Source organism: Heterocephalus glaber, unplaced genomic scaffold (assembly GCF_053883595.1).
Source record: "Heterocephalus glaber isolate CG9 unplaced genomic scaffold, H.glaber_assembly_v1.0 deba00001556, whole genome shotgun sequence".
Taxonomy (NCBI): domain Eukaryota; kingdom Metazoa; phylum Chordata; class Mammalia; order Rodentia; family Bathyergidae; genus Heterocephalus; species Heterocephalus glaber.
The window spans coordinates 1,327,147-2,480,579 of NW_028258347.1; the positions used below are offsets into that span (position 1 = coordinate 1,327,147).

At 41.5% G+C, this 1,153,433-nt stretch overlaps 7 protein-coding genes, 3 long non-coding RNA genes and 6 pseudogenes across 78 annotated transcripts; 9 read left to right on the forward strand and 7 right to left on the reverse strand.

Annotated features, from left to right (window-relative positions):
* Positions 1 to 398: 398 nt before the first annotated feature.
* Positions 399 to 20,960, reverse strand: Slc25a32 (solute carrier family 25 member 32). The gene is made up of 7 exons (XM_004850247.4): positions 20,512 to 20,960; positions 7,031 to 7,181; positions 5,136 to 5,221; positions 3,620 to 3,777; positions 2,571 to 2,684; positions 2,180 to 2,325; positions 399 to 1,369 (listed from the first exon to the last, which is right to left on the reverse strand). The coding sequence occupies exons 1-7, from the start codon at positions 20,681 to 20,683 to the stop codon at positions 1,231 to 1,233; spliced, it is 966 nt and encodes a 321-aa protein (XP_004850304.2). The 5' UTR covers positions 20,684 to 20,960; the 3' UTR covers positions 399 to 1,230.
* On the forward strand, positions 12,183 to 13,122 carry LOC101723714 (ribosome biogenesis protein NSA2 homolog pseudogene; annotated as a pseudogene).
* A 50-nt stretch (positions 20,961 to 21,010) lies between the features above and the next one.
* Positions 21,011 to 46,120, forward strand: Dcaf13 (DDB1 and CUL4 associated factor 13). Its single transcript, XM_004850249.2, has 11 exons — positions 21,011 to 21,198; positions 24,258 to 24,457; positions 25,170 to 25,277; positions 29,504 to 29,593; positions 30,565 to 30,720; positions 35,477 to 35,554; positions 37,255 to 37,337; positions 39,878 to 40,042; positions 43,455 to 43,590; positions 44,618 to 44,781; positions 45,945 to 46,120. Exons 1-11 carry the CDS (start codon positions 21,129 to 21,131, stop codon positions 46,030 to 46,032), a joined length of 1,338 nt encoding a protein of 445 aa, XP_004850306.1. The 5' UTR covers positions 21,011 to 21,128; the 3' UTR covers positions 46,033 to 46,120.
* Positions 32,335 to 32,989, forward strand: LOC147824035 (mitochondrial import inner membrane translocase subunit Tim9 pseudogene; annotated as a pseudogene).
* Positions 46,121 to 93,248: 47,128 nt separating the features above from the next.
* On the forward strand, positions 93,249 to 629,538 carry Rims2 (regulating synaptic membrane exocytosis 2). Of its 50 annotated transcripts, none has more exons than XM_087190773.1 (34): positions 93,264 to 93,480; positions 180,948 to 180,980; positions 181,374 to 181,460; positions 202,529 to 202,739; positions 257,737 to 258,047; positions 343,711 to 344,639; positions 372,757 to 372,824; positions 374,601 to 374,720; positions 376,901 to 377,000; positions 377,507 to 377,630; positions 379,178 to 379,224; positions 383,047 to 383,159; positions 388,665 to 388,712; positions 392,137 to 392,267; positions 394,563 to 394,734; positions 398,846 to 398,999; positions 410,935 to 410,961; positions 421,218 to 421,286; positions 432,757 to 432,913; positions 438,133 to 438,249; positions 445,016 to 445,072; positions 459,018 to 459,197; positions 460,015 to 460,199; positions 460,958 to 460,990; positions 475,007 to 475,096; positions 500,181 to 500,281; positions 516,726 to 516,898; positions 517,763 to 518,002; positions 561,874 to 562,115; positions 621,402 to 621,543; positions 624,269 to 624,381; positions 624,665 to 624,766; positions 626,002 to 626,141; positions 626,780 to 629,538. In XM_087190773.1, exons 1-34 carry the CDS (start codon positions 93,317 to 93,319, stop codon positions 626,996 to 626,998), a joined length of 5,199 nt encoding a protein of 1,732 aa, XP_087046899.1. In that variant the 5' UTR covers positions 93,264 to 93,316; the 3' UTR covers positions 626,999 to 629,538. The 50 variants fall into 50 exon arrangements, with proteins under 50 accessions (XP_087046897.1, XP_021118448.1, XP_021118436.1 ...); XM_087190763.1 differs by lacking the exon at positions 372,757 to 372,824 and adding an exon at positions 372,942 to 373,150; XM_021262755.2 differs by lacking the exon at positions 372,757 to 372,824 and adding an exon at positions 372,942 to 373,150 and having other exon boundaries at positions 460,090 to 460,199.
* On the reverse strand, positions 174,336 to 175,997 carry LOC101698488 (polypeptide N-acetylgalactosaminyltransferase 1 pseudogene; annotated as a pseudogene).
* Positions 266,026 to 273,418, reverse strand: LOC106009844 (cone-rod homeobox protein pseudogene; annotated as a pseudogene).
* Positions 361,081 to 361,285, reverse strand: LOC147824036 (small nucleolar RNA U3; annotated as a pseudogene).
* On the forward strand, positions 394,745 to 398,835 carry LOC106009845 (septin-10 pseudogene; annotated as a pseudogene).
* A 22,147-nt stretch (positions 629,539 to 651,685) lies between the features above and the next one.
* On the forward strand, positions 651,686 to 667,772 carry Dcstamp (dendrocyte expressed seven transmembrane protein). Of its 6 annotated transcripts, none has more exons than XM_021262798.2 (6): positions 651,721 to 651,774; positions 652,018 to 652,121; positions 657,260 to 657,439; positions 658,374 to 659,414; positions 662,636 to 662,944; positions 663,796 to 667,772. In XM_021262798.2, the coding sequence occupies exons 4-6, from the start codon at positions 658,386 to 658,388 to the stop codon at positions 663,868 to 663,870; spliced, it is 1,413 nt and encodes a 470-aa protein (XP_021118457.1). In that variant the 5' UTR covers positions 651,721 to 651,774; positions 652,018 to 652,121; positions 657,260 to 657,439; positions 658,374 to 658,385; the 3' UTR covers positions 663,871 to 667,772. The 6 variants fall into 6 exon arrangements, 4 of the variants coding, with proteins under 4 accessions (XP_012929619.1, XP_021118457.1, XP_012929616.1 ...); XR_015442959.1 differs by lacking the exon at positions 651,721 to 651,774 and having other exon boundaries at positions 652,023 to 652,121; positions 656,373 to 657,439; positions 663,796 to 665,721; positions 665,861 to 667,772; XR_015442960.1 differs by lacking the exon at positions 651,721 to 651,774 and having other exon boundaries at positions 652,023 to 652,121; positions 656,373 to 657,439; positions 663,796 to 664,049; positions 665,861 to 667,772.
* An 11,741-nt stretch (positions 667,773 to 679,513) lies between these two features.
* Positions 679,514 to 743,045, reverse strand: Dpys (dihydropyrimidinase). Of its 7 annotated transcripts, none has more exons than XM_087190790.1 (11): positions 742,761 to 743,040; positions 725,537 to 725,695; positions 722,713 to 722,892; positions 721,365 to 721,554; positions 712,664 to 712,822; positions 709,865 to 710,021; positions 708,917 to 709,058; positions 707,096 to 707,238; positions 690,838 to 691,045; positions 682,613 to 682,740; positions 679,514 to 681,831 (listed from the first exon to the last, which is right to left on the reverse strand). In XM_087190790.1, exons 1-10 carry the CDS (start codon positions 743,001 to 743,003, stop codon positions 682,624 to 682,626), a joined length of 1,698 nt encoding a protein of 565 aa, XP_087046916.1. In that variant the 5' UTR covers positions 743,004 to 743,040; the 3' UTR covers positions 679,514 to 681,831; positions 682,613 to 682,623. The 7 variants fall into 7 exon arrangements, with proteins under 7 accessions (XP_087046916.1, XP_021118458.1, XP_087046919.1 ...); XM_021262799.2 differs by lacking the exon at positions 742,761 to 743,040 and adding an exon at positions 742,146 to 742,381; XM_087190793.1 differs by lacking the exon at positions 725,537 to 725,695.
* LOC147824037 (uncharacterized) lies at positions 725,614 to 729,411 on the forward strand. Its single transcript, XR_015442962.1, has 3 exons — positions 725,614 to 725,719; positions 726,208 to 726,292; positions 726,387 to 729,411. It is a non-coding gene; the product is annotated as an uncharacterized LOC147824037 (long non-coding RNA).
* Positions 743,046 to 743,184: 139 nt separating the features above from the next.
* Positions 743,185 to 747,488, forward strand: LOC147824038 (uncharacterized). Its single transcript, XR_015442961.1, has 2 exons — positions 743,185 to 743,467; positions 743,609 to 747,488. It is a non-coding gene; the product is annotated as an uncharacterized LOC147824038 (long non-coding RNA).
* Positions 747,489 to 751,465: 3,977 nt separating this feature from the next.
* On the reverse strand, positions 751,466 to 826,544 carry Lrp12 (LDL receptor related protein 12). 2 transcript variants are annotated; one of them, XM_004850272.4, is made up of 7 exons: positions 825,572 to 826,208; positions 790,778 to 790,834; positions 773,408 to 773,543; positions 764,484 to 764,686; positions 762,014 to 763,118; positions 760,494 to 760,626; positions 751,466 to 755,259 (listed from the first exon to the last, which is right to left on the reverse strand). In XM_004850272.4, the coding sequence occupies exons 1-7, from the start codon at positions 825,636 to 825,638 to the stop codon at positions 754,417 to 754,419; spliced, it is 2,544 nt and encodes an 847-aa protein (XP_004850329.1). In that variant the 5' UTR covers positions 825,639 to 826,208; the 3' UTR covers positions 751,466 to 754,416. The 2 variants fall into 2 exon arrangements, with proteins under 2 accessions (XP_004850329.1, XP_021118462.1); XM_021262803.2 differs by lacking the exons at positions 790,778 to 790,834; positions 825,572 to 826,208 and adding an exon at positions 826,252 to 826,544.
* Positions 826,545 to 913,940: 87,396 nt separating this feature from the next.
* Positions 913,941 to 918,324, reverse strand: LOC101723961 (uncharacterized). Its single transcript, XR_015442963.1, has 3 exons — positions 917,751 to 918,324; positions 916,735 to 916,805; positions 913,941 to 914,764 (listed from the first exon to the last, which is right to left on the reverse strand). It is a non-coding gene; the product is annotated as an uncharacterized LOC101723961 (long non-coding RNA).
* A 51,683-nt stretch (positions 918,325 to 970,007) lies between these two features.
* LOC147824039 (uncharacterized) lies at positions 970,008 to 973,936 on the forward strand. 8 transcript variants are annotated; one of them, XM_087190802.1, is made up of 4 exons: positions 970,008 to 972,196; positions 972,318 to 972,380; positions 972,814 to 972,887; positions 972,975 to 973,936. In XM_087190802.1, exon 1 carries the CDS (start codon positions 970,035 to 970,037, stop codon positions 971,028 to 971,030), a length of 996 nt encoding a protein of 331 aa, XP_087046928.1. In that variant the 5' UTR covers positions 970,008 to 970,034; the 3' UTR covers positions 971,031 to 972,196; positions 972,318 to 972,380; positions 972,814 to 972,887; positions 972,975 to 973,936. The 8 variants fall into 8 exon arrangements, with proteins under 8 accessions (XP_087046928.1, XP_087046923.1, XP_087046922.1 ...); XM_087190797.1 differs by having other exon boundaries at positions 970,008 to 972,887; positions 972,975 to 973,054; positions 973,148 to 973,936; XM_087190796.1 differs by having other exon boundaries at positions 970,008 to 972,887; positions 972,975 to 973,054; positions 973,282 to 973,936.
* The last annotated feature ends 179,497 nt before the right edge of the window (positions 973,937 to 1,153,433 follow it).

The window sequence follows — 1,153,433 nt, forward strand, 5'->3', positions numbered from 1 at the left end:
GTTTTCAAAAAGCCATTTAAATATGGCTTTGAAAGCCCCAATGTTTTATTTACAACAGGAGTGCAACGCAGCACTCACAGATGTTTACGATAAATAAAATACCACTATCACTCTTTTTTGCTTTTTTGTGGTTTAGGGGGCTGAACTCTGGGCCTTCCTACTGACCTACATCCCCAGTCCTTTTCTTTGGAGACAATGTCTAAGTTTTCCTGCAGCAACCCTCCTGCCTCAGCCTCCCAGAGTACTGGGATTACAAATCTGCACCACCACATTTGGCTTACTGACATCCTTCTGGGGTAGGCCCTTGTGTTTATAAACATCTATAGTGCCTCTTTTTAAGTAAACTCAATAATGGCCATTAATGTAATTTGTATTTCAACTTGAATTTGAACAACCAATGTAAGTTAATCATTTATTTGAGATCTGGGTCCATAAATCCAAAAGTTAAAGAAGTTTCTCATTTCCATTCAGTTAACAAACACATTTCAAACATTTCAGCATCTGCAAAAGCCGAATGATCCACTCAGCATTTCTGACAAGTGATTTATAGCCATGTATGCTAAATAAAGGCTGACACAGCTGGATCCTAGATGTTTAGACTTTATAAACTGAAATACTAAGTACTTATGGCAAAAATAAAAATAAAGTAAAAGACTCGAGTCAGGATTATGTTTTAAACTATGGAAGCGCCTCTGCAGTTAGCAATGGAATGACAACAGATATCAGATGTTTCTCAGAGCAGCATATAACTCCTCAGGGGCCTGCAGCCGGTGCATTTCAAGGTGGCTGAACTAAAACACATTACAGTGCACTCTTCTTACTGGTGCCACATTCCGGATCTGGGGAGATCTCATCCCAAAGGTTATTTACCCTGAGAACCCTGACATTCTCCAGAGGAGCCATTCGCTTGCTACTGCACAAAGTTCAATCTTAAAGCCAATCCAGGCAATGAGATCAGAAAAAGCAGCATTTACAAAGGCTGCAAATTAGTTTCTGCTTGAATGATGAAAGGGAAACGGAATTGCTGTCCGTTTTAGCATCGTATAGACGGCAGCCGTCATGGGCAGAGGTAGCCGAGTCCTATCCAGGTGGAGAAGGCAGACTGCAGAAACGCTGCAAAGACTTGGCAGTTCTTGAGTTTACATTACAGGCCAATTCTGGTTAGGAGCCGCTGTGCAGCATTTGTCTGAGCTTGTTACCGCCTTGGGCAGAGGTGCTGATTATTTTCTTTTAGCTTACTTTCTTTTCTCGAAGGTCAAGTAGGAAATGTGAGACATTTTCATAGACCACAAAGGTAATACAGCAGGCTGGAGTTACTCTTAGCAAATTGGGAGCGATTCCTTTGTAAAATCCACCAATGCCTTCTTTCCTTTAGAGGGAAAAATAGATACATGCTTAATTTCTTAAAAAGCAAGGCTGAAAACACAGATTTTACCTGACCCAGAGCATAGAGTGAGCAGCAGACCTCATGTTCCAGTGCACCGAAGGAATGTAATTTACAAGTATTTCTTCCATGAACTGAGGAAGGAGGTGGGATGTCTCAAAAATAAACTGGCAAGTGTTTAAGTTAACCAGCTTTAAATACTTTTAAATGAATAAACACACAAGTGTTTGAACTGATCTCACATGGGCCTTAAAAAGCTCAGAGCTATGTAAATGCTACACAATACTCAATATGGCACACACATAAAGAAGATTTTATCCCTTTGGTGCCTACAACAGTGACAGCAAACCTTGCAGAGGCACAAATGGCCCACGGTGGCACCCATGCCATAGGTTCACCACCACTGGCCTAAAACAGGACAGGACCTAGAAACTTGTCACACAGGTTCAAGGCACTTTCACATGTCTCATTTTATATTTTTTTGGAATAAGGTCTCCTTAAATTGCCCAGGCTGGCTTCTAACTTGTGATTCTCCTGCCGTAGCCTCCTGAGCAGCAGGAATTACAGGCCCATACCACCACGCTCAGCTTTAATTTTATTTTCATAAAAACCTCGTCAGTCCAAACGGTCTAATTTTACAAATGAAGAAATCAAGCCTTACAAAGATTAAATGGGAAGCAGAGACCACCAGCCATGATTCTGCAAAGCAAACTGGTCTTTGCTGTACAACGCGTGACAAGCAGACAGAGGCAAAGACGCAAGGCAGCTCCTCAGCCTCTGACCCTGCACGCTCACCGCCACGTCCTGGCGATCACGTCCGCCACCCCGCCGTAGGACACGTGCTGATCCTGAAGACGGGCCCTCACCACCTGGTACGGGTATGTGGCTGCCACCGCAAATATTTTGGAGAGCGCTGCGACAGAGATGTATTCTGCTGTGCTCTAAAGTGACAACAGAAACATGGATTTCTTCATAAAAATCATAGGAAAATACACTTAAAGGGACTGCTAAATAAAAAATAGTATTTCCCCTCCTTGCTGCAGGTTCTGTGTGACTGTGGGGTTCTGTTTTCACATCCGTGAGCCACCAGCTTACAAAATCCTTAAATTAAAGAGGCGGGACAGCCAGGACCAGCAGGACAGCACACCCGCCTCCCGGCAGACGCCGCCGCACAGGGCTCTCCTACCAGCTGGGCTTCCGGCTGCCGATCGAGGTGCTGGTTGTACTTCAGCTTCAGCAGCTCATAGGCCATGAACTGAAGGGCTCCATGGGACGTCCCACACAGCCCAGGGACAAAGCCCTAGGGGAGATCAGAAAACAGCAAAGTCAAGCAGTTTTCAAGGAATAGTGGAAGGAGAACATTTTCTCTCTTCTTAGTATAGTATTAAGGAAAATTCATTTAAGTTTTGTATAAACCACATTTTTATATGAGGCTACAAATACTACTCTATTTCTTAAATTAGGTTTACATTCTCCTATGTTAGTTTTTCTTTCATTAGTACACATATAAAGGTGACCTCTACTGTCAGCAACTAGGGCATGAGAGGCAGTAAGTTTTGAAAAAGTAAAGCCAATGACAGACAATTCAAGACACTGAACAAAGCTACTCTAAAAGAGTAAGGCAAATGATGGAAGAAATAGAAGAGTCACTAATTTCTAAAGTTTTGGCCCCAGGTCAGTAATTCATAACACCAAGCTGATTTCAAAAACTATTGCACGTTGGTTGAAAACACACTAAAATTCAATGAGTCTCATTTTCATTTTAAACTGTGGGTGGCCTAAAAAATGTTACTGGGATACACACGAGGTAGGAGCGAAAGGTAGAAAAGTGGGAAATGGGGATAGAAAAGGAGTCGCAAATCACAAAACAGATCTTACTGCCACTAGGAAGAAATTTCAAAACAACCACAATGTTATTTTTATTTAATGAACATAAGATCTGAAGTGAATAAAATCCCCAATAAGTAAGATCCTATCAGACTCACTAAAAGGTACCTGGCAAAGCCTCAGACAGCTTTCTCACTGGCGGGGCCACAAGGACACAGCTATGGCAACGAGAATGAGCAGCGTAGGGTGGAATTCCAACAGCACGCGCTAGAATTCCATTTTCATTACACTGTATCTTGCCTGTGTCTGGCATTTTTAAAGGACTGATTGCAGGGCCTGAGGAAGCGAGACTAGTGCCAACAGAAACTCCAATTTTCAGCTGTCCAAAGCATACCAGTGATTCATTACCTTATACAATCCGCGCACACCTTCATACTTATATATTTTCACGAGTGTGTCAAACATTCCTTTGTATCGCTGGTGTGTGGAGTTAACGCTACCATACTGTAACATAAGGCGCGTTTTTGTTACCCACAGTGGGTTGGTGATGCAGAGGGTCATGGCTCCTGAAATCAGATTTAAACGAGACTGCTCAGCATACAGGCAGCAGGCATTTGGTCACTCATCAGTCAGGAAAAGTCGTGTTCTGCAGAGCAGGAGGGTGCACAGGGCTGGGGCTGGGTCTCTGAACAGTCTCAGTGGAACAGCGGGCAGCTTGGTCACAGCACTCTCTCCTCTCGGGGACATAAGAGGTGAATGAGAAGGGAGATGGCAACGTCTGACACCGACCCACTGAGTTACGGACGACAGAGCGGCCCTGGCTCCTAAGCGGTGGTCTGCTGCAAAGAAGGGGCTGCAGACTCAATGGACCACAGGAGGCGACATGGGACTGGGGAGGAACGGAAGTGACAGCTCTAGATCCATGCACCTGCGCACCTCCTCAACAGCACTCCAGGTGGCCGCAGACCCTTAGTTAACGAGGCAAAGAGGTAAGTCACACTTTACAGAGTGACAATTTATAAACAAGTTAAGAAAAATTTAAAGAAAAAATTAAATTAGGTTTCTTATTTACTGAATTTCCTACAGAGGCATTTATTCAAAAAATATTTACTGAGTCCTGTTATGATTCAGGTCTCTGGTAGCAGCTAGGAATTAAAAATGAGTAAGATGGGCCAGGCATTTAGCTCAGTGGTTCCGGCACCTGCCTCGTAAGTGCAAGGTCCTGAGTTTGATCCCTGGTACCAGAAGAAAAAAAAAAAAAAAGGAAAAATGAGTAAGACAGGCCGGGATTTAGCTCAGTGGTGCCGTACCCGCCTCAGAAGCACGAGGTCCTGAGTTCGATCCCCAGCACAAAAACAAAAACAAAAAAGGAGTGGGACAGTTCTTGCTTTAAAATCAACCAGCAAACATTAAGAAACCAAGATATCGACGGAGGATTTATAAAAACTCATGGGTCTTACTTTGTTCCTCCTTCTGGATAGCACATATATGTAAGGCAATGAAACAAGACTACTAGATTGTATATGTGAAAACCAAAACTATAAAGAAATGTATACCAAATCATTTTAAACTGTTAGGGATTCAAAACTTTTCTAAATTTCCCACCACTGCCCCCTTTTTTATGGTCATAGGGATGGAACCCAGGGCCCTTTACCTGAGCTACATCCCCAGTCCTCTTTATTATTTTGAGGTTTTAGTAAGCTCAGCTTTCAATCTTCCTGCCTCAGTCTGCCAAGGTTCTGGGAGAAGTAAAATTTCTGAAACCTATCAAGAGTAACCAGTAAAAATACCTATTTTCTAAGAAATTTCATATGGTACCTAATTAATATAGTTAGATAAGCATACTTAGTTCTGGTGTTCAAAGAAAGTAAAAATGGAAACCAAGTTTGGAAGGTGACGTTTCACAGTTCACACACTGCCTTACCGGCTTCAGCAGCTGAGATGAGGTATTGCGTTGCCTCTAACCGTTCAGCTCGTCCTTCTGTCTTATATGATTTAATGGCATTGTAACTAGAAGAATCCAACATGAACAATTTCATTAGGTGTAAGAAGAGCCCGTTTTAAAGTGCACATAAAATCAGTGACACTGGTCGCAAAGTAAAAGTGAATGTGTGATGCAGGTAAAAGAGAGGCCTTGTTTAAGAATGGACACGCTGCAAATGGCTCACTGTAAGGACGGCGCCGCGACCTCACACGCACGTAAGACAACCGCACAGGGAGTCAACCGGGACACCAGGCAACAGGGAGACGCCTGGGAGGAAAGGTGCAGAAGCCAAAGAGGCACCAACTGACGCGGGCGCACTGCGGCCGGTATCTATCACCTGCCTTTCGCACAGATGAAAAGATGAACATGCAGAGAGCTTTCTCCGCAAGGGCAACCGCTGGCACACACACAACCATAACAGAAAACAACACAGCGCTGTAAGAGCCAAAACCACAGCAGAGGTCACAGAGGCCTGCACAGAAGTCAGCACTGAGCTGGGCAGGGAGACGGGCACTGCCTCAGCGGGAAAGAGGTGAGTGTGGGCACCGTGACAGCAAACAGGGACCCTGAGCTGTGATTCCCCTGGATGCTGGGATTATAAGTGTGCACTGTCATGCCAGGCCAGGCCTGTTACTCCTAACCACCACTCCACTTTGCTCTCAGAAGAATCGATCTTGTCAAATATTACCAAGAGTGCTCTAAGAAACTACTGTTGTAAGAAATCCTCACCACACATTCCTATTACTTGTGCTTAGAAAACCTGACCACACAGTATGTGTGTGGGGAGACACATGTACAACTCCACCTCTCCACGTGTCTTGTAAGAGAAAATAAGAAACATATTTAAATAGTACTAAGCATGAATTTTATTTCGCCTTCACCTAAAAAATATTTTAAGTTTGGCTTGGCCACTGCCTTAAACTTACGACAGACCATCACTCTACTCAGCGCATGTGACAGAACCTTCTTCAAGCGACAATGCCACCTGACAGGTGAAGGCGTGGGCGAGGTGACAGCAGGTACAATGCAACAAACCCAGACCCTGCTGGCAACAGCCTCCCTCTGCCTTGTGTTCCCGCCGGAGTCTCGTGCTTGTGCTTCCACGAGGACCCCGGCCTGCCCCGTCCTGAACCTCTCCTTTACTGTGACCTTTCTGCAGGCCATTCAACACTGCGAGGACCCTGTGAGGAGATATGAGTCCCTCCTCACAGCATTTTAGGACTTATGAAATGTTCTATTTAGGGGGCACTCAAAATGGAGAAAAAACTTATTTTAATGATTTTTTAAATCAAAATTGGATACCAAGGAGAAGTGAAATTCACAGGATTCATTTTAGAGTTTCAGGTTTTTCCAGATCTGTAGCACTTTATAAAACCACTAATTAGTAACAAAATGGCTCATTTGACATTTTCTAGTCTATTTTAGCTGTTAAAAATGCTCAAGAATAACGAGAGGGCCAAAATCCTGCAGGGGCCCTTCAACTTTACTGTGAATTATTTAGATTCAGCTGTTTTTCAATAGCTTTAACTAAAATTAAAAGCTCTCTTTCTAACCTGTGAGAATTCAGCCTATAAAAGTAATACACATTTCACCTTCTCGAGTTCACACACACCAGTTCTGTAAGGTACTTTTCCATCTCATCGCTTCACGTTTTTCCCATTACAAACTTTCTTCTAGGCCAAATGCCTCTGAGAACTGGCAGTGAGGGAAACCAAAAAGCCAATTTGCTCAGACTCTTCTAACTCAGAGAAGCTGATTAAATGCCTCACCTTTCTGCTTACTCAAACAAAAATTCACTTTTATTCAATACCATGAAGTCTCCCAGGAATACTCACAAGAGAAAGTAAAGTCCCCAGGATAAACCTGCGCCCCACACATTTGGAGTGACTCCTTGATAAAGTCCCCGCAGTCCGTCAAGTTTCCAAATGGTGGCCAGGCAATGGAGGATCCCTTTATACTTCGGTCTCAGTTCCAATCCATCACTCACTGTATTAAAAGACACAGAGTTTGGTGAGAGCAAAGTTCCAGCTCAGAGCCATGCACACACACGGATGTTACAATCAGATACACAGCCCTTAGGTTACACTCTAGGAAGTGTTAGATTAGCTCTTAAACCACATCTCTTAGGCAAAAAGATTTCAATACTTAAGTTTTATTTTTGCTATTTGTAAAGGTTAAGGATACAAGTTTCAAAATATATTATTCAAAAAATCAACTAGCTAGGACCCCAATTCACATTAGAAATGCTAGCAAGACCTCAAGAGTGACTGGAGAGAAAATGAGGGAATGGGGTGAACATCTTCCTTTCTAGGCTCTTCACCCAAGCATGTGCTCAAGGACACACATGGACAGCTGTGGATGGGGACGGGCCTGCACAGACAAGCACAAACACACCCAAAGTCACATTAGAGGACAGGCAGGTATTTTGCCTGGATGCATCTATAATCGAACGCGTTTTCCTCACCTCTTCCGAAGCTGCTTTTATTCTCCTGCTCTGTCAGCTCCAAGAACCTCACTTCTATCCCACAGATGCCCACACAGACACTGGGCTCACCTGGGAACCCTCCTCCCTCCAACCCCTGCTTAACACATCCTTTCCATTCTATAAACCTCAGACCTATCAACCGCTGCTAACGCTGCCTTCTTCCTGCTTTAGGGTATCACCAATCTTCAACTATGAACAGCCGTCTTCTTGACAGTTTTGTAAAAAATATACTCTAGATCATAAATCTGGCATTCTTCTTCATTCCATGTTTCTTAGGAAACAAGATACGAGAAGCTAGGGTGTGAGGGGCAGTTAAAAGGACTGTTTCCAAAGCTAGGAGCATGTTGTAGGAAAAACCACAAGAAATGATGCAGTGGCAATGATGTCTTGTTTTGAGAAATTATTTACTCCTAGGTGTAAAAGGATCTCAGCAGCAGACATTATTCTGTATTATACATATACATTATACAATAGATTTAAAATTAGAACTTATTATATGTAGTTTTGTATACTGTTTTTCCCTGACTTGAGTATTTGTAAGCATTCCTCCTTACGATAAAATAATTTCCAAACATAAGACTTTTTTAAATGTGGGTTTTCTTTTTAATCTCAGATAACCTATCATTTATACAATCATTTCTCTATTTGATATGTGTACAACAATCTGTGGAAATCATGTTGTCTTAGAATTAGCTATGAGAAAGAGGCCTGCCATTCCATCAGTGAGTGGGTGCAGATACCGGGGAGCAGTTGTGTGGCCCAGACTAGTGCGGCTGCAGGCAGATCCTAGTCAGGGTCTGCCCTGAGCCCAGAAGCTCCAGCGCACCCATGCAGGCCGGGGGTCCAACCACAGATGAGCTGCAAGGGTGTGCGGGCTTCCACCTGAGGCCCGCCATACTACTGGACACAGCCAAAGACCCACCTGGAGAAGAGCTGCACAAGCAATACCCAGAGGCTTGCCTGATACCGTTGATAAGTGTGTGGACACCCTAGCCAGAGCCTGCACAGACAATAGGAACTGGGGTGCACAGCCCCCAGCCAAAGGCCCTCCCAGACAACAGCCACATAGGGGCCCCAGTGAGAGGCACACCTAGATACCATCCCAAGAGTGCACAGCCAGAAGCGCACCCAGAAAACAGGTCAGCTCAGCGATCCAGAAGGCCACCACTCTGAACCCAGGAATTGGTGCACTGGTGAGCAGCAGAGAAAAGGCAGCTCTGTGGCTTGCTGGAAATTCAAGACCACTGGGTGTGCAAAAATTCACCTCCGCACAGGCACAGCAGGCTGCATCTGGTGAAATGAGAAGACACGTGAACAAGTCTCTAAACCAGACTTCCAGATCACCTACAGCAACCCCAAAGGGAAACGAGATGGAACAATCTGATGCTCAACTACCTGGACTCCCTGAACTGGCAACAAAAGAGGATCCGGAAAAAATGAAATCAGAAATAATTTGGCAGATAACAGCAGAGATTGTGCCCATAGTACAGGACATGATTAATAAATCTAGAGCAGACACAGATAAAAAAACAGCGGAGCTGAGGAAAATGATGGAATCCCAACACAGGAAACAAACGGAATCCATAAAGCAGATGCAAACAGGTTTCCAGATTAAAAACTCCATTGAAAGTTTACGCAACAGAATGAGCCAATGTGAGGACAGAATTTCAGATATAGAAGATAAGACTGAAATTAGTGACCAGGAAAAGAAAAATTTCTTAAAAATAATAAGGGACCACGAGAAATCAATCCAGCAGCTGCTAGACAATGTAAAGAAGAATAACATCAGACTGACTGGAATCAATGAAGAAACAGGAGAAAGAGTACAGACGACACAAGAAAACTGTTCACAGAAGTGATGACAGAAAATACTCCAAATAGGGGAAAAGAACTTGATAAGTGAGACATATAGGACTCGAACTAGCTGTGATTAAAAAAAAAATCTACACATAGGCATATAACAGTTAAAGATTCCAGAAACCCAACAGAAGAACAAAATTCTACAAGCAGTTAGAGAAAAGAAACAAATCACATACAAAGGAAAGCCCATCAGAATCATAGCAGACTTCTCAACAAAAACAGGTAAGAAGAGCGGGGAGTGATGTGTTTCAAGCCCTAAAGGAAAACAACCTCCAACCCAGATTGATGGACCCTGCAAAACTATCTTTCAAAACTGAGGAAGAAATAAGATACTTTCATGACAAAGAGCACCTTAGGAATTTCATGAATATCAAACCAGAATTCCAAAATATTTAAAGAATATCCTAGGAAAAGACAACGAGGATCACAACTCCAGGAAGCCCTGCAGAATGAATCCATCAGGCATGACAAGAAATTAAACGCAAAGGGGGAGAATCCAACAAAAAGAAAAAATCATGACAAGGATAAGTCAAAACATATCAGTTATAACCATCCATGTTAATGGTCTCAATTCACCAATCAAAAGAAACAGACTGGCAGAATGGGTCAAGAAGCAAGATCCAACAATATGCTGCACACCAGAAACACACTTAATTTAAAAAGAAACTCATAGACTGAAAGTTAAAGGGTAGAAAACCATACTCCATGAGACAGGAACCCGAAAAAAAGCAGGAGTAGCTATCCTCTTTGCAGATCAAGTGGATTTCAAACCAACACTGATTAAGGGAGACAAAGAAGGACACTACATCCTTATAAAGGGAACAATCCAAGAGGAAGAGATGACAATCATTACCATATATGCACTAAACACTACTGTGCCCAACTACATAAAACAAATACTAATGGACATGAAAAATCAAATAAGCACTAATACAATAGTAGTGGGGGACCTCGATACCCCACTGTCACAAACAGATCAACTAGACAAAAAATAATCAACAAAATACTATAACTCAAACTCTTGAACAAATGAACTTAACAGATAAACATCTGTTCAGAGTGTTCCACCCCACAAAATCAGAATACACACTTTTTTCCAGGTGCACACGGGTCGTTCTCTAAAACAGACGACATACTTGCTCACAGAACATGTTTAAGTAAGTGTAAAGGAACTGAAGTTATCCCCTGTATATTATCAGACCATAGTGTGATGAAATCGGAGATCAACAGCAAAAGAAACCACAAGAATTTCATAAACACATGGAAACTGCACAACACACTTCCGAATAACCAATGGGTCACAGAGGAAATTAAAGAAGAAAGCAGACAGTTCATACAATTAAATGACAATTACAATACAACATACTGGAATCTATGGGACACAATGAAAGCAGTCCTACGAGGGAAATTCATAGCAGTAAATACTCAAATTAGGAAAACAGAGCGAGCTCAATTACACAACCTGATGCTGAACCTCAAGCTTCTAGAAAAAGAAGAGCAGGACAAACCCAAAGCTCATCCAAGGGAGGAAATTATAAAGACCTGAGCAGAAATCAATGCAATGGAGACTAAGAGAATGATACAAAAAATTAATGAAGCCAAGAGTTGGTTCTTTTAAAGAATAAACAAAATTGACAACCTTATCAGAAAAAGGAAAGAAAAGGCCCAAATCCATGCAATTAGGAATGAAAAGGGTGAAATTACAATGGACCCAGCAGAAATCCAGAGGATCATTAATACCTACAAGAACCTATACGCCAATAAGATGGGAAAATACAGAAGAAATGGACAGATTCCTAGATACATAACAATTACCAAAGTTTAATGAAGATGACCTAAAAATTCTAAACCCATTATCAATCAATGAAATTGAAAATGTAATTAAAAATTTACCAAGAAAAGCCCAGATCCTGATGACTTCACAGCTGAATTCTACAAGACATTTACAGAGGAACTACTGCCACTACTGTTTAAACTCTTCAATAAAATTGAAAGGGAAGCAATACTCCCAAATTCATTCCTAGAAGCAAGCATCACCTTGATCCCCAAAGCAGAGAAAGACCCAACTGAAAAAGAGAACTATAGGCCAATCTCACTAATGAACATAGATGCAAAAATCCTTAATAAGATACTGGCAAATAGAATGCAGAAGATCATCAAGAAGATCGTACACCCTGATCAAGTGGGATTCATCCCAGGGATGCAGGGATGGTTCAACATATGCAAATCAAGAAGTGTAATACATTATATCAATAGAGCCAAGGACAAAAACCGTATGATTATCTCAATAGGTGCAGAAAAAGCATTTGACAAAATCCAACATGGATGTATGATAAAAACCCTACAAAAAATTGGAATAGATGGGCTCTACCTCAATCTGATAAAAGCCATCTATGAAAAACCAACAGCCAATATCATACTAAGTAGTCAAAAGCCGAAATCCTTCACACTAAAGTCAGGAACAAAACAAGGATGTCCACTATCACCACTCTTGTTCAATACAGTTTTAGAGACATTAGCCACGGCAATTACACAATAGAAAGAAATAAAAGGAATAAAGATAGGAAATGAAGAAGTCAAATTATCATTATTTGCAGATGACATGATACTCTGTATAGAAGACCCCAAGAACTCCACCAAAAGTCTTCTAGCCTTAATAACCAAATTCAAAAGTTGAAACTTTTCTTCCCGTGCCTGAGGCCACCCCCAGTGGCTCTGCAGCTGTCACCATGCCACAAAATGAATATATTGAATCACACCATAAACGTTAAGGGTATCGTTTGGATTACCATAAGAAAAAGAGCAAGAAGGAAAATTGAGAGGCTCCTGAATGTTCAAAGAAGGCAAAAAAAAAAAATGATTGGCCTGAAGGCTAAGCTCTACCATAAACAGTGCCACGCCTAGAAAATACAAATGAAGAAGACTATCAAGACACATGAAGAGAGAAACACCAAACAAAAGAATGATGAAAAGACTCCTCAGGGAGCAGTACCTGCCTATCTGCTAGACAGAGAGGGACAGTCTTGGGCAAAAATACTTTCCAACATGATTAAGCAAAAAAGAAAAGAAAAGGTGGGAAAATGGGAAGTCCTTCTGCCCAAAGTTCATACACAGGGAGAGACAGAAGTATTGAAAGTTATTTGAACTGGAAAGAGAAAAAAGAAGGCATAGAAGAGGATGGTTACTAAAGTCTGCTTTGTTGGAGATGGCTTTACAAGAAAACCACCAAAATACGAAAGGTTAATTAGGCCAATGGGCTTATGTTTCAAGGCCCATGTAACACATCCTGAACTGAAAGCCACCTTTTGCCTGCCAATACTTGGTGTGAAAAAAAATCCTTCATCACCACTATATACAACTTTGGGTGTTATTACCAAAGGTAGACACTGAAGTGAATGTGAGTGAGTTGGGCCTTGTGACACAGGAGGCAAGGTTATCTGGGGTAAATATGCCCAGGTAACCAGCAATCCTGAAAATGATGGATGCATCAGTGCAGTCTTACTGGTTTGAAAGATGTTTCATACAATAACTTCTTACACTTATTGAAGACTACAGACCAATGAGGAAACCACCATTACTGTGAATACTACCACAGCTTTTGTAACTGCAGTCATCAAGAGAATTATTTATTAAATTGTAAGAACATTAAAATGGAAAAAAAAATAACCAAATTCAGTAAAGTAGCTGGATACAAGGGCAACACAAAAATCAATAGCTTTTCTGTACACAAAAAAGACTCACTGAGAGAGAAAAGGGGCAATCCATTCCTTTTACAGTAGCATCCAAAAAATGGAAATACCTAGGAATCAACCTAACAAAAGAAATCAAAGACCTCTACTCTGAAAACTACAGCACTCTGAAAAAAGAGATTGAAGATGATATTAGAAAATGAAAAGACATACCTTGTTCCTGGGTAGGAAGAATCAACATAGTGAAAATGCCCATACTTCCAAAACTACTATATAGATTCAATGTAACCCCAATTGAAATCCCAGCAGCATACTTCACGGACCTTGAGAAAACAATCCAAAAATTCACTTGGAACAAGAAAAGACCCAGAATAGCAAAAGCAATTCTAGGTAACAGAGACATGGCAGGGGGTATTACAACCCCCAACTTGAAACTATACTACAAAGCTACTGTGATAAAAACAGCATGGTACTGGCAAAGAAACAGACCTGAGGACCAGTGGAACAGATTGGAAGATGCAGAAACAACGCCAGACACACTCAGCCATCTCATCTTTGATAAAGGAGCCAAACACCCTCACTGGAGGAAAGATACCCTGTTTAATAAATGGTGCTGGAAAAATTGGGTTTCAACCTGCCAAAGATTAAAACTAGACCTATATCTCTCGCCATGCACTAAACTAAAATCGCAATGGATTAAAGATCTAAATATTAAAACAAACACTAAACCAGCTGGAAGAGAGGTTAGGTAGGACTCTTGAAGCCATTGGTATAGGAAAAGATTTTATGAACAAAACCTCAGTTGCCTGTGAACTAGCACAAACAATCAACAAATGGGATCTCTTCTGATTAAAAAGCTTCTGCACAGCAAGAGAAACCACCAGCAGTGTGAAGAAACAACCCACAATTGGGAAAAAATTTTCACCTGCTGTCCCTCAGACAAAGGTCTACTATCTAGAATCTACAAAGAACTTAAAAAAATCAGACCTCCCAGGCCGGGGATTTAGCTCAGTGGTTTTGCCGCCTGCTGCACAAACGCAAGGACCCGAGTTCGATCCCCGGTACCAAAAAAACCCCAAAAACAAAAAAACAGACCTCCTAAATTTAAAGACCCAATCAGAAAATGGGCATCTGAAATGAACAGACATCTCTCAAAGAAGTAGAAATAGCAAATAAACATATGAAAAAATGTTCAACATCACTAGTCATTGGAGAGATGCAAATGAAAACAACACTGAGATTCCACCTCACCCCAGAAAGAATGGCTGCTATCACGAAATCAACCAATAACAAATGCTGCGGGGCTGTGGGGAAAGAGGAACCCTGCTCCACTGCTGGTGTGAGTGTAGAGTGCTGCAGCCGCTGTGGACATCAGTATGGAGATACCTCAAAGAACTAGGACTGGAAGTCCCATTTGACCCAGCTATTCCCTTGCTGGGGATCTTCCCCAGAGAATTAAAAGAATCATACCACAGTGATATATGTGCACCCATGTTCACAGAAGCACAATCTGTGATAGCTAAAACTTGGAAACAGCCCAAATGCCTATCAACTGGAGACTGGATAAAGAAAATGTGGTTTTTTAATAAAATGAAGTATTACTCAGGCATAAAGAATGAGAAACTAGAGACATTTATAGCTAAATGGATGCACATTGAGGCGATACTCTTAAGTGAAATAAATAGGACACACGTGTAAATACAGAATAGTTTCTCTAGTGTGAGAAACTGAAAGCGTAAATAAGGACTAAAAGGTATAACAGATAATGTGAATTAGGAAGAAAAGGGGCAAAGAGGAAAGGGAAGCGGGAGGGGTAAGGGAAGGGAAAGAAGGGAATGGAATTAATATGAGAAAAAGAAAAAATGGAAACAAAGTCTTTGTAGATAGAGAAGAATGGAGAGGTTGAAGGGAGGGCAGGGGAAGGGGGAAAAACAAGAACCAAGATGGATCATGTAAAGGTGCAAATTTCCAATGATGAACGTCATTATATTGTGTACTTTAAATGTACCAATGAAATTTTTTAAAAAAAGAATTAGCTATGAGAAGGGAACGGATGTGGATCAAAGCATATAAACTTAGTTATAAATACACAGTGAAACTGCCCTCCGGAACATTTACAATTACTGTTCTGTAGCCACACACAGCTCACTCCTGGTCTGCTCACTGGGTAAAACGGGAAGAGCTGAGGTTTCATCATTAACCTGTCACAATGTAACAGCATGAAATGAGATTAAAGTGTACCAGGCTTTTTGCCCAAAATAATCAAATATATGTTTTAGAAAAGAAATTTGGGTATCCCAAAGTAGAAAGAACTTGAAGGTGAAAAAATGTATTGAAATGAAGAGGACCTCAATTAGGGCTTCTTTAATGTCAAATTAAAATTGCTATCAAGATAAAATACAGTGAATTTTTTTAGTGTAAAAAACTCCGTAATTGTCTTAAAAACATCTGCCCGTGAAAAATTAGTACATACACCTAAGTACGTTTCCCATCACTGGAAATGGCCTGCAATAGCACTACAAGATGCCAGAAGACACAAATGAAGAGATAAAAGTTTTGTGTGTGGGAAGGAGCCATACTGAAAAGAAAGACAACATACTGGCTTTAAAAAAAAAAACAAAACTGCACTACACCCAAACATTTGCTTGATGTGTTGAACGGGAATTTTACATCCTTTCCTCACCAAAGATGAAGAGCTTGTCTCCTTCAATTAATGAAACAATCCCCCCTACCTGTGCTGTAATGACTTTCCAAAAACCACAGATGGGGCATAAAATCAACTGAGCAGACTGATAGTATCGTTTCTTAATTTAAAACAGACTGGAATAGTAGGCAAATATAAATGACATCACAAATACTAAGAACAAGTGCTGTGCCATGAAGCCGTCTTTAACATAATGTGTGCAAAGGTCAAATTCACTTCGTACACAGGGTTCAGGTCCATACAGCTAGAGACACTGCTCTACACTCCACTGCTGTGGGCCTCTGCTGAGAACCCTCACTCACCAGACGCCGGCATCCATCTTCAATCTCTTCCCACCTTTCAGCTCTGCCCCATGAGCATGAGAATTACACTGAAGCCTCTCCTGAGTGTCTCCCCTTACGCTTTGGTAAATGAGAAAACGACAATCCAACCTCCTCACCTCCCCTGCAGTCCGACCTGGGCCTCAGCATCCCTCAAGTGCTTGGTTAAGGACCCTCTGAGGGCACTCCGGAGTCCTCTCCCTTAACAGCCCCTCAGTGGCAGCTGACATTCTTTACCTTCTAAAGTGCTCTTCTTTTGACTTGTTTCCCAAATTCTCTTTTTCCTCTTTGCCACTCAGTTTCCCTGGCCTCCTTTCCCTCTGAGCACCCTTAAATGTTATTTTTTGCAGGCACTCTTTCCACCCAGCAAGCGTGGCCTCTCAGCCACTAAATAGTCTCACTCACTGCCTCCCTGTGCTCAGGCTTCTCCTCCTTGTCCTGATCTCATTCCTAACATCCAGTCCCTGGTACCGCTTTTACATGGCTTACAAGGTCTCAAAACCTGGCACCTTCTGGGGTTGGGGAGTGTGGTTCAGTGTAGCGTGCTTGCCTACCATGCATGAGAACTCAATGAAAAATTTAGGTTTGGTTTAATAGCACATATATACTCAAGATTAACCCTCTTGTTGGGTTTAATTAAATGAAAGCATAGAAATCAGAGTAGGTTATTCAGCACTGGTGTGATGTCCACTCAATTACACACTATTTTCATTTTTCATCTAAGTTTCTCTCTTTTCTATAACCATTTCACAGCCACACCATAGCCTTTATTATTATTAATCATTTCCAGTGCCAAGAATGAAGAAGGTAGGGTTTAAAATCCAGGAAGAGGGCTGGAGATTTAGCTCAGTGGTTCTGGTGCCTGCCTCGAAAGCGCAAGTTCCCGAGTTCAATCCAATACCAAAAAAAAAAAAAAAAAAAAAAAAAAAAAATCATCATTTGTATTCCTTTCGGGCCAGGGATTTAGCTCAGTGGTTCTGCCACCTGCTTTGAAAGCTCAAGGTCCCAAGTTCGATCCCTGGTACCAAAAAAAAAAAATCCCGCATAAAATCCAGGAAGACTCCCTTCTTGTTTTAGGGGTTGAGTCACTGTTCACAAAAAGGCTTAAGTTAGTCACTATTACCTTTTCTCCTCACAAAAACATGACTTTAATACATGTAAACTTTTTGTTTTATTTTTAAAAGTTAACAAGTTTTAAAAGAACAATCTTTATATTCTTCTACTCTACCTAATATTACTTCTACTTGGCATATCAGACAAAGATACTTTTCATTGATGGATGAAACCAAAACTTTGCTCAAGCACTGAATAATTTTCAATTCAGCAGAAAATGCTCAGATACTAAGGATACTTCTCATTTGTATTAAGTATGACATTCAAAATGGTCACAAAAATTCAGACACTAAAATTTCTTAGCTAGTAAAATTTATACACATGGTAAAGACTAGTATGTATGTATGTATGTATGTATGTATGTATGTATGTATTTATTGTGCCAGGGATTGAACTTGGGACCTTCCACTTGCAAGGCAGGCAGTGGCACCACTGAGCTAAAGCCCCTGCCCTCTAGTTTTTATTTGAAAAAGCACATGAATGTGAACGAGTTTTGATACAAATGAGTTATAGATGTAACTTAAAAAATGAGACATTGTATGGTTAATGGAGAATGCCTAAAACAATCAGCACGTATTTTCTTTCTATAAAGCCCCCCCCCCCCCATACCGGGGGATCAAATTTAGGACCCTGTGCTTGCAAGGTAGGCACAGAGCCACTGAGCTACATCCCTGGCCCCTTTCTTTCTATAAATTCTTACATTAGAAAGCACAAGTCTCTGGTCTCCTCATTTGACAACTGATTGCAATTTGCACTCCCTCCCCAACCAAAAACAAAATCTAATTTTTCTCAATTACTACAGAAGTGTCCCTTCTCTAAAGATATGTTTTAAAATACTTCCTTTTCAATTTTATAAATATGTATTCTAATATTTATTGCTAGTAACATAAGGAATACTTCTTTGTGGTATTCAACGTGTTTAAAAGTTTTGGACTAATGCTAGTATCAAAGCATACAGGAGAAATCCTATTCATGTTTTCTTTTAAAGTTCATAAATTCCATTTTTAAAAAAAATAAAATATATCTGATCATTCTGAGCAGCACATTTCTCAGCATCTCTAAAATCAGGATGTGTCTAAAGCTGATCTCATGAGCTCACCATGCAGGGTGGCCTGTGGGTCACACAGCCAGCTGTTTGATGCTCTCCTTCCAGCCTTCCCAGAGTGCTTAGCATGGTCCCTCTGGCCTGTGTCCTCTCCTCTCACCACAGCCCGGGACCTGAAAGCCCTGGACTCCAAACAGAGTGCTTTTCAACCCAGCCAGAGTGCTGTGGGCTTCATTATTACAAAGTCTGGCTCTGAGTCCTAGATCGAGGCCTTCTATCCAATCTCAACCCCTTACCTATGACCTCAATCTTATCAGTTTCCCAATACAGTACTGTCCTGCTTCACCAAGATAACCAATCCAGTAGGTACCAAGAATTCATTTTCTTCCCTCCCCTGCAGCACTGTCTTAAAGCCACCAGGCCATCCACACTGTTTTTCAACGATGATCTCCACTGCCTCCTCTTCTACACAGCTGCTGAAGACAGGCATCAAGGCCCACAGGAATTGCAAAATAGGAAGAAAAGGTCCAAAGGGGTAGGGGTAGTGGGAGGGGCAGGGGAAAGGAAAGAAGGGAAAGGAAAAATGATGAGAAATGGAAAAAATGGAAATAAAGTCTTTGTAAATAGGGAAGGGTGGAGGGGGTGAAGGGTGGGCTAGGAATGGGGAAAAAATAAGAACCAAGATGCATTATGTAAAGGTACAATTCCCAATAAGAAATGTAATTGTGTTATTTACCTACAATGTACCAATAAAAGAATTTAATAAAGTGAAAAAAAAATAAAGAATGCTCCTTCTACGAATCATTCACTCATGCACTCACGACTTCCTGGCCTGATTTAACCCAATGTTTTTAACTTTAAAATACATGTGCATTAGCACTGCTAGGAGTATCACAATGCGCACAAAGGAGAACACAGATCAAGGCCCACAGGCATCAAGGCCCACAGGCATCAAGGCCCACAGGCCCACACCAAGGCCAAAATCCTCTTATCTGTGTTCAGCCATTGCATTCTTGCAATCAGTGAAAGTACGGAGAGTGATTAAATGCCAGAGGGTCCTAAAGTTGGACTGCCTGGGTTCAAATCCCAGATCCATCTTTACAAACTTCTGACTTGACAAGTTAACCAACATCTGCTATCCTTATGTACATAAAGGGGATAATAAGTTCACAGGCTAGCAAACGAGATGATGCATCTAAAGCCTTGTTCCTAATAAATACACAATGAAGGTTACTTACCAGTCATAATTACAATATTTGTGCATGCATCATAAACTCCATGAAACTACATGCCTTTTCTAGGAACTTTCCTTCATAGACTGTCTTCTTGCCTCCTTTGACTGTCAGAATATTAATTCTTTTATGGGAAACCCAGGATCTAATCTTCCATGAAACCTTTACAGGTATAAGTGGTCATCAGCAATCCATAATTATACCGATAGTATACCTGTACTACATTTGGGTTTATCCATGTCCTCTCCTCATGTGTTACGTTGCCTAGAATTATCTTTTATATGGCTACATCTCAAGCCTACAATTAAATTGTGAGTTCCCCGAGGGAACTAACTGTTATACTTTTACAGCCCAGACAGCAGTCTACAAACATTAAGAGACACACATCAAATAAACTGAATTACTTAACTCTTAAGATAAACCATTTCTGTAGATTTAATTCTCAAAGCAGAAGTTAACTTCTAATAATAAATGAAATACCAGAAAAGAGTTTCCAAAGATCATCTCGAAAAGTTTCTTTTCCAGAATGAGGTGTTGAGGTTAGATTCTAAAGTGCTTTGCTAACTTGAATATACTTCATTCACGTTACAGTTAGAAAAAACCAGTAGATTCTACTTTTCCCTTCACAGAACACTGCAACACACTGTAAACGCCAAAAGCTGCAGAAACTCTCCAGAGAAACCATTCCCACCCTCCCAGGGCGCCCAACTCGCTGCGGGAGGCGCGGCACCCAGCACTTGGCTGTGCTCTGCGTCAAAGGGCTCCGGAGCGAGGTGCGCGGGGTCCGACAGCCCTGCCCGGCGCCCCATCGGCCATGCCTGCCCCGGACCCGGACTGCCTCGCGCCCGGGCGGCCCACGGGGTCTCACCGGCGAAGCGGATCTTCACGAGGTCCAGGGGATGCAGCGCTAGGTTGGACAGGACGCCGCCGCTCACGCCGGCCAGCAGGCTCTCGTAGCGGACATGGCGGAAGAGCGCGCTCCATGCGGGCGCGCCGGACGCCGCCTGGCCCTGGCCCTGACCCTGGCCCTGGCCCGTCATGGGCTCGGGACCCGCCGACACCACGGCGCCCAGCGCCGCCGAGGCGGGACGAGACGCTGTGGACGCCACTGTGGTGGCGGCCGCAGCCCCGGGACAGGACGCGGCAGGAGCCACTTCCGCGGCGGCCCAGAAGACCAGACGCCGGGGCCGAAAGCGCGGAAAGAGCCGGGCGCGGGAGGCGTGGGGGGCACGGCCGCGAGTCACGCCGCGTCCCCACCCCTCCTTGCCACACTGCGGCAGCGCGGGCGAAGGACCGCCCCCTGCTAACCCCCGGGGGCCGAGCTACGGAGCGCCGCGGGGGCCAGTCCCGCCGGCGGCTCTGCGCGGCGGAGTCACGTGACAGGAAGTCCTCTGTGAGAAGCGGAAGTCTACTGTGCGACGGGAGGCGGTGGGGGCGGTGCCGGACGGGAAACTGTACCTCGTGTCGTAGGGAAAAGCTGCCAAGATGAAGGTGAAGATGCTGAGCCGGAACCCGGACAACTATGTCCGTGAAACCAAGTTGGATTTACAGAGAGGTGAGACGTGTTGGCAGGAAAGGGCGCCTTCCGCGGGCCCCGGGGTCTGGCCTCAGCTTCCCCGAGCTCCAGGCCCGGAGGCTCGTGCTTCGGCGCCTGCCTTCCGGTTCTCTTTCCCCGGGCGACCTGGGGCCCAGGGCCTCTGGCGGAACCGGCAGCGGGTCACCGAGAATGCTTCTGCCTCCCGCTCCCGTCTGTTGCTCTCTGGGGGTCTCCAGGCTCTTGTTGGAAGTGGAGCTTGAATGAGGCAGATTCGTGAGTTAAAGAGTTAAGGATTAAACAGGATTCTTTAAACTTTCTTTACTCTTGCTTCACTACTTCAAATTCTCAATGTGGGACGAAGCAAAAGAAATTTAAAGCCATCAGTTTTCTCTTATCCACAACTCTTTAAGAGTGTGAGGGAAGAATGGGTAAAATGAAATGAATTTTATTTCTTCTTACCAGTCTGTTCGTTCCTGAACAAGCATACCGCTTAGGAATAATAGTTCGTGCGCCCTAAGTGACGGGCCAACCTTATGTGAACGACTATTCTAAGAGAAGAAAACAGGAGGTGCAGAGGCCTTGAGGCAGGAATGTATTCGGATTTAAATGAGGGGTAGGCAATAGAAGTTGAGACTGGAACTGAGTTTCTCTTGATGAGTAGCGATAACGAGCATTGTTGAGGCGTAAATGTATGGTGTTACCCCCAAGATATTTCCAGGGTAAGTAGCAAGACAGTGATATTTTTAAAATGCAGATTCGTCGCTTGGACTTGACAGCATCCCTAATCATTGAGCCTTTGGTCTCTTCCTCATCTCTACTTTCACCAGTCTCTAGTTTTCCCACGAGCAGCTATGTTCGGCCTTGCCAGTGTGAATGCATTTCAGGCATTTTCTTTTAGGGTTCCCATGCCACCCACACACCCTTACCCAGTTAGCTGCTGTATCTAGGAAACTTCTAGGTAAGCAGGGAGACAGTAGTCTTCCCATACTTATCCCCTGCACTGTGCCTCCTCCATCTCAGCGCCTCTCTTCTGTGCTCCCATCACGTATTTTAATAGTTCCATCAGAGTGTTTAATCACATTGACTCTTGATTATTTTGATTAACAGTCTTTCCCATGAGACTGAGCTTGCAAAAAGGGGAAGAATCGCCGGGGAAGTAGCTCAGCTGCACGGTGCCTGCCTGGCAATCGCGAGGTCCTGAATTCCATTCCCGGTACCCCCCCCCCCCCAAAAAGAAAATGTGATCCTAAGACACATGCAAAAAAAGGGGTGGGATCATTTTTGTTTGTGTATGCACTGTGCTTATTCAATACCTGGCACATAGTTGCTTTATGGATGGAAGGATGTATGGATAGATGGGTAGATGACTGGATGGTCATAGAATCTCAATGTTAGGGTTCCGATCTTGTTATACTTTCTGATAGAAGTTTCAATAGATAGCAAAATGGAAAAATAAAAGTTTTAGAACTCTGTAAAACAAAGAGGACATTTGGTTTTTTTATTCTTCCATTTTATCTTAAGTATTATTGTTAATTTTGTGTAGTGTTCAAATACTGGGATAAGCGTCAGGGCATCTTATGTTTTTAAAACTCCCTTGGTAGTTTTGATGTACCTGGTTAATGTATGAGAACACTTCACATAGATGTGTGCAATGAATTTATTAACTGTGATGCCCTCAGTGCTCGTGGTGTATGGCAGGTGCTCCTTCAATATTAGTTGAATGAATATTGTTAACTGGATGTATGAATTTAGAAGTAAAAGTAGGCATGGTCTCCTTATGATTTGAAAAACTGTAGAAGACTTAAGATTTGAACTGAATATTTTTAAGGGGTGCATAGGGTTTAAGATAGGTTAGGCTGGATATTGGAGTAAGTTCTTGGTGGAAGAGATGGTGTGGAAAGGGACTCAAGAGTAGGAAAATGCAAGACAGTTTACATAGACGTGAATAAACCTGCTCTGTTAGAGCTGAGTCAGAGAGGACTTGAAGCTGAAGAGCTGAGTTGGAGCCAGATGGTAAAAGACTAGAAAGGAGCTTCATTCCTGAATCAGAAGTCTCTAAGCTGAGTGTTTTGGGCTATTTCAGTTTGGAAGAAACAGTGAAAATTTCACTCTATATTTCTTACCTCAGAAACAATTCTTACTTGTTAGTATTGGGGAATATCAAAGATAGAATTCATAAAAATGACCCAAGTGTGGGCTTTATCACATGTTGGGTGTAATGTACCATTCACAAGGAGTCAGACAATAGAAGTAGCAGGAAAAAGTTGTGTGGTAAGAAGAAGCATTTACTTTTTTATACATTGATTTTTTTTTTTTTTTTAATACGTAGGTTTGGGGTTTTTTCCCTAAGCATTACCTGAGACACAATTGGGAGAACAGTTAAGGATATGGCTTGTGGAGCCACACTGCATTGGTTTGAATCCTGGTTCCATCCTTCATAGCCAAGTTGCTTAACCTCTTTGTATCTGTTTCCCCATCTGTAAAGTTGTATAGTAACAGAACCTAACCCAGAAGGTACTATAGAGATGAAAGGAGTTAATGTGAGGTGTTAGGAAAAGTGCCTGGAACCTGGAAAACTCTCGGTGTATTTTAAGGAAGGAAACAAACATGGAAAGTGCCCAATATATGGTAGTTAATATAACCTCAACATAATCACAGCATTGAGACCCTGTCAGTACATTATTTAGCACAAGAGGTTAAGTGTTGTTCACTGCTCCATGAGTAGCTTAGAGTTCAGTCGAGCCTGCAGTTGTCATGCCTTTGTTTTGGGCCAGGCACAGTGCTAGGCATGAAGAATACAAGTGAGTAATGTGTTGGATGTCCTGCCCATGAGAGGTTGCAGGTCAGTTGAAGAGTGTAGTAGGACACACAAAAGGAAAAGCTGTGTGTGGAAGTGTATGGTGAGATTATTTTGCAAAGTGTATGCATCCTGTGATTTTCTGCTCCTGTATTCTTTGTAGTGTTAGCCATAAAACTTTCTGATTGAATAACAAATTACTGTAAGTGATTAGCTAAGGATTTCTGCAGGAAAGAGTAAATGTGAATTATCTTGTTAAGAGAGATTATTCTTATTTCAGTTCCAAGAAACTATGATCCTACCTTACATCCTTTTGAGGTTCCACGAGAATATGTAAGAGCTTTGAATGCTACCAAGTTGGAGCGTGTATTTGCAAAGCCATTCCTTGCTTCCCTGGATGGGCACCGAGATGGAGTCAACTGCCTGGCAAAGCATCCCAAGAGCCTGGCTACAGTCCTTTCCGGGGCATGTGATGGAGAGGCAAGTGTCACCTTGCACCTTGGTACAGTACTTGAAAGCATTTTATATTGCAGACGTTTTTATTTTAATTTTATTTTGATTTTAGTTTAACTCTCAAAGCTAAATTCTATTTAAAAGAATGAAGTTAATAGTTCCTTATCTAACCCTAAGAAATTACAAATGTAGTAGCTTAATGCTTAATTTGACAGTAAATCAAATAATTATATTTATAATAAAGGTATTTAAGTGAGTTTTTTCACAGGATGTTATTAGTGATTCAACACTTAATTTCGCACTCTAGTAAGGAAAAAGGCTTTGAAATGCTTTCTCTTTTTTCTTTCTTCTTTTTTTTTTTTTGAGACAGGGTCTCACTGTGTAGCTCAGGCTGGCCTTGAACTCACTATGTACAGGGTCGCCTCTAACTTACGGTGATCCTCCTACCTCAGCCTCCCCAGTGCTAGGATTACAGGTGTGTACCACCATGTCCAGCTGAAATACTTTAAACTGGAATAAATGTAATATAGTACTTACAAAATTGAATTTCTTGCTTGTTGACATATTTATCTATATGTATTACATTATTTTAATTGAAAGGATTTCGCTTTTAGCTGCCTGGTAGAATGATTCATAGTCTTTTCAGTGTTGAATTTTTCTTCAAATGTAGTTAGTACTCCTGTATGTGAATATTTTACATTTATAGTTCACTGACATTTCTTGATATGCTTTATTATAGGTTAGAATTTGGAACCTGACTAAGCGAAAATGTATCCGTACAATACAAGCACATGAAGGTTTTGTACGAGGAATATGTACACGCTTTTGTGGGACATCTTTTTTTACCGTAAGTATAATGCTATTAAGTCATTAAGTCTTTTTAACATGTGTAAGAATAATCTAATTGAATAAACTGTTTTCAAGTTGTTTGTTCCAACACACTTTTGAAATGTCACAGAGCAAAAGAACTTACACCTTGAGAAGTTGTAATTTTGTTTATGAAACCCAGTTTTATTTTTTATTTTTTAATTTTTTGGTACTGGGGATCAAACTCGGGACCTTGTGCTTGCGAGGCAGGCACCAGAACCACTGAGCTAAATCCCCGGCCCAAAACCCAGTTTTAGCTATACTTAATATCACTGAACTAATACTGTCCTGAACACTGAAGTGGGATTGATGGGAAGTAAGCCAGAGATTTGTAGCATGTGCTAGAATTTCCTTCTTTGAAAGGCTGCCTAGCATTGACAGTAGTGTGTTCCCCACATTCTGTTTATCTGTTCATTCATCGATGGACATTTTGGTTTGTTTCCACCTTTTGGCTCTTGTGAATAATGCTGCTATTACCATAGGTGCACAGATACAGTTCAAGGTAGGTTTTGACATGGGAACAGCAGATTTGGGGCTGTGCTCTGAGATGATTAATTTGACTGCAGCAAGTGATCAGTTTGGAGGCTGGTTTAATAATTTGAGTAGGCAAAAGCAAGACACTACCTTGGGAGTGAAAACAGTAGCAAGTAATGGTACGAATGAGGGACATTTTGGAGGACTGACAGGCTTGAGAACTGAGAGGTACCTAGGAAGGTGGTGGTTCCTGTTGCAGAACAGGGAAAGTCAGGAGTATGAATGCATTTGAGAGGGGAATGAGTGTGGCTGCTGAACGGACTGCCAGTGGGTCATTTGAGTGAAGATGTCTGTTAGCCCTTGATGGGTAGGTGTGGAGCCTAGGAGGGAAAGCAGAACTAACTTTGGCATCATCGACACAGAATTTGTAGTTGAAGCCCTGGTGTGGCATTGGTAGGGGAAAATGTAAAAGTACACAGATGGCAGGGAAGTTGTGTTGCACAATGCCTACCTGTAGGAAGTAAGCTCCGAGAGGAGCCAGGGAGCACGAAGATCCTACAGATATGGACAGGCTGGATGACACTGTACCATGTGTGGAAGGAATGGGGTGGTAGGTTGGAGTGGGCAGCAGCTAAGACTTTGCATTCTTCCAGTTGATTTTTCTGAAGATGTTGATTCATTTAATATCCCAACAAGACTACTAATTATATGTTGTTTTATTCCTCAAAATGAGTGAAGGCTGGTTTGAAGCATTATTTACAAATAACCAAGATAAAGAATCAGCCTGAATGTTCTTCAGCAGGTAAATGGAGAAAGAAAATGTGTACACGCACAATGGAAAACTAACCTTTAAAGAGAAAGAAACCATGTCTTTTGTAAGAGCATGGATGAACCTAGAGGATATTGTAGTAGGTGGAATAAGCCAAGCATAGAAGGAAAACACCACATAATTTCACTTATGTATAGTATGGAATCTGAAAATTTCAGACTCAAAAAAACAGAATAGGATGGTAGTTTCCAGGGGCTTTAGAGGAGGAAGAGTGGAAAAATGTTGATCAAAGGGTACAGAATTTCAGATAGGCAGAGTAAGCTGAGGGGGTTTATTATACAATGTGGTAAATATTGTTACTAACAATGTACTATATAGAAAATTGCTGAACAAGTTTTTAAATGAGATTTTAAATGCTGTCATCACAAAAAAGTTGAGGTAATTCATGTTAATTACCTTGATTTAGTAATTCCACAGTGTATGTGTTTATCAGAACATGTTCTACACTATAAATACAAATGATCTTGTCAATTGAAAAAATAAAAGCAACTAGACTAAAAACAGTGAATTTGTTTCATAGTCGCTCATTTCTCCCCCCTTTTCAGGTATTTATAAGTAGTGTTTTGTCATAGATAAGACACATGAAAAGTTGCTGGCATAATTTTAGCACTTGAGGTTTCAAAAAATGTTTATACAATGTCACAAAAAATAAACCTTTATTACCCAATTTTCATAGTATCTAAGATACCCCGATTTGTGGCACTAGCAGCACACCTGCCCGGAGAGGACACATTCTTCTGGCCACGCTCGTGTTCTTGTTTGTACAGACTGCTGTTAACCTCCCTCAGGGCTGATGGTCCTGCTGGGGCTTGTACTGGAAAGACTGGAGACACCTTAATCATTCACAGTCTTGAGCTTGCAGAGGCATTGGCAGCACTTTGATTGAGAGAGACTGTCTTAAGGGACAGAATGCTCAGGGACACTGTCTACCCTGTTTTTTGTGAGAGCTAACATAGCCCATTGGGTCAAGCCAGATAAGCCCAGCCCCTGGTATCTAGATTTTATCTTCTTGCCTCCCGGGAAAATCAGAAAAAATCAGAATTGAGTTTTAGAATAGTGTCAGTAGCTTAGATTCAGAGTTAAGTGTAGCCCTACTTGATATTTTTTGTCTGTTATAAAGAGGTTAATGATTCTCCTCATTAGCATCCCCATCCTGTCTGACTCTAGTACTGAAACCCCTCTAACCAGGGTTTTAGTCTTTTCTCATTGCACTGTGAAGTGTTTTGTAGGAAATGTTTCCCATTTTGAATTTGCCAAGGGACTAAATTCATATTCCTCTCATAGATAATGTCAGGTAAAAGGGCGGAAGACCAAGACCAGACCAGGCCACAACAAGCCTTTATTAGGGGAATAGATCTGCCAGGCTGTCTCTGAACAAAGGAGAGACAAAAGCAACATGGCCAGGGCAGGGAGAGTCTTTTATAGAGACAAGGGGTGGGGCTTGTAGGGGCTGAGGTGGGGTTGAGTGAGGTAGTGACTAGGGAATGGAGGAGCCGGTGATGTCACTAGATGGTAGGAGGTGAGGGAGTATTAGGTTACTCTCTAGGTGGGACCGGGGGCATGCTGGGAAGAAGGGTTTGTTCTTTGGTGGGAGTAACCATCTTGGCATGATGTCACACAGGGGAGGGGGCAAGGCACCATAGGAAGAGGGCAGCTACTATACATAATAGCTGCTGAGGTAGTGGGAGACCTATCAGATAAGTATACTATATGTTTACATTTTTATTAAAAAAGTCAATATAGGTTGCATATAATCTAGAAATGTAAACTTTAAGTTGAAGCTAATTGATAGTTGGAGCATCCCTGATCAAAAAGGCTGCAAGGGCCAGGGATTTAGCTCAGTGGTTCCGGCGCCTGCCTCACAAGCACAAGGTCCCAAGTTTGATCCCCGGTACCAAAAAAAAAGGCTGCAAAATACAAAACTTTCTTTTTCTTTTCTTTTTACTTTCTGAGCACTGGCATGATACCAAAAGTGAAAAAATTTCATGTCATGAAACTTTCATTTACAAAATTATTACAAATTTCCCATAAAATTACCTTCAGGTTTTGCATGTAAGTTGTATATGAAACAAATGAATTTGATGGTGAGACTTAAAATATTTCATTAGGTTTATGTCATTATTCCAAGATCTGAAACACTTGTGGTCCCAAGCAGTTTGGCTATGGGGTACTCAACTTGTTAACTCCAAGCCTTGCTATACTCTACACAGCTCTACATGTTTATTTTTACCTACTCACAAACATGTCTACCAAACACCCAGTGCTGAAGTCTAAGGACCATCATAGTTGTCTCACCTTGATTTGGGCCGAGGTGCCAGCAGTTCCTACCATTTCTTTTGTCACTGTCTGTGCAACTGGCTTTACTAACACTGTGAGGTGTTTTTGACCCTGTGGGCCCCAAAAAGTTCTCAGGGCTCTGCAGGGGCCCTTGAGTCCTGGGTGGTGCAGAAAAGGGCTGTGTTTACTCCAAGATTATAAAAATGCCTTCTCTGGTATTTTCATGTCTTCTGTCTTTTACATTTGAAACTATCTGGAATTTGATTATCATGTAAAATATCAAACTTCTTAAATGACTAACTGGATATTCCCGTACCATTTTGTTATACTCCACTTTTCTCCCAAATTTGAAATGCCGCCCTCATTACCATATACATTTTTGTATTATTTATGACCTAACTTTGCTTCTATTCTTGTTCTTTCTTTGCTGTACTTGTACATGCTATTTCATTTTTAATTGTATGTGCTTTATGCATTTGTCACAAGTCTTTGTCATAACAAGGTGGCATATAAATGCATCGATAAATATAATAATGGAAGGGTAGGATATACATTATCTTTTAAATCAAGCGGTTGGCAAGTACTCATTCATAACATTTATCATCATCATTGTGGTAACTCTCCAGGTTGGCGATGACAAAACCGTGAAGCAATGGAAGATGGACGGACCGGGCTACGGAGAAGAGGAGGAGCCACTGCACACAATATTAGGAAAGGTGCAAGAGTCCACTGGCTCATACTTTGCCTCTGCATATTCTTTTCTTTTTATGTTAATTCATGGTTACAATTTCCAAAAAGAACAAAAAACAAAAACGTGTAAATAAAAAATGATAGGCTTTATTCTGTAATAATGGACCTGTTTTAAACAGTATTTAATGCAGCTAAGGTCTTTCACTGCAGAAGAATTTGAGCTAGATCTTTAGTATTCAGTGGAGCAGGGTTTGGTTTCCATTTTTAGCTAGAGGCTGCAATGAAACATTTCTTGTAGGAAGGCCATGAGGAAAATCTACAGTGCAGAGGTTAGGAGAAATACGCTTCTGCCTCTGTCTGGTTTGCATAATCATAGATATTACACGAAGATCAGAATTTCTTACTTGAAGGAATCCTTTAGAAGATGAAGAAATGTACTAATACAGTACTTGCTGTGCAGATCTTATTTACGTTTTTAAAATTTTTGTGCAACTCAGATGATATGGTTTGGTTATGGCTTAAGTATAATTCAGACCATTTGGCCTCGCCATGTTTGATAATGTTACATTTTTTACATTAAGCAGACAAAATTCTAAAATTAGATTTAATTTTTAAATATGTGCATTTAAAAAATCACTTTGGTTCACGGTGTTACAGTTAATATGTAGGTATTTAAGTTCTGCTTCGGGTGTCAAGTAGTTCTAAATGTGCTTAAAGGGACATAGAAGTGGGGTGTGAGGGTAAGGTGGAGATAATTCCTGGGGGAAGCAAATTAGTAATTCCTAAAATGAGATTGGTTTCTCGTTCATATAGAATGTCTTCATTCTTTTTCATATTTCTTTCTCCTTTAAAGGTTTTAGAGAAGTTTCTTTGTGAACAGGGATTTCCTCAAAAAATAAAATAAAAATTGGAGTGTAGATAAATATGTTGAAAATATTACTCTGCGGAGTTGTGGTATAGGAGAGACCAGTGTGTGACGGCCTCTCTGCTTCTACAGACAGTGTACACAGGAATCGATCATCACTGGAAAGATCCTGCCTTTGCCACCTGTGGACAGCAAGTGGACATTTGGGATGAGCAGAGAACCAGCCCTATATGCTCCATGACCTGGGGCTTTGACAGTATAAATAGTGTTAAATTTAACCCCATTGAGGTAATTTTTTTAAAGTTCTGCTTATTGTTTCTTTATTTTATTTTATTTCATTTTTTGGTACCAGGGATCGAACTTGGGTCCTTGAGCTTTCAAGACAGGCGGTGAAACCACTGAGCTAAATCCCCGGCCCTATTGTTTCTTTATTGTTTAATACTTCAGCTCAGTTTAGGAAACTTTTAGATCCAGAGGTTAGGAGATAAAGGTATTTCGTGACTTTAATGGCTTTTTGGCGTTCGGTGAGTTTTCTAGCTTGCATCTGATTTTGTCAGATCTCAGTGTGGTTGCTTGAAGTTTAGTCCCAGACCCCAGTGTGAAGCATCCTTAGAGAAGGGATGTGTGTGTATTCATGAGGACAGAGTCTAGGCAACGCTTTTAGCATTTCACTTTTAGGAAAATGTTAGTTTTTCTTATCCCTCTTGAAGTCAGAAGGATCCTTGAGCATTGTTTTCTTTGTAACTCATAAGAGTACCAGTTCTACATAACAACATGCATGATCATTATTTGACTGCATGGTAATTAATTATATTTTTCTTTGCTCAGAAATCTGAGTTGTGATTCTTACTTCCTTCACGATTTAAGAGTTAGAGGTTGTCCACTACGTCTTAGCTGTTCAGGTGTGAATGCAGGAGCAGAGGCAGGCCTGCAGTCTGAGCTAGCCCTTGAACTCCAGACCTTTCTCTGAATCAGTTCCTTTTCCAGAAGATGCAGTAGAGACATGTTTTCCTTCAGAAAGAGAAGCAAATCACGACGTGGATAGGCTGACTTTGGAAGTTACTGGGAGGCACGATATCAGGTGGTAAAGAGAGCACCCTGATGTGCAGATACACTCTTCAGGAACTGGGCTGGTCAGGGGAGGGAAGATGAGGTGTTGTCAAGAAGGCAGACACTCCGAAGATCCCCTTCCTCCTGCTGGTGCCTGCCCACATATACACATGTGGGAGAGGCTGTGGGTCCAGAGCAGGGGCCCAAATGGTCTGTGAGTGGGGTGGCCACAGGTGGCCACCTGTTTGGGGAATTGCTTTACTGGAACCCAGCCATGCACTCTTGCTCACGCACTGTCAGTGGCTGCTTTGCAGTATAAAGGCAGGGTTCAGTGATCTCTAAAACCACTCAGCCCACGAAACTGGAAGTACTTACTCTCCAGCCTTTTCCAGAAGTAATGTGCTGATCCCTGGTGTGGAGAGCCAGTCTGTGCTGCATTTTCCTCCCTCCCTGTGTGCCGAGGTGTGGGAGTGAACTGTGGCCCGGAGGAGCAGGCAGGAGCCAGCTGCACACAGATGCTGGTAGGGAGCCATGTGTCCTGTGCACCAGGAGGCTCAGCTGAAACCAGTTTTTGCCTTTGCAAGGATTTCATCCAAGTCACAGCTCTTCACATTTGTTTCTTTGGTGTAAGATGAGATTAACTATACCTCTGCGTATACTTAGTAAGTCTGCATGAGTGTGTATTGATATATGGGAACATTTTAAAAATACATTCCTAAAATTCAAGTTGGTGATGTTATTACTATAAAAAACAAACTCAGGATTCTCCGGCCAAGGCACCCGCTTTAACCCCGACAGGCCGACAGTTGTCGCAGTTCCCCCAGCCTCGTATGGACGAAGGCCAGTGACTGAATGTCTACTTTCATAGAAGTCTAAAGTTAAATGAGAACTTGAGGGTCCAGCTTTGGAGAACCTTGTAGAAATCAGGCCTCACTGGAACCCTGAGAAGAGGGTGGACAACTACTTCTCAGGAACTCAGGAAACTCATGTGTCAAGCAAAGGTGACTCATAAATAAACCAAAAAAGTATGGCTGCACAGATACCAGAATCTGATCAGATAACACAGTTTAGGGAATTCCTGGGAACCTACAATAAACTTACAGAAACCTGCTTTTTGGACTGTGTTAAAGACTTCACAACAAGAGAAGTAACACCTGAAGAGATCACCTGTTCAGAACATTGCTTACAGAAATATTTAAAAATGATACAAAGAGTATCCATGAGATTTCAGGAATGCCATATTCAGCAGAATGAGGCCCTGGCAGCCAAAGTGGGACTTCTTGGCCAGCCCCGACAGAGAAGTCCCAGTGGCTAAGCTCTGGGTGGAGGCTGCCACAGCTGTTGCCCTGGGAAAGAGGACTCATCAGGTGGAATCCCGGGAAGTGGTGGGCACCATGTCGAGCCATCTGTCATGACTATTTGGCAAATGGAAACCACTGGAAAAACAAAATTGCTGCTCACCAGGAATAATCAAAATAGAGGATCTTATTGTTCAGTGAAAATAATAAGGTGCAGCATTAAGATAAGGTAGAGGCCTTAAGCTTCAGTAGCTTGGTAACTTAATTAGAAAAATAAGCCACTGTTTCTTCAACTGTGACTGTTAATTTTAAAGCAAAATATGTGTTCAATCATGTAAGAAAAATATTACTGAAAGTGAAATAAATGGGAATATCACTGGAAAAAAGAAACAAAAAACAAAAAACAAACTTGGATAATGATTCTTGAGAGACAGAATCTTTTTGGTACAGGGAATCAAACTCTGGACCTTGCACTTACAAGGCAGGCAACAGCACCACTGAGCTAAATCCCCAGCCTAAAATGTCTGTTAATTTCTTTTTTTTTTTTGGTACTGGGGATCAAACTCAGGACCTTAAAAAGTGTGACACTTGGGTCTTCTTTTTTGGTACCGAGGATTGAACTCAGGTCCTTGCGCTTGCACAGCAGTCAGCGAAACCATTGAGCTAAATCCCCGGCCCCCAGAATCTTTTGATTTTACTTCAATGATCATCTGTGTCAGAAGAGCTGATGGCCAGTTCTGAAATCATAATTTTTAGTCATGACCTAGTGAGCATGTTTTTCAGACTTGCTTGAATTAACAGTTCTGTTTGTTCAGCTGGGTGTGTGCGCGCATGCATGTGTGCGTTTTAATTAACCTTATGAAGTGACTGTGAAAGCAAATGGTGTGCAAGTGTGTCTTATCCATGTTAAACTGAATGGAAAGGGCATGTTGCTGTGAACACATGCAGTGTGTTTGTCTCCTCTGATCATTAATGATTAATTTTCCGCTAAAGCGTTGAGGCCTAGAATCCCGGTAAAGCCAAACGTTTATGCTGAGCATTGCCCCATATTACAGTGTGAAAGTTGGCTTTCAGTTGAGGTGGAATGCTTGGTTTTGCTTGGATCGGGTCTTTGCTTTTAGCAGTGGAACTGGTCATCCCCTGAAGGGACTGAAGGAACAGCCAGTAAAGGGTTGGAGGGTCACTGGGACAGGGGTTTGGAGAGGCCTGCGAAGAGGTCTTGGCTGTGACATCCACTGAGCTGTGTGCACACAGCAGTGGGAGGAAGCCAGCCTGCAGCCCCTCAGTGACTTCCTACTCCTGCCGTCTCACAGTAGGAGTGACAGGAGGCAGAACCCAGGATCGTGGGCATCAGGAGCCATGAGAGGGGCACGGTACCACAGGTGGTCGAGGGCGTATTGTCACTTCATGCCGAGGGCTGTGTAGGTACCTCACACATCTGAAACAGACTTACAGCTGGGCAAATTGGCACACTCCTGTTTTCTCAAAGTGCTTGGAAAGCTGAGGCAGGAGGGTTGCAAGTTCAAGGCTAGCCTGGGGAGCATAGTGAGATCATGTTTCATAAAGGTATGGGACAATTATTACTGTGCTTTCACGGTATGCACTTAACTGGTGCTGTATGAAGACTGTTAACAGGGCCTGGGATTTAGCTCAGTGGTTTTCGCGCCTGCTGCGCAAGCACAAGGTACCAAAAAAAATCGATCCCCGGTACCAAAAAAAACAAAAACAAAAACAAAAGACTGTTAATATAGGCATTCTAAAATGTAAATTAAAGAATGGACCCAAAAGCTTCAGAGAGGATAGCAAAAAACATCTAGTGTGATTTGTTTGTTTTTAAATATCATACAACTTAAGCTGATTTAAAACAAAGACCTTAGACTAATTTTCAGTTTTCTTTCTTGAAATAAATTAATGGGTTGTTTGTGTAAAGCTTTTTTATTAAAAGTAAAATTGGCATAGTCTCACATTGTGGAGAATATCAGTACAACTCTTTGGAAAATAATTAGCCCTAAATATCAAAAGCCATAAAATTGTTTATATAATTTTTGATACATTTGAATTGCTCCTGAAATTTTATCTGAATGTAATTATTCAAAAGTAAAAGTTAAATTTGTGAAAATATTTACTGAATTGTCTATAATAATGAAAAACAGTAAACATCTGGTTTGAAGAAGGTAAGTAAAATGTTATTTTTAACTTAGAGCATAATATTACCTGTGCCTTATCACTGGCCTCTCAAATACCTGTGTGGGGATGTAGTAATAATAACAATACACAGAGGCTGGGGATTTAGCTCAGTGGTGCCGCTGCCTGTCTTGAAAGCGCAAGGTCCTGATTTTGAGCCCCAGTACCAAAAAAAAGAACCAAACATGGCCAGGTGTGGTGGTGCATGCCTGTCATCCCAGCACTGGGGAGGCTGAGGCAGGAGGATTGCCGAGAGTTCGAAGCCAGCCTGGGCTACATAGTGAGTTCGGGGCCAGCCTGAACTACAAAGGGAGACCCTGCCTCAAAACACAAAACAAAAAAACCCTAAAAATACACAGGTTGCTGAGATCGTGAATCATTTATTTTACCCTCATAAAATGAGCTTTTTTGTTAGAACATGCTAAGTACAGGGATAATTAAATCTGTGGAATGGGCATGGTTTTCGGCCCTGCTGGCTTTTGACTGGTAATTGTTGCACTGTCTTGTTTCAGACTTTTCTCCTGGGAAGTTGTGCTTCTGACAGGAACATAGTCCTGTATGATATGAGGCAAGCTACGCCTCTGAAGAAGGTGAGCTTCACTTTTGTCTGTTTTATACAACTGGTGCTTTCCTCTGTAAATCAGTATTTTACAGAACTAATCTGCTTCAGAGATGGTAGTCATAGTTGGCATTCTCTCAGCTCCCCATTGCTTTTTAGAGACCCATGGATCTTTTTGTGTCTCCCATGATGCCAGTAAATTTTATAGAATTGAAAGTTCTGCAGTAGAAGATACTGTATCCTGTTACTTAATGGTGCAGTAATCCTTCAGGCCCTGTGTTATATGGCATGTCCAGTATTCTAATCCAGGATTTAGAAGTCATTCACATACTCAGCTTTATTACTTTGGTTACATGCTGATGAGTGGTGCTTTGATGTTTTGTTAAACAGGCATTATCTTGTTCAAAGTGACAGACTTCCTAACATTCTAGGATGGCCATTCTGTAACTCAGGCATCAAAACTTGTGCAGCTTTCAGCTGCCTCTCAAGAGGGAGAGAAACTCCTGTGCCACTGTAAGAAAGGGTGGAAGGTCCATTTCCAGTCCTGGGATTGTGAGGGCACCAGAAGGGCTGGATCATGTTTGTTTGCTGTGAGTCCTTCACCTAGTCCACATGTGAAAGAAATGCTTCCATAATTTTTCTTCCTAAGTAACTGTGTAACACATAGTAAACTTAGAAATTTTGAAAGTTATACATTTGTTGACATTTGAAATATATGAGTAGGATAATCTTTGTAGAGTCCTACTTTGGTCATTTTACTTATTCCCGTGTTATATTGGGAAGACCTTAAAGGTTAAGTGGGTAATTTGTGTTTCTCTGAAAAATGGTGGTATTAATTACTACCTTGCGTTAGATTGGTAAAAATAAAACAAGATACATTTAGCAAAATGCCATCCCAGCAAATTACCACTTTAATAAGTGGTCATTTCTCACCCCACCCTCCCATTCTCTGTTTTTCATGTTGCTCCATTATTTGGGGTCGGGGAAGATAACGTCCCTGGCTCTGGAGGGCCTCTAGAATCTGGTCCCAGTTTACGCTTGGTTATTCGTTTCAGTAAGGCAGCAGCAATCAGTTCAGGTTGTCACATGCAGAGGTTATTGCACACTGCTATTGTCTTTTTTTTTCTACTAGACTATCAGTTTTACTTCTATCTTTTTAAGTCCAGTTCTCCATTGGGGTGATTCTTTCCCATTAGGTGTAGTGTTGGGAATGTGAGAGGGGCTTCTGAGAGCTTCACACCCTACAGTAGGCCGACACGTACACCAGAACAGCTGTCCTTCCCAAAGTAGCAGCAGCACTGCATTGGGAACCACTGTGAATACCTGGCCATCATAGCTCAGCTCAAATCCTACTTGTCTTTTGAAACTCTTCGTCTGTACTTTCACACTAAGCTCATCCATCATTCATTTTGCCCCTAATTCAATACTTCGTTATTTATTGCTTTATTGTTTGTATTTTAACTTTTCTAAAGTATGTCTCATTTTTTTCTGGCTAAAATTCTCAGTTAAGTCCAGGGACTGGTAGTAACTCTTTCTCATATTTACCATTCTGCCTGTGTTATATTTAAGAAACAATTTTTGGTTTATCCTTTTTAATTGCTCTACGCACATACTAAGTGTTTACCAACTGTTTGCTTAAATGAGTGAACAAAGGTAAGAGAACAAAGTAGGAAACTATTTTAGAGGTAATTAGTGTCATGGTTATGAACTAACATATGCTTTCTTCTCCAGGTTATCTTAGATATGAGAACAAATACAATCTGTTGGAACCCTATGGAAGCTTTTATTTTTACTGCAGCAAATGAAGATTATAAGTAAGTTTTCTCTTTTAAAAACTTATATCTAAGGCAAACATAGTGGCACATGCCTGTGGTCCCAGCATTTGTGAAGCTGAGACAGAAGGACCACAAGTTTGAGTCCTCCCTAGGCAACTTAGTGAGACCTTGAATCAAAATAGAAAATTTTAAGAGGGGACAGCTGGGGTGTAGCTCAGTGAGAAGGCCCTGAGTTCTGTCTTTAGTAATTTTTTTTTTAATTATTTTTATCAGAAATGGTTTGTTTACATGTCTTATTGATAGATGTTTCATTAGGTGAGTGTACCTTCACGCACAAGTTAGAAAACTTATTTGTTAAAAAAAAAAAAAATCTCTTAATTTGGAGAAAAGCTCCTTAGAAAAGTATTTTCTCGTTTTTCAGAATGATGTAGACCAGGGACAGTAAACTGTAAATAATGAACTAAATCCTGCCTGCTGCCTTTTTTAATAGTTTTATTGGAATATATCTACCCACTTTTGTTTATAAATTAGATGTAGCCGTTTTTATGCCATGGTACCTGAGTTGAGTAATTCACCAGAGATCTTGTGTCAGTCAGCTTTCCATTGCTCTGACAGAATACCTGAGAATGGCAATTTAAGTAACAGAGGAAAAGTTTCTTTTGGCTCATGATTCAGAGGTGTCGGTCCATAGTTGGCTCCAGTGCTGTAGGCTGCATTTCCTGTAGCCAGGCAGAGGCACCGTGGGAGAAGGGCGTGGCTGAGGAAAGCTGCTCACCTCACGGCAGCCAGGAAAGAGACAGAGGGAGAAAGAGAGACTGCGCTGGAGGCCTTGCTCCTCCTGCTTTTCCTCATCTGGGCCTCTAACCTGGATGGTACCACCTGGTGGCACCACCCACCCACCCTGTTTGCTGTCCCGTGCCGGTCATCTTCCCTAGAAACACCTTAGCAGCACCCAGAAGTGTGCTTTACTGAAGTCTTAGGTGTTTCCCAGCCAAGTCAGGCTGATGAGATTGACCAGCACAGACCTTGTGGCCCACGTGACCAAAAATGTTTACTCTAGCCCTTCATAGAAGACATTGGGTGATCTCTGTGCAGGCCGTATAAACAATGGCTAAGTCCATATCTCGTTGTTGTTACTTTTTGTTTTTCTCATTGTGGTGGGGATGGCCCCAGCACACTTTTAGTTTTGAGAATAGAGTCTTGCTAAGTCACTAGATTGCCAGGCTAGCCACCTGCCCTCCTACACGGATGCTGAGTGCATTCATGGGAGTGCCACCTTTGTAAGCTCACTGCCTACCAGAAGCCCTGCCCTCACCTACCAGTGCACTGGGGATTCGATTTCAACATGGATTTCGAGAGGGCACGTAACGCCTTAGGGTTGCTTTGGAAGAGGCCTTGTCCGTTACTTTGCTGACCTTAGATTGGGCTTAGCAAACGTTTCCTTATTATTAGATTGAGATTATGTGTTTGGCAAGATACCACAAAATTGATGTGCTCTGTTCATTGTACCCTCTGGGGTAGTGGTGCTTGTGTTCAGTACTTTTACTACTGGTAGTGCTGACTGATTTTGCTTGTGTATCTGATACACTTCTTTGAGGAGATACTTTGAAACTATGTAGATAGCCTTTTTCTCCTCTAGTTTCACACCAAGTACTCTTAGTATCTCAAGTGTTTTGATTTTAGGAACTTGGTTGTAATAATGCTGTGTTTTTATATCTGTTGTCCCATTTTAACTAATTTGGAACACTTTTTTTAGCTGTTGATTAAGAATTTTAAGTTGTAAAACTCCGAGTCTATTGTTTTTACCAATTTTACGTAAAATATAATTTTCTAATTTGGTACACCTTTTAGAAATCTGTGCTTACTCTTAATGTATCATAGATAGAAGTATAAATACATTATTACAGCTTTGTTGGAAGTAATTTGGCAACTCAAGTTAGGCCTTACAATGCTCAAGCCTTTGGATCACAATCACTTGGAGGAATCTGTCCAAATTTAATTGAATCTGTCCCATTCAATTAGAAATTAAATATCAAAAACTCAATTGTCAGGATTTTAAGAATTATTTATAATAATAAACTTGTAAACTGTTTAAAAAATAGGGAACTGAATTGCTTTAACTCATTTAAGTATGTAGTCATTAAAATGTTTTCAGTGTTCAGTATTTGAGTAAGGCTTATAATATACTATGTGAAATATCACAGTACAAAGCTTTGTATAGTATTCTCAACTTTATTAAAAATATATATTTAAGGCAGTGAAAAGATTTTTTAAAAATTACATTGCATTAGCAGAATTTCTCTGGGTAGTGGAGTTAATTTTTATACTCTCCTTTTAAAAAATGTTTACATTTTCTACAATGAAATTTGCACTCGTAAGGAGGAAAGTGTTTGCATGAGTGTGCTCCACAGGAGAAACAGCGCGGCTGATACTTTTCTCTGACCTCCCTGACTGGGCATGGAGTTGAGCTGGGTGTGGCTGTGTAGAGTTAGCTCGTGGGCCTTCTTTTCACCAGGGTCTTTTAGTGCTGTGCGTGGCTTCTTTCTGGAGACTCGTGTCACATGTTCCAAACTCTGCAGCTTGTACACGTTTGACATGCGTGCTCTGGACACCCCCGTGATGGTGCACATGGATCACGTGTCTGCCGTGCTCGACGTGGACTACTGTCCCACGGGGAAGGAGTTTGTGTCTGCCAGTTTTGACAAATCCATCCGCATCTTTCCTGTGGACAAGAGTCGAAGCAGGTATGTGACCACACTAGGCCACTTCTGTTGTTTCTCTTCCCGATCATTGTTTGTCTTCTGAGGGGGCCACATCTATGTGAAGGGGCTCAGCCAGCTCCTGTGGCTTCAAGCGTCAGCGTCTGTCTAGTGTGTCACCCACCCATGTGCAAAGCATGAGCCTACATGGGGTTTCTCCCACTGAGCAGGACATCACCTTCATGTACTTTATTGGGATAAGAACTCAATTAGTGAATCTTTTTTTTTAATTTTAGAATTATTTTTAAGTGTTTTGTAGTAAACTTCCTAAAACATTTCAGTTTGATAATCTGATAAGTGTTGCATTAATGTACTTTGACCAAGTAATACCTTATATTTGTTATTTTGTATTTATTCCATTTCAGCACACATGAAAAAGGAGAAAAGGTAATTCAAATTGTCAAGCCCATGCTCCCCCCGTGGCTCTTTAGAGGGTCTGCACGCTGACGGGCCAGGAGGGGAGCAAGAGGCCCCGCTGTCCTGTGGTCTCCAGTGTCCCCCGAGAGCACACTGAGTGCGCGTCTGTCTGGTCGGTGTGGTCCACGCAGCTCAACTGCTGCATATTGTAGGCTACTGACTAGAGTACATATCGTCCTGGGTGTTACTTTTGTACATCACGCGGGGGTGATCGATAGGGTGCTGTGGCATTTAAGGGGTCTTCAAGGTAATTTAGTTCTTGACTTTTGCTCTGCTGGCTGCCTTTAAACCTAACTCCCACACAAGATGCAGCCCTGTGTGGGGCGCAGTGGTTCACAGAGCACTTTGCTCACGTTCTTAGGTGTGATCCTGGAAGCAAGCACAAACCAAATTCAAGAGTTTGTCCTATAAAAATGATGACAAAGGGTTATGGTGGTGTCATTCACACTGCAAGATACAGCCACTTCCACTCTAATCACCACATTTGAAAGATACAGGATAACGTGAATGAGTTTCTCTAAAGTACAGTGCATACACGTGCACCTGTGCATAATTCTGACTTGGGTGAGTGTCCTGATCTTGCTTAATAAAATTCTAATTAGTTAGAAAATGAACTTAGTGAAAGATAACAGTCTCTGGAGTAGCAGAAAAGGAAGGGGAGGAGGCGAAGAGCCAGGAGGAGAAGGGAGAGCTGTGCAGGGGCCGCTGGACGGGGTTGACACCCTGTCTGCGCTGTGCCCTGAAGGGTCTGCTGCCTTCAGGGCTCTGGTGCAGGAAGTGACTGCGAGCCATCATCCCTGGGTTCTGCAAACTTGCAAAGTTTGAGAAAAACTGAATTTATCAGCCTTGGCCCGCTCTGAAAGTAGTAGAAGAGTGACCCTTTCCTACCGTAACACGGAGCAGACACAGCCTAGGCAGAGAACAGTGTCAGAGGCGAGGACTGCGCTGGCCCCACAGCTGGGCCGGCCAGGTTACTCCAAGGCCAGCCCAGGCAGCCAGAAGTTCTGCTTGTGTTCTTCCAGAACGGTGTGCAGGGCTTCTCATACCCCATGCTGCAGCAGGTTTTCTCCTGGGTCATTTGGAGGTTTTGCAGTCACGGTCCTCCTATGTTACTGTGTTTACATAAAATGCTAGTCACGGCGACCTTTGCCTTCATTTACTGGAAAGCTGGTTCCGGTTTGTTTCCATGGCCTGTGCAGTTGCCTGTCATTACAGACATCATCTGACCCAGCTTGGGCAGCTCGTGGGTATTTGTATTGTTTAAGTGTTTTCCTTTAAAAGACCTTAAGTAGGTTATGGCATATGTTTAAAGGAGTTCTTAAAAACTATAGTTAAATCAGTACTTGGAAGTAGCTCTCCACTGGGATTTCATTAAATATTTACTAAGCAAACAACTAAAATCAGAAGCAGTCACTTGGAGAAAATAGTTTGACTGAAGAATTAAGGTTTTTTTGAATGAGTTTGTCTCTTAATTGTATAACTTTTAGTGAGCTTTATAAATCTGACATATGTATGAGCGAGAACTCCACATAGTTTACATTAGAGTTCTAAGGTGGCAGAATGACTGACCATTGGATTTGACTGGTCTGACCAAGCTATTTTTAATGTTGCTGAAGCCTGGTTAAATTTCTCCATTTAAACTCATATTGCAAAGGGGAGCCTCTTAAGAGGGCAGAGATTATATATGTTGGCTGGTTGGTTGGTTTTTGAGACAGGGTCTCGCAATGTAGCCCAGGCTGGCTTTGAACTTGCAGCAGTCCTCCTGCCTCAGCCTCCTGAATGCTGGGATTACAGGTGTGCAAAATCACACCTGGCTTCTAAGTCTTGTATCACCAGAACATTGAGGAGGATGAGATCTTTCTAACCATCCTCCCCTTTAAAAATGCGTTTCTTGGGGTTTTTCTTCGTACTTGCAACACACCACGGGGAAGGCAGTGGAAGTAAGCTTTAGAGCTCCTTCACGGAGTGGATCCTGTTTGATCACCTCTCTGGGTTTTCTTTTACTGTGGTGATCTTTTGGGCCGGTTTCCTTTCTCTCATGCAGCCTGCATTTTGAATTGTGTGATCCAGATTTGAAACATTTATTTCTGTGGAAATCTCATCTTGTTACTTTTTCTGACCTTATTTTACTTTGCTGTTTAGTGGGTTCGCAGCACTTCCCCAGGGTAGTATCTTCTGTGAATTCACTTAGCCAGTTTCGCAGTCCTCCCAGAGAGGCATGATGTTTGTCAGCTCCATTGTTAAATGATCCTTACCTCACTCAAACACTTTGGGAGCCCTCCGTTTTTTCACACATATAAATCAATTCTCACGTCAATTAATTCAATTAAGCCCCGCCCCCCAACAGCGCTGGATTTTTTTTTCCCAGCTCTCGGATTTTTTTTATTTTTGAGGCAGGGTGGGCTTGAATTTATGATCCTCCTGCCGCACCCTCCTAGAGTTCTGGGATAACAGGTGTGCTCCACCACACCTGCCTTCAGTGAAGCTTTTGAATCAACACACTCAAGCAAAAATCAGACATCAGATTTGCATGTCAGGATTTGCTTTTTGTGTTTATTTTATTTCCTTGTTTAAAAGGGAGGTGTGATTGTTGAGCTAAACTGAATTGGGGTGGTGAGGACTTATTAAGAGCAAGCTAGTTTTTCTGGTTACAAGGTAACCTAGCTAAAAATGATATTTTATTTGCATTGTATGCTTTCATTTATTTTGTGAAATTTTCTGTGCAACTGGTTTTGCTTATTTTACTTTCTTACTGGATTATAACTTTTCTTCAGACTGGAATTTGTTTTTAATTCTCTGGCACTTAGCTTAGAATCATACTAGTTGGGTTCAATAAAAATACCTTGAAGTTCAATAAAAATACCCTTGAATTTCTCTGGAGCTCAAACATGGTGCCCTGGTAGTTGAGAGACGAAGGGTAGAGCACACCTGTGCCACAGCCTCAGACTGGCCTCCCCTCCCCTCACTCCCCTCCCCACAGGGAAGTGTACCACACCAGGCGGATGCAGCATGTCATCTGCGTGTGCTGGACGGCCGACAGCAGGTACATCATGTGCGGCTCCGACGAGATGAACATCCGCCTGTGGAAGGCCCATGCCTCCGAGAAGCTGGGTGTGGTAAGGGCCCTGTTTTCTTTCCTTTTCATAAAGTGAAGCAAGTTTCTGATTTTATTGGATATCATTATTTTGTAAAGAGATCTGTCTGAAGTACAGATATCCGAATATTTTGATCAAATTGACAGCACTGGGACAAAATGCATTACTGACAGACAGACGAGGCCATATGGATGTGTTTCATGTCAGGACGCCCGCAATGCGCCTCTGTTCACTCAGGTGCTTGGTGGGATTTCGCCTCCCTGCATCTGGTTCCCATGAGGAAGAAGGAGGAGTTGGAGCAGCTTAGATCTGGTCCAGCGCTGCTTTTCTGTAGGAGTGGGCATTGCAAGGTACAGAGCTGCAGCTCCCTGCAAGGCTGGCTCAGTGCAGGTAGCGGAATCCTTCAGCTTGAACACACAGAAAAGGCTTCTGGGAAATACTAACATTGGCTACTGCTGCTACCTCTGGGCCCTGGAAGTATAGCTGATATATTATTTGTTGATGTTTTTCTAAATGCCCTACATTTTCTATGAGAAACATACAGAATGTTTGTATCAGGAAGAAATATCAAGAAAGAAAGGTTAAGTGTGAAGTATTTTCTACTTAGACCTGGTAGAAAAAAATCAAGACATAATGAGCAATAATTAAAAACAATTCTGTTTCCGGTTAATGATTGGTACGTATTGCACTGTAATTTGTATCATACTTGACATTTGTTAAACCTAGGTTTTATGGAATCAAATACTTTTTTCTGTTGCACAATTATTTTTACAAAAAAATGAGCTAGGAGTGTTTTGTGTTTCTTGCCTGCAGAAGGGCCGCCCTTTTGCCTCGGGGCTGTGCAGCCCTGCTCTGCCTGCCTTTGTGTTTGGTGGCCTCAGCCAGGGCTGTGGGGCTGGTCCCTGGCGGGACGGTTCAACACCTTGGAAACTGGCTGTCTGTACTACAAGTTTGGTTTCTCAAGAGCACAAGGGAAACGCCTAGCTTTGTCATAGGGAAGCAAAACAAAGACTGCACTCCTCGTTCAGATCAATGTACACCTTTTCAGCTGGCATCACGAGAGAGAGCCGCCCAGGATTATAACCGGAAGCTGAAGGAGAAGTTCCAGCACTATCCTCAAATCAGACGCATCGCGTGTCACCGGCACCTGCCCAAGTCCATCTACAGCCAGATCCAGGAGCAGCGCGTCATGCGGGAGGCGCGCCGGCGCAAGTACGTGCTGCTGTGGGCGTAGGGCTGTTGAGGCGCCAGGGTGCCGGCCGGAGCAGCTCTCCTTGCTGTGCGCAGAGGCGGAGCCGGCTTCCTGGACACTCCCTGGTAGGGAGGGCAGGGTCTCCTGAGGACGGGAGCGAATTCCCGTGCTCATTCCTGAGACTGTTTAAAGGACTGATGATGAAAATGAATTAGGGAAGTAAGAAAACATATTTAAAAACTGTTGCAAGTAGATAATTTTTAAAGTGATTTCTAATGTAGCTAGAATTGATAGGTAGTACTCATTTCTTAAGTAAATTTCTAAACGTATAGTTCATGATCACTTTTGAAATCTCATGTGTTCTTTTGTTTTGTTTTTGTACCGGGGATCAAACTCAAGACCTTGTGCTTTCGAGGCAGGCGGCAGCACTGAGCTAGATCCCAGGCCCTTATGCTCTGTTTTTTGAGACGGGGTTTGGCTCTGTTGCTTAGGCTGTCTCAAATCCAGTGATGCTTCTGTCTCAGCCTCCCAAGAAACTGGGACACAGGCACATGCCACTGCCCTGCTAGAGGGCTAACCCTTTGGATCTGAAGCAGACCCCCCTTCTCCAGTTCTCCTATGGAATATTCTCTTTGGAGCACTTGAATTAATGCAAAGTGTTACAGAAATTCTAAGACAAAGCTCCAGTTTTGTTTTTGTACTGTGATCAAACTTGGGACCTTGCGGTTTTGAGGCAGGTGGTGGCACCACCGAGCTAAATCCCTGGCCCCAAAGCTCCGTTTTTTAAAAAATGAACTGTTCTTTTGGTGACTTACTTTGCTGCCTTTGGGTAGGTGTTAGGGTTTAATCTTTCAGTAACTGTGACAGACTTTATAACCTAGTAAAGGAAAGTATTGGTAGTAGGATAGGAAGTGATTAAATGAGTAACGAAAGTTGATTTCTGTTCAGTTGCTACCTTTTACCTACTCCCATTATGAATATTTTGATGCTTTTTTTTGTTTTGTACCAAGGATCGAACTCGGGTCCTTGTGCTTGCGAGGCAGGTGGCGTAACCACTGAGCTAAATCCCCAGCCCTCCATTATGAATATTTTAAAGCGTTGTTTTCCTGTGGAAGGAATAAGGAATATTTTCTTTGGTTAAGATAATTTTTTATAATTTTCTTCATTTTCTTTTTATTTCTAGGGAACTGAATCGTCGTAAACACAGCAAGCCAGGGTCTGTGCCAGTTGTGTCAGAGAGGAAGAAACACGTACTGGCAGTTGTGAAATAACATTCGGTATTCCTACCGACCCTGATGTGTAACTGTTACCTTTGATTTGGGAACTCTGTATGTAAATAAAAGCACTGGCTCTAATTTAGCAGCTGTCTCGGTTAGGGGCTTTCTTCCCTCTCACCGCCTGATACTGATCTTTCCCTTTCAATCGCGGTGAGGCCGAACGCGGGCCTGGTCACACAGTTGTCAGGGAGCTGTCACTTTCTGCACCTCCTGAAAGCAGCACAGTGTGATGTTTGCCCAGCGTCTTGTCCAGGGTTTAGCGGTGCTGCCTTGAAGATAAGTGCCACCTGCTGCATTGCTGCTGCTGCCCTGGTTTCCATAGTGATGTCCTGGTGACTCGCACACTGCAGACCCTGCCTGGTTAGAGACACAAGCAGCCTCCTGTCATTTGGGCCTTTCCTAATCTAGAAATGGGACTGTGGTTTTGACCTTTCAAAATGTAACTTCATCAGCTCACAGTCTTGTGGAATCTAATGCACAGATGAGTTGGCAAGTGAGATTGTCAGGTAGGCCCTGAGGAGGGATGTAAGGATGGTGAGGCCTTGCAGTCATCCTCCGCGTAGGGACGCAAGGTGAAGCGGATCAGTGATGGCCCCTCAGGAGAGCGGTTGTATCGAATGCCTTGCTGTTGAGTGTCAGCACCACCCTGACGCTTCTCCTTGACGGAAACGAAGCCGGAGTGCTCTTCAGCCTGTTCATCCCCACTCGTCACCTTCTTTTTTTTTTTGGTACCGGGGATCGAACTTGGGACCTTACGCTTGTGAGACAGGTGCCAGAACCACTGAGCTAAATCCCCAGCCCTTCACCTTATTTTCAGTAAAAAAGAAGGGGAAAAACGTGAGGAACGACTTCAGGAAGTGCAGACTCCTTGTCTGCAGATTCCTGGTCAGTGTGGAAGTTTGAGCACTGGACCCAGGGCGGGTGGCCCCCAGAGAGCACTGGTGATCTGTTAGGGCTGACAGCCCACAGCAGAGAGCAGAGTGTTTGATGACGGAATTTCCTAGCAGTAGATCTGTGTTCTCCTTTGTGCGCATTGTGATACTCCTAGCAGTGCTAATGCGCATGTATTTTAAAGTAAAAATATTGGATTAAATCAGGGCAGGAAGTCGTGAGTGCATGAGTGAATGATTCCTAGAAGGAGCATTCTTTATTTTTTTTTCACTTTATTGAATTCTTTTATTGGTACATTGTAGGTATACAACACAATTACATTTCTCATTGGGAATTGTACCTTTACATGATGCATCTTGGTTCTTATTTTTCCCCCATTCCTAGCCCTCCCTTCACCCCCTCCACCCTTCCCTATTTACAAAGACTTTATTTCCATTTTTTCCATTTCTCATCATTTTTCCTTTCCCTTCTTTCCTTTGCCCTGCCCCTCCCACTACCCCTACCCCTTTGGACCTTTTCTTCCTATTTTACATTATCGATTATTCATTCTAATCATTGGTACATTTTAGGTATACAATATAATGACATTCATCATTGGAAATTTGCACCTTTACATAGTCTCTCTTGGTTCTTATTTTTCACCCTTGCCCAGTCCTCCCTTCAACCCCTCCATTCCTCCCTATTTACAAAGATTTTGTTCCTATTTTTCCATTTTCTCATAATCCCATTCCCCTCTATCCTTTCTCCTAGCCCTCCCACTTCCTTCCCCTTTGCCCCTTTTCTTCCTATTTCATATTACCTATTATACATTTTAGTCCTTATTTACACTTTCAGTTTCTCACACCAGAGAAACTATTCGGTATTTATACATGTGTGTCCTGTTTATTTCACTTAAGAGTGTCGCCTCAATGTACATCCACTTAGCTATAAATGTCTCTAATTTCTCATTTTTTATGGCTGAGTAGTACTCCATTTTATGAAAAAACCACATTTTCTTTATCCAGTCTCCAGTTGATGGGCATTTGGGCTGTTTCCAAATTTTAGCTATCACAAACTGTGCTGCTATGAACATGGGTGCACATATATCACTGTGGTATGATTCTTTTAATTCTTTGGGGAAGATCCCCAGCAGTGGAATAGCAGGGTCAAATGGGACTTCCAGTCCTAATTCTTTGAGGTATCTCCATACTGATTTCCACAGTGGTTGCACCGGTCTACACTCCTACCAGCAGTGGAGCAGGGTTCCTCTTTCCCCACAGCCCCGCAGCATTTGTTATTGGTTGGTTTCATGATAGCAGCCATTCTTTCTGGAGTGAAGTGGAATCTCAGCGTTGTTTTCATTTGCATCTCTCGAATGCCCAGTGATGTTGAACATTTTTTCATGTATTTATTTGCTGTTTTTACTTCTTTGTCTGAGAAACGTCTGTTCATTTCAGATGCTCGTTTTTGGATTGGGTCTTTAAATTTGGGAGGTCTGATCTTTTTAAGTTCTTTACAGATTCGAGATAGTAGACCCTTGTCGGAGGAAGAGCAGGTGAAGATTTTTTCCCACATTGTGGGTTGTCTCTTCACACTGCTGGTGGTTTCTCTTGCTGTGCAGAAGCCTTTTAATAAGAAGAGATCCCACTTGTTGATTGTTTGTGCTAGTTCACGGGCAACTGAGGTTTTGTTCATAAAATCTTTTCCTACACCGATGTCTTCAAGGGTTCTACCTAACCTCTGTTCCAACTGGTTCAGAGTTTCTATTTTAATATTGAGATCTTTAATCCATTTTGATTTTAGTTTAGTGCATGGTGAGAGATATAGGTCTAGTTTTAATCTTTGGCAAGTTGAAGCCCAGTTTTTCCAGCACCATTTATTAAAGAGGCTATCTTTCCTCCAGTGAGGGTGTTTGGCTCCTTTATCGAAGATGAGATGGCTGAGTGTGTCTGGCATTGTTTCTGCATCTTCTAATCTGTTCCACTGGTCCTCAAGTCTGTTTCTTTGCCAGTACCATGCTGTTTTTATCACAGTAGCTTTGTAGTAGAGTTGCAGGTTGGGGATTGTGATGCCCCCTGCCATGTCTCTGTTACCTAGAATTGCTTTTGCTATTCTGGGTCTCTTCTTGTTCCAAATGAATTTTTGGATTGTTTTCTCAAGGTCCCTGAAGCATGCTGCTGGGATCTCAATTGGAATTGCATTAAATCTATATAGCAGTTTTGGAAGTATGGCCATTTTCACTATATTAATCCTTCCTATGCAGGAGCAGGGGATGTCTGTCCATTTTCTGATATCATCTTCAGTCTCTCTTTTCAGAGTGCCATAGTTTTCAGAGAAGAGGTTTTTGATTTCTTTCATTAGGTTGATTCCTAGGTATTTCATTTTTGTGGATGCAATTGTGAAGGGAGTTGTTTCTCCAGTTCCTTTTTCAGTGAGTCTGTTGTTCCTGTACAGAAACGCTATTGATTTTTGTGTGTTGACCTTGTATCCAGCTAGTCTACTGAATTTGGTTATTAAGTCTACAAGACTTTTGGTGGAGTTCTTAAAGTCTTCTATATAGAGTATGATGTTATCTGCAAAAAGAATGACAGTTTAACTTCTTCCTTTCCTATCTTTATTCCTTTTATTTCTTTCTCTTGTCTAATTGCTGTGGCTAATGTTTCCAGAACTATACTGAACAGGAGTGGTGATAGTGGACATCCTTGTCTTGTTCCTGATTTTAGTGTGAAGGATTTCAGTTTTTGACCATTTAGTATGATATTGGCTGTTGGTTTTTCTTTTTTTTTTTTTTTCTTTTTGGTACTGGGAATCGAACTCGGGACCTTGCACTTGCAAGGCAGGCACTGGAACCACTGAGCTAAATCTCCGGCCCTATTTTTTTTTTTTTTGGTGCTGGGGATTGAACTCAGATCCTTCTGCTTTCGAGGCAGGCAGCGGAACCACTGAGCTAAATCCCCAGCCCTGTTGGTTTTTCATAGATGGCTTCTATCAGTTTGAGGTAGAGACCATCTATTCCAATTTTTTGTAGGGTTTTTATCATAAATGCATGTTGGATTTTGTCAAATGCTTTTTCTGCGTCTATGGAGATAATCGTATGGTTTTTGTCCTTGGCTCTATTGATATAGTGTATTACATTGATTGATTTGCATTATGTTGAACCATCCCTGCATCCCTGGGATGAATCCCACTTGATCAGGGTGTATGATCTTCTTGATGATCTTCTGCATTCTGTTTGCCAGTATCTTATTAAGGATTTTTGCATCTATGTTCATTAGTGAGATTGGCCTATAGTTCTTTTTTTCATTTGGGTCTTTCTCTGCTTTGGGGATCAAGGTGTTGCTTGCTTTCAGGAATGAATTTGGGAGTATTGCTTCCCTTTCAATTTCATTGAAGAGTTTAAACAGTAGTGGCAGCAGTTCCTCTCTAAATGTCATATAGAATTCAGCAGTGAAGCTATCAGGGCCTGGGCTTTTCTTAGTTGATAAGTTTTTACTTACATTTTCAATTTCATTGGTTGATATTGGGTTGTTCAGAATTTTTAGGTCTTCTTTGTTCAACTTTGGTAATTCATATGTATCTAGAAATCTGTCCATTTCTTCTGTGTTGTCCATCTTATTGGCATATAGGTTCTGGAACTAGGTATTGATGATCCTCTGGATTTCTGCTGGGTCTATTGTAATTCCACCCTTATGATTCCTAATTGCATGGATTTGGGCCTTTTCTTTCCTTTTTCTGACAAGATTGGTTAAGGGTTTGTCAATTTTGTTGATTCTTTCAAAGAACCAACTCTTGGCTTCATTGATTTTTTGTATCATTCTCTTAGTTTCCATTGCATTGATTTCTCCTCAGATCTTTATAATTTCCTCCCTTGTATGAGCTCTGGGGTTGTCCTGTTCTTCTTCTGGAAGCTTGAGGTTCAGCATCAGGTTGTTTAATTGGGCTCATTCTGTTTTCCTAATATGCGTATTCACTGCTATGAATTTCCCTTGTAAGACTGCTTTCATTGTGTCCTATAGATTCTGATATGTTGTATTGTCATTGTCATTTAATTGAAGGAACTGTCTGATTTCTTCTGTAATTTCCTCTGTGACCCATTGGTTATTCAGAAGTGTGTTGTTCAATTTCCACATATTTATGAAATTTTTTGAGTTTCTTTTGCTGTGGATCTCCAATTTCATTGCACTATGATCTGATAATATACTGGGGATAACTTCAGTTCCTTTGCACTTACTTAAACATGTTCTGTGTGTGAGTATGTGGTCTGTTTTTGAGAATGACCCATGTGCAGCTGAGAAGAATGTGTATTCTGATTTTGTGGGGTGGAAGACTCCGTAAACATCTGTTAAGTTCATTTGTTCAAGAGTTCGATTGAGTTCTAGTATTTCATTACTTATTTTTAGTCTAGTTGATCTATCTATTTGTGACAGAGGGGTGTTGAGGTCCCCCACTACAGTTGTATTAGTGCATATTTGACTTTTCATGTCTGTTAGTATTTGTTTTTTATAGTTGGGTGCACTAGTGTTTGGTGCATAGATATTTATGATTGTCATCTCTTCCTCTTGGATTCTTCCCTTTACAAGGATGTAGTGTCCTTCTTCGTCTCTCTTAATCAGTGTTGGTTTGAAATTTACTTGATCTGCCAAGAGGATAGCTACTCCTGCTTTTTTTTGGGTTCCTGTCACATGGAGTATTGTTTTCCACCCTTTAACTTTCAGTCTATGAGTTTCCTTTTGAATGAAGTGTGTTTCTTGTATGCAACATATTGTTGGATTTTGCTTCTTGACCCATTCTGCCCGTTTGTTTCTTTTGATTGGTGAATTGAGACCATTAACATTGATGGTTATAACTGAAATGTATTGACTTGTCATTGCCATGACTTTTTCTTTTTGTTGGGTTCTCCCCCTTTACATTTAATTTCTTGTCATGCCAGATGGGTTCATTCTGCTTTACTTCCTGGGGTTGTGATCCTCAATGTCTGTTCCTAGGATATTGTGTAAAGTTCTTTGGAGTGCTGATTTGGCATTCTTGAAGTTTCTAAGGTGCTCTTTGTCATGAAAGTATCTTATTTCTCCATCCATTTTGAAAGATAGTTTTGCAGGGTACATCAGTCTGGGTTGGAGGCTGTTTTCTTTTAGGGCTTGGAATATGTCACTCCAAGCTCTTCTTGCCTTGATGGTTTGTGTTGAGAAGTCTGCTGTGATTCTGATGGGCTTTCCTTTTTATGTGATTTGTTTTTTTCTAACTGCTTGTAGAACTTTGTTCTTCTGTTGAGTTTCTGGAATCTTAACAATTATATGCCTATGTGTAGATTCTTTTTGATCAAGGCTATTTGGAGTCCTATATGCCTCACTTATCTGTATGTCAAGCTCTTTTCCCCTGCTTGGGAAGTTTTCTGTCATTATTTCTGTGGAGAGTTTTTTTATGTCATCTGCACTCTCTCCTGTTTCTTCATTGAGTCCAATCAGTCTTATGTTATTCTTCTTTGCATCATTTAGCAGCTGCTGGATTGATTTCTCATGTTCCCTTATAATTTTGAAGCAATTTTTCTTTTCCTGGTCACTAATTGCCATCTTATCTTCTATGTCTGAAATTCTGTCCTCACATTGGCTCATTCTGCTGTGTAGACTTTCAGTGGAGATTTTCATGTCCTGGAAATCTATTTGCATCTGTTTTATGGATTCCATTTGTTTCCTATGTTGGGATTCCATCATGTTCCTGAGCTCATCTCTAGATTTATTAATCATGTCTTGCACTAGGGACACAATTTCTCCTGTTATCTGAGAAATTATTTCTGATTTCTTTTTTTCCAGATCCCCTTTTGTTGCCAGTTCAGTGGGTCCAGGTGGTTGAGTATCAGAGTGTTCCATGTCATTTCCCTTTGGTCTTGCTGTAGATGATCTGGAAGTCTGGTTTTGAGACTTGTTTACGTGTTTTCTCATTTCGAAGGGGGGGGGGCGGCTGTTGGCACCTGCAGGGATTACCTACTCTGAGTTGGGAGAGGTGGGACAGGGGCCGGGAGCAGTGGTAGGGATGGTGGCCCAAAAGCCCTTTCCTGTGGGCTGGGAGCAGCGGGAGGGATGGTGGCCGGGAAGCCCCTTTCTCTGGTCCAGGAGCAGTGGGTTGGCGGCTCAGAAGCCCCTACCTCTGGGCTGGGAGCAGCCGGACTCAGTACTGTGGTCTGGGGGTCCAGTGTCCTTTGCGTCTTTGTAGTGTGGAACCAGGTGACTGTACAGAGGAGTGTGGGGGGGGGTTCCAGTGGATTGTTGCCGGGGTGCAGGCTGATTCGGCGTGTTCTGCACAACTTGGGACCTCGGTAGGGTGTGTGCAGACCTGCCTGTCTACAGCAGGCTGAGGAGCATTCTTCATTTCATCAACACGGCTTCATGCCTGGGTCTCTTCACAGGCACTAACGGCCGTGACTGGAAATGAATTCCTTATTTTGCTCCAGTCCTTCAGTTTCGGAACACCACCCATAGTGAGCGATATTCAGGTCCAACCTGTGTCAGGCACGGATTTATCCGTGACAGTAACGACAGCAGCTCATGCTTACTGAACGCTCAAAACACTGAGAGTGCTTTGAATGCACTTCATTGAAATTAATTTTCCTTTAATCCTCCAAGAACCCCAGGAGGGGCCCTTCGTGTAATCCATTCTTAGGCCTTGTGCAGTGTGTGAAGCGTCTGTAGGTCCTTGGGCTCAGAAGAGAGAAACATGAGAACAAGTCATTGTGGGGCCTGCAGACGCCCCAGTGAGCCCTGGCCACGCTCAGGAGGAAGCCCCGCGGCCCGCTGAAGACAGGGAAGCCTGGCAGAGGGGAGCGAGTCAAAGTGCAGCAGGACTGTTTTCACAGCGAATCCTGTCAGCAGCGTTCATGGAAGAAACTGCTGTGGCACTGCTGGACTAGAGTCCTAATGTCCAGAATCCTACTGAAGGGCCGATGGACAGTGGGTTCTCTGGAGAGGAGAGCGTTAAGGTGCTTCATGAGGTAGTAAAGAGTAACGGGTCAGAAAGCACGGACTTCACGTCGGGTTCTGCACGCGGAGGCCAGGAAGGGCAGCGCGAGATGAAGGTGAGGAGCCAGGAGGAGACACGGCTGGCCAGGTGCTGCAGGCTGCTGAGCGGCAGGGACCAGACCAGCAGCGACAGCAAATGCTTCCAGCGGGTACACGTGCTCCTGCATCTGAGAGAAGTAGAGAGGCTGACAACAAAAAGATGTCTCTGATCTTAACCCCCATAATGCATCCAAACCAGGAGAGAATCAGCTTTAAAAATAAGCTGGAACCAGGTGTGGTGGCGCACACCTGTAATCCCAGCACACTGGAAGGCTGAGGCAGGAGGATTGCAAGTTTGAGCCCAGCCTGTGCAACTTGGTGACTTGGTGAGGCCCTGTCTCAAAAAAATAGAGAATAAAAAAAGGGCTGGGGACGTTGCTCAGTGCAGAAGACCCTGGGTCCAGTGCCCAGTACCACAAAAAGAATTTTATGATTCCCTCTTCTACCTACTAAATAAAACATCTCAACTGGAGGTAGACAAAGACAAATACAATGGTTGGTTGACTTAAAATGTTTATTTAAATACTAGATTTTATGTAGATTGGGGATCATTTTGTGCTGTAAACAGCGTTTTCTGCAAGGCAGTGTTAAGACTGTGGAGGAAGAGGAGTCCCGGAGGCCCAAGGCCAGAGTTCCCGGAACAGCTGCAGACACCCACTGCGCAGGGTCAGGACGCCATGCGTCTGCCCTGGGTGTCCCTGCCCTGCTGCTCCACTCTCCGAAAGTCCATGGCTTTGCAAGTCAGCATCTGCCTTCCAGCTGCAGTTCCCAGGGAGGACTGCAGTCGCCTCTGCGTGGCAGCTCTGTCATCCGCCCTTGACCGGCACTCAGCACAGCTGGCAGTCGGCACCTGGGGAGTAACTGTGGGCAAGTGCATCCTAAATTCTTTGTGCATTTCAGCTAATTGTCCAAAGAAGGCGCAGTGTCACAGCAGTATTCTGATGTGAGAGAGGACCTGGAAAAGCCAGGAAGGGCTTTGGGACAGATCACTGCTGAGCTGATGCAAAGTCACAGAGAAGGAAGTGTCAGGCCTAACCCATTTCACCCGTCTTCTAAGCTCGAGCCCAGGCCTGTGGCTCAGCCTCCCCATGGGAGGTAGAAATCAGTTCAGCTCCACAGCATCTCCCAGTCCCGGGTGGGCACCCCAGGGCCATCCTCTCCGCCTGGCTCCTGCTGTGCCCCTGTGCACATAGACCTGCCACCCAGCCAGCTCCTATAGGCCCTGGCCCTGCCCTACAGGGCTCGCTACCTGCCTGTCTGGTGCCCAGGTTGAGCCCCTGCAGAAACCTCCCTTGTGCCCACCACCACTGGGGATGCCCTGACTTCTGGCACTGCTGAGAGCCCCGAAGCCATGCAGCCCCTGCGGCCCCTCTTGCCAGCCCGAGCTGAGGAAACAGCATAACTGGCACCAGAGAGGCACCCATATCGTGAGGACTTCATAACACAAAAGGGATTGTATCTGCACCTTGCCATAGATACAGCAAGCTCTGGAGAAGTGCTGGTGTCTGGCTCACACGTTCAGTAAGTCTTGCTTTGCACGCTTTATGGCAGTTTGTGTTGGCTTTAACACCTTGAACTTCCTCATGAAGAAACCAGTTTCCTCAAGGATTCCTTAATCACAACATTGCAGTATTAGGTACATGAGAAAGTTCCCTTACAGTTAGGATAGGAGGGAACAGAAGCCCAAATACTGAATTTCCTATGATGGTAAAACATTCCTCAAAACTGTCATTCCCCATATTTGTCATTTTTAATTTAAAAATTCAGATTTACGTGTATTATCAGTACATAGAATCCCAAATGTAAAAGTTTTAAGCTCCAATATAGCTAGAGCAAATATCTTGAGTCTAGTTTCAATTCTATACAGAAATAGGTGAGGAAATTAATTTGTAAGAAGCAATCTTGTTAATGCGATTTCTTTCCAGGTGAAATATGAAGCTTTGAATAGCATCCAGTCTGATTTATAATGAATGAATTCAATTTCAGTTGTAATAAATTTTCTATTCATCCATCTGGGACTTTCAAATCATTGTCATTCATTTCAAGAGAAAAAAGTGGAAAATATTTCCTAGAGGAAATAGTTATTTTAAAATAATTGTACTAATCATGGTTTGCTTCAGTTAGAATACCTAAGGTAGAAGAAATTAATTGTCTTCGATCTGTTTGTGCCTCATGATAAGCCATGGTGCTGTGCCACGTGACTGCAGCCGACATCACCGACAGGTACGAGGGAGAGTGGACCGAGCGTGCCTGCCAAGACAGCCACAGACCTGGGCAAGGGGTCCTCACAGAGACGTTGCTGCAAGATCAAGAAACAAGGCCGTAATCCCTGCACTCAGAGACTGAGGCAGGAGGCTCACCATGAGTTTGAGGCAGCCTGGGCTACAGCGTGAGTTCTCGCCCTGAACTTCATAGCGAGACCCTGTCTCAAGGAACCAAGCACAGTTGCACACACGCACATATGCACACATGCTCGTGCGAAAACGCACAGCCAGGGAGAGGCCTGGGTATTTGCCAGTTGAGTTGGCCACAGGAGGTGACGGGCAGAAGACCTTTTCTGGGCTCCCTGGCTGAAATGCTGTCTTCCTTAGATCAATAGTTTCAGAAATTCCCCTAAGCAGTGTGCAGTGGGCACCTGATAGCCTCTCCCATGGGCTTGCGGCAAAACCAGCGGGACCTCCTGGCAGGCTTCAAGTTGGGGTCGGTGGCACAGTGGCGTGGGGACGACCGTGAGTCTGGAGGAGCGGACAGCTGCACGGGGTGACAGCTGCACCTGCCGAGGGCCGTGCCTGGGACCTGCTCCCTGACCAGCCAGCCCTCCCCATCCCATCTGGGGGCTGCTCTGTGCCTGCCCATGACTGCTTTCTGCTGAAGTTACCAAAGGCACTTTCCGCGGCCACCATGGAGAACAGTGTGGAGACCTGGGCTGAGTAGCGAATTAGGAAATGGCCCCGTTGGAAGCTACATTCCTAAGGGACCCAGTGGGTCAGCTTCTCCCACGTGAACCTTGCCTTTCTGGAAGTCGTTCTCCTTTATCGACGGGGAGCCCTGTTCTCCCTGGGGGCTGTACGTTTCCTCTTTCTGTTCTTGGACCCCTGGCTTGCTCTTGGCGCATCTCTCAGCCCTGCCCCTGCGCCTTCTCCACTGGCACTGCTGGTAGCCTTGCCAGGCAGGAGGGCAGGGCGGGAGGCCCAGCACACCCTCTAATTGCGCTGCTGAGAACCAAGCCCGGGGCCCGGCCAGCGCTGAGCATGGGGCCACCCCGGCTCACACCTGCACCTTCCTCCGTGTCTGCTTTCCACTCCTGAGGTGGAGAAGCCAGGAGAGGACCTTGTCGCACTTGTCCTCACCCAGCCCCTGTTCCAACTCTGGGCCAGGGCCCGGGCTGGTTGGCGTCCATCTCTCAGCACAGCCGGGGCTCTGTGCTGCTCGGCCTGGGGTGAGCCCCCACCCCGGTGCTCACAAACCTTTCCATGGCTGCTAATTGCTCTCAGCGGTCCCCTCTGCCCAGCTCTGGCTTCCCCAGCACACTGTCACTTGTCCCTGCCCTCGGCCGTCCCGCATCTTCGGATCTGCCCAGACTTCCTTTCTTCCCACCTGTCTCAGAGGACCTGGCCGAGGCGATCTCACCTTCCATTCCCACCTCCTGACCTCTGCTTCGTCATCTGCACCACAAACTTCTTTCTTCTCCCCTGACAAGATGGCGGGACGCCGTTCTCATCCCTAGCTCTGCCTTAGAGCAACGTCTCCCGCGTTTGGCATCCTACAAGCCTGGGGCAGTGGCAGAGGCCACCCACTCCGTTTCATCGAGCTGTCTGGGAGAGCGTGCAGGGCGGGCCCAGGAGCGACACTGCAGTCCCTCAGGTTAGACTGCTTGGGTCAATCCTGGCTCGGTCAATCCCAAGGACCCAAGGACTGCAACCTTGGGCAGACGAGTAAACCGCTCAGCCCCTTTGAGGGCCCGCACTTACGAGTTAATTCATGTCAGACACCTAGAACAGCTTGTACATCATTCATGCTGTGCCATGTTTGCTACTCTCAGTCCGTGAACTCGGGCTCTGTGTCTCATGGTCCAGCAGAGGTGACTGAGGCGGGGCCGAGGCTGGCCTTGTTCACTGTGATTTGCCCAACAGCTAGCCCACTCTGGGCTCTAAGGAGTTGGACATTCAATGAGGGTAGCATGAGTACGAGGCCAGCCAAATGATCGTCTTGCTTTGCACAGCAACAGAGTGGACAACCGCAGAGACGGTATGAACCCTTGCTGAGAAATCATCCATAAATCTCTTGTCATTATCTGAAAAATCTGGCAATTACATCATCTTCACAGGACTGTGCGGTTTCAACACAATCAAGGATGTACGGTTCCCCGTGCACAGCACACCGCTCTCTGATTCAAAGCTGTTATTCTCCAGACTCAGGAGCCAGCGCATCTGACTCTTTCCTTGGGTTCCGATGTTCCGCTCTCAGACCTGCCTCGGTGACCTTTCATCGTGGCTTTGCAACAAGATACTCTGTCCTCTCTGCCTCTGACCCTTGTCCTGAAGTCTCCGTGGAAGGCCAGCAGACTCCTCTGCCTTCCAGACCAGTCCGGCAGTGACTCCCTCCCTAAGGGTATTGAGAAGATAAGCAGAACTGATTGGAATGCACTTTCCAAACACAGAGCGTTGGGGTCTAGGAGTCCGCGGAGGGATTAATGCAGCGGGATATCTGTGGACGTTTCGGAAGACCAGGCGTCTCACAGCCTTACCGACTGAGATTGTAGAGGTGATAGAAATCTGTAAAGAGCCTGGAAAAGAAGGTTTATTAAAGTCTAGAACTGCACCATCCCTCTGTAAACAGTGTGCACCTTCTTCAGATGCTACAATAAATGAAAAAGATGGTTACCATAGAGATAGTTAAACTATGCCCTCTGGCCCGCGGAAGTCCATTTCAATCCAGTAGAAGAGAATGGATTTTGCCTCTAAGTGATATTTACAGATTGTTTCTATCACAGCTGTAACTCAAGTTATTAAAGCTCAAATGTTAAATCTATAAACGCATTTTATGAAGACTTTTGGGAAAATATATTTTAACATTTGTATGCCAACCTTAAAAGCTTCTGTCATTTTGCCTTGGAAAATGTATTTTTAGTGTTCTTCTCCCCAAGATATCCTAAAAATCTTCCTGGAAATGTATTCTGCCACATGCTTGGCTCCATCTTCTTTGGAGCTCGGAGTTTAGTTTTGAATCACCTGTCTGAGACAGTGTATGGCAAAGGCCCCACGAGCACAGGGCATCTTGGGTAATAATAACTCGCAGCAAGCAGTCAGTAGGAAGACCTGCGATGGCAATATTCAGATCCGTATGCAGGCATTTTAATCTCATCTTCAAAACTCCGAAAGTAATTACAAGCCCCTGCCAGGAAAATCTGCCCGTCGATGCAAGCATTTGTTGCAGGGAGAAAATCTGTCAAGGTTATGTCTAGTTTGTCTGGTTTGCTAAGAGAGGTTCTGTGGATAACGAAGAGGAAGCTGGATTTTTTTTTTTTTTTGTACATTGAATGATTTCTGTGTCATCATTCTTCCTTGAAATATCGCTGCATAAATCAATATTTCAAGAGTGATGACTTCAATAGAGATTTGTACTCCCCAGGGTAATAATTCCCTAGCATGGGAATCCAGGAAGGGCACCACCTTCCTTTGCCCAGGCCAAGGCTTAAGTACTTGCTTCCTTCCTCTGTGCTGGTGACTATATTTATATCATTCTGCGTGTGTATCTGTGTGTGTTCCTGTGAGCATGTGCTTCACTGAGCATTTAAAGCAACGGAGAATAATGGAGGAAAATGTACAGTCTCCAAAATAAAAGTCACTGTCACGTGTGAGCCAGTGCCCGTGCAGCTCACTTCTCACCTTGTCTACATCCCCACCCCAAGTGTCTTTCTCCTAAATGCACTAAAGCCAGGTGAGTCAAAAGGCCTCAAGATCTCCTATGATCTGAAAAGAAAAGCCACAAATCATTACGCATGCAACACCAGTTCTCTTTCTTCTTGAGTTGGAGAGAAACTTAACTACGCTCTTCTTAGGGGAAGCAAGTGGATGGAGCCCCTCACTGTTCGGGTTCTTGTGTATTTGCCGTAAACTCAGAGGGTTTTCCTCTGAGAACATCGTCACCATTTGTTCAGGAGGAGGCCATCCTCAAGCCTTTTCTTGTTGTTGTTGTTTTTTGGTACTGGGGATCGAACTTGGGACCTTGCGCTTGCGAGGCAGGCGCCGGAACCACTGGGCTAAATCCCCAGCCCTACTCAAGCCTTTTCTTGACTCCCCACCCTCCCCCTGCAGTTAGGGGTGGCCCTGTAAACCTGTTCCTGACCATGAGGTATAAGCAGATGTCTACTGGGAAGTCACTGGGAAAACTTTTCATTCCTAATAAAAAGGCAGATTAAGGCTGGTGCTTTCCCAGTCCCCTCCCTCAACCCTCTCTTTTGCCTTAAACATGAGCACGGTGTCTGGTGCTGTGATGGTCATATTGTGACCATGAGTCCAAGCACAGGAGGCTAAGAATGAAAGAGGAAAATGCTGGGCGCGGTGGCATTGCTCAGCAGGGCAGCTCACCTCCTGTCCCGTCTTCAGATTCTGAGCCCAGTCCTCACTGGTCTAAGCTGCAGTTACTTTGATTTTCTGCATATTTATCACCAAGAAAACATCCTAATCGATACAAGCTTTGTTTGAGTCTCAGTCTGAGAACGTCCTCCGCATTCTCATTTTATTTCTTATCTATTCTAGGTGAGATGGTTCTATCTGTAATCATTGTTAAGAGCTTCTTTTCAGTTTAGCAAGTAGGCTGGACTTTTCTCAAGAGTGGAAGAGAAGTGATATTTGGTGTCAGGTACACATTAGTACTGTGTGTGTGCAACACAATTCAAGAATCATCTTTACCATGATGTTCACTTTTGACCGGTTTGGAAATGAGGCTTATTAGGCAGGCAGAAGCAATTTTAGAGTTAATCCCTTTTAATTGCCTCATATCCACCTGATAAACCACTTTAGGAAAGCTCTTTCTTCAGGTGAGGATTCCTAGTTCTGCTCTAATCCCTTGTCTCTGGGAAAGAACCTCTCTCGACAGACAGCTCTGTTTCTGGTGGACTGTGTCCAGACTTCCGGTCCTGAGGAGGACTCTGCAGAACAGCAGGTGCGCCGGCCACTTCAGCCTCTGGGCCGGCAGCTGCCTCCTGCGTGTCTATCAGCCCCATCATCTGCACTATCAGGTTCCCGTGATCTCTCAGTCCCTCGGATGCCTCTCATCTTCAAGCTGATGTCGCCTGTTCCAAACCAGTATGCATCAGATTCTCGGTGGATTCTAGTTTCGAATTTGCATGTCAGATCATTTGGTAAGAATTATCTACTGCTTTTGTTTTTAACCGGGATTAAAGTCACACAACACACAATTAACCAAGGTAAAATATGCAATTCCATGGTGTTTAGTGTGCCTACATTCTACAGTCGTCACGTTACCAAGTTCCAAAGCATTGCATCAATCCAAAAGAAAACCATGGGACACATGGTTAAACCGTTAAACCGTCTCTCTCCTCCCCCTCCAAACTGGGCAGTCACTAATCCGCCCCTGTCCCTGTGGAATGACTGAGTCTGGAATGCTCATGCACATGCAACCGCACAATAGGGCAGCATTTGTGTTGGGCTTCTTTCCCTCAGCAGAATGTTTTTCTTTTTTTGGTACTGGGGATCGAACTCGGGTCCTTGTGCTTGGGCAGCAGGTGGCGAAACCACTGAGCTAAATCCCCAGCCCTCAGCAGAATGTTTTTGAAGTTTTTCCCCCTCATAGCACGGATCAACACTGTTTTTTTCATGGCCGTCTAATATTCCATCACATTCATGTATCATATTTTGTTACCATTAATGGACATTGGGGTGGTTTCCACTTTGGGGCTGTTGGGAATAGTGCTGCTACAGACATTTATTTACAAATATTTTACTGTTTTAAAGACTTTGACTATATACCCAGGAGTGGAATTACTGAGTCACAGGCTAATTTTATTTTTAGCTTTTTTGAGAAACCATCACATTATTTTCTGCAGCAGCTGCACCACTTTACACATCCACCAGCAATGCACAAGGACTCCAGTTTGCACCTTTACCAACATTTGTTCTTTTCCTTTTTTTTTTTTTTTTTTTGATAAAGTCACTATCCTAGTGGGTCTGAAGTGGTATCTCATTGTAAGTTTTTTTCCTTGGTATTAGTGGATTTTAAATTTGGCATTTTTGCCCTTTATTTTAGTTTATTAGTCCATGTGTGTAGTACACAGTGTTATGCATTTGGTGTCTTATCTAAGAATTCACTGCCAAATTCAAGGTCATGAAGATCTATCATTATGCTTTCTTCTGGGAGTTTTATGGCTCCAAATGCTTTTATGAAGTGAGCACAAGACTGACTTAGAAGCGAAGCAAACAGGAATAGAGTTCGTGTGCCAGCCTGCTCCAGAGCACCTACTGCTAGCGAAGCCATCCTGTTCTACAGCTCCCGTGGCATCAGGCGAGGTCCTGGATTTGCTGGCCTCACACAGCCTCTCGGCACCTCATTAGCAGCAATCGCCTGCTGATGAGCTAAGTGAGGAGAAGACGTTTCACAAGGTCAGCACAGCCTTGAGGGTGTGGAGCTTCTCACCGAGTGAAGGCCTGCAGCACAAGCCCATCGCACCTGCTGGAGCGTGGATCTTGAGTGTCCCCAAGGCCTGGGGTAAAGGCTGTCCCCGGGCGGACTCTGGCTGCACCTGGCAGGAAGCCTGCACTCAGGTCATTGAGCGAGGGCCCCCAATGCCTGTGCACCTGGCCCCTCTCTCCCCTCTTTCCTTCCTGGCTGTGATGGGAGTGGGTTTATTTGCCTTATGTCCTGCCATGATGTGCTGCCTCGCCACAGCTCCAGAACAATGGGCCAACCCATCCTGGACCGCACCTCCAGAGCTGTGAGCCCAGATAAACCTTCCTCCTCCTAAGTGGTTCTCAAAGGTATTTGGGTAGGAATGCAGAGCCGACTAACTCCCTGCCCATGCAGCTCCAGCAGTGAACATCCTCCACTGGCTGTCGAGGCGGAGCACCCACCTGTAAGACATTAGATAGAGCTTCGACATGGACAGCAGAGGCTGCCAGAATTCTGTCCAACAAATAAGACCAGATTTGGAAAACTGGAATGGAGATTGAGTTTATCGTTAGTACCTGTTGCACCTACTAAGGTTTCAGAGGAGGAGCAGCCTTCTGACTCAGGTGGAATCCAAATACGAGCGTTTCCTGGTGCACTCTCCATAGGGTTTTAGCTTTGTAAGTTGGAAATTTTTTTTTTTACTTCCTTCAAAACAGTTCAAGTTTAGAGGGGACTCTTGATTGTAACTTAACCCACAAGTGCTGTTTTCGAAGCTCGGAGGCCATGTTCAGAGCTGGCATCTTCTCGGGTGCTAACACAGGCCATTTGCCCTCTCTCCGTGTAGGATCTCCTGGGAGTCAGGGCCTCGGAAGTGTGTGAGGGTTCAGGCAGTGGGATCTTCACCTGCCCCTCTGCTGACCCTGCAGGGCACTCCCACAAGTAAACATCAGCTGGCTTTTGCCAAAGAGGCCCTGCACGCGCTCATTCCTGTATGCAGCCTCTCCCTTCGTAGCCCGGGTCAAAGCGTGTTGGGAGTACGGAGAGGCAGAGGCTGCTCTGGCAGGAGACCTCGCTCCCCCGCACCCGAGACCCTGCTCTGCAGTTTCCCCCAGCTGGCTGCGCCTCGGCTGCCCCAGCAGCGGCCCACGGTTCTGGTGACTCACGAGGAGACTCGAGCCGCTGGAAGTTAATGATTCTTTGTTTTGCTCTGCCTTTTTTCTCTCAAAAAGCAACCTGAAGAAAAGTAGATCCTAAGTGCATCCAGCAATTCCTTCTACGCGAAACCACAATGTTACTCTGGAGAAAGAACAGGCGCGTTTTGGAGTTTCTTGGAACCCGGTGTGTGTTTCACCCAGAGTTCACCGATCCACTTCAGATGTTCCTGCTTTCATTTTGAAGGTTACACATTTATGTTAATGAATGTTAGGAAAATAACTAGTTATCAAACTCACAGTGTCATAGATACTACTGCGTAGGATGAAGCTAACGTGAAGATACTTTAAAAATAATTGTTGGAAAGGATTATGCTAAACAGATATGAATGTACGGTCTGGGGATACGGCAGAGATGGTGAAAATAGGACTTCGACACAAATCTGGGAATTGATGAATTCCTTTCTCATCCTGCAATGAGTGATAAGATTTTAGCAGCACATAGACAATATATTGTAATGGCGGATTTGATGGCTCCAGCTAATCACATTTGGCCCCTGCTCTCCCTGCTATTATGCCTGGGTACAAATACCAACCCTCCATCAGTGGACATCACAAAGTGTCCACTGCATCTGGAAAAGTGCTTACCACGGCAACCTACACACAGATGTCTTCTCCCAATTTTCCTCTCCTTGCAAGCATTTAGATTCAGTATTTATCTATTAATGCCCTCCCTTGTGATTATGCCTCATCCTGGATTTCTCTTATCAGTAGGTCAGCTGGGCTCTGCTCCTGGCATTTCTTTCTGTTCACCTATTCCTGAGCCACATGTCTCTTGAGCCCTTCATTTAGCAATTTGTTTCCCTATCTGGCACTAAATGTACATTATTTTCCCCTACCATGCCATTTCCATCCGCTCCTCTTCCTAGTTCCTTCTGCCGACTGAAACCTTTGGTGAAAACAAGCACGGCAGAAATAGTTAGATGTAATTGCGGGCTATTTTTGTTCAGTGAAGTGCAGCCTGCCCCGCCTTATTCTAGGTGCATCCTAACTAATAACTGGCGCTGCTCTCTAAAGTGAAAACCGGCAGGCTGGGCGGCCCCCACACCCGTTTGCCCTTTGCCCTTCTCTTTTCAGGACTGAGGTCGCTTCCAGTTGCCCTCCCGGTGGCAATGCAAGAGGTCAGTGCCATTGGCAACGCCACGGAGCAGGACCTCTGACTTTCTCAATGAGGTGCAGAGGCAGTGGCTCCAGTTTGGACAAGTTGGGGAGCAGCTGTGAGCTACTTCTGCAGGTGGTGTCATCTCCCGTGTTTAACGGGCTTTGGCCTCGATGCGAGCCTTTCCCTGACGCCCTCCCACACGTGGGAGCGCGGTAATGCACCTGTCGTGACCCTCGGTGCAGGCCTGGCTTCTCATTATATATAATGGGGCCTTCCTGTTCCCGTCAGGAACTCAGCTGTCAGGCTAGGGTTGCTTAGGAGGGAAGGGGAATGATGCAGCCATTATTTGCTGCAAGCATGTACTAATAAAATTAAAGTTTAAAAAACCTGTGATTAAAAAAAGGCAGTTCTTCTCCAGAATGGGAAGGTGTAGATCTAAGGGCACAGCACTTCTGTCTCTGTGGAAGCGAGACTAATTGAAATATAGATGGGCTTCAGTTGTACTGAGGAGGAGAGATAAGCGGACGGAGAGAGGACGCCAGGCAGAATCCAGAGAAACACGCAGGCGAGGGCAGGAATGGGTGCTTGTAAGGCTGCGGCAGGCCCGGGGGGAAGTGAGCTGGTGCAGCGAAGTTACCCAGAAACACCTTGGGAAAAGGGAGCGTCAGTTTAATCACTTCCTCTCAACAAACCAACAGGGTCCCGGGTGAGAAACTTCATAGAGATTCAGATGAAACTCTACGATGGTTCAGGCAGGAAATGAAGGCTACAGAAGGAAAAGTTTCCTCATCGGGGACCAAGGGCAAACCCATTGGCCAAGGCTGATGGGAGGACCCGCTGACCTGGCCGGCAGTGGATTTTGAGTAACAGTCTGTTAAAACTGGGTTTAATGAATTGAGAAGCATCAAACCGGTTTAAATATCCAGACTGTGTTTCTGCCACTCTGGGTAATTTCTGTCCTGAAATGTCCTCTGCAGAACAGAGTCATGCTGAGACCTAAGACTGACTGTCCGGCTGAGATAAGAAGCCTCAGGAAGGAGGGAAACTAGAGAAGAAAAAAAACGATGAAAGCAAAAAGCTTGCACACTGCAGGCGATGGAGAAGCATGCGTCACGGGATTCTAGGACGATCCTGGGCGTGACGCTGCCGAGCTCTCATCTGAAGGTAGAAAGAGAATTATTTTGGGGTGTGTGCTATTTCTAGAACCTTTTCAGTCATGCCACATCTTGTCCTATGTATGGACTAAGGGCCAAAAATACATTTTTAAAAATAACTACACAGAAACACAGTGTATATCGGAAGCAGAAGTGAAATACTTTTATATACATTTTCCTCAAAGTCAGATTTTTCCTGATATTAGGAGTTTAAAAAATACATGGCTAAATTCTGTATTCTCCAGTTTTCTGCAACAATACTTCATTCTTCCCTGCAGGCAAAGGTGCATGTTATAATTTAGGTTTGGCAATGACTGATACATTTTTGACAGTATGTGATCCAAGTATTTTTTTTTTTTCCCTCGGTACTGCTGATGGAATCCAGGGCCTTGGCACTGAGCTACACCCCTAACCCTGCTTATTTATTTCCTTTTTAAACTTTGAGACAGGATCTCACTAAGTCCCAAAGTTGCTCTAGGCTGAGCTCCCCTTTGCAACCCTCCTTCCTGCCTCACCCTCCCAGAGTGCTGGGTTTCCAGGTGTGGGCCACCAGGCCCAGCTTCCAAGTTAGTTATTCATTTATTTATGGTACTAGGGATGGAACTCAGGACCTTGTACTTGCGAGGCAGGCGCAGTACCACTGAGCTACATCCCTGGCCCCTTCCAAGTTATTTTTGACACATCTTATTTGGAATTTGATAGAACTCCAAATATTTTTCTTTTCTTCCCCAGAAGACCTAGGGTAAAATAGGTTTGTTGTTGTTGGGGTTGGGTGTTTCATTTATTTTCTTGTGGTTTTTGTTTTTGTTTTGGGGTTTTTTTTTGGCACCAGGGATCAAACTCAGCACCTCGCACTTGCCAGGCAGGCATGGTGCCACTGAGCTAAATCTCTGGCCCTATTTTCTTGTTTTTTAAGACAAAGCTACTAATTGGCCACAGTCGTCAGTAGGAAGTTGGATTTTGACCCAGGCAGTGGAAAATTTGATTTTAGCATGTGGAGAAGATTTGAAAGTTTATTAAAATGCAGTGACTTCGATTGTAGAATGGAATTCTTTTCCTTTTTTGAGACAAATGCTTGCTATGTAACCCAGGCTGGCCCTCCACCCACAACCCTCCCACCTCAGCCCCTCCCCAAGTGGTGGGATTGCTGGTGTTCGGCGCTGTGCTGCCTTGGGTGTGGAACACCCGGGTTGACCGTTACTCAAGGACAGCCATCGGCCGGGGCAGGTTGACCTGGGCACACTCCTTGGGGCTGTCCTGTTCGTGTGCTGCCCCCACGCACGGCGATGGGGTGCAGACTCACAGGGGCAGACAGGGGAGAAAGGGTGACTTGTCCTGTAGGCGATGAGGTGGCTCAGTCCATGGTGTCTGGGGTACAGGGACAACAGATAAACCTCTTTTTTTTTTTTCTCTGAGACGGGAACAAGCACATTAAAGGAAAGAAACTGGCACACTGTGTCAGCCTCCTCTGCTGTTTCCCAGGGAAACACGGCCAGGTTGGTGACGGGCACACGCCACGGTGTGGCATTGTTGGAAGAAGGGGTCAGGATGGCTGCCACCTCAAGCCTTCTCCTTGGCAAATTGGGAGCTCCTGCCCCGCTCCCAACCTTCCTCATTTTCCATCCTAAACACACACAGGTGCCTCCGCCGTTCAAGGTGAGCGAGAGCCTCTGGATTCCCCATGGGCGTGTAGCTGCTGTTCACCTGCAGATGCTGCTGTCCCAGGGGAGCGACCTGCTGGAGTCCTGGGGCACCCGCCCTCCCTGCCTAAGCAAGCAGATATTTCGAAGAATTGTCTGCGAATGTGACACACAAGGTGAAAAGCCAGGGCCATCCACAGATGCTTCCCTCAAAGCTGATGGAATACATAATATTTTAGGGAAAGAATAAAGTGGTGGTGAAAGAGCTGATGGCTGCAGACTCAGAACTAAATCTTTAGCTTCCTGTGGGATGGGCATTTGTGCATATCGAGTGTGTTTGGTGGGAAGTAGATGGCTAGGCAAAATAATAATCACACTTTTCTCTCAGTATGCTCTCCAGTTTTGTATCTGATTTCATACTATCTGGTCCTGAAAATCATCTGAAAGTTTTCCCTTTTTTCTTCAGCAAGCTAATATGATAGATGCATTCTGGATTCATCAGCAAAGAAAAAAATCCGTACTTCTGTTATTCATTCCTTCAAGTTCCTTTAATTATTTAAAGTGGTGCTGCTCCAAATAGCTGACAACTAATTTAAAAAGCCAAATAGTGATGTATGCATTTCTTCCACCAGAGCCAAGAACCAGCCTCAAGGCCCAGGATGGCAGCAGTGTGAGGTGAATTTTGGCACCTCGGGCTGCTAAGCACCCTTAGCTTCCCGCTCCTTGCCTCTGGAGAGGCAGGGAGCTCCACTGACTCTTGGACCCATCGCAGATTCGAGTCAGGGTTTCCACTTGGGGATGAGATATTGTGAGCAAAATAAAGGATGGCTTAGGCGGAGTGGAACAGGATGAAAATGATCCCTGTTTTGACATGGCCCATAAATATAAACACACACACACACACACACACACACACACACACACACGATACATGACTGGCCAGCATCCACCCTCAGGAGCAAGGTGAATTGCCGAACATCCGCAGCTCGTTTTCCAGCAAGGGCAGCATAGTCTGATAGTTAAGGTAACTGAGACTCTGGACCCAGAGTTTACATCACAGCAGCACTGCCCACTAGCTGTGCAACCTTGAAAAGTTACCAGATCTCCCCAACTTTGCTCCCTCTGGTGCTGTAGGAGGTGTAATGATCACGTAGAGCAGTGGGGCGGGGCTCTTGCACCAGCAGGGACACAGAGCCCCCTCCTGGCACGAGGGCCAAGTCACCCCAGCAGCCGGACATCAGATATGCAGGTGTAATTAGTGTTGGTGCTTTGTGACAAATAAGTGGGTTTGGGTTGCAGGTTGGGCACTCTGTCTCTAAAAGGTTCACCGTCACTGATATAGAGCATTTCTTGAGTATATAAGTATGCATTGTGTTTGTTCACTTATTTATTTTTTTTATTTTTTGGTATCGGGGATCGAACTCAGGACCTTGCCCTTTCAAGGCAGGCGCAGTGCCACTGAGCTAAATCTCTGGCCCTGTTCATTTATTTTTGATTTAACAAATTGTAAATGGGACAGGAAAAAATGTGTTAGACCTCACTTCAAAAGGGGATGGGAAACACAAAACAGAAAAGAAAGTAGAAGAGAACTGGGTCAGAGTGAGTGGGTGAAACGCACGTGCAGTGAGAGACCCAGGAGGAGACGAGAAAGCATGGGAAGGGCGTGGCAGAGAAGAGGCGCTGCTCCGAGGCCTGCCCAGATGCAGCTGATTTCATCCTCAGAAGACACTCTGAGCTGGGTGCTGCTTTTGCCACAGCCATTTTACGGAGGAGGAGGCCAGGCCCTGAGGGCGAGGCTGACCGTTCAGGGCCTCTCAGCTGGAAACAGCAGAGCTGGGATGAAAACCTAAGCACGATGGCCTGGAGTCCTCGTATTAAACCAGCCCCATTCTGAGGGCTTTGCACCCACTAACCCATTCAGTGCTCATGTAAACAACCCTGTGAGACAATGTGGCCATTACTCTCATGCTGTATGCGACAGAAGTTGTATCATTTGTCCAGGACTTGATGGCTGGCGAATGACAGCCCTGGCCCGTGGCCCTGCAAGCCTCACCCTGAAGCTCCGGCTCACTGTCCTGAGCCACCCCCTCCTCATTCGGCACTGATCCCCAGGCAGGGCTGGTGCACACCTGGGTGATGTTGTCAGGGCTGCTCCCGACTGGCCCCTGCTTGCTGTGGCTCACATAGCAACTGCAGTGAGGCCGGCAACAGGAAGGGGCTGAAGGGACCCCTTGTTCTCAAAGGGGCCCTGGAGGTGGCTCCCTGCCTCCTTGTTTCTACTGCAACAGCTCAAGGCACTGGATACCAGGAGCATCCAGGGAAGGGAAGGGCTGCAAAGCCTCTGCAGGGTTGGATGGGATCATCCCACACCCCATCCATGCGAAACACTGGAAACAGCAGGAGATACTTTTATAACCCTCACTCTGCACCTACGTCTCTAGTCTGCATGTTAGTCGGTGTATTCCTCAGAAGAGCCCCTTGCAATGAATCCCACTACTCTGCCCATTTTATAGATGTGAAAACCAAGGGATGGAGCTCAAGGCCAGAGGCCATCAGCAAGTGGCAATGCCAGGGTTTGAACCCAGTTTTGCTCCAGACACCAAGACCTGATGTTCCTCTTACATTGGCACTAGTTTTCTTACTCTTCCCACCTTACTGACTGCTGATGCACCTTGGAAAGGAAGCAGAAGATTAAGTCTGTAATTTCGAGATGTGGGTAGGCTTGTTTGTGTGGGAGCCCTCTCCCAGTAAGGATATCTCCCACTTCTGAATTCACTTGCAAGTGGATTCTTTTGCCAGCAATGACTTAACCTATACAACATTCTGGATCCATATTGCAGAAGTAAGTACAGTCGCTTCTGGCTGCCCACAGCCAAGCCCCGTGGGGACAGTCGTGGCAGGAGGTGGTGGGTGGGGTCCTCTCTGTCTCCAGTGACCTTCACCAGGGCAGGCATTGATGGGAGATGCTGCCAACCAGACAGCTTTGTTTCATTTTGTTTTTGTATCTTAATAGATGAATTCCCCCCAATTATGTAGACATATTTATATCTAGATATATCAGACATAGCTAAGGTAGATAGACAGCAAGCAGGACTCGTAAACAGAAGACAAGGGAATTTGTAGGTTTTCTGTGTTCTTCTACCTCGGTGCAGATACAGTGCTTATTCTTTTTTTGGAAGGGGCACAGAAAACTTGCTGTACCTTGCTCAACAGCAGCAGACAATAGTCACTGTCAACCCCGTGTGCTCTCAGGAGAAGAGCAAAAGGTCTCCAGGCGTTGTTGGCTGGTGCCGGCCTCCTGTGGGAGGTTTTCCTGAGGGTTTACATACCTGGGTGTGTTGCTTGCGGGATGCGATACAGGATCAATGCATTTGCCAAACTTGTGGCCAGCTTGAAATGATTTTATAGAGTCTATTTTATAATCTGGAAATATAAACTTAAAATTTTATACTTTATTGAGGTATTAGGGAAGGAATTTTAAAAATAAGAGGAAGAAAAGATGTAAAAACTTCTATTTTAGGATAATCACTGTTATTACTAGCGTGAATTTATTGATACCTACCCTGATGCTAGTAATTCTTTGAAGGCAAAGCTTTTATTTTTGTAGCTCACAGTGAGCCTGATATAGTAACCTGGATGTAGTGGAAACTTTATCAATATTTGTTGGGCTACTTCTTCCGTTCCCCTTCCCTTCTTCTTCTTGGTACCAGGGATTGAACCCAGGGTCTTTGCATTACTCAGCCTTTTAATTTTGAGACAGATTCTTGCTAAGTCATTAATTTGCCCAGCCTGCCCAGAAACGTGTGATCCTCCTGCCTCAGCCTCCCAGAGTGCTGGGATTGCAGGAGTGAGCCACCACACCTTACTTCTGAATGATTAAATAAATGGGTTTAGTACCATTATCATTTAAGTTCTTGGCAAATTTTAAAACATAAATACCTAAATAGCACCATTAAAATAGTTTCAGCAGAAAGCGAAAGTATTTTAAACTGAATTTGGACTATGTGGAAGTGGAACTGTGAATATCCTGAGATAATGTTAGCAACGTGAATTGGAATATTTTATATGATGAATTATCGGTGAAAGCATGGCATTTGCATTTTTATTTTGAACATGTTAAGAAAACACTAGCAAAAACCAAGGGGAAACAAGAGTGAGAGAAGGAACTGAATAGAAAGAATTGGAAATTCTGTCCACTGCTTTGTGATGAAGTGGTCAGCCCGGAATTCATCCATGACGCAGGCGGGAATGCCCTTTGAGTCCATCCCACTCATTCCCACTCCCGCAGGCTTTTCTACATCTAGGGGAGGGCGGAGGGGCAGGGGAGGGGAATGGGAGGGCCTCTTTGCTTCAGACAGGGCTGGGCTCAGCTGGCGCGAAGGCCCCTGCACAGTGGCTTGGACAGAGTAACCCCTTCTGCCCTGGGGAAGGACAGCAGCGTGCAGCCCAGGGCAGGCACAGCAGGCTCTCGTCCGGAAGACCCGAGAGACTGGCTGTCCTGAAGCTCCCCGTGGCAGGCGTGAGGTGCCCTCATCCTCGGGGCCCAAGCCCATCCCTGGTCCACGCAGCAGGGTGAGGGAGCTCTCAGGACAGGGTGCCAGGTGTGCACCAGTATTTCCTTGGTTGGCAGGACTGAGGTGCAGCAGCAAGGCCGGGAAATGGGTTTGTTATGCCTGGCTTCGCGCCTGGTGAGATTCTAGCACCACTTACACAGATAAAAGGCTATCGGGGTTGGGGACAGCTCACCATTTCTTTCATTGACTTCAAAGCATCACCTTGAAGTCATTTGAATTAAAAATTCAACTAATTAAAAATTTTATTTTTCATAATGACCTTAGCCCTTACCTCTCACATATTATGTAACTCAACTAAAAATAGATAGCTTATTTGGTAAACACATGTCACCATTACATTAATTTTCTTCTAATATACAAGATTGAGAACTCTAAATATGCCTTTATCTTTTTTCCAAGTAATGCTTAAATAAAAATTTAAAATATTTAATTTTAATTAATTAGTTGGGGTTTTTTTGTACCAGGGATTGAGGTCAGGTCCTTGAGCTTGTGAGGCAGGCGGCAGAACCACTGAGCTAAATCCCCAGGTCAATTAATTACTTTTTGAATCAGTGTCTTGCTACGCAGTCCAGGCTGGCCTTGAACTCACTATATTCCTGCCTCTTCTCCTGAGTGCTGGGATAACAGGTGTGCACCATCATGCTAGGGTACATTTAGTTTTTAAAATATAGTAAAATATCATTTTCTTTCCAAGAATATAACCCAGAATCACCACATTTTAACATTGTCTTATTTGCTGGACACTGAAATTGTCTAAGAGAATATTTTAGAAACAAATTTTTAAAAATTAGGTGAAATGGGGCAACCCACTTTCCAGTCCCCCTTCTGTCTCTCTTAGACAGAAGCTTTCTTTCTCTCAATAAATTTTTCCTACTCTTAACCTCCATTGTTCCTAGAATTCATTCTTTGAATTTAGAGAACTCGAAGTCATGTTTTGGATATCTAGTAGGTTTGGGAGTTACATCTCTTCCCTCTATATCATTTTGGAGGTCTTCCACTGAAATTACTGGTCAGAGGGCAGAGAAGCTGAGCCAGTCCCAGCACCCGGAAGGAAGCTCCCCCACTGCCATTCCACGTTCCTAGGGCAGAGAAGGCGAGCCGCGCGGGTGCCAGAATCACCCTCCCTTCTAAATGAGAAGACACATAAACAAGCCTCAAAAACAGACTTCCAGATCACCTACAGCAACCCCAAAGGGAAATGAGATGGAACACTCTGATACTCAACCACCTGGACTCTCTCAACTGGCAACAAAAGAGGATCTGGGAAAAATGAAATCAGAAATAATTACTCAGATAACAGCAAAGATTGTGCTTATAGTGCAAGACATGATTAATAAGTCTAGAGAGGACACAGATAAAAAAATAGAGGATCTGAGGAACATAATGGAATCCCAACATAGGAAACAAATGGAATCCATAAAACAGATGCAAACAGATTTCCAGGAGATTAAAAACTCCATCGAAAGTCTGTGCAGCAGAATGAACCAATGTGAGGATAGAATTTCAGATATAGAAGATAAGATTGCAATTAGTGAGGAGGAAAAGAAAAATTGCTTTAAAATTGTAAGGGAACATGAGAAATCAATCCAGCAGCTGCTAGATGATGCACAGAAGAATAACATAAGACTGATTGGAGTCAATGAAGAAAGAGGAGAGAGTGCAGATGACATAAAAAAACTATTCACAGACGTGATGGCAGAAAACTTCCCAAGCAGGGGAAAAGAACTTGACATACAGATAAGTGAGGCATATAGGACTCCAGCTAGCCTTGATCAAAAAAAATCTACACATAGGCATATAATAGTCAGGATTCCAGAAATCCAACAGAAGAACAAAATTCTACAAGCAGTGAGAGAAAAGAAACAAATCACATACAAAGGAAAGCCCATCAGAATCACAGCAGACTTCTTAATGCAAACCCTCAAGGCAAGAAGAGCTTGGAGTGATGTATTTCAACCCTAAAGGAAAACAGCCTCCAACCCAGACTGATGTACCCTGCAAAACTATCTTTCAAAATTGATGGAGAAATAAGATACTTTCATGATAAAAGAAATTAGGTGAAATTCATGTTCACAAAATGTGCAATACTAAAAAGTTATGGACAGAGCTAATGCATAGGGAGGATGAATAAGTGTAGCACAGGAGATTTTCTGGGCAGTGAAATGACTGTATCTGATTCCGTGGAAACTTGTCCCTGTTCATTTGTGCAAACCCCTAGAATATGCAACAGCCAGAGGGCAACCTACTGTGAAGTAAGGGCTTTGGGTAGCAAGTGCACCACACTGGTCCGGGATGCAGATAGTGTGGGAATGCCAGGTTCGTGCTTTCTGCTCAATATTGCTATGAACCTAAAACAGCCCTAAAAAATAAAGTGTATTTTCTTAAAGTTCTTCATACCATCAAGTCAGTTTTTGTGAATGAAATAATAGTTTTCATTCATTTAACAAATATTTACCCATATCTCCCCTTAGTCAGTTATGACAGAAAATGCAAGCATAATAAACCAGACACAGTAGCTTAACTACTGCACAGTTTCTTTTCTATGGGAAACCCAGAGTATAAATAAGTTAAGGCAAAATAAAAGAGAGATCATAGGAAACAAGAAGATAGAGCTTTTGCAAAAGAGAAAGGGTCAAGAGAAGGAGGGAGAGGAGGGGAAGGAGATAAAAAGAATTAAGATGCGTGATTTACAGTACCACACGATGAGTGTGATCGTAATGCACTGCCAACATGGACTAATAAAAATTCTAAAAATGCCTAGGGAACTAATCTGTTGAAAGATGAATCTTGCTATGGTCAGATTGAGGACTCAGGGAACTGAAGAGGCACAGTTTTCCTCAAAGATCCTTGAAGATAGCAGAGACCAGGCACATCTTTAGTTTTTTTTTTTAGTCGAAATTTCTCTTAAAATAAACGTTTATTTCTAACAAAGTAAATTTTAAAAGCCAAGCAGTACTGCACTAGTAGAAGAGAAGCTAAGCTATTGTATATGATGGCCCAAGACACAGGAAATGTCTTTTTCAGTGATCCAGCAGGCCTGGGGTGAGAAGATGGCCTGGAACTCTCAGAGCTCCGAGTCTCTTCCCCACCACTTCCTTTTCCTCTCTGTCAAAGCTGGCTCGTTCCCAAGAAACCCATGCTCCAGCCTGAAGAAGACCAAGTGAACACCAGGCAGCTTCCTTTCAAGGACATAAATTGGACGTTGTGGCACCACCGGAAAACATGGTCCTTGCTGAAGAGCCACAGGCCCAGGAAAGTCCTGAGGTTCTGTTATCCAAAGAGGAAATGGAAGAATGGGTTTTGGGCCAGTGAATAGCCTATCTCAGGAACTTGAAGGCTTTCAAGTTCAAATGTCTGCTGGTTCTTGGTGACCCAGTCAAGACTGAAGCACTACAGATGCTGCTCTTGGCAGTATTTGGAGAGAACCAGTCCTCATCGTGGGTTCAGCTGACAGCCAGTTTCTTCACTATGTGTGTGAAATTCCTGTATGAAAAGAATTTTTTTTTTCTGGGACTGTTCAGTTTTTCAGGAAAACGGTCCACTTCCGCCCACAGACAGGTGTATTTACTTCCTAGTGCTGCTGTAACAAAGTGCCTCAAACTGGGTGGCCTAAAACACTGGAAGTGTGTTTTCTCAGAATTCTGGAGTCCGGAAGTCCAAAGTCAAGGTGTCAGTGTGGCCAGGCTCTGAGGCTCTAGGCTTCCTTGCTTCTTCCTAGTCTGGGTGGCTCCCAATAATCCTTGATGCTCCTTGGCGGTAGCTAGCTGCCATCTCTCCACTCTGCCTGTGTGGACAGTCCCTTCTGTGGCTCTGAATGTTCCATCCTCTTACAAGGACATTAGTTGTCAGATTTAGGGCTCCTCCTAATCCAATGTGATGTCATTTCAAATTAATTAATGTACTTTAATTGGAAAATAACTGCATATATTTATCTTGTACAGCACAATGTTTTAAAATATGTACACATTGTGGAATGGCCATATTGAAGTAATTAATATGTGCACCTCACATACTTATCATTTTTTTGATGAAAACATTTAAAATATACTGTCAGTGATTTGCAAGTATATAATATATTTTTTAAACTACCATCACCATGTTGTGCAACAGGCTCCTGGAAGTTACTCCTGACTACTCCTACTCCTAATTTTGTATCTTTCCTCCAATGTAGCCCCAGAGAATGGCAACCACCAATCTACCCTCCTTGTGTATGCAGTCCCGATCTTCAGATTCCACACATAACAGAAGTCATGCAGTATTTGTCTTTCTGTAGCTGACTTGTTTCATATCACATACTATCTTCCAGGTTCATCCATGTTGTTACAAATGACAAGGCTGTTCATATTTTCAAGGGTGAGTAGCATTCCTCTGTGTATATGGAACATTTTCTTACCTGTTTATCTATGGACTGGCAGCTTGTGAATAGTATTGCAATGGTCGGGCATGGTGGTGAATGCCTGTAATCTCAGCACTTGGGAGGCTGAGGCAGGATCGCTGCAAATTCAAGACCAGCCTGAACTACATGGTGAGACCCTGTTGCTAAAAACAAAACTGCAATGAACATAGGAGTGCAGATATTTCTTCAACACACTGATTTAATTTCCTTTGGGTACAGTAGTGGGACTGCTAAATCCTATGATAGTTCTATTTTTAATTTTTTGAGGAACCACCTTTTTTTTTTCTATGACCTGTATTCATTATATTTTCTCCAACAACATGCAAGAAAGGGTTCAGATGTCTCCATATTATTGAAGAAATTTACCTTTCATCTTTTTTCTAAGAGACATTATAGCAGTTGTAAAGTGATATTTCATTGTGGTTTGAATTTGCATTTTCCTTATAAATAGTGATGCCATTTGTATGTCTTCTTTGGAGAAATGTCTATTCAAGTCATTTGCCCATCTTTATATGTTTTCTTGCTGTTGAGTTGTTGGGGTTTCTTATATATTTTAGACATTAACCCTTTATCAGATGAATAATCTGCAAAATATTTTCTCCCATTTTTCAGGGTTGATGGTTTCTTTGGACGTGGTAAAGCTTTTTAGCTTATTGGGAATCTGTTAGTTCATTTTCACTTTCATTCCCAGTGTTTTCAGGGTCAGATCTATCATTGCCCATAGCAGTGTTGGTGATCTTCCCCCATGTTTTCTTTTAGTGGTTTTAGAGTTTCTGGTCTTATGTTTGAGTCTTCAGTCCATTTTGCATATAGTGTGAGGCGAGAGTCTAATTTCATTCTTCTGCATGTGCATACCCAGTTGTCTCAACACTACGAATTGAAGAGACTGAACTTTCCCCACTGTGAGCTCGTAGAGTCTTAGTTGAAATCCAATCAATGGCAAATTTGTAGGCTTCCTTCTGGGCTATCCATCTGGTGCTATTGGTAAGTGACTGTTTTCATGTGAATTCCATGCTGTTTTATTGCAATTGCTTCATGGTATGTTTTAAAATCAGGAAGTGTGGTGCCCTTGGCTTCATTCTTTTGCTCAAGGGTACAAAGTTCCAGGTGGACAGGAGAAAAAAATTCTAAAGTCTATTGCATAGCAAGGTGACTGTGGTCAACAATTACGTGTGTTTCAAAATTACTATAAGTGAATCTCAAATGTCTCATCATAAACAATCATAAATAAGCAAAGTGAGATATTCTAATTAGCTTAATTTGATCACCTTGTATCATATACATATATCAAAATATCACATTGCACTCTGTAAATGTGTATAACTAGGATTTTCCAATAAAAACAATATTAATAATAAAAACATAAGAAATCACCATGATTCAAAAACATCCAATGTATAGTGAACCAAGATGGAAAAGAAAACTAATGATAATAACACAGAGAAACTTCAAATTCCCCTAGATCTGAATGCCTTTTCTCTTTTATTTTTAACTTCTCTAAACTTGCTTCTAACTCAATTTTTGTATTTTTCTTCTCTATTTTCCAGTACTATTCCACTCTGTTAAATCTTCTACTCCCCATTGTTACTAAATACATGAAACCACCATGGCATCCTCTTTGTACCAGTCCAGCACAGGGCCATGTGATGTAGGAGTTAACCCTGGGTACCGTGAAGAACCTGCAATGACACTGGGACAATGGCAGCAGCAAAGACAGTCCCATAGCTCTACCTCATTTTCCCGAAAATTTCCTCACTATTTCTATCACCTTCTCCTGAGGGAACCACATGAATCCACACATTTAATGGTCCCATAAGCTCTAAGGACTGTTCTATGTTGAGCCACAGTGCCATGCCCTATTCCCATAAAAGTTGAGATTCATTCAGTGAAAATTCTGTATGGAAAATCTCAAGGAAGAGAAGCCAACTATACTAACCCAATTCTTTCATCTCCTTTTTTATCTTTCCCTCAGAAAAACTTGTGCTGTCTCACTTTGAATTATGCTGGGTGCTAAACTCTGGTCCAGATTGAGCAACATTTTCTTCCTTGGTTCTCCTTAGGACAGGAAAAATAGGTAATATTTTGAAAACTTTGCTATTTACAAAATACAAGAAATTAAAGAAAATGGCAAAACACCCACAAGTATTAAAGATAGAAGTTGTTGATGAGTTAAGTATAGTCATATAGCAACTTGAATTTTTATTTCTCCGCCTTCAATGATAGGGCAGCTCATTTTCTGTCTACAGGAAATGGGTTTCTCGACATACGGACTCATTCTTGGAGCAAGGCCTAGGAGCCTGGTTTAAATTCCTCAGATTTACTAGACTCTTTTCGCTCAGTTCAGGTTTCTAGCCAGGATAGATTGCTGGAATTGTGATCACTGACCTGAGTCATCCAGAATTTCCTTGCTGAAGTTAAGCGACCTGCTAACCACATGAGGATTCTGGAAGGAGGTGACTGTTCATCTTCATCTTCATCGTCATCATCATCAGACTGCAATCCCATTATCACCAGAACACATGCCCAGGGGCAACAGAGTGATCCTCTTACAGAACACAGAGAATGAAGGGAAATGTGTCAGCAACCCTGGAGTAGAAAATTACGACTTCTTACAGTTTGAGTTAGAAAAATGCTTCATCATTTTTCATTTTTCTAAGAAAAAATTTAGATGATCACATTCATTTAGAAATGAGCCAGAATTTGGAAGTGTGAAATGATGTTTTGTCAATTCACCTAATCAGATATATTTAAAATTTTTCAACACTTACGTTAATAAAAGCTAAAAGAAAAAGAAAAAATCCCTTAGCAGTAGAACCAAAGAAAAATCATATTTCTATACTTAGATGACTTTCTGGAAAATGTTGAAATTTTCAAGTCAAAACATTCCCCAATAATTGTTGGTTTATTTCAGGGATTATTGGTTTTAAATTACATTAAGTAAGTGTTCCGTGGGGTAGAAGGCACCATGCTAGAGAAATAGGTGAATCTAAAAGACAGTAAACCATTCCAGGAAAGTTAGAGATCATAATACAGTGGGAAAGACAGAACAACTATTAGAACTATGACCTAGAAATTCATTTTTTAAGATTTGAGAAAAAGAAACTACAATCATTATTTGCATACTTATTATTTGTTAAATCTGCTTCTGGGAATGAGTTTTTTCCCCTCACTGTGCTAATTCTCATGTCTTTGCTATGTGGCTCTGGTGAATTTAGCTCCCTAAAGAGTCTTTTTTTTCATTTAGCGTTGTTAAGAGTACAATTAAAAAATTGGTGGGTGAGTGCTAATGATTTCTATTTATGAATAAAAGGCTGTCTCATAGGTAGCTGGTTTTACTTTCTTTTGCAGTGCAATGATTTGAGAATATCTCATATTTTAGGTCAACCATATTAAATTTTAAAATGTGAATTAAATATTAAAATACCAGCCAGCTGCAAATCTACAAACAACAGTTGCATTGTGAAGCTCTTATTATTAGAGACATACAGATAGCCAAATTTCAAGTCATAGCATTTCAGTAAAATATATAATGTGTGGTTTCCATTAACAAAATATTAATGAATGGAAATAGCAAAATATTTTCAAACCAAGTATTGGGTCTGTTGTTACTTCCATTTGCAAAGGATGGAAACTGTTAATAATCGGCCTTGCTGGCAGGAAAAAGGTCAAAGGAGCAGTTAAGGAAAAAAGGAATAGAGTATGTTTTCCCAGGGGCTCCTTGAGGGAAAGCACTTTGATATAAAGGAAATAAATTTAAACTGAGTTGTCAAAGCTGAGAGAGCCACTGGCAGGGGCATAAATGCAGCCATCAGACGTAGCTGTTGGACAGCCACGCTGGCTCCAGACTCTTCCTGAAAGAAAGCAGAAACGGGGATGCACAGCTGTTGCAGAGGGTGAAGCTGCTGAAGTGAACCCAGGGGCCCATTTCCTAACCTGCTCCCTCTCTCGAGGGCAGTGCCGAGAGCCGTGATCTGTTCCCCACCAGTACACGCCTTTCAGCCTTCTAGTTCCACTTTCTAAATATACGGCGCTGAATTCTCCGTGTGGAGATTTTACCCTTCACTGCCCGCTGCCTGCATGCAGCTTAGTGCTGAGTGGGAACTTCCAGGACGAGGTCAGTTGTGAGGCAAGTCGAGGTGGTGCCGGTAGAAACTGGCCTTGTCAGAGGGATTATTTTGAGTTGGGTCTTAAAGATAACGATGGCATGGACATCGTTGTTCCCATAGCCACCATTCATCACTGCTTTCCTATGGCTAAGGGGGTCCAGACTGTGACTTGGGTAGCATGCATCCTCTACCATCTGCTCAGATACTTTTGGAGAAACTGATCCCACCCCTAAGATTCTGGGGGAGCTGTGGTTAGTGCAGTGGGACCACTGGCACCTTCCGTTTCCCTGCTCGGTTGTGCCCTGGGACGAGAGGTAGGGAATGCAAAGAGGAGAATGTGACCCAATCAGGGAGACTTTAAGGACTCTTGTTTAGATGCTAGGAAGACTTTCTTTCTTCTTCTAGCACCATGGTGCCTGGAACCCCGAGAGTCACTTTGCTAGATGTAGGGCACCTGAGGGCAATGAAAGGCCCGGGGCAGCTGCAAAGAAACAGACGCAACCTCCAGTGCTTTGGGAAATAAATCTGTGTTGCAGAAACTAAACAAAGCTCAAAAAACAAACAAGCATCAGCAAGAGCCAGGCATGGTGGTGCACGCCTATACTCCCAGCACTCAAGATGCTGAGGCAGGAGGACTGCCACGAGTTCGAGGCCAGCCTGGACTACACAGTGAGACCCTGCCTCAAAAACAAAAACAAACAAAAACAAAAAAACCCCAACATCAGCAACAGAGGCGGAGCTCTGGTCAGGTCAATCTGAAGCCTGGCTCATGCAGCAGCAACACTTCCCTCATTGTTAGATCGGTTGAAGTTGGTGTTTTGTCTTACGTCTCTGAAAGCCTGCAGATTTAGATGGGTCAGCTCAAATACACAGAGAAGAGGCTGTTGTGTTCCTGACACAAGTGATATTGAAGAGATGCCAGTAAGTCAGGAGCCCCTGGAAGATACAGAATAAATCGATATTTGGGGGGTGAAGGTGTACCCAATGTAACAGCGCAAATGTAAAAGAAGCCGATAGGAGGCCAATGCAGGAAAATACTTGAGCTATGAATGTTGGACCTTTTGTAGAGAGAGTCAATTAATGGGATGTGATTTGAGAATATTGTAAGAATAATAACAAACACTTGTTGAGCAGTTATTATGTTCCAGACATTAAAAAGTACTGTCATTTCCCTTGTTTCATAGACAGTGAGTATGTTTAGTTCCATGGTTGACTAGGCTGCAGGTAAAAGTGCTGCATTGTGACCTCAGAGCTGATATTTTCCAGGGTTTACTTTGCCACTGTCTCGTCATAATAACAGTAGGGTTTTAAAAAGATTACTTCAGCAGCAGTGCCAGAAGGATTTGCAGGGGAAGAATGAAAGAGACAGGGCAAGGAAAAATAATTGTGGTGTGAAATTTTAGAATTGAAGTGAACATACTGACAATCTTGCCAGATCCCATTCACTTGACAGATGCATTTGGGGCCTGAAGATCGTGACAACTAAAATGATGTAACTCATCAATGGCATCCTGACCCATGGCCCAGCGATTCTGCTCCTATATTATGCTTGTGATAGTGCAATTATTTGAATGTCATGTGGTAATAATTTAGGTTAGGGTGGTTTCAATGAGGATAACTTAGGGGATATAGTTGAGATACCGCCACAAAATAATAGCACTGATACCTGATAATTGGCAGTATGTAGCAGCTGATTAAATGTTAAAATAAAATAAGGAATAATCATGGAATAATCATGGACATTCCTGCCATAGGAGGTTTGTGGGAATGATGATACCAACGACAGAAAGGTGGAAGTTGGAGGGAAAAACACCTGGTATTTTTGTGGTGGTTGTTGTTGCTGATAAACTCTGCTTTAGAGATACTGAGTTTGAGATGGTAGTGAAACTCTGAAGTTTAATGCCACTCCACACCTAGGAATGAAGGACTAAAACTGGTGATACAGTTTTAGGTACTAGTTTCCTTGAGGTGACAGTTGGAACCATAATTTTATCATTAATCTTAAAGTAAGAGTAAAACAAAGTGAGGGTATCATTATTAATCTCTAAAAAGACCCACTGTGGCCTTTTTACTTATCTGAAAAAACGTTTGTAATTCTTATACTGGAGATGGATAAAAGCCTTCCAAAAACTAACATGTATAAGGGTGTACTTTATCACGGTTATCAATTAAACCATTAGGAGCTTATATATTAGTGATTAATTCCTTTGTATATTTAGTTTAACAGTAGTTTGGCTAAAATCCTTTCATTTCACTTTGGGTACTGTTTCAATTCATCGAAGATTCTCATCTATAGTTTCAGGGTAAAATCTGAGTATATGTCCAATCATCTGATTACATCAGTTATTTTTCATCTATTTCCTTAACTTTTTGTAATTACACTAAAAGTGTAAAGCTTACCATTTTCATGCCATTTCCTCCCTGAAACTATCTTCCTCTGATTTTCACCGTGAATCTGAAACTAACATCACTTGCTCACTTCTACATTTCACAGTGTATCTTATCATGAGAAAAGTCACTTGAAACGTTTCCAAAAGTTAATCGACACTAATGAGAACTAGATAATAATGTTCTTCCGCTGCTGACAGGGCAAGTGGAGCGCTCTCTCAGCTCGCCTGTGGTCAGGTGGGCCGGCGCCGTGAGTCACTCCCACCCTCACCGCAGGATGGGCTCAGGCGGAGGGGGCCCTGTCACGGGAGCAGCTCTCCCGGGCACAGGATGGAGGAGAGAAGCTGCCACCGCGCAGTTGGGATCTGCAGCTGAGTGGGTTTGCGCCGCAGCAAGCTCAGAGGCAGAAAGGGCCTAATTGTTCTGTCAGCTATGTTATCCCATGGGAAAATCAACACCGCGGAAGCGAAGCACAAATCCAGGATGAAACTGAGTCCCTGACAGAACACGTAGAGGCTCCTGGAGCAACCAACTCTGAACTCTTACAGAGCAATGAACTGCCTTACTGTCAGTTTGTGCTGAGTCTTGCTTGAGCCTCACTGCAGCACCCTAAGGGGTAGAGCTTGCTTCCTCTCCATTCCCCGGGAAGAGCCCCGGAAGGGGCTCCATCTTCACGCGCCTACACTCAGCTCTCCCTTCTTGACCGAACTGTGGTGAGGGCTGCAGGAAGCCTCCAAAGTGGCCCCCACTGGTCCTCTGCTTACTCTCGAGGTGTGTATCTGTCATCATTCTCACAGACTTAATTACAAATGAGCTCATGTCCTCGGGGATGTACAGTCTTCTGGGGTTTACGAACCTGTGTGTTGTTCCTCAGAGGAAGGGAGGGCACATTGTCCAGCCTGCCAAGATCTCCCCGTTGGTGTGGTTTACAGATATCCCCACTTCTTAGTCCATTGACTGTTTGCATATTTAACAAATCTTAAAGTGTCTTATGAGAAGAGAAGCATACATTTAAAAAGAAGTAAACAAAGTAAATGCGATTCCTAACGTTGACTCCTTGCACTACAGATGGGAGACGTTCTATATTGGTGATGGGCAAAATGGTAGCCGTTAGCCACAGAGAGCTATCGAGCACTTGGACTAGAACTTGTGTAACTGTGGAATTTAACATGTTATTTATTCTTCGTTAATGTAATAATAAACTTAATATAAACTTAATTTTAGTCACATGTGGCCAGTGTGGTTATGCCCACATTGGACGACCTAGCAAGAGATCAACCTTAGAATATTACAGGGTTACACAGAACAATTGGAAAAAAGAAAAGAAAAGCAATAGTTTAACAAATTTACTTTCATAGGCTTTTTTTATCCTTGGGTTGGTGTTCTTTAATGAGATTTTATTCATTTAATTCAATCTAAGTGAGACTATTGGATTCTATATTTTTTTGGTACTGGGGATTGAACTAAGGACCTTATACTTTTTGTTTTTTGGTTTTTTTGGTACCGGGGATCGAACTCGGGTCCTTATGCTTGCGCAGCAGGCAGTGAAACCACTGAGCTAAATCCCGGGCCCAGGACCTTACACTTTTGAGGCAGGCAAGGTGCCACTGAGCTAAATCCCCACCCCAACTACTGGATTCTTGTATGGACTCCTCTTCCTCCCTTGCCTGTCACAGCTGACTGGTCACCAAGGCCTGGCCATTCTACCTCTTAAATATAGCTTGAAGCTATCCCCTCCTTTCCATTTCTGCTGCTACTGTTCAGTTCTTGTTTGGCCTTTATTATTTTAATAGCTTCCTAATTTTTTTCTCTATTAGTACTCTTATTGTTTTTTCATTTCACTTCCTACTCATTCATGGAGTGATCTCTCCTAAAAACAATTTCACCACATCACTTCCTTGTACAACAAACTTCCCACTCAAAGTGTGGTCCATAACCAGTGATGCAGGCATCATTTGGGGTTCATTAGAAAACCAGAATATCTGGCTCTACCTCAAACTAATTGAATTAGAATCTGCATGTAAATGAGATCTACAAGGGCAATTTTAGTGCAGTGATGAGTTGGGGAAGCCCTGTTGCAGGAGGAGGTCCAAACTGCTTAGCATAACTTCTAGGATTTACATGCACTGGCCCACTCAGTTTCCAGCCTCATCTCCAGGCAATTGCACTTTCTCAGCCTCTTGAAACCTACACGCCAAGTGGCACAAAATAATGTGCGATTCTGTGTACCCATCTTTGTTCCTCTGCCTGAACAACCTTTTCTTTCTGATTATCGAGACCCAGTTGAAATGTTTTTGTGTTCCTCATGGGAGTTAGGTATATTGTCTTGGTACTTACACCAACTTTAATAGATCCCTCTCTTGTAGCACATCCCACAGTGGATGACAAGCGTTTGTGTATCCCCTGTACTATACTGTGAACTTTCTGAGGGTAGGCATTATTTTCTATACAGGTACAGTATGTTCTCAATAGTTCCCAATACATACTTGCTAAATGAATAGTATATTTCAAAAGTAACTATTAGATAATGGTTGTATTTCATAGTATCACTGCATTTGAGAGGTAGGAAGAATCTTACTGATCACCTTTTAGTCGATTTTCATTTTGCAAGAGGAAAGCCAAAGACTCTAAAATTGAATGCCTTTTCCAAAATTACTGATATGGTAATGTTTTCTTGAGATAGGCTAGGCACCTAAACATGCAGCTAATAAGCATGATAAGCTCATTTTTCTCTCTCTGGTATGGAGATGAACAAATTTCCCTTGACTAGTAAGACAACGACCAATAAACTTGGGGTGTTCTTAAGTTCTTCTGCTAATCCTTTCTTCACCTTCCCTTCATGGGGAATGAGTGCTCTTTTCTCTCTTCCTTTCAGCCTAGTGTTATATGACTCTAATCAGAAAGATAGTGAAGTAATTAGGGATGCAGTACCATCAGTACACAGCTGATAGTGAGCCTTGCATCTCCTTTCATCAGATCTAGGATGTGGTTTCTTGAATTTCATGGTGTCTGGCAGAGTACAGGACATGGACAAGAGCAGTTGGATCAGGCTCCATCGAGATAAGGTGAAAGCAATAGTCTAGGCGAGTAGGACATCAGGAGCAGCAGCCAGTCACATAGCAGAACATAAACCCACCCTGCCCCAACCTGTTTTCTGTTGCTAATAGCAATACCACACACTGGGTGAATGATAAAGAAAAAAATGCATATTTTGGCTTGCGATTTCAGCTCAAGGCAGAGTGGGGGCCCCATCTGGCATAGCGTCTTGCTGGCAGAGTGCCATGGTAGTGTAGAGCAGCAGGGTTGAGAGACCCGGGCAGTGAGACCTGGCCCAGCCAGCAGAGCCACTCTCAGTACTGCACAGTGGCTGATTGTCGCATCCGTTCACAGAGACACGATGAGCCATCCATGAGGCCCAAGCTGCATCGCCTCTGACAGGTCCTGCTTGGCCTCCTCTCAGTATCTCCTAATGGGGATGAGATTTCAATGTGAGTTTCAGGGACAACAAACCATTTTCAAGCCATCCCACACCCTTTGGTCTCTGAGAGCCACACATTTGTGGGAAATCTTGGGTTGCAGCATATTTTAAATTTCCTAGATTTTGCCTAGAATGTCTATAATCACCTCCTACATATTTTAAAATAAATGGCTACTATCTTTTTTCCAGTTGGGAAGCTTGTCATGGCCTTATTTTCTTGTATGTACTGTATTTCAGGCCTATGTTGATGGCTTTTTAAAAATCCCTGGGTCTTTGATTTTGTTTTGGCCCTGAATCTTCATTAGAAAATGGGCTTGGTATGGCTGGTATTCCTACTACAGTTGTTTCTGGATTATAGCTGATGTCAAAATCTTGACCCAGGGGAGAATATAATCAAAAGTATTATTTTTAGTGGGAATTCATTAACTTCATTTCAAATGTCTAGCGTGTGGTGTTGTAACTGAGGGATGGTTAGGACATTGACCTTTGGTTTAGGAAGGCACTGAATTTTAGAGACTTTCTAGATCCATTACATATTATGCATCTGAGACTAACTCATATTCTACTAAATTCAGTGTGACCATATAATATGAGGTCCAAACTGAGATATTTCAAGGAGTGAAAGGAGTTGCAATTAATAATTAAACTGATCAATGGGTTAAAAAAGGTCTGTCCTTGGAAAACCAAGGTAGTGTCAGACAAAGTGACATATAACTCACTTAATAGTAGTTTCCGTTATACTAATGTTTTCACATTTTAAGTATGATAGTAACTAGGGAGTATGTTGTGTTAAATGTAACTACTTTGTGGTATCTACTAGATGCCAAGAACTACAATAAAAGCATGCTTCAATTTTCTTCAGGGAAACAGTATATACCTATAACTACATTCAACAAATGTGTGTAGTGTAATGAAAACTTGATAGAGAGCCCAGAGAAATAGATTTGAACATTAGCTGTGATTACTCCTTTCGGTCAAATTACTTAATCTCTTTGAAGCATAATACATATATTATCCTAAAAAGTAACAATTCACTATTATCATAAAATACAGTGTAAATCACCACTTCTCTTATAAAAGTTTTTTCCAGTTTTTTAAAAAAATTCAGGGTCCGAATGAAATTCATGAATTACTTGCAGTTGGCTGATACCTTTCAGGTCTTATTTAAACTATAGGTTCCTCTGCCCTTCATTTCTCCTTTTTTCCCTTGCAGTGTGTTTGTATCCACGGGTTTTGTCCTATAGAATGTCCTCGGGCATGTTCCAGAGATTGCAGTCCATGGTGTAGGGGAGTATGTTACTGTGTCCTCTGAATTTCCCATAAACTGAAAGATGAGTCTAGATGATGTTCAAACTCAGCTTTGCTTTTGGCAAGACAACCACGGCAGCAGTGTTTTATCTTTCACCGGGAAGCACATGATGCCTAGTTGACATATTTATGATAGCAGCATCTGTTGCTGTTTAATCAGTATTTAATGTCTAGATCCACTTGTTCATTAGGGGGTTTAAATGTATTTCTGACCTCAGAAAATTCACTTTTGTTAAACTAGTGTAATTAAGATAAACATTTAACTAAGAAAATATTCACAACAGTTATGTCTACATGTACATATTTCACTTTCCAGATGTGTTTATTGAGAGAATAGAAACAGAAATAATTTTATAATGCTATAAATGAAAGATAATTGGAGTATTATTTTCCCAGGCCCACTTACTATGATAGCTTCACAGTTTTTATGATGTGATAATTAAGAAATAGCGTCCAATCTTGCTAAATACACAAAATTAATAAAACTTATTTATATTAATATCCACTAATTTTTTCATTACCTCTTGGCCTTGAATCCCAATCATTAAACTGCACTAATCTCTAGTTTCTTTCTCAGGGACAAACAATGTATTCTTTCTCTCATGCTGTGCTTCTTGGTCATCACTAATAAAATACTATTATTTTAATTTTAAATGACATTGTGGTAGTCATGACACTATAATAGTCATGCACTTTGAGTTGCTTCTCCAATAATGCTGATTAACTTTGGATGAACCAGTCATATTGTATCACTCAATTCCTGGTGAAGAAATAATATGTTGTCATTTGACAACTGGCAAAGATTAATAGTCAGCAGTGGGTACTGCACTGACTGACTCACTCAGGGATTTAAACTGTGACCTTGGCCTCATTATCATGCTATTATAATCTACTGAGCAAAATGGCTACAAAAATAAAGTCTGCAAACAGGAAGTAAAAATTCTGCTATTTGTGTCTCCATGCCTAAACCACTGTGCATCCGTGTGCTTTGAGTATTTCTATTAGCAGGTGTTTTGGATATGAAGGATTGAAGGCAGGGTATCTTCTTGAAAATCAAAGCTGATCATATCAGTTCTCTGGCTAAATGACTTTCACTGCCTATCTAATGATTATAAAAGAAATTCTTCAACATAGCATATACATTACAGCCCAATCTTTCCATAGCCTATTTCTTTGCCTTTATTTTTTGCTACAAATCCCTGCCTCCCTTTCTCTATACTCCGATAAGTGATTTTCTCCTTATTTTGCAGCTGTCCATATATTTGTTCAGTATGTTTCCTGGGCCCCTATCATGTGTGAGACACTCTGATGGGGAAACCAGAAAGAAAATCACATTTCTTGCTGTTAAAGAATTCACAGTCCAGTTGAGAATATAGACAAGGAAATAAATGGTTATGACATACTGTAGTAAGTGCTAGCTGTGAAAAGAGTGTGGGCAGTAGTAAGAGGGCCTGGGGCAGACAGATGCCAGGAGGAGAAAGAGGGCGTGAACACATGGTAAAGACAAAGAAGCTAACTGAGGAGGTTATGGGAGAGGTAGTAGGAAAGATAAGCCAAGCAGAGAGACTGGGCAGTCCCACAGATAGGAAGCCATGCACTCAGTGAGGCGTAAGGAGATTGCTGGGCTGAAGAGGTTGTGGACTGGCATGGAGGCGAGGCCAGAGAGCGAGGGAGGCGCTGAATCCCACCGGAACCTGGGTGACTTAGCAAAGAGTTTAGGTTTTCTGCATCTGCTTTTCCCTCTTTTGAGAATGGTTTTTCCCTTTCTCTGGCCCAACTTAAATAATAACAGCAATTTCTCTTTCAGGACTTTATTACACAAATATTTGTTGGAATGCCTTCTGTGTGCATTGGTTGTTTTAGGTGGTTAGGATATGGTACTAAAATTCCTGCTGTCCTAATGATTATATTCTAGGAGGGGGGAGTAGGTGATCAATAATAAATATAATAAACTAGTGCAGTATATTATTTGACTTGGAGTAAAAACACAGCTGTCAGACAGTGGCAAGTGCAGGGAAAATAAATAGGCTAAGGTAAAGAGATTGTGTTGACTAGGAGGGTGTGCGGCAGGCTGTAGTACTGAATGGACAAGTAAGTGAGCAAAAACTTGGTGGTGAAGAAGCAGTTAGTGACTATGATAGTGAAGGAAGGGTGTTCTAGGCAGAGGTGACGGCGCAAGGACAGCCTAAAATGAAGTCCTGTGGATGGGGTCAGAGAGATAAACTGTGACTTCCAAACTGTTTATGGGGTTGACTCTTACTAAACAAACTGGGGAACAACTGCAGGGTTTTGACCAGTGGGTGTTATAATACGAGTCATGCTTTGGGATGCTCGCACTTTACGCCGTATCAAGAAACACCTCAGAGCTGCAATGGGAGCAGCAGGAAGATCTGGTGGAGAAGCTGCATAAACAACAGCCCATCCATCTGTGGGAGCAGAGCTGCAAAGATTCTGAGCACGTGAGCAGCCAGGTTTCTTGGCAGGGTACTAAGCTCTTGCTTGGTTCCAGGCTTGTGATTTAGTTCTGGACCCGCTGCTAACATTTGAACGAAGCCACCCTTGTTCAGATTCAGACGTAAAAATGAAAAGTCCACAAACTCACTGCTTCCCAAACCTGCAGGCACTCCAAAAAATACTTGCATGTTGAGAATGGTTTGTGTCAAGACCTTGAAAATTCAGTGACTTCTGAAGTTAAACAAGAATATTGCAGTTCTAACTCAATTTCAAATGTGTTTGCACCCTGACTCGCCCAAGTAAAATGCAATACCTTACAGGATACCGGACAACAAACATTTTAAGTAAAACACTAAGCTAGGTCAAACAAAATGAACATCTCTAACATCTGTATTACAGAAAGACCTAGAGAGTTTGTGACAATATTTTACTTTATTTAGTTTTGAGCATACATAGCAATTTTATGTTACATTGGGATGACTATTTTCAAAGTAGCTCACTTAGGTTAAACCCCATTTAAAAATTTTATGGTATATATTCCATCTATATGACATATTCTATGTATATGACACATAAATATTGCGACAAATATTTTGTAAAGGACTATGACTAGTGACTTTAAGAATTTCCACCTCTAAGAATTCCCTTTGTGTGTATGTGTGGTATTGGGCATTAACACCGTGGAGCACTTAGCTATATCTCCCACCCCTTTTGAGACAGTGTCTTGCTAAGTTGGCAAGGCTGGCCTCGAATTTATGATCCTCCTGAGTAGCTGGGATGACAGGTGTGTGTGTCATCTGCCATCTTGTCGGCCTGAAGAATTCCTTTCATATGACAAACTCCTCTAATTGTAGTAAAAGCTGTAAAGAGGAAACATGGAAATGGTAAGCCAACTCACTTCTGCTTCTTTCTTGTAAAAAGCCAGGTGTCTCTGTGAGTCAGGTTCATGGCCACTATACTTAATATGTTGGCATTGTCTCCAGGCAGGTGGCAGGCAGTGTGGGCCGGGAGGTGGGGTAGGGAGGCAGCCTCAGGCACTCAGAATGCTCTGTGACCGCAGAAAATAGTACAGGGCTCAGGAGGTAACCCACTACTGTAAAACAAATAAATCCAAAACTGTCTGATTTGGACAACTGCTTTTAAGTTCGCCTTTTATGTACTCGAAATAACTAAGCTGTTTTAACCTTGGAGTTTCAGCTTCAGAACAGTGTGTGTGTTCTAGTCCTGCTAGGGTCTGATATTTGGGTTGGGGATGGAAGGAGGTGTTCTTTATTTTAGAGTGTGGCTCAGAAATAGTTGAATAAGGTAGTGTCCTCTCCACCACTCTTATTATTTTTAGTTCCACTTTCATCTAAGGGAGTACTTTGTGTATTTTATTGACACAAGTTTCATAGCCTAAACTGTTGACTGTCATTGTCACTGCATATGACAGGGAAGTAGGGATACCAAACTTTAGTATTTCAGTTTAGGTAAAAAAATTTAGTTCCCTTTAGAAGTAGTCTTTTGATTGCTTTCCTCTTTTTAGTTGTGATTTTCTTTCTTCTCCATTATCTATTTCACACACACACTCAACTTTTGCTATACATTAATCACTTGGGTTACTTTCAAAATATACCCACAACCAGAGTCCCACTCCTGGAAATTATTCATTTGATGGCAGGTTGGGTCCAGGTGGTATTTTTAAAGCATCCCAGGTAATCCTGTGCAGGTAGGACTGAAAACTACCACGGTCTTAAAGTGGAGCAAAATTACCTAGCTTCTAGTTCCAGATCTGAAGTTTACTAAATTTGTAAGATCTGTTGATCTTGGTCTTCAGTTTCCCATATGATGATGAGGTTGGAGTCAAGATCTGTAAAAATTCTTTAGTGCTCAAACAAAATTAAAGAATTTGGGATTCACATGATCTCATCTGGTTTTCCTAGCTTCAGAGATGAAAGCCGATTATGCGGCGTATGAATTGGTAAAACAGGCAAGTAATACTACTAAACAGCACAAATCTAAACTCTTCGCTTTTCTCTCTCCAATTACAAGGCATGGGTAGGGAAAAAAATGTAGAAATGTAAGCCTAGAAACCCCAAGAGACTTGCAGGGCTGTCTGTGGGCTCCCAGTTCTCTCCAACCCAGAGCTATGAGACTAGGAACCAGGGGAACCAGGGAGGAGGAGGGACAGCGCCTACTCCACCGCACGAGAAGGTAAATACAATAGAGCCCCAAGGGCCTGCACTACTCACTAGGCCTGGCCTGGTTCCACACGGCGCTGGTGTGCAAGGCAGGTAGGGGTGCACACTCGCGCCTCAACTCCGATCTCTCGGGGCCCTGCACCCCAGGGTGGGGGCTCGTCCACACGCCAAGGGCGGCGGCCCCTCCGACCCGGCCGGGTGCCGTCTCCGCCGCCTGCCCTGACCGAGCCGAGTCCAGGCTGGGGAACCAGGTCGGCTCCTCCCCGACGGCGGCCCGGCCTGTGCCCGCCGCGCCCGCCCGAGCGCCAGGTCCCGGGTCCGCGGCCGGGACCCCCGCCCTCACCGCCGGCCTCTCCTCCCCGAGCCCCGGGCGACGCCCCCAACCTCCCGCCGCCTCAGCCCGGGAGGTGACGCGGGGCGGGGCGGGCGGGGCGGGGCGGGGCGGGGCGGGGCGAGCGGCGCTGGCCCCACGCGGGACTCCGCCGGGCTAGGAGGGCGGCGGCCCAGTCAGCGCGCTCGCGGGGGGGCCGGGTCCCCGCGGCCGGCGCGGTGGGCGTGAGCGAGCGCGGGCGCGTGTGAGGGGCGCGGGCCGCGTGAGGCGCCGCTGCCGGCCCCGCGTCCCCGCGTCCCCGCGTCGCCGCGTCCCCGCCGGGCGCGACCCGCACCGCGCTGCTCCGGGCCAGGCCGGGCCAGCGCATGAGTCTCCCTCCCCGGGGCGCGCGGCTGCCCCAGACATGTCGGCTCCGGCCGGGCCGCGGGGCCGCTCCGCTCCCGCCGCCGCGCCGCTGCCGCCCGCGATGCCGGACCTCAGCCACCTCACGGAGGAGGAGCGCAAGATCATCCTGGCTGTCATGGACCGGCAGAGGAAGGAGGAGGAGAAGGAGCAGTCGGTGCTCAAGTAAGGGCGGCTCGGGGCGGCCTCGCGGGCGGGGTGGCTTCGGGGACGCGCGGCTCCCAGCCCTTCCCGCCCGCGAGGCCGGGCCGGCGAGGGATCCAATATGGCGCGCACAGGTGCCGGCCGGCGGCGGGCGGCCTGCGGGGCGGGCCGGGTCGGGGTCCGGGTCGGGGTCCGGGTCGGGGTCCGGGTCCGGGGGCCGCGGGCGCCGCCATCTTCCCCACCCCGCCGCCGCGCCCTCGCACCGCTTCCTCCCGACGAGGCCCGGCCCCGCCCTCACCCACGGGACCCGCGGGGCCGCAGCCCGGCAGCCCCGCTCGGGAAGTCCCGACCCGGGCGAGGCCCGGCCCCGCTGCCCAGGCGGAGGCATGCGGGCGGCCGGCGGGGTGGGCCGAGGCGGTGCAACTTCAGCACCGGGAGCTGTCCAGACCGGGCGTCGCTGCTCGCCCCGCGAGCGCCCACGGCTCCTGTGCCCTGCTCCCAAACCTGCGGTGCCCTTTGCTTTCTCAGGGACCACAGCGCCGAGACGGTGCAGGAGGTGTGTGACCGGTTATGCTTTCTCAGCTCAACTTTTTTCTTTTTGCCGGAAACGAGTTATTCACTGGCCGGTGAACACGCGCAGTTTTTATGTCAAAGGTGGGCCCGGTCTTTCTCGTGTCATCAAGTGCGCTTCTCCAGTACTCTCCAGAAACGCAATGGAAGTGTACGGCTGCTCTCCGAGCAGAAAACACACCGGGTTCTACCCAGCTAACACTTTAAAAACAGGTTGTTAAATTCAGCATTCTCTCCCGCACTTGTAAACATACGTTTTTCATATTTTAATGAAAACATATAGTTTATGGTTACAAACTTACTCCAAATGGCCATATACCCCAGAAAAAGGTATAACTTTTCACAAAACATTAAAGGACCAAGATGGCAAATATATTCCTGAGATACGAACTGAAATGAAGAATTACATCTTCAAAGCCAATTGGGAATGTGATTATTAATAGGCTTGGAATATGAAAACAGCTAAGTGATTTAAGTAGTTTATTATGGATATTAACAATGCCAACCTTTTGATGACTTACAGTTTTATATTTAAATATATGAATTTATATTTTTTAGTATAATTGCTAAAGTCCAGTGTTGTCAAGATGATGCTCAAAATGTAGTTGTTTCTTTGATCTACATATTTAAATGTAAAATGTTTTTTATTTCTTGATAGTATACTTAATCATAGTATTTATTGGCTAGTTCATTGTAATTCTGTGTCTATTTTAATACACAGAAATTTAAGTAAGCTTTTGAGCAGTGAATTAAGAATTACTCAACATAAACTGTGTATTTTATTAGGAAAATGTTGTTAAAGGGTTTTTCTGGTAGGTACATGTGTATATGTTCCATCTGTATGTAAACCTGTGCAAATACATGTTTGTGCATTTTTATTTGCATAACATAAGCAAACAAAAACATTCCTTAAACATTCATATAATATATGACATTACATAAATAAAAATGAAATTCAGATTTAAGTATTATTTGCATTTCTCCCTAACATAGTCTTGGAAAGGGTTTTACCCCATAATGACCTATATGTTTTCAGAATTATTTTTATATTCATTTAAAAAAGAAGTTACATGGAGGTTAAAGCATAATGTATTTGAAAATTTAGTTTTAAGTATTCTCTAAAATGCTTCTGTAATAAAATAAGACTAGGCAAGGAAAATGAGAATAGACTATAATCAAATTATAGTAATGAGAAACAAATCATTTAAAATAAATTGACAGTTTACTAAACATAATTAGTATTGGGTATTAACTAATAAGTATGGTATGTAAAAATAATACTAATGTTCCTCAAAGATTACTATTTTCCATAAAGTTGTAGGGCCTTTTATGAGGTCATGACTAAACTAGCCTTTGTCTCTCTGTAGTGATAATTGCACATTAGCATCTATTCTGAGAGAAGGCCATGTGTGGAGAGAAATAAATTGAAATTCAAATGCGTATCTGCTACCTTTTAACAACTATGTTAAAAAATAAGTTTGATGTGTGAAGAGGTTAAACAGTTGGGTAGAAATATTTTTGCATGATTTGTGAGTTTCAGTATTCATAGTTAAGTATTATGCAAGGTGAGATGTACATACCCAAGAGCATCACAAGATGATATATTAGAATGCAGGAAGAAAGTACTAAAATTTTATATTTCTTTTTGAAAAGGAGATTAAACTTCTTTAATATTTTTATGACATCTGTTAAGAGGCTCATGCCTGAGATACTTTTTATAAGAGGTAATTGATAAAGACAGATTGAGATCACTTCAGTAAATTCTCTTTGGGATCCTGAATAACTAAAAATGATTTATATTTAATTATCAGTAATTTCTTCAAAGCTCAGCTGAGCATCCACATACTCAGGAAGCCTGTCTTCATCAGATATTACAATTTACATGTAAATGAGGTACTGTATTTTTTAAAGCATTTTTTGGACTCAATAGATCCTTAGTAATTCTTCTTTTTCTTCTTACTTGAAATCCTGCAGCAATTTTAGTTTGAATTATTCAGTCTATCTGTAAGACTTATAATGCCCTTTTGCTGATTAGTGTTTTTAAGGTTTATCTTTCAAAACTGTAAACTTCTTGAAGGCATGAGTCCTATATTTTCAGCACCCTTACTACCTGCACCTAGATGCCTAGGAAATAATGTTGAGTCTTGGAAATGTAAATGAGATAGTGTCAGTTTAAAAGAAACACGTAATTTATGAAAAGGTATATTTGCATTGTTTTGGTATGATAGTCTGAAAAAATGTATGACAAAATCAAACTCACTAAAATCAGTAGCAAAGTATACATTTAATAAATAGTTATTGAATTTTTACCATACACATGTCATGGTTTTTTAGATATACTTGTTTTTATAACACAAATTAGAGATTTTGTTGCTTGATGTGATATTATCATTCTGTTCGGATTTTTTGTTAATATTAAAGGGATAATTTGTTTGCCAAGTAAAAGAAGAGAAAATTTCTGTGATTAAAGTAATAGTTACCTTATATTTAATACATAGATGAGCAGTTCTAAATATTTTAATATAATTTTTAAAATCAGTGTATTAAAGTCTTTATTTAGTGGGTAATATATATATAGTATGAAATTTCTTATACCTGTTTTTCTACCTACAGGTAACTACTGTTTCCACTGTATTGTATACTTTTTCAGAGATAGTTTATGCATAAGAGTAGATAAACATGTATATCAAACATTGTGTGTGTATGTGAGCATATGTGTGTGCATGTGTGTATATAAACACAAAAAAACATGTCCTGTGGTTTGCTTTTTAGGAGATCAATTCCACATCTGTTACTACACAGATGCCTCATTCTTTCTTTTTTTTTTTTTTTTTGCCTCATTCATTTTAATGGTTGTTTGATATCCCGTATAATGCATGTTCTGTGCTTTCTTTAAATAGTACTATATTTCTTATATTTAGGTTGTTTCTAAGTATTTTGTCATTATTAACATTGCAAACCTTCAGGTGAAGCCAATTCTGAGCCATGGTTATTAGAGCTTAGAAGGCTGGTCTTCACATCGTCTCTCAGATACGCTCAGACTTTGTATGGTCGCCTCTTTCTGGCCCTTTTGACCTTAGCTTCAAATTTGTATCTTTAAAGAGCTCTTTAGTGACTGTGCTTTCTTAAGTATGTGCTGTCCCTTATTCTTTATTACAACATTATATTTCTCTAATTATGCTTATTAGGATTTAGTAATTTGTTTATCCTCTTTTTATGGTCTGTTTACTTTGCTAAATTATAAACTCTCACAGAGCAGATACCTTATCTGTCTTGCTTATCATTACAGCCTCAACTTTTAATTTAATAAAGTGGCTTACACATAGTAATACTAAAAAATTAGTTGGGTAAGTGAAACATTGGGAATGATACACTGTGTTCATTTAGATAGTGCTTACTTTTTTTTTTTTTTTAGCAGTTCTCAGATTGTAATTCTCATTGGTGAAAACTATATAGAAAAACAGCAGAAACTGCTGCAACAATGTGTAGCTAGAAAACATTCTTTGCCTTCCCACCCACTCCCGCCCCCAAGATAGTGCTTACTTTTAAGGTGAAACTTAATGATCTAAAAGAAAAAGGATTGCTTATATAGTAGTGCCATTATTTTTGAAATCAAATTAATTTTTAGACTTATACCCACTTTTACTTATTTTACTTGGAAGTAGACTTAAAGGATTTGCAACTAATCTTTCTTTTGGACTAAGTACTGATTTGTTTTGGGTAGAAATCAGAAGAGCATTGATATTCTTTGTTTTTTGGCTTAATGGGGATTGAACCTAGGGCCTCATGCATGTTTGGCAAGCACTCTACCACTGAGTGACTGTCTTAGTTATTTTTCTTACTGCTGAGACAAAATACCCAAGATCCACAAGTTAAAGGAGGAAAGGTTTATTTAGCTCATGGTTTGCAGAGGTTTCAGTCCATATTTGATTGGCTCCAAGACAGGGTGGAATGGCAGAGGAAGAAACAGTTCATAGAAGAGAAACAGTTCATGGTGTGGCCGGGCAGGCAGAAGGCAGCAAAGCAGCAAAGTAGCAAAGCAGCACCAGGAACAGCAACAGAAGCAGCAGCAGCAATGAAGCAAAAGAAGCTACCTTTATATTCTGTTTAGACTGTAAGCCTATTTATTGGTGCCACCCACACCCAGGGTGCAGCACCCTTAATCCAAGCATCACCCCCTTAATCCCAGCATTATACACCCTAGATCCAGTCACCGCTGAAAAGCCTCATCTATGACTAGATGAGGCTTTGTGCGGACATCTAGATACAAGCCATAACCAGCCCTTTTTACGTTAAAAAAAATTTTGGACAGAGTTTTGCTAAGTTGCCCAGGCTGGCCTTGAACTTGGGATTGTCTTGCCTCCACCACCTGCATAACTGGGATCACAGGTCTGTGAAACCATGTTTGACTTTATAACATTTTACAACTTAAGGAATATTTGGTATTAAGGAGTATTTTTCTTTAAAACTGATTACTTTTGAGAGCATTTAAAAATTTTCCATTGTGTTAGCAGAGCAACTGGTGCTTTGGATGCACCTACTTCCTGTTTTTCAGGCTCAGAGAGTCTCAGGTCAGCCTATAGTCATGAACACATGGAAATATGAAGTGTCACAGAAATACTGTAAAGTCTGTTAGTACATTGTAGCTATATAACGTTCTGTAGTTATATGTTTTCTCAAGGTCTGTGAAGTATGCTGCTGGGTGGGATCTCAATTGGGATTGCATTGAATCTATATAGCAGTTTTGGAAGTATGGCCATATGGCCGTTTTCACTATGTTGATTCTTCCTACCCAGGAGCAGGGGATGTCTTTCCATTTTCTGATATCGTCTTCAGTCTCTTTTCAGAGTGCTGTAGTTTTCAGAGAAGAGGTCTTTGATTTCTTTTGTTAGGTTGATTCCTAGGTATTTCAGTTTTTTGGATGCTATTGTGAAAGAAATTGTTTGCCCTATTTCTGTCTCAGTGAGTCTGTTCGTGTAGAGGAAAGCTATTGATTTTTGTGTGTTGACCTTGTATCCAGCTACTCTACTGAATTTGGTTATTAAGTCTAGAAGACTTTTGGTGGAGTTCTTGGGGTCTTCTATATAGAGTATCATGTCATCTGCAAATCATGACAATTTCATTTCTTCATTTCCTTTCATTATTCATTTCCTTCATTATTCCTTTTATTTCTTTCTCTTGTCTAATTGCCATGGCTAATGTTTCCAAAACTATATTGAACATGAGTGGTGAATAATTATGTGTTTAAAGACTAATTTTTAAAATATTTTGTTGTCTCTGTGGTATCGTTTTCAGTTGTCAGTTTATCCTGTTAAAATCTCTAGGAGTTTCAGCTCTAGACTTCTATTTTCCCTAGTTGCCAGATGAAATACAGGTATCTGTGGGTGTCAGAATATTTTAACCGTCATCATTTGGCCCTTAGGGAGTTCATGGAAGAAACATGACAAAGCACAATTAAAATATTGCATGATAAGGGCTAGGAGACCGCTGTGCCTGGTGTATACGGATATGCCCAGAGGAGAGGAGCTTCTGTTCCAGTTTTGGGGAGACGACTCTGTTTTTCTCAGTGGATGAGTAAATGTTATCTGGGAAGATGAAGATATTCCAAGCAAAAATCGTGACATTCCAGACCCCCTCTCCAAGAATTCTTTTGTAAAGGATACATAGTATTCCATGGTGTGGTCAAGAAACTCACTTGGAGTAATTGAGAAGAGCAGAGGGTTTACAGGAGGTGAATCAGTAGAGGAGTTGGAGAGATGGTAAGGATCACAGTTTAAAAGACCTTACACACTGTTCATGTCTTTTACAGCATTGATTGATGAGAAAAATGAAATACGGGACAGAGACAAGGGCACTAGTTAGGACACTCTTACCTTGATCCAGAATAGTATAGGTGTAAGCAGAAAATCAAGACAGATTTTTGAAAAGTTTAGAAGCCAAAATTGCCAGGATTTGACAGATGTGTACGAAGGGTCAGCTAAGCTCTTATGATGTCTGATTGGCTTAACTGACCACTGTCCATAATAGCAGTGTGTCTGTGTCTGCTCATCTGGTGGTTAGCTCTCTGGACTCGTTTGATCTCAGGGCCACTGTTTTCTGGGGGCAGTTACGAAGCAGCTTCTTTTATTGTTATTGTAAATAGTTTATAAAATGAGTATGAGTCACTAGATGTGACTACAATTTGAGATATAGTGTGGTAGGTAGGGTGGAAAACAATAGAGCAGTAGGAAGAATGTTGAAAAGGGAGAAATAAAAAGAGAGGACAAAAAGAAAGGGAAAGATAAAGGTCAGGGCTCTGTGAATCCATTCGTAATTAGAACCCCACTTAAGACCTTAGCTTATAAAACTTTTCGGCTGGATATATTCACACCATGGAATCTTAAGCTCTTGGTCTTATATTGAACATTGCTTATTTCCATTGATAACTTAGTCTCAGAGAATATTTCATCCTCTGGTTTTGTTCCACTCTTTGGATATTTTAAGCTATTACACAATCTCTTTTTGTGTGTTAGGCCCAATTACAATAAATTTCCTTCCATGTATATATTTCTACATCACTTCTAAGGGGATTTTGCAGATGGAGGTGTATTTTAGGACAATATAGAGAGGAGATTAGCCATGGAAATGACATGTTAAAGTTGATGAAGATTGTCTTCATATTATGAAGGGAAGACAAATTTTATCAGGTTATGTGGTGGAGAGTTCCAGAAATAGGATTGGAGGTAGATAAGTTTTCAAAAGGAGAAAGTTAAGAGAAGTTTTAGACTTAGGAGTGGTGAAGATCTCACCTATTTTTTCTCTGGTACTGTTAACCTAAAAAGTTGAAGGCAACTAGAGTAAATTAGCTGGTTAAGAATTAGCAGTTTGTATACAATTTATGTATAATGAGCATTTATTATATCCATATTATATATACGTGTCGAAAGCTCTAATTTGTATTCCCTGTGAAACAGTGCTAGCTAAATGCTTTCTAAAGGCACTTGGAACTAACCTTTGTAGTTTGTACACCATAAACCCTTCATATTTTGATGTAACACACTTCTAATTTGTTAGTTCTGCTAAGTGGAGGGGCTGGATAAACTCTTCTTTAAGCACAGGAGACAGATGGAATCCTTTATACCCTTTAGCCTTTTTCCTTTTAGCCAACCTTATGTTCAGATGGAAAAGAAAAACAGCCTGGCAGTTTCACAGCCCCTATAACAGGGCATAGCAGGGTACCCACAATGGCGTTTGGTGCCTTGGCATTGTTCAGTTGACAGAGGGGATTGATGCACACATCCGTCTTGTTTCATTGGTATATGAAGTATCTATTATCATTTTTCTGATAGGTTTGTGTTCCAGACACAGAGATGAAAAATGTTATCACACTGAATTCCTTTTAACTAAACGCCGTCTTTGGCCTGAATTAGTTAATGCTTTTATTACCGCAATTGCTTTTTCTGTCAAAAATAAACTTTATGGTGGCAATAGCTAGGTGTTCGTCAAAGATTTATTTCTCTTTCATAGTCGTTGCTGTGTGGTGGCTGCCCAGCCTGGGATTTCCTTCTCCAGCTCCCCTTGCATCCATCTGGATTCGTGTGATTGGGTCTTGATGAATGACTGCCCTGCTCCTCCCCCATTAGGTTTTCTGTGGATAAGTGTGCTAAGTCACTGCGATTTTGTGGGTAAATCTGTTACTGTGGCGAATGTCACCCTAACTCATACAAACTCTCTTATTATTTTGTTATTTATTTAACTTTTCAAAAGCATTAAAGTTCATGCCTGTGCAATGGTCATCTTCACAAGTACTTCCTTGGCACTAAATTTTATTACCACAGGCTGAACTCTCCAGGGATTGTGGTCAAGCTAACCTGAGTCTTAACTCAGTCATAGAATTCTTGAAGAGAAAGCTTTGAAGGAAAGGTCCATTCCATCTGCCTGGTGACAGTGGGGCTGTAACTTGTGCTAGTGTTTGGGCTGCTATAATAACCTACCATAAACTGGTGGTTTATAAGCACAGAAATGTATCTTTCTCAGTTCTGGAGTCTGGGTGATCCAAGATGAAGACAGTGGCACATGCACTGTGTGATAAGGGCCTGCTTCCTGGTTTCTGTGTGGTCTTCTCTTGCTGTAATCTGAGGGTAGAAGGGCAGAGGTGCTCTCTGATGCTTTTTGTTTAAAAGAGAATAAATGCACTAATCCTTTAGTAAGGGCTCTGCCCTCATGACCTGGTCACCCTCACAATGCTCAGCCTCCTATCTCCATCACACTGGGAAATGGGTTTCAACATAGGAATTTAAGGGACACAGACACTCAGTGTATAACTTGTTCTACAGGGGTGTTGCCGGCTGTACATGGGCTGCACCTTGGCAGAGGGGTTTTTGCTTTAGCACAAAGACTTGATGATGAGACAAAAGTCTATAATTCCAAGGACCCATTTTAGAATAAACTCGGGCCGGGGATGTAGCTCAGTGGTGCCGCTGCCTGCCATCCCCAGCTAAAAAAAAAAAAAAAAGAATAAATTGAAGCTTCATGTAACAAGTTTAGCAGGTTTAATGCTAATATTGAAACTGCTAATCTCCGAACTAAATGTTTGAAAGGTTTACAGAGACTGGAGGTGAATTTCACAGGAAGGAGGTAGAATCGAATGTTGTTGAATTTTATCCTCGTCGTATTACATACTTTTCCATTCACCCCTTTAGATCTGCTCCACTCTGCTGTGGATTATGGGACGCTGACTTTCGTGGATGGTATTGGAGGACTACCTTATTTTCTGACTTCCAGTTGGGTTCTGTCATACGAGTCTGATACTGACAGATTGGAGGGAAAGAGGAGAATGAGGTCAGATGATTTGTTTGGAGTCTTTCTCCACATTGGTGTTTATAGTTGGCTGTATCTTTCTACTAAAACCCACAATTGGCCTCTTCCTATAGCTTCTCTTTTCTGGGTCTGGAAATTGCTTTCCACTTTTGCTAGCCCAGGTACTACCTCACTCCTTGTTGGTTTCCTGAATATCGACCCACCCCTTTGTAAAATAATCCCTGTATTAAACTGTCTGTAGTTTCTCAGTTTGAATATGCAGTCCATTTTCTGCCACGACCTGGATTGGTACTCCATAGTTCACTGATAACTTACTGAAATTACGAATGGGAATAGTAGCCCATGCCTTTAGGTACTCAGGATTGACTTCACCATGTTTTCTTCAAATAACCACAGTAGTCTTATTGGTCCCTTTACGCATCGTGTCCTTCAGCAACTCTTTGGTTGTGTACGTGGCCTCACTCTGAACCCGATGAGCTGTTCTGTGTGGAGCTCTTCTGCTGTGGGTCTCTGATGCATTTTTGGCAGCTAGGGTGTCTTCTTTCAATTTACAGAGCACTTTGTATATATTCTATGATGTTTCTCACATTCAGTAGTAGTTACTAATCTCTGTTTATCCTTAGCATAAGTAGTTTTTGAAGTGATGGATCAAGTTTTAATGTGTTTTTAAAATTTTTTACGCTTGGGGTAGTGCCAGGCTATCAGCCAATAAAACATTTAAAAAAAATAAAACTTGATAGTGCTGGGAGTGATACTAATTTCCTTCTTCTCTTTCAGCCTTCAACTATAATTAGTTACTAAATTTACTGGTCACATATCTCAAAAACCTTTGAAACATATCTCTGGCCATTTCATTATCCTCACCTTGTTTCATGCCTTTATTATATTTTGCTTAGTCTATTTCTAAATACTGTAGGTCTCTCTGCTTTCCTGTCCATCTCCTTTGATCCAGCCGCCCTAATACGGTTCAGCTCTTACGACACTAATGTGTTTTGAAGTCCTTAGTATTCTTCAGTCCTGCCCCATCACCTTTAGTATAATGCTCAGATCTCTAGATGTGTCATACAAGTCCCTTCGTGATGCTTTTTCGATCTTTTTTTTCCCGGTAGTCTTTCATTGGCATTGCCTGTTTTGGTTGTAGCAGACTATCTAATTTTTAAAAAATTGTTTCTGTAGTTTAGCACATATTGTTCTCTTTGCTGAGGAGCCTGCCCACTTTTCTTTGCAGCTAACTCCTGCAAGTTCTTCGTTGAGATTCAGGTCATGTTTCCAGTACTCTCCATTCGACAGTCTTGAGGTCTGAGAAGGAACATGGGGAGTGGGAGAGAGAAGTGGAAATTCAGGAGCATGAAGCCTGTATGCAGTTTTTATCTTGATCCTGTCTCACATGGGATTTTATCTGTCTTTGAACGAATCTGTGTGCATATGTGCAGCAGGCATTGAATGAGGGAAGTAACATTTGCCCAGCACCTGCTACGTGCTAGGATCCAGCTCACAAAGTATATAAGTAGAGGAAAACTGGTTTTTACTGGACCTTTTGACTCCAAAACCCATTTTTATTCCCTCACATTGCATTTAGTCTTATACAAAAACGCACAGTGCTCAGGTGCTGGACTCTCGGTCAGACAGCCTGTCTGACCCTCACTCTGTTACTTGTTGCCTGTGCACCTCAGTGTGTTCACTTATAGTGTGGGGATAATAACACCTGTTTGAGAAGCTGCTTTGAGTTGAGTTTACATTTTAAAAACCCTTAGAAGAATGTGTACCACATAGTAAAGACCATATAAATGTTGGTTAAATAAGGGAATTAGGATGGGAGGAAAGTATTGGCAACTATAGAGAATATAAATTTCATTAATAAATACTTTCATGAACCCCTAAATTTTACCTATTGAAAGGATGTTGCCAGATTCCTTAGTAAAGCAAGACCTAGATCTTCCAAGGTTACCTGTAGTGTTTCTAGCATTAGTTTTTTGCTAGTCCTCTAACAGATGTAGTAGCATAACAAAACGCAAATTTATTATTTTACAGTTCTATAGGTCAGAAATCTGACTCTGTTTTACTGTTCCAGAATCAAGGGGTAGGCAGAGATTCATTTCTTTCGTGAAGCTCTAGGGGAGAATTGTTTATTTGCTCAGTTGGGTTATTGAAAGAATTCAGTCTTTAGCTTATTGGACTGAGATCCTCATTTCCATACTGGCAATCAGATGAGAGCATTCTTACGTCCTACAGGCCTCTCCCTAGCACTTGTGTGAAGCTCACTACCTCTCAGAGCCAGCAAAAGGGCTGACTTTCTCAAGATGCCATCTGCCTGACCTTTCTGTTACTGCATCTTTGTCTGTCCAGAGCAGGGAAAGATTTTCCTCTTTAAGGACTTTTGTGATTAGACTGGGCCTATTCAGATCAGATACTGCAGGGTAACCATCCTATTTTTAATCACATCTGCACATTTCCTTTGTCATGAAAGGAAGCATATTTACAAATTCCTGGGATTAGGACAGAGCATCTTTAGGGGGGTATTACGTATTCTTCTTACAGCATTTCCTAATTTATTGAGTACCAATAGAAACAAATTTGAGCACACGTTTATATAAGCATTGAACTCTGCTTAGTTTTTAGTGTATTTTGTATTCAGAGATAAAAATTCCAGAATATCTCTGAAATAGTACCTTACAGTGCACTTTTTCTTAGGTTTGCAATAGTATATCATTCTGAAATTGCTGCAAACCTGCTTTTCACTTTTTATTCATTTAACAGATTCTTCCTGAATTAAAATGGTAGTCTACCTCGGTTGACGTGGAGGGATTGGAGGCAAGTGTGAATTGCTCATAGGAAGATTAAGAACTCTTCTAGGGCCGGGGATTTAGCTCAGTGGTTTTGCGGCCTGCTGCTCAAGTGCAAGGACCTGAGTTCGATCCCCGGTACCAAAAAAAAAAAAAAAAAGAACACTTCTTAAGTAGTCATTTTAGTCAGTACTTTTATTTATTTTTGTAGTGTGAGGGATATTTTCCCACATGGCTAATGTAATAGGAGTTCATTGAAGTATTCCCAGATGTAGTATATTCATTGTCTGATACTCTTTTTTTGTTTGTGGTGAGGATTGAACCTAGAGCCTTTGCGCTGAGCTACATTCCTAGCCCTTTTTCATTTTGAGACAGGGTCTTGCTGAGTTGCCAGGTTGTCCAGGGTGGGCTTGAATTTGCGGTCCTCCTGCCTTAGCCTTCCAGGGTGCTGAGGTCACAAGCATGCACCATGGTGTCTGGCTCTGAAGGCATTTTTATTTTAAAGATCCAGTGTAAACTTTATATTGCAATGTAAGTAAAGATTTGGATTTAGTCTTTTCATAAGAATATGGTTTTACTTTGCATGTTTGAACTGTCGTTTCTTTCCTTACAGTAAATGTGCCTTCATGTCTTATTTTTCTTTGTGATTAGTACCCAAGGGTCTGGTTTAATGTAAAGAAGTAATTTGTCCTAGTAGTAAAAAAAAAGAAAAACAAGGAAAAATGATGTCATGTGTATTATGACTTCAACTTTTAGTAGTATTTAACATATAATCAATACATTAGAAGTAGGTATGAAATAAAGTAGAAAACTAAAATAATAATAAAAAATAAAAATGCATGTTGCAGTTTACAGTTTTTTTAGTGTAGATTAAATACCAGAACTTAGTCAGATCATAAAGCCTCAATAGTAATTGGACAGGGACATTTTAATATAAAGGATTATTAATCAGAGGCAGGGCACCTTCTCTTCCAGGGCTAAGGGCGGTGCCCGCAGAAGAAACAAGCTTGCAAGAGCCCCTCTCTGTGCGTCGGAGCTAATTCAACCTCGTTGGAGGCGTGGCCCACGCCCCTGTTTTGCACAGGCCTGGGAGGTAGCCCAGGACCCTCTGTGGGGTTGTGGGTGGGACTTGCCGGTTGGGGTGCCCGGCAGACTTGCTGAGAAACTGCCGGGGTGCCAAAAGCTCTGAAAAGATGGCTTTGGGGTGCTGGTAAGATATGCTAGGAGGTTTGGAACCCCAAGGTGTCTGTAAGCTCCAGGCAGCCATGAAGTGTAGCAGAAAAAATGAGACACAGAACCCGGAAGAGACCTCTCTACCATTATTGTCGCTACGGCTCCCTCTACTGACAAAGTTTAACAGGTGACGGCGGCGGGGAGGGGAGAGAAGGGGGCGGGGGAGGAGGAAGAGTGCTGACTCTGCACTTGGAGCAGGACGGACGAGGGCTGACTCGGAGCTGAAAGGCAATACACTTGTGGGAGGCTTGCTTCTTCAGATAGCCGTCTCACAAGAACTCAGGGTCATTTTTCTTTTGTGCTGCTTGCTTTCTCTGGTCGCTTGGCGTCACTTTCATTCTGGGGCACACCTGTTGGAGAAGCTGATCTTGAAAATCCTGAGCAAAAAAAAAAAAAAGAAAATCCTGAGCAGATGAGAGGTAGATTGTGTTGTCACAGGTTGTCTGGTGACGTTTGCCCTCAGAAGTATGCATATTATTCACATTTTGTTGGCCAAAGCAAGTTGGGTGATCACTCCTAACTTGAGGTAGAAGTATGTGTGGGACAGCCAGAAACATTTGCTGAAGAATGTAACTACCACAGGGTTGATAGAATTGGCATTACAAATTTGGCAATCCCTAGATAATTATTTGCAATTCCCTCTTTAAAATGTTGCCTCCCTTGCTTTGTAGTTTTTGTGAATTTTAGTGAGAAATAGCATCAACACAAAAAAATGGTGCTTTTAGCTTCTAGGTTAGTAAGCTCAAATCACACAGTGAATTTTGTCGTTTGTATAAAACAGTGAAGCTGAGATTAAATTTAAGCAGCGGGAGGTATTCTTTTTGGTACTAGAGATTGAACCCAGGGGTGCTGTATCACGGAGCCACACCTGGAGCCTTTTCATTTGTTGAGACAGGGTGTAGCTAAGTTGCCCAGTCTGGCGTTGAACCTTTGATCCTCCCAAGTAGCTGAGATTATAGGTGTTTGCCACATGTTTTGGCTAGAAAAGTTTTTTTAAAGCTTAGCTACAAATATACTTTATTTAAAAATTGTGTATTTTGAAAATTTGCATTAACTTAAATTTGCAAGGTATTATATAAATTACAAACTCCCTTTATGTTGAAAAAAGGCTTTTTCGTATATGGCTGGTCTTGGGTAACAGTAGAAAAATAAGATTTAGGTGTCTGGATATTACAGTTTTACCTTCTTCATTTAGAAGTTTTTACCCTGAAGAAGTCACTTGAGCTCCCTAAACTCTATAAAATGAGATTGAAAACAAAGATCCACAGTCTCTTAATTGTAATAAATCAAGTATTTGGATATGTCATATAATATGTCACTCTTGCCAGGGTCAGGACAATAGCCCCTAATCAAGCACATTAAGATTTCTCTAGTGAAAAGTATGAATATTTACAAATGGGTTAAATAAAGACTATATATAGTCTTATTCCAATTCAGGTCATGAATTGTGGCCCAGCCTTAGAAAAAATATTCTTGTTTTCAGAGCTTTTTGGATTTTGGAATAATGGTTAAGGAATTATGAACTGATGGTCTCTTTATCATAGGGTTAAAGTGACACTGTGTAAGTGAAAGTGTCTGTGAGATATAAACTGATGAAATGTTAACTAGTGTAAACATAATGGTCATTGATGTTGTCATGATAACAAATAATATTTAAAAGAAACAATTGAAAATTAGATTTTGCTACTAGGGACTCATTTACATAGACCAGTATTGGGGTCTTTATAAGTACCAAATTATTACGCATCAAAAATCTGATCATATAACTCTTGATTAAAGTATCACTGTCAGCTGTATCAGCCTCTCTCCTCAGAACCATGGAACATGCAAAATGATAAGGAATTATTTGCCCAGGGATAGGTGCACAAATAGTGCCATTCTAGATGTATAAGAAATTAATGGATCCCTTAGGATCTTAGAACTTAATTCTTTTCCAGACTCTGGTTGACAAAGGCTAGAAAAAGTGTACAAGTGTTAGCATGCAAATAAGGTCCTTCCTGATTGCTGTTTATGTATTTATAATTTTTAGACTTATCTTTTCCCCTTCCACTGCATATTTCAAATAGTTATATCCCTTTAATTTAGTGCTTCCTAACATTTTATCACGTTATGACACCCACAGGAAGAAACGACAGATGTATATGTCATATGGGTAAAATGGAAAAAATTTGAGGGCCTGGGACTAGTTGAAAAAAATTAATCATATCTGTCATGTAATTATAAGCAGAATAAAATGCAAAGCATGGTAGAATATAGTAAATATTGAATTGTAGAGACTTTAAAAAAAGATATTCTCAGTATCTAGAATGAGATGCTTAGCAGGCTTCTGTGAGTTTACTTTTTATATTAGGTTTATTTATTTTTGAAATTGATACATATAATGTCAAGACTATTTCATAATGATCTCTTCAAGTTCTTATTGATTACCATGAATAAAATCGCTATACATATAGTAGAAATTGCAGGAAGCTCATTTTATACTATTAATTAGACTTTTGAAAATTTATCCTCTTCAAATTTTACTTCAAAGGTAGTAATTTACTATTCTTTGATCTTTGATTTCTTTCATTGACAAATGTGATGTTGAAATTTCTTCTAATAATGTGGATGGATTTCTAATCCATATGAACATTTTCAAAAATATCTCATATTTAAGAATAATACTGATATTCTTCCTTTTTTTTTTTTTGGTACCGGGGATCGAACTCGGGTCCTTAGCTTGTGAGGCAGGCGGTGGAACCACTGAGCTAAATCTCCGGCCCTGATATTCTTCCTTAAGTATATGCAGTTTTTCTTTAGGTCTCAAATTACAGCATTAAGTATCACTGGCAAATCATTCTACCCTCTTTTTTGCTGGAGCTAAACTGTTGAATCTATAAACTTTTTGTACTCATTACTATATTTTCAGGAAATTTTTGACTAAATTTACTCAGGTGTTAGGGTTCAAAACGGTCAGTTAAACCCACCCCCGCTGTGGTGCTGGAGAGTGAGCCAGGGCCTTGCGTGTGCTCATCCTGCGTCCTACCCTGGAGCTATACTCCAAGCCGATAAGCACGAGGTTCAAAGTCCATAGCTGCCTTTTAGCAAATTTGTAAGGTCAGACTCACTCCCAGTTTCAGTGTTTTAAACCCATAGACTCTGAAATACTTGTCCTTTGCACAGGCAGTACACAGAGGTAGGGGACACAGGTTCTGAGGCTGTTTCTTTGCATAAAGACAACAGTAGTACTTGGGATTGTAGCAGCTTGGAAGTGATTAGATTCCTCATTTTGATGTCATTTTATGTCAAATTCATAATTTTATAGGCAAAATTTTATATTCAAGTGTTCTGGGAATAAAATATTGTATTACTTGAGTTTCAGGTTTTCTAAAAAGTTGTAAATCCATTCTACCTTCTCGTCATTGCAAATTTATGCAATATTTCAATAGTAGTTTGTTTTAGAATCGTAACCACTTTGAATATTTCATTTGTTTTTGGTATGTCTTTGTAGGATAAATAGTATTTTTAAAGTATTCTTCAGGGGCTATAATGTCAGTTAACTCAGTAGGGTTAGTAATGGTAGATTCATTAATCTGCAATGAAAACTTTAATCATCTTTTTCGTTGTGTTGTTTCTATGTCCTCTTACATGCCTCCATTACACTCAATGATATAACTGAAAGTGTCATGCATTCTTCTTTTCTTTTTGGTTCACTGATTTCAGATATAGTGTTGGCAGTATCTATACAAGTTGGTAAACATGGTTCTGCAATTATGCTTGTTATTTTTCACTTCCAGACATGTAAAAAAGTTAAAATCTTATTTTGTGGTAGGGTGCTGGAATTATTTACGTGGTCCCATTGCTTTATGAGATAATTTTTTTCATGCAAATAAGGCATTTAGTTTGAAGACGAGAACTACCAGGGTACAGGAATTCAAATTTGAGAACCTTATACTGCTTAAATAATTACTTAAACTGCTACTTAAGTAAAGTTTTGAAAAACTCACATTTATACTTACTCTTGATTAAATGCTTAAAATAAAAGTCTGCAGTCCCTTTACTGAATTTACTTAATGAAATTATATTAAATTATTGTTTACTTCTAAAATTAAGATAAGCCATTATGAAATTCTGCCATGAACAAGTCTGCTGCTGATTGTTAACATCAAAAGTTGACAGGATAGCTGAGGGTGGCACATGCCTTAATTCCAGCTACTTGGGAGGTGTAGGCAGAAGGATCCAAAGTTTGAGGCCAGCCTCGGATTGTGTTTCCATTGCGTGTCATATGACTGTATCGAAATTTAAATTAGGGAGAAGTTTGGCTTATGTGGGGTCTGCTAACTAACTGGAGTATTTTTCCAGATCATTATTTGTTCAGTTTTGGCTTTGGGGATGTTTCTGAAACAAATCACTTCCTCTGGTGTCTTGTTGTTGCTTGAGATGCTTTTTTAAGTTACATGGAAAAATGTTTAAGGGCTTTTCAGTTTTGTTTTGGTTAAGTTCTACTGTATTGAATATTACTGTGGTTTTTTTCCCCATTGCATTGTTCCTCTTTGAATGGTTTTAATTTTTTGTATGTGTGTGTTTGATAATACAGTTATTTTAGATTTTTGTTTTTGTTTTTTTGGTACCGGGGATTGAACTCGGGTCCTTGCGCTTGCAAGGCAGGTGGCGGAACCACTAAGCTAAATCCCCGGCCCAATAATACAGTTATTTTAAAAATTAAAAAGAAAAAGAAGGCAAGATAGAAGGAGTAAAAATAGGGGCAACCCACTTTTTGGTTGCCCTTCTGTCTCTCTTAGACAGAAACTATCTTTCAATAAAATTTTCCTACTCTTAAAAAAAGAAAGGAATAACAATGAAAAAATGGACAAACCAATTTGTTCTATTAAGGGACATCTAATGCAAGATACTGCTGTTGCTGCTGAAATGATAGCAATCATACATATTTTATATATTAAAAATATGAAAATAAACAGATTAAAAAATATTTTTACATGTGTCTATAAGATAACTCAGTTGTAATCCAAGTAATAGATTACTTGAGATGATCTAGTGGAAGGTCAGGGAGAGACAACAGTTTTACAAAGCCATGTGTGTTCTGTACTATCTAAAAGAATTGTTAAAATATTCCTTGTACATGTTTAAGGTTGCATCTAAAATTTTCTGGTGTAGCATATAGTATAAGAAATCAAAGAGTGTTTTTGCGTTAGGTATCTGTTCATTCTCTCTAAACGGATAGATTTTGAGTGTCTGCTATACACCAGCTACTGTACTAATTTGGGAAACGGAGGAATAGGATATTATAGTCTCTGCCCTTGAGGTGCTCACAGTCTAGTGGAAAGGAGTCATATAAATAAATAATTGAAATACATGATAAATGCTTTAAAATAATTATGTATCAAGTGTTGAGCTGACACAGAACATGGAAATTTTAAGGAAGGCTTTATAACCAAGGCTAACATTCAAATTGGTGTTGTAGGAAAATCAGAGAGAGAGGGAGGGATGGAGGGAGGGAGGGACATTTTAAATATGAACAAAGGATAACTGAAAAACATGGACTCTTTCCATTGCTTTGATAAAGCATACACAACTTAAAGAAAGAAATGTTTATTTTGGCTCATAGGTTTAGTTTGGCATGTGGTTTCAGAAGTTTTGCCCATGGTCTGCTGGCTCCAAGGCAGAAATGGCAGGGGAGAGGAAAGCTGTTTGCCTTATGACAGCCTGGAGAGAGAAAGGGAAGGAGCCAGAGAAAAAATATACCCTGCAAAGGCATGCCCCCATGACTCATTTCCACTGATCAGGCCCCACCTCCTAGCAGCACCTTCAGGGATGCCCTTCTCAGTAGCAGCCCCACCATCAAGTCACCTTCCAAAGCCCCTCCTCTGAGCACACGAGCTTCTCAGGGATGTTTTTGATTCACACTGTAACAGTGTCTTTGGAGAATGGCCATTCTTATATTGCTAGGCACATGAATGATGGAAGAAAGGATAGTTGTGGAAGATAAAACTAGTTGGTCTCAATCTTTTGTAATGAGTCTTGTATGCTGGACTGGTACTCAAGTCATATGTGGTACAGAGATAGTACTTTAAAAAATATCGAACTGCTTTCATGCAGATTGATGAATCTTACTGAGAGAAGAAATTGCCTGATAACATCACCCAGTGTTGTCTGTCGAGGTGGTGTGTGTGGACTCACCTGGTCCTTGCAGGCATACCATGGCCGGAGTGTCACTGTCTGCTGGGCATCTGTGTCTGTTGTTGGAAGTAACAGAGCAGGTTGCAGTGCAGGTGGTTTTGTGGCACTTGCATTTTTCAGGGGCGTTATCCTGAGGCACAAGAATTTCTGGACCTGTAGGAGACACTAGCAACTCAGGTAGACATTTATGTGACCATGACACACAGGTAGCCTGCCCAGTTAACTCGTAGTGGCAACAAAGTGCTGGGTACCAGGGACCTAATAACTTGTCATTTTAATGAGGATGATATCAGGAAAAGCTTGATGTGGTTTTAAATATCAAAACATGACCCATATAAAGAGGTTAATTCAACACTTTCTAAAACTCAACAAGTGATTTGTAAATTATTAGAATGGCTGTGTAAATAATTTATGCTGTAATTCTTTTTATGTGGTAAACACATATCTGTATATATACATCTATAGTTTATTTGGAAAAGTATATTTAAGTTATATATTGATTTGTATGCTTTATATTATTGTATCAACTGTTAAATATTTAGAATCTCACATGCTTGAATGCTATGTTAAGAAGTTTGGATTTATCTCATTGGCATGTTTGATCTTCAGTGAAAGGTTTTGAAATAAGAATAGAAGATTTTGAATAAAGGCCTGTTATAATGTGTCAATAAGTTGTATTGATTTAGTATCAGAAAGCCTCCCTAGGGCGAGAATTTTTACCAGTGCATTTCTACTGGTAGTCTGGGGTCTGTGTCTCCATTCTGGGCTTGTCCTCTGAATTTGTTGCAGAGTATTCTTCTTAAAAATAAAATTTAAATCATTTGTTCTCTGGCTTAGTGATCTTTCTAAACTCAGTTTGGATAAAATTCAGTCACCTTAATTTTGCATTTGAGGTCTTTCACCATCTCTCTTCAACCTATCTTTTGAGCTTCATCTTCCACTTCTTCCTTTCATATGCCTTTCCTTTGAAGTACAATAAAATTGTCACTGCTTATGGAGCATTGAAGGAGAAAAGGGGGTTGGTCCTCTCATGAAGAGGTTATATACAGAATAAAACATTCAGTAAATTGATATCTATATCTATCCTGAAATAGTTGAGATCGAGACCAGATCAGTACTTCTTTCATTTAAAAAACTACACTAAAATCAACTTTGGAAGCAACTCAGATACTGTTAAGGACATAAAACTCTACTCGTTTTCTTCCACTTCAACACAGAGTCTTACGGAATTGTTTTGGAGCACATGCTTCCAATCTGCCACCAGACTGCAGCAGGAATTTATATAACTGTGCCATAGCTCAAACTGTCTCACAATTTACCATATGCTTCAGTATTTCCATGTTTTCCAACACTCTCTTCTCTTTCCCACCCATTCTAGTTTATATTTCTCAGCTTTGTGCCTGCTCTTACCCTACAGTTCTCATAAAATTTTCTGATTCTTGGATAATCCCAGTTACAGCTTTCTAGTTTAGAATTAGTTTTGTACTGGTTCTCTTTCTTGGACACTTTTACGATGTTGAAATAAACAGAGCTTAATCCTCAATTTAGAACCCTTGATTCCTGGTCTAGGTTCTGTACCCTAATCTCAGTACTTACTTTTAGGGACTTGTTGCTTATCTTATCTTTTTTTTGGAGCTGGGTGTAGAACCTCATACGGTAGGTGGTTGCTCTATCATTGAGCTACTTTCCCAGCCCTAAGCTTACTAGAGCTAGAAACATTTAGGGTTTAGAGGCCATCTGGATCCTGTAATAATATACAACAGCAGCTTCATTAAAAAGTTTTCTCGTATAAAATCTGTTTTCGTCGTTAGAATTTAGAGAAAAAAATTAAAAAAATTTTTTTTTTTGAGACAGGGTCTTGCTGCAGTTCAGGGCGGGTTTGAGCTCATTCTGTAGTCCAGGCTGGCCTTGAACTCAAAATCTTGCCTCAACCTCTCAAGTTCTGGGATTACAGGCATGTACTTCCATACCTGGCTGAGCTTACAGAAATTTCTGTATTCCAATTCTGATCAATTAAGATAGCTTTATACATGCAGCTGGATCTTTATGACTGCAAATACTGATTTTCTGTGTATTTTCCTCCTAATATAGGTTTTCTTAGCTGGTTTCAGAGTTGAGGCAGCACAGTGTGTGTAAGAAAATAAAGGAAAGGCTTTGGCATTTGTCTGCTCTGGGTTATATATTAGTTTGCAGGTTGTTGGTTGTGTGACCTTAAGGAAGTCACTTAATTTCTTGGACACTCTGTCCCCTTATCTACAAATTGAGGACAATAATGCCTACTTCAGAGGGCTGTGATGAGTGCAGCTGTGCCCTGAACACATACAGCCCCCGTTAATGGGAAAACACAGGCACTGTGCACTGTAGATTACGTGCTCTGCTGCCCCTTGCGTGTTCTGTCTCCTGTGAAGTGAGATCGTTTGCTTCTCTGAACATCAGCCTTGAGCTAGAAGATGAGACTGGAGGGAGGGGAGCAAGAAAACAGAGGCGAAATTCAACAGGAGTTTGTCCTCGAGCATTTTATTCACTAAATGGCTTTTGAGATTGTTGATAAGAGCAAATTGATCTCTTGAGGCTAAAGTGTGTTTTAATTTTTTATTAAGATTCTTTTATGAGCGACATGCTGAAAATAAACAGAGTCTCATCTTTGCTCTCTATTTACCATTAGCAACTTGACAATTGTATTTTGAAAGTCTTCATTACTATTTAAAAATAGTTGTAAATAAGCATTGGTTTAAAATTCTGCAGTTTATCCAAGCCTACACCCTGATTTGGACTTATCATGCAGTTTTCCCAGTGTAAATATTTCAGGTCTGTTCATTATTTTGATCTGAATACTGTAGTAGTATTCTTAAATTTATGTTAATTTTCTTCTGACTGTCCTAGGTACTGACATCACCATGTTTCAAATCCTTTTACTTAGAGGTTAGCTTACATTATGTAGAAATAGAAAATTCATATCTTAATTTATATTATAAAAACTGAATAATAACAATAGACAGTTTAAAATGAAAAATTCTTTATAATCTAATCACTGTGTAGAACTGTTCATTTTTACATCTTATAGTTTTAAATCTATGTGCATTGTATGTTTTACAGAGATGCAGCTATGGTAAATGTACAGTTTTATATTCTCTTTAATTTGCTATTAATTTTTTATTTAATAAGGTCTAAGTGTTTTTTCTATGAATATGTGTTCCTAACCAATGCCTGCCAACATGATAGGCCTTTTTACTTAAATGGCTTCCATCATTCTGTATTATAGTACTCACAGAAAGTTGCACTGCAAGTAAAAAATGTTCAACATTTCACTGTTCCTTTATTGATATATGTATTTTGCCTCATCTTTGCCCTGGTATCAAGCCAAATGTGGGACACAGCCCTGTTGCCTAGATTCTAAAATTTTACTCATGTCAGGCAACCGTGTTATAGTATTTCTCTAGAGATTTGGGGATAATGATGATGGAATTTCTACACAGTAGCTCATTCAAAATTGAATTAGGTTTCTCTGTCACACCCAAGCCCCCACACCTACCTAGATACTGAGGATTGAACCAGGCAGGTGCTCTGCCACTGTGCACATCCCGGCCCTACTTTTCTATTCTTAAAAAAGTTGCGGAGCCTTTCTGTCTACTTCCAGGTGTGTTGCTGAATTCCACTTCTTCTTGCCCTACCTCTTTTGTCTTTTCTCTCTGTGCTCACATTGCTGTTAGTTTTTGTACATATCAGGTATCTTTGCTTTCAATCATCCCCCTTTGGGGGTCCCTTTCAACTCAGAAGTAGCTTAACAAGGTATTTTCCTAAACAAATGCAGTTTCTTCTTAAAGAAAAGTCTTTAATATTACTTGGTAAAGTATTTTCTCTGCACCTGCTTTATTGGTTTTTGTATAAATTGTTCAGTTGTATTTGGTTGGATTTTAGGGGATTTCTTTGGACATATTTTCACTTACACCTGAATAATACTAAGATTTGGATAAAAATTTTATTTATTTATTTATTGGTACCAGGGATCGAACTCGGAACCTTGCACTTATAGGGCAGGCAGCGGAACCACTGAGCTCAATCCCTGGCGAAGGGCCTCATATTTCTTTCTTTTTTTTTTTTTAGTTACCAGGGATTGAACTCACGACCTTGTGCTTGTGAGGCAGAAAGAAAAAAGTGAGAGTATTGGGTTGACATAATTCAACTTTAGTATATTTTTCTTAGGTTCATATGAAATAGAGCAGTAATTCCTTGATTAACAGATCCTCTGAGAATATAGCTCCTTTGTACTAGCCTCAGTAAAATAGAAAAAAATCTTTAATTATGTGAAACAGTTGTGATTCTTGTGTTCCTAAGTTAATGTGATAATGACAGTGCAATTTTTATCTGCACAAGCTTGATGATAAAGACAGCTGGCCCGAAGTACAGTTGTGAACTTAGAACCTATTTTCTGTTCTTCATAGTTTTCCCCTTTGATACCTTTTCACTACCTATGGGTGACTTCTCCCTTTGGATATCTAGTACTCTCTTGTTCTTTAATCTGTCCTCAATTTCTAGCACATTAGAAAAAGAATAATCACTTAATTATATTTTCCAAATGGCAAGTAATAATACAATAACCTTATATTTTTAATGAACCTTGAAAAGATTTTGACTTCAAGTTAAACTGGTTATTGATAACTTATATTTTTGTGAAGGCTGAGGGAAGGACTTTTGTGTGATGCATTACTCTGTTCTTCTTTGAGGTTATTAGCGTAATGTCTGACAATGTAGTTGGTACTTGGGAGTCAATTAATGATGAAATTAAAGACATGTTGTTTAAAGAGGAGAGACTGATAGATGAAATAAAGGGCTATAATGACAAGGAATTTTAGAATTCTATTACTTTAAAAGCTGGCCTTGAATGTAAGCCAGAATTAATTATCCTGGTCCAACCAGGAATGAGGATAGTGTGTGTGTGTGTGTGTGTGTGTGTGTGTGTGTGTGTGTGTGTCAGAGACAGAGAGAGAGACAGAGAAAGACAGAGACAGAGACAGACAGAGAGACAGAGACCGATGGGAGATGGTTTATTCTTTACCAGAGAAGAAAAAGGGGATGTCTTGAGTCTCAAGTGCCCATTCTTTGTTTTACCTGGCAAACTACCTATCCCACCCTTCACTTTTGAATTGAGCATTGGTTTTCTTGTCATCTATTATTTGGCTAGGAAAAATATCATTAACTTTGGTGTAGTCACTGATTTCACTACTTTGGAGTAGTCAGGAGACAAGAAAGATGTAAGGAGCATAAATGCAGAGGACTGAAAGGTGTGTGTTTGTGTGTATGTGTGTGTGTGTGTGCTGAGTTAGAATCGAGTCATTCTGTGACCATTATTTTCCTTGCATCTGTCTTGAATAAGGAAAGTACATAAGTTGAGGATGGCACAGTAGGTACGAGCTAGATTTCATAAGGGACTTATATAGCGTGTTGAAGACTTTGCTCTTATTCTAAATATAATGGCAGTTTAAGGAGAGCAAGTGGAGTGATACTGTGCAGGGGAGAAGTGGTGGAGTGTTTTTGAGTAGGGTAGTAGATTTCTGGCTCAAGCAACAGTTCAGTTTTGAACAAATTGTGAAGCTTGGTTTGTGATCTCAAGTAAGATGTTTTTTCAACTTTTCAGATGAGTTAATATATCTTGACATTGTCTTATTGATATCTTCTAAAACATTTACTAGGCTTCTTTTATTGCTTATGGGCTAGTGCTGATATGTTGAAATAATATATAAAATATAACCTAAAGACAAATTATAATTTCTATTTTCATTAAAATTGTTTCTTGCCTTAAGTATTGAGGGCTCTGGTGATTTTGCCATTTGAGTGCTGAATTGTGGTAGTTTACAGATAGTTTTTTCTAGGTATTAATAATTGTGATCATAATAACATTGAATTTTATTTTAATAAAGAATTACAGTTTCTGAGGAAATCGTCATTTTTGTACTTGAATTGCTGATTATTTAAATGAATATGCCACAACTTCTTTTGCTCTGTCTTTAAAATAAGTGATAAAAGTATCACTGGTGTACTTAAGAAATGGGCCAAGAAAAAAAAAATGAAGCAGTTGAAGAGAGTATACAGAATTGAAGTGGATGAATGGGAGGGAGGAAGAGGGGATAAGAAATACAAAATTCTAAAATAGAAAAAGAACATGTTTATGCAAGTTGCATAATTAGCCTAACAAAAAGCACCTTAAATATTTTTAAACAAAGAAACATTAATACAGTATAGGGAATTAATTACCAAGAATATCAATAGGGCGTGAGAAACAAAAAGTGGGTGATAAATTTACCAAAAGATCACCAACTACAGGAAACCACTACTACTGCTGAGTCTGGGAGGGACAAAAGGCAAACGATATTAAAGAGAGTGGTGCTGAGGTGGTTGGAACACTGCCGCTACTGTGGAGCTGTGGTTCATTAGATGCAGGAAGCCTGTGGTCTTGTGGATGATGCTGAACTCACCTCAGAGGGCTGGAGCCTGCAGTTACCCATGGCCACCCCTTTCAGAGCTGCACTGCAGTGACAGTGGCCAGCATCTGCATCATAGTGTCTGGTGCTGCTACTGCTGCTGGTGCCAGCACCCACAAGCAATCTTCTGCTGAGTTTCCCGAACACTGCTCTTGCCATTGCAGGAATCAGGAACAGAAGACAGACAACAGTGGTTTATCCTCTTTGCCATCCAGTTTCCATCGTGCTTCCCAATAGCAGGACCTAAGTAGAAACCAGCTACGAAGGGAGAAAGAAAAATGTAGTCTATGGCCCCTAAAATGTGGAGGAGACAATGAGAGGGCAGGAACGAAGTTGAGAACCACCAAAGGACCAGCACAGGGAGAAGTTGTAAAATACTGATTCTTTAAACATAATAGGAGAAAAGAAACCTTTCTTGCAACTTTTCTGAATAATGTCAAGATCTTTCAATTTTTTTCTAGTTAAAGGAAATGATAAATCTCTAGGGGATAGGTAGACAAACTTTGAAAGTGAGATAGTTCTTCACCAAGGTATCAGGTAGGGTGTTTTGCTTTCAGGAAACAAAAATGGACCCTGGTTAACTTAAACAGAAAATAAATGTATTGTAAGTCCATTGAATAGCTCTCAGAAAAATTAAGTGTATGGTAACACCATCTTTTCTAAGACAGAGGTAGTGTTAGCTCTGGAGATCTAGTTTTGCAGAAACTAAGAGATGACCTATCCAATGTGCTGCTGCTGCTTTTATGGGTCAGCTCTATCATTTGCTGCTTAGTCACAGTACCAGCAAGAGGCAGGCTACTGGTCTTGTGTTTGTTGCCCACTATTTTTTTTTTTTTTGTAGTGCGGATCGAACTCCTGACCTTGCGCTTTCGAGCAGGTGCGGTGCCACTGAGCTAAATCCCTGGCTGTTGCCCACTCTTGTCTGAGGATGGCTTGACACCTTAAGAGGCAACCACAGTTTCTTAAGTTAGAGGACAATGATTATTAAGCAGGAAAAATTTACAGTTTATTAGTGGAAGCTTGTTTTGGATTAGCAGTAGTTAGTTCAAAATTGTAGCCAAAAGTCTTGAGCCCTTAATAGGTAATAGGCATTCTGATCTTTTAATAATACCTTCAAGGAAGTTGTCATTATTATCTTCATTTTACAGATGATAAAAGTTGAGAGGTGCACTTTTGATGATGGTGGATTAGGCAATTTGGACTAACCCTTCTACAGAGAACAACTAGAAAAGCTGAATCAAATATAAAAATCACCTTTTGAAAGCATCAGAGAGCTAACACATCAGTGAAGATAATGGGACAAGATCCTGAAGAAGAAGGAAACCCAAAGGTGAGCTGGACATTTGAGGCTTCTTCACCCTAGGGGAATTGGCTCTTTCCAGTAAAGGTGGCCAAAAGGCTGAGAAGTTCAGAAGAGCCTTTGACAGCCTCATGAAGTGGTGCTGATGGAGCAACAGTTGGGGTGCAGGATCTACTGACTAGGCAGAACGCCTGCAGAACTCCTGGGCTTTAGATTTAGACTGAAAGGACTATTATACCTCAGGAGAAAGAGTGAATGAGAAATGGGATACAGTACCTACAGAATGAAACTCAGCTCAAACCACCCCAGTCCTTAATTAGATGGAGGAGATCAAGGAATGTTAGTGAATCTAGTCATCAGGTAAAGCAGAAAGAAAGCTTTTCTGGTAGAAGGTAATATTATCCTAGACCTCAAATAATTTCTCTAGTTTCTATATATACTGTCTTACATGCACATTAGAAAGAAGCAGGAGACAAGATCATGAACAGAAGCCAGTGCCAGACACTGACTTTAAAAAAAAAAGTATGTTTAAAGTAGCAAATGCAAGACTGTGGCTTTTGGCAGAGAACTGGGCATTACTGGAAAATATGTGTGATAAAACACAGAAACATGATAGAAGAAAGAGGACAAGTGCTGCTCTGGGCAGCCAAGATGAATGCCTGGGAGCTTGCCACATCTTTATTCAGTACATCGGGAGAAACAAATGTAACAGATATCTGGGGGATGGTGGAAATCCTAGATCAATGAGGAATTATGCAGATGAGGATTTTGTTCCTCCCAGGATGTCTTCAGCTTGTGTAATCTTGTCCTGGAGCTTCACAACATCACTGAACCATTGAGGTCGTAGCTGTGTTTGGAGGCCAGAATGGAGTTGTCTCAAAATGCCATAGCTGGCCTGTAGGGAGAAGAAATAGGTCTAATCAAATGATTTTTTTCCCCCCAAATTATGTAGAATTGCTCCTGACAGATAATGGCTGAGTTTTTTTTCCCCAAAAACTGATGAAAGACACTAAAGTTTGTAAGTGCTACACATCTAGAAAAAACAAATGCAAAGAAAGCCACAAATAGGCATGTCATGATAACTGCAAAAAACTAAAAACAAAACAAAACAAAACAAAATCATAAAGGTATCCAAAGGAAAAAAGTAGCTTTCAAAGTAGCCTCAATTAGATTTATATCTGATTCTCAACAGAGACAGTGGAGGCTATAAGACAATGGGTTGTTGTGTTCAAAGTGCTAGGAAAAAACTATATATGTATATTTTAAGAGACAGAGTCTTCTCTTATCCAAGTTGGCTCCAGACTTCTGGGCTTAAGCAGTCCTGCTTCAGCCTCCCAAGTAGCGGGGACTACCTGTGTGCACCACTATGCCTGGGTTGAAGGGAAAAAAAATAACTTCATGCTTATAATTTTATGTCCAGTGAAAATATACTTCAGCAATGAAGGGAAAATAAGGACATTTCAGACATTTAAAAACTGAAATATGTTATCAGCTTCCTGTACATACAGAAAACACTAAAACACTAATGAGTGCATTTTAGACAGTAGGAAAATGGTCTCAGAGGGAAAGCTAGAAGTGGAGGAAGGAATGAAAAAAATAAAAAGGGTAAATGCGTGCATAGCTGGAAATTTATATTGAGTATAAAACAAAATGATGTAATATGGGATTTGAAATATATGTTGAGAATTAAAAATACATGATAGTAGCCATATATGTTGGGGCAGGATGCTAGGAAGAATTAAACATATGAGTTTGGTTGGGGCTGGGGATTTAGCTCAGTGGCACCACACCTGCCTCACAAGTACAAGGTCCTGAGTTCAATCCTTGGTACCAAAATAAACCAAACAAACACACACAAAAAACCACATGTGTTTGGTGAGTTAGACATGCATATGATGATTGGTAAATTTATTTTAAAATAAAAATAGTATAATGTATAACTTTCAAGTTAATATAGACATAAACTACAATAATACAAGTAATGTGATCAGTTAAAAAGATAAGAGAAGAGGAAAATAAATATAGAACAGGTGGGTGCAAATAGCAAATAATAAAATAGTGTCTTTGACCACAAATTTATTATATAATAAATATAAGTGGATTAAGTGGTATAAGAAAAATATTGACTGGAGTGTTGTGGTTGCAGGCAGGTCCTAGCCAGGGCCCTGCCCCGACCCCACCAGCTTGGACCCACAGCCCCAGCCAAAGGCCCGCCTGGATAAGAGCTGCATAGGTGCACAAGCAACAGCCAGAGCCTACCCAGATAACTTTAGTAAGTGCATGCAGACCTCAGCCAGAAGCCTGCTCAGACACCAGCGACTGAGGTACACAGCCCCCAGCCAAAGGCCCTCCCAGACAACAGCGATGTAGGGGGCAGGCCCCAGCTGGAGGCATGCCCATTTACCATCCCAAGTGTGCACAGGCTCCAGCCAGAACCCTTCCCAAACAAGAGGGCTGCACAGGGATCCAGAAACCCACCATTCTGAATCCAGAAATTGGCGCAGGGGAGAGCAGCAGAGAAAAGGCCTCTCTGTGGCTTGCTGAGAATTGAAGACCGCTGGGTGAGCAAAAAGTCTCCTCAACAAGGGCACAGCAGGCTGCATCCATTGAAATGAGAAGACGCATAAACAAGTCTCACAACCAGACTTCCAGGTCATCTAAGGCAACCCCAAAGGGAAATGAGATGGAACAATCTGATACTCAACCACCTGGACTCCCTGAAGCGGCAACAAAAGAGGATCTGAAAAAAATGAAATCAGAAATAAGTTCTTAGATAACAGAGATTGTGTCCATAGTGCAAGACATGATTAATAAATCTAGAGTGGACACAGATAAAAAAATAGAGGAGCTGAGGAACATGATGGAATCCCAACATAGGAAACAAATGGAATCCATAAAAGAGATGCAAACAGATATCCAGGAGATTAAAAACTCCATTGAAAGTTTACACAGCAGAATGAGCCAGTGTGAGGACAGAATTTCAGATATAGAAGACAGGATTGCAATTAGTGACCAGGAAAAGAAAAATTTCTTAGAAGTAGTAAGGGACCATGAGAAATCAATCCAGCAGCTGCTACACAATGCAAAGAAGAATAACATAAGACTGATCAGAGTCAGTGAAGAAACAGGAGAGAGTGCGAACAACAAAAAGCTGTTCACAGAAGTAATGGTCGAAAATTTTCCAAGCAGGGGAGAAGAACTTGACATACAGATAACTGAGGCATATAGGTCTACAATGAGCCATGATCAAAAAAATCTACACCTAGGCACATAATAGTTAAGATTCCAAAACCCAACAGAAGAACAAAGTTCTACAAGCAGTTAGAGAAAAGAAACAAATCACATACAAAGGAAAGCCCATCATAATCACAGCTGACTTCTCAATGCAAACCCTCAAGACAAGAAAAGCCTGGAGTGAAGTATTTCAAGCCCTAAAGGAAAACAACCTCCAACCCAGATTGATGTACTCTGCAAAACTATCTTTCAAAACTAATGGAGAAATAAGAAAATTTCATGACAAAGAACACCTGAGGAACATCATGAGTACCAAACCAGCACTCCAAAAAATTTTAAACAATATCATTGGAAAAGACAATGAGGATCACAACCCCAGGAAGCCCAGCAGAATGAATCCATCAGGCACAACAAGAAATTAACTGCAAAGGGGGAGAATTCAACAAAAAGAAAAAGTCATGACATGGATAAGTCAATAAATGTCAGTTGTAACCATCAGTGTTAATGGTCTCAATTTACCAATCAAAAGACTGGCAGAATAGGACAGGAAGCAAGATCCAACAACATGCTGCATACAAGAAAAACAGTTAATTCAAAAAGAAACTCATAGACTGAAAGTTAAAGGGTGGAAAACCATACTCCATATGACAGGAACCCGAAAATAAGCAGGAGTAGCTATCCTCTTTGCACGTCAAATGGATTTCAAACCAACACTGATTAAGAGAGACAAAGAAAGACACTACATCCTTATAAAGGGAACAATCCAAGAGGAAGAGATAACAATCAAATATATATGCACCAAAAAACTAGTGTGCTCAGCTACATAAAACAAATACTAATGGACATGAAAGATCGAATAAGCACTAATATAATAGTAGTGGGGTACCTCAATACCCCACTGTCACAGATAGATCAACTAGACAGAAAATAAAGAATGAAATACTAGAACTCAATCAAACTCTTGAACACATAAAGTTGAGATGTCTACAGAGTGTTCCACCCCACAGAATCAGAATACACATTCTTTTCAGCTGCACATGGGTTGTTCTCCAAAATTGATCACATACTTGCTCATAGAACATGTTTAAGTTAAGTGCAAAGGAATTGAAGTTATCCCCTGTATATTATCAGACCATAGTATGATGAGATTGGAGACCAATAGCAAAAGAAACTGCAAGAATTTCATAAACACGTGGAAATTGAACAACATACTTCTGAGTAACTAGTGGGTCACAGAGGAAATTAAAGAAATCAGAGTTTCTACAATTAAACGATGATATCAATACATTATATTGGAATCTATGGGACACAATGAAAGCGGTCTCGTGAGGGAAATTCATAGCAGTGAATACTCATATTAGGAAAACAGAGTGAGCTCAAATAAACAACCTGATGCTGAACCTCAAGCTTCTAGAAAAAGAAGAGCAGGACAAACCCAAAGCTCATCCAAGGGAGGAAATTATAAAGATCAGAGCAGAAATCAATGTAATGGAGACTAAGAGAATGATACAAAAAAATCAATGAAGCCAAGAGTTGGTTCTTCGAAAGAATAAACCCAATTGACAAACCCTTAGCCACCCTTATCAGGAAAAGGAAAAAAATGACCCAAATCCGTGCAATTAGGAATGAAAAGGGTGAAATTACAATGGACCCAGCAGAAATCCAGAGGATCATCAATACCTACTTTGAGAACCTATAAGCCAATAAGATGGAAAATAAAGAAATGGACAGATTCCTAGATATGTGTGAATTACCAAAGTTGAACAAAGAAGACCTAAAAATTCTAAACAACCCAATATCAATCAATGAAATTGAAAATGTAATTAAAAACTTACCAACTAAGAAAAATTCTACAAGACATTTAGAGAAGAACTATTGCCATTAGTGTTTAAACTCTTCAATGAAATTGAAAAGGAAGCAATACTTAAAAATTCATTCCTGGAAGCAAGCATCACCTTGATCCTGAAAGCAGAGAAAGATCCAACCGAAAAAGAGAACTATAGGCCTATCCCACTAATGAGCATAGATGCAAAAATCCTTTAATAAGATACTGGCAAATAGAGTGCAGAAGATCATCAAGAAGATCATACACCCTGACCAAGTGGGGTTCGTCCCAGGGATGCAGGAATGGTTCAACGTACACAACTCAATAAATGTAATACAGTATATTAATAGAGCTAATGTCAAAAACCATATGATCATCTCAATAGATACAGAAAAAGGGTTCAACAAAATCCTACACACATTCATGGTAAAAACCCTACAAAAAATTGAAATAGATGGTCTTTACCTCAAGCTGATAAAAGCCATCTATGAAAAACCAACAGCCAATATCATACTAAATGGTCAAAAACTGAAATCCTTCACACTAAAATCAGGAACAAGACAAGGATGTCCACTATCACCACTCCTGTTCAGTATAGTTCTGGAAACATTAGCCACAGCAATTAGACAAGAGAAAGAAATAAAAGGAATAAAGATAGGAAAGGAAGAAGTTAAACTGTCATTTTTTTTGCAGATAACATCATACTCTATATAGAAGACTTCAAGAACTCCACCAAAAGTCTTGTAGACTTAATAACCAAATTCAGTAGACTAGCTGGATACAAGGTCAACACACAAAAATCAATAGCGTTTCTGTACAGGAACAACAGACTCACTGAAAAAGGAACTGGAGAAACAACTCCCTTCACAATTGCATCCACAAAAATGAAATACCTAGGAATCAACCTAATGAAAGAAATCAAAGACCATTACTCTGAAAACTGTAGCACTCTGAGAAAAGAGAAGAGGTTATAAGAAAATGGAAAGACATCGCTTGCTCCTGGGTAGGAAGAACCTATATAGTGAAAATGGCCATACTTCCAAAACTGCTATATAGATTCAGTGCAATCCGACTTGAAATTAGGTTTTAATATTTATATCTTTAATCCACTTCGATTTTAGTTTAGTGCATGGTGAAAGATTGGGGTTAGTTTTAATCTTTGGCAGGTTGAAATCCAGTTTTTCCAACACCATTTTTAAAAAATTTTTGTTTTCCAACACCATTTATTAAAGAGGCTATCTTTCCTTCAGTGAGGATGGTTGGCTTCTTTGTTAAAGATGAGGTAGCTGAGTGTGTCTGGAGTTGTTTCTGCATCTTCTAATCTATTCCACTGATCCTTGGGTCTGTTTCTTTGCCAGTACTGTGCTGTTTTTTGGTAACGGGGATCGAACTCTGGACCTTGCCCTTGCAAGGCAGGCAGCGGAACCACTGAGCTAAATCCCCGGCCCAACCGTGCTTTTTTTATCACAGTGGCTTTGTAGTACAGTTTCAAGTTGGGGATTGTGATACCCCCTGCCATATCTCTGTTGCCTAGAATTGCTTTTGCTATTCTAGGTCTTTTCTGATTCCAAATGAATTTTTGGATTGTTTTCTCTAGGTCTGTGAAATATACTGTTGGGATTTCAATCAGGGTTGCATTGAATCTGTACAGCAGTTTTGGAAGTATGGCCGTTTTCACTATGTTGGTTCTTCCTACCCAGGAGCAGGATATGTCTTTCTGTTTTCTTATATCCTCTTCAATCTCTTTTTTTCAGAGTGCTGTAGTTCTCAATGTAGAGGTCTTTTGCTTCCTTCCTTAGTTTGATTCCTAGGTATTTCATTTTTTTGGATGCTATTGTGAAAGGAATTGTTTCCCTAATTTCTCTCTCAGTGAGTCTGTTATTTGTGTACAAGAAGGCTACTGATTTTTAAGTGTTGACCTTGTATCCAGCTACTCTACTGAATCTGTAAAGTCTAGAATTCTTTTGGTGGAGTTTTTTGGGTTTTCTATGTAGAGTATCATATTGTCAGCAAATAATGACAGTTTAACTTCTTCCTTTCCTATCTTTATTCCTTTTATTTCTTTCTCTTGTCTAATTGCCGTGGCTAATGATTCCAGAACTATACTGAACAGGAGTGGTGATAGTGGACATCCTTGTCTTGTTCCTGATTTTAGTGTGAAGAATTTCAGTTTTTGACCATTTAGTATGATGTTGGCTGTTGGTTTTTCATAGATAGCCTTTATCAGGTTTAGATAAAGACCATCTATTCCAATTTTTTGAAGGTTTTTTTTTTTAATCGTGAATGGGTGTTGAATTTTGTCAAATGCTTTTTCTGCATCTATTGAGATGATCATATGGTTTTTGTCCTTGGTTCTGTTAATATAGTGTATTACATTTATTGATTTAAGTATGATTAACCATCCATGCATCCCTGGGATAAATCCAACTTGGTCAGGGTGTATGATCTTCTTGATGACCCTCTGTATTCTGTTCGCCAGTATCTTGTTGAGGATTTTTGCATCTATGTTCATTAGGGAGATTGGCCTGTAGTTCTCTTTTTTTCGGTTGGGTCTTAACTCTGCTTTTGGAATCAAAGTAACACTTGCTTCCAGGAATGAATTTGTAAGAATTGCTTCCCTTTCAATTTCAATGAAGAGTTTAAACATTAGTGGCAATAGTTCTTCTCTAAATGTCTTGTAGAATTCAGCAGTGAAACCATCAGGACCTGGGCTTTTCTTGGTTGGTAAATTTTTAATTACGTTTTCAATTTCACTGATTGTAATTGGGGTGTTTAGAATTTTTATATCTTCTTCATTCAACTTTGGTAATTCATACATATCTAGGAATCTGTCCATTTCATCTGTGTTTTCCATTTTTTTAGAGTACAGGTTCTCGAAATAGGTATTGATGATCTTCTGGATTTCTGCTGGATCTGTTGTGACTTCACCTTTTTTGTTCTTAATTGTATGGATTTGAGCCTTTTCTTTGCTTTTTTTGATAAGGTTGGTTAAGGGTTTGTTGATTTTATTTATTCTTTTGAAAAACCAACTCTTTGATTTGCTGATTTTTTGTATCATTCTCTTAGTCTTCATTGCATTGATTTCTTCTCTGATCTTGATAATTTTCTCCCTTGTAAGAGCTTTGGGTTTGTCATACTCTTCTTTTTCTAGGAGTTTAGGATTCAGCATTAGGTTGTTTATTTGAGTTTGCTCTGTTTTCCTAGTATGGGTATTCACTGCTATAAATTTCAATCATAGAACTGCTTTCATTGTGTCCCATAGATTCCTGTGGGTTGTATTGGCATTATCATTTAATTGTAGAAACTGTCTAATTTCTTCTTTATTTTTCTCTGTGACCCATTGATTGTTCAGGAGAGTGTTATTAATTTCCATTATGCCATTGATCTCCAGTTTAATTGCACTATGGTCTGATAATATACAGGGGTTAACTTCAGTTCCTTTGCATTTACTTAAACATGTTCTATGAGGTAGCATGTAGTCTATTTTGGAAAATGACCCATGTGCAGCCAAAAAGAATGTATATTCTGATTTTGTGGGGTGGAACACCCTGTAGATGTCTATTAAGTCCATTTATTCAAAAGCTTGGTTCAGTTCTAGTATTTTGTTGTTGATTTTTTTGTCTAGATGATCTGTCTATTTGTGACAGTGAGGTATTGAGGTCCCCCACTACAATTGTATTAGTGTTAATTTGGTTTTTCATGTCCATTAATATTTGTTTTGTATAGTTAGGGGCGTTAGTATTTGGTGCATATATATTTATGATTGTCATCTCTTCCTCTCGGATTGTTCCCTTTACAAGGATGTAGTGACCTTTTTTGTCTCTCTTAATTAGTTTTGGTTTGAAATCTACTTTGTCTGCAAATAAGATAGCTACCCCTGTAGAAATCCGTATCGTTAGCCAGATGCTATATTTTTTACTCTGATATTGAAAATACCAGAAGTGTTGTTCAGTAGTGTGATTTTTCATCCTAAAAGTGGCAGAACAGGCTGAAACATATCCCCAGGATTTAAATTCTGTTAGGTTTAACATCATTATTGAGTTGATGACAGCCAAAAACACTACTTTGACAAGCTCTTTCACTTTGCCAGAATTCAACTTTAGCTTTGGCAGAGTGCCAGGAGGCTAAACTTTGGCCATCTGGTCTGCTTATTGACCTTTAGTTCTTACCAAATGGTGGGCAACAATTTGGTGGATTTTTGTTAAGGTAGTTTTAGTAATGGGGGATAAGTTGGGCTTTCAGGTAACCAAATAAGAAAACATGAGAGAGTTCAACTTTAATGAGATTCCACATACCCTAAAACTAGTGTAATAAAGATAATATGAAATAATACAAGGAGCAAAGTTCAGAAGGGTCTGAAATTTATAGAACAGCAATGACTGACTACATGTCATTTCATTAAATTGTAGTGAAAGGTGTGGGAAGCAGGTACTATTGTGCTTATTTTATAGGTGGAACTCATATCAAATAACTCAGTAAGATAGTAAGTAGTACATCCAGAGTGTCTGTCTTTAGTTCTTATACTCTTTTTTTATTGTTGTTAAATTCTTTTATTGGTACGTTTTAGGTATACAACACAATTACATTTCTCATTGGGAATTGTACCTTTACATGATGCATCTTGGTTCTTATTTTTTCCCCATTCCTAGCCCTCCCTTCATCCCCTCCACCCTTCCCTATTTACAAAAACTTTATTTCCATTTTTTTCCATTTCTCGTCATTTTTCCTTTCCCCTCTTTCCTTTCCCCTGCCCCTCCCACTACCCCTACCCCTTTGGACCTTTTCTTCCTATTTTGCATTATCGATTATTCATTCTAATCGTTGGTACATTTTAGGTATACAATATAATGACATTCATCATTGGAAATTTGCACCTTTACATAGTCTCTCCTGGTTCTTATTTTTCACCCTTGCCCAGCCCTCCCTTCAACCCCTCCATTCCTCCCTATTTACAAAGATTTTGTTCCTATTTTTCCATTTTCTCATATTAATCCCATTCCCTTCTATCCTTTCCCCTAGCCCTCCCACTTCCTTCCCCTTTGCCCCTTTTCTTCCTATTTCACATTACCTATTATACATTTTAGTCCTTATTTACACTTTCAGTTTCTCACACCAGAGAAACTATTCGGTATTTACACATGTGTGTCCTATTTATTTCACTTAAGAGTATTGCCTCAATGTGCATCCACTTAGCTATAAATGTCTCTAATTTCTCATTTTTTATAGCTGAGTAGTACTCCATTTTATGAAAAAACCACATTTTCTTTATCCAGTCTCCAGTTGATGGGCATTTGGGCTGTTTCCAAGTTTTAGCTATTACAAACTGTGCTGCTATGAACATGGGCGCACATATATCACTGTGGTATGATTCTTTTAATTCTTTGGGGAAGATCCCCAGCAGTGGAATAGTGGGGTCAAATGGGACTTCCAGTTCTAGTTCTTTGAGGTATCTCCATACTGATTTCCACAGTGGTTGCACCAGTCTACACTCCCACCAGCAGTGGAGCAGTGTTCCTCTTTCCCCACAGCCCTGCTGGCATTTGTTATTGGTTGATTTCATGATAGCAGCCATTCTTTCTGGGGTGAGGTGGAATCTCAGCGTTGTTTTCATTTGCATCTCTCGAATGCCCAGTGATGTTGAACATTTTTTCATGTATTTATTTGCTATTTCTACTGGCTTCAACTTGCCAAAGATTAAAACTAGACCTATATCTCTTGCCATGCACTAAACTAAAATCAAAATGGATTAAAGATTTAAATATTAAAATAGAATCTCTGAACCAGTTGGAACAGAGGTTAGGTAGAACTCTTGAAGACATCGGTGTAGGAAAAGATTTTATGAACAAAACCTCAGTTGCCCGTGAACTAGCACAATCAATCAACAAGTGGGATCTCTTCTTATTAAAAGGCTTCTGCACAGCAAGAGAAACCACCAGCAGTGTGAAGAAACAACCCACAGTGTGGGAAAAAATCTTCACCTGCTCTTCCTCAGACAAAGGTCTACTATCTCGAATCTATAAAGAACTTAAAAAGCTCAGACCTTCCAAATTTAAAGACCCAATCCGAAAATGGGCATCTGAAATGAATAGTTCTTATACTCTTATGATACATTGACACAGGAGGAGATAGCAAAAGTAGCAAAAGTAGAAAAAAGCCAGTGATAAAACAGTTTGATCGTATTGTGTTTTTGGGGAGCCCCATTGTGCTTGATCCAAAGTTCTTTTTTTTTTTTTGGTACCTGGGATTGAATTCTGGTCCTTGCGCTTGCACAGCAGGCAGTGAAACCACTGAACTAAATCCCTGGCCCTGAAGTTCTTTTCTATGGTTGGAACTGAAGATGTCTTGGTAATTTTTTTGGTTGTTAAACTTGAGGAAGAAGCACTTAGTCTTTTTTTTTCTCAGCAGAAAACACACAAGGACAGGTGTGTGGGTGGGTATGAGATTGAATAGAGATTTTATACAGGAAAAACTTAATGGATCATTTAAATGTGCTTTATGGTAGAGAACACAGATATTTTCGACAGACTTAAGAAGAGCAGTATTAACAGAATGTGGAAATTGTGAAACAGCTCTAAGATATGTACTGGTCAGGCTTTGTTTCTATTTTTCTTTTTCATTTTAATTTTTATTTAAATTGTTGTGCTGAGGATCAAATCTAGAGCTTTGCACATGCTAGAACACTCTTACCACTGAACCATATTCCAAGTCCAGGCCTGGTTAGACTTTGATAATGTCTATTTATGGATTGTAAAGTTTAAGAAAGACAAGAAATATACCCAAGGAACATCTTGAAAGTTACAATAGGTGTTAAGGCAAAAAACAAACTAATATCTAGTAAATTAACTGATGTATTTATCAGAGTTTTTTAGTTTGCTATGTGACAATATCTTTCCCAGGCACAGGGGACACAAAGATGAACGACCTGATCTTTGTGTTAAAGCTTGAAAACTCTAAAACTACAAAAAGAGGAAAAGCTCCATGGAATTGGTTTGGATGGGAATTGTTTTTGCTTTTTTTGTTTTGGAGATGATTCAAAACAGGCACAAAAGCAAAAGTAGACAAATGTAATTACTCGAAACTGGAAATCTTCTGGATGGCAAAGGAAACATTCAGCAGAGTAAGGAGACAACCTGCAGAATGGGAAAAAATATTTGTAAACCATGTATCTTTTTTTTTTTGGAATCGGGAGTTGAACTCAGGACCTTGCACTTTCAAGGCAGGTGGCAGAACCACTGAGCTAAATCCTCGGTCCCTAAACCATATATCTTAGTAGGGGTTAATATAAAAATTTATATGGAACTCAATTGCAAGAAAACTCACAGCAAGAAAGCAAGCAAGTAATCGTTGAAAACCGAATAAAGAAAAAACCATAAAAATAGGTAAAGAACCTGAATAAACATTTCATAAAAGATGGCATACGAGTGACCAGTAGGTATATAAAAATGCTCAACATCACTAATAATCAGGCAAATGCATATTAAATCCATGTAGAACTATCACCTCATACAATGTTTATCTGTTTTATTAATTTATTTATATTCATTAAGTTATTGGTACCTTATAGGTATACAATATAATGACTTCATCATTGGGAGTTTATACCTGTACATGATATATCTTGGTTCTTATTTTTTCCCCATTTCCCTGCCCTCTTTTCAACCCCTCCACCCCTCCCTATTTACAAAGACTTTGTTTCTGCTTTTTTGTTTTCTCATATTTTTTCCTTTCCCTTCCCCTCCCCTCTTCCACCAGTTTATCTGTTATCAAAATGGAGAAGATGTGGAGAAAAGTTAACACTAGCGCACTGTTATTGGTAGCATAAATTAGTATAGCTGTTAAGAAAAACAGTATGGACGCTCCTCAGAGCATTAAAAATAGAACTGGGCAGCAATCCCACAACTGGTTATGTATACAAAGGATGGGAAATAAGTGTGTTAAGGAGACATTTGTACTCTTATTCATTGTAACGCTATTCTCAGTAGCCAGGATACGGACTCAGCCTAAGTGTCCACCAGCGCGTGAAGAGAGATTATGTGGTATACACACAGTTCAGTCTTTCTTAGAGGAAGGACATTGTGATAGTTAACTGATTGCGTCAGCTGGAGTGAGAAACACCCAACTAAACTGGATCAGCACAGTTCTGGGTGTGGCTGAAGGGATTTACTGAGGACCAAAGACCCACCCTGGGTGTGAGTGGCACCAAACAGTAGGCTAGCCACCTGCGTGGAATAGAAGGGAAGCAGAGAAGGAAGGCTCACTTCTGTTTCTTGTCAGGAGCTCCAGTCTTCTTGGATGTCGTCTCCTGGCTTCCAGTACAGACTCTTTAGCCTTCTGTTGCAGACCCTGTGGCCTTCTGATACGGACTCTCATGGGAAACCACAACAAGCCCCAGACCTGTGACTGGATTCTTCAGGTCTCCAGCACGCAGACAGCCATTTTCCACTCTTCCACACCTGACTCTGAGGGTGACCATTGTAAGCCTACCTTTAAATACTTATGTATCTTGCATTAAATCTGTTTTTCTAGTGATCGTTGACTGAATCAGGCAACCTTTCCTTTGTAACAATATACATGAACCTGGAGGATACTATGTTAAGTGAAATAAACTGAACACAAAAGACATATATATAATTAATATATAAATATATATAAAATATATATATAATTTTTTTTTGGTCCTGGGACTTGAACCTAGGGCCTTGCGTGTGCCAGGGAAGTGCTCTACTACTGAGCTGCACACCCCCTGCCCTTTTTATTTTTGTTTTAGGCAGGGTCTCCCTAAGTTGCCCTTTGGCCTCAAATCTGTGATATTACTGCCTCAAGTCTCCAGTTGCTGGGATTATAGGCTGCCACTGTGCTCAGTTTATATGTGGAAACTTAAAAAAGCTGACTTCATAGAAATAAAGAGTAGATTTGTTGTTACCATGGAGTTTAGGGTAGGTTAGGGGAGATGTTGATGGAAGAACACAAAATTTCAGTTATGGAGGAGGAATAAGTTCAAGAGGTGTGTTGTAAACATGGTTAGAGTTAAGAATATATTGTGTACTTGAAAATTGCTGAGAGTAAACCTTGTGTTCTTAGTACAAAAAGATAAACATTTGGGGCCAGGGATTTAGCTCAGTGGTTCCTCTGCCTGCCTAACAAGCGCAATGTCCCAAGTTCGATCCCCGGTACCAAAAAAAAAAAAAGATAAACATTTGGTGTAATGCATATTTAAATTGCTTGACTTAGCCATTCCACATTGTACACCTATATCAAAACATACTGCACACTATAAATAAATGTGTGGAATTTGCACTTGTCAGTAGAAAATGTTTCTTTAAAACCTGGTCCATAGTAGGTATTCGTATGTAAAATAGTGTCACTCTGTGATATTTACAGCTTAAAAGTTTCACAAATTAACTCATCTTATACTTGCAATAATTCCTTAATGTAGAGAAAATAATATTTTCATTTTATGGATGAGGAAATAGTAAAAAAGTTAAGTAAATTAACTCACATCCAAAGTTATAGTGTGAGAGCTAAGACTTGATCTAGGTCTTTTAGTTTATATCAAAAAGCTTAAAATGTAAAATATATACACAATGGAATATTATGAAAATTTTATGTATGAGCTGAAAGGTAGCATATGCTATGTCCACATCAGTTTACCCATGGAACTCAGAAAATATTTTGTAAGTTACCTTATTTTCTTTGTGTTATTGACGAGCCACTACTAGGGAATTGAACACATTCAGTATTTCTGTTTCCTATATATACAGCTATGTATTTCTATAGGAATTAAACATTGTCGGTAAATGTTAGATTCCCAAGGGTAGCCCAAGAATGTACCTATGAATGTGACATATTTAGTAGGGTTTCCTACTCTTTCATTCATTGCAAGATTATAGCATTTTAGTTTTAGTGGATCTGCTTACAGATCTCAAGATACTTCTATCAGAATATGCATTCTGGGTTTACAAACAACTGATTAAAAGAAAGATACTTTTGGAATATAATCCATTTGGAAACTGGATCTGAACAAACAGACTTTGGTTTAGTGGTACAGAAAATAGAAATCAACATAAAAGTCATCTGTAGAAAGGGGAAAATATTATCTTAAAGGATTAGTGAGGATTAAGTGATGTAATGTATATAAAGTACATGGCAGTGTTTACCTTAAGAAATGCTAGTAGAGTCTCAAAAAAAATGATACTTTCTTTTCCTCCACCAGCCCCCCACCCCCCATCTTGATATGTTGCCCGTGCTGGTCTCAAACTTGTGGGCTTGAACAGTTCTCCCACCTCAGCCTTCCCAGTAGCTGGAGCTATAGGCTCCTCTCTTCCTTTTATCTAGACTGATGATCCTTAATTTTTATCAGCACCACTTCATCTAATCTCAGATATATATGTTATATATATGAGGATATATATGTACATCTTGGCTAGGACAGAACTACTTCACCTTCATGGTGGACTGCTACTGTGGCCAGACTATTGTCAAGCTCTCTCAAGGCTCTTAACTGCCAGCATCAAATGTTCCTTTGAGTATGCTGTTAACTCCTAGGAGTTTTAAAGCCTCGTTTGTCTTTGTTGGCATTCTCAGTCATAAAAAATGTCCACGTTGTGCTCATGCTATTTTTCTTACATTCTTTTTCACCTTTAGGCGAAACAGAATGAGCAAACATAGTTGTATGTTGGTGTTAGACATTATGGTTTTTAAAATAACATGATTTGTATACCATCCAACACCTATTTATTTATCAGCTACTGTGTTTCAGGCAATGTGCTAGAAATTTGAGACATTGGAATGAATGAAACCATCAGAAAAGTCATTGATAATTTCTATTCTACAAGAGTTGCATTCTATATCAATGCTATTTTCTTAAATAATGACTGTAACAATCTCCTGGCTTACATTTTTATTTCTTTCAATACTTTTCAGTTACAATTTAGGTCTAAGCAGCCATTACATCAAGTCATTAGATTGTCAGCTGGAACCCTAAAAGGTCTGAGATTTTACTCTGATTACAAGCTAATAAATTATCTTGCCAGAGTGTGAGTAGAAGATACAAGGCTTGGGTCAGAGATTATAGGGACAGTTGATTACTCATAGCAGTAGTGGTAGCCAGAGTATCATCATTTGTACTAACTTACTGAGCTCCTATTTCCACAGAGGAACAGGAAGAGGACCAAATTATATCTGCATGTGCAGTGGGTTGAGTTATAGGACAGGAAATCTGTATCTAGGGACCCCAAATCTTTTATAACATGTACTAAGCATGGCTGCTCTTTGCTCAGGAGGGAGACTACTGTTTTTTTTTTTTTTCTTCCCAAAGCTATTAACAAGTCTACTGTTGGCTCTGGAGGCAGAGTTTATCCTCCAAATCTATTTGCTGTACAAACAAACAGAACATAGGCCCAAACAATAAGGCAGTGCTTCTGCTCGCAAGACACATAGAAACAAGAGATAGCCATGAACTGTCCACCAGCACACTTCTTTGTTGTTGTGCTAAAGGATGATAAACACATGCCCTTCATATATATGAACAGTTTTCAGAAGGGAGCATATTCTGAAAGCAGCATTTAAGTAAATTTGTGAATCTAGCTGAATACACAGAATCAAACATTTAATTATACTAACTCACCCAGTAAAGTGAACAGAAAGATAGCAATTATATATCAAGTAATTAGGCTGTCACTGTTTGGGGATTTAGATTGTTAAAAAAGATGAAGTAAACATATAATTGATATTTAAGATGGGTTTTAAAATTTCAAAATTAAGCATATTTCAAAAATTTCTTATACTTTATCCAGCTCCTTAATGAAAAATGAAACCTCAGATACTATATTTATCTTGCAATTGTACTAATAAATATTTTTTATGTCAAATAGGAATTGTTTGTTGTTTGATTAATATTAGTTGTAAAGAAACAACAAAATCTACAGACCAGAGACCAATGAAAATAAACCAACAACCAAAATTACTGTCTGTGTCTTTAAGTTCCTAAGTGTTTTTTGGAATTTGTTAGACAAAGTTAGGTTGGTTTTAAAATTTAGCTCAGTGACTCAGTTGCAGCTGTTCCAGATAATTGGTCATGAGCTTTTTATACTATCTGGCTTAGTCTAAGAGAGTGCAGCTTCCTGCTGTTTTTTCTCTCTTTGAGATCAAGAATCTAAAATATACATATATTAGAAGATTATCTTAATTGTTCATATTTAAGAATAACAAACTATAGGCTTTACAAAGAACAATTTTCATATATTTTATTTTAGAAACTTTTGATCTGGATAGATAAAAGTAGTATGCATTCCAAACAAAAATATATTTTAAAAAATAAGAAGCACATGCACATTGAATCAATTTAGAAAATTCAGGGATATAAAAGAAGTACTCCTTTTTCTTAGGGATAATTACATTAACATTTAGTATGTAGCCTAATTGCAATGTCTTGACTTCTACATTTGATTTATGTTTCTGTAATGGTTAAAATTATTTATTATGACTATGGAGGAAGGCAAAAGCTACATGAAGAAATTATTACTAGCCATGATCTGTTGAGAGACATTTCCCTGACACACACACACACACACACACACACGCACGCACGCACACCCTGAAACACACACACACATACCCCACTACTTCCTTTTTCATATTAGCACGAACAACACAACAGAAGCAGAGGTATGCTCATATTATATCTTGAGTCAAATATATTAGCTGCTCCCATACTGGATATGGGACCCAGAGTACTGAGCTTCATACTCCACCCCCGCCCCCTTCGTTAAAATTAATTTTGAGACAGAGTTTTACTGAGTTGCCCAGGCTGGCTTTGGATTTGTAATCCTCCTGTCTAGTTTTCTGATAGCTGGGATTACAGGTGACAACCACAAACATGGGTTATTGCCTACCTGAATGAGTTACTTGGTATTTACGTGGGCAGATGTTTTTTCTCCTGGCCTCGGTTTTTGTAGCCATATGTAGCAGTCCTTACCATTATATTGCTTTAAGTCTGACTCTAATTCTCCTGCATGGGGGAAGAACATAACTTTTGTTAACACATGCATGAAAGTTAGTTTCTCCATTCAAATAATCTCAAGTACTGTATATTTATCTGAAGTACTGTATGATTAGCAGGCAAAAATTAACTGATTTTTAATAAACACATCAGCTTCTATATCTTTGGATGGATATTGTCTCCTTTAAAGTTGTCACCTTTGGAGCTATGAGTTTATTCCAACTATCCTGAATTTACTGCTGTCATTTTTTTTTAGGGATCAGGCATTAGGCATGGTCATTTGTAAAAGAGTAAGGAGAGTGAATGTTATGTGACATACGAACAAGTACCGCTGCCTTGGGATTTTCAGCAACACTAGTAGGGAAGCCTCAGATTTGGAGGCTTTGGTTCCGTCTTGTTATTTAGGGGCTCTCTTCTGAGTCTTGATGGACCTGTGGGATAAACATATGTATGTGTACAGAAGAAGTTCTCTGCTTCTCAGTAAGATTTTCTCCTGGCATAGGAACTACGTAGCATCAGCACACTGGTTAGTGACAGAACAGTTTAGGTGTGTGCGCTCTTCAGCTGTGGAGGCCATTAGTAGACAGATGCAGAGCTCTAAAGTGAAGGCGGGAGGGAGAGGAAAATCTTGCTTATGATTTTTGTGCTGTTGCTGATTTTTTAAGCAAATATTTTGATCCTATAGAAGTACATATAATTAACTCTAAAAAAGAGCAAGTTGAAAAAAATGAAATGTACCCTTTTACTAAAGATGAAGAAAGGTCGAGAATAGGCCCTACTTTACTGTTAAGACATTGCTGATTTTATATATATATATATATATATATACCAAGAAGGTGGCTCTGTTTCCCAGTTCTTTCAAGGTGACATCCAAACTTTTATCATTTTCCTTATGTTTTAAACACTTTTCTGATACTCATCTTCAACTGGTGATTGACAGCCTATACTCATTAGGAAATTGGGGTTCATACTATATGAACTCCCAATTTGCTACTTTCCACTTAATACTTGCTTGCTTATATTTAGCTGTATTTATATTTTTTAGTGAATATTTGTTGGTCACTTCTTCCAGTACATGTTCCTCCTATCTAATAGAATACCAAGTTTCCTAGTGATACAGTTTAGGCAATAATTTCTCTGGAATAAGATGTAGAGAATGTTAGCACAGGTGATCTTGTTCTATCACTTCCCTATATCCTTGAACTAATTATTCCTATCTTTTACCAACCCTTCCTTTTTCTAGGTAATTTTTCAAAGTTCATGTGTTTCTCTTCCCTCCACACCATTTGTCTCTGTCTCTCTCTTCCTCCCTCCCTTCTTCTCATCCTGTTTCCTTTCCTCCCTCCTTCTCCTTTCTCTTTCCCTAACACACACAGGCACACTCACATCTTCATTGGGATATGATTCACATGTCATACCGTTCAGTCTTTCAAGTATAGAGCTTAATGCTTTTTAATAAGTATATTATTTTGTCCAACCATAATCACAACCTGGTCTTAGAATATTTTTGTTCCCCCTAAAAGAAATTCTGTACTTGGGCCGGGGATTTAGCTCAGTGGTTCCAGCGCCTGCCTCACAAGTGCAAGGTTCTGAGTTCAATCCCCAGTACCAAAAAAAAAAGAAATTCTGTACTCATTAACTCATAATCCTCCCTTTCTTTATGCTGTACAATAGCCACTCACTTTTTATGGATTTACCTATTATGGATATTCCATATAAATAAAACCATACAATGTTTTCTTTTGAGACCATCTTCTTTCATTTAATATAATGTTTTCAAGGGTCATCTGTATTGTAACATGTATCAGTACATTTTTAATTGAGGTAAAATGCCCATATAATATTTTGCTGTTTTAATCATTTTAAAGTGGATAATTCAGTGACATTTAGTACATTTGCAGATGTGCACTGTCCAATTCCAGAATATTTTTATGACCCCAAAAGGAAACCTTGTATCAATTAAGCAGTTATTTCCCTTACCTCACCCCTTCTGGGAACTACTAATCTTCTGTCTTTATATATTATAATCTATTATGGATATTTCATATAAATGGAATCATACATTTTGTGTCTGGCTTCTTCCACTTAGAATAATATTGTTAAGGTGCATCATATTTTAACATATATACTACTATTTTTTTAATAGCTAAATAATTATTCTATTGTAAGGATATGTAACATTTTGTTTTTCTAATCACAGTTAATGGACATTTGAGTCATTTCCACTTTTTGGTGTTTGTGAATAATGGCATTCTGGATATTCATATACAAACCTGTGTGAATGTGTGTTTATTTTTCTACAGTATATACCTAAGATTGGAATTACTGAGTCATATGGAATATATATATATATTTATTTATTTAGAGAGAGAATCAAATCCTTAACTTTTTGAGGAACTTTAAACTTTTCTAAAGTGGCTGCATTATTTTACATTCTTCCTAGCAATGTGTGAAGGTTTTAATTTCTCTGTGTCTTTCCCAATACCTGTTACTGTCTCTCTTTTCAATTATTTTCATCCTAGGGGATACAAAGTAGTATCTTGTGTTTTTAACTTAAATTTCTTTTTTATTTATATATATTTCCATTCATCCATCTGTCCATCCATCCATACATCCATCCATTCATTCATTCATCCATCTATCCATTCTGGCTATGTAGATCAGGTTGTCCTTGAACTCACTATGCTTAGGCTGGTCTCGAACTCATGGCGATCCTCCTGCTTCAGCCTCCCTACTGCTGGGATTACAGGCTATTTTCACCATTTTAAACTCACTTATTAATGTTATTTTATGAGAATGCAGATGCAGTCATTAGATTACCAATTCTACAAAAATAGTTGTCATGTGTATATGCCCTACTGTAGTACTTGGTACTACTTAAGCATTTATTGAGTGAACAAATGAATGTTACTTATCTTGTTAAAACATCATAGATTTCTGTTTTCAACAAAGTAAAAGTTTAAATCCCTTAATATGACATACAAAGCCCATGATAATGTGATTAATTTACCTTTGAGACTCCATCTGCATTTTACTACTTTTCCTCCCTAAACCCACATCAGCCTGCTGGACGTTCCCTGAGAATACTGCAATAAGATGTTAAAAGAGATAGCTTATTACTGTATCATCTGGGAGTATAGAATAAGGTTGCTTTTCTGTGTGTGTGTGCTGTGATAATAACAATGAAGACTTGCTGTTTGATACACACTTGTGCCTTGTCATATATCTCTCATACATGTGTATATGTGTATTGTATCTGTGCATTTCCATTCATTTTATGATTTATAGACACAAGATGTTACATTAGTCAGTAGTTTTTGTTTTGAGTAAAAGAAACCCAGTTTAAACTAGCTTCAGGAAAAAGGAAAAAGTTTGTTGGCTTACATAACTGGCAAGATCAGGAAGTGACAGGGCTGGGGATTTAGCTCAGTGGTTCTGCCGCCTGCCTCACAAGTGCAAGGACCCGAGTTCCATCCCCAGTACCAAAAAAAAAAAAAAATCAGGAAGTGACAGACCTGGGGAATCAAAGAATGTCTTTAGAGTTTTCTCCTTGGTTTCCTGGTTCTGTCTCTTTTTGTTTGTTGTCTTAAAATTTGTTTTCCATTTCTTCTGCAACTGGCAAAGACTGATTGCTTGTGTATTTAGACCACATTGTTCAAATTTAGTATTCCGTCATAAACTTATATTACCAATAACAAAAGCAGTAGCAATAATAACAGTAATAATAAGGATTAATGAAATGTGCGGATGCTTTTGATATTCCAATTACTATGCAGAGTGTATATATATATATATATATATATATGTTTTACTGTGTTTAATATTTATAAGCTCTGTGAGGAAGAAATTATTCATAGCTGCATTTTAAGAATGAGGAAATTACGATATAAATCAATTAAGTAACTTGGCTAGGTCATTTCGCTAGTTACTTAAAATCCAGGCCTACTCATATGCCTACCGCTCTGCTGTCCAGTTTGGCCAGTATCAATCCAGAGAAGAGCTGTTGGGATCTCTGCTGCAGCCACATGCCTTCTGAGATTGGTCACTCTAGGGAAGAAGGTGATGTCACCAAGTCAACTCAGTGCTGGATATCTGCCGCAGTTGTTCCCTTGTAGTCTGTCAGAACTGCACAGTATGGAGAAGAGTGTTTATTATGGTTGAATTGCCCCTATTTTTTGAGATTTATTTCTCTGTTTATTTCCTTTCTTCATTTTTGTTTTTTTTTTTGGTACCAGGGATCGAACTCGGGTCCTTGTGCTTGCAAGGCAGGCAGCAGAACTACTGAGCTAAATCCCCGGCCTCTTCATTTTTGTTTTTAATGTTTGGATTTACTATAGTTTCACTTCTCCTTTCTGTCTTTGATTACCCTTAAAACACATTTTTTGTTCTGCCTGGTTCCTGGGACCCCTGACATGGTCTTGGGTTTTTCAGTGGCACTTGGGTGGGATACATTTTCATGAGCATTAGTAATCACAACTGACTAGTTACCAGGAAGACTGTATCTTTGAAGATAAATGAACTCTGCTTATGTTGGGGCGCTCTTTCATTTCAATGTATAACTAGTGTACACTGCATGTATACCTAGTCCCTGGGATCTCTAAAACTAACAAAGCAAATAAGAGCCATTTCTAGCCCTTTCTAGAAACAATAGCTTTTAATCTAGACTTTGAGCCATATTGCATTAAATGCTTATGATAACGAACTATGACATCAGTGTTGATGCTATCAGTTGTTTTTTTTTTAAACAAGGAAGGATCCTAAGCAGAGCCATAAGAATGCTTCCTCTTTTACTCTTAAAAGGTGCTAATTTACCTGACAGTGGGTTCATATCTATTAGAATATATAAAGTTTACACAAATCAATAAAACAACAAACCATACAATTAAAAAATGAGCAGGATACTTAAGAAAGTACTGACAAAAGAGGTTAGTAGATAGCTAAGAAACATATAAAAAGTACTCAGCATTATCACTTACAAGGAGATACAGATTAGAACTACAAAAACCCACTGCTGTGCACCCAGTAGAATGGCTGCCAAACAAACAAATACCCCCAAACCCAAGAAAAAATACCCACAATCCTAATAATACCAAGTGTAAGACTATGGAACAATTACAATTCTAATACGCTGCTTTTGGCAGTTTAAATTGTAATTCAACGACTTTGGAAAACTGGCGGTATCTACTAAAACTAAACATAGGGTACCCTGTCACCCAACTAATCAATGCCTATATAAAGTGCCCAGTATAAATGAGTGCACTCAAAGAGAATACTTACTTTGTGATTCCCTTTATTTTGAGTTCAACAACAGACAGGATAGGTGTGTGGTTATTGAAGTCAGTAATGTGGTTGACTTTGGGAAGTGTTAATGATAGGCACAGAGGCCTTTTGGAGTATTGGTAATAGCCTGTTTCTTTATTTGGGTGCTAATTGCATAGGTACATTCACTGTGTAAAACTTATATGTAAACATGTTTATGTACTTGTCTGAGTTACTTTTCTTGTTGCTGAGACAAAATACCCAACACCCACAGTTAAAAGAGGAGAGGTTTATTTGGCTCAGTTTATAGAGCTTCAGTTCAGAACAGGCTGGCTCCAAGGCAGGTGGCATGGCAGAGGGGCATCGCAGAGGAGCAACAGTTCATGGCAGGCAGAAGGCAACAGGTGACAAGGGACAAGAGATGACAACAGCCCTCTTTCTGTCTCTTACATTTTATCCAAGCTACCTGCCCTTAGGGTGGGTAGCACTCAACACCCTTAATCCTTGCATCCCACTGTGAATCAATCCCAGCATCACATCACTGATCCCAGCATCTCACACCCTAGATCCAGCCACCTCCAGAAAGCCCCAGCTGTGACTGCATGAGGCTTTGGGGGGACATTTAAACACAAATCATAACAGTAATTTTCTATTTTTTCCTTCAAATTGATCCTAAGACTACTTTCCTCCATTACTGACATTTATTTCTACTAGTTCTGTATTTGTTACTGTCTGTCCCTCTTTTCTCCTTTTCATATGTATACTCTTTCTCCCACCAGATAGTTTCAGTAATTTTGAAGATGATTATCATGTTCCCAAAATGTGATCTTTTTCCTAGTAAATATTACAAATTGTTTTTTCTTTAATTTGGATTTTAAGAATGTGCTCCAAAATCATGCATCTTTAATGAGAAGGAACAAGATTGGGGTCATGTCCTGTTAGATAATAAAGAAACATTTTTTAAAAAGTAAAGCTATACTAGCTGAACTAGATTAAAGCATGCTTTGTATTTCTGATGTAACTCATCATATTATGCAACATTTGTGTGGCTTCCTTATTCTTCTAGTTGTTCCTTGGGGATATTCCATTTTCTCAATGGCTTTTAGAGAATGTGATACCCTGAACACTGTAGTTATTGTGGTGTGGTGAACGCAGGAGAAAATAAAATTTCCTTCCTTGGTTTGGACACAGCATTTCTATTCATTTATTATAAAGTTGTATTGTTTCTTGTAGCAACAATGTCATTTTATTCATTTATAACATATACTATAAATTAAACCCTCCAGATCTTCTCATAATCTGCTGCTAAACTAGGTTTCTTATGTATCTTGTGCTTTTGCTTAATTAACCTGTAATCATTATTTTCTGTTTTGCCCAGTTCATTTACTCTAGCACTTTATTTTAGTAATCTTAGGACCTTATAGCCATATAAATTGTTGATGTTTTCTACATTCCTTACCTTTCTTATAGTTCTCACTTCCCTCTGAATCTATTTTAGATTCCTGGTCTTGGCTTAGTTACAACTTCAACTCCCTTGCCACTACCCTACCTTGCTTGCTGAATAGGCAAAGATCCAGTTCTGGTTAGATCTGGATTTAAAAAAAAATTCATTCTCCCCCTGGGTTTTACTAAAGAAAACCATATAGCTGAGCTGACATTCACTGTGCATTTAAGACCCCAAATTTCAAGGAAGAATTCATCAGTGTCAGCAGCCCTGCTGTATCTCTTAGTGACTCACGTTCCTGTTTTCTATGGTGCTTGCTTTCTTTTCTAATCTCCTCACTCCTCTTTTTCATTTCAGATATTCCCGTCATATTTTCTAGAGAAGAGAATTTTAATCAAATAAGAATTGCCTTATTTCCCCACTAATTCCGCCAGCCTATTCACACACCCCCTTGGTTTCTTTTTCTGTGGAAGAAGCACTCCTACTCCCACCTAAGGACGTGCTTTCACCTGTGCCCTGTATTTGCTCTTCCCTTCCTCCCCCAAATTCCGTGCTCCTGCAGCTCTCCTTTGTCGGTCCTGCATCCTCCACATGGGTACGACCATTTCCGTAGCCAGGTCACTCTGTGTTAATCCCTCTGTTGGGGCCGCACTCCCTCCCTTGCCCCCAGCCCAGCTGCTAATGCCTTTTCTGATTTCCCTTCTTTTGAGAGGCGCCTGTCCCCCCCCCCCCCCCCCCCCCGCCCAGCCTTCCCTTGGTGCTCCTGGGTCTTTTACCACCTCACTCCACTGAGTTAGCTTTTATCAAAATCGCATTTTGCCAAAGTCTGAGCCAATTTTCTATCCTTAGTCTATGGGACTTTTCAGGGGCATTTGACACATCAGACTCCCTGCCTTTCTTAAATATGTTTTCCTCTAGGCTTTGTGACAGTTCATTAACTTTTTGGGGGAAGGGATGTTGGGTTCTTCTCTATAGTCTGCTCTTCTGTTTTTATATTTTCTAGGTGAATCTGTCTGATACCATAGATTAAAAAGCCACTTGTATTCTGATCAATCTGAAATTTGATCTCTAGCCCTCATCTCTTGGAAACTTTAAATTTGTGCATTGAGTTTCCAGCTTGGCATGTTTATCAGATATCTAATTTATTGTAGCGTAATCTTGATCATCACTTTCCCTACCCCATAATCTGTCACAGCTCTTCATTTTCCCATTTTAGAAAGTGGCACTAGATTCACCCACTTGCCAAGATCCCTAAACTAAGAATTCCTGATATAAGTCAGTAAGGGTTTTACCTACAAAATGTAATATAAATGTCAAAACTTATCATCTCTACTGCTAGGACAATAATAGTATAGTCTGTCTTTCAGTGACAGTTGCAACAATCTTTTTACTGGTTTTCTGTGCTGTTTTGCATTTTTCTTGCAAGCCCATTCTTTCTTCAGCAAACTTTTTTCTAAAGAATAAATAAAATTATGTCACTTCTTTGTTGAAATCAGTGGCTTTACATTGCTTATGGAAAAACATCTAAACCATATTTTAAAAAATGGCTGAATGGCCCTGCATAACCTGATCTCTGCCCATTTTGTCATTCTTACCTACCTTCTCCAGAATTCATTTGTTTACCATGCTTCCACATTGGTCTTCTTTCTGTCCTGTGAACATGCTAAACTTACTACCCCAAAGCTCTAGCCCGCTGTCTTAGTATGACTGTTACCCTTATCAGTGAACTTCACTGTCATTCCTTTTTCTTTTTTTTGGTATTGGGGATCAAACTCGGGTCCTTGTGCTTGTGAGGCAGGCGGTGGAACCACTGAGCTAAATCCCCGGCCCATTCACTGTCATTCCTAAAGGAGGCTCTTCCTGACAGCCTAAGCCAAACCAGCACCAATTTCTCAACCCTAGGGATTCTCTCGTTCATTGTCTTATTTTTCTTCGTATATTAAGTAAAACCAATGCTTTATTTGTTACTTTGCTTGTATGTTGCTTCCATATGGAATATATGTTTCTGAAGACATTCTGTTTAACCAGTGCATCTCCAATCTCTGAGGACAGTGCCCAAAATATTTGTCACCTAATATATTGGGTATCTGACTCAGAGAGCCAGAGAATCACGGGGTAAATCTTAGGCTCCCTTGATATCTCTACCTAGAAGTATCAGGAACTCTTTGGAATAGTGCGTGATGGAAGAGCAAGAGAAGGGTTTTCCAGCCATGTGCTTGCTAGGCACACCAAAGGGCTTCACTGTCATTGTAGGAAGGTTTAGCATTGGTTTTATATAGACTGTCTGGTGTGCAAGCTACATTGTCTCCTCATTCCTCGGTCAATCTCAATATGAAGGGACACTTACAAGATTTTCTCCAGAGTTGAAGAACTTTTGAGAATACATCTGGATCTTTCTAATTCTTTTGTTTTTAATACTTTTTATTCTCACTGCTACACGTCTCCTTCCCTTCTTCCCTCTTTTCTTCTTTGGCTTACATGATTATAGTTAGTCCATCTGACTTTTGACATTACCTTGATTCTATTTTCTACAAAATTTTCTTAAATTATATAATATAAAGGTTTAAGTTTGGTTTATCATATTTCTTACATAGCAAAACAAACTAGATATATACTTCTTGTTTGTGATTCTTATAGAACTATAAAACTTTATGAGTTAATTCAAACTAAATTGCAAGTCCACTAATATCAAATTAATAATATGTGTGCAACAGTGATAGTTGATTATTGCTCTATCTCGAATTTTAGTTAGGCATACATAAGTAACTACATGTCACAGTCACTTCTCGTTTAAACGTCTTTGGACCAATTTAAAGCATTTTAGCCATACAGTAGACCAACAGCACTTGTACTGTTCTTGACAGAATGCTACATGTGAACCCTTGCTTTTGTTCTTCCCCATGAGTGGGCTTTCGTTAACGAGCTGCTGTTTGCCACCAGTGCAGTCATAAACGCAAATGCTAGTGAAGGCCACTGAAGTCTTGCAGTTGTACCTGATTTTGACTGAAGTGATCGAAATATCTTTGTTTTATTATGATTTTTGGTGTTTATTAAAATAAAAACATAAAGTATAAAATAAATCTTCATAGAGATTCCTGGGCCCAACAGACACTGTATCCAAGGAACCTCAGGAATCTGCAGACCATTTTGAAAACCCACTTTCATTCAGTGCCTCAGTGTTGTTCCCTTTGCAACCTTTGCCCTGTAGATCTAACGATTGCACATTTTTACTGTCTTTTTCTTGGTACCGGGGATCGAACTTGGGACCTTGCGCTTGTGAGGCAGGTGCCGGAACCACTGAGCTAAATCCCTGGCCCCTATTGCACGTGTTCATGTGTTTATAGTCACCATTGTCTCTTATCTTTCCCACAACAACTTACTGTGAAAGCCTGAAGCATATAGAAAAGTTGAATTTCATTATGTGCATCTTTTTTTATTAAACTGGGAATCAAACGCAGGACCTCATGCTTGTCAGGTAGGCGCTGTACTGCTGAGCTACATCTCCGGCCCCCGAATTTCATTATGAACATCACTGTAACTACCACCCGATTTTACAATTAACATTTTTTTATATATGCTTATTATCTGCCCAGTCCTTTATATATCACATCCACAAATCTATTGTTTATTTTATCCACGTCCTTACTCCCAGGGGGACTTTCTTCCCCACCATGAATTAGTTTTGCTTGTGGGAAAATGTCGTATTAATTGTAATTTTCTTTCTTTTTTTGAGGGTCTCGCTGTGTAGTTCAGGCTGGACTTGAACTCACTATGTAGCTCAGGCTGGCCTCCAACTCATGGTGATCCTCCTGCCTCAGCCTCCTGAGTGCTGGGATTATAGGCATGTGCTACCACAGCTAGCTTTCATGTACTTATTGACCATTTATATATAGTCTTTCATGAAACATCTGTTCAAATGTTTGGTCATTTTTTATATTGTTGTGTTATTAAATCATTGAGTTTTAATAGTTTCTCATATTTTGGATATGAATTTATTTTTCCAAGTTTATGTCTTATCTTTTGATTTGCTGACTAGTCTTTTGATAAAGGTAAGTTTAAGATTTTGATGCAATTTGATTTATCACTATAAATTTTTAAAATTATTTTTTCCTATGTTCTGTTTTGAATACCTTTGCCTACTTCCAAATTACAAAGATATTTTGTGTGTTCTTCTAAAACCTTTATAGATTTAGCTCTTAGGTTTAAATGTGTAACCTGCCTTGGATTAATTATTGTGCATGATATGAGATGAGGGTTAAAGTTCCTTTGAATCTTTTTTTCCTTTGGATATCCAGTTTTTCTAATACTTAGTAGAAGTTCAGATTATCCTAGGCTCTATTCTGTCCCATTGTTCTCTTTGGTGACACTTAGGTCAGTAGTGACACATTATCTTGAATACTGGTAATCTAGAATTAGTATTGAAGACAGGAAGGGTAAGTCATTTAGCTTTTTTCCCCTATTCTCTCAAAGTTGTTTAGAGTATTTCATGTTCTTTGGGATTTCGATCTACAAGGGAATCAGCTAGTCACTTTCTATATAAAAGCCTGATTATATTATGTTTGGAATTGCATTGAATCTGTAGGTCAAATAGGAAAGAATTGACTTTTAACAATGTTGTATTTTTGCAATTGATGATTTCTGGCAATGTTACTAATCAAGGAAGAATATTTTGAGAAATTGTTTTAGGTTAGAAGCCTGTAGTTACCACAGTAACATTTGCACAGTTCCTTTTTTGTGTACTGTCTTTCCTTCTAAATGCCCTGCCTTAAATTTATTATAACAGCCTTTATCCTATATCAAGAAGTAAGAACACTACCAGGCTCACCTGGAGTAATTATCCTACATATAGTTTTTTTCTTTAGAGATGTTTATTATTGATAGTTTTATTTACTAAGTACATTTTTGTCTTGTAAGTTCTTAGCATTTTTCACTATAGAGCATGAATATCAGGGCACTTAAAAATCTTTAAGATAAATGCTACTGTTCATGGTGCCTTAGCATTAAGTATTACCTACTTTGAAATATCATTTTCCTTGATTTCAACAATAGTAGATAAGATAAACATCCAAAAGTATGTAAATCCAATACATGAAATAGAGTATTGGTTCTCAGAATGTGGTGTGCATACTACTGGAAGTCCCCAGACCTATTTCGGTGAGTACCTGAAGTCAAAAGTATTTTATAATCATACTAAGATTTTATTTCTCCTTTGTTTTATTATGATGACATTTACATACGGAGTAGAAGCAATGACAAGTAAAACACAAGGCTCAAGGCATTTGCATCACACTTCACAAGTGGTCATCTTATTTGTCACCATCAGGCATCTGCAGAAAATAAAAGTTAAATTAACTTAAGGTTTTTCATAAAGTAGTAAAAATCATTAACTTTATTGAATCTTGACCCCTGAGTACATGTCATTTTAATATTCCTTGTGATAAAATTGGAAGTACACATAAAGCTCCTCTAGTACTGAAAAATGATTATCTTAAGGAAAAACATTTGAACAATTATTTGAATTATGAGTTTAGCTCCTTTTCTCATGAATGTTCACTTTTATTTGGCAAAAAGGCTATGTTTATTCAGATTGTATATTTGCAGACATTTTCTTGAAATTGGACTGAGTGAACCTATCACTTAAAGGAAAACAACTGACAGTATCCCTTGCCAATAATAAAATTTGAGCTTTCAGGTAAAAATGAGAATTGTAGAAAACTTGTATTCATCCTCATGAACTTAACAGTTTCTCAATTTTTGGAGACTCTTTGAAGAGATTGGTGGTATTAATGGTGTGATTTTTTTCCCCCCAAATGACCAACATATGCTGCTACAAAATTGTGCATGGGAAAAATATAGTCAAAGTGCATGATGGACTGAAACATTTTAATGTTACAAAGGGCAAAAAGTTCTGTGATATGATTTTTGTTTTCACATGTAGTGAGCCTTTATGAGCCTGGTACTTGCTGAGCTTTGGTGTAGTACCAAAGAAGAGCATTTACAATGACCTGATCGTGCCACTGGATGGGGTCTGAGGAGATGGGGCCCCACAGAGTAAGTTAATTGACTCTTCTTACTGAAAAGCATTTCAGTGAGCATCATAGGTGAGGCAAAGAAGTACACATTCAGAGAGAAAATAGAGTGTGAGTGATCGAGAGAGAGAGAGAGAGGCCCTGGGGTCTGGGGTTAGGGATATATATGTGGTCCTCACAGTATGGTAGATAGGCAATCTAAGATTTTTGCCTAAAACATTCTTTGAACTCCTTGAATCTTTCTTTATCTTAAAAGATCAGGTTTCTGTCTTTTATCTACTAGGTTAATTTATGTACTTATAGTATCTTTAAGTGATTTTAGTGTGATGGGCCTGGAAGAAAAAAATAAAACAAAAACAAAACAACCCTGGGATGTACAAACAAGCCTATAGAGTAAAGATATGGAACAGAGCTATGGATAACCTTTGGTAACTTCCGCCATGCTTCAGAACTATAGTTTTCTTGTCTGCTCTACCTGTCTTTATTTCTTGTATTCTACCTCAGTCAGGCTATTAATTACTGTTTCTTCCCCATTCCCCTGCCGTCCCTTCAACCCAAGATACATCATGTAAAGGTACAAGTTCCCAATGATGAATGTCATTGTATTGTACATCTAAAATGTACCAGTAAACTTAATGAATAATAAAAAACTTGTTTCTTTTTCCAAATAAATATCTGTGTGAAACCAGATCATCTTCATTTACCTCAACCAAAATATATGAGGACAGAGTGGATGCAAAAGCAGTCATAATCCAGCTGCCTTTTATTAAACAAGATGTTGAAGATTTCTACAAAAAAAATAAAATAATAAGCCAGACACAGAAAGACACGTACTGTATGTTCTCTTTGTTATGTGGAAACTTAAAGAAGTCACCCTGAAGGTAGAATAGTGATTGCTTGGGGTGGGGAAGATAAAAGCTCAGGGCAGAAGGAGGGTGGAGCTACAACTGATGTGTATTAATAAAGACTTGATAAAACACGGAGAGAGACAGAGACGCCAAAGACTCAAGAATCTGTGCAGGGTTTCTCAACTTGATCTGTGGTTCCCTATTAGGAAACATGGCATTTCATGCATTTTTTTCTGGGTAAAAATATCCATAGCTTAAAAAATTCCAGAAGGGGTTCCGGAGCCCCCAGAATTGTTAAGATTTATAGTTTGGTCACAAGAACTGTGTGTAGTATCTACACTGTCCCCTGTGACTTGAAAAGTGAAGAGTATTCTGATTAATCTTTACCTTGCTTATACTTTGTATTCTCTCCATCATTCAATTTGTCTGTTTATTTTGAATAATGAATGCTGAATCAAAAGTAAACCAGTGCCATTCTTCTCGGTAAAGTTTTTGGAAAATATAGTTACTTACAATAAAACATTTCAATTATGTTGACATGTATTCATTATTATGAATCATAATTTAGAAAAACATTTTCAAATTGAGTTTTAATTTATTATGTTTCTAATAAGATAAGTAGTAATAGATATACTTGTTAAAAGCTCATTGGGATCCTCATTAATTTTTAACAGTATGAAGGGATTTGAGACAAAAAAGTTGGAGGACTGATGAAATGTAGGGAAGATGAAGGATTAAATGGACAGTTGATTCTCGTTTTTTGTATTTTCTGTATTTGTGACTTACCTACTAATATTTATTTGTAACCTCAAGATCAACCCCTTGAGCACTTTCACAGCGATTTGTGGACATGTGCATGCGCTGAGCAGTGGAGAATCCCCATCACTCCATGTGCATGTTTCCCATGAGTGAACAGGGGGACACTGTCCCCTCACCCAGCTGCTACTCTGTTGGCAGGGGCCTTCTTGTGCACCATCGCTTTTTTGCGTATTTCTTTTGCTGTTGGTTTTGTTATTTGAAATGGTTCCCAAATGTAGCCCTGGAGTGCTGTCTAAGGGTTCCCAAGAGCAAATGTGCTCTATGGAGAAAATTTCAGGTCGCAGTGCTATTGGCTGTCCGTTCAATTTTAGTGAATCAGCAGTGTATGTTAAATAAGTCTGTCTAAACAGAAACACACGTAAAACAAAGTTATGAAAATGTAACAGAGTCTGGAAAGTTAAGTCTGTTTCCCCTAGAAGCAATGGTTCACTAGTCACTAATTCACTGTTTGCAGTGACTTTATGCAACGTACAGATATTCTGTGAACAGTGAGAATCACCAAGCTTATGTTCTCATGAAAGGGAGTGCAGTTGATTGGATGGTGTATCTGCGGATAGAGGCATGAGCTGGAAGAAAGTTTGGTAATAATAGTGGCTTGGGAGCCTGGATATCTGAGTCTGCCAAGGTCAGTAAGGTGAAGGGTTACAGTTTGACCAGGGTAGACTTACCTGCAAGGTGGGGAGTGAAGGGGTGGAGTTGGGAAAGGCTAGGAACCTGGGTGGTCCTTTGAGTTTGTGCTTATACATGGTGAACTTCACATTTAGGAACTGCAGTACAAGATCTAATTTTCTGAATTTAGCAGCTGGGTCAGCCAGTTCATCCTTCTTGAGAAACAGTGAAGCATCTCAATAGAAAAATCACGGTCCCTCTTGAACTATGGCCTTCCCGCAGTTTTCCAAATAGTATGATATTTTTAGTACAACTTCAGGAAGAAATGAAGACTCTCTCCTCTCCCATTCTATCACACCAGAACATCTCTCCCACCTTTCCTTTTCACATTGTGTGAATAAACAGTAGAAGGTTTTTGCTAATCCATTCTCCTATTAATGTTTGATGGTTGATTCCCCTCTTTCATGGGTGGTGGGAATCCAGTCCAGGATGTCACAAATGCTGGACCTCACACATGGCTAGGCAGGTGCTCTGCCACTGAGCCACACTCCTAGCCTTGGTAGGTTACTTCCAGCACTTCTGTTTTACAAACCATCTTGTAGTAAACACAATTCTGCATTCTTGCATTGTAGGGTATTTGTACCTTTTACTCTGTTAGGTCTTTCACATAGCTCCTCTGAAGTTTATCTTTTAATTAAACATATTTTCACATTATTTTCTTTTACAAAAATTTTTTATGTACTATTTCAATAATAAATCAGTTGAATGGGAACCATTTCTAAATTTCAAAATTGTTTAGATATTATTGGTGCAAATAAGTTTTATTTTATGGAATATTTAATTATCTAAATTAGTGTTTGTTTAGTTGTTGATAAACTTGTTACTGAAATTTTTTAGCCATAAGTAATATGAAGTATGATAAAAATATACAATGAATGTTTAAATTTAAAACATTTATTACAGAAATAAGACAATGCCCTTTATCCTCTTCAGAATAGTGGGCCTTTTTTTTGTGGTACATTTGCATAATGATGCACTGGATTGAATAGCCTTTGGTGAGCCACCAACTGTGAACTAACAATGCTCATAAATGTAAATGTTTGATTCTGATAAATTTGACTTCCATTTAAACTTTTCAGTCCTCAATACCAGACACACACACACACACAGACACACACAAATTTTTTTTATATAAGTACTGATTCTTTTTCTTCTTTTAAGAAATTAAAAAATAGGAAAAAACTTTTGAGTTGTTTTCAAAGATATAACTTAAGCTTTTTGTCAAATGGTACTTACTTGTAATAATTTTATCATTAATTTTTGAATTCTGTTAAAAGTAATTTTTTACCAGTAAAAAATAAGATAGCGTCTATGTTAATAGGAATCTTAACTTTTTGCTCACTCAAAACAGTTATTTCCATAGCATAATTAGTTGTATGAATAAGATATTATTTTATTTATTTATTTTTTATTTTTTTATTTATATATTAATTGGTACATTTTAGGTATACAATACATTTACATTTATCATTGGGTATTTGTACCTGAACATGATGTATCTTAGTTCTTAAGATATTATTAAATAAATTAGGGAACCATTTGGATCTGCAAATAATTGTCGAAGAATGTATATTAAATTATAAATCCTGGCAGTAGAAAATTATAAAACTGATAAAGAACATGTGTATATTTTTGGGCTGTGTACTCTAATAAAATTAGGTCAAAATTACTGGTAGGGACGAAGTATTAATTAATAGAGCATAATAAACAGTGACCACATTTTCTTTAACTAGAGTGAGTTGGAGCAGCATATAAAGTCCTAGCTCTGATAGCCTGAGAGAACACACATAATAGCACAGTTCCATGCCTTTCTGTTTTCATGCATAAGCCAGCCAAATGCCATCAGCCTTCTTTTCCTTTCTGGCATTGCTCATTATTTTCTGTTGGCCTTGTTCCCTCTTGTATGCCTGTTTTCTGCTTTCCCGTCTGGCTCTGGCTCTGTTTAGCCTCCTGCTTCAGGTTCTACTTATTTTCTTGGCTCTGCTTGTGTTTATCTTTCAGTATCTGCTTCCTCTGTCAGCCCAGTAGGTCCCACACCTCCTGCCTCTCTGACTACTTAATGTTCATTTCCTTTTCTCTGTTCAATATTATTGCTTCCCTTCTGGCCCTAATAAAACCTCCTTTGCAAATAGGATTGGAGTGATTTGGAACCTATGACCAACAATATGTCTTATCCCATGTATAAGAGGTGACTAGAAAGATACCTCATGTTGTTTAGCCACTTAAAATCTTAGCCTGATTAAAGAATTTTCTGAAAGTTGTGAAGAATTTGAAGATACAGATTTTGCCTAGGGCCATAAACTATAATCTATCTGTAGTTTTTGTAAATTGTGTTTTTTAAATTGTGGGTCATGGAATCAATTTAGTGGGAGTAAAATTAGCAATTAAGAATAAAGATGTACACTGAAAGTCTATCGTGCCCAATAGTAAGAATTGTTTCATGGAGTTTTATTTTGGTAATATGCATTTGTGTAAGTGTGTACGCTATGTATAAAATGTTTCTCTTGCTATAGACCAAACTCTCAATAGTTTGAGGGTCATCATATAACCGATGGTACTTGTGCCACAGCAGTAGGCTGTTTTTGTTATTGAGAGCTCTAAGAGGCTCACCAACATTGGTATAGAAGACTTACTTTGGCTTTGGCCTCTTTCTCCCTTTCCTCCCCTCCCCTCCCCTCCCCTTCCCCTTCCCTTGATAGGGCATCTTGCTATGTTGTTTAAGCTGGACTTGAACTCACTATATAGACCAGGCCAGCCTCAAATTCACAGTGATCCTCTTGCCTCAGCCTCCTGAGTGCTGGAATAATGGGTGTGTACCACCATGCCGGGCAAGTTTTGGCTGATCTCATGGGCATACTAAAGGGAGCATTCCCCATGGCTACAAACTACCTTAGAGATGTAAGCACAAAGCCTTAAAAGAGTCTCTAAACTAAATCCGATTTATGCTGGGAGCTTCAAATTCTATCACAACTTGTGCATGAACCCTAGAACAACATTACTGTCTCTGAGGTGCCTACCTCAGCACTTCATTTGGTGAAAACACTGCGAAAACTAGGATTCCAAAGCACAGGGGCATTTACAGCACTGTTGCAGCTCCTTTGCTACATTTAGAAATGACTAGCCTAAGAAAGCTAAGACTGCAGCCAAAGATGCCAAAATATTTGAAATCTCTACTTATCTTCCCACTCAGAATTTTAAAAAATTGAATTCATTGAGATAATTATTTTTTTTTGTCAGGATATACAGTAGGGGATTGCACACTGTTTTTAGGATCAGAAATGAACTGATTTAAATGGTAACAAGTTGCTATAAATAAAGAACAAATAGTGTTGGAAGCAAAGCCTCACCTGTATGCTCTGCCCTGTACCAGGACTTATTTCTCACTTTCCTAGTTGGGTAATGTTCTTTGATATTATCATAGAATGAATGGTTTTCAGGAGCAAGTCCTAATCGCACAATATTCTAGACCAAGAATGTCTCTTCCCTTGTTTAAGGTAGAGAATTCTAGATTGCAACTGAATACTTTTTCTAAAACTTGAAAGGAGATGAAGCTTCTTTTTAAGAGGAGCCTTGGCCTTGCCTGCATGTAGTTCCCTGATGAGCTTCTGTGTATGAGGGATGATCAAGATAGGATCTTTATTTTTTACTTGAGGTGTTTACCATCTATGTATCTGGTACCTAAAGTGCTGATTTTTTTCAGTTTGCGTAGAAGGCCTCCTCTTACCAGCTCAGTCTTGAAAGTTTGTTCTTCCACTTTTTGGCAAGAGTTAGGGACACACAGTTGATCTGTAATAGTCGTCTTAAAGGCATTTTAAAACTCCTCCTTTTCCTCCTAAGTTTTTTTTTTCCTGAGAATGGTAACTACTACTGCTCCTACTAAATTTCTAAACAGTTAATTATGTGAACCAAGACCTTTTTATCTGTATTATTTGTATTGTAGTTCAAATACCAACTTTGTGAAATAGGTACTTTAAGCCCCACTTTTATAAATGAAGAATTCAGGCTCAGAGAGAGAAGAGTATCACCCACAGTTGTTAGTGGTCAAGTCAGGACCCAAATCTAGCATGTCTGACTCCAAACCTTGTGCTGTATTTTGCAATTGACCTTCAGCATCAGAAATTATATATCTAAGTATACCTCTGTCTCCCATAAAAAGGATTTAATATTACGTTCACAGTTGTAGAAAAATTAACAGCTGTGCCATATATTTGTGTGTTTTGGGATAATACAGAGTCTGCTTAAAAAAAAAAAGTAAACACACTTTAGCAGTTTGCTGTACTAATAAGTGTCTGGAAGCGAATGGCCAACACTTTGAGTGCCTTATGTAATTGTAGAGGTCAAAGGTAACTTGTATTAATCTCATGATACCTTAACAAATTTAGTATTAAAATATTTATACAAGTTTTTATTTTCCTGATGTATTCATTTTTTGGGCAGAGTCTATCATGGAGAATATTGCTTAATATGTTGTTCCTGCCTTTTGCACAAACACCTTTGTCAGAAATTCTTTACAGAGATTGAAACCTTTTGAATTGACTGGTAAACCAGCATTTGGGGAGGATTTTGTGTTACATTGTGTTTCTGTTTCATATCCAATAATAATTATTTACTGGCTGATAATTAACATAATAAAGGGCTCAGTATGTCCTAGGCATTGTGCTAAGCACTTTTCATGCATTATCTCACTTAATTCTTTTTTTTTTTGTATTAAATTCTTTTATTGGTACATTGTAGGTATACAACACAATTACATTTCTCATTGGGAACTGTACCTTTACATAATGCATCTTGGTTCTTATTTTTTCCCCATTCCTAGCCCTCCTTTCACGCCCTCCACCCTTCCCTATTTACAAAGACTTTATTTCCACTTTTTCCATTTCTCATCATTTTTTCCTTTCCCTTCTTTCCTTTCCCCTGCCCCTCCCACTACCCCGACCCCTTTGGACCTTTTCTTCCTATTTTACATTATCGATTATTCATTCTAATCATTGGTACATTTTAGGTATACAATATAATGACATTCATCATTGGAAATTTGCACCTTTACGTAGTCTCTCTTGGTTCTTATTTTTCACCCTTGCCCAGCCCTCCCTTCAACCCCTCCATTCCTCCCTATTTACAAAGATTTTGTTCCTATTTTTCCATTTTCTCATATTAATCCCATTCCCTTCTATCCTTTCCCCTGGCCCTCCCACTTCCTTCCCCTTTGCCCCTTTTCTTCCTATTTCACATTACCTATTATACATTTAGTCTTTATTTACACTTTCAGTTTCTCACACCAGAGAAACTACTCGGTATTTACACATGTGTGACCTATTTATTTCACTTAAGAGTATCGCCTCAATGTACATCCACTTAGCTATAAATGTCTCTAATTTCTCATTTTTTATAGCTGAGTAGTACTCCATTTTATTAAAAAAAGACATTTTCTTTACCCAGTCTCCAGTTGATGGGCATTTGGGCTGTTTCCAAGTTTTAGCTATTACAAACTGTGCTGCTATGAACATGGGTGCACATATATCACTGTGGTATGATTCTTTTAATTCTTTGGGGAAGATCCCCAGCAGTGGAATAGTGGGGTCAAATGGGACTTCCAGTTCTAGTTCTTTGAGGTATCTCCATACTGATTTCCACAGTGGTTGCACCGGTCTACACTCCTACCAGCAGTGGAGCAGGGTTCCTCTTTCCCCACAGCCCCGCAGCATTTGTTATTGGTTGATTCCATGATAGCAGCCATTCTTTCTGGAGTGAAGTGGAATCTCAGCGTTGTTTTCATTTGCATCTCTCAAATGCCCAGTGATGTTGAACATTTTTTCATGTATTTATTTGCTATTTCTACTTCTTTATCTGAGAAATGTCTGTTCATTTCAGATGCCCATTTTCAGATTGGGTCTTTAAATTTGGGAGGTCTGATCTTTTTAAGTTCTTTATAGATTTGAGATAGTAGACCTTTGTTTGAGGAAGAGCCGATGAAGATTTTTTCCCACTTTGTGGGTTGTCTCTTCACACTGCTGGTGGCTTCTCTTGCTGTGCAGAAGCTTTTTAATAAGAAGAGATCCCGTTTGTTGATTGTTTGTCCTAGTTCACGGGCAACTGAGGTTTTGTTCATAAAATCTTTTCCTACACTGTTGTCTTCAAGGGTTCTACCTAACTCTGTTCCAACTGGTTCAGAGTTTCTATTTTAATATTTAGATCTTTAATCCATTTTGATTTTAGTTTAGTGCATGGTGAGAGATATAGGTCTAGTTTTAATCTTTGGCAAGTTGAAGCCCAATTTTTCCAGCACCATTTATTAAAGAGGCTATCTTTCCTCCAGTGAGGTTGTTTGGCTCCTTTGTCGAAGATGAGATGGCTGAGTGTGTCTGGCATTGTTTCTGCATCTTCTGATCTGTTCCACTGGTCCTCAAGTCTGTTTCTTTGCCAGTACCGTGCTGTTTTTATCACAGTAGCTTTGTAGTAGAGTTGCAGGTTGGGGATTGTGATACCGCCTGCCATGTCTCTGTTACCTAGAATTGCTTTTGGTATTCTGGGTCTCTTCTTGTTCCAAATGAATTTTTGGATTGTTTTCTTGAGGTCTGTGAAGTATGCTGCTGGGATCTCAATTGGAATTGCATTGAATCTCTGTAGCAGTTTTGGAAGTATGGCCATTTTCACTCTATTAATCCTTCCTACCCAGGAGCAGGGGATGTCTGTCCATTTTCTGATATCATCTTCAGTCTCTCTTTTCAGAGTGCCATAGTTTTCAGAGAAGAGGTCTTTGATTTCTTTCGTTAGGATGATTCCTAGGTATTTCAGTTTTTTGGATGCTATTGTGAAAGGAATTATTTGCCCTATTTCTCTCTCAGTGAGTCTGTCATTGGTGTAGAGGAAAGCTATTGATTTTTGTGTGTTAACCTTGTAACCAGCTACTTGACTGAATTTGATTATTAAGTCTAGAAGACTTTTGGTGGAGTTCTTGGGGTCTTCTATATAGAGTATCATGTCATCTGCAAATAATGACAATTTGACTTCTTCATTACCTATCTTTATTCCTTTTATTTCTTTCTCTTGTCTAATTGCTGTGGCTAATGTTTCCAGAACTATATTGAACAAGAGTGGTGATAGTGGACATCCTTGTCTTGTTCCTGATTTGAGTGTGAAGGATTTCAGTTTTTGACCATTTAGTATGATATTGGCTGTTGGTTTTTCATAGATGGCTTCTATCAGTTTGAGGTAGAGACCATTTATTCCAATTTTTTTTGTAGGATTTTTTATCATAAATGCATGTTGGATTTTGTCAAATGCTTTTTTTGCGTCTATGGAGATAATCATATGGTTTTTGTCCTTGGCTCTATTGATATAGTGTATTACATTGATTGATTTTCGTATATTCAACCTTCCCTGCATCCCTGGGATGAATCCCACTTGATCAGGGTGTATGATCTTCTTGATGATCTTCTGCATTCTGTTTGCCATTATCTTATTAAGGATTTTTGCATCTGTGTTCATTAGATCTCACTTAATTCTTACAACAGTATGAGCTCTTCTCTCTCTTTCAGGGTGCAATCTCTGAGGTTCAGAGATATTCAGGAATTTGCGCAATTGATCTTGAAATGGCAATGGCTGTGTTAGAATTCAAGTTTTAAAAATTTCAGATCCAGTGTTTTTGATATAATATCACACTCTTACTATGTGTTATTTTAATTCCTTGGAACTATGGCAAGGGACATAATTATTACCGTATTATCTACATTAAAGATAAAAGTGGGTTAAATTTCTTACCCAAGATCACAAAACCAGAATGTGTGAAGGAGGCTTTCTTATTGGAACTATGTGTCACAGAAGCTTATACTCTTTTATTTTTTTCAATTTATTTATTTATTTATTTTGTACCAGGGATGGAACTCAGGACCTTGCACTTGGGAGGCAGGCGGCGGAACCACTGAGCTGAGTCCCCAGCCCTCAATTTTTGTCTTTAGTAGTACATATTTGCAGTATATAATGATTGCATCCCTTGTGGGGAGTTGGTGCATGTACTAAGGGATCTTAATTCTTTTGTCATCCCCTTCCCCTCTTCTCCCACCCTCAGCCCCTTCCCATTTGCAAAGATCTAGTGCCCTTTTCCTACTTTCTATTTTTAATTGTGCTCCTTATTTATATTTTGAGTTCCTCATATAAGAGAAATCATGCAATATTTAAGCTGTTTTATCTGATTTATTTCACTTAACATGATCTCAAGGTGCATCCATTTTCCTACAGATAGCTCAAGTTTATCTTTCTTTCTGGCAGTGTAGTACTCCATTGTGAATATCACATTTTCTTTATTCATTTGTTGATGAACATGTAGGCTGTTTCCAAGGTTTAGCTATGATGAGTTGTGCAGAGACATCTTAAGACTTCCAGTGAGAATAAGTTTCTCATCACAACACATGCAAACTTCTTTATTAAAGTATGATATAAAATATGAAAATAAGAGATTTAAAAAGAGCTATTTTTAAATGCCTTGTTAGAATTATTGGCAATTAAGTGGAGAGGATGGCATCCCTTACATTTTGAGACCAACACTAAGAAGGAGAGCTCTGAGTTTCAGAAAATCATCATAAGATATCACAGTTAAAGGCAGTACTTTAGGCTCAACAGAGAAGCATTGACCCCACATACCAGGTCTTCTGTTTTTCTTAAATAATGAATGACCTTGACAAATTGAGGAACACACACACACACACACACACACACACACTCATTCATACACACACAGAGGGGTATGTCCACCTCTGTTTGATGCAAAGTAAAATTACTGAAGGAATTGCAACTATGACCAAGTGTGTTCCAGCTAGCTCTTCCTGTCATTGTACATATGTTCCTAACATCAGTTAGAAGGTCAGGGCACTTGGCCACCACTTACCAAGCACAGCAGCTCCGGCCAAGTAGTAAGTTACCTCTGACTGATGCTTACTTACTAATGAACTCTGATTCACTGTCAGCCTGGTAACAGAATAAAAATAGGCTTGAGCTCCCTAGACCTAGACCTTTAAATTCAATGTAAACTAATTTTAAGTAAGATCAGATATACTGATACAAGCCTGAATTTCTGATAGGGGCTCTCTTAGGATATAAAGGGCTACACCAAAGTGCTAAATTATTACTTTAAAAATCATATTAATTTACTGGTGCCTAGACTCAGAGAGGAATGGTAGCTCAGTGGAAGCAATCCAAATTGTCTGATACATACTTTTTAATGTTCTTATATACTTCACAAATGAAAAATAATGTTACCTTTTTATTAATCAAATAAGTATTGAGCATATGCAAAGGTGTTTCCTCAGATATTTCTGCTTTGTATTCATTTATTATGCTTCATCTACTTAAAAAGATATAGAATTGATTTAAAATAAAATTATGTTAATTAAATATCATCAAGAAATCAAACAATAACAAATACTAGTGAGGCTATGGGAAAAAAGGAACTCTTCTATATTTTTGGTGGGAATGTAAATTAGTACAACCACTAGGAGAATCAGTGTGGCGATTCCTCAAAAAAACCTGAAAATAGAAATTCCATTCAACCCAGTGTTCCCCTTCTGGGTGTCTCCCTAAAGAGTTAAAGATGTGGCATTACAGTGACCCATGCATACATACTCATGTTTGTAGCAGCACAATTCACAATAGCTAAATCTTGGGAGCACCTTAAAAACATATTGTGAATAAATCAGACACTTCAGCTTAAATATTGCACGGTTTCTTTCATATTAGAAACCCAAAGCATAAATAATTTAAAGAGCAAAATGAAAAATAGATAATAGGAAACAGGGACCTAGATCTTTCTCAAATGGGAGAGACCAAGAGACAGAGGGAGGGGAGGAAGGCAGGGAGAGGGGAAGAGGATGGAACTGTGTTGTGTACCTGTACTAGCTTGCCACAATGAGTGTCTTCTGTGTGCGTGACAAGCATGTATTTATGAGAAAGATTTCTCTATACACAGTAAGAGTCCTGCTGAATATTACCACGCAGGGCAAGGTGACTGTGATAGAGCAGCCAGTGCCTCCTTATTACTTTTAAACCTTGTCACATAAGGTAATACATCTTCATGTTTATTCTTAGTTTGTCTTCTTAGACCTGAATAGAAGTTTCTTGTCTGCTATTTTCTGTGTTCATTCTTTTTAATAGTTATTGAGATTTTAGTTGCATCTCCTTTTGGCCTCATTTTCCCACATTGAATCTTTAAAATCTGTCCTTTAATTTGAGCCCCATACTTACACAGATGTCAGTTCATTTTGCTTGTGTCTTTTGTAATACAGATATTGCCTTTAACAGAATAATTGAACAAATATAAAATGTTTTAAATGTAGGAAAAAAGAATGTCTTTTTTGTTTTGTTTCAAGTGCAAGGTATGATTGAAAATATGGTGATATTATAAATTTAAATATTTATTACAGTAAAAGACACTGCCCTAAATCCCCCTCAAGATACTCCTCCTTTCAAGCACACTTATCCCATACTTCGTGCCACTTTTGGAAGCAGTTCTTGAAGTCTGTCTTGTCTTTAGTTGTACTGTTGTAGCTGCCTCCGTGTCCTGAATCAAATCGAAACATTGACCTTTCATGGTCATCTTGGCTTTGGGGAAAAGCCAGAAGTTGCGTGGTGCCAGATGTGGTGAATAAAGTGGGTGAGGACGTAGGATATATTTTTACGAGCCTGCTTTTCCATTGGATGGCATTAAGCAGCTACTCATTAGGGCTCTGATTTGCAAACAGCTGATGACAAGCAGTTTTTATATGATTATTTGCCATCTGTATTTCCTCTGTGTTAAAGTCTTATCTTTGGCCATTTTCTAATTAATTTTTATTACTCACTATTGAGTTCAGAGAGTTCTTTATACAGTCTGTGTTGCAGTCAGGGTTTTGGCAAGGGAATACATTAAATACAGAACACATAGTTTATAGGATCTTATAATTACCCAAAAAGTCAAATGCAAAGGAGTGAAAGAAATTAACCTCACACTAGAGGCCCAAAGGATCCAGCTGAGGGCCTGGATCCCAGCAGCTTCCCACATAAGTCCAGCTAAAGGCTGAGTCCAAGGCAATGTCCTCCTCGAGTCCAACCAGTGGCCTGGAGCCCACCACCATGGCTCACACTTGTCCGTATTGAGGATCTGCACCCGGAAGGCCCAAAGGCCAGTGGTGGAAGCCAGAAAACCTGTGCTGGAGAGGGTGAAGGATTTGTTCCAGCAGGCTGAGGGCTCTACATTGGAGCCAGGAAGTGACAGAGCCGTGAAGATCAGAGCTTCCCTGATGAGAACAGCACCCATTCCCAGCGACAGTAAGGCCCTGAGCTCCTCTTCCAATGAGAACAGCCAAATTCGAATCAGGGAAGCCATCCGCAGCAAGCTTCTCCTAGATAATCAACGGGCCGAGATCTTCCCCTCCACTTCTCTTTCTATGGCTATTGCTAACAATCTCCAGGTGGATCCTCCATGCCCAGACCATGCTGATTCAGTTCAGCTGGGCATTACAAGTTGCCCATTAGTCCACCACAGTTTGGGTAGTTCTTGTTGCATTATGTTACCTGCAAATATTTTCTCCTAACTTATTTTCTCTCTTTATTTTTTCTTTTTGAGATGGGGTCTCAGTATGCTGGCCAGTCTGGGCTCGAATCTGTGATCCTCTCCTTCAGCTTCCTGAGTAGCTGGGGTTACAGGCTTGCGCCCATACGTCCAGCTTATATTTTTAACCTCTCCACAGGGTCTCTCGTAGAGGAAGGCTTTAATTTTGTTAAATCCAGTGCATTGACTTTTTTATAGATCATGATTTTGATGCCAGGTTTGAGAGGTCTTTACCTAACCCTAAATGATGAAAGTTTTTACCTGTATTCTTCTTTTAAATTGCTTGTCTTTTTAATGACCCCACGTTCGCAGTACGTAATGATCACGCTCCTCATGGGGAGCCCGGGCAGGTGCACGCGCATCATTTCGTTTTCAGCCCACTCTCACGTCCCTCCTCCCTGCCTCCAGCCCTTGTCCCTCCCCTTCATGTTTGCAGAAGCTCACTTTCCATTCTTTCCTTCATTTTCTTTTATCTCTTTATTCCCCCTCCCTCCCCCTCCCTCCCTTGTTCTCCTTCCCGTTTGAAAAAGATCTCCCTACTTCTTATTATCGTTTTTCTTTTGTTCTTTAGTTGTATTTTGGATTTCTCATATAAAAGAAACCATGCAATATTCAAATTTGTGTGTCTGATTTATTTCACTTATTATGATCTCAAGGTGCATCCATTTTCCTATGAGTGCATTGAGTGTATCCTTTTTTTTTTTTTTTTTGGTACCAGGGATAGAACTCAGGACCTTGCACTTGCGAGGTAGACAGCGGCTGAATCACTAAGCTAAATCCCCGGCCCAAGTGTATCCTCCTTTATGGCAGAGTAGTACTCCATTATGTATAAATGCCACACTTTATCCATTCTGTTGATGGGCATGTGGGCTGTTTCCAGGATTTAGCTATTTTGAGTTGTCCTCCTATAAGCATGGCTATTCATGTATCACTGTAATATGATGTCTTTAACTCTTTAGGAAAGATGCCCAGGAGGGGAATGGCTGGGCCAAATGGAATTTCGGCTTTTAGTTTTCTGAGAAATCTCCATACTGATCTCCATAGTGGTTATACTAGTTCACATTTGTTATTATTTGAATTCTTGATGGTGGCCGTTGTTTCTGGACTAAGATGGTATCTCAGTGTTGTTTTAGAGCCAGGTGTGGTGGCGCATGCCTGTAATTGTAGTGCTCAGGAAGCTGAGGCAGGAGGATCATCACAGGTTTGAGACCAACCTGAGCTATATAGCAAGACCTTGTCTCAACCAAAAACAAAAACATTTCTCCTCAATTTTATTTTAATTTACATTTCTCTTATGGTCAGAGATTTTGAACATTTTTTCATATATTTATTGACCATCTGTACTTTTCTTTCTGAGAAGTTCTATTCATTTCAGTTGCCAATTCTTTTACTGAGTCTTTTATTTGGGTTGTTTTAGTTCTTTATATAGAGAGGTTAGTCATATTCAGAGGAATAGCTGGCAAAAATGTTTCCCATTCTATAATCACCTGTTTTCTTCTAAACATTTTATATTACATTTTAGATTTACTGTCTTGAGTGTGTGTATGCACATGTGTGCACATGCATGTGTTTGTGGATCTTTTTTTATCTTTTTTTTTAGTGATCTCTGTAGGAATGTTTGTAACTTAATAAAGTCGTTTAACATTTTACCACTTTAAGTAGAATGTAAAAACCTTATAATCTTTTATATTTTTTTACCTTTCCTCTATGACACAGTTACATTAAATATTCCTTTATATACATTGGAAAAATGTATCAGTGTTAATTTTTTCTTTCAGCTATCGAAAATAGTTTAGAGAACTCAAGGGGAGGATACTCTGTCATACTTAAGTCATGTACTTATTCTTTATTGCTCTTCATTCTTGATGTTCTGAGTTTCCTTGTTACTATTTTCTACTGTAGAACTTCCTTTAGCCATTCTTTTATAGCAAGTCCGTTGGCAGTGAATTGTTGTTTGTGCCCTTCATTTTAGGTTTTCTTTTATGTGAGAATATCTTGTATTTTACCTTAACTCATTTGTTTATTTTGAGACAGGGTCTGCTATGTAGTACAGGTTGCCCTTGAACTCACTATATAGCCCAGGCTGGCCTGGAATTTGCAGTGATCCTCCTGTCTCAGCTTCCCCAGTGCTAAGTGCTAGGATCACAGGCATGAGCCACCATGCCTAGCTCTTACCTTAATGCTTGAAGGCTATTTTTGGTAGATAGGAAGTTCGTGGTTGACAGTTCCTTTGGTTCAGCACTTTAAAACTGTTTTCATTTGTTTCTAGCTTCCATGGTTTCAGATGAGAAACCTGCTCTCATTCAAACCATTTTTCTCTTCGATTAACCAGTTTTACTCCTGTGTAATCTTTCTCTGTGACTGCTTTCATTATATTTTTTCCTTGTCTTTTTTATTGTGGTTATATCTTTTAGTACTAACATTTTCATTTGGTTGTTATATCTTTTATTTCTTTGCTGAGACTTTGGTGGTTTCATTTATTTGAAAAGTGTTATGCTTGGTACTGCATTTTTATGACTGCAGCTTTAATACTTGGAATTTGTCAACCTGGGTGTCATCTCAGTGCTGGCCTCTGTTGATTGTCATTTTTTCATTGGAATCGGGACTTTCACCAAGTATTTTTGCCTTGTATTCTGGCCCTTTTGTGCATTATTTTATGAAACTCTTCGTCCTGTTTTTTATTGTAGTGGTATTCGGCCTGCTTAGATCGAGTGTACACATCTTGTGGCTCAGATACCAGTTTGATTTGTAAGGGGTTTCTGCTGCTCTGCTGTGCCCCATTTCTTGGCATCCAGAGGCCAGTCGGAAACACGGAAGGCATTGCACACCCCAGTTAAGTTCTCAGCGCTTTTCTGTGTTCATTCTGGTCAGCTTTGCACTGGCTGCCCAGAGATCTGCTCAGGACTCCATGCACAACACTGCCCATCTGGGAAGAGATGGTGTTCTGCCTCCTGCTCCTATGGCTGGGAAGGACAAGGCTCTGTCCTCAGCTCAGTGGCTGCAGCTCCCATTCCTGGAGGCCGGGGAGTGCCCAGCCTGGGGAGGGCTGGTCTGTTACCAGGGGTAGCAGGGTAATGGGCTCCTCCAACAAGCCCCATGCCCCGTGCCTGCTGTCTCTGGAAGGAGCTCTGCTCAGTCTGTGCAGCTGCAGGGCCCCTGTTCCTGAAGACTCTTCTGCTTCCTGTGCTGTTTGCCTGGAGTAGGGCAGTCAGGCTTTGCTTGGGACTTGCTTTTCTTTTCTTTTTCTTTCTGGGTTGTGGATCTCTACAGTGTCCCTGCTGGGACCTGGAAGGTGCGAAACCTTTGCAAAGAAAACCTCGCCTCCCAGAGGGTTTCTCTTGAGTTCTGAGGTGCCTACCCAATCCACCCTCTTTGACTTTTGTTAGAGCTTTAAAATTGTAATTAGCAGTGGAAACAAAGCAGTGTGTGTTTACCACACTGGTTTAGAACCAGACATAGTTTATTTCGTTTGGAAGTTTTAATTTTTTCACTATGTTTGTTTTCCCCAATGCTTTATACCTAATTTGGTAATAATATTAGATTAATTGCAAGGAGATCATAGATACTGGGTAGTGAAATTGTTAGGTATAGTTAGTACATATCCAGGCTCTCTGTAATTTTGGGGAGCCAGAATCCATGAAGAGAGTTGCAAATTAGATTCCCAGCTATATAAATGAGCAGGTACATTTGGATTTGCAAAGATACCTGATAAACATAAAACATGAAATACATACTTTATCTAAATTTAAAGCATGGAAAAGTATACATGGTTATTTTTCCTATGCTGAATAAAATGATCTTAAGTGATATTTGTTGTTGACTATCATTATGTTCTAGTAAGTGAAGTCAGTAATTCTCCATAGTAAAATCGAAAGCCTTCTCTTATTTTCTTGGTAAGTTGCTAAAGGACATCAATATTTCTAATATTTTTATATTGGTATGTGCTTTATTTAAAATCATTCCATTTTATCATTTTTATTTGAAGTAGCTGTTTGGAATACTTTTAATCTTGTTTATAGTTTTTTTTTAAACAGGATCTCACTGTGTAGTTCAGGCTAGCCTTGATCTCAGTATGTAGCCCAGGCTGGTGTTGAACTTACCATCCTCCTACCTCCACCTCTTGAGAGCTAGGATTACAGGCGTGTGCCACCGTGTGCAGCTGTGCCCAGTGTGTGCTTCAGTTAAAGTCATTCAGTTGTATCACTTTTATTCGAAATAGCTGTTTGGAATAATATTAATCTTGTTTGTAGTCTTTCTTTTAAAGGTTTTTTCTTTTCCTGTACTGGCGATCAGACTCAGGACCTTGCAGGCTCGGTGCCACGGGGCTACATCCCTGGCCTGTTTGAAGTCTTTTTTAAAGACAGGATCTCTCTGTGTAGTAGAGGCTAGCCTTGAGCTGATTCCGCAGATAGGGTTAGGATAGAATACCTGAGACTGGTGCATTTAGAAAGAACAAAAATTTATTCCTAATAGTTCTGGAGGTTGGAAAGTCCAATATCAAACCGCTGACAGACTGTAGTGTGTAGTAAGGCCCTGCTGTCTGCTTCTAAGATATTATCTTGAATGCTGTGCCCTCCTGAGCAGGAGAGCTCTGCTCCTCACCTGACCGAAGAGCTGAGGGCGGTGGCGGCAGAAGGAGAAGGGGGAATGCCAAATATTCCCTGTTGAAAAAGTGACATTATTTTTAGCTATTGTATTTGAATTCTTTACTTTCCTTGTCCTCTCTACCCAGTATTTTTTTTGTACACCATTTTATCTGTTCTGTTTGTTTGTATATATGTTCACTGCTTAAAAAATTAGATAATATAGACAAGTATAAAGATGAAAATCACTTGTATGACTTGTCTTTAAAATGAGGATAATAATAGTGCTTACCTTATGGAGTTGAGGATTAAATGAGTTAATATTTGTAAAGTACTTAACAGGGCTTCCTACATATTAGATCCTTCTGTAAATGTGTGCTAAAATAGAATAAAATTCTACCAGTGAGTTGCATCTAGTATTAAAACTACACACATATTCACATATACCAGAGGTTAGATTATTTCTTTAAGGAGTTTTACAGGGACCATAAGGAAATTTGATAATGACCTTGTGTGTGTGTGTGTGTGTGTGTGTGTGTGTGTGTGTGTGTGTGTACAGAGGTTTATCCTGATGAACTGTCTCACCTGATTATGGAGGTTTGAGAAGCCCTATAATCTGTTTGCTGGGAATTAGAGACATAGCAAAGGCATTGTGTTTCAGTGGTGCCTGCGTGCCTCAGAACCAAGGAAGCCAGTGGTGGAAATCCCAGTCTGAGGGTCTGAGAAGATAAGATGAAGTAGCTTAGCTTGGACAGATAGGCAAGCAGCAGAAAGAAGGATTTCTCCTCCTTCTGCCTTTTGTTTTATTCAGGCCCTCAACAGATTGGATAATACCCACCTACATCTATCAGGAGGGTGATTTACTGAGGCCAGCCATTCAAATGCTAATCTCATAGGGAACATCCTGGTAGACAGACCCCAAAATAGTGTTTAATCTGGGCACCCCGTGGCCTGTCAAGTTGACACATAAAACTAATCCAATTTGGGATGATCATTTTTACCACTGTGGCTTTGTAGGTTTTAGCCATTTAAAACAGAGAGGTGTTTAGAAGTGAGTTTCTTTGTATTATCACTTCAATTTTGTCTGTTCTCGATTTAGTTAATCACCATTTCTCTATTCATGACCTTTTTTTCTTGGGCAGTGAGGAAAGTCCCTTTTGTACCCTTGTGTAGAGGTTAAGGTCATGGATACTGTTTATTTAATGTGAAAAATTTGCCTCCAGGAGAGGTCTGAACTTGATATTTGATGATCTGTAGTCCTTTTCTTCTTTTTGTTTTTTAAAGCTAAAGAAGCCCTAGTTTAATTCTCATGTCTTTATTGATAAGAAAGTGAATTAACATTTACTAGAGCCAACTGTATGTCACTCATACTACGTATTTTGATAATTAGGAAATACTTCAAACGTAGAACATAGAAAAGAAGAAATATGCACTATCCATTTTCACACGTTTAAACTTGATTCTACCTATAACTCTAAGGGTTAGCTATTGTGATGGGTTATAAACTGGCTAACTTGCCATGTGTTGAAGGTAGAGTCAGTAGTCAACATTTTTCTGCTTGACTCCAAAGCCCAACTTTCCCACGTAACAACTGAAAAGTCAGATTGGGGAACGTGTTTCTTTATTTACCTGCAATATGTCAGCACCTTTGTTTTCTCACCATAACCACCCCCCATTGTCCTTGAAAATACTTTATAATTGAAATACAGACACTTAAGATGTAATAGTATCCATATTCCTTTTAGCTTATTTCAGAAACCTCCTAATTTTAATTTCTCTCATATGTTGTGACAGTAGGTTTCTTTGCCAGCTGTCCTGTTCAGAATAAATAACCTATGCTATGCCAGCATGATTTATTGCTGCTACTTTTCATTATGTTTTGAGTAATTTTACCATAAAAGGATATAAAGTGTTTTAGACATGTGCAACTGCCTCAGTGACTCCTGCAGTTCTCCTGGCTGCTGGACCCACTGTATGTATAGCACTTGATTGCAGGGCAGGGAAGCTGAGATAGGAGAGCAAATTGGAATTCTCAGACAAGATGTGCACTAAGCCATATTACCAGAAATGAAGAGAGGTGCTAACTGCACACACAGCCTGTTTCTTAGGACTTTGGAAATGGATTCTGTGTCTGAATGTGTGGTGTTGCTTAATGTTGAAGCATAAGATACACTGAATGATTTCTTCTTTTTTAAACTAGATGGCATCTTAAAAACATACATACAGACATCCCTTGTTTAATGATTGAGTTATGTTCCCATGACTAGGTCATTAAATGAATTGGTTGCTAAATGAGGAATTTATCTAGTAAGTACATTACAATATATAGAACAAAGAAATGGTTAAAGGAAACTCCAACTTGATGACTTTGCTTTTATTTGTGTAACTCTTATATGCAGGACTGTAACGTATAAAGAACATAGAACTATAGTACTATACTGTACAGTAAGTACCATCAGCAAAAATTACAGTACTGTATAAACAAGGTGTACTGTACAAAGGGATTGAGGCTCCATAAACAAGATACACAGAACTGTACACAAAACAAAAAGACTGGTCGTAAGTGTGAATGGCAGGTCATAAGTCCTTGGTTGCAAGTCCGAACAGTTGTTAAACAGATATGTTGTTAAATACATATATTTAATTTTCAGAAAATTTGGAAAATAGAGGCAGAAAAATAAAATCCCATGTAATCTGTTGTGAAGGGAGTTGTTTCCCCAGTTCCTCTCTCAGTGAGTCTGTTGTTCCTGTACAGGAAGGCTATTGATTTTTGAGTATTGACCTTGTATCCAGCTACTCTACCGAATTTGGTTATTAAGTCTAGAAGTTTTTTGGTGGAGTTTTTGGGGTCTTCTATGTGTAGAGTATCATGTCACTTGCAGATAATGACAATTTAACTTCTTTTTTTTTTGGTACCAGGGATCGAACTCAGGACCTTGTGCTTGCGAGGCAGGCAGAACCACTGAGCTAAATGACAGTTTAACTTCTTCATTTCCTATCTGTATTTTTTTTGAACATTTTCAGTCAAATTTTATTTTTAAAAAAGTAGCAGATCAACATTACAATTCAAGAATCTAATCTAAGTATGCACTTGACAATGAAGTACATCTGAGTATGGAGTGAAAAAGGTTTTCAAAAAAACCATCAAATATATTATCTCCAAATACCCAAATAATAAAACGCTTCTATAAGTCTTTTGTTAAGTGGAATCATAAAGAACTAAAAATTTATTGCTAGGAAAGCAAATCTGTAGTACAGTAGTATGAATCTTGGGTATTAGGCATAATCTGTTGGATCAAGTTAAGTTGATGTGGCAAGAAATTTGTGTTGTGTGTGTACGCACGCGTGTGTGTATGAGACAGAGGGAGAGACAGACTGTAAGCGAGTTGACCCAAGAGCAACTGAAGTGTTTAACTTGTTCAGTTGAGACCAGACACCATGTTACTTCTCCATTTTTAGAAGGCAATTAAAAATTACAATTCCGATAGCACACAAACCAAATAAACAGTGTTGTAGAAATTAAAACTATGTTCAAAGAGCTTTTTTCCCAGCTCATTTTCAGCACCCCAAGAAAAATAAAAGCATCCATGGCTATCACAGATGAAAACAAAATGAATGTCATTGGAATCAGTTATTTTTCCCCACTGAGGTATAAAATCTATATAGAAATTTGATACTATACTATAACAAATTGTATTTCTCATAGTTCTGTTGTAATTTTCTTTAAACCCTGTTTAATATAGTTTTTAAAAATTGTTTTAAAAATGTTGTTTTCATGATTGTGAATCTGGTTTCAGTTCTTTTTCATCTATTTGTATATCAATAGTTAATATACTGGCTACCAGTTCTAATCAGGAAAAAAATCTTGGAAATATCTTCATTATGACAGCAGATTCAGCAGAAATTACTGATGTGCAAGCAAACCATAAAAGGTGCAGTTCTTCAAAAAGCACATTTTGTTGATTAAGTTTTGCTGTCTGAATATTCTCCCCCATGTCTCTTGATGAAAGACTCTTTCCATCTTGTAAACATCGGTGTGCAGTCTCACTACTATGCAGTTTCACGTCCTTGGACAGGAAGGCTGGTTCACAGCTAGTGAAAAGCTAGAGGAGTCTGAGTTTTAATGGCTGATAAACCTTGCATCCTACAGAGGAGGAAAGCACTTTTCCTGTTTTGCTACTTAAGAATGTGGCAGAAATGTATGCTGAGGTAGCCCAGTCAATCTTTTTTTTGTAAATTTGGTCTCAGAATATTTTTGGAACAGTGACGTTTTGAAGAAGCCACTGCTGGGACCGGCTTCCACTTGCAGTCTCTAATGCTGGGGACCTGGCTGTCCTCTTCTGTGGCTTTATCCAGGCACTGATGACTGTCCACATGCTGCAGGGTTAATTTCACTGGGTCATATGCCCAGAGTTGGTTGTCTTTTAGGTGGTGGTATTTGAGCATGGTAACAGGGCCATTAAGTTTGGAAACTTCCAAGCAAAGGTCATCTGTTCTAATTTCTTTGTTGGCAGTATAAGAGAAAACCTGATTACCTCCCATACCATGACAATTAAAAATTCCAACTTTTTCATTCTCTTTTCTAGCCATGTTATCTAGACACTGATTTGTTTCCACATTTCGTATCTCTCCCAATGAGAAATATTGACGTGGAATTTGAGTGTCAGGGTAGATATTCTCAAGGTACCAAGAGAAAGGTTTGCATTGTAGTTTGTGTCTCAGACCAAGTCTTGATGATATATCTCCATAATCTACCTTTGTAACACCAGGTGAAATTATATAGAAGAAATTCTTGAATTCATCCATCCACACTTCTGCAAGTCGTCTGTTATTTTTATTGATGATCTGCCCTGTGCCTCCTGGAAACGTGTAAGGTGTTGCTTTCTGAAACACATGTCCAACGAGCATGTAACAGTTTCCAAAGTTCCTCCACACTGCCAGATCCTAAAGGAAATTTCTAGATTTTCTCCTCCCCAAATATCCATTCCAGCAGCACACGTTCCAATTTCCTGAAAGTAATCTCTGTCTATTGAAAAAAGGCCTCCTGCCATTGTAGGTGTTCTGACAGGAGGAGTCTGATCACCTTTCCTTCTGTCCATTTCTCTTTGGGGAACAGGAGGATACCGGCGAAAATTGAGTTTCCATTTGAATCCACCATACGTCCTATCAGAGCCTGCCATATACTCGAAAGTATCATGGCTGATTACATCAGTGACAGGACATACCACTGTTCTCCTGCCCTGTTTGATCCGGGCTAAGAGAGGCTCCAGCCAGCCCACTGTGCACTCACAATGAGCGTCTAAGAAGGTGACCGCTTGACCTGTGAAGACAGCAGCTCCTTTTAATCCAGGACGCTGTTCCATTCGAATTACATGAATGGGCACTTTTAGTTTTTTCACATAACTCTCTAGAGGTCTTTTCAAAAAGTCTCTCTCCCTGGCATCATCTACTAGAACAATTTCTTCTACCATGTGTCTTGGTGAGCGATAAATGACACTGAACCAGTACGAAGAAGTGTGCTCCAAGCCTCACTGTGGAAAACAATCACGACACTTGTTGCTGGAAGATTATCTGGGTGCACCTTTGTTTCACACCCTTCTAACCTAACATCAGGTAAACTTCTGTTGAGTCCAATCAGCTCACTTGCCATTAAATTGAACTGATTGATTTTAAACATCTTTCATTTTCTCTTGATCCTCTTTAGGAATGACGACTGGTTTCCCCATTTCTCCAGGACCTTCCCGAGGCTTTTGTACTGGCTCTAGAACATCCCCAGCAGGAAGTCCTCTGTCCTTTCTCTCATCACATTTGTTGCATTCACTGAAGTAAAGCAGCGGGAACATATCCAAGAGTACCCAAATCAAGGAGGTGGCTAGGACCACCTGGCAATATGCAAAATTTCTCATGGCACCTGGCTGTGCTCGCTGTGGCAGCAGCGGTCCCGCCGGCTGCCTCCTGGGCGCTACTCTCCGGCCGCTGTGCGCAGCGCCACATCCTCTGCCACTGCCGGCGGCGGCTCCCGCAGAAGGCGGGCGGCCTGGCGCGGGCCCCGCCTCCGTCGTGCCCGCCCCCGCCTTCCGCGCTGGGCCTCCTGGGCTGGGCGTGCCAGTCCGGGCGCCCTGCATGCCGCTGCCGCTTGCTCGGGCCCATTTCCTATCTTTATTTCTTTTATTTCTTTCTCTTGTCTAATTGCTGTGGCTAATGTTTCCAGAACTATATTGAACAGGCGTGGTGATAGTGGATATCCTTGTCTTGTTCCTGGTTTTAGTGTGAAGGATTTCAGTTTTTGACCATTTAGTATGATATTGGCTGTTGGTTTCTCATTGATGACTTTTATCAGGTTGAGGTAAAAACCATCTATTCCAACTTTCTGTAGGGTTTTCATCATGAATGGGTGTTGAATTTTGTCAAACGCCTTTTCTGTATCTATTGAGATGATCATATGGTTTTTGTCATTGGCTCTGTTAATATACTGTATTGCATTTATTGATTTGTGTATGTTAAACCATCCCTGCATCCCTGTGATGAATCCCACTTGGTGAGGGTATATGATCTTCTTGATGATCTTCTGCACTCTATTTGCCAGTATCTTATTAAGGATTTTTGCACCTATGTTCATTAGTGAGATTGGCCTATAGTCCTCTTTTTCAGTTGGGTCTTTCTCTGCTTTGGGGATCAAGGTGATGCTTGCTTCTAGGAATTAATTTGGGAGTATTGCTTTTCTTGCAGTTTCATTGAAGAGTTTGAGAAGTAGTGGCATTAGCAGTTGTCTAAATTTCTTGTAGGATTCAGCAGTGAATCCATCAAGACCTGGGCTTTTCTTTGTTGGTAAGTTTTTAATTAATTTATATGTATCTAGGAATTTGTCCATGTCTTCTGTGTTTTCCATCTTATTGGAGTAGTGGTTCTCAAAGTAGGTATTGATGATTCTCTGGATTTCTACTGGATCTGTTGTAATTTCATCCTTTTCATTCCTAATTGCATGGATTTGAGCCTTTTATTTCCTTTTTTTGATAAGGTTGGCTAGGGGTTGTTCAATTTGGTTGAACCATTTTGGTTGGTTCAATATGTTCATTTTTTGTATCATTCTCTTAGTCTCCATTGCATTGATTTCTGCTCTGATCTTTATAATTTCCTCCCTTGTACGAGCTTTGGGTTTGTCTTGCTCTTCTTTTCCTAGATGATGGAGGTTCAGCATTAGGTTATTTGAGCTTGGTCTGCTTTCCTAATATGAGCATTCACTGCTGTGAATTTCCCTTGTAGGAATGCTGTAATGGCATTATTATTTAATTTTAGAAACTGTCTAATTTCTTCTTTAATTTCTTCTGAGACCCAGTGGTTGTTCAGGAGGGTGTTATTAAATTTCTGTGTGTTTATGAAGTTCTTGTGGTTTCTTTTGCTATTGATCTCCAATTTCATGGTGCTATGGTTTGACAATATACAGGGGATAACTTCAATTCCTTTGCATTTACTTAAGCATGTTCTATGAGCTAGCATGTGGTCTGTTTTGGAGAATGACCCATATGTGGCCAAGAAGAATGTGTATTCTGATTTTGTGGGGGTAGAACACTCTGTAAACATCTATTAAGTCCATTTGTTCAAAAGTTTGGTCCAGTTCTAGTATTTTGTTGTTGATTTTTTGTGTAGTTGATCTGTGTGTTTGTGACAGTGAGGTGTTGAGGTCCCCCACTACAATTGTATTAGCGCTAATTTGGTTTTTCATGTCCATTAATATTTGTTTTGTATAGTTAGGGGCACTAGTGTTTGGTGCATATATATTTATGATTGTCATCTCTTCCTCTCGGATTGTTCCCTTTACAAGGATGTAGTGACCTTTTTTGTCTCTCTTAATTAGTTTTGGTTTGAAATCCAGTTTGTCTGCAAATAGGATAGCTACCCCTGCTTTTGCTTTTTTCTGGGTTCCTGTTGCATGGAGTATTGTTTTCTATCCTTTGACTTTCAGTCTATGAATTTCTTTTTGAATTAAGTGTGTTTCTTGTATGCAGCATATTGTTTAATCTTGCTTCTTGATCCATTCTGCTAGTCTATTTCTTTTGATTGAGACCATTAACATTGGTGGTTATAACTGATACGTATTGAGTTATCATTGTCATGATATTTTCCTGTTGTTGACTCTTTTTTTTTTTTTACTTTTCCCCCTTTCCATTTAATTTCTTGCCTTGCTGATGGCTTCATTCTGTTGGGGCTCATAAAGTGTAGTCCTCATTGTCTTTTTCTAGGATATTGGTTTTTTTGGAGTGCTAGTTTGGTATTCATGAAGTTCCTCAGGTGTTGTTTGTGTTAAAAGTATCTCATTTATCCATTGATTTTGAAAGATAGATTTGCCAAACACATCAATCTGGGTTGGAGGTTGTTTACTTTTAGGGCTCGAAATGCTTCAGGCTCTTCTTGACTTGAGGGTTTGTGGAGAAGTCTCCTGTGATTCTGATGGACTTTCCTTGTATGTGATTTGTTTCTTTTCTCTAACTGCTTTTAATATTTTGTTTTTCTGTTGGATTTCTGGAATCTTGGCTATTATATGCCCAGATGTAGGTTTTTTTTGATCATGACTAGTTGGAGTTCTGTATGCCTCACTTATCTGTGTGTCAAACTCTTCCCTTGCTTGGGTAGTTTTCTGCCATTACTTTTGTGAACAGGTTTTTTTTTTAATGACATTTGTGCTATCTCCTGCTTTTTCATTGACTCCGATCAATCTTATGTTATTCTTCTTTGCATCATCCAGCAGCTACTGGATTGATTTCTTGTGGTCCCTCGCTATTTTTAAGAACCCTCTCTTTTCACAATCCTGACTTGTATATCTGATATTCTGTCCTCACATTGGCTCATTCTGCTGCATATACTTTCAATGGAGTTTTTAATCTCCTGGATATCTGTTTAAATTTGTTTCATGGATTCCATTTCTTTCCTATGTTGGTCGTTCATGGTTTCCATTTCTTTCTTATGCTGGGTGTTCATGTTTTTTATTATGTTCCTGATCTCCTCTATTTTTTTTTTTTTTTTTTTACCTGTATCTGTTTTAGAGTCACTGAGCATATCTTTCACTCTGGTCACTATCTCTGTAGTTATCTGGGAACTTATTTCTGATTTCATTTTTTCCATAACCTCTGTCATCTGTTTTGTTACTTCAGGGAGTCCATGTGGTTGGCTTTTGGATTGTTCCACCTCCTTGCCCCCTTAATTTGCCTTTGGTGATCTGGAAGTCTGGTTTGTGTCTTGTTTAGGTGTCTTCTCATTTTTGTTGTTGTTGTTGATGTTTTTGGTTTAATTCTTGGGTTGATATTTGTATATTGCTTATTGTGAGTATCTTTATTGCTAGTATTTAGAACCCTTAGGGAATGACTACCCCTCAGAGGTGTCTTCCAGGTATAGCTGGTCTTTGGGTTTTGAGTCTATAATGACCGTTAGGTAATCTCGGTTTTACTATATCAGGAAGGACTGCTGACTAGAACAATCATGTCACCTCAGCCAAAGTATTACAATCAGCATCAACAATAGCATCAAGCACTGCTTAGAAAATGACAAATTGTGGCAACTGTTAATCTGTCACCTTTAACCGCATGAACTAGGCTTGTAGCTATATATCAAAATCAAAGACCAATCAGAAATATGTTTGTAGTAAATAAGCCCTTCAGTATAGCAAATGTACCCTCTGGGAAGAAGACTTAGAGAGAGTTGGGGGGGGATAGAGAAATAGAAGGAGAGGGAAAGGTTAGAAGTAGGGATAGAGGACACAGGAAGATCATATAAACTTTGGGAAACTGGTGAAGACAGGAGGAAAAGAGAGAAGGAAGGAACTAAAATAAGAACAGAATAAAGTAATGGGAAGAGGAAAACTAGAGACTGTGTTCCCACTCTTACAGAAATAAGAACAATCAAGAAAATACAAAACAAGAGAAAAATGGGAACAAGAAAGGAGAGAAATGAAGAAAAAGGAGAAGAAAAGAAAAGAAAGAAAAAGAAACAAAGTCCCCTTCAAGGCATGTCTCTGTTGTCACTGGTAGACAACATGGGTAGCAGTGTGCAGATCCAACTCTCTTTATCTCAGCAAACCAGCTGTAGTCCACTGAAATTCAGACTGGTTTCTGGCTGTGAGGCCAGAACTGAGCTCCCTGACCTTCTGCAGGTTTGAACTCTGTATAGTTCTGCTGCAGGTTTGAGCTGCCCTTCCCCCACAGCAAGTCTGGGTTGTGGTAGGAGGTGCTGACCCAACCAGTGTAATCCACTGCATCTTGATTTCATTGTTCTGGAGGGCTTCATTTCTTAACAACAAACCTTGGAGAGGCCTCTTCTCTGCTGCTCACCACTCCGGAGCTCAGAAGGATGGTCTTTCTATTCTCCACCATTGTCTGGATCTGGCCTTCACTCTCGCAGGTGGTCCACTGCTGATGGCCCTCAGAGGTGGTCCCATCATTGAAGGCCCACTTGGGAGGAAACTGGCAGTCCTGCTGGTGAAGGCACACATGGGTGGTCCTGCTGGTCTATGTCAATTTATAGAAGGAAAAAATGTTAAAAAAGGAAATCTAAATTATCTAAATAAAATTGTGTTTAATGTAGTAAATGAAAATAATTATTTTAAAAATTTCAGTGTCAATGAAAAATGGGCATAAGACTTTAGGACTAAATCATTGCTTTAAAATAGCAGTAGAGTTTTAATGTAAGAACAAATGATCAAACTTTTTGGTGAGAAATTGACATGTATATAATTATGTGGTGAAGTACTAAGTTTTTCCATGTGATAATCCTAATTTTTCACATCCATTATATATGACCATAATCTGTAGATAGAAATTTATTCGTAGTAAAGTGCACTCAGTTGTGCAAACTTATCTTTTTAGGGTCAAAGAAGAACCCAAACCACAACCGACACAGTGAGTAAATGTCCTGAGAGTGCAGTAGACCTCTGTACTTCCCCACCTCTGCTTCCTGCACCTTTGACAGTATTAGCTTACACTAATACTGGATAGGCTGCAGCTAGTGTGTCCTCTGCTTTCTTACTCTCTGCTTGTAAGAGAGCTGCCTGCAGCTTCTTACTTCATCCACATAGTGACTGGATGTAGTTTTTTGCTGCCTGCTTGTGGACTGGTTAAATGTTCAAACTTAATTTTCCTACATTCTGACTGCCTGGATGGTACTTGGAGCTCACATTTCCATTGGCTGTAGCTTTTGTGCCTGTGTATTCTTATTATTATGGATAAGAAAACATTTAACCTACATTGTTATTTATTTGGTTATTCAGTCACATTATTTGCTTATTTAAACAGGTGGTTTCCCTTTAGTGGGATCACTGAACTGGTAAATAACGTTCTTCAACCCCAGCAAAAACAACAAAATGAAAAGGAGCCCCAGACGTAAGTAAGCTGATCTATATAGACTAAATTTTATCTCTGATAGCATAGGATACTGAAAACATGTATTAAAATACCATCCTTGGAATAGTATGCCCTCAAAGAGGAATATTATTAGGCTAGAGTTTATGTTTCAACCTTTAATCATCTCATGGAAATTTAAAATAAAAACAAGGATAATTTATAGGACAGTAAAAAAGAAGAGGTAGTTCCCAGTTTTAGAGTAAACAATGTAAATAAAGCATATTTGCTCAGTAAAATATCTTTCTCCAATAATGTAATGTATTCCAGAGTGTTTTTTTTTTAACAGAATTTCTAGAAGGCATTAAGAGGTATTAACTCAGAAATTCAATCTTTGGCCAAATAGTTTTGGAAAGGTTATTTTTAAAGAAGTTAAGCAATGGGCCGGGGATTTAGCCCAGTGGTTCCACCACCTGCCCTGCAAGCACAAGGACCAGAGTTAGATCCCCGGTACCAAAAAACCCCCCCAAAACCCCCCAAAAACCTTGCCTTCTTTAAAAAAATTAAGCAGGTTTCTTTATTGTAATAATTCTGAGAGTCTAAATATCCTACAAGGATATTAGAACATATGCTGTTTATTAAGTTTATTTAACCACTGAATCCTGTTTTCATTTAACATTTCATTAGATTATGAAATATAATTTGGAAAATATACCAGTTTATTTTCACATTGACCTGAAACATTAGAAAAAAGTTGATTCTTTTTCTTTTTAATCTATTAACAGATTAAAAAAATTTAACTCACATTTAATTGCACAAGACAGAAGTGACATAGTTTATTGCTTACTGCACACTGACCCAGACTTGTCACAGGGCTTTTAACATGAGCTCAGAAAAGGAGGCAACCTCTATATAATGATTGCTAGTAGCATCAACTATAGTTATTATAGATTTCATTCGCATTTATTTTCTGAGATGGAAATTTTAGGATGCCCAAAATAAGATTTGTCAAAAGATAGCTATTGCAACAAGGATAGTTCCAATATTAATCCCATCCCTGGTACTGTTACTTCTATTATGATAAATGAGACTATGGGTGAGGGTTAGTAATGTAAAGACAATCCAAATACAGAAATGCCCCAGGTTAAAGGGATTGGCTATTTGTAGTGTGAAAAGGAACAACTATTAAATTTTGTCTGTGGGATTATGGGAGAATTTTGCCTTCTATTTAGTGGTAATTAAAGACTAAAGGAGATTAAGAATGATAATAATGAAAATATGTGAAAACATACTGAGAAACCTTTGATCATGTTATAGTACAATAATAAATAAGATTAACACTAAAGAAAGCAATCTTAAAAAGGAGTAGAAATTTCAGAAAATCAGTCCTCTTTTTTATCTTGGGAAGAGGTACTTTACCTTATTTTGTCATTAGTTGTATCCAAGAGCCAGTGATTAGCTGTTTTATTTTTTCCAAAGATCATGTGCTTCTGGAGGATTCTTACGACCTTTCTTTTTAAGGTCTTTTGATGGAGCAATTTCCCAACAGCCCAGGGAAAATGGTTTGTGTCTTTTTAGTTGTGTAACATGAATCTGAGAAGCAGCATTTTGGAACTTTTACAGAAGTGCTAATTGTTTTATTTAAAAATTTATTTATTTATTTTTGTGCTAATTGTTAAAATGATTATTGTAATCTTTTCTGTTATGAGTGCAGGGCAGTTTTTCTTTCATGTGTTTTTCTGGTAGACTGTAGATTTCAAATGATAGAGAATTGCTTAGGAGGATGTCTTTAGAAGACTACTTGGATCTTTGCTGGTAACACAGTATATCACCATGATTCCTGGGCTGTATTTACTAACTTTCCATAGAGTCGAATCTAGGATCAGAGATGAAATTTAAAAATACACAGTGCAGGCTGTTATAATTTAAGGAGAGAACAAACGGATCCACAAAAGTGTTGCTCTCATGGTTTAGGAAAACAAAGAGTGATGGAAATTGGAGGAACTTTGAGAATATTATTACTTTAGTTTTAATTTTAAAATTCCACTTGTTATTTCTACCTTTTTTGAGGTTTGAGGTTGATATGGACAAAGATATTTTCCTGTAATCTCTGTATTTATTGGTGTTTGACTAGTCAAAGCAGTTGAGAAGGAGTTTTGAAATGATAAAGGCAATTCTCGTCCATATAGATTTCCAGGTACAATACAGTTTTCCGTGTGAATAATCTCAAATTGACTGCATTTGTTACATACCTTGGAACCATCTTAAATTGTCTATGGGTCAAGACAAGGATAAATAAATAAAAATTATAGGAGATGAATTACTTAGAAAATACTATTTAGAAAAATTTGTAAAGGTAGCAAAAATATTGCTAAGTAAGTCTTTATTAATACAAAATGCATTTAATGAAAAGTGCACAACTGAAACTACACTTCGTCGAATTGTTGGACCGTGAAAGTATCTGGAAAGCAGCACTAAAATGAAGAAACTGAACATAGCCAGCCCTTAGGATCTCCTCATGTGCATTTCCGGGGAAGACTGTCTCCCATCTGCAGGGTGACTTTTAGCCTCAGCTTCTCAAGTGCTGGGATTACTGGCCTGCACCACCATGCCCGATTGCAAGGGGGACTTTTATGCACACTATTTTCTATCTGGCATCATTATTTTGTCTATTTTTATTTAGACTTTGCACAAATGAACTCATACCATATGTATTCTTTGGTTCTGTCTTATTTTTCATGACACAATATTTGTGTGATTCATTTATATGATTGCATGTAGTTGTATTTCATTGCTGTTGTGAAGTGGTACTCTAGTATGTGAATATACTACATTTTATTTATTTTTTGGTGGACATTTGGCCTTGTTTTTAATTTTCTGGCTATTAGTAATGCTGCTATATACATACATTCTGATGCCATTATTTTTTCAGTTATTTTGGAGGAGAATAATGTAGTTATCTGTGAAAGTAAAGTATTTTAGCTACCTAAAATATTTTAAAATAATAAACCTAGTTACTAAGTCAGAGTCTATCTGTCTAGTTTCTCATTTATTTATATGATAATGCTATATGTGCTGTTTGTTATGCACACCCTACTGTTTGATGTCTTGGTGCCCCTACATCTGGTCTAAAGGGAAAAAAGGTAGAGTAAGAGAAGTGGCACAATTGGATCTCCTTTGTGCATCATGAAATTGTTCAGGCACACAGTTAACTCTGCCATTGAGGTTAAGTATAATTCTTTAAGGTCACACAAATTGTAGAAAATGTAAAAAATGTGATCAGAGAGTTTTTCTTTTGTGTTTTTTTAGAGTAAGAACCTATGGTTTTTTATCTAGAGAGCATTTTGTAAAAGTATTTTACTCCGTAATGTCTGTTTCAAAGAAGTATTTATCTTTGATTAAGGAGATGGCAGTTGAAAGTAGAATATTTATAGTGGAGTCAAAAGGATTTTTCTGTTACCACTTTAAAAAATCATTTGTTAAATAATTTTCTTCAAGAAGCAATGAGACAGCTTTCTCCTTGGAGTGATGTAGGGTATCTGTATATTGAGAATGAATCACTCCCTAGATCCAGTAACAAGCTTCAAGTACAGTACTTCTACTTATTTTTAATCTCAGGCTCTAACATCAGGATTATTTTATATTGCAAATGGAATATTAATTTCAGTTTCAGAGATTCTATATCGAGTGATTATATATATTTTTTTGATGAAAATGACCTTAGTTTAATTACCATTTGGATATTTTTTATGGGGATGTAATAAGACAGAGAAACAAAGCCATTTCATTAAGATATGTAAGATATGTATTAAAGAGAAAAGATTAATATTGCTAAAGAGCTTCACATAAATTCAGATATGAGCTTTTAAATGTGGTTATTTTTTGCAATACTTCTAAAATATTTTTTTCAGATGAATCAGGATGAAACATCTGATTCATTTGTGATAGTTTTGTAATATTTCTCAGCCATGTCATGCTTAATTCCATAACTTGTAATGTCAAAACTAAGTTGGCTCAGATAGTATGGGAAATAATCCTTAGCCAAAGAAAGATACAGCTGTGGTAAATACTTTGAAAATATTTACTGAAGAAATTAGAGCTAATCAAGGATATTATGGAATATCTTCTAGAAGAAGTGGTATTGAAGTGCAAGGAGAATAATGAGCTATGTAAGGGGAAAGCAGAAAGTATCATGGTTCTATTAACTTCATGAAATTGTTGAGGAACTTGCTTCTTTTTTCTTAAGCTATATATGAATATTGAAATATCTTGTAGTGGTCCTTATACTTAAAAAAATGGATTCCTTTAATAATCTGGTGAAATCTATAGGCGCTTTCCTAAAAGAAAAGTATAAGCAATTACAGTACAAAGGAAGCCAGTTAAATTGAAATACAGTTCTGTCCATGTACTCCTTGGGGTGGGTTGCAAATCACACAGAAACATTTGAGTTAAAAAAATTACCTGTAAAGCCATTATAGGTGGTTCTTGTTTCTTTTTTTCTTTTCAATGTTAGTCTATTTTTTTTCCCCATTAACTTTATTGGTGCATTTTAGGTATAAAATACAGTTACATTCATCATTGGGATCTTGTACCATTACATGAGTCTCTTGGTTCTTATTTTTTTCCCCTTCCCTTGCCCTCCCTTCACCCCCTCCACCCTTCCCCATTTGCAAAGACCTTGTTTCCATTTTTTTCCTCTTCTCATATTTTTTCCTTTCCCTTTTTCCCCTTCCCCTACCCCTCCCAATTCCCCTGGTCTTTTAGACTTTTTCTTCCTGTTACACAATATCAGTTATACATTTTTTAAATTACAATATCAAGATCTAGGAGACATTATCACAGATTTTACAGAATTTAAAAGGATATAGAAAGCATATTACAAAAATCTTTTTTGAAATAAATTCAACAACTTCTAAGAAGTAACTTGGAAGACAAATTAATGAAACTAACTCTGGAGGAAATATAAAATTTGAGTAGCACCTATTAAAGAAAGTATGTTCCTGGCTTGAAAACCTACCTGTATGACAACAGCAGGCTCATAAACATTTTAACTGATAAATTATATCAAACATTTAAAGCAGAAAAAAGAAGGAACACCTCTCCCCTCATTTTAGGAACTCAACATTGTGCTAATCCTAAAACTGGATAAAGATAATAGAAGAAAAAAGTGTGAACATAGATAGAAATTTGTTTAACAAAACAAACTCTTAGAAGTCAGATCTGGCAGGATGTAGAAAGTGGTTTTGTTATAGGGATGGCAGTGTTGGTTCAGCATTGGAAGATCCACCCCCAAAAGTCATGATTTAAACAGAGGAAAGGAAAAAGCCATATGATCCTGCCACTAGTTGGAGAAAAAGTATTGGACTAAATTCTACAGCTGTTCATGGTAAAAGCTATCAGGAGACTAGAAGTAGAACAGAACCTTCTCAACAGATTAAAGACATGTACTCCATACTTGCAGCGAGAACACCTTATATAAATGGAGAAGAGACAATGCTTTCTCCTTAAGGTGGGGAACAAGGGCAAATATGCTTACTCTTTATCTGTATGTCCATTAAACTTTGAAACCTAGCCCCCACCAAAATAGTCTGGCAATAAAATGACACAACTAGGATAGGATTGGCACGGCACGAGCAAAATCTTTATATGAAGATGAAATGATCATCTACAGAGAAAATACTAAGAAATCTCTAGGAGTCCCTAGAACTTGTACTTGAATTTAGCAGGATTAGAAAACACAAGGTATATATAAAACTTCAGGTCTGTGTATACTTGCTATAAATGAAGAACTGGATATTGAAATTTAAAAGTTATGTAGGAGTACAAAGGACCCAGAAAAGTTAAAAACAAAAGCAAAAACAGTGTAGGAAGACATTTAGTACCTAATTTTAAGACTTCTTCCAAAGCTACAGTAATCAAGGCAGTGTTGGTGTAAGGTGGTTCCTGTTTTTTGAGTGTTGGCAATAAATGGAGACACTATTTTCGTAGAAAGGAGGACTCAGAGTTGCAAAGATGTTATTTATTTTAATATTAATCTATAAATATAATGCAATTTCAATAAATCCTAGGATTTTTGAGGATCCCTGTGATTTTCAAGGAGGTTGGATAAAAGGACTATAGTATTTATATGGAAGAAAAACTTTCATAAATAGTAAAACAGTTTTTTATAAAGAAAAGCAGAGACAGAATCGTTTTGCCAGATACCAAAATAAATTACAAAGCCCAAATCTCTGTTTATACTAGAACATATGGGTCTTTCCTTTATGTCATCCCTCTAAGAGCGAGAATTTGCCTATTTTGAGTCCGTATAATTCTTTCTAGTAGTAAGGTAACTGATGTTTGTAGAGATTGTGAGAATACACTTCAAGATCGGTGGAATGTGAAAGGAAAGTTATATGGTTGAGAATAAAATTTCCAGTGATAGCAGCAAACATGATTTGAAAAGATCCATAATCCCACAGAATTCAGATATAAAGAAAATTTACTCTGGAAAACACTGAATTCAATGAGTTGCTTTAGTGATGATGGAGACATTGGTGTAGGAGATACACATGAAAAATTTGTATCAAATAGTATTATGAGATAAGAAAGTACTCTTTTTTTTTTTTTTTGGTACCGGGGATTGAACTCTGGTCCTTGCGCTTGCAAGGCAGGCGGCAGAACCACTGAACTAAATCCCTGGCTCTATGAGATAAGAAAGTGAAAGGCAATTCTTCTAAATCAATGTCTGTGTGCTAAATATTTATTTGTAATAAAAGTTTTAGATTAAGTATTGGGAGTGTATCTTTGACTTTCATCTACACCAGTGATTTCCAAAATATGTCCCATGGCTAAAACCCTGCCTGGCCCGTACTTTTGTCAAAATTTCATTGGAATATCATCAAGCCTATTTATTTGTGTATCGTTGATGGCTATCCTCATATCTCAGTGGCAGGACTGAGAAACTGTGCAGAGATCCTGTGGCCCACAAGGCCTGAAACACTTACTCTTGGGCCTTTACAGAGACGTTTGCTGACCTGTCACTGATATTACCTGAAAGTTACATATTCAAGTTTATGTATTTAAGATCTTGTGGACCTTTCATTGTATTTGAGTTTAGTTGTATCAGTGTTGTTCTAGAGTAGGAAAAAGACACAAATACCAGTGAAACAGAATTCAGAATCTATAAACAGTATACATGTGGGATCTTAATATATGATAAATTGATATCAGAAGTAGAGTGGAAGAAAGGGTGAACTATTTAATAAATGATGCTAGGAAAATAGAGTCCCTATATAGAGAAAATTGAAATTAAATCCCTATATCAAATCACATATAAAAATAAACTTCAGATCGATTAAAAGCGTAACTGTGACAGGCAAAATTATAAAGCTCTTAGAAGATACTGTAGAATTTTTGTGACTGACTTAAGGGTAAGTATTTTTTTTATAGCCAGCCACTAAAAATCAGAAATGATGAAAAGAGAAATCAGTGTATTGACTATCTCAGAATTAAAGATTTCTGTTCAGTAAAGGATGCCGTGTGCAAAGTTAACAGTTGACAGAGTGGGAGAAGATAGTTCCTGTGTTTAACTTATAGAAAATTATCATATAGCCTACATAGGGTATTCCTGCAAATCAGGAGGAAAAATATAGGAAATCCAACCCCAAGTATTGGGTAAAGAATATGAGTAGTTCATAGGAGGGACAGTCCACTTGGCTGAATTTCATTAGAAAAACATGAACTGACAAGCCTGCAAAAATTGGAAAAACTTGAATAATCACAAGGACAAGTGGAAACTGGAACCTTCATGCCCACTTGTCGGTGTGCTGAGTGGGTTATCTGGGGGAGCAGTTTTAGGGGTATGTGGGGTAATTGAAAAATATGGTGAATGTATAAATTTAAAAAAATTATTGCAGTAAAAGACACGTTGTTATTAGTACCCCCAAAATACTCCTCTTTGCTTCAAACACACTTATCCTATCCTTCATTTCACTTTTTTTTTGGGAGGGTACCAGGGATTGAACTCGGGTCCTTGTGCTTGTGCTTGTGCAGCAGGCCGCAAAACCACTGAGCTAAATCCCCGGCCCCTCTTTTCACTTTTAAAGCAGTTGTGGAAGTCCTCTTTCCTGAGTGTACTGTCCTGACTGCCATGATGTCCTCAATTAATTAGAAATATTTACCTTTCATGGTCACTCTGACTTTGCAGAAGAGCCAGAAATCACACCATGCCAAAGGTGGTGAATAAGGCAGATGGAGACACACCATATGTTATGCAAGCCTGCCTTTCCACTGGAGGCACTCGAGAGCAGCCGGCACTGTATTTTTGCTCACGTCCCATAAAGACACCCAGGAAAGAGGACTGAGAACTGCTTCAAAAAGTGGCAAGAACAGTGGGATAAGTGTGTTTGAAGTAAGGGGGAATATTTTCAGAGGGATTAATGGTATTGTGTCTTTTACTATAAAATTTTTAAATTTAAACATTCATTGTATGTTTTGATCACATAATATTTGGTGAACTTGAAGATGTGCTTTATAGTCATGGATGTATACTCTAGAGGAAATTTTATGAGTTTACAAATATGTCATTTTAGAAATATTATAAAGTGACGGCTTAAATAATTGGGTTTTTATTTTTTTTTTGGTACTAGTGATCGAACTCAGGACCCTGTGCCTGCAAGACAGGCGGTGGAACCACTGAGCCAAACCCCTGGTCCTGTGACAGTTTAAATAAAACTGGCTGAATCAAATGTGATTTTATTTTAGTTAAATGTGCTTTTACAGCCTTTGCAGTGTGTGAACTAGATTTTTTTTTTGGTACTGGGGATTGAACTCGGATCCTTGTGCTTGCGAGGAAGGTGGCGGAACCACTGAGCTAAATCCCCGGCCCATGTGTGAACTAGATTTAAAACCTGCAGTGGTGAGGAGCATGGGCTCTGTAGCTACACTAATTTTGGATCTGACTTCCACCACTTATCAGCTGTGTGACAATGAGCCAGATAACTTGTCTGTAGGCTAGGAATACTAATAATAAGAGTAACCATCTCCCTGATACAAGGTAAAGAGTATGTGCAGTAGCTATATAGATTATAACATATAAAATGTGAAGTTGAGTAATAAAAATAAGTAGATAAGTCAATGGCACAATCTTATTTTTATAAATCTACAAGACTGGTTACTTGAGGGAGGAGAAATAAAAATCAGAGAAGAAAATTGTTAATTAAAATAGGAACGGTGTAGCAGTACATGCCTGTAAGCCAGCATTCTGGGAGGCTGAGTCAGGAGGACAGCAAGTTTGAACCTAGTCTGTGCACTTAATGACTTAGTAAGACCCTGTCTCAAGGAGGGAAAATGATTGAGGACATGTAGCTCAAGTCAGAGGCCCTGGGTTCAATCCCCAGTACCAAAAACCAAACAGCTAAAAAAAGAACCAAACATGAACCCATGCTTTCAAGTTTATGATCAATTCTATTCTGGGTACCTAAGGTTTAAAGGTGGAGGGAGAAGAAAGGTGTACATAACAGTCTTTTCTAGGCAGAGGCAAGAGCACATAGAAAATATGAAGACCCTGCAAGGTGATGCACCAGAGTGAATTTAAAGGATTGAAAGAAAACCAGGATGGCTCCAGATGAGGCAAAACAAATAGTGAAAAACTGAGGTTGAAGGTGTGGATGTGCCCCTATACAATCCCGTGTTATTTAACAATGGGGATATGTTGTCAGAAATGCATTGTAGGTGACTCCATCATTGTGCAAAAACCATAGAGTTTACTTACACAGACCTCAGCTGTATAGCCTACTATACAACTGAGCTGTACTGTGATGTTCTGGGCCACTGTTGTGTACGCAACCTATAACTGACCAGAGCTCTGGGATGCAGTGCATGACTGTAAATTTAAGGCTTGGTAGGCCCTCATAAGATTTTTCCTCTTCTTTCGCACAGTCAGCAGTGAGATCATAAATATTTTTTGGGAAAGACATTTTTTCTTGTGGGGTATAGAATAGATTTAAGGGAAGAAGTATGGATGTGAATATCTCATCCAGGGTAATATTCTCTGGATTAAGTGGGAATTGATAGCATCAAAGCCTATAATATCAACAGTAAATATGGAGAGAAGTGGAAGGATTCAGACACACATAGGAGGTAAAATTGAAATGACTTAGTGATATGTAATTTGTGCATTTGAGGCAGATATTTCCAGAATAATTCTAGATTTTAGGCCCGCATAATTGAATGATAGCACCATTTACTGAAATATAGAACACTGGAAGGGACTCTGGTTTGCGTAGGAAATTGAGTTTAGATTCGCTATCCTGAATTTGAGGTGGCTTTGAGAAATCCAAATAGAGGGGCTAAGTAGACAATTGAGTATTGAAACTCAGAAGTCTGGGCAGAGCATCTTGTTTATAGCTCACTTAAATACAGGTGAAGTAAAAGCCTTAGGTATGGATAAGTCTGCCTAAGGAAACACTGTGTAATATAAAGGGGACTTGAGTGTTGACCTTTAAAGAAAGTGAAGGCCACAGAGAGAGGAAGAAAACCAGGAGAGAAAGTGAATACTGTGAAAGCCTGTACTCAGCAAAGAGTGGTGATGGAGAATTTCAAGCATTGTTGGAACTCAAGTGAGATGAGCAGTAAAAATTTTCCATTCATTTTTAGGTACATGGAGTAAAAATTATGAAATGGGCTGAAATCTAGATGAGATTGAGTTGAAGAATGCTAGAGGAGAGCAAGCAGAGAGGGACTTTTGGTTGTTTATAAATGGGAAGGGAAGATATGCTTCTTTTGCCAAAGTGTATAGTTTAGCTTCTGAATCTGCCTGACCAGTTTGTCTAGTGGTGTCTCATTTTATAGGACTGGTAGGACAAGTACGTAAAATCTCTTTAAAAGTCTTAGTTATTATTTCAGACTGTTGTAGTGAGCCCCTATCTGGGCTGTAGCTTTCTCCATCTCTCTTCTCCTGATGACTAGGACCATTTGATTCTGTCCTGCAGCCTTAATTGTGCTGCAGTCCCTACAATCCCATCACAGTTCTTATGTATTTTGAGTGGTTTAATGTAGCACTTTGCAATACAAATAGCACTTTTCCTAGCTCTGCTTCTGATTCTACTGGTCTCTCATGTGTGAAATGGGAATTCCACTTATCTTGAGGCACAATCCCTGTATTTCAGTGCAGTTCACTTGATTTAATTCTGGTTTTTTTCCCAGAGTGCTCTGGTAACTTGTCTTAGTGCCATGGTTCCTTCAGAACTGAAACAAAGCATTGGTCTTTCTCGTTTTCCTTTTTCTGCCTTCTTGTTCTTTCTCTCAATAGTGTTCATCCGTTTATTGAGCGGTATTCTGGAAATATGAAATATATCCACAGGGTGCTATAGAAACGTTACATTTCCCATAAGGAGGAATGATTCTCTGGGGGAGAAGCTTGGATGCAGAGCACATTCAAAGATCCCTTAAAATTGTGCCCATTCTGGTAATTCTGAAAATGTAATTTATGGCCTGGACCTCCTGTAGTAGGTGCTTGTTTTGTGTTAGCAGATAGATACTCATTTAAACCCGGTGGGTGGGCGATCATCATGGAAAAACAGTGGGCTACCTGAAACTACAGAAAAAGTTAACAAAACTGGCACAGTTGTGATTCCTATTAGTTGTAAAAATGGAAGTATGCGCTTGTAATTAAGTAGATGTAAGGACTCCTAGAGTTCTGGTTTTTTATTTATTGGCTGACTTCAGCACTTAGAAATGAACTGTTTTGAAAGTTGTGTTTTGAAGTATAATTTATTTTCGATAAACCACCCCTTTGAAATATTTACCTGAGTTGTGACAAACATATACAGTTCTGTATCTACCACTATAATCAAGGCACAGAATATTTTCTTTACCACCAAAAGTTCCTAATACCCATTTGCAGTTAATCCCCTCACTCTACTCCAGCCCCTAAAGTCAACGATATAATTTTGCCTTTTTTCAGAATGTCATGTAAATGAAAATATACCGTATAAAAGTGGGAAAACTATGACACACAAGCCACAGTTGTGTCACTGTTTGTTTTTGTATGTAACTGATGAGTAAGGTTTTTTTTACATTTTTAAATGGTTGAAAAAAGTTTTTTAAAATGATGTTTTATGAATGTAGAAATGACATGAAATTCAAATTTCAGTATTCAAGAATAGACTTTGACTAAAACATAGCCATTTGTATTCATTTATATATTGTTGATGACTGCTTTCTGGTTTGTATTTTTCACATCTTACTAAAGAAATCTTTGCCTTAACATGTCTGTTTAGCTTGAGGTTACAATGATTATCTTCAATTTTTTTTCTGGAAACTTCAGCTTTAGTCATTATGTTTAGTTCTGTGATTCATTCTGAGGTTTTTATATGAAGTGTGAGGTTGCAGTTGATGTTCATTGGTAAGTTTTTTTACACGTGGATATTCAACTGCTCTTTTTATACAAGAGTTTCCCCTGTGCAAAAGCCTATTTTCCTATAGATTTACTGTGGTACCCATGTAAGAAAATTAAGGATCTCTATATATTCTGGATAGTAGACCTTTGTCTGAGAAACAGCTGGTAAAAATTTTTTCCCACATTGTGGGTTGTCTCTTCACACTAATGGTGGTTTCTCTTGCTGAGCAGAAGCTTTTTAATAAGAAGAGATCCCACTTGTTGATTCTTTGTGTTCGTTCATGTTCAACTGAGGTTTTGTTCATGAAATCCTTTCCTATGCCACTGTCTTCAAGAGTTCTACCTAACTTCTCTTCCAGCCGGTTTAGTGTTTCGATCTCTTAAGTATTGGACTATTTCTGGACGATGTTGTACCCTGTTGGCATAAGTCTGTATCATTTGCTAATGCTATGTTGATTTGAGTATGATACCTTTTACTCATGTAGTAAGTCCTAAAATCAGGTAGTATGAGTCCTTCAACTTTCTCCTCCTTTTAAAAAATTGTTTTGTCTATTCTTGGATTTTGCTTTTCCATATTGTTGTAGTCAGCAGGATTTGGCAAGGGAATAATACATTAAATATAGGATGCATAACTTTTAAGATTAGTTTATAATAATTACCCAAAAAGTCAAATGTAAAGGAGTACAAGAGTTTAACTGCACACTAGAGGCCCAAAGGATTCAGCTCAGGGCTTGGATCCCAGAAATGTCCCACACAAGTCCAGCTAAAGGCTTAGAGTCCAAGGCAGTGTCCTCCTCGAGTCCATCCAGTGGCCTAGAGCCCATGGCAATGTCTCATGCTTGTGCGTATTGAGGATCTGCACCTGAAAGGCCCAAAAGCCAGTGGTGGAAGCCAGAAAAACTACGCCGGTGAGATGAAGGATTTGAGCCACCAAGCTGAGGGATCCACATTGGAGCCAGGAGGTGATGCTCATGGTGAAGATCAGAGCTCCCCTGATGAAAACAGCAGCCATTCCCAGTGACAGCAAGCCCCTGATCTCCTCTTCCTATGAGAACAGGCAAGTTTGCATCAGGGAAACCATCCCCAGCAAGCTTCTAAAAAAAATCAACAGGGCAAGATCTTCCCCTCCACTTCTCTTTTTATGGCTATTGGTAACAGTCCTCACGTGGATCCTCCACGCCCAGACTACACTGATTCAGTTCAGCTGGGTGTTACAAGTTGACCATTAGTCAACCCACCACACATACACATTTTAGATTTTTCAATTTCTGTTTCTCTAAAATTATGTCAGGATTTTTATTGTTATTGGCTTTGGATCAATTTGGAGAGAATTGCAATCTTAGTGATACTAACCCTCACAATCAATGAATTTAGTATATTTAGGCCACTTTTGATTCTTTCTTAATGTTTTCTACTTTTCACCTTAGGAAGTCTGTTCATATTCTTTCAAATCTGCATCTCATCCTTTCCTAGTTTTGATTTCCAATTGCTTATTGTTAGTATATACATTTTTATATATATTGACATTAAGTTCTGTAACCTTGGTAAACTCATTTATTTGTTGTAAGCAATTTTTTGTAGTTTGAGATATTTTATATTCACAGTTATACCAAGTGCACACAGTTTTCTATTTTTTTCCTTTTTTTTTGGTACCAGGGATCGAACTCGGGTCCTTGTGCTTGCGCAGCAGGCGGCAAAACCACTGAGCTAAATCCCCAGCCCAATTTTTTTCCTTTCTTATCTGCATGTCTTTTAATTTATTTTTGGGGCCTTAATATGTTGGCTAATGCATTAATAATTAGAATTTGTGAGAAAGGACATCTTCCTTTAATACTTATTTTCAGAGATCCCTTTATTATGTTAAGGAAATTTGTAAGTATTCCTAGTTTGCTGAGAAGCCATGTTAAGAGCTTTCTTAGCATTTTTTTGTTTCCCCCTTACTTCATATAATGAACTATATTGCTTGAATTTAGAATTTAGAACCAACATAAACATTGCCTGTTTCCTTTAACACATTTCTGGGTTTGGCTTGCTAAGATTGTGTTGAGGATTTTTGCACTTGCTCATGAGGAATATTGGCCTATAATTTTCCTTTCTTGTAGTATCTCTATTTGGTTTTGGTATCAGAATAATCCCTTATGAAATTAGTTGGAAAGTTCCATCCATTTTCTGGAAGAGATTAGGTAGAATTGGTATTATTTCTTCCTTGAATTAGAATTTACCAGTGAAACTATCAAAAACCAAAGTTTTACATTTGGAAGATTTTAAAGCTGTGACTTAAATTTATTTAATAGCTATAGGATTATTCAGGCTATTTCTTCTTGAGTGACTTGGCTAGATTCTGTTTTTCAAGGAAGTGGTCTTTCTAATGTATATAATAGACTGTATGGGGTTAGAGTTATTTGTAGTTTTCCCTTATGTCCTTTTAAGTTTGATTTAGATTGACTGTGAGGTTTGTAGTAATGGCTTCACTGTGATTCATGCTGTAGGTAATATGGATCTTTGTAAGTATTCTAGTTAGCAGTTTATCAACTTTAGTGATCTTTTCATTTGAAGAAAATGACAAAAATTATAGATATTTATCTTGTACAGTATGATATTTTGAAATACAGATAGTCCCCAACTTAGGATAGTTTGACCTGCAGTTTCTTGACTCTTTTGTGGTATGCATTCAGTAGCAACCATTATTTGAATTTTTAACTTTGCCCTTTTCCAGGCTAGTGTTGTGTGGTGCACTAGCCCCATGACGCTGGGAAAGTGAGTCCCGCTCCAAATCACATGTGATCATGAGGATGTGGCCCAGTGCTGCACAGGGTGTTGCACTGCTAAGGGGTGGTGTTCAGGGTTTAGGTACAGCAAATGCATCTTGATGGGGATGTTTTCAACTTATGGTGAGTTTATTGGTATGTAACCCATTGCAAGTCCAGGAAAGCTGTGTGTGAACATCCTGAGCTAATTATATCAGTACTTAGCATTTTGGGGTTTTTTTGTGAGAACACTTAAAATCTACTGTCAATGATTTTCAAAGCATAATATATCATTATTAACTAAAATCACTGTAGTGTATACCTTGTAGAGTGCTGGGATTACAGGTGTGTGCCCATACCTGGCTAGGAGCTCTTCTCTTTAGATGTAGGCACTTGTCACCAAACTTTCCACTTAGAACTTGGTGCATCCCCTAAGTTCTGTTATGTTGTGTTTCCATTTCTATCTCAGGTTCAAAAAATTTTTTCCTTTTTAGTTTCTTCCTGGACTCACTGGTTGTTCAGGAGCATGCTATTTAACTTTCACATATTTATGAATTTTCTAAAGTTTCTCATAGATTTCTAGTTTAATACCGTTATGTTTGGAAAAATGTTTTGATATGATTTTAATTTTCTTAAATTTATTAAGACTTGTTTTTTGGGCTTAAAATATCGTCTCCTCTGGACAGTGTTCTGTGAGCACTTGAGAAGAAGGTATATTCTGTCACTGTGGCATGGAATACTGTGTACATGTCTGTCATGTCCATTTGGTCTAATGTGTAGTTCAAGTCCATTGTTTCTTAATGGATTTTTCTTCTGGATGATTGATAGGAAAGTAGTGTCAAAGCCCTTATTCTCACTGTATTGTAGTCTGACTCATTCTTCAGGTTTGTTAGTATTTGCTTTATGTATTTCAGTGGTCCAGTTTTGGGTGCCTGTGTATATATATATATATATATATATATATATATAATTTTTTTTGGTACCGGGGATCGAACTCGGGTCCTTGCGGTTGCACAGCAGGCGGCGAAACCACTGAGCTAAATCCCCGGCCTGAGTGCCTGTATATTTATAATGGTTACATCTTGATGAATTTCATCATTTATAATAACTTTTTCTCCTTTTACAGTTTTTAGTGTATTTTACCTGATATTTCTTTTCCTGCTCTCTTTTGGTTTTAGCAGTTTGATTATAAAGTGTCTAGAGGTATATATGTGTGTGTGTATGTGTGAGCGTGTATGTGTGTTTTTGATATCAGTTCTGCAAAGCATTCTCTGAGGTGCTTGTATCTGGTTATTTTTCCTTAGTTTTGGAAATATTTTGGTCTTTATTTCTTCAAATATTTCTTGTATTTGTTTATTTCTCCAATTTCGTGTATCAGGGTAACTCTTGGATCTTCTATTGAAATGTTTCACTACTCCTTTTTATTCTTTCTGTTTCACTGTGGATAATTTTTATTTTTATTTTTTTCTTTAAATAATTTATTTATTTAATTGTAATGCCATGCATCACCATCCATCTTGATACATCTTTTTGCCATCTTCAAGCCAGTATAAATATTTGCCCATTTGGTTATCCACCTGCACAATACCTCACATATTTCAGCAAGAAAAACACCAAACAGTAAAGACCTGACACAACTAACTAGATAAAATGAGAATCTGCTCCAAGTATTCATTTCTCTGAGGTAAGAGCACCACACATCTCTTCAATTAAGAAAACCATCCTTATAATTCAGGATACATTTTTATTTTTAAACAGGGCTTAGAACACCTTAACTTAATAATTAGGTGCTCAACAACTAGAGCTACTGCCACGAATCTATAGGAAAGATTCCAGCAACTCAGGCTCCTTCCATTGGGTCTCACAAAGTGCGCTTCTCTGGGCAGGGCAGATAGCGCTTTAGTTGGAGCCAGGTACCTTCCTCTTTGGCTTCCATTTTTCTCTGACCATTTTCCTTGATGCATTTCAGTCAGCTGCCTTGACTCTTAGAGTGCTTACTGTAAGACCGAGGGCCTTACCAAATGCTCCGAGGAGCTGACTGCAGCGAAGAACACCGGGAAGGAACACACCAGACCAGATGGAAAGTAAAACAGACCTTTATTAGTCTGGCCAGATGGCACTCCCAAAGCAAAGTAGCTTAGAGAGGCAACTGGCTCAGAGTCTGATGCTGTTTTTATAGGGGGTCTCAGGGGAAGTTGGCAAGCAGAAATACAAAAGCGGAAGAGAGAGATAAAACAGACCTTTTACAGATTGTCCTTAAGATAACATATTCAGATATGGAGTTGGGCAAGCATGACAGAACACTATGCACACAACAGACCTTCCTGGCACAACAACAAGCACATCCCTGGAACTTGATGTCTACCTGGTGATCTGTAACAGAAGCAGAAAGTTGGGGCCCTATTACAGAGATGGAGTAACTGTTGTTCAGTCTTAGACTTACTATACTCAATAAACACATTGAGACTCTTGGCAAGCATCTTGCTTGTAACTTGTTTCCATCAATGCCAACAGCATGCTGGGTAACATGTAGACTCTTCCAGTTTTGCCTTGGTGACATTTGTGTGGCATTTCTTCCTGACTAGTACCCACTCCCTGATGTCTACATTATCACCCTTGTTGTAGATTACCATATATGTGGCCAAAGGAAATCCCAGGTTTTATAAAAGGCCTGGAGAGCATGTACTGGGTTCTTTTTCTCTTTGTGCTCTTCGTTTTGGCAGATTACTGGAAGATGGTGATTCCAGCCAAAAGGCTCACTGTGCATAATTTTTATTGACTAATTCTCCAGTTTATTGATCCTTTCTTGGGCTCTTTTTTTTTTTGGTACTGGGGATCAAACTCAGGACCTTGTGCTTGTGAGGCAGGCGTGGCACTACTGAGCTAAATCTCTGGCCCTCTTGGGCTCTTTTGAGTCGACTCCTGAGCGCATCAAAGGAATTCTTCATTGTTGATGCATATTTTTTTATTCCAAATTTCTGTTTGATTCTTTTTTGTTTGCATTTTCTACCCTAACTCCATATTTGTTCATGCGTGCTATTCACTTTTGTCTATGTATCTTTTACTTTAATAATCATTTTGAAGTCCTGAATGATAATGCCAACATCTGTGGTAGTTCTTAGTCTAATTGAATTGTTTTGTCTCCTGATGATGGAATATTTATTCCTTTCCCCCCGTGTGCCATGGTTTTGGATTGTATTCATGGTTTGAAATGGACAGCATGCTGTTGGTATGGGGGATTAAATCACAAATCAAGTTAAGATTTTAGATATATTTGGATTTTTGTGGTTGGTATCATTATTTTTAGTGCAATAGAGTTGTAAAATTCTTCAAAAGCACAGGGCTGCACATTGTGCTTCACATGGATGCTGAAGTTCCAAAAGTTGTTTCAGTGTTTTAGTTGCCCTGCCAACCATTCCCACACACCCGTGCCATAGCTCGGAGAGTGTCTCACTGTGCCCTTAAGCTTTCCCTAGCAGTAAGCTACTGATGCTTGCCTTGTGGTAGTGGAAGGAGTGCTCTCTATTGTCCTCCCGCCTTCCCTTTCTGACATACCCCTACAGCAGAATAGCTAGAGTTCATGCAGCTCGGGCCGGTCCTTCAATTTGTTACCTTCCAACATATCTGAATATGTTAACCTATTTAAATAGAAAATTAAAATGATGTATAGGAAAAAATGTAAATAATTTTTTAAAGTTATTTATTTATTAAATAAAAATACAGCAACCTATAATGTTACTTAAAGTAGAAAATTAAAATGACCTATAGAGAAAAATTAAGATAATTTTTGCATAGATTTATCCATTATGTTAAATATGTAGTTTAATGTAATTATGCTGTGAAATGTCCATGACATCTTACAGCTAGAAGAGTGTATTTATGGGAACCAGAACCAGGTCAAGTTCTGTCTCTGGCCCCGGCCGGCTCATCAGTCAGCACAGCGATTGAACACAGCAGCATCTGTACTGCGTGACTGCTTACACACTGAGGCTTACACAAGGATTGTACTGAGCGGCTGCAGTCATGGAGACACATGTGGAAACCACTCAGTACAATCCGTATGCAGGCAGTCATGCGACTGGAGACGCTGCTGCGTTCAGACGCACATATAAAAAACCTTAGCTTAACATCAAATATAGTTTAAAACAATCATAAATTATTTACAATTTATTATGGTCCATAAAATTATGATAACAGTTAACTGATGTGAGTAAAGGAAATACTAATAAGCGTATTAGTGATGATATTTTAAAAAGAATTCTTTACAAAGCATTACAAATGTTGCAAGGAGCACATTCAGTAAAAAAATGAGAAAACATTTTAAGAGGGTAATAAACTGCAGATGTAACATTTATATACTCATGTACCCGAATCTTCCAATGTTTGTTATGTTAAAATGGAGTAAATTGTTACTACATCATTGTCCTTTTGCCAAAAATGAGGCCCAAAACGTGTGCCACCTGGGGCAGACACCTACCCCACCCTGCCAGCTACGCGACTGTACCCTGAGCACCTGGGCCTTCAGAATGGGGCTTGTTAGGAGTTCACTGTCTCTCTATCCTGGGAAGCAAGTCTGCCTCCTTTCCCTGCTTGGTTTGGGGGAGGAGGTTTGTCCCATGTGCTAGTGATGAAAAGACTCTGATTTGTATTTGGTAGGATCCTTAGATGGTTTTGTGGGAAGAGAGTTTGCTTCATCAACCTCTCAGTGGTAGTGCTCTTTGCCTCTGGACTGGAGATGACAGTTTACCTTCTCTCCCTGTGGGGCAAAGCTTTTGCCTTTTTTAGGGGAGAAAGTCTGCGGAATTGTGCCTGCACCTCAGCAGCCACTTGTTGCCTCCTTTGTATCTGCACAAGTGTGCGCCCACGAAGGAGGGCTCCTTTTTTGGTTTTGTTTTCCTGCCTTGATTCCAGTCTTCCTCTTGAGCACCCCGTGGAGGCCTATAGAAACGTCATTGCAATGTGTTCGGACTTGCAGTTCCAAACTATCATGATAGCGCACCCTTAGTGTTTAACATCTTGTTGAAATTTTAACTGATTTCCTTTTACTACTTAGTATGATGGCCACCTCCTTCTCCTACGTTCTTGGCAAAGATGAATCAGTCAGTGGATCCCGTTTTTCCTTGGGGAGATCTCTTGCTTTTTGGATTTCAGATCATTTGCCTTTAGAGCCTCAACTCTCTGACGGGCTCAAGAAAGTTGTGATTTTATGGAGTATTCATCCTTTTGTTAGTGCTAGTATGAGAGTGACATTATTTAGTTTTCTAAATGTTGAGTTGAACTAATTTTAGTTTTTAAACATTTAAAATTTTTCTTACACAGGAAATAGAAATGAAAAATTGTATTACTACCAATTAGTGCCAATAATATGCTTTTTTGAACATGTATTTTCTTACAGTTTTATTTTTAAAGTGAAAATAGGCTTCACTTTTTTTTGCATAGCACCATTTGCTAGGCTGTTAATATTTCACAGTGGTTTTTTAAATACTCAGATTATATTGAGACTGTTGTAGATGGAAACAGTGAGAGCACTCATCTAGTATTCCCCTGCTACCTGCATTCTTCAGATCATTCCACTTGAGAACGTGTCTCATTGATTTGACCTTAGGGTTTGGCTTCACTGTATAAGTCAGATGACCTTCCGGTATTTCTGAGGCTAAGCTGTTGAAAAATGATACTGTAAATATTTTAGAGCATATGATCAAAAATATATTGCAAATGGTAGATAGAAACTGTAGAGTTCCTATCCAAAGAAATATCTCCATAAATTTATTAATTGGTTTTTAGCATGTATATCAGAAGGCAGAACAAATTGCAACATGTTTATGATGTAATGTACCATGTAAAATATTATTCTGTAAGCATATATTTAAATTTTATTCTTCCTATGCTTCTTTTTTATAAAATTATGTCCATAGGTTGTGGTAAATTTCTTTTTTGGAGTTCGTTAGGGAAACCAATTTTTTCTTGTTTGTTTCCCTCAGAAAACTGCACCAGCAGTTTGAAATGTACAAGGAGCAGGTGAAGAAGATGGGAGAAGAATCACAGCAACAGCAAGAACAGAAAGGTGATGCCCCGACCTGCGGGATCTGCCACAAAACCAAGTTTGCCGATGGGTGCGGCCACAACTGTTCGTATTGCCAAACCAAGTTCTGCGCACGCTGTGGAGGCCGAGTGTCATTACGCTCAAACAAGGTATGGAAGTGGGAGCAAGGTAGTTCTCTAACAGTTAAGCTCGTTATGAATTAAGTAAAAAAGATGACTGAAATTAATATTTACACTAGCTAGAGAGCAAAACCCTGATTTGGCTTAACTTTAAGTAAAAGTGGGTTTAAGTTTTCTCTGAGTTTGAAGGGTATTTATCTCATTGTTTTGTATTAGCCTATGCTTTTGTTTAGAATCAGAAAATCTGAGACTTTCAAAGAAGATGGAAACAATTTAGAGAGCAACTGATGTCATGCCTTTATTTTATAAGTGCAGCAAATTCTGATCTAGAGACTGAATTTCATTCCTAATGCCACATCACTGATTAATGTCAATTTTTGGTATAGCTTTCTCCATTGCGACAGACATTCTCACAAGCCTTGAAAAGTTGCTTCTCCTTTGGCCTGTTTCCTTTCCTTGTGAAAAAAGCACATACTAGCTTTGAGATTCTGAGTCATGATTTTATAGCTATTGAAGCTACATTCCCGTTTAACGTTAATGAAATAACCTTAGACTGGAATTGTAAAAAGAAGTGTTAAAAGATTTTTTATACTAGACTTTTTATTTTATGAAAAAATAAGACAAAATTTTGTAATCCAACTGTAAGAGAATAACAATAGCTTTTAAAAATACTAATTTTCTATTCACTTTAGGGAAGACATTAATGTTGAAATTAACAAAACCAGTATTTGAAAATGTTCATTTCAGTGAGTTATTTAGGATTTGCCTTTAGGGCTTCATTAGTATCTCATGACCTAATTATTTACTTTGGTAGCTTTTGAATAGGAAGCTGATATGTTTGCCTGCATTACTTGGACATATTGTGGGGTCAGTTCTCCTGGTGATGCGTCTCTTTGTTTTCTCATTGTTCCCTTCTCTTAGGCTTTTGTTTGAAAAGAATTGATCACTTATTTCTCCTAATCTTCCTTTGGCTCACCTCATGTTTATTTATTTTTTTCTCCTACTTGATACACTGGCTAGAAACTCTGGTATAATTTTGAACAGAAGTGGTGAGAACAGACATCTTTGTATCATTCTTAATTTTAGGGGGAGAGCATTCAGTATTTCACCATTAAGTATGGTGTTCATTGTAAGCTTTCATAAAATCCATCTAGTCCTGATTTGCTGAGAGATTTGTATTTGTTTGTGTGTTTATCTTAAGTAGTTGTTGGATTTTTGCCAAATGCTTTCTCTATGTCTACTGAGATTAATCTTAGGTTTTTCCTTCATTTTTAATATGTTAAAATACTTTGTTTTTGTTTTTGGTACTGGGAATTAAACCCAGGGCCTTGGGCATGCTAGGCAAATGTTCTACCACTGTACTTCCAGCTCTTTTTATTTTATTTTGAGACAGGGTCTCAATAAATTTCCTGGGCTGCCTGGAACTTGCAGTTTGTCTGCCCTCAGCCTCTTGAGTACCTGAGATTTTCATAGTTGTATCTTTTAAGGAATTTGTACAGTTTTTCATAACTTGCTGAATTTATTGGCTTAAAAGTATTTATAATATTCTACTATTATTCTTTTGATATCTGTAGAGTCCGTAGTGATGCTACCTCTGTCATTCCTTATATTGATAATTTGTGTCTCTTCTCTGTTTTTCCTGTTCAGTCTCCTAGATGTTTGTTAATTCTCAATGAATCAAGTTTTGGTTTTATTGATATTCTCTATTGTTGATTTTTGCTTTGATCATTATTATTTATTTTCTTAGGCTTTGATTTTCTACTTTCCTAAGGTCACTGTTTTGAGACTTTAATTTTCTAATACAGGTGTCACATGCTATACATTTCCCCTAAAAATTGCTTTATTTACATCCCCAAATATGACATTCCCCCATTATGTCTAATATGTTATCTTTTCATTTTCATTCAGTTAAAAATGCTTACAGATTTTCCTTTTCTTCTTTGATCCATTGATAACGTTGAAGTATGTACCTTATTTTTCAAATATTGCAAGGTTTCCAGAGATCTTTCTGTTAATGCTTTCTTTCTTATTTATTTTTTGTTAATGTTTTCTAACTGAATTCTTTTGTAGTCCCGGAGTGTACTTTGTAATTCTTGAATCCTTTTAAATTTATTGATACACATTTTGTGGCCCAGAGAATGGTTTATTTTGATAAATTTTCTTTGTGCACTTGAAAGGGAATTTATATTCTGCTCCTTTTTGGCAAGATTATTTTTAAATGTCCATTGGGCCAAATTGACTAATACTATTGTTCAAGTCTACTATGTCGTTGTTCATTTATTCTATGAATCATTAAGATAGGGGGTATTAAATATATAATGATACTTGGGTTTGTCTATTTGTCCTTGCAGTTCTATTTTTATTTTATGTATGTTAAGCTATATTTTTAGATGCATACATTAATTTAATTGGCTTCTTTATCATTATTAAGTGAACTTCTTTATTTCTGGTAATATTTTTTGGTCTGAAATCTGCTTTGTCTAACTTGAATGTAGCTTCTCCAGCTTTTTGTTAGGTGGTGTTAAATAGCATATGTTTTCTATTGTTTTACTTCAATCTTATCTGTGCCTTTAATTTAAAGCACTTTTCTCATACACAGCAAGTGACTGGGTCTTGCTTTTTTAACCAATTTGCCAATCTTTGCCTTTTAATTGTATATTTAGACAATTTATCTATTGTGTCATTATTGACATCATATGATTTAATTATGTCTTGCTTTTTATTTTATGTTTGTTTGACTTGGTCTTTATTTTTCTTTTTCAGCCTTCTTTTGGATTGCTCAAGTACTTTTTTATGATTGCCTTGTTCTCCCTTTGTTGGTTTGTTATAATCGTTTTGTTATTTTATTGTTTCAGGATTTGTAGTGTACACTTTTGAAATATCACAGTAAACCTTCAACTGATACTACACCATTTCACATATAAGAAGCTTACAATAGTGTACTTCTAATTTCTCTTCTTTAGATTCTTATTGGGGTCATATTTTACTTTTTTCCACAGCATATAGTTATATATATTTTTTTAAAAAATTTTCTTTAAAGAGTAAAGTAATACAAGTTATGTATTTTTGTTGTTACCATACTGAGGACTCTTCATTTGTAGGTCTATATTCTGTCTGGTATCATGTTTTATCTGCTTTAAGGATTTCCTTCAATTTTTCTTATAAGAAAAGCTTCCTGGTGATGAATATTTTCAGCTCTTTCTGTGCTAAAAATTTTTCCTTTATTTTTTGTTTGATATAGAATTCTAAGTTGATAGTTTTTTCTTTCAGTATTTCAGAGGTATTACTTCACTGTCTTCCATTTCACTGTGTCCATGAGAAATATGATATTTTTGGTTTTCTTTGCATGATGTGTTACGTTTTTATGGCTGCTTTAAAAATTTTATCACATTATGTCCACTTTAATTGTGATGTTTCTTGGTATATTTTTCTTTTTTTCAGTTTCTGGAGACTTTTGCATTTGTGAGTTTATAGTTTTTCACAAGGTTTGGGGAATCTGGGTCATTATTTTTTCAAGTAGTTTTCCTACTTCCTCCTTTTTTCTCCTGAATTCAAAGACTTGATTACCTGTGGATTACCCTGCTTGAAGTTGTTTTACAGCTTACTTATGTTCTTTTCACTAAATCAAGTTATCTATACATTTTTTTGTCCTTGGTTTTATTTTACTTTGTTACTGTGCTTTCACATTTACTGATCTTTTCTTCTTCAGTATCAAATCTATTTATTATTTATTTATTTATTTATTTATTTTATTTATCTCAGGATTACAGTTTTCATGACCAGAATTTCTATTTGGGGCTTTAAATAAATGTCTTTTATGCTCCTAGCTTTTTTTGCACATGTAGAATTTAAGTGTAATAATTGTTTTAATGTCCTCCTTTGCTAATACTAGCATTTCTGTCAGTTCTGGCTCTGTTCTGATGGGTTATTCTCATGATGTGTTTGCCTGACTCTGCATGTCTGGTATCTTAGGTTGGACGGCAGGCACTGTACATTTTACTGTTGTTGGCTATTTTTGTGTTCCTTTGACAGTCCTTGAGCTTTGTTCTTGGGTGCGTTAAACTACACGGAAACAGTTAATATTTTCACATTTTGCATTTAGGATTTTTTATGTGGATCTGAAGTAGTACTCCATTTAGTGCTAATTATTTTATTTTACTGAAGAGAGACTCTTGTGAACATTTTAGCCAATGTCCCAATAATTATGCATTTTTCCAGTCTTGCTAGTGAGAATATCCACTCTTCTCAGTAATCTTTTCAGATTTTTTTTCATTTTCTCATTTATTTTTCTCACGTGCATGCTCTGTGATCATTACTCAGCTAAGTACGTGGAAGGGCCTCTGTGAGTCTCTTGGTTCTCTCTGCAGAGATCTCTCTTCTCTGGTGACTCCTCACTGGATGCCCGGCCTTTCCCCTTGTGCCTCCACTCGAGAGCCCTCTAACTGTCTTGCCTCCCGAGAACTTCTCAAAGTGTTAGTTATCTGGGATAATTGTGGAGTTTGTCTTATCTCCCATCTTTCAACATTCATTACTTTTGTTGCCTCTTGTCAAATGTCTTTAAAAAATTCTTCCATGTATTTTGTCTGTTTTTCATTTGTTTCAGGTAGAAGGAAAAATCTGGTCAATGTTACTTCATTTAGGCCAGAAACAGAAGTCCCCAGCAACATCTGAATACAGCTCAACTTCTGAAAATAGACTTCTGTTTTCAATGTGTGATCCCTTTATGCTAAGCAAAACTTTAGTCAGTAAATAAAATGCAGTGAAAAACTGAAATACTCCTTGAAATAAGTTGTGCTGTGGTCATCTACAAACCTCTTTCTGTGATTTTGATTAGCCTACTGGTGATGGGTTATTGAAAAAAGGAAGGAGCTAGGGGCAGTGCCTCCCTACTTTTCTCATATTTTTCTTAGATCTGAGAGAACTGTTAAGAGAATAAAACATAACAAAAAGCATGTTACATTTTAGCTCTAAGAAGATAGCCCTGAATTTCCTTCCTTAGTTTGTTTTCATTCACATAACAGATCTGTCATAAGAGTATCTTAATTTAGGTAGGAAAGCATTCCTTTGAATGAACTGTGTAAAGATTTCCTATATTCTAAATGAAATGATTATTCAGGTCAATTTCTTTCTTCAAATTTGATCATCCTGAGTATGATGTAATAGAAGCTGCCTCATATAACAGGTGCCTCATACATTTCTCTGACTTATCATAGTCCTAAAGGATTAAGATTAGTGAAATTTGCTCAGAGTATTCTTAGGAAGTAGAATAATGAGAATACAAATACTTTATACCTTAAAATTTAATTAGAACACTATTTAAGAAATTCTTTTTGTGATCTCCTAAGAGAATCCAATAAAATAACTTTTAATTTTAATTCTGAGGCACTTTTGTGTAGCAAGATCCTTACCAATTAATTACACCTCTTGAGGTGCATTAAAGATACAGAGAAGGAAGTGTTGGACATATGGAAACACCAATACAAGATTTTATGAAATACTGCATCTGTTTGTTTCCTTTAAGATGATATCCCTTAATAAATAAAAGCTATATATTTAATCAAATAAAATAATGATTTTGTAAGGAAGAAATTCTTTTGTAATCATTGAATGGTGATATTGGAAAGATATTAAAAGTAATTTACAGTGGAGATCTTATTAAACTTCAACGTGTGGGAACTTCAGCTTTTAAAAAATCTCTTGGCAGCCTATTACCATCTGCTCAGCTAATTACCATTTGTTTGATGGATCTAATTTTGAAAAATAAAGGATATACGTTTTTCAGAATTGTATTATTTAACAGAGAATTTAAAACATAACATGAACTTTTTCACCTTATAAATTATCAGGTTTAAAGCAGAATTATTTCTTTATAATGAGTATAAAAGAAAAGGGAAACTTAGTCCTTTAAAATATATAGATATACATATATTCAGTATATCAGGTGGTAAGAGTGGAATGATAACACTGACATCCTATTATATAGCAAATTATTAATATCATTTATACAAGTGGTTTTAATGATTAGTACTTAAACCATACATTCAGAAATCAAATAAGGATTAGAATATTTTTGCAATACTCTAGTTAGATATTTTCTCATCCGTCCCCCTTTTCTTCCTTTTCTTTCTGTGGAAAGTATCTTAGGGCAGTGTGCACTTAGTCTCTACACATTCAAGGCAACACTGTTGAATACGAATTTTCTTTCAGAATTTACAGAATCATCATATATTAGTGCATCACGTCCTAGGGGAATCAAATATTCCCCAGGGAGAGGTTAGGGCAAGTTGAGAAACTCAAGGGAACAGAGTTCTGTTCCTGTCTTGGTTTTGTTTGATCTTCGTTTGACATGTCACTTCTTGTAGTGCTTGTGTAATCTGTAAATGAGGCATTGATCTAAAGGTCTCTTTTGGGTTTTACATTTTATGATTTAAAAAACTTATACTACTCACAATTTTTGAAATACCTGAGAAATATACTCATATTCCAAGTGGTTCTACTGCTAAACTAATTTTAAAAATAATTGAGATGCTTCATTTATTTAAAAAATATATAGCATATTTTGTGAATTAAGCTTTTGGGGTTTTTTTTGTTTTCATTTTTTAAAACATTTTATTTTATTGGTACATTTTAGGTATGCAATATAATGACATTCATCACTGGAAATTTGCACCTTTACATAATCTCTCTTGGTTCTTATTTTCCCCCTTTGCCTGCCCTCCCTTCAACCCCTCCATCCTGCCCTATTTACAAAGACTTTGTTTCCAGTTTTCCATTTTCTCATATTAATTCCATTTCCTTCTTTCCTTTACCCTACCTCTCCCACTTCCCCTTCCCCTTTGCCCCTTTTCTTCCTATTTGTTTGTTTTCATTTTGTTTTGGGTACTTAGGGATGAGCCCAGAGTTTCCATATTTAGTTACATCCCAGCCCTTTTAAAACTTTTTAAAATTTTGAAACAGAGTCTCACAAAGTCACTAAGTTGGGCTCAAGCTTGCAGACCTTCTGCCTCAGCCTCCAGAGTGCTGAGACTGCAGATGTGAACACCACTCCCAGTTAAGCTTTGTTTTTTCATCCTTCTCAAATTTATATAACATGGAAGTGATGAGGACACTACTATTTTCGAAAACTATCTTTATAGGCTTGAAGAAAGTTTTCTTTTGTTTTAAAAAATTTTTTTTGGTAGCAGGGATTGAACTCAGGACCTTGCGCTTGCAAGGCAGGTGGCGGGAACCACTGAGCTAATCCCCGGCCCAAACTGTCTTTATAGGAATTTGAGGAATAGGTAAACCAGACAAGTTTACCAGAATTATGTAATTTATGGGGAACCATTAAGCAAGTGATTATATCATATATATCCTCCAATTCATGCCTTCAGGCTGAATAAACTAGAATGTGTGAGAATACTATTAAAGTAGCTGTGGAATTTAAAGGAAGATAGAATTGTTTTCTTTCAGTGATGTCAGCATTTCAAATGGTGCAAAATACTTAGTGACTACAAAAATCAGTCTACCTTGGCAGAACTAAGTTGCTTTGTACTGCCTAATGCATGTAAGCACCATGGAAGGAGGCAAAATGAAGTTCAAGCCAAGAGTAAAGGAAAGCATTTGTCAAAGTTTTTGCCAGGTTATCGCCTTTCCATATGGCAGCATCTTTAAATAGTTTTCATCTGCTTCGCCCACCCGTTCAGCCCATGACCTGTGTGCCATAACAAACTCTTGGTGCGGTAGCCTGTATGTATGCCTACAAATATAAAGCATGCTATAGGGCATGTATGCCTACAAATCCTTTTGTTTCCAATGTGAGATCATTTCTTTTCAAGAATCTCTGAGTGAGTCCATGGGCCTCTCATAGTCTATTGCAGTGCTTTTGAAAGTGAGGTACAGTACAGTATTATATTTCTGCTGTGGAAGGAAGGCTTTCTTGGAGTAGAAGGGGTAAGATTTCCATATATATGGTTTACAAAATAATTTCCTTTGGACCATTTTCTTTTTTGTGAATTTTTCTTTTCCAACACACTTTTACAATTTCTCTTCTACTTTCCAAAATAAAAGCATGCTCCTCAGTGGTTTCTAGTCTGAAGCTAGTCTTTGCATAGTATCAGCCCTCTAAAAATCTGTTGGGCACCAAACAAGTGACAGTTCCAGGATGCATTGTTTTCAAGGAGAGTCCTGAGGGCAAAGCAGAGAGGGGTTTGTAAGAAATACTGAAGGGTGCCACATTAATTTCACTCAGGAAACAACTTTGCCAAGATTTCTGGTGCTCATTTATTATTTCTAGAGTGAAAATCTGGGTGTGAAATGATTGTTGTGGTGATCTGTAGTGACACTGTTTGAATTTAAGAGTGAAGCTGGACTCGTTCTGTTAAGTCCAGTTTGGCTGATGGTTGGGAAATCTGGGCTGATTTGGTAAATAGATTACATTTTAGACATTTTTCATATATTGAGTGAACTAATATACAGTTTCAAGATTTAATCAAGATATATTGAAAGCACATCAGTAATACAATACCACATTTGAAAAAAATGTCCTAACCATTACATTTAAACTTTAACTATTAATCTGAAAATGTGCAAACAGTACACAGTTTTAGAGGTTCATTCCAGAGAAAAGAAAAAAAATATTTGTAGACCACTGGATACATACCAGGATCAAGAAATGCTCGGTTATGGGCAAGTTTTCATTTGAAAGTTGCTTTTGGCATCTACTTGCCCCTGTACTGTTGGTGTCAGGGACAGTGCTGAGTACCTAGTGTCTTCATGAATAGATAGGGTGAGCTGTGTCACCAGACAGAGTGAGCTCTTTATCAGTAGATAAGGTGAACACCAAGTTAAGTAGATTCTATTTAGCATATATAAGGAAGATTAATCACAGGATGTATAATGCATTCTAAGCATAATGCACACTGTATAATACTTGAAGATATATGAAGGAATTCAGGATAGCACCAAAACGATAGGATGAGAAACCGATGTTAGATATGAGAGTACAAAGAAAGTGCTATATAGACCAGATGTGTAGATGTTAGATGTTAGTTATAAATTCCTTTATCCTTTTTAAATGTTATTTCCAATAAATCTTACCCAATTCCTTTTCTAGTATTCCCTCTCAAAAATCTTTAAGTTGAAACACTAGCAAAAAATAAATGAACTATAAAATAATGTTTTAAGTAAATATTTGCTAATATTTATTTTTAACTAAAATAATTCAAATCCATAAAAAGAACATATTATTTTGAATCTTTTTAATTTCCTTTCAATAAATTCATTAGAATGCCACTGAATCTCAGTCCAGAGCAGACTTTCTTTCTCCCCTCCCCCTCCCCGTCTCCTCTCCCCCTCCCCTCTGCCCTCTCCTCTCCCCTCTCTCCTCTGTTCTCTGTCCTCTCCTTTCCCTCCCCTCCCTCTACCATCCCCCCTCTCCTCTGCTCTTCTCCCTCTCCTTTCCTTTCCTATCTTGTTTTGCAGCACTAGGATTGAATTCAGGGAGTGCTCTATCACTGAGTTACATCCCCTTTTGTGTTTTATTTTGAGACAAAGTTTCTCTAAATTGCCCAAGCTAGCTTGAATTTATAATCCTCCTGCCTCAGCTGCCTGAGTATCTAGGATGATAGCCATGTGTCACTCTGCCCAGCTCTGTGTGTTTTGTTTCTGGAACAACCTCAGATCTGCTTTTCCTAAAGCTACCTCAGATCTACTCCTTATAAATCTTTCATTTTTAAAAAATGGCACCACTCTTCATTTTGTGGCCTAAACCAGAAAGCAGAAATCAGGTTTCTTTCTGTTATGACTGTTTCCCCACAGTTTAAAAGAAGTTTTCATTTCTTCTAATAAACTACTGATGGTATTTTTAAGACTGTTATCTTCTGTCACCTGGACCAATGCCCATCTCCTAACTAGCTTCTCAAACATGTCTTTCATACCCTGCTCTAATGGCGCATGCACACACACACGCACGCACGCTTGCACACACACACGCACACGGCAGGCATTCTGTCACTGAGCTACTTCCCCAGCCCTCGCCTCACCTTCTAAATTTTATCATGAGACAGCATCTCACTAAGTCTAGCCTTGAACTTACGACCTTCCTGCCTCAGTCTCCTAAGTAGCTAGGATTTCAGGTGTGCACCACTACCCACAGCCTAGAGTGATGTTTGTGAATGCTAATCTGATCATTTTAGTTTTTGCATAAAAAGTATTCAATGGTTTCTCATCTTCCAGGGAATGAAGTTTCTAATGGCATGAAGAGCAGCCCCTCATGATTTATTCCCTGCCTACCTTTAACCATGAGCTTCACTCCATTCTGCAGTGACCCAACCAAAGCATACTACTTGTACTTCTCCTAAATTATCTCCATCTCATGTCTCTTACAGTTTTGCTTATCCTGCTACTATAATTTGAAATATTCTTCTTTTCCCCTAGTTTTTGGGCTTAAGCGTCATCTCTGTGAAGATCTTTTCTTTGGGGATCCCATGCAGATTAACCAGTCACTCTAGTGTCACACACAAGAAGATTATGAAGACCCCTAGTCATGTGTTTTTAACATTTTATTGTTATTAATTGATTGCACCTCTGTAGGTCTCTTATGTATTTGGGATATAACAGGTCAGGGTGTCGCCTGTTGAATGAGCAAGTGGAAGACAGTCACCTGGTGTACTGGTCGTGGGGATGTGAGTCTGCGACAGGCATTGTCCCTTGCTGCAGCTCAGCACTGTGATAATGTTTTCTTTTTTTTTTTTTTTTTGGTACCAGGGATCGAACTCGGGTCCTTGTGCTTGTGCAGCAGGCAGCGAAACCACTGAGCTAAATCCCCGGCCCTTGTGATAATGTTTTCTTGAAGGTGGGAATCCAGACTTTGGGTGGAAGAAATAAACTAGATAGACAGAGTTTAATTGTTGTTCGACGGAGACCAAGTCTTCAAGAGAATGTTGTAGTCCTGTGGAAGAGAGGTGTTTCTCAGCCGGGAACATGAGCAAGAGAAAGTGGTAAGTGATGGCAGCTCAGCACAGAGAACACAGGGCACTGCTGTAGGGCAAGGCACTTACCTTGGCAATGCAGGAAGAAGTATTGGGAGAAAGACTGAGGACGTAGAGAGAATTCTGAGGGGAGACAGACAGTAGGGTCTGGGGAGACCAGGAAACTCATGAAGGAAAGTTGCACAGAGTGGTTTCAGCATATTTAATCTGAAATGACGCTATGACCATTCAGAGGAAATGTCAGGAAAAATAGCACCTGAATCAGTGACCTAAGCGATAATGAGAAGGTCGATGTGGGAATAACAAAGTAGAGTGATCTTGGGAAGAGGTGAGGTGACCGGGTATTAGTGGGATTGATAAGATAGTAAGGATGGGTATAGGGATGGGTGATTTTTAAGAAAAAAGAGGCATACAGTTATTCTAGAAAGTAAAATACACTAAAATATAAATAACTTCAAAAGAAATTTTAACAGTTATTTGTACTATTAAATATTTTAAATATTTTGAACATACATATAATTTTCAGTAGAGTTTCCAAGTCTAGTAATTTTAGCCTAGAGTAATTTATTGATAATAAAGTTATAGAGAAAAGGAATACAAAGCCAGCGTATGATACTGCAGTGTACAGAGGTAACACTGTGTGGTGGCCACAGCACAAACTACAGGCAGACTGAGTTTGAATCCACCTTCATCATCTCTTAGCTTTGTGACTGGCATGTGCAAGGTGCTGAATATCTCTGTAGTTCAGTTCCTTAAGCTATAAATAGATACAATAGGAGCATCTGGCTCACAAGATTATTATGAATGTAACATGAATTATTTGTAAAGCACTCAGGCAAAGATGCTGTTGAAATATTTTGTAATGTTTTTTAAATGCCAGTAGATTTCTTTATAATTTACATGTCAATCACTATGGTAGGTAGTTTTACATTATCTTATTTAATTAGATAATCACATGTATATATTGGATTAGTATACTCTTTACTACATGCATGAACTGAGTCTTCTATAACATGAATATAGAATATAAGGCAAATTTAACATTTAAAGTAGTTTTAATATACATTTTATTGTTATATGTTTGTGATGCATAATAATTACAGTCATCTTGGGGAACTGGCACATATAAATATCACATCTTAATCATTTTTATTTCCCCTTCTCTTAGTTGTTTCCCTCCCTCCATCCCTAATCTCCTTCCCATTTGACTTTTTAAAAAAACTGTAGACTAAGTATAAAGCTGAGGTAAGCATCCAGGTGGCCCAGCCCAAAAATTAACTTTTAAAGAGTATTTTCAAATCCGAATGATTCATATGTTTAAGATAAAAACATTCCTCTATTGCAATTTGCTTTTTATAGGTCACATGAGATTTTAATCAGCCTTGTCTTCAGGTCCTTGTTTATATTTTATATTTATATATTTGATTTTCAGATAACTCCATTCCAATTTGAGTATTAACTATAGACACTTGACAGGTATACCGAGATTTCTGACTTAATTGTATTACTGGGATCTGATTCCAAGATGTAGGCATTCCTTTTGTTTTGAAATTCTTTTCTTCAAAAGGCTTGCCAGTTCAAAAAGCTCCATCGTCCATCATCCTCATTCCTCCTCTGCCTTTTTTTTTCAGTACTGGGGATTGAACTCAGGACCTTAACCTTTGCCTTTTAACAATTTCCTGGGAGATTTTGTTCACAGTCAGATGATCCTTCTGAGTTCTAGATCACTTGTGTAGGTGTGTACCAAAAATCTTCTGTTTGAATGTCATAGGCACCTCCGATTCATCATGTCAGATGATGATGTCTCCAAGTCATCATCTGAATTTATTATTTCCCTCAAATCTGCTTCTGTGTGTGTGTGTGTGTGTGTGTGTGTGTGTGTGTGTGTGTGTGTGTTTTCTTTTCAGTCATTGTCTTCTTATACTACCAGTTGCCCACATTAGACTCTGGGATTCTTTTCTACTTCTATTCCTCAATCAAGTCTTAAGGGGGCTTGCTTCTTAATATCTGTTAAACTCTTCTTTCTGTTCCTTCTGTTACTACTATGCTTCTTGCTGCTCTCACCTTGTTTGTTATCCAGAATGTAACAATTTCCTAATTGTTCCTCTAGCTTCTAGACTTGCCTCTTGCAGTTCAGTCTGCACATTGTCGCATAATGAGTGCTCAGTAGTAATGAATAATATTATATCCTATTTATAAATCGTATGGTAGATTTTGTCTTTCCCTTCTTTTGAAAGGCAATAGACTTGGTATCAGTAATATTTCATGTAGTTATAGTTGTGTCTCATGTATACATTAGAGCTAAAATTGAGCTCATTTTATCTATTAAGAAGGATTTTTCTATTAATAAATTTATTATTTCCATATTTTCTTTCTCATATTTTTTCTTTTTGCAATGTGATTTACCTTGTGGAAGTATTAGGCTTCTAAGTTTTTGCCAGATATGATAATATAGTTAACAATGGAAACTTTAGTTCACACTTATTAGTTATAATCTAGTCTTCCCAAATTCCAAATAGTTCTACTAAGTCTTATTTGTGTTTTTGTCCTTTTTGTATACGTCATGTTCTTTGTAGGAAGTATTTTGTCTCACTGGTCTTTCTGAGATTCTTCTCATTATTTTTTAAAACTCTGTACACATCTCAGATTCTTTTACTCCTTATCTCTAGGTGCTGTGATTCCCTGTATCATATGTGTTTCCATTGTGCTTTTCTACTCTCTTGCTTTCAAAACATGTGTTGTGAAATGATTTTTTCCCCCACCACATTTAGTTCCTTGAAGGCAGAAACCATCTTACTAATTCTTTATATCTCAGACATCTAGTGTAGTGCCTGATCTCTGAATAAGGAGTGTTCCATAAATTACTTTTTTGAACTAAATGCTTGGCAGCAGATATCCTTGCATGTGTACAGTAACTTTCATATCACTTTCAGCTTTAACTTTATAACAAATGAAGCAGCCAAGAACACAGTGATGTAAAAGATGCCATAGTAATTGTATAGGGCATCTATAGTGTACTCTGATGTTTTCATGGATAGACTATCAGATACAGAGCTTTGTCTCAGGCACTACAAAGAGACCTTTTTATGTGATTTTGCTTAAAAAATCCTATTAAGTAAGCACCGATTCCCTATTTTGCCTACGGGAAAGGTGTGGAGAGCTCAGGGAAATTACATAAGTGGTACAACTAGAAGTGTTATTTAAAGAAGCAAGAGTTAAAGGTAGGTCTGTATGATGGTCACTCCTCTTACAACTGCTGTACTACTGCTCATATTTCAAGGAGATAGTGATACCTCAAAACATATGATTTCGATTTTCAGTTTATATAAATCCTTAAAATATACCAGGTCATTATTATTGCATTGTCAGTTCTATTATCATTATCATTAGTTCTTATTTAAAAATGAGATGTAATTGTCTATTTTTCATATATCTGAATAGGTTCTTCTGACTAAATTATGTATCTTACCACTTTATTTTCTACCTTTAGAATATTGGAAACTATGACCCACGGTTGCCTATTATAATCAATAATATTTTATCTTTAGTGACTTTTTCCAATTAAAATTTTAACTTGTAGTTATAATGTTTAGAAGACTTCTAAATTTTTTTTGTTGTTGTTGTTACCGGGGATCGAACTTGGGGCCTTGCGCTTGCGAGGCAGGTGACGGAACCACTGAACTAAATCCCTGGCCCAAAGACTTCTAAATTAATGAGACAGAAGTAGCTTTTAGAAGCAATATATGTAATTTATATAAAATTATATTCACATAAAATTAGTATCTAGTTTTTATAGTAGGAGAAATTAATGATAAACAATGATGTTATATGTCATCATCTTTCTATATAAAATCTTTATTACTAAATATTTTTCAATTTTTCACTGTGAGTTTAGTGTTTAATTAGGGTTTTGTGAAAAGGGCTTTCTTTTTTCTGATGTTTGGATATTTCATTGCTCTTATGGAAATTATTTTGATTATATATCTTACTATATTCTAAATAAGATGATACTCTTGATTGAATTGAATGAAATATATGAAAAATATTCCTTCTAAATTTTTAAATTTAGAACCTTAAATTTTAGATTTTAGTCAAAATGTAATTTAAACATTTTCAGAGTTTTTTTACTTTCCTAACAAACTCTTTTCAAAAAATTCTTATTTGTTCTAAGAATGGAATTAATGATTTCTTTTTTTGTTTTGTCTTTTCTGTCTTTTTAAACTTGCTTTCGTGGATATTCACACCAGGAGGACAAAGTGGATAGAGTCTTTTTTTTCTAATATAATTTTTCTTGTTGTTATTGCCAATTTTAATTTTATAGCTATACTTAATTTCTGTATTTCTATATTTTGTTACAGTTGTATTGCATGATAATTGCTAAACATTATGACATATTTAAGCATGCTGATTTTACTGAAAAGCACATAATTGATGAAAAACTGCTTCATTTGATTTTTAATTTTTCAAGCAAGTCTCATAGCATTTCTCATTGTGATAAGAATTTCTTTACTCTTACAATGATTCCCTAAAGTCTTTGTTCTACTGGTCAGATTTTTAAAAAGATGTTTCTGATAGTAGAAAGAGTCAGTCTTTCTTGTAATGAGTTACAATAAAATTAAACATGGATTTAGTGACATATTTAGTGACATAAAATGTTTAAACATTGATAAAATGTCTACCTTTTATTTTCATGCTTAACGTTAGATAAAAGTACTCATTTGTACAGGCCGGATTTCAGGCTAGCTCTCAGTAATTTGTCAGTGTGCCTGAGAGGTCTGATTTGGAACTGTGTGCTGGGGGACTAGAGCCTCCAGTGCAGCCAGAGCCCTTCCAGTCTAATTCCTTAGTCCAGTCTTACTGAACCTGCAGGCCTTTTCAAGTTTTCCAATTTCCAACTGGCATAAAATCCAAAGAAAACATCCCATATATTCTGAGCAGTACCTTCTTTTTTAACCATCTGGAACCTGTTTCTTCCTTTTAAAGTCTTCAGTTACCCGACTGGGGAGTTGTACATGCATGTGGTGGCGAATACTGAATGTGGATTTAGAATGAAATCTCTGAGCAGAAGAAAGCCTGTGGGCATCCTACAAGCCTGTGGGCAGTTTTGGAGATGCATGGGTGGGTTTCTGCAGGTATGTCCCCACATGTGGATCATCCTTGATCCAGGACAGGTTCCCCAGAGGCCTGTGAGCTTCATACCAGCCCGCTGTATCATTGGGCTCACAGTTCACCTTCAGGACCTCTAGTGCTACGTTTATGTCCAGAAGTAACACAGGGTGCATCCTAGTCTAATTACTGTCTGGTTTCCATAAGAATTGATACCTATCCTGGAAGTGAGGACCTTAATGATAACAAGATTTCATAATTATCAGTATATGTTTTTAAGTTATGACTGACTAGTAGGTACAAGTATACTAATTTGTGTGGATCTGGAACACTGCAAATAAAATGCAGCAGGGGTTTTTTATGATATTCCATGTGCATCACTGTGTAGTAAAAGTTTCAGCAACAATAGAAATGTTTTATATATTCACTATTCAACATAGTAGCTTCCAGGAATAAGTAGCTATTGAGTACTTGAAAAGAAGTTAGGGAACTTGAATATTACATTTTATTTCTTTTAATTAATTTAAATTTAAATAGCTATATGTGGCTAGTGGCAAAAGAAACCCTAAGCCTAGATAGCAGTCTCTGACTATTTAACCCTTAAGGCAATCCAGAAGTCCCTGTACTCATATTAGCATTATGTGTGTGTGCTAGCAATGGATGTGAAAGCAATACAGACCCAAGAAGTGCATGCTTGCCAGTGCTAATCTCATATAAAGCCAAGGAAGATGATAGACAAGGGTGATCCTTCCAAAGGGTGGAGTCAGGGGCTATGGATGACAGTGGTCAAGGGAGAGCATCCTAGGTGGCTGAATCAGGAGTAGCCAGTTAGCAGGTCCAAGGCGGCTTGGCCATTGTTCATAGGCATTGCTGTGTGCCATGGCAGTTGCTACTGTGTATTCCTCATTCTTCTTTTCGTTGAGTGTTGAGTCTGTGGGGAGCAGACAGTTTGTCTCTTAGTGTATAGGTCAGTAGTTTATATACCGATCCACACTCTACATTTCATGATGGAAAGATTTGTTCTTCTTCAGAGATCCTGCATGTGGAGTTTGCTTTGTAACTAGATGAGACTTTGAAGTTGCCTTCTTTAGGGAGAAGGTGAATGTGTTACATGCAAATTACCTATGGAGTACTGAGTAGTTCAAAGAGCAGACTGTTGCAGATCCTGCCTAATGACTGTCCCAGTAGACAGTTTCAGCTTCTTTCTTTCTTATAATCTCCATTAGAGAGACTGGAAAATATAAACTTTCTTAGCTTCTCTTCCAACTGGGAATGGCTGTGCAACACAGGTTACAGATAAAGGAAAGAAATTTTCTGAAGGCTTCTGGGAAGGCATGATAAAAAAGATGTAACTGGCACTACCTTTCAGTGCAAAAATAATGACTTGACTTGTGAAGATGAGGGAAAGGCCGAAAGTATTAGAGTCATTTGTCATGACTTTGTTGAACCACTGATCTAACAAAGTCAGATAACCTTCTCCAGTGTGAGAAGTATGCTCCCTCCCCAAGTTTATTTCTGCTGCTAGTATTCAGATGTTTTTTTTTCTTATATCCTCAAAATTTGATTATGGGAACACTAGTAGAAATGCAGTGTGTAGTAAGAAGGCCATTCTCAATTTGTTGATCTTCAGAAATAGAGAAGTGTAAAAGAAGTCCATAGGAATATTTTGCCCAGGTCCTGACTTATGTGCTTTTGTCTCTATGAATGCTTTGACAAATTCATATTTGCTCATTTATTACATATAAATATCCCTCAGGCTGCTAACAGTAAATTAATATGAATATGTTGGTCTTAGAGATTGAACTTTCCCTTAAATATGAATTTATTCTATCTTACATAGAATCAAAGATAATGAGATTGAATTTTTAAATAAAATTTGATATTATTAATAAGAACTGATTTTAAATGACTCTAAATTTGACTGTAATAGATTTCATAGCCAGTTGGACACTTGACAAAGTTGATTTCCAATTATAACACAGCTAATTTCATGATTTTATGTTTTGGTACTTTTCTGTCTTTTAGCCCATGGTTTGAGAAAGTTATTCCAACTCGAATGCCTTTTCATCTGATCTGTAACTTAAAATGAGCTCTATTTCTTCATTCTGTATGGGATTCTCATAACTGTAAAATGCCATAGATGATAATTCTGAGCATCTGATTAAAACAAAGTGTCAGTGGATCTGTAGGATGGTGGGTTTGAGAGTTGAGAGATGAGAAGCTTGGTGGTTAGATAAAGAGGATGAAAAGAGAGAGGAGTCAAGGACAATAACTGAATATTTGCACTAGTATGAGGATTTATGCTAAAGCCACCTCATGGAAGATAGAGAAGATTCATGGGTGAGGCAGGCTTTTAGTTATGGAGACACTGAGTCTGATACTGAGTTTTTAAGAAACAAGGAGGAGACATCTGTTAATACTAATAGCTAACATTTATTAAACCCTCATTTTGAGTAAAGAGTGCTGTAATGAACTTTTTAGTGTCTTCATTTCTCATGATTTTGTTTTCTCATGCAGCAGTGAATTGTGGGAGAAGGCTTAACAAGCTGTGGAAAAGAGGAATATAAATTCTACTTTCACATTGCTTGAGTTTAAAGCCAGGCTCTAGATGGGAGTGGTGGTACATGCCAGTAGTCCCAGTACTCTGAGAGGCTGAAGCCCAGCCTGGGCAACTTAGTAACTTAGTGAGACCCTCTCTCAAAAAATGATAAAAAGGCTGAAGATGTAGCTCAGTGTGAAGGCTCTGGGTTCCATCTCCAGCACAAAACATAAAAACAAACCCAAAATGACCCCCTCCCCCGAAATAATAAAACCCAGCCTCTATCACTTAGCTATCGATGGTTTTGGGACTAATGATGTTATCACATCATAACTTTTCTCACCGAAGCAAAAGTAATAAGCAGGTGTATAGTAACAGCGCTTAACTCAGAGTTCTTGTGTTTGATTGTGGATCCCTCCCTAGGACTCTGAGGACCCTCTTTCCTATGTGCACATCCTGACAACACAGTACCCCACCTTTCATTGTAATTTTAATTTGCTTTTAACTTACTGTGAGTGCTGTTGAACATATTTTCATGTGTAGAAGCCATTTGTGTTTACTTTTCTGGATAATATTTATGCTTTTAAAAAAGGATAAAGCTGTACATTGTGTTTAGTTTTCTAAAATCATTGAAAAACATTTAATAATAAAATATGTTCTCATATGGAAGCAATATGTTTTATCAAGCCCTAGAAGTTTTACTATGTTTCAAAAAGTAAGATCTGAGAGCAGAGAGATTAGAATAAGGTAGAAAAGGAAAAACAAAAACGCTATAGTTCCAACACCCTTTCGAAATTTTTATGGTAGTTTTTCATGTGTATTTTTCTACTGAGCCACTTAGAAACTGCTTGTCTGATAAGTTCACTGCAGAGTAATTTAAGTGACTAACAAGTATAATTTTTTAAAATTAAATTCTTTTATTGGTACATTGTAGGTATACAACACAATTACATTTCTCATTGGGAATTGTACCTTTACATGATGCATCTTGGTTCTTATTTTTTCCCCATTCCTAGCTCTCCTTTCACGCCCTCCACCCTTCCCTATTTACAAAGACTTTATTTCCATTTTTTCCATTTCTCATCATTTTTCCTTTCCCTTCTTTCCTTTGCCCTGCCCCTCCCACTACCCCTACCCCTTTGGACCTTTTCTTCCTATTTTACATTATCGATTATTCATTCTAATCATTGGTACATTTTAGGTATACGATATAATGACATTCATCATTGGAAATTTGCACCTTTACATCGTCTCTGTTGGTTCTTATTTTTCACCCTTGCCCAGCCCTCCCTTCAACCCCTCCATTCCTCCCTATTTACAAAGATTTTGTTCCTATTTTTCCATTTTCTCATATTAATCCCATTCCCTTCTATCCTTTCTCCTAGCCCTCCCACTTCCTTCCCCTTTGCCCCTTTTCTTCCTATTTCACATTACCTATTATACATTTTAGTCCTTATTTACACTTTCAGTTTCTCACACCAGAGAAACTATTCGGTATTTATACATGTGTGTCCTATTTATTTCACTTAAGAGTATTGCCTCAATGTGCATCCACTTAGCTATAAATGTCTCTAATTTCTCATTTTTTATAGCTGAGTAGTACTCCATTTTATGAAAAAACCACATTTTCTTTATCCAGTCTCCAGTTGATGGGCATTTGGGCTGTTTCCAAGTTTTAGCTATGACAAACTGTGCTGCTATGAACATGGGCGCACATATATCACTGTGGTATGCTTCTTTTAATTCTTTGGGGAAGATCCCCAGCAGTGGAATAGTGGGGTCAAATGGGACTTCCAGTCCTAGTTCTTTGAGGTATCTCCATACTGATTTCCATAGTGGTCGCACCAGTCTACACTCCCACCAGCAGCGGAGCAGGGTTCCTCTTTCCCCACAGCCCTGCCAGCATTTGTTATTGGTTGATTCCATGATAGCAGCCATTCTTTCTGGAGTGAAGTGAAATCTCAGCGTTGTTTTCATTTGCATCTCTCAAATGACCAGTGATGTTGAACATTTTTTCATGTATTTATTTGCTATTTCTACTTCTTTATCTGAGAAATGTCTGTTCATTTCAGATGCCCATTTTCGGATTAGGTCTTTAAATTTGGGAGGTCTGATCTTTTTAAGTTCTTTACAGATTCGAGATAGTAGACCCTTGTCGGAGGAAGAGCAGGTGAAGATTTTTTCCCACTTTGTGGGTTGTCTCTTCACACTGCTGGTGGTTTCTCTTGCTGTGCAGAAGCTTTTTAATAAGAAGAGATCCCACTTGTTGATTGTTTGTGCTAGTTCACGGGCAACTGAGGTTTTGTTCATAAAATCTTTTCCTACACCGATGTCTTCAAGGGTTCTACCTAACCTCTGTTCCAACTGGTTCAGAGTTTCTATTTTAATATTGAGATCTTTAATCCATTTTGATTTTAGTTTAGTGCATGTTGAGAGATGCAGGTCTAGTTTTAATCTTTGGCAAGTTGAAGCCCAATTTTTCCAGCACCATTTATTAAAGAGGCTATCTTTCCTCCAGTGAGGGTGTTTGGCTCCTTTGTCAAAGATGAGATGGCTGAGTGTGTCTGGCATTGTTTCTGCATCTTCTAATCTGTTCCACTGGTCCTCAAGTCTGTTTCTTTGCCAGTACCATGCTGTTTTTATCACAGTAGCTTTGTAGTAGAGTTGCAGGTTGGGGATTGTGATACCCCTTGCCATGTCTCTGTTACCTAGAATTGCTTTTGGTATTCTGGGTCTCTTCTTGCTCCAAATGAATTTTTGGATTGTTTTGAGGTCTATGAAGTATGCTGCTGGGATCTCAATTGGAATTGCATTAAATCTCTGTAGCAGTTTTGGAAGTATGGCCATTTTCACTGTATTAATCCTTCCTATGCAGGAGCAGGGGATGTCTGTCCATTTTCTGATATCATCTTCAATCTCTGTTTTCAGAGTGCCATAGTTTTCAAAGAAGCGGTCTTTGATTTCTTTCGTTAGGATGATTCCTAGGTATTTCAGTTTTTTGGATGCTATTGTGAAAGGAATTATTTGCCCTCTTTCTCTCTCAGTGAGTCTGTCATTCTAGCTAGGGCGTGTGCAGACCTGCCTGTCTGCAGCGGGCTTGAGTGTCAACTTCTGTACTTTAATTCAGACTGTATGGGGGATGATTAATTTAGATAGGTATTGTTTTATGCCAGCATAGAATGCCAGTGTTCTGTTAGTGTGTAGGGATATGTAGCTTTCCGTCTGTTTTTAGAATAGTCATGAAGAAGACTGTAGGGGCAGTGGAGGAGAAGGAGGGGAAGGGTGTACATTCTGAACTGCCAAGTTGGAGCTTGGAATGTATTTCCTCACAGAAACAGTTTTGTAAGTGGTGATTAAAAAATATTAGTGGACAGCTCTGCATAAGCTATGCTGACTTAACCTGGTTGCCTGCTGGGTTCTTGTCAGTTAGTGGGCCCGGGAGGAAATGTCTCAGTCGGCAAAGCCTGGCACAGAGGGTTGAGGGGCAGGGGAAGCCAAGTGGTCAGAGTAGTAGCTGAGGTGATAGTTCAGATGTTGATCTTAAAACGCGCTCATTGCGAGCCTCATTTAATTTTTAAAAAATTACCTCACAGTTTTTTAAGATGTCGTCTACCATTTCTATCACATGTTCAAGTAGTTCCAAAGGTACAAATTCTACCATGTTATCAGTAGTAACATTTTACAGTAAAACGGTTGCCATTTCTTTAAAAATATATCCAGCAGGATCTAAAGTTTATCAGTTTAGTCACTTCCATGAGTGTTAAAGATTAAACATCTGAACAAACTTTTTGATAGGTGTTTTCTTTCCTTGTTTCTCCTTGACTTTTTAGGTACATTCCACCTTCTCCACAGTATTTTATCCCCCTTTGATAATTTTGTTTTTTGGTCGAAATCACCTACATTTCCAAAGATAGACTAAGTATGAATATATTTTTAAGACTGTCTTTTAAAAGTCCATTACAACAAAATATGAATATAAATTGAGACAAAACATTTAAAAAGTTTCAGTGTCTACAAGGCTTAAAGTTTAGAAATTTCTACTGGATTGAATTTAATTATAGTAATTACTAGTGTACAACTTATTAAAATAACATAAACACAAATTTGGTTAAAGTATTAAATATAAAAAATTTTTACTAGGAACTCATTAATGTTATTTATTTTATTATTATTTTCTTTTATTTAGACAAGGTCTTGCTATGTAATTCAGGTTGCCCTTGAACTCACAATGTTGTCCAACTTGGGATTCTCCTTTCTCAGCCTACTGAGTGCTGGAATTACAGGGCATGTGCCACCATGCCTGGCTAAAACTTATTTCTTAAGGAGTAAATAGGATTGATTTTCTTTCATAGTTGCTCATAAATAAATAGGCAAATATTACTTATGATAGACTGAGCATTCCGTATCCATTCTCACTTTTATAAATGCAAGTACTAAAGAAATTTGTTCATATTAGTGACTGTAATAATTCGTACAGTCTTTGAACTCTTTCCAAGTTATGTGACAAAAACTAGTAATTTGTCATCAAAAATTATTTTAAATTATATATCCGTGGACCACTAAGTTAGATCTTCCCTTAATTTGTTGAAAGCAAATAATTGAAAACACTAGGCTCACAAAATATTATTATCCAGTTATTTCTTCTGTCATTTTCTGGGAGTTAAACATCAAAAAGGCATTACCAATATTTAGGTCAGCCGATTTCCAACAAAGATACCAGTACCATTCAGTGGGAGGTCCTTTCCACAAACAACTGGGAGCAGCTGGACATCCACATGCAAAACAGTGAAGCTGATAGCTGACCTGTCTGGAGCAAGATCGAATCTCAGTGTTGTTTTAACTTGCATTCCTCAAATGGCCAGAGAGGTCCAGCATTTTTCATATATTTATTGACCATTTGCACTTCTTCTTCTGAGAAGTGTCTGTTCATTTCAGTTGTCCATTTTTTGATTGGGTCTTTTATTTGGAGTAGGTCCAATTTTTTTGAGTTCTTTATATATTCTAGATATTAGTTCTCTGTCCAAGGAACAGCTGGCACCTTGAGTCCATAATGTTCAGCAAAATAAATCAGGCACACAAGCTTATACATTGCAAGATTTCTCTTATATGAGAAATTCAAAATAGAAATAAAGAGCAAAATAAAAGATAATAAGAAACAGGGAGATAGATCTTTTGCAGAAGGGAAGGGGGCTGGGTGTGGTGGTGCGTGCCTACAATCCCAGCACTTGGGAGGCTGAGGCAGGAGGATCACCATGAGTTCCAGGCCAGCCTGGGTTATATAGTGAGTTGAAGTCCAGCGTGAACTACACAGTGAGACCCTGTCTTAAAAAAAAGGAATGGGGATCAAGAGATAGAGGGAGGAGGGAAGGACATGAAAAAAAGAATGATGTGCATGTACCAGCTCCCCGTGATGAATGCAGTCATTATGTACTGCAGTCATAGACTCATAAAAATAAAAATTAAAGGAAAAATTGGACCTGGTTATGCCTTGTACCCAGATGTCCCCTCAAAGCCTCATGTGGTCACAGCTGGGGCTTTTTGGAGGTGGCTGGATCTAGAGTGTGAGATGCTGGGATTAAGGCTGCGATGCTGGGATTGATTCACAGTGTGATGCTAGGATTGAAGGTGTGAGTGCTACCCGCTCCTAAGGCCCAGTAATGTGGATAAATTATAAGAGCCAGAAAAAGGGCTGCTGTTGTTACTTGTCACTTGCTGCCTGCTGCTTTTGTTGTTATCTGCCTGTCTTGAACTGTTTCTTCTCTGTGATGCCTTTCCTGAGTCAGCCATTTATGGACTGAAACCTCTGCAAACTGTGAGCCAAATATACCTTTTCTCCCTTAACTTTGGGTGTCAGGTGTTTTGTCTCAGCAACAAGAAAAGTAACTGAAACAGGTCTCTAACTCAAGCCACGTGTAAAAGTTAACTCAAAGACCTTGATGTAAGAGCTGTAATTATAAAATTCTTAAAAATGGGAACAAATCTTCATGACCTTGGTTTATGCAGCCATGTCCTGTACATGACACCAAAAGAATAGGCAGCCAAAGGAAAAAAAAACTGGATTTTGTCAAAATTTAAAAACTTTTATACACCAAAGAATATTTTCAAGAAAATGAAAAGATAATCTATAGAATGGGAAAACAAATTATACATCTGAGCCAGGCATAGTGGTGGTTGCCTCTACCTAATCCCAGCTATCCTGAGGCTGAGGCCAGAGGGTCACAAGTGTGAGTCCAGGCTGGACAGCTTAATTAGATACTATTAAAATGAAAAATAAAGAGGGATGGGGCATGAACTGTAGCTCATTTTCAGAGAAAATATATTTCATAATAACACTTGAATTTGCAAAGCTCTTAAATGTTATTTTATTTTTTACTTAAAGACAGTTTCATGAAACTTTGGATTGTAGAAGTTTTCAAAGCAAACATTTTACAGTAGTTATAACTGTTGCAGATCTACAGTTAATATGCTAATTCACTCTTTCATTGAACACACGTTTTGGTGATTTTTATTCACTGGGGAGAGAGCAGTGCCTAAACTGCTAGATAAACATCTAAAATAAATAAATAAAATAGATAAATATCTCTTACCATCTTAGAAAATATATTTTAGTTAGGGTGCATACAACAATTGAGATAAGTAGTAGAGTAAGTGTCTGGAGAAAATGAAAATTAAAACTTAATTTGGGGTTGTATTAGAATTGTAATTTGGGTGGCCTTGATGAGTGACAGTTGAGCGTGAAAGGGATAAGTGAGTTGGGTTTGTGTATATTTAGGGGAAGAGTAGTTCACACCAAGGTTGTAGCAAGTACAAAGGTCCTGTGGTAGGAGCCTATTTAACATGTTGGAGGAACAACAGTGAGGTTCTGTGTGGTTGGGCTGGAGGACAGTCAGAGAATGGTAACTGCCAAGGTTACTGGGAGCAGTTGTTGAGCATCGCTTGCATCATTGCAAGGACTATGGTATGTTATTCCGAGCAATACAGGGAACATTAAAATGTTCTCATCAAAAAGAGACATCACTGTGTGCATGTTTTAAAAGGCTTGCTTTGACAGTGTTTTTTTTTTCCCCCATTAACTTTATTGGTACATTTTAGGTACAATACAGTTACATTCATCATTGGGATCTTGTACCATTACATGAGTCTCTTGGTTCTCATTTTTTTCCCCCTTTCCTTGGCCACCCTTCCCTATTTGCAAAGACCTTGTTTCCGTTTTTTTCCTCTTCTCATATTTTTTCTTTCCCATTTTTCCCTTCCCCTACCCCGCCCAATTCCCCTGCTCTTTTAGACCTTTTCTTCCTGTTACACAATATCAGTTATACATTTTAAAAATTACAATATTAAAGATCTAGGAGACATTACCACAGATTTTACAGAATTTAAAAGGATATAGAAAGCATATTGGAAAGATCTTTTTTGAAATAAATTTGACAACTTCTAAGAAGCAACTTAGAAAACAAATTAATGAAACTAACTCTGGAGGAAATATAAAATTTGAATAGCATCTATTAAAGAAAGTATATTCCTAGCTTGAAAACCTACCTATATGACAACAGCAGGCTCATAAACATTTTAACTGATAAATTATATCAAACATTTAAAGCAGAAAAAAGAAGGAACACCTCTCCCCTCATTTTAGGAACTCAACATTGTGCTAATCCTAAAACTGGATAAAGATAATAGAAGAAAAAAGTGTGAACATAGATAGAAATTTGTTTAACAAAACAAACTCTTAGAAGTCAGATCTGGCAGTATGTAGAAAGTGGTTTTGTTATAGGGATGGCAGTGTTGGTCCAGCATTGGAAGATCCACCCCCAAAAGTCATCATTTTAACAGAGGAAAGGAGAAAGCCATATGATCCTGTCACTAGTTGGAGAAAGAGTATTGGACTAAATTCTACAGCTGTTCATGGTAAAAGCTATCAGGAGACTAGAAGTAGAACAGAACCTTCTCAACAGATCAAAGACATGTACTCCATACTTCCAACAAAAACTCCTTCTATGAATGGAGACGATATAATGCTTTCTCCCTAAAGTGGGGAACAAGGGCAGATATGCCTACTCTTCATCTGTCCATTAAACTTTGAAACCTAGGCCCAAACCAAAATAGTCTGGCAATAAAATGACACAACTAGGATAGGATTGGCATGGCAGAAGCAAAAATCTTTATATGTAGGTGAAACAATCATCTACAGAGAAAATACTAAGAAATCTCTAGGAGCCCCTAGAACTTGTACTCGAATTTAGCAGGATTAGAAAACACAAGGTATATATAAAACTTCAGGTCTGTATATACTTGCTATAAATGAAGAACTGGATATTGAAATTTAAAAGTTATGTAAGAGTACAAAGGACCCAGAAAAGCCAAAAACAAAAACAAAAACAGTGTTGGAAGACATTTAGCACCCAATTTTAAGACTTCTTTTAAAGTTACAGTAATCAAGGCAGTGTTGGTGTAAGGAAAGACATATAGATCATTTGACTCAAACAGAGAATCTAGAAATAGAACCACACATATATGGTCCACTGAGTTTTGAAAAATTATTTAACATTAGCATTTTATAGAATATAAACTCGATTCAAGAGCCGAGGAAGAGATAGTGTCTTCAGCACACGGCACTAGAACACCTGGTATCCATATATAAAAAATTAACCTCAACCCTTTTTATCCATACATGAAAATAACTTCAAGGGATCTATGAACCTAAATAAGAAAGCCTAAAAGTATAAAACTTTAAGAAGAAATTATAAGGGAAAATATTTATGAATTCAGGGTAGGCAAGAAGTACCTAGGATACAAAAAACAGGATGTATAAAAGAAAAAAATTGATAAATGAGATTCCATCAAAATTTAGAACTTTAAATGACATCATTAAAATGAAAAGTAGTCTTTAAACAGACCATATTTACAATGCATATAACCTATGAGCAGAATATATAAAGAATTCTGAGAGCTCATTAATAGACAACCCAGTTAAAATGTAGACATAAGAAGATGATTAATAGCCCGTATAGCACAAGGAATGGTGTGCAACTCTAGAATCAGAAAAATACTAATCAGTACAATAATAAGATTGAATTATACACTCATTAGGGAGATGAAGTTAAAAGTTTTAAAAGCCTTGTCATGACTTTTACTTTTTGTTGGATTCTTCCCGTTTGCGTTTAATTTGTCACCCCCAATGGATTCATTCTGCTGGGTTTCCTGGGGTTGTGATCCTCATTGTCTTTTCCTAGAGTATTGTCTAAACATTTTTGGAGTGCCGGTTTGATATTCATGAAGTTCCTGAGGTGCTCTTTGTCATGAAAGTATCTTATTTCTCCATCAGTTTTGAAAGATAGTTTTGCAGGGTACATCAGTCTGGGTTGGAGGCTGTTTTCTTTTAGGGCTTGAAATACATGACTCCAAGCTCTTCTTGCCTTGATGGTTTGCATTGAGAAGTCTGCTGTGATTCTGATGGGCTTTCCTTTGTATGTGATTTGTTTCTTTTCTCTCACTGCTTGTAGAATTTTGTTCTTCTGTTGGATTTCTGGAATCCTAACTATTATATGCCTATGTGTAGATTTTTTTTGATTAAGGTTAGCTGGAGTCCTATATGCCTCACTTATCTGTATGTCAAGTTCTTTCCCCCTCCTTGGGAAGTTTTCTGCCATCACTTCTGTGAAAAGTTTTTTTATGTCATCTGCACTCTCTCCTCTTTCTTCATTGACTCCAATCAGTCTTATGTTATTCTTCTTTGCATCGTCTAGCAGCTGCTGGATTGATTTCTCATGTTCCCTTACAATTTTAAAGCAATTTTTCTTTTCCTGGTCACTAATTGCAATCTTATCTTCTATATCTGAAATTCTATCCTCACATTGGTTCATTCTGCTGCACAGACTTTCGATGGAGTTTTTAATCTCTTGGAAATCTGTTTGTATCTGTTTTATGGATTCCATTTGTTTCCTATGTTGGGATTCCATTATGTTCCTCAGATCCTCTATTTTTTTATTTGTGTGCTCTCTAGATTTATTAATCATGTCTTGCACCTGAGCAAAATCTTTGCTGTTATCTGAGTAATTATTTCTGATTTCATTTTTCCCAGATCCTCTTTTGTTGCCAGTTGAGAGAGTCCAGGTGGTTGAGTATCAGAGTGTTCCATCTCATTTCCCTTTGGGGTTGCTGTAGGTGATCTGGAAGTCTGTTTTTGAGGCTTGTTTATGTCTCTTCTCATTTCCCCGGGGAGGGGGGGTGCTTCTGGCGCCCACGTGGCTCACCTTCTGTGCCCTAGGAGCCTGGGATGGAGGCCGGGAGCTTCCTTCTGGGTGCTGGGACCGGCTCACCTTCTTGGCCCTAGGAGCCTGGGATGGCAGCAGGGAAGCTTCCTTCCCGGTGCTGGGACCGGCTGAGCTTCACTGCCCTAGGAGCCTGGGATGGAGGCAGGGAGCTTCCTTCCGGGTGCTGGGACCGGCTGGGACAGTGTTTTTGAAATAGATTAGTGGGGAAAGAATGGAAGCTGGCTTACTTGTTACAAGGTTACTGCTATCAATTACATGCTAGATGGTGGTTACTTAGACCAGGGTAATTGTGGGGGAGGTGGAGAGATGCCATCTCTGTAGATGTATTTTGAAAGTAGAACCAAAACACATTTTCTTTTGGAGGGTGTGCAGGAGAGGAGAGAAAAGGCTTATTTCAATATTTTTGGCCTGAGCTGCTGTGAACTGTTCAGTGAAAACTGGAGGTGGAACAGTTCTGTGGTACAGGTCTGCAGTTCACTTTTGGACTCATTAAACTTGAGATGATTCAAAATACAAATGCACTGAAACTGAGATATAAGGCTGTGCTTTAATTTTTACTATGATGATTGTGATAGAGGTGGTTTTTGTCTTAGAATTGTAGCTCTGGCTTGGGTGGGGTCAAGTTGGACTTGGAGCAGGTTGGATGACTGTGATCAGTGGTGCTTCTGCTTCCAGCAGCACAAGAGCAAGAAGGATGCTTTGCAAAGACACGTTCATGTACTAGTTTGTGACTTCTGGAAATTTGTTGCAAGAAACCATGGAGAATCCCAAGTTAGTTTGTTCATTACTCAGAGTTTTAAAGGATTACTATCAGGAATCTGAGAATCAGGTTAAATGAAGGTGTATGCTTTGAACATTTTTTTCCTCTTAATTAACACCTCTTCTTTAAATATTTCTCTTCACCAAAAGTAGTCTAGTGATTTGTGTATTACCATATTTTATTAATATTTTACCAGCATTGTGTCTAGACTTCCATGTGATGGCACCACATCTTTTCCTTTACTGTCTGCTAGCCTTCATATATTCTGTGTGGTCCTTTTCCTTTTGTAGGGTTTTCTTTTCAGAAATTCTCATGTTCTGGTCTCTATTTTTGGTGAAGCCTTCTAGATGAATGTGCTTGCTTTACTCCCATTTTGATACTTTCTTTCCTTCTTCTTTTTTTTTTTTGGTACTGGGAATCAAACTCAGGACCTTGCACTTGCCAGGCAGGTGCGATGCCACTGAACTAAACCCCCTCTCCCATTTTGAAATCATGTTACTTTGATGTTATTGAAATGATTTATAATTCTATAATTTATGCATCATAACTTATAAGTTATCTTACGTTTTGGAAGACTATCAGCTGATAGTATATTTGTTTATATTTCTTCTATTGAATCTTTATAGACAATATATGATGGAAAATAATTATTCTAATGTGTATCACATTTTGTAATGCAGAACAGTGATAGTATTTTAGCTCATTTTACCTCATCTTATTTATTTTACCAGTGTCACAGTGTTTTTAATGAACCCTACGTTGAGTTTACTTTTTAAGGGAAAAAAGTAGGTTAACACTGTAGGACTAATGTGCAGTGAGTCCCACAGAGCCAGATGAACAGCGCGCAACAGTACAGACTAGTGGGAGAGCCCTGTAACTGCTGGAAGGGCTGCCTCCTTAATCTTGTGAAATAAACCCACTTTAGCAGTTGTCGTTTCTTAAAAAAATTAAAGAAGTGTAAGTTTAAAATGCAATTTGGAATTAAAATTAGATTTCTGAGTTGTATATTATGAAGGCAGTAATTAATCTATTTGATAATAAAATATAATTACATGCTTCTCAGTGAATAATTTACTTTGAATTTTTTCCTGTGCTTTTGCTGAAATTTCATTTAGAACAGGAAATTTATAAAACAAATTACTTGGTTTGATGAAAATAAAATATAAAGTATGTTCAGCTGTGTTGGAAGTGTAGCTTAGAGGCAGACCCATACTTAGCAATGCATTGCTTTGGGTTTGTTCCGCGTCAGCAACAACAAAAAGCACAACTAATCGCTTTTAGGTCTTTCAAAAAGCACAACTATCCCCCTACTCCACAGAAAACTCTTGAAAGTTGGCTGTTTTGTATTTAGACAATTATATTAGTATGAAAATTCATTAATTTGTTCTCAGCTAATGTATTTATGTTAAATATATACTATCTGCGGTATCATTAAATGTTTTCATTAGTTTTGTTGGCCTTTATTGGTTACTAGTTTCATTCCTAATTATACACAGTCATCTCTTTCTAATGTTTGTTTTTATCCTTTTAAATTTTGAAATACTTCAAATCTGGCAAAAAGTTTAGAGAGTAATGCTGATTATATGATTTTAAAACATTTTGTCATATTTGTTCTTTATTAGAGAATAATAATCATCCTGAATGTTTACCATTCCATGCATGTTATTATTTGTATAGTTTAACTTTATACCTATGTAGTCCTAAGCCATATATAATAGTATTTCACAAGGTTTTAAACCTTTTATCATGGTACCTATTCTATCTAAAATATAGTACTGCATTACTGTTGTATAATGCTGTTTAACTCAAAATTTAGATTTATCTAAATTTAACTCATTCATTTTGACTGTTGAATATAATTTTGTTCCATAAATATGCAATAGCTTATTCATTGTCATTTCGACTTAGGTCATCTAAATTTTTTCCTAATAGAAATGGTGTTCAGTGAATTTCAATGTTCATTCCTTCTGTGCCTACTTCAGAACTCCTCTAGGGTAAAAGTAAGTTTTCTGGGCCATGGAGTGTAGATGACCATTTTCACTTTCATCAGATGCAGCAGAATGGCTCTCCAGACTGGTTGAGATGATATACACTCCTGAGAAGAACTCTTATATTGGCTTTTTTTCCACTTCCTCACCCGTGTTTGGTATTGTCAGACTTTTAAATGTTGGGGTGAATTGAAAACTTGCTTAAAGTTTGCATTTTCTGATTGATGAGGTCCAGTACCTTTTTAATTGTCAGTTGGGTTTTTCTGTGGAATTGCATATTCCTTAACCTATTAATATTTTACTGTGATGTTTATCTTTTTCTTTTTTTAAAATTAATGTTATTCATACATTTTAGGTGTACAATATAATGACATTCATCATTGGAAATTTGCACCTTTACATAATCTCTTTTGGTTCTTATGTTTTCCCCTTCCCCTGCCCTCCCTTCAACCCCTCCATTCCTCCCTATTTACAAAGACTTCATTTCCATTTTTTCATTTTCTCATATTAATTCCATTCCCTTTTTTCCTTTCCCCTACCCCTCCCACTTCCCCTTCCCCTTTGCCCCTTTTCTTCCTATTTCACATTATCTGTTATACCTTTTAGTCCTTATTTACACTTTCAGTTTCTCACACTAGAGAAACTATTCAGTATTTACACATGTGTCCTATTTATTTCACTTTAGAGTATCGCCTCAATGTGCATCCACTTAGCTATAAATGTCTCTAATTTCTCATTTTTTATGGCTGAGTAGTACTCCATTTTATTTAAAAAACCACATTTTCTTTATCCAGTCTCCATTTGATGGGCAATTGGGCTGCTTCCAAGTTTTAGCTATTACAAATTGTGCTGCTATGAACATGGGTGCACATATATCACTGTGGTATGATTCTTTTAATTCTTTGGGGAAGATCTCCAGCAGGGGAATAGCTGGGTCAAATGGGACTGTCTTTTTCTTAATAAACAATGGGAGTTCTTTATATATTCCAAAGTGTATTGCAATAAAATTTCTCCCAGGTTGCGGCTTCTCTTTTATGTTATTATTTTACTATTCAAAGTATTTAAAAAACTTTTAATGTAATAGAACTTATCATTTTAAAGAATAATTTCTGCTTTTGGTATCTGGGTCAAGCAATCATCCCCTCCAATTTTATAAAGATTTTGACATTTTTGAAGTTTTGTTTTTCATAATTCAGGGATTAATGCACTTGGAATGGATTTTTGTATATGACATGAAATGTGAATCTGTTTGTTTTTCCTAAAGCAAGACAACCAGTTCTCCCAGATATATGAATTGAGAAGTGCATCTTTCCTCCACTGCTTTGTAAAACCAACTTTGACATATCTGAGAGTCTGTTTTTAGAGCCTTTATTATGCTTCACATTGTAGTTGACATCCCTCTACTAATACTACACAGTCTTCATTTCTGTCACTTTGTAATAAATAGAGCAAATCTACCTTAAACTTAATTCTCTTCAGAATCATCTTTGTTTTCCTTATTGTTGATGCCCTCCCCCTATTTTATGATCAGCTTAATAAAATCCATAGAAAAACATGGTAGGAGTTTTGATTAAATTTCATTGAACTTTATAGATTTAATTTGGGCAGATTGACATCCTGGGGTCTTCTCCTTTAAACAGTGTATCTGCCCACTTACATAAATTCTCTTTTAGGTCTTTCAATACAGTTTTATAGTTTCTAGTGGGCAAATCTTTTTTTTTTTAAATTCTTTTTAGGTTTATTTACAGAACCCTTGTGTATTTTTTTATAACAAGTGTCTTTAAGAATTTTATGTAACGTTTTGTAATGAGGTATAGAAATGTATTTTTGGTTTGTCTTTGGTCTGGAAAACTCACTGAACTCTCTTAGTACTTTAATTTTAAGCAGTTGATTTTTTGGAATTTTTTTTATTGTAATCAAGTGGTTTTCTTCCCTACTCTCTTTCTTCTTTTTTTTTTGAGACAGAGTCCTGCTCTGTAATTCAGGCTGGCTTTGAACTCAATATGTAGTGCAGGCTGGCCTCAAACTCACAGTAATCCTCCTGCCTCAGCCTCCTGAGTGCTGAGATTATAAGCATGTGGCATCATGCCTCGCTGTGCTTTTTTAAAAAATGATTTTCATAGTCAGTATTCAGATAAGGACAATTTATTGTGTGTGTGTGTGTGTGTGTGTGTGTGTGTGTGTCTTAATAGCCCAGCACCTCCAAGATAATGTTCAATAAAAGTGGTATCCTGGGAATCCTTAGCTTATTTCGGACTTGTACTTTCACCCTGAAGTCTTTTTGTCTTGTCTTGTCTTCTCTATACATTTCCACACAATGAATTTTACATTTTATGAGTGCTGAGAGTGATTTTTCTGTACCTATTAATGATCTTTTCTCCATTTTAATCTATTAATATTGTCAACTACATTAATATGTTTTCTAAAATTGAACTATTGGATTTTTGGTATGATTTCCCCCCTTTGTCATGATAATTTCTTCTTCATTTTTTTTCTCACTTACACTTGCTGTATGAAATTTAGAATTTGGCTTAAGGTTTTTTTTTTTTAAACTATTTCTATTTGTGATATTGACCTCTAACTTTTCTTTTGTATTATCTGTAAAGACTTCAAGAGGACCCCTAAACCATATCCTAATCTCTGAAACCTGAGAATATTACCTTATGTAGCAAAAAAAGATGGGGGTACAATTCAGTAAGGGTCCTAGGGTGGGAAGGGGGATTGGCACGGCCACAAGGCAAGGACTGACAGCTGTCACCAGGAGCTGAGTGCTAGAGACAGGGACCGTTTTCCTAGAGCTGTCTGAGAAGTGTATCCCTGTTGATTTTATCCATCTGGGTCAAGTGATTCTGAAACTGGACTTCTGGTCCCAAAACTTTGGGAAAGTAAATTTCTGTTGTTTTAGGTCACCAGTTTGTGATAATTTGTTATAGTGAAGCAATTTAGGGAACTGATTCTCTGCTCTTTTTTGATTTTACTCTTAATTTTTTTCTAATCTCATAAATTGGAGAATGTTCTTTTTTCTCTTTAATATTTGCACTGTCTCAGGTCATCCTCAAGGAGGCAGAAACCATCTAGAAGCTCCTCCTCTGTCCTCTCCTCAATCCCTCACTTCCTCCTTCCCTCTGAACTGTCCCTTCCTGGTTTACAATTCTGTGATTGTCTTCCTGCTGTCTCTGGGATTCCCAGTCCAGAACCAGGTCTTCGTTAATGAGCTGGAGTCTTGCCTCAATCCTGTTAGTGATATTGCAAATTAATAGAGTAGTGATATTTTAAATTCAATTTTGTGAATTCATAAATACAAACCAAGTCAGTATCACAGTTATGACTGTCCTACTTGGCAAGCTCAGAGCTCCCCGGAAGCTGTTGTTCAAGGAACTTTTCACAGGATTTTTCAGCTTCTTTCGTGAGTGATGGGCCCACACCTCAGGAAGGGAGCCTAATTCCAGTCACCAGCACCTCAGTCCTGATACCCATGGGAGCTGTGCTGTCCGCCCTGGAGCCTGCTCTTTGGCTGGGGCACAGTAGGTTTTTGGCTTCAGCTCTGCTCATCCCTTTCAATTATTTTCTCGTGTTTATTTGGTAAAATTCTGGGCATAGAAACAAAAGTATGTTAAAAGCCATGCCTACTTTTAGCAGAAAAATGTTAAAAGTTTGTATTGTATCATAGCACAAAGTATGAAGTATGCTAAAAGAAAATACGGTGAATCTGCTGCTGAGTGCTATCCAGTGGAAAAGCAGGGATCTTCAATAGGGAGGTGGTGAGAACGTAGTAAGTTTCAAGTATGGTTCTATTCACAACAACAGATTTGACCATGTGGTGTGTGAGTGCAAAATTTGTTCCATGTTTTTCTTTTCTTTTGGTATCGGGGATCAAACTCAGGACCTCATGCTTGCCAGGCAGGTGCTAGGCTGCTGAGCTATATCCCCGGCCCTGTTCTATGTTTTGACTGTGGAACCAAGGCAATGGCTTTTGACAGTGTTCCTGGAATTGCACAATCCTGTTGCTTCAAACTCCCATCTTTCTTTTTTTTTTTTTTGGTACCAAGGATCAAACTCAGGACCTTGCACTTTTGAGGCAAGTGCTGGAACCACTGAGCTAAATCCCCGGCCCGAGACTCCATCTTTTAAGAGGTATCATCAAGGGAGATGAACCTTGGGTGATGGTTACGATCTGAGACCAGAGTTCATAGTTTTCAGTGGAAATCCTCCAGTTCTCCTGTGAAAATAGTGTCTTTAGTTGTGTGGCTGTGGCTGCCTCAATGTCCCCAGTCAAAACATTTACATTTCTTGGTCAGTTTGACTTTGGGGAAAGGCCGGAAATCCACAGTGCCAAATCTAGTGAAAAAGTGTATGAGGACACAGTGTCATGTTTTTCCAAGCCTGACTTTCCTGAGATGGCACTCAGCAGCAGCATTCACCATATTTTTTACCACAATTTGCAAAGGCATTCATCAAAGTGGGCTTTTAGAATTGCTTCAGAAAGTGGCGAGAATGATGGGATAAACATGTTTGGAGAGGGATTAATAGAAATTATCTTACTGTAATAAATTCTTAAATTTAAACATTTACTGTTTACTTAATTTAAACATAAGCTTATATTGTGGTCACCCTTTGTATTTGAAGTGTCTGTTAGATGCTCTTATCTGCAAGCTGAATTCTTTTTTTCTCCCTTTTGCAATAAAGGGCTAAGGGAAGTTATGAAATGGATAAAATGGGCAGACTGAAGCTCATCACTTCTGTCTTGAGGCTCCTGGGGGGAAAGTGTTGGGTGTACAGAAAGAGCTGCCCTTTCTATCTTTGTGCATTGTAGAGATGGAGAAGGAAGACAGAGGCAAGGCCAGCAGATGGTCAGAGGCATGTTCCAAACTCCTTTCCAGGCTGAGACCCATGGGGAGGGCGTGTATTAGTAACTTGAAGAGCAGCTTTTTTTTACCTTTCTTGCAATTTGGGATGCTTGGGAGAAAATCACCCTTCAGGATGTCCTCACACTCATCTGAGCACAGGCGTTTCAGAGTGAACTCCGCAGTGCATCATGGTTAAGAAAGACCAAGAACAGGTCAAAATTCCTTCTCCAGAACTGTCCTTAGTTCTGCTGTGCCGTGAAGGGCGTGAACATAGCTGTATGTCCCTGTCGTGCACCCCCAGCATGGTAAGGGATGAGGTCACTTGGCAGAAGAGGCTGCAGGCAGCTGGCTTGCATCGTGGCTGCACGGAAAGGTTTGTCCAGAGATGAAGGGGAGTCAGCAGTGCCTGTGGGGCCTGGAGTGAGGGCAGGTCAGTAGAGGAGCACTGGGCTGTCCAGGCTGGGAAACTGAGTAGGAGCGAGATGACCTGCAAAGCAGCCACGGAAACCCCTCAAGATATCTAGACACTGCCATGAGGAATGGCAAAGGAAGAGGTAAAACATCCGAAATGGGAATTTATACAAAGGAGCTACTGACCAGAGTGACTTTTACTTGGCTGGCTTTAAATAAAAATATGGCTATTGTGATGAGGAAAATCAAATAAAAAATAAGAAGTAAGCAGCATTTCTTTGTGAGTCATTTTTTTTTGTTATTTTAGGTATACAATTCATTTACATTTATCATTGGGTGTTTGTACCTGTACATGATCTATCTTGGTTCTTATTTTTTTCCCTATTACCTGTGTGCCCTTCACCCCCTCCGCCCTTCCCTATTTACATAGATTTTATTTCCATTTTTTTTTCTTTTCTCATAGTTTTTCCTTTCCCTCTTTTCCTTTCCCCTTCCCCTCCCTTCACTCCTTTGTCTTTGGACCTTTTTTCCTATTTAAAATTATCAATTATTCAGAATTTTTCATCATTTTAACCCTTGTTTACACTATCAGTTTCTCACACTAGAGAAACTATTTGGTATTTACACATGTGTATCCTACTTATTTTACTTAAGAGTATGGCCTCGATATGCATCCATTTAGCTATAAATGACTCTAGTTTTTCATTCTTTATGGCTGAGTAGTACTCCATTTTATAAAAAAAACCCCACATTTTCTTTATCCAGTCTCCAGTTGATGGGCACTTGGGCTGCTTCCAAGCTTTAGCTATTACAAACTGTGCCACTATGAACATGGGTGCACATATATCACTGTGGTATGATTCTTTTAATTCTTTGGGGAAGAGCCCCAGTAGGGGAATAGCTGGGTCAAATGGGACCTCTAGCCCTAGTTCTTTGAGGTATCTCCATACTGACTTCCACAGTGGTTGCACCAGTCTGCACTCCCACCAACAATGGAGAAGGCTTCCTTTCTCCCCACAACCCCGCCAGCATTTTTTTTTATTAAATTCTTTTATTGGTACATTGTAGGTATACAACACAATTACATTTCTCACTGGGGATTGTACCTTTACATAATGCATCTTGGTTCTTATTTTTTCCCCATTCCTAGCCTTCCCTTCATGCCCTCCACCCTTCCCTATTTACAAAGACTTTATTTCCATTTTTTCCATTTCTCATCATTTTTCTTTTCCCTTCTTTCCTTTCCCCTGCCCCTCCCACTACCCCTACGCCTTTGGACCTTTTCTTCCTATTTTACATTTTTGATTATTCATTCTAATCATTGGTACATTTTAGGTATACAATATAATGACATTCATCATTGGAAATTTGCAACTTTACGTAGTCTCTCCTGGTTCTTATTTTTCACCCTTGCCCAGCCCTCCCTTCAACCCCTCCATTCCTCCCTATTTACAAAGATTTTGTTCCCATTTTTCCATTTTCTCATATTAATCCCATTCCCTTCTATCCTTTCCTCTAGCCCTCCCACTTCCTTCCCCTTTGCCCCTTTTCTTCCTATTTCACATTACCTATTATACATTTAGTCCATATTTACACTTTCAGTTTCTCACACCAGAGAAACTATTTGGTATTTATTCATGTGTGTCCTATTTATTTCACTTAAGAGTATTGCCTCAATGTGCATCCACTTAGCTATAAATGTCTCTAATTTCTCATTTTTTATGGCTGAGTAGTACTCCAGTTTATTAAAAAAAGACATTTTCTTTATCCAGTCTCCAGTTGATGGGCATTTGGGCTGTTTCCAAGTTTTAGCTATTACAAACTGTGCTGCTATGAATATGGGCGCACATATATCACTGTGGTTTGATTCTTTTAATTTTTGGGGGAAGATCCCCAGCAGTGGAATAGTGGGGTCAAATGGGATTTCCAGTCCTAGTTCTTTGAGGTATCTCCATACTGGTTTCCATAGTGGTTGCATCAGTCTACACTCCCACCAGCACTGGAGCAGGGTTCCTCTTTCCCGACAGCCCAGCCAGCATTTGTTATTGGTTGATTTCATGATAGCAGCCATTCTTTCTGGAGTGAAGTGGAATCTCAGCGTTGTTTTCATTTGCATCTCTCAAATGACCAGTGATGTTGAACATTTTTTCAAGTATTTATTTGCTATTTCTACTTCTTTATCTGAGAAATGTCTGTTCATTTCAGATGCCCATTTTCAGATTGGGTCTTTAAATTTGGGAGGTCTAAGCTTTTTAAGTTCATTATAGATTCGAGATAGTAGACCCTTGTCTGAGGAAGAGCAGGTGAAGATTTTTTCCCACATTGTGGGTTGTCTCTTCACACTGCTGGTGGTTTCTCTTGCTGTGCAGAAGCCTTTTAATAAGAAGAGATCCCATTTGTTGATTGTTTGTGCTAGTTCACGGGCAACTGAGGTTTTGTTCATAAAATCTTTTCCTACACCGATGTCTTCAAGGGTTCTACCTAACCTCTGTTCCAACTGGTTCAGAGTTTCTATTTTAATATTGAGATCTTTAATCCATTTTGATTTTAGTTTAGTGCATGGTGAGAGATATAGGTCTAGTTTTAATCTTTGGCAGGTTGAAGCCCAGTTTTTCCAGCACTATTTATTAAAGAGGCTATCTTTCCTCCAGTGAGGGTGTTTGGCTCCTTTGTCAAAGATGAGTTGGTTGAGTGTGTCTGGCATTGTTTGTGAATCTTCTAATCTGTTCCACTTGTCCTCAGGTCTGTTTCTTTGCCAGTACTATGCTGTTTTTATCACAGTAGCTTTGTAGTAGAGTTGCAGGTTGGGGATTGTGATACCCCTTGCCATGTCTCTGTTACCTAGAATTGCTTTTGCTATTCAGGGTCTCTTCTTGTTCCAAATGAATTTTTGGATTGTTTTCTTGAGGTCTGTGAAGTATGCTGCTGGGATCTCAATTGGAATTGCATTAAATCTCTATAGCAGTTTTGGAAGTATGGCCATTTTCACTATATTAATCCTTCCTATGCAGGAGCAGGGGATGTCTGTCCATTTTCTGATATCATCTTCAATCTCTGTTTTCAGAGTGCCATAGTTTTCAAAGAAGCGGTCTTTGATTTCTTTTGTTAGGATGATTCCTAGGTATTTCAGTTTTTTGGATGCTATTGTGAAAGGAATTATTTGCCCTATTTCTCTCTCAGTGAGTCTGTCATTGGTGTAGAGGAAAGCTATTGATTTTTGTGTGTTGACCTTGTAACCAGCTACTTGACTGAATTTGGTTATTAAGTCTAGAAGACTTTTGGTGGAGTTCTTGGGGTCTTCTATATAGAGTATCATGTCATCTGCAAATAATGACAATTTGACTTCTTCATTACCTGTCTTTATTCCTTTTATTTCTTTCTCTTGTCTAATTGCTGTGGCTAATGTTTCCAGAACTATATTGAACAAGAGTAGTGATAGTGGACATCCTTGTCTTGTTCCTGATTTGAGTGTGAAGGATTTCAGTTTTTGACCATTTAGTATGATGTTGGCTGTTGGTTTTTCATAGATGGCTTCTATCAGTTTGAGGTAGAGACCATCTATTCCAATTTTTTGTAGGGTTTTTATCATACATGCATGTTGGATTTTGTCAAATGCTTTTTCTGCATCTATGGATATAATCATATGGTTTTTGTCCTTGACTCTATTGATATAGTGTATTACACTGATTGATTTGCATATGTTGAACCATCCCTGCATCCCTGGGATGAATCCCACTTGATCAGGGTGTATGATCTTCTTGATGATCTTGTACATTCTGTTTGCCATTATCTTATTAAGGATTTTTGCATCTATGTTCATTAGTGAGATTGGCCTACAGTTCTCCTTTTCGGTTGGGTCTTTCTCTGTTTTGGGGATCAAGGTGATGCTTGCTTCCAGGAATGAATTTGGGAGTATTGCTTCCCTTTCAATTTCATTGAAGAGTTTAAACAGTAGTGGCAGTAGTTCCTCTCTGAAGGTCTTGTAGAATTCAGCAGTGAAGCCATCAGGGCCCGGGCTTTTCTTGGTTGATAAGGTTTTAATTACATTTTCAATTTCATTGGTTGATACTGGGTTGTTCAGAATTTTTAGGTCTTCTTCATTCAACTTTGGTAATTCATATGTATCTAGGAATCTGTCCATTTCTTCTGTGTTGTCCATCTTATTGGCGTATAGGTTCTAGAAGTAGGTATTGATGATGCTCTGGATTTCTGCTGGGTCTGTTGTAATTTCACCCATTTCATTCCTAACTGCATGTATTTGGGCCTTTTCTTTCCTTTTTCTGACAAGGTTGGCTAAGGGTTTGTCAATTTTGTTGATTCTTTTGAAGAACCAACTCTTGGCTTCATTGTTTTTTTCTATCATTCTCTTAGTCTCCATTGCATTGATTTCTCCTCTGATCTTTATAATTTCGTCCCTTGTATGAGCTCTGGGTTTGTCCTGTTCTTCTTTTTCTAGAAGCTTGAGGTTCAGCATCAGATTGTTTAATTGGGCTCATTCTGTTTTCCTAATATGCGTATTCACTTCTATGAATTTCCCTCATAAGACTGCTTTCATTGTGTCCCATAGATTCCAATATGTTGTATCGTCATTGTCATTTAATTGAAGGAATTGTCTGATTTCTTCTTTAATTTTCTCTGTGACCCACTGGTTATTCAGAAGTGTGTTGTTCAATTTCCACATGTTTATGAAATTTTTCAATTTTCTTTTGCTATGGATCTCCAATTTCATCGCACTATGGTCTGATAATATACAGGGGATAACTTCAGTTCCTTTGCACTTACTTAAACATGTTCTATGTGTGAGTATGTGTTGTATTTTTGAGAGTGACCCATGTGCAGCTGAGAAGAATGTGTATTCTGAATTTTTGGGGTGGAAGACTCTGTAAACATCTGTTAAGTTCATTTGTTCAAGAGTTCGATTGAGTTCTAGTATTTCATTACTTATTTTTAGTCTAGTTGATCTATCTATTTGTGACAGTGTGTTGTTGAGGTTCCCCTACTACAATTGTATTAGTGCATATATGACTTTTCATGTCCGTTAGTATTTGTTTTATATAGTTGGGTGCACTAGTGTTTGGTGCATAGATATTTATGATTGTCATCTCTTCCTCTTGGATTCTTCCCTTTACATGGATGTAGTGTCCTTCTTCATCTCTCTTATTCAGTGTTGGTTTGAAATCTACTTGATCTGCAAAGAGGATAGCTACTCCTGCTTTTTTTCGAGTTCCTGTCACAGGAGTATTGTTTTCTACCCTTTAACTTTCAGTCTATGAGTTTCCTTTTGAATGAAGTGTGTTTCTTGTATGCAGCATATTGTTGGATTTTGCTTCTTGACCCATTCTGCCAGTCTGTTTCTTTTGATTGGTGAATTGAGACCATTAACGTTGATGGTTATAACTGAAATGTATTGACTTGTCATTGCCATGACTTTTTCTTTTTGTTGGGTTCTCCCCCTTCACATTTAATTTCTTGTCATGCCAGATGGGTTCATTCTGCTTTGCTTCCTGGGGTTGTGATCCTCAATGTCTGTTCCTAGGCTATTGTGTAAAATTCTTTGGAGTGCTGGTTTGGTATTCACGAAGTTCCTAAGGTGCTCTTTGTCATGAAAGTATCTTATTTCTCCATCCATTTTGAAAGATAGTTTTGCAGGGTACATGAATCTGGGTTGGAGGCTGTTTTCTTTTAGGGCTTGGAATATGTCACTCCAAGCTCTTCTTGCCTTGATGATTTGTATTGAGAAGTCTGCTGTGATTCTGATGGGCTTTCCTTTGTTTGTGATTTGTTTCTTTTCTCTGACTGCTTGTAGAACTTTGTTCTTCTGTTGTGTTTCTGGAATCTTAACAATTACATGCCTATGTGTAGATTTTTTTTTGATCCAGGCTATTTGGAGTCCTATATGCCTCACTTATCTGTATGTCAAGCTCTTTTCCCCTGCTTGAGAAGTTTTCTGCCATTATTTCTGTGAAGAGATTTTTTATGTCATCTGCACTCTCTCCTGCTTCTTCATTGAACCCAATCAGTCTTATGTTATTCTTCTTTCCATCATCTAGCAGCTGCTGGATTGATTTCTCATGTTCCCTTATAATTTTGAAGCAATTTTTCTTTTCCTGGTCACTAATTGCAATCTTATCTTCTATATCTGAAATTCTGTCCTCACATTGGCTCATTCTGCTGTGTAGACTTTCAGTGGAGTTTTTCATGTCCTGGAAATCTATTTGCATCTGTTTTATGGATTCCATTTGTTTCTTATATTGGGATTCCATCATGTTCCTGAGCTCCTTTCTAGTTTTATTAATCATGTCTTGCACTAGGGGCACAATTTCTCCTGTTATCTGAGAAATTATTTCTGAGTTCATTTTTTCCAGATCCCCTTTTGTTGCCAGTTCATTATGTCCAGGTGGTTGAGTATCAGAGTGTTCCGTGTCATTTCCCTTTGGGGTTGCTGTAGGTGATCTGGAAGTCTGGTTTTGAGATTTATTCACGTGTTTTCTCATTTCGACTCTGGCGGGGTCTGTTGGCGCCTGCACAGATTACCTCCTCTGAGCTGGGAGAGGTGGGACAGGGGCCGTGAGCAGCGGTAGGGATGGTGGCCCAAAAATCCTTTCCTGTGGGTTGGGAACAGCGGGAGGGATGGTGGCTGGGAAGCCCCTTCCTCTTGACCAGGATCAGTGGGATGGTGGCTCAGAAGCCCCTACCTCTGGTCTGGGAGTGTTGAGAGGCATGGTGGCCCGGAAGACCCTTCCTCTGGGCCAGGCGTGGCAGAACAGAAGGTATCCCAAAAGCCCTTTCCTTTGGGCTGGGAGCAGTGGGAGGGATGGTGACTGGGAAGCCCCTTCCTCTGGACCAGGAGCAGTGGGACGGTGGCTTAGAAGCCCCTACCTCTGGGCCGGGAACAGTGGGACTCAGTACCATGGTCTGGTGGTCTGGTGTCCTCTGCGTCTTTGTAGTGTGGAACCAGGTGTCTGCCTGTCTGCAGCGGGGTGATTCGGTGTCTTCTGCGTGACTTGGGACCTCAGTGCTGCATGCACAGACCTGCCTGTCTGCAGCGGGGTCATTGGGCGTCTTCCATGTGACTCGGGACCTCAGTAGGGCGTGGGCAGAGCTTCCTGTCTGCAGCGGGCTGATTCGGCGTGTTCCACAGGATTGGGGACCTCTCCATTTCTTTCTTATGCTGGGTATTCATGGCTTCCAGCATGTTTCTGAGCTCATCTATTTTTTTATCTGTTTCTCTTCTAGATCCTCTAATCACGTCTTTCACTCTGCTCACCGTCTCTGTAGATATCTGGGAAATTATTTCTGCTTTGAATTTTTCTAGAGCCTCATTCATCTGTTTTGTTACTTCTTGTGCTATCAGTTCAGGGTATCCAGGTGGTTATGGGACTTTTCCATCTCATTTCCCCCAGGATTTACCCTTGTTGGGGTGGAAGTCTGAGTTTGTGCCTTGCTTAAATGTCTTCTCATTTTTGTTTTTGGTACTGACCTTGGTTTAACTCCTGGGTTGATAGTTTGAAATTGCTTATTGTAGGTATCTTTGTTGCTTGTAATTAGAACCCTTATGGAATGATTGCTTCTCAGATGTGTCTTCCAGATATAGCTGGTCTTTTAAGTTTTGACTCTAATGACTCTAAGGCTATCTCATTTTCCTTATACTAGGAAGGTTCATTGACTAGATCAATAACAACACCTTAGCCCAAGTGATACAATCAGCAACACCATTGCATCAAGTACATCTTCGAAAATGACATTTTGTGGCAGTTATTAATCTATCACCTTTAGCTGTGTGAATTAAATCAAGATCGAGGACCAACCCAACATATAGTGAATAAACTCTTCAATATAACAACTTTACCCTTTGGGATGGGAGTTAGAAGGGGTTGGGGAGGGAGGGACAGATGGGAAGAAGGATAGGGGAAGGTTAGCAGTGTGGTCAGAGGACACAGGTGAGAAGGAAAAGGAGAATAATAGGAAAATAAAGAAGAACTCTGAATGAGGACCAAAACAGGGAGAAAAAGGGAAGATGAACAATGTGGGAGAGCAAGAGAGTGAGTGTAAGAGAGAGAGAAAGGAAAGAGAAAAGAAAGAAGAAAAGGAAAGAAAAAAAATGGAAAAACAAATATTTGCAAAGAGTAGGAAAAAAAATTAAAGATAAGAGGAGCAAAAGAAAAGAAAAGAGAAAAAAACCCAAACTAATAATAATAATTTTGGGGATAAAAAATAACAATGAAGATGAAGGACCTCTTTCAGGGTATGTCTCTGCTGTCACAATAGACAATGTGGGTAGCAGTGTGCAGATATAAGTCAATGAGTCTCAGCAAGCTAGTCGCAGACTCGTGAGATTCAGGCAGATTTCTGGCTGCAAGTCCCAAGTCGAGCTCCCTGTAGGTTGAACTCCACAGAGTTGTATTGCAGGTTCCAGCTGCCCTTTCCCTGAAGATAGTCCCGGTCCTGATGAGAGGTGAAGATGACTCCAACTTACCCAGTACAGTGGTCTGGTGGTCTGGTGTCCTCTGCGTCTTTGTATTGTGGAACCAGGTGGCTGTACAGAGAAGAGGCCAGAGGAGGGCGGGGGGTGTCCAGTGGATTGCTGCCAGGGTGTGGGCTGATTCGGTGTGTTCTGCATGACTCGCAACCTTGGTACGGCCTGTGAGTCATTTTTAAAGCCACAGCAATAGCCAACAGAGAAGAGTCTGTAACACCTGCAATTTGGAGATGCTGAAGGTTACAGCTTCTTCTCTGCTGTTGCTGCCTCCAGACTTTCCTGCATCAGCCCACAAATATGGCTGTAGTTAGAGATGTGGTGCTTCAGGTTCATGGGGAACCTGGAAAAGTCTTTCTCTTGTCTTAAGAATATCAGAGGAAGCAAGTTTCTAATTTTTGTTCTGTGATCCAGAAGCCTCTTATATAGAGATCATCATGATCTCTTAATTGCTGGAGTAACCTGTTTGGAAACCTTAGTCCTCTCTAGGATATGGACCAGTGCGTTGACTTTCAAACTCCACCATGGTGTGCTAGGGAAAGGGTGTCAAGGCTGGGCCCCTAAGTGCCCCTGGACACTGCCTTCCGAGAGACAGACACCCAGAGGGACTGTGGAAGCAGGGGACACTGGGGCTGAGCCCCTTTGCACTCCCAGCCTCTCGTGGGTTTCCTTTGCATTCCTGTTCTCCAAACACAGCCAGAGGAGAAGGCATCAGGGGATTATGGTGTGAATCCATTCCATTCGCAGCATCTATGAGTATAACATGAACAGTTTTTATATAATTATCTGCTTATTATCTTCTCCACTACACTCGGAACAGCACAGGAAAATTGATGTCTGTCGTGCTGTGTCCATCAGATTTTAGCATGATGTTTGGCACATAGTAGGCATTTAGTAAATATTGTATGAATCCATAGATAATTAATGAGTTGGTGATAATAGTTATTTGCCTGTCTGTGAATGAATTGGAGTTTTATTGTCTGAATTAATTTTATGATAAATTACAGCAACACTCAAGTTCATCTATGACTATGGTATTACTCTTTCAGTAGAATATAATAGATAATACTCAATGATATGCCTGTAAATGCTAACAACCAGCTCTCTGTTGGAAAAGTTCTGGTTTGTAGTGTTTTCTTATCTCCGTAGTCTAAATATCTTCATCGTGGCCAATTTCAAGCTATCCCACATTACACTGTGGAAAGTGGAGTTAGGAGGGCATGTGCACAAGAGAGCTTTGTGAGTCACTGAATGGCCCTGAAGGTCTTCAGTGTCCCTGTTCTAGGAATGCATACTTCTGCACACACAAGCATTGTGCTTGTGAAACACATTCACAGAACACATAATTTAAAAAGATTCATTAGTTAGGGTTATGCTATCAACTCTAAAAGATGAGGTCAGATCTTTGTGGCTCAACATAGTTTATTTCTCACCCCTGTGACATCTGTGCTGGTGTGGCTGATAAGCAGAGGGCTCTCTGCTAAGTCCCCATGCAGGCTGCCAGGCCCCTTCTCTCTGTGGTCCCTGTTTCTCTAAGTTCTTGAACATGCTGATAGCATATGAGAGTTTTATAGGCCATGGAAGTGGCACTCTGTGTTCCACTTGTTACCCATTGGCTAGATGGAGTCATGTAGCCATGGCCATGCCAACTGCACAGAAGTTGGGAAACGTAGTTTCTAACAGGAAGACAGCCTGAGCTCACCCAATATCTAGCCAGAATCTTCCACGTGTTTTGCGACAGGGTTACACTGATGAATTTACACTCTTCCACTTTATTCTCTGACAAATACATTTATAAACAAGCAGGTAACAGGAATGGAGTCTAGTAAAGTCTTTTTCTGTGCAAAGGTAACTAGATCATATGAGCTCTGGCCTGTGGTCTCATTAGCAACCGTAATTATTCACCTGTAATTCTTCCCTTCTTTGAATTACTTTACTATTTTTATTGCCATTTAGCCAAAAATCACAGATTTTATAGACTTCTAGATTCCTTTAAATTATTGGTGGCACCTAACATAATTTTTGGTTTTTGCCTTTTTACTATTCATTATAACTTTTTTTTTGGTGTTTTGAGGCAGGGTCTGGCTATGTAGTTCAGGCTGACCTTGAACTCACTACATAGCCCAGTCTGGCCTCAAACTCATGGTGATCCTAATGCCTCAGCCTCCCAAGTGCTGTGATTATAGGCATGTACCACCATACCTGGCCTACATTAATGCTTACTATTTTTGTATTTTTAAAAAGGTATTCCAAATTTTTTTCCTCCCTTTCAACCCCACCAAGGATGTTTGTGGAATGGCACTATATGGTGATGAATTGGGCCATTAGAGATCCTTTTTCTTAATGGTGCTATACTGCTTGCACAAAAGAAAGGTACCTTGCATGTTAGAATTTAAAGACACTAGGGGATAGCAGTTTAGGATGATTTAGTCAGAAAAAGGATGCTCAATATGAATAGTCCAGAGAGTTTGTGAAGCATATTAACACACAGAGTCTTTAATAGGAATCAAACATCTTTCAGACCCGATGCTTGCTTATCTTGTATTAATATCCACTGGATGTTAATAGATGAGGAAAATGTAGCTCATTTTGCTTCCCAGCCTTTTCTCATTTTGTGTCAGACAGAAATGATACTATTTGTATAATCAGTACTTTACACTGTGTAAACTGAGGAGGTTGCTCATCCGCTCCTTCAGCCTTACCTAACCACTCTGAGGAGCACAGTTGTACCCATTCAACATATTTAGCTGAGCAACTCTGCCATATAACAGTGGTTCTCAGACTCAAATGTTGGTGTTTTACACACACTTAAGTATCATGTGAATTCTCTTATGAGAAACTGAAAATACAAATAAAGAGCAAAACAGGAAATATCTAGATAGATCTTTTGCCTGTGGGAATGGCATACCAAGAGATGGAGGGGAGGGAAGGAGACAAAATAATAGAATTAAGATGTGTCATACTGAAAACTACAGCACTTTGAAAAAAGAGATCGAAGAGGACATAAGAAAATGGAAAGAGATCCCTTGCTCCTGGGTAGAAAGAACCAATATAGTGAAAATGGCCATACTTTCAAAAATGCTATATAGATGTAATGCAATGCCGATTGAAATTCCAACAGTATATTTCACAGAACTAGAGAAAACAATCCAAAAATTCATTTGGAACCAGAAGAGACCTAGAATAGCAAAAGCAATCTAGGCAACAGAGACATGGCAGGGAAAAAAAAACAGCATGGTACTGGCAAAAAATAAAGACCTGAGGACCAGTGGAATAGATTAGAAGATACAGAAACAACTCCAGACATACTCAGCCACCTCATCTTTGACCAAGGAGCCAACCACCCTCACTGGAGGAAAGATAGTCTATTTAATAAATGATGTTGGAAAAACTGGATTTCAACTTGCCAAAGATTAAAACTAGACCACCAATCACCATGCACTAAACTACGATAAAAGTGGATTAAAGATCTAAATATTAAGACAGAAACACTAAACATGCTGGAAGATAAATTAGGTAGAACTCTTGAAGACACTGGCATAGGAAAAGACTTTATGAACAAAACCTCAGTAGCATGGGAACTAGCACAAAGAATGAACAACTGTGATCTCATCTTATTAAAAAGCTTCTGCACTGCAAGAGAAACCACCAACAGAGCTAAGAGACAGCCTACAATGTGGAAAATTTTTTAGCAGCTGTACCTCAGACAAAGAACTACTATCTAGAATATATAAAGAAATTAAAATCAGACCCCCAAATTTAAAGACCCAATTCAAAAATGGGCATCTGAAATGAACAGACATTTCTCAGACAAAGAAGTAAAAGCAGCAAATAAACATATGAAAAAATGTTCAACATCACTGGTCATTCAGGAGATGCAGATGAAAATAACACTAAGATTTACCTCACCCCAGAAAGAATGGCTGCTACCAAGAAATCAACCAATAACAAATGCTGGCAGAGGTGTGGGGAGAAAGGAACCCTTCTCCATTGTTGGTGGGAGTGCAGACTGATGCAACCACTGTGGAAATCAGTATGGAGATACCTCAAAGAACTAGGACTGGAGGTCCCATTTGACCCAGCTATTCCTGTACTGGGTATCTTTCCCCAAAGAATTCAAAGAATCATACTACAGTGATATATGTGCACCCATGTTTATAGCGGAACAGTTTGTAATAGCTAAAGCTTGGAAACAGCCTAAATGCCCATCAACTGGAAGCTGGAAAAAGAAGATACAGTTTTTTAAATAAAATGGAGTACTAAGCCATAAAGACTGACAAACTAGAGACATTTATAGCTAAATGGATGCATATCGAGGCAATACTCTTAAGTGAAATAAATAGGACACACATGGGTAAATACTGAATAGTTTCTCTAGTGTGAGAAACTGAAAGTGTAAATAAGGATTAAAACGAATAATTGATAATTTGAAATAGGAAGAAAAGGTCCAAAGGGGTTGGGGAAGTGAGAGGGGAAGGGAAAGGGGAAAGGAAAGAAGGGAAAGGAAAAATTATGTGAAAAGGAAAATATGGAAACAAAGTCTATATAAATAGGAAAGGGTGGAGGGCATGAAGGGAGCACAGGGAATGGGGAAAAAATAAGAACCAAGATACATCATGTTCAGGGACACATACCCAATGATAAACGTAAATGTATACCTAAAATGTACTAATAAAAGAATTTAAGGCCTCCATATTCTGCCCCCCCCCCCCAGCCCAGAGGAGGTGAGCTGCTCCCAGCTCCCAGGAGGAGGCTTCCGTGCTGCAGTTACCACCACCACTCCCAGCACAGAGGAGGTGAGCCTCATGGGCACCAGCAGGACACCCCCCTGCCCCCCATCGAAACAAGAAGACATGTAAAAAAGTCTCAAAAATAGACTTCCAGATCACCTACAGCAACCCCAAAGGGAAACAAGATTGAACAATCTGATGCTCAACCACCTGGACTCCCTGAACTGGCAACAAAAGGGGATCTGGAAAAAATGAAATCAGAAACAATTTATCAGATAACAGCAGAGATTGTGCCCATAGTGCAAGATGTGATTAATAAATCTAGAGAGGACACAGATAAAAAAATAGGGGAGCTGAGGAACATGATGGAATCCCAACACAGGAAACAAATGGAACCCATATTACAGATGCAAACAGATTTCCAGGAGATGAAAAACTCCATTGAAAGCTTACACAGCAGAATGAGCCAGTGTGAGGACAGAATTTCAGATACAGAAGACAAGATGGCAATTAGTGACCAGGAAAAGAAAAATTGCTTTAAAATAGTAAGGGACCATGAGAAATCAATCCAGCAGCTGCTAGACGATGCAAAGAAGAATAACATAAGAGCAATTGGAGTCAATGAAGAAATAGTAGAGAGTGCAGACGACATAAAAAAACTCTTCACAAAAGTGATGGCAGAAAACTTCCCAAGGAGGGAAAAAGAACTTGACATACAGATAAGTGAGGCATATAGGACTCCAGCTAGCCTTGATCAAAAAAATCTACACATAGGCATATAATAGTTAGGATTCCAGAAATCCAACAGAAGAACAAAATTCTACAAGCAGTGAGAGGAAAGAAACAAATCACAAACAAAGGAAAGCCCATCAGAATCACAGCAGACTTCTCAATGCAAACCCTCAAGGCAAGAAGAGCTTGGAGTGATGTATTTCAAGCCCTAAAAGAAAACAGCCTCCAACCCAGACTGATGTACCCTGCAAAACTATCTTTCAAAACTGATGGAGAAATAAGATACTTTCATGACAAAGAGCACCTCAGGAACTTCATGAATATCAAACCGGCACTCCAAAAATTTTTAGACAATACTCTAGGAAAAGACAATGAGGATCACAACCCCAGGAAGCCCAGCAGAATGAATCCATTGGGTGTGACAAATTAAACACAAAGGGGGAGAATCCAACAAAAAGCAAAAGTCATGACAAGGCTTTTAAAACTTTTGACTTCATCTCCCTAATGAGTGTATAATTCAATCTTATTATTGTACTGATTAGTATTTTTCTGATTCTAGAGTTGCACACCTTCCCTTGTGCTATACTGGCTATTTATCATCTTCTTATGTCTACTTTGTAATTGGGTTGTCTATTAATGAGCTCTAAGAATTCTTTATATATTCTGGTCATAGATTATATGCATTGTAAATACAGTCTGTTTAAGGACTACTTTTCATTTTAATGATGTCATTTAAAGTTCTAAATATTGATGGAAACTCATTTATCAATTTTTTCCTTTTATGCATCATGTCTTTTGTATCCTAGGTAGTTCTTGCCTACCCTGAATTCATAAATATTTTCCCTTATAATTTCTTCTTAAAGTTTTATACTTTTAGGGTTTCATATTTAGGTTCATAGATCCCTTGAAGTTATTTTCATGTATGGAAATGAAGGGTTGAGGTTAATTTTTTATATACGGACACCAGGTGTTCTAGTGTCATTTGCTGAAGACACTATCTCTTCCTCGGCTCTTGAATTGAGTTTATAGTCTATTAAATGCTAATGTTAAATAATCTTTCAAGACTCAGTGGACCATATATGTGTGGTTTTTCTAGATTCTCTGTTTGAGTCAAATGATCTATATGTCTTTCCTTACACCAACACTGCCTTGATTTCTGTAGCTTTAGAAGAAGTCTTACATAACTTACATTTCAATATCCAATTCTTCATTAATAGCAAGTATACACAGACCTGAAGTTTTATATATACCTTGTGTTTTCTGATCCTGCTAAATTCAAATACAAGTTCTAGGGTCTCCTAGAGATTTCTTAGTATTATCTCCGTAGATGATCATTTCATCTACATATAAAGATTTTGCTTCTACCTTGCCAATCCTATCCTAATTGTGTCATTTTATTGCCAGACTATTTTGGTTTGGGCCTAGGTTTCAAAGTTTAATGGACATACAGATAAAGAGTAAGCATATCTGCCCTTGTTCCCCACCTTAAGGAGAAAGCATTGTCTCTTCTCCTTTCATATAAGGCATTCTCGCTGGAAGTATGGAGTATATGTCTTTAATCTGTTGAGAAGGTTCTGTTCTACTTCTAGTCTCCTGATAGCTTTTACTATGAACAGCTGTAGAATTTAGTCCAATACTTTTTCTCCAACTAGTGACAGGATCATATGGCTTTTTCCTTTCCTCTGTTTAAATGATGACTTTTGGGGGTGGATCTTCCAATGCTGAACCAACACTGCCATCCGTATAACAAAACCACTTTCTACATCCTGCCAGATCTGACTTCTAATAGTTTGTTTTGTTAAACAAATTTCTATCTATGTTCATACTTTTTTCTTCTATTATCTTTATCCAGTTTTAGGATTAGCACAATGTTGAGTTCCTAAAATGAGGGGAGAGGTGTTCCTTCTTTTTTCTGCTTTAAATGTTTGATATAATTTATCAGTAAAAAATGTATATGAGCCTGCTGTTGTCATATAGGTAGGTTTTCAAGGTAGGAATATACTTTCTTTAATAGATGCTATTCAAATTTTATATTTCCTCCAAAGTTAGTTTCATTAATTTGTCTTCCAAGTTATTTCTTAGAAGTTGTCAAATTTATTTCAAGGGACAGGGATTTAGCTCAGTGGTTCTGCTGCCTGCCTTGAAAAGCACAAGGTCCAGAGTTTGATCCCCGGTACCAAAAAAAAAAAAACCCAACAAAAAACTTAACCACATTTTCAAATTTATTTCAAAAAAGATTTTTGTAATATGCTTTCTATATCCTTTTAAATTCTGTACAATATGTGGTAATATCTCCTAGATCTTGATATTGTAATTTAAACAATATATAATTGATATTGTGTCACAGGAAGAAAAGGTCTAAAGGAGTAGGGGAAGTGGGAGGGGTAGGGGAAAGGAAAAAAGGGAAAAGAAGAAATATGTGAAAAGGAAAAAAATGGAAACAAAGTCTTGCAAATAGGGAAGGGTGGAGGGGGTAAAGAGAGGGCAGGGGAAGGGGGAAAAAAAAATAAGAACCAAGATACTTATGTAATGGTACAAGATCCCAGTGATGAGTGTAACTGTATTTTATACCTAAAATGTACCATTAAACTTAATGGGGAAAAAAAAGAATTTAAGGAAGGGCAGGGGATTTAACTCAGTAATTCCGCCGCCTGCCTTGCAATCGGAAGGACCGGAGTTTGATCCCCGGTACCAAAAGAAAAAAAAAAAGAATTTAAGGAAAAAAATAAAAAAAGAAAAAAAAAAAGAGATTGTCATGTACATGTATCAGTTCTCCACAAGGAGTGTGGTCATTATATACTACAATTATGTACTGATAAAAAAAAGTAGTTCATAGTGTTCTATGACTTATAAGATCTTACAATGCTAGTAAAGGATATATTCTTTGTCCCCTGTAGCTTAAAATTTACTTGGAGAAAAAAAAGAAATGTATGTACAATTCAACAAAAGAAAGAGTAATAAAAAAGATCAAGTTCAGTGTTGTAGAATATGAACTATACAAACAATATGAACTAAGATAATGGAAAATTATGCAAACAATTAAGGATATTTTATAAAAATTAGTGTTTCAGTTGAAAACTTTTACAATGATTATCATTATTGTTATAATTTATCTGTGAAAAAAATGTTTAGTAACATGACGTGCTGGATAAGATCCAGTATTTAAAATAAAACATCAGACTCACTTGATATATGAACTCCTTTTATTTATTAGTTAATATTTAATTTTTTTCTGATTAACTGAAAAATATTTTGTAGAGCATGAAGTTTTCTGGTTACATAGATATTAATTATAAGATTGAAAAACATAACAAGAATAGAATGGTTATTGCCAGGGGTTGGGTGTACAAGGAAAGGACTGCTGGTTTTTAATTAAGTATAGCTTTCAGTTTTGCAAGAGATGTGTTGGAGATCTGTTTTGCAATAGTATGAGTATATTTAACATTACTAAAGTGTGCAGTTAAAAATAGTTGAGATAGTAAATTTTAAGTTGTTTCTCAGCACTTTAAAAATCAAGTGTAAAAAAAAAATCAAAAAAAAAATCAAGTATATTACTATAAATTATGAGCAGTTAACAGATTTTTATTGAAAGCCACAATATTCCTAGCTTTATTTTAGCCATTAAGATCCACTTAAAAGAAATAAAAGTTCCCTCAAAAAATACTTAATATGATTGGTGATAAAGATTATCCTAATATTTACTGGAAGTCTAACATATAACAGGTATTTTGCTAGATATGTTGCATAATTACTTTTAATCTTCAAAACAGTATGGGAAAATAAGTTACCAATTTTATGCCCCTCACTTTTGTTTTTGTTGTTGAGGAAATGAAGTTTTGTAGATAAGAAGGTTCAGTACCTTGCTTGAAGGTTGAACAATTTGTAATCTTGGACTCAAGTATTTAGCTTCAAAATCCATTTTCTATATACAACACCATACTTCTAATAAATGAACAATAAAGGATACAAATAAACAACTAGTAATTTGATACTCTGGTTTGGTATGTGTACTAATTATTCTGACAAAATCAAAAGAAAGGCTAAATCACTTAATTTATAGTAGCAGTTAATCCGATTTGCATTTTAACTTCAGAAGGACAACCATATAATTTCTTTTGGCTTGAATTACTGTCTTTTTCGATTGTTTTTAACTTTTAAGAACACAATTTCTTTTCCCTTTGTCTTCACGCACAGGTTATGTGGGTATGTAATTTGTGCCGAAAACAACAAGAAATCCTCACTAAATCTGGAGCATGGTTCTATAATAGTGGATCTAATACACCACAGCAGCCTGATCAAAAGGTTCCCGGAGGAGTGAGAAATGAAGAAGCGCCTCAGGAGAAGAAAGCAAAGCTCCATGAGCAGGCCCAGTTCCAAGGACGCCCAGGTGATTTATCTGTACCTGCAGTGGAGAGGAGTCGCTCTCATGGGCTCACAAGACAGGAGTCTATTAAAGATGGGTCAGGAGTGAGGCACCAAACTGTCAGTGACACCGCTTCAGACAGGTAAATATTTGCTTAATCTTGAGGTAAATGTGCTGTTCTTATAGATGTTTAGGTGAGAGTAAATTACCTAAATATAATGTAAACCTCTTTGTTTTATGTAAATGCTAATGTGATGTTGAAGACTTTAGCTATGATAGGTTTACACTATTTTATGTTTGATATGGAAGTGTTATCAGACAGATTTCCCAGAATAAAGAAGTGAAATAAAACAGGGTAACACTTTTTATTGTGTTAAATTGAAGCCTGATTGTGAAGTATCTCATAGCAGTCTTGATTTGTATTTCTTGAGTAAAGACATAAGACATTTCTTCCTATGTTTATTAGCCATTCTCACATATTTTCTTTTGTGAACTGTGAATATTAATTTTGGGGTACATTTTATGTTTATTTTAAATTACTGGACTTTCAATGTGCTTTATATTCCTTATTAAGCTGAATGCACTGACAATATCTTCCCTTGAAATTTCTTAAAATATAACTTGGTTAAACAGTTTAGCAGTATTTTTTTCCTATTAAGTTTATTGGTACATTTTAGGTATACAGTACAGTTACATTCATCATTTGGATCTTGTACCTTTACATGATGTATCTTGGTTCTTATTTTTTCCCGATTCCCCTGCCCACCCCTCCCTATTTACATAGACTTTGTTCCCATTTTTTTCTTTTTCTCATATTTTTTCTTTTCCCTTCTTTTCTCTTTTCCCTTTTCCCTTCTTTCCTTTCCCCTACCCCTCCCACTTCCCCTACTCCTTTAGACCTTTTCTTTCTATTACACAATATCAATTATACATTTTGAACAGTATTTTTTGATGAGCAAAAACTTTTGATGTCTTCTTTGTTATTATGAGTAGGGCTTTCTGTGTCTTATCTAAGAAACCACCCCCTGCCCCCAAGTCTAGAAGATGTTGTACTCTCATTTTTTCTAGCAGTTTTAGAACTTTAGCCCAAATCACAGAAAAAGCAATATTCTCCTGTATTTGCTTGTAAGAAGTTTTATACTTTTAGATTTTACATTTAGATCTATGATCCATTTTTTGATTAATTTTTTTGTATGATAAAAAAGGGTAAGCTTTAAGCATCCTTTTAAAACAAATTTGCGTGTGAATAATCCAATTGTTCCAGCACCATTTATTGAAAAGGTGATCCTTTCTCTACTTTGTTGCCTTTGCCATATTGTCAAAAGTTAATGATCTATGTTTGAGGGGGTGTATATAGAGTCTCCCTCCACTTTCTTTCATTGATCCATCATTATGCCAGTACCACACTATTTTGGTTACTGTAGACTTTTGCTGTCTTCAAGTAATGTTAGAACTCTAACTTCGTTTCTTCTAAAAGCTGTTTTGGTTATTCCAAATATTTCTATTTAAATTTTATAATCATTCTCTAAATACAATTTTGATTTATTTTCCTATAAGTCCATGACTTTGTACTTATTCACACAGAAGTGTATCTGTCATTTCTAAACAATAGAAATAGTATAAAGTGAGTTTCTTGTAAGCAACATAGAGTTGGATCTTGTTCTTTATAAGTCCATTCAGATAAACTGTGTCTTTTAATTGGAATACTTAAACCCATTAATATGGAATACCCATATTAATGGAATACTTAAACTTCATTTTAAGTAATTATTGGTAGGTAAGATTATTTTGTATCAATCATTTTGTAGCTTGAGTTTATAGTTTTATTATTTCTCTCTCTCCCTCTCTCTCTCTCATTTACTTATGTTTTTAGATTGCCAAGTAAAAATTGTATATTTATAGTGTCCAACATGATGTTTTCATATATATATAGTGGAATGGGTAAATCAAGATATTTAGCGTATTTATTACTTCACATATTTATTTTTGTGAGAAGACTTAAAGTCTACTTTTTAAGCAGTTTTCAAATATATAATACATTGTTATTAACTACAGTTATCAATATGTACAGTACATTTTTTAATCAACATGTATTAATTGTATATATTAATGGGGCCTAGTGTGATATTTCCATACATGCATGCCGTGTGTACTTCTCTCTCTCCTGTGGTCTTCCTTTATGGTTAAATGATTTAATTTGAGTGTTTTGATTCCTTACAATTTTTGGTTTGTTTATTATGGACTTTTGCTTTGTGGTCATCATAAAGCTTTCAAAAACATTTTTTGATTATAACAAGCTATTTTGAAACAATAGCTACACATCATGATCATAAGGATGAGAAACTGAGAAAGACAAAATGTTTTAATAAACTTTACACTTGCATTCTGTTCAGGCCCACATTTTGAAATTTTCTCCTCACATTTTAAAGTTTTGATTTCTCATTTTACATCTTCTTGTATTTCTCATCCCTTAACCTATTAATGTAGTTATTATTATTTTGACTTTTTTGATCTTAATACTAAAGATATGAATGATTGATGTGCCATGTTTATAATATTAAAGCATTCTGATTTTGTCTGCATAATTACTCTCACCAGCGAGTTTTATACCTTATTTTCTTCTTATTCATTATTGTCTCTTTCAGTTTGAAGATCTTTCACTAATATTTCTTTTTCTTTTCATAGTCATTTTCTTTTTTTTCTCCTCACTGTTTCAGCCAGCCCCAGAGGGTGACCCAAACTCAGTTTTGTTCCAAATCTAGTTAATGTGGTCATTGTAAACTGCGGGAGTACCTACAAGGGCTAGTCTCTGCCTGTAGGTCTCTCTGCAACAGGTGGACCCAGAGACCTCACCCACAGTCAGGGACCTGTGATAGGCACCATGCCGTGCTGCCTGGTTCTGCTCCTGTCTCTGTGAGTAAGTACCATGGAGGGACTAACTCCAGGTTCTGGTGTCATGACTTGGTACTCTTTCCATTTTCCTCCCCAAGCAGGCAGTGACTCTTCCCGTGCTTGCATTTGTGGGAGGAATTGGGTAGGCAGTCCTGTGGCCACCAGAACTGCAACTTTGTGTCGCACCCAAGCTCGCAGCCTGCCAAGACCAACCCAGCACTGGGGTAGGTCCCAGGCCCACACTACTGTGTGCTGCTTACTGCTGGGGTGGACTGATGGCCGGGACCATGACAGGCAGCCACAGGAGACTGTGGTAGGAACAGAAGGCCGATAGACTGGTCCTTGCCTGTCTGGCCTGCCACTGGAGCTGTTCTAGAAGCTCCGTTCCCTGGCACCCGCCTGTAGATGGGGGCTGTTAGGGTCTGCCTGTTGTTAGATTTCACCAGTCTAGCACTGAGTTATTAAGGCAAACTCCTGTGTTTACTCCTCTGCCCTACCTCCAGTGCATGAAGTTTTACTCTGTATTTTGCTACTGAAGTTGGGTAGTTTTGGTGAAGGCAGTCCCTTGGCCATTCGCAAAAATAAAAAGTACCTGTTGGGGAGTATTGTGCACTTCTCCCCATCTCACGACTGTACCATGATTCTCAAGAATCTTTTTAAAAGTTGTTATCTTAGATATGTAATGAGAGAAAGTAGCATGAATATGAGGGAAATAAAAAGATGTAAAGGGAAAATATTTTTTTGTTTTTGGTACCGGGGATCGAACTTGGGTCCTTGTGCTTGCGAGGCAAGTGGCAAGGGAAAATATTTTTAAGAGGGAATCCAAGTATTGTTAAGAAACCAAGGAACTAGAAAAGGTAAAACTCTGATGATTGCCGTAGGAGGAAAAATAGTATTAACTTCGAAGCAAATGACCTCTTAACTTTTATTCTCCATGTGCTTTTTAGATTATCAGATAAAACAAAAAGGCAATAAAGATGCATGTGCATTTGGTACTACTCAGTGAATTATGCACATTCAGTAAATACTAGGTACATTTGATGAATAAGCAAAAGATGTAATATTGTATTTAACATGACTAATGCAGCATCTTCATCTTTCATTGACAGAATGATCAATCAGTGTACTTGAAGATAAATAATGACATGTTCTCATATAGCCAAGAAAGTTTGTGTTAGTATGTCTTTGTTTCTTTTTTGTAAGAATCTTTCTGGTTTATGCCTTGTACTGAGTATTTTGAAGATAATGATACATAGTGTAATAGCTATTGTTATTCTTTCATTATTTTATTATGAAAGCATTTCATTTTTTCATAAAATGAAAAGAAAAAAGAATATGACATGGGCTTTGAAAGATGAGGTGTCTTTTTAAAAAATGACTTTTAAAAAGTGTGTTTTTGTAGATATTCTCTAAATATAAGAATATGTATGTATATTTATAAATTATATATACATGGCTATATATAGAAATAAATTCCCTTAAGGTGGTAGCATATTATATTCTTTTTCATGAGTGTCTTTAGTTGTACTGTCATTACTGGCTCAAGATTCTGAATTGATTCAAAATGTTTCCTTTGCACAGACATTTTGACTTTGGGGAAGAGCCAGGAGTCTCACAGTGCCATATTCAGTGAATAAGGTGGATGATGACACACAATGATGTTTTTATTTGACAGAAATTATCATAGACAGTTGATCAAAAATTGAGGTGATAAAAATATGATATATGTTTAAATACAAAAATTATTACAACAAAGGAACACATTGCTATCAGTTTCCCCCCAAATACTCAAAATACTCCCCCTTGTTTTGAACACACTTATTTTGTCATTCTTGGCAATGTATCTTTTACTGTAATAAGGCTTTTAAAAAATTTGAGCATTCAATGTGTGTTTCTTTTGGTACTGGGAATCGAACTCAGGACCTTGAGCTTGCCAGGCAGGCAGGGTGCCACTGAGCTATATCCCCAGCCCTCAATGTATGTTTTGATCACCCCATGTATAGGTACTATTCTAGTCTCTTTCTTTTCTATTGAACAGCATATGTTGATTTTTCCTTACCAGTTCAAAATAAGGTTTGTTTCAATTTTTAGTGGATACGTCATATTTATTTAGTCCCTATGGATAGACCCTTAAAGTATTACCTTGTTTTTGCTGTTTCAAAGACTTATAATCAATAATTTTGTGTGTATTTATAATTTTTCATAAGAGTAAATCTGTAGGATAGACTATTTTAATTCCCAGAAATACAATCACTTGGTTAAATGATACATATATGCAGTTTTAAGTTTTTATATGCATAGTCACAATGCCTATTAAACAACATATATCAGAATACTTTTATCAGCAATTATTAGGGTTCCTACTTGATAACTCTTTAGCCAGTACAATTGTATAAAACTCTGATCTTTACCAATTTGATTGGGAAAAGTGATATCCTATTACAATTTTAATCATTTTTATAGCATAATTGAGCCAACTTGAGCATTTCTGTATATGATTAAGAACTTTTACATTTTTTTTTTCAAATTTTCTGTCCATAACCTTTTCCATGTATTCAGTTGAGCTTTCTGTCTTTATTTAAATGTGTCGTAAGCTTCTCCATTTATATTATGGAAGACAAACTTGTGGAATCGATTGTATACTGGTTTTCTATTGGTGTGTAAAAAATGACTGCAAAGGCAGTGGCTTAGCACAATACAAATTTATTATCTTACCATTTTCTCGGGAAGATTGGGTTGCAGCTTAGCTGGACCCTGCGCTAGGGGTTCACCAGGCTGACATCAAGATTGTGCCTGGGGTCGTCACCTCGTTTGTGCTCAGTGTCTTCCTCCCAGCTCCCTGGCTCCTGAGGAAATGTGTTGTCTTGCAGTGTGTGGTCCCTGCCCTGTGGCTCTCCTGTGACCTGGCAGTTTGTGTCTTCAGAGCTAACAGGAAAGTGTCTGCACTGCTTGAGGTCTCTGACTTCTGTTTCTGACATATAGACTCTCTTTTAAAGGGCTATCATTGGCGACCATCTCCCTTGGATTAATTTAGAGTGAACCAAGAAGGTGCATGAATCATATCTGCAAGACCATCCTACTGTGTTGCATAATGGGACCTACTCATGGGAACGATGTCCCATCTCACTCACAGACCCTGCCTGCTCTCAAGGAGTGGGCGAAAAGGTGTGGCCACCGCGTGGTGGGGATTGTAGGAGCCATCTTAAAATTATGTTTACTTTAGATTGCAAATACCCGGCCCCAGTTTTGTTTTTTTTCAATGAGACTCAGTGTTTTTAATCGGTTTCACTGCAGGTGGTCAGGGAAAGGCCCTGGGTGCCAGCAAGTGGCAAAGGACAGGATGGAGGCTCTGGCGCAGAGCGAGGGAGGCTGCTGCCTCTTCCTTAGGTCCCCAGCTTTGCCGGCCTTTGTGGCTTTAGGAACCAGGATCTTTTGTGGCCCCTGGACAGCTGAGATGTCTGCACCCAAGGGGTCAGCTCAGGAGAAGGGTTGTGAGGCCCCTGGATGGGACTCGACCTCGCCCTGCTTGACTCCTGCCTGAGCCTCTCCTGTGCTGGGATTACAGGCGTGCATCACCACACCTGGTTTTGTGTTGTCCCATTATACTTTGCTCCTCTGTCCTACGTTCTGTTCTGCCGTTGACTCTGGGCCAGTGCTGGGCTCCTTGTTCCAGCACCCCTAAGAGATGGACAAGTTGTGTGGTAAAGAAACGACCGTGTCTTTGTGGACTCCAGTGAGCAGAGTGCCCCTTAGGGGGTCTGCATTGTGAGCACCTCTCCTACTCTAGGGTTGGAAAAAACCTGATTCCTCCCAGCTCTCTCGGCTTCCTCCTCCCCTGGGAGCCCAGGAAGCTCCTCTGGCTTGTGAGCAGACACTGCCCAACTCCAAGTTCATTGACCTCCCGTCAGTAGCTTGAAATCAGCCCTGGAAACTGGCAAACACCAGTCAGGGCTTTCCTCGTCCCTGAGAGCCAGTTATCAACCATCTCCCACCACGCCGGGCCCTCTGCCTTCTCCTTTTCACATCCCACATCCTGCCCAGAGAAAGCTGTGTCCGAGAGGCTCTTGGCTTCCTCAACACCAAAACAAAAGAAGACAGCCAGAGGAGGCCAGGGCCAAGCACGAAACTTCTGAGAGAGTCAGGGTACTTCTACCCTGGCAGGTGTGGTGGTGCACACCTATCATCCCCATATTCAGGAGGCTGAGGCAGGGGCATCATCACGAGTTCCAGGCCAGCCTGGGCTACATTGCAAGACCGTGTCTCCAAAAAAACCTTTTTTTTATATTACTTCTACCCTCCTTCAAATTCTCCCAGTGCTGAGTTCAATTTTCCAATCCCACAATCAAAGCTGAAAACAAAATCAATCTATGAGAGGGAAGGTATCATTAAAGGGCAGGGCTGCTTCCAAATCCATTCCCCCCTCTGCATTTCAGATGAGAAGTCTGCCTGCCTGACTATTTTCAGTATAACTGTACTTGGGGTACCCCATGCAACTACCCAATTCCACCAGTGTTTGGGTGAAATTTGCCTTTAGAAAATCCTAAAACAAAGGAAAAATAGTAGAGACGACCCGACAACTTGCCTTCCATTCCTCTACCAACGATGCCTGTTCCCAAAGTGCTAATGGGTCAGGGAATGACCAAACAACTTTAAAAAGAGACTAAGGAGGAAACGTACATATACATACATGTCATGGACATGTGGACAGTATCAGACAGCCCCCTAAACCTGTCAGGTAAACCTGAAATCTGTAAAATTTCAAATGATTTTTTTTTTCCGAGTCAGGATCTCACTATGCAGTTCAGGCTGCCCTTGAACTCACTATGTAGCCCAAGTTGGCCTCGAACCCACAGCAACCCTCCTGCCTTAGCCTCCCAAGTGTTGAAATTATAGGGATGAACCACCACACCCTGCTTCCAAAGGAATGTTTAAATGCACCTGTATAATTGGCCCAAGATGGAACCTCTTGAAGTCACCATCAGAATCTCTAGAAGGACCACAACACTGGCTACAGAAGCATCCACACTGGGAGATAAGGGACAGAGCTTCCCTATTTGTTCAAGGGCACAGAGATTCTGACTTAAACACTGTCCCAGGTCAGCATTCTCCCCGGATTCAGAAGTTGGGCACAGCATTGGGGCTCCAGTGTTCACAGGGAGCCAGCACTGGGCTGAGAGCTTTCCTAAGTCCTATGTGCAGCTGGGGAGAGGCGGAGCCCTGCCCTGGGGACAACGGGGTGGACTTTGTCCCACTGAACCATAATCTAAGCTGCAAGGAGGCCAGGAGAGCAGTGGAGACAGCGTCTTCTACAAGATCTGAAACTTCCAGGCACTCTGATCCTTGTAGTCCAGGGGGGTCCATGGGGTTGAATTTCCAAGGGCCATGCTGTCCTTGAATTCCAAGCTGTCTACGGGGCTGTAGGCGCTGTAGCTCTGGCCTGACAGGGAGGTGGGGGATTGGGAAAGGGAGGGGTCCACTGAGGGGCCCAGACAAGGGGCTGAGCGCTGGGCCCCCCAGCTGGGACACCATGGGAGAAAGGTAGGGGTCCAACCCACTGAAATAGGAGCTTGGAGAGCCGAAAGCTGAGGGTGAGGAGCAGAAAGCTGAGGCAGGGCCATAGGTCATGGCATAGGGGCCTGAAGTCAGAGACTGGCCCGAGGCCAGCCCAGCATGCTGGGCCTCAGGCAAAGGGGACTCCGAGGCTGGACACCACATGGACACTGTGGCCACTGCTGTGATGGGGGAGCCGGAGGGGCCTGGCGGAGGGGACTGTAGGAATCTGAGACGCCCAGAGGGTCAGGATGCACATGTGTGGAGGGCCGAGGAGAGCCACCTGCCTTCCTCTTGGCACGACGAGCCTTGGCCTGTGCCCCGGGCGGCAGCAGCTGCTGCTGCTGCTGTTGCTGCTGTTGCTGCTGTCTGCACCTGGCCCTGCGGTTCTTGAACCAAACCTGAACCTGGGACTTCGGCAGGTAGATCCTGAGCACCGCTTCCTCGCTCGCGTACACGTCGGGGTACTGGGTCTTGGCGAACAGCGCCTCCAGCTCCTCCCCTGCTCCCAGTTATTTATTTATTTATTTTTTTAATTGTACAATTTCACATTTTATTCTCTAGAGAGGATGTTATTCAACACTGTCTTTTTAAAAGGATTTCTCCACCAGTGACCTCGATTTCTTTTTTTTTTTTTTGGATTAAATTCTTTTACTGGTACGTTGTAGGTATACAACACAATTACATTTCTCATTGGGAATTGTACCTTTACATAATGCATCTTGGTTCTTATTTTTTCCCCATTCCTAACCCTCCCTTCACGCCCTCCACCCTTCCCTATTTACAAAGACTTTATTTCCATTTTTTCCATTTCTCATCATTTTTCCTTTCCCTTCTTTCCTTTCCCCTGCCCCTCCCACTACCCCTACCCCTTTGGACCTTTTCTTCCTATTTTACATTATCGATTATTCATTCTAATCATTGGTACATTTTAGGTATACAATATAATGACATTCATCATTGGAAATTTGCACCTTTACATAGTCTCTCTTGGTTCTTATTTTTCACCCTTGCCCAGCCCTCCCTTCAACCCCTCCATTCCTCCCTATTTACAAAGATTTTGTTCCTATTTTTCCATTTTCTCATATTAATCCCATTCCCTTCTATCCTTTCCCCTAGCCCTCCCACTTCCTTTCCCTTTGCCCCTTTTCTTCCTATTTCACATTACCTATTATACATTTAGTCTTTATTTACACTTTCAGTTTCTCACACCAGAGAAACTACTCGGTATTTACACATGTGTGACCTATTTATTTCACTTAAGAGTATCGCCTCAATGTACATCCACTTAGCTATAAATGTCTCTAATTTCTCATTTTTTATGGCTGAGTAGTACTCCATTTTATTAAAAAAAGACATTTTCTTTACCCAGTCTCCAGTTGATGGGCATTTGGGCTGTTTCCAACTTTTAGTTATTACAAACTGTGCCGCTATGAACATGGGTGCACATATATCACTGTGGTATGATTCTTTTAATTCTTTGGGGAAGATCCCCAGCAGTGGAATAGTGGGGTCAAATGGGACTTCAAGTCCTAGTTCTCTGAGGTATCTCCATACTGATTTCCACAGTGGTTGCATCAGTCTACACTCCCACCAGCAGTGGAGCAGGGTTCCTCTTTCCCCACAGCCCCACCAGCATTTGTTATTGGTTGATTTCATGATAGCAGCCATTCTTTCTGGAGTGAAGTGGAATCTCAGCGTTGTTTTCATTTGCATCTCTCAAATGACCAGTGATGTTGAACATTTTTTCAAGTATTTATTTGCTATTTCTACTTCTTTATCTGAGAAATGTCTGTTCATTTCAGATGCCCATTTTTTTGATTGGGTCTTTAATTTTGGGAGGTCTGATCTTTTTAAGTTCTTTATAGATTTGAGCTAGTAGACACTTGTCTGAGGAAGAGCAGGTGAAGATTTTTTCCCACATTGTGGGTTGTCTCTTCACACTGCTGGTGGTTTCTCTTGCTGTGCAGAAGCCTTTTAATAAGAAGAGATCCCATTTGTTGATTGTTTGTGCTAGTTCACGGGCAACTGAGGTTTTGTTCATAAAATCTTTTCCTACACCGATGTCTTTAAGGGTTCTACCTAACCTCTGTTCCAACTGGTTCAGAGTTTCTATTTTAATATTGAGATCTTTAATCCATTTTGATTTTAGTTTAGTGCATGTTGAGAGATGCAGGTCTAGTTTTAATCTTTGGCAAGTTGAAGCCCAATTTTTCCAGCACCATTTATTAAAGAGGCTATCTTTCCTCCAGTGAGGGTGTTTGGCTCCTTTGTCAAAGATGAGATGGCTGAGTGTGTCTGGCATTGTTTCTGCATCTTCTAATCTGTTCCACTGGTCCTCAAGTCTGTTTCTTTGCCAGTACCATGCTGTTTTTATCACAGTAGCTTTGTAGTAGAGTTGCAGGTTGGGGATTGTGATACCCCTTGCCATGTCTCTGTTACCTAGAATTGCTTTTGCTTTTCAGGGTCTCTTCTTGTTCCAAATGAATTTTTGGATTGTTTTGAGGTCTATGAAGTATGCTGCTGGGATCTCAATTGGAATTGCATTAAATCTCTATAGCAGTTTTGGAAGTATGGCCATTTTCACTCTATTAATCCTTCCTACCCAGGAGCAGGGGATGTCTGTCCATTTTCTGATATCATCTTCAATCTCTGTTTTCAGAGTGCCATAGTTTTCAAAGAAGCGGTCTTTGATTTCTTTTGTTACGATGATTCCTAGGTATTTCAGTTTTTTGGATGCTATTGTGAAAGGAATTATTTGCCCTATTTCTCTCTCAGTGAGTCAGTCATTGGTGTAGAGGAAAGCTATTGATTTTTGTGTGTTGACCTTATAACCAGCTACTTGACTGAATTTGGTTATTAAGTCTAGAAGACTTTTGGTGGAGTTCTTGGGGGTCTTCTATATAGAGTATCATGTCATCTGCAAATAATGACAATTTGACTTCTTCATTACCTGTCTTTATTCCTTTTATTTCTTTCTCTTGTCTAATTGCTGTGGCTAATGTTTCCAGAACTATATTGAACAAGAGTAGTGATAGTGGACATCCTTGTCTTGTTCCTGATTTGAGTGTGAAGGATTTCAGTTTTTGACCATTTAGTATGATGTTGGCTGTTGGTTTTTCATAGATGGCTTCTATCAGTTTGAGGTAGAGACCATCTATTCCAATTTTTTGTAGGGTTTTTATCATACATGCATGTTGGATTTTGTCAAATGCTTTTTCTGCATCTATGGATATAATCATATGGTTTTTGTCCTTGACTCTATTGATATAGTGTATTACACTGATTGATTTGCATATGTTGAACCATCCCTGCATCCCTGGGATGAATCCCACTTGATCAGGGTGTATGATCTTCTTGATGATCTTCTGCATTGTTTGCCATTATCTTATTAAGGATTTTTGCATCTATGTTCATTAGTGAGATTGGCCTATAGTTCTCTTTTTCAGTTGGGTCTTTCTCTGTTTTGGGGATCAAGGTGATACTTGCTTCCAGGAATGAATTTGGGAGTATTGCTTCCCTTTCAATTTCACTGAAGAGTTTAAACAATAGTGGCAGCAGTTCCTCTCTGAAGGTCTTGTAGAATTCAGCAGTGAAGCCATCAGGGCCCGGGCTTTTCTTAGTTGATAAGTTTTTAATTACATTTTCAATTTCATTGTTTGATATTGGGTTGTTCAGAATTTTTAGGTCTTCTTTGTTCAACTTTGGTAATTCATATGTATCTAGGAATCTGTCCATTTCTTCTGTGTTGTCCATCTTATTGGTGTATAGGTTCTGGAAGTAGGTATTGATGATCCTCTGGATTTCTGCTGGGTCTGTTGTAATTTCACCCTTTTCATTCTTAATTGCATGTATTTGGGCCTTTTCTTTCCTTTTTCTGACAAGGTTGGCTAAGGGTTTGTCAATTTTGTTGATTCTTTCAAAGAACCAACTCTTGGCTTCATTGATTTTTTGTATCATTCTCTTAGTTTCCATTGCATTGATTTCTCCTCTGATCTTTATAATTTCCTCCCTTGTATGAGCTCTGGGGTTGTCCTGCTCTTCTTTTTCTAGAAGCTTGAGGTGCAGCATCAGGTTGTTTAATTGGGCTCATTCTGTTTTCCTAATATGTGTATTCACTGCTATGAATTTCCCTCATAAGACTGCTTTCATTGTGTCCCATAGATTCCGATATGTTGTATTGTCATTGTCATTTAATTGAAGGAACTGTCTGATTTCTTCTTTAATTTCCTCTGTGACCCCTTGGTTATTCAGAAGTGTGTTTTTCAATTTCCACTTGTTTATGAAATTTTTCAAGTTTCTTTTGCTATGGATCTCCAATTTCATCGCACTATGATCTGATAATGTACAGGGGATAACTTTACTTCCTTTGCACTTACTTAAACATGTTCTGTGTGTGAGTATGTGGTCTATTTTTGTGAATGACCCATGTGCAGCTGAGAAGAATGTGTATTCTGAATTTTTGGGGTGGAACACTCTGTAAACATTTGTTAAGTTCATTTGTTCAAGAGGTCGATTGAGTTCTAGTATTTCATTACTTATTTTTTGTCTAGTTGATCTATCTGTTTGTGACAGTGGGGTGTTGAGGTCCCCCACTACAATTGTATTAGTGCATATATGACTTTTCATGTCCGTTAGTATTTGTTTTATATAGTTGGGTGCACTAGTGTTTGGCGCATAGACATTTATGATTGTCATCTCTTCCTGTTGGATTGTTCCCTTTACAAGGATGTAGTGTCCTTCTTCATCTCTCTTAATCAGTGTTGGTTTGAAATCTACTTGATCTGCCAAGAGGATAGCTACTCCTGCTTTTTTTCGGGTTCCTGTCTCATGGAGTATTGTTTTCCACCCTTTAACTTTCAGTCTATGAGTTTCCTTTTGAATGAAGTGTGTTTCTTATATGCAGCATATTGTTGGATTTTGCTTCTTGACCCATTCTGCCAGTCTATTTCTTTTGATTGGTGAATTGAGACCATTAGCATTGATGGTTATAACTGAAACGTATTGACTTGTCATTGCCATGACTTTTTCTTTTTGTTGGGTTCTCCCCCTTTACATTTAATTTCTTGTCTTGCCAGATGGGTTCATTCTGCTTTGCTTCCTGGGGTTGTGATTCTCAATGTCTGTTCCTAGGCTATTGTGTAAAATTCTTTGGAGTGCTGGTTTGGTATTCACGAAGTTTCTAAGGTGCTCTTTGTCATGAAAGTATCTTATTTCTCCATCCATTTTGAAAGATAGTTTTGCAGGGTACATGAATCTGGGTAGGAGGCTGTTTTCCTTTAGGGTTGAAATACATCACTCCAAGCTCTTCTTGCCTTGAGGGTTTGCACTGAGAAGTCTGCTGTGATTCTGATGGGCTTTCCTTTGTATGTGATTTGTTTTTTTCTAACTGCTTGTAGAACTTTGTTCTTCTGTTGAGTTTGTGGAATCTTAACAATTATATGCCTATGTGTAGATTATTTTTGATCAAGGCTATTTGGAGCCTATATGCCTCACTTATCTGTGTGTCAAGTTCTTTTCCCCTGCTTGGGAAGTTTTCTGCCATCACTTCTGTGAACAGTTTTTTATGTCATCTGCCCTGTCCTGTTTCTTCATTGACTCCAATCAGTCTTATGTTATTCTTCTTTGCATTGTCTAGCAGCTGCTGGATTGATTTCTCATGGTCCCTTATAATTTTAAAGCAATTTTTCTTTTCCTGGTCACTAATTGCCATCTTTTCTTCTATATCTGAAATTCTGTCCTCACATTGGTTCATTCTGCTGCGTAGACTTTCAATGGAGATTTTAATCTCCTGGAAATCTGTTTGTATCTGTTCTATGGATTCCATTTGTTTCCTATGTTGGGATTCCATCATGTTCCTCAGCTCCCCTAATTTTTTATCTGTGTCCTCTCTAGATTTATTAATCATGTCTTGCACTATGGGCACAATCTCTGCTGTTATGTGATAAATTGTTTCTGATTTCATTTTTTCCAGATCCCCTTTTCTTACCAGTTCAGGGAGTCCAGATGGTTGAGTATCAGAGTGTTCCATCTTGTTTCCCTTTGGGGTTGCTGTAGGTGATCTAGAAGTCTGTTTTTGAGGCTTATTTACGTGTCTTCTCTTTTCGATGGGTGTGGGGGTTGGGGTTGTGCTGCTGGCGCCCGTGCAGCTCCCTTCCTCTGCCCTGGGAGCGGTGGAATGGTGACTGGGCCCTTGATTTATTGTTTTATAGATGGAGATATAGTTTACTTGGAATAGAATCAACCCTTGTATAGTATAAAACTCAGTGGGTTTTAGTATATTTTTGAATTTGTGCAACCATTACCATTATCTAATTCCAGAATGTTTTTATAACTCCCCAAAGAAACCCTATAGTAATTAGCAATAGTCCCCTATATTTTCTTCTCCCTTGAGCCCTTTAACAACCACTAATTTACATGTCTGTGGATTTGCTTAGTATGGCTGTTTTATGAAAATGGAATATAAAATATATGGACTTTTGTTTTTGGCTCTTTAACTTAGTTTGATGTTTTCAGAGTTCATCCATCACATGGCATGAATCAATAATTTCTTCCTTTTTTTTTGATACTGGGGATTGAACTCATGACCTTGGGATTGTGGGGCAGGCAGCAGAACCATTGAGCTAAATCCCTGGCCCAGTTTCTTCCTTTTTATGGTTAATGATGTTTCAATAAATAGAGATACCATGTTTTGTGTATCTGTTCAGTTGACAGATATTGGACTTGTCTGAGTTGTAATAGCCACTTTTATGGCTTTTGTGTTTGATGGCTACTCTGAACATGCATGTTTTTGTGTGGACATGTGTTTCCAGTTCTCTTGTCTGTTTTATTATAATCATTGTAGCGAGTGTGAAGTGATTGTTTTTCTGTTTGTTTGTTTTGTTTTGAGACAGGGTCTAGCCATGTAGTTGAAGCTGGGCTTGAACTCTCTATGTAGCCCAGACTGGCCTTGAACTTGCAGCATTCTTCCTGCCTCAGACTCTCTCAAAGTGCTGAGTTACAGGCGTGTGCCAGCATGTTGGCTGTGAAGTTGTTTTGATTTGCATTTTCTAATGACGTGGTCTTGCACATCTTTTCCTTTGGTCATTGGCCATTTATGTGTCTTCTTTGGAGGAACAGCTAATTACATACTTTGCTGTGTTTTTTTAAAGGCCCTCTGTTTGCCCAAATTAAAAAATATTCCCATGACCTCTTGTAAATAGCGTTATAACTTTACCTTTACACTGTAATGATCTATCTGGAATTTATAATATGGCATTAAGTGCAGATCCAACCTTTCTTTTTTACATGATTGCTCCTTTGTCCCACAGTTTTTATTTAGTAGTTAATGTTTTCTTCCCACTGATATGAATTCATATTTATAACACACTGGATTATTAGTGGGGTGTAGTTATAGATGTCCTGTTCCATTGACCAGTCTGTCCAAAGAATGTATCTAAAAACTAAGCAATCTGAATTATTGTTAAAGCAATGCATTTGGCAGTGTGAGCTTTAATAATACTTTTAAATTCATAGCTACTTAAATAACTTTCTTGGAGTATATATTGGATTATGCAATGAGTGCATTATGAAGTGAAGGTTTATATTTTCACTAGTACTGTACTACTTTTGCCATGGATATAATTTGAATGCTTTAGTAGCCAGAGTAGAAAGTAAAGAGCGTAGAAAATAAGATAAAATTGAAGAACTAGACAGCCTGTCCCTATAACATATTGATAGAAATGGGATTAATGAGCAGAATGGGATAATTTTAGCTTTTGAATGATTAAGAGTAACACTGTAGCCCAGCATGATGATGCGCACTTGCAATCCAAGCACCAGGGAGTGCTGAGGTAGGAGGACTGCAAGTCTGAGCCCAGCCCACGGAGCAGAGCGCAGTGAGAACCCGTCTGAAAAAGGCCCTGGTGGTGGAGGGAGAGAGGCTGCGAATACAGCTCAATGCAGAGGCTCTGGGTTCAGGCTCAACCACAAGGCGAGACTGTGTTTATAATTTCTACCACCAGATGGCGAGGGTGCGCCTTGAAAGCAAAGGATTTAGAATTCTGTGCTGCCGCTCCCTTGAACTCCTTGAAGAGATGGTTTAGACTAGTAATGGATTAAATTTACATTTGAGATTGGGGGAAAAAGGTTCCTCACGCATCATTGCCTTTTCATATTCAAATATGATCTTTATTCTCGAATCCTGAGTTCTGAGATTTCTGTGTACCAGACTTGTATTTCGAAAGGCAGACTTTCCGGTCTTATCTTCCCTTCTGCAACACTTCACGCTGCTCAGAGTCTAAGTGGGGCACTTCTTCCCAAGTGGCAGCTTCCTTGTCACTCCCTAGCCCTGCTGCTTGCGCCATCAGTCATCTCGCTCCCTGCCAAGGAAAGATACTTAGGGATCATTTTCTAGTCTTCTTCCTCTTGACTTTCATATTATATTGATTTGTTTACTTTTGGTTTCTGAGACAGAATCTGCTATTTAGTCCAGGCTGGCCTTGAACTGGCTAGGTATCCCAGCCTGGTCTTGAACTCAGGGTCCTCCTGCCCTACTACATTTAGTAAGTACCTATAGTGTTCTAGGCTTTGTGAGAAAGAAATGTTATAGGGTAGTATTTTAAGATGCCATTTTTTATATTGAAACAATGCCAAACATCCCATAATTACAGTTTCACTTGAGACTGTTTTCCTCCCTGATTGAAAAGCCGGTCATTACCCTTTTTGAGGCTATTATCTGTTTTTTCTCACTTCACCCCCTCCACCACCTGTCCTGCTTTGGCCCCAGCAGATAGCTAGTGGATCATTTGTTTCCTTTTTTTGGAGAATGGGGTGGGGTGGGTGGGAATAGGGATAGAACCCAGGGCTCTGGGCATGCCAGGCAAGCTGAGGCACTTTCCCAGCCCCGTTCGTTCTTAAAATTTAGAGAACTTTTTCACACTGTTCCTCTTATCCAGAATTCTGTTCCATTTATGAATGTGTGAATTCAACACATATTGTTGATTGTGTGTCAGACAGAAATAAAAATAACTGATAAAAAACTGATGAAATTTCTCATACAGAGTACTTTTTAGTTATGGAAGAAAAATACATAAGAAAAACTAGCATGTTAATGTAATTTCAGGCCTGGGTATTTTGCACAGGGTGTGCAGATCAGAACGCTAGGTGGTGACACACACTGAAATGTGAGCAGCACAGCCTGGAGTTTCTTAACCCCTGAGGTCCTTCTGACATCTTGGAAAACAGAGAGGAAAGGCATTTTTTGGGGAGGATGCAGTTAACAGTTTTAAGTAGGGAGTTGGGGAAGGCCTTGTCGAGAAGTGAGACGTTAATGTCTGCTTCTTGCCCAGTGAATGTGGAGGTACTTGAGAGCAGGCTTTCACATTTTTGTGTCCCTACGTAAGTAATAGGTCTTCCCTGAATATTAGTGGAATTGGAACGAATTGAAATAAGCTGAATCACTGAAAAAACTACAGGTAGTGAGTGGTTAGCCCATTAAGTCTTACAGTTTTCTTGTCTTGACAAAAATTAAAATTATTTAAGGAATTTGGTGATTTTCTTTGCCTTTTACTTAGCCTCATTTCCTCCCTTAATATCTTAAAAAAAAATTTTTTTTTTATTTTTGGTACCGGGGATGGAACTCGGGTCCTTGCGCTTGCACAGTAGGCGGTGAAACCACTGAGCTAAATCCCCGGCGCCTTCCTTAATATCTTCAAAGAAAAACAACCTGTTAAAATGCTTTTAACTACTGGTGGCTACTTACCAGATTTATCTCCAGTATTCTGTTGTTTCTTAGAAACTTTCAATGATGAGGGAACATTTTAAGTGCTTTAGCATATTTTTATAGACATTCTTATGCCTGTGTGCTCTGACCTGTACATTTTAGCATCATTTCAAAGCCTTTGTTCAAATATCTTCTATTTTCCATGTTTTTCCGTCTGTTTTAGGGGAGGGTGACCTATGTCCTAATTTATCATGGCCAGTGCCGGCTGATGCACGTGGTCCCAGCCCAGTTATTCGGAGCACCGTTTGCTCTCCAAGGCACCTGATGTGGACAGTGTATTAAGAGTCTCCTCAGCCTCCTCAGAGGCTTTCTGTCAGAGACCCAGTGAGAAGGGTGCACAGTGCTTCTGGCCTGTGGAAAACTCCCAGTGGAACTGTACTAACAAATTCTACTTCTGTTACTTGGTCTGTGATATTTATTGGGTATATTTATAGCACCATTTTATATGGAGAAATATAAAGATGGTAGAAGATGCTTTATGCTATAAAAATGTATAAGTGAGTCAGGATAAGTGCTGTAATTATGTACAAATAAATATTGTAAATGGGAAAAATGGATTAACAAAACGTAATTTAGAAATACATTTAAATAGAAAATTAAATGAACAAACTTACATGATGGAACCAAATAGGGCAATTTGAAGGAGGCTATGTAGATTTGTTAAAACTTCAACAAAATTTTAATAAGGGAATTTTAAAGACAGAAGATATAATATGATATAAAAATAAAGGAGAGCAAGTTTGTGTGGTGTAGAAGCTCTTAGATTCTCAGTGTGTCTTCTACCTCCCTCATTTTATTCTACTTTGACTCCCAAATAGGATGAGTTGAGCTAATCAGTGATCTACGCAGGGCCCCACTGATTTGGTCCCCCCCCCAACATATATCTTTGCATATATAATGTTGCTTTGTTTGTGTGTGTGTGTTAAATTATATAAATGACACGGTACTTTAGGTCTTACATTTTAAAAGTTTATTGCTGTAGACTTTCGCATCATACTCTGTGGTAGACAGAATAGTGGCTTCTGCATCCTGACCTTTGGAACCGGTGACTATATCACCTTATACAACAAAAGAGACTTTTCATATGCGATTATGCTTATAAAGGTCAACACAGGAAGAGTAGCCTAGATTACCCATGTGGCCCAGTCAAATCATGCCAGTTTAAAAGTGGAGAATCATTCCTGGCTGGATGAAAGAGGGAAGGTGGAGGAAGGAGGAGAAATTCAAAGCAGGAGAAGGACTTGACTGGCCATCGTTAAATTTGAAGAGAGAGGAAAAGGGCAGTGAATCAAAGAAATTGACAGCCTCTGGAAGCTTGGAACTATTTTAAATTCATAGCAAGCAAAAATTGGGGACCTTGGTCCTACAATTGCAAGGAGTTGAATTCTGCCAGCAACCTTACAAGTAAATAATGAATTTCCCCTAGAACCTCAAAAAGTAATTTAGCTGATGCTTTGATTATAGTCCAGTAAGACTTAACCAGGCTTCGGACATTACAGAACTGTATGACAACAAATGATTTTTTTAAACTTATAAATTTGTGGCAGTTTGTAACAACAATAGAAAACGAATACATGCTCCCTAGTGTGTATCTGTTGTATTTATTTGAGATGACAGATGATCTAGGCTGCGTCAGAAGTCCTCAGAGTGCAGTGAATCAGTGAACATCTCTCTCGTGTCTTTTTATGACCTATGGGAAACTGTTGTAGTCTTTATATTAGGTAAGTAACTCATATGACAAGGTCTGTGTGTCCTTTACTTCACTCTTTTTTCAAGAGTGACTCTGTTCATACCCTGCTTTATGTAGATGACTATATCACGTATGATAGATAGCATTATTTCTTACTTTTCAATGAGTAATCCTTTTCTTTTTTTGTCCTGAGGAAAGTGCCTCCACTGCAATGTTATGTAGAAATGTTGAGAGTGATATATTTGCTTCATTTTAGATTTTAGGTAAATACTTTGAGTCTTTTGCAAAGAAATGTGCTGTTAGCTATATATTTTTCATAGTTATCTTTTGTCAGGTTAAGGAAATTCTACTCTTAACTTGCTGAGAATTTTAACCATGAATGGCTGTGGAATTTTGTCAATTGCTTTTTTCTATTTCTGTTGAGATGATAATACAGTTTTTCTTCTTTAGTCTGTATAAATGTTGAATTATACTGATTGATATCAAATATTACACCAACCTTTCATTCCTGGGATACTCATCTCAGTCATGGTGGTATTATATTATTTCTATTTAGGTAGATTTGATTTATTACTATTTTGTTTAGAGAATTTTAAAAATTCATGTTCTTGAGATATATTGTTTCCTTGTAACTTCATTGATTTTGTTACTAGAGGAATGCTGGCCTCATGAGTTAGGAAGCAATCTTCTATCTTCATTTTTCTGCAGGAGTTTAGGAACAAGTTTTATTATTTCTCCTTTAAATGTTTGGTAGAATTTGCCTGTGATGACATTTGAGCTTGAAGTTGTCTAAGTTTTTTAAACTATGAATTTAATTTTTCCGATGGATATGGAGCCGTTCAGGTTACTTATTTATTCTTGAGCATTTGGAGACATTTACAACCTAGTTTTTGGAGCCTTAGTGGCTATATTCATTCTGGAGATATCTTACTAATCATTCTTTCTTTGCCTTTTAAAATGCTGAAGACAGATGTTTTGATAGACTATTTTCCATGTTCCAAACTAGTGTATAGCTTAGCTCCACATTTCATTCTAGTTTCAATTCACCTTTATATCTGCTAGTGCCTTTGGGCTAATTGAGTGATCATTCCACTGTGTCTCTGGTTGGAGGTGGTTTCTTTTTACTTTTTATTCAGGGACATTTAGTCAGTTATTTTCCTTTGCCTTACAAAAGTTTTGCTTTTTACTTCACTGTCCATTTTTCCTTTGTTCTTCACTTTGAAAGTCTAGCAAGATGTGATCCACTTCCCTTTAGAGTGTGACTTGACCAATTTGTTCACTTTTGAAATGGTTGCTTTTTGTTTGTGCCACAGCCGTTACAAGCCAATATCTATTCTTCCAATCAGTGACATTTAATTGGTGGAGACTACTTATTTCTTGCTATTTCATGACAATCTCTATAAATTCATTTTTTGTAAGTTTTTTGAGTGTTATGTGTTCACTTGTAAAGTATAGTTTTGGTATTAATAATATCAAGGACAATGCTTTAAGTAGCAAAATTAGAAGCAAAGGAAAGGAAAGCTAGAAAATAAAAACCAATGGTGATGGTTTTATTAGCCAACAGCACAGTTTCACAAGCTGTTGCCGAGAAAATTGTAGATTAATATAAAATGACCATGTTTGAGACTCTGTAATTCATTCTGACACTAATGTATGTCTTGGGTTACTCCAGTGTCTCAGGCATTAAAATATAAACATTAATGAATTGTAACTCAGTCTTAACAGATAGTTACATGTATCCCCATGTATTCCTTTTCTGCAAATGTTTTACAGATATATTGGCAGTAGAAGTGAGTCTGCAAGGTGAGCTGTCAGACTGTATTGCCTCTAGTACAACTTATATGGCAACATTAATGCTATATACTGCCTTTTAGAGAATCCCACCCACCTCTCCCCTTACACTGTAGGAGAAAACAATCCAGAGAGGTTCACACTCCCCAAACACTCTCGAGAGCCATTCTGACACTGGTCAGCTGTATTATTGGTAAGGGCTACAAAATTGAGTTGTCATGGCGACCTGCGGCAAGAGTAGGCTGGTGAGTACAGAATGTTTATTTAGACCTTTTAGTGGAGAGAATAAAGTGGCAATAAATGAAATTAGCTGGAGGTACAACTGTTCTTCCATTTCTTTGATGGCTGCTTCTCCTTTCTTAGCCATGTGCTGAGATGGGGCCAGAATGAACCAGCTGGGAAACACCCTTGGGAAGATCAGAGGGGCAGAAGGTTGGTGAGGGCCAGCTGGGTCCCATCTGGTACTGAAGCCGAAGGAGCCACAGTAGTCTTTCCATGCTCACATGGGTCTGGCCACCTTCCTAGAATTAAAAAAAGAAAGTGAGTTGGAGCCAAAGCTTTACAGATAGAGATACATTTTCCTATTTCGTATCTTTACTTAAGAAATCAGGAGTTTAAATTGATCAGTCCATAGCACAAATTCACCATCATGATAGAGCCTTTGAATATTTTCATACCGATTCACCCAGAAGCATGTACATTCATATTCTGCATTTTACTTTGTATAAAAAGTCCCTTCTCTAACTTTATGTATATAGAATTACCTATTTTCATCTATTTAAGGATGTAACTCCTATAATTCTATGAAGTAAAATGTCACTGAGTGGGAAATTAAATTAAACATTTACAAAAATAATATCATAGTTCAAATTTTAAGCAAAAAGATATGAAGTGCTGAATAGTTTGACTAATCCATAGTTTAAATTTTCATTTTATATTGAGGAATTGAGTATTGTCTGTTTATTTTACAATAGTAATAGTATTTGCAGGACATAAATTTTTTAGCCTATGTTATATGTAAGAGGCAGCTTACACTAGAATGGTGGTACTTCGGCCTTGGGCTTCTTCACAGTCTTCATGCAAGACTGTGTCAGAGACTGGAGAAAAGTCCCTCTGCTGGCATTGAAGAAGTGAACTACCTGCTGCAGAAAGCCTGTGGGAGGGCAGTGACAGGTGTGGGGCCTCGCAACGCTGAGGGGCATTGCATGCCCGACAGCAAGGAAGCCGGAGCCTCAGCCCAGCCACAGGGACTGGACTCTGCCAGCAATCACGTGAGCTTAGAAGAAGATTCCAAGTTCTAGAAAGAACATGATCCAGCTGATGTTTTGTTTTAAATGCTCTGTGGCCTACACAGAGGAAGCATTTAGATCTTGTCTGGACCTGAGACCTTCAGAAGCGGTAAGATAAAGAAAGGTGGCTTTTTAAAGCCATGAAATTGTAGCGGTTTGTTTTGCAATAGTAGAAAACTAATATAGCATATTTCACAAAAAGCAAATGGAAAAAATTTTACGAGAAACCAATGTTGTTTTACATTTTTCTTTAACATCTGATTTAGTAGAAGACAACTTCTTTTTCAGTGTCTTGAGATATCACACATACCTTATCTTCTGGAAAACGGCACTGTATCCCATTAGAGAATGAAAGTCAAAAATGTAACATTTTAGGGTTATGAGTATAAGTTTGACCCCAGAGATTCTGTGAAGCCCACAGGGGTCATGGGGTTACACTTTTGAGAAGTGCTGGATTTGAGATTAAATTTTTAGTGGTATGCTATTTCACTACAAATAGACCATTTAATTTTATATCTAGGATTATATAAGGTAATGTAAACTTTATCAAACTGTCAGTTTCCTTGTCTACTTTTCGTTTGATGTCTGCTTTATCCTGGAATTTATTTATGTGGCTTATTTTCTCTGCTTTTCGTTGTAAGCAAATGAAAAATCCTTGCTGACTGTAGTTTCTAGGAGGAATAGGTAGGAGTGTGTTTAAGGTGTAGTGTTTGGGACAGGGGTTTGGTAGGAATAATCCTGGCATATTTTGAGGGTGGCATTTAGTTGTACTCATTGAGAGATTTGGTTTAAAACTCAGAGATTTTAAACTGAGTTTTTCATTTGTAGGAAATTATAAAAATTGTCTTACTTAAAATTATGTGCATCTATTTTTATGTATGTTATGTGTATACAATATTTAATAATGGTACTAGTGGTTTTTTCTCTTAAGAGCTTGTGTTTTAATTTTGTGTGGTTACTTTAAACCTGAAGAATCCTGGAGCATGACTTAATCCCATGTGTCTCAAGGTTGCTCATTACATGATATGTTTTTCTTACTCTAAGATTTGGAAGCCAATGAATAATTAAAAACATTAAAATAGAATCATGTAAATTTCTTCTTTGTTAATCTATGGTTAGTCTGTGTTTTTCAAACTAAAACAGCCAAAAATCATGTACAGAACCAATATTGCTATTACCTATAATGAACTATTTTTCTTTTTGTAATATATACCTGAAAGTTGACACGGTTGGAAGTTTTGAAGTGTGAGTTGGAACTGTCTGGGAAGAATGTCTTTCAAGGTTCGTTTGAAGATTATTTGTAGAGTAGTTCTCACTGTGCTTACCTAATTACACAGTGCTTGAACTGGAAAATTAAACTTTAGAGTGATCTCCCCTTCCCACTGATCACCCCCTTCCATTATTCCTTTTCATTTCTTCTTTATTTTAATATATTTCCACCTAATCATTTTTGTCTATTTCTTAGATTTTACTTTTCAACCTACTTTTGCTCATTAATATTTCCAAATTCTTATTGACTTTTCTATTTATTGAATCTTTTAACAATTTTAGTTTCCCTTTGCAAAGCATAAGACTCAATTTGTGTTGAGAGAGCAGGGTTAATTTTGGCTATGTTTCCCAGAAAAAGTTTATCACATTTTCATCCAACCAAGATAGGAAGACTGCAGAGGATCGGGAATCAAAATTGTTCTGATGCCAAATAACTGTTTTTCACTTCTGTGATGTGTATCTGGAGTTCAGTTCTATAGGTTGTTTGATGCAGATAAAAGTTTTGAGGTGTGGTTTAAAAATCCTTGTTTGAAAAATGGTAAGAGAAAGGTTTCTTCTCATTGACTTTGCTTAGTAAGAATTAATTATGAGAATTGGGGAAATTATGAAGATTTGATTTTCATCATTGAAATATTTCTCCCCTTTAAAAAACCCTCCTTTATCTGTGCTATAGTGTTTTAGTCTCTCAGAAAATATGAGATTTGGGAGTTATTTTTGTGTCCAAGGCTTAAATTTGTCTTTTTATTTGTATTTTTACATTATTGTTTCTTTTTTTAAATTCTAGGGATAGTGAAAAGTGACAGCATTCATGTGTTCAATGAGAATATCTGTAAGAAGTTGCTGATTGAGAGAAATAAGGTACTACTGTGTAGGGGCACTAGGCTGTGGGTCAGGAAATCCAGATGTTAGTTCTAACTGTCATCAATCTTTCAGATCAAGCAACCTTGAATGGAACAATGTCTCTCACCCCCTTTCTGTAAAATGATAGACTTTAACAACTATTTTAAATGTGATAGGGTATCACTGTAGGAGTTACAAGCTGGGGAAGATGTATTCTTTATGTTTGTTTGTTGGTCATTTTGTAATGTGGAGAACGTGTGGGCCAAGACTGATGCAGAGGCACTTCAGGACCCTGTTCAAGCTGTCTCCTAGATGTTGGCAGCTTGGATTGGAATTGTAGTGAGGGTAAAGTACTGATGGGTCTGTGTTCCATTTGAAGGTAGAGTTGGTGGAACCTGCTGATAGTGGGGTTGTGTGTGGTGGAGTGTGGAAGGGATATTAAGGACAACTCTTGGATAAGTCATGATATAGTTCTAAGATACGAAAAATTGGAGAAGAACAGGTTTGGATAAAGAGATCAGGAATTCTATTCTGCCATGTTATTCCCTTTGACTTACAGTTGAGGGTGCCAAATTGACAAATGGTGAGGTGAGTCATGAGTTTTAGAGGAGTATAAGGGCAAAGATAGTGCTGTGGGACCTCAATTACCTAGGGAGAGCTATATATAAAAGAGTAGAAGAATTCCATGATACAACCACAGTAGGAAATTAGAGATCTAGAAGGGGTGGAAGAGCCAGCCATGGACACTACAAAAATATTGCCTCTTGGGCTGGGGATTTAGCTCAGTGGTTTCGCCGCCTGCCTTGCAAGCACAAGGACCCGAGTTTGATCCCCGGCACCAAAAAAAAAAAAAAAATATTGCCTCTGAGTGAGAGGAAAATTAGAAGACTATGTTTCAGGAATGAATAGTGAAAATGAACAGTAAAAATGTCATGGGAAGCATAGCTTTAGCATCAGATGTCACAGGGAAATCATGTGAAGAAAAGAATGGAGAATTGTTTATTGAATTTGGCAATATGGAAGTCATTGCTGGGAGCAATATTTGTAGTTTAGAGACAGAAACTTCGTGAGTACCACTCAAGAAGAGAATGTAAATCAGAAAGTGGATATAACAACTACATGCAACCTCTTCAAGAAAGTTTGCTGTGAGGAGGACCAGAAAAATGGGATAGTTTCTAGAAAGGAATGTAGGTTCAAGAGAGGTGCTTTTATATAAGAAATAATAGTAACACATTCACTGGTGATTTGATTTACACTTAACATGAATGTTTCTAATTTATTATTACAACTATTATTAGAACCAAAGAACTTCCAAAATAGACTCAGTAATAAGTAAACTAGGAATTTTACAAAGGACCTGGTAAGAAGAGTTAAGTTAGATAGGAAATTAATAGACTAGGTCATTGTTAGATTATACTTTCTTTTCTGTTCTCAGATTTGGACTTAATCAACTTCAGTCATAAGTAGCTGGGATCTAAAATTAGTTCTGATCTCTGTTGAGATAAACTGTATTTTTTCAGTTTATAGGGTTGGGTTGAAATACTTGTAGATTTCTATGAGTTTATCTGCAGAAGGTCTTTAGTTTCATTTGAACAAAGATTAAATATTTTGTTTGCTCACCTTTACCATGAGAATCAAGCGAATTGATGAAAACTGCTAAGAGGATGTCTGTTCTCAGACCATTCTCATAGATTGAATCAGGGCCCTGTGGAGTGAATGAATTCAGGTCAGAAGTACTGTTTCCAGGGGAAGTGTTCTGAAGCATAGCATTAAAAACAGCAATTCTTCAGGGTGACAGTATTTAATGAGAGTTGATCAGATCATTTTTAACATTGTATTTTATTGGCTTCTAGGCCATCACACTCCCCTGATTTTCCTCCTACTTTTGTAGCTGCTGTTCAGTTTCCTTCACTACCTTATTCTTTACCTGCTGACTCAGTGTGTAAATTAATTCCTTGGTGCTCTCTTATACTTCTTCTTTATCTTTTTATCATTTTGAATTTTCTATGTGGGTGATTTTGTCCACTTGCTTAGTTGAAGTCCTTACTAAAAGGCTGATGCTTCTTGAAATTGTATCTTCAACTGAGAACTTTCACCTGAACTCCAAAGTGACATATCTGATTGCTTTACTTATCTTTCTCTTTAGCTATCTTGCATATACTTCAAATTCAACAGCTCATCATTCTCTCCCTCTTTCTTCCTCAACTGTTTCCTCTTCTAGCATTGTCTCATCAGATTTTAAGACTACTTGCTTGGTTACCTCAGAGAGAAATCTGAGCATTATTTTTGACTCCTCTCTTGACCTTTATGCACCACTTCCCACCCCTTTGGCCAATCACTAAGTCCTATTGATCCATCATTTATCTTATAGTCAGTTCCTTTTTCTCCTTATTGTGATCACTTTAGTCCAAACCACATAATGTCTTGCTTGGACTATTGTATTAGCTTTCTAATTGTTCTATCTGCATTTGTACATCATGATATACAATATTTTGGCGTATTCATGGTTGTATTTTCTCTTCTGTGTTTCTTGTTAACTCCTAAATCTCTATTCTGACCACTAGGATTTGATGTATCTTACTGACTCAAAGGAAAGTTGTTGCAGTAAAACATAGAACTTTTCATAGAATAGGTTAAAAATCAAAATACTCAACAATTTTCAATGTCTTGAAGGATGTATATCCTGTTTCCTCTTCAGCTACTTGCCTTATCCTGGTATTGAACTTTTCTGGTTCTTATATTATACCATAGATGGTGTCATCTCTTGAGATTCGTATGTGCAGTATCCCTTACCTGTAATACTTCCTTATTCCACTCTTAGCTTGGCTGGATTTCTTGGTTCTCATATTGAATGATACTTGCACATATAATTACTTACTTAATATCTACCTTCCCCAATATAGATCAAAATTTCCTAAGAGGTAGGATGGTGCCTTCTCTTCCTGTTTCCTTTCTCCCCTGCCTCTATTCTGATATTATTTTCCTCTTTTGTTCCCTCACCCCTTTTTCTCTTTTCTGTGAGCCTTTTGGTAGTTAGAAAAGTGCCTTTGAGGCTATAATAATCCTTAATAAATACTTGTTGACTGAATGGGTGAATTTTGAACCAAGATTTTTTCTCTCAATACTCACATAAGATGCAGCACTTTGCATTGAAATTTACCACCTTTGGCTGGGGGCTGGAATTCAGGCTGAGAGCACAAGCCAATGGTGAGGCTTCATTTTCCAGTGCTCTATAATCAGCACATACCACTGAAGAGGGTCTAGGATGACAGAGTTAGAGGTCTGAGAAGCCATACACGGCATGCTCGGGTGCTTGCGCATATGCAGAAGGTCATTTGGCAATGTGGGGTCCTACTAAATGTAGGTGGGGGCAAAGATCCAGGGTAATTTGAGATTTAATCTGATATAATCCCTTTCGAAACTACAGCATGACAAGGTGAAAGATATTGATTCAGCAAAAGATTCTGAAGGAACGTTATAAATCAACTATGTCTTCTGTGTAACTCAATCTTCCATTACACAAACCCCTAATGTTTTATGCTTGAATACATTTAAGAATAGCAAAGAAGAGCTTGTAGCAATTTCTTGAGCCTTCTCCATAAGACTAAGTCTAACAGATTCACTCCTCAGTAGCTCTCCAAAGATTTCTGCATATATCGAAATAGAAAAAAATTTATTAGAATCACCTTAAATATTCCCTCTAAATAGAGTCTCCTTAGAAGCAATTATAGATCTAAAATGTCCTCCTATGCTATGTTGACAGACTAAGAAGACAAGTAGGGAAGATAAAATGAAAGAAAGAAAGTAAGCAATGGAAAACTTGCCTTAAACAGGTAAGTTCCAACACACTGTTTTCGATTTACACTTGCCAGTAGCAAGCTGTAGGGTGTATTTGCTGCATATTTAGTTGAATGTGTTATATAGCTGGCAAGTACAGAATATATTCTAATTTATAGGAGGTGTTCTGTAATGCATACATTATAGTAAAAGCAAAGTACTGTAACTTTAAACTTTATTGTTACAGTTCTATGTAGGTAACATTCTCTTCCTAGAGCCTAATTGATGTTCTTTATAAAAACATTTTATTGTATATATTTAGGGTCTGATGTTTGACTAATGACATGATATTTTGAATATACATATAAATAAAAGGCTTTTTAGAGTCTGTCTTTTTTTTTTGGTACCGGGGCTAGAACTGTGGACCTTGTGCTTTCGAGGCAGGTGGCGAAACTACTGAGCTAAATCCCCGCCCAAAGTCTTCTGTCTTTTTTTTTTTAGAGTCAAGAGAAATAACATGTCCTGGAGTTTTTAAATCTTCTAAGTCACTTTTTCTGGGAGCTGATATCAAAGCCAAAACAAGTTTTTGCATTTGTGGAATAAGGTAGGCTTTGAGAGAAACGACCCACATTTCCCTCTTTTTTGTAATGTAATGAGGAATTTCATGAAAGAAAGGAATTTTGTTTGGTAACTTGGAGGACTGTGGTTTGGCACAATATTTTCTTTGTTTCCACATTTTACTAACGTATAGTTGTTCCAATGATTATTTCTAATATTTTTGTATAATATAAAAGGTCAGTTAGCTCTATTTCCAGAAAAATCTAGGAGGACTTGGCATTTACTAGGTGGCAGAGATGCCTTGTGGAGGAGTGTGTAGGGTTAGATGTGAGTCCCTAAAGTCCCATCCTAAACATCCATCATATTGTGACTTTGAGAGATAGAATTGGGCTTCTTCATGATGTGACTCCTGACATTGTGTTTCTTCTAGTGGTCATAGTTACCAAGGGAATGTGTAGTTGGAGTTAGCAGTTTTAACACTGGAGAGCTTTGTCAAATTGTTTTGTCAGATCTTGGTTCTCATTCTTTTGACTAAAAGAATCTCTAGGTGTCACTCTGGACATTCTCATTCTGGAGCTTACCTCCCTGTCTGGTCCTCTGAAGCCTGACTTGCGTTCAGTAGAAAAGACGTTTCCGCCAACTTTGAGGCATAGGAACTGCTCGGGCAGGAGCTGCGGGGCACTGAACTATCAAAGCAACTGTAGCATCTCTCAGAGTAAGTATCTCCCAGCCAGAGCACAGTGGACTAGCCCCTGATTTCTGACTTAGAAGGAGGACTCAGAGAGATGATAATGGTGGGCCTTCATTCATCTGTGGTGACATCCTTTATGGTTCCCTTTTCTTTACCGAATTAGGGGATAAAGATATTTTGGGTTACAAGTCTCCTCAACATAATTAGGGCAAAAACAGAGTTCAAACTGATATAGAGGCATATGATATATGGATCTCCAAATAATATAAGGGAAATATCATAACTCCCAACCTGTTAGATGTCCAACATGCCAAGTTTGTGTTCTTTAAAATCAAAGAATGAGTTCTAGGAACAACAGAGGTTAAGAGTGGGAAGAATTTATTGAGAGAAAGATAGCTTTTGTCTAAGAGAGACAGAAGAGGGCCTGGAAAGGGGGCTTCCTGCTGACTCCACTTCTCAAGGGTGTTTTATTGAGCAAAACCATGAGGTGAGATGGGTTCAAAGTGGGACAAAACTATAGTCAACTAATAAGATTAAAATTATGGTTGCTACCTACTTTGAGAATCTGTATTCTAATAAGGTAGAAAGTACAGAAGAAATGGACAGACTCCTAGATAGATATGAATTACCAAAACTGAATCAAGAAGATATAAAAGTTCTAAATAAACTGTCAGTCAATGAAATTGAAGATGTAATTAAAAACCTACCAACAACAAAAAGCCTGATGGATTCACTGCTGAATTCTATAAGAAATTTAGAGAAGACCTAATCCTGCTACTTCTCAGACTCTTTAATGAAATTGAAAGGGAAGCAATACTCCCAGATTCATTCCTGGAAGAAAACATTACCCTGATTCCAAAACCAGAGAAGGATCCAACCAAAAAAGAGAATTACAGGCCAATCTCCCTAATGAACATAGATATAAAAATCCTTGATAAGATACTGGCAAATAGAATGCAGCAAATCATCAAGAAGGTTATACACCATGAACAAGTTGGATTCATCTCAGGGATGGAGGGATGATTCAACATACACAAAGAAATAAATGTAATACACTATATTAACAGAGCCAAGGATAAAAACCATGTGATGCTCTCAATAGGTGCAAAAAAAGTGTTTGACAAAAACCAACACCCCTTCATGATAAATACCTTGCAGAGAATTGGTACAGATGGTCTTTACCTCAAACTGATAAGAGCCAGCTATTACAAACCAACAGCCAACATTATACTAATTGGTCAAAAACTGAAAGCTTTCGGTCTAAAATCAGGAACAAGAAAAGTATGTCCACTGTCACCAATCTTGTTCAGTATCATTCTGGAAACACTAGGCAGAGCAATTAGACGAGAAAGAAATAAAAAGGAATAAAGATAAGAAAGGAAGTAGTTAAATTATCATTATTTGTGGATGACATGATACTTTACATAGAACACCCCAAAAAATCCACCAAAAGACTTCTAGATTTGATAACTAAATTCAGTAGTGTAGCTGGATACAAAGTCACCACTCAAAAATCAATAGCTTTCCTGTACATGAATAACAAACTCACTGAGAGAGAAATTAGAGAAACAACCCCTTTCACAATAGCAACCAAAAAGTAAAATGCCTAGGAATCAATCTAAGGAAGGAAGTAAAAGACCTCTAGATTGAAAACTACAGTACTCTCAAAAAGGAGATTGAAGAGGATATCAGAAAATGGAATGATATCCCTTCTTCTTGGCTAGGAAGAACCAATATGGTGAAAATGTCCATACTTCCAAAATTGTTATACAGATTTAATGCGACCTCAATCAAAATTCCAACAGCATATCTCACAGAATTAGAAAAACCAATCCTTAAAATTTATTTGGAACCAGACGCTACCTAGAATAGCAAAGGCAGTTCTGGGCAACAAAGGCAAAGGAGGGGGCATCACAATCCCTGACTATAAATTATACTACAAAACTATGGTGATAAAAACAGCATGGTACTGGCAAAAGAACAGACCTGAGGATCAATAGGACAGACCAGAAGATGCAGAAACAACTCCAGACACACTCAGCCACCTAATCTTTGACAAAGGAGCCAAATACCTTCACTGGAAGAAAGACAGCCTCTTCAGTAAATGGTGCTGGAAAAACTGGCTTTCTAAAAGCTGAAGATTGAAACTAGACCTATATCTTCTTTTTTTTGTACTGGGGATCAAACTCGGGACCTTGCGCTTGTGAAGCAGGCAGTGGAACCACTGAGCTAAATCCCCAGCCCTATAGACCCATGTCTTTCACCATGCACTATCCTAAAATTGAAATGGATCAAAGATCTAAATATTAAAATGGAAACACTAAATCTGCTGGAGAGGAGAATAGGTAGAAGGCTTGAGGACAAAGGAGTAGGCAAAGACTTCATGAATAAAACCCAGACCACATGGGAACTACTACAAAGAATCAACAACTGGGACCTCATCTTACTAAAAAGCTTTTGCACAGCAAAAGAAACCACAAGAGAGTGAAGAGACAACCCACAGCATAGGAAAATTTTTTTAACAGCTTTTCATCAGACAAAGGACTGTTATCTAGAATATATAAAGAACTCAAAAAAATCACCCCCCCCCAAATTTAAAGACCCAATCCAAAGATGATAATCTGAAATGAAAAGACACTTCTCAGATGAAGAAATAGAAACAGCAAATAGATATGTGAAAAAAATTCAACATCACTGGGCATTCGTGAAATGCAAATTGAAACAATGCTGAGATTCCATCTCACTCCAGAAAGAATAATGGCTGCTATCAAGAAATCAACCAATAACAAATGCTAGAGGGGCTGTGGGGAAAAAAGGAACCCTTCTTCACTGCTGATGGGAGTGTAGACTGGTGCAACCACTGTGGAAATCAGTGTGGAGATTTCTCAAAAAACTAAAAGTAGAAGTTCCATTTGACCTAGCTATACCTCTTCTTGATATCTTTCTGAAAGAATTAAAAGCTTCATACCACAGTGATGTATGCACACTCATGTTTATAGTGGCACAGTTTGTAATAGCTAAATCTTGGAAACAACCCAAATGCCCATCAATCAGTGAATGGATAAAGAAGGTGTGATTTTTTTTAATACAATGGAGTACTACTCTGCCATAAAGAAGGATGAGCTTCAGACATTTATAGCTAAATGGATGGACCGTGAGACCATACTCTTAGGTGAAATAAATCGGACACACATGTTTGTCTATTTATTATTTTGGTAATGGGGATCAAACTCAGGACCTTGCGCTTGCAAGGCTGGCGCCGGAACCACTGAGGTAAATCCCTGGCCCTCAGACACACATGTTTAAATACCACATTGTTTCTCTGGTGTGAGAAACTGAAGGTGGAAATAAGGACTAAAATGTATAATAGATATTGGGAAATGAGAAGAAAATGTTCAAGTGGGAAGGAACAAGGGAGGAGGGAGAGGGAAGGAAGGAAGGGACAAGAAAAAAAAGTGAAAATAGAAGGAAGAAATGGAAACAAAGCTTTTGTACATAGGAAGGGGAAGATGTTTAGGGGAGGGGAAAATGGGAGAAAAGGGGTGGGATGTACCATGTACAGGTGCACATTCCCTATGATGTGTGTTAATATGTAAGCCTAAAATGTCCCAATAAATGTTGTGTTATTAAAAAAATAAAAAATGAAAATAAAACTCTATCTTAAAAAAGAAGTATAATTGCTTAGGTAATGTTGATCCAATGGGAAATCACAAGGTGGGTATGAGGTGGGACAAAACTATGTTCAGCCAATAAGATTACAACAATAGTCACTGAGGTAATATTGATTAATCAAGGACCAAATGGGGAAGCAAGTCATGTAGCAAGTGTACATGACATGAACAAAGATTTTCCTTAAAGGAATGGACTAGGGAGGTTTTGGTCCCTACTCAAGGTGATTGATGCCTACTTAGAATGTCAGTCACTGCTGTTCATCCCTAGGGGAAAAATATGGGTGTAGTAGTTCCTCTTTTTCTTGGATCCTGGCCTTCAGCAGGCGAATGTACCTCCACCACAGTTGTGCTCTGTGCTGAAGGCCCAGCCCTTCCTGACTGCCTTATAATATTTTCTAATTTAGCTGTCTGCAATAAAACCCTGAGGAATACTATAGATTTTATTTTCACCAGAGAACACTGGATATCAACACATTTTAAAAAGCTAATAAAAATGTATTTTGAACTGTTGCCTGATTTTTATCAGAAGTTTTATGAATAGAAATATATTAGTCATTTTTAGATTTGTACTGTGCTTGTTTAGTTCTGGACTGTTTTCCCTTCTTTCACCTTGAATGTGTTGGATCATTCACCTTAAATTGAAGCATTGACCAAGTTACCTTTTTTGAATGCTTTCTCTTTTGTCTTTTTGTTAGGAATTCCATTATCTGTCTTTTATTTCCTTGCTTGTCATCCCTTAGGTTAGTGGTTCTATGATCCTTGCTTCAGGGAAAATTCCCAATGGATGATATTAACTTGCAAAACACACGAAGACAGAATTTTTCAAAAATATTATTTCTCTGGATTGATGTAAGGAAAATAGATGTAACTCTCAAACATGCTAGATATCTGAAACGTGAGTTTGAGTTCTCTAAAACTGAAAAATGAATTCTAGGAACAATGGAGGTTAAGAGTAGGAAAAATTTATTGAAAGAAAGAAAGCTTCTAAGAGAAACAGAAGGGGGACTGGAAAGTGGGTTGCCCACCCACCCCGCTTTTCAAAGGTGTTTTATAGGGCAGAGCTACAAGGCCAGGCTTCTCTTCTTATTTGGATATTTCATAGTACAAATTAAACAATTTGAATTATTACAGAATTTTAGGAATTTATTGATAAAGGAGAGCATTGCTAATGGACAGTCATATCCCTAAAGATGAGAAAACTAATATCTAGTATTTCCTTTACTTGAGCATTGGTAAAGCAAAAATTCATGGGCCAATATCATAATATGTGGTGCGTAAGGATTGCCTTATAATTAATTATTATAGAGTTCTCCATGTGTACATTCAACTTTGTGCTTTTCTTGTGGCTAGTACATTAAAAATATAATAGAAAAAAATCTGTGATGTGTTCATCCAGAGATAATCAGTATTAGCTTATTGGTAGATATTATTGTGGAGTTCTCTCAGTTTTTGAACATTTTTGAGAGCCTTTTTTACATATTGTAACAAACAGCCGAGGAATGAGATCACCTAAGCAGACTAGTGAAAGCAAAGAGGTACAGACTTTATTCACCTGGGCAGTGGTGGCCTGATGGCAAACAAAAGGCCATCAGCACTGAACAAAGAAAAGGCAGGAAGCTTTATAGGGCATTGGAAGAGAAGTCTGGCACATCTATCGTGTATAGGAGTCAGAGCAAGTATGTGAGGTTGGGTCCATGCAGTGATCAAGGCAGATGTATGGATGTTTTCAGGTGACTTGACATTGAAAAGGTGCTGCACTTTGTAGTTGTTATCTCTATGTTGGGAACACCCCATCCAGTGTTTGGTGTTCTGTGTTCTATCTGCTCGAGAATTTGGCTTTTGTTGGGCAGAGAGGGCACCTGCATCCTGCCTGTTTTGTTGTGCTGATTTGTATCTTGCCAAACTGTAGCTTGGAATAAAAGAGCATATTCATTAACCATTTCACAGCCAGGGCAAGCCTGACACATGTAACTTAATATTTCTCAAAAAGATTGCACCAACATACACCCCTACCAGTAATAGCATGATAAGGGGTTGCCCATTTTGGGGCATTCTGGCCAGTATCTTGATGATTTAATAGGCAAAAATCCATGTTTTCAATTCTTATTGATTTCTTTTGATTACTTCAGGTTGAATTCTTTCAAGTTTTGATTGACTTTTTAAATAAATTTTTCTTCATTTTCAAAGTTTAACACCTCTTTGGTGAGAACTCTTATTAGCACTATCAGTTCCAGTGAGATGCTAAATAGTTTAATAGGACAGCTATAGAGAAACTAGTACAGTACTACCATTTTACCAGTAGTAAGAGTTAGCACCTCGCTGCTGGACTCAATGTGGTTGCAGAGTTGATTTTACTTGGAAGGGATTCCTTGTTTATCTGAGTTTCCTGGAAAAAGCATTGCATCCAGTCAGCATCTGATGAATAGAAGGACTGGAGACTTGCACAGAGAAACTGTATAAATACTTGTTGGATGAATATATGTGATAAATAAAAGATACCTGAATGTGATTGTTAGAATTTAGGTCTCAGTAGTTTGATTCCTTAAATAGTTCATAATATGGGGCCGGGGATTTAGCTCAGTGGCTCCACCGCCTGCCTCGCAAGCGCAAGGTCCTGAATTCGATCCCTGGTACCAAAAGAAAAAAAGTTCATAATGAGAGTACTTGTAAGCACTAAGTACTTTAGAGTTCGTAAAATGCATTTATACACATTACACGTTTTAATACTTGTAATTACCCTGTGAGGTGATACACCTAATTTTACATTTGAAAAAAATCATAGCTCAGGTAATTCTGAGATATTATAGCTATTTAGGATTGAAATTAGGACTTAAACCCAGGCGATTCAACTCTAGGTATTATGGTCTTTCTGTTAGTCTCCAATATCTGCTACTTGTTAACCTGTACAATTTAGAAAATATAAAGCAAATATTATGTACAAACATTTTTGTAATACTCAGAATGTTATAACGGATTACAAAGTCCATCCAAAGCCCAATTATTTGATGGAAAATATTGGTGGCTCTTATATTTATGAACCTTATGACATGAGGTGATAAGCTAAATTCAACCAACCAACCAAATATAGAAACTAAGAACAAAATTAAGGCCTTAGGTGATTTCCTTTCTTGTCTATGAATATGACTAAAAATAAAATATACTTTTTGATAAAATTTAGGCATTCATGTACTCAAAAAATTTTTATTGAATACCTACCCTGTGTTAGTCACTGTGCTAGATAAATAAAACAGAATGCATGACTTAATCTCATGGAACTGAGGATGAAACACATTGAGCATTTTTCCAAGTAAATATATGGTTATACTTTCCTTATTATCATGAGGTATACAAGTGTAGGGTATAATGGAACTGCATAAACCAGGACCTAATCTAGGTTTGAGCAATTACCCGTTTGACACTTGAGCCTTTAACAACGAGTAAGGACAGGTAAGAAATGGTAATGCGGAAAGAAGGAGGAAGACAGCACTGAGGGATATTGAGGAAACTCAGAGAGATGGTCAAAAGTATGAATGTTGTATAAGAGAGATGAAAAACAAGTCTACAAGAAAGGCAGTTCATATGTTGTTTACTGTTTCAAAGGAGTCATTGTTAAGGCTCATTCCAGTGATATTTCCAATGCTTAGGTCATTTTTGAAGCTCTTTGTATGACCTTGCCTTCAGGCCCAATTTTTAAACATAAAAGAATGCTTTTTTTAAAAAACAACAAAGAGTGTTTTGTAGTATAGTCACCTTAATTAGTAGAGTTGATTTAGAAGGGCTTTTGATTATTCGTAAAAATCAAATCTACCAACAAAGGAATGTTGATCACAGGTAGCATGAAGTATGAAATTAACTTGAAAATAAGAATGTTAGAAATGTGTGTTTTCATTAGTAAAGATTAAACCTTTGTAAATGTGAAATATCAGCTTATGATCAGAGGCTTAAAAATTTAAAGCATACTAAATTGCTTTTTTAAGTTAAATGGAAGAAACCCACTTAAAATTATTTTGAGTTAAAAAATTTTAGATGTTTGGTCTAAAATATCCTAGATTAGGCAACTAGCAGATAGTTTTCCTATTCAGTTATACAGATTAGCCCATTACACTAGATGTCCATGTTGTGTGTGTGTGTATGTGAATGAATGTGTACATATATGTTGAAAAATTGACAGGAAAAGAGGATAAAAAACAGAGTCCAAGGCAAAGAATTTCATCCCAAATACCCCATCTTTTATAAACTCTGTAGCCTTTAATCTATTAAAGCTTCAGTTTTTATTTATAAAATGATAGTAGTATTAATACATATAATATTTCTCGATGTTAAAAGATTTAAAAGTGCTTTATAAATTAAAAAGTTGAGGGTCAGTATATGTGATGTGTTTTTGACAAAGATGTTGGTGTGCACCTGTAGAAATCTGAAATAATCAATAATAGCCAAAATAGGGGCACTCTTAGTTTAGATCAACCCGTAATTGAACATCTTCATTTAAAAAGGAACAAATAATTGTTTAATATTTATATTATTATGTGTTTATGTTGTGTGCTTTTGTGACATGATTATTCATGTGAAAATAATTCACTGTTTTAAAAAAGTTTTTATGTATCGACAGTGACATGTATGAAAGGAGCGAGAGAGGGTGAGGACTGAGAGCGGAGGTAGATACCGGTCAGCAAGGTGGAGCCTATCGAGGAAACGTCAAGGGTTAGGAGCAGTTAAAGATCAGTACAAACACTTGGCACCTCTGTAAGTGAGTGGAGATTTAAAATTTGGTTTACACACTGGTTTTAGAAATCTTGCACAAGACAGATGACCTGGATGAAGAACAAGCTAAGCTTTTGTCTGCAACATAATTGTTGCCTGAGAGTGGCTAAGGATGTGGGGCTACTCAAGACAATTGAGGCCCCGAGGACAGTCTCTTCTAAAATTGCCCTGGTGACCATTGTTGAAATAAAGAGATTTACAGTAGTTGGTGAGGTTTCTCTGGCCATGGTTGTGTGGAGTATTTTTCTTTCTTTGGATTTGTGGGAAAGTTTTTATTTAATACCCACTATTTAGGGCAAATTTTAATTGATACTATGTAATTTTTTCTGTAATTATGTGGCCAACCATGTAGTTACTATATATGGCCTTTAGAAAGGGTATTATTCTTTTTTCTTTAAAAATTAAATAAATTCAGATGACCAATATCTGACTTTCCAAATGTACTTAGAAATACAGATAAAAAGAAACTTATGGTCTGTCATATTTTTTTTTTTGCTTCATAATACCAAAGGAGGATATTTACAAACCACTTATTTTTAGAGTGTTTTGGTCCACTGCAGTAGCTTGCACATTGAAGAGATACACTGTTGCTGGACTTATTCATTTTTGAGAAAAAAAGAAAAAAAAGGACTGGGGAAATGTAAAATTTCTCTTCCTCTTATCAAGTAGCAGCATTAAGAAGATACCTTGTCCCCATTTTTATTACTTCTGAGATTTTATTGCTGACAGCCAGATGTGCTGAAACTCCTGACGACAGCATCTATTCATTGCGTGTTTTTAATAGGCTTAGAGAGAAATATGAGTAGAGTACATGAGAGCAGCTCAGCTTCACACTTCGGCTGGGAATGCCCAAAAAGCTTACTGCTGTTTAGAATTCTTGCTACAGTCAGGAGAAAGCCGAAAGCTGCACGAGTACTGAATCTTCTACGACTGAATTAGAAGAATAATGACTGTACAATTAACTATCAACCTCTGCTCATTTAAGCACAGTCTTTACAGAGCTCAGGAGAAATATGGAACTTGATTGGCATGTTTTTATTTGATGGTGTCTGCAAATAGATGAATTTAAAGACAGGTGGTAAGCAAAAATAAGAAAAGGAAAAAAATAAAAGAAAGAAAATGCAATTTGAGACATTGCGCCAGGTCTGCAATTCTGTTTTATCTCATTTTCATGGGGTTTTTTCATCCCCACCAAATATTTTACAAAATGAGATTTTTGGACAAACGCTGAACAATGCAAGGTGAGTAAAGCTAAACTATATTTCCTTTTAATATTCTTATTGTCAAAATAGTAATCTTGTATGCCTTTAAAATTCTTTTGTATTGAATTGCTGTTAGTAGTATAAGGGCATTGTCTTTTTAATCATAAATGAAAAATTTTATTTGGTACTTCTAATTTGATTCAAAGAAGGAAAGTAAGCCCCCCACCCAAAGGAGAAAAAGCATCTTAAATTTAAGTAGATTGACCTCAGAAACATAATACAGATGTCAGGCTGTTTCATTATTTCTTTTCCTAATAAATAAAATGATTCACTTAAAATGCTTGATATTCTCTTTGTAATCATAGCAGTGATTACATTGCATATATAAGGATGGGACTGTGTAATCATATGTGATTTGTTGGAAAATGTGAATTAGCAATCATGCATGCTCTTGTAAAACATGGGGAAGATGATTTCTAGGTCTAAGGCATTTCTCTATGCAGGGTAGATTAATAACCACTTTTAAACAGTCTATATTGTGGATTTGCTAGTTAGGTTGAATTAGGTTGGTAGTCTGGATGGATTCTTTGTTAAAAATTCCTATTGCTTTTTCAACCTGATCCTTTTTTTGTATGTGTGTGATGAAGGTTGTTAAATTATGAACCTGTGTTCTAGATGGTTTCTCTGGCTTATACTAAGAGAGCTATTCTATTAAAGAAAGGTTAGAAAATGTAGTTTTATCACTTGGTTCTTCCTTCATTTAAGTTACCTGGCTTTTGAGAATCTCTCATACATGTAGTATAAAAAGACCTCCTTTTAACTAAATTTATATGGAGAAAGACTGAGAAAGAAATTCTGTGAACATGCTGTTGCACTGAAATCTGGACATTGACAGGGGACTAATAGTGCATAGAATATTGAATGGTTTTGTCGGTCTCTTCCTTTTAGGATCTCTGAACAATGTGAGGCAGCCTATTTTAGAGATTAAAAAAGCTGTTACACAATATGTATCTTAATTTAGCAAGTGAAAGGAGGTTTTTTTTGCAGTTATTAGTTTTTAGAATGTTTACTGATGATAAGTATCTTTATAAACCTTTCTTTGAATATGGAATGGCATATTTATTTCTTAAAAATTATACCTCTATTTCTCAGTGCAGTTCTGTGAAATTAATTTGGCTTTTTTCATGTTTGATTTTCAGACTAATTTAAAATACATAAAAGTATATCAGGTGTTATGATATTCTAAAATGAGTTATTTGTATTTTAAGATGTGGTTTTCTTTTCATTTAGTAATATATTACTTTGCTAATGTATGATAAAAATAATATGTATTGCATTTTAATTTTAAATAAAGGAGGCAGTATGAATTTCTAAAAATTTCCATGACCTGAAACTACCAGAGTTTTAGAATTTATACTCGTACTTCATAATTCTTTTCCTTATTTTATTTCATGTTTTTTTAAATGCCAAGAATTTATGTACTTAGAAGTATTCACATTAGGCCTAGGAGTGTATTCACTATAGAAATGAGGCCATTGACAGAAGAGTAAGGAATTGGGCTTGAAGTAAGAGTAATTTTAAAATAAGAAAATATGTATATTTGGGGAGGGGTTGTATATATTCCTGTCACTATGCTTTAGCTCTGGCTTTGAGTTTACTTTGTGTTGCCATGCTTACAATTTCAGTGCTCTCATTAAAACCTCAAATTTTTATTATGCAATTAAATTTTAAATTGCAAAGTTTCTAGTGCTTCCACAAGACCAATCTTGTTTAACTTGTTGTAATTATTGCCTAAAATTTTCAGAACACAGTAACTAATCATTAACGAATTCATTCTGCTTTAGAAAAGAATTTCTTGTCTTTATGCTAACTTCTTAGTCTTTAAAATATTTATAGCATTATTTTGCAAATAGATCTACTGATCTTCAAAAGTAATTAACTACTGATTGACTTTTAGGGCCAGCCAAAACCAGTTATGCAGATAGTTATTTTGGAAGTATAAAGAATGAAAAATAAGTATATGAACTTGCATTTAATGCTTTCACATGTTTTATTCTTGTTTTTTTGTGTGTGTGTTCAGATCAGATACGAGTCTTTTAAAGTATTTATTCTGCTTAGATTCTTTTAAAAAGAAATACAAATGCCTAGACAATAGCATGTATGTAGCCTAAGAATTCATTCTTGGAGAAGAATATCATAGAAGAATGACTTGAGTTTCTTATCAGCAGATGTGATCTCACAATTTATGGCTCCCAACCCCCAACAATGAACCTTTTAACTTAGTGTGCTGGAAACTAATGGTTTTGAGATTTTAAGCATTGATTATATAACTATTACTTCTGGAAAGAACAGTTTTGGTTGTTATTACATGAATAGTAATCATTTAATGGTTTGGACTAGTTGACAAATATTCAGTAGTTGCATTGTGACATTAATTATGATATTTAAATTGATATAAAATAATATCAGATTTGGACAATTAGATTATGTTTTATTCTGAGTTGCTTTCTAGGAGAAATTACTAGAAAAGTACTATGCATCAGTTATATAAAAACTCTTATTAAAATGGGACCCCTTCAAGTACTTTTGAAATGAAGACTTTTATTAGGTAGCTAATTTTATCCTTAAATATACAATTCAATTTTCTTTTTTCTTTTTTGGTACCGGGGATCGAACTTGGGTCCTTGCACTTGCGCAGCAGGCGGCAAAACCACTGAGCTAAATCCCCGGCCCTACAATTCAATTTTCATCACTTTTTTAGATGGTAGAGTAGTTGGTGACATATTACTAATAAAAGGTTAAAAGAAGAAAATCTCCCATAATATGCTCCAAATACATTTCCAAGTTCCATTTGTCAAAGAAGGAAAGATTTGAAAGTACATCAATAATATATGTATCATAAATCACTGAGCCAGAGATTAATATGCTCAAACTTTTTTATCTGATGAATAATAAAAATTTACTCATGAGTGAAGATCATTAAAAAGTTCTTGACTTTTTGTTGGAAACTGTGTAGCAGACACTTATGTTTCAGACTAAAAGTTCTTAGCTTATGTCCTTGCCATTGGGGCCCTTGACTACCATTTCAACGCACAAAGGGGGAGACAGGGTCTCTTCTGTTCTTCCACAGCTAAAATGAAAGAACTAAAGATCCAGACAGAAAAAAAAAAATCTGCATCTGACCTAAATCTATTTGGTAGATTTTGATGAAGTGCTCCTTTAATTGAAATTCTTGTTATTATGTTTTCTTAATGTAAACTCATTTTTATCAAATTAAATTATTTAAGCAGGACACAAAAATAATTGCTTTTGTTGCCAGTAAAAAAAAAAGCCTGCAAGTACTGAATTCACTATACAATCTAATTTTTGTGATCTTGGCTTTGGAAACAAATATTCATGTGCTAGAAGATATATATTTCCAGCTGAGTTCACTGCAGTGAGTTTAATATTGCTTTGGACAATATTTAAATGAAAACAATAATGATGATTTTCTTTTGTGATAAAATTTTTGAAAAAAATAAACTTAGTATCCTTTAAATTTTTCCATTTGTTGCTTTGGTCATCTTTCTTGTAACAGTGAAGAAACCTGCAGCCTCCTCTGGAGGTCCTCTCTGCTTTGTCCCTAAAGGTGAGCCAGTGAATTTGCTGAGCTGCCTGGCCACACAGGGCAGAGCAGAGCTGAAATTTACCCTGAATAGGTGTGAAGGGCCTGTTTCCTCTCTTGTGTGTATGTGCAGTGTGATCCGCAGACTTGCTCGCTAAAGATTTTGAAAAGGCTTAGTAGACCAATGCCTGTTCAGATTCATTGTCATTTTCAACTGCAAGTAAGGGACCTATGTAATCTAGTTTGCCTGGAGCAGTCCTAGTTATGCCCCTGTCCCCCTGTGATTGTTAGATACTTTCTCTCTCAGAAGAGGTGCAGTTTGACAGTATATTATGGGATTACTATCAAAAGGAATTGTAAGATTAAGTTTACCTGGTGTAAACAAATTCTTTATAGTTCTAAAACATTAATTTTTTTTTTTGAGGGGTACCAGGAATCGAACTTGGGACCTTGTGCTTGTGAGGCAGGCACTGGAATCACTGAGCTAAATCCCTGGTCCCTGTTATTTTAAATAAAACCTGATTTTACAAAATAAATGTTCATTTGGTATGGCAGTATTTTTGGTCAGAAGTCCTTGGTTGTTTAAATAGCACTTATTATTGCTTTGGATTAGAATGCAGCCATTAATTTATATTCAGAAATTTTGGTATAAACACTTGTTATTCACCATGGCACACTGATGACTACTTTGACATTGAAACAACAGCATGCTTACTTTTCAGAGCTCTGAAGGTGTAATCTGCCCAATGAGCATTGTTTGGTGTGATTACAGCATCAACTCTTCACTTCAGGAATATATTTAATGAAAAGTGTATTCTGAGGTATAAAGTACTCAACATTCTGATGTGTATACATATACTATGTAAATATATGTCTTATGAATTATGTATGTTTATATGCATGAAAGCTTATCTCAGCACAATTGCTTGTTGAGATATCTAATAAAAATGACTTGATTCAGATATGTAGATCATTAACATTTTTATCAGAATATTTACTATGGACCTTAGCTGTATTCCACAGTTATTAATATAGATCCTTAAACTGATACTGATCCATAATCTTTTAGTATTTTCTTTATTGAAATAACTTTGATAAAGCTACTGCTTTTAGTGATGTTAACTATATATTTTTTGTAATTACCAACACATGATCAGAAAAGAACTGAGATAAATTAAAGATTATTATTAGTCAACTTTAAAATTCTGGTGCTATTCACGGAATAGTAAAATGAATTCATTTCATATATGCTGTCATGCTGTTGGCTATCTGTATATGAATTTGTGAATTACACACAGAGATTCATGGTGCCAACAAAAGACTTTCTAAGACTGATCTACAACTTGAATTTAGATTCTGAATTTGAGAAATTTCAGCTGTTTCAGAAGTATTGATGTACTTTTCTTACAGGACAAAGTGGAAAAAAGCCAATGCATATTAAAATTGTAGTATCTTAAAATGTGAGGGCTTTTAATTTTGCCTTGTGCTTTTCAAATTATTTTTCTTGTTCTTTTATTCTTAGCCGAGAATTCTTCCTTCACAGTCTAACTTTGGAGCAGCTCTGGCTTAGAAAATGAGATGCAGACCTGTGGTAGTTCTAAGAAACACACTGTGAAGCCTTTTCTGTCACTACACTCTCGTTTTTTTCTTAAAGTATAGCTGCTTCCATAGATCAGACTCAGAACTTACATTCACCCATACTTCTCTGAACCTTTAGTCTCATTGTCTGTCCTTTGAAACATCCGAAGTATGCTAAATGGACATGTCCAGGAGGATGCTCATGTTTGGGTGGGGTTGACTGGTGCCTGACTTTGGTATTGCATACTGGAGCCGTGTTTCTATGGTGTTTTCCTGTCAATACCTGGTTTCTTTACCCTTCAGACAAATATTTTTCTGCCTTTTTTCTAATATAAATTAGCTTTGTGTGTTCTAGAACTTCATATTAAAATCATATAGAGTATACTGTTTCATAAATTTTTTATTCATCGTAATTTAAAAAATTCATACTTGTTATAGCATGTGCTAGTAGTTGTTCCTCTTCATTGCTAGATAATATTCCATTATGTGGATAGACCTTAGTCTCGAGAGTTTTTTTGAGTACATTTATTTTTATTTCTCTCGAGTGAGTTTCTAGAGAGGAATTTGTGGATCATAGAGTAAGTATGCGTTTTGTTTTATAATGATAGACCATTTAAAAATGTCTGTGTACTTTAAATTTTCATTGACAATGTTTGAAAATTTTATTCATTCCACACACTTTTCAACATTGGTCACATAAGTTTATTTTGGTCATTCTGATGATTTTATAATGGCATTTCCTTATGATAGGATTTTTGTATTTGCCCGATGCCTATCAATGTCAAAAATTTCTGTATCTTCTATATATCTCCGATTAGCTTGGCTTTTAGCTTTTTGGTTTAGGTCTATGGTCCATAACAAATTAACTTCTGTGTAGATGGTGTGGGGGAGGAGTCAAGTCATATTTTTCTAGGTGAGTCTGCAGTTGTTCCATTGCCATTTGCTGAGAAGTCTTGAAAGACTTACTACTCCCTGCTGGACTGAATAGCTGGGTAAACGGGGCTGCATTTCGGAGGTGTTTGCTCTGCCCACTGACCGCGTGTCTGTCCTCAGGCAGTCCCCTTCACTCACCTGCATGCAGTCTTCATGTCAGGTAGTGTAAGTCCTCTCCTTCACCTTCGTTCTTTTTCAAGATAAATCGGATACTCTTGGTACTTTTCATTTTCACATATATTTTATAATCATTTTTAAAATTTTGATTTGAAAGCCTTCTAAAAGCATTTACTCTGGATTGCCTTAAATTTCTGAGGATTGGTTTGGAGGGAGAATAGATACCTTAACATTGAGTCTGTCAACAATTGTCTCTTTATTGATTTAGGTGTTTTTTGATTTTTCTAAACAATATTTTATAGTTTTCAAAGTAGAGGTCTTGCATAACTTTCTTTTGTTAACTTTTTCATAGGTATTTTATTTTTGATACTATTATAAATTGAATAGTTTAAAAATTGTTTCTAATTGTCTCCTGCTAGTATATGAGTCAAATTTATTAATACTAATATTTTATCTTTTGATACTACCAAATTAACTAATGATTTCTAATAGCTGTTTTGTAGATGATATTCTGTATAAACAATCTTGTTATCTAAAGGGACAGTTTTACTTCCTTTCCAATATTTATGCCTTTCTTTTTCTTGTCTTATATACTTAGAACCAACAGTACAATGTCAAAAACAAGGTATGAGAGCCTCCTAGCTGAGTAATAAGTTTTTAAAAACATAAATGGGCTTGCATTTTGTAAAATGCTTTTTCTGCATTTATAGAAAAATATTATGTAATTGTTTTTTCTTTTTCTGTCAACATTTCTAATTTATTAGTTTTATTTTTATATCTTAAATCAACTTTGCATTCCTGGGTTAAATCCCACTCAGTACTAGGATATTACTTATTTTGTATATTGCTGGTTGAGATTTTCTGTGATTTGGATAAGGATTTTTACAACTGTGTTTATGAAAGATACTTTATAATTTTCTTTTAGCAAGTTTTGTCATTAGGCTTATTTTGACCTCATGAGTTTGGCATATTTTACTTTCACTTTATTTTGTGAACAGATGGAGTAAGGTGGATGTTATTTCTCCTGTAAGTATTTGATTAAATTAAGCAGGAAAAGCAAATGGACCTAACATTTTGAGTGAAAATTTTGATAAAGAATTCAATTTTTAAAATTTAAATTGTCTGTTTAATTTTTCTCAGTTGTGGTAAATTGTACTTTTCTAGAATCTTTCCATTTTATCTAAGTTAACAAGTTTATTAAGTTTTCATAATATTCCTTTATTGTCTTTTAATAATATCTCTAGTGATAATCTCCATTTTGATATTGAGAAAAGATAAAAAATTATTGATATTTGATAATTTGTGATCTTTTCTCAATTGCTTATCATTTTACCTAGGAACTTATCATCTCTTTTTTGTTTTGGCTTTATTGATTTTCTCTTGTTCATCTACTATTTCACTGACTACTGTTCCTATCTTACTTATTCCCATTCTTCTGTTGGGTTTAATTTCCTCTTCTTTTTCAAGCTTCTCAAGGTAGAACCTTGGGATTTCTTCTGATTCATGAATATTTAAATATGTGATAATTTTTAAACATATTCAAAATATCTTCTTGTTATCTATTTCTGGTTTAATTTTATTCTGGTCAGAGAACACATCTATAATCATTTTAGTCAGTTTATATGTATTAATATTTACTTTTTTGTCCACTGTAACTTCAGTCTTGGTGAACATACCACATGTACTTGAATGAAATGTGCATTATGCCCTTGATTAGTGTTGTTTTCTATAAATATCAAGTGTGTCATTATGTTTCATGGTGGTGTTCAGATCTTCAGCCTCTTTCATGATATTCTTATTTTTTTCTCAGTTGTTAAATGTCATTATAGAATTTACTGTGTATCTTTCTGTTGTGTCAGTTTTTTCTCTGTCATGAAACTCTGGTACTGGGCACCTACACATTTATGACTTTTATATTTTTTTGATTAATCAACTTAAATCTTTGTGAAATCTCCTTCTTTGGTATTACTTTGTGTCTAAAAGTTTTTTTTGTGTGTGGTCTTCCATGTTTAGTTTTAGTTTACTTATTTATTTATTTTTTGATTTTGTGAGGTAGAGTCTTGCTGTGTAGTTTAGCCTGGCCTTGAACTCATGGCAATCCTCCTGCCTCAGCCTCTCTAGTGCTGGGATGACAGGTGTGCACCACCATGCTTGGCTTTAATTTACAATATAATATAATCCCCTCCATACTTCCAAAAATGAATAATCAGTGATTTTAAAAAAAGACATGTACAGTTGTCAAAGTAAAGAGAAAAAAGTGAGAAGCCTCATCTGAAGCCCGAAAGAGGGCCTTTCTTTCCCTTCTGTATGGCTGATAACATACAGTGTCAGGGACTGGAGCAACACCAGTCTCTACGATTCAGGCTTGAGTGCCTCAGAGGTCAGCCCCCTTCCCCTCTGATGGGCTCTGGGCAGCCCCAGGTGGGTGCCAGGCACTGAGCACTTGCTGCAGCTAGCTGGCCTGCTCTGCACAGAGGGCTCCAGGAAAGTTCCTCAGCTTGTTTTGCCTTGTTTGCTTTTTCCTTTTGTGGTATTAAGCATAATAATTGAGGCAACTGTCCTGTACCTAATCTTTCACATGAATTGTCACTGTTTCTCCTCAACCCCTGTAAGGTAGTGGTACCATCGTCCTTGTTTTACAGTTTAAGAGAGGGAGGCTCTGGCTAAGTATCAACCAGTAATTTATCTTTTGCTCAAATGGGAAACCTAGCTCAAAATGGTGTCCATTGGATCACATACTGTAAAACAAAGCAAAGCAAAGCAAAAAAACAAAACAAAACTGCAAGTTCTGGTTTTAGCTTACAGGGGCAGCAAAGCCTTGTTTCTATCTCCTGGGTGTGTACTCTGCTGGCGGTGGTCAGAGATAGTAGGATAACTCAGCACTTCTGTCTCTCTTCTTGTTGTAAAAGTGAAAACAGCTTCTGTTTTCCCATCTTCAAGTTACAAACATACCTTATTTGATAGAATTATAACCATTTATTTATACTGTTTCCGTTACATGCCTTTTTCCAGTCATTTTAAAAATTTTACTTTTTTATTAGTACATGTTCGTGGTATATGATGTTTGCATTCCTTTGTGGAGTTCATAGATGTGCATGACTCATCTTCTTTCCTCAGTAGTTCATCACGACAAGTCAGTGACGTGTTAAATTGTTGTTCTTTTGTGCGTAATGTATTTTCTCTGGTTACTTTCAAATGCTTATCTTTTATTTGTAGCAGTTTTTTGTGGTCTTTAATGCATTTCTCTTTGGGTCTTCTGTGCTTTTGAAACCTATATATTTATGTCTTTTATCTAATTAGAAAGTTTTCTGATACTCTGTTTGGGGGGCCTTATTTTTAATCTTTCTTCTGATTCTCCAGTTATATATTTCTTAGATCTTTTATAAATTAACTCACAGATTCTTTTATTTAATTAATTAATTTATTTATTTTGCTTAAATTCTTTTATTGGTACATTTTAGGTATACAGTATGTTTACATTTTTCATTGGGTGCTTGTACCTGTACATGATGCATCTTGGTTCTTATTTTTCCCCATTACCTGTGTGCCCTTCACCCCCTCCACCCTTCCCTATTTACATAGATTTTGTTTCCATTTTTTCCTTTTCTCATAATTTTTCCTTTCCCTTCTTTCCTTTCCCCTTCCCCTCCCACTTAGCTTATCCCTTTGGACCTTTTCTTCCTATTTCAAATTATTAATTATTCATTTTAATCATTTTAATCCTTATTTACACTTTCAGTTTCTCACACCAGAGAAGCTATTCTGTATTTACTCATGTGTGTTTTATTTATTTAAGTTCAGAGTATGGGCTCAATATGCATCCATTTAGCTATAAATGACTCTAGTTTCTTGTTCTTTATGGCTGAGTAGTACTCCATTGTATAAAAAAACCACATCTTCTTTATCCAGCTTCCAGTTGTTGGGCACTTGGGCTGTTTCCAAGCTTTAGCTATTACAAACTGTGCTGCTATAAACATGAGTGTACATATATCTCTGTGGTATGATTCTTTTAATTCTTTTGGGAAAATACCCAGCGGGATAATAGCTGGGTCAAGTGGGCAGATTCTTTTAATTTTCAACATTTTTCTCTGTTCTTCAGATTGTATAATTTTCACTTTCATGTGTTCTTTATTTCATAATCGAATGAAAACCTACTGAATTTAAATTTCAGATATTTTATTTTCTGTTCAAAATTTTTTTGTTTGTATTTATTTATTTATTTATTTATTTATTTATTTATTTATTTATTTATTTTTTGAGTACCAGGGATCAAACTCAGGACCTTGTGCTTGCCAGGCAGGCGTGGCACCACTGAGCTAAATCCCCGGCCCCTGGTTCTTTTTTATAGCCACTAATTCTGTTGAAATTTCTTGTCTTTTTTCTCGTTATGAGCATCTTAACATTTATTTCCTTCAACATAGTTGTTATTCTGCTTTTAAAAAATCATTTTTTACTAATTTTAACATCCAGGTTATCTCAGTCTCTATCAATGAATTTTTCTTTTGAGTATGGATTATGTTTTCCTATTTCTTAATATTATCAGATAATTTTGAATATTTTGAGTATTTAAAATATTTGGAAGTTAGTTTAGTTGAAGCTTAGCTACAAACTCTGTTTCTCCTGAGGTTACTATGACTGAAATACTGTTTTAATTTTGTCTGACCTTTGTAAGTCTTTCTATGGCTGATGACAGTGTTTATTATACATAGAATTTTATTTTTCCTTTGTGTACTTTTCTTTTTGTTATTTCCCCCCTTCCCCGCTGTGTTATTTGCCCAAACTCTCCCTCTGGTTTTCCAGGCCAGTAAGACTCTAAGTTTGTAACAAAAATTATAAAAATTGGAAACACCCAATTTCATATTCTCCCATGAATCATTTGTTCCTCAATATCTTCTTTTTTTTGTTCTCTAGTGTCTTCAAATCATTGTTTGTTCATATTTTGCCCTGAATTTATATTCATCTGTGGGAAGGTTAGCTTAGGGGAGCTGCTTGGTGGCTGCCAAATAGGAATCTATTTTTTACATATTAATTTATGTTTGTTAAACACTGTGTCTGTAACTTTACTCTTTATAATTTATTAACTTTATGTTTTGTAATTTATTGTGCTTTCCCAAATACTGCATAGCTCATTGTCCAGGGGCTGATTGGGAACCTTGTGTCCTAATTAAATTATCATCATATCATTAGACTACATCAAGCATATTTAACCATAAATATTCTTTCTTTATTACTTCATCTGTATTCCAGTGTGACTAATGCTAATGGTAAGATATGAGCAAAATGTACAGAGGCTTTTTTTCACATAAAACATAAGAGTGATATGACTGATCTAATTATAAGGGAAAATGTCAGATAAAATGAAGAGATATGAACTATCTTATTTCTTCTTCATCTTTTAATTGGATGGACAACTATTTCAAAGATATTTTCTGCAGGGAAGTTTTACAGGCAATTTGATGATACTTAAGATGAGAATGAGTATGCTAAAGATATTCTGTGTTTTGGAAGTTATCAGTTGATTTTTCAACAGTGTTGACCATAGAATAAGACATTAAAACTCTGTATTGGGCTGGGGATTTAGCTCAGTGGTTCTGCTGCCTGCCTCGCAAGCGCAGGGTCCCGAGTTCGATCCCCGGTACCAAACCAAACCAAACAAAGCAAAACAAAACCAAACCTCTGTGTTGAAAATATAATTATTTGTAATCATCGCCAATTTTTATTAAAGCAATATATTTTCTGAGGCCAGAATGTATTTTTGCAGTATATTTTTGAATATTAGTTTTTTGAGTCTTTCTGAGTTATATTGCAATCTTGAAAGGAAATGTGATTGTAAAGATAGGCCATACTGCATTTTCTTTTTTTCTTTCTTTCTTTTTTTTTTTTTGTGATACCGGGGATCAAACTCAGGACCTTGTGCTTGCGAGGCAGGCGTGGTGCCACTGAGCTAAATCCCCGGACCCGTACTGCATTTTCTAGAGAAATTGAACAGCTTGTTATAAAAACTATTTACACAAAATGTAAATCTGATGATGAAAATACACTTGAAGTAATGTGTTCTTTAAAGAATGTTACCATATTTCTCATGAAGCACACAGCTAGGGAAATGCTTATTTTTATTCTTTTCTATCGACATTGCAAGATATATAAACAAGAACAGTTTTAATGAAAAGCCGTACCACATTTTGATAATACAGTCCATGTATAATATATAACTTTTCATCTGCAACATAAGATTTTAAACTTATTTTTCTGCTTATTTTTTATGTTGGTCAATGTAAAGAAGATTATTTTATAAAACCATACAGCTTAATGTGGTGGTATAAGCCTGTTGTCCCAGCCATTCAGGAGGCTGATGCAGGACGATTGTATCAGCAGGGCCAGCCTGGGCAATTCAGCTAGATCCTGCATCAAAATAAAATAAAAAGGTCTGGGGAAGTAGCTCACTGCTAGAGTGCCTGTTTAGCGTGTGCAAAGTCCTGGGTTCAGTCCCCAGCATTGGAAAAACCAGAACCAAAAAACAATACATTAATCATACATTAATTTTCTGTTGTATAACAAATCACCACAAGCTTAATGGATTAAAACAACACCTGTTTATTATCTTTCAGTTCTGTAGGTCAGAAGTCCCAGCGGGCTCAATGGAAGGTCTCACGAGGCTGAAATCCAGTGTAGACCAGCCTTGGCCCTCATTCAAACGCTCTGGGGAAGAATCTACTTCCAGCTTCCCCCAGGTTGTTGGCAGGACTCAGCAGCAGCTCTTTGTAGCAGTGGACTGACATCTCTGTCTCTTTGCTGCCTGTCAGCTGGGGATTGCTCTTAGAAGCCTCTTCATTTCCTGCGTATTGTCCCCTTAATTTTCAAGGCCATCAATGACACATGTGTCCTTCTCATGCATGGAGTCTTTCCTCTTTCCCTTTCTGCTACAAGTAAGAAAATATTCTCAGCTTTAAGGGGTTCATGTGATTCAGATGTGATTCCACTCACATTTGATTAACTCAGAGTCAAATAATAATCTTAATACATGTATAAAAATCTCCTTTCAACAAGTAAAATCATGTAATCACAGCTGATAAGCATATTCATTTGAATTAGTATGGGAAAGCTTAGGAGTAGGGGCAAGACCTTGTCTCACCTTTGTCTGTCAAACTGTGTAAGAAGGGAAGTTTAAACTTGAATCAAATATAGTAGAAACACACCAAAAATAGATACAGATTGGATACTGAGGCCGATACGAGATCCTAATATTATCTGTAATCCTGGATTCCTAATGTTTGTGTCCAGCAAAACAGTTTATTATTAATAATAATTATCTGTATAGAAGTTGATCACTTTATCTCTCAAAATTAATCCCTTATCACCCAAATTCTATAAAGAACTACTTCATATAATCCAAAAATCTTGGCTCCATGCAGCTGTTTCATCCAGTTTAAAAAGAATGTTTGCCAGCACTTTTTTGCTCCATACATTATTAATGCAGATGATCAGAATTAATAAGAATTGTTATTGATATTTAAATATAGATTACTAATATTTGTTAAGTACAGTCCATCTTAAATTGTGAATTTAAATTAGCAAGTTCTATTTTTATATACTCATTTTTAATAGAAATAGGAGGGCTCATTTGAAAGCTATCTGATAATGTTTATTTTGATTAGAATTTCCTTGGAAATATTTTACATTGTTATTAAATTTCTGATTTATATGCTACCTAGATCATTATAGAAATTTACCACTTGGAAGAGGCTTAGAGAATAAAATTTTTAAGAATCCGTCCATATAATTCCACATATTTATATATGTATGTAGTATTACTTATATAATATGTATGATGGTATGTAATGCATAGAGATTGAAATTAGTACATGCAAGCTAAAGTTATCAGAAATTGTGACTTGGACTGTACCATTATAGCCAAAGGGGAAATGGGCCCAAGCCCATCAGCATTATGTATCTTCTAAATTGGTCTTAACAAGGGTAGACTGTAGTAGGCATCTTTTGTTGTCTTTGTGATGTGATGGTGGGAACACAGTTGTCAGTCTTCTGTACCTGGATATCTTTTCAATACCTAACAGTGTCTGAGTGTCTACCATTCTATTACTTCTCAAAGTTACATATATTTTGGATAAGCAGAAGATATAGGAGAGGATACCTCTGATTTTATTCCATTTTATTACATAATAAATGCAATATGTTGTACACTTTTCTTATGGCTTATTTTAATTCTAAAATAGCCATTTATTTTTTATTTAAACTTCCATTAATCTCCTGAATTCTACTGTTTCCCTATTGCAGCCATATTTCTACTAAGTTCTTTTGCACATTCATTGCAGTGAAAGTTCTTATCTGCTAATTGCAATATTCTGGTCATCTTCAGGATATTTTCTTAATTGCTATTGACTGTTTGTTCTCATGGTTATTCATTCATTTTCTTCCTTCTTTGCATGTATTATATCTTACCTTGTGTTTCAGCTAAAGAAAGCTGATTTTTATTGTCAGGCAGTTAAATTAAGGAGCACTTTAATCTCATCAAGGCTTTAGGCTTTGGTTTTAGGTTTTGGATGTTACATTTTCCTTTGTGACAAGATACAGCATTAAAGGCTATAGTGTTTTAACACAACACATGACCATTACGTGGCCTCAGTGGAATGCCCAGGAGTATTCACAGATTTTTCTCCAAGCTTGCTTGATCAGTTTCATGGCATTTCAAAACTATTTTGAAGTTTCTCTTCAACCCTCATCCATCAGCAGGTGCAGGGCCTACACATGTACTGCTTAGGATTTGTGCAGGGACCTGAATAAAATGCCTATGGCTATTTCTGGAGCTATTCTCTTAGCTCTTTGTCTAGTGCCCTGCATTACAAATTCCAGCTGCCTTAGCAAGCTTGGATTCTGAGCTCCATTTTTAATACCAGACTGTGATTCTTTGCTCAGTCAGACCAATGCTCTCTGCTTGGACTTCCTGTGTACAATTGGGTTTCTGTTTCCAGGCAGAAAGCTACTGTTAAGCTTACTCCTTTCTTGAGAATGTCAGTCTTGTGTGGTGACTTATCCAGTACCTTAAAGTGGTTGTTTCATGTACTCTGATCAGTTTTATAGTTGTTTAAGGCAAGAAGACAAACCTAGTATTACTACTCACAAACTATTAATTATTTTATAATAATATAATAAACATTCACAAGCATACCAGCCCCCAAAGAACAATAATTTACATCTAATAATCTGTTTACCTTATTTACATTTCTTTGACTCTTCTAGTTGGTCACAACAATCATATTGAGCCCCTAGTTTGTAATTCCTTTTCTTCTGATGTATATTTTTTATGTAGGTATTGCTAAAAAGCATTATTGTTTTATCTTTATTAAAAGGTATGGTTCAGTTTTTACTACTTCTTACTGTGTCCATATTGTTATGGGCTGTGCCAGTTCATTTATTTTAACTGCTGCATAAGGTTCCAGAGGATCACCTGTAACAGCTTTCAATCCAGCCCCAATGATGGGCATTTGGATTGTGTCCTCATTTTGCTCTTTGAAACTGCTGCTACAAGCATTTTTGTATGTATCTCCACTTTTACTTCTATAGGAGTTTCTCTCGGCTATATTACATTCGGATGTTCCACTTTGGGAATAATGACAAAGTGTTGTCCAACTACTTTTCTAGAGAGTGGCAGTTGAGTACTCACTGTGCATGATGAAAATGAAGTTGTTTAGGAACAGAGCTTAATAAAAGAGATGGACAGTTTAAACCAGAGCTGCCACTGTGAGGTATACTTGTCATAGAACAAATAAGTCCTGAATGAGTTTGCTCATATCAGAAGTTCTTTCTTTTTATAAAATACCAAAGCAATGTATTAAACTTTCCACATCATTGAAGCAAAAGTTTTGGAGTGAGAATAATAGTAGAAGTAGTTTTTAGAGAACACCTTTAAAAACAGGTTAGCATTTCATGGATAAAGTCTATAGGTTGCTGTGTGTTGCCACAGAATACCCCTGTTTGTGGTAATCACACTTAGGTTCTCCAGACTCATCTAGGTCCTTAATGCTTCTGTTTGGGAATGATTTTATCTATTTCCAATTAATTAGTTATAACCTCTCCCTCCCTCTATGCATATATACCTCTATCAGAGCATTGATTCTTTTTTCACTTTTATCTCCAGGAATAATAAATAATAAATCCAAAATTTCTAAAATTTGTTTCCACATTTGGTATTGTTGCCTTCTTTCTAGCTATCTCAAAAGAAAAAGTTCTCTCTTTCTCCTATGTAAGAAAGAACATGATTTCATTTTATGAATTATCTCTTTTCTTTGGATCTTCTTTGTTTCAACATTTAAAATCTAGACCTGATATAAATCTCTATTGCCAGCAACAAGATTCAAGAAAGAGAATCATAGTAAGATTTTCAGTCTTCACAGTCTTCTGCTACTCTGTCTAATTTGCCTCCAGGTACAAAAATGCAGGAGAGCCTTGTTAACCCAGTTGGCTGGATAGCTTTCTCTGTAAAATCTTACAGGTGGCTCTGATTTTTGAGGAGTCTCTTAGCATCTGTTTAAAATGCTCAGACTGCTTCCACCAAATTTGTTTGGCTCTATTTGTGGTTACACTTGATCACACATCTGTAGACGTGGAGGATTGCTGTGGAGAAATAGCTTTGTATTGTATGCTTATGTGATAGAAACATTTCTTCTAGTGCAGCTATAATTGAAGTGAACAATAAATAAAAACATAAGCATTTATGTATGAGATCAGGGCATATGAAAGAGTAAGGCTTAATCTTATTTTACGTGGGTTCATAAAATCTTGCAAAAGCCCTAGACTTGTGTGGACTTCCATTGTGCTTTCAGTGATTTGACATTAAAGTGGCGTGTTCTTTCCTCCATCCATGCTAGGCGACAAAATAATGGAAATGTGCTCTTTGTTTTCCTTACAAGAAGAATGTGTAGAACTATACCAGAATATTAACAGCAGACTCTTCGGGTTTCTCATTTTAAATGCAACTAAAGAATAAACGCGACAGTGACTTTTTAAACAATTCTCTTATTGGTACATTTCAGCTGTACAAGACGTTTACCTTTATCATTGGATGCTGTACCTGTACATGATGCATCTTGGTTCTTATTTTTTCCCTATTCCCTGCCCTCCCTTCAACACCCCACCTTTCCCTATTTACAAAGACTTTGTGCGTAATGTATTTTCTCTGGTTACTTTCAAATGCTTATCTTTTATTTGTAGCAGTTTTTTGTGGTCTTTAATGCATTTCTCTTTGGGTCTTCTATGCTTTTGAAACTTATATAGTTATGTCTTTCATCTAATTTGAAAGTTTTCTGATACTCTGTTTTGGGGGCCTTATTTTTAATCTTTCTTCTGATTCTCCAGTTATGTAGTTCTTAGATCTTTTATAAATTAACTCACAGATTCTTTTATTTAATTAATTTATTTATTTTGCTTAAATTCTTTTATTGGTACATTTTAGGTATACAGTATGTTTACATTTATCATTGGGTGCTTGTACCTGTACATGATGCATCTTGGTTCTTATTTTTCCCCATTACCTGTGCGCCCTTTACTCCCTCCACCCTTCCCTATTTACATAGATTTTGTTTCCATTTTTTCCTTTTCTCATAATTTTTCCTTTCCCTTCTTTCCTTTCCCCTTCCCCTCCCACTTACCTTATCCCTTTGGACCTTTTCTTCCTATTTCAAATTATCAATTATTCGTTTTAATCATTTTAATCCTTATTTACACTTTCAGTTTCTCACACCAGAGAAACTATTCTGTATTTACCCATGTGTGTTTTATTTATTTCAGTTCAGAGTATGGGCTCAATATGCATGCATTTAGCTATAAATGTCTCTAGTTTGTCTTTCTTTATGGCTCTATTTTATGAAAAAACCACATCTTCTTTACCCAGTTTCCAGTTGATGGGCACTTGGGCTGTTTCCAATCCTTAGCTATTACAAACTGTGCCACTATAAACATGGGTGCACATGTATCACTGTGGTATGATTCTTTTAATTCTTTGGGGAAGATACTCAGTAGAGGAATAGCTAGGTCAAATGGGACCTCTAGTCCTAGTTCTTTGAGGTATCTCCATACTGATTTCCACAGTGGTTGCACCAGTCTGCACTCCCACCAATTGAGAAAGGTTATTTTCTCCCCACAATCCTGCCAGCATTTGTTATTGGTTGATTTCTTGATAACAGCCATTCTTTCTGGGATGAGGTGGAATCTCAGTGTTGTTTTCATCTGCATCTCTGGAATGACCATTGATGTCGAACATTTTTTCATGTGTTTATATACTGCTTTTACTTCTTTGTCTGAGAAATGTCTGTTCATTTCAGATGTCCATTTTTGATTTGGGTCTTTAAATTTGGGGGGGTCTGATTTTTTAAGTTCTTTATATATATTCTAGATAGTAGTCCTTTGTCTGAGGTACAGCTAAAAATTTTTTCCTACATTGTAGGTTGTTTCTTACCTCTGTTGGTGGTTTCTCTTGCAGTGCGGAAGCTTTTTAGTAAGATGAGATCCCAGTTGTTGATTCTTTGTGCTAGTTCCCATGCTACTGAGGATTTGTTCATAAAATCTTTTCCTATGCCAATGTCTTCGAGAGTTCTACATAACTTATCTTCCAGCAAGTTTAGTGTTTCTGTTTTAATATTTAGATCTTTAATCCACTTCAATCTTAGTGTAGTGCATGGTGATAGATATGGGTCTAGTTTTAATCTTGTGACAGAGAATTTTAAATGAGCAAAAATACGTAACATTTAGATCATGGCCTTGCAAATAGTAAACATGAAATATACAATAATGTATTACTATTATTTAAAGAACCACTATTGATTATTAATTAATATTCTTGATTATTATTAATTGCACTTTTTCTTCTGCTCAGGCGATCACTATGAAAGATTCTCTGACATCCAACTACTAGGTCAAAATATGTCAACTCTTGAAAAACTTCTTTTATTGTGAAATTGCTTTCCTAAGAGGTTAAACTGATGATATTTCCACTACAAACACATAAAATTATTTTTTCATCATTGGCACCTCTAAGCTGAAGAAGGAAGAAGAAATTGCACCTGCTAAGACCTGGATATTGGGCCGCTAGTCTCCAGACCTCTGAGAATTAAATTTCTGTGGTTTAAGCTGTCCAGTTCACGGTGATTTGTTATGGCAGCCCTAGCAGACTAACACACATGCCTGGCTCTGGACGGTCTTAGGTAGTCCCTCCTGGTATTCTGAGGTCCTGTATTCTCCACTGATACTAGGGATTTTAGTTTTCCAATAACATGCTGTGTTGTAATTTCATTGGTTGTCATAAGTTTTAAAACTATTTTAAAAATCATTTATTCATCTATAGTAATTGGATGGCTTAAACCACAGAAATGTATTTCTCAGAGCTCTGGAGGCTCGAAGTCCAAGATCCAGGCATTAGGTGCAGTTTCTTCTTCCTTCTTCGGCTCGCAGACGGCTGCCCTCTTGTCATGTCTTCACATGGTCTTTCTTTTGTGTGCCTCCCTCACTAGTGTCAGTGTGTCTGGATTTCCTCTTCTTACAAGGACAGTGGCCACACTGGAATAGGAGCTGGTGCCCTAATGGTCTCACTCTAATTAATCACCTCTTTAAAGGTCCTGTCCCCAGCTGTAGTCACACTCTAAGATCCTGGAAGTTAGAGCTTTTATATATGAAGAGAATTTGCTAATTAATATTCATTTTTTATTTTCAATCCATTTAGCATTCAGCACCTGCCATCCAATTTGTCTTTATGGTTACCATTTCTTCCATATCTCTCAAAAGATAAGCGTGATCGCACGATCCAGAGTATTCCTTTCTACATATAATCTACTTTACTACAAGTAAAAATATTAACAATTGAATCACCACTGCGTGTCATTGGCCATGGATACTTCACTTACAACAATAATAGGCATTCACTTCTGGTTGGCTAGCAAGTGATCCAACTCCAGAGTTTCCTTCTTATAGAGTCTCTTCTAGGTATTTCTGGGTATTACTCGCCTACGGTTAGGTTCATTAGAAATAGCACCTGACACCAGGAATTTTGTGTGCAGGATTTTTTGAAGGAATATTCTTCAGAAGAATCTTCAGGGAGGGCCTAGGGAAGGGAAAGGAGCTGAGGAAGCACATGTCTCAGTCTTAGCTGAGTCTGGCTCAGTCTGTGTGTGTGGGGAGATGTGCATTTTGGAGAGTTAGCTTTTGAGTACAAGTTACAAAATGGACTGTCCTCCTTTGAGGTAAGGGTTGTAAACTTTGGTATCCCTGTATTAGCAGGCAGTTAGCTTGCCTACTGGGGAGGGAATGGCAGTGCCACTTTGCACTGCGGTGACTCCTGTTAGTGGAGGAGGGCAGGTTGCTGGTCAGGGGAAAGTGTTTGTCACAGCAGCCAACTCTCAGTAGCTGGGGAGGAATTCATTATCCTAGAAAGGGGGATCTAGGAAGGGCACCAACAGTGTCTACCACATGGAAAACAACTATTATGTATATCTTCTTGGAATAAGGAACTTTAGGAAGTATTACAGTTTTCAGCATTGTACTGTATCATAAACATTAACTGTTTTGTCTAGACAGGGAGCAATAGGTTTATTTCATAGAGTAGTTGGTGAGGAAAATTGTTGTGAAAAAACCATTTTAATATATATGTTCACAAAAAACTTTGTTAAAGAAAATGTATGTAGAAAAAGACAGTTATTTAATGTATGCCATGCTAGAAAGATAGAAGTATTTTAATCTTGGGGAATTTGCCAATATCTTCTCTAACAAAGTATTAGCACTTTTCCTTTTCACTCATTTTTTTTTTCACTGCAGAAATTGTTTTTTATAGTTGAAGATAACACGCCTAATAATTAGTAATTATTAAACTACAAATGACAATATAGTTTACAAATGGAAGTATATCCATTATTTCTATCTGTAATTTCTATGTATTGAACAAAAATATTTTTATAGCCTGGGTATTTAATTTTAAAATGTAATATATACCTGGTATTGATAGAAATAGTCAAAGAACACATGTGTAAATACAGAATAGTTTCTCTAGTGTGAGAAACTGAAAGTGTAAATAAGGACTAAAAGGTATAATAGATAATGTGAAATAGGAAGAAAAGGGGCAAAGGGGAAGGGGAAGTGGGGAAAGGAAAGAAGGGAATGGAATTAATGTGAGAAAATGAAAAAATGGAAACAAAGTCTTTGTAAATAGGGAGGGATGGAGGGGTTGAAGGGAGGGGAGGGGAATGGGGAAAAATAAGAACGAAGAGAGATTATGTAAAGGTGCAAATTTCCAATGATGAATGTCATTATATTGTATACCTAAAATGTACTAATAAAATTAATAAAAAAGAAAGAAAAAACCTGTCAAATTAAAAAATAAATTATTCCTTACTTCTCATTCTCTTAAAAAAAATAGTCAAAGAAAGTTCTCACTTCGTTATACTCAGGGTCCCCAAGCATTGGCAGCTCAGTAGATTTCCTCTGGTGTGTGTTCTATTTGGAGTCCTGTTACAGAGCCCGCTAAGAAGCCTATCTTGGGGAAGGATCATCTTCCAATATAGCTCCCGGGTACCTGTTTAGTTCTCCAGTGAATGCCAAAGACCAGATGCTCTGGTTTTTGGAGGATGAAGAGACTGGAGTTGTCCTAGTTCTGATCTTCCTACCTTTTGTGGCTGCCTATTCTTTGTGCACAACTGTGACTTTCTATTTCTACCATGTACGTTTATTTCCAACTAATGGCTCTAGGGAAGAGAGCTAAGAAATAAGCTTGGGGTTTAGTAGGTAAGTCATATATTTTTAATGTGAATGATTGACATGTACTGGATCTGCTCAGTTGTACATAATCCTCTTCATCTGAAAATACACTTGGGATTCTATACATATATTTATCCAGTATCCACTACTGGGACAACTAATTCTTGCTATAAGGTTTTCTGTTTTAAATGTATGAGTAGGGAAAGCTTTTGGTAACTTTTAGGTAAATATTAAGGAAGATCCTAGCTATTTATGCATTTGTTAGCATCTTGGAAAGTTAATTTCAAAATTCTCTTATTTCATAGTTTACATTATGTATTATTTTCTGTCACTTTTGTCTTATGTTTTTACATCAGGCATAATGGCAAAGATGTTTAAAGAACAACTTTTAATATCTACTGAGCTTTTCTTCTTTATGTAATATAGAAGATCAAAAGGGAAATGAAAAGTGCCTAGTCACAGTAAAAAAATAGTTTTTAAAAAATATTTTTTAGAACCAGAGAACTTTATTTTAAAATGGTTATGAATTTCCTATTGGTATGTGTAATGTATTTTTAATAAGAAATATAGGCTATTTGTTTTCTATGTTTTAGTAATTATCTATAAAGTTACTCTACAATTTTGATAATTATGAAACATTTGTAATATTGATAAATATGATAAATTGATAAATATGAAAAATATGTTAATGTTGTGGAGGTGATTCTTTAAAATAAGGCTAGAATAAATCATTTAAGAAAAACAAGATAAAAGAAAAGTTGTATTCCACATAGTCAAAACAATAGGCTTTCAAATATGAGATGAAGAGTATTCTCTTCCTTTTCTTTATGTTTTACAAATAATTTGATTTCAGTATTTTTGCGCTTGCTAGCTGCACACTGGTTGTATACATATGGGTATGTGCGTAAATGCGTGTGTATACAAACAGACGCATACACAGGCAACTCAAAAGTTGAGGATTAAAATAAAAAGTATTGTATGTATAGATGTGCAAGATGGAACCACATTTGTGTTATGATTTCATCTTCTTGTATGTTACTGTTTGTACTACAAAGACATATAGAACATAAGGTATAACAGTACTTTTATAAAAACTATTAATTGTTTAATGACTCAGCACCACAAAGAACCAAAACAAAAAAACAGCCATCAAATCCCAGAGACAGCTGTATTGCACCTTCTTATTCAGTCCAGCCCACTACTGTTTCTACATCCTTCCCTGTATTCCAAGATAGGATATTAATGACTTTTTCTCTCACAACACTGTTTTAGACAGAAGACTACGCTAAGAGTACGACTGTGGTTACATCTTCCAACATTGCTGGACCTTGTTTTTCCTTTTTTTTGTTTGCCTTAGGTAATCAGTACCAACAAACTGAGACAGAGCAGGTGAGAGATAGAATGGAAGGTTGATGTAACAGCAGTGGACTCATCCGGGGTCTTGGGAGCTCACTTCTCCAGTTTAATCATCAGGGAAATGAACACATTTAAAAATGATTTTCTTTATTTTGTATTTTGAGAGTGGACTATAGGTTATATTACTTTTGTAATGAAAATCTGCAATTTACAAAGCACTTTTATGTTTTAACTTATTAATATGCATTAGAAAATGATTGAGTTTTATGTGTGACTTTTGTACTGGAAGAACATTTCAAAGCATTTTTATTCAGAAGAAGTGTTTATATTTGCTTCAATACATGGATTTATTTATTAAGAACAAGTTCACATGGAAAAGAAGGGCCAATAAAGAGCACAAGAAAGGAAGAAAGTTTAGTGACCATTCGTGTTTTGTCCAAGTGTACCTAAAAGTAGTCACGTTTTCAAACAACCAAAATACTGAGTCTACTTATGACAACATGACACATATCTAACACTAGCTACATGTAATACACATCAGTTACTTTCATTAATAATTTGTTTGATTTAGCATCTTTAGTATAGATAACTCGGGTCTCTTTAAAAAGCTTTCCAAGACATTTTTTTCTATAGACATTTATATATGGATAGAGATATCCAATATCGTTGTATTAAACTTTTGAATTTCTCCTCACCAAATCTTCAGCCTTTCTTCTTAAATTTTGATAATAGCTAAGAGAGTATGTACCATTGTATAAAATTTTACCCAGGGAAATTTGTGAGTTACTAAAGTTGATGGATTAGAAATCAGGTAAAGGCTTATTTATTAATATATAAGTTCAGGTTTATAAATGTATGCTGCATTTAATGGAAACTATGATGATATAGGTAGTGCCTTACATATCTTTTTTATTGAGACATTTTCCTATTTTAAAGTGGACAAGACACTGTTAATTTGTAGAAATGATTCTTTAATTGTATATAGCCATACTCTCTTATTTTCACTTTTAATTAGTGTTAAGAAACTATTTGTTCATATATATTATAATAAAAATTTTCTCAGTATTTAATATCATGCATATTTTAAAGGTCTTCATTTATCAGTTTTTTGGATGTTTTTGGTACCAGGGATCGAACTCGGGTCCCTGCGCTTGCGCAGCAGGTGGTGAAACCACTGAGCTAAATCCCCGGCCCCCATTTATCAATTTTTTGAAGTTGTGAAAAATAAGTTTTGCTTTGGGTCATTTTGGTTTAAGATATATGTTTATATGAAGTTGTGTATTGTAACCATTATATTCATCTCAAAGTATTTGTTGATCATGAGTTTCCCATTATATGTCAGAATATCGCTATATTTCATATTCCGTATCATTATTATTGTACTCTAATCAATTAAATATTTTTGGGTTTATACTGAATTGGAAAAATGAAATAATTATCAGTAGATCCCAAGATATGTAGGTATTCTGTGTAATCTCAGTAGGTGTTCATTACAAATCCTTTCTCACTTTCTTTCTCTTCTATAGATTCTTCTCTGCCATATAGGCTGCAAAGTGCAAGCTTATCTTTCCTCTTTCTCCCCCTTGTAAGGAGGGTCTGAGTACAGCTGCCAAAGTCCAGAGCCACAGCACCATGCATTCGAGGCCAGGCCTCGCTGGCATCACTAAGTGCTGCACCAGCCCTGGGATGGCTTCTTCTTATACAGACACTAAGTGACCCTTCTGGTTTAAATCATTGTGTGATAGATTTTGGGGGGCTTGCAGCCAGATGTAATCTTAACTGAGTATTAGATTAGCTTTCAGAGACGAACTTCAAAAACTTTTGTACGTTATTGCCAAAGCAGACATGAGACACTATTCTGCTTAGGGGTGTGCAACCTTCTTACATTTATCCTCAGAAAACATGTAGGGACATAGTGAAAAATATTTTATTCATATTTTAAGATCCGGTTATGTCTAGAATTAGCTTTGCAGTTAGTAGAAAATTAAGATATGCATGAAGGATTAAAAAATTGATTGATGCCAGACACACTGGGAGGCTGAGGCAGGAAGGTTGGAAGTTCAAGCCCAGCCTGGGGAATTTAGCAATTTAGCAAGACTCTGTCTCAAAATAAAAAAGGGATAGGGATGCAGCTCAGTGTGAAGGCCCTGGGAGTGAAATGGAATTTATAAATTATTGGGTATACTTTTAATAAATTTTATTAACATGTATTTTATGATTTCAATTTTTAACATTAAGGGTAATTTTGCCTCTATAATTTTTTTCAGATTAGACTACATTTTTGGTTATTCTTAATGCATGTTAATTGTAAAGATGAACGGGTTTAGCCGTGACATTTCCACGCATGTACACATTGTATTTTGATTATATTCACCCGCTCCACTGCCCTCTCTCACCTTCCCCTCGCTCCCTCTTCCCCCAGGGACTCTACAGGTTTTGAACAAACGTATTCCATCAAACTTATTTCCATCCCTGGTACCAAAAAAAAAAAAAAGGTCTGGGAAAAATATAAAGGTTCATTGTGAAGAACCCGAGTTTAATTCATGGTACCTTAAAAAAATTGCCAAAGCCTTATTGCGTAATAGAAAGTTAAAAAAAGCCTTGAAGAAGTAAAACTTCTTGTGGATGTTATTATGTTTATCCACTATTAATGTCAGCTAGCCAACTTTTTTCAGGTTATGTTGTGTAGCTATAAAATTTTATTTTCATTTTTGTAATAATCGCTGGGTGCCATATACTTCTTGTCAGTCATGATGGGATATACCCCTTAAATTAGACTGTCTTAATGTCAATATACAGAAAGGCATCTGATTATTGTATAAAATTAGGAGAGTTAAACTGCACTAAGGAGAATCTTAGCCCAGAGATTAGTTGAGCTCATCTAACTCATAATCTACTTATCTAAAGTTTGTATGGTTTATTTCTTTTAACTGGGTAATGTAGGAAAAACTGTACAACATGGTGTACAGTATTATGTGATCATGTCAGAGATTTTAATATTCAGTGTTATAGGATCAGAAGGGTAGAACTAGAGGGGATCTTAATTTTCTAGTCTGATTCATATTCATGCATTTTACAAAGAAGGGGAAATAGAAACATTCTAGAAAGGTATTTTTTGTTCTTTATACATTGATATGTCTGAAGGGTTGTTTATAATGTACCATTGAAATAGATTAATGTGGTTTGCAGAAATTTCCGGGATCAAATAAACTTAAATAAGTGCTGTAAAGGATAGCTTGGGATAACATGAGACACTAAGTAACTGTACTAGGATATGGAGTGATCTTTTCCTGTTATCTTGAAATTGAGAGACTGAAGCTTAATGAGTGAAAAAAAAGTATTCAATACCCCTTAATTAAACAAAAGTCCTGCTAGTAACTGGCACTCAGTACCTCTCTCGGGGTTTTCTATAAGGGAGATAAAAATTGCTGCTACCTTCACTGTTAGACCCAGTGGGATCTTTTCATAATGTAACAGAGGACTTGAGAGAGAGATGGGATAAGAGAGGAGTTTGAAGTATAAATCTTGGTCCTACAAGGGAGTGCAGGCGTCTTTTTGTATCTTTTCTATCACTTTGAGATGGGATGCACTATCCCTCAACTAAAAGCCAGAGTGGTGTTTTTATCTGTTATTAGTAGCAGGTAGAGATGCTAAGAGGAAGGAAATGACAACATTTTATTTCCTGGTTTAGTCATCTACCTAAGTAATGAAGGGATCTTTCTATCACTGTGGCTGCTTCAGCAGAGAAAAAGATAATTGGAATGTGAGTGGGGGTAGGTGGATGAGGCAGAGAGCAACCTATATTTGCAGTTTTAGGATGGAAAGGATTGTGTGAGTCATGATTGGCAAGGTTATATAATAGCAGCAGGCAACTTTAAAATCTCAGTGCTTGACACAAAGGAGGTTTACTTCTTGCCCTTGTGTAGTTCACTGCAGGCAGTTGTCTTCCATGTATCAGCAGTAGATTCTGACATCTCACAGCTGCATCTTCTAATGCTTGTGGACAAGGAAAGAGCCTGAAGAACAGAGCTCAGCTCCGATGTGATACACATTCTCCCAGAGGTCATTGGACAGGACCAGTCACTTCATGCAGCTCACCTGGGTGGGGGCTAAGAAGTACATTCTTGTGTGTGCCCAGAAGGGTAGGAGATATGGTATCTTAGGACTTCAGTAATACCTTCCGCTTTGAGTTTCCTATAAATCAATCAAAGACATTGAGGTGGCTGTGCTTGAGCTATTCTAGCTATCATTGTAAGATGGGGAAGGGAGATTCAACCCACAGCACATGACTGAACGCACTGATTAGGGAATAACAATAATATTTTCCTATTAATTTCTGGTTGAGATAGCTCACTAATCTGCATGTCTGAGGGAATGGAGTGCTTTGAATTTGAAGGTTCTAGAGTTAAGCAACCTGGGTTGAAATTCAGATCTGTTACTCCTTAATTATTTTTTGTTTTACTTAAACTCTCTTAAGTTTCACTTTCTTTAATTGTTCAAAGGGTATTATTATAACAATAAAATTTTGTTCATACAGTGTTTGTGGTAATTACATGAGAGAGAAAAATCACCATTCCTGTATTTAGCAGAAAAATCTTTGAAAAGAATGAATCAAATGGAAAAATTTTTTTTCATTTTCATATAGAGAATTTCACTGCTTAAATTAGTTTAGAATAAGAAATAGTGAGACTAGCTGATATGATTCACTAAGAAGGTCAGAGGTGGTGTTTTCAGTGTACAACATTATCTAGAAATGCTGCTACAGAAAGTTTATGTATTAACATATTAAAACCACTATTATTAGTTCTTATAATTAAAAAAATGAGGATTGAAATTAAATGTACATTATGTGGAGTGATAGTCTGTTAAGAGTTTGTTATTGATTGCTTATTAATTATTTGTTCATCATGTAGTCAACATATATTGGACATCTTTTGTAGTTTTAGGGATAGTTTTCAATAGTTGGGAGTGCAGAGGTTATAAAAAGTCATTCATTTTAAAAGTCTTGCTTGGAGACATACACGTAATTAACTAGTCAGAGTTCTAGAATTAGTTTTTTGTTTGAAACATTATCTTAACTCATCAATTATGGAGAAATTCCTCAGTGGTGAGTTTCCTATTTAAAAAACTAGAACTCATTTTTAAAAAAATTAATTTTAGTGGTGCATTTAAGGTATCCAATATAATGACATTCACCACTGGAGATTTGCACCTTTACGTAATCTGTCTTGGTTCTTATTTTTTCCCCCTTCCCCTGCCCTCCCTTTAACACCTCCATCCCTCCCTATTTATAAAGGCTTTGTTTCCATTTTTCCTTTTCTCATATTAATTCCATTCCCTTCTTTCCTTTCCCCTACCCCTCCCACTTTCCCTTCCCCTTTGCCCCTTTTCTTCCTATTTCACATTATCTATTATACCTTTTAGTCCTTATTTACACTTTCAGTTTCTCACACTGGAGAAACTATTCGGTATTTACACATGTGTCCTATTTCTTTCACTAAAGAGTATCGCCTTAATGTGCATACATTTAGCTATAAATGTCCCTAATTTCTCATTTTTTATGGCTGAGTAGTACTCCATTTTATAAAAAAACCCCACGTTTTCTTTATGCAGTCTCCAGTTGATGGGCATCTGGGCTGCTTTGAAGTTTTAGCTATTACAAATTGTGCCGCTATGAACATGGGTACACACGTATCACTGTGGTATGATTCTTTTAATTAATTTAATTGGGGAAGATACCCAGCAGGGGAATAGCTGGGTCAAATGGGTCTTCCAGTCCTAGTTCTTTGAGGTGTCTCCATACTGATTTCCACAGTGGTTGCACCAGTCTGTACTCCCACCAGCAGTGGAACAGTGTTCCTCTTTCCCCACTGTCCCGCCAGCATTTGTTATTGGTTGATTTAATTGTAGCAGCCATTCTTTCTGGAGTGAGGTAGAGTCTCAGCGTTGTTTTCATTTGCATCTCTCGAATGACCATTGATGTTGAACATTTTTTCATATGTTTATTTGCTATTTCTACTTCTTTGAGGAATGTCTGTTCATTTCAGATGCCCACTTTTGGATTGGGTCTTTAAATTTGAGAGGTGTGATTTTTTTTAAGTTCTTTATAGATTCTAGATAGTAGAATCCTTTTATCTGAGGAACAGCAGGTGAAAATTTTTTCCCACATTGTAGGTTGTCTCTTCACACTGCTGGTGGTTTCTCTTGCTGTGCAGAAGCTTTTTAATAAGAAGAGATCCCACTTGTTGATTGATTGTGCTAGTTCACAGGCAACTGAGGTTTTGTTCATAAAATCTTCTACCTAACCTGTGTTCCAGCTGGTTCAGCGTTTCTGTTTTAATATTTAGATCTTTAATCCATTTCAATTTTAGTTTAGTGCATGGTGAGAGATATAGGTCTAGTTTTAATTTTTGGCAAGTTGAAACCCAGTTTTTTTCACACCATTTATTAAAGAGGCTATCTTTCCTGCAGTGAGGGTGTTTGGCTCCTTTGTTAAAGATTAGGTGGCTGAGTGTGTCTGGAGTTGTTTCTGCATCTTCTAATCTGTTCCACTGGTCCTCAGGCCTGTTTCTTTGCCAGTACCATGCTGTTTTTATCACAGTAGCTTTGTAGTATAGTTTCAAGTTGGGGGTATTGATACCTCTGTTGTGTCTCCATTGCCTCGAATTACTTTTGCTATTCTGGGCTTCTTCTTGTTCCAAATGAATTTTTGGATTGTTTTATCAAGGTCCATGAAGTATGCTGCTGGGATTTCAATTGGGATTGCATTGAATCTATATATCAGTTTTGGAAGTATAGCCGTTTTCACTATGTTGATTCTTCCTACCCAGAAGCAAGGGAATGTCTGTCTATTTTCTGATATCATCTTCAATCTCTCTTTTCGGAGTGCTATAGTTTTCAGAGAAGAGGTCTTTGATTTCTTTCGTTAGGTTGATTCCTAGGTATTTCCATTTTTTGGATGCTATTGTGAAAGGAATGGATGGCCCCTTTTCTCTCTCAGTGAGTCTGTTTTTTGTGTACAGAAAAGCTATTGATTTTTGTGTTGACCTTGTAACCAGCTACTTTACTGAATTTGGTTATTGAGTCTAGAAGACTTTTGGTGGTGTTCTTGGGGTCTTCTCTATAGAGTATCATGTCATCTGCAAATAATGACAATTTGACTTCTTCATTTCCTATCTTTATTCCTTTTATTTCTTTCTCTTGTCTAATTGCTGTGGCTAAAGTTTCCAAAACTATATTGAACAGGAGTGGTGATAGTGGACCTCCTTGTCTTGTTCCTGATTTTAGTGTGAAGGATTTCAGTTTTTGACCATTTAGTATGATATTGGCTGTTGGTTTTTCATAGATGAGTTTTATCAGATTGAGGTAGAGACCATCTATGCCAATTTTTTGTAGGGTTTTTATTATAAATGCATGCTGGATTTTGTCAAACACTTTTTCTGCATCTATTGAGATGATCATATGGCTTTTGTCCTTGGCTCTATTGATACAGTGTATTACATTTATTGATTTGTGTATGTCGAACCATCCCTGCATCCCTGAAATGAATCCCACTTAATCAGAGTGTATGATCTTCTTAATGATCTTCTGCATTCTATTTGCCAGTATCTTATTGAGGATTTTTGCATCTGTGTCCATTAGTGAGATTAGCCTATAGTTCTCCTTTTTGGTTGGGTCTTTCTCTGCCTTGGGGATCAAGGTGATGCTTGCTTCCAGGAATTAATTTGGGAGTATTGCTTCCCTTTCAATTTCATTGAAGCGTTTAAAGAGCAGTGGCAGTAGTTCCACTCTAAATTTCTTGTAGAATTCGGCAGTGAAGACATCAGGACCCGGGCTTTTCTTAGTTGATAAGTTTTTAATTACATTTTCAATTTCATTGATTGATATTGAGTTGTTTATAATTTATAGGTCTTCTTCATTCAACTTTGGTAATTCATATGTATCTAGGAATCTGTCCATTTCTTCTGTGTATTCTATGTTCCTGGCATATAGGTTCTCAAAGTAGGTATTGATGATCCTCTGAATTTTTGCTAGGTCCATTGTAATTTCATCCTTTTCATTCCTAATTGCATGGATTTGGGCCTTTTCTTTCCTTTTTTCTGATAAGGTTGGCTAAGGGTTTGTCAATTTTGTTGCTTTGTTTGAAAAACCAACTCTTGGCTTCATTAATTTTTTGTATCATTCTCTTAGTCTCCATTCCATTGATTTCTGCTCTGATCTTTATAATTCCCTTCCTTGTCTTTTTCTAGAAGCTTGAGGTTTAGCATCAGGTTGTTTAATTGGGCTTGCTCTGTTTTCCTAATGAGTATTCACTGCTATGAATTTCCCTCGTAAGTCTGCTTTCATTGTGTCCCATAGATTCCGATACATTGTATTGTCATTGTCATTTAATTGTAGGAACTGTCTGATTTCTTCTTTAAGTTCCTCTGTGACCCATTGGTTATTCAGAAGTGTGTTGTTCCATTTCCATGTATTTATGAAATTCTTGTGGTTTCTTTTGCTATGGATCTCCAATTTCATTGCACTATGGTCTGATAATATACAGGGGATAACTTCAATTCCTTTACACTTACTTAAACATATATTCTATGAGCGAGTACGTGGTCTATTTTGGAGAACAACCCACGTACAGCTGAAAAGAATGTATATTCTGATTCTTTGGGGTGGAACATCTGTAAAGTAAACATCTGTTAAGTCCATTTTTTCAAGACTTTGATTGAGTTCTAGTATTTCGTTGCTTATTTTTTGTCTAGTTGATCTGTCTATTTATGACAGTGGGGTATTGAGGTCCCCCACTACCATTGTATTAGTGCCTATTTGATTTTTCATGTCCATTAGTATTTGTTTTATGTAGTTGGGTGTACTAGTTTTTGGTGCATATAGGAATGATTGTCATCTCTTCCTCTTGTTTTTTTCCCTTTACAAGGATGTAGTGTCCTTCTTTGTCTCTCTTAGTGTTGGTTTGAAATCCACTTGGTGTGCAAAGAGGATAGCTACTCCTGCTTTTTTGTGTGTGTTCCTGTCTCATGGAGTATGGTTTTCCACTCTTTAACTTTCAGACTATGAGTTTCTTTTTGAATTAAGTGTGTTTCTTGTATGCATCATATTGTTAGATCTTGCTTCTTGATCCATTCTGCCAGTCTATTTCTATTGATTGATGAATTGAGACCGTTAACGTTGATGGTTATAACTGATATGTATTGACTTATCAGTTATGACTTTTTCTTTTTGTTGAATTCTCCCCCTTTGCAGTTAATTTCTTGTTGTGCCTGATGGATTCATTCTGCTGGGCTTCCTGGGGTTATGATCCTCATTGTTTTTTCCTAGGATATTGTCTAAAATTTTTTGGAGTGCTGGATTGGTATTCATGAAGTTCCTCGGGTGCTCTTTGTCATGAAAGTATCTTATTTCTCCCTTAATTTTGAAAGATAATTTTGCAGGATACATCAATCTGGGTTAGAGGCTGTTTTCCTTTAGGGCTTGAAATATGTCTCTTCAAGCTCTTCTTGCCTTGAGGGTTTGCATTGAGAAGTCTGCTGTGATTCTGATAGGCTTTCCTTTGTATGTGATTTGCTTCTTTTCTCTAAATGCTTGTAGAATTTTGTTCTTGTGTTAAATTTGTGGAATCTTAACTATTATATGCCTATGTGTAGATTTTTTTTGATCAAGGCTACTAGGAGTCCTATATGTCTCACTTATCTGTATGTCAAGTTCTTTTCCCCTCCTTGGGAAGTTTTCTGCCATCACTTCTGTGAACAGTTATTTTATATCATCTACACTCTCTTCTGTTTCTTCATTGACTCTGATCAGTCTTATGTTATTCTTCTTTGCATCATCTAGCAGCTCCTGGATTGATTTCTCATGGTCCCTTACTATTTTAAAGAAATTTTTCTTTTCCTGGTCACTAATAGCAATCTTATCTTCTATATCTGAAATTCTGTCCTCACATTGTGTCATTCTGCTGCATAGACTTTCAATGGAGTTTTTAATCTCCTGGACATCTGTTTGCATCTGTTTTATGGATTCCATTTGTTTTCTATGTTGGGATTCCATCATATTCCTCAGGTCCTCTACTTTTTTATCTGTGTCCTCTCTAGATTTATTAATCATGTCTTGCACTATGGGCACAATCTCTGCTGTTATCTGAGAAATTCTTTCTTTTTTTTTGTTCATTTTTTTGGTACTGGGGACCAAATTCTCATCCTTGTGCTTGCAAGGTAGGTGGTGCAACCACTGACTAAATCCTTGGCTCATGAGATATTATTTATGATTCCATTTTTTCCAGATCCTCTTTTGTTGCCAGTTCAGGGAGTCCAGGTGGTTGAGTATCAGAATGTTCCATCTCATATCCCTTTGGGGTTGCTTTAGGTGATCTGCAAGTCTGGTTTTGAGACTTGTTTATGTGTCTTCACATTTCAATGTGGGGGGTGCTGGTGGCACCTGGATGGCTCACCTCCTTGGTTCTGGGGGCAGTGGTATGGTGGTCCAGAAGGCTCCTCCTCAGCACTTGGGGTGGCTCTGCTCCTTGGCGCTGGTGGCAGTGGTACAGCGGCCTGGTAGGCTCACCTTCTCCTTGGTGCTGAGGGCGGCTCTACTTCTCGGTGCTGGGGTACGGCAGCCCAGGAGGCTCCTCCTCAGCACTGGGGATGGATCTGCTGAACTCATTTTTATTTTTCTTTGTACTTGGATTGTTTTGACTAGCCCAGAACAAACATAAATCCAATTATTCTTGTTGCTGTACCTGTTTCACAATTTTTCTTTATGGTTCTTGAACAGTGAAATTTTTTTCCTTTAACTTATGAAAAGATGGTTCTGTGCTATATTTTTAAAATTTCCTTTGTAAAAAATGTGTACATTGTATACATTATACATGATAATTGCATAAATATATTTCTATGTAGTAAGGTTAAACGTAGCTTTTAAAACAAGTTTGATTTGGGCCAGGGATTTAGCTCAGTGGCACCATGCCTTTCTTGCAAGTGCAAGGTCCTGAGTTTGATCCTAGGTACTGAAAAAAAAAATAAACCAAGTTGGATTAAATTTCTTCATGTTTTTCAGGCAGTTATTAAGTTAAGTAAAAATTGTGTATAGGCTTTAGTTTTTTTCTGTATTAAACTTTTATCACTCAGTAGACTATAAAATATTTATTTAAAATTAGTATGTTCAGTTGATGTAATTAATGAGGGAACCTAGAATGATACTTCCTTATAATTTTTTTACAGTGGTAAGATTTTCTTTCTCTGGTAGTAGCTTTGAATATAGTACAGTCCTATTTTGGAGTGAAACATGGGAAAATCTAATGTAACATAAATAAAGTCCTATACATTGTCATTATTAATTAGGACACATGTTAAGCACTTTATACATGTTTTTCCTTAAACCCAATTTATTATTTTTTAGCTTTTCTTTTTCTGTTGTTTATTCTCCAAGTTCTTTAACTGGCTTTGCAATTAACAGTTTTCCTGCCATGTGCATTTGATGCAGGTGAGCCCTGGAGCCTCAGCAGCGAGTGTAGTACCCTCTGGTCTAATACAGTGAGGAGCACATCTCTAGGAACAATGTTGGGTCTATTGTTTGCTATAACAATGAGGACAGTGACCTTGTGAAATTGTGGGACCTCTCAGAAGGGATTAGGAAAATTTGCTATAGGATTTGGTCTTGTGTTAGGGATTTCAGAGAAGGCTTCATAGAAATGGGATTTGTGTGAATTTCACAGTTAGAATGTGGGGTAGTTTGAGTATCTTAATTTTTATCTAGGAGGTGAGAGGGCCACGACAGTGGTAGCCTTGTTACTGGAGAAGAAATAGTCCCCTATGGCAGTGAGGGGAGGGGAGTGTTTGGTAATTTTGATTGTATAGTGTCCTTGCTTGATCTTTCTTCACACAGAATGGTGGAGTTGTATTGTTTTTGCCTTGTTCCATGATGGTCATGGTGAACCTTTAACTGATGTTAATATTCTGTAAAACTGTTTGTATTTGCTGGGGAGATACCAGAGTCCAGCTAGTACCAGCTAGACCAGCTACAGGTGAAAGACGAAAGGGAAACCGTTTCTCTGAATATTTTAAATTTCCTCTCTACTATTTACTGGGTGTGTGATCTTTGGGAAAGTAAATACCCCTTTTTTCAGGTAATAGACCTTAAAACTGGAGATGATCATAATAGAACCTTCTTCATAGGATTATTTTGAAAAATGAATTAGTGGATATGCCTACCAAATTACCTGTTTCATAGCCCATTCCCTTTAGATAAACACCATCGCCACTACCACTGCTACCTTTCCAGCATAGCTCATTCCCATGTAAGGGCTCATCTTCACCATAGAAATGTAATTTATGAAATAGATAAAATGCACATGTGGTCTAGGTAGGGCATCTGTTCTTTTTTGTTAGTAATGGAGAAACACTGTCAAATCCTTACTATTTACTATTGTTTATGAAATGTTTATTCACTGGGGAATAGAGCATATCTTTTTTTTAACAGATCTTTCCCCTTTCCTCTATTACAAGTCTTAATTATTTAGTGCCTCAAGAAAAAATATAGTCAACAGTTGTTTTGTTTTACCTCTTGTGTTTAAAGTTCCATAGATTTGACCTCCTCAATATGTTTTGTTTCATTTGCTTCCACTGTCTTTCTTCAGGACTTTATAATTTCTTAGAATCACTAGAACAATTCAGTTGATCTTCCACTAGATTTGATCTTATCCTTTGATTTAACCAGAACTTTGGACCCAACCCACCTGATAGTGCAACACATCTGATGATATCCCTTTTGCCTACAATGTGAAAGTTTAAGATGTTTAGCATGGTTTAGAAATCTTTTTCAGTTTTCACCTGACTTTCATTTTTGTCCCCTTCTGCCACCCTGGGTTTGATAACTAATTTTCTATTTCTACTTTACTCATTTTCTGCATTTTACCTTTTGTACCCTTTCAGAATCCATGTGCAAAGAATATAGCATAATTTCAATACACAAATAATGTGAAACAGATTTTGTATAATGTGAAAATCTAGAATAGTCTTTTAGGAGATGCCTCATGACAGATTCGATTATGTAATCTAGTGCCATCCAGTGATAGTTTTCTCTGTAACCCACTGGGGAACATTAACACTGTACATACCCTCTTTGCTCACTATCATTACACTGGTCATTGGATCATTTGAAATTATATTTGCAGAAATTTTTCTTAGGTTCCAATTTCATGTTAGAGCAGTGGTGTGGTATGGTGTGCTGTGATAAATATTTGACCGCCACCCCCTTCCCCAAGAAAAAAGACCTTGTTAGTAGTATTTGCCCATTTCTATGGTGTTAATTAATATTCCATTGTTGATGTTGAGATGTAAGTGTGACCGCACAAGTCCATAGCCCACCAAGACCAGCTCATCAGGGGAATAGGACCAAGACCCATACTGCTATGGGCTACCTACTGCTGAGACTAACATGTAGCCCTAGGCCCCTGTAACGAGTCACATGGGATGTTGGCTGGAATGGACAACCAGTAGAGTTGGGCTAGGTGTTTCTGCTTGACACCACTGCCATGGTATCCAGGGTGGGGTAGTGTTCACGAAGGCAGACCGTTGGCCACTAAGGCTGACACTAAGTTGGGTTGCACGTTATGTGAGGTGCATTCAGTCCTATGCTTAGCTAGTGGTGACAGAGGCTGAAACTTAAGTGTCTCTCCTTAAGTGTGTCCGGAGGCCCTGTCTGTGAGCACTGGCCTAGTAATGGTGGTGCTGCCTGAGTTTCAGGAATGAGTGTTGGGGACAGAATCTTGGCTGCCAGAGCTTGTGCTAAGCTAGATCCCTCTCCTTTCTGCTGCCCAAGGTTAAAGAGGCATGGTAGTGGCTGACTGTGACCGTCTAGCTGAGTACTGGCCTTTGAGCATGGGTGTAGGGTTCTATTTGGCACTGGGGTTTCACCATGGCAACCCTGGTACTAGTGTTTGTAACTACTTCTCTCTCCCCTGAGCTGGAGGCTTCTTTCTCCACACCAGTTGTGCTGCCTGGAATTAGGGGAAGGGAGAGATAGACAGTGCTTTCCTTATTGCCTTCTTCAATGCTTTTTCTTACTACACAAAAACCAGGCACAATAGTCTCTCACCTAGTTTTCTCAGCTTTGTGAAGGTAGTTTGATGCAGGCATAATGCTCTTCATATTTATGTATTTGTGGGGAAACGGTTGCTGGAGGATCTTAGCTGCCATCTTGCTCCAACTGACTGTTATTTTTGAACCTTAAATCATGCAGCCCTATGAGTACTACTGCTGTTTTAACATAGCACAATTCTAGATTTAAATGTTCTAGAGCTTTGGTAGGTAGGAAACCCTTTTTGTTACTCATATGTTTCCTTCCATGTGGTCCATATGATTCTGCAGCTTGGTATTAGGAAGCTCAGTTTTTATATAGACATAAACCACTTCTCCAACTTCAGCTTTGTTAATAATAACAGTAATAGTTTATTTGGTATCTTTTTTTGCATTTCTGAATTAGCTTAGAATTTGGATGGGGGGTAGTTTAATGTGAATTACTCTTTGAAAAGCAGCTGCTTGTGGCTGTTGTTTGACACATGTTGAATATGATTTGTCATTGTCTCTTTGTAGCCTTAAATAGAACAAGTCTAATATTATAATTGTCATATGAAATTTAATATTAAATTTGCAATTTTGTGATTTTTTTGATCTCAGAAAAGATTTTGATCTCATTGAATGATTGTTTTTACGGTAAAATTGGAAATTCTTTAAACTGTGGGATTGCAGCAAATGTGAGGGTCCTAGAGTGCTTGTTTCTCACAAAGGCAAAGCCAGTTTCCATGGAAACTGAGTCCATTCACATCATGACAGCCACAGAGATTGGAAAATACAGATTTTAGGGTCTGAATCAGGTTCTTTCTGCCGGGGGATTTACTTGCAATTTAGACTGGCTTAAAAAATAAAGACACTTTGTTTGCCTGATTGAAAACTCCAGAGGTTCATGTTGGTTCTGGTGAGGGCTGATCCTGAATCTTATGTAATATGGCTCAAGACCCACTTTCTTTCTGTTTTTAATTTCTACTAGGAACATGCTGAATCCATTTTGGTGAGGCTTCTTCCAACTGATGGTCCTACTTCTAGTAGTTATGGGAGTTATGTGAACCCTGTTAGGAAATAGGAAATCTCTGTGTCAGTAATGTCAGACAAATGTTTGAAAGTCACTGTGGTTGAATGAGCTAGGTCACTGTTCTAGTTTCTCAAAACAGGGATGGTACCTGTGGACAAGCTCTGCTACTCATGGCTTCACCCTGGAGCAGGTGAGACCAGTTCAATCCAAACCATAGAGCTGGTAGTAGAAGAGATACTCCCTTTCTTCCAAGAAAGAAGAGAAAGAGTTAACAGAGAGCAAGCAACAGATACTCACTGTAGTTGCTTTCAGAGTACATCTCTTATTTTCTTCATTCAGGAGATTAACCCTAAAATTCACCCATTTTCAGCTTGTTACCTAACACATTTTTAGAAAACAGATATAAACTGAAGATTGAGCAAGTAATTTCACAATGATATTTTCTATCAGTGATTTAAAAAATCCTAAAAAAACCTTTCCTATGACACTGGGAAGAACACATAGTTTATCTGGGGGAATTTCTGTTAAAAATAATGTTCATATTCAAAAGAAAATCCTAACTATTATTTAATCTGTTTTCTCATCATCCCCATTACACCACATATGCCTCTTAGCTAATGCCCTCTTTCAACGTGGTATTTAATAAAGAACAAGATGTTTTAAACATATCAGTTCACATAGAAACACCTGTTGAGAGTTAACAGCATTGTTTTATAAAAGTTCAACACCAGTAGTGTGTTTCATCATGTTCTGTCTCATTGTCTTAATGGGACCTGGCTCCAGCAAGCCTCACACCTTTTCTCCCTGGCTCTCGTACATCACTTGCAGAGGAAATTTGTAGAGGAGTGTGGCCAAGAAGCTGGTAAAAGGCCAGCAGAGCTTCAGCGAAGAGAGATTAAAGGAGCAGGATGCTGAAAAGAGGTATTTTATAAAAGATTTCCTCTGTGAGGACAGTGCTCCTCACTTCCATAGAGAACATTCCTTGAAATTTCCATGATGATTTTCAGTGTTTTTGTAATGCAGAGTGTAGATTTTGGGCTGACTCCCTGAGGCTGGGCCTGTTGTGAAAACAGTGGCATCCCAAGATACAATTATAAATTACTTTCAGCCACATTTGATGATGATGTGCTAGAGGCTACAGCATAGTGTTTTATTGGTCTTAAAGAAGTAAGGAATAAGATCATCTGTCTTCCATATAATACTTTGTATGTGTAAAAAGTGAGGCTGATGGAAGTGTAATTTGAAGCAATGCTTTATTGGTACAGATAGCTAAGGAACAACTCACATATCATGCTGATGTGCATGTTATGACTGTTTCCATCGGTGAGGAAGAATATTCTGTTAACTGAAAGATAAATTGGGTTTCTTTAATTGATTTAATTGAGTCAGACCTGAATATGCATTATGTAGAAATAATTTGTGTTAGTTCCTTCTGCTTTATATTCAAATGTATAACCTGTCATGGGTGTATTTATTGGCACATAAACATACAGGGGTTAGATAAGAAATATTCCTTTACTCAAACATTAGTATTATAAAAGTTCCCACATTTAAATAAAGTATATTTTGTTTTTGTTTTAATTTTGTCTTAGTAGTTGCTCCAAATAGTTCTCTATGTACTAGTTGGTATGAATTATCTTCCACATGAAATCTTGTTTCACAAGTGCTTTCTTTGTACCTGCCACTCTCTAAGAGAATTTAATTTAGTGTTCTCATAAGCCTTAAGGGTAGGCTAATTGTTAGAGCTATAGGTCTATTTTTGAAAGATTTCTTTCTGTTCTGCTGCCAAGACACAGCTTTCTTTTAATTCCCCTCCTCTCGCTTTCTGAAGCAATGCAAGTTTTTCCACATATTTGGAAAAGTCTTAAATTGTCAAATCACTCCTACAAAATAGCAAAAAAAAAAATTCATTAGCTAGGAGAAGGAAGAGTTCGATATTCGTAAGACGTGTGCATTAAAGGTACATCTTTTGCAGGTTCACTTGAGAGTACTAGTTTGTGCAATTTGTAAGTTTAGTTTTCAAGGTAAAATACAAATGAGGAAATCAATTTGTTTGAGTTATATGTAGGCTATGTAATTAGGCAAATGAAAAAATTTTAATATAGTATAAATGTCTTTATTGTATTGCGTACCTTTATTTACTTAGTAAAAAAGTTCCTTCTTTGGGCCAGACATTAGGATAGCAGGACTAAAGTGGTGATTCTTGTCCGTAAAATTTATATTTTAGCATGTGAAAACAAACAGTAAACATGACACATTTAAAAAATGATAATTAAAAAGTTCTGGAAAAAGATTAAAAAGTAAAACTGATTAAGGGGCTTGATTAGGATCGAGAGTACAGGGAATGAAAGAATCTGAAGTATAAGCAGAAGGGACAGCTTAGACCACCCTGAGAAAGTGGGAGTGGAGGAAATACTCAGAGACCGTCTTGGTGATTAGGACACAAGGCAGTACCTTCGCTGCCATTTGGGGCACAGCATTCTGGGCAGCCGTGTCCGATGATGAGAGCGTGCGGGGATGTGGGTGAACAGCCAGTGCTGCTTCTGCCCAGTGCCATCCAATGGAAGGTGGGCTCATAAAACCATGATGGTGCATCCTCTTCCATCTTATTCACCAGATCTGGCACTGTGCAACTTTTTAAAATTAAATTTCTACTGTTGCTTCCTCTGTCTTTGGGGAAACTTTTTATATTGGTAAAGATTAAGAAACTTGTTAATGAATAATTGAAAGAAGTTATAGAATAGCCCATGAACCCATCACCATCTTGTATTATCACTGTACATTTGGTGGCAGAAGCTGAGCAGCAGAATTTATCAATAATAGACACAATGAAATACTTTAATTAATATGGGAAAATGTAGCTTATAAATTTCTAAAGCTGGCAGTTTTAAGAATAGTGGCCAGAAATGCCTTGTTTCTAGATTGCATTTGGTGTTCAGTGTTGTGAGGCACTAATCAGCTAAATACCATAATCCTCCTTACAGGGACATTCTTTCTTGACCTGGAGCTATATGCAGCCCAGGGCAGCAGCATTAAAGCACATCCTTTCCTTCCAGGCCCCTCACTAGAGGACTTTAGGACTTCATCCTTGAGTGAGCGTTGATTTGTGTGTAACTTTTTAGTAATTGACTTTTGAAATAAAATAATTGTGAGCAATAGAGACTTTGTGAATCATCTGATTAAGGATGCCTCCTATGATTTTGCTAGGGCTAGAAGGATTAAATGAAAGCACTGCTGGGCACAGTGTTGATGTATTTTTGTCAAAATGATGCATCATGCTCGACAGATGTGCATTGGTTGAACTAAAGGTAAAAATAAAAATGTTAAATATTGTGATAGTTTATGGTTTTTTGATAAATTGTTTAATTTGCTAAAAGCCTTTTATAGGAATTACAGGAATGGAAATTGAATATTTCAGGTTTTACAGGATCATATACTTCTGTTAAATTCTCAACTGTTTCAACAGCTTTGAATTTAAAATTTGATTGTAGTGTTATGCTTAAACTGCATGGTAAGCATTGTGTAATTGTATTTGTGAAGTATTATTTTCATTTATTTGGCAATATCCATGGTTTATAATATGGTTTAAAAGATGGAGCTATTTTTCAGACTATTGATTCTTCAAATATATCCTTTTAATCATAAAATGAGTTTATTGATCTGTATTAATAAAGATTCAGTATTTCTATACAGATAGTGCTTACTTATAATAATATAAATTTGAACTTAAGAGAAACTAGTAATCTTCAAATTCTTTACTTTTATTGTTATTTTTGCTAAAAGTAGGATAATTTCAGGTAAGATTTGAAATATATGAGTATTAATCTTAACTTTTCATGTAATTTTCACTGCTTTATAAATGTTTTCAAATGTGTACTTTCAGAGACTTGATTATTATTAAATATGAACGGTATGATAGGTAGCAGTTAAAACAAACCATGTAAAATGGTTAAGGTTGTAAATATTAAAGGGAAATCAGGGTAAAACATGATGAATTAATATGTAAAATGAGAATGCCTTGGGAAATTAGGAAGTGATTTTAATTGGGAAAGAAACTTATTTGGAATTTTCCTTTCAAACAGTATAATTTTAGGACATGGAATTTTAAAGAGTCTAACTGGTAGGATTTATAATGCAAATTTTTATGCATAATCAGAAAAACATTTATAGTTGAGCATTGAGTGTGCTACATAGCTGGAGTATTTAGAAATAGACTGACTAGTAGCCCATAAGATAAAAAATGATAAGCAGGGCGGGGATTTAGCTCAGTGGTTTTGTTGCCTGCTGCACAAGTGCAAGGACCTGAGTTTGATCCCTGGTACCAAAAAAAAAAAAAAAAAATGATAAGCAGTGAATAGAAGTGCTGCTCATCAAAGTAGATTTTGGATGCTTAAAATGTGATTTTCTATTAACTGGTTCTACTGAAGACTGTATAATATGATGCAAGAGAAAATAATTTTAACAGCTAAGGTTTCAATAAGGAGAAAGAGTAGATATTAGGTAAATAGAAAGTGAATATAAAAATATGCTGATATTGTTAGGTCAGAAAATAGGAATTGGTAGAATGAAAACAGTAAAAACTAGGACACTATCAATGTCATAAATACATTTTATTTTTACAGTAAGGCACAATTTTGAAATCTGTCTCTTACTTTCATAGAATATTTGAAGAAGTAAGTGATACATAACATCCTAGATGAATTGCTCCATTTCTTTGAGTTATATCTTATGGGTTAAATTCTGTTAAAGCCTTTAAGATTCTTTAGAGAAATGTGCAAGTCGGCATTATTTTCTTTTTGTTAAATGTTTCCCACCTGATAATAAAGGTCAAGAGCAAAGATAAGGAGTAGAGATACAGTACTTGAACTTTTGTGTATTTTCTTCAGTTCTTTAAAGGAAGTCTAAGAAAAATAGAAGTTTTAAAATTTAAAGGGGAATATATATGACATAATTCATGATATAGTTGGTAGAAGTTGATAGAATATTGTATATTTCAGAGTAGTTGACAGAAGATTCTTCACTGTTTGCTAATCTTACCCTAAAGTCTTACCTTGCTTCTCACAAAGCTTTAATATACCACATCATACTATACTTTAAAAGGTATTTTGAAAAGCCTATGTCCATGTTAAAGTAACAGAGACAATAGTCATCCCAATTTCAGATTTTAATCACTGTTCTATTTTTACTTAAATCCAGTGCAATTCAGCATGTACAGTATGATTCATGTGCTTCAGGCATATTTTATAATCTCTACAGTGAAATGAATGCTAGATGTAATATCTAATTCAATTTTCCAGGGGTATAATTTTTAAAAAGCACTTAGATGGGCCTTCCCGGAACCTATTATTAATAGTTCTTTTGGAACTGAATTCTGTAATAGGAGGTAAATAGTCTTATTTACCAATAAAACAAACTTACTATATTATCATTACATGGGCTATACAATATTCACTTTATGCTCTCTTTCTGAAAATTCATGTCATTTCCTCAGGGTAGGAATACAATTGTTTTTTTTTTTCCTTAATACTCTGTAACACCAAGTGTGATAGTAAATATATTACTGGCAATCCTTAACACATTAAAGTTTCATTTAGATAAATGAACTTGATGAAGTTTTTATATAAGATCACAGTCCCTAAGATAGATGATGGTTTTAGACTCATTTAGCTTCTTAAGATCAAAGATCATATCTTATTCCTGTGTTCCTAATCTGTATTATAACATGTGGCATTTAGTTCTTATCTAATATATTTATTGAAACAGCACATGGGTTAAGCTGTGAATCTGTGCCTCTTACTTGCTTTAAAAAGCACAAAATCCTTAAGATTAAATGGTTCAAATAACAGGTTAATAGCAAAATCAGGACTAAGAAATGCAGATCCCTTTACGCTAGTTTTCTTTCCATGGGATACCACTTCTTGAGTCATTTGATGTTGAAGTAATGAGCAAAGTAAAATGGATGGTGCATAACATGCATGCATACACGTGGTATTGTGTAGGTTACTACTATAATCTTTATCTTGAGTTTTGTGTTTTGGGTGCATATTTCAAACTGTGAAAGTCTAGTTTTATGTAGCAGTTGTAACATAAAATATTTGTAATTAAGTTCTAAATGTTTTATATATAAATAGAAAAATCATATTGTATCCACTTGCTTTATTATAAAGTAATCAACTGATAAACTAGTCCCTTCATTTACTCTAATATTTTTCTTTACAGTCCCAGGTTAGATTCTACCCTGGCTTTGTATTTATGTGTAATTCTAATGGTGAACTTTATCCAGAAGCTGTTACTGTCAGCAGTAGTTTTGGGCAGGCAGATGTGAGTCTTAGAGCCTCCCGGGGAAGCTCTGTTAATTGCCCACCCTGATGTGGTGGGCAGCTGAGGTCACTGGAGCAATGACTCTTAGCAGCTTCCTAAAGTCCATTTGGAGGCCCCTTGTCTTGAGACCCTTGCCATTAACTTCCTTGGCCTTTTCCCCAGCCTATTTAGCTGATTCCTGTGCCCTTCATACCGGGAAAACCTAAGAGGATTTCTGTTTTCTTTAGTGAACCCTTGTGGACAGACACACTGGCAACTTGTATTCCAGATATGGGGCAAAAGGGATTCAGTCACAAGGGAAACTTCAGGGGAGAGTGATGATTTTGCTAGAGCGTGCCATTCCACTCTGTCCTTCCTCTACTTTTGGACAAAACAAGTAACAAACATCCAACCAACCAACCAACCAAACAAAACCCAAGAAATTCATAGCCGAGCTGTTGAATCTTGGTCATCTTTAACTTCAGCTGGCCTCAGCCTTTCTTAATAGGCTCACTAGGTTATATTTGTGTTGGAGAGGCAGGAAATTTGTTTTCTCTTTTCTGAGAATATATGGAAATAAGAAGGGAGGTTAGATGTGAAGATCAGTAGAAAAGTGTCACCAAGCAGAACTTAATCTTAACTTAGATGGAATACAAATAGAAATCCTTTCTCACTTCTAGGGTTTTTGTGATGAATGAATAATGATTGATATTTCTTTAACTTGTCTCAAATTAGATCAATAAAAAAGGGTTGGAGACATAATGAATAAAATGATATAAGATGAAGATTTAGGTGACCCATACTAGGAGTGATCTAGGTAGATGAATGTAAAATGACTTTTAAGGGCTAGCACTTAGTTTTCATGAGAAGGTATTCAACTATTTGGGCAAGTCATCTGAGTTCATTACATTTTCAGGTCGCTCATATTAAGGTGTTAGTAGCTGAGAGCATAGACAGAGGTATTTTTCTAAGCTGCTGGATAATAATTGGGGTACAGGCAAAGTGCAGCCAGCCAAGCAAAGAAATAAAGATGAAGACTATTTTAAAGCAGCAGAATATAACACTAATTAACTAATTGTTGAGCACAAGTTCTCTTTATATATATATTGGTTTCAGCACTTAATAACCACAACACAATACCTTTTATATGACCTGTTTGAACTGAGTAAAATTAATATTATTAAAACTTTTGTTATGGCATGTCATTAAAATGGAAAAGAAAAGCCAAAAGAAGTATTTGAATTTGCCCATCAATCTGACAGTGAATCAACAAAAGGTGGAGTTGCTTAAATGTTGCTCTTCTCATTGTCCTTTTCCTTTGGTCACTTAGGAAAAGAAGTCCGTCAGTGTCCGGAGATCAGAACAGAAGATACGACCAAAGGGAGGAAAGGGAGGAATATTCACAGTATGCTTCTTCTGATAGCGCAATGCCTAGATCTCCATCAGGTTATGCTGATAGACGATCTCAACGTGAACCTCAGTTTTATGAAGAATCTGATCATTTAAGTTATAGGGACTCCAACAGGAGAAGTCGTAGGCATTCCAAAGAATATATTGTAGATGATGAGGATGTGGAGAGCAGAGATGAATATGACAGACAAAGGAGAGAGGAGGAGGAGTACCAGGCACGCTACCGAAGTGATCCAAATTTGGCCCGTTATCCAGTGAAGCCCCAACCCTATGAAGAACAAATGCGTATCCATGCTGAGGTGTCCCGCGCCAGGCATGAGAGAAGGCATAGTGATGTCTCTTTGGCAAATGCTGAACTGGAAGATTCCAGGGTTTCTCTGCTAAGAATGGACCGACCATCAAGGCAAAGATCTATATCTGAACGCAGAGCTGCAATGGAAAATCAGAGATCGTATTCAATGGAAAGAACTCAAGAGGCTCAGGGACAAAGTTCTTATCCACAAAGGACCACAAACCATAGTCCTCCTACCCCGCGGAGGAGTCCCATACCCGTCGATAGACCAGACCTGAGGCGTACTGACTCATTAAGGAAACAGCACCACTTAGATCCCAATTCTGCTGTGAGGAAAACAAAAAGGGAAAAAATGGAAACAATGTTGAGGAATGATTCCCTCAGTTCAGACCAGTCAGAGTCAGTGAGACCACCACCGCCAAAGCCTCATAAATCAAAGAAAGGAGGTAAAATGCGACAAGTTTCATTGAGCAGTTCAGAGGAGGAAATGGCTTCCACACCTGAGTATACGAGTTGTGATGATGTTGAGATCGAAAGTGAGAGTGTAAGTGAAAAAGGTAAGCTTTTCATTTAGATAGTGTTTCAGTGTTCAACATTCAGTCATTAGATATTCCTACCTTTGTTGAAAGTCTTTTAATCATATTGGTCACGTGAAGAAAACCTCATAAGAAAAAATTGAGCCTCTTCTGTTGTTCATATATTAGAAAAGTCTATTTTAAAAAATTCTTTCTTGCTTTGTTTTGGAAATTTTTTCTTGCATCACTTGATGACAATTAGCTCTCATTTAAAATAGCATTTATTTTTTTATGTCTCCTTATAAAAGTACAATATGTTCGCTGTAGAATATATGAAACCATCCTCAAAGTATAAAGAATGAGATACAAGTTATCCACATTTCCTTCCCCATATATAACCATTGCTAACCTTGTATTATATTTTCTTCCTTTCATCTATGCATGTGTAGCTTACAGATTTATAAAATTGATTTTGTACTTTTAAAAAATACTTTTGTATCTTGAGGTTTTTCAATTGATTTTTTTCAAGCTGGTAGATGTTCTCTAGAAAACTGTTTAAATAGCTGCCCTAATGTTCTGTCATAAGAATGTAGCACAACTGAACAATTTGAAGAATTGCAGTTGCTTGCAGAATCTTTTTCTATAGTTTTTACCAACGTGTCTGAGTATGTCAAAGGTATATGTTTGTGCTTTGGATTTTTTTTAAAGCTTCAATTCAGATTTCCAACTTGTTTTCCAGAAAGGTTGTAACATTCTCTACTTTTGTGAGATGTGCTTGAGCTTTCAGTCTCAATGCACCACAGCTTTGGTTTTTAAATAGGGGACACACATACACACACACATACGCACACATTATTTCTTCGTCATTTTAATTTGAATTTGCTTGTGAGGCTGATTTTTGAAAATTTCAAAATATGCTTATTATTAAAATATGTTTGAATCATTGATTTCCAATATTTTTTCCTGCCCATCTTTCTATTGGGTATTAATTAATTTTTCTTTTATTGATTTATAAGAACTTTTTAATATATTAGAGTTTTACCTCATTTAACTGTTATTTGTTGCAATTTATTTCCCATTTTGATGTTTGCTAATTTTGATTATTTAGAAATATTGAATTTAATGCAATCAAATCTTTATATCTTTGATGATTTTCATTATTCATTATTAGAAACTCTTTATTCATCCCCAAATCAGTTAAGCATTTAGCTGTACATTTTGTCCATTTTATTTGCTCACCGTTTTGGAATTTATTTTGGTGTATGATGGAATGCACCAGAGTGATGCACACCCAGCATGAATCCCTTGCACATACCTCTTCCTAGCCTTCTTCTCAGTTTATCATACCATTTGGAGAACAGTTCATTTTTTCTTTAAGAATAAATTGAAATCACAAAGGGAATTCAGGAAGGCAGCTACATGGAAATTAATGCAGTCCTTTTATACTATATCAGAAGTAGTTAGAAAATATAAATTAAAAATAGTTCTTATTCTGACCTAAAAAACAGAAAATGTGATTTAAAAATAATTAACAAGGAATGAGCGGACCTGCAGGATGAACCCTAAAGATTAACTGAGTAGCATAAAAGAAAATATGAACTCATTTCATGTTCCTGTTTAGGAAGACTTAATACTATAAAGATGCATACCAGATAATCTTTTCAAATTAATAACATTGTAATCATAATCCCAATCGCACCCTTGGCATATCTTATTTTCTAAGTTAATGTGAAAGAAAAAAAAATTCTGGTGAGAGTAGCGATGAAGAATTTACCTGACAAATATTAGTAAAGTGACAGTAATTGAAAGTGTGGTATTGATAAACAGTTTGACAGGCAGGTCAGTATATTATTAATAAATAAATGACAGGAACATGGAAAGCACCACAATCCAAGGGAGAGGAGATAAATTGTTCAACAACTGGACTGAAGAAAATGAATATGTAGTTGGGATAAATTAAGTTGTAGATGTATTTTATATTGTGTTTAACTCATACACCATCTGAAAATTGTATTCACTGAAAAATAACTATCCAGGAGAACTGCAGATATGGTACTAATCAAGTTTAACATAGAGTATATAGAAATTTTATTTTCCCTAAGCTGTGATTGTCCACATTTGCCAGATTGTACCATAATACTATGGGTAGTCTCATTGTTTTTGGTAGTTTGGATTATATTCCATATGGTAGGTACTTATATTAACCTTTGCTAAAGTAATATCTTTACTTTATTACATGAAAAGTGTGAAAAACAAAAGAGAAATGCATCAATACAGTACTTGAAAGTTTTTCTAAAGCCTTATATGTTGTTTAGGAATTTGCAGATCTATGTATAAACTATCTCACATGAAAAAGAGCTATGTATGAATTAAATCAAAATCCTACATGATACTACTTAGCAAAACTAAAACATTTATTAAATACAGAAAGAATCTACACGTCACTCACATTTGAATTCTTCCCTAACTCGAACTCTTAGTAGATGCTTTTGGAGATAGTCCTCCTTGTCACTTTCTTATAATCTGTGTCACAGAGCACAGTTTCTGCTAACATTATTTCCTAGGGACAGTTGTACTTTCAGATTTGGAGCAAGAAATTTGAATAAAGTAATTTTTACCTGTTCAATATTTCTTCAGTAGTAGAATTTAGTGAGGAAAAATTGTACTTGTTGAGAGACTGGAATTATGGGAAAGAGAAAGAGCTATGTCATATCTTTTTCTTCATTACATTGGCATTTTAAATTATTTGCAGAAAAAGTATCAGTCTGATTTTGGAATAAGCTACTTTGAAAGATATCTAACACTGTGATTCATAACAGTCCTTGGTATTTAACTAATGTTTGACGTATCTTTCTAATAATTAAAGAAGTTTCATTAGTGGCAATTAAACACTTTTTTTCCTTGGATATTTGTATGTGATGACATCATTCTTGTGAGGACTGGCCAATTTTTGAAAGATCATCATCCCTTTGTTTTATTATTCCTAGGCTGCATAACTCCAAAGCATGTGTTTTACCCCTCAGATATCTTTCTCATTATCTTGACTTGTCTGTTCCTTTTTATTTTAAAGCACTAACTTTCAAAAGTATGCAAGGCAAATTTAAATCAAGTAATTTAAATTTAAAATGTTAACCAGAACTGTTATTGGGTAGTGACAAGGCAACATCATCATTGCAGAAGAATTCCTTCCAGGCCCTAGTAGGTCATAGCTTCTGCCACATGGCAAGATCTTTCCTGCTCTGTAAATAATGAAATTCTATTGGCAGTCCGTGGCAAGCATATAATTCGTTCAACTTAAAATTATTTTTTCCTCTGTGCCCTTTTGGTTAACTCTGCTTTTTCCTAGCTTCATTGGTGTATTGATGACTTTGACTCTTACTCATTTGTCACTTTCGATGGATTTCATTATTCTTAATATGAAAGAATTTCACCCAAATTTGAAATCAACGTTGCTTTATCCACTATGTTCTGATAAATGATGCTGATAATTACAATTTATGATGGCCATTATTTCTGTAAGAGTGACAGGAAGGTTTAATAGAAAGAAGGAGTATCAGTTTTAGAGTCTAAGATCAAATCTTGAAAGTGTTATTTACTAACAACATGATCTTGTTTTACCTTTTAAACCACTCTAGGTGTATTTCCTTACCTATAAATCTGTAAATCAAAATAATAGCATTTTTATTGTTTGGTAATTGTAGGAATCGAATATTATTTGTCAAGTTGCAGGTATTCAAATCATTTTTAGATCCCTTATTTAATGTTCTGTGTAGTCGAGATTTCTACAGGACAACTCTCAAGTGTTTTGAATGAAAGTGTAATTGTGGTGACATGGACTGTGGTCATTTGTGTTGATTTCATCTTTCCCAGGATCTGCCCTATGTTGAACCTCCTATTTCTAGGCTTGGAAGGATATATTTGTTGAGATGTACTTTTGAGATGTAATTCCATGTCTTTTTGAATATTAAACACCTGTTTACTCATGCTTCTACCAAGTGTTTCTTCAGTCCATATTATTTGCAAGGTGTGGGATTGGATCCAGTGCAGAATGTAGAAATGAAAAAGACTTTCTTTCTACCCTCAAAAAATTGAAAGTCTAAAATTTATATCCAGTAGTTTATGGCAGTTGTACTGTACAGCGTCAGAGAGAGAGAGAGAGAGGAATCAGTCCTCTCTACTGATTCTGTGCACACTGTTAAAACTTGTATCACTTATTTTCTAATTCAGTACGATGCAGTTGCTTTTCATCATGCTAATTGATTGCTTCAACATGCTTTGTGTTGGTGCTGTGAGAGAGCTATGCCAGTAACAGACGGGACATGTTTGTATCTACAAACATTCTACAACATCAGAATTTATTGAATAACAATAAATTCATGAGCTGCATCAATTTTGTCAGCCTTATCAGGCTGAGTTCTCAAGGTTCACTCAGTAGCCAGATGGGCCAGGCAGTCACAGATTCTTTTATTCTAATTTTAATTAGTAATATTTATAAATCCCTTAAATCATATATCACACGATAATATGTAGGTTACAGAATGGACAAGAATAATGGCTGCATGATTCTAAGGGGAGCCCCCAAAGACAAGCAGAGTCCACAGAGGTATGAAAGTCACCACGGGTGGTCAGGTGTGATTGCAGCCCAGGCAGGGCTGCTGGGCGGAGGCTGGGGTTGCTGAGAGGCAGAGCTGGTTCAGAGCGGGCCGCATCCAGCAGAGAGCTGGGGCTGAGCTGAAGCTGGAGGACGGGCCTGTGGACCAGTGCTGCTCTCACCAGCTGGTCTGATGGCTGTGGCACTGCTGCACCCGTGTTGGGGAGCCCTCCTTTTCCATGATTCCACGAGGGGTTTGGCTGTATCTTTTGTTGGTGGCAGATCTGATAAGCACACAGATAAGCATATAAGTTGCACGTTACACGTGTGCATGTGTCACGTGTCCCTGATTTAATTTAATGAATCAGAAAATTATTAGCAAGATCAAGATTAATTTATGCCTTCTGATTGTGCCAGGCGTTGTTTTTGTAGGTAAATTTGGTGTGTTCAACACCTGGTGGTTATCTGTCTGGAGATACAAATTAAGAAATCATTCTGCCTCAGCATTTGCACTCAAAATGGACCAAGGTACTGTTTCATAAATGGAGATGCTCAGGGCACAACACAGCCTGAAAACTACTGTGCCATGCAGCATTCAGTCACTCAGGGCAAGGCCCTGCTGGGGCTACACGGCTGGGCTAGGAAACTGCAAGCTGACCTCTTCTTTTCTTTTGCCTTGAGAATTATGAAACAGATGAGTCTTAGATTGCTGATGTCGTGGTATCTCTGAATTTGAATACTGGATATCCTCAAGATTTAAAATGTTTTTTTTATGTCTTAAAAATACCATTGGCTTTGCAGTTTTGTTCTTGATTTACTTATTGAAAATCTAGAGGAGGTTTTTCAGCCTCCACTCTGTTGACATTTGGGCCGGGATGACTTTTGTGGGTTTCCCGTGTGCATTCTGTGTTCAGCAGCACCTCTGGCCTGTCCCTGATATTTGCCGTAGAACTCGCTTGCAGGTTTAACAACCTTACATTTCTCCAGCCATGGCCAAATGTCCCCCGGGGGCAGGGCTCCTCCTCATCACCCCCACCTCCCATCCTTGTGCTGTGTTTTCCTTTTCTCACATTCAGAACAAATTGAGAGCGTCACAACCAATATTTAAAAAACAATTTTAAAAGAGTGGATTAGAAGAATGTAGAAAATGTCAGAGAAATGCACAGGATAAGGATAATGGTTCTGTAAAACTTTTGGTTTTGATTTTTAGTTGTGTGTGCTTACTCTATAGCAGCGAAGGTGAACCTTTTAGAGATCTAGTGCCTAAACTGCTTGTGACGTCATCTCCGGAGCTGATACTCCATTCTGAGCATGCGCATGGTTCCCTCCAATGTGCGCCTTTTATCAGGGCTCAGCTGTTGGCGACTGGCGACTCGCGACTCGCGGACTGAGAAGGCTCTTCGTGCCTGCCGGGGCATGCACGCCTTAGGTTCCCACCGCTGCGATGTAGTCTCAGTGTAAAACACACAATACTTATCGTTGGTATCTGGAGGGGATTGTTTCCAGGACTTCTACTAGATACCAAGCCTGGGTCGTTCGATTTTCTTATAATCTATCATGTTCTCCTGTACGTTTAAGCCGTATTTAGATGGTTTATAATACCTAGTACAATGTAATTAGTTACTATACTGTATTCTTTTTGAATGATTTTATCCGCCCCCCCCCCCCCCCCCGGTAGCGAGGATCGAACTCAGGACCTTGCACTTGCCAGGCAGGCATGACGCCACTGAGCTACATCCCCAGCCCTGTACTGTATTCTTTAGAGAGTAAGGACAAGGAAAAATGCCTGTACATCCATTACAGATGCAGTTTTTTCCTACTATTTTTGATCTCCAGTTGCTTGAATCCCTGATGTGGAGCCCCTGGGTAAGGACGGCCAACTGTGTTTCTGTGTGTGGTGGCCAAAAATGTTTTAAAGCTGTTTCTTTATATTACAGTTTTATGGCCCACTTGGTGCTAGTGTTTCTGCCTCTCTCATCATTTTATTTAGACATAGACAGGTTTAAAAATGGTGTCTTCTGGCTAATTGATATAGTATGAGAGAGAGAGAGAGGGACAGAGAGAGAGAGAGAGAGAGAGAGAGTGTCTGTGTGTATGGGGGTGCTGGGGAAGGAACCCATTTGAAGTACATATGTAAACAAGTTTTCTTACAGTTTTGAACAGGGCTCAGATACAGAAGACTGAGAATAAAAATATGACAAATCAAAGAAGAGAAACAGCTAATAAAAATATGACTAACTCAAAGTTAATTTGTAAAGTTCATAGCCAGAAGGTGAATTTACAAATAAGAATAAAGGAAAAATTTTAACTTTCTGATAAAGTGAAGCATTAAATTTTCTCAGATGGTAGTTCCTTCCCTTTGCAGAAATCTCTTCTGATTAATTATGGATAAAATATCATATTAAACCTTTGCCTCCAGAAAAAGGACTGTTTTGAATGGAAAACTTAGTACTCAAGTTGGTAATTCTTATAGGGTTTGGAGTGGGGGTTATATGATAGGGTGCTTAGCTAGTTGAATAAAAAGTTAAAGGCTAAATCATACACTAGTTGTTAAAATTAGTTTGGAATACAGAAAATGTAAATGAATTCTGTTAAATTGCATTAGAATTTATAGAAGATGCCTAAATTTTGGAATTTAGTTCAGTTTTAAAAATTTTATGGTGATATTTGTTCAATGGAAAGAAAAATATACATCTCTGTGAAGAACATATTAATTGAAAAGTGCTACCACAGAGCAAATGCCTGGATGGCGTTAAAAATGCTTTATAAGCCTATTTGAATTGCAAAAGCATTGAAATAAAAAACAAGCTGAGTTTTACTCAAATTCAGTATTTAAAGAAATACACAGTAGACTCATTCATCCATTTATTTCATCCAATTAAAGTATATTAAATGTCAGTAACCTGTTAGCACTACAGTAAGAAACATTAAATAAGGTAGCTTTTTCACTTGCCCTAGGCCTTTAGGTTTGAGGTATAGAAGTAAGAATCTGGTCTGTAAATTTGACTGCATGGTAACAGACTCATCCAAGAAAATTGTCCCTGGGATGGTTGTCCTTTTGTTAGCTCGTGTAGGAAGTGTTATCGTAAGGTGTTTAGTGCTTGTTTGGCAGCAGGAGAGCCTAACTTCTTATCTAAGTTTCATCATTATTGTGTGCACTAATTTTATTGCATGGGAGAGACTATGCATTTATGAGGAGCATTTATGAGGAAGATCCAGCTGAGAGAATAGTCTGATAATATACAGTTTGGAACAGAGGGTGGTAGATATGGCTTGTGGGCCCAATTCAGTCCACCACCTGTTTCTGTGGTCTCTTGTTTTTGAACTAAGAATGTTTTTTACATTTTTAAATGGTTGAAAAAATTAATTAAAAATATTTCATCATATGAAAATTATATAAAATTTATATTTTAATGTTTATAAACAAAGATTTATAAAAACAACCACTACATACACTTATGTGTCTTACTTTTGTGCTATCCTGGAACTGAAGTGTTGCAGCACACCGCATGTGGCCCTGAGCAGCACACTGCACAGTGACAGCAACACTGCTTTGCGTGCCGTGCATATTGTTGTACTGGGACATCCCTTTTGATTGGCACATATGCATTATGTCAAAAAGATTAGGAAAGTGGACTTTGAATGTCATGCTTTCAGGACTGTGGAGTGTGAATCACTTTATTAAATTTGATGACAAAATTATGTATTCGTTGCTCAGTAAAACTGTACACACATTACTGGATTAAGTAACTATATAATATTATCAACTCCAGGAAACCAAAGGCCAGGAAAATTTGAAAATTGAAAAGGGATATGTTATTAGAGCAGAACTTCTATATAAAAAAGTCAAGAAAGTCATTTACCAGTGGTGAGAGAAAATAAAGCTAAGACTATTAGTTTTTTAATGAAAACAATTGCTTGAAGATTGGAGGATGTTAGTTTGAAAACAAGGACATTGATTGCAAGTAAATTTTCCCAGTTCTTGGTAAGTCGTAGATGTTACCAGCATGCTCATATGTTTGAAGAACTATTTCTGAATTGGAAGTGACTGCAGAATTAGTCCCTATGAACATCTGCAGAGGTTATTCTGTTTTGAAGGAAATAGAGAAAAGACTTATTCTGTTTAGTCTAGAGTAGAATTTCCTGAAATGTGTTATACTTAAAATATATGTGGGGCAGAACAAGATTTTTCTGGGTAAATATCTAGAACATTTGAAAATGTTGGGTCTTAAAAACCTATTATTATTCGTTGTATTTTTCACTAGCAGGAACTTAGGAGATATTTGAATCTGTCATGTCTTATTGAACTAATAGTGTCAATGGTGAACTTTGCTTTTCTGAACTTAATTTTTATCAATTCTGTAAATTTATCATAAGTAGAAACTGAAACCCTTTCTCTATAGCAGTTTTTCTGACAGAATTTTACCTCTTTGTTTACTGAATTTTTTTGAGTATGACCTGACTTTAGCCACTATTACTAAACAATGAATGACTTAGCTTCTGCTGCAGATTTGATGATTTTTCTCAATGAGTCAATCAAAAATCATGATAAAAACAGTGATTATAAGAGAAATTAGTGTTGTGGTAAATAATTTTCATAACTAATGTTGTTTGAATATCAAAAAATGTTACTCTGTTTTATATATGTGTCGGTGTGAAAGTTAAAAAAACAAGATTTCAATTCTAAGGCGAGTTTGCAGGAGAAAAACTTTCTGAGGCAAACTATAGTTCCAGCATTTATTGGACCTCAATGCAAATATAAAGAAACTTTCCTGTTTCAGAATCCATTGAACTGTGCAATGGAAGACCTTCCTCCCAGCCTTCAACTAGAAACAAGGGATCTGCAATATAGTAACTTGATAAAATGCAGATATGAAGAAGAATCTAGTAAAAAATCTGTGACGGTCTTACAGCGCATGAGCGTGCTCAATTAGGAACATACGCATATCAGTATTTAGCAATCTGAAGGAAAATAAAATGCATCTTACTATAAATCAGCATTAAAAGATGAACATTTAAAAAATGAACATTTGTCATCAATTTTGTTAAGAAACACTAACTTTGAACTACAAGTAAGTGAAATGTTATAGCAAAAAACGCATAGGCTCATGTTCTCAAAAATTATTTGGAGTATAACTTTTGAGAACATGAGCCTATCCATTATTGGGCTTTTTTGTTTGTTTGTTTTGTTTTGCAGTACTGGGGATCAAATTCAGGACCTTGTGCTTGTAAAGCAGGCATGGTGCCACTGAGCTAAACCCCCGGCCCCAGGCAGCGTATAATTTTTGAGAACATAAGCCTATGTATTTTTTACTGTTATTTAAGACTTCCACATTACCCTTGCTGCTGCTCTTTGCCCACCAGGGCTAAATTATTTACTGTTCTGCCCTTTGGAGAAGAAGACTGCTAACCCTGCTAACCCTGCTAAGCCCTGGTTTGCTGAGCGGCGCCTCTTGTTCACTTTAGATAGTTGTCTTGATATCAGTTAGTGATATTTTGTAAAAAATTACTAGATCGTCATATTGTTTAACTTTTAAAAATACCACTATAATTCATTTTGCTTTTTTCTGCTGGAAATTTTCTTCAGAGTTTAAATTATAATGCTTCAGTTTTTCAGCAATACAGTGTATTTCATGAAACAAAATTACCCATACTCTGTCAATCACAAGATTCTGTTTTAAGCAAGTTTGCTCTCAGTGATGAAACTGGTTAGAGCTAAAACCTGTCAGAGTATGTTCAGACATTTCCTGGCTGTATGACACTAGTCACTGTCTTTATCTCTGTATACCTGCTTTTCCCATTTGTAAAGTGAGCGGCTTTTATGATAACCTGGTAGCAAGATGAAATACCATACAGAAACATCTGATACGGTGCCTGATTTGCACTAAACTCTCATGTGATAAAAATGTTGCTATTATTGAAATAAATGATGTTCTATAAGAGTAGAGACTTTGTTTTTGTTGTTTTTTACTGATGTATCTTCACTACATAGAACACTTCCTAGCATAGACTGCTCAATAAATATTTGAATGAGCAAAAAGTAAGTTTTCAAAAGCATTTCAATTCATCTTTTCTGGAATCTATAGCATGAAGATTTTTAACACTGTTGGTAGTATCTAATTATCTAATTGTCAGTCAAAGACAAGTATCTCGAATTTTTAAGATTCCATTCAGCCAGTTAATCTGTGTATATGATATAGGAATGTGCTTTGGATTTACCTTGTACAGTACCCTCTCAGTCTCCCTTGTACATGTTATAGTTTCTTTGTCAGCCTATTTGGAGAGTTTATCTAGCATTTGTGAGAGTCTGATCTGCCATTCATCCTTTGATGCACTACAATCTTAGGCTAACAAAACTTCTGACTTTCTCTATTTCATGCTGAATTTTCCTCATTTATCTGACAAAGCCATTATTTTTCACTTCTACCCCAAATCAAGATTATGTTTTCTAATGGCAAAGCTGCTGGTTTTCCCAGCCACCCTCATACTCATACTGGTCTTCAACGACTTTTTCCAGACTGTGCATGTGTGTGTGTGTGTGTGTGTTGTGCATGTGTGTGCTTGTGTGTGTGCATGCGCACATGTGTGAAAGTGACTAGCCGACACCTCATGCTACTACACAAAAGTTCCCCCTTTCTCATGATTTTGTGAGTCTGGAGTTCAGGCAAGGTTCAGATGGTTGTTTTTTCTTTGTCGTGTGATGTTACTGAGTTTTAATTGAGGGAATCTACCTGATAGTCTGTAACAACTGTTGGTTGAAGATGCTTTCTCTTGTATATCTAGCATCTTGACAGAGCTGGTTGGGAAACTGTGTGGCTGGGATGCTGACTGATGCACCTGTATTTGGCCTCTCCAACATAGCAGTTTTTAGTTAGTAAGACTTTGTATATGGCCCGAAGCTCACAGTGAAAGACTTCCACAGACCACTTACTTTCATCTAGCTTTGAAGTCATGTAGCATCGTTCCCACCATATTCTATTGGTTACAGACAAGTTAGTGCATGGAATTGGAGGGGTCTGCAGAATAGCATGAATAGCAGGAGTCATGGTTCACTCGGGGACTCTGGAGTCCATCAGGTATAGCAGCCATAGGGCTTTAACAAGTGATACACATTTTCACTTATGTTTTGCTTTGTTCACTTGCATAGTTTTTTTTCATAAGTCTCTTCTGCAAATACCTTTTTTTTTCAAAATTTACATTTTCCCTCTCTAGGCCTCTGACCAGTTATCTGTGCTATTTGCCCCTGCCCCTGTTCATAAATATTCTCCTTACCTTGCAGCACTTCTCTTTTATACAGTAGATGACCGTATGTACCATATGGTGTCTTGTTCAGTTTTCCTCACTGTTGTCTTTTAGGGCTGTGCCTGAGTAGGGCTGTGGTGCAATGTCAGTACGTCTTTGGTTTGTACTGAGGTACTGAGCTAATCCAGCTGGGAACTAGGTATGCCCCTGTATCCCTTGCCCAGAAAGCCATCAGTGGCCCCTGTGTGGTTATGGGTATGAGCCGAAAGGAAATGCTAGTACAATAGTTGATGATGAGGAGTTGTGGGATACAGCAATATGCAGCTTACTTGTGTCCTGTGTCCCTGCTTCTGCTCAAACATGGATGTACAACTTCCATCTTATAATGGATTATAGTTTAGCTTATCTAACCTTTCAGTTTGCTGAATCTGTCAAGCCTCTAGTTTATGATGAGCACATGCAGCTATTTGGTCAGTGATATTTATGATTAGGGTTAAGAGCATACCAAGAATAGTTGTTAATATATAATTCTTATGGCAGATTGCAATACTTTGATCTAGAAACCTAAGAATGTGTATTGTGATTTCCCTATTTAGGCTTACCATAAATTTTACATGATTTCTTTTCCAACTATAGATATTTCTAATATCATACAGTGATTTACACATGGCCCAAGTAACAGAGCTGGATGTGTTCTAGACCTTCTTCCTGCTTTGGGCTCCCTTCTGTATCTTAATAAATGACACCTAATGTGGAGTATGCTGCCTAGAGATTGCAAAAAGATGGCTTACTAAGCATGTTTTTCCTTCTCATTGGTGTTGGGTCAAGATGTAACAATTTCTGTTTAGTATTGGAAGGAGTGATCTGGTCATGCCTATGACCCCTGTGTTCTTAAAAATTTCTGTGGTGTCATGGGCCCGTGAAATGTACATTAACCTTCCATCCTTTGGAAAACATGTGCCTAAATAGGGCTTTCCATATAATTGCTATAGTAAACAAATATGCTGCTCTGTGGAATGTTCCTATGGCCTCAGACTTTTGTTCTGTATTATGATAGAGGCCAGAAGAGTTAATTGTGGGAAAGGCTGTCAATATGCCCTCTTGTGTATACCAGATGTGGAATGATTCTAATTATTATTATTTTTTAAAATTAACTTTATTGGTACACTTTAGGTATAAAATACAGTTACATTCATCATTGGGATCTTGTACCATTACATGAGTCTCTTGGTTCTTTTTTTTTTCCCCTTCCCTTGCCCTCCCTTCACCCCCTCCACCTTCCCTATTTGCAAAGACCTTGTTTCCATTTTTTTTCCTCTTCTCATATTTTTTCCTTTCCCTTTTTTTCCCTTCCCCTACCCCTCCCAATTACCCTGCTCTTTTAGACCTTTTCTTCCTGTTACACAATATCAGTTATACATTTTTTAAGTTACAATATTAAGATCTAGGAGACATTACCACAGATTTTACAGAATTTAAAAGGATATAGAAAGCATATTACAAAAATCTTTTTTGAAATAAATTCAACAACTTCTAAGAAGTAACTTGGAAGACAAATTAATGAAACTAACTCTGGAGGAAATATAAAATTTGAGTAGCATCTATTAAAGAAAGTATATTCCTAGCTTGAAAACCTACCTATATGACAACAGCAGGCTCATAAACATTTTAACTGATAAATTATATCAAACATTTAAAGCAGAAAAAAGAAGGAACACCTCTCCCCTCATTTTAGGAACTCAACATTGTGCTAATCCTAAAACTGGATAAAGATAATAGAAAAAAAAAGTGTGAACATAGATAGAAATTTGTTTAACAAAACAAACTCTTAGAAGTCAGATCTGGCAGTATGTAGAAAGTGGTTTTGTTATAGGGATGGCAGTGTTGGTCCAGCATTGGAAGATCCACCCCCAAAAGTCATCATTTTAACAGAGGAAAGGAGAAAGCCATATGATCCTGTCACTAGTTGGAGAAAGAGTATTGGACTAAATTCTACAGCTGTTCATGGTAAAAGCTATCAGGAGACTAGAAGTAGAACAGAACCTTCTCAACAGATCAAAGACATGTACTCCATACTTCCAACAAAAACTCCTTCTATGAATGGAGACGATATAATGCTTTCTCCTTAAAGTGGGGAACAAGGGCAGATATGCCTACTCTTCATTTGTCCATTAAACTTTGAAACCTAGGCCCAAACCAAAATAGTCTGGCAATAAAATGACACAACTAGGATAGGATTGGCATGGCAGAAGCAAAAATCTTTTTATGTAGATGAAACAATCATCTACAGAGAAAATACTAAGAAATCTCTAGGAGCCCCTAGAACTTGTACTCGAATTTAGCAGGATTAGAAAACACAAGGTATATATAAAACTTCAGGTCTGTGTATACTTGCTATAAATGAAGAACTGGATATTGAAATTTAAAAGTTATGTAAGAGTACAAAGGACCCAGAAAAGCCAAAAACAAAAACAAAAACAGTGTTGGAAGACATTTAGCACCCAATTTTAAGACTTCTTTTAAAGTTACAGTAATCAAGGCAGTGTTGGTATAAGGAAAGACATATAGGTCATTTGACTCAAACAGAATCTAGAAATAGAACCACACATATATGGTCCACTGAGTTTTGAAAAATTATTTAACATTAGCATTTTATAGAATATAAACTCGATTCAAGAGCCGAGGAAGAGATAGTGTCTTCAGCAAACGGCACTAGAACACCTGGTATCCGTATATAAAAAATTAACCTCAACCCTTCTTATCCATACATGAAAATAACTTCAAGGGATCTATGAACCTAAATAAGAAAGCCTAAAAGTATAAAACTTTAAGAAGAAATTATAAGGGAAAATATTTATGAATTCAGGGTAGGCAAGAAGTACCTAGGATACAAAAAACAGGATGTATAAAAGAAAAAAATTGATAAATGAGGTTCCATCAAAATTTAGAACTTTAAATGACATCATTAAAATGAAAAGTAGTCTTTAAACAGACCATATTTACAATGCATATAACCTATGAGCAGAATATATAAAGAATTCTGAGAGCTCATTAATAGACAACCCAGTTAAAATGTAGACATAAGAAGATGATTAATAGCCCGTATAGCACAAGGAATGGTGTGCAACTCTAGAATCAGAAAAATACTAATCAGTACAATAATAAGATTGAATTATACACTCATTAGGGAGATGAAGTTAAAAGTTTTAAAAGCCTTGTCATGACTTTTACTTTTTGTTGGATTCTTCCCGTTTGCGTTTAATTTGTCACCCCCAATGGATTCATTCTGCTGGGTTTCCTGGGGTTGTGATCCTCATTGTCTTTTCCTAGAGTATTGTCTAAATTTTTTGGAGTGCCGGTTTCATATTTATGAAGTTCCTGAGGTGCTCTTTATCATGAAAGTATCTTATTTCTCCATCAATTTTGAAAGATAGTTTTGCAGGGTACATCAGTCTGGGTTGGAGGCTGTTTTCCTTTAGGGCTTGAAATACATCACTCCAAGCTCTTCTTGCCTTTGAGGGTTTGCACTGAGAAGTCTGCTGTGATTCTGATGGGCTTTCCTTTGTATGTGATTTGTTTCTTTTCTCTAATTGTTTGCAGAACTTTGGGTTTCTGGAATCTTAACAATTATATGCCTATGTGTAGACTTTTTTTGATTAAGGTTCGCTGGAGTCCTATATGCCTCACTTATCTGTATGTCAAGTTCTTTCCCCCTTCTTGGGAAGTTTTCTGCCATCACTTCTGTGAAAAGTTTTTTTATGTCATCTGCACTCTCTCCTGTTTCTTCATTGAGTCCCAGCAGTCTTACATTACTCTCCTTTCATCATCTAGCAGCTGCTGGATTGATTTCTCATGTTCCCTTACAATTTTAAAGCAATTTTTCTTTTCCTCCTCACTAATTGCACTCTTATCTTCTATATGTGAAATTCTATTCTCACATTGGTTCATTCTGCTTGCAGACTTTCAATAGAGTTTTTAATCTCTTGGAAATCTGTTTGCATCTGTTTTATGGATTCCATTTGTTTCCTATGTTGGGATTTCATCATGTTCCTCAGATCCTCTATTTTTTAAATCTGTGTCCTCTCTTGATTTATTAATCATGTCTTGCACCATGAGCACAATCTTTGCCATTACCTGAGTAATTATTTCTGATTTCCTTTTTCCCAGATCCTCTTTTGTTGCCAGTTCAGAGAGTCCAGGTGGTTGAGTATCAGATTGTTCCATCTCGTTTCCCTTTGGGGTTGCTGTAGGTGATTTGGAAGTCTGTTTTTGAGGCTTGTTTATGTGTTTTCTCATTTCCACAGGGTGGGGGGGAGCGGTTCCTCTGGCGCCCATGTGGCTTACCTTCTCTGCCCTAGGAGCTTGGGATGGCAGTGGGGGAGCTTCCTTCCGGGTGCTGGGACTGGCTGAGCTTCTCAGCCCTAGGAGCCTGGGACAGAGGTGGGGAGCTTCCTTCCTGGTGCTGGGACTGGCTGAACTTCTCTGCCCTAGGAGCCTGGGGGTGATTCTAATTATTTTTGATAAAAATGGAACAAGAAATGTTTTACCAGTTTAGTGTCTGCATATCATATACTTGAGGATATGTCTGTATTTATGTCTCTATATCTCTCTGTCCATCCATCCATCCATCCATCCATCCATCCCCCCCCCCCCCCCAAGACTGTGTTCTCATCTCTTACTCTCCCCAGCAGAAGAGTAGAATATTCATCAATGGAAAATGGCAGTTACAGTGAAGCAATACCAAGAACTGGTTTCTTGTTCAGGAGAGAACAGGCCATATTGCGTAGAAGGATACCACATACAGCATAGTCACTTCAAGTGAGGGTACTACTAGATTGAGTTTACAGTACTTCACTGTCATTTTTTTTAGAGTATAGATCTGTTTTTGTAGTGATGCATTAAAGAGGAAGTATGATGTGGACCAACATTTTGCATCTTTAGATTTTTATTTAATTTTTGTCAGTGGCAGAGGACATTTTCCAAGTTGCCTCCAGAAAATAGGAAATTGACTTTTCCATTATGGTAGTTCTTAACCCACAGCCGAATAACTAATGTATGGGTCTATTCTAAATACAACATATATCCATTTAAGACTGCTGTAATTATCATTATGTAGAATCATGGGATCAATGAATTCACTGTGAGCTAGACCTAGCCCAGGACTCAGTATATTATTTGGTCTCTATACATTTGAGTTTTCAAGGAGGAACATGATGGCATTGGAGTCTTAGATGTAAGGGTTCTTAAACGGTGAATTATCCCATCTCCTGTGTTTACTGTTACCTGAGATAATAGCTGTAGTCAGGTACTGGGATGTTAGAGCTCATCCTGTTGCCAACCCAGCCACTCCTTCAATTACCGGGCTCCAGATGTGAAAATGGGCTCAGGCCCAGAAAATCCACAGGAGTCTTGTCTTTTTTGGGGGATGTTGTTATGGTTTAGATCTAGAAGATTCCTGCAAACCCTCATGTGTTCTGAGATGGGGCTTTTGGGAGGTGATAGGATCATGGTGGTGCTATAGCTCACTTGCTGTTAGGGAGTGGGGCCTGTTTTAGAAGTAGGTCCCTGGGGGCATAACCTGGAAGGGTATATCTTCTTCCCAGTCTCCTCCCTTCTTGCTCTGCTTCCTGGCTGCCATGGGTTGAGCATCTGTCCTTCTACCATGCCCCTCTACCATCCTGTCTCCATGGACTGTCAACCAAAATAAACCTCTAATCCTTTAAGTTGCAGTGTTGAGTATTTTGTCCCAGCAATAAGAGTGACTAAGACAGAAATTGGCACCAGAAAAACGATGTCGTTGTTGACCATGTGGTTCAGTTGGCTTTAGATGTGTCTTGTAGAAGGAGTTTGGAACAGTTTGGAGGTTCTGCGTAGAGAAACTGTAGAATGCTCCAAGCAGAGTAAGCAAGGATGAATGGAAAATTTTGGCTACATTTCCGAAGACCAGAATGGTGACAGAAATGCAAAAGTAGAGGCCAAGCTCAGGAGGTTCCAGTTGAGAACAAGGACTCCATTGGCAGTTGGACTTGAAGCCATGTGTATTACACCCTGGAAAGCAGAATAGTTGTCTATATTTTGCACATATTCTGGGACATCATGGGAATCTGAGAATAGGGCTGTGGACCAATTAATCTGGTGGAGAAAATTTTACAGTAGCTCAATGTTCAGGCTGTGGCATGGGAATTGCTCTCTGGTTTAGCTAGCTTTATATTGAGAATCAGGGAGCAAACCTAGAGCTGAATGATGTGAAGCTTGTCAAAAAAGGAAGTGCCTGCAGTGTTGGTCCTTACAGAGAGAGCATGATTGCTAAAAAGACAAGCACTAAAAAGAACCCAAGTACTTTGTATCAGGGGAATAGGAATGATAGTTTGAGGATATCTTAGGAAAAACCTTACCATTGCAGCTCAAAGCTGTAGTGATACACCTTGGTTTGAAAAGAATCCCAGGGAGCTCAGCTCATTTAGGCCAACTAGGAAAAAGTTTCCTGGAGTTTGGCCAACTCAACACTCACAGCCCTCTGCAGCCATGATACGAGGGGCCTAGCTACTGCTCAAGCTGGCAGCAGACCTTGGCATTAACTACATGGTGCTGGTTTAATGGGAATGCAAAATATAAGGGTTCTGGGATCATGGAGGCTTCCATTCAGAAAAAGGCCCAGGAGGACAGTGCATGAAGCTGTGAGGGTGAAGTAGAAAGTGCAGTGGAGACCCCAGGTTGGAGATGTGGAACATATGTTAAGAAAATCCCCAGACACTGAGTGGAGCCACCCTAAGAAAGAGACCATGAGGGCTGCAACCAGCAATGCTGTAGGGGTCAGGCCACCCAAGACCTTTGAAGTTCACATGTTCTCACAAGTTGCTGTGGGTGCTGCACACCTTACAGAATTTAAAATTTGCACTGCTGGATTTCAGTCTTGCTTTGGTCTGATTTCCTTTTTATTCCCCTATTCCTTCCTTTTAGAATAGGAATGTTTACCATGTGCCAGTGTATCTTGGCAATGTTAAATTTTCTTTTTGATTTTTAAAAGGGCTCACAGCTAAGAGTTTGCCTTGAGTTTCACAGGAGATGTTGTATTTTGACTTTCAGCAATGCTGCAACTCTTAGAGATGGACTGAGTGCATTTTGTGTAATGAAATGGACATGAGCCTTTTGAGGACCAGGGCAGCACATTATGGCTTAGACCTGGAATGTCCCCCAAAGCCTCACTTGGTTCTAGGGGTGGGGCTTTGTTGGAAGTAGGTCACTGGGGGCATAACCTGAAAGGGAGCATCTCCCTCCCAGGCTCATCCCTTCTCCCTCTGCTTCCTGGCTGCCATGGGATGAGCACCTTGTCCTCCACCAGGCCCTTCTGTCATTCTGCTTCTGCTTTGGGAGCCATCCAACCACAGACTGAAACTATGAGCCAAAAAGTCTCTCCTCTATGTTACAGGTGTTAGATATTTTGTGCCAGCAATGAAAAAGGCTCTCAGACAGGTGGCTTCTGTTAGCCTCTTGGTCATCCATATTTTATTTGTGTTGATTGTGTAGATTGAGCATACCCTCATAGAGTGCTCGTTTTTGTTGCTCTTAGGGATGCTATACCCAATGATATTTTCCGTATCTTTGTGGATCAGCTCCTGTTACTACCACCCCTGCTCTACACTTATTATGATAATGGCATTCACCATGCATTTGATTGTTTGCTAATAGCTGTCACTTGGTTTCTATTTCTGGCTCCTCTTTATCCCTTACAACTGGTGAGCCCAGATAAGTAACGGGATCTCTTGCTGTCAGCCCTGTCATTCAGAGGAAAGTCAACTCTGATCTTCTCAACGAAGATAGGTCTGTCTCAGCAGTTGGTTCCTTATTTCTTTTGTAAATGGAAGGTCTTCCGGATCTCTCTTAGAGCCTCCTGACTGACTAGTGGGTTTTTATGGGACCGGTCCTTTAGCATGCTTGCTTATCTGAACCTTTTAGTCCTTGCTTCCAGCTGTGGCAGTTCTGCTTCACTTGGTTTAGGCCATTACTTTTTTCATGCTTCCAAGAGCTGTCCTAGTAGCATTTTAAACATCATTTCCCAGGGCTGTTGCCAAGGTGTTGAATCTTTCATCATAGGAGAATGTTTCCACATCTGTAAATTGTTTCTCACCAAAGTGTGTTCCAGTATTCCTTTCCATGCAAGACTGTGAAGACCAATTCTCATGTGACCTCCTGGGTTTTCCCACTACAAGTTACCATGTCCTACAGTTTCAGGGTAGAGGGGGCTCCTTTGTTTCTGTTATAGGCTCAGAATTTATGTCATTGAATTATTTTGTAACTTAACCCTAGTTATTGGCATAATGGCCCAGATGAGAAATGGAAATGGATACTGAAAGGATCATGTCCTCTTTTGCAAGGAAGCAGTCTTTGCATTGTCATCAAACAAGTGGACATAGGAGCCTTTAACAACAAGGAGGGGGCATAGGCTCAGAGGGCTCCACAGGTTTTTCCTTGGAAATCAGAATGTTTAAAGGGTTGGGTTTTAGGAATTTCAAGTACATGAAACCCTCATGTCCCTATTGTACATCTCAGGTTCTCTCACTGAGGGTACTTCCTTTAGTATAGAAAACTATGGACATCGAGGATTTTACTTTTTTTACCTTTGCCCTTAGGACTCAGACCTGATTCTTAGCTGTGTGTTTCCAAAGAAATCTTTTGTTTTTTGTTCTTCACTTTACATTGGTAATTATTCATTTTTTCATTACTGAAATATTTAATTGCCAACATGTTTTCATTGTCTTTTTCAAATTCACTCACGGTCCCCAACAATAGCCATAGCATTCTACTTTTCTAGAAGCTCACAATCTGAGATTGCCATCCTTTTTACCAGTTTCCCATTTCAACTCACCCCTGGTGAAAAATTTTTACAGTTGAACTGTTCCCTCATGGCAGAGGCTGTGATGGCTCTGTTTACCACCAGTGACACAGTCTTCACTGCCCACTGGCCTGGCTGTGGTCCAATCCCCAAATCCTACTTTAGAGTCTTTCCTAGGACCATTCCTGGCCCAACTGACATAAATTGGGTTACACAGAAGAGTGACACTGAGATAGATTTTTATGCAGACAGGATTTTGAAGGGATGTTCTTGGTAATGACATATGTGAAGGAATAATAGAAGAAGCACTTGACATGGGGAGAAATTGTGGTTCTCTTGCAACATAAACTTCACCTAAACCCACAAGAGCCTAGAACTGTGGTAAATCTTTAGACCTAACCTAAAATGAGGCAAAGGGGCCAAATGTTCTAGATGTTGACTGACTGCTGTGGGTAGGGTAACTCTCATTACATGAATGTGATTATTGGCCAGGGGAAGAATTCAGCTCTGAGCAATCAGCCTGCAATGCTTGATATGGCTTGGAGAATGATTGCCATACTGAGATGTCCATATGAGTGGCATACAACAACATCCACTAAAGCATCATGTTCAGAGTCACCTCCTTATTTTTAGAGGAAGGATGGATGTAGTAATTCTAAGCACCCTTTATTCAGGTTCCCTTTTGAGAGAGAGAGAACATTTCTGGAATCGTCCTCAGTAGGATTTTTCCTGTGTCTTCTTGGCCATAATTACTACTCATGCCATTTCATAATCATGAGCAAGGAGCTTCAAATTATCAAAATTGCCTTAGAGTTCATAATTCTAAGGGGATAGGAAATGATTGTTAATCAGATTGCCAGTTATGCCCACCAAGGTGTTTGCTATAAGAGTTACAGTGGAGCAAAGCTGGGGACAGCTTAGATGTTTTAAACATGGTGTGCTGCTGCTGGCTCATACCAGATGGTGAGAGCTGATGGTGTTCATCTCTTCCCAACTTCTCTTATCAGTGACATCATTGTGGGGCTTAAAACTGGCCGAAGTAGAAGAGTTTGCACCATAGAAATAGACAAATTTTGTAAAACAGGACCTACCCCCTGCCCCCGCCAGAGAATTGATTGTTTAACATTAACCACTATTCCATTGATACTTATTTTAAAGTTGTTATAGACTTGAAGACTGTAGTAACAAGGAAAATTATCCAGGATATATTGTAAAAGTTCTCAGAAGCAGAATTTGAAGTTACATGTGTGATCTTAAAATGCAGTGTGAATAGTGAAAGTTGGAAAGAAAGAAGGATAAATTAGCAGTTTCAATTGTTGGGGCAATAGTAGGACAAATTTAAGGTAGAATGCTTCATAAACATTATTAAGTTAAAATCAAGATATTGAAGAACAACTTTGCCTACTATGTGATTTAAGTTTAAAACTTTTATTAACCTAAAGTAATAAAATACAATTATATAAAATAGTTAATAAACTCCTGCCTTAATTTGAGTATATAAAAATATTGTATGTAGAAAATCTGAACTTTTTTCTGTTTTTAAAAGAGAAACAAATACATAATTGGGTTAGTTTATATTTTGTAGGAGAAGTAAGTGAAGAAGAAAATCTAAGAGCTGAATCTTTTTATTATTTATAGCCAGATCTTCATACTTAAATATGTTTCACTTATACCAGTAGAACCCCTAACTACCAGAGTTAGGAAAGATTTTACAAGCTTGTGGTATAACTTGCTGATTGAAGCATTGGTCTCCATGTCATACCTGCAAGTGGTATTCTAGCCTCTTCTTCAGACACCTCCAGTGATGAGGTGGTGGCTGTCTGTGAAGGAAGTGACACAATATGTTTAATGTTTTACTTTGAAGTAATGATAGATTTTAGAGGAAGTTGCAAAGGTAGTACAGTGTACCTTCCCTCAGTTTCCCCTAGTGGTTATAGCTTATATCAAACTAGTATAATGTGTCTATACTGTAATCCCTACTACTTGGGTAAGATAGTTTCTAAGACCCCTGGGGGATTCTTGAAACTGCAGCTTGTACCAAATCTTGTGCATACTGTTTTTTGCTCTTCATACATAACAGTTATAACAATGCACTCCAATACAAGTTATGTGAATAGTGTCTCCCGATCAGCTGCTGAACAAAAGACGATTCACTTCTTGGGTGGAAGAGTGGGTTGACATGGATTGGATCACATTGCTCAGCACAGCCATTTAAATCTTACAAATTGTTTATTTCCAGAATTTTCCGTTAGTTTTTTCAGAAGCAATTGACTGCAAGTAACTGACACCACAGAAAGTGAAACTATGGGTATAAGGGCACTACTGTAGTTCTCAGACATCTTATCACCATGGATTTGTGTTATAAACATCCTGAACTACTCCACCACAACAAAGATTGTCCTAATACTGCCTCTTTATAGTGACGTCTCACCCCAGCTGCCAACTGCTTTAAAAAACCCTCAAAATGTACACATAGAATATGACTTCATTAGTAAAGCATTCTCTTAGTGACAATGAGATTTTCCCCCATTCAGCGTAATGCACCTGAGCTCCATCCTTGTAATTATCAATAGGTTGTTTTTCACACTGAGTACTCTTCTATGGTGTGCATATACCAGTTTGTTTAGTCATCTGGTGTTTACACTTTTTGCCAGTTATCAATAAATATATAGTCTTTGATGAACTTTGTCTTTATATAAAGCATTCCACTTTTTGTTAGTATTGACTATGATCTTAACTGTAGGTTTTATGTTTTTACTATTTATTTATTGAAGTTCCCTTCTGTTCCTTATTTTCTGTGTTTTCTAATTATGAATTTTTTTTATCAACGATTAGTATATTAGGATCACTTGGTTTTTCTCCTTTAACTTGTAATTAGATGGTTACATTGATTTTGAAATATTCAGTTTATATTCTAGAAATAAACCCTACTTGGTTATATGTATAATTTCTTTTTACACATTGCTGAATTATATTGGCTAATATTTTAAGAATTTCCTTGTGTATTTTCATGAGGAATGTTGCTCTGAAGTTTTATTGTTGCTTGCCATTGTATTTTTTGTTTTCTGGTAGTTTCTTCCTTTTCATTTCTGAATCTTTTTCGGATCTTCCTATGGGCTATTGAACATTTGTTGTGAATGACATTTTGATTTATCTATAGTGTTTAAGTGACTTTCTTTTCATTATGTGTGTGTGTGTGTGTGTGTGTGTGTGTGTGTATGTTTGGTGGCTCTTGATAATATATTTTCTATGTATAAATTATTACATTTTGTTGTATTTACATTTAACCAGGTAAGTGAAATGTAAAAACCCTTTATCCTTACATTCCCCTGTCTATGATGTTATTGTGTTAAGTATGTTCTGTATATATATTGAAATCCCCATTAGACAATGTATACTTTGCAATTCCATCATCAAATATAAATTAGAAAATTTGAGAGAATTAAAGTTTATTGTATTTATCTATAGTTTTGGTCACCCTGCTTTTTCATTTCTTCTCAGTATTTCCAGATTCCTTCCTTTTGTTTTCTTTTTTATTTCCAGAACTTCTTTTAGCTATTCTTTTAGATCAGGTCTGCTTGTGATATATTCTCATAATTTTCTTTTATCTAGAATGGTTTCCATTCTGGAAAGGTGATTTCATTATAATTAAAATTCAGACCAATAGTTCTTTCATTTCAGCAATTGAAAAACATTGTACCACCTCCTCTTGGCCACCAAGGTTTCTGATTAGAAATCTGTTGTCAAGTTGTTTTCCCTTTTTAGGTAAGGTGTTTCATTTTTTGCTGCTTTAAAGATACTTTGTTTTAATTTCAAATTTGTCTGAGGTCTTTGGGTTCTTCTTGTTTTGAGGTTTACATAACTTCTTATGTCTGCAAGCTTATATCTTTTGCCATTGGTTCTTTGAGTACTTTTTCAGCCCATTCACTCTGTTTCTCCTCTTCTGGAAATACAGTGGTGTGAATGTTACACCTTTTGTTATGGTCTCTCAAGAGTTTAAGGTTCTGTTCTTTTTATTTAACTTTTTGTTGATCTGCTTTTCAGATTGAATAATTTTTCTTTTCCCTTCAAAATCATTGAGTCATTTCTCAGCCCCAAACAATGGAACCCATCTATTTGCTTTTTAAATGTTGGTTATTTTGCTGTTCTAAATTTTTCATTTGGTTTTCTTTGTGTTTTTAATTTTTGTCCCTGAACTGGAAAGCCTAGCAATACATTTTTTTTTACTGCAACTGAAGTAAATTACTTTACTACTTTATTACTTTAGTTCTGCCTTTTGAAGCTACAGAGAATAAGAATTTTAAGTGATAAGTATTATCTAAATAATAATAACTGTGATACTTTAAAACTAGTTTCTGTATGATTTACATTCATTATCTTGGTTAATTCTTACCAACATCAGTTTTTACTCACTCAGCAAGTGTTTACTCAGTATCTGTGGTACATGAAACTACTCTTTTAGTTTCATCTGATGTTTTTGCTTTAGCCTCAAATGAGTAAAGGGCTTATTTAATTTACAGAGAAAAAAAATCACATTTCTGCCTTTCTGGTAGATTGCAGGTATTGGGGGAAGGGAGCGATTGTGAGGTGAATTCTCTTATTTTCATGTACATCATTCAAGAATTTTAATTTACAGGTGCCATACTACTTTTCCCTTTAATTTACAGACTTATTAATGTTTAGTTGAGGAATAATGTATTTTAAAAGAGCAGTGGGTTTTCTGAGAGGCAAATGTTCTCAGCTTTTTGAGTAACCACAGGGGAGCAGCATAAGCATCCCTTGGGCTGGTCATCTTCATTTACCCTATTGCGTTATTTTAAAATCCCAATAGTTTATCTGTGCTGTAAGAAAAAAAATTGAGAAGCACTTCTGTAGCTCACAGGTTACAGAGTGTGGTTTTTTCTACAAGTTTCATTTTGTGTGTGTTAGATAATACAGCTTCATTCTCCTTCTTAGTCCTTAGTGTGTCTCCCACATCAGTGAGAGGCTTATTAAAGCCAAGAGGGCTGGACGCCACCAGTTTCTGATTCACTGGCTCTAGGGTGGGGCCCAGTAATTTGCATTTCTAACATGTTTGCAGATGATGTTACTGATGTAATTTTTGGGATTTCACTTCCCAAACCATCCATCTACATAAATTTTTCCCCCCTTCTGTTTCTCAAATATTTTAATCTGATTTTAATTATAATCGTTCTATTTAAACTGCTCTTTCAACATCTTTTTTAGTCTTCATGTTGCCTAATCAAATGTATACTTTTCAGTTTATCCTATTTAATGTGTAGAAATCATTCAAAATAGCTGGTTGATCTTCCTGTTTGGGAAACACTCTTCTATTTGGAGTCTTTCCCTTATTTCTTCCTTCCGTTCATTCTCGGCATGCTCTTTCTTAGTCTCTCTCTCTGTCTTTTCTCAAATGAAATTCTGAATGTCCTGGTCACCCATTATGTACCCTCTGTTCCCAAATGATCTCCTTACTCCTATCTGTAGGTCAATAATTCCCAATTTATATCTCAAGATGAAAATTTATTTTATTTCATTTTGACTGATTACCTGTCCATGTGACTAATTTATAAACATTTCAAAGACCGTATATCCAAACCAACCACTGTTATTAACAAATGCTAAGATGCAAGTTTTTATCATTTGATATCCTGAAATTTATGAATCTTAGTGGCATCTTAAGTTCTATGAATTAGAGTAACCCCCCCCCGCCATGAAAAAGTGCTATTCCCCCAATCTTCTCTGTGTCATTCATCGTTTTTTCTTTCACTCAGTTGTCAACAGCCAGGAACCTAGGAGGTCACCTTGACACTCCAGTCTTTCTTAACACTGATTTTCACCCATAAAACATTTCCCAGTTTTCTTTGCTTACCATGTCTGTTGCTATCACCTTTGTTCAGGCTTTCATTGCCTTTTCAGGGATTGTTGCAAATGCCTTTTAACTTCTAGTTTTCTTCCAATTAGGTCTCTGTATAGTACTTAGATTTATCTTTTTTTTTTTTCGGGGGATCGAACTTGGTTCTTTGTGCTTTTGCAGCAGGTGGCGAAACCACTGAGCTAAATCCCCGGCCTGATTTTTTTAAAAAATGCAAATGAGGGTGGTGGGGGTGAAGGGCACATAGGTAATGGGGGAAAAATAAGAACTAAGATACATCATGTTCAGGTACAAACACCCAATGATAAATGTAAATGTATTGTATACCTAAAAGGTACCAATAAATATATAAATAAAAAAAAAGAAAGCATTCCCAGTAAAATGCAAATGAGATCATGTCACCATTTTGCTTAAAACATTTCAGTGATTGAAATTTGGCCTAAAACGCCTTTCTAAGTGTTGTCTGCTGTCCTGCTATCTGGTAGTATTGTTTAGCACTGTATTCTCCTTCATTCTTTTGGTTCAGACACACTGGGTCCCTCTGTTCCCTTACAAGGCCGTGTTTTACCTTTGCCTGGAATGCTCTTTCCTCTGCTTTGCATCTCCTATCTCCTTCCTTGTTCATTAGCCCATATCTTTCAGTTTTCATCTTAAACGTCATTACTTTAAAGGTGTTTGTTGACACTAAAATCTAAATTAGACCTTATTTGTTTTTGTTTTCTTCTTTATGGCGCTGATGATTTGTTGCATTTATCCTCACGGTGTTGTAAACATGTTTCATTGTTTTACCCTTTATACCAAGGCTTAGCACAGGACATAGTAAATGAAGGTGTTCAGTAGATATTTTTAAATGAATGAAAGTATGACTTGAATTTAAAAACATAAATGTGCATATATAGACTAAAAAGAAGTTCTTTTCAAATATCAAGTATTTAATTTGGAAAAAATTCATCAAATTTGGGAAGTGGGTTTTCATTCTTAGTTGGCAATTATACTAACAAAATTATTTTTTAAAATTTACTTTTTATAAGAGTGTAATTTCTGAAAAAGGTTGTTTCAAAGTAATATTAATGATGTTTAAATAAAATTAGTTTCATTTCTAAAATAATTGAATGAATCTCTTGTCATTTTTACAGAAAATTTATCCTTTGTGCAACCATATTTTTAACTACTCTAATTTTGGAGAATTCACCATTATAAGGAATATCATACAGCATTCAAGGAACATGTATTATTTGACTTTTAAAATAGCAGTTATTGCCAAGTCACTGTTTAATTTTTTAAATGTTTATTAGTCTTGGGAGAACAAACTCATGTCTTTAGGCCAGCATGGAAAAAAATATCATGAGAAGCAGATACATCTGATAGTCTTTTTCTACTCTTATTAGCCTTTTTTCTTCCTGCAGGACTTCTGCTGGTCTGCCTACGATACGTAACTCTTACAGTCCACGTTCTATGAATTCATTCATTTGGAATCTTAGCTTTCTCTTGGTGTATAAGATGAGTGTGACAAAGCTTTTGAAATGAGACAGGATCACAGAGTTCAGGATGCTGATAATGTCTGTCCTTTTCCCTCTGTCTCCTTTACTGCACTCTTTTGTCGGTCTGACTCTCACAGGAGACATGGATCACAACTGGTTGGACCATACGTCTTGGCATAGCAGTGAGGCATCCCCAATGTCTTTGGTGAGACATGTGGAGCCTTACTATTTAATTTCTGTTATCATTTTACTTTTCCTTTTTATTTACACCTTTGCATGTTTTCTTTTTTGTATCTTTTTTTTTTTTATCCCACACCTTTAGGGGACAGTCAAAAGGGAAAAAGAAAAATTAGTGAGCAGGCAGTTTTGTCGGACTCTAACACCAGGTCTGAGAGACAAAAGAAAATGATGTACTTTGGTGGCCACTCTTTGGAAGAGGATTTGGAATGGTCTGAGCCTCAGATTAAGGATTCTGGGGTAGATACCTGTAGTAGCACGACCCTTAACGAGGACCATAGCCATAGTGCTGAGGTACTGAGAGAGATTGTGGGGCCTGCCTTTTACCTGCTCATTTGGTCTTTGTTTGCTCTCTGTCACCCATTAAAACAGAACATAATAAAAGGACAGGGCATTTCAAGGGTCAATGTAGCATTTCTTAAGGTGCAGAAAAGAAAAACAAAACAAAAATCAAACAAACCAAAAAAGCTTGTTTGCTTTGCTATTTTTATTGTTTGGCAGCATACCAAAAAATAAATAACTGAAAATAAAATTTAGGAATAAAGGAATGTTTTGTCTGTGGTTGCATGCGATAACTTTGTAATGTTATTATAAACCACAAATAAGAAACACTATTTTGGATTGGCTTATTTGATTGCTTCTATAAATGTTCCTTGGGATGAAAATTAAGTTATTAGTAGTTTGAATCCCAGGCAAAAGGGAGAAAATTGGGTCTGTTTGTACAGAAAAAGTTGTTTTTCTTTTTTCCCTTTCACTGTCATTTTACTCTTTTGTTTTATTGTCATAGCATTTTAATGTAGTATTAATTAGTATTAGAGCCATTGTCATCTGCTTTGATATTTATTATTTTTGCTTTTAGTATAGTGAGGCTTTTGAAATCTTTTTACTGTGTAGATGTGATTGACTGGAACTTGTCTTTTTGCCTGCTAAATTTTGCATGAGAATATGCATGCTATTTTTTAGATAACTGAAACTACTATGATTACACAAATCATTTACTTTATGTAGCATATCATTTGTAATTGAATGGTGCCATTATTTATAAAGGCCTTGGTTCTACTTTGAGAAAAAATAAACTGTTAAGATTTTGAAGGTCATTTAACAGTGAACATTACTGACTTACCTAGTAAAGGCAATTTGCTAAATAAATCAAAGATCTGAAAGAATCAATGAGCTTCTATGAAGTGAGGAATGTGATCTGTCCTTCCTTCTGAATGAAGCTTGTCTCTCCCATGCAGACTCCATTGGAAAGTTTTGGGGGCTTGTGCATTCTTTTAGAATTTTAATCTAGAAACCTATTCAAGAAAGCCTCCATCATGGGTTTAGATTTTATGTTTTAATGATTTGACCTTTTAATTTTTATTGTAATAGTTTTTCAAAATCTTTCAGAAGTGTTTGAAGAAGAGTCTCATTTTTATGTGAGTTCAACAGCGTAGAATTTTAATCTTTTCTGCCTATGAATTTTTAATTAATCTTAATCATGGGTAGTTTGCATATATTTTCAAGATTTTTCTAATTTGGTTGATCTTTATAACTTCAGTGTTGTGTCAGAGGACTGGAGAATCTTGAGATTATAAAATTGAGGTTTTAAGAATATTGTAAGCTTTTTTGTTCAGTGTCTTGGAACATAAGCTGGTCTGTGTAATCATAACACTTTAGATTTCTGAGCTTTAGAGAGATTGGACAGTCAGAAGTCATTTGTCAAAAACATTAATTTTTCTTTTTTGTTGATGCAATATGTCAGCACCCTGTGACCTGGCAGCCATCTAAAGATGGAGATCGCTTAATTGGTCGTATTTTATTAAATAAGCGTCTAAAAGATGGAAGTGTACCTCGAGATTCTGGAGCAATGCTTGGCTTAAAGGTATGTAATAAAATTCATGAGATCGGGGCCAGGGATTTAGCTCAGTGGTTTCGCTGCCTGCTGTGCAAGCGCGAGGACCAGAGTTTGATCCCTGGAACCCGCCCCCCCCCAAAAAAATTCATGAGAGTCTGATTCTTTACTCCTTTGCAAATTTATCAGAAAAACAATGGATATAATAACTCTTTCTATTTATACTGATTTAGGCATTTTTCCTGTATCATGAATTTTCAACTACTGGCATTCAACATCCAGAACTTTTTATATTCCAGGTATTATTTAAGAAGCTGCCATTATTCCACAATCATATTTATGTATATAACTTAGAAGGCAATGATAATAACCTGATTAGAATAAATTTAAATCGTAACATGTGATCAAACTTATTTTACTTATACATCTTTTCCTCTAAATCTATACTATGTTTAAACTTTATCAAAATGATAGTTTTACTTAATTACTCAATATGCAAGCTTAGAAAATGTAATATGTGCATTACATAGGAATATAATTTTTGTATTAATGTAGTAAAATGTGTGTGTATGTGTGTAATTAGAGAATGCTGTTCTAAGTCTCAAAATCCAAAAATACTTAGGAGATTAAATGTTAATATTAATTCATATTTTATAAAATATAAGAAAATTATTTGGTAAATACAGCAAATAGAACTCTGGTTTTGCACATCTGTGGTCAATAAAAGCTGCAATGAGAACAAAATAAATGTTTTAGGGTTGAGCCATTGCCACAGAAGTTATACTGTACACTATGCTAAATAACAGATATTAGAAAATTTTGAGTCTAGGTGGGATCGGGCAACTAATATTTACTGGGTTGCTACCAGGTGACTGGGATTCATCTATGGATTTTGCATCTGTCATCGTATTCAGTGCTCACAGCAGATAAAAGACTAAGCTTACAGAGGTGCTGTAATCCCTCAGAATTGTTTAGGAGGGTGACAGTGGTGGGGTTGACACACAGGTCATCGAGTAGAGAGCTGAGGAAGTCTGAGCTTGAGCGCTCTCCTAGGGGTTCCCACCTCCATGGCATTGACAGCTAAGCTTCTCAACTTGCTTTGAGTTCCTCATCTGCACAGTGTGGATAATGTTTATTGAAGTTAAAATGAGATTAAATAAACCGGTAAACAAGCATTTAGTGTACTATATCATATACTATATAATTTCAGTTATAACAATTGCAGATAATACCATTGTTTATTATTGTTAAAGTTTGTCAAACCACAAAAGACTTCAAAAATATTTATATAAGGATGTAAGCCCATTTAAGACCACTACTCTTAGTTTTCAGAATCAAGCATAGAACTAACAGATATTAACTGAATTGCAACTGAGTGTAATTCACTATAATTATGGAATAAATTCATGGAATAAGATAAATCAGTGATTTTTAAATTCAGATGTTCATCAGTAAACGTAGAAGAGGAAGAAAACCGACTTATTTTAGCTAATAAATTCACTTGCCATTGTCTGATTCATCTGCTATGATGTTGATATATTGTTTGAATGGTAATGATCAGAAGCAAGGCATTAATTGTATAAGGGGCCAGTATCCTACAAGTATACATATGATTCCACAGCACTCTTCCTAATAGTTTTTCTCTTTCTAAAAGATATATTTTATAGAAATATAAAAATAGACAAATTGAGCTTCAAATGTTATAAAGTTTCCATTACTTCTGACGAGATTAAGTAAATTGTAATTCTCTAAGAGCCATCATCATTATGCATATTACTGTGTGTCTAAAATATTACTAAGTAGTGAAAATTTAGTAGTACATCATAATCACAGTAAAAGTGACAAATATTTTGTAATACTTAAAATTTAGAACTAGAAATGTTTATATAATGATGTAGCACTATAATAATGTGTTTTGGAAAATGATAGGAGTAAGAATTTTATATTTTAAGGACAAAAGTTGCAGATTGCTAAGTTGTTTATAAAGTATTCAACACTTTTAGCAACCAATTTAAATCGCACCATGTTTGAAATATGAAGAGATAGCTCTGAGGACTTGTATTCATTTCCTAATAGCAACATTACTTTATTTAAGACATGATTTTCAGTACATTAAATTACAGTTTTAGAAGCTGCAAATTGTTCTCAATGTTTTTTATTTGAATCTTCAACTGTGTTCATTTTAACAATACTTCTCCTCTTTTAAACAGGTTGTAGGAGGAAAGATGACTGAATCAGGTCGGCTTTGTGCATTTATTACCAAAGTAAAAAAGGGAAGTTTAGCTGATACTGTAGGACATCTTAGACCAGGTAGGTTTCTGTCATCATTTATTTACATTTAAGATACCAAAAAATTCCAACATAGTTTAGGAAACAAACTTCACAGATATGCATTATTGCCCAAAATGAGTCACTCCGTGTCACATAGTCAATTGCTACTAATAGAGAAATCTCTGAAGAGGATTCAATAAAGTGCTACTTATTAAGCTTTTTACAAAATAATGTTTAGATGGTGAAAATTTGAAGTAAACCAAGTGCTCAGTTGCATATATGTTGAGATATTGGTGATTGTCTACCATTACAATTTCTATTAAGAAATCAAATTAAGACAACTTTTTATGTAATGTTTTCCTCCTGACCATTGTCCTTTTGGGTAAAATGGTGCATATGCTATTCTGGTCATCAAATTTTATACCACTGGTTGTTCTCAGTATGTTTCTTAATTCATATTGGTGATTTTTATTCTCTGATATTCATTGATTGTTCTTATTTTGAGTGTATTTTATGGTTTGAGATTGTTCCTACTGACCTTATAGGTGATGAAGTGTTAGAATGGAGTGGAAGGCTATTGCAAGGAGCCACTTTTGAGGAAGTGTACAACATCATTCTTGAATCCAAACCGGAACCACAGGTGGAGCTCGTTGTTTCAAGACCTATTGGGTAGGTTGGGGTCAGGCTCTCTCTGTTTGTAAAGTTGACTGTGTACTGGTAAGCAAATGTCAGACTGCTTTATGTACCAAATACATCTCACCAAAGTTCATAACTTACAGAATATACAGTTAATTACAAAAGAAGAAGTATGTAAATGTTTTTTTAATTTTTATTGTCTTACCAGCTTAGCAGATGTAGCTTAGCTACAGTCATTAGTAAGGGAAGGGAGAGGCAATAGTAACAATTGCTTTTAAAATGAGTATCATACCATGAAGTATGATTTTTTACACCATAAAAATACCATCAGCTATAGTGTACAAATCTTATATATATTTTTCAAATGGAGATTTCAACCTAGGAAATAAAGAAGCAAAGGGCAGCTAATTGCCAGATATAGGAAAGTTTTTCAGGAAAAACAATTTTTTAAAGAATGGTAATTAAAAAGACCAGAAATAGGCAAACCATATTCAAGTATTCCGTAGGTTTTTAATTTGTTGCCCATAGATCAATTTGACACCTTCTAAAAGTTGGCAGTGTATATAACCCTTTCATATAAACTATGAGAACAGTTCATTAAATACCACAGTACAGTTTCTTATAATTATATTGTGTGCCAGTGTGAAAGATATACTTATATCAAAACAAAAGCAATGTAAACTGGCAGTGAATTATTAAATGAATATGAAGCCAAGAACATTTGAGGGTGAAGTTTACAAAAATTCTTTGATATATAATAATGCCTAGTTTTATTTCATTTAGGAAATGACTGGGTTGTATTATTTTGATGTCTTTATGCTGGAGAAAATGATTTAGATTGGTAGATTAGTTTTATTGAAATATTCCTTTCAAAGTAATGTATTTAGCACAATAAATTGTATTCTTTATTATTTTGTCTTTTTGTAGTTTTATAATATGGTAAGATGGCAATATATCAGCTTATTATACTAATCAAATCTATTTCTTGGTATTAAAGTATCTTCAAATCATATTTTTGTTTCATATCTTAAACAATTTATAGTATTTTATACTGTTCTGCAAATGACTCTAACTAGTACTGGCACCTCCCATCAAAAAGTGTTCTTGCTTTTGGTTTAAATATAGTTACAAGGGAAATTTGAAAGTTTCAATAAAAACTATGTTTGCTTTTTTCTCTGTGAAGTTATTTTAATTACAATGTGAATATTTAAATTTTTCTTTTGGTGATATTTTGTTTGAGTTTTAATATTATTGATTTAGAACAGAACGTAAAAACAAAGAATAGAACAGAATTAAAATATATCTATAAAACCATGTAGAATACCAAAATTTTTTAGAATGAGGCACATAGAAAATAAAGTACATGCTTTTATAAATCTACCACAAATGCATATGAATTTTAGTTTCTTTTACATAGTTGATGTTAGCCCAAAAGTTTTAGTAAAATGTGCTTGTTCCTTATTTATATATCCGCTATGCGCAGTTTGTTTTCATTTTATACTGTTGAATTACTGTATGTGCTGCTAATGATCAAAGCAACAGCTGCATTGTTGATACAGTTTCTTTTCCTGTCATTTCAGAGACATACCTAGGGTGCCCGATAGCACACATGCACAACTGGAGTCCAGTAAGTTTCATTTATTCTAGCAGGGTATGTTATTAATGTCATTCATCAAAGATCAAATGAAGCATCTTATCTATTAGTATGAAGAAATATAGTAAAGTTATTACTAAGTACACAATAAAGATGGATAATTTAGTACCATTTCATGTTACCATGAGAAAATATAAAGATTTTTAGAAACCATGCTATCTTTAATGTCAGTTTTTAGATGGCTTTATTAAGGTATCGTACATAAGCTACACACAGTTGGAGTACACAGGTAAGTTCTGACATCATCACAGCAGCAAATCACAGCACACTGGCACTCAACGTTTTCCTTGAGTTTTAAAATATACCACTTTGTATCCTCACTTTAAGTCAGAGGAAATGCTTGGGACAATCTATTGAGTTATTATACTTGTTCATATTTAAATTTTTGGAAGCAGAATAGGAGTTCTGATTTAACATCAAAGCAGTAATGGAAGAAGAGATATGTTTAACTGTCAAATGCATGATGCTTTTTATTACTTATTTTTGTATGTTATTTCAAATGTTAAATGATTTTCTTTCCCAATGAACGCTTTTTTAATTTTTTTAATTCTTAAGTTCTTGGGCCGGGGATTTAGCTCAGTGGTTTCGCCGCCTGCTGCACAAGCACAAGGACCCGAGTTCAATCCCTGGTACCAAAAAAAAAAAAAAAAAAAATTAAAATTCTTAAGTTCTTTTATTGGTACCTTTTAGGTATACAATACGTTTACCTTTATCATTGGGTGCTTGTACCTGTACATGATGTATCTTAGTTCTTATTTTTTCCCCATTACCTGTGCACCCTTCACCCCCTCCACCCTTCCCTATTTACATAGACATCATTTCTATTGGAAAGGAAAAAAAGGAAAGGAAAAATTATGAGAAAAGAAAAGAGAGGAACTGCTTTTTGATTAAGAGTAAAGTAAGAGATATTGGGAGAGAAGAGGAAGAGGGCTGCAATTTGAAGTCTGTTCTTCAGGATAGAGCAAGCTGAGAAAGAGTTGGAGCAAGAATTCGAGTGTGGCCTTGTAGAGCTGTCCAGACGCAGGGCCGGTGCGGGGCTCCGAGGCAGGAAAGGACGAGTCTGTCTGCGAGAGCCGGAAGGCCTTGGAGCTGCGCGGAGCTCGCAGGCCCAGAGGCTTGGAAGGAAATGAGGAGCTGTGGGCGGCCAGTCGCACAGCACAGGGCATAGGCTGTGATCCTGTCTGCGCTCTGACCTTTCCTCTGAGGGGCGTGGGGAGCTGCGGAGGGCGCTTTGAGGAGATGCTCACATTTTGAAATCTGGCTGCTACACCGAAAGTGGATTAACTGGAATCAGGCAAAAGTAGAAAGACCAACGACAGGACCACTTTAATAATCTACTGGCAAGACAAGGGTGACTCAGACCTTGGCGATAGAGGTGAAGTTGTTGAGCAGTGGTCCGGTTCTCTGTACACCTCGATAACTAAAGTATGTTACTGAAATTTGATGTGTTCTGGGCTGAGGATGCAGCCCAGTGGCAGATTGCTTGCTTTATTTGAATCACTGGGTTCAATCCCAGCACTGCCCCTGGCAAATAGGTTTTGTGCTTTCATATTTACATTTGTAAGTATAAATGTCTTTCAAGTTTCTACCATGTAGGTAAAGTCCTTTTGGACTGCCATGGCTCTGTACTTTAAAATACAGTCATATGACCTACTTGATTTAGTACCTTTGGCTAAGTGCTAAATAATTTTATCCAAAACTATGTCCATGATCACATAGAACCATAACATAATAATTGCTATTGTTACTATGCAATGTTACTATTACCCTCATTTCTCCCATTTTATTTAGTATTTGCCTCTGTGCTTGATGCTGCACTTACATTATCACAATTCTTATAACAAACTGGGGCAGGTGAAAATTTCACTCACTTGTATTAATATATCTCCCTGCCATTGGGAGCATTACAGAGCCCTTCATCATATTTAGCTATTTAAAGTCTATGAGCTACAATTCTAAAATTGTTCCTGAGAAGACAAGGGTCCTTTGTTAATTCTTTAATCTCTGAATCTGTGTTCCCAGTTCCTCAGTACATTTTCTTCTTACAGCTTTAACAGCCAGCTGTATGATCCCAAAAGCTGTATTCTAAAGAGTCCATCATTGTCACTTCATCCCTGGATATTCAGAGAATACATTTTGTTAAGCATATTCCTGCTACTTGCAGTTTTTGTTTTTCTTTTCAAGACAGGATCTCGCTGTGTAGTTCAGGGTGGCCTTAAACTCACTATGCAGCCCAGGCTCGCCTTGAACTCACAGCAATTCTCCTGCCTCGGCCTCCAAGGTGCTGGGTTTACAGACGTGCACCACGAAACCTAGCTTACTTGCAGCTTTATATTAAGAGACTATCTTATTTCTTACTACTGAAGGCATCATTCTGCTTCTAATTAATATGAAGGGTATTACCATCACTTCTGAACCCAAGCTTTGTAGTTTCCCCTTACTTTTATACAGTACTATCTGTAGAGGTGAATTTTATCACCTGTATCTCCAGTTAGGTGTACAGAACTATCGGATAATTTCTCACACTAGTCTCTACTCTGACATTTCATTCCATCTGTATCTCTAGTTACCTGCTTTACACTTCCCTTGAGTATCTCAGAAGTGTTAAAAGGTCACTGTTTCCAAACTAAGTTCTCTACTCATTCCCTAACGCAGTGTTCCAAATCCCACGAAACATCAACACTTTCTTTTCCAGAGACAACAGAAACATAAGACTTTCTTGACCCCACATCTAATTACTAGACTTGAAATCTTAATGCTTTCCATTGTCTTTCTTTTATCTTTCATATCTAATTAGCTTCTGAGTGCTTTGTGTGTATGTGTGTGTGTGTGTGTGTGTGTGTGCTGGGGATCCAACCCACAGCCTCAGGCGTGCTAGGCAAGCACTCTCCCACTGAGCTACATCCATCCCAGACCTGCGGTCTTCATTTTTTAATTTCACATTACCCTCTAATTCCTTCTTTTCATTACTTTTCCACAACTTTTACTATTACTATCTGATTGAATTCTTCTCGCTTTTAACTGTTTTCTGTTTCTTCTTTCCAGTCTACTCTTTAAATAGGTGATAAAGCTGTCTTTCTCAAAGCACAGTGTTCTTCTCTTACACATGAAAGCTTCGTGTGGGTACTTCACTAGTGCCAAATGCATTGTCCAAAATTTGAACCACACAATGCCACCTGTGTCCTATTAGCTCTATTCTACTCACTTTCTAACTTGTTTTTTCCTTTCATAGAAGTAAACTCATACTTTTTGGGTAAAAGTTCTGCTCCTTGTGCTATTCAGTATCTTTTTTCATAGCTCCTTTTTCCTTTCTGTAAGTCTAATTTATATTCTTCAACATATGGTTTTAAAAAAATCACTTCCTGGAAACATTCAATAGTTTCAGAGACTTTAGTACCTATGTTCTTAGCATTTAAAATTTAGACTTTATGGTGCTCTCTTGAGTTCTATTTTGGTTATCCTTTTATTTCTATTTTAAAAATTTTCTTACTATGTTATTGTAACATATGAGTATGGAGTTCATTGAAAGATGAAGTGACTCAGGCCTGAGGTAAAGGCCTGTCTCTAGTACAGTTGGCACAAAAATGATCCTGTGCTATGGACTGGTCTTCAGACAGCCCCAAACTTCACTGGTGCTTTAGAAAACAACAGCAGAACCTTGATGGGTATCACTGTGCCTAACAAAATGGCCTGTAGAATGGCCTGTTATAGACATTTGAAAGATGTATGCTAAGGGTTCTTAAATAGTTGTAAAGAGCCATTTCTATTGTTCTTTATGTATAATTATCATTTCAGGTTCTAGCTCATTTGAATCTCAGAAAATGGATCGTCCTTCTATTTCTGTTACCTCTCCCATGAGTCCTGGCATGCTGAGGGATGTTCCACAGTTCTTATCCGGACAGCTTTCAGTATGTAATCACTAAACTAATTTCTCTTTGGAATGTTAAATCATGTTTTTTAAAATATGGTACTAGTTTTTATAAAGCAAATTCTTCCTAGACTATAACTGTGCTTTTAACCATTAACTCTTTTACTCGTAATACTTTTAATTAATTGAAATTCAATTTTTATTATTTATCATATAGTGCTTTCTTTATTAGAGTTAGGTTTTCTAGAATTTGATGAGATTCAGATTTTGTGAGGATACCTAGACCCTTTTTTGCCTAAATAATTTTTCCAAAATTTAAGGTCATGGCTTTTGATCTACATTTAAAATGATTATGAATTGTCATTTATTTATTTATTTATTTTGGTACTGGGGATCGAAGGTCATTGATTCTGAAGAGAATACAAATGTTGCAGTATATAAAGATTGTATATAAAATAAAAGTAAATATGTATATATTATTCTGTGCTTTTCAACCTTAAGGAAATTTGAGATGAATTTCGTAGTAATATTGTACTTTGACTATTGCTCTGAAATATAAAGATTCTGGAGATGCTTTTGTCAACAGACAAAACAACGAGAAGATGTAGGTTCCTGAATATACTAGGCAATTTCAGGTTAAGTGACCCCTGATTTGAATATTTTAAAATAGCAGCTAAAATTTTAATTATTCATATTATATTATGACCATATTAGAAGAACTTTGCAGATGTAGGTCCTCATTTTAATTCAATTTTTCAGTTTAATTTCCTTATTACAGAATTTTAATATATTAATGTATTTAAATTTATTCAGTTATTTTAATTGCCAGCAGTGGTGATGATTATAAAACTTGAAATTTCTTGATCATTAAAGAACTATTTAGGTTTCCAGAATCCAGACATTGAATCTTTGTAGAAAAATGTTACAGTTAAAATAATCTATCTGGGCTCCTATTTTAAGACCAATAGAAACAGATTTCTGTTAAATCAGTTAAGAAATACCTCTTTTCATTTTTAGGAGGATCTATGTTTGATTTTTCTGAAGTATTTTCATTAATTAAAAGGAGATGTAGGAAGTTTAAGCAAAATTAAGATATTGGAATTTATTTAAGAAGTTATTCGATGTCTTCTCTGAACTATTTTAAACACAAATTTGACAGTAACAGAAATGTTATGCAAGAAAGATGATGCAATGCTATGAGATTGTGAATGTCTCACTAAAATAAATCTTTCCTTTATTATTTTCTTTTTCTTCCTTTTTCATAGAGTGAACTTTTTGTTGAGAATAATGGTATTTTCTCCATTCTCTACAATAAATAGCATCTTTTTATTTATTCTCCTACATATATCAACAGCACATATATTTTCATCTATAGTTGCAAATTTATGTGTTTTCTTTTACCATCTTAGGAAAGACTAATAAAGTTTAGCTACTTTCAACTGTAATTTTGTTTAGATAAGTTATCTTTAAATACCATTCAGGGCTGTGGGTTTTGCTGATGCTGGTATATGCTCTCTGTGCGTGCATGTTGGCTTGAGTTGGTGGAGGGAATGAAATTAGATTTGCATAATAGGTACCACTTTATTATCTCAAATTCCAGGGTCCTATACACATTGGACAAGGAGTGAAAATGAGGAGCAGAGGCAGGATTTTAGATTTCAAATTCTACTGTTTTTCCCCATGGCTTAAAATTAATACAGATAAGACTGCTAAATATTTGGAGGCAAAATAAAATTAAATTTTTACTTCTGAATATACATATAATGATGTAAAACTATAACCTTTAGATTTATAGATGATGCTGGTTTAAAATCCATGAAATTATAATTTACTATATATACCATTTTCTCATTTTTGTATGGCTTGGAAGGTATATGTTCTGGTCAGGTATTAGTGAATGTTTAACAGCATATGTTTTGAAATTATATACACATACACATCTCATCTATATAAAACATAATGTTTGTACAGATAGTGCATGTTTATTGTAGGAAGTCTAGAAAGTATGGAAAATAAAGAGTAAAAATAAAGAGTAAAATCTGCCTATTCACATACACATTAAATTTGTAAAAGACTGAAATAAATCTGTAGATACTGTTTTGCTAGGGCAAAGTTAGTTTGTCAGGGTAACTTTCTAGGAATAAAATTACAATATGGATGGCAAAGTAAAAATTAAAGATTATTAATGTCTAGCCCCCAATTTCTCTACAATTTTTTTTACCAAATTAAACTTCAATCATATGTTTAAGAAATATATGTTGTCATTGCCCTGAAGTACTACTAGTACTACTAACTAGGAATTTAAATGAATAAGAGAATAATTTTATTCTCACATGACTGATTAATTTTATTCTCACATGACTGATTAATTTTATTCTCGTTCTTTGCATCTAGGAAAGCATATGTCCTGGGTATATTTCTTTTTGTACATATAACTCTTATCTCTACTGGCCTGGAGATAGTTTTGTTTGCTACAGTGATGTAGGGGTTGAAAAAAATATGTCCAAGCATAGCACCCCTTGGCAAACCTCTTGGAAGTCACAGGGCAATAATACTTTCCCATGTTTTTCCATTTTATCTTTGGACATTTTTGCTTTTGGTGGGATTTCTTTTGGGCTATACCTCACTTGCGAAATCATCATGGCTAATGCCTGAAACAAAGGCAATTTGTGTAGTATGTGAACTGACCTGCATAAGATACTCACGTCAGTTCATGGAATGATATTTTTTGAAGTAAAAAATATACATAGAATACAAATTTATTTACATTTTTATACCCAGTTTATTTTCTGTCTTGTGCTTGAATTGTGTGGTTGCTTATTCTGGGGCATAACCATGAAAATGCATGGATGTATTTGCTGAGGATACCAGTCTCAGCTCAGGTTATGGAACCTGGACTGTATGCTGGCCTTTTCAGGGACAACACTCCCTTATTCTGAGTACACATTTTCAAAACTGGGTCCTAGTAGTTAGCCTTTTCTGTATTAGAAGATTAGCTTGCAGTTTTTATTTTTTTTAGATTAATTTACATGATTTGGCTAGTTTTTTTGATAGGCTGTTACAATAAAATATGACTTTTGACTTTTTTTGAAGGAAAGGTTAAGAATTCTTTTTTCTATAGGAACTCGTTACAAAACTGATTTTATTAACAGTTACTTTTAACTTTGTACTGTATAGTCTGTGATTGACTTATGGTTGCAAAATTTCCCCGATTTACTTCATCTGAATGTTATTTCTGAAATTTTAAAGTAAATATTCATTTTGTATGCCCATTTAAATGGAATAAGTAACTCAAGAATAGGTGCGTGTCTTTTATAAGCTCCTTAAAATCTCTAGAGCTTTTAAAATGATTCTAACAAAAGTTTTTTCTTTGAACTTTACACTTTTATACTTCATTGCCATAACAAATCTAGACATGTTACATGAAAGACATGACCTAAAGATAGTAGTATAGAGAATAGTAGGAAGTGATATTAAAATGCAAAATAGATTGGGGTTTACAAGTTCAAATTCTTCATTTGTGTGAAGCCTGAGCTGTTTCAAATATTATCTGATCATTTATGCTTAAAATATTTGACTTAGTAACTAATTACCAATTACAGTGAGGCACATATTAATCATTTCGCCATTTTTGTATGAAGACTCTAGAGTCCATAAAGATAGAAAACAGCTTAGTGGTTGCCAAGGGACAGCAAGACGGCAGAGTGGTCTAAAACAAAACAGGTGGGAGGGCAGAAAAATAGAATTTATTTCTAGAGTGTGTTATTCATCACTTTCTTCAGCATGTCTAATCTCTGAATTTCATACACCATTTCTCCCATTTGCTAAAGAGTTACCTACCCAGGGTTATTTAGTCAGACATCAGTACCACTCCACATCTGAGCTTTTCTTCCCCTGAGCATCTCCAGACAAAAAGGAAGATAGCTTAGATGTGAAACTTCCTTGTTTCTTGGAGAGAAAGATGACTCATAATTGTGTAAGAGTCTGTCTTGAAGTATGCTTTCTTTTTTGTTTTAGATGTATATCTAAAATAGTGTCTGTCCTGTGATAGTTTAATTTGACAGCAGTCTGTCTAGCGCTCATTATCTGTTTCCTTATAGCAGTGGAAAGACAGACAGAAGACTTAACTATTTATGAGACTATTTAGAGACAGGAGACACATGGGAGGAATGGGAGGAATCTTGGTGGGGGAGAGGAAATCCACTTTGAAATCCATTCTCAAACCAGAGCTTTGTTTCTAATTTTGTTCTTGATTTGGTTGCTGGTACCCCCTAATTCTTATTATTGTGGTATTTTTTTAAAACAAAGTAAAAAAAGTTAGAAAAGAAATTTGATTTTATTCAGAGAATTTGAAAATACTGTAGAGTGATATAATCAGGACTGGGCTCTGCTTCCTATCTTTTCATCATTTTGCCTTTTGAATGTTGGGAAGTGTTTCGAGACCATATATGTCTTTGTTTCCTTATCTTCGACTTGGGGAAAATGGAGATCCTTCCCATAGTTGTTGGGAATATCATGAGGCTAAAATCTTGCGATAACCCGTCAAAGGCTTGGGGAAATATAACAAACTATACAAATAAAAAATAGTAAGTTATTGTCATTGACGGGCATGTTTAGCCGTAAACAGCATTATCTAAAGTGGTAAAAAAAAAAATGTCTGGAAATGGTGTTCAGTGAATCCAGGACATCCCAGCACACTTCTATCTTAATGTGCTTATTTGTTAAAAAAAATTCTAAAGCCTACATAGCTGAGTTTTTTTTTTTACTTTGGTTAAACTTAGGTCATCATTTTGGAGAAGTCACAAATTACTTCCATAGATGGCTTTTCATTAATAATTGTTCAATACCTTCTCATCTAGCTTTTTTTGTACTATTCTTTATTATGTACAGTTGGCTTTCTCATATCTGTGGGTTTCCTATCCATAGGTTCAGCCAAGCTTGGATCAGAGGTGTTTGGAAAACAACTGTCTGTACTAAACATAGATGTTCTTGGCCTTGCCATTCCTTATCCCTAAACTACACAGCCTAACCATCCTTTATACAGTATTTATCTTGTTAGATATTGTCAGTCATCTAGAGAAGATTAAAAGCATGAGGGAGAATGTGTGTTCATTATATGTCAGTTTGACACCATTTTAGATAAAAGACTTGAACATGCATGGATTTTGGTTTTTGTGGGGGTCCTGGAACCAGTGGCCTCCATGGATAACAGTATTTAAGGGTAAAATCTGAAATTTCTTATTCTTTCAGAATATACAAACCGAATTTATTATTTTACATTAATTTTTAATTACTGTTCTGTTAACTACATTAAAATCTGATAAAAGAGTTTAATATTTTGTATAGTTTTTATGTATTTTAGCATTTGGCAATATTAATTTTTTCCTTATAATGAATTATTTAATTTAAGTAAGTATTGTCTTAAGGAAATATTGTATTTAAGGGATAGTTCTATGTGTTTATTTTTACTTTTGGTCTTTTAGTTCCAGCGTGTTGTCCTTTTTGGTTTTGTTTTATTGCTTTTTTCTTTAATTTTGCTTACCAGAGCCAAAGCCTTAGTAGAAGAACACCGCCTTTTGTTCCTAGGGTTCAGGTAAAGGCCTTGTCTGCCTGATAGAAACTAAAGTTGTGTTTTATCCCTTATCTGTATGTTTTTGGAAAATGCGTAGTAGGTAAACTTTTTGATATGTTGCTCCAAACCATGTTATTTGACTTTCAAGTCATTTGATGAGCCAGCTTGTATAATTCTGCATGGGGATTAGAATACTGAATAAAAATTTAAAGAGACAATCTTTATTAGTGATTATATATGATAAAATCCTAAAATGTATAAGTTTCAAAGTGGCATTTAATGTAGTGTAAAGTCAACTTATATAAGTATTGTGTACAGAAATAGCTAATTATACTGCTAATATTTTTCTTTATTACACTAAGCTTGCTGTCTCTTTAAATCATTCATATACCACTTAACCTCTACATTTTCTTGCATTTTCCAAGCACTAACTCCTTGAGGAGATTGGCAAATATATTTGTACCTTATTTAAAATAAGAATTTCATGCATGTGGCATATAAGGGTCCACTTTTGAAAGCATGTTACTTTGTAAGAACAAAATCACAATCTAAGTAAAATGCTGGGTTAATTTTGTTTACATTTATTTAATTTTCCTCTGATCCTTGGGTACAAGTTGTTTGCCTCTTTTCATTAGCAAACCTTTACATGGTAACATAATGTCAATATAGTGTTTCTAAAAGTAGTATTATGCCTTCCTTGCTTTGCTGCATGTTTTTAAAGATTTGCTGGTTTTGAATAATACTTATTTTGTTTAAATTGTAGAAGTCAATATTCTAGTTAACATTATACAATATCAAATATTTATATACACTGTTCAGGTCTACTATGAAAATTCAAAATGATTACATAGTAAAGTTGAGATGATAGTCATATTAAAAAATTAAAATGATTCCAAGATTTTATTAAAGGAATGAATTGAACACAAAGTTGGTCAGGACTATAACTGTAATATTGTTTGCAATATTGTGGAGGATCAACAGCTATATTTTAAACATTAATTTTTAAGCACATATAAGAAATTTAAGATAATGATAAAATAACCTAACTAATAAAATATGATGCTAACTGAATAAACATTAAAAACTTTAATGCAAGTCTTGTTACAAAAACAGAAATTAGGGCTATTAAATACCTACCTTAAGGTAGTTTACAAAAAGGTATAATTTTAATCAAAGAATCAATAAAATTAAAATATATTTGTTTCCTATCTAAATTATTTTATCCTTCATATATCTGGAAAGTATAATTAACTCTAAAGTACTATTGCAAAACCATGAGAGCTAGATACCTAATGTTTGCTTGTTTCAAAAATGGATATTAGTAAGTGATATCTTTTGGTTTTCTATGGCATAAGGAAAGAATATTCTTTTTCTGACTTTTTAAATATATATCTCAAATGAACAACTAGTGATTTTAACTCAGCAAAAACATGCCTCTGAAGATGTCAAGTGCTAAGTTTCAACTTCTCAAAAAGTTCTCATGGAAATCAATAAGCTCAAATAATACTAATCTTAGTCTCATAACAAGAATAACAATAATAATGACTTCTTTGTTTTTAAATGGTAAAGATTTTGGAAAAACATTTTTAACCTTTCAGAATCTTTTTTTATGAGGTGACTAGTATTTATTGAGAAAGATTCTTTATTTCTGGAAAAAATAAAGCTATAAGCTTTTTATTATTGGTGAAAATAAAGAATATCATATATAAATCTGATCTCACACATTTAGAGGCATGGTGACACAATTTGCAGTGTCTTTCATTTCATGTACAATGAGACACCTCACATTCTTTCTTTGTTTTCTTCATGTGGCTTTTGCCAGAAGCCTATTTTATCCATCCCCTTTCACTCCCTTATCCTCGTCTGTGTCTTTATTCTAATACTGTTAGGCAAGCAAGTATTGGGGCATTTTGCTCTCAAATATTGGATCCTTTTTTCTTCAGGTTGTTGATTCCTTGATCCCTTGATCTAAAGCAGTGTTTATCCAATTTTAATAGACATGAGAATATCCTAGAGGACTTTTTACCATTCATATTTCAACCCAAGCATGGTAGCATACACCTGTAATCTCAACATTCTGGGAGGCTGAAGCAGAAGCAAATTCGAGCTCAGCCTGGGCAACTTTGTGACACCCTGTCTGAAAAATAAAAGAATAAAAATAGGACTGAGGATGCAGCTCAGAGTGAAGGCCCTGGATTTAATCCCCACTACTAAATAAATAAATACATAAATTCCAGTGCCATTCTGATTGAGTAGGTGAAAGAATTCTGCAGCTAATACTGCTGCAGGAGATATGTTTATCTCAGTTTGAGAAACTTTTTAGGATCTGTTTTTGAACATAGCAGCTCTACGAGAAAAGCTTTTTGTTATATAATAGCAACATAATAACTACACTAAACATAAAGAACACACAGCACAAAGACTAGTAATTATAATCTTTATAATTAAAATATTTCTTATTCTTGTTCTAATAAGAAGGCTAATTTCTTTTAGTAAAAAAGCAAATAAATGATCTTTGCTTTTGAATTGTGAGCCCACTCTGTATCTAGAGTTGCTCAGATTCTCATTATCTAGTATGTGAGTGAGGCTCTCAGCAAAGCAATGGTGGAATTGGAATTGGAATTGGAACAATGTTTCAGATACAACCAGAAAGTTGTTTTTTACCTGTAATTCTCAAGTTGCAAATTTCTGGTTTCATTTAAGTTCCAAGGTAGTGATCAGATGTGTGCTGAGTTCTGAACCAGGATACACATCAGAGCCGTGACTATCCCCGATCTCTATGCAGTGCCAGCAGTAGCGGGGTGGGGAGGTGGGAAGTGAGCACGGGGCAGGGTGGCTGTCAAGTCAGATGAGTTCAGCAGCTGGACGCGAGGTTCCAGTCCTTAATTAGGGCACAGTAAGTTACTCACATCTTCTCATCTCAGACTAGAAAACGAAGTCTTACTATGGGAAGGATGTGATACATTGGCTTCCCAAGAGACTATGTCTGAGTCGGAAAAAATTAAAAAGATGAATTGATTAAAATTCTGAATGTGAACTGAAGAAATCTATTGACTAATACTACTAGTAAATCATCTTGTGATCTTTGAAAGGTCTTTTGATATATCATAAAACATTTATTGAAAATTCCCTATCAATAACATGTAAATAAGTTACTACCTACCCAACTCTGAACTCATGAGGGGAAACAAAATGAATTGAAGTGATTCAGGGCTAAGGGAAGATATAGAGCAATAATTGTGCTTAAAGACCTTAATGATGATAGTGTTATTATTATGTGCATGTTATGTGCATAATCACATTAGAATAATAAAAAGCCTAGGTGATTTATCAATGAAACCAAAATATCTGAGTTAGTTCTTTTATTCATAGAAATTATTAGTATATTTTTACATGTATTGGTAGTAAATGTTTACGCTGATAAGTGATTATTTTTGCTTTTCAGATAAAACTATGGTTTGACAAGGTTGGTCACCAATTAATAGTTACAATTTTGGGAGCAAAGGACCTTCCTTCCAGGGAAGATGGGAGGCCAAGGAATCCTTATGTTAAAATTTACTTTCTTCCAGATAGAAGGTATGGATGCAAACCAGAAATAAATGTCCTTTAGAATAAGTGGGAAAATGTTAATAGCAATAGGTGTTTCAATTCTTGTAATTCATTGTCTGTATCACACTAGTCAGGTACTTGTGAAGTTTAACATAAACTTAATCTCATTTTGAGGAATCAAAATAATGACAATCAAAATATGGGATTGTTTTCAAACTTATATTAAGTGTTGTATATTGTTTTTAATATTTTAAGCATGTGTGTATGACTTCTTAAATATGTTTTTATCTATAAAATCATTAACATTTATTCCCCTTTATATAAAATTTTTAATACAAAATATAGAATCAAAAAATTGGTAAGGGTGCTAAAAAGTGTTTATATTGCTCTTCAGTTTTTACCTTCTCTTATCAAAATACTGTTTTACTCTATTCTACAAAATTAAAAACTGTATTTTGTGTTTCATTACCCCTAGGAAACTGTAGCGTTGGGCTTCAAATTCCCCTCTTCAAGCCCTTACTGTATTAAGTTCATGATGAGTAGGCCCGCTGAGATGTAATTACGTGCTTTGAGTTTTGAGGAGCTGCAGAAGTTATCTAGTCCACTTTCTGTGCAATATTGAAATCCCTCTTAAAATAAGTCATTCTTTATCTGAGAACATTTTTTTAGTTCTTAAAGAAAGTTGATGGCTTATTCTGTTTCCCTTCAGATTTTGTTATAAATCATTCTTAAATTAGTAGATGTCTGTTACATGTCTTGGCCTTTTGGGAAGGAACTGTGTCCCTTAACGGGATCTCAGAACTCGTTCTTTCAAGGATGAGACATAAGTAAATGCTGAATAAATAGTTACAGTTTTAGAAAAAACAGGGAGAGAACGCGATCCTAAGTCATTGTCCTTGGTATGACAAGCTGAGTACCCTTTATCCAAAATGCTGGGGACGGGGTGTTTCAAATTTCAGATTTTCTTTCAAACTTCGGAATAGTTACATGTACTGTACTTATTTTGAGAGTGGACACAAATGTAAACACAAAGTTTATGTATGTTTCTTACGGAACACACACTTTTATCTCCTGAAGATAATTCTGTACAATATTTTTAATAATTTGGTATGGAATTGTCCACAGTGGCATAATTTAAGAACTCAGAAAGTTGCAAATTTTGGACCATTTTGGATTTCACGTGTTTGGATTAACAATGCTCAACCTTTGCTTTGCTCCTATTATTTAATTAGTTATTATACATAGTATCACTTCTTTTCCATGTACACAGAGAAAAAAAATCTATATGGGTTTGCAATGTCATTTTCCTACAACTGGCCTCAAAATTAGAAGTGGTACATGATATGTCATCTTTTTTTCCAGTTGTCTTAACAAAATTCATTATCAGTATATTTAAAGAAGCTTTCTGCCACATTAAATAAAGTGCTCAGGAAACGTCCAGTATCTCTTGATTACTCAAGTCAAATCTATCTTCGGCACTGAAAGTTTTGAAAGATGTGTCTTTATTTCAAAGACAACTTAGCCCTTCTTTATTCCCCTCCTTCTGTTTCCCAGCCATGGTAGCTCTCTGTGGCTGTGACAGAATGCCAGAGATAAACACCTTGATAGGAAAGGGTTCATTTTTGTCTCACAGTTTTGGAGGTTTGGTTCCTTGGTAGAGACATGCAGTCAAAATAAGTGTGAAAGACTCTGACCTGGAAGTTCCATCCATCTCCATACTTTCACTGCATTTCCAGCTCACCTTAGAGGGGCACCCTTAAAAGAAATAATGTTCAGTAATTTTAGAGACTTGATATATGTCAAAGAAGCAAACAGTCTTTCTCATGGGCAAAAAGGTGTATAAGATGTGTTACAATTGCTTATTACCTAAAGTATAAAGATAGGAAATTACTATCATTATAATTTACTCATCTTTTTTTGCAGTAAATCTTTAGTAGTTTAAATAAATAATGTGAATATTACAGATTAATTATTATTTTGAAGGTTTCCATAAGGGTAATATGTAAAAAAATTTTATAGTTAAGATCCATCTTGTCTTTTTAGATTTTGAGAAAGATTAAGTTTTCAATTATCTGTCACTGGAGAAGTTTAAGATTTATTGTACTACTGCTTGCCTTGGATCATACTTATAAAGCATGATACAATTATACATCTTGTAAATTTTAAGTTGTTATTTCCAATAACAACTTAAAATACAATATTTGCAATGTATGATAAATACGTGATAAAGTTTTACCTGACTTCTGACAAATTTTAAATTAATATATTTTAAGACAAAATTCAAAATTTAATATAATTTCCTATGTTCTTTCTTTTCCTCAGTGATAAAAACAAGAGGAGAACAAAAACAGTAAAGAAAACATTGGAACCTAAATGGAACCAAACATTCATTTATTCTCCAGTCCACCGAAGAGAATTTCGAGAACGAATGCTGGAAATTACTCTTTGGGATCAAGCTAGAGTTCGAGAGGAAGAAAGTGAATTTTTAGGAGAGGTACCAAGAATTATTTTATGAAGTGTTCATGTCATACTTTTGTTTAAATGACTATCAGTAAAATTTTATATCTCAAATATCTGTTATCATTTCTTAATTTAACACAATGAATTGAGCTAGTGCTTTAAGATAAAATTTATTAAAACCATAGAAGGCAAAGGTTCTAACTGCACTGTAACAAAGGCAGGCATGGTGGCGGTGCAAGCCTGGAGTCCTAGGTTTAGGGGTGAACCAGGAGCCGCACTGGAGCCCGGAGCTCAAGGCCGGTCTCAGCAACACCACGGGACCCCAGCTCGAAAGCACACCCAACACACACACACTCTGTGACCGTTCTTCATGCGTATTCTTACTATAGAAATCTCAGTGTTGAATTAGAGAAGGTTGTTTCTGTTTCACAAGTGCATTGCTCGATTTTATTGTGTTGTGTATAACTTGTTTATTAAACCAGTTGTACCACTAGTGAGTAGGTCAGTCATTTATTCATGGGTTATTTTTTAGCTCTGTAATGTATCAAGCATTGTGGCAGGAGGCTTCAAAGGTGAATACGGCACATTACTGACTTCAGGGAATTTCAGCCCTCTGAGGATACAGACAACTGAATGGCAATTGAAATGCAGCACACCAACCACTATAGTGGGAAGATTGCAGTCATACATAATGGAGAGGTAAGGGAGGTGGCTGAAGGAAATCCCCCAAACGAGGAATTTAGCAAAGTCAAGAAAAGTAAAATTCCTGTAGAGAGAATAACCAGACATCAAATCTGGGCAGCTGCAGTGATGTTGAAAGGGAAAGTGGTGAGAACGACACTTGAGAGTTAAACTGCTATCAAATCATATCCCCTTAATATCCGGAAATATGGATTTATCCTGTGGATACTGTGAACCAGGGACAAATGTTAAAGAGAGACTGCTCAACTGCATTTATACTTGAGAAAAATATTTCTGATTGTAATGTAGTACACGAATTAGAAAGGGTTAGAGGTGAAGCAGTTCTCCAGTGTCCTAAGTTGTCCACTTTCAGCCTGGGATTCTGTAAGTAAGTTAATGGTAGTCTCGGGGGAGAGCAACCACGTGTACAGAAGTACTGAACTGGCGAGGCGGCCCCGCCCGCTACCGGCCGCCGACATCCGGGAGAGGCGCAGGCAGGCCCGGGTCAGGCCTCTGCTAGAAGCTGGCCGTGGCCGGCACGGACGACGCGGGCGCTGGCTGTTTCAGTCTGACGTGGCATCAGAGGTTGCATCTGTGGCCTCACAGGTATCCAGTGGTGAACAGAGAAAAAGAGAAACTATTCGTTCCTTGACTGTGTGTGGCCGTGTTGGTTTTGAGAGTTTGCCTGATCACCTTGTCAGTAGATCCATTCAGCAAGGCTTCTGCTTCAACATTCTCTGTGTGGGAGAAACTGGAATTGGAAAATCAACACTGATTAATACATTGTTTAATGCTAATTTTGGAGAATATGAATGCTCACATTTTTGCCCAGATGTTAAACTTAAAGCTCAGACATATAAACCCCAGGAAAATAATGTTCAGTTAAAATTAACCATTGTGAATACAGTGGGATTTGGTGACCAAATAAAGAAGAAAGCTACCAACCCATCGTTGACTACATAAATGCTCAGTTTGAGGCTTATCTCTAAGAAGAATTGAAGATCAAGCACTCTCTCTTCAACTACCACGATTCTCGCATACAGGTGTGCCTCTACTTCATCACCCCCACAGGCCACTCTCGGAAGACACTTGACCTCTTAACTATGAAGAACCTGGACAGCAAGGTGAACACTATACCAGTGATTGCCAAAGCAGATACACTTTCTAAAACTGAATTTCGGAAGTTTAAGGTGAAGCTCATGAGTGAGTAATGATCAGTAATGGTGTCTAGATATACCAGTTCCCAACAGATGATGAGACCATTGCCAAAATCGGTGCTGAAGTGAATGAGCATTTGCCGCTTGCTGTTGTGGGAAGTATGGATGAGGTAAAAGTTGGAAATAAGATGGTCAGAGCTCACTAGTACCCTTGGAATATTGTACAAGTGGAGAAGGAAAACCACTGTGACTTTGTGAAGCTGTGGAAAATGCTCATCTGCATGAACGTGGAGGACCTGCGGGAGCAGATGCACCCCAGGGACTATGAGCTGTACCGGCGTTGCAAACTGGAGGAGATGGACTTTACAGATGTGGGCCCTGAAAACAAGCCCATCAGTGTTCAAGAGACCTATGAAGCCAAAAGACATGAATTCCATGGTGAGCATCAGAGGAAGGAAGAGGAAATGAAGTAGATGTTTGTACAGTGAGGAAAGGAGAGAGAAGCCATATTGAAAGAAGCTGAAAGAGAGCTGCAAGCCAAATTTGAGCACTTGAAACGAGTTCACCAAGAAGAGAATAAAACTTGAAGAAAAGAGAAGAGTTTTGGAAGAAGAAACAATTGCTTTCTCTAAAAAGAAGGCCACCTCTGAGATACTTCAGAACCAGTCATTTCTGGCATCAGGTACCGGCATGAAAAAGGACAAGGACCATACGAATTCCAATTTTATGGAACACAGGAGTTCCAGAGTACAGAAGGCCATCACAAGCAAGAGTAAGCTGTTACAAGTGAAAAAAAAAGAAATATTGAACTGAATGTTGTCAGCTAAGGGACCAGAGTCATAAACCTATCAACTATTTGGGAAGAAGAGTAAGACAGTTCTTAGGAGAGGAAACACTGGTTCCAGCTGCCTAGGTCTACATGCCTGGCAGTACTGCTTTGAGCTTTCTGTCTTTGATCAAGTTATTTAACTTATTTGTGCTTCACTTCCCTCTTCATGTTAGTGGGAATAATCCTAGTATACAACTCAGAGTTACTATGAAGATTAAATAAATATGGTATGTGTGTGTGCCTGCACTTGCTTATGTCTGTGTGTAAACACTTAGAACAAAAATACCACTTGGAACATAAAGCCTACAATTTTGAAAATGTCTAGGAAAAATGTAGAAACTGAAATAATAGCCATTTTGGCTCTTTACCTTCATAGCTAAATAATACAGTAACGTGTTTTATCTTTACACAGCAGGTCTCATTACCACAAGTACAAAGGCTGTCAAGCTTGTACAACACTCCAAAAGAAAATAGTCGATTACTTCTACAGTGATATCTTTTATAGCTTTAAAATATTATTATAAAATCCATATTAAAATATAGTTCATATTAAAAGCTTGGTATTGCTTTTTGCCTTTTATGTTTTTTTAATTGACATGATAATTGTATGTTTTTATAGGATAACGTGATGTTTGGGGTTTGAACTCTTAGCAGCATAGTACAGTGAACACAGAGTTTTAAATAAGACAGATTAAGTCATTTCACCTTTTTCACTTAAAGTTGGTGTGACCTTAGACAAGTTCTCTTAACCTTTTTAATCCTTGTTATCCTTACTTTTAAGACCACACTAGTGGATTCTTTTGGAATTTAGATAAGAAGGGCACGATGATATGATTCTCAATACTTTATAGGTACTTCAAATATGATTTCCTTTCATGTAAGAGTTCCTGAAAAGGCTAAAGGTAGTGAAAATCCTTTTTTAAAAAATTTAAAAAAAAATTATTTTGTTGGTACATTTTAGGTATACAATATGTTTACCTTTATCATTGGGTGCTTGTACCTGTACATGATGTATCTTAGGTCTTATTTTTTCCCCATTACCTGCGCGTCCTTCACCCCCTCCACCCTTTCCTATTTACATAGATTTCATTTCCATTTTTTTTTCTTTTCTCATAATTTTTCCTTTCCCTTTCCCCTTGCACCACCCCTGTGAAAATACTTTTAAAATTAGAAAATGATATATAGATGTTAGTTATTATTACAGATATTTTAAAAGTAAAACGTTAATTCTGTCATAGTAAATGTGAAAGCATCTAGTTATTGGGTGCTAAAGGGTCTTCCAAGTGAATGTGGTAGAAGTTTAAAAGTAGTAAATCTCTAACAAGTTAGAAAACTATGTTTTAGTAAAAATATGCTGATAATTTTGTGACATCTAAATGACCTTATTTTTTATCTAACAGCATTATTATTACTATTATAAAAGAGAGTGTACTTATTATTGTTATACTATAGCAGCCCTTTGTCTCTTGGCTCTACAGATTTTAATTGAGCTAGAAACAGCATTACTAGATGATGAGCCACATTGGTACAAACTCCAGACCCATGATGTCTCTTCATTGCCGCTTCCCCACCCGTCCCCATATATGCCACGAAGACAACTCCATGGAGAGAGCCCAACACGGAGACTGCAAAGTACGTTTTCAGCAAAATTTATCATATTTCTATTGAATTTTTCTAATCTCAGGTGTACCTATGACAGAGTTTGAAGAACATTATGAGCATTAACAAGCATCTGTTAGTGTTTTCATAGCTTTTGCTGAAGTTCTTCCATTATTTGCTACACTAATATAAAGTTATACCCATAGCAATAACTCATCATAATGTTAAAGTGCTTTATCATTGATTGCATTGTGGATGTATGACCTCAAATAAGCAGTTATGTTTAAATCTTAGTTCTTAGCACCTTAAATGTAGGAATGATATGGCTAATATAGTAGATTTTGATCACGTTGCTGTAGATACCCAATATTATAATTTCTACTTTCATTATCCCCAGTGTTCTATAAATGTCTAGGATGGCAAGTATAACATAATGGTTAAAACTATGAAGTTTAATTTCAGTCTAAGCACTGTTGAAATCTTGAGTCAGTTTATACCTCCATGATTTGAGGCAAATGATCTCTCTGTGCCTCAGTTTCTTCTATAAAATGTAAATAATAATACCTACCACATCAGATATAAGAAGGCATTTGATCTCTAGAATAGAGACTGTTGTTGTTGCTGTTATTCTAATCACTATGATTATTTCAGTACTTAGATTTTACCCTGGATTATACATAGTCTGAACTATAACAATAAAATTAGATTAATCCAGAGAGCCTTAACAAATTTAGAAGTGTCTTCCAGATTGAAGTGATATTGTTGGTTATTTGCCCCTACAACTCAGGGTTGAGTTTGCTAAATTTTATCTTACCTTTTTTTCATGAATCTATTATTGAGAGATAAGATACCAGCTTGTTGTTTTATATAGTATTCACATATAGTATTTGTGTAATTTCCTTTTCATGGAGTTAGCATGCTTCTGGTTTGGCAACGTTTTTATGAAGTACTGGAAGACTGACATTAACTAAATTTCCCAAGTCTCTACTTACAAACATAAATATGTCATTTATTAATTATGGAAAGTATACATGGCAACACAACAAGAAACTGTTGTGTATATGGGTCACAGCCTTCTTGTTGAATAAAGGACTAAAATATATCCTAAGGTGGGTGGATGAGTAGAGAATTCAGAGAATAAGATTGGCCCTATGGCCAATCTCAGGAAACTATCGAGAATCATCTTTCCTCATTCGAAAAATAATCTCTTTAGTGATTGGAATTTTATTTGGACTAAATATAATCCTACACTCAGATGAATTTATTCAACACTAATTTTGTAACCATCACTTTTTCAGCCTTTCCAGACTATAAACGTCCCCTTACCTCTTATTTGCAAATGCCATTACAACATCTTTTGTTAGAGTAGTTACAACATTATGATGAATTTTATGAAATGAATTTTGCTCTTTCTGGCCACTGTTATCTTTTCAGTACGTTCCCTCAAAATTATAATATGTATAGGGTAATGGGAGATTACTAAAATAAGTCATTATGTACTAATGCTTAGAGTTTAAGTTTATAGGCTAGTGCTAATGCTAGCCAGCACTCTCCTCTCTTGTAGGATTGGACTTTACCTACTGGTGTTGTTATTGTAATGCCGAGGTTTGAGAACCTTTAATACCTGAAACTTTTAAACGTTCCAAGAGTTCCCAATCCCCCACCCCAGCTAATTGAGAATAGTGGATATAAGGAACGATGAGCCTGCAGTACTTTCTTCTAGCTATGTGTCATGGATTTTTATTCAATTAATTTAATAAATCTTATAGCTTTTTAATATTTTCACATTCTCAGAATGACTCTACTATTAGTAATTGCATTAAATTTGTCCATAGGCAACATAATCTCTCCAAACTGTACTATGTAGTCTTGTTCTACAGACTAATCTCTAATAAATAATTTATTTGCAACTAAAAATGGGTACATACATCTAAAAGAAATAAAGACTATATTTCTAGCTACTGTGAAGGCTGAGGTGGGAGGAACTCCTGATCTCATGAATTTTATACCAGCTGGGGCAACTAAGGCAACTTTAAATTTAGGGGTCTAATTTTTTTGAGTTCTTTATATATTCTAAATATTAGTCCTCTGTCTTGAGGAGTACCTGGCAAAACTTTTTCCCATTCTGTAGTTTGTCTCTTCACGCGACTGATTGATTCATTTGCCGTTTAGAAGCTTTTTAGTCTGATATAATCCCATTTTTTGATTCTTGCTGTTTGTTATTTCTTGTGGAATTGAGGTTCTCTTTAGAAAATCCCTTCCTACTCCTATGTCTTTAAGTATTTTACCTATTTTATCTTCCAGTAGGTTTAATGTTTCTGTTTTAATGTTTAGATCTTTGATCCATTTTGATTTTAATTTAGTATATGGTGAAAGACAAGGGTCCACTTTTTTTTTCCGTAATTCTTTTATTGATACATTTTAGGTATACAATACATTTACATTTCTCATTGGGAATTGTACCTTTACATAATGCATCTTGGTTCTTATTTTTTCCCCATTACCTGCCCTCCCTTCATCCCCCACACCATTCCCTATTTACAAAGACTTTGTTTCCATTTTTTCCATTTCTCATCATTTTTCCATTCCCTTCTTTCCCTTCCCCTACCCCTCCCACTTCCCCCACCCCTTTGGACCTTTTCTTCCTATTTCACATTATCAATTATTGATTTTAATCATTAGTAAATTTTAGGTATACAATATAATGACATTCATCATTGGAAATTTGCACCTTTCCATAATCTCTCTTGGTTCTTATTTTTCCCCCTTCCTCTGCCCTCCCTTCAACCCCTCCATCCCTCCCTATTTACAAAGACTGTTTCCATTTTTTCTCATATTAATTCCATTCCCTTCTTTCCTTTCCCCTACCCCTCCCACTTCTCCTTCCCCTTTACCCCTTTTCTTCCTATTTCACATTATCCATTCTACCTTTTAGTTCTTATTTACACTTTCAGTTTCTCACACTGGAGAAACTATTCGGTATTTACATGTGTGTCCTATTTCTTTCACTGAAGAGTATCGCCTCAATGTGCATCCATTTAGCTATAAATGTCTCTAATTTCTCATTCTTTATGGCTGAGTAGTACTCCATCTTATAAAAAACCATATTTTCTTTATGCAGTCACCACTTGATGGGCATCTGGGCTGCTTTGAAGTTTTAGCTATTACAAATTGTGCTTCTGTGAACATGGGTGCACATATATCACTGTGGTATGATTCTTTTATTTCTCTGGGGAAGATCCCCAGCAGGGGAATAGCTGAGTCAAATGGGACCACTAGTCCTAGTTCTTTGAGGTATCTGATTTCCACAGTGGTTGCACCAGTCTACACTCCCACCAGCAGTGGAGCAGGGTTCCCCTTTCCCCACAGCCCCACCAGCATTTGTTATTGGTTGATTTCATGATAGCAGCCATTCTTTCTGGAGTAAGGTGGAATCTCAGCCTTGTTTTCAATTGCATCTCTCGAATGACCAATGATGTTGAACATTTTTTCATATGTTTATTTGCTATTTCTACTTCTTTGTCTGAGAAATGTCTGTTCATTTAAGATGCCCATTTTCAGATTGGGTCTTTAAATTTGGGAGGTCTGATCTTTTTAAGTTCTTTATAGATTCAAGATAGTAGACCTTTGTCTGAGGAAGAGCAGGTGAAGATTTTTTCCCACATTGTGGGTTGTCTCTCCACATTGCTGGTGGTTTCTCTTGCTGTGCAGAAACTTTTTAATAAGAAGAAATCCCACTTGTTGATTGTTTGTGCCAGTTCACGGGCAACTGAGGTTTTATTCATAAAATCTTTTCCTACACCAATGTCTTCAAGAGTTCTGCCTAATCTCTGTTCCAACTGGTTCAGTGTTTCTATTTTAATATTTAGATCTTTAATCCATTTTGATTTTAGTTTAGTGCATGGTGAGAGATATAAGTCCAGTTTTAATTTATGGCAAGTTGAAGCCCAATTTTTCCAGCACCATTTATTAAAGAGGCTATCTTTCCTCCAGTGAGGGTGTTTGTTTCCTTTATCACAGATAAGATGGCTGAGTGTGTCTGGTGTTGTTTCTGCATCTTCTAATCTATTCCACTGGTCCTCAGGTCTGTTTCTTTGCCAGTACCATGCTGTTTTTATCACAGTAGCTTAGTAGTATAGTTTCAAGTTGGAGGTTGTGATACTCCCTGCCATGTTTCTGTTACTTAGAATAGCTTTTGCCATTCTGGGTCTCTTGTTCCAAATGAACTTTTGGATTGTTTTCTCAAGGTCCATGAAGTATGCTGCTGGGATTTCAATTGGAAATGCATTGAATCTATATAGCAGTTTGGAAGTATGACCATTTTCACTATATTAATCCTTCCTACCCAGGAGCAGGGGATGTCTGTCCATTTTCTGATATCATCTTCAATCTCTCTTTTCAGAGTGCTATAGTTTTCAGAGAAGAGGTCTTTGATTTCTTTCATTAGGTTGATTCCTAGGTATTTCAGTTTTTTGGATGCTATTGTGAAAGGAATTATTTGCCCTATTTCTCTCTCAGTGAGTCTGTTGTTTGTGTAGAGGAAAGCTAATGATTTCTGTGTGTTGACCTTGTATCCAGCTACTTGACTGAATTTGGTTACTAAGTCTAGAAGACTTTTGGTGGAGTTCTTGGGGTCTTCTCTATAGAGTATCATGCCATCTTCAAATAATGATGATTTGACTTCTTCATTTCCTATCTTTATTCTTTTTATTTCTTTCCCTTGTCTAATTGCTGTGGCTAATGTTTCTAAAACTATATTGAACAAGAGTGGTGATAGTGGACATCCTTGTCTTGTTCTTCATTTTAGCATGAAGGATTTCAGTTTTTGACCATTTAGTATGATACTGGCTGTTGGTTTTTCATAGATGGCTTCTATCAGTTTGAGGTAGAGACCATCTGTTCCATTTTTTTCTAGGGTTTTTATCATAAATGCATGTTGGATTTTGTCAAATGCTTTTTCTGCGTCTATGGAGATAATCATATAGTTTTTTTCCTTGGCTCTATTGATATAGTGTATTACATTGATTGATTTGCATATGTTGAACCATCCCTGCATCCCTGGGATGAATCCCACTTGATCAGGGTGTATGATCTTCTTCATGAACTTCTGCATTCTATTTGCCAGTATCTTAATTACGGATTTTTGCATCTATGTTCATTAGTGAGATTGGCCTATCGTTCTCCTTTTCAGTTGGGTCTTTCTCTGCTTTGGGGATCAAGGTAATGCTTGCTTCCAGGAATGAATTTGGGAGTATTGCCTCCCTTTCAATTTCATTGAAGAGTTTAAAGAGTAGTGGCAGTAGTTCCTCTCTAGATGTCTTGTAGAATTCAGCAGTGAAGCCATCAGGGCCCAGACTTTTCTTAGTTGTTAAGTTTGTAATTACATTTTCAATTTCATTGGTTGATATTGGGTTGTTTAGAATTTTAGGTCTCCTTCATTCAACTTTGGTAATTCATATGTATCTAGGAATCTGTCCATTTCTTCTGTGTTTTCCATCTTATTGACGTATAGGTTATGGAAGTAGGTATTGATGATCCTCTGGATTTCTGCTGGGCCTGTTGTAATTTCACCTTTTTCATTCTTAATTGTATGGATTTGGGCCTTTTCTTTCCTTTTTCTGACAAGGTTGGCAAAGGGTTTGTCAATTTTGTTTATTCTTTCGAAGAACCAACTCTTGGCTTCATTGCTTTTTGTATCATCCTCTTAGTCTCCATTGTATTGATTTCTCCTCTGATCTTTATAATATCCTCCCTTTTATGAGCTTTGGGTTCGTCCTGCTCTTCTTTTTCTAGAAGCTTGAGGTTCAGCATCAGGTTGTTTAATTGGGCTTGTTCTGTTTTCCTAATATGCGTATTCACTGCTATGAATTTCCCTTGGAAGACTGCTTTCATTGTGTTCCATAGATTCCGATATGTTGTATTGTCATTGTCATTTAATTGAAGGAACTGTCTGATTTCTTCTGTAATTTCCTCTGTGACCCATTGGTTATTCAGAAGTGTGTTGTTCAATTTCCACATGTCTATGAAGTTTTTCAATTTTCTTTTGCTATGGATCTCCAGTTTCATCGCACTATGGTCTGATAATATACAGGGGATAACTTCAATTCCTTTGCACTTACTTAAACATGTTCTATGTGTGAGTATGTGGTCTATTTTTGAGAATGACCCATGTGTAGCTGAGAAGAATGTGTATTCTGAATTTGTGGGGTGGAAGACTCCGTAAACATATGTTAAGTTCATTTGTTCAAGAGTTTGACTGAGTTCTAGTATTTCATTACTTACTTTTTGTCTAGTTGATCTATCTATTTGTGCCAGTGGGTGTTGAGGTCCCCCACTCCAATTGTATTAGTGCATATATGACTTTTCATGTCCGTTAGTATTTGTTTTATATAGTTGGGAGCACTAGTGTTTGGTGCATAGATATTTATGATTGTCATCTCTTCCTCTTGGGTTCTTCCCTTTACAAGGATATAGTGTCCTTCTTTGTCTCTCTTAATCAGTGTTGGTTTGAAATCTACTTGATCTGCAAAGAGGATAGTTACTCCTGCCTTTTTTGGGTTCCTGTCACATGGAGTATTGTTTTCCACCCTTTAACTTTCAGTCTGTGAGTTTCATTTTGAATTAAGTGTGTTTCTTGTATGCAGCATATTGTTGGATTTTGCTTCTTGACCCATTCTGCCAGTCTGTTTCTTTTGACTGGTGAATTGAGACCATTAACATTGATGGTTATAACTGAAACGTATTGACTTGTCATTGCCATGACTTTTTTTTTTGTTGGGTTCTCCCCTTTTACATTTAATTTCTTGTCATGCCAGATGGGTTCATTCTGCTTTGCTTCCTGAGGTTGTGATCCCTAATGTCTGTTCCTAGGATATTGTGTAAAATTCTTTGGAGTTTGATATTCATGAAGTTCCTAAGGTGCTCTTTGTCATGAAAGTATCTTCTTTCTCCATCCATTTTGAAAGATAGTTTTGCAGGGTACATGAATCTGGGTTGGAGGCTGTTTTCTTTTAGGGCTTGGAATATGTCACTCCAAGCTTTTCTTGCCTTGATGGTTTGTGTTGAGAAGTCTGCTGTGATTCTGATGGGCTTTCCTTTGTATGTGATTTGTTTCTTTTCTCTAACTGCTTGGAGAACTTTGTTCTTCTGTTGTGTTTCTGGAATCTTCACAATTATATGCTTATGTGTAGATTTTTTTTGATCCAGGCTATTTGGAGTCCTATATGCCTCACTTATCTGTATGTCAAGTTCTTTTCCTGTGCTTGGGAAGTTTTCTACCATTACTTCTGCAAAGAGTTTTTTTAATGTCATCTCCACTCTCTCCTGTTTCTGCATTGAGCCCGATCAGTCTTATGTTATTCTTCTTTCCATCATCTAGCATCTGCTGGATTGATTTCTCATGTTCCCTTATAATTTTGAAACAATTTTTCTTTTCCTGGTCATTAATTGCAATCTTATCTTCTATATCTGAAATTCTGTCCTCACATTGGCTCATTCTGCTGTGTAGACTTTCAATGGAGTTTTTCATCGCCTGGAAATCTGTATCTGCTTTATAGATTCCATTTGTTTCCTATGTTGGGATTTCATCATGTTCCTCAGCTCTTCTCTAGATTTATTAATCCTGTCTTGCTCTAGGAGCACAATTTCTCCTGTTATCTGAGAAATTATTTCTGATTTCATTTTTTCCTGATCCCCTTTTTTTGCCAGTTGAGTGAGTCCAGATGGTTGAGTATCAGAGTGTTCCAACTCATTTCCCTTTGGGGTTGCTGTAGGCGATCTGGAAGCCTGGTTTTGAGACTTATTTACGTGTTTTCTCATTTCAACTGGGGGGGCGGGGGGGTGCTGCTGACATCTGCGTGGCTCACCTCCTCTGAGCTGGGAGAGGTGGGCCAAGGTCCAGGAGTGGTGGTAGGGATGTTGTCCTGAAAGCCCCTTCCTCTTGGCCGGGAGTGGCGGGACGTTTGGCGGCCTGGAAGCTCCTACCTCTGGCCTGGGAGCGGCGGGACGGATGATAGCCCAAATGCCCTTTCCTCTGGGCTGGGAGTGGCGGGAGGGATGGCGGCTGGGCAGCCCCTTCCTCTGGACCAGCAGCAGTGGGACGGTGGCTCAGAAGGCCCTACCTATGGGCAGGAATTCTTTAAATGCTGAGAACTTGATTAGCTCCAGTACAGTGGTCTGGTGGTCCAGTGTCCTCTGCATCTTTGTAGTGTGGAACCAGGTGGCTGTACCGAGAAGAGGCCAAAGGAGCTGTGGGTGGGGGTATCCAGTGAATTGCTGCCAGGGCGCGGGTTGATTCGGTGTTTTCAGCGCAACTCTAATTTTCCTTCTTATTCTTGTAGAAGGAAAGTTAGATAATTTTTAATGTGACACTTTCTGTTTTAACCCATTGTTTATTTAGGAGTGTGTTGTTGAATTTATGGACTCTGCAGATTTTCTGAATTTTTAAAATACTGATGCATAATTTCTCTCTTGTCAGAGAACATATCCAGAATAATTTAGAATCTTCAAGTTACATTTTTTGCTTTAGGTACTACATGTACTCACTTTGATAAGTGTTATTTAAAAGAATTTTTACTTTGTCACATCCATGTACATATTTTACGTAGGTCTAGGAAGGCAGGTTTATTCATTTCACTGTGCAAACTCCCTGTTTTTGCTCAGTTTTTATCTGAGTATTTCATCAGTTTTTTAGAGATGTATGTTAAAATCTCTTATGAATTGTCATTGTTTGCTTTATCAGTTTTGAAGTTATATTGTTGGAATATCTCTCATTATGCTAGGACATTTTGCCTTAAGCCCTACTTTGGTTGATTTTACTGTAGCTACAGCTGTTTTTATGTGATCAATGTTTTTTTCTGAATCCTTTTACTTTCTCCCTCTCTGTGTCCTTTCATTAAAGGTCTTCAGTTCATTAATTGTATTTTATTCAATTTCATTAATTTTGCCTCTGATCTTTGTAATTTTCTTCCCCATATTAGTTTTGAACTTGTATTATTCTTGTTTTTCTAGTGCATAATTAGGATATTTATTTGGTATTCCTGTTTTTCTGATGTGGGCATTCAGAACTAAAAATTTCCATCTTATGACCGCTTTCTTTGTGTCCCATAACTTTTCATATGTTGTACTTCTGTTATTTTTTTATTCTGGGTAATACTTGATTTATTCTGTGACTCAGTGATTATCCAAGAGTGTATTTTTAAATCTCCACATGTTTTCATAATTTCTGTGGCTTCCTTTGGCATTGATTTCTAGTTTCAATGTATGATGAACTGATAATGTGCCTGGGATTGTTTTGATTCTTTTGTATTTATTGTAGCAAGCACTGTGGCCTACTATGTGTTTTCTGGCAAAATTGTGTGTACTGTTGAGAAGAATGTGTATTCCTGTTGTTGGGCTGAGCACTACCCTATTAAGTCTATGTTTGAAGATTTAGTTCAACTCATATTTTTTGTTGATTTTTTTTGTTTAGTTGATCTATTCGTAAAAGTGGGGGTTGAGTTCCTCCACTATCACTGTGGTGAAGTTTATTTGACCTTTTATCTCCAGTAGTGTTTGTTTGATGAGGTTGGCTGTTCCTGTATTAGGTACATACATATTTAAAGTTGTCATCTCGCCTTCTTGAATTGCTTCCTTTATCAGATGTGACAACCTTCTTTCTCTCTTCTGATTACTTTTGGCTTGAAGTTCATTTTGTCTGAAGATAGGATAGCAACTTCTGCTTGCTTTAGGGCTCCTGTTGCATAGAATATTGTTTTGAAGAAACATTGTTCCTGCATATAAAATATTTTTTTAATATACAGATTTGCATAGATTTACAGGGATGTTCATTGTTAAAGGAAATAATTTTCTATACACCATTGATATTGCAATTTAAAACTACAGGCACTATAGCTCTTAAGTCTATTTTAGAAATAACTACTTTTATTAACTTCCAACACACTTCTAAAACATTTTTTTCCTAACTTTTTGGCTGCATTTCTTGTGATTCCCCCCTTCATATGATAATTTTATCAGTCCTCATATGTCTTTTGATCCTTCATACTATTTTTCTTCAAGTGATTTTCGTATTTTTTCTTATATAAGATTATTATGAATTTTTCTCATATTCATTTTCTTTACTTTTTGGTTATAAGAGTCTTCATTATTTTGAAGAGTTTTTGTTATTTAATAATACAAAATATGGGACATTTTGAAGCATCGCTGGTCTTTAACATGTCAGCTGTGTCTGCGTCTTCTCCCGCGATAGTGCAGTGTCCAGTGCGGCGGTGGCCTTACCTGCTGGTGTGATTGTTCTCCCCACAGCCAGTTGTGCATGTCTCTTCCCTCCCTTTCACTGGGATTGCATGAGTGGGCTTAGAGTGGTCAGATCGGTGTCTTTGTACTATGGAGATTGTTAATATTTTAAATGGAAGTTTTATTCTTTTACAGAAACAGTTTTTGAGCCTTTATCAATGCAGTACTGCTTTAGAAACCAAATATAATTTCAGATTTAAGAAAATTTAAATATAATATTCAGAAGATTAAAGTGCTAGAAAAACATGAATGTTTAACCGTCTATATGAAATCAGTAGAGGGAAATTCAGAGAAAAAAATGGATAGATTTTTTAAATATTTAGATTAATATATAAAATATAGGTTACATGAAAATTAATTAAGTTTGAAACCTGATAATTGTAGAAATATTAAGTGTGGACAGGCCTAATAATTATAATTTGTGTTCCTTGTGTTGTTTTAATCCTAACTTAATCTAGTTTATTCAGGGTATTATCAGTTATGAAAAGTATGTCCTGGTTAAATATTATAGTTCTTACAAAATTGTTCAAACCTACTATTTTTTCTGTTTTGATTGCTGCAGTTTTTCTGTACCTAAGAAGAACTCCTTCTGTACTTACATTCTAACACATCCCCTTGTACTTCAGCAGTGGGACCTGGATAAAGTTCTTTTCTTCCTCCTCACAGTACTCTGTTTAACTGCTTTCTGAGTGGCTAACGGAATGGAGACTTCTCCTGAATGTGCCAGAAGCACCACTTTTCCATTAGAAAGATTAAGTCCCAAATTGTATCATTAAGAATGTAAGGCTTATAATTGAATACTAGAAAATAAGATCTTGAATAAACTATGAATATATTTTATTTTCTTGGATTTATTATCATTTTAGTAACAAATGACATATATAAGAATAAATATTTATAATTTTCAGGTATTTTGGCACCTTTTAACTACTCAGGTATTTTTGTGGCATACTAGTTCATATATGGTCTATATTTCTTTTGTGTATTCAGACTTTAACTTATTCATTCTTCAATATTTAATGTTTTTGTACCTTTATAAACCTTATCATTTATGCATAGGAAAACCAGTTACATCCTGTGATATATTTTACATGTGAACTTGTGATAAATTTTACATGTAAATTTTTATCAAGTTAAAATGTAAAAATAACTGTTCCCATATACATTTTGAAAGTTTGATTCTTCCTAAAAGAAAATCAGTTTTTAAATATGCTTTTTCCAAAAATCAGAAATTTCAAAATCAAGAGTATTTTCTAAGAGTCAATTTAAATTTACCAGTAAATTTCTGGCTATTATATCTTTAATTTCAGGTTATATTAAATAACTTTGTATTATAAAATAGAATTGATAATCAATGCATAGGTCATTTTCTAATTATTAAAATAACTTCTAATTGAATTCTCTTTTCTTACTAATTTCTGCTCTTTTAGCATATAGGCCTTGAATTTAGTGAAAGTTTCTTGTAATATAATTTGTAATTTGAGTTTTTGAATTATTCAGATGTGATATATTTCCCAACCCAATTGATTCTGAATTAGTGTGGTGTTTTGCACATTAAAAATAAAAATGCTATACTATATTGTCTGTACTCCAAAGTGGAGATTAGATTTCCACATCCTTTTACATGTAAAGATTTTAAAATGTGTTTTTGACATTACTTTAACATTTTTTTCAGATAAATCCTTATGTTCATATAATTCAGGTAAATTTAGCATGTCCAGTGTTTAATGCATGCATTCATATGCACAGTTTAATTGGTTTTGTTGTTTTGTGCTTTGTTTGGCTATTGTGCATATACTAAATTCCTAACCAATCTGTTGGTAGCTTCCTTTTTCTGCCTATAGAATTTTTCCAGTATCTTCATGTTTACATCTTTGTTATTTTGATATTAAAAAGCATTTGTCAAAATATAGTGATTTATGATTTTAATATGTCTAATACTGTCTCCTTTAGTATAGTGTTATTTCTCAGTGAAGTATATTTTTGTATATACTGTGTTGAATATACTGTTTCAAAAAATTTAAATGTAAATGGATATAGTTTATTGTGTTTAGTTGGTGGGGGGCTGGTGTTAAAACCCTAAATGCATTGATTTAAAATAGAATTAAAACTGCAATGTTTGCTTTAGTTTCCAACATGTTGGCAATTTTGCCATATATTCTAAGGAAAACTGAATAGCCTTAATTTTATTACTTCAGTTCATCATGGTTTGAATGTCACACATGCACAAAGTATGTGGGAAATTATTATAAATTGGCATTACATTTTTAACTGGTCAGTAAACTTAGTTTTGATAATTTTAATTGGAAACTTTTAATATGTTTAGCTGAACAAACTTGTATATTTTAAAAAGATGGTCTTCTTAGAAAGACTAGGAAGTTCACATAAATAGCCTCTGGAATAGAAAAGTAAAATTTAAAATCCGCCAAGGAAGACTGTTATTCACAATTGTGATGCATTTCCCTTACCATCTCAAACAGTAACGGCAATGAACACAATATATGAAACAATTGTTTGAAATACACGGCAGATCAAACAAGTAAGCACAGCATCTACTAGGAGAAGGGAAAAGCAAATGAGTTGAATCCTAAAATTGCCCTAGCCTACCCTTTAGGAAGGTTTCCTGGCCACGCGTAAGAGGAAGAAGAATCCAGAGACCAAAACACCTGGAATTCACAGAACAGAGTACTGAAGAGGAGAAGAGAGAAGATATCCAAGATCTGTGGCACATAAATGTGAGGAAGCTACTAATGCTAGAAAGAAGCATTCAAAATGAGTAGAGGTAGTGTTGCCTGAGAATACTGCCTGTTCACTACATAGTATTAGGGAATAACTAGCCCTAAACTAAACACTATGCCATATTAAAAGTTTTAAAATAACTAATGAGCCAGGCATAGTGGGGCATGCCTGTAATTCTAGCATTCAGGAGGCTGAAGCAGGAGGATCACTGCAAGTTTGGGGCAGCCTGGGCGAGACAGTGTGTTCAAGACCAGGCAGAACTGCATAGCGAGCCCCTGTCTCAAAAAGCCAAAATAGATAAAATTAAATAAAATTAAATTAAATAACTAATGGAAAGGATCAAAATAGTACTAAATAATAAAGCTGTGTGTAAAATAAAGTTCAAAAATATGTACTAGAATACAGGCACAACTAACATTCAGCAATATGAGATCCACAAGTGTTCTAATGAAAAATTACCAAGTGTACAAATAAATAAACAGACCACCAGGCATGCAGAAATAAATAAATTAGATCAGTAAGAAAGTGAGAGGGGAATTCAGTCACAGCTAAATAAGAACTGGTACAGATGTTACAATTAGTATATAAAGATATTTGATATTTATATATTTTCTCACATATGTACCTTTAAATATAATTGATTATTTAAACAAAATTGATACCAATGTAGTATAGGATTTACAACAAACATAAAAGTATAGTAATGTAAATGTTGGAAGAGGAAAAATCGAAACATACAATTTTAGTGTTTTATGTTATATAATAAGATGATGATGCTTGAAAGGACTTGTAGTAAGTCAGAGATGCATACGTGACCCTTAGAAAAATCAAAGACTTATCACTTACAAGCTAACAGAAAAGATAAAATGGAACCATTAAAAAATCCATTTCATCCCAAAGAAGACAGAAAAGGAAAAATGGACTCAAAATGAATGGAATAAATAAAAAATAAATATCAATTTGATAAGGGCAAACCAACTTATAGTCATACTGTTGTAATCAGAATATCCCAAATGAAAAGGCAGAAGATATCAGATTAGATTAAAAATAACTATAAGTCACTTATAAGAAATCTGCTGCATTTAAAATAAATATATAAGGCATTTAAAATAAAAAGAAGGAAAAGCAAAGATGCACCATAATAACAGTTTTAGAAAAAAAATCTAGAGTACCTATTTAAATATTAGATCAGAGATTATTATTAGGGATAAAGCAGACCATTTTATTTTAATAATAGCAATAAAAAAACAATGCAAGTTCATCTAGAGAATTATCCTTAAGTACCTTAAAGAATTTCAAATTCATAAAAAAAATTTACAGAGAGATTGTCAGACTGGCTAAAAAAATATTCAACCATATGTGATTTACAAGACATCGTTTAAATGTGAAGATAGTTTAAAATTAAAAGCCTAGAAAAAGATGTGTGTAGTAGCCAAACATTAACCAGATGAGAAAGGTAATGGTTCTACTAATATTAGACAGAATAGTCCACAAGTAAATAATGTTATTAGTTGGAAAAGGCATTTTATGATTATAAAATGTTGAATTCATTAGGAATATATAACAATTATACAAATGCACCTAACAACTTGAATCCTAAATTCATGAGAAAAAAATTGAACAGAAAAATGGAAAATTGAATAACAGTTACTTTCATATTTAACTTTAAATAGTAGTCGGTCTGAAGTATGTAGAAGATCACCAGTGTTGTGCAAGACTTATACATTACGATCAGCCAGCTACATCCAAGTGAAAGTGTAGACATGTGCAACACTTGAAAAGTCAGCACAGAAAAAGCCTAGAACTAATAAACAAGGTCAGCAATTTCCAGAGATACATGAACAGTGTACAGAAATCCATTGTTTTCAGGTATTAGCCATTAACATTTTGAAAAAGGAATTAAGATTGTATGAGGTCTGACAACACACAGTAAAAGTTTAAATAAAAAATTTACTCTAGTAAAAGATGCATTGCTGTTAACCTCCTCAGTATACCCCTTCCCTTCAAGCACCCTTCAAACACACTGTTGCTGCCACTTTCTGAAGCAGTTCTGGAGAGCTGTTTCCTGACTCTCCTAGATGCCTTAATGTCCGGAGTCAATTAAAAATGCTTACTTTTCATGGTCAGTTTGACTTTGGGGAAGAGCCGGAAGTTGCACCACACCGGGTCTGGTGAATAAGGTGAATGAGAGCACACTGTAATGTTTTTACAAGCCTGCCTTTTTGTTGGAGGGCCCTGGGCAGCACCATTCACAGTTTTTAAACACACTCATAAAGGGACTCAGGAGAGAAGACTTCCAGAGCTGCTTCAGAAAGTGGCAAGAATAATGGGATAAGGTATAAAGGAAGATAGGTGAAGAGTTTATACCTCATGTTTATGTTCATATATTTTTCTAAGAAATGGTAACTAATAAATAGAAACTAATAAAAGAGAAAAATAACTGAATAGGTAAAATTCTAAAACTCTGAAATGACTAAGAAGACTTAGGCACAAATAAATAATGTTAGTGTAAAAGAGGGATAAATTTATATAAAGTAGATGCTAAAATAAATTCAGTTCACGTAATGGAACTCCATCTCTGCGTATAATCTAGTAATTTCACATGCATAGAAAATTATACAAGTTACTAAAAAAATAATTTTTGTCAAAGCTGCCTCAATAAGATCTAAAAATTTGAACATTACTATATGTGTATATATTATTTCCTGGACAAAAGAGGGTAAATTTAATTTTACCAAGAAAATATTTTATATAGACAATTTTTATAGTTATATTAGATATTAAACAACAGATTATCCCAATCTACCAAAACTCTTGCAGAATATACATAAAGAATATTGCCAAGCTCATTTACACAGAAAACATAACTTTTTAAATAGAAGTTTACAGACAGAATATTTCCAAGCCTATTTTACTTTTATATATATTAGAAAATCAAATACAAATGGTTTATAAAAATCTATAAATGTAATTAACCATGAAAATTTTTAATATACACATTAAAATCTTTCAGTAGTATTCAACATAAATTCATAATTATACCCATTTTCAAGTTAAGATTTAGAAGTTAACTTTCTTAACCTGCTAGAATGTTAAAAACCAAATGGTCAGTGATAGAAATATTTCTTGAAAAAAAAGAACACTAACAAGAGAATGACTGTAGTGGAGGTCTTAGTACAGAAGACAAGAGGATTTTAGAAACATTAAAGATTCAAAGGGGACCAAGAGATGGAGGGAGGAGAGAGGAGAGAGAATAGAGGGGGAGGGATAAAGAAGGAATTAAGAGGTACTGTGTGCATATAGTAGCTTCCCATGACGAATGTGATCATTCTGTACTGCAAACATCTAGTAATAAAAAAGTCAATTGCCTTTCTCTACACCAGAGCCAGAAACACCTGGAAAAAAATTTATAATAGTAACAGAATATTAAAGGCATAGAAGTAAACTTAACAGAAGTTATATAAAACTACTGTAGGAAATTCTGTAGCATTAAGGAACATCTAAAAATGGATAAATGCCAAAACCATGATAATACTCGGTATTATAAATTGTCAATTCCTCTACTGGAGCTGTAGATTCTGTCCAGTTCCAGTCCTCTCAGATATCTTTGTCGAAGCTGATGAGGAGATTGTACATATGTGAAAAACTAATAGGACGAGAATAATTAGATAGCTTCTTAAGAGGACAGGGAGGAGAAAATTCCTTATTGGATATCAGCTTGTACTGTGTTTGACACAGCAGGAAACTGGTGTGGGGATTAATCGGTCAGTGGAATAAGAGGTCCTGAAGTGACTTTCAAAGAAGGGTCCGAGGTAACATGTCTGATCAAAGGCAGTGCAATGAGTGAGCTAGAAAAAAATGTTTTTCCCAAAGAAAAGACGCTAAAGGAAATTGGATCTTTACCTTACATAGCGTATAAGGAAATAAACTAGATGGCTAAGGACTTAAATATTGTATCGTTTAAGGTTCTTTCAGGAAGCTGAGGTTCTTAATGCTGAAGCACTGTTGGACCTGTGCAATTTGAAATTTATTATAAAGTTTTACAAAATTGTGCAAGCTGAGAACTCTGCATGAGAAGGTTTGTCAGACACTGATTGACAAATCTGAGCAAAGTCACTTGGCAGAGGCCTCAAAAGGGAATGAACACAGAAGTCTGTGGCAAGCGGTTGCCTCTTCGTGTTGTGGGTGATGTCTCTGTGGGACAGGAGGACAGATTTGGAGGGAGAACGCATGCAAACTGGGAAACCAAAGAAAAGTAGAACCCTCAAGGACAAAGTGCAGCCTGAGTCCCTCATGCCCTCTAACACTGATCTTGTGGGTGACCTCCAGAGGAAGCTGGTGTCTCTGTCATGTTTCTGCAGATGTTCTTGGCCTAGGCCTGCAAGAAGCTTGAGGAACATTCCAGGAGGACCCAGAGAAGCTTATACAATTCTAGTCTTTGGTTTTATCATACCCATTTTAAAAGCCAGAAAAAATGGGAAAAAGAAATTGAAAAACGACAATCACAGAGGCAATCTTGCAGAAATGTGAACTACACATAGTTTGCCAACTTGAAGTGATAGGAGTGTACCAGTAATTAGGGAATATATATTCTTTTGATCTATAAATGAAATGTTTGTAAAATTTTACTATTAATTTTTTAAGTAATGCATTTATATCAATTTTAAAGTGCATATGTGACATCTCCCACTTCTTTTTTAAACATCTGGTTCACCTGTGAATGAATCACTGTTGACCAGTTTCTGTACATTTCAGATATTCTGTGTACACAGACAACTTCACATAGATCTCTTTTTATCTCCCACATTAACAAAGTAATATTAACTAACATTTCTACTTTTTTCTAAAAATGTACAAGTTTTACAAAGATTCCCATCCTCACTCCTACCAGCTAACACATTGCTACAGAATCTTTACCTCCGCCTTCAGATTAATCACTATTATAATTATTTCATAATCATTATTTTATTTGTTCAGAGTTTGTTGAGATTTTTATGCATTTCCATCCTTTTTTCTGGGATAAGCTAACTTCTTTCTTTACTTTTCTATTTTCTTTTCTTTCTGCTCCCCTCTGCCCCGTTTCTTTTTTGCGGGTGATTGAACTTGGCCTCATGCTAAGCATATGTTCTACCACTAAGCTGTACATCCTGCCCCAAATTTCTTTATTTTTTTAAAGTACTTTTCTTTAAAAAGTCTTTCAGTGAAGAATTGGAAACAGTCTGGCTTTTCTGAACATATCTTTGTTTCATCTTTCCTGATGGGAAATTTAGCTCTGTATAACATCCTAGAATCACTTTATTTTCTTAGTGTGCTGACTGACAGTGTTATTCCAATGTATATGACTTCCAATTTTGTAGAAATCTCTTTCCATTTATTTAAATCTTCTTTAATTTGTTCGTAGCTGTTTGTGTTGAATTGTTCTTCAAAGAAATGTTAAAATCCTGACTTCTAGTATCTCAGAATGCTACCTTATTTGTAAATTGAAACCAAATCAAAATAAGGTTCTGGGGTGGGCCCTAATCCAAAGTGGCCCTGGTCCTTATACAAAGAGGACATGTTGGATAGAAACAGACTTGCCCAGAGGGAAGAGGGCACAAGTACAAACAGGGACAGGACAGCCACCAGCTGGAGTGATGGTGCCTACAAATGAAGCAGCACCAAGGATTGCTGGAAAGCACCAGGGGCTCACGTAGGTAAGGAGTCGAACCCGGTGTCACCAGAAAGTGCACGGCCCTACTGCCACCTTGGTCTTGGACTTCTGTTCTCTAGAACTGTGAGACAATAAATTTCTATGGCTTCAGGGTACCTAGTTTTTGACACTTTGTGATAGCAGCCCTGGGCAACTAATACAGCAGGGCTTTGTGGCCTGGGATGTACATGTTTTGCACTATTTTTTATTAGATGTATTCATGAAAATTTCATGATTTTGGATGTTCTTGTAAATATTAGTTTTGAAATTAATTTGCCAATTGTTCACTGATAATTCTCTGAGATGTAGTTCACTTGCAACTCTGCTAAGTTCACGTATTAGTCATCATGAGTTTTTTGTAGCTTCTGTAGGAATTTAAATTTACACAATCATATTACTTCTTGTTTTGAAATGTGTACACCACTCATTTCTCTTCTTTTCTGTGTTCCTATTCTGTCTAGCACATGCAGGACAATGTTGAACAGAAGGCTCATACTTGTAGTAAACCTCTTTTACTTGTTTACTTGTGTCAGGGGGAAAACATTCAATATTTCATAATTAAGTATAATGTTAACCATAGAATTTTTATAGATTCCTTTTATCAGTTTGAGGAAGCTCCTTTCTTGTATTATGCTAAGATATTCATCATGAATGTGGTTTACCCTTTTTCAAATGGTTTCTCTACATCTGTTGAAGCACTGTAATTTTCAACTTGCGTTTACTAAGTGAAATAACTTCAGTGTACACAAACGTTAGAAATTGTAGGATATAAAAGATAAAACTAACAAGTGTGGGAAACTTTAGTGGCCAAAATTTAAAATTTTATAGAACTGAAAGACAAATGGACTAAATATCATCTACATGGTTAATAACACAGTGCTATAAAACATGCCAGTTCTTCCTATATTAATGTTTTGTTTCAGTGCAATTCAAGTAAAAAATCCCAATAGAATGATTTTGTGCAGTTTGACAACCTGAATCCAAAATTTATATGGAAAAGCAAAAGGGCAAGATTAAAGGTGCAAATACAGCAATAGGGGAATAGATTTGCTTTTCAGTACATTGTGCTATGGTAATGCAGCCAGCGAGCTACGGTTACGGATAAACAGTCTGTGCACAGGAAAAAGTAAAGGACCAGAGCGAGACTTGCAGAGAAGTTATGTTTATTTATGACAGAGATGCCAGGATAGATTATTGATACATAATCTGCTGAATGAATAAATAAAGCTGAAATATGTGCCATCCATATGAAAAAATACATACAAACTCAATTCATGATGTAGAGGATATAACTACAAAAAAAGCAAGCTTTTTAAACTTTTCAGAAGAAAGCATAGGAGACAATTCTCATATAGAAAAATTTAAGACACTCAAAATATTGAGTTTAATAGAAGAGATTAATATAGTAATTAAAACTCAACTTGGACTCATGAAAATGTGAAAAGGCAAGATCAAATAGAGACTATATAACTGCAATATATGTAAATTTTATAGGATTAAATCAAAACAGATCTAGAGACAGAGGGAGGGAGGAGGGTAGGAAGGGGATGGGAATAAAAAGAATCAAAATATATTAAAGACATGTAGTACTCCCTAAGATGAATGTAAAGATTATGTATGCAAATGTCTACTAATAAAAACTTTTTTAAAATTTCAGTCTAAAATGAGCCTGTAAGATATAAGAGGAAGCAGTTTTTATTAATCATATATGCTACCCTGACACATACACCCACATACTTGGGACAGCTCACAAAGATGGGCAATATGAACTTTGTCTTTTTCTGGTGTTATATTTGATTTGCTCTTGTCTAATATAAAAAGCTTGTAATTTGTATGTTCTACTTGCCACAGTAATCATTGCCCTCATCCTTGAGTATTTACACAATGAAACTTTGTTATAACTGGATAGCAGTCCTTTTCTGAACTCTCCTTCACAGTCCCATCTGTGTGATTCAAGTCCATTTAGAATGTTTGTCCTAATTTTGTATATCCTTTTCTGACTGGTCTGTTGGGAAGCTGTCAGATATGTTCAAGCTTCAAGATCACTTGAGGCTATTAGAGCCTTGAGTTGTGTCTAAACTGTACGACATCAGGGTGCATAAGGAAAATTGTAGTGCAGGTTCTTTTGGTGGTAGTCATACAAGGATGACTTCTTCCTCATCAGTAAAAGAAGAAAACGGCCTGTGCAATTCCTGGCAACGGAGTCTTTTCCCATCCTAAAAGGGCAAGAATTAAAGCAGACAGATAAAAGGAAAAAAGCTATGGAGTTATTTCTAAGAGCAGGTTGTAAATGTTGGGGGCATTCTTAGGACATTTGATTATCTCTGGTTTAGACGTGTGCAACATGAGCTCTCCGCGTTTTTAGAAGCCACAAAGGAAAACCTTTATTTTCTGATGAAACTTGGTTTCGTCTGTTAAATGAATGATGTGTATAAGAAGAAAGACAAAACAAGTCATGCTTGGAAATAGTGACAGTGTCTTCATTCACCTTGAAATGTTTTCTGGCACCACAGAAGGGAGAATGCCTTAATAAGAGATTTTATTGTGTAAGGTATTTTAAATCCTGAGGCACATGTGAGAGAAAACACAAAACAAACAATAACATCTTAATTGCCATACATAATATATTTCAGGATGAAGTGTGAAGTTATAACTTGCCATAATCATTGGTGCTTTGATTTTTTTTCTTTGTACTTTTTTTTTTGGTACCGGGGATCGAACTCGGATCCTTGCGCTTTCGAGGCAGGCGCTGGAACCACTGAACTAAATCCCTGGCCCGGTGCTTTGATTTTATCTGTCATGTTAGGATTAACATTTAAAATGGTATGTTATTGATTCATTTTGTAGGAAAAAATACACACATGATGCTCATAAATTATAATAACAGTGATCTTATGTTGTTTCTTAGAAAATAGCACAATTCACTACTTGATGTATGGGTTTTATGCATGATTTATTTCTTCTGAAAGCAGTTGAAAAATAGCTAAATTAAATAGTAAAAAAAAAGGAAGATTAAGAACTCTTCAGTGGATTTGCTTTTCTTAAACTTATCTTCTATAAGCATAATGAAGAAATAATTGGATATATTGAATTTATCATACATATTAGGAAAACATACCTTAATACTTTTGAAAACAAATCATTGTTTCTGTTTTGAAATTTGCCTGGTCTTAAGTGCCTTTGTCCAAAAGCATCTAATACTAACTTATTGTCCAATAGATTTTATTAATCAACATCATGCAATTTACATAGTTATTTCATATTTTTCTAGTTTTAAACCACTTAGACTTTATCGTACACATGACTAGAATAATTCTTGTGTTTATTGTTAATTTCTCATCACCCACATTCTCACATCATGTAATGTGTGTGAAAATAAGTGTTGGTGAACTCATAGTGACATTCTTTCTCTCTCTATTTTTATTCTTAAGAGTCATTTAAAATCCTTTCATTTGTTTTTTACGTGGTTGAGGTTTTTTTCCCCCTTAATCAGTCCATAGTTACAATTATTGCTATTATTGCCTTCACAGGGTCAAAAAGAATAAGTGATAGTGAAATCTCCGATTACGATTGTGATGATGGAATTGGTGTAGTATCAGGTAAGAATTTTAGAATTATTTTATAATATAAAAAAGCAGAGTGCAGGCATTTTGTAAATGGTCAGGGAACCAAGAGATGAAGAGAGGGGAAGGGAAAGGAGCATGAAAAGAGCAAGATGTGCTGGGTACATGTGTGAGTCCCACAGTGAATGTAATCATGATGTGCTGCAAAACTGTGCTGGTCAAAATTCAAGAAGACAGCATATTTTATCATTATTTACCATTGAATATTTACCATTGAAAGACAAAGAAAGAGCAAAAGAGCAAGGAGAGAGAGAAAGAGGAGAGAGAGAGAGAGAGAGAGAGAGAGAGAGAGAGAGAGAGCGAGAGCGAGCGAGAGAGAGAGAAATAACTTGCTACATCCCCTGAAACAAAATCAAACAACTTGTGGCAGTTTAAAGTCCTGAACAAGAGATTAGATTGGGTATTCTTGAAAGCTGCCAAATGACTAAATTATTTGTAGGTTTTCTATTTTAAAACAGCTAAATATGGACTTTACAATAAGAGGATTTAGTACATAATTGAAAATTCTTTATAATGAGATGTCACTATGAAAAAAGATGAAATCTTTTTGAAAGTACAAACATCTTTTGATACTACCAAACTTGAAAATGTCAATTATTTGAATGGGATGCTTAAAAACTTTTTCACTATTTTTATATTAAGTGTCATGTGTAGCTATATTTTGAAATTACAGTAGTGCAGTTTCAATTATTGTGTCATTTTATGTTTAGAAGTTTACTCGATTTGATATTTAGGTAAGTAGATATGTTCTCTTAATTCTGACAAATATATGCATATATGATATCTTTAATATTGTAGCAATTCTACTCTTCTTGAAACTTAAATAACCTAACAAATTTTGTACTCATGATTAATTTTACTCTGTGCAGAATATGATCTGTCATGTGTGGACACTCTGCACTTGCATCAGTAACTATGAGTGTCTGTGAGATAGGCTTGGCAGAGTATGGGTCAGTTAGTGGGCCTGTATTAGTGCGCTGCTTTTATACTACTACTGCTTTGCCTGTTATAAAACTAGGGGTGAATCATATTTTGCTAAGACTGCAGAAGTATTGTGTTCTATATTTTATAAATTAAACCTCAATAAAATGGTCTTTAAAATTTTTTTCATTGTTTCTTTTGTAGAGATCATTAGAATTTTTTTTATTTATATGCTATTGCTTTTTTTGAATGTTCTATTTTTTCTCTGTTCTAAATATCTATCCACATCATATATTTTTCTGGGGTTTTTCTTGCTTAAATTCTTTTACTGGTACATTTTAGGTATACAGTACATTTACATTTATCTTTGGGTGCTTGTACCTGTACATGATGTATCTTGGTTCTTATTTTTTACCCATTACCTGTGCGCCCTTCAGCCCCTCCACCCTTCCCTATTTACAAAGACTTTGTTTCCATTTTTTTCTTTTCTCATAATTTTTCCTTTCCATTCTTCCCTTTCCCCATCTCCTCCCACCACCCCTACCCCTTTGGACCTTTTCCTACTTCAAAGTATCAATTGTTAGTTATTAATCCTTTTAATCCTTATTTACACTCTCAGTTTCACACTAGAGAAACTATTTGGTATTTACATGTGTGTCTTATTTATTTCACTTAAGAGTATGGCCTCAATATGCACCCATTTAGCTATAAATGACTCTAGTTTTTCATTCTTTATGGCTGAGTAGTACTCCATTATATAAAAAAACCACATCTTCTTTATCCAGCTTCCAATTGATGGGCACTTGGGCTGTTTCCAAGCTTTAGCTATTACAAACTGTGCCACTATGAACATGGGTACACGTATATCACTGTGGTATGATTCTTTTTAATTCTTTTGGGAAGATACCCAGCAGAGGGATAACTGGGTCAAATGGGACCTCTAATCCTAGTTCTTTGAGTTAATCTCCACACTGATTTCCATATTGGTTGCACCAGTCTGCACTCTCACCAACAATGGAGAAGGGTTTCTTTCTCCCCACAGCCCTGCCAGCATTTGTTATTGGTTGATTTCATGATAGCAGCCACTCTCTCTGGGGTGAGGTGGAATATCAGTGTTGTTATCATCTGCATCTCTCTAATGACCAGTGATGTTGAACATTCTTTCATATGTTTATTTGCTGCTTTTACTTATTTGTCTGAGAAATGTCTGTTCATTTCAGATGCCCATTTTTGAATTGGGTCTTTGAATTTGGGGGATCTGATTTTTTTCAGTTCTTTAGACATTCGAGATAGTAGTCCTTTGAGTTACAGCTGCTAAAACTTTTTTTCCACAATGTAGGTTGTCTGTTAGCGCTGTTGGTGGTTTCTCTTGCAATGCAGAAGCTTTTTAATAAGATGAAATCCCAGTTGTTGATTCTTTCTGCTAGTTCCTGTGCTATTGAGGTTTTGTTCATAAAGTCTTTTCCTATGCCAATATCTTCCAGCAAGTTTGGTGTTTCTGTCTTAATATTTAGATCTTTAATCCACTTCGATCTTAGTTTAGTGCATGGTGATAGATATGGGTCTAGTTTTAATCTCTGACAGGTTGAAATCCAGTTTTTCCAACACCATTTATTAAATAGGCTATCTTTCCTCCAGTGATGGTGGTTGGCTCCTTTGTCAAAGATGAGGTGGCTGAGTATGTCTGAAGTTGTTTCTGCATCCTCTAATCTATTCTACTGATTGTTGGGTCTGTTTCTTTGCCAGTACTGTGCTATTTTTAATCACAGTAGCTTTGTAGTATAGTTTCAAGTTGGGTATTGTGATACTCCCAGCCATGTCTTTGTTGCCTAGAATTGCTTTTGCTATTCTAGGTCTCTTCTGGTTCCAAATGAATTTTTTTATTGTTTTCTCTAGTTCTGTGAAGTATATTGTTGGAATTTCAATTGACATTGCATTAAATCTATATAGCAGTTTTGGAAATATGACCATTTTCACTATATTGATTCTTCCTACCCAGGAACAAGGGCTGTCTTTCTATTTTCTTATATCCTCCTCTATCTCTTTTTTCAGGGTGCTGTAGCTTTCAGTGTAGAGGTCTTTTGGTTCCTTTGTTAGATTGATTCCTAGATATTTCTTTTTTTTGGGATGCTATTGTAAAAGGAATTGTTTCCCTAATTTCTCTCTCAGTGAGTCTGCTATTTGTGTGTAAGAAGGCTATTGTTTTTTGAATGTTGACCTTATATCCAGCTACTCTACTGAATCTGTCAATTAAGTCTAGAAGTTTTTCGGTAGAGTTTTTTGGGCCTGCTATGTAAAGTATCATATCATCAGCAAATAATGACTGTTTAACTTCTTCTTTTCCTATCTTTATTCCTTTTATTTCTTTCTACTTTCTAATTGCTGTGGCTAATGTTTCCAGAACTTTATTGAACAGGAGTGGTGATAGTGGGCATCCTTGTATTGTTCCTGATTTTAGCGTGAAAGTTTTCAGTTTTTGACCATTTAGTATGATATTGGCTGTTGGTTTTTCCTAGATAGCCTTAATCAGGTTGAGATAAAGACCTTCTATCCCAATTTTATGTAGGGTTTTTATCATGAATGGTGTTGGATTTTGTTGAATGCCTTTTCTGCATCTATTGAGATGATCATATGGTTTTTGTCCTTGACCCTGTTAATACAGTGTGTTATATTTATTGATTTACAAATGTTGAACCATCCTTGCATCCCTGGGATAAATCCGACTTGGTCAGGATGTATGATCTTCTTGATGACCCTCTGTATTCTGTTTGCCAGTATCTTATTGAGGATTTTTGCATCTGTGTTCATTAGGGAGATTGGCCTGTAGTTCTCTTTTTGGGTTGGGTCTTTCCCTGGTTTTGGAATCAAAGTAACACTTGCTTCCAGGAATGAGTTTGGAAGTCTTGCTTCCCTTTCAATTTCTTGATGAGTTTAAAGAGTAGTGGCATTAGTTCTTCTTTAAATGCCTTGTAGAATTCAGCAGTGAAGCCATCAGGACCTGGGCTTTTCTTTGCTGGTAAATTTTTTATTACATTTTCAATTTCACTCATTGTAATTGGGGTGTTTAGAATTTTTATATCTTCTTCATTCAACTTTGCTAATTCATATGTATCTAGGAATCTGTCCATTTCTTCTGTGTTTTCCATTTTATTAGAGTGCAGGTTCTCAAAGTAGGTATTGATGATCCTCTGGATTTCTACTGGTTCTGTTGTGACTTCCACTTTTTCATTCTTAATTGCATGGATTTGAGCATTTTCTTTCCTTGTTTTGGCTAAAGGTTTATCGATTTTATTTATTCTTTCAAAAAACAAACTCTTTGATTTATTAATTTTTTGTATCATTCTCTTAGTTCTCGATTGCCTTGATTTCTGCTCTGATCTTTATAATTTCCCCTCTTACGCGAGCTTTGGGTTTGTTATTCTCTTCTTTTTCTAGGAGTTTGAGGTTCTGCATTAGGTTATTTATCTGAGTTCTCTCTGTTTTCCTAATATGGGCATTCACTGCTATGAATTTCCTGCATAGAACTGCTTTAATTGTGTCCCATAGATTCCTGTATGTTGTACTGGCATTATCATTTACTTGTAGAAACTGTCCAATTTCTTCTTTAATTTCCTCTGTGACCCATTGGTTATTCAGGAGGGTGTTATTCAATTTCCAGGTGTTTGTGGGAGTTTTGCAGTTTCTCATGATCTCCAATTTTATTCCACTATGGTCTAATAATATACAGGGGGTAATTTCAATTCTTTTACATTGACTTAGACATGTCCTGTGAGCTAGCATGTTGTCTGTTTTGGAGAATGACCGGTGTGCAGCTGAAAAGAATGTGTATTCTGATTTTGTGGGGTGGAACACTCTGTAAATATATATTAAATCCATTTGTTCAATAGCTTGGTTCAGTTCTTGAATTTTGTTGTTAAATTTTTGTCTAGATGATCTTTCTATTTGTGATAGTTGGGTATTGAGGTCCCCCACTGTAATTGTATTAGTGCTTATTTGGTTTTTCATGTCCATTAATATTTGTTTTGTATGGTTGGGGGCATTTGTATTTGGTGCATATATATTTAGGATTGTCATCTCTTCCTCTTGGATTGTTCCTTTCACAAGGATGTAGTGACCATCTTTGTCTCTCTTAATTAGTTTTGGTTTGAAATCTACTTTGTCTGCAAATAAGATTGCTACCCCTGATTTTTTCTGGGTTCCTGTCATGTGGAGAGCCATTTTCTATCCTTTTACTTTCAGTCTATGAATTTCTTTTTGAGTTAGGTGTGTTTCTTGTATATAGCCTCTTGCTGGATTTTGCTTCTTAATCCATTCTGTCAGTCTACTTCTTTTGATTGGTAAATTGAGGCCATTAACATTGATAGTTATAATTGATAGATATTGACACATTCTTGTCATGATGTTTTACTGTTGTTGGCTTTTATTTCTTTTTCTTCCTTTCCCTTTAGTTTCGTACCTTGCCTGGTGGCTTCCCTCTGTTGAGCTTCATGAAGTTGTGACCTTCATTGCCTTTTTCTAGGATATTGATTAGAGTTGTTTGGAGTGCTGGTTTGGTGTTCATGAAATTTCTCAGGTGTCCTTTGTCATGGAAGTATCTAATTTCCCCATCGATTTTGAAAGATAATTTTGCAGGATACAACAGTCTAGGTTAGAGGTTATTTTCTTTTAGGGCTCAAAATACTTCACTCCAGGCTCTCCTTGATTTGAGGGTTTGTGTTGAGAAGTCTGCCGTGTGATTCTGATGGGCTTTCCTTTATAGATGATTTGTTTCTTTTCACTAAATGCCTGTAGGATTTTGTTCTTCTGTTGGGTTTCTGGGATCTTGACTATTATATGTCTAGGTGTAGATTTTTCTTGATCGTGGCTGGGTGGAGTTCTATATGCCTGACTTATCTGTATGTCCAATTCTCCAACTCTGGGAAGTTTTGTACTATTACTTCTGTAAACAGTTTTTTTATGTCAATTGTACTTTCTCCTGTTTTTTCGTGGACTCCTATCAGTCTTATGTTATTCTTCTTTGCATCATGTAGCAGCTGCTGAATTAATTTCTCATGGTCCCTTACTATTTTTAAGAAATCTCTGTTTTCATGGTCCTTCACTGCAATCCTGTCTTCTATATCTGATATTCTATCTTCAGATTCTCTTAATCTCCTCTGCATGCTTTCAATGGAGTTTTTCATCTCTTGAATATCTGTTTGAATCTGTTTTATGGATTCCATTTCTTTTTTACGTTGGGTGATCATGGTTTCCATTTCTTTTTTATGCTGGGCATTCATGGCTTCCAGCATGTTTCTGAGCTCATCTATTTTTTTTTATCAGTTTCTATTCTAGAGCCTCTAATCATGTCTCTCACTCTGCTCACCATCTCTGTAGTTATCTGGGAGATTATTTCTTTTTTGAATTTTTCTATAGCCTCATTCATCTGTTTTGTTACTTCCTGTGCTATCAGTTCAGGTTGTCCAGGTGGTTGATTATCAGACTTTTCCACCTCATTTCCCCCAGAATTTGCCTTTTGTGGGGTGGAATTCTGTGTTTGTGACTTGCTTAAATGTCTTCTCATTTTTGTTTTTGTTACTGTCCTTGGTTTAGTTCCTGGGTTGATATTTTGAAGTTGTTTATTGTAAGTATCTTTGTTGATGTATTTAAAACCCTTATGGAATGATTGCTTCTCAGAGGTGTCTTCCAGATATAGCTGGTCTTTAGGTTTTGAGTCTCTAATGACTCTGAGGCTATCTTATTTTCATTATACCAGGAAGGACAACTGTTAAGATCAATCACAACACCTTAGCCCAAGTGATACAGTCAGCAACACCATAGCATCAAATACATCTTAGAGAATGACAATTTATGGTAGTTATTAATCTATCACCTTTAAAAATGAAGGGCCTCCTTCAGGGTATGTCTCTGCTGCCACAGTAGACAACGTGGGCAGGAGTGTGCAGTTTTAAGTCAATGAGTCTCAGTAAGCTAGTCCCAGACCCGTGAGATTCAGGCAGATTCCAGGTTCTGATGCAAGCTGATGATAAGTTGAGCTCCCTGTCCCTCCAACTTACCAATCATGGTGGTCTGGTGTGCCTTTATTGCAGAGATTCCCTTCACTTTTCCAGTGGGCTTGTTTTCATCAGGGAGCCTGAGGCAGGCCCTCTCTCTGTTGTTCACTTCTGCAGCTCAGGACAATGGCTTTTATGTCCCCCTGTGCCTCTGCAGTGTGTAACCAAGTAGTTGCACAGGCAAAAGCCAGAGGCTGGAGTGAGCGGGGTCTGTTGTTGGAGGCACCTGCACGGCCAAGCCGTCACCTGCCTGGTGGGCCTGCCGGGGGGGAGCAGGGTCCTTCTCACCCTGTCCTGGTGGCTGGTGGCAAGCTCTTGGAGCAAGCCGGAGCAAGCATGTCCCAGTCAGCCTGCAATCACTCGGCCCCACTTGGCCCCCATCATATATTTTTCATTAAGAATATTTCTCTTCAGTCCCTTAGAGCCTGATTTTATTTATTTTGGATATAAACCCTGAAGTGGGATAGCCAGATCACATGGTAAATCTATTTTTAGTTATTTGATGAACCTCCATACTGTTCTTAGTTAATATCCAGAATATGTAAAGAACTAAAAAAAACTTAATGACAGACACATGTAATCCAACTTAAAAATAGACAAGTGATCTGAATAGACACTTCTCACAAGAAGAAATACAAATGGCTGACAATATGTTTAAAAATACTCAGTATCGTTACCTATCAGAGAAATCTAAATTAAAACTTCAATGAAATATTATCTTATCCCAGTTAGAATTGCTATTTCAAAAACAAAGAACAACAACTGCTTACAAGACTATGTATAAAAAGGAAGTTTTCTACACTGCTGATGGGAATGTAAATTAACATGTAGTCTTTGGACAGACATCTTTCACTTAGTAAATGTCTTACTGTTTAATAGCTTATTTCTTTTTAGCACTGAATAATATTTCATTGTCTATATTTTCCAGTGCTTTTAATCACTTCACCTACTGAATTTTATCTTGGTTCCTTCCATCGTTTGACAATTCTGAATAAAGCTGCTGGCTTTTCATGTGTACGTAGGTTTTCATTTTCTTAGGTAAACAGCAAAGAGCATGATTGCTGGATTGTATGGTGACAGTGGATCTGGTTTATCAGAAACCTCCAAACTGCTTATCTCATGTTGTACGCTCACCCAAAACAAATGTGAGTTCCTGTTGTGTGGGAGTTCTTGTTCTCCCTCCTTGCCGGACTTTGGGATTCTCAGTGTTCTGAAGTGTGGCTGTTCAAGTAGATGTGCAGTGGTGTGTCCTTGTTGTTTTCATTTGCCTTTTGCTAATGACATGTGATGTTGGGCATCTTTTCCTCTTTCTTTGCCACTGTATTTCTTCTTTATTGAGGGGTCCTTTAAGGCCTTAGCTCATTTTTAATTGGATTTTAAAAATTTTTTATTTTGAGAGTTCTAGGTATATTTTGGATAACAGTCCTTAATCCGTTATATACTATGCAAATATCTTCTCTTAGTCTGGACTTCTTATTTTCTTTACATCATCTTTTGAGGAGAAGAAGTTTTTAATTTTAATGAAACCCAGTTTATGAATTTTTTTTATGAATCATGCCTTTGAGGTTGTACTTAAAATGTTATCACTTCACCCAAGGCTGTCTAGGTTTTCATCTGTGTGCTCTTCTAGGAGATTTATAGTTTTGTATTTTAAATTTGTATCTATGATACATTTTGAGTTAATTTTTATGAAGAGTGTGAGGTCTGGGCTTAAAGTCTTTTTTTTGCATGTGAATGTCCAGTTGTTTCAACATCATTTGTTGCAAAGACTGTCTTTGTTTCGTTGCTTTTGCTTCTTTGTCAAAGGTTCTTGACTATCTTTATGGGGGTTATTTCTGAGCTGTTTATTGATTTATCTATTCTTTATCTCTAATACCATGATATTCTCATTATTGTAGATTTATAGTAAGTCTTGGAAGGTCTGATAGGCATTTCTCTAACTTTGCTCTTTTCCTTCTGTACTGTGCTGGCTATTCTTTTGCCTATTGATATAAACTTTAATTAACGTGTCAGTACCTACAAAATAACACTGTGGGATTTTGACTGCGATTGCATTGAATGTGTAGATTAGAGAGAAGAACTGACATATTTACAACATTTTTTCCCCTTTTTTGGCAGTACTGGGATTGAACCCAGGACTTTTGCACTCAGCTATATCCCAAGTCCTTTTTTCATTTTTTAATCTTAAGACAGTGTCTGCTAAGTTGTCCAGGCAAAGCTCAAACATGCAATTTTCCTGTCTCAGTCTTCCAGAGTCCTGACATTTCAGCAATGTGTGACAAGTCCCCACTTCAAAATTGAGTCTTTCCAGATATGAACATGAAATATCTCTCCATTTACCTAGTTCTTTTTTGATTTCATTATTGGGTTTTGCTCTTTCCTCATGTAGATCTTGTGCATACTTTATTAGATTATTCCTAGGTATTTCATTGTTGGTGGGGTGCTAATGTAGATAGTATTATGTTTTTAATTTCAATTTCCATGTGTTCCTTTCATTGCTAGTATATAGGAAAATGCCTGACTTTTGTATATTAACCTTGTATCTTAGAGCCTTCCTGTAATCAATTATTATCAATTTGATCGCAGAAGTTTATTTGATCTTTCTTTTAATTAGTACATTGACATTAGAGCATTGTGATTCAGAGTGCTTAATGATTTATTTGGATTAATACCTAAAGTATTGGTTTTTGTTTTCACTTGTTGCCCTTGCTTTTTCTTCCTACTTTTTTCTTTAATTTTTTTTCTGCTTTTTGTGGTTTGATCGAACATTTTATATATTATATATTCATTTTTTTCTTTAACATATCAGTTATACTTTGCCTTTTAATTTCTTATAGTAGGTACCCTAGAGTTTGCAGTATACATTTCAAACAAATTCAAATTAACTTCATTTGAGTTAATCCATTTTCTTTCACATAATAACCTCCCAGATAGTGCAAGTACCTTATAATAACAAGATGACCCTAATTCCTTCCTCCTATCCTTTGTATCATTGCTGTCAATTACTTCTCTTTCATAGCAGCATACATAATTATAAGTGTTCATCATATGCATGTATACCATCCCCCGCTACTGTGCATGTTGGGTGTTGTTGTCTTCTCTGGAGATTTGCCCTTAGACAAATAGAAACTGTGTCACTCAGGTGAGCACTTCTCCTGTATTGCACTGGTAGTTTTCATCAAGTGACTGCTGTCATAGTGAATTCAGCCCGGCCTACAGTCCCAGCAGCTTCTCCCGTGTGATCAGGTCCAGACTGCATTGTTTCCTCTCCTTGTTCTCCTCTTCTTTTTTCTGGAAACTTCCCTTTACTTATTCATATGTATCTGAATTGTCTTTTGCTCTGATTTTAGGGAATCTAAGATAAGATAATAGTATAAAACATTAGCATGCTGGAAAAAAAATCACATAACAATCAATTGCTTTTCTGAGTATTTCTGTGGGAGTTGGGGACTCAAATCCAGGGCCTTGTGCATGCTAAGCCCCAGCTCTACTGCTAGGGTATCCCTTCAGCCCCTAAGTTATTTCTGGAACAAATGTTGTAGCAAAAATACTGTATAAAGTGCCTAGCAGAGCTCCTAGTACAGAGCAGCAAAAGGTCAATTACTCATAGCTGTAATGAGCATGATGAGAGTAATGATGATGGTTGTAACATCACTTCCTGCGCAGCAGTGTTCGATTTCCGTGCACTGCACACTTCATGATGTTATAGATATATACAACATGGGTCAAACTTACTTTTTCTGTTTATATCTCCAAACTGCTCCACACTGAACTGCTATTTTTCTGCCAACGTTGGATTATATTTTCCTTTCAATCTTTTCAAATACCAGTTGTTTTCTAGTACTCATTTGAGTTGTGTTTCTTTTTATACTGAGTCTAAGTATCAGATCATTAGGTGTTTCCCTTCTCTGATTTGTCATATTTTTATTCTCAGTCTTCTGTATCTCAGCCCTGTTAAATACTATAAGAAAACTAGTTTACATATGTACTTCAAATGGCTGATTATTTCCTAATATAGTTTGTCTCTTAAGGAAATAATTATAGCCTTTGAGGATTTTTTTGTGAATTTAATAACTTTAAAAATTAGTAATTGTTGAGAAGTATTTAAAACTTCTAGGTCAGTGTAGACATGAAAATGTTTTTAGTATAAACTTGAGTTTTTTATCAAGGATAATTGTATATAAACTTTTTCTATATAAGCAACTTCTGTATGTGTAAGTTTGCATAAAAATTATACTGTATTTAACAGTATAGTAATTCTAAAATATTAATTGTAAAATTTGAATATTTGTCATTCTTTTTTCATGTGTTTATAAAATATTTTCCTTAATATTATGCTTTATCCATTGTAATCTATATTTAACATGTTCAAAGTCCTTCAGCTTCACCAATATTTACTGTTTTTGAGTAAAGTAGAAAATACACAAAGGGGTTAATATGTAGATAATCGTATTTATTAACCTTTCCACCTTTAGATTATCGACACAATGGTCGAGATCTTCAAAGCTCCACATTATCAGTGCCAGAACAAGTAATGTCATCCAACCATTGTTCACCATCAGGGTCTCCTCATCGAGTGGATGCCATAGGAAGGACAAGGTCATGGTCGCCCAGTGTCCCCCCTCCACAGAGGTAACGCAGCATGTACTTTTTACCATGGCACTACAGCGTATTTGTCATCAAGTATCATAAACTTAGGGAAAAAAGTTATTTAAGAAAAACAAAATGTTATTCAATAACCTATATAATGAGAAAAATATGGGTTAATTTGAAATTGTAGATGATTTATATATTACTTGATTGTAAGAATTCAAAATAATCAAGCATTTTAATCACATATCAGATTAAGCAGATGTAATTAGATCTAACTTTGCAGATGAATGATATAGATATTGGTAATTTGAGAAATAGGACAAATAAACATCTGATTGTCCTTTAGAAATAAGAACAATCATCAGAAGAATTTAAAAGAATGCATGTGCAGTGGGAAGGATGGCTTAGGAAATCTGTAGCACCAGGGCTTAATTAGTGGAAAGTTCCAGTCAGTCTAATGAAGTACAGAAGGGGTTAATGAAGTAAGAATCATGGAAATAATAGTTAAGCCTCGCAAGAAATATGCACCATTTACATTTTGTATATTTATAATGTTGAAGAAAACCTCATTCGTTAGATTAACAGCCTTATAACTCATTTTTAGTTGAATTAGTTTTAGACTTAATTTTAATTGAATCTTAATTTTACACACATTGGACCAGAAGAATGTTAGATTTGTTATATTTTTAAATTCAACTTATTTAATTTACAAGGAAATTTACCATCAAAATGGGTTTACTTAATTTAGATAATTACAAAACTTAAAAAGAAAATCTATTAAGTTTATAAATATAGTTTATAATATTTGAAGGTGTTGAATTAAGTGTTTGTAAATAGGACTGTAATTATTAAATTTACTGAAAAGTAGTTGCTTAAATGGAGATTTGTTGATGAATAAAATCTGTAATCTGACATTTAAATTTCGAGAGAGAACTAGTTTTGAGTTAATAACCTAAAAAAAAAATAATTCCATCTCCTTAAACAGAAAGACCAAAGAATACATGTGAGGCATTCTCCTTTCTGCAGTCAGTGCAGAACACTCTTATCTGATGTGTTTTTTCCCTCATACCAGGCAATTTGAGGGACCAGTCACCAGCTGAGTACCCCTAATTCACATCAGTTGTACTGTCTCTTGGAGGTAGTGTCAGGTCCCACGAGACTGGCTCCACTTCAGAGCCCAGTGCCAAGTGCCAGGAGGTGATCTGTCGTTCACTGACTGAACAGCTGTAAACTGGAGTTTTCACAACCCCCTCCTTGGGTTTGATCATTTGTTAGCTGGCCTCACACAACTTAGCACAACAGTTTACTTGCATTCAGTGGTTTCTTACGGATATCGTAACAGATGCAGATGAATAGCCAGATGCAGAAATGGATAGGACAAAATATAGAATCGGGGAGGGGGGCTTCCATGTGCTCAGTGGTTATGCTGCACTCTCAGCACCTCTACATGTTCTGCAGCCTGGTAACTTTGCGGATCTTGTTGTTCAAGAAGTTGGTGGGTAGAGTGTAAGTTCCAACACCCTCATCCTGGAGCCACTTGTTTTTTCTGGTGACTGGTCCCATCCTAAGGGTATTTAGGATCTCACCTAATAAAATCTCATTACCATAATCTCAGAAATTATCAAAGGGTTTTGGCATGAAAAACGAAAGATAATGAAATCAGAAAATTCCAAGGGTTTTAGGAGCTCTATGTCAGGAACCAGGGACAAAACCTAAATATATTTTGTATTATATCATAGCTTTCCTTTTACCAAAGAAAGTTTGAACCATCTAATATAACATAGGTGTGGGTTCTAGATTAGATTCAACTGCATATAAGACAAAGCCCATAATAACAAGAGGTTAGACTTTAAAAAAATTTATCCTAGCATGGAAAATAAATGTGTGAATGTGGACTCCATAGAAGAATGATAGCTAAAATAATTATCATTGATCAGTTACAGAGACTTCAGTTTAGATTTTAAAACAAAATAACAATCATCATCCCTAAAATATGATCCGTCAATATATTATATAATAGACAATATATTTAAAATAAGAGCATAGTATGAAAACAAAGGCATGAAAAACATAATCAGCATATAGAAACCAAAAGAAATTGGAATCCCAATTTCAATTTTAAAAGTTTAACCCAGTTTCAAAAATGTTATAAAAACAACGTATATTCTAGGGGGAAAACCCCCCAGAATACTAAACCTAAAAGGTCTGACAATTACTACCTGTTTGTATTGTAGAGCTTGTACTTTACATAAAGGCTGGACAAGAATGGGCCAAACTCAGTCCTGCACTTCGGTCAACTGTGTTCTCAGAAGCTCAGTTCTCTAGGAGGCAATGCTTTTCCAAATTTGACTTAAGGCATGCTAAAGACTAGTGAAAAGACTGGGCATAATGATCATGGACAAATAAAAATCTTCAAAATATAAAAAACAACAACCAAAATGGTTAGACAGAGAAATAAATACACAGTTGTATTTGGAGATCTTAACATAGCCCAACAGAAGGCAGTAGCTAAACCAGGCCCCTCCTAATAGCAATGGCTTAGAAGATTTAAATAATACATGTGTTTGCTCAAACTTATTGTGTGAAGTAAACCTATATTCTGTCTGTGTCTTTTGTGTAAAGTTCCACGCCATCCAAGCAAAGATTATAAAGTATCTTTTAAGAGAAAACATTTAAAAATAACTGGTAAAAATAATGATGAAAAAGAAAAGCTCAATAAATCCTATATAAACCATTTTATGGGAATATTATGCAATACATTTATAAGCCTATAAAAAGACAGTTTTAAAATTCCTAGAACTTTCTAAATAACTTGGTTGACAATTAAACAATGAAGAGGAAATCCTGAAATGTCAGAATTGAATGACAGTGAAAGTTCTGTTAAGCATTTGTGGTTCACAAGTATTTAGGAGATTTTCACCTTAAGAAAAAGAAATGTATTAGAAAAAAAAAGATTGGACATGGTGAAATGAGATTATTTTATATGTGATGTGGAGAAAAGTGAGCCCTTGTACTATATTGGTGGCAATGCAAATTAGAGTCATTTATGAGGGTTGAGATTCTTCAAAATATTAAAAGTAGAACTATCATATAATCCTGCAATTGTATTTTTTGGCATATATTTAAAGGATATGAAATTAGTATATTAATGATATCTACAATGATCATTGTAGCATTAGTAACAATAGCTAAGATAAGGAATACCTTATGTGTCTATCAATGGATGAATGGTGTACATATAAGAATATGGTGCATATAAATAGTAGAATAGTGTTCACCCTTTAAAAAAAGAAAACCTTGTTCCCTTTTGTGTGTGACAATATGGATGGACCTGGAAGATGTTAAGTGAGATAAACCAGACATACATAGACAAACATCATATGATCTCACATACATTTGGAATCTAAAAGAGTTGAAGTCATAGATATAAGTAAAATGGTGGGAGGTGGGAAGACTAGGGAGATGTTGGCCAAAGGACACAAAATTTCAATTTGACCCAAGTAAATAGTTTAGGACATCTCTTGTATATTGTGGTGATTATAGGTTTTCATCAAGTTGCTGAGACCATATCTCTCTGTTGCATACAACTGACTCTTGAAACAAAAAGAATGAAAGCTGTGTAGCTCTTCCTGGAGTCAGTGTAGGCCTACCCTAATCCTCATGGTGTAAGACAATTTTACAAGCATATTTTAGTTACAAACAGATGTAAAAATTTTATATGACCAACTAAATCTAACCATGAATTAAAAGCAAGCTAGATACCAGAAAATTTCTTGTGGTAATTCATCACATAAAGGACTAATGGGGAAATAAACCTCATTACAGGTAGAAAAATAATTTTATTATTCAATTAGATAGTAAACTAGAAGTAAAAGAGAACCATCTACAGTTCATAAAGGCTTTTTAAAGCAAGCATGTACTTAAAGGAAAACTAGGCATTTGTATTTGATTATATAATATCCTAAACAATATATTATATCCAGTCCTGAAAAATATTATAAAACAAGAAAAATAAGAGGTGAGAGAATTGGCAAAGAAGAGATGAAACCATCATTATTTGTTAAAAATGGTTTTATCTACATAGAAAACAGCATAACCAGAATATTCAAACTAATGTGGGAATTCTACCAAATAGCTGGCCATAAAACAGCTTGCAAAAATGAGTAATAACAGATGAAGAAATGTAATGAGAGTCCCAAAAGCACACATCTCAAAGGCAACACCGAGTGTGTGGTCATTCATCTAACAGTTCACAAAGGTCTTCTTAGAAAAATGTAGAAATTGAGATAAACGTAATATATCCTATTCATGAGTAGAATGGTTTCAGTGCTGTATGTATTAATCCAAAATGCCATACCCAGCAGAATTATATGTGCAATTTTTGAAATTTGATATCACTTTAGAATTTATATGAAAGGGTAAAGATGTACAAATTATCAAATTAAAAAGAAGAGAAAAATTTACCACCAGCTCATGCATAGTAATAGACATACTGAATAGGATAGTGCAATATATGTATGTATATACATAATTTATACATATTTCATATTAATACATGTTTATAAAGGTGGCACTACTAATTAATATGGAAAGTGGACTGGAAAAGATAGGAGAACCAGTTCATCTATAAAATAAAACTAAATACTAGATTCTTGCCTTTCTACAATTGGAGATGCCATGGTCTTAGTTGTGTTTCAGAGGGCTAGTGTGTGTCTGGTTGAATTGGGGAAGGTGGAAGAAAGAATACTGAGGCAGCCGTTACAGGGAGTGAATGAAAATGGTAGTTTGGCCTGGGATGCTACCAAGGGGCATGGTTAGAAGTGAGCAGTTTGAGTTGCTCTCCTGAGCTCTGAACTCTTGTCCGGCCGCTTATGCGGCCTCTCTGGCTCCATTCGTGTAGACCAGGTAAACAGGCTTGTGTGACACTGAACTCATTTTCTCCACACACATCCATTCCTCCTCTTGAATTTCATTTCTTGAAAACTGGGAGTCATCCATTAATAGCTCTGATATTCCTTACCTCATTTCCAGCGACATTGGTTTAATTTGGGCTCTTTTCAAGTTATATTTCTTTTATGGCAGCAATCTCCTTAATTGTCAATTTCCAACTGATATATATACCATTAGCCAAAGTATAAATAAAGAAAAAAATTGGACTTGACATTACAGTGACTTTGTTTCTGTTTTTATTAATAAACTTCATTTCTTAGTATGTGCTTATGGCTTACTGGAATATTTAATGTGTCTTGCTGTTTTAGTCGGAATGTGGAACAGGGACTTCGAGGGACACGCACGACTACTGGACATTATAATACAATTAGCCGCATGGATAGACATCGTGTCATGGATGATCATTATTCTCCAGAGAGAGACAGGTAAATGTAACTAAATGCTATTAGGCTTTATCATACCACACATTAGGGATTGTCGTAAAATGCTTTTATCTGCTTTGTTATTTTAGTTTCTAGAAACATGCGTTCCTTTAGCATGGCCATAGTCTTTGTTATGGCTGCTACATTGGTAACACAAACACACACAAGACAACAAGGAACAAAACCATTTTGCATTTTTAGTTTAGTCTTTTATTAAATAAAACTAAAATTTTCACAAGAGATTATAATAATAATCATTGTAATAACAAGATGTATCATTTACCTTATCACAACCAATTATTTTATGTAAAACTACTTTAATTATACAATAGACTGAAGTCTTTTATGTACATCAGAAAAATTACTGTGACTTTTCATATACAGAAGTATTGAGAGAGTATGGTTTGTTTGGGAAGCATTTTATCATGATTCATGAAGAGGTTTTCCTTCATGGCTTTCAGTAAACTCCTTAGTCGTCTTAAAGAATCATGCTTATTGATTGCTGTATCTGGAAGAATTCTCTGAATTTCCTCCACTAAATGTGACAAACTTGGAGGTAGCGTGGTATGTTACAATGCTTACATTAATCATTACTAATTTTAAAAGTTAATAAATTGATTAACTCTCCAATTCATGCTTTGGTTATATATAAAAATGCTGTGATATTTTCCCCAAACTACCAAATAAATTTGAGATTACATGAGGCAGAGAGCTGAATTTACTATTTAGAAAGTATGATAAAACAGGGGAACTCAGATGTTCTTTTGTATGTCTCTTACACCACTGCATGAAGGATATTGGGTGCTTTAAAATCTACTGATATGAGAAATTACTGTCAGTATATATACATGTATTTGTTTTGTCTAAATCCAAATTAATACTCAATTCATGTTTATAATTTCATTGTGCTTTACTATGCATTTGCAAAAGAAAAGGTATCTTAGGTCTCAGTAGTATCACACAAATACTGGTTTTTATGTCTGAGATTTAAGAAGAAATTAAGTTATTAAATTAGTATCAGTATTAGTGTCAAATGAAAGTCAATGTAGGAGTTTCTTTTTTAAAATTTTCTTGACTTTTTATAGTAGTCTATTCCTTTAGACCTGATTATGCGCATTGACCTGTTGAAAATGATACTACCCAAATTATCAAACCAAAAGAAAGTTTAATGTGTTGGCATGTGTAACAGTTGGAAAGAGTCATATTAGGGCAGGTTAAGAGCTGCTTTAATTGCCTAGTGGAATTTTGAGAAGCTGAGTAGTTTCTGGAAAGTATTTACACAGCAAGTCAAAGCTCCTTTTTCACTGAAGGTTTGGTAATGGGAGGAATAACAGCAAAGTCTGAAATGACTTTATGCTTCCTTCAGATATATAGAAAGTGTTCTGTTAATGAAAAATAGACTTCATTTCAATGAGGACAAGTAAATATGACCTAATCTTAGAAAAGAATAAAATACAACACTGGGTGCTGTTGTATTAAATGCAGGATTTACCAGTATTTTAAGGCAAGTGATCCTGGACTTAATGACAACAAACCTTGAAATACTTGCCTTAAAATATTTGCTATTAAACCCTAGTAAGTGATGGCGAACCTTTTAGAGCTTTCAGTGGTACAAACAGCCAGCCGTGGCACTGCCCTAGGTGATGAATCTGTGGTATATTATAGTCATATCAGAGATCACATGTGGCATGCGTTTTTATGCCTACTCCAATTTATATCTGTAATTGACACATCATTATATTTTCTGCTTTACTTTATAACTTTATGCATCTTTTAGTTTTGAAAAATTTTCAAATGATTTTCTGTTGAAGTTTTGGAGGAAATTGATTCAAGTTGTTTTGTTACTCTTTTTAGTGTGTTGTAGATTGCTAGATCAGTTATTCTTAAATGGGATCTGCCTTAGATCGTGCTTTGAAACAAGTAAAATAGAATTTCATTTAGGTAGAAGTAAAACAACCTATTCTGTAATATTATTTTTTGGATTATCTATGCTACCATTATTCATTAACATTTATAATAATGTATATAGTCTCTCACATTATTAGTCTTTCATTTCTGCTTTACCTAATATTATAAAGGATTTTCAATAATAAAATACATTTGAAAGCATTATAGTTTTAATGTAGTATTTAGAAGGTAGGGATATTCCAGATTTCTTACCTGAATTTTCTTGAGTAGCATTTTATAGAGGAGTCAATAATGTTATTGCTTAAAAACACTAAGGGAGAAATTGAGATAGTACATTTTAGGTATTGTGAGAGAGACAGTAACATTTCTTATCAGTAAGAATTGATGCATTGGGTAAGAATAGTATTTTATTAACGTTCTCTTTTTCATAGGATTTGGAACAAATACCTTTGGATTCAAATGTAGAATTTTATGTCTTGCTAACAATGTGTCTTAGGGAAAATAACCTCTTTGATGATTGATTTGCTTATTTATAAATTTAAAGTATGAGTACCAACCTTACAGAGTTGTCTGAATTAACTGGTGTCTCCAATTAATTTTTATATTTCTTGTCAGACAGTCAATATCAAAATATGCAATACATACCCATAATTATTTCATCACAATTTCCTGATATATACTAAAAAATTGTGCCTACCTCTTAGCATTTGAAAGGATCTTTTAGCTCCCAAATAATTTACACTTAATTGCTTACTAATTAAGCAAAAACAACACAGAAATCAGTCAATTCCAGTAGTTTTTTTCAAAGTTTTGTTGAGAGTGTAGGACTTAAGTTGGACTTTGAGAAATGGACATGTTTATTCAGGTCAGAACAAGAGCAAAAGAGGCAGAACCCACCTATACCTTGTAGAGGCCCAGTGTGAAGGAGAAGGGTTTTCAGCACATGTTGGGAAGTTGTGTGTGAAGACAGTGGCTTTTACACTGACTGCAGTGGGTGAGAAACGGTACCTTTGACATCAATTTATAGTACATGATTAAACGTAAGTGATATAAAGAGAAAATAGAGTATGCAGATTCTTTTCCATAGGTAATATAAAACAATTGTCTATTAAATATTTTATTGCAAACTTTTTCTTTGGAAGTCTTTGTCATTGCTACTGATAATCTTATTTTGTTTTGAAAAGTAAATAGATTCTTTTCAAGGCACATCCAGGATGCATGAACATTAATTAAAATAATAATTTATAAAGGACATCTTTCATCTTCCATGACTCCTGTCCCCTAATTGTATCATTTTTTTCCCTAGTAACTACTGCAACCAGGAGCATAGTTTTCCTGGGGGCATATTGTATGGTTTTAGTATTAGAAATCATTTCAAAACGGATTTTTTGTCTATGTGAGGTAATTTACTGATAGAATATGTATATAGTATTAGATACTATTTATGTCACAAATCAGAAGTAGCCTGCAGTATGCATTTTTATGGCTATCCCAAAGGCCAAAATATATTAGCTACTTTTATATTCTTGAATTATGCTTTTAACACTGTAAGGAAAAAGTAATATTAAACATAAATATATATAAATATAAATATATATTTTTAATATATATTTATTTATTTTTAGTGGTGTTGCTGGTGATTGAACCACTGAACTACTTCCCTAGCCCTTTTTTTCATTTTTTATATCAAGACAGGATCATGTAAGTCATTAATTTGCCCAAGCTGAGTTTTACCTTGCATCTGGGTCCTAGAGTGCTAAGATTGTAGTTGTGTATCACCACACCTGGCTAGTAGATTTATATTCTAAAAAGGAAAACACCTTATTAAATTCTGAAACGTAAAATGCCTTGTAATCTAGTACAATTTATATATTCTGTATCAGGCAGCCAATTATAAAAAACGTAGCACATTCTCACAATTATTTCATCAAAAAGAAGAATCTCCTTGGTCTTTTCAGTTATCCTCTGTGAGAGAAACACATGTCTCAAAGTTTAAATTTATAAAGAAAGTAAATGAAAAAACAGAATTCACTTTAAGTATTTTCATAGATTATATGTTACATTTCAGGAATATATTTTAAGGCAGTTAAATAATACTGTTATATTGTAGGAGCTGTAAATGTCAATAATGTTAGAGATAGAGCAGAAGGTTTTGCATTAAGTTGGTTATTGCAAACAGCTTTCAATATCTGTAGGATTACTTACAGGTAGGATATTTTATCTCTTTCTTTCATGGTATTTTTTGTATATCTGGTAGTTCCTAAAAGGGGACATTCAGACTAATTTCCTTTAGCAGAAAGATTCATTATAATAATGAACAATGAATAATTTTGTGTTGTCTCTAGATGTTATTTTATTTAAGAAGCATAATGTGTCCAGAAATTGTATTAGTAATCTAGTTTATGTCTTTGAATAGTATTTGTATCATAATTCTTAGAATCTGCAACTTTTTTATTTTTTGCTTTTTAAAATTTAATGAATTTAATTTTATGATTTTTCTTTTTAAATGAATTACTACCTTATTCAAGCTTTTAAAAAAATTCTCAGATTGCCCTGAATTCAAATTTTAGTAAAACTTACTTTATTTAATTTAATTCAGTAAGAATATTTGATTCATTGTGTATATTTATTGCTCAGGTTTTATAAAGCACTTGGTTAAATTCAATTTTGGAAGTAAAGGAAACCTGGTTCAATGGAGAAGTGTAAAATGTGTCTAAATGATACCAAGTAAGTTCAGCAAAGAGCCAGATACACTCCAGAACTACAGGTGGATTTTAGAAGGTTTACCGACACAGAATTGTAAAGTCTATTTAGTGTTCAGGCATGTGCTTTCATAGTTTTCAGTAGACTCTTAATGGAGGCCATGCCCAGGTAAGATTAAGAACTCATATGACTAGAGATAGAAAAGAGAAATAAAACAAATTCATGTTTGATCAAGATGATTCTAACTTAATATTTCTTTAGCTTTATAGGGACAAAATTAATGATTCAAACACTTCAAGAAAAATATTAGAAATTGAGTGATGATGTATTACATATTCTTTGACTTTATACATGTTAATAAGCTTTGCAGTTTATACTTCTAAGTAAATCCCAGTATTACAGCTGCTTGCTATTATTTCTGTTCTTTTGCTTTTTTGATACTTATTTTTGCACTATACATAAGCCTACATAAAGCTAAGTCCTTTGTTTACATTTCTAGAATATTTCTATGATTATGTAAATCAGCGCTTTCTTCAGAGAGAAGGGTCATCATAAATATGGTGTAATTTTAGGTCAGTACAAATATATTTGTGTACATCAGCCATTGTCCCCCAACATTTTAAAAAGATGTTATCTTAGTCTAGAAAATTATCCTATGTTGACTCATTATAAATTGTACAAGACTGTGAGGCCAAAGCATAGTATTACTGGAACAGAAAGAAAATACTTGCTTGAGCCTTGGAAAATGCTTCATGAAGAAGGGACTGGAAGGACCCAGCAGGATTTCCAAGTAGGATACTGGAGCTACGTCAGAGGGTGTCAAGTGAAGTAAGAAGAGTACTGTAGGCAAAGCTTTTAACGGAGTGCTTGACATACAGTTAAATGTTATACAAATGCTTCGCTTACTAGCCAGAGACAATAGTTTCAAACCGAAGGGAGGAAAATGTTAGAAAACAGTTTTGAAAATCAAGGTCTGATTCCATGGGGAAGTGCAATGTGATGACAGGTGGAGATGAGAGAAGCATTTAGGGCTTCACGGGTTCCATGTGTAGGAGAGCTCCAAGAGTCCAAGAGGGCCGCAGAGGTGGGAGTCCAGTGCGTGCAGCTTGGAGCACCACAGGGAGGTGAGGACGTGGGGCAAGACTTGTAAATATGTCTTCTGTGCTGTTCAGTGGTGGAGAGAAACAAGCAAGACACTGTCTTGAGAAGGAGGCAAGGTTAGCGAAGGCTTTATTTCTAGGAGTAAGAGCAGATGCAAAGGGAAAGGCAGAAGAGAGTAATGAAGTATGCAAGGTCATGTGCGCAGCGTTTCCTCCTTGGTGTGGACGACAAGAACACGAGAAGACACAGTGTGTGCCCAGTCACGCCGCACAGGTAGAGCTAGGGAGCCACAGGGTGGAAGGCTTATGTCAGTTGTTTACAGGACATAATGATCGTCTGCAGTGATTAAGAATTTGGGCATTAAAGGCTTTAGAAAAGTAGAAGAATTTAAATTAGTGCCTTGGAACGGAGAGAATCAGCTTCAGAAGGGTAGAAGGTTAGTGCTTATGGCAATTTTGGGACATGAAATGTAGAGTCGATAATGTGAAATAAATGCAGAGTAAACAAGTGAATCAAAAAAGATCAGCAACTAACTGAAAATAATTGAATCAGTTTTTTTTATTACTAAATAGAATTTTTAAAGCCCCTTGTAGTTATTTTTAATCATTAATGGTTGAGGAAAAATAATTATCTCATAAAATCTCCTAAATTTTATAGGCGTAGCCTCTTTTATTATTTCCTTACATTATAGCTATTTTTATTATTTTTCTCTTTTCACCTTTCCTTCTAAAAAATAAGAAAGCATCCCTATTGTATATCATTTTCTAAACAGTGCTGAAGATAGTTGAGTGATAGTTGATAAAGTTGTAATTCTGAAATATGGTTTTGCAGAATGTTATGTTTTTGTTTCACTTTACTGTGGACTATTTGGTCCACTTTTTCCTGTGGCTCTGCCGTGTTACAGTCGACCTGGGGAGGGGTGAGCTTTCTAGCAGCAGTCTTTATTTGGCTTGCTTACTGTCCCCTTATCTTTTTGAATCTCTTTTAAAGCTAAACTATACTTCTTTCAGTTCTTTCCTGAGTCTCATTTCTATTCTTGTTTTTGCCATGCTTGCAGTCATTTTCTTACTCTACCTCGCTCCAGACACAGTCAGAGCAGTGAGCACCGTCACAGGTATATTTTTCTTACAATTGAATATGTGTGTAGAATTGCATGTTCCTGTCTATTGGTGTGACATAGTTCACTTTCACTTCTGTGTTTTGTATAGCTATATGTAGTTTTTAGTAAAATATAGAAACACTATGTTTATAAAAATTATGAAACAAAATGTATATATAAACCAACTGTAATAGAATGTCAAAAATACAGCTTCTCTTTGGTGCATTAGAGTCATCTTTTTGAATATCTTAAAAATTTTGTTCAGTAGGTTTTACAGTTTGTAATATTGTCTACAAGGACAGGATAACAGTATCGTGTTTAAAGTTATCTCACTCGACTGCTCACCTTCCTTTGCAGAGTCCCTAAGCGGATATTAGTCAGCACTGCCTGATTTCTACATACGTGTCCTAACAACCTGCTTTCCTGCCTTTGTGCTCCAGAATAGAAGGTCTTGCCTTTGAAGTGTTTAGGTTGAACTGATTTGTCTGTGATCACTTTGTCAAAGGTGACTGTGATCCACTCCTTGGGCATAGCAGAAAAGCTTGAATCTGTGGAGAATCCTGGCTCTATGAGAAAGTTTGCTCCTTTGTACCCAGCTTCTCTTTCCAAAGTGGGCATTTCCAGTGAGTCCTATGTAGTCCAGCTCTATAGCATTTAAAGAGATGTAATTTATGTCGGAGGGAAATACCAGTTTCCTGGCATTTAAGAAAAAGGGGAGATAACTAGAAATTGAAGAGAAAGAGTCCAAAAACGTTTGTATAATTCTCAAGGTCCATAGGTTTAGCAGTTTGAGCCAGTTCATTGGGAACATTTCGAGGCCCTTCAGGCAAAGAAGAGAACGACTGTGATAATGTGGTAGTGGGTTCACTGGGATAGATGAAGAATTGTGTGCCACAATTAGTCAACCTGACTGTTGTTTCAGAGTAATTTGGGGCTTTATTTGACTGTCTTCATCCTATTAGTGTAAGTTAATGAATGAAGCTGGTTTTGTAAAATAATAATGGTTTTGTAAAAATAATGAAAACCGATGAGTAAATTCCAAGTGTTTGAATTCATGTAGGTTAAAATGCAAGGAAACATGAGACATAAGATCACAACTAAATTCTTAATATTTCATATCTTCTGATGTCCTTCAGTAAATATAATGGAAATTTATGTCCTTCCAGTTGAATTGTATAGTATTGATTATTCATATGTTTAATTTTCTTTTGCATTTTCTCAGTCTGTTTTCTGTTATTTTGCTTTAATACTAAATAATTATTATATTTTGTTGTTTTGTCTTATTATTACTGCTGCTGAATAATACATTCTGCCTAGTGTTTGGTTGTAATGATCATACATTTATATTACAAAATCTAAAAAGTAGTTGTATACTTGTGTCTTGACACTCGGCCAACGCTTTTCTTAAGGTGGGTGACATGCATGAATGATATGATTTTAGACTTTTCCCTGTTAACTCTGCTTTCTCTTCTTTTCATTCTAAGTTAAAATCATGTACCACATTTTTTATACTTTGTATTTTTCTTAGTCTCAGTTACCTATATGTAGATTGTTTGCTTCAGGCTAGTTTTTTAGTTCACTAATGTAGATTAATGACTCAGCTCTTTATCAACTCTAGGTTGATTATCACTTTCCTAGATTTTTCCAAGTTCTCAATCATGGTTTAACTGCCTATTTTGAAGGGCACATTTATGAATTATCTTCTGTGCCATGATTTTGTTTGTAGTTGGGAAACACAAGATCATTAGTGTTTATATTAAAATACAACACAGGAAAATTTGTTTTATAAAATGTTATCAGTGTCTAACTGTAAGATTTGTGTATATATGCATTAAGGTGTTTGCCTTAGGGCAGCAAAAACTCATGAGAGCTTGAACTAAGTCTAATGTACACCTACCCAGAGACAATTTGGGTAGATTTTGTAAAACTGAAGTTTCTTAATTACAGTATTTTAAAAAATATTATCTTTTATCATTACTTTTTGCTAGCATATTATTTTTTTCTTTTTCTTGTCTTTTGAGGCTATGTAGTTCAGGCTGGCCTTGAACTCATTACGTAGCCCAGGCTGTCCTCAAACTTATGGTGATCCTCCTGCTACAGCCTCCCAAGAGCTGGGTTTACAGGCATGCACCACCTCGCCTGGCCCCTGTTACATTACTTTGATACATACAAAAGAATGTGTATACGTTTCAAAGCATAGTAATAAACTGAATGCCCATGAACCTGCTACCCAAACTGAGGACCAGAGCATCTGGTTTATACACTTACCAACTCCTTGTGTCCTTCTTGCCTACTGCAATCTGTACCTCTTCTACAGAAATAATATATGTAAACTGGATTTTTCAGTTTAATGTTTCTCTCCTTTGCTTTTCTAAAAGCCACTTTGAGCATTTATTTTTGGTCTACTTACTTTCTAAATTATTCATCCCTCCAACCTCCATCCCAATCTACTGTGAAATTCTTGGAATCTTTCTTTTCCTTAACATTTGTTGAAGATAAAAAATCATACATAGTTACCTATCTACCCTCTTGTATTTATTTCCATAATGTCTTGCTCTTATTATCCTTACCTGGTGTATCTTTGTATGTAATACAACTAAGCGCACTTGTTGACCTCTTGTTAATGCTGCTTTAGTCACTGATGATTTTTGTACTTGGCTTTAATCTACATCACAATTCCTGTCATCATTCTGAGTAATGTAAACATTCTTCTGAAAGATTTATTCAGCAACCACTCATTTTCTTACTATTTCAAATTTAGTGAGTGTTGCCCTCAATTCTATTTCAGTCAGTAACTCCTGTATCCTTATTCTGAATTTTATCATCATTTGAAATTGTTCTCCTTTTGATATCTTAATTCAAATATTTCTCCACTCTTGCAGGCAGAAGAACTGCATGCTACTTTCCTTTTTGGTACTGGGGATTGAACTCAGGTCCTTGAGCTTGCGCAGCAGGCGGCAAAACCGCTGAGCTAAATCCCCGGCCCAGCATGCTACTTTCTTATTCTTTCATTGAGTTACTTCTACTTCATTTGTTCTTTTGTATCAGTAGAGAACTCTACTCTCTTCACGTCTTTATCATCTCCTTCTTAGTCTCCCCCTCTTTACTTACTTACATATCCAGAAGTTGAATTCATTTTCAGAAATAGTCTCAGTGCTCTCACTGCACTTTTATTTGAAAAATTCAAGTGTAGATCAAGCTCTTTCTTTTGCAGAATGGCTTTTGAACTAAAATATCCAAATTCTTCCTAACTTACCAGCTTGAATCAAAATCATCAAACACTTAAAAGGAAAAGTGACCTTTTTATTGAGTTTGAATAAAGAAAGTGGCACTGATCTCTCAGGGCATGGTTTTTCTGCCTAGGTTTCAAGGTAAAAGACTCTCATGTAGAAATTCTCCTTCTGGGACTCTGTGTGTGTGTGTGTGTTTATGTGTGTGTATAAATCCAAGAGAGCCCTAGTCTGGCTGTGTAACATCTGGCAACTTCTCAATGGAAGGAATGCAGTAAACGCACTCTGGCACTCTCAGTTTCTGAGCAGTCTGTCAGGAGAATTTAGGGTTCCATTAGACTCTGTACTGTAAGATCATAACATGAAGAATTATGAGTGTAGCTCTTTAGAACAGAACTATTGACGTATAAGTAATATTTTTTAAACTTTTAAAATATTACTTCAAGAGATAAATGTTAACTAAGCTTCAGAAACAAAACTTTATCTTCTTGCCAGATTATGTCAACCAGTACAAAATTATCTTTGATTCATTATGCATTCATTCTAAAATACACCCAATAGTTAAACCAGTACCTTTACAAAGGCTATCATGTTTCCTGTTGTTAATTAATACTCTTTTTAAAATGTACTTTTAATTTTAATAAATATGCCTCCATATTTTAAAATATACACCTGTGTCCTTCTTATTTCCTGGGTATTTATCGCTACTTACAGCTTTGCACAACATTTTAAGGAAGAAACAGCATTTACTGGCGCTGATGGTTGGCAGCTAGCCTTGTGTGTGAAGGTATCATTGGGAGACAGCAATCCTGCTGGGTCCCAGGTAGAGACAGGAGCTACAGAGATGCATGTGGAGGAAGGTGGGTGCCAGTGACATTTAAAAAATTTATGAGCAAAGTCACAGAAGTAGAAAACATCCATTTTAATTATTTTGGAGCATTACCCACAAGTCAGGGAAGAGCAAGAAAAGAATCTGGAATGATTGAGTCTTGATTAGGAAGAGAGTTGTATGTTTTGTTAGGGAACTTAGATCTCAGATGAGAGATGCCTCAGGTACTTACAAGAGTTTTAATTATGGGACATCTGTAATAAGTTTATTCACTGCATAACCACTTTAGAAAGCATCTGGATGGTTGACTTGGAGAGAAGCACGAAAAGAAAACCATGTGCTAATAAAGGACAGATGGGAGATTTAGTGAATTAAAATCAATAATACCAGGTGAGTAAGGGGATTTGGATGTTGAGGGAGAGCAAAGAGTCAAGAAAAATGTCCAATTTTACAAGCTGTGAACTGGGCACGTATGGTACTTAACATGTGTTGGGGTTTGATGGAGGAGTTGGTCTATAGGTGAGAAAGTTCGATTTTGGAACTACAGAGAGGGATAAAGGGAAACATTTAGTAAGGAATATCATAAATAATTTTCAAGTTTAAAGAAGAGGTCTAAGCCACGTAGAACAATTTAGGAGTAAGTGAAACCAACTTGGGAAAAGCCTATGCAGTGAAGGCCAGGCAGTTTTTGTTCCTCTGTCCTGGAAAACATTAGAGTTAATTGGCAAACTGAGGAAGGAGAACTATTGAAGCAATAAAAAAAGAAGAGTGAGAAAAGTGAGACTAGAGCTAAAGGAACAGAGAGTTAAGAAGGAGTTATCAGCAGTAACAGTGAGGAATGAAGTGTCTGATGGATTTGTTCAGGAGCGGTCAGTGGTGACTTTTGCCTGGGGAGTTTCGGAAGGTTGCAAAGGCATAGGGTGGGGAAGCACATCATAGCGAACCTAAGCATGACTAGGAAAAAGACAATGAAAGCAGCTCCCTGGTAGAATGCTTGCCTAGCACGCATAAAGCCCTGGGTTCACTCCCAGGACTGAAAGAAGAATTTGTCCTGAATGTGTGGAGGACAAATGGTAGGTAGGGTGTGTGATATCAAAGTGTAGGGAGATTTGTGTGCCCATGCATTTGTAGGCTGGAGCAGAAGAGGCTTGAGGGAGATAAGTTGAAAACACAGAAAGGGGGTAATGGGAAGAGAGGTTTTAGGAGACATGGGAGGGTTAGGCTGAATCCAGTGGGATTTGTGAATAGTAGAAGCTGTTATTTATCACTGATCCAGGAAGAAAATAGATGAGGGAGGTAGAACTAAGAGGAATCAATGGAGAGAAAGCAAATTAAAACATTGATCTAGCGTTAAGCTTCTGATGGATTTTTGAGTAGGAAGCCTTGGTTTAGAAGGGAATCTGAGCTCTGTCTGCCAGTGGTTGAGAAGATCAGTCAGAAAGTCTGTTGTGGGTAAAGATGGAAGGAAGGAAAAGAGTATAGCAGGAATTGGTGAGACCAAAAAACAAACTGTCAAATGAGATAAGTAGACTGGGCCTATGTCATGGCTTGTGGCTAGCTGTCACCTGAAAGCCGCACGTGGTCATAGTTGGGGCTCTGTCAGGGATGTCTGGGTCTGGAGTGTGTGGTGCTAGGATCAAGGGTGTGTGATAACTAAATCAATCCACTGATTATCAGATTTGGTGTGGCTCTGGGAATGGATAATGAGAAGGCCCACCTTAGGTGTGGGTGCCACCACCCTAAGGGTGTGTAGCATGGATGAAGTGTGAGGGGCAGAAAGAAGGCTGCTGGTCACTGCCTATCGGTTACTGCTTGCTGCTTTTGCTGCTTCTTGCCTTTCACACCAGGAACTGCCTTTTCTCCTCTGCGAGGCCCCTCTGACTTCTCACCCCGCCTTGGAGCCAGCCAGTTATGGACTGAAACCACTACAAACTGTGGGCCAAATAAACCTCTCTTCTTTTAACTTTAGGTGTAAGGTATTTTGTCTCAGCAAGGAGAAAAGTAAGCAAAACAGCATTGATTATGAGACATCTGACAGAAATTAAAGGTTGAAATCAAAGTTTGAAGTGTTGGAATTTAGGATTTCTAAGTCTGTGTCATTTAATCGGATTCTAGGATCCATAATATTTTCCCCAAAGTAGACTGATACAGAAAAAAAGTGAGGATCATTGAATTTATAACAATCTAAAGGTTGAGGGATGATTGTTGGACAGTTTTGTGCACATGTAAATATAAAATCTCCTGTCATCCCCTAGGAATTAGAGTAAATAAGCTTATGGACCGGCAGCTTTCCAGATCATCAGTGACTGGGGGAGAGTGACTGGGAGTTGGATAGGTTCTGCGAGCAACCTGCATTAATAATCGATTTCCTGTCAGGTGCCATCTGAGAGGAGTCAGGACTGTGCAAGACAGGGTCAGATGTGCCTCTTAGGGGCTGCCATCCCTTCCTGTGTCCCAGCCTGTGAAACGTGAAAGAATGAGTCGCTTCTGCCCATGAGGGTCACACTAGGAGCAAAGGCTGCACTGGTAGTGAGCACAGTGCTCTTCCGGGTGGGGTGTACAGAAACCATTCTGCAGAAGGAAGGATGTGGTGGGGATGTTTGTTACAATGGAACAAGGGTTCTTGAAACTTTGGCAGAAAATTAGAGGAAAGTAACTGTGCAGAGCCTAACACCGGAAACAAAGAATTTAGCAGTCAGTAGGGATCAGTGGGGTTTGCCTTTTACTTGATAGAGAAGAATTATGTAGAGATGCTTGAATGTAAGCGATTAACCTCAGAGTATCCTAAACTTACCTGGAGTTGTCTTGGTGCCAGAACTGGATGCAGGCCCTAGAGAGTCTGCCTGGTCTAGAGTAGTGTGGAGGGTTGCAGTGGGGCTTGAAGAGAGTCCATGGAGGTCACAGCTCCAGGTGTTTGGGGCCACAGCTAAGGACCCTGAGTGAGGAAAGGATTCTGAGAGAAGCCGGTGCAGTCACAGTGAAGAGTAAGTTCCTGCGTAGAATGGAGATTGCTCTCTGGCAGGTGCCTTTCTACGAAGCAGGAGAGAGAGCCCTTCATAAATGTAATCAAAGCCAGTCACCTCCACTTCCCAGCTATCCTTCTTTTTAAATCTTAATATTGCTGCATTGTTACCAGGCTTCTTACAACTGTTTTCTTCTCCAAAACTAATTTCTGATTTTCTTTTAATCACTCCTCTCTTTCTTCGGGTACTGGGAATTGAACTCAGGACCTCACGCTTGCTGGGCAGGTGCTGTGCTGCTGAGCTACATCCCTGACCCTTCATCTCTACTCTCTTAACTTCTCTGAAATTATCCTGTATTAACTTCTTATTTCTGTTGAATTTCATTCTCTACTACTGGTTAAAACAGTTGAAGTCTTCTTAGTAAATTCTTTCTGTTCCACCATTTCTTCAAGGTAATGTCAGAATGGTCCAGTTCATAATCATACCCTCTCTCTCTCTCTCATCAGTTTTCTTGAGTATGTGTTTTTACATATGCTTTCTCAATTACATCATTTTCTAACCCTAAGCTCTCTACAGTTTGACCTTTGCCTCTAGCACTTCATTGAAAAAATTTTCTCCATGGTTATGATTTTGTCAAATCTTTTATGAATATTTATTCTCCTTTTTAAAAAATCTGCCACTACTCTCCCTTTTCAGCTACTTTCATGCAGTATTCTCTCAGTTTTTTTTCTAGCCCTTGACTGCTCTTTTGTCTCTTTAGCCTCTTTTCTGTTCCCCAAGTCCTCACCTTTGGCACATATGTTTTCTTACATCCTGTCATGCTTGTGGCTTTGACCAAACTTCCAGTCCCTAGTATAGTACCAGACATACCATATTGAAAAGATGAATGAGTGAATGTTAAAATATCACTGCTAAACAGAAACTTCTCAAATTGCATCTTTTTCTTCAAGGACTGATTTCTCCTTCTGATTGGTATTTGCATAAAAATATTCTTCCAACACTTCACAAATTTAATTCCCCGTGTGAATTTATTTTTTTTTCCTCCAAGAATACTTCTATATTTGTTAATGTTTTATTTCATTTCTGAGGTTGGAAATTTAAAAGTTGTTTTTTGCTTTTGGATCTCTTTTGGTTTATGCATCTCTACATTTAATATACATGGTGATCTGTCAAGCATTACTGAGAAGAAAAAGCCATTCCTACTACCAAGATTTATAGTTCAATTAACTATATAATCAAGAAAGTTCAGGTTCCAGCTCAGAAAATTTCAAGTTAGTTAACTTTGTGTGAGTTTCTATAACCTTTAGTTTGTTCAGTCTTAAAATGAGAGAGATTGGATTATGAGTTCTGAGCTTCCTTCTGTCTGTGCTATTATTTGTTTACTTCTATATATTGGGCATGTTCTGTACAGAACGTAGTATGAATATTGTGTCATGTGATTTTCAGTATTTTGTTTTGCATACCTTCTCTATATCCTGCATTACTCTAAGTCAGCCTTTTTCTGGATTAATTCATTCCATGTACTACTGCTGAATTAATTTTCTTAATTCATTCTTTGAAAATTATATTTGTTCAGAAACTTTTGATATTTATTTTGAAAATTAAGTCCTGTTTAAATCTCCAAACTAAGTATTTAATGTCACCAAGTGGTTCTGAGCTAATTTTCTAGCATTTTGCTGTATTCTTTGTTATTTCTAGCATTTCTAGTTGACATTTTATCATTGTTGTATGTGCTGAAATTTCTTTATTTGTTCATCCATGTTGCCCATATTTTCTACTACAATCCTTAATATTTTACACATATTTGATTTAAATGTTTTATTTGATAGCTCCAACTTCTATAACATCTCTAATCAACCTCTGTTAATTGCTTTGCCACTTAACAGAGGCCTTAATGTTTTGTTTTAATGTTTCCAATAATTTTGTATTGCTTATTGGATATCATGTCATCTATAGTGACTGAGGCAATAGAATTTATGCTTGAAAATGAGCACATCTTTTGGTGTTATGTGTGACTGTGTATGTGTGTGTGTGTGTGTGTGTGTGTGTGTCTGTGTCTGAGTGTCTGAGGATATTACTCAATCTTCTGACTGAGTAATGATGTGGAGTGGCATTGTAAGTGGCTGTTAAATACCCCAAGCAGTGGTGAGGAATTTGCATTATACCCACTCCACTATCCATATAAAGATTCAAAACAAAAATTGTTGAAGTTTTCAAAAGTTGATCAGTGAAATTTTTGAATAAAGCACTCATATTATTTTGGTGTGAGGACCATACTTAACCACAGTTTCATATAATAATCATATTTCTGTATATTTATATACTTATATATATTTGAAAGATTTGTTTTTTTATTAAATCTTTGAAGATCTGGAAAAGATTAATTTAGAACCAGTACATTGGTAGAATAAATTATATTTTTATGAAATAAAGTATTAAACTCTAAAGTCACTTAAAATAGAAACTCAGTTATAAATTACAAATTTTATAGTAAGAAAGTGGCAATTGCAATACCTCATGATTTTTTAAAATTTATACTTTAAATGCCTATTATTTTATTGCATGTTACTTGTGCTGGATAAATAATCCTATTTATTTTTTCTGTTATTTTTGAAATAAAAATGAAGTAACCAGAAAAATCATAAATAATTCGGTACTTAAAATGTCCTAAGGATAATTTACACCTTATATATTGTTATATGTGCTTATTTAACAATACATTGTATCTTGATTGTTCATTATTGTATTTATCATTACTTTTCTTGAAGAAAGTGGTATATCTGGTCTTACAATTTCATTTAATGACTTTTTAAAAAAATACTTCTGCAAGTGTGAAAACATTTATTTTTTTCTTGATAAAATGTGCTTGTTTATGGTAGTAATATCTTTTTCTACATTAACAGTTTCTCCCAGCAATGTCTATATTATTATCATTTTCACATTTTTATTGTTTTTAACTTGGATGACTATATATTGTTCTTTTTGAATAGGCTAATTTATTTTTAACTGACAGTCTTTATTTTTACCTCAGTAGAAATAATTTGTAGAAAAATGCTGTCATGCCCAAGGATAATTCATCAGTCTTCCTCCAAAATAATAAAATATTCCCATATATAAGCAATACTTCTTTACTTACTTACCATGCTTTCCATGTTATTTTGTGTCATGCATTCCTCCCCCACTCCCTGTGATGCTGAGGACTGAATCAAAGGGCTCCCGTAGACCCCAAGTGATCTGCCACTGAGCTACACCCTCTACCACGTCTTCAAATTCTCTTAATATTAGAAAAATGCTAAAATAATACAGAGTTTTCAAAAAGTTAATTTTGTGTTTTGGATATTGTGAAGAATATGAAAATTATAATTTTGAATTTGAGTCATATAATTAAATTGTTATACAAATATGTAATATGTTACATCAATTACTCTAACACCTCATTTTTACATGTTTTAGTATATTTTATATTGTATTTATTACTTTGATTATACAGTTAACCACCAGAAAATCTCTAGATATTGAAAATATTAATTTAACAAAATGCAATACTTCTGTTAAGCAGTTTGCCATATTACACACTATGAATATGGGGAAGGCACATCCTGCCACAAACATGAGACTGGATTTCTAGCTTTACTTTTTCCAAGCTCCCCACCCTCACCCCTGCTGCTGGTACTGGGGATTAAACCCAGAGCTTTTGCCCTGAGCTATCTCCCTAGCACCATTATTTAGTTTTTAACTTGAGCCAAGTTCTTACTAAATCACCAAATGGCCTAAACTGGGCCCAAATGTAAGATCCTGGTGCCCCAACTTTCCAGAGTGCTGGAGTATAGGTGTGTACCACCACACCCAGCTTTCAATTTTTTTTTTTAGTAAACCTATTACATTTACTTATGGTGTCTTTACAATAGAAACACGAAATGTCTTCTTTCTAAATATATATCAGGTTTTAATGTAGCATAGTTTTTTGATTTATGAATATGATTTTGAAACATCCCATTGTGGAAGTTGTTTTAATTTAAAATTCTTTTACTACTTCTAATATTCTTCTATTATATCTGTAGATCTCTGTATTGAGCCTGCTTTGATCTGGAGTTGTATCATGGGGATGGATGGATGATGGATGCATGGATGGATGGATAAAGTAGGTCATAGTAAAGAATGCCCACAAATCTATTCTTCCCTGGACTCTTGCAGTAATTTCTGTACTTTCATGGAAAATGGGGACCCTAAGTAAGTTGCGAAAGTGATGAAATAAATAGGAAGTTGCATCAGATACTTGAAAATTTAAAAAAAATTAAGAGCAGCCATATAGGAAAAATAATTGAAAATTGACAGCTTCTCTAGATGATTATAAATTTTTTTTCCTTAGAAATGACTAAAAGAAAGTACTAAAGTGTATTAGCCTTTTGGTTTTAGTTTTTTCTTATGAGTAAATTCAAAGGCCTTTTAAATTGTTTTCCTTATTATTGTGGCCTATTGTCAATTAGTTCTCATCTCAGTCTGTGTGTGTCTGTGTATGTTTTTAAGGCTGGTTATTAAGATAATGGCCGTGGTTAGGACAGTGTCAGTCAGTATACAGTAGTGGAGGGCCTAGCAGGCAACAGCCTCTCCAGATGCTTCCAGTTTAGAGTAGAGGCTACCAGTGATGCAGAGTAGTAGTATGTCAGTCTTAGAAAATGTCACATTAAAGATCTGAAATATTGTAAACATAGATGACAAAATATAAATAATTTATTAAAAATGGAACATAGATTATTGTATCTTTTTAAAAAGAAAATTGAATGATTCACCTACAGATGTAAAGTTATTTTATGTGACTGACTGTTGAGCAATCTGGTGAAGCTTATGGCCACCCGTTGTTTAGAACGCAGCCTTTTTGTATGAATGAAGTAAAATAAGTAGGGTTACGAAGGAAACTGCTTGCATTGCAGTTCAGACTACAAGTTGAGGATTCCAGGAAAACACAACATGTATGAAATCTTGCAAGTAGTTATCTGTGATTTCCTGGTTCTCCATTGCTGCTATTCAAAGTTATTTTTAAGTTCTTATCTTAAATTTAATGTACACTAAAAATGTAGGTGGAAGATCTCAATTTTAACGTCTTGATCATTGAAGAGCCTGCTGTGGGTCTGGATAATTCATGCAGTACTGCTTTAAATTTTCTTATCAGTAATCCCAAGTCTTAGAGAGAAGTTAATTATCAAGATAAGTGTCATTAATTGGTATTCTTCAAAAAATATGTTTTCAGAAATTTAAGAAATACATAGATTAGGGCTGGGGATTTAGCTTGGTGGTTCCACTGCCTCTCTCGCAAGCACAGGGTCCCAAGTTCAATCCCCAGTGCCAAAGAAACAAAAAAGAAAAGAAAAAAGAAATACATAGATTGGTAGGTAGATACCCCTTGGATTATTGTGAACATATACAGAGATATTACACTAAAAACATGTCACAAATTATTAGCATATTTATTTCTAAGAAAAGTATTCTCTCTAAAATAGCTTTGAAAAAATAGAATTGTGATTTTTATACTGAGGTTGGCTTTAAATTTCTTCCTTTAACCTGTAATTAAATATTTTATATGAATATATATTTAATCTTAGTTATTTTGACAGGTTCTGGATACACTTACCCAAAAATATTTAAGTTACCTTAGAATATCAGTCTCATTATATTATCCAGACTTAAATTATTTAAAAATTATTTGACCTATATATTTACCCTATAATTTTAAAATATAAAATAATCACAAGATATGATATAGAATAAATCTAGTACTCACTTTGTAAAGTCACCTAATGTCTATCGGTCTAGAATTATATGCCATATAATTCATGTCTTTTGGGAAATTGTGTCCTTTTTTTCTTATTTTTATTTTTCATTAATTGCGTGTAATTTTTCATTTTCAAAAATAAGATTGAAAGAATTCACATGTAAAGTGAAAGTCCTTGATGAGATTAATATTTGCTTTACTCATTGTAATTAAGCATTTCCATTTGTGGTTATAATGGGGGGGAGGTAAAACTTCATTTAAATTATACTTTTGAGTATAATTATTACTTGAGTTGTGAAACCAAAGGTATTGCTTTTAGAGTTGTCTTAAAAATTGTGGCATTGCTAGTAGAAAACATTTATTAATCACATTAGGTATAAAAACATTGTGCTAATCTCCAGGGATCCAAAAATCAATAATGATAGGTTACTTAAATTTAAGCATTGTTCCTTCAACAAGGATTAAATCTTAGTATTAGATTTGTCTATTCTTGAAGAGATTATATTGTTTTAGAATTATTATTCCAGTCAGGTAATGTGAATTCTGCATCGGCTGGCGTTGACAGTGGACTGAGATAGATGTGCCAGCTAACCAGTCCTCTGCAGAATGGGTTCTCTTTCGGAGCCAGGTTTAAATCTAGCTACGTGCTTTGCCCGGTTTCTTATAAGCTCACTTTGATGTTTCTCTTTGAATGTTCAGGTGTACCAGTGTATCATGATTGTGTTAAAAGCTTGTTTATATCTTAGTTACTTCTGATTAATACTGACTAATAACTTCAGAGACTTAAGAATGAATGCTTATATGGTTTTACTTCAGTCTTTTGAAAATACTAGAAAAAGTAATTTAATTGTTTTAAAATAGAATAAACAGTTCACGTATTTTGTTTAGGAAATTCATTTTCGAAAGCAAGCAGTTTGATGTTCACTGATTATAACTGAGCAATTCCTGTTGTCTTCAGTGGGAATCTGCATGGAAGGCAGAGTTTGGTTCCTTAGAAATTCTTAAGAAATTTAGTGAGACTTTGCTCAGAATATGTTGGGGAACTTTTTTTTTCTATGTACTCAAAAATCTTAAACAGTTACCTTTTCAAAGTCAGTTTAATGCATCATAACCAAATAGCAGAAGGGCACTAAAGGTCAACTGAGCTGCTTTGTGACTGACATTTCAGGGATTGTGAAGCAGCAGATAGACAGCCATATCACAGATCCAGAGCAACAGAACAGCGGCCTCTCCTTGAGCGGACCACCACCCGCTCCAGATCCACTGAGCGTCCTGACTCAAACCTCATGAGGTCGATGCCTTCATTAATGACGGGAAGATCTGCCCCTCCCTCACCTGCCTTATCGAGGTGAAAGAGAAATCAATCGGACTCACTTCCCCCTTCCCCCACCAGCAAACCATTTTATTTTCCCAACAGCTAAGTGGTCTCTTCTGTCATCTTTGGCTGATCACTAGTAACAGTCAATACTAACCTTTTCAATGTGGCACACTATTTATATTCAGTGAATATAATAGTGTGTGGTGATCATTGTAATATGTTTATTAACTGTCCTGACTGCATTTGTTTTCGTGATTTCTCATTAATCAGGAGTCCGGGGTAAATCCCCTCGTAATGACTGTATGGTGTTCTTCTCCTACACAATGAGAAATTGCTTGTGTCCATTAGACATCGCTTTTCTAATCATCATAATGACAGTAAACAAAACTCAATTCTTAGTTTCTTTCTATCCACACTAATAGTCATGTAGTACTAGTGTTTTCTTTGGCAGAATTTTGAAATATTCAGGGTTTTATTATAGTTTCATGGGATATCTTCTAACGAAGGGACATTTAATATAAGCCCGAGTAAAAAAACTGGATCAAGGAGGGAAGGTCAGTGTTATGAAGAATTTGAAGTCTAGTAGAAAGAAATGTAAACTATTAGCTTTTATTTAAGCTGCAGAATTCTCCTGTTGCTTTCATATGGATAGCATACTAATTTACATTCATAATTCCATGGATTTATTGTAGGGTTTTGTGTGCATGTACGTGTGTATGTATGCATATTACACAAAAATGTAAACATCTTTTTCTATTTAAATAATCATTCAAATATCCATATTTTGTCCTGTTTTCCTAACCTTTTAATCAGCAGCTAATCCTCTTTTAAAATTGCACTTGCACAGCTATCATATGAACCAAATATATGAGAAGTATTTCACTCATTGTACTGAGAAGGAGTATCGGTGTGTATCTTGCAGACCGCGCCCTTGCACCGGGTCTGTCCGGACGAGCCCATCAAGTACCCCCGTGGCAGGGCGAAGAGGCCGCCAGCTTCCGCAGCTTCCCCCCAAGGGGGCGCTGGAGAGAAGTAAGTGTCACTTTCTACTCCGTCACATAAGAATACACATGGAAGCTAACTTTAATCGAGGCTTTCTTACTACCTTTGTGCTAGTTATCTTCTTTTGTTATTATACGCCCTAGGTGCATTTCACAGTAAATTTATAAATATTATATATTTTTCAACTAACATTTATAATATTTGTAAGTAGACTATCTTTATTCTTCTTGCACATTTTTCAAATTTGAATAAATGCATTTAAAAAGTAAACTTAATAGTATTAAGCAGTTGGATGATATTGCTTTGCTGTAATTAAGTTTATGTAATTGCTGATAATTACATAAAGTTTATTAGTAACTAGCTAAATTAATTTTCACACACTGCAAAGGACTGGTTAGCTGATGCACAACAGTGGTGATCCTTCTCAAAACTGGGATGCAAGAAAAAGGTAATCATAAATATTGAAAGAAAGATGCATGTTGTACTGATGTTTTTAGTAATTTCAGTTTTTTTCATAAGAAGCAATATTTGTTGACACACACATAAACATACTTCTCCAACACTTTTAAATTCTCAGATAAAGGACCACTGTAAGCATGGATAACAGAATGTAATTTTTAACATCATTTAAAAAGTGAATTATATATTCATATAGATACATATGTTTAAATCACCACTTAGCTTTTCTTCAGTATACGATACGTTCTTTGCCTTTGGAAATTTCTGTTGTTTTAACCCCTGTGCTTTGGTTCCCTTTTTTTGTTTTGTTTTTATTTTGTTTTCCCTAGAAAATGGAGTCAAGGAGATAAAACCTTATGAAGGTCTGTACATAAAGGAGGGTTTGTTTTGTGCTGATAGCCTTTTGGGGCGCTATGTAAGCAAAAATAAACCCAACTGCAATTGATGTCCCTTCACTGTATGGCTTTATATAAAGTAAAATTATTTTGTTTTATGATTTCTTATAAAACACCTTTTAATTGGAAATAATAGCAAGGTAGGGCTGGGGATTTAGCTCAGTGTTACTGCACCTGCCTTGCAAGTGCAAGGTCCTGCGTTCAATCCCTGGTACAAAAAAAAAAAAAAAAGAAGGAAATAATAGCGAGTTAAATTTATTTTTTTAAGAATGCAAAGAATTTAACCTCTTTTAAATGAGTAGAAAATGTTTCCTTTTTAAAATATTTAATTTACCTTTTAAGAAGAATTCTAGATTTTGTGTAGGTCTTTAAATAAAGATATCAATTGCAGTCTCTGTTTATGTCATTGAGGTTGTACACATAGTCTAGTTATATTTATTATATCTTATGTTTATGATGATATTTAATTGCTAAATTTGTCTTTCTAACAAAAGAAGTTGTTGAATTAGTGATTTTGGATTGTATTTCCTGCATCATTTTTCATGAGCAAGCTGCTTATAGCATATCAAAGATAAATATGATATACTTTTATAGTTTTATCATCAAATACTACATTATGACTCAAGACAAGAATACTGAGTTGTGCTACGTGGGCTATTATACATTTACCAGAGCAATAAAAATAATCCTCTCTTAGAATTCTGAAATTGTTGGTTGTTTTATTTACTGCCAGATCTCCAGCACACATAATAATGCCTGGCACGTTGTAGGCCCTGAATAAATATTTATTGAATGAATGCATGATAAATTTATTTAAAAATTGAAAAATTATCTCAGAAAGTGTATCTTTCATTCTGCATATGCTACACTAAATTTCATGTTTATAAAAAATTTGTAAATACATTGCATTTGAGCAGCAACACTGATTGCTTTATGTAGCTTGATACGTGTTGCGTTCTTTTAGTTATGACTCAATGATTATTGACTACTATTTTGTGATTCTTTTTATTATGTTACATAATTTTGAACAAGCAGTACTACTGTAATTAATGGTGTATTATGCTGCCTGATAAAATTATTTCAGCAGTATTTCTATATTCTCAGTTATTTGCATAATAAGGATACAATTGTAAATTTCTACAAGAAACTTCACTAGTATTTATGGATTTTTTTGTTTTCTCAAAGTTTTTAAAGATATAAACATTCTTTATTGGCATATGAAGTTAGAAACATAGTTTATGTCACAATTGCTTAAAACTTCAGTTTTAATATATTTTATAGCAGTAGTCTATTGAGCTATCCACAACTTCATTCTGATATCTTACTAAATACGGGTATGCCCAAAAACCAGATATGTTGCTCACACTGAAAGGCAGGGTTGATAAAAGTGCTCAGGGGCTTGTCAACAAACATTCTAGTTACTATTTGATTTTTCCCTACAGAATGCATTAAAACCACTAATTTTCTTTAATGTCTCCAATTAGGGTTTTTCCATTTTTTTTTCATATAACAAAAGGGAGCCAAAACTTCCATTGTAATTTTGGTATGAAATGAAAAGGTTAATATTTGTTTTGTTTTACTTAACAGCATAAATGCTTTTTAAACAGTGTGTTCATAAATATTAATGTGGAGACTTCAATTGATACATAATTATGTAATTTTCTTGAGTTTTAAAAAGGATAATAAATCTCTTTTAGAAATTTTTAACTTCTAAGTAATTTTAAAGGTACAGTAACTCAAAATAGACCATCAGTTGACATTCTAACCCAAATCATATTTGGACTGTCTCCTAAAAAGTTAGTTGTCAAAACTTGTGCTTCAGTGGCATTACTTTAAAATCAGAGTACATATAGAAATGCAAATTTTCGAATTCTCTTTGGCAACTAAAAATGAGCAAGGTGTACTTTAAGTCTTTATTATTTTGGTTATTTTATATTATTTGTTAATTAAATTAGTTTAAAACCATATATATTTTAGTTTTGAGGGCGATATTATATTTTGTCATCTCTTTGCTGAAAACTAGAGAAATAGAGCAATATAAAAAGTATGATATATTCAACTACTCAAAAGCATTATCATTATTTTCCCTAAAGTGATATACTTCTATTTTGCAAAAATAAAAATTGATAATATCATTTTTGTTTCTCTAGCATCGAAGTTATATAACATTATTTTTCTAGCAACACACTCAGTTTGTAGATAGGGTATTTTGACTACTTTACCTTGTTACCAACATATTGCAAATATTTTGAGGCCACAGTTTCTCTTTTTAGACCATTAACATCATAAAAGAAGACAGTGTGATAACTGATTAACAGTAAGCTTACTTGCTTTTCCATAATGTGTCTGAAACTCCTTTCAAATAATCCTTTGGTCTCCTTGTAATCACTCATTATATTATTATGAATATTTTGTTTTGTTTCATTTAAAAAGAATACTCCTATCTTGTCTATCTGGTCTTATTTTTTCTTTACTTTTACTTGTGCAAATACAGAGGTTTATGAAGAAACTGTGCATGTGGAAGAGGAAGGGGTAGAAAAGCGGGCGGAGGAGGTCAACACAGGTCTGTCTGTGTGTCTAAAATAAATTAATGGTTCCAAGTGTAAGTTCACATAAGATTTTGGGTTCCACATTCATAAATCTGCAATAAATACCAAATTGCATTTCAATACTAATTATAAATAATGATAATGACTTACTATCTAACTGTATCACTATATGTGTATATAGATAATATATAATATATATATTAAATAAAATTAACTTTTTTTTTTTGGTACCGGGGATCGAACTCAGGTCCTTGTACTTGTGAGGCAGGCGACGGAACCACTGAGCTACATCCCTGGCCCAAATTTAATTATTTTTACTTGAAACTCAGAATTGAATCCTAATGTTTTCTAAGCTCTTAGCATTTAAAATTTTAACTTTTTGAACAATGCAGAGTACCTAAATCTATTTTTATCAAATCTTTAAGCCATCATCATTTTTTACTCATGAATAATAAAGTGTATGTGCCTTTTTCTTCTCCATGCCATTGTGAGAAAACAGTACAATACTGTATGTTGCTCATGCTTTGCATTTTCATGGATACACTCTCTAAGTAGAATTTGTAGCTGTACTACCAAAAGCATCTTGAGCTCCAGTTGCTACTTACCAGTAATTTTTAGTGTCACAAGATAAGAAAAATCATCAGAATGTATCTGATGATAGAAACAAAGGCAATTTTGCTTGCAGAGTTATGGAAACTTACAGCTGTCACATAAATACTAAAACCCTTCACACACTTCATTAAGTGACATCCACAGTGAAGTCATTTTAGAATAGTGTCATTTTGAGGACTTGAGTAAATATTACTTTAACTGAGCTTTACCAACATTAAGAAGTCCGTTTTGCTGAACTATTTTGTTACATGTGATTTCAAAATTAATTAGTAAATTGTACATGAAATTCGCATAAAAGCATAAGTTTAATGTAAAATGGCTCTAGTCTGCTGCACAAGCGCAAGGACCCGAGTTCGATCCCCAGTTCCAAAAAAAAAAAAAAATGGCTCTAGTCCTTGTGTTTGTCTTTATTACTTTTATATAAGGTAGGAAATGTATACTTTACTTTTGTGTTCATTAATGTGGGGTGTTGTGTTTAGTGCATGGATGGATTGATTTTTCTCATGTGTGATTTTATTCTTTTGGCGTGCTTTAGTTCTTTTTTGGGTTGTTACTGAATTGAATTATTAATCAGTGTTGTCTGTTTTTGATGTTATAAAGACAATGAGGGAGAAACACCAAGCCAACCTAATAATAGGAAAAAAGGCAAGTCTAAAATGAATTTAATAGTGCCTTTCTATATATTACACACTCTGTAGTGACATTTGTAACATACATGAATATACTTTTAAAAAATTAGAATAACTGAGCATAAGTAGTAGTCCCAGTTTATGTTGTCTGATGTTTAAAACATGTATTTCTATGCATTTATTTTTTATATGAACTTCACTTCCCAATGCTTACCTTATTGACCCTAATACAGTCCTTTTCGATTGGAATTGTATGGCATTGAAGCTGGAAGATTTGCTTTACCATGTTAAGTGGGAAGATTCTAGGAAAAACAGTAGTGGTCATGTTAATATGTATTTAGAAAAACACAACATAGATATTTTTCAATCCAGAAATTATATTCAAATTGAACTGTTTAAAAGCTAAATTAAACCTGCTATGGTGGTTTAGGCCTCTAATTCTAGTTCTCTGGAGAACTGCAGGAAGGATGCAAGTTCAAGCCCAGTCTCAGCCAGGTAGTGAGATCCTGTCTCAAAGTAAAAACTAAAAGGGCTAGAAATGTGGCTCAGTGTGAAGGCCCTAGGCTAGACCCTTATTACCTCAGGAGTCAATAAATAACTAAGTTGAACTAATTAAAAACATTTAAGGTAGACTTTTAAAGTAGAAAATGAAGCAATTATGGGTTAGTGAATAGAAATAATGATCGTGATAAAAATGAAACATTTATAGTACTGTATCTATGGATTTTTCAGTTTTTATACACATAAATGAATATATTGCCTCTACGAGTAAAAAGATGATAGATTTTGATACTTGAATTTGATTGGCCTATACTTATTAATGATTTAGTTCTGTAACCCATCAAAACTAAATTCTATGAAATTAGCATGTGTATGCTTGACAGTAATTGATAATCAAATATAGTTTTATGTATTGATCTGTAATGCCAGCATTTTAAAATGTTACGTCTTTTCTCTATCATAGGTTAGGATTGGGCCAAATAAAAATAGATACATTCGTGCTTCAGTAACTCAGTTGAAATGACCTTTGTATATAGCTCCTTGTCTTCATCTTTTGTAAATGGTGTCTCCATTGTTCCGTAAGAGTTCTAATTAGCATTAAAATAAATTTATAATTTTTCTTACTGCAGAATTTAATTATTCATTAATAAATATGCTAGGATATGATTAACAGGATAAAAATAATGTAACAATAAAGAATGAAATCACAATTATAAAATAGGAATATTCTTCATAAATCAAGAATTTAAACGAGCTCCCAACTTATGTATCATTTATAGCTATTTCTTGAAATCTACAATTTTTGCTCAGTATGTGTGAAAGAAAATTTCGATATTTATTGTGATTTGAAAGAGTAAATATATATTCCTAAATCTTCAGTTATTTATTAGGGTGCAAACAGTTTAAACAGATTTAAGCCTATTTGGTATGTTTTAAGATAGAATCTGTTTCACATGAGGTGAGTAGGTTAAAGATTCTAAGTAATGATGATGGATTCTCTCTCAATAGGTTATTTTGTTTCCTAACCTCTAGTCAGTCCAGAATACCTTCACAACTTTCAACTCTGTTCTGTTTTCTTGTTATTTCCTTTGATCTTCTATATAAAGATTTTCTATATAATGATTTTCGAGACTTCAGTTCCTTACACTCATTATGAACTTATTTTTTACCACATATAAGAAACCCCCATTTTATATATATATATATATATATATATATCAGTCCTATCTATGTGATTATTGAACTTGAAAAGAAATTAATGAGTAAAAATTTGAAGATGAGAAAAGCATATTTTATATATACTAAGGCTCATTTTTACGTAGTTTAATTTTTTGATCTTTTGATTGCCTACTTATAATTGAGGTCTAATTCATCTATCTTTTTCCTCTGCTGTCTTCTTCTGGAAGAGTGGCTTTATTTGTTAATTTTGAATATCATAATTCAAGAGTAAATATAAGGTGGCAGGTTGTTTTTTTAGTTGATTGAAGCATATTTGTGGATCAGAAGTGAGAGAGTGATAGAAACGTTTCCTGTGGTCCTTTGAGTAGTTCCTTATTCAGAGTTAAAAATAAGGTAGCTATGGCTGAACCTGTAACCATTTCCTAGAAGCACCCAGTGTCCAGGGGCTTAGTGGGCTCATCCTCATGCTACCTTCACATTGGAAATGCCAGGGGATCCATGAGGAAGGTAGCTCACCGTGCATCTTGCTGCAGAGTACCCACGTGGAATTGTAGAGTAGGCCCAGTATCCTTTGTCTTTTAATGAGCAAGATGAGTCCACCAGAGCAGTCCCAGTACCCAGCATTAATGGTCAGATTTCTCTGGATTGCTGAAATCTCAAAGGAACATCTGCCTGAGCCAGTCCTGTTTTTACCTTGGCTTGTGTGCCTCCAATGAGCTAAAATGAGATCATGTTTATTCAATGTAGCAAAGCACTATAAATTACTAACCCAAGAATGTCATCATTAGCAAGTTTATGCACACATAATTTTTTTATTTGTTTGTCCATTCTTTCTACAAATAATGTTGAATACATTCTGTGTTTCAGTCGTTCCTCATTACTGGAGGTATTGCTTGCTATATCTCTGCCTTTACCAACCTTACATTTATCAGAGGAGGCAAATACTAAAAGCTAAGATCGTTTTTAGGTACTGACAAGTGCAAAGAAGAAAACTCAAAATAATGGGTTGTATAGTGTGCCACAGAGGAAGTGACTTTTGTCATATATTTTGAGTACCCCCGACCTGATAACTTTTGAGCAGAGAGAGACCTGATTAAAGTGGCAGGAGGAATCCCTTGAAGGTCTGGAGGGAGTGAATCTCTGGCAAGGGGGTAGCAGGTGTGCAGGCCTGTCAGGGAAGCAGGTGGGACTGCTCTGAGAGCAATGACCAGGGAAGTGTGCAGAGAGCAGAAGCCTATGTGCTGGTCAGACTATAACTGGGGCAAAGCAGGGGTGACTTGCGAGCATCCTTACATATCACAGAGTGGGTGTTGGTTTCAAATGTGGGAAATGGGAAGGTTTTGAGTAATGTGACACAATGCAGCTTCTTTTTTAAAAAAATATAAGAACAGTTTAATTGCAATGTTGAAAATAACCTGACAACTTCAGAGGGGGAACAGTGGGAGTTGTTGGGTGTTTTTTGAAGTAACCCAGGACAGGGGCCATAGAGGCTTATACCAGAGTGGTGGAATGGCTGGGTTCTGGGTGGATTGAAGAAAGCTTCTGATGGGATGAACGAGAGAGATTCAATAATGATATCCAAGTATTTGGTTTGAGAAAGTAGGAAAAAATAGTTTCTATTAATTGATAAAGGGAAAAACTTGAAAGAATAGATTTAGTGAGAAAATATTAGAGGTGTTGTTAGACATCCAAGTTAAGATATAAAATAGGCAAGTGTGAATATAATCTGAAGTTAGAGGAGTATAGCTATAATTTCGAGAGCCACCCTTATAAAGAGAGTGACTTAAACCACGAACCAGGCTGGGATCACTTGAAAAACAAGTGTAGATAACTAAAAGAGGTCAAAGGGGTATGACCCGAACCACTCTAACTGAATTTAGAAGTTGGCAAAATGAGCAGCAAGATATTGAAAAAATGGGAAAAAGAAAAGAAATCACGGAATGTAGTACCTTTGAATGTAAGTTAATGAAGTAGCAGAAAAAATGAAGAGTGGAGTGATCACCAGGTTTAGCAGGTAAGAAGACACTGTGTTGGCTTTTAAGAGGAGGGTTGGAGGTGTCACAGTGTTGGTGGTGAGTGCTCTGCTTAAGTAGATTCTAAGAGGAAAGAAGGGGAAAGAGTGAATACAGAAACCATGGGAAGAGTTTGACTGTAAAGGAGAGAGAGGAAATAAAAATCGGGACTGAAGGAAGCCATGAGGGAGGGGACAGAGCGTGTGAAGGGTATTTGGCAGACTTCACTTTTTGTCTTGTAAAATTAGGTCTACCACTTTATGATACAGAACAATTTGGACCCAAGCCATCTGCCTGTGGTTTCCCAAGATTTCTATCAGCGTTCTGTGGCTTAGCTCCTAGGGTTAGAATCAAAGACTTTTAGATTTAAAGAGCCTGAATGAATCTTTTAGTAAAAGTGCTTTCCTTTACAGATGAAGAGCGGAATTCTAGAGAGAAGATAGTTACTGTTTCAACCCCCACAGTAGCACATCTCTAGTCTGACTCTCAGCCTCTTGCGTGTATGTTCATTCTGTACCGTTTCCGATCAATAGCGTTTTCCTCGCATGGACTTCAACCATTTCTTTTTTAGGCGTTGGCTAAAAATTTTGTTCCATTTGACCAGTATCTGCTATTTGCAGTGTTATATAATAGGTAGTGATTGAGGCTGGATGGATGAGTAAAACATATTTCTGGCCTTTGAGAAATCTCGAGAAAAAAACAATAGTATAAATGATAACAAAACATAACTGGTAAAATTATAGTGTAGAGTTTATGTAAAGTGTCTTTTCATTGTGAAACATATTCAGGGTCAGCTCTATAAAGGGGAACAAGTTCTGAGGGGTTCTGCGTAGGCTTTCAGCTCAAAAATGTTTCTCCTGTCATAGCGTCATACTTTGCTATTCTCTCATAGCTTACTGTAATATTACAAAGCTTGTAGTGTTCCCAGAACACTGAAATATAAATATCTCAATGGGATCATCCTGATTGTTATTACATTCATGGCAAACAAGTGAATAGAGAAAGTCAGGCATGGGAAGAGGAATGCTAAAGTATGATAAATGTGGTAGCGTAAAGTACAAGGTACCTCGGCAGGGTAATAATGGCAGACTCTGTCCATTCTGAATAACTTTCCTTGCTCTGTAAGTGTGACACAAATTACTTTCTTAAACACTTTGGTATATTTAAGTTGCTTAGAATAATGTCATTATTAAGTAGTATGCACAGCTATTAGATATTATTACTATAATTTCTTACTATAAAGTGCTTTCTTGCTGTACTTTTGTATTTTCAGCTCACAATCTGAAAACTTTAGTTTTAGAGTTAAAGTCAAACATGATTATGATCACTGTCCTGAGTCATCTATTCAATATATAAAGAATTTTGTAATTCTTTTAGAAATTTGTAATCTTGGTTCTGTTCTTGATCACATAGCTTGCATATGGAACACTTCCACAGTAGAAGTACATAGGATTGGATTACTTGTTTCTGTAGGCATTCTAGAAATTGGACACTATTTAGGATGATAGCTTATAGACAGGGTAGTAGGACCTTTGCCTTGCTTGTTTCTTGTTTGTACATGGAAAATATTATTATCCATGTCTTAATTTCCAAATTAGATTAATATCTAGATAGGCATGGACTTAGTGAAATTAGTGAATATTCCCTAAATACACTATTCTCTCCCTATTTAGATAAACAACCATGTGTCCAAAACTGATATGAGAGAATATCAAGGAAGATTTACTATATCAATGTTATTGTCATGAATTTTGATTTGAACAGGCATTCAGTGACATCTGTATTATGGAAAAGTAAGAAGTACATTCGGTCTTCAATATAATTACATTAAAATTTTCTGTATTCATTCACAATTCTCAAATCTAAGTGAACCAATGTGGGAGTTTAAGCCCTTGTAAATAGAATTTTTTCATTATCCCTCAAGCTTTTTGTTTTTTATGGTGGTATTTCCTCTTTATTTCAGTTTTCTCCTTTTACTCATCTTATGTCTTCTGTACTTCCAAAGTTTCAAGTGACCAGTCAGATTTAGGAAAGAACTCACTGTTCTACTTCATACCTTTCTGCAAATTCCAGAAATTGTTCAAGGCTGTATCATTACTGATTTCCTAAACACAGGGCTAATGCTACCTTCTTCTCTTTATTGTTGAGAGTAATTTAATCTTAGGAAGCTGATATGGTATAGGAGAAAGAGTACACACATTTTTGAACTTTGGCTCAGGTCCATTCTGTACAGAGCATAGACTGTATGACCCTAAACTTTCACCTAGTTAATTACTCTGAGAAAAGGGATCAGTGCATTTTCTCATTCCTAGTATGCTACCACGAGAACCTAGTAAGGTAATATATATGAAATTGTTTGCTACCTAGGATAACTGTTCTGCTCTTAATAGTTGTTAATTAGCTCTCTGTTTTCCTGTCTATAAAAACTAGCTGATACTGTAGACGGTCTCTTCTGTGTTTTACAGGGTCGGATTTGGTAGTACGTGTTAAGACACATTACACAAATATGGTCTTGCTAACAGAAATTTGTGCTCTTGGAGTCAGAGTTGGCATAGGATTGACTACCCTAGGCGGTAGATACTACCTGGAATATAGTTACTTTGTAGACATATGGGTTTCTTAAATAACATAAAAAATCACCTCATGGTTAAATATGAATAAAATCACTTAAGATTATGTGTTATTTATTAAAACAATCATCAAGATTTCCCATCTACAAATTAAAAATGGGGTAAATACAGTGATTATTTTAGGAATTTCAAATCTTAACAATTATTCCTACTTATTTTATTGAATTTTAGGAATAAATTTTAATTATGTATCAGTTTAATTATATGACATTTAAGAAATAGATTCACAACTGAACTCAATGAGTTTTTTAGGTGTTTAGTAAGCATCTTGGTGAAAAAAATTATCTTGTTGGAAGAAACTTTTTTCCTATTCAAATAATTCCTAGTTTTTATCAGGCTGACATATATTTACTTAAAGTAATACTTAGCAATTATATATCCCTGATTTTTACTTTTTGGTAGTAGATATAAAATATAGGTTAGCTCTCTACTTGATTTTCAATTTTAGATGTTTAATATGTCAAATTAAAATTTTATTTTTCAACACTTACCATAAAGGACTTTAATAGAAAAATCTCTTTAAGGTGTTGCAGGCTCAAAATTTTTTCTATTTTTGTTTAATGTAAATAAAACAACTTTCAATTTGAACATATTCCTTATAGCAAAGTAATTGGCTTTTAATTAAATATTTTGTTTTAATTATATAAGTTATAAATTATAATAGCTACATTTTGAACTTGGGAATCTTCCGAACTGTCAGTGTCTCAGTTTCATCATGTCTTTTATAGGTGCTCTTCCACAAAGTCTAGTTTTGTCAGTCTATTTCTCTTCTTTTTTTCTTTTACAGAAGAGAAATAAAAGAAAAAGAAAAAAATTCAAACCATAAAAAAAAGTTATCAGCACAAGTCACTATAATTTCAGAGCTGGAATAATCTTACAGACTTTTCAGGACCAGTTTGTTTCTGTTTTTTCTGATTCATTTATTTATAAGTCTTCATTAAGTTAATTGTTATAAATACAGATTAACAGCCAGACCAACAGGCCAAGAAACATGTAAAGCACATAAGACAGTTATACTAAATCAAGGTGTACTTTAGATACATTTCCATGCTGGGTTACAGCAACTTATTTTCTCTCTGAGAACCAATTTTCTGACATCAAAAATAACAAATGCAGGGCTGAGGATATAGCTATAAAATGCTTGTCTAGCATGCACAGGTCCTGTTTTCAGTTCCTGGTACAGGGACTGGGGGGGAGATCTGATAATGTGTGTGTGTGTGTGTGTGTGTGTGTGTGTGTGTGTGAGATAATATATATCAGGAAAGCTAGAGGCCGGGCACGCTATGACATCTGCCTGAGGCTACACGCCTATTTAGGGTGGCACTGTTCCTAAAGCCAACCCCCTTGGCTCAGTCTGGTGACAAAGCGCTTTTCCTTTCTAGCAGTCATCAATAGCCTTGATTTAATTCATTCATTGTATTGGCTGGAATTTATAAATTTAGAGTGATGAGAATTTTTCTCTTACTGGCATGTCATAATATTCAAAAATATTTGCTTACTTCACTCTGTCAACTCAGCTGTCTATAAATGGTTTATCTTCAACAAAAAAATCAACTCAAAGAAAACGTTTAAAAGTTAAACGTTATGTCTTAAAGTTTTTTCTCCAAACTTCAGAATATATTCTTAGCCAATTTACACATTTTCAGAACAAGCAATTTCTACTTCTGCACTTAATCTTGCTTCAGAGTTAGTCTGTCTTCTGTTACTGAAAGTATCAAAACTTTATCAAATGGCAAAACATGAAACAACTTTTAAAATAACAACTGTAGCATCTGCTTTTGGGCACAACTCTGTGAGATTTATAAGATCTTTCATTATTTATTGATATATAATCAAAAGTACAAGCCGTTCAACATTTAATAGTTTAATGAGTTTATTATTCTCTGTCTGCCTAGCTTGCATGAGGGCAAGCTAGTCTGTTGGTTTTGTATTACTACAGATTAACTTTGAGGAGCGAGAGATTTCCTTGTTTTTATACTAAGGACAACTAGAGTTTCATAAAACGTTTTATGTTTTTTAAGGGTTTTTAAATTCTGTTTCCATGAATAGTTGATTGAAATACAGCATTTTTAGTTGGACTTCTTACCTTCTGGAAATCCTGTATCTTCATCTTATTATTCACCATTGAGAAACTCAGAGTGTAAACTGTACACCTCGATGCTGTATAACTTTAGGACTGCCAAACGAAGTTTTTTCCCTTGTAATAGGTGATTTCTCTGGGGACCAGAATACAGTGTCATATTATTAATAACATTCACTTCAGGTCTAGGAATTGGAAATTCCCAATTCAGTCAATTCTAATATTATAAGTAATCAAAGAGTAATATATTCAAACCCACCTCTATGTGAGGTTGATGTATAGGTATTTTTCCCATGTTTGACAGTAATTTTATCTTCCCAGTACGTTTTGTTTGCTTCACATTACAAAAGGTTAGTTTTCCACAATTTAGGGTTAAATTTGGACAACGTAGCAGAGCTCCACATATAGCATAGTAGAACTTTACAGCAGTTAGGATGTACATAGCTACTAAAGGTCTATTTGCCTTACAGTATTTATAGCTTTGGAAATATGTGAGTGCCAAGAAAGTAAAGTAATAAGAGGTATATGGGTTTATGAGAGCTGCTATGAAAATAAGATGAAATTATGGCTGGTGAATCTTTTCACATGTGGCTAACGAGACAATACATGATCTGTTCCCCCTTTCCCGCCTCTATTCCTACTTCTGCTTTGCCTTCTACATTGTCTAGTTGTTTGCTTTGCTCCAGGCACTCTGGTCTCAGTGCTGTCAGGAGCATATCAGACAGCTTCACCGCAGAACATTTTCATTTGCATATTCCTACCCTGCGTATCCTGCCCCACATAGCTGCCTTACACCCTTGAGTTCTTACTCAGGCAGTTGCCGTCTTAGAGAGGACCTTGCCTTACTACCCTATCTAAAATTTTGTCATGCGGACGTTTCATTTGTGCTTTATCTACCTCATGTTTCTCCCTTTAGTACTTATCAATATCTATGTCACAATATATTTACTTATTTATTTGTTTAAAAGGCAAAAGATTTATATGATCTGAAGAGAAACTACAGTATTATTTATTTGTTTAAAAACTGTATCTTTCCCACTGAAAGACAACTTTTATGAACGTGTGGCTTTTTACCTGTTGTTTGCTTTTATATCCCCAGTACCTAGACATGCCTAGTAAGTGCTGAATACATATTTGTAGAATGGTGCTCACTTCGGCAGCACGTATACATATTTGTAGAATGAATGAATAGTAGAAATAATTCTAGATGATCTTGGATAAGCCATATAACTCATATTCAGTGATACTAAGCTGTTACCACTAAATATTTTGTCTTCTTTTATCAAGGTATTTACTGATATATTTCATAACATAAAATTTTTGTTCTTTAGTGAAAGTACTAAATATGGTAGTAAACCAGCCAATTTTCTTATATATTGAATTGTTTTTATGAATTTTCTCTTGATATGTAAAAACCTCTATAATTATATATAAACATTTAATTTTGCAGTAGCAAAAAAGTTAATATAATGTTTATTTCTAAAATATTTAATATCAAAAAAGAAAAGAGTTTTGTCAAACCACTTTAATTATCAGTTTCTTCATACCTTATTGAAAATAGATTTTGAAATTTATTGAAAATAAATTTTAATGCTTTGGGTGCTTAAGATTGTAAGGAATTCAATTAATGTCATCTTCCTATATTTAAAATGTGAAGAACCTATTTCATAGTACATGTGAGAATGTAGGGAACATGTCTTAAAACAACCTAAACTATTTTTAGGTTCTTATTATACATATTATCTGATGTTTCTGACAAGCTCTGATGACCTTCTTTTTGATTTATACTAGAAGTTACATGGGAAGACCAGCAGAAAACGGTGAATGGTACAATAAGTGATGACAAACCATTGCCGAAAAAGAAACAGCAGTCTGAGCCAGGTTTGTCAGGGTGTGGAACACATGAAAGCATGAGACAAGAGCACTGCATTTCATGCTTCTCAATGCGTGTGTCCTTCTTGTTCCTCATTTTCCTCATTTTGATGTGAACTTTATAATGTGTGGATCCCATGTAGATTAGAGTGGTGAATACTTTATTTCAAGATTGGTTTAGAAAACTATACATATTTTTGAAAAATAGAATTGTTTTATTATTTAGATTGGTCCTTTCAGGAAAAAATGACTAAGCACAAATAAAAATCTGCTTTATCAATTTCATCATATCTTAATGGAGAGGTACTTGGCTTCTCTAAAAAGTACTATAGAAAGCACAATCTATTATTTAAAGTTTTTCTTCATAGGACACTCCTATTTTTAAATTATAAATGTTATTGAGGTATTTGTTCCATATGTTTACAGCTTCTGCAGCTGAAAATATTACTGACAATAATGAGGAGGGATGGCATGGTTTCTAAATTCAAAGCTTCTTCAAACCATTAATTCTGCCAGTGAAGTGAAATATTTTTGTTTCACTCTTTCTTTTCTATTTTTGGAGAGATTTAAGTAGAGGAAAGAAAACTTCTAGTGTGGAGGAAGAATAAAAGGGAAAAGGAAAAATTTTAGAACTTAATCAACCAAATAATCAGTACTGATTTCAATTACTAATATGGTGAGTACATTAAAATTTAAAATTCAAATGTAATTTTACTAATTATATCATTATTTTTAAAAAGCTGTCTGTAGTAACAATGTAAATGTAGTATGTGATGATTTATTCCATCATAGACCTCTAAAACCTGTATTTTAAAACATGTCAATATATAAATTAAACCAATTTATTAACATGTATTCATTACAGTCCAGCTGTATGCCAAGAATTGAAGATGGTAATGAATTATTGTAGTAGAAAGAAACAAAGCAGCTACCCTCATGGAGTCTATGTCAGGCAAAAATGCCCAAATTAAAAAATAATTATACTAATTATTAAGCTATTAACAATTGTGATAAGTGCTATTAAGGAGAAGAATAGAGTACTTTGAGAAAACATCAATTATATAAGAAGTCTGGAGAGCAAGGAAAGACAGCAAAGTACAAATGACAATCTAATTTCTCTTTTAATAAAACAATGCATGTTGAAAATGTAATAAAATAAACTAGACTTCACTTTGAGATCTTAAATATATTTGTAGAGTTGTAAGAAAAATACCATATTTTTTCAGATCTTCATTTAATAAGTTCATATGGAAAATAGTAATTAACTTAATATATTTAAGGAGATATTCAAAAATAAACAAAATATAAAATTAATGCTGTAATTTACATAACAAAAATAATACTATAAAAATCTCTCAGGCCGGGGATTTAGCTCAGTGGTTCTGCCACCTGCCTCGCAAGCACAAGGACCCGAGTTTGATCCCCAGTACCAAAAAAACCCCCAAAATCTCTCCTTGCTATATGTGTGATATGGCTTATCCTGGGTCATAATTTATTATTTATTTGTCTTGTTTGCCATAATATCTGATACATGAATATTTTTGTAGCCATACATATATTTATACATATATATGTACATTAAAATCATGAAATGGTGCAATGTTCGGCTAAAAAAATTTAAATTTAACTAATGCAAAAATTTAAAGATGTAATTTAAATGTACTTAGTTTATTCTCACATATACTATATGTATGTTTTATCACTTAAGCCTTCTGATTGACTATAACCTATGTGTGGAGGAGAGGAAATTTAATTAGAGTGCTTTATTGTCATAGTTTTAATTCTTTGCAGATTTTTCTAGTGTGGAGATGTTTGTTTTCCTGTGTACTAGGAAAATTGGTCCTGTAAATTCAAATCCCAAATGTTATAAATATGCATTATGCTGTCAGTAAAATAAATGTTAAGTTTTAGCGTTTCATAAGTTTTGTTCTTATGAAAAGGTGAGTAGTACATATAGATAATATTTCTAATTATTGAAACTTTTGAGCGATAAAATGGGAGGAAAGTAATGAAATATCAGGCTGTGCTGATTGCATTTCAATATTATGCTTTTCAGGCAGAACTTTACAAAAGATATGTTTGGAGTCATTTATTTTATATTTAAGTACATTGATGCTATTAGTTATATATTATATACTATATTATATATTATATACTATTATAATAGTAATTATAATCAAAGCTGGTTTATCATTTTATGCACTAAAACCTAAGATACTGTCTTTCATGAATCATCAAAAATTCCTTATCAGAAGTCTATTTTGGTCAGCGTGTGGACTAGAGAATTCTGCAAGGGCTGGCGTACAAGCCTGAGAGGGAGGTGGGCTATGTACCAACAGCACATCTTGTTCTTCTCAATGGCTGTTCTCAGAAAGGCTGTGAAATAATAATTTTGCCTTCTGGGAAGCACACTAGCAATAAAAATAACGCTTGGAATTTTTACTTTAAATATAAAACTGTAGAACTGAAAGCCTGCATGGCAAGATGTAGACTAAAAAAATGGGTAAAATCTTTGGGTGAATTTAAGTATTGTGACTGGTATCTCCGTTTTTTAGAGAAAAATATTTCTGAACTCGGATATCTTGAGAAGGTTATTACCATGAGCAGTGGCTTACTCTGAGTCTCTCTTCATTGCTATCAGTATAGATAAAGCTCCCTAGCAGGTATAATACTTGTCATCTTAATGTCCTTGATGTGAGCATGAACTACAAAAATCTTACAGAAGTTTAAACCTCAAAATTCATGTATAGTGTTTCGTCTGCATCCTCCTCACATAGAATGTGAATTAGATTTTATTTAGGCCTTAAAGTTAATCAGCTACTCTTAATATAAATCAAGGATGCATAAACATTGTTAATCTGTTTATTTTTCAAATGAGCAGCCTATTTCCAGACAGTAATATTATGGTCTTTAATAATACACTGCTATTATACATTGAAAACAAATGTTAAACTATTGAATTTTATCATTTTTGCTCTGTGGCTTTATCTGTTCTTACAGTAAGTAGAAATATATATGAGAAAATATATATAATATTTTATATAAATATATAAAAATATAAAAAATGTATAAAATATTTTAGCCACATATTTTACTTAGCACACAAAAAGTCTGTCAGGAAATCTAATTTATGTGAGAAGTTCTTGAGGCTTAATGTATGCATTGGAACTAATACAATGTCATAAATTCTCCAAAATCAGAAACTCATGGAAAAATTAATCTTGGAATTAACTCAGAATCTCCTTGAAAATGAGACGTTAAATAATTTTTACTCTATTTGACAATTGATTATATTCATAAGTGCATTATCTCCCTTGATATGTTATTTTCTAAGTGTGAGGTATGATTTTTACTAGAAAAATCTTGAATTGACTTAGCTATTCTTATTTTAACTACTCTGAAACAAATGACAATGTTTTTACTTTGCTGTATCTTGTCTGAAAAATAAGTCTGAGGTTTTGTAACAGTCAGGGAAGAAAACACTTTGCTAAGGGTACTATATGATTCTGTAATATTTTGCAAATGGAAAATATTCCAAGTAAGTTATATTTAACTACTCTCTATAACATCCTAATTTGTGCATAAGTCCTTAGTTTTAGCATTGTATGATTTAATCAGTGTATTAATCTTTAACTTTTTCTAATGTGGACCTTTTCAGATTATATTCTTTATTGAATTCATAACTCTGTTAAATGTTGGAATTTTTCTTCAGTTAATTTTACCTTTGGAATTGTGTTTTATAAAATTTTTCTTAAGGAAAAATGAATGTTCAACAAAGTATTTTGCTAGTGAATTTTATAGTTTAAGATATTTCTTGAGTATTTTCATATTTTATTTCCTTTTATTCTTTGTTTTCTTTTATTCTCAGTATTTTGAGATTTCTTTTTTTTCTCCTTAAATTCTTTTATTGGTACATTTTAGGTATACAATATGTTTACATTTATTATTGGGTGCTTGTACCTGTACATGATGGATCTTGGTTTTTTCTTAAAAGTACTGTAGACATAATTTATTTCAGTCTAAAAGAGTTTCCAAAATAATATTTTAGTTTTATACTAATTTAATCCCTCCAATCTGGAAAAAGAAATCAGGGTTGAATTCTTAGTTATTAATAGTTACTTTCTGATTTTTTGAATTGTTGTATAATGGATGTATTTTATTCTTGATGGAGAACAAAAGTGATGCAAAACAAATGAAACATTTTATAAAGCACATATCAATCGCTACGTTTTTGGAATTAAATTCCAGTAACATCCTTATAAGTAAATCCAGTCGCCCTCCCACCTGTGGACGGTTGATTCCAGGATCTCACACAGGTACCAAAATCCAGATGTGCTCTATTCTGACTGTTGAGGCATGTAGGCCCTTGTGCGTAGATGTTTGTCTCAGCTACCTTTTTAAAAAAAATTTAGTTCTTTTATTGGTACATTTTAGGTATACAGTTCATTTACATTTATCATTGGGTGTTTGTACCTGTACATGTTATATCGTGGTTCTTATTTTTTTCCCCCATTACCTGTGCACCCTTCACCCCCTCCACCCTTCCCTATTTACATAGATTTCATTTCCATTTTTTTTTTTTCTCACAGTTTTTCCTTTCCCTCTTTTCCTTTCCCCTTCCCCTCCCTTCACTCCTTCATCTTTGGACCTTTTTGCCTATTTCAAATTATCTATTTATTTTAATCATTTTAGCCCTTGTTTACACTATCAGTTTCTCACACTAGAGAAACTATTCGGCATTTACACGTGTGTCCTATTTATTTCACTTAAGAGGATGGCCTTGATATGCATCCATTTAGCTATAAATGACGCTAGTTTTTCATTCTTTATGGCTGAGTAGTACTCCATTTTATAAAAACACCCCACATCTTCTTTATCCAGTCTCCAGTTGATGGGCACTTGGGCTGTTTCCAAGCTTTCGCTATTACAAACTGTGCCGCTATGAACACGGGTGCACATATATTGCTGTGGTATAATTCTTTTAATTCTTTGGGGAAGATCCCCAGCAGGGGAATAGCTGGGTCAAATGGGACCTCTAGCCCTAGTTCTCTGAGGTATCTCCACACTGATTTCCACAGTGGTTGCACCAGTCTGCATTCCCACCAACAATGGAGAAGGGTTCCTTTCTCCCCACACCCCCGCCGGCATTTGTTATTGGTTGATTTCTTGTCAGCTACCTTTTGAACTGCGTCTCTTCTTGCTCCAAAGAAAACACTGTAAAACTCTGTGACTTTAATAAACCCTTGCGCTGTGGTTAGCTTTTATTTGTGCTCTGATTTTTAATATATTCAGTATTTAAATCTTTAGGCTTCTGTTTCTTTTTGTCAGGAGCATTTGTACAAAATGCTTTCTTTTTTTTTTGGTACTGGAGATCAAACTTGGGATCTTGTGCTTGCGAAGCAGCCGCCGGAAGCACTGAGCTGAATGCCCACCCCCCAAAATGTTTCTTCATAGGACGTATGTTGACTCAAGTACAACTGCATCTGATAACTCACTGTATGCCTGTTGGAAATAGCCTTTGTGGGAACAATAGCCAGTGAACAAAGTTTCAAATAGGTATCACACACCCTTGCTTAAAAGCACATTTATCAATAAATTGCATACATTTGGCTTTTTAAATCAAGTTGATTACAGATTATCATTTTGGTTTGACCTCGAGATATGTGTTCAGTTGAAATATAATAATTGAAGCATTATTGTCAAGGGAAAGATTTTTGGTTTGCACAAAATTTTACATAACAGCTGATATATTCATTCTCATGATCTTTGTACTTATATTTTTAATGTACAGTATATCTTTAATAGTTTTTATTTATTTACTTATTTTTTGGTACCGGGGATCAAACTCGGGTCCTTGTGCTAATTGTTTTTATTTAAAAAAACAAAAATACAAATAGCTTTTGAATACATATGTATGTGTTATAATATTTTGTTTGATTAAAGACCAATCCTTTGTATCGTTTAAAACTTGATGATATCTTAAATTTTAAAATATATGTTAAAAACTAATTTAGCGTAAGTGATAGAAACAGATGAATTATTCATTTTGTCTCAAATATTTTTATTTCATTGTGATCTGCAAGAATATTTTATCTCATATAAAGTCATGAACAACAACAGACAAAGAACACTGTACATTGTCTTCACCAAGTCCTTCTATTTGCTAAGGCCAAAATATCCAGCCATAATTATTACAGTAATGGGCACCTAAGAGAGAGGTTACTTTTACTATCTTTAATCCGCCTTTTCTGGTCATGGTTAAGTGGAGAGTCTGGTTTATTGATGATAGAGAATTCTGGTAGCTAGTTAGTAGTTAAGTAAAAGGAAAGTTCTCTTTCGAATGAATTGTCGTTAACCACACTGCGAAGGGTATTTGGCTGTAGCAAGGCGATGAGGAAAGGAAAAGGAGAGGCAGGAAGAGTGGCGCGCTCCTTCAGGGCTCAGTGAAGTGTCCTACTCATGACAATAGTGTGTGTGAATAATTATCTCTAGCGTATTACCATTTGCATGAGACATGACAGTAGATACGAGATTATTGACTATAAGTTTCTGTTAAAATGAAGTTGTTTTAATGGAAATACTACATAATAAAATTGTAACAACAAAGGAACCAGGAAAGCTGCCCCAGAAGTTTTAAGCATAGTTTCTGTACATTGAAATTTATTATTTGCCTAAATATTTTATATGATATTTATGTTTTATATAAGCTTAGTTTATTAGTGCATCATATTCACATAAAGAATGGAAAATGATTTAATTGATATTTTTTGTTAGGGAGATCACGGTTACATTTTATTTTATCCCCTTTCAATAATATAAATTTTGTTTACTATCTAAAAATTGTTTTAAAATTATTGGTTCTAAGATAAATGTTACCATATTCCATCCATAAATAACTGCATTGGTGTATTACTTAACCAGTTGTGGCATGTACCTCTTTTTAAAAATGTGTCTAATTATAAACTATATACTAAACATTTCAGGTGTCACCATGACAAGATTTTTTGTTCCTCCATGTTTGACGTTTTATTTCAAATGTTTTTATTGGTTCACATAACATCTAGTAGAAATCTTTTGTTCTGTTTCTGACTCTGCCATGAACCTGTTTTGTGGCACTGGTAAGTCACTTTGAACTCTTTATGCCTCCATTATTCACTAAAATATATTCATGAATTAGTTAAGTCGGTTTATAATGTTTTAAATCCATGTACTATGAAAACCATTGCATCAATGCCACATAAACTTATCCCGGATACAGGAAAATAATTGGTGGAGAAAGGAGTTTTATCTATTTTGCATGTCTTCTGAAAAAAAAGTTCTCTTAGAGATAAAATATATGTAAATAATATTTTATGCAATTCATACCAGTTTTCTTGCAATGTGGGAGGAAACCTAGTAATATGATAAATATGTATCTATGGAAATTTTGTATGTAAACAATAAGCAAGATATGATACAATTCAACACTGACCTTTGATTTTTTGACCTTATCTTCTTTAAGAAATGGGCAGACTGGGAGTAGAAAAGATGGCATATACCGCTTTAATGAATTTGAGTACATTTCAGGAGGATACAAAGACTTTTCTAGCAGTCAATTCTATCAGCAGCTCCTTGTTTGGAATATAATTATGATGAGTAACTGATTTAAATAGGTGAAAAGTATGTTTATATAATATAATTTTAAGTTTCAAAATGTGGCATTATGAGGATGTCTCTTTCACTTTATCCTAAGGAAAAAGTTTCGGCCATCTTAGCATGTTTTTATAATGAAAACTTTTCATTTTCTCATTGTTCATTAAAATTGATAAATTTTCTATAGGTATTATTTCTCTCAAGAACTATAATTTCAATAAATTAATATTCTAACATGCTTTTCCACAAATCACTTAAAAATTATGATACAACTACTGCAGAACTGAATGTGATATTGATTCACTGATCTTGTGCTGTGTGATTCAGAGCCACGTGGGGAACTAGAATAAGAAGCTTTGGTTTAGTGTTGTATTATCTGTGGCGATCATGTAAATAACAATTCACTAATGCTGTATAAGTAATTTTTCTTCACATGCTGAGTTGAAAAGAATCTTTTTTTATTTCAAGTCACTGTATAAAATATTTTGTCATTTCTCCTCTAGCAATGGGGGGAAAATGTGTTTCAAAAATGCGTGCTCTGTCTATTGTAGTAAATACTGAATTTGAATGGGTAATTTTTAATAGAAACTTTAGTGATCTATAATGTGGTATTTTTAAAGAATTTTATGAATAAACAGACATTATAAAGGAAAATGATTACCCAAAATTTGTCCAAATCAAAGGTTAATTTGAATTTTTAAGGATAAAGTAAAATTTCAACCACTCTTCTTATAATGAATTGTATTATGTTTATTGCACCATAGTATTTTAATAATAATATTTTGTTGTATTGAAGTTTTTCAATGAAATATTCCCCATTGGCCTTAATTTATTTTCACATTTGTACTGGTTAATTTGGGAAACTTAAAAAGCATAGAAATTTGTTAGAACTATTTTTAAGAATTCTTACTACTTTTTTAATGATGATTCAAATGTTTTTCAGGTAATTAAAATTCTAAAAACATTTTCACAAATTTTAAGTTGACTCAGATATGTCTTAAATAATGTGGTTAGACAAGGAATGTTGCTTTTACTAATGATATCTCTCTTCGGCATCAGTGTTCAGGACTGGCTGCACACAACAATTCTAAAGCTTTTAATCCTTTTTACACACTAACTCTATTTTTTTCTGATTTCACTAACCTATGGTAACTTTACTAATTTGCTCTCAGCACTTTTTCTTTTTATGGTTTGTTTGATGACACCTTGCCTGCACCTGCACACAGGACCTCTCAGAATGACAGGGCTCCCGTCAGTCAGTGGCCTCTCACCTGAGTGCCTGCCCCTCACACCCATCTCCCTTGTCTATGTCTGTCCGTCCGTCACACGGCGGTCGCAGAAGATGGCGGTTTCCACTCGGAGAAGACATCAGGTCTGTCCCTTCTATGCTTTTCTTTGTTATATTTTCATTTATCTAACATGTCCTTGAAATTTTTTACCATTTTTTGCTCATTTGATAAGTTTTCATCTTTTCTAAAAAAATGTTAAATATTGAAGGTATTTATATATTCAACTTACAAAAGCAACTGCTCCAATTAGATGGATAAAAATGAAATAAATAATTTTATGCAACATGTATATATAATGTTTCCATAACTAAGTTCAGCTAGATTAATTTAATAAATTAATCATAATTTATTTTAAACCTTATTTTACCTTTAAAACTTTTTAGCTTTTTACAAGAATTTAAAAATATTTTATTTCTATCATGAATGCTCAGCAGTGTGCTAGACTGTAGAACCTAACTTATGCCCCAAAGAACTTATCAGTATCTTTGAAGAGTTAAGAGATGTGGATAACATGCTATGCTTATGTGCCAGTATGGCTGATTCTAACCATATACTCTAGAAAGACACAAAGTCAAATAAAATCTGCTTTGAACAGATGAATAGAGAAGAATTCATGGAATAGTTAACACTTGAGTTGAAATTTGAATATTCATTCAGTACACTTTTTTTTTTAGTACCGGAGATTGAACTTGGGACCATGCGCTTGCGAGGCAGGCGACAGAACCACTGAGCTACATCTCTGCCCCTCAGTACACATTTATTAAACACAGGCTGTGTGGCACGGTTCTAGATGCTGGAAACAAGACACACAAAAGAGCTCCCTATCTTTTCTGACTTTCTGTAGTGTTTTCCTAGAAGATAAAAACAATAATTATTTATTTATAAGTGACATAAATAGGTTATATATACATACAAATATTAAATATAAAATATGGTATGATTGAAAAATATGGTGAATGTTTAAATTTAACCAAAATTTGTTATAAGACATATTGACATTAACCCCCCTCCAAATACTCTCCCTCACTTCAAACATACACCAATGTTCTTGCCATTTTCTAAAGCAGTTCTGGAAATTCTTTCACGAGTATGTTTAGTTATACCATCCTTAGTGCCGTGATATCCAGAACTGATTCAAACCATTTACCTTTCATTGTCATTTTGACTTTAGGGAAGATCCAAAAGTCACATGGTGGCAGGTCTGGTGAATAAGGTAGATGGAGACACGTTGTCATATTTTTACAAGCCTTCCTTACCATTGGATTGTACCAGGCAGCAGCTTTTACCATATATTTTGATCATACCTCGTAGAGATACTCATAAAAGAGGATTTCCAGCACTGCTTAAGAAACTGCCAATAAAAAATGGATATATGTATTTGAAGGGGAGTATTTTGAGGAGGGATTACTGTTAATGGACTTTACAGTAATAATTTTTAATTTAAACATTGGCCATGTATTTTGATCACTAAGCTCATAAAAATACAATGACATCACAAAAAATATGATTATTTCCACCTTGAAATGATGGCTGTTAGTTTTAGAAAGATGTCACAGAAGAGAGGACCATTGAATTGAATTTAAAAAGCAAGAAAAACGTTGGCTTCTTATATAGACAAGATTTCAGGCAAAGGAAACAGTATGCCCAAAGGCTTCAAACAAGTTTAAGAAGTAGACAGGAACAGGATTCATGAAGATCATGTAGATTATTGAATCATAGAAAGCAACAGAATAACAAAGTTACATATTTGTTTCTAGAATGATTACTCGAGCATCCAGTGAAAAATAGACTAGAGTGATATCAGCAGAAAGGTCATTTATGAGAGTAAGTTAAGATATGTAATGGTTCAAATTAAAGTTATCTATAGAGACAATCAAAACTTTAAAAATCACGTAATGGTTTAGAATCTATAGGTCAGTCACTAAGCAGACATTATCAGTGCAGGAGGAGGAATAAGATAACCTCAGGTATTTTAGGGAAAAGATAGGGTTTATTTTGGAGCTGGGTTGGGTTTAAGGTTTATATGGAATATTCAAATAAAAGGATCTAACAACACCGATTGGATACATAAAACTGGAACTCAGAAGTCTGGGTTAGGAACCTCATTAAGGTATCAGCATTTAAGTGATGCCATTGGACTAAATAGAATTGTGAGTAGCACACGAAGAATAAGAAAGCCAAGAATCAAAATTTGGGGATCACGAACATACTACATTTAAGGAAAAGATGAAAGAATAAGTGCCACAAAACTCAAAGAACCTTTTAAGGATAGTAGGGTATTCATGAAAGAAAAAAATTTGAGAGGAGAGCCCTTCAAGAAGGAATAATAGTTACCAAAATCACATTCTAGAGAAGACAAATATGTTTTCATATGATAAAACTAATCAGTAATGATTTTTGCGTGATTCGTTTCATCAAAGTTGTTGGAGGTGCAAGCCAAATTGAAGAAGGAAGGGAAAGGAGAATGAAAATTTTAAACATGAAGATGATGAATGTAACCTGGGCTTCCTAATGATGTGGGGAAATTATAAAGTTAAGAGTAGCTACTGTGGGGGAATGAAAGAGGAAGGTCACCAAGGGTATGCAAAGAATGGTAAGAGTTCGTCAAACTGAAGATCCAAAACTTGTGAGGACACTGGTTCTGTAAGATTGTGTGACTTACTGGCTGACCAGCACATTTCTGGTGTAACCAATTGGATATTAGGTTGGAATTTCATGAGCAGTTGTAGAAAGAGAGAGTACAGAATTTGAGGTGGCTTTCAAGGTAAGTGGTTGAAATGATGTCCAAATAAAGGGCAGTGTTAGTCATGTCAAATCATGTTTAGATGCAGAAGTTTCAATATACTGAGAGAGGAAGGGTTCAGTGAAAGAACTGGAATTTGTGATGATAATGGAGACTAACGGAAGGTTATTATCACTGACCACTGATGTTTAGACATTTCTTTGAGCAGCTTTCTCTGAAAGTGTTTCCCAGAGCAGGGCTGTACTTGTTGGAGATGAGTATAGCATTTAAATTGAAGGACTAGGATTTCCGAGTCCACAGTAAAAATGATGAGCCCATTTCTAGACGCAGAGGGAATTGGGGAAGCAGCTCTGGAGCGGTAGGTTGTCAGTTTGGACTGGAAGGTGCTGAGCCGAGAGAGGGTGCTGGGAAAGGAAGGGTGAGCGAGGAAATTGGCAGTGACAAAATAAGGAATTTAAGCTAAGCTTAGAGGGAGTAGAGAATTCCGAGGTTCATTTGAGAGGTTAACCAAGGAACCTCCATTATTTACATACATACAGACAGAAAGGACATATGTGAAATGGTTAGATTTTGGACGAAAGGTTCAAATATGAAGTTATAAATTTTCGTTGCTAACTAAAAAGTCTTGGCATAAAATTTGAAAACTATAGTGTAGCTTTAGGCCTGTGATGCTTCTTTTCCTCTTGGTGTGGAGGAGGAGAGGCTGAGCTTCTGAATTTCTGTTGTAGACTCCTATACTGTAAATGAGCCCTGGGTCTGTACTGACCAGCTCTGTAATTAGGGTCCCACACGCTCGCTACAGCTTAGAGATAATGAAGACTAATGCATTCTGCTCCAAAGGAACATGGAGAAGGTAATAAGAGGAGAAAAAGGAAACCCTTTTAGAAGAGAAAGCAGTAAATTTTGTGACAAGCAATTCAGAATGGTTGTCTTCCATTTCATGAAAGTAAGATGAATGAAGTTCAAGCTTCTCAAAAATTGGAGTGCTTAAAGATAATATTTTTACTAGTTTATGACTCATACATATCAAATGAATCTGTAAGTTACTTTTCTTTATCAACACAGTTTATTAATGCTTCATCCAAACTACACTGGAAAAATAATTTCATAAGTTAAATAATGTCCCTGACACATTAGGTCAAAGAGTATGTTTTATGTTTATGTTTTATGTTTAATTGTATGAGAAGTCCAAGTGTATTCACTGTAACTACATAAATGGAGGAATGAACTTGACTACACATTTTGAAGCAGCAAAACAGAAGAAAAAAACCACATTGGTTTAGTGCTCGGAAATCTTAATCAAGTTTTTTAAAATGAGAGATAACATGGTTCATTAACGTACTATATTTTTTCTATTACTCTTATGAAATTGCATGTAATTAAATTTTTTAGACAATTGTTAAACAAGACTTAGAGGCCATTTAAACAGAGCCAACAATCCAAAGAAGTTTTTAAAATACTATTTGGCTAATTTCACAAAACAACATGTAACTATGCTTCTAAATTCAAGTTTCAGTTACCCACATTTTCAGAATTACTAGCAGACCCAGTTATAGAGTATCTGCCAGTCTTAGTGCTTACAAAAGATAAGTTTTATTCTTAAGGAAATCTCAAAATCGAGAGACATTTTGTAGGCATAATTCAAACTGTTTAAATTACTATTAGACTGATCCTTATTTTTATATTATTGTGTTAAATAATTAAATTATTATAGTGATTCTGTAGTACCTCAAGAGTTCCAGAAAATGTGAGAAAGAAAAGAAAAAAGACAAATCCATTGATTTGTCGGGTATTAATGTTAATTTGAAAAGCTGAGAACAGTTTAAGTTGAAAAAAGTTCAAACTAACAATATAAGAATAAATGTTTTATTTGAAAACCTAATAAAATTATTACTTAGGATCCTCTTGGGGGTAGCTGAGGGAAAATTTCAAAATCAATACAAATACAGTGTTCTTTTTAGCTTTAAAACCATTGTTTTTGTTTGTTGCATCTTATTTCTCTGATATTCTGAATTGCCTGTCGACGTAGCATCTTAGTCCATTCGCACTGCTGTGACCGAATGCCATTGACTGGGTGGCTTGTGAACAAGAAAACTGTACTTTTACAGATAAGATATGGAGACAGGAAGTTTGGAGTTAAGGCACGGGCAGGTTCGGTATCTGACTGCAGTTGCTTTCTGCCTCCTAGACGGCCGTCCCTTCCCTGTGGCCCTGCGATGCTGAAGGGGCCGCGGTCACTTGTGGGCCTCTCGGGAGGTGCGCATGACCTCATCCCCTCCCGGGCTCCATGCTCCGTGTCCTGGTGCCTCTCGAGAGGGCAGGACCTCCAAACAGGCATCGTGAGGAAGCACAGCCAGGCAGGCCGGGGCAGGCATCGGTTCAAGCTTGTGCTTTGACCCTTGTCAGACTTGGCTGGCATTATGACGTATTTTGAATCCTATGTACTTTCGTGTGACATTTGGTTGTGCTCAAGTTCCTAAAAGAGAAAGAGAAGTAACCTGCACTGTAGGGGCACTGTAACATAATGTACATGTATGTGCACATACAAGTTCACATTTAAGCTAGTAATACTGAAATTTTCTAGTATTTAAATTTGATCAGTCTTATTACACATTCTATTATATTGATATTTTCTGTGCATTCATTACATCCTGTATTTAATGAACTCAGTACTGCTGATGAAAGTCTAAGAAATACTCAAGATTGGCTCAGTCATAAAAATCCTAACCCTAGTTCCTCTGTTACTAGAAATTGCAAATCACTCAATTCACAATGAGACACAAAGGATCAATTCCATTCAGTACGTGCGTGCTAGGTACCTTAGATGTTACTTGATAGAAATATTTTGTATAGGTTTAAGGCTACATGTTTTATTAAATAATATTGTCATACATTGAACCAACAAATCTTAAATGAAATATACGTTCATATCATGTAAAGTTAACATATGATAGCTCCTGTTGATACAAGAGAATATTTAAGCTTAATTCACAAAAGTCTGGTAAATAGTCAAATAAAAGAAGAGAGTTAAAAAAAGTTCTTGGAACTTGAAAGAGTGAGAATACCAAACAGAATAAATAATTACCTATTTATGAAATAAATAACATTTAAAACTGAAAATTTGTATGCACTATTTTTTCATTCTTTATTGATATAAAATTCTGTCTACATTGAAAGATAAAATCTCAATTTAAGATGTTACTGATAAATTCTCAATATATTATTTATGCATTCTAAATACTATAACATTCAGTTTTCCCTAGGCCTATTGTCCACTTTAACTCTGTGTTCTAAAAGTTTTCCTCTATCAGAGGAAGCATTTGTTCTTGTAGGAAATATTCTGAGAGGTATTTATGTGACCAGACTCCTGACTATACGCCTGGTCGGCTCCACCACTTATCTGCAGACTTGAGGAGGTTCTGCTCTGTATATGTCAGCTTCCTCATTGCTGAAATGGAGGTAATAATAGTACTACCTCAAAGGATTATCACAACAATCACATTAGTTAACACAGAGTATGCAAAACACTTAAAAACTGAGCTTAGTACATAACAAGCAATATATGTAAATCTACAATTGTATTATTTTATGAAAATACATTAAAACAGATTTTTAATTTTGACTCAAGTATATTGAAATGTTTGCATTTTGATGTGTGGGCATTCTTTATATGATCAGCAGCTAATTCTTTTTATTATATGTATTGAAAATGTGCTAGGTTGTGGCTACCAGTTGCTTCAACTTAATGTATTGAAATATCTAACACCCAATTGCTTTTACAAATGATATAGTCCAAAAAATTCTAATAGAAAACTGTGTAAAGCATATGTACAGATATTTCCCAAAATAAGAAATGTAATGGTAAGTAAATATATGACAAAATTCATTTAAATCAAAAGCAAATAAGTGCATATTATTATAATTAGGTATTGTTTTACATATTTAAAAATTGGAGTGAATATTGTAAGAGTAATGGTGAATTTTAATATAAACTTTCTGTAAAGCAATTTTGCAATATAAATCAAGAAACTTAAAAATATTCACATATTTTTGACCTGGTGGAAGTATAGAATCAAATAAAAATGCGGGTACAAAAGACTCACTGAAACATTATATGTAGCAATGAAAAGGATGTTATCATAATGTAGCAATTGCTAAGTAAATTACATTTATTTATATGAATATTAGCTATTTAAATTAAGAATTTCATTAGCATAGCTATTAGAAACATCCCTTTTTTGGTAATTTGAAATAAATTGAAAGTAATATCTACAAAAAACTTTTGAAGAGACTTTTGTCCATAGTAGATAATAAAACATGTATCTCTCAATTATTACTACTTTAATTATGCCACAGGGTTATTTTGCAGATAAATATTCTTATTTACTCTGTATTTATGCTTTATGTTTATTATTAGTAAGTTCATGGGTTTTGTGATATGCTTTCAAATCTAAATCTAATGTATCAGTAATCTATAAAGAATTAACTAGTGAAGAGTTTAATAATAGCCATTTCCAAGATTACTTAAAAACAAAAAAATCAAATAGAACTGAGTATTAGACTACAGTTATTGACCACTTTAGTAGCCAAAATGCAAATTAAGCAGTACATCCCTGAAAAACAAAACATGCAAAAAGCTGTGAGCTACCATTTTTCTCCGATAGGTGTGAAGGGTGTGTTAAAGATTAGATTTTCATAAGGTGTCCAGTAGGTGGCCAAAATATATATTAAGATAATGCATGAATTCAAACTATTCAAATTTCCTCCTTTTATATGCTAAAATACACATTTTGTAATCAGAACTATTGTACCCTCTTCTGTGTCTAATTTGTTAATTATGAAAAATTACTCTGTGTAGTTATTCTTGTATCCTCGACCAACAACATTCGTTGACAACATCTTTGCAAAAGAAATTTGGTGTCCACGCAATATTTAAAATCCATAATTTAAATATTTACTTTTTTCATTGTAAATAATTATTCCAACATAATGATAATTCTAATTTGATTAAAAATTTGAATGTCACTTTGTAAAATATCTATTTAGCTAACATGGATAATATGATATAATAAAAATTTAAATATGCTTCTTTCCTTTTAATTACAATATTGCTACATAAGCTTCACTTATTTTATCCCAGTTTATAACTCAAGAGTATAATCACTTTCTAGGTTGATCATCATGGGTACCTGGAGGAAACTTCCACTGCAGACACTTTCTTACTTCTTGTACTGAAAATACAGCACATTTGCAATTTATAACCATGATTGCTATTTTAGTCAGGTTTTCAGAATTACCAGAAATTTTATTTACTTCACAGGTTTTCTCTTAATTTTTCAGGCATAGTTTTGTCATCTTGTTTACCTGTTATTTGAGATATCATTATTCTTATTAATTTATAGTCATTTTAATACCATGAGTGACATAATTAAATTTATTTAATAAAGAAGTTCTTACATCGCTTCTCAGCCTTTTGGCTAAGATCAAGTGAAGAAGTTCTTACAAAAGTCTTAAAAACATTGAAATGAAAAGTATAGAAGTAATCTATATCAGTATCACAAGAATTAGTTTGGGAGGAGTGTCTAGGTGTTGTTTCTATCAGTCCTGTAACTTAGGGAAACGTGTTGGCAGCAGGCACGGCTGTGCTCACTGTGTCCTAGAAGGTGGGGCCTAAGCAGGAGCAGGGCGAGGTCGGGCAGCCTGGGTCACGGAGCAGACCCCTCTCAAATTTTCTCTGCTTTTATAATTCCTATTATTTCACTTTTAATGCAAGCCTAACAGTATTTGTGAGTTGGTTAAAATTCTTCAGATAGAAAGAAAACCAGCAAATTTAAGCAGGTTTTTTTGGTTTTGGTTAGCGGGGGGGTAACTGGGGATCGAACTCTGGACCTTGCGCTTGCGAAGCAGGCAGCAAGACAGCAGTTTATTAAGCAACATGTCTAGTTAAAAGTTCCAAAGTCTGTTTTTAGAACCGTGACAATTTTAAAATAAGTATTTAGAATATTAATTCTAAGACTGAAAAATTTTAGATGTAGGAATCTCAATTTTAATGAGCACTTAGATAAGAATTTGATGAATATTCTTTTGTGTGTCAGTTTTCCTTACACATAAGAAAAATCATATGGTTCTCCGTTCCACCTCAGGCCTTACCTAGTTTTTATAGGATGGATAATTTTAGTCTTATATAATTTTTAAAATTAACATTGTCAACAATTCTAAGTATATTTAAATTCCATTTCTAAATAAATGTAAACATACAGATGTGTTTTACATTTATTATGCTCCTTTCAAACTCCACCCAACTTTGTGGCATATATAATAGTGGATAGATATCTTATAGCCATATTATTTGGGGCCCAGTTGTGGAGTACAGTGGTATTTGATAATGGACTCCTGTCAAAACATAATACGATGGGGGCCCGGGATTTAGCTCCGTGGTTTCGCTGCCTGCTGCGCAAGCGCAAGGACCTGAGTTCAATTCCCGGTACCAAAAACAACAACAACAACATCATAATACGATGCAGATAAGACATATGCACAGGCTAATAATATGGCTACTCTGAATTATATCTCCCTTGACCCAGAAATTTAGCCCTAGGTAAAAGGAATAGTGTTCCAAAGCCTGTAGCACAAATGGGGAATCGTTTATTAAGCTAGTGACTCTGACTGGTATGTGTCTATTATTAATTATAATTGCCTTTTTCTTAGAAACAATTTTAATAACAGCCATTGCAGTCATTATCTGAGGGACTTTCATTTTAAAATTTACTTTAACTTCTAAAATTATCTTGCTCTTTCAAAGATACAGGAATTGTGACTAACAAGTTAAAATAATTTAAGTTATTGGGAAGCAACATTTCTCCAAGACATGTCACTGTACACAGGAAAGACGGATGTAGCCAAACAATTCCAGTTCAGCAGGCCTGAGAGGTCTTGGTAGGTTGGGCCATCCTAATGAGTTCCTTTCCTGGGAAAGGCCCTGGTCTAACAAACTTGGCAGTACTCTAGCCTGTGTCTCTGTGTGGCTCTGTTTCCCAGCTCTGGCTCATGCTTGCTTCCTTTTGCTCTTTCCTTGTTCTCCCTTCCTTCCTTTGTGCCTTCATTCATGTCTCTTCGTCTGGTGCACACACATACATTTTGTTCAGGAAATGAATAATGGAACGTTAGGCAAACTCATTAAGAATTTCTAGAGTACTTTATACTGATGAAATCAGTATAATATTTTAAAAATATTTAAAAGTCATTTGTCTTCAAAATCAACCAACTATAGAGTTACATAGCAGAAGAAATCATAAAGAATACCTTGTCCCAAACTGTTCATTTTACAGGTGAAACATTTCATGTCCAGAAAGATGAAATGAACCGTCCTCCTTCCCCTTCTTCCCTCCCACCAGTGTTGCTGCACCTCGAGCCCGGGAGCACTGAGCTGCTCCACACCCAGTCCTTGTTTAAAATTTTCAAATTTGAGACACAGTTGATCTATGACTTGTGTTCCTTTTTCGTCAGCCTCCTAGGTAGCTGGGACTGTAGGTGCGCACTACCATGCCCAACTTCTTCCTTCTTGTCCTTGAAACCAGTGCTTTAAAAAAAGATTTTCCTTAATGCTGGGTCATAAATACACCCATTACCCATATCTGAGAAGATGCAAAACTCTGCTTGTGGTGGTTACTTCCAGAGCCTTTTCCAGACACAAAACCCTTACTTTTCCCCATGAGCCAAGTAGCATATGCTGATTTTTAATATTGAAATCTAAAATGATACTGAAATCCAAGTGTTCTGAATAATACAGTTTTGGTTATTCTCTTCACTCGATTGAGATGCCATGAACACACACAGTATTTCCTAGATCACCATCCCACTTCTACTGAATGACATTCCAGAGTAGTTCAGATAATCAGTTTCTTTTTGACTGTGGGGAAAGAAATTTGTGAAATTTGTCTGTAGCACCTCTGTAGTATTAATGAATATGGCAGGGATTTTAAAAGAGAAACACCAGACACATACAGTGGTATCTAAAATAGATGTTATGGTTTAGAACTGAATTTAATGGACTGGAGCTCAGAACTATGAGCCTCAAGGTAGTCCAGTGATTTTGTATATTTCTAAGTTTCATTTAAGCATCTATGAAGTTCAGATTTCCTACATTCCTGGGAGAAAAGGAAAGATCATTTTATAGGTAAACACATTATAAAGAAAATCAAATCAATATGCTTTCATATGAACTGTTTCTGGTGACTCTAGTAGAAAACGCTTCAAAATTGATTTGGGAGTATTTCAACTGATTGATTTGAAAATGAGTATTTCTCAGAATTGTGGGTCTTAGTTATGTAGTTAAGTATTTTTATTCCTTGAAATAGATTGCTTCTATTTGCTCCAGTATTATACTGAAATAATATTGTATATAATGCATATTCTTATGAAATATCTATTTCCATGCTTCTTCTTAATTTAACTTGTCCCATTTTTGTTATTCCTTGTATTATATCTACTTTTTATAAGTAATTTATCTAACAAAAGCATACTTTTATGAGATTCTAGAATATGATATATAGTTTCTGCAAAAAGTATTAAAAATTCATTACAGACAAGTGATTATGAAAGGATGATTTTAAGTACTTTTAAACATTTTGTTGCATAATTTCTTAAATTTCATATTTGAAAATGCTAATATGGAACGTTTAAACTTACCTGATCATTTTTATATTATTATTCATAAAAATCAGATTTTCATTTTAAGCGGAATATTTCTTGTTACATAAAGCTTTCAAGCAATATATCTAAATGGATCATATAAATATATGTCTGTGTGATAACTTAAATAATGAATAACTGTACATCTACATTTTTAAAAGCATTTTTTTCCAAAACACTTTTTATCAAATCATAGCAAAACTTTATGACTTTTCAACGTGGATAATGCGTACTTATTCACATACACGTGTTTTTAAAAAACAGTGCCTTCTTATAAAAGTCCTAGTGGAAGGTATATAGTGTATGTACTAACACACTTAATGCTTACATCTCCTTCCCATATGCAGTGATAGCTGATGTCTACATTTTTAAGTCTTTTGTTCTCTTTGTCTTGTATACAGGTTATGATAATAAATAATTCATGTATATACAGTTTTAAAATTTTAGTTTATAAGCTATAGTACCATATTTAACAGTAATGTATAATTACAAATTTCAGTATCTATTTGTATATGATTTTATTATATAAACATGCACTGCCCTTATCATTTTTTGTGGATGAACAGTATTCTACAGATGGATTTGTAATACAGTTAATTTATCAACCATTGTTGTGTGTTCACAGTTTTTTTCAGGCTTTCACAATTATCAAACAACTGTGCCATAAATATATTCATATGCATGTCTTTGCCCACTAATTTATTTTGGGAAGATGATCCTGGAAAGGAGGATTTCATGTTTAAAAAATAGAGAAATTTTATGTCATTTTGTTACAATACCAAGATCAATAAAATACTGGATTTTTAAAATTAAGTGATTGAGAATGGACCATGAGCCTCCAATTTGAGAAAAAAGTATTTTGAAATATTTATGAAATCCAGAAGGTTCACATTCGGCTTCTCTTAATGTTTACTTTATTCCAGAATATTCCCATTTGGCTTTTCATAGTCTTCCCTTAAAATTTCTAAGGTGCATGATTTAAATGCATTATAGAAAAGCCAGTGAGACAAGTTTTGATAAAATTGTCATTTATCAAGTAGAAATTCTAAAGTTGATGGAATTTGAATGTACACATGTCATAAAAAATGCAGGCTATTTCCAGCATAACTTAAATGAATTCGTGAAGCAAGATACTTATGAAAGTGTTTATGAAACAAGCGATTATATTTTCTTAGTTTACTTAGTAATTTACCTCATATCAAAATAATTTGAGATAACTTGAATATTAGCTTAATACAGTAACAGCTTATCACTTGCATAGACACAAACATGTATGAACTTCTGTTATAAATGTTGTTTGTCTATGATATCTGGTTGTCCCATTACCCTCTTCATTAATTTCATTACAGAGTGAAAATGCTGTGAAATTTGATTTGATTTGATTTCTAATACATAATGACTGTGAATTTTTCATCATACTCAAATTACAAAATCAAATCCAACCCCTAAAATGTCCTCTGTAATGTTTATCACACATAGAACATGAATCCTAAAGGTTCCTAGATGAATTAGCCTTCTAAATTTATAGCCAGAATTTCCCAAAGTGTATTTTGGAAATTCCAAGACAGTTTCAACAAGAGATTAATAGATCATAGTTTGGGGGATTAGGGTTCTGTGATCAGATGATTGTTCTTCATTGCAGAGTCAAGGCCCTGGGTATGCATGTGTTTTTAGCTGTGCCAGAGAGGGAAATGAGACAAAACCTGCCAGCTCATCACTTTCACTTACCGTCCTCCTTTGGTAGAGAGTACCCCAGGACAGCAGAGTTCAAAGGGAGCTCAGTAATTATATGGTCTGTTCCTTGACCTACTGATATTGGTTTCTCTATGTTTTATTTTATTCCAAGGAGTAAAATAGGCTGTGTTGGATGAAACCAAAAATGCTATTTCTGAATTCTTTTCTGTATATAGAGAAAAAGACCAGCAAAGAAAGCTCTACTTGCTAGTGAAGAATTCTCTGAAATGGATTTATCAATGGGAGACTTTCTTCTCTGTGGACATTATTTTCTCTGAAGTGTTTTCCTGATGGAACTACTATAGGTTATGCGGATATAGAAAAGAAATAGAAGACTTCATATGAGCCAAATAATTGTTGAAGGAGGCTTGTTTGGTTATTGTTTCTCCCATGGATTAACCTGATAGGAAGAATGTAAAGTTAGAAATAAAGAGTGTATTTAGCAGGTGTGGTGGCACACACCTGTGATCCTAGCACTGAGAGGCTGAGGCAGGAGTGTTGCAAGTTGGAGCCCAGCCTTGGTCCCAAAATTTATAAAAGGCTAGGGACATAGCTCAGTACCGAGTCCTGGGTTCCATCCCCAGCACTAACAACAACAACAACAAAAGTATATCTGCTGGCAAAAGTGTTCCACTGAGATTTCACTGGCCACCCCCTACTGATGATGGAGATGAGAGAATTAAGACTGGAATTTAACTGTTATAGTTAAATGGTTACATCAGTCTCTTTGCATCTTTACTGATACAGTAAATATAGATGAATATTGTTAGGTCTAGTGGCCTGTTAAATATATATGATGTTGCATCAATCTAATTCTACCTACTTTTAACCCTCCGTTGAGGAGAAAGGCTCTTTTGCAGGCAGTATTACAGCAGTGTGCCAAATCCACATCAGGCAGGAAGCTTGTCTTGGAAATGAGCAGCAGCATCACAGCTGCCTTCAGGCAGAGTTGTGCCAGTCACAGCTTGTATGAAGTCAGAGTCTACAGTATTTACTACTGAACCCTTTACAGGAACGTGTGCCTTTGCGTCACCGTACTACCTAGGGACCACACAGTGCCTAGTGCACCTGCTGTGAGAGGTCGCCACCCAACAACTAGTCTGAATATTAGAACGTGTGTGTGTGTCTGTGCATATGTGTGTGTTTTCATGCCTGTCGCTTGGTACTTTTCATATTTAACATACAGTGTTGCTAGTAGCAACAAGAAACTTTGTTTTGATAAACTTCTAAAACACTGAGTTTAGCTAATGTTCTTCCAGTACATGTACTTTGTTGCTGGGCTAGTTTTCTGTTCCTTTGCCTTTGGAAAAAATAAATATCTTTACCTGGGACTATCTCTTGAGATGCAAACAATTCCAAAATTGTAGTTTAATAGACTAACAATACTTATACTTGACTGTATTTCACATTTATATCATGGAGACACCTGGTTTTATATATTGATCAATTTATATTAGCATGATATTAATGTTCTACACTATGCATTTGACATGTAGTCAATTCATCAAATTGTTATTAAAATATGACTATTTTAATACTTTACTATTTTTAAATAGTTGATTTAACAGTGCTGGCATATTTAGAGGTCATAGAATGTAATATCTCTATATGTACTTTTATCCAAGATTTTCTTATTCCTTTTTGAAATGTTTTCTTCTCTTTTATTCTTATTTTATCAATTTTCACTTAAAATTTGTTGCTAACTGGTATGCAGTGAGATTTTTTCAGGGCAGAGAGTAATACTTAAAAAATTAAAACATTAAACATTGAAACCCTGGCTCAGGAGAGAATACTGTAACTTCTAATTATGCTGGTACCTTTTCAGTCCCCTTTTTCTTTTTGCTATTTTTAAAATCAGGTAAGTATTAAAATACAAGTTAATAGGCACACTTTTGTCTAGATATATTTACTTCAGCTTTGAGTTATGATCTTAAGCAAGGGTGTGCATGTGAATGTGTATATTTCTACCTGTGCACACAACACGTTTGAATTGACGTGATAGTCTATTTTGTATACCCATTTGAGCCCACTATGCTTATTTTTCCAAGTATAGGAATATATAGCATATGATTGAACTTTTGTCTTGCTTAATAAAATCATAAATATACTTTGAAATAATTTTTTCATATTTCCTAGGACTAACTTGATTTAGTTCTTATTCCAACAGAGACCCTCCTGATATCAGTAACTGGTCTGTTTTGAGATAGCACCAGCTACAGAAAACCCTGATCTTGTTTTGTTATGGGCTTGCCATTTCACCTTTGCACCTCCTTACAGTCTAACTTCATTTTTCTGAATTGATTTCAGTAAATGCTTTGTGCGTTTACTGGCATGATACATTATCAGGAATATTGTTCTGAGAGCCTCTTTCTTGACCCTAGTTCTAGAAAATTGAGCTTCAAAAGTTCCTGATATGTATGCTGAATTAGCATACTTTAAAACAAGGCCTAATTTTATTATAATCTTTTTTTTGAGACAGGGTCTTTCTGTATAGTCCAAGCGGGCCTTGAATTCACAATCCTCCCGCCTCAGCCTCCTGAGCGCTGGGATTATAGGCATGTGCCACAAAGCCTGACTTGTGACAATTCTAAAACTGCATTTGAAACCAGGTAGACTTACACCTTTATTACATAAATAAATCAAATCATAATGAATTACAAACCAAAGTTCTTATAGTACCATTGTCACAATTGTGTGCTGTCAGATATATTCTCCTGGACATAGATGTACCAGAAAGTGTTTTCTCTGGTTTGGAAAATTTGTTGTCTTCTCTTTAAATTCACTTAAATTTTATTCAGATTAAAATTATTTACAGAGTAGTAATTATGTCTTTTATTTACCAAATTGCACACTTTATGTCAATCTAAAAAATGACATTTAATCTGTATGTAATATTTTAGTGAAAGTAATGTACAGCCTAGCATTCTTCTATTATACATCCTGTAAGTAGGACTCAGAAATAAGGACTGAACATTAATTTTCTGGGTTTTTTTCTACTCGATAGGTGCTATGGATATAGAGGAGAGAAACCGCCAAATGAAAATTAACAAATACAAACAGGTAGCCGGATCAGATCCCAGACTGGAACAAGATTACCATTCGAAGGCAAGACATTTTTCTCTTTAAAGTTGTAAAATAATCAATCATATGAAACTGTTAGATTTTTTTTTTAGCTACTGAATGCAGATTAGTCAGACAAAACATATAATGCAATAACCCCATGATATTATTAAGTGCTAAATTTTAAACTGTGTTCATATTACCCCTCTTAGGGGTAGACTTCGGCTTATTAAAGAAAAGAAGCCCCACATTATTATTTAATATAGAAGATTAATGAACTGAACGACAAGTCTTTTAGGAATTTCTAATTTTATAAAACGTATAACCCTCAACAATATCTAGGAAGAATTTCTATTGTGGTTTTCTTACAAATTTGTTTTCCATTTAGCAGTATTTTAATTGAATCTGATTTATTACTGAATTACTGAGCCAGATTCCTCATGAGGTGGTTTTAGGAATTCAAAAGGTTTTCAGTAGGAATCTTTTTGAACTATCTTTTGGGAATAAGATAGGGTATGAATTCCAGCAAGAGGGGAAATAGTATTATTTCACTGCTCTTGTTTTTCATTTATATTTTCAAGACCTGTTGAGGTTCATAATGCTGTTGTATATCATGAGCATCATGTATGAGCATTGTGTATTATATTTGCAATAATAATGTCAATGGAGAAAATTGTATCAAGAGAAAATAAAGTCAGGATAAAACAAGGTAAAACCAGGCTCAGGGAGCGCAGCTCAATCCACAAGCCTGTGCTTAGCATGTGGGAAGAACCTCAGTTCCCTCGCAGGGACCAACCCATGCTCCTGCTGAAAAGGAGCAAAAACCAAAGTCATTCCAGACAGGAAGCCTGCAGACAGAATGGAGCAGTCTGGCCTCTGACTACTGCCACTCGGGCATACATTCCAGCCCGAGCTTCCTAACCTGCAGCAGAGACAGAAAGGGAGACTTGACTGGTGCTCGTGCAGTATAACAAGTTCCTTAGGAGCAACAGCAGTTGCACTTGTTATGGGCATCTGACACTATACGCTTGCTAGAATTTTTGTTCCAAGTTTCCAAAACAAGTTTTGCTTCCACTCCAATGTAGGGACAATTCAGTGATTAAAGCCTCAAAGTTTTATAGCTTTGATACCAGTCATTTTAGGTAGGGAAAATAATCAAAGTTGTGGTAGAGTACCAGTTGTACCAAGCAATATGATTTCCTAAGCATTTTCAAAACCAGTGGTTTTCAAAGTGTCGTCCCAGAGCAGCGGCACCTGCAGGGAGTGTCTCGGAGTATAGTCATGGGTGCTCTAGACCGTGGCCTGTGTCCCTGTCTCTCCAGCAGCCAGCCAGGTAAGTCCGATGCAGACTAAGTTTCAGAAATACTGCTCAAGGGTAAGCTGAGCGTAGAATTCACTTTTAGCTAACTCCAGTTTCCTCAATTAGGTTTTTAGCTAGAAGGCGGAGATGAATAATGTTAGCAAAATATACTTTACTTTGAGACTAAATCATCTGATATCTTCATAAGGCCACTTTTAGTTTTGAACAAATACTATCAGTGCATAACAAAACATACCACTCTGTGTTCTCTTGTCGGGCTTAGGTAGTACAGTCAAGTCATTAAGACAGAACTCTTTAAACAGGCCATGGGCTGGGGATTTAGCTCAGTGGCTCCGCTGCCCAACACAATCCTATTTTGTACCATTGCAAGTTGTTTCTATTATTGACTTCCTTATTTTGATATTTTAAAATGCCAATTACAGAGCTTGCTATTGAGCCACATATTTTAATACCATGGGTTACATCTCCCCCCAAAAAATTAACAGACAAGGGAACTAGCATGTAAGCCAGATGTGGTACATGCCTGTACTCCCAGCACTCTGGATGGCTGAGTGGGAGAATCCTGAGTTCAACCTCAGCCAGGGAAGCTTAGCAGCTCAGCGAGATCCTGTCTCAGAATTAAAATAAATTTTTAAAGGGGTCAAAGGGAGGCTGGAGATGTAGCTCAGTGCAAAAGTTCTGTGTTCAATACCAAGTACCACCAAACAAACAAAAACCACAATAAAATGTTTATATAACTTATGTTCACTTTTCTGCTAGGTCATGGCAAGTATTATTTATAACTGTTAATTCAGTTTTTCCAAGTTGAAATAACTGGAATGAAATCCCAAACCTCAGCCATAAGGAACATACTCAATACTTGTGAGGTGTATTTCCAAAATGATGCTATTAAGAGGCACCGAGTGGAATCTGTTGAATGTTACCCAGCTCTGGTCTCATAACCTTCAGTTTTCTGATTTGTCTCCCTGGAACTAAGTGGCAGTGGAACCCATGAGTTGCTCAGATCTTTTCATATGTAAGCCAGAGTCAGTGATAATCCAGTAACCGATGGTCTAACAGAAGACGTGAATGTTGGAGGAGGAGAGGACACTGTAGCAAAAGAAGGAAAAGAATGAGTTTTTCCCTCTCCACTGTGCGTGTCTGGCCCAGCACTCCTCACCTCTGGGGGTCACCACTGCCAGCGCGCTGGTCCTGTATGGGTGGGCTCCTTCCCAGGTCCCAAAGGCAGAGGAAGAGGAAAGCAATCCAGTTAAACTCGTTTAGTTAGGATAGAATAACAATGCAGATAGAGATTTTCAGAAGTCCCTGTAAGTACAAATAAAATAGAATGAATGGAATCATAGTGTCGATATGGAATATTTAAGACAATTAAAGACAAGCTGTTTTTGGCTTGTAGATTGCCACTCATACCTAGACCGTCACAGCTTGTTCTCTTCTCAGCAGTGAGGGTGTGTTCGGTGCCGGCCTCGAGTGTTTCACACTGACTTTTAGGACATGGGCGACCGGGACACCAGGAGAAGCGAGACAAGTGGAGGCCTGGTGTGAGCTGTTTAAAAGCAGGTGCTGTTTATTTATCATCTGGGTTTCTCATATAGGAGAAACTGTGTGTTAATGTACACACACCAACTCCACACAAGGAATGTGAACATCATGCACTGCAGATGGGGACTGCTAAAAAAAATTTAAGAAAAGTTTGAAGCTTAGGCAGCAATAGGCAAGGGTCAGAGATCAGCACAGTGTACCCGCAGTGCATGGGGCAGGGGACCAAGGACCGCCCGGAGCGAGGCCTTTCGTCCTCAGCTGCTGTGTCTGTTAAGCAGGCTGCATGTCTGCCTCACAGGGCAGGGTGAGGGCCGAGTGAGACGATGTACACAGATGGTTAGCCCCCAGGCAGTGACGCGGATGATGTTAGTTATGTCTGTGGGAACAGCATCAAATACGATCACCGAGGCAAAGAAATACGCCAATGGAAAGGGTTTTACCGCAGTTTAAATATCTTCAGATGTTTCCTTTATTCTCTGATACACAGATTCAGAAGCAGAAAACTAAAAGGAAACATCAAATTAGGAGGAAGCAATTACTGAATGTTGATGTGATATGGAATGAAGTAAGAAAGAGACTATAACACAATATTTGATGAAAATTACAAACAAAATTGCTGAAATTAAAAGCTTTTACTGTCAAGGTCCATGTTAAATGTGATTGGTTCTTTGAGTAGTTAGGAGGCGCATGTAGGAGTATGGTACTTAAAGTGAGATTCTCCTCAATAGTGATGACAGAAAGAGTCCTGAAAACTGAAATTCTACATTTATAAAGCAAGTTTTACGTAGATTGGATGGCCCTATTCAAGCCACCAAGACGATACATGAAAGTGCATGAATTTGGATATGATGTAGAAATAAAATGAGTTATATTTTAATTTTGTAGCAGCGATGAAAGAGAATGCTTGGGAAATTTTTCCCCGAAGCAGGAAGGCTATCTTGCTTGTAGTGTGTAGCAGTCTGGGACATACCAGCTCGGCCTGGCCTGGTTCCTGCCAGAGGGAGAGCATGTGGCAGCGTCTCTCAGGGCCCCTAGAGAGCCTGGTATCCATGGAAACAGGCTTTGCTGTCCTCATGTTAGTGGTAGTCACCTGGTACCTAAAGCAAGAGTGCTCCAGAGGCATGATGTCAGGGGCCCCGTCTCTACCTGCCAGAGTCCTCAGGGAGAGGGAGTCCACCGGGATGTCCTGGAGGAAATAGAACATAGCATTCCTTAAATACATGGTCCCAGCAGTAGCAGCAGTATTTACATTTTATTTCTAAGTACAATTGTGCAGATGTGTTTTACATTTCTTTATTATGCTGATTTAAAACGTTCACACCGGTGATATGTGTTATGTATAATAACTACAGTGACAGCCACATTCACAACTGAACTTCTGAAGTCTTAATTTGTAGTAATAAAGATACGTGGGCAGTTTGGAATACCACTCTTCATTTTATTTTTAGTGATTATGATTAAATATAGACTATACAGTAATGTTGACAGTGTAAACTATAAAACCAAACTGCCTGAATTCAAATCCACCACTACCTGCATGACTTTGAGTAAGTTATTTAATATTCTATGCCTTGGTTTCTTATTCTGTTAATCATATTGATAACAGTACCTGCCTTACGGGATTGATTTCATGATTAAGTATAGTGTATAACTCTTAGAACACAGCTTAGTACATAGTAAGCAGTCATGTCAGCTGTGATATGACTGGTGGTGGTGGTGATGATGATGATGATGATGATGATGGCAGGGGGAAGAAGAGACAGAATTTGTTTGCAACAGATAACATGCTCTTGCCAAAGCCTTTGCCGGTCAGGTCTTACTTGCCTTCAGTAATCTAGCATATACATGCTAGATATATATAAAAATATATAAATATATATGATAGTTTGTTGAAGGCACATATATATATATACACACACACAATTTTATCTTTAAGATAGTATTAAATAAATGGGAAGAAGGGGAGGAAAAGCGGGGAAAATATGTATTTTTTTAGAGCCTAAAAATTGATACAGGTCTTATTTTTGCTAGTCTAGTCTAGTCATCTACTCAAAATTGTTATCTTACCATTTACATTCATTAACAAGCTGGATGTACTTCCACTTTCATTAAAATAACTCTCTACTTGTACACACACACACACACACACACACACACACACACACACACCATAAGTTTAAGCCAGATAATTTCTGTCCTTTATGTTTGGAAGCAACTACTGTTCATTTTTCTCTTGTCTCATAGGAATATATATAAAAGATCTACAGTTAAAAACTTGCTGGTAAATAATGTTCATAACATTTTAGAGATTCTGTATTTTTAATTATGATTAATCTTTGATTTTGAAAGTTTATAACTTTTTTCTTAACATTTCATATTAAACATTTCATATTTGCTAGAGTTGTAATAACAAAATACAGACTGGCGGCTTAAACAGTAGAAATTTATTTTCTCATAGTTAAAGTCTAGAAACTCAAGATCGAGATGTTAACAGGGCGGCTTCCTTCTGAGGCCTCCCCTGGGCTTGCAGATGACTGCTCTGTTAGCGAGTGCTTATGTGGTCTCTCTACTTGCGTCCGTGTCCAAATCTGTCCTTCTCCTGAGGACGCCTGTCCTGAACTGGGGGCACCTAGACACCCCTCAAGGGCTCTGCCCACACAGGCATGCTCCTGGGCACGGTGTCAGCACATCCATCTGAGAAGACCTCAGTCCACCTGTGAAGCTTCTCTGACAAGTACCTAATGGTCTTCCAACTTCACACTTTAACCTAGAGTGAAAGTGTAATTGATTATAATATGAATAGAAATTTTAAGGCAACTACCAGTAACTAAAGCAGTATTGTTTTGTTGCTTTTTATTGACTTTGTTACTTTTCTGTTTCTTCCAGTTTTCCCAGTTAACTCCTCAGATCCTTAGAGATAAAATATTTTAGCTTTGTATTTGTAAGTTCATTTTTAAATTATCTTTCCTACCCATAAACTACATTTAAATATGAATTAGCCATAATTTCATGCTGACAATCAAGTAAGGCACCAATTCTTTACATGTATTTATGAGTTTCAGCCTCCTACCATATAGTCACATTTCAGGCTGGGAAATATAAAAAGGATTTTTTTTTATTATGAAAAAGTCATTTGAAATGACTAAAACAGCAACTTGTATGTCATAGAACACTATAGCCCACAGGAGAAATTATAATTTATTCCTTTTTAATTAATGTATCCCTAAAAACCAAGAGAAGAAAGAATTTTAAATATATTTCATCTAGCAACCTGCAGGTAAAGGAGTGACTGTATGGACAATAGCTGCAGTTGTCAAGAGCATAATTTCTTCCTGTATCTTGCCTAAGCATACACAGGAGGAATATTTTCTTTCTACCTTCAACCAGAACATAAATGCATGCTTTCATAGTTGCTTTTAGCAATCTTCCAGAGTTGCTGGCTTGCTGACATCTAGAATGTCCTACAGGGAATAAATAATAAGGTCTACAGAAGAAAGAGATCTTCCATTATGAGCCAAGGAAGATATAGTAAACAGAGAAGGATGTAAAAATGATTAATAGGGTACATTCTTCCCAATCAAATTTCACTTAGCATAATAGGATTAAGTATGGCTATGTAAACATAACAAAATATAAGAATATTCCAAATAGCAAGAATATGAAGACATACATGCTTTCTGAAGCAACTATTTATCATCTTATAAAAACTGCATTTCCTGAGAATGCGAAGTGTATTTGCTTATCTTCCTAGTCTCCCCAGTAGCAGGCATTGCCTTGGCCATGATAAGCTCTCAACGGAGGATTTTTGTTCTTCTTTCTTACCACCCTTCCCTTCCTTCCGTGTGCGTTGCGTGTGTGTGTGTGTGTGTGAATAAGCGTGGCCATGTGTTGAGGGGAAGCTGAAATAGTAATAGTAAGAGCAGGATAACTTGGCAAAAAGCTCAGCGGTGGTGAGCTATAAGGCTTGCGCCACTGTGGAGGCACTGTGGGACACTTCCAGCAGAAAGCATGCGTAGGTTATTGGGCAAGAGTCAAAAGCAACTTTTCCAGTGGGCACATAATTATTGACTTCCGTCTATAGTTAATCATGATAGAAAGAATACTGAAAAATGGACATGATTGGATTCTAATTTTGCTTCTACTACTTATTTGATAAGATTTTTGGTAAGTTGTTTAATAGTTCTTTACAACCCATTTTTTTTCTATCTACAAGTTGAGGGAATCTTGTAATCTATAAAGTGCTACACACATGTTTGGTACTGGAGGTGGCACTGCAAAGACCTCTGTGTGTTAGTGCTTGGATTTTAAGGAGTTTCATCATTAATTAAGCAAATCTTTTAATCTCATAGCCCGATATCTAAAATTAGGTTTAAAATAGATATTCTGTATTGCATTTAATTCTAATATTGTTTGAAGTATCCTCACAAATTCTTGAATTTATATCATTTTTCTACAGCTAAAAAGATTATAGATATTATTTATTGGCAAACTAAATCTAATGTTTTACTGAACATTTGGAAATTTCGCTGTTTTTATTTCACCAGCTTTGAAGACTGTAAAGTAATACCTACGTCTGGAACTAGTATAACTAACCCTGAAATATATCTCATATGAAAGAAGAAATCTTTGGCTGATAACAACTTCAGAGGGTAGAAATATTATATAATACTAGAAATATTATGTGTAATTATTATACAGTAGCAGGCCTGGCACATAAGAATTCCCAGTATTTATTTTTTGTAGTTTATTTTGACAGATGAAGTACAAGTAACTAAAAACATTGTCATTGAACTACATTCTGATGGGTGAACTACGTCAGTACAACTTCTTGACCAACAAAGAAAATGGCTGTGGTTTTATGATTGGACATTTTCAGGTCATTTTCATGACTAGAAATGGTTACAAAGAAATCTAGCAGTCTTCAGGGCCTCGGCATTTAAGAAAAGGTTTCTTTATACGCTGTTTTCTACTTTCTGCCCCTCCCACCATCACCCGAATTGTAAACAAAATGTAAAGAAGTTATTTCAATACTATATAACACATTCTTTATTCAGGTTAATTTGGATGGTATTGCTTGGGTTAGTTTTAAGTTTTACTTCTTTAAAATCTATCCAGTTATGCTTTTAAATAGTGTTATTTCAGTGTTATCTTTGCATGATATTTTACATAGATTTTTCAAAATTTCAAAATAGGAAGAAAATCTTTAAGGTATATGCCTAAAATAGAATACAATATATGGTATTTTAAAAAGAAATTACTTTAGTTCTAAATTTGTTGGCCTAATGTCCTGTTAAGTGATACAAATTACAGTTATAAATTTTAAATGAAATAATGGGCAATAATACTAACAATTTGTACAACCTTATTCAGTTCACTTAAGTTCTTTTTCTCAGTGTTCTTATCTGTCCAGGAGGAAGCTGGATCTCATCCTCTGAGTCAGATTTAAATACTGCAGTTTTCTTTTAAATGACAGTGCTAAGTGAGTAGCTTCAGCACCATGGAAGTTTCCTGGGCTGTAGTCTTAAACAGCTGGGCTATCTGAGCCCCTTTTGCACATCCAAACAAAACTGACAATCTCAGTGGACCTTAGTACCTTTCTCTTACCGATGGCTTGAAACTGCACACCTGGCTGGGCCCATGGTGAAACTGTAATTGTGGATTCTGGCTCAGCAGCATTAACAGGAAGAACCTTCCAGAGAAACAACTAAATGAGTAACAGTAAAATGAAAAAAAAAAGAGTGTGCAAAGAAGGAAGAGAAAAGGAACAAGTGAGGAAAAAGAGGATGAAAGGAAAGGGAAGAGGGAGGGAGGCAAGCACATCCCTTCAGGGCACCCAGTAGCCTCTCACAGGTAGGCCGGGTGGAGTACCTAAGAAAGGGAAGCCGCGCGGAGGAGACAGCAGGAGGACAGTGGCCTGCCCAGAGGTGCAGGATGTTGTAGGATAGCTGAGGTGAAGCTTCCGGCAGGTGGAGCAGAGCTGAAGCAATTACACACACACATGAGCACCAAAGCCATGTTTGAGGAACAGCTATTGAAGTTTAATATCCGTATTGTTTATATTTGTTCATATTACTTGTCTGCATTTCTATAACACAAAATTATAGGTTTGAAAATTTTTGAGAAAGCCACTTAAATTTGTGCTTTTAGAAGATAACTCTTAATGGTAAAACAGGTGCAAATTCCCTATGATGAGTGTTATCATTATAAGTATCAAAAATGTACTGTAAATGTTCTGCTTCCAAAAAAGATACACTTGAAAGGAAATTAAAGACAAGGAGTCCCATTTAGAAGTTATTACCACGATCCAAGTGAGAACTAAGTGCTAGTCTCTGGCCCTGCTTTGATGGCAGCCTCCATCCAAATGGTCTACATGTAGCCCAGATCCTAACAGCTCTGCCGTGGGACATGTGAGCACCATCCCGGCTTTCAACACAGTGTAGGCTCCTCTCCTGTGCCTGAATGTGACAAGCCAGGGCAGTTCTTGGGCCCTTTCAGGTTTTCAACACGGTGTAGCATTCTGGCCGTCATTTAGCTTTGATTATCTTGTACACAGCTACCCTGAGCTACTCTGTTACCTTCATGGTGTTAACATTTGAGAAGGAGCCCACTTCATACTCCAGTCCTGCCAGCCTCTCCAGGGTGCTGATTCTACTGCTATGTTCTCTTGTCATCTTTCGACCCTTGGGATGCTAGCTTGCCGCTTAGTATCTGTAATAGCTCTACCCTGTATCCTGAAAAAGTATACGAATATTCTCTAACATATTATGAATATTCTATAATAAGCCACATCATATTTTAAAGATGGTTACAAAGGACCAAGCGTCACAAATTTTTGCAACTAAGAAGGAGGTTTCTTTATGTTTTTTTTTTTTTTTCTCAATTCTATCTAGATCTTAAGAGTGTCTGATCTGAGTTCTTGGAGGAGCAGTTAGTCACGACAATAATATAACAGCTTTAACATTTTCTGGCCCGTAAGTTTGGACTCCCATCAAGCATTCTGTTCTGCCCTCTCTGGGCTCAGATGTAAATGGAAGCATTTACTATTAGAAGTCTGTTTATGAACAGTGAGATATGCTTCTCATAGCAGAAGAAGACATGCTGCAATACTGTCTATGTGAGGGCTCTTCAGGATCTGAGAGCAGACTTAGACAACACGTGTAAATTGAGGTAGGAATTTCAGATGAAATAAGCTTGAGTTGTTACTGAATAATAGAGGGCATGAAAAAAAATCTAAGGTAACTAAAGTTGTTGAAAAGAAAAAATCATTTAGTTTATGTGGTTACATTTAAATAAATGGCTCAATGCTAATATTCACCTGTAAAATTAAAAATAACTCCCTTATCAGATGTTAGAAAAGAGAAAAACATACATGAAATATTGGAAAACTATAAATCATAATAATTATTCACATTTTAATTATTAGTCTCATGATCAAAGGCTGTTAGTTTCCTTGATTTGAAACTTCCCTTATTATCAAGTGTAAACATAAGTATAAAATTTAATGCAAGTTAACAATTTCAAGAATGAATAAAATATAAATTTTCAAGTCAAGTTCAGTGTTATCCTACCCTAAAGGCCAATCTGATTTCAAGCCATAGTGACTCCTTTTTTTGTAGAATGACACATGGAGTTAGGAACCTATTTATGAAGTTTTCATAGCCGTTTTCAGTTTTTTGAGTCAAGATAAAATCTTTGAGATTGTAGCTGAATAAAAATTTAGTTCCACAATCTAAAGCTTCTTTAGTTTCCTCAAGTACTGTGTAATTATTATCCTGATAAATATTCACTGTGCCTCAAGACCAGGGGTCCTGCTTAAAACTTACACTAGGGCTGTGAAGAAGCTGTCTTCCCTCTCTAGATTTCACCTCAAAGAAGTTAAGAGACTTGTCCAAGATGCTGAGTGCTGCTCACCCACCTGACAGCACTTTCTTCTGACTCCAACTATCACAAAGGCCATCTCATAAAACAATCACAACATGATTTAAAACTGCGTTTCACTGGGTATACCTAATATGTAGAATGTAGCCACCTTCGCTGCTATACAGACTGAAAAAGCCATTGTTTCTGAAGACCATCAAAAGAGCAAACTCGGTGCTTCAGCCTCCAGTGCAAAGTTCAGCTCTCTGGCTCCTTTCTGAGCTGAGGCGTGGTCACTGTTAGCTGTACTTTATGCCAGAGCTCTTCCTGGTGAGTTCTGCAACCACCAGGAACCTTTCAAGCTGGCGTTTCTTTTGCAGAATATTGTTTAGCATGCTAGGCCTTAAATTATTCCTCAAGTGCCTGGGGTCTCTTCTTTCTCTCCTTTCTTTCTTTCAAATAGAGACTGCGATCACACTTTAGGAGTCATATCTAAACACAGTTATCTCTGATAAATACAATTTTTGTACAGTGTAGTGTTCAAATTTGTACCGTAAGTGCCTTGGATTAGACAGGAAAAAAACTCCTCAAAGTACCTCCTTGAAGAGAGAGTACTTGTCATTGTGATACTAACGCCGGGCAGCAGGTAGTCTCTCTGAATTATGATATAAAATCAAATGGCAAAAAAACAAGAGAGCCTTTTCTTGCTCCTAGGTGACTTAACTGACTGCTGTGCAGGGTACCCTGCCTCGGTTCTCTCCTTGACACCCACAGTCGGTACCAAGAGCCTTTTCCAGAGCTCCAGCCTCCACCTGCTCTTCCAAAGATCATTTGCCCCGGTGTTTTCATGTCTTTTGATCAATTCCTTGATTTGAAGATTACTTCAAGTACTTCTTGGTAACCATAAAGGTGTTTTGCAATAATCAGTTCCTTAGACTGCATTTTATATAACAAGTTTCAGGGTTTGGGTGGATTTTGTTAAAATGAGGACAAGTAATATTTAGGAAACCTCGTAACCCCGCTCCCATCTTTTGTCTAAGAAGATCCTCACCCAGAGTTTTTGAGTAGGAGGCTCCGAATAAAAGATTCCCTAACCTAGGGACTTCAGTGAGGATACTTGAGAAAATGAAACTTTTGTTTTAGAAACTCAAATTTGTTACTAAAGTATATCACTCTAAAACATTAACAGTGCCTTTCTTTCTAATAGTACTGTAAACTGTTACTTTCCCCTCATTTTAGAGATGTGGAAAGAACATTAGCTTTTCCAGGCCATTTAGGAACTCCTAAGAAACTAGCAAATTCTGAATACTGGGCATTTCTTGTAAATTTGTGTAGTTCATGATCTGCTTAACAGTAGTGTACAAAGTATCAAAATACTGTCAGGAAATGCTTTTCAGTCTCTTCCAAGATTGAATGATCTCTAGTCAGAGCACTTTTTCAACTGAGATCAAGAATCTTGTGTGTTTTTGTTTCCCTAAAGAGAATAATGACCATGTCACTCATTGTGCCTCTATTAGCCGTGTTCTAGTACATGCCAATTATGTAAAACTTTATTTATTGTATATTTCAAGACATCAGTCATATCCTAAATAAGTGAATATTTATTCACATTCATAGCTCATTGCCCTCATAAAATAATTTAGTTACCTCTGTGTCATTGATAAAATATAGAACTCTTGTTCATCATAATTTGGTAAATACAAGAATACATTAAACTATTTCAAGCATAAGCTCTAATATTAGGTCATTTTATTACTTCAATTTCTGGGGGAGGTTTGAGTTATATATGATGTTTGATTTGAAATACATTCAAAATATGTTCTTCCAAATTTTTATTTATAAAAATATATTTCATTTGTCTTCACTTTCTAGATTTCTCATTCTGTTTATCACATGTTTATCTGTGAAGCAAGCTGAGCTGCATTCCAGTGGCCGACTTGCTCAGCTGCTTAAAAGTCAGCAGAGTAATGCCTTTGCTACTGGCACTGAGTGGATATCAGAGTGTCATCGCACCAGAGCTTTTAGCTAAAAGCTCTATTTTCTTCTGTATTTAAACTTTCCATTCATTGCCTTTTAATTTAATGACCTTACTCTTTAGGCACTAAAAGAAAGCAAGTGTTATTTGTGAGCCATTATTATCTTGACTATGTATCTCTTAAGTGTCCTTAATACCTTCGGATAGTTTATCCTTATCCTACTAGTAAGAAGGCTAAGACTCAGAAATTAATTTAGATTAAGCCTTTGACTCAGAGGTACTAAAAGAAATTTAAAGATGAGAACTATATTGTCCTGGCCTTCAGAAGTTCAGAGGGTTTAAAAATTAAACATGAAGGCCCGGGGATGTAGCTCAGTGGTGCCGTTCTTGCCTGGCAAGCCCAAGGTCCTGAGTTTGATTCCTGATACTGGGGGTAAAAAAAGCATTAAACTTGAACACATTGACAGAGCCTGGACACAGGTTTGGGCATGTGTATAGTGTGTACACACACATACACCGCTAACCCAAGGGGTAATATATTCATCTTTCCCTGTGCTCAGGCAGAAATAAATGTAGTGCTTACTGTGTGCTCATATGTGTTCCTAAGCCTTAAGCTACCCTGTATGCACTTACGAATCAGGACCAAAAGTCCTGAAAGTCCTGAGGAAATAAAGACCAGAGTAGGCAAATCAGATTCCTAATGAAATCCAAGAGCCATGCAAACAGAATTCAAAAAAGAAGGGAAAGCAAACCGGATGGGAACCCATCAGAGGAGCATGGCATACCTAAGTACCAGTGGCTTCGGGTGTCTGCATGAGGTATGGAGACATTAAAAATGAAGCATGTTCCACATCAGCCAAGCTGTGTTACCCATGTTTCCTGTGGAGAAAAACCTGTCAGTTGGGTTTTATATCTCCCTGTAAAATGAGAAGATATGGATTGTCCTGGCGGAATGGGAAGGTGAAGCCAGAAGATACACTAGGTTTCAGCAGCAAAGTTGGATCTAGTCCTTTAATTTTGCTTTACATTTTCTGAAACAAATCTCTTGAGTGTATGTAGGAATGATCATATTTTTATCACACCATGAGACATCCCAGAATGTGTTTATTTTGGGGCATTTCTGCCTAATGCTTTAAGTACAGTCACTCCTTGGTTGATATAAGCCAGTATTCAGCTGTTATCTAGCCGTCATCATTGCCCTTGTCACCATTTGTCATTTACTCCATAACTCTCACATGTCAGCTATTGTGCTACGCGAAGGCATTGTCGTGTCTAATCATTGCAGCAAACTAAAGAGAAGCGCATTGTTGCTGTCTGTATTTAGCCCAGGAGAAACAGAGAGGTGCTCAGAAGCAATGGCTCAAGAAGGCAAGCATACCGACTTCACGTAGCGAGGAGCACACCCGTACCCATGCTTGCTCAGGAGTGCTGGCTCTTAGCGACAACACTGTTACTCTCGCTGCCTCCTAGGGCTGGGACTTCAGGGTTTGCATTTGAATATGCATGACAAAATAGTCCTGTGCGCAAAGATAACTCAGATATATCTTGCCAAAATTGCTGCTCTATCCAGTTAGAAAACATTTTAAATAGTAGCAGACAGCCTCTCTTTTTAAAGTTTTAAATATTTATTTATTTACTTATTTAATTATTTTGTGGTACTGAGGGTTGAACCCAGGGCCTTCACACTGAGCTACACCCCCAGCCTATTTTTAATTCTTTTATTTTGAGACAGGGTCTCCCTAAATTGCCCAGCCTGGCCTTGAATTTGGGATCCACCTGCCTCAGCCTCCCAGAGTGCTGGGATTACATCACTAGCCCCAGCTGTGCCACCAGGCCTGGATTCTTTTTTTATCATAAATTATAAGTATGAGAAAGATAAAGTTCCTCAAGTGTCAACAAACAATTTTACAGCTTTAAAAATATCTTAAACCTTTGATTTTTTAATACAAATATCTGAAATTATATATAAGTGAAGGGAAATTATACATAAGTGAAGTGAATCCAGATATGTTGTGAATTGAGATCAAATTTACTTTAATAAATTTAGTGAAAAAAACAAATGTATATGTTTATGTATGTGCATATATTAGACAAATGATCAGATTATATAAATAATATTGGCTCCACTCATTGAAATATTCTATTAGAAAATGAATGACATAAGTACATTTTCTGGTATTTTTAAAAGACTTTATTTGAAAAAGAATCTCATGAACTAAATTTTTCCCAAAAAATGTACTGTAAGTAAATAATATTCCTTTCAAAAGCAAATGCTGTTGTTCTACTTATATAGATAACTCCTGAAAAAAGGCAATGATTTATTTAGGTATTTAATTGCATTCTTGTTGATAACTGCCAGTTATCACATATTTAAATATAAGTGTGCATATGTATTTTCTAGTCTAATAGATTTGATTATTAAAATTTTATGAAGCCTTATAAATAACACCCATATTTTACGTTTGAAAAAAGAGGTCTGATGTTAACTAAAAATGATAGGTAATAAGGAGTCCTGAGAAAACAATGACAAGCCATTTGAATCTGACGCAGCCGACTATGGCCTAATAGCATTCAGTGCATCTCGGACAATTGTTAGGCAACAGTTCTTCAAATCACTCAAGTGGTTTATATAGAACAGTCATCATTCCAAGCCTTTGTGAGATTTTCCAGTGTCAATGGTTAGAAAATTTTCCTAAAATTAGCTACGTAAGGATGTTTTGGCATTATATTTAAAATTCATATAACGAAAAATCTATTAGCAGATACTCTCTTGGCAAGTAATGGCCAAGTTGATATTTGGGAAGAGTAAGAATTTTATTTATTTACATTATGCCGGATACCACACATGTATTAGTTGTAATTTTTAATGCAGTAAAGATATTATAATTCTGATGATTTTATAATTAATTTTGTAAAGGTGAAATAATTTGGTGACATTTATCCAACTTGTAAGAGTTTTCTTTACTCCAGGTTTTCCAGGATCCAAAGTTTATCCTTTTTACTTCCGGGCTTAAGGACTCTTGGCAATGATCTTTTGTTGTCAACAATAAAATTTTGTCCATTAGTTTTTACATTAGATGTATTTTATGAGAATAGGTCATTAACATAAATCATTTATGTTGGTTCTCAATTACCAGAATATTTGAACACCCAAGGACACCCTATACCCTGAGTGTGCCAGTTAACTGCCTGATTATTTCAGTTCCAGGAAGTCTGGACTATTGTAATAATAGTGACTTTTTCTAACATTTCTAGGATTCATCAAAATTCCAGCAACTGTTCAGAATTTAAACTTTCTCTTTTCTCTTGGCTTTTCTAAAGAGACTTAGTGCTTTAATCGTTAGATTTTGCATTATCTCTAGGTTCTCAGTGAAACAAAATGGAGAAAATAATGCTACTAGAATTGATCTTTATAAGTTATAATGACAACTTTATCATATTTTTTCCAAATTTTAAAGTGTAAAATTGTACTTCTTCATAATAAGCCAAATGTTTATTTCTTAGGTTTTACCTAAATGTTCTTTCCTAAGGCCATTGCTATTTTGAAGCTATTTTAATGGCCTTCATTGGGGTGTGGGGAAAATGCTCTAATTACTTTGCTGAAAAGAAGGGTTTCATATAAATTGAGTTTTTCTTTTAGGATAATTACTATTCCCTTTTGTTTCATATGCAACTGAGTGAGGTATTGCAGTATCCTCTGTGGACAATTAAAGTGCTGAGATAGGAGAAAGCTGATAATTGCTTGGTGTGGTCATACTGACGATTTGTGCGTATTTGTCAATCTGTGTTAACAGTATCGATCAGGATGGGATCCTCATAGAGGGGCAGATAATATTTCCACTAAATCTTCGGACAGCGATGTAAGTGATATATCTGCGGTTTCCAGGACTAGTAGTGCTTCTCGTTTCAGCAGCACAAGTTACATGTCAGTCCAATCAGAAAGGCCAAGAGGAAACAAGAAAATAAGGTGAGTGGGGGCTTTAGCAAGTGAGCACTTCTGAATGTGTTTTAGGAGGTCTCCATTTTTCTCTGGATGAGCATGAAATCCTTTATTTCTAAAAGATTACTATATGTCATTAAGGCAGTAGGAACTTCTGTCCATACCACTTTTAATTTTATTTTGGTTCACATTTCAGATTTTTACCCAGAAAAAAATGTATGAAACTGATGACAATTTTGTGTAGTATGTTATTTAAAATAATATCATTCTTTTATGTTGCAATATAAAAACTAAACTGTTAGTGTTATATCATTACTAAAATTAAAGTGATGGTTAACTGAAGATGTGTATTTTTTAACGTTCCAAGGGATATGAGAAATAATATGTTGGAGGGTTTCTTCCTAGCTGAATAAATTTCAGTGATTCAGAAAACAAAAACCTTACTTTTTTAGTATAATGCTCTCCCATTCTCCTGAAATTTTTATAAATACATGGCAAACTTCCTCATCTTCTCAAGAAAATGTATACATGTAATGTATAATTTGCGTTTGTTACTTGTTCTATAGATTTTAAGGTTACTTCTCCTGTGTTGTTTTTAGTCCTAGTAAAATGGAGAGATCACAGCTTTTGCCTGTTTTCCATGTAATGTTGTGATTTTTAAAAAGGGATATATGATTTAAAAACTATTATGATTAAACATTACCTACCCAGTACTTCTCTTACATAGAATAGAAAACGTTTTCAATACTAAAAGGTAGAATTTGTACTTATGTTTTGATGGTTTTCATTGCCTTTCTGTTTAATTTCATATGCATTTTTTCTTGACTTGGTTTTCTTTTTTCTTTCTTTTGTGTTTATTTGCATGCCTTCCATTTCCGTTCCTCTCACAAGGCCAAAGGGAATAGAAGAGGGAGGGCAAGGAGGGGGTAAGAATGAGGAGGAGGAAGAGGCAAAGGAAGAAGGGATTGATGAGAGTGGGAAAGGGAAGGAGATCACAGAAGCTTGTGATAAGGAGCGAACCAGAGGATCAGGAGACCAGGGAAAATCACAAGACACACCCGAGCGAGGGAAAGAACGAGAACAGTGGAGTAAAGAGGACTTGCAAAGGACACTCTCCCAAGATGATGACAGGTAACCTGCTCACGTTTGGAGTCACTCCCATTAGGTCGTCTTTTACCATTGCTGATAATTATTTTGCCACTTATATTAGCTTTGTTTTCTTGTGTTTTAGGTTTACCTTCTAATACAAGTGATGGTTGTGTTGACAAAGTATTATCAGATCGCATTACTAAATGGCCTTTAGTTTAGGTTCACTGGCTTTGAGAGTCTAATTGACTTAGTTTTCAGGTTCTTTATGACCACCTGAATCAGCTTCAGGTTTTCTTAGGTCTTTTAGCATGAAGTATTGTACAGCTTTCCCAGCCACAGAGTCCAAAGATGAGTGAAAAGAGACACTTTACCAACAGTGAAGACTGCTTCAAAGCAGAAGAGAGCAAACCCCTTAGAATGAGATTCTGAAGGGGCTGAGAAGGTTCAGCCTGCTTTATAAGACATACTCTGTACTGGAAGCCAACCTCAAAAATGAGTGGCAAAAACTAAGTTTTATTCCATATCTAGCTCCCCTACCTTCTCTTCGTTTTCTTGTAGGCTGTAGTGCAGTTTGACCTCTGAGGAAGTTTATAAAGCAAGGACATTTGTATTAAAAATACATATGACCGTGGCTTGTTGGGAGATAAACAGGGGCTGTGCCCTTTTGAAAATTCACCCAGGTAGAGAAACTCAGAGAAGGAACTTTGAATACACGAAAATAAGGCTTAAAATGACCTCATTGTACTTTCCTAACCCAAGTCTGTGAGTGTGAAGCAGTATGACTTATAATGCATATGGGCAGGTCTGCACGAGTATTTGCTAAGACTTCGTCCTGCTGCTCGGGAGCAGAGTTTGCTCCTATGTTTATCTGAGACTGAAAATTGCAAATCGTGCACATTTTGAATTGCGTTTTCTACCAGTCCATAATTTGACTTTGTGTATACAAAGTCTGCTTGATAAGCAAACCCTGTTTAGAAACCAATATTTGCATTAGTGTATGAAAGCTTACTCTGAATTTATACTTTTCTCATAATTACTGAGAGATGATTCAGATAGGTGCTTACCACTTGGGGATATAATTTGGCAACAACTATAATATTTCTGAGACTATAAACTATAGAGAACCAGGCTGATCTCTCTTGGGAACATATATTTTATAAACATAAACTACCAATATTTATAAGAAAATGTTGGTATCACTCATTCATTATTACTGCATAGGATCCTGAATGTGCTTTCATTTTTAGAATAATTCTGACAGTGTTCATTATGAGGAAAAACGTAACTGTTCCTAGCGACGTTTGTTTAGGTATTTGATAAGCACAATCATAAGTTGTTTGAACACCTACGCACAAAAACACAACCTAAATGCTTATGCAACGTTATTGGAAACAGTCTAATTCATAATGTTCCATACCTTTCACTTGGAATTCAAGTTTTATAAAGAAAAAAATTCTGACTTCAAAGCATTTAGGGAAATACTAGTACCTACCACAGTGACCACAATGAAAAGAACCCATTATAATTGTTATTTTCTTTACAGTAATTAGATCTCAGTGCATGATACGTACCTCATTGCATGGTCATGTTGCTCATTTACAGTAAGTCACACTGAAGTGAGTCTACTGAATGTACAAGTAGAAAATGAATAGCAAAAGTAAATTCAAGGGTAGTTCATTAAATGTTTAATTTATTTTGTTGATTAATGAATAATACATTCACACTCAGCTTTTTTTATTTATGCACAAATATGTAGATCTGGTAAAATTCTCCTATATTATTAGTGATTCTATATGATTAACTAGAAAGTTCAAAATTGTATATGTTTTAATTTTTATATTTATTTACATTTGCTGGTTCTATACCATATGTATATGCATATGTATATAGTAATTTGGCCTAGGAAGTGTGTTGAAAGATAAAGAGAAATCATTAATCAACCAGTATTTATTTAGAAAGCTTCTCAGGCACTGTACTAGCAGCTGGAGATAGAAAATAAATAAAACGTTTTGAAATTTCTGTTTGAGGGTGAAAGCACCATCTTAGCCACATGTGGATGGATATTGGCAGTGGCTGTGTATCCAACAAGTGCCACAAGATAACCTGAACAAATATACAAAGGTACCGAATAAGAGAGGTATCTTAAGTAGTCTGCAGTAAAAGATAAAAACCCAAGTACTGAACAGTAGAGTTTTGCTGGAATCAACCAGGTGGGTAGCTTTGTGTTCATCAATTTTTATTCTGGAAACATAAAAAAAGATAAAGTTTTTTTAAATGAAGATACCATCTCCACAAACCTTTAGTTCTTGGGCTATGTAATTTTAATTTCCCTGCTTAGAGAGAATTATTCTTTTTGAGATAGTGAAATTTTTGAAGGAAAAAAATGACATCAGTTCAAATTTTCAGAAATGGCTGATTTTTTAAAAAAGATTCAAGCCATTATCTAGACATGCAGAGTAATTTTAATCAAAAATTTATTCAAAGGCATTACTACTACTACCTTCATTTTAGATGAGAGCTAAAATGTGAAAGCAGATTTACATGACCATGTCGTATGATGATCTATAAGCATACTTTTGCCTGTGTTATAGACCTTGAGCGAGGAAGCAGTATGTCTCGCGAAAGAAATTGGGAGGTAGAACCCTAAACTACCTGGACTTTCATCTTGACTCTGTCTTGCACATTTACCCACTTTCATTTCCTGGGGTTTTTAACTGGTCACATAGAGGTGAACAGGTGATTCACATTATCCTGATGATTTGACTTCATTATCATGAATTCAAGAGATGGTTGGTTTTGCAACTAATTATTGGCACAACAAATAGTACGACCTAATTTTCCATCATTTCGGAGATAGGTCCAAAATTTATGCAGCCAGTACTTAATGTTTCAAACTTCAAGTTGCTGGAAGAATGTTTTAGTGCTGTCTCCTCCCAGAGGGCCTGATGGACTGTGCCCCTCGACAAGTGACACCCATGACTTGTGTTTTAAATTTTTATTTCTCATTGAGTCCACATCCAATTTAACACCACAGAGAATCTTATAATCCCAAATAACTTCTACTCTCTTTTATGCTTGTTCATAATATTCAACTAGGAACTTAGAAAAACTTAAACATCACTTATAAAATTGTTACTCTGTCAGTTTGGGGTGAGGCCCAGGATTTGCGTTTTTAAAACACGTTCTAGGTGATTATGATACAAGTAGTCTGCAAATGGTATCCATCTTCTGAGTTGTTCATGTTTTCTAAAGAATTTTAAGATTAGCTTGTGAATTTCTGGAAAAAAATAAAGGCAGCTGGGATATTGACAGAGATTATGTTTAGTTTGATCAATTTGAGGATTATTGCCATTTGAAGAATATTAAGTCTCCAATCCAGGAGCATGAGATGCTGTTCCATTTATTTTTTTATTTCACTTTCTTGCAGTAATGTTTTGCAGTCTTCTGTATACACATTGTACCTATTTTTGCTGAATATACTCTTAACTATTTTGGTGCTATTATAAATGGAATTATTCTATTAATTTCAATTGTAGATTGCTCATTGTTAGTGTATGGAAACAGAGTTGATTTTTATGTGTTTATCTTGTATCCTACAAACTTGCAATATACTCATTTACGAACTTTAGTGATTTTTTTTTGTTGATTCTTTAGTATTTTCCATGTAAGACATCATGTCATCTGTGATTAAAGATAGTTTTCCTTTCTTCTTTCCTGTCTGAATGCTTATATTTATTTTTCTTGCCTAATTGATTTGGCTAAAACATCTACTACAATGTTGAGTAGAAGTAGCTCATAGAAAGTTCTTAAAATAAAAAGGCATTTTGAGTTTTTTCATTAGTTTTAAGAGCATTTCTGGAGCTATTATCTCTTAGGCTACTCATCCATGTTAGGATTTTCTATGTAATAAAACTTTCTTTTAAAATTTTATGACTATGCTTCTTAAAGAAATGATATATCTGTATTACAGTTAAGAAAACAGTATAGCCCAGTACATTTTCTTTCTTACCTAGACTATTAGGAAGTTCAAGTAAAATGTCAAAAATATGCTAATTCCATTCAATTTCATTAACATCATGTTAATATTGTATTAGATGTAATAATATAGTTTTCTCTCATGATGTTTTAATACATCTATCTTGATACACATATATACTGAAGTGATTCTTACTGTCAAGCATTAAACATGCCCATCATCCCATGCAGTTACCTTTCTCTGTCTTTCTCTCTCTCTCTCTCTCTCTCTCCCACTCTCTTCCTCTCTCCCTCTCCCTCTTTCATGTGTGTGTGTGTGTGTGTGTGTGTGTGTGTATGATAAAAGACCTAAAATCTACTCTCTTGTTTGCTTCCTCTTTAAGACTTGCTTTTCTACTTCTACTTTGTGTAACTTTATGAAAACTGCTTCAAGTTATATATGCTGTTAAATTTATTAGCAAAATTTTATTGAGCCAGCTCTTTAATATGTACTTTCATTAGTGCCTATTAATTTTACAGTTTTTCTGGTCTCATGGTATTTTCATACACATGTACAATATATTTGGATCATATCCATCCCTCCATTACTTTCCATTACACCCCCTCCCCCTCTAGCTTATTCCCTTTCTCTTGTCTAATAATACTCCCACTTTATTTTCATGTCATTTTTTAAAGATTCCACATATTACTGGGGATGTAGCTCAGTGGCACTGTGCCTGCCTTGCAAGTGCCAGGTTGTGAGTTTGATCCTCAGTACCAAAAAAACAAAAAACATCCACGTATTAGAGAAAACATGCGATACTTGTCTTTCTGAATGTGATTTATTTCACTTAACATGATGATTTCCATTTCCATCTATTTTCCAACAAATGCTTAATTTCATTTTTCTTTATGGCTGAATTTTACCCATTGGTATGTGTATCACATTTATCTGTTGATGGGCACTAATGCTGTTTCTATACCTTGGCTATTGTGCCTTGTGCCAAAATAAACGTGGATATGCAAGTGTTCTTACAGGGTGCTGACTGTAACTCCATCAGGGGTATACCAAAGGGCAGTATGGTTGTGCCATATGATAGCTCTATTTTAGTTTTTTGAAGAACCTCCATAATTGATTTCCTAGTGCAGCACTAATTCACATTCCCACCATCAGTGTGGAAGTATTTCTTTTTCCTCACAGCTGCCTCACCAGCATTTATTATTTTGTGTATTTTTCAGTGTAGTTTTGATCTGCATTTCCGTAATGGCTAAAGAGGTTGAACACTTTTTCATGTATGTGTGGACAATTTGTACTTCTTTTGAGAAGTCTTTCCTCAGTGCATTTGTTCATTTATCAATTAGGCTGTTCTGTTGGGTTTTTTCTAGGGTTATTTTTTGGGTTCTTTATTCTAGATATTAATCCCCTGTCAGAAAGGTAGCTGGCAAATATTTTCTAACATTCTATAGGCTGCTTCTTCATTTTGTTGGTTATTTCTCTGCTGTGCAGAAACTTTTTAACTTGATGTAGTCCCATTTGTTGAGTTTTGCTATTATCTCCTATGCTAGTGGAATCCTATTTGGGAAGTCTTTGCCTATGCTGCAGCTTCAGGTGTCTGCCCTATGTTTTATTCTAGCAGTTTCAAAGTTTCAGGTTTCATACTGAGATTTCAGATCCACTTTGAATTGGCTTTTGTACAGGGTGAGAGGTAGGGATGTAGTTTCAGTCTTCTACTTACGGATATCTAGTTTTCCCAGCACTATTTATTAAAGGGGCTGTCTTTTCTCTAATTTATGTTTTTAGACCAGCTTGTTTTTCGATTTTGACCTCATTACCATTCTCTTCTTGAAATTCTTTTCCCCCTTAGGTTTTGTCACTGTATACTCTGTTTTCACCCATCCCTCTGGCTGCCTCAGTCTCTTCTGTGAGATTCCTGTAAGCCCCTGCTATGCTGATATATTCCAGGGTCCCACCCTAGGCCCTCTGTTCTTCACTCTCTGCATGTGCTGTCTCGATGGTGAATTCTGCCTCACAGATTATAAGTTATATTTTTTTATTTCCAATCAAGTCTCCTTCCTGATCATCTACCAGCTATCCATAGAGACAAAAAGCAGCTTAGCCGTTGCAGGGTTGAGGTGAAGAGAATGGAGTGACTGCTTGTGGGCCAGGGCCCCTCTAAGGCTGATGAAATTCTGGAGAATTGGGTGGTGATGGTGGCTGTACAACTTTGTGAATACACACAGAAACACATCCATACACTTGGAAAGAGTGAACTTTGTAGGATGTTAATTGCATTTTTAAAAATATGCCAAGAAGAGGGTTTCTACAAGAGAGGAAGGAAGGAAAGGGAAGAAGGGAGGAAACTTCAGCCTGGGTAAGAAACGAGTTACTTTTGGTATTATATACGGCAGGAAAAGAAAATCTAGGATTTTTTATAGCCCCTAACCATACAGTCTTTTTCTTGGCAGTTGGCGAGGCGGGGCCAAAGAATCACAAGTTTGAGCCAAGCCTTGGCAGTTGAATAACTTAGTGAGGCCGAACATCAAAATTAAAAATATTTAAAAACAAGTCTGTTTCTGAACTAACAGCTTAAGAAGGTATTGGAGAAATTTTTGTAAGCAATTATTCTTAACTCTGATGTAAAACAAGCATAAGGCTTTTAAAATCTTAAAAGTGTGATAACTAAGAGTTACATATTATTTTGTGCATGAATCTCATATGTTTTCCTGTGAAGTCTTTTAAAAAATTTTCTGGCATATGATTGAAAGAGTTTCTAGCTAAAATCAGCCAGCCAGGCAAGAGTATGAAGTATAAATACTAAGTATAAAGATGAAGTATAAAGTTGAATCTTTTAATGGGTGCTTTGTAAGTGTTTTTTTGAAAATTTAATCCCATTTGCGGATACTTTTAGAGAATGGATCTCTGATCAAATCTATTTGGGAACCACTGTGCACACCCTGCTTCTCACCCGGGTTCACAGCACGCACGAGTGCTCTGAAAATCCTATCATAAAGTTGATTAAACCAATATTTTCTAAGCTTTATGATGGAACTATCTTACTGCAATACTTTCAAATTTTATTCCTAGAAATGTGCCTTAATTTTCTATTTATAACTGTAGCTTCTATTCTTTCAGTGAAATAAATGTTTTTATTCTTGCTGCGCTTAAGCATAGAATTGTGATACAAAATATAAGATTACTCAGAAGAACTTGGAACTAAAAAAACCAACTTAACTACAAGCATTAATCTTGTCTCTAAATAAGCAGAGAAGCAGGACTATGAATAGACTTATAAAGTCAGATAGAAATTAACAAATCCGAAAAAGAGAGTTTATCTCTCAAGTAATAGCACTAATGGAATCTATAAAAATAGCTTATATATGTCTACAACTATCATGAACTTTGAACATCTTTGCTGACTTTTTGTCTATATTTTAAAATTTAACTCACTCTATAGCGAATTGCTTTAAACATAGCAGTTAAGCCACAGAGTAAAAAAATGTGGCATTGACACATGGCCTATTTTGTGTATTTTGCATTGCTCACCACACACTGGCCTGGCTGCATTATCCCCTCCTAGCCTTACCCTGACATCAACTTCTCTGTTTCTCATTTGCTAGATATCCAGAGCTGGTTTCACATTTTTATTTAATGATTATGAGTCCCTGACTCCCACATCTAATATTTTATCACATTGTTTAACTTTACTATTTCCACCATTCATTGGAATATACCTTCTTTATTAAAAGAATTCTACTCATTACATGGGATAAGCAAAAAACTTCTCTATGTTTGACATAAAATATTCATCAAGGTCTGTTAATAGAAAATGAATATTATAAGGGAGGTACTTACATACTCCTGTTTATAGGGTATGTGACTACCTCATGTACTCTACAAGTCTAACCATTTTACTTCATTATTTTATAGGGAATAATGTTGGTATATCATTTGTGGAGTGCTTACTGGTGAAAAACAGATTTCATAAACCGTACATGTAAAGATACAATATTTGTACATACTTGTCTAATATATGATATGCATGCATCATATATTTAGGTGTATACATTTGTGTACAGATATATTTGTATATATACAGGTATTTATGTTAATGCCACATATACCAATATCATTGGATTTTAGCAGTAAACTTGAGAGATTATCAGAGAAGGTGCTACTTTTTTACATTTTGAGGTGAAGATTCTTATTTCATGCCACTATAATGAAATAAATGTAGAATTTTGTTTCAGTATTCACAAGTGATTGTCACTACACTGAGAGAAAGAACACACATTTTTTAAAGCGTGCTTTTTTTCAGGGAACAGTGATATTTGAGCAGTACTGAAATCCTGGCTTCTCTGAAGCAGAGCCCTGGTTTATTCTGGGCACTGCTGTGTCCCCACTCCTACAGCACCACAGAGGAGAGGGGAGCATGAAGAGTGAGTGAGTGAGTGAGTGAATGTCTATTCAGGCACTTAAAATGGGGGTTTTCTTTAAGATAGCTGAACACAAAGAATGAAGAGGATGGTCCTGAAAAATCAAGATTTAAAATACCAATGAGATAAAATTTCATATATTTTTATTAATCCTTTAATGGCTATGAAATATTATAATTGCCATATTCCTTCTTCTCAGTTACAGCTTTTAGCTAGTGATTCACTCTTAAAATTTTAACATACTGTTTTTCATTCATAGTTAATTTTATACTGGAATCCACAGACCATTATTAGAAGGGACTTTACAAGTTATCTAATACTCTGAACTAAATAAAGTAGGACTCTTCCTATGTAGTGAGTCTTAAGTCAGGCCCTTAAACAACTTCCTTGAGGAGCTTCTTAAAAACATGGATTATCTGGTCTTGGTATGAGATTCTATTGCAGTGTCTCTAGCTGTGAGGAGCTCTAATCTGTATCATTACAGCCACAGAGAGTTTATCTCCCAGTCTACTGGGAGAATTCAGAGCTCATAGCTTAGGCAGCAGTTTGTACTATTGGACATTTGTAATTATTAGAGAGACTTTCTCCAGCTGAGTCCATTCTGACTTACAGGAAGATTATAAGTGTATTCACTTTATAATTGTCCTTTAATTGAGCGTATACCTTAGGCATTTCTTTGTTATTTATGGTAAATTTCACAGTGTTGGAAACAAAAACAGAATTGGAAGGAAGAATTATGACAAAGATTATTGTTTCAGAATTGGACCAAGTTATATTTTAACTAACTCATATATATATATATAAATATATATGTGAGTATATGTATATACATATATACATATATGAGAGTTCTATTTTTATTGGGATAATTCTTCCTATTTCCACAGAGCAGTTCTCTTTTCTCTGAATTGATGGATTAAACATCCTCATTTTAATCATTAGCATAAGTGCTTCAGAGAACAACAGACTGAAGCCTCAGAATACCTACAATGCTTTTATCAGTTTTCTTAATATTTCAAATTTTTTACATCAACATAATCTCTAATAACTGTAAAACCTTTAAATTCTAATTTAAAAATTTTAAGCTCTAATAACTTTTTAAACCTTGTATTGAAGGACTGCAAATTTTAACCTCTAATAATAGGCTCTTGTGTGTCAGTAAGTGAATTGAAAATGATTAATACATTGCCTCAGGAATTTTATAGTATGATTTACAACAATATCCTGCAATAACATGTTATACCGGGTCTGTGATTAAGACTATAAATGCATTTAAATTTATATTTAGCTTACTGTAAATTCTAAAATATAATGTTAAGGGTGATTAAATTCTTTAACTTTTAGCAAAATAAATTTCCTGAGAATAACAATCGCCCCTTATTTCTTTTTATTTCAGAAATAGTTGCCTACTGAAGAATCTGTTTTGTTCATTAAGTCAAGAGATAAATTTTTTAAATTCTAGATTAACAATAGCATATTTGATATCTTTACTGAGTCATTAAATCTTTCTGTTCCAGCATTTACATATTTATAATGAAAATAACAGATCAAAAACTATCTTCTAGAAATTGTTAGGAGGCAAGGTTTTTAAACCTTGTTATAAATAAAAAATCTCTTAATCATTCTTTCTAACATTGTGGAAACTGTTCCTCAGCAAAATGCTATTGACCAACTACCAGTAAACTAGAACATTCACTCACCGTGTTTATTGTCATGTTTTACCAGAAATAGGAGAAAGGTCTGTCGTAGAAACTACGTAAACCAAGGTAACAGATTTTCTCCAAAGGCCACATTGAGAGTTTCTTCCAGACGGTACTATGTTTAATTTCTGGGGACTGTCCCAGTTACAGTGCCATAATAATGGTCCAAAGGTCTCAAACCCGATGCCCAGTGGGGCAAGGCAGGTGGCCGGATGGTCAGTGCTCCACATGTAGGCAGCATGAGTGCTGTGGCCACCTGGACACCTGCACCAGCCAGGAGCTGCTACCCAGGAGACGGCACCACAGCCAGAGCTGGGGTTAGGAGACCAGCAGCCCTAATTCTGACGTAAACACAAGCAGCAGCAGCAAGGACAAGTAACAGTACTCTTCTGCCCAAAGAAGGTATATCGGGCCAGATCTAACAGCAGGCACTGATTTGCAACTGAAGTCGCACTTATTGTTGGGCTAATGATCCAGAATTATTAGAAGTTCCAATTTTGTGTTTAGTCCTGATCAAATTTGTTTCTAAAACAAAAACAGTGTGAAATCATCCTATTTATAATAAGAATTTCATTGGAAAGGTGAAGAAGATTTCTTTAAAAAGAGTGCCTTTCTTAATCTGTCACTATAACTTACATGTAATTGGTAAAAGCTTGGCCTATAACACTAGAAGCATAATAAAGTATTGTGTGAATTTAGGGTAATTAATACACACTGAATGTGCTGTAGGAATCTGCTGTCAGCTTTGTCCTTTTTTCTGAGCAAGTAGCTCATAAATTCATTTGTATAAGATTCAGTTCTAAAATTCATCACACTGTCCATATTAAAATTTTAGATTGTGTGAATGATATAGCTGAGTATACAGTGTGTATTTTAGTGGGATTTCTGTCTTTTGTGGAAATCTAACTATCTCATGTATCCACATAGGTTATATTTTAGGGTAATGGACTTTAAAATGTGTTAAGATATACCTTTGAAAGAAATTTTGTCTTTGAGAATTTCCACAGATTGGAATAATGAGGAAAATAATGTTTATATCTTACTGATTGTTCATATGAAATATTATCCTCTATTTGATCAGCAAAATCCAATATTATAAAATATGTCTTTGGGAAATTTTGTCTTCTGTGTCTTCTACTCCTGAATTCTGAGATGATAGCTACAAAGCTTTTAGTTGTCTCAAGCTGCCCAATTTTTATATACATTGAAATATTTTAAAGTATAATTTAAGGGAACTCTAAGACCACTGAATTAATTTTTTACTGGTGGAATTTATTCTGTGGTGACAGAGATTGTTTAGAATCATTTCCGTAACAGTGGAGAGCTGTTCGGGCAGAATGTGCTGAGTCTTCACAGGCGCTGGCTGCTGATGATCACAGAGGGGTAACTTACAGGAAGGGTGTGAGAGTCCTTCCAGTACTGAGAAGGTTACCGCAAAGATAAGTTTCCTTTTAAACCTTATGCTCCCTGTTTATTATGATAGATAAGAATATGGCAATTTTAGAATAACATGTATTATGAGAGATTCTTATTACTATAAAGGAAGATATTATAAGAAAGGAAAATATAAAAATGTCTTAGGATAAAACTCAGTAAATAGATTCTTTCAACTTCCAGCTGATAATTACTAAAATTCTTATGTAAAATTCCACGTAGCCTAGGCAGTTCCCGCTGCTCTGAGAACATGCCTCGTCCTGGGCCAGCAGACCCTTGTCTGGGGCGTCAGGGCTGAGGGGCCAGTTGTGTCCGGCCCAGGCAGACTTGCTCTTCACCATGCCTTCGCGTGGAGGAGCAGGACAGAAAGCGAGCTTCCCGCCCCTTCCCTGTGGGCGCACCCCCACTCCACCCTCCAGGGCCATGGGCTCGCGGCCTAGGGCATCACCTTGGGAAGGCTGGGGGACACAGGCATTGAGTCCACAGCACGCGTACATAGCATCCTTTTAACTTACCATGTAGAGCAGAATCTCTTCTTCTTTTGTATTTTAAACATACTGTGAACCTGGATTTATTTTAACCTGCGTAAGTAGCAATTAAAGAAAAATGCTTAGTAAAATACGTTTTGCCCATAAGTTTGAAGGACATTTTCATATAAGCTCAAAGTATACCAGTGTTCACTTATTTGTTCGAGGCCAAGATTATCTAAATAGTAAAAAGATTATTTTGTTCAAATGTTTTCATTTCTGTAGGCTTCTGTTTTCTCATACAGATTTAGGTCATCATAGTTTTAACATTTAATTAACTTTTATTATAAATATTTAACATTTAGTATAAATGCCAAAGAAAATAAACTGGATCATATTTATAACTTTGAATGTTGAATGCTTGATGCTTCTTCCTCTTTCCCCAATAACATAAAGCGCATTTATATTATCATTTGAATGAGCCATTTAGCTCCTTAAATTGATCATTTATAAAATCATAAAAAATTATTTAGTAATCTTTTTCTGTGGTTTTTTCCCTCCACTAATTTTGCAGTGTATTTCTAGACTGTGATTGCTGGGACCATGTGTTAGTAATTCTGATATCATCACCAAAAATTATTCATTCTCATTAGAATTGGAATTGCCTTAGATGAAATAACCCACTAGCTAAAAATGTGAAGGCTATTCTTTCTCACTAACTTCCTTCCTTCTTCCATTCCCTTTCTTCCTTTCCTTCATTTTCTCTAATCATTTTTCTAACTGCTATGTGTTGGCAGTTGGCAATTTGTGGTAGTGAGGAAGATACTGAGGTACGTGAACAATAGTTCTTGCCTCGGGAGGTCATCACTAGTGAAGGACATTGACATTTATGTTTATAATACAATTATGATAACTGCTACTATAAAAATATATTCAAAAATTGAATATTTTAGTTATATACAGAGCTATGCATATTAAATAACATTTACAGATATGAAATGTTACATAGTTACACATATTAAGTAACTGATAGTCCCACATTTCCCTCAATGCTACAAAGTAAATGTAGTTAGGAAAGAGGTTTTTTTACCATTAACTTTATTGGTACATTTTAGGTATACAGTACAGTTACATTCCTCATTGGGACCTTGTACCTTTACATGATGTATCTTGGTTCTTATTTTTCCCCATTCCCTGCCCTCCTTTGAACCCCTCCACCCTTCCCTATTTACAAAGACTTTGTTTCCAGTTTTACCCTTTTCTTGTATTTTTTCTTTTCCCTTCTTTTCTTTCCCCTGCCCCTCCCACTTCCCCTACTCCTTTAGACCTTTTCTTCCTATTTCACAATATCAATTATACATTTTCATCCTTATTTACACTTTTAATTTTTCACACCAGAGAAACTATTTGGTATTTACACATGTGTGTCCTATTTATTTCACTTAGGAGGATGGCCTCATTTCACTGCCGGCTGCGCAAGCGCAAGGACCAGAGTTTGATCCCTGGTACCAAAAAAAAAAAAAAAAAGGATGGCCTCAATGTGTGTCCATTTAGCTATAAATGTCTCTAGTTTCTCGTTCTTTATGGCTGAGTAGTACTCCATTTTATAAAAAAAAAAAACACATTTTCTTTATCCAGTTTCCAGTTGATGGGCACTTGGGCTGTTTCCAAGCTTTCGCTATTACAAACTGTGCCGCTATGAACATGGGTGCACATATATTGCTGTGGTATAATTCTTTTAATTCTTTGGGGAAAATCCCCAGCAGGGGAATAGCTGGGTCAAATGGGACCTCTAGTCCTAGTTCTTTGAGGTATCTCCATACTGATTTCCACAGTGGTTGCACCAGTCTGCACTCGCACCAACAATGGAGAAGGGTTCCTTTCTCCCCACAACCCCGCCAGGATTTGTTATTGGTTGATTTCTTGATAGCAGCCATTCTTTCTGGGGTGAGGTGGAATCTCAGTGTTGTTATCATCTGCATCTCTTGAATGACCAGTGATGGTGAACATTTTTTCATATGTTTATTTGCCGCTTTTACTTCTTTGTCTGAGAAATGTCTGTTCATTTCAGATGCCCATTTTTGAATTGGGTCTTTATATTTGGGGGGTCTGATTTTTTTTAGTTCTTTATATATTCTAGATAGTAGATCTTTGTCTGAGGAACAGCTGGTAAAACATTTTTCCCATATTGTAGGTTGTCTCTTAGCTCTGTTGGTGGTTTTTCTTGCAGTGCAGAAGCTTTTTAATAAGATGAGATCCCAGTTGATTCTTTGTGCTAGTTCCTGTGCTACTGAGGATTTGTTCATAAAGTTTTTTCCTATGCCAATATCTTCAAGAGTTCTTTTCTGTTTTAATATGTAGATCTTTGATCCACTTCGATTTTAATTTGGTAGGAACGAGTCTTGAGAGATACCAGTTAAGTTACTATGGAACTAAGGATTTGAGGGTACTGTAAGGCAGAATTCTGAGACACAAATTTACATCCTTCATTCTGCCAGATCCCAGCATATGGTATAACATCTCAGACTGTTACTAGTGATCTAAAGATTAAGTTATTGTAGTTTGGTTTTAATAATGTCTTGCACTAGAGCAATAGCAAGAAAGGGAAAGAAATAGGAATATCCAATGATATTGCAAAGAAAGCTCAATAAATTTTTGGTGACTGAATTACTTCATTTATCCAGTAGATATCTATCTGTTCAGTCCTTACTAAGTGTCATGCCCTGTTCTAGAAGGCTTGAATGCAGTGGTCAACTCACAGGCAGCTCTCCTGCCACCCTGGAGATCATGTTCTGACAGCGGGGCTGACAGCAGGGAAACATGTTGGGTGAGAGATGTCGGTCGCAGAGGAAGCTGGAAGTGTGTGCCAGCATTAGAAGAGATGGCAGCATCTCCCCACTGCCCAGAAAGCAGAATGAGTTGGTAAGTCCAGGAAGTGAGTGGAGGCCCACGGGCTCTGAGCCCTGTGTGGTGACCGAATTGGCAAGGATTGAGGGCACAGAGGTGAGATCCGCCTGACCCGCTGAAGGCCGGCACTGAGGTTCGCGGTGGGCGCTGCCCACTGCAGCTCTGACCTGGAGGCACAGTCCCTCGATTCCCTCTGACGTGGGGTGATCGGAAACAAAGCGGGTGGGGCTGGGCTTCCCTCTTGGCCTGAACGTGGGAAGCCCGGGGAGAGGAAGCGTAGGAGACCTCAGGGTCCCTGTTCTGGGGACGGAGACTGTTGGAAGAAAACGTGGGATGCTGAGTTAAGAGGTTTGAACAGACAAAAAGTAACGTATTTTAGAAATTTGCAGGTTTTTTTAAAGCAAGGCCTCAAATTGGCCTAAATTACTTGAATTAGCATATTTCTTTTTTTTTCTTTTTTTTTGGTACCAGGGATCAAACTCGGGTCCTTGTGCTTGCGCAGCAGGCGGTGAAACCACTGGGCTAAATTCCTGGCCCGAATTAGCATATTTCTACTTAGATTCATACTTAAGCTATTGAAAAGAAATAAGAGCAATCCGTGTTAACACGCCTGAAATAATTTCATGTTTACTTTCAGCCTTTAAAGCTATGACAACAGACGTAGGGCAATAATTATATGACTGTGAGATTATTTTAAACTATCCTGCAGATATTTAAATTTTCTGTTGCTCTATATACATTCTATATGGAGTACTTGACATTCAACAAATTACTCTTTTCTTTTCACAATCCCAAGAAACATAAATGAAGAATATCTGATTTCTCAAATGATACTATTTTTTGTGTCATAATTTTTAGTTTGCTAAGATGTTTGCATTGTTACCATATTATTTTGTATAATGTAATTAATTTCCCAAAAATGCTCAATAAATTAGAATGAAGTGGAATTACATTTTTAGACAAAGAAAATATTCACATTTTAATAAGGGTATGACTAGGTTTGTGTCATCTAACAGAAGATATTTCATTACTTTTTTATGATAGTAACTTTTATTGTTTGTATATTTTTAAATTTTACTTAATGTAGACTCATAGGAAATGATCTTAAGGTAGTTGAACAACTCCAAAAAACTTGTGTTTTAATTGTTATAGGAAATAATTCTAAAATGTCATCACAGAAAAATCGTCCATATCCTTCAATATAGTATGGCATGTGCCAATTTGTTCTAGTTAAAAAATTAAAATTGCTGGGGATTTAGCTCAGTGGTTCCACCACCTGTTTCACAAGTGCAAGGACCCAGGTTTGATTCCCGGTACCACAAAAAATAATAATAAAAAATAAAATCTCTAAGAATGAAAATTCATAGTAGCTGTAATGGTAGAGATTATTTACACTACAATTTTGATTTTTGTGTATCAATGGCAAAGAGTAGGCTGAGGAACAACAAATGATTTTTTTAAAATAATACTTTAGATCTTTCTGTTCTTTCTTTTTTTCCTTGAGGTGCTGAGATTGAACCCAGAGCCTCTGGCAAACTAGGTAAACTCTCTATCACTGTGCTCTATCCCCAGCCCTGTTATTTCTTAAATATAGTCTGTGTAGGAATAGGACCTGATCAAATGTAGAATACTCTGGCTTACCAAAAACCATTTTTCAAAGCATAGCTTGTATTTTTTCACCCAATTTTAATATATACATCAAAGAATGCTTCAAATTATTTTTAAAGTTCAAAATGCAAATGGTTAAATGTTTAAAATCATCTGTAGTCAAAAATAATTTCAATAGGGGCCAGGGATTTAGCTCAGTGGTTCCGCCACCTGCCTCACAAGCACAAGGACCCGAGTTTGACCCCCAATACCAAAAACAATAATAATAATAATAATAATTTTACAGGAAAATAAGGGAATAATAAGGTGAAAAAATGCCAGAGACTGCAATAATTATTATGCCCGAAGTATGCTGTAAGCAGTGCAGGGAGGTTCATAAAACAGAATAAAGTTAAATTAGCTAATTTCCAATTTAAATTTCTCTATATAAACACATGAAAAAATTTCCAAGTTTTTCTTATATGTAGAATTAACCAAAATAGATCTATACAATTGTGTAACAACTGCTCTACTGAAAGTATTTTGTTTTTCTAAAAAAATTTTTCTAAAAATTTAAAAGCACCTAGTGGAAAAAAAAGTATAAAGTTACACGATCTGATCAATATATGAGAGAAAACCATATACTTTTCCCCAAAATCATTCTTTAGTATATGCTAATCAGAATAACAAAAAGAAGTTAATATGGTTATAGATGAACTAAGAAGCAGCTGAAGATACTGCAGCCCGTTGTTTAGCTAAGAAGCTCTAGAACACGTGAACAACTGGGATAGAGAAACCTGCAGTTTCTACTTGCTGTGGATGGAAATTTAATCATGAAATCATATTCATGCTCTGAGAAGGCCAAACTGACCAAGTACGATGTTTTAATAAGGTCACTTTTCATTAGCCTTTACTAGAGTAGCAAAGTGCTTAGTTTTGCCTGTCACTTGCAAGATACTCACTAGAGAAACTTCAAAATGCAAAGGCCATTCCAGAAGTATCCTACTAGAATCCCCGAGGCCACGGCCACAGACTGTATCCTTTAAGAGCTCTTCAAGTCGTGCTGGTGAATGCTGACATTGAGAACTGCTCTTCTAGTTCATATAGAAACTGTGTGCCTCATAAACTTTTCCAGTTGGAAAACATTTATAATTCAAGAGCACAGTCCGGCGCCTGGCTTTCTGCTGCTGCTCTAGGGAATCTTCAGGTTTCTGTAATTGTCCCCCAAAGCAGAGGAGCTGCAGACTAAACATTATGATCGGCTTTCGAGAATTTGTAAGTTTGCCCATGGAGACCTAGGAGCACTTTGACGTGCAGGTCGTGTCTGTGCGTGCTTTGTCATTAAACATGAAAACAAGTATGAGCAGGGGAGACTGGTGCTCTCCAGCCCCACAGAAGCGGCAGCGGGAAAGTCTGGACCGGAGGCCGCAGGTGGGCTCTGCTGCGCTGCAGGAAGTCTAGAGCATGCTCTGGCTGAGTCACCGCAGCCAAGGAGAGCGTAAATGCTTCTCTCTGGTCAAGTTACAGGTCTACACACCTGAATCCCAACTGCCTAAACAATGTGTGTTTTAAGAAAGCAAGCTTCTTCACTTTGAGAGAAGCAGCACCAACTCTGGGGCCATGTTGCTTCTGTTTGAGCCTGGCTTCCAGTGTGTTCTTCAAGTTGTGTGACTTCTCAGTCTTCTCATCTTTAATTGGGATAGTAGTAGTAGTTACACCATAGATGTTTTGTGAAGTCAAATTAGTTAATATGTGTAAACTACTTCCAGCAGCACCTCACACATAATAAGAACTGAGACTTAAACAGAAATCAGTGAGAACATTGAGGATAGAATCGAAGTACAATGCGTGTTCTCTGAAAGTGGAAGGATTAGTTTAAGCAGAACAAGCAAGGATCCACCCCACATTAGGGTGATGCTTTCTGGATCAGCACAAGACCAGGAATGAAGTCCTCATCAGCAACAGCTGGGCCTGCTTGGAGCCAGGGCCTGTTGTGAAGCAAGGGAGAGAGGCAGCGGTGTTAGTGTTGTTCTTTAATTTCTTTTTCTTTTCTTTTTCCTTTTTTGAAGTACTGGGAATTGAGCCCAGAGCCTCATGCATGGTGGGCAGATGCTCTAACACTAAGCTACATCCCCTTAATTTTTTATCTGAAATTCCTCAGTGTTTATTTCTACTTACTTTGCTGGGGTTATGTCTTGTCCATATGCTTTGTCTAGCAAACAAGGTAGTAAGTGATTTTAGAACAAATGTTTTGTCTTAGCTCTTCAAGATCAGCGTGGCATTGACACTAGTGACCTATACAGGACAGAATTTCTTAGGAAGCTTTGTTTTTTTTCCCTTCAGCAAGTGTTTATTGAATACTGAAGTAATTTATAAAACTTATGAGATACCAGTTGAACAGTAATATTGAATAATACCTATATTATAGGAGATTTCATTCAAATAATGAATTTATTGAATTCATTTACTCAGCAAATTCCTTTTTTAGAGCTACTAAGTGAAAGATATCTTTTTTTTTTTTTTTTTGGTACCAGGGATTGAACTTGGGACCTTTCACTTGCAAGGCAGGTGCCAGAACCACTGAGCTAAATCCCTGGCCCTTAGAGCTACTAAGCGTCACACAGTAGGATGCTAAGAATGAGCTATTCAGGTTCTATGAAGAGAGAGCAGACGACTGCTGTAGAAGAATTCCTGTAACAGAGTTACCCTGAAACCCTGTGAGAGCGCTCTAAATAGACCCACAGACTGAGGTGTCAGCATTGCATTACGTCAGTATTGCTCATGCACCTCTGACCTGTGCAGCTCTGGCTATGTCCTTCCCTGCCCAGATGCCAACTGCAGTTTGGCACGACCTGCTGGCAGTTTCCCACCCAAACAAAGGTGATCCCAAATCCTGTGTCTGACTGAGACTTTCAGCATAGTGGCAAAAGTCCAGGTTTTTCCTGTTGGTCTCCCCATCTTGAAGAGGCAGTGTAGAGCACCTGCCTTCCACCTCCGTCTTCTCAAAATGGTCTTGAGAGATTTGGCATTCTCCTTCACCTCCTCTTAAAAGATAAGAATATCAGCTGCCGCTGTTTATCAACAGTGGCTAGACAGAGACAGGAGCAAACTGGCAAATGTGTAAACCCTAACTTCCTGTTGTTTGGGGTGTGCTATCACCAGCTTCTCCTTTGTGTAGAGGTAGCGCAAAGCAAGGCATATCGGAGCTAGCTGAGCTGTGGGGAGGGACTTTGGAGAACTCTTCTTCAGGCAGGCACAGGACCGACACGGCGGCATACCACATGGTGGGTGAACAGTGTTCAAGAGAGAAAAAGAGCAGGTATCAAGGCTTGGAGAAAGTATGTAGATGTCTCAGAATATTGCCAATACTTGACTATTTCTAGAGCATTGAATGTGAGGATAGGGAGAAGGAGGTGAAGCCAGAATGTCAGGCATGAGTCAGAGAACTGCTTGTTTTGTAGACCAGGCAACAGTTGCTATGGTATTCTACAACTGAAGGAGCCATTCAAGAAATTTTGCAGGTTTTTTTTAAAATTTATAAAAGATCATAGCAGGATCTATTTCTCTCTCTTTGGAGAGATAGGGATAATAGTATAATAGTACCTACTTCAGAGTCTTATGTGAGAAAATAAATCCTTCACATAGGATTATGTGAAGCGTTTTACGTAAAGTCCAGCATGGAGTAAGCATCAGATGAAACGGTGTTACTAGTATTATTGTCGTTAGTATTACTATAATTAATAAATATTGAGAAACAGCAAGTCTAAGGCTAGAAACAATGACAAGAAAATGAAATCATTTGAAACTGCTGACTGATTAGAGTATAAGAATAACAAAACACGTATCTTAAATTTCTTAGATTGATATTTGGACAGTTAGATATGAGGCTATCCCTCAGGAAGCGGAATAGGAGGAACTATATGTGCGTGCACACACATGTTAATTAAATTAAAGAAAATATATTACATTTGATATGTATATAGACAACTTGGACCAGGTGATCATTTGCATGTATTAAGATGAATGTGGAAATGAGATCAAGTTGGGTTTCTTTACTAGCAGAAGAGATGTTAAGTAATTGGAAGCAATCATGGAATTATTGCTGCAGGAAGTACATGATACGTGAAGATAAGATCTAAAAACTATTTTATAATGGTGGAGGAAAGAAAGTTGAACTTTTCCAAGAAGCAAAATTCTACTGTATCTTATTGAAGGGAGAGGCAAGAGAGAAAAACTTACAGTTTACCGTGTAACCTATGCGGAGTGGACACCAGCTGAACCTGGCCGAGGTAGGGGCCGAGAACGGGGCTTATTAGGGTCTGCGTATGCAAGTTGGTTTCACTGAAAACCAAGGGGAGCATTTCTATTCAACAGTACAAATACTATGAAATTCTGAAAAGCGGTAAATAACTCAGTTGGCATTTTTATTGTGATTGTGGAAATAGAATGATAGAAGAGAGGATGAAAACGCAAACCCAGGTCTTCATAGCAGTCAGTAGTTTCGTAAGTTCATACAGATATTATTTTCTATCTCAAAAGCATATAGACATTCAAATAATGTTGAAAGTTACTCGTTTTACTTTTCTGTTTTGCATGTTAATGTAACTAGAACTAAGATAAATTCATTTGTGCATTATTTTCTTGGATGAAATATCCATGTTTTTTACTACTCAAAGCTTTGAATTTTTTCAAAAAATCTGCAGTTATGTGTAGGAAGTCAATAAATGCAGGACTGAAAGAATTGTGCGAAACAATTTGAGTGATCTGAGCATGGCCCAGTAGAACCAACCGGAGACTCGCTGCCTTTCACAGGGGTGGTAGTTTACCATCTGTGTGTCAGCCACTGATTCTCAAAATTTGGCTGCTGAGCACCTCATCCTTGAACAAGGAGCCCACCGCTCTCCCTAGAGGAAGGACAGCCTGTTTAATAAATGGTGCTGGAAAAACTGATCTCAGCCTGCCAGAGATTAAAACTAGACCCATGCATATCACCATGCACTACACTAAGATCGAAGTGGATTAAAGATCTAAATATCAAGACAGAAACACTAAACTTGCTGGAAGATAAGTTAGGTAGAACTCTTGAAGACACTGGCATAGGAAAAGACTTTATGAACAAAGCCTCAGCAGCACGGGAACTAGCACAAGGAATCAATAGCTGGGATCTCATCTTATTAAAAAGCTTCTGCGCTGCAAGAGAAACCACCAACAGAGCTAAGAGACAACCTTCAATGTGGGAAAATAATTTTAGCAGCTGTTGCTCAGTCAAAGGTCTACTATCAAGAACATATAAAGAATTGAAAAAAATCAGACCCCCAAATTCAAAGACCCAATTCAAAAATGGGCATCTGAAATGAACAGATATTTCTCAGACAAAGAAGTAAAAGCAGCAGATAAACATATGAAAAAATGTTCACCATCACTGGTCATTCAAGAGATGCAGATGAAAACAACACTGAGATTCCACCTCACCCCAGAAAGAATGGCCGCTATCAAGAAATCAGCGAATAACAAATGCTGGCAGGATTGTGGGGAGAAAGGAACCCTTCTCCATTGTTGGTGGGAGGGTAGACTGTTGCAACCACTGTGGAAATCAGTATGAAGATACCCCAGAGAACTAGGGCTAGAGGTCCCATTTGGCCCAGCTATTCCCCTGCTGGGGATCTTCCCCAAAGAATTAAAAGAACCACACCACAGTGATATATGCTCACCCATGTTCATAGTGGCACAGTTTGTAATAGCTAAAGCTTGGAAACAGCCCAAGTGCCCATCAACTGGAAACTGAATAAAGAAGATGTGGGTCTTTTTTATAAAATGGAGTACTACGCAGCCATAAAGAATGAGAAACTAGAGACATTTATAGCTAAATGGATGCACATTGAGGCAATACTCTTAAGTGAAATAAATAGGACACACGTGTAAATACTGAATAGTTTCTCTAGTGTGAGAAACTGAAAGTGTAAATAAGGATTAAAATGATTAAAATGAATAACTGATAATTTTAAATAGGAAAAGGTCCAAAGGTATAGGCTAGGTGGGAGGGGAAGAGGAAAGGAAAGAAGGGAAAGGAAAAATTATGAGAAAAGAAAAAAAATGGAAACAAAATGTATGTAAATAGGGAAGGGTGGAGGGGCTGAAGGGAGCTCAGGTAATGGGGAAAAAAATAAGAACTAAGATGGATCATGTACAGGTACAGGCACCCAATGATAAAGGTAAAGGTATACCTGAAATGTATCAATAAAAGAATTTTTTTTTAAATGTGGCTGCTGAATCTATAGCACCAGCATCACCTGGGAGTTTGTCAGCAATGCGTATTTTCAGACACAGGCCGGACATGATAAAACCAAAACTGGGAATGGGTCCAAGTAAACTCTGTGTCTTTGCAAGTCCCTCAGGGGATTCTGGTGCGAATTAGGGTTTGACAGCATCTGCTCTGCACTAAGGGGAGTTTGTGCTCACCTTCCTGTGCTGCTGGTGACACTGGTGACTAAAAGCACGAGTTCCAGTCCCAGTTGGCCGAGTTCAGTTCCAGCTTCACAGCTTACTAGCAGTGACCTTGGGCAAGCTTCACAACCTTTCTGCCCTTTAGAGTCCTTGTTTGTGATTATAATAGTAGTAACCTACTTTGTAAGATTATCAGGAGTATTTCAAGTCGGGCACAGTATATGTGAAAGTCTTGGCTTGGAACAGAGCTTGGCATTTTACAGAACTAAAAGAGACCACTACAGCTGCAGAACTGTTTGCCAGGACAAATGGCTTGAGATAAGGTGGAAGAGAAAGGCAGGAGCCAAATCCGCATAGTCTTGTGGGATCTTGAAGAAGAGGATGGGGTCCTCGGCTTCTGTGGAGGAACTGGCATTTGCAAGGAGGAGGGGTTGGGGGGAGAAAGCAAGGCTGGGGTGCAGAAGCCACTGGGTCTACAGACTGGTCACCGGAAGACCAGAGGCCAAGGCACAGTAGAAGCCTCAGAAGGACCTTACAGCACAGTGACATAACCCAGTTTATGTTTTAGAAAAATGTAGCTACTGTGCAAAATGAATTAAGTGGGGAATACAAGCGGTCAGGGTGCTGTTGCCGGAGACAGGAGTGGTGTGGGCTCAGATGAAGTGCAGAGGCACAGAAGGCTGTGAACTATATTTTAGAGTAGAATCTACACCCAGAGTGATGGATTAGGTGTGAAGATGCAGGAAAGGGAGAAATCAGGGTGTCTCCTGGATTTCCATCTTCAGCAGCTAGATGATACCACACTTTACTGAAATAGAGAACTCTGAAAAGTAAGTGGAGGGAAAATTCAGATCAGTGTGGAACACATTGAGTTTGTGATGTCTCATGTGACCTTTGAGGCTTTGTTACAAGCAGACAACTGGGTAAACCATTCTGGACTTGAGAGAAGAAGCCCAGTCTGCACATATATATTTTTTCATTACTTATAAAAATGTTTCATTATTGAGATAAGGACATGTCTTCTACTAGCTTCCATTTTCTCTATGAAATCTAAGGGGAAATTAGGAGGAAAGCAGAAGGTGGGAGATTGGAGTAGCAGGAAGGAAGTGTGCGTTGGCAGTTGTGGGAGAGCTGAAGCCCTGAGGGTGATGACAGTGAATTGTAGGAGAACCGGTGTGCCCCACTGAACTCCTTAAAACAACGTTTAAATGTTGCGATGTGTGAGTGCTTGGAATAAGTACATGGTCGGATTCATCAGAAAATAAGCCAATGGGATGCCTATGGGGAGGAAGACTCAGAAAGTTGAGAATATTTCCAAAAGAAAGATTGAAACAAGGGGCAATGGCCCCTGAGATGGCTAAGTAGAAATGAAGATGGGGGCTGAAAATTTGCAAGGAAATGGGTCACAGTTCTCATGATATTGGAGAGTAGAGCTGCCCGATTAGATGGTCTGGAAAAAGAGGAGAGAGAAGGCTTTAAGGCAGCCTTCTGGAAAAGGCCCTATCACCGCTGTCCCAATTTTACATCCCGTCGCACAGAGACACAAGGGCTGCCCGGAGGACTGAGTGGTGCCGCTCTGTTGTGGATGCGAGTCTCCTGGTAAATGCAGGCAGGTTCCCAGTCATCACTCTTCTTCCTACAGGTGCAGACCGTGGAGGACCTTTGTGTGGCCCTGCTGCCCTGTGTCCAGAGGAGACTCCTTTCTGAGGACCTGTCTGTTGACTGCTTTATGTCTCTCATCTCACAGGGCATCTTATCTAATCTACAGTTTAGGGCATAAGGGAAAGTCTGTGTTTTGGAATGTTTTCTGGAGGATGATCTACAGAATATAGAAGATTTCCACTTTTAAGCTTTTTTATCAATAAATCTAAAGAATAAATTTATTCACATGGTTTGGATATAGAATTTGTAGCATTTTATTTAGTGTCAAAACTATATAAGTTTTCATCCAGTCCCAATTATGGTATTTGACATTTTACAGGTAATAAATGTTGAATAAGTTGAATCTACTTGTGGATGCCTTTTTATCAATCATCTGGTAACAAAATCATTTTACAGATGTTTTTTCACTGAATTACATCTTTTGCAGTTTAAATGACCAAAGGTATAGGGATTCTTTGTCTGTGTGAAGCCTGAGGGACCATTTCTTTCAGGCCACAGAATGTTTCTGTTCTCATATATACTCAGTATAAGTACATAATTATAAACATATCTAATAATTAGTTTACATATCGTAACCATAGTCTAGACATTGTGCTAAATACTGTATATATGTTATTTCATCCTTATTAAAACTATGTGAGAAAAAAAACAAAACTATGTGAGAGAGTTATGTTTGTTTTAAAAATTAACTCATTTATTTAACAAACACTCCTTGAGCACTTACTATGTGTCAGGCATTATTTTAAATTCTAGGATTTAGCAGTGAAGAAAGGGGGAAAGTCCTTGCCCCGGTAGCTTACATTCAGGTGTGTAGTAAAGAAAGGTTATGTAGAAATTAGCAAAAAAGTATGTAATAAATAGATTATATAATTAAAGTATTGATTTTTATCAACATTCTTACTGAATATATCACTTTATTTCTTCATGTTTGCCTAATGAGGACACGGATACAATATTTAATGTTTTACATTTATGTTAGACATTCTGAATACTGAGGAAAGCAAACTTTAGCTCCAGAAACATCTGACAGTGCTTCCTTTGTGTTTATCTCATTGTTTTATTATGTTATACTTTTCACTTTTCAGTCTTGTAAGAACAATGGGAAAATTTTTTTTAAAATACACTAGACTAGAAAATGGTTCACCTACCTCCCCTAGGTCAGCTCCAGTCGCAGGGCTTAATAACCTTTGAAGACCAGCAGTGTGCCAGGTGGGTCATCATTGCAGAGTGGAAAGTCAGTCTCTGCAGGGATACTGACCTGAGATCTAAGGAGAGAGAAAGAGGAAAATGTTTTAATTTCTGGCATGTTGAAGGCTAAAAGGAAGATACATAACATCTTGTGAAATGCATAACATCTTGTGTAATATGTAACAAAGAAAGATAATAACATCTTGTGAAATACATAATGTCAGGTAAAAGGGCCGAAAACCAAGACCAGACCAGGCCACAACAAGTCTTTATTAGGGGAATAGATCTGCCGGGCTGTCTCTGAACAAAGGAGAGACAAAACCAATATGGCCGGGGCAGGGAGAGTCTTTTATAGAGACTGGGGTGGGGTTTGTAGGGGCGGAGGTGGGGTTGAGTGAGGTAGTGACTAGGGAATGGTGGAGCCGGTGATGTCACTAGGTGGTAGGAGGTGAGCCAGTATTAGGTTACTTTCTAGGCGGAAACGGGCATGCTGGGAAGAAGGGCTTGTTCTTTGGTGGGAGCAACCATCTTGGCATGACGTCACACAGGGGAGGGGGCGAGCCACCATAGGAAGAGGGCAGCTACTATACATAATAGCTGCTGAGGTGGTGGGAGACCTATCATTCCAGGCTTTTGTTTTATGATAGTTGGACGAAGGTCTCTTCTTCTGGAGCTGCTTCCTGCTGACAAGGGGCAAAGATCGGGGCTAGACCTGGATCTGATGAGGCCCGTGGCAAGTGGGGACCTCTTCCTTTTGTTGTACTGGCTGGTACCCTGCCATGATGAACTCCATGACTGTCTGATTGGTGAATGCCCTCAATCGTTCCTGCAAGAAATTTTGAAAACAGCGAACCAGGCAAGGTCCAAAACAGAGAATTAAACAGATAATACTGAGGGGTCCCAAGAGTAGTAATAGCCAGGGGAGCCATGAGCTCCAGGAACCAAACGTACCCCACCATTGATTAGTACTTTGGGGGGCATATCTATCTGGCCCATTGCGTTTTAATTTTTTTCATTTGACACGTAATTTTTTTATTCATTACATAAGTTTTACAGAGACAGCTGGATGTTTAGGGGCTCATTTGTTACAGAAGTAAGAGACTGTTATGAAAGTAAGATTGTAGCTCCTGATCTAAGGGCCCATGTGTCATGTCCTTGCTCTTAGAGAATGAGTGGAAAAGTGATAAACACAATTTATATAATCTTTATAATCCTTTTTTTTTTTTGGAATATAAAAGGTGTATGTAACTGAGCAAATGTCTTTTGGAGGCCAACATACCGATGAGTGTAGTGTTACTATGACCCTGACTTGTCCTTTAAATTCAAGGCCATGAAAACACACATTTTAGGTTGACAGTTCCAGCAAAGCCATGGAATAGTTGTGTAAAGGACAGTTTTATTCCTGTATCTCTCAGTTTTTGGAGGCCTCCTAGATATATTTAAAAATAAAGAGAACTGATAACCTCAGCAAGGACACTGGCCAACTTAAGGTGATCAAGTGTAACATAAAAGGCTTGATCTTTTTAGACACGGGTAGGTATCCAGGAAACATGAGCACGATGAGAAGAGGCATCATACGCAGAGAACAAGGATGTACATTATTTTAAAAGGAATAAATCTTGTAGTTGCTTGGTATAGAACTTATCTTGACTGTGGCTGACAAGCAGGTGATTTTTTCCCAATACTCTTACTTTATGGTTTTTTGTTTTTTTGTTTTTGATCACTACACAATAGTTAATTAGTTATCACAGAATCAGAAAAACACTTATCTAAAAGGAGAGATCTGGAGACCAGTGGTTTCTAGGATTGGACACCTGTAAAGAACTTCTTTTAATTTTTCTGAAAAGAATCTGTACACACTTGTAGCTAATTAATGATTTTCCCTTCTATTTAGTACCCAAAGTTTTGTCTTTTTGAAATGCCTGTGTCATGAGTGAACCAAAAGATTTTAATGGGTGGTCTATGTCTTAATTTTTCTGAAGTCTAGCTTTATTATTATGTCATTGTTTTATACCTCTTTTGGTTATTTTTTCTGCTGGGTGTTTAAGACCAAGTTAAAGTGAGACCTGTGTCAATCAATATGAACCTCTTGTTATCTATCAAGGTCAGTTAAGTCTCCCCAGGCCATTATTTTAGAACCATGTATAGAGCCTCTCTCCTCCTCTGTCAGTGTCAGCTGTCTGGATGGGTCATGGCCTTGCTTGACCAAGTTGCTTTCAGTGAAAGCATTGGAGATTTTTTTCTTGGTGACCCTCCTTTGGCACACAGTACATTGTCCTCTGGTGTCCAGCAATCTCCCAGTTTAGGAGGTTGAGTGACTTACCAAAGATGTAGGACTCTGTAGAGAAGGTTCCCTCATGTCCTGGAACTTTGTTGACCTTGAGGGGCCGGGGCCAAAATATTGGCTGTCCTCATAGCCCAGTTACCTTTTAGTTTTGGTCTCCAAACTTTAGTTATTGAACACCAAGAAGAGAAGGTCAATAGCGTTAGCATTGTAACAAGAGTAATGAATTTAACTATTATAATTTTACCTGAATAACAAGCATTTTGGAATTTAAAATATAGAGGACTGTTACTTTATCAGTCATGGTTGTTTTTTAGTAGTTGAATTCCTGTAGAATATTAACAGAAAAAGAACCACAAATAATATTTTAACATGACAATTATGATGACTTTACCTTTGTAACACATTTAAATGTCCAGCTTGATATAAAATAGCCATTGTTAAATGTACTCATTTTTTAAAAACACCAAAAGTTTTTATCTAAATTATTATCTTTTAAAAAATAAATAAATAAGTAAATTATCTTTTGATAGGATACCATCTAAAGAAAATATTTCAGCCCATATATGTATCTGTTGTCATAAATAGCTGGAGTGTATGAAAAGGCAAATACCTGAATCAAAAAGAGGGTATTATCATAAACAAATATTAGAAAACCTATACAGTCAGAAAGTACAAATACATTTAGTACACTAGAAAAAATAAAACCTTGTTACTGTTGTTTTTTACAGAATATTTAGTCCTTTGAAAATGACCAGTGTAAGCACACCATAATAACATATTTAGAATTTATCCCTTTGATGACAATTGATATAAACAGTATAATAATATATTTAAGTAATATTTATTTCTGTAAGTCTTTTATAAGGCTATGAAAACCATCGGGTCAGCCTGTTGTAAGATGAAAACTGTTGAGGTCCCCCTAGTGAACAAAGACTGGAAAATATTTCCACGCGGCCACTCCTTTGTTCACCAAGGGGAGCATGCCTTGAACTTAATAACCTTTATCTATAAACAAAACAGCTGTACGATTGGACAAAAACAAAGATATAAGATAATTTCTAAAACTAGAGTGCACTCCAATATATTTAGCCCAATGGAATTATAATCTCTTTATAATTTTAGGTTTATAACTATAAATAAGACTATTTAAAACTTTTTGTAAGTCAATTAACAGAGATCTCTTGTAGAATTAAAATCAGAAGGAATGAAACCACTATTCCTGTAAACCTTTTATAAAAAACTTGAAACCAACAGGTAAACATATATATTTCCTTTATAAATCACTTCTGCACACCTTCTTGACATACCTAGGCCTTTTGGTCTTGTCCTGCTAACAAGACAAACATATAAAATCTTTTTATATCAAAAATATAAAAACTAAATATTTTGTCTCCAACTCACTATAAACATTTTATACTTTTGTCAGTCATTATCTCATCCCTAGTGGTCTTTGTTAAGTAAATAAAGTTCCAATTCCTATTTAATGGTTAGACACAGGTGGTTTTTGTCACTGATTACAGCCCTAAACACATGACAGTTAAGGGACGTATATCACAAGTTTGTTCAAGGATTCCCACTTTGTTCTTTAGAGCTAGGATGTTATCTACAGTGGAGCTACAAATCAAAGAAGCTATATAACCTTCACTTTAAACAGCAGAAGCAATGGGCTAATGCAAGTTTTTAAAGGGATACACTACCTAGTTTGCTTCCACAACTACTTTAATAGCTAATCTATTAAACTTTAAAACTCTTTCCTATCAACAGAGTTATAAAGTGGGGGAGGTATGAGCAGTGAGTGATCGGCTCAGGTTAGGAGTACTTGAGAAGGAGAACAGGTTTGACAGAGGGAGGGTTAAGAGCGTAGGTAGAAAAGGCTTGTATGTAGGGGATTTCTGACCATTTGCCATTGCATTAACAGAAGTTGTGTAAATCACACAGTATGTTAAAATTGAAAGTGTCATTTTTGGGCCATGGAAACCCATTATCTAATTTATACTGAGGCCAAACCTGATTACAATAGAAAACAAGTCTTTTTGGCTTAAAGTCTGGTCCCAACAATCCGAGGGGTTTGAGTTGTGCCAGAAGGCAGCCCAGAGGCATTGAGGGGCGGGGTTTGGATTTTTAGGTCCCCTGGTTAGAGCGAGTGAGGAGGAGACAGCTCCCAGGGAGAAAGACAAAGGGGAGAAGCGTCCTTGTCTCCTTTGACAATCTTCGAGTGAGTCTCCCAGAGGGAGAGAAGGAGAGGAGGCGGGCCGATGGGACATCTCCCAGGGGCACGGTCCTGGGCCCAGCAGCCATGGGGGTTTCTCTGACCAAGCGCTTGGATTTCTGAGAAGTCCCCGGAGGGAGAGAATGAGACAGAGAACCTGACGAGAGGGAGGCTGAACTCCCTACTCACCCAGACATTGGTGACCAGTCTGGATGTGTAGCATCAGCAATGGCAAAGATAGAAAGCCCCGGAGGGTTCTGGCAACGGCAGATATGGTCCGTTGGAGATGGCCAAAAGGTCAATCAACCCCGTCCTGCAGGGGATCATCCATTAATGGGCCATCTACCATCCGAGTCACAGCACCAGAAATGTCAGGTAAAAGGGCCAAAAACCAAGACCAGACCAGGCCACTACAAGTCTTTATTAGGGGACTAGATCTGCCGGGCTGTCTCTGAACAAAGGAGAGACAAAACCAATATGGCCGGGGCATGGAGTCTTTTATAGAGACTGGGGTGGGGTTTGTAGGGGCTGAGGTGGGGTTGAGTGAGGTAGTGACTAGGGAATGGAGGAGCTGGTGATGTCACTAGGTGGTAGGAGGTGAGCGAGTATTAGGTTACTTTCTAGGCGGAAACAGGGGCATGCTGGGAAGAAGGACTTGTTCTTTGGTGGGAGCAACCATCTTGGCATGACGTCACACAGGGGAGGGGCCAAGCCACCATAGGAAGAGGGCAGCTACGATACATAATAGCTGCTGAGGTAATGGGAGACCTATCAGATAACATCTGTCATAATCATTGAAGGGGGTAATTACTCTTTCTGTTTGGATATTACTGAGTGACGTGAAACAAACTTACACTTGGGAACTCATGAGTGGAATATTGTCCAGATACAAAAATAGAAGTTAAGCATATATTCTAAATTAAATCAGGTATTTATTTGTATGTTTTTAAATGAAAAAGTAATCTTTTCTTTAGGGATGAGTAAAGAGATAATCCTGATAATTTCGTTAACTTTTATTTGTGCATAATAATTAGACAGAATAATGGGTTTCATTTTGTCATTTTGTACCTTCATATAACATGCTTTGATCTTTCCACCCTCAATCTTAAGAATTTTAATATGCTGAATTTATTCAAAGAGAATTTACTAGCATTTGCCAATGAAGTAGAGTAACAAATAAGGATATCCTTTATAAAAAAGTTTTTCACTTTCTACATAAGATGGTTAAATTTGATTCTAAATATGCAAATCTTCACCTACTGTACTATGCTTCACAAGTTACTTACACATTAGAGCTCCCTGGGAATGTTGCCTCATATCCCCTCTAATTTATTATTTTGTTTTTCTAAATTTATGAGCTAGGGGTAGAAATTATCCTTGACAGGCTTTGCAGTCATTGCATGCATATGTATGTACACATGTACACACATATATAAATGCATGCATGTACACCTGTATCTGCACACATGTGTACACATGCACACATGCAGACGCGTGCACACATACACATGTACAGTCACATACACGTGCACACGTGCGTGTGTGCATATGTAAATGTGCACGTGCATGCACACGTACACCCATTCATGCATATGCATGTACACATACACACATACATGCTCCATACATATTCTTTAGGCATACCTATGCTTTATTATTTTAATGTTAAAACCCCACTAAAATTGAATTAACAAATATAAAAATTCTCACCCAGAGCTTTGTGGTTTAGATATTTTAAATGTATGTCATCATTGGCATATCAGTGTGCATTGGCCTTCTTGGTTTTGCTTTGTTTTTTGAGGTTTTTTTGTTGTTTGTTTGTCTGTTTGTTATGATCTCAGAACCCTCATTTGCTTCTGAGCAAGCCAGGTACTTGAGAACACTTTCTGCTTGGAATGCATAATGTAGGCCTTTCTTTCACTAACATTTCCCAATCCTGTCCCCAGCCTCCTGAGTTCTACTACCTATTAAGGAGAATAGATGGTGATAATGGCTGGCTGCTTTTTTTGATAGGAAAATGCTTTCTAAAGAAGTGTTACAAAGCTCCCTAGGAAGAATAATGTGGCATCCGGCATGTAAGGCCACGACCTCCAGGAGCCTGAGGGAGAGTGTGGAGTTACATCTGGTGCCCTGCAGATCATTGTACCTGACTGCAACAGATGCTCAGAAGTGTGGAGGGGCAAGAAACCAGTTCTTGTTCAGTTATTTTCAGGAAACAAGAAGGAAAACATAAGACTGCTTTCAAAAAACTACCTTTGTTTCCAAATGTAAATGAGTAATGTGATTGGTCTCAGAAAAATTCTAGATGAGCTTTTGATTTTTTTCTTAAATCTCATGGGACCCCAGAAGGTCTGGAAGATCCTCACATGTGAATTTGAAGGGCTGATTTTCAATAGATACAGGAGTCATAGAGAAAGTAACCAGATTTCATCCAACATACATAATTTATATCACGATTTTGGTCTCAGAAATTATAGCTTGCGATTACACAAAGAAGAGATTTTTAAGATTTAGATTTATTTGTAATCAAGTTTTTAAGGAAAATCAGAACATATTCTGTCCTTAAAAATATGACACTAACCTTATTTGCACTTTATAACCTGAGACATTAGTCATATTCTTTTTTTTTGGTGGGGGGGACTGGGGATCGAGCTTGGGTCCTTGCACTTGCGCAGCAGGCGGCAAAACCACTGAGCTAAATCCCGGCCCCATTAGTCATAGTCTTAATATGGAGTCATTTAAACATTTTGCTTCATTCAAACACAACATGTAGCAGTTTTTTTGGGAGGTTTTTTGGTACTGGGGATTGAACTCAGGACCTTGTGCTTGTGCGGCAGGCGCCGGAACCACTGAGCTAAATCCCCGGCCCGATGTAGCAGTTTTATATGGGTAAAACTTAACAGCACAAGAGTATTGTCTTAAGGTTTAGTTTTCAGCATTACTATTAGAGGCTTAATGTAATTTTATTCAGTATAATAATTTTAATAGTTGCAGAATATTAATCATTTGTTAATTTAAAAGCTTGATGAGCTGATTATAGAGTTGGAAGATTAGCAGGAATACATTAAAGCTCTCAGTTTATATTTTTATTTCCACAACGTCTTACCCATCAGTCCTTTGTTAGTAAGGGTGGTGAAGTGTAACTGAAGTGTGAATAGGGTCGTGAGTGTGACTTCTGGTTGTCATGAACTGTTTTTATGCTATTGCAATACCATTGTGCTACAGCCGGAAAAGGCTCAGGTGAGATGTGAAGTCAGTCATGCCCAAGGTATTTACATACAGAAATAGATTTAGCTGGAAAGCACAGATTGGACAATAGAAAAATATCAAGTGATCATGCACACATTACATTGCTGGGTTAGAATTACGGAATTTATTCTTGAAATGTGTAAAAGGAAAGAAGATGTTATTGTTTAAATATTATATACCTACAACAGTGGTAGGGAAAAATAGGCAAAACTGGGTTAAGAAGAAAGAATGAGCCATGAAAATTCAAGAGGAATTTGTTCTTTAAAAATAGGTTAGTAGAGGAATGCTAGTCATAAAAAGAAGTTGAAGGTACCTTAACAGTGATCTCTAAGCATGTTATTTGCTAGGTTAGAAAAAGAGACCCAGTGGGTAAAAATCAACTTTTTTGGTAAAACATTAGCAATGTAGCTTTGGTTCTAAAAGTTGGGATGATGAGACACTTTTATTGAACAAATACACAGGTGAGTTCCTTCTTTTCCCCTTTAATAAAATCTCTCACAGCATAAAAGTTTAATGTTCCAAATCAAGGGTCATAAACTACAGCTCCTAGGCCAAATGTGGCCCCTCACCTTCTTTTGTCTGGTCCATGAGGCTGAGAATGGTTTGACATTTTTAAATGGTTGAAACCAATAAAAATAACAAAAATATTTCATGGCATGTGAAAGTTACATGAAATTCAAATTTCAGTGTACATCAGGCCTTGTTGGTGCACAGTAGTGTCATTTGTTATGTGTTACCTATGGCAGCACAGACCATAGGGCTCACAAAGCCTGAAATATTTGCTATTGGTGGATCAAGTTCATCAGAATTAAAAACACTCATGTATGTAAAGTGCTTAGACTAATACATGGCACATGTTAAGTATCCATATTTTTACGTTATCATGGCTATCGCTGTCATTACCTTGACGTATTTTTGGAACATTAATTAAATTTAACTAATTTTTAAAAGACAATAACTCTCCTTTTGTATAACATGGGAGATTTGAATTGTTTTCCCCAAGAGACATCAGGGATAATAGTTATAGATCCTAGCATGAGAAATATTTCAGAAAGTAGATAAATGAAGTGTATCTTCTTCAGAGATAAATACTGACAGCAGGATCTCTTTGCATTGACTGATTTCATAGTACATGTGGCCTCAAGAGGATAAGGAGGAAAAGTTAGTATAATGTGATACTTGGAAAAGATCTTTTCTGTTGAAAATAAGAAAGTCATCACGGTTCTCAGACTCATCCACTTGAATTCTCAGTCATCTGTTTTTCCATTTTGAAGTAATTTTTGTATCGCTTTTTAGCTTTTTAAGTTTTTTCTTCCTTAAGTTCCATGCATTGTAGCTAAATACAGTTAAAGCACCAGGAGTCCTTACTCTAGTAACTTTCCTCTCTATCTGGATCCCCCCGAGCTTATCCTCTCATTCTTTCTTGTCAACACTCAGACCCCCTCAAAGTGACCCACTGTGATGGCTGCCTCTTCTTTCCATCCAACTCTCTGGGTAACTCCTTGGAAACTCTAGTTCTGTGACTGTTTCCTTCCAGGCCAATGGAATCCTCTGAATCTTCTAATCTTTATCCCTTTTTAAGTCCTCATCCAGATGAACCTCTTTTTATCTTTTGATCACCCCAACCTTCATGAATCTGGTCCTCTTGTCATCCCTGGAGCTCAGCCCTGTTCTGTCTTTCTTATTTCTGAGGACACCTCTCTGTTTCTCCGTCACTCTTCTTCGTAACCTTTAAATATGGACGTTCCTTGGACTGTCTTCTCAAGACTTTTCATTTCATTCTCCTTGCACTCTTGGCTTGCCTATTTCAGCTGCCCTCCTAACTGAATCTGTCCTTCTCTATTCAAATATTTATTGACTATCTTTGTAGCCTGGCTGCTCCCTGAGCAATTGGCCTAAGTGCACGGCTTCCTCCTGAACCTCTCCAGGATATCTTGTGGACGCTTATGCTCTAAACCACCGCTCCTTCTGCAGATGCTTTACTCTCTAAGGGCCTTTGTTTCCTCCTCTGCAAACGCCCTCCTAAGGATTATATCAGCTAATTAATGTGAAGCACATAGTGCTTATTAATTTGATCCAGGTACTGAGCTGTGTAGATGGTTCCTTCTGAATAATTTACATTAATTTTCACTTTCTACTAGTAAGTGCAGAACAATGAACTAAACACTGATTCTTCAGGATTACTGCTCTAAATACCTAATTGTTTTTCTTGTGGTCAGTCTTTCCTATCCCGACCCATCTTCGTTAGCACAGGCTAAGTTATGCCACTATGATATGTGAGCTTGAGTTCTTAGTGAGTTGGCAACAAAAGCTCATGTGGGGCCCATGCAGCGTGACCAGTGCAGGCTGGCAAGGCTCCCCTGCCCAGCACAGATGCTCAGCTCAGGCTGAGCAAGTCCTGGAAGTCCCGTCAGGCCCCTCAGTGGGGGCAGCAGTGTGGCATCAGAAGTTGCCTCCGCACAGAAGTGACGCATTCGTTTCCTCCTGTTTCATTAGTCTGAGCAAGTCGAGGGCCACTTCTAATGCCAAGGGCGTGAGGAAGTGTAACCTACTGTGCACCTGCGAGGAGAACAGAACGATGTGGACAGCCAGCCGAGTGACTCCCTCGCCACTTTTCTCAGCCTGCCTTACTTAGAGTTTCCATGCCATCCTCTAGCTCTGTTAGATTTGGTGACTCCTTTTCTCTGGGAACCCGCATGCCATACTGTAGATCCAAGCCGAGTTTCCAGATTTGTCCCCACTCCTCTCCACCTGTGACAGACCCCTTAGAATTTGGCAGCACTTCACTGCTCATCTTAAGACTGTAGGGCGTGCTTTCTTCCCTCTATACTTTTATTTATAATACTCTCTTTGCAAGTTTTCTTTTGCTGTTCATGTCAAAATCTGTTTATTCATCATTTGAGACCAAGATTGATAAAGCTTTGCTGATCTCTGATTTTCAGTAGTCTTTCTCCAGTGAAAGAAACAGTCTTTCTCCACTTCTACCAATCTGTCTGAGCATTTCCACTCTTATTCTTAACATTCCTTAAGTAACGACTCTGTTTCATTCATTGTTTATGTCGCTCCTGTGAGAGGACCCTTTGTCCAGGTAGAGGAAGCTGCTCCTCTGGGGAGACATGGAGATAAACACTTGCTGTGGACAGGCTAGTTGGAGAGAAGTCCTTCTGTATGCATGAGAAAACCCACATGCGTTTTTCCCTCAGCTCCAGCGCCTGTATGGGAGTGTGGAGTGCACTGCCTCCGCCCGCTCGCCCCCCTGGGCACTGGCACCAAGCAAGGGCAAGGGAGATGTTTGCAAAAGGGATACATTAATCAGTGCACCGCACTTACTGTCATTAAAATTAGCTGAGTACAGAAATGTTTGAAGGTCTGAAAATTCAAAAGGGAAAAAAGCAAAAAGAAAATGAGGTCATGTCTCCGAGGATATGAAGAGAGTGGCTGAAATCAAAGAAGACGTGCAGTGTCTGTAAAATGCACGTCATAATACATTTTTTAAATCCTCCTGTGTAGATTTTTATCTTAAATCAACACTAAATGACTGCAAGTGACACTTAAAATTAAATTGTGAATATTTTAAAGGCGGTTTTTCTGTTGAGTGCTTTTCTAAAATTCAAAATGGAACAGTGATAGAGAGTCCAGGTAAATAGAACTAATATATTGGAAGATAATGAAAAATTACCATGGGAGGACGCACAAGGTGAGCAATTAGAACCCATCAGCACTAAAGGCATATTTATGATACTCAGAGCAAAAAGTTGAAGATTTTGCCTTAAAACAACTTTCTTCAAACTCATGGTGGAGGGAGGGTCTGTTATTCAATAATTTGATAGAAAACTTATAAATTCAAGATATAATAAAGGTTTAATATGTAAGCAGACTTAAGAATTTAAAGGTTTGAATATTTAATTAATAAAAATATTTACTAACCCTACAATAACATAGCTTTCATGAATTTATCCCTTTTTAAGGACATTAGCCACGATATCTCCAAAATGCTCTTTGATGTTGTATTTAGAGATGAAATACGGGACTGGAGCCAGGTCTCTTGTACAACAACCCATGCAATCTGTGTCCTCTTAGTCTCAAGAGTGCTATAATATGTCACCTAGATAGGCGCGTAAAGGAGAGGAGGTTCTTAGGACCCAGTTTTATTCTAACGTCCAGACCTTGCCCTCTCTTTGACTTCATCTTGCAAGATGGTTTGTCAGCCAGGCGGGTGGCACACAACTGTAATCCCAGCACTTTGGCTGGTGAGGCAGGAGGACCGCAAGTCCAAGTCCTGCCGAGGCAGCACAGCAAGACCTTGACCAAAACAGAAAACAGAAATGGGGGCTGGGACTGCAGCTCAGTGCAAAGGCCCTTGGTTCAATACTGCCCCCCCCAAAAAAGTTGATTTTATAAATATTCTGTAACAACCACGCTTATTCCTGCCCTGCCTCAGGGTTTTGCAGTAGCTGTCCCATGCGTTTCAAATACTCTACGCCCTCATGGCTTTATGCTCAGGCCTCACACCAGCTGTCTTTTCTTCAGAGACACCTTCCTCGCCATCCTGCTGAATATTGTCTTTCCTCTAAACCTTCCAATCCCGCATCATCATTTGTTATTATTTCATTCTTATTTTCTTCAGATTTCCCGTCACTACCTGGAAGTTATCATTTATTCACTTGTTAATTGTCTTTCTCCATGACAATCTGAATGAAAGCTCCCAGAAAACAAGGGTGTTCTCTGCTGTACCCCAATATCAGAAAGCAGCGGCAGCCACATAGTAGCCAGAGTTAGTATCTTTAGAATGAATGTTCAAATCCTGCAGATAATGACATGTTAAAAGGCAGCAGATTTCTAATTAAGTGACAAATCTTTTTCTTAAAAAAGAAATCTTTAAAGCTATTGTGAAAGGCATTCCAGAAAAGACAGACCTTCCAAGTGCTCCTCCAGAGACCTAATAAGCAGGGACTCAATGACCACCAGGCCCTGCTGCCTGCTGTGAACCCCAGGACATGAGACCCTTAAGCATGGCTTCCTTGCTAATGACTGTAATCAAGGCAGATGTTTCTGACCAAAAATACTTTGTTAATTAGCGAAATGTTCCTTGCTAGGTCTGGATGTTAATTTTGTGGCATATACACACATATGCTCTTTAATACATTTGCATACTATACTAATAGATTATAGCATATTAATATAATTAATTTATATACAGCACCTGCACTGATGTTTAAAATCCTAAGCTTTGATCTTTTGCCATATCCAGAAATCAAAGAATTAATATGAAAAACTCAGTTTTTCTGTACTCCAGAGAGAGATTTTCTTCAGTGTCTCACTTAACTAGGGCAGCTTGACATTAGAGTTGGTCGTTGGAGTTTCAGTTATAAACCCAAATCAAGTTCTTAAGGAGCCATATTTGCATTTTTGATATTTGCCAATAAGCTAATCAAAGAAAACTTGCATATCATTTTTTGCATCTCCATGTTTTTGGTAATAGGTTTTCAAGAAGCATTTGCTGAGCAAATGATTTCTACTTTACTAGCTTAAAATTGTAGATGGTCGTTTGAATTAAAGTGAAATAAATCTTACTCGCTAGTAAATTAGCATAAAAATTTCAATTTCCACATTTTAGGAAAAGAATAGTGATTAATGAAAAAGTTTTTTAAATAAGAACTTGAGACATGATCTTTAGTTCACGGTTTTTCCCTTGCAAAGAGTATGTCAGGATCCACGAGGCACGTTGAAGTCCCGGCCTCTGTCTCCCCAGTGGCTGCCGGAGGAGTGAAGCGGATCGTGGCAGGTTAGCTCCTGCGCCTGCCTGGAGCACAGCAGTAGGAAGGGGAGGGAACAAGCCTTAGGATGCCATGTTTGTAGGCGAGGCCTGCCCCCCGGAATTGTTTCTATTCTACCGTGGTTACTTCTAACTTTGAGGCCCCACAAGCCCTCTCTAGCTAGCACCTCTTCCTCCCCAAGTTGTCCCAGGTCCGCTGCCGGAATTAACTGTGCTCCTCCCGGCGGTGTCTCTCCTCCTCTGCTGCACTCCTTGTCCTCCCCTGTGGCCCTGTGCATCTCTGCTGCCAAATTCCAAATCGTGCCGTCCGCCTTTCCTTATTGAGCTCCTTGCTAACCTCCTTCCCAGCTCTCAAAACCATGAAACCTTTGTTTTGGCCTAACTCCATCTCCCCAACTCAGAATTTTAAGAGACAGACTACTTGACTATTCATTCAAGCCTGTCCGTTAATACTCTTTGCCTCCAGCCTGAAATTCATGTAATTTAGTCACACATGCCCCAGATCCTTAATATGCTATTTTTGTCTTGGGCAATGTTACAAATATTTTATTTGGGTGAAGCCTTTTATTCATCACGTTCCCCTAATGATTGGTAATGCTAACATTGCCTTTTTGAAAAGTTTTCTGGGTACAGTTTTCAGTATCTATAACTTATATTAGCAATTTTACATCATATCTTACTTTGATAATACAAAATATGTAGTTTTTGTTTTTCTAAAGCCAGAAATTAAAATCGTGCATAAACAATATTTAGAAATGTAGAAATACTGTCTCTTTCTGAAACTGAGGATCCTATATCAATAACATCACAACATAGTATTATTGCGTAGTAATCTGTTAGGATTTGCTGGAAAGCTACACTGAGTCTTTAGCCCACAGAATGAACTAGGTGGGTTGATTAATTAGTAGTAATCTGTTAGGATTTGCTGGAAAGCTACACTGTGTCGTTAGCCCACAGAATGAACTAGGTGGGTTGATTAATTTCACTAATGTAATGAAAAGCCATGTTGGTCCTTGCATGGTCTTTTCATTTGTGTACTTCTTTTAATTTTTTTCTCATTACCAATACATTTTTGGGTGCATTCTGGAAAAACCAAAGTAGAAAAAAATGAGTATTTAAAAAACAAAGCCAGAAAAAATTAAAGCTCCTTTTAGCACTATGGTCACAGTATATCCTTTCAGATCTTTTGCTGAATGTATTTTTTCATCTAAAATCATAATCATTCTCAACATGTTTTTATTTTTCTTCATATCAGTCATACATCACCTTTTTAAATGAAATTTTAAAATTTCTTTTTTAATGAAGGTTTTGAATTTTCTCTTGTACTACCAGAAAGCCTGCAGGGTTTGAACTTGCCTGTTTCTCCCAATAATTGGATATATCCGTATTTGGAATGTATGCTAGCTGAAACTAAGCCACAAATACTTGCTTCTACCCCACCATCTTTTTATGTCTACAAATATGTGTTTATATTCTCATTTTCAAGCATGCATTCTATTTTTTTGATGAACATAGTTTATTTAAACTCCTCTACTGTTGGACATTTATAGGGTTTTTTCCCTTTTTACTTTTTTTTTTTTTTGCTATATAACCACTTGGGCAATAAATATAATTGCAGATTGCAGCTAATTTGTACACATTACCAAGTTTTTCCCTTAGGATAAGTCTTAAGGAGAATTGATAGGTTAAAGAACAGACATGTTTTTCAAAAAGCTGTTGATACTTATTACCAATTTCCCTTCAGAAACCTATCCCTGCCAGCCCCAGCAACAGTGCTGGAATTCACTGTATCACTGTCCTTTGCCAGCCTTCTTTTTTAAAGCAGTTGCTATTGAATGGAGTCTGTGCTTTCCTGACCACATTGAACATTCTAGAAGCTCAAGCACATTTATGAGCCCTAATACTACTAATTGTTTACAACTAAAGTATTTGATTTGTAGCTTACTGGCTGGCAACATTCTTTGCTTTTGTTTTAGATGATATCCAGTAGGATAAGAAAGAAACCAGTAGTGGAATCCTAACCCCAGCCCCCTAACACCTTGCTTGAGCCTAACTGCTCATAGACTCACTCCTGTTGATCCCTAAGTTTCAGGACAAGGAAAAATAACCTTTATCAAAGTTGTTAGGCTGAAGAGAGGTGCACATCCATGAAACCAAACTGTCACTGAAATATTTATCTGTTCATCTATAGATTGCTTTGTCTGTGTCCCAAGTAGCATTTTTCTTATTTGATTTTAGTTAGTCTTGTGGCCTTTATTATCCAACCGTAAAAATTAAAATGGAAAAACTGTAAGTACAAAAAGAAATATTCTGTGAGTTTATCTTTCACTTGCTGTGTAGGTAATTGCGGTGTTCTTTAGAAATGTGTGTTTTGGGTGAAAATTCCCATATACCTTGAGTATTGGGTTAGTCTGACTGTAGAACATGTTTTTGTTTTTAAAACCTTGTCTCAAACATTTCCTTTCTAAACTATGCCGTGCCTTTTCTGGTGGCAGCATACTGTGAAAATCAAATGGTAGATCATGGTGAATCCACAGAGTAAGTTACCTAGGGAGCAGAGTATTTCCTGGTTAAAGGGGCCTCAGGGACCAGCTGGTTCAGTGTGATGGTGGTGGTGATGCTATGGGCGTGGGAGAGAATGTAGCTCTCACTGTGTAGCTGGCATTCTGCTTAGTGGACTGCTTATGGTTTCTCACTTAACAGATGAGGAAACCAAGTTCCAGAAAGGTGAAACCATTCTCCTAAGATGGCATGGTGGATCGGGGAAGCCAAAGATCAAACCCAGGCTCCTGCCCCAGTGCAGTCTGCTCACCACCTTGCAATGCTGGTTGTATTGAACCACCTGGACATTTTAATCTCACAAGTTTTTAAACTTTTAATGACAAATATCAATTCTGTTGAGCTATTAAATATTTATATAGTGTTGAAGGGCTTTAACCTTTTTGTATCAATTGTTTATATTCCTTACTAATTGTTAATAATTCCCCCTTACTGACTTTTTGCTATAGACTATTATTTTTAAAAATAAAATATTCTTATTTTAAAAATTAAGAATCTAGGGCTCAGAGTGGAATAAAGAATTCTTCTATGAGTAGCACGCAGCAAGCCCATACCTGTTTGCCTCCAAAATTGTATTTTACTCTACTGTACTCTGTTGTTGATGAAAGAATAGCAAAATCAAACAAGCTTGAAAATTATTAGTTTAGGGCATTAGAGAAACACTGTTTCCTTCTCTTTCTTTGTATAGGCCTCATTTCTTCATGAAATGAATGTGAAAGATAAAATAGTGCACTTTGCTGTATCTTCTAAAATGTCACTTTGGGAGCCAGGCATGGTGGGACACTCACAACCTGAGCAATTTAGCAACACAGCAAGACCCTATCTCACAATAAAAAAGGGCTGGGGATACAGCCCAGGGGGAGGGCCTTGAGTTCAATCTCGAGTACGGAAACAAAAAATCACACCGGGATCTCCCCTTTCAAAGACTTGGAGACTAGGTATATAGACTGATAAAATTCACATGTTGTTCTACCCTTTCAAATATTTTTCTGGGGCCCAGGGTTGTAGCTCAGCAGTGCAGCACCTGCCCGGCAAATGTAAGGGGGCCCTGAGTTCATTTTCCGCTATCCAAAAAATTTTTTTTATGGAAGACCAAGATGATGACTTAGAAGAGTTCACTTCAATATGTCAATTCTAATTCTCATACTTTAAATGAAATACATGTATTTCTGTTTCTTGTTTTTTTATTTCTTTCTTTTGTTACTTTACATAGTAAACACTTCTGTTATCCGAACCAAATAGTAACTGAGCCAAAACTGATGATCTGTAAATGAGTTTTCCCATTCCTGCAAAACAGGCCACTTCTCCCACTCACTCGGGCTTCCAGATTTCTGGGTACCCCCGGAATCTGGGGAAACCCAGCACCCTTTCTTTCCTGACTGCCATTTGCAGCTCACAGGCCTGGAGACGCATCCTTGCTTTCTGACCACACTGTCTCAAAAACTGATGAGTTTTCTTTCAAATAAATACAAGAGGGAAATCTTTTTTCTTTATCTTTGGAAGATAAATTTAAATCAGTGATTAATTTTGTTTAAACTTGAATTTAACATGATAAATATCAGAAATTAAGTAAAATGAAATAACTTATTGTAATTCAAAGCTAATGAAAATACTAAGCCCTGCTAGAGAATTTAACCAGTGCTGGGCAAGCTGTGTCAGGTTCTGCATCAGATGAGAAAACTCGTTTTAAAAGGCCTCAGTAGCTGGATGCCTGATTTTGGACCACTTCCTGTAAACCGCCCCGTGCGTCTCCTTTCTCTTCGAAGGCGATGGGTACAGAGTCCGAGTCTGAGGGGCTCTGGGGCCGCTCTCCGCGGACTGCGCCTCCCGCAAGGGCGCCTGGGTCCGGCCTCTGCTGCCTCTGCTTTCCCCGCGCTGCCTTCAGGTTCCCCAGGAATACAGCGGGGGCGGCCGTGGTTCTTGAGAAGTTCTAGAGTCTAGCTGCGTCTCACGGACGCTAACCTTCAGCCAGTCCCAGACGTGCCATCTAAAACGGCTTCTCTGTCTTTCCCTTTTCTACTCTGGGCCTCGCTTTTAACGATGCAACGCCTGACAGTGTCTTTACGTCCAAAATGCAAGGCAGACAAACGGGCGACCCGGGGAAGAGCGTGACCAGGAGCACCAGCGTGGGCGGCGACCTGTGCTCGCTGGACAAGAACGACGGCAGCCAGTCGGACACGGCGGTGGGCGCCCCGGGCACGGGCGGCCAGAAGCGGCGCTCCAGCATCGGGGCCAAGGTGGTCGCCATCGTGGGCCTCTCCCGGAAGAGTCGCAGCGCCTCCCAGCTCAGCCGGACGGGTAGGGCTCCCTCTGTTGCTCTGACCTCGCCTCCTCCAGGCTGGGCGCCTCCCTTTCTCTGCTCCTTTTCTTGCAGCGTGTCTGGAGGTAATGGGCCCTTCGAAAGCCTAACGATGGGGGTTTTTTTGCAGAGATTCTGGCCCGTCCCGAGCCGGCCCGTCCTTCTGCCCGGGAGTCCCGTGGGTCGGGCCTGTGCTCCTTGTGTGTCCGCACGCCTGCTTTTCCTTAGTTCCCTGGAGCCAGCCGGCCGGAGTCCCTCCCCAGCCCGGCGTGGAGAGGACGCCTGGGTGGGACTAATTCCCGGGGCCCTCACTGCTGGCAGCCTGACTTCTTTGCAGTCTGTCGGCGACACTGAGCAGCGTGTCGAGTGTTCACACTTTATTTCTCTGTTAGCACCCCAAGCAGCAGTCTCCACCATGGCAAGGAGGGGGTTCTGCTGATGGCGAAGATACTCAAAGCTTCGTTGCTTTACGATGCAGTTTCTAAATCACATCTGCGAAAATAAATTATATCCAACACTCCTACTCAGAAAAGCCACTGTTAGCAATTAAGAAATTTGTGAGTCAAAGCAATGTTTTTTTCCAAACGGGTGTTGATAATTAAACATTAAGTCCCTGGTATCTCACAAATAATAGCATATCTTCTAGTTAACAAACAAAAGAGTGTGATAGGGTGTTTCATAGCAAAATAAATTACAGGCAATTGGATTAAATATAATTTGTGTTTGAATACTGGGGTTCTTGTACAAAGAAGTCAAGATGTAGAGCTAAGCAACAAGTACTGTACACTAAATTTATTACCGGACCCGGCTAATCTTGGTTTTTCAAACTAGAAACTAGGTCTTATACAAGAATATTATATTTAAATAGTTATTTGATAATATTCTATTTTGGTTATAACTATATCATGATTTTTGTTATGGTCATTTTCCATTAGGTGTTGCAAAGTGTTATTTCTCACTGTAATGTACTAATAGAAGTTTAATTAATGGACCGTGGACATACAGACCATATTTAAATGATTTTTAAACTGCTCATTTTTATACGTAGTTAACTATGTTGTGCTAATCTGTTAGACATTGGCCTTATTTAACAGCTAGAGACTTTATTGTGTTTTCCTCTTTAAAACTTGCAAAATATCTTCATTTATAAAGCTGCTCAAAACATAAAGTCTGTAAATTTTTGAAAATAAGAATCTAAAGTGGATGTTGGTAAAACTTCAATTTGGAGGGGCAGTGGGGATGGGAGGGTTGGTCAGAGAGTGCTGGGCTACAGTCAGCGGGGCGAGGCTTTCCTGGGCAGGGACTGCAGGCGTCCCTGAGGCACTGAATGCTCACACAGTGGTAAGAAAGGTTCTGAAGGTTCTTACCACACAGAAATAATAAATGTTTGAGGAGACTGATATGCCTGACCTGATTAAGACATTACACAATGTGTACATGTAATGTGCACACAGTTCCCCGTTAATGTTTCTAATTTTTATGGTTTTATGTATAAATTAAAATTATTTTAAATTAAAAAATTAAAAGGAAGGGCCAGGGATGTGGCTCAGTGGCACCACACCTGCCTGGCAAGTGCAAGGTCCTGAGTTTAACCCCTGGTACTGCAAATAAATAAATAAATAAATAAAGACTACAAATTAGAGAATACATGGTGTTAAACTAGATAACTAATTCCATTTATTAAAGTTTTTGTTAAATATTGAAAACTTATCATGTACCAGATACATTGAAAACAAAGAGGAGTAAGAAATTATAATCTAGTGGGAAACAAATTGCTTTAAGATATTATGCCAGGGGTAAGGCTAGAATTATGAGAGTTAAAGTGATACTTAAAACTGTAAAAACTGCTGAAATTGGCCAAGAAGAGCACTATAGATAGAAGAGCATTAGACTCTGCTGAAGGCTGGCATTTTTGAATTGGGCAGAGGAAGAGCAGCCCCAGAAGGAGACCAAAAAGGGATGCTCGTGAAGAAAGGACAAACATATCTGTGAGGGGACAGTCACAGAAGAGTTCGAGATTTCTCAGTGCCCAATTTGATGTCTTTACAGCTTGGACGTAAATATCTGAGAGCTCTTTGTTTGGCAGTATTTTTATAACAAAATGGACTATGCACTGAGGTTCTGTGACAACACCGATGTGGTTTCTGTGCGTGAGTAGCTACAGATTTTCATCTTAAGGACATTGCAGTGTTGGCAGATTTAGGAAATATAGTCCTGTACCTTGTTATATAGCCTCTTCCTAGAGATTGCAAAGCAAAAAATCAGGCTTCTTTGTCACTGTCTTCATTATTATTCAGTGGCACCGTGATTAAATTTTAATCTTTCTTAAAATTTGCACTTATTGCTACCTTGTCACTTCATACCTCTGACAGCTGACAATAGAGCTGAGGTTAGGTCTCATCCCAGCGTTACTTGGAGCAGAGAATAGCAGCAGAGATTTTCCACAATTGCTGGACCCGTCTTTCAGAGCACTCCTAAACCCTGTACTGACATGCATGTGCGTGCTTCCAGTGAGGCTGTATATTTTGTTTGCTTATGAAAATGTAATCACAAGCACCAACCATGTTTAAAACTGGAATCTTCAAGTTTGAACTATTTGATAATCTAGTCAAAAGGTTTGGATATTAAATTATCTAAAGTAATGGACTAGTTTTATGATGCTGGCTGCTCTATTTAGACATAAATTTTTTGTTTGTTTGTTTTTGGTACCGGGAATCAAACTCGGGACCTTGCACTTGCGTAGCAGATGCTGGAACCACTGAGTTAAATCCCCAGCCCATTTAGACATAAATTTTAAGGTATATTCAGTAACTTACCTAAAACCAAGAATGCTATGTATATGTTCAGCTAGTATGTTTGCATTTTCAAAGATTCATTTAGTATTCTCTTGGTTTTTCTGGCTTCTCCATGGTGATCTGCATGCTAGTAAGTTAAAGATAAGTGATCAATTAAGTAAATAGTAATTTAATGAATAGAATATTTGAAAAATTTTGAAAGATGGTCATCATTACCCTACTATGGATTTCAAAATCATATAAGTCTACTTACCTGCCTTCTGAAGAACAGGAAACTCATCGAAATGGGATCTTCCTAACAAGTCGTGAGATGGTTCTGGGTGGAGCCATGTTTGTCACACAGGGCAGCGCAGCAGGTCCCCCTCCCGCAGCACTACTCTGAGCACTTCTGTGCTGTTCACGGCAGCCCGCCTTTAGGATCACCATTTCTGAGGAGTTCAGTGTGACTTGACAGACTTCATAATCTAGTAGAGAGCATAAAGAGAGACCTGGCTTCTGTCACCTGCTCTAGACTTTGTAACATATTAAATACGGCTGTTTTTAAAATCCACCCAGCAGATCTGAGTCCTGGTGTAGTCATCTGATAGCTGGCATTATCCCCTGCTCTCCTAGCAGGATTTTTATGAAGCTGATATTTGAAATGCTTAAGTGCTTTGAAAAAGTAAAACCACTTGATAGATATAAGACACCACCAGCCAACTTTGCTTCTTGAGGGAATCAAGAGTTTTGTTTCAGTCATGCTGGTTTTTTGAGACAGCTATTCAGGGTCAAAGCACTGTTGTTTTCTTGTGTAAATCAAGGCTGAGGATGCAATTTTGAAGTAATCACCAAGTAATTTTGAAAACCACGGACCTAGGTGATATTACTTAGGGCATCTTAAATCAAGAAGAAAATCAAAAGCCGAGCACGGTAGCACACACGTGTAATCCAAGCTACTTGGGAGGGAGGAGGATTGCAAAGTAGAGGCCAGCCTGGTCAGTTCAGCAAGATCCTGTTTCAAAACAATTGTTTGTTTGTTTGTTGCGACAGGGTCACACTGTATAGTCTTAGCTGGCCTGGAACTGTGTAGCCCAGGCTGGCCTTGAACTCACAGCTATCTTCCTGCTTCAGCCTCTCAAGTGCTGGGATTAAAAGCTTGCACCACCTTGCCTGGCTTCAAAATCAAATTTTGAAAAGGACTGGGGATATGGCTCAGTGGTAGAACACTTGCCTAGCATGCACGCAGCCCTGGGTTCAATCTCCAGTACAAGGAAAAAAGGAAGAAAGGGACAGAGGGAAAGCAGCAGGGAGGGAAGGAAGGAGGGAGGGAGGTTAAAGAGAGAGCCCTAGGATAATCCAACATTTATAGCTTAGGAAGAAGAATAAAGTTCATCAAAAAAGACTTAAGAACAACCACTAAAGGAAGCAACAACCAAAAATAGAATGGGTGTGTTATAAACCAAATAAAGATTATTTTTTCTTTATTATTATTTTTTATTAGTGTATGTTCACAGTACATAATGTATTGAGCACAGATACTGTGGGGAGTTGGTACATGCATGTAACGCACCTTGGTTCTCTTTTCTCTCTTTCTCTTTTTTGTTCCTCGCCCCTTACTTTTTTCCTGCCTCCTCTCTCCAGCCATTGGTCCCCTTCCCGTTTGCAAAAGCCCTTTTCATCATTCCCACCTCCTGTCCCTCTTCCCTACATCCCTTGTCCCCTCACACACTTGAAGAGGTCTTCCTATTTCCTCTTTTGTCTGTCTTGTTTTAAGCCAGAGAAAGAGAGAGAGAGCGGGGGGAGGGAGAGAGGGAGAGAGAGAGATTCTCGTATGAGAGAAACCATGCAATATTTAAGCTTGTGTGTCTGGCTTATTTCACTCAACATTATGTTCTCCAGGTGCATCCATTTACCTGTGAGTGCCTCAAATTTATCTTTCTTTATGGCAGAGTAGTATTCTATTGTGTGTAAATACCACATTTTCTTTATCAGTTCATCTCATGATGGGTATGTAGGCTGTGTCCAGGATTTAGCTCTGATGAGTTGTGGTGCTGTCCACATGGGTGTGCATGGCTCACTGCACTGTGTGTCTGTAACTCCTCTGGGAAGACACCTAGAGGGGAATGGCTAGTCAGCATGATCCACTATGTCAAGGGCTTCTGGCAGGTCACGTGGGCTGGAAACTGTAAGCTTACAATTGGACTTGACAAGATGCAGGATTTGATAATCCTGACAACCCCTGCAGTGGTGGGCAATGCTTTTATGGGAGCAAATTAAATAATTGGATCAATCAGGTAGAGTTGGTGCAAACAAAGATAACACATAAGCGCTGCTGAGCACAGTGATGTGGTAGATTCTATTCATGCATTGATGAGTAAAGCCGGTGATTTGCCTGTAACCTTCCCAACAACATCATGAAACAGGAATTAGTTACTATGAGCCCTGTTTTCCAGATGAGGAAACCAAAGCAGGGAGAGGAGGAAGAACTTCTCCAAATTCATCCAGCTTGCGTCAAGGGTGAACCCTGGGATTCAAACTCCAAAGGCCCTGACTTCTCCCACCCTGCACCTGAGCGCTGCCCAGTGGTTCTGCCCATGAGAACATGGCAGCACCAGCCACAGGGTGCTGGAAACATGGCCAGTGCAACTAAGGACACGGATTTTAATGTTTTTTACATTTTTTATTAAATTCATTCAAATTCAAATAAGTGCAAGTGACTAGTGACTACTTTATTGAAGTTATAGGTAAAGATAACTTTGGGATTTTTTAAAAGAAATTTAAAAATAGGATGGGAACCTCAGGTAGATGGTATGAAAGAAGACTTTTATTTGTTTAATGAAGACAGGGCTTTTGGGGACAGTTTCATTGTTGGAGAGCTTTGTGTCCAGAGCAAAAGTGGAGTTCATCTGCTGTAAATTGTGCCCTTTCATGGACCTGTGCTTTTTCATCCTGTGATAATTTATAAGCCAGCACAGTACTGTAAATGCACTGTATGACATCTAGACTGTGAACATTTGTCAATTTGTCTATCTCCTGAACATTGCCAAGAAATTCTATTTCAAGAAGATTAATGAAATATACATGTGTATCTGCTATTATTAACAGCGAACTTACCCCAAGCTTATACTCTATATGGCCTATGTTGTGTCTTTGAAGTTTCTTTTCCAACTAAGTATGAGAAAACTAAATGTGGAAGCAGACTTTCAAGTTTATTTATTGCTCATCTTAATACCATCTACTGTGATATATACAAACCTTGCAAACTTAATACTTAAGAAGTCTATTTCTGAGCAAACACCAGTGCAGTGCAGGCATTGCCAGTAGGCGGGGGCTTCCGTGTGGTCATCAGAGTTCGAGGCTCTTTGGACCCTGCGGCCCTGCTCTGTCTAGGGCCTGTGAGTCCTCCTTGTTCAGTCCACATGTGGAAGGTTTTTATGAGCACAACTAGCAATGGTGAAGTCACTTCCGCCCGCATCCCTTAGCTGCAGCTCAGTCCCAGGCTGAGGGGCTGGGGGTGCACAGTGGGTTGCAGGAGGTAGAGCAGGGTGGGAGGTCACCACGGCCCAGCACCGCTGTGTACCACCACAGAGGACTCAAAGGCAGAAAGCACTTCACTTTAGTGTGTCTGGGTGAGAACATAAATCTTATTTTACCATGAAAATAATTATTCACATAGTTATTAATTTTAAATCTTTGAAAATATTTATATTTTATGTATTATAAAAGCATAGTAGAATAAGTGCCATTTACATCTTTTGCTAGAATGAAATGGAGATAAAATTTTAAAAGGTTTAAAATCACTGATTTAGCATGTAATGGTTCTAGTAAATGTTTGCTGAATTCATGGGTCAGCTGACAGAGAAACCAGTTCGTTGCTGGCCACCACTGCAAAGTGATGATGGTAGAGCCATATCATAGTGAACCTGTGCTAAGCTCTGCAGTGTGTTGGAGAAGGCTTGGGTAAGGAAGGATAAGGGATGTGAAGGGGGGAGCGTCTTTGCAGGACATCAGAATTCCCAAACAGACTGCACATGGCTTGGCTTGTGAGGGTTCTAACAAGCAGTGTGCCTTTAACACTGAATTTATGTGTGTGTGTGATGTTATAATGTATGGTTATAATATATATTAAGCACTTAATAATATTATATTTTTAATTATAAGTAATTGAGAGTTTCACCACTGTCTGTCATTACTGTGTTCAAATGGCTCAGGTATTATAGGTAAGGTAAACAAAGTATTTCCTGTAGGTGAAAGGTGCCATTCATGCATCATGCCTTGTGTTAAAACCACTCATATAACAAGATAGCACATAGCTGAGAATGATGGGAATTATATTATTAAAAATCAAATTGGGATTTTAAAAATTTAAGTTAGGTTTCATATCATTTACTCTGAATGTATTATATACAAACAGTGTGTGTGTGCGCGTGCGCGCGCGCGCATGATGGCTGTGTCTAGATGTCCTCCAAAGCCTCATGCAGTCATAGGTGGGGCTTTTTCAGAAGTGGCTGGATGTAGAGTGTGTGATGCTGGGATTAAGGGTGTGTGATTACTAAATCAGTCTGATTGGTTTGGCACTGCCCTCAGCCCAGTAGCCTCGATAGAGTATAAAAGGGGCAGAAAGAAGCTGCAATGTTGCTTGTAGCTTTCTGCCTTCTGCCTCTGTCTTCTGCCTGCCATGAACTATTTCTCCTCTGTGATGCCCCTCTGCCATGCCACCCTGCCTCAGAGCCAGCCGGTTATGGACTGAAACCTCTACAAAATGTGAGCCAAAATAAATCTTTCCTCTTTTAACTTTGGGAGTCAGGTATTTTGTCTCAGCAATGAGAAAAGTAACTAAGAGAGAATTTAGTACCAGAGAAGTGGAGCCATTGCTGAGATGTTACCTGACCATGTGGCTCAGGAGCCTTTGGCGCTAGCTTTGTAGGAGGGAGAAGAATTAGGAAAGGTTCGGAGATGCCAGCTGGAAAAGAAGCCCTTGAACGCCTTAGGCTGTGCTTGATGGGAGATCCTGGTCAGAGCTCAGAAGTGCAGAATGCTGATAGAAATGATACTGATAAAAACTAGGCTCTGGAGGTTTCTGCTGGGAAGAAGGACTTCACTGGCTCTTGGACTCCAGATAATAGATGTTATACATTGGCAGAAAGTTTGTCTGCATTTTGCTCATGTCCGGAGACTTTGCCTGAGACTGAGATTAAGGGCAGAAGACTGATTAGTCTTGCAGAAGAAATTTCAAGGTAGTCTAATGTAGAGGCCCATGGTATGGCTACTGTTGGGGGCTTTTAGCCAGATTTATGTTGAGAATCAAGAGCAAAATGCCCAGCAGAATGATTTAAAATGTTTTAAGTTTGGCCAGAAAGGAAGCTCTAATAAAGTTGTAGCCTGCAAAGATAAAACAAGGGAGAAATTGGTTGCTGAAAAGATAGCAAGAAAAAGCCAGGTATTTCAGAAAAAGACAACAGAAAAGATGGGCTGAGAACATCACAGAAACCAGCAGGACTCCAGCCTTGGCAGCCTCAGAGTTTCAACAGTGAATGACTTTGCTTTGAGAAGAGAGTCCCAGAGCACCATGTTCCAGGGTGGCAGTGGCCTAGAAAATTTGTTCCTCGGGATTGGGTTCAGAGTGCTCAGTGATCCAGACACTTGACCCCTACAGCCAAGAGAGAAGGAAGCCTTGCCACTGCTCCAGCTGGCAGCAGACCTTGGCATCACCCATGTGGAGGTGGTTTAGGTGCATCCAGAATGCAGGAGTTGTGGGGTCAGAAAGGCTTCCACCCGGATTTTTTTAAAAGGCCTGGGAGGCCAAGCAGTGTGCTCCGGAGAGGGCAGTGTGTAAAGCTGTGAGTTTGAAGCCGAAGGTGCAGTGGACACCCCAGAAGTTTGGAGAAGCCAGGAGTGTGGGTGATCTGAGGAAGGTTGCAAGGAAGGAGCAGAGCCGGCCTCAGAGACAAGCCTTCCGAAGCTACAGTCAGCATAGGGGTGGAGCCACCCAAGCCCTTTGGAGTTCACATCTTGCCACAGATTGCCTTGAGTGCTGGATATGGAACTGCAGGAATTAACGTTTGCCCTGCTGGATTTTGGACTTGCTTTGGTCCCATTCCTTTGTATCCCCGATCTGTACCTTTGGGAATGGAAATGTCTGTCTTGTGCTATGGTAGGTTGGAAGGGTTTAACTTTCCTTTCATTGTACAGAGACTTGCAACTAAGAGTTTGTTTGACTTAAGTCTCAGAGGAGACTTTGGACCTGGACTTGTCACCAGTGCTCTAGTCGTTAATGTTTATTGTGCCACCATTTACTTCTTTCCCATTTTGAGTGTACAATTCAGTGTTAAAGGCGGTAGTTATGTTGTGCAGCCATTACCATTCATCTCTATAACTCTTTTCGTGTTGCAAAACTCCTCAAATTCTGTACCATTAAACAAGAACTTCCTGTTCTTCCCTTCTCCCAGCAATTTAGCACTCACTCGTCTGCTTTCTTTCTCTGTGAATTTGACTATTCTAGGTACTTTACCCAGGTTGTAAGAATTCACTGCCTTTCCAAGGCTCCATAATGTAATACTGATACATATGCACTGTATTTTATTTGTCCATTCTTCTGCCAATAGGCACTGGGGTTGTTCACCTTGAAGAGACTGTAATTCTACTCCCATGAACATAGATGTACAAACATCTCTTCCAGATCTTACTTTCTCTTCTTTTGGGGATCTACCCAGAAGTGGAATTGCTAGATCAGATGGTAATTCTATTTTTAAATTTTTTGAGGAATCCCTATACTGTTTTCCTTAACAGTTCCATGAGTTTACATTCCTACCACCAGTACAGAAATGTTCCAGCTTCTCCAAATTCTTGCCAACACTGGCTTTTGTTTTGTTGTCATTGTTGTTGTTTTTCAATATCCATACTAACAGATGTGAGTGTTACATCTTGTAGCGGTTTTGATTTATATATCCCAAGTGATGAGTGATACTAGGCATTTTTCATATTCTGACTGGTCGTTTGAATATTTTCTTTAGGGAAATGTCTATTAGTCCTTTGTCCATTTTTTTAACGAGATTACTTTTTGTTGGTGTTATTTAATTGAGAAAATACTTTTAAAATATAGAAAAATATAATAGTAATAGTAGTAATAGTAATGTGTATCTTAGTAACATATTATATTATCATTTATATAACTTTGCATTTCCCCGAATTCCATTACACTATGAATTCTTTGAGGAGAACAATGATATAACTTTCATTTTTGTACCTCTAATAGCTAAGATAATAGTGGATCTTACTAAATGCTCAGTATTTGTTTAAAGAAAAGAATGAACAAACAAATGAATAACATATCAGTTAATCTCTTTATAGACAAGATAACTTAAAACTACGTTGCTCAAGGTGTCAAACTGGCACATTGAAGTACAGTTTAAAAGCTGTGAATGATCATATAAATCCATGTGAAACATATCTGATTTATCATCTCATGCTACAGTGTTTTATCATTATTGTTTGTACAGAGAATAAATTGAACTCTTGAGGCACTCTTTATTTACATCTACAAATGTGAATTGCCTTGCATTATCCTTTCCCAGATATAATGACTGCAAGCCTAATCAAATTGTTCATTTGCTAATGAATTCTTGTGGTATTTCATTTTCCCAAGCCACAATCGAGCTCATTTGGATGATCCAAGTTAACCTCCCTATTTTAATTTCCCCAATTATATCTGAAAGGACCTCTTTCCCTTAGTGTAACGTAATATTTACATAGTCCAGGGACAGTGTGTGGACATTTTAGGGGGACCTCTTTGCCTACCATGCATGGTAATATGAATGGAGATAGAAAAGTGGAGGTTCAAAAAATACTGTGGATATGTTTTTATGTTTTATTTATGCACATTTCCTGGGAGGCAATGCAGATTGAAATAAAAGTTATATTCACAGTTTACATTTTTTATTATTTTTAAAATTTTATTTATTTTTGGTATGGGGAATCCAACTTGGGACTTTGCACTTGCGAGGCAGGCGGCGGCGCCACTGAGCTAAATCCCCGGCTCCACAATTTACATTTTTTAGCTGGAGAACACATCCAGTTATTAAGATTTAAGCTTTTTTTCTAAGATCCAGTTAGGACTGTATTTATCAGTTATTTAAAATACGGATATGGCTAGCGATAGCGTGAATCTGTGTGGCGTCTCCCCGCTGAGGTGCACGCATCGCTGCGTCATTTGACGCCTGAGCGCGAGGCTCAGCGCTACTGGTGCACAGGGCTCCGGAGCTGCAGTCTTTTTGTGACCCACAATTGTAACAGAATTTTCTCTAATTAGCTCTTTTTCATTTCATTAGGGAGGGGAAAAAAACTCTCCTCAAAAATAAAAATTCCTCAGGGAAGGACTTTTAGAATAGGCTTTATTTAATTTAATTAGACGTAATTGTGAGATGTAAATAGCCATGAGGAATTGCCCATGGCAGAAATCAGTGAAGGCCTGGTAACTGTAAATAACTATGCCATCAGAGTTTAATTCTCAGCAGAGAATATGTACAAGGAAGAGAAGTCTTTTCACTATAATTAAATACTTTAAGGTTTTTGAGCACCAGAGGAAAACCAGATATGCAATTTTAAGGTAAAGGCCATACACTTGGAATAAGCATGATGAGCTGCTAGATGCTTTTTATTCAGTTGAGTCCACCTGTTACCTGCCAGGAAAACTTCCAGGGAGACTGTTGCAACTATTCGGTGTAAATTTAATAAAACTGAATAAGTAGTGTAATTATGAATAACCATACCAGGAGTGATTATAGCTTATTCTTCCAATATACGGGGTAAGGTAGGACTGCTGGCCCAATATCCCCAGGGCTTTGAAAGCTCTTTATCGTTGTACACTTTGTGGAATGAGAAAACCCTAAAGCAGAATCCATCTTTTCTCTCTGATGCTGCTCTATGTGGACAGATCCATCTAATAGTTTACTCCAAGAAGTGTTTTTTATTTTATTGTTATTCACTACCTTATAATGTATTAATATAAAAGTAAACTATTGCTCAGTAAATACTTACAGATCTGTAACTCTGTGACAACACGGTCTGTACTGATAAGGGTGCTCCTCATATGCTGCTGGTGTCCCAGTGAGAAGGGCCTTTGACAAATATGTAAAGTAATACGGAGTCAGAATGACAAAGCCTGATGTGACCCAAAAGGACCAGAGGTATAAAGTGTTCTGTGGCAGTACTGACCTCGTCTGGCTCTCCTATCCACAGTCTTTCCAAAGCTCTGTGACCTTTTGATTGAAGTTGAATTGTTAGGGTCTGAGTTTGTTTACTGCGTATCCTATCAGGAGGGGCAACAGGTTCTACTCTTTCCTACAAAATGTTTTGGATTGAAGTCCTGGGAAAGTGGAACTGAGTGCACTTTTCTTGGGCATTAAGTTACTAACAGGAGAATGTGAGTTCCGTAGCTTTTGATCCTGAGAGGGGTTTTGTGTTTTTGTTTGTGTTTGTGTTTGCTCAGGCATGTGAGATATTCATTCCTTTTTACTTGAGGCTTCATGATTGCTTAGGAATTGAAAATGAGATAAAAACTCAGAAAAGCACGAGTTGAGGTGGGGAAATATTCTGATGAGGACATTGCTGGCCAGGCAGCATGTCCTGCGGAAGTACAAGAAAGGATGTAAAGAATAAAGATGAGGAAATAACTGGACTACACGAGACACCAGGGAGCTGTGCTCATCGCTGAGTCACTGAAACATTTTTGCTTCGATGCCCATTAGCCACGCCGTCCTTTCCAAAGGAAACAAGGCAGCGGCAAGGGAGCGACCACCACCCACCTCATCATGCCCTTCCCAGTCCCGCTGACAGCTGGAGGGTCTTGGCCTTGTTCCCTTCTGTCTTCCTCCACTGCCAGCCACCGTCTTACCCTGGAAGCAGAGCTGTCTGTGTCAAAGGGAAGGTGGCTGACCAGCGGTTTCTCACTGTCTGGGAGACTGAGATCTCTTCATGGAACCAGCCAGTTGTTACATTTTCTTGCTAGAAACTCCAATTTGATAAAGTTCCACTTCAGTATGCTACAATAGGTATTTTAAAATTTAAGATATTTAAGATTTAATAATCTCAAAACCAACCTGGGCTTATGTGACTTATATCAATTGGAAACTTTCTCCCAAAATAAGGACAAAAATTATTTTACACAAATTAAAATACCTATTTTTTAAAAAACAAAATTGTAAATGTAATGAACAATGAGAAAGAAGCCATTCCATGTGGCTAAACACATATATAACTACTTGAGCAGCCACCTTGGGCTGCCACTCCTGTCTTCCGTTCTAACCTCCTTAAAGGAACTAAGATGGTGGGTAAATTCCTGAAGCATCCCCTTCTGCTTTTAACAATTTGCTGAATCAGGAACGGCCCGGAACATTCTCCGATTGGACTGTAACCTCAGCCTCCCCCGCCACTCCCACACCCACCAACCCCCTGGGTCCCTGGTCTACTCCTGCACACCAATGCTGGCTTCGCTTCAGGTCAGTGGTATCTCCTCAGCTACGAGGAAGCAAGATAAGCTGAAAGAACGTGCAAAAAAACCACATTTATATTATAATTTTCTTTTATTTTTGAAGATTGAATGTCAGCCGTATTATTTTCACTAGGCTTTCTCAGTATTTCTATAATCTAGAGAAATTGTGTATGTATACTTTCAAAATGGTATGTGGACAGAAACAGCACATCATTTTATTATTAGCAGCCTTTATAAATATTTACTACATATTTAGAGTATGCTTATTTGCCATATGTAAGAAAGTGATAAGTTTAGCAAATAAATTTGTATTGAAATATCAAAGGCCAGTAGACATGTATATAGATCTCTTCCATGAGTTAGAAGTGCCTCTGTATTTCAATTCAGATTTCCTTGCTAATGTTTAAATATAATTTACTATAATCATTATTAATGATATAGTATATTTCATCTGCATCTAAAGGGTAATTTAGTTGATAACTCGGAGTTTACCTATTGATCTAGAATTCTATTCTTACTATATTAAATTGCCCTTACATTTGTTGTTGCTAGGTTTTCATTGTGTCCCATCCAATTTTAAGAGTCAGAGCAGTACCACAGTGTTTAAGTTCCTAGCCTAGCTTTGTAATTAATTTCGCTAGCTGGCAGGGCAACATTGCCCATCCCTCATCTTCACAGTCCTGTTAACGTTACATTAAAACTTGGGCTAAATTAGGGAGAATCGGCATCTTTGGAGTATTGATTGTTGCTGTTCAGAATCATGGTGTGTTTCTCCACGCATTCAAAACTTCTTTCATATCCTTTAGTAACATTTTGTAATTTTCATCATGTCTTCTGGACATAATTTGTTAATTATGTATTCTGTAACTTGTATTACTATTGGAAGTACCATTTTTTACAATTATAATTTCTAACTATTTTTGGTATTAGGAAATTGTTGATTTTAAAATTGTTTTAAACCTTGTATCTGGCCATCTTATTGAATTCTGGTTAATTTTCATAGTTTTTCTCATTAACTGTTCAGTTTTTTTCTTTGTTTTTTTCTAAATATACCACAAGATTGTCTGAAAATAATGATTTTCTCTCTCCCTGAAAGTGTATTTCTAGGATGTACCTGCTTAGATCTATTACAGATTGATTGGAGCAGTGACCCGAGTTATGTTCAGAAATGACATTGCATTCTTTCTCTGTTACTCCAGAAAATTGATCAATATGACCCACGACTTTTTCAAAAAGAGAAAAACAGTGTTTTCTCTTTACCAACCCTCAATCTGCATTTTATGTTGTCAAATAAGAAAGCAAAATTAAGCTTTCATTTATATTGTTTCCCCTGTAGTCCTTTGAAGAATAAAATTTAATCTAAGATTCATTCCTTTTTAAGGTCATTGCACTACTTGATGTATTCATGACCTTGTATCTTTGCCGATCTGTGTTCTATTTCTAGCTGTTTTGAAAGGCATGAGAAGGAAATGTTTTAAATATAACAACATCATAGTGACAAGATCAAGGGCAAAACTAATCAGAATCAAGATTTATTAAGGGCTTTCATGCTTGTGGTATTCTCTCTCTTCTCATTTAAATGTGCCACTGACACATTTTAAATAGACGATAAAAACATCATAAAAATAGAAAACTTTTTACCCAAAGCAGTGTTTTCCAAAGTGTGAACAATCTCACTGTGACGATTAATCCTAATTTTCCTCTTGATTGGCCTGAGAGATGTCTAGAAGATTAGTAAAGGGTGCTTCTGGATGCGTCTGGTGGGCAGGAGGACATGCATGTGGGGACTGTCTGGTCCTTAGCTTCTTCCTGTAAAGCTCTTCCCTCGTGTTCTGCTTCCTGGCCACGGTGAAGTGAGCAGTTTTTCCACTGTGACCTTCCACCATGATTTCTGCCTGGAAGCCACCTTACCCATGGACTGAAACCTCTGAAAACATGAGCCAAATTACACTTCCTTTCCTTGAAGTTGCAGGTAACAGGTATTTACTCCCAGGAACAGGAAAGCTGGCCAATACGTTCATAAAGCAATAGGTCTTTGGATACTACCAGGCCTTAAGCAGAAAAATAATGTTTCGGGCCGGAGATTTAGCTCAGTGGTTTCGCCGCCTGCTGCCCATGCTCAAGGACCCGAGTTCGATCTCCGGTACCAAAACAACAACAACAAAAAAGAAAAATAATGTTTCATGATCAAATAAGCATGAGGAAATGTGGGTTACACAGTTTTCATCTGTGTTTTTTATAACTGCATAACTTCATAAAGTCCTTCGCTGTGTTTATATACGTGCAACTCTCCACAAGATAAGTAGAGTAGCTTCCCCTAAATCACTGCAGTCAAATAACCCTGTATCTGTGAAGTATATCTTGGAATCAGTATTTCTTAGAATATTTTAGATAACACCTAAACATCTTTGTGTTAGCTTCTTGTCGCCGTGAGAAAATACCTGACATAATCAGCTTAGTAGGCAGGAAGTTTATTTTGGCTTGGGCGTTCCGAGGTTGCAGTCCGGGACTGCTCGGCCCCGTTGCTTTGGGCCTGTGAAGGCACAGTGGTCATGCTGGGCGTGTGCAGCGGAGGAGGGCTTTCTACCGGCAGTGGTTGAGAAGAGAGAGACAGGGAGAGAGAGGAGAGGCTGGGAGACCACAGCGCTTTCAGAGGTGCCCAATCCGCCAGACCTACCTGCCCCCGGGCTCAGCCTCCCGAGAGCGCCCCAGGCTCCCCTCCCACGTGGGCCTTTGGTATAGCCATTTAAGATCCAGACCACACCGGGCTCCAACGGGAGCTGAGCTGCGGGCGGTGTGTCTCTGAGAAGAGAGCCTTAAGGACATTAGGCAGGAAACTCGATGCTGATTAAGTCAGCCTTCCAAGACACCTCTGTCACCGCTGGGGCGGCGCGGGCCTTGGACTGCTCACCGTCAGGGGCGCGTGGCAAGGGGACGAAGCCAGGCGGATGGGCCTGTGGTTCCAGCTGCTGCCCCTCCTGTTGTAACTTCGCATGGCATCTCAAAGTTTAATCCGATTTTACTCCTCAGCTGATTAGCCATGCTACCATGAATGTGAAATTGGGCGAGGGGCTGTGTTCTAGCACAACAGAAGCCCGCAAGTTGTGTTGTAATGCCCTTAATCAATTTCTCTTCTAAAACCAATTGCATTAGAGAATTTCATGATTAGTACATTTCAACCCCAAGGGGAAAAGGATATAACCCAGGATTTTATGAAATAATACCACCTTATTAATAAATGTCCCAAATTGTAATTGAAAGTAACTTTTGATATCTGCACTAATCTTGGAGCAACAATTGTTGAAGATAAGGCATTCAGTACTTCAGTATTAATAATCATTTTCCTGAGAGAAAGATTTTCACATAGCATTTTATTTCTCCTCTTTCATTTCTCCTTAAAAGTTAATGACACATTTTAGGCTACTTAAAATTAATGTCTACCTCAAGGCAAATATTGGATGTGACGTGAAAGTGATAAAATATTCTTTTCTCAAAACTGATCTTACCTGGCAAACTTTTGCTTTTATGCTAGATCCATTTGGGATTTTTTTTTCCCTGATGGAACTATTCTACATGATTTGGGGAATGTTGTGTTCAAAAGTTATAATTTTTACCTTGGTGAAAATAATTTACCATCACTATAAAACTTTACGTTTTTCAAGCTACTAGCAGTATTTATGGATACTTTCTTTTAACTTATTTGCACGCTTTTATATGGCCAATACTCATGTGTACAGTCTTCATAGTGGTACAACGTAAATACATCCTTCTACTCCCTCAAACATTTTGACTACAAACAAGGCGTCTTTCTGGGGCTCCCACGGGATTCACTGGGAAGCAGGCCTGTGGGGCTCTGCGTGCTGTTGTACTGGGTGTGGATCAGGGTGATAGAGGCCTGCATCTTATACTCATTTTGCCAAAGATCTTCAGTTTAGGATTAACTGTGTGACCATTTCTTGTTTGAAATCGAGGCTTTAATTCACTAAGATAGTTCTTCATTTCAGACTTTGAAAGCTGTCAGTGTTGAGAGTACATTTTAAACTCTTTTGGATAAATGCTACTAAACCTAATTGAACACCAAAAGTTCACTGCTGTGCTGTTTAGTGCATTGAATTAGATTTTTTATTCTGCATCAACAATAAGTTAACAAACTTGAAATAATTGTGTGACTAAAGTAATCTTTGTAAATGTTTTACTTCCATATTAGAATACCTACTTCTTGAATCTCTAATCTTGACTTTAAAAAGTATAAACTAATGAGAGACAAGTTACCTAACCATGTAACAAGTCTAGCAAATGTCTTTAAAGTATAGTAAGTGAAGAAGGATGTGCTTTTGTCTGTTATATTTCCATTATATACACTGAATTCTCCAAACCATGCTCTATAAAGAGAACTGTAAAAAGTAGAAGTGTTGCCTGTTTATTTAGGATTAAGAGAGTTAGGAGTGATTTTATGCAATTCAGAAAGATACAGACAGCTCCCTTTTCACATCTCAGGCAACAGTAGGTTGCTAACAGTGTTTTCCATAACTGTTATTGGATGTAAATTTCTGTTAAATATTTGAAGGTAGTAATAATGCCTGCTGCTTTATAAATGAGATGGTCACATGTTGGCAACTTAATGTGATGATATGTATAAGTCATTTACCTAGAATATGCACAGAAAATAAAACAGTTATTAATGTTCCTATAGTGGAATTTGCCATTAGATGAATTGGCTAAGGAACTAAAATGAGAAAAGGGCTCCAATGAGATAAAGACGCAGCGATCTGGATCCCATAACAGGTGGCATGGTCTAATCTAAAGCAGTGGCTATGGCATGAATGAGATTACAGATTTGAAATTCATTGTGATGATAAAACGCAGTGTGTATATTGTGATCATTTTCAAAAGTCCATAAAGTAGCTCATTTAGAACCAGAGGGTAAATTTGAGGGACACAGTGTAAGATTTATGCCACAAATAATGACAACTACCAACAGCAAGACTGGAAAGAATTTTACAAAAATGGTCCATAAAATTACTGATACGGATATTAAAAGTAAGAGATGTTGGGAAAGAGTGAAATAAGGTCCTGAGTTTAAGTTCAGATGAGTGTGTCCAAAAGAAACATGAGCCATATAATAAATTTTCCGGTGCCCCATTAAGAGTTTAAAAACCAGGTAAAGTTATTTTAGTACTATAATTTAGCCCAATATTCAAAATATTGTCGTGTGTAGCCAATAGAAATTATTGAGATATTTTACTGTAAGTTTTTTGCACCGAGCATTTGAACCCCCTGCATGCACCTTATACTGCAGCCTCTGTCAGTGTTTCCAGCCTGTCCGGGGAGCGCGGGTCCCGTGCTTGGTGCGTGCGCATCTCGACTCTGGGAGAGGGAGATCCCAGCTATCCGGGTGGAGAAATATGAAGTCCAAGTAATGAGACGTTTGAGAAGGCACCGTGTAAACTGTTTGCAAGTATATTGATGATTTATAAGTGTGGGCGATCGAGCAACTGCAGATGTTCAAGACACACAGCTGAAATCCCACTCCTCCTGTAAGACTGGGGGAAAAAAGGAAATAAATGAGGCATTGAGGAGAAATCCAGGAGCGCAGAAGGAACTGAGCCCCTGCCCAGAGGAGAAGCTGTCTGGGGTTGAGGGCACCTGGCCTCGGCACACCTCCAGGGCCGCCAAAGCCGGGGAGGGCTGTCTTCCTGGGGAGAAGTGACTTTTGTTTCCTCCTCATTAAGTTTGTGCTCCTGGCTTCGGCTGCCAAGAAGGTTGAAGTTCAACTATAGCAGTTAATAGGAGTTTGTATCTACTAATTTATGTTTTATTTTTTATTCTTTTTCTACTTAGTGTACCATTTTTCCCATTCATCTTTCTTAAATCCATATGTTTTGTAAAACCAGTGATAGACGATATCAAGATATTTTACAAATTTTTAAGGGTAAGATTGACATTCAAAATAGATAATTCTGGGTACTAAGATACTATTTACACCAGAATACATAAATCTCAGGATATTATGATAAAGTAAAAATGTGAACATTATTTTGAAAATAAACTTTGTCTTTTTCTAAAGAAAGAAATATAAGTTATCAAGAAATACAGAGCTGAATTGTTGGGAAATATTGCAGATATCCCTTTTGAAAACTGAATTGTAGACAGCTCATTCAAGCATAGGAAAATATGATCTTATCTCCTGGGGCTGAGAGCCATAAGTAAGTCTGGAGTATCAAAGAACTAGCTTGGTAGTTTATGTGTGATTGTGTCACTAACTTTATGCAATTTCACTGTTCAAGGCCTTTTGGGGAATAGCATTGAATACTGTTAAATTCTGCAGAAATAGCTATCATTTAAAGCTGCAGCAGAGTTAAGAACTGCAGAAATGAGGTCTTTTGGTGAAATTCCGTGTGGCACTTAGCAGCAGCCTGGACGGCGAGGTTCTGTGAGGAGGGAGAGACAGTTTCTTTAGCTGGCGCAGCAGCGTCTTCTTTTGTGATCTGGGCATGATCTGTAGATGCAGAAGGTGTCAAAACCCCTTGTATGTTGTCTATCCATGTCCTAACTTGTACTCTGCATCAGCTCTGTAGGGAATGTGGATAATGTGGTTTTAAGTAGGTCGGAGATAAACAGTAACAGTACCATGCCAGGAATGGGGATGGGGTTTCTGAGGCCTCTGTTTTCTCCCAGTCCTCACTAACTCTCCCTTGACGGCTCGCATTGGGTGAGTAACGTGCCTCCAAAGAGAAAGGTCTTTGTGTTCAGCGATACTCACCTTCATCTGTGAACCTTTTAGGTACAATTTGAACTGTTAGCAGCTGATTTAAAACTACTAGAGAAAACACTGCTTATTATAATAAATAAATTGACCTACTTTGTGGTATCTAAAATAATATTTTATTGGGTACCATAGAAGATGCTTAATGATTGATTGGTTATATTTCTTCTGACAGTATCAAGGCAGATGCTTTCACTGTGCACCAAAGCTTCTATGATTTTTCTTCTACTATCAAAGTTTACAACTATTTCCAAATACATCAGAGTTTTCAGTGGTTATCAGCAGTTGTTATTTGATACTAAAAGATGCAGTGAAAAGCTAAGGTAATGTGAGGTACTTCCTAGAAATTCTTACTGTGTCAAATATTGACTTTTAAAAGTAATAAAGAAGAAATCAATGGAGACTTATACGCCTCCTTTGAAAAGTATTGGGGGAAACATTTCAGTGTGTGTGTTGCAGTGAGAAGTCAGGTTCTATAAAAAATTTGTAATAGAAAATGTATGGTCCATGGAATGCTTTTTGTTTTACATATATTATTTTGGGTGTACATATATTATTTTGGGTGTACTACTGTTCTCACCAGTGGGTTATATAATATTTTCAGTGTGAACCCTAGTTATGTGAAGCATAATTGCCTTGATTATATCTTTTTTATGCATAGAATGAATGAAAATGTGTTCAGATTTATAGTTACATTTTCATTTCACACTAGGAACCTAATTTCAACTCAATAACCCCAAGACACAAAACATGAAATCTTACTTAAGTCAGTAATTAATCACATTTCATAGTAAACAAAAGTGAACCATTAAGCTTTTATGTTTTCCTTCCTGGTAATAGTGAGTTATATATAAATTTTTAACTTTCCCAGATCTATCAGAAAATGAAAAAGCCCTTCAACATGCCCAAATAATTGACAAGTTTTGTTTCCAAAGGTCCAAAAGTCATTCATCCTTTCTAGGTTTGCCTGGATTTGGAGATATCTATACCTAAAATCCTGACAAAAGCTACTGATGTGAATAATAAACATACTAAAAGAAAAGGGATGTTAGCTGTGAAGATACAAATAAAAACTAAAGAGATTGTCATTAAAACTCTGAATGATAGGGCTGGGGATTTAGCTCAGTAGTTTTGCCGCCTGCTGCACAAGCTCAAGGACCTGAGTTCAATCCCCGGTACCAAAAAAAAAACCAAACAAAAAAAACTCCAAATGATGTACTCAGCTTCTAAAGGTTTAATGCAAACTCATTGTCTTCTCTTTCACTGAACATCTCTTGAGTTACAATATAACTACGATCCTGTGCTCGAGACACCTGACTCCTAGCAAGTACTCCTAAACTATGCCGGGTGGGGCAGAGTGTGCAGAAACAGCTGGGAGAAATTAGGGCGACAACCACACTCCTCCTCCAGAGTCCAGCACCCTCTCTGGCCAGTCAGAAATACAGAAGGATCCCCTGTCTCAAAAAAGAAGAGAGGATTTGTTTCTTCCAACTCCGGAAGCTCTGATGTCTCTTCAAGGCACCAATGGACCCTCCCCTGTGGCCCTGTCCAGCCTGATGCCCTCCCCAGGCCTCTGGATACTGGCACACTGCCGATTTGGGCTTCTGCCTGTGACTGTGGGGCAGGCACGGTGCGTCCAAGGCAGTGGAGGAGCCATTCATCAAAACAGGGACCCGATCCAAAGTTGCTTTCTAAACCCTCTTCCTTTGCTGTTCTGCACCTTTTTACAGGACTGCTGCCCTTTTCACATCTCCACCTCTGTTGTTCATGACTTTCCCACAGCCTGCATCTCACCCTGGCTAAACTGCTCTTCCCATGTGCTGTTCTTGGCCCTGAAATGGCAACGCTCCCAGCAAGTGTGCCCTATGGTGGCAGCACCATCACCTCCGGCCACCACCACTGTTCACATTGCCCCAGTCTTATCTCCCTCTCTTTAAAAACCTGTAGCGTTAACCGTCTGCACTTGGGTGCCTCATGGTTACCTCAAACCCATCTTGCCTCAGACTGCATTGTCAGACCCCCCCAAACCTGGTCTTCTTCATTTCTGACCCTTCGTAATGCTGTCTCATGCAACTGCTGTAGTCACTGGGAATAAAAACCTGTTTCCTCTTTGCCATCACACCCTCGAGACGGTTGATCACTGTGTCTCATAAGCTCACTCTCAGCTCTTTCTCCCTTCGCTTCCTTTCTGCTCTCAGTGATACTTCATTCGTTCTTTCTGCTGTCTGTTTGCTGTACCGTTACGATAAGTACCCTTAAGTTCCCTACTTCCAGATGGTTCCTTTTCCAATCCAGCTATTATATGCGTTATTTTTTCTAAAGTTTCACTCTCCTCTTGGGAAATCTTCGTTACTGGTCCTCTGGCTACCAGATAAACCCTGAACCTGGGAGACTGACAGTGGGCCCCTCTGACTGGTTCATCCTCCCTGTGCTCTCTGAGGCTGCCTGTGCACCAAGACCTAGGTTCTGCCCACCACTGCTCTTCAGCCCCTCCCCTCCCTGCACAGGGCTGGCACCTGGCACCTGTGGGCGAACACCTCCTCCTCATTGCCATCCGAACTCTAACCGTGTTTCCCACTAAGGTCCAGGCACCACAAAGATCTCCCTCATTTCTTTTTCCCAGCCAGAAATTCTTCCTCTTCTGAACTCTCCTAGCACTTGGGGCCTCTCTCAAGTTAAAGCATGCTTCCTCACATTGGCTGTCTGTGCCTCAGTCTCGGGCCTCCTTGAGAGTGAAGTTTGGTCAAGTTCAGGATCACGTGTGTCTTAATGCAGTGCCTCAAGGCCGGCCTCTGCCTGGCTCACCGTCGGTGCCTGCAAAGGTCCGAGTGGAGTGTGCCTGTGACCTGGCAGCGAGGCGCTGTGTAAACGCGTATCGTTACCACTTCTAAAGCAGACCCCGAGAGGTTGCTGTGCACTTTTTTTTGTTAAAAGAAAAAAATGCAAATTGGCTTCTTAATAATTACTTGAAGAACCATAAACAGCTAGACTCTCCCCGTGCTATCCTATAGTATGGCTGTTTCTGTGGGAATCAAAGAAAGAAAAAGGCGTAAGCCTCCAGTGAGTTTTCAAAAGAAGGAGTGGGAAGGACAGAAAGAGCTCGTCGGTCCGTGCATCTTCCTGGGCCAAGGACGGTGCAGACCCGGGCCCTGGGCAGGAAATGCCTCTCCCTCCTCTGTTACTCTCCAGCTGGGAATGGAGCCTGTTATTTTTCTGGAGTCCCCAAAATGTTAAATTGCCAGAAGATCCCAGCATAAACTATGGAGAATTCTGGCTAAATGGCTTCATCGAAAGCAAGGAACTCATAGGTAGAGGTAGAGATATATTCTAAATATATTCCAGGTATGTGGTACATACTTGGAATGTGTACATATATTTTATATGTCATATACATCCCATATATATGCACACATATTTAAATTAGATTTTTCACCAAATGCTGAATAATGGCTTCAAAATTATACATTGATATATGTTGTTATTACTAAATTATGAGAGGAATGAAGCTTTAATCTGACTCTCTGAAGACAAACAAAAAGATTATTACTTTTCTCCAAAGATCATAGAATACCAGAGTGGGAAAGGACCCTCCCCCGCCTGCCCGCTCACTGCTTGGGTCTTGTCCTCTCGTCTTCAGAGCTCACTGGGCTGTCCTATATCCTGCTTAGAGACAGGTGGTTCACTCCATCTTCCCAGTAGTTTTAAAAATTATTCGCATCTGGCACTCTGTGACTTCCAAGACTTGGTCTAGTTCTATTCTACAGACTCGTTCATAGTTCTTATGTGATAGTTCTTCCTATATTTCTTTGGTTGATCATGTTTTGTTCTTCATACTTTAAAAGAAAGTTTCAGTGTCCTGCCTGAGCTTCCTTCTTGTTTACACTGTTCCAGTCTGCAGATGCTGTCTGGACTCTTCTCCGAATGTCCTCAGACTTGCTAGTGCTCCTGCTTTAGTGCAGAATGCCGGTGAGCTCCAGATGCGCCAGGCTGCGTTGATGCGGGCTGGGCTGTCTGCTCCTCCATGCAGATGTGCGTGTGTGCGTCTGTGTTGGCAGGCTGAGAGCCTGTTGACTTTCTGAGTAACTGCTTCACCATTTCCTTGATAACTTCAAGCCCTTAAAAGTGAGGAAGATACAGTTGCTACTCTCACATTTTGAATTGTTAAAATGAGTTGCAAACACTTTAAAGGCCTCTTCCACAGTATCTTGCTTTCCCAAATTTTGAGAAATGTTAAATTTAATTCTTCTCTTTTTGCTGTTTGTTTCGATCTTTTCCCCTTTTGGGGTGGGAAACACTAGGGAGAGATAAGATCAAGGAAAGGTGTGTGGTTATTGTTTAGGAAAGGCCAGAGAGGACAAAGTGTTTGTTATCTAAATTTAGAGTTCTTTTTTAGCAGTACCTAATTTCTGGTTTTTTATTTATATATTTAATTTTTTCCGGTACCAGGAATCGAACTCAGGACCTTGCACTTGCCAGGCAGGTGCAGGGCCACTGAGCTAAATTCCCGACCCTATTTGCTACTTTTTTAACTAGGCAAACAGCAGGTCAGGAACATATAATAATTTAACATAAGTATATGATGAACTTTGCTTTTGTATAAATAATGTGCAAATTAAAGCAAATTTCTATTTGTTGGAATTGGAAATTCACAATTTACATACTAATTTACATATTAAAGAATTTATAGTGTAAAAATCTTGAAAAGGGCACTGAATGTATTTTGTTCCTCCACACATTGATTAAAATTTTTAAATTTCTAAACCAGCAACGGACAGAAGTTCATGGATTCTCCGCGTGGGGGCGCCGTCCTGTCCCGCGTGAAGCGCAGCCTGAGGTCCTAGCGGGCTAACCGCGTTTCTCGGCACAGCGGGCTCACGCCTGTCTTTTCAGTCTTAGCACGGTGAAGACTGCGCTTGACTTCTGCCTCTAAGATGAAAAGAGACTTGCATAAAATACAAAGGATAAAGCTGTTTGAAAATAACAAACCATTAAAGAGGCAAAAAGATATTAGAAGCTTTGGCACTTTCAAAGAAACTGTTACCTGAGTGAAGTCGGCTTGCATTAACCAGTCGTTAGCCCTATATTTGGCTGTTTCTAATCTGTTACTAATCAAAAATCAAGTGATACAGTGAAGATTCATTGGTGTAGAGCTGATCAACAATAGCCCTATAGCAAATCTATTGAAGTAAGTAAGTTATCCTATATCCTGGAAAAGAAACTCATTTCCCTAGCAAAGCAATTGTCTTAGAAAGTTGTTTTTCTAATTAAGTCTAGTGAGAATTTTCACTATATTTATGAGCCCAAAAATGTAGCTTTACCGTAAAAGAGAAGCTAGAGAAGCTATGATACTGATGTAATTAAGATTCTCTCTCTCTCTCTCTCTCTCTCTCTCTCTCTCTCTGACAACTAAGTCATTTGGAAGAGTTTCTTTTGTTGCAAGCACAGGAATTCTGGTAGGACGATCACCTGAGAAGCAAACATCACCACGCCTGCCCTGGAAGGGTAAGATCATTGTGCAGCACAGTACACTGTCTCCAGGGTGATAGATTATTTAGTGCTCAGTGATACACAGCCATGCATCGCTCACTCGTCAATTCTGAGATGCACTGTTTAGCTGTTCGTGTGTGAGCTGTCCCTTACACACGCCTAGGTGGTGTCCATCAATCGCTTGATGTGGCCAGAGGCACTGAGGGCACACAGTGTACGAGGCTGTGCCAGTGTGACACGGCATGCTGGTTTTTGGGAAACTTTTGTTTTAATAAGTAGGCGTACACTTGAACAGAAAAGAATGGCAAAGACACGGTCGTTGTCATTAGCAAGCATTGTGTGCTATACAGAATGCCAGGTGCCGTACTTTCGTGTGACTGGCAGCACAGTGGGCTTTTACACTGGCTCACCATAAACTCAGGATTCGTGCTTTATGCTGTTACCTTCCCGCCACTACAGTGTTACAGGTGGCAGGAGTCTTTGGCTCCAGTGTAATTTTGTGGAACCCCATGTTTGCCCTTGACTCAGTTGTGTTGCGGCTTGACCGTGTTTTGAAGATGCATACTTTCCAACACTGAGCATGGTGCTATACTGCATCCCCTAATGCTCAGAACAAGCTCTGAAGGAAACCTTACTGATAGCATTTGTGACTAGGAAATTTCATGATAAGAAAGCACAATGATACTATTTTAATAGGAAAATTCTGATATGCATACTTCACATTTTGTAAGCACATGTATTCTTGTTTGAGCAGTGGCCTCTCTGTCTCGGTGACACTTCCACAGTGTTTCTGTGGTCGCATTTGCACCCACAGTGCCTGAGTTCCCTTTCCTCTGCATCCTTACCGCAGTTCTCCTACATCTTTTGTTATAAAAGCCATTCTGACAAGTGGGATGTGATATCTCCTTGTGGTTTTAATTGCATTTCCCTAGTGATCAGTGGTGCTGGGCTCGTTCTCATGCACCTGGTAGCCATTTGTGTGTCTCCTTTTGAGCGGTATTTGTTCAAGTCATTGGCCCATTTTTAAGTTGGGTTAGTTGCTGTTGAGCTGTTTGAGTTCTCTGTATCATTTGGATATTAGCCCCTTATCAAATGTGTGGTTTGCAAATATTTTCTCCCATTCTATGGGTTGTATCTTCACCCTGCTCATTGTTTATTGTTGCTGTTGGTGTTGTACTGAAGCTATTCATTTTTGTATAATTCCATTTGTCTATTTTCGCTTTTGTGCCTATGCTTTTCAGGTCATATCCAAATATACCATGGCCCAGATCAATGTCATGGAGCTCTGCCCTGTGTTTTCTTCTAGTAATTTTACAGTCTTACGCTTAAGTCATTCAATCCATTACAAGTTATTTTTTGTATATAGTGGATCTAACTTTCGTCTTCTCTGTCTTGCTCTTGGGTTTCCTAATGCCAGTTACTAAAGAGACCGTTCCTTCCCCGTGTGCGTTCTTACTGTATGGCTGCACATGTGGAGTCTAATCAATCCCATGGACCTCACAGAAGTGGAGAGTAGCTCAGTGGTCATCAGGGACCTGGTGGGGCTGTTGGGAGGACAGAATGAGGGCTTGTTCATCAAAGGAGGCAAACTTTCAGATGGACAGGAAATGTATTGCACATCAAGGGGACTAGTCGACAACAATGTATTATATAATTCAAAATGAGTAAGAAATTGCAAGTATCTCAGCATAAAAATTATAGGTACATGAGGTAACAGGCATGTTAACAAGCTTCATTACTCATACTACATTGTACATATCTATTGAAATAGGACATGTTACCTCATACATACACAATTACAATTTGTCAATCAGAAATAATATTAATAATTTTAAACTATACAAATGTATGTTGAAACAAAGTTTAAATTCTAGCATAAGAATAATTTAGAAAATAATTTTAAGAAATTAATTAGACACGTGCGTTATCCTAAATACATACTTAGGTTTATGGGAATTTTTTGGAAATTTTAAGTTGTAGTAGGAGTCAGTGCTTTCCCAACTAATTCAGTAACAACTCTTACGGTTTTTATGCTTTGCCAAGACTCATAAAATTCTCAAAACATTTTCAACAAATTTTAACTCACTTCAGTTTGACATATGTCAATAATAGTATCTAGGAATAAGAGATTGTCATAAAAGCAAATGCCCTGTTGAGGGACATAAACAATTCAACATCATGGCATTAAATGATATTAGATAGAGACATTTAGGGGTACAGGATTATTTTCCTTTTATATTTAACTAAGTAGTTAAAAATTATACAGTTAATTTTAATGTGTTTTAAATAATTACCAAGGCTTCCAGTACTGAGCACTCAGGTATTGAATGTGAGAAGCATATGCTCACTTTTGCTGGGCTGCCGGTGGGGGCTATAAAAGATGATTTCAGGGCATCTGTTCACTGTGCTGCCCTGAATGGGTTGCAATTGTGTTTTGTAAATTTTTTTAAATACCAAGAAATAGAATTTATAAGTAATGATTTTGAATACTAATGAATAAAAATCAATTCCAAAAAGCCATCCTCCCCAATAATAGTAGTAGATGACTCATTTAGTTCTAACAAAGAGCTGGTATTAATAGTTTTAATTTTAAAATATTTTCTTTAAAGGAATAATGAAGTCAGAACAGCTCCCTTATTGAAATTTATTTAGGTAAAAAATTGCTCTTGGGAGCAAGCAGGGAGCTAGGCTCTGATCACTGTGGCAGGCCATAGGGATTAGAATTAATATCCTCAGTAAAATGCGATTTATGCCTTTAGGAAACACAAAAAGTCCTCTGCGTATAAAAATGTGAAGACAAGTGCTCTCTTAAGAGACTATATAAATAATTTACTTTTGCGTAACATGAATGCATGATATTTGCTATTAATATAGACACAAAATTTTAAAACAGCAGAAGTAGGGCCAGGGATTTAGCTCAGTAATGCCACCGCCTACTTCGCAAGCACAAGGTCCCAAGTTCGATCCCCAGTACCAAACCAAACCAAACCAAACAAACAAACAACAACAACAACAAAAGCAGGAGGAGTAATTAGGAAATGCCATCTGATTTATGGAAATTCACTTTACAACTAAGTTTTATTGTACAGAGAGACACAATCTATTGGGAAAGTAGAATTGTGCAAGATGTTAAAAACATAGAGAAGACCAAGTGATCCTAAGTAAATAAATTTTTATAAAGGAGACTGATAGAAGATTTTGAACGAACTGTAAAGCTAAAATGTTATAGGACACTTTAATTTATCTCAAAGCATATTTTATTAGTTTACTACAACTGACAAAAAAAAAAAAAAAAAAAAGCCAGAGGCTGGATGGCTTAATAATAGAGATTTGCTGTTCTTTTTCTCTTCTTAGAATGACACCAGTCAGGTTAGGGCAGGCCCACCTAAATGGGCTCATGCTAACATTTAGTACCATAAAACTTTATCTTCACATGTAGTTAAATTCTGAGATGCGAGGGCTTGGGACTCAGGCATCTGAATGTGGGACAAACACAATCCAGTCCACACCACGTGGAGCAGTATAATACACTGGAAGAGAAATGAATCCTAATAAATTTTCTCCAGTACACTAGGAATATGGGTGAAATGAAATATAAAGGAGAATGTTCCCACTTTAAGATCTCTGTGACCCTGGATGTGCAGGGTGTTGAGAAGTGTCTTCCCAAACACGTAGTTGGAAGAGAACTATAACTGGTTCCTTCATATGAAGCTCTGCTCTGAGACTGTACCAGTAGCTTCTTCTAGACATTTTGAAATCTATGATACCGTCACTCTTTACAGTCCCCAAATTCAGATTTATCAGACCTAGAAACAGGAAGGCATTTATAGTAGTAATAACCCATTAGTATAAATAGATATCAAGTTTTTTACTAGAAACAAATTAATTGCAAAAATAGAAAATATGTTATGTATAATTTTAATACCCAAAAATTCATTGTAAAATTTTCTGTGGTGTGTGGGATTGAACCCAGGACTTCGCTCAGACTAAGCAAATGCTCTGCCTCTGCCACTGCGCTCCATCCAGTTGCCTGAACAGTAAACTTCTTAAACACTTAGCTGCATCGGGCCCAGTGAGTACTTTACAGCCCAAGTGCAGATTCCATTAAAATGCCAGATGAACTTCAAGTGAGGAGAGCCATGTCGGACCATACAAAACAAATTGAATTTTCAACACAAATATTAAAGGTTGGTTTTCATGTAACTAAACACTGTGCTTTTCATTTTAATTACACCCAATGGAATAATTGAAGTAGTCAATAAGAAACAACTCGGAAGCATTCGAACTGAGATTTTGCTTTGGTGTTGCCATAAGTTGAGAACAACCATCGGTCCTTCTCAGTGTAGTGAGGAGAGAGGCCAGGCCAACACCTTGAATATTTTAAACAGAGTCCTGAACTTACAAAGTTGCTCCCCATCAGTGCAACAGTAGTTGATGCAGAGGTTCTTGGCCTGCCATTCCAGCCATAAAAATGCCGGACAAAACACAGCAAAATAATTTGGGGACATAACTTTGTCTCAAATAAATTTGACCATTTGAATAAAATAAAACTGTGAGCAGTGATTTGCATCTGGACTTACGTTAAAATATACATAAATATAGCGCACAGTATCTTGTATGCAAACCTGCCTCTGTGTGCAGTGTTGGGGAGAATTCAGACCCTCTGTAAGTTTGGATTACATTTTAATAGTCTTTTTAATATTTACCTTGTGGTACTGATGTGATGTCAACTAGGTGCCCACCGCTTAGTCCTGAAAGTGGAAGCAAACAAAAGTGCCGTGGCTGTGTTCTGCAGCTTGATCTCGTATCCAACACTGTGCTGTTATTTCAGTTCATGAGGCTTGTGTGTGGCCTTTTCTGCCCAGAGGAGTTGCTCCAAAGCTGGTGCTCAATTTCTGTGGACAAAGTAATGAAATTTGAATATATTAAGGATATATATGCTTATATAGTTCTCATGAAAAGATAAAGTGTTAAATCCCTGACTGAAAAGACAATCTCGATTTCTACCTCTACAATGCCTGATTTAAAAAACTCTTCCTAGGACTCTTTAGCACATCTGTGTCTGGTTTTGTAGGAATGAGAGAAGCTTTGACAGAGTCAGGACCCACAGAGACCTGAGCCATAGAAGAGCCTTGCTCTCCTGAAGAAATGGAGAGCGCCAGGCTGCCACACGTTTGCCTATAGGTCTGTAATTCACTTGTAACACTGCCTGACATTTCCCAAACTGGCTAAGGATGTTTGAAAACAAAAATCCTCTTAAAGATAAACCCATTCCACTGGTCTATTTCCATGCTAAAGCGGCCTGAGAGTAGCCATGCTCCAGCAGTAGAAGTCCCACCAGAGCAGGGAGACTGCCGCCAGGGGCTCTGGGATCCCTGGAAACTCCGGGCACCAAGCCTTGGTGAGGACCTGGGGTGAGAGACTGAGTGAGCCGCCCAAAGATGCGGGAGAAAAGAAAGAAATGCAGGGAGTTCGTTAGAAATATGAGAACCAGGCTTTCCTCCTTTTGAAGTGATGCTAAGATTTGCTTTGTGCCTAATGGGAAAGAAAATCCTTTTTCTTTTTTCTTATTTCTTTCCTCTCCTTCCTCCCTCCTCCACTATATAACACCCATTTCTAGATTCAGAACACAAGCTGAGAGTCTACAAAACAATCTGAATGCTTTCTGACTTGAGTGCTTGCCAGAGATAGCCTAGGAAGTGAATCACATTTTGACTTTTTTTGGAAAGTGTTTGCAGTGAACAACCAACACATAGAAGAACGTTCGCAATAAAAACCTGTGTGTGCATGCATGTGTGTGCACCTGCCTCCCCGTCTCTAGGGCCATCTGTGCTAGAATCACTTGCAGTGACATGGTTCAGATACAGATTTCTGCATGTCTAGATTAAGTCTGTGAAGCAGAGTCAACCTCCCAAGTGACCCTCAGCAAGCTGAGCGCTGAGAACTGCTTTTTTACACTTGGTAATCTCCCATTCAAATACAGTCTTACTGTACATCATGACTTATTTGGTTTCTATGAAAGTTGATCAAATTCTTTCTCTTCTTGTGTTGGAAACCATATTAGTGCTTTTTATTGAAAGTTGAAAAGATGCTAACTTTTTCCTGGTCTGAATTCTAGTTAACAAATTCTTATCTGTGAAATTCAAAAACAAAAACTCAAATATGATCGAGGCTTTGTGCTCCATCATGTTGGCATCGTTAAAAGGAAATAAGTTATCTGTTTCTCTGTAGATATCTACCATGGGACGTGTGACCTGGGTCAGTTTGAGAGGAACAAACTTTAAAGTATCCACTCAAAACAGTATAAAAACGGTAATGACAACAATAATAATGTCACTCATTGAATACTCACTGTGTACCGTGCGTTGTGTCTAGAGCGTCGTGTTCGCTGTTAAATGAGGTAATTCTCACAGCATGATCCTACTGTTCAGAGATGAAAACATGAGGCCTGGAGAGTGCAAGAAGCTGCCCACCGGACGTGAGGCTTCTGAGCAGGAAGTGTGAGGCAGGGACCTGCACCCAAACCCGCGTGATTTCGGGGCTCACACTGTTGCCCCGTCCCTGCTGTCTCCACGCAGGCATCAGTGACATCTGGCCAGGCATCTGGACGAGGTCACACGGAGTGAGGAGGACAGTTTCCTGTGCTCCCATAACGAGGGCATGCAGTGCATGGAAGACAGCAGAAAGCTCTCAAAGCTGAGGAGGAGTCGAGATAAGTTAGGCGCACTGGATTTAGAGGAGAGACCAAGGACAGAGCCGGTGAGTGATTCGCTAAAATCGCTGCCCTGTGGAGACTAAGGTAATGATAGGCACAGACAAGTGCCGTGTGGCCTGCGAGTCAAGGACAGCAGCCGGCCGCCGGGCTGTATCTCCCAGGCCGGGCCCATCCTGCTCTCCTGGAGAGCCCAGGTCTCTGTCAGCCACACAGCTGCCAGAGGAAACATGAAAAGTGAATGGAAAGACTCGAAACCCAGCCGAACACGTTTCTCATGGTTGTAGATGAAGTCAAATAATGACGGAGCCCTGTGGTTCTGTGCCTACCCCCACCCGCTTCTTTTCACCCCAGGGCACAAGAGGCGGGGAAGGGACGTCAGTCAGAGTGGCTCCCACTGCGCCACTGAGCCAGGGGCTCTCAGGAGACAGGTGTGCATTTAGGGCCACCTTCAGGCAGCGACTGCTGTGTGAACAGTCACTGCATTGTGGGGCTGTTCTGATTTTCCGGCCAGAGATGTGGGATATCTCATAAGACCGCAGAAAACATGTCTGGGGAAATTGGCTGGCATTTTCGTAATCTTCACACTGAAATGTGAGACGTAAGAAGGAAAGGCCTGTTTAAAACTGCAGTGTACTTTCTGTGGAGGCTGCCAGTGTGACATAACAGGAAAAACCCTAATCCACAAAGGTGATCAGTGATTTTATTAAGTGAATAGCAGAACGTGGATACCACAGGGAAAGTCCTAAGATATAAGAAACAAAGAAGACCTAAAGTTTGAACATGAAGAGGCAAATAACTTAGAGATAGAATGGAGAGCTGGAGAGATGAGATTTGGAACTGAAATATCAGGAATCTTCTTCAATGTAAACAGATGTTAGGGTAAGAAAAAATAGGAGAAGAGGCCATGTGAAAAAGCAACTTGTGAATGGCCCTGAAATTCCACAAACTTGGTAAAGGAAGCCGTACAGAGCATGTCAGTGAATCTGAGGAGAAAAATAAATTCTGTGATTCTCAGATTTAATACCATCAAGAAGATGAGATGCTTTCTTTGAAATGGGTCATAAAACTATTACAGAAGCGAAATGGAGTCAGTAGAAAGCTTTAAACATGTGAACACTGGCCCAAGTCCTTTTGAGAATAATGAGTCTACGGACCCTAACGCACGCACTGGAACAGAAAAGGACTGGCAGAGAACAGCAAGCACAATGAGAAATCTTGAGAGAAGGAAGCCATTTCTTCTTAGAGTTTAAAACAGTCAAATATAGCAGGCAGAGTTAGTTTCTTCCAATTCTGTGATTTGATTCGTGCATTTCGTGTAACATTTAGCACATAGGGTGTCTGCTCCCCAGTCCTGCTGTCTGTGAGCTAACACTGGAAATAGGCTTTCCATGGCCCTGGTCTCCGGTCCCTGGGATGCAGTAGCTCTCACACTGTGGGTGCCGAATACATCTCCGGGAAGCAGATTCCATACAGGGAGGGAAGGCAGCAGGCTAGCAGGGACGAGGATGACTCTCCAGGCCAACCCCAGCATGACCTTCTTGCTCACAGCAGGTGAGCCTGCCTGTCGCCTCTCCGCATCATTGTGTGTGTGTGTCTCCTCAGTGGTGGCCACCACCCTCGATTACTGTGTAACTCACTTTTTGCTGATTTTCTGTTTCCCCAGCTAGACTGTAAACTGGGAGCAGACAAAGATCTTTGTTTTGTATATTAATGTACCCGAGGCACTTAACACAGTAAATGCTTAAAATTTTTATTAAGTAAATGAAATATCAGAAAGACTGTCTTACAGAAGAGAAACTAAACTTCTTGCATGTGTATCTGAAAGCCACAAGCGGACAATGATTGAAGTTACAATTAGTACAGACTTTGATTGGACAATTAGACTCAAGCCAAGTAGGAAAAACTTAAATATACAATTCTGGCACATAATAAAAATGGAATTGATTCTAATTTTTAAAGGGAGGGGAAAGGATATATGAGAAACCCTTTTAAGCTGAGCAGGGAGCTTCTGATTACTATTTATTTTTAAACACAAAAGAAAGAAACGGACATATAATGAAAGATGCGGGTGGATTATGAAGGGACCAGCATACAACCGTTAAGTACAGTAGCAAAAAGACCTGCAGAATTTTAGTACAGATAAAGATACACACACACACACACACACACACACATTCACACACTCACACACTATGGAGAGACTACACGTGGAAACAAAGTAACAGCTGTGTTTTAAATACTTCAAGTTTTTCTTGTGGAATAAGATCTCTGTAAAATTATACAAAGCACAACAAAAACCAGTGTGAGAAATGTATAGTGGGGGTGTTTTTGATATCATATGAAGAGTATTTATTAATTTACTAATTAAATCTGCATTTCTCCATCACTGAAAGTGTTCTAGAAGGGTTCGCAGATAGAAATACTGCACTGCATCAAAATTAAATTATATCTGTTATACTCTTCTGTAACTTGCAATTTCATTGGGTTCTATAGTTAGAGATTGTTCTCAGGGAAAATTAAAATGGATTCTTTGAAAGGGTATTTATACAAAGGATTTATTCCTTTCCCAATCAACACAAACACATACTTTTTTTTTCAAATGTCACTAGAATCCATTTGGCAGTGCTGTGAATCTACATAAAGTTCGGAATGCTCACCCGGTCCCTGAATCCCTGGTCACCAGGGGGGATCTGATGCCATGGGCCCCACACACCTGCAGACTGCCCATTTCTTTTTCCTCCCTCTGCTCCGTTCCTCTCACTGAAATTGACTGTTCAAGGACAGTGTTCCAGGTACAAGCTGAAGCAATATTGCCTAATATTTCAAAGAACACGTAGGAGCTCTGTTCAGTTATGTAGGGACAAATGCATCTCTCTGCACAGACTCTTTAGCCTGGGAGTAAGTTGACTACAATCACTTCCCTGCTGAAATAAAATTGCTGTTATAGTCTTAAAGCTTGAGAAATCCATCCTCTGGATGTTTGCCATTATGGTTCTTACAAAGAAGAAATAAATTTGAGGATAATTCAAAACAAGAAACACTGCAAAAAATCTGATTTCATTTTATTCCATTAGCTCAACACAATTTCACGTCTCTTACATATTATGCACTGGGTAGGAAGAAAAGTGTGAGGTGAATAAAACAGTCTTTGTTCTATTGTTCTTCAGTAGTTACAGTTGCATAGGGGCAGGAAGAGAATAAAATATAAATAAATGCATTTCTCAATATACTTTTGGAATAATATTGAAGAAAAAGAATAGGGCACCACTGGAGAGAATAAAAGCAGCCTCCTGCTTGCGATTGGAGTGTCAGAAAAGCCTTCTGGGCTAGTCCTAAGGAACAAGAAAGCCCATGGCCAGAGGTCCTGAAGCAGAGCAGGTTGGCCTGTTCGAGGGGCACACTTCCTGGGGACCAGTGGGAAGAGTGGCAGGCGAGACCTCTGGAGAACAGGGCAGGTCCAGTCCTGCTCCGCATGTGTGCTGTGCTGTCCTTACAGAGAGAGAGCGTGGGAGAGCGGGGAGGTCAGTGATGTGGCCAAAACAGATTTTCCAAGAGGCCCCACGGAGGAGTGCTTTGGCGGCAAGAGTGATAGTGTCTTGGGAAAGGCTTAGGAGGTGAGGTCCGCTGCAGAGGTTGAGTCGCCAGAATTGGCTGACGGTTGGATGGGTGAGGGAAGGGAAGGGGGACAGAGAGTCTCCAGAGTTCTGCTCTAAGGAACCACGTGACTGCTGCTGTCAGATATTAGGAAGGAAAAAGAGAGGAGAAGCAGATTGCTCTTCCCTTGGGAAAGAAGTCGAGAGAGTAAATGAAAGATCTGTGGAGGCTCAGTGCGAGGGAGACAGTCGTCAGCCCGGGAACTTGGATGTGAGCTCCGGGTGCTGGCCCCACTGCCAGGCGCGGGTCTGGGTTTAAAACTGGAAAGAAGATGACGTCACCAGTGAGGGTGCAGAAGCCAGAGCGTTTTGAGAAGATACCAGCGAGGTCGGAAGCAAACTAGAAGGATGTGAGGAGCAGAGCTTTCCCACGGGAGCGGCCACCTCCGCGGACTGCCGACAGCCAGCGAGGTTGAGCTCGCGAGTCCTCGTGGATGCGACTGCGCCCACCACTTTAGGCCATCTTAGGAGCAGTTTTATTTTTCATTTGTAGGGTGTCATGGGTTTGTTCTTTTCTGGGTCATTTTGTACCTCTGTACCTCATGCTCTTCTGTGATGACCGGAGTAATGTACTTCTAGAGTGCCTCTCGACTTCCCTTCTTCTGTGGAATACTGTGCTTCTCCACAGTTGTGTTAGAATGTAATCATCCTATAATGTGTAAAGTTACCGTCCTGTGACCTTAAAAGTGGGACGTTATTAGAATCAAAACAAGAATACTTGAGCTGTTTTATTTTGCTTTGATGCTGGCATCTTTTTTTTTTTTCCAGTACGGGGATCAAACTCAGGACCTTGCACTTTCGAGTGATGCTGGCATCTTAAATGCTTCTGAGCTCCACATACAAAGTTCCAAATACGTGCTGGTCCGTTATTGTCTCTTTATTTTTAATTACATAGAATTACTTGGTCTGTTTTCTTAGCTTTCTATTTTTATTAATTCAAATAATTAGTGATTGAAAGTAATAGATATTTAACCAAAGTCAGTTAATTAGTAAGTGTTCTACAAATTCTGCTGCTTAGCACTGTGCTTGAGCATGGTGGTGTTCCATAAATATTTAATATTGTTTGGTAATGAATCACTGAATGGCCAATAAGTCCTATCAAATTAGTGATTAATTATCTTTGTTCAACACTTTCAGGTGATTGCTTTTTAATGAGACTGTATTCATTCGCATTTCACATACATTTTTGTAAATAAATTGTTCAATATGCAGACATTTAGAACATTTTTAAATTCACAGTTTAACCATCTAATCTTCACCTATTTTCCCACTGATGGATGTGTAGTTTTTTCTCTTTATATTTCAGCACATGTGAGATGGGGCCTAGTACTTATCAACTTACAGCTATTTTTAGAGATGACTGTATTGGTTTCTAAAACGTACTTGAGGAAAGTCACCATATAGAACACAATTATGAATTAGACAAGACATGTTATCTAAAACCTTTCAAATTAAACCAGAGGATATGCTGTGTAGGAACCAGAAAAATGTTTATAGGCATTCTTATGTTAAACACTACTGTTGATATGACTGTCAACCACTGTTTCATTAGTGTGGTTTGCAGTTTTGTGTGTGTCTGTATGGGGTCACCCTTGGTATCCATGGGGGCGTGGTCCAGAACGTGCCCCCACCACAGTGCCACCCCCACAGGCCCAAGTTCCTAGTATAAAACAGCGTAGTATCTGCACATGAACCACACATATTTTCTCATATACTTGAAATCATCTCTAAGTGACTGTAGGAATTCTATATAAATAGTTGCTAGGGAACAATGACAAGAAAAATAATTGTACATGTTCAATACAGACAAAAATTTTTTTCTGAATATTTTTAATCTGTGGTTAGTTGAATCCGCAAATGTAGAATAGTGGATACAAGCAACTGTGTACCTGTGTGTGTGCATATACATGTGTGTTTACATATGTACACAGAACATAGTAGAAACTATAATAGTTGAGATCATTATAGAAATGCATATATGTTGATAAGACTCTCATGGGGTTATTTAGATTCTAATGTTATTTTGTATTTTTCCTAACAGGCTCCACTATGGAAAAAAATAGTCTTTCTCATCCATGAAAATGTATGTTAAAATGAATGTTGTAATAGGTGAACATTTTGAAGAGGAACTTAAATTATAGGAGGATGTTTCTTTCCTATCACTCATGTCCAAAGTTCGATGACATAGAGGTCTGCGTAAGAGATATGATGATTTAGTCAGCCCCAAGTAATACCAGGGCTGGGGCAGTTACACAGTGAGATTGAGAGTAGCCCTGGAGGCAGGTGCAGAGGGAGGTGGAGCCCGATCTACACAGCCCAGCTCCGCACGGGTTGGGGTACACTGCCCTTAGGGTGCTGGGAGGCTCCACGCATGCCATCCCAGCTCTGTTTACTTCCGCATGCCTGGATGCTGGTCCTAGGACAGGCACCTTCTAAGTAGCTATAAAAGGCATAAGACTAATGCTTTGTCAGCTAATCTGAATACATACTCTGAAGGTAAGAATAAACATGAACACTGTAAATAAGCACAATTAGAAATAGCACAATTAATCTTTTATGCACTATTTTTTAAACTGCAATTACCTTGAATGATAATATGTATAACAACTATATTTTTAAAAAATATTGTCTCTAGGGGCCAGGGATTTAGCTCAGTGGTTTCGCAGCCTGCTGCGCAAGCACAAGGACCCGAGTTCGATCCCTGGAACCAAATATATATATTGTCTCTAGGCTGGGAGGTAGCTCAGTAGTAAACTCTTACTCACCATGCTCAGTGCCCTGAGTTCAGTCTCCAGTGTGAGGGGCAGAGAAAAAGAAACGCTGTCTTAAAAACTGTTTTCCAATGACTAGGTAAAATATAAGAGTTGTTGAGATATAGATGTATTTTTATCTCATCCAGGCAACCTATAAAAGGCTGCTCTCATGATGTGAAATTCAGTGCTATTTGAAATGAAATTGATAGCCCATAACAGCCTATCACAAAACATGAATTTTTCCTAGATATTAGGTTAATGCCAAGTATCATTAAAAATAAGTCATGAATGACAGGGGGAAAAAAACTCAGTTTTTTCTGTCCTAATTCTGAGAAATGGTGGCTAGGTGATAAGTAAACATTTTTAGAGAAAAGCTTGTATATATGAATGGTTACTCCAGTGTTTTTATTTTGATAAACCCCATCCATATATATAATTTTTTTCTTTGGTACCAGGGATCGAACTCAGGACCTTGCACTTGAAAGGCAGGCGGCAGAACCACTGAGCTAAATCCCCAGCCCTGTATAATTTTTTTTACAGTACTGGGGATTGAACCCAGGGCCTTTGTACTGAGCTATAGCCTCAGCCCTTTTTATTTTTTGAGACAAGTTCTTGCTAAGTCACTAAGTTGCCCGGGCTAGATGAGCTCATCTTTTTTTCTTGACCTCTGTAATTTTGAACATTGTAGTTTGGTAGCCCACGTTTGCAGTGCCTAACATTCACACTCCTCATGGAGTCGGCACATGGACGTAATGTTCCCTAACACCTTTTCTCAGCCCATTCCCTCCCCTCCCTGCCCCATCCACCCATGCTTCCTTGATGCGCTTCCCTTTTTGTTAACTTGGTCCATGTTTGCAGTCCTGATGTTCGCACGCCTTGTGTGGAGCTGGAACAGGCACAGAGCACATCCCAGTCCTTTTCTCTCATCCCTTCTCCTGGTCCTTCCCTCCATCTGTTGGCCCCTCCCCCTTGGAGAACCATCTATTTGTCTGCTTCCTATTACCTACCTGTTATTTTGCTCTTTATTTTTACTCTAAGTTTCTCATAGATGAGAAATAATGAGATATTTAAGCTTCAGTGTCTGATATAATGAAGGATAGACTTAAGTCATTTGTAGGAAAACGGATGCATCTCGAGACCACAATGCCAAGAGAAATAAAGCCCATCTTTTAAATTGATTAACCCTCCAAAAGCTTGAATCTCCCTGACATAAAAACAAAATTGAAAACTGAAATTATTGAGAGTCGCTGGATGATAAACCACAGTCTGTGCCACTCAGTCCCAAAGTGAAGTCACTTCCTCCGATGAAAACTTTACCCGACACATGCACGCAATTTCTGTACCCCAGAGAACAGTGTACACTGTTTCCCTGATATCGGCATGCATCACTCGTAGACAGTTTTAAAGGGCCCTGTGTACTGCTTTGGTGAGTCAGTGCCATTGGGACTGACTGAGCAGAACTCAGAAGTTGGCTGGAAAATATCGAGTGACCTGAAAAAGATCGCACACTGTCCTCCTAAGAGACGGTTTTCACCTCACAGTGCCATCTAGGCCCTTGGAGCCTGTGCATGTCTGAGAAGGGCCTGAGCGTGGGCAGGTAGTAGCTTCCCTGTTACAGGCGTCCTTTTACCTAGAAAATCTTTAACTCAATTCTGCTTTACCTGTAAATTCCTCTTTATCTTTCAACCATCAGGGTCAAGGAAACTTCCTCAGAAAGTCTTCTAGATTTTCTGACTTCCCCAAACTGCAATCTAAATTAAATCCCCACTCTGATTACACTTTGCAGTTTTCCTTGATGGTACTTAGGAATCATGGCTTAATTTTTGTGTGATTATTTCTTAACATCTGTCTCCTTGTTACGTTGTTCGCTTTGTGAAGAAAAGGAAATTTCCCATTGGTTCATCACTTTATTCTCAGGCTGGGAAATTATGGATATATTAATAGTTATTAATTAATAATGATCATATTTGCTGAACAGATAGAAAGGAGGTATGTGGATGGATAGGTGGACAGACCAATGGACAGAGTCTTGCATGAATGAATCACAGCAAGTAGAAGGGCCTTTGGTTTGCTAATTTGGTTGTAAGTCACAGTCATGGAGCAGTGTCTTCTCAGTTTGTTGTGAAGAATGGAAAGGAGCCTGGGATGTGGAGCAGTGCTCCTTCAGCAAGCTGAGCTGCCGAGTAGAGGGATCCAAATTGCAAAGCGCTGGTAGAGAAGAAGCTTCCACATATTCCCCTAGCTGGGAAGCATTAACTTTCCCCTCTTTGTAGTTGCTTGCTGCTGTTGGAGTTTCTGCATTATACCACAAACCTCCCTCTCGCTGTGACTGTTTTCCCTGGGTAATAGTCCTCTGTCTCATTAGTCCTGCGATGCCCACCTTATTGTCAAAGTATGAATGACAGATTGCATGGAATCTGTCTGAATTGAACTTTAGGACGAAATATATTTGAGCTGTATTGTTCTTTTCTGCTGGGAAGTTTTCTGTCAACGAGACTGACAAATTGTTCTTGAAAGACACTTCTAACACAGAGCTCCGAGTGGGTCAGCTGATGATGAGTGCTTAGTTGGCTCCTTAAGATGGCTGTGTCCGCACAGTTGCAGCTATTTACCAGGTGTACTGAGTCAGGAATAGAAGCACCTCCAGGCAGCAGTTCACTGAGACCCAGCCTAGCTGACATTTGCCCTGGATCCGTGTACTCTGGCTGTTTTCTTGGGTCTTTTCTTCCACTATGCTATTTATTTAAAGCTTTGACAGAACCCTCATTCTTTACTGCTAAGCATCTGTAATAACTTCAGATGACTTTGTTACAAGTCTGTGTCTTTGTGTCTAATGAAAAAGTTAAAGGATCTGCAAGTTAAGTAAAATATCTTTGAAAAGGATTTTTTTTATTTCTATGTGAGCATGGTTTCAAGCAATGTGAATGACTTGTAACCATATATATCCAACTAGCACATGACTGAGTTGAACAGAATGGTGATCAAGTCTTTACTGCCATATATGTTGAAGTTAATACATGAAGTTTAGTCATTAAAGAAACTAGTAGGAACTAGATTTATTTGTGATTAAGAGAGTCTCCCTTTATTTTCCCTGAACCTAATAATATTCTAGTCATACAGTGGCTTAAGGAATAAATGAATGATGAATCAATAATGCAAAATGAAATGCATGAGCTTTTTACAGATACTGCATAATGTTAACATTAGTATGACTTAGGAAAATTTTTAAATTTCGCTGTGTATTTGTCCAGGATGATTACACTCCAAAATCTCAGGATACTATTGATTTCCTAGTGAGAGGCTGCTAGGTAATGCTTATCCAGAATTCCAGAGGAATAATAATAGAAAATTTTTCCTTTTCTCTGAAATATCTGAGGGTGCTGTGCTAATGTTACCATGCAGACTTTGGTAAATGGATCACGGCGATATGTATTGGCTTCACCTGTGCTTCCAGGCTCCTTACGCCCTCCGCAGGGCAGCCCATAGAAACTGAAACTTCTCTTCCTTAAGGCAGGTTATGAAAACTGATCTCCCCTGCCTCAGAGCTGGCCATGAAGTTTCTGACTTGTCTGATAGTAGATGGCAAGACCTGCCTTCAGAAGGGTCCTGCCCCACACCTGTAGGGAAGACCATATGCTCTGCACAGGTAGGCCCTGCTGCTTCCGCCCTAGTCCAATAACCTTCAGTTTGTCCATCACACTTGACATGCTCGTCCATGCTTCTGCCGCACCTGTGCAGTGAAGTCACCACAGAAACCCCAAGGGATGGAGTTCAGGTAGCCTCCAGACAGTGGACACATGGAAGTTCCCAGAGGGTGGTGTCCAGGACAGGACACAGCAGTGTGGAGCCCCTTCATCTCTACCTCTGCCTGTGTGACTCTATATGTGTCCTTTGTAATAAAGCAGTAGGCACATTGCCCCAGGTTTTAGAAACCTCTCAAGCAAATTAGCAGAACCTGACAGAGGCAGGGTTGAGGGAACCTGCATATCCAGCCAGTAGGAAACAGCAAGACAATCTGTGGCTTGTGATTGGCCTCTGAAGTGGGGCCAGAGGTTGAATACTGGGTGCTCCTGGCCTCTGACCCATCTCCAGAGTGTAAGGAACAATTGCCAGAGGTCACCCTGCTAGTATCTGCTGCTGCAGAACTGTGTGCTGGGTTTCTGAGAAGTGCCACACTTTTTGGGATCAAGAAGTGATTTTGTGAATGTACAGTGGATGAAACGGTTTGGGTTTGAGATGGTGTTTTATTCTGCATCCACAAAATCACAAAGCTAGAAGATTGTTTGGAATACTGAGTTCTCAGACTTGAAATCATCATCGCTACTACCACCCTAGGAAGGTAGAAGAAGTTCTCATGAGAAGCTCAAACCCCTTACCTATTTCATGATCCCTGCGGGTCACTTGTGTTTTACTTACATCTTACAGATCATTAAAAGAGTCTAGGGTAGGTGCTCAGACAACAGCTGAGTGAATAAGGAAGTGAAGGCCATGGGAAGGTGGTCATACACTGGAAAGGGAACTGTCTGAATGACTGAGACATAATGATATGCAGCTCCACTAATTATTGGTCTTGGTGGGCTCTCTGATGCTCTGTCACTTAGCACTTAAGAGAAGTGTGAGTCAAGTCTTGGGTTTGCTACTTATGGCACTGGACAAATGACTTTCATAATACTGGGCATCAATGTCTGTGGTATTCCTGGCTTCCTTTCTTAATAACCTGTGTGGCCTCGAGCAAGACATCCTTCATGTACCTCAGTTTCCTCATCTGGATGATATTAATAGTACTGTCTCTCTTGTAATCTTGTGTGTTCATCAAGTGAGTTTATGTGCTGATATGAGAAGCTGTTTAGAAGAAGCCTGGTGTACAGGAAACAGGGCATGTTAGCCGTTACTCCATGGGAACATCAGGGTTTCAGTCTGCTTTGCTCACTTCTGTATCCTCAGTGGCTAGAGTCTGATACATGGTAGGGACCCAAAAATATTGAACAAATATACGTCAACTTTCCTGTTTTTTAAATGAGATTGAGTTACTACCTTTTAGAGTGTTTATATTAAATGAGGCAATTTATATGAAAAATAAAGTTACTATTATCGTAATTATTATACCTAAGGGCCATAATTCAGATTACTGAGTAAACATATTTGCTCTTCCTGTTATATAATTATTCTGCTTTTGTGCCTCACTTGTTGTCTTTAGGGTTTTTCCCCCCTGTTTCTCAGTCAAATCTTATCAGCGTTTTTTAGCCTAATCTGTAACTTATTTGCTTACCTCCATGGACATGTTCTTTTAAAAGACAGATATTGTCACAAGTCTCATTTCAGAAACAATGAAAATACTGGTCATTTCATTCTATTTTGTCTTCTCATACTCTTAAGTATTTTTTGGCCTCTTCTACTTTTGTGAAAGTTTTGGATTAGCCAGTTGTGAAAGAGCAACATCTGTTCTTTGCTTTCAAAATTTGCTGAGTAAAACCAATTATATATTTGAAAACATAGATCACAAAAGTTCACATTTATTTGTTGCATATTGATGTAAATCTAGGTATAGGAGAAAATATATCTTTCGGGTTTCATATGCTGGTTGTGTGACTATGCAGTATTGATATGTCTCTATAAGGATGGCATTTATGGATTTAACATTGGCATACAGTTAGAATCAGCATCATGATTGTAAAGATGGATTAGCAGTGTTCATTTCAGACCAGGTATTTGACTGTATTCAGGACCGCATCCCTCATCCATGTTTCCATGAGTATGGAAATCGCTGGCAGCATGTGCAGGCCACCAACTGAAATCAGACCTGCTGAGTCTGAGCCCTGTTCTGCCAGGCAGGTCATTAATATTCTTGAGTCTGCTCAGACTCATCTGTAAGGAAGAGAAAATGATGATAGTCCTTTGGGGTTGATATGAGAATTAGGTGGCATAATTAGCATAATATGTTTTATAAACTAAATCTATAAAATATGCTTTTGTATATTCATCAAATATGGAAATAGAATACTATGATAGTTTATGCAAGTAATATCTGTTTATCTTTTCTTGAAAAAGGTGATTTTCATATTTTTCTGACAGAATTTTTTTAAGGCAATATTTTACCTCTAGAAGCAATTTATTATGCATATTTGTGACTTTCTGTAAATGATATTTGGATGAATAAGAACATTATAAATAAGTTGCAGTACTAGATTATACTGATTCTGGAATTCCACTTAGGTACGGAACAGCTTCCTGGGTCGGTCGTGTTCCGAACCTGCAGGAGGGAAGCAGTGTCGCGTAGACATGGAGGCGCCTGGATCTTCAGTGCTCCCCTCCTGTTGGTGCAGCCGGATCAGTACCAGAGGGAGCAGGCACAGTCTGTGACAGGAAGGTGAACAGTAAGGAAATTGGACTAAGAGCTCTAGGAATATTACTAAGAAAGGACAAAGGTCTACCAGAAAAACAAGCAGGAAACCTGGGTGACCCTAAGTCTACATAACCAAAAGTTATAACTTTTTTGTATAAAGTTACAACTTACTTGTGCTGAAAGTTCTCTGATTTTTAGCAAGGCTGGGAGAATTGTGCGTATTTTTATGCCTTCTAAGCCGAGTGGTGCGCAGTGGCCTAGTCTTCAGCACTCGGAGGGCCTGCAGCCTCCTGGCTGTGTGCTGCCTGTGCCTCCCTCCCTCCGTCTGGGCGAGGCCACACCGACCCCATCCGCTCGTCCCTGTGCTTAGGGCGCCCTGTCACGTTCTGGCCTGTCCCTCCGCACACCCCAGCACGTGAGTACCGCACACCTCCTTCTTGGCCACTTTGGTCGCTTGTGTCAGAAGCGTCCACAGAGGTCCCTGACCGTGGGGAGCTCGGCTCGCAGCGGCCTGAGGATCTGAGTCGCCAGCGCAGCGGCCAAGCAGGGCCGCCCACCAACAGGAGTGCGGAAGTGTTAACCGGACGTGAGGGCCACAGCAGGCGCGTGAGTGGCATGTTGCAAACGCTTTGAATAGATCCCCTCTTGCACAGCAGCGATCCTGCGCGGCTGAGGGCTGAGTCCTTGCTGCCTGCCTTCCGGCCGCCCTAGTAGGCCGCTGTGCGGAGCCGAGACTGGTCTAGCAGGAGACGGGGCCGTCAGTCAGGCGCCCGCCACACCCTGCCTGCTCTCTGGCTCCCACAGGATACTGCCTTGTGTCAGACCGGAAGCCCTGCAGTGCCTGCGGTCACTTTTAGTAACAATGCGGTGCAGATTAGTTCTTTTAGAGAAGGAAGACATTAAAATTCCCGAAATGGGGACCAAGTCGATAGGCACCACTGTGCTTTATTGTTTTGGAGTTATTTGTTTTGGAGTTGGTTCTTTCATGGTTCGTGGGGGATTCTTTAAAATTTGTTTTCCTTTCTGTGAACCTTTTATGTTTTATGGAGAAAGCAAGCACGCTTCCATTGTGTGTTTTGGGGAACCCAGTAAGGACGGGGCGCGGCGCCAGGACTGGGGACCGTGGGTGTTTCTGGCGGGCGGCCCGGGCGCTGACTTCAGGCGGGCGCTGCCTGCGGCCCCGCGGCCTCCCCGCCCCGGGATCGCGACCTCGGGCGCCGCGTAGCGTGGGCGAGGGAACGGAACGGGGCGGGGCGGGGCGGGGTTGCTCGCTGACTGCGCCCTCCAGACTTCGCCTGCCCTGCCCGCCCAGCCCCGTCGCCAAGACGCCCCCGCACATCGCCTACCCCGGGAGGAGCGCGGCCGCGGCCAAGATGGGCCGGCAGGGCGCGGGGGGCGCGGGCCGCTCCGTGCAGCGCTCGCAGAGCCGGGGCAGCCTCTCCGCCTCCTTCGAGGCGCTGGCCGGCTACTTCCCCTGCATGAACCCCCTGGAGGAGGACCCAGGTGAGGGCCGTCTGGCCCGGGCTCTCCCGGCGGGGCGTGGGCTGGGGGAGCTTCCCCAAGCCTGGGTCAGCCTTTGGCCCTGAGGACCGCAGAATCTGGGCTCAGCCCCGAGGGCCCGGAGACACTGCCCCATGGACGGGGCAAGGTGGGCCCGAAGCCGCGTGGTGCTGTGCACGCTTGAGGTTTGGCTCCCAGGACCCAGAGGCCGCCGGGCTGCGGACCCGGGCTGTGGGCCCAGCTGGGCTGTGACTGAGCCTGGGGTGTGGGTGTGGGGTGTCCGGTGTGTTCCGCTTTGCAGGAGGTGGCTTGGAGGCTTCAGAAAGTTTTGAGTGATGGACTGTGTGTTTTCTGTGTGAAGAATCTTCCCAGAAAATTTAATAACTAGCACTGAAAATACAATTTGTAGATCAAAGTAAGAATTAACAAAACTAATGGCATCCCAGCTTTGAAATCCTCTTTCGTCAACTGACGTCAGTGGGAGACGGTTGATCTTTAGACCTGTGTGGAGTGCAGTCCGTACAGCCCGACACTAGCTCTGTTACTGTGCACACCCGGTGTCTCATTGGAAGTCAGTCCTAGGGTGGAGGATTAATAGTATGTGTACACAAAGGCCTTCACACTAACTCATTGGGCATATTCAAGATCCTCTAGCTTACTGTTGCAATATTAACTTGGTATAAGACAGTACAGATATGACAGTAGAGTACATCCTTGTATAAACATGATTTTTTAATTTTTATGTGTTTTAGTTTTCTGATATTTATATTTTCACTTCTTGTTTTCAGTAATTATTTAGAATTCTAGGAAATGTATAAATAGTCAAAATGAAAAAATCAAATTGGGTAAACTAAGGGCCTTAACTGTAGCTAAAATAAGCACCTGCTATTACCCAGGTACTGTTGTAAGAACGTGGCATGTATTTACTCCCTTAGGCTCATAGCAACCTTGTAAAGCAGTGTTTTTATTATCCCTATTTCACAGATCAGGAAACAGGCAAGGAGAGCTGAGAAATTTCCCCAGGTGGTAGAGTCAGAATTTGAACCCAAGCAGTCATCAGTACAAACTGTGTGCTCACCTCCCGGGCTGTCCTAGACTTTTATTATCTGGAAATAGCCATGGTCACTAGCGTAGTCAGTGATCAAGCTAGACCTCCAGCTCAGGTTTACCTGAGACAGACACATGGATTTAAGGCAGTGTATGTTCACTTGGACTCGGTTCTCATTGTTTAATTTTTACACCAGTTCTTCAGTCTTGAATTTGCTTTATACAAGCTATCATCATTCTTCTTTAAGTTATAACTAGAATTGTTAGGTTTACAAAATACTATCCTAAAAGCTTTTCTGAGATAGCAAGAAAAACTTAACCTCTGCTTGTCACACAGACTAACCCTATATCCACACATAGAAAACTGGGACATGTTGAGACCCTCACACAGCCACGTGAAGGCCATGTGGGTAACGCACTCAGGAATGTTACTGTAGTCATAACTGAAGCCCGTGCTAATCCACCCCAACATACGATTTTCACCCTGGTTGAGAGCAGCTTGTGTAAAGAAAGCAGTGATGGGGCTGGGGATTTAGCTCAGTGGTTTCGCCGCCTGCTGCGCAAGCGTAAGGACCCAAGTTCAATCCCTGGTACAAAAAGAAAAAAGAAACCAGTGATGTGCTAATCATTGTGATTTGACTAAATTAACCAATCACTTCAATAAGCCAGTCCAGTTTCAAAGCTAGTTTGTTTTTTTTTAGTCTTTTCAGAAATAGTATAACAGCTAAATAATCTCAAATGTATCTGTCTTCCAATTCCATATCCTTATTTCATTTTTGTATAGCATCTTCAAGTACTACCATTCTACACAAAAAGTGCTAAGAGCTCTACAAAGAGACCATATTCTTTTCACGCATTTATTCAACACTATTTATTGAGGACATGTGATATGCAGTAGCTGTGAGTCTGTGAATTAGAAAGATATGCACCTCATCCACTTAGAGCTTACAGTCTAATGGCGATAGACATTCGCAGAAATAACTCTGGTTATAACTGAGATGAGTGTGCGTTAGACAAGGGACAGAGCAGTGAGAAATATATCTATTTGGGAGTAGAGAAGGGTCCCCTTCTCTCAAGTGACTCATTAATCTTTGTAAACATTAATTTAGGTCAGAAGTACCAGTCTCTCACTAGATGGATCAACAGCCTCCTAAATACCTTTGAAGACAATTTCTCTAGATTCCACAGCTGCTATGTGGTGTAGTTATGGTTTAAGCCTGTAATCTGGCTGTATTCGCCAGCTTTCTTGTCACTAAGACACAATACCCGATACCTGCAATGTAGAGAAGAGGTTTAATTTGGCTCATGGTTTCAGGGGAACCAGTCCATGGTCCACTGGCTCCAAGGCAGGAACGGAGGATGCACATGGCAGAGCAAAGCTTCTTTGTTCAGGGTGACTGGGAAGCAGAGCAGAGGAACAGTGCCAGAGGAGAAGGGCCAGGGACAAGGCATGGACCCCAAGGTCATGTCTCCCTGACATCCCACCCAGACACACACAGAAGTGAGCTTCACTTTTCTTTTCAGCAGCAACCAAGACAATCATGCTGACACAATTAGGCTTAACCACCACACTGGCTCTGAAGTTTATAATCTTAACTACAGTGTTCTCTATAATATTTCTTCCTTGTCTTCACTGTTACAAGAATTTTCTTGTAATATGCTGTAATCTTGAAAAACAGACTCACTAATACTGCATACATCCTATGTCCCATTTTCCTTTAATGTCATGACAGTTCTTCAAGGAAATTATTTTCCTTCTTTTACATTTGGGAAACTACTCACAGAGGTTAAACAAGCTGCCTATAGATTGTAAGTCTCAGTGACACTGATGTTAGGATGAAAAGCCATTGCTGTGGCAAAACAAGTTAAGGCTGGTGCAGTTCTCTGTGGCATCTTTCTTGTGTACTTGCAGTCCTTCATTTGCATCCTTGAGAATATTCTAGCCAGATGTTCTTCAAATCTCTGTTTTCAAGAAAAATAATAATAGTACTTTTTCTGTTAATAGTTTATTAATTGTATTTACTTATTTTATCAGTGAACCCCATGGAAAAGGTATTATTTTCACTATATAAATTTCTTGCCCCCAATACTGAGTCTCTGAATAATATCAAATATTAGAATGTAAGAAAGAAGAAACGGACCAGGGATTTAGCTCAGTGGTTTTGCTGCCTGTTGCACAAGCGCAGGGACCCAAGTTCGATCCCTGGTACCAAAAAAAAAAAAAAGAAGGAACCATTTAAAGCAAAAGCTATCATCATCCTTACTGGAAGAAGTAACCCAAACACAGACCTGAGAGCAAATGATTATGGCTGTATAATGCAGGAAAATACCACATTTCCTAATCCTTGGGAGATCTGGTTTCTCAGAGGCTGTTTGAATGTTACTGGTGGTCCTAGATTGGTGATTCTTGCTTGGTGATGTCCATGCCATGTAATGAATTTGACTTCCCTGGTTTTATGCTCTGCCGTCTTTGGTTAAAGAATGGCTTGGCATCATGCAGAAGAGAGCCTGTTCACTTGACACGAGGAAAGTAACTATTTTCATACCACGAGCATGGAATTTATATTACAAGAAAATCATTGGAGTAATAGGAATTTTGAAAATCACTAGAAAACTGAGAAGAGAATCTTTGCATGTAATGGCAAAGCCATGACAAATTATTATAAATGTGAAATGCACTAGCAGACAGATGTTTAAGGTCTCCCCCACCCTTAAAGAGGCCACTCCCCCAGTGGGAAGAATATAAAAAGGCCTTTTCTTATTCTAATCGTGGTGTAAAGTAAATGATATGCCTCATTCTTAAAAGTGCCATTTGTTCAAAATAGCTTGGAACTTTGCCCATGCTCCTCTGAAAAACCTCTCCACACATTTGAATGTCTCAAGTGCTAACATCAGACCTAGCACGGAAGGTGCTCAAAAAGTGTCTGTGAGTAATAACAGTTGAGAGTTGTGCCATTCTTCTCAAGCTGAAAGTCAGTATGCCTGACTGCTGTCCATTGTGTTTACACTGTTTTTAAAATGTAATGTATGATCTAGACTTTCGTAAATCATAGTATTTGCAGATCTTCGTAAAGCCAAACTGGAGGTCAGGACAGGTGGCGATAGACTGTTATGGATCTTTTTATAGGAAGCATTACTTTTCCTAGATGATGGTTACATGGGTCTGGATTTGACTTACTGACTCATTCCTAGTTAGTGTGCACTAAGCACGATAATTTCTGCAACTGCAGTTTCCTCCTTTTTATGTGAAATGTACATTATAATGTCTGTCTTGGAGAAATATTGTGAAATAGTGTTATTATGTTTACTATTTCCCTTTGATCACATTTCAAAAAACATTTATCTTTTTCTGAACTTATAGATCTGTGCTATCTGATACATTAGACAGTAACCACTTGTGGCTCTTTAAATTTAAATAAATTAAAGATTTAATTCCTTGGCCGTACTAGCCATATTTCAAGCACTCAGGTGTTACATGTGTCTAGCAGTTACCTTAACCAACAATGCAGTGATACAGATTGGACAGCAAACTCTGCTTACATAATACCACTCACATATCCCTTAGCACATACTGCCTTAGCGTGTCATCATTCACTATTTCAATTTGCATACTAAATTACACAAATCACATGTACTTGTAAGTATTAACAAATATGTAGTGAATGAGTAAATGAACAAACACCTCACTGTTTTATCTGTTCATCTGGTGGAATGGAAAGAAGCTGTTAGAACTGAAAGGGTCAGCACTGATTAAACAGTGGTTTCTCTTCTTGTGGGTATGTGAGGCCTTAAATGTCATGCATTCTTGTGCTGGACCTAGAAGCTGTATAGCCATATAAACAAGGAACATGGTTTTCTACTATAAATTATAAACGAAATGTGTACACAGTATGTATCTTTTAGCATGCCCGGTGCGTGCAATCTACAGAAATCAATTCTGGCAATTTAGGCAGAGAAGAAATTTGCTGGTGGATACTGGATAGGAAGAATGCCTAGGACAGCTGGAGACCCTGAGCTGGTGGCTAGGAACAATGCCCAGGCCTACTGCTGAGTCCCCTCACACACCACCCAGCCACGCTGCTGCTGCACCCTGCTTGGTGCCACTGGACCCTCCTGGAAGCTAGACCCTGGCCCCGCCCTCACGGGAGTAGAAGCCTGTGGCTCTGCTGCTTGCCTCCACAGCTTCAGATTGATATTCTGGGCAGCAGGCTTTGCCTGTGTGATCATCTCTGAATGGCTAAGCAGACTGGGGAGTGACACCTGACAATTTTAACTTCTACAACAATGGAAGAATGAAATGTTTTCTTATTTAAGAAGAGGGTTCAAATGCTGATAAGCCAAAATCATCTGCAGACAGCCACTTTGTGATATAAAATTATTGCCAGTGGTTAGAAAAACTATTGAGCTCAGCATGATTCACTATTCTTAGTTTTTTAAAAAGTAATGGTTTGCTATTCGGTTATTTTCCACTGTGTTCAGTGTTCTTAAGCATACAGAAAAGGAAAGAAATGTGTAGATCAAATTTAAGGGTAGAACTTGGCTTTCAGGACGGGGCTGTAGCTCAGTGTAGAATGTGCCCTGCGTAGGAGGCTCTGGGTTCCATGCCCAGCCCCACACAGAAGAAAATACAGCAAAGGACCATGACTTTCTCATTTTTAACTTTTCCTGTGATTTGGCCACCCAGATATTCATGAGCCCTCTTGTTTTTGCACATAGACGTAGCTCCTCCTTGGAAAGGCATCCTTACTCTCTCATCCACTTACTACTGCAGGTTAAAATCGAGGATCTTCTAGCAGCATGTAGCTCTTTCTGTCTTACCCAGATACAGCCTTTCATGTTATCCTGACCTATAAAAATAAGGAAAGTTATCTGCCTGGAATATGTCCAATTTAAATGCGAAGTAGTAACTAACCAAAATTAAAATTCCCATTTAGAAAGAGTAAGAAATGCAAACCATTATTCATGGGAATTACCAGGCCCCACTGGGTGGGAATGGCAAAGACTGACAGCAGTGCAATTGGGTATATTCCTGTGGGGCTCTCCCTCTGCATTATCCTCGGTGGACACAGAGGCCGGCCTCTCCAAGGGCTCCCTGACGCTCAGAGCCGGCTCCTACGCGTGCAGGTCTGGAAACTCAGGTGTCATCCTGGGGTTGGATGGGACCGTGTAAGGTGGGCTGTGAAGTATTTTTTCCTCCAGTTCATTTCCCATGTGTCTCCAGCCACAGAGACTGGCTCGGGTGGGAAGGCAGCGTCCTAGCCTGGCCTGCCGACAGCCTCTCCCCCTGCATGGCAAGGCCCTGAGGATTTCTGTGTCCTTCTCTTGCTGCAACTTTAGAATAGTTTTGTGGTTCATTCCAGTCATTTTTCAAATAAGGATTTGTATATCTAACAGTTTTAGAACCTCTTTTCATATGGATAATAGTGTACGATCCGCACTGCCTGTCTGTGATCTGCAAGTTCACACATGAGAGCCCAGAGCTTCAGAAAGGTGTTTATGAAGTCAGATGTTAGCAGTAAAATTGATGTTTCCCCATTTTTCCTAAGAGAACACAGAGCATGGATGATGTGAACCTCAACACTCTCCATAAAGCAACTTGGACATGCAAAGAGAACAGGAGCCGAGGTCTCCAGTCTCTGATTACTCTGGATTAGTGTGCAGCATCCTAAATGAAGAGGGACACCAGCTGTTTCAAGAAACAAGCATGTGCTTCAGCGTTTCAGGGTTTAGTTCACAGCGCAACTCCATCATCGCAGCTGTGCACCTTGGGCAGTCCCCTCGCATGAAAAGTGGCAGTGACGCCAGCCAGTGCAGTGCTGTTCCGAGGCTGTAGACAGCCAGGTTTATATCCAGAGTGTGTTGAAAAACAGTAGCTTTTCTTTCCTTCCTTCATTCTGAATGTAATCGCTGGGCTTTTCCCCAAATTTAAACCCTCTTATTTATAAGGGAAAGAGTTACTGTGTTGTGGCTCTTGTGTGTCTGTCTGTTTGAATAGGTTAAATTAGGTTTTAATTTGAAAAACAACCACCACAAAGTTCACCCCTCACTCCTGGTGCATGCCCTCGAGAGCCGTGGACGGGGACCTGCAGGGACCAAGGTGCCTGGCATCTCCTCCCACATAAGGAAGAGGGGCGAGGCCAGCCATGCATCGGCACTTGAGGCTTCTGCTCCGAAGTTACACGAAGTTACAAGTTGTGCTTTCATCTCACTGGCCAGGTACAGCTGAGCCCTACTGACCACCATGCTTGTGGGCTCTCTTGTAGCTCACCATCACTGTACTTTAGTTATATAACTTCTGTATTGGTTGTGACAAAGCTGTTGGAATGAGTGGATTTATGTTATACTCCTAAAACAATTTTCAGAGCCAACTTGTTACTCTTGATTATTTCCATTTTAATTGTTAATGCAGATCCTGGATTAGCACAAAAGAAATGGATGTTTGTCTTTACTTTGTTTGGACTTTCAGAGGTATGAATCCTATTTATTGTAGTAAGAATCCCTGAAAAATATATATATAAAAGCATAAGGTTTTATATGCACTTACAGTAGTCTCCTTATCCAGTGGCCCACAGAATGCAGTCTTGCAGGACCAAATGGGAGCCTGAACCATCCTCTTTCGTGTCTGGTACAAAATCCGCTGATGAGACTGCTCACTGTGGAGGTTGGTAAAAGTGCTGGAGCAGTTCTTACATCACAGTTCAAGGAGTTAGTAAAGTGGAAGACAGTTAAGGTCTAATCTCAAAGTGCGGCTGGTATTTAAAGGTGAAAAAGTCTTCTACTAAAGCAGAACTAGCCACTGAGAACCTCCACTTTCTCATTGCTACTGTACTGGAGCACATAAACTGCCTGGGTACGCTAGACCCCAAAGATCACCTCCAAAACTATGTTAGCAATTTCAGAAAGTCTCATTTTAATGCATTTTAAAATACTTTAAATGTGAGCAGTGGCCTCTCTAAATTATTCTCTGAAAATAGTAATTTTAATAAAATGCAGATTGTGTTATTAAAGCACATTAATTGAGGTCTAAATTAAAAATTAAAGACAGATTTCAGGCTCTAACTAGCTACCACCTGTTCCCATAGACTATTTCCCATCGCGTTGCCCAGAAAAATCTCGAATGCAGAGTAAGTTTACAGCGGATGAGACTCGAGGTGAGAGCCGCAGGGACAGATCCCACGCCGAGCTCTGAGAGGACTCATTCTCACACGGCTGTGGCCACCCCTGGGAGTCTGGCCTGTGCACGGTGTAGAACAGTTTCCAAGTCTTGGCAGTGAGGCCACATTGGTTTCTGAGGTCGTGTCGCTCAGAGGGTGCTGTGGTTTTCTGAAACGGTCAGGAAAAAACCCTTTGGTCTTTCCTTTAATCAGTGGCTTTCTTTGAATACAGAGTCACAAGTGAATGAGTCACAGACTAACCGGAGCAGAACAAGGACACCGTGATGCTTTGCAATTCAAGCGCTCAGTTTGTACCTGCAGGGATCTTCTCCAAGTGCACTTTGGCTTACGACACCTAGAATTAGCGAGAGCGGTCTAAGGGCTCCGTGAAACGCAATCTGGGCCTTTGTTCTAGTTTCCTACTACAGTTGTTTTCACTGTCTCAACACACCATGATACACATACATATATGTGTACATTTAGTATGCGTGCGTGTGTATATGCATATGTGTGCACTTCTTAAACTCATGGCTAAGTTCTCATGATTTTGGCTGATCTACCTGTGGTCATACTAGAATACTTTTACGTGTCTCTCCATTTAAAAATACCTGTATCTAAAAAGGTCTCTGAACTTACCGTGTCAGCTCCCCGTTGTGATGGCATTTGTCCCAAATTCAGCAATGCCCATCTAGGCATGGTCCTGTGGTCCTGGCCTGGTGCCCTGTGGCTGGGCTTCCTCCTCGGCATTTCTGTCACTGCTGAATCGAGGTGCTGACTGGGCTCAGCTCTTGTCTGGGGGCTTTGGGAGAGAAATCTGCTTTCAGGGTCGTCACAGCTGCTAGCAGGATTGGGTTCCTTGTCATTGAGGCCTCGGGTCCCTGTTTCTTGCCTCCTGCCAGCCAGGCACCACACTGAGCAGCTGGTGGCTGCTGCCAGTTCCTCTCCTCCATCCCCTCCGTCCTCTCCATCCTCCAGCCAGCAGAAGTACCCTGAATCCTTCTTTTCCTTTAAGTCTCTGATTCATTCCCTCTTTGGGGGACAGCCAGACAGTGCACTCCACTTTCTGCGGGCTGTGTGGTTACACTAGGCCCACTCGGATAACCTCCACATCCTTCAGTTAATCAGTTGGTTACCTTGATTACATCTGCAGAACCCCTCTGTCCTGGAAAGTAACATGGCCACGAGGCCCATCTCACAATTCTGCTTGCCTCACGCACATTATGCAGACCTTATACAGGTCTTAGTGTGAGTAATGTGAGAAATCATCTGGAACATTAAAGGTAAATCACCGTAATGCATTATTGTGTTTAGATTAAATTGCTTTTATTTTGAATGTGACACAAAGATTTTATGGTGTGAAAAATAAATTTCCTTTATAAAATGTCTTTAAAAATGTTGCAGATTGGGCTGGGGATTTAGCTCAGTGGTTCCGGCGCCTGCCTTGCAAGCGCAAGGTCCCGAGTTCAATCCTGGTACCAAAATAAATAAATAAATAAATTAATTAATTAATTTAATGTTGCAGATAATGGAACATTTAAAGACAAGTTTAAAGGACTACTATAAGTAGTACACTAATAGCTACCATACAGAGTTGTTACCTGGATTTTTTTGGATCCGTCGGTGACAGGGAGTTATGTATCTCCTTGATGTCTGCTGTAAGTCGTGGTCTTGTCCTGTAATGATACCAATTCACAGATTTTACAGCTACCAGTGTCAGAGGTCACGTGCCTTTTTCATGGAGAAGCCAGAGTCTCAGGGAGCTCATGTGACTCAGAGAAGGCCACACACCAGCCAGTGAGTGATGGGGCCTGGACGCCTGCCTGGCAGTGCAGCAGTGCCATCAGTGATGACCGTATGGTACAGACTAGAGTGTCCAACAAAGCCTCCTGTGCCAGAGGCGGGGCCTTTGGAAGGTCAGTGGATGGAGGGGCGCTGTGCTCACTGGTGGGTGAGTCCAGTGATGAGCTGGTGGCTGTGTGTGCTGTTAGGAGGCGGGGCCTGGTCAGGCGCGGGTCACTGGGGTGTGACCTGCAAGGGTGTGTTCTTGTCCCCACCCCTCCTCACTCTCCCTCTTTCCTGGCTGCCAGGAAGTGAGCAGCTCTCCTCCACTACACCCTCCCCCATGTCATTTCTGCCTTGTAGCCAGGTGGCTATGGACTGAACCCAAAACCATGAGCAAATTAAAGTTCTCCTCCCTTAAGATGTGGGTGTTGTATTTTGTCCCAGTGATGGGAAAATGATTAATACAAGACTCTCTGTATAAGACTGTTCTAAGCACTCTAAGTGTTTATTCTTCTTAATTCTCACAAAAATCCTATGAGATCCATATCACTAGAATCATTATCTTTTCACAATGTGAGAAACTGACTCACAGAGAGGGTGGCTTGTCAGTGTCACCCAGCTTGTCAGTAGTAGACAGGCAGTTTGACCGCGGACAGAGCTTGCTCTTTCCACCCACCAGGTGGCTGCTGAGGCCTCCCCGGCCAGTCTGGAGCTGCCATGGTGTCATCACGCACAGCTGCACAGACTGCACAGTGCTTGTATCCTGGCAACAGGTTAATGGACAGCAGAGAATTTGGAGAGTGGCAACTGCATAAATTCTGGTTCTGTCACTTACTGTATGGCTTCAGGGAATTCTATATTCGAATTTTCTCTGCTTGTCCTGAAATTGATTTTATACCGTTTTATTTGTAGGGCTTCTTATTTTGTTTTGTTTTGTTTTCCCAAGCAAAAGTCAAACTACACTGACACTTGATGGCTGCATTTCCTTGATATATTTTAGTCTACAGCAATTCCCTCACTTTGTTTTTATTATGTTTGTATTTTATTATGTTAAGAGACGAGTCTCATTCTCTTGAATGGTATCCCATGTTCTGGGTTTGTCTAACCCTCCTCTGTGTGTGTTGTTTATCTTGTTACTCTATCCCCTGTATTTTGGAACACTGGAAGTTGGTCCCAGAAACATGATTAGAAAAGGTAGTTTTTGGCTAGAACAGCTTTGTATGTCTTGTATCAGGAGGCATGCACAACTGCCTGCATTATTAGCACTGCTGTGTGAGCACTTATGATGGTGATAACCAGGTCGCTCACATTACATTTTCTTTTTTCTCTGACTCCTTTGACAGTTTGAACTAATACCTCTTCTCAGTCTTTTCATCTAATGGTTTTAGCCTCCATTGAGGAGCCATGAGCCAATCATTTATTCCAATGGAGGTTGCAAATTGATGATTTTTAAATTTATCCTTCCTTTTTCATTTTTGGCGGGGTGTCAGAAATTGAATTCAGGACTTTGCGCTTTCGAGGCAGGCGATGGCACCACTGAGCTAATTCCCCAGCCCTCCTTTTACATTTATTAACTAATATTGGGAAGTGTTGTGTCTTGTTAGAGTTCATATCAATACAACATGTTTACTATTAATTTTCTAAAATATTATCTTTGGGTCAGTGGAACTGAGTTGTAGGTTAATCATAGTTTATGTTTGGTTTGCACTCTCTAAAGCATATTGTAGTGCATTACAGTTGAAATGGAAAATGGATGAAATTTAAAGCCATGTTTGAAAGTGGTGAGCAGTGTAAGAGGCTCCCAGAGGACTGGCACTGACTGCCTGTTGGATCCAGAAGAGCTAAACGCACTCCGTCCTTGTGGATGGATGGATGTTGGTCCTGAGAAGAAGGGCCTGGGTACAAGTCTCAGGCTCTCACCCTCCTGCTGGCTGCTCTCCGCTCACATTCCAGCGCTGCGGGCCCTGATTTGGGCTGTCTTCTCCTCCCTGCTCCCTACCCTTCAGATGCACGCTCACCTTTGTTCCCTGTTCAGAGTCCCAGCTGCTGCGTTTCATGCCCAGCTCCAGCCCTGCTTCTGACCATCGGTGTGTTGACTCCAGCTCCTGCCTGGCCATCTCGTGGCTGTGAATGTGAACTTCATCACCACGCTGCCAAGGACCCTGAAGACACGACTGCCTGCGACCAGGAGTTAAATGTCTTTCCCACAGTACTGTGGGTTTTTATACTCCCCCAGGAGAGTCTCTGAAGGTCACCAAAGATGTGAAACTGCTGTCAGGCAGGGCTCTTGGTGTGGCTGGCTTTCTTTGCCTTCTGATATCTCTCAGGTGACAAAAACAGATTTTCTTGTAAAAATTAAGGCTAGAATTTGAGTATTTCTCACCATCTGTTCTGTGTAAATAGTACCAAGGTCTTAATTCTTTTACTATGACAAAAACAGGAAAAAAAGGTAGCTATAAATTAATCTGGCCTTTAAATATTACAATTAAAACTGAATTAAAATGGAAGGCATAAATTAACCTGGCATTTAATATTACAATGAAAACAAAGCTCATTTTATTTTCCTTAGGTTGAATTTTTTTCCGATGTTAACGATTTGAACACTGTTTAAAATGGACATAAAACAATGGTGTTTTGTACTGCTTAAAGATTTTTTATGTCACTCGACAAGACGTTTAAAATGCCTTTCCCTCTGTCTTCTGACTAGGAACAGTGTGTACTGATGCGGATCTTTTCCTCCGAGGCCCTGGACGTATTGGCTGCATCCTTTGTTGCCAGGTAGTGATGACAGAGCTGACACCTCATGGTTTCTGTCTCTGCAGAAGGAGGAGGTAAAAAGCTTCGGAGTACGGTGCAGAGGAGCACGGAGACTGGGCTGGCCGTGGAGATGCGGAACTGGATGACCCGGCAGGCCAGCCGCGAGTCCACCGAAGGCAGCATGAACAGCTACAGCTCGGAAGGAAAGTGAGTGGGCACTGCGCTGCCTCGCCCTGACCGGGCCTCTGTCCACACCCGCACTGCCCCCACCAGCCCTCAGCGCCGCAGGCTGACTGCCTGTGGGAGAACGCTCTTGCCGGCCACCGAGCAGAGCGACTCCCGGCTCTCCGTGTAAAGGAAATCGGTTCCTGCGGAGTGTTTCGCTCTCATGGCAGGATGCTGAATCACCTGCATTTAAATTATATCGCCCTTCTGTGAACTGATACAGGGACAGCGCAGAATAATAAGGACTCACGCCACACTGTGCTAACAGTGCTAACTTTTTAAAACTTTGATCTGCCTAAGGGTTATTATTTTCAAAATTGGAATGCTGATATATATTTAGTTTCATATAATAGCAATTATATTTCACATAATTTATAATCTGATACTTAGTTCCATGTAGTCATAATTTTAATGAAATCAATATATAGCAAAAATGAAGCTGTCACTGCATGAAACTAAGTCTTTATCAGCACATTTTAATTTTAATTAATAAACTATATGAAGTAAACAACCCAAAGGAACTGCACCAAAAAGTTGGTGAGCCCCTTCTCCGTGTCCCTGTAGGAAGCTTTCCTGTGAATCAGCTGCCTTTGAGACACTCTAAAAGCATCTGTAAAGATCGTACTGTCCCATCACCGCCAAGTTGGTGGTAGTAGTGACTACAGAGATGTGAAGGAGGGGATGAAGGACAGTGATAGAAGGGAGCAGGGCTGTGGCCTCCTCCGCCTCTGCATGGCAGCCTTAGACGCAAGACAGGCGTGCGATGGGTGTGCAGATGGGAGGTCGCAGGAACCTCCTGCTTGGTGCTGTCGGTCTGGCAGGATGACATGCAGATAAGAGGCGTCCGTGGCCTCTACACATTCCTAAATAGGGCTGTATGGGATATTTTGTAAATGCGCCAAAACATTGTGTTAACTAAATATTTGGGAATTGAGAGGAGGGGAAAGAAGCAGATGCATTATTCACCCAGGAAGTTTGAAAGGAAATGGAGAATCCAGTGAAAAATCAAGGTGCACTGAGCACAGATGGTGAACACAGCAAGGCCCTGCAGACCACAGAAGGCTGTGTGAGCTGTAGCCTGGCCCCGGGCACTTCCGGTCTCGCCTGCGCACAAACCCTTGGCACACGGTCCCCTCTCAGCCAGCACCCGCTGAGCTGGGGCGTGGGGCTGTGGCCTGGGAAACTCCAAGGCCCAGGTGTTGTCAGGTCTTTGGCATTGCAGAAGCTGGGGGAAATGATTTTTCCGGGCTTCATTTTAATTGATTGGGTGTAACAAGTGTTTACTGAGTGCGTGAAGTAGTCCAGGCATGGATCTAGGAGGTAAGATACAACAGCAGGCAAAGCAGACAGGAGCGGGCCTTCATGAACCGGCCGTCTGCTGGAGAAGTTACTTTGAGGGGCAGTAGCCCAGTGTGTGGTAGATGAGGTGAAGGGAGTGTGAAGGAGGAGGTGAGGGAGGAAGAGATGAGAGTCCTGGGCGGGCGGAGTGATGCGGGAGGGGCAGGACGATGAGCACTGCGGGGCGACCCCAGGCTCCCAGCTCAGGGCCGGAGCCGGCAAGAAGCCTGGCCTCTGCTAGGGAGTGGGCCTGACCTCGTGCTTCGCAGGCCAGGCCACCGTGTTCGGGACTGGGCGAGGGGGCAGTTTGTGCGGCATAGAGGCGCTGGCGGATTCAGGCACCGGGTCTTCCGTGACACAGAACAGGAAGAGCCACCGTGTGGGTGCGGGTGGGGACAAGCGGGCTGAGACACCACGGTGCCCCGGGCCAGGGCCCACAGCGAGACCCGGGCTCACAGGCCGGCCCCCAGGGCCTCCTCTCTGGCTCACAGTGGCCGCCCGTGTCCTCGCGTGGCCTTTTCTCTGCACCCTGACACGCGTGGATTTACAGTGGACTTGACTCAGCCCGCAACAGAGGGGGAGATGGCCCACGGCCGGGCAGGTGGGAGAGGGAAGTGGCCATTTATTGGGATTGGATCCTTTGGAGGACCAGAGTTTGTTTTTTCAGTGTAAGGGTTTGGGGGCGAGTTTTGAAGGAGATTCAAATGATGTGAAACACTCACGCAGCTGTGTAGACCAAGCAGTCGCGACACGGTAGATCTGAGCGGGAGGTAGCACTGCGGGCATCGCCCTGCGGATCATGCTGAAAACATGAGCGGGGCAAGATCACCCGGGCAAGCAGGGATTCCGATGGAGAACAGAAGAGAGAGCCCTGCGTGTGGCACACCTGTCATCCAAGCATTCCGGCAGGCTGATGCAGGAGGAGGGCGAGTCCTAGCCCAGCCTGGGCAACTTAGAGATTTCAGCCAGAGCCTGTTTTCAGATTTAAAAGGGCTGGGGATGTGGCTCGTGTGTAGGGTCCAGGAGGGGCTTGCTCAGCTGTGCATGCAGCCTTTGACCGTGAAGGAGGTCCGGAAGAAGGCGAGGACCCAGGGTCTGTGTGGCTGCGTAGCTGGGAGGGCCAGAGAGGGAGACCCTGCCCTGGTGAGAGTGCTTCACACTGAGCACTCGTGACCGATGCGGCAGCCCTGCCTGCAGGCCGGGAGAGGGACACTTGCGAGCAGAGGCCCGCAGTGCGGTGACGGCCTCAGGGACCTGGGCAGCACATGGGGTGGCGTCCAACAGAGGTGAGAGGCAGGCCTGGGACCAGCCGACCCGCAGTGTGCAGACACCTGGGGACTGAGAGCCACCTGTGTCGCTCTGTCTGCAGTCTGATCTTCCCCAGCGTCCGCCTGGCCTCCGACAGCCAGTTCAGCGACTTCCTGGGTGGCCTTGGTCCCGCGCAGCTGGTGGGACGCCAGACACTGGCCACTCCTGCGATGGGTGAGTTCATCCCACATGCTTCTAGATTCTTGAAAATTACCTTCTCTGAATTTCAGAGTCCAATAAACAGTGTCATCAGCAGGGATAAAGTATCTTAGATCTTAACAATAAAAATATCATTTTCCTACTGTAATTTCCAATGGCTTTTAGAGGAAGACACCGATAACACTTTAAATGTATTTAAATCTCGTAAATACTCGGGAGTGGTGGGAAGCCCAGGCCTCTGGCGCCTCGCTGCTCCCTGCACTGCAGTAAGGATGCTTGTTTCTCCCGCCGCCACCAGGTGACATCCAGGTGGGAATGATGGACAAGAAGGGACAGTTGGAGGTGGAGATCATCCGGGCCCGCGGCCTTGTTGTGAAACCAGGCTCCAAGACACTGCCAGGTAAGCGCAGGGGTTTTGTTCTTGTCCACAGGCCCAGTTTCACTTTGGAGACTTTGTTTTGCTGGAACCGTGGTTCTTAATCAAATCAAGGATGCCAGGAGACGAGTCGGTTACCTGACTAGTTTGGGGCATTGCAGTTTGTGTGTTTGTCCTGTGACTGACTGTTCAGTGTCCCCCATGGGATAGATGATGTGTTAAATACCGGGTAGGAGGGACCACTGCCAAATGCAGAGACTGCCTAGGAATCACATGGTTCATTTTGTCCCCACATGTACCGAGAACCTCTTGCTTCCTGTTAGCGGGTGTTTGGTGTGCTCCAGCTTGTCGGGATTCTCCTGAGGCACCGAGGCTCTGGAGTTGGAATAGAATCGGTGGAGGCCCCAGCGGCATCAGCCCACACCTGCTGTGTGTCCGATGGCAGGACTGTGCCTCCTCCGTGTGTGAGGAAAGAGAGGCACTGTTAGGCCTCGTGCCACACATTTTACACTGAAATGTCACCGGGCGTGGCACAGCGACTGCAGAAACCACTGGATGTGATGTGTAAAGCCACTCTGAGAACTTCCAGATTGGCCTGTAGCCTCAGCACCTCCACTGACTCCTGATTCCCAATCTCTCACCCTCTGTATCCTTGCAGAAATGTAAAGTCCAGTGCAGACGGCTCACTGAGCAGCCATGCCACGGGCTGGCAGTGTGTCCGTGGAGGGCTTGGAGCCGGCCGGCCCTCTCTGCACCAGGGAATGCCGTGACTTAGAGCGTGCACGCACACGTGATTTTTACCAAACATCTGTCAGATTGGTTTTGAGCCATAGGATTCATAGCTAGCTGCCTCCTCCCTGCACATCTGAACACATAGCATCCAACCCACCCGTGTAGTCCCCACACCCACCAGTGAGTAAACGCTGGGAGTGAGAGCGATCTGCAGGCACGAATAAAATAACAAGCTTCTGAGCCAGGTGCGGGGACAGCAGGGCCTGCCGTGCCACTCCTGGCGCCTCCTGGAGAATTTTGCCTAATCTCGTGCGGGGATCCAGGAGCCAGCTGGCAGCAGAGGTGTGTCCCACCCCCGGCCCCCTCCCTCTCAGTGTGGCCCTGTAACAGCCCAGCCGGGAGGCCCAGGGCGTGACCATGCGGCTTTCTGCCCTGACACTGACCCGACCCGCTGCCTACCAAGGTCCCCGAGAGCCAGGTGCTCCGGGGCCTCACGCATGCCTGTCCTCTCTCCGCTCTCTCCCCAGCACCCTACGTAAAGGTGTATCTCTTAGACAACGGGGTCTGCGTAGCCAAAAAGAAGACAAAAGTGGCAAGGAAGACGCTGGAGCCCCTGTACCAGCAGCTGCTGTCCTTCGAGGAGAGTCCGCAGGGGAAGGTGTTGCAGGTACGCGCTCGACCCCACCCTATGCAAGTCAGCCTCTTCCTGGACTTAGGCCTTGTGTCCACCGCCCTCGCAGCTGAAGCTCTCTGAAAACCCACCACGGTGGCAGTGCCGTGACACTGCATGTTGTTCCCTCTAAAGAGAATCGTAGGCCCCCGAACTCCCGTCAGGACCAGCTCCGGACTCCCCAGACAGCTTCTGACCCCACGCTCAGTGGGCCTTCCTGTGTAACTTGGGAGCCAGGTGTTGAAGACAGCCGCCCCACTGCGCGCAACTGTTTAACTTCCTCCTTCTCCTTCTCCTTCTCCTTCTCCCCTCCTCCTTCTTGTTGTTGCTGTTGTTGAACCCAAGGTCTGGTGCATGTAGGCAAGCATTGTACCGCTCAGCTAGATCCCCAGCCCTTTCTAAATTTTATTTTGAGACAAAGTCTTGTTGAGTTGCCCAGACTAGACTCAAACTCTCAATTCCCCTGCCTCAGCCTCCCTAGTAGTCTGGTATTACAGGCATGCGCCACTGCACCTGTTTTAACTGGAGCCTTGATGTCAGCACATTAACTGAAAGTATTTTAGCCTTTTAATTTATGCTACTGGTTTTTGTTGGACACGTGACTATTCTGACATTACTTTATGTTTTGCCAACAGATCATTGTCTGGGGCGACTATGGCCGCATGGATCACAAGTCCTTTATGGGAGTGGCCCAGATCCTTCTAGATGAACTGGAACTGTCCAACATGGTGATAGGGTGGTTCAAACTGTTCCCCCCTTCCTCCCTAGTAGACCCCACCTTGGCCCCCCTGACGAGAAGAGCTTCCCAGTCGTCTCTGGAAAGTTCCACAGGACCTTCTTACTCACGTTCATAGCAGCTGTGAAACTGTGTCTCGGCAACCAGCGTTACAAAAAATCCACAGGTCGCAAACCCTGGTAACACTGCATGCTTACTGTCGTGTCTTCTGAGCCCGTTTCTAGGGGTGCGAAGCGACCCTGTGTCCTCAGAGGAAGTTGCGCACATTGTGCCCTAGCGAAGGTCCTCAGGTGGCAAGCGGAGCGAAGGACTGTCAGGCCTGGCGTTCAGTGGCAGAATTCGGGTCCATGGATTAATCTCAAAGAATCGTCACTTTCATGCGACAAAAGCCCTTTTCAATGGCACCTTTATATTTTTATCGTTCGTTTTTCTTCATTTATCTGACCCGAAGCCCTGGTATTCCACAGAAATGGAGCTTTCCAGCAATGAAGCCATGTCACAGGTCCCGGAGCGAGGTCCTAGGAAGCACCAGGTGAAATGCAGGAGACCAAAGAAGTGGCCGGGAGCCGTGTCTCCCATCCCCGGCTGGGGACTCTGTGGGCAGCGAGACCGGCTGGCAGCTCACATACTAATGCCAAGATGTGCCGGGCTCTGAAAACCAAATTCCGTGGCTACACTGTACTGAATGAAACTACAGACACTTTTTTTGCATGGACACAGATTAGCTGAATACTTAAATTATTTTCTTGGGGCTGCAACTTGCAAAAAAAGAATAAAATCAGCCATTTTCAACAATTTATATTATTTTTAAAAATAAATTTCACTAGTGCATGGTTTTAAAACTGGGAGAGAATGCAACAGGGTGATACACAGACATACCATGTTTATTCTTTATCAGTCTGTATTTTGGCAGACATTACAAATGAAGATACTTTCTAGAAGATACTTAAAATTCTCTTTATGTGACAAATATAATATATTCAATTTATTTCCATGTTAAATATGCAAATCTTATGAAGTTCAGTATGTACAGATTTTTCACATCTTCCTTCCTTTCCTGTCTCATTTTTCTTTTTTCTCATAGTCTTTTATTTTCTTTTTCCCTACCACAGTAAACCTTATACTAAAAAATGACAGGTTTTTGATTCATTCTCTCTTCTGCCCTATGTTTGATTCAGACCTGTAGATGCTTCTGAATTTATGAATTTCTCAAGGGAAAAAAAAATCTGTTTAAGAGCTCTCTTTATTTCAAGCATGTTGGAAAGGGTTTTGGGACATGGCTCGGGATTACAGTGAAATAGATCAGCATGGATTTGACAAAGGAGATATTTGAACTTTTGCAATTCATTGTACAGTACATGGTCATTTTTTTTCACCTTCAAAATTCACTTTAAAGGAAACCCCGAAGTCATGTGGCCATTAACTTCTAATAAATTTGTTTTAGCACCAGCATTATTCATGTAAGGGTTAAAGTATTGTTTCTTGGAGGGCTTAGATTTTGTTTTTTAATTTGTTAAGACAGTTTCTTTCGCCAGTTTCCATATACTGTGTGAATAGACACACAGCTAAAAGTTGGAGCCCTAAAACACAGGGAAATTTATTCATTTTTTTGTAGTAAAATTCAATTTTTCACAAATTATATTTCTAAAGAAATATAGTAGACATAAATTTGCCACAATTTTAAAGCTCCAGTTTTTAGATGACTCAGAGAAAGTCACTATGTCTATGAATAGTCCTTTGATGCCATCACCAAAAGTCTCCAGGCAAATCCCTGAAGTCGAAACCTCTGCCTTTGGTTTTCCTGACAGCTCTTACCATCCGGCAGAGCTGCTGGGTCAGACTTCTCATTCCCTCTGAGAGGAGAAGTCACTGGGTGACATCATCAACCACCTGTACTTCCTGGGGTTTATGTACGCCTTAGTAGCATTCTTATGGATAGGTTTCAATGTCTTGTAATAATTTTTGAAATCCACATTTATCCCATTTGTTTAAACGAAAGCCATCCATAAAAATCACTTTTTTTTAAATTCAGTGCTGAGCATTAAAAAGTATCATGCTTGATATGCTGCAGAAGTTAAACCGAGTATCCCTGTACATGCCTTCTCTCTACATGGTGCGATATGAACTATACTGAGGCTGGTCTTGACATTCTAGCTGTGTGATGGCCCAGGCAAGGTTGTTCAAAGAACACGTAAAACTTTATTGAAATCATTTAGACTCCTGTGTACCAGCAACAGTTGATTTCATAGACCTAGAGTGTCTATGCCACCCCTTAGAATAAATGTTTGCCATTTTCCTGATCCAAGAGGCAGTCACACGATCTTCTGTGCGTGTTCCTATACAAATTGTTTCTAATTTTAATAAGAAGGACTTGCCTGTGTGGGATATTTGTACATACTTGTCATTATGCAGTATTTATTTAAAAGTCGATGTGTTTTGTTTATTTTCACATGTCTGCACCTCGACTCGACTCGTGGTTTAGTTGCGTAAATAGCAGTAAGCCAGTGACCACTGCTGCCCTGTACATAGTGTGTTTTAACGTAAGGAAATTCCAGTTGGAAAAAGGGCAGATGAGTCCCGTAACAAACACCAACTAATGTAAATCAAATTCATTCTGGTGATGGTATTTAACACTTTAAATAAATCATTTTCTTTATACACAGTGTCCGAGGTGCTTTCTCTGACATCTTATCTTCACGCATGTGCCTTCGGCACCCTCATGACTCAGATGCGACATCCTTCCCCAAATCCCTCTCCAAGACATCAGGGCACCACAGCCCCTGCAGCCCTGGAAGAGCGTGAGCGGGGATTTGGAGCAGCCCTGCCTGCCTGTCCGCTTAGAGTCACCGGGTGCGGAGTTCTCTGGGTGCAGACGTGGCTGGGTGCCGTGTTCCTGTCCCAGCCGGCTCCTGTGGGACAGCGGAGAGAGGAGGGGCCCGAGGCCTTCTAGGCTGCTCCTCGGCGGGGTCCCAGCCTCCAGCATCTCCTGGAGTGGTCTGATGCCGGATTCCTTAGTGATGGAGATCTAAGCCCAGCCCGCCCCATCCTGGAAACAGCTGTCTCCTCCAAGTGTCTCCCAGCGGGGCTCCCGTCAGGCAGGCGGAAGCCAGGCGACACGGGGGGTGGGGTGGGGGGGTGGGGGGGTGGGATCTCAGTCCAGTCCTGCGCGTGAGCACTGGGCGGGCGGCAGCCGTGGGGTCAGGAGTCCCAGGCCGACACGACACAGATGTGCAGCCTCAGCCCCACGGGCAGGCGGGCACAGGACCCAGGTGGAGCTGGGTCTCGGGCCTGTGCTCCTGCCCTCGTCATGCACGGGGTCTCCCTCCTAGCCACCTCACGTCTCGCTGGGCCGTGGGCCTCACTGCTAAGGAGGTGATGGTGCCGCGCGCGTGTCGGTCCCCGGTGGCCTGAGGTTTGGCCCTTGTCCCCTGGGAGAGCTTCCGACACTTCAGAACAAGGCAGTCGCTACCCCGTCAGGCCCTGGCCGTGCCGACCCTGTTGCCTTGGCGCCGGCTGCCTGGTGTCCCCTGACCACGCCTACTTGGCAGGTTGGGCTCATTTTCCATCCCGACTCCCGAGTGGGTCCCTGAGTCCCGCAGCCCTGCAGACAGCTCCGCCCGGGAACTCCTGGCCTGGCATCCTTGTCACCCATCCCACTGAGGGCTGGGGTCCCCCTCCAGCTCGGCCCCAGCCTGGGTAGTTTCCCGCACCCCGGCTCTAGGGAGCTCACCCTGCCTGAGGGACAGTCCTCTCGCAGGGTGCGCTCTGCCTTCAGCCTTCTCAGAACGATCCATTGGTCGTCTGCAGCTCACGCAGCCCAGTTTCTGACTAGACTGACGTCACATCCTCCACCAAGGCCGAAGCCTCACGTTCCTGGGCTCGGGTGCTGCTCACCGAGGCTGCGGTGCTGTCCCGCTACCTCTCCAGTCCGCTGGCATCTGCGGGCTGAGCAAACAGCCCTGTGAGCTCCAGGGAAGGCTGAGCGGCTCCCCCTGCGCTGGGCTCTCTGCCAGCCCCTCCACCCTGAGGCCAGGGCTGAGATGCACTAACCTCTCCCATCCCCAAACCTCGTACTGAGGCAGGCAGAGACCAGGCTGTTTTCTCCCTTGAGCCATACTTAACACCTCTTAGCCCAAGTAGGCCCTATCCTAGGCCCAGCAGGGAACAAAGCAAACAAAACAGACCCCGCCTTCCTGCTGCTTCCCAGCCTGGAGCCCAGGATGCCCTGGAACACACAAGGGCTTCAACCTGGCCTGGACAGAGGCAGAGCTCTCAGGCAGGGGGAGTGGGAGGGAACCATTCCAAGCAGAGAACTAGAAGCCAAGATTTTGAGGGGGAAAGGTGGTTAGTCTACCGTGCAGTGTCTAAAACAGCAGTAAGCACATAAAAGGTGCTCATCTTGGGCTATTTCTGAACCACTGAAGAGTGTTGTTGTTGTTGTTGTTATTCTTCGTTTCTGAGTCAGTCTCGCTCTCTAGTTCTGACTGGCCTTGAACTCGCTTTGTGGGCCAGGCTGGCCTGGCATTTGAGGCCGTCCTGTCCTCCTGATTCCTGGGATTCGAGGAGTGCGCCTCCTCCATGCCGGCTGGAGAATTTTGCTGGGAAGCTCCTTCTGGTTTAGACTTGATGTGAGTTCCACTTTTGAAGGAGGTGATAAGGGCCAATCCCTGTGCACTTGATCCTACTTAAAATGCTCCTCAGAATGCAGGCCAGTCCTTCACCCTGCTGAATTGTGGAGTCTTTGAACAAAAGGTCCACAGCCTGCAGCTCTGCTCCTGCAGAGGCCCAGCTCAGTGCAGAGCCCACAGGGTCAGGGATGTCCTCACTCTTCCAGGAGAGCCAGAGCCAGAGGGTCCTGCTGCAGGACAAGGATGTGCCTAATGCAATTGTAGACTCCTAAAGGAGTCCTTGGGGTTTCCTAGGACAACCTCACCGCACCCAGGGACCTGGGGTGGCCCTCCAGCCTCTACTCAGCAAGTGGCTAGAGAATTTCAGTGCAATGGATCACAAGCTTACCCTCAATTTCCCTCCTCGTGTTTATACTTCTGGGAGTACCTCTACCTTCTCAAAACACACAGCCAAGGGCAGAATACATGCTTCCACAGGGTGGGCCTTCAAATATTGTCAATTAGCATCTTACGGCCCCCAGCTCCTAGAGAGCAGGATAGCATGCTGGTGGAAATATATGCCCTCGCCCTTCATTCTGAGTCTGTTCCCTCAGTGGGGACGGAGGGACAAGGACAGTGCCTGACCCACAGGGTGCAGAGAGTGTGGAATGGGGTGACATAGGAAGGGGCTTAAGGCCACGGTGCAAGGAGAATCAGCATCACCCCTTGCTGCGGAGATGGCTGTGATTACTACCACAGGTCCCTCTGTTTATTCGTCCTTTCCCGGGCACTTCTGACTCCTTCAACCACTTGTCTCCTACTAGCAGCCTCATCATCCTGCCCACCCTGCCCAGAATGAAGCAAGCAGCTCCAGGTGGGCAGTGGCCTGAGAAGAGTGCCACAGGCTCAGCCCGCGCGTGCTTCCTACCCCTGGTGGCCACCACCTCCCCACCTTCAGGGACACCTTCCTCATTCTGGCTTTTTGGGTTTTCATTTCTGGCCGAGCATGGACATGAAAGTGTTCTTGCTACATCTTTTTTACGGATTTTGTCCAACGTCATTGTGTTTTGTCCCATCAGGTAGTATATGGTTGGCTTTTGTTTTTTAACAAAAATAGCTTCTGCCCTTTTAACTGGAATATTTAATTCATTTACATTTAGTGTCATTATTACATAGGTGGTTTTAAATCTAACATCTTCCTATTCATCTCCAAGGTTTCCTGTTTACTTTTGCTTTTCTAGTCTTCTTTTCCTGTCTTTTGGATTAATACATTTTTTGATATTCCATTTTATTATTCTATTTGCTTTGCATTGATTTTTATTGGTGAGTCTCGATTATAAAATATATCCTCAACCTATTACTGCCAATTTACAGTTGATATTTTACTATTTTATATAAAATATGAGATTACAATAGCAAAATTATGTTTATTCAAAATTAGGTAGTTATTTAGTTTGCCTACATAAGTAATAAAATCCCATAATACAATGCATTATTTTAAAATAATATTAAATGGGCCTGGGATTTAGCTCAGTGGTGCTGCCACCTGCCTCATAAGCACAGGGTCCTGAGTTTGATCCCTGGTACAAAAAAAAAAGATAAAAATAATATTAAATACTCAGTATTTCAAAGAAATTAAGAAAAGATGTTCTGTTTCTAGTAATGTTCATTTTTCTGGGTTTTTCATTCATCCTTGTGGATCTAAGTTTCCATTTGATGATATTTCCTTTCAGCAGGAGAATGTCCCTTTGTGTTTCTTATAAAACACATCTGCTGTCTACAAATTCTCTAGGTTGTTGCTCTGGAAATATCTTTATGGTATCCAACCTTTGAAATATATATATATATATATATATATATTTCAAATTTTATTTTATTTATTTTTTGGTACCAGGGATCAAACTCGGGACCTTGCACTTGAGAGGCAGGCGGCAGAACCACTGAGCTAAATTCCCAGCCCCAGAGATATATTTTTAATGGACAAGGAACTTTGAGACTTTCCCTGTTGCAGAACTTTAAAGATGGCATTCCATTGTCTGCCAGAATCCATTATTTCTGAAAAGAAGTCATCTTTTATTTATAACCTCGTTTCCTTTTTTAATTTAAAAATATATTGTTGCTTTTAAGATTTTTCTCTTCATCTTTGGTTTGCAGTGCTTTGTCTACATTGTACCTAAGTGTGCTTCTCTTTGTATTTAAATTAAGTGATTGGTGAATTCTGTGATCATGACATGCTTGTTTCATTCTATGTTAGGACCAGTCTATTTCAATTTTGTACTTAATCTTATAACACAGCCTTCATTCCAAAGGCATGGTATTTCTAGAATTAAAAATAATATCTGAAATGCTCGCTTTATTGTCTTCACTGACTGGATTGGAATTCCAGCATCTCCCAGAATTACTTTTCAGCTCACAAGCTCAAAGTAGTTGATCTCTGGAGTCAAGGTCTTTGGCCAAGGAATTGAGATAATTACTGATCTCTGAGTCTGAATCTACCCCTTTGAACAGCTCTGTCTTCTCAGGTATTGTCATCCACAAATTCCAGCTTTACCAATAACCCCACACACTTCCTCTGACAGATTAGCTCAGTGGGATGACAACTATGCTTGGTTTGCATCTCCCTAGGTTGTCCCAAAAAAGTTTCCCCAGAGTGCCCATGAAGTCACCTCCTGAGTTTTCTTCTCTCAAGACCACAGTTCTGCACTCTGTCATTTCTTATTTAAAAACAGAAGCTTAATTTAAAGATCCAATCCAAAAATGGCTATCTGAAATGAATAGACATTTCTCAGATGAAGAAATAAAAATGGCCAATAAATTCATGAAAACATGTTGAAGCTTGCTGGCCATTTGAGAAATGCAAATTAGAACAACACTGAGATTCCATCTCACTCCAGAAAGAATGGCTACCATCAAGAAATCAACCAACAGCAAATGCTGGGGACAGAGAGGAACCATACTCCATTGTCAGTGGAAGTGTAAGCTGGTAGAACCACTATGGAAATCAGTATGTAGATTCCTCAAAACCCTAAAAGTAGAAATTCCATTTGACCCAGCTATTCCCCTTCTAGGTATCTTCCCAAAAGAGCTAAAGACAGCATACCACAGTGACATATGCATACCCACGCATAGTAGCATAAGTCATAATATCTAAATGTCGGAGACAGCCTGTATGTCCATCAACAGAGGAATGAATTTTTAAATGTAGTGCTTATATACAATGGAGTACTCTTTTGCCATAAAGAAGGATAAACTGGAGTCATTTGTAGGAAAATTGTTGCACCTTGAAGCCATAATGTTGAGTGAAAAAACTTAAATATGCAAGTTTAAATATCACATGATTCTCTTATATGAAAAACTCAGTATACATACATGGTACAAAATAAAAGATAATAAGAAATGAGACAAAGAAAAAATATATTGTAATTCAATATGGGCAATGTAACTGAAAGTGAACCTTGACTTAGCACAATTGTCTTTCATTAATTAACTTCGTAAGTTCTTATAAATAAATGAATCTAATGCTGGAAAGAAAAAAAGGGTGAGGGAGGGTAGGAATTGAAATATGTTTTGTACATGTACTAATCCCCTACAATAAATGTAATCATTATGTACTGCAGCCATATACTAATAAAGGTAAAAAAAGAAAAGAAAATAAATAAAAACAATAGCTTCATCTGTATTCAGTTATACACTTGTTTTAGCAGAAATCAACTATATAAAAGTAAGAAATATTTTTATGGTTGGAAACAAATTTACTGCTAGAAAAGTTATTTTACTGATATTACAACTGATAATATAATATTAATTATTTTGTTTTATAAACATAATTTTTAATGTTTTAATTTAAAAATCAAAGACAAAGAATTAGACTACCAGGTTGAACCTCTCTCTAACTCCTATTACCACCAGAGTGACCACTAGTTTGTATTTATTTTACCACTTTTATGTATGTCTTTATATTTTTTCTATTCATGAACTTATCTGCAAACAGGAAAAGCAAAAAGCAATGGAAACACCTAAACATTGGAATAAAGAAAATTTTTGGAAGTAACATACAGAAACTTATGAGAAAGACAAATTCTGGAGGAAAGAGGATGAAGTAGAAGGTTGTTGAAATGGTCTGTGTGAACGTCAGTGATGAGCATAGGGCAAGAGGAACAGATATAGAGGCTGAGTGTTCATTCATAAGAAAAAGATAACATTAAGTGTGGTTTAGGGCGTGATTTTTTGGAGTTAATTGTTAACAAATATTTGAGTAAATTTTTCGAGATAGATCCTGTTAAACATTTAATGGGGACCTACCACCTGCGACACGCCACACTGAAGCCTAAGGTTGTGTTGTTGAGCAAAAACATCCAAACTTCTGCCCATGTGGGTCTTTTTGCTGTGCCCACAGCGGTCTCTGAAGGAGTAGACCCGCACAGCCTGATGTTCGGCAGGAGAGCTGTGGTGTGGCCCAGCCAGGTTTGGACAGTCAGTGCCCATGCTAATTGGCCAACGTCCTATTCTAATCAGTTCCTTCCCTGCTCCAGTTGGCTGACTTTATTCCATACCAATTATCAACCATTTGACTATCAACGCAAATGATTGATAATACGGCACCCACGAGATTACCTGAAGCTATCACCACACTCTTTCCCTCACTGGAAGACACTGAAAGAGCTACCCCGCAACCTGCAGTTGTGGGAGGTCAGAAACAATTAACAGAGGAAGCTGGCTGACAATGGGACAAAGAATCAGACATACAACGTGTGACTGCATCAAGATCACTGTGTTTCCTCAAAGCTCTGCCGAGATGCTGAGATGCTTGGACCGTGTGGGTTCCAGAGCCGCCTTTCACTACAGACCACAGGGCCCCACCTTATTTTGGATCTCCTCTTCCCAGATACCCAGACTCTTCTCATCCTCCATGTGAGTTCTCACAGCAAACGCTTCCTAACTTGAGCAGGCTTGCTCGAGTGGGTCTCTGTTTATTTAACCAGAAGGGCCAGGGTACAACTGTAACATTACCTATAGTTCAGAACATTTGTCAGACTGCGACGGCCATGCTTTCATCAAGTCGTGCGCTGGGCCAGAACAGAAAGAGGCACAATATTCCAGGGAGGAATGGATAATGTTATTCTCCTAGCAAAGCAGAGACCAGATCCCACCTGCAAGGCCTTCCCGCCACGCAGGGTTCTCTGAGCAGCTTCACGGTGCCCGGCGCTGGGGACGCCGCCCTTCCTAAGAGCTTCCCACTGTGGGCGGGCACCCGCCCCTTGTCCCCATTCATCCATTCTGCCCATGCCCAGTAAACATGTGAGGGCCTGGGATCCTCTAGATAATGCTGACACAAGAAGGAAAATAAGGTGGACGCTTTCGGGCCGGGGGGTTAGCTCAGTGGTTTTGCCGCCTGCTGCGCAAGCGCAAGGACCCGAGTTCGATCCCCGGCACCAAAAAAAAAAAAAAAAAAATGATAATAATAATAGTAATAATAAACTTAAAAAATAATAAACTTAAGATGGACGCTTTCACTCTCAAACTCTTGGAAATAAAGCTGGGAGCAACGACATGTGGCTGAAACCCTAGCTAGTTGGGAGGTCAGAACGGGAGGATGCAGAGGACCGTAACACCGACCCTGCCCACGGCGGGCTGTGGCGAGTCAGCCCCACAGTGGCCGGTTTACAGAAGCGAGGCTGGCCGAAGCCCACGTGCAGAGGTCAGAGTAACTCACACCCGGATTCTGTTCCCACGACTGAAACCTTCTGACTTCTGATTACAGCCCTATATTTTGTCTACTCTGTTCCTAATTTGAGGATGCTTTGTCTTGTCCTTTACGAGCCTTGTTTACATTAATTTCCATAGAAACTGCACGTAGCTCGGCTTTACCCCAACTGATTGCTGATAAAAGTCAGAGCCGGGGACTGGCCAGGGCCTTTGTCGGTTGCATCGGCGTTGGTCGTCCTGGTCCTGCCCTCTCTCTCCTAGCTCTGTCTCTTAGGGTATTGTTTTCCTCAGGCCTGGGTCGCACCCTGGCCAGGTGGAAACTGGAGACTTACTGCAGGAGTCTCTGGCAGGAGGGTGCCCTGAGTTTGCACCCCGGGACCACACGCACACGCGCGCACACACGCACATGCGCACACACACATGCACACGCGTGCACACACACAGACACATAAATGGCACAACTCTTGAGAATCATGTTAACATCGGATAACCTGCTGTGGAGAATCTTACAGAGTGGTTGTGTTGAACACATTCCTAAGTGTGATCCTCTATTGTGATATCAGGTGAAGGAGATGGGTTATTACCCATTGAGGGCTAAATGAGATTATTCCGAAGGGAGTGGCAGGGAGGAGACAGAAGCCCCCTCCAGCCTGCTGCAGTCTAGATGTTCCGCCGGCTTCCTTGTCCTCATTTCATTCAAACCTGGTGACAGTCTCACGGGGCTCTCGTGGTCACCCCCATTTCGCAGATGAAGGCCCTGGGGCTGAGAGGGTTACCATGGTTACCATCAGGGAACTAGTTCTCTGGCTGAGAACTGGGATTCTCTTTCTGGTCTTCTCAGTTCATTTCCTGAGGTGGAGTATGAGGGAAGGTGAAATAAAGCCACATGTAATATACCAGAGAAGGTAGATTTCAAGCATGGGCTCAGGGCTGGGGATTTAGCTCAGTGGTTCTGCCACCTGCCTCGAAAGTGCAAGGTCCTGAGTTCAATCCCCGGTATCAAAAACAAAAAAAAAGAAAGTAAGAATGGGCTCAATGTTAATATTGAGAAAAAGTCTTGTCACCTCAGAAAAATGTGAAGTCTACTTTAGTGTTCCTCTAGTCCTGAGTTCCTATTCATTTCTATTTATTTATATCTATTTATTCCTAAGGAAAAGCACATAGCATAACTGATGATACATTTAATTAACACAATTTTATTGTTTCTATAATTGTTCCTGTTGAATGTTACCATATTTGAAGGGAATGACTTTGATGTAAAACTTTCCTTTTCCTGCTACTGAAAAAACAGAATGGCACGGGGTAGGACCAGGTTGAAGGGTAAGAGAATGTGCCCCGGGCCAGGGGTGGAGTCTAACAGTTGTCTATTTTCAACTGATTATTTGAAAGGTGGGGCCTGAGAAGGAGACAAGTTTTACACTGGATCTTTCTTTCAAGTAGCATGAGAAATTTTTCTGGAGCAGAAGGTGTTTACATGTCTGTTGGTCATCTCTGCGTATTGTAAACCCTTGTCGTTGAAAGAGTGGTGTGTTTGGGAAGCCCTGAAACGACTATATCCATTTTTGGTTTTGCTGATGTTCTGTTCGCCTGCCCCTTGGAAATAAATTAATATTTTGTTTTTCCAAAAAGAAGAAGCCAGAAGCCCAGAGGCATCCTCTGTCCATTGGGGTACAGTAACTTACTCCAGTTGCTTTAGCTTTGGGTCTTAGCATGAAGATGTAGAGCGGAGGCTCTCAAACCTGCACTGTACCACAGAACAGCTGAGAAGGCCACGGGTGTGGCTCAGCATGTCTGCGTCGCCCCTGGACTTTCTGACTCAGCTGGCTGAGGAGGGCGCCTGAAATTGCACCTCCAGCCAGAGCCGGGCAGCTCTGATGGGCTTGGCCCCACTGTGCGAGCCCTGGTATGGGGAGTCGTTAAGAGGGGGTGCACGCTGGTGTCCCCCAGAGAGGCACCAGCTCCGCCATAACCAATCAACTTACAGAATTCTGCCGTTCTGCTCCCAGAGTTGAACCTGGAATCCAAGAGCAAGGAGGTCGTAAGGGAGACACTGCATTAATTATGATGGGTTTTTTCCTGGAAGAAATGGCTGCTGAGAGATTTGAGGACTTGCAGTACTAACCCTGCTATGAACAAACAACTATCAGACACCACTGGGGTCTGGCAGTATGACTTTAATGGGCTGTGCTGGGAAAGCTAATGAAGGCAGGCTGCAGACGTCTCTCATATTTGGCTGCTTGTTTGCCTGAGCTGTACATCGCTAATTGAGATGAAATGAGATCTCATAACCCAAGAGTAGACTACCTTTATTAGTAGCAAAAGTAAAACACAGCACTAACGACTGCCCAGCCTCAGAGCACCTTCTGATTCTTTAGAACGTGGAACCCTCGCGCGCTGTCTCTGCCTGGTCTCACGGCTCTTCTGGGACCCGAGGCCATGTTCCTGTGATTCCTGACTCACCAGCGTCTGTGGCAGCCACAGTTAGCCAGGTGCTTGGGGAGGCAGAGATGTCCGGGCCAAGGTCCCTCCACAGGGCCGACGAGCAGCCCAGGCTCCCGGACCGCAGGGCCAGTCACTTCCCCTGAGTGTTCGGAGCTGTTTGCAGACAGAGGCCTCTGTCTAATCTCGAAAGTGCAGGGGGTTTGGCCTGAGTCCGTGGGAAGAGAAGAGTTCCCCAGAGGGGCGTTAGACCTCAAGCACCAAGGTGAGCAGGCTCAGCCACTGGCCTAGGGCTCTCCAGTGAAGCAGAGTCAGCAGAATAGGGACGTGGACTCCACTCGTGTGATGACAGAGGCCATGAAGGAGTTCGAGAAGCAGGAAAGTCTGTGGTGTGAACTCCAGCCCGCCCATGAGGCCTGAGAACCAGAGCAGCGGAGCGAGCATGCGGTCCAGGCCCTGAGTGCGGGAGGTGATTCCCAGCTGAGCGGAGTGCGGCCTCCCACACCTTGTGCTGTGGGGCCTCACTGCGGAGGGCGACCTGCTCTGTGCGGTCACCACTCAGGGGCTCGCCCACCCGGACAGCCCTCCAGGCACACGCGGGCATCCTGTGGGGGCCACGGTGACCCCTACAGAGACCCATCATGAGGAGGGCAGGGCGGGAGTGAAGAGCCTCTCCCTGCCGGAGGACTGGAGACCCACTCGGCAGCCTGGGAACTGCCATGGGCTGCTGCTTGCTCTTTTATTCCAGTGCTGGGGATGGAACCCGAGGCTCTCACACTGACTGCAGCCCCCATGCATTTCTTAGCTTTTATTTGGGGACAGGGTCTCACGAAGCTCCCATGCTGGCCTTGAACTTGTCATCGTCCTGCCTCAGCCTCTCAGGGTGCTGGGATTGCAGATGTGCACTTGTGTGCTGCCGAGCCTGGCAACATAGCTGTTTTTCAGCAAAACAATATGATCTAGGTCAGTGATGGCCAACCTTAGAACTTCCAATGCTGCAAACAGCCCGCTGTGTCACGCGTGCCCCAGGTTCGCCACCACTGGTCTAAGTGTTTGTCATATTCATGAATGGCTGATGACAGCTGGAGAACAGTTGACCATAAAAAGGAAGGGAACAAAAGCAGCAAGGTCACAGAGGAACAGTGTCTGGGCTGGGACCAGGAGGCACTGTGGGGACCGTGACACAGGTGTGGATGAAGCAGGGGCAGAACGCAGGCTTGGGTGTGTGAGGTCATGGGCGAGTGGATGGTTTGCAGGAGGCTGCAGTGTGGGTTCTGGAAGCAGAAGGCAGCAGAGCCGTGCTTCCAGGAGGAGGTGAAGCAGTGAATTTAAGATCGAGACCCACAGGGCTGGTGCTTCTGTAAGGAAGTAGGAAGGGCGGGCAGAGGTCTGCAGAGTCCAGAGAAGCAGCAGGACGTGGACTTCAGGAAGTCAGGCACACGGGTGGCTCACAGCCAGAAACCGTGCACCAGGCTGGGCCTCACATTCCCCGCTGGGCAGCTGGGCAGCTCCGTCTGGACACTGGTGACAGCGACAGAAAGGAGCAGATAGTAACACGCGTGGCTCATGAAGCTCCTGCCTGGAGGTGATGGAGGACAGTTTACCCGAATCGCCAGCTGCTGCAGGCTACAGGGTCGTTTCTCAGGTCAGTGGGAGCAGGGGTGACCCATGCGGTCGGGGAGGGGCACGCCCTGCTCCTCGGATGACGCCCCAAGGAGAGGACAGCACAGAGCTCTGGGGACAGCGCTCAGGACAGCAGGGGGATGTCTCGTCTGCACGGCGATGTCTCAGGGACCCGTCTCAGGCAGGCTGACCATGCCCAGCTTCTGGGGCTGCGAAGGGTCCTCATGTTCTCCCTTGAAGGAGCCCTGGCGACCTGCAGGCGGGCAGCAGGTGGGGACATAAGAAGCCACCCGGGCAGGGAGCGGCGGAGGCGGAGGCTGGGCTGAGGGACAGGGAGGGAGGCCACCTGGAGGTGACAGCAAACTGCAACTGCTCCATGGCCCGCCTGAGGCCGCTCCTCATCTGTGCCCTCGGCCGTCTCTGTGGGGATTTTCCTCGCCAGACGCTGTTTTAGGAGCTGGAGAGAGTGGGAGCAGCTGGGTCCTCCGTGCCCGGAAGTTACCTCGGCTGAGGCGGATGCTGGAACAAGCTTTCTGGTTATATTTAGGTCCGATGGGGAATGAGCTCCTCTTCAGTCTTCCCTTTGGCCCAGGAGCGGCAGTGGCAGGGGGCCCCCAGCGGGCAGGGGCCCAGCGGACCCTGGAGAGGGCAGGCTCTGCACAGGCACGGGCAGGAGGGCGCACACACACCGGGCACGCTGGGCATGACTGGCGCTTGTGGGTACTGAGGAGGAGATCCGCCGTGCACGGGCTCCTCGGCTTGGGCCTGTGCCTTCTCCTTACGTCACCTCCTCGCTGTGGGGACGCCTCAGGGGAGGCTGTCTGCAGACCTGGACCGGGCCAGGCGTCTTTCTGAAGCCTGGGACCTGCCCTCCTGAGCCAGCATGCAGCCTACGGTGTCCTCTTTCCGATTTTGTGACCTCAGCTGCACATTTGCTGTCCCTGCGGGGCCTGGGGACGGAGTCCTGGGTCTGCTCTTCCAGCCCGGGGTTGAAGGAGAAACCTACCACCGCTCTGCAGAGCTCTTCCACAGTCCTGTCGCCTCAGGAGGTGACAGCAATCATGGTCTGAATGAAACTGTCCTTGGGGAGCGCCCATGGGTGCAGCAATCTCCTCAAAGACCACTGTGCTCCTGCGCTCCGTGGTCCCCATACGGTCCCCTGCTGTGAGAGGCTCTTTGCACTATTTGTCCATTTTGTGCCGTGTGCCCTTTGTTCCTAGGGCAGTGCCCAGTGGGGAGGGGCTCTGCTCACCATCGGGTGACGTGACGTCTATGCTCCAGGCTGTGGGACCCCAGAAGGGACAAGGCTTCCCGTCCTGCCTGGTCCCCCAAGCAGGGGCCAGGGTCCTGCCGGCTGTGAGTCTGGTGCCAGGGCTCGGGGGAGACTGTGCTGGCAGGCTGCAGAAGACCTGGTCCCGACGTGAAGACAAACCAGGGGCTGGGAGAGGCAGCTGTGGACAGGGAGGGCACAGGGGGCCAGGGCCCCCAAGTCTGGAAGCCGGAGCTCCCACCTGGGACCAGGGCACAAGGGAAACAGCCCGTCCTCCGGACGGAGAGCTGGCCTGGGGTGGCTGTGAACTGGAAGGAAGGCCTGGGTCACGTGGCCTCACAAGAGGGGTGCACGTCGGGAATCTGTGCAGACTCAGACCCCAGGGACAGCAGCCGGTGCCCTGGGCCTTGGGTCCCAGGATCAGAACAAGAGAAAACCCAGCTCACCTGCCGGGCCTGGCGTCCAGCTCAGGACGGTAACGCCACCAAACGTCGCTAGGAAACGGCCCTTCTCCACAGAGCTGCAGGGGAGGTCGCGGAGCCGTGCCTGGACTTGTCCTGTGGGTGGGGGGCTGACTCTGGACGATGACCCGGCTGCTTTGGGTCCTGTTTGGAGCCCTCGGGGCCTCTTCCTGCCCCCTCAGCAGGGACAGTGCCCTCAGGCTGCTGTGTCACTGCTGCAGCCTGGTGGCTCTGAGGGGCGAGGCCAGGCGAGGCCGGGTGCCAGGAGAGGACATCAGGGCTGCTGTGTCTCCTGGGGGCAGGTGGGTCCCCGAGGGCGGGGGGCGGGGAGCAGAGCCGGGCTCCACTGGGGCTGTGGGAGGTTTGAGGAAAGGTGAGGAGAGGCCGCTGCCACCTTTGCAGCCCCTCACCTTCTCCGCATTGCTAAAGAAAGTGTAAACCCCTGACCTCGGGGGAGCATGAGTGTAAGCATCTGACATGACTGCTGGTGTCGGGACCTTGGTCCAGCGGTTTGGGTCCTTAAATCCATGCTGCCTCGTAGGCGGGGCCCAAGGATTCTTACCACAGGAAAGAGTGACCCACACATCTGCACGGATCTCGCTGGCAGGACACGTACATCAGCATGAACAAGCAGGCTCGCTGCTCAAGGACACGTCCGGCCGTGTGCAGCTAAGGTGTAAACCCGGCGGAAGGGGAAGCCTCAGACCCAGGCACACAGTTGCCGGGCAAGGAAAAGAGGGAAATGGTGCTGTGGGTTGGTTTATTTCTCAGTATGCACATTTTTTCACGTTAGAATAAAAGAGCAATAGCATTAAATGTAAACGAAGACGTTTACTGTAGCTAAAACGTGGCCCGGAAAGAACTGAGTCATGTCCACATGACGGCAAGTGGAGTTGTCTCACCCAGCCGGCATGGACTTGCAGGTGCTCATGGGAGCTCGGAGAGGCAAACGCGGATCTGTGCCCGACCTGGTGGCCGGCAGATTTAGGGAACAAAGAGCGACACAAACGCTGTTCAGGATGCAGCATTAACAAGAAAAGCGAAGCGAAACCATGTAGTGTCCTATTTGTATTTTGTGCAGCCTCTGCACGGATTTCAGGTTCTGTTTTTCACTGTGAACATCTCAGGGTGTTTGCACCGTGACACCAAGGATCCACGGGCAGCCTGTTTCTTTCTCCACGGTGCCTAAAGTCACGGCCCATCTCTGGAGTGAAAAGACCACACGCAGCACACAGCTGAGAGCGGAAGCCCAGCCCGAGGGTGGGTTAGAGAGGATGTGCCCAGGAAGGAGACCCCAGGGCCACGACTGTGGTGCCAGCCCTGAGGCTGAGGCCAGAGGATTGCTCGAGTCCTCGGCCAGCCCGGGCTACATAGCGAGACCCTACTTCAAACAAACACAAACGAGCAGTAAAGAGACCTGGCCCAGCCAGGCAACCTGTGGCCCAGACAGTCCCATTCCGCACCAATAGGAGAAGAGCAGACTGAGTTCTTCTGCAGCTCCCCAGGGGTGAGGAGGCCCAGCTACACCGCTCTGCGTCTGAGGGAGGCCTGTGGTTCGAGCACTCGCCTGATTCTGTCTTCCCCACAGCAAAATCATTTCATGATGTGATTTCACGACGGAAGGCACTGTTCTCCGACTGAAAGCAGCAAAGCATTCCACCTGTGACGGCTGTGTCTCGAGTCCCCCAAAGCCTCATGTGGTCTCGGGCTATTTCGGAGGTGGCTGGATCTGCAGTGTGTGATTGATGCTCCGTGGGGCTGGGCCCGAGGGCACTAGGATTAAGGGCATGAGTGCTGCCCGCCCGGAGTGGTCTGAAAAAGATAAAAGGCTGGGAGATGCTGCTGAGTCCCTTGTTGCCTTTGCCACCCTATGGGTGCCATGAGGTTTCTCCTCTGCATTTGCTGCTTCGGCCACCACGAGCTGCCGCCCCTCTCCATGTGCCACCCTGCCTTGCAGCCAGTGGCTATGGACTGAAACCTCTATGAACCGTAAGCCAAATAGACCCCTTCCCCTCTAACTTTGGGTGGTGGGTATTTTATCTGAGCAACAAAAGTAACCGACACCCACCCTCCTGAGGAATCTCACCTGAGTCACCTCGATCCGATCCACGTGTCCTCATCACGAGCTGGAATCAAGAAGGCAAGGCCACCTGGGGCTCCTCGCAGACACTGACAAGTGGGGAGGCAGCTGCAGCCCGCCCTTCCCAGAGGACCTGGACCCTGGAAGCCCAACACCTGCAGATGCTTGGGTCCCACGGACTCCGGCATGGCGTTCGCCCTGGCCTCGAAGTCCTCCCATGTGGGGTGCAGGAAGTGCTGTCCGCTGCCGTCGCCTGCATGGTTTCGTCCCTGCTGGGCTCTCCCTTCCTCCTGTGTTCTCTCTGCACACAGGGCCCACGTCCCTTCTCTGAAGTGCCTGCGAACAGAGCGGCAGTCCAGAGGCTTCCAGATGTTGGAAATGAGATGGGACGTGCTGGGGCTGGGACCCCGAAACAGTCTCTTGTGTTTCAGACATACCTGATGCTCACAGCCTGAAGGTCAGTTATTCATCATTTAGTGCCACATTCTGATGCCACCTGCCCCTGAGGGAGGGTGGAGCTCTGTATGGCATCAGGCGGTGCCCAGAGCTTTGCAGTTTTGGAGCTTTTTGGATTTCAGCTATTTGGTTTTTGTTTGTTTGGTTTGGTTTTGTTTTTTGTACCAGGATTGAACTCGGGTCCTTTCGGGACAAGTGGTGGAACCACTGAGCCAAATCCCCGGCCCTATTTGGTTGTTTGTTTGTTTGAGACAGGGTCTCGCTGTGCAGTTCAGGCTGGCCTTGGACTCACTGTGTAGCCCGGGATGGCCCTGAACTCATGGTGATCCTCCTGTCTCAGCCTCCGAGTGCTGGGATCACAGGTGTGCATCCAACTCCTGCCTTGATTTCACGTTTTGGGATAGGGGATGTCGCTGCCCTGGCTCCAAGGACGCAGCTTGGCTGAGGCTGGCGTGAGGTCTGATTCACTCGGGCTCTGCAGACAGAAGTGAAGCAAACAACAGCACTCCGGAGTGATGTGTGCAGAATGAAAGCAGAGAGGAGGGACTGCCACCTTGCAGTCAATCCGGGGCAGCTGTGGACCTATGGCTGGGGGCCTGGTGGTGGGGATTGTGGTCCATACAAGGACACCTGGGCAGGACGACACCACTGCCTGGCGCACGTCTGGGCTCTGCTCACAGAACAGCAGGCTCGACTTCCTACCTGCACCAGGCAGGGTGCAGCTGACCCGGGTCGGGGATGGATACAAAGTGGCATCCTGCTGCCTTTTTATGGGTTCCCCATGGTCACGGAGGTGTCTCAGCAGGCCTTCTGTGAGGAAGTGCTATCCAAGGTGGCTCCCTAGGAAAACAGGAGAAGCTTCTACCTGGCTCCTTCTTCAGCTGCAGTTGGGAAATCTGAGGGTGACCTGGGCCGTCAGAGCCCGGCACTGTCCCTGGGCCTCAGCTCTGAGTCCCGAGGTCCCTGTGGGTGGAGCTGCTCTGCAGCAGCTGCCACTGGCCCAGGCCGAGGTCCAGGTCCAGAGAACACAGCAGCCTGGTCTGGGGGAGCACACGCTTGGACTGGGGATGCGGAGCTGAGATTGGGAGGCTGGGGCCATCGTGGAGCACTGGGGGCTCCAGCAGCCACTGGTGCCTCAAGAGCCCCCCTCAGGCACGGCGTGTCTTGGCTCCCGCTGGGGATTTGGGGGTGGCCTTTCCAGGACCAGTGCAGAAAGCAACACGGGAAGTGGCTTTTAGTTCAGCTGTGGCTTTTGAGGGGGCTGCCGGGATCTGAAATGAAACAGAAGTTCTTCAAACACCCACCCATAAATCTAAATCTTTTTTCCCAAGCTAAATAGTGAGATGACTTGACATTTTCCATGCTTAGATTTAGAACAGCTTACAGACCCCAAACACCCGCATCATACGCACAGCGCAGTTCTGACAGCCGCCCATGAGTCTGTCCCAAGCACATCCGCTTTCCCAGATGGCGTCTTGAGTGGGCTCATGGACACCGACATGAGGCTGAGGATGTGGCCCACCCTCTGCTCCAGTCCTGGCCCAGGAGAGCCTCTTGAGATCCCCCGGGGCCCGTGTGACCCCTGCTCTGGTTCCCAAAGCCATCCCTAGCCCCAGAGCCTCAGGAGGGGCCAGGCCACCGCTCAGTGTCCCAGGTGAGTAGGGCACCCAGAGGCTCCTGGCCATCAGTGACAGTCACAGCTCCACTGTCCTCACTTCCTGTCCCCTTCACAATTGTACAAGACGTGGCCCGGCTGCAGTGCGGAACTGCAGCGCAGTGTTGAGTGACTCTCCCACAGGGCATGCTGCTGAGTGGGCACCAGGACACAAGGCCAGCGTCTGGGGGACCCCCGGCCTCGAGAGCCCTGGGTGTTGGCGAGATTTCCTCCAGCCCTGGGTGTGCGGACAGAACAGGGTGGAGCTGGTGACTCTGACCCAGGGGCATCTGGCTTCCAGTCCTGGTGCCTGGTCCTGCGTCAGGGCAGATAGGAAACAAAGCGACTGGTCCAGTTCAGGAGCGAAGTCCCTGCCCTTGGCCCTGGGCAGTCTCCCTTTGTGAGGACTTGGGCACTGGTGGTAGAGTGGTTAGTCCAGCCGCTGGAAAACAGTGTGCAGGTTCCTCAAAAGCTCTCGCAGCAGAACTGCTATTCACCTCCAAGCAGGACGGGACAGGCAGTGACGTCCTGGGGGTCTTTGCCCTGGGACACACAGAGAACGAAATCTCATTGCCCGGCTGGACACAGGGCACAGTGGCTGGACTCGAACTTGTATCCTCGAAGTCCTGAGAAGTGGAACTCCAGAGCTGGGCCCTTCTGGGAGGAGGGTGCTGGGAGGATGAGATGCCGGGTGAGGACAGCAGGGGCTTCCGGAGCCCCCTTACCCACCCTGGCGCTAGTGAGAAGCAGCACGCCATGTTCCTGAAAAGGGCTAAGAGTGATTTTCGGGGTGCTCAGCAATGGACACACACACGGCATGTCAGGTGACTCGTGTACCACACTGGACCCCACTTAGTTAACAACATGCCCGTGTTTCCTGTCAACATATTGGACACCATTAAAAAGAAATAAAGCTTTAAAGAATTTTAAAGTTCACTTTTGAGAAAAGTGCTGTGGATCCTAGAAATACAAATCTAATGGAAAGAGAAAAAGGGCAGAGGGAGTCCGGCAGTTTAGGTGAGTGGGCACCAGGACACAAGGCCGGCATCTGCTGGTCCCTTGGGAAGACCTGGTCCCCGGGTCCTGATCTCAGTTCTTCCTCCCGGGCTGCCCGGGGTGGGTGTGCAGGGCCATCTGTGCTGAGTGAGCCTCCTGCCAGCCCTGATCTGTCTCCCGAGTGACAGCTTGCTGTGTTGTTTCCAGTGGACAGGAGCTTACACTGAGCACGTGGAGGCGCAGGCATGTCACAAAGAAGCTAAAGTGGCCAGTGCCCGTCCCTCTCCCTGAGGACCTGGTTTGGGGGGCTGCCTGGACCCTCCATCCACACAAGCCACGTGGAAGTCAGCCAAGCCAGGGCCAGGGCAGATCTGAGAGGTGCTGGGTCCCCGGACCAAGCCAGTGGCTGTGCACTTGAGGAACTCTGTTGCTCAGACTCGCCCTGAAGCTGGCAGCTCTTCCCAGGCCTAAAGAGAGCCCGGAGCCCCTTTCCCTGGAGCTGGGAACGAAGGGCAGCCCCCCGCCTGGATCCGTCCAACAGTGGTGCCACAGCCCCTCCTGTCTGCAGGGCTTTGCAGCGGATTCTCCCCATCACGCCAGCGCTGGCCTTAGGCGACCCCCAAGATCCCCCAGGACCTGCCCACCTGGGCTGGGCCCTGAGCTGCAGGCTCCCCTGCCGGGCTGGCTGGCGGATCTGTTCATGCGAACAGTGATCGACAGATGACAGAATGGAGGTACGGAGAGGTCACACGGCCTGCCCTGCCGGGGTCACCTGGCTGCGAAGGGGCAGTTGCCAGACTCCACCAAGCCAGTCTGGGTCTGCAGCAAAACCACAGAGGCACGCAGAGCGGCACTGTCCAGGAGCAGGCGCGGAGTCCCAGGAGCACGGCCGGGCCATGCTGTCCGGGTTCAGAGCACAGCACTGGCCGGGCAGCCCTGCCTGAGCCCCTGTGGCCCTTGATCTCTGGCTGATGATTGTGAGCCCTGAGAGGCCCAGGCTGCCCGCAGGAGACCCGGGGCCCTGAGGTGGCAGTGAGGAAGGTGAACCGGAGCCAGGCAGAGCTCCAGGCCCCTTAGGGTGGAAATCAGGCAGGACAGGATGGTAACGGACCTCTGGCTGGGCCTTTTCCCCGTCAGCCCTGCCTCCTGCCCCGGTAGGACCCAGCTCCCCTGGCTCTGTGCTCCAGGGTGCCAGGCGGGCAGGCTGCAGTCACGGTCACACGAGGGCTGTGGCAAGACCGACCTTCTGTCTTCTGGTGCTGCCCTCCGGGTCGAGGCAGGAGTCAGTGCTGAGAAAGCATTCGTCAGCCCTGCCGCACACCGGGGGCACGGCAGGGCATCTTGTGCCCAGCACGTGTGTCCATGGAGATGTATGGCTGCTCCCTTGTCCGGTGAGAAGACCACCCCGACTTAGATGTGCCCCCAAATGCATGCTGTCTATTTAGAGTTAAGTTGACTACATTCAAATTCTTCCTTGTATCCAAGGCTGAGCTCTGGCCAGGGCTACATCTGGGCTACTGCCCGGTCCCGGCTAGCTGCCCGAGCTCTGCTCCTGTCTGGGCCTGACCTGTGCGCTTTGCTGATGTAAAAAGGTTCAGCATGGGTCGGAGCCATGCTGATGCGTTGGCGGAGGCCCTGGGTGTCCTGCATCATCCCCACCCGCCAGCCTCTGACCTCTGAGGACCTGCACAGCAGGACCCAGGCAGAGAGCCGGACCGGGACACCTTCTCATTGCAATGAAAGTCCGAAGGACACGCAGCCCCCACTCCTGCTGCAGGCTCTGGTGCTAACACCATCCACCACCTACCACACGCCAGGCCACATGCCTGGGCTCGTCTGATTGTAAATCTCTCAACTGGAATTGCACGCTGACGCCGCACTGGCAGCCCGAGGAGTCCAGGTGTGGCCTCAGAGTGGAGAGGGACATGGGAGAGGAAGTCCCTAGGGTCTCAGGAGCCCCTGTGGCACGGGTCCCTACAGCCCGAGGCAGCAGTGTAGACTGACCTCCGAAGTCACCAGGGTGCAGCCTGGGGCACCCGGGCCTGAGCCTTGAATCACTGGCTCTCCCGCTGGGCGCCCGCCCCACAGACCTGCGAGTCCCCAGTCCCCGAAATCCGGGGAGCCACTTCTGCCCCCCGACTGACTCGGTTTCTCTGAAGAGCCCTGGTCAGTACGCCGGCTCTGCTCCGGCCTCAGCTTCCTGCTCCTGTGGCCCCAGCCCCAGAGGGTGCTCCCCGACTGTCATGGTAATATATCCCAACAGGCCCAGATCCCTACTGTTGACGGCTCCCCAGTTGTGCCTCCCAAGCACCGATGTCTGAGAATCTTGTTAGGGTTGAGTTTACGATGTCTCGCTGTGTGATTACTCATCTTATATTTTTACAGTGTCTCCCTGCTTTATACTTAACAGGGCTGCAGAAGAGACTCGCTCCTGTTTCTGTGCACGGGAGCCCTGGTGAGGTGCCAATCAATGGTCCAGCAGGTGATCCAGTGTGTGGGGCCCGGTCTCCAGCTCTGGACTCAAAGCCACCAAAAACAAGACAAAACTAAGCCACAAACAAATCCACAACTCCGGCAGAGCTTGCTGTACACTGGGAATAACCTGAAATAGCTCATCCCAAATCTGGCTCATACCTGTGAGCGGGGCTACTCAGGGGATCACAAATTGGGGCTCAGTCTGTTTTCAGCTCCCACATGCATCTTCTGAGTCAGCTTCCCCGGGACAGCGCTGCAGCCCTTCCAGTCCATGTCCATTCTGCACGACTCTGCCCGACACACCTTCTCCCTCTTCCACGCAACTGCCCCAAACTCCCCCTCTCTCGTACTTATTCACTTGTTTCTCCTCTAATACATTCAAAGCTTAAGTCCAGAGTTAGATTTGATTAAGGTTCACATCTCCAGGCCTATGAATTCGGTAGAATTGCAATAGTTTGTTGATTGGCTGTGATTTACCTGGGTTGCACTGAATGGCATCATGCTGAACAATGCTTCCATGTTCCCAGGGAGAAGCGAGCTAGCGTGCTCTCAGGGTTGGAATTACTTGCACTGTTGAGCTTACCGGATTTTGTTCATGAAGCAAGACTCCAATCAGAAGCAGCTGTAAAAGGTGTGGGTCGGTCCTGAAAAGTCCTCAGATGTGTCCGTTTTTACCTGAGTGATGGTTTTGAGGGGGTTACCTGGTGTTTTCTGGACTTTCTACGGACTTCCACTCATCCAGGGAGGGCTGTTGCAGTCAGTAAGCGACGTCCAGGGCGGGGGTCTCCGAGCGCTTGCCTGGGCAGGATCAGGGAGTTTTAGACTAGGGCTTCTGAGGATGCCCTGGGGTGAGGAGTAACCCTGTAGAAATGTCTCGAGGTTTCCCAAACCCCCGGTCACGCGTGCTGACCTGCAGCTCAGCTGCTGGGTGACATTTTGCAGGGAGGCTCCGCCCCCGCGGCGGCGGGGGCGTGGCCCAGCTCCTCCCACCCGGGAGCAGGGGCGGAGAGAGGGGAGGAGAGGTCGAGCAGGCTGGGGGTTGCCTCCCTGCGGTCTGAGAACCTCCTAGGTCTCCCTGCTGGAGCTGATTCCGACCTTCCCGCCTGAGGCAAACGCCAGCGTGGTCGGTGGGTGCCCTGGCTTCCTCCTGCCTGGGCCTGAATGACTGGTCGCTCTGGGAGGGAACCAGGAGACTGAGTCAGGGCGGTGTGACGCTTTTATCATTTCTGGTTCCCTTTTTTCTCCCTTAGGGTCAGACTTGCAGAACCTTGGGAAAGGCGATTTATTTTTGTACACAAAGAAGAACCTAAGAGAGATATGTGAGCAAACTTTCAGAATAATCTTATTCCTAAACTGTTGGTTTTTTTAAGCATTAGGGAATTGGAGGAAGGTTTCGGCTGCAGGATCCTTCAGTGCCTCTCCTGCACCCCGTGCTCCCAATGCTGGGGATCAGCAGGAAGACGTCCTAAAGCAGGTATACGAACGCCTCAGCTCGGCAGGCTGCCAGGTGCAAGTCCCCTTGACACCCGGCCCGTGGGGAGGGGCAGCCGCCTGGCCAGGGTGTCCCCGAGGGGTCCGCCAGCAGTGAGGGGTGGGCGGGTGTCCGAGGTGCTCTTCTGCTCGCCCGCGCCCCAGTCTCTGGGTGGAGGCAGCTGGCTTCCCGCTCTCCTGGGGCCAAGGAGCAGGGAAGAGGATGAGAAGCACAGAGGCCTCCGCTATTTGGGCAGCTGGGAGAACTGCGAGTTCCCCCAAACCCCAAGTTTGCAAGATCTTTATAAAAGGAAAGGAAGAAAAGGGGAAGGGAAGCAGCCTCCGTCGTCCTCTGGCCCTCTCAGCAGGGCCGGCGGTGGAATCCGCTCCCAGTGACCCAGTGGCCGGGCTGGAGCCAGCTCTGGCCCACAGCGCAACAGTGCCCTTCCCTGTCGGAGCCGGCCGGGCCAGTGGGGCCCTCGGAACCCTCAGCCCACGGTGGGGGACCTGCTGTCTCCTGCCAGGCGCCCCTCCACTCTGCCCTGGTTAAAGTGAGATCCCGGAGGCCGAGGGCTACAGGAGCGGGGACTCGGGGGTCCCTGGCTCTAGGCTTCTCCAGCCCAGCCCTCGGCTTCTGCTTGGAACAGCTCCGAGGGCTGGGAGCTGCAGGGTGGGGAGAGGCAGCAGCGTCAGCCCCAGGCGTGGGCTCCAGACCCCCAGCCAGAAGGCGGCATCTGTTCCCCCTGCAGCTGCGGGCCGCTCTGCCAGCTCCACAACCCCGGCCCAGAGAGCTCCCAGCTGGCCCTCGGCCGGAGGCCCACTGTTACTCCCCCTTGTGGTGGGCTGACCCGGCCTTGTCCTGGAGCAAGTGGATCCTGCCGTGCTGCGGGGAGGTGCTCAGGAGCGGGTCAGCTTCCTGCAGGGTGGCTGGGAATGGAGATGAGAGCGGGAGCCTGTGGCCTCCACGCAGCCTGGTGCTGCTGCCTCGGAGAGCCGCGGTCGGAGCAGGGTAGGGGTAGGGTCCCCTGGAGAAAGCCGTGTGTGGCCCACACCTCGGAAGCCTGCCCCTTCATGTGCACAGGGTAGGCAGGGAGGCGGCTGCTCTGTTGCCCGTGGCAACAGCTACGCTTTGCAGGTGGACCATGGACTCAGCTCTGCAGAGCCCAGGCTGGCCCTGCTCCTCCACAGCCCCATGAGGGTCACTCCCGACCCTGGGTGTGGACGCAGGAGGCGCGTGGGGTGTCCTCACGTGGGCGCGTGAATGTCCTGATGTGGAAGCAGGAGGAAGAGAGACCCAGGTCAGAGGGGCAGGAGGCCGGAGAAGCTGCTGGAAGAAGTAGTGTAGAGGTCAAGAGGGGCTTGGTCCTCTAAGCACAGGAGAGGGAAATGAAACAGAGCTTCAGGCAACAATAAATACCCCCAAAGAGGGGCCCTGCGTGCAAGAGACCGGAAACGCTTGCAGTGTGGTTTCCAGAGGGCCCAGGGAGGAAAGGGACACAGTGATCCAGGGAGGCTGGCAGGAGGCCGGCAGGAAGTGGCGGGAGGGTGCGGGAAGGCGGAGCTTCAGAGGTCAAAGGTGGCCGCCCGGGGGCTGTGCTCAAAACGGAGCATGCTTGAAAAGCATTCGAGCTGATGGTTACTTTTTAAACTTACTAGACAGTACTCAAAGAGATGCAGAGGTTTTAAATTTATCTATTTTTTTCCGATAGTGGGGATGGAACCTAGGGTCTCTTGCATGCTAAGCATGTGGCGTATCACTGTGCGACACACCCAGCTCAGACATCTAGACTTCTGAGCAGAGTGCAGTGATGCACACCTGGATCCCAGCACTCTGGGAGGCTGAAACAGGAGCATTGAAAGTTTGAACCCAGCCTGGGCACCATAGCCACTTAGCAAGACCATGTGTTAAAATATAAGCAATCAAAGAAACAAACAAATGGAGGGAAGGAAGAAGAAAGGAAAAGAATATCTCGATTTCCAACTCCTCATTGAAACAGTCAGGCAATCTGGTAGCACAGAGTGTAAACAACCTTGAAAAATATCTGCTGGCCAGACAGCTGCTATCCCTGCAACTTAAATGGGGCCAGAGGCCCTGGACCGCCCCAGCCCCAGCCCCAGCCCCAGCCCCAGCCCCAGCCCCTGTGTCTCCTTATTTCCTTCACTCCCGAGCACCTGCCTGGCCCCTGAGGGGTTGGTACTGCCCTGAGCCCAGCTCAAGAGAGGCGGCTCCCTTCCCTGTCCCTTGTCCCTGGGGGCCAGGGCCTGGAAAGAGACTGCAGCCAGCACAGGAGGCTCAGTGAGGCTGTGCCCCGGGGGATGGCGGGCTCCTGAGGATGGAGAGAGCCTGGCCTGTTGGGGCTGGTCAGACCTGCAATCACCCGACTAAGGGTACAGCATCAGAACAAGGCGAGATCTTAATGCATAAATGGGGCCCAGGATGGTCAGAGCTCTTTCCGGGCTAAGACACTGTCTCCTGGAGCTCGCCACTGTTTATTGAGCACACAGCTTCTTAAAGGAGTAAGGGGTGGCGCAGGGAGCAGTGGCGAGGACAGCACTGACGCGGGCAGGGTCCCAGCCACCAGGGAACGAGACATCCTAGCAGGAGCAGATCGCTGATGAATGGCAAATCTGTTTTCCCATAGATTAATTTCTGCCTCTACAGAGGTTTTCTGTACGAGTCGTGCTGCCCTCAGCTTCATTACTGTCCTGCCATCCAGGCCTCACAGCATCAGGGATCCCTGAGGCCTCTGCTGGGACCAGTGGTGTGGGGAGTTCCTTTCCCACACTGACTGCTGGTCTTCAGGCAGCCATGTGGGCTAACAGGAGGACGCGGACTTTTAATATGAAAAGCCAGTTTAGGAGTTTGCAGCTTGCTCAGGGTGGGCTCCATCACCGGCCAGCATCGTCCAGCCTGTATTTCAGGGTGCGGTGCGGTACAATTGCGACCCTGGGAATGCATTTCCGCCAATGCGGCAGCTATATCTGAAGACCTGGGGCTGCGGCACTCGGGTCCTGACCGCTCAGTGTCACGGAAACAGGGTTGGAGTCTGACCCCTCCCCTTGACAGCTGAGCCTCGGTTTCCGTTTCTCAAGTGAGCTGTGAGAAGAGACGCCTGTCGTCTGCCAGGAGAGGCGTGGGCCCTGCGACTCCGTCACCCAGGCTGCCAGTGCAGCGCAGTTTAAAGCAGGACTTGGGAAAGGCCAGAGATGCCGATGGGGAGCTGGAGAACTGGGTCTCCCCGAGCTTTGCAGATGTCCAGGCGGGCCTCGGCTGGTCCCCTAGCCTCTTCGAGTTTTGTTTTTCTTAACCCGAACAGTGAAGATCGACCACTCGGGTATCAATTTCCGGAGCTGCGCCCCCAGTACAGAGATACTCCTCAGGCATTTATTAAGTCTAAGTCACTTAATTACAAAGAGTTGGAGTGAAATAAAGTCAGAGTCAGCTCCTTGGCCCTGGTGGCCTCTCGCTTGCTCAGTACCCACATGTGGCCACCGCTGCCAGGGTGTATAGCTGGGCTCGGATCCCCCTCGCCCGAAGCCCTCCCCAGCCACCCTGCTCACTGGGAGGCAGAGCCTCAGGTGCAGCTGCACTTCCCGAGTCCACACCTGCATTTCCCTGAGTCCCTCATTCCGAGCTCATGTCTAGGCCTCTCCGATCTATGAGATTCCCTTCCAGCCCCAAAGATAAAATGTAAGAATCCAGGTATCTGCTGGACCAGCTCTTTGAGAAAGGACCAAGCAAGTGGCGGCAGCGTGTGCAGAGTCTGACTCGCTGACTTATCTGGAGGGAAAGGACTGGATGGGGAAAGGCGCCTCATGGTCAGTGCGGCCACTCCACCTTTGCCTTCACGAAGGCCAGAGAGTGGGGTTGCTCCGTGTCCACGGCAGCAGAAGGGAGAAGGGGCGGGCTGCCCTGGCCGGCCCCTTCTGTCCGGGGAGTGTCAGGGCTCCTGGGAAGGTGGGCCTCGCGGCAGCAGGCAGGCCTGCCACTTGGTCAAGGAGAGGAGGCTCAGAGTGGGGCAGACCCCGGCGGGCAGGCCAGTGGCCCAGAGCCGGGTCTGTGGCCAGGACTGAGAAACAGGAAGCTGTGTGTGCACAGAACCAAGCAGAATGAGGTTAGAACTGTTGCTTGGTGAGCAGACACATGCCTCTTACAGGACAAAATTGCAGCCATCGACCTTCTTTAATTGATATTACACTTTATTGCAGAATGTTAAAATTTTAATGTGTCCATAAATCTGTTTCCTGCTTTCAGAGGAATTATCTGTATGAGGAGCGCACTGCACAAGGAGAAGGCAGGACAAGGGGAGATGAGCCCACAGTGCCTGTCATTAATATTTCAGGAGCAAGAAGATGGTGCCGCATAAGGGGAATCAGGACAAATGGAACTGCTGTGTTTCAGAGCTGGCTAGAGAGGGCGCTGATTAGAGACAGGGGATCTTTGTGGGGTCAACTGTTCTGATGCAGAGGGGCACGGAGGATAGACTTGGGGCGTTCGGGTCAGCTCTGCAGCCAGCCTGGCAGAAACTGGCGTGTTCCCAGGGACAAACAGTGAGTGAGGCCTTGCGACCCAAGCAAAGATGGAGGCAGGCGGAGCCCAGAGAGGCTGCCCGGAGCTGGGGGTCCCAGTGTGAGTCCCCCGCCAGCTTCGCTGCATGGCCTTGGCGAATTTCACGTGTGCTTGGAGCCCCTGTTTCCCTTGTGGAAAGTGCAAAGGGCACAGATCTCCAGGAGCTCAGGGCAGAGCTGAGGCTCCTCTGGAGAACGCACTGCAGCATAGCAGGCAATTAGTGCTTGTTGGTTCGTCCACAGGCCATCGGTCGTCACCAGACAGTGGGGTCCAGCCCAGTGACAGCCCAGGAAGTGCTCAGAGTGGTCTGGAGGAGAGGCAGGAGCTCCATCCTCTCCATGCTAGGGGTCCCCGAGCCCACTGCCTGTATAGGGACACACCCTGGGCACTGTGCATGCTGAGCGCTGCCAACTCTCCCTCCATGCAGCCGGATCTGAAGGAAATAAGGTTGTGGCCCAGCCTGGTCACTCCTGCAATTTCTTCTCCTCCTGAGGAGTGGGGTGCCCTCCTGTGTGGGCCCTGCTCTGCCGAAGCCGGTTTCCACACCCCGTCTTCCTTCTGTTCCACCCAAGCACCCGCCTGGAGGCTGGACCCTAGAGAGTTTAGACACGTGTATCCCCACGTTGCTGTTTCCCCCATCTGATTTCTGCCGCCACTAACCTCAACCAGCCTGGACACATGGAGCGCAATTCACCGGCTCTAGCAGCATTAAGCCACCAGCCCTGTCGTATTTGATGTGACAAGGGATTTCTGTGAGTGTTTAAGAAATGATCAATGTCCTCATTAAAATCCTGAACACATGGTATGATGCTCATTACATAGTTCCATGTCAATCAAGAGAGAAGAGTCGCAGGTTTATAGCCTTGCAAAAGAGCCCAGGTCCCTCTGTGAACCTCCCAGGCCTGGATCTAAATGCTAACAGGCTGCCAGCCTTGGGGCAAGTTCACTTTAATTACCCCAGATCTGAGAAAAAGGAAAAGATGAGTAACTCAGGGACAAAAGTATTCTTACTTTCCTTGTAAGAATCTCAGATGGAATCGCAGGAGGCAGGGGCAGAGGAGGAAGAGGCAAGGTGTGTGAAGCAGAGATGAGCCGCCCGCTCCACATGTGGTTTGGAGGCCTGTGGCCCACGGTCTGCCCTGTGGAATTGTAGCGCCAGAAACTATAGGAGGATTAAAGCGCACCCTGCTGCGGTGCGGCTTATTGAGATCTCAGGCTACCCCCAGTCAAGGGCTGCTCCAGCATGGACCCATTACATCATCCTCTGGCCTCTATCGAACAATCGCAGCCTGACAGGCCCTGGTGCAAGTTTCAGTGCTTTAAATAAGCATTTCTTCTCGGCCACGCGTCTGTGGTCAGTGAGAGGCTGACCGGCACCTGTGCAGTGGGATGACGCTTCCCACACGCCGGGGAAGCCGGGCCCTTGATGATCATTGCAAGTCCTTCTCCCTGCTGCTATGGGGTCATTTGTTACCTGGTGCTGGGAGAGGGGCATGGCTGAGCACAGGACCTAGGGTGCGTGTGGGGCTGGCGTGCATGGCTGTTGCTACATGCAATGGTCACAGCGGTCGCCGGGGCACCCAGGTTCACGGGCTGAGAGACGCCTTGCGCCAGTGGCAGAGAGGCAATCAGCCTGCCACCCAGCCCGCAGGCAACTCCTGATCTTCATTTCTTTTTCATTTGCAGAGACGCAAAGCCATGGGTGTCTGGACTTCCGGCACCGACGCCCTCCTGTGTCTTTGGGAGATATATGTGCTTCCAAGAAGCCCAGGATGGGTGGGCTCTGTCCAGCATCTGGGAGTCTGCGCCCTGGTAGCTCTGGTTCCTGCCAGCCTCCTCTCTGCGGCCTTCTGCTGGCTCCTGCCGCCTACCGCAGTGCTCCCCGCCGGCTGGGCCGTGGCCTGGGCTCTGCTGTGCTGCTCCAAGTGTGCTCGATGCTTCCTTCTCCTCTTCCTTCTCTCCTGTGGCCTGCGTGAGGGGAAGAAGGCTTTGATTGCGGCTGGCACAGGCATAGCGATCTTTGGACACATAGAGAACATTTTTCACAACTTTAAAGGTCTCCTCGACAGCATGACCTGCAACCTAAGGGCAAAGAGCTTTTCCATACATTTTCCACTTTTGAAAAAATACATTGAAGCCATTCAGTGGATTTATGGCCTCTCCACTCCTCCGAATCTGTTTGATGACCTTGTTTCTTGGAGCCAGACCCTGGAGGTCTCTCTGTCCAGCCCCAGCCACGCCCTGGAGGCGCAGCTGAATGACACCAAAGGGGAGGTGCTGGGCGTCCTGTACCACCTGGTGACCACAACAGAGGCGGCCTCCTCCCTGGGCCAGAAGCTTCTCACCTGTGCGGGGCTTTTGCTCCTCCTCCTGGGCACTGGCCTCTTCCTGAAGCGGTTTCTGGGCCCTCGAGGTTGGAAGCACGAAAACGTCTACATCACCAGACAGTTTGTCCGGTTTGATGAGGAGGAGCGGCGCCGGCACAGGCCCTGCGTCCTGCCCCTGAACAGGAAGGAAAGGAGGACCTACACTGTCCTGCCCTCTCTCCGTCTGACCCTTAAGGACAGGAGGGCCCTGGGGCTCTTCCTGCTCCCTGTCCTCACACACCTCTGTGTGTGGGTGCTGTTCGCGGCCGTGGACTACCTGCTGTACCGGCTCATTGGCTCAGTGGGCAGGCAGCTCGGGGGCCTGCCAGGGCTGGAGGTCCGCCTGCAGCTGCACACGGAGGTAAGGGCGTGAGCACCACACCTGAGACCTCCCACAGGGCAACGTCTCTCCACCCTTGGGTCCCTGTCCTGCCACCAGGCGGAGCCCCGCACTGCAGGGCCGGATGTTAGAGCAGGGTCCTGCTTGCTAGGTTCTCTTCGAGCGCTGGGGGAGAGCTCTGGCCAGGGTGGGGTGGCCAGGCCAGGGTCTTCTTAGATGAGAAGCCACTTGGGCTTTTCTGGCTCCTGGTGTTTTAAATGGGAAGCACTTTAGTACACACCTGCTGTGATCTCGTTGCGTGTCCGTGGTCACCCTGGGGAAGTCCTGCAGGGGCACTAGAAAGTGAGACTGGCCAAGCCAGGGGCCCCCGCCTGGCCCCAGGGGCATCACTGCCAGAGCGGGAACGTGCAGTGGTTCTTCCAGAGTCCCCTGCAGGAACTGCTTTCCTGGGATGGGGTTTCCATCCCGTCTTCTGACTTTTCCATTTCCCTGAGGAAGTTTGTGACAACAGACACAGACACTGCAGAGGCTCTGGATCTTGTTGGACACTTGTTTTAGTTTTTCGCAACCCCAGAAAGGGAAGCTAAGCAGGTGGAGCATGTGCTTGAGTGTGCGTGTGTGCGCATATGTGTGCAAGTGTGCGTGCATGCATGTGGGTGTGCACGGGCGTGCGGGTGCGGGTGCTGGGTTGGCACACTGCCCGGCCAGAGCACACACTAACAGCGTCGCTCTGCATCTGGTTTGCCCCTATGACAAGTTGCCATGGACTGTGGAGGCTGCTGGGCAAATCTCGGGGTGCTGCCTGCGACTGCTGCTCTGAATCAATCTCTGCCCCCCCCCAGCCTCCAGCCCTCCTGCTGTGTCCTCCCTCCTTTCCTCCTGGCTGGGCAGGTCCCATCCCCCCAGCTCCTGTTCTCCTAGTCCTGGGCTTCTTGATTACTCCAGCTCTCTGCTTCCCCTGAAGAATTCAGTTAATTGCCAGGCACCCTGTGGCTCGGGACATTGGAGCAGGGTGGATACTGGAAGGAGCCTCAGACAGGCTCTGTCTTGGGGTGGCCAGCACAGCGGCCAGGCCCTCCCCGACTTTCCCCCTGCCTTCTTCCTTCCTGGCTCCCTTCTCTCTCCCCCCTGTCCTTCCCTCTTGCTTTGCTTCTGTCTCATTCATTGCATCCGGCTGATACCCAGTTCCTGTTCCGTGAAGTCTTTGGCTTAGACAGGAGCGGGGGAGCAAGTTCTGCCCTCCCCCAAATCGCAGCTTTCCAAGGAGAGTCCAGTGCGTGGCGCCTGGTCTTGATCTCTGGCGTGGGTGCCCCTGTCCAGCCTGGGATGGGCCTGCTGGGGCTCATGACCTTGTGGGGGCACCGTGCACAGCAGGGTGCTGGGCTGGGCACGGATGTGAGGTCCAGGCTTCCCTGGGGCTTTCCAGCTCCCTCCCTCTCCAGCAAGCTTCTGAGTAATCTGCAATGCCCGGCCTTGTCCGGACAGACACCCAAGCCTCCCCTCAGCCGCTGCAGAGTTGCAAAGGAAAGTCAAGCGCGAAGAGGTGCCTTGGCTCAAGGCTTTGCCAATACTTCTCCCCCACTTTCAATGTTTTAAATAAGATGAGAACTGATCCGAGTTGAGCTCATCGTGTGAGTGGGCGCTGTGCGTACAGATAACCAGGGTGTGTTCCTCCTGAGCACTGACTGTGAGCCTGGCGCTTGGCTGCCTCTACTTCTCCAGCTCTGACACCAGAGCCGGCCCTCTGCCATCACTCAGCTGGCTCAGCGAGGTGTTTCCCTAAGAGGGGTAAACAGGGTTTAAATCTGTGGTGCCATTCACCATGCTGCTTGGCATTTTGAAAGAGCGAATTTGTCTTCTAGGGTGCCCTCAGCCAACCCCACACAAAAGTGTTGACTCTATCTTTCCGAAGCCCGGACTCCCAACTGCAAAACAATCCCCAAGTAGATTTCTAGACTAAATAACTTCTTCCAGCCTGAGCTCCTGCTGCTTTCTCATTGCAGGCCTGCTCATTACCAACGCAGTTGATGTGTTTGTTTCTCCAGGAGTATTAAAGAGTGCGCTTTTGCTCTGGGGGCTGAGATCTCTTAATTGCAGCTGGCTGTCTTTTTAGTAAGAGAAGAGAACCAACGCAAATGCTTCCCCTTGCTCTGCACGGTGGAGATCTGACACTAGAGGAGGCCCCGGGGTGGGGGGCTCCACACTTCACAGCCCTGGGGGCACCCACAGTCCCCAGTCTTCTTGGGGTGTGACTGGGCTTTTGTTTGGCTTTGTTGTTCTGCAAAGTCATTCACCTCCTCCGCTGGGCTGAGGCCCTTGGGTGATAATAACTTACTAAGTGCCCAGTCTGTAAAGTTAATGCTCCGTCCCTAAGGTGCTTCATTTATACTGGGAGTCGTTTATTCATGGGCAGATGTGGTACATTAATTCCTGTTTTACCAAATTAGAAAACAAATCCTCTGAGAGAAGAAATGACTTTCCTAGGTCAAAGCAAGAAGGAGCTGAATCAGCATGCACTTCCTTTGAGGATGGCCAGGCTGGTGACTCAGTGTCACCTTCTGCCCTCTGTGACGGCTTCTGAGGGCAACTGGTTTGTCTCTTGCCTTCAAACAGGAAAGAAGGCCCCTTTCTGAGCATCCGCGAGGTGAAAAAGTGCCTGATTTTAGAAACTTCCTCCAACAAGAATGGAGAGAACCAGTCAGGTGGGCTTCGGGTCAGGGTGTCAGCCTCCACGTGGACCTTGTATGCTGAACAGGAACAGTCCCTACCCCAAAGGCTGACTAGAGCACCGGTCAGTGCCCCAGCGTCCCTGTGGCCTGATGAAGGGGGTTTGTCCTGCCTAGGAGGATGAGGCTGTAATCCCTGCCCAGGGTGAGCTCACCGCCGCCCCTTCTCTCATGGAGCCCATGTGTGCTCAGCATAAGCTATGAAAGTGCATTGCGTGGTGAGATCTGCTCGCTTCTTTTCGCCCCTGACCCAGTCCACAGGCCGGGCAGAGCAGACACTTAGCTGGTGCTCTCTTTCAAGGAATGTTAGCAGAGATTCACCGCGGAAGACACTTCCATGGTTGCACACAAGACTCACGCTGCTCCATGCACCAATCATAACACACACAGGAAGACGCAACTGCAAAGCTGTCCTGCAAATTTAGACATAAATGCTACGTGCTGCAGGGGAGTATTGAGAAAGAATCTGAGCAGGAAAATCGAATGCATAGTGATTGTTCTATTCTTTCATTTTAGAGGCAAGGAACTCAAGACATCATCCACGATTCTTCCTTTAATATATCTGTGTTTGAACCCAGCTGCATGCCCAGCCCCAAGTTCCTCCTGTCTAAGACCTGGGCTCCCCTCGGCGTTATCCTTGTGCTGTTAGTGCTGCTGGGCCTGTTGTCCTCCATCCTGATGCAACTCAAAATCCTGGTGGCCACGTCCTTCTACCCCAGCATGGAGTGGGAGCGCACACAATACCTGCATGCAAAACTGCTTAAGAAGAGATCGGAGCAGCTGCCGGGAGAAGTCAAAGGGAGACAGGATTTGTACTTTACAAAGGTGAGGCTGAGGTCAGAGTGCAACTTCTAAGGAAGCTGGGATCAGTTAGAAAGGTAAAAGGAAAGAGGACGTTAAAGCACTCTTTTAACTTCACATTAGGACTTGTGTCCCAGCAGGAGGGGAAACAACAAATGAACACAGCTAGGGCTCTTGACTTTGCGGTTCACATGCCTACGCCCTACCCTTCAAAGTGCTGGCTTCCAGGGAGTGCGTTCAGCCATGCCTTAGAGAGACGTTCGGCAAGGTCCTCTGTATCGCCTATCAAAGAACACTGCCCACTCTGCAAGGTCAAGAGTAACCAAAAAAATGGAAAGAAGTCTCTACAACTCAGTCAGCTTCAAAGAACTTGCTTATATTCTGTGTTTACACGCACACACACACACACACACACACACACAGTGTCTCCCATAGACACATAGAAATGATCACATCAAAGATTTTATCTTACTTATTAATGACGTCAAATAATTATAACCAATTCAAAGATTAATTAAAAGCACATGCCCATACACACATGTACAGGTCATTAGGGATCCCAAATGAATCTGCTTAGTAGTTGCAGAACTGGCTCCTTCCTCAAGGGTGATTGGGTAGAGTCCGTTTCACTCTCTGGAGGGTGAAGGTCATTTGCGTGTCATGGACCAGAGCCCTGGCATTGCTGCTGCCAGCCATCCATAACATACAGAACTGGAAAACAGCTCCTAGACAGTGAAAAACCAAGAAAACCCTTAAAGTAAGCTTCACTCTCCATTTCACAGTCTGTATTTTTCCTAAGATCAGTAAATTCCCACAAGGAGGAGTGTACGTCAGAGATGTTTGAAATGACTTGTGTTCATTCATCCGCTTTTCAGGTTCATTTCTGGCTTCCAGTGCTGAAAGTGATTGGGAGGAAACACATGGACTCTGCACCTGAAGACAGGTGGTAAAGGCTGCTGAGGGTTCCTGAGCCACGCGCCCCTGACCTGGCCCTGGACACTGCTGTGGGCACTGCCCATGCCGGCACCCGGGGCTGCATCACAAGGTCATCCAGGGTGTGACCTCGTGGGGAAACCTCATGCCCCTGGCTCTGTGCCCAGACTGCTCACCCAAACTCAGTGGCTCCCAGGTAAATGCCTTTGTGGTCTGTTTTCCAAACAAAGCACCGGATCTCGACTGTGTCCCTGTGTAACAGGAATCTACCCAGGCGCCTTTCTGATGCGTCTCAACAGAGAGCACTATTCAAAGAAAAAGCACAGGAAAAAGTAGGAAACAGTTGACATCTCTACAGCAATGTCACGGGCAATGCCAGGGGGAACGTCTATGTATAAAACCAGCAAAATATCTTTTAGCTTTTATTATCTTTCTTTTCTTTTTTGTATATCCTTTCATTGGTACATTTTAGGTGTACAATATAATGACATTCATCATTGGAGATTTGCACCTTGACATAGTCTCTCTTGGTTCTTATTTTTCACCCTTGCCCAGCCCTCCCTTCAACCCCTCCATCCCTCCCTATTTACAAAGACTTTGTTTCCATTTTTTCCTTTTCTCATGTTACTTCCATTCCCTTCTATCCTTTCCCCTAGCCCTCCCACTTCCCCTTCCCCTTTGCCCCTTTTCTTCCTATTTCAAATTATCTATTGTACCTTTTAGTCCTTATTGACACTTTTCTCATTATCTTTCATGGCTCTGCCCTACTCCCAGTATCTTCCTCACGCCCCCATTCACAACTGTTTCTGAAGCCACTTCTGTCATCCCCCAATTTTTTCTCACCACTCCTTCCTCTCCTGCACCCCACCTTCCCCACATCTCCCATGTCTCTTCCAGCAAACCCTCCAGAGGGATTAATGATGGGGTCACCTAGAGCTCACATCTACCAAGTCATCTGAAGGCCTTCTTAGAGTGCACACCCTGGAGTTAGCTTCAACTATCTCCAAATAACAAGGGGGGAGAAAATCTCCTTGAATTCTGATTCTGATATCTCTAAAGTGCCAGGAAGGGGGAAATTATTTTTAATTAAGTTCTAAAAAATACCTTTCCTTTTGAGTAACTTTGGACTTACCAAAAGTTGCAAAGATAGTAAAGCTCCATTCCCCCTTCACCCATCACCACAGATAGCAGCACTGCTGGTGACCATGGTATCGTTCTTAAAACAAGAGAAAAAGACACTGAAAAATGCATAATCTACAGAGTTCATCCAGTGTTTGTCACTTAGCCCATGAGAGCCCTTTCATGGTCCTTGATTCAGTCGTCTTCTTTCCTTAGTCCCGTGCTGGCCAGGGATTTTGTGAAATGTCCGTAAGTTGGATTTGCCTGATGTTCCCTCTGAGTAAAGCCAGGGGTTGCGGTTTTGGTGCAAATGCTGCAAAACTGGTGAGATGCCTTGCTCTGTGTCCCGCAGAGGGCAGCACACGATGTCCACAGGCGTCATTTCAGGGAAGGAGAGTTTTGATCAGTTGGTTAAGGTGTTATCAGCTCCCAGACTCTTCCACTGTGAAGCCGGCGTCTCTCTCTCTCTGTGATACATTAGCGCCCTGTGGGGAGTACGAGACTGTGCCTCACACACTCGGCCTCTGGTTTCAGCGTCCATGGATGTCAATATTACTGCTATGGCGGCCAGTCGGTCATCTCCTGTCCCCATGTTCTTCTCCGTGTCTTACTGGCGTTCTGCTCTATGAACAGCAGTGTCTCCCAAGTCGGCGGTAGCACTGGCTCTAACCTCAGAGGCCCCGGAGCCCCCAGAGCTTGGAGCTGAGGAACCATCAGGCCTTGTCCACTGAGCCTGCACCCTCGGCCCTGTAAGTGGCCAAGCCAGTGGCCTTTGTGTATTGGCCCCGGGTTATTTCTTCTCTGCAAACTCAGGCCCATCTGCTTAAGAGCCTGCCCACAGCACCACAATTTTACCTGTCCAATCCTTTTTTTCTCTTTTGGTACTAGGGATCAAACTTGGGACCTTGTGCTTTTGAGGCAGATGCCGGAACCACTGAGCTACGTCCCCGGCCCATCTGTCCAGTTCTTTTAAAGATCGTCCAGACAAGCCAGTCTGTAGCCATCTAAAGGCTGCCTGCTTTGCATGCCCCTTCAAACCTCCCCTCATGTAGGGAACAGGGAAAGGGGACGTTACCAGAACCTCTGCAGTGAGTCCTGGTCTCCTGCGAGCCACGGCAGCACACGGCGAATGACAGGAAAGGTAGAAAAATGAGACTGACAAGGAGCTGAGGTCTGGGCCTGATCAACGCTGCTCTGGGCGGCAAACACGAAAGGCCCCCGTTTACCGCACCTTTTATTCAGTACATCTGGAGAAACGGATGTAACAAATGTAACAAATGACTTGCAGAGAGTTCAGTACATCCTGGTAAACAAGATGTAGCAATCTGAGAACAATGAGGAACTGAGTAGATGACGATTTTGTTCCTCCCAGGATGTCTTCAGCTGGTGTCATCTTGTCCTGGAGAATCACAGCATCACCAGACCATTGAGGTCTCAGTTGTGACCGGAGGCCAAAATGGAATTATGTCTTGGAATGCCATAGCTGGGCTGTAGGCAGGAGAACTAGGCCTAATCAAAAGATTTTCCCCCAAATGATGTAGCATTGCTCCTGACACCCTCACATCTGCTGGCTCCAAGACCACAACCCGGTCTGGCCTTTGCTCACTGAGCAAGGCCTTCCCCACACCTCTGGGACGCATTAACCCATCCCGCCAGGCCCCTATCCTGGGGAGCTCCCTGAGCCTCCTCCTCTGGGTGTCTCATTCCCTCCCTGGGTGACCTATCCAAGAGCTGCCTGATAAAGATTGCTGTGTTAGTGCCTCCGCTCCTGGTCACATCTCTTCCCAAGATCAGTCCCTGGGTCCCTCAGCCCCCTACGAGATAATGTCTCTGTGTCATTAGGTGTGAATAGCTCAGATAGAGCCCTAGAGGTTAATATTGTTAGCGTGCTGTATTAGTCAGCTTCCCCTTTACTGGGACACGACACCTGACACCCACAATTTAAAGGAGGAGAGGTTTAACTTAGCTCACAGTTTCAGCAGATCCAGTTCATGGTCAGCTGGCTCCAAGGGAGAAACATCATGGCGGAAGGGCCTGGTGGCCAGAAAGCAGAGCAGGGAACAGTGCCAGAGTGGAAGGGGTGAGGGATCAAATATGGCTCCAAGGCCGTACTTCCTGGACCCACCGGACACACTCAAAAATGTACTTACTAATATCTCAGGTGGCTTCCAAGGCAGTCAAATGACATAATTAAGCTTAAGGACCATGCGTGTGACCGAATTTGAACACAAATTCCTTGTAGTCTACTAATTTTGCCAACGTTGGCTAAGGACAGAGATCAGTTTTCTTGGCCAGTGATTCCCAACCTGGTCACAATTCCTGGTGCATGGGAGGCCTAAAAATTGCTATTGCCCAGCCTCTCCCTCAAAGACCCTGACTTCGCTGAAATAAGACCTGGGCATTGGCATAATGGAAGCTTCTTGGTGATTCTAATGGGCAGGTAGGATTGAGAACCACCATTCCAAATTCTAAGGAATCTTACAGAATTACAGATCAGATCCTCAATGGTGAAGATTCTTCAGTAGAAGCAGCTTGCATTAGAAATCTGGCTCAGCATTCTCAAAGTGTGTTCCTCCAGCCACTGGCCACGTCTGAAGCTGTTTCATTAAAAAGAGTGATGTAGAGAGCATCCTTCAGCAATCTGTACTGTCCTTTTCTAGCCTTCAAGATCAAAAAGCATAATAGAATAATGAAAAACACTGAAAAATTCTGTAAAAACATCGAGAAATTCTAATAATAAATATATAATATTACAGATTATAATAAGTATATAATAATAAATCTCTTTTGATCTGTGTCACCCAGTATTTGCCCTAATTATTAAACCACAGAATAATTCTATCTGTAATAATTATTAACATCGTATAGGACCAGTTCTATAGCCCACGCTTTGGTAAATGCTCGTGGAATTGGCATGACTCTCAGCAGAAAAAGCACTGGAGAACATGAGGATGCATTTGTAATCTTGCCTCATGTAAACACTCCTAATTGTACACTTTGCTGCAGCTTCCTGTGTGTTTTCATTTGTTTGTGTTTGTGGTGTTGGGGATGGAAGCACTGTAAGTGCTAGGCAAGCTAGGTCTGCTCTACCCACCCCCCCCCCCCGCCCTGTCGTGCTTTCCAACCACATGAATGCCTGTTGATAAACGTAGATGATACGTGAATTTGTGTACGGATTTTAAACTTATTCCTCCTACAGAAGGGATCTACTCCATGTTAGCCAAGGCAAAGAATCTACTGTTCAATTGTTAGAGATCAGAGGTTGCTTTTGAGCTTCTAGATTCTGTGACTGGACATACTTATTTACCTAACCAAGAATGCCACCAACATCCAGAGCAAACATTTGAACAAAGCCACACGGAAGGTTCTGGCGATGCTTAGAAATTCACCTCGGTGCCTGCCTTTAGGGCACCTGCTTTTGTTCCTTATCTAGTCAGCAAGTCAAACAGACAGATGCTTCGCCAATAGATAGAAATGTGCAGCAGCTTTAGGAAACCACCGAGTGCGGCGGCCTGAGGCCTGGGCAGCCCTCGCGGGTTCTCGGCCTCGCTCATCACACGTGCCCAGCCCCCTCTTCTCTGTAGCAGGGCTCTAGAGGGGGTGGAGAAGTTTCAATTTCTTTGAGATCAGTTCTCCCTTTCTACAGCACCTACCTCTGCTGCCTCCAACGACTTTGAGCTGGTCACAGCTCTTCCCAGGTTGCTCTTGCAGGCATGTTTGTCCTCAGTCTGAGTCTTCCCCTGGGCAGGACAGACTGGCAAGGAGAGGCTGCCAGGAAAGGCAGTTTTGATCATGAAAGCAGAATCTGACTTGCTCATTAGAGCAGATCTAATATGGACATACAATGCTTATTTAATTGTAGCTTATCACTTTAAATTTAAATAAATCATTGGTAAAGCCCCTTGAGACATCTCTTGTGAAATACGTCCTGTTAATCTTGGAGAGGCAGAAAGATCTTGCCCAGGGTAATTTCATAACACTTTCTCTTCTCACCTCTCATTTTACTGGCCTATGACCGTATATTGCATTCAGTCTGAGTCACCATTTCTCATCTCACAAATCCCAATTTGGTGGCCATACTTTGTAGGATCCTCCAAGTATCACTGTGCTGACCTCATTGACCCCCTATGTGCTATCAGTTGAGCTTGCAAAATGTGGTAATTCTAAGAATAAAATGTTCAGAGTAAAATGTAGTAATTCTAAGCACCTTCATAGCCTAGTAATAGATTTCTCTTATTGTTCTACTCGATGTGTCAAACATTATCTTTCCTCTTAGATTCTATGTCTTCTGCTTTCTCTGTTAAGATCTAATTAATTGTAACTATAATATGGGATATGTTAAAGTCTTCTCACATATATTTTTGCCTTAATTCACCTAAGAGGAAGAAATACACATATCTTCTGGGAAGTGAGTGTGCCACTTAGTTTTGATTGTCAGCTTGGCTGGATTAAGAGACTCCTGGAGAAATGATTGGATCATGAGGGCACTGATCCAATCAATGGGTTAACTCTCTGAGGAGTGACTAGCTGAATGAACTATTAGGCTGTGAGGCCTAGTTGGAGGAACTTGATCATGGGGGAGTGGCCTGGGTGACTACATCTAGTCCCTGGCCCTGTCCTGTCTGGCTCATTCCCTGCTTTCTGCTCCCAGCTGTCATGAGGTGAGCAGCTTTGCTTCACCACACCCTTCCACCATGATGTTTTAGTCTTGAAGCCAGCCAACCATGGACTGAATCCACTGAAACCATGAGCCAAATTAAACCTCTCCTCCTTTAAATTGCATCACTTTATTTTGTCCCAGTAATGGGGATGCTGACCAATACAAAGAGTAAGGGTTAGTAATAGTGATTCCCAACATGTAACAAGATCATTGAAGTCAATTATTTAAATTACATTGCAAAAGAGAGGAACTAGATGATAAAATGAGCGGGGTTTGAGTGTAGATATGCATCCATACTTAAAAGGCTGTTGTGTTAGACTAATATAAGCCCTGTACCATGCAGGGAAAGGCCTAAATTAACAGATGGCCGAGGCTTCCAAATGTTCAGAGTTCAGAGCCTCTTGTGGATTTAATCCATAAAGGTTGTAGTGATATTTAAAAGTAAGAAAGGAAAGGAGATAAATAACCAGCTTTTTAATGACCTATATCTAAAAGAAGCTTACTTTTGAACTCAGCATGAGAAATCAGAGTTGAATTTATATTGCAGCAATTTGAACACGTGCAAATGGAAAGTGAAAAAGATGACAACAGAAATAAAAGTGCAATTCCCCGCCATCCCTTTAATTAAAGCAGAAAGTGTTTGCACGGCTTTTTCCTGGGTGCTGAGGACACACAGAGTGTGGTGTGTGGGGTCGCCCTGTCCTTGTGCTCAGCCTCATTTAGCAAAGACAAGAAAGGACATAGCCGTTGACCACAGCCTGGAGCTCAGGAAGTGGACAGCTTTGAGGACTCAAGAGCGGACCAGAAGGGCTGCCCCTCATGCTCTGGAGTAGTGGTTCCCAAACCTGGCTGATCATCAGAATCCTCTGCAGAGGTTAAAATAAAAGAAAATAAAATCGTAAATTCCCCAAACCAATCTCAGGTCTCTGGATCCCACCCTGCCCCCGGCCTCCTGTGCTCATAGCGGGGCTTTCAGAAGATGGTTGGACTGTGAGGCTTATAGCTGGTTGTTACGTGTGGTCTGGGATCACTGGGGGTCTCCCTCCAGGCTCCTCCCTTCTCTCTCTGCTTCCTGTCCACCATACCCTGAGCAGCGCTCCTTCTCCAGGCCCTCTGCCCTGCTGTTCTGCCTTGGAGCCAGCTGACCATGGACTGAACCATGAGTCCAAATAAACCTCTTCTCCCTTGAGTAGTGAGTGTCAGGTGCTGAGTCTCAGCCACAAAGGAAGTGACTAAGACCCTGACTTAAATAGTCAGGAAGGGTCATAGGAACCTGTATTGTAAAGAACATCATCCATGGGTTGGGCAGTTAGGCAAAGCCGGTTACCACTGGTTTAGAGATTCGTAGCCTTGGAGATGAGGGACGCTTGATTAACACAGCTAGATGGTGTCTAGGTAACTGAATGGATACACACACAGAACTTCCACGTGCCTTGCTGGGCCCCTGTGCTTCTCCAAGAACGCAAAATGCCAGTTGCCTATCTAGAGCCGTCCGGTCCTCGTGACCTGCAGTCCAGCACACCTGTCTGGATGAGCAGCCACCTGAGCACGGGCAAACCCATTAGGACCATGCACAGGATAACTTTGGCCTATAGTTAGCTATTTCTTAAATATGAGTTAGTGTCCAATAGCATTTTTTAAATTAAACTACTTCCACTTAGGGGATGGTAGATCACATTTTTCTCAGTAGAGAGTAAACGTGACTGCAAAAATCCCATGATATTGTACAAAGAACAGAGATACTTTTAGAATTGGGAAGGCTGGACTCAAACCCATATTCTAATTATTAGTGACAAAATCTTAAGCAGCTTAGATCTTATCTCTCTGAGCCTCCCTTTCGTTACTTATAGCATGAAGCTTAAAGTATCAGTCTTGCAGCACTTGTGAGAATTAAATGGGATGACGTGTCAAGTCCCCGGCATGGCATGTGCCCTTCTCCAAAGTCGATAAACACACGGAAGCTCTTTCTTCTTTCCACAGTTCTCTGCCCAGCCACACTTGTTTCAACTCTTGGCAGTAGGGTTCAATGTTGAGAGAGTCAGAAGAGGAAAGCAGGAACTTCGGCCAGGCTTCATACACACTAGGGACTGGCTAGCGTTTTCTGTGCGGGGCAGAGAGTGAGTATTTTAGGCTTTATGGTCTTTGGTCTCCATTGCCACCACCTACTCCGCCACTGTGGAAGCTCCATGGCCTCAGTGAGGGACTGGGCGTGGCTGGCTTCCAGTGGAGTTTGTTTGCAAAAACCAGAGGCAGGTGGATTTGGCTCCAGACTACTGCACTCGACAGCCTGAAATGCAGGAAGACTTTGTGAATCCATGAGCTGATGCAGGATGCGATGTAACGGGGATGCCTAAAGTCAGAAAGACAAAAACAATCTTCCTTTGCCATGAACCTGCTGGATGACTCTGCAAGCCATTCACCCCTCTGAGCTCGACTCTCTCATTTATAAAGACAAAGAGTTGAGCTGGGGGACCCTCCAGGAAGTTGCAGTCTTGTAGCTCAGGGTTCTCTGAGGGGGGATAGCAGGCTCCGGGAGACAGCTTGGAAGCGACTGTCCCCCAGGGCCAGGTTGGGCTGGCTTGTTCTGTCACGGTTGATCAATGAATCATAAAGAACAATGGAAGCTCTCCGGTCATTAGTGTGATTTATTTGATGAAAAAGGGAAAAAATAACATTAGGTCAAAATAAATGTTATTTTCTCCTCAGACACAAAGAAGCAATCAGAAAAGTTATTCAATTCTAAATGTCATTTGTAATCTCATAAGGCCTGAAGTCCGGCTGCAGTGTCAGTGGCTGACGGCCTGAAAATGGAACGCCTTGCTTTTTCAGAGCCAGCGATGTGCTCACTGTAAGGGGGATGTATGCATTAGGAGGGGGCGAAAGAAATCGGTCAAATTATTTTTAGAAAAGGAGTGGTGAGGAAGCACTGAAACAGGAAGTGAGCTGTGTTGTGCAAGTGGGGATGCTAAGGCATTCTTGGAAATAAATACCTTGTTCGAAAACACAAAAGGGGATAAAGGAAACAGTGAGGAATTAAAAATCGGGAGAATTGCTTTTTTTTATTTTTCTGGGGTTTTTTTGCTGTCCTTCCTTCCTTCTCTCCTCCGCCGCCCTCTCTTCCTTCATGCATGCATGATGGGATGCCAGGGCTCAAACCCAGGACCTCATGTTCACTGGCAGGGGCTCTGCCGGTGACTGATGTCCCCAGCCTAGAACTGGTCCCTAACGCAGGCCCTGACGCTGGCTGGCGTGACCGAGGCGCTTCTGACCTTGACTCAGTTCAGCTCTCCCTGGAAAGGTCATCATAGCTGCTGCTGTGTCCTTGTTCCCCCCACCCTTGTCAAGTGTACGACTTGATCTCCTCTTCACCAAGCCCCGTGAGCAAAGCTCTCACAGCTCTGCACATAAGGAAATGATGGCAAGGGGAGTCCAAGGCCCAGGCAAAGTGTCTCCCCCAGGCCGGCTTTCGAGTGACCTCCTGAGCTCTGCGCTGGGCCCTAGGCCCTGTGAGGGAGGGTCCCCTGGCTGGCAGGCGGTCGGGTTCTCCGTCCCTGGGCCTGCCGATGGCCTGCATCCCCTTTGCCTCTCTGCTCCCTGGATTCCCCAGTGCGCAACCTTGCCTGGCCTCCCCAGCTTCTTCCTCCTGTCTGGGGGCTGCAGCAGAACCCACCGTGTCTCCCAGACTCTGCCTTCCCTCCGTGAGATGGGAGAGGCTGCCTTCCACGACCCAGGTCTTGACTGATGCTGAATCCTGCCAGGGTCGCCATGTGTCTTGCTCCTTTAAAGCCCTTTGCTCTTCCTCCTGATTCCTTTCCTCCAGTAAAACCTGCAGGGACAGCTGTGCAACTAGAAAACTTTTGCTCAAGACCATCGTCTCTCTCCCCACCATCCACACTTTAAATAGCACTGCTGGGCTGTAGCAAAGCATCACGGGACATTAATTCCGCCTGCTCAGTGCAGGGTTCTCTTGGAAAGTGTCACTCGGCCAGAGCAAGGCAACTTCAGGAGAGCCGCGTCTGAACCCCCGGCCGTGGCGTGCACACTGTTTCTGAGAAGCCCAGCGTGCATTCTTCGCAGGTTTTTGTCTCTCAAATCTTCCTGCGCCTCTGGAGATGGCATTTATGCAGCTCAGAGACGCCCTGGCGGGATTAGTCAGCAGCAAGTCCTCTGACGCAGCCTTGTGATCCGGTTAAAAATAGGAAAGAGCGTGCTTTGCTGGAGTCATCACCATTGTGCAGTGCGGGAGAACCAACCTCTTTTTTATTCCTACATCCTGTTCCTTTATCTAAAAATAGATGAAAGCTCCGTGCCTGAATGTTTGGACAAGATCTTCTGCTCTGTCACCGACCCTGTGCTCCTTTGTGCTCTGTGCCCCTTCCCTCCAGGTGAGTGAGGCGGAACAGACTGTGTTGGTCCCCACGGGGCAACAGTTCCTGGTGTCCCACAGACTGACTGACTTCCCAGAGCAGCCAGCACCCGGCTGCTACAGAAACTCACCAGATCTCCAAATGCTACAAATAAATTCGCATGTTCATTTTTAAAAACAAAAGCAAAAACAAAACAACAAAAACCAGAGGTCAAATCAGGAGCTTTTGGCTTGGGGCCTTTGCCCCGCAGCCCTTAGGGAATCTAGTGAAATGAAATTCTGCAAAATCTAGATCTTACGGCTGAGGCGTCCGCATTTTCCAGTTTTGGCCTCTCCTGGAAAGGGCACAGGACTAGGACAGGAGCCCTCTGTTCTCACCTCAGCTCCGCCTTTTGCTAGGAATAGAGCTTTGGATGCATTTGCTGGGATGACCTTGAAATTCTACAGACGGGATTAGGCTGCAAGCCCGGAAAATCCTCATCCTCATCGCTTTCTCCCTGTCCTGACCTCAGAGGCCAGCTCTGCACAAGCACGCCCTGATTCTCCCAGGGTAGAAGGCAGCGTCATTTTCGCGCTGGCTGTGGTTAACCTTCCATGGATGTGAGCGCTCCTCTGCCTTTCCTTGCCTCTGGAATGCTTTCACCAAAAGCAAAGGAAAGATGCGTTCGAAAGCACTTTGTTTGGAGCTTGTCCCTAGGGGAGAATTTGCAGTGAATAGTTACAGTCCGCACCCCTTCTCCCAGCCAAAGCCCACCTGCCTGCTGCCTTGGCAGGTTCGTGAGTCACCCGTGGCACGGTCAGCCTCAGCCAAGTCACTAGCTGAGCCCAGGAGGGAAACCGAGAAATCAGGCATCCCTACCCCAGCAGGAGCTGCAAACATGTAGGCAACATCTCAGACAGTAAGTGTTGGGTGAATTACATTACCAAGTGTCAGGGGAGGAAGAAATCTCTAATATTTTTTTCTCGCATCCAATAGGACAGAAAGTGTTGTCACTCGGGAAACAAACTACCAAACTGGGCAAATTGTCATTTATCATGGGGAGAACTGAGCTTGGAAGTCAGAAGATTCCAGGGGTGCAAACCTCCCACCTTTACCTTCTTGTCGCTGGTGGGTGCACCCCTTCCTGATCGCCCACTTGTGTTCTCACAGCCCAGAACCCTAACTCAGTGTCAGTAGAGCCACGCTCCCTCTGCAGGAGGCATCTTTTCTACCTTCCTGTGGTTGCAGATGGGATTTGGGGTTCCTTGCTTACAGGTGTGGCTCCGTTTCTGCCTCTCCCTCTGCATAGAGCATCCCCTCATCTTGTCTCGGTGGGGACTGACTCACAGCACACCTAACCCTCTGTAACCCATTTTAACTGACTGCCTCTGCGAAGCCCCATTTCTAACTAAGGCTGTACAGTTGCTTTGCAGTGTCCACAGGGGCTGGTCCAGGGCCCACGAAAACCCGGTCCTCAGGCCTGTGAGTCCGTTCTATACAGTAGCATAGTATTTGCATATAACCCACACACGTCCTCCATTATATTTTAAATTATCTTTAGATGACATAAAATCTAATGCAATTTAAGTGCCCTGGGAATAGTTGTTATACTGTATTTTGAGGGGAATGATGACAAGAAAAGTCTTATGTATTTGATCCAAGTGCAATTATTTTTTAAAAAATTTTGATCCAGGGTTGGTTGAATCCGCAGAATCAGAACCCATAGGTACAAGGGCTGGCTGTACTTGAGGGACTCGGGGTTAGGGTGTGAACATATCTTCTTGGGGGAACATAATTCCATCCAATAGAGAGAACACCGAACTTAGATACTCCCCTACAAGCACCACCATATGTGCCCAGCGCAGAATCCAAGTCTTAGAAAGTCTTTTGCAAGTAGGTCAGAGCACAGCTGCCCAGCTGGAATGCATTTATACATCTTCTGGTACCTCCATATGCAGGCATGAGGAGGATGGGAGATGTCAGCACTGGGCTTTGGAGACAGTCCAAGACAGCTGTCCTGAGGAACTGGGAACCACCCTCGGCCACAGTAAGCGGTCTACTCCTTGGAGACTCACTGGGCCCTGAGGGAAAACCCAGGCCAGGACCCACATCAGCCAGAGAGCTGGGCATGGTCAGCCGTGTGGTGCAGGACCTCAGCCGTGGGACCTGCCCGTCCACACTGGCTGCAGCCGTGGCAGACGGTTCTGCTAAAAAGTATGGAACTCCCCTTGAAAGCCACACAAGGTGACCTCCAGCCAGCATTAGTGGGCGCCATCAAAGCATTTCTGAAAAGTCTTACAGTTTACAGCCAAAAGCACTGTGGTCAAAACGCACTTCAGGGTGGGTACAAGATGAGCTCGAAGGAAGGGTCAGCAGATCCATCCTCAGTAAAGGAAGAAAACAATGCCAGAAGCCTTAGAAATTACAGATGCACTGCTCTAATACAAATGATGCAGTGAAATATAATCCAATTTTCCCTGGGACTCTTCTACCCATGCTCAAGATGGAGCTTGGATCTTCGCCAGTGTGGACAGGGAGACTGGTGGTCTGATCGCAGCCATGACCAGAACTTGGCCGAGTCCAGAGGGCAGGGTAGAAGTTTGAGAGCCAGACTAGACTTGGGGAGCCTTGCTCTCCTCCTGGTGATATTTCTGGGGCTAGCTTTCAGTATGCATGGAAAAAAGAGTTTTAGAAAAAAATCAATGAGGAGGACTGACAAGGAAAGTTGTTTCTTAGCAAGCAAGTTATAGAGAAATTATACGTTCCTAGTTTTGTGTTTTTAAAGATTATGCCTTAATTTGCTTAAATACGTTTTTAAAGTTAGTTTTTGGGAAGACCATGTCTCCTTAATTTAAGACCCTCAGTCTCAGGGCAGGATGTAAACATGGTTAGGATTTTAAATAAGACAGATTGAGAACAGAAAGAGGGAGAAGCAAGTTGCCATGGAAATGAGCCACTAGTGGAACCCAGCCAGCCCTGAGTCACCCGCCGCATAGAGACGGGGCGGACCAGGAGCTCGCAGCAGGGACGGCATGGCCCTACCCGAGCTCTTTGGTCTGGAAAGAAACCTAGCTGCTGCTCAAAGCCACCTAGACCTAGGCGTAAACTCCGCGCTTGTGTGTCATTGGCCCTTTGTCGTCATGTGAGGGTTCACCCCCACAAACGGTGGCCTCTGGCCTTCCTGGCAGAAGTGCCAGGCCACTGCACCCTGATTCCAGCCCCCTGCATGCCTCCTCCCAGGCAGGTCCCTCCTGTGAGGGTCCTGCATCTTCTCTGGACTTCACGCCTTGGCCTGGCCCTGCTGTCTGCAGTGGGCCTCAGGGTGGATGGTTCCCGTGACCATGGGAAGCGCTCATGCCATAATTTGTTCCCCAACAAACAACCCCTGCTCTGCCTCCCTCGGGGCACCGGACACGCTCATCCATCTTGGGGCCGGGAGGAGGAGAACCGAGAACCGAGCAGCCCTTGGTAGTGAGGAGATCGGGCAGAAGTCAGCCCCAGTCCGTGCGGGGGCAACGTTCACTGCAGTCTCCTTTGTGGTCTGGTCTAACCCGGCGTGGCAGCACTGTGATTAGAAACACGGGCAGTTTGTGATCAGCAACGTCTGTTCTTCCCGGGCAAGGTCCACTCTCCCTCAGTGTCGTCTTGCAGGCCAATATTGGGCGCATAAGAGACGCTCAGGGAACCTCGCTGCCCAGGGTGGAGGGGCTGGACAGGGTGGGCCCCAGGCCACGGGGTGCGCTGCTGCTCTCTTTCCACCGAGTCCACCACGCCCCGTGGTGCCCCTCGGTCTTGGCTGAGCTAACTCTGATCTGTGTGTGACTAGTGAAGCCCCCAGCTCACAGCTCACAAGGTGTGTCTTCCAACGCAAGTCACGAGGGACAAACACTCCATTTAAGTTTAGTTTTTATGAAAACAAAATTCTAAATCATTAGGAATATTTTGATTTCATGGATTGACATTCACCGGTAATTAGGCCAAATAATATATGAGCTGGGGAGGCTCATGTGTCACTGGCTTGGGGAAAACTTGGACAGAAAACAGCAATGTCTCCTTCTCCTCTCCAGCGACGTCTTATCTCCTGGGGTGAAGGGTGAGCATCTGAGTCTCAGTGGTTAGGGTGATCTATCAGCCCTTGAATCTGGGACCCCACAAAAGTAAATAGGGAAACAACAGTCAGTCACTGGGGAACCTTGAGGAAGGCTTTGTGTTTCAGTTTTAGATCAGTTTGTAGCTGAACTATTGAGCAATGGTGGGCAGCAGCTGACTCAGAAACTGGAAGTTTCTGACAGGACTTGGGTGGTTTCCTTCTGCTAGGAGACCGAACACGAAAGTAGCTGATCCGGAGGCAATAATAGCAACAGATATCGATTGGGAGCTTGCTTGTGCCCCGCACGGTGTGAGTGTTCCTGACTTACACCGTTTATGTACCCTGAAAGCCTTGGGTATTACTAGATCAGGCAGGTAGTTTGGGAGAGTTCAAGCGATTTGCCCAAGCGGTGCAGAAGAAAGTCCTGAACTGAGTCAGTTTGAGTCTAGATTCTGTGCTCCCACATCTTCCCACCTGGGCTCCTGACTGTAGGTTTAGGGGGAAAAGCATCAAATTTGCGTCTAGTTATCTTAAATAAAATGCACAGGAGAAAGGAAACCCAACCCCAGACAGCCCCAGGAGAACTGCCCTTGCCAGTGCTGGATTGCTTCTGAGGCCCTGCCCATCCTGTGAAGACTGCTGGTGCGTCACTCTGCACCTCCTCTGGTGGAGAAGTGTTTGCAGGAAGCACCCAGCGAGGCTGGTGTGCCTTTACCCAGGCCGTCGTGGCTGCTCAGGAAACAGCTCTGGAAAGGCTCCGGGTGCCTCTCGGTCCCTCTCCAGGTCCTCCTGGGACAGGGCCTGGGCTCTGAGAGGCCACAGCTCATGTGTCCACCCTGAGGCGCTGGGAGGAGGACCACGTGAACAACACCAGGAAGTATGCCTGCTGCCTGATCCGTGCCAGCACCCTCGGGCTGAACGCAGGTGACATTGCCATAACTGCACGTCCTTCCCCGAGTCCCCACGAGGGAGCGCACTCGACTGGCCTTGTCCACACAAGTGGCCCGGGGCTGCTGCCGACCTGGAGACTTCAGGCTGTTGCTTCTCCTCTCTCAGCCTTTGTTTTCCCATCTGTTACCCAGCTCCAAGCTGCGGAGAAGCAAGAGGTGGAGGCTATGCAGAGCTCAGGTCAGGTCCGGTGCCTCACGGAGCCCGGCAGAAGCTGCCATTCAGAGTCTGCTGGCCGCGTTTGAGGTTCATTAGCACAAAGCCGAAGGTCCGACGGAGACCAGGTCACACTGCCAGGCCAAACAGCAGTTTGAAAACCCCCGCCAGTGCTTTCTCGCCCTGCCTGCTGGTTCTGCAGACCTGAGCCCCCCAGAGGCCCAGGGACGGGAGTGTTGGTACAGATGCCTCTGACACCCCACGGCCTGCTCTTAAGACAAGCTTGGTCCTAGCCGCCACCCAAACACTGATTTGTTGCAGCTTCACTTTGTATTCATGCGTTATCCCCCCCTCCTCTTTCATCATCTTCTCCTCCCAAGATCATTTCATTCCTTCTGCAAGGACTTGCTGAGCACATTGCTGCTCAGAATGGTATTGCATGCCAGCTCTCGGGAGGCTGAGGCAGGAGGACTGCTGTGAGTTCAAGGCCCGCCTGAACTACATGGCAAGACCCTGTCTCACAAAGCCAAGAGTGATAGCAATGACAGTAATAATGTTTACTCTAGCTGTGTTCCTGGGGGCTTCATCTCAGGTAGGCGGGTGAGAAGAGAGGGGACCCCACTGCCGCTCCTTGGCTCAGTTGCAGCCGCGGCAGCTCTGAAGTCTGCTCAGGCCTGTGGGGCCTCCCCGCAGAGACCCCAGCTGGCCTGTTCACGTGTCCCTGCCCCGGTGCCCAGGCTCACCCGAACCCCAGGCCCTGGCACAGGTCTGTCGCTGCCCCCGGCGGGCAGACTTCTCTGCAGGAAGGAGGGACTGTCTGAGAGACCGGGCTTGTCCCCCCCCGTCACCACCAGCCCAGCGGTCAGCGCGGTCATCTGTGGTGTGGGTGCCCACGCAGGCCCAGCAAGCCCGTGGAGGCCTCGTGAGGAGAAGCTGAGGAACAGGGAGAGCAATTCCGCTTCAGGAGAAGGAGCTCCGCCCCTGGCCCCAGAAATGCAGAAGCAAACCCGGGTGAGGTCCCCGCCCTGGGTCAGCTCCTGAGCTTGGAGAGGAGGCAGAGGGACTGAGACTCTTCGCTGAGGGCGGCGCCTCCGCTGAGGAGTTCACCAGCACCCAGCGTGGCTCCGGGCAGCTGGGCTGAGTGCTGATGCCGGGGACGCTCGCCAGAGGAGGCTGTAGCCCGGAGCAAGAGTGGACAGGAGATTGCACTGTGCGCTGTGGCTGTGCACAAAAAATGCACACGGGAACAAAGAGCCAGACCAGGACGACAGCTGCCCCGGGGGAAGAGGGGGCAGAGAGGGGCAGGAGGTTTCAGCTGTGACCCCAGCATTGCTGTCAGCTCAGTGCTGAGTATAAGGGCGTGGGTTCCGGGCTCTGCAGAGCCTGCACCTGAGGATGCTCAGGGGCCTGTGTCAGACGGCGCAGCGCAGCGTGTTCTCGAACCACACGGTCCTGCCTTAGGCCTGACTCCCCTCTCCATTACTACAGCAGCTAAACAGTGCAGGCACCGCGGAAGCAGTTGTCACACTGCTTTGTCCAGGGGTGGGACAACAAAAGGTCTGGACGCGTTCAGAACAGATGCAATTATTTTTCAAGTATTTTTGATCCGCGGTTGGCAGAACCCCGGATGTGGAGCCCAGGACACTGAGGACCCCTCCACAGGGCGGGGAGGACGAGGTGCGAGGTGGGGTCTGCTGTGAGGGACCGTGAGGGAGACTGAACCCCGTCATGCTGAGGCCAGCACAGGCTGTGGGGAAGACATCGCAGCTGAACGCTAATGGGCGCTGGCTTCTGGGTAGGAAAGCGCTGTGAATATTTCCTTCCGAGGACTCTGTTGTTTCATTGTGAGGTTTCCATGTCAATCAAAGTCCGGGAGAAAAGTAAAAGACTTTCAGGTACCTGAGAAGGAAGAGTCAGGGTCCCCTCCGGGCCTCCTGGCTCCTTCTCCCCTTCTGAGCAGCAGACAGATCGAAGTAGGCAGGCCGGGCAGGTGCCACAGGGGAACACAGCCGCCCGACGTGCCCGGCTTCGGGTTTAAAACCCCTCCTGACCTCTGCACCCAGGAGAAGAAACAGGCTCAGCCCTGCACGCAGGGTCGGGCGTGGCAGGCAGCGGAGGGGCGGGGCCAGATGAGCTGCACCTGAGTCCTGCACCCCGCCGTCTCCATGGGGCCGCCCTGGACAGCGCCCGGCTGGATGACACGGGGCTGTCAGGGTCCAGCTCTGGCAGAGGCGGCAGACAGCACGGCAGACACCACACTCTTGGGGTACCTGTTCGGGACCCACAGGTTCAGGCGGCATAGCATACCATGAAGACCTCAGGGTTTATTAACCACATCCCACGCAAAATCACAGCGCTGGCTTAGAGCAAATCAGCCCTTTGAAAACCTCTAAACAGGAAAGAAAGTGATTTTTAAAAATACAGAGAAAGAAACGTAGCACAGGCACAGAGGGCACTGGAAAGCCAAGCCGAGGAGCGGACGGCCCACTTCGGCAATGCTCATTTCCACCTCTGTCTCAGGTCCAGCAACAGAGGTGCAGCTGAGAAGGCCGCAGTCGCTTCTCGCAGGGAATCGTGAGGCCCAGGGGTCTCCAGGCGCTGAAATGAGGTCAACAGCACTGGCTGAAGCCCGCTGCGGCATCGTTTCCTCTGATTTCACCTTTGAAGAAAATGAAAGGTGCTCAGGGGAACCTGCTGTCTCACAAAGAGAGGCAGAACCAAGCTAAGGCCAGTAATGCATTCATCAAAGAGAACACTGAGCCCACTCCTGCAGATGCCTTTAATAACAGAGTTTGACATCGCTGCCTTCTGAAGCTAATCCTCCTCCGAACTTTTAACAAATCTTCCTGAACTGGAAGAATAATTCCAGGGATCTGAAAGTGACAGAAATGCTGGCACTGGGGGCTGGAGAGCACTGTTAAAGGCGGACAGCATCCAGCCGTGGAAGGAATACAGGGGGCTTCTTTTTCAAGCACTCATTATTCAAACCCTGGTGCCATGGGGTTGGTGGAGAGTCTACGTACTAATCATAACCGTGCTTCCATTACAAGGATTCGTTTTTGCCTCTAAGTCGTGATGGATCTGGAAGCTTCAAGCATGGCACGGCGGTGTTGTTTTCAGGGAAGGAGAGGCCTGCTGCCTGTAACCAGTCCTCTGCCTCTCGCTCTCCATGGGCTCCTAACGGCCCGGACAGCGTATCTCCAGTCAGCCCAAGGGCTTCTTCCAACAGAAGGCTCATCCGCCTGTGCTGCATCATGGTCTTTCACCGTCTCCCCGGGCTCAGCTATCCTGAGTCTACATCTCTTTGAAGCTTTTGACCTTGGACTCTTCAAAGACTTGTGAAGAGAGAGATACTAATCTCCTATGGGGACCCACGTGCTGCAACTGGCCCAGGAATACTTTCCTACCCTGGGAATACTTTCCTACCCTCTGCGCCTTACCCGGCAGCCGATCAGGAGGCGGCCTGCGTGCCGGTCCCCGCTGTGGCATCCTCTGGTGCCTCTCTGGATCTCAGGCTGATGACTTCTCCCCTGTACGGTGCCCGCTCCACAGGGGTGGGTGTGCAGGTCTGAAACAGAACACATTTCCGTTCTCTCAGGGTTACCGACTGCTTGAATGCAAGGCTAAGGGCAGCTCCCTTCATAAATTGTGGCAGAGAGAAGAAAAGAAAAAGACAACTCTCGAATTCATAGCGTGTCAACCATGCTGCCCCCTGTCCCAGGGCTTCCGAGGGACCAGAGTCTCGGGGTCCTCCTCTCTGTGTAGGTGCTGATCTAGGTCTGACAAGCTGCAGGGGTCTCACCAGAGCCACTGCCAAGCCTCCCTTCTCTGGCTCCGCAGCCCTCTGACCCTCTGCCTTCTGCCAGCCTCCATCCCAGCTGGCCATGTGTGCCAGTGCTTTGCTGTCCCAGGGTTTTGCCCAGGGTACAGCCAATCTGCATGTGTCCCTCTCCTAGGGGCCTCTCCTCCTGCAGAATCTCACCAGCTTGGAGGTCTGTTCTGAGGCAGAATCCTCCACTGGACTCAGCAGGAGTTGCCTCAGGGCTTCAGCAGACTGGAGAAGCAAAGAGATTCAGAAGAAGGAACTGAAGCGTGCTGTCTGAATGTGCACAGCCAGTCAGCAGCCAGAGAGAGGCAGCAGCCCCTGGGGCTCAACAGCCAAACTGCCCACCGAGCATGCGCTCCACGCTGTGAACGGGCGAAGGGCAGCACGTCCATTACAGGGCTGTTTGGAGGATCGAATGTGGGGAGGATCGAGCACAGGAGAGCCCTTAGCATCACACCTGGTACAGACAAGCTCTTTGTACATCGTAACACAAACACACACTTATTGAACACTGACAAATAACAAGCGGTTGTAGGGCTCATTCCGCCCACTCAGACTACCACACTGCAGTGGCCCACGGCGTGGGCTTGGAGCAAAGAGTCGTCCACCCTGCCACAGGGCCACACAGCACCAAACCCTGCTTCTCTCGGAGCCTTCACTGTCCCACCTCCACGATCCCGTGCTCTGAGAAACTGACAGGAATCACGGACATCTAAGGCCCGGGCTCAGCGCCTGTAACCTGCCACTATTCACCTGTCCTTGGGGTGGGCAGCACCAGCTCTACATCCCACTCACCTCCAGACCACCTCCGGCCCCGGCCTGTCATCTGCATCTGTTTCAGAACCACGGGAAGGGTGTACCATGACAGGTGGGGTGATGCCAGGCCCGAGGAGTCGTGCATGGCCAAAGCTGTTTTCAGCTCAGCACACATTTGTTTGGGGAGTAGACTTAACCTACTGCTCTTAGAAAAACGAGTCTTACCCCTTCTTTCTGGCAACAAGAGCAAATTTCCATACAAAGCGTGAAGCGTCCAGTGTGATGCGGACTCAGCCCATGGTGGGACCAACATTCAATGCCCACGGATTGCATTAGTGGTTCAGTCAAAAGGAAGCGGGTTTCTTTCCTGGGCATCCCTGATGAATACAGTGGCCACACACACGCCACCCCAGCTCCACCAGCTGAAAGTGTACTCAATGCTTAGAAGACATTCATGCGGCAGAAAACACACAGAAAGGGCAGGATGAAGAGCCAGGCAGGTTTCTCCTCTTGCCTTGAGACTCTGTTGTGGCTTGGCTGGGGAATGTCCCCCACAGCCTCAGGGGCTCACGGGCGGGGCTTGCGGAAGGAGAGCAGGTCACGGTGGGGCCAAGCTGACTTGCTCTTAGGAGGTGGGGCTCGGTCGGGAGTGCGTCCCTGGGGGTGACCGGGAAGGGGCCTCTCCCTCCCCAGGGCTCCCTGCGCATTGCTTCCTGGCCGCCATGATTTGAGCAGCTCTCCTCCACCAGGCCCCTCTGCCCTGCTGTTTCTGCCTTGGAATCGGCCAGCCATCGCCTCTAACCATGAGCCAAAATAAACCTGTCCTCCTTTAAGTTATGGGTGTTGGGTGTCGTGTCTCAGCGACGAGGGAAGTGACAAACTCGGCATTCTCCTGTTGTCTCCTGCCTCTCTGCTCAGCTCTCTCCACGCTTTTGCTGGTCTCCTGTCTCCTTGATCTCTGAAGTTTGGTGGACCCAGAGCTCCCTCTGAAGGCCTCTTTCTCCTCAAACACAGTCTCCTTGGTGGCCCAGATGCGAGGTTTTAAATTTATGCACTATGATTCCCCGCTTTATCTCTAGGCTTGATCTCTCCCTTACCCAGATCCCTCTAAGAGGCTAATAGAATTCAGCACTGAGTTATAAACGTGTGTCAACCAGAACTAAGGTGTGAGCACCAGGAACCAGAGCTGAAACACGCCAAGCCTAAGGCCTTTGAGATTGGGGCCTGCTGCCTTACCAGCACCTACATCCTTAGCACCCCGCACTGTGCCTGGAACACAGCAGACATTTAGAAATGAAAGGGCTTCTTGGAACCTATTATGTGCTACTGAGGGTAGCATTAGTCAAGAGTATGACAATTCCTCAAGGAGGATCTAATGTCCCAAGAGTGCATGTTCAGGAGTCGGTCTGGGCTGTAGCACCCCCAGCCTGGGCATGCTGGTCAGGGTCAGGGGATCGACCTTCACAGCAGTGGTGTCCACTGGGATGGGCCAGGAGCAGGGACAGGTGGCCGCTCACCGGATGGCACACTGGAACTTTCACTGCTTGAGCAGATGAGAGTTCAACTTGAGTTCGTGGTCTTTAATGATAATTGTCATTGTGATGAACTAATAGACATCAATGAGACTCGTGCCATATGCCGAGCTAGGACTAGACATTAATTGCAATCATCATTATAGCTGCATAATTGCGGAGATGCTTCCGGTTAGCTGGTCAGTGGAGGAGGGAACTGTGGATTGATAGAAAACTTAGCTATGTTGTCTGCCAAGGGCATGCTGGGATGCTAGATTTTCTAAAAAGAGCACGACCTACAGAGACCACTAGGGCCCCAGGGAGCTACTGATACACAGCTGCCCACAGGGCTGAGATCCTAAAATGCCAATAAAGACAACTGAAGTTCCACATTCCCAACAGCAGGCACTGGCCTGACACCCAGTAGCCCAAGTAAATGCTAACTCCATGAGGTGAAATTCTTGCCTGGCTGGTGCACACTGACGGGGCCACCCCAGGTTCCGTGAGTTGCCAGGATGCAAGTGATCCCAGGTTAAATAGAGCTGATCCAGAAAATGTGTGCATGTTGACAATGACCTCCAGGCCACCCGATCTCTGCAATGAACCTCAAAATACCTTGTGAGCTGTTTCTCAAGGACAATGCAACAGAGCTGGGCCCTATTTCAGGGCTGGCTCCTTGGGTAAGTTGGCCAGTTGGGTGAGTGAACCCCGTGGGCAGAGGGAGTGGGGAGCCCTCTGTGGGGCAGGCGGGAGGTGGCGGCCGTGCCTGTGAGCAGGACTGAACTTGGTGACTATGGTGTCCCGCTGATGCTGGCCAAAGGGGCGGACTTTGGGGGGATGAACCTGGCTTTGTGTCCCAAATGGCCACTTAGAGCCTCAGGCTCTGAATCTATAAAACAGGAATGACCGCTGTTTGTCTCCCGGGATTATTGTAAGAATTAAGCTATGTTTGAAACCTAATTGGTAATCAATAGATATCGATGGAATAAGCTTTGAGTGACTAGCTAAAGCATAAAAAGAGAGTTCAGGTTGAGTATCCCTTCTCAAAATGATTGAGATCAGAAGTATTTTGGATCTTGGAGATTTCCAGACTATATTTGCATAGGTTTTACTGGTTAAGCATTCTTAGTCTGAAAAATCTGACTCTGAGATGCTGCAAAGTGTCGTTTCAGCACTCACGGTGTTTCAGATTTCAGATTTCAATTTATAGATGTTCAACCTGTACTTGGAAAGGGTCCCATATCCAGCAGGGCGCTGGTGGTAGGAAGGGCTTTACTCTTCCTTTTCTCATTACCCTTAAAATCCCAGCTTAAGCACTGGCCTGCATTTCTGTGGTGTGAATACTCCCACTCTGTCTGATTTTAAACTGCATGGCTAGCGGGGTCTTGGGCAGACAGAACACATGTGTCAGTCAGCCAGTGTGTGCTGGCTTAGCATTCACTTTGCCTTTTATTATGATGAGCAATCAATCTGGGGAAATTAGGACTATGCTGGCAGCCAATGGCACATCTTACATTACTTTCTCTGAGCCACCACCTTAAGAGAGACATCCACAAACTGTTATTTCAGAAATAGAAAATGCTCATTTCAAGGACCAAACTAGCCATCCACCCAATTTTATCTTATCTACAAGGCAAATTGTGCTTATCATTGCTAAGACACAGCCCAGTTTAAAAGCTCTGGCAGCAGTATTCTGAAACCGTATACTACTCCTAGAAGCTATTCCTGTTTCTCTATGAACTGCAATGTGACCTGTGTTCTCCAGAAAAGGCTGGAGTTGCTTATTGCTGAAAAAAGAGAAAAAGAGATGACTAGAAGAATAACTTAAAGAAAGTCCATCCTTTGGAATTTTGGAGGAAATCCTAACACTGCAAACATACAAATATTCCATAAATACAATCTATCTGAATGTAAAGTGCTATACACTTTGGTAAAAAAATTAAGAGTACTTACTTTTGTTCTTTCAGGAATCTGCTGAAATATCTAAGTTGTTGTTATTTTTTTCCCTTTTATGTCTCTTTATTTTCCTCTAACATTCTTCTTTAAAAGATAAAAATGTTTTACCATAAAATACTTATCAAATAAGGTTCAGTGTCTCATCTTCTGATTTAAAATTTTTTCTCATAAGGTTCCACTGGCTAAATTTTAAAATAAATAACAATTTTCCAACTGGTCTAATTGGATAAAAGTATCTCTCGTTTCTTTTGAAATGCCTCATAACATCAAGTAACAGTGAGTGCAGTTTGGTGGGATGATGTTAGATTTATTAAGCAGTAAAATCTTGGATTTCACTAGCTCACAGATAACCCCACTATTTGAGGCTGCGAGGGACAATTTTCTGGGTACATTTATTTAAATCTCCTTCTCGCTCCTCTGAAACAACTGCCTTTACTGCTCTTGTTTCTGGTTCAGTACCCTTCAGATGCTTGCCATGCAGCAAGGGTCAGAGTAGGAAGAATCAGATGCTGTCCCAAAGGACATGAGACTCTGGCCAGGAGAATGGCTGAGATGAAGCCTGGAAGTGCTGATGTGGTGCTCTAACCTGTGCTGTGAGCGTTCAAATGGAAAGTGTGGCATTTTCTTGGGGAGGATAAGGGGTGAGCAGGAGAAATACCATGGCCCTTCCTGCTTGCTTTTGTGCTGTAATTCCCACTCAGAAAGAAATCTGAGCTTGTGTATTTGTCTGGTACTTGGGATTGAGCCCAAGGCCTTGTGCGTGCTCAGCAAATACTTTACCACTGAGCAATACCTCCAGCCCAAGAAATCTGAAAAATTTAGGTGGAAACCAAAGAAAAAGCTCTGATAACATAGTGTGAATTTAAAATCTGGTATTTGTTGTGTGATATTTTTATTCTATAAATCATCTTTGTCCAACACAGCAAACAGGAGGGGTCTAAAATACCTCTAGACAATCCCTAAACTTCATTTCATTTTACCATTTTTATTTGACTTTTTCCCAACATTTTCAAAATAATGGTTTGGGTTTCATGACCATTTTCTTCTCTTTTCTTGTTTCTACAGAGGTTCCATGATACAGTGGGAATCAGAAAGATCTATCACAAATCCTGGCTCTTATACTTATACTTTTTAGCCTAGGGAAATTAATTTTGCTGAAACCCAGCCTTCTGTTCTGTAAAGTAAGAATGATAGTACCTACCATGTGGATGTGTGTTATATTTCATGATAACATCTACCATCTATTTTGCCAAAATGACTACAAACTACATAATACAGGGCCTACGGGGAGAGCAGTAAGTTCTCAGAACATTTGATAGATGATCATTATTACTTATTGTCTTTTGAATGCGCTAAAATGGCTAAAAATTTATCAGAGGAAAATATTACAAAAATAAAATAATTCAAAAATTGATAGTCAACACAAAAAAAACAGAGTTGACATTAACTCTGCCGACAAAACACAAAACAATCTGAAAAGGAGAACTGATAACAGCAGTCACTGGGTGATCTGCTGCCCAAAACATTTTCCCTACAAGAAGACCACTAGGCCGTCAGTCATTTAAACACAGCCCATTCTAGGCTCCCAGTTAGTCCAGTGCCCCTGGTGGCAGGAAAACGGAACTGACTACCATGAGCCACCTTGTGCCTTTCAAGTATTAACATGGTCTTCCACTCAGTTCTGTCGGCGCTCCCTCCTTATGATTTCCCAAAGCCACCCTTTCTATCCATTCCCTGGACTACAGAGGAAGTGGCTGTCATCAATGGCTCCAACTCAGATTAAATTTTTGAGAGATTCTTTTCCAAAACTAATGCGGGAGTGATTTATCTCTTAGTACCTCATTTAGCTCAGTCTACAGTTTACTGCAGAGTTGATTGCTGAGGTATACACTTTTGGGAGTTAGACAGCCAGGATTATGCTCTGTGCTGCCATATCCTAGCTGTGTGACATGGACAAGCTTGTTAATTTCTTGCAGCTTCAGCGTCCTAATCTCTACAATGAGGGAGGTGGCACCCCCTTCCCTCTAAGGGATTTGTGTGACAGAGCCCTTGGCAAGAAGCCCTGCATTCAGTAAGCACACATCAGTGTCAGAACTGCTGCTGTTTACCACGCAGGGGTTCAGAAGCACCTAGAGTCCTTATGGGCTCCACCCACTTGTCACCTGCCGTGTCAATACTTCTAAATGACCCCCCAGGAAAAGAGCCATAACCTCCAACACCACCAGTGTTGCCAGAAGTACATTATATACAGGACTGTAGTGCTGAATGGGGAGCATTCTAGAGCTCTTGTGTGTCCAGTCAAAGCTGTTGGAAGCATTGAAAAAGGGAGAAATCTTGTGTAATGGATTCCGAGATTCCACAAGTAAAACAAAATTCCCAAAACATTAGAAGAGAAATCAAAGAGATTGCAGAGCTACGAGAAATGGGTGGAAACACAGCCAGAGGACTGTGGAGTAGGAATGCTTATTTGAAAAACAGAAAGGAGAGCGGAGGCTCTAGAAGGCTCTGAGGGTGACAGGGTGACAGATCTTCGAGGCCCAGGAGGTGCACAGGGAAGCCTTTGGAGAAACCAGGACCCTCGCCCTGCTGGGGCCCCCAGGCTGGCAACTTTGCTGTTTTCTGGGATTGAGGTCACAGGGCTGCTCTCCCCATTCCAAAATCCAGAAATCAAACAATGTTTAATCTGAAAATTTTTAACATTTTGTGTATTTAGTAGAGTGAAATGTAAAAACTATTTTAAAAATCTACAAAACAAAGCAAACATTTGTGAAAGCTCAAGATAAACTGAAGGCTCAAGATCAATATCTCTTTCATGACACAGTTTTTCCAGAGATCTGAGGGTCTCTTATGGCACAGTGGTGGAAACAGGAGCAGAGAGGCCGGTGATACTGACGCCCACGGGCCTTCCAACGTCACAGTCTTACCTGACTCTCACAGTGTGTTAGGAGAAAATGTTTTCATTACCCAGGAGAGGAAACTGAGCCCCAGGAGGACAGAGAACTTGTTCTTGGCCCCCTGGCTAGGAACAGGAAGCCAAGGTAGAATTTGTGTTGCATCTACTGCCTTCCTCCACCGCTGGCTGGTGGTCCTTCACTCAAGGACACTGCACTCTTCAGGGACCACGACTCAGCTCTGAACCCAGGCCATGCCTCCTACAGTGGCTCCAGCCAGTGAATGGGCACCACCTTGGCTGGGAAACAGGAGACTCGGGCAGGACTCCCTGAAGGTCCCACTCACCACTCCAGCCCCGCCACCTCAGGCTGTCTGGGCTCTAGGGTCCTTCTACTCCACCTTTTCTTCTTTCCTTCCTGGGTCACACTGGAGTGGCGTTCTTCCAGGCTCACCTGCCTCCCTCCCCTTCTCTCCAGGGGTCTCCCTTGATAAGATCCTGCATCTTTAGCATCTGGGTGCTTCTTGGGGTCCCTGACTAACTGGATTGGCAACAGGCCCCCAAGGACTGTGAACTTGAACCGGGAGAAAATCTGAATGGACTCATCCGTGCAGGCTCACACCAGCAGTGTGCTTCGCTGAATGACACGTGATCACCTCCACGGCCACCCGCACCCCAGAGCAGTGACGGGCCAGCTGGCTGCAGCACTGCTGTGGCATGCCTCACCTGGTCTCGCTGCTGGATTCGTTTGTAAACATATTCAGCAAATGGTTTGCGTGGAATAAACTTCCCATGTCCTGGGGTGACGTTCAGAGCTCCAGCTTCGTATACCACTTTGCCCCTTGAAATCGTCACCAGCGGCACCCCGTGGCAGACCATGCCCTCGAAGATGTTGAAGTTCACAGCCTGATGGTGAGTCTTAGCCGAGATGGTTCTAGGTTTGTAAACAACAAACAAAAGGCCTGCATCACTGCCGGCTCCTGTGACGAACGTAAAATGTTAACAGAAGGGGTGGGAGAACGTCGGCCACTCTCTTAAGCCAGGACTTTGCCACTGTACCCAGGGTCACTAAGAGCAGAACGTGGCTTAACATTTCATGGCATAGTTATTTCGCTTTCCGAGGGCAAACCAAAGAGACCGCTCTTTATGGTGATGGGGAAAGGGCACTGTCTTTCATGTGGAGAAGTTTAAATTATTTTTATGTGTCAGAGAGCAACATATGTGTTCCAGTTGTGATTATAAAATATTCTCGGCAGGGGAATGGCCTGAAGCCCTCACCCGCACATTCTTACCTGCCTGCCCAGAGCAGCGCTATTCGACAATCACAAAACTGAGCCTGGCCGTGGGCAAGGAAAAACACATCTCGAATGTTTCCCCCTTGTCCATGGCAAAATTGGAAACGTGAGGATAACAGGAATAAGCAAATATATCAGCATTTCATCTCAGCATATTCTGTGCATGTATTTCCTTATTCCCCATCTCTCCCAGTAGCTTAGCTTCATTTTCACTTTTCACGTCTACAGATACAATTGTGCCGTGCACATTAACTGTGGACGACGCGATCTTGTGAAGTAGGTTAACATGGTGACGCCTAAATGCGGACCACTGACCTCACCGGGTTCCCACCTTTGTGATGAGAATGCCGTGTACTCATCCTCTCAGGATTTTTCAAGAACACGGTAGATTAAAGTCAGCACGGGGTGCGGTGGAGCTCTTGGGCTTACCCGCGTCTCACTGAAGTTTCATGCCCGCCAACAACACACCCCCAATAGCTCCCAGCCACGCCAGGCTCCCTGCCACTCACTGCTTCCAGGGTCAGCGCTTTGCACCTCACTCGTAGGTGCCGGTGGTCAGGAGGGCTTTGTCTTTCTGCACCTGGTTTACTTCCCAAGACACTGGGGATTCTGGGGCCAGGTGGCGTCTGGGCCGCACTCCTGTCCCAGTCCTGGGATAAGCAGCAAGCAGGGAGCAGCCCAGGAGTTTTGTCCCTTGGCCCCCAGCCTCCCTTCCAGGGCCAGCACCCTGTTTTTCTTCTGGGAACCCCCCCACCCCGCTGGAGGTGATCTCTCCGACTCCCAACTACGGGGCCTCCCCTCCCCTAACCAAGAGACAGGAAGTGGCGGCAGAGTGGCAGAGGAAGTTGAAAACGATGGAGGGTACTGCTGGATGCAAACCAGCACCTGCCCAGGCTGCCCCAGGATCCACCCCCAAGCAGGAGCAGAGTCCCCTGCAGCCCTCCTTATAATGCCCTCCCACTTTAGTGCGCCCGGGGTGGCTGCAGACAAAGATGGACAGATGGAACCCTGTGCCTGGAGAGTGAGGCCCTCCGGGATCCTGCCTGGAGGATCCTCTTCACACAGCTAGGGCACTAGGATGAGGAGTCAGCTGGTGCCTACCAGAGCTGAAGCAGAGAAAGAATGTGACATAGCTACATTTGGAGTACTACTCAGCCATGAAGAGGAGCGAAATACTGAATCCTCTCACTTGCAGTGAAGGGGATAGAACTGGAGAATGTTAGATTACAGGAAATAATCCAGGCACAGGCAAGCACTGAGTGTGTGGAAGCTAAAAACACTGGCCTGAAATCAGAATAGTGATTGCCAGTTTGGGAAGGGGGTGGGGTAAAGAGTGGCTGGATTTGATCAGTGCCTGCTGTATGCAAGTATGGAACCATCCCATGGAGCTCTATTAATACATACAATGGATATGTATGCATTTTTGTAATCCCAACACTCAGGAAGCTGAGACAGGAGGGTCTCAGTGACTTTGAGGCCAGTCTGGGCTACATAGTGAGTTCAAGACCGGCCTAAAGTACACATCACACATCGAGGCCCTGTCTCAAAAAACAAAAAGGTATGAATGGGTTAAAGACAGCCCACGGATACGTGAGACAGAGTCTAAACCTCCGTGACTCAGAAGGAATGAAGGATATATTTCCAAGCAAGCAAACCTTCCTGTGGCACAGCACCGGCGTCCGGCGCCCTCGCCCGTCTGTCGGCAAGAATGGAGGCCGCAGTTGCAGCCTGTTGGGCAGCCTGTGTGCACAGCGCCTGCCCTCTCCTTGGTGGCAGAGGGAGACCCCGGGCAGGGTGGCCGGGCCACGGGAGGGATGGCCGGAGTGGGTGGAGGCGCAGGAGGCTCCGGGTCGCCTGCCCAGGGAGCGGCTCCCTCTGCCCGCTGTGCGGCAGGCCAGGCGTCAGTAAGCCCAGGGCCGGCCGAGGCTGCGCGAAAGGGCGGGAGGTCACACTCAGCTCCGCCCCAGCGGCTGTGCCCTCTGCATCACAGCTGCAGACACACGCGGTCCCTCTGCAAAGAGCAAGCTGTGCGGGGCGATCGCCATGGCGAGCCCAGGGCAGGCGCCAGAGAGCACCAGGGGAGGCTCAGGGACGGGGGCCTTGTGACCCCCCAGGCCGCTCACCCAAGCACGCTGACGTTGGCCCCGACGTGTCACTGTGTCCGTGTTGCACACAAAGGATCTGGCCCGGTTGCCAGGAGAATGAAAGAAAGGTAATAGAATCATCTCCGTCCTATTTGTGCCAACTTCTAAAACACCCCTCGCAGCCCCTTTGTTGTCTTGCTTTTTGAGACAGTCTTGCTGCGTAATGCAGCCTGGCCTCCGCACAGCAGCGACCCTCCTGCCTCAGCCTCCCTGGAATTATGGGCATGTGCTCTCAAACCCGGCCTCCCTTCCCTTTGTAGAGCCTGAAAGCAAGTGTGTCCGTCACAGCCGGCCAGGGCACTGCCTGGTCCGAGCCCCTCAGCCCTGCGGCCCGGGGCAGATGACCGACCCTGTCCGAACCCCTGCTCGGTCGTCACAGCAGACCGCATGCCCACCTGCCACCTGCCCGGCACAGGGCGGAGGGGAGAGAGCTGTGACCTCACGGGTCAGATCGGGTGAGTCCAGGCCTCCCACACGCTCCTTCCGCGGGCGGGCGGAGGCGGGGCCGGGTGGCTCCCCACTTTCCCGTCCCCTCCCGGCTGCCCGCTGTGGCTAACTCGCTTGAGTCAGATTCGAAGACAGCATCTCTCGGGACCCCAGCCCGGCACTGCAGGAGTCGGGCCACACACATGGCGTGTTCATGCGTGTGCACAGACACACATACAGATGGACGCGTGCGCACACCCACGCACACACGCGCTCGGCTCCGACCCATGCACCCCGAGCAACTGACTCTGGGACGGTTTCTCGCACATCTCCTTTCTGTCTTTCGGAGTCAGGAGCACCCGGACTCTGGACGTCCCATTTGCTCTCCCTGTGTTGCCAACAGCTCCTCAGTGGCTGGAAGCCAGGGCCAAGGTCACCTCTGATGGACGCGATGATGACGAGGGGCAGAAATAGCACCACGGCTCGGCGCCGGCGCCGCTACTGCGCAGCGATGCATGGAGCCCCGCGCGGGGAGGTGCTTGTCCATTGCTTTATTTACCTCACTGCAACCTGACGGGAGCCGGATGTGTTAGCACCTGTTCCCGAATGCAGAAACCGAGGCAGGAGGCCGAGTCACTCACCTCCAGTCCTCAGTCAGGGCGCTGTGCACAGCGCCCCCTCGGGAAGTTAAGTCTGCAGCTAAGAGCACATCTCCAGGAAGCCACCCCACCTCTCCAGAAACACCTGAGCGTCTTCGCGGGGAAGCGCAACCAGAAGCAGGACAGTCAGTTAGCAAGGATGGCACCGCGCATCTGTGAGCTGCACGGAGTAGGGTCTGGTGGGAGAATATGCTCACCGCCGTAAGTCCTCACGCAAAGCCTTCCTCCTCAAAGGGCAACCAACCAAAGATCGGATCACTGTCGAGGCAAACTGCCAGTGTTTCTTTGCATTTTATTCTCCCGGGCACCAGCAAAGCAAAAGCGAGGCGTGTGAAGGGCAGATATACTCGGGGACCAGAAACTCGGGTACATGAAATCCAAACAACGTGGGTCTTCGATCGAGCCCCTGACCTTCATTCTTGCATTGTAGACGTCTTGCCTCTGGCTTCTCACTTAAAAACACAGGGCAGAATTACTCTCCGGGTGCAATGCTACCATACAGAGAGAATGGTGTGCAGAGGCAGACTTCCAAGCCCCAGAACCCACTGCTCAGGGCCCCGGCCCCTCCGTCCCACATGGCCTGTTCACTCGGGGAGAAGAGGCGGAGTGAGGGAGGGAATGAAATGGGGACAGCGTCCGGGCGGAAGGTGCAGGAGTCCGCGCCTGTGTGCAGGTGATCTGCCATGTGCCGGGCGCGTGCGTCTAAGGCCCGCACCCCACGCGGCCGGGAGGAGCACAGCGCTGACAACAGCCCCTGCTGGCCAAGCTGGCCCCAGCTGCACTACTTCTGAGCGTGGGAGGACTGCGTGTTACACGCCGGGCCCTGGGACATCTTCACGAACACAGCCAGTACTGCGAGGCAGTGACACATGCATGACACCCGAGTTTCTCCAGCCCCTTTGTGTAACTCCAGCATTTATTTATCAAAGGAACCTTGGGGGAGTTGGCAAGAAATGTGACAGATCATTTAAATGAAGACACAAATAATATTAGGTTACCGAAAGAAAAATGAGCACTAGGCACGGATAGATATTTCTTTAGGAGAACAGAAACCCAATGACTAATAAATGAAAAAGATTTCAACTTCCTTAGTGTTCAAATGTATGCAATTTGCAGCTGAAAGGTAATAATTTTTACCTATAAAAGAAGCAAAAATCAAAGGAAAGTAAAAGATTATGGTGTATCAAAAGATCATAGCCTTTGATACAGCCATTCTGCTTTTAGTCACCTTTGCAATGGAAATAATCAGAAATTTGGTTTAAAGTAGCAACAAAAAGAAAGAGAGAGAGAGAGACAGAGAGAGAAAGAAAGGGGCTACAAAAGTGACCCATTCCTGGCCAAAGAAGCTGACACAGAAGAATTCTGTGGAAAGCTTCCCTGGAGGCCAGGGTCCACGGTGCAGTCAGAGCACCCTCATGAGAATGAAAGGACTGTAAAGTACATCTGGGTCACCCCGGAAGCTGTTTAATGTCCTCGCATTAATGGCGGAACATCCCAGGGGCGTTCTGCCGGAATTGTGGTTACAGCTGTGCTCTGCCGCCCGCCGTGCCCACCCTAAACTGGCAGGAAAGGTTCTGCGTACACGTGGATGAAAACACGACTGAACAAGCAATCCAGGATCCTGGGCTGATGGTTGAGTTTTCTAAGCTGGGCTTTTTCCTCTAAGAACTCACATTATAAAAGTCATTTTCTTTGATTTTTTCCATGCTAGCTTGTATATCTCTAATGTCTTGTCATTGCATACATGATGACAATGACATTAATGTTTCTCACAGCTCTACTACACATGGTGTGATCGATAAATATTATGAGTATTTAAACTAAAAAATTCATTACAGCAAAAGACACATTGACACTGACCCCTTGAAAAGCGCCCCCCTCGCTTGAATACACCCCGTGGTTCTCGCTCCTTTCTGAAGCAGTTCTGGAAGTCCTCTTTCCTGAGTGGCACTTGTAGCTGCCTCAGTATGCTGAATGGATTGAAAACATTTACTCTGCACGTTCATTTCACCTTTGGGGAAGAGCCAGAGGTCTCCTGGTGCCAGCCCGGGGGACAAGGCAGCTGAAGATGCACCGTCATGTTTTGGGGAGTTGCCTTTCTGTTGGATGGCTTTGGGCAGCAGCATCCACCATATTTTTTTTTTATTACATCTCACAATGACAGTCATGAAAGACTGTTCCAGAACTGCTTTGCAAAGTGGCAAGAGCCATGGGATGAGTGTGCGCAATGTGAGGGGAAGGATTTTGAGGGCGATTCTTGCCCATGTGTCTTTTACTGTAATGAATTGTTAAGATTTCAGCATGCACCATCTATTCTGATCACCCCTTGCATGCCACACACTGTATCGAGGGTTTACCTCCTCCCAGTGATCCCCAGAGGGTGATACTGTTATCCTCGGACTGCATTTTACTGAGGAGGAAACCTGCCTTCAGCTGGGAGAGTGTGCGGAGTAGCTGCTATCAGTGGCGCGGCTGGGACTGACTCGGTCACCTGGTTCCGCTGTGAATGGGTGGCCCGCCACCCCGGGCCACCGCCTCATATCTTGCCTTATATTATTGTTTGAGGGTCACTGCAGGTGTTTCTATCCGTCCAGAGAAATTCCAAGTGCTTGTGGGATGAGGGATTTTCACTCAGCTCTGCACACAGCATACAGGACTCTGCTGGCGTCCAATCAACCTTTGTGTCACCAACAGAAGTGGCCTTGCTTTGAAGTCGCTCCTGTCCCCTCTTCATTTCTTTCTCCTCATTTTCTGTGCCTTCGTCTTGGCTGAGTTCTTCCCCCTCCACCCACAGCCCCTGGCCTCGTTCCCTGGCTGCATCGCCCTTCACCCCAATCACTGCTTTGCTCCTGCAGAGCGTGGGAAGCACAGGTCGGATGAGCCCAGCCACCCTGGCAGCCCTGGGTCGCTGTGCCACACCGAGGAAAATGACTCGACTCAGCGCACTGGCAGCCTGCCCGGGACTCAGCGAATCTTCACCCAGGCTTGCGCCAGTTCAATGCCCTTTTCCACTTCTCTCTACCCCAAACTACGCATCCTTTCCCATGCTTGTGTCTTATTTGTCCAATCAAAATGCAGCCCCTTTGAGGGAAGAGACCCCGGGCTCTGTCCCTGCCGTCCAGGGGATCTGCAGTAGCTACCCATCTGCAGGCAGATACCCTTCTGCCCCCTCCGGTGTGAGGAATGCAGCAACCTTCTGCACGGATGAGCGGATGAACGGATGAGCGGGGCTGCTTCCCCCGTGTGGATAAATTGCTTCTCATTATTCTGCCTCCAGATCCTCAGCATGGGGCAATTGCCTGGCAGGAGCTGGTGGGAACATTCCCCAGGGGGACGGAAGGGCAGGCTGGGGGCAGGCGGGTGACAGAGATGTAAAGAAGCCACCAGGAGCACTGCGGATGCAGAAAAAGATGCAAAGAGAGGGCGAGGAGGAGGGGCTTCAGAGGGAAGGGAAACGGAGAGCAGAGCTGGAGAAGCGGGCAGAGCAGGAGCGGGGTCGGGCCTCCAGGGCCAGGTGTGCGTGCGCGCGCGTGCGTGCGTGTGCGCAGGACCACGAGGCGGTCACCAGTGGCCTGGCCACCAGGGAGCAATGACCGCTGGGGTGCGCGTGTCCGGCGGGTGGGGGACGGGTGTGCAGACTCCAGGCCAAAAGCGGATGTGCGGCTGCCACCTGCGGGGTGGGCGGGGCCAGCCCGGGTCACCTCCGCTTCCTCCCCACCTGCAGTCACAGCGCGTTGGAGGCCAGCCTGGGCTACGCAGTGAGGCCCTGTCTCAACAAACAGACAAGGAAAAAGGGGCTTTAGTGACAGAATAAACGAAGTGGGATGCGATACAATGTAACAGAGACAAAAGGACAGCTCTGTATTTAGTTACAAAACACAGGCAATTTCACGTTTCTATGGGGAAGACTGGGACCACAGTTCACAAAAAATAAATTAGAGACCAGATGGACGCCTCAGGGAAATTCTCAAGCATATGACAAAGATATACAGGGTCTGAGACAGTGAAATACTGGAAGCAGTCTAAATGTTCACCACAAAAAAGAATCTAAAGTCAATCATGATATTTTCATAAAACAGAATACTACACAGCGGTGAAAATGAATGAAACAAACCTACATAATTCAACACAGCTAAGTCCTATACAATACTGAGAAAGTTTCGCTTTATATGAGGACATAATACAATGTATATAAGCTACAAAATCAAAACCCATAGGCGTAACTATAGGTGTATGTATACATAGGAGTGATTTTCAGTGCAACCAATGAAAGAATGTCCTAATGATTTCAACCAATGCAGAAACAACTGGACGGTCGGGGTAGGTAGTAAGTTCCCCAAAATTAGCAATAATCAAGGAAGGGTATAGAGAACTCTGGGATGTTAACTGAGTTTCTAAATCGTATCCAACTCTGAGTCGAAAGCAGGGTCCTGGCAGGGCTGGTCCAACCCGGGCTGTATTTTCCATGAATTCCCTAACAATGCTGCTGCTGCTATTGCAGAGACCACATTCTGCTCCTAAAGGCTGGGGGATCCGCTTGAGCTAATTTTGTGTGCTTTGTGGGGTTCCAGGGCTCTTTGGAGCTCAATAAGAATCTAAGAACCTTCGATCCTTTCCAGGTCCTGACTGACGTTTCCTGGGGTCCACTTTTCTCTATCCTGTTTGCTCCAGAACCAGAGGCCTGCACTTAGCCTGAGTTAGAGAATCCGAGAGCAGAAGACAGCTGTTGGGCTGACGTGGACACAGCCACAGCCGCAGCACCCTCGACGAGCACTGCTGTGGGGAAGGAGTCCCAAACACCCAGAATTCCGCTTTCTTTTCTCTCCGTCCAAAGAGAAAAATGTACGCATGGACCTTGCCCCAGTTAGGGGTCAAACAGAGGCTGCAGGGGTTTAGGAGTCGCGCGTTTCTTCCCCTGGCCCCAGACTCTGAGTATCTGTCTTGTCTATTTGTGCAGTGGTTTCTGAGGTCCTGTGTACTTGGAACTGTTCTGAACCCAGGGACACAGGAAGAGGCCAATGCTATCGGGAGAAAAACACAGGAAATCGGCCAGGCAGGAAGAAAATGATGGCAGGAGCTTAGCTAGGACAGCGGTGCCTTTGACACAACCTCCTCTGGATGCTTAGTTTTTGCCTGGTTTAAATGCTGAAAATAAACCGCATCCACTCTGCATGGGTAAATGACCAGAGGTACAGTGGGCCACTGTGACTCATTTCTAAGCTGGTTTTCTTTAATAATTTGGAGAATAATGCAGCTATTAGTAGTCAAGTCCCAGAAGTCATTTCTAGTTCACTGAAAGGTTCAGTTAGGTAAGAACACGCTTAAATAAACAACTGGGAATAAACCATGGTGACAGTTTTACCCATATGTAACCAGCAAAGCTACTTCTTTTCATGTAGAGTTCAATTTTTTTAAAGCAAATGTCTTTTGAAGGCCACAGAATGAATCGGGTGGTTTGTGTGAATAGTGTGCCGCAAATAATTTTCAAAAGCTGTCGGCTCTGGATCTCTGGTAAATTCTGATCCCGTCAGGCTGTCTTGGGCAAAAGAATCCATGTGAGTGTCTCAAACTGAGTCATTTGGTGAGCACTGGAGGTGTGCCGACAGAGATGAGGCTTGGATGACATACAACCCCAGGGTCATGGGGTCCTGCGTTTGGTCGCTGCGCCACGGCTTCCGAATGACGCCTCAGCCGGAAGTACCCACAAGCCTACGCCGACCGCCTGCCACTAAAGGGTCGACTCCTATCCACCGAGTGCCACCCACGTGGGGCTGACACTTGACATGGGCTTTCCACCTACAACGGTGCTGCAATACACACCAGTGTTCGCCCATCAGCAAAGGACTCAGAGCTCGGAAGCCCAAGCAGCTCTCGAAAGGTCACAAGCAGCGTGCACACAGCCGAGGGGGAGTTCACCCCACAGCCTACGCCTTCACGAGGGGCGCTGGGGGCTGGATTTGGGGAGGGTGAGCGCAGGCACATTTCTCCTTCACTTCATCTGCCAGGGAACTGTGGCCAAGGGGCCTGCACGCCCCGGGCCAGCACGGGAGGGCTGCACCTTTGGAGAAGCGTCCTCTGACCCCTGCAGCCACCCTGTGGTTTCGCTCCACAGCCTAGGTAGACACACGTGTGAGTGTGGGTGACAGCAGCCTCACCCCCGCTTCCACGCATGCCTCTTGCTAGGCTGCTTTACATGTGTGCTCATGTGTGTGCACGAATCACGTGTATATGCCTGAGTGTGTGCGCGATTATTTATGTATATGTACATTGTGTGTGCATGTGATCAAGTGCGTGTGCATTTGCATTGTGCACATGTGCATATATGTGCACATGTGTGCAGATGTGTGTATTGTGTGTATGTGGTCAAGGGTGTGCATTTGCATTGTGCACGTGTGTGCATGTATGTACACGTGTGTGGGTGCACGCATGAGTGTGGATGTATGTGTGCATTGTGTGCACGTGTGCACCTGTGTGTACATTTGCATTGCGCACATGTGTGTGGGTGTGCACGAGTGTGTGGATGTATGTGTGTGTGCATGTGATCAAGTGCGCGTGCATTTGCATTGTGCACGTGTGCATGTATGTGCACATGTGTGCGGATGCGTGTATTGTGTATGTGATCAAGGGTGTGCATTTGCATTGTGCACATGTGTGCAAATGCTTGTATTGTGTGTGTATGTGATCAAGGGTGTGCATTTGCATTGGGCACGTGCACATGTGTGTGGGTGCACGCACGAGTGTGGATGTATGTGTGCATTGTGTGCACGTGTGCATGTGAGCGTGTGTGCGTTTGCATTGTGCACACGTGTGCATGTATGTGCGCATGCGTGTGGATGTGTGTATTGTGTATGTGATCAAGGATGTGCGTTTGCATTGTACACATGTGCGCAGGCATGTGTGCATATGGCTGGGTGTGTGGGTGTGTGCGTGACTGCATGCATGCATGTGTGCGTGTGTGCCCGCTCTCTGGAGGAGGAGGGCTGTCATGCAGAAGCGCATCAGCAGAGGCACAGCGTGCAGCTTCAAGGGAGACTGCGGGCAGCCTCTCACAGCGGGGCTCACACCGCGCGCCCTCCCTGTCGGCATGGGCCCTCCCCACACTCATCCCACCGCTGGTCCCCGCTTCAGCTCTCCCACCCCGTCCGGGCCCAGGAGGCACTCTGAGCCGGAGTCGGAGCTCCTCCCTGAATGCAAAGCTAAATTCGTTATCTCCATCGTCAATGGGAAAGGGAAGGGAATTAGGCAGGAAAGACCACAGCGCTTTCAAGGTCAAAGCCTGCTGTAACTGAGTTTAAAATAATCAACTAAAATAACAGAGCAAAAATACGCCTGCTCTGCAGAACAGCGGCCAGTAGACATCTCCATTACCCGCTCCAGCTCACACAGTGCGTCCGCCTGTGCGCGCGCCTGAGATGCAGCAGAGCCTGTGGCTCACAAATACTGGAAGGGACGGTTGCCTTGGCAACTAAGTGCTCTCTGGACAGCTGAAGGAGGAAGCTCAGAAGATGCTGACACTGGGTCCGGCCTGCCCGGGCTGGGGGCGGAATTTGCACACGGCTCTCTGACCAGGTTTTTAATGAGGCGCTGAGCCGAGCCCGTTCTTCCTTCATCTTGACTGCGGGCGGCTGTGCGGATGCCACGGGGCTGGCGCGACCTCCTCCCGCCGGGCACCGCAGCGCTCGCAGAAGTGGGTCGCCCCGCTCGGGCTCAGCTGTCCGCGGCAGCCCCACTGGAGTCGCCGCCTTCACGTCCACCGAGGAAAGGAGGCCAGCGCGCCGCCCGCGGGTCCCACCCGCGCCCTCGTAGGCCGAGCAGCCCGCTGGGCAGGTGGAGGGGCACCGAGCTCTGTGCGCCACAGCAGGGACGGCCGCAGCCCCGGGTGCAGGGGCTCCGCAGCACGCAGGCCCGCGGCTCGGCTGCGGCCCGGTCCCTGCGGGCGCTGCGGCGATGCACGGGCGCCCCCTGCCGGACGCGGGCGGCTCTGCGCGAGGCTGTGCATGGCTTTCGCAAAGCCGCCCAAGGAAAATCTCGGCGGCGTCTAAGGCGGTGGTCAGACAAGTCGCCCGCATTTAGTATCAAAATCGGATAGAGCACACGGAGCGGGGTTCTCTCTCCAAAGTCACCTCGCCTGCAGTAAACTCGCGGCACTGGACCAGAGACAGCCGTGACCGTCTCTCTCACCTCCTCCCGGGGCCCCACGGTGCCTCAGTTTACCCCACCGCAGAAGCTTGGCCTGCTCCTCTCCTCTCCGGCGTGACCCCACAGACTGCGCGGAGGCCAGAGGGATGTCTCCTGAGCCCGGGTTCCCCTCTGTGGCGCCCTCAGCATCCCTTGGTGGACGACAGCGCTGGCTCCGACCCCATCTCCTCCTCCAGCCCGGCCTGGGCGCTCCGTGCGGACTCGGCTGGGCTACCCCAGAGCGCGGCCGGGGAGAAGGGCACGCGAGAGGGCACGCGAGAGAGGCCTGCACACCGCGCTGCTTCCCCTCCCAGGAAGGCGCGGCCTGGACCCGCAGGGGACGCGGACGCAACGGAATGGCCCTGCGCGGTCCCCAGCCCACAGCTGTGGCCGGCGAGGAGATCAGAAAAGTCACACTGGAGCCTTCCACCGAGGCCTGACCGCACTCAACACTGTCAAGGTCGTCAGGACAGGGCAGAGGAGCGGTCTCCGGCAGAGAACTCTCAGGAGAAGGAGGGAACGCCAGGCCCTGGGGCACCGCTCATGCCGTGAGCACTGGGTGCTGGACAAGGCAGGCTCTGAGCGCGGCCTGGCTAACCGTGCAGTGGTGCAAACGGCCCTGGGCACGAGCACACTCTCCTCTCCGTGTGTCGCCCCCGGTCACCACTCGGCGCCCTGTTCCCCAACAGACCCTCTCTCCTTGGCCCGCATTCTGCCATCCTCACATGGAAAAGGAGGAGCAGGAACAGTGCAGAATGTCCTGCTGCTGGCTCAGGGGAACTTCCTAAAGAGTTTTATCCACCACACAAGTCAAAGAGAACCAAAGGGGTCCACAGCAATTCCATAACCCTAAGGATGCTTCTCAATTTTCCAGAACAGTAAAATAAAAGAAAAATGAAGAGATCTCTAGTGGCTTTGTTTTTTTTAGAAGGATCTGAGGGTCAGAAGGAGGCCCGTGGTTCCTCTGCCTGCCCTGTCACCAGGGGCAGCTCAGTGAGGACGCTGCACACTGAGGAAGCCCTGCAAAGCCAGATGCAGCCAAACTAGAAAAATACGCAGCAAGAGCACGGGTCTTAGTCTGCATGGCACTTCTTTAGTTTACAAAGCACATCCACACATATGACCATTACACATTACTTCACATTATTTCACAAATACCTTTTGAGGTGAGCAAAACAGATGTTAGTCATCTTTGACGCGAGAGAGCGGGTAGGAAGAGCATCTTATTTACCTGTGTGTTTATGCCCGTGTCTCCTCGAACCCAGGGTTCCACACATGCGAGACCAGCTCCAGCCAGGCCAGCAGAGACTTTCAGGGACCCCTAGGGGAGCCCCTGGGCCTTCGCTGTTTTAATGAAAGGTACAAATGGAGAAGGAGAAGCACCGATGTACACTTGAACTAAAGAAAACTTAGTGCTGATAATTAAATGAAAAATACACATGTATCTACCCAAAAGCCATGCCCATGCACTTTCAAGTATTTAACTTTCTGTTAACATTATTATGTAAAGGAAAGTTATTATACAAGAAATACTAAAGATAGATAGAAGGAGATAGAAATCTAAAAGCACAGAATTTTTTTGGTTTGACCTTAAGTTAGTTATTCTTAGACCAAACATGAAGGAAATTGAGTAGGTAATATATAGGTCTTGAAAAGATCTACGAATCTGGACCATTATGTACTATTCTGAAACAACTGAATAGAAAGGGAAGGACAAGAGAATGTTATAGAAATCAGTAGCTGGAACTTGTAAGGGAGTGATCTAAATTTGTATAAAAACATGACTCAAGGAGACATAATCATGGCCTATAAATGTCCTCCCAACAGCAATACGTGGTAAATAAAGCAAGTGGATTATTCACAGCCTTATGTCCTGGTCACTTCTCTTTGTCCACCTGTCTAAGGGAGACAACGCTTCACACCTGTGCTGTGTCGTCCTCAGTGATTACTCAGGCCCAGAAGGACCCCCGAGGCCAGACCCGGCCAGAGACACTGGGGAGTGGCTTAAAGAGGGGGCGCTGAGGGAGGGCCTCCCAGGCCTTCCGGGGTACTCGGGGTTACCCTGGACAGTCATACCCCTCAGGAGCTCTTCATTTCCCCCTCACCTCTGATAAGGAATAACACAGAAGAGAATTGAATCCAGAAAAAGGTTTCAGTCGCTGGCCCACCTTATTGGAACAAAAAATGGAATGTGAATACTCAGTGTGAGGCTAGGTGTGCTGCCTTGACTTGGAGAGAAAGCCCGGCCCTGCAGTCGGGGAATGCACTTGCGGGTATGGGGCCAATGCCAATGGCATGGGGCCAGGCCCCTGCTGGACGTGAAACCTGACACCCACTCTGGGAAGGAGCAGAGCTTTGATGGCGCTCACGGCTTCAGGAGATTCCAGTGCACTGCTGGCTCCAAGGAAGACATCTCCTGGTGAAGGGCCTGGCAGGTGAGCTGCTTAGCTCATGGCGAGCAGACAGGGGTCAGAGAGGAAGGGCAGGGCCTGCTTGTAGGGCCCAAGGCTCTAAGGCCGCGCTCACCAGGACACACCAGGAGTGCACCTTGCTAATCTGCCGGGAGGCTCAGCCCAGTGGCGTTAACACGAGGACTAGCGCTCACATGTGAGACCTGTCATGCACTCCTGTTCAGCTGTAGCTCTCCCATCACTGTAAAGTGATCCTGTCTTATTTGTAAATCACAAGTTTTTGATACCAAAGTGTTTTTAAATCCACAGAGAGCCATGCAAGTGCAAATTATTGCAATTATTATGTCTCAGGTGTTTGGCTTCAAAATCATCCTGTTTAAATAAACATTTTCTCCACAAGACAGTTGCCCTCCCTCTTGAAAATTCCTGGGTTTTTCTAACTAAACCTCACAATGTCCCTAAGCCAAAGGATGTTTCAAAGATTCACCTGGTCCCCATGCTTGGAGCAGCAAAAGCATCTCTGGGCAGGCCCCACTGGTTGGCGCTGAAAATATCTGCAATTCTCTGAGTGGAGCCTGCTCAGTCACCCACAAATCACCCAAAATCCAAGCAGATTCTTTCCCACTGCCTTCCCAAGCATACTTTTTGTGGCCTGGCAGAGGAGCTGCCCACATTTGGTTGTACCAGGCATTAAGTCCTTAGATGGACTTAATGCTCTTGTGAACATAACGAAGGCCATGTGTTGTGCCCAGTTGGCATCTTAGGATATTTCTGTAAATAAGATGCTCATGCCGCTGTGTATGGCAGTGCAGGGACCGGGAGCCAGAGATGATGCACACGTGAAAAGGTGCTTGCCAGGACCATGGTCTGACAGCCACAGGAGCTGTCCCTAGATAGGGGCAGTGAGTGACGCAGAGCAGCGTCTAGCAGACAGGTGGGTGCTTTCTAAGCAGCCCTCTGGGGCCTGTCTGAGGCTCCTGGCTGTGGCCCTTGGTGCTCGGTGGGGATCTTTTCCCAGAAGATGCACCAGAGCAGCCCGGAGAGCTGGGCTCTGCCAGTGTCACCTCCAGGAAACGACAAGCTCTTGTTTACCACAACGTAACCCCGGCAGACTTTAGACAAACACCTATGCAGAGAAGGCAGGGGTCCTGCCATGTTCCTAGTCACACTCACACAAGCATGTGCACACACACATAAAATGTGAAGGTGTGCAGGATTCCCTCTTTTACAACAGCAAAGTTTAGGAGAAACTCGACTCCACGTGCAGGCCCCATGTGGGCTGAAGAACTATAAAGAGAAATGATCAGAGCTTCACCTCCACCCAACGCTTCCCTGTGAATTGGTGGAATTTGCCAGGCCTGAAATATTAACATAAAATTATGGAAATTGGAAATAGAAAGCTGCAGTCCACCGGGAATGATAGGCTCAAGATGAACTCAACTGCAAAATTTGGCTAACTAAAAGTGATGTCTTTTGTGCTAGAATTTTTCTATCTGAAAGCTTTAGGAAGGCTATAATTACTTTGAGTTTTCAATTCAGCCTTTTTCAAATTAAGCCTTTTATTTCCTTTTTTGCTTGGTACCTTTCCTCCCAGTGAACTCAGCATTTGCCAGGCACCAAAGTGGAAAATTCATATTGGTTTCCTCTACGTATCCATTTCCAGAGAGTGCAACACAATTTTTGCATCCTCTGTGCCAAGAAAAGCAAAGAAACATGTGACGTCAGAACCATGTCTTGGGCACATTCCTGAGTATGGTCCAAACAAGGCGTCGGTAAGAAAGGGCTAGCGAAGGCCAAAGTAAAACGTCTGTGCAGATTAGATTGGTTCTCTTCTCCACTGAGAAGCCAGGGAAACAGGAAGTCAGGCTCACCTTGTGGCGTTTGGGTCCCAGATCACAATGTCGGCATCAGCGCCTACAGCTATTCTTCCTTTCCTCGGATAGAGATTAAAGATTTTGGCTGCATTTGTGCTGGTAACTGCCACAAATCGGTTTTCATCCATTTTACCACTATGCTGTCGAAAAGATCCAAGAAGAAAGTGCGTTTGTTGTGATGGTCACTAAAACATCCTGTTAATAACAGCTCAAGACTTCCCTGTCTCACACCAAACAGAAGTGCACCTGATTTCTTATATCGGGATCCACCGACTATTCGGATGCTGGGAAGCATTAAGCAGCACGATGGCTGCTCAATTGTGATCTGGATTATTTATTGTGGACCTAAGATTTAAAACACGATCATGTTGAGTTAGGTGACGTATTTTTAGAGTTCAAATGAGACTATGGCACTTTTAAATCAGGTATGATGCATTTCACAAGATGAAAAATCAAGAGACTCGGCCAGTCATCGTGGCAGAGACTTCAAAGTAGAAAGTGTGCTGAGGGCTCCTCCTTATGTAGATTCACACGGTAAGTGTGGCCTTGTGGTCTGTTTAATCATCCAGGCCTAGAAAATGAGTAAGAACCAATCCCTGAGAGCAACGGTCCCAGAAATAACCATCTTAATGCTCAGAAAATAACACAGTTCCATGTTAAGAAATATTTAATCACTTTAAGGACATTTATGCATCCGGAGTTGTAGTGATTATGCAAATCTGATGTAATGAAGATACTTACTGTAATAACACAGAATCAAAGGGAAAGGGAGGGCTGTTACCAGGGAAATCTAGGCAGATGGAAGGGAAAAGTCCATCAACAGGGAGAGTCAGAGTTAGGCTGTGACAGGAGAGGAGGAGGAGGAGGATTAGCAGAGGTCCTTGTAGTGCAATAATTGTTCAAATATCAACCTTTTAGTAATGCAGAAAATGAAAGGGTTTTTGAGTGGAAAGTAGCACAAATGGAACTTCATTTTTGAGCGGTAACTCTGGTGCTGGCATAGAGAATAGGTGGTCGCAAGTAAGAAGGGACACAGGGACACTGGATGGGAGGCTGCTCAACAGTCCTGACAAAATCCGAGCCCCCAGCAAGATGGCAGCTGTGCATGTGGAAGGAAGGGCGCAGTCTAGAAACACATCTGACGAGACCTGGTGAACAGCTGGACTCAGAGGAAGGCAGTCTATGCAGGAGAAAACAGCCAAAGGACCTGGGGTTAAGGGGTCCTGGGAGGGGGCTGCTGGGGATGGTGTGAGAGGCAGGGGCAAGAGCCCTGGTCTAACAACGTCCCCTGCTGACATCTGCGAGCACGTGTCAGCTGCTGGGTAGGTCAGTGCGCGGCCACCAAGCCATCAGATTCTTGTCCAGCCCAGGGAGCAATGTTTTGTCACAAAACTTTCTCAAATATTTTTTTCCTGGACTTTGAGTTCTTATTCATGTGACTTATTGTTCTTCTTCATACAACAGTTTTCTAAAAGGACATCTACAAAGGATGTCATGCAAAGGAGGCATGAACAGAATAAGCATCCTATCATAAGAATTCAGACTAGTGACACAGGAGGCCTTGGGATCCGAGAACACGAGAAATGAAGCAGAAAGGTCATTATGTGCCAAAAGTGACCCTTTTTGTGCCCAGACTAAATCTATCCCCTATGCCTCCTCTGGACCGAGTCTGCAGAGAAGACAACCATCTGTTCACTGGTACCATCCGGGAGTGGGGTGAGATGGGGTACGAGTCAGGGAGCATCCCCGGGAAGGTTCACGGCGCAGGGAGGGCCCTGGCTGGGGGCTGGGCAAACACGGGCGGCTCTGAGGACCCACCACGCCCTTCTCCCATATGACTGACATCCGGTCTTCCACACCGTTCACCCCATTGGGAATCTTGGTAAAGTCGTCCTTCCCAAGCGCTTTCTGGCAAGTGTTGAAGGTGCAGTGGTCAGTAGCTGTCGTGCTCAGATCATCACTGGAAAGAAGAGAAGCAAACCATGAGAGCTGAGAGCACCAGCGTGGAAAGCTCCATAACAGCCCTTATCCCTAGACTCCTCTCCACCAAAAGTCAGAGAAGCTCCACGGAGGAGGGAGCGTTTCCAAGTGCACACCTCCTCCCACACTCGCACTGCCGGGGGCACACCAGTGAGGAGCATACTAGTGGGCCAAGACCCGGGTTGCAGGCTCCACCTCTTGGTTTCCCGGCTCTGTGGTTATGAACTTGTTTCACTCGGGCCTTGGCAGTTAAATGTGCCTGGGGACAGTGACATCAGGGGCTCTAGGAGGGATGGGAGGGTCGAGTCCTTGGAGGAGTCCTGGGAGGCCCCCGGCGGTAATTCTCAAGAGCAAGGGTCCCCCTCCCAGAGAGTGCGCTGTCCACGCACCCATCTGGCTCTGCATTAGATCAGCACAGGAAAAAGCACAAGAATATTCTGATAAAAATAAGGCACTGGGGCTGGGAGTATAGCTGGGCTGCAGAGTGCTTTTTCTGCGTGTTTGAGGCTGGCTTCAGTGGACTGTAAAGAAACAAAACAGATCCAGCAAACAAACAGGTCTAACGAAGAATCTGGGCTCTGGGAGACCAGAGGTGGGAAAAGGAGCAAAGAACAGAATTTCAGTGCCATGCCTGGGCGGGAGGCTCGGACACACATCGCGGCATAATTAAGGTTGTGCGGTTCTCTCTCCAGAGACAAGGGTCCCCGGAATTCTCAGGCCGAGGGACAGAAGAATGAGGGGCTCACGAGGGCCGGGCTGTCCTCCTGGCAAACCCTGCATGATTACTTAGCCAACAGGTTCATGAGAAATCCTGGTGTTGAGGGGTCCGGCCGCAGGGGCGGGCTCATGACGTGGTGTGCCGCATGGCACCAGTCTTCGTGCCAGTAGTGAGTGCCGTCAGTGCCCAGGCTTGCCGCTATGGGCTCTCCATAGACCACCTTCCCTGCAAGGTCAGAAAGCAATCAGCACCCTCACTGTCTCTTAAGAGAACCATGTGACAAGCACACAAGTCTCCACCTTGTCCGTCTCAGCAGAGGAAAACAGCCATGGCTTATCAGAATCCCAAACCATGGTTACTTCATGCACAGGACTGAAGAGTATCGAGCAGTGATTGCTGCCCATCTGCTGTGCTTCGGCCATGCACACCACAGGGCCTGGCAGTGGACGATCCTACCCGCTCACCTGGTATCTGGCTTGGCCTCCGACTCATCTTGACCAGTTAGATCCAACGGAGAGAGATGCACTGCTTCCAAGCAGAAGCTGTGAAAGTGTTCTCAGGGTCCTGCCATGTCCCTGGTCCCCAGGGTGGAGAGATGGAAGAAGGGCAGCCCCACCCCAAGATGCACAAGAGTGGGAGGAGCAAGTCTCTCCCGGACCAGACCCGGGGTCACTGCAGTGCCCTAGTGAAAGCTGTGGATGATGAGATCGTGAAAGGCTACTGGACCGATGCTGTCTTTATCTCCACTAAGTCCACGGGGTTTCAGAAGCTCCTAGTTACTTCACATGCATTCCACATGCAGGAAGTGGAGGGGAGGCTTTGAGCCCATGCGTGTGGATTCTGGTGGTCCCGATGTTGCTGCTATGCTAGTCAGATGGCAGACAGCAGTTCCCAGGGGTCATACACATCCACTGCCGTACAGCTCTGCTTCGAGTACATTGATAACCCTTCCACACCCTCAAAAAAATACTCCTCAAAAACTTCTATTAAATAAAAGAACACTCAGATGATAAAATAGTAGCCCAAAATGCATATTTTAAAAATCATGCAAATAAGCCCATCACAAGCCCACGATGTTAGAAAACTTAATAATTCACAGTGAATTTGAATTTAAAATCAGAACCCTATGTCTGATTAGCATTTGACAGAATAATAGATTCCCCAGTGTCAACTGCATCCTATGCAAGCAATCAGAGAGAGTGCACAGGAAGGACGCTGGCATATCAAATCAGTTCACTCTGGTTAACCAGATGCCAGATTTTCATTATGATCCTGATACATGGCTGAATTAACTGATTTCCCAGGAGGGCACTGAGAGAGGGTTACCAGCTGCCCACGTCGGACAAAGGGAGCCAGCACCCTGCTGTCACACGGATCCTTCCTCCCCAACAAGCTCTCTTCTCTAGCTAGCCTGGGAAATCCAAAACCACGAAAGCCAGCTTAGCATGGAGATTCCTTAAAAACCGGAAACTAGAAATCCCATTTGACACAGTGATTTCCCCTTCTAGGCATCTTCCTGGAAGAGTTAAAGTCATCACATTAGAGATACATGCACACCTATGTTTACAGCAGCACAAGGCATAGTAGCCAAGTCTTGGCAGTGGACTGTATTTCTATCAACAGAAGAATGAATAAAGAAAGTGCAGTATTTATATGGAATGGAGTACTACTTTGCCACGAAGATAAACTTGAGTCATTTGTAGGAGAATGAATGCACCATGGGACCATAACGTTAAGTGAAATAAATCAGACACACAAGCTGAACTATCACATGGTTTCTATTGTATGAGAAACCTAAAGTATAAATAAAGAGCAAAATAAAAGATAGAAAATAGGAAGTAGGAAGATAGCTCTTTCTCAAATGGGAAGAGGATCTAGGAAGGAGGAAGAGGAAGGAGAGGAGAGGGGAGGGAGAGGATGAAATTCCCCTCTGATAGGAATTAAGATGTGTCATGTACATGTACCAACTTCATACAAGAGATGCAAACATTATGTGCTACACACATGTGCTAATAAGAAGTTTCTACAAAAGCCGACTTGCTGAAGAACTCCCCGAGTGACTTGAGAATCAAAGTTTGGTCGGTGAAAGTGATACCCCAGGAACTTAGCCACCTCTGGACCCTCAGCCTCCAGGATGCCAATGCCTGCCTGCACCCGTTCTTGCTGGCTTCTTCCCAGAAAGGCAAAATGCAGTCTTCCTGGTGTCTAGAATAAGCAGCTATCCTGTCTGGTGACCCAAGAGGTAGCAGGACTTTGGAGAGAGCAAATCAGATGCTTCCACTGAGCTCCAAGTACAAAGACCTGCTATTCCAAGACAACTTCTTACACACGCTGGGACGCTGAGAACCACTTCCTGAGCTGCCAGCCCAGGGTTATCTGGCAGGTGCTTTGTCGTTGAGGAAGGAGCCTCAGTGCACACGGTCCCATCACTTGGCATGCCACGGCGATGTGGGTTACAGCTCCAGTGCGTCCACCACTGTAATAGCACTCAGGAAAATGAAAAGTGTCAGGCTCTCCTGGGAGGCTGCCGGGCCAGTCTGAAACCTGATGACAGGTAATTTCCCTGAAGGGCTTAGCTCCTTCAGAGTGGGACAGGGCTGGGTATATTCAACTTTCTCCCCATGCGTGTCCATAAATTCATAAAAAAGCAAAAAGTAAAAATTTCTAGCTGCTCTTTGCCCATTTCACAGTGGTTCTAAGACATTTTCAAAAAGCTGCAAGAAGCAAATGGGGAAGGGAACTGGGGGCCTGGGTGGTCCATACATTGGAGAATCAAGGTGGGCAGCTCAGCATAATTGTGGGTTCTGATAGATTTGGGCTAAAAATGAGGAAAACAGCTCACACGTGTGCAGCCCTTCGTAGCTTACCCAGCCTCGTGCATGACCCCTTTGACCTTGACAGCACACGGCTGGCGTGGTAGATGAACCGACGCTCAACGAGATGGATCCTCCTGCCTGAGACTGTGCTGATGGTCCCTGGTGCAGCCGGAACCAAAACCCTTCTTTTAGGACAGCAGATCCCACGCACTGTGTTATTAAAACAGCAAGGGTCATCTTCGCTTCTGTTCTGGGTGCAGAGCACGTATTCCTAAATGTTTCAGTCAAATGCAAGCTATTTGTGGATGCGGCTGAGCAATTTTCCTACTGCACATGCTGGTTTCATTTACTACGCAATGAAGTGAGCTGTTGCTGTCCTCAGCCTGGGGCTCTTCTGATCGCATGTGAGCCTGAGGGCTCCAGCAGTGCGGGAGACAGGTCGCTTCCACGCACCTCCTCCCACTGCTCGGCGGCTTTCTCAGGAGCCTGTGCCCTGCCCTCCCACAGCTCTTCTCTCTTCTGTCTTTGTTCTTTGGCTCAAAACTGTAACAGAAAGCCTGTGCATGGGATGCAATCTCCCACTCGGAAGGCACCCTGCCCTCTGAGGGAATCTAAAGATTTCCACAGAACAAAGTCTGTCGGCCCAGCCCGAATGCTGCCCTCCTGACAGCTGGTGACGGTGACAGAGAGATGTGGGGATGGGTGGGGACCCGCGGGCAGCACTTTACCGAGTTCTTCTAGGGAAGGGAAAGAGGCAGAGAAGGTGTGGAAACACTGGCTGGGGAATGGGAAAATTCACTAGTAAAAATATGTTTTCTCAGCTAAAACCATAGCGTAAAACTTGTCTGGGCTCTGTGTAGAATCAAAATATTACATTTATAAAGGAGTAAGTTGACTAAGAAGAAAAATACATGGAGCCAGCACAGTCGAGTAGATTATAGAGATTTAGACTCACAGGATGCTGGTCACAGTCTGTTTTTCTCATCTATGAAATGGTATTACAGTGTCTTTAGTGTGGCAGTTTTGTGAGGGTCGAATCAATGAATGTCTCTGAAAGCACAGTACTTAGCATGTTCCTGGAGCCAGGAGTCACTTCAGAGTTGTAGGCTGGAGCTTTCGGCCCCTGCCCAATCCACAATGTATGGAATGATGTGTGGATGTCTGCCAAGCGGAAACAGTTACAGTGAGTGTCTGGTGGCCCTAAGTCCATAAGCCAGGGGTCCTCATTGGAATAGGACATTTGGATACAGACGCATGGAGGGAATAACTTGAGGACACAAGATGATGGGTATTCACAAGCCGAGGAGCATGGTGTGATCATAGTTTTCCCTTGAGGTGCTTTATTACAGCAGCCTCTGAACACTCACACGCCCCACGAACATCAGGTCTCTACTAGCCACACAAGTCCGTGTCTGAAATGTTCTACAGTGGCTGGTTTCAAACTGCTTTATATTGGAGATAAGGTAAATCTTCTCATTCCAAATGCAAACGACAACAGGATGTTCAGATGTTCAAGACCAAGAAAGGAACAGCAAAGGCCGAGACTCAAAGCCACCTTCACCCAGCCATATGCCGTCTGTCCACGGTGGGCAGAGCCCTGGCCACGCACGTGTTGGTGACCCTGGGTCTGCCCTTGCTCAGCACTGCAGAGCGATGGTCAGCATGGCCAGTGTGGACTCTTCCCCCACCTTTTAAACACAAGAGCAATCCATGGGGGACAGAATTTAAATACAACGGAAAATGGAAAATCCAAAAGTTCTGTGTAAGAAACCTTTATGTTTTATAAGAATAAGCCTGGAAAGTGAAACTTCCTACTATAGGAAACCAAAACCAAATCAAACCAAATCAAACAAGCGGCAGTCAAAGAAACAACCACCAACCACTCAGTGATAAGGTGCCCGCTCAACGGGAGGTCCTTGAGAACCAAACAAGCTTGGTCATCCTTGCAAACCCTATGCCTATGGTGCAGGCCCTCACACATGTTTGGTGTCCAATAACTTGCTTTTTATGGAAAATGTAAAAAAACCCAGAACATTTTATTAATATGTTAAAGTGAGAATCATACTTACACCCAAACCCAAGAGCTTGGATGTTAGATAAGGTAGAACTTTATCAAAACAACTTAGGCTGGAGGCGTGCTGTGGCTTAGGATCCGGATGTCCCCAAAGCCTCATGCACTCAGAGGTGGGCTTCTGGAAGGTGGTCAATCACGGGGTGCTGTGCTCTTCAGTGGCTCAGTCCATGGCGAGCTGGAGGGAAATGTGCTGTAGGAGGTGGAGCTCTTAGAAGTGGTCACATGTGTGGCCAGGCAGGGTGCATCTCCCTCTCGGCTCCTCCCTTCACTCTGCTTCCTATCCTCCATGAGGGGAGCAGCACTCCTCCGCCAGACCCTTCCACCACGCCTGGCTGCTCAGAGCCAGCTGACTAGGGACTGTAATCGTGAGCCAGAATCAACCTCCCCTTTGAGGTGCAGATGCAGGTTAAGGTGTCTCAGGGACTGGAAAGTGTCTGAGGTGGGAGTGAGTCACAGCTGGGAGTCGCACTGTGACAGACACAGCCCAGAGCATTGCACTGACCTGCCCAGAAACTCACGGCTACTGCAAGCAAACCACAGAAACACTGTGAATCCATGTGTTCCCCGAGTCCTACTGGGAGTGCAGGAAGAAAAGAACCACACATTCCCTAAAATACCATCAATAATCCCATATGCAACATTGTGGCTACAAAAGGACACAGAGAACCAAAGCTACTCGGACCAAAATGAAAAGTACCAAGAGGGCTGGGGATGGAGGGCACTCACCTCGCATGCTGAGGCCCTGGCTTCCGTCCCCAACACCGATAATAACAATAATAACAATAATAATGATCGTGAAGAGGAAAAGTGTCCCTGAAGCCAAGGACCCACACTGGTGCCTGTCCTCTGTGGACCAAGACCAGGCTTGGAGACCCTGGAGTGACAGACCTGAAGCTGGCTTGTCCTGCTCTGTGGTCCACATGCTTCTGATGTCCTGGCTCCGCGTGGCACAGTGGCCCCCAGGAGGGTGCATGCAGCCCCGGCTTTGGGCTGAGGAAGACGGAAGCGTGGGCGACACTGCTGGCCAGCGTCACGCACCTTGGCTCCCAGTGGCTCAGCTCAGCAGCTTGATCCCTTCCCTTTGGGGGTGCTGTGTGCTGGGAGGCAGCACAGGGATGGGCAAAGGGAAGCCTCAGTAGAGAGGGGACACACACCGTTCCCACGTCTTCCTGCCCGGCCACATCAGCCCCGGGAAGCAGGACGCGGGCTTCACAGTGGTACCCAGGCTGTAAGAGGCAGCAGGGCCACCAGGGGGCTGGACAGACTTCGGGAGGGTGGAAAGAAAGGAGATGATGACAAGCAGTGAGGGAGACTTAGCAGAGGGACTGTCGGAACCGGGGGTGCAGAGGGGTGCTGGGCGCAGGGCTCCTAGGAGGGAGGGACAGGAGGCAGAGGAGCAGGGAGAGCAGGCTGTCCTGATTCGGCCTCCGCCCCTTGAGAAACAGGGCTTCTGATGTCCATGGCACCTGGGAGGGCACACAGCTGGGCGCAGCCTACAGGGGCCTCACCCGAGCCTCCCAGAGCCTCCCAGGACCCCCCTGGACCCCTGAGGGCCACAGACACGGGGGGAAACACACAACACAGAAGCGGAGAGGGCCTAAAGTTTTAAACCTGAAAATCTCACTTAGAAAATAACAGATAATGCAGGAAACAGAAGAAGGGAAGAAAACATCATTAGTATTCCTGGAGAGATCAAGAAAATAATGCACACATTAAAAAAGAATAAGCAATCAGGGAAAACAGAGCAACCAGGGAACAGGACAGTAATAAAAATATGGTAATAAAAATATGATTGCAAATTCCTTAGGAGAGCAGGGAAAGCAAACAAAAACATTTCCTAAATGAAGAGCAAAATACTAAGGTGAACTAGTTAAAGGACGTGGAGGATTATGGAGGCATTCTTGGAAAAGAGGAAGAGAACCCGAATGCAAGGGAGATAACTGAAGGAAGAATTTCAGAATTCAAGCTCAGCCTTCAGATTAAGACTGGCTCTGAATTCGAAGAGGAGTTTTTGAAAGGCCAAATACTAAGTAAAGTTATTTGAAATGTCTAGACTTCTAGGATGAAGGAAAACAGGAGGGCGGTCCAGATGGTCGGACAGGTCGGGAATAAGGGCCAGCACCGTGCAGTGCTGGGACGGATGAGATCGCAGCCGCCAGCAGAGGCCCCGCTCTGAGCCGGGAATGCTACACCCATTCGAGCCTCCAAACACGCACGAGGGCAGGGAGCCGGAGATCGCAGCATCTGCACACTTCTCCCTAGAACCTACCGGAGGCTCTTCAGGCCGTGAGAACGCACGCGCCGGACGAAGGGCACCCAGCATGGCTCCACTTCGCAGGCTTGGAGGGCGGCGCTCACACTCCCTTTCCTCCTCCAGAAACCGTCTCTGCAAGGACCGCCGATCGCGTTCAGCAGCGAGTGGGGTTTGTTTCTTTTCTCAACCCATTTCAAAAAGAGCTAGCTGGAAATATTTCAGGAAAACCAAGAATTTTTACAGGACAGGGGTGGTCTAACTATGCAGCGACCCAAATGAGCCAGGCCGTGAGCCTTCAGGTAGAGCCGCGTGACCGCAACCTCAGAGCTCGTTCTGCACAGTGGATCTGCACGACACCGATCTGCACCGCACTTAGCGACACAGGTTTCTCTCAAGCTGCCTTCGCGGGTGGGAAGCACATCGTCACCATTGTGCAGCACGGAGGGTCCGGCTTGAGAGCAGCCGGGCAGCAGCAGGGGAGCCAGTGAGTCACCTGAAGAGCGACCACTGTCACTGCAGGCCTCCGGGGGTGAAGGTGAGGGTGCGTGACTAACATACTCATTCCCACCGGAGTCGGGGACAGCTTCAAAACTCCCAAATGACTACCACACACGTACCCTGTAAGATTTTGGAGGTGGACACCAAACACCAAAGGTATGTTTCAAATCGTAGCTCCAGAGTGAACTGAGAGTAAAAGAGGAATTTACGTTCCATAAACGACTTCATCATCTCCATTCCTGACAGGTGTTATTTTAATAACAATAAACACAGCAAGATGAACATATGCCCAATAAAATATTTAAAATAGAATGTCCACAACCAAAAACCAGTTAAATTTTTAAAAAGCTAAACTTGGGTTCCATATTTCCCCAACTCTAGACCAACTTCTCTCTGAAGAGGAGGAGGAATAATTGAAAAAGTTTGGCTTTCAAGTCTGGTGGGTTTGGGCTTGAATTCTACATTCAGCACCTACTGGTGAATCCGTCTGGGGTTTATTAACTCATCCCAAAGCCCTAATTGTATCAGTCTCAAAACAGGGATAAAGCTGAGCTTGAAGCATTACTATTGCAAGTTTTAAAAGATAATATATATTCAAATATATCGATGCGCTAATACAGACTAAAACCTGAACTGAGACAAAAGATATTAAAACAAAGCAGATGCCAGGCACATAGTAAGCACTCAACAAGCAATGTTAGTTGTTATAATCATGCTGGGTATCGAGCTGCCAACTGAATAATAAAATCGAATGTAGTAGCATTGTACTCCATGCTGCTTCAACAGGAAGCATCAATCCCTGGACACCCCCTGTGCTTCCTGGAGCAGGTTTCTGACTTTAACATGCACTGAGTCTGGGGTCTGGGATTTAGTGCCTCCGGGGTGGGGGCCAAGGCTGGGTGAGTCCAGTGAGCCCTGGACAAAGCCAGCACTGCCACCAGGCCGGCTGCAGGCTGCAGGGGGGGAGGCCCTGGAAAGCAGAGGGCCCGGCCCCGGGGTAAGGAGGGGAAACCTTTGGCTCAGACATGGGGAAGGCTGAAATCTGTTGGAAATAGGATCACAGTTAATAGAGCTCCACTGTTCTTTTGTGTTCAGAAATGATGCTGGAGAATAACCCGGTGCCCCAGGGTGGGGAATCTTCCCTAAGGGTCCCTGTGGGCCGACAGCTCCTGTCCCTCTGGGGCTGCGGAGGCCTCATCCACAGTGTTCCCAGTTTGTCCCTGTGTCTGTCTTTCCCTCTGGCTCTGGCTGACCACAGCCTGGCTGAAAGGGGTCCTGTAGGCAGGGCGGGGTCCCCCCTGATTTGTTCCGGAGCTCTGCTGCCTCTGGCTGAGCATTAAAGGTATTTTCACAAGTCCTATTCCCATAAGTCTGACTCAGCTAGAACAGATGTGAGCCGGGATCTGAGATGGAAAGATGATGCTGAGTGAATCAGGCAGCTCAGTGCAATCCCAGGATCTTTAATGGCGAAGGGTGAAGAAAAGAGGAGGTTGGAGCAGTGCAACCGAAAGGGCTCAGCTGGCACTGACGGCTTTGATGGTCACAAAGGGGGCACGACCAGGGGGCGGCGGTGTCTGGATGCTGGAAAGGAGAAGGAAAGGACTTCTCTCCTGAGGCTTCTGGAGGGAACCAGGGGACTGCAGCCCCGCAGACACCTGACCAGCCCCGTGCTACATTTCACATCTAAAATGCCCCCCAAAGGCCCTGTTGGAGGAGATGGACGAGGGTGCTGTACGCATCCCGGATTAGTCCACCCTTGAGTTCACGGCTGGTAGCAGGTGAGGCTGGGCCTGGGGTGGGACCCGGAAGGGCCTATCTCTCTCTGGGCTCCTCCCTCTGTCCTTCCTGGCCACCAGGTGGTGAAAATCTCCTCCACCAGCTCCCTCCATCCGCCTGTCTCTGCCTCGCAGCCAGCTGACTATGGACCAGACCCTGAGCTGAAATAAACCTCTCCTCCTTTATGTGGGTGTTGGGTATTGTGTCTCAGGGACAAGTAAGTGACCGAGACATCCAGTGTTTCTATTTCCAATATCTGATCTCTAGAATTGTGAGATCATAAAGCTGCACTCTTTTAAGCCATTAAGTTTGTGGCCATTTATTACAACAGCAATAGGAAACTAACACACCCTGCACAAATATGAGACGACATACATACAAGGCTATCACTATGGTTTCATTCGTATACACACAACTTGGGAAACCCAAGTGCACTACTGTGCCCTATAAAACAGAACAGGCTGAGGAAAACCTCTGTTCCTAATGTGGGCTGACTTTCAGGACATATTTTCAAGTAGGGGAGCAAAAAAGCAAGACACATACTATTGTTTCTAATGTGCTATTTTTTGTAAGAGGAAAAGTCAATATACATGTTTTTTTACTTTGTAATGAAACTGTAAATATAGGCCAGAAATAAGTTCATAAAAATAATTAGTTATGGAATATGAGAAGAAAAGAAGAAAGATTTCACTGGATATTTTTATATCTAAGTTTTACCTTTCGACTATGTAGATATTTTACATATTTGAGAAAGAAAATTGAATTTAAGACTATTTAAAATAAATTAAAATGCCCATACTTAAGTTTAATAGTTTTTTGTTTGTTTGTTTGTTTTTGGTACCGGGGATCGAACTCGGGTCCTTATGCTTGCTCAGCAGGTGGTGAAACCACTGAGCTAAATCCCTGGCCCAAGTTTAATAGTTTTCTATGATCTACACTCTAAAATCTTCCCCAGACCTTTACTCTGATTTTAATGCATTCTCTTCGTGCCAAATAAAAACCCAAGATCAAGAAACTGCTTCCGGACGGAAATGTCAAAACGGGAGCTTGCTGGTGGGTCAGGACTGTCCATTCTGCTGATTTTACTTAACCGCAATGTACAAAGGAAACGGCACAGAGTTGGCAACAGCGCCATCTGGTGGGAAAGTCTAAGATTGTAGCTTGAAAATTGCAGCATTTTCTTTTCCAAGGGGTGCTGTTTCATGCCGCAATTCTATTACATGCAGGGCGTGGGCAGGAAGCAATCAGAAAGAGCTGATACTAAGACCCCCTTAATGCTCGTGTGAAGTCAAGCTTAATCTTAACGTAGATATTGATGGATTACGTTTAAAAAGTACAGATGACTCAGAATCCTTACTGAACCTTCGTGCAATGAAAAGCAATTTTGACAAGATTTATTTTAGTACATACCAAATCCAGGTTCAGTTTTTATAATGCATATCATTAAAATGCAGCCAGTTTGGGGGAGAGTGGGTCCAGCCAGGATGACTTATAAGACTATGCCTGTCTGCATTTCTACAGGTGAGAAGACAGAACTGCCAGCTCATCCGCAGGAGGGCTGGGGTCATTGAATAAAATGCACAGAATTTGTTTTTCATCTTTCCTTGACGGTACTTGAAAATAAGTGAAATTATTTCTCTGCTCTACTCGTGTCAAGATCAGGAGATGTCTCTTCTGTCTTAGACTGAATGAGAGAGATTAGGCAACCTGGGGTAAAAATAACTATGGTTTTCACACCATAAAATAATTGTTGTAAAGACACTAGTTGGATCATTGCTTCAATTGCTCCAACACCAAAGCTGCATCGGACAAGCCAATTCAAAACAATCTTTTTCTGCACATGGCCTGATTCAGGGGTTGGCAAAGAAGCCCAGGAGGTATGGAAAACTCTTGGAAATTCCCGGAGCTTCGCACTGAGCCTGCAGGTTCAGAAGTGATTGCCTGGGAGCTGAGGCTGGATCCACTTTCTGAGCCTCTTTCTGAGGCAGAAAGAATCTGAATGCGGCCTCAGGACGAGAGAGAAATCGCCTGAAGGAAGAGAGGCGGCCTAGAGATGGAAGAGCCGAGCCCTCAGCTGGCCACTTTCCTGTGAGCAGGAGGGCAAACACTGTCGTGCTCAGCTTTGGCCACCCTGGGGCTCCTGGGCTCACCGTCTCTCCGGGCATCTGCGATGACCCTGGCTGCGGACTTGCTCATCACATGCACCACGTAGAGGGGACAGCTGACTGCGCTGGCCAGGGCGATGGCCCGGAAGGTGGCCTCCACCTCTGCGGCCTCGGGCCGGCACAGCTCATGGCCCTCGGGGCCCGTGATGCCCAGCGCCAGCATCTTCTTGGCCCCCTGGGAAGACAGGGGGAAGGGTTAGGGGCAGCACCAGGTCCGGAAATGAAAGGCGCCGGAGACCTGGGTCAGTGGGCACAGGCATGTGTGTGTGTGGATGCACGTGTGTGAGGGGCAATGTGCTGGGTATAACATCGATATTCCCAAAGCACGTATTAATTCTCTCTGTGCACATTTCATCACCAAATTGTGTTGGCTGAAAAGGTGAACAAGACAGGAAGTTATTTCTGATCAAATGCTTTGAAAAGCAAGGTCCATGTTTAAGACTGAATATTGGTTCAGACCAAGAAGGTGAGACTGAACACTGGAGGTCCTTGTCGGAGCAATCACAGTGATCTATTACCCGACTGCTTCCGCTCTCTGGAAGCACAGGTCCCCTGGTTCCCAGCCCAGCCCACTGAGTGAGTAGTTACCGAATCAGTTATTTGCCCTGTCCAGACTGTATCTCATCCTTACAAAAAAGGCAGAGTCCAGAAGAGCAGCGAATGGCTGTCACGCAGCCCGAAGTACGAAGTGCCATTTAAACCCGGGCCTGCTGGATTTTATAGCTCCTGCTCGCCTCTCACGACTCCCCCTGCCACCTGGCCTCGGAGCCTCTGTCTCACTTTAATAGTGGCTGAGCCTGGGAGAGAAAAAGTCAGCTCATACAGAGGCTTAGAGGCTGCTCTTAGATCCCGCAGATGGTGAACTCTTTGGGCATTGATAATGGAGCTGGCATAAGAAATAAATATCGTCCAGATTCCTCCAGAGCACATTTTATTACCCAGTTTCTGAAGAGAGCAGGGCTTTAAACAGCCATCTAATGTACTGCTCCAGCCTCAGATTACAGATGCTGTCCAACTTAGCATCAGAAGCAGCAGCCCCGGCTGCTAAAGAAACAAATCACAAAACTGGCCCGGCAGGACACAGAGAAAACTGCATGTTTTTACTGCGGCACCTGCTTGAGGTCTAGTCCAGGCGGCTGTTTTGAAATGGAGAAATCCTTGCTGATGTGTGAACAGCTGACTGAAACCGACGTGGGGCCCAGTGGTGTATCTGGGAGCCGTAGCAAATCCATTTCTGGATTTCTGCTCTTCTGATGCGTTCCTCACCTTCTGGGGGCTGAGGGTCTCCAAAGCCCACTTTCACTTCTGCCAAGGCTGGAATGCATGTGCTTACCTCTGCGATTAAGTCTCCGTTTTCTGCGTGGACTTGAGCAATGGCTCCAATTTCCTTGCACTGCGAGAAGGCAGCGTATAGCTCTGGGTCTCGCACCATGAACAGGTCCTTGTAGGCCATAAACATCTTGAAGGAGTTCACACCTTTCTCCTGGGCAAGGATTGCCATTTCTTCTTTGACCTAAAAGGCAACAACCACACCATGTTGCTCTTTCGCTTCAACGATAATTTCAGCATTCTCCAGAAAGTCACATTCATAAAACAAATACATAAAATAAGGACCACAGTTTAGCTCCCAAAGATGCAGTGAAGTCTTTGGCCTTCCTCCATGTTATGCCCTATTTCATCTGATAAACTGCTGCTGCTGTCATAGTTTAATTTAGGAAAGAGTTAACAGCTTTCTTTCCTCAAAGTACTTCTATGATTGGATATAAATTTTCGGCTCTGCCTCCCAGTAGAAAGCGAAGATAACACAATGTGGCTGCAGTAGAAGGCGTTGTGGATTTAGAAGGAATCCAGGCTATGAAGTGGAGGGTTTGGGCTCAGGTCTCAAAGCCGAAGGGTGGGTCTTAGGGAGAGAAAGCAGAGGTGTAGACAGGTGTAGATGCAGGGCTTAGCGGAGGAAGCAGAAGCCTGGTGTGCAGCTGCAGGGACAGGCAGCTTCAGGGCACTGCACTGGCAGGAGCTGGGGCCTTGGGGTTGCCCCAGGGCAGTGGGTGAGTGAGGGTCAGAAGGAACTCAGTAAGCATTTGCAGGCCCATCCAAATCTCAAGATGCACTAAAAAACTCAAAGGAGAAAATCGGTAGATTTGAGCAAATAAAATTGAACTTCATAGATTAACACACAAGTAAAAAATATAGCAAGCAGTCCGGGGATTTAGCTCAGTGGTGCAGCACCTGCCTCGCAAGTGGAAGGTCCTGAATTCGATACCCTGTACCAAAAAACCCCCGAAAAAACAAAAAACAGCAAGCACAGGAATATTGCTCTTTGTCGGCAAAAGCTCTTTCAACTTTATAGGAAAACCTTAACAGCCCAGATAAAATAGTTAATCAACAATCCATGGAGTAGATATAAATGACTAATCAACATCCATAAAGGTTAACTTTGCTACTCATTAAAAAGTGCAAAATAAAAAAAAAATGCAGGCTTTTTCTGTTGAATAAGCAAAGTTTGAAAATGACGAGATGACATGCAATGCCCGCTCCCATCGCTGCTGATCACCTTGCTAATCTTCCCTACCTTTCCTGGGCACGGTATCCACCGTGGGTCACCTGTCTTCCCCCCGGGAGTCCAGACCCACAAGAGAAGGGGCTGTGTGCCGTGTGTCCTCTGCTACGTCCTAGGACAGCGTCTGGGTGCAGTGGCCGCTCGGTAACCATTGTTGAGTTCAGTAATAAATTAATACAGAAAATGGAGTGGGAAGAAACCCGAGGATGCAGAGGCCGGACAGGGGATGGAGGGAGCCCATGGTTTGTCACATGCCAGGAAGGGACAGAAAGTGCTGCCGTGTGCCTCAATTTTTTTTCTGCACTTTCAAATTTTCTACAATGAATATATTATTTTAAGTAGTATGTAATAAGGAGGTGCTTTGCACATCGTTAGTGTGGCCACCTGATGGCCACTCTCAGTGGGCACAGTGCCCTTTGTGCAGTGCCCTTGTTAAGTTCTGGTAACCCACAGCATCGAGGAGCCCTGCCCTGCTGCTTGGGCACAGGGACGCCAGCCCTGCTCCTACCCCAGGCCGGCCCTGAGCTTCTGCCTACTGCAGTGTGGGTGACCTGTGTGCAGGGAGTGCTCATGTGTGGGAGTCCCAGCCCTCAGCTGGAAACGGAGTCCTTGGTTAAGGTGAAGTCATTAGCGTGGACCTAATCTCACGTGGCCAGTGACTTTAAAGAAGAGGACACTGTGACACAGATGTCCACACAGGGGACAGCATGGAAGATGGAGGCAGAGACAAGCAACTCTGTGCCTGTAGTGGACAACCAGGAGCAGAGGAGAGGCTGGGCAGAGCCTCCTGGGGAAATCCTGCCCTCAGCTTGGCCCTGGGCTTTGTGAGCCAATGAACTTCGGCAGCGACGTCCCTGGGGGACTTGGCCTCAGCACTGCACAGAATCCGTGTTTAGAGGGGTTCACCAGGCGATGCCTCTGCATATTAAAGAGGCAGGAGCGCTGCTCCACGTCATACAATAACAGGGAGGAAAGGAGGAGAGAGGAAGGAGGGACTGGCCTTAGAGGCATAGAACAGATGAAGGCCTCGCTCAGAATGGCGATTTTTTTTTTTTTTTTTTTTTACAAAAATCAACTTTAGCTGTGGACTATAAACCTCGCTGTCAGGCTGGCTGAACTGTTTGTTAAAGATTGATTACATGTTTTACATTAACTTCGAGTCTAAAGCCCACTTTTGGAGGGGAAGTGGGGACGTAAGTTACGCAAATCATGTTCACCACGAGGACCGTCCAGGTAAAGAGACTTCTGAACGGAGTCCAGGGTGGAAAAACAAGTAGTAACTGAAATCCCAAGTGGAAGAGTTCCCCCCAAACACAAACCCTTTTATATGGAGAGATCAACGTATTTCAACAGCTCTCAAATGTCTTTTCTGTCTGAATCTTGTCACCATCTCTGCCAGTCCTGGGTCAGCAGCGGGCATGAGGGTGGCGTCCACTCCCACTCGTGTGAACAGCTACGGGTGCCACAGAGCATGCAGCGGAGCCCCCCCAACTCCAGGTCACCTGGAAGCCAGCAGCTCTGCTTGGTTCCTGCCTTGGCGCCTGCCACCCGTTCCACGCTCCTGCCCCGAGCAAGGATGGGACTTGGAGGGACACACCTGCTCACTCCACCAGGTCACGGCCACGTGCAGGCTGTAGTCGCAGCAGACTTTGGGGTCGGCCCAGCGGCGCCAGGTGTGGAAGGCCTCCAGCAGGGAGCCTCCCTTCGGAGGGATGGCGAAGTCGATGATCGTGGTGGTGCCTCCTGCCAGGGCAGCCTGGGTCACGAGAGGGTTTCACAGGTGAGCCAGCTTCTGGGTCAGCCACTGGTCACCTCGTCTGCAAGCGTCTGGGTCTACCCCAGGAAACTGTACAAGGCTGCTGTCTGTGCAAAAGACAGACAGAAGGAGCAGACTGTCTGTAGGGCCGAAATGTTAAAACCACTAGCGTAGCTCTGGCAGGAAGCATGAGGGGCCTGACCAAGGAAACAGTGAGGGCTGTAAAGGAAACCCCAGATGGAAACATGGAAAAGATTCAGGCATTTTTTTTCTTCTCAAGAAACCAGGTTCCCTATCAAATTCCCTTTTATCAGGGCGCTTCCTGGGGAGTCCCAATTCCAACTACCCAGTGAACCACCCAGAGGCCGGGACGGTCCGTGCATCAGCCCCAAATGACCGCAGGACTTCTTTGCTGGTCTTTGATTTGTACCCGTGCCCTCTGTCCATCCCAACCTGCCACAGTTGGATCCTCCAACTGTTTTATGAGCCCTGATCTGTCTTTGTCTCTCTAGCTCCACCACATCTGGCCTGACCCTGACACAAACCCGCACAGCACAGGAACATTTCCACATCGGGAGCTGGCCACTGACTCACAGGGTGAGTGAGGGTGGGTGGGGAAAGAGGCTGGCCAGAGGGGCAAAGTCACAGCTACAGCAAGGGAGATGCTCTGATGTTCTCTGTTGCTCAACAGGGTGACAGTCATGGAGCAAGCACGGGATGCACGACACATTCAGAGGAGCTAGAACAGATGCTTAATGCTGCCTCCACAAAGGAAAGTTAATGAGATGATGGGTATTTTAATTATCCTGGCTTGATCTTTACACATTGCATGCGTGGTACCCCATCAATGTGTAGGAATCTTGGATCGATAGACAAATCAAACAAGAATTGTAAAGACAACCTTTCTCCCTGTCTCTGGAGTCCCTGCCCCTTCCCGCATGCAAATCTCTACCCAGCTGCTGGCCTGGGAGGCGATGTTACAGCAGAGGCCCAGGACGCTGCCTCCCAGCCTGTCTGCCTCCTCTTTGTTGCTTTCTTCTAAGATTTTTGAATTTTCCCTTAAGTTAGTTGGCCCCACTCCAATTATTTTTGGTTGTGTAAACCTCGCTTTGTATATAAGAGTCTATACTTTGTATCTATCTAACATGCCGTATGCTGAACAGTGCATATTTGCATTTCCTAAGAAATCCCTCTTGGTATAAAAATCATACTGGAAAAAATTTTCCAGGTTCTATATTTTTATTTGAAAACCAATTAATCTTCTCACTTTCTTCTGTAGGTGTCTTTCAAATCCAACAAGGCATCTTTTCCAGTAGAACTCACTGCTAATTCAAGTGTTAGGAGGAAGGTACTTTTCAAGGGTTACCAAACTAGAAAACCAACCTTTAAAAACTTTTCTCTCTATTCTTTCCCTGTGAAAGCCTACCACTCCTGGGGTGTGGAGAAACCAGCTATACTGGTCCTCAGTCACCACGGGAAGGTGGTTCCAGGAGCCCCCGGGGGGAGGCCGGGTCCTTTTACCAAATGGCTCAGTACTTCTATGTTCCCATGTCTTCCTCCTCACCCGAAACCCCACAGGCTTACTTACGCTACTTCATATGGTGTCCGTTCTGTGGAAATAGGGATCATTCTGCATTGTTTAGGAAATAAGGACAAGTAAAGAGCCTGTACCAGTATAGCACCAGTGCAGATTTTTGAAATATTTGGACCCCATGACTGGTTAAAAACCCATGCGTACAGGGGACCAGCTGCTGAGAATGTGGCCTGCCAGTATGTTGGAGAGACCCCCCTGGTAGCTGAATGACCAGCAACCCAGCCCCCTGCATCCCCAAGAGAAGGGAGAGCTCGTCCACACTAAAACCCGCACACACATATGCAGGACAGCGTCAGCCAAACTGTAGACACATGCCCAACGTCCGTCGGTGGATGGACTCAGCTGGTGGATGGACAAACAAGACGTGGCCTCCTCACCCTGTGGGACAGCATTTTCACAGAAGGGAGTAGAGTGCTGGACCATATGAGAACGTGGTGCATCTTGACAACACGCTGCTAAGTAAAAGAAGCAACTGCAGGAGCTCCACGCTGTGTGGTACAGGGGTGTGGAGTGTCCGTCCACAGGGGGCAGAGCCACACGGAAGGCAGAAAGAACGGGTCACCTGGGCTGGGGGGATGCAGGGGGATTGTGAAAAGGTACACTGTTTTGGGGGGGAGTGATAAAAACGTTAAAAAGTTTATTGTAGTGATGGTTGCACAACTCTGTGAAGATACTGAAACTCACTGAAATGTACAGCGTATGTGGTCGAATTCTATTGCATATTAATTATATCTTAATAAAACTGTCACTGAACACAAAGAATCCAAGACTGCCCTGGAGGCGCATCGTCTATTCAGGAAGAGAGCTGTGAGTCAGTAATTATAATACAACACCCAGATCATAGCAACATAGAAATTGTGAAAGGGAGGCTAAAAATTACGAAGCTCCCTAGCAGGGGTTCTGAGGAAAGATGACTGGGAACTCAGAGGAGGGATGGACTCAGAGCTCCTAGGAAGCTGCGGTTTACTTAGATTAGGAGCAGGACACACGTGGAGGTCGCCAACACGCATCACGGCCCCCGCCCCACAGAGTGCTCGTCTCGGGTCAGGAGCTACCTGGGACTGCGTCCCCTGGCCAGGTCTGCAGTGCTCGGAGGCACTGGGAGGGGAAGAAGCCGGGCAGAGTACCGGTCAGGAACCTGGCCAGTCCGACAGCAAGGGGACAAGGTAGGACAGGGCCCAGTGCCACCAGGCTCCAAGTCTGCCCTGCAGGGACTGTGAGGAGCAGGAAGGGAGGCTCTGAGGGGGACAGCAGGGCACGGCAAGGGCAGAATGGGGCTGCTGGGGAGCTGAAGGCAGAGGACAGCTGAGGCTGTGTGCGGGTGAGACCTGCCGGGTGACAAAGGAGACGCAGGGGGCCAGAGAGAGGGCACTGAGAGCCCGAGGAACGTCCGGGGTGTGCTGGCCTGGGCCCGTCACTCGGTGCTGAGGAGCCGCCCAGGGCAGCGGAAGTGGGGTGGCTCGGGGGCCCAGGGGTCCTGATGCCAGCTCGAAGGACTGGGAGGGCCGAGGCAAGGTGAGCTCGTGTGAGCACGCGACAGCCAGGACGCCCGCACCAAGGCTTCGGGCGCCAGTTTCCGGGAGGTGAGATGACAGCTCATTTTAATTTCCTTCCAGTTGAACTGTATTTCCAGTATCCGCTAAATTCTCCATAAAAGGCACTCATTCTATCAAATATACTCAGCACACAGATGATGTGAGGCACAGACGCGTGTGTGGGACACAGGGATGACGCTCTTCCTGAGACTGGAGGTGACGGCCAGAGGGCTGCGCTGGTCAAACTGGAGCAGAGGGACATTCCAGGGCGACAGCTGGAGAGCTCCTGAGCAAGGACGGATCCTGATCGGGACTGGACGCTGCCAGCTTCCTAACTACACAGGCAAGGAGGAGGACGGAGAGGCAGCGCGTGCCCTGTCCTGTCCTGTCCTGTCCTGTCCTGTCCTGCCCTGTCCTGCTTCTGCTCTTCCCTTCCTGCTCCCCTCGCCTGCCCTCTCCCCTCGGGGAGTGAGTTCTACACACCCAGTTTACCTGATGCTGGTGCTGCTCCTCTTTGCTGAGGTCCCTTTGTTTTCCCTGGGATTGGCTTTCTCTCCACTTTTGTTATTTACTCAAGCGAAATGCATTTCCCCTTTCTAATCTTGACACCTAAATTGGTTCTGCCAGCTCCTGACTACCTGGGCTGTCCTCCTGTGGAGACTTTCCAGCCTGTCCCACCCTCTTTCAGGGCCCAGGAGTCCACACTGTGCCCAGCAACTTGACACCAGGTGCGCTGAGGCGACAGTGGGTCTCACGTCACAGAACAGAACAGCCTGTAATTTGTTACCGAAAATACCCCCAAGCATTTCCCTCAGTCTTCCCTTCTAAACTCATCCTGAAACAACGGACTTTGCTTCGCTAAGATCCATCACAGCATCTGTTCCACCCAGGTAAAACCATAAGAGTTCAGTCTGAGTGAGAACAGCTCCTGGCTGGATTTCTAGCATTCTCATAGCCATGAAGGTTTATGAAAACAGACTTGGTAATCTCGATTTATATCCCAAATCCAGAAGCACATTGAGCTTTGTTGACGCCCCGGACACTGCTTGTCCACTTGACCTCTTGCCTCACCAGGTTTGAGACACTAAGGAAGCGATTGATTATCCATCCAAAGCAGCTCTTAAGGGCCCCCTGCCACCTCCTCTCTTGCTCTTGGGACCCTCAAATCCAATCCACCAACAGTGCCCACCCATGTCACCTGCCACCTCCAATGAGTACACTTTCTGCGACTTCTCCTGCCTAGACCAGCACCCGGGGAGGAAGAACTCCCAGGTTAGGTGAATTGGTTTCTGCTCTGCCTGCCCTTAACCCAACACAGAGTCTGGCATAGGAACAGTCTCCAAATGATTAAGGGATAGAAGAAGGCAGGGCCAATTTTCCCCAACTGTTATGAGATGAATAAGGATGGTTCATTTTTCCCATCAAAACCCGAGAAAACTGTACGTCACACGTCAGTGTGTGGTGTCATTTCCCCAAAGATACGCTGGTGCTGGCCGTGTAGTCTCCGAGGTCCTTCTGAGACAACACTGATGTGAGATGTAAACTGAACACATCTGAAGGCTCTCTGGTCAGTTCTGCCCAAAGCCCACCGCCTGATCAGTGCCCACTAGGACTCTGTAAGAAATTCCAGTCTATTTCCACATCTATATTTCAAAGAATGTCTTAATTTAGAAAGAAAGATTGCATTTTAATTCTTAAAGTCCTTGCTGTTATGTGCAAAGAACACACTGTGAGGACTCAGCAGCTCAAGACTTCCCCTAACATGGTTTCCCTCTCGATGGAGTGACTATGACTAAAACCTGAAATGTTCCCCCCGGTCTGTTCCCAGGCATGAGACAGGCGAACTCGAAGAGGTGCTGAGGTATAGATACTGGGTTGCTGCCATGATGGACTTGTCGGCCAAGGATCCCGGTCAGGAGCCCACCTGGGCATGCAAGCAGCTATGCCTGGGGACCCAGTAGGAAGGAAAGTGTTAAGGGTCCTCTCGGAAGAGGTCAGAGTCACCAGCGCTTAAGCCCGAGTCACACACCCACCCATGTTGCTGCAGTGGTTTGCCCCTGGGAATGGAGACCACTGTTTCCATCACTGTAACTCCTGTACCAGCCAGGAAGCCCAGTGTGGACTGGACTTGCAACCAGTACTTGTTGGCTGAATTAAAGGAACTGAATCATCACTGTGAGAATCCTTAGTATTACTTTGGAGTTAAGGGTCTGATAAGACCACAATAGCATAAAATTATTTTGAGCAGAAGACATTTGAGAAGAGGGTTTTGAGAAAAGGCATGCTGTGTCTGCCAAAATGTTGAGCCTCCCCTAAGAATTCAATTTTTTTGAGACATTGTCTCACTGTGTGGCCCAGGCTGGCCTTGAACTCACAATCCTCCTGCCTCGGCCTCCTGAGTAGCTGGGATTATAGGCATGCACACCACATCCAGTTTAGAACTCAATTTTATAGAACTTTGGGGAGATAGCAGAGTGGTAAGCAGCAACAAATCAACCTCTTGAAGATTCAGAATCCAGACCCTGGATAATAACAACTCAGGGAAGAGAGGAAGGAGAGAGATGGATCCCAGGGACCTAGGAAGGATCTGAAGGGAAAACTGGAAGCTGCAGAGAAAGTGAGATGACAGACTGCAGCACAGAAAGAGGGGGCAAACTGCACTCTCAGCAGGAGAGAGGAGGATTAAATCTACAGAGGCACAGTGAGGATGCTGAGGCCTGGGGTAGGGGGCAGCCCATGGAGCAGAGCAGTGGGTGCTCTGCGCTGCAAGGGCCAGTAAGTGACTCTAGTCCAGGTGACTGCTGTGCTCCCTGAAGAGGGTGCTTGGATGTCACTTTTTTAGGGAGGGGCCAATGAACCTCATACTCAGAGCAGCCATGGGTTGACGTCCACTCAGGGTGCCCAGTGTTGAAATCTCACAGTGACTGGGTGAGGGACAGCCATAGGAGACATCCAGATCAGGGAGCTGTGGGGACCAGTGAGGGACAACCAGGGTCACCTCGCTGGGTGAAGACTCAGGCCCTGGCCCCACAGCTGGAGGCCAGGATCAGCCTGAACTGAGCACCAGAATTGGCACCACCCCAACACTGCTGCAGGCTTGGGGGTCAGCTAGCAGCCCACCCTAACCCTACTGCAGACCTACTGGGGTTACCTGCCTCCCCCCGAGCACAGGCCTGGGCTCTGACTTGGACACTACCACAAAACTGTGGACACCAGAAGAAAATCACAGGCATGAAGTCACAGAGAAATCTCCTTTTGTCTGTTTTTGTTGTTGTTGCTACTGTTTTAGGGGGTTAAAAAATGTTGTATTGTTTGTTTTTTCTAGATTGTTTATTTTTTTTTTTGTACTAGGGATCAAACTCAGGACTTCACACTTGCCAAGCAGGCACTGTGCTGCTGAGCTGGATTGTCTACTTTTGTTTCTTCATGGATGTGAACATTGTTTTTAGTTTGTTTGCTTTCTTCTTGTTTTTGTTTTTTCCTTCTTTCTTTCTCCCTTGTCTTCCTCACTAATTTCTCGAAGTTTGAGTATTCTTCCTTTGCCTTTCAGCCTTGCTTCTAATCTGTTTCTCTTCTTTTATTGCTCTATTTTTTCCCTTTATCGCTTTTAAACTCTCTCCCCTGAGGGTAAAGTTGCTATTAAGTGGATTTTTACTATACATAATTTTCTGATTGGTTTTAGATTTTGTTATATAACTATAAAGTTTGTATCTATAGTTAAAGGTGGCAAATTAATAGTCATCACAGTTTGTCATTTTCCAGACTGTGTTTGATGCTATTGTTATTACTGGTCATACTACTTTAGCCAAGGTGACATAGCTGCTATGATCAATTGGTCTTCTTTGTAAGCCAATACCAAGATTGTCTGAAGGTCATGAACAACACCATAGTCCAGTACCAAAGAATTGGCAGCTAGGCCAAACAAATGCCAACCTTTAATCCCTAACAAATGGAACAGGCAAGATCCTGGGACAGACTCACAAGCCAAAAGCCAGCTATGCATAGAAGACACCTCTGAAAAGTAAGCATGTCCTAAAGAGGTCTTGGCACTAGTAACAAAGCTACCTACCATAAGCAATTTACAAACATCAGTGAAGAACACAAATAAAACAAGAGAAAATGAGAAAGCACAGAAGCAAGATGCAATCCCAGACCTTCAGCTCTCCCAAGGCAAATCTAGTGGGCATTGAGGTGGAAGAAATAAAAAGCCACCCAGCTGGACTTTCTGAAATGGTAGCCACAGAAGCAGCAAAGCAGATGAATGAGGCTCTAGAAAAAAAAAATCAGAAATAATTGCACAGTTTACTAAAGAGAGGATGGCCACCATGAAGGGGAGGTTAGTGAAGCTAGAATAGATATAGATTTTGAAAAAACAATAAAGGAGTTTAGGAAAGTGATGGAAACCACGAATGCCCAACACAAGAAAGAAGCAGAGTCCATGAAACAGATACAAACAGATATTCAAGAGATTAAATATTCTATATGCAGCAGAATCAACCAATGCAAAGACAGAATATCAGACCTAGAAGACAGGTTTGCAGTCAGCAACCACCAAATGAAAGATTTCTTAAAAATAGCAAGGGACCATGAAAAATCAATCCAACAGCTTCTAGATCATGCAAAGAAGAATAAAATAAGATTAACTGAAATCAATGAAAAATCAGAAGAAAGCACAAAGGATATAAAAAACCTGTTCACAGAAGGAATAGCAGAAAACTTCCCAAGCATAGTAAAAGAATTTGACTTATAGATAAATGAGGCATATAGAACCCCGATTAGCCATGATCAGAAAACAACTACACCAAGGCATGTAAAGGTCAAGATTCTAGAAATTCAACACAAGAACAAAATATTAAAAGCTGTTTGAGAAAAGAAACCTATCGCCTATAAAGGAAAATCCATCAGAATCACAGCAGACTTCTCAACACAAGCCCTTAAGTCAAGGACAGCTTGGCATGAAGTATTTCAAGTCCTAAAATAAAACAACCTCCAACCTAAATTGATGTACCCTGCAAAATTATCTTTCAAATTTAATGGAGAAATAAGATACTTCCATGATAAAGAACATCTGAAGAAATTCAGGACCACCAAACTGGCACTCCAAAAAGTTCTGAAAAGTATTCTAAAAAAAAGACAAGGACAACAATTCTATGAATCCCAATAGAATGAATCCACCAAGTAAGGCAAGCAATTAAAAAAAAGGGAAAGAAAGGGAACCAGCAACAGGAAATTAATAAGACGAGGATAAGTTAATACAGATCAGTTATAATCATCAATATAAATGGACTCAATTCATCAATCAAAAGAAATAGACTGGCAAAGTGGATGAAGAAGCAAGATCCAACAATATGCTGCATTCAAGAAACATATTTAACTCAAAAAGAAATGCATAGACTAAAACTTAATGGAAGACAAACAATACTGTATGGAACAGGAACCCGGAAAAAAATAGCAGGCATAGCTATTCTATTTGCAGACAAAGGGGATTTCAAGCCAAGACTGATCAGAAGAGACAAGAAGGCAACTACATACTTGTTAAGGGAACAATCCAAAGAGAAGAGATAACAATCATAAATATATGTGCACCAAACACTGATGCATCCAACTATATAAAACAAACACTAATCAATATGAAAAATCAGATAAGCACCAATACAACTGCAACAGGAGACCTCACTATCCCACTGTCATGAATAGATGTATCAATTAGACAAAAAAATCAACAAAGTAATATCAGAGCTGAACCAAATCTTTGAACAAATGGACTTACTAGACATACTAGCTCACAGAACATGCTTAAGTATATGGAAAAGAATTGAAATTATTCCATGCATATTATCAGATCAGAGTGAAACAAAATTGGAAACCAATGGCAAAAGAAAACACAAAAACAACATAAACATATAGAATTGAATAACACCCTCCTGAACTACCAATGGGTCACAGATATAATTAAAGAAGAAATTAGACACTGTCTACTATTAAACCATAATGCCAATATGACGTACCGAAACTTAAGAGATGCAATGGAAGCAGTCCTACAAGGGAAATTTATAGCAATGAATTCCCATATCAGAAAAACAGAGCAAGTTCAAATAAATCACCTAGTGTTGAACCTCAAGCTTCTAGAAAAAGAGCAAGTCAAGCCCAAAGCTCATATGAGGGAGGAAATTATAAAGACTAGGGCAGAAATTAATGCAATTGAGACTAAGGAAACAATTCGAAGAATCAATGAATGGAAATGTTGGTTCTTTGAAAGATTAAATAAAATTGACAAATCCTTAGCCAACCTTATCAAAAAAGGAAAGAAAAGACCCAAATCCATGCAATTAGGAATGAAAAGGGTGAAATCACAACAGATCCTGCAGAAATCCAGAAGAACTTGTACTCTAATATGGTAAACTCAGATAAAATGGACAAATTCCTAGACACATACAAATTCCCAAAGCAGAATCAAGAAGATAGAAAGTCTGAATAACCCAATATTAGTTAATGAAATAGAAGTGTAATTAAAAACCTGCCAACAAAGAAAAGCCCAGGTCCTGATGGATTCACTGCTGAATTCTACAAGAAATTTAGAGATAATCTAATGCCACTACTCTTCAAACTCTTTAATGAAACTGAAAGGGAAGCAATACTCCCAAACTCATCCTTGGAAGTAAGCAACACCCTAATACCGAAACCCGAAAAGGATCCAACTAAAAAAGAAAACCCTTAATGAACATAGATGCAAAAGTCCTAAATAACATACTGTCAAACACAATGCAACAATCGTCAAGAAGATTATAAACCCTGACCAAGTGGGATTCATCCCAGGGATGCAGGGATGGTTCAACATATGCAAATCAATAAATGTAGTACACCACATCAACAGAACCAAAGACAAAAATCACACGATCATCTCAATAGATACAAAAAAGGCATTTGACAAAGTCCAACAACCATTCATGATAAAACCCTACAGAAAACTGGAATAGAAGGTCTTTATGTCAATCTGATAAAAGCCATCCACTACAAACTAACAGCCAACATCATACTAAAGGGAGAAAAACTGAAAGCTTTTACTCTAAAGTCACGAACAAGGCAAGGATGCCCACTATCACCACTCCTGTTCAATATAGTTCTGGAAACATTAGCCACAGCAATTAGACAAGAGAAAGAAAAGGAATATGGATAGGAAAAGAAGTTATCATTATTTGTTGATGACATGATACTCTACATAGAAGACTCCAAAAACTCCACCAAGACTCCTACGATTAATAAAGGAATTCAGCAGCATAGCAGGATACAAAGCTAACACTCAAAAATCAATAGCCTTCCTATACATGAATAACAATATCACTGAGAGAGAAATTAGAGAAACAACCCCTTTCACAACAGCATCAAGAAAAATGAAACACTTAAGCATCAATCTAACAAAGGAAGTGAAAAGTTCTTTACACTGAAAACTACAGTACTCTGGAAAAGGAGATTGAAGAGGATATAAGAAAATGGAAAGACATACCCTGTTCTTGGACAGGCAAAAACAATGTAGTGAAAATGGTCACATTTCCAAAACTATTATACAGATTTAATGCAATACCAATTAGAATACCAAAAGCAGACCTCACAGAACTAGAGAAAACAATCCTAAAATTCATATGAAACTAGAAAAGAACTAGAATAGCAAAAGCAATTCTGGGCAACAAAGGCAGGGGAGGGAGCATCATGATCCCAAATTTCAAGGCATATTATAAAGCTACTGTGATAAAAACATCATGGTACTGGCAAAAAAGCAAGAAACAACAGACAAAAACAAAAACCAGACCTGAAGGTCAATGGGACAAAATAAAAAATGCAGAAACAACTCCAAGCACACTCAGCTACCTTATCTTTTACCAAAGAGTAAAAGAGGCTTTCACTGGATGAAAGCTTCTTTAATAAATGGTGCTGGGAAAACTGGCTTTCCACATGCTGAAGATTAAATCTAGACCCGTATCTCTCACGATGCAGTAAGCTAACATCGAAATGGATCAAAGATCTAAATATTAAAATAGAAACACTTAATCTGCTGGAAGTTAGAACAGGTAAAGCTCTTGAAGACATAGAGGTAGGCAAAGACTTCATGAACAAAAACCCCAAATGCACAGGAAATACTACAAAGAATCAACAACTGGGAACTCATCATATTAAAAGGCTTTTGCACAGCAAAGGAAACCACCAACAGAGTGAAGAGCCAATCCACAGCATGAGAAGAAAAGTTTTATTGGCTATTCCTTGGACAAAGGAATAGAATATATAAAGAACTCAAAAAAATTAGACCCTCCCCCAGATTTAAAGACTCAAAATGGGGCAACTAAAATAGACACTTCTCAGATGAAGAAGAACAAATGGCAAATAAATATATTTTAACAATGGTCAACATCACTAGTCATTTGAGAAATACAAATTAAAACAATACTGAGATTCCATCTCACTTCAGAAAGAATGGCCATCACTAAGAAATCAACCAATAACAAATAATCATCATGATCATGATCATCATCATCATAATCAACCAATAACAAATGCTGGCAAGGCTGTGGGGAAAAAGGAACCTTCTCCACTGTTGGTGGGAGAGTAAATTGCTACAAACAATGTAGAAATCAGAATGGAGATTCCCCAAAAAACTAAAACCAGAGGTTCTGTTTGACCCACCTAAACCTCTTCTTGGTATTTTCCTGAAAGTATTGAAACCATCATACCACAGCAATATATACACACCCATATATACAGTAGCACAATTTGTAATACCTAAATCTTGGAAATAGCTTAGCTGCCCATGAACAGATGAATGGATAAAGAAAATATTTTTTTTTATACACAACGGAGTACTACTCTTCCATAAAGGATAGACTCGAGATATTTTTAGGTAAATGGATGTACCTTAAGACCACACTTTTACATGAAATAAATCAGACACATAGTTTTAAATATTGCATTGTTTCTCTTATGTGAGAAACTGAAAGCATATATAAGGATCAAAATGAATAATAGATATCAGGAAGTAGGAAGAAAATGTTAAATGGGAAGAGGAACAAAATGGGGGGGGAAGGAAGGGAAAAGAAAAAAACAAAGAGAACAGAATGAAAAATGGAAACAAAGCCTTTGTGAATAAGGAGGGGAAGAAGGGTTGATGGGGGAGGGGAATGGGAAAAAGAAGAACCAAGATACATCCTGTGTAGGTACAGATTCCCTGTGATGAATGTGATCATTATGTATATTGAAAGCGTACCAATAAAACTAATTTTTAAAAACCTCAATTTTATAAATACCCTCCTACGAGTTGCGGTGAGGAGATCCTGGCTCACTGCCGTGGACCAGAGCCTGGCCCACAACCAGATGGACGTGCACACCAAACTGCCCTCCTACCTACGTTGCCCTACGTTGCTCCCCGAGGGTCCCTTGTCTTTTCTGACAGTCTGGCGTGCCCGCTCACCCACAGCCCTCCAAGCTCCCGTGGAGGCCTCTGCTCTGCTCTGGCAGGATGGTGCCGACACACCGTGTTCTAGCTGCTCCTTTTCTGTCAGTGCTGGGCAGTCTGAGGCCTCCTGCCTGCTCCACACTGAGCTCCGCCCCAGCTCTAAGCAACTTCTTCTTGCGCTACATTTCTCTGTGAATTCCCACATACATGTATACATTTTTAATAATACACAGAGTCCACCAAAAAAATGTACACACCCTGCAGGAAGAGAAAAGCGACAAATGCCTGGAAGCTCACGGCCGTCACTCTGAGCACCTCTTGCAATTGTAGAAGCCAAAGGTAACTTGCGTTAATCTCATGATGTCTTGTAAACTCAGTATTAAGATACTTGTGCAGGGTTTTCTTTCCTGAAGTGTGAATATATTTTGGGGCAGACTCTCTTGCTGATCTGCCTTTTGTCAGTTTAACTGGAAGGCCCTCGACCGCAGAACAGAGGGTGTAGGAATACTTTCTCCTCGCTGACCACCATACTGTGCAAACCTCCATCTTTAGACAACCTTGTTGAACACTGAAAACATTTCAGTGTCGGACACCTAAACGAGCCAGATGAGGAGGAAGATGTGGACGTGAAAATCGTGTAGTACTTGGAAGCAGCAAGTCCCAGGCTCTGGGAAAGTCTAGTGGGAAGACTCCTAACATGAGGACCATGGAGCCCAAGAGCTGCTTTAACATCAAGTGGCTTCAAATCAGTCGGAGACGTCCTCCCTTCCCTAAACACTCCAAAGGCTGGCATTGCAATCGTGAATGGCCAGTCCGGAAAAGCGGGCACTCGTAAACCCTGCAAACTCTGAACCCAATGCAGACATTCGAAGCTCAGCCTTACCAGTAATGAAAGACTTTATCTTTTGAAAACATTCAGAAATTCCATATTTTTCCTGTTAAATTGGCATAGATTTGTTTTAAAAGCCAATATCCACCAACAGCCCGGAAGCCCGACACCTCACCTGGGGATTTCAGAGTGACCTCGACTGGTCTCATCGGCTGTCACCACACTGCTCAGTCCTAGCAGGGACGCGGAGACCAGAGACACCCCTTGGAGGAGATGGCGTGCAGCCGCCCAGGTTCGAGAGACAGGAAGGAGCGGCCGGTCTCGGAAGGGCTGACACCTAGCCTGAGGTCCTGCCAGGCCAGGTGCACTCACAGCCCCAGGGCCTAGGAGTGACCCAGGCTGTGAGGAAAACCCGAGCCTCGGCCCTGGGAGGAGAGGGGGCGGCATGATCACGTTCTCCGGTGATCTCTAAGGACCTGTTGAAGCAGAGGCGCTAACTGCAGATGGGAAAAGGCACAGCTGGAGGTGATTCCACAGGCCTGGAACCCCCACCACGCACAAAGCTGAGGCACAAGGAGCCAAGTTCGAGGCCAACCTGGACAGCTTAGGAAGACCCTGTCTCAAAATAAGTAAAAGGGGCCCAGTGGTAGCATGCTCTGGGGTCGATTCCCAGTACTGAAAAAAAAGTTTGCATGCCCCTCTTCAGAAGAAAAACTCCAAAAGGAAGGAAGAAAATATAAGACTTTTAAACATTACTTTTTAATTTTTTTCTGTATTTACCTTTTTTTTTTTTGTTACCGGGATTGAACGCAGGACCTTGTGCTTGAGAGGCAGGCAGCAGAACCACTGAGCTAAATTCCCGGTCCTGAATTTTCCTTTTTGACAAAAAACAATCTGTTCGTCCAACTAATGTATATGGAATAAGCATAATGCTCCAGGATTTTATTAGGGGCTGGGTGATCAATGTATTAATGTTTCACGATATTTCTCATTCACTGTTTATCCATTTCCAACCCAAACCTCATTCTATAGCCTAGGCAAGGCTGGGACCCCCGGAGAGGAGGCCCCCGGCCTGGGGTCTCACCCTCAGCACACAAGCCCAGCGCTGAAGTCCAGCTCGGGTAGTGGGGGGGAATAGAAAGGGGATTCAAGGTTCCCAGAGGCCCGCTTCCCCTGGAGGTGAGAAAGCACTATGAATACGACCATGAGTGTGTGCTTCATTACATGCCTCGGGGGCAAACCCTCCACTGGTGTTTTACCAAAAAGTTCCTAAGCAAAGTATAATTTCCCTTCCCAGTAACAGTGAGTTTTTTCGTCTTTTACTAGAAAAATAAAGTATGCTGAGTGTTTTCCCAATTTTTTAAAGAGGATACTGCTGCCAGCTGCCAACTCAATCAGCTTTTTAATGTAAGTCCTCCCCCCGCAACATGCGTACATGTCTGAACACCAATCTATATATCTGAAAACTTGCTGAACTCTTATGTCATATCATACATAGTATGTAGTAAAAGTGAAGCCATGGCTCCTTCGAATTTATTGAATTCACAATACCCAGTGAATAAGACATCCCATCTTTCTTCCTCATGGATATTGAATTATTGGAAGACCACAGTCCATCTAGTATAGAACAGAGTGAAATAGGATTTCTTTAAAGTGGAACATTATTTCCATTAGTTATGTCAGAGAGAAAGCTTTTACCTGTAATCACATAGATCAATTACAGGCTTTAAACCAATCTCAGACATGAATTAGATTTACAATATATGTAACCTTTAGTTAACCTACATTTCATTTTCTAAATTGGGTCCCCTCACAATCAAGTGATCAATAAATAGGACAACACAAACGGTTTCCCTTCTATTTGTCAACTATCACAGTAATCAGCTTGGTGAATGCAGAACGCAAATAGCTACTGGTCTAACTTTTTGGAGCCTGAGTCCTGACAGCAAGGTCTATCTTTTACTTTATGGCCTTCTGTACCTTTGGAGAGGATATGGCTGTAAATGCGTGTGCAAATGCCTTACACCATTTGTCCCCATGATATGCGTTCATTTTGATAACCATTAACGTCCCGGCTCTGTGGAGGCCAAGGGCCACTGGATTTCCCAGGGCTCATGCCCTGTACTTTTGAAACAGCCTGCGCTCATCAACATGCATCTGGTGCAGCCTTCTGCCCATCCATCGAGCGCCGCTCTGACAACTCTGAATATAAACGCTCTTTCAAAGACATCCAGACTGACAGGTGAGCACTCTCGCGATGGAATCAGGGAGCACTGAATCTGAAGAGCCACTTCGATGGACACTTCCCAGGTGTGCGGCATGGGGCAGGCACCTTGTGTCAATTTCCTCCGTTGTAAAAACTAGATAACAGCCCCGGGGAAATAATGCACCACTTAGCGCAGTGCCTGTCATGAAGCAGGTACGCGACCAGACACATGTTATGTGGCGGCATTAGTGAGCACACACTTTCAAGGTGGTGGACACCAGTTTTCACCTAAGGCATCTTTGTCCCTAATTTCTCAACCCCGGATCCACCAACACGCCTTTGGGAACCACTGTGACAGCCGGGACAGAAGATGGGGCTGTGCTGGTTCTGGGGGTGGGAGTGTCATGTCCGGGGATCCAACAACCCACTTCCACTGGGGGCCTTTGTGAGCACCATTTAATATTCAACAGGAAGTTGTGTTTGCTAAACCTTTGACCTCAGTCTCTCTGATATAATTTTCTGCTTAAGATGCCAAGCTCATGAAGAACGAACGTGTTTCTGTTTTTTTGTTTTGTTTTGTTTTGTGTTTTTTTGTGGTACCGGAGATCGAACTCAGGACCTTGCACTTGCGTGGCAGGCGCAGGGCCACTGAGCTACATCCCCGGCCCTCTGGTGTTTTGACAACGAAGGCCAGAAGTGCCAGAGGACCAGCCGGTGCAAAAACCCTCTTTGTACGCTCCGAAGCAACAACACGAGTCCCCTCGCAAGTGGGCGCTGAGGGAGGCCCTGCCACCGCCAGTCCCAGGACACAGCAGGCGACCCCTGCAGTTCCACACACACTCACCTGCAGGCCTCCGCGCCGGGCACACCGAGCCTGAAGAGCAGAGACGCTGGCCCTCGGAGGGCAGCACTGTGTGGTTAATATTGTTCCTTCTTTCCACTTTTCTATCATTTTTCTGATTTTCTGCAATCAAGAGCTGTGCTAACAGCCGACGCCTACGTAGCGTGTAGACACGCGCTGTCAGAAGGGCAGCGGGAGTTGGGAAGGGAGCCGGAGTTTTCCAGGCTGACGGAGTCGCCGGCGGTCGGTCGGGAGCGCCCGCCTGCGCGCCGCCCCCCCGCCAGTCCCGCGCACGGGAGGAGGGGCGCCGTGCGATCGGGCCCTGGGCCTCGGTGGCCCTTTGGTGTCCAGCTGGGCTCTCGGTGGAGGCGGCGTGGCCGGGACCCTGCGGGTCGGAGGGCACCGGGCGGCCCCAGGCCCCAGCTCTGCTGTGTGAACTGGAAGCCCGCGGCCTGGCGAGCTCGGTCCTGGCCCTGGGCCGGGTGGCTGCGCCCCTACCTGCTGCAGGGCCCCTCAGGAGGGGCGGTGCGTCCCGTCCCGACCCCGGCCCAGTCCCCGTCCCCGTCCCCGAGGGCCCCACGCCCGGCCCTGGCGGCGCCGAGTCTCTCTGCGCCCTACCTGGGTGCCCCTCAGGAAGTCGTCGGCCGAGCAGGTGCCCATGAAGGGCAGCTGCAGGTGCGTGTGCGGGTCGATGCCCCCGGGCAGCACCAGCTTTCCCGCCGCGTCCAGCACCCGGGTCCCCGCGGGCGCGCGCAGGTCGGGGCCGAGCGCGCGCACCACGCCGCCCTCCACCAGCACGTCGGCGTCCTGCGAGAAGTCGGGGTGCACCACGCGGCCCCCGCGCACCAGCAGCCGCGACATGGCCCCGCCGCGCCCGCGCCCGCGCCCGCGCCCCGGCTGCGGCTTTTGAGGCCCGCGGCGCCCCGCCCCAGGGAGGGCTGGGAAGGCTGAGCGGGGCGCGGGCCAGGCGGGAGGCGGAGCGCGCGGGAACCCGGGACGCGGGGACGGGACGCACGGACCAGACGAGGCCTCACGACCACAGCGGTCGCCGCCGAGCCCTCGGTGCCGTCGTGCTCAGGCTCCTCCCTTCCGCAGGACGCCCGACCGCCTGGACGCGGACAAGGACGCGCCTCAGGGGCGCCTTTCCCGGTGCCAGCTTCGCGCAGAGCCGCCGCGGCGCTTGGGCCCGGGCTCCGGGGGAGCGAACCTGTGTGCTCCTGGGGCGCGGGGCACTTCGGGGCGTACAACAGAAAGCTCTGCCTGGCAGAGGGGAAGGGAAGTTTCTTTCTGGCCTGAAGAAAACGAGATGGAAAATTCCTGGAGAGGTGAGGACCCCACGTGGAAGGTCGGCTTAGGGAAGGGAGCCAGGTGGGGAGGAAAGGGCGGCGGGCAGCTGTCCCCAAGGGCGCAAGGCGCATCCGGACGCAGCCAGCAGAGCCCACTGCGGCCACCCGGAATCTTGCCAGAGGAACTGACCGACCGAGCGGCTCACCCGCCTCTGCCAGCCCCGCCTGACGCCCCGAAGCCAGCCAGGCCCCGCGGATAACCCGAGAGCATCTCCCGGGACTTCCGGGCAGGCCAGGCCCAGCGGCTGCGGGACGGCACAGGACAGAGCCCTGGGCAGCAGCCTGCTGGACACGAGCACCGGGGCTGCGGGTTCCCGACATCAGCCGGCCCGGCCCAGACCCCACCCCAGACTTTCTGCTCCTTGAGCTGGTTGGCGCTGAGCTTGCTGTGGCTGCGGAGTCGGCTGGCAGAGCCTGAGGTCCACGCCCTTGTGCCTGGGCCGTGACGTCAACAGTGAATGCAAAGCGCTGTTACTGTCAGATTTCCCGAGCTCCAGGTTACCAGACCTCAAAATGATTAAAAATTAGAAAGCATCAATAGGGAGATGGATATGGCCGAATTATGTGCGTTGAAACTCGGTGTCTTGTAAAGATTAATAAGTAGTACTAATAAAAGAAAACGGGAAAATGTAAAAATTAGAACGCATTGATGATAGAAAGTCCCAGAGTTTTGGCTGTCTAGCCAGGATTAAAAAAACCAAGAAGGTTGTGCAGTTACTGTCGCGGGGCCTTCGTGTTCGGGAAGTGGAATTATGCACACCCTGGAGCTGCTGCGAGCCCTGCACCGCCCAGCACCAGCGCTGGGTGTCGGCTGTCCTGACTGACACCCCTTCGGGAACTGTGTGGATCAGTGCTTCCAGAGGCTTCTTTATCCTGGGGCTTCGTATCACAAGACACCCTGCAACACCACACAAACTGTGCTTAATTAGCTCAACTGTATCAGAAAAGGGGCCGTGGGGCGTCACCAGTGCGGGAGGAAAGAGCTCCCTTTGACTCAGTGGCAGTGTCAGAGGAGAAAGGAGAGGACGCTCCAGAGGAAAGGCGGGTGCAGAACAGCGGACCGTCCCCTGGCTCCCTGCCTGACACCTTGCAGGGCAGCAGGTTGAGCTTGTCCCGGGAGTGTCCCCTCTGCTGCCCGCGTCCTCTCCCGATATGTAGGGCCCTTGTGGCAGCAGAGGAAACTCACTGTTGACCTGGGAGGCAGGGACCAGGGGCCTTGCATTCTCCTGGCTGAAGAGGCCCTGACTGACAGTGACAAGGTGATCCATGGAGGCACAGGGCTCCTCGGGGAACAGTTTTCATGGCGGGGGTGCTGCTGGCTGATGACTGGCGAGAGCATCTTGACGGCAGGAAGAGCCTCGGGATGGACTTGGGCAGAAAAGTGGGGGAGCAACAGGGCGCTCCCTTCACTGTGGGTTCCGGTCCCTGGTGAGAAGCCCACTGGGCCTGTTCGGCCCCGCATTCCCCCGGCCCACCTGTCCCCACCTGTCCTGTGCAGGTTCCTGAGGCCCTGCCTCAGTGTCCCCTTGGAGAAAGGTGAGCCCGTAGCCCTTCTTGCATGTGGACAGGGCCTGGCACTCCCAGGCTGAGTGCACAAACTGGGCACTGGGTAGGCTAGGCCTGCCTTCCCAACTCGGGACTCTGACTTCCAGTCCCTCCTGCCAGGCCAAGGCCAAGCCCTGCAGGGTGCTGCCTGCAGGTGTGAAGCCTCAGTCCCCGGGGCCATGGGGAAGCTCTGTGGTTTGAGCATGTCCCGAGGTGACACCGAATCCCATGCAGTAGTGCCAAGAGGGGCCACCGGGAGGTGACACGGTCATGGGGACCCCTTCTCCTCAGTGGACCCAGGTCTGGTGCAGCATTTGGTTCTCTGTCCTTCCAGTCCTTGTCACAAGAGGTCGGGAGTGTGTCCCCTCCAAGGATGTGGTGGACGGTGCTGTATTGAGGGCCGCCCTCCCCAGAACCTGCCAGCACCTTGCCCTGGGGCTCCTGGCCCAGATCAGCTCACCTTGCTCGGGAATCAGTGTCGGGTCCGGGGTTGCAGCAGCCCGTGTGCACTGGCCAAGCAAGCGAGGCAGGGAAGCCCCTGACTGCAGGCCTGCCGGGTAGCTACTTTCCTGTGTAACTTGGGAGTGCGCCTCCCTGACGCCCCACTCCAGGGAGAAGTGGGCTACTCTGATCTGACCCGCACCAGCAGCAAGCATTGGCTAAGATCCTGCAGCACCCGCGGTATCAGTCGTGGGCCAAGCGCTTCACGGACATCATTTACCCACGCCTCACAACAGCCGTCTGAGCTCAGCGCTTGTCTCTAACAGATGGCCCTCTGGAAGTCCGAGCCCCTGCTCTAGGCCATGTGGCGGCGGATACTGGAGGGGGGGCTTCACGTCGGGACAGCGATTTAGCCGTTATGGATCCACACTCCGCTGTCAGCGTTCACCAGGGTTCACGTCTACTTTTAAGTTAGCTGCCGTGGCTGTGCTGCTCCTATCTTTGCAGATGCAATGAAACCCTGAGCTGGGGGACTGAGCGCAGGGTAGGTAGGCCCCACTGGGTCCACTGACTCTCCAGCAGCGAGGCTCTGCCAGCAGGGAGGGAAGGGCGGCCCCGGCCCCGGCCCTGGCCTGGGAGATGCGTGCGGTTGTGCAGGTGCAGCCATGCTGAGGCCTCGGCCTGGACGCTGTTGGTCCATGCACAGCAGAGACCCCGCCTGCCCTGTGGCGTCTAACTCTCCTCCACCTACATCTCTCTAATACAGCCGTAGGTGACGGGGCGGGTACTTCCTTCTTCACTAAAGTGTCACTCGTATGCAACGAGTATCTCCTGGGATCCAACTCCGCGTGGGTAGCACGCTATAGGCCAAGAATACGGTCCATTTGTTCCATAACCGTGTTCATACAGCACCCATCCGCTACCTTTAGAAAACAAACCTGCATCCATGTACACAGCTGTGCGTTCGCAGCCAGACCACCTCATGGAGCGGGGCGTGGAAGGGCCCACTATGGCTTCGTTTCCGTCCGGTCGATGTTACAGTATGGGGCTCTACAGCAGGAGGAGTCTCTTTTAAGCTTCTCTACAGCTCCAAATTCAACTTTCACGTCAATTTTCAATTTGCATTTTGGACCTCAAAGTAGTCCTTTTGAGTGTTGTGAAAAAAGAAGATGCTGAACTAACAGTGCTGCAAAATAAATAACTGTAATGCTGAAGTGCACCACTAGGTGGCAGCTCGAGGAGACCAAGTCTGGCTTGCTCCTGCAGCGTGGGGTTAGTGTCCTACTGTTACACAGCGGTTACTTTTCTCCTAGAGGTGAGGAACACATTCTGTGGACATCTCTGAGATACAAGTCCAGTTTCACATTATGGAATCATGACTTTCTGGATCTATACAATGTATTTTTCACATTAGGCAGTTTTCAAATTATTTAAAGAACGTGTAGATTGAGCACGATATTCCCTTTTAAAAGATTAATGGGAGTTCTTTAGTTTCTGCCTTGTGTTTCTAATGTGCAATTCACACACATTTGATGTACATAGTCCTATTCAGGTACTGAACCTTCACGTCAGCTATACTTGGACTTTATCAAATATATTTGATATCTACTTGAATATTTGGGAAAATCTCAAAATGTTAAGTGCCTCATACCATCTCACCTCATGGCATCACCTCTAATTTTGAAATATCTTTAAAATTCTCTCATTCTTCTATCCGCCCCCCTCCCCCTTCTTCGACATCTATTTATTCCTATCTACACTTTCCTCTGGGAACGGTTTATTGAATATAACACATTGGAAATCTATATAAGTGACTTTTTAAAAAATAAGGCATTTTTATTGTCATAATACAAAAACTCGGATGTTTGCAATTAGCCTTTCAAAGGAACAAGAAAAAGTACTAATTAGAAATGAAGTGAAGGACCAGGGATTTAGCTCAGTGGTTTCGCCGCCTGCTGCGCAAGCGCAAGGACCCGAGTTCAATCCCCGGTACCAAAAAAAAAAAAAAAAGAAATGAAGTGAAAATATGCAATTACTCAAGGCAGTGATCCTTTGTTGTAGTTAATAGGAAGCAATCTTCAAGGGGAAAGATGATCTTACAGTAGTAGCTTAGAGCTAAAGGGCTTGGGGGGGGTAAAGTGGACTATTTTTCCATTTTGCAGAAATAATCCAGTGTCTTTGACAGGATTCACATTTGTGCTGGGTGATGTTTGGAAGTGCCAGGGCAAGAGTGTGGACAGCGAGCTGACCCTCTTTTCTCCTTGCCCAGGGCCTGTCCTTCCCTGGAGAAGTCCATGGCAGCTCCATCGAGCCAGGGGAAGACAGACCCAGGGAGGAGGCCAGGCAGATCTTGCATGGCTTTGGCCACTTGGACAGGAAATTCTAGGACAGGTACTAAAATGTGGTCTAGGAATGCATGTCCCCCTGACCCTCTGGGGAGTATGTGGAGGAGGAGGCCAGGGAGGGCATCCATGAAAGCTCCAAGTCAGGTCAAGGGCAGGACTAGTTTGTGCCTGGTGTGAAACAGCCCCTCAGTAAATACTAAGAAAACAGTTGGCAAATGTGAATGTGCTAGACACTGAGTTTAAGCCCTTATATATATATTATTTCATCTCTAAGAGAACTCCACAGGATAGGAAATATATGTCCTCTTTACAGATGTAAAAACTTCAGCACAGAGAGGTTGACAGCCAAAGTCATATGCTGCTTTGACCAGATTTTAAGACCAATGGTACTTACAACCGCCACAGTCTACTGGAGAATAAATGAAAATGAGCAGTGTTTTCTGTTCATGGATGAAGCAACTTCTTTTCTCCTGCAGAATATGCAAGGTTACTGTCTTACTTTCTTGTTGCTAGGACAAAACCTGACAACCACAGCTTAAAGGAGGGAAGGTTTATTTCAGCTCATAGTTTGTAGAGATTTCAGTTCATAGTTGGCTGTCTCCAAGGCGGAGCAGCATGGCAGAGGAGAAACAGTCCGTGGCAGGGTAAGCAGGAAGCAGCGGCCTTTCTTCTGCTTTCCCTTATTTAGTCCAGGCTACAAGCCTATTAGTTGGTGCCACTCATATTCAGGGTGGGTTCCCCAGTTCAGTAAATCCATCACCCACACCCAGAACTACCCTAAACCAATCAGTGCACTAATCCAGGTATCACACACCCATGATTGAGCCACTCCCCAAAGCCCCATCTATGAGTGCACGAGGCTTTAGAGGGACATCTAAATATAACCCGTAACAGTTAATTCTAGAGAAATAGCTTAGAGCTAATTCTAAAAGCAAACAGAAAAGGGCATTATTTGTATTTTTGTTCTGTGATCTTTAAAAACTCTATCATTTACATACTATAATGTTGACCCACTTAATCTGTACAGTTCAATGGTGTATTTTTAGTACATTTAGTTTTGCAACCTTCGCTTAATCTGAGAGTTTTGGTCATCCTCCAAAGCAGCCTTGTGCCACGGAGCAGATGGCCTTGCTATCCCCCACACAGCTGAACCTCACACTTGAGTTACATCCTGCCTACAAGTCCTCACCCCCCTTTAGTTGGAGCATTCACTCCAGAAAACCCAGAACTGAATCCTTTCCTTGCTGCGTGGCCATGTTGCTGCATCTCCTCCTAGCCTCCTGCTGGCCCTATAACACAGGGCCTCCTTCTCAGGGCCTGGGAGCCAGGAAACACCCAGTGCACTGACTGTGCTCACTCTCTTCAAGGGTCTCGGCCACCTACTTCCAGCGTAACCATGGTGACAGAAGACTGGAGGCAGCAAAGAAGCAACTCAAATGCTGCAGCAGATACCTTCTTCCACCCTGATGTTTTCAGGGGGATTGTGCCCCAGGAGCTAGGGTGGGCCCCCAGCACAGTCAGCACCTCCTTTTGTACTCTCTTCCCCCACTACCTGGTGCTCACAGTGCCATCCCTGACACACTGGGGAGACCAAGCCCCCATCTCCAGGAGACCTAGAGCACATCTGAGCAGCATCTCAGTGGACGCATCCTGGTCAACGTGCACATCCTGAGTAAATTTACAGTGCGTCATGTGTGTATATGTATGCATGCAGTCTGCCAAACCATGCATACGGCAGGGAAAGAAAAACTCATGTAAGTACTTTGATACTAAATTCACGGAGACATCATGAGATTAATACAAGTTAACTTTGGCCTCTACAATTATGAGGTGCTCAAAGTAGAGGACATTAGCGTTGACATTTACTAGTATGTCGAACTGCTGAAGTGTGTACACATTTTTCTAGTGGACTCTGTATACAAAAATTCAGTGGTTAGGTTAACCTTATGGGGAAATTTGATTAGGTTCTCGTCCAATTTGGTTTGTGAACAGAATCGTGGAAAGAATTAAGTTTTTTTTTTTTTTTTTGGTACCGGGGATCAAACTCAGGTCCTTGCGCTTGAGCAGCAGGCAGCGAAACCACTGAGCTAAATCCCCGGCCCTTTGGAAAGAACTAAGTTTATGAACCGAGGCACTACTGTGTATTTTACTGGGGAATGAACCCAGGGCCTTCACATTGAGCTACGTCCCATTTTTATTTTTTGAGACAGAATCTCACTAAGTCATTAAGTTGCCCAGACTGGGCATGAACTTTTCTCCTCCTGCCTCAGTTTCCCAGAGTGCTGGGATTATAGGAATGTGCCACTGTACCTGGCTAGAGAATATACTTTTTTTGGTTTTGTTTTTTTTTTTGGTACCGGAGATTGAACTTGGGACCTTGTGCTTGTGAGGCAGGCAGTGGGAACACTGAGCTAAACCCCCAGCCCGAGAGTATACTTTTTAAAAGCATTCCTGAGATATTTTAAAAACAGAAAGACAATAACCTCCAAAGATAAGTATTATACACATATTGTTTTGATGTCAAAAATGAAAATTAGGGCTGGGGATTAAGCTTAGTGGTTCTGGCGCCTGCCTCACAAGCACAAGGTCCTGAGTTTGATCCCTGGTACAAAAAAAAAACCCCAAAACGAAAATTAATAAAAGAATAGGAAAACAAAATTACTAGCTACATCAAAAAACCCTATTTGGGGAAAAGCAAAGATGGAAAAACTCCCATTCAAAAGCCCTTGGGTTACAGAGGAACTCAGAAGTGAGGCCTGCGGGTGGGGTGGAGCTAGCTCAGGGTAGAGGTCTCGCCTAGGGTGCGGGAGGCCCTGGCTGACCCAGGCCCACAACCCAAGGACACCTGAAGATGCCAGCAATGACAGCCCCAGTGCACCAAGTGAGTTGGTTAAGGGTGCTCAGAACTCAGCCCATGTCTTCAGTCTCACATTGCTAATTAAGAAATAAATGAATTGATTACTGAGCCTGGAAGTTAGAGGAAAATAAAAGCAAAAATAATTACAGAATACAGACAAGGCATGACCCTTTGGGAAACCACACACAACTCACACACCTCAGGCCAACTGTTAACTTTTTCCTTTTTTCTGACAGCGTCTCCTCTTGTTGTACAGGCTGATCAACTTGTGAGTGTATGCAATCCTCCTGCCTCAGCCTCCCAAGTGGCCAAAGTTACAGGTTTGTGGCACCCAGCCTGGCTGTCAGTCATCACAGTCAAGAAATGAGGGCACAGACAGTACATGGCAAATGTGAACAAGCCATACTCACAGAAGAGGAAGAGGTAACTCTGCTCAGCCGGAGGCAAATCAGTTTGAAAATTTAGATGAAATGGGTGGCTCCTCATCCCAGACAAGACATAAAAACTACGCAGACCAAGTGCCATAAACTACAAAAAAATTGTCAAAAACAATTTCCCAAGTATGAGCCAGGTCAATAATTTCACCAAAATTTTAAGGAAGAGAAAATTCCAATGCTATTTATACTGTTGCAGAGCATAGAAATCGGAGGAAAGATTCCAAACCCACCAGCATAAGACTAATAGAAATCTTCTGCGATAACGTGTACGCATGCACACATACAGAGGGGCTGGTTTCACTGGCCAGGTAAATGCCAAGCATCTCAAACAAAACAGGAAACAATCTGGTAATATATTAAAAAACACACGTTCAAACGAGTTTATTTAAGGAATGCAAGGATGAGGATGGTTTAAAATTACAAAACATATTTATAAAATTTGCCATACCAGAATCAAAGGAAAAAAAATCACTGAAATATCCCCACGGATGGTGAAAAGGAATGTGATAAAACTTGACATGCATTCTTAGAAACCTTGTTTAAAATAGGGATCAATGGATGCTCCTCAATATGATTAAACCTGTTTATCTCAACCCAGCTCCTCATAGCCAGTGTTATTTAACATTTTTCTAAAAGTACTTATTAGCACTTAAACAAGACACAAATTGGTAAGCAACCCACTTGTCTAGGCTTGTAGATGTCATGATTATGTAGCTGAAAACCATTATCTCAAACTATAAGAAAGCCAACTCAGACGGCTGGGCAGAAAACTAACATTACAAATCATTAGCCTTTCTGTATACTAAATTAGACTAAATAATACATGGAAAGGACTTCACTAATCATAGCGATAAAAGGGTGGAATTTGTTAAGATTAAACTTTAAAGATGTATGACATTTCTGTAAACTACACCTGAAGGAAATAACAACAAAACCCCCCTAAATGAATAGGCACTGTTTATAGAGGGCACCAAGATTTAGAGAAAAGGCTTTCATATGATAATGATGTAAAGTTTCCCTAAGTTTATCAACAAAATTAAAAATGTCCAAAACAAAAAGTTTGTGGGTCTCAGGTTGATTCTAAAGCTCAGATGTTAAAATATGCACAAATACTTAAGACATATTTTAAAATGAGTCACTAAATCAATGTCATACTGGCACAAAAGGAGGCAGAAAGAAGGAGAATTAGTCTAGAAACATACCCAAATAATGCGGGAATGTACTACATAAAGGTTCAATCTCAAACTAATGAAGAAAGGATGTACTATTTAGTAAGTAGCTTTGGGAAAACTGGTCACCTGGAAAAACTCCCAGTGAAGCCCTAAATTCAGGATAGAACTCTGACATGAAGGTACAAGTTAAAGAGACACTTAGCTTTAAGTACTCCAATGCTAAGGACGTACTCCCTCTTGAAGAGTGCAGAAAACACACGTGCAGCGTCTGCGGATGTATGGACATGTGTGCCCAGGGCACAGCGCTCGGTGTTCCTGGAGGAAGTAAAACCGTGGCACTGGCACATGTCCCTGTGGAAGGGAGCTAGAAGCAGGCTGTAAGGCAGGGGAGGGGCAGCTTTTCACTGTCCGGCCAGGGAGGTATATTAGCTAACAAAAAGACAAGTGAAACACGCCTGAAAATAAAACCAAAACCCTACAGCCAAGGTGCAGTACCAACAGGACCGAAAAGAACTAACTTGCTAACCGAACTGGCAGAATATCCCACAGGGCCCTGAAGAGCATGTGAAAATCATGTGAAAGGAGTGACCGTTCTCACAAGCACACTACGCAGGAGGCAAACACTCTCCAGGTCCTTAGGGCATCTCACCCTTAGGTGAGTGAAAACTACAGTTTCCCTCTCAAGCAGTGAAGGAGAATATACCTGCTTTCACTTTCTTCTAGATGTATTACATATTTTATAGCCTGATCTATATTTGTACCACAATTCAGCAAAAATAAAGAACAACTTTGATTAAAAAAGTACCTCAAGGCAATAAAAAATCATTTTAATTTTTGATACATATTAAAACATTTTACTCAGTTCTTCCTGACAGCATAACATGACAAGTACACAAGACCTCAAACATGCTTTAAAATGACATTCAGCAAAGTATTTAAATTCAATAAATAGCAATAACCACACAAATACATTTTCGTACTCAATCATAAAACTACTAAAACAGATAGCTAAAGAATAAATAAACAGGGGCTGACAATAAAAAAAATAAACAGGTTTTGCAATTCATTCTACTTAAAAAGGGGGGCAATCTGAATTATGTCTTAATTTGCTTTTCTTCAAAATTACAGCATGACCCCCATGAATAAAATATATTGAAAAAGTCACAATAACGCGGTTTTTAAATACAACAAATAAATATGAAACTGGCAAAGTAACTTCAAATTGTAATACAAATGCTCCCCAACCCTGAAAAAAGCTATGGAAATATATAGTCACTGTGGTAGCAAATCATAGTGTTAAAGTGAGCGTGCCTGTGCACTAAACTCATCTGAGACCTTGACACTTCAGTGCAAATCCGCAGGGTCCAATACAAGAGCAACCCTAGAGCATTAAGGAAAGACGTTACCAGCTGGAACTTACCATGTACAATTTCTGTACATATTTTATAAAGTTCAAGGTTTAATGCATAGTAGAATATCTTCATCTGCTTAACTGTCCCTAAATAGAGATGAAAACAGAAATGACTTGGGATTTTACCATTTGGTTTATACCATATTAGAGTATTAAAGTCAATATTAGAAAATCTATAAAAGTTTTATTTTTGCCGTTAATCCATCTAACTCTACCTAAATTCACATCACTTTATGTCAAACATAAGAGAAAACGTGAGGAAGTTTTTTTTCCCCTTTGACAAGGTAATATGAATCCAATAAAAGACAAATATCATACAAATAAAAAGGCGAGTGTAAAGGTTTTTCTTTCGTACGTTAACAATCTTAGCATCTAGTGTATTGTTACAAGATGTGCTGGCAAAAGCATAAAAGGTTCAATGAGAAAGTACTTTTGTACAAACTTTTTAACGTAAGTGGGTAAAAATGACCAAGGCGTGAAGCAGCCTTGTTTCCGCGAGGGCTACAGTACCAGGATAAAACAATCAAATGGAAGGAAGAGCGTCACGGAAGGACGCGGATACATACCGCGGGGCGCCTGCTCCAGCTGCTATCAACTGGAGACAGAGTTCCAGGGTGCGTGAGGGGCGTGAGGCTGCCGGGCTGGGCGTGGGCGTGGGCAGGCGTCAGGCGCCCCGCAGCCCTCTCCAGGAGCTCGCCTCCTCGCGCAGCCCGCCCCTACCTAGCAGGGCAGCAGCGCCTCATCGTCGCTCGCCTCGCCCTTGCGCGCCGCGTCCAGGTCCCGGCGGCACGAGTCGGGCACCCGGGCGGTGTGCACCACGCCGCAGCACTCGCAGGGCCCGTCGCGGCCTGGCCTAGGTGTGGGGAGAGCAGCGCTGGGAGGCTGCCCCGGCCCGGGGCCCGGCTCCGCGGCCAGGTCAAGCAGCGGCCTGGAGCAGTCGGCACCGTCGGCGGCGGGGACGAGCAGCTCCACGTCGTCGTCCTCGTCCCCTGGGCGGGCGCCTGCCGCGGGCTCCAGCTGTCTCAGCGGGCTGTGGCTCTGGCTGTGCGGCGCCGGCCCCGCACGCCCCAGCGTGAGCCGCACCCAGCGCAGTCCCTGCGTGACTCGGCTCAGTGCGCTGGAGAGCTGCTGCCGTGCGGGGCTGGCGCCCGGGGCCTCCGCGCGTGCCGCGTCCCTGGCGAGGGCCGGCTCCGCCTGGCTCCGCACGCCCCCCGCGGCCTCCACGGCAGAGGCCGGGGCCACCTTCTGCGGCAGCGGGGCTGCCAGGCCGCCCGCCGCGCCCCCGCCGTCCCTCCGCTCCGGCTCCGCGTCGGTGTCGTCGGACTCCACGGAAAACAAACTCCGGTGTGCGCCGTGGCCTCTCTCCGCCTCTCTGCCGGCGCCCGGGCTCGGGACCTCGTCGCCATCGGCCGAGACCAGGGCCAGGGAGCCCGAGTGCCGTGACCTCGCGAAGCTGAAGATGCGATTCCAGAGGCCGCCGGACCTGCCCGCCATCGGGAGCCGGATGGACGTGAAGCCCAGCTGGGAGCGCACGGCCAGCCGCAGGTTCTCCAGGACGGAGGCCTAGGGGAGAGACAGGAGCGCAGCTCGGCTCAGCTTGGCGGACTCGCCCTCCCCCAACCCTGGGGCCGCTTCCGGGCGAAGTAATGGCACAAGGACAGGTTTTCCACCTCTCCCGCCCTCAATTTTTCTAGGGAACACACGTGAATTTCATGCAAAAATTTTAAAGAAATTCAGTCGCCATAAATGGGTTAAAGATATGTTACGGCTAAAACTTCTCCCTTTCACTAGCGTTGATGGAAGTGAACTAAATTCTCAGGCTCGAGGCTCACCCCACTCTAGAATCTAATCTGTAACACCGCTCCTGTATCTATGCCGTTCTCGATGCTTCGTTTTTATTCAGTTTCCATAGTTATATTCAATGTTCATGGTAACGGTTACTCTGTCTCAGAGACCTCAAATAATAATCCAGGCCCAGAAGTAATAACAAGGGTAGAAAATACATTTATGAGATGCGTCTAGAATGAGGAAGGCCAACGAATCAGTGTTTCACAAAGCGACCCAGTGTGAAAACCAGGCCCTTTCAGTTGTTAAAACATAGAGCAAGTTAGACTTGATTTACAAGGCTGAAACTTTCCTAAACGTGTAGAATTATATTTCAGAGTTGGCTCTCAAGGATTTGTTGAATGAACAAATATTAAGGATTTAATTGGACTGTCACAATGGAAAGAATTAATGTATTTGTAACACAGCTTAAAAAACAAAAAGTTTAAAAAGACATGTTTATAACATTACACAAAAGTATCTAAAATATCTCAATTCCTTCTCAGTCTTTAAGGGTTAAATTTTATTTTGTACAGTTCAGTGCTAATAAATCATTATACCATTATTCTTTGAAAAACTGCTGATTTTTAATTAGTCTATGTGGAAAATAACTGAGTTGCCCAATTTGAAGAAAAATCTATTGTTTTCTAGACAAGTGCCACACTAGTTTTAAAAACGCAGTTAACAGTCCTTGGGCTCCGCCTAGTGGTTCCTAAGAGTACTGAAAGTTGGAGCCAACTTTGCGATCCTGGAGCCCGCATTCCCAGGACGCTGGGGTGATCTCGGTTACCCTCCTTCAAGTGAGAGGCAGCCTTCCCGCAGAGCGTGGCACTCCCTCCCTTCTCCGCTCTGTGACTCCAAGCGCCGCCCTGGTTCCAGGCAGGCGACACCGCCCTGGTGGGAGCGTTTCGAGAGCAGCTAGGGCAGTGCAGCCCGAGCGGCCCGATGGCAGCGAGGGTCCTGGAGGGTAGCACACAGGGGCTCCTGCATCAATTAAGCGGCCCCGAAACTCTGCATTTAAGATCTGCGGCCACCGCCACAAGAACTTCTTCGATTCCGCATTCAAGTGGCAGAGCCGTGTGCACACGAGGTCACAAGGCCAGCAGCGCACAGGGCTCTTCAGAGACCGGCGATGCCACTAGTCACCAGCACGGGCAGTGCAGTGCGCTCCTCCGAGGACTCTCCCTGGCTTAGAGACTGCCAACCTAACGTTAGACACTACAGGGCAAGCTCACGGCCCCTTCATTTTATGACGCAGCAAACTTGCTCAGAAAACACTTCTATTTCAAGTAAGATAGTAAATCACAGATTTTCTTTTTAAAATCTGCTACACACATTTGATGATTTGTTAGCAAAATCTTCAAACTTTAGAGTTAAGTTACTGAATGAGGAAGTGTAGCTCCTCACTCACGGACGTGTTCCAAGTGCGGCTGCAGCGGAACTCCCTCAGCGGCAAACTGTGAGGCTGGAGGAGCTCTGACTCCTCAGAGCCTTTGTCCTCGGCATGGCTGTGACCCCTACACCCTTGGAGTGTCATCCCGACTCGGTGCCTGCCCGGAGGCCCCGTATCAGGCAGAGCAGCCCTGGACAGCGGGTGCTGGCTCTGAACCCCACCACTATTAGGGCAGCTGGGGCTTCCCGCCAGCTGGCATCAGTCTCTGGCGGGCTAGACAGCGTGGTCACACATGCAGTTCCGACAAGGGGACAGGGAGGCGCAGGGCGAGGCCTGGTCAGCAGCATCCCATACATCGGTGTCAACAGCGCGGCTCTCCCGAGCCGATCTGAAGCTATATCCTTTCCCAGACTGCACTGCGGTCACGGGTCCCTGAGTGGACTGTGACAGCCCAGGGTGGTCCAGGCATGAGGGCCGCCAGGGCGGACTGGATTCCCAGTGTCCAGGGCTTGTGTGGGGTGTAGATGGTGGGGTGGATGAAAAGCCAGGGTCTGAATTCCTACCTACAAGGAACACTTCCCTCACGGCAGTGCCAACAAAAAAGAAGGCACAGTGTAGGTTGTTTTTCTATTTTGCCTGCGGAATTTCAAAGAATGGAAATTCTGAATTTACAAATAACATCTGGAGAAATGTTTGAAAACTACGATTTCTCACCAAAGATTTCCTAAGACTCAAATGAGGTGACAGAGTGTAATCAGAAATCTCATTTACCAAAAATGAAATGTATTCCATTTGGAACAATTAAGTCACTAAGAAGACAAAATTTACCAATTTTTCTTAACTCTTAATACTGAGAACAATTTTTATAGATGTTTCTGGATAAATTTATAATTTGCTTATAAATCTTTGTCTTAAACGAACCGTGGCACATTTTTAAGCCTTCAAAAATAAAATTTTTAAAACCCAGTAAGAAGTTTAAAGAGGACCGGGGATTTAGCTTAGTAGTTCCACCGCCTGCCCTGCAAGCACAAGGACCTGAGTTTGATCCCTGACACCAAAAAAAAAAAAAAAAAAAAAAAAGAAGCTTAAAGAGTTCTGAAGCATTAATAAAGAATGAGTTACTATACAAAGAAAATGGATTGAATTTTTAGTGCAAAATCCAAGCTGAAGTTTTCCCTGAAGTGAGGTAGAAATGTTAACTTCATTTCAATTACTTTCATTTGTAACTGGTTAATCTAGCAAACAGTATTTTACCAGAATATTAATTTCACTACTTATTATTAAATCTCTAAATGTTCAGTCCAAGTAGTCTGCCAAAGTGACTTTTGAATCTAAGTGCACTAAATTACCCTAGACAGCAAAATGCTCAACTATCACATAATCAAATCAGAAGTGTATAAAATGTGCTTTTTTGTAGTATTTGTTGAAATGTAATAAAAGTATATAATTTCAAATTCTCCATATTTTATCCTTGATTTGATTGCAGAAATACTGACAGTCAAGAGTCTTTCCTTTACTGGTATAGATCTATAGAGGTATAATTTCATTTTTAAGATGTACTGAAACATAAATCAGAAGTTACAATATCTATCAAAAGACTCCTAGAATTAGCCAAATTCTAGTAATTTAGTGGTATATCAACACATAAAAATCAATACTGTTCTTGTACACTAATAATGAAGTGACTGGTAAAGACATTAGGAACAGCAGCATTTACTATAGTGCCAAGAAAAATGAAATACTTAGGAATTACCTAACCAAGGAAGTGAAAGACCTCTAGAATGAAAAATACAGTACTCTGTAAAAGCAGAGGACATCGGAAAATGAAAAGATGTCCCCTGTTCCTGGATAGGCAGAAGCAATATCATCAAAACGGCCATACTTCCAAAACTGATATACAGATTTAACGCAATCCCAATCAAAATACCTACAAGCACTCCTCACAGAACTAGAGAAAACAACCCTAAAATTCAATAGAACCGGAAGTCTCAGAATAGCAAAAGCTATCCTTGGTAAGATCAAAGCAGGAGGCATCACAATCTGGGACTTCAAGTTATATTACAAAAAGCCACAGTGATAAAAACAGCACAGCGGTGGGCATGGTGGCGCACATTTGTAATCCCAGCACTTGGGAGGCTGAGATTGCGAGTTCAAGGCCAGCCTGAACTACACAGTGAGACCTTGTCTCAAAAACAAAACAGAAGAAAAGAAGACAATGAAAAACAGCATGGCACTGGCCCAAAAACAGTCACGTGGATCAGAGGAACAGAGCAGAAGGTGCGGAAACACCCCCAGGCGCAGTCAGCCATCTGATCTCTGGCAAAGGGGCCAAACACTTAAGCTGGGGAGACAGCCTCTTTGACAAATGGTGCTGGGAAAACCAGCTGTCCACATGTGAACAGTGAATCTAAACCCATATCTCACCACGCACTAAATTAAAATCAAAATGGACCAAAGATCGAAGTGTTAAATCAAAAACGATCTGCTAGAAGGTAAAATAGGTGCAACTGTTGAAGACACAGGCATAGTAAACAAAGACTTCTGAACAGAGCCCTAACTGCACAAGAAATAACACCAAGAATCAATAAACGGGCTCATATCAAGTTAGAAGGCTTTTTTGTACAGCAAAAGAAACAACTAAGAGAAGAGATAACTTACAGAATAAGGAAAAGTTTTGCTAGCTATTCCTCAGAGGACTAATATTTAGAATATATAAAGAACTAAAATAAATTAGACCTCTTCCAAAATAAAAGGCCCAATCAAAATACGGGCAACTAAAATGAACAGACACTTCTCAGAAAGAGTACAAATGGCCAATAAATACATGAAAAACATGTTCAACATCTCCAGCCATTAGAGAAATACAAATTAAAGTAACACTGAGATTCCATCTTATTTCATAAAGCATGGCCATCATCAAGAAATCAAATAATAACCAATGGTGGTGAGGCTATGGGAGGAAAGGAACCCTTCTACATGGTTGGTGGAATGTAAACTAGTGGAGCTACTATGGAAACCAGTATGGAGATTTCTTGAAATGCTAAAAATAAAATTCCAGTCAACCCAGCTATTCCTCCAAAAAAGAGTTCAAGTGTCATATTACAGCAATACACGCACATCCATGTTTATGGCAGAACAAGTCATAATAGCTAAATCTTGGAAGCAGCCTCTATGTCCACTAGCAGATGAATGGATAAAGAAAATATGTTATTTATACACAGTGGAGTCTTACTCTGTCATAAAGAAGATAAAACTTGAGCCATTTCTAGGAAAATGGATGCACCTCAAGACCATAATGTTAAGAGAAGTAATACAAGCTTAAATATTGCATGATTTCTCTTATATGAGAAACCAAAAATATAAGAGCAAAATAAAAGATAGATTATAGGAAACGGGGGGCTAGATCCTTTGCAAATGAGCAGGGGACCAAGAGGTGGAGTTTATGTGGGAGGAGGAGATGAAAAAAAGAATGAAGACGTGCATGTCCCACATCCCCATGATGAATGTGATCATTAGATACTACAAACACGTACTAATAAAAAATAAAAAATTTTAAAAAAGAAAAGAAATTACAACATACCTGATTAGGCGAACAAACCGGAAAATCTTCCACTGGTGGAATTAAGCCCTGAGCAATCAACTGTCCATAAGAGGGAGGAGCTTCTCTTCTTAACAATTCTGCTTCCACTCTTGACAACTGGGTCTCAAATGATCTTTGAGAGCAGACGGAGATAAAAAGAGTTTCAAAAAAGTCAAGTCAAAATAGTAATTTTCTGTTAGTAATTACAAGCACCTGACTCCTAGCACAGTGTGAAAGCTGTCTGAATGTCTGTCCTGTCCATATGCTGAGGACACAAGGATCAAGCAGACCCTCTGTCCAAAGGAGCTTTATACTAGCAACAGCCTGGATGACTGTTCTAGTGGCCTGGAGTCTCTGTAAAAGGCACAGGACAAAGGGAAGCACTACACTGTGTTCTGGACTTCAGGTGACACTCTGACCGGTCTCAGAAGACACTGAATCCAGCAGGTTCAACACAGTTCCTCCCAGATAAGTGAAATGATCACCACCATCCTCTTTCCAGAAGAGCTGGATTGTGAACTGAACACTGACCCTTCACTATGCTCCTCTGGTGTGAGGCGGGAAAGTTTCACACTTAAGGGAAGAAAAGATGCAGCAACGGCTAGGAGGACATTGGCACCTCCAATGTAACCTTGTCTGTTACATCTATTGTAGCAGCTCTGGCGACTGAAGGTCCTTGTCTCCACAGCAGCCTGAGAGGACCTTTTTGCCCGTTTCTTTCAGGTCAGCTCCATCCTGTACCACACTGAAAACTGTCTCCCTGAAGGTCACCTCTGAATGCTTAACCACTTCCTCTTGAACTGGGAGCTCGGAAGCGTGGCTCTCACTGGATGCCACACCGTGGCAGGAGCCTTGTGCTCCTTCTCATCACCTATCAGACCTCGTGTCTCCTGGGGTCCATTCCTCTCTGAGCAATGCTCCATGTCCCCACTTCTGCAGACTTTTCCAGGCTTTCTAAACCTCCAACGCCATTTCTCTAGCTGCATTCTGCTGACACGCTCCAAGTGGCACCTCCCCAAGGAAAGCCTCCCACCCCAATCACATTAGGTGCTTCTGACTTTTATAGCACCTTGCTTTACAGCTCCTACATTTTCGCCATCTTATTCTACACCATTTCCTTCCTCCTAACTGTAAAGTGCTTGTGTGATTATGCCTTATTCATTTTTCTTTTCACTTGTAAAGTGCTTTGAATAGAGCAGGCTCTCAAATATGTGGAATTACTGAATATTTATAAAACACAGGTTAAAAATTACAACTGAAAGTTGCAGCTTGCAAAATTCCTATAAAGTTTATCTGAAAACATGAGCCAGTAAATACAGATTGGCTTTTCCCACCGCATAACCCTATGTAGTAGTTTGTAATGAGTTAAGCCTTACATCTTGGGCTTTTCCCAAGAATATTATAAATCATAAATAGTGTTTATACATTTTAAACTAATATAAAACCCAACATAATGCTCGTGCCATCGAAGGACTTGCAGCTCATACATCCTTGGCCATGTTTCCTGTCTTGCTACTGACCTCCGTTCAAACATCCGCAGGGAGTACAGCTTACAAGTACACCCCAGGGCGATGACCAGCAGCAGGCCACAGATGAGGCTCCCGATGACGGCTGCAGTGATGACTCTGGTGGGCACGATCACCGGGCAGTTCTCCTCATCGCTGCCGTCGCCACAGTCATCCTGGGAATCACACACCCAGCTCTCAAACACACAGCGATTGTTTTTGCAATGAAAATTGCCTGGCTGGCAGAAAAAGCAGTTTTTTTCATCTGAGCCGTTGGGGCAGTGATTCTGGTAGTTGCAGCGGTCGGAACGGGGATAACACACACCGTTTCGGGAGCATGGAAATTCTTCCTTCTGGCACATGGTACAGTTGATCTCGTCCCTCCCATTTGGGCAGTGCCAGTACCCATCACAGCGCTGCTGCTCAGTGTAGCAGCCCCAGTTGCCCCCACAGGGTACTTCCCAGGGCAGACAGAAGCCATCTACTTGGTAAGTGGCATTGAACCCCCTGGCAGCATTTACTTTATCAGCACAAAAATGTACCCGTATTTGTCCAGAGGAAGAGACAACTGTAAGAGGTGCATGAGAATCAAAAGCAGTCAGCACACGCAGAAGCTTGTGTGGATTCTCCTCTAATCCATCGTATATTCTGACATAGTCACCATAGCCAGTACCATCGAGTTTGAAGTCAGTGAAGCGTACAATGACTTTACGATGGTCACCAGTGTCTATTAACCAGGTACAGTTGCTTCCAGGAGGATAAAAGTCTGGATAGTTGGGAGAATTAAAAGTACCATAGAAATATTTTAACCACTGCCCACAAGTTGGCACATCACAATCTATCTCATCTCCGAGGTCAAGGCAGTCAATGTTCCCATCGCATTTTAAAGACTCGGGGAGACAGGTGTAGACTTTGGTGAAACGGGACAGACACTGGAACTGGTTATAAGCACAGGGCTGAAAGGAGGCAGCCGTTGGAGGGCTGGCTTCCCTGGCACAGATCTCTTCATCAGAATTGTCTCCACATTCGTCCATGTTATTACACTTCCAGGCTTCTGGGATGCACTTCCCATTGCCACAGTGAAACTGATCACAAGCACAGTTCGGCTCCTCTGCTTTTCCTGGAAGAATGTGGATAGAGGGAGATGGAAAGAGAGGAAGAAAAAACATTCTTCAAAAAAAATCTAAGTATTTTTATAATGAATATTGATTAAGCCCAAGTGTTGATGGTTTTTAAAAATCTTGTTAAAACAACAGGTTAAGTTCTAATGACAAATTAGTACTGGCATTAATTAGTCAACAGTTTATTAAATGCTCATTATTTTCTCCATGAGTTCTTTGTATCCTGAACTGAAGACAGAAAGGGTTAATTCTACTTTTGTAAAGAGCTACTGTATTGAAGATCTTAGCAAAACGATGTGAGATTTATGAACCAACAGGACATACTACTTAAGAATGCTAAGCAATACTGTATTAACATTAAAACCATGAGACATTTTTAAATGAAAAGCTTCACCCCAAACAGTCACCTTTTTAAATGTTTTGATATTCTCTATTCTTATGTCTTTATATATACATGTACAGCATTTTTCCATGTACATCCATAGCATGTTTTGCAAACTCCTATTTAAACTGTAATAGTGTTTCATGTAATCATATAATACTTGCATTTAATAATTTCTATTCTGTAACATAACTGCAAAATAGTGCATACATTTAAGCTGAAGATATAAATTTATTCATCAAATGAACAAATGAAAGAGAGAAAAAAACTTATGTGCCTACGGAATTCTAATGATCTCAGCATTCCATCCTGAATAACGAGACAGGGAAAGACAACCCAACAACAGATTTCTACAGTCTCCAAATCAACAATGTTGGGCCAATTCTCACTTCTCCAAACAATGTATTTATTAGTAAAGGTGAAAAAATGAGTCAGTAGCAAAATATTAAAGACTGTGCTAAGAAAACACAAAAAGCAAGTATTTGGTATAGGAGACTAATTTCAGATGATTTAAAATACTTCTCAGCAAAAAATACACGTAACTAAAGCTCTGAATTTTTGCATTTATGTGATTTGGCTACTCTTTTCGAATACATTTTAAAAAAGCAAAAAAAAAAAGGACATCTTCTGAGACTACAAACTCTCGTCATTTCTTTTCTTTGAAGGTATAAAACGATGATAATTCACACCAAAAAATACATTCTGGTAACTCTCACAACATGGATAAGCACCTGAGGGGGAAGAGGCGGTTTTTACAGGAGCCTCGCCCTTCCTCTGCAGCACTAGCCACCACTTAGGGTTATGCAATGCAGCTCTGGGGACGGTGCTCTGTGGCACCTGCCTTGAGCTTTTCATCCTCAGCACAGTGGCCTCAGGGCCTCTGCACTGTACGTGGACACTGTTCAGAGGACCTGCCCCGAAGTGAATGAACAGTTGGCAAGCAGGGTTTGCTTCTAAAGAGTTCTTCTTTTGGAACACATACCTGAAAAATAGGCCAGTCTGAAGCCTTTTCTCGAGACACTGTCATCAGAGTGGAACCTGATCCAGACATGGTCTTGGGAGGAGATGTATGGAGGTGGGATTGTGGAGCCGCAAGCTCTGTAACTTTCAATGTTCTTGTATGTGTCTATTGTCAACCAGTCCAAACTGCATCTTCTGGAGCCCTGGATATCAAAATCCTGAAAACTAAAAGAAGAAAAGTCAGAAAAATTTCCTAATAATATACTGGATCTAGGGACATTATTATAAACTTCCATACACTCACTGTTCTGGGTTTTCTAGGTGTATGACCACACCATCAGAAAGTAATATTATGACCACTGTGTCCTTAATATCTTCTCCTCAGATTTCAGAGTAGCTCTTTGTAAGTAATACCAGGCTCCAAAACTGCTAAAAAACAGGTCATGGGTGGCACCTTTTTCTTTTTCTTAGGAAAATCAACTTCTAATTCAGCACACCCTAAACTGTTCTGTGTTTGAAGCAGAAAGGCCATTCTGTAATCTGACGGATGGAAGCATACAGAGAAAGCCAGCATTCTCTTAGGATCACACTGGTTCACTTGCTTGCTTAATGCAACATTTATACAGCAACTACATTTTCTGGAGAGCAAATAGCATAAATCTGAACAAAGTAAAAAACAATTAAAATAAGAAAATAAAAACATTTTTGGTGTAAAATCCCTGTTTGGGAAAACTGTTTCTTACATTGAACATTTTATAGTTAAACATGATTTTGTAGTTCATAAAATATGGTCATAGGAAAGGGCAAAAAAGCCAAATATAAAAACACATACAAAATCAGCCATTGGTTATGAAAATAAAAGAACCAAAATATCTTTTTCCAACACCTGAATATGTCTCTCTAAGAAGTGAAGATTTGACTTCACCTTCGACTGACAATGAAGTTAATTATCCAGGGATTACAGCAGGATACTTGCTTTTTAAATATTCTGAATAACTCTAATAAAGACTGATGATTTGTTTTTAATTCTTCACTATGATGAACACTGCTTTAAGAATCAATAAATGTATATGCATCTCTCTCTTTTCTTTTTTTGGAACCGGGGATCAAACTCAGGACCTTGCACCTGCAAGGCAGGTGTAGTGCCGCTGAGCTAAATCCCTGGGGTCCTATGCATCTCTCTTATAAACATGAGCAAGTATTTTTCTAGGCCACTTTTCTAGAAGTAGTATTCCTAGGTCAAAAGATATGATCCCTCTTTAAATTTGATACACTGATAGGAAATGTTTACATTAATTCACATCTTCATCACGTGTGTATCAAATTACCACATACTCCATACCTCTGGCAAAATGGAATTTTTATTTTTAAAAATTTTGTTGTCAATTATGTGAACAAAATAGATTATTACTCCATTTTGTATTTTGTAATTTACTAACATTGAAATACTTTCCCCTAAGTTTGTTGGCTATTTGAATTCTTTTCCTATGAACTGCCTTGTTACATTCCTTCATCCATTAAATTTTTTCCTGATATAAGGACTCTATCTATTACAAAGGTAACGTGTGTCTGGCTGCTAAACAATGCTAAACAATGCACCTGTCCATCCCTATCTCACTCACATTCCCACAAACAGCTTCCCAGGTTGGCCATTAGTGGGTAAGCAGTAGCATCTCGGTGTGGCTCTCTGTGTGCTTCCCGGTGAAGAGCTTTTCGTGGATCTAGTGGCCATTCTATGTTCTAAGAAGTGTCTGTATCTTTTGCCCATTAAAGAAACTAGGTTTTCTTGAGGCACAAAAATTATTTTTGTAATCTAGATTCAATGCTTTTGTTAGATATGTGTATTGCTAATATATTTTTTCTAGTCTGTGGTTTGCCTTTTCATTTTCTTAATGGAATCTTTTAACTGGCAGGAGTTTTAAATTTTGGTTTTGCTAAAATCTAATTTATTATCTTTTCTTTTATGTTTAGCATTTTAGTGTCTTAAGATCCCAAAAGTATTCACATTTTTTCTTAGTTTTAGCTTTTACTTTAAACTTAGGAATTACTTTGACTTGATTTTTGTGTGTTCTCAAGTAGGCCCGAGATTCTTTTTCTTCCTCTATTTCTTTAGAATGTAGAAGATACAGTACTCATTTTTGTTCTATCCCACAATATCACTGTCTGACCACCTAAATGTAACATTTTGTTGGAATGGGTTAGTTCCTTTTTTGCTCTTAAGTCTTGGGTATATTCTTAGTTTTAGAACATTGTCTTTCCCTGAAAGGTAGGACACTTGCAGGGTTTCAATAAAAACCCTAAGGTATTTATGAAGCCTCTGTAAGTCAACAAGTTTCAAACTCCAAACTGTTTCACTTAGGATGGACTAACAGGATTCAAACTCCAAATTGCCCCTGTTGTGGTTCAGTGGATTTGTCCACTGATGAATTGATAGCTGAATGTGACGTTGGGAGGTGGAGCCTGGTGGAGGAGGTGGTCACTGGGGGATGGCCTGGAAGTGTCCATCTCCCTCCTGCCTCCTTTCTCTCTTTACCACCTGTTCTCCATGCCCTGAGCAGCTCTCCAAGACAGGCAATCCTGTCTTGGAACCAGCCGACTATGGATTGAAACCTCTATAAACTATGAAACAAAATACATAAATCTTTTCTCCTTTAAGTTATGGGTGTCTGGTATATTGTCCCAGCAATGAAGAAAAGTGACTAAGACAGATTTTGGTTCCAGAAGTGGGGTCACTGCTATGACACCTCCTAACCATGTGGTTCAGGAGCCTTTGGAACTCACTTGAGGGAGGAGTTTGGAAAGAGTTAGAGATAGAGGATGGAGAAGCAGCCCTAGAATGCTGTAAAATGAACTTGATGGGAGATTCTGGTCAGAGTTCAGAAGGTCAGAATGCTGATAAAATACAGCTGGAAAAGACCAGCCTCAAGGGGTTTCAGTTGGGAATGAGGGCTCCACTGGCAGTGGGACTACAGGCTATTTGTGTTATGCTCCGGCAGAAAGTATGTCTACATTTTGCTCATGTCCTGAGGCTTTGTGGGAGACTGAGAGTAAAAGCTAGTTAATCTGGGAGGAAATTTCAAAGCAGTGCAACATTTAGGTTGTAGCATGGTTATTGCTTTTGTTTTTAGCCAGATATACTGTGAGAAACAGAAGCAAAAAGCTCATTTAAAGTTTTCAGTTTTGCTAGAAAGAAATCACCCAAAAAGCTGCAGAGGAGATCTTGGTTGCTGAAAAGATTAGTATTAAAAAGAAGCTAAGTACTTTACATTGGGATGATGCCCTGAATTTTGATCATGCCATTTTTTTCAGACCGGTGAGAATCTTTAGGGAGGTGGTAGAAAATAAACCTGTCTCATTCAGTGTGGTTTATTCTTTCAAGCATGGACTCTTCTTATTTCTGCCAGCATTTAGGCACTCTTCAAGTGCCTTCCCACAGTTGTTTTTATATATTTTATCCAGAACTGGTAATTGTTGTTTAGGGAAAGGCTGATGCAATTCAAGGTAGAGAATGCCTTGAAATAGTTTTAGTCCTCTAAAATGTCCAACTGAGATTCATAAAGGCAGGAACACTGTCTAGAACAAGAAAGAATTAAAAATACGTGTTCATGTATACTCAATTGGATCTGGGTTGCTAATATATCATTTAGGATTTTTAAATACATTTATAAGTGGAATTAGTTTTCAAGTTTGGTTTTTTTTAATGCTTTATAACAGCTTATATAGTAAAGTCCTGCTGAAATACTGTTCCCTGTAAGTCTATGGAATACAGATCCAGGGTTGAGATTTTCAATTTCTTCATTTTTTGGTTTAATTGGCTTTTCCTAAACTTCTGTAAGTTTTGACAACTTAAATTTTCTCAGCAGTTATTCATTCTATCTTGAGAATAAAAATCCATTACTACAAAACTGTACAAAATACTTTCATATGATTCAAAGACTTTTCATGTCTGTAGTCTTTAAATTTGCTCCACTTTTCTATGGAAACAAACTTATTATTGGCAAATGAGAATTTGTTTCTTCCATTTCATGTTTTCCTTTCACTGATTTCTATCTGTTGCACTGTGTCACTCACAGGGCTTCTAGCACAAGCAGTGAAGTCACTTGTCTGGTCCTAGGTGCTACAGGACATATAGTTTGCTTCCTGCAGCTTTTTAACAGAAGTTCCTTATCTATTCAGCAGGTCAAAACTGCCTAAAAATATTTAAGTCTGGAGATTTTCTTTTGGATATTGACTCAGTTTCTTAAATGGCTATTGATTTCATCAGTTTAAAAATTCTTCTTGAAATAAATTTGGTAATATACATACATTTCCTAGGGAATGACCCATTTCATCTGATTGTGTAACAGTGTTAACATAAACCTACTTATAATATTCTTTTATGACTTAAAATTTCTGTTACATTTATTATTATAGACACTTTGTTCTTGTTTTTATTTGTATCTTTTTTCTTCATTTTTGCCTTAAGCTTTTTTTAAATTGGTTTTTCAGAAAGACTGCTTTTTATTTTATTGAATCTGTTTTTCTGATCTTTCTTTTCTATCTTAAAATTTATCTTACAATTCTTTTCTATCTTAAAATTTATCTTACAATTCTTTTCCTAAAACACTAAGGTAAAATACTGAGCTTATTTATTTTCCATCTTACTAATATTTAAATCCACACATTAAACCTATAAACTTTTCTCTCAGTATTCTTTTAATGTTTTCCAACAGTTGTAATATGTAACACTATCAACTATGATTACTTAAAAAAATATTTAGTTCTACTATAATTTCCTCTTTAATGCAGGAGTTATTTAGGAATATGTTTCCAAACATACAGGCTTAATATTTTTTCCCTTTAATGTCACTCTAGCAAGAAAACAAAACTTACACGAAAACAAAATTTGAACGATGAAAAGTCTTTGAAGTGTACTAAATATTTTTTTGTGATTTAACAAATCATTTTTAAAAATAAGTGGTCTATTTTGGAGAATGACCCGTGTGCAGCCAAAAAATGTGTGTTCTGATTCTGTGGGGTGGTACACTCTGTAAACATCTGTTAAGTCCATTTGTTGAAGAGTCTGATTGAATTCTAGTATTTTGTTGTTTATTTTCTGTCTAGTTGATCTATTTGTGACAGTGGGGTATAGAGGTCTCTCACTACTACCATATTAGTGCTTATTTGACTTTTCATGTCCATTAGTATTTGTTTTATATACCCGGGCGCACTAGTGTTTGGTGCACATATGTTTGTCATCTCCTTCTCTTGGATTGTTCCCTTTACAAGGATGTAGTGGCCTTCTCTGTCTCTCTTAATCAGTGTTGGTTTGAAATCCATTTGATCTGCAAAGAGGATAGCTACTCCTGCTTTTTTTTGGGTTCCTGTCACATGGAGTATTGTTTTCCACCTTTTAACTTTCAGTCTGTGAGTTTCTTTTTGAATTAAGTGTTTCTTATATGCAGCATACTGTTGGATCTTGCTTCTTGACCCATTCTGTCAGTCTATTTCTTTTGATTGGTGAATTAAGACCATTAACATCGATTGTTATAACTGATACGTACTGACTCATCCTTGTCATGACTTTTTCTTTTTGTTGGATTCTCCCCCTTTGTGTTTAATTTCTTGTTGTGCCTCATGGATTTGTTCTGCTGGGCTTCCTGGGGCTGTGATCCTCATTGTCTTTTCCTGGGATATTGTTTAAAATTTTTTGGAGTGCTGGTTTGTATGTGAAAGCTTTTATCTATGTGTTGAAACAGATATAAGCATTAAAAGTATGTTTCAAATCTACTATCACTGTGGATTAGTCAAATTTGGTAGGCAATTCTCCATATTTTGCTTCCTATGTATTTTAGGCTGTTTTTAGGAACCCACAATTTACTACTCTAGTCTCTTCCCAGCAGATTTTCTCATTTGTTAGTAATACTTGAGCCTTAGGCTCCATCACAGTCGGTGCCACCCTCCCTCTACTAGCTTGCTCTTCATCAGGGTCTCCAAAGCCAATCTTTTCTCTGTCCCCATTTTAGATTTCCTGTATTAGTTTCGTTTCCTATAAGCCCTTTATAGAGCAGGATTATACTAATTAATCAACCAATAAATCTGATTAGATCATCTGTCTTTGGAAGGTTTGAGTTAATACATTTGTGTGTTTAATAGCCTTTTTGAATTCTCATTTTCCTCCTTTATGTTTTTTGCATTAATACAATTTTTTAAAAACTTCCCTTTCCTCTGCTCAATACTTAATGTTACTTTTTAAAAAAAAGTTGGTTATCTTCAGGTATTTTAACTCAAATACTAATGGACACTTTTTTCCCTAACCAAGGCAAAGAGTATTCAGTTTCTGTTCTTCCAAATTCTCAAAATGGGTGGAAATAATTTATAACTTTATTTTCATTAACATGAGCATTTCCTTTACTTATAAACAATAAACCATGATAGTATTTTACGGTACCTGCCATTATGTCACTATCAGAAAAGATACTTCCACATTACATTTCAGTTTTCAGAGATACCTAAAAATACTTTTTACATTCAAAATTACTTTGAAATTACAGTAGTTACTAGAACTACCACTAATTCTTATTAGTATTAATAAGCATGTCATTAACATATTTTAAGATATCTGATAGCTGTATTTTAATATAATTAGGGTCTGTAATTTTGTGTTTTATGAATTTAAAAACCTATATTGTGGGAAAGGACCCATAGATTCACTAGACTACCAAATGCCTATAACAGGTACCAAAAAGGTTAAGAATGAACCCGCTGACAACATAAATCTTCAAATATCTCCAGTAAATTTGTATTCCAGTCCAATTTTGCTGGATGACTTCCTTAGCATTAAATTTTCTGAAACATTCCAGGATTCAGGGGGCAGGTTTATTTTGAAGTTTTTAGTTCTCTCTCTTTTTCCCTTTATGTCCCCTACCTGGGTGTCCATTCCAGAACTAGTCTTAAATGCTGGTTCAGAGTATTAACGACCCTGCCATGGGGGCAGCAGGTGGAAAAGTCCTTCATACTTGCTAGGATCTGTCTTCTCACCTTGAAGCCCTCCACTCCAAGCAGTTCAAGCCGTAGTTAGGGGAAGCTGCTCTCAGGATGCTTTCTTGAGTACAATAGCTCTACCCCAGTCCTTAGCTTTTGAGCAGCAGGCTAGGATTCAAGTGTCTCCCTCCCATGGATAAGCTGGTCTTTGTTGATATGGGTGGGTTTCAAGGGAGACAGAATAAAAATGCCTTTATGTCACCTTTTCAGCCTGTTTTACAGAGAGCTCTCAGTATTGTTCGTTTATACTCTGTAACTGTTTTCTTCTATCCAGATTTTTTAAAACCATATTTCAATTCCATTTTACTGGGGGTTTTAATTTTTTTTTTTTAATTTAGGAATAAGTGCTGATTTTCCTTTAAATCAAAATGCTTTAAAGCATCTGTCTATCCTAGATAATGATACACTTTTGACTTGTTAACAAGGTAAATCAATTTAAAATTCTCTAACTAATTTGCATGTCTGTAACGAACTGCACTTGATTATGGCGTAAGAGTCTTTTGAATCATTTATTTAAGATTTTACAAGAACAATCACAGGCAAAACCCCTGTCTTTAGTTATGTGTCATTTTTAAGTTTTGGTACTGCTATAATAATAACTTTGTTATTAAAATCACTTTCTCATCTGTGTAAATCCAAACTCATTAACTGAAAGAATTTAGAAAATTTCTTCTTACATGTAGGTTTCACCTCTAATTTTGTTCCACATTTCAGTATTATACTTGATTTTTAGTGTATATTACTTGAGAAATCTCAGGGATCCAACACAAAATCAAAACAAGATGATAGTATTCTTGTAATCCTTCTGGGCAGACAAGAACTTCCAAATGTTATATAACTGAGCTAGTAAACTCCAAGTTTAACTTGCAGGTTAAAAGATAAAAATCTCTACAAATTCTCGTTTTATATGAAACATCCAATATTTGGTAAAATGTTACTTTGTAAGCACATAAGAAGCTCCAGAGCTCCAGAAGAAGTCACCTGGGATAGAGGAGCCTAAAAGAAAAACAAACCATATGGCACTTGCTGCTAGCTTCCACGTGAAAAGAGAACAGAAGGCAGTTGTTTCCAAGACAGGCAGCTTTGCTTATGAGTTAAAGAATATAAAAGGGGAGATGGAAAAGATGAGAAAGTAGGCCATGTTTACAATATTTTAAAAAATGTACAACAAATGATTTGAGGCTATGATCTGCAAAGTCTCTTCTAATCTAAAATTCCATGCTTCCCACCCATGACAACGTAACAGCTGAGAGGGTGTCCATGGTGTATTCATGCTATTGCAGAGTGCTGTGTCTGTGATGGGAACGTATTCTTGTTTCAGCTCCAAATACGGTTCTTTTGTTCAGGCACACTTCCTCTCTCATTCTAGGTATTTTTGTTCTAATATCCTTGATAAAATTTCCTTAAGCAATATCTAGTCTACTAAACAATCTCTGCACAGTATCTTAGTCCTAGTTTTTCTCTGTATTAATTTTTTAATGAGTTAATCTTAACCTTTTATATTTATATCATATTTATTGATAGAATCTTAAATGTATGGTAATTTTGCAGATATGCATCTATGATCACGTTTTAACACCTTCAGGTAAAGGACTCAACTCAAAGTTAGGGGCCATATCTCCAAGTGGATTAGTAAACTTTGTTCCATTGCCTAAGTTTACTCTTGATCCTAATGAGTTATGCAGCAAATGTGTATTTTTTGTTAAACAGTAGCTTAGAAGAAAACAGATGACCCACTGTAAATATGTTACCATTATTAGAAAGTATTCGAAACTCTTGTTACTCTTAAGATGATACTGACAGATATAACATTTATCTTCTAAAACATCTTTTTATATTACTGTTAGGTAATGATACTTGGAAATTTAATCTAATTTACATTTTGTAATAAATATTATAATACAACAAAGGTATCAAAATTACCTTATAGTAATGATTTCCCCTGGGTTTGCCTTTATGAGCCAGCTGCAGTTGAGTTTGGCAGGATATTCAGACGGCCAGCCTGGACTTGTGATTATACCACTTGGTGCTCGGATTTGTTCTGGAGTCTCTCCACAAGCTGGAAGACAGCCAAAGCAATCCTAGGTAATCATTAGGCTTTAAAACAGCATTAAGTAAATCAGTATTTATTTTAAAAAAACCAGTTCAGACATAAAATCATATGCAGTAATATGTGGTATTAACAACCTTAGAAAGCTTCTATTAGTTCAATGTGATCTTTTAATTTCTTCCCTTTTAGACAAAATTAAGTACATGTTTTGGGCAGGCAAGGAAGTTTTCAAATTGCATTATTCAAGAGTCGGGATTACTACAGTTAGCCAAGGAATCTGACTAACCCAGCTATCTTTTCTCAAGCCCACCTTTTAAATTTATATTCCTTCATTATAAATTACCTAAAGTTCAGTATTTACTGAATTACTGTGTTTACAGCCTTATGACTCCCATTTTGCTTTTAGAGCACTTTAAATAAATGTAATTTTTACTAGGATGTTAGTAGGTGATTGGATAAAGACAGCAAAACATTAAAAATTACTGCAAAATATAGTAGTTCTTCCATTTATTTCATTAACACATCCAAACTTTATTACAGGGTCACGAATGCTTCCTAATTTACTGAACAATAAACTCTTGAAATACCGTAGTGCTTAAAAATATCACTGTATGATTAGATATCTGATCATCATGGAAGAAAATTTTCATGGATATGGAATAAATTGAAACTAATACCAATACTTTCCTGGATCATTCTCCTTGTATTATCTTGAATCTCACTGCAATATAGTAAATATTTTATCTCTAGAGAATTTAGCGATATCAATTTATTCTCCCTCAATTAAAAATAAAGTTCCTGTACTACAAACAACAACATGATGAATGCTTAAGCCTTCAACTAGAATTTCAAATCATAGAATCTTTTTTTTTTAACACAATTTCAACAAATTAGAGCACTCAATGTTTAATGTAACAGCAGATTAGAAGCAACAGATTAGAAATGGAGAGTAGCTGTCAGGCATACATAAACAGTTACCAGAGGTGCTGAAGAGATCTTTAGAATAATAAAAAAACTACCTATTGAACTCAGACCCATGAGTGCTCAGAATAGGCACCTTACTGCCTGTTTTCCACATGACAAGAGAAGGCTGTCATAATAATCACCCAATTATCACACAGACCTATCAAGAGCTGTCAGGTAAACGGCCAGTGTCAACAAAGTGGCTCATACAAAATATGGCCCGATGCTCATGCTTTTTGAGTCCTGATATTAGTTTAGAAATCGAATAACTCAACTTGTAGGGAGTCAAATATAATTATAATTGTAATTTGGAAAAAAATTTTTTTTTGTAACAGACTTATATAGTCTGTTCAATTTAATTACGTTAGAAAATATACTACATACTTTAAAAAACCTTAGCCACAATGACCAAAATAAAGTAAGGTATACTGCTTAAAGTCAGTCCTTACTTCTTCAGTCCAGCTCTCATTCTCTGAAGCAAACCTTCAATCCAGGCTTTAAATTAAACACCCTGCTGTGGACAACTTGCTCAAGCCTGACAGGAGCTGACCTCAGCCTGGGTAGCCCTCAGAGTACGGAGAGTCCCAGCTCTAAGTTCATCTCACTGCCCAAGCAGCCAAAATTTCCATTTTTCTGTTGTTGCTGTTTCATTAAATTTCCCTTACAAGAAAAATGTCAATTTTAATGAGTGTTTTAGAAAAAGATTAAATTTCTAAGTTGCCAGTTTTGTTTCTACTTTGCTCTGAGTTATTATCACAATAATTTAATAAAAAGATACCCTAGATCATTTATAGGATCTTTTTCATTATCTCTTACCAAAGTGTTCTGGGAAGGTCTCTTAAGTTCATGAAGATATAAATAAACATGCAAAAATAATTACAGTATGGGGAACTATTCCCCCAAATATGGACAAGTGTTTATTTTCTTTAAAAATTCATCTGCATTAAACAGCATAATACAACTTCGAGTTGATACTGCCATGTAAATACTCAAATACTTATTAGCTGACTTAACAGCTGTGAAATTCAGCAAAAATCTAGGTGAGAGTATTCCATGACAAAGCAGAAAATTGTTAACCTTTACATAAATGACAGATTAATTGCAAGGAAAAAACTAGAACAAACTTTATTAGGTTTTTATTAGTTTTCTTTTTAAGAAGAATTTCTCAAATACTATAGAAGAAATCCATAGGTGGTGCTCTTATATACCAAAAACTAAGGTTAAATTCTGGTATGATACTAAAAAATGCATGTAAATATTGTATATTTACATGCAGCTGCCCAAGGATGAGACATATCACTATAAATAAGAATGGTTATTTTAAGATTCACTACCTTAAATTTCTAGTTCCATAGGTATTTTTAACATTATTTAAAAATATTAATGATTCTTGCTAATAAAAAATAAAACTACAGTATCAAAGCTTCTCCCTGAATTTCTTATGAAATTCATACACTGATTTGATTTTCCACATTTGTAACATGGCTAAATTCGGCATTCTGCTCTGCAGTTTTAAAAAATGATTTCTTTGATATATAAAACATAAAAATTATATATAAATGGCATACAATGTAATGCTTTGAAACATGTATATGGTACAGAATATTATAGTACATAAATCAGGTCAAACATATATATCTACTAAAAATATTTATCATCCTTTACGGTAACTCAGTAGCTTTTGTTTCTTTCAACATTACTAGAGGTTGAACTCATGGGGAGCTGAGCTACATCCCCAACCCTGTTTAATTTTTTATTTTGAGATTGGGTCTCACTAAATTGCTCAGTCTTGTGACCCTCCTGCCTCAGCCTCTGGAGGACCTAGGGTTACAGGAGTGAACATCAGACCTGGTGATCCAGTGTCTTTTTAATTAGCACATTTTTGCAAGTGCAATGCAATGGCTATGCGGGTAAATATACTTCATCACAAACATATTCTCCTCTATGAGAAAGAAGAAATTCAGTTGCCAAAGAAACCATGACACTTCCTGTTCATCTTATCCTGTTTGGATAAGAGTCCATCTCCACATGCTGGGAGATGTGGAATCAGAGTCCTAGCCACCGTCTGTTCCATGTGCCGCTTACTGGTTTTGCCACCCTGTAGACCACTCAAACTTGCTGGGTCCTTCACATGTTAAGATATATTTGTTATCTGACCAACCCCAAGGTCTAGTTCAGCCGCCAGTCACGCACCTCTCCTCTATCATCATGATGGATTTCTGCCCTATTTCCAAAAGCTCATCAGGATGCACCAGTGTGCTCTTCAGTCCCTGGCTCACAATTTCTCCTTGACCTACAGAAGCCTAATTCTTCCCTTATCGCCACAGAAACCAGGTGAAGGCCATCAGGGACCTCAGGGCAAAGTCCAGTGTGCCTTTTCTCCAAGGCACTTGACCTTTCTGGAGCATGTGGCAGTGGCATTCCGTCCTCTGTTAACCACCCTGGCTCTCCCCCTGCAGGTCTCATGCTGGCTCTCCTTTGCTTAGCTGGTCCCTGCTCTGGTGCTCTCCTTGCGTCACTCATGAGCCTTTTCCTCCTCCCTCAAGATGCAAGATCTCATCCTCTCCTATAATTTCAACTACACTCTATGGTCACAGGCTTAAAAATCTCCTTGGCGTAGTCAAATGTGCAGTGGACACTCCAACCCGAAATTCAGTATGCTGAGAACAGTGTTTCTCCCAAATCCTTCTCTTTATTCCATGTTCAGTCTTTAATGGCTTCAGCAACTTTTGGCTGAGGGAAAAGGCAGTTAAAGAAAAGGAAATTGACTTTAAGAATCCCACAGGCAATTTCAAGGATCTTCAAGAACAGGAAAGGAAATGAAGCAAGACCTCATAGTGACAAAGGGTGGAAATTTCCAAGCCAGAAATGACCTCATCACCTGCTAAGACAATCAAGGCATGTGTCAGTATCCACTCTGTGTCCCAGTCTTCCACCTGGCTTTTCCAAGTCTTTTTTTTTTCATTATTTCAGTCTCTTCTAAGTGACTTCTTCATCCCAATTCTTAAGATTTCAGCTTCAGTACCTGACCTGAACTGACCTATTTTCATTTTGTCTCAGTTTATTATATTTATACTACTGTTACTCTACATCTTTAAAAAAATCTGAAATGGTTTACTGTGATCAATTTGATAAAATATGAGGATTAGTAATCTGAGGATAAATGTGAGGGTTAAAACACTACCTCGAGAAGGGAGCATTTAAGGGCTGAATTGTTTCTGCAAGGACTTATCACATGCTGGGACTAGGGTCAGCAGTTGTTAAATGGCACCATATGATGTGCCTCAGCCCGGCAGACAGCAGAGCCCAGAGGCTGAGCTGAGATGGGGACTTGGGCTGTGTCCTGGCTCAGGGAAGAGGGCAGCGATTGTATAACCCTCTGGGCACCAGGAGCCGAGGGAGGAGACATTGTGCAAGGACTGATTTGCTATCTAACAAGAATGGAAGGCAGGGTAAGGGTGGGGTTGGAATGCATACTCAAAAAACTTCAGGAAATAATGTTTAAAAACAGCATGTTTATGCCATTTTGCTGGTTTGAACTTCACCTTCCTAGATTTTGACAATACTCCCACTTTATGGTACATCAAGTCTGACCCTCTTTTATTCACATTCATTCTATCCATGCCTTCTCTATTGCTCATATATAATTATTTTAGCTATGGTCTAGTTAATTCTCTAGCAAAAATTAGTTTATATGTAATTGACAAATGGAAGAATCTTGCCAGTATACTGCAAAATAGTCTTTATTCCCAGTATGCTAAATGATTTGAAATGACCAGAGGTAGGAGTGCCTGCAATTATGGAAACACGTAACAATCCTACAGAAATGCCTTCCTCTACTGCAAGAAGTGGTCACTTCCCTGCCTTAGTGGCGTGCCTAGCTTTCTCCTATATTCAGATATTCTGGGAAACTGTAAGTGCAGATGGAGATGTGAAGATGTTACTTTATATGAAAACAAAACACCTCACTGACGAAACATAAGTTGGAATTGTATTTCTGGTTCTGGTTATGATTAGGCTTTGTTAGAGGTAAATGTCTTTAGGGGGAGAAGTATGAACCTGAGCATACATGGCTGTAAAGTATGGATGATTCTAGTTGTCAGTGTCAGTGGATATCCGACTGCTAGTGTTCAGATTAATGCTTCCTTTACTGCTCGACTTAGAACATTATGTATTTGTAAGTGGTCTGTGCTGACACTCCTTCTCACAAAAGCCCTCTCAGTGTCTGATTTTGAAAGATATGAAGATTCCAGGAAAACATATATGGAATTATGTCAGAAATAACTATATTTTAGTCCTTGTTCATTTTGGATCCTTAATATCACTCTTAATTACAAGTTCCAACAGGTTGTTCTTAGAATACAAACATCTGCCAAGAAAACTATTTAATGTACTTTGCTCAGTTATTTTTGGATATACACAAAAATTTAACTATTTTTAATGATGATGATACACATCTATAACTTTTATAAATTTTCCACTAATTCAAGAAAGAAACTCCCACATTGAAGTGGTTCTAAATGTTTAAAAAGATAGTGCCTTTCCTACTGGACAGAATCTTCTTTATAGGCATAATGACTGAGTTATAAACTAACAGCCCTATCCCCTTCAATCTGTAGTGGCTATCGTGTACAGGACATCTGGAATGGAAATTAAAAAGACAGTAATACCACTAATGCTAGTGGTTAAGGTACACTAGAAAGGTATATTAAATACATACTGTTTTTATTATGTATCCTATCAATTAAGAAAGAAAAGTTACTAAAGAATGAACAGATAGAGATTCTCTGATGGATTTAATAAAATTTTGATATTAGTTTCCTGGTTTAAAATGCAAAGATCTCACTGTATGGTTTAGAAAATGGAACAGCTGATTAAGAAATAAAGACTTTTCCATGCCTATCTGATATTTTGATAATTCCAAAGAAAATTACAGAACTAGTTTTAAAACAAGAATAATGCATCAAGCTTATTTTTTTTTTTGTACCGGGGATCGAACTCAGGTCCTTGTGCTTACGGAGCAGGCGGCGAAACCACTGAGCTAAATCCCCGGCCCCATCAAGCCTATTTTTAAAAAACGATCATTAAAAATAATCGGATGTGTTCAAACAACCTCTATCACGAGGACACACGAAAAGAGATGATCACTTCAAAATACTGCCAAACTGCCCTCCAACTTCAGATTTTATGATTTGTAAAACCTGGGAAAAAAGAAGTAGGCACAGATATCTATGATTAGAGCTGAACTACTTATAAAATAAAAGGAATAATTTCCTGTTCCATGGATGAAAAACTGAGTTTCTTTTCAACTGACACAGTGACACTTTATGGCAAAAAGCAGTTGAGACTAACAGGAAATCAGTGTGCCTTTGGTTTTAATAAATCACAAAACTAAAATAGAAGTAAAGGGCCGGGGATTTAGCTCAGTGATTTCGCTGCCTGCTGCTCAAGCGCAAGGACCCGAGTTCCATCCCCGGTACCAAAAAAATAAAAAAGAAGTAAAAGCCAGCTATGTCCACTGACCACCTAATTTGGTAACAAATATAAAGGGCACACAGAAGTAAAGAGAATTTTTACTTTCATGGAAATTATACTTTAGAAACAATGATATATGATTATTAACTGAATCCAAGAAACAATTATTATGACAACATAAAAGACAACACAGCACTAAATGATATAATGCATATTCACAGTAATTTTAATCAAAATGTCACATGTGAAATTAAATATGTGGTACAAAACAGAATAAAGCCTTGCCAAAAAAATTACATAAGCACAGAACAGGGAGGGTTATATTTGCATAAGAACAAAGAATTTCTTTCATAGAACAGAAGTAGAGATAGCCAGAGTGTATAAAAGCACATTCCAAACTACTTAGAAGAATGTAACAACTCGGTTACAGGAGACGTTAGTCAAGCCAAGGTAGACTGACACAGGAGGAGGGGCTCAATCCAAGCTCTTCTGTAAAGACCACTCTGCAGTGCTCATCCATGGACAGAGAAACTGGTGCGGCAAAGAGACAGCTGAAAAGAAATGTAGAATCTCCTGTTTTGACAGAATTTTACTTAAAATTTCACAGTAAATAAAAGCATGCTCATCCTGCTTACAAGCAAAGGGTAAAATTTATAGCTAACAGTGGACAATATCATTTGGCCATCTAATTTTTCAGAGTACAGATCTTATAAATATTAATTCCATCTTGGATGATGAATACAAAAGCAAATTCAAGTGTTTAAAATACTAGTAAGGCAGCTTTACTTCCAATGGAAAGAAATGTACTTTAAAAATACCACCTCTGAAAATCAGTAAGCACAGGCTGACTGTCAAACGGCCACGTGGGAGGGGAGTGAGAATGAGTGTGCGGTCAGTCCCGCAACACAATGGAGGTGCTGCACACACGTGCAGACAGTAAGACGCACTGGGACACGGGGAAGGGCGGGTCTGGTTAAGATCAGCACGGATCAGACTATCTGGGACCCACTGTGCATGCAGGAGAACAGCAGCAGTCAGAAAACCTAAAAGGCCTGGTACACAGGGCTGAGGAGGAGGTACCTGGCAGGTTAGAAGTTTATGGTGCATGACTTCAAGACCTGTGAATAACATTGAAATGAGACACAGTGGGGCCTGCAGACCCCATGGCTGATGATTGGGTTAAAAACTAGGCAACATCTACTGAGCCCTATCACCTGTCAGGTGCTTCTTTATTCTCTTTTCTCATTCAACTCTTACCAGTATCAACTCTATTTAACAGGTGGGAAAAACAAGAGGCACAGGGAAATAGAGTAATTTTCCTAAGATCACAGAAAAACTAGTGTCACAGCTGGGAAGGCATGTGGACAGCAGCCTCTGGCAACTGCATCTTCGGCACCAAAGGTATGCCAAGGTGCGTGGAGGAATGTTCAAGGGGGTGGAAGGATTTGCTTCCACAGCATTCCAATAGTGACAAAGTGATCTACTCTGAATAAAACATCTGTCCTATGTTAACATGGAGAAAAGTGGTATAAAATCTGTGATAAGTAACAGAAAAGGGGGATACTTAGTTGTAAGGCTTCTGAAGACGGTCTCCTATTTGCTAGAACTCTATCTAGGGACAGCAGGCAGGACTAAAGCACTTCTTAGTTTCTTTGAACTGAAAGATCTGACAAACAGCACCTGCTGTGATTTGGACCTTAAGCCTTCCCAGAGGTGCATGTGCCAAAGGCTCAGTGGCCATCAGTGGAGGGCACTACTGGAGGTGGGGAGCCTTTAGGAGGCACAGCCCATAGGAACGCAGTTTGGTTGTGGGACAGATGCTAAGGGACATCGGGGCTGTGGCCCCTTCCTGTCTCCTGCTTCCTGGTCATCACGAGGTGAGCAATTTCCTCTGCTATGATGTACTGCCTTGGCACAGGCCCAAAGCCACACAGCCAAGGGGTTATGGGCTGAAAGTCCTGAAATGATGGGGCAAATCAATCTTTCTTCCTTATAGACTGACGATCTCATATAGTTTGTCGTAGCAATGGAAAGGTAACAGCACAGCATCCTAAAACTATCTTTATGGATAGTAATGCACACATAGCTAATTAAGGGTAAGATGCTTAGGGCATGGAAGACAATATTAGAATGAAGGGATTAAGTGAAGGCTGAAGAAGAGTTTTTAAAAAGGAATAGTGAGAGGGGGAAAACAGTAACTAACAAATGGTGGTACTATTCTCAAAGATATTAATATGGGACAGAGTTTAGGGAGCAAGCATGCTGACACAAAGAGTCTATAGATCACTGAGAATACAGGCTGGTGACCAATTGAATGTTGAGATCTGTAAGATGGAAGAAATTAAAGTGCTAGAGCAGCCCTCTGTCAGCCTATGGCTAGGGAGAAATGACTTCACTCTGAAAGTCCTCCTCTTCCACTGTGACTGGCTCTGGTCCCCATACCTAGTATCGTGATTATTTGACCCTTTGTCATCTAGACTCCTGAGCCGAACTTTTCATAACAGACGTGTCACAACAGTCATGACTCTGAAGATGGGCAGAATCAGAAGGAAACCAAGATTGGACATGTGGAGGAGCTCCTAAAAATTACTCTGAATTTCATTCTTTTATTCTTTTTAAAAAGCCAGAAGGGGTGGGGACATACCTCAGTGGGAGAGCTCTTGCTTAGCATGCAGGAAGCCCTGGGTTCAATCTCCAGACCCTCAAGTCAGAAAAACTGAAGTTCTCCTTTCATGGAAATAATCACTAGCAATCTAATAGCAGCACTTAGCAGTCTAAGATGGGGAAGTTTTTAATATAGTTTAAAAGGTATCTATCAGTATAAGCAGAAAAAAACAATGCATTAATCTATTTTTTTCAGTCAGGACTCTTGTTACTCTGAAACTAATTACTAGCAATGGCATGTTGCTATGGCAGGTAGGAAATCCTGCATCCCGCTGTTTATAATTTACATGAGTAACTGCATTAATGCAGCAAGAAATGAATTCAGCGAAGGAGTTATTCCTATCATTCTAAGTGATGCTCTAAGGACCACAGAATTTTAGTTGGCCATTAGCTCTAATCAAGGTAGATATTTCTTTGGTTTCTTGAAGGTCACTAATGTCCAGAACAAACAATAAAAGGGGCTACCTGGAAGTAACCAGGCTGCTCCATGGGTGTGCTCCAGCGACCCCAGGATGTCCCTCCTGTCCTCACCTCTTCAAGGGTCCACAGCCTCTCCAGAGCACTGTCCTGGGGACAAGGCATCAACACACATGCCTTTGGGGGACACTTATCCAAACTACAGCACCCGCTACAGGGCTGCACAGTGCTTGCAAGGCAAACCCGTGCCTTGGCAAGGTAACTAAGCACACTTTGTTTTTGTTTGTTTTTGGTACTGGGGATTGAACTTGGGACCTTGTGCTTGCGCAGCAGGCGTCAGAACCACTGAGCTAAATACCAGGCCCAACTAAGCACACTTTGAAGGATTCTTTCAAAGTGTTACACTGGAAAAGGAAATGTTAAAACACTTAAATGTAAATCGCTTTTACAGGTGCACTGGGTGTGGCTCACTCAGTGGACAGGAGGCTGACATCCAGCAGTTTCACGTCCACCACCCAAGTATCATACACTCCCCAGATATAACTGGTTCTCTTCATGGTCCAAGTACTCAGGTGCACGGCTTTAATACTGACTTTATGGACTGTTTATTATACCAATGTTATACACATATATAATAATCCTGTTACAAATATACAACTTCAATAAGTATTCGATAATATATAAACACTGATTATGAGATGTTTCATAGAAAATATTATTGTATAATAAAACATTATCAATAAAATTAAATTATATTGTTTATAATATTAAAATTACAATACGAGTATTGCTTTTCTGTCTAAAATGTAGGGGCAATGCTTTACTCCAAAAGCTGAAGCAGCTCATGAATAAACTCTCTGAAGGTAGGCAATGACTTTGAACATTAGTAGTAACTTATACCAACATGTGTTGTTCTTTAAAAAGTATACTGTCTTGGGCCGGGGATTTAGCTCAGTGGTTCCACCGCCTGCCTCGCAAGCACAAGGACCCAAGTTCGATCCCTGGTACCAAAAAAAAAAAAAAAAAAAATACTGTCTTGTATCCCCACTCACTTTCTTGACTTGAAGGACAGTTTCTGGGTTTATATGCTTTCTTTCTTTTCTTCATTTGGAAATAGAAAAAGATTTTATGTAGCATAGGGCAAAAGAACCAATAAATTTCTTTTTAATAACTTTAGCAAGAGGGTGGGGTGCTTGATTGAATAATTATAAAAAATATTAAAATCCCATATGTAAGGTGCCAATATTCACTTGACCTACTGTTTACTGATGTAACTTTTCTACATTTAAAAATCAACTATAGGGTGCAGGGGTTGAAGGGAGGGGAGGAAAATAAGAACCAAGATAGATTATGTAAAGGTGCAAATTCCCAACAATGAATGTCATTATATTGTATACCTAAAACGTACCAATAAAATTAATTTTAAAAAACTAAAAAAATCAACTACAAACTTACCAAATAATTATTAAGATTTCTGTTCAGATTTCTTACTAAGAAGATCTTAAAAATTCTAGAAGAATAAAAGTTTTAATAGACTAGATGTTCTTCCTGGGAGACTTAAAAATACCAAGTTATAACATTCAAACTTCAAGCTGTGGTTAAAAACAGAAGCATCTTACTATGTTGCTCTAGCGAGTCTATATCATTACAAAATGTTGCTAACTGATCTGTAAGCAAATCAACTACAATTTGGAAAATGTGTCCTGATTTAAAAAGTCCAGAACTGAATGATGAGCTGTAAGAAGCTTTGTGGCCAGCAGTGTGGTAGGCTGTTAAGCTCTACAATGTAACTATAAAATGCAAATGCACAAAAGCAAGAAAAGGTAAGGACTGTAATAGAATAAAATTCTCATTGAATAGAGAACAATGCTTAAAAACTACTTCAAGGCGTACTCTGCTAATTCCATTAATATGACAAGGATTAAGGAACTTCCTAAGTAATATTCTTTTTCAAGTCTTAGAAATGTCAGCTTTGCCTGATTAAAGATTCCAAATGCAGACTCAAGATCAAGCTACCTTCAGTTAAGACCTTTCAACCATGGAGGTTAAAAGGTAGGATCATTCAGAAGCTTTATCAGTGAACTGGGAATAACATGTTAATCCTCACAGGTAAAAACAAAACCTTCTACTGAGAAAGAGGCAAGCCCCAGTATCTGTTCCTATTAACATCCGGAAAATATTTCTACAGTTTAGGCTGGATTTTACCTAAATAAAAGGAAAGACTATCTCAACCCTGGGCCATGAATCAGAAAGAGAAGTAACACTTTCTCTTTTAACAGAGTGGGGAAAATAAAAGATTGGGACATTAACAGAAATATGGTAAGGGGAAAAAAACAAAGAAAAACATGATCTCATCCAAAGCAAATACTCTCATACACTGCAAACAGCTGTGTAAACTAGCACAACTCTTTTCGAAAACAATCTGTCAAAAGGTTTCTAGAGTCATTAAATTATTTATGACCTTTGATACAAAATTCTACTTCTGAAAATTTGTACTAAGGAAATATTCTTAGAAATTAAAAAAGCTAGATATACATTAGTAGCATGATCCAGACCAGGGAAAACTCACTGGAAACACTGACATATATAAAAATATTAATTATAAAATAGCCACTTGAGAGAATTTTATGCAGGCATTAAAATAATGTACACAAACACTAACAAAAATAAAATGTATTCTATAAAATGTTAAATAGAAAGGGCAGGAGATAAAATTATAATTCAAATGAGTATACAACTTTTTATGGTATGCAGATGACAAATGAAATTATAATATTAGTAATTAAAGTAAGAGGGTAGGGTTAATGGTTTTTAAGTTTTTCTAAATGTTTAGTGAAACTTTTATAATGTATAAACAGAATTTGTGAAAACAAATGTAATTTAGAAGTAATCAAGAGTAGAGAAAGCATAATCAAGTATTGATTCAAGGCAATATGAATTACAGGGTAAATTCAATTTAAAGTAGATGAATTTTAAAAAATCAAATATATTTGTTAATGCATGCAAAGGTCTTGTTATAAATCAACCAGCCTAAAATATGTTTCATTCCATGTAGCATATAAGTAATAATTTAGCTATTTAAAAAATTTAGAACATTTAAAAAAGAACATAACATGTAATTTAAACTTATTTTTTAAACATTAAAATAATCATCCCACTCATAAACACAATTAAATTCTTTGATAAGTTTCTATAATTTCATGATTTTTACATATTAGATTTATAAAAATACCATTTGTCTTTTCTCATTTCTCTATCGTGGAAGAGGATTTAAAATTCTGGCCCATGAAAAGTTTTAAAGAAAAATATTAAAAATAAGATTTTATTCAATAGTTTTTTCCCATTTCATATTTACTAGATATCATTTTTGACAATTTAAGATTTCTTATTCCAACCTGTAGCATAACAACCAGAAAACGGGTAGACTTATTTCTCTTGGCAAGGATTTAAGGAGGAAGAGGTCAGGAGCGAATAGAACAGAACAATGTGTTTTAAGGATGGGAACCCAAACTATATAATCAATCAGAAATTAATAAATTTCCCCCAAATTGCCGGAGTAAACAAAATGAAGCACTTGGTACTATTTCTTAGGAAAATAACAAAATATTAAATCATTCAAAATATTAAATCATTCACTAGACATTGTAACTATACTTTTTATAAATTTGTTATCTAGCTTAATCTGGTCATTATCGCCATAGGGTTAACTGCATTAAGACCACACTGCAGGTGCATGTGCACATTCTTAATCCTCCATCCAGCAGGTTCTGTGAAACAAGAGTATTTTACTCAGTGATTACTCCTGCCCTTCTTGACACAAGGCCCTAACCAAGTGCTTTAAAACATGCAGAGTAAAATGAAGTAAAATGAGTAAATGATGACTACTTCTGATTTGCCTAAGACACTCCTGGTTTTGTCGCTGGTGACAATGTAATTTAAAAATAGCATGCTCTCACTTTCAAAGCATCTTGGTTTGGACAATCAATTACCTGATGACCAATTGTAGACTAGTTACATCCCCGCTGAAGTTGTCAGCAGACTTCCCAGTGTGCAGGTGAGTGCAGCAGGGCCCTGAGCACCAGCACAGAGAGCGGCAGGGGAGGAAGAGCAGGCACTCACCATTCCCTTGCTGGCTGGTCACAGAGGAAAGCAGACCCTACTCACCCACTCACCCAAAGTCTGGTTCCCATGTACATCGGCACTGAAGGAATCCTCACTTCTTTAGGCAACAGAAGGATTTCAGAAATTATAAAGCTGACATCCAAAATCTAAGTTCTTGAGTGCTGACGCGATGCTCAAAAAGTTTTGTATTTTAAGCATTTTGGATTTCAGATTTTTGGATAGATGATACTCAACCAATAAAGTTTATGTAATATTCCAAAGTTCAAAAACATTCAAAATCTTCCATTCTAGGTAAGAGATAATCCACTTGTACCATATTAAACATTATATGTTTATAGTTCCACACCAGCCAAAGAAAAAATACAATAAATCTCTGTACCCAAAAGCACCTCTGAGACAGTATCCATTTTTAAAAATGGTGGAACTGGAATAAATTTCATGCATTATTCTTTTCACTCCACAGAAGAATGATTTTGTAAGAGCAGCCATCAGAAAATATAATAATCCCTTAATAAGGTTTCACTGACTTCTTAAATGATGTTTTGTTTTTAGTTTTTCCAGAGGTGAGGGTTGAACTTGGGGCCTCATGTGCTAAGAAAGTGATCTACCACTGATCACACTCTGAATGTAGTTTTATTGTTTCTAGATATACTTAATTAAAGCAAACATTTTGTTACTAGCCGAAATTTTGTTACTAGCTGACATTCCGTCACCCTCAAAAGTCCCACTTATTAAAGTCTTAATACCAGCACTTTGTGATGTAACTGTAATTAGAGAGAGGGTTTTTAATGGGGGAGCTTAAATTAAAATGAGGCCACATCGGTGGGCCCTCATCCAGCATGACGGGTCGGTTTAGAAGAGATCAGAACACAGGTAAGAGAGAGGCCAGGGGAAGCATAGTAGGATAGTCGGCTGCAAAACAGAGAGAAGGCAAAGAAGCCAAAGCCTCTGACAGCCTGATCTTGCACTTCCAGCTTCCAGAATCATGAGCAAATACATTTATGTTGCTTTTTCTGTGGTGCTCTGTTATGAAGGCCTAGCAAACTAATACATATTTCTAAGTAGATGTCTGAAATTCATAAGGGACAAAAGTTTAAAATTATAAAACATCTTTTACATAATTTAAAGTGAATTTCTGATTTTTCAAATAGGAATTTGACTCATATAAATGCTCAAGAAGAGCCCAGTAGTTTGATCTCAAGCAAACAGATAAAAGTATAATCTAATACTGAGTGGATGCAAAATTCAGAATTTGAGCAGATATTGGATCTGTCCAACATTTATTGCTTTGCACAGTCCATATTAAATCTGCCTGACTCAGCAAATCAGTATTTTCCAAATGATTAATGCATATTATAAAATCACAGACAAGAAGAAAATAGAAAAGCCAAGTGGGTTTTAGTGTAACAGAGTACAAAAAGTTCACTGATCTGGTTTCAGATTCCGCTTTGCAATGGACCTTTTAACTACCACTTGATGAAATTTGGTACAGTATCACAAAAGAATATTCACAACTACCTGGGAAAAGTCATTCAAACACTCCTTCCTTTTCCAATTACACAGCAGCTGGACTATCTTTACCTATGTCAAACAAAACATGCTGCAAATGACACATGTTGAAACAGATGTGAGAATGCAGTTCTTTTCTAAAGTTAATCATTAAAGACCATAAAATTACAATGATATCCTTTATTGATGTTCTTAATTTGGAAAACTTATTTTTCATAAAACTATGTTATTGACGTAAGTTGCAACTGGTTTATCACTGCTACTTTACAATGAACTTGTAAGTTTGAAGATAATTTCTCATTTTTCTTTTTTAAAGTGAATAATATACAATATTTAAAACAAGAGAAGGAAGAAAAGGGGGGAAAAAGCAAAGAGAAAGATACAAATACAGTTGATACTAATCTACTAACATGAATAATCTCTTTAAATGTAAATGATTTCAGCTCTGGATTTAATACAGCAAATATGGTAGTGACAGCCCTACATAAGCAGAAACTCTTCATGTCATGTTATGATTTACTCCCTGTCAAAACTTACACGCTGAAGACCTAACTCCCAATGTGACAGCATTTGGAAACAGAGTATTTTTTACAATTAAAAAAAAAATTGTAATAGACACAGAGTAAGGCGGTAAGGTTCCCATCCAGCAGAATCAGTGTCCACATAAGAAAAGACAGCCTCCTCCTCTTTCTCTGAGCTCACAGAATGGTCAGTGAGGCCACGGTGAGGTGGTCCCCACTAAGCCAGGACAGACTCTGCAGGAACCACCCTATCCTGCCAGCGCCTTGATCTTGGGCTTCAGGCTCCTGAACTGCGAGGAATTCTGCATGTTATTTATGCCACTCATGAGCATTTCTGTTATGGCAGCCTTAAAAGACTAAGAGGCCCCCACAATTTTGGTCCTGAGACCAAAAATCTTGAAAATCACCTAATTAGACAGTAATCTTTTAGTTGTATAAATTAAAATGCATGTAAACAATTTCACTTGATAAGTTGTAACTTGGAAAAGTATCGTCGTTTTCATTAGTTACTCAAAATACAAAGTTAAAGGATACAAGGTCATCTTTAGAATAACCTTAGTTTTACCTCAGGTATATAATTATGTGCCATTTGTATGCATATGCAAAAAGTAAAGACCAAATGTGAAAGAATTAACAGAGGCTACAGAGGCATGTGTTACTATTTTCAGGAAAACCAGGCTTCTTGATGTGTTTGACGAGTGCATCCGGACCCGTAAGTATGTGATAAGTCTACTAACTTTCTGAATATGAAGTCAGACACAAAAGATGAGTGAGGAAAAATCAAATATTAAGATTTGTAATCAAATTAATAGGTTGATAAATAAACCAAGCACAATTTTTAATCACATAAAACTTAAGAATATAGGGAAATAAACTTTAATAATTAGTTACTGATAGTAACAAACAATTTCAGGGCAGGCAAAAAATAAATATTTTCATATTTTCCAATATTTGCTGTAGCAAATATGGTAACAGAGTTGTGGACGGAAGTCATCTAAGAATGGAAATTTAATTGGAAAGGGACCTTTAAGTAATTAAGTTATAAAATCATAGATGAGTGAAAAAATGCATTTACCTCAACGAGTTTCTGAATTTCATGGACATAAGTATGTTCTTGGCTTGGTTTTAGTAGCAAATAAACTGTGCACTCAAGTACAACAGTTTTATGTAGAGCAGTATTCTAATCTAAAAATTAAGCAAAACACTTAATTTCTAAGCTCTGAATCCCAGGGATAGCCTTCAAAATTACCTTTTAGCAAATTTCAATTCACATAACTTCATATGGAAAGAAAATACTAACTGAACTTGTGCTTAACTTTTCTGTTGGTTAAATGTTTATATAAAAAACTATGCAGAATGTTTGGAAAAGTACAATCAATCCACAGGCATGCAAGTATCATTTTTATCTTATGAGCATTTCTCTGTGTTCCAGGTATTTCATTCCTTATTACATGCTGCAGAAAGCAGTAATAGTTCTTACAGCCAAATAGCACTTTGTAAGATACCAGGTAGCTTTCAATATTTACCATGTAAGTCATGCATGAAATTTAAACATTACAAAAAATGACTTACCAGTTGACACTCCTGAAATATGCACATTTTCAGAATGTTCTGCAAGAGCGCCACTTCCTAAAATTAAACATAATGAATAAACTAATTTCCAAGATAAAATTTATAAAGTTTCAGATTGTTCTTTAAAAGAAAAACAGCTACACAGAACTACATTTAATATTCAGAAACTAAATTAAAATTTCTATAGTAATCTTTGAAATACTACAAAACCCCAAATCATAATAGTAGGGAAAAATGAAACATTTTGAAAATCACAATGCAGAAAGAACTTCTAACTGTAATCAAAGGTGAACTTCATACTACTACCAGAAGAGAGAGAAGCATGTCTCAAAATAGCATTTCTCTTGTTTAGTGATCTTACCTTTCCCACCCAGAAGTTATTAACTTGTTTTCTATCACTGGATTCCTAGTCATGTCTGGCTTTAAAACTTGCTCTTTCTAGTGCTCTGACTTTACCTTTCTCTTCATAAATTCCTCTCTCATTTTTTCCCTTTTGTTCTTTTGTCACAGCTTCAGTGACAACGTGTTATATTTGTGTCTTTACTCCTGATGACCCCACCCCTGTCCTCATCAGCAGGTCACTACTTTGAGCCTGTCTGCTCATGTTTTCAGTTCTTCTGTCCAGTCCAGGGCACACACACACCCCCTGCCTTTTCACTCCTCAAAGCTGCTGCGCAAAGGGGCTTGAGGTTGAAGCTGCTGCTCAGTGCACATGGGGTTAGGGTTACATGAAGCAGTGCAAGGGTGAGACAGGGAATGTGAGGGAACTGGGCCCTGGGAACTGTGTTCTTTCGATTGTATTTGTTTAAAGCTAATGTTTGTGACAATGTTTCCCTCTAAGATTGAGTTGAACCTACAGTTCTGGTTGATGGTACCTGCCAAACAAAACAAAACAAAAACACAGCATTTTTCTTACAGCAAGGACAATCAGCCAGGGCTATAGTGTAATTACCTCCAGGGCCACACATACTGGTACTTCTTTAAAAAAATAGTATCTTGAATTACTATTTTCTAAATCCTTCAACCTTTTCTCACCAGCAACTCTTAACAGTTTAAGAGCAATGAAAGTTATATCCCAGTTTGGAAGCCCTTGATTTTCTATACCTCACTCCAGAGTTGAGCACTTAGAAACATTCAAATAACTTATTGAATGGAGCCTAATAAAATAAAAGTATGGTTCTAACAGAATCCACTTAAAGTACTAAGGATATTTCATTTACCGCCTTGAATGAATGTGAGCAGTGCTCCTTCATGCACTCATTTTTTGAAAATTATTTGGTATTATAAATTACTTCCCACTACCACTGTCCTTTCTTGCAGGTTGCCCATTACCTCTAAAGTTTTGTCTCTCTCCTGTTAGCTGGATCTGGCATCACAACCACTCAGGTACCCACCGACAAAGAGAGAATTCTCAGAGTGGGCGCAGGGGTGCCACAGGCTGGGGGGCAGGGCTCGGGTTGGAAGGCACTCATAAGGTGCAACAGATTTCTCCTTAGTGGTTGGAAACACTACACAGCTTTTCCTTCGCAGCTCTCACCTCTGACTGCTGGACTGTTGCACGCACCTCCCCTGCAAATGAACTGCTCCCACTGAGGGCAGGGCGCCTGGAGCAGCTGGGACACAAGCGCTGGCGTAACAATGAATGAAATCGTGCCCGCTGAGCACCTGAAAAAATACCTGGCAAGAGCCTTGAACAGGTATTCATTTCTGTAACTCTGTAAAGCATATCATTTTACTAAATAATAAAATAATAGTAATAAAACATTTTTAGCTAACTACAGCTATATCCTTCAAAATGAAAAGAACTGTTGTTTCTCTCAAAAATGATAGAATAGAAAGGTGAAATGTGTGTGTAAGCCACAAGTATATAAATAAACCTGATCAGAGTTACTCACATACTGTGTGCTAACACGACGTAAGGCACAATTTCTTTTCCCCAGCATTGTTAAATGCTACATATGTAGAACTGAAACTACTAGAAAGTGGCCATCCGCCTCTTCACCACACCATACTCATTAAAAATAGGTAGCAAAAGTAAGAAGCACATTCAGTGAAACACCTCCCAAAGTTAGCCAAAGATCATTATAAACTGCTTCAACCCTTGCTAACCACAAGCACAGACAGTACTGGACCCCTGGGGTGCACCCCTGATTACAGAATCAAAATTTAACAAGGTCCTTTCCTGTCCTCAGTCATCTGGGTGCAAATTAGAGCTTGAGACACAGGTAAGGTTTCACTTTACGCCTTCTATGTTCTGCACAGCCATGAACACAAGGTGTGTCACATGTGATGCTAAGGTCTCTGTGTCGACTGACCTGTCACCTTGACATGTGGTTCCTGGAGAGTGACTGGACCTTCAGGGAGCTATCTCCCAGCAGAATGAGCTGTTAGGAGGTGGGCCCAGGCTCTGTCTTTCCCTCCCTTCTTCCCTCCTGAGCTCTTTCCAGTAGCCAGGAAGGGAGCACCGTGGACTGAAACCTCTGAAATCAGGAGCCAAATAAACCATTTCCTCCTTTAAGTTGCAGATGTTGGTATTGTCCTAGCAGTGGGAATTCTGACCAATAGTCTTTAATATCCGTAAAGTAGCATATAAAACTATGAGTTTTATTATTAGGTGTATTTTATACATTAAATCTTTTTCCAATTCAGCAAGCAGAGTAAAGACAGGCAGGGGGAAATAAAAAATAGTGTAATGCAGTATTTATGTCTGTGCCTTCCGGAACAGAGTGCCAGGAGGCTAATACCAACTCCACTACTTAGTGTGCAATTTAGGGCAAGCTACCTACCTTCTCTGTGCCTCTATCTCAACCCTAAAATGGAGAATTCTTTATAATAGAAAAAAATAAATAAACCTACACCAACACGTGAATGAATAAATGATAGTCTTTTAATAAAACATTCAATAAACTGAATGAAATAAGTCTACATGTACTAAATTTGGCAGATATGTATATTACATTAACAGCATTAGCGTATGATCTAATTTTCACTTTAAAATTATGTATGTACAGTTTAAATAGGTATGTCTCTGTTTCACCAAGACATACATATGTATACATATATGCATTCATATAAACCCTGATGAGCTTAAGGGTACATACAAACTGGAGAAAAAAATCTGTAACAGTAATTAGAAAGGCTTGTTTTCTATACTTTAACAATGACTAAATTTGTTATAAATAGGATCACATTGTTAAAATTTTATTCATATTATAAAAAAGGAAAAAATAAGAATATAGAAAACATGAAAAGTAACAGTCAGCTCCAAGTAATTAACATGCTCAGCACCCTACAATTTCTTTTCCACTACTGCAGTGAGAGCAATTATCAGGCATAAATATACATATATAAACTAAAAAAAAAAAATCAAAAGATTGCTCTCAATTTATTATACTTAAGGAAAAAGTCCAAAATCCTAACAGGGCTTGCCAAGCTTTCTACAATCCGGCTTTTCCTAACTATTTCTAACGCTTCATTGCTTGTTACCCACTCTTCCATTCTACCTCTTCTTTCTGGTAACAATGGATTTCTTTTAGCAAAGCGTCAGCTGTCTCTCTAGCCTTTGGACTTCCTTTAACATTTTACGTATTTCTTTAAGGAGGAATCTCTTAGTTCCCTGCACAAGGTTAGTCATTCTAAAATCTGTGGAGGGTATGTGAGGTATGACTCAGACCCTGGATCATGGCTCACAAGACTGGTCCCTGAGAAAAAGGCAGCAAAGGACGTGGGCCCTATGCTTGCACTGGCTTCCTGCCTAGAGATTCCCTGGACTCCAGTGCACAGAAGGGACCCAGGCAGAGCATGGAGATCTTGCCAAGCTGGGGACAGGGACCGCAGGTTATAGTGCCAGAGGCAGCAGGAAGGTTCACAGCAGCAGAGAGGGGGAGCCTCCCATAACCAAACCAAACCAAAACACCACAAAAACCTGCACCTGTATCAGGGTCCATGTCTCAGGCTGTATGCTAAAGCACTATGTGTAAGGCAAGACTTTATCAGGCCAGGCTGAGAACTACCACTGGACAATGAGGGGTTACACACTCCAAGCTGGAAGTTACCGCTGCTGGCGGGCCATTCCAACCAGAAAGGGTGGGAAGTGTGAGGAACACCTTGATATCCCTGCAGGAAGTGCTACTCCCAGCTGCCTGAAACAGTTTTGAAACAGGCTTCCCCTGGAGCTCTTGAAACCTGCCAGTGGGAGCATAAAGTAGGCCATGACTTTCAAAAGGAGTTTCTTTCCAAGATGGACATATGCTGGGTGAGAGAAAATCTATCAAAAAGAGGAATTCCAAAAACACAGAGAACAGAAGAGGCCAGACAAATGATTTCACACTGTATGACCCTATTACATAGATTTTCAGCACAGGGAATGCTAATCTACAGAGAGAGAAACCAGATGAGTGGTCACCTGGAGTGCAGGTAAGGGTGACTGACTTGCAAGGGCCATGAAAGAGCTTTCTGAGGTGATGGAAATGGCCCACAGCTTGCTGGGGTGTGTTACATGGGTTTGCATGTTTGTCAAAATTCATCAAAATACAACCTCAAAATGTGTGCGTTTTTCTGTGTGTAAATTAAACCTCAATAAAGTTGGTTTTTAAAAAAAGTAAATGAAAAAGTAGAGAGTCTGGACTTTGAGCATGATTTCAGAGATCTAGCTTCCCTTCCTGTTGATTCTGCTCGCTATATTCTGCTTTCAACCTGACGGCTCCAGCCATCACATCCAGAGAGATAGTATTCCTGTCCCTTCACTTGCAACAGAAAGCCTTGATATTCAGTCTGGTCAGCACACCTTAGGTCACCTCCTATCCCTGACAAGGAAAATAAAATGAAGTATGATGACTGGCCTCAGCCTAGGAGTAAGGTGGAAGGCATTGTTAGGAAGAAGAAAAGATAACTAGGTGACAGGCAATCACCAAACCACTACTGCAGCATTTTCCTTTCCAAATGAGCCAGACTCCTTATCCTGGCATTCAGGAGCTACATCTTTGTCGATTTTAATTTCCTCTACTCGGATGTACACTCGACACAGTTTTTTCATTTTCTGTTTAACACAATAACAAAATGTCTTCTCCTTCTATCTTCACTTATCAAATGTTTAGACATGTCAAGGCCCAATTAAGTGTTAATTCAGCCATAAAGCTTGTGGGGCTCACCCTCAGAAGAAGAGACTATTTCCAACTCCCAGGGCCAGCATTTTATATCCTTTAATGAACCCAGCCAGGCACTGACCATCAACAGCTGCTAACATCAGGAAAAAACAGGGCAGCCTGTACCTCCTAATGGATGAACACAGAGACACACACACACACACACACACACACACACAAACACACACGGAAATAATTTGATTAAGTCTTTTCCTAGTGTGGCACACTGTCCAAAAGAAGCTCCTGCAAGGATGGAAATGTTCCTACAGAGGTGCAGTCTAATACTAATTAATTCAACTCTAAATTTGAAATAACTCATGTGGCCAGTGGCTCCCATATTAAACAGACTTTGAGCTCTGAATCCAATTATCAATTTATAGGGAAGGCAGAGGGCATAGGAACATTTTAAATTCACACTGTGGAAATATCAGCAAACACCAGACTGAAAAGTTCTAGAGGAGAACTTCTTCAACATATATATAGTAAAGCTTTAAAAAAAGTTTTTAAAAATTGAGAAAGAACTTAAGAGACTGAAAAAGGCTTAAGAGAAAGATCACATAATTACAAAGGGTGGACTGCATTTGGATTGTGATTTCATAAACATTTATGACATTCATGAGATTGTAAATTTAAATTTTTTAATGAAACTCAGGTAAAACAATTCCTGGGATAATAGCATGACACGTTTATTAAAAAATGAAAGCATCCTTGTCTCTTAGAAATGTTCTCTAAAATACTAATGGATGAAATAAATGATGCCTGGTGCTTTCTTTAAGGCCGAGTGGGGAGTAAGGGAATAGGGCAATGAATGACACAGGAGATCAGCTCTGGTTTTATGGTTATTGGGGACTAAGTTTGGGGTGAAGGGGCTGTCCATTTTTCTATTTACCCTGGAATCTACCTGACCCAAATATTTGAAATTCTCTATTACAAGCAATATAAAAACTGGAAAAAACCCCTCTCTAGGCAAAGGCATACTATACTATTTATATGAAACAGAAAATGCTCTGCAGTAGATTTATGCAAATGATATATGTATCCTAAAACATGTAGGTGTCCTAAGATCAGGATTTATATCAGACATACTGCTTTACTCCCCTCAGTAGATTAACCTGTCTTAAACATGAATTATGCAAAAATAACACCTTTCCGATAATTCATTAGTTTTACACTTCTAATTTAATTTTTATAGTAAGGCAGCATTATAAGGAACTTTATAGTAATATACAGAAATTATGTGAGAAGATAACACAAGAAAGAGCACTCAAAATTCAGGTTCTAGAAACCTCAAATCTGACATTCTAGCCTATCACCTTTTATTTGTGAAGATACATATGCAGAAAACAAAGCCAGGCAAATATGACATAGTATTTACATAACTTTTATTAGTATGTTTGCAGTACATAGTGATTATAGTCATGGTAGGGAGTTGATACATGTATACACAACACATCTTAATTCTTTTTACTTCCTCTTCCCCCCCCCCCCGCCCCATCTCTTCTTTTTTTTAACTACCAGTAAGGGTCTTATTCCTCAAGACCTAATAAGGTCTGCTGCAAAGTGAGGCTTGAGAGTGGAGAGCTCATTTTGCCCTGATACATGTCAGCAGATCTAAAATCAGTGTGCAGAGTGGTCTATTTCTCATTTCTCAAAACCACTGTTAAACCTTGGTCTTCTGTTAAATGAGGTCCTATGGATCAAGCCCTCATCTATGAAGACCGCTGTCCTTTCACCAGGGCCAGACACCACAGAGAAGGGACCACGGGAGGACAAGGTACGGAGGACATTTTGAGCCAGGAAGAAAGTCCTTACCAGAAGCCAACCCTGACAGCACCCAGGGCTTGAACTTATGGCCTCCAGAACGAAGAGAAAATAAATTCTTGTTGTCTGAACCACCCACTCTGGCATTTTGTCATACCAACATATACATTTTTTCTAGGTAGAAGTGGACCAAGATGTTTGAGAATCCTTTGAAAGCATATGGAGAATTCAGTACATTTTTCTAGGTAAGGCTCCATAGTGCCTAACAAATAGTTATATGATATGCTTCATGCCAAAAAGATTTAAGAGGTTCCTGGGAGATATGTTTATATTTTCCTACTTTTTTCAATTACTAGTCTTCTAAAGTTATTTCTATAGCTTTTTAAACGCAGATTTTTTTGGAACTGACCCGAATCTATTTGACACTTAAAAGAAGAGCAACGATTATAACATTACTCATTATGGAAAGATGCACTATAATTTTAAACCATATTCTCTGTAGACATTTGGGGGCTACATGTTTTCATATGTTCACACTTCCTGTAGTTTTATGATAGTAAGATTTTATATTTGAAATGTCTTAGAATTAAGGGCATGGCATCAAACTAGTCAAGGTACAAATACTAGACAAACACCAGCTCCTACATTCAGAGAATGCATCCTATCCCCAAAGGAACATGCAGAGATTTTTATGATTCCTACTGCTGAGCATCAGTGAATGTTCATGCAATGGAAATACTTTCCTTTATTCTAAAATTAGTCTGAACCACTGATAAAAGAGCTGGTGACATAATCTAGAAAGGACTATTATGATTACATGACTTTACTGAGTTCTAAGTATACTTTTAACAATACTTCAAAGAAACTAATTGCTAAAATCATAGTCAATATTTGTAGATTTTGAATTTTTATTGATCTTAACCCAGTGCTGTCCTTTTTTGCATCAAATATCCTGCTGTTGTATTTTTCCTATCTTATTATTTATGAAAGAGTATGTGGTTTGTTCTATTTCTAGCCATCTCTATAACCACAGAACATGAAGTTATGAATGGTAACTATGGGTCCCCCTGACAGAGAAGACAGATCTCAAGTTCACCAGCGGCTCTATGATGCAGCCAAGAATGTGCCCAGTTTAGGATCACTCTGGGTTCGGATCACTCATTGGTTCCTCTCGTTTCACCTCTGGACCTTTTCTCTTAAATGTACACTCAAATATTTTTTGTCTCTTCAAACACAAGTCCTTTCTTGCTAGTCCCTCTTTCCCATCTTAGCCCCCTCCACTGTTTTTTTTTTTAACCAAAGTTTGAAAGAAGAACCTATACTCACTAATGAAGCTTCTATATCTATCATTTACTCCTGAACCCTCAGTCTAGCTTTTACCTCTAGTGAATTCCTGAAACATAAGTAGCAAAGGTTACCAACAACCTACTCAGAAAATACTTTATCCTCAGAAACATCAACTCTGAATCCACTAACTGACAAAACCATACAACTATGAGGAACAGTGTCACTATAAATTCATGGTTTCATCTCATCTGGTTACTCAATGCTGCTCCCTAATTTTGTAATAACACTGTACTCAGCTGCATTTCCAATTCCCTTGAAAACCTTAGCCTTCATTTTTCTCCTCAAGCCTCCCAACAACTTCCTACTCGAATACTACCTCCCCTGCTAATTACTCAGGAATCTTTAGACATACTCTTCTCTCCTTTCTAGAAAGCCTTTCATTTTAGTATGTATGTTTAAAGGCTCAAGTTCTCCAAGATGGTAGCTCTTCTACCTCTAACCAAACCATTCAAAGTTTACTTGGCTCTCAGCATTCACTGAACAGCAGCACTTCTCTTGAACCAGTCACCGTGCTGATGCTGTTCATTTACTATTGCTAATCATCACAGTAGTCCCGTAAAGTACCCAGAGATATGGATACTCTTCTCAACTTACATGCAAGAAAATGACTTAAAGAAGGTAAGAGACTTGTTGAAGGTCACATAGCTGGGAGTGAAACTGCCAGAATTTAGGCAGATTTTTTTCTAGCTCAAAACACATCACCTCCCATAACACTAATAGCAGCTAACAAGAGTATATGCGGTGTGCCAGGTGCTGGTCTAAACAATTTTCATGCTTTAATCTTTTTTTTAAATTTTATTTTATTGGTACATTTTAGGTATACAATATAATGACATGCATCATTGGAAATTTGCATCTTTCCATAACCTCTTGGTTCTTATTTTTCCCTCTTCCCCTGCTCTCCCTTCAACCCTTCCATTCCTCCATATTTACAAAGACTTTGTTTCCATTTTTTCTTTTTCTCACATTAATTCCATTCCCTTCTTTCCTTTCCCCTACCTCTCCCACTTTCCCTTCCCCTTTACCCCTTTTCTTCCTATTTCACATTATCTATTATACCTTTTAGTCCTTATTTACACTTTGTTTCTCACACTAGAGAAACTATTCAGTATTTACACGTGTCCTATTTATTTCACTTAAGAGTATCGCCTCAATGTGCATCCATTTAGCTATAAATGTCTCTAATTTCTCATGTTTTATGGCTGAGTAATACTCCATTTATAAAAAAAAAACAACCCACATCTTCTTTATCAAGTCTCCAGTTGAAGGGCATTTGGGCTGTTTCCAACCTTTAGCTATTACAAACTGTGCTGCTATGAACATGGGTGCACATATATCACTGTGGTATGATTCTTTTAATTCTTTTGGGAAGATAACCAGCAGGGGAATAGCTGGGTCAAATAGGACTTCCAGTCCTAGTTCTTGGAGGTATCTCCATACTGATTTCCACAGTGGTTGCACCAGTCGACACTCCCACCAGCAGTGGAGCAGGGTTCCTCTTTCCCCACAGCCCCACCAGCATGTGTTATTGGTTGATTTCTTGATAGCACCCATTCTTTCTGGGGTGAGGTGGAATCTCAGTGTTGTTTGCATCTCCATCTCTCAAATGACCAGTGATGTTGAACATTTTTTCATATGTTTATTTGCTGCTTTTACTTCATTGTCTGAGAAATGTCTGTTCATTTCAGATGCCCATTTTTGGATTGGGTTCTTTAAATTTGGGAGGTCTGATTTTTTTTAAGTTCTTCATAGATTCTAGATAGTAGACCTTTGAGGAACAGCAGGTGAAAATTTTCTCCCACATTGTAGGTTGTTTCTTCACTCTGTTTGTGGTTTCTCTTGCTGTGCAGAAGCTTTTTAGTAAGAAGAGATTGCACTTGTTGATTGTTTGTGCTAGTTCACAGGCAACTGAGGTTTCATTCATAAAATCTTTTCCTACACCAGTGTCTTCAAGGGTTCTACCTAACCTCTGTTCTAGCCAATTCAGGGTATTTTGTATTTTAAAAAAATATTTAGATCTTTAATCCATGTCAAAAGCTACCGTGATAAAAACAGCATGGTACTGGCAAAGAAACAGACTTGAGGACCAGTGGAACAGATTAGAAGATGCAGAAACAACTCCAGACACACTCAGCCATCTCATCTTCGACAAAGGAGCCAAACACCCCCACTGGAGAAGAGATAGCCTCTTTAATAAATGGTGCTGGAAAAATTGGGTTTCAACTTGCCAAAGATTAAAACTAGACCTATATCTCTCACCATGCACTAAGCTAAAATCGAAATGGATTAAAGTAAATTTAATCTTCACAATAACCTATGAAGAAAATGCTATTACTATTTCTACCCTAGCGATTGTCTCTTTCAACCTACCATTCCATTTCCCCTTCATATTATCTAGGTAAGGCAAACTGTGTATCCTCAGCCTGCTCCTCCTCTGCCATTCCTCACCTTGCATTGTCCACACCTCCCAGCTGCCCAAGCAGAAACCTGGAAGTCCTTCCAGATTTCCTCCTTACCACTCCATCATTTCTTGTTTCTTAATTTCATGATATGGATTTCTAGTTTGTTTTTGTTTTTCTGCATTAAATGTAAATGCCACAAGTACCGAAGCAAGGAATGATGCCGGGCTCACATCAGACAATCAATATTTGCTGAATCAAACAATAAATCAGTTTGCAAACTGGTTTTACTACTTTTGATCTTGAAGTTCTCTGATCTTTTGCACTGCCTTCTCACAAATTTTCTTATTCTTTGCACTGCTAGATCTTTTTTAAAGGCACATCTGATATTCATCTTAAAAATTAACTATTTCGCCAGTTAAGCCTGACTCTCAATTTGATTGGATGAAGAGACCTTGGGAGAGGTGGCTGTATTGAGGGCACCCATGTGTTCCTAGCTGAATGAATTACCAGCATCAGGAGGCAGAGCCTTGTTGGAGGAAGTGGGACATGAGGACTGTAGGTATCCGCTTCCTGGCCCATCTCCTCTGGCTCTTTCGAACCCACTCTGCTTCCCAGTTGCCACGAGTTGAGCTTTCCCCTGCTATGCCCTTTCACATGTTGTTTTTACCTTGGGTCCAGTTGACTGAACTGAAACCTCTGAAACTGAGTCAAAATAAACCTTTCTTCCTTTAATCTGTGTCAAGCATTCTGTTCCAGCAAATGGACAGCTGACTGATATGCTGGTCCAACTCCTTTGCCCGTAATAGCCTCTAAGGCCACTCTGACCTGGTCTTCCCTACCTCATCAACCTTCGGCGGCTGCTGCCCTTTCCTGTTTCACCTTGTACGTATATACCCTGGTTTCAGCACTGCTCAGGTATTTAAGTGTCTAAAATCCTGCTGGTTGTGAGGATGATGTTCTCTCTGCCTGGTGCAGTCTGCCTTCCCCAGTGCTTCCACCCATCTAGGAGACATAGCTCCACATCGTGAGACGAGTCAGGTCCTCCTGTGCCCACCTGCATCACTTCAGTGTTGTGAGCATACTACTATAGAGCCCTTGCCACCTTTTGGGGTTATTAATTTAACTGCTATTCCCTTGCACCAAATTTTGAGCGCCTTAAGGGCAAAAAAGGTTTTGCCCTTTTTTCACTCCTTGCTTCCTTTCTCCCTGCCTTGCTATTCCCCAGCAATGATCTTCCAGTTTCTCAGTGAGATCTCAGTAAGTGTAATGATTCCAAATTAGCAGATTACCAGGTTGTGAAATAAGGGATGAAGCATTCCTTGCACATTTAAAAATGTGATTCACTTTACAGTTAGCAGAAAGGTAAAACAAAAGAAGGAGGATAATAGAGAAGTATAACGTGGAAGAAGTGAATAAAGTAAGAAAACCACAGGGGAAGGGAGTTCAGATTAGGCTGTTTGCTCCAGAGAGCCCCTTCTCGTCTGTCCTTCAGCGTATGAAACACTGTATAAACGACTGCACGCAGGCTCGGGCAGCTTCAGACTTCAGATCGTAAGCATCTCTGCTCTGTACTAGTTTTAGCAGTTTGTTGGGGAGTGGCAGGGCAGGCAAGGACACCAAGTTTCTCCATTCTTGATCATCAGTGACTCCCAGGTTCTTAGCTTACAGCCCATCAGCATGTTTAAATAATTCTTTTGTTCCTCCATGCAAACAGCTAGCTTCCCATCTACTTCTACTGAAACTTGCGTCTTCACCTACCTACTCTTTCAGAAAAATCTTAAAATAGTATGTTAAGCCAACTTGGCATTATCCTAAGTATCAACATGAAGTTGAGGCTTACACTTTTTCATGCAGCTTTAAAAAATCATCCTATGTAAATATAGCTAATAAAGGTGTGGTTTTCCAAGTAAAAAAGGAGGAAAATATTTTCCAGTATGTATTTGTTGCTACATACTTTCACATATTTTACTTATTAGGACAAAGTATTTGGATAAGTATCATCTCTAGTTTACAAATGAAGTAAAAGAACTTTAGAAATGCACAGTAATAACTTGCTCAAGATAAATCTAAAAAACAAACTTAGTACTCATACATATGTCTGTATTACTATAAAGATTACCCATCTAATCCCCTCACTATACCTTCCAAAATATAAATAGATCTTATTTTGTATAATATTTCACCATTTACAACACTTTATTTATTTATACCTTTTTATTTTAAAACAGTTCCAGCAGTAACTGATATTCCCATATTAATGGCCCAAGAAGATGAGACACAGCAATTAACCAGACAGGGCTAAATCTAACAACTAGTAAGCATCAGAATCAAACTTCTGCTAAAAGCAGAAGCTGTAGACTCATCCTTTTTTTTTTTTAGACTCATCCTTGATAGATGGCCCTGTTAATGACATCTAGACACAGTGACGGGGGAAACCAGTGGCTTACACTAGCAGAATCCAAGGGACAAGGGCATTTTCAAAAGACAGGCCAGTGCTGGTAGGTACAGTAAAAAGCAATTTGTCTTGGAGGTAAAACTAGACTGTATTACAGACTATGATGGCGTGATGTTACAGTGGAAAGTACTGAGTCCTGAGCAAAGTCCTGAGTTCGACTCCTGCCTCAGTAACTTATTTTTCTGTTTCTGAAGTATGTTAAAGTAACACTGGGTATCATTTCAGCTCTATTTACCCAAATATACATCTTTACCTATTCAGAATGCTAATCCTTGGCATCATTTAATACAGTTGGGTGATAATCAGATTTTGAGTGTTCCACGAATATCTGTTTATAGTCTGCTCGTTTGAAGCAGGGCCCAAGGTCTCAATGTCACACCTCTGGATGGTGTGTGTAGGTGGTTCTCACGTGCCATACTAAGGATGTCACAGAAACCAGATTGGCTGTCTTGTAAAAGCTGCCCATATTCTGTGGCGTCACTTCCTTTTGGTGTCACTTAACTTTATTCATCTAGCTTAAGAGCCAGCAAACCTTTGCTGTAAGGGACGAGAACATAAATATTTCAGGCTCTGTGGGCCATGCGGTCTCTGCTGCACCTTCTCAGCTGTCATAGGAGCAGCCACAGAGAGAGCATACACCAACAAGAGGCTGTGGGTCAATAAAACAGGAAAAACCTTCCCTCAGCAAGCACTGTTCTCTGCTTACTCTGAGACAGTTTACCTGGGGAAGGGGAGGAAAATGCTGGACTCTTTCCTCATCATTGCTTATTTTCAGAGTATGGCTTTAGTACAGTACCAGTAATGTGGTGGTGTTGTAACGGTGTGCATCTTATACAAGTCCACAACCATGAATGAACCTCTAAGTTTTATGTATTCACTGGATTTCAACCGTCTCCATGACTGTTTCTGATACTCAAGCACTCACACTTTTGTCCGACTGCCCCTTTATACTGGTCCCTGTGTCCTTTTAGGATGAATAACTAGTTACTGGTAGCTTCCATGCTTTCTGAAACAACAGAGTATGCCAGGCTCATCTTTTGTTTCTGCTGTTCCAGACTGGAGTCAGTCATTCATCCAACCACCCTTGGTTCCTTTCAGTGAGAAATGGTATTTAGAGACCATAGCTACAGTTCTCTTTGTGCTCACTGTTATGCTATTGTTGCAACATTTCACTGAAGAGGGCATACAAAATATGTAACCTTAAATTCTATGGCCAAAGTTTTAATGTAGTAAAATCTTATTGGAAAATAAATCCTGGCTCTGAATGAGTGAAAAATACTTAATTCTTCTGTGGCTTAGTTTCCTGAAAAAAAAGAGTTAAAGTCAGGGATATCGCATAGTTTTAATTAAAAAAAGATTAAATGAAGATATAGAGAGTATTTCAAGCACTAATTAATACATGGTAGGCAATAAAAATTAGGTACACTCCAACCTTTGGTATATGACAGTTACTTTTCTCTGGTTACTGAGACAAAATACCCGACACTCAAAGTTAAAGAGGGAAAGGTAAGATTTATTTAGCTCACAGTTTGTAGACGTTTCAGTCCATAATCTCCTGGCTCCAAGGCAGGGTGGCATGGCAGACGGGTATTGCAGTGGAGAAACAGTTTGTGGTGGGCAGAGGGGTCAACAACGGTCGACCACAGCTCTTTCTATCCCTTATATCTTATCCAGGCTACTTAGGGCGGGCAGCACTCACACCCGTAATCCTACTGCCCTTGATCCTGGCACTGTGCCATGAATCAATCCCAGCATCACACACCCAAGATCCAGCCACCTCTGAAAAAGCCCCACCTCTGACTGCATGGGGCTTTGGGGGACATCTAGACACAGCCGTAACAGTATAGTAGTAATCTACTTTTATGACTTAATCATAGGAAAAGTAACAAAATATTTCAAATAAAACTCAGTAAAAGCTTATTACAGCATTACTTATAAATAACTGTAAACAATCTAATGTTCAACATTAGGGAGATAGTTTATGGACAGTGATATGAGAAAATGTCCAAGATAACTCAAATAATACCAAAAAATACCCCCCAAAACACCTTGTGAGCCCAAAGACTCCCATTTCTACTAATCAAGTATATACGGTCATTTTACTGTGTTCTAACCACAGTTTTATTGTCCTTATTGACCATTTTGAACATTTGATTTTCGCTAAATTGGTAGGCGGCATTTATCTGCATTTCTCTGACTGCTTTTGAAGTTAATCTTTGTTTACAATTTTATTAGCCATCCAATTACTATTGCTATAAATTTTTTTTTGTCCATTTGTGGAAAAAAGAAAATTAAAATTTGATGAAGAAAGTATTTGCATAAGTTATTTAATAACCTTACAACAAACCTTGAGGGTAGGTAGTGTAAAATCCAATAACCCAGCATCTTTTCATTTAAAAATCTCAATTTATAGCAAACCAGAATTAATTCAGAAACATTAATAATCTGGCATCTTGGGCTCTTCTATCTCTAGCAACACCACAAGCAGATGAGCTCTAGCAACAAATTAAAAAAAATAAATGCAAGAGGAATTAATCAGCTTGCCTGCAAAGCTGCATTGAGTTTAGGGAGAGCACTAGGAAGAGCATGCTACCATGGCCCTCTCATTTACTAATTATGTGACCTGGGCTAAGATACTTCACTGTGCCTCAGTTTCTTTATCTGTAAAATGGAAATAATAATAGTATTGTTGGCAGGTGGATAGGGTTGTTATAACAAGGAAATGAGTCTGTGTATGTAAACAGTTTGAATGCTTTTTTCCCTTAAATTCATATGTTGAAATTCTAACCCCAAGATGACAGCATTAGGAGGTGAGGCAGCTTTGGACCTCAGGAGGTAATTATAAGCAACAGGAACAGCACCCTTATAAAACAGACCCTAGAAGGCCACCTACCCACATATACGGTCATAGGTGGAAAGCATTTAATATAAACCAGAAAGTTAGCGTTCACTAGACACTGGATCTGCCAACACCTACATCTTGGACTTCCCAGCCTCCAGAGCCATGAAAAATAAAGTTCTATTGATAGTACTGTATTTTCAAATGAATAAAGGTATATATAATCAGAAAGATACATACAATATATGCAATCAGAAAGATGTGCACAAAGTCATGTGACCACCACACTACTCATAGGAACTGCTGTGTTTGTCACATCACCAAATAAGTTTATACATCAGTCTCTCTTTGTAGCCTATTTCATATATCAAAGTGTGTTAGTCAAATATTACACTGTATTGCAACTATTTCACCTTCCAAAACTGGTGATCAAGGCATGATTTTTAAAAAAGTGCTCTGAATGATAATCTACATATACCATCCTTAAAGACAAACAAGAAAACAATCAATATAGGGGTTCCTAATCTGTGGTACAGAAGCACTGCTTCTCAAATGTAAATATGAAACAACACCTGATGATCCTGTTAAAATGGAGATTCTAACTCAGTATCCAGGGTAGAGCTTGAGATTCTGCATTTCCAACATGATCCCAGGTGGTACCAAGCAGCTGGTATCACAAAGGCACTTTGAATACCAAGAATCTAAGTTTCATGAATGAGCTTCTAGAAGTTCTGGAACCACATGACATTGTTTACAAAATATTCTGTGAATGTTCTTATTGAACTATTTTCTGAGGAAAGGTCCTACAGTTCCTAACATATTCTCAAGGATGGGGTAAGAGCACAGCAGAAGTGAGAAAGACAAATCACTCCACAGCTAAGATAAAACAAACTGCCATAAAACAGAAGTCTTTGCAAACAGACACTAGCGATAAATTATAATTTAGAAGACTATACTGCAGAATCTTTAAATTGTAGAATTAAAAGACGAAAACATAAAAGTCTAAGAGACAAAACAAGAAAGTTAGAGTATCCAATATTCAGTAGAAGTTCTACAAAGAGAGAACTTAAAGGATAGAACGTAAACGTGCATATGTACACATCTATATGTACACTTCCATAATAAGTATGGATGTGTGCATATATTTGTACAAATATACAAATAATATATATTTTGGGAAAAGTTCAGTATGCACATACATGATCAAAATTATAGTACATATTTACAATTTAAAATGTATTATAGTAAAAGATGCATTGCCATTAATCCCCCTCATGATACGACCCCTCACTTTAAACACACTTATCCCATCATTCTTGCCACTTTCTGAAGCTGTTCTGAAGTTTTCTTTCGTGTCTTTATGAGATGTGATAGGAAAAAAAATACAGTGAATATTGCTGCTGAGTGCCATCCAATGGAAAGGCAGCTCGTAAAAACATAACCTGTGTCCTCATCCACCTTATTCACCGTATCTGGAATGGTGTGACTTCTGGTTCTTTCCCAAAGTCAAAATGACCATGAAAGGTAAACATTTTGAATGGATTCAATATGTAGGCAGCCATGACAACATAACTAAAAACTTAAAGATCTGCTTCAGAAAGTGCAAGAGTGGTAAGATTAGTGTATTTGAGGTCGAGGGCAGTATTTTGAGGGGAATTGATGGCAATGTATCTTTCACTGTAATGATTTTATTTAAATATTTACTGTAGTTTTACTTTATACCTCGTATATAATGGTCCACCAAATACCAAAGTAATAATGACTAGACATATATATATATATATATATATATATATATATATATAAACTGGTGAAAACTGTAAACTCCAAATACCAAGGTAATTATAAGGTTATGAAAGAGCAAAAGTACAAGAATAAGGTAATTTAAAGTTACAAGATGATAAAGTAATATATACAGAATCCTAAACCAACCAAGTCATTATAAAAGTGTGAGGGTAGGGCTGGGATTTAGCTCAGTGGTTCCGCCGCCTGTGCAAAGACCCGAGTTCAATCCCAAGTACCCCCCCCAAAAAAAAGTGTGAGGGCAAAATAAAAAAAAATTTTTTTTTAGCTAAGTACATCTGAGAATACCTATAACCCAGGCAACCCTTTTCTGGGAGGAGAGAGGAGAGGACAAACAATTAAAGAGCACACTTCAACAAAATCAACCTGATTGATGACTTCAAGAAAAATGATGTGGGACAGACAAAACAACAACATAAGGAAAAGGGAGAAGAAAATCTAAGGAAGTTAAAGTATTGTTGAGAATGGTGGTGAAAATGGAATTCTAAGGGAATTTTAACCTTAGTTTTAGCTTTATTATGTAAAATTTCAAACAAAATAGAAGTTCTCATAATAGAAGTTTTCAAACAAGAAGTTCTCCCATCCTCCCATCTTCCCTGTTTCAGTAATAGTAAAATGATTTTAATACAATCATTTAAAGGTGACTATAAATAAAAACAAGGATGTCTGCTCTTGTCATTTCTATTCAACACTGCACTAGGAAGCTTTAGTAGGGACAAATAGGTATGGGGGAAAAACCATCTAGATTGGAAGGGATGAAGTATCTCTACTTACAAATATGACATGACCATGTATATGAAAAACCCTAAGGAATTCATATAAATAAAAATCTATTTAGGTTAATAATCAAGTTCAGCAAAGTCAAAGGCCACAAGAAAAAATATATTCTTTTGTACCAGCAATGCCAAATATCAAAACTTTAAAATTCCATTTAGAATAGTATGTAAAAAAATATAAATAAATTTAACAAAAGAAATGCAAAAGTTATAATCTGAAACTACAAAGCATTGTTGAAAGAAATTAAAGACTTACATAAGTGGAAAGACAACACATTTTCACGGGTCAGGTCTAAAATCGGTAAGACAGCAATTCTTCCCACTGCTCTTACAGACTCAATATAGTCCACATCAAAATCTTAGCCACCTGCTCCCCCTCGAGGAGCTAACCCTAAAATTCATATGGCAATTCAAGGAATACAAAATTTCTAAACAATACTGAAAAAGATGAACAAAGTGGAGGACCTACATTTCTTTTTCTTTCATTAAGTTTATTGGTACATTTTAGTTATACATTATGATCACATTCATCACTGGGAATTTGTATCTGTACATGATCTATCTTGATTCTTATTTTTTCCCATTCTCTTTTCCTTCCTTCAACCCCTCCACCCCTCCCTATTTACAAAAGCTTTGTTTCCATTTTTTCCTTCTTTTCTCATTTTTTTTTTTTTCTCCTTTCCTTTCCCTAGTTCCCCTTCCCCTTTGAACATTTTCTTTTTTTTTGGTATCAGGGATTGAACTTGGGTCCTTGAGCTTGCACAGCAGGTGGCGAAACCACTGAGCTAAATCCCCAGCTCTGAACATTTTCTTCTTATTTCACAATATCTATTACACATTTTGATCCTCATTTACACTCTCAGTTTCTCACACCAGAGAAACAATTTGGTATTTACACATGTGTGTTCTGTTTATTTCACTTAAGAGTGTGGTCTCAAGGTACATCCATTTAGCCATGTCTCTAGTTTATCTTTCCTTATGGCTGAGTAGTACTCCATTTTATAATAAAAAAAACCACATCTTCTTTATCTAATCAACAGTTGATGGGTATTTAGGCTGTTTCCAAGATATAGCTATTACAAACTTAGGACCCACGTTTCCTGATTTCAAAATGTACAGGCCGGGGATTTAGCTCAGTGGTTCCGCCGCCTGGTTCGCAAGCGCAAGGACCTGAGTTCGATCCCCAGTACCAAAAAAAAATTAAATTAAAAAAAAAATGTACAAAGCTGCAATAATGAGGAGTCTATGGAATTAACATCAGGACACACAGATGTCTATAGATATTTATGCAAATGGAACAAAACTGAGAGCTGGGAGGTAAACAGAATTACAGTCAGTTAATTTTTTTTTTTTTGACAAGGGTGTCAAAAATGGGGAAAGAATGGTGTTTTCCACAAATAATGCTGAGACAATAGGAAGCCAAATACAAAAGAATGAACTGACCCCAATCTAGCCATACTGAAAGAAAGAAGAAACAAAAAAACCCAGGTCAAAATACCATTGCTAAGGGCTAAACTATAAAACTCTTAGAAAACACAAGTGCAAGTCTTCTGGACCTGAGATTAGGAAAACTCTTAGGTATGGCACAAGCAACAAAAGAAAACAGATATACTGTGTCAAAATCAAAAACACTTGTGTGTTGAAAGACAGGCATATAAGAAAATGAAAAGACAAACTACAGAACATGGAAAATATTTCCAAATCACCGAACTCTTACAATGTAATAAAAAAAAAAATTAACCACTTAAGAAATGGGCAAAGGATTTGAACAGACATTTCTCCAGTGTATATACAAAAGGTCAAGAAACACATGGAAAGAACCTCAACATTATTTATTAGTGAAATGCTAATAAAAACCACATGACACACTTCACTGTGACACCTATGACCAAAAGACAACAGAGCCCTGGTAGGAATGTGGAGAAAATGGAACTCACACACACTGCCAGTGGGAAGGTAAGACAGGACCACCACTTGGAAACAGCTTTAAGTTCTTCAAAAAGGTACACACAGTTACGCTAGGAGCTAGAAATTCAACTCCTCTATAGAGGAGTCCCCAAGAGAACTAAAGAGAAGGTGTACCCAAGAGAACTAAAAATACACGTTTACACAAAAAACTGTACCCAATCTGTACAGCAGTATTAGCTAAAAAGTGCAAGTTACCCCATCTGTCAACTGATAAATAAATGTGCTATACCCAAGAGAATGGAATATTATTTGGCCAAAAAAGAATTAAGTACTGGGTTATGCTACAACATGAACAAATCATAAAAATACTATGCTAAGTAGAAGAAGCCAGACACAGAATGATTTTATCTATATAAAGTATTCAAAATAGGCAAGTCTATAGTGATAGAAAGTCAATTCATGGTTGCCAAGAGCAACAGGAAAGGGAGGAAAAAGTAACAAAACAAAACAAAAAAGCCCGTAAAAGCCCTTTAATAGGTACAGGATTTCCTTCCGAGCTGATGCAAATATTCTGAAATTACATAGTGGTGATGGTTGTATAACTCTGACTATACTAAAAACAACTCTGAAAGGCTTAAGTTCACCGCATAAAACTGCTGTTTTTTTAAAAAAAGGATAATACACTATAACCAAGTGATTTATCCTGAGAATATTTAAAAGTCAACCAATGCAATTCACCAGTCTACAAAGAAAAAAGAATCACATAATGTCAGAAAGATGTAGAAAAAGTATTTTTTTCAAAATCCAACATCCACTCGTGATGAAAACTCCCGGCACATAAGGAGTCCATACAAAGGAGCTTCCTTAGCTTGGCAAAGACACCTACAGCCCCACAGTCAATGTTCTCGGGGTGGGACTGAGTGCTTTCCTGCCATGATGGAAACAAGGCAGGCACTCTCACCACCCTGAACTGACAGAGTTTGGAGAGACAAAAATACCACCGTCCTTGTCCACAGATGAAATAATTATGTGGAAATTTCTGGGGAAATCTGCATAAATACTCCTAGAGCTAACAAGCAAGGAATCACAATTCATATAGACAACTGAAGAAAAACTGAAAACAAAAATTTAAGAATGTTAAACTTTCAAGCAGCTTCTTCTCAAACTGGAGTGACGTCTGCACCTGCACAACTCTGAATGTAACAAACTCACTGAATTAAATATTTTAGTGAATTCCAACTCAACAAACCTGCTCAGTGTTAACCTAGAAAAAAAAGCTCCCCCAAATGAAATATGTATAAATATAAAATACTGGATCTATATCCATATGAAAAAACTACAAATCACTAGAAAAAGAAAACAAAGACTTAGATAAATCAGAGATCTTGTATTTGTGAATTAGAAAATTCAACACAGTGATGATATAAATGCTTCAAAAGTGTTCTATAGGGTCATGGATCTAGCTCGGTGGTGCCGCATCTGCCTCACAAGCTCAAGGTCCTGAGTTCAATCCCCAGTACCAAAAAAAAAAAAAGCTCTATAACTTTAACCCAATACACCATTCAAAATTCTAGCAGGGTATTTTATAGATAAAGACAAGCTGATTCTAAAATGTGGGCATAGGAGGGAAAAGGAATTAAAATAATTAAAAATCTTCAACAATAAAATTGAAGAGACTATACTGCCCCGCGTAAAAACATACTAAAAAGCTACAGCAATCAAGACAATTGGGTAATGCCAAAGAGATTCACACAGAACAATGGAGCAGATGGAAGAGGCCAGAAAGAGAGCAGGCAAAGGGGCCACATGGTCTTGACAGGAGCAGAGGCAGCTCAATGTGAAGACAGGATAATTTTTCCAACACATGATGTTCAAACAATTGGCTATTCACATGCAAAAATGGAATCTCTTTACAAATCTCACACCTTATTAAAAAAAGATAAATCTTTAGACCTAAATGTGTAACATAAAACATAAACATGTTTAGAAAAAACAGAAAATTTTGATCTTGGATTAGATGAAGAGTTTTTGGAAATGACATTAAAACATACTGCATAAAATTTAAAAATCGGTAAATTCAACACCGAATATAAAAATGTTTTGCTCTGCCAATGGTACTACCTAGAGAATAAAAACACAAACTATAGATTCTGAGGGAAAAATATATAAGACTTATCAAAACTAAAAAAAAAAAGAAAATTTAAAATGGGTAACAGACTTCAACATTTCACCCAAATGGCAAAAATAGCCTGCCAAAAGATGTTCAATATCATCAGCCATTAAAAAAAGTCAAACAGAACCAATCTATATTAAATTGTGTACGGATTTCTGTTTGGAAATAAAGTTGATTGACAGGGAATGAAAAAAAAATTCAAATCAAGAGTTGCCACTACAGGGCCGGGGATTTAGCTCAGTGGTTTCTGTACCTGCTGCACAAGTGCAAGGACCTGAGTTCGATCCCCAGTACAAAAAAAAAAGAGTTGCCACTACACAACTTTTAAAATGACAAAAATAAAAAGTACAGAGAATACCGAGAGTTGGTGCCAGAGTATGTGGCACTCTCACCTCTTACTGGTTAGGATGCTCACTATTAACTTTGGAAAATGATTTGGTACTTCTCTTAAAGTTCCCATATACTTAAAATTCACCCTAATGAAGTAAAAACATACATCCACACAAAAACCTGTATATGAATCCTTACAGCAGCTTAGTGATAGCCCTAAACTGAAAACACTCAAATGTGCTTCAACAAATGAATGGGTAAAATTTCAGCATATCCACACAAGGGCATTCTGCTCAGCAGTAAAAATCCATGAAATACTGATCCATGCATCTCCAAGACCCGGCACTGAGTAGCAGCAGCCAGGCTCCAATGGTTACACGGTATACGATCTCGGATACAGGACCTTCTCAAAAAGACAAGCCATGGTAATAAATACACCAGTCATCAGCAGGGTTATTACAGGTAGGCAGAGGGTGAGGCTAGAAAGGGATAGCGAGATTTCCGGGCTCACAGAACTGTTTGTATCCCAAATTTGATGGTGGCTATGTGAACTTTACACCAAAAGGGAAAGCTGTCAATGTTACACCATAATATTAAAATAAAATTTAAAAAAATTAAAAATCAGTAACCTTAAAAGCTAGAAACCCAACAAAATAAACAATAGTAATAAAATCTAAAAAACAAGGAAATCAGTACACCATCAAACCAAGCCAAAACCTAATTCTCTGAGAACATTTAAAACAGGGAAACATGGCAAATCTGTTCAAGAAAGCAATGGCAGAAACAAGACAGATGGTTATTAAGAAAACAAGAGTGACAGAATCACAGGTATAGAAAACATTTTTAAGAGAATATTATTTATAACTTTAAAACAAATATGGAAATGTTGATGAAATAACACTATTTTAGGAAAATACAAATTGTCAAAATTGACTCAAGAAACTGAAAAAAATAAAGTTATTTTTCCAGAGGCACCATGCACAAAACATAACACTTATTGCAGCTAACCCTCTACTTAGGTCAGAGAATAAGACAAAATAAAAAATCAAACACCTACCCCCTTACTTTAATTCAGTGAAAAAAGTAATGCGGAATTGAACCTTAGGCAGATTTAATCTATGCAATTTTATCTATATTCATCTGTATCCAACCATTTTATTGGATGCTCAAAGGAACTTCTGTAACAATGCTAGAGAGAAAACTGGATGTTTTCTCAGCTGAAACTTAGGCGCTCCAGCGTCTCACCTTTCCAGCTGAGTCCACTTCTCACCTGACTAACTCATCCCTACTAAGGTAGCTTACTAACTTCTTCGGTCCTAAGTCTAGTAACAAGAGGGGATCTACTTCATAGGCTTGTCTCTATCATCTTGCTCACTGAAATAACAGTTAACCACACTAGGAATGAAAACATTTCTCTCACTGGCTCTTACGAATACAAACTACTCCTTTTCCTTTCCTATAATAGTACCTATACAGTTAATAACCAAATACAAGTCTCCTTTCCTAATCTTAAAAGGCAAAATAATCACAACTGGGACACTAAAATCTTTTATACTGCTCCTGACCATTGAAATCAACAACAACAAAAGAATCCAAGTGCATTTAAAAGAATGAACAGATATAAAACTCAGAGGGGAGATTAAGTTACAGGAGAGAAAAAGAAAAGGGATGGAGGAAGGAGGAAAGTAAAGACTAACTACAGACTGGATCTCATAAATGCAAAGTCTAAAAAAGACTAGTAAATGTATTCCAGCAAATTAAAATGAATCACTGCCAACTTGATTAAAATGAATCAATACCAGCATGGTATTTTCACTAATGCCAAAAAAATATTAAGAATCACACAAATGTAATGTACTCCAGTTACAAATTCTTTTATTCAGCAAGTACTGTATTGTCTGGCTATACATCACTCTATCTCTATAATAATTTGGCTAAGTGTAAAACAGTTCTACTCTGTGTTAAATTTTTTGGTTTGAAAATATATTGTCATTTTACACATTTTTATTTAGCATAATGTTTATGGTGATATGTAATGGGTTTCTTACTGTCAGTGTAAATGGATTAATATTTTAACAATTTTTCAATTTTAACTTCTAATATTGTTTAAAATGTCTAGCCCTCTCATTTAAAAGCATTCTTTGGAGCCCCACAAAACTGTGGAACCCTGAGGCCTACAAGTGTGGGCAATGCTACTAGACTCTATTCCCTTATGTTCATTTACCACAGTTCACTCACGGAGTCTACTGCTGATGCACATGAGGGCTGATCCTAGTCTGGGGCAGTAACAAATAAGGTGCTATGAACAGGTCTGCACATGTCTTTGGTACATAAATTATGTGCCTACTTTTCATGAGTTCATACGTAGGAGGGCGTGATTATACTCAACTTTAATAGGTACTAGTTTTCAAAGTGGCTAATGAGCATTTGAAACATGGTAGCTTAACTGAGATGAGCTATTAATTTTAAATTTCCACTGGATTTTGAAGGCTTAGAATGTAAAACAAATCAGAATATCTCATTAATAGTTACTTTTATTGATTGTGTTATTTATGGTTTTTATCGAATATGTTAAAACAATAGTATTTTAGATAATTGGGTTAAATATACTTAAGCATTAATTTCATCAGTTTGTCCTTTTTTTGGCTAATGGAAATTTAAAACTACATGACTCGAATTTGAGGCTTCTCTGTAATTAAGAAGGGCTCCCAGTTTTGAGGAGCCAAGAAAAGCTCCTCAAAGGTGGCAGCATCTAAAGGACAAGCAGGAGTCGGCCTGGTGAATACAGCCGTGGAGGAAGGAAGACAAAGCGGGGAGAGGGACAGAAGGGACTGAGCATGTGGCCAGGAGACAGAAGAGCAGGAAGGCAGGGACACAAGGCGGGCGAGGGCCAGCGACTGGAGACAGAGCGACCAGGTGAGTGCAGCTGCAGCTGAGGGCTCCAGGGAGACACAGCTGTTTAGGACGGGACTGCTGCTGGGGCTTTAACATGAAAGTTACACAGTCAGATCTGTATTTCAAAAAAGTCACCCTGCTGCTCTCTGTGTCACCTAATGACCCAGAACAAGACCAGATCCAAGTCCAGTCAGGGCTGCTGCAGCAATGCAGGAAGAGAAAAAGCCCTCTCTACGGAGACAGCACCAGAAGAGGTGTGTGTGAGCTCTCGGCAAAACACACTTTCAAAGCTTTTGTTTTTCCTAATAATAATAATAATAATAATAATAATAATGATAAACAGCTACTTCACATGGCACCTACTGATCACAGCATTTTTCGCAAAGATGTTCTGTAGTCTAACAATAAAAGGTTTTAGTGTCATGAGAAAAGGCAATCACAATTTGAAGAAAGTGAATTATATTTCAGAATCAAATACAAAGATTCATCTTATATTTTCCTGAAACAGACACTTAAAACCGAAAAGATGTTTTAACTACTAATGAAGTTGTCTGAAAAAAGGCTTACTCCTCTCTTCATATTTGAAAAGGTAAAGTTCAACCACCAAAACATCCTGCTATGTTCGATTTAATTCTAATACCAAAAAATTAGCACTATTTTTCATTTCCCTAAAAGCCAAAATGTAAGTGAATTAAAGGTAAGTATAGGGCCGGGGATTTAGCTCAGTGGTTCTGCCGCCTGCCTGGCCAGCACAAAGACCCAAGTTCAATCCCCGGTACCGGAAAAAAGAAAAGACAAGAAAAAAAAGGTAAGTATCAAGTTAGTCTCCTTCGATGGTAAGGACATCAGTGTAAAACAATTTTCCTCTTCACACTGACACTTGCAGGGCAGTGAGTTATCAAATGTTTACGAGGAAAACTAGAAAACTGTTCTGACAGATTCACTTACTTTTAAGTTTGGGACCTTCTAAAGTTATAGCTTCTATAAATAAGCCATACAATCCAGAAAAAACATAAAAGGTCACCTATTCTTCTAAATATGTTCTGAAATTTACCAGCCTAATACAGTCTTGACTTCCCAAAGACACTAAACAATTTCATTGATCACACAGGTGTAAAGTGCTCAACTGGGGCAACAAAGGTACTCAGAATCCAGCTCGGTCCCACTCTTTGCTTCTTCCAGAAGAACCCTAAGGGCTGTAGGAGGTTTCCTTCTGCACCTCCTCCACTGACACAAGTGCCAGCCCCGAGAGCGAGGTCCTCCACAGGGCCCTTCTTAGACTCTCTTTCTTAGCTCCTCATGCCTCCTTCTCATCTTCGGTCCACCCAGTCACAAGATCCCTTCTTAAACTGCCTGTTAGTCTTCTCTAGCTTAAGTAACAGAAATTTAACTTCCCAAGAGTCAAAGATGTTCTAAGCATGGTGCTACACTTCTGTACTCCCAGCTACTTGAGAGGCTGAGGCAGGAGGATCACAAATTCAAGGCCAGTCTGGGCAATTTGGCAAGATTATGTCTCAAAACAAAATAAAAAGGGCTAGGATGTAGCTCAGCACTCCCTGGTTTTAAACCTCAGTACAGAAAAAGAAAAGAAAAAAGCAATCACCTTCAACCTATTTCCCCTCTTCACTCTTTTTCATATCATATTAGTTTGAGAAAACAGGCACAATCAGCCATAATCTCCATCTCCCTACTTCAATACCTATAGGTGTGAGTACAGTTACACCAATATTTCCCTACTTCCCTCCTATGACAAAAGAGGATCATTCTCTTTCCTATCAAAAGTAAATCTCCAGCACACGGAAGGAGGCTCCTCTGCTGCCATTCCACACTCCTAGGGCAGAGAAGGTGAGCCGCTCCGGTGCCAGAAGCACCCCCACCCCTGGAAATGAGAAGACACATAAACAAGCCTCAAAAGCAGACTTCCAGATCACCTAAGGCAACCCTAAAGGGAAATGAGATGGAACCATCTGATACTCAACCACCTGGGCTCTCTGAAATGGCAACAAAAGAGGATCTGGGAAAAATGAAATCAGCAATAATTACTAAGATAACAGCAAAGATTGTGCTCATAGTGCAAGACATGATTAATAAATCTAGAGAGAACACAGATAAAACAAATGGAAACACAGGAAACAAATGGAATCCATAAAGCAGATGCAAACAGATTTCCAGGAGATTAAAAACTCCATCGAAAGTCTGTGCAGCAGAATGAACCAATATGAGGATAGAATTTCACATATAGAAGATAAGATTGCAATTAGTGACCAGGAAAAGAAAAATTGCTTTAAAATTGTAAGGGAGCACGAGAAATCAATCCAGCAGCTGCTAGACAATGCAAAGAAGACTAACATAAGACTGATTGGAGTCAATGAAGAAAGAGGAGAGAGTGCAGATGACATAAAAAATCTGTTCACACAAGTGATGGCAGAAAACTTCCCAAGCAGGGGAAAAGAACTTGACATACAGATAAGTGAGGCATATAGGACTAGCCTTGATCAAAAAAAAATCTACACATAGGCATATAATAGGATTCCAGAATCCCAACAGAAGAACAAAATTCTACATGCAGTGAGAGAAAAGAAACAAATCACATACAAAGGAAAGCCCATCAGAATCACAGCAGACTTCTCAACGCAAACCCTCAAGGCAAGAAGAGCTTAGAGTGAGATATTTCCAGCCCTACAGGAAAACAGCCTCCAACCCAGATTGATGTACCCTGCAAAACTATCTTTCAAAATTGATGGAGAAATAAGATACTTGCATGATAAAGAGCACCTCAGGAACTTCATGAATACCAAACCAGCACTCCAAAAAATTTTAGACAATATCCTAGGAAAAGACAATGAGGATCACAACCCCAGGAAGCCCAGCAGAATGAATCCATTGGGCGTGACAAATTAAACGCAAAGGGGGAGAATCCAACAAAAAGAAAAAGTCATGACAAGGCTTTTAAAACTTTTAACTTCATCTCCCTAATGAGTGTATAATTCAATCTTGTTATTGTACTGATTAGTATTTCTCTGATTCTAGAGTTGCACACCTTTTCTTGTGCTGTACTGGCTATTTATTATCTTCTTATGTCTACTTTTTAATTGGGTTGTCTATTAATGAGCTGTAAGACTTCTTTATATATTCTGGCCATAGGTTATATACATTGTAAATATGGTCTGTTTAAGGACTACTTTTCATTTTAATGATGTCATTTAAAGTTCTAAATTTTGATGGAATCTCATTTATCAATTTTTTTCTTTTATATATCATGTTTTTTGTATCCTAGGTAGTTCTTGCCTACCCTAAATTCATAAACATTTTCCCTTATAATTTCTTTTAAAGTTTTATACTTTTAGGCTTTCTTATTTAGGTTCATAGATCCCTTCAAGTTATTTTCATGTATGGAAAAAAAGGGTTACGGTTAATTTTTTATATACATATACCAGGTGTTGTAGTGCCGTTTGCTGAAAACTATCTTTTCCTCGGCTCTTGAATTGAGTTTATATTCTATAAAATGCTAATGTTAAATAATCTTTCAAAACTCAGTGGACCATGTATGTGTGGTTCTATTTCTAGATTCTCTGTTTTATTCCAATGATCTATATGTCTTCCCTTACACCAACACTGCCTTGATTACTGTAACTTTGGAAGAAGTCTTAAAATTAGGTACTAAACGTCTTCCAACACTGTTTTTTTTTCTTCTTCTTTTTACTTTTCTAGGTCCTTTGTACTCCTACATAACTTTTAAATTTCTATATCCAATTCTTCATTTATAGAAAGTATACATAGACCTGAGTTTTTATATATACCTTGTGTTTTCTAATCCTGCTAAATTCAAGTACAAGTACTAGGGCCTCCTAGAGATTTCTTAGTATTTTCTCTGTAGATGATCATTTCATCTACATATAAAGATTTTGCGGGGTCGGGAATTTAGCTCAGTGGTTTTGCCGCCTGCTGCGCAAGCGCAAGGATCTGAGTTCGATCCCAGGTACGAAAAAAAAAATTTTGCTTCTACCTTGCCAATCCTAATTGTGTCATTTTATTGCCAGACTATTTTGGTTTGGGCCTAGGTTTCAAAGTTTAATGGACAGATAAAGAGTAAGCATATCTGCCCTTGTTCCCCACCTTAAGGAGAAAGCATTGTATCTTCTCCCTTTATATAAGGCATTCTCACTGGAAGTATGGAGTACATGTCTTTAATCTGTTGAGAAGTTTCTGTTCTACTTTTAGTCTCCTGATAGCTTTTACCATGAACTGCTGTGGAATTTAGTCCAATACTTTTTCTCCAACTAGTGACAGGATCATATGGCTTTTTCCTTTCCTCTGTTAAAATGATGACTTTTGGGGGTGGATCTTCCAATGCTGAACCAACACTTCCATCCCTATAACAAAACCACTTTCTACCATCCTGCCAGATCTGACTTCCAAGAGTTTGTTCTGTTAAACAAATTTCTATCTATGTTCATACTTTTTTCTTCTATTATCTTTATCCAGTTTTAGGATTAGCACAATGTTGAGTTCCTAAAATGAGGGGAGAAGTGTTCCTTTTTTTTTTCTGCTTTAAATTTTTGATATAATTTATCAGTTAAAATGTATAAGAGTCTGTTGTTGTCATATAGGTAGGTTTTCAGGCTAGGAATATACTTTCTTTAATAGGCGCTATTCAAATTTTATATTTCCTCCAGAGTTAGTTTCATTAATTTGTCTTCCAAGGTACTTCTTAGAAGTTGTCAAATTTATTTCAAAACAGATTTTTGAAATATGCTTTCTATATCCTTTTAAATTCTGTAAAATCTGTGGTAATGTCTCCTAGGTCTTGATATTTTGATTTTAAAAATGTATAATTGATATTGTGTAATAGGAGTAAAGGTCTAAAGGAGCAGGGGAAGTGGGAGGGGCAGGGGAAAGGAAAGAAGGGAAAAGGAAAAAAATGGAAACAAAATCTTTTCAAATAGGGAAGGGTGGAGGGGGTGAAGGGAGGGCAGGGGAAGGGGGAAAAAAATGAGAACCAAGATACTCATGTAATGGTACAAGATCCCAATGATGTATGTAACTGTATTTTATACCTAAAATGTACCAATAAACTTAATGGGGGGGATCTCCACTACTACTACCTTGGTCAAGCTCCTGTGTCTCTCACGTGGATTACAGCCAGTCTCCTAACTAACCATCCCATTTCTATTCCTGCCTACTTCACGATACTTCACATACTAACAAAAGTGACTGTTTCACGATATAAATCACATTATGCCCCTTAAACCTCTTCACAATTAATACTTAAGACCCAAGCTGCCATAGCTTCCAAAGCCTCAGGTCCTGCATATCATTCTCACCTCATCCAGTCCCTCTCCCTATGGACCACCATGCTCCAGCTACTGTGATTTTAACTCACTGCAACACACTGACTCTTTAACCACTGCTCCCTGCTGTTCCTGGCCTTTCATATGTTGCTGCCATATGCAAATTTCTCTTACTACAACCCTATCATGGGTAGCTAGCCTTTAGGTCTTACAAATGTCCCGTCAAAGAAACCATCCCCCAACCACTGTTATTTTTTGTCTCTGCCCTTTGTTTCTGCTGCAGAAATTATTACAACTCATTAACTAGACTGATTAAGCTCCAGGACGGCAAAAACTATGTCTATCAGGTTTCTGTATCCAACAGTAATAGACATGAGCAATTGCTCAACAAATATTTATTAAATGGATTAATAAGTGAAGAAACAGGACTAGGTTGCAATCCTGACTCTATTACTGACTCTCTTTGGTCTCAGCTAAGCCACAGCTTCTCAGAGCTTCAATTTTCTCTTCCATTAGAAAGGAGTCAACACCTTGTAGGGTTGCTAGATGAGAACTACTGGAAACTGTCAGTGAGCACAGTCCCTGTACCTGAATAAATGCTACAAGCTGAATAAGCATTAGTTCCCTTCTCTCCCTTTTATAGCTTAGATGGTGAGAATTCCCAAAGCTAATAATCAGTATTGAAATTATACACATTTAAACCTACTTAGAAAGATGACATGCACCTGAACAGGTGGAGTGCTAACTTAAAGAATCAAATTCTAAGTCTTGGAAAACATGAGTCAGTAGTGTGTGTCTCTCACTAATCTCTCCTGTAAAAAGGGGTAGAGACTGAGGAGAAACAGAAGGGAAAGGTAACCTTAGAAATTACAGATCATCAATCCAACTTCAATTCCTGAATTTAAAACAACTTTTAACCTATACAGATTTGCAGCAAGGATGAACATTCATTCTAAAATTCTAAAGTCAAAACATTTTCTATTGCTTAAATCTGTATAATCTCACCTGTATTTCATACATTTGCTTCTTTTTTACTTTACTTGCATTATTTAAATTGTTAATATCACTAATTGAAGAAAAACAAAACACACAACAAAGCAACAGCAAAACAACTCAGATCAGAAACAAAAACTTCCCGTTCCCTTTATTTCTTGATAAGCTTTAAATTTTCTACTCACAAAAACTATTTTAACATTTGAACTGCTGCTCCCTTTTCAGTCTAACATCCCTCTTACACTTTCTTTAAAGACTTGCTAAATTTTACTTTGAAAATCACTTACTATCTACATCATTCAAATCTCTGTACTCCTGCTGGAACACAGCTGCCCCTCTAAAAGTGGTCATCTCAATACCTCTGCCCAATAACCACCTAGAACTCTGTGGAATGCATCTGCCTACCTTCATTTCTCCCCTAAAATATGGACAGAATTTAGATTCTGAACTCAAGGAAGGGCTTATGTTAAGCAATTCATTTAGTTTTATTCAACGTATTTTATGTAATCAACCTTGACTTCTTTAGAAGTAACTGGTATCCAGCTTAGTTTTTTTTTCTTACGTTCCATTTCTACAACTTTTCTAAGATTAGAGCTTCTAGTCTATTCTGAAGGTGGAAACTTTTTTTAAGTGCTGTTGAATGTTCCATAAAAATGCATGGAAAAAGTTTCATCCATTAGCTCTAAAATGCAAACATATTATACGCTAGCACAACATTTAGAACAGTACATGCACCATAAAGACTCATGGCTGTAAAAGGCTGAAAACCAGTTTGGAAATGAATCCTACCACAGGTCCGTCTGTACATGTCAGGAAGAGTTCTCACTGCTACGGAATGCTCTGGCAGCAAGCAACCACAAACTAACCATCGGCAACTCTTCAAGACTATTGGTCTGAATTACACTTTAAGGTTTCGTCTGGGGCAGTGTTTATCAGACTACGTGTTATAATCTGCTAATGGGTCCAAAATTAGTGAGTCCACACCAGTGGAGAAGAAAGGGTGAGCGGGAAGGAGAACAAGCAGACTAGAGAATAACAGACAGAGTGTACCACTGGTAGGAAGGGTATTATTTCACAAACTTTATTTTGTTCTCTATGAACTGCCACAGCAACATAAAATGTATGTTACAGGCAAGCTTGAGTGAAAGTCAGTGAACACTCACTTGGGAGACAAAAAGAAAGCTGAAGGATAAAGCAATGGAGATGTCAGAATTAAAACTGGCCTTTGAGAGGTAAGCAAGCTGAGGGGAGACAGAAAATTTGGCAATGTCCACACATTTGTAAAGCAGAAACATCTCTACTTGGGAAACTGAGGCACTTTCCCCACCACAGCAGGCCCAGGACATAGCTCACAGGCCCACCCTACGTCTCTCATCCCTTCTCGCTTCCGAGAGAAAGGTGGGTGTCAGCCCTTCCTCTCCCCTGCTTTTAGGTTAAGATACAGCAGCGCCTGGAAGAGAATCACTGGTTCCTGAACAATTACTTCCAGAAGACATTAACCGCAGGCCATTATAAATTTTAAATTGTGTAATTTCACACAACTTAGAGCGTCAAATAAGACTCTGATATCCAGAAAGGTAACTTGGAATTACAATGTAGTCTTGTAAAAAATGGTCACTTGAGTATAAACACTAAAGGATTTTTTTAAAAAAGTATATGAAACGTTTCAAAGATTCAAGGCACAACTTGGAAAAACTGAATGTTGCACCTAACAGGCAAGAATCGCTGCGTAAAAAACAGTATTGGAATTCCCTAATACTGGCCACTGAGTTGTAAGAGTTATCTTGTACAGCCTGGGATTTAGCTCAGTGGCGTTCTGCCTGCCTCTCAAGTGCAAGGTCCTGAGTTCCACCCCTGGTATGGGAAAAAAAAGTTATTCTGAGTATTCAGTTGTTTCAATGGAGCTTTCTGAAGCTTTAATGAAGCTTATCTGAAGTCATTCTGAAAACAAACACTCTGACTGTTCCACAAATTACAACTAGTGTCTGCCCTAGAGGCCTACCTGATGGCTTTCTCAGGGTCCATCCTCAATACCTAACAACTACTTCCTATTCCAGTAGCCTAAATCCCACTAGCACATCCCCTATTATTATCGTTTTCACTAATACATACTCTAACACACATACTAGCACATGCTCTATAGAGCTCTCCTAGTTGCGGTGCTAGGGTTCCTTTCATCTTTGCTGACAGCTTAGTGTTCAGCCTGGGTCACTTCTACTTTTTTGTTATATTGCTCTGAAACTCGCTGTGGCTTGAGACTTCAACCTTTAGCATGATCACCTGCTAGTTTTATCATCTGGTCCCATTCGGTTGGAAACAGGAGTTTCCGTCTTTGACTACTAACAATTACTCACTGAACACAAATTCTCAAAGAGAGAAACCTTTGAGAAGCACGTAACAGACATCACTTTGTGTACAAGTAGAAACAAAACGAAACAAAACAAAAAGCACCAAGACAAATTATGGGGATCAGAGCCTCTTATCCCTAGAGGCAAAAGACTTTTAGTTCAAACACTAAAGACACCGGTTTTACTAAAATAGCAGCCCACTTACTTATCTATTTAGATCAGATCTCAGAAATTCAATTCTCATCATAGCCCAGGACATTCCTGACCACCCTGGAATTTTCTCTTCTGTCCGAATCCATTACACCAGCCCAGGGCAGAACCATACCCACCTTCAGGCAGGGAGAGGCGACACAATAGCTTATCGATCTCTGGTGTCGACCCTAACCCACAAGTCATCAGGAAAGCAGGAATCGCTGCCACTTGATGCAACTAACAATCAAAAGTCACGCGCTGGGTTTTCTGGTCCCACACAAGGACGGCACTGGCGATTACTTTACTTCACCCGAAGTGGGCCAAACCACCCTCCTCCCCAAAATAAAATTAATGCCTCACTGGGGCCCGGGCGTTTCCGGCTGTCAGCGGACGCCGGCTGGAGCTAATCGTTTCTCAGGCTAAGTGGCCGTCACACCAGCAGCACAGGGGCCGGCTTTCAGGAGACGCGGCTCCCGGGTGCTCGACCGCCGCCGCCCGCGCCACCCCACGGCCCGCGGACCTCACGTCCGTGCACAGGGCTGACTTCGGCAGCGAGCGTACGCGGCGGCAACTTCTGCTTCCCGCAGCCCGGAAGCGAAGCCGGAGCCCGCGGAGGGGAGGCGGCTGGCGGTGGCCGGGGCCCGGGGCTCGGAGCCGGAAGGGGCGTCCCGAGCGCCCCCCGGGACGGCGCCGCCGCGGGCCGCTTGACGCGAGGGCCCGGGCGGAGGGGAGCGCCCGCACGGGAGCCCTCCGGGCCTTTGTCCCCGGCCGGCGCTTCGTCCCCGCGCGGGGTCGGGGATGGGACGGGGACACTCACCGCTCAGCCCGGCTAGCAGCAGCCACAGCCACAGCCACGGCCACGCGGGGCTCCGGGCCATGGCGTGGGCGGCGGAGCGGGAGGCAGACGCGCCGCCGGCCCGGTTCCCCGCGCGCTCCCGCCGCCGCCGCCTCAGAGCGCGCCCGCGCCCACCCGAGCGCGAAGCCCACACGGCCGCCTCCGGGATCGAGGGCGGGAGCGCGGGGTGCGGCGAGGGCGAACGGGGCTCGGCTGGGCTCCGGCTGCGCCGCGCGAACCTCCGCCGGCCGTCAGACGGACGCACCGCTCGCTCATCGCGCGCTCGGCGATCCCGCGCCCGCCTGCCCGACGGCCGCGCCAGGCAGCGCCAATCGATGCGCGAGCGCGCGATGAGCCGGCGCGGACTAAGGCGGGTAGGGACGGGTCTCCGCATCCCGGCTCCCTGCAAGCCTAGCCCTCGGGTCCCCGAGGCCACCGACCCCTAATGCGTCCCTACTGACAGTTATTATTTTTTCGGTACTGGGCATTGAACCTAGGGCCTTTGCACTGAGCTACGTCCTCAGCTTTTCTTAAATTTTGAGACAGGGTCTCTCTAGTTTGCCCAGGCCGGGCTCGAACTCGCAGTCCTCCTGCCGCAGCCTCCCTGAGCGCTGGGATTGTCTCCTCAGTTGGGCTGCGCTCGCCCTGGGCCTGCAGCCGCTTTCTGGCTGCTCCCTGAGGACCGCAGGACGCCTCTCCACCCTGTGCGATACTTGCTAATACCACACTTTACAGATAAGGAGACCGGAGACGTTAAATCACCCAGAAGATAGAACAACTAGGTCTTCCGAATCGATTTTTTTCTCATTGCAAAACCCAGGCTGTTTCGCCTCTACCCCCAGGAAACCGGGGCCGGTGTTCAGCACAGAGTAAGAAAATGTTCAGTCCTAAGTCAGACTTCTAGCGTGGCGCTTCCTCTCCATCTCCTGCTGACTTGTCCCCTTTAAGATTTGGGGGGGAGGGGGGTCTGAAATGGTATTCCAAAATATAAAAGAAAAACTTTATTAACAAATATTACAACATCCAACAATTAAATCTTGTATCATCTGGCAAAAGGAGAAAAAAAGCAGAACTTCAAAAATGCTTTCCTTTCTTTTCGGAGAAAAAGCAGCAGCTTCAATGTTCTGTTCTTCACTCAACAACCTGCAGGTGTCTTTTCTGGTTTCAGGATTCAAAGCTCCACTTGACTCTTCAGATGTCTTTCCCTAAATTGTGCTGCCCGGACAGCTGTGTTTTGGGCAAACACAAGCAGATCAAACAAGTAGGTTGGACTGCAGCATCCCCACATACACCTTGTCCACTTTTGTACTATTCAAGGAGCTCTGTCCCCAAGAGGAAACAGTCCTCCTCAGCTCCTCATGCTCCTACACCTACCCCTGAAGTGTCTCCAGGCCCCTTTAACTCTATTAAAATTGAGTGAGGCCTCCAAAGAGATTCCATTTAGGTCAGTCATATCTGTTGCTATTCATTATTTAGGAGTTAAAACAAAACTCTTCAATATTTGTAAATTCTTTTAAAATAAAAAAGCATTGCAAATTTACACTACTGTTTTCTAAAACAAGTTTAGTGAGAAGATGGACATTGTTTTCCATCTTTGTAAGTCTCCTCAATGTCTGGCTTAATGGAAGACGGTTAGATCCTCTTACCTGCTTGTGGATGCGATCTGTTGCAATATGTTGTTTTGGTTGAAGTATATGAAGAAAATTCAGAGTCGCACAAATATATAAATTGGCAAAGGGCGGACCTCATGAACCTTCCTGAAATAGCCTCAGGCACAACACGGCCAGACAGGCCGAGCCTTCCTCAGCTGAACTCCAAATGTTCCAAAACATTGAAAACTGAAGCTTAAAAGTTTCAGATTTTAGATTAAGGATGTAACATTGACGTACCTTTTCTAAGTCCAGAAAACTCTGAAACACGAACACTTCCAGGTCCAAGTATGTCAGAGAAGGGATACTCAGTCTGTAAAACTTTGAGAACTATTGTTCTAGGTGTCTATCTTGACACCTTCCAAACGCACAAATTTGTTATATCATTGGAAAAGAGCTACTAAATAAATAGGTTCAAGGGTATGTTTCATGATGGAACATGTTTATGCCATAGAATTCTAATTGACATCAGACACTGGTAAGCAACAAGACACAGAATAGTTACCCCTTTGTTACCTAATCTATGTACCTGGCTGTCTAGGTGGTTGTAACAAATAATTCATATAAGGAAGAACTTTGCAGCCTACTGAAACTGTAGCTATACAATAGTTTGTACTCCTAACAGTTCTGCTGCAGGTGCACTGCTAATTTTGTTTGAACAGTGTTCTGACCTGCAGCCTATAAAGTATAAATCCTGCTCCTGGGACCCACCTGGTTCTTAATCTGCTCCCCTCGATCTATATTTGGCCTTCGAAGAATCTCATACCTTCTGAGATTGTATGTAAATTTTGTGTTCATGTACCAGTAAAAGGGCGAAGATAATTTTCAACTGATCTGTAGAGAACTGTGTTGACAGTTTAGAAATTTTAAAGACAAATTTACTAAGACAACTCTTTGAATTTTTTCTTAGTTCTTTTCCAGGCTTCTCTCAAACTTCTCGAGAACATGTAATTGGGGTTAGAGAAGTATACAGACTGATTGCTTGACAGATTTTGAAAAGGACCACAACCATCCACTTTACCAAGACATGGCCCTAAATAATCAAAATCCTTTTGTTTGATTTTAAACTTCTCTTTCTCCTTTGTTTATAGTCACATACAGTGGTTTGGTTTTTACTCTTGCCACCAATAAATATTCATCCCAGCCCAGTGTTGACCTCGCTCCATTTAGTAGCATTGGAGACTCTCACCAACACTGTGAGGTTAGACTGGGAATTTAAGTCCACTCCAAGCATCATCTTTTATTGGAAAGAAAATTGGTGATACTGGATTTTCTACTTGGCATGCTTCCAAGCAGAGCTAAATCTTTTTAACTACCTCTCAAAAGCATATTATTTTTTAAAAGAGAAAAACAAACTTGAAGAACACTTATAAATCACAAAAGGAAAGAAAAATATTTAAGGATTGCAGTTAAATAAGTGAGATCTCTTTACAAACAAATGGTAATTTCCACTGGAGTTGAATAATATCGGATAACAAATGAGATCCATCAATCCAAGCAACTTCTATGCCAGTTCCCTAGCACATTTATTGTGATTATTATTTATTGTGTTCTGTGCACTGACAGTGTGCCCAGCCATGTACCAGGTAGTCAAAGACATAATCCTAGCTCTTGATTAAACAGTCCAAAACAATACAGATTTAGTTTCCTTAATTGGAAAACCAGATCACAGAGCATGCATGAACTTTAATAACATGCACCTCTTGCAGAAATCTGAAATAATCTCCCTCACCAAGATAAAGGAGTGGAGAATCAACTACAGACATTAATAGTTATAAGGAAGTATTCTGAGGTTTTTTTATTATTGTTTTAATGCAAATTTCAAACTGCGTATCTTTATGCTTAAGTCCTTCTCTGAAGGACTGAAGAGATGAACCAAAAATGCTTGTACCATGGACTCTCATCTTGAGCCCTGTGTGCCATCAGCATTGAATTTGACAACTATGATGGTTGTTTATTGTGACATAGTGCTAATTTAAGTTATATGACTTGTTCATTTGTAATTTTCCCAAATCCAAAAAGAATTTGAAATTCCCCACTGTATTTGGCAAATACAGTGTACTATAGTGGATAAAGGCATAGACAGAGCTGAGGAGTTTAACAGGGCTGGTTTTGATCTGGGAAGTTGACCTTGGTAAAGAACCTAACTTCTTATATTTTATATTCTGTCTTGTTAAATGGAGGAAAATGAGGCATCATTTGTTACACACATTTAGTGAAGTAGCAATTATTGCTGATATATGCTGAGCACCTATGCTATGCTATGTATTTAATCCTCAAATAATCCTATGATGTCAGTGCTATTATTGCCCTTATTTTTCAAAGAAACAGGCAGACAGAGAGGTCAGTGATTTTGTTGAGCTCACACAGATTGGAAATGTCTGGCATTTAAACTCAGGCACGCACACTCAATCATGCTGCCATGCCATATGCAGAACACTTGACATAATCCCAGGCACTCAGTACGTACTCAATAAACGTTAGCCACTGCTGTCAAACCCGCAAGTGATAAGAGCAAAGCAACCCTTCTTCTGTAATGTCATATAATTTGAAATCAAATCTATAGTTAGTATTTTCTACCTTTTATTTCCTAGAAGTAACCAGTACGACCTTTTATTCTGTTAGATTGATATATGCTATTTTTTAGATTTATTTTTAAATACAAACATCACTTTTTATTTTTATTTATTTATTTTTCAAACATCATTTTTTAAAGTTTCATTTCCTTGAATTTTAGAAAACAGTATCGAAAAGATGAAGCATGAGTCTGACTTTTTGCTGCTTGTACTAATTTTTTTCCAGTGACCCTGGAGTCATTATTTATAGTTTCCTTTGAAGATCAGAGAACCCTAGGTTGCTTATTGCCCTGATATTCAGAAAAGATCTATGAGAGAATTTTCTGATCTCAAAAAGAAGACATCAAATCATATGAAACTGCTCGGTTACCGGGCCATGAAAACCGAGGTCACTGCTGCTGAAGAATAGATTACTCCAGCTTCATCATGAAAAGAAGCTTCTCCTAGGAAATTCCCAGGCGGCTTTGCACTTTGAATATGCACCAGCTGCGCTGGAAAGGAACAGCCTAAGCCTTTGGATTCCTGTGGTTGGAGGCCTTGCTTGCACAGCAGGCAGTGTGATAGAAACTGTATCAGAAGCACTTCCACGTAAAAATTTTATTCTCATACTCAGAAAATGAGTTAAAAAGCCACAAAAAAAGCGCACTATACTTAACTCATCACCACAGTTTTTATCCCTGTGTTATTATGAGCTCTGCTTAAGTCTATATAACTCCTGAGATGGTAACTCCATTTATAAATACTCATATATACAAATCTCATAGAATACATTAGCCTTGAGACACACGGCTTACGGTGGTCACTGGTGATTCACAGGCAGAGAACTAGGAGCTGTGGCAGCTGGCCGGTGACCGCAATGGTCACCGTCCCAGGGTAGTGGGGTAACTGTCCCCCCGGCTCAGGCTCCCCTCAGCTCCAGCCTTCCCTATGACACAGGAGAAATACAGCTCCCAACCTAGGGTCACATGTGCTAGGTGTCAGATGTGCTGAGGTCGTGTCCTCCGAAATCAAAGAATGAATTTCAAAGGACAGAGATGGTTAAGAGTAGGAAAGGTTTACTGGGGACTAGGAATAGCTCCTGAGAGACAGGAGGGGTCCCGAGTGGGTGGCCACCCAGGTCTTTTATCAGGAGTAACTTATACAGCAAAGTCACAATGTGGGTATAATGTGGTCAGGCTGCATCAACCTGTAGGGTCACAAGTATAGCTGCTTAGCTAATATTGGTCCAACAGGGAAGCAGGTCCCGTAGCAAGGGTGCATGGAAAGAACAAAGTCTTTTTGGGAAGAGATGGGTCTGGATGCTGTGGTCAGCCCCCTGGGGGACTGATGCCTGTCTGGACTTCCTGGACCAGGTACAGTATAAGTCCATGTTGCTGCTTATCCCTTGGGGAGGCATGGAGGCCTGGCCGTTGCATCTCTATCTTGAGGCCTGGCCTTTGCCACAATTCTGATGTTTTTATTTTTCTGCTGTCTTTCTTGATAGCTCAGTCCCTCTCTGACTATTAATTTCTATCTAACTTCCCTGCCCAGGGACCTGGGCTGCTGGGATGAGGCTGCTCCGGACCCTCCTTCCCTCTCCTGTCCTATCGTATTATTCTGGGTGTCCCTCCGTAAGTGCCCCTCACACTGCTATACACCTTGTCAGGAGGTCAGTGACTTCCCCAGGAGCCTCTTCTAAGGCCGCTTCAGACCTGTCCTGGCCAGTCACACGGTGGGCAGTGGGTGTCCGTCTGTGAGAGCAAAGAGGGCCTGGGTTGGTCACCGCATGTCTCTGTGCAGCCAGCAGTCTGGTGCATTTGTAAGCTGGGGAAGAGAATCGAACATTCACATTTTTCCCATCTTCACTGAGGAAGAGACAGAAGGAGAGTGACGGGAGAGAAAACTCCCTCTAGACAGGGATGTCTGTGTGTTTGTGTGTTCTCTCCTGAGTACTCAGGACCAGGGTGAGGGCTATCACGAAGTATGCTCAGTATTCATTCAGGAGTTGAGTGAATGAATAAAGGAAGTGTGGAGTGAAGCAACTCCCTAGGGTAAATGAGACTCAAACCAATTAGGCAGGGTCAGTACAAAGAGCGAGAAGGCAGATGCTTGTCTGAACATTAATGCCCAAGTGGCCCTGCTGGGTTTGGAGCCCAGGCACAAGTGAATCTTTGATGGCTTGGTCTTAGGAAGACAATAATCCACTGCAGGATGAAGCTCTCATGTTCTTTTTTGGGGCGGGGGGGTGGGTACTGGGGATTGAACTCAGGTCCTTGTGCTTGCAGAGCAGGCGGTGAAATCACTGAGCTAAATCCCCGGCCTGAAGCTCTCATGTTCTTCTGCTCACATGCAAGATACTACTCAATACGATTAAAAAACCTCTTTTGTTATTAAAACCATAGCTTTGTACAATTCTATTATTGATGGTAATATTTCTAATATACTAGCTAAAATGGACTTTTTATACCCTCTATTAGTTTTATATGACTTGTAAGTTGGACACTATTTTATTAATTATTAAAATAAGTAGGATCTTTGGTCTCTAAGCCTCAGAACCCTCAGAAACCTTTAGAAAAGAAGGCTTTGCAGTACGTTGTCCTCCAGAAAGCTATGACCTGACTAACATCTTGCTTAGGTGAATAGAGATTCTGATTCCATCATCTATGAAGCAGGCTGATTCTTAGCCTCAGTCTGAGGTGATGAAACTAATGTCCTCAACACAGTCAGCATCAGACAGGAGACAGGGAACCCCAACAGCTAGACCTCTTCAGTTCACATTCAAGATGTATTCACTGTGTTATGGATCTCAGGCCCACCAGTCACTATCATATTAAAATGTTAAGAGCCCTTTCCCACTTCAAAACTCCAAAGTTTATCTTTACTATTTGTAATTTGCTGTTATCAATATTGCCTTTTCTCCATTAATGTATGAAGTTGATTGTTTGGCAAAATAAACTCAGTTCTCTAAAAGTTAACTAGAAATCTTACTAATAATTCACTTTATACTTTTTAAAAAATCTTTTTTAAAATTAATTTTATTGGTACACTTAAGGTATACAATATAATGACATTCATCATTGGGAACTTGTACCTTTACATGATGTATCTTGGTTCTTATTTTCCCCTTCCCCTGCCCTCCCTTCAACCCCTCCATCCCTCCCTATTTACAAAGCCTTTGTTTCCATTTTTTCATTTTCTCATATTAATTCCATTCCCTTCTTTCCTTTCCCCTTCCCCTCCCACTTCCCCTTCCCCTTTGCACCTTTTCTTCCTATTATCTATTATATATTTTGATCCTGATTTACGCTTTATACTTTTGAATACTTGAAATATGCTGAAGATTATAGAATTGCAGTAGTTGAAGATGCTACCTGTTGCATTCCCTTTGCAGTGGGTGGCCTACGCCATCAGGCTAGTTATTGTAAATACAGAAGAAGCGATGGCCTAGTGTCTTTAGCTGTGCTACCATGGCTGCCTCCGTGTTCTGAATCCATTAAAAACGTGTACCTTACATGGTCATTTTGACTTTGGGGAAGAGCCGGAAGTCACCCAGTGCAAGATCTGGTGAATAAATTGGATGAGACACCATAATGTTTTTATTTGACAGAGATTGCCATAAATACTTTAAATCAATTCAAGACATCAAGGCAGCTACAAAAAGACCCCCATGAAAGAGGACTTCTAGAACTTCTCCAGAAAGCAGCAGGAATGATGGGACAAGTGTGTTCAAAGTGAGGGGTAGGATTTTAATGGGGACTTCATGGCAATGTGTCTTTTCCTGTAATAATTTTTAAATTTAAACATTCATCAGATGTTTTGGTCATACCTTGCATATGCCCAAAACTCACTCATGCAACAAACATTTATTGAGCATCTGTTGCGTGCACGTCATTGTTCCAGATGCTGCGAACACTCAGAGGACAGTCACGGTAACTGTCATGTAGGAGAACATACATGGAAGCTACACCAAAACTTCAAGGGAGAATTAGAAGAGGCCTTACCTAGAAACACACTGATTTCAGAAATATGGAATGAGTAGGAGATTGTCAGTAAAGAGGAGATATGTGAATATGTGAGGGATGATGAGAAGGCTGGTGTGTGTGTGTGTGTGTGTGTGTGTGTGTGAGAGAGAGAGAGAGAGAGAGAGAGAGAGAGAGAGAGAGAGAGCTGCTTGCCGGTAGGGGTAGGGCGAAAAGAGGAAATTGACATGTAATCAAATTACATCATAAAAGGCCACAAAGGGCCTGCAAAGGAGTGCAGGGTTCTTTTGACCACCAGGAGATGGGAGCCTTGGAAGAGTGTGCAGCAGAGGCCTCTGTGAGGGACCTGGGATGGGAGCAAGAGGAGGGGCAGAGAGCAGCCAGGAGGATGGAGCAGCAGCAGCCAGAAGGATTTCCCTGGAGAGACGGTGAAAGCGTCAGTCTTCCGGGAGGTGTGGGAGCAGAGGAGGCAGGGCTGGCAGTGCAGAACCCACGCAAAGAGACTTTGGGGAGGGAGGCCCGGGAAAGAGAGTCAGGACAGAGCTCGGGGTGCAGGTCAGCACGGAGAGGACCCCAGGCGCTCTCGGGAGAAGCCCAGTGTGCGCGTCCGCAGGCGCCCGCAGAAACCTTACTGAGCCCACAGCCAAATTCCAGAGGCCGCGTGTTCTTTTATCATCTCACTAAGCACATTCTCCTTCGGTTTGCTCAGCCTGTGTTACAGCATTCTTGACTTCGAGTTCAGACTTAGTCATTCCTAAGTTCAGGGTGGGCCTGGACAGCCCTGCGTCCTTGCCATCCCCACTGCATGGTCCCTGCCTCCGTGCCCAGCGCTGCCCAGCTGCCCGTCAGTCTCCGTCCTCCACTGCTTACACTGCCGCAGGTCAGGTCGTTAGCGGGAAGTTTCAGGGTGGCATTTCAGTGCCTGGGGAGAGATTTGGGATCAGGGAGGTTTCCCGGGTCCCTCTGAGGTGACCTCTCTGTACACCAGGGCCACTGGACCGGGAGACAGGTTGGTCCAAGAATGTCAGATTTTTCCTCCAACCACCATATTAAGCTTATAGAAGACTTAAAGGTCACAAATATCTATTATGTCCGCAATGTTCCTTCTGGAAATTATAGTTTTGGCTGATAGTATTTCAATGTACTTAGTTGCTAACGTAATAGCCAAAGAACACACATCCTTTATCTTGTTTAATGCCAATTACCCTGTCACTATTTGCTTGCAGCTGTTGGAATAGCTTCAAATGTGGTTCAAGACAGACAAGTTTGACTCTATGGAGGCCACAGATATTCACTTCTACTGAATCAGCTGTTTCCTGTTGAAAATTTTAAACAATATTAATGACTGACTTCTGTACAGCCAAGTAGTTTGATCATGCTTTTTATTTAATTCAGTTTAGGAGAGGAAAGCAACTCATTGATCATTTTTTAAGATTCAGTTTATGAGTGATATGGTATAGAAACCACATTTCCTGAAACAGTCTTTGTTGAAGTACTCTGATTAGAAAAAAAAAGAATAGCTCAGTAAGTAAAACAATTTTGTTAGGAACTTTATTTTCTAAAGCAAAAGTAGATGACAAGAGGACTTGCCTACTCTGATCTGCAGTGGAAAACTATATTACTTTTTGTTCAGTGTATCATTTATAATGTGTTATGCCTTTATGAGTATGTTTTGTAGTTCGTGTAAATTGGTTATACTCTTAATCCTCTATTTAGATTTAAGCCTCAGGGAACAAGGCTCCTAAAATGTGCTTTTGTCAGAAGCGAGGAGGAAATGGAGCAGCCCAGTGACACCCTCACTGCTGGGGCTATGACCGGAGGCCTGCGACGGGGCTGGCCAGCAAGCTCGTGACAAGTTCCTGAGAGCCAAGGGGCAGTTGGTTAGCAAGGCTTTTAATTTAAGTTCAATTTGGGTTATGTAAGAAATGCGGAAGAAAAATCTTTAGTATACTCCTTAATGATCTGACTAGGATAAATTGGGTGTACTGATAATAGCTGTAGTATTTACCGAAAAGTACTTTCTAAGAAATAGAAACATTGCTCCAATGGAATGATGAAAAACTTATCATCAAAAGAGAGCTAGGCACAGGGGTGGTGGAACAGAAGTGGTCTACTCAGGACCCAGTGACTGTTTTCTCTGAAGTGCCGTCAAGGACCATTAAGGAGAAGAGGCATTTATAGAAGCATAAGACTGTCAGAGCTGCAAGGGTCACCTCTGGTCTGACACCCTAACTTTACAGGGCAGGAAACCCAGGCCTGCTTACTCAAGGGTAATCACACTGCGATTTCTGTTGAGGGACAGGTATGTTTGGAGAAATGGTATGTTTTGGGGACCTAGAACTAGACCTATGCCCTTGGGTGCACTTAGGGAAGGAGAGAAGCCCAGTCTCGTGGGAAGAACATGCTGGGTGAAGGGCTGGATGTCAGGAGCATGATGACGACATCTAGGTGGCACATGGAGGAGGAGTTAGTAGGAGGCCAGTCAAGTGGGACTTGGAAATCCAGGTAAGTAGTGAACTCTGAGCAGGTAATGGAGGCATCAGCCATTCATCTTCAATGCAGAGACAAGTGTTCTGTCCCTAAAATAGAGAGACGTCTAACAAAAGAAAGAAGGAGTTCCAATTCTCTAAAGACTGGGTTACCAGTTAGGTTAAACATAGATTGTCCAGGCTGATACTGCAGCTTTAGAACAAGAGAAATTTCTAGACCTGGGGCACAGGCCAGTACCTATAAGCAAAGTGAAAAAATGGTATATTCTAAGATGCTAGGACAGAGCCCCTATATTCCTCTTCAAGGAAGGATTTTTCTAAGAAACTAGTATGTGGAAAATGAAAAAATAAGTCTCAAGAAAATACGTTTGGTCACATCCCAGATCCAACTTATTAAAACATTTTTGTGCATTTTCAGGTTACTGTTCCCATTTAAAAGACATCTTACAAAATACCCCAGAGTGAGTGAAATGAAACAATTCATTTCTCACAGTTCTGGAGGCTGGGGAGCCCAACGTCAAGACACCAGCAGATTCAGTGTCTGGTGAGGGCCCACTTCCTGGTCCTTGGTCAGCCATCTTCTTCTGTAACCTCTCCTGGTGGGAGGGGCAAGGAGGAACTCTGTGGTCCTTTTTATAATGGCACTAATCCCCTTTTGAGTGCTCTGCATTCCAGAGGATCCCACTTCTAAATATCATATGTCCATTAGAATTTAACACATGAATTTTGAGAGCATCCAAATATTTTATCTATAGCAATAGATGAACCTAATCTAGAAATTTTACTCTAATGATTCTCAAATATACCTTAGATTAGTAACATAAGGATGCAGAGAGAAGTAAAAGAAAAATCGCCCTTTCTTTATTAATATTAATTATTCTGATTAATTGCAACACATGAATTTATTTATAGAACTTTAAAATATTACTCTTGCTTTTATTTCCAACAACATGAGTGAAGAACAATGAAAATGTAAAATATCACATAAGAATGCAGGTGAGTGGAATAATTTGTGTTGATTGGGAATTAGTATTATTGAGTTTAGCATTTACTGAGACCCTACCATGTGAAGAAACTGAGAACTGAATGATGAACATGACATAATGGCTAATGTTATATGTCAACTTGCTAAGTTATGGTGCACAGTTGTTGGATGGAAGACAAATATAAGTGTTGTCATGAGGGCGCTTTTAAAATATGAATAATATTTATATTAGTAGACTTTGAGCCAAGCAGATTATCCCCTATAGTGTGAGTAAGCCTTGTCCAATCAGTTGAAGACCAGAAGAACAAAGCCTGTGGTTTCTCGAAGAAGGAATTCTGATGACTGCAACACAGAAATCCTGCCTGAATTTCCATCCTGCTGTCTGGTGGAATTTGCACTCAAGACTGCAAAAACACCTATTGCCTAAGTTTCAACTCTGGGCAAATTTAAAACTTGCCAGCCTCTACAGTCACAAGGGACAATTCCTTAAAACAAATCTATCATCTGTCATTTGTTACCTGCCTGTCCTATTGGTTCTGTTTCTCTGGAGAACCCTCAGGAATACACACGACCTATTTTCACACTAGGAGCCAATAAAATGCTGAAAAATATTCAACATCTCAAGTAACTTGGTCTGGTTAAGCCGGTAGCATTTGGATTTCTTTTCTTTTTCTTTTAAATGTTTAATTCCTTTGTTAGTACATGTTTGTAGTGTACGATGTTTACAGTCATCTCAGGGAATATGTGCTTGTACTGAACGTATCTTAATATCTTTTATTCTGCTTCTCCTCTCCTCCCTTCCCTCTGTCTCCAGATCCTTTTTCCCAGTTTTTGTTTTTTTTTCTTAGTTCTTGTTTGTGACACATAATGTTCACATTCCTCGTGGGGAGTCAGTACACATACCCGACACATCTTAATTCTTTTTATGTCCCCTTCCCCTCCCCTTTCCTACATCTCTCGGCCCCCTTCCCATTTGCAAAAGATATATCTCCTGTTTCTTATTTCCTTTTAAAGGACTACCAGGAAAACAACACATCTCAATTCATTGTACTATTTCTCAAACTAACACTTGATTAGTTTTGTCCAAATTTGAGACAATAAATTTTGCATCTGCTGAATCACTGCCACTTTTCCTCTCAAAGTTCTTCAAGCCAAGTTCCAGTGGGGAATATGTGAAAATACTGGGAAGCACAGCTGCTACAAGAGTCCAAGAATTTGAAGGTCACTCTTTCTGATCAACACACATTAAGTATTGCCAAGCATTTATGTTTTAAAGATGGTAACAAGCAATTGATTTATTGTTTGTCATCAACCACAAAACATTTGATTAAACTAGGGATTTGAAAAGTTTTCTCCACTCATTTTTATAATTTCATAAGGTTGAACCCGAGCTAAAAGGATGTCAGATCTAGCTTCCTGGTTTTATAAATAAAGTACAGAAAAATTAATGATTTTAAGTAGTGATTTGCTCTCAACCACCTGACAGAGGGAATTTTAAAAAACATGTCAAACCATTCACACCCACTCAAAAATGTCCAAGGGGCTCTTAACTCATTTTGAGAAAAACTAAAGTCACAAGTTATACAAGCTGATCTGCACCTTCCTTCCGTGCCCCTGGTTAACCTTGTTCCTACCGCTATCTTCCTCATGTATTTATGTTCATGTAAGAGAGAAAGATACTAAAATCTGCAGGGGGACTGGCAGGCTGGAGACCAGGGGAGAGTTGATACTGCCGGGAGAGCCTGGAGATGATCTGGAGGCAGAATTCTCTCTTTTCGGGGAGCTTCAGTCTTTGTTTTCAAGGCTTTTAACAGATTGGATGAGGCCCACCTACACGATGCAGGACAATCTGTTTAACCAAAGTCTGCTGACTTAACTGTTAATCTCATTTTTAAAATACCTTCAATACAACATCTAGATTGGTATTTGACCAAATGGCTGGGTGTCACAGCCTACCAACTGACACATCAAATTCACCACAAGAGTGGTGAAGTTTGAAGAAATGAGCATCTGAGTTAGGAGAAAACAGAATGGAGGAGAGAGGAAGAATGGTATGGAAGCAGCAATGGGAAACAAAAAAAACTCCTACCTGTGGCCAACCTGACTTCATGTTGGGGCAATTTGCTACTTACTCAATGTTACAGCTTATGTGGTTATAGGGGGGCTTTTCAGAGCTGGCTGGATATAGGGTGTGTAATTTTAGGATTAAGAGTAAGTGGTACTAAATTAGTTCACTGACTGGAATTAGCATAGTTCTGGGTGTGGTTGAATGAATTTATTGAAGACAAATGCCCTCATCCTGGGTGAAGGTGGCACCACCCAAAATGTTTATAGCCTGGATGGCATAAAAGGGAAAGGAAGCTCGCTTCTGTTGCTTGCTGCTTGCTGCTTCCCACTTGCCCTGCCATGGACTGTTTCTCCTCTGCCAGGCCCCACTGCCATGCTGCCCTGCCTTGGAGCCAGCTGACTATGAATGAAACCTCTACAAACTGTGAGCCAAATAAACCTTTTATTTTGGGTATCCAGTATTTTGTTCCAACACCAAGAATAGTAACTAAGACAAGAAGAGAGTTTTATTCTCCTACTATGTAAAAATGGGATTTGCTCTAGAATCAGTAACCAAAGTAACAAGGTAGGCATAACATGATCTTGAGTTGCTAGAGCAAGTTAAGGCATGATAGCTAAGACTTTTGACCCTCTAGCCAAGCAGGTTTAATATTCAATCACATGTCCAAACCTGTGAGTTCTACATTCATGTATTCAGCCAGCTACACATTGAACATTTTAAAAATGTGCTGAAGATGTACAGACCTTTTTGTTGTCAATCCCTAAATGATTTCACATAACCTTTACATTATTTTAGATATTCTAAGTAGTGTATAGTTGATGTAAATTATATGGGAGGATGTACTAGGTTATATGCAAACCTTATGTCATTTTATACCAGGGACTTCAGCATGTGTGGATTTTGGTAGCTGTGGGGGTTCCTGGAACCTATTCCCCGTAGCTATGGGGGGAGGAATGTACTCAGTAGTTACAAACACTTGGCCTCATCTCTCCTCAAACCACATATAGAACACTAAATATGATATATATCACATGTGTATCCTCTATGGTTGTGTTTATTAAATATATATTTGTGTTTCCCTTACTTCCTGTTTTTAAATTATAACAAATGGCTTTATACAATTGTCATGTGGCATGAATACTGGATATTTGGTTTTAATAATAGCAACAGTGGCACTGATTGTGAGCTCTCCTGCTGCCACTGGGAACAGCATCCCAGAACTTACCGATGCCACTTCTACAGTGAGACCTCCGTCTACCAACCTTGCTACAGCATATGGGTCGGGATCACTCCCCACAGATTCTCCATCCTAGCCCAGTATGTCAAACAAGGCCAATGCAGTTACTATCCTGATACTTCAGGGTTATTTCACACATATACATTATCTCTTATACATTGTGGCCATTATACATGTGCATAACCCTATGTAGACATTCTCTTTTTCAGCTCTGGTTGGCGAATATGTCATGATCACGCTCAAGGCACATCATTGACTAAGTCCGGTTTTCTTAGAAGGAAATCTGTGTATTTCTTATTATATAGTTGCTGTTTGACAAAGCTACCAAGCAGGTTGAAGCTGTGAATCCAATGAGCTCTTCATTTTGTGAGTTTTCTGATGTATTCCTTACTATCCTTTTATGATCATATGCTTGTTCTATTTCACTATTATTTTTGTTGTTATTTTTCCTGTTTCTATAGCGTATACTTTATTCTAGCTTTTCCTGGGAAGGCCTGAAATAGGAGCTTCTTCAATTACCACTCTTTTATAAATATTCTTTGAGAGGTGATTTTTTTTCCAAGTAACTTTTGTATGATGCTCATAATAACCACCTATCTCGAATAGCAACTCTGCTCTTAATATATGCAGATTGGCCTTGACCGTGGTGAATATTCATCATTTGGACTTTACAATTGAAGTGACTAAGGTTCTGACAGGTACAGTAGCTTATGTAAGATGCCACAGCCAATGAACGGCAGAGCATTACTTGAACCCATATTTGTTGGACTCTGGGGTCTTTCTACTATCTCATGTTACATACACTAGCTCATTTTATCCTTTCAGCAACAACAAGAGATGACATTTTGGGGACACTTAATTTGTACTTGTTTTACACATTTGACAAGTACTACCTCATTTGATCCTTAAATAGCCTTACAAAAATAGGTACTTTGTAACTATTATTTTGTAAAAGGAGGATGGAGGCACAAAGGGGTCAGGTAATGAGCCAGAATCATACAGCTAGTTACTAATGGAGGTTGGATAAGTCAAGAAGATGGAATCGGGACCCTCATTTTATAGATGAAGAAACTGATATTCAGAAAGATCAATGATTTCTTTCAATTTGCAAAGCAGCTAAGTGGCAAAATTGGATTTCACCAGTCTTCTGATTTCAAATTTCCTGGCTTTAATAACAGTAGTATAATTTTTTTTTTTTTACAAGTGGAGTTGTTAATGGTTCTTGAAAGAACTCTAGAAAAAGAACTCTGAGCATTTCCTGTGTCTAAAACTTAAGTGAAGTGAAGACAAGAGATGTAGAGGAAAGCCATTAAGAACCCTAAATAACCACCTTGCACCATGAAGGGCAGCTGTGCACCATTGAGAACAGCAGCAAAAGGCAGTCCAGCCAAGCACGCAGGAGCCAGGAATTGGATTGCTCATTGGAAACAAATGTCACTAGCATTTGTGAAGATGCTTTTTAATCTATGCAATGAGAATAACCTTTTATATCTATATTCTTCTTACTCCTTTGTCTCCATGTGTAACATACAAATCACTTGGGTCACTTTTTTCAACATTTGAAATGCAAGTAATTATGACTTTATTATTATAATGTTATGAATTTATAATCACAAACTTAGCCAGACAAGACCATTTCTGAACTTCAAACTCTTCCTGGCTCTTTTCTTTTTAGGAGTGAGTATAAATATTTACTATCAATAATACATTTTAGCATTATCATTTAGAGAGCATTTGATCCTGACTAACTGGTAATGTGCTGCTCTCTCTAGTGGCCATGATTTTACCCGACAGAAGCTCTGTCCTTATTTGTACGTGAGTCATATGGATGGGACAACAACAAAATTTGAGACAAAGGAATAATAAAAAAGAAATTCATACTGTGACTGGAGGTCAAATTTCAATTTTAAAACTCTGTCAAATATTATTTCCTAAAAATAGAGGAAGAGATTATTAGTCTGGTCAAACATTCCTGCAGTTACCCATCTGAAGGAGTCTGTGTTGTTAAATTTATGTTGAGTATTATGGAATGACTGTAAGCCACAGAGTGTATTTTAAAATGGCCGATCCTTCAGTTTCTACGTGGAATCAATGATTTGAAATTCAAAATACAAACATGACAAAAACGAACAAAGTGCCTCCTATTGATATTTTCTAACCTTCTTTAAAATGCATGCATGTTGTTTGTGTACGACAATATTTAAAGGATGTTTTTTATGTGCTTCTTATGATAAAACATCAATTTTTAGTAATAATATTTACCCTGTAAATATGCTTCTTTGTTTTACTGCATACACTAATAAAATATATTTCACATGTCATTTTTTAAGCACACATTTAGGAAATAAAGCATAGCCACGATTGCACCAGTTTGTTAGTGGGAAAGCTGTTGGAATCGATCCATTCTGTATATTTAGCAATTGAAGGAGTACTACTTCACCCCTGATGTTCTACCCCAACTCTGTAGAGTGCAAAGGAGACTAGGGTTGAAATTCCAAGAGTTAAAGGTTGAGTAGAGAAAGAGAAGCCTGTTAAGCAGAGTAAGGAGTGTGTCTAGATAGTGGGCAGGAGCTTACCATCAAAATAAGCAAAACCAAGTCACAACAGAATAAGGACCATATTTTTAAATCACAGCATTCTCATCTAAATATGGTGGAGAAAAGGTGAGCATACCAGATATTCCTCTTACAGAGAAAGGTTCACAATGGAATTCCCTAGGGAAAAATTACAATAGTAACTGTCAACATCTTATAAAAATTCTCAAGGAAGGTATGACCATTAATGCTTGACTAGTCCAACTTGACCAGCTTGCGAGCTGTCCAGGGGATTGATGCAGCACACTTCTGGGTGTGTGTGGGTGGATGACAGAGGTGTGACCTGGGTACTAGATCAGGCCCCTGGCCCTTCCTCTCTGGCACTGTTCCCTGCTCTGCTTCCAACCACCATGAACTGAGCAGCTTTGTTCCACCATGCCCTTCCACCACGATCTCTTTGCCTCAGAGCCAGCTGACCATGGACTGAATCCCCTTCAAACAGGAGCAACATTCTACCTGCCCTCCTTTAGTTGTGGGTGCTGGGTGTTGTGTCCATCGGTGGGAAAGCTGGCCAATACTGAAGGTGAGCACAATGGGGTTATTTGAGTTTGAAGAGTATACACAGCTTCTTCCGGAGGTAAAATGTTAAAATAAAATCTCAGGGTGAAATAGGTGGCTGATGACCTTATGGGGTCAAGTATAAGACAGTGTTAATGGTAACCATACCTATGTGCCTGGTGCCATGCCAGGCGTTTCGTGTGCCTTAGCTCTGATCTCATGAGTACCCTTGAATATGCAAGGTGCTCGGCCTATCGGTCCAGCTTGGGGTCTGAGGATGGTTCCTGTGTGACTCCATTACCTGCTCTTGGGGAGCAAGGCAGCTGCTGACAGGCTCTGTCTCTGATTTGGACAGGTTTGTGATCCTCCCATCCGTACTCTGACTCTACAGCAGTTCCTCACAGATCTTCATCTCTGACCTTGGGGCCTAGGACCCCAGTGCTGGCTCTGTTCTTATCTTGGCAAATTGCCATGAATGCCCCAGAGCCTAGGTGTTGTTTCGCTTTGCTTCTAGGGCATGTCCTCCAGAGACTAAGAAAGAACTGAAGACCAGAGTGAGAAATGCATCAGATCCAGGCAGTCAGATAATCCAGGAAAGGGAAGTGCAGCAAGGCCAGGTCAGGAGACCAGATGTCATCTTCAGGATCCCAGAATGGCTGAGGATGGTGCTGAAAGCACAAAGGATGCCCATGAAATCAGGACCCACGTGCATGTGACTGTCACCTAGGGGGACACTCAAAGGTCAGCTGGGCACCTGGTCTCTACCAGGGGAGCGCGGAGGACCTCTGGTCAATGTCTTACTAGATTGTGCAGCAAATTTCCACGCAAACCTGAGCTCTCTGTTGGGCTTGGAAAGCCTTGTCCAACCACTACATGATACTTCCTTATTGCTGTCATTAGGGTTGTATTTTAAAGGCAGAGCCAGGGTTTGAGGGAGAGGTGGATATTGACACAGTGAATTTTTAATGTGCTGTTTTACCTTGTAAGATGAGAGGGACTATCTTTTGTGGTGGCACTTTGGTCTTTTGATAGAAGAGGTGGCGAGGCCTCTTTACAGCTTGGCTGTCTTCTGAGATTGTCAACAATGAGCTTCATTCCATGTTTGTGTTGGGAGTAGAAAGATGAGGAAGTTGTAGTTCCTGATCTCAAGAAACCTAAAATAGAGCAAAGAGAATTTGGAATACAGTAGAGTTATTTTGAGGTGCAATGAAATGTTTGGGGCAGCTTGTTAGAAGTCAGGGCACAGTGTAGGCTGAGTCATCCATTGTGTGGATCCAAGGCTTAGGCAATTGCCACAGAGAAGGTTAACCTTGAATTGTGCACACAGGCTGTGTGGACCAAGATGGTCCAGGACCAGGAGTGTGGGTGAGGAGACATAGCAGTATAAGAGGGCACACAGAAGAAGAACAGCAATTTGAGAAAAAACACTCTGACCATGTCATAGTTACTTTCTTGTTGTTGAGACAAAATGTCCAATGACTACAAGATAAAGGAAGAGAGATTTATTTTGGCTCACAGTTTGTAGAGGTTGCAGTCCATAGTCAGCTGGCTCCAAGGCAGGGTGGCCTGGCAGAAGAGAAACAGTCCATAGCAGGATAGCAGAAAACAGAGAGAGCTCAAGGGAAGCGGGTGGAAGATGGACCTTTCCAGACCACACCCCCAGTGACCCACCTCCTCCACCAGGCTTCACCTCCCAGCATCACATTTAGCTATAAACTCACCAGTGGATTCATCCAGTGATGAGTATCACACACCATGACCCAAGCACGTCCCCAAACCTCTGCCTTTGAGCACATGAGCCTTTGGGGAGCATCTGGGTATGAACCATAGCAGACCATATCACAGTGGATGGATAAAAGGGATGTTAGATGGGGGCAGAGAAAGCCCCCAGTGTGGGTTGATAAGGTAATAACTACAAGATTGAAAAGAAAGAGAAGATTGGAAAAATGATTTTGAAAAGGTAGAAATGAAGCAGGGTGCAGTGACCTACACCTGTAATCCCAGTGCTTTGGGAGGCTGAAGCAGGAGGATCAAGTGTTGGAGTAGATCCTGGGAAACTTTGTGAGACCCTGTCTCAAAATTAAAAAAAAAAAAAAGGCTAAGGATTTAGCTCAGTGCAAAGGCCCTAGGTTCAATCCCCAGTTCCACCCAAACAAACAAACAAACAAAAAAACTCCAAACCAATCAAACAACAGCAACAAAAAGGTAGAACAGGACTTGGTTATGGGTTAGAATAAAGAAGACAAAGGGACTGAGATGATTCCCAGAATTCTGGCTTGGATGGCAGGATGGATGGTGGACCAGCAGTTAAGATAAAGCTCAGGAGAGGAAGAAACACAAATGTGGGGTGAGATTGGAGGTGGTTTTGAGACACCTGTGAATAAAGCTGTAGAGAAGGTACTTCTGGATCCTGGGGAGGTCTGACCTGGAGGCATAGATTTGTGTCACTAGATGTAGGGGCCAACTAGAGAAGGCCCAAGAATGGGCAAGTTTGCAAGGAAGACACTGACTTCAGAAAGAAGTAGGGACGTGACCCAGGCCATGAGCAGCCCAGATGACCAGGGAGGAGGGGTCTGGCAAAGACACCCAGAAGGAAAGGCACTGTGACCAGCACTGAGCTCAGGAGAGCCCTTCCTGTTAATCACAGGAAGAGGCAGAGACGTGAACGTGGCTGGATGATGGAGGAGAAGATGAAGGGAGCCAGGATGTCGGAGGCACTGTTCGCAGCATCGTGTCCAGGAGTGGTGAGGTAGTCTTGCGGGCAGCTCACTGATCGAGAAAGACTTCGGAGGAGGAGCTAGCGGAAAAGGGTGGAGCCTGTGGGTGGAGAATGACGTCATCCCTTCCTATTCACCTTGGCTCCGGGCCCCAAGGACACCACAGCCGAGGCTCAAGGTCCTTGTATAAGATGGAACGGGACCTTCGTGTAACCTGTGTGCAGTTCCTGTCCACTTTAACCCACCCTAACCACTCACAATACCTGAGAGAGTGCAAACCCTTTTCTTCTTCAGTAGCCCACGTTTGCAGTGCGTGATGCTCGCATTCCTTGTGGGGAGTCGGTGTGTGCACATAGCACATCTTAATTTCCTGTTTCATCCCCTTCCCCTCTCCTCTCTCCCCCTTCCTCCATTTCCTGGTCCCCTTCCCATTTTAGAAAGATGTTTCCCTCTTTCCTATTATCTATCGTTATTTTGCTCTTTATTTATAATTTGGCTTTCTTATATAAGAGAAACTATGCACTATTGAAGCTTGTGTGTCTGATTTACTTCACTAACATTTTGGTCTCGAGGTGCATCCATTTTCCTAAAAATGACCCAAGTTTATCCTTCTTTATGGCAGAGTAGTGCTCTATTGTGTATATATACTACATTTTCTTTACCATTCATGTGCTAATGGACATATAGACTGCTTCCAAGATTTAGCTGTTATGAATTGTGCTGTTATAAATATGGGTGTACCTGAATCACTGTAATATGGTGTCTCTAACTGCTTTGGGAAGATACTTAACAGGGAAATACCTGGAAATTTGGAAATTCTAATTTTAGGTTTTTGAGGAACCTCCACACTGATTTCCACAGCGGTTGTACTAGTTTACATTCCCATCAACCACTGTAGGTGGGTTTCTTTCCCCCACAGCCTCACCAGGCTTTGTTTTTATTTGATTTCTTGATGATAGCCATTCTTTCTGGGGTAAGTTGGGGTCTCAGTGTTGTTTTAATTTTCATTTTTCTAACGGCCAGCAATGTTGAGCATTTCTCCATGTATTTACTGGCTGTTTGTACTTTTTCTTCTGTGAAGTGTCTATGCATTCCACTTACCTGTTTCTCTCAAATAAAAGACCTAGTAGAGTGTGAATACTTGTTATGCTTTATTATTCAGGATAGAATGACAAGAAAAAAATAATTTTTTCACAAATATTTTCAATCTGAGTTCTGTTGAATCTAGGATGTGGAACCCACAGTTCCTGAAGACCAACTGCCTTGCATCTCCTCAGTGGTAGGGATTAAACTGGGGGCCTCACACATGCTAAGCAACTGCTTTGCCGCTATGCTGCATCCCCAACCTGTTTTATTTTAGTTTGAGACAGGGTCTCACTAAGTTGCTCAGGCTGGCCTGAGATCCTCTAGCCTCAGCTTCCAGAGTAGTTGGCAAGTGAGGCCATCCCAGGTTCCAGCTGTATTTGGAATAGGAAGTAGGGTTTGTTTAGTTTTCTGAAAAGGAGCCTATGGAGAAAGCAAGATGCCAAAATCCAAAATCCAGAAGAAAGATGAAATCATCTTTGAAGCAAAGTACCAGGGGAGAATGGATTCAGGAGCTTGGGGAGAGGTTGGCCCAGAGCAACAGGCCGTTTCTTCTCTCAGATAGGAAGGAGCGACAGAGCTTCCACAAGGCTCCAAAACGTCCTCGAGCCCCTTCTAGCCTCTGTTTTCCTTGCTGTTCTATTAAGACATCCTGAATTGTTTGTGTGTTTTCTTCAGGTTTTCATTCTTCCACTGATATTTAATCAAACGTAGGGTGCTTGTTATTAGTTATGTTTTCTTGTTTTTGATTTTTTTCAGAGATGCAGTCTTTCTGGCACAAGCATTGCAAATTAAGGGTTATTAAATCCACAAGAGCTGAAAAACCCTGATTGCCAGCCTTAATTACCAGCTTGAGTTCTCTCAGTTGTATGTGTGTTGGTGTCACAAGGCAAATCCCAAACATGTGCCCGTAGCAGGTCGCTATTACACTGAAGAACAACAGCTGCTGAGCTGTGATCCTTGTGGAATGGTCTGGAGCTTTCCTGAAAAACCAGGCCTTGGTATATAGTGGTTACCTCCAATCTGTCTCATCTCTCCTTCCTCTCTTTCTCCCTCTACCTCTTCCTCCTCTCTTCTCTTCTCTCCTGTCCTTTCCCTTTCCTTCTCCTCCCTTGTGTCTCCTCCCCCTTCCATCCAGTGATACCCTGCTCAGTGTAATCATGTGGCAGCCCCCGAGCTTGGTCCCGGAAACTGGGCAATCAGATGTGGCTCCTGTCCTTGTGGAGTTTACCTTCTCATGGAAGAGATGGAGAATAAATAGGTAAACAAAAACATGAACAAAGTATTTATAATCTGTGCTATAGGGCACTGTATAATAAGTAAGGATGGTTTTGTGATAAGAGGTCTGTATAAGGGGGAGGCTTCTTTTGACCAGGGGGCCAGGAAATACCTCTCTAAGGAGGTAAAAATTACATCCAAAGAGACGATGAGGGAGCAGCCAGGCAAAGAATTAAGGAGTGAGGTTTCCCCAAAGGGAAAAAGGGGAAACGGCAGGGTCTGGGACCAGGAGGACAGGGGGCAAGGGGCTAGCTGAGCTGAGAGAAAAGGTTGAGATGAGATTCGTGGGGCCTTGTGGAGTCTGGGTTACGTTCAAAATGCTCAGGGAAGAAAGGGTCGTTTTTCTTCAACACAGGGAGGTACACACATCTCCGAGTCTCTTTCTATTTAGCAGCCCGAACAACAGACATTTCTTTCTTAGGGTTCTGGAGGCTGAAAGTCCAGTATCGGGCTGTGAAGCTCAGTTGGGTTCTGGTGGAGGCTTCTTCCTGTCTTGCAAACAGAAGCATGTTGCCTGCACCTGTCTTGTCAGGATGGAGAGTCTGTCTGTTGGGTGAGAATAAGGAGGAGGACCTTCAGAAGCAGAGGGACCACTGGACACTGAATGGAGTAGTCCAGATGGGAAATGATGGTGGCTTCGACTTGGGTAGCCGCAATGCAGGTGGACAGGAGCGGAAAGTATTCAGAATAGAGCAGTTTCGGAGGTAGAAATGATCGATGGGCTGAGTGCAGAGCAATCGTGGATGTCAGTAAGGAAAAGATTGGGTTGCTGTATCCACTTCTGCCGTAACTCAGTGCCCTTCCACTGAGAACGCCAGGAAAAGCCTGGCTCTGGGAGGTGAGGATGTGGAGGAAGCAAACGACTTGTCTTGGGTTTGTGAAACCCAAGACGTCTATGGCACATCCAAGTGGAGCTGTCAGGAAACAGACACACAAGTCCCTTGGATATGAACTTTGATGCCATAAGAAAATAGAAAGTACTTGAAGTCACAGGGGTGGCTTGGGGGAAATGTGCAATTCCTGCTCTGGGACTCAGCGCTGGAGAAACACAGCATTTAGGTGTCAAGAACTGGCAAGAGCAACTTAAATACAGTGGCTAGGGAGACAGAAGAAAGCCACGTCATGCCCAGGAAGAAGAGTGTGTCAAGAAAGAGGAGTACTTCTTTGTGCAGAGTTAAGAGAGGTGATAAGAGGAGGACAGAGAATCACCCCCTGAACATGCAACACAAAGAATGTTGGACCTGGAGAAAGAGGTTGCTGGGAGTTGAGGCAGTGGAAGCTGTGTTGGAGCAGGCTGATCCATGTCACACACATCTTCATTTAGAATTCATGTGTCTTTGTAGAGATCCCAAGCAGAGCTGCCTGAGGGGCCTGTGTACATGTTTCACCATCACTGACATACTTCCAGGGGCTAACGTCACGGTGGGCTTCAGGAATCCTGCTGAAGTCCCAACTTGTCACTATATTCGGATTCAGTGCTAGTTAAATTTTATGAATGACTTAATGAGTTGGCTTATAATGTTGGCCGATGAGAAATCAAGTACAGTCAAGCACCCCTTAACAAGAAGGATGCATTCTGGGAAATGCATCAGTGGGCAATCTTGTGCAGACCCCGGCGGGTGCACGCACGCAGACCCTGGTGGTATGAGTCAGTGCCTCCAGCCGAGAAACTCGATGGTTGTGAGGTGTCTGGGGCTGCAGCCAGGGCAATGTGGCATGCTACTGACGGGGAACGTTGTTTTTCATGGGTAGGAGTATACTCCTAAATGATGGCAAACAGTACAGTGCAGTAGGAAAACAAAGCAGTGCACACATCACTCACAGTGATGACCGAGGATAGTATGAAAAGGTCTTAGCTCCCTTACTGTGCTCCCTATTACCAGTCACAGATTTCTCCCCTTTCCGTGCTGTACATCATTCTGTAGCACAGTATATGCTTGCCAGTTCCTTCTTTCAGATCCTCACCACTTCTTGCTTTGTGACAACTGTCTCTCAGCTGGTCTTGCTGCCACAGTCTTAATCCTGTCAGTTTAGCCTTCCACACATTAACCAGCACTGTTTGATTTACTTTAATTTTTGTGAGTCCATGTTTGTGGTACGTAATGATAACGTTCATTGTGGGGAGTTTCTGCATGTCCACGACACATCCTAATTGCTTTTTTAAAATCTCCCCTCCCTCCTCTGCTTTCCCCTTTTGCAAAAGTTCTATCTCCCTGTTTTCTATTATCTATCTTTTATTTTTCTCTTTAACCTATTTATACTCTGGATTTCTAATAGAAGAGAAATCATATTCTACTTAAGCCTGTGTGTCTCATTTATTTCACTTAACATTGTCTCAGGGTTCATCCATTTTCCCACAAATGACTTCAATTTATCCTTCTTTGTAGCAGAGTAGTGCTCCACTGTGTGTAAAGACCACTTTTTCTTTATCCACTCATCTGTTGATGTGGGGACTGGGTTTTGATAAGAGTGATTTCAGCGAAGTGGAGCCAGAAAGGACTGGGCCATCCCACACCGTTTCTTGAGAACTGAATATGGCGCTCATGGACACACAGGGCCCAGATGCATTGCAGGAGTTTCACACTGGCTCCAACTTTATTCCTCAGGGCTGGACTCCCTAGCCAACCGCTATGCTTGTCCGCGTCTGTGTGTAGGTGAAACCCACACCTTCGCTCCCGGGAGCAGCGTCTTCCCCACGCTCTTCCGTGTGCTCATGCTCCGCTTTCCTGGATGCTTTCCCTCTTTTTCCACACAAAAACCACTGACTCCCAGGGTGCAGCTCCAGCTTGGTCTCCGTGGCATCGCTGCAGAGTCATCACCCAGGAGGTGTCAGCTCTTTCTACAAGGCGAGGGCGAGGCAAAGGGAGGGACCCTGTGATTTCCGCTCAAGCTTTTGCTCACTGCCAGAGCAGATCGGCCCTCACCTCTGGGTTCGGCCCTAGTTGTTACGTTTTGTCTGAGATTTTTAATGGCTGGGTCAGGGTCTTACGAGTTTTTGTATCCCCAGCACTGAGCTCATAGAAGACACAAATCCACATGGGATGAGTAACGTGTAACCGCAGGGAGAGTGAGCCCCGGAGACTGGCTTTGTGCACGTGTGGGGAGGGAGGCGCTGGGTTCGCTGGGTCTGAGGAGCAATGCTCCTGGCTCCACCTTGGGCGGAACAGCAAGATACTGGCTGATAGGCAGCAGTGAGCGGTTCTCAGGTCCTCAGCTGCCCGGGCTCTCACCAGCCCAGGTTCCACTGAAGCACACAGGCGGTGTTAGGGTGCACAAGGCAAGCGCAGCTCAGCGGGAGTGGAGATTAGAAGACGAGTTCTGTAAAAAAAAACACACAAGAAAACTCTGGGCTAAGGAGAAGAACCATTCTCTCACTCAGGTATTTAAAAATCTATTAAAACAAAAACTACGGCAAGTGTGCGTGCGCGCATGTGTGGAGTGGTTGCTAGAATAATTTATCCACTGAATAAAGGCTGACTCATATTCTTACAATTTGTTGTTTCTTCACTGGCAAAGTGAAAAATTATTCTACTAGCACAGAAATCAAATAGACTAAAACTGTGTTTTTAAAAGTTACTCTTATTAATAATAGCTACTATTTATATGGGTCTGTCCCTACACCTTCTAATGTGGTGAGAACTGTAGATGTGTGTCTTAAAAGAATAGAAACTCTTAAGACAACATTTGCAAGATTATGAAAGATTAGAAATGCAAAGAAAACATTTTAAAAAAGAAGTTGTATGGATGGTACGCGGGCTACTATGTTTTAAATTTACTTTAAAATTCAGTATTGGGAACGGTATTGATGCTAGATATTAATAATATAGTAGAGAATCAGATTGGAGAAACATAATACAAAGACCAGAAACAGATACTGTAATATGTGAGAATTTAATACCTCATACAGGGCCATGATAAAGCAGGGGAGAAAATTGATTATTCAATCAATCTCAGTCTTCAACCTACACTATAGCAAAAGTACATTTAAGGCAGAAAGAGAGTAAAATATAAAGTCCACAACAGATAATCTAAGAGAAAATAGAATTTACTCTTTCTGGCTTTCTTCTAGGAGAGGAGGAAATTCCTAAGTTAGAAGCAAAAGTAAAAAGCATCCAGGAAAAGATCAATACTTTGTAGATGAAAGTTTTGTACCACTCCTTTTAAGAAAGAGCAGAAGGGCCAGGGATTTAGCTTAGTGGTTCCGAAGCCTGCTCTGCAAGCACAAGGACCTGAGTTCGATCTCCAGTACCAAAAAAAAAGGGAAAGAGCAGAAATCTGAAGCCAGCCTAAGTAAACTAGCAAACAATAGGGTAAGATCAAGTATTTTTGGCAAGTCTAAGAAACAAAAATGTAGTATCTTTAGGAAGAATAAACACAAATCTCTCTAAAAAATTAATTTTGCACACATACAAAAGAAGTAAAACTGGTAAACAAACACTGCAAAATATTTATCTTCATTAGTGACCAAAGAAATGTAAATTAAAGCAAGATTGAAGAATCATTTTTGCCTATCAAGGCAGCATACACTCATGCTAATAGAAATGCATAGTGATGCCGAGGGTATGGAGAACAGACACTGTCTTACACCATTGATTGCTGTTTATAAGTATTGATTTTTGAAAGCAATTTAGTAATCTTCACTAAGCTTGAAAAGAGGGTCCAATGTGTTGATATGCAACTCCATTTTTAGGACTCTAACAAAAGGAATTAATGTTAGAAAAAAATGCTGAAAGTAATCCCTATGCGAGAAGATGTGTTATCAGTGTTGGAATTAGTTTCTGGTGGCTGCCGTGACAAATCATCACCAAGTTGGTAGCTTTAAGCAACAGAAAGGTATTTTCTTGGCTCTTGAGGATGGAAGTTCAGTCTCAATTTTCACTGAGCTGAAGCCGAGGTGTGGCCAGGCCCCACTTCCTCTGGAGTGTCTGGGAGAATCTGTCCTCTCCTCGTCCAGCTTCTGGTGGCCACTAGGATTCCATGGCTTGTGGCCACCTCCTTCCAGCCTTTAGCCCTGTGACCGTGTGACCTTTTCTTCTTCTGTCTGTAGCCAAGTCTCCCTCTACTTCTCTCTAACAAGGCTATGTGGGATTGCATTTAGGGCCTGCCTGGCTAATTAGGAGAGTCTCCCCATCTCAAGGTCCTTTCTTGAATCACACCTACAAAGAGCCCTTTTGCCCACAGGGAACTTTTGCAGGTTCTGAGGATTAGATTTGGATGTTTTCAGGACCAATTTTCAATCTACCATAAACACATGCATCAACTCCCACATGTCCTAGGGCAAGGCCACAGGGGAGACTTTGTAGATGCAGCAGAGATCCAGCACCTTTTCCTTGACCTCAGGGAGCTTGTGGGTCTGTGGAAAAGGAGACAGTCAAGCAGCAACTGCAGCGCTTCACCAGGAGAAAGCCCCGGAGCTGAAGGAAGTGGTTTGGAGAGTGATGGGAGGGAGGCCGTTTGCAACTTCAGTGACAAATGGGAGCTGCTAAGTGCAGCAGAGGAGGGCAGTGGACCAGACTGAGATTTTGGTTCTCTTTATGCGCAATGTGCTCTTCGCTTTGGACTTTTGTTCCCTGTGGGCCTTTGCAAGGGTTACTGCCTCTCCTTGGAACACCTGATCCTGCAGGTTTTAGCCTGTGGAGAAATCTCTGCAGCAAAGCTCCTGCCAAGACCTGTGTTCCCGTGGTGCTCTCTGCCACCCGACCCGACGCTGCCCCTCATGCTACTTGCCTGTTTACTTGCTCAGACCCTCCACTGCTAGCTCTTGAGGCTGTGATCTGTTCTGTACTGATCACCACTGCAGTACTGATTACCACTGCTTCCTGTCTTTTATAGAGGACCTGGCAGGTAGTTGGTTGAATGAGTGGTTGGATGAGGGAGTGAAACACTGAATGCAGCTGGAGAGGAGCTGCAGTGGGCAGTGCTCCCTCCCCACGCCTCCTGTGCACACTTGACTTCTGTTAAATATGAAGCACTTCAAGGCAGGGAAGCACTAGATTTGGGGTGGGTCAGACAGACGCAGGTTCAGGGTCTGTTTCTGCATTTCCAGTTGTGTGATTATGTGTCACTGATGCTTTGGGTTTCATCTTCTTTTTATTGGTCTCTAAAATTCAGGGCTTGGACTGAGTATCTCTACTGTCTCTCTACTCTGTGGGACCATGACCCTGGCCTTTCTAGGTGTCCTGTATTGTTGTTCCTGTGTCTTCGCCTGTTGGGAATCTTGTCCGCTTCTCCCCCTGTCTCCCTGGGAGGGCTCCTGACACCCCTTTAAGGCCAGCTCACACATCTGTTGCTCTTGCTCCTCCCCAAAGCTCAGCACTCCTTGGGCCTTCTTTGTCTTCCCAGGACACTCGCAAAGATCACAGGTACAGTATTTACCATATCTGATCATCACTGCTCACGTTTCCTGTACCACTTCTCTGCCTGCCTCTTCACTCTCAATTAGAATTAGCAAAGATGGTAGGTACCACTGGGGCTATGTTCCTCCCCACTCACCTGAACTGGGCAATGCCCCTGTGCCAACTCCCTGACCCTTGTCCTGCAACTTGCTACATGGGGGAGGAGATAAGAAAAGCGAAGACCCCTGAGCCAAAATTCCAAGCCAGGATGCATGTGCAGTAACCTTTCTTCACTGGAGCTCCTTGAAGGTTCATGCACGTGGACTGCATCTCATGCATCCAATTATAACAGAGTGAGTTATGGGAAAGGACACGCACAGCAGACACAACTCAGTACCCTGCCAATCACGTTGTCAATCATGCTCTGGGAGACCCAGTGGGAGGCGCCCCTGAACCAGGGCAACTTTTTAAACCCTAAATTTAATGCTTCAGCTCGAGTGCCATTTGCTTTTGGCAAGCATGAGCCCACTCACTCCAAGAGCACTATCGCCTTCATAAACTTTGCTGCTTTTTCCCTACCACTGGGCGCCACTTCCAATTCTTTGCTCAAGTCACACAAGAACCTACTGTGGGAGCCTGTCCTGGATCCCATCACCCACAGTAATAGAACGGCAGTTTCACCACGCAGGCACCAGGCCTTTGATTTTTAACTTTGTATCCCTACAATTGAGTGCCATTCCAGCACTGCTTAGCAGCGAATGGAACTGAATTAATTCCTTATCTTCCTCCTTTCGTGTGGCATATGAGCATTTTAGAATGTGAGGTAGAAAGAAAGGAAAATGGCAAGTCAGTAGCACTGCAGTCTTACAGCTTGCAGGACTGCTTTCTTCAGCTACAGAAGCTTAGCCCAAATGGTTACTCTGCTTAAATATAATTCTCAGTAGACCATAAGCAATAGGCAGACTTGGGTGGGTTGATCAGGGCAGGGAAGGGAGGGAGGCATAGCTCTCCTTATAGTGGGAAGTAACAACTTCTAACCTTTTTGAGCTACCTGGATCCACTTGGTAATTTACTCTTAGTAAATGGCTTAAGTAGAACCTAAGTGGCCTGGAAAGTTAGTGCATCTACCTAAAAGTAAGCACTTTACTCTCCTCCTAGTTATTGGATTAGTCCTTAATGGGCTCTTTAAATCTTAATGACTTCCTCAGAATATGGGATGGTGTAGTTTTTTATGGTGCTCTAAGCATTTCAAATCACATCACATATATTTATTGAGCTCTGCACAAAGCATGATGCTTAGCTCTGGTACATAAAAGATGAGTAAGATGTAGTAGCTTTCACCAAGAAGGGCACTATTTTATTAAGCACAGAGACAGATGCAGGATAAATTAAATAATAATCTATGATTTAAACAACAATTCAAGAGAGTCACTGAAAAGATTTTCCAAAGTAAATGATTAATTGATAGATTAATTATTCAGACCACATACAGTAAGGCATTCCAGAGAGCTGAGGGAATCCTCCAGGTTCTGGAAAGCTCTATGAATAAGAAAGTATTTGAGTCAGGACTTCAAGAATATCGAGAAAGGGAGAAGGGATCTTTATTATCTGGGGACATAAGTGGTGGTCACCTGTCACCTGGTGGGACAGGTAACACTGTCAGGAAGTAGTAGATGGTGGGTCAAAGCCCAGGATCAGATTGCCTGAAAGTTTTTCAGTGTGAAATCCAGAGCCTAGAGGGAAATTAACAGCTCAGATCTTGTGACATGGGAAAGAAGTCAAAATCAAGAGATTTTCCATAAAGGAGAAAGACCTCAAAATAATCAATTGTTGATAAGGAACAGCACAATAGAACGACAATAGTGGAAGCAACAATCAATAATATTTGGGTGCATGCTAAGTGCCTGGCATGTGAATATTATCATATTTCAGGTATTCATCCTTCTAACCCTTGTTGTAGATTAGGCACTGTCATAATTCCCATTTTATAGGTAAGGATGTCTGGACATCAATCCACATGTAAACGATACCTGCCAAATGGCATCAGGAAGTTCTCTCCACCCTAGTACACAGTCTGGTCCAAGGCAAAGTTCCATCTGACAAGAATGTGAGAGTCAGACAGGCGGTGGAGGAGGGACTGTCCAGAGCTTCTTCAGCTGGCATGACTTCCCCATTCGCCAGGATGCCGCCAGCCCACTAGGGTCATTTAAGCTGCACAACCCAATGGCCTGGAGCAGCCCAGTGCTTCCTCACTTGACAGTTGCTGTCGCCCAGTATTCCACACCAGCCTGTGCTAGGGCTCCTTCCTCACCAGTGCCCTACATAGGGATGGATGTGTGGGTATTCAGGGGGGTTCAGACATAAATGGAGTTTGACTGGAGCAGAGTTACTCTAAGGGAATAGGGGAATACAAACCTGCTATAGTGCATTGGGGTCAAGATGCGGAAAACCTTTTATCTTGAAATATTTAAAATGTGCATTTCCACAAGTAATAGTCAATGTGAAAACAATCAGAAAACCAGTATAGCAATGTGTGCTGAATGCTCCAGAGCTGTGCTGCCTGCAGAATTGATGCCTCGCATGGGGTTGTTCTCAAGGAACATACACAGCCTCTGGACATTTTAGATGAGTGTTTCTTAAAGAATGATTTATTGAAAGACCAGGATCAGATATATTAAAAATGAAGATTCCTAGGTCATGCTTCAGACCTCCAGATCAGAAATTCTTTGGGGTTGGAAGCTGTAGAATTTAAATTCAAATCCTAGGTGATTATTGTGCAGATCAAATTTATAATGAGAGAAACGCCAATTAACACTATGGTCACACAATCAGGTTTCACAGAAAACTCTGAGAACTTTTGGGATTCAGTGTGATTGTAGTGAGAGTTTGCCTCGTTAGCAGTATTGTTACTTATTACACACGCCGCAGCTGTAATGACCCTGCTGTTTATTCCAAGGCCCAAGCTCTTCAGTGCTCACAGCCGCCATTCTTACCGGTTTCTCCTGCTTCCTCATGGCTGTGCCTTCTGTCTTTTCTCTCAACTGATGCTTTTGTTGCTGTCTGCATAGAAATTAGTGCACATGGCTTTTAATCAGAGATTAGGAGATCTCTGCACAAGGTAATGCTCATAGCTTTTATTTGTTTTTATTCTCTAGCCTCATGAATAATTTTAATATTTATAGGATTATAGAAGAAATAAAACTGTGATTTGTACAGCCTGTGTTTTGTAGTTAAAAATCACATCTTTCATGTTTCCCACATGCTCCCTCACTTTCCTCTAATGGGCTCTATGGTCTGCATTTCAACTCCCTCAGAGGTGGAACCCGATTTCTTTAGTTGCTCATTTTCCCACATAGAGTTGCCCTGCTGGCAGAAGTCTCGTGCCATTTCACTCCCAGCTTTGAATCACATGTGCATCCCCGCTCCCATAACCATGGTCAGGGTGGTAGGTTCATGTGGTCAGGTTCCCTTAAAAAAAAGAAAAGGAAGAAACCATGGGGCAGTAATAACCTGAAACATTAAATGTCCCTCTCCAGTACATCGCATATTAGTATTTGGTGGTTTGGGGTTCAGGGGGACAGCCTGTAGTGAAATATTGTCTAATACATCATAGCCTGCTTCAAGTATTTAGATTCACATGGGCTGGCTCTGCTCCTGCAGGGAACTGCCATTCTGCTACCTCACTGGATATTTGTCACTGTGGCCTCAGTAGAAATGCAAAGATGGGGCTGAGCATGTTCCAAGAGTCACACACGACTACTTCTCTATTCCAGAGAAGCTGGATGCACAACAAACATTCATGAATCTTTTTTTCAAGTACGAGCTAAAAGCAAGACAATAAAGTCAGTTGAAGGATTCCATAGATATGAAAAACATCACAGGACTAGTGCTTCTTCAGAACAGAGGATTGATTAAGGGCTAGCTTCCTTGACAGACCATGTGTTAGTGTTTGTAGCAGGCATGTCAATTGGTTATTATGGACTGCACTGAAAAACAAGAAGTCTTGATTTACAGCCAACTGCCTTCTCACCGTGGGTGTGAAGTGCTGGTGCACCCTGTGTTCCTGAGGCAGAAAATGACCCAACATGAGTCATGATGATCACGTTACAGGAAAATCTAAGTGGAGAATTATTGTTCTGTATTCTAGCTCTTAAGCATGTTACATGGATCATGAAGCTCCTATTGAGAAAGTATTGCTCCTTACAGAGGAGACTCAGTTTGTATATTCTGTAACATCTTTTCTTCTGGCTTTATTGTGAATATTTGCTATATGGACAGGAAGTTCCCAGCCATCTACTCAGCAAGATGATGAAGGGTCTGCTGAGCTCCAGACACGATCCCAGTGTCTATCCCTGCTGTCATCAAGCTCAGCTTCCAGGGGAGGAGGAAGAGATGGATACGGGGTGCCAGAGGGTGAGAAGGGGCTCAAAGAAACTAAACCGGGAAAGGATAAAGCGTGCAGCGATGGGAAGGGGTAGGGCTCCCAATCAGGACAGACGGATGGGAACGATGCTTAAAGGAGACAACGCGTGAGTGGGAGGCAGACCAGGCTGGACAGCAACAAGGCGCGTGTTTCACGCTGCTGGCAGGAATGAACGTGAAGAGCACCCTCTGGCAACCGCCTATGGAAACTGAAGCCACCCATACCCTGTGAATTAAGAATTCTCCATCCAGGTACACACCCATCAGAAACGCCTGCAAGGATAGGTCAAGAATCATGTGCAAGAATCACCTGTGTGCTTATGTGCTTAGTAATGAGGGTCCCATCTGTGTCAACCTCACAGGGCTCAGCAGTGAGAGTGCAGGTTGGGATGTGTACACACTTCTGGCTGCTACTGATTCGCTGAAAAATGTATTGCTCCAAACACCTATGGTGTTTCATTTTCATAGCCTCAGACTATAAACAATGCAAGAAAGTGTCCGCCAACAATAGAATGCATGCAGACTTGTGTTACTTCGTACAGTGGAATACAGTGGTGAAAATGAATCACGTCTACATACTCATCAATATGCGTCTCAGAAACTCAATGTGAATGAAGAACCCAGACCCAATGGGACACATGATGTACAATCCCTTTTCCATAGCATTCAAAAAGGAGGTGAGATTGAACTCTGAGCCTGAGGGGAGGCCTACCTGGGTGGGAAATCTAAAAACAACCAGGTGGTGATTACTGTACGTCAGCAAACTGTAGTCAGTGCTGCGTACCTACAGGCCCCGCATCTGAGGATCCAATCAACTGCAGATTGAAAATATTTGAAAAAAATTGCACTGAACACGAACAGACTTTTCCCCTTGTCATTGTTCCCTAAACCATGCACTATAGCAACAATTTACATATGATTACAGTGTATCAGGTGTATAAATAATCTAGAGACATGAAAAGTATATGGGAGAATATATTCAGTTTTATGCAAATGCTGTGCCATTTTATACAAGTGGCAAGCATCTTGGATTTCGACGTGCTTCGGGGCTCTGGGAAGAATGCTCTGCAGAAGCTGAGGGTCAGTGGAACTTGTCATCTCTCGGGGGAGGAAGGCTGGTGCCCAGAAGTGGATATGTAGAGGCTTTGGGGTGTCGGCAGTCTGCTTGCTGACCTGCAGGGGGGACCCCATCCTGCTGGAGGCTGTAGACCTGGGTTCCCCTAGACAGGCCTTCCCTCTGTGACACTTCGTTCAACTCCACATTGCTATTTTTGTGCATTTAACCTTTTGTTGTATTTTCCAGAAGAAAAAACAATCCATGAAAGCCCAACCCATGTATGACTTGTGTGCCACTTGTACAATAGGATGAAAACAACACTTATGATTCAAAATGTAAAAAATGAAGAAAAATGTGTATGAAGAAGAAATTTTAAAAATAATGACACTTTGTGCTGTGCTTACAATGCTTAAATTATTCAATACCAATATGATTTTCATCTAAGATAGAAAACGGCTTTCAGTGCACTAATTTTTATGGGCGACCTCATTACTGTTTGCCTGTGAAAGATGCTGATGATTTTTTTTCCCTTACCTTAAACCATATCTGAAGGTGTTCTAGCTATTAGGGTAGAGATAGGAATGGAAAATAATATTTTACATATTATCTTTTCCCTGAGATTGCCTTAAGGCACTTTAGAGTGTAAACAATAGTGTAAATAACCTTCAGCAAATTTTGCCATTCTTGTGAATTTAAAACTATACATATCGAGTAAGGAAGTTTGGCCAGAAGGCAAGGCCTTTGTTATTATTAATACATTGCCAAGTCTGCTAGGGGTGCATATATAATAAAATACCTTGCTGATTATAAAGGTCAACAAGCACAACAGAGGTTTAGCTGCCCATGTACCGACTTGTAAATGTTGGCCACGTTTCTGTTCACGCTGCAGTGCTCACGACAGAGGCTGCAAGCTGGAGATGTGCTGCACAGTGTGACTGAGCTATTGATTCACCGAGGGCTCGGTGTTCAATCCACTCTTATGCCAGAAATGGCCAAGGCGCACAACAATCTCATTGCAAAGGAAAATCTTGCATTCTTTCCTTTGTTCTGGTGTAAATCTGTGTTTTAAATTCTGCCCTCTGTGTGTCTGTGTATGGTCATGTGTGTACATTTATTCACACAATGTGTACTGCGTCTATTAACTGGAGTTTACTGCCCAGGATGATAAAAATCTACTAATAGCCCTTAGTCACACTTGACCTCTTTCTGGTCCTTCAACTGTGGAATTTGAAGGTTGCTGAGACAAGGGTGAACTAAGTTGCATTAGGAACCCAAGGACCTTCTAGAGCGGAAGAGACTGTGATACCTTCAAATTCAACTTATGCAAATTTATTGAGGCAGGCAGCCTACTTTGTCTTCAGTAAAGGTAGATGGTAGGGTAGAGATAACAACTCCAATGATAAAATTATGTGATAAATGACCATAAAAGATAGAAAGACACAAGTTCAAAGCTTTGGCTTGGGCCAAACTTACGTGGTTAAAAGACAATGTTTTTCCTGGGGTTGTGAAGCAGCAGACATGAGAGCCTCACTGCCCACATCCACGTTTCAGACTTGAGTTCTGGGGCCGAGCTTGAGTGGCTGAGGCTAAGAACCTCCAGGTAAGGAACTCAGGTCGGAAGGTCTTCCCCTCTCCCCGCAAGAGCTAGTGCAGGACTCTCTACCGCATGGATGCTTCAGTCCAGCTCTCTTGCTTTGGGTTGCACGGGGAAGGATTATTTATGTGCCTAGAACAGCAACAGTAAGAAAACATGAAACATTTTTTCAGACAGTCTCAGAGGGGCCTTCTAGCTGCTATGCTGGGGAAGTGCGGTCTCGGGAGTTGGTTGGAAATGTGTGCTCTTAGGACCCACTCTGGCCCTCCTGGATTAAAATCTCAGAGAGCAGAGATCGGTGAAGGACCCTCATTAGCAAGACAGACTCCATATTGCTGCCTGTCCTTTAGATGAACTCAGAAGGAGGAAGTTTAGAAACCTCCTCCCCTTAGAGAGTCTCTTTAGAAATAACAATTAATCAACTATTGTTTTACAAATGTTCTAACAGCAGGACATTCCGCTTCTGTATCTTTCCCTTGCTTTGCTAGTTCTATCTAGAAACTGTTCTCCTCAAAACTGTATAAAACATGTTTGTCTCCCCCAAGTTGGGGCTTGAGTCTGATGCTCGGCTCGGGTCCCGGCCAGTAATAAACTCCTGTGTGGATTTAATATCGGTCTCTGGTTGGTTCTTTCTCGCTGGGTGTAACAATCAGCAGTTTGTATTTTAACAAGTCCTCCAGGTCACTGCAATGCATGCTAAAGTTTGGGACCACTATCAGAGGAGGACAACAGCTTCTTTGCTGTAGATGTGGTTGAATGCTCCAGCTGCAACACTACCAACAGGGTGAGAATCACAGTACTAATCACAGTACTAATGACAAGTCAGGGCCAGTGGGCTGTCTATATGATGGTGGCAACAGCAGGATTATGTTAACTTTGGGAGAAACTCACCCTTCCTTGCTACTGGGGTTGTACCAGGCTCTGAGGAACTTTTATGAATTCTGGTTTTACTGCGATTTGAGGCTAGTTATGCTGAACTTTGGAGTCTAGAAGGGAATTGGTGTGAACATTGAGGGGAGGTAGACTCAGGAGGAAGATTCTTTCTAAACTTTGATAAGAAGAATCCTGGGAAAGCATTCTGGGTGGTGTAGGAAGAACGACTCTAGTGATGCAAGGAGGAAATTTCACTTACCAATTTATATTTTTAATCAGGCTGGTTCAGAATGTAAATCTTTAAACATTTTCACTGATTCATTCAGGCTCAGCATCCTGACCAGTGGTGTTGCTGACTTTATTTTTGCATCTCTGTGACCATTCTTCTGACAATTCTGTCTAGATGATAGCAAGGAAAGAACTGAGCTCCTGTTTCCAGTCAGTTAAGGGTTCTTTTGCTCGATTGAGATAGAAATCTTGAATCAGCGAAGTGTGACTTCTAGTAGCAGCTTTGGGATTTGAGCACCAGTGGCCCCTGGCACTTAGTGTGACCACTGTAAGCCCCAATGCTGGTTGGCACCAGCTAAGGCTCGATGCTGTCAGCCAACACTGATGGCTACAGGTCTCTGCTGCCTTCCATCACCAGTCAACCAGATGTGCCCGACGCCCTTGGGGGGTTCTTTGGGTTGCTGCCATCTGCTAGGAGCTGATCTTTGCTGGCTGCTGGTCTCCAGCCATTCAAGGCTAACAGCTCCTAATGTTTACAACTCTTTCTTTCCATGCTACCACTCTGTCTATACTAGAGGGCTTTCTGGGCCCAGACTACCCAAGAAATAAATCACCAGGAGATTTACAGGACCTCAGGAACAAGGCTTTATTTGAACAGAACCTATGCTGTACCAACCAGAGAAGTAGAGAAGTGCAGGGGAATGGTGCTTAAATAGCAACTTCAGGTCTGTGATTGGCCCAGACTCAGGCCCCAGATTGGTCTGAATATGAGCCTACTGATCGGTCCAAATTGTTTTCTACTGCTTGGTTCAAACTCAAGACTGCTAATGTGAGGGAAGACACCTCCCAGAGCAGGTGTGGGGCATCCAGGACAGCCACAACTATCGTGGTAGCCACTGGTAGAAAAGTGGGGAGACTCCGTTGTTTATGGCTCTGCAAAAGTGATGTGGCTAACACTGGGGGTTATCTGGAGGGTTATCAGGAGGGTTATCTGCGTTAATCCCAGCTCACTGGGTTGGAGAGGTTGGGGTGTGAGTGAAGGGTCTGGATGCCTTCCTGCCCTCTGCCATGGTAGGGCCGTGTTAGGGGCGGACTCCCACCACTTTTCAGAGACGGACAGCATTTGGAATGGCAGAGGGAGGGGGCGCTGGGGATGAGAGCCAGCTGAATTTCCAGTCAGGGCTGGAAGCAACCCAGGAGGACACCAAGGCAAGCTGTCCCAGTCCATCTCTGTGTGTGGGGCCAGGGGACACAGGGAAGAGGGTGTGGCAGCCTCCACAGATCCATGGCCCCTCTGGCTTCACAGGGAAAGAGAGAGGGAGCTGAGCCCTCTCACTGGCTCCCTCCTATCTGGACGTCAACGGACACTGCCTTTGTTCCCCCATGGAAACAGAACCAGAGCCGAGATCCTTCTCAGGGAGAAACTCAGTTTCCTCTCAAGAGACACAAGGGACCTCAGTCATGCTTCACCTTGCTGTATATTAGAGTTAGCTTTCTAAAGACTGTGACCTGGCCCAAGGACATCACCAACATCTAGTACGAAACTGCAAATCTGAGACTTGAAAGACTGATGAAATGACAGGGTCTTTGCCTCTGTCTTTATTTTTAAGTATTTTGTGAACTTTCCTTTTTCTTTAAGAGAAAATTGAAGAAAAAATTCTCATACCTCAATGATAAAAATACAACAGATTCTAAAGGAAGTGTTATCACAAATCCCAGTATCATTATATTATATTTCACATTATCCTTAATTTCTCTCACTTTCTCCCCAGTGAAGAATACATTACATCATCTCCATACTAAAGGACTGCAGGAAGCTACAGACTTTTCTGCAAGGTTTTTTGAAACTGGAAACAGCCATACTCATAAATCCTCGGTGCTTAAAATGATCATGAGCTGTAAAATCTTACTTTAATGGTTCTGAGCATATAAATGAGAGTGGAATTTGCTCTAAGCAAGTCATTGCTATCCTGGCACTTCCTCAGTGGGGCTGCTGGAGTCACTAACCACGTATAAGTGGTTACTTGTTTTAGTGTGGAATAAATGAAGAGTATATTTCTTTATCCAAAATCCAGATGCTTTCACAAGTAGTAATACTTTTATCAGAATCATCAATACAGTAGATTAATCTGAATAACTCTGACTTTAAATGTAGCTGGGACCCCAAATGTAGCTAATTTTAAGAATAATATAGGAAGCTTTTCATAAATGCACACATATACACCCCCATCCCTAGGAGTTTTGATTTAGTAGGAAGGAATCTGAAATTGAAATAGAATTCCCAGATGTTTGCCATCACCCAGGCTTAGCCACTGATACTCTGTGTGGCTATGGACTAACTCTGCTGATGGACTGATAATCCACGTATGCAGATATGCAGATGTATAATTATATCTAAAATTTGTTTGCACCTTCATAGCTTATAAAATGTGTTCTGAGGTAATTATCTGAACCTCATCATCTCTGCCCGGGAGAGCAGGGCTGTTTAAGGATGAGGACTGAAAGCTCAAAGAGGGTCTCAAGCTGAGGGTGCCTTGGATGGTGGTTAGTAGGAGTGGGATTCAAATCCAGATCCTTGTTTTTGTCTCAGACCTTGTTGTGTTTTCCTTTATCCACAGTCACAATGGTGCCTTTCTTCTTCAGGAGGGTTTGAACAACCCCATTTCTTCAGATTGGGCAGGGCGGGGGGAGGAGACAGAGAAAGGAAGCCATCAGTTTCTTTCTTTCCCTTCTTGAGAAGAAGCCATTTGACTGCACCCAGGGAGATGGTAACCAAGGATGCACGACTGCTGTTTGGACCAGGAGTTCTTGACCTGGTGGCAGGCAAGAGTCCAGGAAAATCCTTGCATGGGCTTCAGGGAGTCTGTAAACCTTTCCCAGTTACATGTAAATGTATGCGTTTATTGGCTTATTTTTAAATTTTATTCATTTATTTGAAAAATTTATTAGTCCATATTCGCAATACATAATGACGCCTTTCACTGTGGGTATTTGGCACCTGTACAGGACACATCTTCATTCTTTTTGTGTCCCCTTCCTTGGCTCCTTTGCCTCCTCCCTCCATCTCCTGGTCCTCTTCCTATTTGCAAAACATTCATCTCACTGTTTCGTTTTATCTACCTTTTGCTTTTCTATAAACTTGAGTCATTTTTAGGAAAATGGTTGCACCTTGAGACCGTAATGTTAAGTGAAATAAACCAGACACACAAGTTTAAATACCGTCTGGTCTCTCTTGTATGAGAAGTCCAAAGTATAAAGTAAGAGCAAAATAAAAGAAAAGCTTTTCGTATTTAAATGTGGTTAAAACCTTAGATATTTGTGATCCTCTGCTATCCTCATCCCACATTATTTTAGAACTAGAGTCACCCTGATTTTGCTCTGGAGTGTATGCCTTCTTCCTTTCATTTGCCCTGGTGGGCTTTGGTGCCTGCTTCCTCCGCCCCAAGTCTAGGCGTTTGACCCACACTGAGTGTACTGAACAGTCTTAGTTGGAAGTTAAGATTATGAACTAAGTGACACAAAACTGAGATCGTTTGGCATTTATTCATTCTAGCGAGGTATTCTGAGCAATTTCTGGAACTGGAACTTTTTAGAATTGCTTGATTTCCACGTTTCCAGTCAATTTGTCAGTCTCCCCTTTGTATCTGTGAACTCTCTATGTTAGAGTTCTTTAAAAAACGAGAGAAAGAGAGAAGGAGGGAGGAGGAGGGAGATGGTGGGTGGTGAGAATAAGGAGTTGACTGCTCTGCTGAGTCCAAAACCTGCAGGGTGGATGAGCTGCCTGGAGACCCAGGTAGGGCTTGATGCTGCTGCTCAGGTCTGACCCGAGGGCAGTCTTCTGGCAGATTCCTTCTCCTGGGGAAGATGTCTCTGACACAGCAACACAGACTAGATGATTTATGATGAACACAGATTTATTTTTTGCAGTTTTGGAGGCCGGAAGTCCATGATGGGGGCTACCTCTGGGGAGTCCTTCCGGCTGCGCCGTAGTGTGATGGAAGGCCTTGCAGGGTGCGAAGGCAACAAAAGAGCACGGGAAGCTGAAGGGGCCTGCACCTCCCTTTTCTGGGCACCCACTCCAGCAGTGGTGACCCATGCCCAGAGTGACCACGTCAGCCCATGCGCCCCGCCCTTCTGGCCTTGTCACCCCTCCTAGGCCCCATCTAGTGACACCGTCCAACCGGGGCTTCAGTTTCCCACACACGCTCTTGGTGGATGTGCTCAAACCACTGAGAGAGCTGAGACTTCTTCTCACTGCCTTTAACTGACAATGCGGAGTCCATCCCCATTACCGAGGACATACAATTCACTCAGAATCTATTGATGTAAGGGTTATTTCCATCCAAAAGAAAACATCCATAGAAACATCTAGCATAGCATCAGGGTGCTCATGAAGTTGACCACATCCCTCACTTGTTTCCATAAATTGCTTTCTTTTGAGTAAACCAATAGCGTTTCTGTGGCTTGTACCTTAGGAGCTCTAGAGAATGTCCACTTTTTCCTGGAGAGAAGGTTCTGTTTTCACTGGATCTTCAATTCATCCAGTGACCCTAAGACTATTCACCACCTGGAGGGGCTGGGGAGAGACAGATGGTGGCAAAGAGCTGCAGTGTGCTGGCTACCAAACTGAGGCCCGGATGCTCATCTCATGGAGAGTCGAATATCAGATGCGTATTCGGGAGAAAGAAGGGCTGTATTCACAGACCAAGAATGGAGAAAAGAGAGCGTTGGTCACAGATGAGCTCTTCACACCCATGGGGCTGAAGGGCAGAGAGAGAGGAGATGAATAACAAAATAGGAGATGGGGGTAAAGGGGAGGAGCATTCTATCTCTTGTGGGAATGGGTGGAGATCTTCTAGGACCACGGGTGCCACCTCTTTTCATTCCTTTCATTGTCTGGTGTTTGGAATCTCAGAAGCTGTAGGTGTCTAATCTTGAAGGAGAGAGAGAGTGACCTGGCAAGTTAGAGCCAAGCTAATTCTATATTATAGTTTTGAACACATTTTAAAAAATGATCAACATGTTGACGTACAGCACTGAGTAGACTCTGACCCAAAGGCTAAGGCAACAAAGTGACAGACACACTGAAGGCAGAGACTCAAGTGTTTTCATCTTATTCCCTTTACCCATTGGGCATCTGAAGGTCCAAGAAAAGTCACTGTATCCCCAGCAAAGCGGCCTTTCCATTTCTGAAGAGTAACCTAGGCAACCATTTTCATCATAACCCACAAGGCAGAGGCACTGTCTACAGCAAAGCTAGTGGGAAACTAATAATGCACTGCCCAGCTGTGTGACTTCCAAAATGGATGACTTTTAAGTCATCTAAGAGCAAGTGAGGTGTGTAAGTTAGGGTTCACTAGAGGAACAGATATATTTACAGATGACTTATAAGGTAGGCTTACGATGATGGCTGCCTGTAGAGTCAGGGGTGGAACAGTGCAAAAGGGCCACTGTGCACTGGAGAGCCGCGGGATCCAGCCCAAAGTTAAAGGCTTGGAGGAGCTCACTGCAGAGTCCCATGCTCTTAGTATCAGGAAGCTGAAGGGTCTGAGCTGGAATCCTGGAGGTGAATATCCAAAGGCAATGACGCAGACTTGGAGAGCCTGTGAAAAAGCAGAAGCAAGACTTCTTTCTTTCCCGTTTTCTTCCATTCAGGCTACAAGCTCATTGGCTGGTGCTGCCCACATCCGGGCTGGGGCTTCCTCTTCACTAAATCCATCACCCAGCCACAGCCAGAATGTGCTAAGCCCATCAGTTGGGCGTTTCTTATTCCAGTTGACACCACAGTGAACTATCACATGAGGCCGGAAGGTTTCTTTGGGTTTCCCTCATAACCTCTGTCTGTGGGATTTGAGAGGTTGGAGCAAAGCTCATTTACCCCATCCTGCTCCGCACGGCCTCTCCACCTCAGAGGAGATGTTGATGGCCCAGGTAGAACTGAAGTGGATGCACCTTCTGCAGAGTTGTCCTGGTCTTTTCATGCTTCCTTCTCTGTGGCTCATCTCATGTTAGCATGTGAATGAGTCTCTTCTCTTTTCTTGTGTAAGAAGTGTTTGTGTAAATTAGTGTTTCTTGAAATGTGGTTGGGGCCCACCTACATGGGAATCACCCAAGGAGTGTGAAAACGCCATGTGCCTGTGACTTTCCTAACTGTTCCATGGATGGACAGCCTTATGTCCACGGAGGGCAGCTCTCCCTCCACTTCTAAAGGACAGAAGTAATTTGTTGGCTTTGGGAATAAAAAAACCTGCACCAAACACTGGGTGCTATCATCTCTAACTTAGCTAAATTCTCGGCATAACAACAATCCTGTCCCCCTCTCCCACACCATCCAGTTACCATGTCCAGTTACCCCTCCACATACAAAGATGCTGTCTAAGCTGGGAAGAAATTCTCTTACCCCGTATTCCGGGAAGCTCCGACACCATATCTCTGCTCCCCTTTTAGGAGAGGCTCTTGAGGAAACTCTCTATACATCACTTTTACTTTGCATTCTTCCCCAGACAGGTTTTAATCAAGCTTTTGTTTCTTCCTACTCCAAGAAACTCATCTTGTTAGGGTTTCTTCGGTTGCTTCCAACCTCAGTTTTGTCAAAGCTTATTTTCCCAGCAGCCTTTTACCCAGGTGGTCACTTATTTATTCTTGGAAAACTTTCTTCACTTGTCTTCACAGAAAGCACACAACTTTTTTCCTCTCCTACAGCGGTGGCTCATTTTTCCATGATATCTCCCTAACCCCCCTTATCTGTAAATTTGGGAGAACCTGAAGGCTAATGTCTCTGCTTTCCTAATCTATTCTCACTTCCTAGGTGAGCAGACTCACTATTGAGCCCTTTTATGATGGTTTAGATCTAAATTGTCCCTCAACATTTTCACGGGTCAGAGGTGGGGCTTTTGGAAGGTGATTGGATGACAGGAGCACTGCACTCACCGTGGACTGAGCCAGTGATCCATTCCTAGCTACTTGTGCTGTTACAAGGTGAGGCCTGGTTGGAAGCGGGTCAGTGGGGCCATGACCTCAAAGGGCATATTCTCGTCCCAAGCTTGTCCGTTTTCTCTCTGCTTCCTGCCTCCCACGGGCACCCTTTCCTCCACCGTGCTCTTCTGCATGCTGTTTCTGCCTTGGAGTCACCTGAAGCTGTGAGCCAAAATAAGCCTCTCCTCCTATAAGCTGCAGGTGTTGGGTACCTTGTGCCAGTGATGAGAAAGGGACTAAAACAAGTCCCCTGGTCTCCCCCTTGCACACCAGTCTTTAATATTTGGTTGCTAGTCAGCCCTTTCCCTTGAATATCTAATATGCATTTCAAACTTCACTCTTATGACCATGCCTTCCTTGACATGTGCTTCTCCCCTAGGGAATCTCAATCCAGTTACTGGCACTGAATGGCCAATGAATGCATTCACTGCACAGGTGAGAGCTTTAGGATCCTCCTTAAACCTTCTTTCATTGTACGTAGCCCTTCCACCAGAAAATCCTCTTGGCTTCTCTTCTGAATCATCTGGGATCTTACCACTGTTCATCTTCAGCGCTCTCTCCCGAGTTACTACTGCCCTCTTTAGACCATGGAAATACCCCCCAGCCCCGATTGGCCTCACTACTTCCCTTTGGCCCTCTGTATCAATTTTCTATGTAAAACAGAAGAGAAATTTCACAAGATGTGCCAGATCACATGATCTATGGCTCAAAATCTTTCGGTAGTTTCCACCATACTCAAAGTAAAATCCAAATGCCTTGCTGGTCTACACTGCCCTGTGATCTTCTCTGTGCTGGCCTGACTCACTGTCGACATACTTCTCATTCATGCTGCTCCAGCCTTACTCACCTTCTGGCTCATCTTGGACATGTCCAGATTTTTCCTATTGTCGAGATTCTCTTTCTTCCCGGAATGCTATTCTTCCCAGATCTTCAAGTCTAATGCCTGTCTTTTGAGCAGCGTAGTCTCTTCCAAAGAACTCCCAGGATCTAGCATCTTGGTGAAGCTCTTGTTCTCCACCCAAGGGGTGGTGTCTGTTACTTTTCTCTCCTTGCTGAGACAAAATGCCCAACACCCAAAGTTGGAAAGGAAGGGTACATTTAGCTCATAGTTTGTAGAGGTTTCAGTCCAGTCAGCTGGCTCCAAGGCAGAGTGGCACAGGCAGAAGGGCAGCAGTTCATGGTGGTGAAAGACAGCAAAAGCAACAGGAGAAACAGTTCATGGTGGCCAGATGGTAGGAAAGGCAACAAGGCCATTATAACTGTCTTTCTGCCCCTTTTATCTTATGCAGACTCCTAGGGCGGTGCCAAACCAATCCCTCACATGTAGTGGTTTAGTAATCACAAGCCCTTAATCCCAGCACCACACATTCTGCATTCAGCCACCTCTGAAAAAGAAAGTCCCACCTGATCCACACGAGGCTTTGGGGAGACATCTAAACACAAGCCATAACAGGTGTCTGTAGAGATTACATGTATATAGAATATATCACATATATATTAATAATATATATATGTGTGATATATTATAAAATTTATGATTTTCAATCTATGTTATATTCCTTCATAAGAATTGTAAAACGGAGGAGACACAATTATCAGAGAAGTAATTTAAAAACTTCCCATGTTTCAAGAGACCCGGGAGAATCTGAAGATTAGAAACACAGAGAAATGATAAATGTTTGAGATGAAAATGCTCATTACCCTGATTTGATCATTCTAATCGTACATATGCATCAAATAATTACACTATACCCCATAAATGTGTGTGGATATTATGTGTCAATCAAATATTTAAAAAATTTAAAAATTTCTCCAAAACTGAGGCCATGAATTTCCAGATTGGCAGAGCCCTGCGAAGGATTAGCCTGATGGGTGAGCCAAGAAGGCCCACAGTTGGGGGTTCAGCATGGAGGAGGGGAGAGAGTGACCACTCAGAGACCGCCTGGGAGGGTCCCCAGGGATGCGGGGGGATGCTGGGAAGGGTCCAGAAGAGTTGGCAGAAGTACGGGCTGAGCTTCTCAGGGTAAATAGAGATTCTTTCTAGAACTTTTCTGCTCCTCGAGGATCACTTAATTCCTATTTTGCTGACTTTTAATCAGTTTTTCCATTGTAGTTTTTTGAAACCTTCCTCTCACTCTGTGCCTCTTTCCAGTTTCCTTCTAACTCTTCAGGAGGACAAGATCTTTGACTGCAGTTAAGAAAACCAAGGTTGGCTACTGGGAACTTGGTTCCTTATTTCTATTTTTTCTCTTCTTTATCTATTTTGCTCCTGAAATAAAAATTCCTTGCTTTTATTTGCTAAAAAATCTTTTCATTCATGATTCCATTTATTTCCCACTATTTCTTATCCCAAACTTGAATGTAATTGCATTCCTGCTTAACTTTCTTCATGCATCACAACCTGAAGTGACGTTATCACTGGAATGCTGGTGCTTCTGCCCCACGTGGGGACTGCGTCACCTCCCTTGCTGCTTTCTTCCCTGCTCCTGGAGCAGTGGTTGGCACAGTGGGTGTTCAAGAAACAGTTATTTGATGAATAAATGAATCTCAGGATCTCCAAATGATTATGTTCCAGATGTTTCCTCTTCTGTGTTTCCCAAGAGGCAGAGAATGGGCAAAATTTGATTTTTTTTTTTTACCTCTGGGGAATTTCACTTTCTATTTGACATATAGAATGTACTTTTTTTTCTTTAGGTGCATGACATTTTTAATAAACAATAAAGACACTTCCACTTACAATAAGTAAAACAGCAACACCTGGTACTCTATACCTCTTCGAGTGCTTGTTTTGTTTTCCAGCACTTCCGTGCCTGGGGTCATGGGTTCGCTGTCTCCCTTGCAGGTGTTAGCTCTACGAGGGCAGAGGTTGCGTCCTGTCCAGAGTTGTGTCCCCTGTGCCCAAATCAGTGACACTCAGCTTAATTTCAGTTCTTACCCCAAACTCACTGCTGAGTCGGGGTCTCTGGCTGCTGCCTTGGAATGCATATTTGCAACAAGCTCCACAGAGCATTCCAATGGGCTTCAAAGTTTGAGAGCGATGGGTCATAAAGCTCATTCTAGGCTAACAAACATCAGGCTCCAAGCACTGGTGCATTGAGGGAACAGTCTCTGGTGCTGCTCTTTTAACCTAAGTTACTCTACTGAAGAGCAGACTGAGAAACCACGCAGTGCACGCAGGGCTGGGGGTGTAAGGGCTTCCACCTTATCTCCCAGTAGTTGTACAACCAGGAAGAGGGAGAGGCCTCCCTTCAGCCTCTCTCTTAGAACTTACAACTAATGTGATCATTTTTTCACTCTTTTATTCAGAATTTAAAAAAGAAAACCTGTTGGGTATGTCTGGTCTTGTAAATTACATTGGTCTAACCTACTTGTAAGCTTTGTGAATTTCAAATACTGAGTGTCTTTTTTTGTGTGTGTTAAATTCTTTTATTGGTACATTGTAGGTATACAACACAATTACATTTCTCATTGGGAATTGTACCTTTATATAATGCATCTTGGTTCTTATTTTTTCCCCATTCCTAGCCCTCCCTTCATGCCCTCCACCCTTCCCTATTTACAAAGACTTTATTTCCACTTTTTCCATTTCTCATCATTTTTTCCTTTCCCTTCTTTCCTTTCCCCTGCCCCTCCCACTACCCCTACCCCTTTGGACCTTTTCTTCCTATTTTACATTATCGATTATTCATTCTAATCATTGGTACATTTTAGGCATACAATATAATGACATTCATCATTGGAAATTTGCACCTTTACATAGTCTCTCTTGGTTCTTATTTTTCACCCTTGCCCAGCCCTCCCTTCAACCCCTCCAGTCCTCCTTATTTACAAAGGTTTTGTTCCTATTTTTCCATTTTCTCATATTAATCCCATTCCCGTCTATCCTTTCCCCTAGCCCTCCCACTTCCTTCCCCTTTGCCCCTTTTCTTCCTATTTCACATTACCTATTATACATTTAGTCCTTATTTACACTTTCAGTTTCTCACACCAGAGAAACTATTCGGTATTTACACATGTGTGTCCTGTTTATTTCACTTAAGAGTATTGCCTCGATGTGCATCCACTTAGCTATAAATGTCTCTAATTTCTCATTTTTTATGTCTGAGTAGTACTCCATTTTATAAAAAAGAAAAAACACATTTTCTTTATCCAGTCTCCAGTTGATGGGCATTTGGGCTGTTTCCAAGTTTTAGCTATTACAAACTGTGCTGCTATGAACATGGGTGCACATATATCACTGTGGTATGATTCTTTTAATTCATTGGGGAAGATCCACAGCAGTGGAATAGCGGGGTCAAATGGGACTTCTAGTCCTAGTTCTTTGAGGTATCTCCATACTGATTTCCACAGTGCTTGCACCAGTTTACACTCCCACCAGCAGTGGAGCAGGGTTCCTCTTTCCCCACAGCCCCGCCAGCATTTGTTATTGGTTGATTTCATGACAGCAGTCATTCTTTCTGGAGTGAAGTGGAATCTCAGTGTTGTTTTCATTTGCATCTCTCGAATGACCAGTAATGTTGAACAGTTTTTCATGTATTTATTTGCTATTTCTACTTCTTTGTGTGAGAAATGTCTGTTCATTTCAGATGCCCATTTTTCGATTGGGTCTTTAAATTTGGGAGGTCTGATCTTTTTAAGTTCTTTATAGATTCGAGATAGTAGACCTTTGTCTGAGGAAGAGCAGGTGAAGATTTTTTCCCACATTGTGGGTTGTCTCTTCACACTGCTGGTGGTTTCTCTTGCTGTGCAGAAGCCTTTTAATAAGAAGAGATCCCACTTGTTGATCGTTTGTGCTAGTTCATGGGCAACTGAGGTTTTGTTCATAAAATCTTTTCCTACACCGATGTCTTCAAGGGTTCTACCTAACCTCTGTTCCAGCTGGTTCAGAGTTTCTATTTTAATATTTAGATCTTTAATCCATTTTGATTTTAGTTTAGTGCATGGTGAGAGATGCAGGTCTAGTTTTAATCTTTGGCAAGTTGAAGCCCAATTTGTCCAGCACCATTTATTAAAGAGGCTATCTTTCCTCCAGTGAGGGTGTTTGGCTCCTTTGTCGAAGATGAGATGACTGAGTGTGTCTGGCATTGTTTCTGCATCTTCCAATCTGTTCCACTGGTCCTCAAGTCTGTTTCTTTGCCAGTACCATGTTGTTTTTATCACAGCAGCTTTGTAGTAGAGTTGCAGGTTGGGGATTGTGATACCCCCTGCCATGTCTCTGATACCTAGAATTGCTTTTGCTATTCTGGGTCTCTTCTTGCTCCAAATGAATTTTTGGATTGTTTTCTCGAGGTCTATGAAGTATGCTGCTGGGATCTCAATTGGAATTGCATTAAATCTATATAGCAGTTTTGGAAGTATGGCCATTTTCACTGTATTAATCCTTCCTATGCAGGAGCAGGGGATGTCTGTCCATTTTCTGATATCATCTTCAATCTCTTTTCAGAGTGCCATAGTTATCAGCAAAGAAGTCTTTGATTTCTTTCGTTAGGATGATTCCTAGGTATTTCAGTTTTGTGGATGCTATTGTGAAAGGAATCATTTGCCCTATTTCTCTCTCAGTGAGTCTGTCATTGGTGTAGAGGAAAGCTATTGATTTTTGTGTGTTGACCTTGTAACCAGCTACTTGACTGAATTTGGTTATTAAGTCTAGAAGACTTTTGGTGGAGTTCTTGGGGTCTTCTATATAGAGTATCATGTCATCTGCAAATAATGACAGTTTGACTTCTTCATTACCTATCTTTATTCCTTTTATTTCTTTATGTTGTCTAATTGGCGTGGCTAATGTTTCCAGAACTATATTGAACAAGAGTGGTGATAGTGGACATCCTTGTCTTGTTCCTGATTTTAGTGTGAAGGATTTCAGTTTTTGACCATTTAGTATGATATTGGCTGTTGGATTTTCAGAGATGGCTTCTATCAGTTTGAGGTAGAGACCATCTATTCCAATTTTTTGTAGGGTTTTTATCATACATGCATGTTGGATTTTGTCAAATGCTTTTTCTGCATCTATGAAGATAATCATATGGTTTTTGTCCTTGGCTCTGTTGATATAGTGTATTACATTAATTGATTTGTGTATATTGAAGCATCCCTGCATCCCTGGGATGAATCCCACTTGATCAGGGTGTATGATCTTCTTCATGATCTTCTGCATTCTCTTTGCCAGTATCTTATTAAGGATTTTTGCATCTATGTTCATTAGTGAGATTGGCCTATAGTTCTCTTTTTCAGTTGGGTCTTTCTCTGCTTTGGGGATCAAGGTGATGCTTGCTTCCAGGAATGAATTTGGGAGTATTGCTTCCCTTTCAATTTCATTGAAGAGTTTAAAGAGTAGTGGTAGCAGTTCCTCTCTAAATGTCTTGTAGAATTCAGCAGTGAAGCCATCAGGGTCCGGGCTTTCTTAGTTGATAAGTTTTTAATTACATTTTCAATTTCATTGCTTGATATTGGGTTGTTCAGAATTTTTAGGTCTTCTTCGTTCAACTTTGGTAATTCATATGTATCTAGGAATCTGTCCATTTCTTCTGTGCTGTCCATCTTATTGGCGTATAGATTTTGGAAGTAGGTATTGATGGTCCTCTGGATTTCTGCTGGGTCTGTTGTCATTTCACCCTTTTCATTCCTAATTGCATGGATTTGGGCCTTTTCTTTCCTTTTTCTGACAAGGTTGGCTAAAGGTTTGTCAATTTTGTTGATTCTATCGAAGAACCAACTTTTGGCTTCATTGATTTTTTGTATCGTTCTCTTAGTCTCCATTGCATTGATTTCTCCTCTGATCTTTATAATTTCCTCCCTTGTATGAGCTCTGGGGTTGTCCTGCTCTTCTTTTTCTAGAAGCTTGAGGTTCAGCATCAGGTTGTTTAATTGGGCTCATTCTGTTTTTCTAATATGCGTATTCACTGCTATGAATTTCCCTTGTAAGACTGCTTTCATTGTGTCCCATAGATTCTGATATGTTGTATTGTCATTGTCATTTAATTGAAGTAATTGTCTGATTTCTTCTGTAATTTCCTCTGTGACCCATTGGTTATTCAGAAGTGTGTTGTTCAAGTTCCATGTGTTTATGAAATTTTTTGAGTTTCTTTTGCTATGGATCTCCAATGTCATCCCACTATGGTCTGATAATATACAGGGGATAACTTCAATTCCTTTGCACTTACTTAAACATGTTCTATGTGTGAGTATGTGGTCTATTTTGGAGAATGACCCATGTGCAGCTGAGAAGAATGTGTATTCTGATTTTGTGGGGTGGAAGACTCTGTAAACATCTGTTAAGTTCATTTGTTCAAGAGTTTCATTGAGTTCTAGTATTTCATTACTTATTTTTTGTCTAGTTGATCTATCTATTTGTGACAGTGGGGTGTTGAGGTCCCCCACTACAATTGTATTAGTGCCTATATGACTTTTCATGTCCGTTAGTATTTGTTTTATATAGTTGGGTGCACTAGTGTTTGGTGCATAGATATTTATGATTGTCATCTCTTCTTCTTGGATTCTTTCCTTTACAAGGATGTAGTGTCCTTCTTCATCTCTCTTAATCAGTGTTGGTTTGAAATCTACTTGATCTGCCAAGAGGATAGCTACTCCTGCTTTTTTTCGGGTTCCTGTCACATGGAGTATTGTTTTCCACCCTTTAACTTTCAGTCTATGAGTTTCCTTTTGAATGAAGTGTGTTTCTTGTATGCAGCATATTGTTGGATTTTGCTTCTTGACCCATTCTGCCAGTCTATTTCTTTTGATTGGTGAATTGAAACCATTAACGTTGATGGTTATAACTGAAACGTATTGACTTGTCATTGCCATGACTTTTTCTTTTTGTTGGGTTCTCCCCCTTTACATTTAATTTCTTGTCATGCCAGATGGGTTCATTCTGCTTTGCTTCCTGGGGTTGTGATCCTCAATGTCTGTTCCTAGGCTATTGTGTAAAATTCTTTGGAGTGCTGGTTTGGTATTCATGAAGTTCCTAAGGAGCTCTTTGTCATGAAAGTATCTTATTTCTCCATCCATTTGGAAAGATAGTTTTGCAGGGTACATCAATCTGGGTTGGAGGCTGTTTTCTTTCAGGGCTTGGAATATGTCACTCCAAGCTCTTCTTGCCTTGCTGGTTTGCAATGAGAAGTCTGCTGTGATTCTGATGGGCTTTCCTTTGTATGTGATTTGTTTCTTTTCTCTGACTGCTTGGAGAACTTTGTTCTTCTGTTGTGTTTCTGGAATCTTAACAATTATATGCCTATGTGTAGATTTTTTTTTGATCAAGGCTATTTGGAGTCCTATATGCCTCACTTATCTGTATGTCAAGCTCTTTTCCCCTGCTTGGGAAGTTTTCTGCCATTATTTCTGTGAAGAGATTTTTTTATGTCATCTGCACTCTCTCCTGTTTCTTCATTGAGCCCAATCAGTCTTATGTTATTTTTTTTTGCATCATCTAGCAGCTGCTGGATTGATTTCTCATGTTCCCTTATAATTTTGAAGCAATTTTTCTTTTCCTGGTCACTAATTGCAATCTTATCTTCTATATCTGAAATTCTGTCCTCACATTGGCTCATTCTGCTGTGTAGACTTTCAATGGAGTTTTTCATGTCCTGGAAATCTATTTGTATCTGTTTTATGGATCCCATTTGTTTCTTATGTTGGGATTCCATCATGTTCCTGAGCTCCTCTCTAGATTTATTAATCATGTGTTTCACTAGGGGCACAATTTCTCCTGTTATCTGAGAAATTATTTCTGATTTCATTTTTTCCAGATCCCCTTTTGTTGCCAGTTCAGTGGGTCTAGGTGGTTGAGTATCAGAGTGTTCCATGTCATTTCCCTTTGGGGTTGCTGTAGGTGATCTGGAAGTCTGGTTTTGAGACTTATTTATGTGTTTTCTCATTTCGAGTGGGGCGGGGGGCTGTTAGCACCTGCATGGATTACCTCCTCTGAGCTGGGTGAGGTGGGACAGGGGCCAGGAGCAGCGGTAGGCATGGTGACCCAAAAGCCCTTTCCTGTGGGCTGGGAGCAGCCAGAGGGATGGTGGCCGGGAAACCCCTTCCTCTGGACCAGGAGCAGCAGGACAGAAGGTGGCCCAAAAGCCCTTTCCTCTGGGCTGGAAGCAGCCAGAGGGATGGTGACTGGGAAGCCCCTTCCTCTGGACCAGGAGCAGTGGGACAACGGCTCAGAAGCCCCTACCTCTGGGCTGGGAACAGTGGGACTCAGTACCTTGGTCTGGTGGCCTGGTGTCCTCTGCGTCTTTGTAGTGTGGAATCAGGTGGCTGCCTGTCTGCAGTGGGGTGATTCGGCATGTTCTGTGAGACTCAGGACCTCGTTCGGGCGTGCACAGACCTGCCTGTCTGCAGTGGGCTGATTCGGCGTGTGTTCCGCGTGACTGGGGACCTCGGTAGGGTGTGGGCAGACCTGCCTGTCTGCAGCGAGGTGATTCGGCGTCTTCCCGCGACTCAGGACCTCAACATGGTATTCTGATACTTTGAAGCAAAGCAGAGCTGTGGATCAGAGGGTGATATCAGCCCAATGGCAAAGTAGAGTGCCCGAGTGTCTTATAAAGTAGATGTGAACAGCGTATCACACCTGGACAGAAATAAATCTTGTTAGGAGAAAATTCTTTCAGAGGAGATTTTTACCTAGTTTTGTTGCTCTGGAATCTGGGTATTTATATACATAATAGCTAGAGGTGTTCTTTATCACCTTAATGAGGTGTAAAGGATTTTTTGAGAGTTCTTCAACACATAATCTAAATAACAACTATTTACAACTATATATATGTATATCTCCAAGTAAGACGATGCCACTGCCAGTCTTCAGGCTCTTCTCACTTTGGAAGTTGAATTAGTCCTTTTCCCACAGGAATAAAGAAACAGTTTGGGACTCTCTTCTTACTGTCCCTGAGACCTGTCCTTCCTGAGAGGACACTTATGACCTGGTCTCAGCTTTTGCTTGTGTTTCTGTCTTTCAGTTGCCTCTAAGGCCTGAATCTGTCGAGGGCCAAGATGCGAAGTTTTACCTTTCAGTGTATTTTAGAAATTGCTGGTTATGGTTATGTATGGTCCCATCTGGGTCTTTGGACCAAATTGAAGATGCAGATCCCTTGAATTCATCAAAAACCATGCAAATGATTGTGATAGTTTAAAATCAATCTGCAAATTCTTTGATGCTTTTCCCATCAAGCAGTGGACTGATTTTCTGCCCTGTGAGGTGCTACCCATGGTGACGCATGTCTGAAGAAAGAAAGAGCAGAGTGACACTTTATGAATCACTGGGTTAGGCCGGAAGGGCTCCGCTTTTTCTCAGGGCACTTACCTTGGAATCCAACACCAAACTCTGAGGAAGCCCAGGTCACAGAGAGACCTCGGCCACAGCCCCTAGGGAGGTCCTGCTAGTTTCCAGGTGGCTGCTGCAGTTAAGAGAGGAGGCCTCTGAGATTTCTCCACACCCAGCCACAGTGGGAGGGGGACGGGGTTACACACTGGATCCAGCAGAGCCTCTGAACTGTGGGGATAGTGATGGTTGTTGTGTTTTGATAGCATTGCATCCAGGGTGGTTCGTGATGTGGGAATACGTAGCTGCCATGGCCATGACCCTGCCTTGGTCAAGGTAAATTCATGCTGGGCATCCGATCCTTTCGTCTGTGCAGTATCTGGCTCTTCTTCCCTTAAGTTTAGGACACTCCATGCCAACTCATGGTGAGCCCTGCCCTAGAGAAAGTGGACCTAAAGGAAATTCATGGACCAAAAGAGGCAACAGAGCTGCACTATTTTCTTTAATATACAAAGAGGTCACTTGGCATCTGTGAAGATTCAAGATAGCCAGCGACCTGGGGACAACGGTGACGGAGGGAGGCTTGGCCAGGCTGGAGCCTGCCCCAGGTGGCTTCTCAGGTCCTTCCTGCTGTGTCTGCCGGTGTGCTCACTGGGCCCCTGGTCATCTTTCTCAAGTGGCAGCGCTGCCCTCACTCGGTGAGAAGCCTCACATAGTCCCCAGGCCCCGGGTTTGGACAAAACCCAGGGTCCCCCCAGAGGGTGAGGGCCCTGCGGAGTCCCTACTGCCTGGCTTGCACTGGCGCTGACCCTGTCCGCACCGCACGGAAGTTTCCACTTTTCCTTCCTCTCCTTTAACCTGTGCCCAACAGCTGCTCACTCTCCAAGTCTGTTCTTTCTTTTGCCTATCCACTCCACTTTATTTTTGTCTATTTTTTATTAGCCCATGTTTGCAGGCCGTAATGTCTACACTCCTTGAGGGGAGTTCATACATGTACATAACCCATCTTAACGCCCTTTTCATCCCCTTCCTTACCTCCCTCTCACCTCCATTCGTCTCTGGATTCCCTTTCTTTCTCTCTCTCTCTTTCTCTCTTTCTTTCTTTCTTTCTTTCTTTCTTTCTTTCTTTCTTTCTTTCCTTCTTTCACCTGTTTGCAGTACATAATGATCGCATTCCTTGTGTGATGTTGGTGCTTGTACATAACACATCTTCATTCTTTTTCATCTTCTTTCCCTTCCCTCTCTTCCCCTCCCTTCATCTCTTGATCCCTTCCCATTTGTCAGAGATCTATCTTCTTACTTCTTATAATCTATCTTTCATTGTCCTCTTTATTTATACATTGGGTTTCTCATAAAAGAGAAACCATGTATTATTTAAGCTCATGTATCTGATTCATTTCACTTAATGTTATGGTCTCAAGGTGCATCCATTTTCCCGCAAATGACTCAAATTTACCCCATTGTGTGTAAATGCCATTTTAAAAATCCATTCATCTGTTGATGGGCGTCTAGGCTGCTTCCAAGATTTAGTTATTATGAGTTGTGCTGCTGTAAACATGGGTGTGCATGGGTCACTGTAATATGATAAACTCTTTTGAGAAGATACCTAGAAGGGGAAACAGCTGGGTCAAATGGAGTTTCTCATTTCAGTTTTTTGAGGAATCTGCACAGGGATTCCCAGTGTTTTCCTTTTCCAGGGCTATCAGAGTTACATATGCATTTGTATATTCTATAGTTTCCGGTGGTCATGTGGTCCCGGGAATTTCTGCTTGAAATTGTCTTTGTCCATCTTCTGACCAGACTGGCAGCTCCCCGAAGCTGGGGCTGGTGTCTGTCTGAATCCTTGGGGGTCTCAGCTCAGCAAGCTCACTGGGAATGCAGACAGAAACTCCACAGTGAGCAAATTATAGCAGACAGTGTTGGGGAGAAGCTACTGAATGGAGGTTGTTGTCCTAGAACTAGGAGGAAAGTGTTATTGCGAGGCTTACCACTTTCCATCTGACTACCAAGAGTTTGAAAGAAGTAGGAACAGATGGGGGCAAAGCTGTGACATGGCTTTAGGGCAGACAGTGTATGGAATAGGGTGAAGATAGCAAATGATTAGAAAATGGACTTTATCATAGTAAACCAATATAATACATTGTGTGTGCCTACAGGTTATTTTTCTTCCACATTATACTGGAACAGAATGTATATTTTGAAAGCGAATTTAACTAACTTACTCTATAGTCGATATGACTGAATGCATGCAAAAATATTTTGTGAAATTATATAGCCAGTGAATGCTAGAGATGCTCGCTAAGTTCTCTAAGATCCAATTGTGAATTCTGGGGGAATTTTGTAAGCTAGGTAGTAAACATAGCTTAAAATAGGTCATGGTAGTCATCTTTACACCACAGGAACTGGCGAACACTACAGGTCTTCTTTTCCCAACGCTCAGCTGGTTGTAAACATTTACTAGCACATCACTGGATGTGGTCTTTGTTTCTTCGGTAGGATTTTATGTTCAAAAACCATACGTACTACCAGGTGCTTCACAACCTGATGGAAAACGGAAGACGATCTAACAGAAGCCATCGCGCATGTGGCCGATGGTGGAAGAACCTAACACTGTCCTTAGGAAATGTCCACAACTCGCAGCTTTCAGACACAGTAGAAATATCACTCTGGTTTGTGGCATAACTTACTCTTTTCTATGTTGCTGATTTTGTCCCGGCTCTTTCTACTGAGGAGACTGCAGTTATGATTTTCTGAAGTGAAACTTTTGTTACTACTACAATCAAAGCAATATTTTCTTCCTGTTAAAAAATCGCATTTGCAGAAAAATGACTCAGAAATAAGTTCACTACTAAAAAACTCACACATACATCTGTTAATTCTATGACTATGTGTTGAACCTCCGTGGTGTACGCAGAGGAGATAGTTGTGAGCGTGGGGACCCAGGCCTGCCCTCACGACACTGACAGACAAATTGGTCCGCGGCAAACATTACCTCTGCGTGCTACGCATCACAGGAGCTCGGGAGGTGGAGAGGAAGAGAACGCGAGGCTAAGCAAGCTTGTGCTTCAGGGTGCAGCCCTGTCGCCCAGGGCTAGATAAAACAGTCCACAGGCACAGCAGACTGTCCCGCGTGAAAAGCCCAAAGGTAGCCATGGTGCCCGGACTCGCAGAGGAGTAAGAAAGTGGTAAGCTGAGGCTGGGGGCCTGCGTCAGGATGTGTGCACAGAGGGTCTTTCATGTGGCTTGGGGACACTGGGTTTTGTCCTAAGTCTCACGGGGGCGTGAGAAAGGGTTTTGAGCTGAGGAACGGCGCTAGCGGGAGATCATCACAGGCCGCTTTCCTTCCGTATCCTTCTAAATGACCTGGAAGAAGTGATAAAAATAGTTTGATCACTCTTGCAGACAGTAATAGGGAATTACCCATAAAAGTGGAAAAAGACATGATTTTTAAAGCTCAAGAAAAATTATAAGGAGTCAAGAAATAAAGCCTGAAAATCCGAGTGTGTGCGGCCAGAGCCATGAAGAATTTCTTGGTCTCATGGAGGACGGCACGGGGAGCACTGGCAAGTCCTGTCCAGGGTTATTTTGCTCCCGAGAGCTCTGCAGTGTTTGGTTCAGTAGAGCAGCTGTTTCCTGTTAGCTCTTAATGCTTTTAGGTTCTACTTCTGCCAGAAGGACTAGTGACAATCCATTTAAGGAGCTTTCAGGAGGATGGCCATTCATACTAAATAGGGGGAGTGGCTTTCTTCCTGCCACAAAAGAACCAAAGAACCCTCTAACACCATAATCAGCTGGAAGCTCTAGAAACAAGACACTAACATAGCCTACATGGAGCAGAAAGCGAAAATAATTATTGAACAACCTAATTTGCCTTGAAATCTTTCTATAATGTTTATTGCTTTGTATCACAGATGAAGCATGGAAGAGAAAGGATAAAACAATTCAATGTTCAGGTCACAAAACTGTGAATGTTCAGCTCTTATTAAGGCCGCTGGAGACAAAACCATCCAAATGGAAACTCCAACTTGAATTGTTATGGATCAAGCATTAATTTATGCTGTACCCTTTGAGAATATTGTATTCAATTGCCCCAAATGAGAGATCATTTACCTTCTGTTACATAAGTTTAAATTGCACTGCCTATAAGCTTGCTGCTTCCTGTCTTAATTCCACTTATCAAATCCAACAGAACAAATGGTTGTCTTACTGCAGTCCATTTCATTCTGAGTCACTAACAGTAAACAACACGGCTACCTCTGCATGTAGGGAAATTAATGCACTGATGACACTAGGTGTGCAGCTACAGTTTATTAATTTTGATGGTTATGACGATTACACCTGTTACAGGTGGTTCAGTCAGCTGGGGCTGTTATAACAAAATACCATAGACTGGTGGCTTAAACAACAATTATTTCTTTCTTACAATTCTGGGTGTAGACTGCTGCCTTCTTGCTGGGTGCTTATGTAGGCTTTCCTTGGCTTTGTAAAGATGGGGAAGCGGAAAGAAGGGGGAGAGAGATAGATAGAGCTAGAGATACAGCTAGCAAGAAACATGTGTGCACCTCTCCTCTAAGAACGTTAACCCCATCCTGAGGGTTCCACCCAAATCCCCACATCCAAGCGCCATTGCATTGGAGGTTAGAGAGCCAACCCATGGGCTTTGGGGCCGCCCAGCCATTCAGCCCATAGCCCTGGGGGAGGAAGGTCATTGTCACAGCGAGCCATCTCCAGCACACCCTTGCCCAAATTAAGCACCCTAGAGCTGCCAGACTTTCCGTTCCCCAAGCAGAGAGCTGTACACCACTGGCAATTAAAACACTAGGTTAGAGCTGAAGAAAGCAATGTAAATAATCTGTCATGCTGATGGTTGGCGTGCACGAGGATGTGACTAGATGCTTGATCAGAAACAGGTCTAGTCCTTGCAGTCACATGATTTACACGCTAACTGAGCCGGGTGAAGGGCTTTTCAAGTGCTGTAGTGAATTAATCTCTTTATAAGATTGTCTTATTCAGACTTCATAGATGGGAGGCCAGGAAACTACTAATTCGTATTCTCCCAGCAGATTCCTGGACAGGGCCCAGGCTGGTGTCTGATAGTGTCAGGCTGCAAATGATATCTCACTGTCGTGTCATGACTTTGGTGTGGGGAGTACTTTCCAGGTAGTACTCAGTCTGGATTCTTTAAAATTCTTGGGTAAGATATGGGAAGGAATAAGGGAGGGAAAGAGGAAATGGAGGACAGAGAAAGTAGAGAATTCCTAGGTCACAGGCAGCAGCAGACAAGTCTGGAGAGTGAATGTTGGAGGAGAATGAAGCTGGACAGCTATGAAGACAACATGAGAGACAGTAAACTGAAATGCATATGGAGCCAAGCAAGTCCCATAAATGTAAACAAGGCCCAAGGAGTTCCCACAGAAGTGTGGTGCTGGCTGCAAGTGAGATGTCGGTGTCTTTATTGTCACCAAGCACAATGCCCACCAAGCTCTGATACCTTTTAAGATTCAATTCGAGCTGAAAGAACAAAATGACCCCATAAAACACAGGGGTTGATTTGTGACTCATAAATCCTCTGCTTAGAATTTGAACTTGGAGTAATTGCATTCAGCAGGAGAATTTTCTACACTGATCCTAAAAGCTCTGAAACCAGAAATTGTTCCTCCTAATGGAAACAAGCAAGCTATAAGAAGGTTTCAGTCATCTTTTCAATAAGCTTCCAAGTGTGGAGGAATTAAAATGAGTACCAAAAGTTGAATTTATGTATTTGATTCTGTGTGTGTGTAGGGCATATACTTGCTGAAGTTAGCAACTTTAGAAAACACTACACAATTCATCTCTTAGCCCAGAATTAGTCATTGTCAACTCAGCATGTTTTTGCATGGTGTTAAATCTCCAAGTTTGGTTTATTTCTCATTGTCTCTGGTCTTAATTCTTGCAGTTTTGCTCCCCCAGGTATGCTTTTCTTCCTGTTCTCACCATTCCTAACTCAGCAATTCCAAGCACCTCCTTTGGGAGGGCCTGGGACTGAGCTGGTTGGGATTTCCACAGAGGACCATGGTGGGCATTGAGTCAGAGATGGTGAGACCAGCACAGACTGCTGCCCAAGGGAGCAGAAGTGGGCACTATGACCAGGCACATGGCCACCCATCCTCTACGACCCTGGGGACTTCCAGGAGGGACAAAATGGGCTCACAAGTGTAAGCTGAGGAGAGGATCTGAGTTGGGAAGACCTAGGCAAGCAGAAGACTGGGTGGGCGAGGAATAATCAAGGACGTCCAGGTGCACGTCCATGGTCAGTGCTGTGCAGGGTGGCTGGTGGGTCAGGCTGGGCAGGGTAGACGTGGTTTCCTTTGCTATCGCTAACCTGGAGCTTCTGGAATCTGAGTCACATCACATTACTCTCTTTCTAACAAGCGTGCTTAGACTCCACTCAGATCCCAGATCTTGCCACAGTGCTGACATGGAGTGGGGACATCCTGCAATGCTGTCGCATTGTCCTGGTCTTGTGTAATTTACTCTTCATAGCAAAGCACCAAAATTTCTGAAGATCTTTTCCAATACAAATTAAAGTGGATCAATTCTCCAATTCATATTTTTTCAGGTTTTTTTTCTTTTGATACCGGGGATGGAATTTGGGTCCTTATACTTGCACAGCAGGTGGCGAAACCACTGAGCTAAATCCCCGGCCCCAATTGTGCTTTCTTGATTGGAGATGAAAGGCCATTGTTACAAGCACTTCTTGGGGAATTGCTTATAACTTGAGGGCTTATCTTAGGTGTGCTGAAATCCTTGAGAGCTCCTACCAGTCCTGATGTGCTGATCACTATTACTAAAAGATGATTATGGATTATTGTGCTGCTGGACTTTATCAAACTGTGGTGTGCCCATAGAGTGGGTTGTGAATGGAGATATCTGTCATGTCTCTTTTACAATAAAATATGTTGAGACTTGCTAGCGAAATCCAAGCTTCAAGGTCTGTACTGTCCGTTCAGGCCCTTTTGTGCCCTCTTTTCCTCAGTGACTGCCTCATCACACTGGTTACAGATTTGCCAGCCCTGTGCTCTCTGTGGCATCTCCTGTCCCTGGGAGTGGCTTGTATCAGGCTGCTGTGATGCTAACTCCAGATAGCACAGTTCACACTGGACTCCTCCATGCTCTTCCACGGAGGTAAGAGGCGATGCCATGTCCATAGGTAGATGGTGTCCCCAAAGGTGTACAAGAGGACCTCTTAAAATTGTGTTTCTTTTCCCTTATTATATTTATAATATAACTTTTTTCTTAAATTTTTGGTTAAAGCCCTCTTCTAAAATTATCCTATAATTCTATGTGACAAATTAACTATTGAAATAAATCAAAGGCTTCTAAATTTTTTAAAAATACAGTAATAGACTCTCACCATGCCTGCATTCCCATTCTCGCCATCTGAAGTTGCCAGCAAACGTTGCCTGCTAAAAAATAAATCAACAACTTTCTTCAAATTCATGTAAACATCTAAATGTGAATATCTGTGTCTATAGTTACATCTATATTTTGGGCCATTGTTTGTTTTTAGACAAAATCATCCTATAACAGTCTGGATCTTCCAGTAGCTCCTGGGGTGCACAAGTAACTCATTCTTTGTAAGGGCTGCACTTAGGGGCCACTGAGGGCCATGAAGCTGAGCAGTAAAGCTTTCAAGTGGGGATGACCCAGGGATGTGGACCCAGGTAGAGCTGGGGCAGGATGGAACTCAGCGAGGAACATGTGAGAATGGTCCACCACTCGAGTTTGCTCGTCAGCGTGCCCGGTGCCTGGAGTGCTAGGCTGGTCTAAGGGATCAGACTTTCCTGCAGGTTGCTGGGTATTGACCCATCTTCCTCTTGTAAAGGACTGCATTCTTAGTTTGAATGTACCATGATTTATTCAACGCCTGTTCTATAGCAGTAGCTTTCAATTTCTGCTAACTTCCCCAGTGGCATTACAAACATACCTACCCCCTTAAGTGCTGCAACCTTTGTTTCTATAGAGCCCCAGAAGCAAGCCTGAAAGGTTGAAATCTATTAGTACATCACATTTATTTCTGTGGCCAAGCTGCTTTCCAGAGTAGAGGCAGCAGTTCTCAGCCCTGGGAGATTTTCTCAGTAACAGAATGTGCTTTTAAATTATACAGGTCACAGGCTCATCTTTTTTACATTGCACTCACGGTTAGAGTTTGTGGATCAAAAGCCTCCAGTTGAAGCATTTTACTGGGAGAAATCCTAAAGGCCTTTCCCCTGTTGACAAACATATCCATTAAGCCAACAGAAGATGACACTGTCTTGGAACTAGCAAAGGCCAGTTTCATTAACATCAGCAAAACAGAGCAGAATGGGAGACACTGGAGTCTGGGAAGCTTTTATCCAGATAAAAGAGAGCAATAAAGATACCCAGCTACAAATTCTAGGAGAAACTTGTGTCCAGGGACAGGTCACAGAATGAGAAGTCTCATTCAATACAAAAGTCATCACTGGAGGCTCAAGGCAGAGCTCATAAGAGGGAATTTGGGAGCATAGGACATTTGGAGACTCAGGAAGTCAGTGGCAGAAGATTGGCATCAAAAAAACTTATAAAGTGGGTGGCTGGGGATTTAGCTAAGTGCCTCACAAGCGTATGGCCCCAAGTTCTGTCCCTGGTACCAAAGCAAAACCAAAACCAAAAACCTTATAAAGTAGCAAGGACCCAGTCACACGGTGAGCAACCACGCATGCCCAAGAGGAGCTTGGGCTCTCTAAGTCAACAGATGTCCTTTGAGAATCTCACCCTGGTGCCTGCTTGTCTTTGACCAGCAAGAAGCTATTTAATCTTCATGGGTCTCACAACATTGTTGCTGTACACATGCAACCCAGCATTTCCTGTGACAAAGGGCACATCAGCAGGTGTTGTATGAGATGAGTTGACAGTTGCAAATCCAGCCTCCACTATGCAAAGTTCACCTTGACTTCCTGAGTAGTAATCCAGTTGCCCTGTGCAACTAGAACTATATCAGATTCAATTTTCCTGGAAGCTCCCGCTGGTGTCTTCTGCTGGGTGATTGTTTAGAAAAAATATAGACAACCTCGAGCCTGCTATTAACCTGTGTACAGTATTAGCTTTTCTGTCACTGGGACACAATACCTGACACCTACAACTTAAAGGACGAGAGATTTAGTTTAGCTCACAGCTTCAGGGGATCCAGTCCATGGTTATCTGGCTCCAAGGCAGGAACATCATGGTGGAAGGGTGTGGGGAAGCAAAGCTGTTTAGCTTTTGGTGTCTGGGGAGCAGAGCAGGAGAACAGTGCCAGAGAGGAAGGGGCAGGGACCAGCTGTAATACCAAAGTGATGCCTCCGTGATCTGCCCAGACACACCCAGAAGTGTGTTTACTCATCCACTAGGCAGCTCCCAAGCCAATCTACTTGACATGAATAAGCTTAATAACCACAGCTTGACTTGGCATGCTGTTGCTAGACTTGCTGGGTCGGCCCCTCTTGGGTATCTATTCATGTACCCTTCTCCTTCTGGACTTTAGACAGGGCCTATCTTTTGTTTTTTGACCTATTTTCATAAAACCTCAAACTCCTAGTTAAAGACACAGGATGTAAAGAGGGCTAAGGCCAATATCAGGCTCTGATGCTGAATCTCCGAGTATTGACCCCATATTCCTAGACGCTCTTTTGCCTAATGTTTGTTTGGTCCTCAAGTAGGAAGTGGTTGAGACTTTTCCCTCAGGAGGTCATTGATGTAGGGAATCATTCAGGACTTGGTAAGGTAAGTGTTTGTAGCTGAGCGTTTGTTTCCCGAAGGTAGCAAGTACTTCTTGAACTGAACTGATCGCAACATCTTGAGAACAAGAAGGCACTTCTGAGGGGAGTAATTTATGAATTTTTATGATGTGTTATGTTAATTGTGAGCACAAAAATTCAATGTCCTGATGCAGTACATTTCTGGTAAGTTCATCTCCATTCCCTTTAGAACCCTGCCCACCACCCAACTCAGTCTGTGTGATTACCAGCTGACTCAGGTATAGCCAGGGGGCATTTTCAGTTGGTAACCAGGGCACTCTGTTCAGCTGTGAATGTATCCAGTGAAGTTCAGCCCCAAGACCTTGGCTGGAACCATTAGGCAAGAGATTTTCTCTTTCTGCTCTGGTTACTAAGTGGGTAGAAGTAACCCTGGAAGTGCTGGTGGCCTTGCGGATACATGGAATGAGCTTAGTTAAAGTCAAGTTGTGCTTAATGTCACACTGCTTCTGAACTGTTTAGTTACATGAACCATTAAATTTATTGTTTTGCTTGAGGCAGTTTCAGTTCTCACTTGCAGTCAAAAGATTCTGAGTAATTTGGCTGGGTTCTTGGAGTTTTTAAAATTCAAAGTTAAACTTAATCCTATTGAACTGAACACTTCTCTAAATTACTAAAAATCCAAATAGAAAATCTGGAGATCAAAATAGTTTCTGTTCATTATTGAGGCAAAAGAATTCTAAGCTAGAAAACATTCCCACCCTCCTTCCAACATCAAGTGATACACTGTGTAGCAAAAGGTGTCTACCAGATTGCAGTTTTCAGTGGTGTGGCTGTCACCTCAGCATTTGAGGTAAGCGCCAAAGAGCGATCTGAGATTGGACCTTTAGTCAGAGGATCCTGGGTTCCCTCCAGCTCTTGAGTTCTATGTGAACTACGAAAAAGTCAGGAATGACTTGGTTTGCACCGCAGTGTCACTTCTTGGGGAGGACTGAAAGGACCACATGGGCAGTAGACGAGCAGGACGGGATATCACATACACAAGATTTTTGAGCCAGGTAGACGTGGATCTGAATTCTGGCTAAATGACTTTCAGTTTTGTCTCAGGAGTGTCATTTTTGCCTACTCCACTGTAAAAAAGGAAGTGAAATATCATGTGCTAAGTCTAATGTGCTTGATGCACAGAATTCTAATTTTTGCTTTTAAATTCTATACTGGTGACTTAGTTGTACGTAAAACCTCTGAAGTCACCAGTACAATTTCGTTTTTATGACCCATTCAAGCCCGGAAAACCCAGAATGAGTCCATCTATTAAGTGTTTTGCATACAAGACCTCCCCCGGTCCAAACAGGTGTGCGTTTAAGTAGTTACCTTAGAAAGTTTAGATTGGTTTCTGTGAAACACATGGCAGTGATGGGAAATTGAGGGTTTCCCAAAGCCTAAGCTGGAGATGATGCATATTTTTGGCTCAGGTTGAGAATACAATCCTTACAATCATTTCAGTCCATGCACAAAGACTGTTGGAGGGAAAGCCGAGGCTTTTGCAGTGCATAATGTTGAAAAGGTATATGCGGTAATGGATTTCACTGCTGAGAAGTGAATGTTTTTCCTTTGTATGCTCTTTGTTTTTAAGGGCTTTGTAATGTGAACTATAGATGATGCCAAGTATTTGCTAATAGTATTATTTCTGCCCATTTGATTTTAATTTTGTTGGAAATGTATGTCTTGATGATACTAAAACTAGATCTTTCTCAATAGCATTCAGTTAGTTTTAGTGAGCAGCAGCCACGGCTGCTTCCCCTTGCTGTTGTTGAATGTGAAGCAGCGCTGACTAACGTTGTTAGGTAACCAACCAGTTTTCTCAGACCCCCTGTGGGAGGCTGGGAATTAACCCCATTTCTCACTTCCTTTTTCAGATTCCAAAGGGAGTCGTGGATCCCTTGTTAGCTTTACAGTCATGGCCTGACATTCCACTTCTCCAGTCCGGACTCACTTGAGAACCGGGGCACAGCTCTGTGGAAAACTGGTCCTCGTCCCATCAGGAACTCACACCAGAAGCTTCGCCCTGGCACGGGGAGAGCTGAGCGACAGTGAGCTGAGGGACCTCACTACCTTCCCCACCCAGGGCCCTACAGGACACTGGGGACAATAAAGGGCCTCAGAACATGTTCGTGAGTTAAGTGGAAAAACCACCGCTGCAGTGCTCTGCCGTAACGGTTCCACCCATCTAATGTTCTGTAGCTCAAGAAGTTTGATCTGAGGGAGACGGGAAGTCCTGCTGCATATGGGAGGACCGAGTCCAGCCCTGGGAGTTTCCTCGTGGCTCCCTGAAGCACCTGCCAGGAGCAGAACCTCGGGCTCAGGGACTCGGGACGCAGTGCCCTCCTAGGTGGGAGCAGCATGAGCTCCCCGGACTTGGGTTCCTTCTGCCAGAGTCTTGTTGGTCCTACTCCTTATTCTCCCTGTTCCTCTCTTCCTCAAAGGCTCATCTGCTTCCCTCTTTCTTATTCGGTCCTGGAGTTCTTGCATGTTTGTTGGTACAGAGATTTCAGGCATTGAAGACTTCACGGGGAGCCCCACGCTGGACAGTACTAGGCAGCGTGCTGACCCTCCACATGTGCCTAGTCAGGGCATTCGGCTCTCCCCTAAGGTGGACGGGAGGGCGACACTGCGGGATGGCCGTCCCGTTGACCAGTTTATTTTGGTTCAGGCCTTTAGTGTGCATTATCTCTTTTAATTCTTGCCACAAATCCATGACACAACTTTGAGGCATTTCTATTTACATTTTATGTACAAAAATATAGAGGCTTATCTAGGCAAAAGTTCTTTTCACCTAAGGAGAATATCACAGTTTTTACAAAGATAGAAGGAAACATAAGCAGAAAGGTGGAATGCTTCATCCAGACAAGATACCTCAGCCCTGGACATGTCTTTATGGTGAACTTCCCCTTGGTGATATAAGATGTGTCGTTACGAAGCTTTTTTTTTTTTTTTGGTACAGAGATCGAACTCGGGACCTTGGGCTTTCAAGGCAGGTGGTGGAACCACTGAGCTAAATCCCCAACCCCTGATGTGTCGTTAGGAAACATCATCTCAATGCACTTGTTTTGGCATTGTGTAAATATCTCGGAGCCACTGAGGGTCTTGTGTAATGGTTTTTATGTAACTTGGTCTTGTGGTGATCATATCCCTTTTCTTCCTATATCACCACTTGCTTTAAAAGGGCAGTCACACATCACATAACATTATGTCAGTCAAGGACAAATCACCTAGACAGTGCTGGTGCCTTGAGATCAGATGGCCTAGGGATACTGCAGCCTTCATAGTTCTTGTAAGTACAATCTGTGATATTTGCACGACCAGAAAATCACCCCAAAACACATAGCCTAGAACTTATCCCCATTGACAAGTGACGCATCACTGTATTTATGTACCCAGCTGAGATGTTAGCCTTCAAACATGCCTTAAAGATAGCTCTCCACTCTCCACTCACTGTACAGCCCAACATCCTCCTTCATTTCTCTCTTAATTTTGCTATTTTAAATCATGTTTTTTTTTTTTCTATTTGTACACCTAACTGGAGTAGAAACTGCTGAGGAGAATTGTCGTTATGTCTTATTTACATGAGTATACATGTATCACTATAACATGATGTCTTTTAACTCTTTTGAGAAGATACCTAGAAGGGAATAGCTGGGTCAAATGAAATTTCTAGTTTTAATGTTTTGAAAACTTCTGTGTACTGATTCCAACCCACAATGTAGAAGGATTCCTTTCCCCTACTATCTCTCCAACATTTGTTATTATAGATTTCTTAATGACGGCCAGTCTTTCTGAGTGAGGTGGAATCTCAGTATTTTTTTTTATTGGTACATTTTAGGTATACAATATAGTTACATTCATCATTGGGATCTTGTACCTTTACATGATGTGTCTTGGTTCTTATTTTTTTCCCCATTTCTGGCCCTCCCTTCACCCCCTCCACCCTTCCCTATTTACAAATAATTTGTTTCCATTTTTTCCCTTTTATCATATTTTCTCTTTTCCCTTCTTTCCTTTCCCCTATCCCTCCCATTTCCCCTATTCCTTTAAACCTTTTCTTCCTATTTCACAATATCAATTATGCATTTTGATCCTTATTTACACTTTTAGTTTCTCACACTAGAGAAACTATTCAGTATTTACATGTTGTGTCCTATTTATTTCACTTAAGAGTATGGCCTCAATGTGCATCCACTTAGCTATAAATGTCTCTAGTTTCTCATTCTTTATGACTGAGTAGTACTCCATTTTATTAAAAAAACCCACATCTTCCTTATCTAGTCTCCAACTGATGGGCAATTGGGCTGTTTCCAAGTTTTAGCTATTACAAACTGTGCTGCTATAAACGTGGGTGAGCATATATCACTGTGGTATGATTCTTTTAATTCTTTTGGGAAGATACCCAGCAGAGGAATTGCTGGGTCAAATGGGACTTCCAGTCCTAGTTCTCTGAGGTATCTCCATACTGATTTCCACAGTGGTTGCACCAGTCTGCACTCCCACCAACAATGAAGGAGGATTCCTTTCTCCCCACAACCCCGCCAGCATTTGTTATTGGTTTATTTCTTGATAGCGGTTATTCTTTCTGGGGTGAGGTGGAATCTCAGTGTTGTTTTCATCTGCATCTCTTGAATGACCAGTGATGTTGAACATTTCATATGTTTATTTGCTATTTCTACTTCTTTGTCTGAAAAATGTCTGTTCATTTCAGATGCCCATTTTTGAATTGGGTCTTTATATTTAGGAGGTTTGATTTTTTTGAGTTCTTTATATATTCTAGATAGTAGACCTTTGTCTGAAGGACAGCTGGTAAAAATGTTTTCCCAGATTGTAGGTTGTCTGTTAGCTCTGTTGGTGGTTTCTCTTGCAGTGCAGAAGCTTTTTAATAAGATGAGATCCCAGTTGTTGATTCTTTGTGCTAGTTCCTGTGCTACTGAGGATTTGTTTATAAAGTCTTTTCCCATGCCAATGTCTTTGAGAGTTTTACCTACCTTATCTTCCAGCAAGTTTAGTGTTTCTGTTTTAATATTTAAATCTTTAATCCACTTGGATTTTAGTTTAGTGCATGGTGACAGATAGGGGTCTAGTTTTAATCTTTAGGAAGTTGAAATCCAGTTTTCCCAAGACCAATTATTAAAGAGGCTATCTTTTCTCCAGTGAGGATGGTTGGCTCCTTTTTCAAGGATGAGGTAGCTGAGTATGTCTGGAGTTGTTTCTGCATCTTGTAATCTATTCCACTGATCCTTGGGTCTGTTTCTTTGCCAGTACCACGCTGTTTTTATCACAGTGGCATTGTAGTACAGTTTCAAGTTGGGGATTGTGATACCCCTTGGCATGACTCTGTTGCCTAGAATTGCTTTTGCTATTCTAGATCTCTTCTGGTTCCAGATGAACTTTTGGATTGTTTTCTCTAGGTCTGTGAAGTATGCTGCTGGAATTTCAATAGGGATTGCATTGAATCTGTATAGCAGTTTTGGAAGTATGGCCGTTTTCACTACAATGGTTTTTCCTACCCAGGAACAGGGATGTCTTTTCATTTTCTTATATTCTCTTCAATCTCTTTTTTCAGAGTGCTGTAGTTCAGTACTATTTTAATTTGCACTTCTCTAATGGCCAGATATATTGAACTTTAAAAAAAATATATTTATTGTCATTCTTCTTCTGAGAAGTGTCTATTCATTTCAGTCACCCATGTTTTGGTTGGGTCTTTTATTTGGGGGGGGGTCTAATTTTTTTGAGTTCTTTATATACTCTAGGTATTGGACTAGCTGGCAAAATGTTTTTCTCATTCTTTAATTTCCATCTTCAAACACATCTGTAAGTACTCACTACTATTATCTTGATTTTTCAGAGAAGGAGACAGAACCTAGAGTAATGACATGTGTAGGTCCCACACTGAGTGAAGGAAGGATAGCAGGTTGACTCTTCCCAAAGCGGGCATCACTGTCCAGGAGCAAGCATCTGAGTGTCCCTCTCCTGGGGCCTGTGACCTTTACAAGCCACGTGTCTCTCTGCTCAGGATGAGATGAGCGCTCACAGTCTGAGGATGAGCAGGGGGCACTGCAGAAACTTGGATGGAAGTTAACAGAAGTCAAGACAAATCCTCATACTTGAGTTTTGAAAAATAAAAGCCTTACGCAAATCAATTTTTGAAAAGAGCTCTTCTTAATTGATTCGAGTTATATATGTACTTTGCAGACAGACAGGTTTACGTTCCAAGCTGTGCAGTTATTGAAGCCCTGTAAGTTTCCTACCCTTTCTGATTTAAGATGGATTCCAGTACATACTGCACAAACTTCACACAAGGAGTGCAGCTAACTCAGTTCCTGGCACAGAGAATGGCACAAAAGATGGTTTTCTTTTCTTTAAGTATTGTAGCTGGGAATGCGTTTTGGCCTTGAAGTTTTATTGTTTCCTCCACACTATGTTCTCCCAGTCATGTTAAAGCTTTATTGCTGTTCTTTTCATTTCTTGCCACAGGTACATTCTAAAGATCTTAATTCATCCCTAAGTATTGTGCACCATTGCTGTGGAAAATCCCTTGGCTTAGTAGCAAATAAGGTTTGCTTTTGCCTTCATATGTCCTCCCAGACTTCATCCCTAACCACAGTCTTTGCTTAATGGCTTATGTTTCCCCTCTGTTAACCATTCATGAATTGGCGGCACAGCTTCCTCTGTCATTATGCTAGAAATGTCTCTCTTAAACCACACTTCTGAAAAGCTGCAGCACGGCACCTTAATAGAACATTATTCTTGAGGGAGAGGTGTTGGTCCCTGACCAAATGATATTAATTAGGAAATAGGGATTGCTTTTGAATAATTTTTGTTGTCATTTTCTAGAAACATCTGTGGTCAGCAGCAAGAATACAAACATGAAGTGGGCTAGTTCCTGCCTATATAAACAACAAGCACAGGAACTATTAGCTCACTTGGGATGCATGAAACTCAAACTATTCAAATAAATATAGCCAGCCACATGAGTCTGAACAAGTCAAGGGACTCTCTCCAATGTGAGCGGGGCAAGTAAAGAAAATAAAATTGAGTTGTTTATAATGTATCTCTTGGAATAATATCGATTTCTTCATACTTGACAGGCTGCAGCTACAATTTTTGTTGGGTTTTTAAAGCAAAAGAAGCTGGATAGCTAGCATATTTGTCACTAGTATTTTAGGACACATGCAAAGTTATAATAAGCTTATTCTTTTTACAAACTTCTGTCTTTCACTTGTTTTTAGAAGCATCTTGGCTGCCAGGCTTTTATGTTGCCCATATTATCCAAACTTTTCAGGGTGCAAATGACTTCTGCCAGTGCTGGGATCCAAGTATCACAATCCTTCTCACCTGATGCTTCCTGCAGAGGGGCCCATCAGCTCACCCTGCCTTCTTATCTGGGTACCGCTGTGGTCAGAGTTGGCTCTGAAATGAGCCCCCACATCTGTGCAAATCGTGTCTCTGGTCTCAGGGTGGGAAGGAAGCACCATTACCCCCTTTGTGGACGAGGAGACTGAAGCTCATAGTTGTTGAGTAAGTTACCCAGCTGTGCTGGGTCACAGCGTTACCACGTCTTGGTGCTGGTGAAACCCTAACAGTTCCTGTATTACTAAAGCCACAAACTACCTGGACTCAGGGCAATCTGAGGCCCCATTTGCTCAGGATGGAGGGGCTTTGGAGAAGCAGGATCTCAGTGCTAAAACTAGGGCAATTTAGGCAAATCAGGATGGTCACTGTAAATGCCTGCCTTTAGAGACTACACTACTTATTTTTTATTTATTTATGCTTTCTGCTCTCAACTGTCTCCTGGTGGTTCTGGAGATCTAACCCACGGCCTTCAGTGTGCTAAGAACAGTGCTAGCCTGGAGCTACATTCCCAGTCCCACGATATTTAGCTCTCCCTGCAGTCCAAGCTAGCAGTGCCCTTATAGCCCTTGCTTCTCTTCCCCCATCGCTTTACCTTTTCCTGCTGGTGGGATTGAATCAGCTGACATAGGCAATGAGGCTCCCACTACAAATCACAGCCCGTTTACCCTCATTTCTGGGCTGCAGGAAATCGAAAGGCAGATGACACGGTAGCTCTGTGGTTTTCTGGGCCTCTCACTCTATTGGATTTCCAGGCAGAAAATTGTTATTCTTCCCCTTTGCTGATGGCTGTGTTGAAAAACTGAGCAACTCTCTTCATTTCAAAGATGACAAGGTTGAAGAAGAGGAGGAAAGGGAAGACCTTTGGACGCTTAGCTCTCTCCCTGCAGACATTCGGATGTTTTAAGGATGGCTCCTGTTAACCTCCTGTCAACCCAGGAATACCCCGCCCAGCATAAGGACCCTGGCCAGAGGCTCTGGCACTGCTCCCACTGACTTTCTGACTTTTCCCTTGACTTCACCCTAGGATTCCCACGGCACTGAGCTACACAGAAGCTTCTTCTGGCTGCTTTGTCTGAAGGCAACAGTCTCACAGAGCTTGTCTAAGGTTTTGGTGGGATCCTTGGCTGTTTTAGAAAATCCATGCTTCATCTCCAGCCAATAACTGAGCTCAGTGCTTAGCAGGTGCGAATGCGCTTGTTAGCATGACAAGCACATGACAGCCACAGTGGTGTCATGCTTGTGGCAGTGATTTTCCCTGCAGGTCCTTACTCAGGCCATAGGTCAATGCAGCCGGTCAAAACCAGTTGCTCTGAACAACAGATTTTAGAAGACTAGACTAGGACAGAGAAGGACAATGAAAAGATTATTGTTTCATTCAACTTTATTTCATTGTATGTATGTTTGTGTGCTAGCAAAAGGTTGACAACAACCTAAACATTCATCAGGAAGAGATCATAAGCTCCGTGAGTATCTATGACATTCACTGTCTCTCTCAAGAGCTCAGCACTGGGCTTTGTCACAGTAGGTACTCAATAAATATTTGTTGACTGATTCTGTCACTAGGAGACTGAATGAATCTGGAGGCATCCGCATAATAGAATTTAATGCTGTTTCCAAAATCATGTGTTCCATCACATTGGAAACATGGTGAATGTTCCTGTTACAGTGTGAAGAGTACATACGTGTATATTAGCTAAGTATATGTGTAGTTGTGTTTATGCATGAGTATAAATGATTAGGAGGAAAAACACCAAAATGTTAACTAGGGGTCTTTCTGGTTAGTAAGATTACGGGTGATGTAAAAACCCGTCATCACTCTTTTTTTCCTTCAGTAAATAAATCTTACTTCTGTGGTCAAAAATTTATGTGATTGCATTGGCCTTGCATAAGATAAGTGAATCCAAATCCCAGGCACCTGAGCTTTAATTGCCTGGGCTCCATTCTCCAGGCCTCCGAGTCGAGCACCCAGCCCAGGTGCCCTGTTCCTGGGAGTGTTGGGCACAAACTCTGCAAGCTGATCTCTTTGGGGTACTTCTGATCACTCAGCTGAAATGCATTCAGCTCCTTCTGTGTGGGGCCTTAGCCAGGGGCAAGGGACCCAAGATGAATGCAGCACGGTCGCTCTTTTCCAAGACTTCGCATCCTGCTGGGGAAGAAAACAGAAAAATAAGCAACCCTGGCACCACACAAGACTAAAGGAAAGCTGTGGCCCTGAGCTGTGGGGCATGGCTCTGAATTCCTCACTGTTTGCACTGTGTATAATGATTGAGGGGCTTGGAAAACAGTCTTGGTCTCTCCTTCCATGCGTTCTCCTGTTTAAGGCCAGGGGTGGGGAGCCTCGCAAATCAAGCCCAGGGGCAAAGGTGGGGCTCCTGCAGACCCTCCAGCAGAAGAAGGGGGCTAGGAAGGAGCATTAGGTTGTGGGTTGTGCATGTGAGATGCCGTGTGTAATTTCACCACTCAGTCACTCGGTAAGTACTCACCCAGGTAGGGGCCATTTCGATGTCTGTGTACCAGGATAAGGCTGCCTCGCAGCGCATCAGAACAAAAGCATTTAGTGTGGCCCCGGGCACACAGTAGGGCTCATTGTAGCACAGCAATAATCATTTTTCTGGGCTCAAAGAGCCTGAAATTGTTGTCGGGGCATGTCAGGCTAAACTGAGGTTTCTCTTTCGAGCATTTACTGTATTAAGAGAGGCATCCAAAAGTTCACATTTTTGTGAATTAACTCACTTTTGATGTGGTGTGTGAATTTTGGGGTTCAAGAAAAATGATAAATGGGGAAGTAACAACTGGAGGAAACGGAAGTGGGTGCTAGGATTGCCTGCCAGGTGGATGGGGGGTGAGGGGTGGCAGCTGGAGAGACTGAGCCGTGACCACAGACCTCACTCAGCGTCTGCTCTGCTGCTTCGGGATGTCCTGCTCCTGCTGCTTGCCCACAATTCTGAAAGTGCATCTTCATAGCTCTGACCTGGGAGAGTTCCTATTTGGGTACGTCACAACAAACGAACAAAGAACACCCAGACAATAGCACAGGACAACCACTTTCTGTGAAGAAAATGTTTCACTTTTCACACAGCTATCAACGCACGAAAGTTTATTTTCTTTCTTTCCTGATGCTGACTCATTTCTGCGAGTCTCTGAATTAATTAGGACCTTTTCTATTGCAAGCGAGAAGTCCGGGGGTGGTAGGCTTCAGGCAGGACCTGATGTGACAGCCCGAGCCCTGTTCCAGGAAGCCTCCCCTGCCTCCCTCCCTGGGCTCTTTTCCGGCCTCAACATCTTCCCCAGGCCTGCTGTCCCAGAGGGGTGGCAGAGACAAGGCTGGACAGCGCTTCGGGCTCACAGCATTCCAGCTTAGCAGCGCAGTGAAGCATATGCACCCTTCCCTGATAGAAACCCCCTGTGCTGACTTCCACTGGCACAGAATGGGGCTGGAGGCAACGTCCCACCCAAATCCCCCAGCGAGGTCAGATGCCTGGCAGGGAAAAACAAACACAAAAACAATACCAAATGCTCACTGCATTATTAATTCAGTAAGAATATTGGAAATAAACAATACTTAGACTATTGCAACTGCTAAAATAAAAACTTAGATGATTCTAATTTAGAAGTTAATTGAGTAAATAATCATTCACAAATCTGGCAGCCCTCAAACCAGCTGACAGCTTGCTCCACCGCGTGTGTGGGCTGCGTTTCTGGGCAGGAAGTGGAAATGGGTAGAGCAGCAGCAGGGCCCTCCTGAGCTTGGGGTCACAGCCTGGGGGCTGCCTGGGGTTGGGTGTTGGGGACACGGTTTGGCTCCAGTGCCTTTACTGCGGGCTGCGATCGCATTGGCTGGGTCTAAGGACGCGCTATTCATTCCATGCTCCTCACCGTGGCTGTGGCTGCAACCACAGCTGACTGCACTTATTAAATTGAATTAAATTGAATTTTCTGATAGGGAGAAATAGCTTGATTGGTCACAGCATTGCATTTACCTCATTTGAACAGGGTCGGTTCTATGACAGGTTGGGTGCTGTGTTGGGGAGCCTCAGCTGTCTGCTGAAACAGTACATCCCTAAGTTAGGTTTTCAGTTTGTTTACTTGCTGAGTTATGTTGCCGTTTGCTACACAAAGCACACAGGCATCCTTAGCCCTGGTTCAGTTTAATTTATCAACCTCATGGAGGCATCCTTCTGTTTCACTTTTGACGCCACCTCTAGACACACCTGCACCTCCTCATTCTAGGCAGAGGACCCCCATTTTTCTGTCTCCCGACTGGACCCCCCCCACTTGACTGCTGAGTCAAAGACCCCGCCTCGTGTGTCTGACATCCCTATTTCAGTGTCACATATCCCCATCTCACTCAGAAACACACACATGCTACACAAAATATTTATGTGTGGTCTGTGTGTGTGCACATATGTGAAAGAGAGAAATGGTATTTTAAAAAGTATGTTGTTGATATGCATCTCCTTAAAGGCCCCATCAACTGACTCACTGGCAAAAACAAGAAATTCAAGAAATTAACAAGAGAATGTGTGGGCTGATCAATGTGATCTTTTGTCAAAGATCAATTAAAGACACTATTATGGTTTCTGCTACCAAGCAATGAAAACAATGCATTGTGCGTCGGTGTCTTCATAAGGAAACCTGCCCATCTGCTTCTGGGCTTGGACTGAAACTAGGTGCTCTGCTGACTCCATCAAAAGAGAGGACCCTTGGTGTCACCCTGGCCCAGCACTGCCTGGGAACCTGTTGGCAAGCCATGGCTTCTCAGCTGCCACAAATGAGTCAGCTGAGATGGAAATGCTGACTAGAATAAATGTGCACGCCTTTCTTTAGTCATCAACTTAAGCTGTGAGTTTTAAAGTTTTAAATCTCAAGTGTCTTGTTTCCTGTGACTCTCAAGAGTGTGGTTTTAGTGAGGGAGAGGCCAAACTGTAGCCCTGAGAACAAGGGAACAATGGATGGCACTGAAACTCTCTGTGAGAGTTGTGTCAGCCAGTGTATTAGGACGGCAACAAAGTACCAGAGATAATCAACTTATAAGGAGAGAAGTTTTGCTTTGACTTAGGGTTTCAGTCCACGGGTGGCTGGCTCTCTTGCTTTTGGGACTGTGGCCAGGCAGGAGCACTAGGCAGAGGAAGCTTGTTCATCACCTGGTGGCCAGGAAGCAAAGAGAGAGATAGGAAGGGGCAGTATACAGAATCCCTTTCCAGGCCACACCCCCAATGATTTCACTTCCTTCCATGAGGCCCCGCCTCTTAAAGGTCCCCCGTGCCCCAGTGGTGTCATAGGGCTGTTTAACACACACATCTTTGGAAGATGCTCATCCAAACCCTAGCAAGAGTCTGCTATAACAACTGCAATTTGTGAATTATTTGGTACTGTTATTTCATTCCTTAAAATGCAAACTAAAAACATGTTTTTGTAGGTCTTAAGCATTTTGACTTTTATTATGTATTTTATTAAACTGTAATGTATAATTGAGTAAAGAATAAAGACATTTGTCTGATGTAGATATTCTCCTTCCTTCCTTTGAAACCAGCATTGCCCAAGACTAAATTCATCATCTTTAGCTAAAACCAGGTCTTTTTTCTTGGTTTCTTGTTTCTGTTCATAGTGTGGTGATATTTCAAATGTTGTTTGTCTCTGTCTCAGCATCATGGTCCAATATTGATTGTGCTTTTCTTTATGAGTATGTGACATGAGGATTAATCATGTTTGTGCCCAAAATGGAAAGATATTCACTTCTTAATATCTGATTTCTTCCACTTACAATTTTCCCACTTAGGAAACTATCTCTGGGAAGACATCTGGTAATTTTGTGATTTAGAGGCCCCATGGTCTTCTAAGGATGTTGTGGGACAAAGAGAACAGGAAAAATAATTGTTTATATTCCTGGCTTGAGTTTGGACAAGAAACATTTTAACTAAGAACAATTTGAGTCATAGGAAGAACTCTAGAGAATGAATACAGTATAATTTTAAAAAATGTTTCTACTATTTTTGTTTCATGAGGCACTTCCAAGAATCAGTAGAAAAACTCCTATTCATCTTCTTAAATATATAATGCTTATCGTACTGCAGCAAAAGGGCAGCTACCTTTTGTAATGGTTTTCAGTATTAGTCTGTCATTTTCTCTGAGCACTTTCCTTGCCATCATTTCATTTATTCTTCAGCTCCTTGAGCCATCAGAGGTCCCTGCTCCTGCTATAAAGTATGGGACTTAAATGTGCACTGAGCTCTCGCCACAGTGCATCGTCTACATTATCCATATCCTGTTAACTCTTAGCCTATCTCTTATTTCTAAGCCCTTCTGCCTAGTGTTGGTGTTGCTGCTCTGCTGCTGAATTTTACCAGTGTTGGAAATCACCAATCTTAGGCCAGGAAAAATATAATTTCAGTTTCTAACAGTCTAGATATCAAAGCCACGCAATTAGACCTAAAATATTTGCAGAAAACATGGGTTACAGCAAAGGACACAGTTTTAAATTCAAGGAAAAGATGTTTACATCACTTACAAGGAGTTTGTCTATATCAGCTCCAGACAAGGTTGGAGGGCATTCAAGGAAGCAAAACAGGCGCTTGCCCTTGATAAGCTGAGTGCCTGGCATGACACTGTTCTAGCTGAAGGGTTTCTTCACGTGTGTTCACAGATTTCACAGGATCAATAGGCTGGTGGCTCACTTGGGTTCTTATTGTCACAGCTTTGCTCAGTCTTTGTTTGTCCTAACTGCACACATACATGACGTCCAAATGGTTTCCTTGCCTTTCAATTGATAAAACCCATGTTTTGCATAAGCATGTTATCTTTTTAAAAAATTAATTTACTAATTAAATATTCATATCTCATTTAACTTTATAGAGCATTTAGGATGGGCCAGACACTGTAGCAAGTCAAGTGGAGAGTTTGCATACAATTAGAAGGCCAGTGTGTATATTATTCAAGACACAACCATTTCCTGATTAAAACTCTTCCATGCTTCTCTATGTCAAGAGAAAAAAGTTCTTCCTGTGCAATAGAGGCTCTGTCCTAACATGAATTCACCCCACAGACACAGCTTTGAGGCCAGGAACTGTCCCACGTGCACCCTAAGTGTCAGTCACAAAATGTGCTGATGGTCCTGGGAACTGCACCCTGGCCCATGAGAGGTGAATTCTTACACATTCTTCAAGATTTAGCTCAAGCGTCATCTCCTTTGTGATCCTGACTCCGTAACTCCAAAGCAGGGTTAGTCATTCATTTCTCTGGGCTCTTATGGAAATTTTATATCTCTTTTATTTCATTATTCACTAAATATATGTCTCATTTATTTCGTAGCCACTAAACTATGAGATTTTCAAAGGCAGGAAATGTATATTATGGTTACTACTTTCCCAGGGTTTGTTTAGTGACTGGTCCATACCTGATGCACTAGGTATTTTTTTAATTAGTGAGTGTATTATGACATCAGCATTTAGAGTTAGCATCAGATTGGTTTTACAATCAACACTGCTGAACTCTCTTATTAGGGAGCAATTATCTCCTGGTAGAACACCTGGTACAAATCTATAAATATGTTGGCCAACAACTCAAAGTGATTAGTGCAACCAATTTACTACAATTAGAAAGAGGACCACACTCCATAGAATTTAAAAGATGCATTGATTACACACCTATGCAGCGTAAAAGAAGCTATGACTCCTGCAATAATTTTGAAAACATATCACTCTTTCACTAATTGGTTAAATAGGTAATCGACGTGGGTCTTCCATAAAGTGAAGTCAAAGCAAAAGGTGAAAAAGCAGGCTACCAGGAGGTTTAGGCAGAAAAATCCTTCTTTAAAATCGAATTCCACGTGTACATCCAGTGATTTTCATGCCTTGTGGAACAGTCAGAGTCGCCAGAGGAAAGTGAACTGGGAAGGCCAAGTTCACAGACAGCAAGGTGCTCACAGCTCCACTCCCAGTGGGCTCCGTGTGGATCAGAGCACCAGCTCCACCCCAGTCTAGGTATATAATATTAGGAAAGTTACTTAGCTCCTCACTTCCCCGTGGCCTTGTCTGTGAAATGAGGTCAAGAACAGTCCCTACCTGAAAAGCACTGGTGAGAGTGGTTGTATGGGTTACATCTAGGTGGTCCCCAGGAGCCTCATGTGCTCAAGGTGGGGCTTTTGGAAGGTGACTGGATCCTGGCTCGTGAGAGCTGACTTGCTGATGTTAGGAGGTAGGGTCTGGTTGGAAGAAGCGTACCGCTGTGGGCTTGGCCTGGAAAGGTCTCACTCCCTTTCTGGCTCCTCCTTTGCCTTTCTCTGCTTCCTGTCCACCATGCCTGGAGCAGCTGTCCTCTGCCAGGCCCCTCTGCCATGCTGTCCTGCCTTGGAGCCAGCTGACTATGGACTGAAAGACGAGCCAAAATAAACCTCATTCTTAAACTGTGGGTGTCAGGTATCGTGTCTCAGTGACAAGAAAGCAACTAAGATGAGGAGGTAAAATAGTTAAGATCTTAAAAATATTAGCATTTATCACTATTTATCAATTTCCTCTTTGGACTCACCATTCCTATCTTCTTCACCGTTTTTTAGCCTGTGGGATTTGGGTCTTCCAAATGTTTTGGTATTACACTCAGAATACCGGCATTTGGAAATGTCATGATCATTGCTGGGTGTAGAAGCACCTAATCCCTTAGTAATCAAGGTCATACGATGATTGTGTTCTTTTACTCTTACTGTTTGCTCCGTATTACTCAGAAGAACTTTATATTGTTTGCAAAGGCTGAGAATTAGTTATTATCTTTGAATCTAGGGCTAAATCAAGCACATTTAATTCTTACCCACTTAACAAAAGCTAAGTGCTGAGAAGAGTTATTAAAAGCTTCTATGTAATGATGATTGTATTCCTGGGCCTCATAATTGGGACAGGATACCGTAATTACTGTAGTGATGAGAGCTGTCTCTTGCTTTGGTCTGGCATCAGAGCCAAGGATGCAACAATCTTCCCTCAAATACACGGAAGGCCCATTGTCTTGCTGAATGGATCACTGAAGTATTTCAAACAATTTCTTTTATGACCAAACTTGGAAAATAAATAACTATTCCTCTGATGAATATTATTAACATTTGAAGAGTCATAAAAATAAAATCATTCAATGAATGCAACAAGACAAGACATCACACATATGAGGAAATACAAACTAAGGTCTTGGATCTCAAAACTTAAAATTTTGATTCGAAACACTGAACTCTGGACTATATTCTATTATTATGTTAGAAAGCTTTGTTTTAGACAGACTACGAATATTATTTTAAATGTGAGGTTTATGAAAAATTACCAAAAATTGACCTCAGTAGAAATGATTTTAATGTAGCCCTAACTGGCCAGATTTCATGCTTCCATTCTGCATTAACCTGGAAGAGGCCGGAGGGCTCTCTACCTAAGAACACCCTGAAAGGGTGGGACCTGGAGGCCGGACAGGACCGCTGTGCTCTGTGTGCTTCCTGTGGGGCACAATGTATCCTTGCATCAACTGCCTCTGGTCATCAGGGATTGTCACAAACCAGATGCCACACAAGCTGTCCCCTGGATGAAGCTCTTGCTTTACAATCAGCAAAGGAGTTAGTTAAAAAATAAATGGGTGCATCTGAAGGACTAAGTTCTGACGTGAGGGCCCTGCTCATCTGCATGGTCCCTAGTCGCACAGTACTCACACTGGGGAAACAATTAGGAGCTCCAGAGAAAGATGCAGGATCAAACCCAGGCATCTACAGTCAGGTCTCAAGCTCTCTCTCAGGGACAGTGAAGTCACTTGTAAAGGTGGGGTACAATGGAACCAAACACCCGGAAGCATAGTCTCAACAACACTGTGGATTAGCGCGGATGGTGAACCAGTGCTGTGGGACGCATGCTGGGGCCTGAGCAGGGCTCTCGCTGACCTGCAGCTGTCTGTCTGTCAAGTGCAGCTGTACACTCGCACGTCCAGGACCTCAGCCGGGAGCCCTGGGCCGACTCTGCAGAGCAGGCTTGTTCACAGGGAAAAGAGGAGGCCGAGACAGTGAGAGAAGCAAGCGAGGTCTCCCAAGCTCCTCTGGGGGCACATGTCGTCACCTCTGCCTCATTCTACCAGCTCAAGCAAGTCACAAGACAACCCAGACCTAAGGGACAATCGGCCCTGCCTCTCAACTAGAGGAGCTACAAATTTATATTTCGAGGGGCATGAACATGAAGAGGGATGAACTACCGATATTTCTCAAATCAGTCTGCCACACAGATATACACCCATCAGGACAAAGCAAACAGGAGACAACAGTAATGTATTTTGCAAGCAGGAAAAAAAAAAAAGAGTAAGTAGAGAAAGATCTGACTCCCAAATGTGCAGCAGAGATGCCAAGGTGCAGTCCGGTGCACCAGGAAGTGCAGGAGGACGTTCCGGATGGGCTCACAGGCCCACAGGCCAGAGGGTGACTGTGGCCTTCCAGGAGTGGAGGCCAAGGAACAAGTGGCTGCTCTCAGCTGGAAGCCTTAGAGGAAGAGGGATCAGGGTGCAGCTCCAGCCCACAGCTGGGGGTCTAGAGACGCCTAGGAGTCGCAGGTGTCTCACGGAAGGCCGAGGAAGCTGGAGTCTGAGGTCCACAGGAGAAAGACACGCGTAGCCCAAGCAGAACAGAGCTTCTCAAAGGCAACCCACTTCTGCCTCCTTCCCCTTTTAATTCATTCAGGGTGCAAGCCTATTGGTTGGTGCTGCCCCAATCAGCGTGGGACCTCCCCTTAGTTTGCTAGCCTGTGTGCCAATCATCTCTGGACACACCCACAGACACGCCCAAAGTGTGCTTCCTAACGGCCAGGCCTCAGATCTGCTCAGGCAATCCTGATTACTGGTCATGCCACCATGTGTGTATTGAAGTTTAGGATGACTTTTGGGGATCTCACTCTAACCCTCAGCAGATGCCCGAGCAAAGTATATAAAAAGGCCACAACAGAAAGAAAACTATTTGAGAGAAACAAAACAAATTCAGAGAGAAAATGACTTTTAAGAGGTATTATTCAATATCCTTGGGCATATGAATTACTGTATCAGTGAAACAGGGTGAAGAACAGGGTGTTAAAACAGGAAATAATGTAAGAGCATTCTTAGAAATTAGAAATGTTGTAACAAAAATGAAAAATGTAATAGAGGGGTTGGGAGATAAATTTAAGAAAATATTTCAAGAAATACATTAGAAAAGATGAGGAATTGGAAAATGAGAAGATATAAATGTGTAGTGTAGTGTGAAGGAAGGAAGAATGTTTCAAAGAGGCAAGGGCTTAAATTTGGGACTTCTGCCCTTCTGAAATCTAAGCAGAGGAGGAAAATTTTTAGTTACACAGTCTCACATCTTCTAAACTGGTAGCTGACTTTCTATGTTTCTTTATGATGGAAAACTCCCTTAAAAGTTAGGAAGAGTGAGAGTGGGAGGAAGAGGTGGCAGGATGATTAGTTGCCTTGTATGGCATTGGAGCAGAGAGCAGCCAGGCCTCATGGGAGGTCCTGCCTAATGGGGACAGGTGGTCAGACTCACAGTTTGCTGACCAACACCTTTGAGATCGGTCAGAGACCAGTGGCAAGCCCGTGAGTGTTACAGCTTCCCTCCACACCATCTTCTGTGTTCCACACCTTTATCCTAGGAAAAGAGGCACGGACTCAGCCTCCTGGCACTTCTGGAGCTGCATAACCTTTGGGAGTTTAGATCTGTTTAGATCAGTTTTGCTGCACCAAAATTCTCAGGGAAAAGGTGAAGTTTTTCAGCACAGGGAGTTTTCTATTGGGAGAGTTCGCTTCTTTAGCAGTGCGCATAACGCTGAGCTAACACAAAACAAAACTTGCCTTTATCAAATTAAAACAAACAAGTGAACCTTTAAACTCTCAAACAGGAAATAACACCAGGAAAGGACTCAGTTATGCTACTCAGGGTCCAAATGTCCAGTGGAGGATGGTGGAGTTTTAAGTGGTCTGAACCCAGCTCCTGAACTGGAGTTAGCAGATGACTCCGCGTGAATTGTGTCTCCTCAGATAGGCTCTTTGCCTCTCTGGAGGACGTGATGGCAAGGAGAAAAGGCCCTCTGAGTCACCCTGCTTTGTCTTAAAACAGCAGTGAATGCTGGGTTTAGCTGGTTGGGCTTTTGACTGGAGAGGTAGAGAGAGCTGTCAGCTTCGTCCCCCACCCTGTCAGCAAACAATGGTCCTGTTTCTCTTGCTGCCTCCTCTTTATTTCCACAGCAGTCTAAGTTTTCCCTAGGAGCTTCTAGCTTTTGGAAGTCAGTGATACTTTTATTGAACCCATGTTGAGAGTGCTTAGCATCCAGCATTGAGCAGAGCTGGTCACTCAATAAATATTGGTTGAAATGAATTAAGTATGATTTAAAAAGCACCAGAAGGAGCAGATTAGCCCAATCTTATTTATAAGGCATATTCTAAGCCTCCTTAACCGTAGGCATAGCTGTCAAGTCCAAGTATTTTAGGATTACGCATTGATTCAATCTTTGAAATATCGACAGAGCCTGCTAGTTGCGCTTTGCCAAGAGCTCGGAGAGGGCAGAGAGGCTGTGACGCCAAACTGCACCCCATCGATCCCTTTGCTCCCTGGGAAGGAGCTTCAAGCTCAGCAGGCCAGGAGGGCCGTGTGGCGATCTGGCTCTAACGAGCTGTGCACTAGGAGAGGTTAGAAAGTCCTGACGCAGAGTCCTACTTCAGTGACTTGAAGAGTACTAGATAAGTGAGTGGGGAACAAGGTTCTTAGTCCAGGGTTTGAAGCAAGCAAGCAAGCAAGAAAGCAGAATGGGCGGTGTGGACAGCGTTGTGAGAGCGAATCAGGGCTTCTTACTCCAGACTCAAGGCCTCCCTGTCCTCCAGAGTCACTGATGACACAGTGCTCCTCCTCACCTCATGGCTCTGCTGGGCTCTGATCGGGGTGATCACTGGGTACAGACTCGCAGTGCCAGTACTCCGGGAGGCTGAGGCAGGAGGCTCACAAGTTCAAGCCCAACTTGGGCAATATGTCAACTTGGCAAAAGCCTGCCTCCAAGTAAAAGCGGGCTGGGGCTGCAGTTCAGTCCACATGTCCTGGGTTCAATCCCTAGCACCACAAAGAAAGAGAAATCCCCGGTTTTCCTAACTGGAGCTGCGGATGGAGAGGAAGTCCTGCTGTGAGTGCGGGTGTCTTGGGCCAGGACTCCGGCCGGCCCTTGGCAGTGACTTTCTGTCCCTGATGTCAGCAGGGCTGCGGTGGGAGGGCATCTGCGATGCAGAGAGGGCAAGGATCTGGGCATGCTCTCCGGACCCCTGCAGCTCTGCGGCCTGGCTCGGGCGTGCAGAGGCGCTGCTGAACCTGCCAGATTCCCTGCTCTTGCTTTGGTCTTTGGAAACACACCAGCGTGGCTCCCAAACGTACCGTTTTCTGCAGTCCTGGTTCACCCGGAGGGTCTGTTCCCTGCGACCTTTGAGAGTCCTGAGTGACAAAAAGGTCTGCCCCGGCCCATCCCGTTCCCAGGTCTTCCCTCTGCTCTTGGAAAGTGCAGCTCCTCCCCTCTTGAGTGTAATTCTCCCTTCATCTCCTTTCCACTTCTCCTCCCCCAGCTCTGGCCTCTCCACCCCTTTCTCCCTCCCAGTCTCTCCTTCCTTCCTTCTCCCTCCTCCCCTCTTTCTTCTCTGTCCAGACACTCGCCGTTCCCCTTTCCTAGTTCCCCCTTCTTAGTATCGCCCATTCCACCCAAACAGTTGTCTTAAAGACATTTTTTATTGCATCTTGAAGACTTTTCTTAGAAATGATTCTTTGGCTGCTATTATTTGGGATTATGCTGGAGATAAAGAATCAGAAAATAGAAATATGTGTGTGATTTCTGTGGATACCTCTGGGTTATATAATTACAGATGATTTTTGCTTTCGCTTTCCTAAAAATTACTCCAATAAACATATATTTACTTTTATTAAAAAATCATTACAATATTGGTTACTGATGATCTAAATGTGTTACATAAATAGCTACTCGTTTATCATTTGTCTTTACTTAGGAATGACTTTACCAAAAAATGTCCCGTAGAGAGCTATGGGTGGACGCAGAGATAAATGAAAACACGAGGAGTAAGTGGATACGTTTCCCGGAGCCAGGAAGCAGCTCTCCAGCTGGTTCGTGTCTGGATTTATACCCGAAGGAGCTGAGACCCTGTGCATTGCAGCAATGATCACAGCAGCTAAGACATGGACTCGACTGCCCAGCAATGGATGAGTGGGTGAAGAACACGTGGTATGTACACACAGGGACTGTTACTCTGTCATGAAGGAGAATAAGATCCTGTCGTCGGCAGCAAATGGAATGGGAGCGCACAGTGTTAAAAGAAATAAGCCAGACTTAGGAAGACAAGTGCGGAGCTCTCTGTCATGTGTGGAAGTTAGAAGAAGTCAAAGCGAGTGTGGAAGAGTGCGTACTGCAGAGGGGTGAAGCGGGCTGGGCGGGATCAGTGTCCACTGTGTCCTTGTGTTGAAAGGTCACACCGAACACTATGCATATGTATGATGCATGCACATTAGCCAAAAATCCGATAAAGTCAACAGGAGCAGGCACCAGTATGGCGTGGCCGGAGTCGTGCGGCCCTTGGAGCCTTTGCAAGCTGCCCATTTCCTAGCAGGTCTTTGCACTCCACGACCGAGGATGAATATTCAGCAGGCTCTGGGCTCAACCTGGAAATGGTCTATTTGACAGCTTTAAGCAGAGAAGGGGAGCTACGCTCCTGGGTTCATCCCAGCTGGTGAAGGCTAGGCAGATGCTCAGTACAAATATTTTAGCAAGTTATGAAGAAGGTGAAGAAGGAAAAGGTCAGGCTGAACGTAATGCTCTCCCGAATGAAGCCTGGACTGGCCGGGGACAGCGCTGGGGCAAAGGGAGCTGTAACCCCTGTGACTTCAGGCCTGGAGAAATGCAGGTAGTTTAGAGAACAGCCATGCCTGGGACAGGAGGAGGCCGCCGTGCTGTGCAGCTCCAGCACCCTGCAGCGGTGTCCCGGAATCACATTTGTGTCCAGCACACTGGCCGTCTGTCTCGTGCCTCCTAAGCAGGAAAGTCTGCAAGAATTTACCCCGAGGAAAGTTTTCTGCAGTTTTGCAGACACAGGTGTGTGCGAATGTGGGTCTGCGGGTGTTCGCTGCCTGTTTTTCTTTTACTTTTTACTTTACTGGTACATTTTAGACACACATAGCAATCACAGTCATCATTGGGAATTTGCGCCTGTCCCTGACATATCTGGCTTCTTCTCTTTCTCCCACTCCCCTCCCCTCCCCTCCCCAGGACACCCCTCGCCTCTTTATCTACATCTCTTTATCTTTATCGCTGCAGTTCCATTTTTTTCTCCGTTCTTCTTCCTCTTGTCCTGTCTTTCCTTTTCCCTCCCTCCTCCCTTTAGTAAGAGCTGCCTGGTTAAATTACACCCCAGCCAGAAGATTAATGTGCAGTGATGAAGAGTCATGGAAATATATCCAGTATGCTCACATATATTTTAGGTGAAGACCAGATGCCGAAGCAGTGTATAAAGTAATTATGCTATTCTTAAAAATATTAGTGCATATATAAATATGTGGATATTTAAAAATTCTGAAAGGTTGTGCCAAAAATGTTTGCAGTAGTTATTTTGGGATGATGGGATTCTAGGCATTTAGAATAAGTTTGCTTAACTTAATTTTTTTATTTTTCAGTAAGGAATGGGTTATTAATATAATAATAAAAATTAAGTTAACTTTCAAAGGGGAAATGGAGTTACTTCTTCCCTTTTCATGGTCCTTGCAGCGGCTCTCAGTTCCCGGGAGAGGGTGTCCTCAGTTCGCAGGACATGGTCGATCCTGAGCATTTCCCCTGGAACCTGGAGTTGAGCCCTGATGGGTAGAGCCCAGAGAGGGGCACTTGGACTGGAAGATCACACAGCGCAGGCCCCAGGGCTGGCACTGTGCATGGTCAAAGCCACTGTGGTTGGGATATGGGGGAGCAGAGAGGTCCTAACCCCTGCAGGGAGGGAGCAGGAGCAGAGGGAGATTCCAGAGAGCAGCAGGGCTGAGAGACCTTGGCAGCCCAGCAATCGGTGCCTAGCTGCCGTGGAGCCTCCAGTTCTGCGCCTACATCACTTCTGGCTTTTTGAACATCTAGGAAACTTTTATTTTTTAAACAAAAATTCCCATCTCCTGGCAGATTGAAGTGAGTTTCTATTCACTGAGCCTTGATGGAGACAGATGTGTATAACCTGAAACGACCAGCAGTGGAGGACACCAGTATAGACTGGACATGGACCCGCAGACTTGGCAGGAGGCTGGCCAGTGTTTCTGCAGTCTTAGACTCTTCCTGGGCTATAACAAAATACACAAGAAGAGATGGTTTGTAAACAACAGAAATTTATTTCTCACAATCTGGATGATGGGAGTCCAAGGCCACGGAGGGCAGAGTTGGTGCTGGTGAGTGTTGTTCTCTGCCTCCAAGATGGTGCCATGTCGCTGTGCTCCCACTTGGAAGGCTGTGGGCAAAGGGAGGAATTCGCTCCCTGCAGTCCTTTCTTGAAGCTATCTATCCCCTCCCATCACTTCCTAGAGGCCCTGACTCTCAGCACTGTGGTGTTGGAGACTGAGTTGTAGGAGGAATTTTGGAGGAACACAAACATTCAAACTGCAGCCAGCATGAAGCTGGGATTTAACTCTTCCAATCATGGCCACAAAGACAGAGAAAGTGGTACAGCAGTTCTCATTCAAGAACCAGGTGGAATAAAAGAGAAGTAAAATGTTTCTACCAAGGCAGATGCAATTCCTAATCATATCTACTCAGAAATGTGGCTTTGTGGATTTTCTTAAAAGACTTTTGAAGGTGAAGAATTCTACAGTGCAGCTCTCATATTCAATATTCTGGATTCTGTTGTGCAGAACTTAGTCTAATGTGTTTGACAGCCTCGGTGAGAAAAGCACTATGTAAGTGCATCGTCAATATAATAACACAAATTGAATTAGGATGCTCATTCTGTTCCGCAGTTTCTCTCCCGAGCTGATTATGTCTGAAACGGCTCTTATTAGACGCTCCCTCATTATGAGGAACGCACTGTTCTCTTCCAGCCCTCTGTCAAGCGCCACCTGTTTGGCACTTTGTACTCCTCTTATTTAGTTATGTTTTAAGTTTTAAAGCTCAGGGTCACGGCATTAGAGTTGTAGTATGTGGCTCCCCCGAGTTTCTCTGAAGTTACGGTTACATTTGGACGTGTAATGGTGATGGTTTGCCTCTGTGACTGTCCCATGTGATGACCCAACAAATGACATTTTCCTAACAACCTTCTCCCAGTTGCCTCATTTATATTTCATTATAATAAAGCAGGAAGGGCTGTGAGCTATGTCCTAAGTCATTGCCAGTCAAGTGTCTAAATTATGTTGCTGAGGAAAGGTTTTATAAAAATATTATTTTTAACAGACATTATTTTGTAGAACAGTTTTGGAATTACAGAAAAACTGTGCAGACAGTCCAGGGAGCTCCTCTGTATCTTTCCTCCAGCCTCTGCTCCCAGCTTCCCGGTAGCAGTACCTTACACCCACGTGGCGCCCTGCTCACAATTAATGGTAGAGCGCTGGTACACTATTATGAGCTGAAGCCCATGGTTTGTGCGGTCTCATCAGTTTCTACCTCTTGCCCCTTTTCTGTCCCAGGATCCTCTTCAGGGCACCAGCAGCTGCTGTGTCCCTGGAGGCCCCTCTTGGCTGTGTAAATGAAACCCGAGTGAATGAGAACTTCCAGCAGCAAACTAGGGCCAGGGGCAGCCTGTGGTGTTCGCCCTGCTGTGGATGCCTTGTCTGGGCTGTCCGCGCTCCCAGCCCTCACACGTCTCTTTCACACCCAGCCCAGTGCCCAAACCCTTGCTTTGCTCAAACTTTTTGTGAGTTGGAAAGTTCTGGATGATTTCTTCGGCCTCAGTTCTAGTTTCTAGTTTGCAGGCTGCTGACGTGGCCAGATGGAGCCATAGGATGCTGGAAGAGCCCAGGCATCTGGGGGCCACTGTCCTTCCCGGCTGAGGGCTTGGTGAGCTCCCCTGGACCCAGGGCCCGGTCTCCCTGGGCAGGGCTGGATAGACCGGATGTGGAGTCCTGGCAACGTCGACCTGTGAGCTCCACGGTCAGGGAGCAAGAACTGTTCAGCCGGCAACATGGGGATCAAACTGGACAACTCAGAGTTCCTGAGAAAAAGCCTAGGCAAGGGAGGCAGCACGCCCAGGGGAAGAGGGCCCATGAGGTCATGAGGCCCCGAGTCTCCTCCCCTGAGGAACCAAACCCCCAAATAGACATCGGATGACAAAGGAGGCATTCGAGGCAGTAGGAGAGTAGGTGCCAGGAGGCACCAGAGAGACCTGGCTCATTACGCCCAGCCCTAGGAACTCGGACCTCGGGGGCCATGGGCGATGTGGGCCCCAAGCTGACGCCCTGCTGTGACCTACTTTCTCTGGTGCAGGCTCACCTGTCAGTGTTCCCAGGTCTGCGGATAACTGTGCTCACCTCATCTTCACCCTCCAGTACACAGCCTCGTTCCTGTGGGAGTGCAGGAGATTCAAAAGCACGCCTGCCTGTCCCTGGTCAAGCTGGCCAGAGTCGTGAGGAAGGCTGCGAAGACCTCACCCTCCTCCACTCAGCGCCTTTGCTTTGCACAGCATGGGGAAGTCCAGGTTGTTTGGAGAGGTTTGACCTTTACCTCCAAAAGTTCACCTTACAAAAGTCCAATTAACGCAATCAAAATTATGTCATGGCTGAAAAATGTACCCCACCCCAAAATGTTTCCTCGGCCAACTCTGCTTGCTCAGAGTTCTTTTTTAACCGACTTTAGGGATTTTGTCTGAGGTCAGTGTGGGTAGGACGCTGCTATGCTGGGCTTCCTCTCCTCAGAATGAGTCACCAGTAATTATATAAGCAAAGGTACCGGCCTAAGAATTTTACATACATTTACTCATTTAATCTTCACCTCAACTCTTTAAAGAAGGTACAGTCACCCTCCCCTTTTTGTATACAATGACACTGAGGCTTAGAGAGGTTAAATAATTGACCAGAGTCTGTGCAGCTCTTAGGTAGGACTTGAAGTGCAATCCGCTGGATAGTAGAGCCCTCCATGGAATCTGGTGTCTGCCCTCCCTGGGACCAAGTGCTTTCTGTCCTTGGAGAGCTGGCATTGCTGACAGCTTGCCTGGCTCTCCCTGAGTTTAGGTTTCCTGTTGGTGTGCTCAGCCTGCCTGTAGACAAACGACTGAAAAGCATCCCTCCAAGGTGAGTGCTGAGGAAATAAGCTACAGGGTGCCACACACTGGAGCCACAGAACCCCAGCCCTGAATGTCTCACTTCCCAGCACCTGCCTGGTCAGGCTGGCTGTGTCTAGCCATTCCACCTGAACGGCACCCTCAGGATGATATTTCTCCCTAGGACCGACGCGCTTCTGTCTTTCCCAGTGTTCAGGACTCTTCCTGTCCTCCAGACAACCAAACCTACCGGGTTGCAGGCAGTGAAGGTGGTGCAGCGGTGGAGGCTATTCCCAAGCACGGCCGGCAGATGGTGACCATCCCGGTCCTCCAGGGACAGTGCCTCTCTGCTCAGTCCTCTTCTCTGGCTTCCATGCCCTGCCTGCCCTGTTACGTAGCTGCCCGACAGGCTCTCGCAGGTGCTGTGATGAAAGTCTGCCCTGTATCTGGGAGCCCCGTTTCCCAGGCAGCTCTGCTCCCCGGGCTCCTGAGTCTGTCTCTTAGAGAGGCAGAGGTGGAGGCTGGCTCCAAAGCACAGAGCTCCTCATGCCAAGCCCATCTGTCCTGCTGCGTCTTTCTTAAGAATCCCACCTGCACAGAAGGACCGGCGTGAAGGCTGAAGCACCCGGCTGCCTGCGTGCCGGTCCTCTTCCCGCCCCGCGGGGCCCTGCTGCTCCAGCCCAGGCCGATCCTCTTTTCTCAGCCCCTGGCAATGAGTGCATAGGCAGGCGAGTCAGTGTCAGCCCGCGGACCTTCTCTTCCTAGAAAGCGGAAGTGGCCCCTTTTCCTTTGCTGGATGCCATTTGTCTGCACGTGACCTCTGAAACCACATGGCCTTTTCAAGGTCAGGAGAGGAGGCATTGATCCACGTTGCAAAAGCCAGAGTACGCCGGAGAGAAGCACCTGGCTCTCTGACTGCGGCACTGCCTTGGGGAAGCCCTGCCTTGATTTTCTGGCTGCAGTGATGGTGATCATAGTTGTTTTCACTAATAACGACAGCAGCTCACACTTCTCTGGAGCCTGTTGTGAGCCAAACGTGCTTGATTACTATGTGCGATTATGAATGTCTGAGTTGTGGAAGCCGCACGTTTGAGCGGGGTGTTGTGCTGTTTGCAGCTGGACGTGTCCTAGCCGACACACTCTCCACTCTGGTTCTTGTTCCCCGAGCCTCACAGATCCCAGAGAGGCCTTGTAGCGGGGCAGGCCAGAGCCCGCACCCCACAGGCGCAGGACCCCTCGCATCAGGTGCACCCTGCCTTCCAAGCCTCCTGCAGTGAAATTCCCTTCCCACACAAGCGCCTTGGTTCTGTCAGCAGAGGTTGCGGCCAGCCAGAGATGAACATGGCCTTCATTTGCAGCTGCTGAGCTCGGAGTCAGGCAGACCTCAAGGAGCGGCATGCACGGGCTACTGAGGACCATCTCTTACAAAACGTTTGGGGATGGGAGCCAGAAGGGAGGTGGGGATGCTTCCAACACCCCTCCATCCTCCCAGCCCACCCTGCGAGCCCTGCAAGTCAGCCAGGTTTCTCCAGCAGCCCAGGCTTCTCTGCAGACTCCTAGTTACCCCGTCACAGAGAACGCTGGCCTGGACACGCCTGCCCAAAGCAATCATTTTCCTGCTCACACGTTCTCCTTGATGGTACCCCACACATCGGCGGTCCCGAAATAAACACATCGCCGAAGAGCTCTCTCTGTGCACGAAGAGTATGCAGAGATCGGGCGTGTTCAGGGTGGTATGGCCGTAGACAGCGGAAGAGTATACAGAGGTAACTCACAGAGATGATCACAAAGCCTTACTCATGGCCTGCTCTCCGTATCACCAGCTCCAGGTCCCAGGAATACACTTTTATCCTACTCTGCTTTCTGCCCTCATTCAACTCTCGCCGAGTACTCTCCCCTCACTGCTTTGGACTGTATCAGAACTAGTAGTGTTTTCTTTCATTGCTATCGAATATTTCTCACATTTCCTTAATGATTATGACTACTGTTGGTCAACTTTTACAAGCTACATTTCGATTTTCATGTACGTTGTTTCATGTGATGCTTGCAGCCTCGGATTTCACCACTGAAATGAGAATGTGGAGGCTCGGACTTGCCCAAGATGACTCAGATAAAAGCTGGGGGGGGGCAGGTCCTTGGGACGGGGCCCTTTCTGCTCCCCAGGGATTGCAGAGGGGGCACAGGGCCACGTGTGGAGGTCAAAGAACACAAATATGCTCAGGGTGCTGGAATCACTGTCGGGAAGAGATCTATGGAATCAGCCATGAGTAACTTGGTCTTCTACCCTCAAAGCAGACTTGGGTGGCTCGAGGCAAGTTGCTTATGCAGGTCACTAAGCTCAGTCTCCTCATCTGCAGGTGCAGTTCCCTACACACCCACCTCACACATCCCTGCTTCATCAGAATGATGCTTGTCACCTAATAAGCACCTTATTAAAATCTGCTCTTTTCATTTCTACCCCATAAGAAGACTTAGGCGTTTTGTTTCCTCTCTTTTTGGGAAAGTTTGGGATAATCAATGTGTACAGATCGCAGAGCCAGTGCCAGAATAGCCCCCAGGACCACCTAACGGAGGCTGGCAATAAAGTGAATCTTGAGCTAAAACAAAAACTGCAATATTCAGCTCTGCTCACTGTTTAAAGAGTTCCTTTAAAGAGTTTAGTAAAGAGGATCCGCAGGATTCTTGAGTATTATAAACACGTCTTCCAATGCAATATTTTAACGAGGTAAGTAGAACGTAGCAAGCCCTTGGATTAATCTTCCTTTAAACTACCCGTGAGCTCAAGAGGCAGAGAAAAATATCCCGGGAAAGCTGTTATTGGACCCATGGGTCAAATGCGAGGAAACGCTGGCGCTGGTTCCTGACTACCACTGGGGCTGGCTTTCAATCTCCAAATCCCAGGGCAGGAACGCCCCTGGGCCAGGCGGGGCTGGGGTGACTGTGCCCACTGTGGGGGTTCTCAGCCTGGGGAGGGCGAGGCTTTGCTGCTAAAGTCCCCTGGTGTCCTGGGGCCCTCAGAGCTCCTGGTTTATCTTTAACGCCTGGACGGAGGCCTGGCATGGTCTGCCTGCCTCAGAGTGGGGGCAGCTGGCCTCGGGCATGGTTTCCAGCTCAGGTGTGCTGGTCTGGCATTGTCACCCTCTCCTGGGCGTGGCCACTTTTGTTGCTGGGCCACTTTCGGGAACCTGTGCTTGTGCATCCAGTTTTAATGTTTAGTTCCCAAACTGTGTCCTTTGAAGAACTCCTTTAAAATTTGCAGGATCATGGTTGTACTTTCTTTTTCTTTTTCTTTTTCAAAAAGCCTTTCTTAGCAAGCTCTTTTGCTGGGCAAATCAGGAGTGAGGGTGACCTTTCAGGGTGGGATTCTGCTGCTCCTCAGCCCCAGATGGGTCACATGCTCCTGTGCACTGGGCAATGCCACTTTCTTCTGACTTCGTGGTCTTGTTGAAGCACAAATCCTGCAACTTTAAGACACCAATCTTTGCCTTGTTTCACAAGAGGCAGGCTTCAGAGTTGGAGCTTACCAATATTTTACTGGTTGTCATCAAGCTGTAACTATGACGGGGTGCGTAAGGGAGGGAGAAGCCAATAGTTGCAAGCACGTACCCTGTGCCAGGCCCTGTGCTAGACTCCTAAGGTAAAGCCATAAATAAGACACAGTGGGAATGCAGACCTTCACCATAGTCACTGCAACCAGGTGTTCCAGGGCTGTGCACGAAGGATGCTTAGGTTCAATGGCAACATCCCAAGAGCATCGTTAGCATTCTGAGAGGAGCATTCATTCGGAAAGAGCATCCCATGAAACGTAAAATGGAGCATGGACCTTCCAAGATGATTAAGTATCAGCCAGGGTGGAAGTCTGAGGAAAGGCATCCGGATGGAGAAGCAGGACTTGTGGAAGCCAGGCGGCCTGCACTCACTCAAGATGCTCCAAAAATTTTGACTTCAGTGAAGCTTAAGTTTAGGGAAGGAAGGTTTGAGAAGGTTTGAGAAGTTTTGAGAAGGAAGCGGATCCGAGAGGGCTTTGCATTTTTGTCAAGCAATCTGACTGCATCTTGAAAGCAGAGGGAGATGTGTGTGTGTGTGTGTGTGTGTGTGTGTGTGTGTGTGTGTTTTCCTCCTTACAGAAACGAATGACAGGATCCATGTGCATTTCTGAGAACTCACCTAGGCAGTACACAGCAGCACCAGGCCAGGGTAGATGTGAGCATCTGGGAGGGGCAGCCACCGTCATTGTCATTTTATATAAATGCCAGTGTGTGAAGGAAGTAGAAGCTGAGAAAGGTGGAACTAAAAAAATACCCTGACTTTGCTTCCCATTGGCTTTTTTTTTTATTAAGTAAAAGTACATGTAAAGACACCTATTCGTTAGTCCTATCCAACATTACAGTCTTCATTAAAATTAAATAAATCAATTAACTTTCTCCAGGCCACTACTGAGATTCCTGCTGGTGGGCTCTGTCTATCCAGACACAATCTAATAAAATGTAGACCTTGACAGAATTTCCTGGGAATGCGTCTGGCAAAGAAATGAGAGTTCTTGGACATACTGAAAATGTAGAGCCAAAATACATTCATATATCCAGTTAGCATTCATCCATCCACCCCTCCCTCCCTCTCTGTCCTGCCCACTGAGATATAGTATGAGACACAAACACACTCAGTTTCTATGCAGAGAGCTCACTGCCCATGCCGGGAGACAGATGAATCAATGGATGTGCAAACACATAAGGGCAAGACTATGTGGGGACATAGTGCATTACAAAAATAGACTTTCTGGTTAAATAGACATAGAATTTGTCTGGTCAGCATGGTGAAAGAGAAAAGGTAAAATATTTGGAATAAAAACAGGGTAGGGGCTGGGGATTTAGCACAGTGGTTCCACCGCCTGCTTCAAAAGTGCAAGGTCCCGAGTTTGATCCCTGGTACCAAAATAAATAAATAAATAAATAAATAAATAAATAAATAAATAAATAAATAAAATGAGGGTTTAAGTTGCAGATGGAGTTTACTATCTAGGTAATCTTGATCATGTTATTTGAACACACTGACATGTAAATTCAAAAATACACACACACACACAAGATGTGATCAAAAGATAGGGTGAATGCTTAAAAATGTATTGCAATAAGACACACCACCCTCAATCCCCCTCAGAAATCCCCCTCACTTCAAGCGCACTTGAGTTCCTAACTTGATTCACATATTTACCTTTCATGGTCATCCTGACTTTGAGGAAGAGCCAGATCTGGTGCCAGATCTGGTGAATGAGGTGGATGAGGACACAGCGTCACGTTTTTATGAGGGGCCTTTTGGTCAGATGGCACCAGGCAGCAGAATTCACCATATTTTTGTCACATCTTGTAAAAACGACTTCCAGAACTGCTTCAGAAAGTGACAAGAACAATGAGATGAAATGAGGGGATGGATTTTGAGGAGGATTCATGGCAATGTGTCTTTTACTACAAAAACAATTAAAACTTTCACTGAATATTGTGATCATCCCTTGTACAGAAGAGAAATGATCGTATCTCACCTAAAACTATGACTTCAGGAGGTTGGCTGCATAATGGTGAGTTCATAAAACCCAGCAGCATTCATAGACACCTTTTCAGAAGCAGTCACCGGCAGCCCCAGGTGGCCACGAGCCCTCTTACTGGATCAGCCAAGAGCGCGAGCCTCAGGCACCTTTCTGGCTGTCTGTAGCCAGCTGCTTTGTGGGGAGGCCTTCTTTGTGAAGGGCAGTCTTGATTTTATGTCCCGTGCATGTAGAGAACACTCATACTTGGTGGCTGTTACATGCCTGCTGCCTGTGGTGGCATCCAGGAGGGGCCCTGGCTTTGTCCCCAGGAGGACAGTGCTCACATGTCCACCAGACTGATGTGCCCCTTGCTGCTTTTGCTGCGAATAATAGTTTTTTTTCCTGACCCAAGAGACTCAGGTCTTCTTCAAGTATTCATGAAACAGTGTGTATGGGCTGACCTACTGGCTTGCAACGAGTGTAAAATCTCAGATCTGTAGGATTCTGAAAACTACGAGACTTACTCAATATCCATGTTAGCCCCTTCCTGGTTACCATAACTGAATACCACAGGCCGAGTAATTTATGGAGAACAGAGACTTGCTTCGCTCAGGGTTCTGCAGGCTGAGCAGTTCCTCACAATGTGGTGAAGGGCAGCCAATGGTCAGAACAATTAGCTTTCATATAGAAGCCATTCCTGAGCTAACCTGTAAATCCACTAATCCATTGATCCATGGACCACTCAGGAACCTGGCAGTGCCAAAGACCACAGACTTGTGACTCTAGATATTATCTTTCCAACACAGAATTCTGGGAGACCCACTTAAACCACACCCACCGTGCTATAGAAAAAAAGAGATCTTTCTGTCCACAGCAACAAAGGAGGAACTATGGGAAGGTAATTTGTAAAAAAGAAAAAAAAGCACTGTGGACCTATGTGAAGAAAAATGCAATATTTTGTGAAGATTACTAAAGAGACTTGAACAAATAGAGAACAGTGCAGTAGCCTCATGTAGGAGGATTAGGGAAAGATCTTTGCAAAGGGGCACGGGACCAAGAGAGAGGAGGGAGACAAAGAATGAAGATGTGGTGGGTACAGGAGTGTGATTAGCGTGCACCGCAAGCGTGGGCTAATGAAGACGAGAGCCACGTGCACTGCTAAATTAGCTGATTGTGATGTTTGGGTGAGTGGAAGAATGACCTCAGACTGTGCCTCCCAGGCGTCATGGAAATAAAAAGTTAAGAGAAAAACAATCGATTCTTCCTAAATGTTTTTAATGCAACTCCAATCAAAACCCAGACCGGATATTTGGAAACACCATGTCTTAATTCTAAAGCCAGTGGTGAAGAATATTTCAAGAAGCCTGTCCATGAAATTCAGCAAACCGAAGGCAGGTGAGTGGCACTGTGGTGCATGTGTGGGTGGCAGCAGAGCCAAGGGGTCGCTCTGGGGCTCTGCCCTCAGGAGGACCCAAGCTTGGGCCCTGGCTATGTCCTGTGAGCGGAGCCCTCGGCGTTTGGTGCAAGCTGCCAGAGTTGCAAGGTGTGGTCAGGATCGAAGCTCCTAGCCGCCCGCTTGGCACTCGGCACTCGGGTAGAGTTGACTGTGACTAGTGTTAGCTGATATTAAGGCGAATCACAAAGCAATTTGGAAAAGGCACAAAGACTCAGATAATTGAATCAGCATCTGTCCACCATCTTTGACCCATCTGTCTACATCTGCTCCTGTGGAAAATATAATTTGCAACAAAAGGAAATCTCACAGATAACTAGAGAGGGTGCGTGCATACGCGAGGATCTATGCACATGGATGCACACATGTGTATGTCGAGTCACACACATTATACATATTTATATTGACACAAATATTTATAATAAAGGAAATATCACAGGTGAATGAGAAAGGAAATATACATGCATATGTGTATAACCTTGTATGTATATAGTATTTTTACACACACACGTATAATAAAGTGTCAGCTTCAAAACATTGACAGTGTCACACTCCATGAAAAGACAGCCTTCATAAACACTGATGATGCAGAATAAAATTCCTTACACTGCACTAAACCTTATTAGATATATAATTCTACCCACTAGGAAATACTTTGTGCAGAATTCCCACTGAATAAGCTCTTCTTTCCTTTTTAAAATTCTTTTTTATTTTTTTGGCTGCCAAAATCAAATATACGTTCTGGGGCAAAGGTTAATCACATCCCCGTAAGGGGAAAACCCTCTAAATCTGATTGCAAGCGTTTGGGGGGGAAAGTTGTAAATATGTACTTCATTCTGAATTAAATTTGAGGTTATTTTAATTATAAAAGCATTAATGACAGCAGGAGACTTAATGAAATAGTGGACCGTGAAATCAGTGTTATCGTTTTAATACATAACAGAATATGACAAACTCTATAAGATTCCTGTTCTCTTTCTTGTCTATTACAATTTCCTTCTATTAGTTTCTACAAATAGAAAATTACATATAAAATTGAGTTTAACCAAATCTCTGTTAAAATCAGGCAATCTGATTTGGTATTATATAACCACAGTGAAATTTCATTTAATTTAGAAAGGGTTTCTCCCAGTGCCCTGAATACTAACTACTTTTCTAACAACATATACATAGCTCAGGGTTTGACAGGGAATAATCCTCATGCTCAACAATAGATCAAGATTTGAATGGAAAGAATGAAGACAGATAGAGTTGGAGAGCCTGACCCGAGCTTGGCGGGGAGAGATTTCAAAAGCGCTTCTTGAAATGGCCTGAAAGTGTTCACCCTCGCTCATCCTCCTGGCAGGCGCTCTTTCCAAGAACAAGTTGGTGAGTCGGGGATCAGGCCTGCTGGTCGGCCTGTCAGCCTTGCCGTGCGTCTAGCAGGAAACCTCTGCCTGCCTGCCTGACCTCACACAGGGTCAGCTGCACTGCTGGGGCAGGTGGTTGATTGTTCCAGGTCTGCTTCGTCTTTCACAAGGATGACAGCTGCTTCACAATATAACATTTTCTAGGAGGGGACTATTTATTCCCAAGGGCTGAACTAGGTGAGAGGGGACCCTTGAGGGATGAGTCCCCAGGGTGCTGAGAATGTTCTTGACTGAAGATCAATCAATCCGTATAATTACAATATGTGCATTTTTAATCTACACATATTATACCACCTAAGTTTTTTCTTTTTTTTAAAGCAATTGCCTTCACAGTTGCCTGAAATAATATAAAAATCTCAAATAGAGGCCAGCCATGGTGGCACACGCACATAGTCCCAGGCGCTCAGGAGGGTGAAGCAGGACGATCAAGAATTCAAGGCTGGCCTGGGCAACATATCAAGATCCTGTCTCAAAAACTGAAAACAAGGAAGTAAGTAAATAAAGAAAGGACTGGGGGTGTAGCTCTGTGGATACCACTTGTCTAGAGTGCACAAGGCCCTGGGTTCAATTCCCAGCACTACAAAAATAAAAGGCAAAAATTTCTATATCAGTATTTTAATGGAAATTTCTAGGTTTGGCTTTGTCTTACACAAGCTAAGATAAGATCAAAAGGAAATGGCAGGAGTCCTACCTCTTCAATATGGGCAGCCCACTCTGACTTGTCCAATTCTGTCTCCTAGGGTCCACCCAACAGAAGCACCTTGCAATCCTCAGGAATCCTGAAGGGAGGCCTAAGAGTGCCTCGGCTGCTGACCCTGTGTTCGTGAACTTGGAGTTTACTACTCTCCACCAGAATCCAACTTGTATAACTTCTTTGCATCAGTGTCACGCTGGGGAGAAATGTGGAGAAATGCAGATCAATAAAAGCTGCACCAACACAATGAGAATCCATTGGTTTCAGCCCAAGGTTTATGATGACCTTGGGCACCCTCTATAAAACAAAGCTCAAACATCTGCCCTGATGGGTTTGTAATAGGATCGAATAGGACAGTGTGTGTGCACGTTTTTCTCGTGCCATATGCAGCACTGCCAGAGACTGTGGTAACATAAGTTATTTAGTGTAGACCATGGTTTCCACTTGGGAGTGAGGAGTAACTACGGCTGTAAAGACACTTTTAGATCTGTGCCTGGAGAGTGGAATTTACCACAACATCCAAGGCAGAGGAGTGCAGACCTGTGTTTGCCCACTTCCAGCCACTTCACTAGGAGCTTTCAAAGGCAGCCTGACTTAGCTGGGCCTAAAGTGCGGATGCCCAGTCACAGTGCCAGCCTGCGGGCAGGACAGACTCCATGCCTTCCAGACGACTGTCTGAAAGAATTCTGTATTTGTCCTCACTTTGTCCTGCTGGGAATTTCCCAGCTAACCAACCAAAGTTGAATTGTGATAGCAGCATTTAGGTCATCTGAAGTATCCTGGAGCAAGGCTGTGCAGAAAATATGAAATGAGTTTAAAGTTTTAAGCTGCACCGCTAATGGACAGGGGTCAATGGGGTCTGTTAAGGAGCTGGGTCAGGGTAGAGTGACTTTTGCTGGAATGCTCTGCTAGAGTCAGACCCTTAATTTAGAGATGGGTTTGTGTCCTGGGTCAAGAGGACATTCCCTGGGGGAAGGTGGTGCCCAGCAGGGCTGTCTCGGGAATCCTGGGGACCCCCTTCTCCGTTTAATTCAAATGATGCTTCAAAAACATTCCAGTTCAACCCTGCAGGAATTCTGAAATATGCCTCAAAGGCTTTGTGAGGTTACATACCCCAGAGGGAGTTGGAAACTAAATTGAATTCCTCAGCTTTACAATTTCTTTCCCCAGCTGGAGCTCAGACATTACATTATTTAATGCATTTTGCTGTAGTAGCCCCTTTCCCGTTCTTACGTCCCAGATAAGCCATAACTAATACTTAAGGAATTACAAAAGCAGAGAATAGACAGCTTAAAATAAACATAAAGAGGCTTGCAAAATTCATGGAAAATAACAACTCTCTTCCAAGGAATACGGACCCTAAATATGCCGAGACCGGGCTTCTAAATCTTTCTGGGAAGCCGGCGGTAAGCAAGTCAGTTGTGCTGTTGTCCCGCCGGCCCACCAGAGGGCCATGCCAGCCCTTGCAAGCCTCGTGGAGGTCCATGCCTTGTAAGAAGGGCGCCCTCAGCAAAGCAGCGACCCAGCTGTCCCTGCTGCATTCGCCACTTCCCCACATCTTTCGGAAGCTGCAGCTCTGGAGCTGCTGCAGGTGCAAATCACAGGGACAGAGAGGTGGAGCAGGCGGCGTCTGGAGGGGCAGCCTGCTCCCCCTGGATGGGGTGGGCATCCTTAGGAGAGAGACCTGGGTGTGACAGGATGCAAAAGTTGCCAGCAGAGGGCTCTGGCCAGGTGGGGCTCCAGGGAAGAGGTCTCCAGCGGTGGAAGTCAGCAGGTGACTCTCTGTCTGATGCCTGGGTCACAGAGTTCATGTCCCATTGCTTGTCTTAGACATCGATTTAGTGGACAGAACTACCGCCCCTACCCACTTTTATTTTTCTGGTACTGAGGATTGAACCCAGGGTCTTCACACTGAGCCACATCCCCAGCCCTTTTTATTTTTTATTTTGAGACAGGGTCTCCCTAAGTTGCTAAATTGCCCAGCTCGGCTGGAACTGTCATCCCTCCTGCCTCAGCTTCCCAGAGTGCTGGGATTACATCCACACACATGAGCGCACAATCACGTGCCAGGCTTGAACTGCCTCTTTAAAGGCAGAAGGCCCTGCAGGAGAGGCAGCCCTTGGAGTCCTGTGAGGCCTGCCCGGGTATGAATGGCTGCAGAGGGAAGGGTGCGTGCATGTGTGCGTGTGTGTGTGTGTGTGTGTGTGTGTGTGTGTGTGTGTCTTATGCAGGCCTTGCTGAGGGAGGCTGTGGGGGGTGCGCAGAATGCAGCACTTTGTGCTTTTGTCCTTGTGTCCCGCCGGGCTGCTGGTGGCTCACTTGTGCTGGAGGCTGCTCAGTTTTGCAGCCAGCGAAGTTCCAGGTGCCTGGGCCACCCGGGGATGCAGCTGGCATCCAAGGGCTTGGCATGTTCCCCTGCCCCTTGGCATAACAGTGTCCCCTTGTCCCCTAGGAGCCATTCTCAGCCCCGAGAACCCAGCTCCACCCTTCAGAGCCTAGTGAGCAAGGCCTGAAGGCCTTGCCGCCCCAGGGGCAGCCAGGGTCTAAGGCAACAGAGACACGAGGCCCTGGGCCTGTGGGTAGATGAGGCGGGGGGCAAAGATGCCAAGTGGTGGTCCTGAGCGTCTGACTGCTCTTCCCAGCACAGGCGCAAGTGGCCCAGCAGGGATGGGTCCGGAATCTGGGTCACAGGGCCAGCTGGCAGGGCGAAGCAGGGAGAACAGGCGGCAGATGATGTTCTTAGCCTGGCTAAGCAGGAGAGGAGGGTGAGCTGTGGAAGTGCTGGCCAGAAACCGTTAACACCAGGAAACACACCTAGGAGCCACGGAGGGAGAATGGCCCACTGTGCTCTCCCTGAGGAGCAGTGACGAGGATGCCCTCGAGGATGGTCTACACTGTCCCCCATCCTGCTGGAGGATCCAGCCCGTCCCTGGACTCTGCAGCACTGGGGCTTCTGTCCCCTCCCTCTCCCTGGCTTCTCCTCTGATCTGCCTGTCCCTTGCCTTCTCGTCCACCACAGTCTTCCTCTCTTCAGAGAGCAGAGAGAAAAGAAGGACGAGAAGGGAAGGATCTCAAGGCCTGAATTCCTTGTTCTGTGTATTCTCTAGTGTTATCCATTAATAGGAAATTGTCTCTGAAGATCTTTGCATTTTCTGTATGCACCATTGTTTTTAGCAAAAATAATGCTTCCAGTGCCCGACGAAACGTGACATGTACAGAGAACTAGGCTGGAAGGGCGCGGCTTCAGCAGGAGCAGGGACACTGGGTCCAGGTTCCCAACTCAGAGCGGTCCTCAGCACCCACACCCCCTCGCAGCCTTGGTGGGCAGCAGAATGAGCCGGTGTCCCCAGGAGCGCCGGTCAGCAATGGGCGCCTCTTGGCCTAGGACATTTCTGGTGGCAGCTGAGATCTTAATCAATTTCTAGAGATGAGACTGCTTCCCTGTCTGTACCAGTAACATTAAATAAATAAGCAGAAAGTCATTAGCTTTAGGCTACCTTGTTCTTTGATTTCCTACATAAAAACAAAACAAAACAAAACTCAGAATCTAACTGAGGGCATTTTATACCAAACAGCCAGTCACAGGCAGCCAACTGACCCCGAGACGCCTCATCCCACCTTATCCAAAAAAGCTGGGTGCCTGGCTCGGGCAGACTGGATGCCTTTCTGCGTTGCTCTGTGCCTGAGCCATGGCAGCTTCCTGTGCAGTCTGCTGGAGGAGCCCTCTGAGTCTTTTCCAGTCTGAATGCTGCCCGATTCATAAAGCAGTTTTCCTCAAGTAGATGCTGTTAAATTTGTTTCTTTCCACAGTATCTTCCCAGTTTTCCCTCTCCTGTCTTCTCATCCACGAATCTGCTTTCTTCTACCCAAGCTCAGAAGGGCAATGTGTTTGTGGCAGAGAAACACAGGGTGGTAGCAAGCAGCTGTGAAGTGTGAGCACAGTCTGCACATGCAGGAAAGGGTGGTGTGGGCCTCAGGCTCCCCCTGGCCCTGCTCCCCTGGTTATCAGCTTTTTAATGCCGTTGCTGCCCAGCGATTCCCTCTCATATCTGCAAGTGCCCCTCTCTTCTGTCCTTGTCATTTGCATGATAATCGCACCCCAGCCCTCTCATATTCTCTGCCACGGGTCCCTTGGCCTTGCCCCTCCTGTGCATGTGCATTTCTTACGTCGCTCACTTCCCTGGCACATACTCCTGTTATCTCTCCTCTTGAAAGATGCCATTCACTGATTCTTTCCCCCTTTCTATTCATCTTCCACAGTCCAGACAATTTCTTGACATGAAACATGGCTTTTACCCTGCTCTGCCATAAATGCTGGTCTTGGCTTCCCACTGTTTGGTCTAATGTTGGGGCCCTGTGACCTTGACCAAGACAACCCCCTGAGGTCCTGCTTTGGCTCTCAAACCTACTTGGAAATTGCCAGCATTTATGGAACATAGCTCCCCATCTCTGCTTGTTCCTGTCCTAGTTGGCTTTCAGGACAGAGGTCCAATGCTGCCTCTTCTGCAGAGCCCTATTCTGTCAACCAGGTGGAAATAAGGACCTGAATTCCTGGTTCATACATCTCTTACTGCATTCAGGGTTTTCAATGTTGCAGTTGTCACTGATAGATTTGTCTGTCCTCAATGACTAACAGAGTCCTTTGGAATTGAGAATATCTGTTGCTGCTGCTGTTATTGATGTTGCTGAAGTGTCCTTAGTGTAGATCTTGCTCTCCAGTGCATGAGAATGAGATGCTGTCAGGGCCTTGGTGGGCAGGAAGAGTGAAATTCGCTCAGCCTCTCCTGAGGTTGGCACCTCTCATGTGCCCTGAGAGGGGAGAGGGGCAGAGTGGCAGCCGGGGACCCTCCTGTCAGGGGCCTCTTCTGAAGCCTCCACGCTGAGAACGGTGGACTGGAGGCCTCCCTGGACTCCAAGGCAGATGTGAGGTCATCCGTGAAGACTTCGTGGAGCACTGGTAGAAACAGGAGTTACAGCAATGTCTTGACTACGGAGGAAGAGATGAAGGATGGACCACTGTGGTCTCCAAATGTGGCTCCAGCCTCCTCCTTTCTGTCCCGTGTCTCTGGCATTCCCTACACTGCCTCCAGGGTGACTCAGGTCAAGCGTGACCTGCTCTTCTAGCAGAAGCCACCAGTTCTCACTGGAAAGAATGGCTCCTGAGGTCTGGCTTCCGCAGTACCATTTCCTTCATGGTCTTTCCCCACCACACCTGCCTCCCTGCTATTCTTCAAGCATGCAGGCACCTATCTGCCCAGGACTTTTGCCCCGGCCCACTCTAGCTAACTCCTGGCCTCCTTCAGGCCTTTGCCTAGGAGCACCTCATTGTGGAGGCCCACCCCACCCATCACCCTGTTTGGAACTGCAGGCCACGAATGCTGGGCCTGCCACTCCTTGGGTCCCGCCCCCCGTTTCCTTTTTCTGTAGCAGTAACAGATAGCAGTAACTATACCATTGTATTTTTCATTATTTAATAGTTTGCTCTCTGCCTCTAAGGATGGGCTGTTTCCGTTTTGCTCTTTACTGATTCATTCCAAACCATTCTAGCGATAAAGCATGGACTATCGGTGTTTTCCGGACCCATCATTAGCTAAGTCGGCAGTTCCAGGATAGAAAGAAATGCAGCTCATCCAGCTCACTTCCCTTGGATCTGACTCCTGCTCGAGTACTGCTCTGGACTCCTTTGAGATGGCCCTTTCTGGAAGACGTCACTGGGATTGTAAGGAAGCTATTCGGAGGAGCTTTCATAAAGGCGAACTCCTTTCCAGAGTTTGGGCCTGTTTTCCCCTTGCTGTGTGTTGTTTGATGATTCTGTGTCTGGCTTCATGCCCTGCCCAGGTGGACAGGCAAATGCATCTGAACAGAGGAGGGAGGCGGATCAAGGGAGCCAACGTGGGCCCAGACATCGGAATTGGAAGGAGGGGTGAGAGCCACGAATGGATTTAAACAGCGTTGTCCACAGAGCCCATCTCCAATGTCAGGCTCAAAGAAGCAGGTGGAGGTGACTGTCGCCGCAGATTCCAGTGTGTGCTCACACCTCAGACTCAGAGTGAGAAGCACAAACACCGATTCCTTCAGTGTCACCGCAAGCCAGAGTGACACAGGATGAGAAAGGACCCCAGGACTGGAAGTGGGAAGGTTGAGCTACACACTGGCTGTGCACTTCTCCTGTGCACTCGAGCCTGTCAGCTGACACTTTCGAGGAAATCATGATGCACAGCCCAGCTTACAACGATACAGGAACGTCTTTGAGAAAACACTTAGTGCTCTCTAAATATCGGAATCACGTAGTCCTAGATTAAGGGATTTATTAGCCTCCAGAACAAAGACACTGAGACACATTTGAATTTCCATGAAACACTCAACATTATTCCACTTCCTCACACTAGGGAAGTGGATCCTTTGATGCTTATGTGTCTACATTTGTCACCTGGGAAATCCAGCCCTCAGCTTTCCTTCTTTCCACCAAGATTAAGAAACATAACTGGTAACTGGGAAAACACAGAACTGTGAATGAGAGGCAAGGACTCCAGAGCTCTCCAGTGTCTTCCAGCCCCAGACGTCCCAGACCAACAGACCTTCTCTTGCCATTGACCTCGCTTGTGCAGGATGATCAGTGTGAAGGCCTCTCTTCTAGGAAAGGTTGACACTGATGCCTCAAAGATCTTTACTACAGATCCAGGTTCTTTGCACTGGGTGTTAATTTCTGCTCAAATCCCTTTTGGCTGTCACACATGAGAAAGGGAGGACATGAAGTCCAGAGCATGACGTACGTCGTGAGAGGAAGAGGTGCTGGGCACACAAAGGGGCAGCGTCTTCTGGAGGAAGTGGAGACCCTGGAGAGCAGTTCCATCCCTGCAGTCTCCCTCCAGCTTCCAGGTGAACAACACTGCCGTCTGCCTCCACCCTGGCTCTTTCTAAGCACAGTGCAAGGGCTGAACAGCATGGGCTAGAGCAGCAATATGATTTCTTTTTCTTGTTTTCCTGGTGATTTTTTTCCCCTCACTCTATTTATTTATTTATTTATTTATTTATTTATTTATTTCATTTCATTTCATTAGTAAATGTTGTGATATATAGTACATGCATTTAAGGTCCATACTTCTTTTGGGCTTTTTGGTGCTGGTAGCCTCCCTGTTTCTGTCTCACCTTTTGTTAAATTTCTGGAATTTTATTATGATGTGTCATGGAGATGTTCTTTTCTGGTCATGACTACTTATGGTTCTATATGACTCTCGCACTTGAACATTGAATTTCTTCCCTAGATTTAGAAATTTTTCTGCTATAATTTTAGTGAATACATTTTTACACATTTTGAGTCATATTCTGATTTTTCCTTTATTCCTATAATTGTGAGGTTGGCTTTTGTGAATCATCTAGCAGCTGTTAGATCCAGCTTCATGGTGTCATTTCATTTTTACACTATCATTGAGTTTATAATCTACTATATCCACCTTGTCTTTTATTTTTGATATTCTGTCCTCATGTGGGTCAAGTCTGATACCCATGCTTTATTGAATTTTTCATATCATCTCTCTGATTGTTTTCTTTTCATTCTTTCCAATTATTTTCCCAAGTAGTCAATTATCTTCTATTGTCTTGCTTAACTCAATTAGTTTATTATTTTTTTCTTCTTTAAGTATGTCAAACATTTTATTGGTAAAACTCTTCACCTGTTTAATTAAATTAAATACCTTATTCTTTGTTTATATATTTCTTTTTTATCTCTTCAAAAATTTTGATGATTTAGTTTTTATTTCTTTGCCTATAGCTTCCTCTACTTCAGTGTCCATGAGATTAGCTTTTGGGGAGCTAGAGGTTTTGGGGAAATCTTGTTGCCTTGCTTCTACCATTTTTCTGCTGTGGGCTGAAGATCAGTTAGGATAGAGAAACTCTGTCACCCCTGTGGAGATCTCTTTAGTTAGGTTCTGTCTTCCTGTGATGTGTCCTGTAGTTTGGTTATGTTTTGGTGTTTATATCTTTCTGAAATCTATTTAGCATAATGTTTGAAGGTTTTCTTAGTATTCAACATTCATCTGGGAGCTTGATCCCCAACATCACTCAAAGAGGAGGAAAGGAACTGCAATTATGTTGGTGACACAATGAAAACCAGATATTGGCATATAATAAAAATCAATTAAAAGCAACAATAATGCCACTATTAATGTAGCAAAGAAGTCAGTAATAATAAGAGTCAAGACAAACCAGTTACTAATATACCTTAAGAACGCATAATAGCCACAAGTATACCATTCTTAACAATAAAAAGAGAGCTGCAATAATAATGTAGACACAAAGACAAACAAAATATTGACACAGTAAATATGTATTAAAAGCAGGAAGTATACTGCCATTAACAATAGAAAGGAATTCAACAATAATAGCACAGTCAATAGCTAAAAATGAATAAAGCTTAGTAATCATCATCATCATCATCATCATCATCATCATCATCATCATCTTGATAAATAGAGGAATGGGGCAGGGAAAAATAAAAGGAGTAAAATTTGAAAACTAAAGAAAAAAGATGAGAAAGAAGAGAGAAAAGTGAGATAAAAATCCAATTAAGGAATAAAAGAAAGGTAATAGAATTAGGTAAAAGCAACAGGAAAAAGACAATCAAAAGAAAAGAGAAATAAGAGAAAAGATTAAAAACAAAGCTCAAAAGATAAGAAAAAAAGAAGCAAAAACAAAAACAAAGACAGAGAAAGAAACAAAAAAAGAAATGAGGGCAAAAATCCTCTGTGTGTTTGAGTGAGAGGTTTCTTTCCAGGGTCTATGGTACTGGAACCCACCAGATACAGGTGAGAATCAGGAGCCACAACCAGGGCCTATTGTTTCCCTGCTCACTCTTTCCTGTGCAAATACTGAGCCCTGCCCTGCCTTTTCCTCTGGACTTGGTCAGTAAATGATGTGCTCTCTGCCTAGGGTGGTATTCACTCCATGGATTCTTAGTGCTTGTGCTCTGTGTGTGTCCCAAGTCACTGCTACCTCCAAACGGCTTTATGGCCTGTGAGTTTTTGAGGTCCCTCCCTTGCTCCAGAGGCCCCTCTGTCCCTATGCCCCAGGATGCATCAACTGTCCCAGCCAAGATGTATCCCTGATCACTTTAGCAGACGGGGAAAGCAAAAAGACCACTAAGTTCTGTTCTAGAAGTAGGCAGAAAGGAGGCCAAGCAATCTGCTGGACTTAATGTCAGCACTTTCAGACTCAGCTCCCTCAAAAAAACACAGGACTAGCCTGACCTCTCACCACAGAGGTGGGACCACTGTATCCTTAACAAACCTGAGCTCACTGCTGCTTATAACTTCTCAGAGGGTCTGTGACTAGCCTGTTCCTTCTCCATGACTGTCTTTTGTGGCTGCCTCTTACCCAGTCACTGTGGTAGGGTGACCCCAGAGACCCTGAAGTGTAGTTGTTCAGTGATTTCTGATTCCCAGGGTAGCTCAGTCTTAAACAATAAACCCCATCTCCAAATGGCTTCTGATTATATCACTCCCAAGTGTGGCAAGTACTGCATTGAATTTCTTCTTCAACTCTACCCTGCCATGCTGAAGGAGTTGCTTTCAGAGTAATACCCTGCATTGCACTTGCATCTTAAAATTCCATGACCTTTTCTTAGATCCAGCTCTGCCAGTGTTGCTTTTTCCTGGGGCTGGTGACCCTCTCCAAGCTTACCTTATGTTAGCAGAGACAGAACCTCCTCCCTGGGAGCCAGGGTTAGTGTTCCAGACTACTTCATGCTTGTTTCTGCATTATCTTCAATTTCTTCAGTTTTTCTGTGGCTTCTAGTTTTCCTGTCAGCTTTCTTGATTCTCACAACTCTACTTTTTCTCTTCACTAAGTTGTTTTCTAGGCATCTGGATTATAGATCCCAGAGAGGCTGCATTTTGCTGCCAGCCTTTACCTACCTGTTTTTAATCTCCTCCAGATATATGGTTTCTTCCATTTTTCTAGGTGTCTTACTTGCATATTGGAGGTCAAGTGCAATTTTCAAGATGATCACTTTTGGCCTGAGTGTCTTGACTGGGGTGAAATGCTTGTCTCAGGCAGCTGCCAACACTCAATCCCACCAAACATTTTAGTGCCATTTCCCCCTCCATTTGTACCAGCAAGGGACTCAGTTATGAACCATGAGGTTGGGTCTGAGGGGCTTGACCTCTGAAAGTACAACCAGAAGGACCTGGGCTTGTGGATACTGTCTGGGCAGCCCGAAAGCCTCAGGCTTGAGTCACTTGCTGCAAGAGAACTGGTCTTGGGGGCTCCACGCAAGCTTCTTTGGTCCCTGGTTTGTATTTTAGGTCTTAGATGTTCATTTTATTGTTTCCTTGGGGCTTGTCATTTTGAAATGCTATTTTCTTTTTAGTAACACTTTTGGGACCTGAATATGGAAGGTGGGTGGTATGGGAAAGAATGAAGAAGAATCAGTGGCAGTTGAGACAAAAAAAAGAAAAGATGAGAATTTCAATATGAGACTAAACTGTTCCACAAAATTCAACATTTTTGCTTCTTTTGAAGGCAAGTTTGTTGAATAGACACAAAGGTGATTCTGTGCTATTTTAAAGCTACTGAAGAAGTGTAGGAAGAAACTGTTTTGAATGTCAAAGGAAGGAAGGAATGAATGAAAACCAAGATTATAAGAACCATAAGTAATCATTGCTACTATAAGAAAATCAGTCCTGTGTGTTACAAAGCTCCTCCATGGCCCCAAGAGAAAAATTTAAGTGCTGGTTCTATGTGGCAGACTTTGAAAAGCAGCTCAGAACTGTCCACGAGGGCTACACCAAAGATGATGATAAATGTCCACAATTAAAGGTTCATGATGAAGCATTAATGATTACCTTCGTCAGTCTCCTTTGGCTCAAAAGATGAGATAAGCATCTGTCCAGAAGTCTAAAGAAAGCAGAAGCCAGGAGACAAGTATTCCTGTAATCCCAGCCACTCAGGAGGCTGAGGCTGCAGAATCGAAAGAACTTGAGCCCAGGGAAGAAACAGTAAGGCCCCTTTCCAAACAGAGAGAAATCTAAAGAAAATGAGATTGAGGTCAAAATAAAGTTGCACATTCAGAAAGCCATCAGAATTTTAAAATGAACATAATCTCTTTGGTCAGATTCAAATACGCAAGGTGTTACTCTTTCCCCACGTACGTAATGCACTGGGTCCTCTGTTTGAGTTTATTTAGAAGCAGCATAGTACAGTGGTTTAAAGCAAGGCATCTTAGTCAGCTCTTTACACCATAACAAATGCCTGAGATAAGTCACTTCGTAAAGAGAAAAGCTTTCCTTTGGCTCACGGGTGGACCATCTATGCGGAGGGGCAGCACACCATGGCAGAAGTCTGTGACACCACAAACCCTTCATCTCATGGCCACTAATGGTCAAAAAGACAGGAAGCAGACCAGGTGGAGTCCCACGAGGCCACCCCAATGACTGGAAGTCCTCCCACTGGTCCCAACCTTCTGACAACGCCAAGCTGGCATCTAAGCCTTTAACACATGGGCTTTGGGGACACTTAAGATCCAGTCTGTGGCACATGGTTCTGAAGTCTGACTCGTGTGCTCAAACTCTGCATTGACCAGCTGTGTGACCCTGGAAAACCTCACTGAGCTCTTCAAACTTCAATTTCCTCATTAAAAGGCAGGGAGGCTGGGATACAGTAAGTGTTCATAGGTTTGGGAATTAGGACTTTAGGAAAATACGGTAGCCCAGCCTATATTCCTTTTACCATTGCCCATTTTCCAGATGTTCGGAGTGTGGATGTGTAGATCTTGGCTAATTCCTTCTCTGAAAACTTGCTGTTGGCAAGGGGTGAAAGGCAGTTGAAAGGACTGTGCCTTTCTCACCCTGCGTGCTGCAGCCCGTGCCTGACCCGCAGGGGTCACAGAAGGCGACGGCCACAGCTGCCACCTGCCTTCTGCCAGCCTGGAGCAGCTAGAGCTACTGAGCCTGGTTTCCTCCTCTTCCTTATCTCGATTCCCCCTCCCTTACAGGATGCTTTCCCCCCATAAAAGCATTTGAATCTGTCTCAGGCTCCTAGCAACCTGACCTAAGTAAGACGAGAACTACATGTCTTTGATTTCAAACCACATATACTTTCACAGTTCAACAAGTCTGAAGTAAGGTTGTATCTTGAAATCACTGTTGGCTAGGCTAAATTTTTTGGTCGTTTTTTGCACTTTGAAATGAAAATGTGCAGAATGAGTATCAAGCCTTTGAAGAAAATGCTGGGATGTTGCTGGAGCAGTCCGCACTGCTTCACCAGCAGCCTCCTGGCTGGCACAGGGGACGTTCTCCTGGCTCGGCAGTCACAGCACCTCTGAGTGGAGCAGTCCAGCTGCTGAAGAGTCAGACTAGGTGAGCGCAGATTGTAGGAACGTGCTAGCCTATTTACTTTGCTTGTATTTTCCTTTTGGTACTAAATGCAGAATAGCCCAGGTATACAATCAGGTCTATCAACATAACCCTAAGAGTTCTTTCAAAAATATGAAAACAATTCCAAGTGATGATTATGACAAAGGTAGCACTGCAGGCAGCAGGTTGTCAGCACTGGGAAAAGCTTTTCCCACAATGGCCCCGATGGACAGTAGGTGGAGATGTGAAAATCAATGAGACTCCTGAATGACAATGTGCAAGACTATCTTCGTGAGCTTGTGGTGGACAAATACTTATTAAGGAGGACCCACAAAACCTTAGTTATGAAGAGAAACATTAACTAACTGGACTGTGTTAAATTAAGAACTTTACTTCATGAAAACACACCACTAAAGAGTGCCAAAGCAAGTCACAAGATGGGAAAAAATATTCACAACATGTATTTCCAACAAAGGATTAGGTGCCATATAAAAACAGATCCCCTACAAATTCAAATGAGGAGACAAACACTCTGACAGAATAATAGGTAAGATACAGAGAGACACACTACAGATGAGGGCATGAAATGGCCAATAAACAGATGAAAGGTGCTTAACTTCATTACGCACTGGGAAAGTGCAAATCAAAATCACACTCCCTATACTGCACTCTCACAGGACGGGCACATACAAAGGCAGGGGATAGCACATCGGGAGCCTTTGAGCAACAAGAATTCTCAGCTGCTGCTGGTGGGAATGGAAGGTAGGAAACCACTCTGAAAGACATTTTGGTGATTTCCACCAAATGTCTACTCTGATCCAGCAATTCTCCTTCTAGGTATGGACCCAACATAAATGTACATAAATGTTCATCAAAACAACATCATGAGACTGTTTACAGTAGCATTATTTGTAACACCTCTAAGCTGTAAACACATGCTCACCAATAAAGCAGTGGGTTATTATCGTGAGGTTCCTCCCATGGGATACAGTTGTCCCTTGGTGTTTTGGGGGAATTTCTGCAGATGCCAAAATCTGCTGATGTTCAAGTCTTTTATAGAGCTTCATATAACCAAAGTACACACTGCTGTTTACTTTAAATCATCTCTAGATTACTCATACTACTTAATGTAATGTAAATGCTATGTAGATAGTTGTCATATGGTATCGTCTAGGTATTAATAATAAAAAGCCACACATGCTCAGCACAGATGCCATGCAACGTTTAAATATTATCAGCATGGTTGAGACTGCAGCTGTAGCACCTGCATGGGTGGAGGGTGAACTTCACTGTGCACCCGAGGAATAAATCCATCACCGCCACAGGCTGCCCTCAGCACATTGTTTCAGTGGCTTGACTAACGACATTTGATGTTGAATTTTGACTTTTGCTCTTTCTCCACACTAGTAAGAATTGTACCAATACTCTTTTTTGGTGCTGGGCAGAGGCAGTAAGTTGTGCTCTCAACCAACTGCGTACACCACCATGGGACTGACTCTACAGTGTGCCATCCGGCTCAGCTGTGATATTAAGCAGGTCAGGAGCAATGAATGAATCCTTGGCTGACACTATTTTCAACTTCAGATGTGTTTATTGAGATGTAGCCCCACTGTAATTTGAGAAGCTTCTGTATATGTAATAACGTGTGATTATCATCAATATAATGTTGAGCAAATGAAGCCAGGTTTAAAAGAGTACATCATGTATAATCCCATTTGTGTAAAACTTAAAAACATGTAAGAATGACATAATTCGTTGGAAGCCAGGATAGTGATTACCTTTGGAGGGAAGTAGTAACGGAGAGCAGGTAGGGCTCTTCTGGCTTCTAGCAACACTCTTCAGCAGAGTGCTATTTATATGACTGTGTCCACATAGGGAAAATCGGTTGAGCCTTATTTATGAGTTTCATACTTCTTGTATATAAAATGAAAGCATTGTTATTGTTTAATTGGCAACAGTCCTCCCTCTTTCTTCTACTTTTCTACAGGTAAAAATAAATACCTTTCTAAGTAGTGGCATTTAGAGAATGATGCATCTAACACTTGTTGGCATCTTGGTTGTGGTAAAATACTACACCATTATTATTGGTGTTCAAGGAGTAGGATGTACTTGACTCTTATCTGTCTCCTGTCACTTTCCAGCTCACTACAAGTGCTCATTGTGCCACCCTGTAATCTCTTCTTAACATGCTCCTTAAGAGTAGAATTCCTGATTCTTAGCTTGGTATGTATTATCCTTCCAAGACTCTCTGGACCTAGCTGTGGCCAATGGAATTGCATTTGGTTTTTTATCAGAAGAAGAAAGCGTGATACAGTGTCCAGGAAATTGTTAGCTCAATGTCCCCAAGGTGCTTGAACCTTGCAGGTTTCCAAAAGGACATGCACCATGACTGTTCCTTGGCTGGTTGTCTTGAGGATCCCTGACATAGAGAGTGTAAGACATTATTGTTATTATATGTTGTTGTTTAGAAAACATTCACTCCTCTTCATCAACGTCCATGGGAAGATAGAAACTTGCAATACTCCAAGAAAGTGGTGCTGGAATTTGTGCCAGTTCAAGGGTTATACCCAAAGAGGCCTTGCATGCATCCATTTGCTTTTCTGGGGACATTTGAAAATCTTTATGGAAAAAAGATGCTTTAGAAAGCTGCTGACTCTATCAGCCTGGGCCAGAGTGAACACACAGTAAGCAGACTGGAGGTCAACCTGCAGCATGGTGCCAGGCCCAGTCATACCTGCTGCAGGACCACTGTGTGAGCCATGGCTACAAGAGGACTGTAGCACAGCATCACTGTCAGCAGATACCTAGCATAAAAGCTCTGGAGATCTTTTTTCTGGTCCTGGGGATCGAACTCGGGACCTTGCGCTTTCGAGGCAGGTGGCAGCACCACTGAGCTAAATCCCTGGCCCGGAGATCTTCTTAAAGAACAGTGGGGTGTGTTTTCTCTTCATCTCCCTTGCTGTCTAGAAAACCAGATTTAGTCCTAAGGCTCTACCCAGTCTGCGGGGAGTGAGGGTGAAGGCCAGCTCTGAGGGTTGGGGGAGCAGCAGGCTGGGAGGCTCCTGCTGACTTGGGGAGCCACCAGGCTTTGCCTTGTTTAGACCACTGTTGGGCTAGGTAATCTGCCACATGTGCTGCACTAACCCTAACTAGTACAAGCAGCAAGACCTTACCCATCTCTAGCCTCCAGGACTGGGAGACCTGAGAGAGACAAGCCAAGAGCAGAAAGCACAGGTGAGCCATGTTTAGTGTCTTCTGGAAGGTCCTAGACCATTTTCAAGAAAATACCAGTTGTGCTATTTTCTTCCCTTCTATGCCTGAAGGGATACAACTGAGAGACAGACAGACAGACAGACAGACAGACAGGCAGGCAGGCAGACATAATATTAATCTTTGGGATATTGCACTTGGCCATTTCTTTGAAGAAAGTTTTCCTTGTTCTGCCTCTAAGCTCTTGCCAATGAGATCAGCATGAAAGCCAATATGTAAAATAAATATGAGCCAAAATGTCTGAAAGGGGCTCGAGTGCTCAGTCTTCCCTCTCCTGGCCCTCTCTGCGCAGCTTCAGTGGCCTAGCACAGTGCTAGGAAGTGGCTTGTGTCCCCTTGTTTGCCAGACCCTCCCCTCCAGCCCAAGGCCAGGGCTCTGCCAAGAACACTTCACTGAATGTCCTATTATTATTCTCTTCGCTGCTCTCTGTCTTGCATCTTTGGTGGAAGGGAAACAGTGAGGCATACAGTTACACTGCTGATGTGAGATTTTGAGAGGAAAATTACAGACTACCCGACTGTGGTGTAGGCTTCTAATTCTCTTCCCACAGGACCCATTATTTTACAAACTGCAACTGTTAAAAATGATTTACAGTCACCCAGCAGCTTTACTATGCTGCTAGATTCACTTGACTCTTACTTAGACCTTTAAGAGGGTACAGATGGCCAAACGTGTCCACTCAAATGGCACAAAATTTGATGGCTGCTATTTAGAAAGCTGAAATCTACTACAACATCAAGGTCAATCTGATCTTCCTGATATTTCCTATTTTACTTGATCTTATTTCCTGTCTCCTAGGTCCTGTTTCTTAAATCTGCTTCTTTTTACCTGGATTTTTTTTCTCACTGAAGACGATTCTGGGCTTTTGTTTGTTTAGTTCTCTCCTTCCCAGTATAGAGAAACCTCTTGAAATTCTCATCCTTGCCTCTTATTTAAAGGTGTTCACTGTTTAATTATACCCTCTGTCTGCCTTTCTTCCTGTTCGAATCCATGGAGAAAGACAGAGACCCAGGATGAGCAATAACCAAGACGGACTCCCATCCTGCGGGCGTGGGAAGCTGCCTGGTCCTCCCGGCCTAATTCTCTTAGCATATTGAAGAGCTGTGGGAAGATGAAGGTAAACAGAGAGGTGGCTGTGGGGTAGCAGCTGTGAGCAGCTCTGCAGCTAATTACCCAAAGGCAGCATCTTCTAAAGTGATGTCAACTTTGGGGATCCGACTTTAGAGAGGAGTTGCTGTCTGATTCACTTTGTATTTTCACTTCAGAGGCTGCTGCTCCATACAATTAACACCTAGGAAATGGAGAGGAAAGTGTTTTTCTGGAGAAAATGCTCAGGAGGCCTCCCAGTAGTTTAGACTGTGACAAGGAAAATGTCTTCCACATGACAAAAGCCCAAATGGAGCAGGGAAACAATGAGTCACTTCCAAGATCTACTTTGGAGAACTTAAGAATCATGGGCTACTTGGAGGAGAGGCAACACGGATCGTTTTGTTCTTTAGCTATCAGGTTACATAGCTTCCCCTCCCCGAAAAGAACTTCTGAAACTCTATTTTTTTTTTTTTGGTACCAGGGATCGAACTCGGAATAACTTCTGAAATTGTACTTGGAAATTTTTAAAAATACCGTGTGCAGTATGTCATATAAAGCTGTATTGTTTGGGTCTTACAAAGAACCTGTGGCTGCTGTAAACTTCTTCACAGAGAAGAGCAGAGAATTGCATTGTTGGAGTCTTCTAGTCTGTGCAGCGGGGCTCGGTGCCTCCAGGATGGACCCCAGGGGTCACCAGCTGGTGTTCGTGCTCTTGTGCATTTCCTGCCCCAGCAACTGTGGGCTGGACCTCATGAGTCACATCCCACAAACACCGTAAGGCAGAAGTCATGGGAAATCACTCCCAAGATTAGGTTATGAGAAGACTCTGTCTGTCTGTCTGTCTCTCTCTCCCTCAAATCTCTCACTGTGGGGAACCAAGCTGCCTCCACCCACACAACTCCACACAGAGGCCAGAGCTGTCTCTGGGACACAGCCACCAAGGAGCTGCGACTTCCAATGGCCACGGTGAGATGTTTGTGTCTCGTGGGCTGCCTCGCGATGTGTCCTGAGCCAGAGCTGCGCCTAAGTTCAAGACTTGTAAAATAATACACATTTGTTGCTTCTAGCCACTAAGCTTTGAAGTAATTTGCTATGCTCTAACAGGCAACTGATATACTAGGTTAATTAACTTCCACATCTCGGTGGATTTACACAACATCCCCCTCCTCTGACTCACACACTGGCACATTCACACTAGATTTTTAGTTCAAGGCAGGTGCTTCCCCGGGAACCATCTCCATGGGTAACTAACTCAGTGACCCGGGCTGCTTCTTTGTTGTAGTAGGGAGGTTGCTTAGAGAATGCATGACTTTAGGGATCCCAGACCTGACAGGGCTTGGACCAGACACAGAACCCCATCTAACTGCAGGGGAAGATGGAAATTTGGGTAGTAAATGGAGATTAATGAGAATTAAATGTTACTACCACACATGTGATATAAAAAGTGAAGATCTACTCTTCTCTTCATGTTTGACTGTTTGAACCATGCTCTTTCAGATACATACCCATCACACAAGCAACACAGGTATGTAAAAATATAGAGTTTATACCATAAACAGTCATACGCCACTTAACAATGGTGATTTTTTGAGAATAGTTAGGTGACGTAGTCCTTGTGCCACAGAGTGCACGTACACCACCCTAGATAGTATAGCCTACTACCCACTTAGGTTGTATTATAGTCTCATGGGGCTAAAATTATGTGTTGATGAAATCATCATTATTTAATTTCATCATTATTTAATAATCATCATTATTGAATGTATGACTATACAAGGGTGATCAAAACATTCAGTGAATGTTCAAATTTTACAAATTTATTACAGTAAAAGACACATTGCCATGACCCCTCAAAATACTCTTCCCCCTTCAAACACAATCATCCTGTTCATCTTGCCACCTTCTGAAGCAGTTCTGGGGGTCTCTCCAGAGTGTCTTTAGTTGCACTGCAGTGGCTGCCTCCATGTCCTGAATTGATTCAAAACATTTTCCTTTCATTTTGACTGTGGGGAAGAGTCAGAAGGTGCATGGTGCCAGATCCAGTGCATGAGGTATGTGAGGACACAGCTCATGTTTTTATGAAGAGGACTTCTAGAAGTGCTTCAGAAAGTGGTAAGAACAGTTGGATAAAGTTAGGGGAGTATTTGGAGAGGGACTGATAACAGTGTGTCTCTTACTGTAATAGCTTTAAAAATTTAAACATTCACTATATACTTTGATTGCATCTGGTGTGTGTGTGTGTGTGTGTGTGTGTGTGTGTGTGCGCGCACACATATTTGGGATATAGTATATTTTATATGCCAGTGTGGTTATATGATTATATTTGATGATTATATAGTGATTCTATTTAATGATTATATAGTGGTACCTCTGTTTATGAATGCTTTTGCTTGAAAGCCATTTGATCCAAAAACAGAGACATTTGGCAAAATTTTGTTTTTGTTTGCAAGCTGCCTTGAGTGACAAACACATCTTTCCACACAAACACAAATGTAGCCTTCTTTTCCAAAATTGTAAAACAAATTAAATTGGTGAACTGGGGTACCAGTGTATAACTATCATATATGAGATACATCTATGTATTAAATAAGATGAAATTTCTCTACCTCATTCTGGTGTTAGGTATCCCATGTATGAATATGCCCCGATTCATGTAGTGTTTTCCTATTCATAAAGGATAGTTAGTTATTTTGACTGCCGTAGGGAACAGTGAAAGGGGACATTACCAGAACCTCTGCACTGGGCCCTGGTCTCCTGTGAGCCATAACAGCACAAGGTGAATTAAAGAATAAAGACAGGAAATGAGACTTAGAGAAGCTGAGTTCTGGGCCTGATCAGTGCTGCTCTGGGCAGCAAAGCCGAAGGCACCCCAAGCTTGCCACTATTTATTGGGTTCGTAGGAAGTAACAGATGACTCAGGGGTGGCAGTAATCTTAGGATGATGAGGATCTTATAATCGGAGGAAGTATCAGATGTCTTGGAGGGTGCTGGCAATCCTATGATGCTGGGGATCTTATGCCGATGAGGATCTTATTCTGATGAGATGCTTATGTTGATTAGGATGGTAAGATGAGCAAAGGCATTCCTATAACAGTAGGTGGGATGAGTTAAGCTGATAAGGAATTTATCCCTCCCCAGGTGAAACCTTTCTCCTTATCACTCAGTTCTCCAGAAACCAGGATGTCTTCTGCTGATATAATCTTGCCCTTGAGGGTCACAGCACCACGGGACCATTGAGGCCTCAGCTGTGACCAGAGGCAAAAATGGAGTTGTTTCAGCACGTCATAGCCAACCTGTAGGCAAGAAGACTAGGCCTAATCAAAATTAAATTGTGAGATGATTTCTCCCTAAGATTATGTAGAATAGTTCCTGATAGATTGCTCAAAAATGATTTCTCCATTGCTTCTCCAACTTGCGCATATGGGCTGGTGTGCATGTTGTGAGGCAGTGGACAGAGAGAATAGACCCCTCTCCACCAGCCCTTGACTGACACTGTTGGATCTGCTTCCTTCCCAGGGCCACACCAGGCTGGAGGGCTGCTAGAGCAGCCTCCCCTCTGGCCTTCAGTTTGATATCCACACAGGGACAGAGGAGAAGCATCATCCGTTTCGTGCATAGTGTTAAGGTCCTGTGAGGACAACATGCACACATTTCTCTATCCATGTCACTGAAGCCTCCTGGTCCCTGTGAAATATACAGTTGTTATTTAATTCCCATCAAGAAATTCCCTTATCCTCACTGCGCAATTTTTTTTTCTTTTTGGTAGAAAGAAGAGTTAACAGGCTTCAGTGACTGCTGCTTTTCTTAGTGATGATATTGTAAGGATGCCTGTACCCTCTCCTGGGAGACAGGCCGTACATACTTTACAAGAGAAAAGAACATGCAATGCTTGCTGGTTACCTGAGACAGTGGTGTGTCTGAAAGTGTGCGAGCTCGTTTTCCTGCATTTGTATTAGAGTGTAGAACACACGCATCTCCCCCAAAGGAAGGAGAGAGCTATGACTGACCATCTCCACCAGCCCAGGGCTCCCACGAGGAAAATCTACTCAAGGGCAAGAACAGTCTCTGCCTGGAAGCAGCCAGAGGGAGAGGAGGGGGCAGGGGAGCAATAGCTGCATTTTGGGTAGCATTTTCTTAGATGGAGGAGGGAGGGAGGGAGGGAGGGAGACAGAGAGAGAGAACTTCCTTGACTGGGCTCTGATTTCTAGAGTTCTGCAATTTTCTTTTCTTTTCTTCTTTTGGTACCTGAGATCGAACCCAGGACCTTGAGCTTGTGAGGCAAGTGGCGGCACCACTGAGCTAAATCCCCGGCCCTTGCAATTTTCTTCTTTTCTTTTCTTTCTTTCTTTTTTTTTTTTGCATTCAAGAAAATAAAGTTCAGGCTTGTTCCAAGGAGATGATCATCTCCAATCCCGGCAAGTGCTCCATTAGTCATAGTATTTTAGTTTTGCAGATGAACAGAGGTTCAGAGAAATTAAAGAACTTGACTCCCATGTACTTAAATTGTTGAAACGGAAGCAGGCGATAGATGGATCATCTTAACATTTAAAATACATTACTTAGGGCCGGGCATTTAGCTCAGTGTTTCCCCCACCTGCCTCCTAAGCGCAAGGACCTGAGTTTCATCCCCAGTACAAAAAAAAAACCACCCCAAAACACAAACTAAAATACATTACTCTGTGCAGCACATAATACTGTGGCCTTCATGGCCCAGTGTATTTTGAGGGACTAAAATTATGGACAAAATACCCCTGAATTCTTGCCACCATGCGGCTATTTATTTTTCCATTCTAGGGGGAGAAGAGAGCCAAAACAATAATTAAGTAGCTTGAGTATCGTGTCAGAGGCAAAGGATCTCTACAGAGCACACAAAGCCCGGAGCGCGTGGGGTGCAGGAGGCTGCAGCCCTAAGCAGCTCACCGAGTGGGTAGGTTTGGGCCCCGCCCCTCAGACGTCAGAGGGAGGGGCGCCCTGCTTGGCCCGGAAGGGCAGGGAGGACCCAGGGCTAGGGAGGACCCAGGGCTGGAGAGGCACGGGGCTCGGGTGAGAGGAGACGTGGCCGGACAGGGGAGGCCGGAGCAGGGCCAGGGCCCTGTGAGGACGCTGAGGACGCTGAGGACGGCAGCTGTCGCGCTGAGTGGGATGGAGTCCTGGTCACTTTCCTCGTGGCTGAGACAAACCCAACACCACAAATGAAGGCAGAGGTTGATCTTAGCTCAGTTTGTAGAGCTTTCAGGCCATTGTCTGTGGCTCCTGGGCAGGACAGCAGGGCAGAGGGGCCTGGCGATCAGGAAGCAGCCAGAGAAGGAGGAGCCAGGAGGGAGATGGACCTTCCAGGCCCCGCCCCTCCGGGCCCCGCCCTCCGGGCCACACCCCAGGCCCCGCCTCCTAGCGGGGCTCAGTTTGGAGCCCCGCGATCTAATCGCCTTCCACAAGCCCCACCCTGGAGCTCCACCCGGACAGATGTGGCCACTGTGCAGTAGGAACCTTCTGGCCATCTGTGGAAACCGGCTCCAGAGAGGCCACTCGTCAGCCAACGCCAGCGTCCAGGCGAACATGATCAAGTCTTGGATGGAGATAAATTTGATGGCGGTGGCAAGAAGTGGCTTGATCGTGGACGTGTTTCTGACCAGTGCAATGTGGAGCATGACGGAGAAGCAAAGGCGCGGAGGAAACCTACGTTTTTATCTGAACAGTGGAGTGACGGAGGTATTATTTGGGCCAATCAGGAGCTCCTTCCTTTCTCTCTCTCTCTCTCTCTCTCTCTCTCTCTCTCTCTCTCTCTCTTTCTTTGTACTGGGAATTGAACCCAGGGCCTCGGCACTGAGCTGCACTCCTGGCCCTTTTTTAACGTTTTCATCCTGAGACAGGGTCTTGCTAAGTTGCTATGTTGCCCAGGCTGGGTTTGATCTTGTGATCCTCGTGCCCCAGCACGAGGTGTGTGTCACTGTGTCCGGCTCAGGAGCTCAGTTTTAAACATGTTAAGTTTGAGATGCCAAGCAGACACTTAGAAGATAGGCCAGAAGTCTGTATGTCCTTCAGGGGAGAGGTCCTGGACACAGAGAAGAGCTTGGGATTACAGATTGGAGCTCCTGCCTCGAGACTGACGAGTTTGATGGCAGTGGGTGGAGACAGAGGGACAGAGGGCCCCAGGCCTGAGCCTTGGGACCCCAAAGCTGGGAGAACAGAGAGCTGGGCCAGTGAACGGTGCTGTGAAGGAGCAGTTAGTGAGATGGGAGCAAATCGGAGGTCCGAGGAGGAGAAAAGGTCTGGAGGAGATGGTGGCAAGTGGAGCCACATGCTGCTGCTCATCTGGGGCTGCCCAGCCGCTGACTGAGGGTACGGCAAGGGTGAAAGACAAAGCCAGACACAGACAGAGACAGACAGAGACAGACAGAGACAAAGCATGGCTTAAAAGGAGGTCTGGGAGGTCAGAGCTCTTACCCAGCTGGGACTCCGAGGCTCTGGACAGCACTGCTCGCCGACCACACGGCACTGCAGGGGTGTAAAGGCAGGCGCAGGGAATGGCAGGGCTAAGGCATGGACATGAAGCGGGCTTGTAAGAGGAGGAACGAGGCAGGTTTTCTTTAGCTAACCTTTGTTCTGGGAGAATGGCTGCTTTAGGGTCATAACCCACAGCTGAGGTGTCATCTTGCTTTCAGACATGTCACCGTATCTCTGACCATTGAGGCCTCAGGTGTGACCACTGACATAGGGAGCCCAGCCGAAGGCTCATCTTAGCAAATCATGTAGGCCTAGATCAGACTCACAATTTAATCAGTAGCCAATCTATAGCCCAATTTAACAATATTTTATAGCCTGCTCAGAGTGGTTTCAAGCTGGTCTCCAGCAGCTGCCGATGGATCCAATATAATCAAGATGGAGGCCAGGCCTTGGGTTGGGCAGTGGGGCACCTCAGAAGACAGGACAAGAAAATCTATGGAGTGGAAACTGCTTGGATTGGGCTCAGGAGACAATGGCATGGGACAATAATGAGGAGACTTGGAGGGGACTGGTGTCCAGCGGCCCCACCCCAACATGCTGGGACAGGGGAAGCAGATGCCACCTGAGCACAGAGGGTCCCCATGTCCATCCCGGGGCTCAGGCTGAGCCGGGGTGGCCTGGAGTGGGAGCCCCCAGCCCACACCCAGAGGTCGTCTGTCTCCAGCTGATGTCACTTGAACTGGCAGGGCAGGAAAGTGCCTCTCACATTTCACTTAGAAACAGGAAAACCTTGGAGAGGCCTGAGGGTGGCCTGGTCCCCAGGAAGCAGAGGCTATCACTGAGGCCCTGGGCAGCGCCTCCAAGGGCGACAACCAGCACAGTGACCTCACACGGAGCCCGGGCAGACACGAGAGGGCTGGGAGAGGACGGGTCTCAGCAGTGGCCCGGGCATGGCAGTGCCCCAGGGTCGCAGGCTGAGGGAGGAGGCCAGGGGCACACAACTGCCTGGCAGACCTGAGCCCACTGATGGGCACCCCGGAGGCCAGGCACGACGCAGAGATGGCAAGTAACAAGGTGCTGGGAGCCGAAGGGAGTATGAGAATGGGGAGGCGGCTGCTGAAGGGGTGCTGGCTTCCTTCTGGGGTGCCGGAGAGTCCTGGGACTGGTGGGAATGATGGTCGCAGAGTGCTGGGAATGTTCTAAATGTCACTTCTCAGGTGGGGCTTTCTGCACGAAGAGTGTCCTGCCAGAATAAGAGGACACTCGTACATGTGAGCCGAGAGAAAGTCACCCTGCAGGCCAGCAACTGCAGACCTCGGTCTCCGAGGGGCTTCCATCTGGGCTGTGCCTGACAGTTTTTACTAAGAAAAAACTGCCATCTCAGAAGTAAGCTCACTGCTTGTTTACATAGCTTAATTGTTGGAAACTCGCTATTCAAGGGAGCCAAAATCCATCTCCCTCTAAGACAGGACTCAGGCAGAGTCAGAAAGGCATGCTGCCCAGTAGCCAGGGTGAAAAGGACATCGGGCGTCTTTGACAGGGCCATTGTGCCTTACGAAGGGCACAAGTTGGCAAGGGACATGCGTCTGGCAAGGATGCCCGGTGACAGCGTGCTCTCATCTAAGCAACGTCGCCGTGCTGTCCTGAGCGCAGGAAACCTAAGGCTCCGTGTGGGACCGGGCGGTAGTCTCGGATCATCCAGAATTGGGCTGTAAATATTCACAGTCAGGCCTTGGTGAGCACTGGGATAGATTGTGCAGGAAATCTAAGAAACATCTTCCCAATCTTGTTTGAAGAAATTTGTTAATACACGGCCATTTAAAAGTGAGAAAATGCCGAGAAAAGCCCTGCTGACAGCAGGCCCAGCTCTGGGTGGTGGTCACGGTGACGTCCACTACAGCCCAGCCCAGGCCTTGGACTCGGTGGAGAAGAGGACCACCCACACTCCTGGGCTCACTCTGCTGTGCCCGCCCGGGGGCACACACACGTGTGCTGCGCGTCCTTCACACACACAGGGCCGTTAGCACAGGTGCACAGTTTAAGGGGAGGAGCCCATAGCAGTGCAGGAGCTGCACCTTGCTCACAGGCCGGGGATAATGGGGAGGCAGAGCAGGAGTGTGGGGGCCCCTGGGCCTCTCCTGGCTTCCATCTGGCTGATCCTTGTGCACTGGGTCCCTCTCAGCTCCTCCGTTCCTCTGCTGTGCTGGGGTATCAGAAAGCCTTGTGATGGCATCGAGAAAGATATCCATGTTGTCCCTGGGATTCAGCAGTGTTCTGTGTTTTCAAAGCAGTGCTTCAAGACAGCCATGGCACAGGGACAAGTGAATGTCTTATCTTCTATGCTCAGTGTAGTGGAAAATCCTAGCCTGGGGCCGTGGGCTGGAGAGTTGCCGGGCTGCCTGCCCTTAGGGTTGGTGATGATGGTCGGTCGGGCACTTCCTGCAGGTCTGACTCAGTTTGGGGAGAAGCCAGTGACACTGGGCATGGCGGGACAAACGTGACACAGCCAGGGTAAGCCAAGAGGACAGGAAGCTTTGTCCCCAGCAGAGAGAACACAGCCAGGGCACCGCACGAAGGTTGGGAGAACACCCATCATCCCAGAAAATAATGACAACCGGGTAAACAGGGGCTGCACACAGGTCCTCTTCACAGAGCTTTGAGGCTGCGATTTCTATGTGTGTGGGGGGTGGTGCAGGTTGCCCGAGATGAAGGAGAGGCTGAGAACTGGGGATGCCAAGCTCCAAACTTCCTGCCTCTGCCCTCCTTTCCTGTGGATTTATTAGGCAGCTAGGGCAATCAGTGTGCAAAGAATAGGCTTGCAGGGTAACAGCTGGGTACATGCAAATCATGCACTCTTGCAGGTGTGCTTGGCTCTGCACTTCCACAGCAATGAAATTGTACAGGATGAGCAGAAGACTCCTGGGAGTGGCTCTAGACTGAGCCCTGCGGGCCCTCTGTGGGCTGAGGAGTCCACCCTGCAGCCCTTGGGTTTGCACGGAGCCACCCCTGCCCTGTGGTGCTGCTTGCCCACCTGAGAGAGGACACTTGAGTCTCATCTTCCCTTCCAGTGAGGCACAGATTTTTCCTGGGAAGGAGACTACAGACCTCTCTCCCCGCGGCCTGAGGCAGAGCTGGGTGTGGAACCAGCCTTGTGAGCAGGGCCCTGATTCAGGAAACACAGAAAGCAGCCCACTTGTCCTTGGCAAGTTCTCCTGTTTTACTGTAAGCTGTTCAGGGAGATCACTGAGATGGAAGCTCCACCTTCCCGGCCGGGTCTCAACAGGTCTGAGAGATCACTCCAGCTACTGGGCCCTGTGTCCACTGTGCAGTCGGCTGGCTCATTTCAAAGGAAGTGCCCGCCCAAAAAAGTAGAAATAATCACTCTACAAAACCAGTCATGACGCTCCTTTTCGGGGGATTCACCTTGAAGATGCAAATGTCTTCTCTTTTGAAATGTGATTTGAAAAAAGAGAGAGTATTGGAAAATTCTTCAACCTGGAACTGTTTGTTACAGGAGTTTCTGGAGACCTCAACCCTGTCTTTCAGGCATAACAGCTTGGCAGCAGCGTTGCCAAAAGGAAAAAGGCATTCTTGCTCTAAAAGAGGTTCATGTGTTAAATTTGTGGGCGTGATAAAGTGGGAACTTGTGCTTTTTTACTTTGAAATTGGGTTCTCAGGTTGTCCATCACTTATCAAATGACGTATGGATCCGCTGGCCTGGCTTTCAGAGGCTTGAGCCACATTGCCCAATAGCTACCGGTCCAGTGCGAGGTCGAAACTCTTACTCCGTGTAAATACCATAAAACCCAGGGTTGGGATAGAGGAGAATTTCCAGGGGTCTGGAGTGAGAGGGAGCGGGTTTGTAGGTGCATTGATTCATTTGAGATCTATTGCCTGAGAACTCTCAGAAAGAGACCGTGGTGAATAGTACTCACGGCTGTTCTAAAACCAGAGTTTGCTTTTAGTTAGTTACTGGTAGCATTTGGTACTAGCTGTGGAAATATTGATATATTCCAAGTGCAGCATCATTATTTTGGAAAAAATCAACGTCTGTGGTGCCTTTTGGTTACACAGATGCGGGGCGGGGGGAGCTTGGGAAGAGACCAGGGGAGTTCACGGAGGAGGGGACCCCATGCCTTTGCAGCCCAGCTGAGGCTCCGCCATGCGCACAGTCTGGTGGGTTGAAGGGGCCAAGGCTGAAGACAGCTCAGGCAAAGGGTGGGGTGCGGGGCTTGCAGCAGAACCTGAGTGCCTGACCCGAGACACCTCCTCAGCCACCACAGATCACAGCTGTGATGCCTGGCTGGTGTGAGGTACAGCCCCTCTCCTAGGTGAGGCTGGGGTGCTGTCGCCACACCCTGAAGACACCCTGCCAGAACAGCAAGTTCCCGATCCCCAGGGTGTGACCAGAAGTGGCCTGGGATGGCTCAGAAAGGCCAGGACACAGGGAGGATAAGAAGTTTCCAGCCCAGGGGGTTTCCTGGCCGATCCTGTAGCTGGGGGCTGGGTGTGGGGTCTTTGAGTTGAGGGGATACATCATTGAGATAAATGGAATAGGGGTCTGAACTGGTGAATTTTAAACAAAATGCATTGGCATCTAATCACATGTCTTTCCAAGAAGCAAACCAGAGTGTGGTGGTGGTGGTGGCGGGGAGAGAGATTTCTGCTATAATCCTGAGGCAGACTTTCTTCTTCCCTGGGAAATCTGAATTTTAGTCTTCAGGCTTTTAATTGATCCACTGAGCCACATGATGAAGGATAGCCTGCTTTATTTAAAGTCCACTGGCTGGAATGTTAATCACAACTACAAAGTCCCTTCACAGTGGCATTCAGACCAAGATTTGTCCAAATGATCGGGCACCTACAGCCTGGCCAAAGTGACAGATGACGGCAACCATTGCAGTGGGGAAACGGCAGGCTGCCTGTGTTGTACAGAACCTCCCGACTCAAAAACAGAACTGTGCAGCTATCACAAAGCTAAGGCACAAGGTAGTATGGGATGTGGCCATAAAGACGTTCAGGCAGGGGACATAGGGGCTCAAGGAGCAGGAGCCCAGATTCAGCCCCTGGGAGGACGAAGACCAGGACATTGCAGGGGGGGCAGAAAGGCCAAGTCCTTTCTCAGCAGAAAGCATGGTGCTAGGAAGAGCACAGGGTGCACTGTGGGAGGTGACCAGGGCAGGGACAGCCTGGACCTTGGGAATCGCGTGGATGTAAGGGGCATCATGAGGCTTCGAGCACATGAGTGAGATAAACACAACGGGGCTGCAGACTGTATGAGTGTATCGGTGTGCAAACTGTTCTGAAAGTGCCTTGGTCAGCAGTGGAAGAATTCTTGTGAGTGTCCACAGTGGCCTTTTCTCCCCACCAGCCCATTGATACTGACCCCACCACTGCTGAAAAGTCCAGCACGAGGAAGATGGAGAGATAGAATGATGTAGGATGTGTGTGTGTGCATGTGTGCGCGTGCAAGTGTGGCAAGAACTCTTGGAAAACTTCCTGACCTCAGGGGGGTGCTGTGGATGGGAGGGAGGGAGACTGAGGCAAGGATGGAGCTGAGGGAGGGGAGAGCAGTCACAGGGGCTGGGGGACCATGGGCTCCCTTTGATGTGGGTCTTGAGGGATGAGGACTTCAGCAGGTGGAAGAGCTGGGGAGGCCATCTGAAGAAAGGCAAGGAAGGAAAGTACACACATGACGGCATGTGGCTGACCAGCAGACTGGAGGATGGGAGCAGGAGAAAGGATGGCAGGTAAATGGCAGCTGGGGGAGGTAAGTGGTGCCCCGGGGAGGGGTGTGATGGAAGCAGGATGACAGGAGAGGGCAGCAATCAGTCACAATCATGCTCCAAGAAGACTGACATAATCAAGACTTTCTGGGTGGGTTTGAGAGAGACTGGTGTAGGATAAGCATTTGGAAAGGCAACAGCTGTGATCAGTGAGCTGGGTAGAGATCAAGGTTGAAGCTGTGGCAGAGAAATAGAGGGGGCATATTCTAAAAATAACATAGAAATCAAGGCTATTGGACCTGACAATTAATTTGGGGCAGAGCAAATAGGAGTGTGTGTGGGATAAACACAGACCCTAGACTTTCACCACATCCTTTGACTTCATTCTCACAGCTTCATGGACTGCCCTCTCAGGGGATCCTTTCCTGGCCTCCCAGCCCTTCCTTTGAAATCTGGGTGGAAGCCTCCCTGACTCCACAACTTTTGCATTCTGTATGTTGGTAAAACCAACATCACATGGATGATGCCAAGGTCTGCTGTCAGTGGAAACTTTAGCCAGGGCCCCTTAGACTATAGCTACTATGCCATGTGCAATTTCACTGAACACCTAGATGGCTGAGCAGACTGAATGAGTTACAGAGAACCAATTCCCTAGGAGGCCCATCTGGAGTAGGAGCCCAGGAGTTCTCTTTTCAAATGAAAGTGACATTTACATTCTTGAGCCTGCAGTGGGTGGGGGTTTCCTGATTTCTGAGATTCCCTCAAGGGTTCTTTCTTCTTGTCTCTGTAAAAAGTAACTGGTTTCTTTTTAATGGTGGTAACTTCTTTAGCAACCACACTATTTTTTGATCTCCTTATATGTGGTTGCTTCTGGAACAAGATTTAAAGTTTTCAGGGTTTTTTTCCTAGTCTTCCCTTTGCCCTTAATTCACACTATAAATTTGGCTAGATGCAGCCAGCAGTACCTATGCCACAACCTGAATGTTGGCCTTTCTTGATATTTCCTCTGCCAGATAAATTAGTTCACAGTCTTAAATCTCAGTCTCATACAAAGTTTTAGGAAATGGGCAAAATGTAGATAAATTTTCTACCAGAGTGTAACACACATGGCCTCTAGTCCACTGCCAATGGAGTCCTTGTTCCAAACTGAAATTTCCTGAGCCTGGCCTTTACTGTCCACATTCCTATCTGCATTCTAGTCTTCTGGGCTCTGACTAGGATCACACATCAAGCTCTGATTATAGCATTCTAGGGTTTCTCTAGCCTATATCTCCAACTTCTGAAAACTTCTTCCTGCAAGCCAGTTCTAGAGGCTTTATACCATATGGTTATGTGCAGTCACTGCAATGACCCCACTTCTCTGGTACTAATTTTCTTATCAGTCAGCTTTCCCATTGCTAGACATAATACCTGACACCCACAACTTAAGGGGAGAGAGGTTTAATTTGGCTCATGTTTTAAGCAGATTCAACTCGTGGTCAGCTGGCTCCAAGGCAGAAACATCGTGGTGGAAGGACATAGTGGAGCAAGGGCATAGCGGGCATAGTTCATGGCAGCCGGGAAGCAGAGCAGAAGAGTGCCAGTAAAGATGAGGCCAGAGATCAGATATAGAACCCAAGGTCATGCCTCTGTGTCCCATGAAGACACACCTAGGAGTGTGCTCCACCAATCCCTGGGGGGGGGAAATCTTAAAGCCAATCAAGTTGACATAATCAAACTTAACTGTCATACTCACTCCAAGTAGTAATATGATGGCATGTTGTGGTAGCTTCTCAGTTGTTGCTTTTTCTCAGGATATTCATAGGTTGAAAGCTTGATTTGAGATCATTCCTGCGTGTGTTTCTGAGGACCTTCTTGTGTCAATGCTGTGTCAATGCTGGGATCAACTGACTCTGCTAACTTTGCTGATCCTAAGAGTGATCACTGAGTCACTCAGAGATGTTCAGTGTGGAAGCAGAAGGCTCACTCCTCATCTGATGCCGATGCTGATTTGGGTTAATTTTCCACTAGCTTGAATCACATAAGGGCTCTTCCAGCTTTAGAACATTAGCTCAGGTGGGCTGTGCACACGTGTGAGGGCTCAGAACCCCGAGTCACACTCCTACACCCTGGCCTGGGGTGGTCATGTGAAGAATGCTTGATCCTAGAGCACTGTGGCCTCTGGTAGGATGTTTGGTGCACGTGGGGTGGTGGCAAATTCCCCAGGCAACAAGCACAGCATTAGCCACCCAGATGTGTTCCCGATGGTCCATTTGAGGTTCATGGGATTGGGAGTAGGGAAATGGACTTGCCACTTCCCAGCAGGTTTGGGGTGAGTTATTTCAGCTGTGTACACATTCTTTTCCCCCCCATTTTTAAATTTGGGGCTGGACCTGCTCCTGGCAGGAACTTGGTAAGAATGAGAAACGGTTTAAGTACAAAGCCAGGAGAGTGTGGCACACGGTGCGCGCTCAGTCTTGGTTCTTAGTCCTCAAGCCTCACCCCAGTGGCTCCTAAGACAGCAGAGGCTCTATGCTTTCAGATCTCATCTCCCAGGTGTGTGGCCCAGGACTCTCAGCTGGGGACACCACCCCTGAACAGATCTGTGATATCTGGAGACGTTTTTGGTTGTTGCAGCCGGAAGGGACCCTGGGACCTGCTAGCTGAAGGCGAGGGAGGGCGAGAAGCCTTCCACAATGCCCAGCACGGCCCACCAGCCCCTGTATCAGGAAACACTGTGGATGGGGCTGCCGGCAAGCTGGAGAGGGGCTAGGGAAGGAAGGACGCCTTCCCGGCAGTGTGCCCAGGCTCCTCAAGCAGACCCTTAAAGGGCACCACTTCAGTGTTGCACAGACAGACCAGGACCCCGAGAGCAGACAGCCTGGGACCAGTGCGGGAGTGTGGCTGTCTGGCTGCCTTTGTCCTCAGGGACTCTGTCCACATGGCCTGGTGTGGAGTCCTGAGCCGGAAGCTGCTCCTGAGTCAAGTTCAAGTGTGTCTAAGGGACGAGCAGACAGGGCTTTCGCACCTGGGATGTGCCTGGAGTCTCCAGGTCTTGTCCCCAGTCCCCACGAGAGCGAAGGCAGGAAGATCCCAGACCAGGCTGTGAGCTCCAGGCTCCATCCTGCATTACCACTTTTAGATCAGTGCTCCTTAGCCGAGCAGTCGACGTGACGGTTAAGGCCACAGCACATTGCGCACGCTGTGTAAATGGGTCAGTGCAGCCGGCTAACGCTGTTCCTCGGGGTGTTCGAGTAAACAGTGGTCATGGCGTACACACAGTGAGAATAGAAAGCAAAATTCTGCCTTCTGTATTAAAAGTATGCATCATTGTACCCAGACTTCGGATGCCCAACTGGATTCAGCCTGGCACATTGGTCAGAGAAAAGCCACACGGACAACTTTGGGGTTCCGAGTGAAGACTGTCGGTCTCCCTGCTTCCTTCCCGAAGTTAAAATACATTCAGAAGACCCTGGAGTTCAGATTAACTTACTGCCGGAAGGCAAGGAGAAAATGCCGTGTGTAACTGAAAGGATTAAGTGGTAGCCAACAATTCCGGTCAAATACATTTGGTGTCAGTTCTGGTAAAGAGAAAGTTCTACCTTTCACTGAGATAAAACTGAAAAGCAACTTCCAACAGAATGCCCTTGGTGTGTGTGCGCGCGTGTGTGAGCGCGTGTCTTCTCTCGTGTCTGACCTCTTACAGTGGAAGTCTGTTGAGAAACACGAACTCCTTCCGGGTCATCCTGACTGCGCTCCCCGTCAGGCTAAGTGTGGGCGGGCAGACTTCCCTGTTGCTGGAGTGGAAGAGGAGGAGGAGAGAGCTGTGTGGAAGGTGGCTCTCAGAGGGCCGGGCTCCCGGGTAGCTGCTCAGTAAGGGAGAGCAGCTTGGCTGTGCGGGTGAGAGTCTCTGAGTGGGTTACCAGGGACTCGCGGAGGCCTGGGAGGGCAGGGAGAGAGGGCTCCTTGGAGTCGTCCTTTTGGTGGTAGAAAGGCACAGGCACTGATGGCGCCCTCTGCACTCCGATCCTTGGCTACACAAGGCCACGCCCAGAACTGCGGCAGGAGGGGACCGACGCAGCAGGCCAAAGTCATGGCCAGGTGCAGCAGAGAGCTCAAGCGCAGTGCAGGCAGCAGCAGAGCAGCGCGGGGCCCCAGGCTCGCCCTGCCCTGGAGCAGCCACTTCAGAGGTCCCCAGCAAGGGCTGGCACCCGGGGGCCCAGGCGCTGCAGGTGGGGCGCCCTGTCCTGCCAGAGACGCGGCCTGGGGTGCAGAGCAGCGCCTGGCCCAGGCCCAGGCCCAGAGGAGGCCGGGAATGCAGGTGCCACGGTGGGAGATACTGTCCTCCTCGCGGGGCTCACAGCTGTGGGGGCGGCGGGAGGGCGCGGAAATCTCCAGGGTTCCTACAGATACTATGGAAGCTTACGGAGAAGGGGCGGTGTCAGAGAAGGCTTTCTACAGAAACCTGTACTTAATGCGGACCTTGAAAAAGGGCTAGAACCAGTGTGAACTAGTGCAGACTGGCAAAAATGAAGTACATTTCTACTGTGTAGAGGTGACAGTGAGTCCCTAGCTCCTGTTCCGTTTAAATTCAGGTGCAGCAAGTTTGTGGCCCTGTTTCCAGGAGAAAGGAGCTGAAAGAAGGGTGGAGAACCGCCTCAGCCTCGCAGCTAATCACCCAGGCCTGAAATCAGACCCGCCTGCCCTCCAGCCTGTGCTCTTCTAGCTCTATGCTGGAGGCTGCCAGGAGGAAGCGCCTATTCGTGACGCAGCCGCAGCCACTAGGCCGTGGCTGTGTCCCCCTCAGGGCCAGCCACAAAGCTCAGCAGCGTTATGGTCCTGTCAAGAAACCCTGTGCCAGGCCGAACCGGGGAGTGCGTGCCCTGGTTCCAGGGAAGGTGTCCCTGACTCCAGGGCCACTTAGCTTCCTCTCACACCCGGCCACGGAAATCTGGAGACAAGGAGGGGCTGAGCCTGTGTGCCTGCATGTGCGCATGTGTGTAGCTATGTGAGTGCGCACGAGCACACGTGTGTATGTGTCCCAGCTGCGCATGCATGTATGTGCCTGTGTGAGAGTGCACATATGTGCACGCATGTATGCGCGCAGCATGTATGTGTGCACTGTCCACGTCCGTGTGTATATGCGTGCAGGTGTGTGAGCATGCGTGTGTATGCAGGCGTATGTGTGTGTGCCTGTGGACCTGTGTGTGTGGGTGTGTGTTGTGCACGCCAGGCCCTGCTGCAGCAGGGGGGCAGCCGTCCCTCCAGGAACGCTCAGCTAGCTCCCTCTGCCTTTGCGCCGGGCAGCGGACTCTGCGCGGGCCTCTGCTCCGTCCCCGCCCGGGGAGGAAGGGGCGTGACCCTCGCGGAGCGGTCGCAGCTGGCCCTGCACGCGGGGGCCACACAGTCCCGAGTGGCGAGAACGGACAAGGCGGCTGTGCAGCTCCGGGTCGCGGCAGCAGCCGGTCCTGCAGTCCTCCCGCGGGTCGGGGACGGCGCGCGGTGACATGGGGTGGGCGGTGGAGCGCGGACCCCAGGACCAGGCACGGAGTGGGCTCCAGTCCGGAGCAGGGTCCCGAGCCGGCCTGCTGTCTCTGCTCTCTTCGGACGAGCGTGCCCCGAGCGGGACCTGCAGCCGGGCCGCGCCCGGGCCTCCCCGCCGCGGCCCAGAAAGGGAAAGCGCGCTCGGACCGGGTCTGCGCTCCGCCGTCCGCGCTCCTGGAGCACTGCTTGCAGACAGCGCCCCCTGGTGGGTGCCAGGTGAAGCGCTCCCGCCGGGTAAGCCCGGCTGCTGGGAGGAAAGGACCGGGAAAGGTGCTCGCCAGAAGCCCAGAGAATTCGTACCAATTCAGCCCGTACCGACCCCCGAGGCTGTTCCGAAGCGGGATGCAGGGCGGCCGGTGTCTCTGGCGTTGGCGTCGCCGTGCCTCGCAGAGGTCAGCGCGTGGAGGAGGCCTAGCCCTCCGCGGTGCAGGTCCTGTGGGTGAGCCCCGCGCCTTTGGAGAAATCCATACCCAAGAGCCGTCAAATGCCTACAAATGAAGCCGAAAGGCCGCCGCGCTATTATGCCAGCCATTAGGAGCAACCAAGTGTTTAAGCCCTGAAATTGCCCCGTCAAAGTCCAAGTCTGCGGCAGAGGCGATAGATAATAAAGCAGGAGCACATTCTAACGTGAATGCGGCTGTCTGAGGCCGGACCCTCCCTGGCCAGACCGCCAAATAAGGTATTTACGCCATTCTAGGCCGGCCCTGACTCAGCTCCGCCCCGTCCCGGGCCCGGCCCTCTCTCTCTCCCGGCTCAAAGCAGACTCAGAGCCGCCAGAGGCGTCTGAGCCGGGCCTGTGTCACCAGAGGGGACAGGGGCCTCCCGGGTGGCTCTGAACTTTGCGACTCCTGAGTACATCTCCGTGTCCGAGCTTTTCCTCCATGACCACCTCACAGCGGGCCTGCTGGTCCAGCTGGATTTCCACACAAACTGTCCCAGAGCCCGAGACATCCTGCGCGCAGTAGGTGCTCAGCAAATGCTTCTGAGCCGACTGTAGGAATAAAAGGCCTTCCAGAGACATGGTTTCCAGGTCCGACTCTGGCCTGCGTTTTGGCCTAGCTCACTAAGCTCTTGGGAAAATCAGGAGCTTTGTTAGGGTTCAAAGATGAAGGGTCCTCAAAGATGCTGGGGCCCTAGGGCGGTGACCGGGCCCCGAGGGCACTCGGTCACAGGCGTCCTGGCGGCTGTGGGTGGGGACTGGTCGGCACCGTGGGCTACCTAGCTGTCAGGGGGCGTCCCTGGGCCGAGCCCTGGCCGGTGCCGTCCTCCCTGTCCTCTTTCTTTGCTTCGCAGCGGCTGTGCAGTGAGGTGAGCAGCTTTTCCTCCAGGCCGGGAGCCACCGCCCAGCCCATGAACTGACACCGTGGCCAGACTGAGGCTGCCCCCGCTTCAGCCGAGGAGATCAGGCGGCTCTTTCCAGCAACAGAAAGGTGAGGAGCACAGTTTTCAAAGTGCGTGCCCTGACTCAGGGGAGACGACAGTGACGCCGCCTGCTGCAGCCTTTGGTTTGGTTCCGTTTCACCGATCAGGTGCAAGGCCCAGGGGTGAACATGGGGGAGTTAGCGCCCCCCGGTCCCACAGCTGGTGAGCAGACCTGTGAGGCGGGAGGCAAAGCTGAAGAGACGCACTCAGGCCACCGTCAAAACACCCGGTGGTCAGTGCGACTTACCGAGGACGCCAAGTAGAGAATGCACCTGGTGGGAGAGCTAGGAGCACCCACAGGGGGCAGAGCAGGGCTTGGGACGAGTGTCTTCACCAGGCGGACTGGGTGGATAGGGAGGAAGTCAGAGTGCCAGCAGACTGTCCCACTGAAGCCCCCAACAGCCCCTAACAGTGAAAGACCACTCCCCGTCAGGCTGTGTGGCCCCAAAGGCCCACCATGATCCTAGAACTGGTTTGGAATCACACCAAGCACAGTTTACATCTGTAGCCTCACTTACATCCCGTTACCTTTGCTTTTTTTAATTAATCAAGTTTATTGGAGCATTTTAGGTAAACACAATGAGCACATTCAGCATAGGGAATTTGTACCTGTACACGATAACTTTCCTTAAAATACAAAATGCACAATCTGAATTGCTCAGTATCTGAACCTAGCAGATGCTCCTGGAGGCAGGCTGAACTCCAGGCATCCGAGAAACCGGGGCCTGGGTGCAGAGTCGCAGCCTCAGCTGTTCCGTCAGAGGGACACTGGTGCCCCCGGGGGCCGTTTCGCTTTGGAGTATGGATGTTACCTGACTAGACCCGAAGGGTCCCTCCAAGGAGGAGACAAGGCCTCCACGTGGCCCAGGCAGGTTCCTTTTCTGAGACAGGGTCTCCCTGTATAGTCCAGGCCAGCCTTGAACTCACCAAGTTGCCCAGGCTGGCCTCAACTCACAGTCCTCCTGCCTCAGCCTCCTGAGTCTGGGGATTATAAATCCAGGCATGGACCACTGCGTGCAGCTCTGGACAGGTTCTTGACATTCACCACAGAAAAGGATTCCAGAATGTGTGCGTGGGAGGCACAGGCTGATCGTGCAGCAGAGTCGGAGCAGGAGAGAGAAGGGGCTCCAGCGGGAGGATGGGGGCTCCTGGGAGAAGATCAGCGCAGCGTTAGCAGGGATGAGGCCAGTCTCTGCGGGCTGCTGGGGCAGCGAGGGTCTGGCTGGCCATGGCCTCCACGACTGCAGCCTTGGGGGCTCTTTACTGGCTGTGTTCCTGCTGTGCGCACCATCGGGGCTCTGCTGGAACCCAAGGGCGTGCAGGCTCGGGGCAGTGACCCAGACGTCAGGTGCCCACTCCCAGGGCACGGCCAGCAGCTGCAGGCCCTGAGTCTCTTGTGACTGCAGTCCTGGGGGGAGGCGGGAGAGCACACTGAGGCGAATCGGCCCTGGAGGTTTGTGGGCAGACGTCCGTCAGTGTCGCCTGCCTTCATGCAGAGCAGAGCGGGAGCCCACCCAGTCTCCAGGCAACTGAGGAGGCAGAGAGGAAAGATGGCAGAGAGGCCCAGCTTTGCCCACAGGCACCCGCAGGCCCAAGAGAAAACCAGTTTGTTTTGTCAAAAGCAGCTGTGAAGTCTCTGAGTGCTTCAGAAGAGAAAACAAACCATGTGTTCAATGAATAACAGGTGTCTCAGCTACTTTCCTGGTCCCTGGAACATAATGCCTGACACCACAGCTTCAGGAGGAGAGGTTGATTTTGGCTTGCATTTCAGTCCGTGGTCAGCTGGCTCCTGGCTCCAAGGCAGGAAGTCTTGGTAGAAGGGCCTGGCGGAGGAGCTGCTCAGGGCATGGAGGACAGGAAGCAGGGAGGGAAGAGAGGAGCCGGGGAGGGAGAGCCAAGCTTTTGCTCGGGCTGGGTGACCTGCTTGGGGGACATTTGGAGGTGAACCATCACGCCAGGTTACGGCGGGGGCCGGGCATCTGTCTGTCCGTTCTCAGGGAGGCTGAGGTGCCATGTGGGCTTTACTGATGCTCCTGGCTGCGCTGTGGCAGTGTGTGTGTGTGTGTGTGTGTGTGTGTGTGGTGAACACAGCATGCTTTCAGACACACAGGGCACCTGCCCTTTGTCCACTTGGCGACCTCTGTCGCATGTCCCTTCCGTGTGGGAAGGACAGAACCCCTCTGCATGTCAGTCTGCTCAGTCCAAGCCTAGAAGAGAGAATTCCACCAGCATTTTGACTTTGGAACAACACTCTAGTGCTCCCATTGCTAGACTGTTTGACTGAAATTTCTATAGCGATTATGTGTTAAGGAACACATGTGATTAAGTAACACTGATAAGTAAATTATATATATATATATATATTCCTTCAATAATTCCATCCCCCATGGGATAAGGTGGGAAGGACCAAAGAGCTGCCAGGCCAAGCCTTGTAGCCAGTAGAAGCCGAGTCTGAGCATAACTGGTCTGAGGCTTTGGGATTGAATCCTGATATTCTCTCCAAGCCCGAGCTGTGACTATAGATTTATTTCACAAGGTGTTCTGTTCAGGCATGGTGCAATCCCAGAACACTGGGAGGCTGAGGAGGATCGCAAGTTTGAGACCCACCTGGGCAAACTTAGTGGGGCCCTGTCCCAAAATTGGTAGTAATAATAACGATGACAATAGGGCTGCGGATGCAGGTCTGTGTGAGGCCCTGGCTTAGCAGTCCCGTCAAAGGGGGGGCGTCTGCTGGCGACATTCAGAGACAATCGTGCTTTCCGAAGCTTCCCCAGCTTCCTAGGTGGCTTTGAGGGCTCAGGAGGAGCCATGGGGACAGAGGTCTGGGGCCCACTCTGCCGCTCTCACCCGCCCCGCTTTTCGCTGAGGTCCTCCCGATGTTGTGGGTGGTGACCTGTGACCAGTGACACCTGCCTCGAAATAAGCATCAGAAAGGGCTGGGAGTGCAGCTCGGTGCAAAGGCCCTGGGTCCCACTGCAGGACTGGGAAAAGTGAGTGAGCCCACAAGGGAAATCCCGGACGTCTGGGTGGGAGGCAGGCGCTGGTGCGGACGCGCAGCCGCAGGGTCGCCGCTCCTCGGAACAGCGTGGGACTCGGCTGGGTTTCAGCTGTGCCGCGAAGGCGGCAGGGCCCGCATCGATGGCGCAGCTGAGGTCTTTCTTGGCAGCGTCTTTTCGCCCTTCCTGGCTGTAGCGCCGTCTCACCCAGGGGCACAGAAACAGGCAGAGGCCGTGAAAGGGCATCGGGAGCGAGGCAGGCGCAGCCTGTGTGGGAGGATCTCCTGCCTCAGCCTCTCCACCCCAATGTGAAAGGAAGGAGGAGGAGAGATTTGCTCTGATTCCCACAGTCGAATCCCGGGCTTGGTTGCGAGTCCCAGCCTCAGGTGGGCAGGGTCGGGGACGAAACCCTTCCAGACCCACCAGAACAATTTCAGTGGAGAAGAAACCGGAAGCTTCTAATGCACCCAGCAGTCCCGGGTTGCGGAACCCGAGTCCCTCTGCCGCCTCGGCCTTCGCTCCTCCGCTGGTCTCGCCTCCCTCCACGGCCCGATCGATGCCTTCGCGCGCAAGCGGATCGGAGCATCGCAATCGCACTGCAGCGCCTGGGGCTGCGCGGCTCGGGTTCCAGGGCGCCGTGTCGGCTTCGGTCATTCTTCCGCAGCGATGGCTTTTGGAGCGGAGGTGCGTGTTGAGCCTGCTGGAGTTCGGGGCGGGGCGCTGAGCACAGAGCCTGCACGTGCCCGGCCTCGCGTTCAGGACCGGGCGTGACAGACAAGCTTGGGTTTCTCGGACTCAGCTACTGGCATTTTCACAATATTTGTCCTATTATCTGCCCAAAGTTTAATTAAAAAAATTCCCTAAATTAACTCACATCGAAAAAGTTCACGTAGCAGCCGGCCATGGTGGCACACACGTGATCCCAGCGCTCTGGGCGGCTGAGGCGGGGCGATCGCAAATTCAAGCCCAGCCTGGGCAATTTATCGAGACCCTGTCTCCAAATGAAAAATAAAAAGAGGGCTGGGGATGTAGCTCAGGGTAAAGGCTGTGGGTTGTCTTTAGTACTGCAGAAACAAAATAAAACAAAACACACACATCTCCAGCCTCGTCCTAAGCCGCCAGCCGTGGATCGAGGTGTGAGGCCTTTCCTCCTCAGAGCCACACGCGTGGCTCCCCCACTCCGGGGTCTCGAGGTCTCCCTGGTCTCTCTGGAACCTGAAGGTCCCGCCCTCGCACTTCTGCCCAGCTGCGTGGGACAGCACCATCATGGCCTGGCCCAAGTGAGAGTGAAGAGGGGAGTTAGCAGGGAGACCCCAGGACAGCGGCCTCCTGACTAGGGCCCTCTGGGGTGACCTTGTCTCGGGCAGGGCCCAGGGGTACTGGGGGCACAGGCCGGGACGTTGTGTGGACACTGAGGGAGCATGAGCCACAGGAAGGTGTGGTCCAGTTGGTACGCATTGCGTCGCTTTTCCAATGCACATTAAAGTAAAAACAGGAGTAGCCGTGTGCGGTGTGACGCTGCTCCAGCACCCCAGGGGCACCGAGGCCGTGTCCCTCAGTGTGATGACCTGGAGACCCCAGGCTGGAATCAGGTAGGTGTCACCCACAGTCCTATGATTTGGGCAGGTGAAGCTCAATCCCAATGTCTTTATCTTTTTAAAAAATTTTGTTTTTTTGAGACAGGGTCTGACCGTATAGTTCAGCCTGGCCTTGAACTCACTGTGGCTTCAACTTGTGGCAGCGCTCCTGCCTCAGCCTCCCAAGTCCTGGGCTTACAGGCGTGTGCCCCGGCACTGCAGGAAAAAAAGGATAGCCTGGCTTCATCTTTTCAGTGGGTGCTTAGTGGATACCTTCACACGCAGGTGCTGTGAACAGCCTTTGACTCCTGGAAGCAGAGTCCTCCTGCCAGGCTGCTATTACAAAACCCCATAGATGAGGTGACTCATAGAAGTTTATTGCTCAGGACTATGCAGGCTGGGAAGCACTGCTCCAGGCAGATCTGGTGTCCTCAAGGCCCCTAGGTGGTGCCTCCTTCTGGGTCCGCAGTGTAGACAGCTCTGTGGTTTGTCTTGAGTGCTGACTGCTCCCATGGAGGGCTGGCCTCCTGACCAGGTGCCTCCTGAGGCTGCTGGTCCAGACCTCTCCACTCAGGGGCGGGGCATCAGCTGTGGGTGTTGAGAGAACATAGGGCTGGGGGCACAACACAGCTTCGGAACAGGGAGACTCGGGGGAGAGGAAGTCAGCTGGGGTGGGCACCAGAGCCTCCCTCGGGCCTCGGCCCAGGCCTGACTCCTTCCTTCGGACGCATGAGCCGAGTCGTCCGACACCTGCAGCCCAGGGCTGAGCTGAGCGGAGCTGGAGCCCAGGATGCTGGAGAGTGCGGATCGGGTGCTGCATCGGCAGTGCTTCCCGCAGGACCAGGCCGTGCCCGTGGGCAGTTTCAACCCACCCTGGCCAGCTCACTCTGCACACCCAGCCCTGTCCTGTGTCCCCTGAGGACTCCGCTTCCAGGCCAGCTCCACCTGGCTGGCCGTCCCCAACTCGAGAGGTGAGCTCTCCCGGGCTGTGCACTGCTGCCTCACCAGCGGGTGGCGTCTTAGGGGACTCTTCTCTTGCTTGGTATTTGTTTTCTCTTGCTCTGCTCTGCACACATACTATCTATTTAATTAGAAGCTTTCTGTCTGCACCACTTACCCAAGATCTGTACTCCCTTCAGCGTCACACAGCTGTCTGATCTACTGGAGAGAAACTCTGCCGGCCTCTGGTGTTTTTCCAGATGTTTATGTTTTAGGACACGGAGTTCGTGTCTGCCCTTTCCTCTCCTAGCTGCACCCAGACTTTGGGGGTTCGGACCTCCCCACCTTGCAGAGCACCCCAGCCTCTGGCCTGAGTTGGGCTGAACCGTGCCCAGAGCTGAGGCAGGGAGCCTGTCTCCAGGCCACTGTGCTAGAGGGTGATGAGCTCAAGAGGCATCACCCTCACACCTGGCCAGTGCCTCTGGATGAGATGGGGAGCCAGCAGGCCCTTCCCACGGGGGACAGACCCTTCCCAGACACCCACACTGTTGCCCAGGTGTCTCCAGCCCCAGCTCACGGTGCCGTTACAGCAGCAGCAGAGCAGGCTAAGTGGGAGGAACGACTCAGGTGCCACCAGGACCGGGTCCTCCGGAAAACCCCACCTCCCTGACTCAGTTTCCGGCTTGGTGACAGCCATTATCCCAGACACCAGCACCAGCTCATGCCGAAATTCCCTGGGTTCAGGAGTTGCACCAGCAGTGGCCCAGACAGATTTACGGGAAAGGTCTTCATCGGATGACGGGGTGAGACACGGTCCTCTTTCTCCTGGGCCAGAGCGAGAGAGCCGCAAGCCTCATAGGTCTGTGAGGCAAAGCTCAGCACCCTGTGTAGGGAGAGGAGAGAGAAGTCAAGACAGACTGGGTTGGGTCCACTGTAGGACGCAGTTCTGGGGATTTCTGAGGGCTGGATGGCTCCAGTCCCTCCTGCATGTTTTCTCCCCCAGTCGGGGAAGCGTCCTTCAGGTTCCTCCTCATGAAGGTCAGCGTGTATGGGGAGGAGCATCGCCAGCATTTCTCCTAGAACGGGAGTGGGTCAGTGCTGAGTGCCACCCTTTTAGAAGCGATGGACCAGGTCGTCTGTGTTTCTCGGGAGGAAGAACTGAAAGAGGAGCGCCCTGAATGTTCTTATAAGAGATCCTCAGCTTGCAAGCAGTCACGCTGGGTCGAAGCCAGGGCCCAGGTCTGCGGGACATCAGGGTGGAACAGTCCCGTGTTCAGGGTGGGAAAGGAAGGGGCGGCTGTCGGGTCCCAGCACGTCAATCCTGGGGAAGCCAGAAGAGGGGCCCCGGCCCTGGTGAGCGCTCAGCCTGACCGGCTTGGGATCTAGGCTCCGTGGTTTCCTACTGTCCGGGACTCAGACAGGTCCCACAGTCCTCGAGCCGGGCCGGGTGTCCTCACCGCCGTGGCGCTTGCTCCGGGGCTGTGTGAGGCCCAGGACGGCCATGAGGACGGGCGCACACGGTCAGCCTTCGCGTTGTCTCTGAACAGCTAGGTCCACCGGCCGCGTGCGCAGCATTTGCGCTGCAGTCGGTGTCAGAGTCACCCAGAGAGACAGGCGTGCCAGGGTGTGCACGGAGGGCCTGGGCGTGGGGACTCAGATCCGGGTGTGCGCCGAGGGTGCACCGCACTGTGTGGCGTGCATTAGCATGGCGACAGTAACGTCATTATTATCATCGTTATTTGCCTAACAAGACCTCATGGGCTGCCCCGGGTTCAGAACTTTCCAGACTCAGGTCCCCAACTCGCTCCCGCGCTCCCCTCCTGCCATGAGGAGCCTCGGAAGCCCGTGAGCCGCAGGCAACTCTGCCGCCCGCACCATGGGCCTGGCCCGGAGCAGGGCGCCTCCCTCCGCCTCGGTGCCCGGCACGGGCCGCTCCACCAGCGCACGGAGTGGACTGGCGCCTGCACAGGCCAGCCGGGCTTCGCCTTGCCCAGCGGCGCGCTCCCTCCCGGGCGTGGGCAGGACCAGGAGCGGAGTCCGAGAGGAGGCTCCTGCAGCTCCTGCCCCACCGAGACCCGGAGCTCTGCCGCAAACCGGGACTCCAGGCCGCCGCGCGTGCGCATGCTCACCATCGCCCCTGCAGCCTGCCGCGCGGCGCCAGCGTGTCACACACACACACGCACACACACACGCGCGCGCGCGCCGGCGGCGGCGGCCTCTGCGCACAGGGCCCGGCGGGAGGGGAGGGGCGGTCACCTTCCCGGCGAGCGCACGCTCACGCGCAGCTCCCTCCCGGAACTCAGCGTCAGCGTCTCCTCTTCCTGGGTGCTCACGAGTCCGCGGAGCCCCGGGTCCCCTGGGCCGAGCTGGGGGCCTCTCCACTGGCGCCACGGCCCGGCAAGCTCGCGTCAGAGGCCGCAGCCCGGTGCCCAAGCAGGCAGGCCCGTCCGCCTCCCGGCCTTCGCTCCTCGCTTTCCCGGCCCTGCCCCAACTCCCGGCGGCGGGTCGGAGGGCAGAGGTCGCGACCTGAGTCCTGCCTCAAAGGCCCGGCCTGAAAGAAACGCGTTCGGGCGTCCTCAGAAGTCAGCTGCCAAACCCGAGGGAGCCCAGGGCTGGGCGCGAGGGCGGAGGTGTCTGCCGCCGGGGGCCGGGGCCGCGCGTGGTGCAGAGGCAGCCTGGGCCTGGCCTGGTGCGTGCGGAGCCCGCGGGGCCAATCCGGGTCTGCCTCCTCCTCCGGCCGAGCAGTCCCGCAGCGAAGCCCTGGGTGGGGCGAGGGCAGCCCGGAGAGACCCCGTTCACGGGCTTTGGAGCTGGGGCTCCGAGGACACAGCCGGGATCCGTGGCACCGAGAGCAGGCAGGCAGGCGGAGGGCAAGCAGACACCAGCACGCGGCCCCTCCTGTCGGACGCCACCTGGGCGCGGGCAGCTGGAGGGTCTGAGGCGGACGCAACGTTCAGAGCAACTTTTGTGTCACAGAAGCCTCTGGTTTGTGAAGTGACAGCCAGCGGCGCCTGGCAGGCTGCCCAGGGGAGCTGGGGGCTCTCCGGGCGCGGTTCGGCCGGACCCCACTTGTCCAGTGTGAGAGCCCTGTTCTCCGGCCTCACACGGCTCTGCTGACTTCTTGCACAGGATGGACCCTGGGGAGTCACTTCTACGAGAACGAGGACAAAGGAGACGCGGCCTTGGCGGGGTGTCATCCATCCCTGTGGATGGCGGTTGGGGTCAGGGTTCCCTCCAGGCGACTCCGAGGGTAGCTGTGTGTCCAATGTCGGGGGAGGGGGGCGATCACTGTTAGGGAACTCAGAGACCCAGCTGATCACAGTGGATCGGGCGGGAAGGTTGGCTGCAGGCGCCACCAGCCTAAATCATCCGCAGGTCAAGCAAATGTGCGTGCAAACAGTCGCCTTTCTGTGACCCTCGACAGAGTTAGGGGGAGCAGCAGCCAGCGTAGTGAGGAAAACTGCTGGGAGTGGGAATTGCCCAAGCCTTCCTGCAGGGCAGTTTGGTACCAGAATCAAAATACAAAGTTTCCTTTTGAGTCAACAATTCTAGGAATTCATCCAAAAGAGTAAGATTGGGTAAAGTGAGGAAGTTGATGCCACTTTTGTTTATGGCATTGAGAAATAGTAAAACCGCAAACAGAAAGGAACAGTAGAGGGAATAAATTATGGACCATCCACAAACCAATCAGCAATCTGTATGCAAATGAAAGCCGTTCTGTAGAGATTGCAGTGATGACTCAGATTCGTATTTATTAGCATAGTGTGGTGTTTAAAATAGGTTAAGTAACAAGTGCAGTGGAGCTATTTGGTATCAATAAATTAAAGTCATGCATAGATAGAAGTCTGGAGGTCATCATACCCAAATATTAAAGGTAGATATTTTGGAGGTGATGGTGATATTAAAATCTTTAAAGCTGATTTTCACCTTAATGAATTACAGTGGTACCTCATTTCATGAACATAATTTCTTTCACGATTCTGGGGAAGATGCCCGTGGTCATGTTCATCACCCCATGTGGAACAGTTTGTGAATGGGAGCAAAATATTGCTGAATGCTTCTGTTTGAGAACTGAATTCTTTGCTAACGGAAGTGTTTGTGATCCGAGGTATTACTACATCTGCAAAACTCTTGGAAGGCACGTGAATGGTACTGGTACACCTCAGCAATGCAAGGTGTCTGATGGGGTGACATTTGGGGTTTCTAGGTTCTTTGCTTCCTGGAGGGTTGAGCTTCCTCCTCTCCCACCCCACTGCTTTCTCCTCTTCTGGCTCCCGGGGCAGGTAAATCTCAATTTTTGCCCAAGGTAGGAGTTTAACAAAGCCTTTTCATTAAGGCTGTAGCTGGTGATGAGCCCATCTTATGCTCTTCTCTCACGGCTCTGCATGTTCCTCTGGGTTCTAGATGATTTTAGGTCTGGAACCATCTATCACCATGAGCATCTGACGAGATCAGTCCTACCCTCTGGTGAGAACTCAGGAGACAACAAGGGCCCCTGTGGCTGGATGTGGGTGCAGGAAAGTTGTGGACCATGACCATGTGGGGTAGTTTGGGATCACCTATGAGCACCTAGTAACCATCAGACCTGCAGAGCAACCGTGGCAACATAAAGGTGGGCCACTCCAACCCTGGCTCTGTCCCAGGGTCCTCTTCCCTCCTGGTCCTACTGGTGTCCTAGTTTCTATCTGGAATGGACCCCCAAGCCCTCCTGGGCTCCTCCTGGAGTCTGGGTCACGGGGTGCTGTGCTCATTCATGGATTCGTCCACCTGGGGCAGCAGCGAGTGTGCTGTTGAAAGGTGGCCTGGTGAGAAGGGAGGTCACTAGGGCGTGGCCTGGAAGGGAAATGCATCTCTACCCCTCCCTTCTCTCTCTGCTTCCTGTTCACCATGCTGTGAGCAGCGCTTCTGCCAGGCCCCTCTGCCCTGCTGTCCTATCTGGGATCCAGTGGACTGTGGACTGAACTGTGAGCCAAGGTAAACTGCTTCTGTAAGCTGTGAGTGGCAGGAATTGTGTCTCGGGAGGGAAGAAAGTGACTGAGACAGTGTGGCTTGCTCTTCTAGGCTACAGAGAGATCAGGGCCATCTCAGCACTGGGGAAATACCAATGGCGGAGGATGTTCACTTGCATCGCTTATTAGGAGGTATATAAGCGTACTGCACAGTCGTATAAAATGTGTGCAGTGCACGGATCACAAATATACCACTGGTTGAATTCTGTGTGTGCTCACACCTAGGTGATCACCCTCACCTGAAGAGATGGAATGTTCTGGTGCCTGGAAACATTTTCTCATCCCTTTCCTGATCAGCCCCTCCCCAGGCCACAGCTGTTTTGGCTCCTGTCACCACCTACTGGCTTTTCTCTTCTCAGAATCCCTGCAATGGATGCATGCGGAAGGTGTGGCTGGGTCCTCATGGAGAAAGCTTGCCCCTCTGTGACAGTGACTTCCTGGACCTCTCTGTGGCTGTCGCTTGCCTGCAGGGACAGGACATGCAGCTGACCTGCTGTGTGCACCTCTGTGGAGTGTACACTGCACAGCTTACCGGGGTGACTTAAACCCAGTTCTCAGTTACTGTGGTCAGGTGCCGCCAGGCCAGGGCCGGTGGGAAGTGTGAGGTCCTGGCCGGAGACCCCAGGGACACCCCACCTGGGAGCCACCGCCACTGTGGAAGAGGGTAACTGGGTCCTCGGGATGCATGCTGTTGCTCTTGTTGTTTTGACGACCCTGGGTGGGCATGGACTTCAGCCCAGGAGTTTAAAGGGCGCACTGGCAAGGACTCTCGCTTCTGCTCCGTGAACCCCACAAATGCCGAATTCCTGTGACAGTGCACAAGCGGCCTGCTATGCAGCCCGAGACCACTAGATGGGGGTGTTGAGTCACGTGTGGCTCAGGCCGTTTTCTCCCTGGCCTTCTTCAGCGAGGCTGTGTTCCCCAGGTCGGAGGCGCACCCAGAGTTTACAGTTCTGCCATCGTGCTGAACTTTCTGGGGATGGTAGTCTGGAATAAAATGGATTTAGTGTTAAATGTGTTGGCTTAATTAATTTTTCATCGGGGTGCAGGGAGGTGCCCCTGGCTGTCCGTCCTGTCCCCAGGCGTGGCCGGCGCTAGACACTGTGCTTACCTCGCGGCCGGAAGTGAAGTGCTCCTGTCCCTTCCATAGCGTGGGCAGCTCCAGTCCTGATTTATAAAGCAGCAGCAGACCGAACGCTTCTCCCCTCCTTCATTCCCTCCCAGGTGACCTCACAGAAACACCTGGACCCGGGGGGACCTCTGCTGTCCCCTTCGCTGGCCGGGCTGCTCGGCCACAGGGTCAGACTCCACTTGAGGTCACTGTGCTGCCAGCCTGGCCGCGGGGCTGAGGCGCTGAGGCGCTGCCCTTCTCCTCGAGCCGTGACTCAGCAGACACCAGGAGTGTGAGAGCCCAGGAGAGTGTGAGAGAGCCCAGGAGAGTGTGAGAGCCCAGGAGAGTGTGGGAGCCCAGGAGTGTGAGAGCCCAGGAGTGTGAGAGAGCCCAGGAGTGTGCGAGCCCAGGCGTGTGTGAGCCCAGGGGTGTGAGAGAGCCCAGGAGAGGGTGAGAGTCCAGGAGGGTGAGAGTCCAGGAGTGTGCGAGCCCAGGAGTGTGAGAGAGGCAAGGAGTGTGTGAGAGCCCAGGAGTGTGAGAGAGCCCAGGAGAGTGAGAGCCCAGGAGAGTGTGAGAGCCCAGGAATGAGAGAGCCTAGGAGTGTGCGAGCCCAGGAGTGTGAGAGAGCCCAGGAGAGTGTGAGAGCCCAGGAGTGTGAGAGAGCCCAGGAGTGTGAGAGCCCAGGAGAGTGTGAGAGCCCAGGAATGAGAGAGCCTAGGAGTGTGCGAGCCCAGGAGTGTGAGAGAGCCCAGGAGAGTGTGAGAGCCCAGGAGTGTGAGAGAGCCCAGGGGTGTGAGAGAGCCCAGGAGAGTGAGAGAGCCCAGGAGAGTGTGAGAGCCCAGGAGTGTGAGAGCCTAGGAGTGTGAGAGAGCCCAGGAGTGTGTTCCTGTGAAACACAGACTAAGCCACGCCCTGAAACAGGGCTGAGTTCCTCTGGAGAGCAGGTGGATGCGCGGGCGCCCTCGGCTGTGACAGGAGCATGTGGTCTTCCGTCCCCGAGGCTGCTGGCCCTTGGACGGCCCTGTCCCGAAGGCTGCCTGCCCTGTCCATCTGTCCCAGGCCTCAGCTGAACCTGCTGGGTCTCCCAGGTGTGGACTCCACCCGAGCAGTGCCCCTCACGCAGGCTTTCATCATGTCAGCAAGGGACCGCTTTTTCCTGTTTTCCTTTACAATTCTTTTATCTCCAGCTAATGTAAACTGTACTCATTAGAGAGAAAAATCACAGTAAACACAGACTTTTCCAGAGGAAAAAGCTAAAAGTCCTTTCTGACCCTCGTACCTAGACACACACTGTCCTAATGCCTTTCTACTTACATATATGTGTAAGTTTTAAGAAGTGGTCATTCTATAATCTGCTTTATGAACGGTGTTTTCACAAAACGGTGTGTTGTGTCTTCCAAACAGCCCCACGGCACTGTCCTCTGTATCTTTGCAAGCAGCCCTTCCTCCTGAACGCTCAGTCCCAGGCTCTTGTTATCGATGATGTAAGCAGAGCTGCAGTTCGCTTAGTGGGATTTCACCGTGTTCTCATTTTCAAGCAAATCCAGTGTGGAGCACTTCGCTATTCCTTCCAGTTCAGGACTACAAATCTTTTATAAAAATATGAGCTACATAAGTCAACAATTATAAAGAATACCATATATATATATATATATATATATATATATATATATATATTCCCAGATATACAGTTTGAATGTAATGGAAAATAGTCACTTGAATCCTTGGAGTCAATTCTCCAGTGGGTTAATGGAAAAAAATACTGGGAATCTGAGATGCATGAAAAATGTTTTAGAGCCTTTATTGGGCTTCAAATGGTGAGAGTTTACATAATTAATCATGAGGGGATGTTTTAGTCACAGAAATGATCATTAGTACAGCACTAGAGTTAAGTAATCTTTATAGCAATATAAAAATGCCATTTTACCCTTAGATCTTACCGAGATTTTGTCTCTCTTTTATGCTCTCTGGCATTACAACACTCAGTAATTGAATGCTACTTAATAATGAGGGGTAATGAAACCATCGAAGCTAATGTGTCCATGGAAATTTCTGAAGCACAAGTCCAAATATCACCACCGTACATTGTGTTAGCCCAAAGCTAGGAAAACCAGAAATTGAGATGTGGTAATTGTGGTGTCTAAAAAATTACCCTCGTTTTAAAAATTATTAGCTTTTGTTCTTCTTTATCCTTTTTCTTTTCAATGAGGTTTAAGAGGCAAAATCAGTACTTTAGCCTGGGCTGATGCTTTCATCAATTGTTCTGGTAGGGGCTGCCATAAATTTTAACTATTTCAGCAGGAAGAATGTTTGTGGTGAGATTTTGGTAAACAGACAGCTCAGTTTGATGTACCTGTTGTGACAAAGAGGCAGTGACCTGGACATACAGGATTCCTGTTTGCTCTTTGAGAGTCCAGGCCGGTGGTTACAGAGGCCTCTGGAGAGAGGTGGACCTGCAGCGTCTGAGGCTTACGGAGCAACCTCAGTTGAGGCTGGCCCGTGGAGGATGACCGCGTCTTGGGGATTACATGTGGGTGTTCAGAGAGCTCTCCAGGTGCCCGGCATAGGCAAGGAGCCATACATTGCTTGCATTATGAAAAAGCCCACTCTCTTGAGTTAAAGGATTTAATGAAATTACTCCTTATTTTTGTCTCTAATACAAAATGCCTGTGGGTGAGGGTAGTGGTAGATTTTTAAAAATCTCATCCAGTAAAAATTAATTGTGTGATCATCTAACTAAAAATCCTCCAAGAACTTAGTTCAAGGACATTTAATACATTTCCAGAAACAAAAGCATACAACTTTGGTCTAGAGGTTTTAACTTTTCTCATCTGCTCAGGGGAACGACCTTCAATTGAGATATGTGTCTTATCACAAATGTCTTCTCATCGTGGCTTTTAGCAAATGTAACTTATTGAAAATAGGAAAAGCTGCTGCAAGTATCATTTAATGAAGCACCTTTAAATTTAAAAAAAGCAAGAATATCTCTTGTGCCTTTAAAATATAACTTAATTGGTTCCAAACATGGGCAGTTGGATTTTGATCTCAGTCTTTAACACACACACACACACACACACACACTTTGATTTTCACTATAAGTTAAACTTTAACTGAAAATAATTGATTTGTAAAATTTCAAACGCAACTCTTTAATCTTCCCCTAAACTATTAATAAGTTAATAACCTTTTCCATTGAAATTTTTCTTTCGTTGTATAAGTCTAGACCCTTGACTAGGTCTTTGCTCATTCAGAAATATGCTGTTATTTTTTGAAATGTTGAATTTGCTATGTCATAGGAATGAACTTGTACCATTCCTTTCTTAGTTGAAAATTTCCACTAAAATTTATCTTCAGAAGAAGGAACCAGGAAAATGTTCTTTACCTCACATTCAGGCTGGGAATTTTAGCAAATTTTATATTTAAGGACGTTGATTCCAGTTTCTTTCATCTTTCCTGTTAATAGATGCATTTGGATGGAGCATCGGACTTATCTTTGTGCACTTTGAAAACAGTGTTCTCCCCATGAGTGTCACATGGGAAAGGGGATCGTTCGTGTCTCTCCTGTAATAAGTAGTTGTCTATTCAATTTTGCATGGGAAAGTGTTGTATGCAAATGTTTTCTATCTGCTATTTACTCATAAAAATGTCTTCACTTATCAAAATATTGATGCTATCTCTCCAGGCTTGAAATGATTGTCTCCTTAAGAAAGAAGCGACTTTTTATGGAAGTTGTGTCTGTCCATTACCTCTTGATTGTTCGAAGACTGGTATACTTGAATGCTTTAGTCATGAGAAACAACATAGATCAGTTGCATTTCATTTAAGATCGATAAGCCCGCTGATTTAAAAATAAAAGCAAGGGCAGCGATGCAGCTCAGTGGTAGAGTGCTTGTGTAACAGGTGTGAGATCCTGGATTCCGTCCCCGCACGGAAATCAATCAATCAATCAATCAATCAATCAGTCAATCAGGTAAAAGCAAAAACCAGTGGAAGCCGTAACCCAGTGTGGTTTTTTTTCCCGGGGGCGGCTCTGCGGGTCTGTGTGAAGGGGTGGGGAGACACCTGATCGCCCCTCCGCCGGTCTCTAAGAACGGCAGCTGCACAGAGAGGACCCAGGAGGCTCTGGGCTCGCAGCTCTGCTCTGGAGGAGGTCAGCGCGTGTTTGCGGTTTTGTTGCTGGTCCACGTCTGCAGCTCCCAGCACCCGCCTTCCTCGGCGCTGTTGCAAGCGCCCAGCTATCTTCATCCTTTTCACCTCCCTCCAGGCCTTGATCCTCTCCCTCTGCACAAGTTCTACCCTCTTGTCTCCCCTTGTCTGAGGTTTATTTTGGTCTTTGATTATCTATAATTTGGGTTTCTCAAGTAAGAAAAACCAGGTGATATTTAAGCTTGTGTGTCTGATTTATTTCACTTCAAAATTTGTTTTATTCATTTCTAGATCTTTTTCTAGGTTTCTTTTGGATCTTGTACCATCAAAGTGTTCATGATACGTTAGGTAGTGAGCTCGAGCCAAGGAAAAGATGAAGTATTAAATTTTCAGTCTGTGTAAGATCTGGATCCACTAGATGTAAGGTATATGACAGCAAATTTCTGTTTTGTTTTTTTTTAAGTCACCTTGATTTTTTTTTTTTCCATATTGGGGATTGGCTTCAGGGCTTTCACATTGATCTTCATGCCCAGCGCTTTTAAACATACTTTTTAATCTTGTGATGAGGTCTCATTTTGTTGCTGAATTGCCTCAGCTGGGCTTGAACTTGTGAGCCTCCCACCTCAGCCTGTGGAGTGCTGGGATTGTGTGCATGTCCTGCCACACCTGGCCATTCTCTTTTATTCACTGTTGTGTCTTAGTCCCAGGAGTGATTTTGGCACACCTTAGAGACTCAAGAAATAGTCGTAGAATGATGGCATCAGACGAAAACAAGCAAGACTGACTTCAGAAAGGAAGAGGGTACAGAAAAGGAGGCGCCATGCTCACTGCAACCACAGCAGGTGAAGAAATCTCAATTTTTCCAGCCCTGACAGCTCAGAGGTGGGTGGGATGCTGGCACCCAGCGACCTCACAGGAGTGTCACCCACCGAGGATGCACCCTGTGGTCTCTGTGGTTGGTGGGTTGCTGGCTTCTCAGCTTCTCGGGCCTCTTCCCTCTCGGGTCACCCTGTGCTTGTGTTGACGTGAAGCCGGGGCTTCCCGGTGATGAGTCAGGGTGGGGCAGTTGAGGACAGATGGGGCCTGGGTCCAGGGTGTGCCTACTGCCTCTGCCCAACCCTGAGCACTTCTGCCTCTCACTCGCCTCCTTGCCCCACCACTCCCCCTGGATTGATGATAACCAGCCCCGTCTCCCTGGGTGGTGAAGGATCAATGACACTCCTGGAGCCAATGAGCCACTGTGTGGCTGCTCAGGCCCCCAGGGACCATGCGTGCTGATGGCCAGGTGAGAACACTCTGGAGCCACTCTTGTTGCAGCTCTGTTGGCTTCCCTTTCCCCAGGTGGCTTCTCGTGGCTCCCAGGGGTGAGAAACAGAACACGAGGAGGCAGCTGGGGAGCTAGCAGGATGAGGAACACCACGGGGTGTTGTGCTTAGCAGCCTCATGAGGGTTGGCTTCCTAAGACCCCAGCTGGTCCAGGCCATTGTGACCATGGATGCCACAGAGACCCCCACGGCTGTGAATGTTCTCCAAGCCAGGCAATGAGATCTTCCAGTGTTCGGCCATAACCATCTCCATGCTGCTGCTGCTGATGCTGATAAATCCTCTAGCTGATATTGTTTCTCTGCTCCAGTGGTTTATAAAAGGCCCAAGCAGCACAGGCCGTCATATATTAGGCTGGGGTTCGTTAGGCCAGTGCCTGGTGGGATCTTTAGGTCCTGTATTTCTGGCTGGGGAGGGGACAGTGGCCCTTTGTGGTCTGCAGGTTCCAGGGTCCCCACACCATGGTGTGGCCGATCGGTCAATCTTTCCGGAGAAAGGAAGAGAAGCAATTTGGCTGATTTCTCTCGTTTAACTATTAATGGACTGAAGAAAAATTGAACTCTTTATTAAAAGAGCTAAACGTAAACATAGGTCAAAGCTACACACTTTCCTGTGTGGAGCACACAATTAGCACAAGATAGTAATAAAAATAAGCACCTAATTACCATTGGACTTCGTCATTAACCTTCAACTGTTATGACTGCTAATTCTTCGCCTTGGTTCTCTGGCAACTTTAGACGCGGATAAAACACTCCAGCACTTCCTTTTTCACTGTGTTTGGTAAAACCCTTCCTTCCCCCTAGGTACCAACTTCTTGATTTTCCCAGTTAAAATATTCAGATCTGTTTGGAAACCTGGCACTCTCCTGCCTTGATACCCTCCCATCTTTTCTTATTATTCCCTCAGTCAGGAAAACGTTTCCTCAGGAAGAACTCCCAGTCCAGCCAGACAGGATGCTTTTAGACACGAGGCTTGGAGTGGAGTTTAAGGTGTGTTGGTTGGGGCGGGGTGGCATAACAGTTTTATCAAGATATAATTCACTTGTCACAGACTTCACCCAATGAAAGTGTGCAACTCAGAGGGTTTTAGTTCATTCACTGAGTTGTGCGGAGGTCACCGCAGTCAGCTTTAGAAAGCTTTCATTTGCCTGTGAGAAGCCTCCACCATCAATGACCCCTCAGCATCCCCCCATCTCCTTCCACCCCACCCCTTAGGCTACCACTCATTGACTTCCCGTTTCTTTAAATTTGCCTATTCTAGGCATTTTATATAAACATCATTTGTTCTTAAACTGTATCGCACATAATTAGAAGCAAAAAACCTTCATTAGACACCAGATTAAAAAAATGCTTTCCTGGGCTGGGGACTTAGCTCAGTGGTTCCGCCATCTGCCTCATGAGCACAGGGTCCCAAGTTCGATCCTCAGTACCAAAAATAAAAAGCTTTCCTAAGTGTTCTGCCGTAGCATAGGAGCAGCGTGTTTCTAAAGAGTGAAGTTGTTTTCATGAGGGTGTCCAGCACATTGTAGACAGCAGGCGCCAAGCCTACAAGAAGACTTTAGCTGGTGTTTCGGGGCAGCAATAGCAGCAACCACATGCTGGGAGGCAAAGTTGCCTGACTCCCCCCAATACTAAACATTGCTGTTTAATTTGGATCAAATTCCAGAATTTCCAGAAGGGAAAAAGTCTCCTCCTTGTATTACATACAAACCATTTGCTTTCTCTTGTTGGAGCTGAATGTTGATTTTTTTTTTCAAATAAACTATTAAAATGATTTCTTTCCTGAATGGTGACTGAAATAGATGCATTTTAAACTATAGAGTATAGAAAATGAAATTTACACATCGTTAAGGTCTTTCTGATTAATACATGTTTTAAATACAAAGAAACTACTAAGCTCAGTAAATGGGAAACTATACTGTTATGCACAGGATTGAAAAGGTAAGATTGGAGGTTATTTTGATTTTGCCAAAGAATTGATTTACAAGGGGAAGGTATTTTATACTGTTAAGGATCAGACTTTTAGAATACTCTGGAAATTAATGCCCTGCTATGACTCTTTAAAAACCAGAGCATCACCACAATGCATACTTCTGGGTATTTCTAGCTTGCCTGGGGCCTGGTGTGCTGACAGCGATGCCTCACTCAGTGATGCTCTTACTGCATGGAGCCTTTTGGCACTTTCGCATGCCAATGAGCTAAAGTACAGGAGTTCCATTCAAAGCCTGGTTCTAAACATTTACTAAGTTGTTTTTCTTATAAGATATCATAATGCCTACCCAAGCGTTCACTACTGTCAGAAAACTTTCATCATAAAAAAGAGGAAATCAGATCTCCTTGGTAGGCAATGCATGTTTTCTATTTTTTGTAGAAAACCTTTTTCCTGAATCCTTTGGAAGTGTTGTCAGACTAAATAAGGGGGAAAATGGCTAAATTTTCCTAAATTTCTCCCACAAGAAAATCTTCACGTAACTTTCACGGGGTCTACACTTGAACTGCCACAGGTCTCTTTCCCTGCTTGCTCAGCCCCCAGCTTCAGGGAGGAGAATTCCTAGTGGTATCAACCTGGGGAAACTGAAATTGGCCGTGTGGACGACTGGAACTGTAGCCTGAACACTGTCATGCTTTGAAAGTTACTCTTCGCTGTAGTCAGTGAGCTGAAAATATGAGGATTCTCTTCCAAATTCACCTCTGTGCTGTTAAAACTGTGGTAAAATCATTTTTAAAAAGTGTTTCTAGGAAAGGCTGAGGAGTTAATCCAGCCCGATTAGACCTGGCTGTGGACCTCACCTTTTACACTGCAACAAGACAGGCTCTGACACGATGCACAGATTTTTTTTAACAACACACTGAGTTTTAGAATTATAATTTAGAGTGTATTGGATGTATCACCAAAAGACAGGGTGGTTGTGCAATTGTAAGGCACTATTGTATTGTTGCTAGTCGGAGTAAATCTAAATCTTTTCAAGCTTTGGTTGAGTGGGTTAATTCCAGGACCTGAATTACAAGTGCAATTTGAATTACATTGCAAATGCTGAACTTACTTCACTTTAGCAAAATGCTTTCTTTTCCTCTTCTGCGACGTATGAATTCTAGCTATTTTGATGTTTTCAAGTGTTGGAATATTTCAGTTCTCTGTAAAACACAGCATTTCCAACTAGAACTGGAGGAAAAGGAATTTCCCCCCTTGACCTCTTTGTTTATTAATTCCTTAATTATTTATTTTTTGTTTCTCTCTATTTTGTGAAATCTCCACCTCTAACATCAATTTAAGCCTTTGAAATTAGCAAACCCCTGAACCATTCTAGAAAGTGTGGCATTTATTCTTTAATCCTGTGATAAATACTCTGTAAAATTACTGCCAGGGACATTCGAAACAACCCAGGCTCAAGTTGAGGGAGAAAACAGATGAACAGGTGAGAAATTAGTGTGTGATACACACTGGGAGCTGTCATCTGGGGGTTTCCCAGATGTAAACAGACTCTGGGAAATAGAGGCTCTCAGAAACCATGGGAGGTGAATCCATAGGGTGACGCTGATACTGATTTTATGGACAAAGAACAAATAGGACAAGCAGACAGTTCAGAGCTGAATTCCCATCCCCTAGCCCTGCTTGGCCCCAGGCCCTCTACACTGAGGACAGAAGATCCCCCAAAGATGGCATTGTGCTGGTCTGGAGGGGTGGCAGACTAAGTGCCTGGTATAGTCATTACTCAAGAACACATCGGTTTATGTGTGGCATAAAGTCTAAGATCAGGCTACTCAAGCATGACACTATAGTTTTCAGGCTGGAAACTTTATCTTTCAGTCTTTACAAAAGAAGTCTGATTGAATAATTGTCATCAGAAGACAAGAAAATGCAGGTTCATATTAGAAGTTCAAAAGCTTGACAAATTTTTAAAGAGAACCTGCTCAATGGGATATGAGCACTGTCAAAAATTGCAGTCATCAAAGGCCGGAACTCTGTGGGCCATGGGCGCAGTGGGCTTCGGGCTTTGTTCCTCTGTACCTGGCATTAAAGTCCCCTCATTAAGGTGCCGCTCCTTCACTGGCTGGGACTGCGAGGTGCCAGCGACGCAGGAGGACCCTGTGTGACACATGGGCGGGTCTGTCCTCAGGCCTAGGAGGCTGGCAAGCACACTCTAGTGTTTGAAGCACCACAGCTGAATCGAGACAGATTCACCCAGTCCAACTTTATGTAATTTATGAAGCATTTTTGTGTACCAATACTCACAAAGAGATGCTCACTAAATTTGAAAATAGACCATGATGTATTTTTTTCAGTTTTCAGAAATATTTAAACAAAACACTATGCATTCTTCCAAATCCTGACAAGAGAAGACCTTCAGAAAAATTACACTAAAAAGCCTTTGGTTCCAGATCAGGTAGAAAGTACAGAATTGCATTTCTAATCATTTGATTAATTTTCCCCTCCAAGTCCATATTTTATAAAAATGCTCCCTTTCTGAGTGGAATTTTTGCTCTTTGGATAATTTACATATTATACACAAATAATTGCAAATACAACTTCACACATATTTATTATTTATTTTTACAAATATATAACTTAGAGTATCTCAGTGTGCTATTCAGTTAATCCAGCAAAGTAGAGATATTTTCAACTGGAAAAATTTCAGAATGTCTCTCAACATATTTTGGTCACACTCATTCACCAAAATACAGTATACATTTATTGAGAGAAAATGTAATAGTGTTTGTCCCTCTTCTGTTTCTTTCTATTTTAAGAAAATAGCATTATGAGTGGAAATAGTGCAGAATCCAGGCAGTAACTTTTAGAAGAAAGTCAGAGGCTGTAAAATTTAACATCTTCATAGCAGCATTAACTTAGCCACGTTGCCCACATAGTATGTTAAGGGTAACATTCCGCTGTCTTCTGTGTAATTGGAAGTATTCTACATGTACAATTTGAGTGAGTTAATGTTTCTAGGAGAACCTTAACTTTTGTATTTCTTGACTTTTTTATGTTTGAATTTGTAGCCTTAACATTTGCATTAACATAGTTATTTGCATTTCATTACTGCTGCAGTGAGCTTGTTCAAGGGCTGAAGTTGGAGTGTGTGTTTATCCAACGGCCTGTTTCAGTGAAAATTTTAAGCATTTTTTTTTCTTGTTGGTTTATCAGTTTATGGTTAGAACTAGTTTAGGGCTTTACATTTCTGTACTAAATTATATCTAACAATTTTCCTCCATGGTAAAGTGCCCAAGAATTGGGCAAAAATTGAATAGGTGAGTAAATAATTGCTTCTAAAGTTTATCAGCAATATAAAAATAGGAAAAACTGGACAGGGGATTAGTAGATTGTTTGGATTTAAAAGCAGCTCCCAGGAAGCTTGTTCCAGAAAGGAAAGACTGTCGGAGACACTTTTAACAACTTTCGGTTGTTTCTGCGGTTCTCTACCTTCTGGCTGTGCTACTGTTTCCAACAGTACTGAACAGAAAGGAACAATGGTGATTCTCAAATTTGGGGTAAGGAATGGAAATTCCTAAGGGCTGATTATCTCCAAAAGAACAAAGAGGGGAGGCATGCCGGGCTGCACTGAAAAAGAAAATCCTTAGACCAGTTGTGCTTTCTTTTTTGGAAACTTAGATGAAAATATGGGCACAAATGCCAAATGCAGACATGAGGGAGAAAAATTATTATTTTATTTATGAAGAAAGTTTTGGCATAGAAAACCTTTCTTCAGGCAGTAGACTCCAGAAGGGCAAGAACTGGCTCATTTTCATATACTAGTGTCTAATCCATACTAAGAACACATTGAATATATTTCTAAATTATGTAAGTGGTAGAAAAAGTAGCCAATGATACTATCATATGTATTTCATATTCTATGAACTAGAAGTTATCGTTCCAGCAGCACAACTACTACTTAGAGTGGTATGAAATAAAATATTCTGTCTTTGATTACATAGCTTTGTATACAAAACAGTTTTAGGCATTTGTGAAAATTTTGTGCTAAAATGTTTCAAAGGTGTATAAGTACTTGTAATAGGGATTCTTTTTGTCTTTACGAAAAGCTGGCTTGTTAAAAAAAAACCTTATAGGGCCCAAAATCTTTAACAAGAAATGTCAACCTTAATGAACTCACGTTAGAGATAAACACAGATATAATACAGATTTAGGTTTTGTGGGAGAAACAGAAAAGAAATACAGTACAGAAACAATCCAAGGAAATAAAATGTCGTTGCTTTCGTGGAATTTACCTGTAAGATAGTAAGAAAAGAAAAGAAAAGCCTAAGATTATTTCACATGTTTAGCTGGAATCACCATGTTTAGCCTTTGTAGATCGCCTTTTTTCACGTTGTAATATGCACTGAAGTTTCCTCTATGTCTTTTCATGCTTAGCATCTTGTTTTTCAGTGCTGAATGATATTCTACTGTCTGCACATACCACAGTTTACTCATCTTTTTCAACTACATATTATCAGCGGGTGTACTTGTCACTGAAGAAACAGTGTTTAGCAAAATAAATTTAACCCGTGGAACTCACAGCCTAGTGGGCAACACAGATCTTAAATAATGAATGAAAGATACAAACGCAAACTTACAAGCAGATAAGTGCTCTGAAAGATTGGGTTGTCTCTCTTTGTGGGGATCAAACCCAGGGACTCCCACAGGCCAAGCCAGTGTTCTCCCACTGCACCCCATCCCCAGCCCGAGATAGGAATAGTTTTTGAGAGGTATGTGTAGTGTAAAGAGGAGATGTGGATTCCAGAAAGAGATTTTTCTGGTAAAACGAGGCTGAGTTGGAGCAAGGGTGCTGGCATGAGGAGAGAGGCAGAGAGGGAGAAGATTCCAGACAGGAGTCTCCGTCCCTCTGAGGGACAGGAATAAGTCAGCCTGACAGCCTCCAGGAGGAGCGCTAGGGCGACCAGAAGTGTCAGGTAGCTCAGCTGGAACAAGGAGGACTGAGACTGGCAGCACTAGGTGAGGCTGTGCCTGGTCGGAAGATACTTTACTCACTGAGTCATACATTTGGAACAAAGCAGTTCCTTGGGTTGCGAGCAGGTATAGGCAGAGTGACTGTTGTAGGAGGAGAAATCCTTGTTCAAATACAGACAGGGGACGGTACTTCCCAGAGAGCTGTACATGCAAAATTAAATGAGGACCTGTTGTTCATGTTGGGGAACTCAGTAGCTGAGGAAAAGTTAGACTCATGTAGAAACTTAGGCTTATTTTTTAGAATCTGCAAGATTGGTAAGGACAGTGAGACATTCCCCTACAACTTTTGGACAAACTACAAGCTATGGTTATGAAACAAAACTTACAGAAAGCATTATGTACACTCAGAACTCTGTTAAGCCATTTTCTATTTGCATGAATTATTTCCTATGATACTAAAAAAAACCCCAACTTCTCTTATTACACAAATACTATTATCAAAGCGCAAGGACCCGCGTTTGATCCCTGGTACCAAAAAAAAAAAAGAAAGCAAATGCTATTATCAGCTCCAGCGCTGTCCAGGCAACGCTTATGTCAGGCTCTCCGGAAGGTGGGAAGCCTGTTGGTAGCATCTGCCAACTCCCTATGGTGTAAAGTTTCCCACCATGGTGGATTCTGAGCCACTGGGGTGACATCACGGAACATAGAGTTGGGAAAAGATGCTTACAGTCCTAGTCCCCATGAGCCAGCACATCACCTGATTTCCCTTTTATTAACAAGGAACCCAGCCTTGGAAAGGTCACAGAGCAAGTGGCAGAGTGAACCTTTAAACTCCAGCAGAGCTGCAAAGCCTGCTATTGAATGGCTATGTTGTGCACACCAGTAGTTGTATCATAATGCTGAAAGGCCAGTGCCAGCCCAGGACCAACTCCTTTTAACAGGAGAGAAACTGAGCTCAAACAAAAGAAATCATTAATTTGCTCAAGGTCAAAAGGCGATTTGATGACAGAGGTGGGGTACAGTCCTACTCTCTGGTAACTGCCCTGCATTAGGCTGCAGCTACTTGGATTTCCATATCCGTCCCACAAAATGCTGAAGTAATTTATCTTTCCATAGAAAAAAACAGTTGTGAGGGTTCTTTCCCCCTCTCCACGTTTGAAGTGAAGTGTCTTGTCCCCTGGCAATGTAATTTCGAGCATGGCCTAGCTGGGCGGGCAGTGGCTACCTGATTGTTTAGAGAATTCCCAGAATGTCTCAGTCTCAACAGCTCTGGAGATCCGAATGTGCTTCTGTCCCCAGAGACTGTCATCACCTGCAGCGCAACCAGAAGGCAACGCAGCAGCCTTCACCCGGCCAGGAGAAGAACCACACTGGGTGACTCACAAAACCACACTTCGGAAGCAGATCCTATGCAATTCCAGCTCATTTTAGGCTCAAGTGGTGATGCAGTTTGCTTTAAACCCAAATGTAGCTATTTAAAAGAAAAGAGGAAAATAATTTATAGATTGCACACAAGCTGATGATCAAAATTGGAGACCTTCCTGGAAAATCTCAAAACACAATTTTGTCAAGTTGCAAGCCCTTCATGTTATGAGAAATAGTTACCTGTTTCACAGAAATGCTGGTAGGAAAAATTAATTAGTGACAGTGCCACAATCTACACTAGTTATTTTTGGAGAATTTCTGAAGACTGCTTTTAAGGTGATATGTGTGGAAAATATTGTTTACATAAATTTTGATCTAAAATTTTTAAAACACAAAGCCAAATTACACTATATGTGGAGAAACATGTTATTTTCTTGATAATGAACAAGGAAACATTTAGTTTATTAGTCATTAAAGATTTCATTTCTTCATCTTTCTCTTGAAATCATAAATTACTGAGGATGGAAATACAAAATAATTCTAAGTGTGATATGTAAAAATTACTAAAGAAAGTGACTTTCTTTGAGGTGAATTGTTCATCACATTTTAGGATTTAAATTTACCCTAGCAGTGTTTCCATAGCACAGCAGGCAGACTTGTGGTCTTTGAAAGGAAATAAAAATTGAGTTATTACTCAGTGTTTTCAGAAAGTCTTGAGCATAGATTGGGCCTATGGAAATTTGATATCCAAATTAACATTGGGTGGAAGTAAAGTTCGAGATAAAATGAACCATAGGAATGTGCTTCAATGTTGTAGATGTTCCCAGGGAGAGTCCTTGACCTTTTTCTGAGCTGGTGTTTTAAGCCCGGGGACAAATAGTTGCATTTTTGACAGTCCTGTGAAGATTGCATTGGGCACTGCTGACGTGAGACCCTTTCTCTGTCAGAACTTAGAATTAAACCTGCATCAAAAGTGTTGCAAAGAGGGCAGGATCAGTGGGACGTAGTAAAAAACGCTTAATGAGTAGATGGACTGCTATACAGCCTCCGTGATGTGTGTCAACTTAGCCTTGACACAGGCAATCCTCAACTCTCCGGGCAAGATAGAGCGAGGGTAACAAGGATAATTGAAACCCTCCGATAATCCGCAGGTTCTATTTTAACCCTGGATTGTAGCTGGTTGCCTCCAAAGCCTTTCAGGAAGGCGACCACGAAAGCGTGGCGTCTCCTCTCTGTGTTGTTGGTGCGTCCATGTTCCCTAAAGGGCTTGAGAAACTATGAAAAAAGTGGAGAGAGGAGGCTGTGTTGATCAGGGTCCGTACAGGAGGCAGGTGCTACACGCAGATGGTTGAGGAGAGTTTGGTGAAGGCACCATTTTCAAAGGTGTGAGCAGGACCCAGCAAAGCCACATGGATGGGGAGACACCCGCGGTTACCCGTGACCAGGAGGTCCTCCCATTCCTAGGGATGGGGGAGCCAGGGGAGAGAGTGGTGAGGAGAAACAGGAGGACAGGGGCTTGGTGGGAGCTGGGGACTTTCCAAACACAGCCCCACAGGAAGGAGCCAGGCCAGGCAGCACCCCATCTTCTGCAAACCCTGCTGGAAGCCAGAGAGAAAGGAAGGTCCACAGTGCTGTCTTCAGATACTGAGGTCCTGGGGTACAGGCACAGAAGAGAGGATCTGGGAGAACAAAGTGCATTTAGCCCAGAGAGGAGAGAAATGAGCCCGTGCCTGCAGATCCAAGCCCACATCTTTTGGGAGACATGCTTTTAGAAAACCAAGTGAACTAGCAAGTAAGTAAGCAGCATTTTCTCGGAGGTGGCCATCCCATGATATAAGGTGTAAATACTGGGAATACAGCCTGCATCTCTGAGATGGAGACAAAGTCAGTGAGAGGAAAATTAGCGCTCATTTGGTTGTTTAAACTTTGAAGGTAGAAACCTTAGCTGTGATTATGTTATCTTTTACCCACAGGAAGTCCTGAGAGGTCCTGGATGAAATCCGCATGCTTGATTCCCCCAGATCCCAAAGGCCAAGCTGAAGAACAAACGCTTCCGTTGCTCTCTCTGTTTACCAGATGGGGGCTTCCGTTTCAGTGGCACCTGGGCAACAAGGTACCTGGGTCAGGAGCAGCATCCAAGTGAGCTTCTCTTAGAGATCGTGTTACTACCAGAAGCGCAAGTGCAGCCCCTCACAATACTTATGACTTAACTGTTTTAATATATTTCTATGCTTATGGATTTAATAGTATGGAAGAACCTATGTTAATGGTGTTAATGTAGCAGCACAGCTGGTTGACACTCTCTCTCTCTCTCTCTCTCTCTCTCTCTCTCTCTCTGTCTCTGTCTCCTTCTCTGTCTCCCTCCCTTCCTCTCTGGCAAAGCATTATTCTGGGGCATTTCTGGGGCTCACATAAATGTGCAGAATGTGAGTGCCTGTCTCCCCATTCCTGTCCTTCACCACCTCTCCCCAGCAGGCCCAGCCCTGCTCTGCTCCCGAAGCTCCCAGAGCACTGGGAATATTTTAACATTTTTGGCCCAGTGGTTGTCGGAGAGTAGAACAAGTTCATCTGCTCCCGTCTCTGAATCCAAGTGCTTGGGCCTTTCCCTAACCCAGCCATGCGAGACAAAGCAAGATTGGAACTGAGTCTGGAGTGCAGGCTTCCGTGACCCTGCCTCTCCCGGCTGACGGGCCTGGCCCCTGGCCCCGCCATGGCTGCTGCTCCTCCTCTGGGCTGTGCTGTGTGCTGCCCAGCACACTGGGTTCCCCTGGAGGAGCTCGTCCCTGCTGTGCCCGCCCTGTCCCTGAGCTCAGCCCCACCCTATCGACCCAAGCAGAGGCCCAGCTTCTGCTCCAGCCCAAGACACCCCCTCCAGTGAGGTCGACGTGTGAGGAGAGACAGGCGAAGTGGTAAAGCCACCTCCCTGCTTCGAGGGTTTGTTTGTTCTCCAGTCGCCACTCCCCCGCGCATCTCCTCAAGTTCCCTCAGCCCTCGCTGACCCCGCCGACACCAGTGCCATGCAGGGCCAGCGCCGAGGGTTCCCAGCGCCTGGCCGCGCGTCCTTCCCTCCCCGCCCACGATGCCAGACGCCACAGGAGGCTCGCCACCAGGGTGACAGATGGCCTCGGAAGACAGACTTCTTGTTGTCCGGGGGCTGCCTGCATCCATCAAGGTATGAAGTGTTGTCTTCTCAAAGAGAGACGTGTGAGGGCTTGTACTTTCCTATCTGCTCTGAAAAATGTCCCCTGAGTTTAGAAAACTTCAAACTCCTCTTCAGTTATTTCATTAGGAAAGAGTAATCTCATTTAACTGGCACTTTTACATCTACATTCATGCTTTTAAAACACAGGAGTGAGTGTTCTACAGCTATGCAAAGAAACACATTATCAAAGCGTTAGGAAATGATTAAACTGACATTTTCTTAAGAAAACGAAAGGAGCGGGAAAAGCCCATCTGAAGAGACTGAGTGCTGCACACTCCAGATGGTATCTCCGGTGCTTACTCGGGGATCTTAGAGCAGCTTATTACCGAGCACCCTGAGAAGACAAGAGTGGCTGTGCACGGATCAGAGCAACGAGCGCTAATGCACCTGCCAGATCTTACTATCGGACAGAGTGTGTCAATCAGCACTCAGAACTTGCATGTAAAAAGGTGTTCACTCGGGGTCCCTCTGAACTGCATCCTTTGGAACTCAACCCCTGAGTCAGTAGCTGTTCTGTGTTGCCGATTGTCATAGGGAATATGTGTACACAACAAACACACATGCACACACACACGCTCTTGAGAGTATTAAGTCTTTGAGATGCAAGGAAATATTTTGAAGTAAGAGAAAATTAGACCCTTGCTGCTCCAACGATTGAGCCATACTTACTCTGCGAGCCGTTGTTATGCCTTTCCTGCGTGCTGGGTGCCTCCTTTCTTGCCCTGACACATGCTCCAGCGAAAAAGCAACAGTCCGGCATTGCCTTCTCCAGCCTGAGCCAGGCCCTTCGGAAAGACCACTGCACCAGCGCGGGCTGCCTACCCGTGTGGCCGGCCACACTGCTGTAACTCTCTCTTCTTAGGCCAGCCTGCCACATGTCCGCCCCTTTCGTAGCAGACTGAGATTGCCTGTCCACGGGAATCGCATCCTGGCCTTGTGCACGCTGACCTCCCTCCCTCACAAGGCTGAGGGTGGCAACTGAGCCCTTGAAATTAAGTGCTAATTAAGCACGGAAGGGAACACCTAGGCTATTTCCTGTGCATCCTGGCAAAGTGACTTAGCTCTTCTCTGCCTTGGTTTCCTCACCTGTATGAAGACCGTATAAAAAGTTCCGGCATCATAAGGCTCTCAGAAGCTTGGATTTAGACAATCCACACAAAACACTGAGCATAGCCTAATAAACAGGAAGCTGCCCGTGATGATTCACTGTGTTTTAAAATCTGTTGCTGACAACCTTCAAGCCTTTCATCTCAAGCATAATTATTTTTCATCCTATTGCATTCCATCGTAGCTGAATTTACATGGCCTTATTTTGCAGCCTCAGAACACAGTCATGAAATTTACACTGTTGATGTATCATTCCCATCGCTTCTCAAACTCTGTCTTTCTAAACTCATACAACCAAATTCCCTAGATTGCTCCATACCAGGGCTGCTAGGATCTTTGAATTACTTCTAATTGAATCTGAAAAATAAAGGATAAACACCTAAAAGAAAAGAAAGAAAGATTAATTACAACGTGCCCAGAAGTATATGGTACTTTAGATTTGGCTGTGTCATGTTTGTTTAAAGGTAACTTTGTTCTCAGCACTGTTTTCAGGAAGTCTACTTAGCAAAGAGTAGTCAAACTGATCTCAGGGTTAGCCTCAGCAGACACAGGACTGTCCCGCCACATCCATGCCTCCTCCTGTCTTTGGGGAACACTGAACCTTGGAGCCAAAGCTTCCACACCTGTACCAGGCACCTCCATGGTAGTGAGAGGATGAGAGGAGATCAGACTCCCCAGAACCGGGCACTGAGCCCCACAGAAGAGATCTGACCCGGGGGCAGCAAAGCCATGAGCTCCATCCCCAATACTGTGTCTCTTTCCTCTCTCCCTTCTTGCATACTTCTCTGGCCTCCAGTTTCCCAATCTATGGAATGTAGTTTCTCATTCCTGGCCTGCATCTCTAAGGAACTGTTGTGGGGCACAGCTGGGATGAGACTCAGGTAGGCACTCTCGTCATTAGGCAGGTGCAGGTGACTGTCCGTCCTAGTCAGACACTGTGCTGCCCACTGGGCATGTGATGCTGACTAGTACATGTGTGTTCTGTGCCTTTGAGGAACTTTTAGAAGGAAAACACCTCCCTCATAATCTTTCCTGGTGCTCGTTTTAAGAAAACAGAGTCACTGAAAGCTCTGTTGACAAGTCAACCCAGTACTTTCGTTTGACCCAACATTTCTCCTCATTTTCAGTCATAGTTTTTCACTGGAGAACCCACTAGGAAGCCATGGAGCACAATTTGGGAGATGCCCTGGAAGCAAGCGTCGTTCCTGACCCATGGGGCCTTCTAGCTATTGCCTTAGCAGACTGCATTTGCATAAATTATTCTGTAAGTGGCTGCCCCTGGGCTGGTAGCCAAGGCCAGCCCCAGATAGGGGACAACCCTGAAGTCAACAAACCAAGAATCATTCTTGGGCAGAGAACACAAACTGTGTCAGAAAATAAATGACTGGAAACATTTTTGTTAAAGGAGAGGCATCATTTTGAGGGTGTGCTAGCTTCAGCTACACTGTGTGCAGTTAGTTATCCCCTGTCTGAGGTGTGGACTCTTCCCTTTGATGCAATTAGCTGTTACGCTTTCGGAAGTACAGTTTTCATGCGAAGGTGACAATGGTTTCCAAGGAGAGGTAGGGTGGGGCTGAATGGAAGGCCAGGAAAACACCAACATTTCCTGCAGAAGCCCTTCGGTAAAGGTGCGCTAGAGCCCCACGCTGGCTTCACCAAGGGGAGCAGCACCTCCTACACCGTTCGGCTGCACTGTGAAGGCTCCTGGGAGCTTCTGGCTTCAAACTGCCTCTCACAGAGTACAGCTTCATAACTATTTAGGGGATGCATGAACAGGTTGTGTAAAATACACTTTCTTTGGATGGCTTGACTTGGAAATTCATTCTGATACAGTGAAGCCAGTATGGGTAGGAATGGGGGGACAGCAGGTGGTTAGCAATCCTGTGCCACTCAAATTGTCTATCTTAGAGGCTTTAATATGTTGTTAGCAGGTATTAATTTTTCTAGTGACATCTTATTTTGAAGCATAAACAAATAGGCATAAGGGCAGAGCCTCTTTGGTTGAACCCAAGTAAGAGATTCTGTACTGTCCCCAAACATCCAGATATCTCAAGTGTGAGATTTGTGAGTGTGAGTGTGTGTGTGTGTGTCTGTGTGTGTATGTGTAGCATCAAAGCTGACCCTGATCAGAAGCCCACCTTCAAATAGCCGAATTCAGGAGGTAAGGTGTGATCCAGAGAGCCACGGGCGTCTTCTCGTAGAAGATAGGTTGACATTCAAGTTCAAGTGAAAACACCACACCCCTGGTTCTTTATCTTGAAGAAATATATAAAATTTGCAAAGTGCTAATATTAAAAACATGGCTTTCTGATCAATCAGTTTAAAACTATCTTTTGTTATACTTTTGTGAGCCTTTTATAACTAAAGCAAATTTGGTTTCCTTTGATCTCCAATTTCATTCCTCTGGGCTGCTGTGAGTTACTGTCGGAACTGTGTGCCTCCCTCGCTCAGTATTTCTTATCACGTACATTTCTGAGTATAAGGCTTTGCATGATCTTCCAAATGCACATATGTGATGTCAAACTTGAAACTTTCTGCATTTCCTCCCACTGAACATTATAGTTTTGAGATCAATGTAAGTTTAAGTAAATAAGCACAAAAAGAGCTCATTTTCAATTGTTATTTAGGGCTCCACTTTGGGACTGCATTTCTCTTTCATTCCTTTCCTTAGTGATTGGTACTCAAATTCTCTCCAGTTTTTCCCAATTACAAACAATGCTGCAGTGAACACTTTAGTACCTGTGTCCTTGGGTAAATATGCAAAACATTCTTTCAGTACAGGTTTGTTTTAGTTTCCTTTGTGCTGCTGTAACAAAATTCGACAGACTGAGTGATTTCTAATGAACGGAACTTGTTTGGCAGACAGCCCTGGAGCTTGCCAAGATGCTGCCTGTGGCGAGGCCCTTGCCGAGCTCTCCTTGGGAGAGGGTCAGTCACAGGACCTGATCCTGGGTGACCAAGCACTCCTGCAGGAACAGCTCAAATCCTCTTACTGCACCCAGGCCTCATCACCTCCCTAGGCCCTGCCTCCCAGCTGTGTTGCACTCCAGATCCTTCGAGCACATAAATCTGGGGAACAGGTTCCCACCGTGCCAGGGTTCCCTCCTCCCCAGAGTAACTGAACTGAGGGTTCCCTTGTTCCCTTCTACAGGGTCGTCCACATTCCTCTCCAGAGTGGCTCTACCCATTTCTGCTGCCACACAAGGTACAAGAACTCCTTTTCCTCTGTGTCTAAGCCTGCGTGTTTGTGGTCAGACTTTCCCATTTTTGCCCACAGGATGGGCATTTTCATTTGCTCTTTCTTAGCAACTAGTAAAACTGAATGTCATTTCAAAGATCTGATGACCATTTGCATTTCTCCTGAGAGCACTTTGTAGCATTTTCTCACTTTCCTATTCGGTTGCACTAATTATTTCTCTGCAACATATTTTGCAAGTGTCTACTTTCAGTAGATTTTTACTTCTCTTTAAAATTTGTTTATGGTATTTTTTGACATACATGATATTTGCCCTTTTCCAATGAATGAAATTGAATTTTTGTAGGCGTGAAATAGTGACCTAATTCATTTTTCCCTGTAAGGATCACTGATATTCTTTACTTTTATTCAATTAGATAGTTTGGCCAAAGAGGGCAGCAGAGTGTGACAGTTAAGATCTTAGGCTCTGGAGCTTGGGTTTGCATCCTAGACCTGCCGACTTACACACCCTAAGAGCTATTTTCTGCTCCTCAGTTTTCTCACCTATAAAACGGGGCTAATAATAACATTAGTTTTCTTTTTTAATAATGTATAACTTTATTATCATTCACTAAACACACACATGTATAAAAATTAAAATTATTCAAAGAAAAACAATGCAAGGGAAAAAAACTATAATATTCAAACATAATAGAACTCATCCAAAGCAAAACTGAAAAGTAAACATTTTTCCATATAATTTAAAAAAAAATCTCAGGCATTAACAAGACATCAGAAGATGTGATTTATTTTAGAAAGATTTTTCAAAACTATTATTGAGCAAATAGTGGTCTGGAGAAAAAATTCTAATTAACTAGTAGACTCTACATAGGCCAAATTTTTTTTAATGTAACTTTCGATACAGTCATGTGACATGTGATGGAAATATAATCTGAGAAATATGTTATTAGGCAATTTCATCCATGTGTATTGCAAAATACCATACAGAGTGCCAACTTCTAAGTGCAAACTGAGAAGGTATACGTCAATCATCTGTGATGGCCCCTTGATATTTTCCAAATATGCAGTTAAGCACGAGATACATGAGGCTACCACTGGCATAGCAGCACACTGTTTTACAGTAAACTCTTATATAAGTAGGATTATGCTCTAAAGGATGAAAAGCACAGCATGTTATGATGAGTACCTAAAACACTAACAGTCATTTATCACACTATCGAGTACTGTGTACTGTACATAGTTGTATGTGCTTCTTCTGGAAACACACCCTTCTCTCCTTTGATCTCAGTGACTCTTCCTTCCCAACCCACTGATGAGCTCCAGCCTAGTCTCTATCTACATCTCTTCCTGTAGTTTTAAACACAATCTATATATGGATTCTTTCCAGATTCCAGCCTGTAACTATGATCTCTCCCCTTCCCTGCCTGCCACCCTTACCCCTTTGAACCTTTTCTTCCTATTTCAAATTATCCATTATTCATTTTAATCATTTTAATCCTTATTTACACTTTCAGTTTCTCACACTAGAGAAACTATTCGGTATTTACACGTGTGTGTCCTATTTATTTCGCTTAAGAGGATGGTCTCAATATGCATCCATTTAGCTATAAATGTCTCTAATTTCTCATTCTTTATGGCTGAGTAGTACCCATTTTATAAAAAAACACATCTTCTTTATCCAGTTTCCAGTTGATGGGCTCTTGAGCTGCTTCCAAGCTTTAGCTATTACAAACTGTGCTGCTATGAACATGGGTGCGCATATATCACTGTAGTATGATTCTTTCAATTCTTTTGGGAAGATACCCAGTAGGGGGAATAGCTGGGTCAAATGGGACCTCTAAGCCTAGTTCTTTGAGGTATCTCTGTACTGATTTCCACAGTGGTTGCACCAGTCTGCACTCCCACCAACAGTGGAGAAGGGTTCCTTTCTCCCCACACCCTGCCAGCATTTGTTATTGGTTGATTTCATGATAGCAGCTATTGTTTCTGGAGTGAAGTGGAATCTCAGCGTTGTTTTCATTTGCATCTCTCGAATGACCAGTGATGTTGAACATTTTTTCATGTATTTATTTGGTATTTCTACTTCTTGGTCTGAGAAATGTCTGTTCATTTCAGATGCTCCTTTTTGGATAGGGTCTTTAAATTTGGGAGGTCTGATTTTTTTAAGTTCTTTATAGATTCGAGATAGTAGACCTTTGTCTGAGGAAGAGCAAGTGAAGATTTTTTTCCCACATTGTGGGTTGTCTCTTCACACTGCTGGTGGTTTCTCTTGTTGTGCAAAAGCTTTTTAATAAGAAGAGATCCCACTTGTTGTTGGTCTGTGCTAGTTCATGGGCAACTGAGGTTTTGTTCATAAAATCTTTTCCTACACCAATGTCTTCAAGAGTTCTACCTAACCTCTGTTCCAACTGGTTCAGAGTTTCTACTTTAATATTTAGATCTTTAATCCATTTTGGTTTTAGTTTAGTGCATGGTGAGAGATATAGGTCTAGTTTTAATCTTTGGCAAGTTGAAACCCATTTTTCCAGCACCATTCATTTAAGAGGCTATCTTTCCTCCAGTGAGGATGTTTGGCTCCTTTGTCAAAGATGAGGTGGCTGAGTGTGACTGGAGTTGTTTCTGCATCTTCTAATCTGTTCCACTGGTCCTCAGGTCTGTTTCTTTGCCAGTACCATGCTGTTTTTATCACAGTAGCTTTGTAGTAGAGTTGCAGGTTGGGGATTGTGATACCCCCTGCCATGTCTCTGTTACCTAGAATTGCTTTTGCTATTCTGGGTCTCTTCTTGTTCCAAATGAATTTCTGGATTGTTTTTTCAAGGTCTGTGAAGTATGCTGCTGAGATCTCAATTGGAATTGCATTGAATCTATACAGCAGTTTTGGAAGTATGGCCATTTTCACTATATTAATCCTTCCTACCCAGGAGCAGGGGATGTCTGTCTATTTTCTGATATCATCTCCAATCTCTCTTTTCAGAGTGCTACAGTTTTCAGAGAAGAGGTCTTTGATTTCTTTTGTTAGGTTGATTCCTAGGTATTTCAGCGTTTTGGATGCTATTGTGAAAGGAATCATTTGCCCTATTTCTCTCTCAGTGAGTCTGTCATTTCTGTAGAGGAAAGCTATTGATTTTTGTGTGTTGACCTTGTAACCAGCTACTTGACTGAATTTGGTTATTAAGTCTAGAAGACTTTTGGTGGAGTTCTTGGGGTCTTCTATATAGAGTATCATGTCATCTGCAAATAATGACAATTTGACTTCTTCATTTCCTATCTTTATTACTTTTATTTCTTTCTCTTGTCTAATTTCCGTGGCTAATGTTTCCAAAACTATATTGAACAGGAGTGGTGATAGTGGACATCCTTGTCTTGTTTCTGATTTTAGTGTGAAGGATTTCAGTTTTTGACCATTTAGTATGATATTGGCTGTTGGTTTTTCATAGATGGCTTCTATCAGTTTGAGGTAGAGACCACCTATTCCAATTTTTTGTAGGGTTTTTATCATAAATGCATGTTGGATTTTGTCAAATGCTTTTTCTGTGTCTATGGAGATAATCATATGGTTTTTGTCCTTGGCTTTATTGATATAGTGTATTTCATTGATTGATTTGTGTATGTTGAACCATCCCTGCATCCCCGGGATGAATCCCACTTGATCAGGGTGTATGATCTTCTTCATGATCTTCTGTATTCTATTTGCCAGTATCTTATTACAGAAATTTGCACCTATGTTCATTAGTGAGATTGGCCTATAGTTCTCCTTTTTGGTTGGGGATCAAGGTGATGCTTGCTTCCAGGAATGAATTTGGGAGTATTGCTTCCCTTTCAATTTCATTGAAGAGTTTCAACAGTAGTGGCAGTAGTTCCTCTCTAAATGTCTTTTAGAATTCAACAGTGAAGCCATCAGGGCCCGGGCTTTTCTTAGTTGTTAAATTTTTAATTACTCCATAACATTACTTTTTAATAATGTTTTCATATCTAAATTAGTTAATGTATATAAGCATTTGAAAGTCCTAGAATGTAGCATCACTACAGGTGTCGTATATTACAATGAATTATTCATGAGAGTAAACTCTATAACTAGAATTTTAAAATACCTATATCTAGGCTTTCTTTTATTTCAAGTGTGAAAATAAATTTATAAATGGCAAGAGGAGTCTGGGGGTACAGTGGCATACTATCCAGAAAACTAGAATGCCATTTGGCTGACTTTTGATTACATTTATTTATGAGTCCCTCTAGAGCACGAACAACAAATAGTTTATTTGTCTTTTCATTCTTAGTACCTCTCATGGTGCTTCCACCAAGTATCTTATGAATGAATGAATGACTTTTTTATATATATATTTAGTCATACACCTCACTACTTCTGGTTAGTATTTCCGAGGATGAAAATTACCCTAACATCAGCACAAGCAACCCAAGAGGATCAATCAGCTGCAAAATTATTATGCAAAGTCTTCCTGAGCCAAACATAAATGACTTTCGGATTATCTGATGTTATGTATTTTCTGCATCACTTCCCCTTCCATCAAGGTGAATATTCAACAGATCGGTGTGCTGGCAATCAAGTACCTGCTCACTATCAGGGAGTCCAAGAAAGTGAAAGTTAGAAATTATTTCAGAATGGCCTCCTCCCGGTTAGTGGTGCTCCCCCTGCTTGTGCGTGTGAATTGATTACAGTGTGAGGCACTCTGAGCTTTAAAAACTGAATTCCCTGGGATGAAATTTACTGCTCTCTCAAGTTAGGAGGACACATGTCACACTGTGGTCTACCTATTCTACAGGTGCTTAGAAAGGTGCTACTGTATGCCTGTGAGCATTGAGTGTTGTTCAGGATGCAAAGATAATGTGCTCTATTGGTTGGTCTGTCCAAGAACATGTGGGAAGTCATGTTGCCCATCCTTTGAAATGTGCACATATTCAAATGTAAGATTCTCTGTCTTGAAATTAAACTCTAATATTTACTGAGACACTCTGGGCAATTATTTAAAACTTTATAAACATTCAGTGCAAACCATAATCCTAGCAGCATGGCAAATATGGCAAAGAGGTTTGTGAGTATTAAAACTTTCACTGGAGCCATCCTGACCATGATTTGACTTTAGTTTCTTCAAAGTACAAAGTACTAATATGCATGTACTATGGATCAACTTAAGTTCTCCTGAAACACTGTATTGCATGTTGTGTCTTAGTTACTTCTCTCATTGGCTTAGACACAATACCTGACACCCACAAGTTAAAGGAGTGAAGACTGATTTTGGCTCACAGTTGGTAGAGATTTCTCTCTATAGTTGGCTGGCCCTAAGGCAGAGGGATATGGCAGAGGAGAAACAGTCCATGGCAGGCTAGGCAGGAGGCAGCAGCAGCAAGTAGCAGCAGTGAGCCCACCTTCTTTCTGTCCCTTTCTATTCCATCCAGGCTAAAAGCCCTGGGAGAGGGTGTTTTCCATTATCCACACCCAGAACTATGCTAAAACAATTTAGTTTCACATATCCTCAATCCCAGTATTACACACATCCATGATCCAGCTACTTCCCAAAACCCCATCTATGAATGCATGAGGCTTTGGGAGAACATCTACAACAATCAGATATAGCAGGGCCTAAGTCGTTGATCATAAACCTTCTACCTCATTCCAGGACCACGTTCCCTAGTTTCATTTGCATTTTTAGCTGTGCTACTGAGTACTGGGCAATGGAATGTGGGAAAAAAAAGGTATACCACACTTCTTAGCATTCTGCTCTTATTTTGAGGCCTTGTTCCTTTTCTGATGGCTAAAAGCTGGCAGCCAGAGCAAGTTTGGAAACTATGAATGGAAACTAACTCTGTTAACCCAGGATCCTGCAGGATCCCAACACCCCCCACATTAGCCATGCAGACTTCATGTGGGTGACAGATAAAATTCTATTGGGTTAAACCACTGAGATCAGAACTGATCTGTGATGGTCACTTTCTTGTATGGGGCAGGTTTTGAATATTTTTTCTGTGTGTATTCTGACGGCTTTTTACAAGTTCAATTATCCCATGCTTCCTGATGCCAAATAAACTACTTTTTCTCTTTCTGAGATAGCTTTGGTCTCTGGGCAGGTCTAAGTCAAGCCCTTGATCTAAAGGAAAATGAACAGTCATTGGGAAAAGTCTGGGACACCAGCTGCACAGAGAAGTAACTAAAGATTTCAAGAGGGAGAGATGTGGAGAGATGTGTGGACTTCTATCTGAAGCAGCTTTTGGAAAGAATCCATACCCCAGATTTCTGTGTTTACAAGACATAAACCTCAGACAGCCTCAGACAGACATAGAATCCAGAGCCTGCTCTGAGAACGAAGCAGGTATCTTCCAATCGAAGCAAGTGCCTGGGGACATGTGCTAACCCTCCCTTGGGGTAGCCAGTCCATTATAATGGAAATGCTGCCATTTTTCAGTTTGCTGGGGTCCTGTGATCCAGCCATTCCATTGTGTTCTCTTTCCTGTCAGTTTCTGTTCTACAATGATGAAATATTTGAAAGTCTGGTATTGAATTTCATCCCCTCAGGAGCCTTTCTCATTTCAAGACACAGCTCCTTGGCAGTGCCAAAGTTTTAGCTTCTAAAATTCAGATGCAGAGATTTAGAACCAGCGGCAATCTGGACAGATGTCAGCAGGTGAGAGGTTTTCGCAGCCGGGCCTCAAAAAGCACATGTCCACACTGCACTGTGGCTTCTAATCCACAAATTAACCACAGACCCCCCTGCAGCCATCGGCAGAGACTCATGTCCAAAGGTAGATATTTTATTCAAATCATCTCACGCTACTCTGCGGGAAGTACTATTTTTATTATGTTTGCAAACATGTTAGCATTCATTAAAATGTGCACTGCCTTCAAGAAAGATTCATGGTGAGCTTTTCCTGTTAAAGGATGTATTTGTGAACAGCTTTTGTGAGGCAGAAGTTTAAAGCACTAAAGGTTTGAAGTGTATGATGTTCTATGTTGCTTTTCTCTTCAGGGAATCTGGGGTGTTTTCCATTTCTCCAGCCATTTGATGGCGCCAGGACTTCAGCAGATTTTGACATGGGTCAGTTCACAGTTTCATACACTTCTGTATGTGCCATACCTGTCTACCTGTCTTGAGGAAAGGGGCTCCGGCTGAGGTGAGATCTTTCTCAGTTGGAGCTGGGACCAGGCAGTCTTGTGTGTCTTCCTCATGAAGATGTGTTGGGATCTGAGGAAAATTCATTAGGCAAATGATTTAGAACTACACAGAATTTGAGAGTTGAAAGAACCTCAAGACCCTCCTCTCCATGTATAGGACTCTATTTCAGACTGGTTTTCAGAATCTTCTTTTCTATGGCGTGCATGGTTTCCATGTCTGTTTTGATCCTTTCTAAGGTCTCGTTATTTATTATTACTCTTTCTGTGTTTGTTTGGGTTTTCTTCTACTCTTAACAACTTCACGTTTTACTCTGTTAAAAAAAGCTTTGTCTTTTTCCTTTCTTGTGTATTTTTTATTGCTTGTCTAGGTATTATTCTGTTATACAATGAATATAATACTAAACACTTGAAAGCAAAAAGTGCCTATAAATTGAAGATGATTTTTATGTAGACTCACATTATGCCTCCCAAATGGCTTAGCAGTCTGGTGAAGAACTCTCTGGTTTCCAAGGGCTTGATAGAGTCTTTCCTGTCTGGATAGATAGGCATTTACTTAGAGCCAGAAAGGCATTGATTGCAGATAAAATTTTTAAGTAAACTCTAATTTCTAAAGGAATGCTGTCCTCACAGCGGTACAAGAATCATACGCAACAGCTTGTGTCTGGTATGTCTGCCTGAGGTTGTGTGTGAGACTTGGTCTTCAGCTTGGTGCTAATGGGAGTTGGGGAAACCTTTAAGGGGTGGGGGGTAGGGGAGGCCTGAGGTCACTGGGGTTTGTCCTCAAAGGGGATCCTGAGACTCGAGGCTCTTCCTCTTTGTTTTTCTTCCTGGCCCCCATGGGGTGAGCAGCTTGCTGAGCAAGCCTTTCCTGCCGTGATGTTCTGCCTTGCCATAGGTCAGGTCCAGAGTGCTGGGGCCAAATAGCCATGAACCAACCCTCTAACACTGTGAGCCAAAATAAATCTTTTTTCTTTTAAGTTGATCTGTTATAGTAACAGAAAGCTGACTAATACACACACACACACACACACACACACACACACACTCACACACATATCTCTATTTCATGATAACAGTCAGGCAAGCAAGGACCTGAGGTCTAACCATGTCAAAAGTGACCAGTGTTTAGGGATGAACTAGATTACCAAAGGCCTTAAAATTTGAGTCCAGATAGACGAGAGTTAACCACCACCCTATGCCCAGGCAAAGTAATCTATTTACACTTGTAAAGGGTGACCATTATTTTTTTTCATTTTAATGGAAACCTTGGAAGCTAAAACCAAACTCTTGTGTTGTCAAATTGCATCATCCATGTTTATGTCTGAGGCTTGGAAGTTATAACTATATTAGGAGAAAGTCTCCTGATCAACAGAAGAAAACATTGTCCTTTAGGAGACTCTTGCTAGGAAGAGGCTAGGTCTCTGGAAGACAGGAATGTCCCAAGGATTTTCTATCAAGACTTGTTATTTTTATTTCATTCTGATGGATCTTAGATTGGCTGAAAAAGTATTTGCTTCTTTGTCAGGGACTGGTAAGAACTGTAGTCACTGTACTGAGGAAGTTATTTAACTTTTCTTTCCTAATCTATAAAGGAGATCACAATTCCAACTTAATTGGGTTGTTGGAAGGATTAATGGCTGTGACCTCTGTAAAGGTCAGAACAGAACCTGGTACATAGTAAGGATTCCCTGTCAGTGACTCTTCTTGGCTGTATCTTTTGGCGTCTACTTCCTGGCTGGTATCCTCCATCTCTACTCCTGTCCTCTTGTTCCCCTATTCCAGAAAACTTGGGCCATAGGTCCTGCTGAAGCACATCACAAGAATCTTCTTTGCTCTTTAGGGCTTTAGGGAAACTCCCTGGTCCCCTGGGGTCCGCTGCTCCATCTCCAGAGTTCTCATTGTGCTGAAAGTTTATCCTGACTTCAGTAGGGTACCCTGGGGTCTGTGTAGGTTCTATTTAGTCATTGTGCTTTAGCTCATATTTAAAAACAACTGTATCTTCTTGCTTACAAACTGACAGGTGGAGATTGATAATCTCACCAAAGTGTTCCTTCTAATCTGAGTAAAGATTAGTAACTTCTGGTGATCAGTACTCTGATGTTTTGGCCTAACTTGAAGAAGGGGTCTACTGAAACATTTCAGAATAGGAAAATAAGAAAACGGTCTGTACTAGATGTGACAGTAATTTGGAAAATATCTGAGTAGTTCTCTGACTCAATTTATCGTTTATATAGATGAAATCAAAGCTGAGAGAGATTAGATAAATCTTCTAAGTTCAAGGAATTAAATCAGGAGCTGAGACTAGAACTGACTCCCAGTATTTTGTTTTATTCTTTTCTCTGGATTCCTTCATCTCCTAGAAGCTAATGCTTTCTTGCTGGCTGGAGCTTTAGGACATGTTGTCAACTTGGACAACATGTGTACCTCAGCACTCTGTCCCCGAATTCCCATGACCCTGACCTTTACCCTTCATATTTTCTGTTTTATTTCGATAGTCAAATACCTAATAACTCTGTTCCAGCAGTGTTTCATTTATTGAGAAATGCTATAAGAATGTTATACCTAATTAGTTGTAAAATTATAGAAATTCAGGATTCATCAGATGTACATTGAGCATATGTCAGATGTTGTGCTGGTTGCTACAGATACAGTGATGGACAATGAGTAGTTTCTGCTATGAAGAAGAAGGTCAGAATCTACTAGGAGAAGGAGAATCATAAACTAATAATTATAATTTGAATAAATATTATAGCTCACAATATAAGTTGGAACTATTTAGTGTAATTGGGAAGTATGTATAGACATAGTTTTTTGAGTATTATTTTTTTGTATTAAGATGAATATATTATTTATTAATCAACTGTTTCCCCCTGCTCATTCCCTACTATTTAACACAAATTGTATTAATAGCAGTCAAACTTATGTTTTGGAGTTTAATTTATAGAATATTCAAGTGGGACTTTCAGCCAGAGAAGAAAGAACATTGTCATTCAAAGATAGATAAAGAGACCTTTTTGTATGATTTTTTGGTGAGAGTTTTCATGTCTTTGGTTGCATGAGAGATAGCATTACCATGTTAGGTGGAAGCATGTTCTTATCAATTATTTAGAAGCCCAGTAAGGTTAAAATAAGTGTGTGTGAATGCCAGGTCGACAGGGGGTGGACTGTGCTGGCCTTGGTGGCAAATGCACAAAGTTGGACTGCATTTCTCAGAATTTCCTTGATGGTGTGGTTCCCATTTAGGAACATCCTGAGGCATGCACAAGGCAGAGGGAAGCAGGCACCTTTATACTCTGATGTTCAATGGAGCGTTGGATGCTGAACATGATTCAGTGATGGGGCCACTGCTGTCCAGTCTCCTGTGCCACTGACTCCTCGTGTGGGCCAGGAGAAGGTGCATCTCCCAGGGGAAAGGCACCCCTGCTCTTGCAGAGCACCTGTCATAGGGGCTGCAGGCAGCACTCTGCAGATGTAGGCTCTGGTTTGTGTCCCCCTCCCCCCTTCACCTGTAGTTCCTCTTCCTGCTGACCCATGGGGAGTTCAAGGGCCCATGTCTTCGCAGTCCCCAGGTAGCATAAGTCAGGTCCTTATTAAGAATCCTTTATTCCTTATCACTCACAGGGGTTCTGTTTCTTTGAAGGAATCCTTCCTGATCCAATGAAGACCTCAATACTTATAATGTTTAAATTTCACATTTTTTAGTTTCAGTCTTTTATATTAATGATGGGATTCTTTTTATTTTTTGTACCAGGGATCGAACTTGGGGCCTTGTGCTTGTGAGGCAGGCAGCAGCACTACTGAGCTACATCCCCAGCCAGATGGAGTTCTTTTAGGATGTTAACCATGGCACCAATACATCTCATCTTTTTAGAGTTTCTGCCCATTTGGTGAGCATGTGATCTATATTTTTAATCCACATCCTATGTAAAAATGTTGGACTGACTAGTAATTTTGGCTAAGTTATACTACCATAATTATCACTTTATTTGGTGATATTTTTTCATTTTTCTTACAAAGAATAATGAGCAAATTTGTCAGAAACTTTGATCATCTTCAGATATCTATATTTATCATAATTTTATGATTTCACAGATTAATTCTGTTTTCAAGATAAAACATTTACTTTTGACTTAAGTGATTCCTAGAAAACCAATCATGTGCCCCAGTGACCCATTTAATAATATGTTATTTTTCCCTTTATGATTTGTAGTTGCATTTTGTTCAAGAGTTAGTACTCAATTCACAGGTATAAGGTTTGTATGGTTCATACTCTCATTCACCACCCTCCTACTTGGAAATTAAAAAGGTATTTCTACATCTAAATATTATTGGGCCTTTCCTACAGAGGCATCACCACTAATACATGCTTCACTTCTCACCTCCAGAATGTAGTTTGGTTAAAACAACTGATTTTAATTTATTTAAAATATTGGAACTTTTTATGATTTTTCACCCCTCCTGGGCTGATATTAATTGTATCCTTTTCTGTCTGAACATGATTATCTTTTACAGAGAAGAAAGAAGCAAACTTGAAGGTAAGACATTTACTTTTCTCTGTGCGTCAGGTACTTTGATCAGCTTGGTTTTCCAACATCCCAGAGAACTTTCTCCTTTTATTTTTAATTTTGTATAATACCACATTTGCTCAGTGGTTATACAGAAATTCCATGAGCTGCATGAAAGATGCAATTTCTTCCACTGATTTTTCCTTCCTTAACAGCAAGTATATTCTTTTAATTTAAGACCATTTGATGGATTTATGGTCTTTTCTCCTGCAGTATCATTGCATTTATATTTCCTGAGCAATGCAATAAAAGTAGTTCCAAAGAATTGAGAAAGCTATTATTCTGAATACAAAAATGCATAACATGATTCAAAAGCTGTTGGAAGGGAATAATTATTGTAGAATTACAAATAAATATGAACACATCTTATTACATATTTAAAAAATTAATACTCCAAGAGTGAAGTAAGGTTTGGAAGCTTCTGTATCTTCCATCCTTGATGTCTACCCTCGTTTGTCCCAGGGATTCTAGATAAGAAGCACTCTGGGGTTTCCCAAACGTGCCTCTGCCAATCATCACCTGGGCTGCTTGTTAAACATTACCAATTCTCAAGACCTCCAGAAATTCTGGTTTTTACGTTTGGATGGGTTCAGAATTTTATATGTTTAACAGCACTGAAGGCGATTATATTGTCTAGTGAGCTTGGATTCAATGAAAAGAATCCATTATTAAAGATCAGCTGATCTTGAATGATCTATGAATTCCAGGTCTAAGGCTTATCAACTATATCAACTCAGGTACATTATTTAACCTTTTCTGAAATCAATTCCCTTACCTCTAAAGGGAAAATGTTGACATCTTCCAAAATGATTTTATGTGAATTCAATGATATAAAATGCAGAAAGTATAGCTATCCCAAGTGCTATATTATTGAAAATTTAAAATATTTGTTTCAGCCAGGTATGGTGGCACATTCCTGTAATACCAGCACTCAGGAGGCTGAGGCAGAAGGATTGCTGCAAATTTGAGGCCAGCCTGGGCTACATAGTGAGTGCAAGGCCAGCCAGAACTGCATAGTGAGACCCTGTCTCAAGAAAAAATAAACAACCCAAAACCCCTTTTTATTTTTATTATTGCTGCAAAAGAAAGTATAGAAATTTGGAAACAATGGAAATGTAAATAAAGTGTAATCACAAAATACAGTAAAAGTTTAAATTAAATATTTATTAGAGTAAAAGACACATTGCCACTAGTTGCCCTCAAAATACTGCCCCTCACTTTGAACACACTTGTCCCATGGTTCTTGCCAGTTTCTGAAACAGCTCTGGAAGTGCTCTTTCCTGAGTGTCTTTAGTTGCACTGTTGTGGCTGCCTTCATGTCCTGATCCAAAGGCTTTACAGCAATTTCTGCCAAATAAAAACATTACAGTGTGCCCACCTCTATCTTATTCAGTGGGTCTGGCTCTTTCCCAAAGTCAAAATGTCCACGACAGGTAAACATTTTGAATGGATTCAGGACAATGAGATAGCCAGGACAGCACAGCTTTCTGCTTGAAAAAGTGGCCAGAACAATGAGATGAGTGTATTGGAATGGAGGGGGATTAATGTCAATGTGTCTTTTACTGTAATAATGTTTACATTACACATTCACTGTATTTTTTATCACAACCCATATTCAAGTATTTCAATGTAAATAATACTAGAATCAATATTCATTTATAGTGTATTTGAGGCATAAAACTTGCATTTAGAAGATTAGTAAACCAATTAGTATTGACACCTTTCAGAAATTCAAAGCCAGCATCACAATTGCTACATTTGCATTTTATTAAAAGCAAGATAAAATAATTTTTGGTTGATATTCTTCTCCATACCTATTTTAAAATAAGTCCATTGGAAGATCTGATGCTCCTCAGTTTCTTATTGTAGTTTTCAAAGTGGCCCAGCATTAGTAACATCATCTAGAAAGCTCCTGGAAATGCAAATTCTCAGGTTCTACCTCAGATTACTAAATCAGAAATGTCAGTTGAGGTCAGGCACGATAATTTGCCTTTTAACAGGCTCCTTAGTGCTTCTGATGCAAGCCCAAGTTAGGAAACCACTCTAAATCCATCTCTGATTGCCTCCTTCCTTCTAACCCAGTGACGGTGGAGCTTTCAGAGCTTTCAGTGATACAAACTGTCCCCTGTGGCATGTGTGCTGAAGGTTTGCCACCATGACTCTAACCCATTCATCCTACAGTCTGCCTGCTTTCAGTTATAGGAAACACTATCTCCGCAGATTTTCAGGTCAAAAAAGCTGGAATCATTCTTGATTTCTCATTTTCTGTGTAGTCACATCTAATAATCAGAAAATCCTTTTTAACTTTTAGCCACTGTCTTAGTTACTTTTCTCATTGCTGAGACAAAATACCGGACACCCACAAGTTAAAGGAGGAAAGGTTTATTTCAGCACTCACTGGTTTATTTCCACACTCAGAACTATGCTAAACCAATCAGTTGACTAATTTAGCTATCACACAACCTTAATCCATATTGACACACCCTAAATCCAGCCACCTCCTAAAAACCCCCCCTGTGAGTGGATGAGGTTTTGGGGAGACACCTAGATACAAGCCATAATGGCCACTCATGCTCTCATTTAATGATTCCACCTTCAGTACCCTGCTCCAGGTCTCTGTTTCCCTTGCATGGATTACTGCAATAACCTTCTCTTCGATTTCCTTGCCTTCCCTCTTACAGTCACACAGACTGTCCTCGACACAGAGTCTAGAGTGATGCTCTAAAAAAGTAGTCTGACTGAGGTACTTATATAGAATTGCCCACTGGCACATTAGCACCATTCCATCCTTTTTATGTTCTCTCCCACATCCAAGAAGCTCAAAGCCTGGAAACTACACTTCCCAGAATTCCCACTGCTAAAATTAGATTAAATGCCAACAGTGAGAGATTTGTAGGGGTCTCGGTGACTTTTCTTCACTAGCTTCTGTGCTGGTGTTTTTGCAGCACAAAATGGCTGGTCCTAAAATTGCTGCAACCTCTTGACTCTGACATTCAGTAATTATCTTAAGAACAACAGCAGCTTTCTCTGATCTTCATTCTTTAACTCTGCCCGTGATTTTATAAACACTGATTTCCCTGTATAAATGCCTCCCTGCTTGAAATACCTGGAGTGATTTCTGTTTCTCTGACAAAATACTGAGCATTCTGATAGAAATATTTGCTAGTTTCCCATCTCATTCAGAGTAAGATCTGCCCCTTCCCGACTCTTCCTCCTCCCTCGCTCGCTCTCCTGCTCCCCAGCAGCTCCAGGCCCACCGGCCTTGCTTGTTGTTCCCGACGCCAGCAGGGCCACATGGCTCACTGCAGGGCCTTGCGCTTCTGTTCCTTCTGCCCGCAGTGCCCTCCTGCACAGTGTCCAGTGCACTGTCATCTCGTTCAGTTCTTTGCTCACACATTTCTCTTTTCCCTGGTCAGCCAACCAGAAGGCAGCCTCTACCCCAGGACAGGGGTGCCAGGTAGGGAGGAGAGAGATCTCCATGTGAAAGAGGAGGAAGTGTACCGGGAGAAAACACTCATCCAGACCTCTAGGTTTTTAATTAAACCTAATATTCGTTTCCCCAAAAGGCCCAGCGCATACCTTGACAAAGGTGTTCCTGTTGACACTGCAGGAATGGGGATGCCCTCCTCTCCCCAAAGACGGTCAGTGGGGCCGGCCCCATAATGGGAAGGGACCGAATGGCTGCCACAACAGCGTTTACCAGTTGTTATGCTCTCTGGCAAATTAGAGTAGGTGAGATTTATTTCCTTGCAGAGGAAAGTCAGAATAAAAGAAATTTTATTTAAAAAATGCAACTTTACTCCCCCCAAATCTAGTAAAGACTTTTAGGAAAATTTATGCATTTCCTGTTACTAACATGTTATAGTGATAGGCTTGCTGTAGATAAAATTCCTCAACTCCCTCGTTCTTCCTTCAGTATTAAGGGATTTATTTACTATTAGAAAGCAATGGGAAAAAAGGAATTTAAGTTTATGAAACAAAGAAACTGGAGTTGATATGGTAGGAATGCTCTAATAGTTCTCTTCTAACCCTTTTTAAGGATATATTGATTGTTTTCCCGAGTGCTTGGCTGGAAGGAGTGGTAAGAAGAGCAATTTTATGTAGAAAACTTTCCAGTTTTTAGTATAAAGAGTAAAAGTAAATCAACTGGAGCCAGTGTAATATTCAAAAGGTTTGGCAGAGCTGACTAGAAAAATAAAATGGATCTAGACATCCCTGTGCCCTGTGACCTGGGTTATTTAGCCACAGGACTGTGCACTGCCTTAAAAAAAAAAAAACCTCTCAAAGAGCAAAAATAAGATAACTCTCTTTAAAAATGGATGGAAGAGTTCAGGAATAAAAGTAGTTGGAAATGGCAAAGGAAACACAAAGGATGAAATTGCCCTTTATCCAATTTAAAGAGCGAAAACCAGCTAGAAGTATGTCGAGTTTCTTTGCTGGAAGAAACCTGAAGAGACAGAATTGAAGGTTGAAGTTCTGGTCAGAGTTCTCCTGGAAACAGGCTTCCTGTATCTGGGCATAGACGGAGACAAAGCTTCCATACCTGGCTTTTTTTGTTGTTCCCTGTGAACCTCAAATGGCGAAGTTTGCTTTTCTCCTTCTCTAAGGTTTCACTGTGACCCTAGGACATTTATAGATCCTCTATTTCCATAGTTAGACGTTTGCTTTGGATCTGGGAAGCCATGACTGCCTTTCCTTCTCTGTAAGGCCCTTCAGATGCTAGTAGACGGTGAAAGACAAGATGTGGAAAGTTCTAAGTGGAGATTTCCAGTTGCCTTTGCAGAAAGTCTTTTCAAGACTTTCAGTCTGTTCACTGTTCACTGTGAATGTCTGAAACCAGAAGGGACATCAAATGCAAAGTGTCCCAGGTTCATCTGATTGAGGAACTGTGTCTTTTTCATGGAGTCTCTTGCAGATTAGTTTGGAGTGGGACACATCTTTGGTAATGCCGATCTATAGCACAGGGCATATTTGTGAGCAAAGCCAGGACTGAGCAGAGCACTCTGGGACCCACCCGCCTTCAGCTCGCGTTTCCCCAGCTCACTGCGCTTCTTTCCTCTTCCATTCACATCTCCTGGAAACTCCTCCAAATTGCCACTCCACCTCCTTCTTTCCAGTCCCTCTGAAGAACACCCATGCTTCACTGTGGACTCTCGTGGAAATCCCCCACGTACCAGTCATTTCCACACCTCTGATTTTGTCATTGATCTCTTCCATTTGTACAGTCGCCTCCCTGGTGTTTCCAGTTTGCATAAAGCACCCCTCTGGCTTGAGATTTGAGAGGAAGCAAATGCAGGGGGTTAAGAAATGTTCCTCAACTCAGATTACAGGAAAACAACAGACATGTTTGCTCTCTCCTCATTTTTGGTGGAGTAAACATAAGGACGAGGGACCAAGAAAAACTTTACAAATTAAAAGATGAACAGTTACTCCCAGGATGTATAGAAATAATAATAATTTGGAAAACAATTTATTAAGACAAAAAAGTAAATTTCATATGCTATATATATTTTATTTTTGAATGATACAAAAATATCATTTTGAACAGAGGATGTTGTATGTGACAAAGGAAGTTTATAAGGAAACCAAAAATGCAATAACAGAGCTAGCATATTAACTGGAAATTGGAAGTAAAACACACAATACATTTATTTTGGAAAAAATATGAAGTCATTTCCTACCAGGTGCAGTGATGCACACCTGTAATCCCAGCTACTCCGGAACCTGAAGCAAGAAAAGCATGAGTTCAAGGGTGGCCCAGGAAATTTAGCAAGACACTGTCTCAGGTAGCACTTTTTAAAAAGGGTTGAGGATAGAGCCTAGTTACAGTGGAGCCCTTACCTAGCATGCATGAGGCCCTGAGTGCAATCTAGAGCACTGGAAAAAGAAAAATGGTTCCTAGAGAATGGAAGAAACTAAAATAATTAGAAAGAATCAAAGAGAAAATGTAACTATGAGGGGTTAAAGGATAAAAATTTAGGCTAAAGATAAAATTTATGTTGCTAAAGATGAGTCCAAGTTAAATAGAACAAGAGTAAGACTTACACGTGGAATAAAAGAATCTGAACTGCCTCAGAGTATAAGTGAAATTAGAGCTCTGCATATCTGATAAAATTAAGGAAAGATTATTACCTAACCATATATTACAGAAAATTTAAAAATTAGAAAATAAAAGAATTTTACAAGATTGTACGCAAGAAAAAATTACCTAGTAAAGTAGAAAATTTAAGCTAGTAATGGTCATGTTCTTCTCCCCAATATTAAATGCATGGCACAAATATTGATGTAACTTTCAGGGAAAAGTGGTGGCTCAAGAAATTTCTATCAAGGTACACTGTTTTTAAGATGTGAAGGAGCTACAAAGATATAATCAGGTTTAGAAAATATTAGCAAAGTGAACACAGCATTAAGTTAGAGGTTTAAGTTAGAGATCAGATTCTGGAAAGCATTTTCATTACTAAAGAGGAAAGAAGTAAAAATAAGTGAGTGATTAAAGGCTGTGGGCCACATATAATTTTTGTTTTATAGTTCCAAATTTCAGCCTCCCTTCTCCTCCTGCATTATACAGAATGTTTGTACTAATGCACGTTTTCACAACAAGTGTAAGAATACTTCACTGCATCCTCTCAGCTTTGGTTTATATTTTAAGTAGTTGCCAACTTGATATACTTAAAATACAGAGAGGTGGGTAACTCGTACAGGATCAAAGGATTTTGATACTGCTGATATATATTTGTGTTTCTATGTTTCAGATTTGACTTTTGAGAAAGGGATTATATATTTATCAGAACAGCTAAGATAATTTGGAGAAGGAACATGGAGAGGATGCATGCTGCTGGCTTCATGGCTGTAGAAGGGGCCGGCACACAGACAGTCAACAGGAGGATGTGCCCAGGAGGACCACGGCGTGGGCGGCAGGATTTGGCTTCAGTGGTTTTTGAACTTGTGATTTCTTTTCTTCTCAGGCACACACAATATTCCATTTCCACGTTCCCCATATATGCTCTTCTGCAGTTAGATTCTGTCACATCTTGAATTCCTGTCAGGAGAACATTTCATCTTTCTGCCCTTTTCCTTCTGCTTTCCTGTTTCCTGTTCCTTCTGCTGGCTTGAGACAGACCAGCGTAGATACCTTGCAAGCAGATGTTGAAAAATGAAGTCTCAGGTAGGAAGCCCTGGGCACCCAAATCCCTGGTTGGAGGATGGCCACCAGAAATGAGCTGAACTGTTTTGGACTTGATAGAACAAGATGTAAATACTGAAGGGGTTAATCCATTAATAGCATGGCAAGTTTTGTTACAACGGCGAGGCTTAAACTAATACAGACTTTCACATATTTGAATATGGAAAAATTTACTGCACTAAAATGTAGGGCTATGATACTTATTAGTTTACGGTCACTGTGCATCTCTGTGTTATGTAGCACCTGGCACATATTAGATGGGATTAAATGATAACACGAATAATTATCATGAGCTTGCCATTTTACATATTTCAGATCAATTGTGAAAAATTTGATTATTCAAAAAGATTAGAAATTTGAAGAAAAAAGAGAATTCAGAACTCTACCTCAATTATTTCAGATTCTGTTAAAGAATAAGGAAAGTAACCTTACTGATGTCAGCCTACTTGCATTTGTATTCAGCACTAGGTGTGTGGGCACTGCCAAGATGTAAAACACAGCTTTTGAGTAGATGATTGCAAAAGGAATGGAGATGCATAAATTGGTTGCATTCACTCCTGGCAAGACTTTAAATTAGTAAAATTGGAAAATATACTAATGTCATCTGTGTATCAGAAAACATAAAATTTTGCATAATTTTATTATACCAATGTAGCTTTGGGAATCTACTTGAATCACGAAGGTGTATGAAGTAATGCTCACAGCACTGTTGCTTTTAGCAACAATGAAAGTCTGAAAACTAAACATGTAACAAAAGGAATTGGTTGGGTAAATGTGGGCAGACCTGTCAGATAAAACCACAGTGATTAAAGGCATGGGTTTAGGGTCACATCGGCCTGAGTTGGGTTTCCTTGTGTTTTAGCTACTTATAAGCTGTGCGAGTTTGAATAAGCCAGTTAACTTCTAATGGTTTCCTTATTTATAAGGTGGACTAATAGAAGCATATGTAAGGTTGCTAACAGAGTATCAGTTAATTGAGATCACAGATGCAAGGCATCAATGCGTACAACCGGTGGCTATCATGGCCAGTGAGGAGGGTGTTAGAAAGTGAGCACACAGCCTGCAGGGCTTTGGGAGAACTGCTAAGGGATGCAGCCGCCTGTCAGCAGGGTCCGCCCGGGTCAGACGTTTTCCCGCAGGTCTGGTGGGCAGCGAATCCCCTCCCTCGGCGGCTCCACCCCGCTTCTGTCCACTCACCATCACCGCCTGAGCCGCCCCCTTCTGCCTGGACCCCGCGCCAGGTGCCCAGCCAGCCCGGCCATCGCCCGCTGCTAGAGTGGCCGGGTGTCTGACCCGTCACAGACCCCTCCGCCCCCAAGACCCTAAGGCCTTGCACTGCAACCTGAACACGACCCCAACAAACTCCCAGGAGCCCCTCTCTGACCTGCCTCTTCCCTAATGTTTCACTGGATCTTCCTCCCTGTGTCTCTAATTCACCCCTCGCTTTGCTTCATGAATCCTCCAACGCACCCCTGTACCCCAGCCAGGGCGCCTGCTGCTGGACGTTCCTTCTGCTCTGCACAGTCTTCCGGAGAGCCGGGGGTGACTCCGAGGGTCCTCTCCGCAGCGCCCTCCGCACCCCACGACGGCAGCTCTCCGGCCACGTTCTCCCGCTCCCCTACTTTGCCTTCTCCGCAACACTTCCCTTCCTCATTCTCTCACGTCCTTTCCGGCCAGCGATTGCAGTGCAAATTCCTTGAGGAAAGCGGCTCTGCTTTTAGGCTCAATACTGTGCCTGAAATGCCGAGAACAGCCCTCGCCTCGGGGCACCGGGCACAGCAGCACTGCCGTCCTCGACATGCTTCGGAAGAGCCGAAGGAAAGGACTTCAGTGTTTACCTTATACACAGAATCACAACAATTCGCAATACAGAATAAAATAATAATGGTGATAATTTGTAGATGTGGAATTAAGGTTGCTTTAAATATTTTTATTTAAATTTCCACATTTTATATATTTTCTTCATAAATCTATTCCTTTTAGAATTGGAATTTTTAAAAGCTCCAAACCGTAGAGTATATATCTTCATACATACCTAGGTGGCAATTGGTAATAAGAATGTGTAATAATTTATACTCAGCTAGCCATGCTTAAGCAATGGATGGTGATTAATAATTATGGTGTCAATGACGATAATAAACATGGTAATTAGAAAATAGGAATGGTTATGCCTGATTATGAAGGGAATTATGAGAAAAGTTCTTCATTTCCTTTCTTTCATTCTTTTGTTGTTCTTTTTCTGTCTCTCAGTAAAATAAGTGTAATATTTTCCGTCTACAGGTAACAATGTCCTTACTGTGTAATTTCTAGTATGGCCTTTGAATGTACCTCGAAATAGATATAATGCTCCAGGGTGAAAATAAGGCTATAATCTGGAGATGAAAGGAGCCAGACAGTAGTTCAGAAAAATATTCTAAAAGGCTGAGCCTCAAAAGGAGACAGTTATTTCACAAAAGGAGCCTAGGGAGGGCCTCATTTTGCTTATGAAAGATTTCCTGGGCCCCTAACAAGGTCCTTAATGTTGTATTTAATAGAGTTTTTAAAAAGTTGCCCATCCAGCTTCTCTGTGTATCTCTCTTTTCATTTCTAAACCTTTTTCTTCTCTTTTTTGTCTTAGAGACTGTATCAGGCTCTGTGTGAGCAGCTGGGAAATGGAGATGAAGACGCTCTTTCCCAGGGGACACAGAAGTGGGTGCCATGGAATCAGGGGGTCCTGACCCAGTGGGAAGCCACATAACCTCATGAGTAGCAGCTGCAGTGAAATTCAGGCTTAACCCTGGTGAAATTTCCATTCCTGAAGAGTCAGAACATGTGAAGGCATCTGGGGCAATTCCCCTATTTCCTTTCTCTAGCAGCCTCTGGTCTGTCTTTAGCTACCACTTCCTTTTCACAGGGAATTGAGGGTTACGGGGGGTCCAGGACCTGGTGCTTTTTCTGGGGGCAGTTACTGTGGGCTGGGGTGCCGCGTTCCTAACTCTGTGGCTGCGTCCCTCCCCCACTTGGGAGCTGGGCTTTGCATTTCTTCTCTGACCTCCCTCCACTCTGTTTCAGATTCGTGTACTCGTGTTTCATGTATCAGTGGTGATTCCAATTACACGCTAGGTAACAAGAGTTTAATAAAATGTGGCAATAAATTGTGGAAAGACATCATGCATGTGAAAAAAATGTATTAAGAAATGTGTTCCAGGTAGAGCTTCCAGTATTAAATGACTAATCACTTCCACACATATACACAAAGTGAAGGTTTTATTTAGTGGAACTTGGCTTTTCAAAGCTAGAATGCCAAGCAGGGCCTGCAGTCAGGTTTCCAGCCTGTCTAAAGTGTGTGGCCCTTGTCTCTTTTCCCAGAGAACTTTTGAGATGGTCCTGAGAGGCCTTCAGAGGACGGAAGGGGGAATTGTATTCAAAGGGCACAGGGTGTCGACTTCACTGAAACCACTAAGAATTTATATCCACTAAAATTTATGCCCATGTGCCAACTCCCCACAATGAGAATAACCATTATGTACGGCAAACAGATACTAATGGAAATTAAAAATTAAAATACAGTGGTCAAAGTGTTTGAATTAAATCCAGGCCTTTTTGCTAGGTGTGTGAACCTCAGCAGGCTCCTTACCTGCCTCAGCTCTTCCTGAGACACTGCAACCCCAATCAATTTTCAGAGATGAGAGCAAAATATCTGGCCTAGCAAAGGTCACAGGAAGCACTCAACAAAAAGAGCATCCGTCAAGTGTAAAACTGGAGTGATCTGCAGTCCTATTATTTTTCTTGTTTTTTGGGGTCAGGGGTCCAATCCAGGCTCTCACCTCGGCCTCTGAGCGATGGCCCCAGCTCCTGGAGAACACAAGGCAGGTTGGGCAGGGCAGAGATGCTGCCTTAGCTTTGTGCACCTTTGTGCGCCCAGGTCCTGCTCCCTTAGCTTCTGCAGGAGGCGCAGCGCCGGGTGCCTGAAGAGCTGTCCCACAGCGTGCTATGTTTCTGTGTCATCCCAGAGGCCAGGATGAAGAGCGTCACTCCCTTCTGCGCACTTCGTTCTGGCTGCACACATGGAAGTCACACTTGCTGACACGCAGGTGGGTCTGGGTCTTCTGCGGAGGGCACAAGTGCTGTCAGTGCTGTCATGGAGAGTCTCGGCTGGGCCCGGAGACCCCATACCCCTTTAGTGTGTGTCAGCGAAGGTTGTTTAACCTCTCTGTGCACCTTTATCCTCTGGCACACGTAACAGTAAGGGCTTCCCAGAGCAGTAGGACTGGAGAGCGCATGCTCAACACACCTTGGGCTGTGTGTGGCATGGGATAGGCATGCAGTGAAGGCGAGTTTGTGTGTATTGGTGGTTTGTGAGAATAAAACATTGACCCAGGTGGTGAGACTAAAATATATTTATTTATTTTTTATTTTTTATGTTTTTGTATTAAATTCTTTTATCGGTACATTGTAGGTATACAACACAATTACATTTCTCATTGGGAATTGTGCCTTTACATGATGCATCTTGGTTCTTATTTTTTCCCCATTCCTAGCCCTCCCTTCACGCCCTCCACCCTTCCCTATTTACAAAGACTTTATTTCCACTTTTTCCATTTCTCATCATTTTTCCTTTCCCTTCTTTCCTTTCCCCTGCCCCTCCCACTATCCCTACCCCTTTGGACCTTTTCTTCCTATTTTACATTATCGATTATTCATTCTAATCATTGGTACATTTTAGGTATACAATATAATGACATTCATCATTGGAAATTTGCACCTTTACATAGTCTCTCTTGGTTCTTATTTTTCACCCTTGCCCAGCCCTCCCTTCAACCCCTCCATTCCTCCCTACAGGGAGTGTAGACTGGTGCAACCACTGTGGAAATCAGTATGGGGATACCTCAAAGAACTAGGACTGGAAGTCCCATTTGACCCTGCTATTCCACTGTTGGGGATCTTCCCCAAAGAATTAAAAGAATCATACCACAGTGATATATGTGCACCCATGTTCATATCAGCACAGTTTGTAATAGCTAAAACTTGGAAACAGCCCAAATGCCTATCAACTGGAGACTAGATAAAGAAAATGTGGTTTTTTTAATAAAATGGAGTACTACTCAGCCATAAAAAATGAGAAATTAGAGACATTTACAGCTAAGTGGATGCACATTGAGGCCATACTCTTAAGTGAAATAAATAGGACACACATGTATAAATACCGAATAGTTTCTCTGGTGTGAGAAACTGAAAGTGTAAATAAGGACTAAATGTACAATAGGTAATGTGAAATAGGAAGAAAAGGGGCAAAGGGGAAGGAAGTGGCAGGGCTAGGGGAAAGGATAGAAGGAAATGGAATTAATATGAGAAAATGGAAAAATAGGAATAAAATATATTTATGACGGAGTTAGCTTTTATTCCCAGGGAAGGAGCAAATGAAAAAAGGCTACCTACCCATGAGCAAAGTGGGAGGCAGGAAAATTGGTGAAGGACAGAGATCCCAAGGGGCCATTTTCTTCCTAAATGAGTATATCAGTCGGGAGGAGACGAGTCTGTTAAGCTGGGACAGACCCTGCAGGGGCTGTTGTCGAGCGCTGAGTGCAGCAGGGCGAAGGTGCTGCACTCTGAAAACAGAGTTGTTTTTCAAGGAGTCTGAACAGCAGGGATTCGGTGCTCTGTTCTTCAAAGCCTCCCGTGAGTACTGGTTATTAAAATAGTAAGCTCTGCTGAGCACTTGGTAGGTACTTAGTGTGCCTCTGCGTTTGTTCCGTGTACCCTAAGTGACCTGCTTCCCACAGCAGCTCCGAGGGTGTACTCTTCCATGGAAAATGACATTTTCCTCAGCACCTTTGTGGAGAGGGCGGAGAGCTCTTTTTGCCCATGGTCCAAGGCACCGGACAGCCAGAGTTCATCTTGTGGAGAAGGAAGGAGAGCACCCAAGATCGCTGGGAGGAACCGCGCGTGTCTGGGAAGGCGCTCATGGCCCAGGCTGACTCGTAAGCATCATGACCACGGTGAGAAGAACAGCGTCACTCTTGTCACTGAGTGCTGTATTTCACGAACTTTGGCCTCCAGTAATGAGATTTTGGAAAATGAAGGCCATCGGGATGTCTGCTTTTAAATTCATGCAGGTGTTGTGAAGTACTGAGCACTCACTGGGAAAGTCCACACAAGTCTCGGCTGTGGGTTTAGACACATAACTTCTGTTTCACAGTATCTGTTAGCTTCTAGTAATCATCAAAAGCGCCCCCACGGGGAAAGAATAATCTGGGAGATTCGTCACATCTTGGGTCAGCGAGTCGCCTGCACTTCCGAGTGTTGACACTCCCTTGTTTGGAGTGTTCTTCATTTAGAGATAATGTTGAAGGTTTCAGTTAATTAATTCTAGAAAGGATGTGAGGTGATTATATTTTTAAGAGATCAGTGATAATATCAGTGGGATTTGGACTTAAATTATACTGTGTATATAAATGAGATATTTGATAACATTTTGGTAAAAATATGAAAAACCACACCTTAGCCAATGATCCATAATAATTATATTTTATACCAAAATATTATATTGGAAACTATTCAATTCAGGCTTATCTTGCTTTAACTAAGTTGCATGGTTTGAAAAATCTTTAAAATCTTTATGCTTTGTCAAGGAGATTCTTCACTTGTAAAAGATTTATGGTGGGAGTCTTTCGAATGGCAAATCCTTTAAAATACTTGCAATATGTAAATTTAAAGAAATTTGACTTACACATGAGTGGCTTACAATAGAAGACCATATTTTGTACTGAAAGTCACACAAACTTGCTCCTGGGTTTTCACTTTACTTCCTACTGTGATGCCTGGATTGTGATGGACTGCATTTTTTTTTCTTTCTCTCTTTCTTTCTTTCTTTCTTCCTTCCTTCCTTCCTTCCTTCCCTTCTTTCTTTCCTGAGGATTGAATTTGGGGCCTTGGTAGTGAGATACATCCCCTGCACTGATTTATTTATTTATTTATTTATTTATTTGTATTTTGAGACAGATTCTCACTAAGTTGATATGTTGCCCATGCTGGGCTCAAAAGTGCAATCCTCCTGTCTAAGCCTCCCAGAGTGCTGGGATTACAGGCGTGTCTACCAAGCCTGGTTTAGTTTAGCCTGGTTTAGGTTTTTATTTTTATTTTTGTGGTTCTATTTTTGTCTGAAATTCTAAGATTCTGATGAGTGTTTTAAAATCTCTTGTCAAACAACCCCCCTATAGTTCTGTTCTAAAATCGCCCTCTTGTCTGACAAGTCTGCACTTGGAGAGAAAGCAGGGTTAATAGACCCCACAGTCAGGATGGCTGTGCTCTGCAACATTTGAACACTCGTTAAAACTGTCTTTGACCACTCATCTGTCCTCTGAGATCCAGCTACTCATTTGAGAAATGGATTATGAAACTTTCCTGGGGTTTGGTGAAAATTTCAAAACAGAAGAGTGGCCAGCACATTTGATGTAGTGTCAAGCCTTTGCTAATGTTTGGTTGCTTGTTTAACTAAAAATCCTGAATTTTCAACCCAAGAGATGAAAATTATTGAATCTCTTGGGGTTAGAAAACCTTCATTTAAGGAACTTAAAAGTGGGTGACAAAAAACATGAGTGAGAAACTGATCTACAAAAACTTGTAAAAAGCAGACAAATATATACATTTATGTGTTGTCACCAAGACAGCAGTGATGCGATTCTCCAGAAAAGGATGGCAGTGCTGCACTGACTGTCGGCTCTATCTTCTACGCTGGAGAACTGGCAGGAAGCTTCTTGGAAGTTAATTTTCATATATTCACCCACCATCTTTTAACTAAAATCTTTCACGCTGTCCCTCCCTGACCGACAATAGAACCACGGAGATTTGGGGATTCTGCTGTTGGTGAGAGGCCCCCACCCGGCGTGGCCAGCCTTCCCTTCGTGGGCTGGTGACCTTCTTAACTTAGGCATGTTGGGCCCCAGTGTTTCTCTGGGACGTGGTAACTTGCAATTCAAAGTCAGCTCGGATTAGGGACAGCTAGTTACCTTTGCTGTCTGTGGCCAGGAACCTTTCTTCCCCAACTCCAGGCCGGAAGATCCCTCTGGTAATTTCACGAGTCAGTCGGAACTAGTGATCCTGGCCACTTCCGGTGAAGCACAAGGAGACAAACACAGAGTGAAAACCACTGACGTCTGCCACCAAGACCTGCGCTCCTTTCATTGGAGGAAGGGATTGGGAACCGTCAGGCTTGGGAGCCTCTGTGCCTGGAATGTGCCCGTCTTGGGTCTCAGGGAGGGGAGGGAGCTCCAGGGCCGGGCAGCTCTTGGTACTTTCATGTGCTGCGCATCACAGAGGCTCAACCAGCCGATTTCTTGGTTATAGAAATACTACAAGATCGTCGTTTATTCTTAAACTTGGGAGATACAGAGAAAGTATAAAGAAGGTGACACTATGGCAAGTCCTGACTCCAAGGCAACCTCAGCTGCCATCTGGTGCGTCTCTCCCCGTCTTCTGGTTAGGAGCAGATTGGTCTCTCGGATAACGCAAGAGCGCTGTATGCACAATTTTGAATGCTGCTCTTTTTCTAACACTGTGCCCTGTACCTGGTTCCAGCTGGAATTTGAATACCTTGTTGAAATTTCAGGGAATTATAATTTGTGTTATTCTTTCACCAAGAGGAAAGGCTTGATTTAAATAAAGATACCTGAAAACAGGAAGTTATAGGTTTCTATAGGAAACAGTATGTTATAGAAAGGCAGCTGCTACAACAGAGCTTGGAATTTCCAAAAGAACAAAGTCATCAGATCCTGCAGCCCATGTGTGGTGGATCTCTTCCAGATGGTCCCAAAGAGCACTACAGGGACCCCAAGGAGGGGGAGAGATTGATCCAGCGGCCTCCTGACTGGCCCACTCTGACTGTTTCTGCAGGAGTCCGGGTGGCCCTGGGGAGTCAGACCTGAGGTGAGTCTTGGTTTGGGTCCAAGCTTCCTCCTTGACTTCTGGTGTCCTTGGCACCCAAGTCCACTGGCAACTGAAATTTAGATAGACCCACCAAGGGAAAAGATAATTGCTAGGAAGAAAATACAAATAAATGAATACATCCAGAAGACAAATGCAGAAGGACTGAGCTAGAAATGACTGCAGACCCAGGGTGAGTTCAAGGGCAGCTATCCTTTATTTTGATTCCCAGTGTTTATTGGATGATAAAATACAGACACTCACGTGTTTAATGGTTCCCCCTTAGAAAGGCCGTTTTTGTCCATGATTTTTTTATTCCAAGAACAGAAACTGGGAGCACTCACATTTTTATTCTGCATGAATCGCCAACATTTTGTTCACTAGTTTCACAAAAGAGCTGGATCCTCACTGAGGTTTCTGAATTAAATTAGCTTTCAGAACCATTTAAAGTTCTTGCATTCTATTAATTCAGCAGACAATCAAGTTGTTCACTTGTTGACTTTTATCCACAGGCACTCAATCACACCAACTATCAAAGAAAGATACCTATTAGTTGTTAATTTCATATGTTCGATAGGGATCCCGCAACTCCTGTTTATATCTGTGAGATAACCTCCTAATCTTCGCCACCGTCTCTCTAACAGCAGCATTAACTAGTCTGCCATCTATCTTGATTAACAGCACTGGGCTCAGAGCGATGCGTGGAGACTGATAAGCCGCGGCCCAAACTTGCAGGATGCCTGCAGCCCCAGCACGAGCGCTCAGTCGCTGTTCTCTGCTTTAAATCAGGGCCCCGCACATTATTATTTTAAACAAACGAGAAGAGCTCTTTCGAGTGTAGGAGTTTTGTTAGTAACTGTTGAGACGGACTGTGTCATGACACCTCCACCCTCTGTCTCTGGGTTTGGGGTCTGTAGACTGTTTCTGCCTTATGTTGAATTAGGAGAGCACGGGGCAGGCCAAATCAGCACATGCGCACTGACCCCTAATGCAAAGGTATCAAAGGATCCACAAAATGCAGCAAGCCCATTTCTTATAAGAGGAATTATACTGGCTTTGATGGGAGAGAGAGAAAAAGAGAGAGAGAGAGAGAGAGGGAGGGAGGAGCATGGGTCTGGGGTCCCTGGGACTTCCTGAGGACATTGTGGGCTCACAGGCCGTGGGCCAGGTGTGGAAGTCACACTACGGATGCTGGACAAAGGGACCTTCAGGTAGCAGCAGGGAGACTGGGCACTGGCCTGCAGCGTAAAGAGAAGAGTGAGGGGTGAGTAACTCCTGAAGGGGCCCCAGACACTCCGCATAAAGGGCGTCAAGGGCAGGAGGAGGGCTGAGGAGGGCTGAGGAGCGCTTTCCTGGAGCACTTGGCGCTCTCCTGTGGTTCAGTGACTCAGGTGCAGTGTGAGCTCACTCGCACCCCCGGGCTGGTGGTCCAGCAGACCCCATGGCTCTCCCTCTCTCCCAGAACTGTGCAGATGGCTCTCGAGTCTGTTTCTGGAGCCCAGGTCATGTTCCCGAGTGCGTCTGTGATGAAGCTTCAAGCTCCCGCCCCGCTGTATAAAGGTCACTGCTGATGATGCCACCTTTCTCCAAGCCCTCCCGTCCCCTCACTGGCCCACTACTAATCCCTGGTAGTTCTGTCTTTCCTGAAGTTTCTCTTAGGCGTACCTCATTTTGCCATTCCCAGATTCACTTCCCCAACTCAACTCCTCATAGTGTCTCATTCTGAGTGCTGTAACATACATCTTTGTGGCTTCTGTAGGCACTCATTCCTCGAGTGCATCATACCCACAACTGTGGATTACTTTTGCAAATGGAGCCTTGCTATGTTGCCCAGTCTGGCCTCAAACTCTTGGCCTCCAGTGATCCTCCTGCCTCAGCCTCCCAAGTAGCTAAGATTACCAGTATGTGACAATGTGCCTGGCTTTGTAGATGACGTTAATAAAGCCGTTTCAGGTCAGTCATCCCCGCTCACAATTCTTCAGCAGTTCACCTTCTCGGTGAAGTTCAGGCCTTTCAGTCTGCTGCCGCAGTCCTTCACAGCTCAACCAAACTTTCCTTAGCTCTGTGTCCTTGCCTTGTTTTCTTGCATGGATCCTTTGTCCACTGACTGGCCTGAGTTTCGCACATCATGTCTTTTTCCATAGGTACTTTCTGCTTCTAATTCCCTTCTTTTACATTTCTTTTGGTTCTTGAAATGGTTTTTAAAATTCTATTCCCTCCCTCCCTCCTTCCTTCCTAGGTGCAGCAGCTTTGCAACAAAGGATCTTGGAGCTCAGGGTTTGTGACCGATGTGCCCACAGGTTTGAGCAGATAAAGGCACATAGACTGGAGGAGGCAGGAGTCACAGGAGCATTCACAGGAGGAGGCTGCAGCCAGACTAGGCCTTAGAGTACTACGGTGACGCATCTCTAGGAAGCAGGCACCAGCTGAGGAATCTGCCCGAATCTCAGGAGATAGCTGTGTGAACTCCAGGGATGACAAGGCAGAGCACAGAAGATGAAACCAAAGAGCTCGGCAGGATCTGGGGAGGAAATGCTGTCCCTCTGTGAAACTTTGGGATTCATCTTCTAGAGCTTGGGATCCAGCAGGGAAGCAATGTAGCCAGGTTTCCATCTTAGATGGACCAGGCAGGAAGCTACATTGAGCTGGATTCGTAGAAGACAAAACCAGAGCCAAAGGAGATCAGCGGAAGATGCTAACATAACCTATGGGAGAAGAGAGGATTAAAAGGAAGGAAACAAACAAAAACTCTTAGTGGCCAATCTTAGTAGCATTCTACTCGCTGATGCTGGAGATTACAAAAAAAGAAAGCCAGTTATGATGCCAAGGGGCAGTTCAGGGCAGGAAATGAGAGCGGAGCTGCCCTTCCATGGCTTCATCAGGGAAGAGGGGGAAAGTCGGGTAACTTGGAGGAAGCGGGGCTTACTCCCTGGCGCTCAGGAGCTGGGTCTGCCCTGGAGTTCTAGACGGGCCCATCAGTACCCAGGCAGGAGTCCCTTCCTGGATCAGTCCATGGCAATGCAGGGGCCTGGGTGCAAGCTTGCGGAATAGGTGTAGGGAGGGGAGCTGAGAGAGTGGACAGGAAAGACAGAGGGAGGCCTCAGAGATTCACTTTCCCTTGGCCTCATGTCCCTCTTCTCTTTGAGTCCTCAAACATTAAGAGGGTTTTTTTGTTTTATATCTGACCGGAGCCACTGGGCCCTATTTTTCTGGAGTCGCTCAAGTGTGGCCACAAAGTCAAGGCATGGAGATTGCTGTCTTATTTTGTGCTCGAATATTAGCAATTATGGAATATAAAAAGTTTATTATTATATTTTTGATTGTGCTGATTGTGGTCTGGGTCCCCATCTGAAAACTGAACCTAGAAATGCCCTAGGAGTTTCTCAACCTTGATGACTGCCTTTTATGAACTTGCATTTTCTTGGGTTCCTTGGTAAAAGCATTTTTTCTTGGTTGAAACCCAGTGTTTTAGTCTCTCTGTATCCTCTCTTCTGCACTCTCATTTACCTTGTTTGTTTGCTTGGAATAAATGATTCAATTGCAACCTTCAGCTTGGGGTAGGACCACGGGGTTACTTCTACAAGTTTCCTGGAAAACAATATTAAATGAATCTTTCTTTGCTCTAATTATTTAATTGCCAAGCACTTTTAATCAATCCCCCCATGTTGAAAAGACAGGAGAGCTGCATGCAATCACAGAAACTTTGTTTTATATCTTTACTAATTTTCCTCCTTCATTCATGTAAGTCTGCTACCTGACAGTGAATATCCAGTTTGGCCATATAAGTCTAACTATTTCATTTCCACAAGAAAGGCCAGATTTCATGCACTGTTTCCTTGTAACTATATCATATACCTATATCTTACCTCTCCTAGGACTTCTGCCACTGTTTTTATTCTAAAAAGTATTTACCTTTTGTTTGATTGTATTTTGCAGTGCTCAAAATAAGACTTCTACCTGCTATCTGTATGGCATTTTGATAAATTAAAATCATGAAAACCGTACTCTGAGAAGTGCTATTTTTTCTAACCATCCCATCCAATAATAATGAACACATCTTAGCTGCGATAATTGTGTTAAATGTTTAACATTACAAAGCACTGAGAGAGCATTTCACAGCTGACTCCCTTGATCTGACAGCCACTGAAGGGTCCCCTTGAGCTTGGATCACGGTAAGGGGATGTGTTCATTGCTAAGAAGAGATGTGAAAGGAAGAAAATTAACATTTGTTGATCATGTAACAAGGAACGGGCACTATGTGAAGTATTTTTTCACAGCTCTTTTTATAATCACCACATGAAGTAGGAACTACTACACCTTTCTTATAAATGTGATTCAGAGGGTGTCTTAGTTACTTTTTTCTCATTGCTGAAACAAAATACCCGATGCTCAAAGTTAAAAATGAGAGGTTTATTTAGCTCACCGTTTGCAGAGGTTTCAGTCCATAATCAGCTGGCTCCAAGGCAGGGTGGCATGGCAGACAGGTATCGCAGTGGAGAAACAGTTTGTGGTGGGCAGAAGGGTCAACAAGGGTCGACCACAGCTCTTTCTATCCCTTATATCTTATCCAGGCTACTTAGGGCGGGCAGCACCCACACCCATAATCCTACTGCCCTTGATCCTGGCACTGTGCCATGAATCAATCCCAGCATCACACACCCAAGATCCCTCCACCTCTGACTGCATGGGGCTTTAGGGGGACATCTAGACATGAGTCGGAACAGAGGAGACATACCTGTGTCAAGATATGTAACCAGAGATAGACAGCAATGGCTTCCAATGCAAGCCTACCTGGTCACAAAGCCCATTTTCGCCAATGTTTGATGCTGTCACCTAGCACTGGGACAATATAACAAAACACTAGACTGGAGTAAAAAGCTTGAATTTAAGCACATTTTATAGCTGTGGAACCATGAGATTTGTCAACATCTGGGACTCTGTGTCCCAACTGGTCAGGTGAGCATAAAACGCCTCTGAAGTTGGCTGTTAAGAATTAATGAAGATGATATATACATAACTTCCTCATATAAAAATATGATTAGCATGCATGCACTTGCATATAGACATTCTACTGAATACTTTTAATGCATTTACTAATTTAATACTTATAAAAACCTATATAGTTATTTTTATCCCCATTTTACACGAGGAAACAGAGGCATAGATAGGATAAGTAACTTGCCCAGGGGCACACAGTTAGCTAAGTTGCAGAGCCATGATTTGAACCCATGAGGTCAGGATTTGGAATGCACACTCTTACCCCCCTGTAGGCACTGTGCTATAAAACCTGAGTAAGAGTGAGATAACTTCATTCTTCAGAAGAAATCTCAAAATGATGCAAGGGATTAGTGAGGTCAGTGCAGGTGATAGTTTCAGAGAAGTGGAGCTGGAACGATTCAGCATCTTACCATCTGAAGTGCCCCCTTGGAGATTTTAATGCAGGTCCGTGTAGCCTCCTCCATGTGGAGTGGGACCAGGCAGGCCTGTGGGTCTACAGTGGCCCATTAACAGCATAGGCTCTCTGAGGCATCCCCTCTTCCCAAGGGCACTATGGAGTCCTGGTGACATACCCCTGGAGAGCTGCAGGGATCCTACTAGGGTAGCATGCTCCTAGGGCTGGCTACCGCCTAGAAAATGTGTTCACGAAATAAACATAAAAGAGGGAGCTCTTCGGGGAGGGGCGGGGGTTATGTCAGCAAGGCCAGAATTCAGCATATCCCTTTGTGGCTTGTGTGCCTCTGTCCCTAACCCTGACGCCGTTAAGTGTGACAACTATCAGGATTCTATAAGCACTCTTTTCCTCTAGGCCTGGGTATGCCCTAGTATACTGTTCAACACTATTCTGGGACCTCACTGCTGATTTCCTCTCCGATCTGTATTACAGACTATGTCCTGTTAGCTTAGGTTTGGTTTGCCCTCTGTGCCCCGTATCTGAAGGTGAAGGTTAGAATCACTGCCGAGACTGATGAGGTCCTTCTCAGTGGGAGCACTGCAGAGTCCCAAGGTGGGGTGGGGCAGACTCCAGGGACAGGAAGTCTGAGCTCAGGGCACCGCCTCTTGTTATAGAGCCACAGTCCCATGGGATCAGGGCCTCGCCTCATGGCCTCACTGAGCCTTAATTACTTCTAAGGTGTCCCACCTCCAAATACCACAGGCAGATTAAATTTCACTCTCTTACTACTCCACCAACCCTCTCGGTGATGAACTGGGATTGGTGTATGGGAGAGGGTGAAAGCTGGGTTGCAAGAGAAAAGAAATCCCCAAGTCCAACAGCTCAAACAAGACAAAAGTATATTTTTCTGTCACAAGAGAGCGGGTAAACTAGGGAATGTCTCCTGTCAAATGTATCCAGAGGTCTAGGCCAGCAGAGGTGTTCTGCTGGTCAATACTTTCCTTCCAAGGTTTCCGTTGTTGCTATATTTAGCTGGTAGAAAGGTCAAGGTGTATAAAGGCATTTGAACTCCTGGATGTGGAAATGAATTGTGTGTGTTCTCCCACTCATATTGGAAATATCATTGAAACCTAATTACATGATCACCCAGGTCCTAGAGAAAGCATCAATTTCTGTGGTCAAGGACACACTTTCATCAGATGCACCTCTACTTCCAGAGAAGAAGGGGAGAATGGATTTTAAGAGACAATTGATACTTTCTGCCTGTAGGACTTAGACATGATTCAGAGAACAAAGCATGCTTATTGCATGTTTTTAAGCCAAAAGGATAGGAATCTGATTAACATTGTATAGTGGTGTCTGTGGAAAAAAAGTGGTTATAAGGGCTCAAGAATGGAGGTGGAGAATTTGGAGTGAAAATTGTTGCAATAGTGGTGGTTTAGAATGGTATAATGGAAACAAAGACAACGAGATAGTTGAGATTTAATCTGGAAGTGTAAATGCCATACATGGGAAAGTACTGGAGGTATGGATGGAGATCGTGAAGGAGAGAGAGCTGTAAAGAATGACTTACACGATGCCATTGACTGAGATGAGAATGCTTGGAGACAAGCCAGGCTCTGAGAAGATCAAGATTCCGTTTTGTGTACCTCATGCTTGAGACGTGTATTTCCCCACCACCTCTAGTGACTGTGGGAAAGTAAGTGCACTCCTCGTTAGTTACACTGGGATGACATCCATCCTGCGAGCTTCCCATTACTGTAACAAGTACAGGAGGTGATCGCCTTGTGAAGAGGAAAGGTTTATCCTGGCTCACTGTTTTAGAAGTCTCGGTCCTTGTTCATTTGGTTGTGCTGCTTGGGCTGGTGGCAGCTCACCTCACTGCTGGGGAGGGAGAGAGGAAGCGGAAGAGACCAAGGTGCCCAGACCTGGAGGGCTCTCCCAGACTCTGCCTTTCCACTTTCCACTGCTTCCTAATGGCGCCAAGTGGGGGTCAACTTTGAAGATCCAACCACAGTGCCCACACATGTCCATGTCCTGTGAACTGTGAGTGGGAAATTTATTTTACAGAATACCCGGGAGCACCTTCTTTTCAAGCTTACTGGAGCACTCTCTGCACACTTTCTCAAAATGTACCGCTTCCGGTCTCCTCAGCCCTGGCCCTCCAGGTGCTGTACTCCCCTGCTCACCATTTGGCTCCATCTCCCATCTTCCCAAACTCCAGGCATCTCAGAGTTTTCCTGACCCTCAGGATGTCTTAGGGGCCTCCCCCGGGCCCCATAGTACCCCGGGGAAGCTCCCTACAGAGCTGGCCACAGTGGTCTGTCACTGGACAGAGTGTCCTTCTGTCCAGCAGATGCTGCTTCCTGAAGGTGGTGGTACCTGAAACTGGCTGTCCTCCCCCTTAGGTCCCAAAGGCCTGGTGAGGTGTTTGGCATAGAACAATAAGTGGTTCAGTGGATAAACCACTTTTGACCAACAAACTCTCTATTACTAGAATTCTATTTTAATCAATCACTAGAAATACCTTTTGTTTTAAAAATATATGTTATTACCATATATTTAGAACAGAACTAGCTAAAATTTGAAAAATACACATATGTGGAGCATGCATGTACTCAGAGGGAAGTGTCTCTTTCAATGTATCAGCCTCCTGACGTCAGGCTGGTCTGGGGCTGAGCAGCTCTGCCATGCATATTCTGCCTGGTGCTGAACTGAGGGGCAGGGAGCCGCTGTGGCCATGGTGACACTGCTGTGTGTGCAAAGCCCGGCACTCGTGACTGATGTGTATGCCCTGCTTTTGAGGGGGAAAATATTTCCACCTGAATTTTTGAAATGCAGATATAAGCATAAGTAAAGATTTATGTAGAAATTGGAAATGGCTGAAAATAGGACGAACGTGTGGAAGATGTCACATGAAAAACAACAAAATCCACACTGAAAGCTGACTGTAAAAACCTTAGTATTTCCTGACGTTGTTTGTTTAATTTGTGTTTTACGTAATGTTTATCAGACCCCAGGGCCTGCAGCACGCTTTGTCTCCTTTAATCCACACAGCGTTCTTTGGAGGTAGAGAGTTACATTTGGTTTATTTTCTGACTTGCTTATGGACTTTTATTTGGGGGTAGATTCTTAGATATATTTGCTATTGTGTTAAGCCATATCAAGCCGGGCCGTGAATGTTATGCCAGTTTTACTTTTTTGATAAACAAATAACATGTTGGACTGGTAGAATCTTTTACTAAGGTTAAATGTTGTTCATTAAAAACCTTGCCATGGATTCTTAAGTGTTCAAACCTATCTGTTCTTTTTTTTTTTTTTAATTTCTTTTTCTGTGGAGGAGTTGACTGGTCAAGTTATAAAGCTTTTGAGAAAATGCCATTTGCCATAAGCCCAGGCAAGGTGGCTGGGTGACCCAGTGTCACCTGGAAGGCACGGGAGGGCTCCTTGCTCACAGCTGCAAAGGCTCCGAGCAGCCACGGTGCCAGGACTCAGGGATCAAAGTGCCCAGGGCTGCTCTTGTCATCTGAGTCCTTCATGGTGAGAACAGGCACTGTCCTCTCGTGCACCCTTCGGCATCTTTCTCTGGATTTTGTCAAGAATTGATTTTGCCCCCTGTTGAAATCCTCTCTGTCTCGGTGAGTCTTGCAGGAATGCTCCATAAATGTGATGGTAGTGGGGTGTTCTCAAACACAGCCTTCAGCTCCTGGAGTTGCTCAGTTTGGTAAGAGCATTCTACTGAGAAGAGTAATAACAGTCCTAAGTGCCTGCAGTCAGTGGTTTGTCCAATAGGACTGCACTTAATTATCAGGTTATGTAACAGGCTGTACAGGTCCTAGCTTAGGTACATGTGCCCTAACAAGGCAGGGGGCGGATATTTCTCCTCGGTGTAACTTTTCAGGTACCTCTTAATTTAAAGGTTATACCTGGAGATATTATAATAGATTGGGATACTGAATTTAATCAGTGTCCACTTAGTTTCAGGATGCTCCCATTCTATAAAATGTGCTTCAGGTCTCCCTAAAAGGCAGAATAGACACTCTTTAAGCCATTTGTAAGATACAGATTGTTATCTCCTGTAAAGGAAAGGAAACAAGAAAGCTGTAAATAATAAGTTCTGAATAGGAATGACACAAACTGCCTAATCAATGTCTTCCAGAACGGGCAAGTGACATCTCTTTGTTTTTTGCAAATAAAAACCTTCTTACCATCACAATATAAACCATTATCTCTGCAGGCAAGGTATATTTAGAAATGTACAAAATGTACATTTCCTGCCAGCCTCCAGATCAGTAGGTGGAGATCTAAAGTCATGCAAATATTACAGTAAATGCAGGCAACCAATTTCTAATTATTCCATATCAGCAGATTTGTGAGGAATATAATTTATTAAAAAGAACAGTTTATGATCAGCAGACTTCGGTGATGACTGTTTAGGAATTCAGTGCATTTTGATCTAATCACAAAATCAAAATATTCATGAAACACAATGATATCTCCCCAAAGCAGCCGGGCAGCCATTAATTTTGAAATTCGGGTAATTTATTAACACTTATCTGAAGCTGTAAAAGCTTACCTCTGTGTTTGTAATACGGAGAAAAGTGAAAGCAGTTTTAAAACTGATTCCTAATGATTTATAATGGTTTGCTGTAATTTGAGCCAGAAATTCAATTAAAATGTATGTCTAGTTTTGTTTCAAGATCTTTAGTTAAAAATTCTATTAAAATTCTATTTCCTTCTTGCATTAAATGTATCTGTTATCTGCATATACAAGAAATATAAGAAAATTCTATCATTTATTCCCCAGTCTCTATAAATGCCTTAAGAAAGCATTCATTTTTATTTCATAATTCTGCTAAGGTAGCATTTGGAATTTATATACAGTGGAGGAAGAATTGTGCCATGCTATTTTCTTAGTAAAAGAAAGAAATCTAACTGAATATTTAGGGACAAGTCAAGTGATATTTGCCATTTTATCAAACTAGGAGAAAATAAATGAAATGAAACAGACATTTTTGTTTCCAAATTATCAACTTAATGGGATGTCTCTAAGTCATTTAAAAAAATTACATTTCAGAGAAAGGCATAGGAGCCGGGATGAGGTATGGGGAGATAGAATAGCCAATCCCCCAAAACAAATACAAACAGATTAGGACTTTAAAATAATTGTTCTAGGCATAAAAAAATGTGGGTTTAAAAAAACACACACACAATGAGCTTGATGTGTTAGTTGAAGGAGAACCAGATGAGCTTTTCCTTTTTGTTTTGTGCTACTTTCATGACTTCAATAAATATCGCAATAATTAACAAATACAAACATGAAGAGAATTGGTTTGTGTCTTATTTTGTGGCCACAAGAATCTATCAGCAGAAATAGTAATGAAGTTAATAATTGATGAAACATATGCCACCTTTAGATACCTGATTGTAAAATATTTCCATCTCCTTAATAATATATATAAGACAGAAAAATTATTATTTATATTTTACAGAAGTAGTGGCAGAGAGGCACAATGTTTATATCAGTCACATTCCTGTCATTGGGACAAGTACCTGACATTCTCAGGAGAAGTTTGAATTTGGCTCACGGTTTCAGAGGGTTCAGTCTATGGCTGGCTTCAAGGCATAGGCAGCATGGAGGAAGGGTCTGCTAGAGGAAATTGCTCACTGCATGGTGACAGGAAGCAGAGAGAGAAGGGAGAAGCTACGGACAAGAATATACCCTCCCCGGTGACACTCCCAGGGAACCCCTCCTCCTAACAGGCTCTGCCTCCTATTAGCCATTAACTCATCAATGGACTAATCTACTGATGAGTATGACACTGCTATGATTCAGTCACCTTCCAAAAGTCCCACCTCTGAACATGAAACTTTTGGGGGATATTTCAGATCTAAACCATAACAGCTGGTAAGTCTGGAAGGGTCACAAATCTACAAGAGCTTTTTGACTGATCTTTTCTTTGGTCACATGGTGGAGTGAGGAGTGGATGGAAAGACGCACCTCGTAAAGCCCAGAGTGAGACTGAAGAGAGCAGGAGTTGATGGGCCATTTTAGGAAAGAAAATTTAGTTCATGAAGGCTGGTAAAAACTGGGAATTAAGTGGATGGCATTTTGCATGGTGTATAATTACAGGGTTGAGACCCAGTTTTGTCTTCCTTCTTGTGATGAACTGGGGACTCAGGCAGAATCAAGGGCTTGAGAATGGAGAACCCAGTGTCCTAGAAAAAGCCAGGACACAAACAGACAAACAGAAAACGCAGTCACAGAGCCAAATGTGTGTAGAGAGAAAGACAAAGGAGAGAACAAAGAGAGCAAGCAAGCTGAGTTATGGGTCACATGATCTTGAGACAGAGGGAGACCTAAGATGAGGGTAGAGAAAAGGCAGAGGAGGGGCAGAGGCCTGGAGCTGTCCCCAGGCTGCTCTGAGGTCCCCCATAGGGTGACCTGGCCTCACGTAAGGGCCAGACACCAGACAGTCATGCTTTGTCACTGCACCAGTCCTTTAGCAAGAACCACAGAGATTTCCTGGTTGCTAACTAGGTTCGGTGTGTTTGTGTTTGTACTCCCAGCTGGGCCAGCATCTGAATCCTCAGGAGATCAGCTGTCCACTCCATATTCCAGGTCTGGGCAGGGTTTTATGGATAAATTATGGGATGCGGGGGAGGGGTGCCAGAGCCCTGGTGGAAGTGGGTGTTGACAGCAGCAGACTCGGGATAAGGTGGGTGGGGAGATTATATTACACGTGGGCAGGATACTGACGGAGGGAATTTTCTAGGCTTAATTAATCTGCTTCATAAATCCACTTGCCAATGAAGGCCTTGAATAAAATTATCTACAGCAGGGCTGCATACTGAGGTCTGTAGTTGGAGGGAGCCAGTGGGAATCAGTAAGGAGAATTAGGGATTAAATACGCCACAGCTACCAGGGTGCCTTCAGTTGAGGTGGGAGGAAATCAGAGGCCCAGAGTGATGGATATTGGGGTATTCTGGGGGCAGTTTCCCTTGGGTTGGTCAGACCACTCCTTGACAGCTGAACCATCTGCACCAGCAAACTCTGTATACCTTGTTAGAAAGGTTTGTATGGATTGGGGTAGCCAGCTGGAGCGGCCTTGTGGCATAGCCCAAGTGTAGATTCATCTTCCTGGTCTGTTTATGCAGTTGACTACCTTTCTGAAAAGGCCTTTAAGCCTTCTCTGCTTTCTGGAGCAGTCCTGAGGAGCTGCACAACTGGAGGAATATGACTCTGTGTGCTAGGTTAATTGCTCAATTATATTTCTGGTGAGAAGGGAGTTTGGGCTCCTTGGTAGAAAATACCTCCTGGTAGATGACTTGATTGCCTATCTTGGGCAGGAGAAAAGATGACAGGGAAAGTCCTGTTAGCCAGTGGGTGGCATATATTTCTTGGGCAGGGGCTGGTAGGAAATGGATAGCTACCTCTGAGCAGAAGCAAAGCAATGGTTCCCTCTACAGATCCCCTGTGGTGGCTACACCGAGTGCACAGTGAGTAGAAACAAGTAGATGAGAGTAGGCAGCAAAGCAAGAATATGGACGAATCACATCCAAAAGCAAGGTTTACAATGGGTGTGGGCAACACAGAAGGCTGGGAGACCATTCCCGCTTCCCATTGCTTCCTCTCCACCATGTCCTGAGAATTCCTCTTACACAAGAAGCATAGCACTTTTCTGAGCATTTGGAATTTTTGTTTGTAATAAACCGTCTGTGCTAATTAAATTTCTTCCTATAATCTTGTAACAAGTTTTTTCCCGCAAGGCAATGGCATATAAAATCTCTAACGGTTCTTTGTGGAAGGGTGTGTCTGACGAAGGGTCACATGGCCAAGGTAGCCTTCCCAAGGGTCACATAACCAAGACCAACCAAAGGACCTTAAATAAAGTTGCTGATGCCTAATGAGTGTTTAGAAATGCTGTTTTGAGGAATTGAGTTGGGCGATAAGCTGATCTGGTTTGATAAGCTCAGTCTAGTATACATTAGGGTCCTGTGGTTATTAAAAATGACACATGAAGACTAATGAACATGCAGGGAAATACTTAGGGCTTTTGAATTAAAAAAATTGAAACAACTTGTTAAAAATAAAAACAATTTAGCCAGAATTAATTGTCATAACAATAAGGAAATGCATGCATATTGTTTTGACAGTTTGTAATTTATTTGTTCATTTTTTCAATTCACCGATTTTACTTGGAGCAATCCCTTTATTCCTTTACCATCAAACTTCTTGAATAAACATTTTACACTTCCTCCAGCTGACTCTTCACTGTCATCTGGCTTATGCTGTCCTGCTTCAGGGACACAGGTCTCATTAACTTCTCTAATAATCTCCTAATTATCAACTTTTATGGCTTGTTTTTGGTATCATCTTTCTTTAAGTCACATATTTCTGCTAACCAATCACTATTTATCACTCTCCATTCTTACTTTTAATTTTTAAAAATCAGATTTACCTGTTTCCTCTTGAGCCTCCTTCTTTCTTCCTTCCCATTCCATTTTGCAGCTTCCTAGGACTCTGTCCTTGATCCATCTCCAAGATGAGAAAGCAGTCTTCTTGTCCCTTGGGTTGGACACTCTCAGGAGTGTTATCCTATCCTAGGACAAAGGTAAAGGCAGTGGCTTTTTCAGTGTAAATGTAGCTCTGCTTTTGGCTCCAAAGCATAGCGATCACATGGGTCCTTCCTCCAGCCAAATATTTATAGTTGTTCTCAAAAAGCACCGTACAACCTCCTTGAGAATTTAGTGGTATTATCAGAACCTACTTTTCTGTTCACAAATAGCTTGTTTTGCTGAAGCCAAAGTAGGCATGACTTTATCTGCATCATCTTACCCAGTATTTTGTCTGATTTTTGTCTATATTTTGTCTGATTTTTCTTTATTGATTTATGTGGTGTCAAAATTTTATTCATCCATCCATCCATGTATCCACCCATTCATTGATTTTTTTTTCCTTCAAAATCTTTTAATTTACATTAGATCACTGTGTTTTGAAAAGGCAAATTGGAAGTAGCACCTAACAGTTTCGAACCTAAGAAATTTGTAGCTTGATATTAAGGGCATTATATGAAACTAATCGAGCATTCCTTAGTTTCATAATCTCAGAGAAATTTTGCAGGTAATTAATTCCTGCTCTTCACTGTGTGGTCTGGGACATATTCCTGGCTAACAATAAATATATATTTCTTCATGGCTTTTGACATAAAGTACCACGTGGTTATTAACAGTTTTCTTTTGTGTTCATAGATTGTCCATTAAAGTTTACTTCTGATGGGCTTATATTGGTTTTTTATGAGTTTTTAGTAGAAAAAATTGTTAGCCTCTTTTTTATCTTTTTTGCCAATATTTTCTTGTTATTTGCCTTTTAATGTTAGTAGTTTTAAGTCTTCCAACTTTAACACTCTATAACCATATCTGTCATGTTGTTTGTGAGTTCCTCCAGCACTTGAAGTACATCAAATTCTTACCTTCAAAAACATTTATTAGGATTATTATTAAATAAATTAAATATTTATTATATTTGATTATAATTTCTTGGATTTTTTTGCCATTCTTTGGTTCTACATTTAATTTTTTAATTCAGCTAAAATTTTGGAATGTAGCGCAATGGGAAAATCAGTTTTTTCCTAAATACTTCTCAGCTGTTCTAGCACCAATGGACAATTTTAGCCCGTCTAATCTGTGATACATATTTTATACTATACCAAATTTTGTGACAGTGGGGTATTGAGGTACCCCACTACTATTGGATTAGTGCTTATTTGATTTTTCATATCCATTAATATTTGTTTTATATAGTTGGGTGCACTAGTATTTGGTGTATATATATTTATGATCGTCATCTTTTCCTCTTGGATTGTTCCCTTTACAAGGATGTAGTGACCTTCTTTGGTCTCTCTTAATTAGTCTTGGTTTGAAATCCATTTGATCTGCAGAGGATAGCTACTCCTGTTCTTTTGGGAGTTCCTGTCACATGGAGTATGGTTTTCCATCCTTTAACTTTCAGTCTATGAATTTCTTTTTGAATTAAGTGGGTTTCTTGTATGCAGCATGTTGTTGGATCTTGCTTCTTCATTCATTCTGCCAGTCTATTTCTTTTGATTGGTGAATTGAGACCGTTAACATTGATGATTATAACTCATATGTATTGACTTATCTTTGTCATGGTCTTTTCCTGTTTTTGGATTCCCCCCACTTTTGCATTTTATTTCTTGTCTTGCCTGATGGATTTATTCTGTTAGGCTTTGCAGGGTTGTGATCATCACTGTCTTTTCCTAGGATATTGTTTAATATTTTTTGGAATGCTAGTTTGGTGTTCATGAAGTTCTCCAGATGTTCTTTGTCATGAAAGTATCTTATTTCTCCATAGATTTTGAAAGAGTTTTATAGGGTGCATCAGTCTGGGTTGGAGGTTCTTTGCTTTTAGGGCTTGAAATACTTCACTCTTGAGGTTCTTCTTGCCTTGTGGGTTTGTGTTGAGAAGTCTCCTGTGATTCTGATGGGCTTTCCTTTGTATGTGATTTGTTGTTTTTCTCTAACTCCTTGTAATATTTTGTTCTTCTGTTGGGTTTCTGGAATCTTGACTATTATATGCCTAGGTGTAGATTTTTTTTTTTATCACGGCTAGCTGGAGTCCTATATGCCTCACTTATCTCTATGTCAAATTCTTTTCCCCTGCTTGGAAAGTTTTCTGCCATCACTTCTGTGAAGAGTTTTTTTTTATGTCATTTGCACTGTCTCCCTTTAGTTTATTGACTCTGATCAGTCTTATGTTATTCTTCTTTGCATCATCCAGCAGCTGCTGGATTGATTTCTTATGGTCCCTCACTATTTTTAAGAATTCTTTCCTTTCCTGGTCACTAATCATAATCCTGTTTTCTACATCTGATATTCTGTCCTCACATTGGCTCATTCTGCTGCATTAACTTTCAATGGAGTTTTTAATCTCTTGGCTATCGAGGCAGGCTTTTTTTTTTTTTTTTTTTGGTACCGGGGATCAAACTCAGGTCCTTGAGCTTTCAAGGCAGACGGCAGAACTACTGAGCTAAATCCCCGGCCCAAAGCCATTTTTTTTTTTTTGGTACTGGGGATCAAACTCGGGATCTTGCACATGCGTGGCAGGGACTGGAACCACTGAGCTAAATCCTCAGCCCTTGGATATCTATTTGAATCTGTTTTATGGATTCCATTTCTTTCCTATGCTGGGATTCCATCACATTCCTGAACTCCTTTATTTTTTAAAATCTGTGCCTTCTCTAGAGTAATTAATCATGTCTTTCAGTATGGTCACCATCTCTGTTGTTATCTGAGGAAGTATTTCTGATTTCATTTTTTCCAGATCCTCTTTCATTGCCAGTTTAGGAAGTTCAGGTGGTTGAGTTTCGGATTGTTCCATCTCACCTCCCGGATTTCCCTTTGGTGATCTAGAAGTCTGGGTTTGCATCTTGTTTAGGTGTCTTCTCCTTTCTATTTATTATTGTTGAAGTTTTTGATTTAACTTGCTACTTGTAAAGTGCTTATTGCAAGTATCTTTATTGCTAGTATTTAGAGCCTTAGGGAATGGCTACTTCTTGGATTGTCTTCCTGGTATAGTTGGCCTTTGAATTTTGAGTCTGTAATGGCCTTTAAGTGATCTCAGACTTGGTATATCAGTAAAGACAACTGACTAAGGCAATCACATCACCTTGGTCAAAGTAATACAATCAGCAATAACAATGGCATCAAACACAGCTTCAAAAATGACAAACTGTGGTTGCTATTATTCTGACACCTTTAACTGCATAAACTAGACTTGTGGTTACATATCTAAATCAAGGACCAACCAGAAATATGTTGACAGGAAGTCAGCCCTTCAATATAGGCAGGTTTACCTTCCAGGAAGAAGTCTCAGAAGGAGTTGGGTGGGGGTGGGTGGGGGGCTAAAGAGAAGTAGAGCTAGAGTACACAGGCGGATCACACAAACTGGAAAACTGGTAAAGACAGGAGGACTTTTTTCCTTTGGACTTTTCCAAAAGAAATAACAGAAACAAGAATGGAGCAAACAAATAGCAACAAGAAAACTAGGAACTGTATTCACACTCTTTTAACAATAAGAACAATCAAGAAAATAGCAGAATAGGACAGACACAGAAGTAAGAAAGGAGAGAAATGAAGAAGAAAAGAGAAGTGAGTGAAAAGAAAAAAGAAAACAGGAAGGAAGGAAGGAAGGAAGAAAAGAAAGAAAGAAAGAAAGAAAAGAAAAAAAGAAGAAAAAAAGGAAGAAAGAAAAATTTCCTCTTTGAGGCATGACTCGGCTATTGCTGATACACAACTCTTGGGCAGCAGTGTGCAGAGCCAGCTGTAGTCCAGTGATATTCAGGCTGGTTTCCGGCTGTGAGGCCAGAACTGAGCTCCCTGACCTCCTTTTTGGGTTAGAATTCTACAAGGTTCTCCTGCAGGTTTGAGCCGCCCTTCCCCCTCAGAAGAAGGTCCAGGTTTGGTAGGAGGTGCTGGTCCCAGCAACTCACCAATTGCTTTAGTCTGCTCTGTCTTCACTCTCCCTGTGGAGAGCCTGGAGAAAACCTCAAGCCTGGAGAGACCCTCTCGCTGACACTCACCACTGCACCACCTTCCCCAGCTCATAGCAATGGCTCTCTGGCCCCAGGTGCCTCTGCCTCATGGATCTGGAACCTGGGCCCTGGGCGCAGGGAGCTGCCCTCCAGGTGGAGGTGGGGTGGCCACACATCTCAAGGCAGGTGAGAATGGGAGCAGAGGTCCTGACCGCTACATTAAATTTCGATGTGCTCTTAGCTCTGTTTTTCAACTAAGTGTCCTCTTCCATGACTATCTGGTCATATAACACCTTCAACCACTACAGCTTTATAATGTATTGGGCTCTGGGCCGGTGCTGTGCCTTTACTGCCCCCTCCAAAATTCTAGATGAAATTTAATGCCAGCATAACGCTGTTGAGGGGCGGGACCCATCAGAAGCAATTAGGCCATGTAGGTTCTGCCCTCACGAATGCTCTGACATCATTTTCCTCTTGAGGGGCTCAGTCATCCCTGGTACGAAGCATGAGTTCAGCCTGATTTCCCTGTCTCTCACACTCTCTTGCCTCTCTGACTTCCAGTGTTTTGTGATGCAGTGAGAAGCTGTGCCCCACATGCGGGTGCCTGGCCCTTGGACTTCACAGCTTCAGGAACCCGAGGTAAATAGGCCATTGTTTATAAACTGTCCTACCTCAGCTGTGAACAGTCATAGCAGCAGAAAGTGGACTAATTGTCTTTCTTCCTCCATCATGTTTTTCAGTGTCTAGCCCCACATTACTGTTTATTTTCACTTTAACAAATACTGATGTAGGTAATAGCGTCCCAGGTGTTTTTCAAGTCCCAAGTTTCCCCACTGAGAAATTTTCAGTGGGATTCATAGAAAGACTTTTGACAACGTATAAGGGTCCGGTGAAAAGAATCCTGGGTGAAACAGAAGATTCTGTCTATGACTTTGAGCAAGTTATAGTATTTCTTAATACCACTTTTTCATTTACTAAGTGAAAGCCTTGTTTTACACAAGTTACATGATTTCTTTCAACTCAGGCTTTTTCTGACAGAGTTCCAACACGAGAAGTTAAAACCACTCATTCATATATTCGTTTATTGTCTCATGAAGTTGCTGAATGCTTTGGGAAGCAGGGGAGGTCATGGTAGTGGGGCTGGGATGAGGCAGGCAAACAAGATAAGCATGTGCACTGAGCAATCCCATCTTCAAGTAATGTACAGCGTGACACCTGTTTATCTCTGCAAGGGCAGAGCTTGTGTCTGACAGTGCTAAGTGCACACAAAGATGATCACCGAATGAACAGACTGTGATCTCTGTGAGCTGGAAGAGCGCTTTTTAAGGTGACACTGCCATAGACTCCCTCTCAGCTGTGGTCGTCCATGGGCTCTTCCTATTTGAGTCAGCCAGCTCAAGTTTGTCTTCTGTCCTGCACTCTTGGGCCCAGCGCCAGAGGCTAAAGATGGGAAGCTGGATGCACAATGGAACAAATAAATCTAAGAGTTGCTGTGATGGGAATGGAAAGGAGGACTTCACCCAACCACCACCCCAGATACCTATTTCCTATTTCTAATCCCTCTTCACTTGGACCCTACCTCGGAGTGCTCCTGACCTTATCTCACCTCGCACTTTGAAAAGCTGCTGTTCATACTTGGGAAGTCCTGTTCAGACCACAGCTTTGCTTATTGATTCTGAGTCTCTGCCAGGTTGGCTGCAGGCACCGCAAGCCAGATTGGTGCAGAAACTGCTGCCAAGGCTGATGTCACCCTAAGTGGTAGCCCTTTCCATTCTACTAGGACTCACTGGCCCAGCTCTGTTACCCTGGAGGAACTGACTTTTCAGAATCCCTTGCTGGCTTCAGAAAATCCCCCTAACTGAACACAAAGTTCTGCTCCTGAGAGATCAGTGGGGTTGAGTATTTTTTCTCACTATATTTTATTGTGGTTAACAACACCTAAAACTTTTACTAGTTTCACTATGCTTAAGCGAATGGCTCAGTGATCTTAATTAAGTACATTAATCTTGTGCAATCATAACACTGACTGTCTCCAAAACTCTTTCCATCTTTCCAAACTGAAATTTGATATCCACAAAACAATAACTTCCCTTTCTCTGGCCTTTGCTGCCTCTGGCAGCTACCATGCTACAGTCTGTTTTTATGATTTTGGCAAATTTACATACTTCATCTAGGTGGGAACATACAGTGTTTGTCTTTTGTGACTGGCTTACGTTTCTTAGTACAATGGACCTCAGTGGTTGAACCACATGTCAGATTTTCTTTCTTTTTTAAGGTGAAAAAATTCCACTGTGTCTGTTTCATTGTTTCATCCATTAATGGACAATTAGGGTAATTCCATGTTTTAGCTACAGTGAATAATGCTTCTGTGAGCCTAGGTGTACAACTATCTTTTTAAAAACTTGCTTGTAATTCTTTTGCATAAAGACCCAAATTGGAATTGTGTACTGTTGGATCAAGTGGTAATTCTGTTTTTAATTTTTTGAGGAACTACCATTCTGTTTTCCACAGTGGCTATTCCATTTTAATTTCCACTAAGAATTGGTTCCAATTCCCCGGGCACAAAGTTCTGGTTTCATCACCACCCCCCCCCCCGCATACACTTGTTATTTTATTTTATTTTTTAATTTTTTTTGTACCGGTGATTGAACTTGGGACCTTGCGCTTGTGAGGCAGGCACTGAAACCACTGAATTAAATCCCCAGCATTTTACTTTTATTTTTTATTTTTTTGGTACCGGGGATCGAACTCAGGTCCTTGCGCTTGCACAGCAGGTGGCGAAACCACTGAGCTAAATCCCTGGCCCTTTATTTTATTTTTTGATAGTAGCCGTTCTGCAGGGCACAAGGTCATGGCTCGATGTGGTTTTGATTTGTATTTCCTCAGTATTCAGCAACGTTGAAAATCTTTTCCTGGTCCTATTGGTCATTTGTATGTTTTCTCTGGAGAAGTGCTCCTTGACCCAGAGGGGGCTATGTTTTAAAACCATGCATCAAATCTGTTTTCAGGTTTTCCAGAATCAAACTTACTTTCCATTTCTGGGTAATTTCTACTTTTTCTGTGAAGCCCTTTCTGATTTCTTTAGGTAGAATTAACTGCTTCTTTGTTTTCTATCCATATGTTATGTACACTCTGAAAGCATTTATTCCAATATGTTAGAATCACCCTATTAACAAGTTTATTTCTTCCCATTTGCACATCAGACCTATAGCTATGTTTTATTAATTTTTGTACATATAATAGCTATTACTATGTCTGACACATAGCAGGTGCTCAGTGATTTTCTGCTGAATGAATAAATCCATGTATTATCTAGTTTTAAAATAAAATATTTACTTCTATAGACAACTGGATATTTAGGTCACGGTTCCTTATAAAATTAGTAAATAAATGGCATCTACTAAGACAACCTATATTTTTGTTCCTTACCATACCATATTGTACTATATTTGTTCTCTACCAAGAAGGAGTGGTGATCCTCAACTCTGGATGAACTTTAAAAGCATCTCATTCCTGGGTTTAACCTCAGAGAGGCCTGGTGAAGCCTAGGCTGTGTTTGTTAATAGTTCCTTGGGTGATTCCATTGGTGGCCATGGGCAAGAACCATGAAGAATCGCTAAAAATAGTGTGCTCAGCAAGGCTGTGGCTCTCTTCCACCTTACGGCCCTGAGTCACCTACTGTCACACTGTGGGAAACAGGTGGAACATGCGTGGAAGTTGGTTTGGAGGTCTACACACTTCCTAGGTTTTCTTGAAATAAGCCACCACCTCCTGTCTTCACCTTGCAGCCCTCATAGTTAATCACAGGTCAACCCAGTTAGCCGTCCAGTGCTCTTGAAGATGTTCCGTTCTAATTTTACCTTGCAAGATGTAAGTTCAGGCCCTGGCAACCCAGGCATTCTGAATCCGTGGAGTCAGGTAAGAAGCGTGGCACCTCTCAGCCTGAGCTCTTCCCATGCAGAACGTTATCAAAGCTTGTGCAGAAATGTCGGTGAGCTCTCCGCCTGGGGAGATGTGGATTTCATGATTACTTGTGGCTTTGCTTCTTTTATTGTCTCTAGTGCTATCCTTGGCATTCTTTTCAAGTGCTCTTTTGTACAAATTAGAAAAGCAAGAGTTAAGATGTAGAACTTGTGTGTCTGGCCACAGCTGCTGAAAGCGATTCAGCGTGTCAAACTGAGGTCAGACGAAGAGGGAATGTCATTACTAAATGGTAACATTTTCTGAGGGCTTTAAAGAAATTCAAGTCCTTTTTAAATCTACATTTATTTTATCTTTTTTCAGGGTGATAGGTTATACTTCTAGTTCTTGTCAGAGATTTGTACATTAAAATGACTTTAAGTTTAATGATTCTAGAAATCAACTTTCCAAATAGTTTTTTAGGTGCCACCAGTAGAATGCATAAAGCTTTCTTGGAGACATAACTTCCTTTTTAAACTCAATGAGATGTACTTGGTTATTTGTAAGGATGGTGTAATGTATGCCTATGTTTCTCTTTGTTATGCAAGAAAGACACTGAGGTATAGGTCATATTTCCAAAGTCCATGGCCTGAATTACAGACATCTAGTCAATCTTCTCGTGTCTCGTTAAATTTAAAAAGCTACAATGTTCTGAAGTTGATAAACGGGTGTTTCGGGCTGTGCATTACTTGTAGGAGAGGCCGACGGTGTAGCAGGTACAGGGTGCAGTTTGAAAAACTGGATGGAGGGCAAAGGTAAGTTATGTTACTGAGGCAACGTTCTGTGCATGCCACCCCTGTGAAGCACTGCGTCCAACAGTGACCAAGAGAAAGGTGGGTTTTTCCTTTCTACTTCTCTGTGGCATAGAGGCGAGCAGAATGCAGCTACTCAGGGAGCGCACACCACCTCTGGGACACCACCTCTCACTACTGTACCAGACAGTGCAGGTGCCTCTCGGAACCTGCAGACTCCCCATTTCCATGTGGTCCTGCTGATCTGCAGATGCCGATCTCTCCAGCTGTTTGCTGCAGACTTTCCCCAAAGCTGTGGAAGTGTCCTCCGGCCACCTGCAGACCAGCCGGAAAGGCACAGCCCTCAACCAGTGGCAAATGGGAAGGGAAGAACAAACACCTTGGCCGCTTCTTTCCACGGTGGGTGGGAGACCTCCTGCTACTCCGTCTCTCCAGTCCCCTGCTGGTGATCTGTCCCCGCCCCACGAGCCGAGGTGCTGAGCACACACTTCTTTGTCTCATTCCCACTCCCTCCATTTCTCCGTTACTGCCCCACCTCCTACTGTATTCCCTGCTCCTCCAGTCTTGAAAATAATTCCCCATTTTAGGTTCCATTTCCAGGGCAACTCCAACTATAGTAGTTGACAATGGCATGTGGCACTTTTTGTTTATTTTTTCTATTTTGCTTTGAAAACGAATGTTTATGGGAGTTCACCTGAAACCTATTTGCAAAGCAAATACCCTAGGGGACTCTGCGGCTTTGGCTTTGAGCCTCAGTTTCTTTATTTTATAAAATTACCAGATGGGGAAAATGGCCTTGTTCTAAGACTATTGTTTTAAAACACAGTGTAGGGATTCTCTCACCTTCAGTTCTGATTTACCGTCACTTCTCTATGCTGCTAAGGACCACTCACTCTTTTCAAACATTTTTATTAGAGCGTGTTTGCAGTGCGTGCTGATCACACTCCCTGGGTGGGGCTGGTGCAGGTACACAGCACATCTCGATTCCTTTGCCATCCATCCCTTGACTCTCTTCTTCCTCCCCTCCCTCCATCTCTCGGTCCAGCTCCCATTTGCTAAAGATCTCTCTTCCTCCTTTATGTTATCTCTTACCCAGCACAAGCTGAGCATCCAGAGTCTGCTGCCTGACTTTTCTGGGCTCCTGTCTCATTGGTCACCAGCTCAGTCTCTGGGGAATAGTCCTCCCACTTCCCTGTCCCCTCCAGGGCCTGTGGTTACAGCCCAGCTACAGAGCAGCCTGTTCCCTGCCACCCCACTTCCTTCTCTGCCTCTCCTTGGTGTGTTCTGTCTCTACACCATCGAATCTGCCTTCTCGGGGCCCCAGAAGTCACGCTCTACACTAGGCATAAGCACTTGCTCCTCTCTCTGATTGGATTTGCACAGTTTAATAAAAAGGGATTTCATCCCAGGCTGAATAGATCTGTCCAGCATTTCAGGCAGATTTCAAGATGAGGTTGGTGGCTGCCCAGTGGCTGAAGCCATTGTGAGCAGGGTCAGCATCCATCAGGGAGGAGGACATGGAGACGAAAAGAAATGTGAAATGGGGAGCAGGCAGGCACTTGACTATGTTTTAAACTGCCAATGTGCAGTTGTTTCCTGTGGCTCGGCTGGTCTGGGGAGGGCTGCTCGGTGGCCCAAGAGCCTGCGGCTCAGCCGTCTGTCCTGGCAGAGGGAGCTGCATTCAGAGCTGGGCGCTTGTTTTCTTGCTTGCCGTTATTCTTAGATCTGGAAGAGACATGTGAGTTAAGGGGAGCTGGAGGGGCCGAGCTGGCATCTCTGAGGCTTAGAAGGGGCTCCCAGGAAAGGGCAGCCTTGCCCCGTTTCTCGGAGATTTACCCCAGGTTACTGGGGCTTTGACATCCCGTGCCTTCGCCAGATCTGAAATCTCTCGAGAGCGGTCTCTCCATCCTTGTGATTCTGTATCTTTACATGGTTTAGTAGGCCAGGGACATAACTCTCAGCTAGCATGCTTCACATGTCCCTGGTCCCTGGAGTCAGGTGGGCCATCTGAATGGTTCTGGCCCATGCAATACCTGTCAGGGGTAAACTGAGGCAGTGACAATCCCATGGATGATCTGTGTTTTCCCTCGCTTCTGTTTGGGAGGATGACCATGTTCCCCAGGGCAGCCTCCCTGTCTGTCCATCTTTGTAAACTGTGAAGCAATGCCCTCTTCTGACTCCCCTGGAACACATGATACCAGCAAGACCTGTACACCTGTGTGGTGTATAGAGTTATTGAGATTCTAGGATTACTTTTTGCCATAGTAAGATCAGTCTATCTTGAGTAATTTGCAAATTGACACCTGTAATAGGGTGCTGCAGAAGAAAAGTACAAGAACATGCTGCTCTGGTTCCATGATCAGGTCCCAGGGATTTGGTGAGGAGGGAGACAGGAAGATGGCTATTGCTGACACTCGATCCTCAAAATGCCACTGGAGCAACTTGTTCATACGACGACGGAGTTTATTCTTTACTGTGGCCGGGAGAGTCACCTTCATGGCCCCTTGGAAAGTGGGTAAGGTAACAGTGGGATGGTGGCCGCCATGGAGCATAGGAAAGCGACAGCAGGTGCTCCTGTTATAGCAGAGTAGGAATAAGCAGCCTTCACTAATTCATGTTTAACTTAATTTTGGTTTTGTCACAGAAGAATTTGAATAGGAAAATGACATCGTGCATTAGATAACATTTTAAAATTATAGATTTAGAAACCAGCCCCCTTACAGGGGCTATCAACGTGAAGTGTTGTCATTCTCATATGGACCTTTAGTAAGGTCATTTGGCAGCTAGAGAAAGATCTCTGGATTTTATCAGTGGTCAAAACCAAACGGGACTATTGTAGGCTCTTATTTAATGATTATTTAAGCCCCGTGCCCAACAAAACTGCAGGGGGCGCTGTGTTCATAGTCTTCTTCTTTACTTTCTCATCTCTACCCAAAGAACTCCTTCTAAGCCTGGATTTGATGATTTAGTGAGACATCCTCCTCGAGTCTCTGTCAGATTCCCCAAGCAGAGCTGGTCCAGCCTCACTCTGTGCGTCAGAGCGCTTTATTATCCTCCTGTTGTGGCACCCAACAGGGCTTAGGTTTTTGTCATGGGAGCCTGTGTCTCCCTTGGGTCTCCTTTAGTCTCCATATGTGGACTGGAGCTTCCTAGACTTAGGACGATATGGATGTTAAATTGGAAAGATGAACTGTGTTGAATCAATTCTCCCCCACGGATCTCTGTGGATAAACATCTGTTGTGAGCAGGACCTTTTTGTGGGTGCGTCAGGCAGGATGGGTCTCAGTACAGTGCTGTACCAACAACCTCCCCAGATTGCCATGGTTTGGCACAGGCAAGCCGTGCTTCACTCGTATGATACAAACGGGCCAGTGTGGACCTGTGGAGCAGCAGGGACCCAAGGACACAGTGGCAGAGGGTGCAGCCTTGGGACAACTGTTGGTAGCCAGATCAGAGAGGGGAAAGAGTCTGGGCCATGCAAAAACTTACACTGGCTCCATGTAAACAGCTCCCCAGAAGACAGCTGCAAGGGGCTCTGGATGGAGCCCCTGAGCCCGAAATGTGTGTTTTAAGAACGCTATTCAGTGAGCAGCATTTTTGAATGATGTATTTATATTCAAATTCTACCATGTCAAAATGAAAAGTTTTAGAAATCAAATTAGCAAAGCTTGTTTATCCACAAGGCGCTGTAGCAGGGGAGCCATCTTCTGCCATTTTAGCTCCTGCAGTTCAGAGACTGGGAAGGAGAAGGAGATCTGTGGGATCAAAGAGGTGTCTCTCTCTTACTTTGAGTTTGACCTTGAAGTCTCCTTGACAGTCTTGATTTGAGGGAGCAGGTGAACACTTTGGGGAGGTCTCCAGAGGGGACGAAGCCACCTATGGCTGGGGATTTCCTGGAACTGGCTGGGTCTGAAGAATGTTCTTTAAGACTCAGTTGATGGGATGTTTGAGTCCTGATCCTGATGTGGGGTAGGAACGGGAGCAGACAGCTTCACACCTGAATGCACAGCGCCGAGTCCTCCCGTTCTCACTCCTCATGGCAATAGTGAGGTTTCTCCCTACCCACGACCTCCCCGACTGTCCTCATGTGATGCAAGGGTGAGTTAGGGGACCCTCTCCAGACTCCTTCGAGTCCGGGATTCCAGGAGGACTCTGCACTGACTCGTCTAATCATGTCACGCTTGTCGGCCGCCCACAGAGGTGACTGTGGCCTGCCTCTTGGGGTGGTCCAGTCATGGGCCTCACAGATGGGGACATCCATGAGTTAGGAGACCGTGCACTAACCAGCATTCTCTGTTCTTCGAGGTGACAACTTTGGGGGTCCCCTCCCCTAGCATCGGTGTCTGTGGCGGGTGGGGTGAGCCCTCCTCTTCCTACCTCCCTGGAGTAAAAGCTCTTCTCAGAGTGTGGACGCGCCCTGGCCTCCTGGCACCTAAGGCCACGGTGACCCTGCCATTGAGATGTGCAGCCAGCCGGAACCCTTATTCAAAGGAGCTGTTCCAGGCTTTGCTGCTGCCAGGCTCGTCTGCCCGCTGCGCACATCCCTGTCACAGAGCTGCAGTCTGTGCCCTGGGGCCACCCGGACCTTCCCTGCCTATGGCTTCTCCTCGTCAGCTCGGGCAGTGCTGCAGCAGTGTTCACGTGGGGGCGCACAGTGCTGCCACGAGTTTAGAAAGGCATGGCAGCCTTCGTCTCATGGGGAGTTTGGAAAATGCATGCTGAACAGTAACTGGAGGCAGCATTTTGCTAATACCTGTGTGTGATCCCCGGGCCCGGACCTCCCACGCTTCCACTGGGGAAGCACCATTTGCCCATCCACGCGAGACGCTTGACTCGGCAAGCGGCAGGGTTCCATGGTAACCCACTCTTCTAGGTGCCCTTGCTGTGCCAGGCTCTTGGCATCTGCAATGAATCACTGAATCACCAGAGTCACTGGGGTCGAAGTGCAGACACTGTACATGGCCCCATGAGGACCGTGAGGCTTAGTGAGATCAGAGAACTCGCCTGGGGTCACTCACAGGATAATGGCCCATTCTGGTGATGGTGTCAGGGTGGCCAAGGAGGCAGATGTTCTATTTTTATTTCTTCTTCATTATGGCTGTAAATTTTCATTTTGGAGGAAACAATGGACGTTACGCATCTTCATCTCAGCTCACCTCTAAAACCTCATCTCCATGATGCCACAGTGCAGCCCCCACAGGGTTCTTGCTGGTTGTGGAGTGGCTTGTGCCTGACACTGGAAGTGCCCAGAAGGAGAAAGGAGCCTGTTCTTCATTTTATACTTGGAGGCAGTGAAGGTAGCCACCACATTTCCTGGTGGAATATGATTTTATTCTGAACGCTGTACCTGTGATCTGGTAAAAGTTCTTGGGGTTTTTTGGTTGCTGTTGTTAACACAATCATTTCAGTGAGTGGAAACAGAGCCTATTTCTTTCTGTGGCTCCCAGGAGAAACAATGGGGAGGTGGCAGTCACTTCTGTCCTCTCTGGTTGTCCATCTGTATAATGGGGACTCAGGGTGACCCCAAAGAGAGCTCTTGCTGAGCATTTGGGAAAGCGCAGTGCAGATGGTGGACCTGACTCATTCCGCATATGGCCCTTTCCTGGAGAGTGAAGCTGGCTGGCGAGTTCTCCGAGTCTGCCGGCAAGGGCTTCAGAGAACATCTAGGAAGTGCTCCTAATTGTGTGGTGCCTCGCTTGGTAGGCACATACATTTGGTTTGCATCTTGATGAAGAAGTTTTTTTATTTATCCCTGTTTTCCTGGCATAATTTTCTGAACAGCAGCAATGCAATCTGTTGTTTGTTTAGAAAAGATGGCAGAAGGCGTGGGGTGTGTGTGTGTGTGTGTGCGTGCGTTGTGGAGGGCGGACTCACATAAGATCTGTTCATAATTTAGTAAGAATGAAGTTCTGCAATCTAGGGTTCCCTGAGTTAGTGATCACCATTCGAGAAGAGGCTGAGTCTTAGGATGAATCAATTAGAGCTCTAATCCCATGGTGGGGACACGGTGGAGAAAATTCACCCTCCTGCTCTCCCTCATATGCGTGCGCGCACACACACACATGCACACACACACACACACACACATGCACAGGGAGAGCAGAAGGGGCTTCTTCTCTTCTTCTTGTGGTCTCCCCCAGTAGGGTTCTTTTGGCCTTGCTTCAGCAGCTCTCTCTTCCTTCTCCTTCCACTCCCCCCCCCCCCCCCGTTCTCCTCTTGGAGGCCAAGCTTTTCTAGAGCAAGCATCTGAGCTGGTGGAAGAATCTCCATAGCAACGTAGGTCTCGGCCATGCCTGCCTTCTGATCTTGGCCCAAACAGAGCAATATGACGATCTTCCTCACCTCCACCTCCCACCTTCCATGGCCCAAGCAGCTGTGGCTCTGAGCCACCTTCCCTCCCGGGTGACCCTCTCCTGGCCTCGGTAGACCTTTGTGAGCTTGGTCTTCCTTTCCTCTCACCAGCTAGAGATACCCAGTGTCAGTTTATTTACATGCTTCAGACCACAAGCCAGCCTTACTGAGGCTCCCCAGCCCCTGAAGCCCTTACTGTTGCAATTCAGAGCCCCCCGGATGAACTCTTCTGAAGAGGAAGGGATGCCTGAGGGAGAGAGTGGTAGCTTCAGGGTAGCAGAGCCAGAGCCAGTCTTTCAGGGAGGACACTGCAGCTTGAGTGTATCTCCTCTGCACAGCATGGCTAGAGTCTGTGGGGCTGTGACCAGGACGGGACCAAGGTGCACTCAAGGACGGGGGTGGATCCTGGCGAGGTGACGTGACAATGAAGAACCAGCTCCACAGGGTGATCCATTTTATCAGAAAGTTCCAAACTTGGCTAAAATGGGGCAACACTCTTTAATCACATCTCTATTGTGGTTTTTAAAAGGTGTGTGTGTGTGTGTGTGTGTGTGTGTGTGTGTGTGTGCTGGGGATTTAGCTCAGCCGCCACCTGTCTCGAAAGCACAAGGTCCCCAGTTGGATCTCTGGTACCAAAAAAGATAAGGATTGCATGTCAGTGTGGAAGCCTTGTGCGGGTGGTCAGGCATGGATATTCACCACTGTATTTAAATTCACGATTGCCGCCAGCAGGGCCAGGCCTGGCCCAGTGCTGCCAGTTGGTTCTCAGGCACGGTTGCGATGGTGCTGGTGCTGTGTATTTGAGGCCCCCGAAAGCAGACCCCAGACAAGCACGCCTCACCATGGCTCCTGATGCCCCTTCCCGCCCCACCAGAGCCTGCCTTGTCGACCTTGCTCAGCTGACAGCAACCCAGTCCGGAAGCAGAGTCCAGAGCCGGCCTGGCCACAGGCCGAGAGCACCAGCACTGCCAGGCACTGCGCTGCCAATGCCTCATAGCAAGGACCGACCAGGCTTCCGGCAAACCGCCCCAGAGTGCGCCCGCTGGTGGGGCTGCTCTGGGCTTCACCGTGGAGAAACAGTGAAGGGCACCCCGGTCCCCAGAGCACACACGCCCGTCTGTACCCGGCTCACCTGTGACCCTGCTTTCTGGGACAAGTCCCGTCGGTTCCCCGGGAGCCTGGGGAGGGCTCCCACCCTGATGGCCGCCTCCGAGTCTCAAACTCTCAGACACAGCTCAGAGCCACAGCTACTTCGTCACGCGGCCAGGATGGCTGAGTGGACTACGAAGGCCTGAAGACTCGTCCGCTGCTTGTCGAGGTGAGGAGTGTGCTCATTACCCTTTCGGGCAAACTTCACACCGGGTGACAATCCTTCCGAAAATGATTTAAGCACGTTAAAATATTTCATTCAAGTTCTAAATCTCCTGGAGCTGCGGGTCCCGGGTTGTTTCGAGGGTGAGCAGGTGCAGTGGGACATGCTCACTGCCTTCCTGCAGAGCTCACAGCAGACAAACCCGGCACCCCGTGCTGCCGAGACACCCAGGGCCAGGATTTCTGCCTGGTGTTGTGGCTCATCAGCTCCTCCCTGGTGCCCGCGAGCCTCATGGAGCTCTGCTGGAGCCGTTAATTTCTGTGCAGCTTTTAGTGTGGATGAGCGTGCTAACTTTTGTCCCACACCCGTCATGGAGCAGGGCTTTGTGAGAGGGAAGTGGAGGCTCCAGGTTTGGTCCCAGGAGGAGCAGCTGCTGTCAGAGTGCGGCCCACCTTAGCAGAGGAGGGAATGTGCAGGCTGTGGGCTCAGGGCAGCCAGCAGAGCCCAGCTGCAGGAGGGAGGGTGCCTTCGGTCTCTCGGCTCCCTTGGGAAGTCAGGTGGGTGGCACAGAGTCCTGCTGTCCTGGGCCCCCTGCCTGGCCCAAGCGGCCTCCCTTTGGGAGCAGAGCTGTGCAGCTCTGAGGGCAGCACCGGGTCTGTCTGGACCCCACAGACGGTGTCCAGGATGGGGCAGGACACGGGCTGCCCGGCCAGTGTGAACCTGGGGCTTTGCACTTGAGTCCTCTTTGCTGCGACTCCTGGCTTGGCCAGGCCGCTTTGTTTGTTTTTGCTGTCGGGAGACAAAGTATTGCTCATTTAGGTGCCTCAGTTGTAGAGACCAATGGAACATGCAAAATTATAGAAAAGAAGAAGAAAAGAGGAAAGATAAAAGAACGGCAGCTGTGGACACCTGGCCTCACAGCCCTCTGCGGATGTTCCTTCCTGAGATATTATTAATGTCCTGAGTTTTCAGATTGAAACACATCCGCATCAAGAGGTCCGTGTGGTTCCGCCTAAGTTACCGTGTGAGTGGAGGACGGGACCTGTCTTTTGATCTTGCCCAGCGCACACGGGGAGCTCAGACCACCCTGGGCTTTTAAGTACTTATCTGAAGTTTCAATACCTGAGGCATTTTGCTGAATTCTTTCAGCTTCTGGACGCGTTTGTGACTTTTGTCCCCCTGAAATGCACCCACAGGGTATAGCTCGCCCATCTGGAGTTGATTCTGTGATTGTCATTAGACAAAGATGACAGGAGATGAATGATTGAAGTCACCTCAGCCCCCAGGAGAAGGGCTGTACTCATGTTTAGCACGGGGACTTTCTCTGCCAGGGAGGTGAGCGCACACCGCTCAGGCAGCTCCCTGTGTATTCAGCACTGCGGCAAGTGTTTTATGTGCATTATCTCATTTAATCTTTGCCAAAACTTAGGAGGTTGGTACCATGATGCTTTTTCTTATGTCACAACATTAGAAGTGCAGCCAGAGCATGGGCCTGAGGCTGAGAGCTGTGTGTGGTTCCTAATCTCAGGCTACACGGGGCCTTAACATATGTGTAACCATGCTGTGGGATGGAAACCATCAGTGTCCCCTCGGGAAGCAAACAGGTCCCTCTGAAATGGCCTTGTGTACATCATAACCCAAAAGCTGCTGTTGGAGAGGCTGCCACTAATCTCTTTCTCAAATTTCCAGTATTGGTCCTTTTAAATTTGAATAACGCATCATGATTTTTGAAAATTTGCTTTCGCTAAGGGAAATAAAAGTAATTTTTCAGAATACACTGTTATTTCATACTTGAATGTAATTTGATAGACTGCTTCACGCTGCGTTGGCTGACAGCTGTGTGTTAAGAGGCTCCGAAGAGGAGCGAGGCCCCGCCTTCCCAGGAAGAATCGGTTTTGTAACTGCATCACAGTACATGTCTTTCCTGAAGTTGAAGTAACAGTTTCACGGTTCTTCCCCAGTGTTTCAGAGGACGTTGATTACTCAAACCTTTTTGTAAGAATAAACACAAATCTCCTATGACAGGCTGAGACGGTAAAACACAGCTTGTGGTAAAACATGCTTTTTAAAGCATGATTGGGCTTCCTTACACAATTAAAAGTAAATTCTTCCAGAGGGAAACAATGGCAAAACTTGAAGTATTTTGGAGTAAAAGTATTAAAGATGTTGGCATTTCTGGGGCCTCAGAACATAGCCAGATTACAGATATTGGCCAGAAAAGTTTGCGGCCAGCATTTGCTCTTCCTTTAGACAGCTGAGGACCTCCTTCAGCCAGAACCAGAGTGTCGCCCTCTCCCTCTCCCTCTCCCTCTCCATTTCTTTTGGTGTCAGGTGGACCCAAAGCATTTCCCTTCTTTCTGGTGGGCCTGTGACCGTGCTTAAACCCAGAGAAACTCTGCTGCCTCCTTGGCTCCGATACAAGCTCCAGCCCCATTTCACCCTGGGTACCTTGGATGCAAATGCGGGCTTTGCCTTCTCACGCATGGGTCAGAAATCCAAGTCCAAGTTTCAGAAGGAGACTCGCTCCCTGGTCATTGCAGAGCGTTTATAAACTGGAGAGCCAACCATTGAACGCACGGAGGACCAGGGGCCTCTGGACGGTGAGACTCTCGCCTCCAGGTGCTGAGGGGCAGTTGGCAATTTGTCCACCGAATGGTGCCACACATGAACACACAGCTAACTTCTTTTCATTCAACATTTTGGGTTTTTTCCATTTTCTTTTCTATTTTTATTTTTTCTGTATTTGTATGTGCTCATAGTTCATAATGTTTACATTCATCTTAGGGAGTAGGTAAGTGTGACTAACATCTAGAATTTATAAAGAACTAAAAAAAATCAGACCCCCCAAAGTAAAAGACTGAATCAAAAATGGGCAACTGAAATGAACAGACACTTCTCAGAAGACATACCGATGACCAATAAATATATGAAAAATGCTCAACATCTCTCTGGCCATTAAAAAATGCAAATTAAAGCAACACTGAGATTCTGTCTTACTCAAGGAAGAATGGTCATCATCAAGAAATCAAATAATAACAGATTCTAGGCAGGCTGTGAGGAAAAAGGAAGTTTTGTATGTCATCTGTGGACTGTAAACTAGTACAACCACTATAGAAATCTGTATGGATGTTCCTCAAAATACCAAAATTAGAAATACCATTTGACCTAGTTATCCCCCTTCTAGGCATCTTCCTGGAAGAGTTAAAGCATCCTAATACAGTGATCCATGCACACCCGTGTTTATCACAGCACAACTCATCACAGCTGAAGCTTAGAAATGGCCTATAGGCCCACCAACAGGAATGAATAAAGAAAATGTGATATTTACACACAGTGGAGCCATAAAGAAGGGTAAATGAGTCAATTGTAGGAAAATGGATGCACCTTGAGACCACAATGTTAAGTGAAATAAATCAGTATCAATATTGCATGGTTTTTCTTATTTGAGAAACCCAAGTCTAAGGAATTCTTAAAAGGCAAATAGTTTCTCAGCTGTGGTCTAGACAGGGCTCATCTGCGGTCCGAGGACACAGGAGGTGGCAGGACACTGGGTCCAGGCCTGGGCCTCTCCACCCGTGCAGGAGGGGCTTCCGTTTCCCTTCTCCTCCTCCTCCTTCCCTCCCCCGGGACCCTCTCTCCCGGAGCCTGCTCTCCTCTCCTGTGCTGAGATCTCTGAGCTCTCGCCGTAGCTGGGAGCGGGTGCGGCTGCCATTCTGGTCCGAGGTGCCGCCCGGATGCTGTGGACAGACGTGGCTCCCGACATGTGTGCCCTCTCGGCCTGGCCTGCAGCAGACGTCATGGCGAGCACGGGACCTGGCCCTGCACCCGGAGGTCCCTGACGCCAAGGCCACCGAAGCCCATGAGGTGTGGGACCTCTCATGCTCTCTCCTCTCAGACCCCATGAGGTCTGCTGTCACCTCTTGCCTGGCCACAGGCTTCTAGGGATGCCCTTCCTGACAGGGGCCACCCGCAAGGCTCTGCAGGGACCTGGCATCGCCCTGCACAGGGCACGGAGCAGGCTGTTGGCCCTGACTAGAGGCAGACACAAGGGCAGGTGCCACTGCAGCCTGCAGGTCAGATGCAGGTTTTGCTGTGAAGGGTCTGAGAGAAGGACTGAGCAGCAACCAGGGCAACCCTGGAACTAGGCAGGGAGAGGGCAGGGTGCCAGGGTGCTGGGGTACCCGAGGCCTGGGGGCCTGGGCCCTCTCTGGCTTTCCTCAGACTGCACCCTTCCCCAGGCTCAGCCTCCCCATCCCAGGACAGTGGAGCAGGCCCTGCATGGACTTCGGCTGTGTCTTAGAACTCTCACGGGACTAAGTGCACAATCAGCCCATTGTAGTCATTGATTAAGGCTGACTTAGGTGTTTTGTTTAGCATAGACTCTTGCACTAACTTGATTTTTAAAATACTGCCTTACAATATGTCTCTTTCTGGCACACACTTATATTTCGTGCCTGGGTGACTGGTGACCCTCGTTCCAGAGGGTCCTCAGACGGGGACTGGCCTGGCGCTCATTCAAGACGCTGCCATCACATTACATGCAGGGATTGCGTTTGCAATTTAGAAGCTGGCTGTTCGTGACACAGCGCCTTATTAGAAATTGATGGCATACCGTTTGTCCGGGCCAGCCTGACATGGTCCTTTAAACAGCATAGACATGGGCACTGTTCATCCTCCTCCAGTGAATTGCAGCCTGGTGCAGGGCGTCCAGCCCCTCTCCATGCTCCCTAGCGCTGAGGCCCCTGAATCCCATGGGGTGGGGATGTTGGCAGTGGGTGAAAAGCAGCCGCGCTCGGCTCGGCGATCACAGTGCCTCCAGGGGCCCCTAGCTTCCTGGGGTCGCGTCTGTGATTTGCAGAGTGGCCTCAGGGTGGCTCTGGACCCTGCGTTCAGCCCGTGGGGCGGACACCAGAGTCAAGAGCTTCAGTTTCAAAGGAAATGAGCTGCAGGCTGGCAGACGTGAGTCACAGCATAGCTCCTCGGGGGGTGGGGTGTCAGGCCAGGGACTTTGGCCAGAGAGACACAGGGCCGTGAAGATCTGAGATCCACTGTGAAATGGCTTTGTTCTCCTAGGGAACACTCAGGTCGGTTGATCAAACAGGGCTGATGCGCTGACTTGCTGCCTCCAGCTAACTCACATCTGTGGTGACACTGCAGCAAAGGACAGATGACAGGCAACTTCTACTGAAATGGAAACCAGTAACTCTCAAGAAAGAATAAAGGAAATGCCAGAGGAAATAAAAGACTCGGGAATCAAAGAACAATGCACAGGGCTCTATATACTGAGCCACGCAAATGGAAACAACCAAAATAAAGGCCACACGCACCGGAAAATAAATGTAGCTTATCGGAGGTTAATGCTTTTTATGCTTCGTTCACACAGTGACTTGTTCTGTGGCTAGATGAAAAGCACTGGGGCCAGACCGTGCCAGGCTGTTCTGATCCACACGGCCCCTCGCGAGACTCCCTGGGGCTTGGCCTCCTCAGTCCTGGGTTCACGGTGTGCCTGAGCCTCAGCGAGGACGGCCTGGCCAGAGGCCTGGGGACCAACAACCCCTCCGGAGGGAGAGGCGAGGGAGGGGCTCGGCCCACAGGGTCCACTCTCCCCTTTGGCTTCTGCCAGGATGGCCCTCACGGAGCGAGGGACCCGGCACAGATTCCCAGCAAGGGTTTGGGGATTGGTGAGGCTGAGGATGGGAGAACAGACAGCTGAGTCCCACGGCGCTGTGCATGGCCACTGCACCAGGCTCCTGCCCACTCCTGTTCCGCCCATGCCCAGGCCTCCTCGGGCTCCGACCGTGTCCGTGGGTTATTTGAAGGAGCAGGCACTCAGTATCCTCCGCTCCATGTCCATAAATCCTGAAAGCGCCTAGCCAGTTTGCTCACAGGCAGATCCTGCCGAAATGCGTACCGTACCTTGAGGCCAGAAACGCTGCGGGGGCGGGGGGGGGGCAGCCCTGGAGCTCGGCTCAGAAGGGCTCGGAGCTCCAGCCGCACCCAGCCTCACCGCAGGCTGGTGTGGCTCTGCCTGGCCTCCCCTCAGCGCCCTGAGCTAGTTTGAACTGCAGCACTCTTTTCTTTCCCTAAGTCTTTTATTTTGGTGGGGGAGGGTTACTGAGGATTGAACCCAGGGCTTTTGCAAGGAGCTAAATCCCCAGGCTGCCTCCCTTTTAAACACTTTCTGGAGACAGGTCTGGCTAAGTTGTTAAGCTGCCCAGGCTGGGCTTGTATTTGGGATCCTCCGGCCTCGGCCTCCCAGAGTGCTGAGATTTCAGTGTGGCCACCACGCCCTGCTTCCCCTCTAAGACTCACAGGACTTACATGGAGAAGAAGTGGCCTTTGGTATCCCAGCTCCGCGTGCTCTGCTCTTTCCTGCCTCTGCTGTGGACTGAGCCCAGCCCACACGGATGCCTGGCCATGTGAAGGCTTGGATCAGGGGCACAGGGCTGTGGCTTCGCGGGGCTCCAAGCCTCGTGCTGCCCGCCTGGCCAGAGCCTCCAGCCTCGGCCTTCCGAACTCCTGGCTTCCTTCCATGGCACCTGTTGCTTGTCATGCACTCAGAAACCCTGGACTGCTCGTGTAGCCTGGTCACCATGGGGCCTGAGTCCCGCATCCTGTCCTCAGCTGTCCTCAGTCCCACACCCCACTTCCCAGACTCGCTGAGTCCTCCCTGGTCTCCACGGCCACGGCTTTGCTGCAATGGCTCCTGCCCGAGGGGTCTCCCTGCTGCTGCCCACCCTCTAGAGCTGCCTGCGATGCCACACTGCCTCTTCCTCCACTCTCTCCTCCCTTCCCTCCTGGGGTCCATTCCTCCCTTACACAAAAACTATAGGTCCCAGAGCTGTAGGGAGACATGAATGAATCGCAACCTCTGCAGCTTCTCACCCCACCACCCCTCAGGCTCAGTTCCCTTCTAATTCTGGCCCTCTTCCTTCCTGGTTGCTTGCTCCAGAACCCTGCTCGGAGTTGGTCCCCTGTAGGTGCTGGGTGTCCGATTCATTCTCCATCTCTGTGCATCCCTGTGTCGCATGCTGGCCAGAGCGCTTTGCAGCTGGGTGGCCTCCGACTTGGTCTCTAATCCGAAGCTAAGGGGGTATGGACTGAGCAGCTCATGGCAGCTGCTCATCCACTTCGGCCCTATGAGGCCTGTGGTTTACTCTCAGCCTGAGAACCAGGATGCAGAGAGCCCGCGACAGTGGGCTCTGCTGCCCGCAGCATGGCTGGTTGCTCTGCTTTATCCTCCCTTGACCATTTGTTTCCTGCCTGGGCCACAGCCTTGACTCACCACAGGTGACAACAGGTGTGCAAGTGATGTGCACATTTTACATGAGCGTGAGAATGTCTCCTTTGACAGGTGAGGCTCACAGACGTCCACACCTTGGGCTGTGAGAGCCTGGGCAGCAAAGCCGGGGTGGCAGGAGCAGCGGCTTGGCCTGGAGGGTTTAGAGAAACGTGGGACACTGGCAGCGTGTCATGACTGGAGGACGTTTCCTTGCGACAGGGCTGACGTGGCCCTCGGTGCAGACAACCGCACCGTGTCCTCCTTCGTAGGACCGCATCCCCATGGGGCAGGAGCCTGAATGTCTGGGATTCTTGGCTGTGTCTCACTTCCTTCTCCAAGTTCAGAAGTGGCCCGTGGCCCAGGCTCTGTCCTTTCTGCTTGCAGCTGTGACCCCAGGACCTCTCTGGCCCGAGGACACTGGCACTTGCAGGGTGGAGGCCACACTGGGTCCCCACCTTTGTGACCTTGAGGACTCCACCTGTGAGTGACCCCGCCAGTGCTGACCATGGAGCTTAGAGGTCCACACTGAGGGCCTGCGAGGTCAGTGCAGGAGGACAGGGCCACTTGGGGACACGGCAGCAGTGACCGAGTCCACGGAGCCCCAGATGCTGGCTCACCCTCTCCCTCTGTGAGGTTCCTGGGGCCGCACTCCTCTGTGGACCTCGAGTTTCTCCTCCAAGCTGATGCTGCAGGAGCCGTGGCTGGGACGACGGTGGCTGGTTCCAGTTCCGGCGCCTCCCACTGCAGCTATGCAGAGGGCCTTGCGGTGCTATGCGCACCTCCCCTCCCTCTCCTGGGTCCAGATGTGGGGCTGGCTTCACCCTCTGGGTGTTAGCAGGTGTGACATGAGCAAGATGAGTGTGTGTGTGTGCATGCATGGATCTATACCATTATGAGGGTACCAGCCATATGGACGAGGGGCTTCATCTACTCAGCACGATCTCATCCTAACTAATTCTGTGACAGAGATATGACTGTTCCCAAGGAGGATCACCTTCCTCTGTCGAGGGTGCCAACATACACATTTTTAGGAGGACATAATTCAACCCACTGGCCCAGAGCAGTTCCTTCCACGGGCAACTTACACTGATGACACCTGGAAGACAAGACCCTTACTGCATGGAGTGAAGGACTCCTCACCAGACCCTCCTCCTCCTCCGCCTCCTCCTCCTCCTCCTCCTGTTTCTCCTCCTGCTCCTCCTCCTGCTCCTCCTCCTTCTCTTCCTCCTCCTCCTGCTCCTCCTCCTGCTCCTTCTCCTGCTCCTCCTCCTGCTCCTCCTTCTCTTCCTCCTCCTCCTGCTCCTCCTGCTCCTCCTCCTACTTCTCCTCTTCCTCCTGCTCCTCCTTCTCCTCCTGCTTCTCTTCCTCTTCCTCCCCCTCCTCCTCTTCCTCCTCTTGCTCCTCCTCCTGCTCCTCCTCTTCCTCCTCTTGCTCCTCCTCCTGCTCTTCCTCCTCCTCTTCCTCCTTCTCTTCCTGCTCCTCCTCCTCTTTCTCCTGCTCCTCCTCCTGCTCCTCCTCTTCCTGTCCCTTCTCTTTCTCCTCTTCTCCTTTTCTTCCTTCCCTCCTCCTTCCCAGCCCCTCTCCCTCCCTCCTCTTCTCCTTCCTGCCCCCACCCATCTCCGATTTCTCTCCTATCTCCAGTTCTCTCCAGCTGTACTGTGACTTATTGTTTGCACAGCGCTGTTTGGAACACTTACATTATATCATTCGGTCTTCACCTAAACCCAGTGCCTAGGCAGGTGGGTATATTAGCTCTATTTAACAGGAAAGAAAGCCAAGGTTCGTGCTGGTTAACAACATTTCTAAAGCCCACCAGCAATGTCAGACTGGGTCTCCAGCCCCAGTCCGGTGTTGGTTCTGTCTAGCCCAGATTTTGTTTGCTAAAGGTCCTGCCCATATACATCGCTTTACACCTGAACAGGTACTCTCCATCCAAGTCACGCTGAGCAAGGTGCTCCCAATTCTAGCCCCTCTTCCCGCAGGAAAGTCTGCAGAAAGTGGTCGTAAGAGGTTGTGAACAACAGGAGTGATACTGTCTTCCAGAGGTTTAACCAAGGGGTTAAAAAAGTGAAAAGACCTTTTTAAGCAAGGGAAGAAACCTTTCCCAGTAAATCTGATGATATGCCTGTAATTAAGTCAAATAGGTTAAAGGCTTGTTATGCTAGCATTAACACGTAATTCATCCATTGAATTACAATGAGATTCATGTAAGGATTACACGTAAAATTCCATGTAATGAGATGTATTCATCATCAAAAGCTTTTTGCCCTTTAAGAAAATGTTACAATAATTATCCCATGAACGTGAAAAGTCAATAGAGGTGAAAATACATGTCTTTTATACCATCATTGTGACTGTATTTATATTGGCAAGGCCTAGCCCCGATGACATTTCACTTTCCAGGGAGAGGACCCGGGGCGCACTCTCTGCTCCTTGCTCCCCCTTTCCGCTGGGGCCCTTTGCCCTCATTCTTCAGTCCACCCGCCAGACGCAAATGAGGATCTTGTTTCCTAACTTGCAAAACAGATAAGTTAGAAGGCGATTGCTCACTTGGCAAAGGGATTCACTAGGGACTTCCTTTAAAAACTCGCTTCCTTTTTTAATTACAGTTTTTCTGAAAGTCAGCACTATTTAGAATTGGAGCTTTAAAGATTATGCTGTATTCTGTGCAGATTAATCCAAAATTTGTATGAACATGCGTATTCTAGACTTATCGGTGAAACACATTACAACCCTTTGAGGATACTTATGTACAATTCAGTGATATCAAAGTAGAGGTGCATGGAGAAAGCTACCAGATAGATAACCCTGGAGCTGGGCTGCACAACACAACTTTGTAAGCTATAAATAGTTTTTGCTCAAGTTTCCAGAACTACTAAAAAGGAGATGCCGACATGATATCAGATGATAACTTCTTTGAATATGTATCCAGATCCATACGCATTGCCTTTTAAAATATTCTACTTTGGTGTTTCATCCAAGAAAAAATGAAAATAGTAAGAGGTGCTTATGGTTATGTTAAACTCAATATTTTCAAGGTTTAATAACATTTACGTAGATTCTTGGTATTTCAGTATTGGACTCTTATTTCCCAACTTCAGCCACTACACGCACAAGGCTTGTTTGGGTAAGGCCATTTGCATGTTCCATGGACAAAGCAGAGATGTAGCCAAGGTTACTGTATTTTTTTTTGTGAATGTCTGTAGGCAAAAATCTGCCTGTTTAAGTGAAAAAGTGTCAAGTAATTTTGCATAAATATGCAAAATATTTCACAGCAGGAAAACAGCAATGAGAAAGACATTTTTTTTTGTACCGGAGATCAAACTCCGGACCTTGTGCTTGAGAGGCAGGCAGCGGAACCACTGAGCTAAATCCCTGGGCGGAGAAAGACATTTTTTTTAAAAGAAAAAAAAAGTAGACATGCTGTGTTTAGGACTTTCAGCATGACATTTATTAGTTGTTACCTATGGTTGTCTTGGAAAATCCCCAGCCCTCATAGGCACCTGCTTTCTGTCTCTCCTGACAGGGACTGTGCCCCTGGAGATGGGGATCTACTTTGATGGGTGTCTTTCATGTGTGTGCCAGGGTCTGCATTTTGTATGGGTCAGCGGTGCTTTCTACAGACCGCTATTGTCAGAAGTAAATTCCCGTCTTCTTTCCTACAGTCCAGCCGCTTTTATGCCAAAGGCATCAGCCTTGATAACCTTTCTTCTCCGCACTTGGAGCCTTAGGTTACTCGATGGAGCTTATGAAGTCAGCTCTGAGAATGGGGAAAACTGGTGTCCTGGAAGTTGGGGAGAAACCACCCCATCACCAGTGTGCCCCTGAGCCAATCAGTGGGTGCCATCGCCCACAGACTTCGGGCCTTGCCATTGCTGTGCTTTTCTGGTTGAGCTGATTTTCTTTCAAAATAGTCTTCCTTGTAGGAGAGAAGGAGCAACCTCTTTTTTAAAATAAAATTTTGGTTTGCAGTTCGCCTCTTCCTCCATTGTAACTTAGTCAACATTCACTCATTCATCCATCGATATTTAGTTTATTTATTCATTGAGCACATATTTTTTTCCATTAAGTTTATTGGTACATTTAGGTATAAATATAGTTACATTTCTCATTGGGATCTTGTACCATTGCATGAGTATCTTGGTTCTTATTTTTTTCCCCTTCTCCTGTCCTCCCTTCACCCTCTCTACGTTTCCCTATTTACAAAGACTTTGTTTCAATTTTTTCCTGTTCTCATATTTTTTCTTTTCCCTTCTTTCCTTTCCCCTACCCCTCCCACTTCCTCTGCTCCTTTAGACCTTGACTTCCTATTACACAATATCAATTATACATTTTTAAAATTAAAATATCAAGACCTAGGAGACATTACCACAGATTTTACAGAATTTAAAAGGATATAGAGAGCATATTACAAAAATCTTTTTTGAAATAAGTTTGACAACCTCTAAGAAGTACCTTGGAAGACAAATTAATGAAACTAACTCTGGAGGAAATATAAAATTTGAATAGCACCTATTAAAGAAAGCATATTCCTAGCTTGAAAACATCCCTATATAACAACAGGCTCATATACATGTTAACTGATAAATTATATCAAACAATTAAAGCAGAAAAAAGAAGGAACACTTCTCCCCTCATTTTAGGAAATCAACATTGTGCTAATCCTAAAACTGGATAAAGATAATAGAAGAAAAAAGTATGAACACAGATAGAAATTTGTCTAACAAAACAAACTCTTAGAAGTCAGATCTGGCAGGATGTAGAAAGTGGTTTTATTATGGGGATGGCAGTATTGGTTCAGCATTGGAAGATCCACCCCCAAAAGTCATCATTTTAACAGAGGAAAGGAAAAAGCCATATGATTCTGTCAGTAGTTGCAGAAAAAGTATTGGACTAAATTCCACAGTTGTTCATGGTAAAAGATATCAGGAGACTAGAAGTAGAACAGAAGCTTCTCAACAGATTAAAGACACGTACTCCATACTTCCAGCGAGAATGCCTTATATGAATGGAGAAGACACAATGCTTTCTCCTTAAGATGGGGAACAAGGGCAGATATGCCTACTCTTCATCTGTCCACTAAACTTTGAAACCTAGGCCCAAACCAAAATAGCCTGGCAATAAAATGACACAATTAGGATAGGATTGGCAAGGTAGAAGCAAAATCTTTATATGTAGATGACATGATCATCTACAAAGAAAATACTAAGAAATCTCTAGGAGCCCCTAGAACTTACATTTGAGTTTAGCAAGATTAGAAAACACAAGATATATATAAAAACTCAGGTCTATGTATACTTGCTATAAATGAAGAATTGGATATTGAAATTTAAAAGTTGTACATATTTATTTTTATACTCATAGGGTCAACATTTGTTTTGGATCAGCAAGAAGTAGAAAGAATAAAGATGAATAACAGAACTTGCTCTCATTTTGGCTACAGTACAATCAGAGGCAATAAACTTGATGGTTAAATTATCGTAGTGGGAAGTACAAATGGGATGAAACCTGTAAGGGAGTTTGATAGGAATGGCACGGAGTTGTGCAGGGAGTGGGAGTTTGTATCCGGTTTCTAGGGAATCAGGCAAGTATTTATCAAGAACTGGGGATGTGAATCAGAACTGTTGGATTTCTATAAGTAGACAAGGAAAGTATTTTCCAGTAGGAAGCTAGCAATAGCCATGCACCTCACCGCGGAGCCCCGAGGTGCCCCTGGAGGCTGCAGTTCACTTAGGAGGTGTGAGCCACGGAAGCGCTGGTGAGTGGTCCTATCAGGGGCAGGCACACGTGAGGGATGCTTAGCTGCCAAGCGTTTTTACCCAAGGGGCTTTCGAAGTCATCCTGCAGGTGGACGAACTCATGGGACCCTGCAGTGTGTGACAAAAGTAGACGTGAAAAGGGTAGAAACGCAAACAGCGAAGCTGGTGACTTCCGAAGTGCACAGAGCAGGAAGCAGGGCTGCAGTGCAAACGCGGCGCTGACCAGCCCAGGGACGGGAACCTGGCACCGAGACGACGGAATTATCATCAGCAAGGTCAGGGGATTAGCGGGGGCGACACAGCTGGGCGAGGGGCGGTGAGTTTGTTAACGTGTGTGCTCCCCCGGAAGCCTTTCCTAAGGACCTCTGAGACAGGCACCTTCAGACGATTGAAGGGTAAAGTGCGTCAGGGAACATAGGTGAAGATGGCATTGTGGAGGCTCTAACGACCTGCCGGAACAGATTTAAAAAATAACATTAAACTACTTCAACCAACTTTGTTACAAGAGCATATCCTTTTTTTTCTTTGATTTTTACTATCTGTTGCAAGATTGCAGAGAAAGTTCCCAGTCAGTCTTCGGCGAGTTTCTTTAAGGTCCCTTTCTTATTGTGAGGCTGCTTCTCTCTTGGGGTCCCCGGACAATCTAGTTAAATGTTTTAAACATTGCACCTAGTCAACTTCATTCTTTCTGGCATGTATTCTGTGGGCTTTGACCAAGGCACACGTTTGCCCCCACAGTGCCATACAGGGTGGCTCCTGGCCCTCGATTTCCTGATGTCGTCCTCCGTAGCCAGCTCTTGCCGGTCCTCGTCCCTGGACTACCCAGATCTGATTTCTATCGCGTTAGAGTTGCCTTCCTGGCAGAGCCGTATGAGTGGATTGTGCATTACAGAGCCTTTTGAGTTTGACTTCTTTTACTTTGAAGAATGCATTTGAGATTCATCTGTACTGCTGTGTAGATCAATAGTTCATCTCTTTTTATTTCTGAATAGGAAAATAGAAACCACAATTTGTTTATTCTATTAAAGGGCATCGGGGCTGTTTCCTATTTCTGTAGATTATGAAGAAGGCTCCTGTCAGTACTCACACACGAGTGTTCAGAGTTTTCAGGTGGGCTGTGTGAATACCCAGGAGGGGGATTGCTGGCTATGTCTGTACACTCCAATGCTAGCTGCGCTGTCTTTCTAACGGGACACAGTGGGAGTCCACTGTGGTTTAATTTTGCACTCATCTGAAGACTGCTGATATTATCTTTTCATACACATATATTTGTCCTTTGCCTCCCTTACTTGGGGCAGTGTATGTTCATATGTTTTTCTATATTATAAAATTTTGAGTTGTGTTTTCTTAATGTTGGATTGTGAGCATTCTTTGTGTATCCTAGGTACAAGTCTTTAGCCAAATATATTTTGGAAATATTTTACTCTTTGGCTGTTAAAAACCTCTACTTAAGAGTCTCTAAACAGAAACTGCTTTAATATTTTATTAAATTGTATTTATTAGTTTTTAAAATTTTATGGCTGTTGTTTCAGTGCTGTGTCTTAAAAAGAATTTTTTTACTAGTATCAACACCACATAGATCTGGTTTTCCCCTAGATATTTGAGAATGATATCAATCTCCAAAAAGATACACCCATGTTAAATGCACATTCAAGTAACAAAATATCTTCTTAGTAGCTGAAAGAAAAAAGTGTATATATGAAGGTGAAGTAAACAAATGCACAGTTTGGTGACATTAGCATGTTTCTCAGGAATCAGGAAAACAAGGCTGCAGGTAGGATGGTTTATCTTGATTTTCATCTTGATCGAGTTTATAAGTGTCTAGGAAAGTCATAAGGCACACTCCTGAGTGTGTCCCTGGGGCATTTCCAGAGATGATTGGTGTGTGCCACAGCAAACTGAGGAAGGAGACCCACCCTGCATGTGGACAGCACCGTCCAATAGGCTCGGGCAGGACAGAACACAAGAAGAGGAGGCTGGAAGCTGTCAGTCTTTGCTCTCTCTGGTTGTACATCTGCTTCCTGGCTGCCGTGAGGTGAGCAGCTTTCCTCCACCACACCCTTCCGCCATGTTGTTTCTGCCTCACCACAGACCTAAAAGCAATGGAGCTGGCTGACCATGGACTGAAACCTCTGAAACCTTGAGTCAAAAGAAACCTTTCCTCCTCTACATTGTTTTTCTCAAGTGTTTTGTCACAGTGATGGAAAGCTGACTAACAGAGCAGAATATAAGGATAAGTGTAGATGACCTGAGCAGCACTATTAACCCATGTGTCTTGATATTCATTTCTTGAATACGACATCCAATAGCAGCAGAGGATACATTCTTCTCAAATGCACATACAAATTTTTTATCAAGATAGGCAATATTCTGAGCTACAGGACAGCCTTACAAAACTTAAAAGAATTGAAATTGTAACAGTATATTCTTAGACCTACTGGAATTAAACTGGCAACAAAGACATAGTTACTTGGAAATATCCAAGTATTTGGAAATTAAACCACATAATGATAAGTACTATATGAGTTAAAGACCCTAGCACTCTGGGAGGCTGAGGTAGGAGGATCACAAGTTTGCATTCAGCCTGGGCAACTTAGCAAGGCCCTGTCTCTAAATTTCAAAGAGGGCCTGTGCCAAGCCCTTGAGTCCAGTCCCCAGAAATGGAAAAACAGTCTGTAGGAAACAAGTTAAAAACATTCTTAACTGAAGTGAGGAAGACACTGGACAAATAGAAAGTAGCTGCTGGATGCTCTCTCCTAGCTTTTGTCGCATTCCCATTGCTTTACCTCTTACTGTTTCAGTTTGGCTAATTTCTGTAGATGTAAGGTTATGCATCACTCCTTGACTGTGTTACTTGTCAGTTCATTGACGGTTTTCTTCAGCTTTGTCACCGCATTTTGCACTCCTAGCATTTCTGTTTGAGTCTTTCTTATACTTCTTATTGTTCTTCTCAAACTACCCATCTGAGCTTCCATGTCATCCACCTTTTCCACTAGATTCTTTAGTATTTTAATCATAGACATCATAGATTACCTTGAAGATGGTTTGCCATGTATGTTGTAGTAGTTCAGTTTAGGTGCTATTTTGTCCCATCAAGGATTCTATCTTTAAATCTTTTATGCTTTGTCATTTCCTGTTGAAAGCCAGTGATCTTATGTTGTAGGAGAGACTGAAATAAACAGTTTTTATGCATTGAGATCAATACTGTTTACCATCTGCTTGATTATTAGTGTTGAGTAAGAGTTTTAATCTAATTAGGAGTTGGACTTTAGCCAACTCTCTATGTTCTGGAGATGAAACTGCTATCTTCATTTCTCTTTTTGGAAGATATTTTAAATCTGAGGTCCACTGATTTTCATGAAATCTTTAAACCCCTTGGAACATAGTACACAATTTTGTGTGAGTATGGCAAATTAAGGTCTCTGATATTCATGAATTCCTCAAAGTGGCCTATGAGTTTAAAAAATGATTGACAATAACCTCTGCATTATGACATTTAAGAAATAGTCACCCTGTCATCTTCTTTATCATTATTTTGTACTATCAAAAGTCCCAATTTTAAATTGTCATCAAAACTTTTGTTTGTGAAACAGGGTCTCACTCAGTTTGAGGCTGGTCTCACACTCCCTATGTACCCCAGGCTGGCCTCAAACGTGTGGTGATAACCTGGCCTTGGTCTTCCACGTGCTGCGAGTTCAGGGGTGCATTACCACACCTGGCTGTCATTAAAAGTTATTTGTCAACTTCTTGTAAAAATGAGACATAAGAATGAATTTTTAAAAATCATTGCTTTGTGCCCCAAGCACAAATCTCAGGAAAAGCTACTGTTTTATGAGTTAATTGCAGAGATAAACAAACTTGCAATCCCTACAAACTGTAGGCGCTGCATGGGCCACAGCCACTTATCATTTGTTTGTTTGAAGGGCTGGTGGTTGGAACTGATCTAAAGGCAACAGATAAGTGATGACTCATCTTTCAGAAGATAAAATCGATGTGGTTCCAAGTGCCTGTGAGACCCAGCCCTCATTTGGTAAAGATAGTCAACCCCAAAATATGATTTTCTTGATCAAAATTGATCTCGTACATTTTGCCAATTTGCTATCCTATGTAATGTGAGTTAAATTTTTACAACAATTAACTGAAATTTAGAAACAATTAACTGATTTTTTGAGGTAGCAATTATTTCTTCCTTGGCAGCATTTTCACTTTTTAGTTTTGTGTTGTGATTTATTGTCTACTGTGCTTAGGAAATCACTCTGGGAAAGGGGATGGATTATTGGGCACTAACCCAAGGTTGTGCTCTTAGTGCCGGCTGGGCAGTCACAAGGACATGTGTGGTGACTGGTTCCAGCCACTCAGTCTTCCTTGGATTGCCACATGATGAGCACCGCATGAACTATACCTGTAAGGGAAGACGTCAAAGAGGACATGCGACTATCCTGTTGAACTGAGGACAAGGTCATGTTTCACACAGATACTTTGAAGCTAAAATTACTTTTATCTGGTACATTGTTAAATATGATGCCATATTTTTGAGACTATTGTGAAATTTATGGAAAACTTGTAGCAGCTGTCTGAAGTGTGTTAAGATGCTTCTGGCACATGCACATTGGAGATTTACAGTCTTCTGTGAGTAAAGTGTCACTGATTCATGAAAATAACCTCTAAAATAACATGGCAGTGAGGCAGGATATAGAAGCCAAATGGCATATGCAGTCTTACTTTGGTACTGGACTGGGTTGAAACTTGTACAATTTAGTACTTAATGAACTTTGATGTGAAAATTTTGTCCCAGTACTCATCCTTTGTTTGGTACCCCCCATGTGCAAGCTAGAATCTGTCAGGGTGATCGCCTGTGACCTCTACCCTTCCCAGTATAAATAATTTGGTTCTCCTCATTTTTGGTATCCTCCTGCCTTCTGGAACCAACTAAGGATGACACCGAGGCACTACTGTCCTTCGATAACAGCATGTATTGGGTTTAAATCCTGGTTCTTCCCCCTCATATGACTTTTTGTGGCAGAGTATTAACTTGTGAGCCTCAGTTTCCTCATCTGTAAAATGAGGGTTCTTATAAAGTATTGTGAAGCTCAGTAAAATAATGAATGGTAAGTACTTGGCTGGAGTGCCTGGCAAAGCTGTAGGTATTCAATAAATATTAGCTATCATCATTGTCATCAGCTGCAGCAGTAACAAATTAATCAATATTGCAAAGGTGTTAACCACAGGAAAACAGAGCAAAATGTCAGAGATGTTCTTCACTGAATAATATCATTCAGAACTGTCAGACAAGTTTTGTATGACAGTGTTAATTGCTGGCCCTTTAAGTTTTGTGGCTCAGCAGATGAAATTAAGTGACAAGGCCATGTTCCTTGTCTGAGACTGGGTGTTCATGGAATTTTTTTTTTCCTTTAGGAAGAAGCAAACTTCAACATCTACATGGATCTCTGTAATGAAAATAGTCAAAGGGCAAGAATGCATCTAAAACACAATAAAGAGATAAAGGATACGCTATTAATTTGTTCTAAATATTACAGGGCAACCAAAGCATATGGTCAAGACAGTATATGCCACATCTATATAAAACCTCAGGGTAGCTAGGTAGGAAAAGATGTAACTGAATAGAGTCTTACTTATGGCTGATCTGAAAGTGTGTAATCAGGATACTGCACTTTTAAACAGGATGCTGTGAATCAGATACTGTGAACAGTTTTTACAGCAGGATATATAATATCATGGAAGTGTTCACAAAAGAAAAGCTGGTTTTAGATCTTCTCTTCCTCATTGAATGGGTTATAAACTGGGCCTGCACATTAAGCATCTTAATTTAAGTCCTCACTTGCTAACTTTCTCAGCAGTTCATTTGGATGGCAGCATTTAGGCATCACTCCCCGGAGAATGGCGCTTCCATTTCGGCTTCTTTGCAAACTGCGGCAGGAGGGCTCAGGGAGCTGTGTTGCAGTCTCGAGCTGGCAAGAAAGTCCGTGCCTCTGAGGCTGAGCATCCTGGAGTCAATTGAGCAGGGCGGGCAGCTGTGGCTTCTGAACCATGGCCACAGCCGGGTCAGTGCAGGAAGATGTCTGCTGGGAGCACAGCGAGGGACTTGCTGTGTCTCCTGACAGACGTCTCTGGAGGACAGCTCTGGAGGACTCCTCGAACCAAGGGCCTAGAGGCCACAGAGGCCCAAGAGGAAGGATTTAATTGAAAATTGGCAGTAAAAATATTGTTAGTCTGGAGAAGGAGTTAGATCAATTAAATGTGAGAGGGCATTCATCTTTCCAAGGCACAGTAAACCGTGGAATTAATAGCGCACGTTCCTTCTTATGAAGAGTTTTGCCTTTTAAATCACGTTGTGAAAATTGCCTTGCTTGCTACCATACCTTTCATTTTCAAAGCATATTTAGTTTGTTTTTCTTTTTCTTGCACTCTCCCCTAAGCTCCCCCTCCTGCAAGCCCTGCCACCCCAGCCCTGTCCACTTCCAGCAGCTGCTCTGGCTCTGATTTCTGTCTGAGATCTGCGAAGTTTGCAGCCTCCCAGGAAGGGGTCATCCGCATATTCCTCTTCATACCCATGGCCCTTGCTCAGCATTATCTTTTTCCTCTAGTTTTAAAAATTGATGTTTAAGTAATCAAAGGTTACCATTTCCTCATTCTCTCTTCCTCTAAAAGTTCCATTCCTTTTCCTTCACTCCTGATGTATAAATCAGAAAAATGAGTAGTGTTTCTATTTTCAGGACCTTTGTGATATGAAATGACATGGAGAACCACCAGGAAGCTGGTGTACAGATACAGTCTCTCCCACACACAAATGGAATTGTCTAAATGTCTAGATTTAGGAATTTTGCATTAAGATGATTGGCTTCTGGTTGGAAATAAAAAGAAGATACACTATTGCATATTCTTCAGCTAATCAGAAGGTAGGTGAACATTCTCAGCAGAAGAACTGGGGATGAGACAGGGGAGGACTGAGGGGCAGGACTGGGATTTGACACGATCTGGAGTGAAGTGAGAACCTTGAGGTCCTAAGGGCTCCCGGCCAGCACCGAGTTGGGACCAAGGCGGCACAGGGGAGGCACCTCTCCAGGGTGTCCTTCTCAGAGTGTGTGCCAGGCACTGGGCCCAAGGAAGGAGCTCCAGATGGTGCAATTCATGGTCCCTGCCTTGAAGTAGCATAGAATCTACTAGGAGAGTGAGTTTGAGACCAGCTTGAGCTACACAGGGAGAGCCTATTTCCAAAAACCCAAAATAAATAATTCAGTGAAGTTCTAAACAAGTTAAAGTTCAGTAAAACATGGGACAGCAGGAGCACAGGTCAGAGGGACCCTGGGGAAGATGTTCAGAGGAAAGACATAGCAAGGCCGGAAAAAGGAGGGGACCCGGATGTGAGGAATGGAGAGGCCCAGGCTTACACCATCCACAGCCAGCGGAGGGGGAGCTTTCTATGACGGATCTGGGACATAGGGAATAACTAAACCTGGCTGACAGCGAAGGTGGATATGGAGAAGAATAAGGATCTAACCCCCAGGAGCGAAGGATTAGATCTGGTTTTGCCACCTTGTCTAGTTTCAGCACCAAGAACAGTGGTTGGCAGATGGGAGGCACTCAGCGGGAGGAGGAAGAGTGGGAGAAAGGGGCGGCGAAACTGTAGGGAAGGCTTGGGGATCTTCCTTACCGGAAGTCACGTCAGCCAATGTTTTTCCAACATCAGAGACTGACTCGGGCTGACAGTGCCCCAGCTGCACTTGTTAGGTTGCTCAGAAGATCATGGTGAGGGCTGGGAGTCAGACCGGAAGCTGAGCTCCCTAGACACAACCAAGCTGGTTAATGAGGAGACTCCACTCCCACGCTGTCTACACCACGGTCTATTCCACTTTGCAGTCACTGGAAACCAACATCCCCACTGCTGTTATCACCAATATTGTACCACCAGCAAAAAAAGGGTGGGGGAAACTTCATACAAACTTGCTCACTGCCAGGGCAGACTTGTGAGTGTCAGGTTGGTTGGACCCAGGCTGCATACCTGACAACATCCTGCTGCACAATCAAGTCCAGGTCTCAGCTGTGGCGCCTGCTGGGTAATTACTAAGTGAGCTCAGGCACTAGTCAGACACACCCTAGGGCAGCAGCTCTTGGAACTTTAAGGGGACCATAAGATAAAAAGAAAAACCAACAAAGCAGGTTCATGAGGAAGAGATCGGAGAAGTAGGGGGGTGGGGGGAGTGGTGGGTGAGTTCTTAGTCTGCTGGGCTTCAGAGTTTTTCAGGAACAAGAGGAGATGACAGTTTCTCACAGTGCTGTAAGTCAGAGAGTAAGGTCTGAGAAATGTGCTTCAGCAACTCTACACTCTTTAAAAAACTGTTTAATTGAAACACTGTCCAGGAGTATCATTGAGCGTATCACAAACTGTAAGGGCTCTAACAGTAAAACTTGAACACATGCCTGGCAGAATGGGACTCATAGGCACCAAGCCCTGAAAGGCTTCACATTGAATTCCCCATCCCTCAGCCTTAGACTGGTTCTTCAAGGCCCAGCTTAACTCCCAGCCTCCCGGGCAGATTCCCACATCACCCCAGCAGGATGTGGGCTGTGCTTGACTGCAGGAACTGCTGCAGTTAATTCACATAGGCTTCATGACAACATGTGTGAATTTTTAAGCTTGTATTACTAAGTGAGCACCTTTGGATCCTGGGGTTAAAATAGAGGGAAAACATTGCACCGAAGATCGTCGATAGAAGAACTAGAGAATCAAGGGCTGACTTCTCTGATGAATTCAGATGCGACTGAAGCGAGATCTGAAAACATGGAGTCAGGATTGGCTTCCTGTCGCTCACTGATTTCTCCCAAGTCCTCCAGACTGGACACAGTCTCCAGCCGGTGAGTAGAAGGAGCTAGGGATGGAAGCAAGACTTGCATTTGTTCTGTTTCCAGTATTCCAGTTGGGTTTAAGACAATGAGGGAGGAGAGGCAAATGTTAGGGCTGCTATCTGGAGCTCCGGATGCTGCTTTATAGAGAAGTGGCAGGTGCGGAGAGGGACAGAGGGCAGAGATGAGAAGCTATGGTGAAATTAGGGAAGGAGAGGACCCAGTGACCCCCAAGTCCTCCTGTGACCCCAGAAGGATGGGAGAGGAGCAGTCAGCCTTCCCTGGCCTCAGGAGACAAGGGAGGGAAGGAAGGAGGGAAGGAACAAGAGATAGAAAGAGAGAGACAGAGACAGAGGAACAGAGTCAGGGAAACAGGAACAGACAGAGAGACAATGAGAGACAGCGACAGGGTTGCAAATTCACCCTGAATATGGGTGAATTTGGCACTAAGAAGACTGTGTTTGATGACCCTGTTTGGGAGCGACTAGACAGAGGTTTCTGTGTCAGAGAGGAGAGGGCTCACTCTCTGGAGAAAACATTAAGTTGATTCATATTTCGCAGGTAGCAGTTTGCTGATGGTGTGACTAGGAAATTGCTCCCCATCAAAGGCAGTCCGAGCATGCAGAATCCCCCACATTGCCTTTATCTCTGGTATCTCCATGCATAAAGCCACAGCTCTGACTTCATCACCCGCAGGCTCACCACAGGGCAGAATGCAGGTTAGCAAGCCCGGGGATGGCCCGGACAAGGAGGGACAGTGACCCGAGGGTAAGGGGTATTTTGGAAGTTCATCAGCGACCATTAGCTACAGGGCACTTGCATCTAATGATAGGTAAACCAGCAGTGCCAGGGTACATAAAAAAGGCCGAGCGTTAGATAGGTGGAACTTGCCTCGGAAAGAGGTCTGCTAGGTAGGTGACCCAGGAGGTATGATTGAAAAATATGGCAAATGTTTAAATTTTAAACACTTATTACACCGAAAGACACTTTGCCATGAATCCTCCTCAGAATACTCCCCTCACACTGAACATACTCATCCCATCCTTCGTTCCACCTTGGGGAGCAGCTCCGGAAGTCCTCTTTTCATGTATGTCTTCAGTTGTGCTGTCATGGCTGCCTTGACGGCCTTGATTCAAAATGTTTACCTTTCATGGTCATCTTGACTTTGGTCACACGGTGCCAGATCTGGTGAATGAGGTGGACAAGGACACACTATAATGTTTTATGAGCCCGCCCTGCCATCGACTGGCACTTGGCAGCAGCACTGACTACAGTTTTTATCACACCTCATGAAGACACTTATGAAAGAGCACTTCCAGAACTGCTTCAGAAAGTGGCAAGAACAGTGGGATAATGTGTTTGAAACAAGGGGGTGTATTTCGAGGGGAATTAATGGTGATTGCTTTTTACTGTAATGTATATATTTCATTAAAACATTCCACCATGAACAGTATTTTGATCACACCTGCATTGCACATCAGGCCTCTCTGATAGCAATTATCCTGCTGAGATCCGGGTTCCATGGGAAGGCTCCAGGCCTCAGGTGAAACTTCACTGAGGCACCAAGAAGCATACTAGGCAGGATGTTGGAGGATGTGTCAGGCTGCTTCGGGTTGTGGTTGCTGCAGAGTAACAGGCAAATCTCTTAGGTTCATGCCTCCTTACTTTTGCTTGGATGAGAGTGGGATTGGTTTCGGAGTCTGGGGTGTAGAAGAAAGCCACTCGTTGTGTGACAGCCACGATGAAGTCCTAGTATCAGCCGCCATGACTATGTCTCACCCTGTGAAGACTGTGAAGCACTGCAGTCCATCTGTGTTTCTCCTGAGGCCTCCTCTCTCACACCCTGCAAGCACAGGTTCCGCCCTCTCTCCCTCATGTGGTCCAGGGTTCTGATCCCGTTTGTGGCTGCTTCCCAGAGAGATTCCTGGAGCTCTGGAGTCACTGCTGGTGAAATATTTCATGAATGCTCTATGAAAAAACATTTGACTGACCCACATGCTGATATGTATTTGAGAAAATTATGGGGGCTTTAATATTGGCCGTAAATTAACTACAGAAGGAAGTCAGACATTCGCCGAAATTTAAGTCATGTTTTCTATTCTATGAAGTCTTCACCTATCATCAGCGAACCTCCCAAATTCATGCTGCTCTTTTTCAAATACTAAAGTTCCCTGCAGACATATGGAGGTGAGCTCTGGAGTCTCCTTGACGGACTAAGTAGAGAGAAAGATCTTCCTCCTCTAGCTTCATTTTGCAGAATCATTGAATGCCCATCACTTAAAGAATTGTTTCTTGGTTCTCCATTGTAAAGGAAGCTCAGTGAAAACTTCTAACAGTTGTATGGCCCAAAGTTACTATCACCCTTCCTGGAAAAGCAGCCTCTTCCTGTGGATTTTAGAACACAACTGAGTTTTATCAAAGATTCCTCTTTCATATTCTTTGATTGCTAAGCTATGAAAGACAACTCAGCATTAACACACACTGCTTTATTTGGTAACTACTTTTAAAATCTCCCAAATTTAGCCAAATACATTAAGTAGATCATACATCTTTATGTTGTTTTCATTAAATCACATATTTGAAATATATATCCCAGACTATTTGATCAATTGTGAAATATTAGTTGCTGCTCTGATAATTTGTTGCATGGATTTTAACACAAGAACAAACATTTCAGAACAGTGAAAATCATTGGCTAAGTTATGATGTTCAAGTTTTAAACTATTCAGATAGTTTTTACACCAGAGTATTTGAAGACATATGCTGCAATTATACTAATTTCAACAAATTTAAAAATGATTTTAAAATTTAGAAATATTTTCCATTTTCAGGGTTTTCATTTTTATATTCTTATGATGATTGTTAAATTAAGTAAAAATTCCTCAGATGAGTATTAAAAGTCCTACATTATATTGTCCCCCCAAAACATACACTTCTTGATTTATATACTCTACTCCTATACACTGTAAATGAGGCAGGAGATTAGGATGTGGCCAACTGGCTGAGCAAGTAGGCATGACTCGTCAGTCATGGAGATCCAGGACACATGCTCCAAGCCCTGCACTTGGGACCAATTAGAGAATGCTATCTTCCGTTCCTCCAACATGAACTCAAGAAGGGTCTTGGTAGGATCCCCAGATCTGAGTCAGAATGGGGGATACAAGAAACAATTGCCATTAACCTTGTGATCACTGTAAGCTCTTTCAGTGGCCCTCTCGGCAGAGATGACTTCTTTTCCTACTTTAATACCTTTAATAAATGTAAAACCTTGCTACTTTCTGCACATTTCTTGTTCAATTCTTTGTTCAGGACAGGAACCTGGAATCTCTAGAAGGAGCCGCAGTGCTTGGACCCCAGTAACATAAGTATCAACTCTTCCCTGTGGTCAAGAACCACTGTGCCATTTCCTGCTTCTGAGCCCTTATAAATGCCATTCCCTACCTAGAGTTCCCATCTCTACCTCTCCAAATTTCATGCAATAAGTAATTTATTCATTGATTATTACCAGTCCCTGTAATATGCTAGATACTATCTTTGCAGGGTGTAGCTTTTAATCTGTGAAACTTTGTAATTTTATGTCTCCTTTGAAGCTCATTATCTCTTCATTTTAGCAATAGCAGTACTTCATTTAAATCTCTGTTTGGGGGCAGCAAATACAATTTCATCTTAGCTACTCATATGATTGCTTATTTTCCCCTTCTCTCAACTCTAGAAAGTTGAGTTACTTAGGACAAATGTTACTTTATTTACCAGTGTCACTGAAGTAATTATCTAGCATGGTGCCTGCATATAATAGCTCAATAAACATTTCTCAGTGTGAACTACTCCAGCTATCAAGAGTGATACAGACAGTATAGATCTGATCAATTTCAAACATTTATTATTTAAATTGGTCTTAACATTACACTGTGCTACTAAAGGATCTAACAACTTACTTTGTGTTCTGCTTTCATAAATAATTTTCTAACAGGTGATCAGGCCATCTTATTTACGTAAAGATACTCTGGAAGACAGAAATATTGCTAATGGAGATGTTCACCTCTTTTTGGAAAAATAAGTTAGGAGTTGTTAAATTATCTAGTGCAAATGACTGGCTGAGGTTAAAACCTGAGAAATTACATTTTTAAACTACTCAGATTTATTTCAAGGAAGCCACCTAGCAGGAAGATAATTCTAAGAAGCATTAAATCTTCCATGATTTGAGTTCTAGACCTTTCACTCTTGACACTCTCCTCCCTTCTTGTACAGATGACAAAATAGAGGGGAGCAACACCTCTAGCAAGAAGACCTTGGGATGATTATTTTAGAGAAAAGTATCTTAGCTGTAGCAGCTCAGCCTCTGAATGCCTGCAACTCCAAGGTCTTGGATTAAGCCCCTTGACTCTGAGCTGCTAGGAAGAATGTTTTTTCAAAGAAATGAAATTCCAGCGAAGGGCAATCAGAAACACAGTAGAAGAGTCTGAGTGGCTTCATTTCCTGCCTTTTTGTTAGTATATGTTTTGATACACAGTGCATCAATCACAGGGAATCAGTACCCGTACCTGTGGGATCTTGATCTGTCTTACTCCTTACCCTGTCATCCTCTATCCCCAGAACCCCTTTGAATAATTTGATGAATGAACCCTAAGTACTTACTTCATACCCAGAATATAGGTGAACAATGAATTCTGAACAATTCCCCATTTCTGAGAGACCATTCAGTAGAAGGTTTACATTTAGAGGGATTTTTAGTAAGGAGACTCAATGGGTCATGAAGGAAATATTTGAGAATTTCTATTCTGCGCTACACTAACCATTAGTAAAAGTGAATAGAATTCTGAGAACATATCTGAGCCTGGCCAACGAGACATTTTGAGGGATTCTTGTCTCACGTTGCCTGGTGTGCCTGTCTAGTAGAAAGCTGCCCAGGGCTTCCTTGATTTAGATGGTGGTCAGGTTTCTTTAGTTTCCTCTCATAACACTCAAGCCTTCTCTATCACCCACGACAGACATGGGCTCTGCAGGCATCAGGCCAGTTTATCCATCCTCTCTGACCCACACATCTTTCTGTTACGGCCGCTGGATTGCGCTACTTAATCCTGGCTGAGTGGCTTCCCAGGAAAGAGAAAACAATTTCTTTGTTCTAACAGCCCTGAAAAGGCAATGTCTCCTTATTGATGGGAGAAAGGGTTCGAACCTTTCTGAAGTGAGAGGTGTCCTCGAATGACCTATAGGCCCACCTGCCCTAGATGGAGTCCATTTCCTCTCAAATAAAGATGCTACTTCCAAGAAATTACCGATAAAGAGAGCAAGAGAGACCTGCAGTGTGATTCTCCAGGTCTTGTGGAACAATTTTGTATGCAACGTTTGAGGCTAAAGACTGGGTACTGTTTCCTTCAGGAAATTAGCCTGGGCTGCAGATGTTCATTGTAACAAAGCAAAGGAAGGACCCAGATTATGACCAGAATTTACATCCCTGGGTAAATCGCTGCAGTCCAGAGAGGTAAATAGTCTTTTTCATTCTGTGTTATTTTAGGGTGGAATGTTGGCTTGTTGACAATAGTCTAGGAGTAGAGCTAGTATTTTATTTAATGGCATTAAACAGGTCCTGGGACATGTGAAGTTGTCCAAGCTTGAATCAATTCATGTCATGAATGTATGAAATGGGATAGAAAACTTTGGATTTATATATATCCCTATCTATTTATCATCTATCTATGTTTGGTGTGCCTCTAGATTTAGGTCAATACCTTTTCTAAAGAAATAACAATTCTACACTTATTAATGTGTGATAATTTTAAGCAGTGCTTGGTATGAGTAAATAATAAAAACTTGCTCAGCAAATACTAATACTGTTCACTCTTCTCCCCTGCATCCTCAGTCGTGACCATCAGTTCTTTCTTCTCTTAGACACAGCTCTCTCATTAGCGTCAGTGATTGGAATTGAAGCTTGAAAAGCACAGAAGCACATGCGTTTTGCTTCTGAGTTCAGAGGCTCCGTGGCTCACTTTATGTGTCAGCTTGCGTGGATCAGAGTGGCCAGCAGTCGCTCCAGTATTACTCTACGTGTCTGTGAAGGTGCAGATGCGACTTCCACTTCTGTTGGTGGCAGTGAGTAAAGCACATGGCCGCCTGTGCAGGAAGGAAGCGGGCCTCATCCAAGCACCAAGCCTGAACAAAGGCCGTCTGGGAGCAAGAGGGAGGGGCCCAGGAGGTGGCCCTGATACTGCACCTGGAGCACTGACTCCTCCTTTGCAACAGGCTCCATGCTTTCCTGAGTCTCTACCCTCCTTGCCTTCCCCATTACACTTTGGAGTTGCCGAGAAGCCGTAATTCCTTAAAATCAATCTCATTCTGTCTACACACACACCGTCATGGTCCTGTTTCTGTGGACAACCTAGACTGATTCACAAAGCAATAACTGAGGCTGAGATACAATTATTTTGGAAGTGTTCTCTGTCCTCACACAAACTCACGATGGACCCTTTGAGTTTAGGAGGAGGGGAGAGCGCAAAGGAAGCAAAGGCAGCATAGTTAGCTGGGAGGCTCCGGATCGCTGCCTCTCCATGGAGGTGGAGGCCTTTTCCCTGGGGCCAGGTGGGAAGCAGCACGGGAAACCTCAGCTGTCAGCCTGGGATCCGAGAGGCTGGAGAGCCGTGTTTCACATGCTTACTGAGCCCAGAGAGAAGACAGCTGGGGGACAATTGCAAATGCCACATTGAACTGGAAGGCTTGTGAATCTGGGGAGATGGTAAGAGACAACCAGGAACTTCCCAGAAAGGCATGGAGAGCCTCCCAGAATTCCCTGCACATTCCAATAGAGCACGGGAGTTGGGTAAAAGAGAAAGTGCTTGTCCCTGCAGAAGGTGCTAAGACCAGTGTGGCCCCCGGAAGGCACAGTGAGGCATCACCGAGGAGCTAGCTGAAGCTTTGGTTGAGCCTCACCACGGGTGGAGCCTCGGACATGGGGAGAAGCTGAACTGCTGCTCAGATCTGCGTGATCCATGTTAGCCAGGGCCAAGAGCGGGGTCCCCTCGCAACAGGGAGTCAAGGGCCACCCACTAGCATCCCTGACCACCCTTGGGAGCGGGTCATGCTTGTCCCAGGACCCTGCTTGTTTCCTTGCATGCCCTGCTCTGGGCAGGACTGGCTCACTGGGCTCAGAGCAGAGAGGGACGTCGCTCGTGTCAGGGCCAACTCGGGAGACAGAGCTGCTCTATTGAGCTAAGAAAGGAACACCACACATCCTTCGCTATGAGGAGTAATTTCATAAAACTAAAACCTCATGGCATTAAAATTTAGAATTTCTTAGAACCTCCTAGCCAGAGTGGTTGAAGTCATAGTCTGCTTTTCCTTAGATAGACATCTCTTTAACATGGCTTAGGTACTGTGCAAAAGCACAAAACTTGATTTCTTATTTTTACTTCTTGTGTGCTGAGAAAATTACTCATTTATTTCCAGAATGGTATTAGTTGTCTTACAATCAAACCATTTCTCTTACATTTTTAATTTATCTTTTCTATTCTTTTTTTTTGAGACAAGGCCTCACGATGTAGTTCAAGCTGGCCTTGAACTCACCATACAGCTCAGGTTGGCCTCAGACTCACTGCAGTCCTCCTGTCTCAGCTTCACAATTGCTGAGATTAGGGGTGTGCACCACCACACTGGGCTTCTGTCCTCAATTTTTTTTGGGGGGGGGGACTTGAAAATTTTAAATTATTCCTCATTTTGTGATTACTTTCTGCTTCATAACTTTTTTGGAAAGTCAGTAGGGATATAAAACAAACTACATTAAAATGCTTTCCATGTTTTTCACGTGTAAAAATATGGTTCTACTCTCCCAGAGATTTTCAGAGTCCTGTATTTGAATAGACCACAGTCACACAGTCAGGAGGCCGTGACACATGGAGAACTGAGGTCGCAGGGAGCGTTTGTGAGCACAGGACAGACACATCGGGACAAGGGACAAGGGCCAAGGGCCATGGGCCCCGCCTGCCTCATCCTCAGGGGCCCCAGGTAAACGGGGCCATGGAAGGCACCTGATACATTGGGTCTGTTGGCTGTGTTAGAGTTTCAAACTCGCTTGATAGAGGAATCACTCTTGCCAAATAACAAAACCAAGCAAAAAGACCTGAAAATACATAAAAGAGATAGACATGGATTTGAGAAGCCAAGGTCCTTCCTGTTCCATTGCCTTTGCTTTTGTGGGTGGCTCTTGAGGCATCTCAGGGAACCCAGGGCCCCAACTCACCCCAGGACAGATGGTCTTGCCGATTAGGATTCAGTCAGAAACTGTGCAGGAAAAAAGGCCCAGCTGAGGATTTTTTCCTGGGCTGGGCATGGAGTTCTGAGCTGTATAACTGGTACCCAGGTATAATAACCCAAATCTCTGGAGAATTAAATCACCGTGTGATAGAATCATTTTTATTTGAAAGTAGATTCCCCTTTCCTTGATTTAAAAGATCTCAAACCAGTGAGACTGAGTAGTCTCAGAGTAAGTAGGACCAGCAAGTCACTGGACAGGGCGACTTACCATGGTGAGTTTCTGATCTCCGGAGAGCAGCTCAGTGTTACCTTGCAGAACTCAGCTTTTCCCTGAGCATCAAAATTGCATAGGGAGAGCTGGTGTGCTCTTTCCTTTGTATCAGGCTGGGGAATGTTCAGTGATTACATTTGCTATGTTTAATAGTACTAGAAAAAAATTTATCTTCAGCTAATGTGCATTGCTTTAAGCATTGCTCCAGAATGATTGCAGACAAATCGTTCTATAATCAGAAACACACCATTTGGGAATCAGCAACCTCTTGTTAATAAATTGTGTACAACCATCCTTCTAGAGATGCAGTAACCTTTGCAGTTAATGTACACTGTGGTTCTTCTTGTTTTAACTAATTGTACATTAAGAAGATAGGCTTGGTTAGTACTTAGTGATAAATTATGTGTGTTGATTAATAATCTGAAATCTGTATGAGTCTCCAATACATTTTTTCATGAATGTTGTGACTAAAATATATTCCATAGATAAAAGTCATAAGACTTGAAAGAAGAGGCCAGTAACCTTCTTACAAAAGGACAAGGCCATTAGTAAGTGCATTGCTCAGCTGCCTAGTAAACACTTGATTTTCTTTTTGATTACTATTAATTTATAGAGTGACCTTGCCAAACTGACATGCAGGATGGAGTTTGGTAATAATACTACACAGGTACCACTTAGTTACATTTTTACAAATATTCAGATACAGCCAATGCTGCTAGAGTCAGTCATTTGTAAGAACTTTAAACTGTAACTCAAAGAGCCCTTTGGATTCTTCATACAGGATAAGTATGGAACTGGACTAGTGCACTGACAGTTCTTTTGCTAAATACAGACTGTTGCTGAGCAAAGGAAAACTCCATTCTTGTTTATATCAACTGATTAAGGAAGCAATGTGTAGATGGGATAAGAGTTCTCTGATATTTATGAAAGAGATGACCAAGATATTAAAAGAGAGGAAATGAAGTGTTAAGGAAAATGTTGGTGATTGAGTAATCAGATTTCTACAGCTGGTCAGACAATTGCTCTGAGATCTTTTTACGCAGCATGAGGTTGACCTTGTATTTGAACTAGGGAGAGAACCTGGAAAACAAGAAAGGGTCGCCTGCTTCCTTACTGATGAGATGGACTTAGTCAGCCTAAGACTAAACGTAGGTGCACACCCACACCCTAAACCAAGTCCGCAGCATGTATGTAGCCAGGTGCACAGGGCATGAAGGCATCAGTTGGGCTGGAAGCACAGGGAGCCAAGTGGAAAAGAACCCTGGTCATCTCATTTGGCTGCCTTGAATGGCAGGAAGGTACAGGACACAAATATGGAGAAGAGAGGGGCCTCTGCAGGCTTCACGTGTGTACGTCTTGGGGCAGGACTTGGAGATGAACGTCGCGTTGGGAACACCCTCATTCTAGAGATGACAAGATGACGGAAAGGCTGGCATGCCAAAATCTTATCATAATGAATGCAAAATAGCACTCATTTGGTGCGTACAGTTCAGGTTCACAAAGTCCCTTCACACGGATGTGACCTCATTTGAACCCTCGCCTGAGTCTGACGTGACCCCTGTTGCGGTTCCTCCCCTCGTCAAAGAGCAAAGGGCCCCGAGGCTGGGTGCAGAGCTTCCTCCAAGGACAGCGATGAGCTCATCTTTGTACCACAGAGTCCAGCGTCATCACCGTCCCAGAGGACACAGTGCTTGCCGAGGAAGTGAACACAGGATGCTCACAGGTGGTTATCTGGAGCCCTAACCAGGTAAGTCTGTGACAGTGAGGACTTTTGGTTCCGGGACACAGAGGTAAAGAGCTAGAAGTATTATCCTACATATGCAGAAGTGCATGTGGGTGTCAGAAAAATGGAAATGAAAGCTGGAAAACCAAGGCAGGTTCCCCCTCCCCTCCTCTCCGTTCTCACCCCCTTGGGTTGTCTGCTCTGCAGATCTATGGTGGAGAACACAGCTGTCTTCCAGCTGAATTCATGTTTCAGGTTAAAATTCGGTGTGGATTCTAAACTCCCACTTCTGAAGCAATCACTGTCTCCAAGAGGAGCCTGGCCTGTAGACGCAATGGGTGGAAGCCTACTCTGCAGAGCAGTAGAGTGACCAGTTCTCAGAGGAAGGAGGAAGGCGCTGGTTTATGGGCCACACAAAAACCTCAAAAGTGGACAGTTTCTTTTATCAAATCCCATGTTTATTCTACTTGCCTCTTTTATTAGTGTCACATGAAAAATAACTTTTGGGGGGTTGAGTGTTCTTGACAGCTGTTTCTCCTGCCTGATTTCAAGTTGGAAGAAAAGCCTTTAATAATAATCTGCTTGCCACTTCTGCAGAGCAGAAAACGCAAAATACTTGGAATGAGTCCTTACTTGTGTTCTTTGTAAAAACCCAACTTCCTTGCTGGGGTTTGGCTGCCTCTCAGGATGTGGAGGGGACTACAAAGTTTTCCATGAGGCCAAAGCTAGCCAGGTACAGTATCATAGACCTGTAATCCCAGGCACCTACACAGCTGAGGTAGGAGGGTGGTTAAGTCTGAGGCCAGGCTGTGTAACTTAGTGAGACTCTGTCTCAAAAAAGCAAGAACAACAAAGAAGCCAACACACACACACATACACATACACACTCACCAATAATAAGACAATAAAATAAAAATTTAAAAAAGCAAGCACTGGGTGGGATGTGCTGCACTGTTGAAATTTGCCTAGCATGTGTGAGGCCTTGGGTCCAATACTAGTACTACGAAAACAGAAACAAAAACGAACAAGCAAAAAGAAACCAAAGTGGAAACTGCAGTTTCCCTGTAACATCCACGAGGCTGTCGATCTGTGATCTTCACTGCTCAGGCTTCTTCCCACTTGGAGCCGGACTGTGTCTCCTCGGGGACAGACTCAAAGGTGGAAGACGGGGATGCAGCGTGTTCCATTCCGGGGAACGTGCATTGAGGCCAAATACTGCCCGGAACATGGACATCTTAGAGCAGAGGAGGCACAGCAGCGACGAGGCCGTGAAGACGCACCTGGAAGGGCCCAGGAGACGCCGGGTTTGGGGAGCTACCCTAAGAATACGAACTTGGCTTTGTGGTCAATGGAGAGAGAGTGGTGGCGTCTGCTTGTACAGAAAAATCTCGCTCTGATAGGAAGACTGGAGAAGACTAAACACAAAGGAGGGGAGGAGTTAGGAGACGACCTCAGCTCTGAAGAGCAGAGCAGGTGAGGAAAGTAAGGGCTTGGGTCAAATACCCGCAGTGAGGACAGAGAGAGGAGGAGATCGCAAGAGGCCAAGCCGGGAAGTGCCACTGGCCTTGGAACGGAGCAAGGTCTGGCTGGGGCGTGAGGCGGGGCGGTTCTCAGGAGAGGGCGCTTGTGGGAAGGGGCGCTGGGGCTTCATCAGCGCAGCCACGGAAAGTCACCCAGAGCCTGAGAGACTTTACATTTCGGGGTTTTCTGGGGCATTATCCGGTCTCTAATGATAATGTGAATAGTATGAAAATACAGCTGAAGTCTGACTCTGTGGACTGCCACGGGATTCTCTCCTTCCACAGCCCCCAAATTTACCATAACAAATGTATTTCCTTCATCAGTCATGTCAAAACTGAGCTCTATGAAACGTTCATCTCTAAGAACGCATTTTGCAAGGGGGAGTTCCAAACACAGAAGAGCGGGCTGGATGGGGTTCTTCTAACCTCGTAGGTCCGCTCTGTTCCATGCACTCTTCGTGAGTGAGTGAGTGAGGTAAAACACTACTTCCTATTGCTCACAAGTCAACTTCCTCTTTGCTGGTTTCCCGACTTTTATCCTGTTTCTCTTCTCACAGAGAGGCAGTGTCCAACTGCATAGATGATTTTCATGTTGATTTTCTGGTGTGAAATGTTTAAACATAGAAGTGGTTTTGAGATGTAAAAATCGGGCACAGGAAATGTGAAACATCTCTTCCCTCGCAGGTAGTGTTCCTAAGAGCTCTTCCTAATAAACTCTGGCACGCTAATCTACATCTCAGAATCTGTTTCCTGGGGAACCATATTCAAATCATCAGTCATTTCACCTTCATCATCTGATTCTGGAAGATTGTCAGTACCTCTGGGTACAGAATGTCTCATTCATCTTTACATTTCAAGGACAGTGGTTATTCAAAAAATGCTTCTATATCCTACCCATGTGAGGATTTTGAAGCGAATCTTTAAAAACCACTTATTTTCCCTCCATCTGGGCAAAGGGTAACATGTGTCCACACACAGGTGACTCCCTCATTTTTCCTCATCCTCCTCCAACCAGCCCCATGCCCGGGAACCTGGGGTCCAAAGGCAAGGGTGCCTTCCTGAGACAGAGGCTGCTCCTTTTTAGACCGCATGTGTTCACTTGCTTACTTACTGGGTCTTAGGCAAAATTAACAATAACCACATTCATTTTGTGTGGTGTCATAGCTTAGTGATTGAAAACGAGACTCCGGTGTCAGATCTGGGTTGAAGTCGTCCTCCGCTGTGCTTGCTGGCTGTCCTTGTTTCCATCTTGAGGGCGTGCACTGGATGATGGTAGCTGTCACAGGATGCAGGGATGGTAGCTGTCACGGGATGCCGGGACACTTAGACAAAAGGACCAGACGCATGGTAGAACATGCTATTTTTCTTGATGTTATTATTTCAATACTTCAAATTTACTTTACTATTTTTCTCTGTAAATTTATATTCAGACAGAACAAAATACTTTCTAATTTCCCATGTAACTTCTTCTTTGACCCATGGGTTATTTAAAAATCTGTTGTTTAATTTCCAAATATTTGTAGATTTTCAAATTTCCTTCTGTTGTTGATTTCTGTTTAACTCCACTGGGGTCCGAGAACATACTCAGTGATTTCAGTCCTTTAAAATGTATTAAGATGTTTGTGTAGCCTAATTCATTCTTCATAAATTTAATATGAGATATATGACACATAAATACTGTTCTAGATCTCCTTTTCTGCATTATTATTTTGCAAATTAATATGTGAGATTCCTAACATTATTGTGCTTCATCTAACAGGGTTTTGGCCTGTGTCACAGTAATTTGAAGGTGCCATCAGTGGCTCTTCCCTTTTCCCCCTTTGATCAGGGCTGTCTTGGACCATCCTCGAGCTGTGATTCCGCCCACTCTTCAGAGGAGGCACTGACTCCACTGCCAGGAGCTCGCTGTCCTCAGCCTACAACCTACAAGCCACGGATCATCCACAAATCCTGGTGTCTCCTCCTTCCTTTCACAAGCCATGACCTTGACAAGGGATGGAGGTGAACACACTCGCCTGTACCCCAACCCACCTGGTCTCTCTAGAGCTTCACCTCCCTCTCTGCATGTGTACATGTGTGTATGTGTGTGTGTGTGTATGAGTGTGTTCACTCTTGCGTGATACAGAACAAGCTGGTCAATGTTTTTAGAAAGGTATGTTAAGAATTAGGGACCAAACTTTCATGGGTATATTTGCCTGATTTGTTTAATACTTGTATTATAAATTTATGCCAGCATTCAATATGATTGTGATCAACATATTCTAACCATATCAAAAAAAGTATTAGGCACATGATTATTAATGTTAGGAAATATATCTACTTATATTTTTTATGAAATTTTTTATGTAGGGTATTTTCTCATAGTCTCAAAAAAAGACCAAGACAAAGCTGTTTTTGTCAAATTAAAGAAATTCCCCTCTATTTCAAGTTGGTTATGAACTTTCAGCATGAGTGGGTATTAGCTATTTTCAAGCGCTTTTCTGCATTGCTGGTGTTATACAATTTCTTCTTATCTCGAGGGCCTGGTGGATTATGTTGATTGATGTTCAGATGCTGATTTGTATTTGGGACCTTGAATAAATCTGGCTCTGTGAAGTCTAATTCTTTTTATACTTCAGAAGATTCTCCAGGTAAGTAGGATAAAGTTTCCTTCTGCACACTGCTGGATTAGGTTTGCTGATTTATTTGAGATCTGTGTTCATGAGAAACATTGATTGGTCTGTAGTTATCTTTTGTTTATCTGTTTATTTTTAAACCAAGGTCATGAATTAGACAGTTTATTTCTGCTTATTTTCTGGAAGAGATTATAGAGAATTGCGATTATTTCTTCCTTAAATATTTGGTAGAATTCACTAGTGAAACCATCTGGGCCTGGTGCTTTCTTTTGTGAAGGTGATTAATTAATGATTCGGTTTTTAAAATAGTTATTTATTTATCCTTACGTACATTTGTAGTTTGCATCACTAAAGAAATGGGTCTAATTATTCTAATTTATTAAAATCATGGATATAGAGTTGTTTGTAGTATTCTTTAACTGTTCCTTTGTTTTTCATGGTTTAGTAGTGATGGCACTCTTTCATTTTTGATATTGTAAATTAGTTTCTTATCTCTTTTTATGAGTACTCTACATAGAGTAGTATTGGTTTTAGTAATATTTTTCCAAAGAATTAGCCTTTGGCTTCATTGATTTTTTTTCTGTAGCATTTAATTCCATTGACTTTTGCTCTAATTTGTTGTTATTTCTATTTCTGCTTATTGTATGATTAATTTGCTCTTCTCTCCCTAGATATAAGCTTATGCTATTGATTTTAAGTTCAGATTTGTCATCATTTTTAATATATGCATTTAATGCTATAAAATTTCCTTTAAGTATTACCTTTATCATGATTCACAAATTCTGGTAAGTTGTATTCTAATTTTCATTAGTTCAAAGCATCTTTTTGTTTCTCTTGAGAGTTCTTCCATGATCTCTGTGTTATTTAGAAATATTTTGATTTATTTAAAATTTTTTTCTTAATTTCTATTTTAACTCCATTATGGCCTGGAAGTAGAATGTATACATAGTATAATTTTTTTATTTGTAAGGGTGTGTCTATGACCCCAAACTTGTTCTGTTCTAGTTAATGCTCGTGGGATTTTGAGGAAAGCGTGTGCTCTGCCACTGATGGATGGTGTGGTCCGTGGACTGTGATCATAGCAACTTGATTGGCAGCACTGCTCCTGTCTTCCTGACCTCCCTCCTCACCCCTCCTCTTCTCTCCTTTCTTTGCTTCCCTCCCTCTTTTCTTGCTTTTATTTCCTGGTTCCGTGAGTCAAACGCGGGACCTTGTGTTTGCCAGGCAGGCAGACATGATGCCACTGAGCTACATCTCCAGCCCTCCCTCTTTTCTTTCTCCTTTCTTCCTTCCTTCCTTTTCTCCCTCCCTTCCTCCCTCCCTCCCTCCCTCCCTCCTGTGCTGGTGGATTGAGCCCAAGGCCATGTGCACATTAGGAAGCACTCAGACACTGGGCTACATCCTAGCCCTACTTATATCATCTATATCCTAATTTTCTGCTGAATTGATCTATCATTTATTTATACAGGGTATTGAAGTATCCACTCTATTAGTGGATTTGTCTATTTCTCATTTCAGGTATAACAATTTTTGCCTCATGTATATTCATAGCCTGTTGGTAATATGTATGCACTTACTGTTGTTGTCTTCTTAGAGAACTGATTTTTAAATATCGTCTGTCATTTTCCCTGTTAATCTTATTTATTCTGAACATACTTTCATTGAAATCTATATAGCTATCCAGCCTTTGTTGTTGCTACTGCTCTGTTATTTAGTGGTTGCATGGTGGATATTTCCTCATTTATTTACTTTTAAACTGAGTCTTCTTACTTGAATTGGATTTCTCATTGACAATACATAGCTGGGTGTTGCTATTTCTATGTACTGTGACAATGTCTGGGTTTTAATCGATGTAGTGACATTTTTCACATTTAACATGATCATTGACATGGCTGGGTTGATATATAGCATGTTTGTTACTCTCTCCCTTTTGTTATATTTATTCTTTGTGTCTTTTATGTTCTCTTTCTTCCTTCTCACTCTGATTTTAATGGAGCATTTCATATGATTACATTTATATTTTTCTTAAATCAATTAAATATCTTTAAAAAGTCCTTTTGGTAGTACTCTGGAGTTTATAGTGTATATTTTTGTTTCATTTCAGAATACCTTCAAAGAGTATCATTTCACCTCATGGGTAGTACAGATACATTATAAGAAAATATTCCCAATTCTTTCCTCTTGACCTCATTACTTCATTTATCTATACACGATGGTTACCCAATACAGTATTACTTAGTAGTTGGACGATAATTTGCTTCTTTTACTCTTGGACAGTGATTTTGCTGGGTATAGATAATTGTATGTTGGTGGTTTTTCCTTTCAACACTTTCAGTTTTTTATTTCATTCTTTTTTTTGGCTTGCATGGTCTGTGATAAGAAGTCTTCTGTAATTCTTATCCTTGTTCCTCTAGAGTTAAGAAGTTTTGCTTTCTTCTTTCAGCATTTAAAAGAAGTTACTCTCTTTGCCTTTGATTTTCTGCAGTATCCATGTGGGGTGGGGGGAGGATGTGAAATGTTCTTTGAGATTCCTGGATCTACAGTTTGGTATCAGTCATCAAGTTTGGAAATTTCTCAGCCATTACTACATCAAAAAATTGTTCTATTCCTTTCTCTCCTTATTTTCCATTATAGTTCTATGTATGTTACAATTTTTAAAGTTGTCTCAAAGTTCTTGGATGTTATACTTCATTTATCTTTCTTCTTTGTATTTTAGCTTGGGAAATTTCAAGTGACTTCTTTTCAGATTCACTAAGTCTTTCCTCAGCTGTGTTATATCTTCCAATGATCTCAGTGAAAGCATTCTTCATCTGTTACAGTGTTTTAAAATAGTTTCCATTTCTAATTACCTCACCCATCTGTCCTTGGAAATCCCCTAACACATTAATAGTCACTTTAAAACTCCACTCAGATAAGGTGAACATCAGCACCATGGCAGAGACTGGTCATAATGATGCATTACTTAGCTTTCCTTCACTATGACAAAGTCCCTGATCCCTGGAGCCTGAAGGAAGAGAGGTTTGTTTTTGCTTCAGTGGATCCAGTCTGCCACCCATGACAGGAACAGCAGGCAGAAGGGCCTGGCAGAGGAGAGCTGCCCGGCCATGGCAGCTGGGAGGCAGAGAGAGAAGCAGCAGGGACAAGGACACCTCCCAGGCCACACCCAGTGGCCACCTGCAAGCAGGCTCCACCCTGACAGTGCCTTCAGCTATGACTCGCCCATGGGCCGCTCCGCTGAGAGCACAGCACCCAGGATTCATCATGGCCAAAAGGGCCACCTCTGAGTGCAGGAGATTTTGGGGACATTTTAGATCTAAATCACAACAAAAGACGACTGCTTTGTCCCTTCAAAAATGTGTTTTTTCTTGGGTTTTTTGTTGTTTTTGTTGAATTCCAGTTAGTCATGCCCAAGGTAAATAGGCCACTTATATGAAGTTTGATATTAAATAGAGATTTTATGCAAAGGAACTGGACTCTGCTTAACATTTGCCAGGAGCTTCAAATTCCTCCAGTACTCTCGTTCCACCTTGGGCTAGGTCTCCTCCCTGTGGGGTGTCTGGACCTGGCAGCTCCCTCACTGTGACCCACTTTTGTCGAATCTGAGACATGTGGTGCAGTGGGAGAGTAGCAGTTTTGCTAGCATCCAGTAAACCTCCTCTCTAGTGGGTCTTAGGGCCGTGACTCCCCCATCCTGGCTCCTGCTCCCTTTGACTGGAGTATTTGCAGTCTACTCCCTCAAAGCCCAGGCCCCTTTTGACTATTTTTCCTCCCTGAAGATGATTCAGAGAGGGACCTGGGTTGGCAAATGCCCCTCACTGAGGTGGGCTGTGCCTCTGGTCAGGTAGCCTGGAGAGGAGGCTTCCGCTGTGCAGGAGGCCTCGGGGGGCTCTGCAGCGATGGCCTCCACACGCACTTCCCACCCCAGCATCAGGAGGGTTTGGTGGGCTCCAGGAAGTTAAGCCCCAAAGTGGAAGTCACCCTGAGACACCATCCCAGCCCTTCTTGTTCCCTTCCCAGTCCATGCTCAGCCCCAGAATTTGACTTAAATGGCCATTTAACCATTTCCACCACTTTATGGCCCTGAGGCGCAGCCTGCAGGGAAACAGCTCTTGCCTGGCTCCCTGGATGGCCTTTGTCTCCACGCCTGGGACTGCGACTGCTCTCCTGAGTCCTGTGTGGTGATGGCTTGGGGAAACCTACTGGGTTTTGATTTGTGCTGCTTTTCCTTGTTGCGAGGGTGAGAGTCACCGCTTCTAAGCCCTGGCCTCATACATCTCGGATGAGCGCTGTCCTTTCCGGGTCCCCATCATTGCCCCCGCCTTTTCCCTGCTCGCCTGCGTCTCAGGGGCTCAGTCTTCTCTCCAAGACTCGTCCTTGGTCGTCATTTAGGAGCCCAGGCCTTGCTGCTCCCCACAGAAGGCTCTTTGGGTCTACATTAGATTTTTCTATGTTTCTCAAATGCATTTTTTTATTCCGTTCCCACTGCCTAGAATATGTTCCCTCCTCTCTCAAGTTCCTTATCACCTAACAATTTTTTTAAATTTCAGGACAGAATAAATACATCACTTTTTCATGCTAGTCTTTTCTAACTCCCTTGATTAAACTTGTTCCCCTTGCTAACTGCATTTTTAGTAGTCACATCTCTCTCAGATGCCTTATCAGAATTTTAAATATAATACAAATTTTATTTATCACTTTTCTCTCTCTCATATTAGAATACAAATCCTAAAAATAAGACTGATCTTTTTGATCTACTGTGGGACTGTAAGGGTCTAGATAGAATCTCAGTTATTGATGTCCAGCAATAAACTTCGTTCAGATATTTTATTAAGCATGCGTGCACACACACACACGTCTGTAACATGCCTATATATATGCACATGCATATAAAATAGAGAACAATCCTGGAAATATTCTGACTTCTACACTTAAATCCTGCCTTGTCTACACAAATGAAGACCCTGTGTTGGAGAATGGGGTGGAGCAGCATGCTGTGCACCCCTCCCAAAGCAGAGGCTGCCCTCTGCCTCCTGCTTCTTGATGCTCTCGAGGGCAGGGTGGTGCAGGCTGGCTCACCCACAGAGATCCCGAGGTCCTGCTTCCTGGGATTTCAACACAATCCTATGTGAACAGATAACTAAGCTTGAAAGGATGTGAGAATTGGAAGTATCTAAGTGTGCAGGCACTTACTTATTATTTGTAGCTTTTAATGGAGAGCAATCACAATTTTCCCCAGCAACTTGAGCTTCCTTTGTTGAATAAAAAGAATTCTGTTGTCTGGAGCTGCCTTAGCTGTTTTGTGTTTTCCTGAGGGATTCTCCCTTACAATCCTTCCTTCTGCTTCATGGCCCAGCCAGTCGCCCATGAGAGGCTTCAGAAGTCTGTGAGTTCTTAAAATGCCAGGAGCAGTTTCTAAACATCCACCTTACTCATAATTGAGATGGGGCCTTGTGTTTGGCCTTGTGTGAGAAAATCAAACACGCTCCCATTCATGGAGGTGCTAACTGCTTGATGTTGCACTTTCTGTGGGTGTCGAGGTGAGTGTTACAGCTGGGAGAGGTGTGTTAGTCTGAGGTTCCAGACTCAGTGCTGGACAGAAATGCCAAACTGATCTGAGTTGTGGGGTGCATGGTGGTCTGGATTTTAACCCTGACAAAAATGTGTGAGCTGACAAGAATTTTCCCCAGACCACAATCTGCTGGTTTCTATTTTACGAGCTGAACAAATCTCTCCGGCTTCTATGCTAGTGGACATGACAGAGCACAGCCCACAAAATGAGCACATCTTATTTGGATAGAACTTTGCAAGTTTCTTTTAGAATTTTTGCCTTTTTTTTGCATATTTATGCTAATTTCTTTTAGACTTTAGGAAAGGCCAAATTCAGGTGTGATTCCAAGTCTGCTTGCTTCCTGATGCTTCTGACCATAAGTAAAAGTGTACTATATGTAATTCAGAACAATCAGTTTCACAACCATCACAAGAATGGTAGTCGCTGGTAGATGCCAAGTCTCCACTGGTAGATGTTCAATACAGGTTTATTTTTGATCAGATCAGGGATAGAACGAAGAGAGCTTTATGCCATTTTACAATCTAGAACATAAATATGTGAATTATGGATCCACATCAGGGTGTTGGAGGCCCTTTGTTTCTTTCCCTGTCACCATGGATTATACTGCATTACGTTCCCAAGCATGCTCTTTCCTGCACACTTTGGTATTAATACACCAGAACTTTCTTTGTCTCAGTGGAATCTAAGCAGATGAGTTAAATGAAGAAACCACGAGTGAGTTTTTCTTTCTAGCGTACGAATAAATTATCTTCCTAGCTGTAAAACCTAAGTGAGCATTTTAAAAGTTATGGAATCCAAATTAAGTGTTTGCGGTTATCACGGAACCATTCCACCTCTCAATTGGCCGATGGTCTGTTTTACATTCACCGAGACCAAGTGTGCTGGGGGTACAGCACTGACGGGGACCCCTCCTGTACTCTGGCTAGAAATTCTGGAGCCATGAACTGTGCTCCCAGCATGGGTCCCACAAACTCGGTAATGAATAACACTCTTTGAATGTCTGGACAAGAAAGATGTCTCACTCCAGGAGGGACGCTTTCCTTTCTGTAACCAAACTGTACTTAGCTGATATTTGAAGCCTGCTCCACACTCCTCAGAGCTCCGCTTTGATCTCATACAGTTTAGTTAAATCAACTCTGATGTGTTTGCAGATTGGGGCAGGGGGTAGGAAAATGTAGGGGTGGGGTGTGAACCCATATGTTTCTCTTCAGCTGGGAATTTGCCAGTATCTGCCCTCTCAGGAAACAAGATTCTCTTTCCTGTTTTGATTGATTGATGGTAAGAAGAGATTCCAGTATGGTTTTTGGCTTCAGTTGCACTGGGGGAGAGTTCCAAGGAAGAGCCACGAGGTTGGGTGTGGTCTGACACGTGAAATGTAGGAGGGGAGGTGGAAGAAGCGTCAGGTCCAGGAACAAACCTAGGAACAATTTACAAATGGTCTTTAAGTATGGAAGAAGAGTTAATTACCTCTCCAGACACAAAGGGAATAAAAGTGCCAAACTGTAGCATACTCTAGGACTACTCACCCACAGCGACATTTCTTGTCAGTTATATTTGTTAAACACAAAAAAGTTATCAGTGGAAATTATGAAATTTTGAGGGGTCTTGATAACGAGCCAATTATTCATCTTTCTTATCTCTCTTAGATGGTTTAGATGCTTTACATTAGGAAAAGGATAACTGGCTATGCTTTTTAGCATATGAATATTTGGTGTTGGCGGTAGATTACATTATTCTTCAGGAAACATTCATCACTGGTCCACTGTCTACCCTCTGGCCCAGTTTCTAGGTTGAGATGGAAGCTACAGGCCCGGTGATAGCACTGGCCTTGTCATCCCACAGACCCAAGAGTGAAGAGTCAGGCCTTCATGGTTGTGTGAATGAGTGCAGAGCTTCTTCATCCAGTCCATCCTGGGCACTTACTGTGTACAGAGCTGTGTCCCAGATTCAGGAGATAGAAAAGACCCAGGCTTCAAAGAGCTTCCAGTCCACTGCAGGAGACAGAGATGTACACCCAGAGCCAGGATCACCCAGGACCCTGGGGCTTGCGATGACAGCTGGAAGGGGCAGAAGTACAGTGCGGTGAGGGTAGGCGTTGAAGAAATAAGGTGCAGCTTGGAGGAGGTAAGAATATATCAGGGATGATTTCATAAAGAGCAGTGGTTGAGTATATTAGTTGGGGTTATTGCTTGTGTGCACTTCACGGGTTTATGTGCGTGTGTGTGCATGTGTGTACCTGCAGGACCCCTGTCTCCCATGCTGTGGCCATGTAACTGGGGCTCTGCATGGCGTAACTGTGTCAGACGAGGGTCCTGCCTCAGTGTGCCCAGCACGAGGTCATTTTCAAACTTCAGTGTTGAATGCCAACATGTTCCTTTGCCAATTTCATCTGTATTCATGTAAATATAATGGAATCATATTAAACAAGGTAGGATGTATGGTTCTCTAGTGATGAAAAATATGCAAACTACATTTATTGAGTCTTTTTTTGAGAATCAATCAATTCTTAGGAGATGCTGTTTTCTGAAAAACATCAAATTTCTCATCAATTCTGCTTTGTGGTAGTCATCATGAGGGACATTATATTTGTATCTGTAACAAGTAAATGGATTAAAATGGCAGAACAATGAGGTAGAGATTTGATTTTCTTAGCTGCCAGTTAAAAGGGTGAATTTTGAAAAGAAAAAACGGGGGAGGAAATTTCAGGCTTTTAAAATACTATTTATTTACATTAAAAGGCAAAGCTATATCCTTTTAAGTGAAAACACAGGCTGGGGACTCAAGGTGCCTTTGTTTAAATTCTGTGCTCAGATTTTACCTGAAGGATGGCTTTGGGGAACTAACGTCCAACCCTAGTGTCTCTTTCTATAAAGCGGAGATAATAATAATGCGACACACTTAGCCCAGGCCTGGGATCTGGGACAACCTCAATAAACGTCGGCTGCTGCTGCTGTTATTGTCACCACAGTTGCCTCCTTTCTTCCAGCGGAGGAAGGTCAACGCTTAAAACAGAGTGGGGTTCACTATGTATGAGGCACTTGTGCGTGCAAGGACACATCTGCAGATACGCACTCCAAGTATGCATTCAGACTTGGAATTATTTTCGACTTCTGTGGCTGGAGGCAAAACATGGGCTTACCTGGCTCCTCTGGACTTCGGAAAATGCTGGGAGAAGGCGCCTTGGGACAGTGGACGGCACAGAGAGCCTGCTCCCTGCCTTTAACCTCTGAGTCACAACTGATACAAAACATAGATCACGAGCCCTCTCAGACACGCACTGCCGCGCGAGTCTCTCTTCCTCAATTATTTCCTTTCACACGGAATCTGAGCGGTATTTGGGTAAATAACCTTCCTCTTTCTTCCCGTGACTTTCCACATGTCAAAATGGATTGTGGCCAAACCATTCCCCTCCACATTACTCATTTTAACCAGCAGTGCTCAGAAAAGTTTGGGAATGACTTTCAGAGAAACATTTTTAATTGTTTTTAATTTATCTAAAAACAGACTAAAAAGTTTAATTAACAGGCTCTAAGTAATAGTTGCACCATTTTTCCTCTGCTATCAGCTTTCACTTTTATTTACGACACTTGTCCCCTTGTGCTTCCTTCATGCCAAGGCCACGATCACTAATATTTCTGTGATATGTGAATACACCTCATTGTAAAGTTAGCACTTGCAATCAGTGCAAATTAATGATTTTTTTAAAAGAAATTTCAATCAGGAAAAGCAGCTTTGTAGTTGAAAATCCCATGCTGGCCCTAGAGTGGGAGTTTTTCCAGCCTCTGCTTAAATCCAAAAAAATACTGCAATCTTCTGGCACAGGCCCACTGTAATGCTTTAAAAACAATTTAGCAACTGTCATTGCTGTAATTACAGTAACTAATTACCATCCTTAGCAAACAAATAGCTTAACATAATACGCAAGCCGAATCAATTTTGAAGAAATGCAAATTCCAAAAGAGAAAAAGGGCATTTTGGCAAACCTGAAAGAGAAGCAGGAAAATAATACACTTTGTTTTATCTGCATGTAATTCCCAGGGAATATCATATCATAAATATTTGCATTCAGTTCTTATCAGGACATTTGCATTTGCTTCTTATCAGTGTGCAGACCGGACTCTGCCAGATAGAGTGGGGAGCGCCACACCACGCACATATTTCTAATGAATCACGTCTCAGGCCCCGAGAATATTTTGGCTGGAACTTTATCACCCAGATGAGGAGGTCATTCCCTCTCTGAGTTGGTTCATCTTGGAATTGTCTTGAGATTTTGATGTGATTCACCCGACACGGCATTTATTTCTTTCTTTATTTCAGACAAACACTGGAGGCAGTTTCATACCAGAACATTCTTGCCTGAGGCAGCTGCTCAGGGAACACTTCTCCCCTCGCCTGCAGCCCACTCCCTGCCCGCTCCCCAACTCTGGAAGAGGAAGTCATATCTAAATAACACCACTGCAATTTCTGCAAATTCTGTAACAGGCACCGGGCTTTATTTTGTGGGAATCAAGAAGGAATATTAAAGCAAGGCATGGGATAAGTCAAGGCCTACTGGACTTTCTGTAGCTTGAAATTTAATGCCAAATCTCCCTGTTTGATTGGTGGCGGCTTCCTGCTGGTGGCCAGGGGGCCACCACACTCCTCGAAGGCCTTATCCGGACAAATCCAAGTCCCCTCTTAGTATGAGTAACAGTGCATCTTCCCCATGAGCTTCGTGGGTCAGCAAGGGAGGCGACACGCTTTCTCTCACATCTGAATGATAATTTAGCTCTCTTTAACCCTTCACCTGTCACCTGACATAGCACCCAGGACTCCCTGGCTTGCTGCTGCTGCTGTGCATGAGCCACTTGAGCAGTCTATTTTGTTTTGGAAAGAGAAGCAGGAATATTATTCATAATGATTGGATCCTTTCTGTTGGATCTTGCAGTTTAATTAAACCAGATCCATATTTTAGTGCTTTGGTAAAATGAGGTTCAGATAGATAGGGCTATTATTTCCTTATGTAAAGCAAGGCCAGGCTGGTATACAAGATTCCTACAGGAGTGCTGTCATTACACAATTTCCTCCGTAATTTTATCATCTACTTGACGTTACTGTGCAAATTCTGGGGTCAAACTTCAAAGGGAAACACTGGATGGGATCAATCTGAATACTAGGATTTCAATTTCCAATTATAAATTAAAATATAGGTATAATGGGAAAAATTCGTCATTTATAATGGTAGCAAACATACATTTAATTGTGCTTCATAGTGATTTTATTCATGAATATGGTCATTTAAACTTAATTTGACCTTTTACCAAAGTATAATTTCTCTTTGGTTTATTTGTTTAATGCAAAAGAGAACTTCTGGCTTATCATGATTCAAACGATTGACACTTTTCCATTTGGATCCAGAAAATATTATTTTAAATTTTGTAAGAATGTAAACATCTCATGAGACTTTATTCTCACAACATCATAAAGAAGTTCCTGTGAAATTATTTGTTTTAATTATAACTTTAAGAAATGCATAGCTTTTTACGTTTTCCCTGAACAGAGCTAATACCTCAGGGTTTTTAAAGAAATTTTTTATTTGGACATATATTGTTTTGTTAAAAAGTGTCTAGTGGTGGTTACTCCTATTGATTAAAAATTTACAGTCTGATTTAAGTCTTAAATAAATACTTCAAAATGTTATAAGAAATTATTTCTTCAAGGACTTTTAAAATATTAATTGTGAAGTGAAAATTGATGTGTAGATGGAAGTTTATGATTATGTAGCATCTTGAAGGAAATTCCCTTGGAATTATCCTGAAGGGGGTTGGTTTACCGGAGTTCAGCCCTAGTGTACATACATGTGTCTGTTATGGAAGTGTCATGTACAATATATAATAATTGTACAAAATTTCCTACTTAAAGTAAGCGATTGAAGAGGCAAAAACCCTGAAAATTATTTGTGGGATTCAGTAATTCATCTGGAAGAGACTTCATATCTGTCTTTCATGTTTTATCATTGTTTTTAGCTCTCCTTTTGAGGTGGGAAGAGCTTACAGTTAAGAGCTCACTATCAGGGCGAAGGATGCCGGAAGTCCAAAATATTTATGTTTGTTCATGGCACACAGACAAAAGACAGTTCTTGGGAGAAGGGCTTACTGATTAAGTGATTGAAAACACTCTGGTGTATTTTAATAGCTTCTATCCAAGAGATAACATCATCCCCATGCTTATCGTGGTTCTGAACTTACTTTAAACATTCTCCTGTGCTCTGCCAATTAGACCCTCTGCTCGCTTGGCTTCCTGGGTCTGCTGCAACTCATCTCATTCATTTGCCTTCTCGCTGGCTTTTGTCAGCAGGTTGGGTGTAAAGAAGGCATCTAACAGATCATCGAGGGTACATGCTTCCCAGAGTCACGCTCGTCCACACGGCTCCAGCCACAATCTCCCGGCGATAAAGGTGGCCGTGGAAAACATCAGCTTCACTTTGCAAAAGCTTAAAAATTGATGATTGATTGAATGGCAGGACAAGGGGTGGTCAAGGGGAATCTATTCGTTTTTAAATGAAAATTGATAACGGCCCAACAGAAAAGAGACAGCAGGTCAAGCCCAGCCACCATGGGGGCAGAGAAGCACATACTGAGAAGCAGTTTATGAACACTGCACTTGCACACTGCTGTCTGAAGGTTTCTCTCCACTTTTGTAGGGTTGGCACCTTCTCCCCATTCTGGCACAACTGAAATGTCCTCTTTAGAAAAGCCTTGCTGGGCCATTCCAGCTAAGGCAGCTGCCTCCTTCTACACTATTTGTGGTTCCTGTTTTGTGTACTTTCGCTGACTTCATGGCATTTCCTGTTCACACTAATGTGTGCATATTTCATGTATGAATGACTTTTTAGTTTGTACCTGATTCCCTTCCCAGGAGGTGAGAAAATTTGTTATAATTGCCTCCTGTTGTAAAAAATATTTCTTGCCAAGGCGTGAACAACTATCAATCTCTTTTTAATAAATATACAAATTTATTAAAACCCAGGGATGGTGATTGACCTTTTCCAAATAACTTTCACAAACTCCTATGAGGTAGGTACTAGTAAGAAGCCCATTTTACAGATGTGAATGTCTGAAACAGTGAGGTTTTCAAAGGCCCATGGCTGATCTGAACTGCAGCTAAGACTCAAGGTCAACTCAGTTTGGCTGTCCAAGTTCTGGTTCTTAATAACTGTTTGCCTGTACAATTCTTCAGTTAAACCTGTTTTCCTTAGGTAAATGTAACCCTAATACAACTGGTGACAGAGGTGACCCTGTTGCATACGGGGAACTTTCAAAAGAAATCAAGTGATTCTTTGGCTTCTTTGTCAGATGATGCAGCAATTACTGGCCACTAAGTTAGTTCCCTGTGCTATGAACATTCAAACAGCAGCACAGGGGCTGGTAAGAACCTAGGTGACAGCAGTGACTTAGATCTTTTCCCTTCTGCACAAAGAATGAACATTGCAAATTTCTCTCCAAAGGAGGATAAGATAAAAGAGAATTCTAAGTGATATTATTCTTGAAGTATTCTGCAGACCAGCAGACCAGACAGAGGCTATGGATAAAGGTTTCCGAAGGCAGATTACAAAACTGGCCTTGAGAGAAGGGAAAACACACCCGTCGGAATGTCTGCTGAAGTCCTATTCTACAAAAAACAGGGCATCTGATAACTTCTAGACTCGCTGACAACTCAGAAAGATGAAGAAGCAAGGAAAGAAAACAATATTGTGGACCAAATTATGAAAAAGCAGCTTTGTGATAGAGATGTGATTGGAGCCTTGGTAGGAAGTCGACAAATCATTCGAGACATGAGGTTCAGAAAGAGACAGCATTCAAGAGAGATTGTAGGAGACACTCAGCTTCATATCTCAGGCTCTAGGAAATGCACTGCTTGGGGTTTCTAGCAAGGGCGAGCCACATTCCATGGTCAGCGAAGTCAAAAGTTCACTGGGCCTGAAGGAATCCGAAAAGGAGAAACTTTGACAATTTAATGAACATATTGAAGAGGTAGAAGTGTGGTACCTGAAGTTAGCAGTGCAGCCCCATGATGTAGCTGTCTAGTGGTAGGGCATCTGCAGAGGTGGAGGCAGGAGGCTCGGGTATCTCGGAGGCAGGACGGGAAGCGGCCCTGTGGAAGAACATCAGGGAGGCGCAAGTCCACCATGAGAGATCGGTTTCCAAAACATGTGCAGCAAAGGCTTCCTGAACTCCAGACAGCAGTGGATGAGCAGAACAAACAGGTAAGCTACTCTGTGAGGGTGCCACCAGAGATACGTCCCCAAAGAGTAGGGAAGTCTTTTAGATTCAACGTAGATGACATGCTGCCCTGCAAGGAGACTCATCTCTAAGATGGCCCAGGTAGAGCAAGGCTGTCTTGGAGGAAAGCAGCTCCATGAGTAAGCACCCTATAGAGACCCACCTATTAGCTTTGCCTGAAAAAAGATTCAGATAAATTAAATTACAAGGTCCTGGATTTCCTGCATGCAGTATCAGTGTTCTATTCCGGGTGCTCCTTAAAAGTCACGTGGTTGAGACACTGGCCCCATGCTGCAGGTGAGCAGATAGATGTCCTGCTTTTAAGAAGGCAAAGCGGTGGGATTTCCAAACCCTCACAGTAGAATCACAGTAAAATTCTGCAAAATCCTAGCAGTGTTGAGGGACAGTAATTACAAAAGTGTTAAGAGAACTTACACAAAAGTGATGTAGTGATACTGGGAGCAAACACTGCCTCGCTGGTGCTATCCGATGCTTCCCCTTGGAGATGGGGCATGGGGGTGCCGGGGTGGCTGCCACAGTAATCCAAAGAAAGTTAATAAGGTTAAAAATGTCACCTCTATAGATTTTTCCCAGTGGTGCCTGACCCCACCCAGTTTTGAAAGTTTGATGAAAGCAGGGTGGTCTTGACTGATGCATGGAATTCCAGCTTAACCACCATGGACATTTGCTTTCACCAGAACCACAGATGGCTCAGTGTTGAGCATGGTGGCCGGGGTGCTGGGAGGGCTGTAGGCTGCTGGACACCGAGCGTCTACCACTGGGTGTGAACCCAGCTCTCTCCTACCTGAGCCTCCCCCCGCCTCACCTGACCCCAGCAGGAGCTGCCCAGACTCGGGTGACCAAGCTGCAGATACTCAGGGGTGTAGAATGTGAATCCCTGGCATCCACGCGAGTCCAGGCTCACCGGACAGGGGTGGTGGGCTGCCCAGTGCTGGTCTGTGGTTGGCTGGGGCAGCAGAACCTGGGAAGTGTTTGTTCATGGCTCTCTTATTCCGTACTTCCCTTCCTCCCGGTGGGGTCCCCCCAGTATCCTCTACTGAGCCAGCGCCTCCATCCCCAATCTGCTGGGAGTGCTGGGTGGGTAGGCTCACAGCTGCTTCTTCCTCCAGAGAGGAATCACTGGAAGCAGAGATGCCTGGGAACGGAGGTCCCACTTTTAGGGGTGGCCATGGCCATGCCTGACTGTAGGACCCCTGGCCTCCACGGGGGACACCGCACAGGTCATGCTGCAAAACTCCATGGGGGCAGGCTACTGCTAGACCCCGATGGACATCTCTTCCTCTTTCCTAGGTCCTCCCTCTGCCCTCCCCTTGAGATGACTCCCTCAAAACTTACACGCACGAGAATCCCCGTCCCGGCCTCTGCTTCTGGGCACCTGAGCACAAGGCCTCTTTTCTCTCCGTGACATTTTCCCCTCTCCTTCCTTCCTCTTTCCCACTTTGGCCACGGCCAAGAACATCAACCCGTGGCTACCATGCTGTGCGGCCCACCCACAGCTTAGAAGGGAAGTGCAAGAGTTTACATCAGCGTCCAGCTCAATTAGCTCTCTGTCTGGGTTTGTTTCCAGCATCACCTGATGCTGGAGCCCTCCTCAGAACTGCTGAGCCCCTGGAGGGAGACCTTGGCATCTCTGTTTTGTCATCTCCAGTGGCTTCCTGGTACATCCGAATCTGAAAGCCTCTGAGAACGGTTATGGCCACTCCCTCCGCTGCCACAGCTGTGGGCTGACCCACTTGTGGCCTGTGTAGCCGAGCGTGAAACGTCTCCTACAAATGGAATTTCTCCCACCTTGAGAACTCGCTCCCCATCTTATTAAGCTTCTTGAAAGTATAATTGTTCCAATCCACTCACGTGTGTACAGTACCCCGATCAAGATCACTGTTGCTTCAACTTTGGGGAAAAACTCAGCCCAGGGCCTGGTGGGGTGTCCTGACCAGGGGTGTCGGTGCCATGGGTTGTTTTCCTTCCAATGTTGCTTTTAGACAAGAGGAAAGGAAACAGCCAACGAATAAACCAAATGATGGTGTCTAGGAACAGAACTGCCAATCCGGCACTCACCGGCGGTTCTCCGGAGGAAGGAGGAGCCACACGTGATCCATCCCAGGGGCAGCACGTTCGTTACCTCGGAGCCACAGTCCCTGGACTCACTGTCTCTGTCACCTCCAGCAGGCCACACACCAGGCTGGTCACCCCATGCGCCACTTGGCTCTGGAGCCCCGAGGTTCCTAAAGATCTCCCCAGGGAAGCGGGTGGAGGCTGCTCCGGGCTGGCCTTTCCTTCATCAGCATCACACCTAGGGAAGGGGAGGAGACCAAGCCAGCCTCTGGGGAAGCTAGCAGAGCTCACAGTGTGATGAGATGCTGCCCCCGCCCCCCGGAAGTGGTGCTCTGGAGAGTTCAAACAAATACACTCTCGGGAGGGGGGAATAGACGATCTGTGCTCTGCTGCCACCCAAGTGCACAGAGCAGAGGGTGTGGGGCTGTAAGGGGGTGGAGCCGGGCAGGCCAGGGACACTTGCAGAGCCCCACTTCCAGCTCCGCACACCTTTCCCCTCGGGGTAGCCGCCCGAGCTTGGCACCGCAGTCTGGCAATCTGTCACCTCCCTGAGCAGCAGCTGGCCTTTCACATGCATTTCTTGCTGGAGGAGAAATCCAGCAGCTCTGGGGACCTTCTGAACTCCCCAGGGAGCCCTTGCAGGGAGCCATGGAAGAAAGTGTTTTGAGAACAGGAGGAAAAGAAGAGAAAGAAGTTGGGGAAAATGGGCTTTGTCTTCCCCCTGAGTAATACCTTAGTCTCTCTTAGGAGGAAATGGAAATTACAGGCACAATGAGTCTCCCGGTATCACAACGTGCAGTCCAGCTATATGGATTGCCGTTTTTCCCCTTCAGGAAAATATTTAAGGCCAGGTGTGCAAACAGACACACTTCTAGAAGTGAACATCAACCTCCTCTAGACATGGGAGGGCACACAGATGATGTCTAACACCACAGAGGGGAAGCATGTTGCACACACGTGAAAGTGTGTGCATGTGTGTGTGTGTGCGTGCCAGCATCTCCCATGTGTGCACAAGTTTCTCTGTGTGTCCGTGTGCATGCACTCACATATCTGTGGGTTGGCGCTTTGCAGGTGTGTGTGTGGCTATGCACCCACAAGTAGCTTCACGCATGTGTGTGCATTTGTGTGCATACATGATTCTGGATGTGTAGATATTCCAACTAAAAGCAAACACACCCTCATTTATTTAACAAGTGAGAACAACTCGCCATCCATGAGCCAGAATTCTCGCTGCCCGTATCTCTCATGGAAAGGACAAATGCTTTAAATGAGATAGGTAGCATTTATCTGATTTGTCTCTGGAGCTGTGTTCATCGAGAGTTTCAACTCGGTGCCTTTCTCTCATGGCTCCAAATTCTCCTTTGAGCTCATCTCGGGCCTCTGTCATGAGGCCAGTGACGCCGGATCCATGGTGTCTGGAAAGAGGAGCACTCAGAGCCCCTCCTCTGCCGTCCCCAATACTTTTGTCCGGCGAGGAAGCCTCCCTGCCTGGGGCCACGTCTTCTCTCTAGGTCTCAAGGCTGTTTCTGGTACTAAAACCTTTTATTAAGGGGAAAAGTTAAACCAGGCTTCAGTCTCTCCTGTTCTTTACAGTATATTTATTTTTTAATTTAAATGTGTTTGTTCTTACCAAAACTTACTTTTCTTTTCAGAAATGATACCCCAAACTGAGATGCAAGCGTATATTTCTTTTTTTTTTTTGTATTCAATTCTTTTATTGGTACATTGTAGGTATACAACACAATTACATTTCTCATTGGGAACTGTACCTTTACATAATGCATCTTGGTTCTTATTTTTTTCCCCATTCCTAGCCCTCCCTTCATGCCCTCCACCCTTCCCTATTTACAAAGCCTTTATTTCCATTTTTTCCATTTCTCATCATTTTTCCTTTCCCTTCTTTCCTTTCCCCTGCCCCTCCCACTACCCCGACCCCTTTGGACCTTTTCTTCCTATTTTGCAAGCGTATATTTCTGAGGGTCTTTAGTTGCACTGTGTGGCTGCCTTGATGTCCTGAACTGATTTGAAACATTTTCCTTTCATGGTCACTTTGAGTTTGCAGAAGAGCCAGAAACACTCAGGAAAAAGGACTTCCAGAATTGCTTCAGAAATTGGCAAGATGATGGGATAAGTGTGTTCAAAGAAAGGGGAAAGACTTTGATGGGGAATTAATGGCAATTTGTGTTTCACTGTAGAAAATTTCTACCATGTAAACAGTCACCGTACAGCTTGGTCACACCTGATATATGTCCGTCTAATATTCCCTGTAGGAAGGAAACTATCTCCTATTGTTGAGCATTGTAGTTTCTTTGATGCAAAAAGGTGCAGCCTAGTTAGATTTGAGGGTTATTCCAACCCAGGACAGGGTGGCGATGTTCAAGCTGGGCATGATGAGAGGGGACACTGCGGTCCACTTTGCTAGTCAGTGTCACCGAGTACGGAGTGTGAAGCCAGGCACATGGGACCCAGCACGGCTTTCATGTCAGCTAAGTGAATAAATCCATGGATGCATGAGGAACCAACCCACCAAATTAGTTGTTGTTGGTGGTGGTCACTGGTCCCCATAAAGCACAGCTGTGGAGCTGCATACATAACATCCAATATCACTTGGAGGGAAGACCTGCGTGCCTCCTTTCTTCTCCCTCTTCCCATCTTACTAAGAATTTGCAATTTTTCCTGCCTGCACCACTGCTGGCACAAATGGGATCATCACTTACGTTCAACGGTCTCTGTAGCTGGCCTTATGTGCTCTCTGGCAGTTCTAACGCTCTCTCTCGAGGACCCCAGTTCTCTTCATCTTTTGGGGTTTGGCCTGTGGGTCCCCCTCCACCTTTCCTCTCTCACACGGTCTGCAGTCATTTGTCATCAACACGGAATCTCAGGCGCTTAGGATTGTGGGGATGGCAACAGCTCATGAGACATCCCTGGGAGTGACAAGTTTATTAAACTCGTCCCCCAAAGCCCTTCCCCATTGTCAAGCCTGAGGACTCTTTCCTGAGTAACCCTTTCCGGGGATTTCTAGTGTGCAGCAGGTGCCCAGCTCCCTTTCTCTTCTGCCTTCCATACTTAGCTCTGCGGTTATTAATCAGTTAATGCAGGACCACAGAGTCAAGGCCTAGTAAGCACTGTCCTGACAGCCAGCATTTCTGAGGCCAAGTTATCCTGTCACCCGACCTGCCCTCACTGTGTATCCTTGCCATCTTCCAGCTGGGAGCTCATGGAATACTCCTCACCTGCTTTCTGCACATGTGGAACTCACCCAGAGGAGGTGAGCTCCCACAAGCATTCATTCATTCATCGTGTGGCTCGCCTTTTCAGCAGCCGGTCCTTAGGCGCATTGCCCTATGCGGGGCTGGCATTAAATGGTAGGACACAGCACTGGGCAGCAGCTGCAGTCCTTGCTCTTTCTGCTTCATGATTCCATGGGATATGAAGAGAGGCCCCTGAGACCTGTGGTTCTGATGGTGCCCACACACCGCAGAGGTTCCCTTAAACTATTGCAGCAAAAAAAAGAGATGTGAGGACATAGCCTGAATTTGCTTCTCCTGTCACTGGGCAGGACCATGTGCTCAGAACCAAGAAACCACCACCGGCCATTTCAACTGCTAAATAGTTTTTGAGTGTTCACGTGTTGAGTGTTCATTGTGTGTGTGTGTGTATGTGTGTGTGTATCATACTGAATTGATGTGCTTTTGAAAAACACATGCACAACTTAGATTTTGATGTCCTGTACAAAGTGTTAGCATAGGACATGTACTTAAAGCTCTGGGAGTGTACAGCAGTGACTAGTGTATATTTACTACTTACGGTGTGTATAGGTCTGTTCAAGATGCTTTGCATGTGTTAATTTATTTCATCCTTCAAACAACCACGTGAGATCAAATCTATTGCTACCAGCATTTTGCTGACAGAGATTTAAAGAATAAAGAGCCTAAGCAATTTCCCCAAGGAACTCTGGCTCCAGAATTTATCGTAATCCCTGCTTTATTGGAGTGACTGCTGCATCGAATTGTCACTGTGAGAGAAATTTTTGAGAAGATGCTATGTAAACATTACCTTGGTTTTCTGATCTGTAAGATGGAGGTGGTGGGCGTTTCTCCCCCATAGGATTGCACTGGGCAGAACATGAGACATAGTCGTGCCCTGGACGTGACACTGAGGTCAAGGGCAGGCTGCATCTCCACGGGCATCCCGGAGATGGTTCTCCCCATTGAGGCTGTGGCCTGCCTTGTTTGCACGAGCACACCCTATGATGTCCACACAGCAGCCACGCAAGAGTCGTCTCTCAGAATGCGCTCACTCCCTGCCGTCCAGTGACACAGGATGGTGGTCCACCAGGTTGTTGTAAGCACTCAGTGCATCCCGGCACTTTAGTATCCCACTACATCATGACTATGGATCAATCAAGACAAGGCAGTTGAGAGCGAATTAGTCAGGCAGTGAATGGGGACAGCAGGAGCCTGAAAGGGGGCATGGCTTGGGGAGGGCTCGAAGGTTGAAGAAAGCACAGTGTGAAAAGGCCACACACCTAGAACACCAACAGTGATGCTGTGTGGTTTGGAAGCTTTTCCATGGCCGTATAAATGCTCTTGCCTTTGTTGGTGGGTGGCAGACTCCTGGTGGCTGAATCCAGGAGAAGTTTCCAGTTGAGAACCACCAGTGGGCAGCTATGCTGGTCTCTGCCTCTGAGGGTAACCATGATGATGATGTGGATGAACCACCTCCACTGTTGGTGTCCATCTCTACAACACCACCTCTCTGCATCCTGATCCCCACCCACCAAGGTACTGGTCAGGAAGCAGCATCAGCAATGTCAAGGTGCTGCTCAGAAGGACCTGACTACGGCCAGCTCTCACACACCGTGCTTCTCTGCTCCCAAGGTGGCCAAGCTCTGGCTCTTTGCATTGATTATATCATTAGAGGAAGGACGTGTTGAAAACTACCCAGATCTCCTGCTTCATTGGCAGACTATATTTACACTTTCTCTGCAAACCCCACTAAATAGCAAGAAAGGCATAAACACACAAGAGATGGGATGGTGAGAGAAAAGGACAGCAGATGAGTACCTCAAGAGGTCTGGCGGTTACAGAGCAGTTGAGTAAGTGGGAAGACTGCGCTGGACAGAAAACACTAGCGGATAAGCATTTGGAGAGAGGAGGTGAAGAGTCAGAGAGCCAGTGTGTACCTCACTTTACTCCTGGAGCTGGGAACTAGAGGTGGCGTTCATGTCCCCTGAAGGTAAGAACAGAGGCATGAGTTCTGGGATGACTCTCGGGCACGAATGGAAACCAAACACCCAGCCCCTCCCCTTTATACTTCTTCCTCCATCCCAGCCCAGGACCAGAGGGTGAGTTTCTGGGAGGACACACCACAGAGGTTCCTGAGCCTGCATCCATGGGCAAAACAGAGGGAGGTCACGTGACACGTGGAATCAGGGGGTTGCGTGGAAATCTCACACTGGAAAAGAAGCTCCAGCCTTTTCCCCATGTCTGAGAGCACTGAAGTCTCTCTTTGTACCCAGGCAAGAGACAGAGGATTTTTCTGTGAGGAAATGGACTCACAGAGTAAAGAATAGACCTGCGAGGCGTCCCCACACGCGGGGAGCCTGGCAGATGCCCCTCTCATTTGGGTTCCTAAAGCCGCCCTCCCACAGTTGTATGCCAATAAGCATTTTCACGCTTGGCTAAAAATGGAATGGACTCCAAGATCACCTGTGTTTCAGGTTTAGACTCTGATGTAAAGACTCACCCAAACCAACAAAAAGAAAGGAAGCCAGGGGATAAGGAGGCCTCACGATCAAATAAAGAACTTCTAGAAAAACTGTATTTATTATCCCAAGAGAGGTGAAAGAAGTAATTTATTCATGAATGCAATCAGGATGTTATGTGTATCATTTAGACAATAAAGAAGAGCTCTTGACAATTTAAAAAATGTGAAAGCAGATATTAAAAGTTTAATATAAGGGTTGAATGATCCAGAAGAAAGGACAGAAACTAAACCATCTAAAAAGACAACAGAAAAGGACAAGAGAACTAGAAGATTATTCTAGGAGCTGCAGTGTTCAAAGGAAAGGAAGGACTGGAGGAAGGAGGAGAAAAGTGGAGGAGAGAGTTTGGGGAGAAATTATCAAAAATATAATAAAAGGAAATTTCCAAGAACCAAAGAATAATAATTTCTAGATCTAAAATCTTACTGAGTAAAAATCTCCATCATGTGAAAGGACTCAGAAAAATACAAAATGTCTATTGTTGGGCAGAAAGTTAGACATTAGCAGGCCTAGAGACAGGCAGCTGGAGCTACATGAAAAGCAAAAAAGATCTGATGCTGTTCCCCTTACCTTCTTAGATATTAGCTATAGAGAGGATCCATACAAGCCTGTGGTTCCAAACCTTAGCCCGAGGGAGAGGGAGAGGGAGAGAGAGAGAGATAGAGTAACATCCTTTGAACATGGCTTCTGAGGAAGGAGAAGAAACTCCTCCAAAGACCTAGTCAATCACAGATGTATAACCAGAACCTCACTTTGTACAGCTGCGATCTTGGTGCTTGCCCACCTCACGCTTGAAGGCCCAGCCTCTCTCTCTCCCTCCCCCTCCCTCCCTCCCTCTCTCTGTGCAATAAACTGTACTTACATTGCACACTATAGCTTCTGTGTGTTGTCTGAAATCTTGCATCAAAGATATAAAAAATTGAGATGTGTCTCTGGTTCCCGGTGGCATTTGGACCTCACGGTGTTAGGACCCAGCTCCCTAGTTACATCTTGCTTGTAATTCTGTGAAATTTAGAAGAGTAGAGATAATGAGCAAATCCTAACAGATTCCAGAGAGAAACGCACAGATAAATGGATTGCATGGCTGCATATACAGCAACTAGCAGGGATAGAAATGACTTCTTTCTTTCCAATACCAACCCTGGAAGCTTGATGAAAATGGGAGAATATCTTCAAACTTCTGAGAGAAAATGAATCTAATTTAGAAATCTATACTCACCAAAGCTATCAGTCAATAGAGTCAAGATAAAATAAAAATAAGTCCCATCAAGCAAAGTCTCAAAAACTTAGCTCTTCGCTTCCATTTCTTAGGGAGCTGTTGGATGATACGTTTCACCGACCGAACAAAGAAAGAGGAGCTTGGTTGAGGTAGACATGATCCAAGACATACGAAGCACAGGAAATCTCTGATGGCCACTGTGCATTGTCCTGGAGAATCCTCACCCAGCTCGGGGTCACCATCACAAACATACCCTGCAGCCAGTGTAGCTGAAGACCAAAAGAGGGTGCACCAGAAACAAGTGACTGCCCATCTCATTTCCTTGAAGGCAAAACGAGTAGAAAGCATGATATCCATGCCTTGCAGTTCTTTCTCTTAGATGAGCATTTTGGTTTTCCCAGAGAACATACACGGTCCCAACCCAGTGATTTGGAAAAGCCCACCTCATATCTCCAATACTGAATGATTTTTTTTTTTAATACTGAATGATTTTAAGTGACTGCTACAGTATCATATTTCCAAAGTGCCACCACTGTACTAGCCTTCCAGAGACAGTAAGAAGGCAATGGTAACCACTCACTTCCAGCTAGTGATGTCAGCAGGGCTTCCATGCTGTAGGAGGAGCCACTGTCGCCCAGGGAGGACCTCAGCACCTTTGTCTCATAGACAACGTGGAGGACTCAGATGTGTGCCTGCTGCTGGGGCCTGGGTGAGTTGGCTCCTGAGCTTGGATGAAACCTGCTGAACACCCAGGACACAGCAAGACCCAGACTTAAGACAAGGTCTTAGAAGAAGCACAGCGAAGAGAGACTGAGTTTCACTCCCCAATTTCGTATGTGGCGGGAGTCCCGAATCTCCACCCGCACGGCTCCGATTTCTGTGGTCTGTTCCCTGGTTGCTCCATCCCTTTCCTAACAGCAGACGTAAACATCCCTCCAAAGCCCAGCTCATGGGGTGTCACTTCTCCTTACCTTTGCTATACTCTGTGTGCTCCAAATCAACCTCATTCTTGGCATAATTCCCACCCGGCTTTTCTGTAACAAAGAATGGCTCCATTCCTGACTCAGCCTGGAAGAATTTGTCTTTCATTTTCATCTCCTTTAGTATTCCATGCCCTAAGTGAATAAAAATACTCATTTTCTTGCTATAACCTCATAACAAGATGTCGAAGATAGAATATACCTTAGAAACATAGGAATTTTTAACAGTTCTTAAAAAAGATAAGATTACTTTTGGTAAAGAAAAGAAGTGCACAAGGAAGCTGGGAATGTCCCCACATTAAGAAGTGCTGATGTTGGTCAATGGGGAAAGTTTTCACCCCCACTCTGGAAGCACTATAATTTTTAGGTCACGTTGTGCTTCTGACGCCTGGATCCTCATGCGTGAGCTCTATCTCTGTCGGCGCTGCTCCCTCCACCCATTGTCTTGTTTTCTGCAGCCTGGAACAATGGAAGCAAGCTCTTCACATGGGGAAAATATACTGATTGAAATATCATCTCTGGGAAGTCTGTTCTGAAGACACTAATTGATATTGTTTGAAGAAATGTGAATGTCTGTCATGAAAACCATTTTAGCGGCTGGCTTGTTTTCTTCTTTAGTTTGCTTAACTTGGCAAAGTGTTCACTTCCCCCTTAGAAAGCCTCCCGTTTTGATTTATGAATGTTTTCAAATTTTTAAGGTTCTCCAAGCCGTTGTTTCACCTGTAAGTAGACCGATAGCTTGTTTGGCTAACTGCCCTGCCTGACTGTGTGCCAGGCACTGAATAATGCCATGTTCAATACTCTAAATTTGTGTTCCAAATTCTGAATTTCCAATGAGCTGCATGGAACTCTACTGATAAGTGACTGATTTTCCTTGCAAGGATTGTCTTATTTTAAACTTCAAATTTAGTTGCCTTACTTTTATGTATGGCAATTTTGAGTGGCTGTGAGTGTGAGGCTGAAGACTATTCATACTTTTCTAACCCTAGAAGGCTTAGGGATGGGCAAATCCAGGGAGGCACCTTATCCAAGAGGGAGCCTCTGCTTCCCCACAGCACAAGGGAGCCAACTCTTTGTGGCCGGCACTGGCCACCCTTTCATAGAAATCTCAGGTGCAGGTGCTACTGAAGGTGCTGCTGTTCACCCCAGGGATTTCTGCATGTTTAAAAATAACAACGTAGTGGTGAACTTAGAAATGGAGCTGAGGAAACAGTAATGACTTACAGTTCCTCAGCACAGGAGTAGGCTGAGTTGAAATTCTAAATGTTGATTTGAACTTAAAAATATTATTAGTCTGTTTTTGTCCTCCTCTGCACTTTTTCCAGGCCGTTTTTATAACTATCAGGATAATATGAGAAAGGTTTTCTAAAAGCCTTTCCAGGGGAGGGAGAAGGGCACAGCTAATAGTTCCTTCCTAGAGAATGTTCGTAGTATTCCACACCAATTCTGTGAACTTTGGTGTCATTATTTTTTGTTTCCCTTTTGGTCTTCAGGATGTGTGTCAGCCAGGGCTGTATTTCTCCAGACCTGGGTTTGCAGAGATCATTCCGCTTGTTTAGATAATGCAGGCAGCCTGACTGAAAGGACTTAGGTGGTTCACAGAGCTGCCTACCCTGACCGGGGTAACTAGATAAGCATACACTCCCCATGTCTCTGTAGCTCTGCAAACCCATCAAGGCTGAAAACCAACGAGCAAGATGCTGCTGGTGTTCTTAACTCCTGTTTCACATACAGTCAATGTCATTGGCCATTTTTTGTTGTTGTTACTGTGGTTGCTGCTGTTGTGGTTGTTGTTACTGTTTTTGTGGCTGGAACTGGGAGGAAACCATAAGATTCTTTTGGTGTCTGCAGCTCTATCATACCAGCAGGTGATGTGTACATATTATCAGAAAGGTAAAACCGAACTGATGATAGCTTCCAGTAGCTACTGGACCAGGAGGAAAATGTAACACAAGTCAAGCTGGTAGTCAAATGTTGGCCAGCTGGGGTTGGAGTGGAAGTGTGTTAGTCCTAGCACACACTGGTGGAGCAGCCACTCAAGCTTCCTCTAGGTGTGGTTGTGGTTAAAACCCCGCCCTCTAGTGAGGGCAAGGAAAAGAATAAAGTCAAGTAAGTGAGACAAGAGGCCACCTCCCATTCTGTTTCGATCGATCTGGGTGGGGTACATGTAGGAGACTGCCACGAACTTGCTGGATGGTGGCCAGAGAGGCCGCCTTTCCATTTTGTCTTCATTTGGAGACCAGCCAGGGACAGGAGCAGCCCAGATGGAGGCTGGGTGGAGAAATGGAGTCCGCACTGAAGATCACATTGCTAAAGGTCCATGTTGAATGGCAGAGGCTGAAATGCCATGGGCAAGTGCTCAGCGGTGCTGAGATGAGGACAAATGAGAATGTGGCCACCAGGGATGAAAGAGGCTGCCTCTCAGGTACTTGTCCAGCACGCACATGTTCAGCATTTTCATCTGACACAAAATAGAGGGGAGAGGGGCTTCCCAGTGACTCAGATTGAAATTCCCATCTGCCAAGAGACTGGCAACTTGGACAAAATGCAATGTGATTCAGCAATGGTTTTAAATGATACTTTTTAAACTCTGGCGTTCCAGTCTTCATTTCATCTCTGTTGCGGAGGAGGAGAGGCCTGCAAACCACCTAGTTTGGGCATGGCTTATGATGGGCATTCATTTTGTCCTGCAGAAAAAAAGGTTTATTGAGAACTTACCCTGTCCAAGCCCCATGCTAGTTGTCGGGCACAGCAAGGCACATTCAGAGCAAACCACACCCTGGGGCTCACGGAGGTGACTTCAGAGAGCAGCATTCACACAGCTGGTTTTTAGTGACACACAGGAGCCCCAAAGGACAGCAGTGACTTCAGATCTGAGGCCAAAGCCCAGGAACTACAGGCCAGAATCGTACTGGGAGTCCTCCTACCCCCAGGACCTTCAGTGACAGGAGGAAGGAAGCTGCTACACACACACACACACCTTTTTCACTAAACCAGTTAGAGACTTCCAATAGTTACAACCAAAAGATTCTTTACTACAACACTGAGGTGGAGGGAGGCTGGAGAAGAGAATGTTTTATTATATATTATTACATAGATTATACATTATATTTAAGGGTGGTAAATTAAAAAAATAAATAAATAAGATGAAGAAAATGTAAGCCGGTTTCTGTAGTCTAAATAACAGAAAAGGAAGTTGCTCGAAGAACAGAGGCCCAATGCCTTGTGCATAATCAGCACACAGTGAATAGCGGTTTAACTGAATATGGTTAAACTATTCTACCAACAAGGAAACCTGGTGATATAATAAAGAAAATATTTTAAGGACGACATGGTGATGGTCACAGGAAACTCTGTCTTGAAGTGCCCATACTGCCCACTCCCAAAGAACAACAACCAGGCTCAATAGCCCTATACAATTCCATTCTATTCTAGAACAAAACTTTAAAACGCTGAGGTTTATGAGAGCTGCTAAGAATTAGAGAAGCAATATTTGAAAGTAACAGAGGAAGGTCCTAGTACCTCTGCCTGATACAGGGCAAATGAACTGATGCTCTTCACTCTGTAAAATGTCCTGGCTGACTGTGAAACCCCTGAGCAGGTGACGCCCCGAAAGCTCACAGTTCTGAGGTCCTCTGCAGTCTCCTCCATTCTGCCAAGTAGAACTGCCACGAGCCACCTGGGGACCAGGGTCCTGGGGTTTTCTTCCCAGTTTGTTCCGGCGCTGTGTGCTTTAGAAGCTGAATATTATACAACTTCATGAAATGATTGAAGAAGCACTAGTTAATAAATCGATTCCAAATTAATTGTTTTAGAAAGACTATAAAGATGAGTCACTTAAAATAGGAAAATAAATCATGAAATAGAGTAAAATAATGAAAGAATTTACTTTATCATCCAACTAAAAACGATTGGGAAAAATTGTAAAAATCTAGATGATTTCTGCTCTCAGATTACTTTCTAGGCTTTTTATTGCATCTAAGGAAGAAGATTATAACCTGTTTTAGAGGTCTGGTGTATACAAGAGAGGAAGGCAGAAGTTCAAACAGGCCTTCACACTGAACCAAAGGAATAGACAGGTGGATAATTTAAATGTCACTCACACGCACACACACACATGCATGAGCGAGGGCATCCACATACACATTTAGCTAACCAACTACTACAGCTAGTTTACACTGAGCAGCTCCTACTATATGATTAGAGGAAAAACAATGAGCAGGAGGCTTCTGGTACTGGACCGTTTGGGCTCACCAGCTGGTGAGGGACAAAGGGACCCGACAGCCCGTTTTTGTTCCACCACTTTTATCCAGAACAGTGCTCTTTGTGCTAGAAATAATAGAGCAATCCTAGCTGAGTGAGGATTTGCACAAGATGCAGGTGAAACAGCACCCAGGTATTTTAAAATTCAAGTCTCCTAGTTTTGATTATTTCAATCTAAGCTTTCAAAAAGAGTTACTGTTGAGCTCAGAGGAAGAAATGATAGGACTCTCTCTAGGTTTCCAACAGGGAAGAATTTGGGCTGTACACCTCCAGGAGGAACTCACATTCCATGTGTTCGATTCACTCCCCAGGGGAAGACGGGTAGATAATGTCACACTTCTGAGCATTTACAACTAAATCAGCAACGACGTAGAGATCGCACCAAACTGCCTCACGCTCTTCCTGCTGTTGTTCTCTAGTACACTCCTGAAATGAGGAAATAGCAGTGAGGACTCTAGACACAGGGCTTCAGCACATCTCTTAGGACATTCTGGGCCCCGCGGTGAGGAAGTGTGGTCACATGGCTGGATGGCGCTGTCGTTGATGGGGTGGAAGTGGAAGGCGAAGGGATGCCAGACCCAGGCGTGGCCTGCAGTGGTGCGCCTGGGTTTCTCCTTTTCTGGTCTTAGCTGACTCCTTCACCGAAGAGTGCTAATCCAATTTTCAGGTGACGAGAGATTTGAATGAAGGATTAATACAAAGGGTGATAGAATCAGGATCAAAAAGAACACGATCAAGTGAAATAATAGAGAAATCTGTTAAGATTGAAGTTTAACAAAATTGGATTCAATTGAGCATAATTCACGTGGTTATGAGGAGTTGAATTTGAAACTGATTTATTCAGGCTGGTTTATCTGGAAGTCTTGGAGCCAGCATGCAGACACCACTGAGGGGTCTTGCAGTGGTGGCAAGCCATGGGCAATGTCCACCACACGAAAGACTGAGCTTGTAAATCACAGCTGTTAGCCCCAGTGTCTGCAGGAGGTGCAGGTGCATGAAACATTCTCTGTTCTCATCCCACCCTGTTCCAGGAGCATCCTCTAAGAGGGGAGAACAGCTAGGAAACTGGGGCAGCGTGTGGCCTCTCAGAGACCCAGAGAGACCGTCAGGTTATAACTCCGACGAGTCCTTCTGCATGGAAAGGACGATATGAGGAAAGGGAAGCCAGCAGCACACCGGTGTCCATGGAGGGTCCAGTGTGGTCACTGGTGAGACGACAGGGTGAAAACCAGGTGCCTTCTCCATGGATTCGCTCAGTAAAGGCAGCAGAGAGGAGTCGGGGTGACCAAAGAGACTAAGTGAAGAGAATCAATTAGAAGCATGAGAAGTGGAGTTCTATTTATTTATTTTGTGTAGACTCTGTCTGTGCTTGGAATTTCTGGTGAGGATCAGAAGCACTCATGTATCTGTGTCTTTGCCCCAGTGTGGCCCCTGTGGGAACTTGCTTACCCACCATGTGTTCTTGGTGGGCTCCAAACCAGGCCACCCTGCCTTTCCCCAGTCGGGAGGGGCACATAACTCATGAACCAGGGGCTCTGTCTGCACTTTGAGCTGCAAGCAAAGTAGGAAGCTAGGATAACTACAGGTGTTGCCTTCAAAAATGAACCTTCGCTTCATTTTTGGCTCCTCCAGAGGCCTGTTGAGGCTCTTACTTTTCTAAGTTTAGTTCTCCTGCTTTCTGTCAACAATCCAACCTTTTAAGGCAGTTAATTTAGCCAAATGCCATTGCTTAACACATTAGAAACAAAAAGTGACCTCCAGATTCTTTCAGAAGAAAATTCTGGCTTTTCCTATGGATGCTCTGCAAGCCCCTCGAGGTTCCCTTTTTCCATAAAATCCTTTCAACAATTGTGTGTATCACCATTGATTGTACTGTGATAGGAATGATTTGTTTCTAGGAAGCAATTGCATTTTCTTATGGCTTTAGCTATGAGTCACACACTGACTGATCTAGTTGTCAGTGGGCTTATGTTAGTAGCAGAGAAAAGTCTGGAGTGGCTGGTAAAGACTAGGATTATTCACAGATGGGTATAGGCTGCCCAGAAGGTGTCCTGGTGGGAACTCTGGGCTGACTGCTCTCCAGTCCCTGGAATTCATCAGTTCTCCCACTGAGACATGAGCCCTGTGATCTTAAAGAGTCTGATTCCATCTTGAGGAAAAGCTTCTCAGCCTAAAGCTGGAGGTAGATAACTGGACAAGCACTCTGTTTGCCATGGGATCGCTGTGGCTGATATGTTGTTCTCCGTGTTCCTTTTTTTAAAGGACACATGAGAAAAAATATTAAATTCTTACTGCTTGGCCAGACCCAGTTTTGTCAAGGACACTGTATGCCATGGTTCTAACAACTATATTTTGAGTATCTTGTTTGTTTTAGATCCTGTGGTCTTCTCCAGGGAATCCATGAGAATGAGGATAGATCCAGCCATGACGCCATGGAGCTCACACTCAGGGAGAGACAAACACTAATCACAGAATCACAAAATTAGAGTATATTTACAAACTAATAACTGTTGGAGGAAAAGGCACACAAAAATGAGGTGAACACTTTGAGAAGGGGCTCCCCCAGACTTACCAGGATCCCCTGGAGTCTGAGGATGAATCCATAGTAGAAAGAGGAGTGGGAATCAAGCAGGCCCAGCAGGGACCCAAGGCACACATCTGCTGGCTATGTGGTATCATTATCCTCTCTTTATTTTTCTTCACCTCCCAGATCCAATTTGGACTCTGATAGGTTGCAGTTTTTACCTTGGGAAATCTATGAGAGGCAGAAGGAAGCTTATCTTTGTTATTTTTTTTGAAAGAAGAAAAAAAGAAATAGTTTATCTTATTTTTTCCAGGAACATTCACTTCCTAGCTTGAATTTAAATCTTTGCTTAATTGATCTGTTTTGTAAATTTGGGTTACTATGACAATAAATTGATTCACTTCAAAAGCTATTAACAGGAGATTGTCTATTCTGTTTTCTTTGTTGAAAATACTATAATAGGTCAGCAATAACCAAGAAAATTCCATGGATAGGGAAATATGGTACAGAAGTTTGGCAAGATATACCTTCTGATTCATTTAACATTATAGGATTTAATATCTGGCGAATCATTGAAAGGTATTAATTCATTTCATATGAAACCAGAAGACATGGTTTAAGAATTATAACCTTTGTTTGATCACCTAATTTTATCCATCATTTCAAATCAATGTTTATTGAGCTTCTACTATGAACCAAGAACTCTGCTGTACACTAGAAATAAAAAGGTGAATTAGACAAACTTCTTATTCTATGCCAAAGCTTATAAACTGGAATTTTCAGCTTATAAACTAAAATATGAAAAATGTAATAAGGCTGATACCAGACACATTCCCCTTTCTTTATGAAGCATATCATAAAAAATGCAAGACCACATCTCATTAAATCACATTGTCTTCAGTGTGTCTTCTATTTTCTAAAAACAGTGGATATGAGGTAAAGATATTACTCAAACCCGTGACTGATAATAAAGAGGCCATCACCATAGATCTTCAGCATGAAACCTGGTCTCTAGGAACATCCACCAGAGGATTCAGCCCCTAGAGGGCTCAGGAATTATGTATTTTGAGAAGAGAATGTCAATGAATCAATAATTTTAGGCTTATATTAATCACCCTCCCACCACTGAGACAAACATCTGACACCCACAACATAAAGGAGGAGAGGTTTATTTTGGCTCATGGTTTCAGTGGGCTCAGTCTGTGGTTGGTGGCTGCAAAGTGGAAATGGCATGGCGGAAGGCCTGATGGAAGAAAGCTGCTTACCCCATGGCAACCAGGAAGCAGAGAGGGAAGGGAGGAGCCAGGGACAAGAACACATTCTTCCAGGTCTCCCCAGTGACCCACCTCTTTCAGTCAGGCCCCACCTCCTAATAACACATTCAGCCATGAGACCATCAGTAAATTAATCCACTGATGAATATACTGCCCCATGATTCAATCACATTCCAAAAGCCCACCTCTGAACACATGAGGCTTTTGAGGGACATTTTAGATCTAAACCGTAACAGTGCCCTAATTAAGAGGCAGCCTGGCATTAGGGCCAGAGGGCCTCCACTCAATTCTAGCAGTGCCAGTTGATGGCTGTGTAACACTGGGTAAATCTGTTTTCTCTTGAGCTTACTTTTCCCAATTGTATATGAGGATAACAATAGCAACTACTTAGGGAGTTATCGTAAAGGTTAAATAAGCCAATGTCTGTAAAGCTTTTAGAGTAGTGTCTGTCACATAGCACATGGTGCTGTGTGGATATGATGTACCAGCAAATGATCATTCACACTCAGGGCAGCTGTGGCCTCCTTGTCTTGGCTAAGGATCCCACCCAGGAAAGCACACACAGAGCCCCCCTAGACATCACCTTCGTGATTCCCTGATATCCAGTTTGTTTCAGACCTTTGAGTAAGGTTATTCACTGACCTCGGTCCTTTCTCATTTCATGGCTCAGGAAACTTATTAATAAGCCATTGATAAATAAAAAGAAAGTCCTGTGGAAAAGAAAGATCAATAAGGGACATTGATAATCCAGAATTTAGAAATTAGATTCTACGTAAGAGAATTGATTTGAAGATAGTGAAGGGATTTTGTCACAATGGAACAAAAGTTGGAGTGCTGCAGATTTGAGCTCCCATACTGGGCTTGCCAGTTCCTAGTTATCTGAAGGTGAATAATAAATAATGCGTTAAGTTCTCTGAGCTTCAGCGTCCTCTTCTATAAACTGTGCATAAAAATTGAATTAATTTATGTCAAGTACTTATAATGGTGATGGCATGATGTAGATATTTAAGAAACTGTAGCTGTTCCTCTTATTACCATGAGTGTCTGACCCAGCTGGATTTGCACATTAAATGAGATTTTTAAAAAGAAAACATGGTGGTCTGAGGCAGGAGGATCACAAGTACTATACATGCCCGGCCTGGGAAGCTTAACAATTTAAAGATACCCTGACTCACAATAAAAAGTAAAAACAGGTTAAGGATGTAGCTTGGTGTAAAGGCCCTGGGTTCAAACTCGAGTACAAAAAAGAAGAATAGAAAAAAAAAAGAAGGAAAGAAAAAAAGAGTAAAGAAAATTAAAGAGGAGAAAGATAAAGAAAAGATGTTAAGTGGTTTTAATCTTTCAGATTAGAGAACTGACGTGGCTGAGAAGGCAGGAGTTCAAGTTTGAATCCCAGCGGCCTTTGTGCCTACTTCGTTTCTGTCCCTTTCCCATGTTAAAGATGAGGGGATAAGTTTGTCATTTGTAGGAAATAGATGGACAGTGAGGCCATGATGTTAAGTGAAATAAATCAGAGACCCAAGCTTGAATATCATATGGTTTCTCTTATATGAGACACCCAAAGTATAAATAAATTAAAGAGCATAATAAAAGATAGATAACAGGAAACAGGAAGCTCTATCTTTTGCAATTGGGAAGTGGGCTAAGAAATGAGGGTGGATGTAAAGGGAATGAAGATGAGTTGTGTGCATGTACCAACTCTCCACAGTGACTGTGATCATTATGAACTTCCTCCGACTAATAAAGACGAAAACTGAAAAAAAAAAAAAAAAAGCTGAAGCCAGGGCTCTCCCATGAGAAGTTCCAGATTTCCCTGATCTTCCAGGGGAGGTGTGATCATCTCTGCTCACGTCCCAGACTCCAAATCCGTCTCCAGCTCCATGCAGGGGCTTGGGCGGCCTGAGCAGCCCCCTTGGGCTGGTGTGAGTGGACCGCTTCCCGGGAGGAGATGCAGAGTGATTGTGGAGGTGAAGCAGCAGCACTGCATCCTTCTCCAGGACACACACAGGGTGAGCAGAGAACTAAACAGCACAATTATAAAAGCAGGACCTGAGGAAAAATGTCAAAAAGCACGGAAGTGAAGTGGGAAGTCACTGAAATACTAAATTGTAGACTAAAAAACCAAACTAAACTTGGTGCTTAATATTGCACAAATAAACAGCTGAATCTTCTCTTTAAGAAAACACACCTGCCTTCAAAGTTAGGTTTCAGAAACCACCAAAAACCCCTGAGGGGCTGGAAGGAAGCAGCAAACCTTCATTACTGTGCGTTATTGAGGATTGGATGGCAGTCTATTTATTTGTCAATAGAAAGGGTTGGAATAATTCAGTGATCAGGCAGGCATTTTTTACAAAGTGAGTTGCTTGGCAATCCTCCTTGCTTTTTGGTTCTTTTTTTTTGGGGGGGGGTATCAGGGATCGAACTCGGGACCTTGTGCTTGCGAGGCAGGTGGGGGAACCACAGAGCTAAATCCCTGGCCCTGCTTTTTGGTTCTTATTGGACAGAAAGCCAACCAAGTGCAGTGTTTCCTAAACTTTTAATTTTCTGTGTTTTTGTGCGAGGAAACCAAAACTGCAGAGAAGACCCTAACACTTTTTACAGCAGTTTGAGAGCTTTGAGGGCTTTCATTTTTACTTTGTGTGTATGTAGATGTGTACATATGTGTTCTACGTTTATGTGCAATATTACTACCTTCTATTTAATACCCAATCTAATACAACAAGATAAAACCCAGCAACTTTTAAATTGCCAGCCAAGATAGGCTTTGCCTGCTGGTGAACATCAGGATCTGTGGGCACCCGCGGCGTGTGGGAGCCACTGGCTTGAACTCCCAGAAGGCAGCAACTTCTCTGTCTGCAGACCCCACCCCCGAGCCACCAGATCTGATACCTTGTGCCACTGCACTACTCCTAGAAGCCCTTTCCTCAGTTGTGTCCGAAGGTTTAGTTTACCTCCTCCATCTGCTAATGGCCCACTCCCCTCTTACTGTCTCGTTTCATTTGGACAGCAATGTTTTTTCTTAGCCAATAATGAACAGCAGCATTTGGTCTAACCTAAGAACACTATCATGAATTTTGTATCACAGAAGCCACATTAATGAAGCTTACTCTACCAACCTCCTGTCTTACTTTTTCTCCTCTTCCCTGATTTATTAAGTGTATATGTGTGTGTGTGTGTGTGCGCTTACACCTCCACTACAAAGGGAAATTATTTGACAAATGACAGAAATACCAGGATATGTGAAGACTCTGCCTGCAAACAGTGATGGCTCACAGAAACCTTAACTGTCTTGAAAGCATCACTGTGCTCCTTGGCATGAGGAAAAGTAATACTTTAAATCCTTCACGTGCGCTAGTGAGGGGCTGTAGTGCTTTAGGAAATTGCAGTCTGGGAGTCATAGCACAGGTCAAGAGACCAGTTCCTGCTCTAGAGAGCCGAGGTAAGAAGAAAAACAGCAGCTTTGCGCCAGAGGTCCAAAGAGACACCACCACCAGGGACTCCTGTCGAACACACTTGGGACACACCAAATGCTTTGAAAAATCCTACACTTTTGGTAATAGCCAACAGGGAAGAGTCCTAAATAGTCTTGAATGTAAGGCTGAAAATAGAGGAATAAAATGCTATTTTATCAGGTCTTACAAAGCTATTTGGATTTCCTTCAGAGCATGGACCATCACAAAACACCCGTTTTGACTTTGAATATGTGCCCTGAATTCTTATCTACCACGTTTATATGCAGAGAACCGTGGAGTGTGTGTGTGTGTGTGTGTGTGTGCTTGCGCGTGTGTGTTTATGTAGGGATAAGTCTTTTGCAAGTGCAGAAGTTGAATGTTGTACTTATTTTGGTCCTTGAAAAATGACTTAAAATGATTATACACACTGACATAAATTATTGGCTAGAATTCCCCAAATGAAATTAAAAAAAAAATTACCAGTGCTTTGTTATATCCTCCTCTCCAATTTTGATGCTGCTTTTTGTTTGTGTATTTTGAGGTTGAGGGTTATCTGTGACTCATTGGTAAGCTCCAGTTCAATCAATTTAGAAAGAACTTTTAGGGCTGAGTTATTTTTAAATGCCTGAAAATGAGGGAACTGTAAATGGAAATCTAATCACAGCTTAACCTGTAGTCATGCAAACAGTCAACTATGAAATCAAATGAGTTTCCAGCCCTCTTAACCCATTAGTGGTTACTTTCTAGCTCTGCTGCCCACACAGCCTTTTCAAAGTGCAGGAAAAGGGAAAGGTACCTATGGGCTGGGCGGTGGAGAGGAAGAGAGGGTGCGGCTGGCGCAGAGAAGGAAATCTCTGGGATACAACAATTTCCTCCCAGACGCCATGTGGAGCTCGGGTCCGCAGACGTCTTCCTGCGTCACGCATTGTTCAGGCTCCTCACGAAGCCACTCCCCGGTACACGCAGGGCACAGACTGCACTGTCTTGGCTCCGCCTCGGCACTGTCAGTACTGACATCTCGGAGACCCCGTCTCTGGCGTCCTTTGGGTTGGGCTTGCTGAAAGGGCTGGGCTCCAGACTCCCTGTGGTTTGTGGCCACTTGAAGTTCACGCGCTCTCTCTTGGCCTTCTGCGTGATGTTGCCGCCCTCTGCTCCCGGTGGCCTCCGTCTGCTCTCCTCATCCCTTCTCCTTTCTTTTGCCTTTGACTCCAAGTGCTTTGCCTGCACTTTTCAGGACCCCCAACTCCTTCCTATGCCCCCTCCACTCTGACCCCATTGGTGACCTAAGAGCTGCTCTCACAAATGACCAAAGAAGTATCCAGAAGTCTACTTTGGGGGGAAATAGGGAGGAGATACATGCACATGGGAAGTGTGTCTCTCACGCATGTGCCAGTGCCAACACAGGTAGTGAAGTGAACTGATGTGTGTTAATTTTCTTACTTTCAATCCTCTCTAGAGAAGGCAGACATTCCCATATCATTGCAAATGCACCAGTTGTTACAAAATAATAGCTGACATTCTCTACTTGTTAAATCGTCATGTCTCCTTTCCCACCTCCCAAATTGCCATCCCAATGTCTCTGAATCCAGACCAATGTAAAAGCTGGCATGAATTGCGAGTCCACTTTGGCTTTTAATGACAGCCATGCTTGACTTTCATCTCTCAGCAGAAGAAGCAAGCTCGTTAAACGTTGCTTAGTGCCAAGTGGTAATTACCCCCAAATGATTTCCTGGGGTCAGACCAAGCCTCTTTTGTGAGCATTTATTGACAATGTCAGAGTACATTTGAGAGCAAAAATAGTCTCTCTTCTCCTTACACATGTTCTCATAAAGATTAAAAATAAAAACAAAAGCCAAAGTAAACACGTTTTTCTTTTCTTTTGTTGGGTGTGGAACCTTGAGTCAGGATCTTTCTCTAGGTGTTCAGAGAGATAAACTGGGAACACCATCCTTTGGTGAAACTTACACAACCCATGTATGTGTAGTAGATGAAATAGTTTGTTCTGACACTATTGTCCCTGTTTCCAAGACTCACCCCAAAATGCAAGAAAGAAAGAGTAGCATCTTTGTTTGGTACAAGTTGAAATTGAGTGGAAAAAAATCAACCCCACTTTCTCTTTCTACTGTTGTCATTGTTGCTTTACCTCAGACCCTATTTACTGTCTACATTTAGCCATTGCAAATATTCTGCCCCATCCAAAGCAAGAAGTACACTTTGGAATAGAGTGAACTGCCTGTTTTCACATGCATGCGTGCATCTTACAAGGTGATGTAAGCAGTGATTAAGTTCTGCTACAGTTTGGATCTACAGCAGAATGGAGGGTGGAGAGTGATTCAGTGATGAAGGTGCTGTACTCATCAGTGATTCATGCATTAAGGCCTTCAGTTGCTGAACTCGCTGTTAGGAGGCGGGACCTGGTTAGAGATGTATCACTGGGGGCGTGGCCTGAAAGGTTACACTGTATCTCCCTCCTTGACCCCTCCCTTCTCCCTCTGCTGCCTGACAGCCCTGATGGGAGCAGTGCTCCTCCACCAGGCCCTTCCACCTCCCAGCCTGCCTTAGAGCCAGCCGACCAGGGACTGAAATCTTGAAAAACTGTGAGCTCAGACAAACCTCCCTCCTTTAAGTTACAATGTTGGGTATTTTCTCTCAAAGACAGGGAAAGTGACTACAATACTGTTTTAGGTGGCCCTTCTTTGAGATGTGTTATGAGAATATTTAATAAACTGGTAGATGATTTGTACCCCAAATTACATTCAAAGAATTCTTTCAAAATATTGTGAATGTACAAGAAAGTATTTTGTCTTAAGTTTTAATATGTGGTATACTTATAAGCTGCTCTGTCTTTAATTGCCATCAAATGGAGTACATGCAACATAGAAGAAGGTGTGTTGAAAATGAAGAAAAGATTTATTAAATTTAGTTTCAATTCTATTTATGACACTGAAATATATGTAGGAATATGAAAAAGACTAATGTCTCTATGTTAAAGAAATCCATTTCCAGGGTGCCAAGTGCAGAAGTGTAATTGAAATCGACCCATTAAATGATTACATTATTTGTGTACCAAATCTAATATATTTCATAGAAATATAGAGTTGTTTCAGTAACTACCTGCTGAACTGTATATACTGTTCCTAATTAAGTTTTATAAATTACTTACAGAAATGTGAGGTTGCAGAATTATACAAGGAATATGTCTCTACATTTATGAAACCTGCTCCGGAGAACTAGGACAAGGCAAAGCATTTCTAATCTCATGACTATTACACAGTGAGAGCAAGCTTTCATAAACAAGATGACATGGTGAATATTCAGGGGAAGTCTCCAAGTTACATTTCTGAAATATATTTGGAAATATACCTTTTCCCTTTACTTTTTCCTGGTAAAATCACATTTTAGTGAACATTTGACCTGTACGGTCACAGTTAAGACCTAGTTTTTAAGAAATTACTAAGGTATGGTAAAGTGTCAGGCATGTGGCTTTTCAAATATGCAATATTCTTTCATTGTGGCACCTGGTCTTTAAAACAGTTCCTTTTATTCCTATTTGGGTGGTGACAGATGCCAGACAGCTTCATTGAGGTAAAAACATCTAATTTTATGATTGCTTTTAATGTGCTCCATTCACTATTAGCTTAGGGGTTCTGAAGGTCAGGAATAGCACCCTACTGACTGTTGTATTGGAAGAATGAATGGAAAATCTATTATTTTGCTAATGACCTAATGTCCATTCCTCCTTGGCTTTTGTTCTGTTTACATTAAATTTTCTTTGAAAACAAATAATCAAAATACTCAGATATTTCTTTTATTTAATTTTATTAAGGAATCACTGACAAGTACAAGTTGAATATAATTGGGTATACTTAATGTGAATGCTGTGATGATTTCATAATATGTATATATATTGTGCAATGGTTAAATCAAGCAAATGTACATGTTTGTCACTTAGCCATTTTCAAGTATGCATTATTCTTGACTGTATTCATCACGTTGTATAATAAATCTCTTCGACTTCTTCCTCTTGTTTACTTGAACACTGTCTTTTCCCCAGTGTCTCCCTTTCTGTTCACCTTTCCCTTTCCTAGGTCCCAGGTAACCCCATCCTACTCTCTGCCTCTACTTGCTAGCCTTTCAAAGTTGTTAAGTATAAGGGAGATCATATAGTATTTAAAAAACTAAGATATTATAGACTTTTCTAATTTACCAGACCAGATAGAAGTGGGGTTTTTTTTACTAAGAAAATAAATATTATGATATACTGTGGGAGAAAATATGTTCATAAATGATGTTACTGGCAAAATTTATTTCTATGAAACTATTGACCATGAAACATGCACAAAGCATTGTTTTACGTGCACGTAGAAATGAAATGTACTGAAGAAGTTCTTAAAGACGGTGAGATAGGCTGGTTGTCATCCTGGTGTTTCTCTCTTGTTGGTCCCCAAGGCCCATTGCTGACCCAGGACTGTCTTTCCCATTGAGAATGAAATGCTTCCTGTTATGCAGCCACTGGGACAGACTGAGGGTGGCCCTACTGATGTGACACAGACAGAGACTACTTAGCGAGGTATCTCAGGACCAATCTCTCCCACTGCAGTGCCTGGGAACACAGCTCCTGTCTGCAGAACAAGTGCGTCAGCAAAGCCAGTGCCTTCCAAGGGCAATGGTGTATGATACGACGGATCGCAGTGGGAGTCCAGGGTAGGAGACAGGGTGAAATCCAAGAGGACAGGTGGTGCAGGGAGGTGAACTTGGCCATGGTCGGCAACAGTAGCTCCAAAGAGTAGGTCACATTCGAGTACTGAGCTGTGGAAAATGGCATATTTGGGTCTCAGGCCAAGAGCAAGTAGTTTGCTAAGAAGTTTATGAAGAAAGGAACTTACATACAGTGAGAAGCCCAGGTGTGACTGGGCCCCAGGTGACTGCTAAGCTCTTAAAGGTGACTAAAGGACAGCACTGCTGAAATGTGGCTGGTTGGCAGCTCCTTGTTCCCGTCTACTCGGAGGAGGACTGGCTATAGACACAGTGACGGGACTGAGTCTGTAGTTGCTGTTCTAATGTTGAGGATTAAACCACCCCCAAACTAAGAGGCTTATGAAAATGAGCGCTTATTATTGCTCATGAGTTCAGGGTTCTGCTGCCCTGGGCCAGACTCGGCTGACGGCAGCTGAGCTGACATAGGAGTCTGCAGTCCGCTGGCAGAGGCCTGCTGGGCACTGTCTTCCTCTTACAGTTTGCTCTTGGTGAGGGTCCTGGGGTCACTGGGACTCAGACAGGTCGCCGTCCAGCAGGCACCGGCCTGGGCTCCAAGAGAACGAGCAGAAACACCACGCAAAGTCCTTTGAGGCCTAGCTCAGCAGGGCACACTGGCACTTGTCCCTGTCCTGCTGGCCACAGTCACTCGAACAGCTCAGATATAAGGAGTGGGAGACAGATTTCACCTTGGGGCAAGAAAAGGGGGTCCAAGCTGCATGGCAAAGGGCTCAGGCGCAGGGGAGCATGGAGGGCCGTGCCCACTTGGCAGTTACCGCATACGGACCACGGACTTCCACTGTCGGGAGAGAGGTGTGCGGGGTCCAGAAGCCAGGTGGGCTGGCTGTGGTCAGGCATGCCTCCCACTGCAGAAGCGACAGTGTTCTTTCTCGCAGGCAGCTTGCTGACAGGGATAAGCACGCGGCTGTGCCACTGGACCTCGGGTTGGAATGACCAGCAGCCTGCTGTGAAGTCGGATGTAAGTCAGCTCCGACTGTTGTCTTCTGCGTGTGTACCTGAGACGTTTCTCATGGGTAAATGACTTCAGGAAAATACCTAGGATGCGACCCTCCCCACAGCAAGTGATCAGCAGGTGTTAGCGCCGGGCCGTGCTGCTGTTCCTTTGTCACGAGTTCCTTGGCCCTATCTGCCTTCCTCACCCTGAAGGGAATGGGGTCTTCGCATGCAATGCCGAAGGCCAAGAGGGACAGAGCTTTTAAAATGGAAGCAACCTTCCTCCCCTTCCCCTAAAGACGCCTTGGAGCAAGACACGCTTTTTGCATTATTTTCTTCTCGGAAGGGTGATGCATTTGTGGCAATTGGGTCTGCGTTCTGAGGAGCCCGGCTTGAGCATCACTGCCCCGTCTGAAGACCAAAGGTCACAAACGCAAACGTGCACAGAGCCTGGCTGCCACCAAGAAAGAGCGACGTCGGCGGGGCGTGAGTCAGGAGGGAGTCCGCACGGAGGTGAGGCAGAACAGCGGTGCGCAGCAGCCCAGCCTAGGAGCGGTGGGGACAGGGTGAAAGGGAAAGGATGGTGTGTCCAGTGGTCACAGCCTTTTCAGGAGATAAGAAGACTGGTTAGCGAAATAGAAAGCAAACAGGGTTCAGGTAGTGAGATAAGAAGATGGAAGCTCTTGGACTGGAGACGGATCTTAGTAGGCAAATTTGGATTTACTGTGGTGAAACTAATTCCATGGGAAAGAGAAGTCTTTTGCAGCATTTAACTCTATTAATAAAAAATAATAAAATTAGTATGGACCAGTAATCAGCACGAGGTGTGTAAGGAGTGCGGGGGAAAGTCGGCGCTAGCCTAGCCGAGGAGAAGCTTGGGAAATCAGGGTCCGTTACAGGCGACAGAGTGGGCTGCGTGCCAGGACCAACAGTGCTGCGAGCTCCGCGTGCGGTGCTCCGAGCGCCTCACAGCGTCCACGCAACGGAGGCGGTCGTGTTGGTCAGCAGGAAGGCCAGCGGGGTTTCCCGCTCCGGAAGGTGTGCACTTATTTCAGTGGGCGTGGACAGACTCCAAGGTTCACCTGGTATCACCTACGGGTGCCCGGAAGTCTGGACACGCTCCTTGTCCCTGTGTGGTGCACCTAAGATGCTTCCTTGGCTGCCTCAGATGAGTGCTTTCATAAGCTCGCGCCTCTCCCTGTTGCAGGCTCAGGGGTACCCATGCGCTTCTGCCTCTCGGACACCCGTCTGGTGGTTGGCTTAGAACCCTCAGCCACCTCCTACTCTCCTGAGGGTCATTTTTGCCCAGCCTCCCAAATAATCTCCGTGGAGTTCTTTTTTTTGTCCTGTAGGTGGCGCTCAATTTTATATCATTTCTGCTCCGTCCAGTTGCTCCTGGCCAGGATTCCAGGTAGCATGTTCCTGAAGATGTCCCGCTACCCACAGCAGATTGCTTTTCTCCTGCCAAATGCTGAGCCCCATCTATACCTCCATCAATCTCTGTGTCTTCCATCCACGAGTCTTCTCAGATGCCAGGCTTCCTTCTGCCCCAGTCACAGTGTGGTTCCATTGTCAAGTGCCCCTCTTGGAGACTGAGGACCAGGATGCAGACCGTGAAGAGGCCACATCAGACGAATGTGTTCAGCCTGACCTGTCCTGGGGGGTGGCATCTTGAGTATTCTGATCTGGAAGCCAGGGTCAGAGCCAAACCGTCCCACCTCACCTCGGGCCCCACTCTAGGACCTTCTCAGCTGCCTCAACCTGGGTCGGTCTCGTCCAGAAAACAAGCACGAAGGCAGCCAGAGTGAGTGCCGGAAGGACACTGGCCTGTACACCAGTCTGAGCAGGACTCCGTCCCGAGCAAGCCGTGGGACTCGTCTGTGTCTCAGTTTCTCGTCACTGATCATTATATGTACCTTCCAGGGCCATGTTTTTAATCTGTTACCTTGTAGAGAACAGTGGTAGGTTCTTGAGAACATAAATCAGTGTATGGCTATATGGGCAAGACTGGGCTGCTTCCATCAATGTTCTAGCCGCTCAGACCATCATTGCTCTTCTAAACCTTCCTATCTCAGTCCTCGCTTTTCCAAATTCTTACCCTTACAGAGAAGCAGATCAATAAACAGCAAGGGTGAGAATAACAGTCACATAGCGGGAATACTCGATTTGATTTGTCACATGTGCTATCCCTCCACACACACTTAATGTGTGTCAGAAGGTTGTGCGGTAAGGATGAGAAATGGAGCTGAAGAAGGTTTGGCGCGATTAAAACCGATTTTCAAATAAAAGGTAAAGAATTCTGAGGCATCCACTTCAGGACAGCAACTACTCTGTTAATGGTGTCAGAAATCTGCCAAGTCCTTTGATTTTTAGCTCTGCACACCCGTCCCCATGCAAGCGATGCTTCCATCTGGAGAGGACGGACCGAAATCCAGACGCTCCCCACTCTTGGCCAGGGCTCGGGAGGCCCTGCCAATGTTTGCCTCCTCAACTGTCCTCTGCGTGCTTTTCTCGCCGACTGACTCTCTATTAGCTAGTATTTTCTTTTTCTGATCTGTTTGTTTGCTCACATAGGACCCAGGCCAGCCTTGCGGATGGGGAGCCACTCATTCTCCACTGGGTGACGTCTTCCCTCTGCAGGAATCACTCTTGATTTCTCACTGGAGAACCCTACTCCCGTCTCCTAATCCACGGAGAGTGTAACCTCCCTGAATTTCTGCGTAGCAGCAAGAAGCCTACAGACGCTTTCATTGTCGTTCTTGGCATGACTTGTGCACAATCTCACACGAAGAAATTAGGACGTATTTCAAAGTTATGTTCTAGCTCCATAAAGTGTCGTGAGACTATTAGAATCACATTCTGTGAGCTTCTGCTTTCTCAGTTATGACAACATTTTAAAAAGTAATCATCTGTTTCCCTCTGGCATCACTTATTCAACCTTGTGGCCTGGGAGCTCCACGAGAGTGTGCATTGCATTGCTCTGTCTGGGATCTGTGAGCACCCAGGCCACTGTATGTTGCTGTTGAAAGCACTGTGGAAGCATCATGCAGCCCTACACCTCAGCTTCCCTCCCTCTCCCCCTTCCATTCTGCCTCTTAGGAAAATAGCACACAGTTCCCCCAGAAGCTATTCTTATAATTTAAAGTATTATAATTTAAAACACGTCATTTTACAGTCATCTATTTAATAAAAACTGTTTGGATGCTTTCAAAGAAAATTTGAATAGCTTGCTTAAGGAATTGTTCTAAATATTTGGCGTCCAGTACTCTCCATGTTTTCCTAAAATCTAAGTTGTCCTTTATCTAGATCTCCGCTTCCATGTAACACTGGCTGACCATCCGCACTGCATAGTTCCACCTTGGCAGAAGTCGTGCACTTTCCTGACCATACCCAGATGGTGCTCTGCTATTTTTGAAAGAGAACAGTGCCATTCTGTCAGAAGTCCTCTGTCTTGCAGGACCTGGCTTCCAAGACTGATTTCTTGGGCTGCAAATAAGACAACAGCTGCCCCTTCTCTGCCAGGCTGTGAGCCGCATTGCCAAGGAGGCATTGTTCTAGAAACCGAGACGGAATCAGCTCAGCCACCTGGGAAAATGGGAGTGTTTTTATCTCTTGCAAGAACCAAAAAAAGAAAAGAAGAGTGTGTAGTATTTAATTTTGTGTAATTTTTGTTACGTGTCTAAAGTTCAACAGTTTGAATTTTCTAGTTAGTGTCATGGACAATAGCAATGTCATGCATGGAAAACAACTCCTCAGTTTAATAAAGGAAAGACCTGTAGTTTGGTCCTTGCTCACTCGCTGGGGTGTATTTGCCAATTTCCTTTTTGCCCTTCTGCTTTTACCATGCACTGAATGAGGCTGCTGTGGCAGATGTTATTCGAAGTCTTTGGGCGCTAGAATGATCTGTGAGCCCGTACCTTTCGTCTTAGAGGAGGACGGTCTTTGGGAGGGTCTGATCTGTTTGCTTTCTGTGGGCTATGAAATTTTTAGGGCAAGTTCTGGTTAAGCCACGAAACCTATCTTTACAAATTTCCAGATCTAATGATTGATGAAAAGATCAAATATCACTGGAGCAGCTTCCAATCATATCTCACCTTGCTATGTATGCTGCCTTTTTCTATGAGTACTGCGAGCTCTGCGTGGGGCTCTTCCAACCCAGGCACTTGTCCCCTCTCACGGACACCTCCACGCTCTCTCCCACTTCACCGCCCCCTTCACTCCATGGTCTGCTCTATACTTTAGCAATGTGGGAAGACAAATCTTCAGGGGCCAAATGATCGCTTATCATATCGTATAATCTACTCAGAGAGTCATTATTTCCTAGTTCCCAGTGGGTTTGTGAATCCCATATGGGAACTCAAATCAGGTGCATGCCTTTCCCAAAGGAGTGACTCTTCATCCTCTCGAATCAGCAAATTCCTCTCCAAGCTTCCTTGCCTGGTTTGATATGTCTTTCTGCCCAAGAGCAGGGCCTTCTCAGCCATTCTTGGAGCCTAAACCGGAGCACCAGCTCATCCCTCTCCACCAACAATTGTTCTTTCTAGCTATTCGAATGTTGTTTCAGCACACAAGAGCATAAATCATTTATTTGTTCTGCATGATAGAGGAAGGTATAGGGTTAAAAATAATTCTTTTCAAAAACCCAGAAGATGCAGTTTTTCATTAGATTACACATGATTTTTGCTTACTCAAGCCAAAAGGATAAGGACAATAATAATTAGCCCGTAGTCAAGCTACTTCAGGGCTTTTTGAAGACAAACTGTGGCATTATTTATAGACAAAAAGGTAATATTTTCTGTGTTTTCTCCCCTCAATTTGTCTTGTTGCTTTAACACGTTGCATGTTATAATGTAATCTATGAGATAGAAACAATACCAGGAGTCCTAATTAAATTTAAAGTAATTACCAGTTGTACAGATAGGGCTCTCAATTGAGCAGCAGGAAGTTGATATTTTGTCATCCCCAGTTTATCTCCATGTGCTGAGGACGATTCTTTGTACCAGTTATTAATGGCATTTTCTCACCGGTCATGAAGAGTGCGGGAAATGGGGGATGAGGAGGAACAAAAGGAAGAGAGGAAGTGGAGGAGGCTGGGAGCCAGACAGAGGCAGAGAGAGAGGGAGCCTCCTGCTGCCGCTCCTCACCCCGGATCCAGGGAGGTTCTCGCATGTGGGGGAGGGACCCTGGCTGTCCTTCACTCACCTGTGGAAGAAATATTCACCCGCCCACACCCTAATTTTCCTGGCCACAGCCAGGATTTTAAAAAGACGACCCCACACATTCTGAGCTCAAGGTTTAGTGCATGATGTGACAGATTTTCCATTTTCACAAGGAAAAACTAATAGTTCCAGCTCTCAACAGGAATTTAATTTGAGAAAGAGAGGGGAATGGCAATATATAAAGATTTCCCACTGTCCAATTTCTCATTCTGCTTTGCAACGGGCATCTTTTAACAATTGGAAGCGGCGGTCTTCTCCCATCAGGAAACGCAGTCAGGCTTTTTAAGAGCATTTATGGGGCGATGTCCGTTTGATTGACCGTTATCTTGCTGGCATGCTGCTGCTACAAATATGAGCAATTATGGAGAAAGCAGTCAAATTAAATTTTCATAACTATAAAACTGCATTGTACCTTAGGGGCACAGCTTCCTGCCCATTTCTACAACCTATTTTCTATGCTTTATATTAAATCTAAACAAGTGAATGTTTACCAATATTAATATTTTAACATCATGTGCCAGGCTGTGCCCTCTCTCCCAACAAGTTCTCATCTTTCCAGGAAGGTTCTACCACTGAGTTTAACTTTTCTAATGTAATGTGGGTCATTTTGGATGGGCTTTCCTTAATGGGTTCTTTCTGAACCACCAAAGCATACCTTTGGCTGTTTCCTATTAAAAATCATACCAAATCAACCCTTACATGAAATCCAGTTTATTTTTTTAAGGCCATCCTCACCAGGGTTGGAAAGCCCCATAAGCCCTCAGGTCTGTCCAACTTGAAGATGACTACTTTCCTGAGAGATGGTGGATGTGCTCCTGCCCTTCCATGCCTATGGCCAGCGTTGCTCACCAACGGTGCTGCAGTGCATCATTAGGGACAGATACTGGCTCTCAGCTGCCATTTGAAGTGAAGTTAGCTTTAACGTTGCATTGTTGCTGCACTGCCTGCAGTCTTGCTCTGTCTCTCCATCAAACCCACTCTGGGAAGCCTATCCATCTTACCTGACCTGCCTGATCTGCCACTCCCAGTTCCGCTTGTCCTTCAGAGCTAGTTCAGATCCTGCCCCACCAGAGCATGGAGTTCCCCCAGATTCCTCTGGATCACCATCAGTTTTCTTCTGCTCAGGTCCTGCTCTGGTCACTAGAGCGTCCACGTGTCTTGATTATTTTGCACAGCTCCAGATTCGCCTTTTGCTGTGGCCTCCCTCCTGACTCAGGTCACCTTTCTCTCTCAAGTTACGTGGTTTCCTTCTCCATACTCCATAACTTGCATTTGGCCCTTAATGAGCTGCCATCTTGGATAGATCTAATTGGTTTACACGTTAATTTTCCCCAGTGGCTGAACTAGTAGGGGGTTTCTCTTCTCCCCATCTCTGGACACAGTCTGGGCACTTGGAAGCCACCCCTATGTCACTCTGGTGGAGGTGGTAGATTCCCAGGGCTATGGGCAAATGCCTCTTGGGCTGCCCAGCTGTGATAAGCCTCTGAGGCTCTGCTCAGACTTGTGGCTGACTCTTGGCCCCCATCTGCATTTCCCCATTGCGCCTCCCCAGGTGACATCCTTGGCAACGACTTCTCGCTTCAAGCTGTGGGGTTTCTGAGGGACAGCAAGGTGGCTTCTATGGGCCTCCTCCAGAACCCCAGCGACTCGTGTCATCTCTGATCGCTTTCGTTTGGGCAGACAGTGTGGCAGCTTTCCACACTCCCTGCCGCTCCCTACCTCGAAGGGAGTGCAGAACACATGTATTATTTAACATGCATGGGGATTCTTCTGATCAAAGTGCAAGTTTCACCTGTAATGTGTGCCCACATGATAGTATGTGCTTTAACATTGCAGAACTGCATGATATTAGACCAGCAAAAGCAATCCCTGCAGATGTCATTTCTCATTTACAAAGGTTAAGAGCCTGTATATTCTGTTTTTGAGTTCTTTGGATATAAATTAGTCCAATTGCAATTAAAATAGTTCCCAGTTCTTTTGTTGCTTGTTTTCTGGCAGATAAAATTTTGATCTGAGGAAAGAAAATTCTTGCAAACTTGCCAAGAGACAGTCATGGGAAAGGATAAAGGTACACGGGGGAACACCTCTGAGAAATAAGTCCAGGCTCTCGGGAACCATCTGTGGTACCCAGATGGGACGGGAGCGTGCAGGACAGTCCACTGACTTTACTCGTTTCAATAGCAAAGTCAGTGACTGTGTGAAATAGAAGATCTACTTGTGACTGTTGCTTTTACTGCACTGCAGTCTGACCTTGTTTGTCGGGAGTATCCTCACCAGTCTACTTCATCTTCAGCTGCTTTAAGGAGACAAGAAAAAGAAGGGAACAAATTCTTTGTCATTTAGAGGGAATTACATAGAAGATGGTTTTGGAATATAGAAGAGATAGGAATTAGAGAAAGTTGGTTTAATTACTCCCAAGCATCGTTCCCTAACTAGTGCACACACTATTTTCAAGAAGTTGGGAATTAAGGGGAGATAAAATATTAATTTTTGGAGCTAAATGTTCTGTTATGTAAAATATGCAAAAATGACTACCTACACAAAAATCTTTTTGTTTTCCTAATAATTGTGCACTCTTTCCTTATGATCCATTCCATCCTAGCACATCTTCGTGATCATTTCCTTAGTTTTTCTTACCTTAAAACTTTTATGTCAAAGTTGCATCCAAAGTGCACACCATCCTGTTCACCAAGGGCAGGATTTTCTGAAATATCCATTAATCCTCTAAACCCTGAGCACTTGCGTTGACTGAAGTGGCTTTAGTAAGTGGGAAGAAACAAAAGGGAGAGGTGTGAGAAGAGATTCCCCATTGTACAGTTTGGGCAACTGTGGACTGAACATCTGTGTTCCTCCAGGGAATTGGCCCTGCAGTCTCAGGCAGTGAAAGGCAGCTTTGAATCCTTTCCAGTGGCTGTCCACCTTGCCTGGTCACACAGAAGAGGGCTAGGCAAATAATCAACAGCATTTTTATCTGCGTGTGTGCTGCGTGCTACACTGGGTGCTCTGGGGAAGAGTGCCAGAAGGCGAACGCATGGTGCATTGTGCAGCTGGAAACTCTATTCTTGCTACCAGTTGGTCTCAGAGGTCTTCCTCAGGAGAACAGCTGGAACAGCTTCCTCTTCCTTCAGCAAATTGATGCCAAATATTGGTTTCTGAAACCAGCCCCTGGATACACGCTTTTGTTTCCTGAGAAACCCAGGCTTCTACCACCTCGGAAGGACCACAATACACCTGCTTTCTTCATTTGTCGAGCTGCAAGTAGATACTAAGGAAATAGTAACATTGAGGTGATTCATATTTATTTCAAATTATTCTGATTTACCTTAGCTTCTCCTTTCATCTTTCATTTATTTGTTCATTTAATCAGTCATTGTTCAGCAGATATTTTAATGTGTATTACGTGCAAGTTTGTGCTCAGTAGTGGGGATAGAGCAACTAAGATGACAATTATGTAACTTTATGCAATGGAATTTAGACACAATCTGGGGCTCTCCACCACACTATCATTTTTGATTTTCATTCACAATAATACAAGGTTATTTCAGTTCATTAAGAATTTATCAGAAGTCATAGACAGCACTAGATACAACATTGAGGGCTATGGAAGGAGTGTCTTATGTGTTGGTTTTTTTGCCCTCTAGAAAATTACATTTTAATCTTTGCTTCAAATATTTTGAAAATTACTTATTCAAATGAGGTAGGCCTTATCATAATCAATGAGATGCTATGAGAGTTAGGAGAAAAAGAGGGAGAAAGAAGAATTGTGAAAGAGTGGGAGAATTATAATAGAAAGAATGAGGGAAAACTCAAAGTGGGAAGAGTTGTAGGTGAAACTGACATCCTAGAGAAGAGGGGAGGAAGGACATGGGGAGAGAGGCCCAAGCCTTCCTGAGGTGCAAACACAAAAACCACCTGGACACTACGGCAAGCACACAAGGTCATTTTCTAAGAGCAGAAAGGAAAATGGCAGTAGGTTGAGAGTTAAATCTAGACATGTCGGTAAAGATAGTGTTATTACGTGATGTAAGCAGCAGGACAATGTCATGGGGCACGTAAAGGAGATCAACTGAATGCTTTTTAGAAGCGGAGGGACAGTGGTGTCTTTCTTTGGAAAATCATGTTGGTGGCTATTTTACAAGGAAGAAAGATGGGGACAGTCAGCAACACCTGTAGGGACAGTGAGGACCCCACTGAAGGCCCAGGAAGTGGTAACTGGGAAGCGAGGACAGACTGGAGACAGAGAACTGGTGCAGCATGGACAGCGCGTTCACTCCAGTTGTCCACAGTAGCAGTGGTGTGGGCCTTGTCGGCGAGTGGACTCAGGGAGATGCGTGAAGGGGCATTTCTAACAAACACTTGCATTCTGTGACCGAGTAAGATGTTCTTGATGCCTTTTAAGAGAGCCGTTTTAATAAGCGGGAGAGAATGTCACAGTGGTATGTTAATGTCAAAGGAGAAATGAGAAATTTGAATCAGAATAAAGTCAACTCAATCTCAACTCTAGACCTAAAAGTCGACTTATGCCTGAGAAGAAACAGATTCCTTCTTCATTACTCAACCAGAATAAAATGAATGTTTCTTAGTTGAAAAATTAGATTATGAGAGTATTTTCTCCTTTTAGTAGTGAAAAAGAAGGCCCAGTATTTACAGACACTTGGTATGTGCCAGGGGCTGCTGGGTTGGCAGGTGTGAGCTTGATGATGCCAATCCTACACACCACGGGGAGATGGAAATTACCAAACACCAGCCCCAGTTTAATTTTGTGTTAAAAAGTATATATATGAAAAATGTTGAACCCTGATATCAAATTTGCATGATGTTATTTGTGCTGTCTTTGTTTGGAGAAATTGTCACACTAAAATGGAGAATAAAATGGAATATGCTGCAATTTCTAGCTGGCGACATGGCACTTTTGAGCCCTTAGCTTCAAGGATTTTTCAAAATATATTTTTTTTCTGCACCACAGCTCCGAGTTGCTAAATCCAGAAATTGAAACATTCTGAGAACCAAATCATTTCAGGGTGAATCAAAGCTCTTGGAACATTGCCCTAGGATTTTGAAGATAGGGATTAATAGTGAAAAATGTTCCATATTTTTAAGGAAATCCCAATTATGGAAGGCAGTCCTCAATCACATCCCCGGTCATGCAGTGGGTACAACCCCCAGGGTCTTAGCCCCCCTGTCTCTCCTCTGATGAGGCTGTGGGTGAAGGCGAAGGCCCAGTAGCCCCTGGCAGCTCTGCCAACGTTTCTACTCTTTAGTTTTTCATGGGAGGAGAGCGGAGGCTGCTGGCTGTTTCTCACCACCTTAACACCTGGACATGGAAATCTGCTTTCTCCCACTCTGACCAGCTTTTCCCCTAGCAGCGATGGGACGGGTTGATAGATTTTAGTAGAGATCCTCTCCTTTATCAGACCTTCTCCACCACTTTGTGTGTGCCTTGGCTTGTTTGTGCTCCACAGAGCTGTTAATGGAGTTGGACAATTGGAAGAGAAAGCAATCATTCACAGCTCTTCAGGCTGGGAGGGTGAGGTCACCATCCTGAGATTTGGGGGCAAGACATTCAGTGCTTTTGTGCCCCCATTTGCTCACTTGTTGAATGAGGGTAATGATGCCTACACCTCGAGGTAGAATTAAGTGAAACACATAGTGCATATTGCAGGGGGCACATGGGAACTGATGCTAGTATTAGTAGTGCTGATAACAGTAACAATAAAGAATGAGAAGAAAACAAAGATGAAATAGGAATGGCGGGAAGTGCCTGGTAAAGGGCTGTGTGCTGGAGCACTCACCGATTCACCCCTTCTGAGACCCGATGGAGAATCTTGACCTTTATTCCATGGCTATTTGCCTCTTATAACCCAAAATGCAAGGTAGAGTGAAGCTATGTTGACCTGAAATATCCTTTCTTCCCCTTTCCCTTCCAAGTTTAACTCTTTTTTCAGAGGTTACCTGAGTTATCCTTTCCTGTGCGCTGTCAGTACTGATCTCTTCTAACCATGACCTCTCATCTTACATTGGAACCCTCTGTGCATCCTACCTGATGATATTCTCCCAGTGTGTCCTGGAGGTGTAACTTCCAAATGAGATCAAGATTTCCTTGAGAACAGGAAGCTTGCCTTATACTACTCGTATATCGACTATAGGACCCCGTGTGGCTGAGCACACAGAGAAGAACTAAATACTATAACGAGATGAAGAGGGTAGGCTCAAGTCTCTTGTTCCATACAACCCATCACAGGCAGAGGGGCTTATTAGCCACTTTCCTTGCTGCTGGGACAAAAGAGAGAGGTTCACTTTGGTGCAGTATTCAGTCCATGGTTTGGGGCCCAGTCAGGACGTCTGGCCCAGGCTTCTCCTGACTTTCCAGCCTTCTTAACAAAGTAGATGGCCTTCTAGCTCACCATCTGCATACACCGGGCCCTGTTCCTCCACCCACCGCTGTCCAAGAAATGTGTGTGCACACAGGGTTTCTCAGTGAGCCCGATTATAGTCTACCAGGGTTCTTCCAAAAAGGCTCTATGTTTCCTTGTAGAATGAGTTTTATTTTGCATTTCTACACTTGAGAAGATCACGTACCTCTGTTTGTAGATTCCTATATGGAAGCGTGCAATCAATCACACATGTTAAATCTCATTTTCTTTGTTAAACAACTCTCATTATTATTCCGCACAATTGTTTGTCCTAGTGTAACCTAAGATTGTGTCAGAAAGAAATCAGTACAAATATTACCACTTAGGTCAGAATATGCACTGGTGGAAGTAAAGAAAAATAAAAATGAAAGGGGAAACTTAAGAAACAATTCTTATAATCTCAACTCTTAACTGGATTATGTTCCTTCTGTACGTCCTCTGTTCTGTTGATAGGTAACATGTTGTCCCCAAACCTAATAATTTAAAACACTCAACATTTATGTATTCACTTCATTTCTCAAGGCCAGGAGCCTGAAAGAGCCTGGGCTGTTCCCACTCAGGATGCCTGTAGAGGTTGAAGCCAAGCTGTTCATCAGTGCTGCGGTTATCTGAAGGCTCCACTGGGGCCTTCACCCACACGGCTGTGGCCATGAGGCTTCAGCCCCTCACTGTGTGGGCTTTTGCACAGGGCTGTCGACCACATGGCTTCTCTCGAATCAAAGGAGAGGAGAGAGAGAAGAGGAAAGGAGACAAGAGGGGGAGAAGGGAAGAGGACGTGAGAGGAGAGTGAGGGGAGGGGAGGGAGAGAGATGAGGAGAAGAGGAGGCAGAGGAGAAGGGAGAAAGGAGGAAAGGAGGAGGAAAGAAGAGGAAGAAGAAGGGAAGAGAAAGAGGAGAGGAAGATGAAGAAGAGGAGCAGAAGGAGGAGGAAGAGGAGGAGCAGGAGGAGGAGGAGGAGGAAGAGAAGGAGCAGGAGGAGGAGGAAGAGGAGGAGCAGGAGGAGGAGGAGGAGGGGCAGGAGGAGGAGGAGGAGGGGCAGGAGGAGGAGGAAGAGGAGGAGCAGGAGGAGGAGGAAGAGGAGGAGCAGGAGGAGGAGGAAGAGGAGGAGCAGGAGGAGGAGCAGGAGGAGCTCATACAGATGGAAGTCACAGTGCCTCTTTTTTTAAAGTAGGAAGATGTTTATTGATAGGACAGCTCCTGAGGGGCAGGAGGGGACCCGAGTGGGCAGCCAGGGACCCCACTTTACAGAGGAGTTTTATGGGGTGAAACTCATATGGGTACAGCGTGGGCCCCAGCTGTGAGTGTCCAACAAGGTTACAGGTGCAGTCGCTTAGGGAACCCAGGTCCAGCTGGGGAGCGAGTCACGCAGCAAGCATACAAGGACTTTCAGTGAGCGTGGGTCAGGGATATTTCCTGAGAGGCTGGGTTAATACCCTGACCCCCCACCCAGGTGATTGACGCCTGCTTAGAGTATCAATCACTGCTATTCATCCCCAGGGCACGCACAAGGGTGTGCAGATTCTCTCCTTTTACAATTCTGGCCTTCTGTGAATGTGTCTTGACTGTCCAGCATGTTGGCTCCTCCTGGGCTGGGCCTGTCTGACTGCCTACAAGATATCTAATTAAGTTGCCTGTCTGCACTACTCCCCCCTTGGAAGAAGTACCCCTAACTGCTGTTAGAGGGCAAAGGGTGAAGACCAATCTGGATACTTCCAGCTGAAGAGGGTGGTAGTTGTGATCAGCAGTCAGAGTTACTCTACAGAGGCTCCATCTAAAGGCCTTTGATAGGTGCCAGGCATTGCCATCCTGGGTAGCCTTATATAGCTGTAAGTCTGGAGGAGACAAAATCAAAGAAACAGTCAAGAATACATGGACCAAATACTAAGGTCAGCAGGACTGGTATGAATATACCCAACAAGGGTTTCCATTGGGAGGAACTAGCAGCAGCCTCCCGCAGAGGATAAGGAGAAGGTCCAGGGGACTTCAAAAATCCATCATAGAAGTGACTTAGCTGTTATGAGTTGTTTACAAGGTCAATCTGGTGGATCCTGGTAAAAGAAGTCTAGCACATTTATTGTTGTTCCATTTGTATGACTGGAGTTTGGAAGCCTCTAGGCAAGAATAAACAAAACTTTTAACAAATTAGGGCATGCATAATCTAAGGATGAGCACACTAGAATGCAAGGGCAGGTTGGGGAGAAAATCACACTTAGAAATTGAAATAGTGATTGTAACCTGCTGGCTCTTATAGACCCTACCACAGTTTTTCCTAATGATCCATAACTGTGGTGAGCTACTGCTGTAGCTAGAAACTGCCAGAAGGGGTCAGTGGGTGGAGCCCTTTTTATATCTACCTTTATTACTATGGCATTATTTTATTCCTCTTTTTTATTCTTTTTTTCTTATTCTTTATTCTTATTCTTTTTTGCTGGGGCTTTGAGACCAAGTTAAAGTGAGGCCTGTGTCTATTAATATGAACCTCTTGCTGTCTATCAAGGTCAGTTAAGTCTCCTTGGGCATTACTTTGGAACCATGCATAGAACCTCTCAGCTCCTCTGTCAGTGTCAGCTGCCTTGTTTGACCATGTTGCTTTCATTGAAAGCATGGGAGACTTTTTCCTCTTGGTGACCTTCCTTTGGCACACAGTACACTTGTCCTATGGTGCCCAGCAATCTCCCTGCTCAGGAGGTTGAGTGACTCTTAAAATCCAGTCTCACAGATGATAGCCAACCACTTGCACGGTGCCCTGTGGATCACAGGCCAACCCAGTCCAATGTGGGAGAAGGCCGCACACAGATGCGACTGTAAGGAGGCGGAAATCACTGGGGAAGGTCTCCAAGAAGGTGGCGACCACAACTTCCCCCCCTTAACTTCCCTCCTTATTTTCAAACCTCAAACCTGTTGTTGGTAGAAGTTGTGCTATGTATCTATTACACACACACACACACACACACACACACACACACACCCCTTCAAATTTTACTGCCTGCAAATGTTTTCATTTGAAAAGTTTAAATGATTTCTGGCTTCAAAGAACGTGACCACTGTTTCCCCAGTGTTGGTGGGCACGAGAGGCCACTGTGCATGTCCCTGGGCCCGGGCTGCTCTCTGAAGGCCTATGCGGCTGCCCCAGTTCCTAGCTAGAAGGACTTCCCAAGAGGCTAATTGGGCTCTCAGTGTCTGTAACTAATTTCTCAACAAATGTCCCTAGACAAGGGACAGCATCGCATGAGACTTTCCAGCGTTGCACTGCTAATTCCTGGTGGTCTGTGTGCAGTTCTCAACGCATGCTTTGTCCTCGAGTGGGCTGGATGGCGGGGGCGGGGGGCTGGGTTCACTCTGGCTCTGCGATTGCAGGGTTCGTCCTGGCCGTCGCTGGGCCTGGCTTCTCCATGAGGACGGGACTCTGCGTCCTTCCTGTGTGAACGTCAGCTTGCTGAAGGGACACTGAGCTCCACCCCTGCTTCCAGGACTGACGGTCACTGCATCATGAAGGAAGGAGGAGTTACTTTCTGTCCGAGTTTGGTGGGCACACCTGAGGGGATCTAGTCATTTCTCTTTCTTTCAGGAACTAATCTCAGCAGTGGTATAGGTCTTTTCTTACATACTCACGGACTTTTGGAGATACACTATTTCAATAAATTACTAGCATTTGCAAAAATATCTAGATTACTTTTACTTGGCATGGCAATGCTTAGGAAAAAGCAAGTTTCATTGCTCTACTTTGAATGACACTGTTTTTCTTGATCATATTTCACCCATTTGGTGGCCACTTGTCTGACTGAAGTGAAGAGTGTTACTTTTGGGAACAAGAAAGATGAGTTTCAGATGTAATCCTGCCAGTCTTGTGCCTCTGTCCGCTCATAACTCTGTGGTGAAGACAGTGGGAGTGGTGCTCAGAGCTCTCTGTCCATCTTGTCACTCGATTTCTATACTGTTTTAATCATATTAACTAATATTGTCCTTATTTTTTAAATAAGGAAATTGTGACAGTGAGTTTGAGTAGTACGTTTAAGGGTCTATGGCCGATGATCGGCAGAGTCTTCACATAAACCCAAGTGTGTGGCATGAAACTTGCCCTTCACCATGCTGCTCAGCTTGCCGCCAGTAGTTCCCATGTTGCTAGTTTAAGATTTGCATATAAAAATGGACTTCGATCCAACAGCAGATAACCTGACACTTTAAATATATTAAACGATGGTTTTCTTGACTTCTCTTATTTTGAGAAACTTAATCAACAAATAAAAAGAAGAATGTCTGTCTGGACTTTTCGCTCTGTCTTCACTTTACATGTTTGTTTTTTTTGGAAACAAATTATAGATGTCCATAAGATTGACAAAGGAGCAAAGTGGGCTCACCTGGATCCTCCTGAAGCTTGAGAAAATGTTTATGGACAAAAAGCGCACATTAAAGGGAGTCTTCCCTCTTAACTAGTGCCTATTTTAATCATAACATTTGGAAGAAAATTTAAATGTAAAAAGGTCAAAATTAAAAGAACTATAAATAACAACAAATGACTACCTTGTCAATACAAAGCCACATTCACTCCCAGGCTGTTATGTCTACAAACCATTTGAACAACAGTTATAAGCACATTCCCAGTGAAAGCAAACGCTAACTGCTGTTTCATCTGAGTGCACCCTTTGTCCAAGGCCTTCGGAAACGCAGAGCCAGGAGATAGGACTTCTGTGCTCTCCGCTTTGACACGGGGCCTGTGCCCACTGGAGAAAATGGGCAGGTTTTTAGGTTCCCCAAGCACTCCTTTGCTAATATTCTTCTCTGTCAGAAATAATAGTGTGCTCTGCCTGGGTAGGCAGAAAAAGCCTCTACCTTTGTTGGTGGTGTTCCTGACTCGTCCCTGTGCTGAGATAGCCCACACCGGCTCTCAGACACGGTCACTGTGAGCAGCTTCGTGGGGTCATTGGCCTGGGCCTTGGGCCTGGAGTCCAACCTCATCCCTTCCCTTGCTCCTGGGGCAGGACTGTGAGCTATTGGCCCAACTGACCCATTTGTACTCAGTCCTCTGAATTCTTAACTACAACCCTGGGACATTGTAGGACTAAGTACTTATGCCTGTTTTATAGAAATTAGACATCAGATTCTTTGGAGCACAGAAAATGATAGTATCCCAAAATACCAAGTTATGCTCTTTTTCCATCTTCAAGCTCTCAGTATTCCTGAGTCCATCACTATCACTCCCCCCCCACCCCCCGCCCGGCAAATATCACTACTCCAGATCGTATTATTTCAAATGGAAATAAATTTATATTTTTGAGAGGTCTGGCATGCGAATATGCTATGAAATGATTAAAGCTAGCATGAAAAGGATAGAATCAATTTTGATAATTGTTTGGTTTTCAGATGACCTGGTTTCAAGTTCCAGCTCCATCCGTTTGCTGTGTTTGATCCTAGGTGAGTTTTCTAGCTTCTCTGAGTCCAACCTCCCTCATGTACAGTGGGCACAGAGGTGAATCGGTGCCCATAGAGTTGTTCTGAGCTCAGTATGGCCCCTAGACTGTGCGGGGCCACAGGACAAGGGAGACAGTTGGACTGGGTGAGAATGCACTCCCACTGTAAATCAGTTAAGCAACAGCATCGGGTTGCTCCAGCCTAGAATATAGGTACCTGGAGGAACACCTACATGCCATAATAATCACTTATTGAGCAGTATTTGTGGGGACCAACACAGAGTTTTTTTCAAAAACATTCATTATCTAAATAAATCCTCTGTCACCTAGTTTTACTTTATAAATGAGGAAACCAAGACTCATAGACATTAAGGCCCTTGCCCATGATCAATCAATTCATGGCAGAACTGGATCTAAGCCATCATGTTGACTGCCAACCCATCAGAGAGACTAAAATACAGCCTGGCCACTTATGATACAGAACTGTAGCCTTTATTTCCAAGTACATATTGTGTGACTATTTCAGAAATGTACCTAGTGTTTGAAGAGCTTTTAAATAGTTCACTTGTCCCCCCCACCCAAATTTTTGAAAATCTTTGAGTCCATGGAGACTTACATATCTTTAGTTTGACCGTTGCCTTAGTAAGAATATGCCAAATTCCATCTTCAAGCCTTTCTTATATTTTTATGTTTGTGCTAATTACACCATGTACAAAAGAGTTCCACATATGTTTACAAAACAAACCCTTACTATACTTTTGTAATTACAAAGTCTGCCACTAAATTACTGTTTCATGTGTTTGTGTTTCAATTATTAACTGTGGCAGCGTATAACTAAAGCTGAAAACATGTCATTTCTATGATAATAAGTGAACGCAATTAGCAGTGTATCTATTCCTCACACAAAATATATTCATTTGCATTCTGTCTCCTTGTATTATTTAACTGTATTTAGGCCGGGTCGTGTCATTTCTCAGTTACCTTTTTTTCAATCTAGAAGAACTCCATCTTACTTTTAAGAGCTTCTCTGATGTCTAAGTAAACAGGCTTGGGGTGATGATGTCCACAGACACTCAGTCACCGAGCTGGCTACGTTCTGAATTTTCACTTATAGCTTCAATTCTTCAGATTTATGGTGATTATTTGAAATTGATGAGACATGCGCATAATATAGCTTTGTAAATACATTCTGTGGTTTTACCAGCCTCTCTTCATAAGCCAAGCCTGCTGCTTATTTGCGAGCCTTGTGCCAGTAGGAAAGCACAAAACTGCCTTCCATCCAGTCTGCGTTACTCACAGTGCTCTGGTGGGGCATTAGCTCACCACAGCATAAGCACAGCGGGATCAGGAGAAGGAAATTGGGTCTCACAGAAATCAGGCGTCAGGTTTCAGTAGAACTGCTGGAAAGAATTGAGGGAGGGGAATCAACCCCGTGCTGTTTAGACTCTTTCTCCTTGGGGGGTCTGCTTCTTCCTTCCCTCTTTCCACCCTCTTCCTGTTCTGTGTGGCAAGACTGTCCAGCTGCCTCTTCGGGTGGAGTCCGCTCCTTCCCACACCCTTTGAATTAACTGCACATTTGGGATGACGAGAGATTGCCGGAACGGGGATGCTTCGCTGGAAACCCATCCACCCCCACAGATGGACATGTGAGCATGCCCTGACTGATGGTACAGTTAAACACCCAAAAAGTATGCCAAAACTTTGCTTATTAACCGTGTCTCTGAGGACATGAAAATCAAGCGCCCTGCAGGACGGGAAAGGGCAATGACTTTACTGACTGCAATGCAGCAGTAAGAGGAGCTGCCGTTACTGCGTGAGGGCCATCGTGCTAGAAGCTCTGAAAGTGTAATCGTATTTAACCTGCACAGTGCTATAAAGTGGGAAATGTTACTGACCCAGTGTAATAAGAATGTTATGATAGCATTATCATCACATGATGGTGAGAAGGCTTCGAAGGGCAAAGGCCACCCGGAACTGCTCAGTCGTGAACAGGATGAGCTGGGTTCCTCCCGAAGGTCTGGGGCTGCAGAGCCTGTGCCGCTAACCAAACAGCTTGTAATTGCTCTTCACTTCCGTGGCTGTGTCCTCTGCTCAGGATCTCCAGGTCAGTTTCTAACAACTGAGCATCCAGATTTCAAAATCGTTGCTTTTTTGTTTTGTTTTTGAGGCAACGATTCACCCTGCAGTCCAGGGTGGCCTTGAACTCACTATGTACCCCAGGTTGGCTTCAAACTCATGGAGATCATCCTGCCTCACCCCCCAAAGTGCTGAGATAACTCACTGGTGTGAGCCACCATGGTTTGTTGCTGTGTGCTGATGCTAAGTGATAAAATCATGCTAAGTACAAGGGAGTTGTCTCGGAGCACACAGGTCTCCGATCGCTCCCAGGTGCGCACACGGCTCGTTCTCACCATTGTCAGACGTTTATTAATACTGTCCAGTTGCTCTGCAGAGAGGTCCTACCGTGCTGCGCGCTCACCGTCAGAACACGGGATCCTCCTTGCTGTGTCCTCCTTAACACAACTGCAGACCTCGGCGCGTTTGTCAGTGTGATCTGCACGACACCACAGCTGGCTGTTCAGTGCAATTTCCCAGAGGACCCGTGTGGAATTCACTCAGGCTGTTCGCAATGCGTCTGTGGCTGGCCTCTGGTGCGGTGGGTTGGGCAGTGGTTTTGGGGCAGGTGGAGCACTGTGGGCTGGAGAGGGGCCTTCCTTCCGGAGCTTTCCCCCTCTCCTCTGGCCAGGCAGACTGGTGCTGTGTGTATCGGTGGCTACGTCTGCAGCCAGGGCCCCAGATGGAGCTCCCAGCTAACTTGCAAGGGACACAGATACGAGTGAGAAAGGAACCTTTGTTATATCAGTAAGGTTCAAAGGTGGTTTGTGTTTGTATAACCTATTCCCCAAAACACTACTTACGTGATCAAGTGCTTTATAAGTGGTTGTTTATATTTTTTCACTTGTGAATTTTTTGTACATTTTTTTGGTCAATTTTTTTAATCAGTTCCACTTTCTAGTGTTGATTCAGAAGAGTTTAATAATGTTTAAATATTAATACTTTACATTTTTTAATCTGTCCTTTGTACATTAATTTTGTTTATTGTATCTTTTATTATCCAGGTGTTTTATATTTTTATGTAATTAAGTTTAATAATATAATATTTTATTGTTTGTTCTCCTTTGTGTTCAGAAATACTTTTGCCATGATTCTTGAATGAATTCTTCAAGATTTTCTTCTAATAGTTTTGAAGTTATATTTCTCACATTTAGATCATTTTATACTTTATTTTTGTCCTGTTATTTATCATATGTGCTACAAATGCTGCTGGTATCACATCTGGTATCTGATCCAGCAATTCCACTATTGGATATGTACCCAAAGGAGGTGAAATCTTTCTACTACACAGGTACTTGCACCCAGTGTTTATTACAGCACTATCCATAACAACCAAAATAAGGAACAAACCCAAATGTCCTTCAGTGGATAAAGAAAATGTGGTGCATTTGCACAAAGGAATATTACTCAGCCATAAATAGAATGAAATCATCTCTTAACCTACCTGAGTTCCCAGTAATGAAAGAAGATTCCTGCATGCTGTGTCTGTAACAATGTCTGCATGCCTCTCCTCTGCCCGGGAGCTTTCTCTGACATGCAACAGGTACATAGTTGGACCCTGACCAGATTGGCGGCATAATGTCCCTTTGACAACCTTCAAACAACAGGCTCCATGGACATGTGCTAGTTTCCTGCAGGCCTCTGCCAGGCAGTCTCAAGGAGGATGGTGCTTGTTTTCTCAAACATTCCTGAGTTCCCATGAGGGCCAAGCCACATTAACTGTAACCATCTCCAACAGTTTCTCCATAAAGACTTTTAAAATGTTTAGCTGAATTATTATTGGTTTGAGGGTTTTTTCTCCCTTTCTTCTTTTTATTTTATGAAAAAGCATATTTTCATATCCAAATAAGAGAATAACAGTTATTACACTCTGTATCTTTCTTGAAAGTAGTTACTCAGAACAAGACATACCAAAAAGATTCTTATTTATATAGTCAGTGTGACCTTTTGTGACTATTACATTTTTGAATTGGTTGTTGCTGGCAACCTTGTTGCATACTCATTATTAACCATGTATTTCATTTGGCAAAGGCAGTTTAGCCTCAGCTGTGTGCCAAGGAGCGTGGTAATTGCAGAGGATGCAATGGTAAGATGGTCAGTTTCCCTGCCACTAGATACTTACAGTCCAAGGAGTAAGGTATTGAGTAAAGGAATTCATAAATGCTAATCATGAAAATATGACATGAGGAGAAACAGTGTGACTAGGGGTGATGCTGACTGGGGAGCGAACCCTCTGAGATCACTCTCTGATGAATGTGGTAGGAAGGGAGCCCTTCAGATACTTTGTGAGAAGATCCCTCCAGCAGGGGACTAGCAAGAGAAGGCCCCAGACAGAAAAATCCTCCAACTGCCCACATTTGATTGAGAAATCTCGATGAACTCTTTCATTTATTCCCATTATCTAATCAGAATTTCTACTGAATTTCTACATAGACAATGCAGCCATCTATAAATGATGAAAAATTATTGCTCTGTTATCATCCTCAACAATGTCTGTTTCCCTTGTTTTATAGGATTGACTAAAATCTCCAGTACAATGTTAAAGGAGAGACAGTAAACATAGTTTCGTTAACATTAATGAGAATATATCTAAATATTTAAAATATCCTAATTAAAAACTCTTCATGAGGTTAAGGAAGTATTTTGACTATACTCCCACTATTGGGTTGTTGTTCTTGATTTAGTAATAAATGGTACATTTTTATGTAGGGGTTTTCATGAAAAATGGCACCTTCTCTTCTACTCTGAGGAGAGTGCTCAGAGAGAGAGCTCTTCTCTGACTCATACCCTAGAATAATCAATATTAGCTTTTTTCATTCTCTTTTTAAAAATTTCTTCCATATTTCTGGATAAAACATCTTTGTGTTTTACTTTTAGATATTATCTTAAATGTCTTGCTAGAGGAGCTTAAGATTTAGCTCTTTTTACTACTCCATTTTACTTTTGCTACTCCTTTCTTTATTTGATAGTTATATACAATTTTTTGTTAGTGCAATATTCAGTGTTATTATAATGTGTTGATATAGATACATGCAAATGTTTTACAGAAAGTCATATAGCATACTATGTGTACATTTCTTTTCTCTTGTAACACTCTCTTTTCCTTCTTTATTTCTCTGGAGCACATCCTCTAGTAACTTCTGAAAAAAGAATTACTAAGGAAGGTAGTATATATTGTAGATCTTTATCTTCTGTAAGAACACTTCTAACATTTTATTGATTAGGAATCTGGCTGAAAAGATAATTTTAGAATCGAAATATCTTTCTTCAGAACTGTAAAATGTTTTTGGAGTGTTTCCTAGTTGTTAATATTGTTTAAATGTCTGATATCATTCCAATTCTTAATGCTTTTTGTATGATTTTTTTCTCACTAGAAACTAATTTTAATTGTTTTCAAAGAAGTGTTTCAGTTCATTTTGCCCTAATTGTTCTGAAATTTCATGACAATGTGACTCAAAATCTATGTGTTTATATTCATTATGATAGGCCCCTCAGTAGGGTTTTTCATTTGGATAACACACCTTCAGCTGTAGGAACATTT

What these genes read in the sequence shown, in the direction of transcription:
- Slc25a32 (XM_004850247.4), bottom strand. Translation starts at nt 20,683, where the DNA reads ATGACGGGCCAGGGCCAGGGTCAGGGCCAGGGCCAGGCGGCGTCCGGC. An exon ending in CGTGAAGATCCGCTTCGCCG is followed by an intron (nt 7,182 to 20,511) that starts GTGAGACCCCGT and finishes CTTTTAATACAG; the next exon opens with TGAGTGATGGATTGGAACTG. An exon ending in CATCTCAGCTGCTGAAGCCG is followed by an intron (nt 3,778 to 5,135) that starts GTAAGGCAGTGT and finishes ATCTGATTTCAG; the next exon opens with GAGCCATGACCCTCTGCATC.
- Dcaf13 (XM_004850249.2), top strand. Translation starts at nt 21,129, where the DNA reads ATGAAGGTGAAGATGCTGAGCCGGAACCCGGACAACTATGTCCGTGAA. An exon ending in GTGGGACATCTTTTTTTACC is followed by an intron (nt 25,278 to 29,503) that starts GTAAGTATAATG and finishes GTAACTCTCCAG; the next exon opens with GTTGGCGATGACAAAACCGT. An exon ending in TGCACACAATATTAGGAAAG is followed by an intron (nt 29,594 to 30,564) that starts GTGCAAGAGTCC and finishes CTGCTTCTACAG; the next exon opens with ACAGTGTACACAGGAATCGA.
- Rims2 (XM_087190763.1), top strand. Translation starts at nt 93,317, where the DNA reads ATGTCGGCTCCGGCCGGGCCGCGGGGCCGCTCCGCTCCCGCCGCCGCG. An exon ending in AGTGACACCGCTTCAGACAG is followed by an intron (nt 258,048 to 343,710) that starts GTAAATATTTGC and finishes TTGGTCACTTAG; the next exon opens with GAAAAGAAGTCCGTCAGTGT. An exon ending in TACTTTCTTCCAGATAGAAG is followed by an intron (nt 392,268 to 394,562) that starts GTATGGATGCAA and finishes TCTTTTCCTCAG; the next exon opens with TGATAAAAACAAGAGGAGAA.
- Dcstamp (XM_013074165.3), top strand. Translation starts at nt 658,386, where the DNA reads ATGGGTGTCTGGACTTCCGGCACCGACGCCCTCCTGTGTCTTTGGGAG. An exon ending in GCCTGCAGCTGCACACGGAG is followed by an intron (nt 659,415 to 662,635) that starts GTAAGGGCGTGA and finishes CTTTCATTTTAG; the next exon opens with AGGCAAGGAACTCAAGACAT. An exon ending in AGGATTTGTACTTTACAAAG is followed by an intron (nt 662,945 to 663,795) that starts GTGAGGCTGAGG and finishes TCCGCTTTTCAG; the next exon opens with GTTCATTTCTGGCTTCCAGT.
- Dpys (XM_087190790.1), bottom strand. Translation starts at nt 743,003, where the DNA reads ATGTCGCGGCTGCTGGTGCGCGGGGGCCGCGTGGTGCACCCCGACTTC. An exon ending in ACGGAGACTTAATCGCAGAG is followed by an intron (nt 721,555 to 722,712) that starts GTAAGCACATGC and finishes CTGTCTTCCCAG; the next exon opens with GGGGCCAAGAAGATGCTGGC. An exon ending in TCATATGGGAGAAGGGCGTG is followed by an intron (nt 707,239 to 708,916) that starts GTGGGTCCTCAG and finishes TCTTTTCGACAG; the next exon opens with CATAGTGGTAAAATGGATGA.
- Lrp12 (XM_004850272.4), bottom strand. Translation starts at nt 825,638, where the DNA reads ATGACTTGTGGGTTAGGGTCGACACCAGAGATCGATAAGCTATTGTGT. An exon ending in TCGCCTCTCCCTGCCTGAAG is followed by an intron (nt 790,835 to 825,571) that starts GTGGGTATGGTT and finishes GTTTAATTTTAG; the next exon opens with GAAGTGGCGCTCTTGCAGAA. An exon ending in CGGTTTGTTCGCCTAATCAG is followed by an intron (nt 755,260 to 760,493) that starts GTATGTTGTAAT and finishes TCTCTCCCCTAG; the next exon opens with GCCTCCGTCCTGGAGAACCT.
- LOC147824039 (XM_087190795.1), top strand. Translation starts at nt 970,035, where the DNA reads ATGCTCACCATCGCCCCTGCAGCCTGCCGCGCGGCGCCAGCGTGTCAC.